This window comes from Anabrus simplex, chromosome 6 (genome assembly GCF_040414725.1).
Source record: "Anabrus simplex isolate iqAnaSimp1 chromosome 6, ASM4041472v1, whole genome shotgun sequence".
Taxonomy (NCBI): Eukaryota; Metazoa; Arthropoda; class Insecta; order Orthoptera; family Tettigoniidae; genus Anabrus; species Anabrus simplex.
The window spans coordinates 207,954,613-209,090,574 of NC_090270.1; the positions used below are offsets into that span (position 1 = coordinate 207,954,613).

A 1,135,962-nucleotide genomic window follows, 5' to 3' on the forward strand; every position below is an offset into this window, starting at 1 on the left:
GTCCTCGCCGGACAGCGCGCTTCCACTCGATTGAAAATGAGTAACCATGGATTATTATTATTAACGTCAAATTGCAGACAGAAGAATTTTACATCGAATGAACATCTTACTTCGACATCACAAAATACAGGCAGTACACTCACACGGATGACGATCTACATTGGACGTGATATCACTTCAGAACCCTTATCAATAACTTTTTACAACATTATACGGCTTTCGCAAGACTTCAAAATTTATCCAAGTGGAAAATAAAACCAATGACTCTTTTAGTCGTACTCTCACATTTACAAAACTTAGTAGGGCGACCACTGCGTCGTATATCCCCATTCAAATACACTTTAAGAAATCACGAGACGAGATATAAGAGGCAGTAAGATGGGAAGTCACCTACCTCATGTCTTCATGCCAGTATTCGTCTTAGGGCTCACCTGCGACCCTGGCATTTTATTTAGCCATTTTTACATTCATGGCTTCACAATTTATAATTATTTCTTCAGGTTTCCTGGAATAAAGCATAAAAAAAAAGAAAATACCCTTCACTTGTTTGCTTGAACGCACACGATGGACTATAATTATTCCCGCACACGAATTACTTAATCACATTAGAATATTTCAGTACTTTGACCGTCCTATCTGATACACTTATTTCTCTCAAGAAAACTATCTCCCCATGGAGTCAAGACTTAGCCGCAATGGCTAAAATCTGCAGTCGAACTCAGTCTACTTTCGTTGATTTGATTTCGCAGAGCAGCTCAACAATTTCGTCCGCTTTGTATCACAAATGCCGGAGAAGGAAGCTTCGTCATGGCGTCCCTTCATATTTATAGCAGTTACCCCCTCTCTTCAGGTCTCTCCCTTTGCCGCCAAGAAAAATTTTATAAATTTTCTGACTTACCTAAACTGTAATTTCAAGAGTTTTGAAAGTGACTACATGCTTGCTACATTTCTGATGGTAGTGTTCATGGACATTTAAAAATTTTACGGGTTCGATTTGTGAGATGATTGACCTCCTTTGATAGGCACTATATTTTTTTTGACTTGGCGTGGTCACGCCGTGTACACGCGCTTTGAAATAGTTCATAAAAATGACTTGAGATTCTTCCGCCGTCGACACGTGTGGTTGACGTCACGTACCCCAGAGCGTGGGACCGAAGGTAATCACCCCCTCGTCACGTGTCAAATCCATGCTATCAAGAATCCAACTTTTAATTATTTTGTTACACTATGCATAATGTTCTTAGGGCACAAAGGTCATGGGTTCAGTATGTATGTTTCTGGGTTACTTCATACTGTAGCAACGACGGATTACCAGGCTGTGTGCTACAGATCTACCCACTAAATAACTGCTCTGTCAGTTCTGGAATATGTGGTCATTATTGCAATGTGTCAGGAAATGCAGCGTCCTTGTGCGCTCCCATTGATAACAATCACAGCAGTAGATGAGTCGCTTCCTCGTGCTCATAGGTGGGAGGGACGTCCGGAGTTCTAATCCCATAATGTGCTGTCCTTGCTTTGTCTTATCAGATACTTCACATCCCGTAGCGCACTGTTGTAAACTAGGGCACTTCGGGTGGCTGCCCATCAGGCAGGGCGATCGAAGTCGCGTAATGGACGTGATTGACGACCCAGTAGGGAGGGAGAGGATGTTTATGTGTTTCAGAGGCTGCTTTTGTCTGATGTCCCCTATGGATAGTAACAGATCCAGCCTGATTAATGTTTAACCCACTATCATGTCTGCTTTTTTTTTTTTTTTTCTTAAGGTCACACCGACACAGATAGGTCTTATAGCAACGATGGGATAGGAAAGGCCTAGGAATGGGAAGGAAGCGGCCGTGGCCTTAATTAGGGTACAGCCCCAGCATTTGCCTGGTGTGAAAATGGGAAACCACGGAAAAGCATCTTCAGGGTTGCCGACAGTGGGGTTCGAACCCACTATCTCCCGGACAGGAGCTCACAGCTGTGCGCTCCTAACCGCACGGCCAACTAGCCCGGTCTATCATATCTGTGTCTGGGGTATGGCACGTGTCCCGTAGGTTCGCAAGCTTCCAAATAGCCCTAGGCAGGGTACAAATAATATAGAATGTTACACGGGAGACTTTTTTATTGTTGTTTTGTTTTGTTTTAATTGCCAATTTCGCCACTGAGAGTTGCAGCTCTCGTACTTCCGATCTCTGTCTGAAGGCTACCCTTCTGCGCCATTCGCACTCTTCCTTTCTCGCACTCGAAACTACTAATCCTTATCTCTTGAAGCCTGCCTGGAACCAGCAAAAGTAAAGCAGAGTTTGCCTCTGTATTGTTAACGACTGGGCGAGTTGGCCGTGCGGTTAGGGACGCGCAGATGTAAGCTCGCATCCAGGAGATCGTGGGTTCAAATCCCACTGTCGGCAGCCCTGAGGATGGTTTTCCATTTTCACACCGGGCAAATGCTGGGGCTGTACCTTAATTAAGGCCACGGCCGCTTCCTTCCCATTCCTAGGCCTTTTCTCTCCCATCGTCTCTATAAGAACTATCTGTGTCGGTGCGAAGTAAAGCAAATAGCAAAAGAAATGTATTGTTAACGCTTTTAAGGGGGTAGGCAGAGGAATGGTCGATGGGTTTCTAATAATGTTATTTCCTTTATGTCCCACAAACTACTTTTACGGTTTTCGGAGACGCCGAGGTGCCGGAATGTAGTCCCGCAGGCGTTGTACGTGCCAGTAAACCTATCGACACGAGGCTGACGTATTTGAGCACCTTCAGATACCACCGGACTGCGCCAGGATCGAACCTGCCTAGTTGGGGGCAGAAGGCCAGCGCCTTCACCGTCTGAGCCACTCAGGCCGGCAATGAATTTCTAAGAAAACTGTGTTCACTAGTAGTTCACGTGGTGAAATCAGTGTTTGCGCGAATGTGTTTGTAACAGTAACAGCCTGAAACATATTCCTTATTTCTTAATGACAGAGAACAGTGTTCTCCAGAAACAAAACTTCAAGTATTCTCTTAGAAAAAGTTTGAAATTCCACCGGTGGTCTCTAACGCGTTGGAGGAGAGATCCTCACTTACACTATGCATAAGTAATGGAAGCTTCCTAATTCACTGAATTTTTCATCGAGCGCGTTTAGAACATTTTATGCAAACCTGGGATCTGTGGGACTAACGGAGTCTGACTCCAATTTGAAAGGCGAGGCACTCTTTGGAAACAACTTAGCGAACAAAATGGAATACGATGCCGAGATATCAAATTTAATGGTGCTTATGGAAGAAAGTCAACAAAGAGGATGCGTCTGGATTTGTTACGAATTAATGATATTCGGGTAAGGAGAGATAACGAGGAAGAATAGGAGATTATAAAGTGTACTTGAGCGGTGTTAAGAAAGGGAACTGCAGAGTGTGGGGTAAGGCTGTTCATTAGGAATACTATTGCATGCAACGTAGTTTCTGTTAGGCACGCAAATGAGTGAACGGTGTGGGTAGATTTGGCGTTTGGAGGGATTAGGACGAGAATTGTCTCAGTGTATTCATCATGTGAGGGTGCAGATGAGGATGAAGTTCACACGTTTTATGAATTATTGAGTGACATCGTAGTCAGGATGAACAGCAAGAACAGAATAGTGCAAGAGTTGGAAATGGAACTGAAGGATACGAAAGGGTGATTAGTAAATGTGGGGAACATATGGAAGCTAATAGGCATGGGATGCGCTTGCTGGACTTCAGTGCTAGTATGGGATTAGAAGTTAGAAATGTATTTTTCAAGTTAAGGCCGCTGCCGCTTCTGAATATTTCACAGGACCGATGTTGTAAAGGTTTTGTAGATGTTACAACAGAGTATTCAAGCCTCAACTTTATTTTCGCAGTAAACATTCAGCAGCAGCAGCATCATCATCATCCACTTAATTGTTTTTTATGGCTTTGGTGTCCAACTCGTTGGCTGAACGGTTAGCGTACTGGCCTTCGTTTCAGAGGGTCCCGGATTCGATTCCCGACCTGGTCGGGGATTTTAACCTTAATTGGTTAATTCCAATGACACGGGGGCTGGGTGTATGTGTTGTCTTCATCATCATTTCATCCTCATCACAACGCGCAGGTCGCCTACGAACGTCAAATAGAAAGACCTGCACCTGGCGAGCCGAACCCGTCCTGGGATATCCCGACACTAAAAGCGATACGACATTTCATTTTTTTATGGCTTTGGTGATTGTTTATTTTATCCTTATGACCTGTTTATCTCGAAACAGTTTAATATCCATGGGGGAGAAATTATAATAATGTTGTACATTTTTTAAAGGATATTTGTGAACCCCCATCGCCAAACTTCACGAGCTGCCGCTGTTTCCTATACTTTTTTATTTAATATTAGCGACCTGCCCTGACTTCGCACGTGAGAAATGTTGACCTTATCCGATTTCCTTGTAGGTAACATTAGTTTTCTTCCGTAACTCAGTACGAAGTTTCTCCAAGGTCCTTCCGGTCGCCTGCCTTTTAGCTCGCTCCTTTCTCCCCTCTCGATATTAAAATCATTCCTGCGCTTTGACTGAAATCATGGTAACTCCTAAACTATTCATTCAAATTATATACTGTGTATGGTATTTTTAACTTCAGGTTATAGAGGTGAAAAAGTAAGTAATTTTGATGAGGATTACGTGATAAATCTCAGCATATGGTTTCTAATGTTAAGGTTGATTTTTTATTGCCAATTACAATATAAATACGCTGTCGAGGACTACCTTTCACAGGTAGGATATATATCATGGTACATTTTTTTGTTCGGCGATTCTTACATACATACTTCGGACTGTCGTTAATGATTCAGGCAGCGTAAGCCAAGAATTCCTTGACTTCCTTCACTTAAATCTGCTCCCATTAACGTGTCAATAAGTCTCCCGACACGAGTCAATTGCATTTAACCGCTCGACTCCGCAACCTTTAGCATAGTATCCGAATGACTAGCCAACTACACTACGCGGTGGTAATAGAAGTTCTCTTTAAAGGATTGAGTACGCGTGCGTAATTTGAATACTTGTAGGTGTTCATGCACTGTGGAATGCCATTTCTGTTAACATAGGTGGGCTACCAAAATTGAGTGCTCTTCGTCCCGAAAACGGGAAATTTCGGCAGTATTTGATTTCGGTGACTTTCCTGGGTGTGCTTTTTTTTTTTTTTTTTTTTTTTTTTTTTTTTTTTTTTTTACTGTGCACTTCGCTACACGTACAAGTCAAATGAAATGAAATGGCGTATGGCTTTTAGTCCAGGGAGTGTCCGAGGACAAGTTGTGCTCGCCAGGTGCAGGTCTTTTGATTTGACTCCCCTAGGCGACCCGCACGTCCTGATGAGAATGAAATGATGATGAAGACGACGACACATACACCTAGCCCCAGTGCCAACAGAATTAACCAATGATGGTTAAAATTCCCGGCCCTGTCGGGAATGGAACCCAGGACCCCTGTGACCAAAGGCCTGTTCGCTAAATAGTTAGTCATGGAGCCGGACTTGAAGAAGAAAATTGTGGTAACAACGAAACGAGGTTTACGGCATTTTGAAATTAAAGAACCAAAATACATTAAGATATGTAGGGCCTATAAATGTTATTTCTTTTTAATGGATGTATGTAACATTTTGTTTCCGGCTCGTGGGCTAAATGGTCAGCGTGGGGGCCTTTAGTTCAGGGAGCCCTGGGTTCGATTTTCGGCCAGGTCGGAGAATTTAGCATCGTTTGGTTGCTCCCTTTAGCTCGGGTCTGTGTGTTTTGATTGTTTTAATATACACCTTCATGTACGTACAACATATCGCACTCAACCACCACAGAAACATGGAAGAGTGGATACCTCCCTCAGCATAGGGTTGGCGTCAGGAAAGCCATCTGGCCGTAAAACTGGGCTTAATCCACATAAGTAACGACCGCAGATACACGGAAACAAGACCAGGAAAGGAGGAGAATAAGATGTAGTTACAGTATTACATGAAGTGCGAATACGCATATTGTTTATGTGTAAACTTTCATGCGGGAGATGGTAGCTTCGATTCCCACCGTCGGTAGCCTTGACAGTAGCTTTTCGTGGTTTCCCATCTTCACACCAGACAAGTGCTGAGGCTCTATCTTGATTAAGGCTACGGCCGCTATAATCCCAATCCTAGCCTCTTCCCCATCCTTCCGTTGCCAAAAACCTTTGATGTATTAGTGCGACGTTAAATCACTAGGAAAAGAATGTGCCATTTATTGACCTGGACAGTAATGTCCACAATTAATCCAGATTACTAATGTTTTACTGGGTGCTATAAATTTAGCAGGCCTAATGTAAACCAACTGGATCAATTGGATGGAGCTTCCTTTTGCAGAGGTTTAAAAAAATCAATATGTATCCTTACTTCAGTAATATCTCTTCAATTTTCTCACAGCATCTTTTTTGGAGTTCCGTGGTAATTGGACTTTCGAGAAAATTTTCAACGCACTAAAACTATCGGTCATGAATTTGGAAAAAGAAGTTTCCCACTGGGCAAAAAAAAAAAAAAAAAAAAAAAAAAAACTTGTGTACGTATGCACTTAACCTTCGGATCTGAGCCCCACTTTCGAACTTCCCAATTCGACATCTTCGGGGAATTTACAAATTGCTTAATTGTTCTTCGGTTCTTCGGGATGTAAGGCTGTCTTCCTCTAAGATCGTTGTTTCTAGGGTACCTGGAAGTACCTCGTTAATTTTTATCTATTTTTATACCTGCATTTAATCATCGTTGCACTTGGATTTCCATTTTACGTGTAGTAAATATTAAATCCGTAGCGTTATTTATGAGCTTTAGACTGATAGCAGAGAGGCAATTAACAGCTACGTTACTGGGTTCGTTAGGCGCTCCCCCTTTGTGTTCAAGATTGCGTTATTGAATACAGTCGCGGCCGGATGACATTTAATATTGTTTGTCCTCGGACACTCCCGGCACTAAAAGCCATACGCCATTCATTTCACTGTTTAATTGAACGAAAACTACATCAGCATTATCTCTATTATGTTAATCAAGTCCCACACAAGTCGAAATTTTGACATTCCTTTTTCTTAAGACTAGCCGATAGGTATTAAGCCCGCTGCATTATTTTCGTATAAGTGATTTTACACAATATTGTTCCTGAGCAAAGTAACTGTGAGGCGAGGCTTGATCTGAGTGTAGACGACAGGGAATTCAACCAGATAGATGCGTTTATTGATGACGGTGGTGGATAAGCTAAACACGTTGTACTTAATCCACGTTACATTCAACTCAGATGATAGAGGGAGTTCTGACAAGCTGTAGTTGGTGCCGTAACAGAGGAATCTCATCTTGTAGTGGACTGGTCTATCCTTCACCTCATCATTCTTTAACCAGTATGACACTGAAGAATATTAAGAGGCATGATTACTCAATTGTATGCAAGTGGCACAATGTCCCACATCATCACACTTCAGTTAGCGCAAGTAATGAACAATGAGTGTTATTGTCGCATCCTACTCGGTTGACACTCCATCCATCCTGGGTGTCAGAGGACCATCATTGTCCCTCCGCTCACAGGACTTCGGTCATCATGAGACTATTTACCGCATTCAGTCACTATTTTCTTTACGTATCCCGAGTTTCTCAGTAAGAGGTTAGATTTCAACCAGTAGGAAGTGTCATCTAGCTCATGGTAGTTTAACCGGTAGGTGGTGATAGTGGTTGTTTGTGGGTGGGTGGGGGGGGGGGTGTACTTGGAGAGGATGAAGGGATGCAATTGTTTGCTTATGATATTGCTAATAGTTGCTGTTTGATGACGAATTGAATGCTGTAGCACACATGTTGTATTACTAAACAGCGATGATTATTCTGGTAGTGGACTGTAGTTTGGTTAAGCACGTGATAAGACCATAGGGCCAAGTCATTCACCAATATTACACGTAATGAAACTTTTATTACAATTGTACATGATTAAGAAAATACATAGAAACTATTTACACGTTAAACAATAAACTGAAATGCCTGGATGGCTATTGATTAAGTTGGAGGCCATGTGGCCGTGAATGCATGTCTCGCCGACATGTTGTCTAGTTCTAGCCTGTCTCTTTTTCTTGCCGGAAACCAGATGCATTCTAGACACTCAATAGAGACGCGGACAAGAGCGCGCTCTGTATAAATTTTCTAAGAGGACGGAACATTCTCCCCTCTGTTGATTGCATTCAATCAAGACAAAATACAGTTTCAATGAAAATAACACTAACATAAAACAAAATGTCATCAGAATACAAATACATAATAATAAATGTTGCACTTAAATGAACGTCAATCACTAATTAACATAGATAAAATGAAACAGAACTGTACACTGGTGTGCAGGCTGATGCATTGTTTGTTTTGTTCACAGCTGCACAATGAGAGTTTTTGAATTGTTCATTTTGTTAAATGACTGTACAATATAACTACAAATACAACTTTATACACCAATCAACTAACTGACACTGTAAGGAATCATATTGTCATTTAAAAGAAAACACTACTCGATGGGAAGGGGACACAACTTCACTATTGGTCTCTTGAAAATTCCATGAGCAGTTTTTATGGTGACTGCTCGCACAAGTCCATCGAGACCTGGGTGAAGTTCCTCAACCACACCTAGTCTCCACTGAAGCGGGGGTAAATTGTCCTCCTTGATAACCACCACTGCTCCAAGTTGTATACAAGGTTGCTGGGAGGCCCACTTTGGCCTGTTTTGTAGTTGGGTTAAGTATTCCTTATGCCATCTGGTCCAAAAGTGTTGCACCATTTGCTGCAACCGTTTCTATGCTGAAAGTTTATTGCTGGGTACAAGTGTCAGATTGGATTCAGGAATGGAATTCAAACTGCTTCTAGTAAGAAAATGACCTGGAGTCAAGGGTTGAGGGTCAGTCGGATCTGAGGATAGGACTGTAAGTGGACGTGAATTTAAACAGGCTTCAATTTGTGTGAGCACAGTACTAAGCTCTTCAAATGTTAATGATGAGTTTCCAACAACTCGATGCAAATGATATTTAACTGACTTGATGCCAGCTTCCCATAATCCTCCAAAATGGGGTGAACGAGGTGGAATGTAATGCCAGTTGATACCCTTGTTTGCCAGATTGCTTACAACTTCCTCTTGATGCTGCGGTGATGCTATGAATTGGTGAAGATCTTTTAATTCTCTATCGGCTCCAATAAACGTAGATATCTGCGGGCTTTCCTCTTCTGGCTATGAAACGGCGAAGTGCGGCTAAGAAGGCATCTGTAGTAAGACTGCTGACTACTTCCAAATGTACAGCCTTTGTCGTGAAGCAAACAAATAGTGCGATGTATGCCTTGATACGGACATTGCTCCTCTTGTTAATTGGGCGAAGTAGAATAGGACCTCCATAATCAATGCCACAAACACTGAATGGACGTGCTGGTTGAACTCTATGCTCAGGATAGTCAGCCATGAGTTGATGACTAGTTACGCCTTTCAATTTGTAACATGTTACGCATTTGTGCACTTGCTGTCTGGCTACATTTCTGCCATTCAGAATCCAATAACGTTGACGAAGGGTTGCTAACAACAATTCTGGTCCTGCATGAGCTTGTTGTAAGTGTTCATGTTTGACAATTAGAGTCGTCAGGTGATGTTTTGATGGTAACAGTATTGGATGTTTGGATGAAAACGGAATCGATGCATTCTTCAACCTGCCTCCGACCCTTAGAATATTGTTGTGTAAGAAGGGACATAGGTTCCTTATCTGGCTCTTCTTAGAGACTACGCCTCCGTTTTTCAGGTCTCCAATCTCTTCTGAGAAGGCTGCATTTTGTAATTTTGCCCAGTCTGATGCTAATGGATCTGGCAGTGGGTCGTCCCAGTGAAGTTGATGTAACCATAAGTCCTGCAAAAATATCTTGTATAGTATCACTAATGGACTGATCAATCCTAATGGGTCAAATATAGATGCTACAACTGACGTAGTGGTGCGTTTAGTAATGTTACTGTTCCCTGGAATGTGTTTGATTCTGTTTGCCACTAAGAATTTGTCTGACATAGGATGCCATGATAATCCTAAAGCTTGTATGGTGTCATCATTATCAAACTGGAAGGGTAAATTAATTTCTCTGTCTTCAGGTGGAACAGCGGCAAGTATAGCTTGATGATTTGAGCACCATTTCCTGATGGGAAAACCACCTTTATTGAGTAAGGCTATGAGTTCACTTTGCAATTTTAATGCTTCAGCGATGTTGGACGCACCACACAGGGCATCGTCAACATAAAAATCCCTTTGTAAAACCGTTGATGCCAGTGGAAATGAAGTTGCTTCATCTTCTGCCAATTGTTTGAGGCACTGTGTTGCCAAATATGGAGCTGAAGCTGTACCATACGTGACAGTCAATAGTTCGTAAGTCTTGATAGCTGTTTGTGGCGATTCCCTCCAAATAATTCTTTGCAACTGCGTGTCATTTTCATGAACCCGAACTTGTCTGTACATTTTCGTGATGTCTCCCGTAAATGCAATGTTGTGTGTCCTGAATCTCAACACAATGGAATAAAGGTCTTGTTGTATAGTAGGCCCTACTAACAATGTATCATTAAGCGACACTCCAGTAGTAGTTTTGGCTGATGCGTCAAAAACTACTCTGACTGATGTAGTTGTGCTTTGTTTAAATACTGCGTGGTGTGGCAAGTAATAATGTTCAGAATCATTTGTTGCATGTAGGCCTACCTCCCTCATGTGAGATAACTGTTCATACTCGGACATGAAGTTTGCATACTGTTCATGCAATACTGGATTTTTCTTGAATTTTGCTTCCAGTTGTTGAAATCGCTGTGTTGCCATATCATGAGAATTGCCCAAGGGTGATCGAGTTTCCTTACGAGGTAACCTGACAACGAATCTTCCTTCAGGAGTGCGTGTGGTGTTTTCCTTGAAGTGCTGTAAACACTGTTGTTCATCCTGAGTTTTGGGTTTAGTGTGCAATTCTTCTATTTCCCAAAATTTACGAAGTTGCGTGTCGAGTTGATCTTCCTTTTTGACAAAGAGAGAAGTGACTGTGTTGCATGCAGGATGGCTGTTTGACTGAGGGCATTTACCAGAAATTATCCAACCCAGATGAGTGTCCTGCAATACCGGGTAATCACCTGCACGTTTTTTCCCATCTGTCTTTAAAATGTTAAAGAACATCTCTGCACCAATGATTAAATCTACCTTGCCTGGACTGTAGAATTTAGGATCTGGTAGTGTGATGTCATTAGGTAGGTTCCACGATTTGTAGTCTAACTCCATGGAAGGCATTTCTCCTGTGATGGCAGGAACCACTAAACAATTTATGTTAGTGTTAAAATCTGATGTTGTGGACTGGAGGTGAATATCCACACTGTGTTTCAGAGTTGATGAAGAATTGTTAATGCCTACAATAGAAGTGGTGTCTTCATTACATTTTAAATTTAGTCTGCTGACAGTGTCTGTAGTAATGAGATGAGTCTGACTGCCGCTGTCCAAGAGTCCTCGAACCTTGCGAAATTTACCACTGTGATCCTTGATTTTGACAATAACTGTGGATAACAACACATATGGTTTGTTTCGAGTACATGGATGTTCATTCTTGGTGGTTGTGTGAACGCTGGCAAATACCACCTTGTTGTTCGAAGTAGTTTCGTTAGTTGTACTAGACTTGGGATTTTCAAGATGGAGTAATGTGTTGTGGGCCTTGTTGCATTTGCGACAGTGACTGGATGTACACTCTGACGTTTTATGTGATGCTCTAAGACAATTTAAACAGAGTTTGTTGTCACGAGCATATTGAATGCGATTTGACACTGTTAACTTGAGAAATGCTTCACATGCAAAAAGTCCTGGTGTATGACCTTGTTTACAATAAGAGCACTGATTGTTAATGCATGCAACATGTGTATAGGACGACGGTTTTTTCTTGTGTGAGCTTTCTTTACTACCGCGCACCTTGCCTTGACTGACAGATGTTTGCATGCTTTCAAGGACTTGGCAGCGATGTTCAATGTAAGATGTTAATTGTTTGAGGGAGGAATTTTTGTTGGCGTTTGCTTCTAGTTCCCAGCCCCTCCTGGTTTCATAATCAAGATGATCAACAATATGTTGTGATAATATTACTTCTTCGAGAGGAGTATCTAATTTCAATGCTTTAAGTGCTTGTAAGTTGCTTGAGAATGTGCCGATGAACTGCCTGAGGTCTTCAGCGGTTTCATTCTCCACTGTTGCAATGTTTAAGATTTCTCTAACATGCTTTGCTGCTATCAGTCTCTTGTTTTGAAACCGATCACATAATAGGTTCCAAGCTACCGTATAGTTTGTTTCAGTAGTTGGAAGGTTCTGAATTAATGCTTTAGCTGAACCTTGAACTGCTCCTAGTAAATAGTGAAATTTCTGAATGGTTGCTAGACTGGAATTTTCATGCACCAATAGTTTGAAATTATCTTCAAACGACATCCAATCTTCATAGTTACCACTAAACATGGGTAGTTTAATCGCGGGTAATTTGATGTTGATATTTTCATGCGACGAATTGGAAGTGTTACTTCTGATACTACCGGCATTTTCGTGTTGGTCTGGCGACAATAATACCTGCATTTTTGCCTTCAAACTGTACACAATGTCATCTACTTCATCTCTATCTACCCCATGATCTCGTTTACTATCCTCCACCTCAAGCTGCGATTGAACTAAATCGTATTTGCTTTCTAAATCAATAAGAGCATCATATCTAACCCTAATGTCTGCTAGGTTTTGAGTAGTGTCGTACTTTTCGACGAAAGTTTTGATTTTTGTGATTCTACCTTTCAGATAACCCCGTTGCTTGATCAGCTTTGCGATTTCGTTCTCGTCCATCGTAAAGCACTGGCTCACACAAATGTAAATAATGCAAGGAAAAGGTAATTAAAGGGAATCTGACCTTGTAAACTGAAGAGTCCCACGTTGCATTGTATGTTTCCAATCCTGCGGATATTTCACACGCGTTTCACTTTTGCCGTGTAATATCGGGCCCGGAAATGGACCAAAATGTTTGATGACGAATTGAATGCTGTAGCACACATGTTGTATTACTAAACAGCGATGATTATTCTGGTAGTGGACTGTAGTTTGGTTAAGCACGTGATAAGACCATAGGGCCAAGTCATTCACCAATATTACACGTAATGAAACTTTTATTACAATTGTACATGATTAAGAAAATACATAGAAACTATTTACACGTTAAACAATAAACTGAAATGCCTGGATGGCTATTGATTAAGTTGAAGGCCATGTGGCCGTGAATGCATGTCTCGCCGACATGTTGTCTAGTTCTAGCCTGTCTCTTTTTCTTGCCGGAAACCAGATGCATTCTGGACACTCAATAGAGACGCGGACAAGAGCGCGCTCTGTATAAATTTTCTAAGAGGACGGAACAGTTGCGTAGATTGGACGTCTGAATGACGTGTCTACCTTCTGGTGAAACGTTAATAATGAATATTGGCAGCTCCGGGATATCGCTTTCACGGAACTCCTTCCCTTCGGCTCTACATACTTGCGAGTCCAGTTTTCATACCTAACTGAAATGAAAAGTAGGTCCGAATCCGTTTATATCCAGAAAATGATCTAAATGTAGCTCTTAGTGCCAATTAAGTCAAGAATGAATCAGATTACCGTATGCAACGAAAACAGGCTTAGATTTCCCAGTAAATCAATTTTTCATAACCACCCTTGTATTGTTTTAATACCTCGGTTTTTAACAAGCAAGGTTCTGACATACTTTAATGTAGTGTAAGTTACAGTAACTAGAACGTTTCTGTATTTGTGAATCTATAAATTATAAATAAAGTTTAGGGGGTCCGCTGTCTATAATTTCATTTATTTTGTCAATTTGTCAGGCATGTATCCGTTTTAGATCAACTCAAGACCGTATCAGTGGTTTTTAGCTTTCGTTTCTGTTTGTCTGTACGGCTGTTCCACCATAACGGCGAAATGGCTGGGGATCTCGATCACACTTCATATTTAGAGTATACTCATTCAGTAGCAAGTTTAGACATGCATATAATTTACAAAATTAGACTGGGGGTTTTATACGAAAACCAGAACAGGTTTTTTTCAATTTTCTCTTATACAGTTGATGTTCTGTAAAATCCGAAGACCGTGTATAAAACTTCTCTACATTTCGATTAACTTTTGTAATGTACTGAACCCTTTTGGTCCATATTGAGGGACACCTACCTTTCTTACCTATCGGCAAAGTTCATGAGATCTGTCTCTTGGGTCGTATCGGGTTCTTCGTCACTTGCTGAGGTAAAGGTAGGGTTCAGTAATTCTAATCTATCTGCTAAATGAAAGGTCTGTTTAAAAGATTCCTATTTATTCATAAAATTCTGAAGCATTGTGATTTGTCAACGGTATCATTGAAATTAAACGTGTCCACTGGACACCACAATCATTTATTACATAGAAGGTTAGAACACTGGTGAGCCTTTGACGTGTCTGCCTGATGGGCATTCTTACTAGAAACCATTGTCTCATTTTTTTTATTAAAGAAAGGAAAGTCTGGAAATCCTTAAATTCGGCTTCCATGTGAGACCACATGTACCATCATAGTGATTCGTTATGGTCCAGCCCTCGTAACACGAACTCTGGACTCTGGGTATAATTAAGGCAGTCCAATCGGTGTGTGCCACACAGTGGTTCTTCGGCATGGACCCTTAATTGAATCGATGTGACCTGCGTCTATGTCATGGACCGACATCTAAACTTCTAAGTTACTTTAAAGTCATTGTGGATGATGACCGCAAGGAAAATGATGCTACAGTGGCATATGGCCCTAATCTAAGTCACTGAGGTTGATGACCCCCTGACCATCCAAGTTTCTAAGCTGAAGGCTGAACACAATTAAGTTACATCGGTTGATGACCAAAGTTTCCACTTCACTATCCCCAGCACATTCACTGCTCAATCAATCAAGTTAAATAATACAACAATAGCAATGCTCACAAACTTTGTGGCAGTAAAATTCATTTCCTTCGGATATGTCCCCTTAATCGTTACGTTACCATTTACATTTTCCCCAGAAAACAAACTAAGATTTCCAGAATGCTTCTCCAAATTATTCGCTTGATTTAAAGTTATTTCAATATGCGGTTTCACTGAATTTAATAATTAAATAAGTTTAAATGATTTAATGAAATCTTAAAACACAACAAATTCTATCTCCGCGGACTCTGGTTTCTTCACAAATTCCTACGCAATTGTGTTCTCACAATTTTAAAATCCTATCGATGTTTATTTGTTGCTTCCTATTGTCTGGAAAAGAACTACATCATTCATGTCCAGATTATATATCTCGTTTCATGACCTCACACTTTAAATCTAATCTAACCCTAGCCATTATTAACAGTTGGATACCCTAATAATCTACGTACAAACCAAAAGCAACTCGCCATATAATTACGATGTCATATCTCGTCATAACATTTTATAAAGTTTGCGCACCCCTCATAGACAAACCATCATCACAACCATCGCTCTATATTTTGGACAACCCTGAATTTGGCTTGTCTTGTTCATTATACTCTAAGTCCGTCGTATTAAATGCACATTACGTCCCCAATTAAACAAATTTTACAGTATCTAATAACACTCAGGTTATTACCGGATGAAAATTTCAAGTAAATCCAACATTTAACGTTCTCCCCGGCCGAGAAATACAATCTCAATTCCACGCGTGTCCCGTTATCTTGCGGTGGACGCCTCTCATCTGAGGCCTCTCGCCCCCAAGCTTGCTTGTCAGTTACACGAGACATCTGTCGTTCTACCTAACTGGCCTTCTCTCTTTAAATCTTTAAACTCTGCCGACATAATTAAACAAGTACGATATTCTAACCAACAAAATGCACAGATTATGCTTCAAGATGCCCACAATAATTATACGCGTCGCAAATTAATATATATATATATATTGCTTTCCATTCCCAACATTATAAAATATTCCTCGGGCTTCCATGTCCCGGCTTCAATGACAGGTCTCTAACCTGATTCACAAATCTCATCTCAACTCACACGACAACTAACCTCTGTTTCCCAACTCGCAACTATCACCGACAAAGAACTGGAATAAAATCCTTACTAGAATTCATGACGTCTATTACGCACAATGCATTAATAATGAACAACTTCGCATAACATGATATCGTATTTTTAATAACTTGATTTTTACGAAAAATGACTGAAAATTTCTACTATATCTTTTTATTGTCAGTCAGACACGGTTTAAAATGGGCCTTGAAAAACGTTTCACTCCGTGACCATATTCATCACACTAGACTCTCACCCGACAGCGCGCTTCCACTCGATTGAAAATGAGTAACCATGGATTTCTTATATTCTTTACGTCAAAATTTCAGACCGAAAAATTTTACGTCGAATGAACATAATTTGACATCACAAAATATAGGCAGTAAACACACGGAAATGACGATCTACATTGGACGTGATATCACTTCGAAACCCTATTCAGTAACTTTTTACAACATCATACGGCACTCGCAAAACTTCAAAAATTTTATCCAAGTGGAAAATAAAACAAATGACTCCTTTTTAGTCGTATTCTAACATTTATAAAACCACATAGGGGTGACCAGTGCGTCGTATATCCCCATTCAAATACACATTTAGAGATCATGAAACAAGATATAATAGGTAGTAAGATGGAAAGTCACATACCTTATGTAGCCACGCCAGTATTCGTCATAGGGCTCACCTGCGACCCTGGCATTTTTATTTAGCCATTTTTACATTCGTGGCTTTACAGATCATTATATATTATTCAGGTTTCCTGGAATAAAGCATAAAAAAAAGAAAATACCCTTCACTTGTTCATTGCACACGGTAGATTGTATTTATTTCCGCACACGAATTACTTTCTCTATCACCTAAAATTTTATTCGGTACTTTGACCGTCCTATCTGGTACAATTATTTCCACTCAAGAAATCTATCTCCACATGGAGTCAAGACCCCAGCCACAATGGCTAAAATCTGCGGTGGAACTTAGTCTACTTTTGTTGTTTGATTTCACAGAGCAGCTCAACACTTTATCGTCCGCTTCGTAACCCAGAATGCAGGAGAAGGAGACTTCGTCATGGCGTCCCTTCATATTTATAACAGTTACCCCCTCTCTTCGGGCATCTCCCTTTACCGCCAAGAAAATTTCTATAAATTTTCTGACTTAACTAAACTGTAATTACAAGAGTTTTGAAGGTGACTACATATTCGCTACATTTCAAGCAGTAGTGTTCATGGACATTTAAAATGTAAACGTGTTCGATTTGTGGGATAAACGACCTCCTTTGATAGGCACTATATTTTTGACTTGGCTTGGGGCACGCCATATACACGCGCTTTGAAATAGTTCACAAAAATGACCTAAGATTCTTCCGCCATTGACAAGTGCGACTGACGTCACGAATCCCAGAGCGTGGGACCGAAGGTAATCACCCCCTCGTCACGTGTCAAATCCATGCTATCAAGAATCGAACTTCTTATTAAATTGACAATTTTTGCATAATATTCTTAGGGCACAAAGGTCATGGGTTCAGTACATAAGTTCGCTTACTCTTCAAATGACGGAGAAAATTACAATTTTTTTTGCGGGTTTCACGCTCTGCATTGAGTGACCGACAACGAACCTACCGGTTACCATGACATCGTCCCTGGTTGGGGGTTACAACCGTCTTCGAATAGCTTTAAGGGTGATTGTTGATATTTCGACAATACGCGGAGTGTAGCCTATTATTTCACACCGTAAGGGATTTGCTATAATTTTTACTCTATTTCTGTTCTACTACCGTTTTCTGCTTTAATTTCTTGCCTCTGCCTTGCCTCTTTAGGCAAGTCAGCTTCTTATCTAAGAATCCCTCCATCCGAATTTCTCCATTGTTACCGCTTTCTTAAATCTGTAACTCATATCACAATTTAATGAGGTACATTTCATTGTTGCAATACATCCACTTCAGTTTTAGTTTTAAATAGAGCTGCATTTCTTGATTATAATGGAAACCCCCAACTCGATTCTGACTGGTATTTGGAAAAGGGGCCTGTCTTTATAACGAAAACTCCACTTCTCCATTGTGAATAGCAGTAGGCAAGTGAGCCTGCCGTTATAGTAGAAACCGCGAACTTGCTTGTGAATTGCGGTTGGAAACGTGGCCTGCCATTTTCATCAAAAATCCCAACGCGACCTTGCATCACAAACAACGCATGGGGTCCTCCCAGTGGTGTTTCTCGTATATCGCTAAGATACCTGAAATTTAATATAATCTTACTCACTGCGTGTACAGCAGTTTACGTAGAAATCCGTATACAGTGTGGAATACCGTAGCGAAGCATGGGTACATTTACTAGTTAAGCAATAAATTTGTCTACTTCACATTTCATATGTGGGTACCTATTCATCGAGTTGATCCCTTCACTAAAATAAAGTCATACGTATGTTAGTGATTGTATTATGATATTTACTATGGAGAAAATTCCCATATTTGAAGCATTTGTGAGGGAGGGGTGGTACACTTACAGAAGAGTTTGAGAAGCACAACGTTTCTTATTAAAGATTTGCATAAACTGTAGGGACACGGCTTTTTAAAACCCTTACTGTTTATGCAAATCCCCAGTGCTGTGTCATTGCTCCCGTCACAATTGTCGCAGTCTCTCCCTCTCCACCGACCGAATGTAAAATATTAACATACTTTTCTAGAGAAGGGTTTCCGCACTTACACAGACTAGCTGCCAGAAATCCGTATATTCGGTTCTACGTACTTGTATGGACAGCTGTTTCCTAGAATGAATTACGTTCTATGTCAGACATTTACCTCAAAAACTGTCTGAGACTAACCAGTGCGCAGAACCTTGACTTCAAACATTGAAAACTCATCCAACGAAAACTGTGCCAGAAGTCATGAAGACTCCCCGAATAAATATTACAAATAAGTCGGTAATTATTTAAATTGTGTAATGTTTTGCGTTTTGTTTATTATTTGGGCTGTAACGGATCCATCAACGTGGTTTTAATATATATTCATCATTTTTATAATGGTGAATGTATTGTTGAAATTGCACTACGTTTGTTATTCACATGCATTTTGCATTGTGTTCAGCCCAAATACATGGTTGTATGACCTTACAATCCAGTATTCTCATTTACAAAGTCAACTTCTCTAGTTTTTTGTGCGTGTCATCTCGCCGCTTGTGTTGCAAACGTACGTCCTGGAAAAATGTTCACAACATGCTTTGGAAGGAGAAAGCTATTCGACTGCACTGCCTCCTGGCGGCTGGCGATATAGGCCTAAAGGTGGGGAAGGCCTTGCCCTGCGTTACCCCGTGCAATAATTGATATTGTATATGCGCTAACTCGCATGGTGTGGCACGGACGCCAAGCTTGGCCCACTGCTGCCCGCAGTTGTTCCTCAAGGGCAGCCTAGGGTTACAGGTCTGCTAGAGATCTTAATTGCGGGATAGCAGATTCCTACAAAAGGATACGTATGGATGTATTCTATGATTCCTACATACGTGCTCCCGCTGTGAACTAATGGTAAATTGTCGGCCTCCAGATCACAAAAGTGGTGTTGGTAGTGGTGATTATTATTTCAAGAGGAAGTAGAACTGGGTAACCATCCTCTACATAACACTAATCACAGAGAAAAATGGAAGATGTCAGGAACTTCGAATAATGAGATACCGGCCAAAGAATGACGAGGGCCACGAAGGGCGTGAAAATGAAAGACTCCCTAGGCCTCGAATGCTCTAATGCCGTCGGGGTCGGGTAGGATAGATGAAAGTGAGGAGCCTGTCACAAGTAAAAGCAATGTCATGACTTAGCCAAGGGCCCTGTGGTTGCTACCCCACGATCCCAAGTTGTGAGCCCCTGGAGCACCTTTTATTCACCTCTTACGACATGCAGGACTTATCGTGGGTGTTATTCTACCGACCCCACTTACAGGGGAGACCAAATCATAAAATTGCGGGTAATAGTAGACAGAGCAGTTAGATTTTTGAAAGGTGGCAGTCCATTCGGTACTGCTATATTTCATACGATATTGACATATAAAAGATCTCTGCTGACAATGTGGAGTTCACCCGAAACAATTTATTAAAACTCAGCCATACATCGCCAGGTACAGTTTCGATTCTCTTTCATCTGGTAGAGTGAACCGGGACGTTGAATGTGATATACAGGCAGCCAAAATGGTGTCAAATCTAAATACCTGTACGTGGAACATAAGGCCGTATTATTATTATTATTATTATTATTATTATTATTATTATTATTATTATTATTATTATTATTACTGTAAGGAATCTGATTTAATTCCATATGTAGTAAGAAGCTGATTTAGAGGTTATCATCTTAGCGGAAATTGATCGCATTTACCGAATAATATATAAAATATTGTATTATTCCTTTACTTTTATCGTATTCTGTATACATTTCTGTTGATTTTTTCTTTTTTTTTTTCTAAGATCTTACACATAACCTGGTACTTATTGGTGATATTTAAAGTTACCCAAATAGTCCAACTTCGTGTAGATGGATTTAGCGGGACGTAAAAGAAGCATCATCATTATTATTACTATAACCAAGGAAAACAGAAATATGATAAATGTATAGTGTAAAAAAAAATGGTATGCCACGAAAATTGAAAAATGTACAACATTGAACATAACATGAAATAGAAATCTAGTCCATCTGACTACTCCAGTATTCTGAAGTAGTATAATATGTATTGCATAGAGATATATTCGTGTTCTAAAATTAACTACACGAATGTTTTGTTATGATGTATTCTTCTTTGAAATGTAGAATTCTTCGTTTTGCCCCTGGAAATGGTTTTCCGTGGTTTCCCATTTTGACACCATGCAAAGGCTGGGGTTGTACCTAAATGAAGGCCACGCTCTCGCTTCCTTCTCAATCCTAGCCCTTTTCTATTCCGTCGTCGGCATAAGATCGATCTGTGTCGATGCGAGGTAAAGCAAATTGAAAAAAAAAATCATAACTTATTGTGTAGTATTTTTGTGTTCTATGTTTATCATTTCTTCGCGAAAGTATTAAAATGGATAGTATTACATCCTGTATTTTAAATATTTGTAACCCTCCTTTTGTCTACAGATATATACTTGACGTCTGTTTAGAATGTCATCTTCGGATCGGCCACGGTTAATAACGCACTCCTACTTACTGAAGGGAGAAGCCCCACCGGTGTGTAGTCTACTTTCGACTGTTATCTTAAAAGGCGGCTACTCACTAGGAGGCTGCAACATGCAACGCAACGGTTGCAGCAAGGAAGTTCAGGGTGTACTCCTTTAGAACAATGGTTGCAGCAACCGTTGCGTTGCATCCTGCAGCCTCCTAGTGAGTACCCGCCTTTACCGTGGTACGTGGAGGTGACCGATATGCGCCGTAGACTAAAACTTCCGAGTACCACCTCCATCATCTTACGAGATGACGAGCGGTCAGCAGACCTCGTCATCCGTTTTATGAGGGATAGAGGTGTGTTTTATCGTGTATAAAAGTGAACTTTATATCTGCTTTTAATTTTATGATATTGTTAACTACGTTTTATTCTGTTGACTCCGTTTTAGCTTGTTTTGGGTTTTGTTTATTAACTTTGAATTTGAATTATGATTACACGTTAAGGCAATGGCTTATTCTACCTTAGTCTATTTTCTCTTTTATTTTATAACAAAATAACGCATTGCGAATTAGATCAATAATCATTTTTCATCATCATCATTTGTTTTAAATATTATCAGTGGATACATTGACTCGTTGGCTGAATGGTCAGCGTACTGGCCTTCGGTTCAGAGGGTCTCGGGTTCGATTCCCGGCCGGGTCGGGGATTTTTACTTTCATTGGTTAATTCCAGTGGCCCGGGGGGTGGGTGTTTGTGCTGTCCCCAACATTCCTACAACTCACACACCACACATAACACTATCCTCCACCACAATAACACGCAGTTACCTACACATGGCAGATGCCGCCCACCCTCATCGGAGGGTCTGCCTTACATGGGCTGCACATGGCTAGAAATAGCCACACGAAATTATTATTAGTGGATACATTTTAAAACTGTAACTATCATTCCATTTCGTTCCGTCTCGTACCATTAGGGGCCGATGACCTAGGCTCCTCATCAACAACAACAATATTATTATTATTATTATTATTATTATTATTATTATTATTATTATTATTATTATTATTATTATTATTATTAAGTAGGAGGAGAGTACCGTTTCTCAAGCTATTTTACTCCAGACATTTCCTTGGGACAACTTGTTCAAAAGTCTAGACATCAATTTTGTAATAGACATGCTTTGCCATAGTAATCGTGTAGTCTCTCTACTGACAAATGAAATGGCGTATGGCTTTTAGTGCCGGGAGTATCCGAGGACATGTTCGGCTCGCCAGATGCAGGCCTTTCGATTTGATGTCCGTAGGCGACCTGCGCGTCGTGATAAGGATGAAATGTTGATGAAGACGACACATACACCCAGCCCCAGTGCCAGTGAAATTAACCAATGATAGTTAAAATTCCCGGCCCTGCCGGGAATCGAACCCAGGACCCCTGTGACCAAAGGACAGCACGCTAACCATTTAGCCATGGAGCCGGACGCAGACTACAGAACCTGACTAGGATTCCAGCTTAGCTTCCCGCAGATGATAGACAGGCTTGCCTTCACTAGTGCATCGACAATTTAAGTCGAAAATCGGTATTTGCCCCTGTTCCTTTTGTGCCGTATTACATACCACATGAGTTGTTTTTGTTCTAGATACATTATTTTGACCGTGCGTTTCATTCATACAAAATGCAACATCTCAAGGCTGGAGGACGTAGAATGTACTGTTAACAATCGACCTTCGAGTTCGCGTTCATTCATATGAAGGGAGTTCACTGACCAAATAATGCTCTTTCACAGAGCAACAAAACTGCTGACAAGGCTGTGGCCGGTAATTCTCTCAAAATGTCTATACTTGAGCAGCTCGGGAAGGCGTACCGCTAGCTGTGCCGTCCTTGGTTTCTTTGCTACTTTATGTAAGGTTCACTGTGATCAAGAGGTCGAATCTGGCGCAGATCTGTGTTATTTTATTTATGTTATCCTGTATATAGAGCCGCCGTGGCTTAGACGGCAGTATGCCAGCCTCTCACCGCTGAGTTCCGTGGTTCAAATCCTGGTCACTCCATGTGATATTTGTGCTGGACAAAGTGGAGGCGGGACAGATTTTTCTCCGGGTACACCAGTTTTCTCTGTCATCTTTCATTCCAGCAACACTCCAATATCATTCCATTTCATTTGTCCGTCATTAATAATTACGTCTGGGGATTGCCACATGCATGGGATCTTCATTCATTCCATCCATCCCTTGCCCCGTCGCATGACTGGAAACAGGCTGTGGTGTAACCGTCCAGGCTTCTCCAGCCCCACTAATTTAATATAATATCATTTTACGCGATATCATTTGATATCAAGTTTATCCGCCATCGGCGATTATTCGTAATAACATAGTTATTCAACGTCAATCATTTGTAATCAAGGATTTTTGGAATCATATTGTATATATGATAACATCGTTTTATTATTTAAATTATTATATTATGTAGGATAAGAATTCATTATGTTGTAAATACGGTCAATATGTTGAGACATAGTTGTTTTCATTTCATCTCATATTTGTGTATACGGAGGGTTATTCTTGAAGCTTGGGATTTTGCGTGAGTCATGGGTTTATTTTATGACCAAGGCTAGTAAACAGCGACCCGTGCGCGAGGCTTGCTAGCTGGTCAGCTATATCTTCGCCACGCCTTCTGGACTTGTCGAGATGAAGAGAAGGGGAGTTGATGCTTCGATCTATCGAATCAGATACTTCGTTGTATATGAGTTTTGAGATTGAACTGTTACCGAGAGTGGTGGTGAGCCCGGATATATACTGATTCTCAACACGAGAACGGGACCTTACAACCTAACGAGATACTCCATCACTACTCCTTCTACGGTGAACATCTACTTTGAACGACGTGATTTGATGTTTGAAACAGTGTGTGGTCGCTCCGCGACATAGTTACTTTGGTATAATACGTTGTCGCTTCGGTTATGTTATCGGATCTACGAGAAACGAAACAAGCTTATGGCTTGTGTGACATTCAGTAAATATTATGGACGAAGAACTATGTTTAGTTCAAGTCTACGGAATTTTGGTACAAGTCTGTACCGTATAAATAGTATAGCTCAGTTGGTTTGAGATTTGTACTAATATGGAAAAATTCATATCTCTGAATTTTCTCCTCATACGATCAACGCTGATCAGTTTTTACAAGTATAGGGCCAATGTCTATTTTAAAGACTAGGCATGTAGGGAGTGCTAGTCCAGATAGCCCGTACCATATCAGAGAAGGAAGGAAGGATGTCCATGGAGCAAAGTCTACATCGAGAAGAAGAGAACGAGTAACCACGGAAACCAGATGACTTCAACGGAAGCTGCAATTGGTGAGCTTCAATTAGATAAAGCAAGCAATAAGTAAATTCAGTAAATTAAATTATAAATTCCTCCACGCTTTAAGGAAACTTTTCCGATTCATCTCATTTTTTTTGTATAATAAATTCATTTGTATTTTATATTGCGTTAATTTTCTTTCTTAAGCGATACTTAATGGTTAATTATTTAAAATCCTACCCCTGTGATTTAAGTATAAGTCTCTATGCTAGTAAATATAAATTTTGGTTTACAGTTTTATTTAAAACTGTAACCATAGCGCCCAAACATTACATAGAGAAATGGGGAACCATGGAACGTTAATTGTTTCTATTTGCGTGGCAATTTGCGGGCAAGCCACAAATAGTTTAGTTAATATTCATGTGTCTCAAGTTAATAACTTTCATCTCCTCAAGAGTTATGATGAGAGGGAACAGTTACAGTGGATATTTATTTATCATGTATATAAATGATATTGTAATTTTATCTATAGAGGGCTTCGTTTCTATAAAAAAAACTTGTTTGTTATTTTGGAATTTGGGACCCATTTTCTTCCTCAAAATTATCCTCTCCTTGATTTCCAATTTCTCCATTTGCCCTTTCCTCCCCATGACTAGTGTCTCTGCTGCAGAGAGTGCTTCCGGCCTAATTACTGCGTTATAATGCCTTATTTTGGTGTTCCAAGAGAGGGCTTTCTTATAGTATGTGTTTTGGTTTTCTGGAAAGCTAAGTTCCATTTTGGCCCTTCTCGCTTGTATTGCTTTCCCTTCAAGGTTGTTCCATTCAGTCCATTCCCCTAAGTACTTGAAACTCTTCACCACCTCTATTTTTTGAGCTCCTACTTTAATTATCTTATGAGTGTCAAGTACATTCGTCATGATCTTCGCTTTTTCGAAAGACATCTTAAGTCCTGCCTTCCCCGCCTGCTCTTGTAATTCGGCGATTTGTTCTTTTGCTTCCTCCCACTTTTCTGCGAGCAGTGCCATGTCATCAGCAAATGACAAACACTTAATTGTGATTCCTTTGTTTTTTGTTCCAAGTCTTATCCCCCCTGTCGTTCTTGCATTCCATTCCCTCACAACTTTTTCAAGCGTCGGTCCACTTATTTGTTTATTTATTTATTTATTTATTTATTTATTTATTTATTTATTTATTTATTTATTTATTTATTTATTTATTTATTTAGTACATCGCGGGAAAGTGGCTTAAAATTATTCTTCAAACAACGATTTTTAAGTTCATTGATACACAGCATGTGCATTATGCTATGTATTATTTTTGTAGTATACAGTGGCGTAATCAAGACTGGAAATGTCGAATTTCTCCGTTAATATTAGCTATATCGATACATTGTACGTAATCATGTATGTATGTGTATGTTGGGTATTCAGCCCGAAGGCTGGTTTGATCCTGTGCAGCTCCTCCAACAGCTGTCATAAATAGCCTAGGCGTCTCTGAAGAGTAGTGAGGTAGTTTCCCGTTGCTTTCCTCACTGAGCCAGCCGTTGCTATTACATATTAGTCTGCCAAGCCCACTGAAATGCATGCACCAACCGACCCTATGAGCGATATTTTCACACCATTCATAACAGGGACTGGCTGCATAAGCAATGGTATTTCTAGCATTACTCATACCTCAGTCACTTTCATATTGTCAAAGCCAAGGATGAGACTGAGACAGGTCAATGAAAGTAACAAATTTGATATAGCCCATACCAGAAGGCACAGTGCACTGTAAACACTACATCTCGCCAGCAAAGGCATGTGCATAATCATACTTTGGTAAAATCTTTCATGTTTCAAGCATTAAATTTAATGGAGACATTTGCGATTATCCTGTATAAGGGATATATATATATATATATATATTGCTAGTGGCTTTACGTCTCACCGACACAGATAGGTCTTATGGCGATGATGAGATAGGAAAGGGCTAGGAGTTGGAAGAAAGCGGCCGTGGCGTTAATTTACAGCCCCAGCATTTGCCCTGTGTGAAAATGGGAAACCACGGAAAACCATCTTCGGGGCTGCCGACAGTGGGATTCGAACTCACTATCTCCCGAAGACAAGCTCACAGCTGCGCGCTCCTAACCGCACGGCCAACTTGCCAGGTGGGATACATTTTACTGTACGATCTATTGGGCATAATGATGAATTTTATTGCTGCATTCTAGGGAAAGTATCGCTGACTTGGAAATATTGTTCAGTGGTCATGATAACGAACTGCATGGCGATGTTGGTGATTGATGCTGTGATAGTTTTTATACTCTGCAAAACCGCGTGTTCATTAGCTTCCATTAATTAAGATAATGAAATCAGAAGGGAAATATGAACGAACGATCACTCTAGGAATGAGGGGAAAGGTATATCATAAGAGGGGAGGGTGATACCTGAGTGACTACGTCGCACCGGATTGAATGGCTCCAACGGTAGAAGCGCTAGGCTTCTGAGCCGAAGTTAGCAGGTTGGAAACCCAAACTTATTTCGCTGCTATTTGAAGGTGCTGAAACACGGCGTCAGTAGATGTACCGGAACGTAAAAGAGCTCCCGTGGGACAAAATTCCGGTATTTCGGCGTCTTCAAAAACCGGTAACTACTCCAATACTCTGAAGTAGTATAACATGTATTGCATGGGGATAGGTTGGTGCTGTTAAGGTATCTACACATAAGCCTACTGTACATGTTTTGTTGTGATGTATGCTTTTAAATGTATATTTCTTCGTTATGCCCCTTGAGATGGTTTTCCATGGTTTCCCACTTTCACACCAAGCAAATACTGAGGCTGTACCTTAATGAAGGCCACAGTCGCTATCTGCCTAATCTGAAGCCTTTCCCATACTTGCATCGCCGAAAACCTTCGATCTGTTAGACGTTAAACCATTAACGGAAAAGAACTGCTACTTTGACATTTGACATTTGTCGCGGTACGTACTGTAGTTTGTTGTGTGGGCGAGCAAGAAGGGTAGGTGAGCTGAGAGATGAGACAACTAAGTCTTAACATTTCCAGAACTTGACATCTCTCCACGTAGGGTTGGCATCAGAAAGAGCATCCGGCCTTAGAAATAAGCATAATGCACATTAGTGTCAACTCTAGTTCAGTGGTATTCAAGTGTTGTACGCATACCACTAGGGGTACGCGGGGTTGTCTCAAAGGACGCTAATTTATCGTAGTTTCTAACTGTTTTCAATGAACAGTTCAGAAAAGAGTTGAGCCTGCTCATTTTCAGTAAAATCTTGTTCAAATGTAGTGTTTTGTCTACCACTAGAGAGTCCCCTTTTTCGAACTATGTGTAGGCCTATGTCGGACTGTATCTCCCATTGACTTGGTATGTTAAAATGCTTCTTTATACCTCATTGCTGTTTTTTAAATGTTGTGTTTCGAAATCCACTTCAATTTTTTTCAGTGGCAGTGTGTATAGTTCTTTTATTTATTTATTTATTTATTTATTTATTTATTTATTTATTTATTTATTTATTTATTTATTTATTTATTTATTTATTTATTTATTCATTTATTCATTTTCCCTCCAGGGTTCCCACCTCTACCGCCTCAAGGGCAGTGTCCTGGAGTGTGAGACTTTGGGTTGGGGATAAAAGTGGGCAGGAGGACCAGTACCTCACCCAGGCTGCCTCACCTGCTATGCTGAACAGGGGCCTTGTGGGGGGATGGGAAGATTGGAAGGGATAGACAAGGAGAAAAGAAGTGGCCGTGGTCTTAAGTTAGGTACCATCCCGATATTTACCTGGAGGAGATGTGGGAAACCATGGAAAACCACTTCCAGGATGGTTGAGGTGGGAATTGAACCCCCCTATATTCAGTTGACCTCCCAAGGCTAATTGGACCCCGTTCCAGCCATCGTACCACTTTTCAAATTTAATGGCAGAGCCGGGAATCGAACCCGTGCCTCCGAGGATTGCAGCTACCCATGCTAACCACTACACCACAGAGGCGAATAGTGTATATCAGTGGTTCCCAACCTGGGGGCGATCGACCCCAAGTGGGCGATTTGGGTTATCGGGGGGCATGAGTATTCAAAGGAGGAAAAATTAAAATAGTACTGTACAGTAGAAGTTGCCGGATAGCATGAGTCACTAGCTATTCTCAGCCGGCGACTTCACTGCAGTCACCACCTATTGTTGCTCAGTGCGGCCGACTGGTGACAACCCCCTCACCCTCCTGCCATCACAATACACTTGCCATTGACCTACGTTCGTCTTCAGTTTTAACTAGCCTTTGTGTGCCTCACAATTAGTTATTGTGCGTGTCTTTTCTGTATTATTTGCGTTTGTTTTGAAGTGTAGAAGTTCATGCGAATAGATTCAAAAAATAAGAAGTGTCATCAATACTCAGCTGAATATTTAAAATTCGGTTTTATCGCGTCACCGCAAAATGTGCAGTTTCTACATTGTCTTTTGTGCCATGTAACTTTTACTACTAATGAGGCTGTGAAGCCTTCGCGAATGAAAGATAATTTATTAAGAGTACACAGTGATAAAGTGAATAAAGAATAAAGTGAATAAACACCTCAAAGCTAAAGCTGATAAGCGGCCTAATGTGAGTGAATTATTTAAAAAACGAGCAACCGATCTTGACAAAGGTCTTCTTGCTTCTTACGATGTGTCTTTATTGATTGCTAAATGTGGTAAACCTCACACAATTGGCGACACACTTGTTTTACCGGCTACCAAAAACATTGTTGAAATCATCCTAGGCGACGGGGTAGTAATAATAACATAAGTCAATCGGTTCCTTAGAGCAACAATACTGTTTCATGGCAAATTGACGAAATAGTCACGGACGTTGAATCCTAACTCACCAATATGTTGAAAAAAAAAAGTAAATTTGTATTGCAGATTGATGAATTAACTGTGATTGATAACAAAGCAATTTCATTAGCTTATGTGAGGTTTATCAATGAACAAAAGGAAATTACCGAAGAAATGTTGTTTGCTAGAACTTTGATCACTGATACGAAGGGATCGTCGATTTCTAAAGTGGTGCAAGATTATTTTGAGGAAAAGAGATTCCCCTAACAAACATGAACGCTTGCGCAACAGACGGTGCTCCTGCCATGTCAGATCATCATGCTGGGTTTCTAGCCCAGAAATGCCAGAGGTCATCACTATTCACTGTGTCATTCATCGTCAACACTTAGCTGCGAAAAAATTGAGTGGTGTCCTGCATGAAATCCTACAACTGGTTATTACTGGTGTCAACAATAGCAAAGCTAATTCCCTCAATGATCGTCTGTTCCGACAACTTTGCCATGAAAATGATGTGGAATTCGAACGCTTGCTTCCACATACGGCCGTGAGGTGGCTCTCCAAAGGAAACTGTTTGCGCCGTTTCTTCGAATTATTTGACATGGTTACTGAATTTCTCGACACGGCTGATCCTCTTTTAAGTGAGAATTTGAATTAACGCAAGTTAGAACTTGCGAACCTTACAGATATTTTTGAAAAAAATGAACGAAGTCAGTATAAGGCTTCAAGGAAACAAGACGAACCTTATCAAGGCCAAAGGAATCATTTCATCATTCATCGGAAAGTTTGATATTCACAAGGTAAATATTGGCCGTAAAAGGCTAGTTCAGTTTCCGACCCTTCAAAACTGTTCAGTGTCAGATAAGGAGACTCCTGAACTCCCAAAAGACAAAATCCTAATTTTTATTGATCACCTTGACCAGTTAAAAACTGACATGGGATTAAGATTTGAAGATTTGACCAACTTACAAATTCCTGATTGGATTCTAGATCCATTCTCGTTTGAAGCTGTGGATAAGCTTGATAATTTTTTGCAGACTGAGTTTCTAGATCTGAAGTATAAATGTGAGGCGAAAATCATTTTCAAGCAGAGCGGTTACGAGTTAGCCTGGGTGAAGCTTATGGACACTTATTCACAAATGTGGGGGAAAACTGAACCACTTCTCATCTCGTTCCCGTCAACATATTCAGTTGAAAAAGGATTTAGTTCTGTTGTCCAGCCCCGCACAAAACAAATAAGTTGGACATTTCCCTCAAAGGAGACTTGTGCCTGAACTTGACGAACATAAAGCCGGATATTCAAGCTTTAAGTGAAATCCACCAAGCACAAGGCAGCCATTGAAAAGGTAAAATAAAACAATAACCAAGTTTTCAAACTTTCATTTATTTTTTAAAATTTTAACTGTCAACTTTCTCAATTTTTCCAGATTCCAGTTTGAAAATGAAAACATGTACTCTTGTTTTTTAAATGTACGTCAATGATCTTAGTTAATTACTTCACTTCTTTGTTCTTAAAAATATCTGTAAAAAGTACATTTTAATTTTTCTATTTTATTTAAGAGTGACCGGATAAAACTGCTTTGGTTGTTTTTATATACGGTATTAAATTGTTTAAAATAATAAGACTGCTTTATTATTTACGCTTTACTTCAAATTAAAATTAGGTATACAATGAAAATGAAAAGGGGGCGATAGGTGTTAGTCAACTTCCAAAAAGGGGCGATGGGCCACAAAAGGTTGGGAACCACTGGTGTGCATAGTACAGTAGTAATTGTTGCATTATTATTTGTGCTCGTATTTAGGCCGTCAGTAGGCAATGAAAACGTAATTCCACTCACTAGGAAACAACGTTTCTCGATCTGTCTTGTGATGGCTTGCTGCGTTGCCTGAGAAGGGAATAGAAGAGTCCATTGTTCCAACAACGGGGCTATCATTAAGCAATAAAAATGCCGAGAACAGTTCTCCGGCCATTGCTGACCGCTCAGTTTTAGGGCTTCATCTGTAAACTTTACTTCGAAGGAGTTAGGTTTCCTTTGCCCAGCGACGATATTACATGATAATTATTATAAGGGAGCAGGGTGGTGTAGCGGCTTAGCTGCTTGCCTGCCATCCGGGCGCCCGTGGTTTGATTCCTGGTGTGTTGGGGGTGGGACCTTAAATCCCCAGCCACAACTCTTTCATGCGTACGGGGATCCTGAGCAAGCGGGATAAGCTGCGGAAGGTGGTGATGATTATAGTTAATATTATTTGGTATTCAAGTTCAGCAACAATGTGCCGGCCCCGCGGTGTAGGGGTAGCGCGCGTGCCTCTTACCCGCAAGCCCCGGGTTCGATTCCCCGACAGGTCAAGAAACTTTACCTTGACCTGAGGGCTGGTTTGAGATCCACTCAGCCTACGTGATTAGAATTGAGGAGCTATCTGACGGCGAGATAGCGGCCCCGGTGTAGAAAGCCAAGAATAACGGCCGAGTGGATTCGTCGTTCTGACCACACGGCACCTCGCAATCTGCAGGCCTTCGGGCTGAACAGCGGTCGCTTGGTAAACCATGGTCCTTCAGGGCTGTTGCGCCATGGGGTTTGGTTTTTTAATTCAGGAACAATCATTTGTTATTTCTGGTATAATCCCAGTATACTCGTACTTTGGGGGTATAAAGATAAAACAAGGATAACAATAAATTGGCGGCTGTAACCAAGGCCAATTATCTAGTGCGGCCTTGCTGTAACTTTGATAAATGTACCATTCGAGCATTTAATTTCTTTTGATACTGAGGAATCTACTGTACTATAGTAGTACGTATTCGAATCCATTTGTCATGAGTAGTACCCATTGGGTACTCGCCATTTTGGTCTCCCTGATCGCTACCGTAAACAAAACGAGATTCGACTGGTAGAGGGAAGAGCTGCTGTTACAGTGAGCTTCTCAAACAAGGAAGAATTGGATGCCGTTATGCATCAGTAGACTAAGCGCCATTTGACGAAAATTGAGATTTTAGCGCCATCTTGTAGAGGAAGGCTTAAACTATTTATAAAAAATTCCCCACTGCATTACAAGAGGCCGTTAGTTGTTAGTAAACAGAAAACCTAAGCGACAAAGCGGGAATCAGTAAAAATATATATTGCATCAGTAGACTATGCGACGTTCCAGTTTGCATCATTGGACCAAGCGCCACATTCCTCACATTGCGCGCGGATGACAGCGAGGCAGCCCGCGTTTTCGATAGTGCTGACACTTTTACGTGGTGATACATTGAGTGGTTTATCAAGGGACGAAGTTCAGCGATGTATCAAGTACTTCCAAAAGTAACGAGCAGGACAATGCTACTAATGCAGCTTGCTAAGAAGGTTGCGTCTGAGAATCATTCTCTAGAATTTGATGGTGAATCTCAGGAAGTAAATCTAAATAAGTCAAGACAGGGACGACCATGGGAAAGTAGAGTTCCCTTTCACGAGGCATTAATACCTTTTTGGCCAAAAGGAAAACGTATTATCTCTGAAGCCAAACTAAGAGGCTTTGGTTTGCTGATGCACCTAATATCTGCAGATGCCAAACAATGTTACCAGAATCTTCAAGCAGATTCTGATATCGTGGATGACGTAGATAGGTTTAATGGAGATCCTGATTTCGAGATTGAATGAACTGAGAGCAACAATCTTATTACCTGTCCAGTGATTTGTGTGTTTTTATGGGAGAAAATATCTTTAATCACATTTTCTGTCTCAAGCAAAACAAAACAAGGCTTAAAAATATCACTTCAATACTGTATTCTCAGAATATAATAGGCTTATCGTAAAGGAAAATCCATTCAAAAATTGTACAGACTACAATGGCTCATGTCTTACCAATGTATTTGACTCAGATAATTTGAAATTCCTCAAATCAGTAAGTCGTTATAGCAACGACTTTAGAGAATATCTTCCCTTCTGGAATTTCTCCATCTAAAACTTGAATAATGTACCGGAGTTGTGGCGCGGCTCGTGGCGGATCAAGCACTTAGCGGACCTTTTCAGACTAAGAAATTCAGTTTTTAATCATGGCTGCCACCACGTTATATTTTTTGAAGTTTTACTCAGTAGATACTCAACAGTTGGGGGTTATCGGTGTAGCATCGTGATACATTATTCGCACTTGAGGAAAACCTTAAATTGCATCAGTAGACTAAGCGCCATTTCTTCAAGAAAATCCATGTAGTGCGAGTATAACTATGTTGAAATTTGGTGAGAAGGTACAATCTATTATCCTACAACACCAGTAATACCATATTTAGCAAAATTATGTTCGCTCGAATTTACATATAGAACCAAATTTAAACGCGATTATCTCGCAACCAACTTTTGGCGCTTGGTCTAGTGATGCATAACGGCATCCAATTCTCCTTGCTTGTTGCTGCGGGCCGATGGACCGATATACGAACTTCCGCTTCGATGACATTTTACTGTTATTGAACTGTGGGTCTGAAAACGATCGCTGTTGCGCGTGGGTTGTTAGATAAATGAGGCCCGGTTTGTGTCCCGTTATATGCTCTTAACTTGCTGATCATTTATCAGCCTATCAGATTTATAGCAAAGTGATATTATCTTCCACAGTACTGTGTCTCATGCTGCAGATGTTAATTTGATCTTTGCTCTAGTGTTAGTAAAGGCAGTGTTATATTGTGGAAACTTCACCCACCGGACGAGTTGGCCGTGCCGTAGAGGCGCGCGGCTGTGAGCTTGCATCCGGGAGATCGTGGGTTCGAGCCCCACTGTCGGCAGCCCTGAAGATGGTTTTCCGTGGTTTCCCAATTTCACACCAGGCAAATGCTGGACTGTACCTTAATTAAGGCAACGGGAAAAAAAAAAACTTCACCCACAGCCTGAGTGCGTTCCACGGATAGAAGAGTGAGGACCCAGAACTTGTTTTAAAACATGAAGACAGATATTTAAAAAATATTATATTAGAGGTGGTGGGGGTGATTATTGTTGTAGGAGGAAGTAGACTTAGGCAACCATCCTCTGTTAACGCTTTATTTATTTATTTATTTATTTATTTATTTATTTATTTATGTTATTCTTCTTCTTTCGTTTTGGCCGACTATAGACCGTGTTCATTCGAATTCAACTTTATCTGTTCTTCTTCCAGCACCCCCTCGTCCTTTCACTGTGCAATCTCCTCCTTTCTTCTGTCCATGGCGCTTGGGTACGGGATCTGACTTTTTCTTGAAACCTCTTCGTGACCTTGATCCTCGACTTGTAAACATCCCTGTTGTTGATTTCCGTTCCTTGTATTCCCATTTCTTCCAGGTCTTTCTTCACCTCGTGATAGCAGCGCACCATTGTTATCCCGATCTCAAAAATGTTTGTATCATTCGTCAGTCTTCCCGGGTTGTTTCTGTAGATGTGTCCGAAGAATGGTTACGTGCCAGATGCGACCGTGCCGGATGCGACCCGGCCATTTTCGTGCCAATAGCGACCGAGCGGATATGCACCGTGCCGCATGCGACCCATCAATCACTTACAATTGATCTGCATTAAGGGCTGTCACCAATTGGCAGATTGCTTATCAGTAGCTAACTTGGTCTTTTCTAAAATAAAGGTCTGACACCGTTGTTAGCAGGTTCGAGTGCCGTTGGTCGAAAGAAAAATATGATAATGTTGCTGGCTTTACGTCCCAGTAATTACTTTTATGTTTAAGGAGACGTCGAGGTGCCGGAGTTTAGTCCCGCAGGACTTATTTTACGTGCCAGTTAATCCACCGACACAAAGATGACGTATTTGAGCGCCTTCAAATACCACCAGACTGAGCCAGGATCGAACCTGCCAAGTTGGAGTCGGAAGACCAGCATCTCAACCGTCTGAGCCGTCGAGCCACTTAGCCCGGATGAAAAAAATTTCACCATGAGAATGTAAGCCGGCAGGGTAGGAAAGTTGGTGTATACAATTTGTAATCACTAGATTGCGTACCAAAAGCCTGGATTCAAATCTAAACTTCTTCGCAGTGTTCAAATGAAGTGAGGCAATATGATGCTGTTGATGGTGATTCGGCTGTCGGATAGGGACGTAAAGCATTGAGCAGACCCCTTCGTAGTATTCGAGAGGAGTAGGCTACGTGCCGACACCGGGTTTCATCTTTCCCTACCTCATTATCATAATCTCACATCCAGACGCGCAGGCCTCCCATGTGCGTCAGGTAGAAAGTCCTGCACCAGGCAAGCCGAACACGTCCTCGGACACTCCCGGCACTAATAGGACACGATAAGTAAGTAGGCCTAAGTCGTAAATAATTTCAGAGGATTAGGATCTTCTTTTTTTGCTAGTGGTATAACGTCGCACCGACACAGACAGGTTTTAAGGCGACGATGTCCGACTCGTTGGCTGAATGGTCAGCGTACTGGCCTTCGGTTCAGAGGGTCCCGAGTTCGATTCCCGGCCGGGTCGGGGATTTTAACCTTCATTGGTTAATTCCAATGGCCCGGGGGCTGGGTGTTTGTGCAGTCCCCAACATCCCTGCAACTCACACACCACACATTACACTATCCTCCACCACAATAACACGCAGTTCCCTACATATGACAGATGCCGCCCACCCCCATCGGATGGTCTGCCTTACAAGGGCTGCACTCGGCTAGAAATAGCCACACGAATATATATATATTATAGGCGACGATGGGATAGGAAAGGGCTAAGAGTAGGAAGGAAGCGGCCTTGTCCTTGATTAAAGTACACATCGACTTTCACATTTGCCTGATGTGAAAATGGGAAACCACGGAAAACCATCTTCAGGGCTGCCTACAGTGGGATTCGAACCCACTTTCTCCCGGATGCCAGCTCACAGCTGCGCACTCCTAACCGCACGGCCAACTCGCCCAGTAGGAAATTTATTGAACATCTCCCTTAGTAAATTATTCCAATCCCTAACTCCTCGTCCTATAAACGAATATTTGCCGCAATATGTCGTCTTGAGTTCTAACTTTATCTTTATATTGTGATCTCTCCTACTTTTAAAAACACCACTCAAACTTATTCGTCTACTAATGTCAGTCTACGCCATCTCACCATTGACAGCTCGGAACATCCCGCTTAGTCGAGCAGCTCGTCTTCTTACTTCTAAGTCTTCCTAGCCCAAGATTTGCAATATTTTCGCAACGCTACTCGTGTGTTTTGTTACCAAACATTATCGATTGTTTTCTGAAAGGGATTCAAACTTAATTTCGGAGTCCCTGGTACAGCGTAATTAGATTCTGATACAAATTTAGATGTGACTAGCTAATGTACCCGTGCTTCGCTACGGAATTCTACATTGTATTCAGAATTCTAGGTTAAATACTCTACATGTTGTGAATAAGATTATATTAAACTACATAGCTGTTAAAGTTACTCAGAAAAGCGACGGGCAAGTCACCATTCGTATTTTCGCATGTGAAGACTTGGTTAGGAAATTAGAATGGCAGGTCCTCTTGCCTACTGTCAGTCACAATCAACTTGGTAAGTTTTCATTATGATGGTAGGGCCACTTGCCTACTGCCAGTCAGTGGAGTTGGGCAGTGTGATGATAATGGCAGACACTCACTCTCTACCTGTCTTTTTACATCACCAGAAAGCCAGGGGTAGAAGAAAATAGAAATAATTCAGTAGCCAGCCCCTTTTTATCAGGAGCCAGCACATTTTTCGCAAATATACATTATGAACACCACAGGTTAGACTAGGATCAAGCTACGTATTATTTTTGAAATGTGGCCTTAAGTCGTATAGTCTCAGTTCATACAAGAATGGAAATTTATATTTTAAGAGATACTAACCCAAATAATCACCAGTCACTTTCAAGGTCAGCGTCTTTTAAAATTACTCTACATGTGCCTGTTTGACTTCCCACCAGTAACAGTCAACTTGCTTAACAATGCAAACCAACCTTCAAAATCAGTGTAGGGTCTGTTTTTTTGAAGTATGATAAGATGCCATGAACAATGCATTCATATGATGTAACATATTAGCATTCATTTTCTTGACGCACCTCACTAAAAGTGCACATTCGGGATTTTTCATGAAACTTTCAGCCTCCTGCCGGCCCCGCGGTGTAGTGGTAGCGTGTCTGCCTTTTACTCGGAGGCCCCGGGTTCGATTCCCGACCAGGTTACGGTTTTGACCTGGATCTGAAGGCTGGTTCGAGGTCCACTATCTCTACATGATTATTGATTACAAGTGAGGAGCTATCTGACGGTGAGATAGCTACCCCGGTCAAGAAAGCAAAGGATAACGGCCGAGAGGATTCGTCGTGCTGACCGCACGACACCTCATAATCTGCAGGCCTCCGGGATGAGCAGCGGTCGCTTGGTAGGCCAAGGCCCTTTGGGACTGTTACGCCATTTCTTCAGCCTCCTGACACTTCGAGTGAGGATAGGATTTTATAGGATAGTATGTTTTAAACATTTCAAGTTTAAATGGTCCTGAAAATCCAGATACATCTTTAGAATGTTTGTCGGCAATACTACGAAAGTTACTGCATAATTTCCACTTCGTAATTCCTTCTTCATAGCACAGCCACGGTAGTCATTCAAGCTACGATTCTCTGCATTGTGTATCATTCTCATACTTCTCTGAATCAGTAACATTCAGCTTGCTTAACAATTTAACCAAACCTTCAAAATCAGTGTAGGGTATGTTATTTTTTGCAATATGATAAGATGCCATGAACAATGCATTCATATGCTGAGACATATTAACATTCATTTTCTTTACGCACTTCGCTGAAAGTGCTGAAATTTCCGTTTGCCTGAAAATTGAAATTTCGACGTATTTTTTATGTTTGACCTATCATTGTCTCGAACACCATAAATTTCACGCTGGTCATTGTCGTCCTGAACTCTACAGTCGGCACTTCCATCAAGTGTTTTCTCACATTCACTCCCTTCTGTATCACTTTGTGTTACATTTACGGGCCCTACTTACGAAGAAATCTGAAAGAGTACACTGTTTGTTACTCGCATCAGTCAATTTGTGCGGTTTCGTTCGTTTCAGTTTGCCGATTTTCTCCAGTATAGCACAGAAACGTGAAATACACCAGCGTTAAATGGCTTCCGAGTTCGCGGGCTTCGATATCTGATGCTACGTTGCCAATTTTCCATAAACGCACAGGAATAAAAACAACCGTATTTATAAAGTGCAAACTGTTCAATACCAAAATGCTGTAATCAAATTAAAAGTATAAATATTGTTCGGTGAAAATACAAGAATTGATAAACACGTCATTCCGTATGTTCTAAATGCAAAGAATGAATTCCACGGGAATTTACAGTATCAGCACTGCTTTGGCGGCAATAGTTGAGGAACGGCTAGTCACGGGAAGGATGGCGGTAATGTAGTGTTTGTGGAATTATTTAACGTAGTAGTTCTCTGCATTTCTCCACAACTCTGGTCTGATCTTTGTACTCGGCTACCGATAGCTGATCATCTGTAATAGAACTCGATGTGTTACGATATGTTCACATGAAAGGATACTTGTTTGACGGGTTACAACGATATCTCCCATGACCGCTAGGCAGCTCCCGCGCAGAACTGAAACGTCCAGTTCAAAGCTACGAAGAGCAATTACAGAATTCAAGACTCTGCCAAAAGCACTGAAAATGTTTATTGCACATATTAGAATATATGAGCTACAGAAAAAAAACGTGAAACACCACACGACTTGTTACTTTGTAAAGTAATGGGAAAGTACATGTAAGGAAATTCCGGATTTCAAAAAATAAATCTTCAAAACCGAATTTGAAAATTCAGGCGCCAGGTAAAAATTTTCAGGCGCCATGGCGACTGGGCGCCCGGTATTTTTCGACCCCTGAGAAAGACTGTCTTTGTGGTTTTGCCAACTGAAATCATCATAGGTCATTACAATGAAGTCAACAGAAATGTCGCAGTTACAAGCAATGCTATCATAATTATGAAATACTCGATAAAATAGAAAACCGCACATTTTCTCATTTTTAACAGTACTATGCTGCCGATCTAACAGTCCAAAGTTCCCGACCTGGAATAACCAGGCCGCAGACAGCCGTGAACAATCCTCTCCCATTATTCCTTTAAGTGTGCACAATGCTCATCCAATCAGTGCCACAGAGAAGGAATCAAATGCGTGGAGTACTATGATAAACCAGTATGTTACGTACCAGTAGTACCAGAAAATCGATGAACCAGAGGAAAGTCATGCTAAAGAAGAAAGTTATCTAACTCCACATTCCCCTGTGGAGGGGGGCGATAGAATTACACCCATGGTATTCCCTGCGTGTCGTAAGGGGCTCTCAACTTGGGAGCGTGGGTTAGTGACCACGGGGCACTGAGTTGAGTCCTAGCACTGCTTCCACTTATTTGTGCTAGGCTCCTCATTTTCATCTATCCTATCCGACTTTCCTTGGTCAAATCTTGTTCTATTCCAACCCCGACGGGATTAGAACTTTCTAGGCCTAGAGAGTCGTTCGTTTTCACGCCCTTCGTGGCTCTTGTCTTTCTTTCGCTGATATCTTCCTTTTTCGCAGTGCCGGATTCCTTCCATTTTTCTCCCTGATTAGTGTTAAATAAAGGATGGTCACCTGGTTGCACTTCCTCTTAAAACAATAACCACCACCACCACCACCACCACCACATTAACACGTAGCATTTCTCCTCTAATGGTTGGCGTCAAGAAAAGCATCCAGCCGTAAAAGAATGCCAAATCTGCTACACACCCTGACCCGCAGTAAGAACCGGATAGAGTGGGGAGTAATAGAAACGAGCCCAGTGGCATCACTGCTCGCTTCTCACCAAGGCAGTCCGGGTTTGATTCCCGGCCAATATTTGTGGGATTTACGAAATGAAATACCACGCCCATTTTCCTGGAGATGAAAAACTGGAAACCACGAGAAATAATTTTCGAGGATGGCCGACGGGGTATTCGAACCCAGCAGCCTACCGAAGTAGCTCTAACTAGTCGTCCGGCAACGCACCGACCTAACCTGCTTGGTACCTTCTCCCAGACATGGAGGCGCAGCTCCATATATGGAGATATTTTAGGAAAATACTATTTATTTGCTAATGGCTTTACGTCTCACCGACACAGATAGGTCTTATGGCGACGATGGGATAGGAAAGGCCTAGGAGTTGGAGGGAAGCGGCCGTGGCCTTAATTAAGGTACAGCCCCAGCATTTGCCTGGTGTGAAAATGGGAAACCACGGAAAACCATCGTCAGGGCTGCCGACAGTGGGATTCGAACCCACTGTCTCCCGGATGCAAGCTCACGGCCGCGCGCCTCTAACCGCATGGCCAACTCGCCCGGTGGGAAAAGACGTAAACGCATCACCATATTTCGTGTTACAAAACGAGTTTCCTCCAGAAGTGTTATGTAAAGTAGGGGCAGTAGCTGCTTATAAGACTTTTTGAAATTAAATTGCACTTCGTTTAGCTTACCTTATCTTGGGTGATGACACAACTTATCAAATGACAATTTGCTTGTCAACGCCGGTCGCATCCTGTCAACGCCGGTCGCATCCGGCACGGTTACAGATAATGCGGTCGCTAGTGGCACGGGTCGCATGCGGCACGGTCGCATCTGGCACGCCACCCCGAAGAATATGGCTCTCCTTTTCCGGATGGTATCTGATATCTTCTCTATCTTAAGATATAATTCTTCGTTTCCTTTCTTTCTGTATGATCTATCCTCTGTTCTTTGGGGTCCCAGTATCTTCCTCAAAATCTTTTTTCGTACAACTTCTTGACCAATCCTGTTTTTATCAGGTTCAAACATTCAGCTACATATAAAGCCTCCGGGTGGATCACTGTCTGGTAGTGTCTGAGTTTTGCATTGATCGCGTTATTCTTCTTGTTGTAAGTAGTTTATATGCCAAGTTCATTTTGTTGATTCTTGAGAACAGTGCCTCTCTTCCTGACATGTTATTGTCTATCCATTCTCCCAGATATTTGATTGAATTTCTCCACTTTCTGAACCCTTTCTCTCTCAACTGCTATCCTTCTGGATGCTGTTTTAATGTTGATCACATATTGTGTCTTCCCGAAGGAAATCGCTAGGCCTGCTTTCCTTGCTTTTTCCTGGAGTTGGACAATTTGGTTCCGTGCCGCCTCTATTTTCTCTGACAGAACCACAACGTCATCCGCAAAGGCTAAACAGTCAACTCCAATTCCTTTGTTCTTGCATCCCATTCGTATATCGCCTTTTCCTTGCATTAATTAATTAATTTATTTATTTACTTATTTATTTGCATTAACAATGTGCTAGCAAAGTGCTTTAAAATACCCTCTATGAATTGTCCTACCATTATCCTTAACTTTGAATGGTCTCCGACAACCATGATATCTGATCAGACCAAGCTATTCTGTCTTAGTGTCACCAATACTTGCTTACGGATACGAGACTTGGACTACTCACAGAAGATGCCTAAATCTCTGTGAAAATATCAGAAGAAATACTGAAGAATACAGTGAAGTGGCAGTGCCATCGAAGACGCACCAGTATCTTGGAGGAGGCCAATATCAAGAGCATTTAGCAATTTTGATGGGTCAGTGACGTCGCCGGCATGCTTGTTCTTACCACACGCTTTTCAAAGAAGGTGACGTCTTCCCAATTGAAGGATGGACAACACAATAGTCAGGGAAGACAGCAAAAACTATACAAGGATATTCCAAGTATTAATTAGTACAGTTGTAACCGGTTATAACGATTCCGAAGGGGCTGCCAGTTAACGGCCGTTATAAGCGATAGTCGCACAAACCGCTCTTTCTCTGTCATTAAAAATGTCGTATCTGTAAGTTTTAGGCTGCGCACTTCAATCAATCAATCAATCAATCAATCAATCAACCAATCAATCAATCAATCAATACTGATCTGCATTTAGGGCAGTCGCCCAGGTGGCAGATTCCCTATCTGTTGCTTTCCTAGCCTTTTCCGAAATGATTTCAAAGAAATTGGAAATTTATTGAACATCTCCCTTGGTAAGTTATTCCAATCCCTAACTCCCCTTCCTATAAATGAATATTTTCCCCAGTTTATCCTCTTGAATTCCAACTTTATCTTCATATTGTGATATTTCCTACTTTTATAGACGCCATTCAAACCTATTCGTCTACTAATGTCATTCCACGCCATCTCTCCGCTGACAGCTCGGAACATACCACTTAGTCGAGCAGCTCTTCTTCTTTCTCTCAATTCTTCCCAACCCAAACATTGCAACATTTTTGTAACGCTACTCTTTTGTCGGAAACCACCCAGAACAAATCGAGCTGCTTTTCTTTGGATTTTTTCCAGTTCTTGAATCAGGTAATCCTGGTGAGGGTCCCATACACTGGAACCATACTCTAGTTGGGGTCTTACCAGAGACTGATATGCACTCTCCTTTAGATCCTTACTACAACCCCTAAACACCCTCATAACCATGTGCAGAGATCGGTACCCTTTATTTACAATCCCATTTATGTGATTACCCCAGTGAAGATCTTTCCTTAACACCTAGATACTTACAATGATCCCCAAAAGGAACTTTCACCCCATCAACGCAGTAATTAAAACTGAGAGGACTTTTCCTATTTGTGAAACTCACAACCTGACTTTTAGCCCCGTTTATCAACATACCATTGCCTGCTGTCCATCTCACAACATTTTCGAGGTCACTTACACGGATAAAACAGAATATAGTTTAAACAGGCGAGAAATCTCGCATTTTCATAAAGTATGTGGTGGAGTAGCTCCCTGCTGAACTACTGGTGAACTAAGGAATACACACATCTGTACAATATTAGATAGTCTTACTTACCACTTAATGTAATCTTTGGTATTTTAACCCTTTACTGCATGAATTATTTTTCGTTTTCGTTTGGTGAAGAAAATTTCAAGCTTCAATGTTCAACTTACGTTCAGTGTTTTAGATTTACCAGCAATTCTTAACTGGGGCTAATAGCTTAACACTCGTATGAGATGTGAATTGCCATAACAGGGTATATATACGATTTTTCACGATTTCACGCTAAGCTTTTAACATTCAAAGACCGAACATTACTGCCTACTGGCCATGGGTACGTATTGCAGGGCGCAAGTATACTTGCACGACTGTAGGTCGGTAATGTCTTTGAGGTTGAGCCAGAGGTACTCCTGAAGCCTGTGGTAATGTGATGGGGAGGGCCCACGTAAAGTAAAAAAAAAATAGCTTAACACTCGTATGTGATGTGAATTGCCATAACAGGGTATATATACGATTTTTCACGATTTCACGCTAAGCTTTTAACATTCAAAGACCGAACATTACTGCCTACTGGCCATGGGTACGTATTGCAGGGCGCAAGTATACTTGCACGACCGTAGGTCGGTAATGTCTTTGAGGTTGAGCCAGAGGTACTCCTGAAGCCTGTGGTAATGTGATGGGGAGGGCCCACGTAAAGTAAACGGTGGTTGGTACGCGTGGATGCTGACGGGGTGGAAGGAGTACCTTTGGTTGTAGGGCTGTTTTGTCTTATGTTATGTAAAAAAAAAACAAGGCATCACTGGTATATGTCTTTAAATGACTGTACAGTTAAAGGTGTGCCGGAAAACTACCTCTACAGGTGTAAAGTTGTATGTTGCCTGAGGGCAACAGTATGCAGTAAAGGGTTAACATTTGTGGTATCCGCTTGAACGGAAGCAAAGGCAAAGCAATTTTTTTTGTTTTACTATAATTCTTTTCTTAACTGATAATTACAGCATGTTATAATGACATAAAACAGGCGTCCCAGTGGCGAAAATGTGAGGTGGACGGCAACGATGGCGCGTATTCTCCTACAGCAACAGTATTTGCAAATCGCACACTTCGTACAATTCTTTAAACCAGGGCCTCTCAGGGTGCATGCACTGTGCACGGTGCAAAAGACGACTTCGCTTGGTTGACCAGAGTACAGACCCCCCACTCCTCTCTCCCTACACCTGTCTCCCCGTTCGGCCTGTCTCCGCGTTCCTCACCTTCACTGCTGTTTCACCCCCACTGCGAAATGTTTACGTGTGGTGAGCGGAGACGCACAGTTGTATGGGACAAGATTACCAGTGTTATTAAAAAAATTAAAAAAGTGAATTAGAAATACACATACATGTTTGAGAGGAATGTAAACATAATTTTAAAAAAATGCAGAACCTGTAACCAAAATGAAAATGCTACAGTACTGGAACAAACCTCATTTGTGGATATAGAATGCTCTTCTTCAAGCTGTTTCAACTTCCTTAATTCTTTCTCTCTGACGTCTCCTATGATTTCACAATAATTTTCCGAATGTAGTCTGTTGTAGTGTCTTTCAATAGACGATTTTCTTACGCACGTAATTATCGTCCCACAGATTAAGCATTTAGCGTTATCGTCACGACAAACAAACAAAACAAAATACGAAAGTTTCCAGTTCGATTGAAATGGACTTTCGGAAGTCTTTGCTTTCTTCGAAACAGGTTGCTCCATTATTATGTTGTAGTCGTGCGCTTATCTATTTCACTGATAAACACGTCGTCTACCATCAAACGCTTCGTCGCTCTCAGCACACTACACCATCCGAGTCAAGCCGAGTTGAGGCGAAGCGTACCGATGCACAGTGCACAGAGCCTATGCACCTCGCTCTGCACGCGTGAGAGTTTGGGCGTTTGAGAGGCCCTGCTTTAAACTCATTTTTAAAAGAAATTATCGATATTGATAATAACAGAGTGTCACTGCTAATGTCTATTATCTTTCTTTTGAATGCTCATTTGTCACGATCAGTTACTTGTGAGCGCCGCAAAAGGGATCTGTACTACTGAAATAATATGTATGATTTGCAATACAGTATTTGTGCACAGGGGCTGTGAGGAATTTTCCTTCCAATCTTTACAATGTGCAAATAATCATTGAGAAAAAATGAGCAACGATGTAAATTGATCAGTAATGTCGCACACGATCTCGGCTTAGATGAGATGTTCTCTTTTTCCGTCCTAATCATAGAAAACGTTGAGTGTGATACACCTAATGCCTTTGCGAAGCTCACGTTTGTTTCGCTACCTTGTAATCGCCATATTATGTGTGATTTTTCTTCAGCCTTGAACACTTTCCCTTTCTTTTACTACTTCAAAGCGATCCTTGGCTTGACTATTTAACAGACAGATTTGTAATCTACTCTCTACCGAAAACACGAGTTTGAAAATAAGGTTTACATTTATTGTTGTCAGCAATTCCCAAATACGTAACAAACAAAGATTAACATTGGACATTATAGTCGATACATTTCTCAGAAAATGTGACAAAAATGTTCTGTTTTGTACGATATGTCGTAATAAGCGATTTTTAAATGCAATGTTTACAATAGGATTTAGACGTGACCCTTCCATTTCGTCGTTATATACAATACGTCGTTAAAAGCGATGTCGCGATAAACTGTTTCGGCTGCTCCATATTCATTGTGAGGCTGTAGCGTTGGCAGATGTGGTGACGTATTATTGTCCACAGGATCTCACAACATTTTGAACATCCGCGACGAATGCATGAGTCCAATAAGAGATTGTAAAACAGAATAAAAGGTAGGAGAAGAACTGGCCGCCAGGATCTAAAACAATGCGCTTTGGTAGGTTTGATGTACCGGTATTACGACAGAGGTTGTGGTTCTAGAATTGGGCTCTTCAACCATCTAAAAACCCATAATCGGGAGCACTCATGCCCTCGAAAGACTATATCTTTCCTTCTTCTGCAAAACCTGTTCGTTATATCATGAAAAATACAGATACATTTTCCAGATTTTTTTAGAATGACCTTGAAGGAGTAATGCAACTTAAAATCAGACTAGCAAAAGTATGTGTTGACAGAATTGCTCATCTTTATTGCCAGACCTCTCTGCTAATCGCTCTTACTCGAAGGAACGAGCCTTTATGAGAGCCATCAATTCTTTTTATCGCCATCGCTGGTTTTATGGTACATCGGTGATCGTTATACGGATGGTTGACTGTATAGCTCAAACCAGTTACAAAAAGCGTGAAGAAAAATGGTCCGCTCTGTACTAACTTAGTATATTCAAACGCTCGTGAAAAAGTCTGGTTTATTGTTCCGACATGACGCACAATATTATTTGCAATTGTTCAAAACTATTATTTTCAAGTTTCACTCTGACCCTATATCATCTTCTTCTTCATCCCCCGCCACACACACACCAGGACACACAGGTAGCACATGGGAGTCATATAGAAAAGCTGCACAAGGTCTCTGGAAGAATCAATCAATCAATCAATCAATCAATTAGTCAATCAATCAATCAGTCAGTCAGCCAATTTACAGCATAATTGGAGTTCTCGTCCTCGATGCAGGTTTGGGTCCCTAAAAGATCTACCATTAGCTGTCTTTGATATCCCATGTACCACTGATAAGGAATAATAGAGAACTGATAAGTGAGGTAGTTTCCCTACCTTATGAGAGATGTTTCTACACCGTTCTGATAGCTGTCACGGTAGATCGGTGTAGTGTCTGTCTCTTGGTCACAAGATCGCAGGTTCGATCCTGGCTGAAGTATTCGGTTATTGAAGGCGGTCAAAATTCATGGCACTCCATGTCATTGTTGTCGGCATTCAAGACCTCTGGTGGGGCACTGTGTGTCACGTGGCAATATTAAATTCACTCACGATCCGTTGAGTAGAACTCCGTTTTCGTTGCTAGATAGCAATACAGTTGGAATGTGGATATATGTGTTTTTATCAATCAATCAATCAATCAATCAATCAATCAATACTGATCTGCATTTAGGGCAGTCGCCCAGGTGGCAGATTCCCTATCTGTTGCTTTCCTAGCCTTTTCCGAAATGATTTCAAAGAAATTGGAAATTTATTGAACATCTCCCTTGGTAAGTTATTCCAATCCCTAACTCCCCTACCTATAAATGAATATTTGCCCCAGTTTGTCTTCTTGAATTCCAACTTTATCTTCATATTGTGATCTTTCCTACTTTTATAAACGCCATTCAAACTTATTCGCCTACTAATTTACAATTTGTTGTACGTCAAACTTCACACGATGGAATGGGGTAGGATAGGGCTAAGAGTGGGAAGGGAGCGGCCGTGGCCTTAATTAAGGTAGCCTACAGCCTCGGCATATGCCTGGTGTGAAAATGGGAAACCACGGAAAACTAGCTCCAGGGCTGCCGACAGTGGGATTCAAACCCACTATCTCCCGAATGAAAGCTCCTAGCTACGTGCCCCAAACCGCAAAGCCACTTGCTCGGTAATATGGATATTCGTTGGCAGGTTGCTTAGATTATTATTATTATTATTATTATTATTATTATTATTATTATTATTATTATTATTATTATTATTGCAGGAACGAAAGTAACTTTCGAATGTTGTGTCACTGTCAAGTAACATAAAACCAAACCAAACCCCATGGCACTACAGCCCTTGAAGGGCCTTGGCCTACCAAGCGACCGCTGCTCAGCCCGAAGGCCTGCAGATTATGAGGTGTCGTGTGGTCAGCACTACGAATCCTCGCGGCCGTTATTCTTGGCTTTCTAGACCGGGGCCGCTATCTCACCGTCAGATAGCTCCTCAATTCTAATCACGTAGGCTGAGTGGACCTCGAACCAGCCCTCAGGTCCGGGTAAAAATCCCTGACCTGGCCGGGAATCGAACCCGGGGCCTCCGGGTAAGAGGCAGGCACGCTACCCCTACACCACGGGGCTGGCTGTCAAGTAACATAGCTCGATGAAATTTGAACCATGCATAGGAAGAACTGCTGCAGTATGGTACGGTAGGCAACTGAGACAATAAATTATACTTTGTGACTCATGATGGTCCCCTGGACCTCACAAAAGTAGGAACATGGTTCTTAATTAAAAGGGTGTGTGATCACCACGGACAGCGATGCATGCTCTGCAACGTGTTCCCATGTTGGCCACAAGATTGGTAAGGCGTTATTGTGGTAGGGCGTCCCATTCCTCCACCAGCGCGGTTAACCACCGCTGGATGGTCGTTGATGCATGTGGACGTGCTGCAATACGTCTGTCCAACATGTCCCACACGTGCTCGATGGGATTTAAGTCGGGGGAACGGGCAGGCCATTCCATTAGCCGAATGTCCTCTCGTTCCAAGAGCTCCTCCGTGTGCGCTGTTCGATGCGGTCGTGCATTGTCATCCATAAAAATGAAGTCAGGGTCGAATGCACCCCTGAAAAGACGCACATAGGAAAGAGCACAGTGTCACAATAACATTGACAGGTGAGTGTACCCCGTTCTAACATTTGAAGGTCGGTACGCACATGCAACATCATGCCTCCCCACACCGTAACACTTGGACCAGCAAACTGATCATGTTCGACAATGTTCTTGGGTGCATTACGTGTTCCCACCTCTCGCCAAATGAGGGTACATCTAGAATCACTACTCATAGTGATCTGCTCTCATACGAGTGAGAAGAGCACGCGGTCCCACTCCTCGTCGGTCCAGACCTGGTGCCGCCGATGTGCGAGTGTCAGCGGAATAGAACACAATGGTCATCGGGCAAACAGACCACCCCATGCAGTAGCCGTGCCACTGTGGAGCGTGAGATTGGGGCTTTGCAGTCCTCTTAAATGTGGTTGCAATTGAAAACATGGATGGAAGAAGGGCGTAAGTCAGGCTGTGTCGTTATTCGGTAAATTGCATATATACATTCCTTGGTGGCTGTTCTAGATACTACATAAATAGCTTCTCGGTAGTGTCAATAGATGGCGTGTGATGTGCTATATTGAGTTGCGCCGTTCTTCCAAATATTGCTCGTTCCCGACTTAAAATACACTCCAATGCTGACTTACGGCGAGCCAGTACTCATCACTCATCAGAAGCGAATCGGCTGACTCAGGAGTAATGTCGGGAGGAGAAACATCTGATATTTCAGCAGATGACAGTGAATATATACCAAGTGAAACCTCAGGTGATTCGGATACCAAATCCTTACAATCCGAATGTTCTGCCGTTCTCAGCGCAGTGTCATTTGCAACATCACAAACAAAAGCATTTTAGTTTTCAATTCAAAAGTATGTCATATTATGTTAATCTCCTGAAGGAACTGTATCAGGAAGCCAGGCTTATAATATTACGTTTCATGACAAGTTTCAGTTATTGAAGGATATAAAGTCTGTAGATAATTTGGATAGTATCCAAGTCCCTCATGTAGGTATTGAAGCCGGGAAATTAAAATATGTTAAAGTTTTAGTAAACTTTCTATTCGCAGGTGCACGTGCATGGTTTGAAAATATTTTCCGGGGAGCTGAATCTGTGGGAGTAGGAAATTCTCGATATAGTGGCTCCCCTAATAACATGTTGAGACCTGTCAAATGTTCTAGCCTGTAAAACTTGTCTACATGCTTCCAACAATGTAAATAACATTAGTTTTCAATGAAAATGTTTCTTGAAATTGGAATAAGGGCGTAATTCCAAAATACAAAACAGACAACAAACCACAAAATTTATAAATATTTTTGATATACATATTATGAAATAATCAAGAATGTAGTTATGTATAATATCCCAGAATTCTGTATTTCTCAGAGAAGTGTTTGATGTTATAATTCTTTAAACTCATTTATCTCAAAAGTGTGTTTTTTGAGTTGCGCCCTTCTTCCATCCATGTCTTCAATTGCACCCGCAGTTTGACGTGGATCTCTTCTTGCCTGTTGCTCAATGTAGTGGTCATCTGCTTCTGTAGGTGATCGTGGTCGACCCTCTCCTCTCCTTCGGGCAGCTTCGGAATGATCTCCATGCACTTGAAACAATGCTGTGAGCAATACCAAACTCCTGGGCTACACAGTCACACTTCGTCCTTCTTCCAGTTTCCCGATGATTCTTCCCCGTGTGAAGTCATCCAGACGTTGTCTCCGGGCCATGGTGTAATGAATAACAGCACCACAGTGCACCATAACAGCTCGCTGATTGACTCGCACTGTCTTGTCCCGTTCCTTCAAGTGCCTCGTTTTGTGGAGTGACCTCATGCCAAGTTTCTGTGCACGTGTGGAAGACCTCTGGCAAAATGTTACCGCACGTTCATTCATTTCCACCGAATAGTTGGTGTATTATATTGCCTTATCTATCTCTTCCCTAAGTTTTGCAAAGCAATGTATATAACTATGTCCAGGGGCGAAGCGTCAGGGGAGACAGGGTAGACAGCGTGTACCCTTAATATTTTGTGAACGAAATCTTGTCTAGTTAACTTTTTATAATTATTTCCACATTCATGACATTATTGTATTCCCCGCTTTACTTATTTTCGTCAAACCAGCAATACTAGGGCTCCCGTCAGTTACACGAAGCACGTAGGCGAAAGTAGACGCTGTCCATTCTGTGTATGTTCCCTTTGAATTTCAAAGCTTTCAGATAGAGCAACACTAACGCTATCTGTAGGAGCTGACTGTGCAACTATGACTTTCCTATAGCGAGATTTCTCCGCCCAGTAGACAGACTTGCCAGCGTCTCTTGTTGCTCTCATTGGCTAGTATTTGGATCTCAGGTATAAATGTGCTCTTATTGGCTACCATCTCAGACATGCTTTTAATGCAATTAATTTGAATTTACTTTATTATAAGACACATCTCAAAATAAAATAATATTCAAATACGAAATATAGCACGCTTATACCTAATAAATGAATGGCAGCATGAAAACCTTTCAAGTACATTCATTTTCTTGCCCACCAATATGAGTCACGATATTATAACCCCAACAACTATTGGCTTACATTCTTATTAATGAACTCCAGAGTGTAGGTACATAATGAAACAACAAAATTGCTTAACTTGATGCCGTATATTCCGTTAACGTCAGTTTCTAGCGATCATGCAATGGGTGCCTTCAAACGAATTAAAACCTATTTAAGGAATTCGATGACCAACCATAGGCTGTCTAACTTGGAAACTCTAGCTATATATAGAGAAGGAGCTGTTGTGGCATCTTAGCAAGACCCCTGACTTCAAAACGAGATTAATAGATATATTTGCTGAAATGAAGAACAGACGGATTGAACTCATTTACAAGAATATTGTTTAACGTGACTTGTACGAAAGCCTATTTATTTCTTATTTCTCTTATTAAATCTACACAGAGATGAAATAAGCCTCCGTGGCTCAGACGGCAGCGCATCGGCCTCTCAACGCTGGATACCGTGGTTCAAATCCCGGTCGCTCCATGTGAGATTTGTGCTGGACAAAGCGGAGGCGGGACAGGTTTTTCTCCGGGTACTCCGGTTTTTCCTGTCATCTTTCATTCCAGCAACACTCTCCATTCTCATTTCATAGCATCTATCAGTCATTAATAAATCACTTTGGGAGTGGCGACCCCATCGTACTAATAGCCTATATCTGCTTCATTCATTCCATCCCTGACCCGGTCAATGACTGGAAAACAGGTTGTAGGTTTTCATTTTCATTTTCAGAAATGAAATATATTGCTATTTTTTATTCTAAAAGTATGTTGTTATTTGACAACTCCCGCTGCCTATTTAGTTTACATTTAAAATAAAACGAGTGCACGTAGGCTTATAGTTTGTTATAGGATTTGTCTTACTTTCAGTCATTAATATAATATTAAATATAGATCTGTATGCGTCGAAAACAAAATTCAATATATAATATGATTAAAATAGTTTAAAGTAAAAAGTCTCTGTCTACCCCCTTACTGAGTTCACGCTTCGCCACTGACTATGTCAAAATATCTAATGTTCGGGCTCGAGTAATTGCTGATACTGATTCTTGCTCAGCTAGACCGTACCAAAGACCTCTTGCTTACATACATAATTGTGTTCATGGCCTCCTGAACCGCGCTGCCCGTCTCGTACAGGGAACGTCCATTATTGTAGTAAATAATAATATTGGCGTGTGGCCTCTGGAGAGGCCTGGTCAGGTCTTTCGAGTTGACGCCAAGTAGGCGACCTGCGCGTCTGTGAGGATCGAAACCTACCTATGATGAATTTTAATGATGAAAACTACACACACAGAGACCCCAACCCATCGATATGAAGGTTAAAATCTCCGACCCGACCGGGAATCGAACGCGTGACCTATTGGACCAAAGGCCAGCAAGCTGACCGTTTAGTCATTGCGCCGGACCAGCATTGTTGAGGTTTATTGAAGTTTTCCTATTCCAAGTTTCTTGTAATGCTGTGTTCATACTGTACATGTGAATTTAGGTCATTTATCTTCCACCCACATTTTCCTAGAAGCTCGCCTGAAAAACTTGCATTTATAATTTTATTTTCTCGTCATCATTAGTGCCGTTGCTTTCACTCTGCCTCCATTGAGATACGTTTTATGATCATGTCGTAAATTTATATTACTACTAGGAAGATGAGTTTCATTGGAGGATGTCAGACAGTTATATTTTATTACACTAGTATAATCATCCCGGGGTTAAAATGTCTACGAGCCTTCATGTGCTTAATAAATTATTTTTGCGTTTATTTAGATATGTGTATTTCTTACTCTGGTCTATCCGTTCCGTATGTTGGCAACCATAATAACTGTCTCTTTCCCGTTCGACCATTTTGTGATTTTATTCGACGCCTTGGTTCTCATTTTTGACGTACTGTATAATACACGTCTATACTTTCGAAACCGTATTTGGGCCGGTAAGCCTTACAAAAAACATGACATTCGTGTGAGAGTGAGTTTGAACCCCACTGCCTCCAGCTCTGAAGGTGATTTTCGTGGTTTCCCATTTTCACACCAGTCAAATGCTTTATTAAAGCCGCGGCCGCTTTCTTCCCACTCCTATCCCTTTTCTATCCCTTCGTTGGCATAAGACCTATCTGACCGGGCGAGTTGGCCATGCGTTAGGGGCGCGCAGCTGTGTGCTTGCATCCGGGAGATAGTGGGATCGAACCCCACTGTCGGCAGCCCTGAAGATGGTTTTCAATGGTTTCCTATTTTCACACCAGGCAAAAGCTGGGGCTGTACCTTAATTAAGGCCCCGGCCGCCTCCTTCCCACTGCTATCCCCCGTTCCTATGCCATCGTCGCCATAAGACCTATATGTGTCGGTGCGACGTAATGCCAATTGTAGAAAACGAGTAGAAATATGTTACGTTGACCATTGTGTTATGAATAAAGGAATTTTTTTCTTGCTTAAAAAATAAAAAGTGGAGCAAGCTAAAGGAAATGTACGTCTGTTACCCTTAAAAGAGAATACACTGCTTAATCTGTTAAAAGTAGGTCTACGCGGTAATTGACCCGTGGCGTGTACCTTGGTCTTTCAAGACGATTGCTGCCTAACCAGATCGTGTGCTGATACTGGAGTGTCACGTGGTCAGCGTGACTGCATCAGTTGCCTTCCGCGACCAGATCTAATGCCGTGATCTACGAAGTGTGAAACGCGAAATCTAACACTGTCTGTGAATGACTCACAGAAACCTGTAACATTATGATGTTTATGTATCGTGTTGTCTCAAACGTGATTTACGGTATTCCATTAGAGGAGTATTGTTCTAGGATACTGCTGCTCTTCAAGCGTAAAAAGTGTGGAAGAATGTCATGCTTACACAGACCAGTGTTGCCAATTTAGTCATGTTTGTGTTAACTGCAGTCTTTTTGAGTTGTAGAACCAGTTTTAAAAAGAAAGACCCTTGAGGATTTATTTATTTATTTATTTATTTATTTATTTATTTATTTATTTATTTATTTATTTATTTAATTCATAAAAAAGGACAGGTGTTGTGTACACCTCGACGATGGATTAGCTTTTATTATTTGCAGTAGTCATGTCTTCTAGCGTGACAGATGCATACACTATTTTGTTTTCTTCCGGCTCGACGAGATTCGGACATTCGAGGCCTACGACATCAACCTCCTTTTTTTTATTATTCCTTTTAATGTTGGAAACCTATCTTAGCAGACAAAGTAGGGTTCACCATACTACGATAAAACTGAAAACTGCAAGTTTTGCATAGCTCTATCAAACTAAAAAAAGTCGAAAATACTTCCGGGGTAAATGCTTCTTTCTTTACTAGTTTTCTTTTCGATTCGAATCCTAGCCAAATTAACATAATCCCATAATTATTTCTATATTATGTTCCTTGGTTCAATACCCTTAAGCGTTTTTTGAATTTTTTCAAAAATGTCCAGTCCGAATTTAGTTATAAGGGCTTATGTGAAACGATGCGTTATTATTATTTAGCGTATGGCATACAAATACGTTATTACAAATGAACAAAAATAACCAATGAACCAATCTACAAACAAATATCTAGATCTTGTATGTACTCAATACATTTTGGGGTTGCCATCAAGAAGTCTTCATATGGCCCTCCATATGCTCTGATGCTGCATTCCTCCCTGATGTGTTTAATAGTTTGTCGCGGTGCACCACAGTCGCATAGCGGCGAGGAGAGCATTCGCCATTTAAAAAGTGAATCCCCACATCTTCCGTGTCCCGTCCTGAGTCGGTTGAGCATTGACCATACCTTGCGGGGTTGATCAAACCCTGGAACTGTCTTATCGATGCATGGCATTTTCAGGCATGTAGCTGGAGCATTTTGCATCCATTCTTCCCTCCAGGAATCGGTGATGTTGAATCCGATGTGATTGATCTCGGCTGCAAGAGGTGGATGTCTCGAACGAAGTCGTTTGATTTTGAGGTCTGAGATGTCAGAGTGTACCGGTAGTCCAGGGTTTGCTAGGATCTTGTTGTATTCTCTGATCAAAGCTACTTTCCTTCGCAGGTTAGGAGGTGGTATGTTACTTTGGACAGGCAGCCAGATTGTGGGAGTAGACCTGATTGTTCCTGTAATAATGCGCATAGTACTATTAAGTTGGACATCAACTTTGTTAGTATGGGCGCTGTTCAACCATACTGGTGCGCAGTACTCCGCCGCAGAATATACCAAGCTCAACGCAGACGTCCGCAGAGTTGTGGCGGATGATCCCCACGTGGTTCCACAAATCTTTTGTATGATGTTGTTTCTTGTTCTCAGTTTCGCAGCAGTTTTTGTGAGATGTGATTTAAACGACAGGGTCCTGTCTAGCGTGACTCCCAGATATGTTGGTTCCTTATTGTGGGTAAGTTGTGTACCATCAAAGTAGACTTCCAGAGTCCTATTGGATTGTCTGTTGTTGAGATGGAAGCAAGTCACCTCTGTTTTTGATGCATTAGGTCGAAGCCTCCATTTACGAAAATACTCTGCAAGCACAGACAAATCAGATGTTAGAGTTTCTTCCATGGGTTCGAAGTGAGTGTGCCTAGTTGCAATGACCCAATCATCAGCATATCCAAACTTTTTGCTGACAGTTTCTGGCATATCAGCAATGTAAAGGCTAAAGAGCAGTGGGGCTAGAACAGAACCTTGGGAGAGACCATTTTGGAGGAATTTCTGGCCACTGGTTTTGTTTCCCATAATAACCTGAAATCCTCTGTTTCCAATCCGCACCCCAATTCCGTGCCTCCAATTTTTTTAAAAATGTGCAGGTAGTCTATTATTCGCGTAAATACTGTATTTCCATACTTTAATTTTTCCCTGAAGGCCGCTCGCGTACCTCACTAAAATTCGCAGGCGTACCCCTAGGGGTACACGTACCACAGTTTGAAATCGACTGCTATAGAGGATTCACAATATGTAATATACAACGTTCAAGGTAAAGAGTCTATTTGTTTTTCCTTTTAATTAAAACTCCTAATGCCATCGTTGTATGACAAAATATTGTATACAATATAGTATTGTTAACACGTTACGAAAATTTCGCGACGCACTCTCCGTTAGTTAGTTAATTCATTCTGTAGAACCATCCAGTACATTCTACTCCACTGCCAGATTACAGCTCCCTCGGGGCGTCGAAGTTGAACGCAGCCCGCATAACTGGCACCATTTCACAAGATCTGTAGACCGTAAGCTGTCGTATCATATCTCCACTCCTGTGGATAGGGACACAGATAAGTCCACGGTGAGCCCTATTTTTCGTAAGAAATGACCAAAAGGGAGGAAGGGATGACTACCCAGGGACCATTAACGCGGGAGCGTGGACAAGTTAGTTCTTAATGCTTGGGTAATTCCACCTTTACAGTACTTTACAACTTTTATTCCCTTTTTTCTTCTATTTATAAAGGGACATGTTTCGTCTGCCTTATATGAGGCATTTTCAACCTTGATACAATTACAGTTAAGAACACAAAATATTCCTGATAACAACATAAAGCAATAACACCCATAAATCCAGCAGTCTATATGACTCAGTCAAATCATGCATAACCATTAAGAACTCCTAACAGTACAGTCTAACTATGAAATTCATGTGTTATGAGAGTGTGGGTTGGCGACCACGGGCCTCTCACTGAGTCTAGAATGGCTTCCAATTTGGCAGGCTTTCATCTTTCCTTCTTTGGACAATTCTTACTCTATTCCGACCCCTACTATGTTAGTTCTGCGAGATGTATTTCATTAGGCGGACTGAGTGACTCAAACAGTAGAAACGCTGGCATTCTGAGTCCAAGTTGGTGGGCTCTACCTGATGGTATTAGAAGGTGCTCATGAACGGGAGCCTCGTATCGGTAGGTTCACCAGCACGCAAATGAACTCCCGCGGAGCAAAATTTTTTTTTTGCTAGTTGCTTTACGTCGCACCGACACAGATATGTCTTATGGTGACGGTGGGGAAGGAAGCGGCCGTGGCCTTAATTAAGGTACAGCCCCAGCATTTGCCTGGTGTGAAAATGGGAAACCACGGAAAACCATCTTCAGGGTTGCCGACAGTGGGGTTCGAACCCACTATCTCCCGATTACTGGATACTGGCCCCACTTAAACGACTGCAGCTATCGAGCTCGGTGATTATGGTACTGTACTTCAGTCAGTGTGATGTAAAACCAAAGTAGTTATTATTCTTTTGTTCTTATTGGCCTACTAAAACACCACATTATTTCACTTGTCTTCTATGGGCTTTGATCTTTGCCCAGTGCTCCTCCATTCGTTGCCGGTGCTGCTCTTTTCTTTCCTCAGTTCACGTCTTTCCCGTCATCAGCTTTGGCCTTTCTTGAAATCTTGGGTGGTATTTTAGTTTCCTCCTGTGTGCGTTGTGTTCTTGTATATCTTCATAAGTGATCCCCATCTCCTATTGATCCCTTTCCACCTCCTTGAACCAAGTTGGCTGGGTCTTCCTATCTTTAAAATAGATAAACATCTGGTAGTTATTATTATTATTATTATTATTATTATTATTATTGCCAACGGCCGCAGCCGTGTTGGAACACCGGGTCCTGTGAGATCTCCGAAGTTAAGCAACATTGGGCGTGGTCAAGATTTGAATGGGTTGCCACGCGCTGTAGGTGGGGGGTAAGGGAATGGAGGAACGGGAAGGAACTGGCCATCCTACCGTACATAAACTCCGGTTCAGGCACACCTCTGCGGAGGTTCGGACCTGCCTCCGGGCAGAATACACCCTTACCTTAGGCCTACCTATTATTATTATTATTATTATTATTATTATTATTATTATTATTATTATTATTATTATTATTATTATTATTATTCTCCTGCCTATTGCCTTCATCCTGTTTCACTAGACAAAGAAAGGACGATGCTATCCAGCTGAACTTAAAAAACAATAATCACTAGTCATCATGTTATTCCATTTGAAGTTTTGTTTATGCTTGGTTCATTGTACCAGCTTGCTGTGAGTGTTTCTCTTCAGGTGCTGTTATGAGGTCATATATTATTTCTTGGGCTGACTTAGGTTCTTGTTGGGCCCTGGCAGCTGCTCGGCGTGGACGCCAGTTTGTGAGAGAAGTGCTGACCGATCAAGACTGGTGTAATACGAGGAACGTGTTCCCAATACTTGATCCTGATCGTGCCTCAGGTGTCTGAGAATGTCGCGAGCCAGCCCCTGATAAGGCACTGCCATCAAGAATGTAATCTGACCAGTAAGGTACTGCTGTCCAGCGAGCAAGGTCGGAAGCAGTTTTAGGCTGTACCAGTCTCAAATAACCATTCATCTTGATTCATACATCTCTTGATAGATTTTTGTTACTTAAAATTTGCGACAGTGCAGTCTGTCTGGATGATAATTGGTACTGTCGTGTGTATGGTTCTATTTATTTGTAAATATTTTTGTTTTTGTCACTGTTGCATTATGTAAGACAGTCGTTCCCATACCTATTCCTTCGATTGTTCCTGTTGTGTGACTCATCAGTCCATGGACTGGTTTGGCGCCACCCTATCCTGTGCTAACCTTTTTTATTTCTGCGTAACTACTGCGTTCTACATGCTGCTCTAATCTGCTTTTGTCATACCTTGGTCTACCCCTACCGTTCTTACCGCCTAAACCTCCCTCGAAAACCAACTGAACAAGTCCTGGGTGTCTTAAGAAGTGTCCCATCATTCTACCTCTTCTTCTGGTCAAATTTAGCCAAATCGATCTCTCTCACAAATTCGATTCAGCATCTCTTCATTCGTGATTCGATCTATCCAGCTCACCTTCAGCATTCTTCTGTAACACCACATTTCAAAAGCTTTTAGTTTCTTTCTTTCTTTCTTTCTTTCTTTCTTTCTTTCTTTTTTTCTTTCTGAGCTAGTTATCGTCCGTATTTCACTTCCATACAATGCCACACTCCTGACGAAAGTCTTCAAAAGTATCTTACTAATTCCTATATGGAGTTTATACAAGAATTGAAGTACACCTAGTGGTAAGTAAACTCGTTGGCTGAACGGTCAGCGTACTGGCCTTCGATTCAGAGGATCCCGGGTTCGATTCCCGGCCGGGTCGGGGACTTTAACCTTAATTGGTTAATTCCAATGGCACGGGGGCTGGGTGTATGTGTTTTCTTCATCATCATTTCATCCTCATCACGACGCGCAGGTTGCTTACCCGTCATGGGATATCCCGGCACTAAAAGCCATACGACATTTCATTTTCATTTCAACTATTAACATTAACTATTACATGTCCGCCTCCGTAGCGTAACGGTTAGTGTTATTAGCTGTCGTCCTTGGGGCCCAGGTTCGATTCCCGGTGTTGCCAGAAATTTCAGAATGCTAGGGGCTTTACGTCGCACCGACACAGATAGGTCTTAGGCTTAGGAGTTGGAAGGAAGCGGCCGTGGCCATAATTAAGGTACAGCCCCAGCATTTGCCTGGTGTGAAAATGGGAAACCACGGAAAACCATTTTCAGGGCTGCCGATAGTGGGATTCGAACCTACTATCTCCCGGATGCAAGCTCACAGCCGCGCGCCTCTACGCGCACGGCCAACTCGCCCGGTAATTTCAGAATGGCAGGAGGGCTGGTATGTGGTTGGAATGGTACAGGCAGCTCACCTCCATTGGGTATGTGCCTGAAAAGAGCTGCGCCACCTCGGGATGAGGACACGAGTTTGCTTTTAACTATTAGATGCCTATTAGCGTCCAACGTGCAATCCTCTGCAAAATATTGAATTACCTCTAAAATCCTCTCCTTCAATCTTAGCTGACTTAGTGTGATTCACATTTTCCTGTTGAGACCAGCCACGAAGTACTACATATCTTTATCCTCTTCCCAGTAAAACAGTTACAAAAATGTATACGTATAATTTCTAAATAGATTTACAGTGCATTTTATCTAATACGAAATACTGATTGGGATCGACAAAGAACATAATAGTTTAAGATACTAATTACTAATTTCATTTAAAGACAGACCCTGTGTTAATTAGAAGATTGTAGGTTCATGTCATCCATCAGACTTCCAAGTTCAGGTGTATATTGTGACAGCTTAAGTCTCAAGGAACTTTCCAAATGCGGATCCGTTAAATTGGAGTAACATTTAAGTTAGTTTTAAGTATAAAAATGTAGTTTCACACAAATATGTTGATTCAAAGCAAGAATGCAGAGTTTCACTGCGTTTTCTGCATCATTCTGAAAAAATAAAACGTTTTTATTTTATGTTGCACCGACTCAGAACGGTCTTTCGACAAGGATGAGATGGGGAGGGGCTAGGAGTGGAAAGGATGTGCCTTGGTCTTAATTAAAGTACATCCCCAGCATTTTCCTGGTGTGAAAATGGGAAACCACGGAAAACCATCATCAGGGCTGCCGAAAGTGGGTCTCGAACCCTCTATCTCCCGGATGCAAGCTCACAGCTGCGCGCCCCTAACTGCACGGCCAACTCACCCGGTGTTTTCCTGTTAGGAGCAGTCACGAACTTAACTACTACATGTCTTTATCCTCTTCTCAATAGCACAATTACATAAATGTCTATGTTGAGTCCTCTGCTGTGAGGTAGTTTTCTTTGTTGGTAACGGTGGTGGTGAGTACTGTTTTAAGGGGAAGTGCAACAAGGCAACAATTATAATACTTTTGACGTAAAAAGCACTTGCGGATGTACCCAGTACAATCTTTTATTAGAAAACATTAATGACTACACAGTCGACTCCAATTTACTGGTACAGTATATGTTACACCTTGTGAAATTTGTCCCTAAATTATTCTCAAGAATCTGGAACGTTGGTTAGAAATAATGACAAAGGAGGAAGTCATGAAATGAATCGGCATCGGATGCATTGCAAGTTTCCATAGCCTCAGGCATTAGCTCTGAACTGAATGTGTATTTTGCTGTGTCCCACGTCTAAACGTCTTAGCGAATTTCCGACTAGCAGTGACTTGCTCCTTTAAGTAATCTACGTTATGAGCGCAGATAAAGGCCAGATTTCACACCATAATTAGCTCATCCATCACATTCCCAAACTCCAGCCTGAGAATTAATTGAGCGATCCACTTAACGCGGAAGGCAGATCCCGTTTAGCAAGGGCCTGCTGCCTTCTAAATTCTACTACCAGTTAATTACAAATAACACACGCCCCCATAAGTACCACAACGAACAGGCTGACTTCATCATGGACTAACTTCACAGGGCTGTTGACTATCATGTCCCATGTTTCTTCTTGTTCTTTTTCTTCTACCCCCTGTGGGTAGAGGATGCAGATGAAGATTACACCCCTGGTGTCCCCTGCCTGTCGTAAGGGGCGACCAAGGGATGATGAACTTAGAACCATGAGAATACTTGTGATTATTATCACTACGTGAGGAACACCCTGGGTCGAGGATGCCTAGGAGCAGTATCACGGGCCTGGACATTGCCTGTGATTTTGTACCATCGTGTGCATCCCACCTAGGCGGGGGAGCGAGCGCTCGGCTGCACACACTAGTGTCTAGCGAGAGAAGGTGCCGTGCGCTGGACTCGAATGTGTTGGTTCCACCGTGTTCAGAATGGGTCTTTGTTACCTATGAGCAGTACCACTATGTGAGGAACACCATGAGTGTACGTTGCCTTTGATTTCTGTAGTACCACTATAAGAGGAACACTCTGGGTCTTCGTTGCCTTTGATTACTGTAGTGCCACTATATGAGGAACGTCCTGGGTCTACGTTGCCTTTGATTAGTGTAGTGCCATTATATGAGGAACGTCCTGGGTCTACGTTGCCTTTGATTAGTGTAGTGCCACTATATGAGGAACGTCCTGGGTCTACGTTGCCTTTGATTACTGTAGTGCCGTTATATGAGGAACGTCCTGTGTCTACGTTGCCTTTGATTAGTGTAGTGCCACTATATGAGGAACGTCCTGGGTCTACGTTGCCTTTGATTACTGTAGTGCCGTTATATGAGGAACGTCCTGTGTCTACGTTGCCTTTGATTACTGTAGTGCCATTATATGAGGAACGTCCTGGGTCTACGTTGCCTGTGATTACTGTAGTGCCACTATATGAGAACGTCCTGGGTCTACGTTTCCTTTGATTACTGTAGTGCCGTTATATGAGGAACGTCCTGAGTCTACGTTGCCTTTGATTACTGTAGTGCCATTATATGAGGAACGTCCTGGATCTACGTTGCCTGTGATTGCTGTAGTGCCACTATATGAGGAACATCCTGGGTCTACACCTACGTTACCTTTGATTACTGTAGTGCCACTATATGAGGAACATCCTGGGTTACGTTACCAGTGATTAGTACCATTATGAGGGGCCGGTGATCAGGATTTTAGACGCCTTAGGACAACAAGCATCATCTCAGAAAATTATTGTGAATTGGATCCACTGATTGTTTTGTATTCATAGTCATTTTTTCATTATCATTTGTTTTAGTTCTAGTTGAAGCTTTAATTATCGTTTCATTTCGGTGCACCTCGTACCGTTAGGGGTTGATGACGTAGCTGCTAGGCCCTTAAAACAACAATCATCATCATCATCTTCTTCTTCTTGAATCAGTCAACCATCATTGATCTGCATTTAGGGCAGTCGCCCAGGTGGCAGACTCCATATCTGTTGTTTACCTAGTCTTTTCTTAAATGATTCTTCTTCCTATAAATGAATATTTGCCCCAATTTTTCCTCTTAAAATACAATTTTTGGATATTATAATCCCTAGCTTTAAACGCTTCACTCAAGCTTATTCATCTGCTAATGTCGTTCCACGTCATCTCTCCACTGACAACTCGGAACATACCGCTCAGTTGCGAGCAGCTTCATCGTCACTAGTTAGAGCCCTGCACAGACGCGGATATGCGGGAAGTTAGTGTCCTGGTGGGTGCAAACTGTATGGCAGTGCGGATAATTTTGCTGGTAATTTCTAAATTAAATTAATTTTCACTCAGGTATACTCTTATTTTTTGCTTGTGGTTAGGCGACCCCTGACATTGGTATTGGAGAATGGTGATATATGAAGAGCCTTGAGACCATAAAGTCGTAAGTCTGACCGAACTGGCCCCTGCCCTCAATTAATGGAAGGAAGGAACAAAGGTAAATACGTCGTTATTTGTCGCAAGAGAAAATCCCTAATAAACCTGTGACTGTAAGGGTTCAGGCCTATTGCATTATGTTGACAGATCCATCCGTTGCAGTACCTTGGGTGTAATATACTGTAGTTAACTATTTACGACATCCGCGGGTGACCATTCGCGGATGCGGATAATATTTTGTATATCCGCGCAGGGCTCTAACTATAGTAGCTCTCTCTTCTGCATAGACAATTCCATTAACCCAGTCCCCGAACCCAGAATTGTTCACGATCAAAGCTGTTTTAGAGGATGCCATTACTGAAGTTCAAAGAAAATTGTACGGTATGAATGCTTGCAAATCAGTCTCATTCATTCTGCAAGAATACAGTATATCAAGCTAATCAGGCATAGAAGTGTTACGGTACCAGGTGAGCTAGGCTCTAGTGAACAATCTGAAGCTAAAAAAAATTGACAAGCTGTGATATATCATATCCACTTACACTATTTAGGCGAATGTCAGACTGACTGAATGCAATCTAGGCTGTCAAAGTCCCCTTCCTTGTCGAGCAATGACGTCTTTGTTTGGGTTCAACAAACTCCACCTCACGTAGTAAGGGTTAAGACCACAGAGTACTATCTACTGCCAGTGGCAGGTCAAGAGATTGGTGGAAGGAAAGACAATGCAATCCAACACAATGGAATAAGGAGGCTCTTAATTAAAGGCTGTAATTCGAATCTTCAACAAGCCGTTTATAATGAATGAACAGTCATGCATTAAATGCTACACGTAACAAATGGCCTAGGTAATGCTGACAACACGATCTCTCTTACCATAGAAACGAGCCAGAAACATCGGGCCCTCTAATGAAACTACACACGATTATTGAACTGTTCTTCCTTGCCTTGTATGCTGTTTTCGGTACCGCCGATTCACTGGATTTCTCTTCCGTCTTCTGTGAAATACACTGACTGACAGAGCAAATGCAACACCAAGAAGGAGTGGTTCGAAAGGGATGAAAGTTGGGGAAAAAACAGAGACGGCACGGACGAATAATTGATGTTTATTTCAAACCGATATGCAGGTTACACAATGCGCACGGCATCGACTCAGTAGGATGTAGGACCACCGCGAGCGGCGATGCACGCAGAAACACGTCGAGGTACAGAGTCAATAAGAGTGCGGATGGTGTCCTGAGGGATGGTTCTCCATTCTCTGTCAACCATTTGCCACAGTTGGTCGTCCGTACGAGGCTGGGGCAGAGTTTGCAAACGGCGTCCAATGAGATCCCACACGTGTTCGATTGGTGAGAGATCCGGAGAGTACGCTGGCCACGGAAGCACCTGTACACCTCGTAGAGCCTGTTGGGAGATGCGAGCAGTGTGTGGGCGGGCATTATCCTGCTGAAACAGAGCATTGGGCAGCCCCTGAAGGTACGGGAGTGCCACCGGCCGCAGCACATGCTGCACGTAGCGGTGGGCATTTAACGTGCCTTGAATACGCACTAGAGGTGACGTGGAATCATACGCAATAGCGCCCCAAACCATGATGCCGCGTTGTCTAGCGGTAGGGCGCTCCACAGTTACTGCCGGATTTGACCTTTCTCCACGCCGACGCCACACTCGTCTGCGGTGACTATCACTGACAGAACAGAAGCGTGACTCATCGGAGAACACGACGTTCCGCCATTCCCTCATCCAAGTCGCTCTAGCCCGGCACCATGCCAGGCGTGCACGTGTATGCTGTGGAGTCAATGGTAGTCTTCTGAGCGGACGCCGGGAGTGCAGGCCTTCTTCAACCAATCGACGGGAAATTGTTCTGGTCGATATTGGAACAGCCAGGGTGTCTTGCACATGCTGAAGAATGGCGGTTGACGTGGCGTGCGGGGCTGCCACCGTTTGGCGGCGGATGCGCCGATCCTCGCGTGCTGACGTCACTCGGGCTGCGCCTGGACCCCTCGCACGTGCCACATGTCCCTGCGCCAACCATCTTCGCCACAGGCGCTGCACCGTGGACACATCCCTATGGGTATCGGCTGCGATTTGACGAAGCGACCAACCTGCCCTTCTCAGCCCGATCACCATACCCCTCGTAAAGTCGTCTGTCTGCTGGAAATGCCTCCGTTGACGGCGGCCTGGCATTCTTAGCTATACACGTGTCCCGTGGCACACGACAACACGTTTTACAATGACTGTCGGCTGAGAAATCACGGTACGAAGTGGGCCATTCGCCAACGCCGTGTCCCATTTATCGTTCGCTACGTGCGCAGCACAGCGGCGCATTTCACATCATGAGCATACCTCAGTGACGTCAGTCTACCCTGCAATTGGCATAAAGTTCTGACCACTCCTTCTGGTGTTGCATTTGCTCTGTCAGTCAGTGTATATCCCTTCACTGGGAAATATAACAGCTTTGGATTTCACGGCCTGTATCATGACTAGTATAGAAGAAATTTTCCGGGCTTGCAGACCGTGGTCCATTTAGGTTTCACTACTGACCTTCGGAGAGCGGACGCTTGAAAATGCCGGGCTCAGTTCCGGTGAAACGCTGGGAACTAGAAACGTAGTTCTGGATTTGTTTAGCCCAATGTATGACTTTTAGTACTGGGAGTGTCCGAAGACAAGCTCGGCTCGCCTGGTGCAGGTAATTTTTTAGCTGACGCTTATGAGTGACCTGCGGGTTTGTGTATGCGATGAAGATAATGAGGTAGGAGAGGGCAAGACCCGGTGTCGGTAGATAGCCTACTCCTGTCGATTAACACAAAGGGATCTACTCAAGGCTTAACATCCGACGGACGAATTACCATCGTCATATGCCCTTACTCCACATAAATACTGCGGAGAAATCTCCTACTCCGCCGGCCAACATTCTGATAGTGAAATGTTTTCCACCAACTACACTTGAACCGGCTAACTGCGCTGTCAAACCGTAGAGACTCGATCATGGCCACCAGGTGGGCTATATTACTTGAAAAGTTCCTTATTTCAAATCTCTGGTATCCGTCGTAATCAGAAGCTCATATAATAACAGTTGCATATTCCACATACCCAGCAGGTAAAAAAAAACACACACACACACACACACACATGATATCGATTTTATGCCGTGTAATATGAGACTCTTCCCAATTGCGATGTAAAAAAGTAAAATTTAACGTTTACCGAAGACTTCGCTGTACTTGCTAGGAAGTAAGCCCTAAATAATAATAATAATAATAATATAATAATAATAATAATAATAATAATAATAAATGCATATCGAAGTTGCACCTATTTTTTATAGTGAAGCCATAAATTCTCTCTTTTCCTCGGTTCTTCCTCGCTGGAAATACGAGTCCGCTTGTTGCTATTTATTGATAGCTACAGTATTTTTGCATCTGTCTCTCGACACAGTCCAGAGCAAAATGTAGCTTCCACCGATATCTGTCTCACTTATGGTTGCGACAGCATTGAGCTGCTGAGGAAGGCCTGTGGGTGTTGTTGAATAACGCATTTCAGAATGCTGGTGCATCTCGATGTAAAGAAAGGTGCTGCTTATAGCGCCTGTCTTTCTGCTTATCATGGCCAAGAGAGGAAAGCAATGGTGAACTACCCCACACTTTCTTATGGCGCAGCCATGGTTTTATTTAAAGCCCTTCTTCTATAACGGCCTAACCTTTAGTATTTGAGGAACCAAACGAAGGTATGAGTGTCAAGTCAATATTGCTCGCATGGAGACCTCTTGATTTCCAGCGGGTGCTGTCTTCTACGTTTACTTGGCAGAGTTTCTGACAATGTCCAAACTTCCTTGCCATGGGGCTCTGTCGGGAGGAGAATGATTCTCTCCTTAACTGAGTGTTGATCTAATCCAGGATCTTTACACGGGCACGACATTCAGGAATGAGCTCCACTTTCAATAATAATAATAATAATAATAATAATAATAATAATAATAATAATAATAATAATAATAATAATAATAATAATGCTTGTGAGATTAAAACCAACCAAGACCTGGAGTTGTTAAAGAACAGCTGTCTCTGGCATGGAAGGATACGCATACCAGGAAGCTGCCAAATACGTAAAAAACACACGTAAATTTTACAAACAAGAAGTGTTCACAACGAAACTAGTGGAGACAAAGGACCTATTGGAAGAGAGACTCAGATCATCTGAGGAGGAAAAGAATAAGGCAGAGTGAGGGAATCCTTAAGTACTAAGAGAGGAGAAATGAACTTCAAAAATTAAAAGAAATTGTGTAATCTCAGCTCATGCGTTAGGAATGAAATTATCATTATTATTTTACAAGTTGCTTTACTTCGCACCGACACAGACAGGTCTTATGGCGACGATGGGATAGGAAAGGGCTAGGAATGGAAAGAAATCAGCCGTGGCCTTAATTAAGGTACCGCGCCAGCATTTGCCTGGTGTGAAAATTGGAAACCACGTTTATTATTAATTATTATTAAGCTTTTCTTCTTCGCAAAACGTTGATTATTCCTGCTGTATGTATAGTTTTACACAGTTTACACAGTGGAGATCTCCATGTCTCGTTTTCTAGGCTGTACATGCATGAACAAAAATGGAACAAACAAACAAACAAACAAACAAACAAAACAAAACAAAGTAAAAGACGCACGAACATTTACAACATGATCATGGCCATGAATCATAGAATTTTATCAAAGCCTCAATTACCTTTGTCTTGGCGTCGGAAACAGTAATTTGTAATGCTTAGGTCGTTGCATGCGAACTGGCTCCAGATGACAATGGCACGTTGTACTGTAACTAGTCGTGATTGTCGCTGCAGTCTGTTCCAACTGTCGCGGTATCCATTTTAAAAATCCTGCTAGCCTTGCTGGTTCAGCGCTTCATCGAAGGTGCGCCGTGCTACTGCTTTGGCTTGGTATTAAATACTTTCCCTCTTGTTGTGAGGTAGGGTGGTTACCTGTGCGCTGTGGAATGAATCTGGTATTCATTTTTTGATTAGGCTGAATGAACCGGAGGGCCATTTGACTCTCGAGTGGAAGTTTCCTTTCTAATTGTTTTCGACATACTCACGGAGAATCGAACCCACGTCCTTCTGGATCAACCGCTATTCTCATACTCTGGTGCGGTCGCGGTGCGAACACTGTCTTAAGTGTGGTCCTGGCCGTGTTTTACGGTCGGATGCCTTCCTAACGCCAACGCAGTGTGGAGGGATGTATTCACTATTACGAATGTGGTGTATTGTGTGTATCTGAAGAGGAGTGTATGGGACAAACACAAGCATCCAGGTGGTGGTGATGGTGGTGATTATTGTTTTAAGAGGAAGTACAACTGGGCAACCATCCTCTATATAACACTAATCAGAGGGAAAAATGGAAAAGATCCGACACTTCGAAAAATGAAGATATCGGTCAAAGTAAGACAAGGGCCACGAAGGGCGTGAAAATGAAAGACTCCCTAGCCCTCGCAAACCTAATAGCGTCGGGGTCGGAAAAGAACAAGAGTTGACCAAGAGAGGTCGGATAGGATAGATGAAAGTGAGGAGCCTGGCACAAGTAAGTAGAAGCAATGCCAAGACTCAGCTGAGGGCCCCGTGGTCGCCAACCCACGCTCCAAAGTACAGAGCCCCTGGGGCCAAGCATCCAGTTCCGGAGTCAGAGGTATTAACCAGACACCCTTAAAATCCATAATCAATAAGTAGCAAATCGGTTACGCTATTGATTTGAAGATTATAAAAAGTAATGCCCTCGACAGATTATCAGAGAAATATCAGATGTAGGCTACAAAAACGTATACATGGCCATGGCGCGAACTCTGTACGGTGTGACACCGTGGGTAGCCGGTTCGAGTCCTGTTGGCCGAAAAAAATTACCATCAGAATATTGGCTAGCAGGTGGTGGTATACAATTTCTAATCACTGGATTGCATGCCAAAAGTCTGGAATTAATTCCAAACCTCTCCGCAGTACCGGTATTCATATGGAGTGAGGGCACATGACGCTGTTGATGGTGATTCGTCCGTCCGATGGAGACGTAAAGCTTCGGGCAGGCCACTGGTGTTATTCGACAGGAGTAGGCTACGTGCCGACACCGGGTTTCACCCTCCCCCTACCTCATCATCCCACATCGAGACGTGCAGGTCGACCGCGGGAGTCAAGTAGAAAGACCTGCACTAGGTGAGCAGTACATGTCCTCGGACATTACTGACACTAAAAGCCATGCGATGAATAAATAAATAAATCAATAAATAAGCAAACACGCGACTTTTGACCTCAATGTTCCAGCCTCATAACATAAAATAACACCTAGAACAGAAAGTTTGCTAGATGTACAGTAAATAGAAAGTCACCATATAAGATTAGATGTGCTAATGTTTCAATCTCTGTTCTATCTATGAGGGTTGTTCACGTAGACAGAGCTGGCAACAGTGCAAATAATGTATTTTTTACAAGTTACTTTACGTCGCACAGGTGCAGGTACTGTAGGTCTTATAGCGACGATGGGATAGTAAAGGGTTAGCTGTGGGAAGGAAGCGGCCGTGGCCTTAATTAACGTTTACCTGGGGTGAAAATGGGAAACCACGGAAAACCATTAAGGTATAGTCCCAGCATTTACTTGGGGTGAAAATGGGGAACGACGCAAATCCATTTTCAAGTCTGCCGAGAGTGGTACTCGAACCCACTATCTCCCGAATGCATGCAAATAACTAACGGTGCAACCAAGAGGTAGCAGGTGTTTGTAATAATAGCTCAGAATGTGGTCAGTCTGAGACTCGCGTCCGGTAAGAAGAAGAAACGTTCTATCGGGGCTATGTCGGGGTACCACATGACAAGTTTTGTCGAAATAAAGTATCTACTAGTCGGTACGTAATTTTCCTCCACTGAGGCCGAAGTACTCGGCTGGGGCTCTAGAAGCGTGGAACTCTGCTCACGACACTCGGGTCACCTCCACTTTGAGACGCTCGGCATTGGTGATTTTGGCTTGTTTGGAATTCTGTCTAGCCGCTTTGCGTCTTCCATAATTTTGAAGTCATTTATTGTCCATATGTCGCAACATTTTGTGAAATAATTTTCGCACTTCTTCGCATCACAGTTTCCGCTTCACTGTTTAATTGCCTTTCGCAGAATAGTGGTAGAACTCACTGAAACGACACATCACACGATGTGCTACGACACCGAAGTCCTAAGACACACTATACTCCGCACGGTTTTACTTCTAAATTGACGTTTAGCAAAACAAATGAGAATCGCCTTACCTCTGTTGCCAGCGCGCTACTGCCGCGAGAACAGCTGTTGCATTACGACCGCGGTAAACAGCCCTCGTAAAATGTAATACCGTACTCAGAAAACCTAATGAATCGGGTTGAGAAGTTCACAAAAAGTACACCTACTAACAACATCCGTCACTAAAAAGAAATACATTATTAAGAATAAAAGAGAATGAGAAAATAAAACACTCACAGGAAGAAGTTTGTGGTATACAAAGCGAACACTCCACTGATCTCAAATTCACTTTTACTACACTGAGACGAAGTACACTAACCAGTACTCGGATGTAAATAAAACTACAGCTATTTTTATACACTGAACTATTAAAAATCTATTGTACGTACTAACTTATGCTATGCTAAACTATAAACTACGCTGTAATACTACAGAGATAAACACTAATAGGAAAAACACAAATTACTGAAGAAACATGCAAAAGATCGCGAACCGTACCGAATACCATACAGACTGAGCGAAATAGCTTAACCACCTGGTGAACGTAAATATTAGAATTGGCAACTACACTGTTTAAAAAAAATATATAGGGGAACATGTTCTGTAACGTCAGGTATGTGAACGTTAATTTGGTAGATGGGGTTCCAATAGTCGTACAGCATACCTTGAGACCCTAGCTACTTAGGGTATGTCAAATAGAAATTATACTCCATCTGTAGGCGTAGCCATGCATTAAACTGTCAGCTGACCCCTCAAAACAAAGTGAATAGCAGTGCGTCCGTGTGTCGTTGTGAGGTACACAGACTACTGCGGTCATTTGAGCACGTTGTACGTCAACCAGCACATACCATGAGACATCTTAACAAGGTTCAATGCGCAAGGGCCGTCATTTTGATCCAGGAAGGATGGACTTTTTGTCGTGTTGCTGTGGATCTCAATGTCTTTCCGTCAGTTATTCACCGCCATTTCACAAGGAGGGTTGGACCAGGTCGTGGACGCATGACAACCCCACAGGATGACAGATATCTGACCATCTGTGCGTTGCGGCGTCGTTCAGCAGCTGCCAGAGAACCGCAACAAGACCTCAGGAGGGTCACTGGAGTCACGGTGTCTGACCAGACAGTAAGAAACAGGTTAAGAGAAGTGTCCTTACGACCCAGACGTTCTGTTCGAGTGCCCCGTTTAACGCAGCAACATCGCGCAGCTCGCCTTGTGTTTACCCGTATCCACGTCAACTGGCAACTTGGCCAATGGAGACCTGTGTTGTTCACAGACGAGTCCATATCACAGCGTGATGGACGTCAACGTGTATGGTGACGCTGTGGTGAGCGATACATGCGAAATGTTGCCAAGGAAGGCGACCGATTCGGACAATGTTCTGTGATGCTGTGGGGTGGCATCAGAATTGATGGCCGTACAGATCTTGTCGTCGTCCGTGGTAATCTTACTGCTGCGGGGTACATCGATCAGATACTGCTACAGCATGTATTGGTTGCTGCATACGGTGCTGGCCCTGAATTCGTATTCATGCACGACAATGCCAGGGCCCATGTAGCGCGCATCACCAGAGCTGTCTTGCGAGAACTGGACATTCAAGAGATGGAATGGCCAGCAGTGAGTCCCGACCTTAATCCCATCGAGCATGTGTGGAATACTGTAGGCTTGACAGAAGTGTTCGTGGGCATCCTGTTCCTCCACAGACACTCCAAGACCTCGAACAGGCTCTCATTGAAGAATGTGACCTGATACCGCAACGTGACCTCCGTCGACTTCTACGGAGCATGCCACGCAGGCGGCAGGTTGTGATAAATGCTCGTGGAGGTCATACACCATACTCAAGCTCTCCAACTGTGATAAAAATCCACCCTGAGGACTGTTATCATTAAGTGAGATTTTGAACACTGTCGTCACACCTAAGGGATCAAAGGCCTCTCCTGGTGATATTAAATTTAACAGATTTACATCCCGGTTGATCTCATTGTGCAAGGTGGTAGAAACGAATTTTGTATAGGATATCGATTCATATGTAATACATTTACTGATTTGATTTCTTGGTTCTATCTTTATTAGAAATTAAGATACAGATTTACCTTTTTTTTTTTTTACCTTGTTAGCACGAGATAGGAAGTGACACCATAGAACCAATGTAGCCGACGTATGCAGCAGGATGTTTACTATAAATCTTCATTAATTACTGCCTTCTAGAGCAAATAGTTCCTGAGATGTCTTAACTGAACAAGTGCTACGAAATCTGGAGAAATGTCTTTTGCAATAACATAGTTGTTAAAATGTATAAATACTGCAGCCACCCCAAATCAATGAAACATACATAGAATTAGCGAGGAAACTCCAAATAACAATTTTCCATAAAACAAAAATTCGACATTTTTTTACCGGTACCATAGTTTGTACTCCCCTTAAAGCAACATTCTTGTTTAATGGTGACGTCCAAACCATACAACGTGGCATGATGCAATTATTCTACAAGGAAGGTGCTTTAACCAGGAAAACTCTCACGAACTGTACATGTATTCCAGGATAATGAATGCATGCTGCCAACGCAAGAATGGACAGTCCGCGCTGTTTCGCTGGAATCTCATGAATCACCCGCCTTAAAAGCGAGTCACGTTTTTGGTCTGTTGAAGAAACACCTTTACAGTTAGCCTACGCGTTTCACCAACTATCAAGCGGTTCCTGATGGTGGGGAAGTGTTCTTCAACCAGGCACCAGCGTCCGTCGTCGTGTAGGGTGCAGAGATACTTGTTCAGCGTTGGGACAGCTTTTTTTTTTTTTTTTTTTTTTTTTTTTTTTCGGGACAAAGCCCACTCAGCCAGTGAATTATGTAAGGAAGGGATTTACAGTATAGGAATGTATTTATATTATTTGTTGTTTAGGTACAGGAGAGATGGACTAATCTTCTCATTATAAGGCCCTTTTTTGACGTCTAGTTGTACACGTGAGTAGACCGTGGAACAGCATGATGTAGGCTTGATAAAGTAACATCGATGCTAGGTGAAGGTTTTAGATCCGCAATCCAATATCAGAAATAAATGCATATAACTCGTGGAAGGCAAATTGGTCACTTTTGTGGAGAATTGACGAAAGAATAGGTGGTAATTGGTATATCAATGACAATAATAACAATTTTTGTAACAGTGGCTAAACAGTAGGGCCGATTATCTGTATAATCTCGCACTCATTAGCATGCTGTCGTTTTGATATAATGTATGTTGTCTAGTTTCTAGACGAATTTTGTATGGTACGTCCCAAACGGTGTCTTATTCGTCCTAGCCTGCTCCCAAGTAAGTGGGATCGACACTTCTATGGATTAAACCCCATTTTACGGCTGGACGCCTTTGCTGACGACAATCCCACATGGAGAGATGCATTCACTGTTGCGTGTGTGTCTATGATGGTTTGTAGTGTGACGCGTTGCGTGTAAATGAAGATGTTTATTATGACGAACACAAAAATCTAGTCCACAAGCTGGATAAATTGAAATTGAACTGCACACGGTTTAAATCTCCTGCCCGGCCGGAAATCGAACCTGGGACCCTTTGAACCGAAGTCCACTACCCTGACAATTCAGACTGAACCATCAGAGTGTAGATGAGAAATCAATTAAGGCTAATAGATAATTGTTGGCGAAATCAGAATACTTTTTCCAGTACTTGGTAAAAATGTACACATTAGATCTGGCAACATTGGGATCTCTTACAGCATGGGACAAAGTATTCGTACACCTTAAACGTTAAACGATGTTGTCGTTTGTACATGACGCATTGTCCACATGCCGCTCGAAATTTCACTACTTTTCTATAGGTATTTCGCGAAATATGAACATGAATACGTACGAAAAATATCAATAGTACTTTAGAAATGTTTGCTTTAACATACGTGTCATCCAATAAGTTCGAAATATAGATGCATAGAAAGTATTCGTACAGGTGGTTTATCTTCACATCAAAGTCCTTAAGGACATCCCTTGCAACGCAGGTAAGCTGTAAAGGTCACGTCTTTTACCAAGTCAGTTGTGCTTCAATCGTTCTAAACAAGTGATACAGTCAGTAAGATGGGCCGCAAAATGAAAGAAACGACAGAAGAAGAGAGAATGATTATAATCCGGGCTCATAATTCCTGTAAATCGATCTCGGAAATATCGAAACTTGTGAAGAGACCAAGATCTACAATTCAGGGAATTATTGACAGGTATGGTGAGAAAAAAAATATTTCAAAATGCACGTAGATGTGAACGTCCATGTAAACTAGACGATCGAACTACAAGACTAATCCTCAGGAAAGTTAAAACTCCTAGAATCAGTGCTGCAAAACTGAGGTAGGAACTAGGAAATGATTTAAAACTTAATATCTGTGCTTCCAAAATTCAAAATTTGTTATATACGAATGAGTATCATTGTAGAAATGCCAGGCAAAAAACTTTAATTACCCCAGCAAATAGGAAGAGAAGACTACAATATGCTGCAGACTATAAACATTCTTCTCTAGAATTCTGGTATCGAGTTATATTTACGGATGAAAGAAAACTTCACTATTTTTCAAGAACATGGCAAAAAGGTGCGGAGGAAAAAGAACACAGAATTCGAAGGAAAAAAAGCTGCTTCCTTCAGCGAAGCATGGTGGAGGTTGTTTGTTGTTTGATGGTTTGGGGGTGCATGAGCTCAACTGGAGTAGGTTCCTTAGAATTCATAGATCGAAAGATGGACCCTAAATACTATATTGAAATTTAGAAGAAACATCTAGCGCCGAAAAAAAGGGACTTCTGGGTAATTATGTATTCATGCAGGAGAATGGTCCAAAGCATACGTCCCTTGATACACGACTGTGGATTTTGTACAACACACCCAAGTATATGGTAACCCCACCCCAATCCGCGAATCTGAATCCGATTGAAGATATGTGGGCTTATCTTAAAGAGAAACTGAGCACAAGAAATATTTCATCAAAGCCAGCTTTGAAAATGGCTCTTATGGAAGAATGCGGGTAAGATTGACCCCACCTTCAATACCAAAACTAGTTCATTCAATGCCTAGGTGGCTTGAGGCCGTTGTAAAATCAAAAGGATTGCCAACAAAATACTAAATTTGCACTAAAATGAATGGTGAATGAAAGTAAAACCGGACTGTACGAATACTTTTTATGACCTTGAAATCGTGGTATTTTCATTTATTATGTATTAATGCAGAGTTGTCATCAATTTTATGTTTTATGGTGTATATATCTTTACATAGTGTACAGAAAGCTAACCTGTTTATGTTATAAAACACACATGACAATAAGTGCACTAAATAATGTATTTTCTGTTTCAGTATGAAGTGTACGAATACTTTTTACTATGACTGTATATTCTTTGGTATTTTTCTCGTTCTCATTCTCATTGGTTTTCTTGTAGCATTTCTTGGAACAACAGCACGTATAGAATTAATAATACTTTTACCTGTCACATGTGACTGGTCTCTTCAGACTATAAGTAGTATTTTACTGTTTTCCCATTTATCATGCATATCCAGTTGTCTGAATTTTCTCCAAGTTGTCAAGTCATAGTGTACAACCAACTTCAGAATTTACAATAACATGGAGAAATCTATTTGTTAGTTGAGCATGCGGGCGTGACGGCTAGTGTATTCGTCGCTAGCTTCTTACCAAGACGGACTTTGTTTGAATAACGGTATATTGAAGTGAAACTTCTGCAAATGGGAAGTCGTCAGCCTTCTGTTCCGTAGGTTTTGGGTTCGACCCTCGATGAGGTAGGTGATATTTGAGGATTGGAGTCAGGAAGGGCATCCAACCGTAAAACAGGGAGAAGTTCACATTCGAGACTCGGTTTCACCTGCGAGCCGTTCATGGTTAGGAAAAGCGGCAAAAGAAGGAATAGAAGATTTTACTTTCATTTGAGTTCGCATCAACTGAGACAGGTTTTATGGCGACGATGGGGTAGGATTAACTTAGGATCGGGAAGGAAACGACCGTGGCCTAAAGGTATAGCACCGGCATTTGGCTAGTTTGAAATAGAAGATCATGGAGAACACCTTCAGGGTTACCGACAGTGGCCCGAATATCGCAGTCAGTCCGCTCTTCGCCAATACGTCGGATGAAGAGGTCTGATCTCTTCAGTAACTACTTTTTCCTTAAACGACTACTTTTTGATCGGTTCGACAGGCAGATATTTTTCACTTGTCAATGTATCTTCTAATGTTCCGTAATAATCTGTCTGGATAACTCATTCCTCTTTCCACCATAGAACATTATCGTACTTTAGTAAGAATATTAGGTTGATTGACTGTACGTGACAATGTTTGATCTGACTTTATGTAACGAGTGTTTCTTTTGTGTTGCAGGTAAGTCTGTTCTGCTGAGATTCTGTTAACTTCAAGATGATGTGGTGAGTTCTTACCATACTGTCATTCATTTATTTTTTTTTCACTTACTGGTCATAAAATTTGCTACAACTTAACCGAGAAATTAAAATCCAATGAGAAAGCAAATGATGAAAATGCTTCTAAACATACAAGAAGTGATAAAATGATTGAAAGGTCTTCTCTGTGCAGGCCATGAAGGCCCTTGGATTACCGTAAAGTATACTGTAGTCTTACACTGTCCGTAAGGTGGGATAGAGCCGGAAGTCTTTGCCTCTGGGAACTAACCTGATATTCGTTTTTAGGCGTAGACTGATTGGACCAGAAAAAAACATGGCGCAACAGCCCCGAAGGGCTGTGGCCTACCAAGCGACCGCTGCTCATCCCAAAGGCCTGCAGATTTGGGGTGTCATGTGGTCAGCACGTCGAATCCTCTCGGTCGTTATTCGTTTTCTAGACAGGGACCGCCATCTCACCGCCAGATAACTCCTGAATTTTTTTTCTACTTGCTTTACGTCGCACCGACACAGACAGGTGTTATGGCGACGATGGAATAGGGAACGGCTAGGAGTGCGAAGGAAGTGGCCGTGGCCTTAATTAAGGTACAGCCTCAGCATTCGCCTGGTGTGAAAATGGGAAACCACGGAAAACAATTTTCAGGGCTGCCGACAGTGGGGTTCGAACCTACTATCTCCCGAATACTGGATACTGGCTGCACTTAAGCGACTGCAGCTATCGAGCTCGGTCAATTATAATTACGTAGGTTGAATGAACCTCGAACTAGCCCTCAGATCCAGGTAAAAAAAACGCTGATAAACTTGTTTTAAGGGGCCTAACATCGAAGGTCATCGGCCCGGTAAAAATCAACGTGCCGGGAATCGAACCTGGGGCCTCCGGTTAAGAGTCAAGCACGCTACCCCAACACCTCGGAGCCGGCAGGCTGAGTGAACCTCAGGGCCGTATACCTCTCTAGAAGCGGAAATCTTGTTTCTACATTTTTCGGCCTGTTGACGGGAAATTGAATCTAGATCCTTCCAGATGAACCGACCACGCCCTTACCGCCTCGGTTAGGCAACCCTTGGGACATACTATGCATCACTAAATTACTGGCTCTCCGCGCTGAGTGGCTCAGACGCCGAATGGCTCAGACGGTTAAGGCGATGGCGTTCTAACTCCAACTTGCCAGGTTCGATCCTGGCTCAGTCCGGTAGTATTCGAAGGCGCTCAAATACGTCAGCCTCGTGTGGTAGATTTACCGGCACATAAAATAACTCTTGTGGGGCTGAATTCCGGCACCTCGGTGTCTGCGTAAACCGTCAAAATGTAGTTAATGGGACGTAAAGCCAATAGCATTATTATTATTATTATTATTATTATTATTATTATTATTATTATTATTATTATTATTATTATTAATTACTGGCTCGAAAGTAGTGATAGGATGGTATCTTGGTGTACGCTTTGCTGTATGCCTATACAGCCAGCCTAGGACTTGGTTCATGCGTGCGTGCAGCCCGAGGGCTATGGTTGTCGGACCCCTCGTTGTTCATTCCAGCTCCGTTCTGGCGAATTACAGCAGTTCTTCACCTAGAGAGCCACGCGTATCATGACATGTCGAGCCGAGTACTAGCTAGATCGTATGAATGGTATCAGCGCACACCGTACATGTTTGTTGGACCGCGCGGTAGTCGCGATGCCAGTACTCATCAAGTTCAGTGGTGATACGACAAGGACCGTCAACATTTAGCAACTCATCCTAGTTTTGTTGTATTAAAATGCTGTACGTGAAATGTGTTTACTAGTCAGAAAATGCAAATATTCAGTAAGAAATGTTTCATCCATTTTGATATACGCAGTTTCGCTATATTATTTGCTTCATTTTCACGCATGTTTGAAATTGAATGAGTATTACACAAAGGATTAGCATCCTAGTCATGGAACTACTGCACGTAGTTCCGACTTTAGGCTAGGGAAGGCCAGTGCGCTAGCTCCCCATTCTATACCTGCTCTTCGCGGCGCGTCGGATTGAATTAACTCGGATGTTATGGCAATCCGCCAGCTCGTCTGGTACGAGTCAACTCGTCGGAAGCGAGCCGACTCGACCTGCTCGAGAGCTAGAGCGACGTACTCCTCTGGCTAGCAGCTTGATTTTCCTTCACAGTGAGCCCCCACGGCCTATCTGCCTGCGTCTTCAGTCGGTCTCTTAAGTTTGCGTTGTACCGGTACTTGCATACAAAATGTATGCCCGTGAAGTATTGCCCGGTTTCACAGCATTATCTCTTCTGTTGCGATGTTACTCCTTTCAGGTGTGTGACGAGCTTACGTCCAGCCCTTGGAAGTACTAGTCGAAGCTGAGGCAACGCGATATGATAACGTAACATACCGTGCCACGCTGGAGTTCTCTCGTAGTCCACGGGCTGCCCTTGCACACTTCGAGATCAGATGTGTTTAGAGCCTCCGTGGCTCAGGCGGCAGTGCGCCGGCCTCCCACCGCTGGATACCGTGGTTAACATCCCGGTCCCTCCACGTGGTATTTGTGCTGGACAAAGCGGAGGCGGGACAGGTTTTTCTCCGGGTACTGCGGTTTTCCCTGTCATCTTTCATTCCAGCAACACACTCCACTATCATTTCATCTGTCAGTTATTAATCATTGTCCCAGAGGAGTGCGACAGGCCTCGGCAGCCGGCATATTTTATATCCTCGCTGCAAGTTGGGGGCTTCATTCATCGCATTCCTGACCCGGTCATTGACGGGAAAACAGGTTGCAGGTTTTCATATAGCATTGTGTCTGTTACGGGGTTGTGTGTTGAATGCGGACACCTCATTAAAAGTCTCGATTGCGGACGCAAAAGAAGAGTGGCATCTCGTTCCAGGGTTTTCCTTTGCACCCGTCTTACCAATCCAGTTCTGCTCTAGTTGTTATTCGGAATGTTAGCTCGACGACTGTGTTTGCTTGTTTGTGTTCATTAATCGATGTTGTGCTATTCTGGAATTCATTGAGACGGAGAAAGGTATGCGTGTGCTTTATTGCATGGTTATATTTGCGGACAATTTGGAATTAGCAAAACTGGTGTTACTACATGGATTTGTTTGAGGGAGAAATCGAAGAAGTGCAAAGAAAAAATATTTACTAAAGGTATGTAACAGAACTTAATATTATCAGATTTTAATAATTTTAATCTGTATACCTCCTTATTAAGTTTCAACTCTTGATTAATTTTTAAAATACATTATATTTGCTATTTGTGACCCAATTTCATTTTTTTAATTGACAAACTTAAAGTCTCTCTGCACGTGTCATGAAGCGCGTAGAAAGGTTTTTAACTTAATTTGGTTGCTTGTATTATCAGCCAAAGTAATTTTTATTATTAAACATTTGTTATTCTTTTTATTATTATTATTATTATTATTTAATTATTTGTTTATTTATTATAGGTAATATAGATGCTTTATTTCATGAAGCCTTATTTGTTGGAAATAGTGTCTGCAATCGAGGCACATCGAGAATATTAATGGGGGGACCGCAGTCCAAACTGTCCGAAATAAAGACGCAACAACGCGCCGCAAAGCCCATTTTTAATTCGCCCGCGAAGCGATCTGATTGGCTAACTTCAGCAGCTGATAAAATGACAACGGAGCAAGATATCGAATTACTTTTTTCAAATTATTTATCAGCATGACCAACCCTTTAACGTTTAAATACCCTGTTCACGTTGTTTCCGACCACACTGTACTTGAATTAGTCCAAACTACTGCCCCAGAAATATTCACTCTTCCCATTAAAACACCTGTATATGACAGTTTTGTCTTTGTGTTGTTACTATCTGGTGACTTAGAGACGACTGTTTATGCGTATAAGAATTGTGCTGTGTAATAACCCAATCCAAATTGTACACATTCACTGAGATTTGATGATTCAGCGATTCATGGCGTTTGATAAATTATGTGTGGTTAACGCGCTAGGAATGTACTCCCAACTAAATGCATGCGCGGCCATGACATGCGAGAAACATGAGTGAACCCCGAGGCTTCGCAAATGAATGAGTGTGAAGGACATTGTCGTCGTCAGTTCCGTGTACTTGGCGAAAATAGGCGTATTTTTTCGGGGTGTTATGTTTCAGTTAATTTGGACTAGAGATGGAACCAAATCCTTAGGAGATACAATGTTACCAATACAGTAAAACCCTGGTAAATAGTTCTTCAAGGGCTCACGTGTTAACCGCATAAGGAGAAGACAACCAACTGTACGTACGGTATAAGAGATACACAAAGTATTGTTGAGTTCCGGAACTACCAAGCAAGTGGCTGTGCGGTTTGGGTCACGTAGCTATCAGCTTGCATTCGGGAGATAGTGGGTTCGAATCCCACTGTCGGCAGCCCTGAAGATGGTTTTTCGTGGTTTCCTATTTTCACGCCAGGCAAATGTTGCGGATGTACCTTAATTAAGGCCACGGTCGCTTGCTTCCCACTCCTAACACGCCTCACCTATCCCATCGCCGCCATGAAACCTATCGGTCCGACGTAAAGCAAATTGAAAAAGAAATGTTCCAGGACTGATGATCTACCTCTTCGAAATTCTTGTGTTTGCTGAACTTTACTTTCCTCTGCTGGATTCTCCGAACGACGCAATTGTAGGGACTGAATCACGATTTCGTCGCCATAAGACCTATCTGTGTCGGTGCGACGTAAAGCCCCCTGGCAAAAAAAAAAAATCACGATTATTTATGACTGTTCTGAATTGCTTTGTTCGTAGTACAGTCAGAAACTGTCACCAACTATCAGACGCATGCGCACAGGCAAATTCGCGTTCGTAGTAGCGATCATCAGACTTGCTGACTACTACCATGCTGTTCGTACAAGGTTTTAAAACTGTTGGAAACCATCAGCAAACCATTGGGACAGTTTCTGATCCTGGACGAAAACTCTTTCAGTCAGCGAGTCAGAATTTGCGCACGCATACCCAGTGCCATCTATGTTCGTTTCATAATTGATCTGAGGATTACTTCACGGCCGCGATTAGTCGTTCAAGTAACCTACAAAATAAGTAAAATTTACTCAATATAAAAATATAACCCCACTTTGTATTTATGTGTAAGTAGACAAATTTCAACTAATATTGTTTTCTCATTCACGTCGTTATCGTGCCGTGTCCATCCGTTTTAAAACATAAAGTTACGAATAAAATCCTAATTCATTTCTGAAGCTCACAGAGTACAAATCATGTTGGTTCTAAACAGCTGACGTCTTCACCCACTTCCGATCGTAGTGGAAATTAGCTCGTCACGTTTCAAACTGGTTACCAACCGCGCATGCGCATACGGACGATAAATCGAACTATCACGGATTCGTTCTGCGACCAACCTTAATGTTGTCGATGGCATGCCCAATGAATCTGAGGCAAAGAAAATGTTTTTTGTTTAACACTAATTTTAATCACACAGACACTTCAGTACACCAAGGATATTATGAAACCATCAAGCAAACTTTTCCAGAAGTAAGGAATGTTAGTGTGAGAGAGAAGGGCTAACAAAACAGCGATCACAGTATATTTATGTACAAAGGACTGGTGGCCATGATCGTTAAGGGCCCCTACACACGTCCTGACATGACCACCCTAATCTAGGGCCTGACAGAATTTGACCCGACAGTTGGATCGTGTGTAGGCTTGTCGGGTGGTGGAAACTGTCAGGCCGTAGATTAGGGTGGTCGTGTCGGGAGAACCATCCAACCGCCCTAACCGGGTCGGAACTTCACTACCCAACCGACCCTTCAGACTCATTTGTCGATTAACATTTGACGAACATGGGCGCGGAAAAAGTGACTATGGTCGGGTTCCTCGAATGTTGGAGGGAGTGCCGGTGTTTACGGGACGTCGAAGATAAGAGTTGTCAGAGACAAGAGAAACGAATGCTAGAGTTTACTGTTGGAAATTTATTTTAAAAAGTAACACCTCATGCTACAGTGGGAGTTACAGAAAGAAAAACAGGAAAACATGCGAGCCAATTACAGAAAGAAGCATAAAACATAATTTAAGAAAACTTTGGCACCACAAGCGCTTGTTCTAAACTGGACTGGTGGTGGTAGCTCCCCCTTGTTTGGTTGGATAGGGGAGTCGTGTCGGGACGTGTGTAGGGGTCTTCAGGCGACAAGTCTATGGTCTGACACTGTGGTTATCCGGCTCGAGTCCCGTTCGTAAAAAGAAACAATCGCCATCAGAATGTTAGCCGGCAGGGTAGGAGATATGATGGTATACAATATTTCTAACCACTAGATTGCGTACCAAAAGCATGGATTCCATTCCAAACCTGTACGCAGTTTTCATACGGAATGAGGATATATGACGCTGTTGATGGTGATCCGTCCGTCCGATGGGGACATTAAGCCTTGAGCAGACTCCTTGATGTTATTCGACATGTGCAAGGGACAAGGGACAGTCGAAATCGGTTATAACGACTGTATTTATAGTAAAGGATTTATGGAGTGTGACTGCGAGGATAAAGTATTTATGGAGTGGGACTGCGAGGAATTTAATTGGTCGGGGCAAATTTGTTGCTTGCTGCATAAACCATCTTAAGATTAGATTCTTCAATATCTTCGTACTCAGATGATCTGACCCGCTTGTTTCTTAGAGAATTTTCTTCGAAAGGAGACTGTATTTTCTCTCTGTCCTTCCAAATTGTAGAAATTGTTTAGTGTGATACACCCACTTCCTTCGCGATGCAGATATTTATTTCCCCATTTTATAATAGCCGTATAATGTGTGACCTTTTTTCATTATTAAACACTCCTTTTCTTTTACTACATCTTCACAGCGATCTTGCCTTGCCAATTTGACAGACTGATTTTAAATCTACCGAGCCCGATAGCTGCAGTCGCTTAAGTGCGGCCAGTATCCAGTATTCGGGAGATAGTGGGTTCGAACCCCACTGTCGGCAGCCCTGAAGATGGTTTTCCGTGGTTTCCCATTTTCGCACCAGGCAAATGCTGCAGCTGTACTTTAATTAAGGCAACGGCCGCTTCCTTCGTACTCCTAGCCCGTTTCTGTCCCATCGTTGCCATAAGACCTATGTGTGTTGGTGCGACGTAAAACAACTTGCTTGCTGTTGCGAATATGGAAAACAAAATAATATATCGTTGTTGCCGGGACAAAATTTCCTATGTGATAATATTTTTGGAGATATACTCACCCGCAGCACATACATTATGAAGAGCGAGAATGCCTTGACAACGTTCACACAATATTGCACCTTAGATGACAGAACCTTACCGGCCAAAGTTCTAAGCTAAAGTATTTCACATTCGGGGGATAGTAGGTTCGAACCCCACTGCCGGCAGCCCTGAAGATGGTTTTCCGTGGTTTCCCATTTTCACACTAAGCAAATGCGGGCTGCACCTTAATTAAGGCCACGGCCGTTTCCTTCCCACTCCCAGCCCTTCCCTGTCCCATCGTCGCCATAAAGACCTATCTGTGTCTGTGCGACGTAAAGCAACTAGCCAAAAAAAAAATCACATAGGAGGTTTTGCCCCGGCAGCGGCAGCGACGATATGTCACTGGCGCATTCTCTCTCTTTCTCACTCTCACTCCACAACCTTATGGCTGAGAACAGTCTGTTCGGCGTATTAACTGGTATTACACTGACTGACAGAGCAAATGCAACACCAAGAAGGAGTGGTCAGAACTTTATGCCAATTGCAGGGTTGACTGACGTCACTGAGGTATGCTCATGATGTGAAATGCGCCGCTGTGCTGCGCACGTAGCGAACGATAAATGGGACACGGCGTTGGCGAATGGCCCACTTCGTACCGTGATTTCTCAGCCGACAGTCATTGTAGAACGTGTTGTCGTGTGCCACAGGACACGTGTATAGCTAAGAATGCCAGGCCGCCGTCAACGGAGGCATTTCCAGCAGACAGACGACTTTACGAGGGGTATGGTGATCGGGCTGAGAAGGGCAGGTTGGTCGCTTCGTCAAATCGCAGCCGATACCCATAGGGATGTGTCCACGGTGCAGCGCCTATGGCGAAGATGGTTGGCGCAGGGACATGTGGCACGTGCGAGGGGTCCAGGCGCAGCCCGAGTGACGTCAGCACGCGAGGATCGGCGTATCCGCCGCCAAGCGGTGGCAGCCCCGCACGCCACGTCAACCAGTAGCGTAGCCAGGATCGCCCAATGGGGGGGTTACAGTTACAAAATTAAGATATAACATAATGAAGCTGCTTGTGCGTGTCTGGTACGCGCATGTATGACTGTCATAAGGATACGCCCCAAGGGCTCTGAACTTTGGAGCGTGGGTTGGCGACCACGGGGCCCTTAGCTGAGTCCTGGCATTGCTTCCACTTACTTGTGCCAGGCTTCTCACTTTCATCTATCCTATCCGACCTCTCTTGGTCAACTCTTGTTCTTTTCCGACCCCAACGCTATTGGGTTTGCGAGGGCTAGGGAGTCTTTCATTTTCACGCCCTTCGTGGCCCTTGTGTTCCTTTGGCCGATACCTTCATTACCTTTGGCGCTTTGCTATACGAGGAATGGTAATTTGTGTGTCCAATTGAGAAGCTTTCTTGCTTGCTTGCATAAATATGTTTATGAAATCCTCTTCTGCGTTTCCTGTGATCTTGATAATTCTGTCCTCCACAACATTAGCATATGAAAATGCTTTTGTAATGTCCAACTCTTCACTTTGAAAAAATCTGCTAAGAAGAGCACTTACATTAAATACTTGATTTAGTATATGTAGAGCATTAGTGCAGGCTTCTTTATTATTCCATTGTACTATATTTTCAAGAACTGCAACGACGGCATCAAACAGTTCTAGAAATACTGCAATTGAGTCATGGCGCTCCACCCATCTTGTTAGACACAATGCTTTAAGCCTCGTTTTGTCACTTTCAGGAACAGTGGCATCTATCGATTCTTTAAATGCATTTAACCTTTTAGGAAAACTAAGAAATGAACAAATATTCCCCACAGCACCCAAACAGTTTCTGATTCCTTGGATTGAGCATGCATGGGTTATAGCAAGATTGAGAACATGTGAACTGCAGTGCACGTACAAAGCCAACGGGTAGGTCTTCCTTATTATCGCTTGGACGCCATTAAACTGCCTACTCATAGCGTTAGTTCCATCATATCCTTGTCCTCTTAAATAATTTAAGTTGACTCCTATCTTCTTAAGCACATCAATTATTTTGGCAGCCAAACCTCTTCCAGAGGCGTCAGTGATCGGTACAATCTGGAGGAAGTCCTCCCTGAGTGTCTGAGAGTCAGGGTTGACATACCGAACACAACGTGACATTTGTTCCTTTCCAGAAATGTCACTTGTCTCATCGGCCATTATAGTGAAACACTGTGATCTGTTCACTCTGCGCACGATGTTTTCAACAATAAAGTAATTGCATACGTGAGTGATCTCGTTTTGAGTTTGTGGGCTAATGTACATAGCATTGCGGCTGCTTGTAAGCAAATGAGTTTTTAAATCCTCATCCCCATTTCTTGCACGAAAATGAAGGAAAGTACTAAAATTTCCATCATTTTCAGTAGGCTCTTCATCATTCAATATAATGGGTCCATCGTCTCTATGTCCTCTAAGGGGTAAACCTTGGCGGCCACACAAAATGATAGTTTTGATAATAGGAATAATCTTCTTTCTGTTGTCTTCAATTTCCTTTTTCATGTTGTTCTTACAATTTACTTTTCGTCGCACCGACGTAGATAGGTAGATACGTAGATGGGACAGGGAAGCAACCATGGCCTTAATTAAGGTACAGCCTCAGTATTTGCCTGGTGTGAAAATGGGAAACCACGGAAAACCATTTTCAGAGCTGCCGACAGTGGGGTTCAAACCCACTATCTCCCGAATGCAAGATCACAGCTAACTGTACGGCCAACTCGCTTGGTTTTACGTACATGTAACCATGTAGTTACGAAAGCATGGTAAGATAGTTAACAACTAAGTGAACTAATTTGAATGATTATAAAATGAGTAATTCATCTAAGAAGAATCGAATATCGGTATTATTTTTATTTTATTTTCAAAATCCACTTGGTGGCTGCGTAAAGACAAAGAATACACTATAACAACTTCGTTAAATATAAGGATTTTTTTTGTAAATGATAAATCCATGATCTTTGTCTGGCGAATATAAGTGGTGTCTGAATGAGTGTCAGAAGAGAATCCCTGAGCGCTTTGAGGTCCTTGGTACTGATGTTGAAACTCGTCTTCTTAGGGATTGTCCCTCTTGCACAGATCATGAGACCCCTCACTTCTACGTCGTCAAGCTCGTATTTATTGTTGTTATATGGCTCTGTAGGCAGGTAGATATACTTTTCTCTGTCTACTTCATCTGGTTGGTCGTACAGTAACAGATTTGGCCTAATCCAGCTTTAAAATCTAGTTCAATTTGAAGTTTAAAAACATAATTTTCGAAACGTTTGCACTTGACAAATGGGAGCATAGTATGACCCTGCTTTGAGAACAATAATGTCCTTTTTCTATGTACAACAAATACCTTACAATGCGGAGTACATTGTTCTTTTAGTAACTTGACTTGCGGTGCGGAATATGAAGCGTCTATTAACGAGTGTCAGTTCAACTTCAGGATAATGTCAATCGGAGTGTTTCTATTGAGGCGAGAAGATAAACAAACCACCGTGACCGTTTCAAAAATCTTTTCTGTTTCAAAGCATCGATGTAGCTGACATGTACGGAAGGACTGAGCTTCTGTTCACGCAACACACGGTACATGAAACGTTGTGGTGTCGAGGCATCGAGACAGCTGATTGAGCCGGCGGTGTTTCGAAACACACACACACTACGACCAAAGAGCTGGCGCGGCAGTCATGCAGACACCTCCATACTGACTTTGCATATTCCAACAGTTAATAGACATTATCTATTTTCTATTATCTATTATCTATCTATTTTAAGCAATGTTTATTTAGTTTATTGTTAACTGTCAGTTTATATTTATTTTCTTTTTGTGAAAGTTCCATGGGGGGGGGTTTCTAACCCCCAGTAACCCCCCCCCCCCTGGCTACGCCCCTGACGTCAACCGCCATTCTTCAGCATGTGCAAGACACCCTGGCTGTTCCAATATCGACCAGAACAATTTCCCGTCGATTGGTTGAAGGAGGCCTGCACTCCCGGCGTCCGCTCAGAAGACTACCATTGACTCCACAGCATAGACGTGCACGCCTGGCATGGTGCCGGGCTAGAGCGACTTGGATGAGGGAATGGCGGAATGTCGTGTTCTCCGATGAGTCACGCTTCTGTTCTGTCAGTGATAGTCACCGCAGACGAGTGTGGCGTCGGCGTGGAGAAAGGTCAAATCCGGCAGTAACTGTGGAGCGCCCTACCGCTAGACAACGCGGCATCATGGTTTGGGGCGCTATTGCGTATGATTCCACGTCACCTCTAGTGCGTATTCAAGGCACGTTAAATGCCCACCGCTACGTGCAGCATGTGCTGCGGCCGGTGGCACTCCCGTACCTTCAGGGGCTGCCCAATGCTCTGTTTCAGCAGGATAATGCCCGCCCACACACTGCTCGCATCTCCCAACAGGCTCTACGAGGTGTACAGATGCTTCCGTGGCCAGCGTACTCTCCGGATCTCTCACCAATCGAACACGTGTGGGATCTCATTGGACGCCGTTTGCAAACTCTGCCCCAGCCTCGTACGGACGACCAACTGTGGCAAATGGTTGACAGAGAATGGAGAACCATCCCTCAGGACACCATCCGCACTCTTATTGACTCTGTACCTCGACGTGTTTCTGCGTGCATCGCCGCTCGCGGTGGTCCTACATCCTACTGAGTCGATGCCGTGCGCATTGTGTAACCTGCATATCGGTTTGAAATAAACATCAATTATTATTCCGTGCCGACTCTGTTTTTTCCCCAACTTTCATCCCTTTCGAACCACTCCTCCTTGGTGTTGCATTTGCTCTGTCAGTCAGTGTATTTTAAATCAACTTGGCTCTCCACTGTCGGCAGCCCTGAAGATGGTTTTCCGTGGTTTCCCATTTTCACACCAGGAAAATGCTGGGGCTGTACCTTAATTAAGGCCACGGCCGCTTCCTTCCCATTCCTAGGCCTACCCTGTCCCATCGTCGCCATAAGACCTATCTGTGTCGGTGCGACGTAAAACCAATAGCAAAAAAAAAAAAAAAATCAACTTGGGAACTTATTGATACTGTTCCAATGCACCTCTTAATAAAATGTTGCGTTTCTTTGACTTTTTTCCTCCTCGATAATGAACTAGCACGTGGTAGGCCTATCCCTTGCAGATTTAATGAGCCCACTCTTAGCGGCTTAGAAGGGTATTGCGTGTCCGACAAGCGCGGCTTGAATTTCCTTTGTACACTTGAGCTCTCTTCACGGTAATGGCCCAGGGATGTAGGCTTCTGTACGTGACTCTGAGTAGTAAATCTAACGAATGAACGCCAGGAATTTCAAATATTCCTTTATGTTAAACTGATTTTCACCTTGCGTGTTTCATGAAAGTACTGGGGTGAGCTTCGAAACGTCCGCAGTTTCACTGCAACGTCTCGACAACCTGCAACAATGGACCGTCCGAAAGTACGTAAACAGCGCGTGTTTATGATGAAGGAAGTAATAGCTTATTACTCCATACACCTTGTGGGCATTGTTAAACAACAGTACAGACGTGCTATTGTTGATTGATTACAAGCTATTACTACAGCAGGTTACGTCTTCTTTATCGATGACTCGATTCAGGAATCGTAAAATTATGGACTATTTTTGTAATGGTACAGATCTCTTTAACTTCTGCCATTCTCATGCAATACTGGAGAAGAGTGTCTGTCAGCTGTTTGCTTAATTAGATCCACATATCGTGCTGATGCTCTACCACGATCTCTTGAGGCCTCAACCGTGCTCTGTAGGATGATTTTTTTTTCTGGGATAACTTGTGTGACCGTGTAACCAAAGAATCTGGCAATTCGTTGTCAATCCATCCACTTCTCGTAGTAACTAACTAACTACCTAACTAACTAACTAACTAACTAACTAACTAACTAACTCCACATCCCTGCTAAGTTCAAGACGAAGAATAAAGTTCAACAAATTTGCCGTAACTCGTCTGTTTGTACAGTTTTATTAGTTTCTTATTCAATTTAAACTTTAAGTCCGCCTGGTGGCCATGATCGTTAAAGCGTTGAAGTCTAAACGGTCTGACTCCGTGGTTAGCCGGCTCGAGTCCCGTTGGTGGAAAAACAATTCACCGACACAACGTTGGCCGGCAGGGTAGGGGAGGTATTGGTATACCATTTTTAATCACTAGAGTGCGTGGCAAAAGCTTGGATTAAATTCCAAACCTATCCGCAGTGTTCGTTTGGAGTGAGGGCATATGATGCTGTTGATTGTGATTCGTCCGTCGAATGGAGACGTTAATCCTTGAGACCCCTAGTGCTATCGACAGTAGTAGGCTATGTGCCGGCACCGGGTTTCCGGTGGTATTTGAAGGTACCAACATACGTTAGCCTCGTGTCGGTAAATTTACTGGAACGTGCTCCTGCGGTACTAAATTCGGGTACCTCGGCGTCTCCGAAAACCGTAGAATTAGTGAGTGGGACGTAAAAACAAATAACATTATTATTGTATATTTAGACTTCTTCTTCTAATACCGCTTTTCCCACATAAATGTGGAGTCGCGGGTGCGAGCTGTGTCGCACACGGGGATTTGGCCCCGTTTTGCAGCCGGATGTGGAGGGATGTAATTTGTGTGTTTCTGCAGTGGTTGGTAGTGTGTTGTCTGAATTTGAAGAGGGGAGTGTCGGGACAAACGCAAACTCCGAGTCCCCGAGCCAGAAGAATTCATCAAACGCGATTAAAATCTCCGACCTGGCCGGAAATCGAACCCGGGACCCAGTGAACCGAAGGCCAACGCTTACCATTCAGCCAAAGAGTCGTACAAGATTGTATATTTAGTACTGCTAACTATTATAGTAAGTGATGGTTTGTAACGTATCCTCTTACCATACGAAATATGCAATATACAGATCACCACCATCAACACATCGCCACGGTTGAAATAAGTAAGACACACTACGCAATCCGACACAAACGTAATAATAGTAAGAACAGCTGAGAAAATTATTATAAAAAGAGAGAACATAGACATCATCCTATAGTCTGTTTTACCGGGCGAGTTGGCCGTGCGCGTAGAGGCGCGCGGCTGTGAGCTTGCATCCGGGAGATAGTAGGTTCGAATCCCACTATCGGAAGCCCTGAAGATGGTTTTCCGTGGTTTCCCATTTTCACACCAGGCAAATGCTGGGGCTGTACCTTAATTAAGGCCACGGCCGCTTCCTTCCAACTCCTAGGCCTTTCCTATCCCATCGTCGCCATAAGACCTATCTGTGTCGGTGCGACGTAAAGCCCCTAGCAAAAAAAAAAAGTCTGTTTTCGGTGGCTGGTACTAATGAGGGGTCGATTCGCACAGCTTTCTTTGTACTGCTGTGACAGCTTCTTGGGGTTAGTATGACGTATTGGGAAGAAAGCTGTTAAGGGGGCGTAATTATCTTTGTGGCTTAGCTGCTGCCTTTTCCCACCCGGCAGACAGAGGCTCGAATCCCGGCCGATCCTGGGTTGAGATTTTCATCTGTAAAATCACGTGGTGTCAGAAAGGGCATCCGGCCTTAAACCCCCGATCGAAGCCAAAATGAGCTTGCGTGGCTACAGCTGAAAGAAGTGAGGTCCGACTCCTTGGCTAAATGTCAGCATTGAGGCCTTCTATTCAGAGAGTTTCGGGTTCGATTCCCGACTGGGTTGGAGATTTTAATCGCGTCTGATTTCTTCTTCTGGATTTGGCTGTTTGTATTTATCCCAACACTCTCTTCTTCATATTCAGTCTTAACCTAACCTAACCCCATGGCACTACAGCCCTTGAAGGGCCTTGGCCTACCAAGCGACCGCTGCTCAGCCCGAAGGCCTGCAGATTACGAGGTGCCGTGTGGTCAGCACGACGAATCCACTCGGCCGTTATTCTTGGCTTTCTAGACCGGGGCCGCTATCTCACCGTCAGATAGCTCCTCAATTCTAATCACGTAGGCTGAGTGGACCTCGAACCAGCCCTCAGGTCCAGGTAAATATCCCTGACCTGGCCGGGAATCGAGCCCGGGGCCTCCGGGTAAGAGGCAGGCACGCTACCCCTACACCACGGGGCCGGCTTCATATTCAGTCAATGACAACAATAACACGTAATTGTGATTACAACCCTCCACATAGGTTTGGCGTCAGGAAGGGCATCCGACCGTAAAACAGAGCGAAATCCATATATGGGACACTGTTCGTGTGAGGAATGCGGTGAAAGAAGAAGGAAGAAAGAGGTTACGTATGTCTCTTTCTGTAATGAGTGGACTGTACGTCGAAGGTACCTCCAGTATCTGCTGGCACGGAGGAGGATTCACGGCTAAGACCGGATGCTGGTCCCTGCAGGGTTTCCCTAGACGGAGACGTAGCATATGGTCATCCCTCACTGTAACTTAACACCACACACGTGTTCGGCGGAAGACATCCAGCCAGGATTCCCGTATACGTTTGCAGGAAGGACTCGTGCCTAAGAACTTCATAATAAATACAAGTTGCTTTCAAAACAGTAGTTCTTAAATAAACATTATAGCAGGCAAGCTAAATAAAAAATGTCCAATCATTATCAGTGGCCTACGAACATTTCACATTTCATTCTACCTACTCGGATATGTGGTTCCCTCAGTTGTCGCTGGAAGGCAGTGTAATTCCTTGTTTATATTTTTCGTCATTGCGCCGCTTGACATACGAGGTTTTCAATCCCTTGGTCAGATATAATTTCAGAAAAAATAAGACTAACGAGGTTGTTGAGGTTTTAATTGTATTATTACTTCCCCGTGGATGGGGGCGATAGAATATATAAGCGGCGATAAAATGTTCCCGTTCGACGGCGGTACAGTCCTGAATCGGGATGCCAATCAGGCAAAATTGCCGTGCGCATTGAGGCACTCATCCTACAGACGCACCAGGTTGAAGATCCCCTTGTGGTAAAACACGGTGTCCTGCTGCGTGAAGAAAACCGTAACCGCTTGCTGCACATTGTCGTCCGACAGGAAGCCTCAACCCTTCAAGGCCTTTTTGAGGGGACCGAAGGCATTATAATTGCATGGGGAGAGATCAAGATGATAAAGCCTCATCCACCGTCCGCTTGTTGGAGTTCGTAATGGATGATGCTGGCCAAGGTACGTAGAATACTCTAACTACCGTGAGGCTGGCCCCCCAGATTGACTACTACTACTAAAATATTTCCATTCCTCCCCTGAATGGGGAGTCGGGCCTCTTAGACGGTGTCGCCGTCTCTCAGGTCGGAAATTTGTTACGGTGAAGCATATGCTCGGAGAAGTTGAGGAAGTTGGCGGCCGTGACCTATACTAAGAACTGTCCCGGCATTCGCTTTAGTGCACGAGAGTGGAAAACCGCGGAAAACCATCCTCAGGACAGCCGACGGTTGGGGCCAGCCTTGAGGTCAAGCCCTGTTCCGTCTCCCGAATGCAGAAGTTTAGAGCCACGGTAGAGCCGTGGCCACCCCTGCTCTGCTCGGTTGGCCGGTCAGAGTGCAGAGCTGTTGGACCACGGACCGGCCGTGGCCACTTATGGCCCGAGACCCACTCTGCGACGTAGGAACTAGGGAATGTTTTTATTCCCCTCCCCGAAGGGAAGGGGCGGGCCATCTAGAATGGCGTCCGTGTTTATATACCCACATCGGAGTCGCGCTATGTTGCATGTCCGCTGCAGCAGCGCCCTCTAACAGTAACGTTTTGATCACGCCTTATAGCTATCGTATCCCCTGCCTGTCGTAAGAGGCGACTGAAAAGGGTAACCCTCAGAGGCTCTGAAAGATGGATTGATGACCACGGGTCCCCTAGCTTTAACTCAGACATAGCTTCCACTTACCTAAGGCAGTATCCTTGCTTTTCTCTTTCCTATCCGACCTCTATCGAAGACAGACGTGCCCTGCGTACCTTCACTTCACTGTACCGAAGCCTTGCTTTCCAATCCCCGATTTTTATGAACGATTTCACAGCCTTTTCTGAACACCAAGAGGAAAACACGAGAACGCATACGACGATAGTGCTCGCTATTCATTAGAAGCATTAAACCTACAGCAATTTCTCCACTGTTGTGGCCAGCCGTGAATGAAACATCCTTCCGCAAGATGTCAGAGGGAGGACCAAAGAAGCTTTTAAACGAGTGTGTTCAGAAAATCTCTGAGTTGAGCCACTGTCGACCCTGAGCTCGTTGAACGACAGCAGTTCTTATTATTGAAGTAAGCAGTAGAGCACTATTACTCATCTGTAGTTTCCAGTTTAAGTAATCCTTATCCCAAACCTTATTTTAGTAATATCTTTCGTGCACAGATGACAGATATTAATGTGAAAAATTCAAGTACCGGTACTCAACATTAAACAGTAAATAATTGTACTGTTGTCTACGGGTTTTTTTCTTTTTTTTTCGGCCGTCTATGGACCACGTTTGACTATCTTTGCAGCACTTTTAGCCTTCTCTGTCTTCACTCCCTGCCAGTACCTTTTCATCCTTTCCCCTAGTTCCTTCTTCTTCTCTTCTGTATAGGATGTGCCTTTCCCCACTAGCCTGCTGGAAACCGCGGAACTTTTTGACGAATTGTCCAAATTGATTTCTCCCCATATAATTTCCTGGAACCCGCATCTACGTCAACTGCAGCCATTTCAGCTCTGCCTTCCTTTTTCTGAAGAATTCGAAGATACTCTTCGTTAGTCTACTATTGTCCTTCCTCAACAAGTGCCCATAGAACTATAACTTCCTCATCAGTTCAACCATTCTTCGTTACATTCGGGCCCAGAATTTTTCTAAGCATGTTCCTTTCTCTCTTCCTGATATCTTCAAGTCCACCTTTTCCAATCATGTCCAATGTTTCTGCTGCACACAGGCACTCAGGTTTAACAACGGTGTCTAGATGCTTCATTTTAGCCCCATAAGATAAAAACATTTTTGTCTGACTCGTTGGCTGAATGGTCAGCGTACTGGCCTTCGGTTCAGAGAGTTCCGGGTTCGATTCCCGGCCGCGTCGGGGATTTTAATCTCTTCTGATTAATTCTTCTGGCTCGGTAATTGGGTGTATGTGTCCGTACCAACACTCTCCTCTTCATATTCAGACAACATACCACACTGCCAACCACCAAAGAAACACGCAATAGTGATTACATCCCTCCAAATGGCGTCGGCGTCAGGAAGGGCATCCTGCCGTAACACAGAGCCAAATCCACACGTGCAACGGAGTTCACACCCGCGACTCCACAGGTGTGAGAAAAGCTGTAGGAGAAGCAGAAGAAGAATAATTTTTAAAATGTTTTTTTTAATATTAGAGGTGTTCCTTGGCAGTTGAAATGCAATTTCGATTTTTCTCGCCCGCTCCGTAATGCCATTCTTTTCCGACAGCTCTTAACGCTATTGCATTTAGGAAGCAAAATGTCCATGTAGTATACTAGATCTTTTAGCACAGTAGTAGTGGTTTGTTTCAGATGTTCACACGTTCACTCGTTAAGTAAGACAGGGACAAGTGGAATTAACTTTAATCATCTTTCTACATGTCCCATGATGAGCTTTCGTGGCCCTCCAAATCTCCTGGCCAGAGAGAAGGCGTAACCTTCTAGGTAGCCCGCTCCTTCCCTTTGGGAAGGGGAATGAAAACATTTTCCCTGGTCCCTTGGTGGCCCTTCCCATCACTTTCCTTTGTCGATACTCTCATTCGTTTTGAAGGTTCGGTCCGCTTCCATTTTTTTACCCCTTTCGTGTAAAAGAGGATAATTACCCAGTTGTGCTTCCTCTTGAAACAATGTATCAGTGTCTAAACGGCTCCCTTAAAGGATGATGATATGACTGTGTAAACCCACGGTACTGACTAAGCTCCTGAAAGGTCAAAGCGTGTATGATGTTTACTGGAAAGAAGTCTTAGGAATGTGCTTCCTAATTGGAGAATAAAACTCAGTGAATCACTCTGCAGAATCTTGATACTCGTTTTACTAATGGTTAGTGATAATAACTTTTAAATCACCTGTACAGAGCTCCCTGTAATTATCTTACAAGTTGTTCGCCTGGAGAACTCGACAGACATGTGAACAAGCGGAAACTTATGTATCAACCTTGCGAACACGTGACGACTGGCAAGGCCAATGGCCCCTTGAACGATGTCATGTCCACATTTTAAGCACAGTTTTCCTTTATTGTTTATATCATCCATTCTCTTGTGGAATATATCCTTATCTCTACTATCTCCGACATGGCTGATGTTTTGGTTTACAATAGGTGCGGCAGTCATATCTGGTACCAGATAGCTAGTGAATATGTCAAATAACAAGGAACACCTGAATATTAACAACGAGCTGGTCATCTCGGACAATGCATTGGCCTTAGAAGTCCCAAATCAGGTAATTTGGGAGAGACTCCTAGTAGTTAACTTGCATATGAAAGAGCATTATTGCTCCTGACAGGTACAAAAGAGCGTAATTGTTCCGAATAGGTACAATTTAGAGGAGTCTCTGCTCCAAGATACAAGAGGCTAGCCTCAGTCAGGCAATTAGTTGCTTTTCACAGTCTTAATTACACACGGCAACCACTAGGGTGATCCCAGTTCAAAGTGTTCATACACGGGTTGTCCCATTGGTGGGTTTATCTATTACTGGTACCAGATAGCATGTGAATGTGTCAAAAATAATTTCTCCGAGCGGGCAATAATAATAATAATAACGACCTAAACATCGATACGGTTACTCTAAGAACAATAAAGAATATACAGGGGCATAATTGCCCATATTTTTTTGCTAGTTGCTTTACGTCGCACCGACACAGATAGGTCTTATGGTGACGATGGGACAAGGAAGGGCTAGGAGTGGGAAGGAAGCGGCCGTGGCCTTAATTAAGGTACAGCCCCAGTATTTGCCTGGTGTGAAAATGGGAAACCACAGAAAACCATTTTCAGGACTGCCGAGAGTAGGGTTCGAACCTACTATCTCCCGAATACTGGATACTGGCCGCACTTAAGCGACTGCAGCTATCGAGCTCGGTAATTGCCCATACTACAAGGCCTTATGAATAGAAGAAAAGTTTACACACAACAGGCCATCAAGGAGGCGAAACACCAGCACTCGTTAACGAACATTCTGGAATAGACGAGAACCTAAGTGGACTTAAGGCAAAGGCTAATCCTATACTAAAAAGGGTGATTAAAGCGGGAGAATGTATAAGTCGAGACAAGATTTCCAAAATTTAGAGGTAGAAAACTTTGTCACCCAGCTCAAAAGATGAAGGGGAGATAACTGAGGGTCACCACTCGTGCTCCCTTACATTAAATATTTTCCCAGTAGGGAATAGGAATAGGGTCCGAAAACTTCACAGAAGGTCCTACATTTCAACCCCAAAAAGAAAAGATTACGTGTTAGATATTAAGAAAAACTGTTGAAACCTTTCCCTCAAACTACCCGCAGGCATGATCACATGTTTAGGTAAATTCTGCCATTACCTTGTAGCGCTGGATCCTCTTCAAGCCGGGCGCGCCCCTGCCCCCTAGCCCTCTCTGGCCTCCGTCAAGTTGTCTCGCAAGAACTGGAGTAATTCAGACAAGATGGCCCTAAAATGCTCTCCTTAAATAGTTCCATAGGAGAATGTTGCAGACTAAAAAAATACAATACGCTGATAGGCTGAATTTTCATACACAACCCCGGGTTTAATTGGCTAGATAGCATGGTCACAAGCATGTGATAGGTAGATTACAATAGAGGAGGAACCAGCTGAAGTGTTGACAACTTCGGTACTTTAAAAAATTCCTCAGAAGAACGGTTTACCAATTGTACCGGGAGGTACACCCCAACGTTCGCGCATTTAAAACTTGCGCCTAAAAGAACACCTCTACTGGAGAAACCGTGAACTTGAAACTAGACCTACTTAAATCCTTACTCACAAGATGTCACCACTAATATCTGATGGAATTTTGTTATTTTGAAGTTTCCTGTACTGTGTGAATTTCTACTTGTTTTGTTTGCCCTTCATCAGGAAGTTTGGACATTCTTCCATAGATGTCACTGCTAAAAAACTATGATCATACACCCTGTTGCGAAGTGAAAGAACTTTTGATTTAAAGGAATTTTGTATTCATAAGTTCTGTTACTAATTGATGTTCATTTATTTTTGGTTTGGCAAAATTTACCTTTTCTTTTCGCCAGTTTTGAATCCAACCAATCAAGAATTTCTGTAATTAATTTTCTACCAATCACTGTCTTCTTCTTCTTCTTCTTCGATTTTGAGTGTAACTTTTAAAGTACCCAATAAAATTGAGAGGGTGTGGTTAGTTTATTCGTGAAAGGTCTCGAACATTCCTCGAGGGTTTATAAACTGCGGGTTTTCACGTCTCTTGGCCAATTGATCGTCATCTTACTGAGTGTGTGCGTCAAGCAGCAGGCGAGAGGCCTCTTCGTCTGCTGCTAGAGCTTCTATAAGGTAATGGCCACATAGCATCTGTCTTGCTTTCTTTCTTTCTTTCTTGCTAGCTCCATAATTTAACTCGAGGGAAAGGTCCGAATCATCACCTATGTAACCTACTTTTCTGAAAATGTAACTTTCTGCCGGCTTATGTAATAACTTCATAAAATCTTTAACTGTAAATCGGGGATAGAGAGTGATGTACCCTCTAGAGCTCCCCTTCATATTGGTTTGAGGTGACTAAGTTTGGTAACTGGTTTTCTTCCGTTCCGTAATGTCTTAATTTATTCTTATACGAGTCACCTCCATAGTTTGGGAATAGCCCCTGTTCCATCGGCCTAGTTCCCCTTAGGTTTTAAGTATTCATATCCAGAAGTGCTAGCATTCGCCTCCTTTCATTTTGTGTTCGGGCCATTTATTTAACAGTTATTCCTTTTACACGAAGGCCCTATAGGTTGGGTACGAGATACCCCTGTTTCAGTTTGTAAGTTGGGCCAGGGAAGGCCAAAATGTGTAAGCTATTTTTGGTGTTGCCTTTAGTAGGTTTGAAAACTGAGAGCCTGTTACCTCTTTTTCAAAGTAAGATTACTGAATGCCTCTTGAAGGCTGGATATTGTATATTGGGAGCCAGTGCTCCATGAATTAGAGGATTTCTGCCCTTGTATAAATTTGTGCTCTTTTGTAAATTTGAGTTGGGAACTAAAAAATTGTAAAACTAGAGGCTGGTAACCCAAGAGAGTGAAAGTCCTGAAGCTTGGATTTTCGTAAGACTTGTTTCTAAATTGTTATGTCATTGTTATCTCACTAAGTGAAAAGTTGTTAAGTTTGTTGTTTTTCAAAAATGTAACCTTCAGTTTAAGTTTTAAAATTCTTTTCTTGACATTGTAGTTAGACCCACTCATCCTGGCACATTCTTTCACCTCTGCGGTCCACAAATACCCCGGAACACCAATAACAAAAACAAAATTTACGCAGCTATTAGTTTGTTTTTGTTCTACCAAATATAATTAGAAACTAGATTGCAAAGCCATCTCAGCGTCGTAGAAGAAAGTTTTTGAAAGTTTTCGTATTCACTGACATAGATGGCCATGGAGAAGGCGCGCAAGTTAATAATAATTCGGCCTCCAGAAATCTTCTGAAACGACAGAATACATGACCTGCAAAAAATAAGCACCAAAGCTTATGGAGACTAAATGTGGCAAAATAAAACGAGTATCACAATTGAAATATCGTGTTGTAACGCTTCAGGAAAATGGACTCAAAACGAAAGCTAATGAAATTAGATGCCAAAAGATGGAACCTGCGTATCGATAACCCAAAATATCTAGAATTTAAAAATGTATCTCCAAGCACACAGAACTAATAATTCACAGTTATTAAATCAGAATGTGTTTATGGATCAGAAACGCTATTTTTGAACAGGAAAGCAGACATTGAAACTGAGAAAAAAGGAACGCAAAATCATAACAAAAATTCTAGGCCCAAAACACACCGACGGGCAATAACGACTCGGAGGCTGACAGGAAATCAAACAATACACAAATATTCAGTGACAGTAGACAAGGCAGGTGAAGATTCTATGGACACATTAAAAGAACGCACCCAGACAGATTTACAAAATAAATAGTCGAATTGTATGAATATAGGAGTGAAGCCAAATCAGAAACAATGAAATGGATTGGCGAAATTAAAACTGATCTGAAAAAGGCAAATGTCCATAACCGGGCAATCTTCAGATCCAAAACTCACAAATGGAAGGTTGAGCTAGAGGAGAGACCAAAGAAGACCGGAACAAGTTGTTCCGAAGACAGAAAGGAAGGCCGCAGTAAAATAATAAGAGATATATGGGCACAAAGGAAGACAAATGCGCGCCTCTAAGTACTCTGCTTATTCTTAATAGACTTATTTGCAAATAAATGTAATAGGTTTATCTCTTTAATATCGCCCACAGGTGAGGCAAACCGCAGGAAATTTATGGCGTACCGCGAAGACATTGTCAGAAGTAAAACACGATGATTTTTTTCTCGTAATTTTTCAAAGCAAATGCCACTCAGCTTTCTCCAATTAGAGGCTACCCAATATACATAACATTCCAAATTTATAATCAAGTGGTGACAGAATAATGCGTTCTAGTAGTAGAAAGGTCAGGTGTTCCGCATAACACTCATACCTGTTATACAAATGTACAAATGGTTCCTCGGAATAGGAGTTGAACGTTTTACAGCCACAATGTCCCCATGATCACAATAATTTGTTATTCAATGTGAACAACTTACAGAACTGTGCCAATCTTACTGTTGTTGTGCCTCGAGCTCCAGCCATTAGACCGTTCTCTTCTGTAACTTTTAACTCTTACATTTCTGTACCCAGCATTTAATAATAATGTTATTTGCTTTACGTCTCACTAACTAATCTTTTACGGTTTTCGGAGACGCCGAGGTGCCGGAATTTAGTCCCGCAGGAGTTCTTTTACGTGCCAGTAAATCTACCGACACGAGGCTGACGTATTTGAGCACCTTCAAATAACACCGGACTGAGCCAGGATCGAACCTGCCAAGTTGGGGTCAGAAGGCCAGCGCCTCAACCGTCTGAGCCACTCAGCCAGGCTTACCCAGCGATTGGGTGCGCGGTTTGCGTCACGTAGCTATCAGCTTGAATTCGGAAGGTAGTGCGTTTATAAGTTTTATACTCGAATCATTTCCAACTGTACTGGCGGTGGCCGTGTTCAGTAACTCATTGTAGAGAGGAAGGATCAAGAGTCTGACCTCGGTGTAACGGCACTGAATGGTGCAGTAGCGCCGCCATCTTGAGGTACTAAAGTCGCCGAGCCACTGTGAGAATGGGGACCTACCTCTGATGAATTCTAATGATGAAGACGGCTCCCTAGCCATCGAAATTAACCAGTGAAGATTAATTTCCCTGACCCGGCCTGGTATCGAACGCGGAACTCTCTGGACTAAAGGCCAGCACGCTAACCACTTAGCCATGGAATCGGACTCAGTTGTGTTAACACGACATTTTAGAAATTTGATTCGTCTCAGAGTGTTCTACTGGAATATGGCTAAAAACAAGAATATTTGAAAAAATTGTGGTGCGAAGAAATGCGAAAAATGTCTTTAACTGCGCGAAATTTCACGGGGACATATATAAGCAAGTCGGTCTGGAGCGATGTATATATAAATATTTAAAAATGAAAAAGGACGTGAATTAATGAGGCACTTCCAGAAATCTCAGAAATATGAAACTTGGTACCGGAGAAACTGATGACCCCAGGATCCCTAGAAAAATCGAAAATTCTCAAAAATCCCTGACGGGTGCACGCTGGAGGCTTCAAATTTTGAGCTCAGCATAAGAACGCAGTCGTATAATTTATCCAAAGCGGCAACTTATAGGTTTCGTGGGCTTAAAACGTTTTCAGGAATTTCCTCATTTTATCCCCCTTCCCCCCAAATCAAGATGATGGCACAATCTGACAGACAAGCTAGAAAATTGAAATTTGGCGAAATTATAGCTTTTAGACTCTAACCGACAGAAACATTCCAAGATATTCAAATTTTGTACTTCTTACCCCCAAAGATATCGAAATATGGAGGCAATTTTAATGACTGTGTAGACATTCTTTTTGAGGTATTTTTTGGCTAAACAGTAAGTCGTATCACAAAACGGATGGCACTTTCTTGGTTCAATTTGGAAGTGATCTACAACTTTTGTCCTATGACGACTAAGACCGTTTTCAGAGAAGTTAGTATTCATATTCTATTCACATGTGACGGGGCACACAAGGCCGTATTGTCGTTGCGCCTGCGAAAACCGCTATGCGATAATATTTTTGGATGAATACTGACCCGCAGCACATATTTTATGAAGAGCGAGAATTCCTTGACAATATTCACACAATATTGAACCTTAGATGGCAGAACCTTACCGGGCAAGTTCTAAGCTAAAATATTTCACACAGTGGTTTTTCCAGGCCCAACGACGATATAACTTCCTCATACCTATTCACTACCTGCCGCATTCAAACGGATAGAGCGGCTTGTCATATTTTCAGAATAACCAAAATAAATATGGCGAGCGTCAAAAGACTTATCAGAGGCGTCCGAGTGTCCTGAGGCGAGTTCCGCACTGCTGCAGCCACAGCCGGAGACATTCCCTGCCTCAGTGGCGGAAAATTATTTGGATACTGATCACCCTAGTGATGAATGAAGCCCCCATCTAGCGGCGAGGATAGAAATTGTGCCGGCTGTAGAAGTCTGTCGCACTCCTCTGGGGAAATGATTAATGAATGGCAGATGAAATGAAGTGATATTGGAGAGTGTAGCTGGAATGAAATGTGACAGGGAAAACCGGAGTACCCGGAGAAAAACCTGTCCCGCCTCCGCTTTGTCCTGCACAAATTTCACATGGAGTGACCGGGATTTGAACCACGGAACCCAGCCGTGAGAGGCCGGCGCCTTGCCGCCTGAGCCACGGAGGCTCCGTGGCTAAATGGTTAGCGTGCTGGCCTTTGGTCACAGGGGTCCTGGGTTCGATTCCCGGCAGGGTGGGGAATTTAAACCATAATTGGTTAATTTCGCTGGTGCGGGGGCTGGGTGTATGTGTCGTCTTCATCATCATTTCATCCTCATCACGACGCGCAGATCGCCTACGGGAGTCAAATCAAAAGACCTGCAACTGGCGAGCCGAACTACACTCGCGGCACTAAAAGCCATACGCAATTTCTTTTTTTTTTTTTTTTTTTGGTGTGTGTGTTAACACCCTGGTGATGGTAAAGGTACGCCCATCGAAGCTCCCATGACTTTCACGACTTTGCATGGTACAAATATAGATTTAAACGGTACCCTCATTTGTTCACATGCCTCATTCTCATTAAACACCACTTTGCACGGAGGAGGAGGAGGAGTAGTAGTTAGTACTTACCAGTGTATCATAATAATACAGATTGCTGGCCGAAACTCATACACATCTCTTTGTGTCGGTGCGATGTGCGAATAAAAACCATGCATGTGGAAAGTTCGTCTAAAATATGAAGAGCAGAAGGAATAGCATACCGTACAGGCTATGATGATGGCGATGATGATGATGATGCTTGTTTAAAGGGTCCTAACATCTAGGACATCGGCCCTAATAGTACGGAGTTAAACGAAATGTAATAATTTTAAAATGTATCCGCTGACCTGAATTTGAAACGAAAATGATGATGAAAACATGATTACGAATTTCAAATAATCAGTGGATCTAAATTCACAATGCCGTATTTTCTTGTAAAAATTATATTAAAATGAGAATAAGGGTTTGAATAGAAGTGAAATTATATATATATATATATAATTCAAATTAAAAGTTAAAACACACATTAAAACACACAAGAACTAACTAAAACAGAGTAAATAGGTAGAAAGTAGTTAACAGTAAAGTAAAAATTACAGGCTATGACAAAGATTCTATTATTTTGTAAACTTGCTCTAAATGTGATAGAAGAGCTACCTATGTACATTTGTTCTTCTGTACTAACCTGATGGTACTTATTTCTATGGTAGACTCTGCGGACGCCAGCGCAATCCGCCTCCTCGGAAGCCATAACCTGTTTTCTAAATTTCTCAACGTCTGTCCAAGAATCGGACCCATATCCTTTTCAATCAACCAAACTCGCTCTTATCTCCTTGTTTATGCAGCTCCATATGGGACCACAATAAATATTACAAAAATTATCGGAAAAAGATAAAATGAAATGTAAAGTTCGAAAAAATCAGTAAAGTATCTATATATTAAAAAATTGATGAATACTAAAGTCGGTCAGTACGGCCATTCTATCCGGTCGATTTCCTTCATTTTTTCAAACTGAAAGGTATTCATGCACAGATTTGACATCAGGCACTATAAATCACTTAACTTTCGCCTTCCTCAAATTATTTGATTTTTTCAATTTTTTTGTCTCTTTGAAGCTATCATATCTTTGGCTCTAATTGAGGTACGGAGTTCGTTTTGACCTAAGAACACTCAGTGGATCAAGATCTTTCATTTCAGCTCTTAACTATTCAAATTCGTTGATTCTGAGGAAAATTATGAGTGCACATTCAATTTGACGTCCCATTTCTTCAACATTTTTTTCTCATTGAAGCAATTAAATCTTTCGTTCTAATTGAGGTACGCAGTTCGGTTTGGTCTAAAAACACTCAGTGGATCAAGCGTTTTCTTTTGAGGTAATAACAACTTAAATTGCTAGATTCTGAGAAAAGTTATGAGTTCATTTGTCTCCATGACGAAGATCTTTCAAGGACTTTTCAACAATTCAGCGCGTAGTGTTGTTCCAAGGAACGTTTAATTCAATTTCTTTGTGTAATGTATTTTCAAGTGTTTTGTAGACATAATATTACATTCTGTTACCGCAGCAGATCATGTGCTTTATTTCATTAAGTCGAAACTTTGCAGATACGTCCGTGAGGATAGTAACGAACAACAACATACATTGTACATTACGGGCGGAGCCAGCGGGAAACTGCTAGTTCAGTTATTATTTTGGTATTTTATGCACTCTTCTTATACCATTTAATATTGCTTGGAAATTAGGTGAGACAGGTTGTTAATGATCCTCTCTATCGCATTTCTTGTTTGCTATCTGTGCACACTTCACTTGTGTTTAAAGGGCGAAGCTGTGCCCCACTGACATTACTTGTTCGGTTCAGAGAAAGTCACCCGCTTGGTAAAACTTTAGATCAGCATTCCTCCATCTCCTCTCTCAATGCGGGTTTAAGCCAGAGCCAGTACGGTCATTGGACTACCAAGAACAGATCTCCAATTATTTGTCCTCCCATAGACCAATATTATAACATCGATAATTAGGGCTGACGAGGTCTCATCAAATAATATTTCTCTCTCTCTTTTCAAGGTTCGCGAATGCGATATACTATATGTGTATCAATACAAACATCCGGTTCTTAAAACTGAGGAACTAAGCAGGCGCTGTTAAAATCACCTGTTCAACAGAAAATCGAACTGTGGACTTTCCTCACTAAGTATATATTGTACGCGCACTTTTTAGTGATAGATGTTTGTACTCGGTTGCGGAGTAAGAAGGGAGCACTGCTGGTTCCGGTAATACTGCCAACTGAATGGAAATGAAATCTGAATTGTATCGATAATATGATCGATCGATTTGAATTTTCTAAACCTTTATTATCTTACGCCAACAGCTGTGTCACACACACAATATATAATACAATATAACATTTCCCGATGCGAAACGTGTTCCTAGCATGAATTCTATAGTTTGGCTTTGCTGTGTAAACAACAGTACGAGTACTTAAAGTGTACGCCGGACGTCGCACAGCGATGATAAGCGATTCTTAGTTTGTGTTTCAAAGGTTGCCAATACGAATCTCGAATATAACCGAAGTCGACCGATTCAGCACTAGGGTGTAAATCTGTCGCTAAAAAGTGCGCAGATAATACTCCTGCTACTCTGATGTCACTTAATAGCAATCATTATCGCTACTTTCCTGTATGTTAACTCATTTATGAACGAGATATATCCACAGGCTATTATTATTCACTCTTTTACAACCCATTAGGCTTAAGAACAAAACGATACCGGTATGTATAACATTCTTACAAAGAATTTTGCAAAGAATCTTGCGGACTAGCAGGGTTCTGTTGCAGAAGCTTGATGACTGAATGGTATAAGTGTTAAATGTATGTATGTATGTATGTATGTATGTATGTATGTATGTATGTATGTATGTATGTATGTATGTAAGATTATTTTTTTCTGGTTCTAGCCGTCGTACCTGCATTACATGACAAAAGCGAGATAAATTACTTCTGAGTATCTTGCTTTCTCCGAGTCAAGTTCAGCGTGCCTTCATTTTTGTACCTAGACGAGCTCATTAAAATGAGCATTTGTTTGTGTTCGTGTTCAGTGATCTGCTCTTACCGTGGTCATTACATCGTATGTATAGAGCTCTAGACCTTGACCATTGTGATGAAGGCAGTTGTGTACGTATGTAGAATACCTGGTCGCCCGTCCTTCCAGCTTTAATTTTGAATACACTGACTGATGATGAGGTTTCAGCCATGCATCAATTTGTCAATTATTCCATAATCACTCATACTAATCGCTCTGTAAGTTCGTTGTAGACAAGCCGAACATGTCCTCGGACACTCCCGGCACTAAAAGCCATACGCCATTTAATTTCATCATTCTTATGTCAGGTACACACTTCTTTCTTTAGGTGTAGCGAATCTCTCGATCATAGCCTGCGCATTTATATCTTTCACTTCTCACTTCTATCTAATTAAGAGAAACACATTTCTCTTTCGACAGTAGTAATTGTTGTGGTTGTATTATTTTCAATTTTATTATTTTCACATTCGGAAATACAAGTCAGTGATTTTTTTTTTTTTTTTTTTTTTTTTTTTTTTTTTTTTTTTTTTTTTTTTTTTTTTTTTTTTTTTTTTTGTCAAAGAACTACCTGCTACCCTTCTCGGCCACAGTTTGCTTGTGACCGAGGCTCTCTCATTACAGCAGGCCTCTTCCTCAAGAAGCATAGTCAGCGGCAACGTTTGGACACCATGTACTTCAAAGTCTACTCTACGGTCACATGGGGGTTGTGACCGGGAGCGTATATATTCAGTTTTACGCTCTATCCTGAAGCCAGATTTCGCAGTTTAGAAGTAATGTACCCTTCCTTATGAGCTTAAAACCTGTATCCTCTTCTGTATAATGTATTGAGAAGTAAACATTAAAATATTAATGTTCATTGGGATTGTGACCGTATGCGCCAGCCGGTACTGCCTAAATGCGATTTGAATAGTTTAGTAGTTTTGTGTCTCGCGTGTGCGCAATAGTTGGCATTTCGTTCCACCTCCGTGACTCGAACAGACCTCCTTCTCTGTACGCTATCTCGCACACAAGATCCAACATCTCCTTCCGCACCTCAAAATGCTATAAGCCGGGATCGAACCCGCCAACTCGGACTCAAGTTTAACAAGGCTGTTGTGAGAGAGAACATAGTACTGTAGGTATTTGAAAATGAGAGCTTGTTGTAGACTGTCTCCAAAGCTCGCCCATTCCTGTCATATTTGAAGAGTAAAAGTAATGGTTGTTTCGTTATCGTCTTGAAGTAGCCCTTGTTCATGTAAGTGGTTTCACCTTGGCTTTTCTGTTCTTCAGCTCACTATTGTCTGACTCCTACAGACCCTATTCCTCATCACGTATGTCCCCGTTATCGCCCTTCTTTCATTTCCTGTTTCTCCAGCACCGTAATTTCCTCGTGTCACTTTTCTTTGTTCCTTCTCCACCTAACTCTCAGCTCACGAAGTAAGTTTAGCTTACTGACTTCCAGCTTTTTGTTAGCCTCTCCTTCTGCTCTTTCATTCTCCCACTTTTTTTTTTCTTTCCTTTCTGTTACATAAAGCCACGAGCATTCTCTTAAAACATGTAGTTCCCAGGCTGTTCCACTAATAAATTGCCTTTGCTTTCAAATGTCGAGTAGTAGGGAGGTAGAATTTCATGCTCTTGGGATGGAAAATGAAAGGAACAAAGCTGCCCGAGACTGGAGAGTTAAATTTCTTTGATCTCTTCTTGGAGAGAGAGAGATTGCTTTTTATTGACAGAAATATCTATTAGTGATTCACAATAAAGTTCTTGGAAACTTTTAAAGCAACTGTATCACTTATAGAAATGTCTTTCCCGGATGTTCATTTAAAGAATGTTTTGCATGCCATGAGGATAACACCATCATCATCTGCGTGTGGCCACTGTGCATGTGATGATCAATAGTCTAGACTTGATTAATGTGTGTGTGATGGATATGTTAAATATTTTTTCATCACTTCAAGTCAATTTAATAGATTCGACATAAAACTTTCAGTACCGGGGGAGTTGGCCGTGCGGTCAGAGGCGCGCGGCTGTGAGCTTGCATCCGGGAGATAGTGGGTTCGAATCCCACTGTCGGTAGCCCTGAAGATGGTTTTCCGTGGTTTTCCATTTTCACACCAGGCTAATGCTGGGGCTGTACCTTAATTAAGGCCACGGCCGCTTCCTTCCAACTCCTAAGCCTTTCCTATCCCATCGTCGCCATAGACCTATCTGTGTCGGGGCGACGTAAAGCCACTAGCAGAAAACCTTTCAGTATTGGTATTTTATCCACGTAAACTAAGAACACCACAGCCTTTGCTATATTTGGTAACTACTGTACATTGAACCAAGAACTTATTCTTCTATCAGTAGAGCCCTGAACGGATATGCTAAATAATATCTGCATCCGCTCTTCCTTCATCCGCATCCGCGAAAGGTTATCCGCATCTGCAAAATGGTTATCCGCGGATAATTTAAATATTTAACTACAGTATATTCCACCCAAGCTATTGAAACGGATAGATCTGCTAACATAATACAATAATCCTGGCTCAGTCCGGTGGTATTTGAAGGTGCTCAAATACGACAGCCCCGTGTCGGTAGATATACTTGCACGTAAAAGAACTCCTCCGGGACTAAATTCCGGCACCTCGGCGTCTCCGAAGACCTTAAAAAGTAGTTAGTGGGACGTAAAAGAAATAACATTATTATTATTAACATAATACAATAGGCCTGACACCTGGCACCAGAACCCTTACAGTCGCAGGTTTATGAGGGATTTTCTCTTCCGACAACTACTGACGTATTGACCTTTGTTCCTTCCTTCCATTAATTGCGGGCAGGAGCCAGGTAGGCTTAGGTCAGATGTACGGCTTTATGGTTTCATGACTCTTTATATATCACTATTCTTCCATACCAATGTCAAGGCTCGCCTACCCACAAGCAAAATCAAGAGTATACCAGAGTGAAAATCAATAAATGTCATTAGTTAGAAATGATCAGCAAAATTATCCGCACTGCCCTAGAGTTTGTATCCGCCAAGACACTAACTTTGCTGATAAATCCGCGGATATCCGCATCCGTGCAGGGCTCTAACTATCAGCTGTCAATGTGGGCCGTCGATCATTTACTGGCAGGGAAGAATTCAACTGGCCATTGATGTGAGCAGCTTGGCCAATGCGGACGACTTGGTCCTAATGGTACATTGTGCTGAAAGGCGGCAGTCCAATATCCTGGAGCTCGAAAAGAAGTGCTCTGAGTACGGCAAGAAAATTAGCCCAAGAGAACTGATTGTCAGTTAGAAATACAAAAGAGTAACAGGAGGATCACTTCAGGTAGGTCTACTTGGGAAGTGTATTCTCCCAGGATGATAGTATACTGAAGTGAAATTGAATAAAGGTGTAGCAAAGCAGTTGCGATCAACGGTATTGCCGGGCGAATTGGCCGTTCGGTTAGGAGCGCGCAGCTGTGAGTTTACATCTGGGAGGTAGTGGGTTCGAGCCCCACTGTCGGTAGTCCTGAAAATGGTTTTCCCGGTTTCCTATTTTCACACCAGGCAAATGCTGGGGCTATACCTTCATTAAGGCCACAACCGCTTCCTTCCCACTCCTAGGCCTTCCCTATCTCACCGTCGCCATACGACCTATCTGTGTGGGTAAGCAAATTGTTAAAACAATAGTCAACGGTTTTCTGTAAGAGGACGTGAATTCTCGGACGAAATTATCTTTTCATCGTTCTGTTTTGCTGTACGGTACTGACTGATGGGTGGACTCGGGATATCTTGTGCATAAATTGAAAGTAGCGAAAAAAACGCCATTTACAATTAAAATGGGAGACCACGAAAAACCATCTTCAGGGATGCCGACAGTGGAGTTCGAACCCACCATCTCCCGAATGAAAGCTGTTAGGCAGGTGGTTCAAACCGCACAACTACTTGGTCGGTATTCTTCTTCTTCTTCTTCTTCTTCTTATAGAGTTATTTCGCGTAGGGGGCATGATCATTTCAGTGGCTTAGCTACTGACTTCCCACAGGAAGACTGAGGTTCGAATCCCGGTCGATTCTGAGTTGAAATTATCCTTCTAAAAGAAGCACGTGGCGTCAAGAAGGGCATCCGTCCTAATACCTCCAGTCAAAGCAAACAGATGATGTGCCCGGGTGGCTCCAGCGACCCCCGAAAAATAGCCGGAAAAAGCTGAAGAAAATGGAAAGTTTGAGTTTTTACGTGCCTGTAAAACTTCGGACATGAAACTGATGTATCTTCAACTACCACGGGACCGAGCCGCGATCGAACCTTGCCAACTTGAGCTCAGAAAGCCGGCGCTATGTGCGTCGACGCTACTCTACCCGGCGAATCATTAATGAACATGTAATCTTCTCGCAATCCTTGTCTCGTTTCTCTACGAGATCAGGTATGAAATGAGATGAATTTTCGTAGCCAGTTTTACAACCGGATGCCCTTCTGACATCAACCTCATCAGAGGAGTTAATGAGAAGAAATGAATGATGTAATAGGGTCGTAAGGTGGGAGAGAGTGAAATCCGGTGAAAATAGCTGATAAAGAATACCTTTAATTACAGATTATACGTGAAATGATATTTAATTAAAAAGGGGATTTTTTCCGGTATATTCTTTCTTAAACGTTTTCTTTTTCAGTCATTTTCTAATTTTATTTGTCCTGCATTAGTTTCGACAGACTGAAAACCTCATTGTTATAGAGAAAACTGCAGCATTATGTTCATGTAATAGAAATAGATCATACAGTAGTAGACATATCTTTGTGGTGACGCCTGTACAGAGCAGATGGTGGGCTGCATGGACAAAGAGAATTACATTTCCTCTTTGTGAGGAGCTAATTTCTGCCTGAACCACCACCACCTTGCATGATCCGTGACCACAACACTCTTTCAGACGTGGCTCGAGAGGTAGTTTATGTTGAACAGGCAGGCTACAGACTTCGCATTGCAGCAACACAGGTTTCATTTATACCATGTGCTGTATAATTCCCACAATAGTGAGCAAAGGTAGAAATGGAAAATGATGTAGAACGAAACAACTGTAGAACTCACGAACAGGTTATCGGAGTTCGTGTGGTAAATCTCTTTATGCCGACTATGGTGTTAAATCTAAGTGTTACTAGTGACTGTAATATGAGGGACTGAGAATAAAAGTGTTTTACAGTTCCCTTAATTTTGATGCAACTACACTGCATTTAACTGAAATTTCACCATCATCCTTACATTACATGTGAATGGTTAATCCCTGTGGAATCGACCATGGAATATGGCAGTGTTCTGAATGGACCGTACTGACATCTATATTCAGTTTAGCAGTGCTGTCAACTAAATCGTATATTAGAGATTTTTTTCTTGCGTTCTTGAATAATATTTTTACAGCAATTTTTACGATTTGTTTCAAATTGCCTGCAGGAAAGCACAACAGGTTTCAGACTTACGTCCATGTCACTTCTTCATTTTGATAACCGTTGCTAGCGTGATATAGTCTGGATTACAGTGACTATACTGTATTTATATAGCCATTGTAATCTGGATTGGCTTACAGCGTGACTCCCAAACCATGGTATAAATAAGTCTGCTTTTAGTTTCTGACGAGTAATGTAAAGACTAGCACCTGTTACTGGTACGAAAATCCAAGGTTGCATTCTATTTCCATTTTTTCAATAGAGTATAGTAAGGATTATCTTTTTCTTGTCTCTCGATTGCTCTCTGTCAGTGGCGGTGGGCTCTCAGGACCACATGAGCACGTGAACACCCAGTTGTAACGCACCTTCACACATTAATGGATACCGGCAATTCAAAATTGTTTCCTTTTTTCGACCAAATTTCATCAATCGATCGAAAGCATTCGACTTATATCGAAGCTCCGTTACACTGACAGCTGTCCGTTTCGACTGACAATGCCAGGGAGCACACTGGAGATTTTGCTACGAACCTTGCGACTATACGCATGCGCATGGAGATGACGTCATGGTTTATGCAGATATATAACCATAAGCGAGGAGCACGGTAAGGAATGTGCCTTTCCGTCTACAACCACCCTCTAACCAGAGATAGCATTACAGTTGACTACAAGGGTCCGCCACCTCCCCTGTTACTGTTGGCCACAGCTCCCAGAAGTTACTATTGTATTACATCGCCGGAAGATTTCGCTAGTAGCTAATTCTGAACATGTTTTCGTAATCACGGGATCAGAAAGCCAGAACCTCAGCCAAGGCCTGAGCGACTCAACCCGGCAATCGTAATTTTACTTGTCTTGTACACTCACAGATTAGTTCGGGAAAATGCATGCTCGGTTATAAGGATTCTACCATATTATGGGTAGAGAAGCAATCGTACAAGAAACTTTTAGTGAAATGATTTAAGTACGTGATTTTGTACTTACTTGCACTCTACTTCAGTATATTTCGGACGTGAACACAAATTTTTTTGTGAACCTCCTCAAAAATTGGTCACGAGCCGCCGCTGCTCTCTATGTGCGCTCCTGATTTTGAAAGAGTTCGAATTTCTACTGGATGGATTCTAGATCATTTCCTTATTCAGCAGTGTACGCCGAGTTAATAATTGTGGGATTTTCTGTGGGAGTGTGGCATTTGCGAAGTTGACGCGTTCATATTTCAGAGCTAGTTAATATGAACTTAAGTTAAATCAAATGTTCTGCTATTCCATGCCGTGAGTAAGACTTCCACAATTGTACACATTGTTGTTTTTAACAGATGATTACCAATTTGTACCCTTTTTTTTTCCCAGGTAATGACCTTTTTCCCTTAGTTGTTTAATATGAAAATGTCGCTTAAAATAAGTTTAAACTATAATAAATTATGTTGTTTTGACTTTAATTCATTACTGCACGTGTAGATATGCGCGCTGTTTTAATCTGTTACTGCTCGTAAACTTCTCTGGCTCGAACTACGCCGGGAATCGTGTAGATTACACTTAGGGATCAGGTTATCAAAACTGAACTTTTCAGCAATAAACAGTGAAACCTTTAAAGTGTTTTAAATTGTAGCAAAACTGTACTTCTGGAACTGAAAGACGTCGAAGTTCGGAAAAGGACAAGGCACTTTTCTACAAACAAATATCTTATTCACTTACTCAACTTCCCTGCCGGATCACATTAGCATTGCACTTAGCTCCAGACAAAGAATGAGATAACCTGTATACTTTTCGCTCTAGTGATCTCGTGAATATTCATGAAAGAACTACCATTGTTAATGTATGGGGGAACGTGAGGTCACATTAACGAGGAATAGCTGAACTGTATGCAATGTTGCGCAACCTTAGAAAAAATGGTTGTGGTCCTCGCATTGAAAACACTACCAATGATTGCATTGATCAAACTAGTCATCCGCGATATTGGATGTATGAACAAACAAGTAAGGGAAAATTTGTCATCGGAGGTATGGTAGACTTTATTTCAATGGTTCGATCACCGCTATCGGCAGACCTGAAGATGGTTTCCCATTTTCACAACAGGTAAATGCTGGGGCTGTACCTTATTAATGGGGGAGACCTAGCTCAACACGGGCAAAATAGACCAATATTCATTCGATTGTTATATATGCTACAAACGTTGTTGACAAAATCCTGCACGTACCACGGGATTGGCATGCTTAAGAGCAATCTGAAGCAACTTCAATAATGTCAAAATTCTAATTATAACATTTAAAAATAAAATGTTCAAAATTTCCCGCCTTTTTAACAATATATCACGGTTTTCTTCATAACTCTCTTATTGAAACACGGATAATTATGATTTCTTCAGAGTTTCCTTCCATAATGTTTTACTACAATCTGTACCTCATTCAGAACAATAGGATTTAATTTCGATTTTATTTAACATTTTTATTTAAAAAGCTATTAATATTTTCTGGTGCTCGGAATAAAAATGCGACAAAAAATCCAAATCACAGTCTATGTTAATGATTGAGGTTCATTTTGTAGCTGGAATTTTGATACACACTTTAAAAAGGGAAAAGTACGAAAATTCTTGTAAACTTGGAATTTATAAGGGAAACAGTGATATACTGTTTAAAAGGCGGGAAATTTTGAATATTTTATTTTAAAATAGTAAAATTATTAAAATTCTGACATTATTGAAGTTCCTTCTGGTTGCCAGGAAACATGCGAATACTAGGATAAGTGCAGCAATTGTCAACAACAATTGTGGCATATTTAACAATCGAATGAATATCAACCTATATTTTTCCTTTGTTAAGCTGGGTCTCCCCCCTTAAGGCCACGGCCGCATATTTCACACTCTTAGTCTTTTCTTGTCTCATCGTCGCCATAAGACCTACATGCGACTTAGTTGTATAAAAAAAATCCTTATTTCAAACTAGAGGACCAGTGCTGCTCCAGGTAAGTCGCCTTGATATGCCTGCCGTAGTCATATTGTTTTTCCTGCCCTTCTTAATGGTTTTGTGAACGTTTAATAAGAAGCGCGTTATGATACACCGCAGTTCGTAGTCAGAATTCCCCTTCTGACGTCATCATTCCGTCTGTCCAGTAAAAGTATATCCATATATACGCCTTTTTTAAATCCTGCAGTTCTTGTTGGTGAAGCTTTGTATTGTATCGTAGAAGCGAATGGTATTTGTAATTGCAGTTCTTCTATACAGAACGCTTGTCATGTGAGTCATAGATTAGTCTCGAAGGAGTGTTTTTTGCCAGACAGAGAACATTCTTAAGATACATGGCCTTCACTCGTTCTAGTCTGGCTAGGTTATCCTTCGATGATGTCTAAGAAGTATATCAGGATGGGGATCTTAGCAGCATGTAAGATATTAGGAAAGCTCTGCCATCTGTTGAATATATTTGGAATCTGGGAAAGGTTAAGGAATCAAAGAGTATATAGCAGTGCATAGTATTCTTCCGTGATCAGAGAGAGTGTATTCTCTCTGGCTTGACAGGTAGTAATCAAACATGGCTCCATGCAATGATATTACCTAGGACGAATATCACATATATCAGAATATTAATGAAAGTGTTATGTATGTTCAGTCCGTCAGCGATTCCGCTGGTGGGATCCTCAACAGCTCTGCCATCAGCTGTCATAGATGGCCTAGGCATCACTGAAAGTCGCTTAGTAAGCCTCCTCCCCGATTATTGGAGTGATCATTTAATTATTTGATTTTATGATTACTCGAATTTGGTTGATCTTAGAGGCCTATCAATGTCTCGCGTAATTCCGGGAATAATAAAACAAAAATGAAGCAGGTCGGTCCAGCAGGACGGACGGACGGACGGATTTGTCAAAGATGTTTTTAGTAAACTCTCTTAATATATAGATCAACTACACTCTATTCTAAAATGGAGAAGTATCGGCATATAAAATAATACTGCTGAAGCGAACATTTCGGATAGTTAGGACACGTACATCGTTCGAATGAAAACGTGTGCGTTGGACTATATTCCTGTTGTTACAGAAGCAAGAGGTTGTAGAAGAACATCAGAAGATAATAAAAAATGCAATATCTGAAAGAAACGTATAGCTGATATCTGGAGGAATAGAAATGTTGGACACCAGGTTTGTGAGAAACAATTTAAATGTTTTATCGAAACACAGTTGATAGATCGATATTACATCACTGTCCAAAACGTCCGGTTCAGTCAATTACTGGTCACTGTCTTGGCCTTCGGGCTTCGGAGTCCTGGGTTCGATTGTCGACCGGGCCATGCTATTTTAATTCTGAAAGGTTAATTTCCCTGTTTGGGCAATTGGCGTTTGTGCTGTCTTGAACAGTTCTGCGACTCACACTCGACACTATCTTCCACCACAATAACATGCAGTTTCATGTACACAAACAAACGCCGCACACCCTCGTTTGCATTACCTCATCTGCACCAGACTACTAATAGACACATGAAATTATTATTAATAGATGAAACAGAACAAAACCAATTAACAAACAAAACAGAAAATAACAAATAAATCAGTGTAAGATGAAAAATTGGTCGGGAAAGATTTCATCTATAAGTCATTCCATTTACAAGAGTATGGTTTGAGTGTATTCGAATACGGTTATTTGCGAGAAGTCCGTTGACATTCCTGAAATAAAATTTTCATAAAAATTACCTCTAAATGCAGACCTCAGCTCGTCGACTCAACGAATTCTGAACACCCTCCGATATTTATGGTGTCGCATAATAATTGTTCGACTATCTCCAGTGAGTTCAACATTATATCTGCGTCAGTAATATTCATTTCAGCCTAGACGGATTCACATTACAACATATCAGTGTCTCGAATTTAATTGTAAAAAATAAACTATATCTGTCGCTGACATCATGCATGATAGCCGGGTAGATCTGAAATTCATTTTGGGACCTATTTTGATTTAATTCAGTCTTCTTGGTAGCCTACATGATCAGTTTTTTATTATACCAATATAAATGGTCCGTTATTGGACATTATAAATTTTCCAGCTAACTCATTCCTGGTTTGTCATAGAAATTTGTCAAATTTGCAGGACTGCCTCTTACCTTTTAACTTGCATATTGAAATGTACCACTGGCTTATGTTGCATTTAATGTATTTTACACAGTATATATTTGAAGAGGTCATTCAATACAGGTTTTAATTACCTGGCATTTCATTTCTCAACGCAATCTCAAATTCAGATTCACATTATTTAATTTGACAAGGTTTATATAAAGTATACTACCCCATTTGAAATTGACATATACGCATGAAGAAAGAACAATACTTCATATGAATTTCACAAAACATATATGATTGTCTTATACCTTTCAACTTTTATATATTGAAGTGTGCTAATGTCTTCTTTGCATGAAATGTATTTTAAATAGCATATAATTGCAGGAGTTATTCAACAGAGGTTACAATTACCTAGCTTACTATTATTTCAAACGCATTTCACTTTGTTATTGTAATTTCAACTTCGAATTCACCTTACTCATTTTGACAAAGTCTAAGCCTAATAAGAAGTATACTGTATAAGCACATGCGGCTACATTTAAGCATATTTAGTCGACCAAAAACAACGCAATATGAAAGTCCTTTTAAAGAACTATTACTAGTAAAACTTGAACGTTAATGCTATATTCAAGGTCAGGTGTAAACAACAAATTTTATCATATGTTATAATTCTTTTAATGTGTTAAAGATAGATATCTTTTTAATATTCTTGATCCTCTAAACTTAGATATAAGAAGCAGAATTTCACTTCTAGACATACTACCTAATGTCTATCAAACATGACATGTTTATTTGTAAGATACAACTGTTAAAACATGTATTCTAATGTGTATGCAAATGACAGCTGAGGATGACTTGTGATAAGTCGAAACCGGTCCTGTTTTAAAAAACATTATTAAATTTAGTATTGATAAGGTGGATCTCTTTCTATCTATGACATACTATAGATATCAATACGGAACATCATGAAATTTATTAATCAGGATAATCATTCCTGGTTGCCAGCGTTTCGCCCTCAGTTACTCATTCGGAACAAATATTTCAGATTCCCTATGGGAATCAACATCTATATCATCTGATGGCCAAGCAGGCATCAATTTTTGATAATGAGACAAAGTCTCTCATAGTGCAATGGCACTGCCGGTGGCTACAATTAGCCTATGCAGTGGCCTCAATGGTGTGCACTAGCCAGCGTCTTGGTAGGTGTGCTAGGTACCATCTGATGAGCCCAGCCTAGCACATGAGGGCGAAACGCTGGCAACCGGGAATGAGTTAGCTGGAAAATTTATAATGTCCAATAACGGACCATTTATATTGGTATTATAAATGTACTCATTCGGAACAAATATTTCAGATTCTCTATGGGAATCAACATCTATATCATCAGTTTCTTATTCTCAAACTCAGTTCATTGTATATAATGAGTACACAATAATATTATTTGTTTAACGTCCCTTCAGTTGTTATCGGCTTTAGACAGCGACGTGCTTGGAATTTTGTTCTGTGAAGGGGTATTTTAAAGTGCACACAAATACTAAGGTAATATTTCGTATTTGCACTTTCTTACACGCTAATCGATCCCGTAACCTCAAGCGTCATGTATAATATCTAGGCTTGTATTAATTCCTACTAGTCCTCAGCCCGAAGGCTGGTTGGATCCTAAACAGATCCAGCACCAGTTGTCATATGTAGCCACGACATCACTGGAGAGAGTGTACTAGGAAAGTGAGAAGTAAGGCAGTTTTCTGTTGTTGTTTTTTTTCTTCACCGAGAGAACTGATGCTGGTATATATACACTAACCGACCCTATAAGCAACACTTTCACACCATTCATCACAGGAACTGGCTGCTTAAGGAACGATGTTAATATTCATACCTCAGTCACATTCATACCGTCGAAGCCAAGTATGAGATACAGATAGAAATGTGAAAGCAAACAATAACCTTTCAACTCTTTTCTGAATGTTCTCCATGTTAGAATATAGACTATAGAACATACAAGAACAGCGGAAGACGCAGTTTGGGTTCCGTAACTCTCTAAGTAGGCTACTCACGAGGTGTTCTTTGCGATACAGTTCTCGTCCAACGATGCAGAGATGCCAGTTGTGGTGTGTTTGCTATATACATTGATTACGAAAACGGCATTCGATGATTGTCGGCATCAGAAGATGATCTCATCCCTGCAAAAAGTGAGGGCTGATGGGAAAAATAGTCAAACAGCGTAAATTAGAATATTTCGGACATGTACTCCGCAATGAAGAGAAATATCACATCGTCACATTTCGTAGTTTTGGAAACCTCCGTCACTGGTTCGGGCTGAGATCCGTGGAGCTTTATGGTCAACAAAGTCAGTCGTAACGGTAGACAACATCCGAACCGGATAGAAGAAGAACAGATGGATCGGGGCCGTTTTGTTTCATAGTAGGGGTAATAATTAATATGTTGATATATTGATATGTAACATTTATACATTGCGCCTTAGGCCTACAAGGTATTGATGTTCAGTAGCCTGGTATGTTGCAGAAACAAGAAATGTTGATTAAGATTTTTTTTGGTAGCATGCAAGTCGCTTTTTAGCCATATGTGGACCGAGTAAATATTCTGGGATTTCCAATCGAGGAAATAATCACTGGCTCATCTACTGGAAAGGTTTTACGGTTTTCCTTAAGCAAGGACTATGTTCAACGGTAGGTACTACTGTATACTAAAATGAAAAATCGTTTTAAGAGTAGAGAATATTGTCGCGGAATCACACAGGAACGTCATCTCGCTTATCGGCAGTTCAGAGTTACAGGAATGTCATTTGGCTATAATGAAGCTGAATTATCCAATCTCTCTGGACTTACTTAGGCATGTAATTGAATCATTATCTATTAAATCGCTCATAAACATATCAAATTGTTTTGAGATATTGCTAATTGAAATGAAAATTAAGAAAATGACTGTATTGCCTTAAATGAACCTGCAAAATGGAATTGTGCTATATCCTAAGTTTAGATGCTATTCTGCTTCACTCTTGGGACCGATATAGTGTTTTTCGTCAGAGGCAAATTAGAGGTGTGTCCATATATGAGGGTTGTCACTCGTCCCGAATATCTTGGGACTTCGAATCGAAGCAAGATTTCCGGCATCCTGGATGAAAGTTTTTCTGGACGCAGAATGTCCCATTAATGCATTTTAATTTTTATACGAAATTACGAATGTTAGTAGATTTAACGAGTTCTTTCAGCAGAAAAATATATTTAATTGGCAACATTGCAGACGTTCTGCAAGTATTACTTTTTTAGTAGTTGGTACTGGTGTTTTGTTAGCGGCCCGCTACTGTCTTCCGATATTCGTTCAGTGTTGAACGTTCAGTTAATAACTTAGCGAGGGTGCGTGGTATTGTATTCGTATTAAGTTAAAGTTTTATTTCAAAGCTGATTAACCGGGCGAGTTGGTCGTGCGGTTAGGGGCGCGCAGCTGTGTGCTTGCATCTGGGAGATAGTGGGTTCGAATCCCACTGTCGGCAGCCCTAAATATGGTTTTTCCTGGTTTCCCATTTTCACATCAGGCAAATGCTGGGCTCTACCTTAATTAAGGCCACGACCGCTTCCTTCTCACTCCTAGCCCTTTCCTATCCCATCGCTGCCATAAGACCAGTCTTTGTCGGTGCGACGTAAAACCAGTAGCAAAAAAAAAGTTGATTAAGATTAAGTAGTGATAGGTACGGATAGTCAAGATTGTGAGATATTTCGTGTATGTGACTGTAGGTACTTAGTAGTAAGTTGTTACGAAATATAATTTTTGGTCATTTGAAAGTACAGTATTTATAATATTAAAAGTCCTAGGCTACATCGTTTTGCCTCAGATTTGTTGGCACTATTACGTCACCATAAAATGCATATGAAAACACACGCACACACTTATGTTTGGTAGGTTCGAATCCCACCCCTGGCAGCCCTGTAGATGTTTTTTCTTGGTTTCCCATTTTTACACTAGGCAAATGCTGGGGTTGTACCTTAATTAAGGCCGCTTCCTTCCCAGTCCTAGCCCTTTCCCATTCTTGCGTCACTGAAAACCTTCGATACTTTTTTTTTTGCTTTACGTCGCACCGACACAGATCGGTCGTATGGCGACAGTGGGATAGGAAAGGCCTATTAGTTGGAAGGAAGCGGCCGTGGCCTTAATTAAGGTAGAGTCCCACCATTTGCCTGGTGTGAAAATGGGAAACCACGGAAAACCATCTTCAGGGCTGCCGACAGTGGGATTCGAACCCACTATCTCGCGAATGCAAGCTCACACCCGCGCGCTCATAACTGCGCTGCCAACTCTTCCGGTACCTTCGATATGTTGGTGCGACTTTAAACCACTAGAAAAAGAAAAAAAATCCAACGTATGTATGAACAGTATAGGCCAAATAGGCTATAAAATGCTCTGCATTTCTATCAAGTCCGAATTTTAATGGTTAAATGGTGGCAAACCCAGTGTTGACAGGTCCACGAATAAAAAATCAGTACATTGTACGTAAAAATTTCGGAAATATTAATTCAAATGTCGGTAGTTTCTCGAGCACTGAAATGTTGTAACTAAATTAAAGAATGCAATAGTCCGACTCGTTGGCTGAATGGTCAGCGTACTGGCCTTCGGTTCAGGCGGTCCCGGGTTCGATTCCTGGCCGGGTCGGGGATTTTAATCGCTTTTGATCAATTCTTCTGGCTTGGAGACTGGGTGTATGTGTCCGTCCCAACACTCTCCTCCATCATTCAGACGACATACCACACTACCAACCACCACAGAAACACACAATAGTGCTTACATCCCTCCAGGAATGGCACCCGGCCATAAAAAAGGGTCAAATCCACATGTGCGGCGCAGTTTGCACCCTCGACCCCACAGGTGTAGGGAAAAAGCGGTAGGAAAAGAAGGAAAGAAAAATAGTTATTAGGAGAAAAATATACAATTTCAATCACCCGAACTCTGTGGCTATTCTGTGCTTCTTCTTCTCCTTCTTCATCTTCTTCTCTCCTCTATCTCCCTGTAGAAATTCTGTGTCAATTTTGAAATCGTAGCAGGATGCAGATTTTGTATTCTTATGCGAGTCGGTGATTTCCTTTCGAATGATGCAGTCAAGCGTGAGTTTGAGTTCAATAAGAGGGTAAATTCGAGCCTGAAATGAAGTGACGTTATCGATAAAACGTCAAGCAGTGAGACAAGGAAGGAGTTTTTCGGCACAAATATAATATTATGCACCATTAATCATTATTGTTATTAATTTTCAGTTTGGATTAGAAGAAATTTTGGGAGATATTTTTGTTTTTTCGGGTGTTCTGGCGTGTTTCAAAAAATCGGGTGATCTGAAATTTCGGGAGACCTGGCAGCACTGGGCAAACCTGCCATGTCCTGATTCCTGGCTCTGATAAACGGAGTCAGAATCCTAAAAATATGAAAGCTAGACATTTGTAGTTGTGCGTTCCGCAAAATAGTTGAAGTAAAGTTGAAGTATTTTTAAGGAACTGGATCTAGAAAAAAGTTTCCGAAGTTCGTTCACCTGTCTCAATCTGATCCTGGGCTATGACGATATGAAAGTGGTTGAAGAATGGTTCATGCTATTAATGTCAATCCCTATGCCGCCAGTCCGTTACGAATAGTGTGAAAGTTTCGCTGACGGGGTCGGTTGGTATATACCTTCCAATAGACTTGGAAGACTGATAAGTTAATTGCAACTTCTGGCTCAGTGAGGAAATCGACACTGAGTAATTCTCCGCGTGGTTTGGGTCACGTACCTATCAGCTTGCATTCGGGAGACAGTGGGTTCGAACCCCACTGTCGGCAGCACTTATGATTTTCCGTGGTTTCCCATTTTCACAGTACGCACATGCTGGGGCTTTACCATAATTAAGGTCACGGTCACTTCCTTCCCATTCCTAGCCCTTTCCCATCCCATCGTGGTCATAAGACCTATTTGTGTCGGTGCGACGTAAAGCATTTTTTATAAAAAAGGAAGAGGAAATCAACGGGAAAAACAGCTCACTCTTCATTTGTCTAGTACGCCTCTTTATGACCAGATCACGTCCTGTGAGACTGAGAGGGTATTTTCTCGATTTAGACATACTGTATTCTGACTGAAACTAGGTATAAATTTACACCCAAAAAAATGTTGAAAAACGCACAGTAGTCAACTGTAATGTAGATGGAGAGCAAGTTGTTTCAGGGCAGTTTCGTTCTGTCTTCACAAAATTGAGGTCAGTAACAAAATGGAACTTCCAAATTCAGTAAACCCCTATTTAACAATGTTCAGGAGATAATTTAAACTATTCTTAAGTACTAATACAAATTCTGGCTCCTTGGCTGAAAGGCCAGCAGCGAGACGTTCGGTGTAGAGGTTCCCGGGTCGATTCTCGATGGGGTCGGGGATTTTAAACACGTCTTGTCAATTCCTCTTACTAGGGGACCGAAGTTTCTTTGTTTATCCCAACACGTTCACCTTCATGTGCACACAATATATCACACTAGTATCCATCGCAGAATACATCCCTCCACATGGGGTTGGCGTTAGGAAGGACATCCGACCGTAAAACAGGGTGAGGCCCATATGTAGGTCAAATTTCACACCTGCGATTCCACCAGGGTATGGGAAAAGCGGAAGACGAAGAAAATAATAATAATAATAATAATAATAATAATAATAATAATACAAATTTATACCAATTCTGATAGTTCTTTACTTTTTAAATGCCTATTTAGGCTGCTGAAAAGAGAACTTCCATTCCCAAATGTCCTCAACTTACTCGTGCTGAACTTTTTAGTGGAAGCATAGGACACCCCCGGAATGCCAAGTGCGGTGTAGAAACTGTTAAGGAGTTGCTGCTAAAGAGGGTTGGCGTCTGGACTTAAGCAGTATTTATATCCTCATCAATAGGGCCCAGATTTTTTGCAATATCATTGTGTAAAATATGTAATTAGTATTAATGCACTAAATTTACAAAAATTATAGTATATTCTTTTTACTATAACTTACGGCTATGATATGAGACAGTGAAATTATTTTAAATACCTCCATATTTCATGACTAAGTCATCGTTGTTAGTTTCGATAATTTGCATAGACTACTGCTTTCTAATATAGACAGTATTAAATAATCAAAATACTTCAAATATTTCAAAATAGCGTTATGCACTGTAAATCGCGAAGCCCCCGTGGCTCAGGCGGGAGCGCTCCGGCCTCTCACAACTGGGTCCCGTGGTTCAAATTCCGGCCACTGCATGTGAGATTTGTGCTGGATAAAGCAGACGCGGGACAGGTTTTTCTCTGGGTACTCCTGTTTTTTCCTGTCATCTTTCAGTCCAGCAACACTCTTCAATATCATTTCATTTCATTGATCATTGCCCCGGAGGAATGCGACAGGCCTCGGCAGCTGGCACAATTCGCATCCTCGCCGCTAGAAGAGGGCTTCATTCATTCCATTCGTGACCCGGTCATATGACTGGAAACAGGCTGTGGATTTTCATTTTCATTTTCACTGTAAATCGCGTGGCATATTACACTGCGTATTGCTGTAGCTAATTTCCTGTTGCCCTCCTGCCCTCAAAATGAAACAAATAAATGTTACTAAATAAAGTTAACTAGGGGACTCATGCGAGGGGACTCGTGCGAGAAATCTCGTATGTTCATAAAGTATGTGGTGGGGTAGCCCGCTGGTGAACTAAGGAATACGCATATCAGTACAATATTAGACAGTCTTGCTTACCACTTAATTTACTCTTCGTTTTCCTTTATTATTTATGCTATCCACTTGAACGGAAGCAAATGCAAGTGCATTATTATTATTATTATTATTATTATTATTATTATTATTATTATTATTATTATTATTATTATTATTATTATTATTATTATTTGCTAGTTGCTTTACGTCGCACCGACTCAGATAGGTCTTATGGCGACGATGGGAGAGGATAGGGCTAGGAGTGGGAAGGAATCGGCCGTGGCCTTAATTAAGGTACAGCCCCAGCATTTGCCTGGTGTGAAAATGGGAAACCACGGAAAACCATTTTCAGGGCTGCCGATAGTGGGGTTCGAACCTACTATCTCCCGAATACTGGATACTGGCCGCAATTAAGCGACTGCAGCTATCGAGCTCGGTAAGTGCATTATTATACTGACGAATGTTCCGGAAGTAATTTTTGGTTTTACTATCATTTTTTTCCTTAACTGATAATTACAACATGTTATAATAACATAAAACAGGCGTCCCAGCAGCGAAAATGTGAGGTGGACGGCAACGATGGCGCATATTTTCCTACAGCAACAGTATTTGCAAATCGCACACTTCGTACAATTTTTCTAAACTCATTTTTCAAAATAAATTTATGAAATGAGAGTGCAATTCGTCACTGCTAATGTCTATTCTCTTTCTTTTGAATGCTCACTTGTCACGATCGGTTACTTGTGAGCGCTACAAAAGGGATCTATATTACTAAAATAATATATGTGATGATACAGTACGCTAACTTGTTAAAGTGATGTGATGTCTTGGCGCTGATCCGATAAAATGCTCTTGTAGGCTGACAAGGACCGTTCAGCATCGAGTAAGTTACCGGTGCACTAGCTGGGTAAAATATCTTCCGGGGGCCCTTCTTGCTCACAACGACTAATGATCTTGCTAAGAGATAGAGAGTTTAAGTAACTTAGATTTTGTTTCAAGATTGCATGGAGTTAGTTAGAAATTCTTACCAGAGAAAGGCATCTATCCATCCGAGATTCTGAGAAAGGTTTAGTGCTGTTGTATACAGTTGAGGCACTCGGGCCTACTGTATTTCACAGACAAAGGATTTAGAAATCCTAATTTTAAAGGAAGTTTAAAGCCAACTTTAGCAATTGAAATACATTCTATAGGCCTATTAGATATTTTGCCTATTTGCTTTGCGTCGCACCGACACAGATAGGTCTTATGGTGACGATGGGATACGAAAGGCCTAGGCGGTGTGAGCCCGATTGAGGAGCTATCTGAAAGTGGGAAAGCCAAGAAAAACGGCTGAGAGGAATCGTCGCGCTAACCATGCGTTACTTCGAAATCAGAAGGCGTTTGCTTTGTTTCAGCGGATAAGTGATAAGTATCGCCTGGATTTGTATGTAATTATATATTCCATTCCATTACTCGTAGACAAATAAAAATGTCGGCGAATTGTGGTTCTGATATGGTTATACCTGTGTTTCATTTTACATATGTTTACATTTATGTGAAGAATGAAACAATTTTGTACTTATCTAGGTAATTATGAAAAAAAAATTGTCAGCTCGTTTAATTTGCAGACTATAGAAAAATAATTGGCGAATTTCATCTAATAGGCAACCGGGCGAGTTGGCCGTGCGGTTAGGGGCGCAGAGCTGTGAGCTTGCATCCGGGAGAGAGTGGGTTCGAATCCCACTGTCGGCAGCCGTAAAGATGGTTTTCTGTGGTTTTCCATTTTCACACCAGGCAAATGCTGGGGCTGTACCGATTCCTTCCTAATCCTAGGCCTTTCCTATCCCGTCGTCGCTATAAGACCTATCTGTGTCGGTGCGACGTAAAGCAATTTAAGCAGAATTTTTTATTCATTTTTAGAACTGACAGTGTATCCAACGCCGTTGAGAGTACGTACTGTAAATGTGCTGAGAAAGATGTGTGTAAATTATTCAGTACTTCCTTGTTCCTTGTATGATGTTTCCCTTAATGACATTTAGAGTGACACGCCCAGTTTTTGTGTCCTTTTCCAGAAGGGCGTTGGAGATCTTACTAGAGAAAGTACGACGATAAGATCCGATACGCTTCTCATCCTTTAATGCACGTCTGACAGCTTTTTATTAGCCTGTCTGTCAATGACGATGTGCAGGTTGTGCTGTTCGTATGCTTAAGTGCGCCTGAGATATGTGATTTGTTCAACTACTCCACCTGCGTGTCCGATGATAGCTATGAGAAACTGGTTTATAACGCATTATCTATCCAATATACAATATGAAGAGAGTTATTTCAAACCATAATACAGTAATCTAAAATCCAGAATTTATTTACTTTATTTCTGGTGACTTGTATAAACAAGCAAATGAATATAGAATCGAATGAGACGAATTTTTATCGGAATTCCTTCGTTATTTGATACTTTTATTTATTATCGTTTCATACTTTTATTTATTATCGTTTCCTATGAAAGTGGTAACAGAGGATGATTGCCCATTTGCATTTCCCCACCACTCTGTTTCTCAGATTCGCCAATTAATTCTACTGAGCGCTCTTTTTCAGGGAGAAGAGATGCCGCTATCCACTATGTAGGTGGCCGGGCTGAGTGGCTCAGACGGTTGAGGCGCTGGCCTTCTGACCCCAACTTGGCAGGTTCGATTCTGGCTCAGTCCGGTGGTATATGAAGATGCTCAGATACGTCAGCCTCGTCTCGGTAGATTTACTGGCACGTAAAAGAACTCCTGCCGGACAAAATTCCGGCACCTCGGCGTCTCCGAAGACCGTAAACGTAGTTAGTGGGACGTAAAGCAAATAGCATTATTATGACTATGTAGGTGCTATTACAGCAACTTCCACATTTCTAACAAAGAACGCTATACCCTCGTCAGTTCCATTCACACCTTTCTCTCGCAGAAGTCTTTTTTTCTTGTTGCGAAAGTCATTATTAAAATCTGCTTCCTTATGATCCCGTGCCCGTTGTTTTTCGGTCTTGGCTTCGTGATTCTCGTCACCAGGTTTTATTTTCGGTACTGGTCTTGTGTTTTATAGGATTACAAGTAGATTTGACAATTTCTACTTCTTCCTGATTTTACTCACTGACATAAAGTAACTACTAATTTGATTCATTTTGAAACCTACTGAACTTACAGTAGAATAATTCAAAATTTACGTGAACACCTACATAATAGAACTTAGTGCAGGAGAATGGAAAACGATGGAAAACAATTTTCAGGGCAGCCGGTGGTGGGGATTAGCCCCTCCGCCTCCCGGATGCAGAGCTCCCAGGCCGTTGTTAAGCTGAATCCTGGGCACGGTCTCTCTAATTGTTCTTCGTTTCCTAAAGCTTCTTTGTTATCGTAGTTTAGCAATTAGAAGTTGTACATCCATCATTTAATTCCTTTTGCGGGGGTCTAAATTGTCTTTCTCTAAATGCGGTATTCATCATTTTATAATTTTTTGGTGTCGTAAAATGATTGTTTCGCCCGCTAACTGTTTACTCAAGTATAATATACCTGCTGGGTACACCCATTATAGAGCGCTGCGGCAAGAGTGCCTGCAGAACACCTAATTTGCATTTTAGATGACATTGCATAGTTGTGTTTGCAGAGCAGAATGACTTCCTTTGACCTGGTGAGTTTGACTGTTTTATTTTATGTGCGGAGCTTTCAGGGAAACAGAAAGGAGATAGGACTTCAATTTCAAAAAAGGTAATGGAGACAGATGTGCCGAATTTATGCTATCTGTTTGGCATCTCGCTAACTGGTAGGATTTCAGCGAAAAAAAGAAAAAAAAGTCCTTTAGACATTTGGCCGTGAACAATGTGCAATTAGGGGAGCGCAGCTGTGAGCTTGCATTCGGGATATAGTGGATTCGAGCCCCGCTGTCGGCAACCCTGAAGATGGTTTTCCGAGGTTTCCCATTTTCACACCAGGCAAATGCTGGGGCTGTACCTTGATTAAGACCACGCTCTCTTCCTTCGTACTCCTAGACCTTTGCCATTCCATCGTCGCCATGAAGCCTATATCTGTGTCGGTGCGACGTAAAGCAGATATGCAAAAAAAATACAGTGATTAAGATATTAGAGTATACGAGAAAAACAATTGGATATCGTAGTAAAATACAAGTGGAATAACAGAAAGAGTCCAAAAAAGAGCCCTTTCGCCATCGAAGATGAACGAGTCTTCACCTTGCTCCCAGTTCAGCGTTGTAATAGATTCACAGCCTTCAAAAAATCGCGCCCACTCCCACCACCTACATCTCATGTTTATGAGGATTCCGGCCAATGCACCTCTTGTTTTATTCCCCTCGTGAACTTCAACAAGGCTCCATCAGACAAAACCCAGCAAAATGAATGTAAATATGTCTGTTTACAGGATACGTTTCCTTTTTTAGTTGCTTTACATCGCACCGACACAGATAGGTCTTACGGCGACGACGGGATAGGAAAGGCCTAGGAGTTGGAAGGAAGCGGCCGTGGCCTTAATTACGGTAAGCCCCAGCATTTGCCTGGTGTGAAAATTGGAAACCACGGAAAACCATCTTCAGGGCTGCCGACAGTGGGATTCGAACCCACTATATCCCGGATGCAAGCTCACAGTCGCGTGCCCCTGATCGCACGGCCAACTCGCCCGGTTTTTCCTTTTGTGATGGATGTCTTAACATCCAACGTCCACAATCTTATTTTACATATTTGACAAGGAATAACCTGATCTTCGAAGGAGAGCTCCACTATTTGCTGCTGGTGGGGGGTGGGGGTGGTTTTTTAAGGGGAAATATCTATATCCAGGCAACTACCCTCCTCCTTTCCCCCCCCCCATTTGCTTTATGTCGCACCGACACAGATAGATCGTATGGCGACGATAGGATAGGAAAGGGCTAGGAATGGGAAGGAAGCGACCGTGGTCTTAATTAAGGTATAGCTCGCAGCATTTACCTGGTCTGAAAGTGGGAATCCACGGGAAACCATCTTCAGAGCTGCCAACAGTGGGGTTCGAACACACTATCTCCCGAATGCAAGCTGATAGCTGTGACCCTATTAACACATCAGAGGGGAGAAAGAATGACATCTGATTTTTCGAAAATTGGAATGTCCGCAAAAAAAAAAAAAAAAAAAAAAAAAAAAAAGGGAAGTTCTCACGAAGCACTGGAAATTAAATGGTCTCGCAAACCTATTTTTGTCAGGGACCGAAGAGAACTAGCGTTGACGGAGAGAAGGACACATGAAAGGAAGGAGCTTGGTGTAAGTACGCGGAAGCAATGCCTGAATCAGCTAGGGCCCCGTGGTCACCAACCAACGTTCCCTGTTTTGATACCCCATAAGACGTGCCTCGGCAAAGGATACCATAGGTGTATTCTGTGGCCTCGCCATTGCCGGTGTGAAATGAAAGAGCACGCAAAACCATTCAGAGCCTTCGACAACGGGGTTGGAACCCGAATACAAGCTTCCAGTTGAGGATCCGTAGCGCGCAACCGACTCGCTTGGTCCCTAACATGTAACGCCTTCCTTCGCATTCAGCGCCTGCGATTTGAATTCCGGCCAATGCACCTGGGATTTTTGAAATGAAGTCACGCTCCTATGGTTCAGATTCCACGTAAAAACAAGAAGTCGTCTGGCTGTGATCGCAATATCAATAGTCACGTAAACCTACAAGCCTGTATATCGTATTCAGCATGGTTAGTACAAATTGGCTCACGAAGACGTTTATACGTGGTCACGATAAATGATGTGCTTCACAAAGTACAAATTCTTCCTTTTCTTCCTGGCCTTTTCGCAGATTATCAAAGTCGGTACAAGCACCCAGTCTGTACCGAGAATCGAAACTTAACCCTCTGAACCGACTGATCTAAAGATAATTTCGTCGAAGGTTCCTTGATCGCAACTGCGAACTCGCGGCATTAGCTATGCTACACCGTGATTCGATTTCACTTAGTATATTACCATCCTGCCTTCCTGGTGATCGTGATCGTTAAGACGTCAAATCTGTCATCACGGTTAGCTGGTTGAGTCCCGTTGGTGAAAAAAAAAAAAAAAGAATACATTTAATTTATAATCACTGGATTGAGCGCCAAAAGCCTGGATTAAATTCCAAACGTCTTCTCCGCAATCTTCATAAGGAGTGAGGGCATATGACGTAGATGATGGCGATTCGTCCGTCGCATTGAGGCGTTAAGCCTTGAGCAGACCCCTTGACTTTCTTTTTTGTTTTAATTTTACAATTGGCTTTACGTCGCACCGACACAGAAAGGTCTTATGGCAACGATGGGACAGGAAAGGGTTAGGATTGGGAAGGAAGCGACCGTGGCCTTGATTAAGATACCTCCGGTATTTGCCTGCTGTGAAAATAGGAAACCACGGAAAAATCATTTTCAGGGCTGTCGACAGTGGGGGTCGAACCCACTATCTTCCGAATGCAAGCTCACAAATGCCCCTAACCACACGGGCGACTCGCTCGGCTGACATTATTTGACACAGGGTTACAGGGTTTCGCCCTCTTCCTACATTATTATTGTTATTATTATTATTATTATTATTATTATTATTATTATTATTATTATTATTATTATTATTATTATTATTAGCCCGTGCTGCTCCGCAGCATTCGTTATAAATAGATCAGATAACTCGTCTTTATGCCTGTCGTAGTCATTGTTTTGTCTGTCCTTTTCACTAGTATTATGAACATTTAATAAGAAGCACGTTATAGTCAGAATTCATGTATTCTGACGTCATCATGCCGTCTATTTGGTAAAAATCTATCCATATATTTGCTTATTTTATCCTGCAGGTCTTGATGTTAAGCTTGGTATTGTGTCGTAGAAGGTAGTGGTATTTTTAATGGCAGTTCTTCTATATAGAATGGTATTCTTGTGAGCTCATAGGGCATTCTCGAAGGAGCGTTTTAAGCCAGGCAGAGATTTCTTTTAAAAAAATGTTTGGCCTTCAGTTTTTCTAGTGTAGCTAGCTTATCCTTCGGTAAGTCTTTCCAGGTAATGTCTAAGGCGTATGTCAGGCATGATGGGTTCTGTTTGTACATAGACTGTTTTCTCTTACCAGCATGTAAGTTATTAGGAAAGCTCTGTCATTTGTTGAATATATTTGGAAGCTGGGAAAGGTTAGAGAATCAAAGAGTATCTAGCAAGGAAATGTATTCTTCCGTAATCAGAGGAAGTGTGTACTCTCTGGCTTGACAGGTAGTAATCAAACATGGCTGCATGCAATGATGTTACCAGTGTTGCCAACTTGTATTTTCAAGATCCGCTAAATACTACTAAAAATCCGCTAAAATTCCGCCAAGAAATCCTATCTCAAATAATGAACAATAAAAATGAGCAATAATAGTAATAATAAAAGTAAATGTCTGCACTCACCTGATCTGTGAGTTCCACTGCGAGCCGGCGAGCTAAAACTTGTAGGCGTTTTACTGCAGGGTGAAAACTAGGAATCCCCTACCTCAAGGGCCACACACACGACAGGCCACAACATTAAACGGTCTTCCTTCTTAGCATAAATATAAATGCTACTCTCTCACAGTTTCATTATCTGTCGCCATTCGTCAACTAAGAGATAAGTACCCATTCCCCACGCATTACAAATTTATGATACCATGATCTCATAACACCAGATCCAAATAACATGTTTTCCTCATGTGACTGCTAGCTCCTGACAGGAAATACGGAATAGCTCGGAGACAGACTGGAGTACAGTTTCTTTTTTAAAAAAACGTAAAATGGATCAAACACTAAATTCCGCTATAATAAATCTACAATTCCGCCAAAAAGTCCGCTGTCCGCTAAATGATATATTTCTCCGCCGACAGTCTTCTAATTCCGCCAAATTTAGCGGAAAATCCGCTAAATTGGCAACACTGGATGTTATTAAGGACGAAAAATCATGTATCAGAATACAATGAAAGTGTTAGTCGCTTAGCAACCTGCTGTGCAGAATGTATTGCGGGTTAGGGTAATCCTTCGCCTGCAATTATTGGAGTGATCGTTTAATTATTTGATTTTATTATTACCCAAAGTTGGCTGAACTTAGAGACCTATCAATGTCTCATGATTCACCGACAGATAATTCCGGAGAGAATAAAACAAAAACGAAGTAAATCGGTCCAGCAGAACGGACGGACGGATTTGTCAAAGCTTTTGTTATTAAACTCTTTAAATATATGGATCATCATAATCTTACATCCAGATGCGCAGTTCGCCGATTGGCGTCAAATAGAAAAATCTGCACCAGGCGAGCTGAAATGTTCTCGGACACTGTTGGCACCAGAAACCATACGATAAATAAAATAAATTACCATCCTAGAAAAAGTATCCACTTCTTGCAGTTTTGCATTCCAATAGAATACTAAAAGATATAACATTGTACAATATTACAGACATGAACTTGTGTTTGTCTACGTTATTCATTTTTTTTTACGACGCTACATGCGATATTATACATTTTTAATTAGTATTTTGAACAGTTTATTTCCATCCTTTTAAAAGCTGTAGATATCTGAAGCATAGTAAACTTTCTTTCAAACCACCTTCAGCTCAAGTTGAAATATAAACGGAAGAACAGCGTGATATCATCGAAGTTATATAATGTAATTAGAATTGCTGCGCAGCTGATTTGGAGTTGACTTCAAGGCTCTGTAATATTCCGAAAATACCACGGAAATGACTACTAATCCATTCCAGTTTCTTTTGCCGTGTGATATATTTTAGTCTGGTATTTCCGTTTAAATTAAATTGGTAAAACTGTTTCATGGAGCAAGATGTCAGCTGGTGCAGTGTAAAATCAATAGCAAGCGGCTCACACAGAGCAGGTGGGAGACGTTGAGTCACCATTTAATCCACGTGCTTGATGTTTCGATATTAGAAGTTGAGATATCGACTTGCACGTGAGCACGGAGTTCGTTGGAACCTCGGTAGATGGCAGCGCGTGCCCTGATTTCAACACGTCAGCTGGCGGAAGAACTGTATCGTGCGCCCGTCAGCTGTTTTCCTGTACAGTCGTTTCTTTGTAAAACATGCCTGTATACTTCCTTTATAAAAATGCTGTTAAGTTACTTCCACGGTGGTTTAATTTAGATATCCGATTCCAATCTTCAGTTACCAGTAATGTCTGCGTAATTTTCCTCTAGGAAGTTTCCTTCTTCTTTTCTTCTTCCGCCCTTCCCACATATTTGTGAGGTGACGGATGCGAACTTAGTTACACAAGTGCATTTGGCCCTGTTTTTTTATGGCCGGATGTCCTTCCTGATGCCACCCGTATGGTGTAGAAAGATGTACGTATTGTATGTTTCTGTGGGGAATTGGCAGTGTAATGTGATGTACTGTATGTAAACGAGGTGACGGGCTGAGTGGCTCAGACGGTTAAAGTCGCTGGCCTTCTGACCACAACTTGGCCGGTTTGATCCTGGCTCAGTCCGGTGGTATTTGAAGGTGCTCAGATACGTTAGTCTCGTGTCGTCAGATTTACTGGCACGAAAAGGAACTCCTGCGGGACTAAATTCCCGAACCTCGGCGTCTCCGAATATCGTAAAGGAAGTTAGTGGAACGTAAAGTAATTAACATTGAAGCCTTTACCTTCCACCCCTCCAAGAGCCTTCATGGCCTGTACTGAGATGAATTCGCTTTTGTTGTGCCAAGAGACAGATGCAAAAGTATAGTACGCGAAACTTTTAATAGTACTTCGGCTTCCTAGTGCTGAATCGGTAGACCTCGGTTATCTTCGAGATTCGTATTGGCAAACTCTGACACAAAAAATATGAAACCATTATGCATCGCTATTTTTGCTATTTACGCAGCAAAGTCAAAATATAGGTTAAGCTTGAACATGAGTGAGGAAAATCAAAGTAGGCCTACATCACAGGAACAACCTAGAATTCCTACACGGAAACGACGGTTTAGAAAATTCATATCGATCGATCACACTATCGATTCAATTCAGATTTCATTTCCATTCAGTTGGCAGTATTGCTGGAACCGGGTTAGCTCCCTCCTTACTTCTCACCACCGTAAATAGAAGTATTACTAAAAGTTTCGGGGACTATACTGACTCATCAAGAAATAGCAACAGGCGGATTTTGAACCTGTTTCATTCAATAATTAGTATAATTATTAATGTGCGCAGAACAAGTACATTAGAAATGTTGCCCATATAATAAATGCAATTAATATATGCATGTATAATTTTATTCGAGAGGAGTGCAAAAATTATCTTAAGGATAAGTTGATGCGAAGTGGTTATACCGCCATCTTGACCCACGACGACTTGGCTATGAACATGGATATTCTCATGATATTCGATTAGGACAGTTGTTAGTAGGCTGTGTACCTGATCTTGTTATCGTTTGTTATGTTTGTTATATTCTATTATGAACGTTTACATTTGTTAATTAGTCTGTTGACAGTAGAGTGCAATTTCCTCAATGTAGCTGTACTTTGTGCTTCGTGAATGAATGAATGAATGAATGCATAAATAAATAAATAAATAAATAAATAAATAAATAAATAAATAAATAAATAAATAAATAAATAAATAAATAAATAAATAAATGTTGGCCTGAATCTGCAGGAGGACCTTACAGCAAATTCAGGATTTCGGGAAACTTGTTTATCTCCAGCGAAGGAAAGGGTATTCGACAGCTTTTAAATGAACACACAAAGATTGTAAGTGGCGATTCACAGTGTCTTTGCACCAATGCTAGGCACGTGAATCAAGGATTGGCACCCCTGTCCTACACGTAGTGAGAGCCCGAGGTGTACTTTCGTTCGATATTGATGGGTGGAAGAGATTTTCTCTATTTTTCTTCGAGATGTATTTATCGGTTCACCTCACACGACGTAGCAAGACGACTGTAACTGAAATTACGATGTTTCTCCGAGGTATATGCCAGTAGCGATTGGCTGTAGAGAAGCGGAATAATCTGTGACGCCCCAACCTACTTTTATCGGCCTGAAGGAGTAACGGAAGAAAAAAGAAATATATGCGTTATTCCAGACATCTCGAATTTTCTAGGGAAATTTAAGAATTTATTATTTACTGTACACTGTTTAGAGTTAAAAACCACCTTGTACTTCAGTACAAGCAACCATTTTCGTCATATATTGTAGTAAGATTAAGACTTCGATTACTAAATCAATCGCTGACAGAGCTTCAGTGAAATCTTCTGCATTGCCTTTATCACAATTTTTTTGGGTTAGCATTTGATGTGGATTTGACTCTTGTTTCACGGCTGGATGCCCTTCCTGAGGCCAATCCTGTGTGGAAGGCTGTATTCACTATTGCATATTTAGGGGGTGTGTAGTGTGGTATGTTGAATGTAGTCCCCGAGCCATTACTCAATTAAAATCTCCGACTCAGCAGGGAACTAAACCCGGAGCCCTCCTAACCGAAGGCTGCTATACTGACCATTCAACCAAGCAAGTCGGACAGAGCGTTCAGTAAAATAAAAGGTTCATGTTGAAGTTGTTTGCCTCCGTAGTGTAACGGTTAGCGCCTTTAGCTTCAATCCTCGGAGATCTGGGTTCGGCTCCCGGTTCTGTCAGAAATGTTAAAAATATTGGCTAGAGGACTGATATGTGGTTAAAAATGAACGGGGGGAGGGTGCATGGAAAGAGCTGCACCAACTCAGGAGGAGGACACGAATCAACTATTTTACTGCAGTTTTTACTAGGTCGCGTATTTTGCGCTAAGTACTTGCCATGCATATGCATAAATCCTAGTCTTTCGAAATTAGTTTGAAAAACACATTTTTCTTGAATTTGAAAACTATTTTGAAAGTAAAAGTATGCTGTAAATTCTTTAACTGATTCGTACTGAGTATTTCATCAATATTTGACTGCAAAATTATTTCATTTCCATCCTCAATATCAGAGGAAATGCATGTACTGTACTCTCCTTGTTAACTGAATGTGGTTGGATATTTCTCCTTTTGTCACTCCCCGGCGTGAAATTAATGTCCACTGCATGTGAACACAATGCGAATGGGATGGTACAGACAATAAGTAGAACGAATAGAACCACAGCGCTGCAAATATATTTTCTTTGTAGTTCCATATGTAGTCCACAGATGGTGCCTGTCACCTCTTCGCAGTATTTTAGTAACCGAGCTCGATAGCTGCAGCCGCTTAAGTGCGGTCAGTATCCAGTATTCGTGAGATAGTAAGCTCGAAACCCACTGTCGGCAACCCTGAAGATGGTTTTTCATGATTTCCCATTTTCACACCAGGCAAATGCTGGGGCTGTACCTTAATTAAGGCCACGGTTTCTTCCTTCACCTTTGTAGATTATTTGGGCTGAATAGCATTCTTAATTAACATCTCGGAAGATTTTCTTTTTTATTTCAAGAGAACCTTCTCTGATGATAACAATCTCACTTCAACCAGGCTCTTTCTGTTAATTCCTTCCATAGAACCTTTTTGATATCATTTTCTTGTTTTGAAATTCAGCCTGAAAAGCATCTGATTTGATTTAGCGGTTTAGCATAGAGCTTCCTCCCCTTTCAGGGAAGGAATGAAAACTTGTGTTAAGTCAGGTCCTATCCTTTTGTCTGGGTTCGACACCTGGCTCTGCCACGAATTTAAGACTTGTTTGAGCGTCTTTAAGGGAGTGAAGTCTTACCTGAAGAGGGGTTTCTTTAATTCCCACTAGAAATGTGCACTTACTGAGAGTATTGGCTTCGCGGTTTGAGTCACGTAGCTTTTACTTTGCATTCGGTTGGTGGTGGCTTCGAATCCCACTGTCGGCAGCACTGAAGATGGTTTTCCGCTGTTTTCAAAAATCGATACAGGCAGATGTACCGTGATAAAGGCCACGGTCGCTTCCTTCGTAATCCTAACCCTGTCCTGTCCTACTGTCGCCATAAGAACTGTCTGTGCCGGCGCGACGTAAAACAACTAGCAAAAGAAAGTGTGCACTTGAGAAATTGTTCCTGTCTGGGAAGGCAATTCCCGCAGATGACATTTTTTTTTTTTTTACATAGTAGGATGTACTCCAGCACGTTGTACAGTTGGAAAAGGGAGCAGTGAAGGGAGTTTATTTGTGTCTTAATATTTACTTCTATAAAATGAGGCGTCACTATTGAGGTTCTCTTCTTCTTTTTTCTGCTTTTTCGCGGGGAATATGATAACTGGGTTGTTTAGATCAGATGGTAGAAGCTTTGGCTTTCTGAGCCCAGGTTGGTGGGTTCGATCCCAGTTAAGTGCAATGGTATTCCAATACGCTAATCTCGTGTCGGTAGATTAACAGCATTTTAAATAACTCCTGCAGAACAAACTTCCTACATCTCGGCGTCTTAGAGAAAACATAAGTATTATAAAACTCAAAAGTAAGCCAGCGTTTCTCCAGCGGTTCCGTAAACAACTGGCTTAAGCTAGATAATGTAAAGTGTGCGCTTATTTTGTTTCTGATTGTTCCAAATGAGCTATTTTCGTCAAAATTCAGGTTATACCATCCAAGGTAAACAAACCCCATGACACTACATCCGTCACAAACCTTGGCCTATCAGGCGATCGCTGGTCGGCGTGAAGACCTGAATATTACGAGTTGACGCGTGGGCATCTTAACAGACCCTCAGTCTTTATTCTTGACTTTCTAGCGGGACCAGTGTTTCACCCATATATATCCCCCTAGATGCTTTAACTTAGGCTGTGTAGACCTCGAATCACCCCTCAGATCCAGGTACAAATCCCTAACCTGGTTGGGTATCGAACCCGAGCCCTCTCGGTAAGAAGCAGACAGGCTCACTACTCCGACTCCACGGAGCCGGCCAAGATATATATAATCGCATCCTTACAAGACCGCGAGAAGTCGGCCGTGCGGTTACGACCGCGCAGCTGTGAGCCTGCATCCGGGAGGTAGTGAGTTCGAATCCCACTGTCGGCAGCCCTGAAGATGGTTTTCCGTGGTTTTCCATTTTCACACCAGGGAAATGCTGAGGATGTATCTTAATTAAGGCCATGGCCGCTTCTTTCCAACTCCTAGCCCTTTCCTGTCCCATCGTCGCCATAAGACCTATCTGTGTCGGTGCGACGTAAAGCCACTAGCAAAAAAGACCGAGATTTATATTTTGTATTGTCGGTGTAAATCGATACAGTTAAGAACCGCAGAGCTGGCGAGATGTTTCCCTACATCATATTGTTACCTGTCGGGGGATGGGGTAAGAAATAAAGACACCGACTGGTGGCGTTTAAATACACACAAGCACATCAGTTTGCAAGTCCCATTGAAGCTTGTTCTTCCATCCTCAGTTACATCAATGAATGTTAGCACAAGCATTAGGCATTTCTTTCTTTTCTCGGATGGCTGTGCCGGCCAGAACAAAAATCGTTGTGTCATCCGGCTGATGTTGGTTTATTAGCACAAGGAAGATTTAATTCATTCCATCAATATTTTCTCATTAGAGGGCACAGCTACCTTCCTGCGACAAAGATTCCACTGTTGTGAAGAGAACAAAAAAAAAAAAAGTTGTACTTGCCGCTGGATTACACTGAGTTAATAATCTCTTCTAGCTGTAAAAGTGCATTCACGGTAGGCATGGTTCAGGAAGAAGAGTTTTCGGTGTCAAATCTTGGTGACAGACACATATTAAGAAAAATGTACTATCCGTATGGAGATGAAATAGTTTTTTTCAGTATCAGAGTTTATGGAGTTTTCCTCTTGCAAACAAACTCCTGGTGTTGTGAGAGCTCGAAATGTCATTGATGGGCTGCGGGGACATACCTTCAAATTTGCAAAAGACAACCTTCCTTGTTGAAGTGGTAATTAAATTAGTGACATATATATATGACTTATTTAAAAAAAAGAACCTTACCTTCCTCACTCTCCAGATATTCTATTCTTTCATGAACATTTGCATTCCAAACCCACTCATGTTGCTAAAAAAAAAAAAAAAAAAAAAAAAAAAAAAAAAAAAAAAAAAAAAAATAGCGTAAGAAATACTGAACAAAAATGTATTTTTGTATAATGGTATTTGCATACAACGTACTCTCTTACTGAATTGTGTGTGCGTTTAGAGCAGCTGCGATTTCTTGCGTTAGCTTTATGAACGTGTATTGCCGATTCAGAAGAGAGTAATACAGATCTAGCTGTAGCTTCTAGAGAGGCATTGCATTATATTAAAGCATCTGTGAAGCTTCAAATGTACATGGAGCTTGCCCTTTTTTCAATAGGCCATCCATAAAATCTGTAGGATTTATGGTTAATAATAATAATAATAATAATAATAATAACGGACGTGGCGCCCCCATCGCCCAGTGGGAAACCACTGCAATCAGCCACCCGAGTACCGGCGGGAGAACCCAAGCATGGGATATAGAGGAAATGCCATCCCGAGTCGAACATCAGGCTCTCTCCAAGGCTTACAACCTTGGAAGTAACTTGGTCGATGTAAAACTACACCGACCCCAAACTACAAGTTTTCAACTGCAAAGCATGGAGGAAAATTCAACAGGAAATTGTACCCCAGGTGGTAACCAATCCACCGTCGCCTTGAGCGACGCAAGCAGGCCTTCGGATTCTGGGGAGCCTGCACCTACATGCAAGGAGGTATCGGAGACTCCTAGGAACAAAATCAGCCACAAACAACGAAATTTTTTTGCTACCTTCAATGCCAACTCCCTCTTGAAAGTTGGTAAACTCAAGCATCTTACGGATGTCCTCTCCCATCATGAAATCCTAATTACAGCAATTCAAGAGTCAAGGTTTACTGATGAACATGCGTTTGAATCACAAGGTTATAGAATCTTCAAAGGGAAAACTGGCAAACGTGTGATGAAAACTGTTCCACACCTCGGCACAGGATTTATTGTCGGCAGGAAAATTATTGATTCAGTCACCGATTTCAGCTCTCCTAACAGCAGGGTCTCGATGCTTAGCTTTCGGAGTATGAACATCGTACACACGCTTGTGAACGTACATGCACCAATTAACCAGGCAAACAAGAAAGATCCAGAAGGAACAGACAAATTCTGGGAGGACCTGGAAGATGTTATATCAAAAATTCCTGACAAACACACAATCATTTTGCTTGGAGACTTCAATGCCCAGATTGGCAAAGAAAGGAAATTCCAAAATATCGTTGGAAACTATCCAGCCCACAGACGAACCAACCGAAATGGGGAAAGGCTTATAGAGCTTTGTAAGGCATTCAATCTTGTTCTTAAGTCAACAGCCTTCAAACATCTACCAAGAAAACAAAAGACATGGATATCACCAAATCCTCACTTGGGAGAATTTCAAATAGATCATGTTGCCATTGCACGAAAAGCAACACAAGAGATCCAAAATGTTCAAGTCCTGAGAAGTGCTAACCTTGACTCAGACCACTATCTATCCAAGATCAAAATTAAGCTTCATCCAAGAAACACCAAAAGAGTTAAGATAAAGAAAACTAGCAAATTTGATACAGAAAAGCTGAAAACCAGCGAAAAATTCACTCACAAACTTCAGTCTTTGGACACAGAAAATTGGGAACAACTGAAAAATGCCATTGTTGAAACGGCTGAGGAGACAGTATTGCTAAAGAAACCAAAGAAGCATCCGTGGTGGACTCAAGAATGTGATGAAGCCATAACACAAAGACAAATCGCTTGGCAAAGATGGAATTCCCTGAAGAATCCAGAAAGATATGAAGACTTTCTGGAGGCTAGGAAACATGCAGCGAAAGTGATCCGCCAAGTAAAGCGCGCATTTGACAAAAACCAACTGACACAGATCGAGCAGGACTTCAATAATAATAATAATAATACTAGGGATTTCTATAGAACCTTCAAACACAACCTCACCAAGTACACCCCACCAAGTCTACACTTCCGAGATCAAAATGGAGAAGTTGCCTACAACAAGGATAACTGCCAAATCTTGGCTAAATATTTTGAATCTCTTCTTAACTGCGAAGAACCAGAATCAGAATTCACCTTTGAAGAATCCAGACATCCCAATCCAGACTCTTCTCCCCCCACAAAAGAGGAAATCAAACAGATAATTACATCATTAAGGAACAACAAAGCACCTGGAGAAGATGCGATAATTGCTGAACTCTGGAAGGCTGCAGGTGAAAAGGCGATCGATAAACTAACTGAGATCATTCGCGAGATCTGGGAAACAGAGAAGATCCCAAATGATTGGACAACAGCCCTGATTCATCCCCTACATAAGAAAGGTGACAAAACAGATGTAAACAACTATCGTGGCATCTCCCTTCTCGCAGTAACATACAAAATTCTCTCCAAAGCCCTTCAAACTCGGGCAGAAGAACAACTTGATTCACAGTTGGGTGAATACCAAGGAGGCTTTAGAAAAGGACGATCTTGTGCAGAGCAGATCATGAACCTTAAGTCTGTCCTGTCGTACCTAAAATCCAGGAATAAGAATGATGTAGTTACTTTTGTTGACTTCCAAAAAGCCTACGACTCCATAGACCGACACACACTCCCCCGCATTCTGAAGGAAATGGGCTTAGACAACAAAACGAGAGCTATCATTCAACAGACCTTAACCAGCACTACGTCCAGGGTGAAATTCAGGGGAGAAATTTCGAACGTCTTCGAAATCAAGACTGGTGTTAGGCAAGGGGATGGACTATCACCGCTCCTCTTCAACTGCGCTCTGGAGAAAATCATTCGGGAATGGCGCAAGGAGATGTGCAAGGAAGAGGTTGAGAATGACCTTAGAATAGGATATAAGAAAGATGTTCTTATCATAGACTGCCTAGCTTTTGCAGATGACCTAGCGATCTTTTCTGATTCCCTAGATACTGCTGAAAAACAAATTAACCAACTGAGAATCCAAGCAGCAAAAGCTGGCCTCCAAATCTCTTTCCAAAAAACAGAGTTTATAACCAACATCAAGCCAGCCCCCAGAGAGCTCATTGTGGAACAGGGAAAAATCAAGCAGGTGGAAAAGTTTAAGTACTTAGGCGAGTGGATAGTACCTAACAACTCTGAGAAAGAAGCAATCATGTGCAGAATCAACAAGATGGAGGTGGCATATCAGCTGTCTAGGAATGTCTACAACAAAAGATCAGTGTCCATCAACACCAAGCTTAGGCATTATTGTTCGGTTGTACGCCCGGAAGCACTGTACGCAGCAGAATGCCTTGCAATGAACAGAAAAGGTCTGATGGAGAAGCTAGAAGCTAAAGAAAGAAAAATCCTGAGAAAGATTCTTGGACCGATCAAAGAAAATGGTGAGTACAGGAGACGACACAACAGCGATCTGTACCAGCATATGGAGAGGATAACGGACACGATTCGGAAAAGGAGGATTAATTTTTATGGCCATATAGCACGCATGAGCACACAGAGACAAACCAATAGGATCTTTTCCTACTTTCTTAACAAGAAAACCAAGGGACCCTGGTTTATCGAAGTTGAAAAAGACCTTCAAGAAATAGGAATCACACTCGAAGACATCCAGAAACGTGCTCCTCTCCAGAAAAAGCTCCAGGGATACAAGAGGTTCCAAGAAAGGCCAAAGTTGAAAACAGGCAAGAAGTGGACTGATGAAAGGAAGGAGGCTCATAGAACGAGAATGCGTGAGTACTGGGGAAGAATTAAAGCTCAAGGATGCAAACGGTTGAAATAACGTGGTCCACAGCAGGCCGAAACGAAGAAAGAAGAAGAATAATAATAACATCAAGGTAAAGAACTGGGCAGCATCTCGTCATTTCCAATTTGCTATTCACTTGCGGAGAAGTGACAGAAAAAATAAAATAATACTAGTGTAAAGAAATAGTAGGTAAAAAAAATATATAGAGAGAGATGAACATAATGACAAATTTAGAGGAAAGGCTTGAAAAACAAATGAATTGGCGTATGGCTTTTTTTTTAGTGCCGGGAGTGTCCGAGGACAAGTTCGGCTCGCCAGACGCAGTAGCGATGAAAATCTACAGTCTGTTTCCAGTCATTCGACCGGGTCAGGAATGGAATGAATGAAGCCCCCATTAGCGGCGAGGATAGGAATTGTGCCGGCTGCCAAAGCCTGTCACACTCCTCTGGGGCAATGAAATGAATGACAGATGAAATGAAATGATATTGGAGAATGTTGCTGGAATGAAATATGACAGGAAAAAATCGGAGTATCGTCGCCATAAGACCTATCTGTGTCGGTGTGACGTAAAGCCCCTAGCAAAAAAAAAAAAAAAAACCGGAGTGCCCGGAGAAAAACCTGTCCCGCTTCCGCTTTGTCCAGCTCAAATCTCGCATGGAGTGACCGGGATTTGAACCACGGAATCCAGCGGTGAGAGGCTGGAGTATAGCGATATTCCCCTGTAATTGTTGACGTCTGCCTTATCTCCTTTATTGTGAAGAGGGTGTATTAACGCTGGTAGCTTCTCTTCTTTCCAGATATTGTGTAGGATTCTTATCAGTTCAACAATCGCTCTGTTGTCAGCATATTTCCAAAGTTCTGCAATAATCCCATCTTCTCCAAGTGCTTTGTTGTTCTTTAAGGTGTTGATGATTCTCGTGACTTCGTCCACAGTCGGAGGGTCCGAGTCTGGGTTTGGTTCCTTGAGATTGTAGTCGAATTTCTGAGACGGTGGCTCACAATTGAGGAGTTTTGCGAAGTAGTCTGCCAGAATCTGGCAATTCTCCACATCACTGTGAGTTACTTTTCCTTCTTGGTTTCTGAAGTTGAGGCTTGGTGGATCATGTCTACTCAAGGTGTTCTTGGATGTCTTATCGAAGTCCCGCCTATTATTTTTTTGAAAATCCTATTCGATCCGAATCAAGCTTTCATCTTCGTTCTTTATCTTCAGATTCCTGATGGTCTTGGATGTTCTTTTCCTTGTTTCCTGGAACTTCTGGTTCTCTGGTGTTTTCTGGGAACACCAGTTCAGCCACGCCTTTCGGCGTTCTTCGATTGCATCATCACATTCAGATGACCACCATGCATGTTTCCTCTTTTGCTCTAGAAGAACTGTGACTTTTGCAGAATCAATCATAGCCTCTTTTAACTGTTCCCATCCCTAGTACTGTCTTTTGTTTAATTATGTTGCAAAATCATTGTGCATTCTGAGATTTTCTCTGTCAAACTTTGTTGTTCGAGTTGTGTTCCTGTTTTTCTGGGATCTTGGGATGATCTTGACTTTTATCTTGGAGAGGAAGTGATCTGAATCTAAATTTGCACCCCTCAGGACTTTGGCATTTTGGATCCCCTTTTCCTCATGTTTTGAGATCACTACGTGATCAATCTGGAACTCTCCTAGGTTGGAAGATATCTGTTTTCTGTTTTCTTGGGAGGTGTCTGAATGCTATAGATTGAAGGTTCTACATAACTCTTTTATCAATCGCTCTCCATTTTGATTAGTCCTTTTGTGGGCTGGATAGTCTCCAATGATGGCTCTGAATCTCCTTTCTTTCCCCAGTTTGGACTGTTTTATTTTTATACATTTGTACAATTTAGGTACATTATCAACGAAAGTTTATCACCGAAAGTTCCATTGACTCACTGGTGGGTGAATTTAATCTGATTCCACAGTATGGAAAGGGAGCACTTAATTAGGACTTGAATGGATGATGCTGTCACTACATCTCGGTAAGCTGTTGTAGAAGACATCTTATCTGAGATCTGGATCTCAGTTAAAGCTATTATTGCCCCTTACTTGCGTAGGATGTATGTTGATGTAAGTTGTGTGCTGTTTCGTGACTTGATCTGGCGTTTGTCCCGAAGGCAGCTCCACGGAACTGATCATACCGTAACAATATCCTGACTCAAGTCTCGAACTGACGCCCTCGGAGATGACGCATTTGTTGTGTTATTTTTAGAAAGGTCTTGCCAATGTGCTGTATTCCTTTATTCTTGCTGGTAAAGGTCGTTGCTATGTAGAAAGGTGTTCAGTCAGACGGGTCAACAACTGGAATGCACTTCCAGGTCGGCAAACTTGCTGGGAGAAATGCAGTACTAAGACGTATCCACGAAGGGAGGAACTTTTTTTCGGAAACTACGTGTATTTGTAAACAAAACTGAAACACGTATCTTTGTATCTTTGAATGTTTCCACTGCAAGCTTGTTAGTAGTCCTTAACCATTAGCACGTGTTAGATATCCGGTGTTATAGCCATAATGTAGGCAGTTCTCTGTACCACTATTGGAACCTAGAAATGGAGAACAATGGAGCGAGTTGGATACGCGGTCCAAGCTGTTAGCTTACATTCGGGAGATGGTGGGTCCGAACCGCAGTGTTGGCGACCTTCAAGATGGTTCTCCGTGGTTTCCATATTCAAACAGCAGGAAATGCTAGCTTCTGAGTGGATGCAAAAGTAAAGCAGTCATCTCCATGTTCGAACCCCACTATCAGCAGTCCTGAAGATGGCTTTCCGTGGTTTCCCCATTTTTACACAAGGCGAATGCTGGGGCTGTTCCTTAATTAAGGCCATGGCCGCTTCCTTCACAGTCCTTAGACCTTAGGTGCGACGCAAAGCAAATTGTAAAAAGAAAAAAAGTTATCTCCGTACAGGCTATGGATACTCCTGGAGGGGTGGAATGTAAAGGCTTCCACTGTCCGTAACCTCGGCACTTGGTGAAATAGAGTGGTTAGCTCTACGCCCGACTGCCTTTGTCCCCATGAATCAACCAGGTACTACTTGAGTGAATCGCGTAGTCACTTTCGGAAGTGGAAATGTTTTTTCTTAAAATTTTCGTCTTCCTGATGGGAAATCGAACCCACTTCCTTCCGGGTGAACCGACCACGCCTTTACCTCCTCGACCAGGCAGCCCTTTCTGATTAGATGCATTTTACTTAATTGATCAACTCATCTGAGAATGAGTGGTGGAGTGTTGTCCTTCGTACCCCATGATCGCGAGTTCAAACGTGGCGCAGGTAATCCGATTGTTGTGCTGGCATATTAAAGATCTCTGTTGACACATTTGGTGTTTACCGTACAAAACTTAATTAAAAACTCAGTAATAGGTCACCCGTTAAAACTTGCATGTTCGCTGCCATCTTATAGAATAAAACAACGTCGAAATTGACACTCGGATATCTCACTCAAATGAACCAGATCAAAATGATTACATACGCTAGGTGAGGCCATGCGATTATTATTGTTTGATTATTGCATACGCTAGGTGAGGCCATGCGATTATTATTGTTTATTACATACGCTAGGTGAGGCCATGTGATTATTATTGTTTGATTATTACATACGCTAGGTGAGGCCACGCGATTATTATTATTGTTTGATAATTACATACGCTAGGTGAGGCCATGCGATTATTATCGTTTGATTATTACATACGCTAGGTGAGGCCATGCGATTATTATTGTTTGATTATTTTCTATATTAAAACAGCAAGGCCAGTTCTGTATTGTCAGTGAAGCTCCTTTTTCATTATCTGTAACCTCTATATCAAGTTGAACAGAATGGTTAGCTCTATTCGACCACCTCTGTCCAGAAATTAACCTAGTACCCCCTGTGGGTGGGGGACGCAGACGAAGAATATGCCCACGGTATCCCCTGCCTGTCGTAAGAGGCGCCTAAAAGGGGCCCAAGGGCTCTCGACTTGGGAGCGTGGGTTGGTGACCACGGGGCCCTTAGCTGGGTCCTGGCATTGTTTTCACTTACTTGTGCCAGGCTCCTCGCTTTCATCTATCCTGTCCGACCTCCCTTGGTCAACTCCTCTCCTTTTTTCCGACCTCGACGGTATTACAGCATTCGAGGCCTAGGGAGTCTTTCATTTTCACGCCCTTCGTGGCCCTTGCCTTTCTATGTCCGTTACTTCATTTTTCGAAGTGACGGATCACTACTTTTTTCCTTTTCCCTTTGTCTACCCCCTGTGAGTGGGGGATACGGACGAAGAATACACCCACGGTATCTCCTGCCTGTCGTAAGAGGCGACTAAAAGGGGCGACCAAGGGATGATTGAATTAGAACCATAAAACTATTGATTAGTACCATCACGCGGGGAACACCATGGGTTGCCTGTACTTGCGAATAGTACCACTATATTAGGTACGAAATAGGTTTGTGATTAGTAGCAGCAGAGAGTGTGTCACTGTGGGTTTCCACTACCCGTGAGTCGTACCCTTGTGAGCAACACCACGGGTCTGGGCGTTGCCTGTGATTAGTACCACCATATGAGCGGCACCGTGGGTCTGCGTTGCCTGCGCTTAGTATCCACTATGTGAGGAACACCACGGGATTACCCTCGCCCGTGATTAGTACACCTAGTTGAGGAACACCATCGGTTTGCGTTGCCTATGTGCGGCGCCATTATGTGAGGAACACCATAGGTCTGCGTTACCTGTACGACGTCCAATATATGTGAGCAGTACCATTATGTGTGGAACACCATGAGTCTTCGCTCCTTTTGATTAGTACCCCGACATGACACATATCATGGTTCTACTTTACTTTCTAGCGATACGTACCATTCTGAGGGGCCTTTGACCTGGATTTTGGACCCCTTGAGACATCAAGCATCCTCGATTCAGGATTGTGCTTTAGAAGTCGTCCATTGGTCAGTAATACCATTATTTATGATAGTTTTTTGAGTCGGATCCACTGATTGTTTTAAATTCATGTCCATCCATTCATTCTTCATGACATTTTTTATTTTGGTCAGTGGATGTTATTGAACTTTTACTTTGTCATTTCATTTCGTACCATTAGGGGCCGATGACCGCTATGTTACGCCCCTTTAAACAACAAGCATCATCATCATCATCATCATCATCATCATCATCAAATTAACCTAGTTGGCTACTCATTTCTATTACTGTCCAGTTTAACAAAACTTCGCTTCTATTTTTATCAAATTACTGAAATTGTTTAGTTTATTGTTTCATATTTTAATATCCTGTGTATGTACCTATTCTTTACCAGTATCTAAAGTTGATAATTATCAAAGTAATATTTGACACAGCGAGATGTATCGTAGGATAAGAATTTCATTATGATCCGTAATGACAAACATTTATAAGAATTGAAGGAAGGTCCACCTACTCAATACAAATTAATATTTGATGTAAGTTATGTGTATATTTGTTTATATTTAATGTATTTAATATAAATATAACTTACATCAAATATTAATTTGTATTGAATATATGGACCTTCCTTCAGTTCTTATTGTGACAGCAAGATGTTGCAAATATCATAAACCTGGCAAATAAATAAACTTATTTATAGTGTAGCTGGAATGTGTCTCAGAGCAAGTTGTCCATCCTGCAGTGGAATTTCTTCAGATTAATTCTGTTAAGTTATTGCATGTTTCTAATAGCTCTTTCTCTCTCTCTTTACAGGTGAGTATGGCGAAACAGTCAGCCGTGTAACTGTGCAGGTTAGTCAATAGTACCTTGTTCAGTGTTCAGTATCAACAGCAAGAGAGAGCACTTGAAGAATCGAATTGTATCTCTACAAATGCATCTAATATTTGCATCACTCCTGTTGCACAGCAAGAAATAATACACATTTCGAATTATCACGGCGTTTCTGCCGATTTTTCTGTCAGTTTCAGAGAATATACAATGTCACTACACTATGCCTGTCTGTTTTATTCCAAATTTATTTCATTGGCTGATACATTTTGAGCTATTAATTGTCATTGAGAATCTAGAATTCGGTAGTGCGGGTGCAAATATTCAGACTTGCGGTATGTACATATTTTGCTCAAATACGGTAAGAAGTAATTTATAATATAGCAACCTGTGTGACAAGTCTTACACCTCTCTGCATACCTCTCAGGCGTTAAAATTCGGAAACCGAAACATGTACATCCGGTAGATAAAAACTTATAACTAGGGATCCAATTTGCCCATTTTATTATTGTATAGAGATACGTAGGCTTTTAAAGATATAACTCCGTTTTAGGCTCTTTTTAGTAAGAACTTGTTGTTGCTTTTATTGTGTCTATGAATGCCTATTTAAAGGACTCGTGCCTACTTGGAACATATTTGCCTATTTAATGCCTTTTGACTGTCTTTTAAGACAGTTTTCTTACAATGCATTATATTCTAGCTGGTGTGTCCGACGGAATTGTTTTCTTGTTTCTCAACATAACAGTGAGGAGTATTTTCAGATGTCTGCAGAATTGGCGCTTGCGGAATTTACTTCAGAACAAACATGGCCAATTTGACCACGAAGCCTTCCACTGTTCCCACCACCTAATATGAAAAAATGAAATGGCGTATGGCTTTTAGCGCCGGGAGTGTCCGAGGACAAGTTCGGCTCGCCAGATGCAGGTCTTTTGATTTGACTCCCGTAGGCGACCTGCGCGTCATGATGAGGATGATATGATGATGAAGACGACACATACACCCAGCCCTCGTGCCATCGAAATTAACCAATTAAGGTTAAAATTCCCGACCCTGCCGGGAATCGAACCCGGGACCCCTGTGGCCAAAGGCCAGCACGCTAACCATTTAGCCATGGAGCTGGACACCTCCTAATATGATATGCGAGAACAATCAGTGTCGAACTATGCACCCATATCCCCTACCTCCTTCTCGCTGCAAATTGTTGCACGCATTTTCTTGAGATCGTGTTTACTAATTCCTAAAGAAAAATCTCAAGTTCTATCGGCTGAAGCAGTGGATCACTATTAATAGAAGGGTAGTCTTCTTGCAAGCTTGAATAAGGAGGTCCCTTTTACCATTTTATGACTGAGGACTACAATCGCATTTCATTGTAGCTTTTATTGGTCTATTAAGTTATGTATTGATTGTGGTAAGTAGTTTTGTTGCAACCCTATTTAATTTAGGCCATGGATGTTGAGGATGTTGTCTGTATAAGGGAAGCCAGGAGAGCCATATCCTGCCCATTGGTTCGATCAGATTTGGCGTTCCTGAAGGCAACTGCAGCCAGCTGCCGGGGAGCCATCAGAGAGTTAGAGGGAAGTGGCATGCCCCTTATGGAGTCCGTTAGGATTGTGGAAGAAGTTAAGGGAAGTCTTAAGCAAACACCTGAGAAAGTAGCCGCTATCACGGAACAGTTTGATAGGATCCTGCAACAAAATCCAGGTTGGAAAGAGAGAGTAAAAATACCAGTCCATGTGACCTGTATTGGGGAGTGCGAGGGTGGAGTGAGACTGACCCACCCCAAGGTAAAAAAGATTAAAGCATGTTCGCACGTGAGGAAACAGGGGAAGCAAGGATGGGTGCTGGCAATGTGAAAGAAAGGTGACTCTTATATAAGAGGCTGGGCAGAAGATAAGAATGTGAGGGGTCACATGATGGACTGGCTTCCGCCTGATGTGATCTGTCACGCAAAGAATGGGAGGAAAACACATTGTCAGCTAGTTGGCGGTGGGATCCGATATCTGACCACACGAGGCGGGGCTGGTAGTGGTGTCTACGGGTTGGACTGGCAGGTTTCCTTACCAGGGGAGATACCACGACCAGTCAGTTCTTTTAATTTAGTTTTAGGCAGTAGAATAAGCTAGTTAGGATGTTAGTGGATATTGTAGTTAACGTAGCATCTTGCATGTGGTGCTGGATATCCGCGCATGTGTGGGGGATGCTACAGAGTAGATTCAATAGATTGTAAATTTAGACATAGGGGAAGTAGTGGCTTGTTATCTTTCTTACCTAACCGATGGTATATATGTACTGTGGTGGAAATAAAGATATATGTATTACATTACATGTGACGTGTGTTGAGATATTCTTCTCACAATACAGAAACATTCTTCATGAAAATAGAACACGATTGTTACGTGAAAATATTGAAAATTCGTTACTTGTAAATTTCTTCCATTGTTATTTAGTGTACTAATAAATTATATTTTCATGCCTATTCGGTTGCCTGTTTTACTCAGTGGTGCCTATTTACGTGCTTATTTTGCCAATTTTGAAGCCGAAGCCTACTCTACAACCACTGATGTAACTTTAATAATAATAATAATAATAATAATAATAATAATAATAATAATAATAATAATAATGATGATGATAATTGCTATACGTCAAAGAATACATTTTTACGATTTTCGGAGACGTCGGGGTGCCGAAATTTAGTCCCGCAGAAGTTCTTTTACGTGCCAGTAAATCTACCTACCGAAACGAGGTTGACGTATTTGAGCACCTTCAAATAGGCTACCGCCAGACTGGGTCACCATCTGAGTTACTCAGCCCGGCGACTTAACTTCCGATCTTGCCGTACATTTTAACGGTGTGACCTGTCGTGACAGAGATATTCACTGATTTAGATTTTTATTGCTAAGTCCATCAACGGCAAGCTTAGCTGACATGGAAGTATTCTTTCAGTCATTACGGTAACGACTTTAAATAGAAGAATGAGTTAGACAGGGAATCATAAACAAGGTAGGAATTGCCATAATATACTCAACCCGCAAGAAAATAGCGTGACGACCTCCATTATCCTAAACTAATCAACAATAACATTACATTGACTGTTACTTGATGTCGGTTCTGTCTCTTCTGTTAGACTATCGATCACCTCAGCTGGATAACAGTACTGTTGCTATAGTGCAGCAACTAACCAGTCAAGGACGGTTACAACCAGCTAGTATTAAAAATAACAACAAAATACAGCTTGGGCCCATGTCATTGACTGTGCAGCGTGTGGCCAATCCTGAGCTAAAGCACAGTTTTGACGTGACAACTTTTTTTTTTTTTTTTGCTTTACGTCGCACCGACACAGATAGGTCTTATGACGACGATGGGATAGGAAAGGCCTAGGAGTGGGAAGGAAGCGGCCGTGGCCTTAATTAAGGTACAGCCCCAGCATTTGCCTGGTGTGAAAATGGGAAACCACGGAAAACCATCTTCAGAGCTGCCGATAGTGGGGTTCGAACCTACTATCTCCCGAATACTGGATAATGGCCGCACTTAAGCGACTGCAGCTATCGAGCTCGGTACGTGACAACTTATAAAATGAGGGTACTTACATTCGAAACTTAGTGTAATAAACCCATGATCAGACATTCGGGCTTACAGCTCCGTAACTAAAAATCAGATTCGAGAGTTTGAGGCACTTTTTGATTGGGATAATAGGGTGGGCCTCAGTGAAATACGCGTGGGGACTTCTAAAAGCAGTGACGATGATCTGCTTTGCAATAAGAAAAAAATTGAAAACCAAAAGCGGTTAAGATGTCTAAAAAGTAGAGGATTTGCATAACAAAATGGTCTAAATACCGAAACAATTACGCGGCAAGGGTGTTGGCCCATCATTTGAATAAGTTCTAAAAAATCAGCAGTTTGACCGTCTAAATGCCGATTCCGACTCCACGTGTGGGATACCGTTGAAATCTCTCTCTGAGCCCAAAGTTGTGGTATCATACCGGTTGTCCTGCGATCGTTAGGAGCAAGGTTATTTGGGGGTCGAAAATTTGAGAATTTCTTCTTTTACTTTTTATCGACTTACGAATTTAAATTACTATCCATGACATTTACAGGATTCGATAGAGAATGTTACACCCACATAACGGTACCATTGAAGTAGGCACAAGAAAATAACAAATTTCGAAAATACCAAATGTTTTGAAACCTTAAGCCTACCGTGTTTGATATCGTAAGAAATATCTTGCCCACTACGATGCCATTCGTCTCTTATCGTAGTTATCATTGGGTATTGTTGGGAGATCAAAAGAATGCACATGCCCGGTGAGGCACGGGGCGAAGGAGTTTTCACCAGCAAAGCCAGTGACGCAATGGTTACCATAGCAACTCCTCTACTACTCAGGCGACTTCATATTATCTTCTACTGGCAGCTCTTCGCTCGTGTCAGTTGTAATCCAGCAAACTGCAAAGTGTGAGTCAATGTTTTCGTGTAGCAGATAAGAGCCGTTCTGTCTGGGCAAAACAGGAAGTTCGTGCTTGCAGGCCACATTCCTCATTCTTGCATTCTTCTCATCTCTACACAGTACTTGCAAATAAAATAGTTGTGTCGTATTTTTCATTTCGCTAGCGCCGCGTGGCGTAGTGGTTAAAACCCAGCACGACTTGTTTTTATTGGCTTTACGTCGCACCGACACAGGTAGGTCTTATGGCGACGATGGGATAGGAAAGGGCTAGGAGTGGAAAGGAAGCGGCCGTGGCCTTCATTAAGTTACAGCCTCAGCATTTGTCTGGTGTGAAAATGGGAAACTACGAAAAATTATCTTCAGGGCTGCCGACAGTTAGGTTCGAACACACTATCCCCTTAATGCAAGCTCACAGATGCGCGCCCCTATCCGCACGGCCAACTCTCTCGGTACCCAACGGGACAGTCTCTCAACTCTCCCCACTCGTATTTTTTATTATTAAAGACTGTCAATAGGTATTGTATTTAAAGTTGTGTATCAATCTCAGTTTTAGGTGGGACCCAAATTTTTGGCTTCGAATTCTACTGTTGCAAGGGAATCACTACGATGGCCGTATCTTTATGTTTGCCTTATATGTTGATGGTTTCCAGTAAGTCAGTTACGTACGCAGTTCGAAACGTCACGTAACCACTTCCTACACAAATGAAGTGTCGTTCGCAGTGCAGTAGAACCTGTTTTGTCAGCTTGTTTAAATACCGAAATGTAAATTATTGATTCTTTCTCTTGGCTTGAACCCAGATTCATTTCAGATACAGCAGCATATTTAACTGCAAGAGAATTATCACATTGTTACCATGCACACTGCTTCGTTTATCGGTTCATGCTACCTACTGCAGCAGAGAAATACAGCAGATTTCGGTTCTGTTTCATTTCCAAGCTTCTTCGTCCTTATAGCCATCCGAATAAGTATATTATTTTGAATCCTGTAAAACTAATTTATATTGATATTATTCTCTGAAGTATGCAATACTTGCTTAACACCATATTTACAACGGACCGAGTTCGCTGCACTGTACGGACCGTGTAAGATGTAAGTTTGCATTCGGTAGATAGTGACTTTGAAGCCCATCACGGCAGCCCTGAAAATGGTTTTCCATGTTTCTCCATTCAGGCATGTGCTGGGGCTGTAACTTAATTAAAGCCACGGTCACTTTCTTTCAAGTCGCCGCCCTTTCCTATCCCATTATCAGTAAAAACCCAAATGCCTTATTACGATGTAAAATCCACAGGGAATATTCGTATAGGTCAGTCAATTTGCTTTACATCGCACCAACGCAGATAGGTCTTAGACGACGATGGGATGGGGAAGAACTAGGTGTGGGAAGGAAACGGCCGTGGCCTTAATTAAGGCTGTTAGTGGGGTTCGAACCAAAAATCTCCAAAATGCAAGTTCATACAGATCGTAATGAAAATAGCTTATTCAAAGAACACGGATACCAGTATACCACTGTCCAGACCCGAACCGGCATTAGACATACCGCATAGTTCCACACATTCACATCTTGTCTACAACTACTCGGCCACCTTTTGTTTCAGGATTTATTTATTTATTTATTTATTTATTTATTTATTTATTTATTTATTTATTTATTTATTTATTTATTTATTTATTTTAATTCATTTGTAAATTATAAAGTACAAAAATCGTATTTTCGTTACACAATAACCTTTCTTTCTTTCGTTCTTTCTTAATCTGTTTACCCTCCAGGGTTGGTTTTCCCCTCGGACTCAGCGAGGTATCCCACCTCTACCGCCTCAAGGGCAGTGTTCTGGAGCGTGAGACTTTGGGTCGGGGGATACCACTGAGATTGAGGACCATTACCTCGCCCAGACGGCCTCGCCTGATATGCCTGGTGTGGGGGATGAGAAATTTGGTAGGGATAGACAAGGAAGAGGGATGGAAGCGGCCGTGGCTTCAAGTTAGGTACCATCGTTGTATTTGCCTGGAGGAGAAGTGGGAAACCACGGAAAATCACTTCGAAAATGGCTGAACTAGGTATCGAACCCACCTCCCGAGGCTGAGTGGACCCCGTTCAAGCCCTCATACCACTTTTCAAACTTTGTAGCAGAGCCGGGAATCAAACTTGGATTTCCGGTGGTGGCAGCTAATCACGCTAACCACTAAACCACAGAGGCGGACGTTACACAATAATAAGATACTAATGTACCAGCATGAGAGATCCTTCAACATAGGACCCTTTAATGACAACGAACGGAGGTTCGGTCGATGGTACACATGGTTGTATTAGCTTTTATTTAGTTGAATATCTTGCTAACGGAATCCTGCATGCAATCTCTGTGCTCTCGATACAGTAACTTCAGAAGTGTAGTTTTGACGTCTATAAATAGTCCGAGACATTGTATTTTTCGCGTGTTACTGGGTAGTTTGATACAAGTAGTGTTTTCAAATCGACGTCAATGTGTTGGAGTTTAAAATAAATTGAAGAACAACTAACAGGTATACTTCTGCATGACAATCTGAGTGTTTAGGGTGAAGGAGGAAGAGACTCAACTAAATGTTATCGGCACACTCTTTCTGGATAGATTTGTATACGGGGATGAAGTGTAAGGAGGGAGCTCTCCCGGTTTCGGTAGTGCTGCCAACTGAATGGAAATGAAATCTGAATTGAATCGATAATATGATCGATCGATCGATCGATATGAAGTTTCTAAATAGTTATCTTAAGCCAACAACTATGTCACAAGCACATTACATAACATTTCTCGATGCGAATCTTGTTCCTAGCATGAATTCTATAGTTTGGCTTTGCTGTGTAAACAACAACAGTACTAGTACGTAAAGAGTACGTCAGATGTCGCACAGCGATGCATACGTTATTCATAGTTTGTGTTTCAAAGGTTGCCAGTACGAATATCGAAGATTACCGAGGTCTACCGATTCAGCACTAGGGTGTAACTCTATCCAGAAAAAGTATGCCGATAAAACATTTAGTACGGCATATATGTAGTTCATAAGGAAGACATATTTGTCCGTCGGCATGGAGTCATTATGCTGAGAACAAATCGTGACTGAATTCTTGTTCACTGACAAACAAAACAAATTTTCCTCAATTATTTCCTGGGTTGCTGGAGCCTTCCCGGCTCATTTTTTTTCTTTTTAGTCGGGGTCCGGATGCTCTTCCTGACGTCACATGATTCTTGAGATGAAAATCTCGACCCTGGGGGTCGACCTCGATTTGGGTGGGAAGCCAGCAGCTAAGCCACTGAGCTAAATCACACCCAGCCAGTCATGTTCACCGACGATAGTGCAATACCTGTTGATACTGTCGCGGACATCTTGCACATCACTGCCCATACCGTGTGGTTTATTGCCTCAAAGAAATCGCAAGCTTATACATAATTAGTAGTAAGTTTAGTTTAATATTAGCATATACCTTATAACACTCCTGGTCACCAGGAAAGAATCTATAGCAGTAAATTAGATTAGAACCATACACTACCATGAGTTGCACGCTCTACGAGCCTCATATAAAACTAGAATGTAAGGACCCAATCGGTCAGTAATTCCAAATTAACCACACCTGTCGCTCTTTAAGCGGCAGCAGTCGCAGCGCGAGGTTCAGGCTCAACTGATGGACAAGATAGAACAGGTTACAGAATTGAAGTACCTCGGGTCGCTGGTCCATCAAACGAAAGTGACATCCTCAGTGGATGTACACGTGAGAATTAAGCTGGCATCCGCCGTAGCATTTGCCTCACTTAAACAGTGCCTTTAGAAGAAAAAATAAATTGTCCAAATATGCTACGTTCGGACACTTATTCTCCCAATACTGCTGTTTGGATAAGAACGTAGATACTCCTCAAGGCCGACATCGACAAACTCATGCTATTCCAAATGTTATGCCTACGTCAGATAATGAGGATTTCTGTACGCGACCGTGTTCGAAACAAAGTCGTTCGTGAAAGGTGCGACCTATCGAAGAATACATTTGAAAGTGGCTGGTGGTTGTTGCAATGGTTTGTCGACTGCGGTACTTCACCAATTCCTCGAGTGACAACGACGAACTCTATTGAAGATGCATCGAACGTCCCCAACGAAAACCTGGCTCGAGAGTATCGAGGAAGATCTGAAGGGCCACCGCTTTAATATCAGTGTCGCCTAAGCCTTAGCCACAAATCGCAAGGAATGCGAGCATGTCGTACACATTCTTCGGAATCTAGCGACACCCACTGAAGAGCTATTCCCAACTGCAAATCACCAGCTAGGGATAGAAGAAAAAGTAGAAATGTGCATAACCCTGAGTCAGGATGAATTTTAAAAACTGACAGAATTTTTTTGTTGAGTCATCGATGCAGACTTACGATGATTATTGCTGCTTTTATGGGTCAAACATCGAGCTCATCGGCCTCGGATTCTATTAATGTAGCCCTTCATGCACCCTTTACTGTTCATTTCTAGATAACGATTGCATCCTGCATCTATCGTAATCTGTTCGTGATATTCATAACTTGGCCTCCCTCTCCGTTATTACTTCCTACACCATCGTCCAAAACCAGTTACAATGACCTAGCTGTCTCAAGGTGTGTCCTATCAATCAAAATCAAACCTTTCTCTTGCCAAATTATTTTTCTATAACCCTGATTCAGTATCTCCGATCTACCCATCTCCAACACTCTTTAGCAAACATATTTTAAAAGCTTACATCTTTCTTTCTGAACTAGTCATCGCAGTTTCACCTCCATTATATACAACGCACATACATAATTAGAAACATCTTTCTCACACACATCTGTGTTTGAGGTGAGCTAATTTATTTTCCTTAAAAAAAACAGCAAATGAAAGAAAATGCTTAGCATGCTGGCCTTTGACTCAAGGGGACCCGGACTCGATTCCCGGCCGGGTCGGGGATTTTAACTTACATTAGTTAATTCCTCTGGCTCGGGGGCTGAGTGTTCGAGCCGTCTTCAGCATTATAATTTATTTTATGTAGGGTCCCATCCTCACTAGATCTGGAGAAGTTGGTTAATGGAGTAAACCAAGGGTTCTTGAATACTCCCCACCGACAGGAGAAAATCAGTTCCTCCTTCACAGTCCTATTTCTACTGTTTTACATCATCATCATCATAGGTTGTTCTGCCATCTGGCAAGTCCAGCCATGGCTGTGACCTCCAAATCTCTCGATCATGCCCTTTTCTTCACTTCTGCATAATCTCCCTTTCTTTTTCTAATGCTGTCTAATAACTGGTATCGTCTCATTCCCCTTCCTCGTTTTCCTTTTATCATCCCTTCAATTGCTACTCGTAAAGTGTTGTGTCTTAGATTATGCCGTATCCAATTTTTTTTCCTATTTTGGATTACATATATACATTATATACAACGCACATACATAATTAGAAACATCTTTCTCACACACATCTGTGTTTGAGGTGAGCTAATTTATTTTCCTTAAAAAAAACAGCAAATGAAAGAAAATGCTTAGCATGCTGGCCTTTGACTCAAGGGGACCCGGACTCGATTCCCGGCCGGGTCGGGGATTTTAACTTACATTAGTTAATTCCTCTGGCTCGGGGGCTGAGTGTTCGAGCCGTCTTCAGCATTATAATTTATTTTATGTAGGGTCCCATCCTCACTAGATCTGGAGAAGTTGGTTAATGGAGTAAACCAAGGGTTCTTGAATACTCCCCACCGACAGGAGAAAATCAGTTCCTCCTTCACAGTCCTATTTCTACTGTTTTACATCATCATCATCATAGGTTGTTCTGCCATCTGGCAAGTCCAGCCATGGCTGTGACCTCCAAATCTCTCGATCATGCCCTTTTCTTCACTTCTGCATAATCTCCCTTTCTTTTTCTAATGCTGTCTAATAACTGGTATCGTCTCATTCCCCTTCCTCGTTTTCCTTTTATCATCCCTTCAATTGCTACTCGTAAAGTGTTGTGTCTTAGATTATGCCGTATCCAATTTTTTTTCCTATTTTGGATTACGGTCAGCACGCTCCTCACTTCTTCCACTCTCTTCAGAACTTCCTCATTTGATATTTTATCTTCCCACTTTACTCCTTCAATTCGTCGGCAAATCCACATCTCAAATGCCTCTATTCTTCTCTGTTCTTCCTTCCTTAATTCCATGTTTCAGCGGCATATAGAGCTAAACTCCGTACGTAACACCTTGCAAGTCTCTTCCTCAGATCTTTCTCTAGCGGGCCACAAAGCAGTTTTTTCTTCTTGTTGAAGCTTTCCTTTGCTAAGGCAATTCGGGCTTTTATGTCTGTTATAGAGTGAAGGTCTTCAGTCACAATACTTTAAGATACTTAAACTTATTCATCTGTTCAATAAATTTTTCCCCCTATCTTGATTGTCGCTTTTTCACCTTTACCTCCAAGTATCATGAATTTGGTTTTCTTTTTGTTTATGCTCATTCCATACTCTTCACACATTTTGTTTTTTTATTTCTCTCAGCATTTTACAAGTTCCATATTTTTCTCGAGATTTCGATGAAATTTCAGAGAGGGAATGGAGCCGCATCAACACATCCCCAGCTGCTCCCCTCCTCTCTTTGGATACTTCTTCTTCTGTAACGTTTTTTATACTTACTCCCAGTCATGAGGGTGGTTACTGAGCCTCGTTGCTCAGAAAACGTTCACAACTCGAGTGCTGATACCTCTTCTCCAAAGACATTCACGTAGTTAGAGTAGCGTGATTTCATGGACAATATTTCAATGGTACCTGTTATTCCTCGCTGTTAAGTCGTGTTTTCTGTCCTTATCATGCATTGTTAGAGTAGGACACTTACGATATATTTTTTATGTGATCCATGTGCCTTCTTTGAGATCTGCCCCAGCTTCTTTATACTTCGGCTATCCCTTGAATTTTGAATTTCTTTCTAGCCCATTTGCCTTATAATGTGCCCGAAGTACTTTGTAATGCTCCAGGCCCTTAGCTGAGTCCTGGTACTGCTTCCACTTACTTGTGCCAGATTCATCACTTTCTTCTCTCCTATATTACCTCCTTTGGTTAATTTTTGTTCTTTTCCGACCGCGGCGGTATTGGGTTTCCGAGTCCTAGGAAGTCTTTCATTTTCACGCCCTTCGTAGCCCTTGCCTTTCTCAAGCCGATACCTTCATTTTTTTTAATGTCGGGCCCCATCACCTTTTTCCTATCTGATTAGTATTAATAGAGGAAACACTAATCATCATCACCTCCACTCTGTTATACATAAGCGAAGGCTACTTTCAATTTGAGTTCATTTATTATTGACAGATTGTTTCTCGTATCATCCACGCGATTCTCAGCATAGAACTGCAACGGTACGTTGTGAAGGCATAAATATGCTTCAGGTCTAGTATCTTTCATGAGGGTCCTGCGTTCTGATGCATACAGGAATACGGATTATTAGGATCTTAACCGAATGTTTTTTGGTGTCTATGGTGATAAGTGTTTTCCTTTTCTCCAGATCTTGGTCAGTTGTGCCACCGCATATTAGCTGCCGCAGCTAATACTATATGATGCTAACTCAGGAGAAAGCAATGGTACTCTTTAAAAGTATTGTTTACTTCGGGACGCAAAGCGAATAAGGATGATGTATGAAACCCCTTTTTCTTGTCTTCGAGGATCAATGAGTTTCTTACTACGGAGGAGAAAGACTAGATGAAGCGGTTAGAGGTCAAAGTGGTGGGCGATACGTCTGAATGTCTCGCGAGAAGCCCACCCAACTGTGACTCACTAGTCAAACACAGCGTTGAAAACCAAGTGGACTTTTTTGGGTATTGCTTGACTACCTGGATGTACCTAATCTGTCGTATCCGTGGGCATTGCTCTTGGTTGAGTCACTTTCCATCTTCCTTCGATTAATCTCCGAACATGCTGTTCACGATATCAGATACTCCCACCTTCATGCCAAGGCACCCAACATCTAAGAATTAATTTAATGATATGCTATGCTGTAGTATTTTAAGAGATGGTAAAATGTCTGCATTTTGCCAAGAGACCGGGTAGGAGTTGGAGGGTTCTCTAATGTGCCAATGAAATCTCAATAAGAAGTCTGGGTCCTTTGACAAAATTAGGCTCTACAACTTCAGTTCCGTACACTCCTCATTAGGTCTGTCAATTAGACATACTGCAGCGGATAGAAAATGTTTTATCTTCTGAGAAACACAGTCTTCTTCAGTTCATATCATGAGACCACCAGTCATGAAGCGTTATTTTAAACGGTTTATAGTGTCGGACTAGACTTTTGACAGGCATCTCAAGTGACAGCATGTGTAAATCTTCATGACGTGTACTGCAAAAAAAAAAAAAGAACAGAACTGGAGTTCATGTGAGCATAGTGGAGTATGTGTTACATACGGCTACTGTCGCTCATAGGACCACCCACGCACAAATTAGCCCGCGCGATGTAATTAATAACGATAATTTGTACTTTAAGTGGTTCGATTCCCAGTCAGGAAGTTGAGAAATTTAGCAACACGAGTACTACCTATGAGGAGGAAAATATCCTTCACAGAATCATGATTATCAGGTTGGAAACCTTTACTACCTACCTACATAGCACTCCTCGTGGGCTGGCGTTGCCAAAAATGCCGCTATTTCTTTTACCAATCGTTGTTATCAGTGCGAATAAATAATAATAATAATAATAATAACAATAATGTCCGACTCGTTGGCTGAATGGTCAGCGTACTGGCCTTCGGTTCAGAGGGTCCCGGGTTCGATTCCCGGCCGGGTCGGGGATTTTAATCGCTTCTGATTAATTCTTCTGGCTCGAGGACTGGGTGTATATGTCCGTCCCAACACTCTCCTCATCATATTCAGACAACACACTACACTTCCAACCACCACAGACACACGCAATAGTGCTTACATCCCTCCATAGAGGGTTGGCGTCAGGAAGGGCATCCGGCCGTAAAAACAGGGCCAAATCCACATGTGCGACGCAGTTCGCACCCGCGACCCCACAGGTGTGGGAAAAAGCGGCAGGAAAAGAAGAAAAGAAGAATAATAATAACAATAATAATAATCCCGATCTGACCTACGTACGCACGGGCTGGAGGAAAGAGTGAATTCCTGGTGAACAATTTTACTCTTCATGAAGAAATACGGAGCCCAAATTTTCACTCTGTTCCGGAACTGAAACGACAGAAAATATTTAACGATTCATTAAAAATAGTCCAGCTAATTTTTAAGGAACTCTTCCCGCCAAAGTAATTTTCGTTCAAATCTGGACTTATTTCTGTTCAAATAAGCATTCATCTTACTACAACAAGACTGAAGAACGACGAACATTTTAAATATTGAGGTTTTATTATAAATTGTAACTGCTGAATGTCTTTTATCTCATTAGTTTCTTTATGTACTGTTTATATATATATATATATATATCTTTTTTTCTCTATACTCTCAAGCTGACGATAACTTCAAGTAAGGTCGAAACCTGTCCTTTTATATAATGTTTCAGACAGGCCATTTATTAAATGGTAACAACTTTGTATTGAACAGTTGTAAATTCGTTTTAAGAATATTTACATAAACAGTCGTCTTGGAAAAACAAAGGCTGTTATTGTGCTGTTTAGCCACAGGATTGTTTATTTGTTTGTACTATTAGCTTGATTCTTAGGGGATAAGAATTTTATGTACAAATTATAGCCAACGACTTATTAGGTTAGTCCGTCCTATGGTGAATCATGTGAACCAATTAAATCGGCCAAGGAGAGAGAGAAAGAAAGCAAGAAAGAAAGAAACAAACAAGTGTAAAGCCAGCCACTGACATAAACACTCAGCTTAAACCATTTTAAGAAATTCCTGCATCCGCTAAGGAGATATTCCTTTGATGTTTTCCATGCTGTAAGAATTATTTTAGAAAATGATTTGGGAACGGAACTCAGCTAAAAACTCGTTGATCGACTTTAATTTTAATCATGAGGATATTACATGCCCTCATTGTATGTAGCTTTTAAAGTGAATGTCATCATCATTGGCCAAATTGAGCAACTTCGCGAGATGACGTGAAGGCAATTCATATTAAGTCATTCATTCATATGCATCACATGCTAATCTTGAAAGTGAACAACCGTAATTCTTATTTTCGTACACCCGGATTCTAATATGGAAATGTGTCCATAATGCTACACTGCAGATCAATCGTTACGAGGTGAAACGCAATCAATGGCGTTGCAAATCAAATTGAGCGTTTTATTCCCTCTGGGATTCCTTTTGATATCCATATAATACATCAAAAGCATATTAAATCGCACGCTCATTCATTGAGGTGAATTAAAAATCGCTTCATAGCGGGATAATCCCGTATTCATTTAGTTCTTTACAGTTAATTAATATTCACTAAAGTCACAATATGTAGGTCAGGGCTAACAACTTTCGGAGATCCCTCACTTTCGTTTGTTCACTTATACCAGAATTGCCAACCTGTATGGTAATTAGGCCTATAAGAGCATACAGTAATTTTGATATTGGTACTATGTGCGATATTAGGTTGTATATTACTGGCGGTATTGGCATAACATACAACAATTTTGAGATTGGTATGTGTACGGCATTAGATTGTATGATACTGGAATTACATAGGATAATTTTTAGATTGGTACGATGTAAGATATTAGGTTGTATGACACTGCCATAAAGTACGATAATTTTGAAATTATAGGATGTACGTTATTAGGTTGTATAGTAATGGGATAACATACGGTAACTTTGAGTTTGGTACGTGTACAACAATGAATTGTATGATACTGGCTTAACATACGATAGTTTTTGAGATTTTTTTTTTTTTTTTTTTTTTTTTTTTTTTTTTTTTTTTTTTTTTTTGCTAGTTGCTTTACGTCGCACCGACACAGATAGGTCTTATGGCGACGATGGGATAGGAAAGGCCTAGGAGTTGGAAGGAAGCGGTCGTGGCCTTAATTAAGGTGCAGCCCCAGCATTTGCCTGGTGTGAAAATGGGAAACCACGGAAAACCATCTTCAGGGCTGCCGACAGTGGGGCTCGAACCCACGGTCTCCCGGATGCAAGCTCACAGCCACGCGCCTCTACGCGCACGGCCAACTCGCCCGGTAGTTTTTGAGATTGGTAGGTTATACTATGTTAGGGTAACCGACCCCGCAGTGTAGGGGTAACGTGTTTCCCTCTTACCCGGAGGTCCCTGGTTCGATTCCCTGTTAGTTGCTGGTTCGAGGTCCACTCTACCTACGTGATTACAGTTGAGGAGCTATCTGATGGAGAGATAGCGGCCCCGGTGTACAAAGTCAGGAACAATGGCCGAGAGGATTATCGTGCTGACTACTGCAGGCCTTCGGGTTGAGCAGCGATCGCTTGGTAGGTCATGGCCATTCGGGGCTGTTGTGCCATGGGGTTTCGTTTAGCTTTTACGATATTAGGTTGTACGATACAGATCAAACATAACTACCTGTTCGGAATCAAAATTAAGAACTAAAAATACGCTGTTAATTTCGGCACAATAACGTAGAAAAGAGAATGGATCTCAAATTGGTGTAACAGTCTTACGCTAGTCTAGAAAGTACCACCATCGAGTGGAGCTCAGAAATGAAACAAGAACTAGTAAATCATGCTAATATCACACTATCAGCACTTGGAAATAAAAAAACCATCTAAACAAATAAAAATCACATTAATCGCAGTGAACCAAAAAGCCATTGAATGATAAACACGCTAAAGAACTTCATAACATTTTATAGCACAAATTTTACTAAAAAATACTCTACTAGGGGTCACGGTAGAGTGTCCCTATACGTGGGGAGGTAGAATGCACCCCATATATTTTTTGCCTGTCGTAAGAGGCGACTATGAGAGGTAAACCCCAGGGGCTTTCAACTTGAGAGCGTGGTTTGTGACACGGGTTCCATAACTTAATTTGACGTTTCCACTTACTTGTGACAGGATCCTCGCTTTCATCTTCCTTATCCAACTTCCCTTGGTCAGATTTTGTTCTCTTCCAGCCCAGACGGTTCTCCCTATTTGTCGGGGGTGGCAGAATACAACCATAGCATCCCACACATGTCGTAAAAGGCGATAAAAACATAGGTATAACCTCCAGGGGCTTTCAACGTGGGTGTGTGGGTTAGTGACTCCGGGTTCCCCTAGCTGAGTCGGGCATTGCTTCCACTTAGAGTTGTGCCGGGCTCCTTGCTTTTAGTTTTCACACCCAGCGCCGTTCGTCAACCCTTTCCTTCTTCCAACCCGTACGAGGCCAAGGGAATCTTCTATTTCCACTCTATTTTTAGCCTTCTCCTTCCTATTGCCGATACAGTAATTCCTAAAGGGTCGGAATTTTTTCATATATTTGTTCTGAAAGGTGTTAAGAGAGGATATTTCCTCTTAAACTACCGAGCTCGATAGCTGCAGTCGCTTAAGTGCGGCCAGTATCCAGTAATCGGGAGATAGTGGGTTCGAGCCCCACTGTCGGCAGCCCTGAAGATGGTTTTCCGTGGTTTCCCACTTTCACACCAGGCAAATACCGGGGCTGTACCTTAATTAAGGCCACGGCCGCTTCCTACCAATTCCCAGGCCTTTCCTGTCCCATCGTCGCCATGAGACCTATCTGTGTCAGTGCGACGTAAAGGAAATAGCAAACACAATAATCACTACCACCACTGCCAGTATCCGACTCAGAATCTCAAGTTCATCGGTTCGATCTTGACCGAGGTTATCGATTTTTGAAGGCCGATCGAAACTTTTGATCCACTATGTCATTGTTGTTGGTTTGTTAAGGAACATTGGTGATGAGTTTCACACGGTTTCACCTTAAAAGACTTTATTTAACTAAGCCATAGGAACCGTCTAGTAGAATTCCACTTTCGATGTTAGATAGCAGCACTCTCGGAATGTCTGAATAGGAGGGCAGACCGCTTAGATGGACCACTTCCTACGGTCTGCAACTCGGTGGCTGTGGTCATAGATAATTTTTTAGTACGGTACCATTATTGTCACAAAAATAATCATCATTCTCCTCATTCTGATGTTTGCAACTCTTTGTACTATCCAGATATGTATTGCACCATAAAATTGGGCGAAATATTTTTAGTCATAACAAAATACAGTTAGAATGTAATTGAAAGTTGTACGGTCTGCAGCAGGGCCTCTCAGGGTGCAGACCCCCACTCCTCGATTTGGAGCAATAGAGCTGTTTCTCTCTTTCACCGCGCCTGTCTCGCTCGCTCCCCCTGTCTCCCTCTTCCTCACTTGCTGCGTAGCGCTCCAAATCCGAGTTGAGCCGAGCTTAGCCGAGTAGCCCAGAGACGAAGCGTTGGTACGAGCCGTGCCGAGCGGGAGCGATACACAGTGAACGGAGCTCTTGCGCCTCGATTTGCACGCGTGAGATTTTGGGCGTTTGAGAGGCCCTGGTCTGCAGTGCAGTATTGCGGTACTTGCTTTCCTATTCCCTCCTCCCCTTTTTATTGAAATTAACTCCTTGAAAATTGAAAATATAAAACTACGCCGGGTATACCATTTCTAACGAACCCAAGCTGTACTGAACAAATAATAATAGAGTTTGAGCGGATAATTGAATAATTGAAATGTTTCTTGAAAGAATGACAGAAAAATGGCGTTGTTTTATAGATGAGTTTTTTTTGTTGTGTTAAAACAATATTGTAAATCTTCTATTCAGGTGAAACCGTTCATGGTGTTTTGAATATTCCATTATCACAGTCACGCATCATTATTTTATTCACATGATCCTGTGTTGCATTGGGATTTCAAACCAGCGACTCCCTTAAAACTTGTAACTCACAACAGAAATTCATTTCTGTTTTAAGATATTTTTCGATTTTTACAGTAAGCAAAGGAAATGTTCATAACATTATTAATCTTATACTGGTGGTACTTACACATAACACTAGAGATAATACCAACGTTGTAGTTTGTGGCTCATGCTAGAAGACCTTTGTACAATCAAGGAATTTATTGCAACATAAAATTCGGGTAGTTGTATATGTACTTAGTCATTAAGTGTAATTAAAATACAAGTTTTATGATTTTCAGTCATAAGTGTACGTATTCACCTGGAATTCACTCAGCTATTCCAGATGAGTATCAGATTAATTCCTGAGAACAAGGACGGATGGATCTAGGGCTAAACATTCTACGGAGTTTATGTGAATAGAGGAAGTCTTTACGTTTCGCTCCTACAGTGGTCTTCATGGCACGTACTGATATAACTTTGTTTCCAAAAATCATTTCCTGTCCTGTATAATAACGTACCAAGGGGCCAGGCTGAGTGAAACGCTAGCTTTCTGAGCCCAAGTTGGCCGTTTCAGTCCTGGCTCAGTCCGGTAGTATTCGAAGGCCGTCGGATATGTCAACCTCGTGGGTTTAGCAGCAGGCAAAATAACTCTGCGGGACAAATTTCCGGCATCTCGGCGTCTTCGTAAACTGTAAAAGCAGTCGGTGAGACGTACTACGAATAACGTTATTATTGAAGTACCAAGGACTTTGACGGATCTGAAGTATTGAATTAACAGGCTTGAAATGCTTGTGAAAAGAATAGGGTAAAACAATTCTGGAATTGGTCATTCTTGTGGTACAGTTCATTTTCTGAAATCAGGACAGAATAAAAATATTAGGAATTATATGCGTTACTGCTGAGGTGATGGTGGTGATTATTGTTTTAAGAGGAAGTACAATTGGGCAACCATCCTCTATATAACACTAATCAGAGAGAAAAAGGGAAGGGGTCCTACACTTCGAAAAATGCAGATATTGGCCAAAGGAAGACAAGGGCCACGAAGGGCGTGAAAATGAAAGACTCCCTAGCCCTCGCAAACCTAATAGCGTCGGGGTCGGAAATGAACAAGAGTTGACCAAGAGAGGCCGGATAGGATAGATGAAAGTGAGAAGCCTGGCACAAGTAAGTGGAAGCAATGCCAGGACTCAGCTGAGGGCCCCGTGGTTGCCAACCCACGCTCCAAAGTTCAGAGCCCTTGATACCCCTTTTAGTCGCCTCTTACGACAGGCAGGGGATACCGTGCGTGTTATTCTACCGCCCCCACCAACAAGGGGACGTTACCGCTGATACCGTGGTCTAAACTTCCGAACCTCGAATTTTACGTGGAATCCGAACCACAGGACCGAGACTTTTCATTTCAAAATTTCCATATGCGTTGGTATCCCAGAAAACATTCAGGAATGAATTTAGACAGATGGTCAGAAGCTATTAGGAGTTTAAAGTGTAACCTGAGACCAGAAGACTGAGAGGGCCTCTCTCAGAAGATTGAAAGACTTATCGATGGGCTTACGAGATACTGGCAGGATGGCAAAGCTGACAGACGAACAAGATGTAGACATTGAAAATTATATTCATTGTTAACACATTGTCCATAGAGGCTAATCTTGAATGTAAAATATATATAAAAATATTAAATAGAATAGAACAGTGCACTTTGAAAAATCATACATTTCCTCAGTATACACCTAGTAAATTTGGAATCGAAAGTTTAGTGGCAGATTTAGATCCATGCTGAAAGGATACACTGTATCAATTTTGTAGATGACATTGTAGTAGTTGCAATGTGAGCAAAATTAGCTACTACCCGAGAGTCGTAAAAGAATGGAAATTGAGAGTTAATAAAAACAGGTCTAAGGTAATTATTGCAAGAAAGTGTATGAATGAGAAAATTCGAAGCTAAAAACGGGTATGACATTGATTCAAGAGAAAAATTAAACAGCAGCGAGAACGAATTCCGGAGTACTGGGCAAATTTCAAATCCCGAAGAAGGAGACAGTTTCAAAAGACGTGGTCAATTGTTGGCCGAAACGAGATTAATAATAATAATATGGTCTCTAAAGAACCAGAGAAACAAGGAAATGCCATTTGTTCCTTGTTACAATGACGGTAAAATCCTGAAATTCACCTCCCCGCGGTAGAGAGGGGGCAACAACTGCATATAAAAATAATATTTTATATGCAGGCGACTAACGAATGAAGGGACCGATTATCTCCCGGTATAAGGAGATCCCCTATACCAAGTGCCAATAGTCTCTTTGAGAGTGGATGAGCGGGTATGGGTAAGGGCACTCTATTGTCATGTTGACAAGAAATTGTTCCCAAAGGCGGAGGAACTAGTTTGGTCATCGGCATTAGGATGCAGAAGGCAACGGGAAACCACTGCATTAAAGATCCTTAGAGATATTCCAATAAATTCACATGGCATGACTGTAACGTCAAGATCAGAGCTAGCCGTGTGGATCGTCTACCTCCTTTTGGAGACGACGTCTTAAAAAGGTACCATATGGGGATATTGTAATAAGACGTCATTTACGTTACCTGCGCATTAATTTCGACGTTCCGTTTTGCTTCACCAGATGGCAGAGTGAACCGTATCTCTCTTGGGTGACATGTGGCCGAATTTTTAATTCATTTTATCGAGCAAATACTAAATGTGTCACCTGAGATTTTTTGCATTCCGGGATCGTACGGCATGGAGTGTCGAATGGACTTGACTCCAAGATCGTGGGTTTGAACCTACGATCTTGGGATCCGGAGGCCGACACTCTACCACTTACCCACATATAGTTTTCAAAATGACAAGAACGATTTGAACTGAAAAGAAAATCATAATATTTAGTGAAGTAAAAGAGGACAGAAGGTTGTTAAAAGAATAGAAAGCTGGAAAATTAAATTGATCGGGTATATCAGTGGACTCAACATTTTTATCGGCAACATTTTCTAAGATAAAACATTAGGGAAGAATAGGAGAGGTCGGATTAGGGAAAAGTATCTGGAGAGCATGAGGAGAATGGGATGTGAAAGTTACACAACGATAAAACGAGCAGCAGCCGGTGGAGAAGAGTGGTCGTATCGATAAGACGTCGCTTTTGGAAAATGAATGAATGAATGAATGAATGAATGAATGAATGAATGAATGAATGAATGAATGTATGAAAATGTCAAGATTTCTCTGAATTCTTGGCTGAGTCGTTCGAATCCTAGATGACTACTTTTCGGCTCTGATGCCTTTCTTGACAGGTTTCCAAAATCAAAATCAGTTGAAATCGGTTAGCAACGCCGGTAGTCAAAGCGTAATCCTCGTAAGTGCAACGATCAGGATTCTAAACTGGGAGTGAGTAGGGTTTTAATGTACTCTATGCGTTCCCAGTAGTGTCCGACCCACGCTGTTAAGTCATGTAATATACTGGCAGTGTTTTACATTTAAATATGGATATGATACAAACAGGAATTTCTCTTATATTTGGAAGTTGTACACGACTAGTGTGGGTGGTGGGCTGGTGGCCTTGAACTGGTCCGGGCCGCCCTTTAATTGCACTGTTCCGCTAATTAAGAATTCAAAATGGCGGTATGAGGAGTGGCTGGTCCGACCTTGGGCCATTTTCTGATTTATAATGCCATTTCAAGTTTCTCAAGGGTGAATACGTCCCGTGGGCGCTGCTGTACGTGGGTTTGCCTACGTACGTGGGGTGGCCTGGCCGTGGCTGGTAGGGAGACAGGAATGTGTGCAGAGGAGTGCAGTGTACAGGCGTTATGAATTCTAGCTCTTTAATTAGCGTCATTTCCAGGCATACGTTGAGTGGCAAGATCACAAAAGGAATGGTCATGTCTATCATCTTAGTAGCTTAAAGGCCAGGTATGACCAAATACTGAAAAGTTACAGTATCGTTACAATTAATTTTTACTCGTCAGCATCTTCAATGAGAGCATTCTTGTTGCAACTATTAGTAAATGTTTGCGTTTATTTCATTCGATGAAACTGAAAATCGCGTAAAATACCGAGTAACAAAATTCAATATTCAGACTGAACATGTTTTATTCAATAAACCCTAGTCGTAATTTGGCGTGATTGGGAATGGAACTGTAGCATTTCAATTTAATTGTAATCATTTGCAAAAACAATAGCTTCCTTCTGCAATATAAGCCCTGTAACGACGCAATCCTGGATCGGTTGTGGGAAGATTACCATTTAAGATTTAAAGTTTTGCAGTGAATTTGTTTGAAGTGTCGGGTAGTTTGATTCTCAGTCACATAAAAAGAATACCTAAATTATCAATTTCGACGTACTTAACAAAACATAAACTGTTGGAGTGATCCTGTTTTGAAGTGTGTGGTAGTTTCATTCTCAGTCACGTAAAAAAAAAAAAAATTACTTAAGTTATCAATTTCCGACCTATGGTTCCTTAACCCAGCACGTTTGCTGTGGTCTATCATCTCTAGAAGTCTTGAGTATTGAATTTTATTTCACACAGTATGAGGTTCATGTATATGGATACAAAATCGACCGGGCGAATTGGTCGTGCGGTTAGGGGCGCGCAGCTGTGAGCTTACATCCGGGAGAGAGTGGGTTCGAACCGCACTGTCGGCAGCCCTGAAGATGGTTTTCCGTGGTTTCCCATTGTCACACCAGGAAAATACTTGGGCTGTAGCTTAATTAAGGCTACGGCCGATTCCTTCCCACTCCTAGTCCTTTTCTATCCCATCGCCGTCATAAGACCTATCTTTGTCGATGCGACGTAAAGCACATTTTAGAAAAAGGAAGAAAATCCTGGTCTGAGCTTTGGTGACCTATCTGACCAGCTTTAGCACCCGTTGGTGATGGCTCATTGGACAACTTAAAAGCATGGGTTTCTGCAACTTTTGTTACGTAGCCTACTGTTTTTAGATATAACGAATATTTCTGGTTGCCTGGTTGCCATGTTTGTCAGGCAGACCATCGGATGAGGGTGTAATAATAATAATAATAATAATAATAACAATAATAATAATAATAATAATAATAATAATAATAATGTTAGTGGCTTTACGTCTCATTAACTACTTCTACGATTTTTCGGAGACGCCGAGGATCCGGAATGTAGTCCCGCAGGAGTTCTTTTACATGCCAGTAAATCCACCGACACGAGAATGACGTATTTGCGCACCTTCAAGTACCACCGAATTGAGCCAGGATCGAACCTGCCAAGTTGGGGTCAGAAGGCCGGCGCCTCAACCGCCTGAGACACTCAGCCCGGCAAGACGACGGTGTGTGGCATCTGCCATGTATAGAAAACTGTGTTATTTTAGTGGACGCTAGCCTTGCGTGTGGTGTATGAATTGCAGGAATGCTAGGCAGATCAAACGCCCAGTTCCCTGTCAAACGAATTAGCGTTTAAGATTTAAATCCCTCGACCTGGACGCGAATCGAACCTGGAGTCCCGAGAACTGAGGACCACTCAGCTATGGAGCTGGACGAAAGCACTTAAATCATAAAGGATTGGAAGTAATATTCACATATATTTTCTGTTTAGTTTTTCGATGCAACGAAGGAATATAGCAATTCCTATTTTATCCCCCTTGCTTTACTACGCCACTGTGTGCTAATCAAATAACATAATAGCCTCCTAAGCCTAATGCACAACCCGGATATCCCTTATTTTAAATAACGAGTTTCAAAAAATATTGTTTAGCCGTTTTCCTGTTAGCGATTTTCCCTGATACCATGTGTAAGAAACTGTGTGGTATTGTAGTGGACGGTAGTCTTACGTGTGTTGTATGAATTGCAAGAATGTGAGACAGATAAAACACCCAGTTTCCTGCCAAAGGAATTAGCGTTTAAGATTAAAAATCCCTGGACCTGGACTTTCGAGCTTTGTATACTGAAGCCGAGATAAAAACGAAATATGAGTTTAAACATTTGAATTGTGCCGACAACTTTATAATTTACTCATACAGATGTAACCTTCTCGTATAGGGCAAGTACTTGACCTAGGTATACTTATGTTGAATAAGACAAAGTTCAACTATGTGTTTATCATACTAATTTTAACTGTTCATATTACTAATGTTCAGGAGTCTTGAAAGAGAAATCTTGTAAGTGTACTCGACAGTAACCACACTGGACGAATGATTTATTATCTTATGTGAGCCAAGTGGCACATTTAGTCCCGAGGCTCTACTTGATTATTCCTAAAGGCTGAGTTAATTATGTTGGGTGGTCGCAGAGTACACCTCTAGAAGTCTTTAACATGCCGATAAATATGACAAGGAGTACCCAGACCTTTAGCCCTTCACCGGGCGAATGTGCTACGTTGTAAGTGCCATGTACCTGTAAGTTGGGGATGGTTTCGAGCTGGACCAGCCCTGAAAATGGTTTTCCGTGGTTTCTAATGTTCATACCGGGCAATTTAAATATTCTGTATGTTTTTATTTTGTTACTGGGTACTTTCCGCATGATATTTTCATTTGAAATCGACCTAATCATCATATATTTATCTGTTTCATCTCAGTTTCATTGAGGAGGCAGAAATTACTTATTTTCTAAATGCTGTAAAACCTACCATTATGTGCTACGTAAGCATGCATAATGAAGACACAAATAAATAAATAAATAAATAAATAAATTTTTGTCAATTACTCCTTATGACTCATAGTCCGACTCGTTGGCTGAATGGTCAGCGTACTGGCCTTCGGTTCAGAGGGTCCCGGGTTCGATTCCCGGCCGGGTCGGGGATTTTAATCGCTTCTGATTAATTCTTCTGGCTCGGGGACTGGGTGTACATGTCCGTCCCAACACTCTCCTCATCATATTCAGACAACACACTACACTACCAACCACCACAGAAACACGCAATAGTGCTTACATCCCTCCATAGAGGGTTGGCGTCAGGAAGGGCATCCGGCCGTAAAAACAGGGCCAAATCCACATGTGCGACGCAGTTCGCACCCGCGACCCCACAGGTGTGCGAAAAAGCGGCAGGAAAAGAAGAAAGAAGAAGACTCCTTATGACTCATAGTGACTCATAGATCTCCATTATATTGAAAGCCGCTCGTGTAGTGTTATTTCTTTCCCTTTTCATTGCATTGCCAACGGCCGTAGCCGTGTTGAAACACCGGATCCCGTGAGATCTCCGAAGTTGAGCAACATTGGGCGTGGTCAGGAGTTGGATGGGTTGCCAAGCGCTGTTGGTGGGGGGGGGGGGGGGTAAAGAAATGGAGGAGCGGAAAGGAACTGGCCACCCTACCGCACGTAAACTCCGGCTCAGGAACACCTCTGCGGAGGTTCGGACCTGCCTTCGGGCAGAATAACCCTTACCCCCTTACCTCATTGCATTGATGAAACTTTGAAATATTTCAAACTAAATTTCAACTGAATATTCAGCACAATGAGTGATAGCTTTGTCATTGGTGGGGTTAAAAGTCCATTCGTCGCTCCCGTACGATGTCAGCATGTAAAAGATCTCTCTTGTGGCAACTTTGGAGTTTAACCGGCGAAAGTAATAAAAATCGGCTGTAGATCACCCAGTATAGCCTCGCATTCTCTGCTATCTGGTAGAGTAAAACTAAATGTTGAAATTGTCATACACCCAGCCTAAATGGTATCAACACCTGTCGCCGAAAACCTGTACGTGTTTGTACGACAAGAAATCGTCAATATGCATCATACGACTTAACTAGGTAATACGGACAGTAATTACCTTTTAACAAACCAATACCGAACAGGTTAGCTCAGTACGTTGCGACACGGCCAGCTATGGCTGCTAGCTCTGTACTCCGGAGACAGGTGTGTTCTGATCTCCGTCGACCATCCTCGAAAATGGCTTTTCGTGGTTTCCCATTTCAACTCCAGGCAGCTGAGGGGATGGTGCTGAAGATGGTAGTGGTGATTATTGTTTTAAGAATAAGTACAACTTGGCAACCATCCTCACACTAATGAGAGGGGGAAAAGGGAAGGGATCTAACAGTTCGAAAAATGAAGGAACCGGCCAAAGAGAGACGAGGGCCACGAAGGGCGTGAAAATGAAAGACTTCTTAGACCTCGCGACCTAATACCGTCGGGGGCGGAAAATAACAAAGAGTTGATCAAGGGAGGCCGGATAGGATAGATGAAAGTGAGGAGGAGCCTGGCACAAGTGATTGAAGGACTCGGCTAAGGTCCCCGTGGTCGGGTGTTATTCTACCGCCCCCACACACAGGCGGCTGGTGTAATACTCAAGGCCACGGCTGCTTCTTTTCCATTTACACCTGAGCCAACAGACAACACCCTCACTCAACAGTAGGAAAAGCAGCTAGCCGAACATATTCTCGGACACTCCCGACAAGGGAGGAAAAAATCTGTGCGCTGAAAAATAAATTTTAAAAAATAATTTGAAGGATATGATTAGCCTCGTAGGATACAGTCTGCCTTAAATCGTAGGAATTACGGCAGACACATGGAGCAATTGCTCAGTTCGAAAAAGGCATTGAATTCTGAACGCGGAAGAATTATTAGTGTATGTTGTTTACCGGGCGAGTTGGCCGTGCGCGTAGAGGCGCGCGGCTGTGAGCTTGCATCCGGAAGATAGTAGGTTCGAATCCCACTATCGGCAGCCCTGAAGATGGTTTTCCGTGGTTTCCCATTTTCACACCAGGCAAATGCTGGGGCTGTACCTTAATTAAGGCCACGGCCGCTTCCTTCCAACTCCTAGGCCTTTCCTATCCCATCGTCGCCATAAGACCTATCTGTGTCGGTGCGACGTAAAGCCCCCTAGAAAAAAATGTATGTTGTTTTAATGAGTTGTGTTGTCGGGGAATGTGTCGCTGACGTATGCACAAACCCCCCGCACTCTCTTGTTATAACCTTGCTGACTGCGGTACTTACTGTGTCCAGGTCAAGTGCGATATCGATTGGGTCTATATACTGTAGTCCACTGTCCGGCTCCATGGCTAAATGGTTAGCGTGCTGGCCTTTGGTCACAGGGGTCCCGGGTTCGATTCCCGGCAGGGTCGGGAATTTTAACCATCATTGGTTAATTTCACTGGCACTGGGGCTGGGTGTATGTGTCGTCTTCATCATCATTTCATCCTCATCCCGACGCGCAGGTCGCCTACGGGTGTTAAATCGAAAGACCTGCATCTGGCGAGCCGAATATGTCCTCGGACACTCCCGGCACTAAAAGCCATACGCCATTTCATTTTTTACTGTAGTCCACTGCCCCAGTGCGACAGTATTGACTGACCTCTGCGACCATCTGCAATCCTCTGAATTGCATTAGACATCTCTTTAAATAACAGCTTCACCCTGGTTTGCTCTGCAAACGAGTATACTGCAAATGTGCCCACAATTTGAAAGAACTGTTAATGCTTTGTGAGTGTTTCAAATGTATCTGTTTTAATATTAGTCAATAACGTCCCTCTTGGTCGTATATCTTTTTGGAAATGAAGCCCTCCTGTTACCATGATCGTTAAGGCGTTACGTGTCTATGCTCTGACACAGTGGTTAGCAGGTTCGAGTCTCTTTGGTGGGGGGAAAAACATCATCAAAATGTTGCCCAGCAGGGAGGAGAGGTGGTGGTATACAACATATAATCAATAGATAACGTGCCGGATGTCTGAATTCAATTACAAATCTCTCCCGTAGTGTTCACATGAAGTGACGGCATATGAATATTACGCTGTTGATGGTGTAATTCGTCCGTCGGATGTCCTCGGTCACTCCCGACTCAAAAAGCCGTGAAAACGAAAATCCGCAGCCTATTTCCAGTCATTGGACCGAGTCAACGGCGAGGATAGGAATTGTGATGACGGTGATGATGATGGCGACGTTGATGCTTGCTTGTCGTTTAAATGGGCCTAACATCTAGATCATTGACCAGATAGGAATTGTGCCGGCTGCCGAAGCCTGTTGCGCTCCTCTGGGGCAATGAATAATAAATGACAAATGAAATGATAGTGGAGAGTGTTGTTGGAGTGAAAGATGAGAGGGAAAACCGGAGTACCTGGAAAAATATTGTCCCACCTCCGCTTTGTCCAGCACAAATCTCACATGGAGTGACCGGGATTTGAAACACGGAACCTAGCGATGAGAGGCCGGCGCGCTGTCACCTGAGCCACGGAGGCTCCTCTGAAAGCCGTACGCTAAATAAAATAAATTTGAAAATCAGTCAGTAAATCAATAGTAACTTTCTGGAAGACTTGGCTCAATTCAGAATAAGTTAAAAGCCTTCTCCCCGCATTGTCCCTTCAAACAACAATCACTACCGCCACTATAGTCGGAATCGCCCAAATTGGTGCTGCGCCGATGTATGAATGGTGCTGTTGAACTTGTGATTCCCAGTTCACGGACTCTACAGCGATTGAGGTGGTTTTTTTTTTTTTTTTTTTTTTTTTTTTTTTTTTTTTTTTTTTTTTTTTTAAGGGCGTTGAAAAATCTTGTCGTTGGTGTGTTAAAGTTGTGTACCAGCGCACTCAGTGTCACTCGACAAGATTTAATTAACTCAGGCATAACAACTGTCCAGTGAAATTCCGCATTCGTTCTGCAACTCGATGGTGAAGTTATAAAATATGATATTATTATTATTATTATTATTATTATTATTATTATTATCGCATTAAGAAATGCAGTACATTGCAATGAGTTCGTATCCCGGTGGCAATGGTGATGATTTTGATAAGTAATTACGCAAGTTTGGTGCAATGATGGGTCTTAGATCTGCTATATTTGGTTTTAGCATTTTTTTTTTTTCAGGAGTTCAACTATTCTTTCTTCATTCATAGCTACAATATATGATGTAGACACCTAAGTAAACTCGTGTCGTTGTCCCGAAGTGGTGCTGCTCATCTCAGGCAAACTCCCAATGGAGTTGAGCTTCGTGAACCATTTTAAACACAGACCAGCACTCCTGCCATTCTTAAATCTCTAAAAGTACCAGGATTCGAACCTGGGCCACCAAAAAGGCGTTGTCCCGAAGTGGTGCTGCTCATCTCAGGCAAACTCCCAATGGAGTTGAGCTTCGTGAACCATTTTAAACACAGACCAGCACTCCTGCCATTCTTAAATCTCTAAAAGTACCAGGATTCGAACCTGGGCCACCAAAAAGGGCAGTTAATAGAGCTAACCGTTGTGAACGGAGGCGGACTGGGGAGAATGTGAAGAAATTACTTACCAATCAAGCACAGTTTATACTGGAATTACCAGGTTTCCATAGGGAATTCAAATCGATTTGAATGCGCTTTCCTTATCGAATACCTCAGGGAAGCGGGGACTCAGTTCGTATTGAGTCTCAAAGTCCATCCTACTAGAAAGGGAGATCGAATCGTACTCAATAATAATATAGTATCATGGAAATGCGGAACGTATTCAAATCCATTTGAAAATGCTACGGATGTTCGATTGTAGTTTGTTTGTCGTGTGTTTCCTGTAATTTCATTCGAGTTCATTTGATTTCAGCTTTCTGCTCCTTATATATCTTACCATGTGTAGTATTAATAGGAATCCGTGGACGCCGGAGTTGAGTCTAACGTTACTGGAAATGATACGAAAAAAGGAAATGTAAAAGCTCTTCGACAGAAAATGATTTGCAGCAATTGTATATTCAGCAGATGAAGCTAGTTTGTACAAAGCGAGTGTAACTTTTTTTCTGAACAGAATTTTGGTTTGCTCACGAAAAACTTGTTTGATTTAAGATATGGTTCAAGGCCCAGCCATATAAACTTAAATGTTGAAGAACTCATCTTGAAATTGTCGAACCAATCATCTTTAATGTTGTTCTATACGCTCCCGCCAGTCTTTACTCCTTTCATTTATACAGTACCACCTTCTCTTCATACGCTTCCTTTTTGCTTTGCTTAGACTGAAGAAAAACCATATTCTGTGCTTGCAACTGCTGCAGAAAGAACACCGTCTCCCTCTGTCGCTCCAATCGTCCATTCTCCCATCTCTCAAATGAATGAATACGTGATACACATCTTCTTTATCTGTTTATCCTCCAGGGTCGGTTTCTTTCCCCTCGGACTCAGCGAGGGATCCCACCTCTACCGCCTCAAGAGCAGTGCCCTAGAGCTTCAGACTCTGAGTCGGGGATACAACTGGGGAGGATGACCAGTACCTCGCCGAGGCGGCCTCACCTGCTCTGCTGAACAGGAGCCTTGCGGGGGGATGGCTAGATTGGAAGGGATAGACAAGGAAGAGGGAAGGAAGCAGCCGTGGCCTTAAGTTAGGTACCATCCCGGCATTTGCTTGGAGGAGAAGTGGAAAACCAGGCAAAAATCACTTCCAGGATGGCTGGGGTGGAAATCGAACTCACATCTACTCAGTTGACCTCCCGAGGCTGAGTGGACCCCGTTCCAGCCCTCGTACCACTTTTCAAATTTCGTGGCAGAGCCGGGAATCGAAGCCGGCCTCCGGGTGTGGCAGCTCATCACACTAACCACTACACCACAGAACATGATACACAGTTAGGCACAGTAACACAGCCTTTGAAACTTCCATTGCTTTCGGTGACTGTACGGGCTATAGAATGTACATAAAACAATTTTTTTTTAAATCACGGAATTAAATTCCTTTGATAATAGAGCACGAAGACCTCTTCATTTACTCTATTTTGGTTAGGGTTGACCGTTGCTGTCAAGCGCTGTATTTCGGATTATTCTGGTATGGGCTCGCGCGATTTCGTCTACGAGTATCAAGACTATCGTATTCAAATCGATCTGATTACGGATTGAATCTTACATGGAAGCAACTAACGCACTGAGTACGGAAAGCGTATTTAAATCGATTTCATTCCCCATGGAAACGTGGTAAATATAAACAAAAAATTAAGACAAGAACGGAAATAAAATTTTATTAAACATGGAAGGTTCCTGTTTTGGCCATATTCTCAAGTCAACATTGAAATGGTCGCCGCTAAGCTATGACGGCTGTACACATGTCATTAACTGTAGCTTGATGGGTTAGAAGTCATGCTGTACAACTTTAGCATTTGCCTGGTGTGAAAATGGGCAACGACGGAAAACCCTCTTCAGGCCTGCCGACGGGATTCGAATCCACCATCTCCGGAATGCCATAAGACCTGTCTGAGTCGGTCCGAAAGAAAATTCTTAGGCCATCTGCTGTCTGTAGTTATGTATAGTATTTGGATCTCAGACTGTCACAGGTGCTCTAGAAGTTCTTTCTTTATTCGTATCAGTAGCATTATGTAGAAACTTTAGAATAAAGACTAACATAGATATTGGTAATACGTCAGCCTAAAATTTGGCGTCTGTTATGGTGTTCGAATTGACTAGTGCCAAACCAATAGATGAGCGGTAGTATGGGGACAAAGGGCAGTACGTCGGGTGCCGTGTCGTCTGAAGTTTACCACAGTCGTACCGGGTGTTTCTTTCTCTCTAAAAAAATCCAATTTCTTCCGGTTGTCTTTAGATCTTCAAATCCCATTTCTTAACGTATTTAAGGTCTTCCATGTAGTCGGGGATTTCTATGGTTCAGGCTGCAGTTTTCTTCAAGTTTCACACCTTCCATTTGGTCCAGGAATTTACAGCTCCATAGTTCAACTCTGGTTTTCTTTGGGTTTGTAACTAGAGATATTGACGAGTGCAAGACTCGTGGAATTGAGCCGAATTGATGGCAGGTTGCACCTATCGTGAATTAGCCGTGAATGTGGGGAAAGGTCAAAGGCCACCATCTCCTGAGTTTCCCTCTACTCTCTACATAGATATCGCATTCGCTGCTACTTCACGGCGGGTGTCAGATGGAGGTATGTCCGCAAAGGAGTTCAGCGTAGGTGTAGGGGTTAGACACCTCTAAATATTTCGTTGAGGGCAGCATCGGCCTTCTTGACGTGGGCAGATTTATACCGTAGAGAACTGGTATATTCCGAGTAGCAAATGGCCAATACGGTTGCTCTTGGTACTGTATATGGATGAGCATCCCAACCTGATCCTGTCATCTTTCGGAGCAATGCATCGCGAGAATATTGCCTCCCCGTGGTGCTAGCGCAATAGTAGTTGTAGCACTAGAAGTGCAAGTAAGATAATGCCTCAGCTTTCTCATTGATTAGTATTGCAAGTGGGGTGGGGGCGATATAGGAACTGTGGAACTGTATTTCACGAGTCGACCGTCCTTCAGTTTACTCTGTATACAGCCAACCAGATTCGCTAGTACTGACGCAATGTGTATTACGCGCGGCATTGAAATATCTATGGGGAGTATTATTACTTGTTGTTTAATTACATATTTTGTCAGTGATTAATTACCATTGAACTAATTTATATCGCTTATGAACCTCCTTAATTAACTATCTCCTTATCAAGCCATTGTACTCCTCTAGCCTTGAGCATAGTGGTTTCTTTTTATAACATGATAGTTGGATGGCTTATATTCCTGGAAGAGCTCATGAATAGTACATGATGAAAAGGGTAATATATTGACTCCGCCTGGACTCGAACTAGCAACCACTTTTCTCGAGCTAAGCTACATTCCTCGACCGTCATTGTGTGGGTTACCCGCCCGTGTTAGTTTCTTTCCTTTTTCCCGATCTCGAATGAAGAATACAAGTATTTCTTGGTTGCAGTTGAGAGTAATGTCTCTCAACATCGCAACCTACGCTGACAGGTACATTGCATGCGTCCCACGTCGGTAGCAGACCAACTGTTAAAGAAATGGTGTGTTTGAGTGTAACATCGCGCCCAAGACGGTTCCGAGGGTAATATCAGTTCGGTGCCATAATGGACTAAAACGAACAATACGTTCTTAAAATAAATTTAGTGGAAAAATAACATTTTGCCGGATCTCGAACCCCAGTTGAATGTTGTACAATTATGTAAGAGTATTATATCATGTTTGATAGCGTGACTCCATCTCCTGTGAATGGGGATGGTGGAATACACCCTCGGTACCCCTGCCTGTCATAAGAGGCAACTACAACGGTTAATTTCTAAGGGCAGCGAACCTGCTGCGCAGGCGTAGCAGGGGAAGAGGTGATACTCCCACGTGGCGCGTCCCAGGTGGCGGATAGTGGGGTCCTAACCGGCTTGCCGGCGGACTTGAGGGAAATAAAATTCCTCTCGCGGACCAAACACATACCCCCTGTGGGTGGGGGAGGCAGACAAATAATACACCCACGGTATCCCCTGCCTGTCGTGAGAAGCGACTAAAAGGGGCGACCAAGAGATGATTGGATTAGAACCATGAAACTACTTGTGATTAGTACCACTGCGCGGGAAACACCATGGGTCGTTATTACTTGTGCGTAGTGCCACTATGTTAGGTACCAAATGGGTTTGTGATTAGTAGCAATCAGGAGCACCGTGCGGTCAGGTTTTTACGGTACCTGTGATTAGTAGCACTATATGAGCGACACCAGGATTCTGGCTTGCCTATGATTAGTACCCACTATATAAGGAACACCACGGGATAGTACTAGTCCCTGTGGTTAGTACACGTATGTGATGAAAACCATAGGTTTGCGTTGCTTGTAAATGGCGCCGTTATGTGTGCAACACCATAGGTCTGTATTCCCTGTGCGAATTTCATTACCTGAGAGTAGTACCATAATGTATAGAATACCGCGAGTCTACGATACTGTTCATTAGTATCGCACCATGTCAAATACCATGGTTCTACTTTCCTAGCGATAAATACCATTATGAGAGTGCGATGACCTATATTTTGGACCCCTTTAGCTTGCAAGCATCAACGATTTAGTATTGAGCCGTAGAAGCAGCCCCTTGGGCAGTATTACTATTGTTTTCCGTCAGTTTCTGAGTGAGGCATTGCGGGTCGTCTCCACTGATTGTTTGTAACTTCATATCCATCCGTTCATTTTTTCGTCCTCGCGTTTTGAATTCTGGTCAGTGGAGGATTTTGTGTGTATTTTTATTTTGTCATTGCATTTCGTCTCATTTCGTACCATTAGGGGCCGATGACCTCGATGTTAGGCCCTTTAAAACAACAAGCATCATCATCATCATCATCATCATCATCATCAATTTCTAAGGGAGCGTAGGTTGGCGTCCACGGCCCCCCTAGCTGAGATATCGTTGCTTCTACTTTTGTTAGACTCCACGCTTTCGTCTTTCCTATCCGATCTCCCTTGGTCAAGTTCGGCTCCATGGCTAAATGGTTAGTGTGCTGGCCGTTGATCACAGGGGTCTCGGGTTCGATTCCCGGCAGGGTCGGGAATTTTAACCATCATTGGTTAATTTCACCGGCACAAGGGCGGGGTGTATGTGTCTTCATCATTATTTCATCCTCATTACGATGCGCAGGTCGCCCACGGGAGTGAAATCGAAAGACCTGCACCTGTTGAGCCGGACGTGTCTTCGGACACTCCCGGCACGAAAAGCCGTACGCCATTTCATTTCCCTGGATCAACTATTTTGATCCCGACGGTATTAGGCTTGCGAGGACTAGGAAGTACTGTATTTTCGTGCCTTTTGTGGCCCTTCCCTTTCCCTTCCCGAAAGCTCAGTATTTAGAAGGGTGGGGCTTCTTCCACTTTTCCCTCTGATTAGTGTCAAGTGAGGATGCTTGCCGAGTTGTACTTCCTCTGGACAGAAGGCAGGTAATTCCTATCGTTTTGCAGCCTGGTTTGGGCAACGTTCAAACCAATGCAACTGGGCTCCTATTCACAACAGACTAATGAAATTTTCACCTCATACATGTAGAATGTTCTTAACTGTTACTATTACACATTTAAAAAATCCTAATGCAATTAGTTTACCTGCGATGAATTTTTTGAAAATACGCAACGTTAATTTTGTTTCACGCATGCTTCTCTTTAGGCATAATTTTCTCAAATTACAGATCTACATCAACTGAACTTTTGTATATAAAATGTGTTATCTACTGAACAAAATAATAGCTTATTATTTAGCAAAATATTTTCCTAATTTATTTGGCATAAAATGTTGGCAATATTAATTTAAATGATCGAAATAGTTTCAATGTAATTTATATAAAATATTGTTTACCACCTTTAGGGTGGTTTTAAGAGTCCACATAGAAAAAGAGAATCATAATTCTATCTCAAGTAGTCGGTGAGGAAAGCTCACCTGAATATCTGAAAACTCAATTTTTTTTTGTATTGTCAAGAAAAGTCCATTGTAGGTGAACTAATTGCCTTAGGATTTTAAAAATATATAGCAACAGTTAAGAATATTCTACATTTACTGTATGTGGTGAACATTTCAATGTTCTATTGTAAATAAGAGCTAAGCTGTGTTAGTTTGAATTTTGCCCAAATTAGGCTGCAAAATGATAGCAATTACCTACCTTCTGTCCTTAAAATCGTAACCACCACCTCCACCACCACTACCACTCTTTTCCCTTAGGTAACGACTTCAGTGTCATTTCTAGAAATATAGACCGTTTTCTTCCTGGCCTTTTCTCGATTATCTGTGTTCAGCACTTTGTATAGATTTCGCATATTTTTACGGTCGGATGCCCTTCCTGACGCCAAAGGTGGTGGAGGGATGTATTCACTATTGCGTTTTTCTGTAGTGTAATGTATTGTCTATAAATGAATGTGCATTAATACAATCATGAACACACAGTCCCAAGATAGAAAAATTAACCAGATAAATTCCCGGACCCCGACCTGCCCGGGAATCGAACCCGAGGGCCTCTGTAGTGATGACCACTATGGTGAACATGCAGCCAAGGAGCCAGACAATTTCCAAGAATATGGACATACTTGCTTCTTTATTTATTTGGTTGTTTTAGAATGTCATTTCTGCTGTTGTGAAACTTCGTTTACTAACCATGCATTCTGGCACCCCTTTCTCGTGACCTAGTTGGAAGACCGTGAATTTGCCGCACTGTGTTGACCCCCTTACAGTGCACGCCGGAAGTGGTTCTTACTTGCTCGCTAATTACACACAACGTGGTCTGAATACGTCACCAGACCATATGCCTTCCGGAAACGAACTTAAAAGTACGAAGTACTTACAAATCTTATTCATGCAACGGAAAAGCTACGGAATTGGAATCTCGACTGTTGAGTAATAAATGTGTGTGTACGTGTGTGGGGCACGATCTATTGGAATATTATTACTTGACTGGTAACCTTGGTTCACTGGTTCTAACGTGAGTGGCCCCGCCTGGTTCAGAGTATTATTTTGTTTTGAAGGTTGTGGTAACTTGGTACCAGTAGATCTACTGTAGTTTTGTGATTGAAAACAATTCTGCAGCTTTGTTAACGTCTACAAAGTGGATGACACTCGACTAATACTGTCATATCAGAAATAACTTTTACTGGAAGATCATGTCTGTATATTACCTAAAATAGCTCAACGAACCAAAGAACCCGTTTTGCTTTCAAAATTTTTCATCATTATAATGGAACAGAGCATGGGAACCACGTCGATCAACCAATCACTATTCTCCATGATACCCCATAGCTTTCCTAGTACAACTTCCAACTAACCTTTATTACGTTACTAGCAGTAACCCGCGTGCTCCGCCCGCAGTGTATCACGTTGTTCGTATTCAAAGTTACAAACTTTCAAGGTAATGGAATAATTCGCGTGATCTGTTGTAGTAATGCAATATAATATTCTATCAACAAACACTTGAAAATATATCGCAAATGGAAATGGAATCACATTTGTTCTTCTGTAGTTTGCTAACTGTTTGAACTTATTTCCAATTATTGATGGCGATTCGTAATTTTATACATTTTTTTCTAACTGTGATGAAATAATTATCTAGTGTCGTAGGATGACAAGATATTGGAAATTACGTGAAGAAACGAAGTTGAATGCAAAACTATGGCACATACGACTAAAGCAAGTAATATGCACCTGAAAGCAATCAATCTCAATATTCATTTGTGGCAGTAAGTTGCTATGCTGTATCATAGAACAAAATCCCTCACCTGAAAGCAATCATTCGATACTTATGTAAGGAACTGAGGTTAAATTTCCAGAGATTAAATCGCTGGATTGTATCATAGATATTCCGTGCTAAGTTCCGTGCTATTGGTGTGTCGAGGGTCCTATCTATTCCTTAAGAACTTTGGTATCAAAAATGGCGTCAGCACACAAAAAACCTGTATAACACATATTATGACCAATTTTATTTTATCAAGTCTTTGACGATAAAACTACCTCTACAACCCGCCCGAGTGCCTCATGAGTAGGGCTCGGATTTTTATATAAGATAAAAATGGGAAAAATGTACATAAAAATGTAGTAAATATCGGTCATATATGCAATTATGTAATATTCATGAAATACGTAATAGTTTTAATGCACAAAATTTACGAAAATGTTCATATATTCCTTTTATTATGACTTAGGGTTATGATATGAGAGAAAAACATTGTTTTAAATACCTCCATATTGCATGACAAAGTCATTGTTGTTGCTTTAGATAATTTTATATAGTCTACTGTTTTCTAATGTTGACAGCATTGAATAATCAAATTAAAGGCATAATCAAAATACTTCTTATATATTTGAAAATAATGTTGTACACCGTAAATTGCGCGGTATATTACACATTGAATTATTGTAGCTAATTTCCTGTTGCCCTCATGCCCTGAAAATCAAACAAAAAATTTACTGAATAAAGTGAATATAGAATCTGTCTTCACAGTCCTATTGAGTAATACAAATAGTACGAGTTTTTTTAAATTTTATTATGACGCGTAGTACTAATCCATGTTTTCAATTGTGATGCTTTGACGCTTATCCGATAAAATTCTCTTGTAGGCTGAGAAGGACCGTTCAACGTCGCAGAAAGTTACTGGCACATATTTTAAAAGATAAAACTTTCTTTTTTTGCTAGTTATTTTACGTCGCACCGACACAGACAGGTCTTACGGCGACGAAGGGACAGGAGAGGGCTAGGAGTGGGAAGGAAGCGGCCGTGGCCTTAATGAAGGTACAACCCCAGCATTTGCCTGGTGTGAAAATGGGAAACCACGGAAAACCATTTTCAGGGCTGCCGACAGTGGGGTTCGAACCTACTATACTGGATACTGGCCGCACTTAAGCGACTGCAGCTATCGAGCTCGGTAAAGATAAAACTAGTTGGCTGAAATATCTTCCGGTGGCCCCCCTTGTTCACCACGAATGATCGTGCAGACAGATAGAGAGTTGGAATAACCTAGATTTCGTTTCAAGACTGCATGGAGTTTGTTAGAAACTCTGACCAATTAAAGGCACCTCCATCCCAGATTCTGAGAAAGGATTAGTGGTGTTGTATGCAGTTGATGCACTCGGACCTACTGTATTTCAAAGACGAAGGTTTAGAAATCCCAATTTTAAAGGAATTTTAAAGCTAACTTTAGCAGTTGAAATATACTCTGTGTGAAAAGAAATTTGCAAATTATTTTACCATAGTGTGAAAATTAAACGGGTTTTTTGATTATTACTTAGATATGTACAAATATATTACATTCTTCACATAATATGTAAAAAAATGGAATATTAATAAGAATATGTAACTTAAAATGAAACATAGGTATAACCGTCTCGGAACCACAACATGCCCATGTTTTTCATTTTCATTTGTCTACAAGTAAAGGAATTGCATATGTAATTACATAAGAAACCGGGCCCTACTCATGAGCCTTGGCGCAAATTTTTGTACCGGTACTGACCAGTGGAGGCGTATATATTTGTATAATGAACAAACAAAGTTACTTTTGATTTTATACAGAAGATAGGTATACTCGTATACTCGTACGTCTCAACAAATACAGTAGAGAGAATACACGACACTTACGGATTTCGCCTTGCTAAAATGGGAGACAATTCGACGGTGGCGCTCGTAGTGACTTGACCTGAACAAATAGCGCTAAATTCAAATATCAATGGAAATGTATATACGGAAATGGATAAATAAATTACGTCTAGAAAGAAAGTGGTATTGAGATATTAACTTCAAAGTTGCTAAAGCAATTCTGGATAAATGAATGAAGAATTATTTAAAAGGTTATTATTTAAAGACTGAAATTAGACATATAAACAAGGTGTGAAATGGACTGCTGTGAAATGGCTTGATCTTTCATTTATGCATTACTTTTTTTAGCTTTAGCATAACTGCCCGAAATCTTACGGTTGGATTTGTCTTTTTCCTCATTTAAAAACATTGTATCATCACATTAAGACATTTGTCAATAAAAATATCGGCACATTCCTTACACATATGATGCAATGAATTAACATTTAATAGCTGGACAATTTTCATCTTAACATGAAGCCTACTAACAGAAAGAAAGTCTATAAAATCCCGACTTTAATCTGAGAAGAGGGATAAAAGAAAGAAAAGTATGAAAATGTTGTCGATAGTGATGCTTTGAGGAATATTTACGTACAATTAGAGTAAAAATGTAACATACCCTTGGCTGTATAGTCGAGGATTTTTAAAGTCGCTGGCCTGGAAATGATCTGAACAGATCTTATAATTCTTATATAAGCGTAACGTCCCTTCTTTCTTGTACACTTTATCCAAGTCGCTTCTGTGACATTTCAACACCCACAGATCACACCTACAACAAAACATCGGTATTGAAGGTTAACTGCTGCACTATACAATAAAATATGCGTATTATATTTTAAGCCCGTTAAAACATGGGTCGAGCAGGTCAGAATATTATGAAGTACTATAAAAATCTCTGTCACTGGAAGAATATATTTGCAAACACAATATTACTTACATGTTCTTGTCACGAGGGAACCTGAAGAACGACCGCGCATTTCTCTACTTCGTAATTACTGCAGCCAAACACAACACATACATTTCCCCTCATGTTGAGAGGAGATATCAAGGAATGACACACGCTACTATTTAATTATGTCAACTCACTGAGAACGCATAAATAACACCAAAAACTTCACACAAAAATGCACATGCTCTTATGACAGAATCAGTACCGTTCAGGTCTATCCGCTAGAGTGAGCTCCAATAGCTGTCCCTCGATATCTCGCTCAGTGTCGTGTATTGTCTCTACTGTATTTTGTCTCAATCACGGCGGCTTTGGAAGGCATCTTTTCCGAATTAATGATGTGGACACTTTACGGTGCTTGTGATGGGAAGTGAAACCTAGGTATCGGCACTGAAGAGAGAACATTAGAACGTTCTTCTTTATCTTTCTAAGGTCATGTGATATATTTGTTAACAATTTAACGTGGCGTTAAAATTGACAATTTATTTTTGCGATGTTGGGGTAGTGTACATGTGATCTTAACTAAGTTAGGGAAAACCATCTTCAAGGCTGCCGAATACAAGCTTACTGTGTAGCCAAGTCGCTCGGTTAGCTATAAATAATCTACTATGGACCTGTGGACATTTGAAGGTGTCTACGAAAAGAAGACCATAGGAATGAGAAGAAGGTCCTTATGTAGCATAGTCCTTTTCGAGGCGAGGAAGCGGAATGGCATCTTCGTGGGCTTCTCTCTTAGACGGCTGCAGTTTCGATATCAGCCAACGCATGCGAGATTTGTGAAACGAAAAGAGACGTTCATGTGATTCGTATTCCACGCGAACAGTGGAAGTCCCATTACTGTGTTCAGGATATCGACAATCGCGTAGAAGTACAGGTTTACCGGGTGAGTTAGCCGTGCGGTTAGGGGCGCTCAGCTGTGAGCTCGGATCCGGGAGATAGCGGGTTCGAACCCCACTGTCGGCAGCCATGAAGATGGTTTTCCGTGGTTTGCCATTTTCGCACCAGGCAAGCGCTGGGGCTGTACCTTAATTAAGGCCACGGCCGCTTCCTTCCCATTCCCAAGCCTCTCCCATCGTCGCCATAAGACATATCTGCGTCGGTGCGACGTAAAGCAAATAGCACAAAACAAATACAGGTTTATTCTTATCGTAGAATCCTTTTCTTAGCAAGTGTGAGTTCTTAAACTGAGAAGTTGGCTAATTAAACTAGGTGTTCACGCTTTTTTGTTATTCAGGTATTGTGGCAGAAACGTAGAAAATTCCACTGGTAAAGGCGTGCTTGCTTCACTCACTGGATCGGGTTCATTCGCTCTACGAAATGAGTACCTGAATAATTTATGGTTGCGAAAAAGTACATTATATAATGTAAAGATCGTAAGAATAGTTTGTTTGCAGATATTTTATGCTCGTTTATGGGATGTTAATCATTCATTGTTTAAACATGCTAGTTACTAAATGTTACAAGTTATTTTTTATGAGATTTAGCCCGCCTGGTGGCCTTGGTCCTCAAAGATTGAAGTCTAAACGGTTTGACACCGTGGTTAGCCGGTTCGAGTCCCGTTGGTCGAAAAAGTTTTCACCATCGGAATGTTGACCGGCAGGATAGGGGATGTGGTGGTATACAATTTCTAAACACTAGATTGCGTGCCAAGAGCCTGGATTAAATTCATATGGAGTGAGGGCGTATGACGCTGCTGATGGCGATTCGTCCGGCGGATGGGGACGTTAAACCTTGAGCAGACCCCTTGGAACTATTCGACAGGATTAGGCCTGGTTTTTTTACCCTCTCCCTTCCTACTGTCATATATGACGTAATTGATTTCATCTCATTAACTCCTCTAATGAGGTTGACGTGAAGAAGGGCATCTGGTCATAAAAACCCGCCACGTGAGAGTCACCTCACCACATACCCGACCCCGTAGAGAAACGGGTCAAGTGTTGGACAAACAAACTATTTATGAGATTTACAAACCTCTGTAGAATGTAGAGCCGGAGGTCTCAATGGAGCGCCTAGTGATAATTATAATGTGATTTGTGAGCAAGGACTGGACAGGTGGTTATTTAAACTTCATAGAAGTTCGCTAGTGATAATTCTACGGTTACTTTCTCCTTAACCTTATTTACACATTGACCTGTTACAGCATGGAATGATTTGTTCGTTTCCTGACTTATTTACGACGGGAGTTCGATCAGCGTGTCAGGCTTCCGATTGCAAAATCTACATCAAGTAACATCATATAAACGTGTAAAGTGAAAAATTTCCCAACGCTAATTACAGTATTATTATGTTGATGTAGTACGAGCCAGCGCGTTATAGTGGCAAATGTGCGAATATGATGGTGTGTCCAGTGCTAATTCCATCACTTGTAACGGAATTTGAACTCTTGAGGAGAAGGCGTTGTGAAATATAAAATGCATCGAATACGATGTGTCTTTCTGTTGGCTTTTATTTTCAAGGAAAATACGTAGTCTAATATTTTAAGAATGAGTTATTATAAGAGGGTAAATTAGTAAGTTTTACCATTTTTCACGCAATTCCGAGCGTTCGAACACAAATACATCCCTCGTTAGTCTCTAAAACGTCCTTGTGTCGTTTTTGCTGTTCTCCATCCTTCAGTTATTGAAGATTCGTCACCTGCTTTGGAAGGCGTGTGCCAGGCACGTCATTGGCCCGTAGAACTTGATGTTTTGATAAATTTTGCCTCGCTGCTCGTGTCATTAAAACTCATACAAGTTACTGATGTTTGGTCTATGCTACACTAATGTTCATAAAAACCAGAACACCTTCTAAGACTAGAGATAGGAAGTTCATATTCACAGCACATGCGCATTAGTATGCTCCGAAGAAACGATTAGCATTTGAACCATGTCGGCCCTCAGGTTCAAAGTCCACATTGATATCTCAGCGCACAACCACCGACTGGTAAAATGTGCCTGCTATAAACCGAAGGTAATGGATCAGTGTGACTTAAGCAGACCTGCAGGATGCCTCCCAGACGTATGCGAGAACCGTGCCGTCAAATGAGTGAGTTTGAAAGAGAGCGCATTATAGGCATGACAGAAGGTGATGCATCCATCCGAGAAATTGTTACTCGTGTGGGACGAAGTGTGTCGGCAGTGCAACGCATTTTGGTTCGTCGCAGACAGGGGGAGAGGCATCACATTGACTATATTCGCACAAGACTTACAGCGCCAACTCAAGGCCTTATGGTATGGAGTGCTATTGGGTACAACCACAAATCACAGTTGGTGCGTTTCCAGGGCACTGTGACCAATTTAACCTACGTGAATGACATCCTGAGACTCGTAGCTGTACCCTTTCTGCACGATACCCTAGACGCCATATTTCAGCAGGACAACACACGACCATATGTTGCTGTACGAACCCGTGCCGCCTTGTTGTCACAGGATGTCTGACTGTTGCCCTGGACTGCCCGATCACCGAACCTGTCGCCAATCGAAAATGTGTGGGATATAGTGAAACGACAGGTGTGGGGCTGTGACCAAATGCCAACCACCAAACATGAACTGTGGAACCAGTTGAATGCAACATGGATGGCTATACCCCAGGACGCCATTCGCGCTTTATACTGGTCGATGCCACCACGCATGGAACAAGTTATCAGTGCCCATGGAGGACCCAGTACCTACTAAGCAACAGGATATTAAAGCTAGGTGACTGAAACGCTAATCGTTTCTGCAGAACATACTAATGAACATGTCCTGTGAATATGAACTTCCTATCTCTAGTCTTTCAAGGTGTCCTTTTTTTATGAACATGAGTGTACTACAGTTTTGCTTTTAAGTAACCTTCGAAGACAGTGATGGTGATGGTGGTACTTTCCCACTTATACGGCATTCATTCGGCAGTCACATTATTACAAGAATTTGCAAATTGTTAAGCATCTAGTGGAAGTGTCAATAGTTGTTAAACCAGCGACAGCACAGAACACTGATGCCCCAGCTTAACATAATAAAATGACTATGAGGTGAGTACAGTAATAAACGTTCCTCGTTATTTGTCTTTGTAATCTGTGCGCTGTGTACTTTAAACTCGTTTATAACTTCTCTCATGCATACTCGCGCATGCATTCATATACTGTAGGGCCTACCACGACATTTACTATCTACAGAGCCGTAAACAATAATACCATTATATGTCAATCCCATTTACTACAGATTAGCTAACACCAAAAAAGAAATCTGTTACTTCTCAGAGGGCCGACCTTCGTTCATTTTGGCCATGCATATTCAGAAATATTTTGATAATCCTTAAGTGAAAATGTCAAGTTAAAACTACTGTATTTCACTTACACGTTCGGAAGAATGGAGCAACTATGATCCAAGATGCATTTTATCACTTATTCACTACTTTCTTCGGAGTCGGTGATATTCCTGACTATCAAAGTTCATTCGAGGATGGAGCCGTGGACCTTCATTCAACTTCTCATCAGAGGTTGCCAAATGACAGAATATGTTATCAGCATTCAACAAAGTAGTGCTAGATGCATTTTAAATTTTGCAATAATGATAGTGGAACCTTGCAAAATGGTTTCAACAACAACAATGACAGTTATTAAGTTTAGGTTAGATAATGTTGTACATATTGAATATTTCTACCAAGATTTTCCGAGTTGTTTTCCTGGCACTAGTCAGCACCCACTAACCTCGATGTTCCCAGTGGTGGTTTACTTTCTTTGATGTAAGGAACTATGGGTCTATGGTACTATGTTTTCAAATTAAGAAGGAAAACCCATCTGTGAACAGCCCATGGAGTGGCACGCTAAGATCAGTGTTGCCAACTTAGCGGATTTTCCGCTAAATTTGGCGGAATTAGAAGACTGTCGGCGGAGAAATATATCATTTAGTGGACAGCGGATTTTTTGGCGGAATTCTAGATTTATTATAGCGGAATTTAGTGTTTTATCCATCTTACGTTTTTAAAAAAAAATTGTTCTCCTGTCTGTCTCCGAGCTATTCCGTATTTCTTGTCAGGAGCTAGCAGTGGCATGAGAAAAAGTTATTTGGATCTGATGTTATGAGATCATGGTATCGTAAATTTGTAATGCGTGGGAAAACGATACTTATCTCTTAGTTGACGAATGACGACAGATAATGAAACTGTGAGAAAGTAGCATTTATATTTATGTTATGAAGGAAGACCATTTGATGAACTGGCCTGTTTTGTGCGTGGCCCTTGAGGTAGGGGATTCACCTAGTTTGCACCCGGCAGTAAAACGCCTACAAGTTTTAGTTCGCCGGCTCGCAGGCAGGGGTTAATCCCAGTGAAAATCATAGATCAGGTGAGTGCAGACATTTTATTATTATTATTATTATTATTATTATTATTATTATTATTATTATTATTATTGCTCATTATTTGAGATCGGATTTCTTGGCGGAATTTCATCGGATTTTTAGTAGTATTTAGCGGATCTTGAAAATATAAGTTGGCAACACTGGCTAAGATTTCCAGTGTCCGTAACATTAGCACCAAGTGGGATAAAATCATTAGGCTGTTACTCTTTTTTTAGTAGAGGCTGACTGAACCGTAGGACCATGTAACTCTTTAAAAGTGGATATCTCGTTTTTAAATTTTTGGAGTTCCTCACGGTGAATCGAACGCGCATTCTTCCAGATGAACCGAGAACGCCTTTACGGCCTGGGCTTAACAACTTCTCGCAATATAATTCTATAAAGAATAGTTTATGAATTAGCTTCAAAGGAAATAATTGCATTTAGAGGAGTGGCGCCGTTCTCCGATTGAATCACAATATTATTCGATGCGCTGTCGCAGGAATTAAGTGGAACGTGGGTTGTAGTTGTCTGCCAACATCTGAAATAAGGTTTTCGGTTTCCTTATACCACGGTTCTATTGTTTCCATTGTGAACATCACAAGGGCACAATTCTCAATTATTTCTTTTTATCTGTACGTTTTGCTGCCTATGACAGATTCCGCAGCACGGCCAGCAAGCTTGAATGGTGGAATGTCAAAGTGTTGAGGAAAGTGGCATGGTTTGTTCCATGGTACTAAAAATTAAACCACCAGCACGCTTTCCCTGACTACTTGATGTTATGATTTGATTTTTTTAAAAGCATGTCCTGCAATTTTGCATTTTTGGTTTGTTGATACGGATGATCCAAAATTCTGTAATGATGATGATGATAATAATAATAATAATAATAATAATAATAATAATAATAATAATAATAATAATAATATCATCATCATCATCATCATCGTGTAGCCTCAGCTACCGTGTTGGATACGTTTTTATTTTCCAGAAATCGGGATTCCCTTGAACGATCTATGACTGAATATTTGATTAATTTTGACGGGTAAAAAGCAACTATGCCACGCCATCTTACGACGTGAAGTGCCGAATGGACTTTTCACTGTTCTTCATAAATCCGACTACCGCGATTTAGAAATCAGGTGCCCGACACTTTACCACTGATCCACGGAGATGGATCCATCAGATGATGGAACGCACGTAAGCCTGTACTGTATGCAAGGACTATCGTACATTACAGTAGTAATACTGGGTACGCCCTCCAGTCTTTAACACATTGCCAAAGTGTTTATGATGGGCTTACGGAGGATCTGAGATTTTGTGGATTTATTATGTAAGAAGATGGGTGTTACCCTCTGGTCTTATCTCTCTTTATGACTCTTAGGCTTCCCTTCAGACAGCAGGGCTTGGTGAAATTGCCTCGGCATTGAGATCATTTCCGTATTAAACCAGTAGCTTACTCCACCACAAACTAAATTTTGGAGTAAAGCCGATGATTAAAACCTCGATTTCCTGTCCTCGAATTAAAGTAGAAGATAAGCACTAAGTCTGATGCGACAGCAACAGCATGACATGATTCGCAATCTCTGAAATTCCTGTAAGAGATTCGAGTAGCATGTCGAAAAACGTTTATAGCAGCGCGAAGCATGAGACAATGGTGTTGATACAATCGCTTCGTTTATGAAAAAACAAAAACAAAACAACAACAACAACAACAACATAGGATCCCATCTCACATCATGTAGCACAAGTTTCCTGATAGTAAATTTACTTTGTATATGTCCATTGCCTTGATTTTATTATATTAACTACACGCCGTATTTAGGACCAGACTTACCTTCCCCCCATTTAGCCGGGAAGTTTTTATGCACTATCTCATGTATTATTATTATTATCATTATTATTATTATTATTATTATTATTATTATTATTATTATTATTATTATTATTATTATTGGCTTTACGTCGCACCGTCTTATGGCGACGATGGGACAAGAAAGGGCTAGGACTGGGAAGGAAGCGGCCGTGGCCTTAATTAAGGTACAGCCCCAGCATTTGCCTACTGTGAAAATGGGAAACCACGGAAAACCATCTTCAGGGCTGCCGACAGTGGGGTTCGAACCTACTATCTCCCGAATACTGGATACTGGCCGCACTTAAGCGACTGCAGCTATCGATCTCGGTAGTGTGTTGTTTTTGATTGGAAGAGAAATTCCTCTTCTCCCTCTCTGGAATGTTCCCTAGCAATCACGTATTTCTGGATATTGTTTCTGTATGTGATGATGTAATAGTGTCCTGTGTATTGCCAGATTTATTTTTTTTTTTTTTTTTTTTTTTTTTTTTTTTTTTTTTTAAGTCTTCTCTCTGATTCTGTCAATGTATCATTCTGGTTTATCCGTGGTCCGGGCGGAATTTCTCGCAGTAGGCTGCATCAGTATCTTGTTAGTCTGGTTACATCCATGCGCTTTATATGTTCGTAGAACTTCAGGCTCCGTTTTCTTAAGACATCAGTGAGGGGTTCGAGGTTTTGATACATGTCCATATTGCTCTTGATCCTCCACTCGCCATCATGGTTCTTCCTGGGTCCTGATATATTCCGTATGAATTGGCGTTCTCTAAGCTTTAGTGTGTTGTGTAGGTCTTCCTGGTCTAGTCTCTGCTGTTATATTTAACTTGGGACTTCTTTTTAACATGATAAATAGAATATTATAGCACATAATTACGTACATTTTGTCCCGTTACTGCAAACGTTTCTTGGAACCGCAAAGTGCACGCAGATATCTCCAACTGGGCTGAATGGCTCAGACGCTGGATGTGCCGGCCTTCTGAGTCCGAGTTGGCGGGTTCGATCCCGACTCACTCCGATGGTATTTGAAGGTGCTGAAATACAACAGCCTCGTGTCCGTAGATTTACTGGCGCATAAAGAACTCTTATGGGCCAAAATTCCGGCAACTTGGCGCCTCCGGAAAAGGTAAAAGTAGTTAGTGGGACGTAAAACCAACAAAAGGAGGCAAAGTCATTTCCTTACAGGCGGTGAAGGCTCGTGGAGGAGTGGAAGATGAAGGCTTTCACTATTCGTAGCCTCGGCGCTGAGTTTGTACATGATTAACTCTGTGCCTGACCGTCTTTGCCCCCAGGAATCAATTTGGTACTCATTTTTGGTGTAGGCTGGGTGAACCTCAGGGCCATGCGCACCTCTAAAGGTGGAAATGTCGTTTGTACATTTTTTTTTTTCGACTTCCATGTCGTTCCTGGTGAACCGAGCATATGTTTACCGCACTGGCTAGGCAGCCCCCTGTAAAACCAATAACATTATTATTAAATATCTACAGCACCGCATTTCTTGACATTTGCTTTTCACATTTACATGTATAAAATAAGCTTGCATAAAGAAAAAATGAAATGGTGTATGGGTTTTTGTGCTGGGGGTTTCCGAAGACATGTTCTGCTCGCCAGGTGGTGCAGGTCTCTTGATTTGACGTCCGTAGAGGATCTGCGCGTCGTGATGAGGATGAAATGATGATGAAGACGGCACATACACCCAGCCCCCGTGCCAGCGAAATTAACCAATGATAGTTAAAATTCCCGACCCTGCCGGGAATCGAACCCGTGACCCCTTTGACCAAAGGCCATGGAGCCGGGCATGCATAAAGTGTATATTGTTCAGACAGGTCAGTGTATCCCCCCCCTCCCCAATCGTTTCACTATCTTTGGTTGGTGATGCTGCGCAAATGAACGCCGAAGCGGCATCTTTCTCCTTTCCTGCCCCCACATTGTATTTTTATCAGTCAATCAATGAATCAATGAATCAATCACCACTGATCTGCACTAGGGCAGATTCCCTATCTGTTGCTTACCAAATGGTTAGCGTGCTGGCCTTTGGACACAGGGGTCCCGGGTTCGATTCCCGGCAGGGTCGGGAATTTTAACCATAATTGGTTAATTTCGCTGGCGCAGGGGCTGGGTGTATGTGTCGTCTTCATCATCATTTCATCCTCATCACGACGCGCAGGTCGCCTACGGGAGTCAATTCAAAATACCTGCACCTGGCGAGCCGAACTTGCCTTCGGACACTCCCGGCACTAAAAGCCACAAGCCATTTCATTTTTTTCTTTTCTGAAATAATTGTAAAGAATTTTGAAATGTGTTGAACATCTCCCTTGGTAAATTATCCTTAACTTCCGTTCCTGCAAAACGAATATTTGCCCCAATTTGTCCTCTTGAACTCCAACTTTATCTTCATATTCTGATTTTTCCTGCTTTTAAAATCACCATTCAAACTTATTCGTCTGCTAATGTCATTCCACGCCATCTCTCCACTGACAGCTCGGAACAAACCATTTAGTCGAGCAGTTCGACTCGTTTCTCCCAAGTCTTTCTAGCCCAAACGTTGCAACATTTTTGTAACGCTACTCTTTTGTCGCAAATCGCCCAGAACAAATAGGGCTACTTTTCTTTGGAATTCTTTCAGTTTTCGATTCAGGTAATCCTTTGAGGATCTCATACGATGCTCAGCCATACTCTAGCTGGGTTCTTACCAGAGACTTACATGTCCTCTTCTTTACATCCTTACTATAACCCCTAAATACTCTGATAACCATGAGTGCCCTTTATTTACAGTCCCTTTTATGCGATTACCCCAATGAAGATCATTCCGTATATTAACACCGAGGTTCTTACAGTGGTCACCATAACGCAGTAATTAAAACTGCGAGAACTTTTACTATTAGCGAAACTCACAACCTGAATTTTAACCCTGTTTGTCATCATACCATTGCCTGCTGTCCATCATACAACACTGTCGAGGTCTTTTTGCAGTTGCTAACAATCTTGTAACTTATTTATTACTCCACATCTTCGAAAGGCCAGCGCCGTACAAACCTCGCGCGTAGAGTAGGTGAACCGATGTCTTTTTGAATGAGTAAAATGTGATTTACTAAGTACACAGTGCAAACTTATTTGGCCTTACACTCTCCATCTCTAACTTAGGGGATTGCATATTGTTAAACGATTCGCGTGTGAGGTAATTGTTTCTTGGCGCCTAACTGACCTGACCTGAACCGACCTCGCCTGACTGAATAATGTAACAGGCCACTCCCTGTCAGTTGATGTAGTGCTCGGTATTGCGCTATCTCCCTAGTTGTGGTGTGCCTAAAATAATAATCATTTGTGCTGTGAGTAGCTCACAGGAATATAAAACATTTAAGCACATTGTTTAACTCAGTCTCTTAAGTCACCTGTGGTCACTGTTTCTTAGTAGCTCACGAGTCTGCTGTGAATGCCCTAACAAGAGATTGCTTCAAGTCAAGAATATCTATAGTCGGCAATTTTTTCTGCCGTTTCATTGATGGTGATGGGTAGGGATCGGATTATTATGTGCTAAAAATGTGTCTTAATCGCTGGGCCGATCTCTGTTCGCTTCACCTGTACCGGGCACATTGCGTCAAGTACATCGATGACCAGAGCTTGTCTTAATCGCTGGGCCGATCTCTGTTCGCTTTACCTGTACCGGGCACATTGCGACGAGTATATCGGTGACCAGAGCTTGTCTATCGGTGGGCAGAGATCTGTTCGCTTCACCTTTTTTAAAATAGAAAAAATGCTATTTGTTCGGGGCGTCGACCTGGAAAGAGCTTTTGCCCCTATTTGCACCATTGTATATGTGAGGAACCTGCGTGAATTTGTAAATGGCGGAAGTGTAAAGTGTTGAATGTGAGGAAAGGAACGTTAAGGACGACACAAATACCCAGTCCCCAGGCCAGGGATATTAATAATTTACAGTTAAAACTCCCTGACCCGGCCGAGAATCGAATCCGGGGCCGCCGGGTGACAGGCGGTCGCGTGCCCCCTCTACCGCGGGACCGGGCAATCCAAATTTCGCTTCACCTTTATCGAACACATTGCATCAAGTATGTCGATGGAACACACCCGGAAAAGCAGCATCAGTTCACATATTATTCAACTGATTACAGCGAAATACTAATGCACGTAATGCTCGTGATTACGAGCATAGTCGGAGTGTTGAAACTCGTCAGAAAGGTGACATTTATAAGAAAATAAAGAAGAATTGGTAAAATATAAATAAGGCCTATTGTAATGAGTGGAGTTAAGTCGGGGGTATACGGCGTATAACTGTGGATACAGTAAATGTATTCTACCGGCTCCACCAACAGAGGGTGGTCAGTCTGAGACACGGGTCCGCGAAGTAGAGGAATAAGTTTAAGCAACATTCGTGTTTAATGGTTACCTCCAACCGAATACAGCGTGGGTGATTCAATTCTTGTGCAAAGAATGTGGTTTGACCAGGAAAAGAGTGCTTGCGCACGTGATCATGCTGACATTGCAACAATGGACGGTCGGTTCTGTTTTCACTGCGATATCGTGGATCACCCACCTCACAATCTCGTCTTCGGTTTGCGGAAGAAAGGCCTGAAGAGTAAACGTTTCTCCACCGATCAAGACTTTGGTGCTGTAGTAGAGTCGTCCAGCCAGCATTGTAGAGGCTACAGAGAAAATTGACCTTTGGTACCGCGATACCCTGTCACCATTCGTACGACTTCACCTTGGTCGTGCCATTGTCGTCTTCTGGAGGAAAGCAGCCATTGAAGGTGGGAACGTTACCCCTCATAGCTAAGCAGGCGAACTTGTTTCTGGGCGAGCTAACTAACCTCATTTAAAATATGCTACTGTAAAAAGCCAACATTAAAGATTACTGCATTTAAATATAATTAATGAGTTTGTTGATATTCCCATATGGTGTTGTGAAGGAAATACATATAAGGGATATAGCTCTTTTATAGGCCTCAATCGTTATTAAAAGAAATCTATATTTATATTTTAGTGTGGCTTTCTTGAGCAAGTTTTCCGCCATGACAGAATTAGAAATTGGAACTAATATCCCTCTGATGACTTCGGGGAACACGACTAACCTGTCACGTAAGATCTTAACTGAAGCTATGTGGAGATTAGGTGACTCGAAAAGTCCAAGTAGTTGGTACGAGGCTCATCCAGAATGTTATTTCACAGGGTATAACTGAAGTATTATTTCCCGTAGACTCATGATAGATTATAATATTTCGATTAGTTTTGAGTTGTATAGGGGTTAGAATATGTTTATTTGGTAGTGTGTGTAATTCTATAGCAGCTCTTTGGCTTCGGTTAATATTGCACATTACGGACGTCTGCGTTAGTGCAACGTTAAACACACCAAAAACGTCCTTTGATTTATTACCCAAAGAAATTGTTATGGACTTATGGCCCCAGGTGTTTTCAAACATATGCTCTCGTGGCTCCTCTCAGCTGCCGAAATCTGAGCGTGTTCATAACGTGGCCCTAAAAGAAAGACCATAAAATCTAGTTCTTGTTCACGTTTAGTATTGGCATTTATACACATACAAGTAATGAAATACAACACGTTATTAATATCTAAAAATTTACAGTTTTTGTTAGGGTATGAATTCGATCAGTGGTGTGGTATTATAATAATACCATAACATTGCATTTGGGAGATATGTCGATGGCAATGCTTACTTACAACAATATGACGACGGAGTAAAATCAAAACATAAATTACTTGACGACAGCAACAACAACAACAACAACAAAAGTACAGCAAACAATTCCATGAAAACTAAATATTCCAAGAGAAGAATAAATGTGCGTTAAAATAAGAAACAAGAAAGACTTGGCAATTAAAAAAAGACATACGAGTAGTGTAATAAAATAATTCGCAAATAAATAATACGAAATTTGAGGAAAATAATTTTAAATATCCCCTTACGTATAGCGTAATACAGTATAATTACAACGTAGTCACTTTGAAATTCATCCAAAATTTATATATTCCATTGTAAGTAATGTAACCTACCTCAAAAAAGAGTTACAACGCAGTCGCATATAAATTCAAACGCAACTTGAATATTTCCAATGCCCTAACAGTACCACTTATTATACAATAGATTGAGCAGTACAGTAACTTACTACTAGCTTCATATTGTTTGTGAAAAGGTATTTTGGATCTGTCTATAGTGCACCTGATATATTATCTGCACATAAAGCTTACCGCAGAATATGTTTGTAATCTAAGCGGAGGTAATACCATAACGCTTGCCTTTGTGAGTGTCTGGTTTCTTGGCAAACTGATACTTACAAAAATGCTTGTTGCTAAGGAATCGAGAATAGTTTATTATCTAGATAACCTTATTTACGTTGTATGTTTGCTTTTATTGAATTTTATGTAGCGTATGCTAGCCTCTAGGTCGCCTTTGTTGACACTCAAATTCTAAGTACAGTAGTAAAGGTCTCGCGTCTCCCTTCCGAAACTTAGGCAACTTCCCAAGGCAGTCTGTAGAATCTTTAAGGACGAATGTTAGTTGTCCTTTGTAACTTGCTTAAACGGAAGCGACATTTTAAAATTAATATTCTGAAAATACCTATAATTACTATCTCCATATTCAGAATAGAAGAGAGTCAAACGGTACTGAACGAAACGAACGATCATTTTCACACCAGGCAAATGCTGGGGCTGTACGTTAATTAAGGACCAAGGACCAAGGGGAAAGTTTTCATTCCCCTTCCCAAGGGGAAGGGACGGGCCACCTAGAAGGTTACGCCTTCTCTCTGGCCAGGAGATTTCGCGGGGTTGGAGGATTCGATGGATTTGAAAGAGAAGGATGGAGATTTGCTAAGTTGAAGGAGTTGGGAGGGGGTCTCGACCTCTTGACCAAGTGTTTATTGATCTTTCAAATTTACATTACAATTTACATGTGACATACACAGTCTAGTTACAATTTATATATGTTTTTACATTGTGATTTTACATAAATGTTTCATTTTTCATAATTTCTTGAGTATTGGTGATTCCTTAATGTTTTGAATAGAGTTAGGATGCTGAACTTTGGTCCGACGGGTGTCGTGGGAGACGGTTCCGTGTTTTTGACGTTCATTAATTAATTCTTCTGGGTAGGGGACTGTGCTGTCCTATTCACTAGAATTCATGTTGGGTTGGCTCCCATTCCCACAGACCTGCAGATTGTATATAGGGTGTAAACATATCTTGTTTTTGATGTGCTGAAACATGCAAGCCTGCCTGACATAAGCAAGAATAAGTGAGAATGACAAAATGACAGGGGTCGGGACTGTACAGACAAAATCTGAACCAATAAACGAGAGAAAGGGAAACATTTATCAATAGAATATCATTGGGTACTGGAGCGTACCACCACTGTATCGCATGTTTGGTACTTATCTAGCATTTTCTTCGAACTACCGGTAGTGAGTACACTCCTTTAAAGAAAAGTGGGAGCTGGAAGAGATAGAGAGGTACCTGTACTGATGAATTTTTTTTTTTTTTTTTTTTGCTAGTTATTTTACGTCGCACCGACACAGATAGGTCTTAGGCCTATGGCAACGATGGGACAGGGAAGGGCTAGGACTGGGAAGGAAGCGGCCGTGGCCTTATTTAAGGTACAGCCCCAGCATTTGCCTGGTGTGAAAATGGGAAACCACGGAAAACCATTTTCAGGGCTGCCGACAGTGGGATTCGAACCTACTATCTCCCGAATACTGGATACTGGCCGCACTTAAGCGACTGCAGCTATCGAGCTCGGTGATGAAAGATGTATGCGGTAACTTACCATAATGACGATATTCGCTAACATCTGTCGTTAGTTTAGCATCTCGAGCACCGTGATAAAGAACATAGTTTCTTTCAGAGATCAGTCATCATCTTAACGTAAAAACCTTATCATTCCTTAGAATGTGATACAAATTCTAGTGTGTTCATTTTTCGATCTTATTAATCAGTTTGCGTACCTCCACATATACATTTTTGTAAACTATTACATTGCAAGACAACCTTGGAATCAGTGAAGCGCTAAAATTAATTCCAATTTCTTCGCTACCAAATTACCTACTTTTGTCTTTTAAGGACGCCTCATCCTGTAACATGTTCAGAAATCTTCCAATACCTTTTCCTTGCTGTCGATCGTGTCTCTCATTTTCTTTAATTTTTTCCGTTGGTAAGCAGAACTGGTCTGGAAGTATTCTAGATTTAATGTATGTGGTGGAGATATGATCTTATGTAGCAGGAGCTAGTTTTTTAAGCATCAGGTCTGACCTTGCCCTTTTACTTTGAAAGTTTAAATTTATTCAGTGTGTGTCACTCTTCCCACACTATTTACCCAGCCTCACTTTTCGCTAGCAGCCGCTACGTTTCCTGATTTACATCAAAGCTACTCTCTGAATTTGAAAAATCTTACGTCGTAGAAATTATAATGGAAGACAGCGATTGTGTTCTTCTTCGGCATAGAGCACTGTCGTTCTGTTGAGGTGCTCAAGTTGTGTTTGTTAGGTCCACGGTTCCATCCTTACTTTCTGTAAAGAAAGTCTTTGTTCTGAGTTTGCTCTCATTTACACTTCAGTAACTGAAGTCAGTGTAGTCAGCTCTGCCAGGAATCTTTCAGTTGGGCCGATGACCCTTTAAACAACAAGCGCCGGCATTTGTTGTTGTTGTGGTTAATGTCCTTAGGAACGTTATCCGAGAAAAACTACAGATATAGGCCTACGTACACAATCGTATTATAAACACGTTTTATACTGGCGTCTTGGAAAAGCAGATCTTGAAAATATCTGTATTATTATAATTCTGCTACTTGTATATTTGAAGTATATTGCACCTGTACAGTACAAAGTAGTATAGCAGCTCTTGTCCCTACACTTCCATTAGCAGTCTAAACGTTAAGTATCCATCATATTGAACCCATGACCTTTGTGCCCTAAGAACATTATGCATAATGTAACAATTAAACTAAAGGTTGGATTCTTGATAGCATGGATTTGACACGTGACGAGGAGGTGATTACCTTCGGTCCTACGCTCTGGGGTACGTGACGTCAGCCACACATGTCAACGGCGGAAGAATCTCAAGTCATTTTTATGAACTATTTCAAAGCGCGTGTACATGGCGTGAACCAAGCCAAGTCCAAAAAAATATAGTGCCTATCAAAGGGGGTCAATCATCTCGCAAATCGAACCCGTAAAAATTGTAAATGTCCATGAACACTACCGCCAGAAATGTAGCAAGCATGTAGTCACTTTCAAAACTCTTGAAATTACAGTTTAGGTAAGTCAGAAAATGTATAGAAAATTTCTTGGCGGCAAAGGGAGATATCCGAAGAGAGGGGGTAACTGCTATAAATATGAAGGGACGCCATGACGAAGTCTCCTCCGGCATTTGTGATACAAAGCGGACGAAAAATTGTTGAGATGCTCTGCGAAATCAAACAACGAAAGTAGACTGAGTTCAACTGCAGATTTCAGCCAGTGTGGCTCGGTCTTGAGTCCATGAGGAGATAGTTTTCTTGAGTGAAATAATTGTACCAGATAGGACGGTCAAAGTACTGAATAAATTCTAATGTGATTAATTATTTCGGCACACGAATTATTTATAGTCCATCGTGTGCGTCCAGCAAACAAGTGAAGTGTATTTTCTTTTTTTTTAATGCTTTGTTCCAGGAAACCTGAAGAAACATAATGGTTTGTAAAGCCATGAATGTAAAAATGGCTAATTAAAATGCCAGGGTCGCAGGTGAGCCCTATGACGAACACTGGCGTGACTACATGAGGTAGGTGACTTTCCATCTTACTACCTCTTATATCTTGTCTCTTGATCTCTAAAAGTGTATTTGAATGGGGATATACGACGCAGTGGTCACCCTACTAAGTTTTGTAAATGTGAGAGTACGACTAAAAGAGTCATTTGTTTCATTTTCCACTTGGATAAATTTTTGAAGTCTTGCGAGTGCCGTATAATGTTGTAAAAGTTATTGAATAGGGTTCCGAAGTGATATCACGTCCAATGTAGATCGTCATCCGTGTGAAGTGTACTTTCTATATTTTGTGATGCCAAATTAAGATGTTCATTCGACGTAAAAATTTTCTGTCTGCAATTTGACGTTAATAATAATAATCCATGGTCACTCATTTTCAATCGAGTGGAAGCGCGCTGTCGGGTGAGAACCTAGGGTGATGAATTTGGTCACGGAGAGAAACGTTTTTCTATGCCCATTTTAAACTGTGTCTGACTGACAATAAAAAGATCTAGTAGAATGTTTCAGTCATTTCTCGTAAAAATCAAGTTATTAAATACGATATCATTTATGCGAAGTTATTCATGATTAATGCATTGTGCGATATTAGACGTCGGGATTTCTAGTAAGGATTTTATTCCAGTTCTTTGTCGATGATAATTATGGAGCTGGTAAACAGAGGTTAGTTTGTTGATATGAGATTTGTGAATCAGGTTGGACCTGTCATTGAAGCCGGGACATGGAAGCCCGAGGAATGTTTTATATGAGTTGAGATGAGATGTGCGAATCAGGTTAGAGTCCTGTCATTGAAGCCGGGACACGATAGCCCGAGGTATTTTATAATGTTGGGAATGGAAAGAAATTCATAGAAATCCATAGCGGTATTAATTGGCAACGCGTATAATTAGTGTGGGCATCTTGAGGCTTAATCTGTGCATTTTGTTGGTTAGAATATCGTATTTGTTTAATTTTGTCGGCAGAGTTTAAAGAGAGCATTTTGAGAAGCCAGTCAACTGTGAATAAACCAGGTGTTTCATGTAACTGCCAAGCGAACGTGGGGGTGAGAGGCCTCAGCTGTGATAACGGGACAGGAGTGGAATTGAGATTGTACTGTATTCTCGGCCAGGGAGAACGTTAAAATGCTGGATTTAGTTGAAATTCATAGCCGGTAATGATCTGAGTATTGTGAAATACTGTAATTGGGGACGTAATGAACATTTGAAATCACGAACTTTGAGTATAAGGAACAGAGTAACCAAAGTCAGGGTTGTCCAAAATATAGAGCGATGGTTGTGATGATCGGTTTGTCTGTGAGGGGTGTGCAAAATTCATAAATGGTAATGACGAGATATGACATCGTAATTATATGGCGAGTTTTTTTTGGTTTGTACGTAGATTATTAGGATATCCAAGTGTTAATAATGGTTAGGACTAGATTAGATTTTAAAAGTGTGAGATCACGAGACAAGATATATAACTGGACATGAATTATGTAACAATTCTTTTCCAGCCAGACAAACATCACAATATTGAATTCACATCACAGCTGCATAGGAATTTGTGAAGAAACCAGAGTCCGCGGAGATAAAATTTGTTGTTCTTTAACATGTCGCTAAATCATTTAAATTTATTTAATTATTAAATTCAGTGAAACCGCATTTTGAAATAACTTTAATCAAGCGAATAACTTGGAGATGCATTCTGGAAATTTTAGTTTGTTTTCTGGGGAATATTAAAAAATAAAGTAACGATTAAAGGGGCATATCCGAAGAAAATGGATTTTACTGCCACAAAGTTTGTGAGCATTGCTATTGTTGTAATTATTGAACTTTGATTGATTGAGCAGTGAATGTGCTGGGATAGTAAAGTGGAAGCTTTGGTCATCAACCGATGTAACTTAATTGTGTTTAGCCTTCAGCCTAGAAACTTGGATGGTCAGGGGTTCATCAACCTCAGTGACTTAGATTAGGGCCATATGCCATTGTAGCATCATTTTCTTGCGGTCATCATCCACAATGACTTTAAAGTAACTTAGAAGACTAGATGTCGGTCCATGACATAGACGCAGGTCACATCGATTCAATTAAGGGTCCATGCCGTAGAACCACTGTGTGGCACACACCGATTGGACGGCCTTAATTATACCCAGAGTCCAGAGTTCGTGTTACGAGGGCTGGACCATAATGAATCACTATGATGGTACATGTGGTCTCGCATGGAAGCCGAATTTAAGGATTTCCAGACTTTCCTTTCTTAAATGATTAATAATTGAGTCAATGGTTTCTAGGATGAATGCCCGTCAGGCAGTTACGTTAAAGTCTCACACCAGTGTTCTGACCATTATGTTAAAATGATTGTGGTGTCCAGTGGACACAGTTGACTTCTATGATACCATTGACATATCAGATTGCTTCATAATTTTCCTGAATAAATAGGAATCTTTTAAATAGACCTTTCATTCCAGTAGATAGATTAGAATTACCGAACCCTACCTTTACCTCAGCAAGTGACGAAGAACCCGATACGACCCAAGAGACAGATCTCATGAACTTTGCTGATAGGTAAGGAAGGTAGATATCCCTCAATATGGACCTAAAGGGTTCAATATGTATGCATAGTGCTTTGAAAGGAGTTTTTTTTATCAGAAGCCAGAACTTGCTGTATTTATTTGTTAATGATTTAAGGGCATCTGTAACTCATAGCCAAAAATCTGCAGTTTTTAGAAGGAAAATATTAATAATTTTTTATCTTTTAATCTTAGGTAAATGAAATCTCGGGTACAGACCTTCGTAAAATGTAGCTACTTGAACCACAGCATGAAAAAAATTAGAAACATCGTTTGTTGTTGTGAGAGTGGCTTAATCTTTTCTTTATTATAAGGAATAAAGGAAAGGAAATCATGGGAAAGAAAATCGCTCTTAATTTCATTAAATCACGCCTCGGATGTCATGTATATATTCATGTTAAGTACTAAATTATGCTAGTTCCGCTGTAATACTGACTTAATGAACATTTATGGTGCTAATGATACTTGTAACACAGTTTCGTCGAGATTCCGTGAAAAAGGAATGCATTTTACTTTAAAATATTTTATCTTGGGTTTACCGTACAGGAAAGTATTATCCGCACACTTCATCTTGGTGCATTTGTGTACGGGGCTGAGGAGTAAGGAGGGAGCTGTCCCGGTATCGATAGTGCTGCCTGGTGCTGCCAACTGAATGAAAATGAAATCTGAATTGAATCGAGAATATGATCGATCGATATGAAATTTCGAAACCGTTATCATCTTAAGCCAACAACCATGTCACAAACACATTATATAACATTATAAAACATTTCTCGATGCGAATCTTGTTCCTAGCATGAATTCTATAGTTTGGCTTTGTTGTGTAAACAACAACAGTACTAGTACGTAAAGTGTACGCCAGATGTCGCACAACGATGCTTAAGCGATTCATAGTTTGTGTTTCAAAGGTTGCCAGTACGAATCTCGAAGATCGCCGAGGTCGACCGATTCAGCACTAGGATGTAAATACACCAAGATAAAATGTGCGGATAATACGCATACAGTTTTGTAGACAGCGTCGTCACTGGCTGAACGAAGCATAGGGACGGATTGTTTTCTCAGACGAATCTCTCTTGTATTTCCGGGTTATTTCCAAAGAGAAAAAAGTTTGACGCACAAAAGCAGAGAAGTTTTTGCCTGCATGTGAGGCTCCCGTTATGCGACAGGATGAAGAGGCGATTATGATATGGGACTGCATTACGTTTTAAACTGCTAGGGAGATGAGAATTATTGCCAATGGGTGCATCAACAACGTGCAGTATAGTAAAATACTAGAGGCAGTAATGCTGCCATGTGTCACTAACCTCGTTGGTGAAAATTGCACTTTTCAATAAGATAATGTATCGTTACATAAATTTTAAAAAATCCACTAACGCTGGTTTGAACAGCAATGTCAAAATTCTGCCCTGGCCTTCGCGTAGACCAGAATCGAATAGAAAATGTATGAAATACCATGGGTACAAGACTGATGAGGTTGAAAACGAAGAACCAGGTTGATTTGAAGTACATGTCAACCAGCTGCGGAAGGAGATTTCTAAGGAAAAGCGCCTGAAACTTCCCGCCAGATCGTGTGAATAAAAAGAAAGGCCAGAGGTTGGCCTGTTAACTACTGATATCTCCATTTTATTTCATTTTCCACTAGTCTCCCACCTGTAAAGGCACTGGAGATGATGGCCCTGATATAGCTCTCCAACCAAGCTCAAACTACGACTGTCAAATCCGCAAGACGGAACGTTTAGTCCAGAAGTGAACTCTATATTTCAGGCTAAAACAATAGCACGATACTCACCTTTCCGATAAAAATCCTCACCAAAAGAATAAACAAAACCTTTCATGACAAATCAGGATTTCGAAAAATTCCCTCTCCGAAACTATCCCAGACTCACTCACAGACTCCCGCTGAGTGGTTCAGACTTTAGAAGCGCTGACCTTCTGAGCACAAGTTAGCGGCTTCGATCCCGGATCAGTCCGGTGGTATTTGAAGGTGCTGAAATTCCGGCACCTCTGCGTCTCAGAAAACCTTTCAAGGTAGTCAGTAGGACATAAAACCAGTAACATTCTTATTTGTTGTTATCCACTCGCGGATAACGAAGAACACAAAACCACAACTGACAGAGGACATAGTTAGGCCTATCCCTGTTCCTTCCTGGAGCCGGGTGACGAGAACTTCTTGAAACGGTCCGTCGGTTCCAGAGACAAATCAGGATTTTTATGAAGAATCACTCTTATCTTCAATGAAAGCTCTATGGCACTTGGAGCCATTGAGCAATAAACTCCTATGTCCTAGAGTTCACCTTTCTATTCATACGCGGATACTTTTCATATCAACTAAAGGTAAACTTTCCGTCATACTTCTGTGGACAAGTTTTTCCATCAGCATCTGATAATGCACATGTGAAGTAGGTATAGTGGTGTACTTTCAACATTATCAACAACATTGTGCTTTCCCGATCTCGAAGTGGGGTGTGTTCCTCGTTGTTACACGGGATGGTGATTAAGGTGACCTAAAGCAATTGTGTGGTGCAAGAATTAGGCTACATTAATTTCAGTTTGATTAATTCTTCATAGAGATGAACTGTTCCTGTATCCTTAGTTAGGACAGTTCATACTCGTTTTGTCACTTAGTATATCTTGGAGCGTTTCATTCCACCCCTGGCTCAATTTTCAAGGGGGAGATAGAACTATGGAAAACGTAGTGAAACGGTTGCATAACTGATTTCCTTCACCTGTAATGTGCTTCGTCACTTGACCAAGTCATTATACATGCTCTTTCATAATAAACTGCCCAGTGCTTAGATTTTATCTTATCATGCAATGGCATTACATTAAAAGACAGCTCCGTATTCTTTGAAATAATCTGGTTATTGATGAAGACATATCAGCTGATTGAGGGCAGAGAGTAGCATGGATCGGCATCTGGCATTTTAACACTTGCTCCTTAGACTAGGGTGCTTTAAGTAGGGTATCTAAGATCTACCCAGTTCACTCTCTCTCTCTCTCTCTGTCCTGAACCAAACACAGTTTGGACGTTTAACCCGAAATTATTCCACTCATATTTAATGCAGGGACTTTTTTTTTTTTTTGTTTCCTTCGGAATATAATTTTAGCCGAAACATTTTCATCTATAAACTTGGATTTAGAACTCTTTATTTATTTTCCTCGTTCTATCTAAGAGCGCTAATATTGAACGTATATTTCGACATCCGAATTATAAGAGTGACTTTCAGATGAAATGACAAAATTTTTTACGCATCAGTGCGTTACGTTTTTACGCACTCTTGCTTAAAATCGGAAACATACATTCGCACGTTCTTCAACAGGAACTGATCATTTTCTCTTGCTACTAGCTTAAACCTGAATAATGTGTAATGGCGTTGAACACAACGATTTACTGAACAACAAACAAGGACCATAACAACCAGTTGTGTATTAGAAACGTCTCCATTGTAATGACATCTAAAAAAAAAGTCATGATAATTTATTAAAGTAAATATATATGTTGATTAAAACCACTTTATATTAACGAGTCGTAATAATATAGCCGAGCTTTCAGTCAAGTTCCATTGGCTTTCTTCAAGGCTGAAACTTTAAACGTATTTAGTTACATTAATTAGTGATAGTAATTCTTTGCTATGATAATTCTTGTAATTCTGCTGACTGATAGTGCGTATTAGGTTATGCACATCGCGTGCATGGAACACAATTCGATATGTATTACATAAATAGTGCGAAAAACATAACTCAAGCATTCGAAACCAGTGTTTCTGGCGTAGCTGAATCCGGAATATGAGATGGGTCCGCTCAAGTTCTTTGCACATGGACTAAAATATTTGTGGTAACAGTTCTGTGAATTATATGATCAATTTAAAGTTTTCAAAGTAAAAGAAGTGATGCGGTAGTAGATACTACAAACTTTGGGGCACTAGGTGGTGTTTTTGTTTCTTTTCTTTTTTCAACCATTCTTAAAGAAGCTCCTGCTGATACCTTAAAAAACCAGGCCTGCGTGTCTCTTCAGCTCGGTACGCGCACTACAGCTTTGCTTTTTTTTCTTTTCACTAAAACAACTTTTTCTATAATTCAAAATGCTCCAGTTTTAACGTGATCAGATTCAAACTTTGCACAAATGTACATCTATGGTCTATGTAAATTGTAAATCCATTTTAATTATTTATTTCAGGAGCATATTATTATATATAACAATATAAGTTTTTTTATTAATAACTAACATTATACTGGAAATTATTCCCTTCGCTCTCCTAACAACTAAGTTTTAAACCAGAAAGCTTAAGATCCGTAATTCCGAAAGTAATTGCTAAGGGTCCCTCTATAAAATTTAGCTCGTTTCTCGGTAACGGTACGGTAACCAGTTTGTTTATAAAGAACGTCAGATGGACGTATTTTGTGTATAGCAACACCTGAGTGACCCATTAAACAAAATACATCGTCATATAACAACAAGAAATGAGCTACAGTATTACTAAATTCTGTAAGAGGAGTTACATTTGGTAAGATAGGGTGCGTGCTTACTGCGACTTAAAGTTTTTTTTTTTTTTTTTAATGTCCTAATTTGGGGCTCCATAGTCGAGACGGTAAAGACGTGCTTGGTTCACGCGTGCGATTAAGTCTTGAGTTCTTAGTAACCAGATTTTTACTCATGGAGGATCACATGACTCTGCGATTCACTTAGCCTAGAACAGTATTGTGTATACCAGGTTAGTGCCTCGGGTCAGCGGCAGCCGCGTATAGAGCTAATCAGTATATAGGTCAGTGCACTTAGAGCGCAGGTCACGAATAGTAGATAAATCTACTTTCTACTTTCTCCGAGCTTAACGTAACGGAGATAACTTTGGAAAACTTTATTTTCAAAATGCTATCATAACTTTCAGGTATAGTAAATTCTCGATTATTCGTGTACAGGTTATTCGTAGAACATATAATAATGTATGTCCAACCCTTGCACCGTTTCTGTACCGGGCTTGGTATGAAGATGAATCTTCGTAGCGATTTATTACGACCAGATGCCCTCCCTGACGTCAGCCTCACCAGAAAAGTTAGTGAGATGAAATGAATGACGTGGTACATGATAGAAAGGGAGAGGGCGAAACCCGGTGCCGGCACATAACCAACTCCTGTTGAGTAGCACCAGCTGGGGGGGAGGGGGGGTTCTGCTCAAGACTTTACGTCGCCATCCGACGGACGAATCACCATCAACAGCGTCATGTGTCCTCACTCCATATACACACTGCGCTGAGGTTTGGAATTGAATGCAGGCTTTTGGCACGCAATCTTGTGATTAGAAACTGTATACCACCACCTTTCCTACCGTGCCAGCCAACATTCTGATGGTGGAAATGTTTTCGACCAACGGGACTCGAACCGGCTAACCACGGTGTCGGACCATATAGACTTCATGCCTTAACTAACTTGGCCACCAGATGGGCTTGTGCAACCTATAATAATAATAATAATAATAATAATAATAATAATAATAATAATAATAATAATTGGTTCGGACATGGACTACAAGAGAGGCAGAGGGAGACAAACGTAATAATGGCTATACTTAGTTTGTAATGATTTAATGATAAGAGGTGTGAAACTAAACGAACTCGCAGACCTAGTTGCGAACAGATGATTGTGAAGGCGCTTAGGTAATAATTCACAGAGGCTTGCAGACTGAACGCTGAAATGCATAACGGTCTATAATAATGTGTGTATAAAACGTACAAAATGAATATATGTAGTCCTACTGTAGTGTGCATTATTTTTCCTACTTGTAAAACTAGTCTAAGTTGAGTTTTTAAGAACAAGCTTCTGTGATGGCAATTAATTATGCCCACATGACAGGAGACGACTGTATACATTGTTATCAGTCTAGCATCTCTATGATAAGTGCATATTTATGTTATCAAAATTTCATATGGCTTTTGATAGCCTGTTGCAGCCCCTGCAAGGCAGACCCTCCGATGAGGGTGGGCTGCATCTGCCGTGTATGATAAACTGAGTGTTAGTGGGGTGGAAGATAGTTTCGTATGGTGTGTGAATGTAAAATTGTTGGAAACAGCACGAGAACCCAGTCCCCCAGCCAAGGGAATTAACCATTTACGATAAAATCCCTCGAACGAGCCGCTTATCGAACATCGAACTCCGGCCTCAGAGACCGAAGTCCAAGAGCTGACCACTCAGCTATGGAACCGGACATGCATGTTCTTAATCCGTCTTTATACGGTATTCTTACCCTATCTCATCATGGCAGGGAAACGTAAAAAAAAAAAAAAAAAAAAACAGAACAATGAGGCAATAATTGAAAGTTACAGAAAAATAGAATGGAAAAAATCGAGAAGGGAGAGTCGGCGCTTCTATGCTGGTGGCAAATTATGGAAGAAGAATATCAACAATTCGCAATTTTATGAAATCTGGAGGATTTTCTATGAACCAGTGAAAGTGAAGGAGCCTCAATACGGACGAGTCTACATGTCGCTCGTTTTCAGTGGTTCAACATCCTCCTCCCCCCCCACCCCCCCCCCCTACCAAAAGCGGAAGAAGTTATCACCTATACGATATGTACAGATAAAGTAATGTTAATGCATGCATTTTCGTTGAATTTATTATCCTTGTTGATTGGTTTTTTGACGTCTACAGTTTCGAAGCCGTACTAGGGCCGGTAAGCGTTAATAATAGATGAAAGTTTTAAAATCGAAATTATTTGTAGACAACACGAGCGACGTCGACAGTTTTCAGTATCTCTTTGTGAAGTGACAACAGGTTTCAATATCGGGCGAGTTGGCCGTGCGGTTAGGGGCGCGCAACTGTGAGCTTGCATCCGGGAGATAGTGGGTTCGAACCCCACTCTCGGCAGCCATGAATATGGTTTTCCATGGTTTCCGCATTTTCACACCAGGCAAATGCTGGGGCTGTACCTTAATTTAAAGTAACAATATTGGTTGCATGTGAATGCAATGGTTGGGGCGGGCGGATTATCTCTCCCCCGCTTGGTGTTATACGTGAATGGGTGGGAGGTGGGGGATATGTTTGTGGTTTTCGTTCATATGTGGTAGGAATATGTTTGGCATGTTCCAAAAATAACAATACTGGTTGCATGTGATTGGGATAATTGGGATGGACGGATGTTCTCTTCTCCGGTTGGTTGTCATCCATAACTGGGGGGGAGGGGGGATTATGTTCGTTGTCTTCATCCATTCATACGTGGTATTGTATAATGTGCATTGGGTATGTAATATCCCTTTCAATCCCTGACCACACAATTGTGTGGGTACGTATCTTTATTTTTATTTCTTACTGAATGAAATCCTAGACCACACAATTGTGTGGGTTCTATTCTGAGAGACTGAAAGTCATGAGAAATTTTTTACCATTTTTACTCATCTATTTGATCATAGTAACCTAATAAATTATGTGATCCATTTACTTTGGCTGAAAAAAATTGCTCAGGATTGAAAGGGATATACTGTATATTTAAAACATTATTGTAACAATTCGGGAATTGGAATAGCTTTGGTATTTTGTAGTACTTTCGAAACTAACTGCATGTAATAATTTAGACTTCAATACATGAATTTTCTTTCCCCAGTTGGTAGTCATCCATCACTGGGAGAGGAGAGTATTCATTCATCATTCTGTTTCATCATATCTACAATACCTATCACGAGGTGCGTTCGATGTTTTTCAGTTTTTCGTGCATGTTCTCCTCTTCATTAGCGCCCCAATAACCCGGAATGTTTTGTATACGTTATTAGCTCGCTAGAAATGGTTCAAAATATAATTTTCAATCAGTCTACCCACTTATCTACCGCCCCTAACATGTGTCGTGGCGACGCTAATCCCACGTGTGAACGCCGTGACATCACGTTTTCCTTTGAAAATTGCCGCCAAGACCTTGGCCTCGTTACGTTGGTAATTCTCGTGAGCTGGATGTGGATGTCAAGTGAGGAGTGGGCTTGTCTAAAACTTTATCGTGGTCGGGATCTAGAAACAGAGTGCACTTGCTTTAACCGGACAATCATTCAATTATGAGACTATTTTAAAATGCATTCAGCTAGGAAATAAAACAATTAGATTCTTTGTGAGATCGTCATTTCTTATTTTAGATTTCATTTTAGTGTGATAATGTACTTAGATATATTAGGAGTCATTTGTCCTATGTCTTAAATGCAAGCATTATGTTATTGTTCGTCCCCAATTGTCAAGGGTCAAGCTAAGATTAACCCACTTGTTTAAGTTCGTAACATCTCTTCCCTCGTTTTTCGCCCTTATATAGCCAATTTAGTCTGCCTGTGCGGTGTAGGAGGCCCGGGTTCTATTCCTGATTCTGCCACGAATATTAAAAAGTTGGTACGAGGGCTGGAACGGGGTTGACTCAGCCTCGGGTGGTCAGTTGAGTAGAGGGCGAGTTCGATTACAACCTCAGCCATCTTTGAAGTGGTTTTCCATTGTTTCCCCACGTATCCTCCAGGAAAATGCTTGGATAGTACCTAACTTAAGGCAACGGCCGCTTCCTTCCCTCTTCCTTGTCTATCCCTTCCGATCATCCCATCCCTCCACAAGGCCCCTGTTCAGCATAGCAGGTGAGGCCGCCTGGGCGAGGTACTGGTCCTCCTTTCCAGTTGTATCCCCCGACCCAAAGTCTCACGGTCCAGGACACTGACCTTGAGGTGGTAGAGGTGGGATCCCTCGCTGAGTCCGTGGGAAAAACCAACCCTGGATTTTAAACAGATTAAGAAAGAAAGAAAGAAAGAAAGAAAGAAAGAAAGAAAGAAAGAAAGAATATAGCCGATTTAAACTTGGTTCATTCCTCCTTTAGTAAAAGGAAAATATGCCTGCCTATTTAGAAGTTTCCTCAGACGTCACGCAAGTCAAAAGTAGTCGCCTGAATGTAATGATGAAATCCTTCTTCTGCGGTCTTGCGACTCCTTTGGTTATCCCAGTTGCAGCCTGCCCAGTGGCCATGATCGTTAAGGCGTTGAATTATGTATGGTCTGACACCGTGGTTAGCCGTTTCAAGTCCCGTCGGTCGAAAAAAATTCAGAATGTTGGCCGGCAGGGCAGGGATGGTGGTGGTAAGCAATTTCTAATCACTAAATCCAGACCTCTCCGCGTTGGTCATATGGAGTGACTGCTCGCGACACTCTTGATGCTGATTCGCCCGTCGGATGGGAACGTAGAGCTTTCAGCAGACCACTTGATTATATTCGACAGGAGTAGGCTACGTGCCGACACTGGTTTTCACCTTCTCCCCACCTCATCATAATCCAGACGCGCAGGTCGTCTATGAATGTCAAATAGAAAGACCTGCACCAGGCGAGCCGAACAATCCTCGGACGCTCTTGATAGAGAGAGATCCCAGTTGCACTTAACACGTAGGACGTATGTTAATAGTGGCTTCATAATGAAGGATAATAATGCGTGTAGATGTAGAGAGACAATAATGATGCTACGGTATATTTGTAACCTCTATCAACAACAATAACTATTATCACTCAAGATGATGATTGTGGTAATAATAATAATAATAATAATAATAATAATAATAATAATAATAATAACCACATTATAGTGAAAACTATTAAAGTGAAATTCTGCTGACCATGATATATCAAGCTTCTAGCAACAACTACTCGTAAGTTAGGAATTTTGTGAACGTAACGTATGAATTCGTAGTTAGAGTTAAAATTACTGCTATAGGCTAATAATAACAATGATAATAATAATAATAATAATAATAAGAATAATAATAATGATAATAATAATAATGTTATTTTGCTTTACGTCCCACTAACTACTTTTACGGCTTTCGGAGAGGCGGAGGTGCCGGAATTTAATCTCTCAGGAGATCTTTTATGTGTCAGTAAATCTACCGTCATGAGGCTGACGTATTTGAGCACCTTCAAATAGACTGAGCCAGGACCGAACCTGCCAGGTTGGTGTCAGAAGGCCTGCGTCTCAGCCGTCTGAGCCACTCAGCCTGGAAGTTAAAATTACTTTTGCTGACGTCTTACAGTTTCGGGTCTATTTCTTATTCGCTCTTTTAGGCAATATACTGATCATTACCACTCCCAAATTTGAATACATTTTGTATGCACCTTAATCTGATGACTTCATGCTCTCGTGTGGGCGCTAAAAATGCAGGATTTATTCTAAGGACCTTGAATTTTTACCTGTTTTTTCTTCGTAAGTTGTGTGTAGCCCATTAATTCTGTTAATGATGAGGATTAAATTTCTTGAGATGTCGTCTAGAAACATGGCTTAAGATATAACTGATAAACATTAATGGAGGAATGCCGAAGAACAATACCGCCATCAATCTTGGGATATCGTGACAGATTGTTCTTGCGAGATTTGCTCGTAGCCTATCGCAGTTGATTATTATAATTCCTCTGTCCCGTCACAAACAGCTTGATAATCTTAAAGTATATCTGATTGTCAGTCTTGCTGACCTGTTTTTTATTAATAGAAGGGAGGGAACATCAAAATAGTTATCTGTTTATCTACACCAGGGTTGGTGAAACTATGACATGCGTGACACTAGGTGACATGTGAACACGACTTTTGTAGCACGCCGCACAACATACTAACATATTTTAATGTTTTTCATGTAATAAATTGGTCGAAAATCTAATAACATAGCATATTTAACATTACGTTTTTATAAAGAAAGCATGTCGCAATTAAGGCCATACATTTTTAAAAATTTTATTCGGTTAAAGCAAAAATGTCTTATTTTTAAAATGTACCTATTTTTGGAATGATGTTTTCATTGATGTTTCAAAAATAAGATGATAAAACATTCGGTCAAATTGATTTATATGTAATGAAATCTAATATCTAACTGAACTCAAATGAAGGTTTGATTCATGATGATTTCAAGGAACATAACCAGTGGCACTCTAGACAGTAAAAAGGAATAAATAAGACCTTAATTGGCACGCTGGTCGGAAAAGGTTTGTCATCCCTGATCTACACTAATAAGTGGGAATCGAAGTGGAGCGATTTATTAAGGTAGGTGTTACCGTGGTTTGGTGGATCGGCAGAGGTGAAAGAAGGTGCCGGGGTGAATGGGTCTTAACTACAAGGCCGTGATATGAATTAAAATTACATAAAAGGTTATATTTTCGAAAATAGCAAAACTTACAATTTTCATATAGAATTTCAAAGTTTAACAAATAACAAGAAGTCAACAAATAACCGACCATCAGGTAAAAGACCAGGAAAAGCGAAAATTAACAATCTGGGCTTCAAGCCCCAATTTTTACAATTTCTGAGCTCTCACAACCACATATTTACCAAAAGGGCAGAAAACCCCTAATAACATGGAGCACTTGCTCCCACCTGGCAATGTCAAGCCTCCTAGAGGCACATTTCCAATACTTAAAAGAGCTGACCCGCTCTCAGTTTTCCAAGCCTATGAAAAGAAATACGAGGCTCAACCCGAAATTGCCATCAAGATACAACTTACTCAACATGAAACGGGGGTAACTTGTATCCAGCCTACTGGGCCTTAGTAGAGAAATAATAGGTTAAGTTAATGGCCCAAAATGCAAAATGAATGGAGGCGTGAATTTGCACTCCTACATGAAACTTCTTAAAACCCAAGAGGCACTAGGCCGATGAAACAGGGGCTATTCCCAAACTATGGAGGTGACTCGTATACTGAATAAATTTAACACATTAAGGAAGAGTAGAAAAAAACGTAGTCACCTCAAATCAAAATGAAGGGGAGCTCGAGAGGGTAAAGCACTCTCTATCCCCGATTTACAGTTACAGATATATGAAGTTTTTACATAAACTGGAAGAAATTTACATGTTTATAGATAGGTTACATGGTAAAGGTTTCGGACCTTCCCCGCGGGTTAAACTGCTGACTAGCAAGAAGTAAAGATGTTAAATGGCCATTACCTTACTGAAAAACTGCTGCCTGAAGAAAGAGGCGCTTCCCGCCTCCTGCTACACGTTCATACACTAAGTTAGATGTTGATGAAGTGGCCGAGAGACAAGAAAATCAGCAGTTTTATACCCTCGCGGAAGATTCGAGACCTTTCATGAATAATTGAGACACACCCACAGGCGTTTATTGTCTACAGTACACCGTCACACACAAAATCGAAGAAGAAAGACACGAATGGTCAAAAATTAATTACAGAAATAATTGATTGGCTAACTTCAAAATTGGCGGAAAGAAAAGATTAATATTGCCAACCCACAAATGAAAGAACGAAATTTAGTAATAAGGAAACTTATGAGTACAAAATATCTTCAAAAAAGTTCCTTCACTTCGCACCAGGGTGCATGATCATAGTTTTCTTGGTAGAGACAACTATAGGAGAATGTCCACACTTCTTGATCAAATGGAAACCAAAACAAGTTGAAATCCACACAGTATTGACAACTTCGTAATCACAAAATTTACGGTAGTGACATCTTCTGAGAAACTTATGAGTTGATCCAGTTTTTAAAGTTCAGAGTTTCTCCTGTAGAGGAGGACTTTAAGGCGGAAAATTCAAATGTGCGGCGTAGAGGTGTACCAGCCGGTACAGTATGTACTACGAGTTTGGACCTGTGCACTATGACTTGCTTTGAAAACTGGCAAACGAACTACCGTTCACCAACCACTGCCAAAGACCAACATTTAATATTTGTTGGCCTACACGACCGACAGTTTTGTGAGATTTTACATACACACACAAAAAAACTGGATAATTATATAATTAGGACAATTAGGGCAATCATATAATTAGGACAATGCGTCATAGGAGAAACTACAAGAAGGTGAGACGACTCATATAGGACCCAGCTACACTCAAACTGACACCCTGCGATAAACCAGCCAAAGATTTTACATCATCTGCTCCCAATTACATCAGCGTGGATAATTCGATGCTGCGACACTCCAATAATACAAAAAATCAACTCAGTACCTGATACCATCCGAACTTCCGCAATGGCGCTATGTTATTCCGCAGCAGAGGTTTTTTTTTTGTTAGTTCCTTTACGTCGCACCGACACAGGTAGGTCTTATGGCAACGATGGGATAGGAAAGGCCTAGGAGTTGGAAGGAAGCGGCTGTGGCCTTAATTAAGGTACAGCCCCAGCATTTGCCTGATGTAAAATTGGAAAACCACGGAAAATCATCTTCAGGGCTGCTGACAGTGGGATTTGAACCCACTATCTCCCGGATGCAAGCCCAGGGCCGTGTGCCGCTGACCGCATGGCCAACTCGCCAATTTTTCCAGACCAATGATTTATAGTTTTCGCAGGATTGAAAGTATAGGTATCCCTCGTTATAGACGATCTCACTTTAGGGATTTTCGCTATAACGCGATTTAAAACGGTTAATTAAAAAAAGTACAATATGTTGAAATTTTGAGGTCACCTTGTGCGTGGAAAAGATATTGGTCCACTAGATTGAATATATAAATTAATATGCTGTTCGTTAATCCACTTTGGTTATTCAGACACAAGCAAAAACAAAAATCAGAATTTTCTTAAGGAACAGTAGGACATCGTTTAAAATTATACGGTGACCTCATTGATCAAGTGTGCTTGAAGCTCTTGAAACTCTCAACTTAACGTTTCCATCTAATTTATAATAGGTTGTTTGTTTGTTTGTTTGTTTTGTGAGCTTAACATGAATATCTATTTTTGCACAGTATTTTCACGACATAATGCGTCTTCATCTACCCATGAATTGATTGAAATTTAAGTATGTTTCTATAAGTTTAAATAATTTATTCATTACAATTTATTTGGCAAGTTCTCTTTTTCATTTTATACTTCTGAAGAAGAAACGCTATCTCACTCGTGCTAAATTCAACTTACTTTGCGCGAATTCGTGTTACATTATATTGTTTCATAGGGCCAATTAATCGCCTGAAGCGAGGGACAACTGTATCCTGAAAGTGGAAATTAATCTTTAATGTCAAACCCCGAATAAGTGCGATGGGAAATTTTCGAGACATTAGGGAGGTAGTCTTCAATTAGAAATGGAAGTCAAAATTTAGCATTCTCTAAAGGTAAATATGAAAATACGTATGAATCAATGAGATATTTTCGGCACCCTATAAACTTAAAACTTGACACCAGAGAACCTGATAACCACTCAAGATCTTTAGAAAAATAGAAGATTTAAAACTCCCCGAGGTGCCCAGTTGGAGGGTTCGAATATGGGGCTCGGAAGCAAAACAGCAGAGCGTGTAGGCGTAAGTAATTTTACACCCTGCTGGAAATTTTTTTCACGAAAGGTGTAAGGTACATATGCTTAGAAACAAAACAAATATACTGTAACTTAACGTAATGATTTTCGATAAATCTATAGAAAAGAAATAATGTGTATGCGACTCATCACGGGATAAAGGACCTCATCTTCCCGCAGCAAAATTTTCAAGAGAGCTGAAAATAGTATTTGAGGGTCGAGATTTTATGATTTCGGATTACAGCAGTAAATGCTAAACAACTAAAACACAGTTTGTGTTAATAGTTTAGCCTCTAGACGTTAATGACTTTGAATAATGAAAAATTGTAATCTCATTTTTCTTAAAACACTCGTCCATCGAATTCAGATGGCAATAATCCTCTCTCGTTTGTTTTTAGCTAACATCAAGTACAAGCATATCTTACTAAATGTATTTTGGCCCTCTAATTTGAAGAACATAATGTACGTCTACTGAAACGTGGGTGTCCCTAATGATAGGTAAGAAAGTGGAGATGTATATATCGACTGGCGTGCAGCTGCATTTTTTTTAAACAAAGTTATTTCATATCCAGCTCTAAGAAATATAGACTAACACATCATTGAAAGGCAATGCCTAATTGAAGAGAGTTCTTTGCAGCGTCGTGTAAAATCCATAAAACATCTGATTGTAGTGTTTTTTCTTTAACGGAAGTGTCATGACGTTTGCTAATCGGCATTCGTCATTTCCACAACAAGTGACAAGATGTTTCTTGTTTTTTCTTCTATTTTAAAAATGAACAATAGTACTATATATCTTCTTGTGCCGTTTTTCTATCATTAGATTAATAGCGTTTCGAAATTCGTGACTCGTTCTTTGTGTCTAGTTAAATATCTTTCCTATAATGGTAAAAAGATGTTGGCGTTGAAACATATTGTGACAGAACCTCTGTTCTAGAAAATTGTTTCCTATAAGAAAGTTGCATAAGGCATTTGTAAGAGAAACCGACAGTAACAATTATCTTCGTTTAATTTTCAGCAAATGGTCATCAATGTTAAGTGTCGTCATAGAGGTGTTTCTTTTTCATCACCTTTTTATGATAAAACTTTTTTGTTCGCAATTTTTCCTTTACCTGTTAATTATTAAATATATGGCAAAAATTTCAAAGATATTAAGGTTTTGTTTTATTTCTGTCATCCCTGTTGGTAAATCTTCATTTTGCCGTAATGATGCATAAAGGTTAAGGAGAAGAACCTAGTATCGCTTTCCACTTAATTTGTGCTATGTTCTTCTATTCTGTCTCTCCTGCCCAGCCTGATTCGGCCAACTCTTGTTCTCAGAACTTGAAAAACCCTACGCATTACTCACAGTGGAACTCAGCGTCAACTTCACGGCCAGCTAGGGCGAATTCAAGTGTACTGCATGCGTTTCTAGAATCAGAGTATAGTGTATTTTATATGTTTGCAAATACCTACTCGTCACTTTTTGTGATCAGTTCGCATCGACTTGGTTTTTCGAGAAAAATGTCAATCTCTATAAGGGAAGGTCGTTCTGTGCGATACTTGCCTGGAGAGAAAGTGGCTCCCACACTGACAATGAAACCCTTCCATGTGTAATGCATGCCTCTTACCCGGAGGCCTCGGGTTCGATTCCCGGCCAGGCCAGGTATTTTTACTTGGATCTGAGGGCTGGTTCGAGGTCCACTTTGCCTACGTGATTTCAATTGAGGAGCTATCTGACGGTGAGATAGCGGCCCCGGTCTCGAGAGCCAAGAATAACGGCCGAGAGGATTCGTCGTGCTGACCACACGACACCTCGTAATCTGCAAGCCTTCGGGCTGAGCAGCGGTCGCTTGTTAGGCCAAGGCCCTTCCAGGGCTGTTGTGCTATGAGGTTTGGTTTTTTTTTGGGGGGGGGGGGTCAAAATTTGCTCATTTAAGCACCGCATAGACAGGAGTGAGCGGCGGGAAGCAGGTAAGGGCGGGGTGGCCAGTTCATGTGTCAAGCTCTCGCTCTCTTTCGCACACACATTACTTACATAAATATATACCAAGTTTTATGGTTTTGCAACTGGTATCAAATAATACAATCAATCTGCATAAGTACATTTACATTTCAGTAATCACTGACCAACCTTCTTTTCTGATTAGTCTTACTCCTATTCTTAGTTCCACCATGTCCCGTTCATATCGCATGCAAGGGTCTCATTGGTCGGTTGGGACTTAAAGAACTACATCTCCGTAGCTAGTCCATCCTTGAAGAGTTACTCATCCCGAGGTGCAGTTTTTTAGGAGTAGTTCAGTCAGGAACGAAACATCTCTAATTTGAGCACCCTCAAATACCACCGGAGTGAGCCGTTATGCCGTTAAGAGGCTACTAAGACAGGAACAACCAAAGAAGGTGTACTCGTTCTCTTGTCTTCTAACCCTAGAACATATCCATGGTTCTGTGCTTTTCCCTGTAGTGGAGAAATTTATATATATTTTTTCAATGCATTTTATTAATTGAGTGAAGTGGTGTCACTTTCCCACGTAGCCTCTGTTAAGTTCAGTGCAAATCCTCCATCACTTACAAAGTGCACGAATTACTCTAGTAAAAAAAAAAACGACGTGGTTGTTTGTACTAGGTACAGCCGCGTCTGCCGTGTATTGTAATGAGAAATAATAAACAAGTTGAAATTTTCTCATCCTTTTAACACTGCGGGTTCAAGATTGCGACGCTCCCGTAGCTGTCACATTCGTTCTGAAGATGTACTTCTGGTCTTACTCAATCCGTTATTGAGTCAATTTTCCTCCTGCATACGTTCTTTCACGTTTATGAAGTAGCCTATGCCACAATGTGTAAATTTTCAGTATGAAAACTTTCAATATATATTTACTATCGTTTTCATTTATCTTACAGTAGTTTTCTGATAGATTTCTTCGAGATAAATCAAATTACATCTTAAAGAGGCCTATAGACGAACTGATTTGGTCAGGCAGTCAGGCGGATTTGGTCAGATCAGGCGCTAAATCAGGTTGTGTGGTAGCTGTGTCGTCCGACGAAACTCTTGTCGGGTGAAGTCAGGTGGCCGCGCGATCCGATCGCCTGCACGTTATGAAATAAGATCGTCTGTATGTAGGCCTCTTTACCAGTCTCTGCGCAACGTACACAAAAGTGGCCATCTTGTGATGGCGTCATGAGCATTACGTCAGTTATCGTGGTCACATATTGTGCATTCATCCTTCTACTTTAAAAAACGATATCTCCATGTGGGTGGCGGTGGTAGAATAACGCTCACGGTATCTCCTACCTGTCGTAAGAGGTGACTGAAAGGGTTCCCAAGGGTTCTTAACTTAGGCGCTTGGGTTGGAGACCACGGGATCCTTACTTGAGTCCTGGCATTGTTTCCACGCTCCTTTATTTTCATCTATCCTACCCGACCTTCCGATCCCAACGCGGTTAGGTTCCGAGGGCTGGGGAATCTTTCATTTTCACGCCCTTCGTGGACCTTCTCTTTCTTTGGCCGATACCTTCGTTTTTCGAAGTGTCGGATCGCTTCCTTTTTCTCTCCCTGATTAATATTACATAGAGGATGGTTGCCTAGTATTACTTCCTCTTTAAACAGTCACCACTACCATTTAAAAATATATATAAACTTTTTGAGCTATTATCACTTTTTGCGTTACCCGAAAAGGGGGGCTGCCTGGTCGAGGCGGTAAAGGCAGTTCTCGGTTCACCCGGAAGGATGGGTTCGATTCTCTTTCAGGAAGTCGAAAAATGTAAGAAATGAGATTTCCACTTTCGGAGGTCCACATGGCCCTGGGGTTCACTCACCTTACAAAAACAAAAAACAAAAAAATGTGTACCAGGTTAATTCTTGGGTTGGGGGGGGGGGGAGAGGCAGAGGGCCAGGCGTAGTGCTAACCACTACTCCACCAAGTGCTGAGATTACGGTTAGTGGAAACCATTACCTTCCACACCTCCCAGAGCCTTCATGGTCTGTACGGAAATGGCTTTGTTTTCTTTGTTACGTGAAAAGCGACCCAAGTTTGAAAGATGTCTATCGTCACGTCGACGCAGCCACTCAAGTACCGCCTTCATCTTCATCCGAAATGAACGTCTTTATTCCCAGTGCCCATCTGGGTGACCCAAACATGTAATCACAGGGGGCGAGATCTGATAAATATGCTGAATGATTGTTGAAGTGGAAGTCATTTCTTTTCTGTTTCGCCTTTATTCAACTGTGAAGTTTTCCAATCTGTTGAAACTAATGCAGAAGTCATAAAATTTCAAAATATGAAAAAGAAAACATGCAATAAGAGGTTATACCTGAAAATGATACCTTTTAATTAAAAACAGAACAACATGTTCCATTCTTGAAAGAACATCGTTAGATTCTATCAAATCACCACTTATTATTATTATTATTATTATTATTATTATTATTATTATTCTAATGTTCAGGGGAAGAGAGGAAGCACAGTAGAAGAGCATCATTGAAGTAAGATTAAATATTTCCATAATCATTAAGATTATGTATACTGAATTTTAACATAAAATATTTTACACTTGTTCATGAAATTCAGATGAATACAATTCTTAATATTTAAAACTAGCAAATGTACCCGTGCTTCGCCACCGTATTCTGCATTGCATACGGATACCAACGTAAATTACTGTACAGGCAGCGAATACGATTGTTTTTTAATTGCATGTCTTTTAGCGTTATCCGAGAAACAACATGGCAGGCTCACTTGCCTACTGCCATTCACAGTCGAGTTGGAAAGTTTTCATTATAATGGCAGGCCCCATTACCTACTACGCGGTCACAATCGATTTGGGGAGTTTTCGTTACAATGGCAGCACCTTCTCTGCTGCCAGTCAAAATTGAATTGTGATGTAATCATTATAATGAAAGGCCCGTTTACCTAATGCCAGCCATCTTACTGCCAGTCACACCGAGTTGGTGAGTTTCCATTAAAATAGAAGGCCACTATGTCTAATGCCAGTCACATTTTAGATGGGTAAATTTGTTTGTAATGGGGTCACCCTTGCCTACAGCCAAACACAATCGGGTAGGGGAGTTTTGAACAAAATTGCACGCTCCCTTGCCTTCTGTCAGTCAAATCGAGAAGAGAATTGTTCATTACAATGGTAGGCCTCCTTACTAATGGCAATTAGACAGGAGTTGGGAAAGGACCCCATTCCTACTGCCAGTCAAAGTCGATGTGGGGATTACTGATTACAATATCAGAGACACTCTTTCTAGATCGCTACAAATCGACATCAGTGAATATATATAGATCGACATACGAAGGTATATGCATGTTTACAGTATTGCAGACCTTCATTTACTGATTAACTACAGATTTAAATAGTGAATCATTACATTCCGTGCTTGTCATAGTTGTATGATTCTCCTCCGGTTTGGTACACAGCGGACAGAAATAGTAGGTTTGTATAAGATGAAGTACATGACTACGCACAGTACATCTAATACCCTCGTCTTGTTTGTGAGATAACTGTCTGCACCGCCATTAAAATTTATTTTTCTAGCTCGTCTGGCAGATTGTGCTGCAATCTTGATTTGAGGGAAGGGGGTAAAAGTTAGGACATTCAGGACACTAAAGCTACAAAATATGGATGGGTATGCAAAATCACGGTTTCGGTTTCGTGTAAAACCCCCATTCAATTTAGGTATTCAGAAATAGTATTGGCGCTAAAACATACCCAAGGGCAGGTGGATTCTAAGTATCAAGTTTGGTAGAAATACATCCAGTAGTTTTCAAGTTTATAAGAACTCAGACAGACACCAAAGCTGAAAAATATACAGATAGTCATTTTCACACCTGAAACGGATAACTACGAAAATTTCGCCAAAATAGTCAATGTACAGACACACGGTCGTTAGTAGTAGTGGTGGTGGTGGTGGTGGTGGTGGTAGTAGTAGTAGTAGTAGTAGTAGTAGTAGTAGTAGTAGTAGTAGTAGTCTCCCTTAAACCGTGGGATGCTCTGCGAGAAGACTGTCCCAAAGACCTATAAAGAGTTAGCCTATTAACGCTCATATCTAGGAATTGCTCGGTCGTAGCTTCGATTTATAGCGTATTCTACTCCATCGGTTTTATTTTTTAATCCAATCCTTACATAAGATGTGCACAACAAATTTGAGTTCATTTGAGAAACTTTGGAGTTTTACGTGCAACCTTTATCGTAGCGTTAAAGTTTCTAAGTTTCCTTAAGTTATTTCTATGTATGTAATATATTCTAAGTGGCATTTCCTGTTTCTAATATATTTTTCTTTGTTGTTTCAGGTAAGTCGTACTTTTGGAAGCGGCAAATTTCAATCCTAGACCCCAACTAAGGTTTGAATATGCACTTGTTTTCGATTTCTTGTTAATATTTAACGAAATTATTCTCTCATACGTTATGAATTTCATTATGGTCTCACATTTCTTTGTATCTCCATATTTATAGTACATGGTTGTCAATTTTGATGTGAGCTGTGTGGTTCCAGTCCAGCTTTATGATGATAACATCTTCACTATCAAGCCTAATACACTGGCGAAAAAAATATCCAAACACCATGAAATAAGGAATGTAAAATTTTGGCAATATGTCTGTAGAGATAACATATTTAATGGATGAAAGGTACAAGACTACAGGTTAATATCCGAGCGAGAAAAGCCATCGCAAATGTGCCATGCTGGTGTAATCGCCTGACTGTTGAATGCAGGCATGCAAATGTGCATGCATTGTGTCGTACAGGTGCCCGATGTCATCTTGTGGGATGGAGTTCCATACCTGTTGCACTTGGTCGGTCAGTACTGGGGCGGTTAATGCCGGTTGTGCATGACGCTGGGGTTGTCGTCCAATGATGTCCAAGGCGATATGTGGACATTATGTAGAGCACGTTGGGTTACAGCAGCGGCATGGGGGCGTGCATTATCCGGTTAGGAAACACCCGCGGGAATGCTGTTCATGTATGGCAGCACAACAGGTCGAATCACCAGATGGACGTACACATCTGTAGTCAGGGTGCGTGGGATAACCACGATAGTGCTCCTGCTGTCATAGGAAATTGTTCCCCAGACTAGATCTCCCGGTGTAGGTCCAGTGTGTCGACGCCGCAGACAGGTGGAATGCAGGCGCTCACCTGGCCTCCTCCTAACCAACATAAGGCCTTCACTGGCACCAAGGCAGAACCAGCTTTCATCGGAAAATACAACTCCACTCCATGCTCCAATCCCTTGACACCACTGAAGTCGCAGACGGCGGTGGTTTGTAGTGAGTGGAATGCACGCCGCAGGGCGCCTGGTTCGGAGCTGTCCTTCAAGTTACCAATTTCGAACAGTTCGTTGCGTCACTGTGATGGTGGTGGTGCTGCTCCAGACGCAGTCCGCTGCGCCAGAGCCATACGCCGAATACGGCGTCCTCCCTCTCGTTCGTGCCACGGGGACGCTCGGAGCTCGGTATTCTTGCGAGCGTACCTTCCAGTGACCCCTGCTGCCAGCATGCATGCCCAGTGGAGACATTCCTGCCAAGTCGTTCTTCAGTAGTGCGGAAGGAAAATCCACCTTCATGTAACATTATTATTATACGGCCTCGTTCAACCGCAGTAAGCTGTTGATACTGGCCTCATCGTGGTCGTAAAGGCATTCTTGACCCACTCACAGTCACTCCGTCCAATCTCACAGGTAACTAACGCTCTCGCACAGTACAGGCCGTATTTAAAGCAAACCTGATGTGCAACGTCATGGGGCCGCTACTAGCGCCACACTAATGCGATTTGCGGGAAAATTGAATCAACGTCATCTTTCAGATGTATAAACACGCCTACCAACGTTCGTTAATCTAGCACAACACCTTTTTGGTGTTTGGATATTTATTCCGTCAGTTTGTGTTTTAGCTGATCTGTATTATGTTAAAAATAAGAGACAGTAAAACATCTGTTTTCAATAGAGAATATCTTTCAAAGGGTAGAGACAATATTGTATCCTGTCGTCGTATACTCTGAATTGCCCTTGATGAAGTTGATAAAGAAATCAAGATCAACGGACCCGCTATGTAGATTGCATGACACAGTGATACCAGCTGACTGTATAGAAGACATTTTGAACAGCTCAACGAATAAGCAAGGAGTTTGGCCTTAAAGTAAACATTCAGTAAACAAAATGCAGCTATAAGAGAATGAGAGTCTTGAATATCTCTAGGGTGTAGGTTAATAAGCTTACTTAGACAGCATAACATATAGGTTCTAGGAAAAGGAGATTGTCGTTTTGTTTCCCCATTAAATTTGAGGTTATCTAATTCTACCATTGAATAGGACAAAATAATTATATTCTTTGAATTATGTCAAAAAATAGTAAGACTTGCTGCGATAAAACAGATGAAAATATAAAAGTTTGACATTACAACTGAAAGAAACTAGGCATAAATTTGAAATCCTATTGAGCGGACATTTAAAAGTTGTACAAGACATTTATCCCTCACTAGTTCACGAACCGTACCTTCAACACTTTGAGTGTTATTACGACGTATTCCTTTGAATTATTATCCTGTAGGTATCTCAAGCCTAATTTGGTGATGTATCCTTTTTGTTTCTCTGACGAGATATAGCATGGCTTGAAATTAGATTCCCACTCCGAACATTTAATCCATATGGTGATTGGCGACTAAGTATCCATGTGACTGCTGCTTTTCCATCCGGATGTCTCTTCACTACCATCTCACTACAACACTCTTTGGCAAGTCTCTCCATCCATATGACTTCATGACAAGTCTCTCCGTTCAAGTCCTTCATCCAAATGACTGACACTATAAAATAGCTTATATAGCCATAAGCTGTCACACCTACGTAATCTCCAAAAATAACTAAGATATTACTCCCACCCGGCTACAAATGTTACATACTATGGTGAAATTGCCTGAGGCGGCTGTAGGTGTTTCCTAAAAATGACCTCATCGCTAAATGCACACAATGACAGAGCGATGACTCGGCAGTTACGCTAGCAATATTACACAGTGTATTGCAATGTCAAAAGTTATTTCACACGATATATCTATATCGGATATCGTGCAGCAACTCTCACTTTACATGTTTTCAATGTTAATCTACACACACATATACACACAACAAATTAACTACAATCAAGCAAGCGATAATCATTACAGAATTGAATAATAATAATAATAATAATAATAATAATAATAATAATAATAATAATAATACACATATCATTTTGTAACGGGATTTGAACCGTTACATTATCATTGCTGCTTTGCGGTGTCGGAGAATATACACTTTGTCAATGAACCGACTACAGGCCCTTGAAATGTAGATGTATTTCAGAATGTCAAAGATCCCAGGAGGAGACCAGCTACGAATGAGGAGGTACTCTGTCATGACGGGAAATCATCCGAAGTCGCAACTGTCGGTAAACTCAGGAAAGCAGTCTATTTCGGTCACATCTTCCAGAATGGCATAGGCAGCGTGATACAAGTGATCATATATGGCAGAAAAGAAAGCAAACTGACGTGGGCGAAGATTGTCCTGGGCTCCGAACCTCGGACAACCCCTGTACAGTAAGTCTTATGCGGGAAATAGGAAACAGGAATAATTATTTCGCGATGGTCACCAACCTCTGCGAGGAGAAGAAAGCAGCAGCAGTAGAAGAAGAAGAAGAATTCTTGTTTGTGATTACCAACAAAAGTATTTTACAAATAGGAATTATTTTCTTCACGAAATCGTCCTTATATGAGTATTCAGACCGCAATTTGTATGCTAGGAAAAATACATAATTAAACGACCATTACCGAGATTTTGAGGATTTATATACAGTAACCACTACATACCATACCATACCATACCATACCATACCATACCATTCTATGTGTTGTCTTCGGTCATTAAGTACTACCATTAATTATTATGTAGATAATAGGATATTTCCAGTATCTTTCTCAAGTGTCAATTCTGCTCGCCATCAGACGTCAGTTTATTCTCAGAAACTGAGAGATTTTCTATGATCCTCATACATTACACATATAAAAAATTTGGTTATCTACAGTCGGATTTAATTCTCATTTTACTCCGATATGGTTTAAATATCCAGCAAGCCCTAGTGCATATTTACGTTAAAAAATATTTAACTTACTAAATTATACATTCGAGGACTATTTTTAAAATTTTCATTATTAAAAGACACTGAGCAAGCAAAAATTTACATTGGTTCCTAATGGAGTTGATACATATGAGTGGACAAACATTTCTTAAAAATGAACACACAATTCTCCTTTGAGAACGAGTATCACATTATTACTTGCTGAAATTAGCACAAGGCTAAGAAGGAATTTCTCAAAGAAACACCGCTCTTCTCTTAGAGCTGCTATAAAATCTCAGGGATTACCGGCTGTTGGCCGCTCTCGGAGACAAGTGGATAGGCTGTGGCCAGCATTAAAGCCTGACCTACCATAGAAGGCAGCAAACGACCTCTTAAGATCCAAGTCTCAGAATGAATTAGAGGAAGGTCTTCTCGCTCGTAAATTTGGCCTGTAAAAAAATAGTTTAAGCATGTCTGGAAATCTTCAGCAGTGATCAAAGTTGTCAGCCTAGCTATTCCTCTGCGGATCGTTCCAGAGCTTTGAAGGCCATGCATAACTGCTGTATAGTTAAAAGCTTACGTTTACTGACCGCCGCCGATTATGTTGAAGGCCATTACTTAGTAGCAGTTTAAATAACTGACCATCGTACTTGGAGAACGTTCTTTTTCTTCCTTTTCTTTTGTATCTACTGACACCCAATACCAGAATTTGAGTCTTCATTTAAGAAACGTGAACAATATTTAACTTACTACGTGATGAAAATATTCCCTCTCTGTATAGTTTAATGACATATGCCAGGACAACACAATGTAAAATATAAGCTTTGTTCGTAGTACAGTGAGAAACTGTTACCAACTATCAGACGCATACACACATTCAAATTCGCATTCGTAGTAGCGATCATCAGAGTTGCTGACTACTAATGTGTTATTCGTACAAGGTTTTCGAACTGTTGGAAACCATCAGCAAACCGTTGGAAGTGTTTCTGATCCTGGACGAAAACTCTTTCAGGCCCGGTTTCACAGTATACGCTTAAGCCTTGGATCGGGCTTAAGCGGGAGCTTAAACTCTGGACGAGTTTCACAGTGGGGAGTGCAAGTGGTAAGCCGAGCTTATCTGTGACTGGCTTAAGCTGTATGAAACTGAGGTTTAAGCTGAGGATTCAGTTCAGGTGGTAGAGCGCTGGCCTTCTTATAGCCCAACTTGGCAGGTTCGATCCTGTCTCAGTCCTGTGGTGAAGGTGCTCAAATTCATAGTTAGTGGGACGTAAAACCAATAACATTAACATTAAATAACTTATATTTCTGAATATATTTCGAGGCTCGTGAAATAATACAGTTTCCGTGTTCCGATATACAGTAAAAGAGACAAAAATGTCGGTCGGTCACTTGCTTTCTTGGCTTACGCTGCGTGAACCATCAACGATAGACTCCAAGTGTAAGCTTACGAATTGTAGAGCATAGAAACCTCTACAAAAAAGTCCGCGATGGTATATACCTATTTCCAACCGTTTTATGCTATACTCAGCGGTAAAAAAATATAACTCCCTAACATTAAATAAATATTCGATATTATCCTCGAATTCCTCATCGAAATAAATTGTTTGACCTCCTCCTGTGTTTTATAAGGATTACAATAACCTTGTCAGGACATTATTTGCATGAATGGTTCAGAAGTTATGGCCATTTTAGACTGTAGTGGTAATACGTGTCAGCAGGACGGGCGAGTGACCTTTTTTAAACTTTATTTTTGGTACTATTATTGGAATCACGTTTTCCGTTCATTTTTCTAAATTATCTTGGCTGATAAACGATGTATAACCTACAAGTCAATCAATCATAGGCTACGGATGTAAACAAAGATGAGAATTGAATCATTGCGCATGCGCAAGCATTACCAACTTCGGAGATGTTCAGCTTAGTAAAGCTGCACATGGTCCCCCTACTGTGAAACTCGTAGTGTTTAAGCCAAAGCGTAAGCCTTGCTTAAGCGGCGTGCTTGGCTTACTAAAGCTTCGGCTTAAACTCAGACTGTGAAACCGGGCCTCAGTCAAAGAGTCAGAATATGCGCGCGCATACCCACTGCCATCTATGTTCGTTTTATAACTGACCTGAGAATTACTTCACGGCCGTGATTAGTTGCTCGAGTAACCTGTAAATTAAGTAAAATTAACCGAATATATAACTTCAGTTCTGTATTTATGTCTTAAGTATATATATTTCAGACTTTGAGTTTTCAAAACTTGAAGTTACGAATAAAAAATTAATTTCTGAAGCTCACAGAGTACACAGCACGTTGGTTCAAAACAGCATATTCCATTTCGTCCAAAATATTGCTGCATTCTTTGCATATAAAATCAAGCTTAGTGAAGAACTTTGTTCAGGCCAAGGGCAAGAACAGAGAAAGTTTTACGTGCCTCAAAGGCCACAAAGTGAAAGAGAAAATACTCATGCCCTCAAATTCGAAAACTTCTACAAGGTAACAACTTTGACAGGAAGTTAATGTTAAGGAACAAGCGGCCTGGAATGTCTGTCGTGATGTAGTGAACGAATGTTTGGGTATTAATAAAGCAGAGAATTAGTGTCAGTTAGTTCAAAAATAAAGCAGAGAATTAGCGTCGGTTAGTTCAAAAACTCCTGGTAAGTTACCGGCAACTAGGATGAAGAACGTCCTCAAAATTCCCTTTTCTCCATTCCTACTTCCATTCTTTCCCCAATAATTTAGTAGCTGAGAGTGACGAACAGGAGGAAGGATTTTATCAGGACTTCCAGAAGTTGTAACAGAGATGCAAAGGAAAATGGAATCCTCACATGATGAGAGGAATGAGATAATGCATGTGATAGCTGGTTTTTTTTTTTTTTTTTAAAATATTGGTTTTACGTCTCAATAGCTTGGACAAGATTTACGGCAACGATGGTATAGGGCTGGGAAGGAAATATTTATGGCCTGAATTAAATATCGAAAATGGGAATCAACGGGAAACCATTTTCAGGGCTGCCGATAGTGGGATTTGAACCTACCATATCCCGAATGCAAACTAACAGCTATAGCTCTCTACCGCGCAGCTCACTCGGTCATTAGTGGGTTTTGTTTTTGTTTTTTGCGTGTGGCCTCCGAAGAGACCTGGTGCGTGTCTTTCGAGTTGACGCCCTATAGGCGACCAGCGCGTCTGTGAAGATGTGGCCCTACCAGTGATGAATTCTAATGTTCGAAGATGGCATACACACCTAGCCCCCGACCCGGCCGGGAATCGAACCCGGGATCCTCTGGACTAAAGACCAGCACGCTAACCATTTAGCCTTGGAGCTGGACAAAGTCGTGTCCTCATCCCGAGGTGGTGCAGCTCTTTTCAGGCACATCCCAGTAGAGGTGAGCTGCATGTGCCATTTCAACCACACACCAGCCCTTCAGCCAAGCTTAAATTTCTGGCATTATTGGGAATCGAACCCGGGCCCCCCAGGACACTAAACGTTACGCTACGAAGGTCATTAGATAATTACTATGCGACATTACATGGAGACAGGACTAAGGAATACACACGGACGTACACTAGACGAAACCGCTCAAAAGACAACGGTCAAATGGTTTCATTGGCAAGAAATGGCGTTGTTCCCAGATCGATCGCTTAGGAAAGTTTTTCTATAGAATTTACCCATCACTAATGAAACCATATCTAAAAATTAATCTGAACTCTTACACAAGCTGACAACCACTATGTAGGAGCATGGCGTCACATGTTGACAAGTAGTCGTTGTTACTGTAACAACATGACCCCATACTGCATGATAATCAGGTGTTTTCTCGACCATGACGCCAATATCATTCTCCATCTTTCGAAATTTGCACTTACATAACCCTGCTCTTGGCAGAGTAATCGTGTGGGCCGGGATAAGCGTCATGGATGTATTTGCATTTTATCTGTTGAAATCTGAGCATTCAGTTTCCTGTAAAATGCAATTAAAAGACTTCAAAAGGGGAGGAATGCTATGTTGTATCGTGAGCTGTTAGGGGAGAAGGAGCATGAAACAATGAAGCCGGCGAATCTCAGATATTGTATTGCGAACATCAGTCACGCCCTCCCGACAGAGACTGATCTGTCCTCTTGCTATCGTGAGCTGACGAGATAAATGGTGTGAAGTTGATGACCCTTGACGGGACTGATGCAGTCGCTTACAAACACTGTGGACCTGATGCTGCTGCGAGTAGTGGCAGTGTACTTGGTCCGAGTAACAATTTCTTTGAATGAGAGTAATGCTCTTCACGATTGGCTTATAACCTCAGCCATTGGCATTAGGAATGTTATATCTTTGTTTTGAAGATTAATGGATTTTCGAGGTTTAACACGTGGATCAGCAGATTTCACTCGACTTGCTTATGACGTTGAATATTCTTCCACGTGATCCGTACTTCTTACTTCTGAAAAAATAGAACGAGAGCGAGGGATAGAACAGGAAGGCTATGGTAAAATGTATATCACTCTTCTTGTGCTGCATAGCCGACTGAATATCTGACAGCCCGGTACGTTAAAAAATCATTTCTTTCAACGTCGCTTATACTGCATATTCCAGAGCATGGTAAACAAACTCTTAACAGTTTGTTAATATGAAGTGGTTTGCCGCTATTTTGGTTGTGGATATGGACATGATCATGGTTTTCGATTCGGACAGTTGTTATGTATATGTACCGGATCTTGCAACTCATTTGTTACGCTTGTATGTTATTATCAAAGTTTACGTTTGATGATTCGCATGCTGACAATGTACAGTAGGTAAAATACGTATGCATATCTATACGCTTCTCTTTTATCTGACTTGTAATGAAAATGAAGCTGATTCTTTCACTATTACATTAACGTTATGTACCAATCACTTGTGAGAATTTATTGTCTTTATAACCAAACAAACTAAAAATTACATTTTATCAAAAAAACTAATCATGCATTGTCAACTTCTTGTACAGTGAGTAACACTGTAGTTTTTACATCAGTACAGTACTTTGTATGCATTATCGTTATGTCCACTAAAGCATGGAGACTACAACTCTCGCTGTCATTTCTTGATCAGTCGGAGACAATTTCTCTTTGAAATTTCTAACGAGGTCTCTCCTTCATGTACATTTATTTTTTCGCTGACGCCTCTGCAACAATGCCCGAATATTTCCAATTGAGTTAATGTCTGGTAATTGTGGAGGTGTTGACAACTGCTCGCGAACATTCTACAGCAACTATTCCTTCGCTGTAAGGGCTGTATGCTTTGGGCCATTGTCCTGTTTGAAAATAAACGAGTCTGGATACCTAATTTCGTACCATTGCTATACAAATTATCGTGGAGTACGTTTAAATGACCTCCGGCATCCAAGTTACCCACAATAACAACCAGTTCTCCTATACTAGCGTAGCTCATAACCTCTACCATATGTCCTCACCATCTTTGACAGTTGGCACTACGTTCTTTGAGTCAGGTTCTTCGTTTGGCGTACACTACACAAACCCTCGCCCGTCTCAAAGATGTTGAACTTGGTCTCATCAGAAAACACATTCTTCTTCCAGAATTCCAACGGTTTCTTGGAATAGGAACAGGCAAATTCTAGTCTCATCACCTGCTGCGCTCGGTAATGAACGGCTTCTTTCTCCCTGCACGGCGTTAGTAGCCAGCCCTATGAATGTAGTTTCCTACATTTTGTTGTGTTCCTTCCTTGCCCGTTGATGTCGCGATGTCTTTATCCAGTGCTTGAACACTCTCTTGTGAGTTCTTGCACACTTGGTACACTATATACCATGGTTCCCTATCTGATAAGAGTTCTAGGTCGTCCAGATCTCGGCTCATTCACAACAGATCCCGTCCTATTGAACTTAATACAGTGATTACTAGAACATACTGGACAGTGGCCTGAGAAAGTCAGCTTGACAACAGTTTTCCAATAGCTGGCCCCGTCTTGACACAAAGTGACAATTCTGTCTTTAACTTCGGTGGTCAGCTCGCCCTGTCGGTGGTTTAGTGAACTAAGTACACGTTTGCGGAACTAGCAGAAAAGTGTTAGTGGGGACCGTTGCCTACGTTATAATACAAGAGCTGAAAATAGACCCCGTAAAACGCTATCGAAGTGGTCGCACTGAAGTTCAATGCCGGGCCGCTAGGATCGCTTTCTTGCCCCCTGTCTACCAGGTTCGCGCCTTAAAAGAGTTTATTAACTGAGTTGGTTGTGAATGTATTATGTATTCGTCTAAGCATTCGCAGTTCCAGTCATGGCTTATTCACGAGAAATTAAAGGTAGTGGAATTTCGTTTCACAAGTTTCCAGTGAATGTTCAATGTTCGACACATTATGCAGAGGAAGTATTACGCATGAGATACGACTTCAAGCTGATGAAATTAGGCCTCTGTTCCTAAGTTTTGATCCGAGTTACGTCATAAGAAACGGGCGATCCCAAAATTTGTCACTGGACGTTTTTGTAAACAATGTTACCGTGACCGGCGATCATTTGAGAGGCTTCTTTAAATACAGAAATCTTAAATTAGGAAACCAACCAGAAAAATAACTTGCCCAACAAATTTGGAGTAAATTAATGTAGCAAGAGCTAAAAATATTGTATTTTCCCCTGAAACAATCTCTGCTTTGAAAAGTGTGGAGGTGGTTTGTCCCGAGAGCATTAAATATTTAAAATAAACCATTTGTTTTATGGAGCATTTTATGAAATTGTTCGATGCGCATGACGTCTGCAACACCTGCTATGGGACATATTCCAGGAATAAGAACAAACGAGCATCTTCTAGTACTGAAGATGAACGCCTCAGCTAATTAATGATTTCCTGTCTTATATTAAGAACATTCAAATGAATTCAGAGAAAGTCAAAAAAAGATTCATGAGGGAAGTGTATCAGGCATAGATCCTGACTACCCAATCACCTGTGGCCTGCGTAAAATACCTCATAAGTATACATTTGCATTATGCATTGACGAGGAACCTAACAAGCGATGACATCGAGCGCTTCTTCAGCTACCTAAGATGCCAAGCGGAATACAATGGCATTATGGTTCGTGTGGCAAAAGAACAAACAGAGTGTAAAGGCTGTTTATAACATATCTCTTCTCCAGCTACTCAAAGTCCAGCATTGTGCCTTATTCGTTTTCAAGATAGAGGAGCCCTCACTTCTGCAGTGAACGACGGAATTTGTCACCTCCGCTACGCAGTACTTGCCCCGAAGAGAGTTACTAAAAGGTGTACACTTTTTTGGAAAGACGTGTTCAACAGTAAAATTAAGTATAGAAAGTGTAAAGACAACAAACCACCTCTTTTTCTATTCTGAAAATTTCTGAGACCTCTATGTGACAACATTGCTTCGAGCCACTCAAGTAGAAGAGAGGAAGTTTTGAAACTTGATAAGAAGCCCTTCAAAAGGAAAGTTTTGAAACTTCAATGACATATCCAAGCCAGTGCAACACCGATCTATAGATAAAGTACTGTCAGTACTTGCAAAAACATTCAGTTCTTTTTATTTAGGATATAATTTACTTATTGACATAATTATACGGTCATGCGAATAAGAGGATGGTTGCCTAGTTGTACTTCCTCTTAAAACAATAATCACCACCACCACCATCATGCGAATACAAGGGGGTAAGGACGCGATCCTAGCGGCTGAATGGTGAACTAGGATGCCACCCGTTTCCATGAGTGCATTTCAAGGCCTTGTATTATAGCGTAGGCAACGGTGGGGACTAAGTATGTAATTATGTACTATACTTGAATGTAGTGTGACTGTATGAAAACTTATTTTGCTGGCACTAGATTACCATCGCTGTTTACTAAAGAAAATTGCTACATGTGTATCATAATTATATCTTATCACGCCAAATACTGACGTACACATAACGAGAAAAGATTCGTTAACAACATTACGGTAAAATAATTGTACTTTGTGAGAGTCGATAGATGCAGAGTGGGTCTCGGCCCTCAAGTGGCCACGTCTGGTCCGTGGTCCAACAGCTCTGCACTCTGACCGGCCAACCGAGCACGGTTCTACCGTGGCTCTACGTTTCTGCATTCGGGAGACGAGACAGGGCTGGACCTCATGGCTGGCTCCAACCGTCGGCTGTCCTGAGAATGGTTTTCCGTGGTTTTTCATTCTCTTGCACTAAGGCGAATGCCGCGGGACAGTTCCTAGTATAGGCCACGGCCGCCAACCCCTCACCTTTTCCGAGCATTACCTTCACCGTAACAAATCTCCCGGCCTGAGAGACGACGTCACGTTTAAGAGGCCCGCCTCACCCTACAGGGGAGGAATGAAAACTTTTTAGTAGTAGTACTTTGAGAACTACATTATGTGTATGAATGCTTATTTTGTCCACTGTAAGTGAAAAGGGGTATAGTGTTGTATCTTGTGTATCTTATGATACGGGGTGAAAAGTCAGGTTGTGAATTTAACCAAGAGGAAAAGTCCTCTCATTTGTAATTCCTGTGTGTTTGTGATGAAATTGCCTCATGGGGACTACTGTAAATACATAGGTGTTAATATAAGGAAATATCTTTATTGGGATAATCACATAAACGGGATTGTAAGTAACTTGCAACTTTGTATGTTTATGAGGATATTTAGGGGTTGTAGTAAGGATGTAAAAGAGAGGGCATATAAGTCACTGGTAAGACCACAACTAGAGTATGTCTTTAGTTCCAGTGTATGGGATCTTCACCAGGATTACTTGATTCGAGAACTGGAAAAATCCAAAGAAAAGCAGCGCGATTTGTTATGAGTGATTTCCGATAAAAGAATAATGTCACGAAAATGTTGCAAACTTTATGTTGGAAAGTCTTCTACGTATGGGGACAAGCTGCTGGACTAAGCAGGATGTTGCGAGTTATCAGTGGAGAGAGAGCGTGGACTGAAATCAGTAGACGATTAATGTTGATTGGTGTTCTTGAAGAAAAAGTTGGAATTCAAGAGGGCAAATTGGAAAATATTCGTTTATAGGAAGAGAAGTTAGGGATTGGAATAATTTACCAAGGGAGATATTCGATAATATAATTCGTCCCAACTGTGTGGAGCCAGGATATGGGCAAGCAAACTATGTCGTGGGGTTTACGAGTCTCACAATAAAGTGTTAGCGATTTGTATGCGTGCGCGGGAGGTTTGTAAGTCGCAGATGGGCGGCGATTCAAATTTTTAATACCACGCATGCTATCTTTATCGCTCACGGTCATGGGTGGTCGAAATGTGGGACGACGACATAAAGATCATTAGGGCGTGCGCTGATCTACCATCGTAATTACGAGCTAGAGAATTATTTGTATTGTACTGTCGAGTGCCTGTTCTATATGAGTTATTCAGTTGAATTGAAACCTAGTCTGGTATCTAGAAACTTACACTGTATGTGGTGAACAGATAAATCATCCCTGCTGTTCAGGCACATGTCCCTACGCTGAACAAGTTTCTCTTTACTTTGTTCAGAGAGGATGATTACCTATTTAAGTATACTTACTTTTAGAATAAAAGTTACCACCCCCACACCCTACACCATGGATGGTAAACCTTTACCGACTAGCGTGTCAATAAAGGCCTTATTTATTACATTTTACTGTCTCGGTTATTTTCCTTTAAAATCATAATGAAAACTCCTCATTTTACTTAATTTAGGTAGGCTATTAGATTGCGTTACATATTAATGCATTCCACTGAGCGTCTCATGATTTTATTTTGCAAATAGCACTGAAAATTACATTTTTAAAAAACACGTGAATTTTAAGAATATGGTATGTTTTGCTTAAAAAAGATATGGCCATATAATTACGTAATTGTGACATACTTCTTCATTAAAGGGTAATGTTAAAATATACCATGTTCGTAGATTTTAGACATTTTAGACCTGTTTATTACATGTTAAAATAATTGAAATTTGTTAGTATGTTGTGCGGTGTGTCATAGAAGTCGTATTCGTATGACACCTAGTGGCACGCGTGTCGTATGTTCGCCATCCCTATCCCTGCCCTGTACCGTCTACAATGAAGGAAGCTGGTTGCTGGTAGAACCAACTCTTCCACAGCTTCAAGAATTGCTTGATCAAAGGTGAAACGGTTACTATTCACGGATTTCTTCAAACACCAAGCCATGCAACGCTGCTAAGGCCCCATTCACAATGCAAACGTAACCGTAAACTTAACGACGTAACGTAACCGTAAAATTAACGTAAAATTTGTGGTATTCATAATGGAGGAACGTAACATTAACGTAAAGAGTACACAGCAGCCAATCAAAACACTGCCATGTTATTTGGCACGGAAGTCGGGTTTTGGACTATCTCGCAGTTTTATATTTCAATACCTGAATGGAATCAGACAACGTGGTAGAAAAATTCATATTACTTCAAACATCTATTGCTTTGCTCCTGGGAAAAGGCGATCTAAACAACGGTGCAGAAAATGGATTCATCCCTTGAATCAAAGAAGGTTACCTCAGTGCGATTTCGGTAATCTAATGTAAGAAATGACCCTCATCAGTTCGTTTTGGACATGTGGATGAAACCTGAACTGTTTGCCTTTCTTACGATTTACTTCCCCTTTTCTAATAAAAAGAAATGTAAGGTCTCCTTTACCGACATCTATGCCCCTATCTATCACACCCCGATGAGATGTTTGGATCTATTTGTTTGGATGATATCGTTTTCGTAAACTAGTACTCCGTATAAAGTTAAGAAATATACAGGGACACTGTTTTATTTATGACAGGGATTGTCTCTCGTCCGTTCGCCAGCGCTGCGAGCTTGTCTCCCGCCATTTACCGTCAGATTTCATTGCTACAGGATATTTATTTCCACCTATAATTTTTCGGTACAGCGTGTTTGTAATTCTTTCTCCTAAGATTGTTTTGAAAGAGAATTACAAGTGTTTTGTCGAAAGAAATCATTATATCATGCACAAAATACAATGTTTACCTCTGCTCTGATTGGCTGGTTCTTAAAGTTAACGTAAAATTAACCGCAAGAGCTTGGAGTTTGCAATCCCTTAATTTTACGAACTCGCAGTTAAGTTTACGTCGGCTCATTGTGAATGGTTTCATTAGATAAGATGGTCGCTAACTTCTGAGTTAACGTTAATTTTAAGTTTACGGTACGTTACGTTTGCATTGTGAATGAGGCTTAGCTATTGGCTCCCCTGTGTGTTCTTTGCAGTGTTGCCAGCTTTGTGTTTCCATTGAACGATCGTTATAAATAATGGTCAATGTTGATCATTTGGTTAAGATGCAGGGTACATTTCGAAGAGTAAGACAAGGATATCATGTGACACCACCACCACCACCACCACTGCCTGTAGGCAATTTGAGTGTTTTCGTTCTTTCTTTCAGATTGATTTTATTTTCCGAACGAAATATCGACGTGCACCTTAGCCCTATAATACATTGCATGCTAGATTTATCACACTTTTTCTTTTAGAAGTTTCTTTTCTCCTACCATCCACTGAGACACTTTCGTAACATACAATTAAGCATCCTTTGTCAGAAATAATTTGCACTTAACTCTTAGATAATTCATGCCATTTTTCTGATGTCAGCCGACATTTACTAGAAGTTTCATCTGTCATTCATTAATCATTGCCTCAGAGGAGTGCGACAAGCTTCGGCAGCCGGCACAGTTCCTATCCTCGCCGCTAGATGGGGGCTTCATTCATTCCATTCCTGACCCGGTCAAATGACTGGAAACAGGCTGTGGATTTTCATACAATCATTCATTTCTGTGCTAGAGAAAAATACTTCAAAATATTTCACACACAAGATCTTGGCTGCAAGGCGGGTGATCCGTAACACCCCATTGCTGTTCGTTCTTTCTTTCAGATTGGTCTTTTTAACGAAATATCGCCATGCACATTAATACCCCGCGTGAGAGATTTATCATACAAGTGTTATTTGAAGTTAAGGGAGTCCATATCATGCCTTTTTTTTCTTGCCATCCTCTGAGACACTTGAGCATCCTCCGGTGGTAATAATTTAAACTTAAATCTTAGATAATTCCTGCCAATTTCTTAGTGTCAGCTGGCATTTATTAGAGGTATATCTGTGCTAGAAAAAAAAAGCTCCAAGATATTTCATACACAAGCATACATATATATTTATTCATAAGATTTAACGCTAATATTATGTTGCTAATATTGTGTTCCTAATATTATTATGATTTTTGGTTATTGTAACTCCGAACTTCTTTTGTAAACATAAAAATTTGCTCATTTTTCAATAGTGCGGTGAATGTACATGCTTCTTACTCGTACACAAATTATTATTATTATTATTATTATTATTATTATTATTATTATTATTATTATTATTATTATTATTATTATTATTACAAATATGTATAATAAAAAATAAGAAGTTTGAACCATTGAAAGTATATACATTCAACATATGAGAGTAAGAAGAAATTATTAGTATTTCTAATTTAAATCAAATGAATCATTGTAATTAATTCTGGCATTATAAGGTTAAAGCGATGGAATTAATATATGCCTGATGAGAGAGGCTTTTCTAGTTCCTCCAGTATTCTGAACTTTTCTTCTTCTCCGTAGCTTTTTAAACGCCTGTCTCAGTAATATCTGAATGTTCTCGGTTTTCTGTGGACAGATGACTTGAACAACATGTGCATTCTTTTACAAGTGCAGTAAGATGTTATTCCATCTGTAGAAAAAAGGGAGGGGGGTGGGGGGAAACATGCACAGAAGAGATACGACTTACAGTCTCACTCATCCCTCACCCTTCACATTGTTGAAGTCTTACGTGGATATGAAGATCGTGTTTCACCCCTTCCTCACCCGCACCACCAAAAGAAAGCGGAAGTAGCCCTAGCGTGGCTCTGGACACAGTTTGTGGTGTTATGGTTGATTGAATTCAAATGTTGGGACCTGTCCTACGACATGGTGGTGGGCCGACCTGAGTTACTCAGGCGGTTGACGCTAGCCTCATGAGTTCAAGTCGGTCAAGTTGGCTCAGCTCACTGTTATAGGAAAGTGCTTAGACACGCAGCCTCGTTCCGGTAGCTTTATCAGCACGTAAAATTATTTCTGCGGGACATAATTCCGGTACCTCGGCGTCTCGGAAAACCGTAAAAGTAGTTCGTGGCACACTAAAGCAATGACATAGTGGTGGGGAAGTATGACGAGCTTAATTTCTATCAGAGTAGAAAATCAATGTACTTCCGTTCTTTCGAAAAATGGAGGTACCGCAAGAAAGGAAGTAGAAGTACCAAGATGAGTGTGAAAAAGAATAATTCTTTAAGCCTCACAAAACGTATCGAGTTCAGAAAAGAAGAAACATGACCAAGGAGGTTGAAGATTCTGGTATAATAATAATAATAATAATAATAATAATAAGAAGAAGAAGAAGAAGAAGAAGAAGAAGAAGAAGAATGATGATGATAATTGCGTGTGGCCTCCGAAGAGACCTGGTGCAGGTCTTTCGAGTTGACGCCATACAAGCGACCTGCGCGTCTATGAGGATGGAGCGCTACCTATGATGAATTCTAATGATGATGACGGAACACACACCCAGCCCCCGGAATTAACCAATTAAGGTTAAAATCCCCTAGCCAGCCGGGAATCGAACCCGGGACCCCCTGCACCAAAGGCTAGCACGCTAACCATTTAGTCATGGAGCCGGTCAAAGGTAAACTCGTGTCTTCATCCCGAGGTGGTGCAGCTCTTTTCAGGCACACCTCCAGTTGAGGTGAGCTGCATGTACCTTTCCACACACATACCAGCCCACCTGCCATTCCTAAATTTCTGGCAGTACCGGCAATCGAACCCTAACCCCCGAGGACGGCAGCTAATAACACTAACCATGACACTACGAAGGTGGATGGAGATCCTGGTGGAATATTTGTCAATATAAGCATGATGAACTGCATTTAAATAATAATAATGATAATAACAACGAATAGGAAGAGGTGGCACCCCTCTCTTGGGTATGGCTTTTGTAGTTCACAAAAGCATAGTTGATTCGATAAATGAAGTCACTCCCGTAAGTAATAGAGTAATGACGATGCGCGTATAATGTGTGAACAAAAAATACAATCTAATTAATGTAGCGTATATGCCGCCACGAATATTGAAAATAAGAAGGACTTGCAGTTTAGACCAATTCTCGAAAAAATCTTGTCAACAGTCCCCAGAGAAGACACAAATATATTACTAGGTGATTTCAATGCAGAGATTGGTAGGGAAAAGAATACCAGAAGACCGTAGGCAAATATCCAGCTCATAAATTCATCAACAAGAATGGCATGAGACTTATTGAACTGTGTCAACGTGAAGATAATGTCTATCTCTCTGAAGAAGCATTCTCGAAAACAGAAGACCTGGAGATCACCTGTACAATCTCTTGGAGAATATCAGATCGACCATGTGGACATCACAGGGGAGCTAATATTGATTCTGAGCACTATTTAGTGCGTATCAAAGTGAAATTTATCCCGGAAAGAATCCACTACAAGAAATGTAATCTTCAGAAGTTCGACACGAAAAAGATAAAGGAAACTAACATAAAAGGAGAAAAGGAAAAGGCGGACACCAACAGTTCCATGACAAGATCATTACAAGAGCTAAAGAGACGATTCCATTGAAGAAGAATACGAAACACCCATGGTGGGACTCTGCATGTGAAGAAGCACTGGAAAAGCGAAAGAGAGCTTTTCAGAAATATAACTGTAAGAAGTCACTCGAGACTCAACAACATTATCTTCAGACAAGGAAGGAAGTGTCAAAAGTAATCAGACAAACGAAGAGGAGATACATGAAGGACCAATTGGAATCTATAGAAGACGATTTCCGAGATCACAATATGCGAGACTTTACAGGACTTCCGCAGGAAGAATCCGAGATACACCCCACAGAAATTACGCTTCCAAAAACAAGACGGAAAACTCGCGCTGTCTAACCAGGATAATTGTAAGGAGTTGGCTCGATATTTCTCTGAATTACTCAATTGCCAGGAGCCAACATTACGATGGCCCAAATAAACTCCTCTACACGTAAACCCTGAATTTCCACCACCTACCAAAGAAGAAATCCAGAGATACATCTTCAGACTCAAAAATAACAAGACATCTGGAGAAGATGGCATAGTTGCAGAACTTAGGCCCAAATACACTTGAAGAGCTCACATTAATAATCATGGACATCTGGAAAAAAGAAAAGCTACCTAAAGAAGGGAAATGTACACTTATCCATTCGTTACACAAGAAAGGTGACAGAACGGATGTAAATAACTACAGGGGGATTTCTCTCGTTCAAGTCACCTACAAGATTCTCTCCACGTGTCTTCAAAGATTACAAGAACAGCTTGAATATAAAATTGGAGAATATCAAGCCGGTTTCCGACCTGGGAGTTCCTGTGTTGAACAAATTTTTTAACTTGAAGACCGTATTGAAATATAGAACAACCCGAAGCTCTCCGATTATTTGTACTTTCGTCGACTTCAAGAAAGCGTACGATTCGGTCGATCGACAGACTCTCTTTAATATCTTAGAAGAACAAGGACTTGATCAAGGACTCATCAAGGGAACACGGACACGAAGTCAAAAGTGAAATTATTGGGTGAAGTATCGGAGTCCTTTGCGGTTAAGACCGCCGTGCGACAGGCTGATGGATTGTCACCACTACTTTTCAACCTTGTTGTAGATAAAGTCATTCGAGAATGGGAGAAGGTATTGAAAGAAATTGAAAGCTCAGACGCATTGGAAACCAATTCAACTTGGACGAAAGAACGATAACATAAAGGTCAGTTGTTTAGCATTCGCAGAAGACCAAGCGATACTAACAGACGGTATTTCAGCGAAGATTGAAGTCTTCAAAGAATGCCCTGAGAAAACTGGACTACAAATCTCATTCGAGAAGACCAAGTTTATTTGCACTAAATTCGATATTCAGGAATTACAAACAAAGTATGGGCAGATCAAACGAGTTCAATACTTTAAATATCTCGGTTTAATTAATTTAATTTCGTGTGGCTATTTCTAGCCGAGTGCAGCCCTTGTAAGACAGACCCACCGATGGGGGTGGGCGTCATCTGGCATGTGTAAGTAACTGCGTGCTATTGTGGTGGAGGATAGTGTTGTGTGTCGTGTGTGAGTTGCAGGGATGTTGGAGACAGCACAAACACCCAGCCCCCGGGCCACTGGAATTAACCAATGAAGGTTATAATCTCCGACACGGCCGGGAATCGAACCCGGGATCCTCTGAACCGAAGGCCAGTACGCTGACCATTCAGCCAGCGAGTCGGACAATATCTCGGTGAGATCCTAGAAGCAACAGGGTTGGAAAAGGAAGCACAGAAAGTCCGATTACAAAAACTCAAAAGAGCATATTGGAGAACCCGTGATATCTACAAGAAGAAATGCATGTCTATACATACAAAAATCAAACATGATAATACGGTGATTAAACCTGAAGTGCTGTATGTAAGTGAAATCTTGGTACTTAATAATAAAGGTGATCTGGAAAATATCTTGAAGGATGAAAGGAAGATCTTGAAGAAAATTCTGGGCCCAAAGAAAAAAGAAGGGTATAGACTCAAATCACGCAAAGCTATGGAAAGACATCAGGAAACGAAGACTGAAATTCTATGGACACGTTCACAGACTATCGTCTTCAAGGCCAACCCACAACATCTTGACATATACTGAAAAACTGAAGAACGTACCATGGATACAAGATGTTAAAAATTATCTGGAAAAGGCCCAAATAGAACCATCAGAAATACTGGACAACAACATTTACCGTCAGAAGATAAATAGTAAAGCCAGAGAATGAAGTCCCTAAAAGATCGGGAACTATGTGGTCAGAGGAAAGAAAACAGGCACACAGTGAAAGAATGAAAGCAATATGGTCTGTTAGAAAGGTGAATCGTAAATGTAATGCGTGATCCAACAGGATCCATACGCAAATAATAATAATAATAATAATAATAATAATAATAATAATAATAATAATAATAATAATGGTACAACGTTAATTGCCGGGTTTCAGGCGTTTCAAGTGATGCCATTTAGGCAAACAACAAATTTCCGAGGTACATTCAATCCATTTTGGACCTTGGCCTGCCAAAACTACTCCTGCCCAACTGGATGGCATACAGATATTTATGTGCCACGTGCCCCGCGTTTCAACGTAATTGGCCGCATTTCTTGGCTTTCGTGACCGGGTACACTGCGTCTTGTATTACTGCTTTGGTCTTACGAGCTGGGTGAATTCGTTTCAATTCTCAATTCAGAATTAAAATCCTTCTACTGGCCAGAAATCGAACACATGTCCTCTTGGTAAGATGCAGGTTCGTCATTTAGTCAACCTTCGCCAATTTGTGCCGATTATGATTGCTGGCGGGACCTAGTGTTTACAGTGCACTAGGTCTTCTGGTATGGACTAGAACAATTTTGTTACTTTCATTGATCTGTCTCAGCTTTATTCTTGGCTTTGACAATATGAAAGTGACTGAGGTATGAGCGATGCTAGTAATACCATTCTTTCTGCAGCCAGTCCCAGCTATGGATGGTATGAACATATTGCTCATAGGGTCAGTTGGTGCATGCATGTCAGTGGGCTTGGCAGACTGATATGTAATAGCAACTTCGGGCTCGGTGAGGAAAGCAACAGGAAATTACCTCATTCCTCATTTCCCTAGTACGCCTCTTCAGTGATGCCTAGGCCATCTATGACAACTGATGGTGGAGCTGTTGAGGATCCAACCAGCCTTCGGGCTGAGGACTAAACATACAACATGTTATTCATCTGGTAGCAGACCGGAACTTTGTTGGACGATTCCTAAGACTGAATTAATGAGAGATCTTACTGCAGTCATCTAGTCTACATCTAGTCCATTGGCAGCTACATTTTAAATTCAACAGTTGTCAAAATATAAGGGGGGCATGTAAAGATAAATCCATTTTTTCTCTTATTTGGTCGTTGCTATTTCTACATCGAGTAAGCTTAAATTTGAAGTTATCTTTCTCAGCACAGTTGACCTCTTGGACTGTGAAGATTTGTGTGCGTAAATACTCTTTGCACCCAGCACACGTTGAGCTATAAATCATGCTATGGCACCATAATACGTCTGTCGTGACTATTTGTTACAGCCACGCGGGTGTATTGTCTTAATAAATATGATGTATTTCGTTAATTTGACTGATATGCCTAAGTATGTCATGGAGCTTGCAAAAAGTGGACGGCAGTGGACTAGGTTCTTATTAAATTCATTATTGACGTTTTCCTACATCACCGTACCAAAACAATATCACTGAGAAAGCCTGTAAAACGGCAATTTCTTCCCAGGCCGTTGCGGGATGATCGTTGTGAAACGCGACGATTTTCAGACAGTTTTCACAACGCTATACGGCACAAAGCGAAGCAGTTGCCATATGATAAGAAAATAATATTGGGGTGTAACCTGTGTAAGAAAAAAAGAAGTATTCACAAAGGAGGGATAGTGAAGGATTGTAGTTTTCCCACTTATTGTTAATGTGTGAAGTCGAAACAAGCGAAAGAAATTAATACCAATGAAAAATTGGAAAAATGAATAATAGGTCAATAAGAGGAAATCAGTCCTAGGTTTGCTGATTATATTGTTTCATTTTAGTCTGTAGAAAATCTAGACAAGTTACTAAAAGTTATGGGGACAGTTTTGGAGAATAAATACAATAAATGTAAATGTAAAACAAAAATAATGGAATACAGGCGAATGGAGTCAACGGATGTGGGAAAAATACCAGATTAGAAGATGAGTATTGAAATAACACTATTATTATTATTATTATTATTATTATTATTATTATTATTATTATTATTATTATTATTATTATTCGGTTCGTTACAACCCCTGAGGATCATGGGTGACTTGTTCGGTACGTCTTCTTTCTTTCCAATACCTCTTCATTCTCTCACTCCTCCTCTTTCTTTCGGCTTCTGTGATCTGAATCTGGATCCTGGTGTCTGTCCATCTGTGACCTTCCACGAGATTTTTGTATTTGGACCTATCTTGTAACTGTATTATTATTATTATTATTATTATTATTATTATTATTATTATTATTATTATTATTATTATTATTATTTGTTTATTAGAATAGCCGGAGCAAGGAGGACATTACACACATATAGAACGATTTTGCAAAATTAGAGAAAGAAAATGTTTATAAACTGATCTTGCTGTAGAAGCGAATACATAAATGTGGCAAACAGATTAGGGTAGATATAGTATCAGAGTTACGTAGAAATGAAGAGGTTATTGTATGTTGTCACGGAAGACTGCATCAAACCACTGTGTGAACCGACAACCCGAACATCAACAACAGCATCTGTACTCACGAGGGCTACCATTTATTTTTACCTTTTCCGCTGGAGTCGCTGTGAGCAGCTGTGAAACTCAATACCCTTCCCTTCCTTCGTAGGCTTCCATTAAACTGATGTTCGTAACGGTGGTCTTCATCTGGTTGAGACGGCAGGATCTCACAACATGTCAGACATGTGTGGTGAATAAACTCGTTGTTTTACCTCTTAAATGAAACCTCACAATCACCACTGCAATTGACTTAGATGGGAAAAGAAGTCAGTAATGCAACACGGGTTCTATTTATATTAAAATGTGTGTATACAATCTCAATACAAACCGAAGGTTCTACTTTATTACTGGCATATTCCAAACCTCAAAACATGTGGTAGTCAATGAAGGCAATATTACCAAAACAATATTTCTTCATCCATATAATTGCTACATTAGTCATCGCCGTCTGCTATGCTTACGCATCAGTGTAAGTTTTAAAATTAAAATTTGTAGAACTGAAATAATATTTCAGTCCAAATAATCTGCAGACTCTGAAAAAGAAATGAACAGAATGCTGCAAGTGTTATAACACACACTTAAAAAATGGAAATTAAAAGCCAACAAAAGGAAAACCAAAGCAATGTTAGTAGGAAAGAATATTACATAAAACAAGTCTAATATAAAAATTGATGACAACAGAATTGATTGGATGAAACAACTCTCGTTATCTTGGCAGCATAATCACAGATGTTTGGTGGAAGTGAAGAAAAGGCTAGCACTTGCAAAACAAGCATTTATGACGAAGAAATATTAATATAATTACAAGAACGAGCTGGATGGAAAGAAAAACCAATCTGGAAGATTTAAGGGAAGTCAACGAAGAGAGGAGGTTACTAAAGGTAATAGAAAGGAAAAAACGACATTTATTGGATATACAACCAAACACAATACTTTCATCAGTAACATTCTTGAAGGGAAATTTGTTGGGGAAAAAACCAAAGAGAAGTAGCCTACTCGGAATATATAAAGAAGAGAATAGGATGTGACAATTACATGGAAATGACGAGGACAGCAAATGACAGAGGAAAGTAGTTACATAGACAAGGCGTTTGCCTTTAGGATATGAATGAAATGAAATGATCTATGTTTATTTATTTAGTTAGTTTATCTATCCCATTCAATCTGATTAAAATTGGGGGTACGATGCGCATTGGTATCACCCAAATATCACTATGAAATTTGTCACAAATGGAACATAATAATTGCTTTTACACATATCAAGTGAAAAATCTGCGGCAAATTAAGAAATACCGTCGTTATTTGAAAAATATGAAAACATACTTAAGGCTTGTAGACAGGACTGGTTTATGTCGTACTCCGCTGCTGGTGCCGTCTTTTGTTACTTTCTTCAGGTCCAGGGCTAGCACCGTGGAATGGGAGTGCTATGTCTGTAGATTCTCATTATCTTTGTCCATATGACTAGAGTGGCCAGTTTAAACAGCAAAATGGAGGTCAACAGAAAAATAGCATGATCCCTGGACCAATAAATATTTTTATTTCTGTTCGAACGAAAGTAGCTCGATCCCTGGACCAATAAATCACCAGTCCACTGAATTTTTCTTATGTACATTGGCCATACCATTTTGTCGCCTATTAAATATTGTATATCGCGATACAATTCATGAAATGATGTCATTGACATGTGAAGCAATGAAACGAAAGCAAAGAACTTCAGTGAACACAGATATCACACACGAAATTGTTGAAAGTGTAAGACAAAAGACATACGTGTGTCACTGTGAGCGCAACACCAAATGTACTTGTAGAGTGGTAAAGTACGTATACATAATATTCTCCAAAAATAAGATATTTCTTAATTTGCCAAAGATTTTTCACTTGATATGTGTAAAAGCAATTATTATGTTCCATTTGTGACAAATTTGATAGTGATATTTCGGTGATACCAATGCGCACTATACCCAAAATTGGATTTATTAAAGGGGCACAGATTAAATCGTTTCTACTACAGATTGTTCGTTAATATCGTGCTAATGATCGTGGTGGTTATTGTTTTAAGAGAAAGTACAGCTAGGCAACCATCCCTCTTAACTGTGATCAGAAGAAAAAGGGAAGAGATCCATCCCGTCTAAAAATGAAGGTACCGGCGAAAGAAAGGAGATAAGTCACGAAAGTGTGTGAAAATGGACGACTCTCAAGGACTCGTAAACCAAATACCGTCTGGGTCGGAAGAAATCTGAAGTTAACCTAGGGAAGTAGGAAGGATGAAAGTGCGGAGCCTGGCACAAGTAAATTAAAACCCATGGTTCTTCCCCATATCTATAGTCTCTTGTTCCGACAGCAACTGCTACCATATATATATATTTACTCCTACCGCAACCCAAAATGTGTCAAGTTAAAAATCAGAGTACATCGTCAGTAGGCCAATAACTACCGAAAATTCGCAATGATAGCAACATTGTTGTCTTGAACACATTTTAAAAATAATATCCTCTCCGGTCTAGAAAGCCAAGAATAACGGCCGAGGGGATTCGTCGTGCCGACCGCACGACACCTCGCAATCTGAAGGCCTTCGGATTGAGTAGCGGTCGCTTGGTAGGTCAAGGCACTTCGGCGCTCTTACGCCATGGAGGGGAGGGGTATTATTTATCTTGCACCGCTTCATTAAAATGTTGATATCGTTCCCTGCGAGCAAAAGGAGTAAATACCAGTCATTTCATTTTTATTGAGCGTATGGCTTTTAGTGCCGCGAGTGTCAGAGAACATGGTCAGCTCGCCTGGTCATCGCCCAATAAGGTAAGGGTGTATTCTGCCCGAAAGCAGGTCCGAACCTCCGCTAAGGTGTACCTGAGCCGGAGTTTACGTACGATAGGGTGGCCAGTTCCTTTCCGCTCCTCCATTCCCTTACCCCACCAGCAGCGCGTGGCAACCCATCCAAATCTTAACCACGCCCAGTGTTGCTTAACTTCGGAGATCTCACGGGATGCGGTGTTTCAACACGGCTACGGCCGTTGGCATCGCCCAATAGTACATGTTATGTAATAGTGGGCGATGGCCTGCTGCAGGTCTTTCTATTTGACACCCATGGGGGATCTGCGCTTCTTGATGGCTTCAGTGCGCGTGACATTGTGGTTTAGAAAGGACAGTCTACAGTTCTGTCGGCTAGGTTTCACTACAATGGCTGGTTTTACCACTGATTTATAAACTTTGTTCGTCAGCTAATCCTTTTGTCGCACGCCAGTCCTGACGGCCCTCCTTCATTGTTACCAACTTGTCTCATTTCTATGGTTTACTATATCCCAGCATTCCGTTCTCCGTTATGTAGGGGTCGTGGGGCATGAATTCCCTTATCCAGTTCAGCTTATAACATTACAGGTCTGTCTTACTAGTCTTCCCCTCTCCATTCACATAATAAGTGTTGATGTCTACAAATATTAATCCACAACTGAGGCAGCAACAAACCACAAGATCAAGATTGTAGGAAAAGATGTTATTTTTATGTGGATACCATCTCACAGAGGAATACCAGATTACGAATCAGCTTATCAAGCAGCAAAAGAAGCAACTAGTCTTCCAATCACCGACCCTCAAATTGCCACTGCACTTCCTGATATCATCGCTTACATCAAAATCAAACTATACAAGCAATTGAAAATGTACCTGGCTTAAAACTTCCACTAGCAACCTCCAAAAAATTAAAATGATATCTAGGAAAATATATCTTCTCCAAACCTCACCAGACATGTGTGTGTATGTATGTATGTATGTATGTATGTATGTATGTATGTATGTATGTATGTATGTATGTATGTATGTATGTATGTATGTATGTATGTATGTATGTTGGGTATTCAGCCCGAAGGCTGGTCTGATCCTCCACAGTTCCACCAAAGGCTATCATAGACAGTAGGCGTCACTAAAGAGGCATACTAGGGAAATGGGGAGTGAGGTAGTTTCCCGTTGCTTTCCTCACCGAGCCAGAAGTTGCTATTGCATATCAGTCTGCCAAGCCCACTGAAATGCATGCACCAACCGACCCTATGGGTGATATTTTCACACCAATCATAACAGGGACTGGCTGCATAAGGAATGGTATTACTAGCATCGCTCATACCTCGGTCACTTTCATATTGTCAAAGCCAAGGATGAGACTGAGACAGGTCAATGAAAGTAACAAATTGCTCTAGCCCATACCAGAAGACATAGCGCACTGTAAACACTAGGTCTCGCCAGCAAGGGCTTTCACCAGACATGAACAAGTCTTAATCTCCCGACTAAGGATAGGGCACACCAAGATCACCCATAACTATCTCCTAGAAAAGAAACAACCTCCCACCTGCTGTAAATGTAGCTATTCTCTCACTGTTAAAGTTGGGGACAAAACATGACGACCTCAGTTCTTGGAAGCGACCTGGAAGCCAGCTGTAAATCCCACCCTGCACCCTGCTGAGTTAATGAGCTTCATGTGATCCTTGCTTAGTATGGAGAGGTTGCCAAATCACTCTCTTCAGTCTTGACTCTTTCTTCATGCCGAGTACAGTGCAGTGACCTAGTGAGCATTATTAATAGTAAGATATGAAATAACTGACATTTGTAATATTTATAACTTATCAGTTTAGCGCGAGAGCAGTAATATGTCGGTATTCTTCCGGCCGTGGGTAAATCACGAATCACAATGTAACAAAGCGGAATTAAACCAGCTGCCTGGTTCTGCCTTCTTCTTTATATGCATATCATCTCAGAATGTCAACTGTATCACCAATGACGCCCAACACCACAACATACCGAAGGAAATGGAAGTGACACTGGCTTCTCCAGCACTAAGTCATCAAGTCATCAACTTCGTCAGGGACACTGGCTTGCACTCCAAAATCTGATAAATTTACTTACATTAGGCTATACTTATATATATGTTTTCCTTATAATTACAAAATTATCATTCTGTAATCTTATGTAAGAGTTGTGATAAGACCTATAAATAGAGGCATGATTTTTTCGCATTAACGATAAACGTGACAAAAAATATTTTGAAGCGATTTTGCGATATATTTACGAATCATATGTTTCTGGTTAAAAAAATATGGATATTATGTTCGCGAATTAAAGCGATAAGGCCATTTTAAAGCGAAATTCAATTATTTCTGGATAAGCGCGATATTACAGCGAAATCTGTAGTGAATAACGAACTTGACATTTTGTTCCAAGATTATTTATGAAAAGAAGTAATTCCTCTTTATTCGTGGCGAAGTTAGGGCTCAATGCCCTCTCTTACACTTAACCACAATATTTAAAATAATTAACATACATACAGTATAATATTTAAATACAACAAATCTTTTAAAAATAATATAGTACTAATAGAAAATGTGGAGATTGTAATAAAAAACCTATTATAGAATGTACAACACGACAATCTAAATGTACATGATAACAAATATAAAACTAATACTAGTGATAATAAGAGACGGAAACACAGTAAAAACCTATAACTAGCGAATATATTTCTAATTTTTATGAAAATATGCTCATTCAAGCACTCATTCACACTACACACATCGAAAAGTCAGCTAGAAGTATTCAGAAAGTGATTTCGGCAATCCATCTTAAATCTCCTACGAGAACGCAAATCCGTAATGGTAGCAGGGAGGGTATTCCACAGCCTCGCGGCAGTGACTACAAAGGAGCGGTTGTAGGTCCTGGAGTGACTGAGAGATATTATTAAACAGGAGCCAGATCGTGTATCGTGGTTATGATCAGTCCGGAAATGGCTTCAAAAGTATGTACCAGGTATGTACAGTCTATAAATTAAACCTCCACAATCAACGATCAGTGATAGTAATGAAACCTGTGCTGATTAATTTAATTTTAGAATTTTATTAAAGCTAAATTAAAGCGATACGGCAATATCTATTTCGCGAAATAACGCGAAAATTAGTATCCTTCTCGCGAAATCGTTCAAAAATTAATGCGAAAAAATCATGCCTCTACCTATAAACAATCCTATTTTTTAAAATGTATTAGTTGGTTTACGAGATCACGTGGTATAAGTTACTGCTTAATGCTGGGTACAATTCGAGTTATGATGCGTCAGGGGTTCAGGAGTGACTTTGTCTCTGGTTTCAGCTTGTCTGGTGTAAATACTCGTTATCTTGGGAACATGGTGCATATGCAGGATCACTCTGCATGTGGAGAAAGTGTTGTTGGAACCAAGGTGGTGTCTCTTGTAATGCAGTTGTACAGGGCATACAATAGTAGGCTGGGAAAGTGCAATGTTCTCCTTTCTCTCGTAGCGCTCGCTGCATTTGCTGTCCACAAGAATAGCACGTTGGGCGATAAAACGAGAAGAAGCCATTTCAACGTTATATTGTATCACTTCATTTGAAGTAAACAGGAAGTTCCGAAAACAATGTATAATATTGAATATTTAGCTTTCATGATCGCATTATACGTATAGGCTTTCAGCTGTTAAGTTTTGTTGAATACATATTCCTAGTTAAGCTAAAGAAATGTTAAATACAGAGTATCTAAAAAAAAATAATAACAATGTACGGTACATTCGTTTTTGTTGTTGCGGTTTTGATAGAGTTGATTACACGATGCGAAGACAGTATCCACGATTTTTTAAAGTTTTGTCTGTCTGTCATTCTCATTAAAGGCAGCCCTGCCCAGGGAGTGACACCTTGCCTATGCGTGTCCCAGATCACACTGACCCGGTGTGTAACATCTGGTAAAAGGTCCCAGCTCAGGGTAACGAGAAAAGGCCTCAAAGGCAGCCTAGGCGGAGAATATAATTCGGTACGGTGGAGCTGGTGGAGGAGGCAATCCATTCCTCTGGGGTGTAGTACAGATGGAACCCACTGCCTTGTGGGATGAGGAGGGATCCTCAAATGCTAAGGGAGTAAACCCCGAAAGAAAATTCTCAATTACGTCAGGCCTAGCAAGCCAGTAAAAGAGCTTATTTGCAGTTGCTTTCAAAACACATAAGAGCCTCGGAACGCATTTATCATTTAAATTAAGACACCAGCATGAGCAGACTCATGTCAGGGATGATGGTTTATGGACTGATGATAGACAGGGTCTTGCAAAAATGCAATAATCCCGAAGGAGACTAACACGGAATGGGATCATCAACTTTCTCAGTCTCACAGGAAAATACGAAGAACTAGTGGACCTGGTGGAAAGGAAGAAATTAATGATACTGGGGCTGAGTGAAATGCAAACCGCATGGAGAGTGAAAGGAATGAAGAAATTAAGAAAAACCGTATACACTGTATTGGCGTGGAAATGACAAAGAGATGAGGAAAGGTGTTGGGTTCGTCATGAGTAAAGATCTCGGAGGAGTCGCTGACATTCAGTATGTTATTGAGAGAATAATAAAGGTGACTGCATTTAGGGAAAGAAAATCTAACTTTGGTACAGGTAGAACAGGATATGAGAACGTGATGGGACCTCATGGATATGGTGGAAGAAATATAGAAGGTGAACATATCCTTGACTTCTATATGAGGAATGGGTTGGTGGTGAAAAATAGTTGAGTCAAGAAGAGACAGATCCATCACGATACTGTTGGGATGGACTACAAAAGACTGTAATTTATTATGTCATCTCAGATGAAGAAAGGAGGAGAATGGTAACATATGTCAGAGTAATACCCAGCGAGAGCCTTGACATTGACCACCGTCTATTAGTGGCGGACCTGAGAAACTCCAATGTGCCAAAAGTACAGAACAGGAAAATGTCAAAATCAAAGTATGGGAACTCCAGATAAAGGATAAGAGAACATAGTATTAGAACCGAATGGAAACCATGTTACCAAAAGATGAAAGGAAAAATGGAGAGGCAGAATGGACCAGACTAAGGGACACATTGGTTAAGGAAGCAACTGAAGTTTGTGGAAAGACAAGTATGAAAACAAGGGAGAAGGAAACACCTTGGTGGAATGAAAGAGTGAGAGCAGCAGTCAGGGAAAGAAATATTTTGCGCAAAGAAAGGGATCGGGAGAAAATTAACCGGATCTTACTAGAGACGAGGCAAAGATCAGGAACCTCGAACAAATATACCGAAACAAGAAACTGGGCGTTAAAAGAACAGTTACAGAAGAAAAGACCAAGGCATGAAAGATGTTCATTCAGAAACTGGAGGAGGACAGCAGAGGCAATAAGAAACTACTGTATAGTGTTATCAGAGGTAAAAAGAAACCAGCGAAACCATAAAGGCACTTCGAGATGAAAATGGAAATCTGGTTAGAGCAGAAAATGACTTGAGAGAAGTCGTGAAGAACCATTTTGACCACCTACTGAGTAGACCAGTTCAAGAACCAAATACAGAACAGGAAATCGAAACCTACATTGAGGAACCTCCCATCACCTGAACAGAAACTGAGACAACCTGGAAAGAAAAATCTTCAGGTGTAGATGAAGTGAATGCGGACATGATAAAGGCAGCAGGCATCCAGGACATGCAATGCCTGCACAGAGTACTAAGTGCCGAATGGACAGATAACAAAATACCTGCAGATTGGAACAAGGGCGTTATAATTCCCCTGTTTAAGAAAGACAGCAGACGGAAACCCACAAACTATAGAGGAATAACTCCGCTGGACTAAAAATTCTAGAGAAGATCATAGAAAGGAGATTGAGAACCATCATTCAACCACAGTTAGAGGAGGACCAATATGGATTCAGAAGTAACAGATCAACAATGAATCTAATTTTTAGCACCCGCATGCTGATGGAAAAGTATTGGGAGAAAGACAAGAACTTGGTCATAGTATTCCTGGATATAGAAAAGGCCTGTGATAGTTTTATAAGAGATTAAATCTGGGAGTGCCTGAGGAAAAGAAATGTGTCTGAAGGACTGGTAAGGAAAATTCAGATGTTGTACAAAGACTGTACTAGCTGTGTACAGATTGGGGGAAGGAAGTGCACTGTCCCCACTGTTCATCACTGTTATGGATAATATAATGAAGAACATCAAGGAAAAGTTCGGTGAACTGAATCCAGTGTCCTTTGCTGATGATATCATGATTTGGGGTGAAACAGAAGAGGAAGAACAGACCAGACTCAACGTATCGAAATGCCATTTCCAGGAATATAACCTCAACATCAGTGAAACCATGACAGTGGTGAGGCAGTCAACAGAGAAGGGCGTCCAGCAAGTGTAAAACTAGGAGACTACCAGCTAGAGTGTGTGGATAGTTTTCCTTACATTGGAAGTGTAACCTCCAGTGCTAATGCGGTCAGAAAGGAACTTACAGAGTGCAAAGTGGATTCTACCAACAAGTAAAAACACTTTAATGGGTTGACGTGATTCCAAAACCGGCCAGACTGATGATGTTTAACAGTTATTTCATACCAATATTGACCTATAGTATTGAAGCGTGCACCCTCACAAAAAGAGATACCTATGGTATTGAAGCGTGCACCCTCACAAAAAGAGATTCATCAAGACTGCAAGTATCAGCGATGTAATTTCTTAGATCCACCATCCAGAAGACCAAGATGGACAAGTTAAGAAAGGAGGAGGTGAGGAAAGAAGCCGGAATAAAGACATCCCTATTAGACCGAATCGGCACATCAAGACTACGGTGGTACGGGCATGTGATGAGGATGGACTCTACAAGAACAGCCAGAATAAATTTGGAAGACAGGTGGAGAGGAAAAGACCTGCAGGAAGACCTAAAACCCGCGGACATGATCAAGGTTGACCTATTTACCAGAGGATGGAGAGTAGATGATGCTCTCCATGACAAGTTGTATATGGACAGGAAGAAGTGGAAGAAGCTCATTAACAGTACCCGGGGAACTGAAACTGTACTATGATAACGATGGCAATGATTTGTCTTTCTTGTCGTTCGGTTAGAATAAACACGAAAACTTTTAACCATTTTTCATAGAATTTGCCAACAATAGAGAGATCCAGAATGTTCCTGCTCTTGGTTTTATCTCATTCCATTAAATAAGAGCTGATAAACAACTTTATTAACCTCAAGAATATCGCCTCTTAGCCAGAGAAAAACGAGCAGTGAGTTCAGCGACTTCCCTTGCGGGGCATTAATGCCACACTGAGGTTCACTGTTGGTTTCTTGCAGTTGACGTGTAGAAAACTTGTTAAAGAAATATGCCCTCTTTCTTCGAAATGTATGTCAGTGTTTTTTTTGTTGTGGTGCAGTTCTATTACTTCTCGTATTCCCTAGATAGCGGGTACGATCTCGGCTGAATATCAGACAAATGTATGTTTTTATTAGAACGATATCAATCCGCCACCATTCCAGAAGTTAGGTATATCTTATGCGTATTTCTTAAAATAGAATTCTATGAATCAAGATCTGAACTTGTGCTGTAAGGACATGGATGAAGTCTTCTTTTAACATGGTGTAATTTTGGTGTTCTTGTTACTGCTTTTACATTGTTTTATTCTTAATATAATACTTGTTCGACAGTTTGTCATATTACGTAAGCCTCTTCCTCATTCCACTTGAAAATTGCGCTGGGTGGGAGGCTGTAGTTGCTCTGATGTTGGCGCCTACTTGAGCATATTAACATCTACAGGTGTGGCACAGTGTACCTGTCGTACGAGCTCAGTGGTGCGTGCATGAATAGGCTTCTCACGTTTGTGTAAGGTTACCTCTCGATATATTCTCAAGATATGGCTGTGCTATTGATGCCAAGAAAGGTGGATTTGCGTTATTTTCACCTTCCTTCACGTTCATGTGGAGAGAAATTCCTCAAACATTTTCCCCCCAGTAAATCCACTGACCAAGTTTTTTTTGGCATGGCAACCATTGAGACTGTGTCCAGTCTGTGTAGTGTTCATCCTTGCTGTATCGAGAATTCTATTACAGGTCTTGGTCTTGCTAGGAACTTGTACATGGTATGTGGCCTTGAGAACGGGCTTTAGCAACTATCAGGGGGACTATTACGATTTTGTCTGACTGAGAAGTAATTATCTGTTTTCTTTTTGTTCGACATTAGCATACTATACGGTAATACGCGTTGAACCTGGGTTCGATTTTGGATTTTCCAGAAATCTCCCTTGATACGTGATTGGAATGGCTTTTACTCAGTTCAGATGGAAAGCTTCTTGGTTACGTAAACCGAGATCAATGTCTGTTCGATGTCTTGCAGCAAGGTCATATTGCCATGGAAGGTGACAGCTGCTCGATCAGGCTCGAACCATGAGAAGGCTACGTTGCATTTTAATTTAGTTTTAGGTCCCTTTTGACGAACTGTTAGTATAATGTTGAATATTTAATTTTTAAAATCTACCGAAGTTCCATGCATGAGATTTTCTTTGTGGAAGGTACTCGAAGTTCTGTAACTGGTACCAGAAGATCTCGCCTACTGTCTATATCCATCAAGGTATGATCTTTATCATATTTCGTGCATGGATTATGACTTGTATCGCATCTTGTGCATGGATTTTGAGCATTTGTAATTTTAACAAAGGTCTACAGGTGTCCTATACGACTAAAAATGTTTTCTGTTAAGTACTTTTACGGTTTATGGAGGCCCCGAAGTGCTAGCTAGAATTTTGTCCTGGAGGAGTTCTTTCACATACTAGTAAATTTACCGGTATGAGTTTGGCGTATTTGAATACCTCTGAATATCGCTGGACTGAGCTACGGTCGAACTCGCCAACTTGTGCTCTATCGTCCAAGCCACTCAGTCTGGCTGAAGTGCTCTTCTGAGAGCAAAGACCTATCGTGTAGTGCTGGTCCAACCAAGTCAGCTTACGATGGATGTCAGTGTATATCGAACGTAACGTACCGTCAATTTACGTTTGAGGTGAATAGCAGCTAGACTTGTTTACCTTGTTACATCTTCTAGAGCACTAATTAGGAGAACGTAGAGCAATGGAAGCGCCAGTGACTGATGATCCCATTGTTCTGAGCGGTAAAGCAACACCTCGGAGTGAATCTAACAGGATTTGATGAAACTTGAGACTGGAAAATGGCTGACCCTGCTTGGCTTACAAAGTGTGGTAAATATATAGTTGTAACTGACTATCTGTTCTTCGGCCTTCTGTTTTACCTTTTCTGTCCCTCGCCCTTCCTCGTAGCATCCTATGATTCAGTTAGGGTTTAGAGCAGCGAGCTGTGATGTTACAGAACACGAACCTGTCCAACTCCGATTCAGTGCGTCGCATTTTAAAAGTCAGATAAGGCTGAATTATTTTTGTTAGTATCTATTTTTTTAAACAAAACTTCCAAAAAATGCCAATCAACAATGAATGATATTGCATTGCTATTCTGTTAGAATGTGTTGTGGTGGCAAGGTAAACAGGTTCGAATTAAGTCGATACTTGAATAAAAACGCATACAATAAATTAATATTCGCGCACCTCTGCGCACATCCTTCTAGAAGGACGTCAGCCTTATCTGGGACCTAGTTTAGGATTGTTGTTTCCGTTTTTTTTTTTTTTTTTTTTTTGGTCAAAAATTGATGACTGGTAAAATCGTGCATGATCAACATGGAGCCCTGAGTCTTATGTATTCACTCGTCGACTTTTCAGTAAAAATTAGCAAATCGTTGACATGTATATTCTCAACTGTTTGTAGTATACTGGTAAACTTTTGGTATGTAGCAGTGGGAATTACGAACAAGCGGCTGTAACATCGACCACGTACCCTTTCGGTGCAGCCACAAAGTAAAATATTGTGCTGGAAAGCACTTTGAGGTTCAGCGATAGCGAATAGTTAAAAAAATGTTTTCTTACAAATACTCCAAATCCAAATCCGTAATTGATGTGGTCGGTGTGATGAAGACGATTTTCTGCAAAAACGAATTTATGAATAAGAAGAAGAAGAATGGTGTGTAGCCTCCGATGAGGCCTGTTATAGATCTTTCGTTTTGTTTCCGTATAGGCGACCTGCGCGTCTATGAGGATGAGGCCCTATCTTTGATGAATTCTAATGATGAATTCAGGCCTCGAGCCATCGGAATTAACCAGTGAAGGTTGAAATCCCCGACCCGCCCGGGAATCGTACCCGGGACCCTCTGGACCAAAGGTCAGCACGCTATCCATTTAGCCATGGAGTCGGACAAATAAAAAAAAATACGAGTTTAAGTAGGCTAAATAAAAAATAACGTGTACTGCTTTTAATCGCGTTCCCTTTCTTGTAAGCCCTGCCTTTTTCATACCTATCATTCGATGCCGATGGCCATCCATTCGGTTCGCTTTTTTGTCGATCGAGTTCTTCGTGGCGAGTTTTTCTTAGGTGCGGTAGGCCGCTTTTAATGTGAGATTTGACACCTGGCTGACGCGTGCCTCAAATCAAAACGTTCACAACACAGGTGTGTGCAATCCCTGGCAGTGAGGGCGAGATGAATTCCGGAAAAAATGTACAACGTGGAGACAAGTTGGCGCAATATCACTGAAAACGTATGCACAACACAGAGAGCGACAGCGAGAGAGAGCTTTTATCCCTTATGCTTTCAGGAAGTGGTGATGGTGATGAATATGCAAGTGCAACTGGAGTCCCGACACTTGGAAGAATGAATATATCGGCGAAAGAAAGCAAAAAACCACGAAGATCGTGATAATGAAGGACTCGCTAGGCCTCGCAAACCGTAGTGGTCGGACGTGAACACGTGTTGACCAAGGAAGAACAGACAGGCAAGTTGAAGGGGAGGTGTCTGACACAAATAAGTGGAAGCAATGTGAGACTCGGCAAGATGCGCCGTGGTTGCTTTCCCACTCCTAGGTTGTTAGCCTCTTTAATCACCTCCTAAACAGGCGGGGGATACAGTGGACGTATTCTACTGGCCCCATCCACAGAGGGTTTTTCATGAAGTGTGGGAACATTTGGTGAAGCAGTGACACAAATAATACGTGCTTCGCTGTCTTGAAGACCAAATTGACGCTGCATTGGCTCGTGCTAGAAATAGTCCGGAGAAAGGGGGGCTTTCTTTTTGTTCTTGGTTAAAGAGCTCTTAGATTGTTATACCTACTACAGAAGCGGAAGGAAGAAGTGTGTAAATATAGTAGCTATGTTATCCGAGTGAACTACTGAACAAATGTTACGTGACACAGGTCAATATTCTACGACATTGTTTCCCTGAAGTGTGCGCCGTGGCTCCCAGGAGCGCCACCAAACTTCGGCAAGGACGACGCGCCGAGGATATTGTCGTGTGCCTGCTCAGTGGTTAGAGGGCCCCACAAGACTTATCTGTATCGGTGCGAAGTAAAACCATTATAAAAAAAGTGCCGACCTCAACTAATTAATCGGGAAATATGGTCGGGAGGGAGACGCTTTTCCACACTTGGTGATCGGATTCCGTTCGCAACCTGCTGTGTTCGTGAATGTGGTCTGGGGCCGATGACCTTAGATGCTAGGCCCCTTTAAACAACAATCATCATCATCATCATCATCATCATCATGAATGTGGTCTTCTGTAATAGCTATGATAAAGTCGTAGCATAGAGTCAAACTGAACATCGGATAAGCAATATCTGAAATAGCACTTTTTTTTTTTTTTTGCTAGTTGTTTTACGTCGCACCGACACAGATAGGTCTTACGGCGACGATGGGACAGGAAAGGGCTAGGAGTGGGAAGTAAGCGGCCGTGGCCTTAATTAAGGTTCAGCTCCAGCATTTGCCTGGTGTGAAAATGGGAAACCACGGAAAACATTTTCAGGTCTGCCGACAGTGGGGTTCGAACCTACTATCTCCCGAATACTGGATACTGGCCGCACTTAAATAGCACTATTATACCATGAACTAAGTACGGATAAAGATGTGTCCTTCTCATTAGGACAGTGAAACTGAATACAAACATAAAATGGGTCTGCCTATTTATTTATTCCCGGCTTAGCTGAATAGTCGGCGCCGATGCCTTCGGTTCAGAGGTCATCGGGTTTGATTCCCGGCTGGACCGAGTATTTTAACCATTCCTGGTTAACTCCTCCGAGCCGGCACTGGGTGTTTTTCTTTGTCGCAATATTTACCTCTTTGTTTACAAACACACTACCAACCACCACAGAAATGCTCAATATTGAATACATCTGTTCACGTGGGAAGGAAGAGCGTCCGGGTATAAAATAGGGCTAAGGCCACTTGAGATACAAAACTTGCACGCACGACCCCACCAGAATGTGAGAAAAGCGGTTGAATAATATGATTTATTATAATGTATACGTTTATAAGAGCTTTATTTTAGGACATAAGTTTGAAGTTAAAAAAACAGAGACAGTATTAATTGTACAGTGTTTGAAATAAATAGGCCTACAGTGCATCAACATATTTCAGCAAACTGTATTTTCATGTTTTAATAATCGTTTACTTCTGCTACCCGGTCTAGAAAGCCAAGAATAACGGCCGAGAGGATTCGTCGTGCTGACCACACGACACTTCGTAATCTGCAGGCCTTCGGGCTGAGCAGCGGTCGCTTGGTAGGCCAAGGCCCTTCAAGGGCTGTAGTGCCATGGGGTTTGGTTTGGTTTTTCTTATGCTAACTATTGAAAATTAAATTAGTGACGTGTACTATGAAATGAAATGGCGTATGGCTTTAAGTGCCAGAAGTGTCCGAGGACAAGTTCGGCTCTCCAGATGCAGGTCTTTTGATTTGACGTCCATAGGCGACCTGCGCGTCGTGATGAAGATGAAATGATGATGAAGAAGACACATACACCCAGCCCCCGTGTCAGCGAAATTAACCAATTAAGGTTAAAATTCCCGACCCTGCCGGGAATCGAACCCGTGACCCCTGTGACCAAAGGCCAGCACGCTAACCATTTAGCCATGGAGCCGGACACGTGTACTATGAAGACCCGATATAACATGAGTTACACTAATACACCCCGTCACGAAAGAATTTTTTGACAGCAGTTGTGTTTTTACTGAGTATGTGAAATTAATGCGTGTTCCTGAAGAAGTGTCAGAATGAAGGTCAATGTGCAGTTTTTTATAGCAAGTTTGGAACAAACCGGTTTACAAGAAACATTATTCCTATTAGAAAATTTAATTACACTGAAGATATTGTTAATGGTCATTAGGGCTCGGAAGTTTTAAGACCTAAAGAAGTACAAAATATGCAAGCAAATATGCCCTAAAAACTAACTATATATTGTATGACCTTAAAAGAGGTAAGATATGACTTCAGCATTTTAGGGATAGGTAGGAAGTATTAGAGTATTACTAACATCAAACATGTCATAAAGTGGTAAGCGATAATAGAGCAGACACATTTAAGCATATAAACTGACAGAGATACAGTGGATAAGTTAAAACGTGATCCATTCATTCAGTATCATACCCCTGAGGCGCAGTGTACATTCTGTTTTTAAAATAACCAAAAATGAAGTATTAGTATGATTTTTGGCATCTATCAGCTTACGTTCGTACAGCATCTCTTTCTCGCAATCATGTCTTCTAAACCTGCTACCTATCTCTTTCTAGAAAATAAAGCAAATGCGTCTACATCAGTATTTTGAAATCCTGTGATATTGCTACCCACCAATTTCTATCCTATACATTCCATGTGTCTTGTCCTCAACTGTACATGACAAGAAGCCATCATCAGCTATCAAAACAGATTCTTCAATGCTTTAATAATATCGTTATTAACCAGTTATTAACACATAGTATAGTTGGGTCGCAATAAGCCCAAGCAATTTAAGTGACCTTAAATTGCGTATTAGAGATTAGGATTTTTGTGAGCACAAAAATAAATTAAGCATTATCACTGGGATTGAACTAAACCGAAAGAACAGGAAACATTTCTTTCTACACCTGCTGATGTTTGAGCAGTCAAAATTTGTTCAGTGAATACAATCATGAGAATGGTGCAGTATCAAAATATCCGAGAAGTGTAGGTAGCTGCATAGGTGACAGGGACTTTTAAAACAAACCATTTTTAATATTATTAGCTGGGTGTCCGTATTTCGCTACGGTGAGGGCCAATTTTTATTCATTTTATCTACCTGCTGTCATTTCTTGATGGATACAGTACTTTTGCATCCATCTCTTGGTACAGGCCAGAGTAAAGTGTGGCTTCCACCGAAGTCCCAGTCAACATCCATGGGTGTGACAATATGGAAGCTGCTGGGGTATGGGTAGTGCTGAGTAATGACATTCAGGCATCTGAGTGTTATGAAAGGTGCTGCTCACAGGGTCATTCGTGCTGTAATAGTACTTTCTGACCCAGTGAGGAAAGCAATGGCAAACTACCTCACTCCTCATCTTGCCTAGTACACCTCATTTTGGTGCTGCCATTGGTTTTTGGGGTTTCCTTATAACCGCATAACCTTTGGTGGTGCTATTTGAGGATCCAACCAGCCTCTGGGCTGTTGACCTGACAGACATTCATTTTATTTGAAATTCTGTTTCACCTACTTGGACGACCAATGGCTGGACAATCCAAAAATGCCACTTGAGCTGTGGAATTGTCATGGAAAACGACACCGAACTAACAATGCCGTTGAAGGATTGAATTCTAAGTTCTACCGTCTAATAATAAGACCTCATCCCCGCTTCAAGGAATTGGTATCTTGTTTGAAAAATGAAGCTGAAACATCTAATTTTCAAATAGGAAGGAAGGATATATATTTCGAAGTGAAGAACGAAGTGTGCATTTTAGACGAAAGAGGCAAAACGTCTACATCTTAATATAAGAAAACTGGAGATATCGACATTTTTTTAGAACAATATCTTACATCATCAAATTGCACTGAAACCTGTAGCAACATTCTGACGAAAACATTGTAAATATTTTCATATTAAAATTTGTAAATAATCAAGGTTGTACGTAGCGTTGTACTAGGCCTAACTTTGCGCGGGTGTATGGAGTCTGTTGGTCTACTGACCTAAGAGGCTCTACGGCAGACCCTCCCGAAAATAGTGGTACCACTTTTAGAAGATGATGATGATGATGATGATGATGATGCTTGTTGTTTTAAGAGGCCTAATATCGAAGGTCATCGGCCCCCACTTTAAGAAGAAGCACCCTTAGTCCCTGAACCTTACCTTTTTTAATTACTTGTGTTTATTATAACAATATTGTATACGCCATGTTGGGTGTCTTAAAACAGTATCACCGTTGGATATTTTGAGACTACACGATGATGATAAACGTTTTTGGTTATTCCTATTTGGCTCATCCATCATTCATAAGCTAACATTTGTGACACCCCAGATTCACAGAAAAGTTAAAGTTTCTAAAAACTAGTCTATGTTTCATTTGAATAGCCCGTATAATTTCATTTTTCCCCAAATGAAAGTTCGTTATTCAGCTGACACTAATAATCCAGAGTTTTATGTGAAGTCTCATGCTACTTGCGAATGAGTTTCGTGTGTCGGCCCACACGGAAATTATGCTTTGTGTATTGTGTTATTGAGGAATCGTTTAACGTCAGTGTTACTTTTCTTATTATAATCACGTCCTCATTGTGAGAGAAGGGAATCGTTGTTGCAGTTTGTCAGACACTGGATAAGGAGGATATCCTAGATTAGCCTCTCAGGTGCCTCGTGTACTGCACGACTTTATTTTGTATCCGTGCTATGCTGATCAGGTATAATTTAGTTAATTAAAAGTCGTAATTATTGACTCATGGTGCGGAGCTATTGTCCGGTAACCGTGACGTACTCCTGTCAAGTAAGCCCATTACCTTTCGCGTAGAAAGAGCCTAGTCATTCCTGCCAGCACTAGAGCAGAAAGGCAAGTGAGTTGACAACCACCGGAAATGCTCGAATATATTTAAATAACTATCATTCTACTTTCTTTCTTTCTTTCTTTCTTTCTTTCTTTCTTTCTTTCTTTCTTTAAGGTGCCAACAATCATGACATGAACTTCCAAGATTTTTACCTGCGCTTCACGACCTGAATTGAACCCGCGGTTTCAGGATTATAACTCGGGTACTCTATAGCTGGTCCACCGAGGCAGCGATAATAATAATAATAATAATAATAATAATAATAATAATAATAATAATAATAATAATAATAATAATAATAATAATAATAATCGTATGGCTTCAGATACCAGTTTGCAGACATGTTTATTTTACGTCCTTGAGGCTGCCTGCGCGTCAATTTCGACGTTTCGTTTTACTCGAAGGCAGAGAAACGAATCTATGCCTGTGTTTTAATTAATTTTGTCAGGTAAACGGCAAATGTGTCGCCGGAAATCTTTTATATGCCCTCTTTGTGCGGCATAGGGTTCCGAATAGATCTTTTTCCGCTCTTTAGAAATCCGAAAACTCCGCCGGATTTGAATATTCGGTCTTGTGATCGAAGGCCGAAATTTATACACGGAGGGAGCTTGCTATAATCAAGTCATGCCATGCGCATTTTATCCACCGAATATTGTGAAGTAATAAAAAAAGTTATCTTTCAAAGTTAGCTTGCGTCTACAGAAACAAACACTGTGGGTACTTTTGTCTGAGAGAAATTGATCGGATATGCTTTCAAAACATCAGTTTATTGCTCCATGGAGTTTCGATACCAGTTCTTAAGAAGACCTATAATATGTTGGAACCACTGAATAAGGCTGTGTTACATTCTCCAGTACATTGTGTCCTGGAAGGCTGCTAATTAGTTTGGCTTTCTAGATCATTCGTACCGAGTGGAAGTACTGTAACTTCAGTTCATTGGCTTTCAGTTATCGCGCACTGTATAGCACGGAACTATCGTTTCACCATTACCACTGTGAACGCTTGATGAAATTTCTCCTTGACGTGGCTGCGGTTTAAAAAAATCCTAATCCGTATTGTTGTTGATTTATGTCGGGAATAAGAATATAATGTTTATCGGTATTCGTGCATAGACAGGCTCATATCATTTCACTTAGAAAAGCCTCCAGGTTCTTCAATCTCCCGCAATTGTCACTCTAATTTGAAATAAAATGTTATCATGACAAAAGAATCTTCTTTTAATTCTTCATCCAAGGGACTCACATCACCGACTTCTTCTGTCAACTGAAATTACTGTTCACTGCACGGCCTCTGAATACAAGAGGATATAAGCGTATTGTTATAAATATCATATGGTTAGTGTAGGTGCTGGAGAGATGTAACTAACTACAATTCATCACGCCTGCTCCATTATATCATAAGACTAGAATGCAATATAATCACCATAAAATTAAAGTTACATCAAGACATAAGTGACTTTCACACTCTGTGCCCATCTGTACGGTTCTTTGACGAAGATATTAAATGTCATGGTCATTTCAGAGAAACGGAAAGTGATACAGAACGATAGAACTTGTTCACTCAAGTGAAATTCTTTCATTTCCCAATATATTATGGAGGACTTCAGAATACGAATAGAATATGACTGTAATAGAAGTAAACCAGTGCGTGGTTTCTTCGCATGAATATGATGAATGAAAATATGTATACAAAATTATACCTAAATCGCGAGTGAATTTCTCAGAATGCAGCCAAATTAAGAACGATGAAGCCTATATCACTATGTTTTAATACTACCCTCGTGTGGGTATATAGAGTTGGTGGAGCACGCAGGGGGTTAATGCATTTGATTCAATAAAGATATGGAAGTGGTACACCTACTAAAAGACCGTAAAAAAGTAACAACAAGCAGAAAAATACTATCTAATAGATGGGAAAATTGAAAATGTTTAGTTATTAAACAAGGAATGGAATAAAGCAGGAAAAACAGCAAAACTATGCAGTATTATCAGAGGAATAGATGGAGAAAGAAAGCAAAAAACAGAGAAGATGCATGTAGCTAATATTAAGGATACGCCTGAGCAGATAGGCTATCTTGAGCTTTATAAGTTGTACTTAGTAGCATTTTGTGAGTCAGATATAGTTGGTATTCGTAATTATAAATTATTGATTATGAAAATAGTAAACGAATACTCTTTCTGTAGTGTCTGTGATTTAATTAATTAATTAATTCATTCATTCATTCATTCATTCATCTCTCCCTCATGCTACTCCTATTGAAAATCCCACACGAAATCACCGAGATTTGAATTCAAGACAGCTGAGAGTCTGAACCATTCATTTGCACCAACACAAACTGCATTGCACAAAATAAGCTTAATTTTATATTTTCCCAAAGATTTAAGGGATTTTTATATATTATCAAAATAATACATTAATGCTATTGGTTCTCTTTATCCCACTACCTATCTTCACGACTTTCGGAGTCTCCGAGGTACCAGAAATGTTGTCCCACAGAAGTTCTGTCATGTGGTAGTGAATCAACCGACACGACGCTCGCGTATTTGAGGACCTTAAATACCGCCGGACTGAGTCAGGATCGAACCTGGCTGCTCGAGCTCAGAAAGCCAGCGCTCTACCGTATGAACAATCCAGATTTACCAAATAATAAATGTTATTAACTTAAATGTTATTTCTAATTTTTAAGGGGCTACTGAGATTATTCTGTAAAAATGCATCGACGAAAGACTATAATAGCCTAGGGTGACTGTGGTGGTACTGATTATTGTTCTAAGGAAAAGTGCTACTAGGGAACTATCGATCCTCTCTGAATACTAATCCGAGGAAAAAATTGAACAGTGAGGCTATCAGCAAAAAAGGAAAAAAAGGGAAGGGCCTTGAAGGACGTGAAAAATGGAAGACTCCCTAGGACTCGCAAATCTAATACCGCCGGGGTGAGAATTATCCGGAGAAGGTCAGGTAGTGAAGATGAAAACGAAGAGACTGGCAAAAGTAAATAAAAGCAATGCTAGACGCACACGTCCCTTGGTCGCCAACCCACGTTTCCAAGTTGAGAGTCCCTGTGGTTAACCTTATTCGCACCTTTCACAGCCTGGAGTTACCGTGGAGTGTTCTGGGGCTCCACTCACAGGGGGAGAGAAGGCAACAGGACTTAAGTTTGACGCAGCTGGGGAACATCGTACATTGCTTGTGTCATTCCCGGTTACACAATACTGAGTAATGTACGTCAAAGAAACAAAGATACAAACTGCCAAGCTACATTTTCTGTTATTTTCTTCTTTCTCGTAATTTTTTCAAGTCTTTCGCATTTAGTTTACAATGCGTAAAAATGTGTGTCCGTTATTTTAGTAGACAAAAACATGCACGCTACTAAACTGTCAATTTATGGAGTCTGTACTAAACAAGTGATTTAAAAAATCTTTAAATTCTGGAGAAGGCGAGTTCGATTCCCACAGTCTGCATGTCTGGAGACATATTTTCGTGGTTTCTCATTTTCACACCAGATAAATTCCGGGTCACGTCAGTCAGCCCCGTAATGTAAAGATAAACTTTTCTGCTTCTTTTTGAGAGGCCCAGAGTTCGATTCTCGACCAATTCGATGGTTTTAATCCTAGACCGAGTGCTGGAACGGGGTTCACACAATCACGCGAGCTAATTGAGGAGCTGGCTGACATGGGAAGGAGTTGACCCAGTCAGAAAAGGCAAGTGATAGGCTGAGGCACGGGATTATTTTAAATGCCTTGGGCCGATTGCAGAAACGATGACTAGTTTTAAGCCTTAGACATCGTCTACCTATTCAACGTCTAAATCATTCACGATCTTCCATTGCATAAACAATGTTCAGTCGATGTTTAACTAGATATCCCTTAAACTTTCTATTTTGGTTTAAAAGTGGAGACAGAAGTATCTTTGATGTAACTCTTTGCTTGTCGCAACCAATGAAATTCGTCGGTGCGCGCGCCGAACGCCAGTCAGCTGTTTGTCTTCCTACACATTACTCAAATATGGCTGAGCATGACTTGCCCACAGATAAGAGTATCGCTTTCGGTGGAAATTAAATCTCATAATATTATCGACAATAAAGTGACAAGCCACCGTATGGGGAAGTGTAGCTTTGCTTATAGCGTTGTTACAGTGAGTGTAATCTACTCATAAATTACGGTAGCTTCAACGAAGGGAAGATGAAGCAATAGTAATGTGTAACCGAAAATGTGTTGTACGGGCCGTATAGATGTAGCTTGCATTCTGGAGATCGTAGGTTCGAAACGCATCATCGGCAGCCGTGAAGATTGTTTTCCGTAGTTTCCCTATTTTTACACCAGGCAAATACTAGGGCTGTTATTATGGCCACGGCTTTTCTTCCCCAGTCCTCTTTAAACGATAATCACCACCACTTGTCTTTTCCTATCTGATAATTGCCGAAAACTTATACGATTATATATATAAGTCCCATACAATCTACTTTTTAGTTTTCACTACTATGTGTGTTTACTTGGCCGTAAATATAAGTGAATCCCTCCCGGTTGATGTATGTGACAGCCCTCAGACGATCGGGACACATAATTCTGATATGGCTGTAGTCAAAGTGACCTATAATTCCATGGAAATTACCCCATGTATATAATAAAATATATCGGTTGCCAAGAATTGTATTCAAGTCGACAGTTACCGGACTGTCACTTTGTCAGTCTCAAGAAACAAGTCTCTCGTAAAGTGAAACCTTATTTTATGATTATCTCCCCGTGCATGTCAAACGAATTGCTGCGATTTAGCAGCGGGCGACCCACAGAGAGGCCGTCGGACTAACCTTTCTTCCCGGAATGGTCTCAACATGATAATACAAATTACATATTTCATGGTACATAACCTCCGATTGTGCTTCACTCCACTCATTTGAGGTTAAACAGTGCTCTCGGCAGTGTTTAAACATGACCGGTTGAACATCGGTTTTAGACAGTTTCTAAGTGATAAATAACGTCTCTGCAATGCGGCAGCCATACTTAGGCATTGTTTAGCCGTAGACATCGTCTAAATACCGTTTTTGCAATCGGCCCCTTGTGTTTGCCTTTTTTAAAGGCCACTGTTGTTACATTCCAAGTCCTGTCCTTTTCCTATCCCAGCGCACCGGCAACCCACCTGTGTAGTGCCACGCTAGGAAAGCTAATCATAATATGAGAGGACGGAAACACTACACGCAGTTTCCCAAGGTGCTGCGGTCGAGAATCGATCTGCGCATTTCTGGTCGATCTCATATCTTAGCAGGCTCACATGCCTGTCATTCTGGGGATCAGACGCTACACTGGCGCTTCGCTGTTCGCCCCGTTGCAGATTTCGGTTGGTTCATATAAATGTTATGTGGAAGTGACGCTAAATTATCTGCGGTATTTACATTTTCCATGCCACGTTCCTTCCAGTATACGTACATAATTTCGCATATTTAGTTGATATAGCATGTGCCCGACCCATTGGTTGAATGGTCAGTGCAGAGACCTTCGGTTCAGAGTGTCTCGGGTTCGATTCCCGGCCGGGTCGGGGATTTTAATCACGTGTGATTAATTCTTCTGACTCGGGGACTGGTTGTCTGTGTTTGTCCCAACAGTCTTCTCTTCATATTTAGACAACACACTGCATCACCAACCACCACAGAAGCACGTAATAGTGCTTACATCCCCCCACATAGGGTTGCCGTCAGGAAGGGCGTCCGGTCGTAAAACAGGGCCAAATCCACGTATGCTACACAGTTCGCTTCCGCCACTCTAGAAAGGTGTTGGAAAAGCGGTAGAAGAAGAGTGCGATTTAGCATGTGTTATTATGAGCTTCAATAAATTAAACTAAAACTGTCTTCAATTTATCCCATTCTTTCTGAGGTGACTTATTTTGCTTTTGGCCGGGGCTTATAGGCTAGATACCATTCCTGACTCTACGTGATTTTTAAATGAAAATCTCAATTCATGTTTGAAGAGATTCGAACCTCAGCCTTCTGGGTGGGAAGCAAGCAGCTAAGCCACTAAGGTGATTACGCCCCTGTTAACAATCATTTAATTATATTTAATTACTAAACGTCAGAAGCATAAACGACTCTTCTCTTCCCTGGTCAGTAGAAGGAAATATAACATTAAGATTTTGTTATTATGCGCTGTCATCTGTTAATGAGTTTCGCAAACATGTTCTTCCAATCTGCTTGTGCTCCGTAACGTCTACGTTTATCAAGCGCTGTTTGTACTGCGCGAGTTTCTTCTGACTTCTCAGAGAATGCGCTAGTCAACTCATCAAAGATGGTGTGTTGGCAGCATGTCCTCGCTACCAAACACACGTTCGCGTAAAAAGAAATCGGTATTAGGAGCACTACGTTTGTTTTCGGTAAACTATTGGTATGATATATGTGTATAAACCTGTATTACATGGCTTGCATATCTAACGCAGCCTGTAAAATATTTCAGCTGCATCCTTCGTAATCTGCACGATAAAACACAGCTTATTTCAATTTATAGGGTATTGGCGTGTTTTTTTTCTATACTTAATATGAGGATCTTGCTAATGAAGTAATACTGACATTGAGTAGCGAATTATGTTAACAGATAAGCGTTTATTTGAGTCATCACGATGTATACGCAGTTTGCGGATGGAGTGGTATATCTCTGAGAACAATGTTCCTTGGATTCCCCCTTCCTCTGCCGGTTTTGCATGGTCTCATAACCGGTGCCGTGCTTGAGGTAGCGTGTGGGTAGTGGAGAGGTCTGTTACACGTAGGCAGATAACGTTTAGAATAGCAAACAAGTTCAGTGTAAAATGTTAAAAGTATTCCGTGGGTAATCGAAGTGCACATGTAATTCTAAATGCTATTTTCTGTTAACATTAATAATGTTATAGTGAAAGGAAATGAAACAGGTGGATTGGTGGCCTAAAAACAGTGGATACTTGAAGATGATGACCAAGTGGTGATTTGTTTATTTAAAGTGTGACGTAATCTACCTCACCTGTACTGTACGGTAATTGTTTTTTCCCGTCTTCAGCACATCCGTTTGGTACATGAAAAAAAGTAGAAATGTGTTGGGAACTGACACCCTTAACGTGTGCCTCGGCCATCATTGTTGACATTGTATGCTGGAAATATTTTTTTCCGTGTGTATTCGAAGGAAATTTACTACGTTAATTTATGGAGCAGTCTGCGTTTATTAGAAGTCGCAAATACTGTAAATTGTCACTTCGCCCCCGTTATATGTACAGCCGGTTATGTTGTTGTTGCTTTCTTCTCCTAGGCGAAAGTTGTTGAACTGCTACGCCCCTCAAACCTACTCGTAGGCACCGACTTGCTTATCCCCACTCCTCCGCTCTAAGTCTTCTCCTTAAGTTGTATGACGTCGAAGGATGCTGGACTCCAAGAAAGGGTCAAATCTTTGTGGCCACCTTTTAAGGTGACAACCAACCTTCCGTAGTAGTGGGTCACTAAAAGAAGAGGGGAGGAAGTACACGCGAATAAAAAAGGAGGCATGCAAGTAGGCAGCTCCTTGGTTACAAAGTCGCCCCACCTACAGGTATTCTATGAAAAAGGGAAGGACTACTCTTTTTTTTTTTTTTCTTCCGCGTGTATGGGTAGTAAAGGTGTGTTCGAGTATATCGCCTACACGATGTGCATGTTTAAAGAAAACCAGAACAGCTAATCAGAAACAAGGTGCGCAGGCATATCGACTTAGAATTGAAGAGTTCTGAAATTCAAGAATCAGTGTAGCACTTGAGTCTGAAGTGACAAGAACAGTACTTCATCCCAAAACAGTCTCACCACAGAAATAGTTGTATTGGTCCCTCTCAATGTTTTATACGACGTACTGTGTGGTGTGATTCAGTAAGCGTGTGTGATTTTATGTAACTGCCTTTTTTTTTAACTTGCTGGAAGAGTGAGTGATTCATTCATTGGTTTGTATCGCGCAAGAGGACGGACTGCTAGTTCAGTTGAACTCAGCCAGTGTTCTTGCCTGGATGTGTAGTGTGACAGTGGCTTCAGAACGAGTGTGAACTGTGAAACTGTAGTACTAAAACAACGAACGAGAAGTGCACATGGACTGCGTACTTACTCTTTGATTCTTACATCTTAGTGAATACTAAATACAAATGCCAGGCATATAGGAACAAATATTTTGCGTACATCTTCAACAGTCATGTCTACTCAAGCCTACTACAAAGATCGACTCGGCTTCGACCCTGCAGAAGCCCTCAACGACGGAATACCTTACGACAAAACACAACAAGGTTATGAAGAAAATCTGTGCAAGTTCAAAGGTTTGTGGGATTTCTTTATCGAATCTATAGGTACGGTGAAACAAATTTTCTAAGCCTGCTGTGTGGAGTGGCATGGTTTGTTAATTTGTAGAGCACGCCTACAGCAGATATTGCTTAGAATTACAACACCCATCATCCGTAATAGTTTAAAAAAATGTTCTTTAAAGAGGGCTTTACCGGAATTCTCAATAATCCTAAGATTTGTTCTGAATGTGATGATTTCATAAACACAATTGTAATTAATTAATCGGTCGTGTTGTCTCTTAAGAAGTTATTCTTCAGTAAATATTAGATAACGTAGGACTAATATTAAAAATATATATTGGTTATGAGTGCCTCAATATTTCAGTGATATCATTTTTTAAATTAGGTATGTATATTTTTGAAGGTACCTTATCACTGTCACTGGAAATGACTAGTCTTATTTCTTACAGGTATTATTTTTGGCGAATTGATTCTGTTTTATTTTTTATAAAGTCTTGTAGATCTTGTACACAACGTATGATGGGTGTTATCTAATGTGTTCTCTTACCAGCACGTGTATTGATATTTTGTGTGTGTGTTTTGCGTTGGGTTCACATTTTTTTTTACTAACCCACCAGAAAGGCGTGGACTGCGTACTTACTCTTCGATTCTTACATTTCAGTGAATACTAAATACAAATGCCAGGCATATAGGAACAAATATTTTGCGTACATCTTCAACAGTCATGACTCAAGCCTATTACAAAGATATTTTATTTTTTAGTTGAGTATCATTCTTTTCAAGACAACCTTGACAGCATATCTTTGATACATGATAGCTTTAAAATCTTGTCTGACAGGCAAAGTTCGAATCCTTATTTAGGAGAAAAAACGTGCCCCTGTGGTATTGATTTCACTTAAAACTATTGGTCTAGTGGCTATATAGTGTTCGTTGGCGAATTGAACATCATAAGGTATGCCATTAATTAAAATTGGTTGAAGTACATTGCAGAATGTTACGACGTGAGTTACGGTTGTGTGAACACTTACTGGAAGGAGAGTAACAGATTAGTAAACTACAGATGGAGTTAATTATTGTTCTTCGTTTTCGATATCGAGGAAGATTGAGGAACTCGTTATGATGTTAATTCGTTCTTATGAATACAGAAAGTAATGACAGCATGTTAGGCAAGAATTTCTTACTATCTTCAGAAGTTATGTACTCTGTCACAAGTGTTTTAAATAAAAATAACCACAGACGTTTGAGTGGGGTTAGATGGTTTGATATTTTACGACGAAGAATGAGTTGTATTTAACTTACTCATGTTTAACAAGTGTTTTAAGTTGTGGCACTGTCTGTATTGTGGCATTTCTTAGACTAAAGAAAACATAAAGCATAATACACTTCTTCCTCTTGTATCCAACATCCAGTCAATTAATTACACTGTATGGCGCTCATAATTGGATAGTGCTGCATATTCTTAAGTAATGTTTTAGTTACGAATCAAATGGTAATGGCTATGTTTCATTTTTTATTAGCGTGCAAATCAGACCAACATGTTGAAGGATAACAGTTTTTATTTACCAAGCTACTTTTCACATCGTTAAAAGCATTCCATTCTTAAATATGAAATTCAAAGAAGCAGTAAAGCGCTTATTTGCTGTGCGTACTGACGATAGGTCGTGAAAAAAAGTATATATAGAGAACCGCGTTTTGATCTTACGTATTTTCCAGTTAAGGATTTGCGAGCTAGTGATAGGCTACATCCAATTGTTATTAAGTTTCAGGACCTATCCGTAGACATCATCATCATCATCATCATGAAAAGTGTTCATTCCCCTCCCTGAGGGGGAGGGACGGGCCACCTATAAGGCAACGCCTTTGTAGAGACTCCTCCGGATTTCATAATGCACCTTTTTCGCCCATAGCGTCCGATTATTTTCAGTGACATGTTCTGTTTCGGATATCACAAAAGCAGATTATCAAATAGGTAGCCCTTCTCCCACCGTAAATGGAGACATACTGTGCAGGTGACCATGGCGGTCTCAGCCTATAAGATGAATCAGGGACATTTAATAATTAATTCACGAACAGCATTTTATTTTTGGATTCGGATAACATACTGGACAATATGAAAGTCTACTTTATCAAGTGTAATTCTAAGTTTCGTAAAATTGACGACTGTTTCCAATTTCCTGTGGTTCTTAGTGGTCATCCGAAATGCCGGGCATGTCTGTCTATCTGTCTGGTCATCAGCTCAGAGGCTGGTTGGATCCTCAGATAGTACCATCAAAGGTTATGCAGTTATAGGGAAACCACAAACACCCATGGCAGAGCCCAAATGAGGCGTACTAGGCAACACGAGGAGTGAGGTAGTTTGCCATTGCTTTCCTCACTGGACCAGAATGTGCCCCCGCAGCACGATTGATCCTATGAACAATATCTTTCGTAACACTCAGAGATTAGTTGTGCTCCAAATGTCATTACTCAGCACCACACATACCCCAGCAGCTTCCATATTGTCACAGCCGTGGATGAGACTGGGACTTCGGTGGAAGCTACACTTTGTTATGGCCTGTGCCAAAAGATGGATACAGAAGTACCTACTGCATCCATCAAAAAGTGGCAACAGGCGATTGCCGAACATATAGGCCTACTCTGTTAAGATGTCCTGCAGCAGACATTTGTTTTGGAACGAGTAGCAGACTAAAAGATACTCCATTGGAAGAATCAAGATTTGATTTTCGGCTGATAGCGTTCGTCCTCGGTGTGATTGTTGTCCTGGGTATGTTTTCCTTTGAGGTAGTCTCTTTCCTAGGCTTCATTCAAAAAACAACTTACCTAGTCGATCTTACCTGCCCTTCTTTGAACACCACAGTACTAGTCATTTTAAAACTCGTTAATTAAGAAGTGGACACTTTCTTAAGTTTTTTGTTGTTGTAATTAATGCTTGATTTTGGTTTTCGAGAAAAGAAAAGATCTACTCTGGCAGAGCGAAAGTCAGTGAAGGAAATTATGATCATCATACGCCTAGTATTCCGATTAACCGAGACTAATCTGCAAGCATAATAATTTTTCTTAGAATTCATAACAGTTTTCTCATCAGCACAGGATGTTGTTCTCTGAGCACATGAATACAGGATCAATGAGGATGAATTATTACTTCCTTTTTAATTTACTGTGTATGACAGGGTGGTGATAGTGCTGTGTTGGTGGTGCTGAGGAAACAATACAACATTCGTTTGAGACTTACATATTCGCCGCAAGTCTAGGAATATAGGCCATATTGTAACGGAAATCATACTCAGGGCGAACGCTAGTAACCGACAATCAGATCTTGATTCTTTAAATGGGGTACCTTTTAATCTGTCACTCGTTCCAAGAGAGAATATTTGATATCAGTTCTTGTTTAATAAATACTCAATAGCTCGTACGATGACATCTTAAAATTATGTGACCGAGTTTCACATATACTTTGTGGTATGTATGTATGTCACAGATAGCCTAGGTGTCACTGTGAAGAGGCATACTAGGAAAATGAATGAGGTAGTATCCCATTGCTTTACTTCAAGGTAAAGAAAGCATTTTATACCCTGCAGTCTATTATGTGACTGATTATAATTTGACTCATTGGCTAATAATTTAGGCCTTCTTATGCCTTGGCTGGCGAGACCTAGTCTTTTGTCTTCTGGTATGGGTTATGACAAATTCATTACTTTCATTGACCTCTCTGCTTGGCTTTGACAGCATGAAAGTGACCGAGATATGAGTGATAGTAGTAACGCCATGGCTCATGCAGTCAGTCCCTCTTATGAATGGTGTGAAAATGTCGCTCATTGGGTCGGTAGGTGCATGCATTTCAGTGCGTTTGACTGACTGATTCGTGATAACTTCTGTCTCGGAGAGGAAAGCAACGGAAAATTCTACAACTGCTTTGATCTACTAGTTAACTACTGCTCCAAAGTGTAGCATTGGGTAACGTCACTTTGTGTGCTAGCTGCCGGGTGGTTCTAGGTTGACTTGAGCTATGGACATGAATAATGCTGTTCTAGGAGTAAAAACTAGTCAAGCTGTAGTTCCTGTTTCACCCCTATATCCCTTCTGGTGCATCAGTACATTTGGACCACGGATGTATCTCAGTTTTCTTTTCAACTTCTTCCTCTTCTTCTTATGGTACAGTCTCCTCACCGAAGGTTTGGGGATGATCATGGAGTAATTTTTCCTATTTTGTATTCCCCGTATGAGGGTTGCCATAGCATGAATGTCGAACCATTTTCGGAGGTTCCGCACCTAGGATAATCATCTCTGCTCTCGTCACGTGTTTCCCTTCTGTCTTGCCTGTCAGAAATTTGGACCCCTGTATTTGTCACCTCGCAAGATGTGACCGAAATAGGCTTCTTTCCTACATTTTACGAGGGATTAAGACTTCGCATGATTTCCCGGCACGACGGAGCACCTCGTTCTGCGATACATCAATATTTCTGAGGCCCTCAGTCGGCCGTTAGTAGTCATTTCAACTTGAAAATTAAATTCTTTCCAGTTTAGCATTTGGTGTAATTTTGTGATTTTCTTCAGAGCGTGAATTGAAATTCTAGTTATTATGGATATGATTCTGGATCGTAACTATACACACACACACACACATACATTCTGAATTAATTTTATGATTAATTTCCTATTATTTCCTACTACGACTACGATCAAAACGCAGTCATCCATATACTTCACGTAGGCGTGAGATTGATGTATCTGCAAGACTGTCCTTATATGAACCGGGAGAAGGACGTTGCGGTAAGGTCACCTGGCTTGATGTTGCAGTTCTGGGATATCCGTCCGATACAAGCTGCATCGCGTGCCGTTTCTGACACAATTCCCACTATTGCCTTTACGCTTCATGATAATGTTACATCTGGTCTGCGCTTGCATGGTCCAGATTAGATAAGCTCTTCCAGCCATATAGATTCATTGACTGTGGTGTTATTCTACGGTATACAGTAGTGTATTGTGGAACTCGTTTGCAGTACTTGTTCTCGGACGAATAATTAATCCTTGATTTTTAGTTTTATCCAGGTACTGTAGTTTTCATAATTCAGTGGAACAGTTCAGATCTAGAGGTTGCAGTTTTTCAAGTTGGAATCCCGGCGCTGCTGTAGGCATCCACAGTGCTCTTTTACTCCTGCTCATTCACAGTGCTCTTTTACTGCTGCTCATAAGAAACAAGACGAGTCCCATGGTGCTACAGCCTTGATGGGTCTTGACATACCAAGAGACCGTTGCTCAGCCCTAAGGTCTGCAGATTACGAGGTGATGCGTGGTCAGCGCGATGAATCCTCCCGGGCTTTATTCTTGGCTTTTTAGACCGGGGCCGCTGTTTCACCGTCAGATAGTTCCTTAATTGTTATGACGTAGGCTGAGTGGATTTCAAACCAGCCCATAGATTCAGACATAAATCCCTGCCCTGCTCGGGAATCGAAACCGGGACTGGCACTCCTACCCATGTCTAGCAGTTATTGAAATTACATTTCATTTTTGAAGTTTTGTGGTACTTTTTTCTTATCAGAAGGCGAATAGCAAGACACCACGTACTCTTTAGGAATCAAGGATCAGTTTATTATTATTATTATTATTATTATTATTATTATTATTATTATTATTATTATTACTATATTAACGAAATCGGTCAGATGTCCAGGTAATGCCATAGGGAAAAGTGCAAAGGCCAGAAACACCCATGAGCTGGCGATTAATAATTGTGCTTTTAAAAAGTTTATTTATGGAATAATATATGCTATTTACAGGCGTAGCATTCTCCCTTCGTTCTAATTTAGTGTAACTTTCACATCACTGTCATTGTCTTGATCGTGTTATTGTAGTTTTCGTTGTGCTTAGAAATCCGCTACAGATTGGGCGTCCTTGGCGCACTTCCAGTAATGCACTGTAAAATCTTTTCAGCCCATACTTCAACACATAGCCAGTGGAAAGTCAGATTCATAATAACGGTTAGGTTGTTCCTCCTTCGCTTGTGGCTGTACTTTCTAGTCTAGTCAGGTACAACGCTCGGTGTGAAAAGTGAGAACAGTGAGTCTGTCTCGCTGGGGTTGTTCGAAAGGCCTAATTCTCTTTTCGATGCCTGGGAAAGAACTTGTGCAAACATTAGGTAGGGGAATTAAAGAAAACAAAATGATATAACAAAGATGACGCAGATTGTTGAAAAAATTGTTCATAGAAATGTTGCTGTGCACTAAGAGGATGGCACGAGAAATGTATTTTACTTGCCTTGTCTTTGTTATATTATTACTTCAGGTAATACACTTCCGCATTTTGTTGTATAGATTGCCCTCACAATAATAATAATGATAATAATAATGATAATAATAATAATAATAATAATAATAATAATAATAATAATATCGGCTTAGGACAGACACACAAACAAAATTTTAAACAGGCTTATCAATGAAAAATCACAATAATTGGCTAAAAGAAATCAGCTAAGACCTAAACGAAATTGGCATAATGAAGAAACCATTCAAGATAGAATACAATTCAGAAATTTAATTCACAAACTCAAATTTTATGTAAAGCCCACCCGATTAAATACAGGATGGACAGAACAACGTAAAAAGGAACACAGCGAGAGGATGAAGGAATATTGGGAAGAGAAGTAGAAGAAAAGTGCTAATAAATTCAAACGTGCTCCTTGGTTGGGCATAACGAATAAAAAATAATATTAAGACATAAAAAGTTGAATGCCGGGCGAGTTGGCCATGCGGTTAGGGGCGCGCAGCTGTGAGCTTGCATCCGGAAGATAGTGGGTTGAACCCCACTCTCGGCAGCCCTGAAGATTGTTTTACGTGGTTTCCCATTTTCACACCAGGCAAACTGGGGCTGAACTTTAATTAAGGCCACGACAGCTTCCTTCCCACTTCCAGGCCTTTCCTGTCCTATCGGCGCCATAAGACCTATCTGTGATGGAGCAACGTAAAGCAAATTGAAAAAAAAGTTGAATATCAAACTTAACTGTCTAGCTTTTGCAGATGACTTAGCAATATTTTCTTGTGGCCGAGTTTATTTAATTTTGTCAGATGACAGCGAGTGCCCCACCGGGGAGAGGAGGTGGTGGGGATTATTATTTTAAGAGGAAGTACAACTTACATAAAACTACATAAAACTAATCAGAGACAAAAAATGGAAGTGGTCCGACACTTCGAATAATGAAGGTATCGGCCAAAGAAAGACGAGGCCCACGAAGGCCGTGAAAATGAAAGACTCCCCCAGCCCTCCATACGTACTACAGTCGGGACTGGAAAAGAACAAGAATTGACAAAGGGAGATCAGATAGGATAGATGAAAGTGAGGAGCCTTGTATAAATAAGTGGAAGCATGGCCAGGACTCGGTGGTCGCCAACCCACTCTCCCAAGTTACGAGCCCCTGAGGCCCCTCTTTTGTCGCCTCTTACGACAGGCAATTGATACCGTGGGTGTTATTCTACCATCCCCACCCACAGAAGGACACCGAAGAGATCTTAAACATGCCAACAACAATGACATGCAGTGTCCAGATTTTTGACCGCTGTTCAAAAATCGACAGCTGTACCTCAGCAGGGATCGGACCCGCGAACATCTTGAGTCCGACACACTACTACTGATCCGCTCTCATAACACACAACATTTGAAAATAGTTCCTCAAAAGCAACACTTAAGTAGTCCATTAACGATCTTGATCTTGCGAAGAAGACTACCATTCATAATAATAATAATGTTATTTGTTTTACGTCCCACTAACTACTTTTTCGGTCTTCGGAGACGCAGACTACCATTCAACCAGATAGCGTGCATATATTGAAGTTTCATGTGATCAGTGTAATTATTCATTAATCTCAGCCATAGACGCCCAAGAGAGATCCGGTTTACTCTAGGTCCGCTAGATGGCAGACAGAGTAAACCGGAACGTCGAAATTGACGAGCAGACAGCCAGATGGCGTCAAATCGAAATGTCTGCAAACGGTAGCTGAGGCCATACGATTATTATTATTATTATTATTATTATTATTATTATTATTATTATTATTATTATTATTATTATTATTATTATTATTATTATTATTATTATTATTATTATTATTGTACAGATTGTTAGAAATCGGACGCTTTATGGTGTGTTTTTCCGTCTGCGAGAAACATGGCACCATCAGTGTTAATACTTTTTGACATCTAATTTTTTTAATCAAATTAAGTTTCATGTTTAACGTGACCGACATAGAGATCATAGCCACAGGACCTCTGGCTTTACGTAGAGTTCGGACCGCAGTGACGTAACATCTCGATTGGATTCCCATATACTTGGGCACTCCCGTGATGAAAAGCGAATTATGAAGGCATTCAACCGTTATGCCCTCTCACTTCAAGTCATAGGGTACTTACCCTAATCTTAGGCCCTAATAACTGCAGGTACATTATTGCATCCCGCTCATCAGCATAGGCGTAGGATAAAATCAGACATTACTATAGGCAACTAATTTAGCACTAAAGATAGGTCTAGCGTAATAGGTTAACGCACCCTTCAAGAGGGGATGGTATTTGGGTTCGAGTCTCGACTGTGTGTCATTTCTTTGACTAAAACGGCGATCACATTTACAGCTCTTTCGTCTTTGATAAAATAAAATAAAATAAAATCTGTTTTATGTACGAGGAAGTCCCGTTCAAGGATGTCTCAAACCCTATTTTTAATGAACAATTATTTTATCGTATTATTATTATTATTATTATTATTATTATTATTATTATTATTATTATTATTATTATCTAGGTGGATGGTATCAAATAGGTGATAAAGATGTATGGACTGAGTTGGCTGTCTGTTACGGATCGCGCAGCTGAAAGGGCCCATTCGGGAGATGGTGGGTTCAGACCCACCTTAACATTAGTAGCCCTGAATAAGGTTTTCCGCCAAAAACTTATCTAGTGCGACGTTAAAAGGGGTAGCAAAAGAAGAAAAATGTAGTCTCGGGTTATCTGTGAAGATGTGCTTTAGACACTTCTGCTACAGACGTACCTAGCAATAAAAAATTAAGAAATTTACTTTAGTATACAAAGTGTATGGAAGTTTACAATTAATGTAAAGAAAAATTGAATCTGGAGATTTTTAGTGGAATCACTGCCTCCAGAACAGTTACCTTCTCCAGGAAGAACTGTCGCCCTTTCGTGAAAATTACTTGTTTTTATGGTGGTACTGTTTTGACAGCGTGCAGATCAGAATGTTGAAAGGCACTCCGATAACATTTAGAAAGCATTAGTAATAGCTGTAAGTGGAATTGTTACTTGTAGATTGTTTCGGACGGAAATAGCTGCAGAATGTCACTGCTGTATGTTTGGCATGCTGTCACCCTGCTGTTATTTTGTTTACACTCTTCTCCATACACCCAGGGCTCTGTGTTAGTGTCTAACCTCTAAATGTTTGTGGAGCTGTTTTAACAGTTATCTTCCCTTCTTGTTAAGAAATTTCGGGAATATTTCACTCTGAAATATTTTCCCCATTGTTAAGTGATTAATAGAACTGTTTTAAAGTGAGCAAACCATGATACTGTAAGTGAACACCGATTGTTCACACTACTAACTTCCTAGAGTTTGCAGCAGAGGTTCGTAGCATATATAATTATGACACCTAGGAGCAAACTAAATACGTTGCTGCTCTGTTGACTGAACTATGTAGGCGGCTGATATGTAGTTGATAGCCATGGGATTGGATATTGGAAAGGGCGCTGGAAACTAACAGAATGAATATTGAATTTTGACGTTCATGTTATTTGTAGGAACAAAAGTAAAACCGTCATTATAAAAGGTGTTCGTACACAGTAATCAGCTTTATTTAACTGTCCTTACATGCTTAACCTTTTTGAAAAATTGACCTCTACACGATAGAATTTGGTCAGCCTTACCGAATGATATTCAGTTGTCTCGACAAAGAGCGTTGCATTTGTCCTCAAGTACAGTAAATTACATTTGACGAATTGCCATTCAGCTTAATAAAAGTCGAAATTTTAAGATTTTTATTCTTTAATTTACCGTACGGCTTTTAGTGCCACCTGGCACACGCAATGGCCACCTGAGCGTGTGTGAGATGATGATGATGATGATGATGATGATGATGATGATGATGATGTAAAAGAGAGAAGCCAGGTGACGGTACATGGCTTAGTCCTGTCAAATAACACCGAGGGGTTTGCTGAAGGTTTAGCGTCACCATCCGACGGACGAATCACTTTCAACAGCGTCATATGCCCTGGAACTGAATCCAGGTTTTCGGAACGCAGTGAAATGGTTAGAAATTGTATACCGCCAACATTCTTATGGTGATTTTTTTTTCACCAACTGTCCATTGACTGAAGAACAGTGGAGAATACAAAAATCCAGAGAATTCGAGGAACTCGATGGGCACCCAGATGTTATATCTGAAATAAAAAGCAACATATTAAGGTGGTTGGGGTACGTTGAGAAAATATCAGTTGATTGGTCCATCAAGAAAATCCCACAACTGAAAGATTGGATGTATTAGTGGAAAACGATTGGTTGGGATGCTCCCTAAAACAAATCACCAATGGCAAATCGGGAGGGATTGTTGATGTGAATGTCTTGTCTGGAATTGAACCACAAAGATGGGATTGCACCCTTACTTGTAAGCAGAACTTACCGTTTGCCATTAACTTCGATGGCTATCCTGTGCATACCCTTTTCAGTTATCGTATCTGTACTAGACTACCTGTCACAAGTTGCTAGTGACATGAGAAGCTTGCCGTAACACGTTGTTCTTGCCACCTGTAAATTAGGGGGATAAGTTGTCGGAATACACAGCGTTCACTATCTGGACGTATACTAGCTCCATCTGTAGATCAGCTGTAGTGTGTCTGCCTCCAGGTCCCAAGATCCGCGGATTCAAACCCGAGATAGATAGACGGATATTTGAAGGGCGGGAGGTTCATTCCGTACTCTTTATGTCGTACGATGAAATGAAGTGAAATGGCGTATGGCTTTTAGTGCCGGGAGTGTCCGAGGACATGTTCGCCTCGCCAGGTGCAGGTCTTTCGATTTGACTCCCGTAGGCGACCTGCGCGTCGTGATGAGGATGAAATTATGATGAAGACAACACATACACCCAGCCCCCGTGCCAGTGAAATTAACCAATGATGGTTAAAATTCGCGACCCTGTCGGGAATCGAACCCGGGGCCCCGGTGACCAAAGGCCAGCGCGCTAACCATTTAGCCATGGAGCCGGACTGTCGTGCGATGTCGCCCTGTAAAAGAGATCTATCTGGTGATGCATTTTGTGTTTACCCGGCAGTATTAATTGAAACTTAACCATAGTTCGCTGAACAGAGATACGTGTCTCTACCATGTGGTAGAGTCAAGCGAAACTTTGAAATTGATACACAGACAGCCTTGCTGGTGAGGTGGTGATAGTTGTTTTAAGAGGAAGTACAATTGGACGACCATACTCTCTTAAAAATAAGAGGGAAAATTGAAGAAGACTGACCTTGCGAAAAACGAAGGTATCAACAAAGGAAAGGGAAGGTCGCGAAAAAGAAACGACTTCCTAGTCCTCGCAAACCTAATACCGTCTGGCTCGGAAGAGAACAAAAGTTGACCAAGAATATCAGGCAGGAAGGATGAAAGTGAGGAGCCGGGGGTGCAAGTAGAAGCTGTGCCAAGCCGCGGGTCGCTTCTTACGATAGGCAGGAGATCCCGTGGTTAAATTCTACGGCCCCCACCCACAGGGGAGGGCAGCCTAAATGGTGTCAAAATTGCCTACACACAGTAGCTGAGGCCATATTATTATTATTATTATTATTATTATTATTATTATTATTATTATTATTTTTAATTCCTGCTAATTGCTTTACGTCGCACCGACACAGATAGGTCTTATGGCGACGATGGGATAGAAACGGCCTAGGAATAGGAAGGAAGCGGCCGTGGCCTTAATTAAGGTACAGCCCCAGCATTTGCTTGGTGTGAAACTGGGCAACCACGGAAAACCATCTTCAAGGCTGCCGACAGTAGGATTCGAAACCACTGTCTCCCGGATGCGAGCTCACGGCTGCGCGCTGCTAACCGCACGGCCAACTCGCCTGGTATATTATTATTATTATTATTATTATTATTATTATTATTATTATTATTATTAGGTCGGTCATTTTGTACTAGCTTAGTGGTAACCTTGATGAACCGAAGAGTAGTAGTGAACTTTCACATTAATTGATGGGACAAGTAGTTGTGCAATGCGGATAAATTTATAGTGCCAGTTATTTCCTTATTTCTATTGTCAAGCTCGAAAAATAAGAGAAGAATGGGATTGTCAAATTCTCTGTGACAAACATCATCCTGTGAATAACGCTGGTCTCTATCCGGTGTTGAAACGCTAATTGCAGTGCTCCTGGCTCAGGTTTAGCTCGCAGCTATTTTCTCTGAGAGCGGTGTTTATTTATTGTCGGTGGAGGACACTTGCTCAGTTTTGTAACGCCTTGTTGTGGGGTAATGTTTACCTAAATGGCCGCTACTCTTTGACCCATCCATCTGCTTATTTCGCACGATGACTTGGGAGTATTTTGGACATACAGAGACCCATAACTGAGGTTACAAGGCCATCACAAATTGATGAGAATGTATTTTATGCCTCCCGTAGATCTGGGAGGAACACTAAAAAAGTACTTGGGAAGGCAGAAGGTGATACTATTTATTTATTTATTTATTTATTTATTTATTTATTTATTTATTTATTTATTTATTTAGGCTATGCATCTGAGAGCATGATTAGCGTATTGGCATTGTTATTGGTTTTCACTTGGGCGGCTGAGGTTTGAATCACGGGCGGGAATTTTCACCTGAAGAATCATATGGTTTCAGGGTTTCAGGAAGAGGATTTGGCCATCCCCCCCCCTCCCCCTTAGGCCGAAACGATAATAAAAATAGCCAAGGTTGTTCCAGCTATCCAGACATAACTGGGATGAACTGACGATGTATATATTTTTCCAGCATTAGAGAACTTGGGCTATTATACATTTATGCTGAATTTAATTGTTGGAACGCCCCTTCCAATGCTCGGGAAGGTTACGGGATGGACCAGCTCACATAGTTGGCATTCCCCCATCCCTTATGCTACATCTGTGGCACATACTGTCCATTAAGCAGTGTTGCGTAGTCACCGTGACATCAGCCGTATTGGTTGGCTTTCGTACAGATTCCGTTGCCTCTCATATGAGGTAGCTTCTGAATTGTGTTCACGAGGCCAAGTGAACGCTGTTCCAGCCCTCAGCCTAAGATTAAAATCCTTAGATAAGCCGTGAATCAAACGCGGGCCCCCTAGGAAGAGGGTGGCACGCTACACGTGCATCACAAGGCTGATTTGTTGGTATGGAAGGGAATTTTGAGAGACTTTTGTGTTTGGGTATGATATAATGTTAACGAATACCTTCTCAGGGAAGAATCCAAAACGCGAGTCTCTCTCTCTCTTGACAGTTCTGCGTAGTTGAGTGGGCGTCGAACACACGTTATAAAAATATTCTTAGAACGACATAAAATTAGTTCTCGTGAACGCTGACAAGCATTGTTTGTAGTCACTTCGTTCAGTCTGCTGTTATAGTTGGGGACAAATCATGACGACCTCGCCTCACACCACTACTTTCCGCTCGGTGTCGGCGACTTATAGGATTTACTACCTCTACTGCAGCCATAGTTGCCAAATCGGCTACTGCGCTCGACACAAAGAAAGGGTAAATACTACAGAGAATGAGGAAGAAAGTGGTTTGGCAGCCTCTCCGCAATAAACAAGGATCACTTAGAACTCGTTAACTCAGCAGGGTGCAGGGTGTGATTGACTAATGGCTTCCAGCTCGCTTCTAGGAACTCAGGCCGTCATGTTTTGTCTCCGACTATAGCGTGAAAGGGCGTGTTTAGTTATTGGAATGTGACACAAGTATAATGATGGCTGATGTCGCAGTTGGAAAGTCAGCTATAAAACTTGGTCAACGGTGCGTTCCCGGTACGTGATGTGGTTTGATGTGATAGTGCGACTATCGATGTAGCGAATTATTACTACATCCTTATTGCCGGCATGTCAGTTCATCAGTTGAGCATCAAATACCAGTTTTTGAATGCAGTATTTAGCTTTTACCAAGCTTTTACCACCTCACTGTGTATTTCAAATAGACGTTTCGACATATTAGATCGTGTCGAGTACTTGCCAAAGAGGTGCTATGTACCAAACAAAAATGGTCACCGGAGGAAATTGAAACCACAACCTTCGGATTTCGCTGAACTTCTGAGCTACATTGTCTAGTGCAGGGGTGTCAAAAAACAGTGTATAATATAGGACTATGTATTTTATGGAGTTTGATATAATATAAAAACTGCTCTGTTAGAATGTCCGACTCGTTGGGTAATAATAATAATAATTTCGTGTGGCTATTTCTAGCCGAGTGCAGCCCTTGTAAGGCAGGCCCTCCGATGAGGGTGGGTTGCATCTGCCATGTGTAGGTAACTGCGTGTTGTTGTGGTGGGGGATAGTGTCATGTGTGGTGTATGACTTGCAGGGATGTTGGGGACAGCACAGACATCCGGCCTCCGAGCCATTGGAATTAACCAATTAAGGTTAAAATCCCCGACCCGGCCGGAAATTCAACCGGGGACCCGCTGGACCAAAGGCCAGCACGCTAACCTTTTAGCCATGGAGCCGGACACTTGGTGGTTGAACGGCCAATATACTGGTCTTCGTTTCAGAGGGTCCGAGTTAATTTCTTTGGCTCTGAGACTGGATGTTTATCTTAATACACATCGTCATTTACATACAACATATCACACTACCAACGACCACAGAAACTTGCAGTAGTGAATACATCCCTCCACGTAAGGTTGGCGTCAGGAAGGTCATCCGACCGTAAAACTGGGGCATATCCAAAAGTGCCGGCCACTATAAATTGGTAAAAAGGCCAAGAAGAAAGAGGAGAATCTACTCCTATTAGAATGTTATAAAACTGAATGTGGTATAATGTGGCATTATAAGAACAAATTGTAAGAACAGACCTTCACCCCATGTGAGTATACGATTTTAAGTTTACATTGGCGTGTAAGGTAAAATAATTCTATTTTATAGGAAGTTGGGCGTGGCTTCTCGCCTAAAAGATTTTCAAAATTTGGTGAAATTTGTTGACCAGATACAGCTCTCATAATATGTTTTAAATGGTAATCTGTAAGCTGTCTTCTTAATTTTTTTTTTTGCTAGGGGCTTTACGTCGCGCCGACACAGATAGGTCTTATGGCGACGATGGGATAGGAAAGGCCTAGGAGGTGGAAGGAAGCGGTCGTGGCCTTAATTAAGGTACAGCCCCAGCATTTGCCTGGTGTGAAAATAGGAAACCACGGAAAACCATTTTCAGGGCTGCCGATAGTGGGATTCGAACCTACTATCTCCCGGATGCAAGCTCACAGCCGCGCGCCTCTACGCTCACGGCCAACTCGCCCGGTCTCTTCTTAATTTGAGCGTGCTCATCTTTACGAGATAAAAACGGTTCGCAAATATGCTTCTGAACTTAAGGTATCTTGCTGCCTGTTGCAGTCTTGTCTTTCTAGAAGCAAAGATATTACCTCTGATGGTGGAATGGAAGCCAGCATAGCTGATTTCATTCAGTTATTTGAACCGGGGGTTGTTCCGTATTGAACCAGATATTACTAATTCCTGTCAAAGAGCGATTTACATATTTGTTTTGTAATACTCATTAAGCAAAAACTTCATGAATTAAGGCAGACATAATAGAAACGTCATAGTTCGCTGCAGATCATTTGGAATGATATCGCGGGCCATATGTTTGACACTCCTGTTCTAACCATTTCTTGGCTGGAACCTGAGCTACAGCCAGAAACCGTAGAGTGCGTTCGTAGTCCGCTGTTGCCCATTCGAATGGAATATTTTACTTTCACGACCTCATTGAAGAGTACTTTTTACCGAGCAAATGTCCGGCTCCATGCCTAAATGGTTAGCGTGCTGGCCTTTGATCACAGGGGTCGCGGGTTCGATTCCTCGCAGGGTCGGGAATTTTAACCATAATTGGTTAATTTCGCTGACACGGAGGCTTGGTGTATGTGTCGTCTGCATCATAATTTCATCCTCATCACGACGCACAGGTCTCCTACGGGAGTCAAATCAAAAGACCTGCATCTGGCGAGCCGAACTTGTCGTCGGACACTTCCGGCACTAAAAGCCATACGTCATTTCATGTCATTTCATTTACCGAGTAAATGGCTGCGCGGTTTGGGTCATGTAGCTATCAGTTTGCATTCGGTAAATAGTGGGTTCGAACCCCCACTGTCGGCAGCTCTGAAGATGGTTTACTGGTTATTCGAACCTCGGTGGTCTGTATGGAAAGTCAAAAGCTATAGTAAGTCACTGAGCTAATCATGTCCCCTTCCCCAGTAGGCTGTGTTAACTCAGACAATAGTATCAGAGGTTGAGCGATTACACTGTCGAGCCATCTGAACCTATCAGCTCGGGAGGAAAACTTGTAAACAAAACTTATCTTTGTTATGAATTCTCCTCCCTCTCACCCATTTCCCGACGACTTCTCATGAACGAGGACACGTCGTATCAGGAAACATATTATTTTACCAACAGAGTATAAGTCTCGGAGATAATACACAGTCAAGTTGACGTCTGTGGTAGGATGCTTACAAAAACAGCCTCATGCAGAAATATGATCTGTATCCGGCTTCTCTTTTGCGTATTCTTCAAATGTGCTGGCTTAGTCATTGATATGATCGACAAAGCGTCAAGCTGACATTGCACACATCGACGATATAGTAGAAAGGTCTCCAGGTTGTTTGAGGGGTGACTCATGCCTGGTACAAATTATTACCCCGAACTAGTCAAGGAGGATGTGACATTTCGTTTAAATGTTATAACACATTGCAAGATATAAAATTAAGAAGATATCCTTGGTGAAGCAGTTTAATCACGAAACGTAATAATAGTTAAAGGATATTCAACATTTCGGACGGTAGAGAAAGCTGGGTTGAGCCCCGGTTAAGTCTGGTAGAATTACTCACTAACCAACGTCTGTTCAATCGAAGGCAACAATAATAATGAGGCTCCAGTGAGTCAGTGTCCTCTGCTATCAATCCATTCATCTCGAGACGCTGTTTAATATTAGTCACGTGAACTTGGCCTTCTGAATAGAAGCGGTGAATGACGTGAGCGCTGCACGAAATTGGATATGCTTCCTTTCAACACAACAGTGTTAACAAACCTCTTCATGGCCCGAACTCGTATAAGTACTCGGCTACTAATCATCTTCACAGGCGAGTGGACTTTGATGTAAATGTTTCTAAGCTGCGTGTTCCTTTATTACAGCCTTCCTCCAAGGAACTCGCAACTTGTGAGACGAGTGTGATGGCGACGGGGCCCCAGCTGGATGTAGCATTGCTTCGAGGCCGGGGTCCCTCTAACAGCATTTGAACTTAGAGTATGTCTCTCGTTCGTATATTGGTCCTCACATAGATTTCGAGCGTCACACGGAAATGCATAGTAAGTTCGGTTTTATAACATAGTTACTATAAATTATATCTAAATTGATTATATAGTGTTAAAAGGGAGAAAGATGGTAATTTTCTTCGAAATTAGTTCCAGTAATCGGTGATAAGGCGAGTGGTGGGGGCGTCTACCATTTTGTGTTGAAATCGAGATTGTCGCTACACATTAAGATTAGTATAGATCGCGACCGAGGTCCTAGATTATTTTAAGTTGTATTACTACATCTGTATGATAGAACTCTTACCAGACTAGCTATCATTAGTCGAACTTCGCGATCAGGTCAGTTGAAAAGTTTAGAATTGTGCTAAATTTGCAAAATGTCTAAATATCGTCGGTCTAAATAGGAATTGTCGTAAGCGCGTTAAATCTGAACAGCCGAGTAAGCCTAAGAAGTTTGCAGCAGAACGTGCCACAGAGTACCAGCAGTTCAAGTAAGTAGAGAAGTCCGCGCAGCGGGACATACAGCCTATGTAGTCACTTCTGCAGGTATACCATCTACTCAGTAATTGATAGATCAGCCCATCCGTTCTTTTCTTGTTTAACTCACCTTCCTTCCCGAAACTAGTTTAGAGAATCCTTCATATTCCCGACTCTTATAATCCTTTTCTTCCATTGCCGGGTTGAGTAGTTCAGGTAGTAGAGCGCTGAATTTCGAGCTCAAGTTGACGGATTCGATCACGCCCCAGCCCGGCGGTGAAGGTGTTCAAATACGTCGGCCTCGTGTCGGTAGATTGACAGAACATAGTTGGCCGTGCGGTTAGGGTCGCATAGCTGGGAGCTTGCATTTGGTAGATGGTGGATTTGAATCCCACCGTTGGCAGCCCCGGAGAATTTTTTCAATGGTCTCCCATTTTCACACCAGGCAAATTCTGGGGCTGTACATTAATTAAAGCCACGGCCACTAACTTCCCAATCCTAGCCTTTTACCATCTTACGTCGCCGAAAACCTTCGATGTGTTGGTGCGACGGTAAACCACTAGCAAAAGAGAAAATAGTTGCCGTTATTTAACATTTTTTCGTCTAGTAAAAATGAAATGTTGTATGGCTTTTAGTGCTGGGTTGTGTCCGAGGACTTCGGCTCGCCAGGTACAGGTCTTTTGATTTGACACCCGTAGGCGACCTGCGCGTCGTGATGGGGGATGAAATGATGATGAAGACGACACATGCAGCCAGTCCCCTTGCCAGGGGAATTAACGAATTATGGTTGAAATTCCCGACCGTGCCGGGAATCGAACCCGGGACCCCTGTGAACAAAGGCCAGCACGCTAACCATTTAGCCGTACTTTTCGTCTAGTTCAAAAACGGAAAAAGTAAGTAGAGATAAATAAGCTTACAGTTTTAACTTAGCCGAACGGTCCAAGTGATTCGGACGGTTGAGGCGCTGGCTTTCTGACCCTAACTTGGCAGGTTCGATGCTGGCTCAGTCCGGTAGTATTCGAAAGTGCTGAGATACGGCAGGCTTGTGTCGATATATTTAATGGCACGTGAAAAACTCCTGCGGGACAAAATTTCCGCACTTCGGCGTCTCAAAAAACCGTCAAAAGTAGTTTAGTGGGGCGTAAAAACAATAACATTGACAGGTTTATTTTAGTGTAAACCTTGTGGCGATAAATTACGGAATCTACTGATTTACGTGGAGTTTGAGCCACCGGGACGTAGTTTCTCATTTTTTTTAAATTTAACGTTGTATCGTCGGGGTAATAGAGAAATGTGGTGTGGATCTGGTAGGTTGCCGTTAGTCTCAGAAGCTCATGTTTGAGATGCGTAATATCCAATAATAGTACTACAGCAGTGCTAATACATATATCAGTACACAGATCACGTGTGTAGACCCTCGTGTAAATATTGGTATACAGCCGCATGCTGCGAGTTCGTGTCGGTCGCTTGTTAGCGAAGTGAGGACGACCTGCTTACTGCCTTCCAGACCTTGAGTGTCCTTGACGTCCGGGCGACTTCTCTCTTTCTCTGGGCACTGCTAGTGACTGAGGAGTAGTGCTATTAGTTCCATCATGGTTCCATCTCCATTTAAAAACGTATTCCACAATTTTGTACGGTAGACATTGTCAAATTACAACCTCATAAGGCTGTATAATCAGTGATCCTTCACGCGTGACCTTCCAGGATCATGGAAGATGAAAGTTACCATGGTCATAAAGCGGAGTTTAATTGAGTAAATAAAGCAGGGGATAGCCCAGGGTATTGTGCGATTGCCTTGTCGGCTAGGAAATTACGCAACTCGAGACACTAAAGAACCCTCAACACCAATGAACCCTCCGTGGCCAAGTCGATTATTCTCCGATGTATCCCATCCTCCTCCATTCTCGTCACATGAGCCCTCTACCGAAGCTGGTATATACGTGCAGTTTCATTCATGGAGTTCATTCATAACTTAGCTTGTATGTCCGCATTCCGAGTAGTCTCCTTCCATATTTTCTCCTGTTTGTACCGGCAATTCTTCTTACTACCTTCATTTCTGTTACTACCAACTTATAAATAAGATATCCTGAGGCCATTCAGCCTTCATTCCCGTACAGCAAATGCTATCTGAAAACCGACCGATGCAGACATAATTTCATTCTGAGAATTTGCTTCTTTCTAACAGAATACTTTTAATCCCACCTCAGTTCTCACTGCATTAGCTTTGTTACACCTCGATTCGATTTCACTATTTATACTATCATGCTAGGAGAATACACACCGTAAGTACTTAAAACGATCCACCTGATCCATTTCCTACTTGGCAACGGGGATTTGTCGCAGTGAAGCAGATTGAAACTGGAACCGCATCACTTTTCTGCAGCGCACCCTTAAGGAACATTGCAATTAAGGACGTTAGTTTGCTATTTACAGTGAACAGACTCAGTATGTATCTATGGACCAGATGTGTTAAAAGTGCCCGAGAGACGGTTATGGCGCTAGCCTTCTGACCTCAACTTGGCAGGTTCAATCCTGGCTGAGTCCGGTGGTATTTGAAGGTGCTCAAATACGTCAGCCTCGTGCGGGTAGATTTACTGGCAGGTAAAAGAACTCCTGTGGGAAAACTTCCGGCACCTCGGCGTTTACGAAAACCGTTAATGGGACGTAAAATAAACTTATTCTTGAAAGTACCAAATTTCGGTTGGACCTCGAACGGTTGAGTCTCAGATTTGCTAATTGGGTTTAGTCAACCTTGAAGCAGGCCACAGTTCGTAATTTCGCAGTATTAGTTCAGTGCCCGCAGTGCGGTAACTGTCATGGACTTCTTATGATCCACTTAACCCACTTTTTCTTGCTCTGAAGTGTGCTCGCGCGCCACGAATTGCAGTTTTTCTTCCCTCTCCTGCTCCTTCGCGTGCTGCTAATGGTGTTCTCTGATGATGTAACGACATGAAAGGATGAAAGACATCTCCACATGCTGTGTGCAGTAACAATTGTTACGTACCCTCGAACTCTGGAACTGCAATCACCTTTCTCTAGCGAGCAATTTTAGTCTTTCTACGCTGTTTCACTTCTAGTGGACCAGACTTGTATTCCGCAATCTCATAATGAGTTTCTCTTCAAAATTTCTTTCTAATAGGAAAGGAGAAAGTTTAATGAATGAATTTATGTATGTATGTATGTATGTATGTATGTATTTATTTATTTATTTATTTAAGCATATGGCTTTTCGATACAAAGCTACAGTAACAATACACGTGATCACTGAGTGGTGCTAAAGCTGAACTCTAGATCTCCTGGCTACTGTACATACAGAGATGATGATACAGACTTGGAGCGTTAGTGCATGTGCTTTAGTTGGTTTATTTCCCGTGTGCAAGCGTGAATCCTACGTGATTGGCATGAATAGCGAATTAAGAGTACTGTGAATATTACCAAAATGAGTTCTGAAATGATGCCATACTGCCGACCTACCCCGCCTTCGCACGGGAGCAATTTTGAATTGATGGTGATAGGCCTGATAAGATGTTCTTGTAGACGACAGTAGTTGTTTTTCTGCTATGTATGAACACAGCTCAGTATGACTTTTTTCCTAAGTCCGTCCGGCCGACTGCCTGTTGGCTCGCTCTGTTCTTTCCATATCTGCGCTTTCTTTGAAAGGACAGTATATATACTGTAAATTATATTTTTATCTTAGAAGATTATTTATGTGATTAAACAATGACGAGAATTACGTGATCAATATCAAAACATGGTTTGCTATTATTTTTTATTCCATATAAAAGTGAAAACACGCTCTGAAGGCTACGTAAGTTATATACTCTCGTGTACTTTTTTCTCCTGTGCTTTTAATGCCCAACAATCTCCTCTTGCGTGCTTGAGACCTATTGTTGACGGTTTAGACAGCGTAAGTCAAGGAAGCTCTCGGATGGTTGTTTTTCCTTTGACTTCTTTCACTACAATCACCACAGCTCCCTTTCGTCGTAAATTAATATTTCATACACCTGGACCTTGCACGATAAATGCTCTATACAGTGGTGAAAATCGCATCAGATTCCTTTCGGTGGTTCTCGAGATAAACCCGCACAATCACTTTCAGACACCTACCGGGGACTGTTGCTACTCAAATAAAAAGTACCGGTAATGAAAGAGTATATTTTGATCCTACAATGGGGAACCCAATATGGTAGAACTGAAGTGTAATCAGGAATTGTGTGGTTCGTTTATGGACTCGTAGAGTTCAAAACTGTCGTCGTCTAAAGTGGTGGTCGAATGAAACGGGTAGCAAGTGGAAGGGGCATATGCCAGTTACATTAGTATTACCCAATCAAGAAGAACGAGTACGTTAGGAGGCGAGCTTCGTCACGCGTGGCGTAATGATAATATTTTTACGTCCCGTTAACTATTTTTACGATTTTTGGAGACGTCAAGGTGCCGGAATTTCGTACTGCGGGATGCCTTTTACGTGCCAGTAAATGCGTGGAGTTGAAACAGACATGGTAGCTCCCCCAGTTTGTACTTACGTACAGCCAGCACATTGTATCCCCCGCGCTAATGAAAGTAGGTCATTGATCATTAAGTCACATTTTGTCCAGTGTCTCTTGTCACGAAACAGTGACCACACTCCCTTTCGAGGGACATTTCTGACGTTTCTATGGCCGCGGCTCATACTGTCCGCACGGCAAGAAGAGTGGATCGTATTTTCACCGGGAGGAACGTACAATCGAGTTTATTACGTAATCGCTAATTATTTTCACTGTCCTCACAGATCGTCTACTTTTTTACTTTAAAGTAAGCGAATAATAATAGGCCTTTGTCCTTTGCGAAAATCAAATGATCTTAAATATGTGCCCCGGTCATGGCCGTCCATCAACGGCTGCTAATTTCAAATGGCAACCAGCCATAAGACATAGCCTGCACTGTTGCTAGGTAACGTTGTCTGACCACGTATCCATACCTTACATCACTGCCTACACGGTTGCTATGGTTACACTTCCGTCACACAAATTTTCGGATGGCATTATAATGCCTTTGCTGGCAGGACCTAGTGTTTACAGTGCACTATGTCTTCCGGTATAGGCTAGAGCAATTTTGTTACTTTCATAGATCTGTCTCTGTCTTATCCTTGGCTTTGACAATATAAAAACCGGGCGAGTTGGCCGTGCGCGTAGAGGCGCGCGGCTGTGAGCTTGCATCCGGGAGATAGTAGGTTCGAATCCCACTATCGGCAGCCCTGAAGATGGTTTTCCGTGGTTTCCCATTTTCACACCAGGCAAATGCTGGGGCTGTACCTTAATTAAGGCCACGGCCGCTTCCTTCCAACTCCTAGGCCTTTCCTATCCCATCGTCGCCATAAGACCTATCTGTGTCGGTGCGACGTAAAGCCCCTAGCAAAAAAAAGACAATATAAAAGTGACTGAGGTATGAGCAATGCTAGTAATGCCAATCCTTATGCAGCCAGTCCCTGCTATGAATGGTGTGAAAATGTTGCTCATAGGGTCGGTTGGTGTATGCATTTCAGTGGGCTTGGCAGACTGATATGTAATAGCAACTCTGGCTCGGTGAGGAGCAACGGGAAACTACCTCACTCCTCATTTCCCTAGTACGCCTCTTCAGTGATGCCTAGGCCATCTATGACAGCTGATGGCAGAGCGCTTGAGGATCCCACCAGCGGAATCGCTGACGGACTGAGCAGCATACCCATCTATAGGTCCTAAGACATATTTATATCAAAAAATACATTAGTAGCTCTAACCTATCTTTCATGTTTGATGCAGGCGTGTCGCAGGTAAACCTGTTCAATGCATTGTGAGATCGTCGGAGCCGCAGCCTATATTTCGCAAACTGGCAACCAAAGTTTTACTCTCACTTCTTTTGGAATGCCGATTCTGGTTTTGATTTCTACATCCGGATCCCGATCTTATGTTAAATAAACATTCTAATATTACCGTACAATAAAAACAAAAAATAATTCTCCATTTTAGGCACGTTTTCAGTATTATAGTAAATAGACCTATGCACAAACTATCGTCTTGGAATAATGTTTTAATATTAATGCAGTCTTTAGAACAGACATTTCCGGTTTCCCCCCCCCCCCCCTGTATTGTTCAAGCCATACGCGGGCCACTTCATTATTTTTGTCACATCACCTATGAATATTTCAAATGCCACTGAAGCTGGAATACAATGTACTTATTCGAGTTCGAGATTATGTTTAGGCTATATACCACTACTAAGTGGACTGTTGAAATTAACATGTACCGGTGCCATGTTTTGAATGCTCGTGAAGTGGTTTTCGTGAATAGTTTGAGTTAAAAGGACTAACTGCTTTGTGGCTTACTATCTGTTTGAGCAAATAGTTAGTTGCATGTACGTGTCTGTGTTCGTGTTATTTTGTGAAGGTGGTAGCGCAGTTTGTAGTATAATGGAGATAGCGATTGTTAGCCAGTGGTGCACTAATGGGAGGTGTAATTGTGTGTATTGATAGCTTTAATTGATTTTCGAAATTACTCGTCCTTTGCTTAGGGATTAGTTCATCATGTACTGCACGGTAGATTCCCTCATTTTATTAAACATCTTGTTGTTAATTCGTCACATTACATTATTTTTGTGCCACTCTATGGCATTTAATTACTGTTTTTGCAGTATGTTTACATACTTTTAAAGACTGAACCTGGTGGTTGTGACGTGAACATAAACTTCACCAAGGTCTCATTATTGAGTGCTTTTAAAATGATTTCGGGTTTACAGTACACGATACTATCACTTGTCGAGATTTTCTGGGTGAAATTCATGATTATTCGCCCGTCTTTAGTTGCTCTTGGACTCCGTAATTTATGAATAAATTTAATGTGCATTTTAAGGAACGTACCCTCATAAGCCATCAGTAGGTACAAATTACGACGTTTCTAGTCATACGATGCCAGATCCCGCTCATGAAGCGAGGCAGTTTACAAAATACATACTACAGACAAAGTAAGTAAATATATACCGCTGTAGACAAATACAAGCCCGTGGTGTAGGGGTGGTGTTCCTGCCTCCCATCCGAAGGCCCAGGTTTCGATTTCTGGCCAACCCAGTGATTTTACAGACATGATGTAGACTTTTGAGCTTATGCCGTGTCAAGAAAATAAGTTAAAATTCTTAAATCTCGACTGCCTTCGAGCAAAGCTTCTAAAACAATGAGCTTTGAATTTAGACGTTACGCAATAGAAGTGGAAATGGTACGTTCATTCGTCACCAGATGGCTCCTCGGATGCGGTACAGCGCTAGCGATCGAAGCGGAAGTTTGACGGAACCATCAGAATCAGTCTAAGAGGGTCACATAACATAACAGGCGTTCGCACATATGAAGGTATGACATTGATACAAGTCTGGAATGAAACATTTGGCGATGAGGAACGTACGAATTTGGGAAACACCGAAACGAAATAACAATAGTGAATGGACAGGGAAGGGAACTACCTACGTAAATCCTTAATGGCTGGCAACCAGGTATTACTTAATTGGTAGCCAGTTTCTCTGTTGAAATTGTTAGGATTTCTACGTATTTCGACAGCTTCCCGTATAATCCTAGACCTGTAGTGTCTTGTGTGAGTAAGAGCTCGAGCACCTTGGAACATGACATGGCCAATGTATACCTTACAGCAAGTAGGGCCAAACATGCCAGTCCATTAGTATTCGTATCAAGGTACATGAACGTAATATTCGTCTCAACCAGCCAGACAAATCAGCAATAGCCGAGCACGCTCTATCGTCGAGTCATGTCATGTTCCAAGATGCTCGAGCTCTTACTCACACAAGACGCTACATGTCCAGGATTATACGGGAAGCTGTGGAAATACGTAGAAATCCTAACAGTTCAACAGAGACACTGACTACCAATTTAGTAATACGTGATTGCCAGCCATTAAGGATTTACGTAGGTAGTTCCCTTCCCTGTCCCTTCACTATTATTATTTCGTTTCGGTGTTTTCCATATTCGTACGTTCTTCATCGCCAGATTTTTCATTCCACACTTGTGTCAGTGTCATACCTTCATATGTGCGTACGCCTGTTATGTTATGTGACCCTCTGATTCTGATAGTTCCGTCAGCTTCCGCTTCGAACGCTAGCGCTGTACCGCGTCCGAGGAGCCATCTGGTACCATTTCCACTTGTATTATAACGTCTAAATTCAAAGCTCATTGTTTTAGAAGCCTTTCTCGAGGACAGTTGAGATTTTCTTCTGATGACGCAGAGCATAGTTCTCTGTGAAACGTGAAGAATTTCACCTTATTTTCTTGACACGGCACAAGTCCAGAAGCCTGTATCATGTCTATAAGTACGGGCCGTAAAAGCATCAATGGCAACCAGTGATTTTAATCTGGATTGTGGGTTGTAGCGGAGTTAACTCAGCCTCGCGAGATCAACCAAGGAACTGTCTGACAAGAGAGGCAGCGGACTTGGTGTAGTCTAAGGACCTAATTGGATGGTGCACCATCAGTTTTATTTTATAATTTAGTTTATTATTTATTTCAGTGACATATACTTAATCTAAACGAGTATAACGATGCAATTAAAATGATAAATAATATCCAAACAAAGTTGTTATTAGGTTACGTCAGTTTGCATTCAAATTGTTTGAAATTATTTCTGCTGGTAACGATGTGCTCTGTTATTGAAACAAAGTCGCTTATTTTTGTGCCGCCCAATTTGACGTTTAAATGACATCCCTTAAACTCTGATTTAGAAGAGGGAAGGAAACAGGTCTGATCCTCAAAAGACGAATGATATCGATCAAAGAAAAGGAACGTCTCTGTAAGCGTTGACAATCTAACTTGTCGGGATCGGAAGAAAACAAAAGTTGACCAAGATTGGTCGGATAAGAAAACTGAAGGCAAACGGGCACAAGTAAAGCGAAGAAATACTGGTCTCGGCTAAGAGTACCGTGTCACCACACAGCATTCTGTAGTTTTGAATGACTATTGATATCGTGGTCATAGCCATGGGATCTTCTGTTTGAATGTGCAATCCGAACGGCAAAGTATGTCTGTAGATGAGCAGTTGAATTAGCTGCCGTTGTGGTAAAATGACTCTGTAGTCGGCCTGGCGAATATAATAGTTCGGTGTGGTACATGACTGCGATGACGTCAGCACTCGCACTGTGTGAGGAACAGGTGAGCGCAGGGTGGTTAAGGTAACAAGCTCTCCGTGCGTTTGTTCGCGGCCTGATTGCCGGTGCCTGTTCTATCTCCGAAGTCGTGCAGGCAGTGGGCCCTCCATGGGTCACCGTGTCCAGAGTGTACCACGAATACCTAGATTCGGGCAAAACCACCATCGCCAGCGTCAACTGCAGTGGAGTACAACGTGTTGTTGACAGGGATCACCATCCACTGACTTGGATGGTAAACGCGGATAGACGGGTCACAAGGCAACGAATTGCTCGCGAATTCGGTACTGGGTAACAACGAAGTGTGAGCAGCCATACCATCCAGGACCACTTGCTTACAATGAGGTACAGCAGCCACTGTCCTTCTTGTGTACCACCGTTCACGTCATGTCACAAGAGGCACGAAGAATGGCATTGGCACAGGAACAACACCAGCGTACTTTTAAAGCATAGATAAAGATCGCTTAAACCAGGGCCTCTCAAACGCCCCAAGTCTCACGCGTGCAAATCGAGGCGCAAGAGCTCCGTGCACTGTGCATCGGTTCCACTCGGCATGGCCCGGACCAACGCTTCGTCTCTGGGCTATTCGGCTAAGCTCGGCTCAACTCGGCTCGGATTTGGAGCGCTGCGGAGCAAGTGAGGAAGAGGGAGACAGGGAGAGCGAGCGAGACAGGCGCGGTGAAAGAGAGAGACAGCGCTATTGCTCCAAATCGAGGAGTGGGGGTCTGCACTCTGGGCAACCAAGCGAAGTCGTCTTTTGCACCGTGCACAGTGCATGCACCCTGAGAGGCCCTGGCTTAGACACATGAGTCGTGGTGCCAGTTTGTATACGCCGATGGCAGGTTACGAGTACGTTACCAAGCACTCGAAGCTATCTATTCGTCTAGTCTGCAGGGTGGACCTACAGTTCAGTTCGGAGGCGGTTGTATGGGGACTGTTCGCGTGGGATGAAATGGTACCCCTGGTATTTCTGACAACGTCTCTCACCGACGAACGTTACAAGAACCTGCTGTCAGATCATGCCCATCCACCCAATTGTTCACCTCTAGCACACTGCAGGAGCATCTACGTACAGTAAAACAATGAACCGTCCATTCGCTGCCGAATTGTGGTTGATTGGTTCGATGAACACTCCATGGACACGAGGTTGTTTTACTGGTCCATGAAATCACCCGACCTCAATCCTATTGAGCACTTCTAGGATGCTGTCGAGAGAGATGCGTGCGCCGTTGAACCTGCTTCGAACAACTCAGTGCATTACGGGAGTTGGTGCAGTGATCGTGGAAAAGTAAGACTTCCACGCGTCCGGTATCAATCAGGCCGCATTGCTATCGTCATTAGCGTGAAAGGGAGTGCTACATGCAACTAAATTTAGCTCGGTATCTCTAATTCAATTGTTCATCAGTGTATTATGTTGTGTGTTTACCCATTAGGAGTAATAGCTAATCGGTAGACTTGGTTTTCTTAATGTATTTTCTGCTCCTCTAAAAGTCATCATCAATACTGAAATACGCCAGCCTCGTAAAAGAACTCTTGCGGCTAAAACGACGGCACCACGGCGTCTCCGAGAACCGTAATATTAGCTAGACAGAAAATTATTATTATTATTATTATTATTATTATTATTATTATTATTATTATTATTATGACAGTTGGAATATCATTTTTACTGCATTTTGGATAGATTAATGTCAGCGCGTAAGAGCTTACGTATGTGTTACTTAGTAAAGTTCATCACATGCAACAAAAGGTAAGAACAATGTTATTGCCTGCAGACAGATAACGCGCCTTGATTCTGCATATTCCGCCATCGTGTGCACGATGAGAGGAAAGCTGTCAGAAACATGCGGCGAGCTCTTTGCATAGACTTAATTTTCTTTGACTGCTTCACTTAATGTGATTATAGAGGGAAAACAATAGCCATTGTATGCGTGTGGTTACGTTAGTGGGTTGGTAGGTGTGTATGTAGGTAGATGGGTAGTGAAGGGTGACCTAGTTTGGTAGTAAACTGTGGAAGTGTGTGTTCGCGCACTGATTAACCATGCACTAGAATAATTTATTTAAAATGTTCCTTTTTAAATATACATAGGGGAGTCTTTATTTTAACTCTTCAGGTTGTTTTGATTTATGTATTGTCTCCTGGCAATGTTTTCTTTTTTAAATATTAAGTACAACTACTTTGCGACAAGTGTCCATTGTATGTTTATTCTGCATCGCTCTCTCTTTTCGACTCGTGTTCTCATTGCTGTTCGCTGTTGCTGTTAATTCCGCAGTCTGTGGATGCACACTGAAACGTACTGTTTTACCTACAAGGCCATCCGCGTTAGCGTTCTTCAGTGGATGGCTTTAAATTTTCAGCTCTTCCGTGTGCATCTCCTCAGATAACACGGTATCCCTTTGAGGAGAGTGGCACAATTGGCGCAAGCGTGGTAATTTAATATTCACTGCATAGAAAGCAAGAAGAATGAACTTGGACAGGAAACTAGAGAATAGCCTCATTGTCAGGTGATGTAACGCTGTTTTTATCAGCGATGACAAAGCTTTATTTTTAACTCATATGGGGAAGTTCAGCGGAGAAACACAGCACTCCAGGTAGCTTTAACACTAATAGGGACCGTGCGCGCACGAGATTTTTAGTAGCTAGCGCCCCTAACGGAAGCAGCTGCAGTCGTTTGATGGGGCACTCACGAGACCATTGACAGTGCAGTTCATTACAACCAGGGCAGTAAGCTTTGACTTGTGATTGTAAAATAAATAGGTAAAGCCGGACAGTAATGGTTCGACTGTAGCAGCGACCGCTATAATTTATGTAGGGTTTCAGACAGTGCAACACTCAGATTATTTCCGGGAATCCACGCTAAAGAAAGGTGCAGATTTAAATAGCAGTAACCATGTCTTTGACGTGAAGGAAAGGTTAGGGCAAGAAATATACTGCAAATGTCTAAGGGAAACGAGTATTAATCACTCACCATACAACGTTGAAATTAAGGTATTTACTATATTTTCTTCCTATTTCGGGAAATTGTTAATTAATTATTTATTCACAATAACTTTAGTCATAAATTATTGAATCATTGCGCGGGGCCATTACATACACTGAGTCCTGTAAGAGTTGTAATCATGAATTTAGAGTCGGATGCCTTTCCTGAAACACAATTCTTTCAACTGAAAATTGCACTTCAGTGACACTGGGGTTCAAACCACGGTCACTAAAGTCAGAGGCTAGCGGCTAAGCTAACATAGTAAAAGCAAGCCAATTTTTCTCAGTTATTCTACTTTATTATAAAGGAGGTAGCGAGCGGCTTGCTTCAAGTCCGGCGACTGTGGTTCAAATCCCGACAGATTTTCACTTTATAAATAATGAGTGAGGAAGGACAACCGACCCGCAATTCAAGGCGACAACTTCTTCTTGAGTGTACTTCCACTGCGCAGGCGGGATAAGCTGTGAATTATGATGAGATGGTTCAAAGATTATAACAAACGTACTTAATTCCTAAAGGTGATGCGATAAATAATTCCTCATTATAAGTATTTTTATTTATTTTCACATTGATAATAACAGGAACATTGTTGACGGTGATTGTGGATGCAAAGCAGGTCAGTCGAAACGCTGTAAGGACATTGCTGCTTTGTGTTCCTTTATTAACTCCGAGAGGGACTCCTCCAAAACAACAATGGAAAAAATAAACCTAAGTGTGCTCGTAAGGATCTATATTCGAAAGGAGAGAAGATAGCAGAACTATTGAAACCATACGTCCACGTTGCTGAACAAACAGAATCAACCACTTTCAATAAAACGTGTTTGTACCAACGAGTAAAAACATATTGAGTGTGCCCTCACTGATATGCTTAAAGCCGAATGTGAGAGTGAAAATTACGTGGTGGCAAGTTCCATTCTACAAAAAGTTATAGATGATGCTGTAGAACGAAGCAAAATTGAGGATTTGATCAAGTGTCTGAACGAAGTACAAAATCGGAATACCCATGCAGTCCATAGGTGCTATTTTGTTACAAAAATGCCCGCTGTTAAATTATCAATCAAACCCGTGAATTACCTCAATTTCTTGCCTCAAGATGTGCAACTATTTTATATCGCAAATGTTACAGTTACAACAGAACAAATGTACAAAATTGCATTTGACACAAGGTTTCAATATCGCTGTGTTGCATGGTTCAAACAAAGAAAATTACGTTCATCTGCCAGCCAGCAAGCTCATCAGATTAAGACACTGAGAAGTGGTGATTATGATCAGCTTGCAAGGTCATTTCTAATTTCCACACCCCTTAACACACCTGCGATGAGGTACGGTAGGAACACTGAACAACTTGCGGTGGCTGAGTACTGCAAACTCAATGACTGTTTTGTAAAACAAGTGGGAGTGTGCATCAAAGTAGAGCAGCCATGGCTGTCTTCGAGTTCATACGGGATAGTATTTCATCCCAATGGCTTTTCTCTCCTGGAAATTAAGTGTCCTTTTCGTGTAAAGGAAAGCCTATTATTCAAGAGAAACGGAGCAGTGTACCATATTCGTATGTGACACAACAAGGTGAAATTAATATTAGAGATAGTTACGTCTACTACACCCAAGTGCAAATATCCATGTATGTTTTGAACATCAACTTACGTGAACTGTTTGTATATTCTCCTAAAGGAAGTATCACTGTGAAAATTTCAAGGCATGAGCAATTCCTGAGTACTGCCATTCCCTTATTGGAAAGGTTTTATTTTCAGTATTATCTGCCATTAATTCGGAATATGTCGTTACGGGTACCGGTAGTGTCACATTGAGGGGCACGTGTATACACTTTTATCTTTTTATTTTGCTCACTGACGTACTTCAAAGTTTTCAATGCAGAGAACTAACAGTAACAAAGATACATTTTATTTGGTCCCAAACGCTATCAGGGGTTGAGAAGACATTGCTTTCTCTTTTTTGGCTAACGTTGGGAGGCTTATCATGCTGTAAAACCCACCTTATGTCTCATAATAAAACAGGGTGAACACAACGAGGCTAGTTCATTTTAATTTGAAGGAGAAGTCCCCTACAATAAATGTTAATGTCAATTCCTTGCTGGGAGATGAGTGAAAGTTTCGTTTACTTTTACTCGTTCGACTCTCCATTCTTTCAGTTTACACCGTCATGAACTAACTCGAGCGCTGGCTTGCAGCTTACCCCAGCAAACGTTTTCTGAGGTAGTCGCAAGAGCGCACCACTCGCCATTCGCACGGTCCCTATAGCATACTTAGCTCGTTAAGGCGTCAAGTCTTCGAGTCCGTTCGAGTAATAACGTCGGTGGAAAAAGAATCAGCATCAGAATTTTGGCCTGCAGTGTAGAAAATGAAATGAAATGGCGTATGGCTATTACTGCCGGGAGTGTCCGAGGACATGTTCGGCTCGCCATATGCAGGCCTTTTGATTTGACACACGTAGGCGACCTGCGCGTCGTGACGAGGATGAAAGGATGACGAAGGCAACACATACACCCAGCCCGCGTGCCAGCGGAATTAACCAATGATGGTTAAAATTCCCGACCCTGCCGGGAATCGAACCCGGGATCCCTGTGACCAAAGGCCAGCACGCTAACCATTTAGCCATGGAGCCGGACAAATTGTAGGAAAAGTGGTGGTATACAATTCCTAATCATTAGATTGCATACCAAAATCCTGGATTCAGTTTCAAACCTCTCCGCATTGTTCATATACATGGCACTATTGTTGGTGATTCGTCCGTCGGATGGAGACGTAAAGCCTGGAGCGTACCCTTGGTGTTATTCGACATGATTAGACAGTGTGCCGTCACCACATTTCATCTTCTCCGTGCCTCGTTATGAGGCGTCAGATGGAAAGGCCTGCACCAGGTGAGCCGGACATTCCCAGCACTAAGTTCATACGCTAAACAAAACAGAAACGATTCTTCATTCAAGATAACGAAAAGTCTTACCAGCTGTTTGCCGGCCCCGTGGTGTAGGGGTAGCGTGCCTGCCTCTTACCCGGAGGCCCCGGGTTCGATTCCCGGCCAGGACAGGGAATTTTACCTGGACCTGAGGGCTGGTTCGAGGTCCACTCAACCTACGTGCTTAGAATTGAGGAGCTATCCGACGGTGAGATAGAGGCCCCGGTCTAGAAAGCCAAGAATAACAGCCGAGAGGATTTGTCGTGCTGACCACACGACACCTCGTAATCTGCAGGCCTTCAGGCTGAGCAGCGGTCGCTTGGTAGGCCAAGGCCCTTCAATGGCTGTAGTGCCATGGGATTTACCAGCTGTTACGATGTATTGTCGAGCATTTTCTCTTCTAATTTAGATTCTTCTGACCAGACCATGAATTAAACTACACAAGAACCTCGTTTATCCGGATTAAGTGGGACCGAAACTGATCCGGATTATCAAAAATCCACATAATCCGGAAAAAAAAACTAAATAACAAATACAGTACATGTTTTGTAATCTTTTAACATATGTTATACAGTAATACCTTTTTTCAATAATACTGTACCTATATAAGAACACTTTTCGTACATTTACGACTCTGTTTTATGCACTAAAATAATGCGTGAGGTTTTTTTTTCTTTCTGTTTTACATATGTAGGTATAGCGTTTGCGCGCAGCACGATCACGAAGACGTTTTACTAACAACAGTTCTGCCGTTGTGGTTTCAGTCAAGGATTCTAAACAGGCCATCAGTTTGTCCAGCTGCATTGTTGCCTCTCCATGAGTCATTGGTTCTTCTGATGGAGCGCCGATTTCATTTTCTAATTCACCATCAGTGAATTAATAGGGCGTTGCATTCAGAAAAGTGGGGGTTCAAATTCCACCTCGGCCGTCCTGAGAATGGTTTTCCACGGTTTCCCATTTTCAATTCAAGGCGAACGCCGGGACGGTACCTTTGATAGTCCGTGGCGGAATTACTTCCAGTTCCTGTCCTTAACTATCCTTGGCGGAAAAGATATTCAAGAAGAGTCGACCCTGTAATACAAGTAAAAATATTTTTTAAATATTTTATTTTCGATCCGGATAAGCCGGAGATCCGGATTAACGAGGGCCGGATGAACGAGGTTCTTGTGTACATGGTCCAAGCTTCTTTTTAAACATGGACATTCCAATTCCCTCCAGCGACCTACCAAGACCCTCACTCCTTCCATGCCGAGATGCATCGCCACTGTTACCCGTGCCAAAGGTGCACATACCAGCTATTAGGTGGGCGGTCATATGTCCTGGCTGATCAATGTATGTACCCTATCGCCGTCTACTATACATAGCAGACGGCGATGGTCTAGTCATACAGGCGCAAGTTTTAGAATGTGATTTCAAAATCGCTCAACGGATTAGGTATTTACAGGAAGATCAAAACAGTTTTTCCTCATATCCTATTGATTTCGTATAAACTCTTTGTAAATCGTGCATTTATTTTAAACCACTTTTCTCGTGTGCACTTTACGTGTTATTTTAAGAGCAAATTAAACTAAGAGTGATTGGCTCTCTCGCGCAGCTTTGTACTGAATCTGCCGATTAGCATGACAACGCTGCGGTCCACGTGCAACTGTTCACATGTCGCCAAGATATTCATGTGATGCCAATGTTCATCAGTAACAACAACATTCATGTAACCTCGTACCTGTGCTTTGGGTAGCGGACGAGAGAGGTATATGAACCCAACATACTGCGGAATATAATCTATGTATAATATAATCTGTGCATCAGTAAGTAGGCCTGGGGGTGATGTTTATCAGGGAGTTCTTCAATGAACCTGCCGCTTTTCCCGCTTCAATGCATGGGATGCTCTAAATGTATATCCATTTCAAATGTTTTGTTTGATATCCGACCCTTACCATCGCTAACGGTTAACACAGGCAGTGCAGAATACGTTTTCTGGTTCTAGGTATGTGTGATAACTGAGTGACATAGTGAAGTTTTAGTTATACCTAATATCAAAATAATTAATATATTATTCTCTTTACTGGTACTTAAAATCAGTATTCGATAGACAGCATTGACCATTCGTCAGCGGACACAACTCTTCCAGGCAACACTGTGCATGCATGTTTGAAAGTAGCGTTAATCTTGAGTGTAAAGAAACTGTTATGCATTATGAACACAACCATAAAGTAAACTGAATGAACATTGAAAAGATAACTTATATGTAAATAATTTTGGCTGAAGAATGGGTTCTAACAATAGAGAGAGGGAGAGAGAGAGAGTTAAATTCATAGCTTTTGGCCTAAGCTAGCAACTAGGATAATAGCTCAAAGAACAAGAGTTTGTCGTAATAACGAATATACTGGAGGAAATTCTTAGTTGAAATGTCGTAATAACGAATATACTGGAGGAAATTCTTAGTTGTTATGCTTATTACTTGTCGACGAGAAGCTATTTCAGAAGCTATTTTGAAATTCGTAGCGGACTCTTAAAGCGATTCTGTAATACAGTTAAATGTTTGAGTGGCTCTATCTTTATTGAATAATGCTAGCGATTCTGTAATAACGCTCAATTATGTGTTTGATCGGCGATAATTTTATTGAACAACTCTCAAAAGAATTACTCTTGCACACTCTGCTGTTGCGAACCATCTCCATAATTGACAGCTATTGTGTTCGCTCAATATATGCAGTATTTACTATTAACGCAGGTCCTTCTTTGGTACATTACGCAAATCATTTCCTGAACTACATAAGTATTGTCATACGGGAGCTACACTTAGGATAATAACAGCTTAGTTTGGTAGGGTACTGAACAATGCTGGGATGAACGTAGTTGTCTAGAAATAAAGCCAAGCAAGCAGACTGTTTAACTTGAGTTAATATCTTGTGATTTATTTTGTCACGGGGCGTACATGTTTACGTGGAATGCAAACAGCAAGGCCGTAACTGTCATTTTCAGTAATCTCGCATGCATACTAAGGTTTTTTATTTATTTATTTATTTATTATTATTATTATTATTATTTTGCTATTTGCTTTACGTCGCTCCAACACAGATATATCTTATGGCGACGATGGGTCAGGAAAGGCCTATGAATGGGAAGGAAGCGGCCGTGGCCTTAATTAAGGTACAGCCCCAGCGTTTGCCTGGTGTGAAAATGGGAAACCACGGAAAACCATCTTCAGGGCTCCCGACAGTGGGGTTCGAACCCGCTATTTCCCGGATGCGAGCTCACAGCTGCGCGCTCCTAATCGCACGGCCAACTCGCCCGGTTGCTAAGGTCTTGAAACCATGATAGGAATGTTTTGGATTGCGAATATTTGGTGTTTTTGCTCGCATAAAACGAAGGACGGTCGTTTCCTGAGATCTCGCAGAAACAGTATAAAAATGATCTTGACTTGATGTTAAGAGAGCTTCCGGTTGCTGCTTCTTGCTGTTTCGTTTACTTTTCAACCGTCTCATACGCACGTTATGAGTCTTGGTGTAGGTTATTTGCTGTTTCGTTTGCATCACGAAGAGACAATGGTTGTACTTAACGGGATGTTAATTCCAAAACATTCCTCATGCACTCTTACTAGAATTTTATGACGGGAGACGCAATTCCTTTCTGATCGAAGATTATATTATGCACGCTAACTCCAAGTAGATATACGGCCCTGTGAGAGAAAATGAAAACTGTACATTAAGATTGAACCAAGGTTTAAATTCGATCATGACAGGGGAAGATATCGTAAGATTTGCGAAATCTTGGCCTTCCTGCTTGGTTGGAGCACATAGAGCATGAGGAGGAAGGAAGAATAGCAGTAAATGTGCTACATGAAAGGATTATTGGAATAAGGAAGAGAGGAAGATCAAGGCAAAAAGTGACTGGACGTGAAACAAGACCTTAACAGGTGCTGAGAGACAGTAAAGAAATGGTAAATATGGAATTAAATTAAAAGGGAGACCAAAACTCACGCACGGCCGTAGGGCATTTACACAAGTAGATAATGCAGCTTCAAGTATAAAATCGTGTGGTTAAGCAATATGAGCTTACTCATTCTGTCAATATTTCATTCGTAAATCTCTCTGCAACATAGGGATAATGTGTCAAACCCACTATTGGATGTCTCATTCAGGCAGTTCAGTCGTTGAGTGTTCCTAAGGATTGAAGGTGGGTATTGTACTAAACGTTTGGCCCAGAAATGGCCCAAAAACCGAAAGTGAGATTTTGGTGTTAGTAGGTACTGCAAACATTGCAATACACGGTGATGTTTTTTCACTTGCGGTCATTTTTAAGGGTCTTACGGACATGCTTAAATCAGACCTTGTAGGTTTTTAGTGTTCTAATGCGATTAAGCATACGTTATAAACTAAGTAAACTGCATTATTGTCAAAACCGCTAGAGACATTCTATGTGCAGAAAAAGCAAAAGGTGCTGAGAAACGAAATGTGGCACGTAACTTCAGTCTTCAGGGATCTTAATTCTGAATCAGAAATTCATATTTATGCAGACCTTTTTTCAGTATGTGGAACAGCTTTAATCTGATTGCCTTCAAATTTTCAAATTTGCGACACATATGACTTGCATAACTAAGTTTCAAAGTAATAAATCAAAAGTTATTGCACCTGGAACATACTGTTTTTAATCAATACCATAATTCCGGAACTTACTCTATTTAGACAAATGTTTTCTCGTTTTCTTAATTAGAGCCATATTCATCACATCCTATTTTTTAATAAATCGAATATTATTATAGAATATATAAATTAATTTATTATTTCAGCTCCCCGTGTCTTATATATTTCGTGTTACAGAATCAAATGTTTGAAAGAAAAAGTAGCATGCAATAAAATGGAAGCGTTCGTATAGCCACAAAAGTCATGAATCGAATGTTGGTTATTAAGAAATAATATTTTAGGAAAAGCGCGATTTATGAGCCTTTTGAGATCTCTCCAGTTAGAAGTTGTTGGTGCCCTTGTAACACTTTTATTAAGAATATGCACGCTTTATAGAGTATAGTACAAAGGATTGTACATTCGTGCCAGTGGTTGAATACGGTGATCGCCGTTTTACATTCATGAGACGTATTAGCGGCATATCCTGCCTTTCTGATTGCACTGTTTTCCATTTATATACATCGAGGCAGTGCAGTTTCAAGTAGGTTTCCTTGACCGAATTACTGGAAGCAGAATGCACTGAGAGATAAGAATCCTTGATTTTCTAAATTTTACTCTTCTTATCTCTGATGCAGTGTCATTAACTAATAAATAATGAGATGATTGCAGCTTCTTTTAACGCTAATGTAAAATCGTGATTTCTGTTATTTCTGAAAGGCGTAAGGTTATGGCTTTAGAGTATTTTGATTTGACTCTTCCAGTTCGAATTTACTGTCTACTATATGGCGTTGCTCTATATGAAATCAAAACTCGTGAGTGAAGCTTTCTTTATCGAAGCAGTTCTGTTATATTTAAAAAAGAATCATAATCTGTTCCTTACAATGAATCCATGCCCACCAGTGTTCATGGTGATTTGGGTAAAACAGGATTTGTCGGTTGTAGTCACTGGATTGGCTAAATTGTATTCCTTTTCCGTTCCGAAGCAATTTTTGACATCTTCCATGCACCCGTGTAATCTGGGACAAACATCAGTTGTAAAGCTACTGGACAATCTGACGAAATGTTCAACATAAAATAAAACCAATTTGGAATTAGTTCAGTATGCTTTGATGTACTAATTCTGCCGTAATCCTTGGAACTTGTTTCAGAAGTGAAGAGTGGTTACGTGACGTCATTTTTAGGTGTAAATGAATTGCCAGCTTACGAAATTTAATTTTAGCTTAGATCATTCATGCTTCAGAAAAGAGGAATGATTGTACATTTTATTTGCATTTCTCATGAATCCTTTGATAGTAGTTGAATACGTGCTCTGAAACTTACTGACTCCCTGTGGGTGGGGGACGCAGATGAAGAATACACCCACGGTATTCCCCGCTTGTCGTAAGAGGAGACTAAAAGGGGCGACCAAAGGACGATTGTATCAGAACCATGAAACTACTTGTGATTAGTACCATCATGTGGGGAACACCATGGGTCGCCGTTACTTGCGAGTAGTGCCACTCTGTTAGGTACTCAGTAGTTTTGTGATTCGTAGCAGTAGAGCGGGGTTCACTGCTGGTTTCCAGTACCTGTGATTAGTACCACTAAATGCGGAACACCACGGTCTTACGTTGCCCGTGATTAGTACCATTAAGTGAGAACACACCACGGGTCTGGGCGTTGCCAGTGGTCAGTAACACAATATGAGTGATAACGTGGGTCTTCGTTGCCTATGATTAGTACCTACTATATGCGGAACACGCCGGGAATACCGGCGCCCGTCATTAGTACACATAGGTGAGAAACACTATGGGTTTGCGTTGCCTATGAGATTCGCCATTATGTGAGAAACACCAGAGGTCTGCGTTACCTGTACGACGTACAATACTTGTGATTAGTACCATAATGTTTGGAACACCGTGAGTTTACGCTACGTTTGATTAGTACCGCAACCTGAGAAATACCATGGTTCTCCTTTACTATAAGTGCCATTATGAGGGACCGTTGACATGGATATTGAACTCCAGTTCAGGGTTGTGCTTTGGAAACAGTCACTTGGTCCATAATATTGTTTCAGGTCAGGTGAGGCATTGCGGGTCGGATCAACCGATTGTTTTAAATTCATACTCATTCCTTCATTCTTCATCATCACGTTTTGAATTCTCGTCAGTGGATGAATTTTGTACTTTCAAATTGTCATTGCATTTCAACCATTAGGGGCCGATGACCTAGATGTTAGGTCCCTCTAAACAACAGGCATCCATGAAACTGATTCTACCTACTGTGAGTCGTGTTCTAATCAACCCATCCTCTTCTCTCCATGCAACACATTGCTGCCTCGGGACTGGTGCCATCAGATGGTTGAAGCTCAAGAGTCCTCATCTCAGTGTCGGATACTTCATAGTAACTTTATTATTCGCTGCCTAATAATATCGTTACCGAGCGAGTGGCTGCGCGGTTTGGGTCATGTAGCTGTCAGCTTGTATTCGAGCAATAGTGGGTTCGAACCCCACTATCGGCAGTCCTAAATATGGTTTTCGGTGGTTTCCTATTTTCATTTCATCTTTATTGATCCCTCAACTGAGTTTGCCGACGAGAAGGACATCCGACGGTAACACATGCCATATAATTACATCATATAATGTGTGTTTAATCTAATTTCTTCTTAATTTGTGTATTGTAGGAACTGATGATTGTTCTAAGTGAACCGGCCCCGTATTGGGAAACGGGACTAGGGGATAGATATAATTTATTATTATTGTTTATTATTATTATTATTATTATTATTATTATTATTATTATTATTATCCACTTTTCGCGCATTTTATTTCAAGCACTTCTTATCCCTGGAGTATTGGTAAGCCCCTGTTTTCGCGATGTTAATGCCGTAGATAGCTGCCTGTTGGGATGGTGTTTGGCATCTTGTAGCTGAGTTTCCTTTTGAGTACCGCCAGCGCAAGCTAGTATCGATATCGCTGACTGATCACTGGTTGGAAAGTGTTATACGGGTTGTAAAGGTAAGATTGTTAGTTGTTACCTTTTTAACACTTTCTCACGTTCTCGCAGTTTGTAGTCTCTAAGTATGGACTAGTTGTACGTAGTTAAGAAGAGAGATTAATTGAATCGACTAGGTTTCTCCCTGATTGGAATTTTTATTGCAGTGTCTCGTTGGGCCCAGTAAGAAAAACAAAAACTCCCATACTTGTGTAACTGACTTCTTCACCATGCGAAGTTATGATCTCAAATATCTGTTGATCAGGTCGGGTTTCTGCACTTTCGGAACGGATGAGAAATGTAATCCTTTCCCTTGGCAAACTCACTCTCGAGTTATGTCGAGTTTACAGTTGGTTGATGAGAGAAATCGAGAACGAGTTGTGTTACGCGTGAATTGATCACCGTTATCACGGCGAGTGTTTACGTGTTACCGAGCTCGATAGCTGCAGTCGCTTAAGTGCGACCAGTATCCAGTATTCGGGAGATAGTAGGTTCGAACCCCACTGTCAGCAGCCCTGAAGATGGTTTTCCGTGGTTTCCCGTTTTCATACCAGGCAAATGCTGGGGCTGTACCTTAATTAAGGCCACGGCCGCTTCCTTCCCACTCCTAGCCCTTTCCTGTCCCATCGTCGCCATAAGACCTATTTGTGTCGGTGCGACGAAAAGCAACTAGCCAAAAATAAAAAAAATAAAACTTGTTGAGAACTGTTATGTAAGTTGTGACAAATATCAATGTGTTGCGTATCTCTGATTGGACTAGAATCGAAAAAGCTGTGGAAGGTCTAAAATTATCATCCCACCATTTGTCTGGAGAGTGATTGTGATGGTGATTATTGTTTTAAGAGGAAGTACAACCCAACCATCCTCTTTGTCTGGAGAGAGAGAGAGGGGGGGGGGATTGGGGGGGGGAGCTGAATGAAATGCTTGGCCGGTCTCTGTGGTTAGCTGTTGTTGTCCTAATATTTCCAAGATAATGCATTCAATCCTGGCTGAGGTTGGTATAATAATAATAATAATAATAATAATAATAATAATAATAATAATAATAATAATAATAATAAATACCCAGTCCCCGAGCCATTGGAATTAACCTTCTGCGAGTAGAATCCCATAGCCCGGCCGAGAGTTGAAGTCAAGTCCCCTCGGACAGAAGGACAGCGCGCTATCACTCAGTGGTGGACGCCGAGGTTGGTGACTTTTGAGGGCGGTTTAACGGTACAACGGATTGTTGACTTCTGTCCTGCCGGACAAGATGCAACTTGTAGAATGTTAAACAACATTTTTAAAAATTCTATCAGATACAGCGAGTGAGAAGTCGATCATAATTTACATATTACTTTAGTGTTCAATACGCCAGGTCTTTCTTAAAACTTATTTTCGATTGCTTTTTAAGAAGTAGAACTTTGTCAGGAATGGTTCCTAAATTCAGCATAGAGTGTAAAATACCTGTCTCGTGTAAATCCATTATTTTGAGTTTGAACATTAATATTTTTATATGCTATTATCGTATAGTTGGGTTTTGTTTCGTTGCTCATATAAGTTGAAACCGTAGGCTTTCTATGTATTCTCAGGGCGTCTATCTCAACTTAAGAGCCCGAAATTAAACCAGAATATGCGGTTTCGATCGTAACTAAGTTCTGTAGCATTTAGGTGTATTAGAAGTGTGATAGTATTTCTACAAAGCGAATATGAAGCGATAAGTGCATATTATTATTATTATTATTATTATTATTATTATTATTATTATTATTATTTTCATAGTTCTTCTTACAATATTCTGCCGAACTTGATTCCATTACCGCTTTCTCGACTGTTTTGTTGTCAAAACTTTCACTGTCTTTCTGAGCTATTTGTGATGACAGTTAAAACATGCCGTTCGGTACATGTACCAAGCGAGTTGGCCATGCGGTTAGGAGCGCGGCTGTGAACTTGCATCCGAGAAATAGTGGGTTCGAATTCCACTGTCGGCAGCCCTGAAGATGGTTTTCCGTGGTTTCCCATTTCACACCAGGCTGTTCCTTAATTAAGGCCACGACCGCTTCCTTCCCACTCCTACGCCTTTCCTATCCCATTGTCGCCATAAGACATATCTGTCGGTTCGACGTAAAGCAAATTGTAAAAAAAAGAAATTGGAATATGTTGTACGACATGATATAATCTGACTGATTATTATATTTGTGGAGTATTATCTTATCTTTACGCCTTGGCAATGCCGATCATGGAGATCAACAGACATTAATATTTTTCAAGATGAGCACGATTAATCTTTCTTGTTAAATCTTTGATGAATGGCGCGAAATTTTCGTTATACCTTATCTTAATATATATTTATCATTAATACAGTCTCTTACGTAGCGGCTCTATATTTCTGTGTTCCATCATGACTAGCAATTTCTTTTGATCCACTCTTTCCAGTCATTCGACCGAGTCACGTATGAAATGAATATAGCCCCATCTAGCGGCGAGGATGGGAATTGTGCCGGCTGTCGAAGCCTGTCGCACTCTGGGACGATGATTAATGACTGGCGGATGAAATGATATTGAAGAGTGTTGCTGGAATGAATGATAACGGGGAAAACCGGAGTACACCGAGAAAAACCTGCCTCGCCTCTGCTTTATCCAGAACAAATCTCACATGAAGTGACCGGGATCATTTTCTTTTGAAAATTAATGAGCTTTTGAAGTAGATATTGAAGGACATGAGAAATTGATGACTTGTAAGAGTTAATTTTTGAGGGAAGTGTAGGCGTAAGAACAATAAGGATAGACCAAGTCATTAATATGGCAAACAGATTAGAACAGATGTAGGCTGTAGTAGTTAGCAAGGAATGAAAGGGTTCACATAAGATAGGGTTACATACTGTAGAGCCCTGAACCAAACCAGTCTATGGACTGATGACCCAGACTGCAACCTTGAAAGATAGACATTGATCTTACCCCTGATTTCAGTTTCTTCTTAACGTGAAATCCAACATCAGTACTGTATTTGATATTTACTACGAATGATGGAGATTAAGTTAAGTATTGAGCAGGGTCGTGAAAGAACACCTCAGAACGAATCGATAAATCCATACCGACTAGAACATAATCTAGTGTCTACACCTAGTGATTACTTCATTTCAATGTAATTGAAACAAACAAAAAAAAACCGGAATATTTTGACATTTTTAGATTTTAACCTCACAAACAAATACAGTATACGATTTCATGATTAAGTATAGTTTATTATTAAACTCGTTTCTGAAACAAGTTTTTCACGTTTACTAAGGCAGTTATAGTTAAAATTACATGTATCTCTTCAAACCTTCGCATTTTGTGTACCGAGTGATAAGAGAGCACTTTGGTTTCCGCTGATTTGTAGATGATAGTTTCATTATTTATGTTGATAGCATTACTATAAAAATATGTTGCCTAGGGTGAGGTGCTTTTTTGTGATTCACTGCTTCAGTGCTTTAATGGCAATTTTTGGCATTTTATATGCAGGGTTTAACAACAAGGTACGGCTAAACTTTCAGGATACGTTTCTCACACGTAGAGAAGAAAATATATTAAAGGGGCTTGAGTCCGGAAACTATTTCCATCTTAGAACTACAACTCTACTGGGCGAGTTGGCCGTGCAGTTAGGGGCGCACGGCTGTGAGTTTGCATCCGGGAGATAGTGGGTTCGAATCCCACTATTGGCAGTCCTGAAGTTATTTTCCGTGGTTTCCCATTTTCACACCAGGCAAGTGCTGGGGCTGTACCTTAATTAAGGCCACGGCCCCTTCCTTCCAACTCCTAGGCCTTTCCTATCCTATCGTCGCCGTAAGACCTATCTGTGTCGATGCGACGTAAAGCCAGTAGCAAAAAAATATATATATATATACTACTCTACATAGTACATTAAGCATGGGCAACATACAGGAACAGAACGTACCGTCATACCACATGAAACTCTGACATAAAATGTTCGAAATGCCTTCCGTTAGCATTATTACATGTATCAACCCGCCGTCGCATTGAATCTCACATCCGGAATCAAAACTATGTCTAAATTATAATTTTAGTAGATAATTTTGTTAAATAGCAGGTATCAGGAGTTAAAATTTTTTTAAAAAATTTCGACGATTAGTTCTGTTCCTGTACAACTTAGTATCTTCGTAATGAAACCTGCTTTCTGCATCATTCACTTCAAGGAGTCTTGTCAGCTCACTTTCAAGGGATTGACGTCTATAACGCTGTGCACGCGTCCACATGATGTGTTGGCAGCATAATTGGTTTTGCTTTCAGCCACTGTAGTGATGTAACCGGCAAAGACTGCATGGTGATTCACTTACAGATAATAATTGACTTGCAGAAGTATGTGTCCAGTAACAGCTTCTCGGAAGAATTGCACCATGCTTTCTCCCTCTTTTGGTTATGAAGAAGCGGCATGTGAAGTGCTATTTAGGTATGACATACATACCTTGTCGTTTCCGCTCTCAATTTCATTCTCTCTGTCTCTCTGTCTGTCTGTCTGTCTGTCTGTCTGTCTCTCTCTCTCTCTCTCTCTCTCTCTCTCTCTCTCTCTCTCATCGAACTTTTTCCACAAAATGGAAATCGACTGATAGAGTGAAAGAACGACCAACTATCAGTCTTGAATTTGAAGAAATATAAGTCTCAACATTTTCCGGACACTGCACTCAGCTGTAATCATACTATAGATTTGGTTTGAATAATTGTAGGACTGTCCTGATTCATTCCAAGTTCCAACTATTAAATCGTCGTTGCGTCTCGAAAGGCCGTTATTTGTAAATGTTGAGGGGAGAAATAATGACCCGCAGCACATTTATCACTTTGAACGAAAATTCGTTGATATAATGTATGCAATACTGAACCTTAGACGACGGAACCTTTCTGGTCAGAGTTCTAAGCTGCATTCAGCCTTGCCAGGAACTACTGCTTGTTTACATCTGGTACTGCCATTCGGTTCTGCCCCCATGTACAGCAGTGTATTGAATCTCAGATCACGTAGCTATCATCTTGAATTCGAGAGATAGTGGGTTCGAACCCGACTCGGCAGCCCTGAAGATGGTTTTCCTGTCCCATCGTCGGTATAAGACCTATCTGTGTCGGTGCAGCGTAAAGCAGGTTGTAAAACAAAATCGGAATCTCCGACTGCTCAGTCAGTCAGTCAGTCAGTCAGTCAGTTCTTGGTGATACAGTGGTTCCTTTCCCTTTAACTTAGCTAGCTCCAGTACGATTAACACGTATTGCATTCTGAATCCATCGTATTGTTTTTTAATATATAGCACTCACTAATTCTTCTTTAAAATTTATCTTGCCCTGTCGGTAATGCAAAACTTGTGTGTTGACAGTACTCGATCTACTGACATGCCCGCTTCTCTCACCGCTGTCATTTTACCTACTGTGATAAACAAACAATAGCGCCGCTGCGCTGGAGTGTAAATTCTATTTTCAATATGTGCAATACCCGCTCTGGCAAAGGTCACTGAGTCTCATTCTCATTGGATAGTTGTAACGATATTTTTGATTCTATGGCATGTTTCACTGTCTTAAGACGTGAAATCCCTTTTGATTCTATAAAGAAATGATCATGTGTCGGTTGATTTTGTTTTGTTTTTAAGACTGTCTGGATGGGCTTCGTTTCATTTCTTAAGGTTCGTTACAGTATAATTGTGGTTCCACAAATTCATTGCAGTAGGCCTACTATTTAGTCAATGGACTCTCAACCACGCGGCCGCGGTTTAAATCCCGGCCTATGCGTGTGGGATTTTTGAAAAGTTAGGCTAAGTAATGAACCTTTGGCTGAAATCCACGTAGAACTGTAACACCCATGTCTGTGATGACGATGTCACCTGTTACTTAAAACTACAAACTTGCTCGTTTTTTAGAGTTAGACTTCTCCGCTTATCGAATGATTTTTTTTAGCTTGCGACTGTGTTTGGTCTTTTGCAGAATAGATTCACTTTCATTCAGCTGTTTGTTCATTATTTTCTTTCACTACCTTTATAAGAATTTGACAAATTATTTTATTATGCTTGAAAAAAACAAATAATAACAGTAATAATATTATATTTTCATTGTCATATTTTGTTGAAGAGATATGTATTCTGAATGAGCATTTTGGTTTACGAAATGGAATGCAGGAGAAACCATTCTCTAAATGAGGACTGGCGTTAGTTTTGTATTGTGACTTTTTGCAGTATGCAAACTAATTAAATACAAGTTATTGTACATGGACTTGCTTATTTTGAAAAAACTACGTCAATTTTTATTCGTGTAGCGAAAGCTAAATCCCTCGCAATTTTTGTTGGACATACACATTTTAGGTCAATACCAATCGAATATTGACCTGGCAGATAAACTATTCAGTTTTAGATTAGTTCGGATTTTGTAGCACTTCAACGAAATTAAGCCAGTTCTGAGTCTTTATTTCGTGCATTGTAACGCGACAGCTGCTAAACTTTCTTTCTTGGACATCATTAATCAAGACTGAGTGGTGATATAATGTTCAGCCCGACGGTCATACTACCCTCGTAATAGGCAATTTAACTCAATAATATCCAATTATTCTGACGGTGTCTTTGGCTCTCATCATCTTCCCAAAGTTGTTGACGAAGCGGAAGGAGTACGAACCATTATGTCTGGGTTATGGTTGATCTTTCAGGACTCACTAATTATCTATTGAAAATAATGTCTGTTTATTAAAGCATAGTTATCTCCATGCAGTTAGTGAAGGCCTCTGGAGGAGTGGAAGGTAAGGACTTTTACTATGTGTAACAGTGATTAGTGCTATGCCCGGTCATCTGTGTCCATTAAATCTCTGGTGTAAGCTGAAAGAACTATTAGGGGTCATGTGCCTCTCCAGAAGTGAAAGTCCCGTTTTGTTTCTAAATGTTTCTACTTCCTAAAAGAAAACCGAACCCACGTCCTTCCGGGTGAACTAAGCACGTCTTTGTCTCATCGGCTTAGCAGTTTTTGTACTTTCATGAAAGGCTCTCGAATAGGTTACAGTTTCAAATAAATCTATTTCTGATTTCTTACGTGAAAATCTTGTTTTAGATTCCACTTTCGTCTGATCTCAGTTCCTAGCAGTGTAAGTTTCTTAAAATTCTTGATGTTTAATTGGTTAATGTATTTTAATGCATGCTTTAATGATTGGTTACAGACAGTATCCGGGGCGTACTGATACTCTTTGTGTTTTAAGGTATATGCGTTTTCTAGTTCCAAGACAGCTTTAACTAAGAAAACAGAATTGTCTAGGGGCTTAGTGAATGGTGGATACTGTACATGGCAATTGCGACAAAATTGTAAGTATATAACACCATTTTTGTTGTTTCATGTTAATTAAATAAGCTAGTGCAAATAAAGGATTGTACAGTATCAATGATGACATATATAATATTATCATAAATGGAAAGGTTCTGGTTTAACCAGTCGGCGTATTTCTAGGGTAAGGTAATTGTCCGGACGTTTAGTTACTAAACGTCTTCAATTTATTAAAATATGAAAAATTGCGTTTAATTTAAGCGCTATGCGTTGAGTACCTTCAGTATCGTATGTATTTTCGACGATTCAGAAAATTTTATATGATCGAGATCTTGATCACGCCAATTAAAATCATGTAAACTTTATACAACCGGGCGAGTTGACCGTGCGGTTAGGGGCGCGCAGCTGTTAGCTTGCATCTGGAGGATAGTGGGTTCGATCCCCACTGTCGGCAGCCTGATGATGGTTTTCCGTGGTTTCCCATTTTCACACCAGAAAAATGCTGGGGCTGTACCTTAATTAAGGCCACGGCCGTTTCCTTCCCACTTGTAGGCGTTTCCTCTCCTATCGTCACCATAAGACCTATCTGTGTCGCTGCGACGTAAAGCAGGTTGTAAAAAAAAATGCAAATTTTGTGTGTCAACTTCACAGATTTGTCGCAGTGTAGAACATTTGATCTTCAGTTGTAAAAACTGATCTTCATCTGATATTAATTACGAACAAGACGGTAAACAATACAGCTGTATTGATATTAAAGCTGTTGAAGTACCATCTGTCCAAGAAAGCGAAAGGGAGGTCCTATCTGCTACCTATAAGAAAGGGTCGTAGTTTTAAGGAAGGAGCTAAGTGTGGAAGTGAAAAACTTCTCAGTGTTTAATAGCATCACACTTTAAGGAGAACCAAGGTAACTCGATCGGAAAGGATATCGTCGATTATTTAACTGTGTGTCCGGTTTCTTCAGTTCAGAGGGCCCCGGGTTCGATTCCCGGCTGGGTCGGAGATTTTAATTAGATTAATTCCATGGCTTGGGGACTGGGTGTTTGTGCTGTCACATGCAGTTTCCCCACACATGGCAGATTCCGCCTATCCTCATCACAGGGACTCTCTTATAAGGGCTGCATCAGGCTAGATATAGCCACACGGGGCGGGAAGATGTGATTCTTCAGACTTTGTGTGTTCAGTCTTAAATCTGCCTACTCTAAGGCACAACCAATTCTCCGTGTTGAGGGATACCGTGTGGGCGCCAGTTAAATCTTTGACCTTTTAAGGTTGAGCTTTCTGACATGCTTGGGATTCCTACGGTTATTCTTTTTTGTGCATGTGAATGTGCTTCTTATGACGTCATATCCCCTTTCACTTCAGATGTACGGTTCCCCCACTTTCAGAAATAAAGTGTCCTTTAGTCTTTCAAGGAAAAACATGACACTGTAAATAACGTAATATCTTGTTTTTGTTCGAATTCATCGTAGGAACTTTGCCATACCGGTGAGTTCCGAGATCTACGGACGCCTACGCTGTAGAGAGCATGAGTAGCTTCTGCTAAGCTATACACAGTATTGCAACTTGCGGTTTGTGGTGTAATCTGTGATGAACTGCTTGACGTCGTCACAAAGCTTCCACGGTTCAATCAATCAATCAATACTGATCTGCATTTAGGGCAGTCGCCCAGGTGGCAGATTCCCTATCTGTTGCTTTCCTAGCCTTATCCGAAATGATTTCAAAGAAATTGGTAATTTATTGAACATCTCCCTTGGTAAGTTATTCCAATCCCTAACTCCCCTTCCTATAAATGAATATTTGCCCCAGTTTGTCCTCTTGAATTCCAACTTTATCTTCATATTGTGATCTTTCCTACTTTTATAGACGCCATTCAAACCTATTCGTCTACTAATGTCATTCCACGCCATCTCTCCGCTGACAGCTCGGAACATACCACTTAGTCTAGCAGCTCTTCTTCTTTCTCTCAATTCTTCCCAACCCAAACATTGCAACATTTTTGTAACGCTACTCTTTTGTCGGAAATCACCCAGAACAAATCGAGCTGCTTTTCTTTGGATTTTTTCCAGTTCTTGAATCAGGTAATCCTGGTGAGGGTCCCATACACTGGAACCATACTCTAGTTGGGGTCTTACCAGAGACTTATATGCACTCTCCTTTACATCCTTACTACAACCCCTAAACACCCTCATAACCATGTGCAGAGATCGGTACCCTTTATTTACAATCCCATTTATGTGATTACCCCAGTGAAGATCTTTCCTTATATTAACACCTAGATACTTACAATGATCCCCAAAAGGAACTTTCACTCCATCAACGCAGTAATTAAAACTGAGAGGACTTTTCCTATTTGTGAAACTCACAACCTGACTTTTAGCCCCGTTTATCAACATACCATTGCCTGCTGTCCATCTCACAATATTTTCGAGGTCACGTTGCAGTTGCTGACAATCTTGTAACTTATTTATCACTCTATAGAGAATAACATCATCCGCAAAAAGCCTTACCTCCGATTCCACTCCTTTACTCATATCATTTATATATATAAGAAAACATAAAGGTCCGATAACACTGCCCTGAGGAACTCCCCTCTCAACTATTACAGGGTCAGACAAAGCTTCACCTACTCTAACTCTCTGAGATCTATTTTCTAGAAATATAGCAACCCATTCAGTCACTCTTTTGTCTAGTCCAATTGCACTCATTTTTGCCAGTAGTCTCCCATGATCCACCCTATCAAATGCTTTAGACATGTCAATCGCGATACAGTCCATTTGACCTCCAGAATCCAAGATATCTGCTATATCTTGCTGGAATCCTACAAGTTGAGCTTCAGTGGAATAACCTTTCCTAAAACCGAATTGCCTTCTATCGAACCAGTTATTAATTTCACAAACATGTCTAATATAATCAGAAAGAATGCCTTCCAAAAGCTTACATACAATGCATGTCAAACTTACTGGCCTGTAATTTTCAGCTTTATGTCTATCACCCTTTCCTTTATACACAGGAGCTACTATAGCAACTCTCCATTCATCTGGTATAGCTCCTTCGGTCAAACAATACAGAAGCTTGTGGGGTTATGAACGAAAAGTCACATTCGCATTGTTCGGATTCCAAGTAAAACTGGAGGTCTTACGACTATGATCACTATATTATTAGTTTCGAAAGACTAGAAATGAATAGATTTAATCTCACTTAAAACTAAGAGCTTGCTTATTTCTAGCATGGAGAGTGGAAGGTCAAGACTTCCACGAAACTAGTCGGCTGCGTTGTACGTGTCGCGTAGCTTGCATTCGGGAAGTTTTAGGTTTGAATATTTATTTCCATGGTTTCCCATTTTCATATCATGCAAACTCTGGGATGAATATGTGCAGTTCTAATTATGGCATTAATTAAGGCCACGGCCTCTTTCTTCCCTGTTCTAGCCCTTTCCTATTCTATCGTAGCCGGAAACCCTGCAGAATTGGACATCCGTGTTCTAAATTTTTCAACTTTCTGACGAGCACAAGATTTGTCTTTCGAGGTGAACTGAGAACGCCTTTACCGCCTAGGCTAAAATATCTGCAGATCATCATACTTCATTTAAGTTGGATAGTAGAATAGATAAGTGCAGTTCTATGTAGGCCTAAATGCTCAAATAGTTCTGGTATCTCGTTGAAATTGAAGGACAAATTGCTTTTGAAGAAGTCTTGTTGGTAAATGTACTATCGCTCGTTGAAAATTATGTCGAATTTTAAAATTTAGTGTTAACGAATGATTGATTCACACATTCTTTGCGATGAGTAGTAACATTTTTGTTGTTGTTGTTGTTGACATCATTATATTCTATTGTTGAAACCTCGGTTACAGCCGTGCAGGAGCGCGAATAGGTGCTAAAAAAAAGAAGCTTCAACAAAATTCCACCCGCATTAACTCATTAACGCATAGGCCCTACGCAATATAAGTAGCGCCTATTTCACAGTGCAGCCAGTTCCAATTCCTAAAGCAACATCCGGAGTGGTCAGTACTTGGATGGGTCACCATCCAGGACTGCCACACTGTAACACTAAATAACTGTGCCATCCATACCACCGCAGAATACCGAATTCTCTGGCAAAAAACACACACACACATTACAGCATGTACAAATTACACTGTATTGTTACACAACATTACACTTGACAGCCACACACCCAACAAGACCGAGTAAGGAGCGCCAAGGGGCGCACCGGTATCGGTTAAGAGATAGGTGCACATTCGGATCCCCAGGGCGCCTGACATGAAGTTTAATAACTTACGCTCTCCATTATGTCGACTTATTAATTAAAATTCACATTTGCCTCGTACGGGTAATTAAATTATTTTAAATTTGCTAATGTAATGAAAACAACAGTTTCCTTAAAATAAACGCCATCATACTATGTACTGCGTGTAAAGAAAGAAGCACTAAACCGTAACATCTTTAAGAAGTGCTTGTAAGATAAATACTTCTATATTTTGCACAAATATACCCGCGAACTTTCTCTCACATATTTGGAATTCGTTGTGTTATGTTTATCTGAAGGCGCTCAGATATTGAAATCCTCGACTATAAGGTGAAATATTGTTTGTTTTTAAAAGCATCTATAAACATACAAGAACCTCGTTTATCCGACCCTCATTAATCCGGATTTCCGGTTTATCCGGATCGAAAAAAATACAAATTTCTTTTTACTTCTACAGTATTTCTTCTACGGGGTCGATTCTTCTTGATTGTCTTTTCTGCCAAGGAGAGTTAAGGACAGGAATTGGAAGTAAGTCGGCCGCGGTCTGTCAAAGTTACCTTCCCCGCATTCGCCTGGAATTGGGAATGTGAAACCGTGGACTCTTCTGAGTTCCTTGACACATTTGCACGCATTCCCGGATGCTCGGACGTAGATGTGAACGACGTAAATGACTGGTTGAAAATGACTGAAAATCAGGCTACGGCATAATGACAGATGAATAAATTATTGCCTCTTGTTCCTCGGTAGGTAATGACGAGAGTGACGGTGAATTCGAAAATGAAACCGGCACTCTATCAGAGTGACTCGTGGAGATACAACAATGCAGCTGGACAAACTGATGGCCTATTTAGAATCCCAGGCAGAAAGCAAACCGGCATGACTTATGTTAGTAAAACGTCTTCGTGATCGTGCTGCGCGCAAACGCTATACAAATGTAAAAGAGAAAAAGCTCACACATTATTTATTGCATAAAACAGAGCCGCAAATGTAAGAAAAGTGTTCTTATATGTACTGTATTTCTTTTTTTCGTTTTCCGGATTATCCGGATTTCCGATAATCCGGATCTATTCCAGTCCCACTTAATCCGGATAAACGAGGTTTTTGTGTATACTGTAATGCAAGGACCAATAAGAAAAAATCAAATATAAAATAACTACGTATAGGCGAAATCAAACACTATTGTTAGGCTTACAAATGCATGTTCATTATTCTTGATGGTAACACTACCGAATGGGGTCCATCATAATCCACTTTAGGAATAATTCTTATTTTTAAGTGTGAAATGAACTGTCTTCATAATATAGAGCTATTATTTATCTCTAGAACAGGGCATCGCTTAAGTTACAGCGAATTTGCAATCCTAACATGGAAACAACCACACAGACATTGGTAAAACTAGGGAGGATCATATTATTGCATTTATTGTGTTCTTTTAATGATTTTCAGTAGTGCATTTACATATGGTAATTAAATTACCCGCTTAAGGCGTGGAAACGCTTTGATTAACGTGTTGATGAGCAACTCAAATGCACAAATTATTAATCAGAATCTCATTGAAAGCAGTGAGAGTGTGAGAAGCTGGCGATCAAATGTAGCTTTTGTTTTATACACTGCCATTGTTTCTTGTATTCTACTTCTTGTCTAACATTATGAATAAACATGGCTGTAGCATTGAAGCAATACAGGTCATTAGAACGCATACAGTCAACTTGGAGCTGTATAATGAATAGTTATTTGAAGAGAATAAGCACGTATTATCTATGACGAGGCAGGAAGCTTGTTCTAGTGGAAGCTTTATGGCACAGTAACAGCTGTGAATGATTTTAGTTTATAATTGCGTGTGAGAGTTGTGTTATTCGACTATGTACACTCAACCGTACAAAAATTACAATTCCAAGGAATATTTAATTTTATACATTCTCGAAGCGCGTGGATATTCGTTAACTGTGGATAGAGATGATACTGGAATCCTAGCACCTTTACAATGTGTTCATCTTATATCAGATGATTTTGAAAGAAAGTCATCTTCTGCGACGGCCAATCTTCGTGCGATTGAGTGTACCTCCTGTTCACTATATTGAACAGAGTAAGAAGTGTTCATAATTTATGACCTAGGACCTAGTTGGTAGCAACGGCTAAATTATACAAGCATATTATCATGAAATCTGTAATGTTCGGTTGCTATCGTACTTTTCTCGTGTGTTCATGAGTTGTAATGCAGTCGCGTAAACATTCACAGAGACAGGAAATAGAAGGCTAGGTATAACAGTCTGCAGTAAATATGTATGTATGTATGTATGTTAATTATATTTTAACTTACTTTAATCATGCTGTCATTGAATCTAATAATTAACCATAGTGTGAATTATTCACTTTCCTCTTCTCTAGGGACCTTCATTGTCTATGCGAAAATACTTTGCTGTAAGCAGTGCTCTGGTATAGACGTCCTTTTTAGAAATATCACCAAATGATTTATGTTTAAAAGTATTGGGTGCCATAGAGTTCAACGCAAGCGAGCGTTTCAACACCAAACATCTGAATGAGACACTATAAATAACTAGGTAGCATTATAATTGTTTCAATTCATTGCTTCAATGGTAGTGTGCATTTGTGAGGAAGAGCAAATAAGCACGTTTTTGAAGTTATGTGCTATTTTTCAGATAAGCCCGTGTTCCCTGTCACCAACGCTGTGTGAAAGGATGCATTTACTATTTCGTGTTTCTGTGGTGATTCTTAGTGTGAGTATTGTTTTTAAATGAAGATGTGTATTCAAACGAACACCCTGTCCTCGAGCCAGGAGAATTAACCAGATTTGGTTGAAATCTCCGATCCGACCGCGAGTCAAATCCAGGGCCTCTCTATATCTAAGGCCACTACTGACCATTCAGCCAAAGAGCCAGACCTCTTGCATAGTTGGTTTGAACTCGTTAAATAAAGAAATACTGTATATACACAGAAAAATCACTGCTAATGACGTTTAGATTCTATACTATTATATGTTCTATGTTATTTCTAAATTATTTTCTGCATTTCTTCATACGTGCGCCGATAGCTGATCTAACGAAAGACAAAAGCAATGTCTACAGTTTCGATTTACTTTGGGACTGCATATAGACGGTCGGAAGTGGTATTTCGCCACATACAATGTTGATAAAGAGTTGGCATCTGCTGTTCGTAAGGAAATGCGTGTACGTTCCGGAAGTAGCGCTTAAGCGAGAACGCTGTGGTGATCACTACTCTTCATTCTCTTTTCTGATTATCTGTGTAAAATGGCAGTACGTTTTCCTGGGGCCTTCCAAAGCTCGTAAATTTCTTTCGATGATTAGTAAAGGTTCGTAATCAGTATCGCCGTGTAGGCCTAAGTTATTTTAACTTGGTAACTACGAGCGAAACCGTACGATTACCGGCTACTGCAGTATTTAGTCATTTTAACTCTTTCTAAATTGTTAGTTACATTTTGGTAATTGCAAATGTTTCTACATTATAGTTTAGTTGCATTTAATCAGTTAACTTTTCTTATATTTATTTTTGTTACATTTTGCTTTGCCAGTTATCTCTTATTCAGTGTTCATGGTATATATAAAGATGATTGTGTTAATATTTAAATTTCTCGGTAAACCCGTTCTTAGGGCTGCGTCTAGTATGGGCAATGCTATTCTACAGTTATTGAAAACGTCGCTATAAGTTACTCGTTATATATTGTTAAACATCTAAGAACTATACAAAGATGTAACAAAGAAAGAAGAGGAGCGTTAAGATTCCGCAATATTTTCATTTTACGCTTTTCTACTTTCTACTTTTCTAGTTATGAAAGAAACGAAACTACCGAGCTCGATGGCTGCAGTCGCTTAACTGCGGCCAGTATCCAGTGTTCGGGAGATAGTAGGTTCGAACCCCTTTGTCGGCAGCCCTGAAGATGTTTTTCTGCGGTTTCCCATTTTCACACCAGGCAAAAGCTGGGGCTGTACCTTAATTAAGGCCACGGCCGCTGCCATCCCCGTCCCATCACTTTCCCATCCTTGCGTAGCCGAAAAAAAACCCACACCTTCCTTATGGATGTGTTGGGAGTGATCATCTAGAAGTTAGATCCTTCCAATACTTACCAACAATTGCATTTTAAGCAGTTTAGTTTAGTGTGGGTAAAATTTCATTTTTATATTTTCATTCACCGGGTTGAGCGGCTCAGAAGGTTGAGGCGCTGGTCGTCTGACCCCAACTTGGTGGGTTCGATTCTGGTACAGTCCGGTGGTATTTGAAGGTGCTCAGATATATAGCCTCGTGTCGGTAGATTTACTGGCACGTAAAAGAACTCCTGCGGGACTAAATTCCGGCATCTCGGCGTCTCCGAAACTGTAAAAGTAGTTAATGGGACGTAAAGCCAATAACAGTATTATTATTATTATTATTATTATTATTATTATTATTATTATTATTATTATTATTGTTGTTGTTGTTACGGAGTTTTTTGTGGAATGCAGAGGTGAAAGAAGGTGCGGGCTGGAATGGGTCTAACTACAAGTCCGAAAGATGAATTAAAATTTCAATAAAGGTTATATTTTCAATAGACAACAATGTTTAACAGATTTTCACTAGGTGAAATAGCAATTAAAAACACAGGTACACTGATAACTTTACAAACGAAAGCCCAAGTTTCGGGGTCTTTACAAGTTCTGGCTTCGAGCCTCAGTTACACAACCCTTGAGCTACTAGCCCAACATTACCAAGGTACACTCAATTATTCAAAGGGCAGAAAACCCCTTCATCCAAGGAGCACTTGCTCCCAACTTTTAACCTCAAGCCTCCCAGAGGCACTTTTTAAACCCAAGAAAGAGCTGACCCGCTCTCAATTTTTCAAGCCTATTAAAGGCAATACCAGACTTTACAAAAACTTGCCATCGAGGCGCAACTTACAAGAATTAAACAGGGGTATCTCGTACCCAGCCTACAAGGCCTTAAAAGAAAAATAATAGGTTAATTAAATGGCCCAAAATACCAAGATGAATGGAGGCGTTGCTTGCACTCCTACATGAAACTTAATAAAATCTAAGGGGCACTAGGCCGATGATACAGGGGCTATTCCCAAACTAGGGAGGTGACTCGTATAAGAAAATTTTCATACATTAAGAGTAGAAAATCGGTTATGAAAACGTAGTCACCTCAACTCAAAATGAAGGGGAGCTCGAGAGGGTAAAGCACTCTCTATCCCCGATTTACAGTTAAATAATAAGAAACTTTTACATAAGCCAGCACTAAGTTACATTTTTCGAAAGGCAGGTTACATTGAAAAAGTTTCGGACCTTCCCCGAGGGCTAAACTGCTGAGCTAGCAAGAAATAAAGATGTTAAAAGGCCATTACCTTGTAGAAGAGCTGCTGGCAGATGAGAGGCGCTTCCCGCCTCCTGCTATATTTCCATACACTAAGCTAGATGTTGTACGAGTGGCGGAGAGCCAGGAAAATCAGCAGTTTTTATACTCTCGGGGAAGATTCGAGACCTTTCATGAATGATTAAGACACACCCACAGTCGTTTATTGGGTAGCTTACAGTTACACATCTACATTGGGGAAGAAAGACGCCATTGGCTGAAAATTACTGACAGAAATTTACGATTGGCTAATTTCAAAACTACCGGGCGAGTTGGCCGTGCGCGTAGAGGCGCGCGGCTGTGAACTTGCATCCGGGAGATAGTAGGTTCGAATCCCACTATCGGCAGCCCTGAAAATGGTTTTCCGTGGTTTCCCATTTTCACACCAGGCAAATGCTGGGGCTGTACCTTAATTAAGGCCACGGCCGCTTCTTTCCAACTCCTAGGCCTTTCCTATCCCATCGTCGCCATAAGACCTATCTGTGTCGGTGCGACGTAAAGCCCCTAGCAAAAAAAATAAATAAATAAATTCAAAACTGGCGGAAAGAAAGATTAATATTGGCAACCCACAAATGAAAGAACAACATTTAGTAAAGAACAAACTTATAAATACAAAATATCTTCAAGAAAAGTTCCTTCACTTCGCACCAGGGTGCATGATCATAGTTTTTGGTAGAGGCATCTGTGAGGGAATGTCCACACTTCTTGATAATTAGTAAACAAAAACAATTCGAAATTAACACAGTGACATCTTCTGATAAACGGTTGAATTAATTCAGTTTTAAAGTTCAGAGTTTCAGCTGTAGAGTAGTACTTTAAGGCGGAAAATTCAAACGTGCGGCGTATAGGTGTACCAACCGGTACAATTATTATTATTATTATTATTATTATTATTATTATTATTATTATTATTATTATTATTATTATTATTATTATTGCATTTCCATTCATCTGAAATGCAACTATAGATACCAGTTTAAGCTGAAATATATTAATTTTACGATATTTTGAATTGATTGTACGTTTTTCTAATAACTAAAAACCATACCTTGCGGCATTTGAATAACATTACATATTTTTTCTCATAACTTGTCTGAAGGTATTTAATAAAATTACGTTTTTCTCAATAATTTAAAAAAGCTCTCGTATGCTATTTTAATAAGATTAGGTATTTGTTCTCAATAATTCAAAATCCTTTCTGGCGATTATATCCTCCAGAAAGTTCAGTTGTGCTGGTCTACTCTCGTCATTCAAAGATATTAAATTTTATCTTTAAGTTGTGGTTGTTCCATAATATGTACATCGTGTCTGAGATCCCTCGTAGCTCTTCGATCGCAATTTCTTTTCGGGATTTAACGACAAATATGAGACATGGAACGATGATCTGGGTTAATGCTCGTGTTTGAAGAATATTCCGTGTTGAAGTTGAACCACTTGTTATTTCAGAAGCTTGTTTTGAGTTTCTCCGTTTTCAACAGAAGCAGCTCTATACGAAGCAGAAACTATGTTATCCTTCATTCCAATCTTTTCAGAGTTACGAAACTGGGGAAAATCCGACTGCTGGCGCGAAGGAGCACGGCACGTCTGTGTTCCAGGAATGTTCACGACATCCTCCGCCCCTCCCTAACTACTACTAGGCATGCTCTTCATTCTTCCTCCGTCCTTTACCTTAGGGGACTGTTCGACCTCGTAATTGAACTTGCTTTTATTATTAGATCTTGCTACCTTCCTCCCTTTCGTTTTGGGGTTTTAAGACGACGTGGGGGACAACACTTACTTTTTTTAATAACGAGCCGCTGTTACTTTCAGGGGCCATCATAAGTGAGATTCTCCGTTCTCACCTTTCATTTCAAACTCCATGTCAGCTTTCTCAATAGTATTAATATGCTATTTTACACGTAGGTCTTCAAGGATTCTAGTCCTACCGACCAACGACTGGAAACTGCCTCCCTTCTGCGATTCCTGCAAAAAATAGGACCTTAAATTACGCAGGATTGCTCTAGACGCACTATTTCGGGTTTCGTATTAGCACTCCTAGTTCCCGCCTTGGTACTACGATAAATATCCAGCTTATGTCTTCAATATTTAACCAATATTTTTCAGGATATGTTTTAAATTATAACTCACTCATCATCGGTTGGCTGACTGGGTGTATGCGGGATTGAATCCCAATGGAGTCAGTTTGCATTGAAGAATGTTTAAATATCAGAGACCTGAGCTTGTAGATTTACTGGCACGTTAAGGAACCCTCTATCAGAGCAATATCCCGATATTGTGGTGGCTGTAAAATTTAACACTGATCGAAGGGGCGTATTATTATTATTATTATTATTATTATTATTATTATTATTATTATTATTATTATTATTATTATTATTATGCTATGGCCTCAGCTACTGTATGCAGGCATTCGCGTAATTTGACGCTATTTAGGCTGCTTGTCAATTTCGGCGTTTCGTCTTTCTCCACCAAATGGCACAGAACTCTGTTGGACGACATTTGACAGATTTTTTTTAAAAAAGGATAAACACCAAATGTTTCAGTAGAGATCTTTTACATACCAGCGCCCTACGACATGGAGTGCCGAATTGATTTTTTTTTCTGTCCTTCAAAAATTTGACTTTCTTATTCGATCTTGGCATCCGAGTGCTGATGCTGTACATGTGATCAACATAAGAGAGCTGAAAGGACTTTCCATTTTTCGGCTTATCCCGGATAAATGAGGTCGCTACAACTAACCTGGCTCATTTTTTTTTTTTTTTTTTTTTTTTTTTGTGCCAGGGGTTGCGCTTCCTGACGCCACGTTATGTTTGAGGTAACAATTCCAATCGAGGATCTGACGTGATTCGAGTGGAAAGCAGGCAGCTTAACTACTGCGCCAGTTACACCAGGAGGAGCTGGAGGGACTTCAAACACTTGTCATTATTATTTATAATCACGATTGATAAATTAAAGTAACGTGCTTAGAAAAGTAAATAATTCGGATTATTTTATTTAAATTATATTTTACATACAATTATATAACTATTGAAGAGACTGGAAATTATTATTATTATTATTATTATTATTATTATTATTATTATTATTATTATTATTATTATTATTGCTGTTGTTAGTTTTACACGCACCGACATAATGTGGATACGTTTTTAATAATTTAATAGGTTTTTACGTTTCAATAATTAGTTTTACGGTTTTCCGAGACGCCGAATTGCCAGAATTTTGTCCCGCAGGAGTTCTTTTACATGTCAGTAAATCTGCCGACACGAGGGTGACGTATTTGAGCACCACATAGACAAGTATTATGACGACGTGGGATAGGACAGGGCGAGGACTAGTAAGGATGCGACCGTAGTCTTAATATAATATAAGGTATAGGTCGTAGCGTTTGCCTGGTGTGAAAGCTGGAAACCATGGAAACCATCTTCAAGACTGCCGACAGTGTGGTTCGAACTCACCCGAAGGCAAGCTAACAGTTACACGTCTGGAATCCCGAAGCCAATTCACTCGGTATTGTTATTATGTAGGGGCACGCCATTCGATATGTCGTAAAGAAGTGGACGTATCTGCCATACTATTGTGAATATAATATGACAGAATTAGCTTGATTTGGGGAAAATATGCTTCAATTGCAACATATGTATTGGCGCTATAGCTGTTGGTCTTATCCCGCAAAGTCCCGAACTGTGCACAGAATCCAAGGCTGATGACAACCACAGACAGTTGTTATGCTCGTAAACGGTTGTGATATGATTATAATTTTTATTTATTTATTTAATGCTGCTATAACGTATCTGACTGTTTTGGCTAAGCCGAAGTGAAAGTCCTGAGCCCGGAGCGAAAGCGCCAGTCCCCTTATCTACTTGTTTGTCCCGTTGAATGCTATCAATCTCGTCATATCAGTCCCTGTCGTTGGAGCATGACATCACCCGTCATGGCTATGAATACCCTGCATTGTAGAGTCCATGGCGTGGGGTTATCGAGTCTTAGGTGAAATATTTGTTGAGATGTTTCGCATGCGTTATTGGCATGCGATACATTCTGCGGTCTACTCCTGGAGTTCCTCTGTCAGACAAAAATATCTCAAATACTAGAAGGCGTAGGAAGCTGCGAGTTTGTTTATAGGTGGCCCCTAACCTGTATAATTTCGTGTGGCTATTGCTAGCTCGGTGCAACCTTTCTAAAGTAGACCCGTCGACGAGGGTGGGCGTGGAAATTCTGTGTTAGTGTGGTGTAGAGTAATGTATGGGGTAAATGAGTTGCAGCGTATTGCGGGTAGCATCAATAGCTGATGGAATTAACTGTTATCGATTAAAATCCCTCTACCTGGCCAGGATTCGAACCCGAGGACGACCGAAGGCCAAGAAGCTCCACTAAGCCATGAAGCCGGATTCCTAACCTGTAAAGGTGCAGAAATACTTGGTGACCGAAAATATCTACTTGGAACCCAAAAGGAAAAGAAAAGAAAAGGGGAGAGGATGTGGAAAAGAAAGACTAAAATATTAAAAGTGTGTTATAACCTGCGGTCGGTATGTTCTTATGGACAGCTATAATACTGCGCTCACCTGGATGAAGTTCAAGGAAAATTTTTATTTAAAATGTGTAAATGTTGTTTATAACGAAATAATTGAAGCGCAGATTCTTCTTTACATTCTAGTTTCCTGTAAACATTCGTTAAATTGAAGTCGCCTTCTTGATATCAAAAATAATGAAAATGACTCCTTTTTTTAATCATCATTCAACAAATAATGTCAGTGGAACAAATCATAATTGAAATCATGTAAAATTCTAATCCCTAAAAAAATAATATGGGGGACCTGTGTTTAATCCATTGTTGCTAGGGAAGTCAATGCTTACTTATTAAAAGCACAGAACATTGCCAAAACAAACAAACAGTATCTCAATGCAAGTAGCAATAATGGAGATTCAGCTACCTGAAACATTAGCCATAGAACCTACGAAGTAATTCAGCACCATGCAGATTATTAAATACGTTATTCGCACATCCCACTATTCTACCTACCTGATACTATCGTAAAAGCCTAATGATCCTTAAGAAATAAAATATTGATTCGAAATATACCAGTAATGACTTTTGCGATGTGATGCGACAATAAGAACTTGGCAATGGTTCATCTCCTCTTAAATGCTGTTTGCATACCTCGCCAAGTGCACACTCCTGGTGGCTATAGGGTCTGACACCGTGGTTAGCCGGTTCGAGTCGCATCGGTCAAAAAAAAAAAAAAAAAAAAAGTTCACCATCAGAATGTTAGCCGGCAGAGTAGGAGAGGTGGTGGTATACAATGTATAATCACTAGATGGCGTGCCAAAAGCCTGGATTCAATTCCAGACCTCTCCGCAATGTTCATATGGAGTGAGGGCATATGACGCTGTTGATCGTCCGTCGGAAGGGAGCATAAAGTGTCGAGCAGACCCCTTTGGGTTATTCGACAGGAGTAGGCTCCGCGCCGATACTGGGTTTCACCCTCTCCCTACTTCATTGTCACCATCACACACACACACACAGAGGTCGCCCATCAGTGTCAAATAGAAAGACCTGCACCAGGCGAGCTGAACATGTCCTCTTATACTCCCGCACTAAAAGCCAGAACGATACGTAAAGTATTATTCGCACACTTTTTAGTGATACATGGACACCGTAGTGCTGAATCGGTCGATTTCGGCAATCTTCGAAATTCGTATTGGCAGCTTTTGAAACACAAACTATGAATCGCTTATGCATCGCTGTGAGACATCTGGCATACACTTTACGTACTAGTACTGTTGTTTACACAGAAAAGCCAAACTATAGAATTCATGCTAGGAACAAGATTCGCATCGAGAAATGTTATATAATGTGTGTGTGACACAATTGTTGGCTTAAGATAATAAAGGTTTAGAAAATTAGTTCATATCGATCATATTAAATATTCAATTCAGATTTCATTTCCATTCAGTTGGCAGTTACCGGAACCGGGAGAGCTCCCTCCTTACTCCTCAACCCCGTACACAAATCTGTCACTGAAAAGTATGCGAGTAATAAGTACCTCGCTAGATACAGTAGAAGAGAGGAGAAATGATGTTTCTCCCTTAGGGTCAAACATTAGATGACGTCGGTCATGTATTAAGGAAGGCCATTGAGATCCCCTAAAATCCCGTTTCTGGAGTGCTTTACATAAACTTATTCCAGTTAATCATAACTGTTTGGTTGAAATCAGAGTGCAGTTGGCTTGCCGTAATCTCTTAATTTAAATAACATTTTTGTGTTGAATCCTGTAGATGTTGCTGAACTCTTGGTGAGTTTGAGAGTCGAAGTAGCCGTTATTTGCCTTGCTTGCTGGAAGATGAAGTGCTTCTAAGAGCAGAACGCTTGTTTATGACTTTATTTATCGTGAAGTCTCTGAGTGAAGAGGGCTTGTTCTAATCTGTAATAAGTACAAGCTCTTAGCTCAGCTTTTATCGTCCTGATGGGTGCTCTTTAAAGGGCTACTTGAGACGCACGGGAAGAAAGTGATGAAAAAAGGAACCTTCGTCCTAAGTACATTTACTCATAAACAGTCCGATTGAAAGTTACTGTTACGTCCGTTATTCGGTTTGCATTCTTCAGTGTGAGGTCCGCTCTTACATACGTACCAGTTTTAAGTTCTGCTTGTGTAATTTTACATGCAAGGTAACGGAAATTATTCATAGTAAGTGATGAATGTAAGTACGATTTGAATTCCAGGACTTTTAACACTGCAGTCACCTTTTATCTGAAACAGCTAATGCTTTGACTCATAGTTCACTTATCTTATAAAAAATATAAGTGTAGAAGCAAATTGAGGTTACTGATTCGGCCGTAACCCTTGTTAATTATACAACATAGTCAAGGCCGAAGTAGTAAAGGTATCGGGGCCGAAACCTTAATAAATTCTCAACCATTCTCACTTGGGTCGGAATCGTATGCAGCTGAGAAAAGCACCGCAGTGTTAATCACGCTGCACCTTTTATGTTAAAGGACAGGTCTGTTCCATACGTTGGCTATACAGCTGACACCACATAGTGAATTAGCAACAAATCCGTTCTCATGACTTGAGTGAATAGTGGGTTCTCCTATAATTCCCGCCATAATTTCTTGAGAAACGTTGCAAATAAAATGCGCATGACAAGCCCTACTTCAGGAACGCCCAAGTTGAATATGTTCCTTGTTTTATTGATAATACGATATCGCTCTGTATGAAGAATTGAGCAGAACAGATAGAGATTTTTCGACCGCACCTTATTTACTTTGTGTAATGGTATATTTGTATTTACTGTTTATCGTATTTTGGATTATGTACGAAGATGATACGATATGTTTGAAATGTACTCGGTACACATTTAAAGCAGGCGACATATTAATCGCAAAGAGCGGTATGTTGTTTGATGAATGTTGCCGTGTGCAATAGGGTTATTTTAACAAGTTCGGAACGGTTTTACACTGGAGAGTAAAATTAGACTCAGCGTACTTCAGACATTGAGTTGCAGACCATTTAAGGTGGTGCCATTTAGGCGTCGTGCGTAATTCCGACTTTCTGATTCCACTGGAATCTAACACTGACAGCGGAACTCGGCTAAGATTTTTTTCTTTACTGGCGGACGTTGCCCGCGGCATCAGAAATCTTTAATGGGAATAGTAAAGCCCTATCTTGCAATGCTAAAAATATCCCGTTTTCACAGGAACTGTTGCTTATTGAAATCTGATTATTTTCGAGGGTTTTTTCTATTGGCTTTACGTCGCACCGACACAGATATGTCTTATGGCGACGATGGGACAGGAAAGGAAGCGGCCGTAGCCTTAATTAAGGTACAGCCCCAGCATTTGCCTGGTGTGAAAATGGGAAACCACAGAAAACCATCTTCAAGGCTGACGACAGTGGGGTTCGAACCTACTATCTCCCGAGTTCAGGATACTGGCCGCACTTAAGCGACTGCAGCTATCGAGCTCGGTACGAGGATTTTTATTCGTGTCACCTGAATACATAGGTCCTGAGTCATTTTCTAGCATTCGTTATAAAATAATGTGTACTTTTTATGAAGCTCCATTTTTCAGGAACGAAAATGCTCACATACATTTACAATATACTTTTTAAATGGTAATGATCTAATGAAACAAGCAGAATTAATCAGGATGTACCATTTTTTCGTTCCTAAGGAAACGTACATGCAATATTTCATAAAGGAACACTCTTATTTCAGGAAGGGTCTCGTTTGGCTTGTCTTATAAAGAAGTTCCATACGTTGTCTATGCAGCTGAGTGAACATGGCAACAGCTTTGAGTAAGACATTAACTCATATTTGTAAAGAAGGATTACATTGCACCTATATTTTATTCCAACACGGCAAACCGTCATCCGATATTTTCCCATGTCAGACAACTTTAAAAATTTCCTAAAAGCTATGTCTTTCAACAAAAGTGCCTCAACTTCTCAGACACCAGAGGTTGTGTATCTAAGAACTTCGTACTACACAGGATAGTATTTTCACGCACTAGATCATCTGTAGATCTATTTACTTACATACTGCAGAAAACTGTTTAAATGTCTGATCTGAAAAATGGAGCTTCATAAAAAGTACACATTATTTTATAACGAATGCTAGAAAATGACTCAGGACCTATGTATTCAGGCGACACGAATAAAAATCCTCGTACCGAGCTCGATAGCTCAAATGATGGGTCAAATGATGACGAATAAGAGACATTTATAGTTGCTATAAATGCCTATTTTGATCGCTAACACCTATCCCATTGTCGCCTTAAGAGCCATCTATGTCGGACGACGTAAAGCACATTGTAAAAATAAAAAAAATAAAGATATATTTTGTTCGTTGACAGTGACATGCCATTTATGATTGTCAGTAAAGACAGCAGGCTGCTAAATAGAAACTGACAATGAAATTGCTGGAGATATGGGCAAAGCCTTCTGGACCAAATTCAGGAAGATTCTGCAAAGGAATCCTGGTTGAGAAAATGTAAAACAAATTAATTAAGTCTTCTGTGGAACTTCTTTAGCCGCGACATAAGAACTGTCACCAGAGGAAATGGCCTTGTTCAAGTATTGCCCGATCGGTGACGGTTGAGAACACATTTTCTCAATTTAGAAATACTCTGACTGAAATGAGGCATAAATTTACAAACCTTGAAAAATGCACAGTAGTCAGCTGTAATGGAGCTGGAGAGTGAGTTGTTTAAGTAGGCCTATATATAGTTTCATTCTTTTTTCTTGGAATTGAGATCAGTAACACAGTGGTTCATCCAAATACAGTCAAACCCGTATTTAACGTTGTTCAAGAGATAATTTAAATTTTAAATTATTCAGTAGTTAAATACAAGTTCATAAAAATTTAGTTAGTGTGTATTTTTACTGCCTATTTTGACATTGCAACACTTATGTAGGCTTCCTGATGCAGGATTTTTGATGACTAAATGTCCTCGGAGTATAAATCTATGTCGTTGTCCCTGTTAAGAATGCTTGTAATAAAATATTATTTGCACTGAGTGGTTGCAGTTCGACGAGATGTACATTTACCATCCTGCCTTTCGGAAGAGGAATCCACGAGTTTGATATCGAGACCGAGATTGGTAAACTGGTTGTGGGTCTAGTTGTGGAATGCGGAAGGGTTGAAAGGAGCCAGCCGATCATTTATGATGAGGTTAAGATAATGTTGTCTTGTATTTTTCTCGTAAGCTGGCTTTTGTTTCATGCGAGGAAGGATATCTGTGGTTAGCTATAGTATGTAGATCAGTAAAGAAAAAACATCTTCCTGTAAGTGGTTAAAGTAGTCTCCTGCATCCGACCACAAGTGGCATAAAAGGAAGAAAAGAAACTGTTACGTTATCTTGTCTTAAAATCTTGTTAGGGAACAAGTTCTTTGTACTGTACCTGTATCTTGGTTAGTGTGTTAAATATTCTCCGAATTGTCACAGGTCATCCGCTGTATCACGACGTATTGCAGATACCATACATTTAGTGGTCACAAGAATTCAAAATTGTACAACCTATGCAGGAAAAATACCAGAACTGTTCCAAATATATAACTTGATTACACGAAGAGTTCTAAGTTAGGTCCGTAGTGACTTTCAAGGTGACATGAGGAATCATCATACGGTTTTGTGCCCCGTGAGTTAGCAGTAGAAGCAGTTTTTGTTAGTTTAACACAAAATATTGTATTCATCCTCTGTACTACTTTCACGCTAATATCTAGCCGTATAAATTAAAAATATATACAAAATATACCTCTAAATGTTTTGCTACGTTAAATAAATACATTTATATACTGCACATACATACATACATACATACATACATACATACATACATACATACATACATACATACATACGTACATACGTACAACTCTTGTATGAACGTATCGGCGACAAATTTTGTATACCTTGTCTTATGCTATGATTGTTCGTAATACACTTCTCGACGTACTCAAAAATGTACCTGTGGCGAACAACGCAATACCTTACTCACATATATTAAAAATAGTCAACATGGGGGTATGAACATATATATATATTTCCCTAAATATGGAATATTATTTTTTTGAATAGGTTTTGCCACCAAACACTGCCCTGTATCTACAGAAATGAATCAAACCAGTGAAATCATCATTTAATATTGCTTGCGTTTTCATTTCATTTTCTCGAGTTCTTAATTTAGTGTGACACTGGAACAATACGCTACAAAATGCTGTTTTAAATTTTTAAAAGTGAAGCTAATTTTAATAACATGTACTAAAAGTTATTTACTGGTACTCTCCGCACCTACGCTCCGCCTCATATAAGGTGATTTGTGCGTATTTACAATTGCGGAATAACACTTTCCCGTTTGTTTCAAGATCTTCATAACCAAACTCCACTATGTACATATTTGAGAATTGTAGATCTAGCTTCTTTCGGTATGTTGAAGGTAGCAAGTTCACGGGACAGGAATATAATACTGCTGCTCTTCCTTCTTACCTGTGGTAGTTTTCTCTCTCTTTAATCTTTACTATCCAGCTTTCTTTCCGACTACAGCGTTGTTGGATTTACGATAGCGAAGGGACTTTTTTTCCACCTCGCATGGCCTCTACTTTTCTATCATATAGGTCTACCTTTATTTTATAGTAATAAAAACTAACCTTTTCCTCCTTCAAGAAACGTTATAAGTCGCTGGTAATCTCATTGTTGTCCCCATTAAAATAACGATCACTACCACCGAAGTGGAAGTAGCTGTGGGAGAACTAAGCACTTCCAAGACTTTATATTACAAAATTGCATGTCAGCATTATCTTAAGCATATTTCTACTGCTTTTACTCTGCAGCTGAGTTGATTCCGTAACTCTTCCTTCAACGCTTTGCGTGATTCAGTCCTCCCGAAAGTTGATGCATACTTCATGTATCTTAATTTCTAGTTTGATCTCCTCCTCATGCCATGTTGTCTAATTAATGTCACTTAGGTTTTTATGCGGTGAACTCTTTGCCATAATTGGAAGATACAGGGAAAGCAAAAGTTTGTTTTCGGTTGATTACTAATTCGATGCATGTTCGCGGTATTGTCACTATGTAGACAGCTGTACATTTCGCTTCTTCTTTGAAAAAGGTAATTTAATTACCATTCACTTTGGTGTTATCAAACGGAACTGGTTTACATTTCCAACAAAAATGGGCTTAGTGTTTAGTTGTGGTTTTGAGATGTGGTTCAAAACTGTTTGAGTATTTGAGCAAAAGTACCTTTAGCGAACCTCAAGTTTGAATGTTGGAAAACGGCGCTGCGTGCATTAGGCACAAATACCGCTGCATTCTTCTTCCGTTACACTGAGCTGACTTCATCGTGACTACCCTGACGACTATTATTAAGTTGACTACAGTGTCTGCTCAGTCGAACGAGGTACCGGAGTTCAGTATCATTATTCTATTGCATAACATGACTAGATCGCTGAATCCGGAATTTCATTTTTAAGGAGGTCTCTCATTATGGAGCAGCGTTGTCAACCTCTGAAGTGGTCAGGATCGTACAATAACCCCAAAATATAGTATTTTTTTAAAAGAGAGGATTGTACATCTTAAAATAAAACCCAAAAACAAACCCCATGGCACTACAGCCCTTGAAGGGCCTTGGTCTACCAAGCGACCGCTGCTCAGCCTGAAGGCCTGCAGATTACGAGGTGCCGTATGGTCAGCACGACGAATCCTCCCAGCCGTTATTCTTGGCTTTCTAGACCGGACAACTTAAAATAACTATTAAAATATTCGCTATTGAAGTACTGTAATTAGCCTATTTCTGTTTTTGGCTTCAGTGAGATTAATTTTGCTGAATATTCTTTCACAATCAGCATTCGAGTGAGGGGGTGACAAAACAGAGTGAAAATTCTGGAAGTGCGGGAAACTCACATTCACCAAACGCGTTTTTCACCTCCTGTAACTTAGCCCAGAATGTACTCAGAGAATACCTTAATATCATCGTTGATGTTGACAAAGGGTAATTTCTTCCAGTCATCGTCAATCTGCTGAAGGTGAATACTATGATCTATACAGGCGCAAGACCGTGAAGTAACTCAGAAAGGAGTAAATTGGTAAATTCCCTTTGGGAATCTCATTATTCGAAAAGCCCCTCCCTCTCTTTCCAACTTGTCGTCTATGACAGAACATAACTAGCATGTATAAAAGAAGGAACAAAAATCGTACGATCCGCGGGTTGGATCGTACGATAGTACACAGAATCGAATTTTTGTACATGTACGATCCAGATCGTACGGGTGGCAACGCTGTTATGGAGGATACGGAAAGTCACGTTTCTTGTGAAAGTTTGCATTCGTTGGTTGGGTGAATTTGTTTGCCAGACTTAACAGTAAACTTTGTTCCGCTCTTTGTATTATTATTATTATTATTATTATTATTATTATTATTATTATTATTATTATTATTATTCCAATTATGCATCATTGCTGCTTAACGAGACGGCCGAGGTTCAAATCCCCTTTGGTTTCCATGTTAATCCGTAAGTATCATGGTTTAGATAATAAGCTTAGGTGTGAGTTAGAATTTCAAGTTTTGCTCTCATTTATTTTCTGTGGTTTACAACGGGGTGAAAGCACCCCATTTATAGCAAACCTACACCAGTTACTTTTAATATATATTAAGGAATTGCTCTTACTTCATAATACCATGTTGTAGTTATTATTATATAATTCTAAAAACTGTTGTAAGTAAATTGAATTCTGATGAGGTTTATCAACATTTAAATACAAGAGACGCATGTTAGGTTCACTGGAAAGTTAGCTAATCTCATTTCAGGGCGAATTTCCGGCTCTCTCAAGATTTATAATAGCTGTTGAAAGGACATGAAACTATTATTATTATTTCAGAATGTTAGATTGTACTCTACGGGGATAGCTGCTCGTAAAGCGGCCGTTCCTACGCAAGAAAAAATTGAATCCTGTTACCTCTCTCATTCTAGTATTTCGGTATCGACTGACTATTCCATAGATTTATTTATGTATGTATTGATTGATTGATTGATTGATTGATTGATTGATTGATGGATTGATTGAACTGTATGTGTCGAGTTCGTTAATTTACAGTAAATATAATGCACATATGAGCAGATTTGGTGGTTTTCCTATTTGAAACAAACTTCTGGGCCCATAGCTTGTGAATTATACTGCACAGGGCTGTTGATCGTGGTGCCCCAAGCTTCTGAATTACGACGACGACAACAACAACAATAACAAAAACAACAACAAAGGTCGACATCAATATTGGCAGAGATCTAGGGAGGGACAGTATTGTTGTTAAGGTTATGTATCTTCCGGCCTTCTACTTTTACCGTCTTGTGAGCCTGAAGTTTGATTCCTTTAGAAGATTTATACGATGTTCAAATTCGTTAACATGTCAGCATTTTCCTTGCAGTTCAAGTGTACGTGCGTCCTTTGATTGAATGTGCTACGATTACTCTGCGAAGAACCATGGCTTCACAAAGGTCAGAATACTAGAGAGCCTAGTTTTTTCCCCGTTTTTTTTTTCAGTCGTTAATCCTGTTACCAGAACGAGAATGCCAGTGCTTTTAAACACAAATCATCCCTTGACGTGTAGCACTGTAGAGAGAGAACTATGCCTCTCGGAGGCATGTGGGAAACTCGTTTAACATGTCTCAACCGTGCTGTCACGGGTCCAGTTGTAGCATGCTGAGTATTATATTTCGCAGATTGTCTTGAGATGGAGAGGTCATAGTGGTTAATGCTTCGTTGCCATTCTTCTCCCTCTTGGTGTGAATGTCGTTGTATGATCCTAGAACATATGAAATAGTTCTATATTGTCCAAGGATTGTCTAATTTAAGCAATTTGCGTCCATGTGATCAGTTGCTAAGTGTGGATTAGTGGTAGAGTGTCAGGCTCCGGATCCCAGGATAGCGGGTTCAAACCCGGCAGAGGTAGTAGCAGTTTTGAAGGGCGGAGAAAACATCTGTTCGACACCCTATGTCGTACGATGTCGGCATGTAAAAGTTCTCTGGTGACACATTTCGTGTTCACCGACAAAATTAATTAAAAACTCATCTATAGATTCTCCCCAAGACAGATTCGGTTTACTCTGCCGTGTGTTAGGTGTAGAATAAAACGGAACGTGGAAATTGACGAGCAAGCAACAAGTGCTACCATAACAATTTTTATGACTTGTTCGAAAGTGATATGACATTAGTAATGAAATGAAATGGTTTATGGTTTTTAGTGCCGGGAGTGTTCGAGAACATGTTCGGCTCGCCAAATGCAGGTCTTTTGATTTGAGACCCGTAGGCGACCTGCGCGTCATGATGAGGATGAAATGATGATGAAGACGACACACACACACACCCAGCCCCCTTGCCAGCGAAATTAACCAACGATGGTTAAGATTCCCGGCGCTGTCGGGAATCGAACCCGGGGCCCCTGTGACCAAAGGCCAGCAAGCTAACCATTTAGCCATGGAGCCGGGCGATATTAGTAATGGAGTGTCGAATGGACTTTTTTCCGCCCTTCAAAAATCCGACTACCTCTGCCGGGTTTGAACCCGCTATCTTGGGATCCGGAGGCCGACACTCTACCGCTGATCCACAGAGGCAGCTATAATAATAATAATAATAATAATAATAATAATAATAATAATAATAATAATAATAATGTCATGTGTATGGGAATGAGAGCTTGGGAGTTTCAGAATCTCTTATTCATAAGGTGGAAATAGTAGTCTAACAGGCATGAAAGTGACAAAAATGGTTGCTGGTAAAACAGATGGGAACATACGCAGGAGGGCTCTTGAATTGAGAAGATAATAAGATAATAATGGACTCGACCATGGATGGCTTTCTACGGCAGTTGCAAGAGATAACCATCTACTGCTTACATGGCGAAGTATTTCAATCTATTCATCATCATCAATTAAAGCGAATGATCGTAACGTTATCCTTCATTTGGCAGAACAAAACAAATAACTACAAATCTTTAACACTAACCCTTCAGTATCTACATAATCTGAACAATTAACGTTTCATGGCATTATGAAGCACATGATTAGAGCATCTGGCTCGTATGATTTTTCCGTTCTTATTACTTAACAGTTTCATGACTCTGTAATGCTTGCCGTAATTTACATTGGCACAATCAGCACATATTGATGATATATTACTGACACACAAATTGTGTGACTTCAGTGAGTTATTTAATAACCTATGGACATTTGTTGCAGTTTATTCTGCCTGTTCTATGAAATCCAACAATTTGTTTTTGATTCCACTGAAGGGCTCGAAGTATCGTACCACAATTCGAAAAACAATTCCTGTTCAAGCGGTTGGAGGCACCTGTCGTTAAAAGATTTGAGGTCACGTAACGCTTCCAATCACGCTAAAATGCCGCCAGCTGAGCAACAGAAAGAAGAAAAGAAAAGAAAGGAAGAAAGGAAGTGAAGTAAGCGTCCATTGGTTTGCGGACAAGAAGATTTAAACTCGCTGGTTGCCTATTTCTGAACGAGATAATCGATAGCAAAGATGTCGATATAGAATCAGTTGCCTGTACTGTCGAACCAGGACGAATAGGTCAAACGTTTAAACGAATTCTGACAGTTCGCGCAAAATTTGAAATAATGCGATGGAATGATTGTACTTGACGTAAACATACGGGAGAAATAGTGTACGCCCAGAGAACCGGAAACTAAGAGATTCGGGAGACTGTTAAATATAGGGTTAAATACGGAAGAGCTGACAATCCTATAAGCATTGCTAGCGGATATGTCGTTCCCGAAATAAGTGTTTTAATAATACAGTAATTATCCTGAGAGTTTCGGAACTGATTTATGTAGGACTCGAGGTATTCGTAATAGAGGTAGTGATGCATTATGACGGTACAGCAGAGTGTACGACAAGCGTGTGTGTTGAGACTCTGTGATGGAGCATGTGTTCCATGCAGCGTCATGGATCTCGTCGCGTTGAAACGAAAGAAGTACTCTCTTGTGCACCCCACCCGGCGTCTAATATCGCCTCCTACCGTGATATGCTCAGTACTGGGAAGGTCATTCATAACGTTTCGCACACTGGGTTGCTGGTGATGAGCTCACAGTTTGGTTCTAAGTCTGATTTAGCTACAATTATTAGCTCACAACTCCCCCCGTGGGTCAGTGGCTGTGTGTCAGGCAGCAGATCCGAAGATCACGGGTATTCAGATGTTTGAAGGGCAGAAACAAGTCCATTCGGCACTCCATGTTGTACGATATCGCCGTGTAAAAGATCTTTGGTGAACATTTCGATTTGGTGTTCACCTGCCAAAATTAATTAAAACTCATCTACAGATTGCCCAACAGAGATCCATTTCTCTGCCACCTAAGAGGAACGTTGAAATTAACATGCAGGTAGCCTAAATGGTGTCAAATTGAAGACTGTCCAGGGTAGCTGAGGCCATACGATTATTATTATTATTATTATTATTATTATTATTATTATTATTAATAATAATAACTCATAAAAATATCGTCCAGATCTGACAAGAAAATGGTTATATTCAGGATTCGATTACGGCTGAGCCTTGTGGTATTTGGTATTTGAAGGTGCTGAGATCGATCACTCTTCTATCCGTCCCCCGGTGGCAGCGCCCGATTTCTTACTACGGAACCAACGGAGAACTGAAACCGTATTTCTGATGTAACTTCAGTATCGACCTGTACTGTGTTTGATACTTGTCCCAGCCTGTCCCGTGCACTCTTGTCACCTGTTGCGGTTTCTCTGACTCAGCCGCACATCTTGGCGCCGACTGCAATTCCTCAGCTATAAATGTAGCTCGACTTCTCAGAGAGATTCCCGTGCTGCTTCGTATATCCCAAGTTTCTGTTTATCTACTTGCTATTTTTATTCGCGACAGTTCTTCTTCTTCTTCCACTCCTACATTCTTATGGGATTGCGGGTGCGAAATGTCTCGCACATGTGAACTTGGGCCTACTTTTTCGGCCAGATTACCTTCCTGACGCTGCTTGTATGTAGAAGAATGTATTAACTCTTACATTATTTGTCTATTTTTGAAGATATTTTTACTGTTAATTTTAATTTTTCCTCTTCTTTCTTACTCTTGAGATCGTATAAGCCGTACAGGTCCAGGAGAAAAGGCACCGCGACCGGTGTGCGCCATTTGAAGACCACTGCATTATATTTATAATGGCGATGTTTCACATGATTCTGTGATGGATATTTTTAAAACTAGTATGCAGTCACTCTTCACATGGGGTGCGACTTCGTGACGTGGGTTTGTACTGTCGTATCATTCAAAGAAAGGAATAAGAATGTAACCAACTATGCTAAAATGTAGTAATTGCTTATAAGAAGCGAAGCACATAAAACATTTGATTTTATCTGTGAAAGGTATATACCATCATGTAGTCCAGCTCCATGGCTAAATGGTTAGCGTGCTGGCCTTTGGCCACAGGAGTCCCGGGTTCGATTCCTGGCGGGGTCGGGAATTTTAACCATAATTGGTTAGTTTCTCTGACACGGGGCTGGGTGTATGTGTCGTCTTCATCATCATTTCATCCTCATCACGACGCGCAGGTCGCCTACGGGTGTCAATTCAAAAGACCTGCACCTGGCGAGCCAAACTTGTCCTTGGACACTCCCGGCACTAAAAGCCATACGCCATTTCATTTACCATCATGTAACCGAACTTAAATAAATAAATTCTTCGGGAATTAACCTGGTAATAATTCAGTACATGTGGGATTTAAAATACACTACTGGGACTTGACTTTTAATGTAAAAAATTATCTCTTGTCTTGACTGGTTATCAACCTGCCGTCCCAGTAGCGACGATGTCTCTAAACTTTCACGGTCCTTTCTTTAACTATGCTAAAAGGTAGTAATTTCTTATATAACAAACGAAACACACAAAACATTAGATTTTATCTGTAAGAGGTACATGCCATCATCTAATTGAACTGAAATAAATAAATAAATAAATAAATAAATAAATAAATAAATAAATAAATAAATAAATAAATACAACTGCAGGTAAGGTGAAATTTTGGATGAGTGCAATTAAAGAGGGCTAAGTTATGATCTATATGTTTTAAAAATAGACAAAGTTTTGCTATTTCATGTAATATATGAGTGCACGTATATGCCACGTAATTTATGAGTGCACGTACAAGTAGCGTGATTGGTGTGAAAACTCGCAAAAGAACTGCATAGATTTGTCGCTGTGTACTTCAAGTTTGACTGAGTATAGTCTCCCTGTTGGCATTAATTCATATTACAAAAGAATGTTAGGTGGATCGTATTCCCACAGACGGACCGTGTACTCCTTTTATAAAACTCTTGACCTAAAAATGGGTCTTTGTAATCAATGACCCTGACACGTTACCCGTGGGAAGTAGAGAGAAATTAAAGAAGTATTAAGTCTTGTGTAATGTTACGTCAATTCCTTACATTGAATATCAAAAGGAGAGAGAGTCGATTGTGTTAACTGCAATTCGTTTATTTATTCATGTATTTAAAGGCTTTTGGTGTGGGAACTGGGGGACTATAGAATGCAGTTAAAGCATATTGTGTACTCTTATCTGTTTAGTACTCCCAGAGCAATTTAACTCTGCTACCTGGTAGTAATATACTGTAGTTCTTCTTCGTTCTCATGCTGCGAGTCACCCGATATATATCCAGTCATTTGAACTGCATCAGAGTTCTGAGAGATGAAAATTAATTTCACGACAAGCAGTTATTCATAATGCGTTGAACGTGCCACCTACCACTATACTCTCGATCCCCCCAAAAAAGACACAGGAATACTGGAATATTGCCCTGTAAAGAGATTATTTAACGTTCTTCTGATAACTAACGTATTTAGGGTAGGTGCTCTTGAAGTCGGCCAACTGCGCGGAAGAAGTGCTACTAGCCAACAATGCTACATGGGGAAGGGGACTATAATAGTAACTACGACGCAGGTCTGGATTTATGCCTGGCTGGTACCTTTTGATCGTAATCCAAGGAATCATAAAACGACATAAAGAGTATAGTTTTATTTTCACCAAACATGCAGTACATGGTATGCAAAAAATAATAAGGGCCGCCTTGCCGAGTGGTAAAAGTCATGCTCGTTTCACGCGGAGGATTCCCTGTCCGGAAGTCGAAAAATTTAGAAACGAAATTTCCACTTCAGCAGATTCTCATGACCCTTGAGATTTACACAGGCTTCACTTGGTATCGAGGTTACGAAAAGTGGAAGCCTCACTCCTCCTAGGGTCTTCAATATACATTGCTGTAATTTATCTCCTTGATCTATTCATATCGACAAGTTGAGGTCTTCGAAATCTATTCCATTGACACGAATACAGACCTGGGCATGAGAGGAGGAAATCGACATCATATGTTTGTAAACACAATGTGTGACTCAAATATTATGAAGTGTAAACAGAAGTGCTGCAGTCGTATATTCAGAGGGTATTATCAGTGAGTTACTGTCAGAAGAAGATCTGCGTCATGTTCGTTTCAAGTCTGAATTCTTTGATAACAACCAAGGAATATTGTTGAGAGTGGAAGTAGAAAAATCACTTATTATTTAATCAAATGCAAAATATGAAAAAGGGGGAAGTTCCATTCTAAATACAGTAGAAGTATATTATAGATATACATGGATTTTGCGAGAAATTGAGTACATTACACCCTCTACGTTCTTGAGTGTTAAATCAAGTCTGCCTGTCTGTTACGTCATCAGCCTAGAGGCTGGTTGGATCGTCCAATAGCACCACCAAAGGCTATGCAGTTATAGGGAAACCACAAAAGCCAATGGCAGTACCAAAATGAGGCGTACTAGGCAAGATGAGGAGTGAGGTAGTTAGTCATTGCTTTCCTCATTGCTTTCCTCACTGGGCCAGACAGTGCTACTGTAGCACAATTAACCCTATGAGCAACACCTTTCATGACACTCAGACGCACTGGTTGTGCTCTGAATGCCATTGCTCAGCACCACCCATACCCCAGCAGCTTCCATATTGTCACAGCCATGGATGAGACTGAGACTTCAGTGGAAGCTACACTTTGCTCTGGCCTGTGCCAAGAGATGGATGCAAAAGTACTGTATCCATCAAGAAACGACAGCAGGCAGACATTCAAGTCTATAACATAATAATCACATTTATCTTCTCTATAGGGATTAAACTACAGGTTGCGAACATCGTCATTGAAATTCTATATTCTATATTGAATTTATTGACTACCCTCAGTTTTGCTGTTACCAGGAAATTTCTTCAGAATTGTAGTTTTGTTCTTATAAATTTTCCGTATTTGATCACTGTTTCACTGGACGTTTTCAACAAGATTGGTGTGGATAATCGGTTGCATTACTTCTTACCTCTTCAGACTTTTCTAGCGTGCCTTGTTGTGTCTCTGTCTCTCCTGGCCTTCACCACTCTTAATTTTATCTGGCTCAACCCTCTTCAGCTTGTCTAAATGGTGTGGTCCCAGCACTAAACACACTTAACATTAAGATTACGCGGAGATGGGTTATGGTGGGAAAGTGGTGATAATGCTTGCTCTCAGTTTTGTCTTCTTGAAGAACTCTACTGCTCCTCGTATACAGAGTTATTAACCTCGCTTGGGGTTTTCAAATTGTATGTGAACGCAATCCCTATTTCAGGGGGGGGGGGGGTACCTATCTTATTACGGTATAACGTTTACATGTAGTTATAATGGTATGATATCCAGTCGCTCTCCGAAAGTACTGTATTAGGTAGCACTCTTGCACAATTATTATTGTACTTGATGTCTGGCTCCGTGGATAAATGGTTAGCGTGCTGGCCGTTGGTCTCAGGGGTCCCGAATTCGATTCCAGGCAGGGTCGGGAATTTTAATAATTGGTTAATGATGATGATGATGATGGTGGTGGTGGTGATGATGGTGAAGTTAAATGTGAGAAGAACTTCATCTACCTGGGAACCAAGATCAGTCAACCACGAGACTGTACTCCAGAAATTAAGCGTCGAATTTTATTTGGCTGAAGTGCAGTAAAGGAGACTGTTACGTTGTTCTTCTTCCACACCCTGATGGAGTCGCGGGTACGAACTGTGTAGCACATATGGATTTTGCCTTGTTTATGGCCGGATGTCCTTCCTTACGCCAACCCTATGTGGAGGAATGTATTCACCATTGCGTGTTTCTGTGGCGGTTGGTTGGTTGGTTGGTTGGTTGGTTGGTTGGTTGGTTGGTTGGTTGGTTCGTTGGTCGGTCGGTCGGTCGGTCGGTCGGTCGGTCGGTCGGTCGGTCGGTCGGTCGGTTGGTTGCATATGAAGAGGAGAATATTGGGGCAAAGACAGACACCCAATCCCCGAGCCAGAGCAATAAACAACACGCGATTAAAATCTCCGTCCTGGTTGGGAATGAAACCTAGGATCCTCTGACTCGAAGGCTTCTACGCTGACCATTCAGCCCAGGTGTCGAACTGAAGATTGTTACGGATACTGCGAACTGCAACAATTACAAACAAGGAAATTCTGCGACATGTCATGTGAGATAAAGCGCTTGAAGGAAAGATAACGAGACCACATATCGTTTTCTTTGGAAAAGCCAATGATACTTGAAGGTCTGTGGAACAGGAAGACCTATTCACAAAAGGTCACGTTGGTTAGACATAAAGTAAACACAGGCCTAAGCATGGAGCATCTAAATAAGGGATTTAGGGACTGTCCGAAATGGCGAGCTTTGACCCATCGAACCGCCGAAGGTCGGACGCTACTGAACGGATGACACCTTATTGATATTTCTGCGCGTATTTCAAGCTCTTGGAACAGTCAAAACATCGAAACTCTAAACTTTTCAGTGATTATATTGACGGATGAGTAGAAACAATCATTTATTGCATGCACATTTTATATCTATTTAAATTGAGTTTCCTTTTTGTTTTTCGATGCAACCTTTTTCACTGAATGATTCCGTGTGTTATCTAGACTACAATTGCCATAATTAATAAGTAGACGCTGAAGTTATTTCAGAATATCACGTGTTTTAGAACTCACGAATATTGTATTTAATCCCGTCTTTAATCAATTTTCACCTGGGAAATCAGGATATTGGCAGCTCTTATTAACCTGCGTGGCGTACCACACTTAGTCGTTGCAACCTTGTATTACTGATAGCACAGATTTTGTGTTATTCTCTCTATTTATAGCCATGCTTGTTTATTCTATCTATTGGCTAGTGAAGCGTCAAGTTAGAAGTGTACATAGAGTAAGGATGGGTGTCGGAATGACTAATCACATTCCTTTCGCGCTATGGAGTTCAATCTTGTCCAGCTTGCTATTCTGAAGTGTAAACCCAGCCACTGAACAGCCAGAACCAGAATCTAATCTATTGCTGCAGTTTCGCCGATTTGTCCCCGGGTGGTGTATTCAGTTCACTTTTTTTGATGTTCTTTACTTTTCCAGGATTAAACAAATTCCAGTCCAAATATATTATGACTGTCTTTCCTTTTGATTTTTCAGTGTGTTAGGTTAATAACTAAATCCATCTTTTATATTACTCCATATCCACCGCATGTATTATTTTAATATACTATATACACTTTGTGTATAAAGCTAAAAAGTGAGAAAACCGGGCGAATTGGCCGTGCGGTTAGGGACGTGCAGCTGTGAGCTTGCATCCGGGATATACTGGATTCGAGCCCCACTGTCGGCAGCCCTGGAGGTGGTTTTCCGTGGTTTCCCATTTTCACACCAGGCAAATGGTGGGGCTGTACCTTAATTAAGGCCACGGCCGCTTCCTTCCCACTCCTAGGCCTTTCCTATCCCATCGTTGCCATAAGACTTATCTGTGTCGTTGCGACGTAAAACAATTGTAAAAAGAAAACAAACTTGAGAAAAAGTCTACGTTTTATGTGGTGGTGCAGTTGAGTTTACACGTCGTCCACTTTGTTAATTTTTAATTATAAAATGTTACGTAAACATTATGAGTTAAGATTTGATAAAGCGCTGCAGGTTAGGCGTGTATACTTCGGCGTGGTGCAGCTGAGCTTGGACTGATACAATATTACTTTCATCCGTACCGAGGTAGTTTTTTGTGATAAGTACCCCTGGCAATCTGCTTAGATCGTACTGTCAGTCATACTTGACATTGTTTTGTCAATTCAGCTTCAGAAAAGTGTTCATGATTACAGGTGCTTTCTTCTTATACTTGCATCGGTTTATTGCAAGATCACCTATATAAATATCATGGTAAGACAGGTTATGAGGGCCGGACTGAGTGGATCAGAGGCGCTGGTCTTCTGACCCCAACTTTGGCATGTTCGATCCTGGCTCTGTCCGGTGCTCAAACACGTCAGGCTCGTGTCGGTAGATTTACTGGCACGTAAAAGAACTCCTACGGTACATAATTCCGGCACCTCGGCACCTCTGAAAATCGCCAAAAGTAGTTAGTGGGACTTAAAAATAATAGCACTATTTATTAGTTAACAGATTATGAGGAAAAACCCATTCTCGTCAAGTACATGGTGCTGTTTGCTATAGGCACCGTGCAGATAGATCGAAATGCTACTCCTAGCGCTACATAGTGACCCGTTCGGAAACAAGAAGTGAGGCGTAGTGCGAGAGTCTCGGTACAACATGTGTGACATTCGAACAAGTTGCGGGTTTAAAGCGATTCAATTCGGGGATCTAAGTGAATCATCATACAGTAAAGGAAGAAACCTTGTTGTCAGTGGCCACGTGAAAGGCGTTGAAGAGTTAATTTCGAATGGTTTCGGATAGGAAAAGTCACCCGACAAACGTCTGTCATTTTGCCGCCTTATATCTTGAAACTTGAGGTAGGCAAGGTGTAGTTAGGTAACAATATTTATAAAGTTTATTTAGTAAGGGTTACTTAATGCATGTTTGCTAAGTTGTACGCATTTTATTTTATGTTCAGGTTGACCAGAATCGTTATGTCTCTACCAGCGAATGTTCCTGTCCTGCCGGCGCCAGAGGAACTTGCAAACACGTAGCTGCGGTAGTGTATTATATAAATAATGAAAGTGTTGTCTCCCAAACAGACTTTCCGCAACAATGGGGAAAGCCGAGCCCGAAATTAAAGTCAACAGAAAAATATAGAAAAGGCAAACGCGTAGAAGAACTGTTCGATAAAAAGACTTTGGAGACATCTCTTCCCCCCTTCGAATTAACAGAGAATATTTTAAAACACATCCCTTGCAGTCTTCGTACAATGCTTCGAGTAGAAGTAAGCACTGAAATCGAACAATCATGCAGGGCCGTAGTCACCTCATTGATAGATAAAGTAGTGAGTGATGTGGAGAGAGAAGAATGTGAGGAAATTGTGACACAGCTATTACATTTACAAGTCTATAACGATGTGCGCTTGCCAGACAAATACACCTTTCGCACTGTGAGTAACGAAATGTTTTTTACCAGCAAAGTGCAGATTGATACAAATCATATAATTAAAATCTCCCTGGACACTCTATCTCAATCAGGAAGCCCTCGATGGTTTCAAGAAAGAAAGATAAGAATATCTGCTAGCACGAAAGCACATCGGATCAAAACTAGGCAACATAACTTTGATACTTTAGCTCTCGCATTTGTAACTGAATCTCTAATTGGGGGAGCTGCTTTGAACAATCTTTCTTACGGAAGTGAAATGGAAAATGAAGCAATAGAATGGTATGGAAGTTCATTTGGTGTTCATGTTATTCGATGTGGGTTAATAATCCAATCCTGTAAACCAATAGTAGATGAGTCAGGAAATGTGCGAGTACGTTATTTTTACTTTGACGAGCAAAATAACACAGTTAAAGACAAGTCACATATATTACACACAAATACAAATACTGATGTATGTAACTTGCTTGGGAAAATGTAATTTATATGTATATAGCAAAGCACCAACAGTTGACAATACCTATTTATCAGGACAATAAGTATGTCGAGGAATGTCCCACTAAAATGACAAAAATTCTATTTCAATAATTACTTGCCAAAAATTAGCGGTATTCCTAATAATAATAATAATTATTATTATTATTATTATTAAATTATTATTATTTATTTGTCATTTCTTGCTTGTTGAAGGTTGAACAGATCAAAATGTAAACAAGGAATATATAAAACAAACTGATGGTAGAACAGTTCTCAAACTATTCTTTAATTTTTATTATGGAAGGATGCAAATTCGTTAACACGCAACACATATGCACGATGCCATCCACGTGTGGAAAAAGTTCTGTTGGCAGTTTCTGTAATATATTGCATATTTTGATTCTTTGAATACACCTTACTACGTGAATTCTAACACTCGCAATATTGGAAGTACTCTCAAGTTCCTCAGCTGTTAATCTCCCGTCATGTCAGAACGGTGGTGTCACGATTACGACACTGCAGCCAGATAAGTTAGTTCTGATGCTAGGAAATCCTTTATCAGCTATTACCTCATCGCCAGGTTGAAGGAAAGTTAATAAACCACTGTCGGTTTTTATGAATGAGTCACTGGCTCTTCTACCGCAACATTTAGATTTAAAGGCGATCATACCTCTAGGCGTGATTGCAATTAAAACTTTTGCAGTGTAGTAACCCTTGTATTGAGAATAGAAATACACACTCTGATCTACTTGGGGAGGCTGTTCAACCCTAAATTCCATGTAGTCAATAATGACTCGACAATTACCGTAATTTCTCTTAAATGCTGGAGACATTGTTTCTTGAACACTTTCCTTACTAGGCCAGAATATGAGATGTTTCGTACGCAGTGCCACTGCCAGTTGCATAAGCACGGTCGTAAAAATACGCGAAATTGTCCTGTGAACACCGAATAGCACTCTCAAAGCAGAATAGGACAGTCCGGTTTTCATTTTCACTAGGAAAATCAATAATCAGGTTTCTTTACATAATTTCGAAACGTTACAGTTTGGTAATAACGCAGACAGCAAGGCAAAGACGTTGAAGTTCACACCTGTTAAATCACGCATTTGTGTATCGTTCCTTATGGAGCTGTAGCCTTGGAAACCTGGAACCTTGATCATACCACTAGGTATGATCGTCTTCCATTCCACACATTTTATCATGTTTCGTAAGGTCCCCTCCCAGACCGAAGTGTATTTACGTCGTTTTCATTTATTGAACAAGGAAACTTGAAGTCTGAACAATGAAAATCACATGCATCTGTTCCCATGGATGCATCTTTGGTTATGTTACTTGGGCAACCTGTACTCGAAAATTTTCCGTCTGATTCTTCATTTTTTTAAATCGCTTGAGTTGTCTGTGAAAGCGCTGTAAGCTGGGTCCCGGCGACACATTCCTCTTCTTATATTCATCCGGAAATATTGTCGGAACATTGGCTGGACTTAGTGGGTGTCCAGATATTCTTTCCGATTAAATGTGCACTACCTTTTCTTGAGTAAGTCGTAGGTTGCCAAAGTGATCCATCAGTGCTAAAAATTAAAACTAAAATTAAATTAAATCGAATCAATTGAACTTATTTTGCAAACATGTGCAGTACGTATGTGTAGGCCTACTTATAAAATACTTCGTTCGGTTAACTGGTTGTATCCATCGTCTCCTTCGGTCCACTTCTATCGCTCGTTTTGGAAAACAGTAACATTGTACTCCACTTCCCGTATTTGCATAAGTATTGGAATATCCGACAACACAACAAATGTGTTTACTATTGATCTCCTTTTCTCTGCCATTATCATCCTAATCCTGTGGAATGATCAGAAGTACTTATTTATTTTCCTTGGCTTCATCCCTTAATTATGTGATTTCGGCACTAAAAGTGAATTAAGTTCATTTGTACGACCGAGTGTTTCTGGTGTGTGTGTGTGTGTGTGGGGGGGAAATGAGCTACACCGATCATTTACCGAAATATAACTTAGCAGACGATAGTAACAAAAATTATTCTGAATGAACTAATTTCCTAAGAAATGAAATTTCAGAAACTGGCAAAATTTGTGATACAGGTAATTGAATACTATTGGAGAAACTGGCAAAACGTCATTTTGAGGTAGAGAAGTGTATGTGAAGTGTCTTTTACTTTTTTGCCTGTTGTGAACTGCACTCTGTGGCTCAGATCTTTATATCAATATCTTATATAGAAGTAGCATGTACGAAATTGACGTTAAAAAATACGGACAGGTGGCGAGGAAAGTCTGCAGAGAAAAAAGTTGTGCTATTGTGTCCTATCAGGTTTAAGCTGGAGTGAAGCTGGGTTCAACTTTTGTCTGCTTATAATAACCAATTTGGAAATAAGCCTGTTCAGCTATTATTACAGTTAAACTTTATTTCAAGTAGTAGTTCTTATCCCGGATCCAAATATAAGGATGGTCGGTTTGAATGTTGCTACTACAGTCTAGCGCTTACGAATCGCCCAGTCACTATGATCATGCAGTTCGAAAACTTGCTCCAGCCATAACGGGCTGATGGAATGCAGCCTTTTAAATAATGAAGATGAGTTATTTACAAAGAGGATATTTGTCATTAACATCACATATACGGCTTCCACGTTTTTCCAGTCTTAGACTTTCTTTCTGACTTGCTGCTCACGTACAAGTCACGGATTTTTATTCTGTTAATTATATAAATTGCAAAATAAAATTATCATATTATAGAATTTAAGTACGGAATCTTACATTTCTAACTGCATTCACGCACACAATCGAAATTCAAAATTTTAAATATTTGATCACGTGTTTTAAAAGAGAAAGTCATTTTTCAATCTTTCCGTACTTTCCCAATCTCATAATGTAATTTGATAACGGACATTGACAATACTCAGGGAATGTGGTAGATTTTTACAGGTTACAAAGGACTCAGACTGCTGTGATCGTTCATTGTACCTATTTTTTTATGAAAAAACCGACATTTCCAGTCCCATTATCAAATTTCTTGATTCAAAGAAAGACATTACCTGTTTTAAACGGACGTCATCGGTTCCGTAGAAAAATGTCCGTTGTGAATGTGCCACCCAGCCTCCTAAATCATGTTAACAGCGATCGTAAAATAAGAATTAGCTTTACTTTGCATTCAAAATTTACGAATATAATGTAATATAGTTTTGATGAAAGTTGAATTTTCGTATTGAACTGATATTTACGCTGTTCTATTGAAACGTTTGAGGGACGTTAAACACATTCTCTGTTAATAAATGAATGGAGTGCTCCGAGCAGCGAGAGGAGAAATGCTCCAGCTTGGGGACTTTATTTTTAGTTTCTCCGAGTGTACGGGCATTCACATGTGTCGGGGCGTTATTTTTGTTGAGTGATTGAACACTAACTTATAACCTTTCTCTCCTTCCGGCCTCCGATACATTCTACTCTCCTAACAGTAATGCTCCTTGCTGTATTTCACTAGTTTAAAGAAGGCAGTGAGAATTGTAATGATGTACACAGTTTAAAAAAAAATAGGGGAACGTGTTTTTGAACGTACGCCATGCTCCACAAAACAATACCTGACATCCAAGTATATTACCAACTAAACATTTATTCTTTACCGTTGAAGTATACATAAGAACATCGATGGATTCGCGTTCATTTTCAGAACACAAACCGAAATGGTCAAATAGAGGCGAAAACAAAGTGATACCAGTCCCCCAGGTGGATTTTGGAGAGCTTCAGTCTGGTGTATGTCCTCCAGTCTGGCTACTTTGGGAGACCAATTACGTAGGTTTTAGGGCCCGAATTATTATTATTATTATTATTATTATTATTATTATTATTATTATTATTATTATTATTATACGTTAATTCATATAGACTTGCAGATTGAGCACCGGTCCCACAGTCTAGCGGTAGCAAGCCTTCCTCTTACCCGGAGGCTCTGGGTTCGATTCTTATATATAAGGCTGGTTTGAGGTCCAGTCCATCTTATATGAGAGCAGTTGGGGAGGTGTCGGATGGTGACATAGGTGTCTGGTCTAGAAAGCCAACAATAACGGCCGAGAGGATTCGTTGGCTGACCACGTACACCTCGTAACCTGCAAGCTTTTGTGCTGAACAGTGGTCGTTTCGTAGGCCAAGGCTGTACTTTTGTTTTTAATAAATAATAATAATGCTACTTGCTTTACGTCCCACTAACTACTTTTACGGTTTTCGGAGACGCCGAGGTGCCGGAATTTTGTCCCGCAGGAGATTTTTTGCGTGCCAGTAAATCTACCGACACGAGGCTGACATATTTGAGCACCTTAAAATATCACTGGACTGAGCCAGGATCGAACCTGCCAAGTTGGGGTCAGAAGGCCAGCGCCTCAACCGTCTGAGCCACTCAGCCCAGCACTTTTGCTTTTAGACTGAGCGTTGAAATAACAGTTGGCTCTACGAAACCTTTGCCCTCTTTCTAGTGAAGAATGGGGGAAAATTACATAGCGTAAGAACTGAATAGATGTTTCATATAACAGTATTTTGACTGTTCTGACACTGATGGATGGGAAAATGTGGCAGCTCTGTTAGTCTCTTTATCTTTACTATGTGCACATGCCCGACTTGAATCTCGGATAGAAGATATCTCTGGTAATGATGAACGGTTTGATGTATCTGTACTGGGCCCTACTAAGCAGCGAACACATGGTACTGTAATAAAACTGTTACCAGAACTCGAGTTTATTGCCTTAACATGTGCTCTTTGTCTCTGACTTCTGACCGCTAACTTACCCTTCTCACAGCCATCTTGAAGCATAACGTCCTAACCCTATCTTATATACGGAATTAGCTCTCTTACAGTCCATAAGCGCTGCTAGAGTAGCTGATGAATTAAAGTCAGTTCTGCTTAAACGTCCTAAAAAAATAAAAAACTTGTGGGATATTTTAGAATAACCACATGTGTTTTCTAAATTTCTCCTTTATTTCGAAATGTTATGATGATTTTCAACCTGGTTTCCTTTCCTGTATAATTATCTTCTAATTTATTTAGCGTATGGCTTTTCGTGTCGGAAGTGTCCGAGGACTTGTCGTATGCCCTCACTCCGTATGAACACCGCACAGAGGTTTGGAATTGAATCCAGACTTTTGGCACACAACCTAGTGATTATAAATTTTCTTCCACCACCTCTCTTAACCTGCCGAACAATATTCTGACGCTGAAAATGTTTTCTACCAACGGGACTCGAACCAGTTAACCGCGGTGTCAGATCATGGAGACTTGACACCTGAGCGATCACGGCTACCAAGTGGGCTATGTGTTCTAATCAAATACCAGTTTTCGTGCTCACCAGTTTAATAGATCTAGCTTGATATTCGACACACGAAAGTGAAACTGAACATACAATTGAACATTATACACCTCACTTGAGATAGAAATGAAGGCATTTACTGGCAATTTCAAACTGCTGGCTTGCATTCGGGATATGGTGGGTTCGAACCCTACCATCAGCAGCCCGGAAGATGGGTTTTCTTTGGTTTCCCATTTTCACACAACACAAATGCAAAAGCGGGATCTTAATTAAGGCCACGGTCGCTTCCTTCCCAGCCCTAGCCATTTTGTATTCCATCGTCGCCTAAAAGCTGTCCGAGTTGATCCGACGTTAAACCTTATAATAATGATAATTATAACAATAAATCCTATCCCTAAATGCTAATAAAGGACTCCTTGAATAACTGGAGAAAAAAAAGAGCGCAAAATCATCAGAAATATCATGGGATACAATTACAAGAATGACATCCATTATTTAAAAAATAAAAAAAAGTGTATAGTAAAATAGAGAAAATTACAGAAACAGTCCGTAAGAGACGGGCACGATAATACAGTCATGTCACACGAATGGACGGAAACAGACTGACTAAACAGATCTTTCACTTTTTTGACTCCAAACCCAAAACCACAATGCCCTGGTTTCTGTACACCAAAGAAGACCTCCAAATGCTGCATATAAAACCCGAATACGCCGTCAATAGGGATCTCTTCCGCAAAAGGATGCTGACGAATGGGCTAAACCGAGACGAGCAACCGAAAAGAAGACCAGTACCACATGGACAGAGTAATGCTAGTCTACTCACAGAGAATGAGGGGATTCTGGGCTCAAAAGAAAGTGAAGCAAACTGCCAAATGTAACATGACTTAACGTGGTCCTAGTTGGCCCCAACGAATTATATAATAATAATAATAATAATAATAATAATAATAATAATAATAATAATAATAATAATAATAATAATATTTTTTCAGAATCCTAAATAGTTGGTAATTAATCCTAACATGAAAATATTTATTACTTCGTCGACAGGCTTCGGCAGCCGGCACAGTTCCTACCATCGCCGCTAGATGGGGGCTTCATTCCATTCCTGACCCGGTCGAATGACTGTTAACAGACTGTGGATTTTCATTTTCACTTAATTTTCAGGATGGGATTGCATGTTAAAATTCACAGACGCATTGTGTTCCTGTCTGGTCCGTTGTCTCAGTTTATTATGGTGTGAGTGGCTTGCTTCACGTTATTAATGCGCGTATATCTCTTGAGTGTTCGCTCGACGCAGAACAGGCAACAAGCTCCCCTTTAACCTGAGACCCGGGTCGATATGCACGGTCTGTTCTGCTGTGTTTCTGTGCGTTCTGCGGGTCAGAGTCACAGTCTCGTGCTCAAGGTTTAGTTCAAGGTCTACGTACATTTGGAGAGCTGCTCGCCACGCTTCTCGCCAAGTTTGCATTTTATTTTCTGCTAAGCGAGTTAAGCTTTCTCTCTCCTCGTATGCATCGGTCTGACTTCGCATACCATCGTACTTTTGTTTGCGATTGGTGGTGGGGCGTTCCGGGTAGCAAGGGCGAACTCAGCATCAGGTCATTGTTTATGTCTAATACGAAACCGATCTGTGACACCAGAACTCGTGCCAGCAGGCACTTTTTTTGGAGTTCGTCCGTCTTTCCCATATAAAATTGTTTCAAACGAACATTGATTTCAAGCGTTCATAGAGTGCGGGCAGTAAGGGCTAACTTCACAGCCCGCACTCCGTCATGCTGCCCCTACCATTCCCCCTCCACTCCATACTTCATTTGATATGCCGAAGTGTTCACATCTGATTAATGGTTGTCACAGCTTCTTGTATGTTTCTTCGTAATCTATCCGTTTAATCGTAGATCGAAACCAGCACCACTACTACTACTACTACTACTACTACTACTACTACTACTATCCAGTGAGTTTCCCGTGCCGTGCAGGTGGGGGCGCGCAGCTGTAAACTTGTGTTCGGGGTATAGTGGGTCCGAACCGCACTGTCGGCAGCCCTGAAAATGGTTTTTCGTTTTTTCCCATTTTCACACCAGGCAAATGCTGGACCTTAATTAAGACCACGGCCACTTCCTTCCCATTCCTAGCCCTTTCCTGCCCATCGTCGCCATAAGACCTATCTGTGTCGGTGGATCGTAAAGCTGATTGCAAATTTTTAAATAGATTTCTTGCATTCTCGCTGTGTTTACGAAAATTATATATTTTTTAATTACTGGAGACTTTTAACTGGATCTGAGGGCGTAAAGAAGATTGTAAAAATAAAATAAAAACCTATTAATGGAAATTACCGGACTGTTGTTCGCCGACCACAGAAATCTTTTTCTTCGAAGCAAGCCTCGCAGTTCGCACCCACGACCCCACCAGAGTGTGGGAAAAGTGAAGCAAGAAGCAGAAGAATAAGGAGATGAAGATATTAATAGTAGTATTGATTTTACGTCCCACGAACAACAGTACGTACACGGTTTTCGGAGACGCCAAGGTGCTGGAATTTTGTCCCGCAGGAATTCTTTAACTCGTCGGTAACTCGACTAACACGAGCCTGACGTGTTCGAGCACCTTCAAATTTTTAATATCTGAAGCCATCTCTTTTCACTTTCGACTCAGTTAATTAACAGCATTATACTTGATAAAGAAACAACCTAATTGGAATACATTTATTACTCAAAGTTTCGGCAGACTGATGCACTTTCAAATGTAACTGGACTGAGCTAGGATCGAATCTGCCAAGTTGGGCTCAGAAGGCCAGTGCTCTACCGTCTGCGCTACTCACCCGGCAGGAAATGCTTTCCTCGTGAACTAATTTTTATCAGGGGTGAATGAACATTGTGCTTCGCCCTTCTAGGAACTAACGCGGAGAAATTTCTCGCCATCTGGTCATGACCCACAAAGCGAGGTCGCTTTCTCATGAGGTCAAAGGGTGAATGGACCACGCCGTGGGTCACACTCTTGTCAATTAACACTGTGCAGAGAGGTCTGGCGTGGAGTAGGTTGGTTCGTCAGTAGGAGTTACGCTGAGCCAGCTTCATGAATATCTTCTTACATCACAACTAGTTCCATTAATAGCCCTGGGGAAGCTGCTTCACCCAGTCGTCATTCATTTAACTCATCTGTCGTATTGTGACCTCAGCTGTGCTTTTCTGCAGAATATTTTGAACATTTGATTTCTAATCTCTCAGTAACAGGACTATTTTATTCTTAACATTCTTGTTCAACATTTATAATTCCTAGCGTAAGCACTTCTTTTTCGTGCATAACATTTATATCCTGTTTTTTTAAGTTTTAAATTATTTCCGTCACTTTTTGTCCATATCACTGAATTGGACAAAAGTCCAGAAATGTTAATAATCAGGTATGGAGTATTAGTTTGAAGTTCGTGATCAGTTACTGGCGAAAGTGTCATCAAATGTGTCGTATTTAATCGATCATAAGGAACAACTGTCATACGTAGAATGATATAATATGGAACAGTGGCGTCCGTGCTGCAGTATATTTCACACCGAGAATTAAATCACTTTTAGCTCATGTTGTATCCGATTTCGACAGCAAAACTGTTCGTGTTGACTTACAGTACAACAAGAAATGTTGCGAACTTCTCTGTCCGGAATGTGGTTTCCCATTCCTATTGTGGATCGGAAACGTTGCTGGGCCTGAAAAAAGAGAATCTTGAAGTCAGTGCTTTGCTGATAGTACGAAGTACCTTTTATCAGTGTATTTTAGAAAGGTAGCATGTTATATTTCGATTTGGTTATGCAGTTTAGTGTGTTATTTTCAGTCGGACTCCATGGCTAAATGGTTAGCGTGCTAGCCTTTGGTCACAGGGGTACCGGGTTCGATTCCCGACAGGGTCGGGAATTTTAACCATAATTGGCATGGGGCTGGGTGTATGTGTCGTCTCTATCATCATTTCATCCTCATCACGACGCGCAGGTCGCCTACGGGAGTCAAATCAAAAGACCTGCATCTGGCGAACCGATCTTGTCTTCGGACACTCCCGGCAGTAAAAGCCATTTCATTTCATTTGTGTTATTTTCAGAGTTGACATCTCATTAATCCCTGCCCACAATTTTCTATGGCTTCCAAATGTCGTTCCATTTGGTTAAAGAAATTTAATTTCAAATTTTAGAACATTATTTTTCCTACTTTGTCAGCAGAATTATCCCTCTAGTGGGGTATGGAAATCTATTTCTCCACCTCCAGTTATTCTCTTCTTCTTATTATTATTGTTGTCAAGTTGAACGACGGTGCTACCGTAGCTAGTCCGTCGTTGGCGCCTGCATTCCTACGAAGGTTACCTGCGTAGCAAGCAGGCTGTTGGCAGCCGGACCAGCTAACTCAAAATCATTGCCAGGAAATCTCCACACGTGACTGCGCGATAACGAATGTGTCTGCCGGCGCTATACCGAGTAGACGATGATCAGAGATTTTGATTATGCTGAAGCGAGGGATTATGTCCCAACTCTTTTTTTTGGGGGGGGGGTGCCTAAAGCAGCGAGGATGTCGAACACTTCATATTTACATCTCACCTTTTAACCATTAGTTCTGGCATTAGATTTATTTCTCCCAGTGAAAATATATATACATTTTTCTTCTTCGTCTTCACCTCCAGATGCCGTCTCTTCACAAAAGGATAGCGACCATCATGGAATGTGCCTCTCGTATGCGGGTTGCAGTATCGTGAATGTTGAATCACTGTCAGAGATTTCGCTCCCACGCTCTTCTCTCTTACTTTCTGTGATAAGCTCTATTTGACAATGTTGTCATGGTACGTTTCGCAGTGCTTTCATCTCTGAAACCGTCCGGCCTCTGGTCCAGGGGCTCCTGGGCTCAATTCCCGGTCGGGTCGGGGATTTTAACCTTCATTGGTTAATTCCAGTGGCTCTGAGGCTAGGCGTGTATGCCGTTTTCATCATTAGAATTTATCATAGATAGGGCCCTATCCTCAAAGACGCGCAGGTCGCCTACACGGCGTCAACTCGAAATACCTCCACCAGGCCTCTTCGGAGGCTACACGCCATTATTATTATTATTATTATTGTTATTATTATTATTATTATTATTATTATTATTATTATTATTATTATTATTATTATTATTATTATTATTATTATTATTATTATTATATTCGTTTTCTTCATACTAGAACGCCCGAGTATGCCCCTCTAAGGAGTTACTTAGACCAGATAAAAAGGAAAATTAATCTGTTCTGTCGTTTCGTCTTAAGTATAAGTCTTTATACATACATTGTGGTTTTCAATTTAGGTTACTTTGTTTATGTGTATGTGATTTTTTGCCACATTCTGAGGGTTCAAACATAATAAAGCAGGTGATAATTCCACAGATGGTGGGGTGTCGTACTACTACGAACTGCGTGTAATGGATACGTTGCTATATTCTTGCTGCCAGTCTGGTATTTACATGCTAATGTCTGTTATTACAAGCCTAACTTTTTCTTTCTTCATTACCATAAGCGTTCATCGCTCTCCTCGGAGATCTCCGTTTAGTATTCTGTCGTCGTCTATTCAGCAGCAGCCATATTCTGTGTGTTCTACACCCTGCCTTTCAAGTTTGTCTCCGTGTCATTGCTGGCTTAACTTTTTGTAAGAGCGCGCTTTATAGATCACCTTATGATTAAGTCTCTTGGATGGACAGGTGGAAGCATCGCGTGCGATTACAGATCTAACGCAATCATTTGTAATTTACACAGTGCCGTGCTGAATTGCAACAAATGACAAAAGTGTTACAAAATGCTTGTCGTTCCGTCGAGCTTGGTGTTCGTTGCTAATGGTTTGATCACTTCTAATTAGCGACGAATCTACGAGAGTACCTCTAAAATTGATGTTGATTGATAAATTGCAAGAGTAAGGCTTAAAAGTGAACACAAGCTGCTATTTTCCTATGCCTAATGGTTACCGAAATAATATTCTTGAATACCGGTATAGGAACAACAGTAACCTCTCTGATGAAGAATATTATGGTTTTTATAAAGTCATGGATTGGTTGAGTTCTCATATAAACCTCCCTGGATTATGTTACTATTACCCACAGAAAATCTAGGACAGTGTTAAAGTGAAATGTGGTAAGGAGGATGAGATTAATAAGGAATCAGGCTAAGTTCCTAATTGTTCGCCTTATATTGTCATTGCAGCACGAGTGATCCTACGAGAAACATTTTTCACATCATTCACAGACACTAGATATTCTATGAAAACCGTTACTCAGCACCACTCGTAACACAGCAGATTCTTTACTATCATATTCTTTAAAGAGAGTTTTAGACATCAGTGGAAGCCAAAGAACAGATCCAAAAATACTTCATCCAGCAAGAGATGCGGCATTTAGAAAAGCAATTTCATGACGTAAATCACTCTATGTATGTCAAGTCATCAGCTCAAAAGCTGGGTGGATTCTCAACTCGTCCACCATCAGCTATCGTAGATAGTCCAGGTGTCAATTAAGAGGCGTACTGGAAAAAAAAAAAAAAAAAAAAAAAAAAAAAAAAAGAAAGAAAGGAGTAACGTAGTTTCTCGTTACTTTTTACACTGAGTCAGTCCGCCAAGGCGACTGAAGTGCATACACCAACCACCCTACAGATTGTGATAGGGACTAGCTGAATGAGGATTGGCCTTATTAGTCTCACTCATACCTCTGTCGTTTTCATATTGTCGAAGTCACTGATGAGACAAAAATGAAATTGCGTATGGCTTTTAGTACCGGGAGTGTCCGAGGACAAGTTCGGCTCGCCAGATGCAGGTCTTTTGATTTGACGCCCGTAGGTGACCTGTGCGTCGTGATGAGGATGAAAAAATGGCACATACACCCAGCCCCCGTGCCAGTGGAATTAACCAGTTATGGTTAACATTCCCGACCCTGTCGGGAATTGAACCCGGAACACCTGTGACCAAAGGCCACCACGCTAACCATTTAGCCAGGGAGCCGGAATGTAGAGATCTATGAAAGCAAAAAAATCGACCGGGGCTGTGTCATGGTCATGACTGAAAGTTTTGCCGTTTACGTACCGTATAATAGATATGTAGGCAGTATGGATTTGAAATTATATTGTCGGAACAGAGGGCCTTGGGTTCTATTACCAGTCGGCCCATGGATTTTAACTGCTTAAAGTTAATATCCTTGGTTCGGCGACAGGGTGTTTGTGTTCATCTTAGTACACTTCTCTTCACCTACATACAATAGGCCTACACCATACTTCTAACCTACACAGAAACACGCAATACCGAATACATCCCTCCTCAGAGGATTGGCGTCAGGAAGGGCATTCAGCCGTAAATGTATGTCGCTTTTAAAAATTCAAAACAAATTTGCACGTTTTCATTATCAGGAGTCCCAGATCATTTTCCATTACTGAGGCAGTAGATGTGCTTGGCTGGTACTCTAGTAGCACCGAACTCGTCTGACGACGCTCAGTCGCCTTAACTTTTAAGAAGTCGCTGCCGATAAGCTCTTTGACCCTTGACATTGTTGATTTGGACTTTTAGAATTCTGACAAGCCTCTCTATCCTCTAGCATACGTTTTCGATAATTTTGAAGCAATTTCGTGTCCATATGTCGTGAGATTTTGCGAAAGAGTTGAAATTTGTCACGTTTCTTCCGACCACAATTTTCGGACAGTGTTAACTGCTACAGACACGGTGTCTACTCGTGCTTGTAGAACTCGCTGAGACGAATCAAACGACACTAAGAAATTGTCGGGGGTTTTCCCTATCCGACCACAGGCGTGTCCTTCATATTCCCAGTCCTTCTCCACATATCACAGATGCCAAAGAACTTCGTAGTGTGATGTAAACCGCCAGGAGAACAACTCCAGCAGCGGCCGCTAGCTATGAAATTGACGCGAATTACAGCAAAATGCTGTTAAGACATTTTTCAAGGAACCAAACAGAAACTCATCTAATACGGGGATAGCTTCTTGACGTTGCAATCTGTTACAGTATATTACAAATTTATGAAACGTAAAGCAGAATTTTGAAGGACGATAGAGTATATTAAATAAAGCACATATATGTAGTATATTAGAATTCTAAACATTGGTTTACTGCACTTTATTTCTTATGATACCTAAAGTAAGTGCAATTTACCCGAAATTGCGTTTAAAGCTAGGTTAAATTCTTAAAAGGGAATGTGACATTACCCGTTCAGCTGTGGTTGTGTATTTACACAAATACTCCTGTAAAGTTACCTTCAACAGAGAGATTACCTTCAACAGAGAGATGGTATACCAGAGATACGCATATACCTTCAACCGACTCACAACAACAAAAAAGGACCATTTTCGCATCTGCCTCTTTATGTCTCCTTTACTTCCCTGAGGCCACACACTCCCCCAGTTTTGAGATTTTCATTACTTTAGTGTTAAAGTCATTTATTTTTCCTTCTTCCTTATTTTCGATTATTTCATCCTCCTTATCCATCGGAGTGTCTGTGAGCTTCCCTAAATACGAAGGTCCTTAAAACGACTGTTTTCAACCTATTTATAATAATAATAATAATAATAATAATAATAATAATAATAATAATAATAATAATAATAATCGTCATCATCTACGTTGATTAGTAGAATTTATGTTGTTATTCTCCACTTCGTTATACCTATTTTATTTGGGATCGTTATTGATGGCCGCTTCATGCAAAGTTTCACTTAATGGGAGGTACGAACATATTTTTTAGTGAACTTAATGAGTGTTGTCATCATCATGATAACCAGCTCAAGTTATTCCCAGTTACTTATTCACCTTCTGTAATAAACCTGATCAAGCTGATCTGTAATGCAAATTTGAAAGATTCAGACACATTTTTAATCAATTGATGGGATTGTAGTCATCAGTCATGGCTCATATCCCTTGGCCAATGCAACTGGTTTCTCTGTAGATTTTTCTTGAAGGTTTTTAATGTTGACTATAAAGATGATAGCACCTTCCTGTTTATTTAATTGGATTATTGCAGTCAGAGCTTTAGAGAAAATAACTGCACTATCCTCTTATTGACATATCGACTAAAAAATAAAGTATCCAGTGTAGTCCTATGTAACTTGATTATTCATCCTGTTATATTCAACATGGATATGATTACCATTGTACAGTAAATTTTGCGTAGGTTGGAATTGATAGATTCTGCATATTATTTTAAAATAATGACTGTTGTTCATGAACAGTTTCAGTATTTGATTGAGTGGCATTACATATGTGTTGATCCCTGGTTATCCGTATAAGCCACCTATCTCCGGAGAGATAGGTGATACCGGGCGAGTTGGCCGTGCGGTTAGGAGCACGCGGCTGTGCGCTTGCATCCGGGAGATAGTGGGTTCGAATCCCACTGTCGGCAGCCCTGAAGATGGTTTTCTGTGGTTTCCCATTTTCGCACCAGGCAAATGCTGCTGGGGCTGTACCTTAACTAAGGCCACGGCCGCTTCCTTCCCACTCCTTGGTCTTTCTTATCCCACCGTCGCCATAAGACCTTGGTGTGTAAAGCACAGATGCCGGTGCGTCCATTGGTGCTCCTTTGTCAGTCTTTTAATAAATGTATTTCAGTAAATAAATTGTGGAAACAAATGTTTAAGTTATTCATTTTATGGTATGTTAATTTACATAGATACATACGTACATAAATACTTACATATATACATACATACATACATACATACATACATTATCATTATAGACTGTTATGCCTTTCAGCGTTCAGTCTGCAAGCCTCTGAGAATTTACTAAACGTTAATTTATGTGCTAAAAATTAAAATTATGTCTTCTATATGTGTGTGTGTTGCCAGGGGTTCGGTAATTCTGTAGTGATGCGGTTGACACAGTTATGTAGTGTTACAGTATTGGATGGTGACACATTCACATACTGACCGTGCCGAATGTTGCTTAAGTTATGTGCAACTGCTTCACTGTGAAAATATGGCGTTACTTATTGTAACTTAGAAGCGGGTGTAATATTTCGTAAACATTCTAATTAAGCAGCTTTTCACGAAGGCGTCTTGTATTTTAGGTTTTTCCCGAAATGCCTAGATGCCACTGTTTAGTTTATTTATTAGTGCTCCAGTCTAAATGTAAACAACTAGGCAAGTTTGATGTGTGTGTGTGTGTGTTTTTTTCTGATCATAAATGAATCTGCCAGATATACCTTAATTTTATTAGTTAAGCGCCTTTTCTAACTTTTCTGTTTTTTAAAATGGTGTAGATTATTATTACTACAATACCAAGAATATCTTAATATACATCACAAGTCCTTCAAGGGCTCATTACTTGCGAGAGTAGTGTAGCAATCACGTTGCTCTGCTGGCTGGCACTGCTTTCATTTACATGTATCAGAGTACTGCTTTATTCTTTCTAATCTCCCTTCGTCAACTCTTGATCTCTTCCGACCCCAGCAGTTTCCAGCCTTCACACTTCCTCTTTTGCTGATACCCTGTTTATTGGTGCGTGAATGTAAATGTAAACAACTAGGCAAGTTTGATGTCTGTTTGTCTAATCTTGTAGTTATAAGTGGTTACTATTTAAGATTGAATCTGCAACACTGCATGGGCCTTTATTCCCGAAAATCTTACATGCGTCATTCAGATATGAGTGATAATGATATTAATGGTTTCTCCTTTTAAACATTAATGACTGAATCTCTGCACCACTAGGCCCTTTGGGTGCAGCTTTGAGCTCAACATATTTCAACCAATGTTAATGGTTTCCGCAGCAGAGTACTGAATTCAGTTGTCCTCCCGAAGCACGTCGTTCCAGAACAGTTTTAAATTCGTGTCAGAGGGAGATTGGTTGGTCTTGTGACCCTAGCTGAGACGAATGGTCTCTTAGGTAATGAGTTAATGATTTTTAATGCACTTAACACATTTTCTGGAATTAAATATGGTAAATAGTGTCTATCGTGGTTTTAATTAAAGGGAAGTGCTACCATGCAGCCATCCTCTCATAACTATAACAGAGGAGAAGAAGGGAGAAGCCAGTCTCATCAGATGAAATGAAATGTCGTATGGCTTTTAGTGCCGGGATATCCCAGGACGGGTTCGGCTCGCCAGGTGCAGGTCTTTCTATTTGACACCCGTAGATGACCTGCGCGTCGTGATGAGGATGAAATGATGATGAAGACAGCACACACACCCAGCCCCCGTGCCATTGGAATTAACCATTTAAGGTTAAAATCCCCAACCCGGCCGGGAATCGAACCCGGGACCCTCTGAACCGAAGGCCAGTACGCTGACCGTTCAGCCAACGAGTCGGACGTCTCATCAGATAATGAAGGTATTGATAAAAAGACCATGAAGGGCTTTAAAATGAAGGATTCCTTATGCCTTAAAACTCGTCGATATCAGAAGAGAACAAGGGCGGATGGATAGGACAAATGGAAGTGGAGGCCTTCCACGAGTAATCGGAAACAATGTCTTACTCGGCTAGGGGTACCGTGTTCGCCAACCCACGTTCGCAACCCACAGAAGTATTTGGTTAATATTTTGAACATTATTTGATGTCACTATTTAAATTTGCGGTTGAGGAAGTTTTGTTAATTTAGTACTTGAACACGGAAGGGTAAAGCAGCCTCACTTAGTCCCAGCGAGAAAGCAGTAAGCCAGCTGCACAAGCTTACGCGTAGCGGGGACAGCAAGAAGGGTGCGGGTGTTGCTGATAATTTACAGTATTTGGTAGTATGCCATGAATAATCTTGCAATTTTTACGACACTTCGCAATTTTAAGGAAACCATTATTGTATTTCTTAAACGTCTTCTTTGAGCTAGATGGCATAGTTAGGTCTGCTGCACAGTTGTCACTGCAGCAGACGTATAGGGTTGTCTTCTGTACGATCAATAAGAAGAGGTAGGATGGGTAACAGGCGATTATAAGCTGTAATCGCTATTCGTTGTGTAGCGGAGAACCCTAAACAATACGATTTTTGTAGTCGACTGTTATTATTTATCGAATGGCTTATTTTTTTAGTGCTGGGAGTGTCCAAGGAAAACGTTCAACTCGCCTGTTGGAGGTCTTTCAATTTGACGAACACCCATGGGTGACTTGCGCGCACGTGTAATACTTTATTGTTATTAGTTTTACGTCCCACTAACTACTTTTTACGATTTTCGGAGATGCCGAGGTGCCGGAATTTTGTCCTGCATGAGTTATTTTACGTGGCTGAATATACAGACACGGAGCTGACGTATTCGAGTATGTTCACATACTACTGGACTGAGCCAGGATCGAACCTGCGTAGTGGAGTTCAGAAAGGTAGCGCCTTAGCCATCTGAACCACCCAGCCCGTCCTATTATTATTATTATTATTATTATTATTATTATTATTATTATTATTATCTACTGCAAGATTGTAGTTTTACGTCACTTTATATTATCATGGCCACGAGTTGTATATAGAATCCGAATGATAAGGATGTGACTTCTAATTTGAAAAACAACTCCACATATGGCGGTCGGAATAAAAAACAGTGGCCGTACTGGAGAGAAGACATTGACATCAGTTTTCGTTACTGACGGGCAGAGTGATTCAGATGGTTGAGCTACACCGAAGGTGACGGATTCAATCCTGGCTCAGTCAAGTGTTATTTGAAGATGTTCAAATTCACATCCTTATAACAGTAAAACTCCTACGGGGCAACATTTCTGGCTTCTCGTCTTCGAAAACCGTACAAGTAGCTAATGGGACGTATTTTACTTTTTGCCAGTGATATAACGTTGCAACTCCTATAGGTGTTGTGTGAAATGAGTTAATTGATACGCTTGAAAAGTTTAGTGTCCTATATAGGCCTAATGGGCGGTTCAACCGTCGTGGTACATCACGGTACAGTAAGAATATATTTTGAAACAACTGTTATTCTGAGATAAATGTGTTACAGTGTGTTAATTATGTTGAATGATATTCGTATTCCTGTCGACTTTTTTATTATACATATACTTATGATGAACATGATCCTTAAAAGCAAAATTTTATTCCACTACTGCAATTCGCTTTGAAATACTTGCATTATTGTTGTCTTATTCATATTTTTGTTGCAGATGAACGAGACGCTATCCAAAAGAAGACATTTACAAAGTGGGTCAACAAACACCTGAAGAAGGTAAATTTAAATCATATTATTTTTTCTTTTGTTCTGATAAATTTCTCTGGAAGAATTTTGTAGGCAAACCACAAGAAAAGGGCAAAGAACGGCAGTGTACTGGTCCATTCTGATCATATAGCACTGGAATTGTAAGTTATGCGTAGTTGACATTAGTTCCAAAAATTAATGTGCAATACCGTAGTGACTTTGACATTCTCAAGGGTATAGGTTTGTCATGCTGTTGCTAATAAAGGATGTAAAAATTTCGTTTATTGACTTTCGAGGTATGGTTTGTGTTCAATGCACGAACCTTGCCTAACCAATTCTGCTTCTTTATGAACCCGATCTCGCTCTGAGAACATGTAGCAATATTCAACGACTTTCTCTGGCTGTCTAATTAGCTGATCGGCAGGAACTGTAAACCATACAGCGATAAATGGTAATTACAGGTTCTTGAAGGATTCCTCTGTTCTTCGTAATAACACCTGAAATAAGTAGGTTTCGATTCTTCATTTCTTTCTTATACGAAAACGAATTGGATCAGAGTTTCGAAATCATTTCTGATTCCTATCAGTCTTGTATTATCCCCACACTGAAACCTTGTCATAATAATGTATTTGTTACTGCTCTATTACAGTTTACTAGTTAGAAGTTCATCTTAATGTGTATAGTATAACAGATAGACTGAGAAGCAAAACAGTTTCTTATTAACAGGCCAAGTGTTTCGCTGCTTCTGTTATGATGTTATGATCTATTAGCAGCGGTTCTCAACCTGCGAGAAACCTTAGTGCGGCAAATTCTGTTTCTGTAAGATGATGTCGCAGTCTCAACAAATTTACTCGTATAATTATACAGTACGTTTCCAATTCCTTTAATGTTTATACATTTAACTAACCTAAATATTAATAATTATGTATTGCGTGATCTTAGAATGAACACAATCAAAACGATATGACATGTTCATGTTGTACTTTCTTCAAGCCAACAGCATTTATTAATTTATGCTAATTTTCATTGGCATATTATCCAGTTCTGATCAACAAAACGGTATAAAATATATAATACTGACCGTTGTATCATTACATTGATAACAGTTGAGAAAAACTGCCGTAGAGTCGTAAATTCCTTTCCGTGCGCTGTTTTGTTTGATATAGGTGAACAGTATGCTTAGATTGATTACTCTGTGTAACACAAATACTACCTCCAACACTACTATTAAGTCGGTTACATCAGAGTTTTCATGCGTATATTTTCCTCTCCCGAGACTTTCAGGTTAGAGATATCTGGAATCTTGAATATCAGTGACTTGCGTTCAAGTTTTGTACTTGCTTCTTAGATGAATAACAGAATACGTGAAAATAACTTGAATTTCGGTTTCACTGTATAAATATATTCTATGAAATCAGTGAGTCTTAAGTTATGGTATGTTTCGAATATTAGCGCATAGCAGTAGCCACTGAAACAGGTTTGAATTGACCTCATTAAGCTTCTAGTAAGTTAATTAGTACATAAAGATGGGATGTGACGTCACTTAAAGGTGGAGTTTTTCAATTACGTCTGGTATTATACGTAATTGAATGGAAACAGCTTTATTTGGTTTACAGTGAAAGGCTGGGTCTAATATGGTTATTTAAGTGCTTGTTAACAGAGTTTCTGTGAAGAACTTTGTACAACCATTTGCTCTCTTTGGTCATTATTCCAGGAAAAAGTGATGGCATCTATCTAATAATTACATAGTACTCCAGATTTCATAAAATCGGAGGATGATATATCATACAACAATTTTTCCTCTTAATATAACAGTCGTTATTACTCTTCAGTCTGGGATTTCTTTCAAACGTACTTCTTTCCTTAACTTAGAAGAGTATTTCAAAAAATGTTCACACGTGTGTACTCTTTTTAAATCGATTTCTATAAATTGCACCCATGGATTTTAAAGTGACTGTTTTTATATCGGCTCTTTTTTTTTTCAGTATCTATTTAAACGAAAAATAGAATAAATTAAGCAATGTGTTGGGAAAGGTAAGTTTCAACACCAAAAATACAAAGGACATTTCAATTTTACGACGTACGTAACATAGAAATAAGCCCTGTAGAATATTGATGAATCAGGTATGTACCAGATTCTTAATGTAATGAATTGTATTTATTTATATTATCTAAAAAGTCTGTAATAATTTTTATACAGATCACTAATCGGTGGAAAAATTGTTGATCAAATAGTTGAGTTTTATTTTTTTATTTCTATAAACAGTATCCAAAATGAAAGACTCTGAAGCTAATCTTTGCTTCTGAATGTTTAGTATCTCAACTGTTACACAGTTCTAATTTTCGTTTATTTGATTTGTAGACTTCGTTTTCCCCCTCCCCCCAATAACTGATGATTTTCCGCGTACCCCTGAACGACCCAGCGTGTACCCCGGGTACGCATACAAATGACTGAGAACGCTGCTTAAAGATTTCGCGCTTGAATGAACTTCGGATCCCCCCTTTATTCACTATCCTCTCTTTCATATCTTTCGTGCCAGGGCTTTCAGGCTGGAAGTTTGAAGTTTCAGAAACACGGACTGCATTAATTGTGGAGGGTTTGAAATGAATAATATGTCAACATATTTCAACATAATGACAATAATGTTATTTGCTTTACGTCCCACTGACTACTTTTACGGTTTTCGGAGACGCCGAGCTGCCGGAATTTAGTCTCACGAGAGTTCTTTTACGTGCCACTCAACACCTTCAAATACCACCGGGTCAAAAGGCCAGCGCCTCAACCGTCTGAGCCGCTCAGTCCGGCAACAGAATTATTTATTTTCTTGTTTTAAGAATAATATTCTTCTACTAAGTGTGGAAAATTAAATCAATGACTTGTACTGTGAGGATTCAATGTACCTTGACTTACGCTCTGACAGTTCGGGAGATAATGGGTTCGAACCCCACTGTCGGCTGTCCTGAAGATGGTTTTCCGTGGTTTCCCATTTTCATACCAGGCAAATGCTGGGGTTGTATCTTAAGGCCACGGCCGTTTCCTTCCCACTTCTAGCCCTTTCCTATCGCACCGTCGTCATAATACCAATCTGTGCCAATCTAAAAACGTAAGTTCTAACACGAAAGATGTAACCCTTGCGATTTTCTTTGGTCAATTTGAATTAGTCTATTCTTTTTCCAATATTCTGGTGGTGTTTGTTGTCCAAACGTTAGGGTATCTCCCACGCTTTTTTTTTTCCACCGCATCATGCCAGCCCCGTGGTGTAGGAGCCTCGGGTTCGATTCCTGGCCTAGTCAGGGATTTCTACCTGGACCTGAGGGCTGCTTCGGGGTCCACTGAGCCTACCTGATTACAGTAATTATTGAGGAACTATCAGACGGTGAGATGGCGGCCCCGGTCCAGAAAGACCAATAATAACGGCCGTGAGGGTCCGTGACGCTGACCACGCGTCACCTCATAATCTGTAGGTCTTCGGGCTGGGCAGCAGTCTTCCGGTAGTCGAAAGGCCCATCGGGGTCAATTGGATTTTTTCAACTTTAAATTTGAGAATTTAATTATTTGTTTTTATTGGACCACATGTCATCCATGTTAATAATAATAGAGTGAACCCTCCTTTATGCGGATCTTAAGAGACTGGACAAGATCTGGATTATCGAAATCTGTGAATAATCAGGAACATTAATTAAAGGTGTAAATAGCACAGTTTTGACCGGGCGAGTTGGCCGTGTGGTTAGGGGCGCGCGGCTGTGAGATTGCATCCGGGTGATAGTGGGTTCGAATCCCACTGTTGGCAGCCCTGAAGATAGTTTTCCGTGGTTTCCCATTTTCACACCCGGCAAATGTTGGGGCTGTACCTTAATTAAGGCCACGACAGCTACCTTCTAACTCCTAGGCCTTTCCTGTCCCACCGACGCCTTAAGACCTATCTGTGTCGGTGCGACGTAAAGCCACTAGCAAAAAATATCACAGTTTACGTACATTTTATTTCATAATTGACATACAGTAGATTTTAATAGAGCTAAAATATGCATCTCAATATTTTTAGCCTGTTTGTTATATGACCTTGTATTTTAACGTTATTGCGTAATATTGTGGCGAAGGAGAACACATTGTCTACAGGGACCATTAGCCGAGTAAACAAACTGCTTTTGTTGTAAAGCGCAATTCCCAATGCTCTTAGTGCTTCATACACTATTGTGAAGTTCATGAAACTCCTCAAGGTAGGAAGTTCGCATCCCAGCCTAATTGGTTTCCATTTAAAAGTACCGTCCCTTCAGTAATTTCAAAATTATAAAAGCTAGAGTTCGCCTCTGTGGTGTGGTGGTTAGTGTGATTAGCTGCCACCCGCGGAGGCCCGGGTTCGATTCCCAGCTCTGCCACGAAATTTCAAAAGTGGTACGAGGGCTGGAACGAGGTACACTTAGCTTCGGAAGGTCAACTGAGTAGAGATGGGTTCGATTCCTACCTTAGCCATCCTGGAAATGGTTTTCTGTGGTTTCCCACTTCTCCAGGCAAATGCCGGAATGGTACCTATCTTAAGGCCACGGCCGCTTCCTTCCCTCTTCCTTGTATATCCCTTCCAGTCTTCCCGTCCCCCGCCAAGACCTCTGTTCAGCATAGCAGGTGAGGCCGCCTGTGCTAGGTACTAGTCATCCTCTCCAGTTGTATCCGACCCAAAGTCTCACGCTCCAGTACACTACCCTTGAGGCGGTAGAGGTGGGATCCCTCGCTGAGTCCGAGGGAAAAGCCAACCCTGGAGGGTCAATAGATTAAGAAAGAAAGAAAGAAAGAAAGAAAGAAAGAAAGAAAGAAAAAGCTAGAAACAATAATGTTGTTGTTTGGGTCATCTGTCCATAGACTGATTTTATGCAACTCTCCATGCCGAGTATTTGAATGGGAAAAACTGTGTCCGTAGATTTATTGTCACGTTAAATGACTCCTTTTCAAGGCTGTGTACTTTGGTGACCTTGCGCTGATAGCGGTTGAGTAGACTACTATTACATTGTATAGTGGTACCATTTCATGAAACATTGTTGCCGACTGAAGTGATGCGGTAAGTTAGTAATCCTTTTGTTACAAGATCTCGGTTTTTACGAGTGTTTAAGTAAACATTGTTTCTGCGTTTTCGTTAGTTTTATCGTGGATACGTGTAACGATGTTGTTTTTAAAAAATACTAAAATCCGACTTAGCGTATTCTGGATTATTGAGATTCTCTAGTAAAATTATACGAATTTACACAACTTTACGTTTCAAAAGGAAACTAATTTGTAACATTAATAGAAAATGCCAGGCCTTTTTCCCCCAACAGAACACATGACCTAGCCAAGCATATCTCAAACGGTAGACTAGACCATCCAACGCGAAATCGGAAGATTGTGGTTGTATCCCACTGCGTCCTGTAGGCCATTTTTGTTCCTACTTATCTCTTCGGCATGTATGATATGTACTCAGCACGACCGGGTAATTTGGAAGTGTATTTCAAGTTTTGTTAATAAGTTACTTTTTTTCCTGTTGCGAAAAGTAATGTGTGCTGTTGTAAAAGCAGCAGCATTGATGATCCTACGCATATGGCTTTATAACGTAAGCCCGTGTGTTATAATAGTTGTTTTTATAGAATTCGTGTTTGTAACGAGAGACTACGAAAAGAGTTGCACTGCCAAGGTAGTAATGTGTCCGACTCATGGTCACGAGTTCGATCCCAGCTGAGATAGTCGATTTTTGAAGGGCAGTGAAAAATCTTGGCACTCCACGTCATTGTTGCTGGCATGTTAAGATATCTGGAGACGCTCTCAGACAAAATCAACTTAATTCAATCATGGAAACTCTCCGATAGAATTCCACTTTCGTTGCTATATAGACAGCAGCACAATCGGAATATCGACATTGGCGGTCAGACTGCCTACTTGGCACCACTTGAGATCTGCAACTCTGTAGCTGATGGTATATTATTATTATTATTATTATTATTATTATTATTATTATTATTATTATTATTATTATTATTATTATTATTATTATTATTATTATAAAATGTTGGTGAAAAGGTCACGCAATTGATTCTGCAGAGTTTTGAAGACCTACCACATCAGCTTCTCACACAGTACGCAAGTAGGTTCGCAGCACTGATTGGTTACATATCTGTCCCAAGTCCCTTAGTGAACCAAGAACAACAACTTTCCACTGTATAGTAGTATCACGGGTAACGTTCCACAAGGACAGACATCATTGCAGCCAGACCATGGCCATAAGAGGATAGACGTGCTGACTGGTCCAGTATTCTTGTATCATTCCAATGCAGTTGACGGGTCGGATAGTCTCTTTGTCGGCAATCTCAGCGCTATATATGATGTTGCCCAGTCTAGCTTAGACTATGCTTTCACTAGCGACAGTAATATTAATCTAGTTTATGTAATTTCACTGAAGTACACTCCACTGCTTAACATTCCGTCTTAGGGCCGGTATTATAATGAGTGTTTAAACTGAAGATTGATTTAAACTGTAACTTGAGTTTAAACCGATGTTGAGTCTTATAATGGCCGGCCTAAGTTAAACTGAGGTGAAGAAGGAAATATATGATCTTGGTAGCAGTGACTTGCGAGAAAAGATGACTGTCGATAATGCTTTGCAGTGACTTGCAAGAAAAGATGACTATCGATAATGTTTTGTTTACTTCTTGTAGGTAAAATGGCGGATAAAAGCCATAAACGTTGTCCTAATTTTACTTGTAAGGAAATAGAATTGCTTGTGTAATTAGTACAGAAATATTTATATAGTCCGTGAAACAGTGGCCTTATGAATTCCTCCGAAATCTCCCATTTTAATAAACATACTACGGGAGGCATAAATCCGCAATGCTATTAGTAGCTGACTGAGGGGTTCTACAGCATGATTTCTGAAATAGAAGGAAGTTACTTTATTTTCTAAAATTTACACTTTTGACATTCAAACAGTTCAAAAAGTCATTTGTACATTCTTACGTTTTCCTTGGATGTTTTATTCTAGCACCAACTTGCTGAAATAGGGCTATGACAGTCTGTTTTGTAAGCCTAAACCTATTTAAAAACTATTTTTCATTCCATATATGGAAGTGACATCTCCTTGCTCGTAAAACTCGTAGTGCCCGTGGTCGTTCAATAATTTGAACCACTTCTTCGTCATCGCTTAGTATTTCTTCAAATACCTCAAAAATATCTTCGAGATCTATTCGTTCTGCCATGTTGTAAGGTTATGTATTCTTAAACTTCAGTTTAAACGGTAGATGAGTGGCAGTAAAATTAATCTCCAGTTAAACTTAAGATTAACTTTTATAATACACGACTAACAGATAAACCGAAGTTTAAACAGAACCAACAGTTTAAACCTGTATTATAATACCGGCCCTTCGTCTCTCAGTTGCGATACCGGACATGCAGTTCGCTAGGTTTCTCCGTTAACATACTCCACAGTAAAACTGGTTATCGAAGATAACTAACAAACCCGTTGTACAAAAGCCCGTCGGGACCTTTGGCCTGCCAAGACGACTGCTGCCCAGCTAGTTGGTATGCAGATACTGGACTGTCCTATGCCGTATTTCTTGGCTTTTTGATCAGATCTGCTGACTCGGGTATCACTCCGCACCTGAGTAGGTCTGACGAGGCTGAGTGAATCTCATTCTGGTCTTCAGTCCAGAATTGAAGTCCCAGACTGTTCGGGACCGAACTCGGGTTCTCCCTTTATTTCGGCGCTGGCTTGAAGAGAATTCACAACCATTTCACAACAAATTCACGAGAAGACCGTAGACTGCGATAGCATTACTTAGTGCTATTACGTCTCGTGAACTACTCTTACAGTTTTCAAAAACGCTGAGGTGTGGGGATTTTGTCCCTCAGAAGTTGTTTCGCGTGCTGGTAAATCTACCGATACGAAGCTAACGTTTATGAACTTCAAATACCAAGGGACGGACGCTGGTTGGAACTTGCCAGCTTGTGCTGAAAAGGCCAGCGCTCTACCGTCTGTGTTACTCAGCCCTGTGATTATTATTATTATTATTATTATTATTATTATTATTATTATTATTATTATGAAATGAAATGTCGTATGGCTTTTAGTACCGGGATATCCCAGAACGGGTTCGGCTCGCCAGGTGCAGGTCTTTCTATTTGACGCCTGTAGGCGACCTGCGCGTCGTGATGAGGATGAAATGATGATGTAGACAACACATACACCCAGCCCCCGGGCCATTGGAATTAACCAATTAAGGTTAAAATCCCCGGCCCGGCCGGGAATCGAACCCGGGACCCTCTGAACCGAAGGCCAGTACGCTGACCGTTCGGCCAACGAGTCGGACATTATTATTATTATTATTATTATTATTATTATTATTATTATTATTATTATTATTATTATTATTATTATTATTATTGTCTTTACTTATTAATCCGTCTACCCCCCAGGGTTGGCTTTCCCTCAGACTCAGCGAGGGATCCCACCTCTACCACCTCAAGGGCAGTGTCCTGGAGCGTGATACTTTGGGTTGGAGAGATGCAACTGGGAAGGAAGTCCAGTACCTCGCCCAGGCGGCGCCACCTGCTATGCTGAACAGGGGCCTTGTGGGGGATGGAAAGATTGGAAGGGATAGACAAGGAAGAGGGAAGGAAGTGGCCGTTAGGTACCGTCCCGGCATTTGCCTGGAGGAGAGGTGGGAAACTCGGAAAACCACTTCGAGAATGGCTGAGGTGGGAATCGAATCCTCCTGTATTCCGTTGACCTTTCGAGGCTGAGTGGACCCCGTTCCAGCCCTCGTACCACTTTTCAAATTTTGTGGCAGAGCCGGGAATCGAACTCGGGCCTCCGGGGATTGCAGTTAATCACACTAACCGCTACACCACAGAGGGGGCATTATTATTATTATTATTATTATTATTATTATTATTATTATTATTATTATTACAAATCATTTTGGGATGGTCGTTTGGTGGTGGTGGTAGGGGGGTGTATTTGTACTAGCTGAAATCTAATCAGATACTCTTTTTCGTACAGCACAGTTGATTCCTTTTCCATGCTTTACCTGACCAACCATTTCTCTGATAGTGTATATTGAGTCCATTGGCTTGTTACCTTCTGGTATATTCCAGAAGCAATGTTTAGAAATTTGGTACGTCGCTCTTTGTAGAGCACTTCTAAGAATTCATGTTGTAATCAGCCATGTTATGATCAACATTTCTATTGTGACTGCATGATATTTGCAGGAAAAACAAATTCAGTATAGTAATGTCTAAAAATATGACCTTGCGTGTAGCTTATGTATGTGTTCTGTGTCGTTCGGCTCTGGTTTTTGACATCCATCCATTAGTCAGTCAAATCTCCTGCCAGCCCTACCCTAGCATCATCAACGTCCATCAAGCTCGTGAAAAGACTCAAATGAGATCCCTGGAGGGCGCGATCGCTACTACCGGTCGACTCGCTTCAAATGTCTGAGAACGAGTTCCGATAGTAACTTGTAATACATAAAGGAGTATTCTTTATAGATTAGTTTTAAATACGATGTGTTGTCGGGCAGGGTGTTTGTGGTGGTGATGGTGTGAGTGAAGGTAGTTAAAAAAAAGGAGAAATGCTATTAGGCAACTATCCTGGCCCCTTTTAACACTAATCAGAAGACTGCAAGTCTCAACACTTTCAAGATGTGATAGTGGTGGTAAAAACGAAATGGCGTATGGCTTTTAGTGCTGGTAGTGTCCGAGGACAAGTTCGGCTCGCCAGGTGCAGGTCTTTTTGATTTGACACCCGTAGGCGACCTGCGCGTCGTGATGAGGATGAAATGATGATGAATACGGCACATACACCCAGCCTCCGTGCCAGCGAAATTAACCAATTATGGTTAAAATTCCTGACCCCGCCGGTTTCGAACCCGGGACCCCTGTGACCAAAGGCCAGCACGCTAACCATTTAGCCATGGAGCCACGGACGTAGTGGTGGTGATTGTGGCTTTAAGAGGAAGTGCGACGAGGGTAATCGTCCTCCAACACTTTCAAGAATGAAGGTATCAAAAAGAAAAGAGGGACTCGAAGGGCGTGAAATTAGAAGATTTCGTTGGCCTCAAAAACTTAGGGGTCGGAAAACGAAAATTAACCTAGGGAGGTCGGATAGAATCGATGAAAGTTTATAGGTCCTGGAGGTCACCCATTTTATATAGTCGCCTCTTACGACAGGCGGAGAGAACTATGGATATATTTTACAGGGGATAAAGGATGGAATGCAATTATTAACCTGTACGTTCTCTTCGTTTGGAAGGTAGGAAGTAAGCGTAATTGGTTTCTTCTTCAGTAGTGATACCAGCATAAATGACAACTCCCATGTGAACAGTTCCTCTTTGCTTACCTTTATATGGACTACATTGTTCGAGAGTTGAACCAAGAATCTTATATTGATTGGTTTTAAGTTGCTGGTACTGTAGGTAGCGTGTGGAAAACTGTAGGAGGTGACTTGACTAATGGACGTGGAAGTTCTCTGGGAGTGTGATGAATGGTACCTTCACGCGTATGCAATCTGTGTACGCGATCAGGCTGGCTGGGCGCGGGAGGGGGCATTTTAATGGCTTATTTGATATAGTGAAATTCAGCGCTTATGGTCACACTTGGCAAACAAAGCGCCTTTTCTACAAATAGCACTGCAGATGTCTCGGGAACACACAGAACACTTGGAACCAGTACCTTCCAACAAAAACTGTTATACATAGCCGGTTCTCTCCTTTTTCATAGCATTATTCTGGCTTGTTACTTTCATGTACGATACTGGACAGCGCTGCTATGTCGGCTCCTTGGCTGAATAGTCAGCGTATTGGCTTTCGGGTTCAGAGGGCCCCGGGTTCGATTCCCGGTCGGGTCGGAGATTTTAACCTTAAATGGTTAAGTCCTTTGGATCGGGGAATGTTTGTGCTCTCCCCAACATCCCTACCACCGATACACCACAAACAACACTGTCCTTCACCACAATTACACGCAGGTTCCTGTACTCGGCAGATGCCGCCCACCTTCGTCGGAGGGTCTACTTAATATAAACCAATATGTTGAAGTGGGAAGCACTAATATTTGTTTAGCTCAAAGCAGGATCATCAAGAGGAAGAATGAAGTGATCGACAAAGGGAAAGGAAAGGACCATGAAAGGTATGAAAATGAGACTCCCTCTGCCTCGCAAATCTTTTGCCATGGAGTTGACCAAGGGACATCACATTTTAAGGGAGAAATTGAGGATACTGCTACAAGTGAGTGGAAACATGCCAGACTCAGCGATCGGCCCCACACCTGGGGTGGGGGCTCGTCATATCGTATTAGTCAAAATGAACTAGACCGTTCCTTTTTTTTTTTTTTTGCTAGCGGCTTTACGTCGCACCGACACAGATAGGTCTTATGGCGACGATGGGATAGGAAAGGCCTAGGAGTTGGAAGGAAGCGGCCGTGGCCTTAATTAAGGTACAGCCCCAGCATTTGCCTGGTGTGAAAATGGGAAACCACGGAAAACCATTTTCAGGGCTGCCGATAGTGGGATTCGAACCTACTATCTCCCGGATGCAAGCTCACAGCCGCGCGCCTCTACGCCCACGGCCAACTCGCCCGGTACCCTTCCTTTTTCCTGTTACTGTCTGCTCTCTCAAAATGGCTCGAATCATATCACTGAACAACTACCGCACTCCTCATTTCTATTCAGTGCCTCTTCATTGACACCTGGGCCACCTATGACTGCTAATGGCAGAACTATTGAGGTCCAAACCAGCCTCCGGGCTGAGCACTCAACGTAAGTTACATAGTTACACATCACTGAACCATGATCTCTCTTGTTAAGTTGGGCATTGGCTTCCTTGTAAGTGGCGGTCCTATCTGTCCGGTTCCTGTCAAACATCCTGTTTCCCGTCCCCTGTAATTTTTCCTGTTTTGCCACAGATGTGGACGCTATTGGACAGTACTTGAAAATCATATCAACTATGTGTACTCTGAAGATGCTGCCATAAAGTAGGTGTCCCTCGCTTTAGTCTGAAAGTGATAATGCATTTAGATTGGTAATAGAGGGATTAAGAAAAAATAGATGTTTACTGTTTATTTTTTTATTCGTGACTATGCATACGTGTCGATGATGGAATAAGGGAATACCACTGATTCTGAGACAGCAGTTGGCATTGTCTTGTACTGCTGAAGTGCCTCTTGAAGTGCAACACACTTAGTTGTAATTTCAGGAACGGAAACGATTTTTTTTTCTTTTTTGTGCTAGTGGCTTTACGTCGCACCGACGTATCGTAAGACATTCGTCTCGTCGATTGTTCTTCGCAAGCAAAACACAGGCCATGACAATCCTTGGATGGGTAGAAGGTACAGGCCGTAACCTCGGCATTTGATTTATCGTATTTTTACGAGTTAGTCACTGGCGACGATGGATAGGAAAGGCCTAGGAGTTGGAAGGAAACGACCGTGGCCTTAATTAAGGTACAGCTCCAGCATTTGCCTGGTGTGAAAATGGGAAACCACGGAAAACCATCTTCAGGGCTGCCGACAGTGGGTTTCGAATCCACTATCTCCCGGGTGCAAGCTCACAGCCGCGCGCTTCTAACAGCACGACCAACTCCCCCGGTACGATAAGCTTTCGGTCACTGTTAAACCACCTTTAAGAAAGCAACATACTGCATGATACTCCCTGAGAAAAGGTGATCTCATCATGAAGGAAGCTTGTATGAATGCAGAGAATAAAATATCAGTAAAAAGTAGGGCTGTTGTGTTCATGCTAGGTTTTGGTAATAGTGTCTTTTTTTTTTTTGCTTAACGTCACACCGACACAGGCAGGTCTTATGGCGACGATGGGATAGGGAAGGCCTAAGAGTGGGAAGGAAGCGGCCGTAGCCTTAATTAATGTACAGCCCCAGCATTTGCCTGGTGTGAACATGGGAAACCACGTAAAACCATCTCCAGGGCTGCCGACAGTGGGATTCGAACCCACTATCTCCCGGATGCAAGCTCACAGCTGTGAGGCTCTAAGCGCACGGCCAACTCGCCCGATAGTGCGTAAATCTGTGCTATAATGTGATAGCACAAACATACTAATAAACGTGGTTCAATGAGGAAGTTGTTTGCCTGCGTTTAGAGTAGGATTAAAGAAATATGATCTTTGAAAGTAACAGTACGAAACTAAACTAACAGCATTGTTGTCTAAAACACGACATCATTTGTTAGAAATTCAGATATTAATTCCTGAAAGACAATATACCAGTGTAGAGAGACAGCATTGCAATAGAAAAATATAAAGCAAATGCTGGACATCAGGAACACTATTCATTAATCGGAGCTCGGCAAAAATAAGTGTTGTCGGTAAAGATGTGAAGAACAAGGGGCTGCCTGGCCAAGACGGTAAAGGCGTGCTCTGTTCACCCGGAAGGACGCGGCCGGGCGCAGAGCAAATCATTCTATCCCATCAAATGGCGAGGTTACGGATAGTGTAAGCTTGTACCTTCTACCCATCCAAGGGTTTTCATGGCCTGTACTTTGCTTTGCTTTGCGAAGAACAATCGACGAGACGAATGTCTTACGATACGAAATGCGGCCTCCGTTATTTTTACGAGTTAGTCTTTGTTTGAAGTGTACGTTAGATTTACTTGATTGTAGGATTTGGGAAAACGTCGTCCATTTTGGGTCTGACAGAACTGACATTTTTTCGAATATGCTTTTCCTCGTAGGATAATATTGTATGGAACATATTAATATTTTCATTAACATAGCATGTGTTTTGAAAAACATTGTTTTACTGTAGTGAGTTCGTCACTATCTTGTAACTAGTTTATGGTTTGAATTTCTCTTGTGTTGAAGTTTCAGTCCAGTCTGCATAACCGTCATCAAATTACAAGCCAACAGACAGAAAGTTTACTTTTGTGGATATTCGTTTTTAAACAATCTGGAATGCGAAGTAAGTCAAAAGCGCTGGGGAAATTCGTGAAAAGAAAACTGACAAACTTCAAATTGTATACTGATTAGGTGGGAAAAGAACGCTTTCAAATTAACCATAAATGGAACTCGATACTCATTTATCATATCTGAACTTTTTTCCTCCAAATGTGGTCTGAGAAGTGAGCTAATACACACTCCTTTCAAATTGAAGATGTTCATGCCGTGTGGTGGCGACTGGATGGTGAAAGGAGTGTTTGCTCTACCCTGAGTGCTCAGACTGCTGGCTAAAACAGCAATGCAAGCACTCCAGCGGCCGTGGGCAGTGAAACGAGATAGTCTCGTTTGTTGTATGCAAACTCGCTTTCCACCGCAGTGTATATTTTAGGACATCAAAAAGGGGACTGGCTGTCGTAAATGCAAGAGGAAGGAAGGACATAAATGGCATCTGTAGACTGTTTTTTTGTTTTTTGCTTTGCGTCGCACCGACACGGATAGATCTTAAGGCGACGATGGGATAGGGAAGGCCTAGGAGTTGGAAGGAATCGGCCGTGGCCTTAATTAAGATACAGCCCCAGCATTTGCCTGGTGTGAAAATTGGAAACCACAGAAAGCCATCTTCAGGGCTGCCGACAGTGGGATTCGAACCCACTATCTCCCGGATGCAAGCTCACAGCCGTGTGCCCCCAACCGCTCGGTCAATTCGCCCGGTCACAAACTGTTGCTGAGAATCGGTACTCAAATTCCGTCTTCGACACTTGCTATCCCGAGCGTGGTTTCCTTTGGAGTTCTACATTTGGTGTTAGAAAGTGGTCCTAGGCTGTGATAACATGAAATATGTGAGCCTGTGTGGCGGTATTAGGATGAAACTGAAAATGTGCCTTAATCATTTTATGTAATGTACACGGATTGCAATAGCAAAGTCATCTCTGTACAGGCCATGAAAGCATAGAAGGTAAAGGCTTCCACAATTCGCAACCTCGGCACTTGGTGGGGTAGGGTGGTCAGCTGTACGCCTGGCCGCCTTTGCCCCCAGGAATTAATCTGGCTGGGTGAACCTTAGAGCCATGTGCACCTGCTGCTAGTTTCTAAAATGTTGGGCTTTCTGACGGGGAATCAAATCCATTTCCTTCCGTGTGGACTGAGCATGCCTTCACCGCCTCGGCCAGACAGCCCGTATACATGGCTTGGGTTACAAACTATGATATTAGTTCAGTATTGGCGTATCGTGCAGAGCTGTGGGAACAGAAGTTCCGGATGTCGTATACCCTGGTTGGGTCTCTGAACAAGAGATTGTATGTAAACATTCCTAACGGGTGAAAGGAAATTATATCCATTCTCGCCTTATCAGCGAACAAAGTAACATGTTCACACGGATATACCTTCTTCCTGCAAGATTTATTCAGGCTTTCTCCATTGTTATTCCTGTAATAGCTCTCTGTCTGCACCATATATAGTGGTTGGCAGACACTCCGATCTTCATCTGACTCGTGGTGAAATTGCTTCAGCGTGTACGATAGGATAGTCTCCGTGTTCGTGTCCCCAAGTAGCTTGCTTGGATCCACGGCTTCGATCCCGGTTCAATCCGGTAGTGTTCCAAGGTAGGCTACTCATACACGCCAGCCTTGTGTCGGTAGCTTTACCAGTACGTAAATAACTTCTGCAAGTCAAAATTCCAGCATCTGGCACCTCCAAAAACCGTAAGACCGGACGAGTTGACCGTGCGGTTAGGGGCGCGCGGCTGTGAGCTTGCATCCGAGATATAGTGGGTTCGAATCCCACTGTCGGCAGTCTTGAAGTTGGTTTTCCGTGATTTCCCATTTTCACACCAGAAAAATGCGGGGGCTTTACCTTAATTAAGGGCACGGCCGCTTCCAACTCCTATGCCTTTCCTATCCCATCGTCGCCATAAGACCTATCTGTGTTGGTGCGACGTAAAGCCACTAACAAAAAAACCGTAAAAGAAGTTCGAAATTATTATTATTATCATTATTATTATTATTATTATTATTATTATTATTATTATTATTATTATTATTATTATTATTATTATTAATATATAATTCGCTGCGATCATCAAGGACCACGTTAAGTCTTATTGCATTTGACACTGAACTTGGCCTTCTTTAGAGCCCAAATTTCCCTCATTCTTTGTGAGTGGGCCTGCTTACGCTCCTCTGTCCAAGGGGCACCTTGTCTTCTCTTCGGTTGCCGTCTCGGTTTAGCCCGTTCGTCAATATTTTCTTGCGGAAGCGATCTCTGTTAATGGCGTCTTCAGCTGAGATATGTAGCATTTGCAGGTCTTCTTTGGTATTTATAAACCAGGGAATTGTGGTTTTGGCATGGGCACCAGCAGCGGGGCGTGGCAAGGGGGTGGGCGGTTGATGTTCAATTGTCTAATATCATACCATATTATTTCATAAACTGAACTTACTGACAGTCATCTAGCATCTGTTATAGCCGGAAATTTCTGTAAACAATTTAATGTTGCTGACGTTATATTGGTTTTTATATTCAAGAAGATCGTTAATGTGTTTCCCTCCCCCCACTGGAAAATATCTTGCGGGCGCCCATGGTTTTCTGGGTTTGAATAAGAAAGTGAAAGATTATTATTATTATTATTATTATTATTATTATTATTATTATTATTATTATTATTATTATTATTATTAGGCTACCTTCAGGGTTCCATTTCCAGCTCTTCGAAGAAATGAAGTCGATAGGTAACTAGCCATCTCCGTGCAGAAGGCCCTTGGAGGAGTAACTTCGGCAGTATTTGGTTAGCTCTATACCCGAGCACCTTTGCCTCAAGGAATTATACTGATGGTCATTTTTTGTTTAGGCTGAGTGAACATCAGGCTCATGTGCCTTTGTTGAAGTGGAAACCTCCTTTCTATTTTTTTTTTTTACGTCCTGGCGGGGAATCGAACCCACGACCTTCCAGGTGAATAGAATACGCTTGGCTGGGCAGCCTCTCTGGCGGGTAACTGGAGGATGTAAAACGGGAAATAACAGTCTATTCAAATGTCAACTACCTGTTTTAAAATGTATTCGAACATTTCCCATTTTCTCCATTGCTGCGAGTTTCATGTGAATGTGTTTCGCTAAATTTGCGACTTAGGTTAAATGCGCTACTAGTATACTCAATGTTCACACACACACACAGAGAGAGAGAGAGAGAGAGAGAGAGAGAGAGAGAGAGAGAGAGAGAGAGAAATATGCAGTTCCGCTGACGAATTGCATAATGTACTTCCTGTAAAGCAATGCTAATTAGAACACTTAATATGGTCGGTGTATTGCGGTGAAAATAATCAAGTACTCTGATGATTACGGAGGCGCACTATGTTGCATGTCATGTGCTCACGTAGAACTATGAGATTATCAGACCTTCTAAAAAGATACTGAAGTAAAACATTCCCAACGTTTCGACGATTGAGGGTGTAGAATAAGGCTATGGAACTGTGCGAGAAGACTTGCCACTTATATCATGTTGTGACGTGTACTAAAAGATAGATGGGACTAACCAAATTCTGTTTGATGTAATTAGTCATGTAAACATATTTTAATGGCCATTGGCTGCAGTAAAATATTTATTATAAAGCTATGGAAGAACAAAAGGTGAAGGCCTCCCTAGGTTTAGGAAGTCTTCACCTGTAGAGTCAGGAAATAATGGGTTGTCAAAAGGGGTGGTTTAAAAGGTGGGATGGGGACTAGGTGCTAGTAAAAAGAACTAAGGAGAGTCTCATTTGAGGGCCTCAGATGGTAAAAGTATGGAATTCTTCATCTTCTTCTTCTTGGTGTACCTTGTGTGGTAAATACTTTTGGCCAAACCGCACTTCCTAATTCCTTGTAGTTCAGGAGTTCGTTTTTTGTGAAAGATACATGTTGGCAATATATTTTATGGCTAGAATTGGGATAAAAACTAAAGATAAACGGGTCTTATCTGGTATAATACCATTATTTGAAATAGGCCTGCTTCATGGAATCGGATAAGTAATGTTATTTTATAATTGTGTAGAAAGAAATACTGCAACCAGACTCGTTCCGTGTTCTACTCTCATCGGTGCTAAGTCCCGCCGTTCTTGTGCTGTCTAATTAGCGTCTAGTTGTGTAATGACTTCCGAGGAGAGATTTTTCTGTCTTTCTGGCGGAGGAATCTGTATATGGCGTTGGCATGCAAAGAGTTCAAGGCGATCCTAGGCTTGGCAGAATGTGGGATTGAACTGTTAATCGAGGTTTCTTCTATGTATGTCAGAAAATGTACACCTGTCCCCTTAGGGCGTTGTCCTTTCCCCTCTAGTTGCTTCTAGCAATATGATCGTCTAGTTACATACCTCTCCTCAAGAGATGAATGGAGGGTAAACATTCACCCCTCCCTCTGTAAAGTCGAGTCTCTTATCATATTACATTGGTCTAGCCCGACCTCTCCTTATTTTCTCGTATCGTAGGAAATTTCATTAAAGGATGCTATCTCAGACCCACTCTTCATTCCTAACTTCGTTCATTGTTTTGTATTTGTTTCTCGGTATTTACTTGAAGCCGGTCATAGAGAGAAGGAACAAGGGCTGAGGAGCTCAGATGGCAGAACGGGCCTTTAAAGCCCGAGTTCTTCGACTCAATTCCGGATCAGTCCAGTGGTATTTTTTGGGGGCTCAAGTACACCAGCCTCGTGAACGGCAGGTTTACCAGCATGTAAAGGGACTCTGGCGATACACAATTTCCTGTACTTCGGCGTCTCCGAAAACCATAACATTTTCTTACTGAATTGGAAAATCAATAACATTATTATTTATCGTTCCTTTAGTTGCTATAAATTTCAAGAGAAATTTTACAGGAGTTGTTTAACGTGTTGGAAGCCAAAGACACGGTGTGCTATTCAAATCACCCTCAAATGACACCTCTGCCGGTACTAGGACTTGTAACACAACTTCACCACTGACGTGAGATGGGTCCAGATTTTTCATATTATGTCTTCAGTTAGAAAATATATAGACCGTGATCATTCTATATTAATTGAAGCATCGACGTGTAGAAGATTCTGTGCTGTCGTCCAAGTGTTTACAGAAATATGGAGCGAGTTGAAAGTCGCATTCTCGTCCAGACTAGAAGTGATTCCTTGGTTTCCCTCTTGAGCATATGGAAATAAGGGGGTGGTAGCCTATATAACATTTACACCATTTGGCCACGGTTCAATTCGCGACTCTGTCATGTTTTTGAGACATAAATGAGGGCTGGTCTCACTCATGCATCCTCTGGTAACAATCACTAGAGGAAAGGTTTAATTAATGTTATTTGCTTTACGTCCCACTAACTACTTTCACGGTTTTCGGAGGAGAGGGTTATAAGGGTAGCTTGAGGAGTCCCAAGTGTGAAAAGGAATAATAATGGCATCACTGATTATGAAATTACAGCACCGTTACGGAACAAGTAGGGTGAATGGTACGAGTCGTGTAGCTATGAGCTTGCATTCGGGAGATAGTGAGTTCGAACCCCACCGTTGGTAGTTCTGAAGATAATAATAATAATAATAATAATAATAATAATAATAATAATAATAATAATAATTTCGTGTGACTATTTCTAGCCGAGTGCAGCCCTTGTAAGGTAGATCCTCCGATGAGGGTGGGCGACATCTGCCATGTGTAGGTAACTGCGTGTTATTGTGGTGGAGGATAGTGTTGTGTGTGGTGTGTGAGTTGCAGGGAAGTTGGGTACAGCACAAACACCCACCCCCGGGCCACTGGAATTAACCAATGAAGGTTAAAATCCCCGACCCGCCCGGGAATCGAACCCGGGACCCTCGGATCCGAAGGTCAGTACGCTGACCATTCAGCCAACGAGTCGGACAGTTCTAAAGATAGCTCTCCATGGTTTCTTATTTTCACTGTAGAAAAATGCTGTAAGAAAACAAAGCCCATGGTGCAACAGTCCTGAAGGGCCATGGCCTACCAAGCAACCGCTGTTCAGCCCGCGAAGGCCTGCAGGTTACGGGGTCGCTATCTCACCGTTAGAGTTGATTACTTAATTGTAATAATGTAGGCTGAGCCAACCTCGAACGAGCCCTCAAATAAGTCCCGATGTGGCCGGGAACCGAACCCGGGGCCTCTGGTAGGTACACTACTCCTACACCGCGGGGCCTGCCCCGTCCTAGCCCTCTTCCATCCCAACCTATCTATGTTCATGCAAAGTTACCACTACAAGAGGGAGTGATTGCCAGGTGGCATAATCACTGTTTTCTTACCAAGGCAGCCGCGGGTTCGAATACCGGCCAGTGCATGAGGAATTTCTGGTATTAAAAAAGTCTTCTTGTAGTTCGGATTCACTACAGTCACGTAAAACTATAAGCTTGCTTGTTTTTTCTTTAAACCAATAGAGAAAAAGAAAATAACACCGTTACTTGCTATCTTCATGTGGCATAGTTTACAGCGAATAAGTGTGCTTATATGCCACTGAGCGATGCAGTGTTCGAAAACAGTCTTTAAATAAATTGTTACTTATTTCGTAGCTCTTTTCCAAATAAATCACGGTTTCTTTTCTTTTATACACTGTAAAAGGATCGGTTGACTCCCACCGAATTTGGGTGTGTTCTCCATTTCTTGCTGATACCGCAGCTACTTCAGCTGTTCATTTTAGAGCTTGTCACGCTCCCGTTTATCATGCTGGAAACGAGCGGTTCTTGCAGCTGGGGCTGCAGTGTCATGTGACAAAGAAGGAAAGTGAGTGCACTCCCACCTGGTTAGTATGACACATATGCTAATGACTCATCGGTATTATTTCTTCTTTCTACAGGACGCAGAGCCTGGTATCTGCTAGATTATTCATTGCAAGTTATGCAACCTTATCAAAAATCCTATCGTTCTACGTCACAGTAGACCTTATAACATTAAAAAAGATGCTATTCGTTCGGGGCGTCGACCCATGTGGATCTTTTGCCCCTACTGGCACCATATTGTATGAACCTGCGTGTAATTGGAATGGCGGTAGTGTGAAATGTTGTGTGTGAGGAGAGGAAGATTATGGACGTTACAAATACCCAGGCCAGGGATATTGAAAATGAAAATGAAAACCCCCTGACCCGGCCGGGAATCGAACCCCGGGCCGCCGGGTCACAGGCTGACGCGTTGCCCCCTACACCGCGTGGCCGGGCAGACCTTGTAACGTAGTTGAAACTCCAACCACTGAGCTTTAAAGTAGCGAAATGTAGCCAGGGGCCACAAGCATATCTCTTTCCGAACGACTAACCGACTGTGCCACTCAGATCAGCTGCACGAATTTGTGGAAGTTCCTTATCAACCAAAATTTACCTTGGTGATGCTGCAAAGTAAGCAAATTCGTGTCCTCGTCCCGAGGTGGTGCAGCTCTTTTCAGGCCACCCTCCTGCCATCTCTGGTAGTACCGGGAATCGAACCCAGAGCTCCGAGGACGGCAGAAGATTTTTCCGAGGTAGCTTATTCACAGTTGCTGTTTTACGTCCCTGGTACAACGTATTAGGGCCTATGCTCTCTCTGTCTCTAGATTCAGCGTGTCGTCATTGAGCTCTTGAGAGACTAAAATTGTTGCTCTACTGCTTTTTTTGGAGTTGATAAATTAGATGGTTGGTTTGTACTGTAAGGCAAGCGTTGTGGCAACAGAATCCGCACTTTCTCTAATATTTTCTCTGGTCACATGCCATTCGCATCGATTTACGATATGCTGCTTGGTAGTATTCTCTTTCAATTTTACGTAATTTCATTGTTTCTCTTTTAACGTAATATTTTGTTGTTGAGTTTCACATTTTACAGAGAGAGAGAAACTGCCCTATATCTCTGTGTAAGAATAATTTTTTAATCAGAGGTTCAGAGCTGAGTCGTTTTTTCTTGCTCATAGAGTGGTGAAAGGTTTCTTTTCTAATGTATTTACCAGAGAAGTATTTGTCATCCTGCCGCTGCGCTGGCCGCGAGCTCTTGATGATAAATCTCGTGTTGTCACTGGACTCCACTCACGCTCACTTCATCGGAACAGCTGTTAACCTCCTTGACAGCGACTAGTTGTTTTGACACTTTACGATACTCTGGAAAGTTTTTGAATGTTATGAGTCCTACTTTCCTTTATTGCTTGTCCATTGGGAGTCGATTCCCATTCCTTGTCTTGTAGTCATCGGATTAATGTTTATCTTGATAAACTGTGCAATACTTCGGAAATGACAGAAGTACAGGTTACCGAACAGATTGGGCCGTGATAGCCAGCCGAGTGGCATTGTCGCTTGGTATTTTCCAAGAAGGTTGCGGTTCACATCCCGGTCAATGCATGTGGGATTTTTATTTGGAAAGTAAATTCCTTGCAGGCAAAACTAGTGACCGTGTGGCTGTGATTACGATATCAGCAATAACATAAAACTACAAGATTACCTAATTCATTTATGGACTATAGTATATGTACTGTTTCAGTTACCGGCCCACTTGGCCGTGCTGTTAGGAGCGCGCAGCTGTGAACTCGCATCCGGGAAATAGTGGTTTCGAATTCCACTGTCGGTAGTCCTGAAGATGGTTTTCCGTGCTTTCTTATTGTCACACCAATTAAGGCCACGGCCGCTTCCTTCCCATTCCTAGACCTTTCCCGCCCCATCGTCGCCATAAGACCTATCTGTGTTGGTGCGACGTAAAGCAAAACAGCAAAAGAAACTTTTTCACTTTTCTTGTATGAGAACATCAAGCTTACATTGGTGGGAATTTTCCCAATATTGTTTGCCAGTCATTCGTAATAAATTGGTTGTGCTTTCCAGTTAAGAAAAGCAGAACACAAACAAAACTAAGCCGAAATGAAATGAAAGGCGGTGAAAGCATTATGGGTTCATTCAGGAGAACATGAGTTCGATTCCCTGTCTGGAAGTCGCAAAATTTAGAAACGAGACTTATGTTTCTTGAGAAGCTCTTCACTCAGCCTACATCAGACATGAGTATATACCAGGATACTTTTTGAGGGCAAATGCGGCCGGGCATATAGCTGATCACTCTCTCCCACTTGTTACTGCTTACCTTCAGCTCCTCCAATGGCCTTCATAAACTTTACGGAGATCCTTTGCTTTTTGTCAAATCATTTATTCAAATTACACTGTCCTTAGCAATAGTGTGTTCACATTCGACGTTTGTGACTTTCTCGCATGCGGCTGTACTTACCCTCGGTTATTAGAGGTCATAAGATCAATCTGGCCCTACAAGATTATTTGAGCAGGTCTATAAATCCAGGCCACTAAGGAGGAGGGTAAAGGAATTTACCATCCTTTTGTATGAACCTAGTATGCTTTCCTTTAAAACATGTTCTCAGTACCGGTCTTGGGATTGATGGACTAATACTGTTATTACAGATTATTATTATTATTATTATTATTATTATTATTATTATCGAGCGAGTTGGCCGTGCTTTTAGAGGCGCGTAGCTGTGAGCTTGCATCCGGTATATTGTGGGTTCGAGCCACTCTGTCGGCAGTCCTGAAGATGGTTTTCTATGGTTTCCCATTTTCACACCAGTCAAGAAGGTATTAGTAATTCCTGTGCCTTAATTAAGGCCACGGCCGCTTTCTTCCACTCCTAGGCTTTTCCCGTTCTCTCGTCGCCATAAGACCTATCTGTGTCGGTGTGATTTAAAACAAATTGTTAAAATTATTATTATTATTATTATTATTATTATTATTATTATTATTATTATTATTATTATTATTATTATTATTATTATTATCGACTCAATGACACAGTTAGTTTGACGTTTACCTTTTGGTTTTAAGGTTACTGGGTGATGAATTCGGCGTAGTCTGTTAGTATTTAAAGGTGATTAAATGTGAGACACTCGTGTCAAGTACCTATAATACTTGCACGGTAAGAAAATGGTTTTAATTTCTCAGACTAAATTCGGACTCAGTGGTGTCTCTCAGGACCGGTAGTAGTTTGTTAAACATTATTATAGCTGTATTAGTAATTCCTTTTCAAACATTTATACTATAGATCAGAATGTAACTGTAGTTCTTCCACAAATTCATATAAATAAGCTAAGAGAAAGAGGATGTTTTAACTCTCTGCATCGGTGACAGTTCTCAGTGAAATCTTAACCATACACGTGACCTTTGTTCCTGCATGTGGAGATAATTACTTGACCTGTTGTTTGTTAAAGGGGACTATTGAACCATCAGTACATTTGAAGTGCTATGTAGTTACGGATATCTTTTCGAGCGTGTGCATCTTTTCGTGGTAATCTATTAAGGATTCACACCCGCTCCTTATTTCCTGATCATTAGAGGGCGCTCCCTCTGATGCAATCATAGTGAGTGAAAATTAATCTCTGTAAAAGGTGAGGGTTGTGTCTTATCCCTATAGAAGCTACCGTATCGGGCGTGGCAGTTTAAGGCATATCTGCTAATTAGAATGTCTCTTAGGGTGTTAACCGGAAGAAGTGAGGGTGATGTTATGATTAGAATGTCTTTATTGTACAGTACCTCATTGTTCCGTCGTCACGATGTTCATGGAGTATATTGGATTAACTGCAAAAGAAAAGCGTGCACACTGTTCACTGGCTCTTTAAAATATAGTTAGGTTTTTGGTCTTGTTTGACCATATATTCAGCTCTATTTTGTATTTATCAATCATGCATTTTCTGATGTGTTACTAGCATGCCACAATGTTTGTTAGGAATGTTCGAAGTGAATTTGTAACTTTAATAAATAGTTGTACCTACCGATTCCACAAGTTAATGTCTAACTGAGCTCATACGTCGTTTACATTCATGAACTAATGATTGCTGGAAATCATAGCAAGAATATTGTGTCAGATCAATAATACACCAGAAAGAAGCATGATACAGTTTGACTGATATGAACATTTTACTATCACGAACCAGGCGCAATCTGAACAACGGGGGCTTGACTTACCTTTTCCGAAAACTTTATGTAATGGGACAAGATTCGAACCGTGACTGTCGTAGTAAGAAGCTACTGACGGTATCACCTGTCTGTGTCATACTCATGGCATTTAAAAAGGCTCGTGGCTAATCAAAGGTCAGCTTTTTCTTAAAAAGGGTACGCCTGCTAACGTTTTGGTAATCCCGTATAGAAATCTGTTGTACTTGCTATGTTATTGGGCACTCAGGAAACATGCCTCTCCTTACGATGTTCATTTTTCTTTTTCGATATGGAATATATATGTTTTTCTTACTTCTCGGTCTATTAAATCAATGTTAAATTTTATATTTTAAATTTGTATTTATATTTGCATTTTGTTTAAAGGGACCGTGATACTACCTCACTTCGACTATTTTTTAATTAACTAATCTGTTGAAATGTTGATTCTCAGCACATTGACACCCTTTTTACATACAGAGTAATATGATTATATTAGTGACTGGAAACAATTCAAACGAGAAGAAGTTTTGTCTTCTTTAAGGACATTAGATAAAAGAATATCACGTAGGAAGGTCGGTATGAGGAAACAGACGTTTGACGAGACCATCAACTTAACGATACCTACTAATTATTCCGGCTATAGCCTACGGAGTAACTTAGATCGCAAGGTTTTCTTGACCCGTTGGCTGCTCCCATTAAGGTTATGTGGAAAGATCGAAGTTAATAGCGGATATATGCACCTTCGGAGGGAGGCTTCATGATAAAGGATGTGAGCTTAACTGCAGGACAATTGAATAACAGTATTCAACTCAAATGACTGAATAGAACATTTCACATGCAAATAGTTTTCCACTATCAGCAGCCTTGGGTCCATTAAGCGTGACTTAAGTAGGATATCCGCATCGTATACTACCGTGAAATGATGAGTCTTGCACCGTTTTAGCAACCATTAAATTGCGTTTACTAGGAGATCAAACTGATTAAAGCCTTACGTGACGTATGATTTTCTTAGCCGTATAATTCGCTTAATGAGTGCAATAAAATGGCCATTACGAAGGTAATTTACCTTGCGGTAGGCTTAAGGAATGTGTTGCGTTTCACAATAATAATAATAATAATAATAATAATAATAATAATAATAATAATAATAATAATAATAATGACGATACAGGGAGAGGGCGAATCCCGGTGTCGGCACATAGCCTACTCCTGTCGAATAACACTAAAGGGTGTACTCAAAGTTTAACGTCACCGTCCGACGGAAGAATCACCATCAACAGCGTCATATGGCCTCACTACAAATGAACAAGACGGAGAGGTTTGAAATTGAATGCAGGCTTCAGGCCTTAAGCACACAATCCTGTGATTTGAAATTGCTCTCCCCCCTCCCCCCACCTCCACGCACCCTGACGGCCAACATTCTGATGGTGAAACTTTTTTTCATCATAGGGACTGAAAGTAGTTAATGAGGGTGTCAGACCATAGAGAGTTTTGACGCCTTAACAATCACCACCATCAGGCGGGCTTTGAAGTGACATCGGGTAAATGCTAATAATGATCTTTTAGTGCAATCTAACACTAATGTAGTGAATATTTAGGAGCTTACTGTACTTACAATTATTTCCTAACAGGTGGTAATACACGTCATACACGGTGATATAGGCCTACATATTTTTTTCATCCGTCTATATTATATTAACTTTTTTCCAAAACTTTGACATAATATTCGTGGGCTTAAAAAGGTTTCTGGAAGTCGCATTTTTACATTTTCTTTTCAACCATCAAAGCCCGCGAACGTGTTGATCAATAGATCAATAGAGGAAGCTCTATCGAAGTGATCTTGTTGGTAGTCAGTAGGCGAGAGGCCTCCAGATTAATTGGTGGGTAGCTGTTGTCCACATAAAGCAAATGTCAGGATTAAAATAAGCTAACTCCAGTACAACCCTGATTATCCAAGCTCCGATTTTTCGGGGTGCTGTATTATTTGAAGTAAATCTAAGTCTAAAACACTACATTACTTTTGTCATAGATCCGTTCCACGCACGTTTATTACTGCGGCAAAGAAAAGAGGTACCGCTATGAAAAGGAAAAGCTTAACATACATTTTTATCATGTAGTTTAAAGTGTTACAACGCTATTCGCTCTTGTAACCTTCTTTAATTTTAATTTTATTGTAACTCAATATACGTAGGCCTACTGTAAGAGAAAGAATAGACACGGTATTAAAATATAACAACACAGGGTTCTATTACAGCATTAGACCTATATCTGTTGTTCGTATTACCTACGTGTTATAGTTATGAATTTTCGCAATAGCGATATGTGAAATACGTATGAAGGCTTATAATTTTGCATTTTCACATTTCACGACCTATGATTTACCTTTAATGTGTTTTAAAAATACGATACAATGTGTTTACTGAAAATACAAAATGTGAATAAAATGTGAAATAAATGATTTTTTAAAAAATCTTCTTCTTCTTCTTCTTCTTGAAACTTCAACCGAGGAGTTGCTAAATCTATGTACAGCCTGCAAATGCTGTTGTCTGTTAAGCCCAAATACACAGTTTACCCAAGCAGTTGTGGGATGTATTTCACTAAATGCAATTTAATTGTAAGTTTTTAGGGGGATACGAATGACAGAATGAAATGTATATTTCATGATTTCCTTCGACAGTGTCACATGAGTCTTGAACATGACTTCCGTTAATTTTGTATATTATTTCTTATTCTGATTTGCATCAATATAAGGGCCATGGCCTACCAAGCGACCGCTGTTCAGCATGAAGGCCTGCAAATTACGAGATAGTGTGTCATCGGCTCGACAAATCCTCTCGGCCGTTATTCTTGGCTTTCTAGACCGGGCCGCAATCTTACCGTCAGATAGCTCCTCAAATGTAAACACGTAGGCTGAATAGATCTCGAACCAGCCCTCACATCCAGATAATAGTTCGTGACCTGGCCGGGAATCGAACCCGAAGCCTCCGAGTGAGAGGCAGGCACGCTGCCCCTACACCGCGGGGCCGGTTCATGCTTTAACCTGTATCAATTTAAAATGAATGGTCAGTTTTATTACACTATGCATTTTTTATATTTACTATTAGCTCTATGTAATGGTGGTTTTAATTTCACATTAATAGCCTATTCCCAAAAGACATTACATATTTATCTGAATTAACTCAATTTTGTGTTTGTCTTCAAAACTCTATAAAACGCAAAATTGCAAACATATAGGCGCTACAGAATGCTAAACATGAAAAACAAATTGCTAAATTACTAGCAGATGTACCCGTGCTTCGCTACGGAATTCTACATTGTAGGCTATACAGAATACAGAATTCTATGTTAAGTAGTGTTCACGTTGTGAATAAGATTGTATTAAATCGCATTGCTGTTAAAGTTACCCCAGAAACGCGACGGGAAAGTCACCATACGTCTTTTGTCATGGGAAGACTGGGTTGGGGAATTTTCATTGTAATGGCAGGCCTTCTTGCCTACCGTCAGTCACAATCAAATTGGGGAGTTCTCATTATAACGGCAGACATTCACACTCCACCTATCTTTTCACATCCTCAGGAAGACTGTCTTAGTGGTATTCCCAACTGAAATCAACATAGGTCATTACTCATTACTATGACGTCGGTAGTAATGTCGCGATTAAAAGCAATGCTATCATATGAAATACACGATCAAATGAAAAACCACGCATTTTCTCAGTTTTAGCCAACAGTACTAAGTTCCAGAGCTGGAATGACGAGGCCGCAGACAGCCGTGAACACTCCTCTGCCATTATTCCTTAAAGTGTGCACACTGCTCATTCCAATCAGCGCCTCAGAGTAGGGATCGGATAGCAGGAATACTATCATGAAATAGTGTGTTACGTACCAATAGTTATCATAAAATGTATGAACCAGAGGATTGGCATTTATGTTGGCAGTGGTATTGGACAGGGCTAGAACTGGGAAGGAAGCAACCATGTCTGTAATTACGATATTAAAGTTATCTAACTCTCCAGCTATTTCCCGCCAATATTCGGTACGCAGCAATAATCCCGTATATAGGAGATGTACGGCAGCAGAAGAGACAAAGAAGATGACAACAAACAATGGTCAATGTAATGTTATTGTTGATCAATTTTATGAGCTTTTTCGATAATGTAGACCTTCACATTTAGTTTTCTTTCAACTCTGAAGTACCATTATTATCATAGTCGGTACAATTAAACTGAATAAAACATACATGATTGGAAATTGTATTCTCAATAACTTTTGTTATGTAGTACTTTATATAAAAATTAAATTTTATGTGCCTTCCTCTAAACTACCATTTCAATTATTTGTTGCCTAGATTGTAATTTTGTTTACCGCTCGACGTCGTGGACTTGGCAACAAAAATACAAATCCATGAATATAACAGCTATCATTACCGGTACGGTAAAAATGTAGAAGTCATAAACGATCGGAAATTTAATTCTATACAATTTTAGTTATGTAGTATTTATCGGTAGGACCACTAATAACATCAAATTTGAGAATTAAATTTTAGGCCTTCCGCTAAACTACCATTTCACTCAGCGTGAATGAAATTATGTATAGCCTAGATTGTAGTTGCTTATTCCCCGATTTTACATACCGATTTTCATTAAATTCCCTTCAGCCATTTTCTCGTGATGTGCATACATACATACTTAAAAATAATTACACGCATACAGAAATGACGGAAAATTAAAAAGGGCATTTCCTTGTTGCTGTGGACACGTCCGATACATAAATACTATTCTTTTCAAATTCTGAGCGATGTACAGACAAAACTTATTTTTATACATTGATTTACTGCAAAAAAGAACGTGAATGTCCCTTTTTTCTTTGTTTTTAAACAATACAAATTCGCTACGGTGAGAAGATGGCATTTTTATATCCCTGAGGCTGTCTTTATTATCCAAGTTTTCACTTATCTGGTTTGACCACGGTCCACATTACCTTGGATGATCGGGGTTCTTTCTACTGTCCATGAGATAAGGTACATTGAAACCGTACACTCAGGGGTAATACGCGTGTCTTGACAGCTAGCAATAATAAAGCATATTACATAAATCCATAGGAAAGAAACAACGATATCTTACGCTGACTTACAAAATGTATCATCATATGCTTGTGAAAACTCTATATAACAAATCTCTCCTAGACAAAAGCTGTTATAGTTGGATAATCGAAAGTAATAAACATGTCAAAGACTTGATATCCCTTTACTTTATTCTATCTGGTATCAGAGGTTACATAATGTAGTTGCCATTAGAAATGATAATCTAAATTGGAATGAACATATCTCTCGTATCTGTAACCCTATGCCTCACTTCATCGTCTAAAATGCCGTCGAAACATTTTACCATTAAATATGACAATGAGGCTTTTAAAAACAGTAGTTCTTCCAATATTCTTTTACTATGATGCTGTAATTATTGGTGCAACAAATGAACAATTTAGAAATTTATACCGGACCATGAATTCTTGTATGAGATTTATATTTTCCTTACGTTATTACGACACTCGTCAGACCATATTTCAAGCAACTGTCTCTCCTGAAATTTGAAGAACTCGGAAATCTTCATGTAACGGTGTTAGCGTTCATATTCCTAATTGAGAGCATGCCCCCAGTACCTGTCCTCAGAATTTACTTACCTTTCCTCTTTTCACCAACACAGTACATGCTCTCTTACTATCCTTACCATACCCTTTAGCTGGTCAGCTGCTCATTAATTGTGACGGGAACTGCAGTAGATTATGGAACTCTGTTCTAAGTAACATCCGCAGCATGAACTCGTATAGTAATTCAACTCTTCTTACAGAAAGTACCTCATACTCGTAGATGCATTCACCAAGGGTGTAAATCGTAATGAGTGGATAATGGTGTGAGTGTAAATTAGATAATTTTCATTGATTTTTTTTCCTTTACGTCGCGCTGACACAGATAGGTCTTATGGCGATAATGGGATAGGGAAGGCCTAGGAGTGGGAATGAAGCAGCCGTGGCCTTAATTAAGGTACAGCCCCAGTATTTGCCTGGTGTGAAAATGGGTAACCACGGGAAACCATCTTCAGGCTTGCCGACAGTGGGATTCGAACCCACTATCTCCCGGATGCAAGCTCACCATTGATCTCAGAATATTAGTAATTTGACTAATGATAATTATGTACATATTAGTTTAAAGCGGTTCTTATCTTACGTATTTTATTGCTGTCCAAATGAGCTTTTAATAACTCATATTTTTCGTAATTTTTACTGTACATTAACGTGGTTAAGAGAGCCCCTTTGGCTCAGGGGGTAGCGCGCCGGCCTCTCGCAGCTGGGTTCCGTGGTTCAAATCCCGGTCACTCCATGTGGGATTTGTGCTGGACAAAGCGGGGGAGGGACAGGTTTTTCTCTGGATACTCCGGTTTTCCCTGACATTATTCCAGCAACATTCTCCATTACCATTTCATTTCATCTGCCAGTCATTAATCATTCCCCCAGAGGAGTGCGACAGGCTTCGGCAAACGGCAAAATTCCTATCCTCCCCGTTAGATGGGGCTTCATTCGTTCCATTCCTGACCCGGTCGAATGACTGGAAATAGGCTGTAGATTTTCAAGTTAGAACTGGAGGATTCACTTTTATTAAGGTATAATTTTCTGCGAATGGCGTTAACTACTCGTATATGATAGCATGTTCTTGGGCTTGTCATGGTTCGTTTTCGCCTTTACTGCATTCAATCTTAACTGTTAAATGGGCCTCCTGGTGTGGGTTGCTCGACCTTGATACATCCCCATTACGTTGTAGTAGTGTTCTACATGAGTAAACATTGATAAATTTAAAGACCTCTTCCTGGTTATGTGAGTAATTTCAGAAAGTGGTCTCTGTCATTATGTCATCCTCTATTTGACAGACAATGTAATTTATGTTCTGTTTCACAAGACCTGTGGATCTCTATGGAATTGTAATGGCGCCCGGTTATGTCATTCGTGGTAGAGGACAACCTCCGCATTGGTATTGCAAGGTTTGAGCAAGTTCTTGCGTTGTGGAACCCACCATATTCGTATTTGTACTAGAAAGTCTCTCATTGGCTATTTCTTGTTACTCGGGCATCCTCTGTGTCACGAGAATTCTGTTCTTGTTAGCATCTTGCTTCAACTTCATTATATTACTTGACTCTTCGGAAGCAGTGGTGGAAGGAATGTAAAATATTACTTTGGATTAAATATTTCAAAGTTGCTGATATTATGAAGGTGATTATAACCACTAAATTTAGTTGGACGAAATGTACGGTTACTGCTCAAAATAATTTAGGCTAACGATATGATTTGGTTGAATTCAGTCGTGTGACTAATTTTACATTAATTGAGGAATTAGAATGTTGGATACAACTGTGCATACTAATGGGCTTGGGGCTGGCGTCATAAGTTATGGAACCCACGGGGTTCATCACACTGTGATGTAGATTTGATTTGATTTGATTTGATTTGATTTGATTTGATTTGAGCAGTTTCCTAACCGCGGTTACCTTACTGATTACTGATTAGATAGCCGTAATGCATCACTGAACTATCACATCCGCGTAACGTACTTACACCAAGACAGACATTTTCATTCTCATTAAATACTACTATTACTACTACTACAGCCTCTGCTTCGGTATGGAAGCAATTTGATTTATCACCATTTAGGCTGCTAGCATGTTTCGTTTTACTCCAGCGAATGACAGACAGACGGGTCGGGCTCAGTGGAGGTTAGGTGCATGTACAATTTTAGTACGTACCAGCCCTCCTGCCATTCTTAAATTTCTGGCAGTACCGGGTATCGAACTCGGGGGTCTGAGGACTTCAACTAATAGTGCTGACTGTTACGCTACGGAGGTGGAAATTTTATCGCGTTAGCACTTAATGTATCACTAGAAATATTTTCCATGCTACTATCGTACGACATGGAGTGATGAACGGACTTCTTTCCGCGGTTCGAAAATCAGACTGCCTCTGTCATGTTGAAACCCGCGATCTTGGGATTCGGAGGCCGACAATCTACCGCTGATCCACAGAGGTTTTTTTAGTAGGTACCTGTAAGTGAATATTATATGTATTATATCAAAACAGAGAGAGGAAAACGCAGGAATTTCTGTAAAAAGAATTCCATTGATGCTAGAATAAAAAGTGGTTTTTCAGGTAGGCTACAATTAAAAGGTACCTTATCCCTTTTTTCGTGAGTACACATCCGGCCAACAGAACGTAAAATTTCGGAAGAATAAAGATTCTGAAATATATTTTACAGTTACCTTCAACATAATTTAATATTTATTTTAAGTACACTTTATGTCTTAATGATCAGCATTCTTGCATTCGGTTTAGAGGGACCCGTTTTGGATTTCCGGACGATTGGGGCATTTTAACCAGTCCTGGCTAACTCCTCCGACTTGGGGACTGGGTGTTTGCGCTTGTTCCTAAACACACCTCTTCGTATACCTACAACACAACATAGCACACTACCAACCACCACAGAAACAAGTAATAGGGAATATATCCCTCCATACAGGGTTGGTGTCAGAAGGGCGTCTGACCGTAAAACAGCTATTACGACTCGTGTGATCTATTTGCACCCGTGTGTCTATCAGGGTACGGGAAAAGCGGTGGAAGAAGAATATATATTATATTGTATAATTTAATATTGGGTTCAATAAATTCATATTATTTGATAACAACCTAGTGTTACGTCTTTTCTTCAGGATTTTTCTTCACATGCAGTGTATTTCAACTCGTATTACATTCGTAAGTAGGAATGTTCAATGGCAAGCAATGTCTGTAAGTTGGATGCAGGAGGTGTGTTGGGCGTCTTGATTGATGGATTCATTTATTCGTTCGAAATATAAGAGCGAAGTTAACATGTTAGCACGATCTGATCCGGACAAGTGTGGGGAGATTATTTCATGTGTATATTGTTGCTCTGAGGAATTTGTTTTCCGGTAGGGAGCATACTACATAATAATCACACCATACATAACTTATTTTCTGCTAATTTAAAGTAGATAGATAGTGTATTTTTATTGAGGCAATGTACCAATACAGTAACATATCGTCAAGTTTACGGTTACACTCTCTTTTATCGTTAGTTGGAGAAAGAAAAGTCCCCTCTTATTTTAAATCCCCCTCTTATGATCTTAATGTCGTAAGATCTTCCGCGTTATCCCCTCCGTTGCTTTGCTTACTGGCTCCCTTCTCTTCGACGTTTGTCTACTTGCTCCTCCTATCTGTACTCTACTTCACATTCATCCCTACCTTTGTCCTTATCCCTACCAATAGGCCATTATTAAAGCAACTTCGCATATAAATATACCACCTGCTGCTTTAATTGAAGTATGTCTTAAGTGTCCTGTGTTCATGATGGAACAAAACATAAGAGAACTAGTTCCCTGTTTTAAACGTTAATTGAATGATATAAGTAGATTTACATCACCTAAAATAACGACATATCATAATCACGGCGAGAATGCAGTGGCCGCTAGAGCACGGTGATCCTGCCAAGTTGGGGTCAGAAGGCCAGCGCCTCAACCGTCGGAGCCACTCAGCCCGGCAATATTTAATATTCTTTGAGCAGCTTGTATGTATACAAGATTGCTTACGTCGTATATACTTGTCACTGATTGTAAATGAGTGGTGTTATGATTAAAGGAAAGAGTCGCCTGAATGTTAATTCTATGTACACCGCCCTTAAAAACTGTAAAAATGTTTTAATATTTTGTCTTAGTGCTGCCCGGACACTGTACTTGCGTTGCTCACTGTTGTTCAGTCGTGAAAAGAAATGAGAGTAAGTAGGCCTATAGATAATATTTATCTTAAATAATCGGAGAAACGATTTCCTGTCGCCAGTGAGTAGTTAGGAATGAACACAAAATTTCTTAAATATCCTTCGTTTAAGTACTGATCATTTACCCGAGAGTTATATGGTCATTTTCTTACGAAATATCTGAATTAAGAAACCTCAGTGGTATCCAGCAATCCGAGTTTGTAACAGTGACTCAGCTAAAGAGAGAAGAGACATCAGATAGGTTACAAATATCTTTGTAATCTATTTGGGAGACATATCGGACTTATGAAGCCCTTCTCTTTTGTGAATGGGCTACGTTAAATCCCCCTGATCCCACCAGAGACACATTTCTTACCGAGTCTTGACATAAATAAGTACCTGAGACATAGATTTATGAATGTCTCCTATGACTAGTGTACTGTCTTTTGTCCATTGTCCCTGTTAATTTGGTTAGCGACTGTTGTTGAAAGATTTATCATCTTCCATTGTTGGTATTTCTTCACAGAACCGCATGGTGGCTTTAGCGTTGACGCCCATTTCATTTAGACATTGCACGCCGCCACTTACATGTTTACCTTCACAAAAGATCCGGATTGGCTTTCTATTGGTCTGAGCGGTATCGCTCATCTTATACAGGCCTGTGACTCTAAAGTACAGTGTAGTTACCATCGGTGAACATTTGTAACTGTCCGATGAGCTATGTGGTGGTCTTCTCAACTTGTTTCAATACAGTAACTAATCGTGAGTTGCGAGAAATTATTAGTATCTATATAAAGCTTGTTTCAAAAGAGTAACCTATTGTGAGTTGCGAGATTATTAATATATAAAGTAGACTCGTAGTGAATCGAATGTTCTGTTAGATCTACAATAAGAGTACAGCCTGGTGGCAGGGAAAATCTACCACTTGTTTTCCAGTAGATCGGCTAACTACAAGAACATCACCTATATATATATTTCACAACTAATGTCTCATCCTATGCATAAATTCGAAATGTCGCTCACTCACTCACTCACTCACTCACTCACTCAGGATAGAGGTTCCTTCTTGATCGGAAGTGCACTTCTTTTCAAGAATCCTGCCCTCATACCACTACTATAGAATGACAGGTACTGTCGGTGAAAACGTTTTCATCTGTTACCATTTTTACTATTTTCGCCGTCTCTTTCGCCTCATTGGCATGTTTTCTGACAGTTTCTTACAATGCACACTATAGGACACTATAGCCTTTTTATCAGGATCATCATCCACAGAAGCGTTGATTTTTGAGGAGTCTGTGATGGTTCCTTCGTCGGTCCCTTTACTAGTTGGTGTTTTATGCCTGTCATATATAAAGGCGTCTTCCCATACAAGGTTCTGTAGTCGTGAACGAAGTTTTAGAGCTGGGAAATATCTTTGAAAAATTCAGCCACTTATGTTAACTTTCTGAATCTCACAAATTTTACTTTGTAGGAAATCTATGTATTTCCTCTCAAAGTCGCCTGGAAGCCCGTTTAAATTCGCAACTGAAAACTATATAACATTATTCCTTCCATATACAGTTGCAATATACCACTAATTGTGTACCGTCGTCGCCAAAAGACCTATCTGTGTCGGTGCGACGTAAAGCAAATAGCCACAAAATAAAAAAATTTATTTGTTTTTCTTCCTACAACGATCGGCTGACAAAGTTATATAATAGTTATATAAATGGATGAATACCGCTTAACCGTTGAAATTTCCATCTTGGAATTCATCCAGAACATCATGGTGCTTTGAATGTTTCTTTCGCTTTTTATGGACGAACTGCTTTAATATTCAATTATAATTATGGCATATTTGCAGAAAGCTTGTATGAAAAAATTACAGTAATCTACTTAACTGTCGGAAATTCCAACTAAAATTTTATCCAGAACTTCATGGCTGAGAGTTCTTATAGATAATAAAAAGAAGCATTTGTTTAATACAGAGGCTGCTTTTAAGTGCAGTTATGTTGCATATTTGCAATGTGCTTACTTGAGAAGGAATATTTTATAGTAAGAACATCATCAAGCTAGTTTTTATCTTGTGGTACATCAAAAAAGGAGACCACTGGTGACAATATTTCTATCACACAGGCCAGAGAAACTAGATCACATCGTTTAAATATTGCACTAAAGTAACATACTGTTGACTTTCACTAACGACATCGGCATTCTTAAAACCAATACTAGGTTCGAATCCCACTATCGGCAGCCCTGAAAATGGTTTTCCGTGGTTTCCCATTTTCACACCAGGCAAATGCTGGGGCTGTACCTTAATTAAGGCCACGGCCGCTTCCTTCCAACTCCTAAGCCTTTCCTATCCCATCGTCGCCATAAGACCTATCTGTGTCGGTGCGACGTAAAGCCCCTAGCAAAAAAAAAAAACAAAAAAAAAAACCACTACTAGCACAGGCTTCCAAATTGCACATTAAAACGAGCTATTACGAGTCCTGAATACCGAATAACAGCCGCCACAAAGCTTCCTGCATGACAAACTGAACTCTTAAGTCAACCAATTTACCGAGTAATCCATGCTCACAAATCACTTAGTATCGTTAGCGTTACACCAGGCTTAACTACAGTATCTCTCCGTGTAATTCTTCACCTCTGGACTTGTGTCACATGCTAGCGACAAACAATCTAAACAAAATAGGACGAAGCTAGTTGCAAGTACCGAGCGATAAAGCAATAAAATGTTACAGTATATTAGTCATGAGTGTTTCACGAAAAAGAACTAAATTTACTTACATGAAGCAGGAACCGCCGTCACATTTTAGACTTTATTTGAGTAAAAGCAACTATTATCTTCCATTTGGGACAAATATTATAGTGACATTTCGTGGATCAGATTCGTTCACATAACCCGTGGTATCACTCCAGTATTACGTCACTGTTGTGTTATCTGTTGCTAAAGCCATGATAAATCCTTATATTGAGGTGACACATTTACATAATACAGAGTGATAAGAAAACAAAATATTTCACCTCAGTACGTCACCCACGCGAGTCTTTTCTCAGGGTTGATAGCTAGTAGTAGAGTTTGCCCATGTTAGGGTATGCATTGTGCTGCCGTATCGGGATATATGAGGGGACACCTGTATGGCAATGTGGCGACTGGACCAGCAGCCGAAGGAATTTTCTTTTCCGGTGACTCATAGCTCTGGCATTGCCGATTATAACTAATATGACCTGGCAGGTTAAATGACAGCGGACAAGTTTCAACCTTCGTTAATAAATTTCTTTTGGAACACTGTCCTTTTGCCATTTATAAAGAAGTTTGACAGTTTCAAGGATGAAGCGTACTAGATGGTGCTGGTCTAAGCTGTTGGCTTATTTATCCGTACTGTTTTGCTGCAGTTATTTAAGAATGGATTAATTTATTGTTAACCTTTCTTGGTGGATATGATTTATTACCCTTGACTGAAATGGGGCAAATAAAAGTCGTCTCTCTCAAATTTGGTAAAACTCTAGTCCATAGAAAAAGGACTCAGGTCAGTTGTTTTAAGGCCATTGGTTTCCTAACCGTTGCTCTCTTGTTGCTGATTAAGAGAATGTTTATCGAGCGAGTGGCTACGAGATATGGGTCACCTAGTTGTCAGTTTACATTCGGGAGATAGTGGGTTCAAGCCCCACTGTCAGCAGCCCTGAAGATGATTTTTCGTAGCTTCCCATCTTCACACTAGACAAATACTGGGGACTGTACCGGTACGTTAATTAAGTCCACGGTCGCTTCCTTCCCAGTCCTAGCCCATCGTCGCCATAAGACCTATATGTGTCGGTGTGAGGTAAAGTAAAAAATAAACTTGTTGTAATTGTCTTTATCAACTACTTGGTTCAAGCAACTTTCTGTGATCGTATGAGTGTTCTGTAGACCATGAACTTAGACAAATGAAATTTCCTGATGCAGTCCATGACGAATGTCAACAAGCAAGTACTGGTAAGTAGTGTGAGGAGGGAATACTGAATCTGACAAAAATATACATAACGTATACTGAATGTGCTGAAAGGGCATACAAATTTAAAAGTAACTAATAACATTGGAAATTTTTTATCTTTTCTTTAAAAAGATTTGCAACTTCAGAAATGTTCAAAAGTGTTCATTTATTTCTGGATGCAAACCTTCAGCTTTAAAGTAGAAAAAGAAGAGGTTGATATATCAAATATTTCTTAACATATTAAAAAAGATAGAGTTAACTTTCAGGTAAAATGGTTTGGTAATTTCTACGGAAATATGCAGGATCTTCTGACATTTTTGAGAGTTATTAAAGGATTAACACATTTTGTCTACTGTGTGTCTAATAAAGCGCTCCGAACACAATCTTCTGCATCATGAATCAGAGATGTAAGACTTGAATGTGACTTTATAGACACATTTAAAATACACATTGAAAATTCGAATCTTTTTCTTATTTATTTATTTGTACTGTGTGTGGAGTCACATGACACCTTTCAGAATTTTCAGTGCCCTGAGGAAATTGAAGAAAATACCGTTACCTTTAGGTGTCATTTGGAAAATGCTGGTAAATGTTCCTGTCTGTTGAGTGCCTGTATTAGTCACATGTGGGCCGCGAGAACAAAGCAGAGAGATCAGGGAACTCCATGATTGGTTTACTTGGGCCAAGTCACGTTTGTATTCATACTTGATCTAGAAAGTGGGATGAGAAACTCGCCGCGGATGAGGATACTATTAGCCTTAGATAATCTCCTTCTTCCGTATTTCCGCCTCATTCCACATGACCCAAAGCAAACAGATGGTTCAGTTCATATGTATTTCCGATGTAGTTATCAATCTTACTGTTTTTGCTACCATCCTGGCCGAGTGATCAGGGTGGAAAGTAAAATTGTGAGATATATTTGAAAAATCTTGTGCAGTCCTTTCTGTTAATACAGTTAATTTATTATTATTATTATTATTATTATTATTATTATTATTATTATTATTAATTGGAATGTAGCCTCATTTAAACTTATATCTGAACTTATTTTAAATGACATTTTAATCAGCATAACAACCTACGTGTTCTTGAAGGCGCTTGGTTTGTCGACTCGAAAACTCATTTTTGGAATACTGGTAGTGGCGAATTTCGGTGAAATAATCCATTTCCTTCTAAGACACATAACAACACTGATGTCGGATGGCTGTTAAACATAGCTCAAAAAAGAGAAAAGAAAGCGAAGCAACTGTAAGAACAATACGCCGTAAGATCCTCCAATGAACTCCGAAAATATTTAAAGTAGAACCACCAAAGTGATCGTTGTATAAAGGGGTAAAATAACAGTTATGGATGTTACGATCAGCATTTTCCGACAAGGTTTCATGTTTCTTCCTTCAGTCAGTTATATATCCGAGCCAGTTTAATGAGTGAGCCGTATTTTTCTTGGAGCAACTTATTGCTTTGCTATATTTCTGTTCCAACGTGACACGGAACGACACTCGTATGTGAAGCCTTAGCGCAACTCGAATGAATTGTTGAGGTTTCCTTATTTGTTATGTATAATCTAGCTCACTTAGAAGTACAGGTTCCTTGTTCATAATTTAATATAATCGGTAAATTAAAGTAATACATTAAAATCAGATAGTACCATAGTGGACATGATTTGGTTTATGCTCATACTGTGTAGTACAAAAATAATCTCTGCGACCGTACAATAAATACATAAATAATAAATAAATAAATAAATAAGTATTGGCTGGCAGGAAGATACATTTCCAATTGAATATAATTCCGAAATGAAATGAAAATAGTCACGATTGAAGTTAATAACTCTGGTACTCAAAACCTTTTTACCTTGCATTTTGCGACATGCCATCACTAAGGAAAGGATTTTTAACCACTAATAAGTTAGACTGCAAACGTATTTGAACAAGTCCCAAGTATAATCTAGCCGCTCTACTCGGCCACGAACCTACTACGCTGGCGAAGCAGGGGGAGAGGTGATACTCTCACGTGGCGCGTCCCAGGTGGCGGATAGGGGGGTCCTAACCGGCTTGCCGGCGGACTTGAGGGAAATAAAATACCTCTCGCGGACCAAACACACAACCCCTTTTGCGGGGGCGGGGGCGCAGGTGAAGAATACACCCACGGTATACCCTGCCTATAGTAAGAGGCGACTAAAAGGGGCAACCAAGGGATGATCAAATTAGAATCATGATACTACTTGTAATTAGTACCACCACACAGAGAACATCATGGGTCGCTTTTACTTGCGCGTAGTACCACTATGTTAGGTACACAATAGGTTTGTGATTAGTAGCGGCAGTGTGTACTCAGGATGCATTTTACAGTATCTGTGATTCGTACCGCTATATGAGCGACACCATGGTTCTGCCTTGCCTATGATTAGTACCCACTATGTGAGGAACACCACGGGATAGTGCGAGTCCCTGTGGTTAGTCCACTTACGTGAAGAACATCATAGGTTTGCATTGCCTGTAAATAGCGACACAATGTGCGATCCACCATAGGTCTGTGTTACATGTGCGCATTACATTACCTGCGAGTAGTACCATAATGTGGAATACCGTGAGTCTACGCTACTTTGATCAGTACCGCAACATGACAAATACCATGGTTCTACTTTCCTAGCGATAAGTACCATTATGAGGGGCCGATGACCTGCATTTTGGACCCGATTGGACTACTAGCATCATCGATTCAGTAGTGTGCTTTAGAAGCAGTCCCTCGTTTCTGGGAATGTGGGGCATTGCGGGTCGGATCCACTGATTATTTTAACTTCACATCCATCCATTCATTCTTCGTCGTCATGTTTTGAATTCTGGTCAGTGGAAGATTATGGATTTTTAATTGTCCTTACATTTCGTCTCATTTCGTGCCATTAGGGGCCGATGACCTAGATGTTAGGCCCCTTTAAACAAGCATCATCATCAGTTTATGTCGGTCAGTTGCATACATTTTAGGGGTTCTGATAGTTTAGGTCGGTAATATTTATGCAAATCTCAATGCAGGACCATTGTGCGGGTAGAAACTTGCTCCTTGGTTAAATACTTTTGCATTCTAACATTCTTTAAAATTTTATTATTTGGCATTCGGCAAGTAGCCATGCAGCCAGCAAAACCATTATGCACAAATGCATAAAGGACATACCATATATAAAAGAACACTAGTCTATATCTAAACAATACAAGCAACAGATGAAATATCTCTACACAAAAGAAATACAACGCATTTTATTCACTTCACGACACACGCAAAAGAACCTTCAGAGATAAATGTCTCATTCAGATCTTCAGATAGTCATATGTGAAAATTGGGCAAGTGCTAGGTAAATGTTGGTATCAGATCTTCTTAGTAAACATATTACACTGATAGGAAAAGGGGCACGAATAAGGGCCAGTGTGTCATATAAAACACATTGTGCCTGTCGATATTTATTGCAGCCGAGAATGATGTGGTTAAGATCGGCAATTTCCTCTTGGTCCTTGTCGCACAAAGGAGAATCCACTACTCTAATTCGATGAAGGTGGTTTGGGTAGCAGCTGTGAGCCGTGACCGAGATGGATGCGTATGATGGACGTAAGGTGGCGCCTGTTAAGACATAATTTGTCAAACCAGGATCTTGTAGGAATGTGAGGCTGATGAGCAGCGTAGTGTCGTCCTTTAATCTCCGTTGTGTTCCAGTTATTCGACCAGTCATTCCGAGATTTGCTGCGCAGTAATGGTATGAGGTCCGTACTGTATATGGAATCGCCATAGCTTTATAGGTTCAATCTATGGAGCTCGATAACTGCAGTCACTTAATTGCGGCCAGTATCCAGTATTCGGGCGATAGTGGGTTCGAACCCCACTGTCGGCAGCCCTGAAGATGGTTTTCCGTGGTTTCCCATTTTCACACCAGGCAAATGCTGGGCTGTATCTAATTAAGGCCACGACCGCTTCCTTCCCACTCCTAGCTCCTTCCTATCCCATTGTCGCCATAAGACCTGTCTGTGTCGGTGCAACGCAAAGCAACTTGCAAAAAAAAAAAAAAAAAAAAAAAAAAGTTCCTTTTAAGAAGCTCTGCTTTGATAGTTGACCAACTATTTCGTTATGCTCTATGCTAGCGTGTCCTTTCAGCCAAAGGAAATTTATGTCCATGTCAAAAAGGCAGTGATTACATTTTACGGTCCACTGAGGGTGTTGTAGTAGCTGTAGAACGCTTCCTTGTGTATGCTTTTTTTATTCTAACGTATTCATACCTAAAAATTCTTTCCTAGCCATCGAAAATTCCTACAAAATAATACATTTTATTATCTTTCGAGGAATAGTGCGTATTTGGTGTCCTTTCAGAAATCTAAATTTAATTTTAAAATGAGGAAATTGTTTAGATTGAAACGGATTAAATCATTCTCATTCCCATCAGGTACCGTACATTGACCCGGCATCTATTTCTGTCATTAACATTTGTCATATGCATATACTGTAATTCTAGGCTTACATTAGTTTATAGCAATCATCTATATTGTAAAGATAATATCCAACTCCTTGGGTGAATGGTCAGCGTCAAGGCCTTCGGTTCAGAGAGACCCGGGTTAGATTCCCAGCCGGGTCGTAGATTTTATCTGCGTCTGGTTAATTCCCATGATTCGGGGACTGGGTGTTCGCATTTCTCCCAATGTATTCATTTTCATATAGACTTCACACATGGCACTACAAAATACTCTGTGGGGGATACGGAAATAGGAACATTTGCCACATTTTATTTTTACACTTTTTAAAATGAAAATTGTAGGGTATAATATCGAGTTCGGGGCCCGCTGTCTTTTTCAAACAATAAAAGTAACGTTGTAATATTAAAACGAGAGAAAATGACTGCACACCCTTCCTCTTTCTAATCACTTCACTTCTCACCCTTCACGCCCTGTTCGTGTATTTTACGTCAGTAAATTCCAGCTGCGAGTTTTCTTCTTCCCTTTTAACGTACGGTACATCTGCACCCAGGTTGGGGTAGGGCTGGGACTTTGTATACATCGGTCCTTTATAAACACTGATGTCGATGGATATTATCCATGGACTTCGCAGAAGTGTTTGAATCCCATAGCGGACCAGCCTTGAAGTGTATCATTTTAATTGCTGCCAAGTGGTTTGATGATGCCGCAGTCAAAGTTTACAGTACTTTATGTCCGCTTCCTTCCCAGTTCTGTGTCGAAATTACAGTGGTGTTTTTTTTTTCTTTTTTTTTTTTTTTCTGATGTGGACGTCGCAGAAGCTCAGTTTGTTAAATAGTATTCTACAGTAAATATATGAAACTAACAACCACTGTGCCTGTAACCCCAAACTGCATCAGTAACTCCTTGCGTCTGATTTTAAACGGTATATGTATCAGTATATTAAGCTTTTTTTTTTTTTTTTTTTTACATATTTTTCCATCATGTGCTGGTGATTATTATTTTAAAACGAAGTACACTAATGAGTTTGAAGGTGAAAGGTATCGGTAAAAGACGTTACAAAGCCAATACCTCAGGATTAGAAAATAAGAGTTCACCGAGGGGGTTGTATTGGAAGGATGAAAGTTCGGAGCTTGTCACGGGTTAGTGGAAGTATACGAAACTCAGTTAGTGATCACCAAAATTGATATTCTCGCGATGAAAGCACATAGGAAGCCTCTAGTCATGTCAGTACGGGCAATGTATACCGTAGTTGCATTTTTTGCCCACATTCGCGGTTGTGATTTTTTTTCCCAGTAAGGTGGGGAGCGTGATTTACGCAGTGATTCAACTTGTAGCATTCTAGCCTAAGAAGACCGAAGTTAAAATACCGATTACTGCGGGTCATGGTGTGGGTTAGATGGCGCCAGGAAGGATATATGCGGATTTAAGCCGCTAGTCAGAGCCCAAAATGAGTCAGGCTGGCTCCTACGACCCGAAAAATAACCGAAAGCTGAAGCTCCGCTGCATTTAGCTTTCATTACAACTAAAACGGCAATGCAAGAATACATCAGTAGCGAGTGTATAGTTTTATAAATGAGTACACGAGTTGAAAATTGGAAACGTAGACACTTCAGAAATGTGACTGCGATCTGATAGCCCGATAATACCAATTTTCCATTAATGACGGCAGTGGAAGCGAATACAAGTTCACAGAAGGAATTAAAGAACTTTGTGGAAAGAGGACTTAATTCGCTCTTACATCTATGAATGATGCGCTGTCTTAGATTGCAGGCCTCCATTCTCAAGTCCTTTGATTTTGTTTTGGCCTGCTGATAATAATAATAATAATAATAATAATAATAATAATAATAATAATAATATTTCAAGCGGCTATTATTAGCCTGGTGAAGCCCTAGTAAAGCACTCTTCAGTGAGGGTGGACGGTGTCTGCCGCTTAAAGTAAACTACTTGTTACTGCGATGGAGGGTAGTGTGTATGTGGTGAACGAGTTTGCAGAAATGTTTGGGACATAACAAAGATCCAGTCCCTGAGCCAGATGATTTAACCGTTCAAGATTAAAATTCTACAACCTGGTCGAGAATCGAACCCGGAACCCGACGACCGAAATGTTTGACCAGAGATCTTTTAATGGCGGCATCGTATGACATGGAGTGCCAATTTAACTTTTTTTTTCGCCTTTCAAAAATGCGGCTACATCTGCTAGATTTGAATCCGCGTTCTTCGAATCTAGGGCACTCGTTCCTTCCCTTCTGAGTAGAAGAAAAGCCGATCCAAGTGTGGATTTTCAGTTCGTCGTACAGGGCTAATTGATGAGGGTGAACGTGGACAGGTGTGAAGTATTCTCGAATTGTCAAGAGAGCTGTGATTGTGAAATGACATCTGCTATTTACGGGAGTGTCACTAGAACTTCTGAGCACCACACCTCGTGACGTCATTGCTAGTTCACCGCCTACTGCTGTGTTGGGAGAAAGTAGTTGGGTCGCAGCTCATCGCTGCTGGATCAACACGTACTGTGCGCAGTAGTGAGCTATTGCAACAATAAACCTTTATGGTAAGCTATTCTGCGTGTACGATGTAAGAGAGTGCTCATTGAAGACGCGAAAGACCGCACAATGTAAACACATTTCGCAGTTTGGACCACTTGACGGCAAGTGGCCAATGGCAGGCAGCTCTTCGGTCCGTCAAAGCCTTTGATTGGTCTTTGGCAGGAATTAAAATAACACTTTTCAAACCTATTTGACTGAGTAAACTAATTGGTTAGGGGCTTGCCTCAAGGTTGTTGGATTTCCTGACCTATTTACTTTAAATGTGCTTTATAAGTTAAAAAGGCAAAGGTCAGTAGATTTTCAATTTCTGGCACTTCAGCAGCATCTGTTAAACGTACCTACACACTGTCCAGTTTTAATAAAATAAAATGCAGAAAAGCCGCGAGCTGGGGAGAGAGAGAAAAAGAAAATTGAACGTATGCGGTACTGGGCAACAACAACAAAACCGGAAGAGCACGAAAAACTGTTGAAATGACGTGGTCCTTAGTTGCCCAAAACATATGCCGGCGCATGATAGCCTAGTGGCAAAACTAGCTTCTAAAACGGCGACCTCGGTTCGAATCCCAACCAATCTACTAATGTAGGATTCTTGAAGTAAAAAGTCATGTCCCTCTGGTTCGGATTCTACGTGACACAGGAGGTCCATTCACTCTATTAAATGCCACTTACCTCAGCTAGGGTCAACCTGCTCTCATGGTAATAGATCTACATCAAACCGCCTTCACCATTGAGGTCGGATTTGCCGAATGTTTGATCAAGGTAGTTGTTGGTGGGGGGAACTAGTTCTCTTTTCTTTCTAGGGGCACCCACTATCTTATGAAATCAAGCTTAAGAGCTACATGGCCTGAACCACGTAGCGAACCTGCTCGATTGATATATTACTATATTCTGTCTAAGGTTTTATCGTTGGACTAACCTCTTTGGGCTTCCGTCGACGGTGGTATTGAGATGGTAGCGCTTAAGGCCTTAATAAAATACTCCAACCATTTTCCGGAGATGAAAGTGGGAGACAACCGATAACAACTTCAGGGCTGCCGACAGTGCGGTTTGAACCCACTATCTTATGAAATCAAGCTTAAGAGCTACGTGACCCGTATCACGTAGCGAACCTGCTCTTATTCTGCGCTACTAGTTACTAGAGACGGGCTTAAAGTATATATGTGTACCGAGCTCGATAGCTGCAGTCGCCTAAGTGCGGCCAGTATCCAGTATTCGGGAGATAGTAGGTTCGAACCCCACTGTCGGCAGCCCTGAAGATGGTTTTCCGTGGTTTCCCATTTTCACACCAGGCAAATGCTGGGGCTGTATCTTAATTAAGGCCACGGCCGCTTCCTTCCAACTCCCAGCCCTTTCCTGTCCCACCGTCGTCATGAGACCTATCTGTCTCGGTGCGGCGTAAAGCAACTAGCAATATATATATATGTGTGTGTGTGTGTGTGTGTGTGTGTGTGTGTGTTGGGTATTCAGCCTGAAGGCTGGTTTGATCCCCTACAGCTCCACCAACAGCTGTCATAGATAGCCTATGTGTCACTGAAGAGGCATACTAGGAAAATGAGGAGTGAGGTAGTTCCCCGTTGCTTTCCTCACCGAGTCAGAAGTTACTATTACATATCAGTCCGCCAAGCCCACTGAAATGCATGCACCAGCCGACCCTATGAGCGATATTTTCACATCATTGATAACAGGGACTGGCTGCATAAGGAACGGTATTACTAGAATCGCTCATACCTCGGTCACTTTCATATCGTCAAAGCCAAGGATGAGACTGAGACAGGTCAATGAAAGTAACACATTTATTCTAGCCCATACCAGAAGACATAGTGCACCGTAAACACTACATCATGCCAGCAAAGGCGTGCTTAAAGTGTAAAAAGTGATAAATGCTCATCTATGAATGCTCTCATAAAAGTATACTCTGCTAATTACGAGGTGACGCGTCGTCAGCGCGTCGAATTGTCTCGGTCGTTATTCTTGTCTTTCTAGACTGGAACTGTTGTATTAGCGTCAGGCAGCTCCTCAGTTGTTCTCACGTACATTGAGTGGACCTCGAAGAACCTCTCAGATTCAGGTACGAAATCCCTGACCTGGTCGGGAATCGAGGCAAGCTCGCTTTCCCTAGACTGCAGGACCGGCTATCTACTGTCATAATCAGGGGTTTTCTGCTGCCAAAACCGTCTGGAATGCGTTCCGGTACAATTTTAACTGATCGTTAAAAAGATATGTGTGTTTTCAACCCTTAAGGAAGGGGCATTGAGAATAAGGAACGAACTCTATATGATGGTATGTGATGAGCGCAATCTGAAAACTACTGTAGGCTATTGTGAAAATTAGAGCATTTAAATTATTTCAAACCTTTGCATTCATATCGAATATTCTATTTTCATTTCATATGTACAGAATATTCAATTGTCAAAAGTAAAAAGAATGAGAGCTTCAAAAGCCTGGTATATTTTGATTTCTTGTGTTGCTGAAATGACATTAGTAGAGTTCCAGTAAACTCATATTTAAACAAAAAAGACCCTGGTGATGATAATTTCAAAATAATTCATATATTTACGCTATTTATTGCCTTTTAAGTCGCGACGCATTGCCCTTGAAGTCACTGAAATCTCTCATTGACTTAAGAGTGCTTGAATGCTGGACACTGATTTTACACATTCCTTCTTCATCTACTGTAATCTTATCGTGGTAGGACTGTTCACCGCCTGTTAGGTCGATGCCAGCTTTGTTTGACGGGACCAGTAACTAGCACTACTTACAAGGCTTGACAATTGTTGAGCAATTTGTAACCACAGGGTTATCAGGAGAAGTTAATTTAATTCGATAGCAGTCCTGTTGATGTGAAAGCCCTTGCCATATGCCCCACTTGTATATTTATGTTATCTTCCTGTGCGACTTTCTACCTGATAAATACATTCATGACAACAGCCTTCACTATCGTCAGGTAAATTGTTGCATTTTCTACAACTTTTGTTATTTAGCACACTGTTTATGGTTAGAACTAATATTTCTGGATATATTTGGAAGTTTGTGAACATGCACCTCGTAAAGTGAAAAACGCGTCAAACATAAAAGATCAGATATTGCATTTTTCACTACATTCATTATGTATAGTTCTAGGCTAAAGCTAAAATTAACGGGGAAATGTTACATTTATTATTTTGTCACCGCTATTTTTGTTACGCCACTCCATACTAGTATAGTCTCTTGCACTACCCGGCTGTCCCCGACTTAAAAACTATTTTCGTTCTGTTTTCCAGTTTCCCCGTGATGCCATAAGAAACAAACTTACAAATAAATAGATAGACAAAAGTTATAAACTACCTCCTTTGGACTTTTGTCTACCCAATCTGAAATGATAAAACCGAAGTAGAGAGACAAAATGTAAAATTTTATTTTGTAGATATGAAGACACATGGCAAGAGAGTGGTTCGAATGACGTGTCACCAATCCTTGACTTGGTTTTCCATATTTCGGCTCCAATCACATGCGCGAGTGGTCCTGATCTCAAGACACAGCTGCTGCTTTCGCGATCCTAGTCCAGCTTACCTGCAAGACACGCCACAAGGACGGTATCATAGAAACATATACTGCCACTAACTTGCAGGTTTCGTGAATATTGATCGTGTGATCATTGACCAGGATACCTTCGTAGAATTTGAACCGCCGGGATGTGACTTCCTATTTCAAAAGTGCTCACGTGCATTAACAATAATTTCGTGTGGCTATTTCCAGCCGAGTGCAGCCTTTGTAAGGCAGACCCTCCGATGAGAGTGGGCGGCATCTGCCATGTGTAGGTAACTGCGTGTTATTGTGGTGGAGGTTAGTGTTGTGTGTGGTGTGTGAGTTTCAGGGATGTTGGGGACAGCACAAACACCCAGCCCCCGGGCCATTGGAATTAACCAATGAAGGTTAAAATCCCCGACCCGGCCGGAAATCGAACCCGGGACCCTCTGAACCGAAGACCAGTACGCTGACCATTCAGCCAACGAGTCGGACCTCACGTGCATTGATTGGCTGGGATTCAAACCACGGCTTTCTTGGTGAAAAGCTAATGATTGCTCCTGAACACATTCAGGGCTCGGAATTCTTCCGTCATCATCTTTATTGTTTCACAATAAAGAAAGCAAGCAAGCTTGTAGGTTTACGTGATTATCCGATATCGTGATCTAGCTATGGGAATTCTAGTGTTACGTGGAATCTGAACCATAGGGACGAGGATTTTTCATTTCAAACATCCCACATGCATGGCCCGGGATTCGAGCCGCGACCGAATTGGTGAGAAGCCACTGACTATACCACTCCGCTGTCACGCGCCCGCATTTCACATTAGAATTAAACTGACGTGAGCAGTCGTCGTCGTCGTCTAACGTCGCTCATCAAAAGTCGTTTAGATTTATACTAATATTGGAGCCTTGGACTATCCGTAATATCCAGAATGTCCTCTGCTCTGTCGGGAAGTAGTGGGCGATCCATTGTATTTTTATCGCTGTTTGAGTTGGTGAGAACATCGCTACGAACGACTCTTGTGTTCTTGAGACAAATCTCAGAGTAAACGTAACTGCTGGGCGCGACTCTCGTGACTGTGTCAATGCCCTTTCATCCTCGCAGAAGATCCGGCTTCGCGTTTCGGGGTAGCTCGTTGCTAATTTACAAAGGTTCATTGTTAAGATTTTGTTGCTAGACCTTCGTGTTATATGAGCTCCAGCGACACTTAACTTATTACCAAAGGAGGAAAAATGTGCAGTACTAACTAACCCCGTGGCACTACAACCCATGAAGGGCCTTGGCCTACTAAGTGACCGCTGCTTACCCCGAAGGCCTGCAGATTATGAGGTGTCGTATGGTCAGCACGACGAATCCTCTCGGCCGTTATTCTTGGCTTTCTAGACCGGGGCCGCTATTTCATAGTCAGATAGCTCCACAAATCTAATCTCGTACGCTGAGTGGACCTCAAATCAGCCCTCAGATCCAGGTAAAAATCACTTGCAGTACTGCTTTCATAAAAATGATTTTACATCCCACTTAAAGTTTTTCTGTTTTCGAGAAGCCGTGGAGCCGGAATTTTCTATCGGAGGAGTTTTTAACTTGTTGGTAAATCTACCAACACGAGCTGGCATATTTGAGCTTCAGATATCGTCAGACTGAACCGTGATCGAACCCGCGACTTGGATTAGGAAGGCCAGTTCTCTACTGTCTGAACCACCCAGCACGGATAGAAAGAAAAAAAGAAAAGAGAGCGTGTATTTACTCGTATTGAGGGTAGGAATTGGGAAAATTTCAGTGTTGGAGGTTACAATATCTTCCTTCCGTCAAGCCTAGAAAAAGGAATGAGAGATTGTTTGCCGTACCTGACAACATTTCTGTCAGTTTCTGCTGGTAAGTTACGCCATTAACTTACCTTGACGACATTCCATTACATGACAGATTCTGAGATTTGTTGACAATAAGGGGTAGAACAGAGCAGTACAATGGCAATATGTGATGAAATTTCTATGACAAAAAATTGCAATCTTCTTTTTCTTATGGTTTCAGTTATGTTTTCTATGTTCCTGTATATTTCATCATTAGATCTTCATTTCCATACTTCTGTTATTTTCACAGGGCCTAAGATTTTTCTCATGATTCTCCTTTCTAGTACCTCAAGTTTATCTAATCTGTAGTTAAGTACCAGGCATTCACTTCTGCATATAGGCATTCCGGTTTCACCACTGTAGTGTAGTGCCTTATTTTAAGATTTTTAGATAAACACTTTATTATTATTATTATTATTATTATTATTATTATTATTATTATTATTATTATTATTATTATTATTATTATTATTATTATTATTTCACTTACGTGGACCAGTCTCATTATTTAATACTTGCAGGTCCACCTCGTTGGATTGCCTATTGTATTGGAACTTGTATAGTGGCGAGGGGTTGTAGTGATTTGCATACTATGAAGTAATGGTGGTGCAGTAGTTTTCTCTGAAGGCTTCCTGAGGTGTTAATCAAGAAGAGCTCCTCTCCCCTTGTAAAACGATGGCAGTTCGTTTTATACCTTCACGCTTTTGTGTATTGAGCTTCATGGCGCCTCCGGGATTTCTCCGCCAGCCAGTTTTCTGCGACGAAGAAGTACTGTCATGACTGCTAATGACCAAGAGTGGCTATTCCTTATTAATTTTCTCGGCGTTGTTAAATTATCAAAGTAAATATAGTTTCAATAATAATTGCTGTCTTTACTGCCAAGGTTTACGTTCGTCATTTATTATTTGGTTTGTCCTTTTTCTGTAATGATGGTCCCTAGTGTTGTTACTTCAGGATTGAATTAACCGTAAATTACTAACCCTGCTGTCCGGCTCCATGGCTAAATGGTTAGCATGCTGAACTTTGGTCACATGGGTCCCGGGTTCGATTCCCGGCAGGGTCGGGAATTTTAACCAAAAATTGGTTAATTCCCCTGGCACGGGGACTGGGTGTATGCGTCGTCTTTATCATAATTATTATCCCGACGCGCAGGTCGCCTACGGGAGTCAAATCAAAAGACCTGCACCTGGCGAGCTGGACACATCCCGGCACTAAAAGCCATACGCCATTTCATTTACTAACTCTGCAATTATCCATCTATGTAAAGCTCCTGAGGTGTTGTGTACTGTCCCAGTTTTAACGAAGATTTGCGAATAAGAGTACATTTCTTATTGAATTTGTGCCGTATTTATTATGGTTCAGCTTTGGTGAAACAAATCTATGACTTTTTCATTATTCCTTTCCCCCATGTAGTTGATGAATTCTCAGTCTAAATAATTTATATGACCACTGCTAAGTTCGAATCCCGGTGGATAGAGGTTTAGTATTTTCGCTTAAAAAAATTATATCAGGAGGGACATCCAGTCAAAAATCCAAAATGAGAGGCAGGTGCCCCAGTGACCTCGGAAATACCTGGGATAACCTGAAATACGTTCATTTGGCTTGCTATACTGGATTTATTTTTATTTTGTGTCAGAGTACTCGTATATTTATTAAACAAAAATCTTATAAAAGCCAAAATCCTCCATAATTGTCGCTATATAAATATTACGATTGTTACAAAAACTACCCTGTCGCTATTAAGGTAATTTTGTCGTCTAACGATAACGACAATCCTCTAGCTTTAGCGACGTCGCTGGAGTCAGCAGCACAGCCCAGAGAATTCGTTGTGGTGGAAGTGATTAAGATATATCCCGAATAACCCATATGCCTCATATTTATGACTTCTTTGCTATATGTAATGAAATTGCGCGGCGCCCTGCCAAACTTAAGATTTTGAAACTACTAAGAGGATTCGATAACAAGTAGTTTGTAACTTCCTCTAAAAGTGGTGGATTTAGTCATTGTTTTGCATCGTAGGTAACTTCCTAGTTATCTATTTCTGTGGGCCTTTATTCCTTATAACAGTGTAGCAGCTGTGTAATCCAGCGCCAGCTGTTCACAGATGTGCTGTATGAGTGGGCACCACCTGAGGAGCTGTCTGATGCGAAAGGTAGGGAACGTAGTTGCAGAAGCCAAACCATGTGGCTGAGAATGTCGTTATACGAACCACTCTCCTCTATCTGCAGGCCATCGAACTGGACAGCGGTCGTTTTGGCTCGCTGAGGCCCAAAATGGGCTCTGCGTGCGCCACGGGATGTAAGCATGTTTGTTACTTTGATTCTTGAATCGTCAGCCTGAAGGCTGGTTGGACTCCCAACAGCCTCACCATAAGCATAGAGGAGGCGTGCTAGGAAATCAGGATTGAGGTAGTTTCCTCTTGCTCTGTTCACCTTGCCAGAATGTGCTATTACATACCAGTTTGCCAAGCCGACTGAAACGCTTACACCAACGGGCGCTGTGAGCGATGCCTTCGCACCACCAGTAACAAGAACTGGCTGCACAGGAACAGTGTTACTAGCATCACTCGTATCTCAGTCGCTTTCACGTATTTAAAGCCAGGGATGAATCTGAGAATGTTGTAGGAAAGAAAACTTTCTAGGCCATACGTGGATGGATTTGGTCTTAAAATTATATTATTATTTTACACTCTACGAAACTAACACCCTTAGTCTATTTATACAATTCCATGTCACACGAATCAGTCTAAGTAAACAAATCTCCTAAATGTACATTTATGTCGTGTGTGAGTTTGTTTTCCTCCTTGTTTGTAGACAGCATGTGTCGTTCCCAAGAATGGAGGGTAGCTAACTATCCATGGTCTTATATGTCTTCGTACACCATACATTTTTCCATCAAGAGACCATTACCATTTCCCATTTCAAGGATATCTCACTGTGTTCTAATGCGGATTAATCTGCCTACTTGGAAGTTAACTGAAGATTTGCTTCGTGGAAGTAACTCCCTATTCTGCAAATCTCTACCCACATATAGACTCCTTTTCAAATCCAGTACTCCTTACTTACGGGATGTGAAGAGAAAACGTCATTATTATTGTCAAGGTCCGACTGAACAGACGTACCTTCCCCCTGCTACTACATGCAACCAATACCACGGCCAACTTTCATTTTATCACACCTCTTTACTTAGTAGGAGGAATTACAGGAACACGGTAGTCCAGTTTATTGAAAAAGTGTGTGGGATTAAGTCCAGATGTTGGTCGTTTCTTTCGGAGAGCGTGTGTTGATTCGCCACTCTTCGACACATTACAGGCCTATGAAGAAGGCAACTCCAAACATTATTTTTAAAATGCCTCGATTCTAAACTAGACGAATTATGTAATAACAACAAACTATTAATTTGATATTTTGTCGACGTATAAGAGGCTCATTAATGGAGAGGAAAACACACTCCAAATCCAGTTCGTGTGTTTTCCACTATTAAAGAAAAATAATTTAAATTATTTTTTCTTTCTTATAAGCTCAGTGGATTGTAAAAGATTTGCCTTCGTAGACACTTGAAGTGAGAGGAGAGTAAATTTCTTAATTTCTCCTCTCTTCGATAAGAATTTATCAAAATATCTGGAAGTTAAACCTTAGCCTCGAAAGTTAGGTCCACGCACTGTGAAGGTACATCTTCCCGGAGTTAGTTCGCGAAATGTTTTGTGGGGGGGAGGGGGAGGTGGATGTTTACTAGTCGAAGCGGTAAAGGCACGCTCGGTTCACCGGGAAGGACATTGGTTCTGGAAGTTTAAAAAGTAAGATACGAGACTTCGACTACCATGACCCTCAGGTTTTCTCAGCCTGCACGAGTAATGACTACTAGTTTCATTCAAACAAACCCGATGGCGCAACAGTCCCGAAGGGTCTTGGCCTACCAAGCGACCGATGCTCAGCCCGAAGACCTGCAGATAAAGAGATGTCGTGTGGTCAGCACGACGAATCCTCACGGCCGTTAATCTTGGCTCTCTAGACTGGGGCCAAAATCTCACTGTCAGATAGCCCTCCATTGTAATCAGTATTCACGTAGGCTGAGTGGACCATGAACCAGCCCACAGATCCACGTAAACATTCCTGGCCTGGCCGGAAATCGCTACCCCTACACCGCGGGTCGGCGGTACATACACTAAAATTGGAACGGCCGGGCTGAGTGGTTCAGACGGTTGAGGCGCTGGCCTTCTGACCCCAACTTGGCAGGTTCGATCCTGGTTCAGTCCGGTGGTATTTGAAGGTGCTCAAATACGACAGCCTCGTGTTGGTAGATTTGCTGGCACGTACAAGAACTCCTGCGGGACTAAATTCCGGCACCTCGGCGTCTCCGAAAACCGTAAAAGAGTAGTTAGTGGGACGTGAAACAAATAAAATTATTATTATTATTAAAATTGGAACGATACAGAGTTAGATTAGCATGGCCCCTGCACAAGGGTGACACGCAAAATCGTGAAGCATTCTACGAGGTTCATTCCTGGGGATAAAGACGGCTGGACATGGCCTAACCTCTCTATCCCACATAGCGCTAGGGTTACGGATAATGAGAGTTTTTATCCTCCGCTCCTCCAGCGGATTTCATGACCTATTTGGAGATGGCTTTGCTTTATGATGGTGTGAAGTAGTCCTGAAGGAAAGGACACCTATCACAAACGATCTCCCGTGCCACTGAATCATTCAAAATCTGACGACGAACGTATTTAAAAGGAAATCTGTGCTTTCTACACGTCATTAAAATACTGTACAGTACACTTTTGGATATGCCATTTTTTTTTTCCATACTCTGAGAATAAGGTCTTTCTGTACGGATGAAAGGTTGGGTTGTTACCATATTTCATCTCGTGGGAGATACCTTGTTACGGCAGACTGTGTGAAGTGACGTAGACCTCACGGGGGCGATCCTACTCAGTGCTAAGTGGTTCTTCAACTCCACCACTCTTGACCATATATGAATGGTACGGACGGAATGGTACCTTGGACATTTAAATCGTGACTCCGTAAGAGTTTAAAAGGCTACTCCTCTCATCCCGATACGAGAATTGTTTTGAAACAAACAGTACTCTTCCTTTTTCTCAGCACACTGTGCTCGTTGACGAGGCTGAACGTGGACCTTTCTTGTACTGTGATTTTACCCTTCATCCATCTTACGGCATATGTCATAATTACTTCATATGTGATTTATAGAGATGGGAATTATAGGGACGAATAGGTTAGAATGCAAATGTATCTGAACAAGGCGCAAGTCTATGTTACCCGCATGACGGTTCTGCGGTGAGATTTGCATAAATATTATCGATCTGAACTATCGGAACCCCTAAACTTTATGCAACTCCCCAACATATCTGTAGAGCGGCTAGATTTCCCTTGCGCCTTGTTCAAATACGTTTGCATTCTAACCTATTCGTGCCTAAAATTCCCATCTCTAAACGGCTATCGGTGGATTTGCTGGCACGAAAGATAATTCCTGCGGGACAAAATTCTGGTACCTCGGCGTCTCCGCAAATCGTATAACTAGGCCTAGTTAGTAATACGTAAAACCTATACTACAACACTGTTATTAAGAACTTCAGAACTTCTCGAGCAAACGGAGTGAAATGGCGTTGATATATCCATCTCTCGGATAAGTTGTAGTGTACAATACCAACTCCTGTTTTCTTATCAGCTAATGACTTGTTATCATGTTAACTGACGTCCTGCTTTCATGAATTGCAACCACTTATTAGTACATCTTTATAATATTATATTGCAGTGTATGCTATAAGGTGCGCTCAATATATTTAACGTATTATAGATATTCCTACACTACTCTAAAGATAAACAGAAGCAGGTTTGGTATAGGAGTACATGCAAGGATGACCGTTGAGTCGGGTTGGTGGCTTTGCTGTGCAGTAGTTCCAGAGTTTGGTCGCTCAGAAGTAAGATTCCAACTCTCATGGTTAAATCTGTAAGAACAAGGTTCCACTACAACCTTTCATCTAAAATTCGCATGTAGAAAATTTAGTCCTGAATAGACAACCCAAAGGAAATGGACTGTTCATTTTTACTGGAAATCTCACCATTATTGTAATAATAATGGCTATAACAATGCGTACGTAATTTTGCGTTTGTTTTCTACGCGACTTGATTGTCGTCGAAAGGCCAGGATGGAGCGTAGAGCTGTTTTCTAACTACGTTACATATTTATATGTGGTAGCTCGACGAAGTTTGATCGGAAGTTTCTTCGAATACTGTTCTCTGAATACACACAGCAGGATGGGGGAAGTCTGTCATTTCTTTGCTCCTATAATTCATCTTTCCTGTCAGGAATTAATTCCGCAATCTTTACAATCGTGTGCTTTGAGACTGGTTTTCTCTTGTGCTGAGTAGTCTACTGTGAACCAGTGTGGTCGAATAGTCCTTACACACGACTCATCGACGCTCAGCTAAATGCTAGAATGCGTTTAATGTCTGGTATCATCCAGTCCACTCCCACATACTGGCTCCCAGTCCTGTCAGGTATAATGCCACCTGATTTAAGAAGAACAAATGGCCTTATTGGAGAGTATAAGATGATCTGTACGAACTTGCAACTACGGTACCTGTGTTAGAAGACCTTCCCGCACTCGAACTGCAGAGGCTCAAGGCACGTCATCCATCGTTACGTGATGGAGCCTAAAGGGTTACTACCAACTTTGACCCTTTGGAGGAATGGAGAGATCGCTCGACAGCTACCACAGACATTTCCCTGCACATCTTTTCTGGTGAGCAGATTCTCAGCGGACATTATCTATCGCGTAAGATGTGGACCACACTGAATCGAGTGAGGACAAAACATGGAAGATGCAAGGACTCCCTTTACAAGTGGAATTATACTTCATCGCCAAAATGTGACTGTGCAGCCCCCCCCCCCCCCCCCACAAACAGTACTCCGTATTGTGTGTGAGTGCAAGTTGCAGTGATATCCAATCTGCAACCAACATGTGAAGTTCAACAGTGGATCTGGTATCTGGACATTCAACTTGGGTACGATGCCCCAAGATTTATGTTTCTTGTTTATTTATGCATGCATACACTTTTAGATATATGTGTAACTTATCGCCATACGCTAAATAAAAAATCCGCTACCTTATGCGCATCAGGCGAAGTATCTAACCAACTGTGCTGTTCAATCGTCCCTTTGGTTTTGATAATCATGATTTATCATCTTTTTCACCTGACACCCTGTAAAACAATTATCATACCTTCGTTATGTACACGAAGGTGGTGTCATCACTTAATTCCACGTGTTTTCCTTCTGTTCTCTGCTCTCATCTTCATACATTTTTATCCTGTTGTTAGTCATGTCTCTCAAGGCTGTTCTCCACATTAATATTCCTCCCACTACAAGGTGGCCACGCATAGCCCGCCCGATTTAACATACACACGATGTCTTAATTCCGATTGTTTATTTACAGTGTGTCGGGCTTATCCGAGCTTTGTGCGACCTACTGGCAGGTACGATGCGTAATAAAGATTAATAGAAAGCTGACTGCCGATATCTTTTGGTCGTGGGCTGGGTGCTCACATCTCATCCTACGGCATTGTGCCCTCGTTTACATTACCCACGCCGTGGTGAGACTGTGTGGTTGGCTTTTGCGGGGGCAGGAACACTGTAGGTATTCTCTGGTGCTCGAGTGACAATGGCAGTATCCTCTTTAAAATGCATCTTTATAGCCGTGTACTAATATACTTTTCACGAGCAAAAGATGATTAGTTTGATACCGGTCAAGGGTGTGACCCTATCCATATGGCCAACTCGCTCGGTATTTAACAGTGAGGTTTACAGTACTCGACCTGATACACGGAAGAAGTGGAAGTAAGAATACGAGAGGAAATCGCTAAGATTCCTGTTGAAATGTTACCTCAAGTTATAGACATCACTAGGAGGCTGCAACATGCAACGCAACGGTTGCTGCAACCATATTTTTCTAATGAGTACGCCTTAAGCTTCGTTGCTGCAACCGTTCGCATTGAGGCGCGCTGTGATCCATCTGGTTGTGGGTATTCCGGCGAACACAAAGCGGCGCACAGTGTGTTCGTTGACGTGTTGCAGGCACATTTCGTAGGACGCGCGGAGGTCATAGGAATCCTGTCTAAATTTAATATTATTATATCGCAATTGTACATTATTATGGAACCCTTCAGTGAAGTGCCAAATGATTTCAATATAAATGACATCTTATACAACAACAAAAAATGTTTAATTAAATTAACCTTACCTCTATGTGATCTTTTAACTCGCTGATGATTACTTGACACACTTGTGGTACAAATTTACTTATGACTACCGGGCGAGTTGGCCATGCGGTTAGGGGCGCGCAGCTGTGTACTTGCATCCGGGGGATAGTGGGTTCGAACCCCACTGTCGGCAGCCCTAAAGATGATTTTCAGTGGTTTCCCATTTTCACAACATGCAAATGCTGGGGCTGTACCTCAATTAGGGCCACGGCCGCTTCCTTCCCAGTCCTAGCACTTTCCTATCCCATCGTCGCCATAAGACCTATCTGTGTCGGTGCAACATAAAGCGGATATTCTGAAGAGATACTGCAAGCTGGTGAAGCTGTCACCGGTGGCTAAAAATCTGAAAGTAAGAGCAGATATAGCTTTTCTAAATTTCGTGTCCTTTGTTTTTATTTTCGGTTCAACCAAATTTAATCAATACTCGAAATCGGTCGGTGATATTCGAGTGAAATTCTTAAAATATCCTCTTATTTCTTGCGATTTCAAATCCAGAAGCAAATTGGAATGAGCTTTACCTTTGTAAAAGTCACCTTGCCACCATCGACGGGGATGTTCATAGTCTTCAATTAGGCTACGTATTGCAGCAGAATATACACAGCACTTATGACGAGTATACTGGACGGCATTGTTGCATGTGTCACAACGAACGCTGAGGAGCTACTGGTGTTCGCATTGAGGTTTGACGAACGTACACATTATGCAAGGTTGCAGTAACCGTTGCGTTGCATGTTGCAGCCTCCTAGTGAGTACCCGCCTTAAGGGATTGAGAAAGTTCTCATCTACCTGATGTTATCTTCAATAAATAAATGATCGATATAAAAATCACGAATGGCATACACTGTCCCAATAACTGGCGTACATAAATGTTCATAAAGTGTATATTCTCTTTCATTAATTACCGTTAGAAAAATTTCCATTCTTTTGAGTCACCAGTATATCCAGTTAGTGCCTGTACAAAGAATAACAAGAAACAATAGGAAAAACAGGTAAATGAAAACGTTGCTGTTGTGTGTCTTGTGATCAACAGTCACGTCAAATTACTACTTTCCGAAACATCCACCAAAGAAATGTGCCGATGGTTTAAAAGGAAAGGCTAATGTTAGCTAAAATGGGGACGCAATAGCCTAGTGACGTGTACTGGCGTTTCTACCAGGCGGTCAGTGCATGTGGGATTTATGAAATGAAAAGTCGCGATCGTGTGGCTCGGATCTCTTGCAAACTGGAGCTTCCATGTCTATGAACACGATATCAACTGTTACGTAAAACTGTAAGCATCCTTTCCTTCAATACTAAGCTGAAGATACAGATGGTGAAATTAGAAGGTTGGGTCACGGCCGGGGCGATGGAGATTTCGACAGGAATAATTCGAGGATTATTACCGGGCTCTTCTCTGTTTCCAGTACTTCGTTACCCAACAGGGCGGAGACGTGCACGATGGATTTCTGCGTGGCTCGTATTAGCATACTGATCACACGTTTCTCTCCAACTGATACTGTCCTCGGGTGTAGCGGTGCATGTCTACTCGATGGCCATCAACCAATTTACATACGCTACCTACAAGTTCGAATTGCTCCTTGTGTTCACTCTCTGAGAAATTCTTTTAGCAGTAGCACCTGAGGGTGTTTCAGATACCACGATACATAGGGTGAAGATTGAGTTAGTTTGCCCGTTAATAATTTCGTGGATTATTTATACATACAAACTGAGCAGCAAATTAAGACAAGTGGTAGTTAAGATATCTATTTGAAGATCTAAATTGGCTACTCATGGTAGAACTCTGTACCTGATTTCCATTTGCTCATGTATAGACAGTAAAAGTTTGAAGTTGCGCTTTTGTTTTCAGTTAAATTCATTTAAGTGCATTTTCTCACAATGCCAGTTGCAGTGGATATATAAGGACGTCGGTACGGTGACTTCGGCTGGTAAGAAAGAGTGTGAATGACTCTTTTCTTGCTGTAGGTGGATCGCACACCTGTGCTGGATATACACCAGGACGAAGACCTTTTTCTTGCTATGACCCATAAGCAGTATAGGGAGCATAATGTTTGTGCCCAGTAGCAATTCAAAGTAAATGTTGTGTATGTGCTATTTACATGTCTGTTTTTAAAGCTGGATCTTCATAGAAACAGGTAGAGTAGCTCTCCGCTAGAGCAAGATCGAGAGAATACGGAGGATGAGGAAGGACAGGATGTTATGCCACCTGTAGTGATCTGTGTTGTCGTGGTGAAGAATAGAGTTTTGTCCTTGCCGCAACGAGTCCGCACTGCTTCACGAAGACGCCGAAGTGACAGTTCGAACTTCAGGAGTGAATTCGGAATGTACCAGTCCCTGAATATTGGAGGATACTTCGAGAATAACTTTCCCTTTTGATCTTTCAACGTGGAAATTCCCGCCTAATCACGACTAAAATGATTTCGTGCAGACATACATGACACGCTGCAGATTGCCTCACTTTTTCATTAGTTCTTCACAAAGCTGCCTCTGTGGATCAGTGGTAGAGTGTCGGCCTCCGTATCCCAAGATAGCGGGTTTAAACCCGTCGGAATTTTGAAGGGCGGAGAAAAGTCCATTCGACACTCCATGTCGTACGATGTCGGCATGTAAAAGATCTCTGGTGACACATTTGGTGTTTACCCGACAAAATTCATTAAATCTCAGCCATAGACGCCCAAGAGAGTTTCGGTTTACTCGGTCTGCCATCTAGCGGACCTGGAGTAAAGCGGAACGTCGAAATTGACGAGCAGACAGCCAGATGGCGTCAAATTGAAATGTCTACACACGGTAGCTGAGGCCATACGATTATTATTATTATTATTATTATTATTATTATTATTATTATTATTATTATTATTATTATTATTATTAGTTCTTCACGAGAAATTCTCGAACTTGTACCGTATCAAGCTATCAGCTGTACAACCTAGCTTTCGGCTTACCGAGCAAGTGGTCGTGCAATTAGGGGCGTTCAACTGTGAGCTCGCATTCGGGAGATAGTTTGTTCGAACCCCTGTCGGCAGCCCTGAAGATGGTTTTCCGCGGTTTCCCATTTTCACACCAGGCTGTACTTTAATTAAGGTCACGGCTGCTTCCTTCCCACACCGTGCCCTTTCCTATCCCATCGTCGCCATAAGACCATCTGTGTCGGTGCGACGTGAAGAACATTGTAAAAAGGAAGCTTTCGGCAACGGCTATAGGCAATACTCACTCACACACGCAAGGCACAGAAGTTGCCTACACTGTAAGGCGCAACTTGTCAAAGTTCGGTCATTTGTTTACTCTGTTGCTAATAAATACCCTAGGTTTTACAGTCGGTCAGTGAATAGAGTGATCAAATTAAATTATAAAAGCATTCGTTGGATAAAAAATAAAACAAAGGAAAGGGGTATATCGGTCGCCCTAGTAAAGAATGCTGCAGAGAATTTAGACCGTACGCAAACAGTCCATACGGTACATAAAACAGAACCCAACACGGAAAAATAACGTATTATTAGTAGTTTAACAGACAGTGGATGTTTCACTTCTAGAAAAAGAAAAGGCACTTTATAGCGTACCTACTGCTGTTATATCTTTCACTTTCAGTCTCTTATCATTTTGTATTATTTAATCTCCTGCACAACATTATATACAGTCAGAAACAAAAGTCTACATACACTTAAAAATGTCATGTAAATGTAATCAAAACTTATCTGCACTTACAGAATAAATAATAGACTTGTAGATACTTCATGGCATTAATAACAAACTGTAGAACTAAAGGCGATATATCGTTCATTTCTGAAACGAAACAAAATGTTCAGGTACAAAAGTGAACACACACTCACATATTAAGTTCAGTGCATTTCGTTTCCGCCTTTTGCAGCTACCTCAGCTTCCAAATGCAGAGGCATCGATCCCACTGGGTTTTTGGTAACTTCTGGTGAAATTTTGTTTCATTCTGTTCTTATGGCAAGTTTCAGATCGTCCTTCATCGTGATAGAATATTTCCTAATCCACCTATGGAGTTCTTCGCAAAGGAGTTCAATAGGTTTAATGTCGGAGGTCGGGAGGTGAATGAAATCCAGTTATTTCCATGTATCCATTTGATTTTCAATGAACACTAAATTGTCTACCCCAACACCAGACAAGCAAATCCAAACAAGAACGTTCCCACCTCACTGTTTCACTGATGGAACAAGATTTTTCTTTTAGATGCTTTCATTAGGCATTCTCCATACTTTCTGCTTTCTGTCACACTGAAATAAAGGGAAGAAGTATTCACTGTTTGGAAGGGAGTGAAAATAATGAACATACCCAAAGCGTTATGGAATAAGCGGGCGTATGTAGACTTTTGTTTCCGACTGTATATACTTAAATTAATATAATATTTATTATATCTTTCTTTCCCCTCTTCTCTTCTCAGCTGTGAGTGCTGAATACTTAGCATTGTGAGGTGTCCGCTCCATCGCGGCCTTTCAAAACCCATTACACGCGCCAGAGGAACGTCTCAAGACAGGTGCCTGGTTTCGACATTATCATAATTTTGTAAGTAGGTGGTTGTTTGTTTAAGGCTCCATTTATGAGACGAAATGGAGGCGTGCCCACGGGCGATGTATAGGCGTGTCACATCAACACTGCGTCCTGTTTGTTTCTTATTACTACTAAATGACTTTTGTACCTTTCAGTTCAGTTCGTTAAACGTAATCACCTTCATTTTCATTTTCCTGTCTAGTGTCTGTTAAAGGTACTCAAAATCATGTTTGAATTTATTAAACTGAAATTATCTCCCAGTGATGTTTTTGCTGCTGATTTTAGTTCCAGAATCTATGTTTTTCGTCACATAAGCCATCATTGTTTTATCTTTACCGTGGGACATTATGTGGAACCGGGTTCATTTATGTGACTAGAAAGGACGAAGGTGTGTCCGGTTTCTTTGCTGAATGGTCACGGTAGCGACACTTGTTTCGGAGTGTTCGGGGCTGTATTCCGGCTGGGAATTATTGAAGCTTCTGCTAACTTCATCTGACTCGGGGACTGTCAGTTTCTGTTAGTGCAGACAGCTTCATTTATACGCAATACACAACATTACTAACCAGTTCAATACATCCCTCTAGAGGTAGAACGTCTGGCCGTATAACTGGGTAAAGTCTACTACATATGCGACAGAGTGGAACCAGGGGGTATAGGAAAAACAGCGCAGGAAAAAAAAAAAAAAAAAAAAAAAAAGAGGGAGGTGTTCTATATCGTTCCATAGGATACTATTCCAAGTTGTTCCTGGAGGGAGGGAGTCAGTGAGTTGGTGAGTGAGGAGGGAGAAAGCCCTAATAGCAAAATAATCACTTCGTAAAATGATGGCTCAAAGGCTGTCACCTTCTGTTCATTACACACACGAGGCTAACGAACACTTTGTCCTACTAGTGTCCAGTTTCAGCCGTCTTTCTGCCAAGGGTCTTCAGGACGTCTAAGATGGCCATTGTGTAAGCATTTTTAAACGGCCGGACATACGGCTAAAAACCACTTTGTCCCACCTAGTATCGAGATTGCGGTTAGTTTTATATTTAGGACACTATTTGATGAATTTAAATGGGATTTCGTTGCTCAATGTTTCCCAATTTGTATATATCTCAATATTTTCCTGAGCTGGGCGTGGAAAAGCTTGAGAACACTCGTGATATCTGGGATTAGAACATCGGATTTCAAAAGATGCAGTTTCCTTCTCTTACTATGGAGCGTGACCTAAAGCCCGTATTGCAAAGCTTGGTTCCTATCAGTAATTATCTTGAAGGTTAAAATTCCGTTATTTTTAAACTGGTTTTGAAGATTCAGTTCGAACCCTACTGTCGGCAGCCCTGAAGATGGTTTTTCGTGGTTTCCCATTTTCACACCAGGCAAATGCTGGGGCTGTACCTTAATTAAGGCCACGGCCGCTTCCTTCCCAGTCCTAGCCCTTTCCTGTCCCATCGTCGCCATAAGACCTAACTGTGTCGGTGCGGCGTAAAGCCTGTAGCAAAAAAGAAGATTCAGTTCGTACACTTTTCATTCTTTCAAGCAAGCTCTGTCTACCTGGCTCTGTCACAGCGACATGGAATAAACGGTTACGAACACTGATTTTTGACAGTCCTGACTCTCGACCATTTTAGCCTTTTTTTCAGTAGCCTGCTCCCGATGCAGGAAACAGGTGCATGCAGGCTGGCCTCTGTTGGCTCCACAAGGTCCCGCGTGGGTTCGTGGTCCGTGGGATTTGGGACACTGGGGTGGGGCACACACTTCAGGAATGAACTGCACATTTATGGCAATACTGTGTCCAGTTCCACATTGTCAACCGTCTGTTCGCTGCTCTACACTTCTTGTTCTCTCTCTAGTGACATGGCCATTGATGGATTTCATTACATTTACGTGCTAATAGGAAGGGCTGTCTAACCAAGGTGTTAGAGGCGTGTTCACTTCACCCAGAATGACGTGGGTTCCATTCCGCGTCAGGACGTTTAAAAACAATTAGAAACTAGTTTTCCACTTCTGGAAATGCTGGAATGACGCAACCTCCACTATAAATAAATACGAGGTTCATTCTTGGCGACACTTGGTGCCGAGGTGTCGGCATTTCACTCTTCATGGGCCTCTGTGGATCCGTGGTAGAGTGTCGGCCTCCGGATCCCAAGATAGCGGGTTCAAACCCGGCAGAGGTAGTCGGATTTTTGAAGGGCGGAAAAAAGTCCAATCGACACTCCATGTCGTACGATGTCGGCATGTAAAAGATCTCTGGTGATACATTTGGTATTCACCCGACAAAATTAATTAAAATCTCAGCCATAGACGCCCAAGAGAGATCCGGTTTACTCTAGGTCCGCTAGATGGCAGACAGAGTAAACCGGAACGTCGAAATCGACGAGCAGACAGCCAGATGGCGTCAAATCGAAATGTCTGCAAACGGTAGCTGAGGCCATACGATTATTATTATTATTATTATTATTATTATTATTATTATTATTATTATTATTATTATTATTATTATTATGGCCTATACATGGCCTTTAAAAAATTGAAGACGGGGAATGTCTTTCTATGCTATATGCCATTACCGGTGAACTTGGGAATTGATGATCTTGAGGTGCCTGAACGCCGTCAATAATTCTCTTGTGACTTCACTGAAACTTTTTTCCGTAGTTTTGTCTTATTAGCTTACACCTCTCGTTTTTACTTCCTTCCTTAGTTCCATCTTGAGATTGGTCAATTTATAGACTAATATTTCCAGCATATCATCTTATTATGTTAAATGTGTTAAGTTTTATAACTGAAGGGAAATATTTCCCAATAAAATCTTCCTGAATAGAGGGGTTCAACTTGCTTCTTCAGTTAGTGAACTACCCAGGGTTAACCTGTTAGTATTTCTTGATGGATGCAGTATTTTATGATCTCTCTCTTGGCACAGGCTAGAGGGAACTGTAGCTTCCGCCGAAATGTCAGTCTCATTTATGGCTGTGTGAGTATGGATGATGGTGAGTAGTAATCACATTTGGAGCATAACTAATGCGTCTGGATGTTACGAAAGGTGCTAATCTGAGGGCCAATCGTGCAACAGTAGCACTTCTGCTCCAGTGAGGAGCCATCATGCATTGTACGCCTTGTTATGGAGCCGGCTTCTGTTTTTGCCGTTTCCTTATAACCGCATAACCTTTGGTTGTGCTTTATGATAATCCCACCTGTCTCCAGGCTGGAGACTTAGTAGGAAACAGTTTCGGGAGCAAGTTGTATGTGCTGGGTCCTAACTATTTTCAATTTTGAAGCCGTTGGGGTCTTGGAGTAACAGGAGATCTTCCATTTCTTGAATTGGTTTCTTACTAGTATTAGTCATATTACAACTTCAATATTCCTCTCATGAAGATAACGTGGACGTCAAATATTGCTTGGCCTCGAGAAGTTGAATCTGGCTTTGTTGTCGGATTACGTAAGATCAAATATTGTTCTCGCTTATTGTTTTCCGTAACGATCTTAAGTTTATCTATCATATACGATATGTTTGACATATTTCACATATCACATACGACATGTTTGAGTGTTGTGTTTATATCTTTAACCATCCATTTACCTGAACCTTAATTAAGGCCACGGCCGTTTCCTTTTTACTCCTAGCCCCCTCCCATCCCATTGCCGCCATGTCGGTGCGATGTAAAGCAAATTGAAAAATCAGTCAGTCAATCAATCAGTCAGTCAATCAATAAGTGCGACGAATCGCGAAGGCTTTACTATGATGTCTCATGGTGATTGGTGAAGTATCAAAATAATTTTACTTTTTGTAATTAACTTTAAATCAATTTTTAATTCAATTTTTAAAAAAGTATTGACTTCCAGATGATTTTTAACTATTTTGATATTTTTCGTTTATATGTTTAGCTGTCCAAAATTGCATCAGATGTCAGAGATAGATATTTATATTATTTCTATTATTTTTCTTACGTGTTGCTACTGTTGCTTTAATTCATGTTAGAGGTTTTCAGGTCGATCACAATTCACGAAAAGCGGAAAGCATCGAACGAGTTGGCTGCGAGTTTCGTGTCGCTTGGCTATAAGTTTCTGTATTCGGTAGATGGTCGGTTCGATCCCAGTTGTCAGCTGCCCTTAAAATGTTTGTCCGTTGTTTCCTGTTTTCACACCAAGCAAATACTAGGTCTGTACCGTAAGGCGGCGGCCGCTTCTTTCCGAATCCTACATTTTTCCCGTCCCTACAAACTTGTCTGATTTAATGCGACGTTTAATCACTGAAGTGGAAGGGACCATAGGGACTTGAATTTAGTTCACTTGTGTCAGAGTTCCGCTAACTGACTAAATTTCAGTATAACCTCGTTAAGTCGGATCAGTTGCTACCGGAGGCTACCAGAGTTAACCAAAATACGGGTTAAGCGGCGAATTTGCGGGGAAATCAGTACAAAAACAAAAAAAAAACAAAAAAAAACATAAATACAGAATATATCCTTCATATTGAACAAAACACACACACCACTAAACGGTATGTACACCCACTGTTTCAGTGTAGGCGCATGTGGTTTGGAAGTCCGTAGCATACGAATTACGGAGCCTGACACGGGCCTCGTCATTTAAAAAGCAGTATAAGAAATATTTACTTTCTGTTAAGTGAGGGCTGTTGTTAGTATCAAAATTAATACTACGATTATTATTATTATTATTATTATTATTATTATTATTATTAGTAGTAGTAGTAGTAGTAGTAGTAATACCGAACGGAGTGGCCACGCCTATTAACGTGCTATGGCTATGAAGCCAAAACTCTGCATTGGGGAGACGCGTGGGTTCGAACTCCGCCGTCGGATGTCTTGAGAACAGTTTTCTGTGGTTTTCCATTTTCACTTCCAGGCAAATGCCGGAACGGTTCTTATTCATAGGCCACAGCTGATTACTCCCTCCTCCTATATTTCATTAATTTCATCTTCATTAGATCCTCAACTGAGGTTGGTGACACGAAGGGCATCTGGTCGTAAAAAACATATAAATACATCTCACTTCATCCCCGACCCCGTATCAAAAAAAAAAACAGGACTGAGGGGTAGCTATTATTATTATTATTATTATTATTATTATTATTATTATTACGGGGTTACCCGTGGATCAGCAGAGGTGAAAGAAGGTGCCGGGATGAATGGGTCTAACTACGAAGTCAAAGTTAATTTAAACTTTTAACAAAGGTTATATTTTCTTGAAGCAACAAAATTTAAACAACTTAGTGAAATAACACTGATCCAGCAAATTAGACACAAGACTTCAAAATATCTAAGATTTCAGAATTTTAACACACTTGGGTTATAAGCCCCTAGTTTTACAATTTTGAGCTCCTAGCTCAACTTAAAAGCTTACAATTTTACCCAAAGGGCAGAAATCCCCTAATATCTGGAGCACTTGCTCCCAAAATAGCAATATCAGGCCTCCCAGAGGCTCTTTTACAACCCTTGAAAAAGAGTTCAAGCTCTCTCAGTTCTCAAGCCTATTCCAGGCAACACATTATGAATATCCAATAATCACTGGCCTTACAAGGCACTGTTTACAAAAGCCATCTTATTACACAGGGGTATCTAGTACCCAACCTACGGGGCCTTAGTGAAAAAAGAACAGGTTCAATAAACGGCCCGAGTACAACTGGAGTGAGTCGGAGATTGAGTTCCACGAATAAAAATAAAGACCTATAGGGCACTTGGCCGACGAAACTACTGAGGTTGCTCGGATGGAGATAACATTAATGCATAGTAGAAACAAATGCGGTACCTCAAACCAAGATGAAGGGGAGCTCGAGAGGGTAAATCACTCTCTGTCCCCGATTACAGTTAAAGGTTGATGAAAATTTACATTAGCTGGCAGAACTTACATTTTAGAGAAGCAAGTTACATAGTAAAGGTTTCGAACTTTTCCCTCAGGTTAACCTGCTGTGGTAGCAACGAAATAAAGATGTTAATTGGCCATTACCTTGCTGAAGACCTGCTGCCTGAAGAAAGAGGCACCTCCCGCCTCCTGCTTGACACACACACTAAGTTAGATGTAGATCAAATGGCCAAGAGACGTGAAAATCCGCAGTTTATAAACCCTCGGGGAAGGTTCGAGACCTTTCATGAATAATCAAGCCACACCCTCTCAATTTTATTGGATCATACACAATTTACACTCAAAGTCGAAGAAGAAATCCAGGATTGGTCGGAAATTAATTACAAAAATTAGCGATTGGCTGGATTCAAAACTGGCTGAAATAAAAGATAAATATTGCTAACCCAAAGATAAATGAACAAAATTTAGTAAAGAAAAAACTTATGAATACAAAATTTCTTCAAAAAAATGTTCCGTCACTTTGCACCAGGGTGCATGATGATAGTTTCTTTAGCAGTGATATCTATGAGAGAATGTTCACACTTCTTGATCAATGAAGAGCAAAAACAAGTAGAAATTCGCACAGTTCACAACAACAAATTTTAGTGGTGCCATCTTCAGAGAAAATTTATAAGTTGGTCCAGTTCCAAGTTCAGTGTTTCTTAGTATTATTATTATTGCGGTAATGCAGTCCTAATTGTTTTATAGGGTAGATTTTTCTTAAGTTATGTCCTAATATTTTTAACATTTAATCGTATCCTTGAAAAGTGTTGTATTCTAGATTTAAATTTTATTTATAGTACTGTAGGCTCTGTATAAACAATAATTTGTTATCATTTTTATAACTGTGCCAGCTTTTTAATGTACTGTCCTTGATACGAGCATTTTTTTCTTGCTTTACTTTGCACTGACGAAATGCGAACATTAGCACATGGCTCTTTGAAACAAGAACATTAAAAAAAGCCTGTAAATTGTATTAGTTTCATATATTTGCTAACCTTGGTTTAATGCAGGGCCTCTCAGTGTGCATGCACCTGGTGCAAAAGACGACTTCGCTTGGTTAACCCGAATGCAGATCCCCACTCCGCGATTTGGAGCAATAGCGCTGTCTCTCTTTCCCCACGCCTGTCTCCCTCTTCCTCAATTGCTCCGTAGCGCTCCAAATCCGAGCAGAGTTGAGCCGAGCTTAGCCGAGTAGCCCAGAGACGAAGTGTTGGTCCGAGCCGAACCGAGTGGGAACGATGCACTGTGCACAGGAACTTTGTGCCTCAGTTTGCACGCGTGAGATTTTAGGCTTTTGAGAGGTCCTGGTTTAATGTAAGAAAAGTTTTCATAGCCTGAACTACGCCAAGCAAAACAAGACAAATAAATACATAATTAGTCAAAATAAATAAGCACATGTGCAGTAAACTCTACATTTTGGAAAAGTAACTCGTAAGCTTCTGTGTCATGTAGAGCCTACTATAGATTCAGTAAATATGTGCTTGCAGTACATTGCGATCCTATTATTATTATTATTATTATTATTATTATTATTATTATTATTATTATTATTATTATTATTAATTTGTTCCCCTGAATCGATTCGCATATTCCGGAGATCCGAGTTAAAGGGGATCTACTTAAAGAGGTTCTACTGTACGCACTCTGTTTCTCTCTGTGTGCTTCCCCCCACCCCCACCCCTTCGTTTGATTTTGTCGGAAGTCTCTATTTGCTGAAGCACAAACTTCTTTGCGAACGGATTTTCTCCTGTTCTGGGAAATGATAAGGCTAACATGTGCCTTCTCGTGGCCATATACAGTACAGCTGGTCTTTCGTTTCTCCACATCTGCTAATAAATGACACGTCCAAACCATGCTCTTCATGAAATATTTACGAAACGACGACCACTAAGACCTGACTATAATATTAAACACATCACATAAGTGACCATACTTGGTCTTAAGCATCTGTTCCTGCAAACTCTTCTTTCTGTTTTCGTTGGGAGATGGTGTTGAACTGTCACGCCTTTCGGAAGAGAGCTGGCTGTATTTCAGGTTGAATGAATACAGCAGAATGATCGTAAATCTTAACCACAATTCTTTCCACCAACCCGTGATCCATCGTTTAACTCCCTTCGTGATATATGAATTCTTCTCATGTGGATCAGTAGTAGACTGTTGACCTCAATATTCCAAAATTGCTGGTTAAAACCCTACACAAGTATTTTTTTTCTTTTAGGGTGGAATAAGTTATTTTGCCCTCCGTGTCGGCATTGAAAGATCTCTGATGGCTCAATTATTATTACTCAACAGAATAAATTAAAATCACTCGTAGATCACCCAACAGTGGTCTCGTTTATCTGCCATCTGGTAGTGTAAAATGGGACGTCGAAATTGTACTCACAAGCAGCGTAAATAGAGTTCAGTCAAAACGTTTTCAATGCGGTAATTGAGGTATTATTATTAATATTGAGACAGACAGACGGGTGAAGGAGGGACGCGTTTCCCTTACTTTAGACAATAATAATAATAAAATTAATAATAATCCACAGCCTGTTTCCAGTTATTCACCCGGGTCAGGAATGGAATGAACGAATGAAGCCCTATCTAGCGATGACGATAGGAATTGTGCCGGCTGCCGAAGCCTCTCGCACTCCTCGGGGGCAATGATTAATGACTGACAGATGGAATGAACTGATAGTTGAGAGTGTTGCTGGAATGAAAGATGGCATGGAAAACAGGAATATCCGGAAAAAAACCTGTCCCGCCTTCACTTTTTCCAGCACAAATCTCACACGGTGTGACCGTCCTTTGAACCACGAAACCCAGTGATGGGAGGCCGGGGCGCTGCCGTCTTAGTCACGGAGGCTCTACTTTTTATATTTATTAGACAGTTCTTACACCCTCAAGTCTAGCCTTTTTAAAATGTAGTCCTTTTAATAACGGATATGTTTCAGGATCGCGTCGTTTAGAATTTGGTATGCATATTTGGACGTATATCGTAACATCTTATTTTCTCCGTGTATGGTTGTAAGTTGCTGTGAATATGGCTCCTCTATTTATGAGTCATGGTAGGAAGAAGACAAGCTCTGTTGAAGACTGCGAGGAGGCAATACGCAAGCTGTTAAATTATGCTGTAAAATGTATCAGTATTGAGATATCCACAATGTTGTCCTTTTTTCTGTTAGTTTTGTGCCTCATTTAGCGGAAGTTAGCATGACTCCTTTAATATCGTGTTAGCCTTGATACAGATTTTTTAAGACTTGGCTCTTAACTTGTAATTGCAGAGCTGTAACATACTTTTTATGTATAGTGACTGTGATCAACATCCGACGAGGTAAACACCGAGTCCTTGGAGCTTCTCACACGCCCTTGTATGTTTAAAGAGAGGTTTGTGTGTACGTTCAATGTATCCTACTTCCTTCTTGTGCGGCTCCATGGCTAAATGGTTAGCGTGCTGGCCTTTGGTCACAGGGGTCCCGTTCCCGGCGGGGTCAGGAATTTTCACCACCATTGGTTAATTTCTCTGGCACGGGGGCTTCATCCTCATCATGACGCGCAGATCGCCTACGAGCTGAACATGTCTTCGGACACTCGGCACTAAAAGCCATACGCCAATTCATTTCACTTCCTTCTTCCCCTGAAGAGATGTGATTTACTGGATCTTTATCGCCCTGGCAAAAGTTGTTGTAGTTCTTCGTGTAAGAGAGTTGTTGGAACATGGCGTGTACTTAAGTATGTTTGTGTTGACAGTCTGATAACTCTGGTGTGTATACTGGAGTGTGTGTTAGTAATTGAGGTTAGGGTTGGGAAAGAAGGAGTGTAGGCTTGTATGCTATGTACCATCTCGACCTTTTCTACAAGTTGGAGGGAGAAAAATCACGGAAAACCATTTTCATGTACATCAAAACCGTCAAGTCTGTGTTGTACCCAAAGGTTGTGGTTTCGAGAAAAATACATTTTAAACTTAAGTTTCATATCATATGTACAATCCCCATAGCAGAACTTAACATTTTACAGATGTGTAAATAACAGTTTGACTGTCCTCCTCCGTAGCAAAAGACAGATATACTATTCTTCTTTGCTAATATTTTAACGTGACATTAACAAGTAAGAGGTTTCGGTGCCGTTAGGACGGAAAATTTATAGTATTGGGAAGGCAGCGACCGTGGTGCAGCCCGGGCACTTACTGCGTGTGAAAATTGAAAACCACGGTAAACCGTCTTCAGGGGACTGTCTCCCGAATTCAAGCTGAGGTCTACACGACCCGAACAGCGCAGGCTACTCGATCGATCTAGGTGTTTGTCTTCATACACAACTCTTCTTTCATATAAAACATACTGCACTATCAACCAACAGTAGAATTTCGCAAGAGTGAATGATATATATGATCGGCATGAGGAAAGATCAGATTGTAAAAGTATGCCATGGTTACATATGTGGCACAATTTGCGATCTCGACCCCACCATCGTGTGGGGAAAAACGCTATATATAAAGAAGAAGAAGAATGTCACGGAGGTGATAGCTTTCATTCAGGAGATAATAGGTTCGAATCCCACTACCGCTAGCTAGCCCTGAAGATTGTTTTCCGTAGTTTTCCATTTTCGCATCAAGCACGGTCGATTACTTTCCACTCCTAGCCCTTCCTCTCCCATCGTTGCCAAAAGACCTATCTGTGTCGGTGCGACGTAAAGCTAATTAAAAAATGTATTGTTACGAATAAAACCATTTTATTGGACTAATTTAATCTGGGGTGACCCACTTAGTACACGCTCACACGCAGTTGTACTTGAAAATGAAACAGCACTTTACTAAGTAGTGGCTCTTTTCAAAAGTCTTTTGTTCTCGCCGCAGGTCTTCCTTCGTCTTGCTGGTATTTACCTGGAACGGGTGATCCCTCCGTAATCTTGATTAACAGGTCTCACCTTCCATTTAGCTTCGCACGTACCAGTCAGTCCACCCAGCTGTTCCCTTTAGCTGGGTTCGAATACACGTTTGTTGACTGTCACAACACACGACTGCTGTTCATTGGCTCGACTCCAGACAAGGCCGATAACTTGCATAATCAACTCACGTGATTGCTCCACACACTGAATTACTCAACACACATCACTCGTAAGAAAACTACACGACACAGCTCAACACCAACCATTAAACATCGAGAACAACACTCCAACTCCAACACTACTCTAACCCTCCACCATGATGACACTCTCAACACTCACTCCTTTCTCGTTCGCGCGAGCGTATATTTATATACATGCTGAAGTTGTTATAACTTCGGGCTTCTAGAATAGGAAAGTTCTAGTTTCTCCTTCAAGAAAAGCCATGGAAGCGGGTGATGAAAAACACAATACAGTGAGAGGCCGTGACATGCTCTCGGGCCAGCCGGGAGGTCACCAGCGTGACTCAACTCATTCCTTCCAAGAAATACTGAAGGGGGCTTTCTGAGGGTTGGCAGTCGCATTAGCACGTTACAATATATTTTCCTGTCGACCGCTATAATATTGGTTGAAATTAACGTTCGTTGAGAAAATAACTTGAAAAGGGTAATTTATTTATCGTATTATTTATAGAATGCTTTATAATTTGATGTACAGGGTCACATGTTACAAGTCAAATGTGCAACAAGGAACCCTAATAACGTGATTGGTATTTTGCAGTTTTACTTAACATCACTTCGTTCCAGTTAGTCCTGTACAAGTTATGTGATCTTCAGATAATACTGTACAGTAATTGCAGATGTGGGCTTGCTCTTCTCATATGTCAGCTTCAAAAGTACTTAAACGAGTTCATGTACATGGCCGTTGAATGTGTAACATACATGCTGAGGGCGGACCAGAGAGATACGCTCATTATCCTCTGTAATGGTGCAAGGGTAGATGGGAATCTGCTTGACTCAAGAAGCACTCTTAAGCGGGCTATCATTGCTAAAATATGTAGATGGTGTCTTAGAGCGACCGGTTAACAGGCTGTCATCTTAATTTTTTGTTATAACGCACAACTTCATCTGCTCTCGTCTTGGTTGAAGACTAGCAGCGAGGTGACTTTTGAATTAAATAAGTGTGCTACACAGGGAGGAGCATTGGAATGCAGATTTTCACGTCTTATTAAACAGTTACTGGTAACAATGTGCTTCTCTGCGTGTGAATCGCAATGAGTTCAACAATAAATTATTATTATTACCGATAATGGTCCGTGGTACCTAATAATATTCATAAATAGATAGGTCCGTCGCTTTCTTCAAATTGAAGGGCCAAATATATCAGTTTAGTAAAATTTGTGTACAAATAATTATTTATTTCATATAGATTTATATTTTTTGTTTCTACGCACATGTTCCTTGGGAAAAAAGTTTCCATCTGGGTGGAAAATGTTCACACTTGCTTTCCTTCTGAGACGTAATTCTGAACCCTTCAGCACGGTCCCTTCGGAGAGCATTGGGAATTTAGATTTTTAAGGGATCTGTGGGGTATACCGAGTTTTAAGTTTCTGGTATACCTAGAAATGCCTCAATAATTAATCTCAATTTTCATTTTCTTCTTCTTTTTCTTCTTTATCTTTTTACCCTCCAGCGTCGGTTTTTCCCTCGCACTCAGCGAAGGATCCCACCTCTACCGTCTTAAGTGCAGTGTACTGGAGCGTGAGACTCTGGGTCGGGGGATACAACTGGGGAGGATGACCAGTACCTCGCCCAGGTGGCCTCAACTGCTATGCTGAACAGAGGCCTTGCGGGAGGATGGGAAGATTGGAAGAGATGGACAAGGAAGAGGGAAGGAAGCGGCCGTGGCCTTAACTTAGATACCATCCCGGCATTTTCCTGGCGAGGAAGTGAAAAACCTCGGAAAACCACTTCCAGGATGGCTGGAGTGGGAATTGAACCCACTTCTATTCAGTTGACCACCCAAGGCTGAGTGGACCCCGTTCTAGCCCTCGTACCACTTTTCAGATTTCGTGGCAGAGCCGGGAATCGAACTCGGGCCTCCGAGGGTGACAGCTAATCACACTAACCACTAGCCCACAGAGGCGGACAATTTTCATTTTTACTACTACTAAAACGTTTTCATTCCATCCCTGAAGGGGACGGCGGGCCTCCTAGACGGTAACGCCGTCTCTCAGGCCGTGGAGATGTTTGGTGAAGGTGACGAGGTTGGCGGCCGTGGCCTATACTATGAACTGTCTCGGCATTCGCCTTAGTACAGGAGAATTGAAAACCACGGAAAACTGTTCGCAGGACAGCCTACAGTGGGGCCAGCCCCTTACCGTCTCCCGAATGTAGAGGCGTAGAGCCGCGGCCACCCCTCCTCTGCTCGGTTGGTCGGTCGGAGTGCAGAGCTGTTGGACCACGGATCTGCCGTGGCCACTTGTAGGCCGAAGCCTAACTCAGCAACAGTAGACCTCATTTTTACAGACTACCTTCCGCTACAGTTCGCCTTCCATCTATCAGTCGTCTACAGATAGATTGTCTCCGATTACAGTATGAAGATGCATGGAGAAGTGAAAGGTTCCAACTATTTCTAAGCACGGCACAACGGAGGATAGAGTATCTGATCTATGCCCGGCCGCCTTTGCTTCCAGAAATTTATCTGGTACTCATTTGTACTGTAGGATTAGTAAGTAAACTTCAAGAGCCATGTCAGTCTCCAGATGTGGAAGACTCGTTTCTCTTTTTCTACTTTAAAATCGAACTTTTTTTTGTCTTAGTGAACCCAACTCCTCCTTATCGTCTTGGCATCTTCACGACGCTTGTTGTTAATTTCAAACTTCACCTTCTTTCCGAACAATTCTCTTAGCGATTTTGAAAATGATGTAACTAATTTCCATAGAACATGTTAAAAAATAGTAAGTAAATCTCTGAGAGGTGATGGTTGGTTGGTGATTATTGTTTTAAGAGGAAGTACAACTAGGCAACTATCCTCTATATAACACTAATCAGAGAGAAAAAATGGAAGGGGTCCGACACTTCGAAGAATGAAAGTATCGGCCAAAGAAAGACAAGGGCCACGACGGACATGAAAATGAAAGACTCCCTAGCCCTCGCAAACCTAATAGCGTCGGGGTCAGAAAAGAACAAGAGTTGACCAAGTGAGGTCGGATAGGATAGATGAAAGTGAGGAGCCTGGCACAAGTAAGTGGAAGCAATGCCAGGACTCAGCTGAGGGCCCCGTGGTCGCCAACCCACGCTCCAAAGTTCAGAGCCCCTGGGGCTAAATCTCTGAGATCGCATCCCATTTCATAGCCACGAGATCCCCAGATTTACGATGATTCCGAACCAATTCATTACAAAACCCTTACATGCATTGGGCGCGATTCGAATGGCGCCACCTTTGTGAGAAGCCAGTGACAATGTCACTCGGCTACCTTTGTTAATCGGACAAGAACTCTGGGCCGTCCACCCCGTGAGAACATTAAGGACGGTAACCACTATGGAAGACTTTGCTGTAAAAGCCTCTTCGAGGCTGCGAGGTATTTTCACTAATGTACGCTGGAATGTTATAGTTGAGGTTTAATTTGGTATCCTCGTGATACACTATCGTATTGACTGAACGAATATTACCCGAAACGTTGCTTAGAATCCCTGCTAAAGAGATAGGCCCTACAGTAAAATTGGGCGTGTTATAGGCTATGAAGTTTACCTCCCTTTCTGGCCCTCGAGAGTATGGTCCATATCTCTAACATGATAGCTGAAAAAAGCACCTTCGGGAGTGCATTGTCCAACCTGTCGTTACCATGACTACGAAGTTGAATGCGCATGCTCTTTCTCAATATTGGAGCCGAGAGGACAGATATAGTCGTATGACGTCACGTCTACATGCTAGTTCGGGGTCTTTGTTCGGGGTTAACATGGGAAGATTTGGATCATTGTTCATTCTCTAGCTGTGTTCCTCTTCTCAGATCACGTTCCGTTCCACAGAACAAGTGATAAATTCTGCAGACTATTTGTCATGTACGTTTCCCTTCGGTGTCGTTACTTGGAACAAAGCGTGTAACCTCAGTTTCATCTTACTTGGAAGTAAATATAGATACACTCTTTTGCTGTAGCATCATTAAGTCTTGCTATCAGAAGCAGACCAGAAACGTATCATTCCATGTGATTTAAGAGCTTTCTTTCTTTCTTTCTTTCTTTCTTTCTTTCTTTCTTTCTTTCTTTCTTTCTTTCTTTCTTTCTTTGCGGCTGCCTTCCCGAGGCGTCAAGGGCATGCTCGATTCATTCTGAAGGACGTGCGTTCCATTTTCCGCCAGGAGCTCCCAAAATTTAGAAAAAGAAACTTCCTTTTTTTGACGGTTCACTTGAAATACAGCAGAAATGAGAATCAAGTTAATTGCTGAGGGTAAATGCGGCCTGGCTTTAGCTAACCACTCTGCCTCACTTGGTGCTGAATTCGCGAATACTGGAAGCCTTTACCTTGTACTCCTCCAACGGCCTTCACGGCCTGTGCGAGATGACTTTATTTATTTATTTATATTAAAGGTATTGAGGGACATATAGGTTAGAAGATTAAGTGACCGAGCTCGATAGCTGCAGTCGCTGAAGTATTCGGGAGATAGTAGGTTCGAACCCCACTGTCGGCAGCCCTGAAAATGGTTTTCCGTGGTTTCCCATTTTCACATCAGGCAAATGCTGGGGCTGTGCCTTAATTAAGGCCACGGCCGCTTCCTTCCAACTCCTAGCCCTTTCCTGTCCCATCGTCGCCTTAAGACGTATCTGTGTCGGTGCGACGTAAAGCAACTAGGAAAAAAAGATTAAGTGAAAAGAAACCTCGGTTTTTGCCAAGTTATAGTGCCAGTGTTCTCAAAATGTCAAATTGTATTTACATACGAGGCCATGAATATTAATGAGAGCAAATATCTTCAAATTTGAAGGAAGTTACGGATGTTACGAAATCTGTAGCGAAGAAGTCATTGCAGTCTTCTCATACGTTAACTAAAATAATAATAATAATAATAATAATAATAATAATAATAATAATAATAATATCCACTTCCATACCAGTTGTCCTTGGAGGCCCGGGTTCGATTTCCGATACTGGCAGAGAGATTGGCAAGTGGTTAAAATGTAGCCTACATGCAACTCACCTCTATCGGGGGTGTCTGAAAAGAACTGCACCACCTCGAGGAGTAAGGGACACGAATTTACTTTAATAATAATAATAATAATAATAATAATAATAATAATTTATTGTTATTTTCTTTGAATGGTAAATTTGAATGAGTCGTTTTCTTTGTGAGTTGTTGTAAATTCAAAGTACTGTAATTACTTTTAAGTATAGAGCAGGTTCCATGTAACCTGAGAATTCTAATTAAGTATTGCCCAAGAGCCACTAATTTAGGTATGAAAGTTTCTCGTTTACCCTGAATCCATTAGTGTCCCTAAACTGTCAAATTGTATTTACATATGAGGCCATGAATATTAATGAGAGCAAATTTCTTTAAAACTGAAGGAAGTTAACGGAAGTTAGGAAATCTGTAGCAAGGAAGTCATTGTAGTTGTCTCGTACGTTAATTGGAGAGAAAAGGCTTCCGTTGACAACTTTTTCTTTTAAGTTTTCTGGGCTCGAAAGCCGAAGTAGGATAGCGAATTCCTTCTACGACGACTTGCTCAGAATTTACTTTGCTGAGTATGTTTTCACCACTCCTTTTTATTCACGTCGCGTCGGCCAGAAACCGAATCTGAAATCATTTGTAAAGTCACGAGGAACCTTAACAGCTACACCATCTGCTGTCATATATGCCCTAGTCAAAATGCCACTGTAAAACATAGCTTTAAAATGGGGCAGACTATCTTTCCAGTATAATAAATAAATTATATGTAGGCCTATGTGAATAGCTCGTTCCAGCAACTTCCGCCCACGTTTCTCGAACTAATAATGCCACCATGAATAGCATATTTGGTGTTTTGTTGGTCTTCTGCTAAGTGTGTGTTCCCCGCCCAGCTCCATCCTCCGTAGGTACGGTATTGTCATTGTGTGAGCGCGTGTTAGGCTGATGAATGTTTTGATGTGGAATGTGTCGTGGGTTGTAAGCCATAGAAAGTGAACTTTAACTACCTAACTGAGCCCATATCTGTACAGTATATGTCTCATTAAAAAAAAAAAAAAAAACTACTATGGCATAACAGCCCTGAATGGCCCTGCAGATTGAGGTGTCGTGTGATCAGCACGACGTATCCTCTCGGCCGTTATTCTTGGATTCCTAGACCGGTATATATCTGATACTGTGTTTTAAAAGGAGGTTCTTTGGTACGTTTAACTGCAGTGCCTGTCGTACACCATCGACTTTTTCTTTCAGTTGAATACTTCACAAGAAAAGTTGTTAACTCTTGTCAAAGATGATTCAACATTGCTGAAGGTTCGACAAGATTTGAAAAAAATTGGCAAGGTTCGATGAGTTAGTCAATCACTACTGATACCTGTTGTTTTCCTAGCCTTTTCTTAAATTATTAGAAAAAAATTAGAAATTGATTGAACATCTCCCTTGGTAAGTTATTCCAATCCCTAACTCTTCTTCCTATAAACGAATATTTGCTCCAATTTGTCCTCTTGAATTCCAACTTTATCTTCATACTGTGTTCTTTCCTACTCTTAAAGACAGCACTCAGAGTTATTCGTCTACTGATGTCATTCCACGCCACATCTCCTCTGACAGCTCGGAACATACCACTTAGTCGAGCAGCTGGTCTCCTTTCTCCCAAGTCCTCCCAGCCCAAACTTTGCAACATTTTTGTAACGCTATTCTTTTGTCGGAAATCACCCAGACCATATCGAGCTGCTTTTCTTTGGATTTTTTCCAGTTTTTGAATCAAGTAATTCTGGTGAGTGTCCCGTACACTGGAACCATACTGTAGTTTGGGTCTTACCAGAGAACTTATATGCCCTCTCCTTTACATCCTTACTACAAACCCTAAATACCATCATAGAATGTTGTTTTGACTTGGAGGAAAGACAAAGAGCAGTTGTGGGTATTGGACTGGCAGTGGAGTTATTCTTAAAAAGAGAAACGTGCAGTAAACCCCAATTACATGGGGAAAATGTTAATGCGGTTATCTTCAACTTAAGTTTTGCAATGTATTTGCTGTCATAACATCGTTCGCAGAGGTTATGTTACATTGCATTTACTCACATTAGTTCAATAAAAATGAAAGCGATGCAACGGAAATTCATATGTGATTATATGAAAACATACTACAAATCTCATAATAATAATAATAATTTTTAAAATGCGAAGTTCGTCATAAATCGATCATTGCTGACTATGTTTACTTGCAGGTTACCGCACGGTAATATACATAACAGCTGTCCACTTCCTGGAGATATTTCTCTTGCAATCTCTTCGTACTCTGCCGTTTTATTCATTTTATTGTCGCACTGTATGGAGTCTAGTGAATATAGGCAGAGATGAGTCATACTTAGCAATTAATACACACAATATCCCTTGTCATGAAGTAATTTTTGTTGTTTCGATTCCCATCCCGGCAATCCCAGCATGCCTAACGGATTAGCGCGCACCGCTGATATTCGAATTCCATTGGTCAATTCTGTCAAAGACTTGGCAATTCTTTAATCGATTAGAACATGATCTAATTCACTTTCAAGTCTTTCGAAGACTTGTCTAGACTTGCCAAGTATTGCAAGCGATTTGACAAGTAAACTGGTAAAGTATTTTAAAATCTTATGAAATCTTGTGGTCTTGAAATTTGACAAAAATTTGATCTGTACAACATTTCAGAGAATATTGAATAAACAACCAAATAAATAAATAAATAAATAAATATGGAGCTTGGCCGTAATTTTGAACAGTGTTCTTGAAAGGAAACGTTGTTCATTACTCTTTTTTTGTTTTTTTTTTGTTTTTACAATTTGTTTTACGTCGTACCGACACAGATAGGTCTTATGGCGACAGTGGGATATGAAAGACCTAGGAGTGGGAAGGAAGCGGCCGTGGTCTTAATTAAGGTACAGCATTTGCCTGGTGTGAAAATGGAAAACCACGGAAAAACATCTTCAGGGCTGTCGACAGTGGGACTCGAACCGACTATCTCCTGGACGCAAGCTCACAGCTGCGCGCCCCTAACCGCACAGCCAACTCGCCCGGTTTATTACTCATTGACGTAAGGAAATTGATTCCGGTCGGGCACGCTACTTTTAAGTTTACGATACTCACGTTACACTCCGGGGTGGTAAAGCCATGCTTGATTCACCTGGAACGGCGTTGGATCGAATCTCCGTCAGGGAGTTTTAAATTCAAGAGACACATAACCCCAGGGGAGTGTTCAAGGTCCTCCAGTATTTAGGAAGATCTTCTAATTTTTAAAAAGATAGTAGGAAATACGAAATTAGACTGAAATCTTTCGAATTCGTTTCTCACTTCATAGGTAACATTTATCAGGTGGTAATATCAACCAATGTGCATGAATGCAATATGTGGGTTTAATTTTCCTTCAGCTCTTAATCGGTTTTACGAGAAGTTGTAATACGATACGGATAATATATTGCTTTGAAAACGGGTCATTAATGTGCCAGAGGTACGAGTTTCTCGTACTGTATAAAGGCAGTCGTAAATACCAGTTGCCCGAAGTCAGACATCAGTACAAGGCTGAGATGTCATTGTAAAAGGTTTCTCGAAGATCTTGGTTTTCAAACTCTGAACAGAGTATGTCCGATGATGAACAACATCTGTAAAGACTGGGAAGACTAGGCATGTCAGGTTCAACTGCAGTGCCGCAGTGGCCAGGCATATTTCATTAGTCGAGTACTTGCGGAATTTGTTCTAATGGTGGTCATGATTTGTTGATAAAACTCGAACAAATCTTGAAACATTATTTGTGTGTATCAAATAATTGACATAGTACTCAAAATAATGATTTGTTCGAGCCCCGCTGTCGGCAGCCCTGAATATGGTTTTCCGTGGTTTCCCGTTTTCACACCAGGCAAGTGCCGGGGCTGTACCTTAATTAAGGCCACGGCTGCTTCCTTCCACTTCTTAGGCCTTTCCTATCCCATCGTCGCCAAAAGACCTATCTGTGTCGGTGCGTCGTAAAACAACTAGCAAAAAAAAAAAAAAAAAAATGATTGGCATCATTCTGTAGAAACCGAGCTCGATAGCTGCAGTCGCTTAAGTGCGGCCAGTATCCAGTATTCGGGAGATAGTAGGTTCGAACCCCACTGTCGGCAGCCCTGAAAATGGTTTTCCGTGGTTTCCCATTTTCACACCAGGCAAATGCCGGGGCTGTACCTTAATTAAGGCCACGGCCGCTTCCTTCCCATTCCTAGCCCTTTCCTGTCCCATCGTCGCCGTAAGACCTATCTGTGTCGGTGCGACGTAAAACAACTAGCAAAAAAAAAGCATTCTGTAGAAAGGGATTTCAATTATTTCATTTCATTTTTGTATGATAAAGACCGGAAAACATATTGTGTTACGTATGAGGAAATCAGTTTTTAGTAAAATAAACTGCATTCAGTGCCCGCAAGCCAACGGCCGTAGCCGTGTTGAAACGCCGGATCCCGTGAGAACTCCGAAGTAAGCAACATTGGGCGTGGTGGAAATTTGGATGGGTTTCTACGCGCTGTTGGTGGGGGGTAAGGGAATGGAGGAGCGGAAAGGAACCGGCCACCCTACCGTACGTAAACTCCGGCTTAGGCACACCTCTGCGGATGTTCGGCCCTGCCTTCGGGCAGAATACACACTTACCTTACTGCCCGCAAAGTTGTTTTTATTTTCATATTTATAGGGAGGAGATTCGTAGATTTCGTCAGATTTTCAAACGGATTCGTGATATAAAAAAATGATTTAAGAACCCCTGTACTAAGCTAACTTTCCGCAGTCCGATTTGGAGGTAGGACTAATTATATTCAGCCAGAAATTAATTTTCGTTAAGTGCTAATATTTTCTGCGGTTGAGGTATGAGTGAAGGATTAAAACATTTTCTTCTTTAGGACATATTTGCCAGCGTTTAGTAAGCGTCACCAGCATCCTACTGGCTGTAATTAGTGCGGATGTTCGCCCGTTGCACGTGCAGCCAGCCCGATTCCTATCGGTATGCTCGTTCTTTGGACGCGGTCTACTCGCCGTCCAGATTCTCATCTTGTCAGTTCACGTGTTTCTCATTCGGCAGGGCTTTGCTTTCCAAAATACTGTAGAAGCTTCACCATACTAAGTAGGAAGTACGCGATAATATTTTCCTGGAGGTTCTGATGTTCCCAGCCATCTTGCGCCACGTCGAGTATTTTGCCTGATTTTGGTTTGAATAGACTGACGAAACAGATTCTTTTTAGATTACTTATCGTTATCGTCTGTGACTTTAAGTTATTTGGTTAATATTTCTTTTAAAAAAATAACCTCCGTAGGGGAGAGGCTCGGATAAATTCGCAGTAATTAAAATATAATTCTCTTGTGGCTTAACTCCAGGTTGAAGAGAAGGTTTAATTGGATTATTACGTCTTCTAAACATCATGTAATTTGATGCTAATGGTTGTAAATTGTGCAGTCGATCCCTCTGGTGAGAGCATCAAGAAATTTCGGTACCTATTCTTTATTATTTTTTTTTTCCGTGTTTGGAAGATAGGCTTCTTAGAAGTGAGTACCTCTACAATGTCTTACTACTTTCATGTTCTATAATATTATTTGCAGTGTTATTCACAGTGAATTCCGTCTACTACGTAACTAGCCGTACCATGCTATGGATTTAGGCGAAATAGTACGATTACGGTTATGTGATCTAATTTAAAAAGTAAATAATAATAATAATAATAATAATAATAATAATAATAATAATAATAATAATAATAATAATAATAAGTAGTAACAGGTATTCCAGTGAATACGTCATTCTTTCTTCTTTCTTAATCCGTTTGCCCTCCAGGGTCGGTTTTTCCATCGGACTGGGCGAGGGATCCCACCTCTACCGCCTCAGGGGCAGTGTCCTGGAGCGTGACACCCTGGGTCGGGGATACAACTGGGGAGGATGACCAGTACCTCGCCCAAGCGGCCTCACCTGCTATGCTGAACAGGGGCCTTGCGGGAGGATGGGAAGATTGGAAGGGATAGACAGGGAAGAGGGAAGAAAGCGACCGTGGTCTTAAGCTAGGTACCATCCCGGCATTTGCATGGAGGGGAAGTGGGAAACCACGGAAAACCACTTCGAGGGTGGCTGAGGTGGAAATCGAACCCTTCTCTACCCATTTGACCTCCCGGGGCTGAGTGGACCCCGTTGCCCTCGTACCACTTTTCAAATTTTGTGGCAGAGCCTGGAATCGAACCCGGACCTCCGGGGGTGGCAGCTGATCACACTAACCACTACACCACAGAGGCAGACCCAGTGTATACATATTATTTTGATTACCATCCTCTAACGCACCATATTTCCCGTTTTTCCTTAAGAATGTGGATTTAGCTGAGTCTCCCTAATACTTGTTGTTCATCTAATTCAGCGAAATGACTGAACATATGCACTGATCAGTTTCATATTTACTTTAGTGGTTATAAATTTAAAATGTGAGTAGGTTTCAAGGATATAAAATATCCCGACCAGTGGGAGAGAAAAAGTGATACTGTTCCATAGACAAATAATGAATAATAAAATACCTCGACAAAATCTACGAAGAGCCCTAAAGATAGTCCGAATATACTTCAAATAAGAGATTTTTGTTTATTTTATTAAAGTGTAGCCTGTAGAGCTATACGCCGCCATTAAAAGTAAAACAACATAACAAATAGGATTATATGTAACGAATAAGGCACAGCACCTGTATTTTAACGTAGAATCGGAACTGTTGTGTGCGTGAACGTCACTGGCTTCTCACCAAGATGGGCGTGGTTCTAATCCCGACCAATTCATGTGAGATTTTCTAAATGAACTCGTGGCTGTGATCCCGATATGAACGGTTACGTAAAACTACAAGCTTGCTTTGGAACTACTGTATTGTGATGTAACTTTGTATTTTGGAATTCAAATTGCACTGAACAAGATTCGAACGTTGATGATAGGGGCATAGTTTGAGGGTGACCGGCTCGCACCGACCTTACTTTTGGGTTAATATAAGTATAGGGGAAGTTAGCTAACTGTTCATTTGTGCTGTCTATCCGCACATCGCTAGCTTGTCTCCCATGAAGCCAATATTCAGTGCATATTAAATTTATAATTATTCATAACGAGAATTGGTTTACTCCATTGACTCACGATTTTTATTCACAGACAACGTACTGGTGACTGATGATTATATCTGAATCGCAAAAAGATACGGGAATTACACGAACGCCACTTGGTGACGAGATGGCTTTATGATTGAATGATCCATCGAAGGTTACAAGACAGGCTATTTGTTCACGTTTGTGATCCGATTGTGGACGAGACATGCAGCGCCGGATGACTAGTGAAACAAGAGTGTTATTATTATTATTATTATTATTATTATTATTATTATTATTATTATTATTATTATTATTATTATTATTAATTGTTTTGCCATGTGTTTAACGTCGCACCAACTCGGGTAAGTTTTCGACGACGATAGGATAAGAGCAGGAGCCGGCGTGGCCGTAATTAAGGTACAGCTGGTTTGGAAATGGAAAAGCACGGAAAATCATCTTCAGGCTGTGGATGGTGGGATTCGACCCACCAGCTCCAGAACGTAAGCTTACTTCTACACGGTATATACCGAATCATGCTGCCAATCTGCTCGGTGAAACATGTAATATATAATATATTGGTATATCGGTGCTGTTAATTTGGATTGTTTAGGAAGTTTTAGTCTTAACCAGCCTGTTATCTAATTCGATAATTAAGTCTGAAATATGCAGCTGTTAATTAAATGATTGGCTTCTGCATACTACGTAGCAATGTGTGACTTTCATCGTGGGTGAAATTGACTTGTCACGTAAGTGTTGTCATATAAAAGATCCAACTGGTAAGTCCGGTAGATGAATCATTAATATTACAAGGGATTCGTGGTTCCCTTTATATGGGCTGACCTCATAGCATTAATAATTGTAACATCACAGTGGGCGAGTTCTTCGCTCGGTACTGTAGCTCGAGAAAACAGGTTCTTTTATAGTACAGATACATATATAATATTTTCGTGGCAAGTAGTTACTGTGTATTTATACTTGTTTATTCTTCAGATTCATATTTGTTTTAAAGAGAGAAGAAAATAGTAAGCTAGAAATTTTATGACTATTGATACAAGTAGTATGTTCTATTCTAGTATATGGGGATTAAAGATGGATGAAAAATAACGTAGCAATTACTTTGTCAGAGTTACATGCCTATCACTGATGCAAATGTAACGAGGACAAAAATAACTGGTTACCGAGTAACGACAACAGAATAACGTACTATTCAGTGAAAACAGTGACTGCGAAATGGGAACTGTCATTGTAGTAGCAGCTTACAGATACAGAATGTGACCTCCGGAGTTCAGATTGTACACATGTCTTCCAAGTGACAGCGCGTTCGTAGGAGATTGCTTTAAGTCATACGATAGCTGCAGTCGCGTAAGTTTGGCCAGTATCCAGTAATCGGGAGATAGTGGGTTCGAATCCCACTGTCGGCAGCTCTGAAGTTGGTTTTCCGTGGTTTCCCATTTTCACACCAGGCGAATGCTGGGGCTGTACCTTAATTAAGGCCACGGCCGCTTCCTTCCCATTCCTAGGCCTTTCCTATCCCATCGTCGCCATAAGACATTACTGTGTCGGTGCGACATAAAGCAAAATAGCAAAAAAAAAAAAAAAAAAAAGCTTTAAGTCACATACACTGTATAGTGTATTTGTTTAAGTTGCTGCTGTCATCTGGTAACTAAAGTATAAACTGTTATGACATATTCAACTGCTTAGGGGTAGTCGTTGACTCAGACATCGCGCAGGGCTACTTACATTATAATAATATTATTTCTTGTACCATAAATTAATGAGCATGCTAACTTTCCATATTGATATTATAGATAACATATTATACATAACTTCATTTTACTCAATCGATCCTCTTGTACCGGTTTGTGTCGTGGTTTGGCAGACTGATCATCATGTTTACTTGTCTTTTATCCTTGATCGGGGCATTGTCAAACTCACTCTTCTAGATTTCAGAAAAGACGATATGTGGTCTCCTCATTTCATCCCGTGTTTGCCTCTTTTTAACTTTATAGCAAATATGAATGCGTGTTTTGCTGCACCGACTTTCAACTGTGTAGTGATGCGTGTGCGCATGTGCGAGTGAATCAAAGGGACTTCGCAACACAGCTGTAAAGAGACAAACTTGAAGCCTTGATCAGACTGTGACCAATAAAAGATGAGTAACGCTGGACGTTATTTTTAACTGTTACTTTTCACAGTCACTGCCGGCCCCGTGGTGTAGGAGTAGTGTGCCTGCCTCTCACCCGAAGGCCCTGGGTTCGATTCCCGGCTAGGTCAGGGATTTTTACCTGGACCTGACGGCTGGTTTGAGGTCCACTCAGCCTACGTGATTAGAATTGAGGAACTATCTGACGGTGAGATAGCGGCCCCGGTCTAGAAAGCCAGAATAACGGCCGAGAGGATTCGTCTTGCTGACCACACGACACCTCGTGATCTGCAGGCCTTCGGGCTGAGCAGCGGTCTTTTGGTAGGCCAAGGCCCTTCAAGGGCTGTAGTGCCATGGGGTTTGGGTTTTCACAGTCACTTTATTTTAGCAGTGACAGGTTTAGCAGTTACACAAAAATAACTGTCACATTTCTAATGGGGATGGAACGACGAAGGATTTCGAAAATCTTACTTGTATTTACTGGGATTTAAACCGCGATCGCCTTCGGGAGAAGCTAGTGACGATGCTAAGAGCTGGTATTTAAATAAGCTTTCATCTGCAAAAACTGCTGGCAATGGTGGTAGAATGGTTATTGTTGTCGCTTCATTTATCCAAGATCGCGGGCTCGAGGTCTGTGAATGACCTCTTTGACGGGGAAAGAAGAATTGCTCTTGATGCCATTATTATTATTATTATTATTATTATTATTATTATTATTATTATTATTATTATTATTATTATTATTATTATTATTATTATTATTATTATTATTAGGCTATAAACTGAGCTATCCGTGTAAACTCTTTGCCTTCCCGACTGTTTCTGCATCCTGGTGCCGCACATGTGAGCTTGGGATGATTCCCTTTGCGATGGCAATCCTATACGGAGGGACGTATTCACTAGTGCGTTGTGTGTATGAATAGGAGATAAAGTCGACGTGACTATAATTCTTGTTCTGACTGTGAATCGAACCTGGAGCCCTCTGCACCGATGGCCGCGAAGCTGACCATTAAGCCGAGGAGCCCCTTGAACTTGTAGCCATTAAGTAATAACCAACTTTTGTATTGTTATTGCGGGCGGTTGGTATTACGCCTCGTATTTCATTGTAACTAAATTATTATGACCTAAATCGTAAGGTGATAACGACACTATCACTTTACTGTATGGGCATGCGTTCAATTTCTTTACAGGAAGTTGAGAAATTAAGAAATGAGACACCTTTTCTGAGACGTTGAGTTCACACAAAGCTCGACTTATTTAGTGACGTCACATTATCAACACCTTATTGAGGTGTAGTAGTAATTAAATTTAGGCCTATGAAATGAACGTAGTTAGGTAATAATAATAATAAAAATAATAGTAATGTTGGCATTACGTGTCACTAACTGCTTCTTGGATACGTCGAGGTGCCAGATTTTTGTCCTGTAGCACCTTCGAAAGCCACCGGACTGAGGCGAAATCGAACCCACCAATTAATTAGGCTCAGAAGTTCAACACTTCTACCAACTGGCACTCAGCCCCGCGTAGTAAGTTAACGCCCTCTTTCACCGAGGATTTGATTTTTGAATTGTGATCTGTTCTGTGATTCACCCGTAGGACCGACGAAGAGTTATTGCAAATAATAATGGCTTTCAAAAGCACTGTTCGTCTTCATACACCTGTGCTGTTATTTCGTACTTTTCATGTCTTTCTAAACTTTAGTCATGATCTTGCCAGGGTTTGCGAGTTTACTTGTCGGCACACCTACATTTAGAACTGAGCTATTTAATTAGTACTTGATTATATAATGGACTTCTCTGTCCTCGTCATGTCGCCGCGGCTCTAATGGAAGAGCTATGCCATACGATCTCGCTGCTGCTACTAAGTGCTTTCTATGTTCCGAGCGTGCTAACTAGTCGAAAGAGAACGGCCTAGTTTCAACAGTCTCTTCTGGAAAACACTTAATTTAATGGAAATGGAAGGCTTAATAGTACAATTTGAGTGTCCTGAAAACATTTATGTTTTGTGTTCGGAATTCTGCGAGCATTCTGAATTTTCACGAGGATTAACGGAACAGTACAAGAAGATTTAATGCCCCTTGACTTCTATCATTACAGTTCAGTTTTTCTCACAATATCTGAAGGATTTTTCTTTTTCAGATAATCAGTAGAAATATATTTACCCCTTTGGAGACTCCATGTTAAATCGAACATATTACCGAGCGAGTGGCTGAGCGGTTTGAGTCACGTAGCTGTTATCTTGCATTCGGGAGATAGTGAGTTCGAACCCCACTGTCAACAGCCTTGAAGATGGTATTCCGTGGTTTTCCATTTCCACACCAGGCTGTACCTTAATTGAGGCTACAGTCGCTTCCTTCCCCCTAGCCATTTCCTATACCGTCGTAAAGCAAATTGTGAAATATATATATACCTAGTGTAAACTAATTTTAGACCGGCTCTGTGGTGTAGTTGCTCGTTTGATTAGCTGCCACCACCCGGAGGCCCGTGTTCGATTTCCGGCTCTTCCACTAAATTTGCAAAAGTGGTACGAGGGCTGGAACGGGGTCCACTCAGCTTCCGGAGGTTATTTGAGTATAGGGGGTTCGATTTCTACCTCAGTAATCTTCGAAGTGATTTTCCGTGGTTTCCCATTCCTTCGCCAGGCAAATACCGGGATGTTATATAGCTTAAGGCCACGGCCATTTCCTTCCCTGTTCCTTGCGTATCCCTTCCAATCTTCCAATTTCCCACAAGGTCCCTGTTCAGCATAGCAGGTGAGACCGCCTGAGCGGGTTACTGGTCCTTCTCCCCAGTTGTATTACTGATCAAATGACTCACGCTCCAGGACACTGCCCTTGAGGTGGTAGAGGTAGGATCCCTCGCTGAGTCCGAGGGAAAAATCAACCCTGGGCGGTAAACGGACTAAAAAAGAAAGAAAGAAAAAAGAAACAAAGAAAGAAAGGAAAAAGAAGGAAAACTAATTTTATTGAGTTTTTATAAAATTATTATCGGATGAAAAATAATCTGTGTCTAACCGATTGCGACTGCAACTGCTTGCAAATTGCAAACTGTTTATTCCTTATTGTTTTTATGTTTATCTGCAAATTTCCAGTATTTTAGAATGAAACTTGTTGATTGATGAAGGCTTGTTTGTTCTGTCTACACACATGCCTATTTTAAGATGACTGCAAACTTTGAATTGTTGAGATTGTATTTTATGGTTATTTTCATATTTGATATTTCTTGCATTCTTCCGTATCCGCACATCCGAAGATCCTAGATCGAAGATAGGTTAATCTCACACTAATAGTGTTCAAATGGTCTTTTTTCTGCGTACAATGAATAAGCACAAGAAAGTTGGACCACATTCAAACCAAACATTATAATATGCAGTGTTTCAAATTCTTGTTTTGTTTAGCGATACATTCGCGAAAATTTCGAAGCTATATCAGTTCATTGTGCATTTCATACTGAATTGAAAATGTAATTTGTATTTAAAACAAATAGTTTGAGTTTTAACATTGGAAGGGCCTAGGCATGCCTTTTTAAGCATTTAAGTAAGAAAAAGAACAGTGACTAATGTAAGAATTTTGATGAAAGTAATGAATTGCATTGTGGATATTTTATGCGAGTTCTTTGCTACAGGATATTTAAACAATCCCATTGCGCACTGCATGAATACATTCAAATGGGGGCACATCATGTCCCTTTCTGCTGTTTCAATGGAAGGTTGTTTGGTTGTAAGTTTGTTTGTCGTTATATATATTTCTCTGTGAGCATTCTGTGAGGCTAGTTAAAGTATCAAACTGTACGAATTACATATTTACATTTCAGTATTTTGAGACGTGTTAACTGATATCAAAGTGTTTGACCTTAGACATGTTTTCACAAAAAGGATGCTTGTGAGAACTGATGAGTGGAAACCAAATACAAAATATCAGATAGTGGATACTTAATAATTTTAGTTTGCAACATTTGAATAACTTACAAAACAACTTGCTAAACAGTTTTCCTGCACATTGTTGTCTATCGGAACATGTCATCCACGTGCCCATTACACGTCTCCAGGTTATGTAAGTTCGCGTCGAGCAGGATGTGACGTGTTCGGGCGTTTCTTAGCGCCGAGGAAGTGTGAGCCATGTTAACATTTTAATGCAAAAGACAATGTTTGCTTTAAACTGTCCTTCATATAGCATCAACCTCCCATCTGATTAGAAGTATACTTTTTATAAATCAGTTCATAAATGAGTTTTGTAGTCTGCAATATGATCCTGAAATCTACACAGTAACGGGACTCGCCCTATTTTTGTGACCAAGAATAATTTATTTCATATTCCTTGCGACATTTTATAGATGTTAGAATTATTAATTTTTCATAAAGACAATATGATTTGCATCTTTCTTCCTATATATCTGGAACAGTTTCTTAGAAACACCTTTGTTAATAATGTCCCGTTAGTAATTGTGGTACGGGGTGAGTTGGCCGTGCGGTTAGAGGCGCGCGGCTGTGATGGTGGTGGTGGTGGTGATTATTGTTTTAAGAGGATGTACAACTAGGCAACCATCCTCCGTGGCTGTGAGCTTGCATCCGGGAGATAGTGGGTTCGAATCCCACTGTCGGCAGCCCTGAAGATGGTTTTCCGTGGTTTCCCATTTTCACACCAGGCAAATGCTGGGACTGTACCTTAAGTAAGGCAACGGACGCTTCCTTCCAACTCCTAGGCCTTTCCTATCCCATCATCGCCATAAGACCTATCTGTGTCGGTGCGACGTAAAGCCCCCTACCGAAAAACAAAGTAATTTCAGTGGTTGGGAGGTCTGTGTTTCACGTGAGCAATTTGAGAAGATATGTGTAGTCCTTTAGAACCTTTTGAACGTTATACATGTTTGTGTCAGTCATAAGACTATGGTCGCTTCCCAATGCTTGCCCCAAAATAATACAAATATACGCAGTAGAACAGTCACCATAATAACACTTTATTATTAGAGCGACAGCGGGTTGTTGACTTCAGTGTCTCAGATCACGTCTGGAACTGTTATTCTAAAGTAAATGCAGATCGGTGGAGAGTACTACACAGACATTCAGGGCACTCTACGGGAGACAGATTATTCATATTAGCGTGGGAGGATAACAGTACGGGGCGCTGGTTTTCTAAGCCTTAGTGGGTAGGTTTGAGAGGATGGTTGCACAGTTGTACTTTTTTTTAAATGCTATTTGTTCGGGGTGTCGACCTATAGAGATATTTTTCCCCTGCAGTTGTACTTACTTTTAAACCAGTTATCACCACCACAACCACAATGACCACCACCAGTAAGCTCGATCATGGCTCAGTCGAGTGGTATTTGAAGGTGCTTAAATGCATCAGCCTCGAAACGGTAGATTTACTGGCACGTAAAGATCCCCTGGAGGATAACACTCTGGCACCTAGGCATCTCCGAAAACCATAAAATAATAATAAACCGATACATTTTAGAATTTATTACAAAAACGAGTTAATTCATTATTAATATATGGTAAAGCCTGTTGCTCCAAGAAAAAATACTTTACAATCCGCCGACTGTATTGAAGCATTTATTCATTTGCTAGCGAACAAGAAATGAGTAGAAAACTGTGATGAGCAATTCCAGTTGAAATGCGGAGTTTACTTGCCGTGTTTCAACTTGGCCAGTTTCTCTGACCTTCGCTGTTTAAATGAATTACACATTAGGCGGAGGCGCACAATTACCACTGACTTAAGAAAAAAAGACGGGAGGTTTTGTGCTCCGTAAATAAATAAGTTTTCTAAAACTGCGAGACAACGAGGCCGGATGTTGCACAACTGCTCAGGGACACTGATGATGTATATTTATGGTCCTCACAATCGCCGTTGGGGATTGCGCGTGGATACGATCTCAGATCCATGTGATAGGAACAAGGTTGCTCAGGTGTATTAAAAACTACTGACTAGTTGAGATGAAAAGTCGTTCATGTAGAACTAGTAAAGTAGTAATTCTTCTGTACAGACTTGTTAACTCCTGCTTAAGACCTTCAGTCTTATGGTTACTAAGTACTAATTGTTGTCTCAGCACACTGGATTGTAAATCATATCTAGTTTGAAAAATGAAGACTACTTTTTGTGCTTTGTGTACGCAACAAAAATAGAGGTACATTATTTATACCATTTAACAGCCTTATGTAGAAAACAAACACACAAACGATTGTTAAGTTAGTTAAGCCTAGAAAGCCTCCCTGGCTCAGGCGGCAGCGCGCCGGCCTCACCGCTGGATACTGTGGTTCAAATCCCGGTCACTCCATGTGAGATTTGTGCTGGACAAGGCGGAGGCGGGACAGGTTTTTCTCCGGGTACTCCGGTTTTTCCTGTCATCTTTCATTCCAGCAACACTCTCCATTAACATTTCATCTGTCAATCATTTATCATTGCCCCAGAGGAGTGCGACAGGCTTCGGCAGCCGGCAAGTTTCCTGTCCTCGTCGCTTGATGGGGACTTCATTCATTCCATTCCTGACCCGGTCGAATGACTGGAAACAGGCTGTAGATTTTCAGTTAGGCCTAGAAATATTTACAATACATTTAAGAAAATGTCCACTCGCTAAGTACGCACTCCTGGAAACAGCATACACTGTTGATTCCTATCATTTAGGGATTGTAGAGTTTGACTGACCATTGGCTACTGTTTTCATGTATGCATCTCTTTTCTTTCTTTCTTTCTTTCTTTCTTTCTTTCTTTCTTTCTTTCTTTCTTTCTTTCTTCGGGCAAGAATTGTAATTTCTTCTGATGTTTACTAAGCAAATTGAATTTATGTACAACTTAACTGGAATCCGACTTTTTAATTCAAGTATGAAGACTTTTTGAGTAGTTTTCGTTTTATTGCGTTTCGATTACATTTACAGAGGAAAGTCTGGCAGTTTTTCGAAGGCTGTTGTAATTTATTCATGTAGCCTTCCGCCCTCAGTTTCATCTGGTGTCTTAGTTCATTTGTATGCGGCTAACACTATAGGAAACTGAAGCAGAGAACTCAGAATTCTGGTTTGACGTTGATTTGGAAGAGATTCTGCGCAGTGGCTAGACATGCACAGTTTGGCGTTTCTAGTAATTTAGAATCCTGGTCATGAACGCTGGGAGCTTGTAAACAGTTCCTCCTAAAATACGTATGTGATTGGTTTGATTTCTCTGAGTGAAGTTAGAACTAAGATATCATGCTTGGTATACCAAGTGGAACGGTTAGCCACAGGGCCGCACGCGCGCTTGGAATACGTTCGGGAAGGTTAGATTGTATCATACTCCTTCGTCTGAAGATACCTCAACATCTCAACTAGCAGATGAATGGTAGAAAAGACTTATCGAATAACAATAATAATAATAATAATAATAATAATAATAATAATAATAATAATAATAATAATAATAATAATAATGGTAAGACGAAGAAGAAAAGGAGATATAAATTATAATTCGTGTTCGCCTACTGCTTGAGATCATTTTAGGTCTTCCCCTCAACTACCATTTTATTCGGCATGAATAAAATTATGTATAGCCTGAAGTGCCTTATTCCCCGGCTTTACATACCTGTTTTCATTCAATTCTCGTGAGCCATTTTCTCGTGATTCGCGGACATGCACACATACAGGCAGAAAGATATGACGGAAAATTAAAAATTGCCTTTCGTTCTTACTATGGACTCGTTCGATAGAAAGTACTGTTCCTTTTTTAATTCTGAGCAATGAACAGACAAAACTCGTATACCGTGTACTATACAGGGTGAAGCGAAATTCGCGCACTCGGGCGTCGCAGCGCGACTCCTCACATGCCAGCAATAAGAAAATGTCTCTCACAAAAATTCGTCCTGGGAGTATATCCGGCAGAAAAAGAACGTTGAAGAGTGGCAGTCTGGCAACACTGTAACCACATGTAGGGTAACTATCTCTGTCAGCACGTATTAGTTGTTCTGTACAGTCGGTGCAGTGGATGGAGTTTTGGGTTAGCATGCAGGAGGTCGAGGGTTCGATCCTGGGTTAAGGCGAATTTTTTATTTGCTAATTTCCATCGGACATTACATACTGTAATACAGTAAGACACCGTTTCCTCGGTCACATGTATCCTACATTTACAAAATTTAGTAACGCTGAACACGTTGTAACGCATCTAGTAGATGAAGTGGTGTGAATATATTCATGTCCACGACGTGGAAAGGGCGTCTTTTAAAGCTGACCAATGAACATGAATGTTCGTCCATTTCTAGGATCGTAGTATGTATGTGCAAATGGTTTCTGGAGGACCCGTTGCAATCGCTGTTGACGATTAAGATGCCAGATACCTTGCCACCTGTACTACATTTACGGAATAAAAAACATACGCTCAACCCAGGATCGATCCCTCGACCTCCTACATGCTAACCCAAAACTCTATCTACTGCACCAATTGTACAGCACGGCTAATATGTGCTGACAGAGATATGGTTACAGTGTTGCCAGATTGCTACTCTTCAACGTCCTTTTTTCTCCCCGGATATACTCGCAGGACGAACTTTTGTGAGAGACATTTTTTTATTGCTGGCATGTGAGGAGTCGCGCTGCGACCCCCGAGTGCGCGAATTTCGTTTCATCCTGTATATAACCTGAGGTCATATACCAGGTGAATTATGCAAACCGCAGTTTGATGTGCGCCCTGAAAACATCTGTCATTCCGGTACGCTCAGTAAACACAGTAAAAGCGGGATATCTTTCTACTTAAAGGGCTATAAAAAAATATGAAGCTGTTATGCCTTCGTAATAAATAATAGAAACCACAAGTGGGACCGTGTTAGAACTATCACATGAGCTGTAGTGTACATACAGTACATTGTGCCGCGTTGCAATACAACGAAGATGGTATGAGCAAGCCGAATGTTACGGTGCGCCAGTCCCGAGCACGTATGTCTCTTTTTAATTTAGTTTTTACCGTCTCTTAAAGTACGTGAAATATCCTCTTATGCACGTTTTCAGTGAGTGAAAGTGTATGTGGCTGTAGGAAGGGCTAATAAAGTTATCAGGGTCGGACAAAGACGTGATAGATAATGGGGAGTGGTGACCCAATGCACTAACAATGGTTCGTTACCTTAGCAAGTGCTCGAAGCGATGACTTCCACTTGATTTATGCACATCTGGTATGTTACTGAATTAATATTCTAGTGCACTGTAACATAGCTGGTGTTATTGATGTGCACATGTTTCTTCGATTAGTTGTCGAAAGCGCTCAGGATTTTGTGGTTCATGTGTGTAAACTGATGCTTTCAAAATCCGGTGACCTGGCGGGCCAAGAGATAGGTCCTCCAGTTCCTACCCATTTTCCTGGCTGATGTTCACCTGTTATCCGTGTATTCTTATGTGCGTTATTGCGAACTGTGTACTGAATAGCCTCCTCATTCTCACCAGACGTTACGTTCTTCTCTCAGGCATGTTTTCGTCTTAAGTACCCTTGTTCGTAACCGTCTTTGAATACTGGGAAATTCTCCGAATACCTTTTCCTGAGACAGATGTAGTGCCTGCCTCTTGCATGGAGGATGGTTACCTAGTCGTAATCCTCTTAAAAGAACACCATCACCATCACTCTCCGTAGATAAAGAGCACATCTCATGTTTGTTTGTGGAGTACATAACGAATGTTTGAAGCGACTTCATTCCGATCGTATATCAGTGCAGTGTGCGCAACCCACAAAAACAATAATAGCGACGTTCTACTGTTTGCGTGTAGCACCCGGCGTGTGTTAAAGCATTGAAACCTAATATCGACGTAAAAAATAAATAAGTGTACGATTTAGGATTGTAACTGTTAACCGTTAATTCGTAGGCTGGCGTTCGACCCCATGCGCTACACTATTGCTGTGAGTGAGACTTGTATTAAGAATGCCTAGAGTACGTTACTCCTCCAGTCCGCTGTTCAGATGTTCTCCATTTCCCTGTATCGTAGTAGTTTTAAGCGTTAATTTCGCGTTTTTTATACCTGGTCACTTGGCACGACATCGTAACATTACATGGTAGAGTGGCGACATACGATAAATGATTGAAAGTATGTCGTATTTTTCGAATGGTCTTTAGTCACATGACGGGAACGATAATAGTGTTCCGAATAGTTTGCAGGATGTGCTTACAGTTCATTAGAACCATGCGGGATGCTAGCAGAGAAATATCGATTTCACGACTATGTTGGGCTGCAGAATCAAATATTGGTAGTGGAGCACGATTCACGTGGTATAGTCACAGTTACTATAGTGATTATAGCCACGGGATCTCCAGTTTTATCCGTAATCCAAATCAATAAGGTCATGACTCATGACTTTGTCATTTAAAAAATCCCACATGTGCTGTCAATGTACATATACGATTAACAAACATTCATCTTCCTCGTGTAATGTTTAATATTCTTTTTCTTCTTTTCCTACTGCTTTTCCCACACCTGTGGGGTCGCGGGTGCGAACTGCGTCGCACATGTGGATTTGGCCCTGTTTTACTTCCGGATGCCCTTCCTGAAGCTAACCCTGTATGGAGGGATGTAATCACTATTGCGTGTTTCTGTGGTGGTTGGTAGTGTAGTGTGTTGTGTGAATATGAAGAGGAGAGTGTTGGGAATGACACAAACATCCAGTCTCCCAGCCAGAAGAATTAATTTGAAGCGATTAAAATCCCCGACCCGGCCGGGAATCGAACCCGGGACCCTCTGAAGCGAAGGCCAGTACGCTGACCATTCAAGTCAACGAGTCGCTCGTCTAAGGTTTAATGTTTTCAGTAATTTCCTGGAGCACAAGTTGATGGAGACAATTTGCTTTTAAACCACGGAATTACAGGACTATACACACGCGTTGAATGTTTTAGATCATATAAGCAAGGTGAGCTTGAGTGGTCGTACACAATCAGCACAACCATTATTATTATTATTATTATTATTATTATTATTATTATTATTATTATTATTATTATTATTATTATTATTATTATTATTATTATTAAAGTGGCACTGGTATTGTATGGACATTTAATTCCGCACGGGCAGTTCTTCGTCGCTGAGAACATTGCGGTGTTACAGTCTCTTCACCATTCTGTTATCTCACTCTCTGCATCGTCTGGTAACAAGCTTTTGTGATTTTTTTATAAGAATGCTGAAAATTCTGAACTCATTTGCATGTATCTTTCTTTAATTCAAAATTAAACTTTTGAGTGCTTTGACCTGAATGCTTGTTGAAACTCTCTTAATTATTCGTGTTGGAGAAACAAGTTTTAGCATTATTTTTAATTGGCTCGCTTTGAGTTTTATGTAGCGGCGTAGTCTTGCATTGGAATGTAGAGAAACCACGTAAGCCAATTTGATGTGGCATTTATAGTGTGACATTTTTACGGGATCTAGAAACATGTTAGTTAAATTTGTGAGGCGAGATGAGAAGAACCTTGAGAAGTGTATCGTGGAAAGGAAGTTGGAAGGCAGAAGATCTTGCGGAAGGACTGCGAGCGGGTGTCGTGGGCATATAAGTACGGTTGTTGGTTTACATCTTCAGCGCACCCTGCAGAAAGTTCACGACCGTTTAAGATAGCGATAGTACATCAGAGATCGTACAAGCGCCAATGGAGTCACGACACTCAGGAATGAGCTATGTTGCATCGACTCAGGTGTTATGACTTCGATGGGTTTGAACATGGAAAGAAGCGAGAGTGGCCTTAATGAAGATACAGCATTTATCGTGTGACAATTGAAAGCCACGGAAAACCATCTACGGGGTTGCCGACAGTGGATTCGTACCCGCCATCTTTTGCATGTAACCTAACAGATGCACGGCTCGAATCGCGTAGCCGCCTAGCTCAGCCTGTAGAAAGTTTCTGTGTTTGATTAGAAGGTGGAAAGTTGCAGCAAATAAACTCATGTTCTTATCAGGGCAATATACTATAATATCAGAGGGACGATTGCAAAGGGATATTGTAACTAGTATATTTCAGGGAAAACTCACATTTGACGAAGAGGAAAGTCTACTGATATCTGATACCATGTCTCTAACAATTTGGCCTCGCTTCATTGTACTGAGACATATCTCTGGTGAGGAAAATTAATATTCTATTGTTTGCCAAAAGGGAATGCTACGTAGTCTAGACGGTAAAGAAGTGTTCACGTGAAAGGGCATAAAAAGAAGACTTCAATTTCTGGAGATGCACTGGACTCCGGAGTTCACTCAGTCTACTCCGGAAATAAGTAACATGTTAATTTCTGGGGGCAAAGGCAATCGGCTGTAGAGCTGACCATTGTATCCCAGTTGTTGCCAAGGTTGCGCTCTTCTCCAGCAGGCCTTCCTTGCTTGTATGGAGATTTTGTGATTTTTATTTCGAATAGCTTTGTTGGTTTCTTGCCTATGTGACTACAGTTCTGGTTATGGACCGGATTTTCGACGATTTTACAGTATAATAATTATTATAAAGTGATAAAGCTACTGTCCAATAATGCTGATGGTTCGATATAACTATGTTTTTAAAACAACAGTCTATATCAGCACACAACATTTAATATTCAAGGCTGGGTTTCAGAATTTAAATTCCATTACCAGTAATTGAAATTACATTTAAAATATTCAAGGCATTTAAAAATTTCAGATAGGCTAGGTGTGTCGTAAATAGTTTTCCTAAGGTCGATTGCACTAGTTGCGGAGGGACTGACAGACATGCTAGCTCAACTGTGCTTCAGATAGATTTTACAGTATTCGTACGACACAAAACCAAGAAGAATTCTAGGACCTTGAGTCGACGCTTATCAGATATTTCCTTCACACTGTTCGTCGATTGTCGTAGTATTTTATTTCTTTCTAGAGCTGCGCTGATATAGAATGTGAGCATTGAAGCTCACCTTGCTCAGTCGAGCGTGGAAGCAAAGTGTGGTCGGGGAAGTTTTCGTCCTATGGCTCGTGAGCGCATTCAGACTTGCTCGACGTATTTGGAAGTTTACCAATTAATTCTCGCCGAGAGGCTAGTTCTGTAACTCACACGTCCATGTGATCACGTTTAGCAAACTTAGTAACATCGGTTTCTATAAATTAAACTCGTTTACGTCTTGAGGCAGCGGGGTCCACTCAATTTACGAAGCTGCCCCTTGGTGCAAGATCACTGGAGTGGGAGACGGAAATTAACGAGCTTGAACAAACCAGTGATCTTCTCTATTAATAGAAAATATCTGCCAGTGGTCATTTCTTGATGGATGCATTCATTTTGCATTTGTTCCATAGGCTACAGCAACTATATTTTTCACCGCTATGGTAATTAGTGGGATATAAAACCTATATAAAAATCCACAGCCTGTTTCCAGTCATTCGTCCGGGTCAGGAATGGAATGAATGAAGACCCCATCTAGCGGCGAGGATAGGAATTGTGCCGGCTGACGAAGCCTGTCGCACTCCTCTGGGGCAATGATTAGTGAATGACAGATGAAATGAAATGATATTGGAGAGTGTTGCTGGAATGAAATATGACAGGGAAAACTTGTCCCGCCTCCGCTTTGTCCAGAAGAAATCTCACATGGAGTGACCGGGATTTGAACCACGGAACCCAGCGGTGAGAGGCCGGCGCGCTGCCGCCTGAGCCACGGAGGCTCTATAAAACTTATAACGGATTATTTATTTATTTATTTATTTATTTATTTATTTATTTATTTATTTATTTATTTATTTATTCGGTAACGGCCAACTAGGGACCTCGATAACTTTCATTATACATTCTGGCGTTTACTCAGTTTTCGATTCATCCGGTAGGTTTTCATTAGCTTGCTGTGTCCTGTACGTAGTTCATCCGACCACTTTGTACGAGTTGTCCACTTCACATCCCGGAAAGTCCCATAGTCACAATGCTCTTTCTGAAAAAGTCTCGTTTGTGCGCGTCATCTGGTTGTAGACACATTTCTTCGAGATCTTTCTTGACGTTAACGTTCCAGGGAATTGTTGATACTGTATAGGCTTTTGGGCGTATGCTGTGTCAAGAAATTACGGTGAAATTCTTTACGTTTCGCAGAGAACTGTGCTCTGCGTCATCAGAAGAAAATCGCGGGTGTCGACGACAAAGGCTTCTTAAACAATGACTTTTTAAATTTAGACGTTGTAATAGAAGTGGAAATGGTACATTCATTCGCCACCAGATTGCTCCCCGGACGTGGCACAACGCTAGCGTTCGAAGCGGAAGAATGAACTTACCATTTCCACTTCTGTTATAACGTTTAAATTAAAAAGTCATTGTTTAAGAAGCCTTTCTCGTGGACAGTCGAGATTTTCTTCTGATGACGCAGAGCACAGTTCTCCGCGAAACGTAAAGAATTTCACCTTATTTCCTTGACACGGCATAAGCCCAAAAGCCTATACAGTATCATGTCTATAAGTACGGGCCGTGAAAGCATCAGTGACAACAGTAATTGATGTTTTTGGTTTTGAGCCAAAGTTATTAAAAATACGTTGTGTCCATCGAGAGTCGTCCGTCTGCCGTAAGTGACCGTAGAAGCGAGCCCTGTGTTTGCGTATTATGTCCGTGATCCTCTCTATCTTAAAGTAGATTTCTTGTTTGGATTTTCATATGTACATACCGTTTTTGTAATTTGGGCCAAGGATGTTGTGGAGAATCGTTCTCTCTTTTGTTCCAACTTAGCTGGTTCACATTTCTGAGAGAGGATAAAGCATTCTGACGCATAGAGAGATATCGGTTTGACGACAGTGTTATAATGGTGAATTTCGGTCTTTATAGAAAAGCACCTTTTGGTATGTATCTTCCGGGTGGTTTGGAAAGCTACTTCCATTTTCCTTGCTCTGGCCGCTATTATTATTATTATTATTATTATTATTATTATTATTATTATTATTATTATTATTATTATTGACTGAACCTCTCTCGAACCTCCTGGTGATGCACCGAAGTACTATTATTGCCGTTGATGCCGAAATTACTTTTATAATTAATAGTATTTTTGTGATCATGTTTAAATCACGGTACTTAGTCCTAATCCACTGGGAAATGTGAAGGTTATCTGATGTAATTTCCGTTCCCATTTTAAGGTTAACGAAGGAATTTGAGTCTCTGTTCCGAGCGAATGTTATTTGAATTAGTCATGTGATTACGGCTTTACAGTTCTTATGCTGACACAATTTTGGTATAGTAAGTGTGTCCTAGTTTGGTACCTCTTACTTAACTAAGAGGACGTCAGCATATTGATAGTGTAAATAATGGGTTGGCGCTAAGTTCAGAATGTATATTGAAGAACCTGTTCTTAAAAAAACCGATTATTGCAAATTCATTGTTGATTTTTATGGTTTAGTTTCAGTGCAAAGAAAATCCTAGTAAGTTCCCATTGTTTTCCTCAATGAAAAGGGTATTGCATTATGGCGTCTGAACTTCAAGATGAGTCTATTTCCATTTGGTATATTGGTCAAAACTTTCTGCGAGAAATCCGTCTTATTTCGAGGGAATGCAGATTGTTCTTGATGGAGAGGAAAGCCCCGAACACGTCTACTTTACACGCACTTGTAATATTAGCTGTTAATGGTAAACGTCCACCGGAGAACGATGTAAGGTTTACTGTGTGGTTACTACGAAAAGTGTCTTCCTGTGAATAGGAAGATCGTCTATAGCGTATAGAACGCACAACATGATTTATGGATATTTTTAACTTGCCCCATGAACAGCGAATGAAGAACAAGTCACTGAACTGGTCGCAAATTTCACTCCATGTAATTCAAAAGCAAAACTCCTTTGGTGTGGTAAACCATTCAGGACGATCAGGTATGTAAGCACTACGAAAGGACTGGTATTAAATCTCTACGCTGTACGAATATGGATTCCTCGTTAAGAACACTGAGATAATTCAACTTTTCAGATGTGTACAAACGAAATGTGTTGCATGCATTCCTCATTCGTCATATTTTGATTTCATACCATTAACGTCCAATTTATTTCGCAGATTTAATTACGAACATTTTCGGCAAGTGGTAGAATCATCTTATAAATGAACAAATACAGGCGAAATGTTACCGTAAAATATTTTTATTAACATTTAGAACCGTTTCCTTGTACTGATTTTATTATGCATACCTGTATCTATTTGTTAAGTTCCTGATAATAAAAAAACTTAATTCAGGTTATGCATGAGTTATCCTCAAGTTTATGAGAAGTTTTTTCTTATTTCATGTTTGTCACGAGGGTGTATTACGAGTTATATGATAGGACAGGCAAATTTTCGACTTCCTATTTTTGGCGGGTCTTGACGTTTCATGACCGCTAGTCACCGAAAAAGCGGGTTTTGCGACATAACATTGATTTAAAACGACGTTCCATTTCGAGGTTTTTGGGCGGCAGATCGCGTCTAAAACGACATTGCATTATTTTCCCCAGTTGAATCGTATTGAAAAATTACAAAGTACTGGATGGGTTGCTATGTTCATTTCTATTATCCTTGTCTTCTTTACTACCGTCTCCTGTTACTGGACCGCATTTTTGTATAACCTGTCTATTTCATTAAGCCGTCACTGGATTACGTCAAATCGGAACGAAAGGGATTTAACTTTCCTTTTCGAAAATTTCGTACGGTACGTATTGATGAAGTTGCCAATGGCATAGTCATGTTGAAACACCAGATACCGAGCTCGATAGCTGCAGTCGCCTAAGTGCGGCCAGTATTCAGTATTCGGGAGATAGTAGTTTCGAACCCCACTATCGGCAGCCCTGAAGATGGTTTTCCGTGGTTTCCCATTTTCACACCCGGCAAATGCTGGGGCTGTACCTTAAGGGCACAGCCGCTTCCTTCCCACTCCCAGCATTTCCCTGTCCCATCGTCGCCATAAGACCTGTGTCGGTGCGACGTAAAAAAAAAAAAAAAAAAAAAAAAAGAGAGAGAGAGAGAGAGAGAGAGAGAGAGAGAGACCAGATCCCGAGATCTCTGACGTTAAGCAACATTGGACGTGGTCACATCTTGAATGGGTAGCTCACGTGCTGTTAATCAGAGGAGCAGCGAAAAGGAACTGGTCTCTATTTCACCCAGTTGGGGGCAATGTCAGTAGTTGCCAAGGTCCATATTTTAATAAGGCACTTGGTTATTATTATTATCATCATCATGGTGATGATTATTGTTATCCAGGATGCGGTAAATAGACTTCTTACGAGGGGCGTAGACCATAATTTTTATATGTTGTACTGTAGTGTTTTGTATTTTTGTTCTTCTGAACCTTCCTTGCAGAGCGCTTCCCATCTTGTTCATGCTACCTAATTGCAAGGTATGGTATGGACGTGACGTTGGACTTGTCTCTTATGAGATCACCGCCCACTTTAAAACTCTTCGCGGTAACGTCAACACTTCTGAACGGCCGTGGTGAAACAGGTGGCTATGTTGTAACTGTAATGAATAGGTCTATCCTGACTTTTTTAGTATTTCCAGGAAGCTAATGTGTTTATATTTGTAGGGCACTTTTTCTATCACAGCCGAACATGCGAGAGAGGAACATAATACTCGTAGTTTTACGAGGCCTTAGTGCTTCTAAAGTTAGATGACTGGACCAGGAGTTGTATGTCAAATGGAATATTACTTTCCATTTAGCAAATACTGTTTCTCGCGTATCGGTCGAAATTTGTAAGACAATCAATCAATCAATGATGAAAATTCTCGACAATTTCACTGCGGTTGTATGATGTGACAGTGCCGATAACCCGGTGAATTATTCGCCCACCAGTTACCTTGCCGTATATAGGTCACAGGTGCCAATCTTACGTAGGTTGATGTTTGTACATCATGCCTCATGTGACACTAATTTCTCTGCACCAGATGTTCCGATAGAAAATACATAATATGGTCCAAGGATTTATCCACCTACCGACTCGCCTACAGAGTGACAGCCTACTTCGGACTGTTTTTCTTCAAATGGACTATGCTAAATTTGGATGACGCTGTGAAAGTTCAAATGGGATTCTCACTATATTTCTTTGCTTTCTTATCGAAGAAATAGCTTTTTTTTCTTAATTCTTACTTTAAAGCCTTTTACAACAGAATTTGTTTTAATGTAGGCAATAATGGAGTGTGGCCTTCGGAGAGACCTGGTGCAGGTTTATCGAGTTGATGCTTTGTAGGCGTGCGTCTTGTAAGGATGGGGCCCTACCTGGCCAGGATACGAACCCGGGACCCCATGGACCAAGGGCCAGCGTGCTTGCCATTTAGCCATAGAGGTGATGTTTTTGAAAACTCTTCTCATAGAAAGGAAAACAATGTAATACCCGTGGGCATGTGTGTGCCTCGGTTTTTGTTAACTGAAAAGATTGCTGTGAGGAATTATTTACTGTATTTATTTATTACGTGAATTAGTAGGCCTAATGGTAAAATGGGTTTGATTTGTACTGATCGTCAGAGGAATAACATTGCAGTCGAGGAATTACTCTTTTGATTTGGACGAGTAAAGGTTGAACAGCGGTAGTTGTTAGAGCTTTTGTCTGTCTCCCTACATCCTATGCTGCTCTTCTTCAGAGGAAGCGAATGTTCATGGATAGTGGGTGTCGAAAATGTACCATTTATCTTGCGATGAAAGTCATACGATGTAAAGTTTTAGTTTCTCGATCCAGGCACGTTTTACTTTCTACCCGAGTATAATTTTGCCACACTCAAGTCTGGTGGATGTTTCAGTTGTCTTACTTCATTACCGGTGATTTTCCCCCAAATCTAATACCAGTATAGATTCTTGTTTGACTAAGTGATAATTCATGTATAGGAGCAATTAGCATATGCCCAATCGCTTCCTTTACTACAGCTGATGATAATACTTGTTGAAGGGGGATTTTCTTCCTAATTTTCGACATTTGGAGATGGTTAAGAAGAAAATGAAAAATTATATGGAATCTATGGCCTTCAAAGAACTGGAAACGGGCTCAACTCAGATCTATCTAGGATTATCGATGTCCGATCTTAGTGCTAGTTCTTGGAGGTTGTCTTGAGGGAGAAGGAGTGCAATTAAAATATTGATTAACATCAGGGAAGAGCTGTGGAATTCGTCAAAATGAAGGATTTCGTGGGCCTGACCAACATAATACTATAATGATCTGAAAAATAATTTCGAAGGGAGATAGTGAAAGAGAGAAACGAGGACAGACTTAACTGATGTCCTGTTATTATAAGAAAGCTTTTATTTTTACGTGAATGTTGATCTCTTGATCGTAGCTATCGAACCCAGTTTTACGTAGATTCACAGCCGGCTTCACCTTGATAATAAATGTTTCCCGTTTTTGTAGGCATCTTTTATGATTGTACCCATTTCTTTTAGTCTTGCTTGTACCAATGCCATCGTACCCGGAAACTTGGATATTTTTACCTGATCACTTTTTATCTCAGGAAAGTACATTTAAGAACGCAGGGCCGTATCTTTTTTTTAGATAATACTACAGCAGCGACTTTCCTTCAGTGATATTTAGTTAAGAACACAGAAATGCTTGGAATTCTCTTGTGAACGTAGATATTTAGATCGACGTGTTTAATTTTAACTTTCTTCATCAGCAGGTGGAAAGAATCCAATCAGTTATCCATTAGAAAGTCATTATCGGATCTTTCAACAGACACGTTCGACATGATGAAATCCATGATCAGCCATTCATTAACTGGGCCAGTTACCATTTGTTTGAGTAATTACAGTGTTTACGTTTATATGAACGCGACCAGGTTGATTTGACTCGGTATTACGAAATTTATAGCTTGGACATAATTTCCGTTAGCACCAGTTGCTTCCTGCTAAGATACATTTCACATTTTTTTTCTATTATCTTGTACAATAGATATATTTCTGACCAGATCGCAGTGTATCTGTTTAGTAGTCTCCTTATTAGTACCCGCATTTGTAAGCACTAATTGGTTAGAATGCGAACTTAGCGAGAAACAAGAATTTTCTAGCCCGCAGGACGGTTCTGCATTGAGATTTGCATAAATATTAGGGATGCGGCCTATTAGTTCCCCTAAAATGTATGCAACCCCCGGTGTAACAGTCTCGTGCTGCTTGCTAAATACGTGTGTGCATTCTTGAAAATCCAGGCTTTTCTCTTTATGCTGCACTCTAGCGCTCCTCACCCAGTCAATGATTTGGAGTGGTTTTTTTTTTAAATTTTGAAGTGCGCTGTTAATTTATACATATTTCATATTAATTAGAAGTGAGAATTTAAACTGGAGTAGGCTTATACATTCAGGGGAGATATTTAATTAATAAAAAATTACCCTTTAGAGGTTAGCAATCGTTTTGGGAAGTCTGTTTTAATAAATACAGGTTGTATCTGGTGTGATGCAGTATTCACAGCGCACTGTGTCTATTGGCCTGGGGTAAAACAAGATTATTACATTTATTTGTCTCATTCTCATCTTTCCTTTGACAGACAAGAACTAATCGCCAGATTCTACAACTAAAAGGTTTCGTAGATTTGATGTGCCAGAATTGCGACAGAGCTTGTAGTTCTAGAATTTGTCTCTCTAGCCATCTAAGTACCAATAATCGGCATAGTTGATATACTCTGAAGCGGCGGTTTTTAATTACGCATCGCAACAAAATATTGGTAAATTCACCAGTGAGGGAATGATGATGATGATGATGATGATGATGATGATGATGATGATGAAGAAGAAGAAGAAGAACGATGCTGTCAGTAACACAGTTCCTTCTTCAGCAAGTCCTTGTATTGAGTGGTGTACAAGTATCGCTGATAGGATCGGTTCATGTATATATTTGCTCTGAAATATACGTACATTAACGGACATTACGCAATTGCTCCTGGCTTAGAAAACCAGCGGGAAAATACTTCACTCCTCTTTTCCCGAACACGCATGTTCAGTAACGTCTGACCTATGTATGACAAACATCGGATGTACCGTAGTACTAGCCATATTATTCAAAACCTAAGCTGGTATTTCCTCACACAGTGTAGACTATTTGAAATTCTTAATTAGATAATATAATTAATAATGCACCTCTGTAGTGCTAGCGGTGTTATATCCTTCCCTTTGATGATCTAGTTCGTGTCTGGCATATCCTCAAATTAAATGACTTCAGAGCCAGAACGCCTAGATGAAGTGTTGCGATGCCTAATTAAAAACCGCCGCTTGGTTTGCCAAATCTGGAGTAATTAGTTGTGCAAAGTGGCTGCTTTTGGCTTTATTCCATGGCTAATATCCTACATCGTAGGCCAAGGCACTATTCTTATGCATTCCACTTAGAATCTGCCCAACTGAGACGATTTCAGGAGCAACTGCAGTGGCGGATGTCGGAAAATATAGATTGTACCGACTTTTTGAGGTGAGAGTGGATAGTGCTGTAAATGTAGGCTATGTAATGCACACATTAGTAGACCTATTTTATAAGTTACTTGAAATGAGTGTTGTGTGTGTTAATGAATACCTCTAAACGACCTTAGTCCCGTTACATCAGGGTTATGAAGTGATTCATACTATTTATGTAGCCTATTTTGTATAGTTCGATTGACTCTATTACCCACAAGTGAGAAGTTAATTATCGTGATGTAGTGTATATAATTATATCGTTACTGCAGTCGTGATTTTGATATATTAATTGTGCTTCTGACTGCTCGGCGTATTAATTTTCAAGCTTCTAAACAAGACGTTCTGTTATACAATGTTAGAGGCCAAATGTCGGAAGTAATTTGTTACGTGAAAAGGACTTGGACATGTAATTTGGATTCGGGTGGGTTGTCTCTTTCAGAGACTCTCGGCAATGGCCTTCATCGGCCCACATCGCTATAATAGTTGTGAATTATAGTATACGTTAGTACATGTGCATAATTCTTTGTTCTCCTTTTGTATGCGGGGCTGTTGTATTGCTTTGGGCAATATTCAAGACCTTAATCTCGTATTAATGCAAGGATGAAGCCTGCTAATGTTTGTTTCACGATCTCTCTGAGAACCGTTCGTCTCCGGTCTAGCGGAAGGGTCTGTGGTCTGTGTTTAAACGTATTCCGACCTCTGCGTAAGCTTTCGTAGTATGTGTCAGCTAGGTTAGAGGATTAAAATCATTGAAACAGCCGTAGCAAAGCAAGCTTCGGGATTGGGAGGGGTGGAGGGCGTAATGGCCGAGTGGCTTAATCATTGGCTCCTCGCCAAGGCATGCTCATATCGTGATCATAGCTACGGAACCTCTTAGTTTTAAGGGGTATTCTACACTCAGGGACATAATTTATTCCAAACATATACTGTACTTGCATAGACTGGGATTCAACCTACGAACGCTGTGGTAAGAAATCAGTGAGTTACCATGCCTCGATTGATAGTAGTGTGTTCCACTCATGATTCCGGCTGAGGTGATCTGATTTTGGAGGACGGGAAAAATTCATAGGAACTCCTTGTCATTATTGTTGGTATGTTAAAGACCTCTAGTGGTACACCCTGTATCTTCTGAACAAAATTAAGTATTGAGCTTTAAAAAACGACCAGAAGTATTGCACTTCGGTGATAGAGATGGTAGTACAATCGAAACACCGAGATTGGTACGCACGACACTTCAGAAGGCGTGCAAACCCGGAAGATGGTTCATATTATTGCAGTATAATAGCCCCCGCCCCCTCTATGGATCATTGGTTGAGTGTCGATCTCCGGATCCCAAGATCGTTGGTTCAATCCTGACCGAGGTGATCAGATTCCTGAAGGACGGAGAATTGTCCCTTCAGCATACTTATATCGTACGTTGTTGGCGTGTAAAAGGTCTCTGGCGACAAATTCGATGTTTACCCGGCAACATTAATTAGAACTTACAAATAAGACGCCCAGCACAGTTGCAGTTGCTCTGCTGTCTGGTAGAAAAAACTAACATTGTCGCAGAAAGAGCCTTAATGTCACAGGATAGCTGTGGTCTGATTATTATTATTATTATTATTATTATTATTATTATTATTATTATTATTATTATTATTATTATTATTAAGAGCGATATATAATTTCTTCAGATTTGAATGAATTTATAATGCATTTTATAAAGTAATCGATTATTCGAAATATTAGAGGTCATAGGAAACCTATTACCGAGTGAGTTGACTTCGCAGTTTGAGTCACGTAGCGGTGAGCTTGCATTCGAGAGATATGGGATTCGAACCCCACTGTCGGCAGTCCTAGAGATGGTTTTCCGTGGTTTTACATTTTCACACACGCTGCGGCCGTACATTAGTCACGGTCACGGTCGGGTCCTTCACAGTCCTTGCCCCGTCCTATGCCATCGTCGTTCTAAGACCTGTATGTGTCGGTGCAACGTAAAACAAATGGCAGGAAAGAAAGCACTTTAATTTGTATCGGGTTCCCAGAATGAACATGTAGGTTTAGCGACACTTTGCATAATTTTATTCTTAATTGTTGAGTACTAAAACTATTTTGTCCTTGAGGCAACTTACCAACATGTCTTGAATTAAGTCAATACAAATATAGTGATGAATATTCGAATGAGCAATCTCTGATTTGGTTACAAGTTTGTGGTTCATACAGGGAGGGGAAGGGATTGCCCTGGTTTGATCGGCAACTTAAACCTCGTAAGCACTGTGTCTTTATTTCAGAAGCTGTTATCTCGACGTATATCAATCCATAAATGCTAAGCCGGCTAGTTATTGCAGAATGTAAAGCTCAAAATTGCGAGATCGAATCCTGGCACACTAGATTGGTATTTGAGACTACTTAGTTTTAGAAGCCCTGAAGTTGGTTTTCCGTGGTTTCCCATTTCCTTACACGGCAGGTTATACCTCGATTAAAGCCATAACCGCGTCCTTCCCAGTCATAGCCTTTTTCTATCTCATCGTCGCCGAAAGCCTGTCTATAGTGCGGCGTTAATACCACTAGTAAAAGTCTTCTTAATATAATAATAATAATAATAATAATAATAATAATAATAATAATAATAATAATAATAATCGGCAGCAGCAACCCCAAGTCCTGAGTGTCTTTATTAAAATTTAAATACGTACATGGTGTATCATCAAATTCGGGCCCTGGCTGATCACTGGTGTCTTATTGGTATCGGCACTATACCGCAGGTATAATAGAAGGTGCTGATTTTTTTTTTGTAGCGTGGGAAGTTGGATATGCTTTTCTGTTAATTATTACTGCCAGACCAGGGCCTGTCTACTGTTGTATGTTCGGCCTGATGTATGCACATCACTCCGCTGACTCTAGATTGACCGTAACTGGTGGGACAGAGCATGTCTTTGTCTGTGTTCGTCTCTGCTTAAACTATTTACTCTTTGACGTATGCACTGTCACAAGTGATGACGTCAGTGGCGGTGAAGTGAATGCAATCCTCTCCCGCCCATCTGATTCTACATCCCTGCTTCATGCCGTTCTTTTCATCTGTTGGTTTTGCGTCCCACTTACTAGTTTTATTACGGTTTGATGAAAAGCCGAGGGCTTCTCTTATGTGCCGGTATATCTACTGTCTCGAGGCTGCGTATTTAAGCACCTTCAAAATACCACCGGATTAGGCCGGGGTCGAACGCTCCAGCTTGCGCCGTCGCTCTACCATCCGAGCCACGTAGCCATGCTGTTTTATCTGTGTGATTGATGATAATGTATTTAAGAACGTGGACTGGAGAAAAGATATATTCGTTGATATTGTGTATTGGAAATTTTGAATTTCATACCCACTATTACAGAATGATCCATATAAAAGTATTTTTAAAAACAATATCATAGGCCTATATTTGTTCATACTGCATAGCTTCTTGTCGTTTTTGCTTTAAACAACTTTGGAACTATGGGAAACTATGTCGCCATAGTCTGTACGTTACATTTCACTGACATTATGGTCTTCTAGATTGCCCGACTTTACGCCACCAGATATTTTCTTATTGTTTACGGCATTCCTCGAAGATCGAGTTTATCGTATTCGGTCAACACCACTTGACGATTTGAAGAAGAATATCGTCATCGACCGAGAGACACTGCAGCGAACTGCCTGAAACATGCACGCGTGGATACGGATGTGTCTACAGGCAGGATGAGGTCATTTTCAGCATCTACTGTGAGGGTAAAGAATTCTCTCACACATACTGTTTACGAGCTAACCACTCGATTTTGCTTCGCGCCGAGGTTAGAAACATTGGATGGTTTTAACTTGAAATACCTCTCTATCACGTAACGGAGGTGACTGGGCTTTTCTTTATTACTTTGTGGTGGCCAAGATATTCTAGAAATTCTTAGAATGGATCGACGCAACGAATCCGTAGGGAAGTTGAATGTGTTGCTGTTCCGTTGAGTTGTAGACCGAGCGTCTGCTAGCTGGAAGCAGTACTGCTAGTGTTCATGTCATTTGCTGAGCGACTACCTTTTATGGTTTAATTAACAAGCTGGCCTTGCACTCCCCATTCGAGACCCCGTAAGCTACCCAATGTCCAGGTAAAACTGAGTCTTCCAGTGCTCGGCTTAATGAAGTAATACACGATCGAATTTCATTGATATTTGAATTCAGATTGCGTAATATCTGTATCATCAGCGCCGTAAATACAAAACATCTTTATCCTAGTATAGATGAGTTAGGAAAAAGAGAGTACAGTAATACTACGAGAGCTTTTAATGTTTTAAACCTTTTTCTTCTTGGCCTTTTCCTCGGCACTTCATATGGATTAAGTCCTTTATATGGCCGGTAACCCTTGCTTTCACCAGTTTTAAATAGAGAGATGTATTTACGGTTGTGTATCTCTGTGGTGTGGGTTGGTGTGTATAATGAAGACGAAGTCGAACACTAAACTCCAGCCGTCGAGCCAGAGGACTTGACCAGAAACGGTAAAAATCCCTACTCTGGCCGGTAATCTAACCAAAGGCTACTATGCCGACCATTCATCCAAGGAGTCGGACTTATATAAATTCTAACTCTGCTGTAGACTAAATACTTCTCGCTTAAGTGCGGCCAGTATCCAGTATTCGGGAGATAGTAGGTTCGAACCCCACTGTCGGCAGCCCTGAAAATGGTTTTCCGTGGTTTCCCATTTTCACACCAGGCAAATGCTGGGGCTGTACCTTAATTAAGGCCACGGCCGCTTCCTTCCCACTCCTAGCCCTTTCCTGTCCCATCGTCGCCGTAAGACCTATCTGTGTCGGTGCGACGTAAAACAACTAGAAAAAAAAATACTTCTCCACCTATTTGATTTCACTGATGACCTTCCTTTTTCCATATATGGATGAGTCCTCAGTCTGAAGGCTGATTGGATACCGACAGTGCAGCCATAAGCTGTCATAGATGTCGCTTATAATACATAGTACCAGAGGAAACGAAGATGATGTAGTTTCCCATTGCTTTCCTCATCGAGCAAGACGGTGCTATTACATATGAGTCTCCCAAGCTTATCGACCTTATTTTTACGCACCTTCATCCCATACACTGCTGGGCTAGGTGTATAAAGACTGGTAATGCTATCATGACTTCGACTTCGACTTCGGTTAGTTCCATATTGTCGAAGATGGGACTAAGATGACAAAGTACTTGTTCTAGTCCAGACCAGAAGGTAGAATGTAAACACACTCCTTCACCAGCTATGGATCTGGGCTTCCTATTCCTATATTCAAACTACTATTTGTATTCATCTAGTAACTATTTTATTGGACAAACCGACATTGAGTGCACCGTTTCAAAATCGATGGGTATAGTAGTGACAAGTCGTAAGCAGATCTCTACCATCTCTCTGTCAGCCTTCACGTCTCCAAAGCTGGCAATACCTATAGAGCAGCTTTGACATACAAGGATGTTAAAGGTTATTACACCTGATTGATTATGCGCATGTTAAAACATGCCAGTCTGTATCATTGGCCATGTTCGGACTGATTTTATTATTTCTACTTTATTGATCGAAGCAGTGAATGTAATAATCTGGTCAAGGTGAAATTAGTCATTCTTGAATTTCTTTTTTGAATTCCGGGCAAAACTGCTACTGTAGTAGGGCAAAAAATGAGGAATTTGTCGCTGTATCTCAGGTTTAACTAACTGCAAGCTTAGATTTTCACTCCATTACATAAATGCGACTGAAATTCATTGTACTTTGGACTTACCTTTGCTGTATTACGCTGATGTTATAGTTAATACCGAGCAAGTGGCCATGCGGTTCGGGCCACGTTGTTGTTAGCTTGCATTCGGAGTTCGAACCCCTCTGTCGGCAGCCCTGAACATGGTTTTCCGTGGTTTCTCATTTTCACACCTGGCAAATGTTGGTACTGAACAATAATGAAGGCCACAGTTACTTCCTTTCCAGTCCTTCCTTTTCTTTCCCGTCCCATCGTTGACGTAAGGCCTGTCTTTGTGCGACGTACAACAAATAGTAAAAGACGATAAGCTGGGAACTTTTATAGTCGTGCTAGTCATGACTTTCGGTGCAGTTAGGCACTAATTGTTCCAAGAGGGCAGACCTCTGGTATGAATATCTGTCCTGAGCCCAAATTATCAACCATATTCTACCACGAGAACTCGTTTTCTTGATCCCGAAGCTCCTGAGTGGTCGTGATTTATTGTTTTAAGGGGACGTTCAACTAGGCAATACTAATCAGAGGAAAAATTTGGAAGTGGGGTTCAGCACTTCGATAAATGAAGATATCAGCCCAAGAAAGACGAGGTCCACGAAGGGCATGAAAATGAAAGACTCTTTAGGAGTCGATACCTAATGCCATCGGGGTCGGAAAAAAACAAGTGTTGGCCAAGGGAGGCCGGATGGGATAGATGAAAGTGAGGAGCCTGGCGCAGGACTCAGCTGATGAAAGCCACGTGGTCGCCAACCGACGCTCCCAAATTATGAGCCCCTGAGGCCCCTTTTATTCGCCTGTTACCCCCTGTGGGTGGGGGACGTAGACGAAGTATACACCCATGGTATCCCCTGCCTGTCGTAAGAGGCGACTAAAATGGGGGACCAAGCGATGATCAAATTAGAACCATGAGACTACTTGTGATTAGTACCATCACGCAGGGAACACCATGGGTCGCTTTTACTTGCGCGTAGTACTGTACTACTATGTTCGGTACAAAACAGGTTTGTGATTAGTAGCGACAGAGTATGGCTCAGGATACAGTACCTGCGATTCGTACACATATATGAGCGAGCAACACCATGAGATGAGCGACAACATGGTTCTGCCTTGCCTATGTTTAGTACCCACTATGTGAGGGACACCACGGAATAGTGCGTGTCCCTGTTGTTAGTCCACTTATGTGAGGAACGCCGTAGGTTTGCGTTGCCTGTAAATAGCGCCGCAGTGTTCGAAACACCATAGGCCTGTGTATGCGCATTATACTGTATTACCTGTGAGTAGTACCATACTGTGTGGAATAGCGCGAGTCTACGCTACTTTTGATTAGTACAGCAACATGACAAATAGCATGGTTCTATTTTCCTAGCGATAAGTACTATTATGAGGGGCCGATGACCTGGAGGTTGGACCCGTTTCAGTATTGTGCTTTAGAAGCAGTCCCTTGGTCAGTAATACTATTGTTTAACGCTAGTTTCTGGGAATGTGGGGCATCGCGGGCCGGATCCACTGATTGTTTTAACTTCATGTCCATTCATTTTTCTTCCTCACGTTTTCGAATTCTGGTCAGTGGAGGATTATGGATTTTTAAATTGCCATAACATTTCGTCTCATTTTGTACCATTAGGGGCCGATGACCTAGATTTTAGGCCCCTTTAAACAACAAGCATCGCCATCATCATCATAGTCGCCTGTTACGACAGGCAGGGAATATCGTTGGTATTATTCTACACCTCCCATCCACAGTGGGTCCCGAAGCTTCTGAAATAAGAACCGACACTTGGAGACGCAACAAAAAACAAAAAAACAAAAAAAGGTTACGACGTGAACTGTATGTTTGTTCTTTCTATTGCACTTAACAGTGTCCTAATTCGTATTACTTACGGTTCACTTAAGTACGTCTATCCTTCATGTCGTGTGAGGTATTGAATATCATTGCTTTGTCAGCCAAGCCCACTCCTACGCACACGCGTTTTCGATCCCGCCGCTCTAGCACGTTCCACTTCCGTCTACTCACAGTCATCATCTCATCGCTCGCGATCAGTATTCAGTTCCGTAGTCCATGTTTTATTTTCTAACTTTGTGAACGCTGTTTTCACGTATCCTAAAACAGTTTGTGACAGTTTATGACTGCTGTAAATAATCTGGAGTAACTGGAACACCTTAGGATTAAAAAAAAAAAAATAATATTCCTCATTCATTGATCACTTGCTCAAGATTGGATATTGTTTTGTTTATGTGTTGACCCCATATCGGGTCGGCCAGGTAGTAAATATTATGATGTAGGACGCACCATTTCAGTACGTTTTGATGTTCACACGGAATAGATCTATTTCTCTGTTATTATATTGCATACTTCTTGCTTGTTTTTCGAGTGTGTTTACCTATTCGTATGAAATATGTTATGTAAATTTTGATATGTTGTTCTTACATTATTAGTGGAATTTTGTTATGGTTACTGGAAACGATTTGTATTTTTATAATAGAGTCGTATGCTACTCTGCAGCGATTTGTGTGCCCATTTACGATTGGGTTAATAATTAAAATTAAGTGAAATTACTTTTTATACTTCTAATAATCTGTCTGGTGCAATGTATTCACTGTTTTTTCACTTGTGCTTTTTTCATGTCTGGCTCCCGGCAGCACTGGAATTATATAAAGGTCAGTAAGGTAATACTCTCCAACTAATTGGTGTTGTGTTTCTGTGTATGCTATAACACAGTGGTGGTTGCTGGACGGTTAATTAACAGGGATGTGTCCCCGTAGCGCATGCGCGAGGGGACACTTGGCAGGACTGGAACTGCATGAAGTAATTAGGAGGTTGCAGGTAGAGGGAACGTTAACATTAAAGAAAGGTAAAGGTGGTAAAATTTAACTCAGTCATTAGTAATTAAGTTCTTTGGCACATGCGTATAGTTGTGGATGTTATTGCTTTAAATCTTGTCGAAATGGTATTTTTTGATTTGTGGAAAGAATGCCGTATCAGCAGGCAACAGTTTCTGTCATTTGACCGGTTATGTTATTCTCTTACCGGTATTTGTTTTTCTTTGTACTTTCATGGATATTGGATGGTTCGTAAAATTTCTTTTTAGTAACTCTGAGGCTGAAAACTGTGCTCAAAACTGCGGGGACGTGGAGCTTGAGTTGTATTGTCACTGGATTCTCAGCAGGTGGTTGCACTCTTCAAATCGCGACCAGTGCAAGCTGCTGTTGTTCAGATTCCTCAGTCAGTCAGTCAGTCAGTCAGTCAGTCAGTCAGTCAGTCAGTCGATTAATCAATCAATCTCCTACTTATCTGCATTTAGGGCTGTCGCCCAGGTGGCAGAATCCCTATAACTGTTCGCCTAGTATTTCCTTAAGTGATTTCAAAGAAGTTGATATTTACCTAACATCGCCCTTGGTAAATTACTCCTCTTCAGGGGCCAGTGACATAGATGTTAGGCCACTGTAAACGGCAGTCATCATCATCATCATCACCATCATCGTTATCATCATCACCTAATTACTCTTCCTGAACACGAATACCTTGCTCCAGTTTTTCCCTTTAAATTTCATCTTCCGTGTAAAACTGCAGGACCTTACGACTTAAGTTTATTAGGCAGGTGAAACTCATATCTTACTGTGTTTTAATTTTTTAATTTTAATATTTTTATTTCCACGCAATAGAAAGTTAAATCGTATGCAAATGAAGTTATATTTTCGTAATTTATATAATTGCATTGAAAATTTGTATAATGTAAATGTACAGTCCGGATGAAAGGGGGTCTTTTGACAGTGAAGTTTGGCTGTGAAAAAAGTTATCAGTACCTTAGGACTATACAATTTATGAAGCGGTTATATGTAGCCGGAAGCGAACGTTGTTTCATATATTTGGCAGTGTTCAGTGAAGCCGCTGAACAAATTCTCCGGCTGCAGGGTTAGTCACCTTAAAACACCCTTGTTGTTTCTATAGTAACACAGTGATTGTAAGGTAATTTGATAGGAATTTCAAATTCTTTTAAAGAACATTTTGACCACTGGTGGTAGGGTTTCATTTAGTGATATGTAGTTTTGAAGGTACTAGGACAGACGGAAGAATTTGTGTTAACTAGCGTTCAAGGGAGCAAAGCCAGGAGGATATTGTCTTGTTTTACATGACATGATTTTTTAAAACACTTCAAGCAGTTCAAAGAGCCAAAAGCAAGAAAACATAAAACCCAAGCCCCATGGTGCAACAGTCCCGAAGGGCCATGGCCTATCAGGCGACCGCTGTTCAACCTGAAGGCCTGCAGATGACGAGGTGCCGTGTGGTCAGCACGACGAATCCTCTCGGTCGTTATTTTTGGCTTCCTAGACCGGAGCCGCCATCTCACTGTCAGATAACTCCTCAGTTGTGATCACGTAGGCTGATTGTACCTCGAACCAGCCCTCACATCCATGTAAAAGTTCCTGACCTGGCCAGGAATCGAATCCGGCTCCTCCAGGTAAGAGATAGGCACGCTATCCCTGCACCACGGACCCGGCTAAGAAAACAAAAGGGACAATTTAATTACTTTTGTTGCTACTACAGCACGTAGGTCACTGTATGATCCTTACGTTTAATTCTTACTTCTTTGGATATTACCTGATGGAAATATGCATTGATTCTTTAAAATTAACTATAGAAATTATGCAGGTTTATTTCAGACTTTAAACACAACATTTCTGTGGTTGTCCTATTAAGACAAGGAATACAAGTGTTCCCGTACGCACGTCTGAAATTTGTATTCGAGTTCCAATGTAGATTCCGGCATTGTTCACATCAGAGTTCCTTGTGAACAGTTCGTGAAGATGGTCTGCACTGCGTGTTGTTTGTCTGCAGAACAGACATGTGTACTTCTATACGTGCGTAATGTTGACTGTTCGCTGGTATCTGAACATCATCTTCCCGTGGAGCTGAATCGATTGAGGGGTCGTCCTACTCGTTGTCACATGGCCAATCCGGATGCCAGACGTAATCCTCGTTGATTTTTTACCTGTGGTGACATGTGAAAAGTTTCACGTACACTGACCCGGCTCATGATATCTTTCTGAGGGGCATGTGAATGCTGCCTATAACGCTCTTAGAATGCAGGTCGCACTGGGCATTTTTTGGACGCGTGCTTTAAATCTTATTTTAAACTTTGTATTGTTCCTTGTCCTGACTGAAATCACCACCTAAAATTTATCTGTATTATTTGGAATCTCGAAATTATGTTTATGGTATATTTGTAGTATGATAATTTCTAATTAATTCATTCGAACTGACACTAATTGATTCAAAATGTGCTTCAGATTAAAACCAACAGCTTGATGAAATATTAATAAAAATATTTCCAAATTACTTCTTTCATTGGAATGGTTTTGCATCAGGTTTCTGAGCAGGAAGATGAACGTATTACCGGTAATTTATATTCCATATATGTTATAATAACTTTGTTTTGCCAAATTCTCAAGTTCTGACTACGTTGTACTACGTATATATTTGTAAAATACTGTCTGGGGTTTTCCAGCACTGCCACTGTGTTAGCTGTGTAATCTGATGCGGACCAGCAGCTGTCTGTATCGATCTCTTTAAGAATTAATGATTGGTAGAATTTACAACTGTAAGTGGTCCTCCTTTCGTAAAAATGCAGTGAGAGCATGATTAACTATTTAGAACTAGGTAGGCGTTCTGATGGTTTCTTGTTTTTCCTCTTCTCACTCTTGACTTAGTAAGAGTCCTTCAAATGAGAACTTAAGTATGTGTAATCAGCAGTTTGAGCTATCATAACCCTTGATTGATAGTAAAAAAAAAAAAAATCTTTATAATTTGTTAATGTTACAGTGCATGTATGACTTTAAACAAGGATCTCATGTGCTTTTCTAAGTAATAACTTACTAGTATCCTTTTTTATATGGTTTAAAATAACAAGCAAGTTTGTGACCAGTGAGAAACCCAACGCCTGATCATTTTTGTTGAATCGTTCTGAGTGTGAAATCTTTAAAAAATTATCGAATCATACGTTTATTTTCCTTTCCTTGTCTTCCGTAATAGGTCGAAAACAACACACTACACACTATTGTGCCAGGGAAACAGTAAAGCGAAGTAATGAATGTATATACAGTATGTAGCGAAATATAGGCTCTTCTGTGGATCTGTAGTGGAGTATCGGCCTCCAGGTTTCGAGATCGCGGGTTCAAATCAGGTTGGGGTAATATGATTTTTGATAGATGAAAAAGAAAAGGTCTATTTTGTACTCCATGTCGTACTATATTGGCATGTAAAAAAACTTCGGTGACATTAATACTCAGCCATACGTCAGCCAGCAGACTTCCGGTTTCTCTGCAAGCTGGTAGACTAAGATAGAATGTTAAAAGTGCCACGCAGGCAGTCTAAATCTTGTCAAATAAAAATGTCTGCACACAATAGTTTTGGCCATATGTCGTCATGGTTAGCCTCGAAGTGGTTATTTTTTGTAGCATGCGATATTTACTTACGTCTAACTGTAAGTGTCGTATCATAAACAGTTGTATCATAGATTTAAGTGATCCACGGAATAAGTTGAAAATTCTGATGTAATTAGCAAAACATACAGGAGGTGTAAGGTTTCCTCACTGGTCCTGTTGGTATTTAAATTATTTATATTGGTGAATCTTTTGTGCTTAGAGGAAGATAGTTTGTTCCTATTTAATTTATGATTTAAATGAATGGCTAATGTGAATGAATTGGTACTTGTGTCAGATTGCAAACATATCATAAATATTTCTAATATCAATTATTTACTTATCCTATTTACCACTTCTTCCTTTAAGCATTGGCATGTTTTTTTCAGTATTAGAAGCATTCTTGATGCACAGATAATGACATTAAGTCATATTTTCATAATTTTATAAATGTGTAACTTGTACCGAATCTTTTTGTATCTGATGGCAGGTGCATATGCGAAACATGCTATTTATTTCATTCGCGTATTACTAATAATGGCGAATCAATTGCATTTGATATTTTGATCGAGCAGAATTGGAAACGATGTAATGAGTGCACTTTCCGCTGTTTTTTAATAGCTTCTACAGTTTGTGTGTTTTTTATTGTTAAATGAAGCTGTCCGGCACGAATTTATGCTTTGTATGAATGGCAGTGTGGCTTCTTCAGTTCTTGTAAATATTGCTGTACTTCGATATCCTTGCTTCGACATGTTTGTAATATAGTGGTATAGACATTACACCCAGGGGTCATGTTTATCGAGTGTAATGTTTGGGTTAATGTGTAACAAACATCAGTCTTCTAATGTCTCTAAAGTGAATGAATAGATGATAAATTGCTAATGGGCATTTAGTTAGGATGGCTCAAAGCCCAGGTCGAAGAGACTGTCCAAATCCCACGAGAACAGGCGCAGTGTGCCAACTGTCAAGGCAAACACGCTGCCTCATACCCAGGCTGCCCATTCTGCAGAAAAGCAGTCGAAGCTCACTACATCGTTAGCAAATACTTTCAACGTTCCCTACAACTTCCAACTCTATTAAAACTCAGTGTCAACCCCCATGCCACTCCTAATTCAGTACACCACAAATCACAATCTCTTCCCATGATAGAGCCTGTAAAATGCCTTCTTATCTCCATCCTAACAAGCACAATCTAAGTTCATGTACCCCAAAACCCAAGACCCATTCCAACCCAGAAATACAGTATGTCCTTCCAAGAAATGCCGCTCGCCATAATTCATCTCCTTGTAGACCTCAAAGCGAGCCCGACAGATGGCAGGCGCCTTCTGTAATCACAAGTAGCCTCATATTCGTTTAAACCTGCCGATCATTGGCAAATCAAGTCACCAACACCACATTTCAATTCCTCCACATTCTTCAACACTCCTACCCTTCCTGAAATGCTGGAAATTAGGGCACATGTCGCAACGATGTTATATACTGCGTCTACAATACAGCAAATAAAGGACGTCGAAAATAGGATGTACCAACCAGTAAATATGTGACATAGGACCTTAAGGGTCGGCGGTGCCAGCATTCATCAACCCATTGGGTGCTCTCCTCCGGGGGCACACAGGGGGCGCGAAGATTTCAGATTCAGATCAGAGAAAGGTTAGAAAGCGTATTATTCGTAAATAATGTTAAGTATATGGTAGGTTTCGTCAAATGTAAAATTAGTTTCAATTAATTTTAGTTGTCTCACTTTTAAAGAAGTTTGGCGGATGTGATGATACGCGAACGTGGCAAGTAAATTATTGTGCCTTAGAGTAGTCAGTTTGAGGTGCCTGAAGAGACTGATTACCGTGGATCGGGTAAAGAATACCGTAATGTATTCGAAACGTCGAGAGCCTGCTCATGTTGTACATAGAACAGAGACAAGGTCCAACCGTGATGAGGAACGTTTATTTATTTAACTTTTGACATTTACAAGACATGTAGTGATATAACAGTAAATAAATACATAAAGAAAACAAAATATTAGGACAGCACAATTATGCGAATAATGTTCCAAGTTGTACATCAAGTTCCTTGATCCATACAATGGCCTCAGGAAGAGCCATGATGACATCCTTCTAATCACCAGTCCAAGTTCACCGCTCACATTCATGATCAATGGTCTAACGGGGTACACCACAGTCACATTCAGAACTAGTTGCTTTCTTCCACTTGGAACAACGAGTCTCTAAATTATAAATAACCGTGATTTTTTCGGTGATTTTTTTTCAGTAGCTTTGACTGTTTGATGCACGAGATGTCACGATAAATGTCGTTCAGTGATCATCTACAAATTTTCTACCTGTCGGCAGTCTGTGCTTATACAACTCCCTGTCTTAATAGGTTTAAATAAAGAACTTATGTGTTTAATTTGATTGCGAATTCAAAATATCCGTTTAGTCATTTTAGTATCTTTCAATTAAGCCCGCCTTCGTTGCGTAATGGTTAGTGCTATTAGCTGCCCTCCTCGGATGTCCGGCTTCGATTCCCGGTACCGGCAGGAGTGCTGGTACGTTATATACCGCTCACTTCAATGGGGGTTGTTCTGAAAAGAGTTGCAGCGCCTCGTGGAATAGGACGACACGAGTTTCTTTTCTCTCCATTCAGACTATATTATGAAAACTCTATCCATTATCAAAACAACACCTCCCACAAAATAATAATTTTTTATTTATAAGGCAATTGTTCAAATTTCCTGTGTACGTGAATTCCAATTCTGCTTTTTGAAACGTAAACTCGAGGTGATAACTTTCCCAGGCTCTAAGATATTTTCGAATTGTTTTACTGTATATCGACCGTGATCGGAGAATATCCGTGGTGATACATGCAAATGTTAAATAAATAGCATCGTTTCTGGACATGATCCAAACCTGTGTGTGGGACAGGTGTCCTTATTTGTGATGCAGTGCCCTCCGCACACCGGTGTCATGTGGTAGCAGAGATGAAATCTGCCCGTTCGCCCACCCGTTTTCAGTAGCAGCGGTGGGTAGTGTTTAGTATTCCTTGGTGGCTTTACTGAATGTACTATCGTGGTGGGCTTTAGACCTCATCAACTAACAATTTAAAATAATATGTTGTGATTTGATTCAATGACCTTTTACGTTCTATTTTTTATGTTATTTTGTCTAGGTTTTCCTACCTTTGGCTTTTAATTTAGAATGGAGTGTGCAGTTAAGTCAATGCTCTGTGTGTTCTTCAGGGCGTATTCTTTTGCCCGAAGTTGTGATGAGAGTTTTACCATACGTTGAATGTAAAAAAAATCTACAGTAGAGAAGCATCTCTGGAATTGAAAACACAGCCGCATTAAATATGCATTATTTTAAGCAGTCAGCATTGACCAGAAGAATGTTTGACATTGATGATCAAGTGTCAGATTTTATTGAATATAGAAATAAATCCAAACTGTAATTTTAATGGACCCGTTGAAGGAAAATAAAAGCTCATGATTATCTGAGAATTTTGAGACTTTCATTAATCTAAACATATAGCTTGTTCTAAGAAGAATCAAAAGACATACTCCCTCTTAGTGGTTCTGTTTCTTTTCAAACGAATGGACGCCATATTTCGTGACCTAGAGATATGTTTCAAATGAGGGCGGTGGCTTATCAAGGCAGTGAAGGTGTATTTGGTTATTTGGAACAATGTTAGTTCGATTCCTCGCCAGGAAGTCTGAAATTTTAGAAATGAGACTTCCGTTCTGGGGTTCATTCAGCCTACTTTAGATAGCCGCAGTTTAATTCTTGAGGTCAAATGAGAGTGGGCGTAGGGCTAACTACTTTATCTCACCCGGTGCTGAGGTTATGAATATTGGAAACCTACCTTCCACTTCTCCTTAAGCATTGTATGGAGATGGCCTTACTTTCCTATATGTTTGAAATGGGAAGTTAGCATTTATCGTTTTATTTTATAAGGAATTTGGTCAGTTGTCTTTTAAGTTCTTCGGCGGTGATATTATAAATATTTTTCACCCTCTTAATTTTGTAATTTGATTAACATGTGCGGTACAAGATTATATAAATGTTCTGCTGTTTACATGGGATACGCACTAGCCTTTTAAGTTATTCCCTCATGCTAATGATACTAGCTCTAGAGACTATTGCAGGAGAGGGCCGATAGGCCTAACCTACCCTCTTACAAAGGCGTAAAATTAATAAGTAAGACAAGTTTTGTCAGAATCCGGTTATTGCACACTCTATCCAACGTTTCCTTTGGTTTAAATTACTTAGGCAATTCCACGACATACGTGTAGTGTTCTATGAATCGAATTGAACATTCCACGGTACGAGACGCTTGTATAGTTTGTTTGTATAATTATTATGGGTATGGGTTCCATATGGCAGCTACTGAAGACAAGTGTGTGGGCTGGGTTTGTGATGAGCTGTATTACGAACTGTGTAGTTGGGGCTAATCTTTTTCAGACATACACATGTCTCCACGTGTGCACCGTCACCGCCAGTGGGCCATGCTGCTCGCCAACCGTAAGTGGACGACACTATTTGCTCTGTGTTTGCTTGTGCTGCTTGATCTGCATGAGCTCACTTGGAATGTGTGCACTTAGTTCGTATATTTGCTCGAGACACTTTTGAAGTGACTTAGGATTTCTTTTCCGAACCACTGCTTGGAAAATAATGTATTGCACCATATTCTGTACGTTGTTTTTCCGATTTTGTTTTTCCTGTTTATAGCCGTTATTACATTTATAATTGTTACTTGAATTTGTGATTTTTGAATGGTTTGTTTTTGATTTATAGACATGTGTCTTACCTTCTAGTTATGCAGTGTATTTTGTGTGTTTTTTCACTCCCTCTTTCGGACTGTCAAGAGTCGTTACAGGAAGTAATGTACAATAAGACTCTTGCATGCGTATGCATGTACTAAGGACATTTAGGAACTGTTCCGCAGTAAGCGTATATTTACGACAAAGTATACTTTAAATCCAAAGCAATAGGCATATCGATGTTTGCATTTTTAATACTATTCTCATAATATAGTGATCTGGAGTAATATGTTCATTCATCACCGAAGATTAACAGGACCATCATCATCATCATCATCATCATCAACATCGTAGCTGCCTCTGTGGATCAGTGGTAGAGTGCCGATCTCCGGATCCCAAAATAGCGTGTTCATACTCGGCAGGGGTAGTTGGATTTTTGAAGGGCGGTGAAAAAAAAGTCCATTCGATACTCCATGCCGTACGATGTCGGCATGTAAAAGATCTCTGGTGACACATTTGGTGTTTACCCGACAAAATTAATTAAAACTCAGCCATAGTCGCCCAAAAGAGAATCGGTTTACTCTCCCAGTGGTAGGCCTAGAAAACGGAACGTTAAAATGTACGAGGAGACAGCCAGTTTGCGTCAAATTAAAATGTCTGCACACGGTAGCTGAGGCCATGTGATTGTTATTTTTATTATTATCTGAATTATCAAAACCTTCCCAATTCAGGGCCATCTCAGTATATTGAGTAGCTGAGACCCTGAAGATAACCAGCCAATTCTCCCCCCCCCCCCCCTTCGTCCTCCACGAAATATCTCACCAAGACCCACCATGAAGTCTCACTTCCTCCAAGCTTAACACCTCAAACCTTCAACTGCCTTTTCACAACAAATAAGCCCATATAACATACCAAATGAAGCACTGGTTCTCAGGAACGAGGTATGGTGTGACGGAAATGCCGTTTACTTAAGCTGCTACTTCAAAATAACATCTGCACACTGCATTATTCCTATAAACCACAGTTCATGTAAATGTTGAGTCACTGCGTAAGATGCAACCGGTATAGTCCCCATTGCAAATCCAAAAGCAACATTGGGCGTGGTCAGTACCGCCCGTCCAGGTCTACCACATACCGAATTGCATTGTTCGCTGTGCCAGTCGGGTCAACGAGCAATGCGAGTGACGCTTCTTGTCAATCATTCTTAAAAACATTATATACACACCACCAAACAACCCTAAAACTATTAAAACTCCCCTTAAACTATTAAAACTTTATTAAAGAACACAATCACATACAGACCAACAGAGTCGCACTGGTATAGGTAGTTCAAAAACCACCTCTCTCTCCGGAGATACGTGGCTCATACGAATGTTGAGGAGAGGACTAAGATATTCACTGTCGAAGCACGGAATGTAGCACTTTAAACACCATAACATCCCTGTAAAAATCGCCAATTATTTTCCTTTTCATTATCCGGAGCAGTTAAGTGTGTCTTCTATGCACGAATTATGTTTGTGTTGCCATTTATGCATGCGAGGTTGTAGCCTTCCTGTTATATACATTTTGCGTGTTTGTTATACTTAAGAGTGCTTTTTGTTCGTGTTCGCGCCTGCTGAACAATAATGATCTCGCAGTGTTCTCTCTCAAAGAACCTCTTATGGCGTGCACTGTGTAATCGACGGGTGTTGTAGAACGTTGTGCTTATAGATGGCGGAGAGAAAAACAATAAAAAATGAATGTTATTTAGGTTATCAGATCACAGGCATCTAAGCTGAATTGTCTGCAGAAAGAAAATAATGATTTCAATAAAATAAAGAACATTAATATAATGAGAGACAAGGCTAGGCAACATTTGCACATCGGGGAGAAGGATCTTATATAAGCCTATCTCTTAGCTTGAGGAATGACTCCCGTGTCGTAAGGTGGGGTTCTAAACCTGTTCTGCTTACTAGGCATGTTCCAAGAAACAGCGGGTATCTCACCGGTTTGTTTCCCTTGTCTGGTTTTTGGCCCCTTGCTTCGTTTAATCTTGAGTGCCAGCCAATGAGAGAACTTAATATCTGTCTATTTTATCTATGACGATCCTGTGGTTGCGGCGGGCTGTGCATTTTTTTGAATTCATATCAATACTGCGGTTCGTTGGAGTCCTGCCGCTTGCCGGAATGACCAACGTCAAGTCTTTCGGTTCAGAGGGCCCCTCGTTCGATTCCCGGCCGGGTCGGGATTTTAATCTCGTCTGGTTAATTCCTCTGATTCGGGGGGGCTGGGTGTTTATGTTTTGTTTCAACACTCCCCTCTTCATATTCACACAACACAACACAGCACCAACGACCACATTAAAACGCAGTAGTAAATACATCTCTCCTCACAGAGTTGGGGTCAGGAAGGGTATCCAGCCGTACAACAGGGTAAAATCCACATACGCGACATAGTTCGCACCGGCGACTCCACCAAGGTGTAGGGAAAGTGGTATAATAATAATAATAATAATAATAATAATAATAATAATAATAATAATAATAATAATTCGTCCTACTACGTACTCACACGGTTTTCCGAAATGCCGATATGCCGAAATGTTGTCCCGCAGGAGTTATTTTTGTATGGTGGTAAAACTACCGTCTGAGCAGCTTCCTCAGTAGTTCTTTCGTTTTTTTTTTTTCCAATATTGAGAGTGCGTCTTAGCAATTTTTTTTTCTGAGAATGGCAAGCAATACAATAGAACGAACTGAAATGGAAAAAATGAATTTTTTTTAATTGGTTGGTGATCCCTTCATGGACATTGCTTCTTACCTGCTGAGTTCAACTCTAGGAATCCTGTAAAATTCATGCTTCTTGTGCCATTAGTGACCTTTTCCATCGTATTGTATGATTCTTTCTATGACTTTTGATGATAAGGGGAGCGAATGTTGTTCCGATACTAATTCTGACTTATGTTCATAGCAGCTTCTACGCTTTTCAGAGACCTAACAGTCTTTTTAGGGTGTTTATTGACGCAAGTGAGAAGTTTGTCGGTCCAGCTGCCACTTGGCTATGTAAATGAATATATATGTAGCACATGGTGTTTGCATGTACAGCACTTTTCAGCTAGAGAGTTGAGAAAGCTTCAGTTTCTTACACCGTCTCTGGGTAATTACGATAAAGTTACTCCTTAATAGATCTGACCGTTTCTGAAAGTTTCAACTGACGATTTCGTAGCCGCTAATTTTACTTGGTGACACGAGTCTCTGCGTCTAATTGGCCTTCTGTTATTCCCTTTAACTTTGTGATGTTAAGTGACTTTAGAATTTTGGCATTCCTAATTTGCACCATTAATCTTACAATTTTGAGAATAAATATCCGTTCAGGTTTTAAAGTCCAGCCTCGACAGATCAGAGGTCGAGGGTGGGGTTTATGGACCCAAGTTAATGGTGACGATTCCAGTCGAGGTGGCCAGTTCTTAAGAAGGCATGGGCCAAAAATCTTCGGCCTTTGCAATGGCGCACTCTACGTCCTTTCAGCCAAATTAACTCAGCCTTAGAACCCGTCTTGCAGAGTTCCGCTACGCTGCTAGACAGTAGCACAATCAGAACTTCTGAATTTGGCACGCGGGATGATTTGGTGGCACCTCTTCATCTAGAGGCGTGCAATACGATAGCTAATTCCATTCAGTTGTCAATATTATTATTACTACTATTACCATAATTCAAGTGGGACCAGTGGTGAGTGGTTACTCTGTTAAGTTCCTATATAGGCCTACGAAAGATTATTGGTTTAACGCAGCCTAGGTCTGTTGACTTTTGAAAACAGGAAAATGCATAACATACGGTACCGTTCATTTCGGAATATGAAAGATACGTGGTGAAAACTTCTCATTGGGCTGAATACTCTCAGAAGTTGAGTATTATGTGCACATTTGAGAACGGTGGCGTGCCCTGTGAGTGAGAACTGAACACCAGAATCGACACGAGAGTCGCCTGATGTGGTTTACGTGGTTTTGTTTTCTTGTATTAGCGTAGATCATGAGTTGAGTTCCTTTCCAATTCGAGAATACTTCAATATAGCGGCTACTTCATTTTTTTTTCTTTAGAATCCTGAAGAACAACATTGTCCAGAACGAAGAAAAGTTAATTAGTACAGGATTGGCAACTCCTTTCAGAATATAGGTCTGTGATACCTCTCATTAGTGGAAGTTTACAGAAGGCTGGGTCGATTTTGGAGGGAAGATATTAACGAGTGATGACGTTAGAGCAGTGCACCTGATGGTTGTGGTTAGTGTTAACGTGAGCATGTTTCGAGAATCGATTCATAACTATTTCTTGAAGGCAGGTTGGCTACATAACTGTAGCTGTAGGTTTGCATTCAGTTGATTGCGGATTCTAATCCCACCGTTGAAAGCTCTGAATGTGGTTTTTCATAGTTACACATTTTCGTTCGTGAAACGTGCTGGGGCAATACCCACGGTCGCTACCTATCCTGAAAAGTAAACTGGTTTGAGTGAACGTTTAACATCAAGTAAGCTTACTGAGTAGGCCTTTCGGTAGAATCCGAAGAGCACCATAAACATGGAACGTCCTAGGAAAATATGGAAACTGTACAGTGTGAGCCTCAGTCGAGTTGCCAGTTGTTCTATGTGGCGTGTCTGGGCGAGTGGATAATGCAATAGTCGCCTGACCGATGTATCTCAGCTAGTCTGCGATAAGCTTCAGTAGAGTGTGTCTGCTTCTCATACAGCAGTAACTGATCGGTTAGTACGTTTCATAGCTTCTCAATTAAGAGTTGAACAGCGTAATTTCGTAATTTTTAAACTCAATTATCTCCGAAATTTTGAAGATTCATGAGGCTAAATTGCAGTGAGTGAACCAGAATACCATCACACGATACAACGCTTGTCTACAGGCTGAGCGAGAGTATTTTCAACTCTTACTGTAATGGAGTATGATTTATTGTTTTTCAATCTGATTATACGCAAACGGTGTGACGTAGACGGCGCTCTCGTTTACCGACATGCGGCACGCGGGAAGGACGGCAACAGTTGTGAGACTCGTCCTAATTGATTATATATTGGTTGTTCCCACTAACTACTTTTAAGGTTTTCGGAGATGCCGAAGTACCGGAATTTTGACCCGCGGGAGTTCTTCCACGTGCCGGTAAATCCACCAACGCGAGGCTGATGTGTTTGGGAACCTTCAAATACCACCGGACTGAGCCGGAATCGAACCCACCAGCTTAGCTCAGAAGGCCAGCGCTCTATCGTCTGAGCTTCTCAGCCTGGTTCCTGAACTTCATACCTGTTTCACAAGCCATCATGAAAACTGACGGGATTTTACAGCAGATTCTCTGAGCCTGTAATATTTAACATTTTACCCACGAGCTAGTGGAAGGAATCAATTACACAATCCTCAAAACAAATGTGCTTATCCCATTCTGCTTACTGTACCAGAATCTCAGTTCATTAGTTCCCAACGGGCTGAACAGTATTGCCCGTTGAGTTTAGTTTGCTTTTTGTACATCATCCTTTCCCTTCGTATAGAATCCTTCTGACTTTATAAAATATCCCTCCCCGTACAGTGACGCAGCTGCTGTCGTGATCTCAATTTCTCCCTTGAGATGTTGAACTGGAAATTGTTCTCCCCTGTTTACTGTAATGTTCCCACCGGGAATTACAAAAGCTAACTTCTTGGACAATGGCAGTAATTTCCCATTCGTTTGAGCAATTTCTTCGGGGAAACGCTACCCCGTCTAACTAAATTTATTTGTATTTTTCACGTATTTTGAATAATATGATGTTACAATCTTTTACTTCCAAGCCTTGTAGGATAAAAATCAACAGAATTGTCCTGTGTGTGCGATAAAATGTTATGTATGCGATTCAAGTTCTACTAGAGAACATTTCTGATACTTAGGGGTGAACATATCAGAACAGAACTGGGAGAATTGAGTAGCTGATGAAGAACAAGACCTTCTCTTGAGTAAAATATGAAATGTTGCTCATTCACTCTTCAGATTACTTTGAAGATAAGACTTTTCCGGATATGTCACTTTACGTCGTTAAGAAGATACTATTCTTACAACCTGCCGTGGTTACTCACAGTTCGATTGCCAGTTCAGACATGAATTTGAATCTAGTTTGAGGTTGTGACTTGTGATGCACGCGGCTCCGGGTACTATCCTTTGGCCATACTAGAAATGTTTTTTCATAGTTTTCCCAGTTCAAATCCAGATGAATGCTAGAATACAGTATATGTATGGTAGTTTCTCTTCTAAATAAATAATTGTCTATATTTTCTTTGGAAATAATCTACAGTCCTACCATTGTGGTAATGTAGAAACATACAGTATGTACACATCCTGAATATAGTACATGGGCGGAATCTTTGGAGAAACAGCGTTTAACTTTGTAAATCCTATCCCGTAGTAAGCAGTTTAAAAAAATCTTGTCTTATTCTAGAATATACACTTGTCTAATACACATTTTACAAATAAACTTCTGTACTTCTGTAATTTTAGCAAATCGACAAGCAAACTTTAGGGCAATTTGTAGAAAATGTTGTCATTTAAATTCATTAAAGGAAAGAAGTGCACACCTTTTACTGGCGAAGTTTTGTTGAACTTCCATGTATTAACTAGACAAGAAATATGTTGTGACAGTGTAGGCCTACTACTTCCTTTCGGTCGCATTTGTACTCTGGGACTTCCAGTGTTTTCAAGTGATAATTTTTGTCAGATAATTTGGCTTGTTTTCCAGCCAGATTTGTGGGATATATTTACAACGGAGAAACTGCGCATAAATGGAGATAAGAAATAGTTATTATTATTATTATTATTATTATTATTATTATTATTATTATTATTATTATTATTATTATTATTATTATTACACATTAAAAAACTTTACATCACCCCGGTCCAAGGAGTTCCTCACTCTTTATTAAAAGAGTCTTGGAAGCCAAGAATAACGACCGAGAGGATTCGTTGTGCTGACCACACGACACCTCATAATATGCAGGCCTTCGGGCTGAGCAGCGGTCGCTTGGTGGGCCATAGCCCTTCGGGGCTGTTGCGCCATGGGGTTTGGTTTGGGTTTTATTAAAAGAACGAAAGCGGCACGTGCAGAGGTAACCATAACAGCGTTATTTATTGCCCAACACATGAGAGCCCCTACAACAATACAGCTGTGCGTTCTCAGTTTGTGTTACTGAATACTGCGCACAACTTTAATACCGCGTAACACATCCCCGTGCATTGATGCATGCCTGAATTCGTCTTGGCTTACTGCCCACTAGTTTATCGAAGTAATGTCGGTCCAGATTGTCCCACTCCTCAGTGGTGATTCGGCGTAGATCTCGCCGAGTTGTTTGTGGGTCATGGCGTCCATAAGCAGCCTCGTCTAATTTATCCCATGTTTGTTTGATAGGGTTCATGTTCGGGTAATAAGGCAGCCACTGTAGGAGCGATGTTGTGATCACGATGGAAGTCACTAACAAGAACCGCAGGATGGATGCGCGCATTATAGTCCATTAAGACAAATCTCCAAAATGCTGGCGATACGGTGTCACTAAGGGTTGGAGGATCTCGTCCTTGTATCGTACAGCTGTGACATTGCCGTTCTTGACTAGCAGTGGCGTACGGTGTCCCCCCATAATGCCACCCTAAAACATCAGTAACCACCACCTTGCTGCACGTACAATATTAGGCAGTGTGTGTGAAATGTGAAGCCTGAAAAGATTGCCTCCAAACACGTTGCCGATGATCGTCAGGAAAAAGGCTTATGCAACACTCATCGGTAAAAAAAGACTTTATGCCATTTGGCATATTGTAGGGCCTCATCTGTACTTCTTCCCATTAACTCTCGGTTCGTGAGCTGGATTTTGCCATGGGCGTCAAGAGTGAAGTTGTGCCTCGTGTTATCTGTTTCTCACAGTTTGAATTGAAATACTTTGACTTGTTACTGCCCGAAGAACATTATTCAGCATGTTGGCATTTCGTTCGGCGTTCCCCGAGATGAAATTACAACTTTAACAGAAATACTGCCTTCCATTTGAGGGTGGTGTTCTGCCTGTGGGTTGGGGTACGTGCAGCTCTGAGTATATGTTTACGAACATCCTAAGGGTCGTCTTTCCGATCTACATAGGTCAGGCCAAGATAGCAACATATACAGTGGTGGTGATGCGTGTATTAATAGCGATATTTAAGGAAATGTAAAGAAATAAATGGGTGACACCGAAGACTTTTAAAAACATACATCCTTCAGGCGTTTCTTCTGTAACCGACCTACAAAGCATCCAAATTTCAATAGAAATGAAAGAAATTTTACATTCCAACTTTATCATGTCTTCTAGTTGTATTTGTAGGGATGGTGCAGCGTCGGGTTACTTCATCGTGTTTCCATTTGTTTACGTATTCTGTCTGCGGCGGCATCGAATGTTTTCAAAGAGAACAGGCGATCGTTGTGAATGGCCTTTCATTCTGTTCGGCGGCCGCCTTCTTGGTGTCTGTAGTATGCTGTTTTGTTTGTGTGTCTAGCTCCCAGTGTATACGTTAATAGAACGTGTGTCGATAAATTATGTCATAGGCATGAGATCTGTATGGAGGCGATGTCGTTCACCACGCTTGCAAACGAAAAAGTGCCATGTCAGATACGCCCTTGTGTGTTATTTAATTTAGAGCTTAAGACATAGCAAGTCCCCACCATATTTGGGAAGTGGCAAGTTCCCATCTTTGGTCGCCGACTTGTTCCAAGATGTTTCATAGTGTCTTCGCATCTGGTTCGGGTCGTGACCTGTCACGGCTGTAAAAACTACAGTAGTACGGATTTTACATTGCTTTCATGTAGGTTAAGTCCGATTTCTTCCTAAACCTAGCCTTAAGGAGTACCTTATACCCATCTATAGGAACACAACAGTGCCACATACAATATAATCAGACAACTCAAGCTCAATACTGTAAGTTCAAGAAGCTGTTAAGTACGGTAATCCAACGCTGTGAAATTGATCAACAACATCCGTGTCCCGTATCGTGGTTGTTGAACCACTCTTGGAAGCTTCGCGCCCACATCCTGTTTCCTTTCTGTATTGCCTTTTGTGATCAGTTGTATCAGCCTGTGTTTGTCATTTCGCAAGCTATGACCGAAATTGGCTACTTTGCTGCCTTCTGCAGGGATCAAGGCTTCTGATATCATTTTCACACCTTTACCTAAATTAACGCCACGATCGCTACCTTCCTAGTCCTAGCCATTTCCCATCCTAGCATCGTCGAAAATCTTCGATCAGACGGGACACTCCCGATTTTTGGTCCTTCCTCCCTCTCACCTGATCGCAGAGACTTATCTCCCCATTTTGATAACAGATTTGTTTCTTTTGGAAATGCCAGGTTTTTCCTCGTTCTTTAAGTAGCTGGAGAGATTGGATTTTCAGAGGACACTGGCAAGACATATGCAATCGGCGGTAGTTTCCACATAGCAGTGCAGACTGTGAGGCACTTTTAGCAGGTTTACAAGGGCAAAAGCATAGTTGAGATAAATTTATCCCGTAAAAGGATCCTTAGAAACAGTAACCCCTTAAAAGCTATTCGGCGAGGCAAGTGCTCTGAACAAATAATTTAGTTCTGAACTTGTCAAGAGGTCTAAGGACCGAGCTCGATAGCTGCAGTCGTTTAAGTGCGGCCAGTATCCAGTATTCGGGAGATAGTAGGTTCGAACCCCACTGTCGGCAGCCCTGAAAATGGTTTCCCATGCTTTACCATTTTCACACCAGGCAAATGCTGGGGCTGTACCTTAATTAAGGCCACGGCCGCTTCCTTCCCACTCCTAGCCCTTTCCTGTCCCGTCGTCGCCATAAGACCTATCTGTGTCGGTGCGACGTAAAGCAACTAGCCAAAAAAAAAAAAAAAAAAAGTCTAAGGCAATTACGATGAAGATTTGTGTGTTCATATATATGCAGTATAAATAAATAAATAAATAAATAAATAAATAAATAAATAAATAAATAAATAAATAAATAAATAAATAAGACTAATTAATTATATAATAGAGCAGTATAACGTGTTAAATATTCTTCAGTTAATGCAATTTGCGGCATCAATGATGGGTCATTACATATCGCGATAAGCCGTAGTCCCCTGATTTTTAACTTTTGAAAGTTGGCACGTCTCCTTCGATATATTATCGGCACACTTTATCTTGGTGCATTTACACCCTAGTGCTGAATCGGTCGACCTCGGCAATCTTCGAGATTCGTACTGGCAACCTTTGTAACACAAACTATGAATCGCTTAAGCATCGTTGTGCGACATCTGGCGTACACTTTACGTACTGGTACTGTTGTTGTTTACACAGCAAAGCCAAACTATAGAATTCATGCTAGGAACAAGATTCGCATCGAGAAATGTTACATAATGTTATATAATGTGTATGCGACACAGTTATTGGCTTAAGATAATAACGGTGTAGAAACTTCATATCGATCGATCATATTCTAGATTCAATTCAGATTTCATTTTCGTTCAGTTGGCAGTACTACTGGAACCGAGACAGCTCCCTCCTTACTCCTCACCCCCGTACACAAATGCACCAAGATAAAGTATGTCGATAATATTTAGTGCGCGTTAATCCATTAACAGAAAAACAAAACAAACAAGAAAACAGAAAACTTCAGATGACTTTCTAATACGATGGAGCCGCCTCATTTTCTTGTGCGATCTTGAACATTTTGCAATGCATCTACGTTTCAAAAGCTTGCAGTCTATAAATTGACAATGCGCATCCCTCGACATCGTAACAGTACCGATAACATATAAAACTTCACGGCACGCCATCGTGTTTCAGTCGTAGGTTACGGTAGACAAAAGATTTCAGAAACATATTTTTCAGTGATTCTAGTTTTGATTACTACGATATCTGGTGTTAGTTCAATATAACGGACTTGAGATATCTTCTGTACCGTCTTAATTTTTTATTATTATTATTATTATTATTATTATTATTATTATTATTTAAACGATTTTAAGAAGATAATGTGAAACTCTCGGCAGAAGATCAATCTCTCTATATATTTTCGCTCTATATCAAAACTAAATTTATCCTTGTATCGCATAAAACCAACAGTTTGTGACAAACATCTAGGGATGTAACATTAGAATATACACGACCGAGCTCTATAGCTGCAGTCGCTTAAGTGCGGCCAGTGTCCAGTAATCGGGAGATTGTGGGTTCGAGCCCCACTGTCGTCAGCCCTGAAGATGGTTTTCCGTGGTTTCCCATTTTCACACAAGGCAACTGCCGGGGCTGTACCTTAATTAAGGCCACGGCCACTTCCTTCCACTTCGTAGGCCTTTCCCCTTCCCATCGTAGCTATAAGACCTATCTGTGGCGGTGCGACGTAAAGCAAAAAAAAAAAAAAAAAAAAAGAGAGAGAAAAGAATACACGAAAATGTAATCTGAGGATGAAATTAGTCACATGAGAAACTTGACAATTTCTGAGTTGTTCTTCAGTTAGTTTGCGATCGAAATTTCATTAATTTTGATATGAATAGATTTATTAGTTGTATGCTTGTGACTTATAAATGATAGTACTGTACCTCTGCTAGTTAACGCTTGTGAAGTTCTTAATTTAGCTAGTGGAATTCAGTTTTGTTTCATTGGTAATTATAGTTTTAAGTACGATTGGTAGAAGTTCCCATCTCTGTATTGAGAATTGAAATAGTTGTTCATGAACGAGATGGCATTCTATAGATGATTAGGAAGTATCTTAGACGCAAGCGTTTGGTACATTCTGCACACCCATTCCTTAATACCGTTGATTTATGTTGATATTATTACGGCGTGTGCTCTTAGAAAATAGTCAACGTGTATAGTATGTACTGTACGTACAAAGAAATCTACGCGCACTGTTTGATTCATGCAGGGAGAGTAGTCTAGAGTATTTTTTACGGTTATGACTTCTAAATACTGTATGATTAGTGTTTTTAAATACTTGCTGATTGTTAGTTTAAACACTTCTGGTAAAAGTACTACTTCTTGCTCGCTTGATGATCGTTTTTGAAATATGTTCAGAAAAATGTAGGCCTACATATTCTTTTTTTTAAACTGTAGAGAATGTTTGATGAGTAATACTGCCTGACGATATAAGTGTCGGTCACAGCTTCAGTTAGAAACGTATAACGGTATAATTAAATCGAAGCTGTGATAAATGGGAACCGTAGTGTTCAGTATGGCGACAAGCATTCTAATATTTAATTTATTGAGGGAGTGTACTGTAGTTTATATGCAGCGGACATGTTCATTTTCTGAGTAGCGCTTCTTGCTTTAGTGATTTTATTTCTGTCATCCGTAGAGATTATTAATGCGAGGGAGGATATTTGGAATTGTTCCGTGCCTGTGGTGACTTGGCGTGCATGTAGATCCTCTTTCTGCTCGCCAAGGGAGTCTCTCACGCTCCCGCTGCGTGTCACTGCGTGCATGGTATTCTAAGCCGAACATGCTTCATGCCTGCTGGAGCAGGCCTTGCTTCTGGATTACGAGGGAGCACATTATTAGGTCATCTTGTTTTCCAGTAGGCCTACTTACGTTAATTTGAACATGTTAATAGCTTTTGTAATGGCATATTTGTGAGCCTACTAGCCATGTGTTGTTTATTGCTCAAAATGTGGTATACGTCTTTTGATCTTGTTTTAGGCTATTTCTCTCATTTTTCTGAGCATTCCTCATAAAATTTCAGGATCTTTCAAAATTTTGCAGAAAATCCTATTACAAATCATACAGTTGCATTTATACCTGAAATCGTAATCTCCTTACAATGAATTTTCCAGAAAAATATTATCTCATTATTAAAATTACATACTGTAAGTTATGTATTCCGGACCCTTATGGTTACCCTCACAGAAGGATGGATGATTTATTTTTCAATAAATCTTATTACTACTGAACTAGCGGTATCTGTTTGACCAGCACCATGATACATAAAATTCGCAGTGAGTTTTAAGAAATGTTTGTTAAAAAAAAATACATACTATTAATTATTATTAATGTAATGGCCGCGTTACATAAATATATAAATAAGGAGTAGATCCATAATAATAATAATAATAATAATAATAATAATAATAATAATAATAATAATAATAATAATAATATAATAATAATAATAATAATAATAATATTTGCTTTACGTCCTACTAACTACTTTTACGGTCTTCGGAGACGCCGAGGTGCCGGAATTCAGTCCCGCAGGAGTTCTTTTACATGCCAGTAAATCTACCGACACGAGGCTGTCGTATTTGAGCACCTTCAAATACCACCGGACTGAGCCAGGAGCGAAGCTGCCAAGTTGGGGTTAGAAGGCCTGCGCCTTAACCGTCTGAGCCACTCACCCCGGCCAGATCCATAGTGGTCTTCCATTAAGAGAGATAACATGTCCATTATTATTGTATTACTAGTAAGTGTCAGTACATGTATTTTGTTCCTTAAGCACATGCCAGTCAACTTGCAACTTAAAAAAAATAAAAAGGTTTTCGCTGTATGAAAAATTGTTTACGCTTCCGTAATGCTGTTTTGCTCGTGACCTTCAATTTTCAACTCCCTAGATTAGCCTCATCTGGGAGTTTTTGAAATTTTGATTTTTTCTAGCTATCTGCGGGGGTATCAAGTCCACTGAAGTGCGCCTGAAAGCGCCTCATTACCTCAGATATGTTTTCATGTTTATACCCAGCTTTACATTCTTTATTCTTTATTTATTTTCCTTCAGATCTACAGTATTTGCTACCGAGCTTGATAGTTGCAGTCGCTTAAGTGCGGCCAGTATCCAGTAATCGGGAGATAGTGGGTTCGAATCCCACTGTCGGCAGCCCTGAAGATGGTTTTCCGTGGTTTCCCATTTTCACACCAGGCAAATGCTGGGGCTGTACCTTAATTAAGGCCACGGCCGCTTCCTTCCCATTCCTAGGCCTTCCCTATCCCATCGTCGCCATAAGACCTATCTGTGTCGGTGCGACGTAAAGCAAATAGAAAAAAAACCCAGTATTTGCTACCTTAGTGATCTATTAATGGAGAAAAATAAGAGTATTCAACCTAGGCAAGCTCTTTCAACTTATTCTTGTACTAACTTAACAAATAAGCCGACAAAGAATCAAACCAAAATATTTTTTTTTAAATAAACGGCAGATTGCTACCCAGGTTTATACATAGACGTACCTTGATTTCCATTTATTCGTAAAGATGTTGGGTAGTGAACTATATAGGAATGTATGTGCATCGCTAAGTAACAGTATGTGTTTCACAACTAGGTGCGCAGTTGGGCTGGAGAACTTAGGGTGTTAACTGTGTTAACAATACAAAAATAGCGTATAGCTTTTGTTTAGTGCCGGAAGTGTCCCAGGACATGTTCGGCTCGCCTGGTGCAGGTCTTTTGATTTGACATCCGTTGGTGACCTGCGCGTCATGATGAGGATGGAATGATATGAACACAACACAACACACACACCCAGCTCCCGTGCCAACGAAATTAACCAATGATGGTTTCAAATTCCCGATCTTGCCGGGAATCGAACCCTGGACCCTTGTGACCGAATGTCAGCATGCTAACCATTTGGCCATGGAGCCGGACGTTAACAATACAGTAGAGCCAGCTGGTGGGCATTCTTAAGAAGAAAAGAGTGAATTAGATGGTACGCAGTGTTAAGGGACTGTAATGAGCTAGGAGGGCGGAAGATGTATTCTGGATGAGGTTATGAGAAAGGGTGTAGCTTAACTATAATTTCCTTCTATTAGGCTATGATGTGCTCAGGTAATCAAAACTTATTATCAATAACTAATAATCAAATTACAAAATCTTGTTTATTCCAGTTGAATAATGTTATAAGTTATTTTATTATAATATAATTTTATAATAATATTAAGTTGAATATTGGAGTGAATTGCATAACATAAATGTAATTATAATAATGATAAAATTAGTATATAAAAGTGTAAGGAATGGGTAAGAAGTGGAAACAGAAGAGAAGAGAAAAAAAAGCATGTAAAGTAATGAGAAAGAGGAAGAGAACTTGTATGTTGGTTGAGTAGAGAATGCTTCTTGGTGGGTGTTCTGGAAGGAATGACCGGGGGATGAAGACGACAAAGACAGACATGATATATGATAGTGGATAATATTATCAGGATATCACGAAGCTAGGAGGAAATTAATAGGGTAGTTGGCGTCAGGATAAGGTGGAGAGGTGTAACGTGAAGATCAGCCGTAGGACAGATAATATCTGAATTGCTAAAGAAAGTCTTATGTTGTGTGTATTCTAACCATGTATATTCCGATGGGCACAGTAACTCTATCGATAAATGAGTTCAAAATCCGTATCGAAATATTTGTACATCCAGTTTTGAAGACTGTATTGTTGACTACTCTAAAGGCTGAACTGTCCACTCTCACTCGGCGGCCGGAGATCTTTTCCTATATCCTGCAGCCTTTTCTTTCTTCCAGCATGTTAGTGGAACATGTAAGTGTGCATAACTTTTTGATCATAGCAGATGGTACCTAGTGAATCCCTGAGTTTCACGTTTATGGTGCTTTGTGCTTTGGATGCCGCAGTCTGTTTTGATATAGCACAGGAAAGAAGCACTCCTAAGTACTTACTATATGAGAATTTCGTCTTTGTTATTGAAAATCCCTGCATTTTATAAAGTAATACCCTGAAATCACCAGCATGATAGCATGAAGGTTTATAGTATTGTGTTCTAATTTAATTTGCACTGTATAAACAGCACGAATGTGACCTGATGTTCCATTCCCTTTAGACGTTAGTGATCAGAACTCTCAACTTTACGATCTCCCATATACCACTTCACCGCCTTTACCCACTCTTAACATCTTAGAGCTTGAATTTTGTAACCAAATTGCATTCGGTAGATCCTAAACTGATAGGAGATGTATCACATCATTGACTTCATCCTTTCCAGTAGATCTGCTGTTGTCCTACCATAAAAACAAGGGAAACACTTGTTATTCAAAACATCATGCTTATCAAATGCATTCAGTTAATTACTGTTCGAACACACAGAAGTCCCTGTATATTTGCACATGTCTCAATCCTATTAATTCCCTCATAACCTTAACTTGTCTCGATATTTTATTTGCGATATTCAGTGTTTTGATAATTGTACTTACGAATGTCGTTCACGTTACAGGCCAGCCGACATGTGGGTGATTTGTTCGAGGACTTACGTGATGGCCACAACCTCATCTCGCTGCTGGAAGTGCTCTCAGGAGAACATCTGGTGAGTACTTTGTACATTTTCCTTCTATTTTGTAATAATGAAAATGTTTAAAGTTCTTGCGATTTAAAAGGAACAAGCAATCAAGGGATACTCGTGACATTTTTACTTACCAAATATTCTATGAAAATTAATATTTCCAAGACTGAAATTCAGGGCCGTACTGAGGTGATCTTGCGCCCCTGGCAGAACTGCCAAGTTGCGCAAACCCCGCACAACAGCATATCACATTTTATTAATTTTTCATCACCTCTATGACCCCCGCACCATTTTTTTCTACATGGGTTTAGCAAATTTAATACGTTCATAAGTAGGCTTAATAAAAATTATGTATTCTTAAAAGTAATACTTTAATGAATTACATTGGTGGAAAATATAAGACTGTTCTGCATGATAGAAATAATGCGTAATTTTCGAGTTCATATTTCACTGTTACCACCGTTGTGTAACTGTTAGCGCTATAATTTCCATCGTGTGATGTCCAGATTCGATTCCTACGCCTAACACAGATGTGATGGGATAAGGGGTGTTCTTTTTTTTTAGCCCAAAGATGAGTCAGATCCCTAGCAGTTCCACGTTTAGCTGTCTCAGAAAGCCCTGGTGCCGCTGAAGAAGTATACTGGGGAATATGCGTCTGCAAAGCCCATTGACATGCATGCACCATCTGACACTACACGAAACACCTTTACGCCTTTTATCATTGGGACAGACCGGAATAAGATCAACGCCATTCCGTATTCAGTCAATTGAATACTTTCAAAGACTATGATGACATTGAAACATATTTTATATTGCGTGTAATAAAAATACAGGGTAAAAGTTTAAGAGTGTTTCTTTTTTTTTTACGCAGAGAATAAGAATGTTATATCAAGTAAGCCTAGTTTCTGAGTTATCTGACTTGGAAATTTGATCGAAGTGTATTCAGCTATAGTTATTTTTTGGAATTATTGTCAATCTTTAAATCCATTATTGAAGTTTTACACATACTGTATTTCGGAGGTGACGAGGTGCATTTTAGCACCTTTGAATACCACCTAACTGAGTCAGGATCAAACTTGCCAACTTGAGCTCAGAAGGCCTGTCTTCTACAGTCTGAACTGCTCAGCGCGGCGAATATTACCTTGCATCCTTTCGTCGTCGGTATGAAAAAGGTGCTCCACCTGAGGAAATGCAAGGACGCGAATTTCCGTACTTAATTATTATTTTTTTACATTTTATTTTAGTGACCCTTAAATGGTATATTATTACCAGTTAATTAATGTTGTTTGTTTTACGCCCCACTAACTACTTTTACGGTTTACGGATGCTCCGAGGTGTCGGAATTTAGTCCCGCAGGAGTTCTCTTGCCAGTAAATCTACCTTCAAATACCACCGGCCTGATCCAAAATCTATCCTGCGTAGTTGGGGTCAGACGACCAGCACCCGAGTTATTTATATTTGGACGTGAATTAAGAATTTAGTTCCTAGTCTTATACGACATATTTACTTACGTTGGGAAGCGAATGAAGAATAAATTTATTAAACGGCACATAAAGCTTCACTGTTCTATTACGTCACTGTGGTAAATTATTTCGTTTATCTTATTCAGGTCTCGAAGGATTTCTTTCTCAAAGACTAAAGTTGATGATTATTGTGTTAAGAGGATTTCCAACTGCGGAACCGTCCTCTATTAACAATAATTAGAAGGGAAAATGGAAGAGGATCGATCCTTCGAAGAATGAAGGTATCGTGAAAATAGATGGGTCGGAAGAGAACAAGAATTAATCAAGATGAAATATAAAAGCGAGTGGTCTGCCACAAGTTTCACTTAGCCCGTGGTCGCCAACTCTCACTCCTAATCAGAGAGCCCCAAGGGTCCCCCCTTTTATTGGTCTCTTACGACGGGCAGGGGATACCATGGATGTTTTCTGCCGCCTTGATGCGCAGGGGGATATTTAAGATCACGATCGTGTGTGCGTTTATTTAAGAACGTCATGGTTATAAGAATCAAAATATATAGAGAGCTAGGTACGATCGTTATGGTATATCTTTGTACCTAATAGCGGTGTTCCAACACAGGGAAAGCTCGTAGATTTTAATAAGCCAGTATGCCTCCACGATTCTGTCTTCTTCCGAGACAAGTCCTGTTCATGAACGAAATGGCACGCATCCCAAAATATTAGCGCCGTAGTGTAATATCAGTAGGCAACACTCTTAACATGTCAATGCTGCGGGCGATTGCTCGTGGGAGCCGTACGTGTTTTCTCCCATTCTCCCTTCACAGTTCTTGTGGTTCCGTGAAGCGCTGACGGACGAGGTGCACATGCTAACGGCATCACTTTCATTATTCTGATGCCCCGTTCTTTACCATGAGTAAATAATTATAAATGCTCCTCTACTGGCTGTTTTAAGAATTTCCTAATGAATGGTGCTCACATTTTGTTTAGATAACTGTCAATCTCTACATTCAAGTAGAATGGCCAACTTTCATTCAGAATACTTTCAGACTGAATGGTTATAATGCTGGGTGATTAATAAGGAACATTCAATTATTATTATTATTATTATTATTATTATTATTATTATTATTATTATTATTATTATTATTACGGAGATATCCGTGGACCAGAAAGAGGTGAAAGAAGGTGCTGGGGTGAATGGGTCTATCTACAATACCAAAATTAATTTAAAATTTAAACTGAAGGTTGTATTTCTTCTAAAACAACAAACTTAACAATTTTTCACTTGGTGAAAATAACAATGATATCTCAAGTACAACGCCAGACAAGGGTGGAACACCCCAGAATAGGGAATTTAACAATTTTAGGCTTCAAGCCCTCGATTTACAAGTTCTGAGCTACAAGCTCAAGTTTACAAAATTTACAATTCAAAATGAGGAATACTTTAGTCAAGGGCAGAAATCCCCCAATTCAAGAGCACTTGCTCCAAAAATTACAATCTCTAGCCTTCCAGAGGCACCCCTCACTATTACCAAAACTTATGAAAGAGCTTACATGCTCTCAATTTCTTACAGCCTACTGAAGGCAACATTACATCGAAGCCTTACACTCTCTGGCCTCCTAAGGCTCGATTTACAAATCGAAATAGTTTTACACAGGGGCATCTAGTACCCAACCTACTGGGCCTTTGCGGATAAAGAACAGGTTAAATAAATGGCCCGAACACAAAATGGATGGAGGCGTACACTTGCGCTCCTAGATAATGAAATACAGTATTAAAACCCTAACAGGGCTCTGGGCCCGACGAAGCAGGAGCTAGTCCCAAGCTACTGAGGTGACTTGCATGGAAATACATTTAATACATTACAGTAATAAAACAGTTAAGGAATCGTAGTCACCTCAACCCAAGATGAAGGGGAGCTCGAGAGGGTAACTCGCTCTCTGTCCCCGATTTACAGTTAAAGACTTTATGAAATTTTACCTTGGCCGAAAGAAAATTTACATTTTAGACAAGTTTTGTTACATAGTTAAGAATTCGCACCTCCCCCTCGGATAAGTCTGCGGAGGTAGCTACAGAAAAGACAGTTTAGGTGGCCATTATCTGGCCGGTGTACTGCCTGCCGAAGAATGAGGCGTCCCGCCTCCTGCCTTAACACACACTCTCAGTAAGACGACGATCAAGAGACAAGGAAACTTGAAAAGCCGCAACTTATATACTCTCAGGGAAGGTTCGAGAGGATTCTGGGCTAATCCGGACACACCCTGTCATTTTTATTGGCTGAACCTAAAAGTTACACTCAAAACTGAACAAGAAGCCTGTGACAGGTTGAAAATTAATTACAGAAAATTTTCATTGGCCAGATTCAAAACTGGCGGAATGAGACAGAAGTGTTGCAAACCTAGAATAACATAAAACACAAATGGAAGTTGAGCAAACCTATAAACACAAAATTTCTTTCAATAACATTATCCTTTACCTTGCACCAGAGTGCATGATCATAGTTTTTTGGTAGTGACATCTGTGGAAAAAATGTCCAAACCTCTTGATGTACAGGAAAAACAAAGCCAATAGAAATCCAATCAGTTTAGGAAACTTCACAATAACACAATTACTTAATGTTTCATTAGTGCCATTTTCTGATTAAAGTCTCAACTTTATGTAGTAATAATTTCACATTTTGGTCGATAGAGGAGTTCATTAAGGCGCTTATTTTGAAAGTGCGGAGTTGAGATGTATCGGCCGGTACAATTATTATTATTATTATTATTATTATTATTATTATTATTATTATTATTATTATTATTATTATTATTATTACTGCTTTTCGGAGGCCGAGGTGCTGGAATGTTGTTCTTTTACCTGCAAGTAAATTATCGAAGAGACGCAGATTTATTTGAACATCGGGCTAAGCCGGAATCAAACCCTCTAACCTGGGGTCAGCAGGGCAGCGCACTACCGACTGAGCCATTCAGCTCGGTTATTTGTGTAAAGAAAGAATAAACTTTCTATTACCCAGTAGATATACTCGGACGTTAAAAGTCCCTTTCTCAGGAAAATTTCCATGCAATCCAACGTCATTTAAGACCGAAGTTTATTGGAGGAATTATTATTATTATTATTATTATTATTATTATTATTATTATTATTATTATTATTATTATTATTATTATTATTATTATTATTATTATTAAAGGAACTTTATTTATTTCCCAGAGGTTGATAGTATTGTCCATGGTCGTTTAATACTCATTTGGTGATGGCTTGGTTCAAGGTTGCTACCTTTTATCCAAGAAAAATCAGTATTTGGAATCACATCTCGTGTATGTTAAGGCATAGGATTGACCTTTGAACATTTAATATTATTAGTAGCATAAATTAAATTCTATATTACTATTGTGCTTTCCCTACAAAGTGCCTACAAGTACATAAATGAAATATATTAGTTTCTCTAATTTAACTGTGATTTTATTGCGTTAGATCCGCCTCTTTACATTCTGGTCCTGCATTACATTTTACTGTGGGGAGCTGCATCCAGCATTTGCTTGTCGTCCTGTGTAAATTGTATAAATTCAGAACAGCTTAAATCAAAATTTGAAAGGAAATATTAAATTCTGTTGTGACCAGTTCTACACCATGTTAGGTTTTTGCTTTACGTCGCACCGACACAGATATGTCTTATGGGGACGACAGGATAGGAAGGGCCTAGGAATTGGAAGGTAGCGGCCATGGCCTTAATTAAGGTACAGTCCGGGCATTTACCCTGTGTGAAAATGGGAAACCACGGAAAACCTTCAGGGCTGCCGACAGTGGGGCTCGAACCCACTATCTCCCGATTACTGGATACTGGCCGCACTTAAGCGACTGCAGCTATCGAGCTCGGTCTACGTTAGTTTTGCTGACGGAACTCATTATTTAATATAACATTAATTCGTGGATTACAAATCGAATTCGGGACATTGCTCGTCCCGAATGATTTTCAGGGGGGAAGTCCCGGAAAATTCTTGAAGGATGGCAAACCTGTTGTCAGTTTCATTTGCTATTATGGTTTCTCGAAATCTGCGAATTATGAACAGTGTTTGGTTAAAAAAATTCCCAAGATTTTTAGTGATATATGTTCTTCGTTGATTGGAGGTGGGGGAGATGGGGCCGCAACATATGTTGAACATCTAGTAAGTTGTGTTTATTGACAAGCATATACTGCTCTTTCATGTATAATACATGGTACATGTAAGCTGTGCTCCAGTCCTGACGACTCGCCGCACGGTCAGCCTGGCGCCAGAACAGCTTCGTGCTACTGCCAGCGCTCACTGGGGTTCCCACAAGGCAAATATTTACATACTGTGACATTATTATTAGGTTGACTGATAAATCGTGTCTTACAAATGTTGTATTCAGTTAACTTAGAGTTGGTAGGTGACAGAGCGTCTGTTTTTATATGTTGTTGTTGACAATATCTTGAGTAATACTTCGAGATAGATGTTATCAAGAAAATAACCGGGATAGAGCGATTACATAATCGCAGTTAGGTTGTTGCTTAGATTATTTTCACGTTCGCGAAATCAATTTATACTGTTGAGAACGTTAGCTGACCACGCTATTTTCCAGTAACTGCAGGCATCTGGTTTGGCAGCAGTCGTCTTGATAGGCCAAGACCTTTAATGAGCTGATGCGCTACTGGTTTGTTTGTTTGTTTGTTTGTTTTAGTTTCATTTGAAGAAACGGTTTAATTGCATAGTTAGAACCTGAAGAAGAGTAGGCCTCCAGTATATACGGTAGGAAATGAAGGGATAATATTTAGTTGTTGCGCGGTTTCGGTCACGTAGCTGTCAGCTTGGATGTCGGCACCCCTGAAGGTGGCTTGCCATGGTTTCTCATTTTAACACCAGACAAATGCTGGGGGCTGTACCTTCATTAAGGCCACGGCTGCTTTCTTCCCACTCCTAATCCTTTACTATCCCATCGTCGCCATAAGACTTACCTGTGGATGCGACATAAAGCAGATTGAAGGAGGGAAAGTGGGGGGGGGGGGAGAAGAAGAAACTTTTGGGCATTTTGATCATCATTTAAAAATCGAACAGGTCTGTGACAAGGTCCTTGGCCGCACGTTTTGACGTAAAATACGTACCGCGTGATATTGTTGAAATAAAGTATCTAGTCAGAACGGGTTTGCAGTTTTATAGTTGACATTTGTTTCTTAATTCTACACATATTTAGACATCTTCAATACGATGTCCGTGAGATCCATGCTCGGCTGGGGCTCGGCCGCCTGCCTAACTTTGAGGCGTTCGGCCTTTTTGACGCTCGATATCGGTGATTTGGGATTTTTGGGAATTCTACCGAGCTGCTCTGTTCTCTCACGTGAGTTTTCGACAATTTTAAAGCCACGTATTGTGCATATGGCGTGATATTTTACGAAAGAACGAATATTTTTTTCTTTGTGCCACTTTCGCTCACGTTTTCTCTTTGATTTTGCCCTTATGCGTGTAGAACCCTCTGAGACGGATCAAACGACGCCTCACACGTCGAGGTACCTCGTCGGATTCCAAGGCTAAACAAACTATATGCCACGCGGCATTGCGATTTTAATACCCTAAGATGACAGCACTATAACATATAACCGACGCCGGACTCTTGTTGCTAGATAAATTGGTCCTTCCTCTTTAAAATCTGATATTGTATACTGTCCAATAACTTCTTTACATATAAATCTTGCAATGAACAGAAAGTTACATAGAATTATATTTCAGCCTCTTTTTTCTATAACATTCCTTCGTAAAACCAATATCAAACGGAGATATTTGGACATTTTTGTTCTATGCTTCCTGCAAACCTCTAGTTAACGTAGGGGTATCAAAAATATATGTGTAAGGAAAAGTTACCCTTGAGTTAGTACATCTAGATATAAAGTACATTGCACATTGGTTTTTCAGATATTCTGAATCGTGTAAATAACTGCAATTTATGGAATTAATTCACAAAAGAAAGAAAAATAAGTTTAGATTTTTTCGTGTATAGATATAATAATATTTCATCTTAGTCTGCGGTATCTTCAGCATCTACAGAGTGATCCATTTTGTTCAGAACCGTCGGTACTAAATGTGAGCCTCGCTCTGAATAAGGTATTCCAAAATCCATTAATGCAATGCGGTCCTGCCTGTTGCTGAACTCCATGAATAGCGAGTAGGCTGTCTGACGCAAGTTTATCTCCACCACTTGTCACTTGACGCCACAGGGAACTCTTGTCAGTTCTATTCTCTGTCTCTCAGGGTTAGCGAGGTCATTTGCTAATGCATATTGCTGTCTAAACAATGCCGCATATTTACCAAACGTACTGCTCCCTTCCAAATGATGCGAAATGTGTTACAATGTTGGATATGAACAGTCGATCGAGGGTTTCTGCCCGCGTCCATTATACAGGGTCAGGGCCTTTCTGGTACAGTAGGCCTATACTCTGCCCCCGGTGAATAAGCTGATAAATCATCAAATGTTATGCTAACTTATCTTGATAAATACATAGTCAGATATACCATACACATTCACTGTAGGCGACGAGGAAAAGGGTCAGTACTTACCTGTGTATGCACGAACATTTTTGTTGGAGTTAATCAGATTAGGGTTCGGATGCAGCTTTTGCGATAAACATAACATATAATTGTATTAGTAATACTATTTGGTTTTCGTCGTACCGGTACACATAGGTCTTATAGTGACATCGTTTTTGTCTGTTTTCGTTTTGCGATAGTTTTATACTCTGGGAAGTAGGAATGTAACTGCTTGTGGAGCCACCGCATTTCACTAGGAAAGGCAGCTGAATAATTAATCAGTGAATATAACTCTTTAAGATTTTAATTTCATATTTGAAAAGAATCTGTTCTTTCGATCATTTACCGTATCGACACCTGATTATTTTCATGTAACTTGGAGACCGTGTTCTTCTGTATGAATCTAACGCGAAAACTTTCTACTTAGAGTATACGTGATCACAAGTTATATTTATATTGGATCCATCTGAACAGCTGTTGACTACCTTCAACTACTGTACTTGTATAAGAACAGTTCGTTTGTAGTACCGATTGGTTATTATCCCTGACGATACGCATCTTTAAAATGGTCAAAGGAATATTATGTACTCGCTCAATGCCGTATTTATTCTTGGAGGTCTCTAGCTTGAACGCGTCAACTGGCCATTTACTCGTACGTTTATAATACAGCTTGTCTACCTGATACGGTTGTGAAGTCTGTGAATAAATAGGTATTTCCTTGTAGGATGTTAAATCTTACAATTAATGTCTCTGCCTATAATGTGTGGCAGTTCATAAATTAGACATTCTGACATCAATCAATACGTCCATTATCGCACGCCCTTGTGAACTGGACGCGATAAACATTTTCACTGAATATTTATGGTTCTAATTACATTTCATTGTGAGGCCAATCACGCAGGAGTGACTTACGAAGTAGCAGATTGGTGTAATGCTAGGCGGCTGGTTAAATGTAGACGTGCCGAGCTCTTAACGTCTTGTGGGATCATGAGCAGGTGCCCATCAGCACATGTCAGAACTCTCAGCGGGCCATTTTGTTATTAATGTGAAAGCCTGCGGTCGCCGAAACTCGCCTTCCAACTCGGGTGGTTGCTACTGCTCTATTTTCCTTAGATGCCCTTCCTGACGCGATCCCTGTGTAGAGCAATGTATTTGCGTGTTTCTGTGGTGGTTGCTAGAGTGGTGTGTTGTGTGTATTGAGATAAATACCTGGTTTCTGGGCCAAATTAATTGACCAGACGCGGCTATGATCCCGAAGCCAAGTGGTAATCAATTCCGGGACCCTCTGAACCGAATGTGTCGGCACTGACCATTCAGTCAAAGAATATTATAGGAAGGGATATTTAAATTGACATGATTAAGGGGAGTTATGACTGAAATTTGGAACTACTTGTACAATTTACCACTTATCACAACCAAACTTGAAACACAAGCATATATATAGGATAGAGCACCATACAAAATTTGAAGTTGATTTGGTAATTTGTTACAAAGTTCTTTCTTTCTTAATCTGTTTACCCTCCAGGGTTGGTTTTTCCCTCGGATTCAGCGAGGAATCCCACCTCTGCCGCCTCAAGGGCAGTGTCCTGGAGCGTGAGACGTTTGAGTCGGGGTATACAACTGGGGTGGAGGGCCAGTACCTTGTCCAGGCAGCCTCCCACCTACTATGCTGAACAGGAGCCTTGTGGAGGGAATGGGAAGATCGGAAGGAATAGACAAGGAAGAAGGAAGGAAGCTACCTTGGCCTTAAGTTAGGTACCATCCCGGCATTTGCCTAGAGAAGGGAAAACCACGGGATAACCATTTCGAGGATAACTGAGGAGAGAATCGAATCCCCCTCTGCTCAGTTTACATCCCGAGGCTGAGTGGACCCCGTTCCGGCCCTCGTACCACTTTTCAAATTTCGTGGCAGAGCCGGGAATCGAACCCGGGCCTCTGGGGGTGGCAGCTAATCACACTAACTACTACACCACAAAGGCGGACTTGTTACAAAGTTACTAATAAATAATGTCTATTTTTCGTATGTTGCATGGAAAATGCTCCTTTTGGCACAGTTTTCATTATTTATGGGTTATAATTTGACAAGCTTGTTAAAAGTACTCATATTTAAGACTAAATCGCGTTTTTGTAGTCAGGTATAAACTAGTGGAGATGTATTTTAAAATTTGTCATTATTCACACAATAGGCGAAACTCTAGTTTGGTGCTATTTTAGGAACAAAAATATGAAGGTACGTAGGTCGAGTCATAAGTCATGGCAACTATTTTTTTTTTCTCGCGGGCAGGAGACAACACGGAAAATCTAAGATATGCATTTGGAAACGTATGGTATGTACTTGCGTATGATGCCACTAGATGGTGTATGTAAACAACAGTGTGGGTCTAAGCATGCCCCCAAGTTCAGTGTGTGAGTGAGAGCGTCACAAAATGGAGTCAACAAACAGGAGCAACGATCGTCTATTAAAATAGCAATTCTCCGCGGCAATTCCCTTTTGTTCTACCAATTGCGCCGTGCAGTGCGAACCAAACGTCCAGATATTTTGGACAACGCCACAGTCCTGCACGATAACGCGACAGCTCACACAACAGCCATCGTTCAGCGTCGCTTACAACGGTGGGGATGGGAGGTTCTTCCACACCCGCGTTATTCGCCTGATCTGAGTCCGTGTGACTATTATCTAATCCCCAAAGCCAAGAAGCCATTACGTGGGCAACGGTTTGCTAATAAAGACGACATCGTAACAGCATTTCGGAGAGAGGTGTCAGCGATACGCATGCAGCGAACGGTATTCAGCGCCTGCCCCACTGCTGGCAACGCACAGTGGAAACCTTGGGTGATTATTTCGAAGGTCTGTAACCAGTGGAGACCTGTCCGATGTACGTAGTCTCGTGTATTTGCTGTCTATGCCTTAATAAAACAATGTTTACCAATGGCCTGTGTTCTGTCACTTTCCTACGAGAATCTCCTGAAGTCAGAATTTGTCTTCAGGCACTATGCCCTATATTTCCACATGCATATCTTAGAATTTTCGTGTTGTCTCCTGTTCGCAAGAAAAAAAAAATAGTATCCATAACTTATGGCTCGACCCTCGTAATATTCAGCTGATAATAAAATGCAGAACCACTTTTAATTCCTGTACATATTGAAACATTAACAGAAAATTTCAGGTGAATCTGATAAGAACTCTGTCGCAAGGGGCGTTTTGTACATTGCGATGGGCTGATAATTTTTTCACGCTAGAAACGTGAAATTGAATGTTTTAAGAAACATACTCGTATGAAAACTGTTCTGGACTGTAGGTTACTCCCTCAGACTTCTGTCTCCTCTTATGCACAGCGGGATTATTGAAATGATAGTTCGAAAGAACTTGGAAGCCAATAATATTGTCAACAACATGAGAGAAAGAGGCGTACGCTTGCTCTATAGACGTCTTGCCGGCATTTAGAGCTTTAAAAGTGGCCTTAGGGCAAAGGTGCGGAATTTGAAGGATGAGGGATGTATAAGGTTAGAATTGAAAATTCTTTTTGGTCAAAAATCGCAGCATTTCAGTCATGACACCCCTGAAATTGAAATGGTGTATGGCTTTTAGTGCCGTGAGTGTCCGAGAACATGTTCGGCTCGGCAGGTGGAGGATTTTTGGGCCCGTAGGCGACCTGCGCGTCGTGATGAGGATGGAATGATGATGAAGACAACACATTCGCCCAGCCCCTGTACCAGTGAAATTAACCCATGATGGTTAAAATATCCGATCCTGCCGGGAATCGAACCCGGGACCCCTGTGACCAAAGGCCAGAATGCTAACCATTTAGCCATGGAGCCGAAATTGACTCCCCTTAAGGTAGCGGATTTAAACTTGGTATGCAGCTGTCGACACAAAATGCATCTGTACTTTGAGGCTGTTGGTGGATACAAATGGTTAGCGATGAGGGCCATGATGTCAGAGTGGCATTGCTACTGACATTTCAGCAAGGTGGTTAATGTAATATGGAATTTTTGAAATGAAAAGTTAAGTTCTGCGGGTTCGGATTCCACATGGCTATGATTAGTAATCAACAGGTAGGTAAAAATGCTAGCGTGCCTTTGCTGGGTACCGTAGTACTCAGGGAGTTTGATATTTCATTGGAACTCCCTAGTTCCATGAGGTATTCTCTAACGTCTTCATTTACAGCGGACTGGATCTGAAAAGGGTGAAAAGAAGTTAATTCGGCACTCCATGTCGTATACTGTCGGCATGTTAAAGATCTCCAGTGACCCAGTTGGTGTTTACCCAACAAAATTAATTAATCAGCTAATTAAGAACTCTGCCATAGATCGCCCAACAGAGTCTCTGTTTCTCTGCCATCTCGTAGAGTAAAACGAAACATCGAAATTGACACACATGCTGTCTAAATGGCGCCAAATAAAATGTATATTTCTCCCTACACTTCTGAACTCCCTGACGTCCGATTCCTTGACTGAATGGTCAGCATTGAGGCCTCCGGTTCAGAGTGTTCCGGATTCGATTCCCGGCCGGGTCGGGGATTTTAACCGCGTCTGATGAATTCTTCTGGCTCGGGGACTGGGTGTCTCTTGGTCCCAACACTCTCCTCTTCATATTTACACACCACACCACACCACACCACACCACACCACACCACACCACACTACCAACCACCACAGAAACACACAATAGTGATTACATCCCTCTACATAAGGTTGGCGACGCTACAGGTGTAGGAAAAGCAGAAGAGGATGAAGATGATTTCTGAACTTCCTGACAGCGAGTCGCTCTCCTTGTCCTTGCGGTTGGTCCAAGCAAGCCATTATCGTTTCGGCTATTCAGCCACATCTTCATTGCAGTACGACAGTTGGAGTGTTTACTTGCCCAATGCTCAATGCTTTCTTTGAAAGAGTTTACGAAGATCTAAAATATTTTACCATCCATCTGCAGTTTTGTAAGCTAAAAGTTTCCTGTTTTGCATCCGGGAGATAGTGGTTTCGAACCCCACTGTCGGCAGGTCTGATTATAGTTTTCCGTTGTTTCCCATTTTCACACCAGGCAAAAGCTGGTGCTGTACCTTAATTAAGGCCACGGCCGTTTCCTTCCCACTCCTAACCCTTTCCTATCCCATCGTCGCCATAAGACCTCTCTATGTCTGTGCGACGTAAAGAGCAAGTACTAACAAAAAAGTTTCTTCTTGAAGATGCAACTCAAGTTGTAAATTGGTGCAATTTAAATTTGTAGGAAGAGATTAAGCAGAAGTCCGGCAGGGAGGAATTCGGAAACGAGATCGTGCTAAGGAGATTCATATAGCGAAAGTGTTGTTCCAGTTTCACCCGCCATGACTCAGTGTTGACGTCATACGGCTTACCTGTACTGCGTCATGCTCTTACGGATCTTTAAACGGGGCATGCCGTGCAGTTCGTTGAGATTATCATCGTAAATCTTTGGCAACATTGTTAGTGAGACATTTAGTGGTTTGCGTCGTTATAAAGGAGTGGGTTTGGTTTACATTAGGACCTAATATCCTTTGAAAGATGATGTAAGATTAATATGCGTCCATTTTATTTTTTCAACGAGAATTACCGTGTCAAAAATATTCTAAGGTTCTATGTCATGGCTCCAAAACATGAAAGACTGGTCCGGCGTGAACTACACCGAACTACTCTTCAGATTAGCCGAAGAATAGGGTACCTGTTCCAGGGTGATCGCCAATGTCAAACGGACCGGATATGGCACTAGTAATAATAGTAATAATCTAAGACATAAGCGTGGAGTGCCTGTATAAAAATGAGACTTGGACACTAGGCGTGACTGAGAAAAAAGAATCGAAACATTAGAATTATAGCATTATTGAAGAATGTTGTTGATATCCTGGACAGACAAGTTAGTAGCGAGAGTGAGAAGAATAGGAGAGACTACATGCTTGACAATGTTCATAAGGCAAAGAGGGAACGTCATGATTGGACATACAATCTGACATGGAAGTCTTCTGACCACTATCTTGGTGGTTCTGTAGAGTGAAGGAATTGTAAGGACAGACCTAGGCTGGACTACATTAGTGGAGGAGATGAGTTGGCAATCTTACATGCAGCTGAAGGGATTGGCGCAAGATATTGGAGAATTGTTGCCAACCAACCCTCAGGGTTGGCAGACAACCCTAGCAGATGGTGATTTTATGTTCATTCGTGGATTTTTTTGATAATTGGCTTTACGTCGCACCGACACAGACGGGTCTTATGGCGATTTGTTGTTAGTATGTTTGTTGTTTATGCTGTTTATGCTTTGAGTGTGAGAATATATTGAGATAAATAATTTCGTTTTACGTTTTGCCCCTTCTTGGTAACATGTACATTTTATACAATATGAAATACCGGTAATTGAATTCGTTGGTGATTTATTTGCCGGTGAACTTTAGCCTACTGTTCTCGTTTGGTCTTAGTAGGATTGCAACTTTAGGACGTGTTTGGATTTTATCACAGAAAAAATATAAATTATCGACCATCATTCCGGAGTGAGGTCAGCTTCGGTCCCCACATTGCTCGAATGGCATTTGGCAGATTCTTGTAGACGATCGCTCTTTATTTTCTACCCGATCTGCGGGAAGGGCACATATTGTTTCAGATCAAGTAGTTGGTCAAAGCAACCCATAAAGGAGTCTTGAACTTTCTGCATTGAAGGAGGTGTTAAAATGAGCGAGCTCCGAATCAATCCTGCATATAGGGCTGTCATCCAGGTGGTGGATTCCCTATCAGTTGTTTACCTAATCTTTTCTTAAATGATTTCGAAGAATTGGAAATTTATGGAACATTTCCCTTGATAAATTATTTCAGTCCGCAATTCCTCTTCCTATAAGTTAATATTTACCCGAACAATTTAGATGTGTTTTTCCTTCGGGGTCGCACTAGCGTGGTTCATAACATGCGAAACTGAAAACCCTACAGTAGATTATGTAGACTGTTAATATTAATAATAATAATAATAATAATAATAATAATAATAATAATAATAATAATAATAATAATAATGCTATTGGCTTTACGTCCCACTAACTACTTTTACGCTTTTCGGAGACACTGATGTGCCGGAATTTAATCCTACAAAGTTCTTTCACGTGCCTGTCGATCTACCGACAGGAGGATGTCGTTTTTGAGCACCTTAAAATACCACCGGATTGAGCCAGATCGAACCTGCCAAGTTGAGGTCGGAAGGCCAGCGCCTCAACAGTCTCAGTCATTCAGCCCGACTATATAGACTGTTAAAAGAGTGCAATCGTTTCGAATATTTCTATGCGTACACCTAATGTATACATAACAGTACTTTAATATTACAACATATTGCCATGTTGTCGTCAGTAATTCACTGGCTTTCAGTATGTTGAGTCATAGAAACTGGTTCGTTAACATTGTAAGAGTACCATCCCAAGGATGAAAGATTTCCAGGAGAAATTTTCTTGCTTAATTTTTTGTTCCCTTAACAATTCAGTAATGGACTATTTAGTTAATTATAACACTAACAATGCTATTGGTTCTCGTTCCCACTAACTAATTTTACACCGGGCGAGTTGGCCGTGCGCGTAGAGGCGCGCGGCTGTGAGCTTGCATCCGGTAGATAGTAGGTTCGAATCCCACTATCGGCAGCCCTGAAGATGGTTTTCCTTGGTTTCCCATTTTCACACCAGGCAAATCCTGGGGCTGTACCTTAATTAAGGCCACGGCCGCTTCCTTCCAACTCCTAGGCCTTTCCTATCCCATCGTCGCCATAAGACCTATCTGTATCGGTGCGACGTAAAGTCCCTAGCAAAAAAAGAAGCAAACTAATTTTACAGTCATCGGAGACGATAAGGTGCCGGTATATTGTCCCGTAGGAGTGACTTGAGCTGCCGGTAATTCTACCGACACTAGGCTGGCGTATTTGATTACCTTAACATGCAACTAGACCCAGTTGGGATCGAACTAGGGAACTAGAACTCATAAAAGCAGCGCTCTGCCGTCTGAACCACTTTGTCCAGTTGGGACCCGATTCGCATGTCACAAACTTGCTGAGGATGGAGTTGAGTTGGATCGTAACTATTTTTGCTATTTGCTTTACGTCGCACCGACACAGATGTCTTACGGCGACGATGGGATAGGAAAGGCCTAGTAATTGGAAGGAAGCGGCCGTGGCCTTAATTAAGGTACAGCCCCGGCATTTGCCTGGTGTGAAAATGGGAAACCACGGAAAACCATCTTCAGGGCTGCCGACAGTGGGGCTCGAACCCACTATCTCCCGATTACTGGATACTGGCCGCACTTAAACGACTGCAGCTATCGAGCTCGGTGATGGTAACTATTGGGATTGTGCCAATTAAATGTGGATGGCGCATTAAAAGAGTTAGGAGTGTAAGTTCGTATTGTTTGTTCCCATAGTGCTATAAATTAATTAATTGTCGTAGAGCATATTTCCTGTTTGTAACATTACTGTTACTCAAGAAAATGGTCATTTCCACATTTCTTCAGGACACTTGAGATTATTATACACATATTTCCGGTAATGCTATTCTATTTTTCTGTCGAACATATGTTTTTGTGCGATTAATTCTCGTCGACTGATATCTTTCTTCTTCATCTTATTGATGAATTTGACCGTCATACCTTGTTGAGATAAATACTTATTAAAGACATAATTAGTTTGTATCTTTGCGTGTCTTCTGTTACTACGTGCTTGAAATGCATCTAATGAGTTGATGCGAGCTATAATTATAACCTATTTTGATTAATAAGGTTCCTATCATGTGTCACAAGTTTCAAAGTGTATGTTGAAACCTTTAATGACTTAGCCTGCAGTGTATATTGATCGGTATGGCAGCACGATTATTGGGAAAGTCATAGATTAGAACATAATTTGATATTTGTCTTCCACCGAGCAGGTGGCCGTGCTGTTAGGGTCGCGCAGCTGTGAGCCTGCATTCGGGAGATAGTGGGTTCGAACCCCATTGTCGGCAGCCCTGAAGATGGTTCTCCACGTTTTCCCCATTTTCACACCAGGCTGTAACTTAAATTAAGGCCATGGCCGCTTCCGTCCCACTCCTAGGCCTTTCCTACCCCATTGTCGCCATACTTGGTACTTGGTACATCCTCGTGTCAAGTCTCTCGTTCGTTTTTCTTCTTTTAAAAGTTCGAAAATATAGTTTATGTAGTTTGACCGTCGTATGGTTTATCTGGTGGCTCTAAAAGTTGTTTTCTTATAAAACCAGCTGTTTGGGCTTAAGAAAATTATTATTTGTAGATATACTGGATAACCTTGTTACTCGTAGCCGACCATGTCCCTGGAGAATGGTTAGTATGGATGTTTCCTGCTTTGCTGTTCAGAATACTTACATTGCTTTTTTTTTACTGACTCAATATTTCTTCAATATTAATAATAATAATAATAATAATAATAATAATAATAATAATAATAATAATAATACCGCTGGGCTAACTGGCTCAGGTGATTGATAGATAGTAGCGCTGGCCTTCTGAGCCCAACTTCGTGGATTTGATTCCGGTTTTGTCCGGTGGTATTTGAAGTTGCTTAGATACGACATCCTCACGTCGGTAGATTTACTGGCACGTAAAATGACTTCCGTGGGATAAAATTCCGACACCTCGGCGTCTCCGAAAACCATAAAAGTAGTTAGTGGGACGTAAAAACAATAACATTATTATTGATATTAATAAAAACCAAACCCCATGGCCACGGCACAACAGCCCTGGTGGGCATCGGCCTACTAAGTGACAGCTGCTCAGCCCAAATGCCTGTAGATGCCGCTTGGTCAGCGCGACAAATCTTCTCTGCCGTTCTTCTTGGCTTTCTAGACCCGGGGCGATATCTCACTGTCACTTTCCTCGATTGTAATCACGTGGGCTGAGTGGATCTCGAACCAGCCATCAGTTCCTGGTAAAACTCCCTGACCCGGCCGATAATCGAACCCGGGGTCTCTGGATAAGACGTAGGCACGGTACCCGTACACGCGGGGCCGGCTTTCTCGCTCCATGTTTCAAAACATTATTCTTCCTTTCCCTTTGTCGCTTTATAGTATTTTCCTCTAAGGCAACTTCTGAAATGGCATTCGATATGTTTTCGAAAAGACTCCCCCTACAACGTTTTGTTTTTTCCTCATGTTCTATTTTATATATGTTACTAGCTGATGTACCCGTGCTTCGCTACGGAATTCTAAATTTTATACAGAATTCTAGGTTAGGTAGTGTAAACGTTGTGAGCAAGATTGTATTAAGTTGCATAGCTCTTAAAGTTGCCCTAGAAGCACGACGGGCAAGTCACCAACGTCTTTTCTCATATGAAGACTGGGTTAGGGAATTTTCATTGTAATGGTAGGCCAGCTTGCCTACCGTCAGTCACAATCAGGTTGGGGAGTTTTCATTATAATGGCAGACACTCACTCTCCGCCTGCCTTTATAGATTCTCAGAAAAACTCTCTTAGTGGTTTTCCCAACTGAAATGAACATGGGTCATTACAATGACGTCAGTAGGAATGGCGCGATTAAAAACAATGCCTTCATATGAAGTACTCGATCAAATGAAAAACCACACATTTTCTCACTTTTAACGAACAGTACTATGCTGCCGAACTAACAGTCCAAAGCTACAGTGCTGGAATGACAAAGACGCAGACATCCGTGATCAATCTTCGTCCTTTTTTCGGCGGAGGGGAGGGGGGTTTCAAATAGTGGATAGTCACAGGGCAAAAACTATGTCCGTTTACTTATCTGTTTCCTGGGAGTACCCGATGAGTCGGAAAATCTCAATTCACTACACTGGCGGGGGAAAGAATTGTCTGACGTGGAGGCAATTTTTCCTCCAAGCCAGAGAAGAAACCACATCTTCGCTGCTAATTTGGAATAAAATTAATGTAGATTTAATGAAAGTGAAGAGGAAGAAGCTTTTCCTAAGAAACGGCTGTTTTCAGGGTTAAGAGACAAAGAACATTGCAACAAACAACGGTCAGTGTAATGTTATTGTTGATCTATGTTACGCGCTTTCGATATTGTAGGCCTTCACATTATTAATCGTCTTCCGGTTCTCAAATACCACTCTTATCATAGTCGTTACGGTCAAACTGAATAAAACATAAATGATCGGAAATTATATTCTCTATAACTTTTGTTATGTAGTACTTTTCCATAGGACCAAGAACATAGGTATTTAAAAATTGAAATTTATGTGCCTTCCCCTAAACTACCATTTCACCTAGAGTGAATTACATTGTTTATAGCTTAAACTGTAGTTTCTTATTCCCCGGCTGTATATACCGATTTTCATTAAATACTGTTTACCCATTTTGTCGGGGCTCGGCGTTGATATGGACTTAGCAACAAAAATCCAAATTCATGAATATCTGTGTTATCATAGCCGGTACGGTAAAAATGCATAAGACGTAAATGATCAGAAATTTAATTCTATATAACTTTAGTTGTGTAATATTTATCGATATGACCACTAATAATATAAATATTTGAGAATTGAGTTTTAGGCCTTCCCCTAAACTACCATTTCACTCAGCGTGAGTAAAATAATTTATAGCCTAGATTGTAGCCGTTCACCCCCCGACTCTACATACCGATTTTTATTAAATTCTCTTCAGCCGTTTTCTCGTGATGCGTGTACATACATACATACATACATACAGACAGACAGACAGACAGACAGACAGACAGACAGACAGAAATTACGGAAAAGTAAAACCTGCATTTTCTTGTTACTGTGGACATGATCGATACAGAAATACCATTCTTTTCAAATTCTGAGCAATGTACAGACAAAACTCTTATATTATATATAGATTAAGATTTTCTTACCCTCGTACCGAGTGAATTGGCTGCGCGGTTTGGGTCTTGTACCTCTGAGCTTGAATTCGGGAGATAATGGGTTAGGATCCCACTGTCGGCAGCCCTGGATATGGTTTTCCGTGATTTTCCCATTTCCACACCAGGCAAATGCTGGGATGGTATCTTAATTGAGTTCACGCTCGCCCCCATCTTATTTCTAGCCCTGTCTTATCAGTCGCCATAAGACCTCTGTGTGTCGGTGCGACGCGACGTTAACCAGATAGCAACATTGTAAAGAAATGAAGAAAACCTACTCTTGTAGCTACCAATTTCAGACTATGATAATTACCATACAGGGATGATTCGATAAACGAGGTGAGAAGCACTCTCACTGCGTAAAATAACACATATTCCAAATACTCGTCTAACGCATAACGTGGACTCGGTACACGTTTTTCCGCCCATATCCCAAGTTCTTGCCTTGACATTTGGTAACGGCATATCAAGCCGTTTTCCCCTGGTAGTGTGGTGTAGAATACATCCACGTAGTTTGTCGTAAGCGGCGAGTAGAAAGGGTAACCGCCAGGGTTCTCAGCTTGAGAGCTATAACTGAAACTGGCATTGCTTCCATTTCTGCCAGCTTCGTCTTTTCTCTCCGACCTTCATTATAGTCAATTCTTGTTCTGTTCCGACCCCTGCATTGTTAATGTGCTTGACCTAGGGCGTTTGTCATTGTCATGCCCTTCGAAGCAGTTTTATTTTGCGGATACCCTCATATTTCGGAAGTTTGATTTTGTTCGATTTCCTATAAATTATATTTTCATGTGTCAGCATTTTCCCCGCCTAGTGGCAGGATATACTACAAAAACGTTCATCTTATTTAAATTATTTTTAGGGTCGTTGTAGGCACTGTAGCTCGCTTCGGCTTTCCGCTGATGGTTTGATAACGGATGTCCTTCCTGCCGCCACGTTATTTTCAGGTGAAAATTCCATCCGAGAATCCAGCGGAATTCGAATCTCAGAAAACCGGCATTTAAGCCACTTCCTATTCACGCCCCTGTAAAATTTCGTAATGGTCTGAAACTGGGGGGGGGGAGTAAATCTCTTGATAGCCCTTAGATATTTGACCGACATGTGGTTAACTGAAGACTTCCTCGGCTATATTGTTCGATTTTTATGACTGGGTCCCCTGCCTCTGAGGAAGTCGAGAATCAAACTGGGTAATGGGCAGGCTCCCTACCCTTCCACCATGAGGCTTGCTGTTGATAGGCCTATGTTAATAATTTATTAACCGGGCGAGTTGGCCGTGCGCTTAGAAGCGCGCGGCTGTGAGCTTGCATCCGGGAGATAGTGGGTTCGAATCCCACTGTCGGCAGTCTTGAAGATGGTTTTCCGTGGTTTCCTATTTTCACACCAGGCAAATGCTGGGGATGTACCTTAATTAATGCCACGACCGCTTCCTTCCAACTCCTAGGCCTTTCCTATCCCATCGTCGCCATAAGACCTATCTGTGACAGTGTGACTTAGTCACTAGCAATATTATATATATTATAAACTTAATCGTCGTCATTCTGTCTCACTTATTGGCGCAGTTGTAAATTATAGCACTCCTGCATAAGTGTAGCCTGTACATTTGTTGTAAAATATGGAGTTTACAAAACGTTTCCAAATGTATCGCCGTCCGTTTCTATGCGCTTGGCCGATATCTTTTGAATCGCTGAGCGAGCTGGCTACGTGGTTTGGGTCAGGTAGCTGTCAGCTTGCATTCGTGAGATAGAGGGTTTCGACCCCACTGCCCACCAGTCCTGAAGATGGGTTACCGTGGTATCCCATTTTCAAGCCAGGCCGGGGCCACGGTCGCTTCCTTCCCAGTCCTAACACTTTACTACACCGTCGTCGCCATAAGACATGTCTTTGCCTGTGTGGGCGCGAGGTAAAACAAATAACAAAAAAAGGAAAGCTTTTGAACCAGTAATATCTGAACGACGCAATTAAACAATCTATGAGGCATGTTTAGTTTTAGTTTCTGTATACTTCCCAGTTAGAGAAAGGATTATTTCTTAAATGCCCATCGTTTATTTCTTAGTTGTTCGAAATTGGGGGGGGGGGGGGGATCTTTTCTAACTGTTTTCTAATTTGTGTGATTCTTTTTTGTAAACTCTTAGAATCGACGTTGGTTTATGCCTCGCCTTTTGCTCATAATTTCATCAGAAATGAATACCTTAGGTGATTCGGTTTGAACAGTTGTAACTCATTGTTAGTGAACTGTGATTGTTTTAGGAGCTGACGTATAAAAGAGTAATTACTCATTTTAGAGGAGGCGCCAATGTTTAATTAGGAGCCTTTGGCTCGCATGTCGAACGGCCATAGCTCATGGTCCGTCAACGAGGTGTAGGGCGCGGCTTTGTGACTCCTCCAGCAATAGCGAGCTGAAACAGATCCTGCCAAAGATAAGCAGGAAGCTTTAGGAAACCTCTGTGATCTATAAATCACCCGAGAAATTACTGCTTTCTCTCTCTCATAGTAAGATTAAAGGCACAAATATGCCTTTTCGAGAGTGATCTTTGTGATCTTTGTGATCTTTGATGTTCCTCCACTCTCTTCGGATCAGGGCACTTCGTCCAAGGTAACTGAATAAAAAAAAATTCACCAAACTAAATTCATACTTTCATGACTATTTGAACGAGTACAAGTTAATCACAACACTTCCGTAATGAGCGTCAAGATTAACTTTGAAAGAACATTTTTTAAATGTTGAATCTTGACTTCGCCAGTTAGTTCGATTTAGGTCGACACATGCTAACGCATGTTGAGTAAGAAATGTCAATGGATAATTAGCTGTTAAGTTCGCAAGCATTCGAGTCTTCAAATTGTATTGTCAGTAAAGGGATGGTTGCCTAATTGTTTAATTGAGATGTTCGTTAAGAATTTTTCTTCAGTCGTTGTTATATATTTTTTCTTAGTGTTATCCCTCTCTAGCGACATATGTTAATGTTATGTAATGTTACGCGCATCTGTTATCTGTAGTTTCTGTGGGAAACCTAGTTGTTTCACGCAATATTACGTACACTTATAGTATCGAATGTTACATCATACTTTACAATAGCATCAAATCGGCGAGTCGAATATTTAACGGAGTAGGATGGTGTATACCGTCATTGACATATCCTGAATATGGTCTCTTGCCAAGATTTCCCGAACGTATTCCAACTTTTTGTGGGCTAGTACAGTTTTTCAAGTCCCGGCGACCATTTCCCCATTCCCATCGTCAAAACAATTAATACGCACATAAATTAGCCAAACGCTAATAGCCCAATAGCTTCCACTCTGATGGCTCACGGGGCTAATCGTTTGCTACATTTAAAACTCGTGCAATGAATTTTCGTAGACAAATTATACGCATATATTAGTTCTTCCTTTAAAACTAAAAAGTAAAGACGTTTACAAAATCAACCAACCTTGTTATATTAGTTGAAAGAGTTGAACATCTGAACTCGCAACAAGCTGTGACTGTTGATATCGTAATCATAGCTGTGGGACCTCCAGTTTTATGTAGAATCCGAACCACAGGCACATGAATGTTCATATAAAATATATCCGTATTTGTGGGTTTCATCTATAGAACTACCGTAACTTAAGATTTTTTCGCAAGATAATTTTTATTCACTTTTCGCTCGATAGGTTAGCGAAGTTTCTCCTCGTTGATCAGTTATGGATTCACGTTATAATGATAGAAGTTAAAGGGCAGAAGGCACCCTTTAGAGATGATTACGAGGTTTGATTCTCGCTGACATTTCATTCCTGGACCGCTTCACCTTGCTCTTTCGGACCTGCACAATAGAATAACACACCGACAATATAATGAGAGGTATAAGGTAATATTTTTTCTCTCAAAGAGATTATCATCTATTCTTTCATCTATTGTAGTGAGGTGTATCGATGCAAAAGTAGCTTCATTGTTTTAATGTTACTCCTTATTTGCTAACAGTGCAAGGAAAATTAGGGTACCTACCGTACCCTTTTCCGTTTTCTGGACTTTTTCAATAATAATAATAATAATAATAATAATAATAATAATAATAATAATAATAATAATAATAATCATGCATGTTTTACATCCTCTCGACTTGTTTATTGTTGATCCCACTAACTACTTTTACAGTTTCCAGAGACATCGAAGTGCCGAAAATTTGTCGAACAAAAGTTATTTTACATGCTGGTAAATCTACCTATAGATAAATGTACCTATAGATATCAACTGGATGGAGTTGGGATCGAACCCGATAACTTAGGCTCATAAAACTAGTGCTGTACCGTTTGAGTTACTCGGCTCGACAGTGGGTTTGAAGAGATCCTGATATGTCTGAATTTTTGCACCAGAAGAGGTCATTTTGTATAATTTAAGCACTGTGTGTTGGCTACCATGCAACCGTATGGCAAGGAGCTAGTCCATTAAAGGCGCTGAAAACGTTTTTGCAACATTGATATTTTTCTTCGTTTTGGTGAAAGTTGAAAGTAGAATATCTTTCGATATCATTTCAATTATTTAAAAATTCATCCAAGCGTTAATCGTATTGGAACTGGGATCGACCTCGCTAACTTAGGTTCATAAAACAAGCGCTTTGCCGTTTGAGCTATTCAGCCCGGTTTGAAGAGATCCTCTTGTGTCAGAATGTTTGCGCCAGTAAATTAAGCACTGTAAGTTGGCTATCACTTGACAGATCAAGGAACGCCATTTCCTACGATCGAAGACATCTTTGCGCTGTAGATCCGAAAAAATGGAAATCACTGGGTTCCACGTGGAGGTGTAGGAATGGTGGTCGAGTACCTCCCAGTGGAAGCGCCGTAAGAATTCTCGCGTGCTGTTGGCTACATGTGATTGGTGTTGTGCAGCAACTCGATTCGGATCGTTGAAGAAGCATGTGAATGATAAGCGATTCATGACGCAACCGCCGTTCAGCATGACGTGAGAAAGCCTGGTGCAGATTTTTCTTCCATGCCGGCATCGATGCCTTGGTAAATCTTTGGAACAAGTGCTTGGACAAGAATGGTGACTTATACTGAATAGTGATGCGTACCAGTGCCCTTCCAATGTGTATCCTTATACATAAAGTTTCTCCGTGCGAGCTCAGGTTGCCTTATTTTTTGAACGCCTTTGTAATATTGTCACGAACTTGAACCCCATAACCGACTGTGGCAAATTCTGCACATTCGACTTCAGTATGGATAAGTGTGGGGGACTGCGTAGCCAAGATTATAAAGGCGTTCACCTGGAAGTGTGTGGGCTTGATTCACCGTCAAGAACTCGAAACATTTAGAAACGAGATTTCCTCTCCTGGGTGGGCACATGGCCTAAGGTTTGCTCAGTCTACATCATGAATGAGTTCCAGGTTCATTTCTGGTGGCAGAGGCGGCCGGGCGTAGAGCTATCTTCTCTATTCCCTATAGTGTAGAGGTTACGGATAGGGGGAGACTTTACCTTCCATTCCTCCAAGGGCCTTCAAGGTCTGTACGCAGAGGCTTTGCGTTTGAATATATCCCCTGAACAAATATTTCCGCGCTGGCTTGTACAGTCCTTAGCCAAACCTACCCCACATGTGTGTCTGATCTACTTTGTTTTAGTCCGGTTTTAAATTTAAATGCACTTAGGTACTGCTTCTAAAAGATAAACCAATTTAGTAAATCGAATATCTGCGCTTTTTAAAACAAATAGGTGCACTCTAATATCGTTGCTGGGTTGAGTGGCTCAGACGGTTGAGGCGCTGGCCTTTTGACCCCAACTTGGCAGGTTCGATCTTAGCTCAGTCCGGTGGTATTTGAAGGTGCTTAAATACGTCAGTCTCTTGTCGGTAGATTTACTGGCATGTAAAAATTAGTGGGACGTAAATCCAATAACATTATTATTATTATTATTATTATTATTATTATTATTATTATTATTATTATATCGTTTTTCAGAAGCGTAGTCGTACGTTATCCTTTTGTTTTGTTGATGCAGGTCCGTCGACAAAGTGCTGGGAATAGGGGTGTGAAGTTGAATAAATTTATTTTTTGATAATATATCACACAAGGACAAATCGTGACCACTCAACTCGTCGGTCCTTACATACGTTCAATTTATTGACGCTTACTAACGGGTCGTGGTGTAAATAAAGATAATAACAGCCCAAATACCCCAGTATTAACACGCTGGGTTTAGAATATGACCTGAAAAGCTTTCACTTTGACGTATGGGCGTGAACAGCTGGCTGGTGAGAAGTGTTATCTTACGCAAGTATTTTAAACCAATATTATTCTGTCTAATTAAAACCTATATCCTGTAATTATTTCTTTAGTTGATGAGAAACTGTGTAGGAATTCAAGACTGGTTTTGAGAGTCTGAAACGGGACTGCCTCAGCCCGGAACCTTGTGATAAGGTAGTTGGTGATTTTATCCTTTCTGATGACCACACGGTATCAAGTAGTAATAATAATAATAATAATAATAATAATAATAATAATAATAATAATGCTATTGGTTGTACATCCCTCTGAATACTTCCACGGTTTTCGGAGACTCCTAGGTGTGGGAATTTTGTCCCGCAGAAGTTACTTTATGTGCAGGTAAATCTATTGACACGAGGGTGGCGTATTTGAACATCTTCAAGTACCACTGGTAATGAACCTGTCAATTTGAGCTCTGAAGGCCAGCGCTCTACTGGGCTGAGCTACTCAGTGTTACATACATGGGAAACAACGTTCTGATCGTTACATATTTTAACATTCATTTTATGTTGTATATTTATTTGTTTTATCCTTGAATGGTGTTTAATTTTATGTTTGCAGTTGAATTATTCAAGTTTCAAACTATGAGGTGTGCATTTTCGTAAGGGAAGCCTACTTACTATGAACTGAAAGCAACATAGTAAAGGTGTCATTTTACAGAATTGGTATCGCAATCCTAGCTCCGGGCCTTCCTTCCAATTTTATATAAGCTGAAATTAAATCCCATGGCCCAACAACCCCGAAAGGCCATGGCCTACCAAGCGACCGCTGCTCAGCCCGAAGGCCCACAAATTACGAGGTGTTGTGTGGTCGGCACGGCGAATCCTCTCGGCACTTGTTTTCTAGACAAGGGTCGCCATCTCACTGTCAGATAGCTCCTCAGTTGTAATCATGTAGTCTGAGTGGACCTCGAGCCAGCCCTCAGATCCAGGACAAAACCCTGACCTGGCCGGGAATAGACCCCGGGGCCTCCGGATAAGAGGGAGGAGTTGATAAACAAATAACCTGTAAGGACTTTTCTTTAATAATAATAATAATAATAATAATAATAATAATAATAATAATAATAATAATAATAATTGCTCAGTCGTCGAATCAACTACCAGGGGTACAGGGCTTTCTATGTCCCTTGATATTTCATTTACTTACTGAGAGAAACCCGAGTGCAATATGAATGGCATAAGAGGGCTTGATGAATGCGAAGTTTAAATAAAATGTGAATTCGATTTTGATGTTCTCTTTCAACAAAACATTTGTTTTAAAGACCGGAGAAAGTGGAGTAAGAGATTGCCATAACCAGGTAAGACGAGAATATTTTTCTTCAGCTCTCATAGCGTGTGTTTGTTTTCGACTAGTTGATTATAATCGTGGTTTTGTCACTATAAAGGAACTGTTATACAGCAGAGAAAGGGAACCGCTCGAAGGCCTTAGGCTGTGCTGTCAGCCCGATGAATGAAGGTTAAGAGTGAATGGTACGAAGATCCTTTCTGGAATGTTCTGATGAATGGATTGAACAACGCCTAAGGCTTGCCGTGAACTGATTCTCTGATTTTTCGCTCTTAGTCTCCCTTCGGGAACAGAACTTTGCTTATGTCAAGTTTCAACCCAGACACTTCGTCACGAAGTAAAGGGACACGCCTGAAGAACTAGAATTGTTTAGTTGTTGAATGCATTCGTAACTAGCTGATGTACCCGTGCTTCGCTACGGAATTCTACTGTAGGTTATGTTTTGTGCACATTGTGGGTAAGATTGTATTAAATTGCGTAGCTCTTAACTTCTTAGGTTTAAATGAAGCAGCCAACCAGGCAAAGTCGTTAGCCTATCATTACTTGGGCTTAAAAATCAAAATTGGGAAAATAGGCAAGGATATAGCATTTATCAAACAATTGTTTAATGTAACGCCTTGTGTAACATAAATGCCTACATGCTTGCCTGTTTCCCATTTTGGCTGATGATGACGCAAACACAGCGTCGAAACTAAATACATGTTATAAATAAAATATAACTTTTTGTATTGAAAAGGTGGACCGTTTTAAGTTTTTCCTATCATCCTTCTCAGTTCAATACGGACAAAAAATGAAATTCTTAGGTTTAAATGAAGCAGCCAACCAGGCAAAGTCGTTAGCCTATCATTACTTGGGCTTAAAAATCAAAATTGGGAAAATAGGCAAGGATATAGCATTTATCAAACAATTGTTTAATGTAACGCCTTGTGTAACATAAATGCCTACATGCTTGCCTGTTTCCCATTTTGGCTGATGATGACGCAAACACAGCGTCGAAACTAAATACATGTTATAAATAAAATATAACTTTTTGTATTGAAAAGGTGGACCGTTTTAAGTTTTTCCTATCATCCTTCTCAGTTCAATACGGACAAAAAATGAAATTCTTAGGTTTAAATGAAGCAGCCAACCAGGCAAAGTCGTTAGCCTATCATTACTTGGGCTTAAAAATCAAAATTGGGAAAATAGGCAAGGATATAGCATTTATCAAACAATTGTTTAATGTAACGCCTTGTGTAACATAAATGCCTACATGCTTGCCTGTTTCCCATTTTGGCTGATGATGACGCAAACACAGCGTCGAAACTAAATACATGTTATAAATAAAATATAACTTTTTGTATTGAAAAGGTGGACCGTTTTAAGTTTTTCCTATCATCCTTCTCAGTTCAATACGGACAAAAAATGAAATTCTTAGGTTTAAATGAAGCAGCCAACCAGGCAAAGTCGTTAGCCTATCATTACTTGGGCTTAAAAATCAAAATTGGGAAAATAGGCAAGGATATAGCATTTATCAAACAATTGTTTAATGTAACGCCTTGTGTAACATAAATGCCTACATGCTTGCCTGTTTCCCATTTTGGCTGATGATGACGCAAACACAGCGTCGAAACTAAATACATGTTATAAATAAAATATAACTTTTTGTATTGAAAAGGTGGACCGTTTTAAGTTTTTCCTATCATCCTTCTGTAGGACCAATAACAAAGGTTTAAAAAAATAAAATTTCAGGCGTCTTCCTCTAAACTACCATATAATCCAGGGTGAATAAAAGTATTTATATTCTAGACTGTAGTTCCATATTCCCCGACTTTACATACCGATTTTCGTTAAATTACATTTACTTATTTTCTCGTGGCTTGGACTTAACAGATATTCATGAATTTGAATTTTCGTTGCTATCATAGCCGGTACGGTAAAAATGTATAAGACATAAATGATTGGAAATTTAATTCTCTATAACTTTTGTTATGCAGTATTTATCGATAGGACCACTAATACCATAAATATTTAAGAATTAAATTTTAGGCCTTCCCCTAAACTACAGTTTCACCTCAGCGTGAATACAATTATTTATAGCCTATATTGTAGTGACTCATTCCCCGACTATACATACCAATTTTCATCAAATTCTCATCAGCCATTTTCTCGTGATGCGCGTACATACATACATACATACATACATACATACATACATACATACATACATACATACATTGACGGAAAATTAAAAAAATGCATTTCCTTGTTACTGTGGACACAACCGATACAGAAATGCCATTCTTTTTAAATTCTGAGCAATGTACAGACAAAACTCATATATATGTATTCATAATTAAAGAGTAAATTGATATAGGGGCGAGGGGATTCTTGGTGTGATTTTTTGTGTGATAGCGCATGAATTCTTAAACTATTTCCAACGGGCGTGTCGCCTGGAATGTGATCTTATGATTTAGGACACCTACTTTTCTAAAATATTAGGCATGTTTTTCCTCGGCGGGCCTGTCTGTGCGCAAACAGTTGGAGTTAACTCGACTCCAACATTATTGGTTCATTTCTCGAAAACGTGGTACCAATAAGGCACATTGTAAGTAAACCGACGTCTGTTGCCATTTCTTGAAGGTTGCATTACTTTGCATCTTTATCTTGGCCCAAAATGTAGCTTTCAACAAACTCTGTCGCATGTGTGGCTGTTCCTTATAGAAGCTGCTGAGGTATGGATGGTACTGTCATTCGGAGCATAGCCAGTGCTTCTGAGAAAAACAATGGCAAACTACCTCACTCCTAGTATGCCTCAGTTTGGCGCCGCCATCAGTTTTTGTGGTTTCGTTGTAACTGCTTAACTTTTGGCGGTGCTATTTGAGGATCCAACCAGCTCGCGTTATAAACCCAATTGTCAACAGCACTGAAGATCGTTTGCCTTGATGTCCTCAGGTGTACCTTAATTAAGGTCACGGCCTCCCTCAGTCCTATGCCTATTTAATCGCCATGAGACTTGTCTGAGTCTGTGCGACGAAACACCGATAGATACAAACCAAATGTATCATCAGAGATCTTTTACATCCTGACACCGTACGACGTGGATTGCCGAAATGACTTGTTTTCGCCCTTCTAATATCCCACTACCTCTGCTTGGTTTGAACCTGCGATCTTTGGATACGGAGGCTGACATTCTACCACTGATTTGCTAGCTAGTACAAAATAGAATTGAATAGCTCATTTGTGTCAGTGTTTTTCCACTCTTCCTCGTGGACACAGGAAAGAGGATGCGACGGACTTTTCTTAGGCTAGTGATGGTTGGCGCATTTTCATTGGGCGTTGCTGAAGACACCTTCACTTCACAAATTGTATTAAGTGCAGAGACGAGGCCGAAAAATAACTCCCCCTTCGTAGTTTATGTAGGTGCTGTTGATAAAGGTTGGTTGCTAGAAGTCTTAAGTGGCAGTCTCTTCTTGTGTGATGGTTTGGGGTCTCAGGCATGATATGACCTGTAATTAATATGCCATGGATGGAGGTGCGGCCCCAAGGACGACTTGTGTTCTGCAAGACGCGCCTTCTTCGCTACCGAAGAATCCTTGTGGGTGGTCTCAGCTATTACAAGTATATTATCCACAGAGTGCAACATGATGAGTAACAAACAAACCATGACCGTATCAGAATGATTAACTAGACCACCACATACATTTTCTCTCCACTGTACCGTGTTCTTGAAGAAGTGCTGGCCTTCTGAGCCAAAGTTCGAGGGTTCAGTCCGATGGTATTTGAAGGTGCTGAGCGTACAGGGAGGACATTAAAAGCAATATAAGGACGTTCTAGAGTCTAATATAGAGAAGTACCGAACTGTCATCGGTAACGGAGAGGATGTAGCGTCTGCTCGGCTAATGGGGCGACGAATTATTGTTCACCGGGGATCACAACAATTTGAACAACGACAACGAAAGCACAAATTCGATGAAAGAGATCGCAGAAAAGAACGAGAAAGTGGAGAAGAAATGATGATGATGATGATGAAATAGGCCACTCTCGTATAGATTTACCAACACATAAAACAACTCCTACGGGGCAAAATTCACCGTAAACCAGAAAAGTAGTTAGTGGGATATATTTATTATGATTATTATTATTATTATTATTATTATTATTATTATTATTATTATTATTATTATTATTATTATTATTATTATTATTGCCAGCGCCTCTGTACGCGTGAAATTCAGTTTTTAGAAATTATAAGTTTTGTATTAGCAAATTATAATCTTGGAACATTCGAGAACTTCTTGGTAAATCTTATGCGGAACTGTACACAACCATGTACGCTACACCTCCTTCCTTTTGCCCCTCCAAGGTGTACTCCTTTCCAGTTATTTTATATTAACATTTTGGCATTTGGTCCGTAAAACCATGCTGCCAGCTCTGTACATTTAGAAAACAGGAAGATCAATGAGCAACAACTTTAAAACATGGGACCTTTCATGGTATTGTGACTAATTGGTGATAGAAAGCCACGGCACATGAACTTGGGTTGGATGAGAACAGTTTAACTACAGACTATAGAACAAACGTATCACAGTATTAAATTGGCTTCACTAAAAAATGTGGCTATTGCTTGATATATACGGATGTCATAGCTGCTGAACAACGACGAAGCGGAAGTGGGAAGTGGAACTTTTAGTTGTATAAGCGTTTGTTATAAATTGCTTACTTGTCGTTTGTATCCATTACATTCTAAAATTGTATGGTTGAGGTCTGCCTCTTGATTGGGATCTGAGGAACAATTTGGGGAGTCTAGGTATAACTTTGAATCTGAACAGATGACTGGGATAAGATGCATGTCCAAGTCTCATTCTGATAATTGATGTGATATGGCGGCGAGTTAGAGATAGTAGATAGAACCATGGTTTCTGTGGGATGTGTCTTTGGATAGCGGCGTAATGCTTGCCTTTGATGACTTGAGTTGTTGTCCAGTAATTTGACCATTATTTGTAAGGCTGTTCCTTGATGTGGCTTTGGAATACTCTTTTCCAATCCGTTTCCAGTCCTCCTGATATTAAGAGGTACGGCACCTCCGTTTGTCTGCCACTTACTTTGTGTCGTCCCACCTACCCGCTATTTTTACCGTATAGCTTCTTGGTACACAACGTCGCTGTCTTGTTCCCAGGAATGCAGACGTACAGATTGCTGGAGGAAGCCTCGTAAGCTGTCTGTGGGTGAAGCAGCTCGTTGTTAGATCGACGACGCCTGCAGTGCTTGACGACGTTTGACATAGTGCATTTGGTTTGATTTGACCCTGAGACTTGTTGATAGTCATAGCGAAACAGACACACTGGAACTGGGGTAGAGACGGATACGCGGGATGAACACGATCTCTCCTTGGCCGCTCCCAGTCAGTATGGTCGGCGCTATCACATTTCTTTGTAGCGACTCCACTGGGAACGCCTCTCGTTGCACAGGTGGAAGCTCTCAAGTCCAGACAGTTTAAAAACTCATCGGGTAATTGGTCTTTTGACCCGTGTCAACACTATCTGGAGGGGCGGCGGTTGTGCCTGCGGCGGGGGGGGGGGGGGGGGAGTAGTTCTTTACTTTGATGGAGATGGACGAAGGGGAGGGTCATTCATGCCCGGTGAAGGTGGCAGCTCAACTGCACTTTTGACCATGGTCAGTATACCCTCTCCAATTTCAACGGTAGGTCGGAGAACTCTCGTGAAAGGGGATCGGCCCCCATGTCGAGCTCTCATATTAATTTGTGATAAGCGAAAGCTTTTTTTTTTTTACGTGAGACCAGAGGATGGATCGCTTCAGGCTGGCGTTTACCTCGTCGATTCGCGTGTCTCTGGAAATCACGTGGATAGTCGGACGGAAGTAACCAGAAAACGGCAAAGTGATAATTTTTTTGCTTTTACGTCCCACTGACTACTTGTACGGTTTTCGGAGACGCCAAGGTGCGATAATTTTGACCCGCAGGTGTTCTTTTACGTGCCAGTAAATCTACCGACAGGGAGCTGACGTATTTGAGCATCTTCAAATACCACCGGACCGCGTCAGGATCGAACCTCCCAGCTTAGGCTCAGAATGCCAGCGCCTTAACTGCCTGAGCCAAATGACTTCACCCAATAATCTGACTTTGTTTCTTACGTCTTGTAGTGAGCGTGCGGCTTACTGCTTCTACTGCATTTTTTGTTTGCCATAGTGCACTCGTTCCACATTATGAGAACGAAATTTCGCAGCACATTTTATATGTCGCTGTTTTTTTTACTGCATATTAGGGCACTCGGTGTGGCCAGGATCAACAGATGTTTTGAACATAGAATGAGTCGTCTTGCTCCCGGGCAGCAGGGTTGCCGTTGTTCCCGTGGACGCCACCAGAGAACTATGTCGCCATGACATCTAACCCTAGACACAATCAGATTTACCACTCGGCGTGCCAGTAAAGAGCATTTCACCAGACTCCGGCGACGGCGTTAACAACCAGAGTGTATATGATTTTCTGCTCCGTGGTTCGTTGCGGTTAATTTTCTTGGACGAAATTACTCATTTCTGAAGCAGTGTAGCTTATTGCAGCAGCATACTTTTTTTTAAAGCACCGTATCGTTTGGGGTCTGCGGTGTTGGGAGACCGTATCGACTTTAAAGGATTCCCGTCAATTTAAATGATGAACACCTGTGATGTATAGGGTAGCAGTTTTCTATGTCGTCTCTTTTATATGAACAAATAAAAGTATTAATGTATAAACGAAAACAGGAAATTAAAGAATGAGGTACCGCCTGCACCACGCAACCTGAGGTTATCGCTCACAAATCTCGCTATCTCCTCTAAGCCTATCTACAGACTACGGCTTTTGGCGTGCTACAAGGAAAGGGCGGATGCTCGCTCAGCGCGACCCTCGTCCCGTTCTGCACCCGAAACTAGTACAAAACACAAAACACATTACGTATTGTTGAACGCACGAAGTTTAAAAGACGTTCTTACTGTTTTACCGGTATATTTGACATGAAATTAATGTTCAGTTGATTAATAATTTGTGTGAAAGTCATATTTTATAGCACCATGATATAATGTAGCCTATCCTGTGAGCATTGAATCTGTACGACACATGTACTGAGTTTAATCGAAGAATACGTATATGAGCATTTGTATAGGAAATTTAATTCTGATTCGTGTATGTATGCTTCTTTTGTTTGAAGGACTGCCACTTTACTCGTTATTATGGTTTTCATTGGACAAATCATGCCCCAAAATACACGAATGCGTTTTACCTGGAAAACTGGTAGAGTTTGGAAGAAAGTGCATATAACCTTTATTCTAGGAAATTAATTCTGGGTACACTGGGTAGGGTCCGTTTTATAATAGGACTAATAGTGAGGGCAGCTTATTCACTTTCCTCCGACTTGCTTCACACATTCTTTCGCTGCACGACTCTCTCAACCGATCGAAACTGAATATTCAGCCTATCCTGTGCGCATTGAACATGTACATACGTGTACTGTGTTTCATTGATATCGGGTAAGCGATTAAAGACTTTCGGCGGAACATACAGAAACAAAAACCAGTCTTTATATGATTATTATTATTATTATTATTATTATTATTATTATTATTATTATTATTATTATTATTATTATTATTATTCCTGACTTCAATATTTGCTCTGCTACGAAAGGCGGTCATATTCTATAGAAAGATGTATTAGCTTGGAGCAGAAATTGTAAATCGTTGGAAACATAGCTTCCCGGTAAGACCAGCGGTGAAATTTGAACTCTCCAATTAACCCAATTGATGTTTAATGGTTCCCGATAGGCAGACCTCCAACCTACTGAGTTTCGTTGATATTTAAACCTACGGAATAAGCATCAGTGATGTTGGTATTGTCATATTCTCGCCATTATAACTGCTACGTGTTTTACTCCTGGCTGAAACTTACGATCATTAAAACGTTTTCTGATCGGTGTTCTTGCTTCGGGGTGGTTTAACCGTATTTAATAATTCTTTTTCCTAGCTTTATCCTAATACTGCAGTCGGCACTATGTGTGGATTAAGTCCTGTTTTATGGCCGGTTGCTCTTCCTGACGCTAACCCTGTTTGGGGGGATATATTCATTATTGCATATATCTCTGGTGCTTGGTAGTGTAACGTGTCGTGCGCAAATGAAGGTGTGAACTAAGACGAACAAAAAATCCAGCCCCCGAGCTAGAGAAATTACGTTTTCACACCGGGCTAATTTTGGGGCTGTATCTTAATTAAGGCCACGACCGCTTCCTTCCCACTCCTTTGCCGTTTGCTATCCCTTCGTTGGCATAAGACCTTTCTGTGTCGGTGCGATCTAAAGCCAATTGAAAGAAGGAAAAGATGAATAAATTAAACGGACGTGGTTAATATACACGACTCGGCTGGGAATCGAACGCGGGCGCTCCTATCTGAACCGAAGGCCATTATGCTGACCATTCAGCCAAGGAGCAGGAAAAACCCTTTGTAAGAATTAATACCAGAAACGGGTTTTCCTTCTATGTATAAAACCAGACGAGATTGGGTGATGAAGTACTACCTGCTGTATTTCAGGTGAAGGAACTGTAGAACCTTAATCTTTTCACTCCCAAGTTTTATTCGCTCTTATGCAGTCCCATTGCACGTTTCTTGAATTTTAGACAGTGGACGAAATAAGCTGTTGAATTGTTTATATTAACGGAGTTACTTGGGAGTGCGTTTGCTCTTCCCTCGATTCACTACAAATCATGCGCTCCTTCCTGATGTGCGTAATATCTTTCTTCTAGATTCGTGCTCCACCTGTTGCCGTTTCTTGATAGATACAGTAATTTTACAGCTCTCTCTCGGCACAGGTCAGAGCAAAATGTAGCTTTGCCGGGCTGAGTGGCCAGACGGTTGAAGCGTTGGACTTCCGACCTCAACTTGGCAGGTTCGATTCTGGCTCAGTCCGATGGTATTTGAAGGTGCTCAGATACGTCAGCCTCGTGTCAGTAGATTTACTGGCACGTAAAAAAAACTTCTGCGGGACAAAATTACGGCACCTCGGCATCTCCAAAACCGAAAAAGTAGTTAGTGGAACGTAAAGCCAATAACATTATCCACCGAAGTCCTGTCTGTCTGATGGTTGTGATAATATGGAGGCTGCTGAGGTATGGGTGGTGCTGAGAAATGACATTTGGAGCACAACCAATGTCCGAGTGTTATGAGTAGCACCTTTCATAGGGCGGGTTGTGCTACAATAGCACTCGCTGGTCCAGTGAGGAAAGCAATGGCAAACCACCTCACTCCTCACCCTGTCTAGTACACCTCATTTTGGTGTCACTATCGGTTTTTTTGCGGTTTCCCCATAATCGCATAACCTTTGGTTGTGCTATATTAGGATCCGACCAGCCTTCGGGCTGATGACCTGACAAACAAACAAACAAACAAACAAACAAACAAACAAACAAACAAAACAAATGGATTCGTGATACTGGTGGGAATGCAAGCTATTGTTTTAATTTGATACTGATATTGACATTCTTACGCTGTTAATTTATGGTATTTTGGCGTAATTCTGCCTCCCAAATTCGAATAAGTCCTCTTTGCACATGAATCGTGTGAATGCGAGTGGAATGGGGAGTGGCATTCGACCCGTTGGCTCCCAGCGATACTTGGAAACTACAGTGCAAATGACTCGTCTTTTTGGTCTACAAATATCGTTCGTGAGTCGAACAATTTATGGTGGTGTGATGTGAAGGGCATGTTTGAGGCACTCCTTGTTTGGAGTTTAGTGAAGGCGGAAAATGATACACTGTGAGCTGTGAGATAATGCCTCGCCATGATGAGATAAATAGTTCGTGTCAGATTCTGTTTGGATCTTACCTTTTAAGGAGTCTTTGCCTTCATAGCCAGAAGATACACGACAAAATGTTTCACAAACACACTACGTACAAAATACACATAATTATGACCAGTGTTGTGAACGTTGGCATTGTTTAACGTCACTACTTGTTGTCAAAAGGAGGCAAGGTAAAGAAGATAACACCATAATTAACTCGGTCCTTGGAAAGTTGGTGGGCATAGTAATAAAATGCTCCAACCTCTTCATTGAAGGAATTCACTGACAAGCACTAAAAAGAACAGTTCTTTTTGAACCCAGTGTCATTATAAATGTATATAGTGTAACATACCGGCGTATACCTTAATTCAGTAGTTGGCTGGTTGCATCCTCAAATAGCACCACCGAAGTTCATGATGTTATAAGAAAGCCGCACAAGGCGATGGCCGTGATGTAATGAGGCGTACTAGGAAAGTGAATAATGAGGTAGCTCGCCGTTGTTTTCTTTACTGAGCCAGAGAGCGCTATTACAGCACAGTTGGGCCAGTGATTAGCACCTTTCATAGCGTCCACAGGCAGTAGTCGTGCTGTGAATGTCATTATTCAGTACTACATATACCGCAGCTTCCATACGTTTACAGACATAATACGGCTGAGACTTCAGTGAGAACTACGTTTTGCTATGACCTATGCGAGAAAACAAGTGCGAAAATACTCCACCAATAAGAAATAGCCACAGGTGACCACTACTCAGTAGATATTGAGGCAAACTATTCTTAGTGTTTTGAAGCCGGTGAAATTAACTGCATAGCATTGATGTAATATTCATTTGCAAGCGTTTCTTTAGAGGAAATGTTATTTTAGTATGCAAGGTGTAAATAGTAGAGTTGGTATATCTTCTGAGTATTTGTACCTGAATGTAGATACACAACTTCCAAGGAATTTGTGCTTCCTGTAGTTATTACGGAAAGGAACGACAAACACTGGAATTATATTACTGAAGTTTTGTAGTTTGACGGCCCTGCGATGTAGGGGTAGCGCGCCTGTCTCTTACCTGGAGGTCCCGGCTTCGATTTCCGGCCAGGTCAGGCATTTTTTCCTGGATCTGAGGGCTGGTTGGAAGTCCACTTGGCTTACGTGGTTACAATTGAGTAGCTCTCTGACGGTGAGATGGCGGCCGTGGTCTATAGAGCCAAAAATAACGGCCGTGAGGATTCGTTGTGCTGGGACCACACGATACCTCGTAATCTGCAGGCCTTCGTGCTGAGTAGCGGTCGCTTGGTAGGCCAAGGCCCTTCGAGGCTGTTGCGCCATGTGGCTTGGTTTGGGGTGAGTTTTGTGGTTTAGTTTAGGTATAAACTGTTTCTGCAGGTTCAAGGCTATCGGTGGAATATTTTCGACAGTACTGATCACTTCAGTTCATACGTAGCATCATGCGTGTCCTGGTGACTTCCTAGAGAGTATTTTCTCGTCCTTTCCGGTGGAATCTCCGCCGATATTCACCAGCTGTTCGCGTGATCTTATCGCCTCACGTTTGTATTCCTTCTTTTTAAACCATCTGTTTGAAATCATGTCAGCGTTTTCCGAGCTTGTAGGCCCTGGTCCAGGAGCGAGTGAATGTCCCGACGTTTCACCGAAGACTGCGTTCGGCATTCCCGAGAGCTTCGCTGCTATCGAAGTCAGTCGTAACCCTTGACAATGCCGAACGCATTCTTCAGTGAAACGTCGGGACATTCACTCGCTCCTGGACCACGGCCTACAAGCCCGGAAAACGCTGACATGATTTGTAACGCCGGCCGTGAAAGCCTCAATTGCTATCTGTTTGAAAATTTGAGAACCTCCTGTAATAGTGTAGTGACATTATGTATAGAGCTACGCGTTCTGAGCTTTGTTTTCACATCAAATAAACTAAATTGTATTTAAGATTGCCATGGTCTTGTTAATGGTTCGTTGGATTTTTTCATCGTTAATTAGGATCCAATCCTATTCTGAAGGTCAGTGAAGACATTTTAACTATTTCGACGTAATTGTGTCTCCCAGACATGATGTTTTCCGCTTAAAACAATCTTCGTCTACAAGCATCGACTTGAGTTTTCTTTCTTCACTCCTAGATTTAACAAGAGGGAAAAGAAATGGAAGTAAAGTTTTGTTTCCGGGTCAGCAGATTGCCAGTTATGATGCTGAGTTCCTACAGCAAATTGAGGCGTTTCTTATTACATTAAATGTAGGGTTTTTCTTCCTTGGAACAACAGATGCAGTATTTTTATTTCTTGGCTGATGGCTGACCAGTTGTATTATCTCGTAAAACAACAACTTCCACCACCAAATTCAATCGTAGGGGAACTGAATCTTATTAACAGTGTTTGCCCTCCGGATGAGAGATGCGTGTGAAATACTGGAAACCAGAAATAATAATAATAATAATAATAATAATAATAATAATAATAATAATAATAATTAGGCACCGAAATGAGAAGTACATGGGGATAAAGTATGGGAAGATTAAAAGGGCAGAGAAGTTCAGATACCTGGGAGAATAGATCCAACCCAATGGGCTAGACAAAGAGGCTATCAAAGGAAGAATCAGAAAATTAGAATTGGCCTACAAACTAACCCAGAGTATGTACAACAAACGGGCAATATCCTACATGGCCAAAATCCGACACTATCATTCAGTAATCAAACCAGAAGGATTGTATGCCTCAGAGTGTCTTATTTTGAATAAAAAAGGGGAGCTACAAGAACTGGAAAAGAAAGAAAGGAAGATCCTAAGGAAGATTCTGGGATCCCAGAAAACTACTGATGGAACCTGGAAAAAAAGGAAAAACAAGGATCTTTATAAACATACGGAAAAGATCTCAGACACAATGAGGAAGCGAAGGTTGAACTTCTACGGACATCTAGTAAGAACGGATGAAAGCAGACTGACCAAAAATATCTTTAAGTACATTGTAGGATTGAAGGCCACCACTAAGTGGGTAGAAGAGGTCAAAAGAGATGCAGAAGAAGTAGGAATTACACTAGAGGTGATCAATAAAAGGAAAGAGTTTAGAAACATAATCAACAAAATCAAATTTTTTGAGGACAAACCACGTAAAAAGAAGCCCAACCGGATAATCTCTGAGGAGGAGAGAAAAATACGAAGCGAGAGAATGAAAAGGTTCTGGGAAGAGAAGAGAAGAAAGGCCAACAAGCCTTAAGTTCTATGCGGTCTACAGTTGGCCAAATTCGGAATAATAATAATAATAATAATAATAATAATAATAATAATAATAATATTCCTTCGTGTTGATTCAGTGAACCGTATCTGTGTGTGAAACTAGCCGGGGACTCTTTGAGTGTAATTAGTTTACTGGACTTTACTTTGTACAGTGTTTTCATTCCCGCTTGCTTGATTGTCTGGGAAGCGTAATTGATAATACCTCACCTTTTGTGCTGAAGGTAGTGAGATTGAATACCGGCGCAGTCACTTCACAGTTAGGAATGTCAGTGATCCTTGTCTGGAGATTTATTGGTACGTTCTAGCGTCTGTATTCAGGGCAGAATTCTGTCATTTTGGCATCTCGCAAGGCCGATATAAGTTAAGCTGAATTCATATTATTATTGTTACGGACTTTTCCGTGGTAGGTAGAGGTGAAAGAAGGTGCGGGTGTGAATGGGTTTCAAGCTACGAAATTATAGTGCAATGTAAAATTAATTTAAAAGTTAACAAGGTTATATTTTCTTTTCGAAAACAAAGAAATAACAAGCATGGCAGGTACAAAGTAGCAATTCAAAAGGGGTTAGTTACAATATTTACAGAATTTGGGCTTCGCGCCCTGACTTCACAATGCTTGGGCAATCAGCTCAGTTTTACCTCAAACACAAGTTTTAACAGAGGGGAAGAAAACCCCATTCATACCTAGGAGCCCTTGCTCCAAATTACACTGAAAAACTTCCATGAGGCATACAACCCAGAATGTTCAAAAGAGCCACTCGCTCTCAAAATTTAAGCCTCTCCCAGGCCACACCAAACTCCACCTTTAAGTTGTCCTCAACGGACATAAACACAGGGGTAAAATACCCAATCTACTGAGGTCTATTAAAAGAAAAGCAGGTTAATTAAATGACCTCTAAAATAACAATTTGAGAGGAGGCGAACTTGCACTCCTAATACACTTTGATTAAGACCTACTTGGCACTAGGCCGTTAATACAAGGGCTAATCCCATGCTAAAGAGGTGACTTAAGAAAAGAACAATTTGTTTTACATTAACGAAAAATAGGTTGAGAAAATAAGTTCACCTCAAGACAATGTGAGTGGGAGCTCGAGAGGGTTAGCACTCTCTATCCCAATATGTCGTTTTACAAGAGAATAGATGAAAAGAGAAGTTACATTTTAGGAAAAGGTTACATGGTTGAACGCTTAGAACCCGCCCCGAAAGTTAAACTGCTGAGCTAGCAAAGAAAGAAGTTATTAATCGGCCATTACCTTGTGTTGAACGGCTGGAGAAGAAAGAGGCGCTTCCCGCCCCCTGCTATGTACTTAACACACTGAAAGATGGAACAGAAGTGGCCGAGAGACCCAAAAATCAGCAGTTTAAATACTCTCGCGGAAGTTTCTAGGCGTTAGGGGAAAGAAAACACCCTCCCACAAACTCTTTATTGGATAGGACCCCGCAACAGATTCAAGTTGGGGGAAGATACATCTGATTGGATAGAAATTAATTGAAGAAATTCGGGATTGGATACATTCATAACAAGGGGAAGAAAGGGGTAAATATTGCCAACTTAAACAATGATAGAAAGAAATTTAACAAAGAACAAACTCTTGAAATTAAATTTTCTCCAAAAAAAATAGTTCTTTGACTCCGCACTAGGTTGCACTATTGTAGATCTTCAGTAGTGTCCTCTAGAAGAGAAAGTTCACACTTCTTACTTCAAGCGAAACAAAAACACATCAAAAATGACACAGTTCAAAAACTCAAAATTTTCCACGTGGTGACATCTTCTGAGACGGTAGAAAATTAATACTGTCAATAAAGTTCAGACTTCCTCCAGCAGAGGAGTTTCAACAGGCGCACATTTTAAATGAGCGGAGTGGAGGTGTACCGCCCGGTACAATTATTATTATTATTATTATTATTATTATTATTATTATTATTATTATTATTATTATTATTATTATTATAGTCTCCCTCTGTGGATCAGTGGTACATAGTTGGTTCTTAGATTCCAAGACCGCGGTCAAACCTGGCAGCAATAATCGGGTTTTTGAAAGTTGGAAAAACCACCATTCAACACACCATGTCCTACTGTATACTGTCGGTATGTAAAAAGATCTGGTTACACATTTGGCGTTGACTCGACAAAATTAATTAAAACCTCAGCTATAAATCGCCCAACGGAGGTCCAATTTCTTTGTCATCTGGTAGAAAAATATGGAACGTCGAAATTAATCCGCAGTTAGCCGAAATAGCGTCACGGTACCAGAGACCATACGATTATTATTATTATTATTATTATTATTATTAGTAGTAGTAGTAGTAGTAGTAGTAGTAGTTGTTTCCACGCACCTCTCAGCCAGAGGGCAAACACTATTAATAGGATTCCGTTCCTCGACTATTGCATTTGGTGGTGGTGGTGATTGTTGTTTTAAGAGAAAATACGACTGCTCAGCCATCCTCTATCGACACTAAATGAAAAAAAAATAATTTGGTCGAACCTTTCGAAGAATGAGGAAAAAGAAAGGAAGGCCATGGACGGTTTGAAAATGAAAGACTCCTCAGGCGTCGCAAAAACCTTCACGTTAAGAGGAACAAAAGTGACCTAGGAAGGTCAGCCAGGAAGGATGAACATAAGGCGCTTGTTACACGTTTTTGGAGATGTTAAAGTGCCGGAATTCTTCCCGTAGGAGTTCTTTTACATTCTGACAAATCTACCGATATTAAGCTGGAATATTTGAGCACGTTGAAATACTACCGTACTGAGTCGGAATCGAACCCGCCAACTTGGGCTTGGAGGGCCAGCGCTCTTCCGTTTCAGCTACCCACCCCGACGTCTTAATGAGAAGCTATCGATGATGTCGCTTGGCTATACCGCCCACGATTGATAGAAGGGAGAGAGGAATGGTGACTTGACTCAATTTAAATTGAAATGACGAATTAAGTCGATGTTGAAACGCTGCACGTATTTAAAATAAGAATGTGCGAATATTGGATAAACGAATTTATCTAGTAAAAGTAAATTGTTCTGGAAATTGTCCGTTCTCGTAGGAAAATTGAACCAGTTTCTTGTATTATATTGATTGATTTCTGCCTTATTATTCGTTGCTAAGTGGGCGGCTTTAATTCAAGTTCAGTCAGTCTTGTAACCCCGAGGCGTTTCAGATTGCTAATCGTAGGTACTGCTTATTTATGCGCACTCTTTAATTGCGTGTCTGCTCTACAAGATTCATGTGGCGAAGTTATGTTAAGGCTCTCTGGCAAGGATTAACTTGGCCTGAGGATACTGCAGTAAGCGATAATGGCATATGTACCGAACTTCACACCAACAGTGGAGTTGCGGCGGTGGGATGTGTAGATCATTTGTTAGCTGTTTCACAGCTGATTTACGTGAACAGCTATTCAGTGTTTTTTGTATGAAAGCGAATTTTAATGTAAATGGGCGTGATTAAGCCCAGTTTCATGGCTTGATACCCTTTCTGACGCCAACCCTGCATTCACTATTACATGTTTATGTGGGGGGTTGGTAGTGTGATGTCTTGAATGTAGGATGTTTATTACGACTACCACGAACTAGCCACCTAACTAGATGAATTAACCAGACACGAGTAAAATCCCCGGCCTCACCGAGAATCGAACCCGGGACCTTCTGAACCGACTGTTCAGTGAAGAAGCCGGACATATAAAAGCTAACACTACAAATTATATGAATGTTAAGAGCGATTAGAAGTGATCATTGTTTCCGAAATAAGTCGTGTCCGTGTGTTCTCAGCTACCTCCTATCAATTTCGACATTCTGAGTGTTGTGTTGTCTAAGCACGGCACCTATGTGGATGACATTGAGTGGGCCATCCGATATCTTTAACATACCAACATGACACGGAATATAGGAGTTAAGGCTTTCACGGCCGGTGTTATGAACCATGCCTGTATTTTCTGGGCTTGTAGGCCGTGGTCTAAATCATCAAGGCCGGTAAATACAGACATAGTACATGACATAGAACATCAAGAGTTTTGACCATCCTTCTAAAATCGACCTCTTCAGTTTAGATCGAACCCGCGAACTTCGGACTATCTACCACTGATCTGCAGAGGCATCTCGTGGAGATTGGTCGATGCCGAACAAGACATTGCAACCTAAGTACCCGGTTTCCACGTGCTGACACTGCATTACTTTCCTTTGAAATTTGTGATTCGAATTTTTTCACTCGGCATCATGAGGTTATGAGAAAATATTTGTCGTGAGTGGTGGTGGTGGTAGTGGTGTTGATTATTGTTTTAAGAGGAAGTAAAACTAACACTGATCAGAGGAAAAAATGGAAGGTATCCGACACTTAAATGAAGGTATCAGCCACAAGGGCTCGAAGGGCGTGAAAATGAAATACTCCCTAGGCCTCGCAACATAATACCGTCGGGGTCGGAAAAGAACAAGAGTTGACCAAGGGAGGTCGGATAGAATAGACGAAAATGAAGAGTCTGGCACAGGTAAGTGGAAGGAATGAAATGGCTATCGTCTTTTAGTGCCGGGATATGTCCGAGGACTTCGGCTCCCCAGGTGCAGGTCTTTTGATGTGACGCCCGTGCGTCTTGATGAGGATGAAATGATGATGAAGACGACACCACATGCACCCATTCCCCGTGCCAGTAAAATTAAAATTAACCAATCATGGTTAAAATTCCCGACCCTGCCGGGAATCGAACCGGGACCCCTGTGACCAAAGGCCAGCACGCTAACCATTTAGCCATGGAGCTGGACAGTGGAAGGAATACAAGGATTCACCTAAGCGCCCTATGGTCCAACCCACGCTCCCAAGTTGAGAGCCCCGGGGCCCCTTTTAGTCGCCTCTTACGACAGGCAGGGGATACCGTAAGTGTTACCCTACCGCGCCACCCCCTCCCCACCCACCCACAGGGCGATGAGCGACAGAGTCTGATGAAGAAAGCCAAGCTATATTCCTGAGGGAGGCGTCCCAGTTTTCACGAGCGTGTCATATGGCTGGCCAGCAATCGTCGTTGAAGGCTCAAAGCTTTAATGAATTGAATGAGCCATAGGTTTTGTGTAATTCAATATGCCCAATTAGAGCCTCGTTTCGTGATTGGACTTGTATCTTCAGAAAACTGGGAATAAATGAATTCGTAAGTGAATTCAGAAGGTATATTTGAGAAGTTGTTTCAGGAAAATGGTCGTCATAGCGGCCTTCGGTCCAGAGGGTTGCAGGTTCGATTTCCGGCAGGGCCGATGATTTTAGCCGCGTCTAATTAATTCGTTTGTCTCGGGGGTTGGATGTTTTCTTAATATGCGCCTCTTAATTTACACCCAATGCACTACACTTTGAGCAGTTTCATTAATACGTACCTGATTACATCCCTCCGCGTAAGGTTGACGACCGGCCATAAAACTCGACCAAAGTTCACCTATGTGATACATAGGGTGTGAGAAAATTATTAGGAAAAAAAGGCATGTTTTCGCGGAGAATTCGCTAGGGCTTCTCGAAAGAAAATAGCCGAACTGGTGACTTTCAAAGTGATTCCACTTCAAGAAGCATCGTGGAAAAATAATTCTGAGTGTTTGAGGTCGACCGTAACAGACACTGCATGGAACACCCCCTTTTCTTATTGTCGTCTGTCATGTTAACTTGTTCCCACCTTACCTGTGTTGTCTCAAAGAGTTACTTTATTCTTTACTGTTCCAGTAAATTTACTGATTACCGGGCGAGTTAGCCATGGTTTAGGGGCGCGCAGCTGTGAGCTTGCATTCGGGAGATAGTGGGTTCGAACCCTACTGTCGGCAGGCCTGAAGATGGTTTTCCGTGGTCACACGAGGCAAATGCTAGTGCCGTACTTTAATTAAGGCCACGGCCGCTTCCTTCCCACTCCTAGGTCTTTCCTATCCCATCGCAGGCATAAGACCAGGCTGTTTGGGACGACGTAAAACAAATTGTAATTAATAAATAAATTACTGATTCGAATTTCTGGAATTGAAACAATCTGAAATGCCAACCAGCTGGGCCAGAATTCGATCTCTCAACCTGGAACTCAGGAGATCACCATCCTGTCAAGTATTATCCGCACACTTTATCTTGGTGCATTTGTGTACGGGGGTGAGGAGTAAGGAGGGAGCTGTCCCGGTATCGATAGTGCTGCCTGGTGCTGCCAACTGAATGAAAATGAAATCTCAATTGAATCGAGAATATGGTCGATCGATATGAAATTCCTAAACCGTTATCATCTTAAGCCAACAACTATGTCACATACACATTATAAAACATTTCTCGATGCGAATCTTGTTCCTAGCATGAATTCCATACTTTGGCTTTGTTGTGTAAACAACAGTACTAGTACGTAAAGTGTATGCCAGATGTCGCACAACGATGCTTAAGCGATTCATAGTTTGTGTTTCAAAGGTTGGCAGTACGAATCTCGAAGATCGCCGAGGTCGACCGATTCAGCACTAGAGTGTAAATGCACCAAGATAAAGTGTGCGGATAATACACTACTCGATGGACTATGCTGAGCGCGTTATCTTCGTAAATTTGTCGTGCATTTTCTTATGGTGGAGAGATAAGATTAAATGGTCTGAAGGTTTGGGTTTAAATCGTGTTCATATTATTAGTAGTCTGTAAATCAAAGGCCGTTTTCAAAACACAAACCACTATGTACTGTAATTTATTTAATGGATATTCGTATAATAATAATAATAATAATAATAATAATAATAATAATAATAATAATAATAATAATAATAATATAATAATAATAATCGCAAGGCCTTTCTTATCTTACTGTATACATGCATTTTAATTTGACATCGTTTAGGCTGCCTGTGCGCTAATTTCGACGTTCCGTTTTATTCTTCCAGATGTCAGAAGGAGCTGGATCTCTGTTGAGCGAACTATGGCTGAGTTTTAATTAATTTTCTCGGGTTGACGCCAAATATGTTACCTGAGATCTTTGACATCACTTCATCGTACGACATGGAGTGTCGGATGGACCTTTCTCTTTCCTACAAGAGTCCGATTGTCTATGCCGGGTTGGAACCCACGATATTGTGACTCGGAAGCCGACACTTTACTTACTGATCCACAGAGGGAATAATAATTACAATAATAATAACCGGAGTACCCGGAGAAAAACCTGTCCCGCCTCCGATTTGTCCAGCACAAATCTCGCATGGAGTGACCCTGATTTGAACCACGGTATCCAGCGGTTGGATTCTGATGCGCTGCCGCCTGAGCCACGGAGGTTTTAATAATAATAATAATAATAATAATAATAATAATAATAATAATAATAATAATAATAATAATAATAATAATAATAGGACGGGTTGAAGGCTTACCGGTCTTCACACTCCAATTTGCTGCCATCTTGCAACGAAATTGAACTTCAGTATATTGGACGGTTCCGAAGGTTGAGTTAATTTTATCGGACAGACGCAAAGTGCCCAGCCAAATGTCTGTAACATATCAACAATAATTAAAACATGAGTGCTGAACTTTTTACCCACTTTTCAAAGTACAGTTTGGAAATGATAGAACCTGCGAACATGGGAACAGTCATTGGGATAGAAGAGTCCATTGTTTGGTGACGTTTATATACCGGAATATATGTTTTCTCTTGATGTCTAACTAATTATTTGTGTGTTCATGTGTGATCTTTGTTCCAGACTTCGTTTATTGATAGATTGTAAACTGATGTGATCTTTTTTTTAATGTTTCAGCCACGTGAGCGGGGTCGGATGAGGTTTCACATGCTACAGAACGTGCAGATTGCATTGGACTTCCTGCGTTACAGAAAGGTTCGTCTCCTACCATAAATTGTCTACTTTTGGATTTACATTGTTATAGTTTTTCAACATATACACAACACTTATGATTTATCTTTGCTTCTTAGGAAATAGATCACGAATCATATCCCGTCAAAGAAAGAAAGAAAGAAAGAAAGAAAGAAAGAAAGAAAGAAAGAAAGAAAATCAATATTGAGTGGCTAGAGCACACACTTTGCACCCTCCAGTTTGTTTTCTCTTGTGTACACTCATTCTCTTTGCCTGTATGTATTTTTTCCCCACCACGAACGCGTCTATTGTGAGCCGTTATTTCAACAAGTTGTTCAAAGATGGCAGTACAAAGTTGCGGTAGTAGCGCTCTTGGTGCCATCAACGAGTATCTAGAGTAGCGGAGAAGTTATATAGTTCGAACAGTGAACGAGTGGTGCGCTTCTGTCTCAATTGTGAGCATATAGTTCGAACAGTGAACGAGTGGTGCGCTTCTGTCTCAATTGTGAGCATATAGTTCGAGTCTGATTAGCGCTAGTAGCGCTTGCAGCGAGCGCAGCGAGTGTCTGGAGGAGCAGTTAATACTAGTCACTAGTCACTATATAGTTCTTACTGAGAACGAATGGAGCGCTTCTGTCTCAGTTACGAGCATACAGTTCGCGTTAAACGTTTAATATTTTTTCTTTCAGTACCTGTCGTTGATTAACTATAAAATCTAAATGAGCTATATTTTCTGTTTACAAAACTGCCTCCCCCCCTGCCAGTTTAGCTCCAGAGGACTCGGTATACTCATTAACATAAATCTTATATAAATGTAAAATCTATTGCAAATTGTACTAGGATACACTTCTTCTTTATCTGTTTACCCTTCACGGTCGGTTTTTCCCTCGGACTCAGCGAGGGATCCCACCTCTACCGCCTCAAGGGCAGTGTCCTGGAGCTTCAGACTCTGGGTCAGGGGATACAACTGGGGACGATTACCACTACCTAGCCCAGGCGGCCTCACCTGCTATACTAAACAGGGGTATTGCGGGGGGATGGGAAGATTGGAAGGGATAGACAAGGAAGAGGGAAGGAAGTGGCCGTGGCCTTAAGTTAGGTACCATCCCGGCATTTGCCTGGAGGAGAAGTGGGAAACTACGGCAAACCACTTCCAGGATGACTGAGGTTGGAATCGAACCCACCTCTTTTCAGTTGACCTCCCGAGGCTGAGCGGACCCCGTTCCAGCCCTTGTACCACTTTTCAAATTTCGTGGCAGAGCCGGGAATCGAACCTGGGCCTCGGGGGGGGGGGGGGGAAGTCAGCTAATCACACTAACCACTACACCACAGAGGCGGACACTCGGATACACTGACAGGCAAAATTAATAATCAGTGTAAATAATAAAACAAATGTTGTTTCACAATTTAACATGCTTTTTCCTTTGTAAATTGAAGTGATCCATTAATTTTGCCGGTCAGTTTGTTTGAATTGAGATGATGATGTAAAATTTGGAGAGATTTCTTCAGCACCGTCCCTACAATTGCGTACAGTCCAAAGTTTGAAATCTATGTGCTTCCGCGACTTAAAAGCACATTTACATGTTTATGAGTCATTCTTGTGTAGAGGAAGAATCTTCGATTCATATTTATTTTAATATTTTTAGTGCATGCGTATAGTTCTACCCTCTTAATGGACATGGACAAGGAATGAACTCTTATTTCATTACTCAGTATACTGTATTTCGTAGTTTATAGTTTTACGTGTTGTGAAATCGGTGTAGTATTTTGGATCTTTGTGCTCACGTGGAATTTCAGGCTAATTAATAATTGAGAATGGTAAATTTTCGCAATCGCTATAAATGCGGAATATGGTCAAATTTGACTTCTAAGAGACGACTAAGTGTGCGTTAATCCACTATAAAATGCCAAATTGTGAACAAAATTTGAAATTCAATTTTTATTAGACTTCATCCTGTAGAAGAAGAAATAGTCATGATTAGTTTGTGCACCTTCTATATTCTACTTTCAGTTAACTTTAAATCAGAAGGTTGGCGCAGGTTGCAAATGATATACTTTATGACGAAGTAGGTTGCACCAGTTTACATGTTTGCTAATGTTCACAATTTCACTTCAGTTTTATATTTTAAAAGCAAGTTATTGTCTTAATTGTTAACTGGAAAGTCCAGCAGTTGATACGTCGATATTTTAACATCCAGTTCCCCATTTTAAAATACCGGTACACGTCCACCTTAAAGTGTCACAAAATGTTAAATGGTAGCATTACTTATTGGTATGTTAGAAAATGCCAAATTTCCTTTTTTTAAAATGCTAAATTGTTAGTAGATATTCTAAATTCTCTGAAGCCTACAATCTCGCTCCTCAAGTTGTCAACCTGCATGACTGGGGCCATTCAGCAGAGAGCTTGTCTTTTCGCCTGAGGACTGCGGGATTGAATCCGATATTAGTTCTTTACATCAATAAAGATAAATAAATATGGAATCATTAGGACGTTGTTTTGACCAGAGGTCTTTCCTGACGATATGTGATTTTTTCCAATTGAAAATTCAACTTCTGACATTTAACGGGATGTAAATCTTGGTCGGCGGGGTGGTGTTCTAATAGGTTTAAAAACAATCTATTTGCTTTACTTCGCACCGACACAGATAGGTCTTTTGGCGACGACGGGACAGGAAAGGCCTAGGAATGTGAAGGAAGCGGCCGTGGCCTGAATTAAAGTACAGCCCCAGCATTTGCCTGCTGTGAAAATGGGAAACCACGGAAAACCATATTTAGGGATGCCGACAGTGGATTTCGGAAACCACTATCTCCCGAATGCAAGCTCAGAGTTACGCGCCCCTAACCGCACAGCCAACTCGCCCGGTAGCTAATAGTTTAGCCGTTCCTCAGTCACGCCGCCCATCATCCAGTCTAAACCATTGGGGCGTCGGTATCCAGTTATATTCTACTGTCTTTCTCGTTTCTTTTAAGGGTCGTTTTGTCTCATAGCGTCTTTTAGTCTAATCTCACGATCTATATTTTGCTTTCTGTGTTGTGATCAACAAACAGAATTGCGTTTTTAGGACTATAAAATCTCTGTCCTTAACGTATTATACAGTGTTATAAGAACGACACTTTACTATCAAGATAATAAGTGTTCCATTTGTTCAGGATTATTTCGGCTGATAATATCATCATCATTATTGAAGACACTGAGATGACAGAAATTTGTCGTACTGGAGTTAATCGATCTACTAGAGTATATCATATTATGCTAGCAGTCTGTTCCTGGTGACAGATGTCACAGTCGAATTCCTGGTACTTAGCTTCAATGATAGTTCTCAAGTAGCTAAAAACAACACTGTTAATATATATATTATTGACAATATACGCAGTGGAAATAAAACAAGCTTCATTTTTTTAGACTGCTGAGGGGGAAGGAAAGATTTTCAGTAATTGAAGATTAGCAGTTATACCTGAGGGAGATTGTTGATTCAGTATTATGGCTGGTCTACTTTCTTTCTTTTTCTTCCTTTCTTTCTTTCTTTCTTTCTTTCTTTCTTTCTTTCTTTCGTAATTGCTATCTTTGAAACGTTAAAATACATACCTGTAGGCATGGGATCTCTCCACAAACATATCATTTCTGACTACTATACTTAAGCAAAAAACGGACGGGCTTTATCGAAGACACGGTGGCAGAGTTTACGGCGTAGAACACGTCTTTCTGACAAATGAAATAGATGGAATTAGATGGAACGGGGTTGGGTGGGTACCGGAACCCATTAGATCTAGAAAGCAGAGGCATCTTCACACTCGCGAGTTGAGTACAGCAGTAGCTACATGTGACAAACCTAGTTACATTTTCGAAGACAAGTTCGGCACGCAGCACCTTTATCGCCCTGACTGATGGGGGGTCTGAAATCCTTCCTGTGCCATAGTCTGTCGCGCACATCACATCTGTAACAAACTCATTGTTTATAAACACTACAACCATACTGCTTTAGTGGCAAGTTTCCAAAGCCTGTCTAACGGCCGCCCGACGCGGCTCCTCACTTCGGGCCTGCTCGTTCTCCACGAGCTGCTGGTGGTCAAAGATGGTGTGCGATAGGCCCTCGGCTTCATCTTCAGGTGACTCCTAGTCCACAGGCTTATAGCTTGGTTACCCATTTTTACGTCCTCTTCAAAACAGTAAACACCACCAATCCAGATAGAGTTCCGCGAGATAAATGTAGTGATACCTTTAGTAACACTCTAATGACCTCTTGTAATGCTCTAATGTAGGGTTACCAGAGTTGTTTTTGGTATATATATATGGAGAGATATGAGAAGTAAAGAAGATTGTACAAAAATAGGGAAGCAAAATTTGAACATCATATTTAGTTATGCACATTTTTGTGTACAGTAACATAATTGGACATTATTACCTATGGAAATATGAACTTTATTAGATTATATTACTCATATCCTTGATGTTTTGGCAGCTGCAAGAAATTTAGTGTTGGTTTGGCTTTCCAAGAAAAATTCTATGCTGACATATTAAAGTTGAGAAATACTTGAAATTGAGGCCACAGCCGCATTCTTCCCATTCTTCGGCATTTCCTGTCCCATTGTTGCCATAAGACCTATCTGTGTCGGTGCGACGTAAAGCAAATAGAAAAGAAATAACCTGAAGTTCAACTTTTATCAAGTCTACAGAACACTTGTTTGGTTCATCTAACCACTTAAATTTCGTTGTTCCGGCGTTCAGTCTGCAAGCCTCTGTGGATTTACTAAATGTCGCCACAATCCTCTCTTTGCTGTGGCCTCATTTAGTTCTATACCTCTCATCTTTAAATCGTTAGAAACTCAGTCTAACAATCGTCGTGTTGGTCTCCCTCTACTTCTCTTACCCTCCATAACAGATTCCATTATTCTCCTAGGCAACCTATTCTCCATTCGCCTCACTGACCCCACCACCAAAGCCGGTTTATGCGTACAGCTCCATCCATCGAGTTCATTCCTAATTTAGCCTTTATCCCCTCATGCTAATTTTACTATTCTATGAAGCCATTTAATCCCTGCCTTCACACTATACTTCACCATTTCAGGAGTAATTTCATCTATTCCTGCTGCTTTATGACAGTGGAGTTTATTTACCATCCCTTCCATGTCCTCAAGTGTAATTTCACCAACATCAACCCTACTGCCATTGTTTCCACCCGTTTGTACCAGCAATCATTCTCGCTACTTTCATGTCTGTTACTTCTAACTTATGAATAAGATATCCTGAGTCCACCCAGCTTTCGCTCCCGTAAAGCAAAGTTGGTCTCAAAATAGACTGATGTAAAGATAATTTGGTCCAGGAGCTGACTTCCTTCTTTCAGAATACAGTTGATCGCAAGATATTAGACTGCAGGCTTTCGGCACAATCTGCCATGAAGACCAAGTCGTCAGCATAGGCCAGACTGCTTACTACATTTCCACCTAACTGAATCTTTACAATGCCAAAAAGAGAGAGAGATATCCCACCTATTCAATACAATAATAAATTGTTGCACAAATTAATGTTGCAATATGTTTAATGTGGTTCGGGATCGGTTTCGACATATATCCATGTCATCAGCCGATACAAAATTGGAAAGAAGTCAACACACAAAGAACATTAAAGGGTAATTGTAACACTTATGACACTTTCTTCAAGAATTAATAATTGAACTTCATGTAGCACTTTTCAGTGAAGATAATTTTTGTAGATATCTTAGGTTCTTGAGCACTCTTGCTGTAGATCTTGAGGTTAAAAAAGAATGCAGCTTAAATTCCTTGCACAATTCAATTGTGTAGTCAACTACTGTGAGACAGTTACGCAAAACGTGTAGAGAGGACTACGTATAGTACGAAGCACCTGCGATGCCTCGTAGACGCGTTAGACAACCTATCCACTAATTGACAACATTTGCCAGAGGCCGCATTGTGGGACTGCGTGAGGTTGCTTGGTCGTATCGTACAATTGCCAGGCATGTGTGCCATTCAGATGTCACAATGGCTTGATGTTGGACTCATTGGGTACACGAGGGCACCCAATCACGTCGGGAAGGTTCGGGTCGACCAAGAAACATCGCCCCGTGGGAGAACCGTCGTATGGTGCGCCAAGCATAACTTCAGCACCCGCCATCCGCGAACATGTACTGGGTACAACAACATCCTGCGAGTTCCCGCACAGTGTCTGGACGACTCGCATCCGCCGGATTGGGGTCCTACTGCTCCATGCGTCGGTTGCCATTGACACCAGAACATCAACGCCTGAGTTTGGAGTGGTGCTTTGCTCGGGAGGAATGGACAGAGGACGACTGGCGTCGCATCATGTTCAGTGATGAGTCCCGCTTCTCCATAACCTCCAACGACCATCGTGTGCGGGTTTGGCGGCGTCGAGGACAGAGGGCAGATCCTGTCCATATTGTGGAAAGACACACAGGCGTAATCCCTGGCATTATGGTGTGGGTAGCTATAGGATATGCGTTCAGGCTACCTCTAATAGTGCTTCGGCAGACTTTGACGGCGCAGCGATACCTCACAGAAATTCTGCGTCCGTACGTCCTACCCCTTACGGCACAGCACCCTGGGACAGTGTTCGAACGAGATAATGCACGTCCACACACAGCACGTTTGTCCATGGACTGCGTAGAGCATGTTGAGTTCCTCCCGTGGCCACGAAGATCATTGAACACGTGTGGGATGGCATTGGAGGGGACAAAGTAGAACAATAAAAGTTTGATTTACACCTATTCAATATTGAATTCAATATTGAAAACTGAATTTCAATACGGAAAAATGAGGATAGTATCATGCAATTGGAGGGGACTCCGTCCCAGTACTAACCTGTGGGATCTGGTGGGGCAGCTGCAACAACTGTGGACGAATTTGCCTCAGGAAAGGATCTAAAGGCTGTTTGGCACCATACCAAACCGCATAAGGGCATGCATTGTGGCCCAGGGGGGATGCGACACCCTACTGACCTGGCGCCAAAATTCCACCTGTAACTGCCAATGGCCTTGTCCTTTTCATCCCATATTGTAATCAGTTCAATAAAACCACATGGTCTTTCAGCATATATAGTTTCGTTCACTTTCAACCACTCCTGGGTGTTTAACAATTTTTTGCAGGCAATGTATTAGTAAGAGAACGCCATTGTGTGCCTTCAATGCAGTGCAAGTGTGAACACCTGCCCGAGGGGTCCCACTCTTAGTCGCCTCGTAGGACAGGCAGGGGATACCGTGTATGTATTCCACTGCCTTCACCCACAAGGGGAAAAATGAGGAAGAAGCTAGGTACATCAGCTCCACGGGAAATCATTTTAATGGTTATTGACGATGGGATTCAGAATCATAATCCTCTGAATACAAGGTCACTGCAATACGAACCGTACCGCGTAGTATCCGTACAGCCGGGCTGAGTGGCTCATACGCTTGAGGTGCTGGCCTTCTGACCCTAACTTGACAGGTTCGATCCTGGGTCAGTCCTGTTGTATTTGTAGCTGCTCAGGTTCGTCAGCCTTATGTCGGTGATCCGTACATCTGCGACAGTACCTCGGACTTAGGTAGAATAGATGTAGCTATATGTCCAGCCACCATGCACACAGGAATTATCATGGTACTTTTTGGCAGTCTGGGTGAGTACCACGGCCAATGCTTGGCCTGACCAGGCAGTCCCTATTCGTAAATTAGCCTACTGCTGATGTAAATAACAGGCTTTTTAATCTCGTTCCCAAAGGGTTCTGAACTGAACTCCAAATGATAATGAATGTATTACATTATTTTGTTGTCTTGTTCATTACTCAATCCACATAAATATTTTTTCTGTAATTTTAACTCCTCATTGACCTGCAAATTGCTATTCTATTCGATGTTTTTCCCTCTTTTTATTTCATATGAGAGTTTAGAGCTACTGCTTTAAATAATGTTTTTCTCCTTTTACTTTCATTATTGTAATATTTATGTGTTTTCTGATGCTTGAAATTCATTTTTGTAATATCTGTTTTCAGATTAAACTGGTGAACATTCGAGCCGAAGACATAGTTGATGGAAATCCTAAACTCATTCTGGGTCTCATCTGGACCATCATCTTGCATTTCCAAGTAAGTGCTAATCAGTATGCATTATTTGTTAGTTAAACACTTCACTGTATGAGGTTGTTAGCAGCTGTGAGAAGAGGATGTTGCTGATATGGCTGGATTATGTTATTTTGGGGCAAAGGAGAGGTGAGGAATATGCAATGCAATATTTCCCATGTTAGGCACTTGAACAGTTGTTATGAAAAAGATAGTTCATCTGTAGAGAGGAAAGAATTACTGGTAATAATATGATGAATGTGTGGAAACCTGTTCAAATTCTCTGTAAACTTTCTGTGAATCCAGCATAAAGTTATGCGACATTAAGGAAGTGTGATATACTAATAATAATACTGTAGATTCACATAAACACTGTGTATGTCACATTTCTAGACATTAATTTAAATTCAAGTTTAAATAGGGGTATCAAACTGATTTTATAATTAACCAAATTGGCATAAAGTATTTTTGTGTGTTGACTTTTATTAATATTTAACACTTTGTTCTTCTTCTCTAATTAAAGACAGTTCTGAAATCATGTTTCTTGTAGCATCTTTTCACAGTAAAAGTTACTTTCAGTAAGGAATTAATACAGCCTTTTGTTACATATAACATTTTATTCAACACTTCAAGAAAAATAACATTGCAAATGGACAGTTAGATTTCATATTTCTTTACTCTCCAATATACCAATGTAAAAAAAAATCTTTGTGTAAAATTGTACAGATTTTTCTTACCTTCTTAGTCTTTCCTGTAACAAAATCCTCGAGGAAATGCTGTGTCAAATTGAAATTTCTTGCAAAAACTGGGGATCTCTTTTTAGTGACATTGATTTTTATAAAATTTGTTGCTTAGGTTTTTATAAATTGCTGTAAATTACGGTTCTCATTAACACGAGGAAAGGCCTGATATATAAAACAACACTTCTTTAAATTTATTTTTCTTTGTTACTATTTTCATCCTTTCTGCCCTTGAAATTTGTACACCTTCGTATTTGCATGGCTTCCATGACAAGTATTATATTTTAATTACTTTTTTCGATAATTGGAATGATCACGATGTGTACATTTTTGGGGACTGTATGATATGAAATGCTACCTGTGGTATACTATGCTTTCTATCACAGGGTTTTTGTTTTTATGTAGACTAGATCACTATAAAAATGCCACTATTTCATTAGGAGCTTGTTATAAATACTCCATTACATATCCTTGTCAGAGTACAAGGCTTGACATGGTTAATGATAGTGAGACTTAAATAGATGAGAAAGTTTAATTCTTCTACTCTGGATATATTAATTCTTCAGCTTACCGGGTGAGTTGGCCATGCGGTTAGAGGCATGCGTTTGTGTGCTTGCATCTGGGAGATAGTGGGTTTGAATCCCACGGTCGGCAGTCCGGAAGATGGTTTTCCGTGGTTTCTCATTTTCACACCAGGAAAATGCTGGGACTGTACCTTAATTAATGCCACGTCTGCTTCCTTCCACTCCTAGGCCTTTCCTATCCCATTGTCGCCATTAAGACCTATCTGTGTTGGTGCGACGTAAAGCCACTAGCAAAAAAAGAAAAAATCTTCAGCTTACTTTTTGTTGTGTATTGCAAGTGCTGCATTTTTGTGAGAATAAAGTGTAGCAAGCTGATATTTTATAATATTTTTTGTTTCTTTATTATATTGTTGGAATAAATAATAACAGAATATCAGTAAGCAACTAAGGTTAACATTTAAATTACTGTGTAGAGTTCTTCTCTTTATAATTTATGCAAATTATTGTTTGTGTGTTACTGCAGTGGTTGATAGGTTTAAATGTTTCATTTCAATCAGTTGTGCAAAGTAACAGAAATAAGCTCTACATAAAATTAGCTTTTCCAGATCTTAATAGTTTAAAAACACAGGTAATCCGATCTAATTGGGGCTGTGTTTTGTTCAGATTCTGAAATGTTTGGATTAATTAAAAAAATAGAATCCTTGTAATAGTTTACAGTATGTATGTATGTATGTATGTATGTATGTATGTATGTATGTATGTATGTATGTACAGCACAGTATGCAGTTACAGCTATAGTATTAATGGTCACAAGGCTGCAGAGCAGGTTTAGTTCCTTACACCAAAAGTTTAAAGTTATGACATTCTTATGCAACAAATGTGTTTTGTAAATACAATACAAATTTGGTTATAGTATTTGCCATTTCTGTCCGGCGTCTTGGTTAAATGGTCAGCGTATTGGCCTTTGGTTCAGAGGGCCTGGGGCTGAAATTTTAACTGCGTATGGTTAATTACAATACCTAAGGAACTTAACACATTTCTCTTTGCACAACACATCACACTACAAGCCACTACAGAACACACAATCATGAATACATCCCTCCACATAAGGTTGGTGTCACACTTGTATTATTACTACTTGTTGTATGTTGCACTGGCACATATCTTATGGCAATGATGATATAGGGGAGGGTTAGGATTAGGAAGGAAGAAACCGTGGCCTTATTGGAGATACAGCCTGGTGTGAAAATGGGAAACTACGATAAACCATCTTCAGGGCTACCGACAGTGGGGTTCAAACCCAGTATCTTCCGAACGCGAGCTCACACCTACGTGACCCAAACTGCATGGCCAACAATGTACTGTATTTGGTTTCTATTCTGAAAAATGTTAGCTTAAATTATGATGATTAAATCCTTTCTTAACTTTGCAAAGAAACCAAATTCTGTTCTTATTCTCCAAAATTTTGGATTCCTGGGTTGTGGATTAATCAGGATTCTTGAGTGTTGTCATTAAATATTTGGTTAAATTCTGATTTTAATTATATTCCATTACTTCAAAAATCAAGAATCTTGTATGACAAATACTGTGAAATTGATCAGTTGGGCGTGTTATTGGAAATCTCTTGCTTTCAAACTGTCTGTTTTTTATTGGTAGTCTGAATTGAGATTTGCTGCTAAATATTTATTCAGTCTCACTGGGCACTTTTCATTCTTGCTTCACTGCTCTTTTAAGTCTTGCACAGTAACTATGCAAAGAACAGACATGATCAGTTCAACCATTCTTTGTTTGTGGTTTTTTATATCGTTTGCTGTTATGCCAATTACAAACACTTCTTCACTGCACACAAAATAGATTTCAATATAGTTAAGTACTACTTATTCATGGGCAGTTCTTTGTGTGGTTGCATTATGTTTCTTCTCTTTGTTTGACATACATTCATCATTGTAATGAAATTTTCTAAAAAGGATTTCAATATTTTAAACTATTTTCCAAACAGTAATAATAAAATTGGTTTAAAATATATTGCTCAAATTTAATGTAGAAATTATATCTTTTATTTAAAAGTGGTACAGTTGGTCAGAGACAGATGTAGGAAGACATTTTTGATATTAACCCAGAAATAAGATTTTGTGGAAGAAATAGTAGAAAATGGGCCAGAGGTTCTTTCCGATAGACTGAAGGTTATTTTCATGAAGTTTCTAATGTACACGTTCAAACTATAGCTGTTAATTTGGTTTTAATAATAGGTATTGTGACTCTTACACACAATATTTTTCTTTGCAAGAAATAGCTGATTAATTTCTGTTGATTTAATGATGCTTCAAAGAAAAATTATGCATGCATTTAGCTTCTACTCTACTTAATTGCTTTAAAGATTCTCAAAGTAGTGCAAAATAAATTGAAAATTGTTACCTTAGCTTTGCTAAATAACATGCAAATAAGCTTAGTAAAACTTGAAGAGAGACAGAGAATAACTTAAAATTTAAAGCTGTTTGCTAAAAGCAAGTGTGTTTGAATTATTTACATATTATATATGTGTTAGGTTATTTTGATTTCTGCTCCATTTTCCAGTTATATTTTTGTTATCTAGCAGCTTATTTTTAAACTACACATTAATGCTTAAATGTAGTATTCTAGTAGTATTTTGACTCCTCACATAAATGAAATTAGTAAATGCAGCTGTGACCTGTGCTAGGGTCTCTTCCATTCTTGTGAATGGAATAACATTTAAAAACTGCCCTGCCGTCAGTATGATTCAACTTTAAATGAATATTGAGACAAATAATCCTCTAGCAATTTCTTTCTTTGAATTTGTAAAATGAGTATGTTTGTATGCTCATGTTGATCTTTACTTATATTCTACTTCAGATGATAACCTCTAGCTTGGAATTATGACTGCTTATTTAAACAGGATGTGATAGGAAAGTTTTCTATGGTTACTGGCCATTCCACAAATTGTTTTTCTTTACATTTGTCTCTGTGATGTCAAAATATGTTTCATTTTAATTAAAAGATACTTTGCTGTTTTTACGCCCAATTGAGTAGTTGTACAGATTTTAAAATTGGGTTCAATATATTGTTTTTGTGCTTTACTTAATTGCGGCCCAAGTTATCTCTTCTGCATCAGGGACGCAAGGTAAGGCATGTAAATCATTATATGTTTTTTGTGAAAATATTGTAAAAAGAAAATGCTTTTCTGTATTTAAAGCTTTTATTTCCATGCAAAGAACTATCCAGTATTACTTCGACTTACAGCAGTTGCTTTGTAGGCTGTTGAACTTTTTTAATTTCTTCTAAAAAAACTTATAATTGCTTCTTATGTTTATTTATTTGTTTAGTGATGTATTTGGGAACATGTTCTGTTTATGCATTGCTCGGTCGGTCAGTCAACATTCATGCAGGAATTTTTAGTCTTTTTTATTTTGCCTCATGTAAATACCTCTATACGTGGTTGACCTGAGTCATATTACAAGTATAAAATTCTGTGTATTGCTTTTACTGTCCATAGATTTAATTGCTGATGATGGCCGACCGTCACTTGTGGCCTTTTATAAACCATTTGCCTTATTTTGTTTAATAGAAAACTAGTAATAGCTGAAGTGTTGTGCGATTTTTTCAAAATTCAGAATATAATTCTTGTCCACGCGTAGATAAAGTAGGGCAATTATTGCGTAAATAATTTCAAAGATAGTCAGTAATGCCCTGTGACGTAACATGTTGAAGTGATATCTCCGCTGAGATATTGGTTCATCCGAATGAACGTTGGTTCCTTTTATATCCTTGTGACATTATGGTTGTTACGGTGGAATCATTTCTGAAATATAAAAATTAGATAGTGCCGTAAAGAATGTCCAACAATCACGATACTTCGTAAGTTTTTGTTGATTTACTACGGGAATTGTAAGCTTTTGTTAATACTACAAGAGTTCTGAGGGATGTATGCGTGTGTGCATTTTTACTTAAAAATAAATATAAAGAACCGAATGTCTAAATGTATGGATATTGTTAATTGAAAATCAGTGGTGTTTAGGCCGATATTGAACTTCACTAAAAACACGTGGTGAGCGTACCGATAAAAAACTGAAACAAAGAAATGAAACGAACCCTTTCATCATGATTAGAATTAAAATTTATTTGCTGTTTGAAACCTTTGTAGTTAGGATAGAGTTAAGAAACTACTTTGATTTTCCTTTGTTGAAACACTTGTATGTTGTAAAACTTTCTTGAAAACTATGGACGCCTTAAGAGTTGCTGTGATATGATTAGTTAACTATTTATACGTCACTGGTAGAATAATTTACCCCTTTTATTCTAACATTTATGAATTCTATTATCCCTCAAATGAATTGTACCAAAAACAAGCATATGCCAGGATGTCGTTCAGTAACGTCCATTTTGACAGCGATAAGACCCATTCTCCGTTTTTGGAAGATGAATGAGTATCTTAAAGTAGAGAAAAATCCACAAGGGATTGCTGTCCTAGAACAAGGGGTACTTAACGGTAACAGCATCAAATTGATAGTGATTTGCTCAGTGGCATTCACATTTTCACACCATTTATTACGATAAATGGAGCTTACATAATATTTAATTTTTAAATTCCCCCTTTTGTACAGCTATCCCCGACAAGGAATACTGTATACCTTTCTTCTTTTTCTTACATATTCTGTACTATATTCTGTGGTTGAATTTTTGTAACGGCTAACAGAATTGGTAAATTTAATTCAGTAAAAGGTCGATATTTTAGTTTTGTCAGTAATAAATAAATCGCTGATATTTGAGCTTGCCGGCAATTTATCTTATTAATGACTATTTAAGGGGAACTGCTCTTCAACCGAGGCCATGGTATCCTATTTTCAGTGCGTCATTATGAGACATTATGAATACTGTATTTTGTTGTAGCATTATGGAGAATGTATGTATACCCTTAGTTCCGGTTCTTGATACGGGGCCGGGGATGAACTCAGATGAACTTACGTGGCATGTTTTTACGGCCGCATGCCCCTCCTGATGCAAACCTCAGTTGAGGAGCCAGGGACGATTAAATGAATGAGGGTGAATGAGGTAGAAAAAAATGGCTGTGGCTAATGAATAGGACTTGTCCCGGCATTTGCCTGGAAGTGAAAATGGGAAAACCCCAGAAAACATTCTCTGGACAGTCGACGGTGGGGTTCGAACCCACGCGTCGTCTGAATGCAGAGCTTGGCTTTTAGCGCTTTAACACGTGCTGCCACTCCGCTCAGTTAGCAGTATGGAGAATAGTAAAACATTTTTGTCCTGTAAAGGGTTGATATCAACATTTTGTGGCTTGCCTTCGAATTAGTTTCATCACACTAAACTTACGGTGTGGTGCTTCAAGAATTCCGCTGTAGTGATACGTTATTTTCAAAACTCGCGAAGGCGCCTTGCTCTCAGATTGCTGGAGGAGGAATCAACTTACGACTGTTGCTAGTGCAATTTGTGGTTCATTTGAACCCTTGTGAGCAATTATTTAGCCGCAAAATTTCTTTAGCTTTCAAATGTAAATATAGATTTCTTGCTTAGTTCGTTTAGCCACTAAAATAAGCTATTTCATCATTAATAAAGGAGTTTGGCCATTTTAAATTTCATGCTGGCGATTTTTGGTCTGAAAAAATTGGCTAGTGTAATAAATGCCACAAAAGAAGTGCAGTAGTACGAGTCCATTTGGAACCTTCTTTGACATGTTATTTTAAAATGTACCCCCTGTAATTCTTTCCAACAATGGTAGTGCTGAAAATCATTGTTTTGCCCAGTAAGCGTTAAACTATACAGAGCAACATGCAATTATATGCTTTTGAACATCGCTAGTTCTACAATCTTCAAGGGATGCCTCTACAGAAATTGTTTAAAAAATAGCAACGCCGTCGTAAGTTCGTAGAGATCTCGCTTTGAGAGCTGCCGAGATTGAAACTCGTCTTGTTTCGCTCAATTAGGCCATGTGTCTAAACTGCCGGCGTCTAATAACATCCAGATTAGGAAATAGTAGTGTCTTTCATATCAGTTAAATCCCTTGACTAAACTGTGAAGCTCTTTCATTTATATCCAACGTCTAGAGTAGTAATTTATAAGACTGCCACAGAAACCTGATTCTTGAACATCAGGCGTATGTATATGCGCCATTAAGTCTGACAGTCATGCAGACGGCTGGACGAGAGGTTGAACTGAAGTTGAGCGATTTATGAGTTCTTTTGATCGGCTATCTCCAATCTTAAGTAGTCTATGCTTCTTCAAGAACCCGTGGAATTTGTATTAGTTTTATTTAATCTCGAGAATCATTCTTTCTCTGAGTTGTTGACAGATTCCTTTTTGGAAGTGATGTACATTTGTATACAAATACCGTAGTTCATACATATTTATTTTTAGATAATTGAACAGCACTGCTTACTTTTAGATTTAGTTACAGAATTGTGGTAATATCGAAGTATCCCTGCACATATTTTTAACGAAATAGCGAGCTCATAAGCTGTATTTAAAGAAGTGTCGTTTCTTCCAAAAAAACAGGATCTTAGCTTTCAAGAGTTCATAATGTCGAGGCTAGAAAACAGTTCCCAGGGAGATCGGGTTGGAGAGAGAAATGGCATGATGATGATTATGGTTGTTGTTGTTTTAATGGGCGTATCATAGAGGTCATCAACCCCAGATAACAGAAGGAGCTTGGCAGAAAAGGAGAAAGAGCAGGTACTTATATGTCAGTCCTGTACACACAAACCAAAAGTTGCGAAACCGAATTTGAGTTTTTTGTGTGTTTGAAGTAGGTATTAATTGCACCGTACAAATTGTGACGTAAGCTAGTTTTCAAGTGCTTAGACGTGTTGAGAATTCTTCAATAATTATGAAGTAAAACAGAATATAATAGCATCCTTTGAATTTACGCATTTTTGAAACAAAAATTTTCTAAAGTAGGCTTAAGAAACAGCAGTTTAGAGTGACTCTGCGGCCTTTCTGTATAGATTGAAAAATTTATATTGAACAGAATTTTTATTGACATGAAACTGTGTGTACAATATACCGTTCATTCATTCATTCATGAATTTAACCACTTAAATTTATTTCTTTTTATACATCTACAACCTGTAATACTTCCCTGTGATACCTTACGTGTTCTGTTTATGCACCCTAGAGAATAGCATGAGTAGCAGTCACGTAGTGATAGAAAAGTTGAGAAAGTCCCACTTCTCTGATGATTTCACTTGCACTGTACGACGGGCGATATAACATAACGGAATGATGTCATACCTAAACCTTGTAACCTACATTTCAGCAAGGTTTTAGGTAGGCGTTCCTCATAGAATGTAAACACCGGGTGATGACATCATCATTAGTTATTTTCTAGAATTGAGTAGCTTCATCTCAAGTTACGTCACGCATTTCGTGAAGGTGTCGTGATGCTACGTCATACGTATGTTCATGCGGAGGCCAGTACTGTCAACGGATGTGCCTGAACAACTCCTTGCGAAATAGGCTAATTCATTTTTGATATTATATTTTACTTTATAAGCGTATTTTCGGAGTTTGAGAAGCCTCTCCCTTAGCACACCCTATTATTTCAAACGTGTATTTTGATAGGAAGTCTCATTTATTTAATACTCTGTTCAAGATGTATTAAGTTGAAAATGGTATTCATCCGCTTTCGTTATCCTACGTGGAATCTTTTTCTTACGATAGAAGAGACTGTCACAATGAACTGCCCCAGTACTCCACTCTAATTCTTCCAATCCTGTCACAGTATTTTTTAGAAGAGGCTCAGACAGTAGAGCGCCAGGTGGCTGATTAATTGCCACGAAAGTGTGTTTCCATTAGTTTCAGACGCAGATTGCTACAATCGCATTCGTGAGTTGCCACAAACATATAAGACCGAATTTCCCCTCCCACTTCCTGCATATTTGGGACTATGCATGGTTGATATGGTTAAAATATTTCCCTTAAATGTTAAAAATAAATTGTATATCTTATAAGTAGTCAGGCGGATCTTGAATGCAGTCCTTTCAGCATAATTACAATATCTTACTTTATTTTTTATTATCCGGTTTCTGTAGGACACTTTCTTGATCAATTGAAAGTTCATTTACTACAATAGTCATGTAAGGTCTTGCCTAATAATCTTTGTTTTTTCGCTAAATGAATTTCTTCCTTAATGTAATTGTTGTGTGACACTAGTATTCTTACGAAAGTCGCTGTTGCATATCAGTCTGCCAAGCCTACTGAAATACTCGCTCCAATTGACCTTATGAGCAACATTTTCTCAGTCACTTTTCCATTGTCAAAGCCAAGGATCAGACTGAGACAGGTCAATGAGAGTAACAAATTTGTTCTACCCCATACCAGGAAAGACAGTGCAATGTGAACACTGTCTCGCCAGCAAAAGCCAGTAAAACCAATAACCTTATTTTCCGATGTGTCTGAAAAGATGACCAAACGTGATTATTTAGAGGAAGTAAAAGTCGTAACAAGGTTTCCGTAGGTGAACCTGCGGATGAATCATTACCAAAATTTTTTTATTATGGGGATTTAATGGTGTTCAAATGCGATAATACCCTGTCGTTACCTTCTAACTCGTTAAAGAACTCCTGCAGGGCAAAATTAATTTGTCAATTTATTTAACATAATTAATTAGTATCTTGACTATTTGTTTAACTAATTTCTAAATTTTTTACTGAACAGTTCCCATACGAGTAGAAACTTCTTTGCTTTTAGAGCTAGGAAGACATCTTTGTACCTTTTACCTGTGGTTCATGGTTGGAGGTTTAAGGGGAAAAAGTAGGGAATAATTTTAACCCCTTCATTTTTAATACTTGCGTGAGTAGTGTTCAGTTGGGAAAGGTCTGAATAAATGTGATTCTGCTTCACGATATGTCTTGCCAGTCGTCGCAGTTATTCCATTCTCACCTAGAACTTCAGTGACAGCTATTCAACATTAAGACATTTGAACAAACAAAGCAAACCCCATTGCGCTGCAGTGCTGAAGAACCTACCAAGCGACAACTGATCAGCCCGAAGGCCTGCAGATTACGAGGTAACACGTAGTCAGCACGACGAATTCTCGGCCGTTATTTTTGGGTTTCTAGATCGGGGTCGCTATTTCACCGTCAGATAGCTCCTCCAGTGTTCTCGCATAGGTTGAGTGGACCTCAAACCAGCTCTCATATCCAGGTAAAAATCCCTGACCTGGCCGGAAATTGAGCCCGAGGCCTCCAGTAGGTTTGCTATCCCTAGACCGTTGGGCCGGCTATTAAGAATTTCTCTCTTTAGTGGACAGTCCTAGTGGAAATGGTTAATTCACCCATAGGAGGGCCGGAATTTGGATTGGAGTCTGAAGTCATTGCATTTAAATCGCTCTAGATAAGCTAAATATAAACTTATTCTTAGATTTTCTAGAAGTCTTTCACTCTTAAATAGATAACTGTTCTTGCTTCCTCAGTCCGAAGATTAGTGGAAACGATGATTCTTCTTCTTCACTCCTTTCTTTTTTCTGTTAGTCTTTTCATTCCGACATAGGATTTTGCATTCACGTTATCAGTGATTTGGTTGATGAACTGCAATCTTGGACTACCTCTTCCTCTTTTTCCTTCCATCTTCCCCTTCAAAATATTCGCCATAAAGGCGATGTGTTTCTACTAGTGTCCAATTACCCAATCTGTTTGTTTTAATGGCTTCTTCCAAATACTTCCCATCTCCCTGTCTGTGGTAAGCACATCCTCCATCGTTTTTTGTCATCCAGGGTATTCTCTCAATTCTTCTCCAACCCCACAGCTCGAATGCTTCTAAGCTTTTTTTCATTCTTGCCAACGGTCCATGTTGCCGAGCCATTAAAAGCAATAGACTGAGCGAGTTGACAAAGTTGTGATCTTACATTCGAGGGATGGTATGTGCGAACTTCACTTCCCTGAAGATGGTTTTCCATATTTTCCCATTATCACACCAGGCATTACCTTAATTAAGGCCGCAGATGTTCCCTTTCAAGTCATAGCCCTGTCCTGTCCCATCGGCGCCAAAAAGAGCTGTCTGAGTCGGTGCTTCGTAAAACCGATAGCATTAAGAGCAACACTCTGCATATAACTTTATAAGTTTATTCTCACTTTGGATAAATAATGCATGCACCTCCTTGGGAGACCGTACCTCAGTCGGGCATGAGAGTGTAGCTTCAAAGTTTCCCAGATTTTGTGGCGAGAGCCTAGTTTATGTCGCAGTATCAAAGTAGAAATTCCTAATTGTTAGCAAGAAATGGTTCCGATGAATCTGGAGGCGATAAGATCTCGCCATTACGCCATCTTCCTGTTTTCTTCTCCTATGAGGGAAACTCATCCGGCCATGACTCATTCCCGTTTATTTATCCTTTTGTTCTGAGAGCACAATAGTAATTGGTTTCCACAGGTTGTCTGTAATGAAGTGCTGCCAACTTAAAGTGGGACCAGCTCGAGGCGGGCCGCAGTTACGCCCTTCTCACGAGCTGTCTGCTGTTATTGAGTGATCGCACTATGGAACTCGCTCCAGGCGCCTGAGGGGCGTAGTGCCTCTCAAGCAGGTGCCTTCACCTTCACTAAACTCCACCTTACATTGTGTCGTTTTTCTAGATCATAAACGGTATTTAGAAGCGGAATAAATTGAAGCCAAATATTTGGGGTAATAATGTCAACATTATTTTCGTTTGCTTATTATGAACAAAAATACAAATTGTTGTTCCGTAATCGTCTGGATCCAAGAAGCGCATGTATGCGTGACTGTTAGTTGGAGCATTTTGGCATTTCCTGTTACCTAACGTTTCTGAAGATTAGTGAACACGTTGATAAACAGACGTATCGCTCAAACCGAGTTTCAGCGATGTTCCTTGTAGACTACGCTTTGGGCAGTGTAACACCTGTTGGAGAAGTCATTCATGATTTGCGTTTGTGGTGACGGTTCTTGGGCACAATCTTGTCCCATTTCGTTTGGGAGAAGACTGAACCTGTCGGACGGAAGTGTTCCAACGACAGCCAACGTTGTTCTTTTATTTGCTGCCTCCTTATTAAATCGCTCCTCGTTCTTTTCTTGAAATCCACTGCAACGACTGAACATCTCGCTTATTGTTAAAGGTCAGTGTACTAGATAAATGTGGTGATGTCATGTATTGAGAAAAATAAGATTCCCCAACTTGCCTATGAATACAAAACGTTTGAAGAGATGGTGTCACGGCTGATACGGAACAGGTGTAGGGACGTTTGAGATAAGTGTAGGTAATTTGCGGAAATCTTCCCTAGGATTCTAACATCAGTGTTATAGAATAAGTGATTTCTGATCATTTTATTTTGAAAAACGAGATTGTCATTAACGTCACTTCAACTAGCACCGGTTTAATGAGATACCGGAGTGCCAGGATTTGGTCCTAAAAGGTGGTCTTTAACGTGGCAGAAAATCTACTAGTATAAATTACGTCTCGCGCAGTTAAGCACTCTTTAAATTCCAACCGACTGCACAAAAATTCGAATCTGCAAACTTGAGAATTGGAGGCATACGCCCACGCTACCATTCCAGTCGAAAATGGAAGAAAAGATGTCTCTGAAATTAGTGCATGATTTGAACGTTCTCGTGGCACTCCACTGGAGTAGGCATTTCGAAGACTTAGCGTGGCCTGCCAAAATGACTGTTGCCCAGCTAAATGTTGGAATACCACGTGGTCAACGTTACGTCATCCTCAGCTGTATTGCTTGGTTTTGGCGACCAGGACCGCTACTTCTCGTATCACACCCGCTTCTTAGTTGGTTTCGAAATATTTTGAAATGCAGATTCGCTCTTTGCAGTCGTAATAACATTTACCGAACCTCTACTACAATTTCCTTCTTCCAGACTTGTGCTTTTCATCACGTTATACGCGAATCCGTGGTGATATATCAGGCCATAGTTTATCAAGGTCAGTTACGAATACTTGATAATGAATTTGGTTCCAGCCATTGTGATCTGATCACCTCGTTTGTACACGTACACGCAATCGCACAAAAATGTCCAGAAAATAAATATTTAATTTCATACATTTTCGAAACGCGAGGATATTCGTAAACTGTGGATAGCGGGTGGCCGAAGAAATAATACTTGGAATTCAGCCACCTGCACAATACGTTGATCCTATTTCTAACAAGAGGATTTTGAAAGAAAGTCATATTTTGCGACGGACGAATTTTATGCGGTTTAGTGACATGTTCAGGGGCGTAACGAATGTCATTCGGGCCCCTCAAATAAAGCGCAAAACCTGCGAATAACTGTATATAAACTAGACCCTGTGAGGGCATCTGGCCGTAAAAGTGAGGTTAGACCCCTCCAAGATCGTGCTGCGAAGGGCATCTAGCCGAAAGAATGAGGTTAGGCCCCTCCAAGATGGCGACTGTGAGGTTAGGCTTGCTTTCTTACGCAAAATCCGCGAATCCCCACAGTTCCACCACTATACTAGGGGTCAATGACCTCGGGTCAGGATCACCGTAGGTACACTACTAAGGACAATGACATCAAAAACTTTTCAATAAAGTTCGAAAAATAAGCCTTCGCGCACAAGGAGAGCTCGTTCCAAACTGAATTGACTGAGTGTTACTACACGTACTCCTTTATTAGCATTATGTCAAGAAAGTACAGTATCATGGTACCAATTTTCATGGCTGTAATCTATATATTTAAAAAAATGAAAACTAAAGTCAGTCAGTCAGTCCGGCCATTCTATCCGGCCGATTTCCTTCATTCTTTTTTAACTGAAAGGTATTCATGCACAGATTTGTCATCAGGTACTATAAATCACTTAACATCCACCTTCCTCAATCATATCTTTGGTTCTAATTGAGGTACGGAATTCGTTTTGGCCTAAGAACACTCAGTGGATCAAGCTCTTTCATTTCAGCTCTTTATTCAAATTGGTTGATTCTGAGGAAAGTTATGAGTGCACATTCAATTTGACGTCTCATTTCTTCGACTTTCTTTCTCATTGAAGCAATCATATCTTTCGATCTATCTGAGGTACACAGTTCGTTGTGGTCTAAAAGCACTCAGTGGATCAAGCGCTTTCTTTTGAGGTAATAACTACTTAAATAGGTAGATTCTGAGAAAAGTTATGAGTACATTTGTCTCCATGACGATCTTTGAAGGACTTTTTAACAGTTCGACGCGTAGTGTTGTTCCAAGGAACAGTTAATTCAATTACTTAGTGTTATGTATTTTCAACTGTTTTTTGGACATATTATTACATTCTATTACCACAGTAGATCATGTGCTTTATTTCATTAACTCGAAACTTTGCAAATACATCCGCGAGGATAGTAACGAACAACACCATACATTGCACCATACTTAGTTCATTGCGGGCGGAGCCATCGGGAAACTGCTAGTAATTTTTAAATAATTTGGTGCAGGTCTTTTGTGAGGAGCCTGTCGCGGTGTTGCGAGAGACGGCAAAGGCAAGCATTGTTTACAGCTGTGCTGTAATAACAGCTGCTAGGTGCAAACAAATGGCAATTCCTCTACGTGCAAATTATTTAGGCTGATTCTACAAAACCACCCGGATCATTTCCGTGCAGAGTGACATTAGGCTAGATATTATTTGTTTGCGAAGGGTCTGCGGTAGAGCCCTGCGCTGATATAAAAAGTATTATCCGCATCCGCTCCGCATCCGGACTTCCTTCATCCGCATCCGCGAATGATTATCCACGGATATTGTTAATTACAATATACTACACCCAAGGTATTAAAACGAATAGAACTGTTAACATAATACAATAGGCCTGATACCTGGCACCAGACCCTCCACACACACACACACACACACACACACACACACACACACACACACACACACACACACACACACACACACACAGAGGTGTATGAGGGATTTTCTCTTGCGACATCTACAGACCTATTGACCTTTGTTCCTTCCTTCGATTATTTACGGGCAGGAGCCAGTTAGGTTACGGTCAGATTTACGGCTTTATGGTCTCAAGGTTCTTTATACATCACCATTCTTCCGTACCACTGTCAAGGGTCGCCTAACCACAAGCAAAAATGTGTAAACCTGAGTGAAAATTAATAAACTTCATTATTTAGAAATTGAGGAGCTTACAATCAAAAGGTGTTTTCTCCACCCCCTACAAAAAATGAGTTCCGCACATCAATGTCTTCGTCTTGTCAATAGCTATCATGGTTTAACAATTTTTTCGTTCAAAAGATGTTTTATCCCATTAAATCTGGAGGTTGAAAATCACAGTTTCAATCAAAAGGGTTTTACTCCATACCCTGTTTTCGAACAAATGGTATTTTCTCCCTTCAGTCAATCATCTGCTGCCTAGGCTGACGTCTGATTGGCCGATCATTTTGTTTGCATTGTTTGGAGGTTATGAGACTAGAATCATATTGTTTGTAGTAATATTAGTAAAGCTGTGTTGTCTGCAATCACAAGTAAAGGAGTGGAGTATGTAACTAAATAAGAATTCTGCCCTACTGATCAGTTTTGAACCAACACAATACTTGTTGCCAGCTGGATCACTTGAGGAAAGTCACTTTCCATACCACTGATACACTCATTTTCCATACCACTAATACGCTCAAAGAAAAAAAGAAAAGGGTGGTTTCTCCTTACTACTTGTCTGATCCAAATGACAGTGATCAAGGAAAATTCCATTGCATCCACCTTCAGGGGCAGTTTTCCTCCCTAAGACAGAGTGCCCTGACTCAAAGACCAATTCAGTATACAAAGAAAAATACATTGTTCACATAGTATGATAATCCAGACAGCGAGACACCAGTGTTTTTCCTGGTATAGAACGATTGTGGCTCATCATTGTGAGTGTGCAAGTGAAGATGAGGACACCTGTGACTGTCTTGAGGCTGACTTTGGGGTAAAGCTGTAGTTCATTTACAAAGGTACCCGTACTATTCATGATATGGCTGTATAAACATTACTTTTGTTTTGATATCAGTCATATAATGTCACAATTTTCATTTCTACGTATAAGTTTAAGATGTATTCATATAGGCTAATAAATGTTTGTAATTCAGTTTTCAAGCATTTTGGTATCATTAAATTAAAAGGAGTTTTCTCCACTTCACTTTCAGTCAAAAGGTAATTCCTCCACTCCTGTCAATCATAAGGTGTTTTTTCCAAAGTTATGAGTTAAATTACAAGAAATTCTCCTGTTCTAGATTTGTTGCAATGTAAATATACACTGACTGACAGAGCAAATGCAACACCAAGAAGGAGTGGTTCGAAAGGGATGAAAGTTGGGGAAAAAACAGAGACGGCACGGACGAATAATTGATGTTTATTTCAAACCGATATGCAGGTTACGCAATGCGCACGACATCGACTCAGTAGGATGTAGGACCACCGCGAGCGGCGATGCACGCAGAAACACGTCGAGGTACAGAGTCAATAAGAGTGCGGATGGTGTCCTGAGGGATGGTTCTCCATTCTCTGTCAATCATTTGCCACAGTTGGTCGTCCGTACGAGGCTGGGGCAGAGTTTGCAAACGGCGTCCAATGAGATCCCACACGTGTTCGATTGGTGAGAGATCCGGAGAGTACGCTGGCCACGGAAGCATCTGTACACCTCGTAGAGCCTGTTTGGAGATGCGAGCAGTGTGTGGGCGGGCATTATCCTGCTGAAACAGAGCATTGGGCATCCCCTGAAGGTGCGGGAGTGCCACCGGCCGCAGCACATGCTGCACGTAGCGGTGGGCATTTAACGTGCCTTGAATACGCATTAGAGGTGACGTGGAATCATACGCAATGGCGCCCCAAACCATGATGCCGCGTTGTCTAGCGGTAGGGCGCTCCACAGTTACGGCCGGATTTGACCTTTCTCCACGCCGACGCCACACTCGTCTGCGGTGACTATCACTGACAGAACAGAAGCGTGACTCATCGGAGAACACGACGTTCCGCCATTCCCTCATCCAAGTCGCTCTAGCCCGGCACCATGCCAGGCGTGCACGTCTATGCTGTGGAGTCAATGGTAGTCTTCTGAGCGGACGCCGGGAGTGCAGGCCTCCTTCAGCCAATCGACGGGAAATTGTTCTGGTCGATATTGGAACAGCCAGGGTGTCTTGCACATGCTGAAGAATGGCGGTTGACGTGGCGTGCGGGGCTGCCACCGCTTGGCGGCGGATGCGCCGATCCTCGCGTGCTGACGTCACTCGGGCTGCGCCTGGACTCCTCGCACGTGCCACATGTCCCTGCGCCAACCATCTTCGCCACAGGCGCTGCACCGTGGACACATCCCTATGGGTATCGGCTGCGATTTGACGAAGCGACCAACCTGCCCTTCTCAGCCCGATCACCATACCCCTCGTAAAGTCGTCTGTCTGCTGGAAATGCCTCCATTGACGGCGGCCTGGCATTCTTAGCTATACACGTGTCCTGTGGCACACGACAACACGTTCTACAATGACTGTCGGCTGAGAAATCACGGTACGAAGTGGGCCATTCGCCAACGCCGTGTCCCATTTATCGTTCGCTACGTGCGCAGCACAGCGGCGCATTTCACATCATGTGCATACCTCAGTGACGTCAGTCTACCCTGCAATTGGCATAAAGTTCTGACCACTCCTTCTTGGTATTGCATTTGCTCTGTCAGTCAGTGTATGTTAACATAATTCAAATGTTAAAATAATTGCGCATGTTTAGTAGTTCTTCCAAGAAATACAAGTATTTCTCATTTTCTAAAAAAAGTGATTTGGTGGAGAAAACGCCTTTTGATGGTTAGCTCCTCAATTATCAGGAAAATTATCCGCGCTGCCATTCGGTTTGTATCCGCCTTAAAGGCCCGGGCCCGCCTGCATTTCAGGCTCTAACGTTACGCCCCTGGACATGTTGGTCCATTTAGACTAAGTATATCATCCCTAGTGGATGTAAATTTAAGCCATGTGGTATGGTATAATGTTCCAAGTGACACTTTCTCTTATTTAAAATGGAGACACATGATACCTGGAGAAGGATAACGGAATGATATCACATGGCGTGACGTCATGTTGGACACGAGGCTGCTTAGCACTAATAGGGTTTACATGTGCAGTATATAGTTATCTAACTGTGCAGTGAGTCATCGGGCTATTTATAGTTGTGACGGCGTGTCACTCCGAGGATTCGAACTATGTCCTCGTACCTTCAAGGGCCACTGAAAACAATGGCAGTTACCAAGCGTGGTGAAGGCCGGAAAACACGATACACATTGTGGTCATATGATGTGCCACTTTACGTCACTTGAAATATTTTAGTTTCTATTTGACCGATACGGTATTGAGCCCTTGTTTTGAATCTCGCTGGTGAGAATTCACATTAACTGCTGGGTCATATAACCCTGCGAGGCTTGCTGCAGCTTCAGCTTTGATGTCATGGTGAATACATACGGAGCTGTTGACCGAGATGTTCCAAGGCCTCCAAACCGTCATAATCAGATATTGGAGGCACGTCTTTAGCTGGGAAAGAAATACCGTACATGTATGTAAGATAACTCTTGAAAGAACCCGTTAGGGATATTCTCGTCGGTGTGCAGGGCTGTCTAGCCAAGGCGGTAAAGGTGTGCTTTGGTCACCCATCAGAAGGTCGAAAGATTTAGAAACGAAGTTTCTACTTCTGGAGAGGCAAACGGGCCTGATATTAACTCGGTGTACACCAAAAACGAGTGTTATATAGGGTTGATTTCTTGGGAGGCAAAGGTGGATGGACCAGAGCTAACCACTTTATCCCACTTCGTGCCGAGGTTGTGGGCTGTTTTAAACCCTTACTTTACCGGGCGAGTTGGCCGTGCGCGTAGAGGCGCGCGGCTGTGAGCTTGCATCCGGGAGATAGTAGGTTCGAATCCCACTATCGGCAGCCCTGAAAATGGTTTTCCGTGGTTTCCCATTTTCACACCAGGCAAATGCTGGGGCTGTACCTTAATTAAGGCCACGGCCGCTTCCTTCCAACTCCTAGGCCTTTCCTATCCCATCGTCGCCATAAGACCTATCTGTGTCGGCGCGATGTAAAGCCCCTAGCAAAAAAAAAAACAAAAAAAAAACCCTTACTTTTAACTTGGCAGGTTCGATCCTGGCTCAGTCCGGTGGTATTTGAAGGTGCTCAGATACGACAGCCCCGTGTCGGTAGATTTACTGGCACTTAAAAGAGCTCCTGCGGGACTAAATTCCGGCACCTCGGCGTCTCCGAAGACCTTAAAAAGTAGTTAGTGGGACGTAAAGCAAATAACATTATTAAAAACACTTACTTTTCATTGCTGCAAGGACTTTCATGATCTGTGCAGAGAATGCTTTGCGTTGGATGTAGATATGTGGTGTACTGTATTTTCGGAGGCCTAACCGAAGGCGTGTTCGGTTCCTCAGAAGGACGTGCGTTCAATTAACTGTTAGGAAATCAAAAACTTCAGGAACGATGTTTCCATTTCTGGAGAGTTGTATACAGGAACGATGTTTCCATTTCTGGAGAGTTGTATACCCCTGACATTGCAGTGAGCTGCATTACGTAGTTTGCATGAAACTAACAGTCATTTAAAAGCAGTGACAACTAGTGTCTTTCCCGCTTGTAATGTGGATAGCTGGTGCCTGATTGTGCATGCCTGATAAGTCTAAGTCGACTATTATCCTACCTTAAAGTCACTATTTGGTATAGGATAGGCTATCTCCCTCTTTTCCCCCTTACTTTATCGAATAATTACGTATGCAGGTGATAATTATTTTGCCGGGCTGTCTTAGACAGTTGAGGCGCTGGCCTTCTGACCCCAACTTGGCAGGTTCGATCCTGGCTCAGTCCGGTGGTATTTGAAGGTGCTCAGATACGTCGGCCTCGTTTCGGTAGATTTACTGGTACGTAAAAGAACTCCCGCGGGACTAAATTCTGGCACCCCGGCGTCTCCGAGAACCGTACAAGTAGTTAGCGGGACGTAAAGCTATTATTATTATTATTATTATTATTATTATTATTATTATTATTATTATTATTGCCAGCTCTATCTTAATAGCAGACCTATTAATATTGCTTACAAAAACTGAGAATACTTTTGTTTGGAAGAATCAGTGTCAATATTTGTATACCTCGTCCCGTTGTGAGATCTGTCGTAATCAAATAATTCTTGTGTTACTCTTGCCTCCCCGCGGTCTGGAGGTGGCCTGTCTACCTCTTACCTACAAGCGCTGGTTTCGATTCCCGACCAGGTCAGGAATTTTTACCTGAATCTGAGTGCTCGTTAGAGGTCTACTCGACCTGCATGATTACAGTTGGGGAGCTCTGACGGTGAAATGGCGCCCGCGGTGCAGAAAGCCAAGTATAAAGACAGAAACGGTTCGTCGCGCTGACCACGCGGCACCTCATAGTCCGCAGGCCTTCGGACTGAGCAGCGGTAGGTCAAGGTTCAACAGGGGAGTGGTGGTATGGGTTTTTTTGTTTAGTTGTTTGTATATTACTCTCTAATATATATTTGTCCCCTACACACTCTGCCAATGAACTAGTTTAGTTCTGTTTTGTTAGGAAAGTGTCAAGAGTTGGGCAATTGATAGCGATTGTTATAGCAGCTAGAAGTACGCACGCTTATTGGTGAAGTGTAGATTAAATTCCGTGTACTCATGTTCTTTATGAGATAGATTGGATTGTGAAGTGTGTTGTAACTACAATTATTGTATGTAAGAGAAACTTATGTATCCTAAAACATACCTGTTGGACATCTTAAAAATATTAAAATAATGCTTCAGTGAACGGCAATTAAGTGACATCTTTGCGTTACAGATAGTACGTCCAGCGTTGAAGCACTGAAGTCCCTCATTCGTATTATATCTGGCGACCTTTCTTGTATAACTCTGGTGGACAACAATCAAACTTGTCATACGTATACAGTGTATACAAATCTACATCATAATCCCCAGATGTGATTTCTGGGAGAACTCAACCATCCCTATGACATTGGAGTATGTTTCATTGTGTTACGTATTTGGGTCGAGGTACTAAACTAAATACTAAAAGAAAGAAAAAGTTATGTCATATGTGCGTCCACTTTTATTTCCGCTCATAAATGTTCTGTAGAGGTAGGACAAGGACGGCCACCTAGGTGACACATGAATGATGACATTGGTTGCACAGCAGTATTCCATCGTGTACCAGAGCCGTTTAGCAACTTCGTTTCTCCTTTTGTATGGTTTGATGATTTATTAGGGAAGTTTGGTCCGAGCAACATGCTACGCGACAGCGATCCAGAACGACTATAATACTTAGATGTTCTGCATTGTTTAAATGTGACTCTGATAGACACTACGTACACTCGCCCTGCTACACTCAAATAGTAGAATTGGGACGATGGGCTAATCCCGCATGGGACATTCCACATCGAATCTCTCTCTCTTTCTCTCTCTCTCTCTCTCTCTCTCTCTCAGACACACACTCTGGAAAAAATGAACTTGGTTTCTTTAATCATTTTAAAATGTATATACGTGTCAGAATAAAGAATGTAAACAAATTATTTCCCTAACTGTAATAACGCTCACAGAAATAAAAAAATAAAATAAAAAAATAAAATAAAATAATCGTATTGTTACAAATAAAACAGTCTGTTTTATTGATCTAATTCAATCTAAGATTGCCCAGTCAAAAAACCACACAAACACAAAATTATATTAGTGGACATTTTCAAAAGTATCACAGCAGGTCTTTGGCTGACTGGTATTTACCTGGAACGGGCGATCCTTTCGGAACCTTAATTGACAGTCTCACCCTTTCACATGGCTTGGCACGCACCAGTCACTTCACACACAATTTCCAAACCAGGCAGGTTCGAGCACAAGAGCGCTTGCTATCATGACGCACGACGCATGTTCACTTGGCTGCTTTCCAGACAAGACCGATAAAATTTGCACAATCAAGTCACGTGACTTTTCCACACGTTGAACTACCCACCACATATCACTTGGCAAGACAACTACACAACACAGCTCACCACCAACCACTAAAGAACAACTGTTCCAGCACTTCTCAAACACTCCAGGACGACGTTACTCTCGCGACGCTACTTTCCAGTTCGCAGCAAGCCTGCTTTTGTATATCTGCTGATGAAGTTCTTGAATACTGTATATGGTCGGTAGATGTAGAGTGGGTCTCGGCCCTCAAGTGGCCACGGCTGGTGCGAGGTCCAACAGCTCTGCACTCTGACCGGTCAACCGAGCATAGGAGGGGTGGCTTTACGCCTCTGCATTCGGGAGACGGGACAGGGCTGGACCTCACGGTTGGCTCCAACCGTAGGCTGTCCTGAGAATGGTTTTCCGTGGTTTTCCATTCTTCTGCACTAAGGCGAATGCCGGGACAGTTCCTAGTATAGGCTACGGCCGCCAACCCCCTCAACTCCGTGCATCTCCTTCATTCATCGTAACAAATCTCCCGTTCTGAGAGACGGCGTTACCGTCTTACAGGCCCGCCTGCCCCTTCAGGGGAGGAATGAAAACATTTTAGTAGTAGTAGTAGTAGTAGTAGTAATTCTTGTCTATTCAGTGTGCGTCCAGAATAGGAACATTGTGGTTTCGCCTTCCAGAAAATCCACGGTGGCATACATTCTACAGCACCTTAAGCTCCCACTCCCATTTGTATATTTCCATTTGTGGGGTACATCGCGTATTCATGCGAAAAAATGTAGTTGCCATGACTTATACCCCGACACTCATAACCAAAAAAGAATATTCCTACGAAAAATTAAAGCATGTGTTTTATGCTGATGGTTAGATCTTATTTTCATTGCTTGGTGAATGAATTGGCGATAATTATAACTGCCTAAATAAACTTTACGCTCATATTAAATTATTTTGAAAACTTGAAGAGAAATATAATCATCGGCTTTTGTGAGAGAAATACACTTATCAGCTGCCGAAATAAATGTTTTCCCTGTATTAAGATTCAAAGTATGGTCTCAGTCTAAGCCAGTAGTGTGTTCCTCACCCGGTATCCACGCCGATGCAGGGCAGGATTAAAAAAGAGGGACGGAAAGTTCATGGAAACGACCAGAAATCCGTATACTGCGGAGAGGCGAGTACATTTTTCTTTATCTGCGGTTGTAAACGACACGTATCTTCTCCCCAAATCAGCCAGTGTCACCATTCTCTGCACCGGAAGTAAATGACACTTAGTTATTTTTTTCTTTTTTTACGAAATTGAGGTTTTGACGTATATTTACTTTATTTTCTGCGCTTTTTTCCGGCGTGCCAAAAACTCTATCTCCTACGCCCAGTAATAAGCCAGCTAGCCAGTTTGAGGTAAAAGCCACTTAAGTCCAGTAAACTTCGAAGACAAATGAAACGAATAAATTTTGAAAAGTGGGCGTTAAGAAGTCGAAAAATATTTGTATTGTGTAAAAATGGGAAGATGAAAATTACTGAATAATATTTTTTTAGCTTTCTGTAAAATTTCATATTTGTAAAATTGTGCCCCTTACCTCCGGGACAAGGCATTGTATTCTTGATCGGACAAACAGCATCTCTGTTCGGAAATTAGGATCGCCAGGTTTAGTATCGAACTTGACGGTCGTATTCTATCGTGTGCTATTTTTTTTCCGGAAGGTTAGTACTTTTAAAATGTACTAAGCGGTAATTATTTTCAAGTCTTAAGCAGAAGCTGATGTAGGCCTATTGTTTACTACTTCTAGGAACAAGATGATGGTAGAGGCGTTTGTACGTAACAAGCTTGCAAGGTCGCGTAAAATGGAGATAACACGAGACGGCCAAGATATGGTAATCCCGTGCTTGACTTAGTCATCATGTAGGCCTACGTTTTGAAATGATACAGATTGAAACTGCCTATCTCATTATTTCTTAATTGCACATCCTCATTGCCATTGCGGGTTACTTAGAGAACAACTCTCATTGTCTTTTAGTTACTCTTGTTGCGTAGTATAAGAGTGTTTCTGTTACAGTCTACAGGATATTGTCCAATCTGTTTTTCCTAAAACATGTCTCGTGTTCTTTTCTGAATTTTTTTAACAGCTTCAGTTTGTTGCGTATTTACCTAGAGATAAAAGCTTATAATATTACGTGGATGTTCATATCATGATCATAGCTACGCGATCTCCAGTTTGACATGGAATCTGAACCACAAGGATGTAACTTTTCATTTCAAAAATCCCACGTACATTGACCGGGATTCGAATCGTGACTGACTTCATGAGAAGTTAGTGATTATACCGCTCGGCTCTTACGGTCTCAAGTAGGGAATCAAAATCGATGTCAGGAGCATAATCTCCCGACCATGAACAAGGTTTCGGCTGTGAAGGGACTCATTCACGTAATCACTGTCATATACTGTAGGTACATTAGTCTAAGACAAAGAGTTGATTTTAGGTTGATCATAATATTGGATTGTAACGATCGTTTCGACAAAGATGCCTCCTTTACACCTTCACACATCTTTCGTAACATTGATGAACCTTTTGGTACATAACCACTATTCCTCTGCCTCAGGGAGATACAAACTTCTTAAATGTAGATTAAATATTTTATAATTATATTCATTTTTATATGACTGGTTTAATTTCTTAGCATAGTAAGGTAATCTGAAGCATTCTGCATATAATTCCTTGACTGTTATGTTCTTAATCAAACTGAAGCTCGCAATATCCTAGCAGAAGAAAGACCCTGGGTTTCGAGTACCGGCCAATGCATGCAAAATGTTTAAAATTAAAAAAAAAAAAACTTCCCCGTGGTTTGGATTCCACGTAAAACTGGTGGTCTCATGGCTATGATCACGATATCGACGATCACGGAAACTACAACCGTCCTCTGAAAGGATGTTGGCTCAGAAAGTCAGCACTCTACCGTCTGAGGAATTTCTTAGCTCGTCTGCAATTACAAAATACGTTAAGAACTATTTTTTGATCCATAAAGAACAATATAAAGTAGTGCACATTGCGCGTACACATAGGTGATAAGGCCCTTCAGACATTATTTCAGTTCTTATCCTTTTTAATGTTTTATTAGTGTGCTTTACTTTTGTCTCTTGGGATATCGTGTTAACAGCTGCTTGGTTTGATCGCGACTCAGGCTGGTGGCCTCGAGCCAGTAGATTTATTGACACGCAAAATAACTCTTGTGGGACAAAATTTCGGCACCTCGGCTTCAGGGAAAACCATAATAGTTAATGGGAAGTATTATTATTATTATTATTATTATTATTATTATTATTATTATTATTATTATTATTATTATTTACGATTGGCGAGGACATGATCCTCCGTGCTTAAGCCGGGAATCGAACCTTGGAGAAGTAGGTGGGAAACATAATATGCTCACTTGTATTCTCCAGCGCTAGATTGCACGTTATGTTGATATTTACATCAGAATTCAGGCAAGACTTTTTTTGTCGGCATCTAACGTCCTTTATTACTGTGGTTAAACGCTGGCGGGGACTCGCTTGACCTGAGATTTATCAGATCTTCAGTAGATGCCGCTACAAACAAGTGAAGAAGGTCAGTAGAAAGCAATGTTTCAATTTTACTATTGTTTTAGCGTGGGTAATAATGCGAGTGTCTTTGTACGTTTTACTGCGAGTAACTTGCCTTGCGGTACCCAACAGAATTGTCATAATCTTTATTCTTTTTGCTACCCTTGAGAAAAGATTTCACCGAGTATTCGTCGGTTGTAAAGATGTGCATATGTTTGGCATCAATCTAGCAAGATTGTGTCTGATTTCAGTATATTCTTTGATTTGTTTGAATATCATTGCTTGGGGGATGAGACATAGTCTGATTCCAGACATCTTGTAGGTCTACTTAATGATAGTGATCGGGCATGTTCCTTATGAAATGGAAGTGGCGTGTTCTGATCTCCTTGACACATTCTAACACTCGTGAAGCTGAAACACGCAAGAGTTGTACACACCAGTGTATGAAGATAATACGGTAATAGGTTGTCCCTATTAAGGTAAAATGCCAACGAAATGACTTGTATGAGTACTTGGAATTAATTGTGGCTAGGATTGGGAAGGAAACGGCTGTAGCTTAGCATTAGTTACCATCCCGACATTCTATAATATATAGTTGAAGTGAGAAACTTCTATCATTGCTGAGGGTAGGATTTGAGACAGCGTCTCTATTCAATCGTTACACGAGTTTAACTTATTCCATGACGTGGAATGCGAAGTTTTTTTGTTTTTACGTGTTTTCCCCATTTTCACACCTGGCAAACCTGTACCTTAATTAAGGTCTTAGTCGCTTCCTTCTCAGTCTTTGCCCTGTCCTAACCCATCGTCGCTATAAGACCTATCGGCGTGACGTAAACCAGATAGAAAAATATCGTCTGTTTTTAAACATACGGAGGCATATAACTTTATTTATATTTATCTTCCTTGCGCGGTGTCTGGCGTTCAAATACCTGCACGAATTATGTGTTGGCGAGACCATGAGCCCGGTGGGGATCCAGGCCAGCCGCACCTCATCTCTCGGAGCGTACCTGCCCGGTGACGTCATTGGCCTTGCGCGTGACGTAATGCAGCCCCGGGTTCGATTCCGGTCCGGTTCTTTTCTTTGCAGACTACCGTAGAGTAATTCTCAAAGAGCCAGTCTGGAGCAAAGCTAGACTCTAATTCCCAAATCTCAGGCGGAATCAAATTTGATCTTGGTTACAGAAGTACAATGACTGACTGCGTCACTAAGATTGACGAAACTTTCGTTTTATAATAATAATAATAATAATAATAATAATAATAATAATAATAATAATAATAATTTTAACGTTCTCTCATTGCTGTAGATTTTAAGAGAGGCCAGGGTGTCGGAATTTTGACCCACAGGGGCTCTTTTCAGTGCTATAAGCCAGCAACACAGAATTGTCGCTCTTAATACCCGCAAATGTCATCAGCCTCAACGAGAAACGAACCCACTTTCTTTGAAATAGGAGGAGATGGAAACTTTTCGAGCAACGGTATTAGAGTTTTTGTGGTCCTAGCTGATCTGTCCTGTTTTGTGAAATTGAACCGTTACTGCATATACTTCGTATGTTGACGAGATAAATCTTCCGAATTAATTAGTTCTTAAACTGTAATTATGTTCAGGGGTGAGCACTGACAGTGTACTCTCCCTCTCTGGTAGGGCGTGGCAGAACGTTGCCTCTCTCCACGGTCCATACGTTGTTTACGCAGCATAGGAACAATAGGTTCAATGTTGGCTTTCTCTCCTGCGGGCACCGAGACGCTACGCTTGTGATGCGCGAAGGTCTCGCCTGATGTCCCTTTCAAGACAATCCCTTGTTGGAGAATTACTTTGAGAATCATATGCAACACATTTCGTGTTGCATTCCTCTCGAGTGACATCAAAATATCCGTTCAAGTTAAGTAAATTGTTCGCCAGTGCAAGGATGTTAATAGACATAATGTAGTCTACCTTTACGCCGTATGTGCGTAGATGTGTGTTATGGCACAGTTTGGAAACTGGAATTAATTGGTTCGATACTGGTCACACTGATTTATGGCGGATGACCATCACTCAAGGAAAATGCTGCTTTAAAATATTTATTTCATTTCAAGGTGTACCTTTTAAAACCTTTCCTGAATGAATCTAGTTCCATAATAGATATATTTCTCATTTCATTTTATCGAAATTCGCAGATAATACCAAAAAAATTACCGTGGTAGTGGTTGCAGTTCTAAAGAGGAAAACAACAGGATTGTCGTATTGCACGTATGGGCTGAAGAAAGAGACTGATCAGGAAGTGTAGTGAATCTGAACTTCGTAGAACTTGCAGCCTTACTACGAGATGGTAGAGATCAAAAGTTGACCAAGGGAGGTCGATTTGGAAAGATAGAAGCGAAGAACAATATTAGTAGGTTTTTAAAAACATTTCTTGTTTAAGATGGCAGTAACTCATCAAAGGTTTTTCATTCTGAAAATAGAGATATGTCTTATTGAACTAAGCCCGAAATGATTTAACTTGTCTGTAGCTCTAACTTGATGCCTCTCTATGTTTAAACGAACTGTTTTCTGTCAAGCATATCCGACGTAGGTCCAATAAGTGATTTGCTCTTTTGAAAATCACTTCTCAGGTCTCAATTCTATTAAGTTCAGAAACCATTAGAAAGCACTGTGATGACTGGCATTATCGGAGGCACACTTAATCATTCATCAGCACAACAGCTTGAGCTGAAAGTAAGAGCAGTTGTCGCAGCTTAATGCTAGCAGATTCTCAGCAAGAAAGCTAACGCTCGCAGAACCAGTCATTGTACGTGAGATTAAATCGTATTTGCGTGATCATGTTGAGTCTTGTACTTTGAGCCTTAACATCCACATGAAATACCAACGCTGACTTAAGTCTGGAAGTAAACTTGCCCAGATTGGACCTCGAACGTCGTAGGTTCGAGTTCCGGGAAAGTCAATGTTCAGCTAATTTGGAATATACCGTTTCCTGATTTATCTCTCTTCCCATGTAATTTCTATCTAATGAGCTAATCAGTTACGCTTTCACTATTACTAATCTCTGTTGCCTCTGTATTCTTCCTGGGGACGTTCTCTTATAGCTTCCGCCTACTGACTTTAGCAGTGCCTCCAACGTCGTTTTTTATGGCTGACCTTCCCAGCGTTAATTATATCCTACCAAAGGAATATATACTTTTGAATTGTATTTATAATTTCCTTCACTCTCAGTTCGTCTGCATAGTCACGTCCTCTGTGAAAATAAGAAATCTACAATTTGTTTTACGTCGCACTGACACAGACAAGTCTTATGGCGACGATGGGATAGGAAAGGCCTAGGAGTGGGAAGAAAGCGGCCGTGGCCTTAATTAAGGCACAACCCCAGCATTTGCCTGGTGTGAAAATGGGACACCACGGAAAACCATCTTCAGTGCTGCGGACAGTGGGGTTCGAATCCCCTATCTCCCGGATGCAAGCTCACAGCTGTGCGGCCCTAACCGCACGGCCAGCTCGTCCGGTAAATAAGAAATCAGGAGTGATTTCGGGGCTATACACTCTGCCTGTGGATAATATCGGAGCTTGCATTATGTGACCTGAGAAAACTCTTAATTCATCATTCTTATTTTTCTGCGTGGAGTTCTAGATTTTTCTCCCATGATCGCTGACTGTAGCACTGATATAGCCGAAGAAACATCTTAATTGACAAGTTTGTCGCCAGAGGGTCGTCAGAATTAAAAATGCTTGTGATCTATTGCGGCAGATGCACATGATTTTATTATTATTATTATTATTATTATTATTATTATTATTATTATTAGTAGTAGTAGTAGTAGTAGTAGTAGTAGTAGTAGTAGTAGTAGCAATAAAGTATCGAAGGTTTCTATTTCTTATGCTTTTCTAGTCGTATTCCTTCTCACAAATCGCAACAAGCTGTACACAAAGGATCATAGTTGTGTAGATTTAATTCCGAAATACTCAAATGCAGCAAAACAAACGACACTGAAATTATTGCTCATCTGCTGTCCACGTTTCCATAGCAACGAAATATTTATTGTATATAATAGTTTGAAATATTGTAAATTCAATGTTATGCTGATTTCTGCAGAAGGTGTCGTCTATCGTGGAACGTTATTTACGGTCTTATGGAGTGGGGCGTCAGAATGGGCTGAGTTTGTTTCACGTTAAAGAACAGTACAAGGTGCTATTTCTTAAGGAGGCACCAAATAAAAGAACCCGGAAGTACGTTGGGTCGATTCCTGTCAGGAAGTCGAAAATTTTAAGAAACGGGATTTCCACTTCCGGAGGTGCACATGGCCCTGAGGTTCACCCAGCCTACACCAAAATTGAGTACCAGGTTAATTCCTGGGGGCAAAGGTGGCTGGGCTTAGAGCTAACCACTCTACCCCACCAAGTGCCGAGTTTACGGATGGTGGAAGCCTTTACCTTCCACCCCGCAAGGGGCCTTAATGGCCTGTCCGGTGATGACTTTGCTTTTCTTGTTACCGAATAACAGAGCAATGTTAGCTGTCGTTGACAAGTTCCATCATACGGAATCAGTCTTATCTCTACGAAAGGAGACAACAGGGGACCCAGGAAACCACTACACAGTGGGCGGGATACGAATTAGTGCGCCACGACTGGTTACGGAATATTGGCCCCTTATTTCGTCCAGGATACTGCACAGAATCCAAAAACAATGGACTAGATAGTTTACAGATACCTCCTTATTACCCCGTTAATGCGGGATTCGCGCCGTTTTTGTCGCGTTGGGAACACCCTGCTAACGACAGTGGATGCGGCAAGATTGAACTAACAGCTCACACCGCGAGGGAGTCATCTTTCCGCAACGACACTTTAGAAATCGCCTAATTTCTCGTGGAACGCCATTCCCGTGCTATTTATTGCTCACAATCCTAGATGCCTGCATAATTATGGAACATGTTGAATGGACTAGGTTTCAATACAGATGATCCATCTACAAATTTTCCCGAATTACGGAAGAAGATAACGTCATTTTTGTGTCCTTACAGCAGGCTTCGTTCATCATTTTCGATAATCTTCATAAATGTTATGAATAATATGTGACACGTGATGGTATACATTTTGAACTCATACTATACCAGGGCAATTAAGCAAGATTGCATTGTTGTTGGTTTGCCGCAAACGGTACCGCTACATTGATATAATTTTATTTCTCTGAAGGCAATCTTTGCTGTAAATACGCGACACATACTGTTGATTCTAGAATCTTATAAAATTCACCATCTCTGATACACTGACATCTTAAAGATTCCCTTGAAGGGAAGATGAAAGTTCTCGAAAAATATATTATTACTTTGGAAATTTTCATTTTTGGGAACTAATTGTTGTTTATCAGCAGCAGCGTGTTATCGTGTGTATGGAAGTATAAGAAAATGTATGATCGCTCATATAAGATAGCGCCGGGCTGAGTGGCTCAGACGGTTAAGGCACTGGCCTTCTAACCCTAACTTGACAGGTTCGATCCTGGCTCAGTCCGGTCGTATTTGAAGGTGCTCAAATACGACAGCCCCGTGTCGGTAGATTTACTGGCACGTAAAAGAACTCCTGCGGGACTAAATTCCGGCACCTCGGCGTCTCCGAAGACCTTAAAGAGTAGTTAGTGGGACGTAAAACAAATAATATTATTATTTATTATTCATATAAGATAGCTGCCTATACGGTCTCATGAGCCCGAATGAATGTCGCTCTAGCTCTTACAGTAGTATGGAAATGGTCCGTGGTCCGTAATCAAAGTTAGGGCGTACAATTTTGAGACAGGAGCGATAAATTACCCTACAGGGCTGGTTTGGAACATGTAGTACTTGATTGGCATTTTTAACCGTCCATATCGGTTGCCTGCTGTGATAAACCAAGATCGCTAATTTGTATTTTATTAACGACCTGATTATGACTTTATAATATTATACAATGGAACGTGTATTTAGTGGTTTATGAATCCTCTCCATTATAGCACGGTTCTCCTTGCCTTCTCCACCTGAATCATGCAGATTTGTGGAAAAGTTAACCTGAGGTAAATCAACGGAGTAGGGGTTTTCAAACTGTTGCTGTCATGGCTCACCAGAGCTGCCAAAACCTGCACATAACTCCCCTATCGAAAGTGAAATGTGTTCATAAATACACGTGTCTCGGAAGAAAGCCCACTATAAAATCGGTTTACTCTTGGTTAAGTAATGGAAACATTATGAGTGATTAATACAGGTAATATAAACATTTTAATGTTGTTAGGTGGTATGATGATATTCTTCTGAAAGAAAAGTTTTTGGGAGTATCCTTAGTGCACCTGACTCCAATATCTGCACAGAAGTATGCCGCAGCGTGGCTACGCAATGCAGTTAATGTTAAGAGGAAGTACTTAATTGGGCGACCATTCTGTCTGTACATTTTAAATGAGGAAAAATTGAAGACTCCCCACCCTTCGAAGAATGAAAGTACCAGCAAAAGAAAGGGAAGAGAAAGACTCCCTAACTAATATCGTCGGGGTCGAAAATGAACAAGAGTTGACGGACACTAAGGGAGGTCGTGTGCGTTAATACGAAAGTGAGGGTGCTAGCACAAGGAAGAAATAACAAGCAGCAACGCTATGCGATCACCAACCCTCGTCCGTATCCCTTGCCTGTCGTAAGGGGCGACTGGAAGGAGTAAGACCCAGCAAAATCCCTGGATGACCGGGCGAGTTGGCCGTGCGCGTAGAGGCGCGCGGCTGTGAGCTTGCATCCGGGAGATAGTAGGTTCGAATCCCACTATCGGCAGCCCTGAAAATGGTTTTCCGTGGTTTCCCATTTTCACACCAGGCAAATGCTGGGGCTGTACCTTAATTAAGGCCACGGCCGCTTCCTTCCAACTCCTAGGTCTTTCCTATCCCATCGTTGCCATAAGACCTATCTGTGTCGGCGCGACGTAAAGCCCCTAGCAAAGAAAAAAAAAAGTCCCTGGATGTATTCTGCTGCCCCCACCCACAGCGGGACTATGCGATTTAATCGAAAATAATGCCATAACTCTCCTCCTGAGCATCCAATACTTGCCAAATCTATACGAAAAAGGAAAATGCTTATTGCCAAATGAATCTTGAATATTTTCTGTTGTAGATAACGTTATTTATATATACTGTATTTGTTATGAATGCATTTTATGTATGTCAACGTTGTAAATCGCCTTTGTTACTCTGAAAATCGTTGCTTAAAAGAATTTCGGTCGACGTTCCCACGCCTGTTCAGAGTTTTTTGTTTTAAGTGTTGTACCATTTTGTGTTTTCATTATTTTTGTGAAACGTCATACTACAATAGTCATGTTTATATTCGGGATAGTATTCTAATACTATTCTTGCCAAGATCTAAATTACGAAAGCTGTGTAATTAAATGCTTTGCATTTCTTTGCTCTGAGAGAGAGAGAGAGAGAGAGAGAGAGAGAGAGAGAGAGAGAGTTTGCATCGGTGATCAATGGCTAATGACAGACGTGAGGTCATACATCAGGAGACATATCCTGAGTAGCGTATGTGGCCATATCCGGCGTGATCTAATCTCCTTCCTTTTGCGGTAGACTGTCTCACCGCTAGACAGACCCGCTGTGATTTCTGAGAAAACTTGACGACACTTGAACTAAATTTGGAGTAGATTACTCTGAAAATGCAGTACGAATAGTAGAATATAATTGAAATCTTGACATCAGTCCGGAAACTCCGCCTGCCTAGTTGTGTATGCTAGTTTGTATAGTGAGTAATGAGAAGAGTCGATGTACGGATATTTCACCTAATCTAATAGCGAAATAAATAAAAACATATGCACTCTCTCTTTTTATGTTAACTTGCCGGGCTGATTGGTTCCGACGGTAGAACGCTGGCTTTCTGATGCAAGAAGGCGGATTCGATCCCGCCTCAGACCGGTGGTATTTGAAGGTGCTCAGATACACCAGCCTCGTGTCGGTAGACTTACTGGCATATAAAGCAACTCCTGCAGAACAAAATTGCAATAGCTCAGCTAGTCTGAAAGCCGTAAAATTGATAGTGGGATGTAAAACCTATAACAGTATCAATGTTATTATTAATTCTCAATATTAATATTAATTATCAATATCAATATTAGACTAATTATCAATAACGATTCAGAATACTAAAATAGATTTTGAAATATTGGAACATTGTTATACTCGGTCCAAAATCAAAATCGAATTAAGAAACCAAAATTAAATTTGGTTTCGTCTAAAAATACGTATGTCGGATTAATCGATGTAGGCTACCCTTCTAGAAGAAAGATACGAAGGTGAGCTCTTTAAAAACAAAACTAAAAGTACTGTTTCCTGTACGTATGAATCAGTGAAGCTTGAGTCCGGCTCCATGGCTAAATGGTTAGCGTGCTAGCCTTTGGTCACAGGGGTCTCGGGTTCGATTCCCGGCAGGGTCGGGAATTTTAACCATAATTGGTTAATTTCGCCGTCACAGGGTCTGGGTGTATATGTCGTCTTCATCCTCATTTCATCCTCATCACGACGCGCAGATCGCCTACGGACGTCAAATCGAAAGACTGCATCTGGCGAGTCGAACTTGTCCTCGGACACTCCCGGCACTAAAAACCATACGCCATTATCATTATTAGTGAAGCTTGAAGACGATAAGAGACGGTTATGTTTTATAAAGAAAATGTTCGTAAAATTTTATATTACGGTGGGTGGTGATTTGAAGAATAGTCTTCATAACCTGTTGCCTGTTGAGAACAGACTACGTAGGTTAAACTGTTTTAAATGTAAAAGAAAAACGCGTCGACGTGTTTCAGCTTTTACATGCCAGTTGCTCCTTTGCAGATCCCTAAATTCCAAATCGGTGCCACTGTTCAGTGTCGTCATTTGTTTTTCATCTGAGGGTATTACCAATCAACGCATGTACGCTTTCCGGAATTAATAGTCAACCTACGTTTCAGATTTTCCTTTAAGTTGTAGGTTCTTTGAGATTAAGTTCTGGATTTTAGCTCATGAGAACCTTCAAATTTTGAAATTAATTAATATATCTCAGATACCCATATGAGCTGAAACTTATGCAGATATACCGAGCTAGTGGCTGCGCGGTTTGAGTCACGTAGTTTTCAGCTTACATTCGGGAGATAGTGGGTTCGAAGCCCACTGTCGGCAGCCCTGAAGATGGTTTTCCGTGGTTCCCCATTTTCACACCAGCCAAATCCTAGGGCTGTTCCTTAATTTTTTAAAGAATTGTCTTTACGTCGCACCGACACATATAGGTCTTACGGCGACGATGGGATAAGAAAGGCCTAGGAATGTGAAGAAAGCGGCCGTGGCCTTAATTGAGGTACAGCCTCGGCATTTGCATGGTGTGAAAATGGGAAACCACGGAAAACCATCTTTAGGGCTGCCGACAGTGGGGCTTGAACCCACTATCTCCCGGATGCAAGCTCACAGCTGCGCGCCCCTAACCGCACGACCAACTCGCCCGGTGTGTGTCACGGTCGGTTTCTTCCCATTCCTAGCCCTTTCGTTTCCCATCTTCGCCATAAGGTGTATCAATGTCGCTGTGACGTAAAGCAGGTTGTAAAAGAATTATAAATACTTGGAGAGCCATAATCATATTTTGGTCTGGGTGATTTCCGACAAAGGAGTAGCGTTACAAAAATGTTGCGAAGTTTGGCCTGGGAAGAATTGGGAGAAAGAAGACGAGCTGCTCGACCAAAGGGTTTATTCCGAGCTGTCAGCGGAGATATGGCGTGGAATGACGTTAGTAGACGAATAAGTTTGAGTGGCGTCTTTAAAAGTAGGAAAGATCACAATATGAAGATAAAGTTGGAATTCAAGAGGATAAATTGGGGCAAATATTCATTTATAGGAAGGGGAGTTAAGGATTGGAATAACTTACCAAGGGAGATGTTCAATAAATTTTCAATTTCTTTGAAATCATTTAAGAAAAGGTTTTGAAAACAACAGATAGGGAATCTGCCACTTGGGCGACTGACCTAAATGCAGATCAGTATTGATTGATTGGTCTGTCTGTTACAGGACATATGCCGAGCGAAAGCTCTGCTCCCTGAATTTAACCTGATTCTCATTTCTATTGTAGGCTGAATGAACCCCAGGCCCGCTTGCCTCTACAGAAGTGCAAGCTTCTTCCCAAATTTATGGATTTCGTGACGGCCAAGCGAACCCATGTCCTTCCGGTTGAATCGAGCGCTTCACTTCACGCCATGCACGCGAACAATCACAAATACATTAATAATAAAAATAACCCTAAACATCTGTTTATACTCGGAATGTTTCTGCAAGAGACTATGTTTGCAATAAGAAAATTTCTCTCACTAGACTAAATGAATGAAATATACAGGAAAAGGGGTTACGGTTAATCGCGGAATAAGTTAATTTTGATGCAACGCGTCATACCTGAAGATCTCGAGGCACAAAAATTGAACCCATATTGGTACATGTTCCTATCTTGCGCTGAAAGGTTTCGTTAGCTCTAATGACACGCTCTGTCCATTACCTGGGAATGAACTCACTTTTGTCAAATCCAACCAATTGATCAAGAAGTTTACAACTTACTGTACTTTCGAGACCAAAATATGATTATAGCCCTCCAAGTATTTATTTCTTTGACAACTTGCTTTACGTCGCAGTGACATTGATCCAATCAATCAACAGTCAATCAATTTTCGACTTCTTGCTAACCCCTTTTGCTGTAAGTAGACCAACAATTTTCACAGCTGTCACATTCACCGCTATTGTTTAGATGAGACACATGTCATACTTACTTCATGACACTGGCAGTAGATCCAACATCGTAAAACCGAAACATATTGGCGAAGCTATTCAAATAACCATACGTAGATAGCGAATGGTTACGTTGGCAACACTTTCTTCCTCCAAACCAAGCATGGCAGCCGGCGTTGGTTGTCCTGATTTTCATATTTAAGAAAATGTTGTAAAGGGCCGGATGAATTGGTCCCCAGCGTACAAACGAGACGTACCTCATTTCCCGACTTCCTACTGTTTATAAGGACTCTACTAAGGTACTCCTCCCCCCCCCCCCCCCCTTACTCTCCCTATCCGTGGTATTATTTCCTGTAGAGAATTTGGGTGTCCGGTATTGGAAGTTTTACCGAAAGCCGTAGTGAAGTTAAAGTATTCGAACTCTTCAGGGTGTTTTCAGTCGTGAAATTCCGGGTGTTTCGCCCCAGTATGGGAGCGGGCTCGTCAGTTGGATTGCCACACCTTTCCAAGACGGGTAATTACAGCGCCCATGAGACACTACTGCAAGTCTCCTTTGTATGTCATTGCAATGAGGGTGCACTAGGGGAATATATACCTCCACTTATACCTCTATTTTTTTTTTTTTTTTGCTAGGGGCTTTACGTCGCACCGACACAGATAGGTCTTATGGCGACGATAGGATAGGAAAGGCCTAGGAGTTGGAAGGAAGCGGCCGTGGCCTTAATTAAGGTACAGCCCCAGCATTTGCCTGGTGTGAAAATGGGAAACCACGGAAAACCATTTTCAGGGCTGCCGATTTTGGGATTCGAACCTACTATCTCCCGGATGCAAGCTCACAGCCGCGCGCCTCTACACGCACGGCCAACTCGCCCGGTCTATTTTATTTTAAAGGTTGTTATAATTTATTGCAATTGATATCATTACTGCATGATAGATGGCATTACTGGAGACCAACAGTGTGTTTGCCAATTACGGTTGGTATTAGATTCTGCACCCAACATTTACAAAGCCAGTATAGGTCAGTGTTTGCGTTAGTTTTGAGGGTATTTGGTGGCCTAGGGACGGTGGTTGCAGTGACGGCACTTCTACCATGTAGTAATGTATTCCGTTCACGACCATTTTAAATTCGCAATGGAGGTAGCGGAGAGCAACGGATGATCAGACTTAGTCGGCATGTAGTGTGCTTCTGACATCATCTTTCTTTCATAAGAAAATGATTGCTATTCACTTGTTCGGTCGATGACCTGTCTATGGGCATTATTTCCATTATCAGTCCAGGGTCGTAATTTAAAGCCGCTATTTATTGCTCTCAATTGTGCATGTATATGGGTCAACGCCATGAATAGTAAAGTGTCTACCAACTGTCACAATATGATATGATTGATTTCGCGGCCATTACGTCACTTAAACTCACGAAGAACTGTGCGATCCCATCATCTTAAGCACAATCAACATTAACTACTACTATACACACATGCACGTACGTACATACTGGGCCTCGTTTAAGATTTATGGCGCCCTGAGCCGACTTACATCTCCCTCTCTCACTAATTAATGAACTGTAATGTGCCAATTCCAGTTTTGCTTCGGGAAGGATTTCTCCTTTAGCCATCCAATGGAGAGTCGTCTTATTATCCTCTACCTGCCGCTAACCTCTGTACAAAGGAAGTATAATGGCTAAATTAAACTTTGAGACGCACACAAGCGCATGAAGGTAATCTGCTGTTGGAGGTAAAAACCCCTTGATGCAGCCGGGAATTGAATTCGCGACACTTATGTTCGACGGCGAGTGCGCTAACCGGCTACCAGGGCGGACCTCCCACATGAGGCAACCACTAACGTGGGACTAGTTGAATAAATAAATAAATAAATAAATAAATGAATAAATAAATGAATAAATACATTTTTGTTAGGAATTTGGGAAGGAAGCGACCGTTGCCTGTAAAGAATGTACCGTTGCGGTATTTTCCTGGACTTCAAATGGAAAACCACGGAAAACCATTTCAAGATCGGTCGACGACGGGATTCGAATCCACAGCATCTCCGGAACCCGGCTTAGTAGCCAAGACCCTATCGCTGAGCTAATGCGGTCGGTTGCTGATAATAATAATAATAATAATAATAATAATAATAATAATAATAATAATAATAATAATAATAATAATAATAATGATAATAATAATACGTATAAACCGGCTTCGGTGTTGATTTTATGTGAGGCGATTGGAGGAGGATAGGTTACATACCGGTAGGTGAATAATGGACACTTTCATAGAGGGTAACAGAATCAGAGGGAGACCAAGACGCCTATGGTTAGACTCAATTTTACATTATTTAAAGATACGAGGGGTGGAACTAAATGAGGCCACACAAAGCTAGTTGTAAATAGAGGATTCTGGCGGTGCTTAGTTAATTCACAGAGGTTTGCAGACTGAATGCTGAAAGCCATAAACCCGTGCGGTTAGGATCGCGCAGCTGTGAGCTTGCATCCAGGAGATGGTGGATTCGAACCCCACTGTCGGCATCCTTGAAAATGGTTTTCCGTGGTTTCCCATTTTCACACCAGGCAAATGCTGGGTCTGTACCTTAATTAAGGCCACGGCCGCTTCCTTCCCCCACTCCTAGGTCTTTCATATCCCATCTTTGCCATAAGACTTATCTGTGTCGGTGCGATATATTTATGTCTGAACAGTAGTAACTAATGTTGATTATGGTTAAGATGATGAGACCGTGAAGTTCTTTGTGAATTAAGTTGACAGGCTACAGAATGTGATGCAGATACACGATTGTTATTTCTTATTATTGGTTATTTCACAGAAACTTGCACACTGAACTCAGAAAGGCACAGCAGTTTCTAATGAAGATGTATGTGTGATTAGGCCTTATTATTATTATTATTATTATTATTATTATTATTATTATTATTATTATTACAAACATTTCTTCAGCTTATCACGGTTATTTCTGGGGTCGCTGGAGTCACCGTGGCTCATTTTGGTTTTGACCGTGGGTTTAAGACGTCACGTGATTCTTAAGATTAAAATCTCGATCCAGAATCGACCGGGATTCGAACCTTAGTGTTCAGGGTGGGAAGCCAGCAGCTAAGCCACTGAGCTCATAACGCTCCCTATTATTATTATTATTATTATTATTATTATTAGGTACATCGCCGGCATTAGCCTGGTGTGAAAAGGGGAAACAACGGAAAACTATCTTCAGGGCTGCCGACAGTGGGATTCAAACCCAGTATCTCCCGGATGCAAGCTCACAGTCGCGCGCCCCTAACCGCACACCCAACTCGCCCGGTTTAGTCACCTTGACAAAGAATACTGCAATGTATTCCAAACGTCGGTAAACTGTAACGGAAAGTACATAAAACAACAACACGGTTCAACCCGGAAGAAGAACTAAGTAACTCAGCAGACCGTGTAAGCTTTACATCTAACTATGCTATTCACGATTAAAATATATACGGCCAGGAAACGAACCCGGGGCTCCGAGACCTGAAGACCGTTGACGCTAACCAGTCAGCCGCGGAGCCGGATGACAACAGAAAAACAAGAAGAAATATACACTACGACTAATATTAATGATAATCTCCCTTCGTACTACAGCCTTGGTGGGCCTTGACCTACAAGTGACCGCTGCTCTGCCCGAAGGCCTGCAGATTACGAAGTGAAGCGTGATCAGCACAACGAATCATCTCGGCCGTTCTTCTTGGTCTTTAGTAGATCTGGCCGCTGTATCACCGTCAGATAGCTCCTCAGTTGTTGCGACGTAGGCTGAGTGAACCTCGAACCAGTCCTAGACCGTGGGACTGGCAGCAGCAATAATAATAATAATAATAATAATAATAATAATAATAATAATAATAATAATAATAATACCGGGGGAGTTGGCCGTGCGCGTAGAGGCGCGCGGCTGTGAGCTTGCATCCGGGAGATAGTAGGTTCGAATCCCACTATCGGCAGCCCTGAAGATGGTTTTCCGTGGTTTCCCATTTTCACACCAGGCAAATGCTGGGGCTGTACCTTAATTAAGGCCACGGCCGCTTCCTTCCAACTCGTAGGCCTTTCCTATCCCATCGTCGCCATAAGACCTATCTGTGTCGGTGCGACGTAAAGCCCCTAGCAAAAAAAAAAACAACCTTACAAATGTGTCTTACGCCCTTTCCTCACATTTAACAGGAGGATGGCCTTTATTAAAAAAAATTAATTTCAGATAATTTCAAAATTGTTACTAATCTTTATCAACTAAATCTATTTTAATTATTTTTTCATCAACCTCAAATTTTCCAAAAATCGTTGGTTACCGAAAATGCAAAAAATGTGCACTTTTTCAAAAAATATTACCCCAAGAAAATTTCCTCCTTTTTAACTAATCATTATAACACTAATAACTACTCTGCACGAACGTCCGCGTATAGGTAAAACATATTCCTCATGTTTCAAGTTTTTTTCAAAGTTATCGTGGGAGCTAATTTTATTAATTCTTTTTTTCAGCGGTTTGTTTTGTTATTGCATTCAAGCGTTTCTTGTTGTCGTTGATGATTATGATGATGTTGATTGGTGATTTCCGTTTTAACATTTAACTAGGTATTTGTGTACAGGTTACGTGAGTGTGTAGTTCACAACACCCCAACTAAAATAGTACAATTTAAAGAAAAAGTTGATGCAACACCAGGTATACCATTTTCAAGGTTTATTAACTACCTTAAAAATATTACTATAAGAAATTTGACTCCACTGTTTTAAAACGAAAAACCTTACCTATTTTGAACCTAATGTCTCAAATATGAATGTGGTATCGCACTGGAAATAATTGTGTAAGTTCAATTCATGATTATTTTCAGTTAATTATTTACAAACATAACTACGCAAAAACGAACTATAAAACCCCAGAGACAGTATTTCGCATTGATGAAGCCAGCAAACAGCGTAGTGAAAACAATCGCCATACAGTCTATGAGGCTCTTGGAAGAGTGAAAGGTTATAGAATTCCATTTTCCGTAACCTCGACACTTCGTAGCGTAGAGTGGTTCACAATATGACAGGTCGCCTTTGCTCCCAGGAATTAACCTGACGGGATATCGAACCTACGGCCTTACGGGTGAACCGAGCACGCCTTTACCGTCTGGGCTAGGCAGCCCCTAAACGGTGAAGTACCCTTCAACAATATATTTCGTTTCGTCACCAGTTTTCTTGTCTGATGAACTGGAACATACTGCATTTTATGAATCTCATATTCATTGGGGACATAATGTACACAATCCTGTCGCAAAATTGTCATTGAGGAGTAGTTGATGCGTCTGATTAAGTGGTTAGTTTTTCTGGCTTCAAATGATTCTCCTATCGGATGAATCGTTATTGGGCATTAATATTACTTGCACATTAATGACTGTTACATTCAGTGTAGCACCAGGGGCTATTGTTTGGTCCTTCTGGCCACGGAATACTTTACGGGCACTTGTCCACTTTGTCAACGCCTCCTTTCGTAAGGTTGTAGAAGGGTATGATTGTTGTCTTTTCAGGTCCTCTGGTGAAGGATCAATTTTAGTGCTGTTAGGATACACTGTTGAAATCATAAGAACATCACTCTTTCTTTGGCACGTAGGATAGTACAGTTATTTAATCGAAATATGGGAAAACTTGATTGATGTATTCAAACTCTTTGGAATTTTCAATCGTGAAATTGCCAATGTTTTACCCCAGTATGGCAGTGGCCTCATCAGTTGGATTGCCACACCTTTCCAAGACGCTGGCGGCTAGTGTGCCGTTGAGACACCACTGCAAACCTCCTTTTGTAGGACAGTGCAGTAACGGGGCACTAGAGGAGGTATGCAAAGAGCATGCATACTTTAATATTCTATGTATATGAAATTTAATTATGATTTCCTTCGTGGAAATTGATTTTTGATAGAAAACTGCGTTGTTTATTTCTTTTCTCCTGATGTCAGTGAATTCTTTAGGGAGATGAGGTTCGTTTTTCTTCGTTGTACTTACCAATGAATATAATCGAATTCTGTTCCCTTCTGTACTCGTAAACTAAATGTCTACAGTGGCATTCCTCCCCGTTCCGTAATAAGAATCTGAATGCTTCGACGTGATATCTCTGGGTGAATTTGACACTTGGAAGGGACCTTCGGGTTGCTCACCTGCATAGATTTCCATTGCGGCGGTCACCAGCATTATCAGACTGCTCACTTTCAGAAATGGATGTGTGTATCCAGCGATTACATTTCACTACCATCGTATTTCAACAGCTCATCACTATCGTCTTCCGAAACTTCTCCTAGTTAAGTTTCCTAATCCTCCTTACCGCACTTATAACCGCACACACTCCCAACACCACGCAGAAGCGACAGCTGGATTACGAAGCAGTGTGCCAGTCGTACAGTAGGTGTATTTGATTTATTTCGTTACGAAGTAGGGACGGATTTGGAAATCCACTTCATATCATAGGGACTCTTTTGGTCTAATGTTGAGCCAGAAAATAATGAAGACAAACCGTCTGGTGTGTTTGGATAAGTTGATGGAAATTATATCACCATCTTCATAGAAGTGTGCTAATGACCCCGTGTTTCTTTTACCGCCCGAAGTATTTTACGTTATGTAATAGAGCGGTGAATTCAGCTAGCTGTGTTATTTCATAGTAACAGTTCATATGATATAGTTTTCAGTCGGTATTTAAGGTTAATACTGGTACGGTAGCTGTATTTAGTTTCTTTTGATGGTTTCAGTGCGTAAAAGAAAATAGAATTACGAGAAGAACTTGAAAAAGCTAAGTAGCAAAGTCGAAAGTAAAAATTTGGGAAAGTGAGGCCAGAAAAACCTTCGAACGTTGAGTTTCTTTGATATACACTATAGCTTCCGTATTGGTAAAGAAGGCTTTGTCTTCATATATTTAGTAGTTTAGTATGTATTGAGTAGTTTCCCTGTAACATTCTTAATTCTTACATTTTTATTTATTTATTTATTTATTTATTTATTTATTTATTTATTTATTTATTTATTATCTCCTCTAGAATAGGGACCTCGACAGTGAATGTAGGAACACTTTTCAGTAGTCTGTAGCACGGTTACGAAGTAATAACTGAATCGACACGAAGTGTAACCTGAGGAATAACTGGATATGCGGGGGTGTTGAAGATACCCTGCCTGTAAATGCTTGGTAACTATAGGCACGACTGGAAAGACTGCATTTGACGTTATTTTAAGCTAAGCCCTCCTTAGAAGGCACTGAGCTTGTTAAGTGTTGTCAAATTCTGTCAGAAATAAACAGGTTAATGTTCCACTCGGGGTGTTCCCAGTACCCTGCATACTCAGTTTAAGGTTAAGGGGTAATAATAATGGCCCCCGACGTGTTTGGTGTCCCTCCTTCGTATTCTTTTGTTGATTTTAACTGCCTGGAGAGACTTATTATTTCGGATCCAGTAGGGGTACGTTAGTCGCCTTGATAAAGAATACCGCATTGTATTCGAATCATCGGAAACCCGAAAATATAAGATACCTACATGAAACGATTAAACGGTCCAATGCGGTAAAAGAACTTAATAGTAGTTCACCAGACCGTGGAGTTTAATCTCGAACATTTTTTATTATTAAATTGTGTGGTATAATTTCTGGAAAGTTAATATAGAATCATTAATTTCTTCATTGGCTCAGTGTTTATAAATACCGACGTCGGCATGCCAGTAACGCAGTAATTATTGCGGTTTTTAACTTTCGAAAATAAGTTTAATCTTAACAACCTTAACTATGAAGAATATTAGTAACAATAGAGAATAATAATAAGCAATTATCATCATGCTGTATGATGTACAACTGTATAAGGAGTCATCCTTCGTGATCTGTTGAAGGTAACCAACAAGAATTTCCAGATTGAAAAAATAAAGTATTAGTGCGAACACTTTCTTCAACATGAAATTTTACATTGTTACTAACATTACGATAATTTCCGTTTCTATATAAATTATTCGATTTAGCTTCATAGCAAGTCTCGTGAAAATAGATAACGTACTGAATTAATCATGTAGGGAATAATAATAATAATAATAATAATAAGAATAATAATAATAATAATAATAATAATAATAATAATCTTGTCACCGTCGTCGTTCGTTTGAGAGACTCGGGTTCTTCTTGTTGATCGGGAATCCAAGTTTTCTGTCTCGATGATGATGATGATGATGATGATGATGATGATGATGATGCTTGTTGTTTGAAGGGGCCTAACATCTAACGTCATCGGCCCCTGTTTTCTGTCTTATCACTGTTTGAAATTCCATTGTGGATGAGTGTACCTGTTGGTCATTATGAATGGAAACCGCCTGCACCTGCCAGATGGGAGGTCAATATATTTTCAACTGCTAGTACTCAGAGGTGTGTGCATTTCTATGTGCGCTCTGCTCTGTCTGTGCCGACCTTGGCAAACTCTTCTTTCCCCGTTCCCCTCACTGCTTCTTCCCATTGCCTTGCTGTGCTGAGCGCGCCTCGTTTCTCAGTTGTCCGTGGACTCGTGCGGCAGCTACAGTGACTCGTCTGTCAATTGACAACGTGAACGCAGCAATTGAGGGTTTCTTTTGACGAAATGGAGTGAAGTCCGTTAATATTCTGTGTTTTCTGTTATATAACTACTATGACCGACAGCTTTCGAGTTGTATTTTGTTGAACAACAATGAAATAAGCAGCTGAGTGATCGTGTGCTTGTGTTTTGTTTACGTGCATGGCAGGTTGTGTTGGACGGCTGCAGGTGTAATTTTGATTTCGCTGGATGTCAAACTGGTTGGACTGGGTAATGGGGTAGAATATTGTTTATGACTAATCTTACGTAAAGAATAACTCGTTAATTCTGTCGTATTTGTTCTTCAGATTAATTAAATTGTTTTATCCCTTGCTGAACGGTGGATGTACGGTTTAAAACTCACGGGGAATGTGTACACGATGAATTGGAAGCAACTGCATTTTGTTTTCGGTGCATGTTGTTGAATATAACCGTAATTGGATATGCGTAGTGAGTGAAAGAGCTATGTGGACGTCGTGATGTCAGTACTGTGAAATCGTGCCACAATGAACATGTATCGGTTCGTGAAAGGATCAGGGGACGGTGGAGGTTCGGGCCCCGGGAGCCGTCGTCTGTTTGTTCAGGGCACACGTGAGGTAGGAGATCGAGACGACGTGAATGGTGGTGGTATCAATGACTTGACGGCGGTGTACACACACCGTCACCTGAGTACGGAGGTGCTCGGCTCAACAATGGAAGCCAGCCGATCAACGCGACGACCTGCCACAGGGACGCGCTCCGTCACGACGCGTATCGTGCGCAAGACGACGACACTGACCAGAGGAGAGGAGCGGAGTGTCACGGAATCTCTGCTGAGGAGGGCTGACGATCAGACTTTGGTTCATGTTTCTGAACGAGAGGTGCAACCCTTTCACTACAAGAGACCCAAGGTATAGCGTATTCATAATATTGATCCGACTTGAGAATTATTATTATTATTATTATTATTTGTGTCTTTATTAGGTGGCGAAGTTAGGGCTCTTGGCCCTCTCTTTATGACATTAAGGTTCTATTTGGGGCCCTCAAGGAAAGATATTGTTTAAGACGTCGTCTGGAGTACGTTTGACAACCGGTGTTCGTAGCCTAGAACACTGTCACGCTCGACAAAAGGCTTAGGGAACTGAGACTGGGTGTATAGCTCTCTTGCTTTGGCGTTCACTCCCTGTGTTCAAGGATGTGGGATAGAGTCTGGATGCAGTAGGTTGACAACTAAGGAGTGTTTGAGTGCGTGACGCACACGTCAGTAAATTTACTGGCACATTGTAGATTTCTGTAAAAAGATATTTTTCTGCAAAGCAATGTCTCTTCTGTTCAGTATATCGCTCACGGGTTGCAATAGTGGCACAACTAAAATAAATACGAAATCGGAGTTATTGAAGACTCTAGCATTGTCCGTAAATTTGTTTCATTAGTATAAGTCGCAACTCCCGAGATAGTCCAACCTAATCTTAAAAAAACAAAACATTGCAGCAATAGCGACACATCTCAAAACAGCTAGGTCATGGCTTCGGCGAGGGGTATGAAAGGCCAATTTTTAAGTAATACTTTTAGTAACTGAACTTCATTCGAACCATTTAGTACAGCTCTCTGTTTATTCCATAAATTATTAGTATGATTTTTGCATTTCACAAATAAGGGAAACTTTGTACTCATTTATCTCAGAAATTAATTGTTTTGAGTTGTGCCACTATTGCAACTTATGAGGGATATATACGATGACTCTGGAAACCGTATAATAGTCAGTGGGATGTAAAACCAATAATATTATGAATAGAGTCATTAGCTCTGTAACAATCGAGCAATCAGCCGAATGGGAGTTCGGTTAGAATGTTAATACCTTGTAGTGTAGTTACGGCGACCTGAAAATCCGTAAAATGGTAAGATTAATGACTGACACAATTTCCTCACTGCTGTTTAGTTTCCTGGGATTCTTGGTGAATAGTTCACAAATTGATAGTTTGTGGTGTGAACTGGAAGTTTATAACAAATAAATACGGTAAATAAAACATGTTTAAACATCCATTCTATTGCTGTAATTTTAAGAGACACCAGAGTATGGGAATTTTGACCTGTAAAGGGGTTCTTTAAGGCGTCAGTGAACCTGCTGGCACAGATATCTTGCATTAAAGTACTTGCCGGTGTTCGATCAAACATTGGATATGAAGGTGAGGGCTCCAACCAATTACCTACACAAAGACGAGATGTCTAGCCGCGTTCGAATACCGTAGCTTCATACACATTGCACAGGATACTGTATTAGGAATAAAGCTCATTTGCAAACCATAACACTGATTACAATCGATGTTTTTATTTAGGTGAGGGCAGGCAGGGTGTAGAAAACGGTTACGATCCTTAACTATCCTTCCCTTCTTCCGGCCCCCAGTGTTGATAATAATCGGTTTTTAAGAATTGCTTAATGCACCTGAATACACTGTCTGAATCTTGTAACTCATATGTGTATAGTAGATGAGTCGCGCTTATTTTATCTTCACTTAAATGACTAAAAGTTCCACTTAAATGTAAGATCATTGTAATATTGTGTTATTAATTCTAGGATTTTATGGCAATGAAATGTGTGGTTAGATGCCTACCATAAACTCCAAATATCCAATTATATATTAATATAATGATAGCTGTGTTTCAATATTTTTATTTTGGAAAAATAAATAAATAACTTTACTTACAAATTATAAACAATTAATATACTATTCAGAGAAATTATGATCGGACCAGTTCATTGGGTTTAGAATGCTAATTCTGCTAGTAGTTGCTCATATATTTCAAAAACCTTAAGTTATTTCAAATGAGAATTCTGGAAGTCTAGCCTGTTGACCCGACCAGATGGCATGTGTGTCCTGTTTCTTCTACAGTTTTTATTAAAGCAGTTCACAGTAAGTCCTTGGAAATTATTGACAATCATTGAAAGTTTATTATATTTCTTTATACCACTCAACGGTACTTCTTGAGGCCATTAAGTTCTCTGCTCGTGGTGGATGATGCCATCAACGATGTCAAGGTGTATTTGCCTGACTGCGTTTGTTAAGTAACATACAACTTCTGCATCTGAAAGGTCAAGGGACTGCTGTCCTCCGTTACGTCAGCTGGTTCTCGCTGTTTCTTAATAAACTAGGAGACCTCACTCAACTTCAAGGTGGTCTCACCAGTGCAGACAACACGTCGACTCAGATTCTCAGACTGTACGTTCACTAGGTAGTCTTCATGGTGATGCTGCCTCCAATGTCTTGAAGCCCCTTACATGGATACAGAAAGTAACAGTCGTATCCTCGTACAATCGGCTGACGTTTAAGGGAATGAGAGGGACGCGTGTCAGTGGATTTACTGTCCGGCTCCTTGGCTGAATGGTCACCACAGTGGCTTTCGGTTCGATTCCCGGCCGGGTCGGAGATTTTCATCTTAAATTATTAATTCTTTGGCTTGGGAACTGGGTGTTTGTTCTGTATAGAACATCTCTGTAATTCATAAACTGCACTCACTATCCTCCACCGCAGTAACACGCAGTTTCCCATACACGACAGATGCCGTCCTTACAAAAAAATTATTAGTGAATTAATTTACTGGCACCTTAATACAAACACCCCGTAGTTTAGGGGTAGCGTGCTTGCCACTTACATCGGAGGCCCCGGGTTCGATTCCAGACCAATCCAAGAATTCGAATTTTGGATTGAAGGCTGGGACGAGGTTCACTCTGCCTCGAGAGACCGACTGAGAAGCTGGCTCATATGAGAACCAGCGGACCCGGTCGTGAAAGCCGGCCAGTACGGTTGAGGATGTCTTGAAGTTGACTGCATGACACTCCAATATATGCAGGTCGTCTGGCTGGGCAGTAATAGTCATGGCTGGCGAAGACCCTTAATGGGCTGTTGCACCACTGTTTATGTCCGTTCCACAAAGGACAGGAAACTACATCGTCCAAATATCTGAGGTTCATAACATTGGGCCGTCAGTGGTTAAGCTGCTTGTTTTCCTATTTCTTCCACCTTAATTACAGAAAAATGTAAATATTACCTATTTTTACATGTCCTCTGACAGCTGCCCTAATTATGAATTGAAAATAAATATGCCATCTCCCACTCATTCCAAAGATATGTAGTTTAGTACAGTAGTAAAAAGAGAGGACTCAAGCCTCAAATAGCATAATGGAACGTGGGCATCAAGACATAATTCATGTCCCACTGTCGGTAGTCCTGAAGATGGTTTTCCGTGGTTTCCCATTTTAAATAATAATGTTATTGGCTTTACGTCCCACCAACTACTTTTACGGTTTACGGAGACGCCGAGGTGCCGGAATTTAGTCCTTCAGGAGCTCTTCTACTTGCCAGTCAATCTACCGACACGAGGCTGACGTTTTTGAGCACATTCAGATACCACTGGACTGAGCAAAATCGAACCTGCGAAGTTGGGCTCAGAGAGCCAGCGCCTCAACCGTCTGAGCCATCTTTTACACCAGGCAAATGGGGACTGTACCTTAATTAAGGCTACAGCCGCTTCCTTCCCACTCCTAGTCCTTTCCTATTCCATCTTCGCCATGGGACCTGTCTGTGTCGGTGCGACGTTTTTAGCCAGTTGTAAAAAGAATCAAAAAACAAAACTTGCTTCATGTGCCCTTTTTACACTGGCGTTAATGTAACCGTTTTAAAATTAGTGATGTTTCACATTACAGTGTAAAATACACGAAGAAAGAAATCAATGTAATGGACGTTTTCTTGTTTTTTAATATTTCCCAAAAGTGCAATTACGAGTTACACAACACGCGTCAGCCTACACGTTTTGACCGCCCGACCTGCGGTTACAGACATATTGCCGATGTCCTTGCTAGATAGCGTGGAAAACTTCCTCTACCTAGCTTTGCAGTCTCCTAGCTAGTGTAGGAATTATATTTTCACTCCTACATTCCTAAGTACGCTCTCTTATTGGAAACGTAAACATGACGAGATTATCGGCTGTTTTGACTTTTAAATGCTGCTACCTGGATGCACCTGCATACAAACACGTGGTTTGCCTATCGAATGGATCATCGTCGGTTGGGTTGTATGTGTAGCATCACGAGTACTGTAAACTAATAACTTCGGTACCGTACTGATTATTTTAACACTTGACTCAAATGTCGATCGCTCGTAGTTAACGCGATTCAAGTCAGTCTAAGGGAATTGTGTAGTTCCATTTTACTCTTGTGTTAAGGCTACCAAATGAGAAACGCCCGAACAAAAAACCTTTAAGTCCACAAAAGCATTTGTTAGCGAATACAACAAACATTCATAAATTTGTGGTTGCTTGAGTTATGGGAAAAAACAACAAAAAAACCTTTTTCAAATTCAGTAACAGGAAAACTCTATTCCCAGAGTTAAACGAGAAATATCCATTTTACATCACTAAAGTTTTGATCCGACTGCCAGGGCATATCAGATTTTAATCAGACCGCAGTGGATGGGATATATTCAGTCGAGTAGTTATTTCATAAGCATTTACTGTACACCATTTGGTTTATTTCAAACAAATGCAGTTTTATTATATTAAAAGATGAAATGTCTCCAGTCATAATCTTCATTTAGGCTACTTGTTTGTAATTTTCTTTTTATTATCGTAATGAAACTTCTTGTAGCCTTCGCCCCCCCCCCCCCCCAAGCCACGCACACATCATTCATCAAGTCCTTTCCAAATTTGCTTTCACCATCTCGCTCTATATATTTTGAGCTATTAGACTATTTAAAAACTTTAAAAGATTGAGGTTTTCCATTTTCACACCAGGCAAATGGTTGTTTCTTTCCCACTCCTGCTTCTGCAAGAATGGAATACTATTGGTGAAGTCACAAGAAAATGAATAGGTTCAATGCCCAACATATTAAGAAGTGTTATTTGCAACAAGGGAATGCACACACGTTACTAAACCGTACACATTTGGTGACAAACGTGCAGTTTAAGTTGTTGTGGGAACATTTATGTCTATCCATAAAAAGTCTAGAAGACTATCTTTACTTTATTTTTTAGCAAAGCAGTTCTTTTAATTTTGTGTACTCTGTAACTAAAAATACAGTTATAAACGAAATATATTTATTTTAAATATCTAAGCAATTACTATTGCCGATATGTGCATATGTCAAATGTCTTTACTGCTGTGTGAACACTTATGTCCGTCAGTGTATTTGGCACACTGGGACAGTGGAGATAAATCGTTTATAGCGATAGAGGATAGTGAACTTGACATTGGTAACTTCGACCACCAATCACTTTTTTCTACTGCTAGGATAATAGTGATAATATTGTCATTCTTTGGCTCTGTGTATTTCCACTCGCATTTCCATGCATTTGTAGCAAAATATATTCGAACTATAGGATTAAGAGAGTGAAATCTTCAGGGTATTCTATGAGCATAGACATATAAAAACTTCAATCGACATGTTTTGCATCAAGTTAAGTCAGTTGTTCGTGGAACGCATCATTTATAAAAATAACAGAAGTTGGCTTCTTGCATGGCGTTTCTTGAACTCCAGTTTTAAGTGACGAATACCCAAGTCAATTTATCAGTCGAGGTTGTACTGTACAAACACTACATAATATATAACTACATTTCAGTCAATCACTACTGATCTGCATTTAGAGCAGTCGCCCAGGTGGCAGATTCTCTATCTGTTGTTTTCCTAACCTTTTCTTAAATGTTTTTAAAGAAATTGGAAATTTATTGAACATCTCCCTTGGTAAGTAATTCTAACCCGTATTTCCCCCTTCCTGTAAACGAATATTTGCCTCAATTTGTCCTCTTGAATTCCAACTTTATCTTCACATTGTGATCTTTCCTACTTTTAAAGACACCACTATTTGCATGATGAATATACCAGCTGAAATTGGTTGTTCCCCGTGCTCTGCTAGCATATACAGTATAGTACAAACGTGCTAGTTCGCTTACGGTGAAAATGACATCCTGCTCAAGTTCTTGCGTTCGGGGCCATGCGGCTGAGAGTGCCGGAGGAGAGGAACGAGCTGTGGACTGTGACATCTACCGGCTGGTGTTACACATGTTCAGAGAGGCGTGACGTGTGACATGTTTCCCAACTGGACCTTGACGTTCCTCTCCAGACACATTTTTGTTTCATAACTTGCGTGGGGACAATATTGCGTGAGGTGCTCCGTCCACTCCTACTTTTCACTTCTTACCTATCTCCTACACGCCGAGTTCGGGTTTGTAAGGTCACACTCAAGCTAGGGGGGGAATTATTTTAAAAACAACAACAACAACAACAAAAGTATGTGGTTCATCCACCATTGTCTTTAACTTGTTGATGTAATTGTTGACATTGAACTTCTAATGCTTTCTGTTGTCACAGCAGAAAAGATTTTCCGTTGTCTCCGATATCAACTCCTGGAAAATACAGATCTAGTAGAGCTTTGATTGGCAGTAGTGTTTTAATACGTACGCAGACTTCAGTGGCACAATTTTCTTTTTGTTCGATGCAGGCTCATTTCGATGGTATTTCAGGGTGTTTCATGTGACAGGTTAATGAACTTCTGGAGGATACATTTAAATTTAGCAATTTAAGGGTCGTAAAACAGATACAATTACTTTATTGTTGATACTAAATAGCACTCGCTGTCACATTCCACAGGGCTACTAGCAGAGTCCAGCATTTCGTCCACTTACTCGTGCCACGCTCTCTACTTCCTCTCTCCGATTTGACCCCCCTTGGTCAACACTTGTTCCGTTCCGACTCGGACGATATTAGGCGCGAGGCCTATTGTACGCGCAATTTTTAGTGATATATTTTTGTACTGGTTTGAGGCGTAATGAGGGAGCACTGCCGGTTCCGGTAATACTGCCAACTGAATGGAAATTAAATATGAATTGAATCGATAATATGATCGATCGATATGAATTTTCTAAACCTTTAGTATCTTACGCCAACAACTGTGTCACACACACACACACTATGTAACATTTCTCGATGCGAAACTTGTTCCTAGCATAAATTCTATATTTTGGCTTTGCTGTGTAAACAACAGTACGAGTACGTAAAGTGTACGCCAGATGTCGCACAGCGATCATAAGCGATTCTTAGTTTGTGTTTCAGAGGTTGCCAATACGAATCTCGAAGATAACCGAAGCCGACCGATTCAGCACTAGAGTGTAAATCTATCGCTAAAAAGTGCGCAGTTAATACAGAGTCTTTCATTTTCACGCCGTTCATTGCGCTTCGCTCCCTTTTACCCATACCTTCATTCTTCATAATGTCGGATATCCATTTTCCCTCTGATTAGTGTTAATACAGGATGATGCCGAGTTGTACGCCCTCAAATATTGATCACCACCAGTTACTCGTCACATCTTGGAAACCACCAAACCTATAAGAGTGATATTTGACATAGTCTTAACCTCTTAGGTTAGCTATAAGTAATAGCTAAGAAACAGGAACATTTCAGACTGAGGTAAAGATGAGGAACAAACACGAAAAAGTCCGCATGATATGTGGCGGGTTCCTGCGATAGATAATTTTTATCTCTCTTGTTAGCGTTGAAAGGTCTGGGACTACTATAATATTTATTTCTCTCGGGTAACAACGGGGAATGTGAAGTAAAATGAGAAATAACAAACTGTGCGAAGAACGGGTATTTTCGCTAGTTCTTAATAAGTACACTTGGCAGACCTAAATCAGATAGAACGAGCACTTAGGTTACTGTGAATGTTGTTATAAAGTGTGTTTTTTTTTTTTTAGAAATCGGCTGGTTTGTGAGGGGTGGGGGGGAGGCGCACATAGGTCGGTACCGTACTTCCATAACAGAACATGTCAACTTTCACTCCACCATAAGACTGAGGTGTTGCAGTGTTCGTAGATTAGAATCCCAACCTCGACTAACTTTTCCCCCCCACGCTTATTCCGAGAGAAATGCTGGTATAGTGCCTTATTCCAAGTCCTGGAGTTTTTTTTCACAGTCGTAGAACGAAATGCAGTATCATACTGCAGCGAAACGGGTATAGAAAGACATTTATTTATTCAATGACGTTTTACCTTTTTAGCGTCTGGAGTGACCGAGGACATGTTCGGCTCGCCTGGTGCAGGTCTTTCTATTCCACGCCCATGGATGACCTGTGCGTCTGGGTATCGGATGATTATGATAGTGATTTAGGGAGAGAGTGAAACCTGGTGCCGGTACATAGCTTACTCCTGTCGAATAATACCAAGGGGTCTGTTCAAGGCTTAACGTCTCCATCCGACGGGCGAATCACCATTATCAGCGTTATACGGTGGTGTTGGTGGTGGTGGTGGTGATTATTGTTTTAAGAGGAAGTACAACTGGCCAACTATCCTCAGCGTCATATGTCCCCATTCCATATGAACATTGCGGAGAGGTTTGGAATTGAATCCAGGCTTTTGGCACACAATCTAGTGATAAATTGTATAGCACCGCGTCTTCTACCCTGCCGGTCAACATTCTGATAAGTGGAAATGTGTTTTACTGACGGGACTCGAATCGGCTAACCACGGTATCATACTATATAGACTGCTTTAAATAGTATTATGACTTAATCTTGAGATGTGCATCTGATCTAGGGAGGGCTTTCTCAGGTCGGACAGTACGTCTACGAATGCAGTAGCACAAGGAAGAGAACATTGTAATGATCATCTCTGTTATCTCTTTTCATGCACTTCCAAATGATGTAAGCTACATAATTAGCTAATTATAAGTAAACAGGCGAAGTAACCCCGTTATGTTCTGTTACGTTAATGGCGTTGGAGCATGAGGTTGGGATTTATATTTGCAAGCATAATTATCGTGAAAGACTGAATCGCTTCTAATGAGCAACGGGTGTTGCTTTTGAATAATGGCTCTAGCTTGTAAGTAATGGCTCGTGGATATAGAGGTCAGGTGATCACCTTTGAATTCGCGACCGGGTTCACTGCTACTCAAATCAACTACTCCTCAGTTGTACCAAATAGCTTAATATGCTAATAGTGGAAACTCTCCTCATTTAACACGCAGAGCAGCGGCGACAACACGAAGTTCTGCCATCTAGCGGCTCGAAGAGAACACTAACACAACGCGCTATTAAAACACTACACATTTCGACTTCGAACCCAACGAAATACAGATTTTAAGACCTTTGCGTCGTTCTTGTAACACAATATAGGGGAGGAAAACGGTGGATGTTGATCTGAAAGAACCAGTGATACGAATAAAACGAATTTATTATCAAATTAAAACATTCCATCGTCATGCTATGACTAGGGTGTACAGTCTCTAAGAGCAAATCACTCAAGCAATATCATTTTTCAACTTGATATTTTTACCGGCAAGATTTTTCTGTGTTGAATCATTGGTTCTATTCACATGAGCCTTCATAAGGACTTTGAAAAACTTGTTAGTCAGTAATTTTATACAGCTATTACATATGCCTTCACTAGATACGTTCAATGACAAGAAACCTGTCAGTTAATTTTCTTCTAATTCCATGTGTGCTTTCTAACAAAAACTATCTTCAAATATTCCTGATATTTTAGCACCTAAATGGGCGAGTTGGCCGTGCGGTTATGGGCGCGCAGCTGTGACCTTGCGTCCAGGATACGGTAGGTTCGAGCCCCACTGTCGGCAGCCCTGAAGATGGCTTTTCACACCAGGCAAATGCTGGGGCTGTACCGTAATTAAGGCCATGACCGCTTCTTTTCCACTCCTAGGCCTTTCCAATTTCATCGTTGCCATTAGACCTATCTGTGTCGGTGCGACGTAAAGCAAAAAGCACCTAACTTCCCCCCACAAATATTTGGAAACATAATTTTAGAATTATCATACTTCATTTCTATGTGCAAACGTCTCATGCTATAAATCTGTCTTTCTGCTCTTCACAGCCGACTGAGTACACCTAAAAATCGATTAAATGCATAGGTTTAATAAGAACAATGTTTTAAAGAATATATGTGCACATAAATAGAAAAAATTCAGACACATAAACATTAACAGTTAGGCCTATACTCACAGCACTTTGTCGTTAGGATATATGCAAAATGAATTGCGATCACTGTCTTTTGTAATTAAAAAAAAACACCCATACATAGAACAAATAACTCCTCTTTGCCATTTCCAAAATAGTCATACATAACAAGCATAAAACAATCTGAAGTACAAATGAGACACTTCTAACATGTACACAGCTGACAGCAGTAGCAAGTGTAGTTATCTCGTCGAACCGCTAGATGGCACGCAGAAGCGAAGTCGCCAGTTTCTCGCAGGAGTTTCCACTATTATCATATTAAGCTGTTTGGTTGTACTCGTGAGACGAAGAGGAACAACCCTTTGGCTAGTATTAAAATCTTCTAACGAGTTAAACTCGAGACATATCCGGGATAGAGAGATAGAATTGAAACAGACTACAGTGAACGTTAGTGGCTTACGACATTGGTTGACATTGAAGGAAACGTCTCGGTTTGAGTATCCACTCGGAGCTATATGCCTTTGTTCTTTGAGAATGTACTTTAAGTAGTCTTATGCCTGTTCTGTTAATTTTGACACGTGCATATGACCTGGAATTCTCATTTAGAACGATGTTTTGATATTACTACAGCTATCGATTTCGAAACTACGGTGGTTTTTACCGTATTGTGCAAAAGATCTGTGCAAAATTATTATTTTCTCTTTAAAATACTCGTTAGCGAAATAAGCAATATGTAATAATTTTCGAGTCTGTTCACGAATTCAAGCTTGGTTTTTTTTGATGTTTGTTTGCCTTACATGCTGTATAGAAAGTCTGCTGGTGAACATAATCGTTCAATGAAAGTACCTGAATCCCCTGCGTAGCAACCACTGAACCATATCCCCGCTTCTCCGGACAGTTCCATCCGCTCACGGTGCACCACCCTATGCACAGGGTGATTATTAAACATTAGTATTATACTCGTTATTCATTACCTTTTGATTCGATTTTCTAATGTCTTAATCTGTGAACGAGAATAAGACTTTGCATCGAGACTTTGGTCATGATCTATAGACTCAGAAAACAGATGGGTTCAGAATTCTATTGTCAGCCATACTGTACTTGAAATAGATCTCCAATTAATTCTTCGAATGGCGGCTGTCCATTGCGAAGTGTTACGTCTGCTTTGGTAACAATCATTGTTACTAAAATTGTTATTGTTATTAAAAATTAGAACACACTTCAGTGCGGACAGATACAGTTTACAATGCATATAGCTTGAGGATGTGAGAGGTAAATGGTTTTGCTATTCGATTATACGGTATTGGATCCAGCAGTGCTGTTCATTACCCCCTTCAGCCAACTGTACGACGTAGGCCAAGAGAAAAATACTATTTTCGAATCAAGAGTCCGTTATTATAAGGAAAAGTACGAGATGGAATAAATAGAGATCGGAGCATGCGGTACTATAGCATCAAGATTCTCAAACATTTGCCGTGATTTTAGGATCTCCAGTATCGTGATGACCCGGTCTAGAAAGCCAAGAACAACTGCCGAGAGGATTCGTCGTGCCGACCAACGATATCTCGTAATCTGCGGGTCTTCGGGCTGAGCAGTGGTCGCTTGGTAGACCAAGGCCCTTCGGTGTTTTTGGACAATGGGATTTGGTGTTTTTTAGTTCCATGATGAACATTTCCATGGCTACTCTCAAAGGATCAATCACCATCTTACGGAACGATCTTTAAATTCCTTAGAATGTTGTATACGTTCTAGAGCACTTTGGATTGCTCTTTTCTCCATATTTTTGTGAATCAATACACCCCCCCCCCCAAATACACATTTTTGGTAAGTTTTATTTCGAAAGACAACATTGAATTAAATGAATAAAAGGGGCTGTATTTGGAATCCAAATCTGGGCTCCAGGTGTTTTCAAACTAAAATATTGTTCTCCTGGTTCGGATTCTACGTAAGACTGTAGTTGTTGTGACTTATGGTATTTGTCTGACGTAAAAAGACTACGTTCTGTATAGTTTTACCTTATTTTCTCCTTTGGTATTTAAACTACTGTTAGGAAAGCACTTCTCGTGAACACGAGAACCCGTTTGAAATTGAAATTTATTTCCGAATGTACATTTCCCTTTCATTTTGTTATCGGACAAGAAGTCTGGGAGTATATTTCCACACCCTTAATTTTTTAGTATTATATTTGACCAGCAAATTTAACATTTTGGAAGTACAGGGTAGTAAGGAACAGATCAAATAATATAACTTCAAATTTACGTCATTTAGTCTTTTGAGAAGCGCGAGGGGTTGAAGGACCGAAAGGACATCAAGAAAACTTTCTCATTTACACAAAATTGTAAAATCGGTTTTCCAGCCCGGTGTCGTTTTTTTTTTTTTTTTTGCTTTACGTCGCACTGACACAGATAGGTCTTATGGCGACGAAGGGACAGGGAAGGGCTAGGAGTGGGAAGGAAGCGGCCGTGGCCTTAATGAAGGTACAGCCCCAGCATTTGCCTGGTGTGAAAATGGGAAACCACGGAAAACCATTTTCAGGGCTGCCGACAGTGGGGTTCGAACCTACTATCTCCCGAATACTGGATACTGGCCGCACTTAAGCGACTGCAGCTATCGAGCTCGGTTTTTCTCATTTCTAGGGCAGGTTTCAGTTTATTGTTTCTATCATACTGAGGCTTCACTGCTGTGTACGTTAGGGAATGTTGAGGCTCCTGTTGAGTTGCTGGAGATGCCCGTAAAGCATAACAAAATGGATGTATTGCGGTTGACTCGCGAACCTCAAGCTTTGTGCGTGTGGGAGATCTCGCAGCAAAGCTGGACCCCTTATAAGGTGGTCTTCAGAGTATTATATCATAGCTGGTTGTGTCAGCATGGTCCACACCCTGCAACGCTGTGGGTAGACTACAGCACAAAACTCCTTGACCACTACTACTACAAACCCAACATAGTTCATTCCTTGTAACGTCATTGCCTAGGTATCTGGAGACAATGGGTTCAACTCTCGGCATACAGCTAGCTGGCAGCACACCTGAAATCCAAAAGTGAGCGTTCCCTAATATTTTACATTTGGACCTGATGCCTACGTTTTGCATAGTACCTTAGTGAACACGACCATAATAAGGCATGTGGACGTGAAGGGGCAGGTGTTACAGAAGGTATAACACTTGAGCCATTCTGTTCTCTTTCAGTTCCATCCCCGTTGGTTCACGAGTTTTTCGGTTCTGATCTCTCTCTTTTTTGTTTAATGAAACATGGTGTTTTATTTTTACTAAGTCCAATGCCTCCCATTCGTTAAGGATCCGTTGTATGTATTAAGACAAGTACGAACACCTAGTCACTGAGCCAAGGAAATTGACCGGGCGCAACTGAAATCTGGTCCTGGTCTGGAATCGAAGCTGGGATCCTGTACACTGAAGGGCGGTACGCTGACCATTCAGTCAAGGAGTCTTACCAGTCTTTACGTTACGTCTGGTAGATTAATTCGTGGTCTAAATACATACATTATATTTGGTTGCACCGAGCGATTGGCAGCACTAGTTTGGTTACGTAGTTGTCAGCTTCTGTTCGGGAGATACTGGGTTCGAACCCCACTATCGGCAGCCGTGAGGATGGTTAGCACTTTCACACCAGGCAAATGCTGGGGCTGTACCACGGCCACTTTCTTCCCACTCCTAGCCATTTCCTATTCCATCGCCGCAATTGTGGCTGCGACATAAACAAATCGTAAAAAATACAATATTTGGTTGTGCAGTAATTTTCAAATTTTCGCGCGTGATCTTGTATTATTGGGCGATTAATTAGACTTGTATAAAATTATGTCCTTATGTCTGAAGAACTGTTCACTAATGCAGTGACATTTCCGCCACCAATGGAATCCTGTGCCTGACGGAGACGATGTAGAATTTTTAGAATGGGAAATGAGTAAGGATGCGAATCTAATTCCCTCTGCCGTCTGTGTGTCTCCCTCTCTCTTTCTCTGAGTTACCGGTCGTCCCGCTAGACTAGAAATATATTACAGTCCCAAAAGTAACATCCGGCATGGTTAGTACTTGGATGGGTGACAATCCAATCCTGACCACATGCCGTATTACATAAAGAATCACTGTTTCAGCTAATCACGTGCAAAAGAAATCGAGCCAACCTACAACACTACATTAACATCAAGCACACTAAACACTCTAAAACTAAATCACAATTAAACTGAAATTTAAAATCTCCAAACTAAGTCAAATTCCTCAACCAAACAAAACACATACACGCCGACAGAAGAGTGTAAAGGCGCAACGCTGTCTCTTCGGAAACAGGTGTCACGTACGGAGGATAGGAACTAGAAATATACTATGCAATTAAAATTGCGATTTTTTTTTTTTTTGCAAGACTTGTGAGAAGAATATGTTCTCGAATTTCAGTATGTGACTTAGTTTCTTTTCCCCTGGACTTCGATTAACTAGGCTCTTGATCCTTGTTTGCCACTAATCTTACAGTACCTAAACTCTCGATCGTGGGGCTAAGTAAATGCATGCAGCTTTCCATCTTTAGTTTTGTGTTGTCAGTTCAGGAATACAAGCAGGGTACTTTTGAGAATTTATATCGTCCTCAAAGTCATAATTACACCGTGTCGCTTTTCATTTTTTCTTCGTGTTGTAGCAGCCTTTGCAATGGCAGTAATGTTTGTAATTTCAGGGCGGCATGCTTTTCGCTTGGAGACAGAAGACAGCTATTTATTAGTATAATAATGTTATTAGTTTTACGTCCAAATAACCATATTTACGTATTTCGGAGGCGCCGAGGTACCCATGGTGACTGAAATCGGCTGTGACCTACGAATAGGAACTGCCCCGACATCTGCATTGAAGTGAATATGGGAAACCACAGAAAGCCATTCTCAGCCCAGGCGACGATGGGTTTCCAACCCATCGTCTCCCGAATGCAGAGCTTATTTTGCTTTCTTCACGTCAGTAAATTCACCGTCTGAAGGTATTCGAGCGCATTAATGCCACCAGACGGAACTGGTATTGAAGCCACCATTTGGGACTCAGTCAACACTTTATCATCTGAGTCAGAATTGAGGTTACTAGTGGGTTTTCAGAAATTGATCATACTGAATACGTATTTGATGAAAACTTTTCTTTTTTGCCTGTAAATCATGACTCCACCGAGTTTAAATTCTTACATATGAAGCAGGAAAAAAATATGTTGAATAAACATGTGTGTTGCTGCGATCTTATCTCGGCATAGAGAGAAACGGCAGACCGACTGCCAAAGTGCGGGCGGGTGTGTGCCTTTACTTGCAGCATGTTTTGATATCGTACGAGTGCAATGAACGGGACCTTTTAACTTGTTACTGGCGGCTGTAAGAAACTCTGTGTTTACCACGCTTCATGGTATCTTTCTTGGTTAAAATATGGTTGCGTTTTTCATTATTACTGAAAAGTTCACTATCGGTATTTTTCATTGTATTATTGTGTGTAGTCACACCGCGTCCTCGTGATCTATGTTCGTCGGTTTGCCGTTCTTTTACGGTTTGCTGTATCTTCATAAATAAATCATGACGCTAAAGCGTATAAATCAATTTTTGGAGATGCATCACGGTTGATTTGTTTACATTAAGACATTTGACATGGGAACATGGGAATCTCAAATATTTATAAGCAATTTTTAGTTTTTGAATTCTACGTTCACGTAAAGCGTTCCTAGATAATACGACACTGGAACTGTTGTATGCAATTTTTGACGATATTTAATTTCCGTTGACTGTGGAATTAACACTTGTTGCAGAAAAATGTTTTTCTAATGTCAAGTTGAGTTGGTGAAGGAAGCGATGTTGACTTTTTGGGTAGAGAGGTGCTCTATCGCGGCTAAATGCCAGAGGTTTGAAACGGTAATCCGATCCTGTTGAGAATATAAATACAATTTAGGCTCGCTGCTGGATTCTTCAGATGCCAAATGCAACATACATCGAATTTTGAATGCATTTTTCGTATTCTGTGGATAGCGACCACTGCTCACTCCGAGGGCCTGCAATTACGACGTGTCGTGTGGTCGGCATGACGAATCAATCTTCTTGGGCTTAGATTTCTAGACCGGGACGGCTATCTCACCGTCAGATAGTTCCTCAGTTGTAACCAGGTATGTTGAATGGATCTCGAACCTGCTCTTAGATCCAGGTAAAAAAAAAATCTCTGACCTGGTCGGGAATCTGCCGGCCCCGTGGTGTAGGGGTAGCGTGCCTGCCTCTTTCCCGGAGGCCCCGGATTCGATTCCCGGCCAGGTCAGGGATTTTTCTCTCGACTTGAGGGCTGGTTCGAGGTCCACTCAGCCTACGCGATTAGAATTGAGGAGCTATCTGACGGTGAGATGGTGGCCCCGGTCTCGAAACCCCAGAATAACGGCCGAGAGGATGCGTCGTGCTGACCACAATTTGAATTATTAAACAAAGGCCGAGGAGTGATCCAAAGTTTAATCAAGCGGAAATATTGGAGGGGGCAGGCAGATCTACTAGGGCGTTATTAGCAATTTTAAAAAGAGGATGTGATACTCGTATAGGTTTGGCCATTAAAATTTTTGTCGCAAAGGACCTTGAAAGATGTTTGTAATTTTTACAATTACAATTAAAGTAAGAAATAAGTAGTTTACCAGTATTAAGGTAATAAGATGGTTAGGTTTATTATAGAGTTTAATTAAATGGGGAGTGGCTTCTGTATTTAGAGTTATATATTAGATCAGTAGATGTAAGGTCCATATTTTTGGTAAGTATGTTGGTAAAATATGGATCTCTTATTGATGAAATTATTAAAATTAAGGTAATTAATAATAAGGTAATGACAAAGGTTTTTATAGATGTATAAAATAGTTCATTAGAAGCTAAACTAGTAATGTAGTAATTTGTCGTAATTTGCCCCTCGTAATTTGCAGGCCTTCGGGCTGAGCAGCGGTCGCTGGGCAGGCCAAAGTCCTTTCAAGGGCGTTAAGTGCCGCGGGGTTTGGTTTTATGATCGGGAATTTAACCCGGGGCCTTCGGGTAAGAAGCAGGCACACTACCCCTACACCCTGGGACTATAATAATAATAATAATAATAATAATATAATAATAATTTCCCTTTGTGGATCATGGGTAAAGTGCCGGCTTCCGCATCCCAAGATTGCGGGTTCAAACCTGGCAGAGGCCGGATTTTTGAAGGGCGGAAAATAGTCCATTCGGCACTCCCGTGTCGTACGATGTCTGCATGTAAAAGATTTCTACTCTCCATAGATCGCCCAACAGACATCCGTTTTTTCTGCTGTCGGGTAGAGTATAACGAAACATCAAAATAGATAATGCACACGGTAGCTGAGGCATTATTATTATTATTATTATTATTATTATTATTATTATTATTATTATTATTATTATTATTATTATTATTATTATTAGAGTGAACGATGGATATCTGCACCTTCTTGTTCTACGAAAATGATCCTGGCTGTATTCTCGGCCAGTGGTGTGGATGTTATTCATATGTCTTCGCTCATCTCGTCATTAAAGGCCATGTCGAAATGAATGTTTGTGTGCCCTGGTATGCGTGATGATTGCCACAGAAATAAGAGTCTGGTCATGGTAGAAAGTCAGATCGCCAGATGGTTGGTTGCCGAAATTGGAATCCGCCGACGTTCGGGATGATTTAAGGTGAAGCTGGAAGGTGAACCGGTTTGTTCTGAGAATTGACAACAACTGTGTTTTAAGTTGCTTTGCCGATTGCCTCAGTGAGGTCAGCCATACTTTTTTTCTTTTTCTTGAGGTTATAGTTGGTTTCCATAAATTACAGTGGGGATGAGGTAATGTTAATAATTGTTAATAACTCGATTATCTAAATTACTGTGAGAAGAGTTCCGAGGAAGGAAGTAGGCTTGTCTTGTGAGGGAATTTCATGGTCGGGTAAACGTTCTGCTAGTATTGTAGGGGAATCTTGCTCAAGAAGTGCTTAGTTCGGGAAGGGGAGGTGATGGCTGACCTCGAGGTTTAGCTCTTCAAAACAGCAATCATCAACGTATCTTGGTTAGGGATCAGGTTTACTTGAAAACTCATCTGAGATACGTTGATTTACATTCCCTTGTTTTATAATACACCTTTTAGAATGGATATTGATTTCCCCGAGAGCCATATTTTTAAAATGTGATCCTTCTATAAAAAGTGACTCAGACGAGGTTTACTACTTTGATTCCTTTTCTCATAATTATATTAGCTTTCTCGATTTCGTGAGCGCTCTCCAGATGACGTACAATTTTAAGTATTCTGTTATCGTCGGGTGGGGATCTACTTCATCTTATTTTTTAATATAGTTGTCCCGAAGGAATTTTTTCACGTAACGTTTCACTCAGGTACTATATTAGCATAACATCATAAAACGTTTTCTGGGGTAATTGAAGATTTAAGTTGTATAAAGTACTGTTTGTCCTAGTTCAAATGCCATGCCAATCCTTACTGCTTTATTTAATTTTTAAAGTACGACTTTTCTCCAACGCATTTAAGAGTCGGTCAGCATAGATAAATGACGTCCTCTCTTTAAAGGTGAGAGCTTGAACCTCTTCCGCCACTTTTAATCGTATGGCTGCTGAATTCGGATGCTGCAGACTCGTATTACGGCAATGGCAGCTTGTGGCCGTTATGACTTTCTTGTAGTGATGGGCAACGCTTTCGCTCGAGACTCTCGAGACTGACGTCGCAGATCTCGAGACTCGCGAGAATTCCGAGACCGATCCTCCTGTAGCGCAAGCTGTGCGACGTCGCAGTAACTACGAGTGTAAGCTTGATAGTTATCATCAGCAGTTCTCACATGGAAACGTGTGTGACGATAAATTTTGTCAAAATCCTATGAAAGCACTGCATGTTGAACTATGAACTCCTTACCATTAACGAAAGTGAATACAGAATGCCAGCATCTTAAACTGTTCACGAGTTACGTCAGGTGGACTTCTTAGCTGAATAACCCGTATAATTTGTTAATAATTGTCATTAGGATGTAATCCTACCTGGATGCCTCACAATCGTTGTTCGGCAGGGTAGTTTCTTGTGATTCAGACTGGGTCGGAGGTGTTCTGTGACGATTCCTCTTCATTGATATTATGCGTTTGTAAGTGCCGGATCATCCCAGAAGTATTTCTGCCGATGTATTTTACTTCTTTTGAATAAGCAACACAGTGGGCTGTGCTATGTGACATCTCTTCAAAATAACCGACATCCACGACTTACGTTGCGTTTCGGAAATCGTCAAGTTCTCGCGTACAATTCGACATAGTTCACATTGCACCGTCATATATCGAAGTACCTACCTAATTATGACGCGAATACTCTATAGCAATTTAGATTGCACATTCCACTCATGCGTAATGGTGGTTGCATATGCAGCAAGGCGCATCTTGCCTCGTCTCGAGTTCGAATAATGCACGCCTCTAGTATCCAGTTACGTGTACCTACAGTAGCCGTCAGGTTCTGGACTTAAACCACTCATTCGTTTACCTACCAGCGCATACAATGCCCGAATGCGTATCCTTTATAATTACGTTATACTGAGTCTAAATAGACCTCGGTATAAATGAACGCCCTAGTCGCTTGTTGACACGTATTTACGAAAATGAGAAGGCCCGTGGTTGGCTATTCGCATATTCGGAACAAACAACATTCAGCTCCGACTACAGTACCTGCAGGCCTACGACACGCTGTTCGCCGCACATTGTGGGGACAACGCTCTCAGATTTCTCGAAATTTCTCGCGAGAAATAATGCCTGCACTAGCCTCGAGAAATCCCGAGAAATCTCGAGACCTCGTTTCAGACTGCCCATCACTACTTTCTTGCCCGAAATCTTCCACTCGCACCCTGGGTAATTATTGGATAAGACTATATTTAAGATCTTGATTCGTGTATGCCAGTGCCAAGCCAAAATTATTTACGGTTATAATTTTGTACTACCGACTGCACAACAGATGGGCTTGATACACGTTGTTTCGAGCCCCCCGATTACGTATTTACAACCAGTGTAATTACAAATATTCATGGTTATCGGTGTTTACAGTTTTAGGAGCATGCTTTCTTCGGTTCAGAAGATCCCGGATCAATTCCCGCCCAGGTCGGATGTTCGTGTTTGTCTCACTGCACATCTCTTCACATACATACGATGCATCACATTGCCAACCACCTCAGAAACACGCAATAGCAAACCATGTAGGTAGGCACCAGGAAGAGCATCCCCCCGTAAGACTGGGCCAAGTCTACGTAAGCACCGGGCGAGTTGGCCGTGCGTGTAGAGGCGCGCGGCTGTGAGCTTGTATCCGGGAGATAGTAGGTTCGAATCCCACTATCGGCAGCCCTGAAAATGGTTTTCCGTGGTTTCCCATTTTCACACCAGGCAAATGGTGGGGCTGTACCTTAATTAAGGCCACGGCCGCTTCCTTCCAACTCCTAGGCCTTTCCTATCCCATCGTCGACATAAGACCTATCTGTGTCGGTGCGACGTAAAACCCCTAGCAAAAAAAAAAGTCTACGTAAGCAACCCTACAGGATGTAGCGAAAAAGCGACAGAAGAAAAAAAATCAATGATCACTGATTGCGGATTCTCTTCCGAGAAATACGTTTCAGGTGCTCGAGTTATACGGAGTAATAGCTTACTAGTGTCATTGTTATTCTTTTTCTGGGTGGGAAATCTGGAATTGTGTAACGTTGTACGCCAGTGTAAAGGCGCGGCTGCTCCTACTCCAGGTATTGTCGCTGGCCACAACCGTGACCAGTCAGTGAACTCGCAGCCTGGCTGCTAGCCCGACTTGATCTTCATTCAGCAGGCGCGCTCGACATGGCACCTCATCTGCTTATAAGTCTTAACCTACCTTCTTAGCAGAGCGCGTTAAAGACACGCTTTACATGCGAATCCTAAGTAAAATGGATCGATTTGGACACCGGTAACTTTTGACAGCTGTACTGTGATTTTCTTTCTTTTTTTTTTCTTTTTTTTTTCTCCTCCTGCCGGATCACTCCACGGTCATTGAAGGTTAATGTTCTTGTCCCATATCTGGGACTAAATCGTCACGTGCTTCCAAAAGCATGACAGTAAAACGGGCTGTGAGTTTTCCCACACAAACATTCAGTTTTCATATCAAACCATATCCTCATAGAACTTTACCTAGCGTAATAATAATAATAACAATAATAATAATACTAATAATAATAATTTCTTGTGGCTGTTACGAACCTGGTACAGCCCTTACGAGGCAGCCCTCGGACGAAGGTTGTCGGCCTCTGCTGTTTATAGGCAATTACGGCTGCTTGTAATGTTGTGTGTCCTAGTTGAAAGCATGTTGCGGATAGCATACAGTCCTAGTGTCCGAGACAAGGAAATAGGCCATTCAAATTCAACAATTCCATGGACTGGCGGGAATTTAACTAAGGACCGTGAAGGACGAAGGCCGAGACGTCCACCAGTCGGCTACCGTTTACTACCACAGCTTTGAATTTCGTAATGTACTGTAATTTGATAACGTTCCTTTCGGTGTGATGGCAATCGGATGTACAGATCTGACCGTTATTTTATGCAAAAGGGGGACGCATTTTTTTTTGTTTAATAGTAGCTGAGTAGTGGTCATGAGCTCAAAGTACTGTACGCGCACCTTTCAGCGATCATGGACACCCTAGTGCTGAATACGTCGACCTCGGGTATCTTCCAGATTCGTATTGGCAACCTTTGAAACACAAACTATGGACTGCTTATGCATCGCTGTGTGACATCTGGCGTACACTTTACGTACTCGTACTGTTGTAGTTTACACAGCAAAGCCAAACTATAGAATTCATGCTGGAAACAAGATTCGCATCGAGAAATGTTATATAATATTATATAAAGTGTGTGTGACACAGTTGTTGGCTTAAGATGATAAAGGTTTAGAAAATTCATATCGATCGATCATATTATCGATTCAATTCAGATTTCATTTTCATTCGGTTGGCAGTATTACCGGAACCGTGAGAGCTCCTTCCTTACTCCACCACCCGTACAAAGAAATATCGCTAAAAGGTGCGCGGACTATAAATGTTGTGTGTGATAACCTGTGTTAAGGTGACGTCTGCACTAGTACGGTATGTGAAGAGTCCCTCGACCTATATAATACGTCGATTATATATCGGCATTTTTCTGGATTATAAATGTGAAAAAATACGTGTTACAGATAACTACAATTTAACCCTACTTGCTTCACAATTTGTAGCAACTAATTACAGTTTTCATTACCTTACTATAAACTGTGTGGGCGGCAGGTGGTATTTATGGGCAATTTCTCCCTGCGAATGCTTGCAGATGTTGCATAAGTTTACCGTAACAATCATAGCCCAGTTTTAATTTATGTTTCCTTTGAACACATCTACATTTACCTAGTCGTGGTGGTGAAGCCGCGCTCATTTCATCTGGAAGGATGTTGGTCCGATTCTCTGTCAGGAAGTTGAAGAATCTTCAGGGAGTGGTGGTGGTGGTGATTATTGTTTTAAGAGTAAAGGCGACCGAACATTGCAGACCTAACTACTCTGTCCCACTTGGCGCCCAGGTTAAGAATAGTGGAGGCCTTTACCTTTCTCTCTTCCAAGGGCCTTCATAGCTTGTACAGAGATAACTGTGCTTTACTTTTAACAAATTTGCCATATCATAGGGTTTGCTATTTGCTATTTACCGGCTTATCAGGCCTGCAAGTCTTTATGCACTCGAAATGCTGAGCATGCGACTTTAGTTTATTTTGTTTTCAATAATTGTTGATTCAGACTGAATGCAATATTTAGGTCGGCGTTTTAAATTTACTGTGCATTCTTTTGATTTAATCGTGAAATAATATAAGACAGTTACATTTCAAAGTTTGACATGCAGTACCGTACTTTGCTTGTCCACCTAATGCAGAACGTACTATAAAAATAATGGCCTGCTTGAAACTGTAGTCACAAGACTATTGATATCGTGATCATAGCTACGGGAAATCTGAACCTCAGGGAGGTGGCATTTCATTTCGAAAATCCCACACGCATTCCACCTGTAACCGTCTTGGTGATAGCCAGTGACAATGCCACTTGACTGTCAACCCCTACTTTGTTATTAGTCCTCTTAACATTAATCGTATAGTAAGATGAAGAGTTTCGACCACTCGAATAAAGTAGGAATGCACTATATAAAAAAGAGGAGTCGAAAGAGGTGAGAAAATTATAGAATCCATAGAAGTTACGAACTGGAAGAAAAAGAGTTGACCAAGGGAGGTCGGATAGAAGTACGTTTAGGAAGTAGAAATGAAGTGAGGCCCGGCGTGGGTCCCGTAATCGTCACTCAACTTGTTAACAGTTGTGAACTTCGGAGAGAGTTAATGGGCAGTGCTGGACGATGAGATGTGTTTAAATGACGTTCAGTCAACTTCAGCATCGTATTTTCATTGTTATTTATTAGTCAAGATTTTTATTTTATGTTATTGTGTTAAATTGAAAAACGATTGTGATAATACATATAAGTAGAGGCATGATTTTCTTCGCATTAACGATAAACGCGACAATTTTTTTGAACAGATTTTTATATATCTTGACTAATCGTATGCATCTGGCTAGGAAGACGGTGATTTTATTTTTGCAAATTACAGCGAATTGTAGCGATAAGGCCAGTTTAAAGCGGAGTTCACTTATTTTGCGATTAAGTGCGAAACTGCGGCGAAATTCATGAAAAAAGCGAGATTGAAATTGTATTCCAATATTAGGTGAGTGAAGGGAAACAGAAGATAGAATAAGAATTTCTCAATTCGATAGAAGTACCTGCTCGTTTTAATATTCTAGGAAATCCCTTAATAGTGTGGCCATATAGGGTTAAATGGTATTATGTTGTCTTCATTACGGCTATATTATGGTCCTGATTACGATTCCATACGGAATAATAAATTACTATCAATATTATTTCTACAGTATTTATATATCTTTCGCATCAATAATTCACAAATCGCACGAGTTACAATTACGATGGGTTAAGGCTTATTTCGCGAAATAACGCCATTCCAGCTGATGAGTCCAAATGGCACGTCTGGACGAAACTCTGCATTATGCACACGGCCTAACCACCCAAAAGCTGGTTCTATTCCTGTGATTATAACGCGAATAATTGTTTCCCTATTGCGAAGTCGTACAAAGTCATGCTTCTGCATAAGTTGACTGGGTGGTGTGAATTTGTCATAAATTGCAACACCAGATGGTACCTTTTATTTTAGTCTGGCTCTGACCATCCTCTCGATAGCAACAACTCGAACTGTTTTTGATAGCAAACTTCGTACTTACACGGCCTCTCGATGTGTGTTTCTTGTTCGGGAACAAGTGCTTCATGATGACAACGTTGTTGCTATGAGAGTACACAGGAACATCCGGCATATGGCTGCTCGGGAATGAATAGCTCCTTCATTGAACGTGGTTACAGGCAGCCAGCTTCTATTAAACATAGGCTGCTTCCTGACTTCTTGTGACTAATTTCTTTCATCGTTTGGAGACACGAATTCAAGTTTCTACCAAGGAATCTTAGCATCCATATATTACCTGCCACTTCATGTCTACGAGGAAGATGGATTTCTGTAGAAATCAAGAGAGAAAATTTTATCGTAGTTCCACATATTTCTTTGAGATGACTTCGTTGTGCTATAAGTAACGAAGGAATATGCACGGCCAGGAATAATTACTGCTTATGATTCTATTCTAAAGTAATCGTCCAGTATTTTATTCTTTGTGGATAGTGAGTGAGTTGGTTATGCGGTATGGGTCATGTACAGTAGTTAGTAAACTTGCATTCGAGAGATATTGGGTTCACATCCCACCGATGGTAGCCATGAAGATAATTTGTCGTTTCATATTTTCACATCACGTAAATGGCAGGGTTGATGACCTAGATGTTAAACTCCTTAATTCAAGAATCATCAAGTCACTAGGAAAAAGAAAAATAATGACAATCAGTGGTGAATTTTTGTTGTTGTTTGTTTGGGGGAAAATTATATTGTGATACATTTCTTCAGAAAATCATGCTATTCGATTAATAAAAATGAAAAAAAAAGCATGGCTAATCGCTGACTGATTGAATTTAAATGTGCACTCATTGAAAGACCTATATATACACAGTTGTTAGGAAACAGCGGGGCATTCCAAACTATTAATATTGTTATTTGGATCCTTTTTCCAGGAATACATGAAAGAGCCCACTTAAGTGCATTTAATAGAGGAGAAGATAAGAAACTGAAACACTGCATAGTTTTCTACATATTGTTACAATTTAATGATTTCTTCCGAAGAAGAAACATTTATGAAAGACTAATGAATTACTTTGAATATCTCATATTTAGGAGTTATTGGAGGATGGGGCCCTTCGGGCTTTAACATTTCAGTTGTACCAGTTAAATCAGTCCTCATTGATTTACATTTAGGACTCTCGCCCAGGTAGCAGATTCCGTATTAGTTGTGTACATAGTCTTCTCTTAAATTATTTCAAAAACTTGGAAATTTACCGAACATTTTACTTGATAAATTATTCCATTTACTAATTCCTCATCCTCATAAATGAACATTTACCTGAATCATTCCTCTTGAATTCCACCTTTATCTTCACCTTTATCTTTAAAAGCTCCACTTACATTCGCTTAGAGACACTATTCCACGCTATTTTCTCACTGACAGCTCGCAACATCCCTGTTAGTCGAGCAGCTCGTCTTCTTATTCCAAGGTCTTCCCACCCCAAATTTTGCAACATTTTCGTAACACTACTCTGTTGTCATAAATTACACAGGACAAATCGTACTGCTTTCCTTGTTCTTTTCTAGTTCTCGTACCAAGTATTCCTGGTGTGGGCCCCATGCACTGGAACCATACTCGTAATTCCCATTTGGCTGGGCAGTAGTCGGCTTGACAGTCCAACGCCCTGAATGTGTATTTCCAGGATACTAACTTTTCTCCTTCCAGCCCATTTTATTTTGTCTGGAAATAGAGACTACTAATAGGATTGCCCAACCGAGGCACTAACGCGAGTTCTCGGTACACTCGGGAAGACTTGTATTCCATTCCCTGTCGCAATCAGGAAATTTACAGATTAGAAGACAGAAAATTACGCGTTTTTCAGCCTGCAGTGGAAGTTAGCGCCGATTTATTTATTTATTTATTTATTTATTTATTTATTTATTTATTTATTTATTTATTTATTTATTTATTTATTTATTTATTTATTTATTTATTTATTTATTTATTTATTTATTTATTTTATGGACTTTAGTGCCGGAAGCGTCGGGGTATGTTCGGTTCGTCTGGTGCAGGTCCTTCTTTTCTACGCCCATGGGTGACCTTCGCTCCTGAATGTTAGATGATCATGATGAATTAGAGTGTGAAACCCGTTGTCGGCACATAGCGTGATAACATAGAATAACATCAAGGGGTCTGTCCGGCTCCATGGCTAAATGGTTAGCGTGCTGGCCTTTGGTCACAGGGGTCTCGGGTTCGATTCCCGGCAGGGTCGGGTATTTTAACCATAATTGGTTAATTTCGCTGGCACAGGGGCTGGGTGTATGTGTCGTCTTCATCATAATAATTTTTTCATCCTCATCTCAACGCGCAGGTCGCCTGCGGGTGTCAAATAAAAAGACCTGCATCTGGCGAACCGAACTTGACCTCGGACACTCCCGGCACTAAAAGCCATACGCCGTTTAATTTCATTTTTTCAAGGGGTATATCAAGGCTTAACGTCTCTATCTGACAGACGAATCACCATGGCTCCATATGAATACTGCGGAAATGTTTGGAATTTAATCCAGGTTTTTGACAAGAAATCTAAAGATTGTAATTTGTATACTACCACTTCTCCTGCCTTGCCGGCCATCATTCTTATGGTGATTTTTTCTACAAATTTGACTCGAACCGGCTAACCACGGTGGCAGGCCGTTAACGATAACGGCCACCAGGCAGACTAGTGTCACTTTGATTCGTGGGCACAACAAGGCAGGCGAACATACGAGATAACCACTCTCTCACAATGCTGAGGTAGGAATAGTAGAAGCTGTTACCTCCTCCTCCAGGGGCCTTCATAGTATGTAACGGAGATGGCTTATAGTTGGCGAACAAGAATATTTTTGTTCTGAAATCGTGGTCTTTGTAAGACGCACCGAGCGATCGACATATGGCAGCATTAATACCGAGCAAGATACGTGCAGTCTTGAAAACACGTCAACGATATTTCTGAACTCTGAGGCAACACCGGTACACACAGCTCGGATACGTAAGAGAATAGACAGTCAAGTGAACATATTTTTTCAGAAGTAACGATGCTAGTATACCTAAGCTGTTGTGTGCGGCTGAACACTTGATGTGAGATCAAGCGTTTACTACTGTTTGTATAATCAAGTTTTTCTTTCTTTCTTTTTCTTTCTTTCTTTCTTTCTTTCTTCTTTCCTTCCTTCCTTCTTTCCTTCCTTTCTTTCTTTCTTTCTTTCTTTCTTTCTTTCTACAGAACGACTTAAAGACCTCTTGTCTGATGATTGGCAGTCTTGATAACTAGCCGCAAACAGATGCGGCTTTTAGATATATGTCCATGATACAGCTAAGAAAATGACGTAGGGTATGACGTCAGCATATGTTTACACTTTTTAAACGGAATATTACCCAAGATAGGAACAGGATGTGTAAAGTGGGGAGGAATTTCAAGCGAACTATATAAGGAAGTCAGTTATACGTTTGAGGTGTGATTAGCATTAAACTTTGGCGTAGGAAGTCGAGCTATTTCACCATTGACATTTAACTGATTATTTACGATTATTGACGAGATTCAGGCGTTCAGAAACAAGATAAATCACTGCCTGATATATTCCAAGAAAGTGTGTAATTTATGTATTCAGCGAGCTATTTCCTGCCTTGCTGTAGATTTTTTTTTCGATATTATGTTAATTATATTGTCTTCATTACAGAACTTTTCTATGTGAGAAATCGCAAACATCTTTGTTCCAAATTGTAGACTTTCCCTTCGGTACATTAGCAATATTCGTTTCATAATTATATTTGACGTCATTGTTTTAGGTTTAGAGACCAGATTGCTGGGATATTTGTCCTGAATAGGCGCTCTTTAATGAGAATATGCACTCGGTTATCACTATCAGTCCACTGCGTTAGGATTCGATCCTGCAATCTTGAAGGAGAAAACGCTAGCGCCTCAACCAATTGTAGTCTTTTTCAGATTTCGAGTTCCTTTAGCACACCCTTGTTCGTCTTAAATCAGTTCAAAGATACACTCCTTTATCTTTGATAATTCTGTTTTTAGAGACGATATTGCCAGATCTGTGGCGTATCTGCTTCCTACCCGCAGGCCCCGGGTTCGATTACCGGCTAGTCCAAGGACTTCAATTCTGGACTGAAGGCTGGAGCGAGGTTCACTCAGCCTTGTGAGACCAACTGAGAAACTGTCTGATGAGAGGCAACGGGCCCGGTCGCCAAATCCAAAACAATGGGCTGATCATATGACACTGTAATAAATGTGACTTTTTAATTTAATTTCGTGCGGCTATTTCTAGCCGAGTGCAGCCCTTGTAAGGCAGACCCTCCGATGAGGGTGGGCGGCATCTGCCATGTGTAGGTAACTGCGTGTTGTTGTGGTGGAGGATAGTGTTAAGTGTGGTGTGTGAATTGCAGGAGTGTTGGGGACAGCACAAACACCCAGCCCCCGGGCCATTGGAATTAACCAATTAAGGTTAAAATCCCCGACCCGGCCGGGAATCGAACCCGGGACCCTCTGAACCGAAGGCCAGTACGCTGACCATTCAGCCAACGAGTCGGACATAAATGTGACTGGGCAGCTATCTTCGCAGGCCAAGAGGTTTATTGGCTCTATGCGGCCCAGGAGAAGACGAGCTGATATTACGATTTAGGAATGTATCAAGTATTTTCCTTTATGGAAAAATCTCATTGGAATACCTTTGAGCTTCAGCATTATTAATATACGACTTCCTTAAGTGCGTTGCCATCCTGGTCATAGGACATGCAGGGGAAAGGTTGTCAACTTCAGAAAGGAGAATAAGGTTAATTCTTATTCCAGTGTAGGTTAGACTTTAGGATATTCTAAATTCTAACCAGGTCGTTTTTTGTAGCCCTATCTTCATATAGGATAGAATACTGCCATCCCCTTTAATTCGGGAGATATTGGGTTCGAACCCCACTTTCGGCAGCCCTGAATATGGTTTTCCGTGGTTTCCCTGTTTTCACACCAGACAAATGCCAAGGTCGATTCCTTTCCTCTCCTCCAATTGCCGCCTTAAGACTTGTCTGTGTCGGTACGACGTACCCTGGTGCCTGATCACCTCAAACCGAGGATAGGGTAATCGTGTATTGTATTCCAAATTGTTTTTTGATTCATACATTTTTTTCCTTATTACATTTAGTCTGGTGTCTGGCTATGTAGTGTAGTAGTTAGCGTAATTAACTACCACCCCTGGAGGTCCGGGCTCGATTCCCTGCTCTGCCACGAAATTTGAAAAGTGGTACGAGGGCTGGAACGGGGCCCACTCTGCATCTTGAGGTCAACTGAGTAGAGGAGGGTTCGATTCCCACCTCAGCAATCCTCGAAGTGGTTTTCCGTGGTTTCCCACTTCTCCAGGCATATGCCGGGATGGTACGTAACTTAAGGCCACGACCTTTCCAATCTTCCCATCCCCCCGACAAGGCCCCTGTTTAGCATAGCAGGTCAGGCCGCCTGGTCGAGGTACTGGTCCTCCTCCCAAGTTATATCCCCGACCCAAAGTCTCACTCTCCAGAACACTGCCGTGAGGCGGTAGAGATGGGACCCCTCGTTGAGTCAGAGGGAATAACCAACCTTCGAAGGTAAACGGATTGAGAAAGAAGAAAGGCAGGCATTTAGTCTAGTACTACATTACCGTTAAGGTAAACGTTATAATTAAGCCTAATGAATGTTTACAGCCATTCTCCAAATTGTAAGTGTTTTTAATTAAATATTAAACAATGTTATATAATCTACGATAACACGTATCCTACCCTTCGTTAGGTGAATTAATGCTGTATTTTCTTTGGCCACGTATTTTTTATATACAGAATATTTTGCTGACCTACCCGGTGCGATCCACCCTTAGTTTTAATCTTTTATAATTGTATGAATTTTTTTCTCTTTCTATTTGAGGAGTGTCTCTTCAAAAGGCGCTATTTCCACTTTTAAAAAAATCAGTATTTCGTCCACATGCATTACAGTAGTTGAATACTATAGATTGCCATGAGCGATCCATATCAGAAAGATGCAACTCCTTAAAAGTTGTACCAAACCTGATCATGGGCACGTTCCATGTGCCTCTTACTTTACGTCTCTTGCGATTTTCCTACAACTTTCTACGTGGAAACAGTACCTTTTGAACAGACACTCCTTATTTTGCTTTGGAATCGTTACCCGGGTATGTGACTCTAAGTGAGTCTGTCTTCCTACATACTCTTAACAGATTTTATCTTCGTACACAGGAAGAAGTATTCTGGATCTTGAGGATAAATACTGGAGGCCGTGCTCGTGTCCATGAAATAGGATAACCTTCCTTGGAAGGCACCGTAAGAGTTGTCTTAAAATTATAGCATTTGTTGTTGATAACGAAGCATTATCTAGGGAGTGTATTAAAAAAAAAACACCTCGGCGATATAACGATATGGTATTCGTTATTCAAGAGATTAATCGAAAGCGTCGCTAAATTACTTAATATTGAATAGTTTATGCTGCTTGTTATATAAGAATGCAGTGACGAAATGTACATAATCAACTGAATAAGAGATGCCAATGCGTCCCAAATCGATGAATATTAACTTGAAACGGGAGAATGCTGTTGAATGAAATGGAAGTTGGTCAACTATTTCGTCAAAAGAAGCCGTGCCTAGGTAGCTCAGACTGTAGAGCGCTGGCTTTCTGAGCTCAACTGGGCGGGTTCGATTCTGGTTCAGTTCGGTATATGTGGAAGGTGCTCAGCCTCGTGTCGGTACATTTACTGGCGTGTAAAAGAACTCCTGCGGGGAAAAACTCCGGCACGTGGGCGTCTCCGAAAAATGTAAAAGCAGTTGAAATCGACTTAAATGCAGAACAAAAGTGGCCAATCGGATACCAGTGGGAGTGGTGGTGGTGGTGGTGGTGATTGTTGTTTTAAGAGGAAGTACAACTAGGCCACCATCCTCTATCTATATAATGCTAATCTGAGAGAGAAAATGGATGGGATCCGACACTTCGAAAAATGAAGGTTTCGGCGAAAGAAAGACAAGGGCCACGAAGAAAGAACAACAGTTGACCAAGGGAAGTCGGTTAGGATAGATGAAAGTGAGGAGCCTGGCACAAGTGGAAACAATGCCAGGACTCAGCTAAGGGCCCCGTGGTCGCCAACGCACGCTCCATAGTTCAGAACCCCTTGGGCTACACCGTGGGATCCGAACCCACAACCTCTTGATTTCGCGTCGGTTGCTCTATCAATTGAGCTATGTTGGCCTAGGTCATCTTTGTTCTGTTGAAAAGGATCTAAGCTACAGGTCTGGCACTACTGCCATCACACTGTAGAGTGCGTGCAAGTCGCCCGTTGTGGGCCAAGTCAACGAACATAGAATTTTCACGACCGCATTGTAATCGAAATCCACTTTCAACCTATTAGATCGTGTTACGTACATGTTGTAGAGATGTTGTGGGTTCGAATCCCCCTGGTGTCCGGTTGACCATTTTTGTTTTGTACTTACCATCTCTTCAACACGTACTACATGTATGTAACCCGCCGTAATAGGTTGAAAGTCGATTTCGATTACAATGCGGTCGTGTGTATTCAGTATTCATTAAAAGCAGTTATTGGGCCGTAAAATTATTATTAACACCATCAAAACAGGAAATATTGAAATGTCAGCGGTTTAATTGGATGTCTGATTCCTCGACTGAATGGTTAGCGTACTGGTCTTCGGTTCAGAGGGTTCCGGGTTCGATTCCTAACTGCGTGCGGTTAATTCTTCAATTTCGGGGACTGGGGACCTGTTACCTCTCATTGTATTGCGTTGCGTATTGGAATAATTCCTGATAAAAAGGAGAGATATTAAAATGTTGAAATTGGACCAAATTGCAGATTTTTAAAAAAAAGTCTGTTCTAAACTTGGTGGTGTGATGGTGACTCGTGTTGGTGGGAATGCCATCTTGTGAGATCCTGCCGGAAGTCAACATCTGTGGAGGCACGTGGCCGACTGGCTGCTCAACTTACCAGTGTTGTTATGGATGTGTTTTGTTACATGTCGCTTCTTCTTGTTGAAGTAGGAATAAAGTAATGTGTTCTGCGTAACTGTTGTTCAATTTCCTGGAAACATATGTGTCGGACTCAAGACACTTGTCTCCGTTATCCTGGCGATCTTCCCAACGAACTCAGTTCAGTGAACTGTCTATTCTTCCTTTTAGGCGTTTTCTGTTTTACAATACTGAATATGATTTGGTATCGTTTAGGAACTTTATTCTGGTGACAGTTACTTCCTTTCTGGTGCATAATTTATTTCTTCGTACAATTTCCATCGTTTTCCTGTTCCTTGTAAGTTTTGGCCTACTTATTACGTGGTGTAGTCTACTTTTTCTAAAGCGGTATCTATACTTACTTAAATAAATACCTTTCTTAACCACGGGAGTGGAGAAATATAAATACTCTTCTCTTCGAATAACAGAGAAAGTATTTGCATATAGTAATCTTTACAGAAAAAATAAAAGGAAAATAGCAGTCTCCCGCCAGGTCATGAAGGAGTGGGAGGTAAACGATTTTACTATTTGTAGCCTCAGCACTAAGTAGGCTTGAGTTGTTAGTTGTATACCCCGCTTCCAGAAATTAACTGGCACTAATTTCAGGCGTAGGCTCACTGAATCTCAAGTAATATGACTCTCCAGACAGTGAAAGTTAATTTTATAAATATTTCGACTTCAAAATGCAAAACATATTTTAAACAACAGCAAAATACTATAACTCTCTTAACTCTCACCTCATAAATTATTTCCTGTAAGTACTGCATCATGTTACACCAATGATGATGATGATGATGATGATGATGATGATGATGATGATGATGATAATTACATATGGCTATTTCTAGCCGAGTGCAGCCGTTGTAAGGCAGACCATTCGATGAGGATGGGCGGCATCTGCCATGTGTAGGTAACTGGTGGAGGATAGTGTTACGTGTGCAGGGATGTCGGGGACAGCACAAACATCCAGCTCCCGAGCCATTGGAATTAACCAATGAAGGTTGAAATCCCCGACCCGGCCGGGAATCGAAACCGGGACACTCTGAACCGAAGGCCAGTATGTTGACCATTCACCCAACGTGTCGGACATGTTACAAAAACTTACTGATTATATGAAATATTTTCTAGATGTTAACTGCCATAAAGTCTAGGATATCTCGTACGTCCCACATCACGCAAACAACGTAAGTACTAGTACTCGAATTTATTTTAGTTATTACATTCGCTTTACCGGACCATCATATTTGAGGATAACACCTTTAAAAAAGTTTCCTTCCTTGAAAAAAAAAGAGAAAAAAGACAACCCATTTTCAAATTGTCGTTAGTCTTTGTATTTAAAACATCATCTTTACTCCTGTGGTTAACAAATTAAATGTGGAATGGAAATGAATGAATTAATTAATTAATGGGGAAAGGGGGTTTACTTCATCGACACAGTGTGCAAATGTACACGTTTATATGTGTGTTATATAATATTATCAACGTAGGCGCAATAGTTCCTCCCTTCTTATTGCATACGACATAACGTTTCTTCTCAGCTAGACTGCCAAGGATTACAATATTACAAAGCTCCCCATTATGAGTGCTGTTATTCTGCAGCCACTCCCCCGGTGAAGTACCGCCCAATATAGCTTCTGCTAATCGCCGGCACGCTGGTTTACATCTGTATCTGACAGGACCAGTCGCGTGCTCCTTGGCTTGGTTAACGTCTCAAACAGTTAACTTCCGGAGTTAACAAATATACACGAGACTAGGAACAGATAGGTCATTGAACGTGGTCTGTTTCAGCTTTCCGAACATACATGATCTTCAGCGACGTAGAAGATATTTTTGAAGTCGGGGCATGATCAATGGCTATTTTTTTTCAAGCTTCCCATACTAAAAAGTCAAAAGTTTATTACCAGCACTTTTTCCCGATATGAATTCGAAAAGAAATAAGAGAATATCCCGAAAACTGATAAATCATCTTATTTTTAAACTCAAGATTGGAAGCTCTTCGAAACCAGGGGAAACATGTTTCTTAAGAAACGATGTACTTTTACTAGTAAGAGGTTTTCATCGACAATGAATGAATGAATGAATGAATGAATGAATGAATGAATGAATGAATGAAGAAAGGGGGCTTACTTTATCGACACAGTGTGCAAATGTACAGGTTTGTGTTATATACTACTATAAACGTAGGCCCAATAGTTCCTCCCTTCTTATGCATACGACATAACGTTTCTTCTCAGCTTGACTTATCAGTTTTGCAAATACTCATGATGAAGTGCTGCATTCAAAATCACAACCAGATTTTGAGATATTTATGCGCGGTACTACATGTTCCGTAATTTTTAAAGAAATAATAAGGCACAGTCTGAGACATGCTTGTCAAACACTGTCAGTAATATGCTTCTTGCACTTTGACTTTCTTACCTTCATTGCAGCTGCTTCGTAGAGGTAAGGTAAGGATGTGTTCTGCCCGAAGGCAGGTCCGAACCTCCGCAGAGGTGTACCTGAGCCGGAGTTTACGTACGGTAGGGTGGCCAGTTCCTTTCCGCTCCTCCATTCCCTTACCCCCCACCAACAGCGCGTGGCAACCCATCCACTTCTCGACCACGCCCAATGTTGCTTAACTTCGGAGATCTCACGGGATCCGGTGTTTCAACACGGCTACGGCCGTTGGCTTTCGTAGAGGTACATGGGTCCAAATAAAGTAGTCCGTTGGAAATCAACAGTTTACTGTCAGAGATATCTTTCTTTAGGCAATGTACTTAAGTCTTAAATGTGTTTCCTGGCCTCCTATTGTTCTTCTTTTCGTATTGGATTTTAAAATGATATCGTATTCAAAATACTGAAGCACTTCTACATGCACTACGACATTTTAATCAACTACAACGACAGTGAAGCTGTTCTTTCCGAGAATGCACTTGAATTCATTATGCGAACAGTGCATCAGTAGTTAACGGAGACGCGGTGGTCGTAATGAATTACAAAATCAGTGTCTCAAGTTGTCTTGTCAGTTTTGCAGATGACTCATGAAGAAGTGCAGCATTCTAAATCACAACCAGGTCACGACTGTATCTCCATTGGTACTGATTAACAACTCATCCGCAGTGTAATGACATGATTGCCGTGGTACGTGCTCACTACGTCAAACAAATGAACAGGCAGTGATAGGGTACTCCAAAGTGACTACTAAGGTCAACAAAGAGACTTTGATCGGGAATAGAATGAATGAAGCCCCCATCTCGTGGCGAGGATATAAATTGTGCCGGCTGCCGAAGCCTGTCACACTCCTCTGGGGCATTGATCGATGACTGACAAATGAAATATTGGAGTGTGTTGCTGGAGTGAAAGATGACAAGGAAAACCAGAGTACCCGGAGAAAAGTCTGTCCCGCCTCCGATTGATAAAAGTAATCTAAGGTAATTCTTAAACTTATAAAGCAATCAGTATAGCAGAAAAGAATTAGAAATTAGAATATGTAACTTCTCTTCTCGGCCCTTTTCCCAAAATTATTGGAGTTGGCCCAGTTTTACAGTCGGGTTCCATTCCTGACGCAAACCTTAATTGAAGGTATGTGTACACTATTGCGTGTTTCTGTGGTGGTTGGTAGTGTGGTGTGTTGGTGAAGAGAGGTGTATTGAGACGAACTCAAACACCGTTCCCAAGCTAGAGGAATTAACCATACGCATTGGAATTGTACCCGGGACTTTCTGAACCGAAGGTCTGTGTTCTGATAATTCCGCTAAGCAGCCGTACAGAATCTGTGGTTATTAAACAAAGTAAAATGAGACTCCCGCCTCTCATGTTTGAGACCAGGCTAAGTGGCTTAGTCGTTATAGGGCTGTTCCTGAACACAAGTTGCCAGGTGTAGTCCCATCTCATTCAGTGGTATTTGAAGGTGCTCAAATATGCCACCTCAATTTGGAAGGTATACTGGCACGCAAAATAACTCCTGCGGGACAAAATTTTGGCACCTCGGTGTCCCCCAAAACCGTAAAGGTAGTTAGTGAGATATATCTATTTATTATTATTATTATTATTATTATTATTATTATTATCGTCATCTTTATTATTATTATTATTATTATTATTATTATTATTATTTTTTTGCTAGTGGCTTTACGTCGCACCGACACAGATAGGTCTTATGGCGACGATGGGATAGGAAAGGCCTAGGAGTTGGAAGGAAGCGGCCGTGGCCTTAATTAAGGTACAGCCCCAGCATTTGCCTGGTGTGAAAATGGGAAACCACGGAAAACCATTTTCAGGGCTGCCGATAGTGGGATTCGAACCTACTATCTCCCGGATGCAAGCTCACAGCCGCGCGCCTCTACGCGCACGGCCAACTCGCCCGGTATTATTATTATTATTATTATTATTATTATTATTATTATTATTATTATTATTATAAGTATTTAACCTCCCTTCCTCCTTTGTTGTTTACCTCCACCAGAAGTCCTCAGCCAATGGGCTCTATTAAATAGTTGATAGGAACGAGTACAGGCAAGATGTCTGCTGATACGAACTTTCCACCTCTCTTTTAAGTTCAGTCTGCATGCACCGTGTTGAAAGGTAGAACAATTAAGAGCCCATATATTTCAGACCAAGCGTTAATGAGCTACCCTAGCCTGGCAGGTACCTATTAACCCACTTACAACTCGCATGATTGAATTGGAAATTGCCAATTGAAGTGTCAATATCGAATTGGATCAGTTGGTAGTAGAGTTTGTAATTGAGTGAAAACTTGTTCGTGCTGCGTTAATCGGTTCGGTGCGCACATGTTTCGTGACGGGTAATTAAGATAAACGCTAGAGTTTTCTGTGGTGGTAACTTGTTCCTTTTGCATCTAGAAGTATTACAATTATGACAGTAATTAACAAGCGTTTTAGGGATTTGTTGCATTCCCATCCCATTCAGTTTTTTCTAAATCACAACGAATTTTTTAATACTTATTTCCATTATACTAAATAGCTAGGTTTCTTATTATATACCGCGTCTCTGAACAACTTTTGCTAGTATATAAAGTATCGAAATGAGCACAAATAGAAATATATGGCCATTTATTGCGTGATGAATTATGCCACAAAGATGAACAAGAGATTTCTTCCCATTAAAGGAGACATTGCTGTGATGCATGGCAGCATTTTGCCAGGATTCCTAGCTAAGAGTTTCGAGCGTTTGCCGAAGCAGAAGCGATGATATTTTTCGTAAAATATTCTTACCTTCTTCAGTTTCTGCACCATGAATTTTGAGACTAGCTATTTAGAGTGGTTGGTTTCGTCCCGTTTACTTGCCGGCCTAAGGTTCCTGGCGTTTAGGAGTGCTTGAATGTGAAGAACTCGTATCAATAGGTTTACAGGCTAGGTAAAGAATCCCGTTTCGGGGACTAACTTCCTACACTCAGATGTCCCCTGAAATAAATGTATAGCGATGGAAGGAACGTTAAGTACATATTATTAGAAGTAAATCTGCATCAGAATGGGGATAGTGTCGTTGGTCCTTCGTAATACTTCAGTTTTTAAGTTTCTTCCACTCGCTGGTGGCTAGGTCTCGGCACCAATTTTTCTTAGTATAGGAGCATGTTCGAAATGCTCGTGAGGTTAAATGCGACAGCAAGTTCGTATCATTCGCTTCCAAAGTGTGGTTTGGAGGTTTGCTGGGTATGTTTGTGTATGAAGTAATTTTTTCACTCCAGTTTCTGTAAGTTCTGAATTGAGAAATATTCTTGACAAGTACCGAGCGAGTGGTTACGTGTTGTGGGTCTCTTATCTGTGACTGCGACGTAAAGCAGATTTTCTTAATCTCGACAAGTTTGTGCTAGCTATATTGGTGAGATCTCAACATTGAAATATGGAACAGAGCAGTGAAAAGTTTGTGGCAGAAGCGTAGGGAACTTTTTAAACATTATCAGTGTTATTAATAACAATTTCTTACACTTCGTAACTGAATTTGTGGATGCATCCTAGTATACTTTGTGACGTTTTACTGGAATCGCACGGTTCAAATATTTACTGATGTGATGCTCTTTTGTTTTGCCTATATATTTTCGTAGACGAGTCAATGACGTCTTCAGCCATACAATTTGAGAACGGCATTTTTAAGGAGGTAAAATGTCGTTAAAATAGGGCGAAATTCTTTATCTTCTTCATGGTTGATTATATCTCGTTTCAGTGATTTTTGTGGCCGTTATATTCCAAACATTTCTAGGCCCTGAGTATTCATAATACATAGTACAAACTTACGAGAAATACAGTTTTTTGCTTGTGATGAAAATAGAAAATGTTGGCCGACATTTGTCAGTGTGTACTCTTGTCACTTTTAACTTTTCTAAACAATACTTATTGTTAATCAATTGTCTGGGTTTGGTGAATGCATTTCTAAACTGAGAGAAATCTTTCCTACCTCATGATGCTGTATTTCAATATGTATCATGGAGGGCACTGTTTACAAAATCCCTTGCCTCTGAAGTATTTTATGGTCTCAATTTTAATTCAGCTGATTATATCTTCATATTTTCGTGGGAGAAACAGACTTTCATTAGAGAACATTTGTCACCTCGGTCGCAAGGGTGTGAGTTTGTCACCATAGTATGATGTTCAGTTTAATGTTGGCTTAATGCTTCTCATATTTGACCCAAAACGTATCAATTTCTAGAACCACCGAAATTCCCCTTTTAATATTCGATTAATCTATTTTAGTTCTCAAAGTTTTGTTCGCTGCCGCTTTCTAGACCACATATGATTTCACAGGTTGCGTACTGTTTGATATCTGTTCATTGTCTTGGAAACAAGGCTCATATTGTGAGGCACCTGAAGGTGATGCGAAATATCCGGTGGAAGACCATTACACAACGCTGGGAAGTTACCACGCCTCTAGGTTGTTTCTTTATATACATGGCCATAGGAACTTACTATTACATAGTGATTTCTGAATTATCTGTTGCACTGCAAATTTGAAAGAGAAACGATTATCAGCTCTGCATTTACTTTTTGAAAGACAGACACTTACACGATTTATTGTATGTCACGGGAGACAGTTGTCAATATTTTATAGCGCATATACGTGAATATGTGTAGTATTTGTGCATAGCCTACTTCATTTATAGTTTTTGTTTTTCCCTGAATGTTCTTGAAATACAAGGCTTTCTATTCGAAACCTCGTATGCTACCAAGAAAACATCGATAAATTTCCATATTTTGAAAAAAAGAGTATAAAAACGAATCCTTTCAAACACTAATATCATTTGTTTATTGCAACAAAAACAATGGTCCAGAATTAACAGGACAATCGTAGTGAATTAAATACTACATATTGTTATAGTCTTACTTATTAGCAATTAAACGTTTCCAGTAACTTATAATTCATATAAAAAACTGTGTTTTTACAATGTTTGTGGATACTCGGGACCTAGAAAAGGTCCTTCTAGTTTTTCCGATCCCTAGTATTGTATTTAGAATATACCGGCCACTAAACGTAGCTGTTTACAAGATTAGAATTACCATCTTTTGACGATATGTAAACATTTGATATAAACGTATATAACAACCTGCATACAACTCTCCTGCTTAATCATACCAGAGGGGATGGTTACCTAGTTGTATTTCCCCGTATAGCAGTGATCACCCCCACTACTGTAACAATTTTCAAAAGCTGATTCTGCATCTCTTTTGTCTTATCGATTCACCCACTCACATCAAAAACTTGTGTTTTTTTACATTCCCCTTTACCGTATATCATCGTTGAGGAAACAAAACCTCGTATGTCACAATGCTCTTCCCATCCATTATTTTCATTAAGACTTGTGACGCCTCCCAGCCACATATGAATACGCATTCCATCAGAACAATTTTCGGTGCTTTCGTTTTCCCGTGCATGTGTGTAAAGAAAAATTAACCTTACTGTACCGTACTGTAGGAATGTATCTTTCCGTGGCGTATTTACGTACATCTACAGTATGCTGTATTTAAGGTTAATTTTCCTTTACAATTTCGTACAGGAAAATGAAACCAACAAGCATTGTTCTTATAGACTGCATATCCACGCGTAGCTGTGAGGCCTGACAAGTCTCAAAGAAAATAACGGATAGGAAAATCATTGTGATAAACGATGTATTATTTCTTCACCGACTTTGTTATGAATACTCGAGCTCTTAAATTCGTGCGTACGGGAATTTGCATTAACCTCATTTAACTTATTTACTGCAATTTAATTGGGAAATGAAGGAGTTAAATGTGGCCGACAGTGAAATTTTCATAGCGTCTCCATCTCTTACTCGTCGAACCCGACTGTCGGCAGCCCTGAAAATGGTTTTCCGTGGTTTCCCATTTTCACACCAGGCAAATGCTGGGGCTGTACCTTAATTAAGGCCACGGCCGCTTCCTTCACACTCCTAGCCCTTCCCTGTCCCATCGTCGCCATAAGACCTATCTGTGTCGGTGCGACGTAAAGCAACTAGCAAAAAAATCTCTTACTCGAATGCATCGGCTTCTATTCCCAACTCGACCGAGGTTTAAGGGTTGGAACGAGACTTACCTTTGTGAGGTCAACCAGGAGCTGTGCCATATGCCAGCAGTTCAAAGTTTAGGAAACCATGCAGTACAGCTGGAGGGGTCGTTGCGTTGACTACGCGAACTCCATTGTCTATACGCAATCTGACTGGGCAACTAATGTGGCGGTAGACCCAGGGCTCATAATGAGCATTTTGATCCAAATCATTGGTCTACATTAAAGAAACCTATTTATACGAATTTTACAAGTACTTAAAATAGCTATTCTCTTTTGTTGAATTCACTGTCGATATTTTAATATTTATTTCTTGCTGAAAAAAAAGCTGCTGCGGGACCTCGTGTCCCCCAAGCCCGCTAGCTGCCATAACACGATATTTAACTACTTTCTGAACTCTTGAGAATTGTTAAGGTAGGTCATTATTTGGAAAAACATCTTATTCAACGATGTTACGATGCTTCTGGAGTTAATTTTAAATACTGAATGTGTTACAGGGCGTCTCCACCCCTGAGCAGGGAGGGTCTCGCAGGAAGTATCACTTTTCACCTCTATAAATAACCGCAGCTTCCTTGCTGAAGTTCTTTTTTGATGTGAGAGGATTTTAATCACAACGCCTGGTAAAATGCAGCCCAGCTTGCACGCCCGCTAGCTGGGACTGTCTTTTATAAAGGCTAAACAAGATTACCCCTGCCAGACGCCGCTTGACTTACCCATGAGGTGCTACCTTGAGCAGAGAGACATTGACATAGGTCATTGCCGTGTCAGCTATTTATTTTGATCAGTGCTATTCTTAGACTGTTTCGATTTCTGCGTCATCTTCCCTTTTCTTGTGTTAGGAACTGACTTTATTTTAAACTAGCAGAAGTACCCGTTCTTCGTACGGGTTATCAGAAACTGGCTTTACTCACTCATACTATCGGTGTGACCGAGTTCATTAGATATTTATATCACTGGTGTATTTTCTTAAGTACGTAGAAATTATTTGTCATGTTTGGAATTATAGTGTATCTTCTTCTTTTCTTCATGGGGGCCTCTAAATAATAGTTCCTAATTAGCGTCGACCTCTAAGATCTTTTGCTACCATGTTTTTCCTTCATTCCCATCTAGATATACCTGCTCCCTTCACAAATCTGCAGGTTTAGTGTTAGTATACTTTCGCCAGATAGTACCACAAATATAAATATTATTGAATGTATTTGTTTGATTCGACATTTCATAACTATTACAAATATGATAAAGGAAATACGCGATGCATAAAAGAAACTACTATAATTATCGAGAATTATAATTTTGAAGGCTTGTCACTCATGTCGCACATCATATAATGAATCTGACTATAAATGTTGAGTTTTTTTTTTTTTCATGGTTACAATGATCGTAAATATGGACCGAAATATCGGCACTAAAAACATCAGTGATCCTACTACTCCATGATTTCATAGAAAATAGTTTAAACTATAGGTAACAGACTACGCAAAATGCTGAAACCTAAGCCAGTACGTAAAAACGGAGGCCCGTCGGCAACCGCTGGTCGCTGTACTACGGAGATATCCGGAGCTATTATTTTTATACTTCACTCCCTTTCCATCCCCGCCCAAAGGAGTGCTATGAGCGTCTTGCACAACAGTTTATTTTTCCCAGATAGTAAGTCATATGTGTATCAATTTTGGTTGACAGCTATGCCCAAACGTACATGCATAATCTCGCTGCTGTAGAATCCTGGAGCTGACGTTGCCATGGTTACGGCCGTTCGTTTCTTTGTCCGATTCCTAGAGCAGGGGTATTGTGGTTCCAATATCTCCATAACGGTTGGTTTTAAGGCCTTCAAACATGGTTTTCGGGCCCGAAGGGTTTACCGAGTTTTGTTCTTTGCGTCAAGGGGCTTAAAATGAGCTTTGTCCCGTCCTTGTACGACAAATTCGATTTCACCTATATTAGCCTATTATTTTAATATTTTTATATCTCCCCCCGTCGCCTCCCCCTTAAATTGTTTTGAAAATAAAATACAGCCCATGTTACTCACTCGCAATGTAGCTTTGTGTAGGTGAAGAAATTTTTAAAATCGATTCAGTAGTTTTTGAGTCTATTCGTTACAAACAAATTTTTCCTCTTTATAATATTATAGTATAGATATAGACGATTACGTCCATCAGATGGAATATGCACAGTTGTCTTAAAGCCCGTTACACGTGCATCAGTGCGCTTACTCCTGGAAGCAAAGGTCCGTTGCTTCGAAATTAAGCCCCTTAAAAAACGTTGATCGTTTTCACTTATGTAAAGAGACTCAACAGTCCCCTCTTAAATTTTACAGTAAGTATCAGCAGCGTGTGAATGCTTTCGCTTAGTCTTTGGGTGTTCTGATGTGGCGTATAAAGGTCATTGCACACGCACCTCTAATTCATTTCGCTTTACACTTATTAATGCTATAAGATGGAACAATAAACGGATGATTAAAGCACAAGTTGACCGTAGTGACGCAGTAGGGCCGGGCTGAGTGGCTCATACGGTTAAGGCGCTGGCCTTCTGACCCCAACTTGGCAGGTTCGATCCTGGTTCAGTCCGGTGGTATTTGAAGGTGCTCAAATACGTCAGCCTCGTGTCGGTAGATTTACTGGCACGTTAAAGAACTCCTGCGGGACTAAATTCCGGCACCTCGGCGTCTCCGAAAACCGTAAGAGTAGTTAGTGGGACGTAAAACAAATAACATTATTATTATTATTATTATTATTATTATTATTATTATTATTATTATTATTGACGCAGTAGGTTAGTAGTTCGCTGTCTGTTCCCAAGACAGTGGATTAAATACCGATTGAAGTGTGTTTACTTAAAATTCGACGTCTTCATGTTGCTGACTTCTGCTACATTAACCCAGATAATCCTGAAATATTTTTTGCATTAAGAATTCACAATGTATCATGCAGTAGAAAAGAGAGACTAACACTTCCACTATTGAAGCAGTTAGCCCTTTACATTTAAACATCAAATGCTACCAGCTGTAAGGAAATATGTCCCAAGGTAATAACATATTATACATTTCTCTTTTAATGTTGCCCGTTCTTACGGAAGGAAAGTTGGATAATCTCGTCTAAGGAACTTCTTCGGGAGAAAATTCGGACACTTCTGCGTTTGTTTAGACCGTTAAAAAATTCGACATTAAGCAATAATAATAATAATAATAATAATAATAATAATAATAATAATAATAATAATAATAATAATAATAATAATAATTCGTTTGGCATAAAACATATTTTAGGACCAATATTAAAATTGTAGTTGTACATACGTTACTTTCAGGGTACATTTAAGACTGGAAATCCAGTTACTTAAACTATTGTTTGTTATATGTGCGTTGTTCTCAAACAATGAGTATTTAAAGATTTTTCACTGTAATTCTTCTCATCTTGATGATTACCTTAAATATAGGCCTAGTCTAGATCTCTTTGGATGGTGTTATGTGCTGATGCGTTTTTGCTATTTGTTTTACGTAGCACCTACATACAACAGGTCTTATGACGACGATGGGGTAGGGAAGGGTTAGGATTGGGAAGGAAACGGCTGTGGCCTTACTTAAAGAACAGCCTCAGCATTTCCCTGGTCTGAAAGTACGGAAACCATGGAAAACCACCTTTAGGGGTGCCGATAGTGTGGTTCGAACCCACCATCTCGTGTGACCAACTTGTTTGGTATGTGTGTTCATAGGCTTACCGACATTGTATCCAACATTGACTACACACTGAACGTAATCAGAGGAAACATTAGAGTGAAATAAAAATCTAGCATTAAAAACCGCCCGAATAATAATTCATATCCATTTGAGGAGGACAATGTACACACCCACTTACATAATTTATGCTATTTGTGTGACTTAAATGTCAGAGATAGTAACGATCAGCATGATTTCTTATCATAAGAATGAAAATCCAGTTTTGATTATACGACGAGGACATACTTATTGCCTTGAAACTACGACTTTAAAATTTTAAAAATCTAATCATTTCAGGATTGGTTTTTGCGTTCCATTTTATTAAAAAGTTTTTTTTCGAGAACTGAGAGAATGTATGTTAAGTATGATTATTTTTCGTCGTTATAATAGCACATAATATAATATAGCTAGTCCATCCAGAAAAATAATGTCATGAGGTGCATATTCCACCACTTTTTCAGCCTGTAACATTGTTCGCTGTGTTTCTTTTCACCCGATATTATGCTTGATGATAACACTGCTCTTTGAATCCAATGATGAATAGGGATTTGGTTGCGGTTTGCTGCTTCTAATGTGTGTGTGTGTGTCCGTGTAGGGGAGCCGTATTTGTATGCGCAGACTGGTGTGTGCGAGACTCGGTAGCTGCCACTTTCTGTATATGGTCAACCGAATGGTCTACGGACGTGAGTCATGCATGGGGCGTCAGCAACGAACGTCACATTCATTGTTCGTAAACTAGACCTTTGTTCACGCACCACTTTAAAATCTGCATTCGAGTAATATTCACCCCGCCCGTCACTGTACGTTGATAACACGTGGCATTGTTGATTTTGATTTTTAGATAAATGGGTTGAACTGCGACTTGAATTGATGAGCAAATGGATGCGATTGTAGAAACTAGTATTTTCCTTCGACTTGTAATCATGTATGTACTGTAGACTCTAAATTTATGTCCACACGTGTCACCTCGTATTCTGCACGTAGCCTAGGAGTCTGTTTGCATGTAAACTATGTGCGCTATGTTATTCTATGAATGGATATTTGAAGAACTTATTCCATTGTAAAAAAACCAAATACCAAATTTGGCTATTTTCTTGTCGGGCTGAGCTCAGACGATAAAACCTGGTTTTCCGAACCTGTTGGTTTTCCGTTGTACTTGAAGGTGCTCACATATACCAGCCTCGTGACCGTAGATTTACAGGCAAGTGCAGTGCAAAATTTCGACACATCGGCGTCTCTGAAACAAGTTAAAAGGAAATACTGTAGTTAGTGCGACGTAAAACTATTAACATTGAATTATTATTTTTCTTATTAACTAATCTGTAAACACAAAGTTTAAACAGTTAGAAGATCAGTTATGTAAGTACACTTACATTCTAATTGTTTACATGTCGGTTATTGGTTTTCGTGTCTAATATAGACAGTGTATACAAAAAGAGGTTTCAACCGAAAATAAAGTAAGTTAGTTCAATTCACTGCGAATAATCAAAGGAACGTACTTCCGAGAAATAGTACGAGATTGAGGACGTTATGGCGATTTCGTATCCCACTGTTTACGTCTGTCTTTATAGATTACATAGTCAACGTCGACTTCACGCGTAGGCACTGATTGAAATACCGTATGCACGATCCGTCTGGTACCATGATTTTGACTTCTAGGAACTCTTTTAATGTTCCTAAGGGTGATCATGGATCACCGATCTGATTGTAACGTCATTAAAGTCACTGTTGCCAGGTTTCTCATTTTTATCTTTATTGCCCTACCTCCTTTTGTCAACTTTTGCTCTCTGTCGACCCCAGCGAGGTAAGGTAGCCAACGGTGGAGGGAATAATTTGTTTTCGTGCCTACGTCTCGGGGTTTTTAAAACCCAGAATCTTCATTTTGCGAGGAATCTAATCTTGTGCCTTTAAAGCATGAGACTGAAGATGCGATTATACCATAAATACGTTTGATGTTCCATGACAATATTATTCAGAAAATAGTTCCACGACCTGTTGACAAGGTTGTCCACTTTGAGGCACCAATGATATTCTTTCGCTTTAAACCTGGCTGAGAATGCTTTGCAATTATCATTGGTACGAGGTCTGTCAGCTAAATCTTGTCTGATGTTTAAGTACCCATTTGTTGTCAATTCGTTCTCCATGGTGATATAATCGGCCATCATTCTCCCTTTCAACTGGGTTTTGGGACTGGCACAGAAAGGAGCAGTTCAAACTTCTTGACAGGGATTAATTCTTTCTATAATTCATTTCTAGGTTTCTGGGAAAGACAGAGATGTATTTTATAGTTTTGAAATTTTCTTTGTCTTTTGCTTGGAGGGAGCAGAATCTTATTACCATTATGCCTTTCTCTCCGTATAGTTTTTCATATTTTCTTGTACAATTGTGTTAGTTATTAAGGCAAGCTGTTAATATAGTTTACTGGTATGTTTTACTGTTATTTATTAAGATTAATGAGGCACTAAATGACTTTTCTCTTGCGACTAACGTCTTATATCTGATTCCAGATCTCGGACATCGTTGTGGGGCAGGAGCCTAACATCTCGGCTCGCGATGCTCTCTTACGCTGGGCCCGTCGATCCACTGCGAAGTATCCTGGTGTCCGTGTGTCCGACTTCACCTCCTCATGGCGTGATGGCATGGCCTTCAATGCTCTTATCCACAGGAACAGGTATGCTTTTCAATTATCAGCTGGTGTAACATCCCCAAGAGATGACCATATTTTCCCTGCTCTTGGAGATGAAATTATTCTGAGATACTGTATGTACTTTTTGTGTCAAGTGCGAGTAAAGTGAGTGTGATATTCACTACGTTAGGTGCTAGTTTTGTGCATTTCTGTGGAATCGAATCCCGTTGCTGTTGAACAGTAATTGGAGACGTATCACATTTAGTGGCACGTTAAAATTCCGTTTTTCTTTGCAAATGTCTACACTGTGTATCTTGAGACAAATAATAATCGCAAGTGTTATATGACGTCACCACGGAAGTTTGAGACAGTTCGCACCAAAGTGTACTGAGTATACAGTAGTCGAGGAAGTCAGTGGGGATTTTCAGTAGGTAACAGAATGTACTTTCTATCCTAAATTGATAAAAATATTCCCATTCTGATTACTCGTTGTGTGATTCAGAGGCTTGAATGTGGATCTTTCGCTTCCATTACCCTGTTTGAAAATGTCTGTGTATAGCTTCTGTGCTGGATAACGTGGAGGCGTGACAGGTTCTTTCTCGGACACCCCGTGTTTAGGTTGCTATTTCCGTTCCAGCAATATTTCGCACACAAACATGATTCTGTATTTTGGACTTCATCCTCCGACTCGCTTCTTGATTGAAACTTGTTTACCTGAGTGAGGTGGCTCTGGGGTACGGATCGTAAAAGCTGTAAGCTTTTATTCGGGAGATGATGGGTTTGAAACCCACCGTCGGCATTCTTGAAGGTTAATTTCAATGTTTTTCAATTTTCACGCTAGGCAGATACCGAGTTTTGTGCCTTAATAAAGACTACAGTCACTGCCTTTCTAATTCTATCCCTTTCCCATCTCAGCATCGCCAGGGACCTTTCCTATCTGTGTTATTGTTACAACACTTAGAAAAAACTAAGAAAAACAAAAAAAGAAGGAAGGAAAAGAAAGAAAGAAAAGTGGAAGAATATATTTCCCAAGGAAGTAGTTCATAAATACTGATGTAAACTTAAAACTTTGTCACACAAAGGTACAGAAGAAAATAGTCCCAGATTTTGGAGTGTCCTTTCCTCACATTTGCACCTTTCAAGGACACTGATCGAAGACATATCAAATCTTGATCGGGATAACTTCTTATAAAATATATACCGTTATAGCTCCATGGTGTAGGGGGAGTATCATGCCTGCCTCTTTCCAGCCAGTTCAGGGATTTTCATTCTGGTCATAGGGTTGGAACCATGTTCACTCATCCTTCTAGTAAAAACTGGGGGGTGGTGCTGCTTGATATGAGAGGCAGCGACCTGGTTACGAAAGCCAAGCAAAACAGCTAAAGATGTCGTGCTGACCTCGTGAAACTTCAAAATCTACAGGCCATCTTGCTGGAAAACAGTCACCTTAGCAAGCCAAGGCCCAAAATGGGGTGTAAGTGCCACAGCTTATTTTATCATATCAAAGGGAAACAATAAATAATATTATGTACAGAAAATATGCGTTATGAGTTGTTCTGCTGAGTCATAAGTTCATAGATGGGTGTTGATACAGCATTGCCGTGCACCTTACCCTGTGCATTATTATTATTATTATTATTATTATTATTATTATTATTATTATTATTATTATTATTATTATTATTATTATGAGGAATGAGTTAGCTGGAGAATTTACTAATGTCCAATAACGGACCAACTACATTGGTATTACTGGTACTGGCCTACGACTAACATCTTCTGTGTCTCAAAATCATCTCCAAAGCCTGGAAATGACACTTCGTGGCACATTCAAGGATACGGCGACTTTGATCTGTGCCTGGCCTGCTTCCAGGCGGCTGAGTATTCTACCCTGCAAAACGGGGTCCAAATGGCGTCGTCGTGCCATTATGTTGTCACGTTCACCACGAGGCTACACTCCGTGCACTATAACAGGGAAAACATGAATGAGGGAATATGGGGAGCAGGCACTGGCTGTGTTTACCTTGTGGTTACGCTGCTAGTCAAAGCAGGGAACACTCCTTTCCTATATAGAGCGAACACGTAAGGTTGGTAGGTGCATATGTCGTGCGATTTGCGGTCTATTTCCTGTTGCTGTGCTTACTCATAACTTATGCTAAAAAAAAATCAATGGAACTAGTTTCGACCTAAAGCATGAGGTCATCCTCAGTCATTACATTAAATCAAAATTGGCAAATTTTATTTAAAACTCAGAAAAAAATCTAAAATACGTAATGGAACAAAACACTTTATAAGTTATTAAATCTTCGATATCAGCAGTAAAGATTTAAACAGTGACACCAGTGTTCGTCAGTATATAATGATGTTTTTTGTGAACATAATATTTTATCAGGTTGGGTGGTGTTTTGTGAATTTGTAGACAGAATACAACCATTCATAGTCTTGATTGCAGTAACATACATTAAGTGTTTACAGACTGTGATGTTTTACAATCTTATAAGGATGGCTGTGGGGGACTTCTATAAGCACCTAAACTGTTGAGTACAGTGGCCCAGTAGATGGTTGTATGCAGTTGTCTATGTGGATCAATTGTTATTAACCAGAATAAAAAGTGATTTTCTACTTCAAGATTGCAGGATTAAATTTAGAGCACAGCTGGCTGGTTAACAATTATCAGTGTTTACATATGAGTGACCCTCTATAATAGATTTCCTGGCAAGATAAAAATTGCAGTGCAAAATTCTGGTACTCCAGAAGCTCTGCAGACCAATAGTAGTTTTAGAGATTTTAAATATATACAGTATTTACATTTTATTGCCTTTATTGGACCACTTTAGTCAATTATATTTAAAAAATTAATTTTGCTGTCAGTCCAGTGCTCCTTCATTCTCACAGATCATAACTTTCTTTCTTCACTGATGAAGATGAAATAGCTACTCTAAGAACATTCAAAAAGCTCAGGTTACAAAATAATAATCACTATCACTGAGTGGCAGAAGTCTTCAATATTAATAATTTAATTCTCTCTTGCACAAGTTCTTTAATATGACAGTAAATTTGTCATGAGGCCGATATATCCAAACACCTTCAAATATCACTATTGGGGATATGAAGAAAAGGGTGTGATGGTAATTATTTGGGCACATTGCCATATGAACATAATGGATGTACAGAAAGAAGATCGTGTCTGACAATAATGGAATTTGTAACTGGTAGGTTCTTTTGGCTGTCAAAACTAATGTATGAAACTACCTGAAAAAGAAAAGTAGACTAGTAACGAGTGAAGAAGTACTGTTGGAGCACTTCATTAACGTAAGCCCCAAATTTCAAGTATTTAGGATTTAAACAATTTAAACAAATCTTTAGATATAAATATTTTCGAGTATGATTTGATAGAATCTGATAATATTTCAAGAACAAAACATGACATTTTATTTGAAATAAGTAGTTTGCTTTTCAGGTATCTGTTATCATAAGTTTTCTTTTTCATATAGTTTGTACATTTTATTTATTTGTAAATTAGTTTCAACAGACTGAAAAACCTAAGTCATACAATATAAATTTAATAATGATCCATATTGACAAGTATCTGATGTTTAATGGGACAAGAATGGCTCCACCTATTCAGCACACACTTATTAATGACAATATAGCAATATTTTCATTAAAAAATAATCAGCTATATTCTCATATTTTTTTAAAATCAATGGGACTAGTTTCGACTTAAAGCATGAGGCCATCCTCAGCCAAAACATTAAACCAAAATTGGCAAAAAGTTAGGAAGTGAGAAGGAGGGCACTTTTTTTATTCCATGTATTTTATGTGGCTTTTTCCTTGGTCACTTTTTCTAGTAGAGTTTTTTGTTTAATGTATACTGTTAAGTGGCCTTAGTGTTGCTGTGTGCTGGCAGTTATTATACAGTATATATTTAAAAATAAGCACATAAAAATAAGTCCTGCAGGACAGAATTATTATTATTATTATTATTATTATTATTATTATTATTATTATTATTATTATTATTATTATTATTATTTTCCAGACTTTTGTCATTCAGTGATAGTCGTCATTATTTTGTATTTTGAGCTTTTTGAATGTGCTTAGAATAGCCATTTCATATTGTAATATATAAATGCATTGAAAATAAGTTGTATTTGAATTTAAACATTCATAATATATGGAAAGAGTGGTTGATAAAGCAGAATATTGGCTTAAATACTAGTGAGAATTTGCAACACTCCAGACTGTTCTTGTGGCTTGTTTTACAGACCTGACCTTATTGACTGGCGCTCTCTTCGAACACGTATGGTGCGAGAACGATTGGAAACTGCATTCAATGTTGCTGAGAGGGAGTACGGTGTGACTCGGCTTCTTGATCCTGAAGGTAAGAAGAAAGGCTTATTTTATAATATGTTTAGGATATGTTGATGTAGCAGGCTTCTTGGACCAGCTTAGATCATCTGATATAACAAACAGTGATTTAATGGAGAAACAAAAGTAATTCTTAATTATCCAATCTGAACTGAACCTGGAAGATTAATTAATTACATAAAAACTCATTAAAATCTTTACATGGTCCCTACTCCTTACAACTTAAAAAATCATGAAAGCTTCTATGTGGTCACTGCTTACTTCCTAAGAGTAAACACTGCACAGTAGCTTTTAGAGTTTTTACTTTTAACACTAGATCAGCGGAAGGGGTCAAAATGACACCCACCTTCAGTATTTCTTTAATAATGTGTGCACTCTTATATTGTTTCTTTTCACATATCGTAACATTTCATAGTTTTTTGTCTTATTTACGTTGATGGATCACACCCAACAAAATATTTACATTTTCATAGATTTTTGATTATGGCATACCTTGGACAGCGGAAGGGGTCATTTTGACACCTGTACAATTCCTTATTACAATTCAGGAGTTTACATTGCCAGCCAACAGTATATACTCGGCCTGGATTATTAGTACTGTTAAGCTTTTTCTGCCAGATGAGTGTTCCAGTTAGCGGTATTATTTTATTAATCTCATCATTTAAAAAATTTTCTTCTTACAGATATTTGTTATGATTGTCTTTCTACTAAAGAGGTGTCTCATAAGCTAGAAAATTCCTTTGTCGAATCTCAGAGTGAACTATGCGATTCAGATGGCTTTTTTTTTTTTTTTTGCGAGAGACATCCGAGAGTAGTGAGGATGATAGTAATGGGACAGAGTAAGAACTATCAGCAAGAGAAGTTTAAAGTGCTAATATGCCTCCTAACTCGCCTCATATGTCTCAATCTCAGTTAGTTGTTTCATCAATGAAGATATTCGGTCGAGACGAAACCGATAGGGAGTTCTTGTATTCAAACTCAATAAACATCTTGCGACAGTCTGGTAACACACAATGCTTCTTGACAGTGTACCAAGGGAAGAAGAACAAGAACATCTTTCTTCTTAGCACACGGTGCGCTCAAGTAACAATGAACACAGAACAGACGAAAAAGCCAGAAACTGTTAATACAACGTCACAAATCTAGGGGTAGATGTAGTCGACCAAATGTCTCGTAAATACATCACCAAGAGAGGTGGCCAAGGCATATCTTTTACAATATCCTAGACCTAACAGCCATCAATGCTTTGGTCATTTATAAGCAAGTAACGGCTAGGAAGATAAAGCGGAAGAAGTTCATCCTCCATCTGACAAGTGAACTAACAATACAGAATGACGACGATGACGACGGACCATGTACATCAAAAAGCAGAAGTAGTGCCAAGTTGGTCTGTGTAAAGGCATCAAGTCTATCGAGGCATGCAGCAAGTGCCTCAAAGCAATGTGCGGAAAGTGTGCATGAAAAGTGGAAGTAGTGTGTGAAAAATATGTTGGTTGTTTTTCAGTTTCAGTGAAAACTCCTTAGAGAAACAGAAACAGGATGCAGTTGTTTGTGATTATGCTTGTATCCGTCAGAAATAAAGGTCTGTACACTAAAGTCAGGTCTTTGTGTGTAAAATAAATTTGTGGAAACACAGTAGAAGAAAATACATCTCTTATTGAGTTATAATTTGAAAATTTTCAAGCATTTCTTATGATGGGTCAAAATGACCCCTTACCACTGTTCTAGGAATGTAAGATTCTCAGCTGTTCTAGTATTAAATGAAACGAATAGTACATATATGATTTTTATTACATTAGTTATTCAGACATTGTTAGTAAATAACAACAACGGCAACAACACGACCACCACCATAGTTTTCATAATAATCCTCATCATCATCAGAGAAAAGGCCATATAAAAGACTAGTGAAGAAACCGGGTATGCTATAGAGCAGTTACGTGAGATAACATCAAAGAAGGCCTCCAAATATCGCATGGGGCCAGTGACCTAGATGTAAATAATAATGTTACTTGCTTTACGTCCCACAAATGACTTTTATGGTTTTCGGAAACGCCGAGGTGCCGGAATTTAGTCCCGCAGGAGTTCTTTATGTGCCAGTAAATCTACCGACACGCAGCTGACGTATTTGAGCACCTTCAAATACCACCGGACTGAGCCAGGATCGGACCTGCCAAGCTGGGGTCAGAAGGCCAGTGCCTCAACCATCTGAGCCACTCAGCCCGGCAGACCTAGATGTTAGGCCCCTTTAAACAACAATCATCATCATCATCATCATCATCAAATATCGTATGAAAAAATTGATTGTATGCAAAATGTACATCAGAATACCAGGAGAGTCCCACTACAGACGAAATATGGGATAATATCATGTGTGTCTTCCTTCAGATATCTCGGAGAAGTCGTACTACTACCTGGACTGAATAGTAAAGCCAATTTAGAAAGAGCCACCAAATTCCAGAAAGCGTATAGTTAACATGGAATTTTTACAGTAAAAGAGTGATATTGCGTAATGCAAAATTTCGTCATTACAGGACAGTTATTTTGCTGGAAGCATTATATGCATCCGAAACTACATCTCTAGGAGGCCACTCTAAAATTCATGAAATGGAGAGCTAGAATGAAAAATCCTTAGGAAAATATATGGTCCTACTCATGTAAATGGCATATGGATTAGAAGTACAGACCTGTATACAGCAACGGATAAGTTTACTGATGCCATACATAGGAGACGCTTGAACTTCTATGGTCACATCTGTACAATGGACAGTAATAGATTGGATGAAAAACCATTAACTATAATTAATTTGAAAATGGTCAAGATCAACTGGTTGGAAGAAACTAAGCAAGTTTACAGGAAATAAACACCAAAGATGCTACCACATAAAAAAAAAAAAAAAAAAAATAAATAAAAAAAAAAAAAAAAAATCAAGCCTTTTGAATTCTGGTTGCAAATCACAGATTTGTAGAAAAAAGACTAGAGAGACCACTGGAAAGCAGTGGACAGAAGAACAGAAAAAAAACCACCATAGCGAATTCATGAAGTGATTTCGGGAGGAAAAAAGAAGGGGAAGCCATCAGACCAAGCTAACAAGTTCAAACGTGCTCTTAAAATTGGGCATAAAGAAGGAAGGAAGGAAGGAAGAAACAAAGAAAGAAAGTAAAATAAGTTATGTTGGAGAGTTTATGGACCTGCTGTGTGGTCTACCAAATCAAGAACTTTCAGAATGTCTATGTAGCAGATATTCAGCTTTGATTTAGCTGCAATATCATGTGATGTAAAACTATACAGAGTTGCCAGGTTTGTTTGTTAGACAAGAGCTACTTGGTAAGAAATCATGCTGATTGGTTGAGATGTAGGGTGAGGTGAATGCGAGGAGACAGATGCATAATTTCTGCAAAGATAAAGGGTAGTGTTGCTCTTAATTTATTTCTTGAAATAAAACTTTAATTGTTAAATTTTCATAATGAAGTAATTATGGTAATTAATATTATATTTCATATGTAAGCAGAAACAAAAAAAAAATTAAGTGAGCATGAAGACAACTTCAAAAATTGTACTACAGATGAACTGATAGTTTCACCATTGCTGGATGAGGTTCTTTCTTACCTTCCTGTATTTCCAAAGACATCAAAACATCAAACTTATCCTACATTATTCATCACTGCTGGGGATGTTCTTGAAATTAGACAGTTATTTGTTCAAGTGAGTCTTTTCAACAGTTGCAAAGAAGTAGGGTACCTTCCCCCAAGAGGCTGAAGCTTGGCGACGAGAATTTTAAAGAATATGTATTTTGTACGTAATGGAAAATTGTTTGAAATGCTGGTAGTCATTAAAATAAAAACTGCGGGGAAAATTATTTTGAAAGTACCAAGGTATCATGTTTGTCACTTAGTGATAGCTGCTTAAAGGCTCTATGCAAAAAAAAAAAAAAACAACAACAACAGAATGAATGAATCTTTTTATTTGCAAACTTCAGGAGGCTGTCATTCCGGTTTGATGCAGAAAAAAGTGTCTGTGATTTCTCTGAAGACAGATGTTCCGTGAATTATTATAATTTTACTGAATACTTGTTGAAAAAGTAATTAATATTTACAATGTAGTCAATATTTCTCAGGTAACTGTAATTCAGCCCAGTTACTTTTCTTTTTTTTTACCTTTCCCATCACTGATTATGTTATGAAACCTTTTATGATCTTCTGTTGTATAATACTTGATTTTTAAATTGCCTGAACTTGTTCAGTCTTCCAGACAGTTAGCAGCCTACATGGTCAGGGCCAAGGTCAACCACTCTCACTTGTATACATCATCTTAAGCTCTATACATGCAGTCTGGTATTTGTTGAAATAATAATCTTAGCAAGTTTTGTTGTTTCTTTACCACCTAGTATTTTCCAGTAGAGAGTTAAGTCCTAGTTCTCTCTAGGACAAGAACAAGCAGACAGATTTGTGTCCCTGAAATAATATTTGAAACATCCTTGAAGTACTGTACCATTGCAAATTAGAGTTATTTCAAAAGGTAGGAGGGATTGGCTTATTGCTTGGTTGGGGGAAAAAAAAAGTCTTATGCTTATCCCAAACAATCAATTATTGTACTTGTCAATTCCTTTCAATAAATGATGGTTAAAGTACTTTTATATATCACATACTTTTTTTTTTTTTTTTTTTGCAGGAAGAGTAACATATTTTCCTGTTTAGAAAATTCATTTTTTGAACTTTTACTTACAACTTTACTGTAATTATAGTTTATAAGGCAGACAATGTATGTAAATGAAGTTGTGCATCAAGACAAACGTAGACCCCCAACCTCCGAGTTAGAGGAATTAACCAGATGCAGCTAGAATCTCTAGGCTGACCAGAAATCAAACGTCAGGACCCTCTGAATTGTGAAAGCCACCATGCTGACTGAGCAGCCAAGGAGCTATACTGTTGTATCATAAGATACTGTGTTGTATTATAGTGACATACACTAACTACTCCCTTGTTGTACTATGTAGAATAAGTAAGACACAAACAACATATTACAATATCATTAAAAAAGAACATGTTTCTTTACTATTTATAAATTATTTGTTTTGTCACTGCTTCACCCATTCTTCAAGTATTCAACCAAGTTTCTGCTTTAAAAATCCAATTGCCAATTTCCTATTTGGACTTCTATGAATGTTCTTGGTTTAAGCTATGCAAACATTACACTTTCTTTAATGTAGCAGTCCATATTTGTGGGAAGTAAACAAACAAACATACCAATTAACCATATGTTCCTTGCCATAATATTGACCTCCATAATGGATATAAGATTTGTACAGGCTAGTGATCTTTTCTCCACTGTTGCAAGACAAATGGTTAAGTAGTTCATCAAAGCATAACTTACCGCATATGGTAATCGAAGCCATTTGTTTGCCATGGTTAGATAGGCAAGAGATGCAAATTAATGGTTTATGCTTGCTTCCTTTGCAGGGAACATTGCACTTCTTACTGTTCTGTGAAATCTCAATGATGCTGGTCATTCATTCATTCATTCATTCATTCATTCACTCATTCATTCATTCATTTATTTAGCTTCTTCTAGGTGGCAGAGTTTGAGCACCTGGCCCTGTCTTACACTCAACCATATTTTCAATGCTTTTCTGCATATATATTAACTTACGATTTAGCAGAGTTGCATTCTCACATGTATAAAATAATATACTGTACATTAACCAATATGAAATCTCTCTCTCTGGTTTCAATTACACTGATACACAGGAAAAAGTTGTATTATACTGCTTACAGAGAAATGAAATTCGACTGACCTGAGTGTGAAGAAAAACTAGGTTTCACCCATAAAAAAAAAGAAACAAAAAAATTTAACATTTTACCTTACACAATAATAAAAAAAAAGACCTAGTGAACAGACCAAAACTGCTTCTGAATGTTAAAAGAAATACTTTAATTTGGAAAGTGTGCAAAAAAAAAAAAAAATATATATATATATTTTTTTTTTTTGAAGAATAAAAACAGCATATATCTAACATATTTTTTGCTGAATGCACCATATGCCATTATGCATCTCTGACTATTTGGAAAAAAGATGACTTCATCAAAATTCAGGCCTTACTTGTAAGATACAATATTTGGTATCTATTCTGATGTATGATTTCATAGTCTGGACTTTCACAGAGCATAGGATTAGAACAATTGGAATGAGGTTCCTGAGTAGTATTACTGTGGGTATCAGATGAGGCAGGATATGAAAGGAAGAGGTAAAAAATAGAATGGATGTTAGTATATTACAAGACAAGAAGGATGAAATAGTGCATAAAAGAATCAAGCCTGTGATGAAAATTCATGAGGAAAGGGTACCAAAGCAACCATTTAAGGAAACTGTAAGAGGGAAGATAAACAGAGGCTGGTCGAGATTAAATGGACAGACTGTGGGAATGTGGATTAAAGGTAGGGGAGCAAGCTCATTTGTAGTATTGAGGAGAATTTGGGCACGAGTGAAAAGTAACGACCTTACCCAAGTGCAGCTGAGTGGTGGTGATGATGATGATGATGATGATGATGATGATGATAATTGTCTGGCTTCAGTTACCGTGTTCAGATACAGTATTTCAATTTGACACCATCTGGCTGTCTGCTTGTCAATTTCAACATTCTGTTTTACTCTAGGCCTATTACATGCATGGCACACCGAGTAAACCGAAACTCTCTTGGGCGTCTATGGCTGAGATTTAATGAATTTTGTCAGGTAAACACCAAATGTGTCACCAGAAATCTTTTACATGCTGATATTGTACAACATGGAGTGTCTAATGGACTTTTTTCACCCTTCCAAAATCTGACTACCTCTGCCAAGTTTGAACCCACTATGTTTGCAGCCGGAGGCTGATAATGTACCACTGATCCACTGAATGAATGAATGAATGAATGTGGTAGATTATATCATGTTCATTAGCAGAGGTAATAAAGAGCGTGAGAGTGATTGTGTTACAAAGTGAAGAGTATTTTCTTCGAAGGCGTTTGTAAGAGTATAGCATACTGACTGTAATAATTGGAGAATATTAAAAATAAAAGGATAAAATTGCAAATGAGCAGAAAGTCTGTTTGGATGGCGGTTTTATGAATTACAGTTGATGAGGATAGATTACTCAGAAGACTAATGTACTCAGCCATGGACAGCAAGAGAAAAAGACAGAAATCATGATTTGACATTATACATAATTATTTGAATTTAAACGTTTAAGGCAGCTCTGAAACCATTAACATTTATGTTATTATTATTATTATTATTATTATTATTATTATTGTTATTATTATTGTTATTATTATTGTTGTTATTATTATTATTATTATTATTATTGTTATTATATTTTATCATGGTATCTATTAAAAAGAGGGGCTGCCTGGCCGGGGCAGTAAAGGCGTGCTCGGCTCGCCCGGAAGGACATGAGTTTGAATCTCCGGCAGGAAGTCGTAAAATTTAAGAAACGAGATTTCCACTTCCGGAGGTGCATATGGCCATGAGGTTCACTCAGCCTACACCACAAATGAGTACCAGGTTAATTTCTGGGGGCAAAGGGGGCCGGGCGTAGAGCTAACCCCTCTACCCCATCACATGCCGGGGTTAACAATGGTGGAAGCCTTTACCTTTCACTCTTCCAAGGGCCTTCATGACCTGTACGGAGGTGACAAAACACAAAACACCTATTAACAAGCATATTTTAAGCACATGGCTAGTCTTTGTAAACACGATGACATGGTTTTTATTGGTCATAATATGCATATATTACTATATTTTATCATTACAGTAGGTCATATTTGATCAAGTAAATGGTTTAAAATCTTATTTTTGGTCACGCTATAATAATTCAGCTGTTTTTCAAATATTATTGACATGTACTGTGCTGATGATATTTTGTTGTTAAAGGAAGTTGCAAGGTTTGACAAGCTGTAAGATGTCAAAATAGTAAAGGGCAAAAAAAAAATGTTAAGGATATTGCCACTTTGTAGCTAGTCAGTCAGGATGATTTATGCATACAGTGTATTGAGTACAAGAGATTGTTACTTTCAAAATATTTGTAGTACAAAGAATGGGGAAAATTATTGCAGGACTTCATATTGGGCAATCTACTGTCCATTGTCAAGTGTAGCTGTCCAAAGTTGCTAATGCTAAAATTTGAACCACGGACTTCAAAGTTCAACACATGCACTCTGATGACTGTTTTTTGTAATTGTTATCTGGACAGTTCCTTTTACTAAATTCATACAGGAATAAATTAGATTTTTCTTCCTTTTTAACTAGGAGCATAGAGATTAGGCTTATTTTTAACTTCAGAATTTTTATGTCTTGGTTTACTACTCACTCATAAGCCCAGTGGGTTGGTGGATAATGCATGAGTAGGTCATAGAAATAAAATAACTTTTCTTAGGCAAATTTGTGTCTGTTACTTTCTGTCTGATTGGTAAGTTGAGGTTATGATTGATATTTATTATTTTAACTTTAAATTTTCTCTGGTCTCTGTATCCTTCGAGAAGATTGTATATTGAGTGATGATAAATGCAGTCAAATAGAAAGACTTATATGAAGTAAAAATATATTATTTTGCGATGTTTATTGATATAAGGTAGTGTGCCAAATATAGATATATGAAGTCAAGAATTTGTAATATTTTGTAATGCTTTATGTAACTTCAACATTGTTTACATTTATGTTTCAGATGTTGATACCCCTGAACCGGACGAGAAGTCAATCATAACGTATATCTCCTCTCTGTATGATGTGTTCCCTGAACCACCACCAATCCACCCATTGTATGATCCTGTAAGTAGTCATATCATTGTTCTGTTGAAATACTTGCAAATGAATGGTTAAAATCTTGCCAATAATTTTATGTTGACATTTTGGGTTTAATTTGTAAAATATAGCCTTTGATACATAGCAGTACATAACTTCGTGTCTGTTTTCCTTTAATTTTCTGTTTGGTTATTTTCTGTTTACTCAGTTAGCCATTACTAATCTTTTTAATGCATATTTAAGAGATATTATATAAAACAGTTACTGGATTTTGGTCCTTGTTTGATGAATATAACAGGAATCGCAGCAGCGCACAGCTGAGTACCGTGAACTGGCCACTACCCTGCACATGTGGATCCGAGAAAAACTGTCCATTATGAGGGACCGTACGTTCCCCAACACACTTATCGAGATGAAGAAACTGGCTGCCGAATCGAATCGCTTCCGATCCGACGAGATTCCTCCCCGTCAGCGTGACAAGCAACGTCTTTCTCTTATTTATAGGGAGCTTGAGGTGAGTGAAATCCACATATATGTACATCCTATGAGGCACTTTTATTTCACTTGCCCTAGTGTTCACCATTTCATTGTATGGTAATGCCTTTATGGTCCTGGTTTGAGTAGACTTGCATAGCCATATTCCAAATTATATACAGCTTCACTCTTTATTCCTTTTGGTATTCATACCATTGATTTGGCTTTGTGCACTATGTATAAAATAAAATCTTTCTTTTTGTGCTGTATGTTATACAGTATGTGTTTTACTCTTCACAATGGAAATGGCAAGTAAGACTCATTCATTAGCCAAATAAAGTACATATTGAAGATTTTCTTAAACTTCTCTGATAGAATATTGCTAGATTCTTTTAAATGGTAAATGGGATTTATCTCTGAAATGACAGCAGGTTTAACTTATATGATGGGATTTGTGGCTGTAGATGACATTGGTAACTTGAGGTTATGATTGATGTTTATTATTTTACCTTTAAATTTTCTCTAGTCTCTGTATCCTTCTTGGTTAATCAAAGTAAAATATCAAAACCGTGAAAATCCTCTCGTCATATTTGTAGTTTAGGAGTTTGGTGATTATTTTGGTTAATATTGTAGTTCAGGAGTTTGGTGATTATTTTGGTTAATATTAACTAACTCGCATTGAAAAAAATAGGTTCAATTTTCATTAAATCTATACTGTACATATTTATCTACCATTCTGTGCAGGAAACTCATTTGGATTGAGGAAGTCAGAGATGTTATACTTAACTGTAAAACTGATGAATGTTGCATCAAAGTTATTCCCACTTCCTGAGGTGATAACACCACTGTCTTCGTTGCAAATCTATAAAAAGTTTCTACAATGTATGGATCAATTTTTATAGTTTTTGTTTGTAGATAACAAGCTTTATTTCTGTGGGTAATTTGGTTGTCTTGGTTGACTATGCCATGTGCTCTTGCTTTGTGAACCAGGCATTATTCTTATTTCTAACTTGTATATATTTTCCAAATCAGTATAGGAATGTGCATATATATATCTTGAAAATCAGTACACTTATTTTTTCATTGGTTTTTTTAAGTTGAAATTTGGGTTTTTAAATTTGCTGGGTTAATATTCTGAGTAAAATATTAAAAACATTAAAATATATATTAAAAGATATTTTTCATGTCTTAAAAATTAGCGTGTGCTTGCAACATAGTAAAAAATGCCTGTTAATTCTGGGAAAATGTTGATCACTTCTATGGTCAGCATACTGGCCTTTGGTTCAGAGGGTCCTGAGTTCGATTCCCAGCTGGGTTGGGGATTTTAATCGCTTCTGATTAATTCTTCTGGCTTGGGGACTGGGTGTACGTGTCTGTCCCAACACACTCCTCTTCATATTCAGACAACATACCACACTACCAACCACCACAGAAACACGCAACAGTGATTACATCTCTCGATATATGGTTGGCGTCAGGAAGGGCACCCGGCCGTAAAACTGGGCCAAATCTACATGTACACCACAGTTCGCACCCGCAACCCCACAGGTGTGAAAAAAAGTGGTAGGAAAAGAAAGAAAGAAAGAAAGAAAGAAAGAAAGAAAGAAAGAAAGAAAGTTGATCACTTCTAGTATCAAGGAATTTCATTACTTATTTACATCTAGACTATATATTTTCCCATAAGCTGTTACCGAGTTACAGTTATCAGATACAGTTTTATGTTAATGTCCATTGTGATTAAGTGTTCCTCACTTTCATTTCCTGAATTGTGGAAGAGCTTTGTCTCTCACTGTTTCCAAGATAGTGTGAATTGGAACAGGGCTTTTATGCATTTACAAAATAAGTGTGGGTTAGAATTTTTAGTTTAATTGGAAGTTTGATATTTCAGTTCACACCTAGATATGTATTGAATTATTTTTTTAGTTGCTTTATTTTTATTGTTCAGGTAGATGAGTAGTAAATCTGGTGGATGAAAATCCTTTTTTCTGCAGTTGAATTGAGTGAATTGTAAAATATTTCCTCCATATTTAAATTGCAATAGCTATTTATACTTATGTTCTGTTCTACAGAAATATTTCGAAGCTGTTGGAGAGGTTGATCTCGAACCCGAATTACGAATCGAAGAGCTTGACAAGAATTGGAATAGTCTAATGCTGGCTCATCAAGATCGTGATAGAGCTATCATTGATGAGATCAAACGGTAAGTTAGATATGCTTATATTTATTATAAATAGTGCAATTTCTGTTTGAATGGAAGGTAGCACTATCCATTTTCCATTAAGTATTATCATTACAACATTTCCATTGATGTCTTAACCATTTGTAATGAGACTGTGAATTTGTTTATGTATTTATAAAATGTGTTGCTTTGATGTAGACTGGAGAAACTGCAGCGACTAGCAGAAAAAGTACATCGTGAGATGAAGCAAGTGGACAACCGTCTTGATGAATTGGAACAACGAGTTGAGGATGAAGCTCGCCGCTTGGATCGGTTGCACCCACTAGATGCTAAGCATAATGTTGACCTTCTAGAACAAGACATTCGAATTACTGAAGAGAACATAAACAGCTTGTTCAATGACGTGCAAAGCCTGCGCGAGGGTCGATACCCACAGGCTCCAGAACTACACAAGAGGTGAGAAATTTCATTCCTACTTTGTCATCAGTTCACCTTTGATGTCATGTAATCATTGTTTGAAAGTATCTCTGAGATTTTTGGTATGTTAAGTCTTTTCTACACTAGAATTTTTTGCTGTCTTGAAAGATACCTACAAATTTTACAAAACCCAATGTATAACTTAATGTAATTACCATTGTAATAAATAGAATCCATCCTTGGCGACTATTAAACATTCTTTAAGTTAAATCCAATAACTAATAAAAGTATTTTAATTTAAATATATATATATTTTTAATGTTTGGCTTCTTTGATTCACCACTAAGCTGAACCTTTGTGGTTTCTCTTATATGAGGTCAGGTATCTAGAGGGGATTTTCTCTCTCTACAGATATTTCCTAGTGAAGTTAAACCAACATAAATAATTTCAAATCACTACCTTGCTCAAGAATATTCACTTCTTCAGTTAAGAAGCCTTGTCCAGTAGCAGAGCCTAGCGGACTGAATGCATTTAAATTTCTGATGTTCTTTAATATAATATTTTGCAGAAAGGTGAAATCAAAGATATAAGGAGATGGTTCTACATTTTGGTACTGTGCTTCACTTCTGTTCTATAGAAGTTTTTACTAAATCATGACTGACAAACATATTTTTTTCTCAAGGATTGCCTTCCAATATATATTTTTAATAAGGGGTCAGGAGAGGATCATTATGTGGAACCAGATGGAAGATTGTATTGAAGACTTGTCAGTCATTCCAGATGTATGCTGTGCTGGTATGACAACAGATTTATGAAATATACTGGGGAAAAAGTTGATTATCTTTCTTATCAAATGCAGACTTTTCTGTGGCACCAGAATCATGAAAATGAAAATTCACACTAGCTACACATCTTGAATTGTAATCGGATATCTTTTTAACTGCATTTGTGTTTAATGAAAAATTGTAATGTAACTTCAGTTTGAGGCATCTATATGTTTTACATAGGCTCAAAAATCAATGGGCTGAGGAAAAACTTCTGCAACTTCAGAGAGGAATTGTCCTTCGAATTTCTTTTGCCAGTCGCACAGTATTTGCACAATAGAGCCCCTGTTCTTATCTGTTGTCGGAACTGTCAAACTTTCATTAATGAAGAAAATCAGAACATGTGGACAAATTCTTGAGACACTGTGGAGAAAAACTGTCACTTCTTGGAATCCAGTTATCCTAGTATCTTGTAGACGTACCTTTGCAGAAGCTGCTTCCTTAACCGTGACTGCATTTACACAGGTGGCTGTCACACTCCTAATATTGCTGAATCTGGCCAAGTGGGATGTGCATTTGTGGTCTACAAGAACAACAGCAGAGTATCTTAGAAGTGAAGCTTCTGCAATGTGTAGAATTATTAAGTTCTTTTTCTGGGTTGAACCGTATTGTAGTTTTCTTTACATTCTGTACAGTTTGCCGACATTTCAAATACATTGTAGTATTCTCTGTCAAGGTGACTGAAATACCCCTACTCAAAGCAGTGTGATTGCTGCTTGGAAGACTGATTACCTCGGATCGAGTAGGGGTATTTCAGTCGCCTTGACAAAGAATACTGCAATGTATTCAAAATGATGGCAAACTGTACGGAATCTACAGAAAAAAATACGGTTCAAGCCAGAAAAAGAAATAAACAACAGCGAAATGTTTTCAACCCACTGCAAATGATCATCCAGCTAAACTATGGGTCATCAAATCTTCTGTGCATTGGTGTGAACACAACAAGAGAAGTGCTCGGATACTAGGTGACTCGCAGGCTGCATTGTACTCAATTGACGACGACAATAATGTCTGCCTACTAGCTGCTACTAATAATATCTACAGTACTGCAGTGCCACCACATCTGTCTTTCCTATATCTAAGGACACACTCGTTGTAGAAATGAAAAGGCAGACAATCTTCGCGAAAGCAGCCTCTTCCAATATCTGTGTGAATTTGTCTCTCTGAAAATAGAAATAACTTACCTTCTCAGCCATTTATGGTACAGAATTTTTAAATATTATATTTACTCTAGTATTTTGCTTCTAGAATCCTATACTTCAAACAATTTTTATTGATTTTATGATTTGTGTATTTCTTTCTTTCTGTTTCATCTTAGGATGTATTAGTGAACTTAAGTGGTTCTCAGAGTTAAGGTAGTTTAAATCTATAGTGAATGACTGATTTTGTGCATTACAGGGTGCAGAAACTTCACCAACGATGGGTACAACTTCGATCTTTGATGCACTCCAAATTGATCACACCTTTATCGTCGATCTCATTCCCAGTAGAGGAACGCACTGTCACACGTCAGACTAGGACAGTCTTGGAGACTCGCCTAGTAGACACCAACGTGCACTTCCGTCAACTACAGGAATGTACAGAATGGTGCAAGAATAAATTGGTTAGTACTTCTGTGCAAAACGTAGACAAAATAAATACATACATGCTTTTATATAATTTTGCCCTGTTGTAACAGTTTATGAAGGTAAAAGAAAGCAGTGATGGTGGATAGTGGTGGTAGTGGGGAAAAGGACACTACATTTTTCTGTTTGGTTGGCTCTAAAGAAAATAAGACATTTCTTGGTTGTAAGCTTTCTTGATAATTAATTTTGCTTTTGTTCAACTTCTGTTTACTGTTGATGAACTCTTCATTTCATCTTACAGATATTTTTTATAGTACTAGTACATCATAAATGTTTATTTGCTGTATCGAAATCCAGTGCTAATCTCTATATTATAATTTTTCAGAAACAGCTCCAGAATGCAGAATATGGCTCTGATCTGGCAAGTGTTGAGAATGAGCTCAACATTCATCAGCGAGAGCATAAGGTTATTGATCAGTATCAAGTGAGAATTGAGCACTGTGTTGGATCTAAGGTAATTGGTAACTTAATTCCCTAGGGTGACTTAACCGAGCAGTTCAAGACCTATGCTGTTGCTTTTCTTTAATTATGGAATTTGATTGAAAGAAATGGGTGAATATTGTGGTCTGATCATTTTAGATATAAATAGACAGTTATATATGTACAATATCTTATCTAATGCACCATGTGCATTCTGAAGTTGATTAAAGTAAATGCCTTTTACCAAATCAACAATCTTCTTTCTTGGATATGTATGGGTTCAGTGATGGAAACAGAGTCTTAACTTGCATGTCAATCCAGTAAAGGGGTCAGGATTATAAAATATTGATCTAGCCCAACTGAAGGAATGATGAAATATTTTAAATAGAATTATGAAAGTTTAAATGCTTAAAACATAGGTTGATACGTGATTCATTACAGATAATGGAGGAAATCGTAAATCTACATCTACATTCTTTAGTACATCCAATTTCCAGAGAGGTTAATTGCATTTTGAGAGGTCAAGGAAAAGTTAAAGTATTGCAAAATTTAATAGAATATAATAGAATAGATTTATTTATCATCAACAGGTTATTTTCCCAATTAAAGATGATTCAATAAAACATAATATACAACGAATACACCTTAAGTAAATTTCACTAATTTCCTAATATAATAACCAAGTTCAAACTAAATCTAGAGACCTTTTTATATGCATATTTACAAAACCTTAAGTTCTTGAGTTAATGTTCGGTGTGGTATCTGATTTGATTCATTTGGAGTAGTACGTAAATCTGATCTCTTAAATACTAAAAATTGTAGAAAAAATTCTGGTGGATGCTAAACTACATTGATCACTTACATTGATTTTGGTTGGAATACAAGATGGTCTGTTATATTCCAGAGCTATAAAACTTGTTGCTCTGAAATGTCTGTAGGCTGTTATAAAAATATTCATAGAAGTCTGAAGGCATCACAATTCTATACATTTGTGTATTTTAGTAGTCTAATTTTTAAAAGGCATGCTTGAATATGATTTAAAATTTTCTCAGCTTATCCCAGGTATTTCTGAGGTTGCTGCAGTCATCTAGGCTCATTTTGGTTTTGGCTAGTGGTTTTAAGGCTGGATGCACTTCCTGATGCCACGTGATTTTTGAGATGAAGATCTCAACCTAGGATCGACCGGAATTCGAACCTCAGTCCTATGGGTGGGAAGCCAGCAGTAAAGCCACTGAGCTAATCATGTTGGGCTATTGTAGTGGCTTCGTAATCATAGGAACATTTAAAATAATATTTAGAAAAATAATTTTTCATTTTTGAAATAATCCGAACAGTACACATGAAGAGTTGAAGGAAACATTGGAAATGAGAATATATTGAGTAGCTTGCAGTGACCTGGGAATTATAGTAAATAGCAAGGAGAACTGAGCATGTATATTTGCTTCTGTTTCCAGTCCTTTCTAGTAGGATGTATTGTTTAACAAGTCTTCCCCCTCATGAATCATCAAATTGCATAGGGGCTCAAAAGAAAGGAATGAGCACTTGGTATTGTATGTCTCTCGCATTTATTTTTAATTCTTAACAATATATGATTCACCAATAATTTAGATACAAACATATGTATAGGTTCATTTGTTTGGAGAAAAGTGTTCTTATGAGGAACTTATGCAACACCATGTGCTCATTCGTTTCTGGGCATCTGTACATATCTGGAGAAAGTCAGTTAACTCATACATGCCTAAAAAATATATTAGTTTTTTTTGTTTTTGATGACACTTTTGATGGCAACTTGTTTGCTCTGCTTTTTTTTTTTTTTTTTTTTTTTGATAATTTTTCAAAATAGTACTGTGGGTGGCATGCACCAGCAAAGAGTAAGCTCTTCTTCTACAGTAAAGTACTCTGAACGTCAAGATTCGGTGACTTCCATACCAGAGTTTCCAAAGTATCTGAAAATCATTTGGATATTTTTAAACATAAACATTTAAAAATGTAAACATTAAAAGAGAACATAATTGGGTGATGCCTAACAGTGCCAGTAACATTATGTGAAATAATTATTACTATGTACCATGAATTTGCTAATGAGAAAAGTACTGTGTAATATAAGAAAAGTAACACTGTGCAAAGACATTTTAAGACAACTATTTGTAATGAAGTAGCTTGTAGGCTGGCAGATTCAAAAGTCATAATGAGAAAGCTCCAGTATATTTTTAAGTTCAATGTGATCTGAACTACATTCTGAATCTATAAGATCCAAGTGCTTGCACAGAACGAAAATATAGATACTTAAGTGGTACTCAAGATATTCATACAGATTGATCTTGTTGATATATTCACCATGAAACGATTACTATTTCTCCTCACTGAAATCTAAAAGAAAATTATACAATGATATCTGCTAAAACTCCCAATCATATAGTCATACATGGCAGAGTTTGCCCAATTCTAATATTTAAAGAAAGTTTATGCCAAGTTGTGTACCAGAGAATCCTGCAATTCTTTGGTCACATTATGAGAAGAGAGGATGACAACCTGGAAAAATTAATTGTCCAAGAAAATATTTCTGGCACAAGGACACGAGGACGGGTCGCAAAAAGATGGTTTGATCAAGTAAGAGAGATCATGGATTTACCTTGGAAAATTACTATCTGGAAAACGCAAGTACGTACAGAATGGTATCAGTTTATAAAAGAAACAACAAAGTCCTTGGGTCACGATACTCAGTCATGATTGGAACAACTGGAGAGAGAGAGATGCCAAATATTAATTCAAATTTGCAAATTTAATTATAGAAATAGGAAATTAGTAATAATTCACTAATTTGTTTTGAACATAAAGGCCTAAGTGACAACAAAGTAAATTACAGGACATTACATGGATATAACATGAATCATTAAAAAAATTCATCTACCTATATAGTTTCAAAACTGAGGCAAGTACGAAATTTACACTGAAACCTTTTATTTTGGGTTAATTTAGGTTGGCAGTTTTAGCAGTACTACAGCATTTTAGCTTGGCAGGGAAGAGGTTAAACCTTACTAGGTTGATTACTAACCTACTGAGCGAGTTGGCAGTGTAGTTTAGAGTGTGTACTTTTAAGTTTGCATTTGGGAAATAATAGGTTTGGATTCCACCATTGACAGCCATGAAGGTGGCTTTCTGCAAATTCTTATTTTCTCACCAGACAGATGTCAGGGCAGTATGGCATGGCAACTTCTTTTCAACTCCTTGCATTACTGAAAACCTTTAAATGTTACTGCATTGTTACACAATTGACAAATGAAAAAAATTAATTCATTTTTCATTTCAGAACAATTTCCATGGTGAAGAACTGCAGCTGTACAGTCAGCATTTGAATCAGCTTCAGAAACTGTATGCCGAACTTCTCGTCATCTCGAACAAACGACTTTCCGACCTCGAAACCTTACAGGACTTCCTCCAGTCTGCCACAAACGAGCTCATTTGGCTCAACGAGAAGGAAGAAGTTGAGTTGGCAAGAGATTGGAGTGACAAGAATCTTAATGTTGGTGCAGTGGAGCAGTACTATGAGGTAAGTTGTCTGAGACTCCTCTAATTGACCTCTTAAAGGTGGTAGAGCTTTTATCAGCTGTAGCCACTCGTTCCAGCCTGGTGGTGAGCTATGTGTTTACTATTTCAGAGAATTGTAGGAATCTGTGATCTGTTACACAACTGTTTAAAGTGATGGGGCAGTTTTGTTTGTTCATTTGATGAAAGTATGAAGCTTAATCATATAAAGTAATTTTGAAGGTATTGATCAGGCAGTGAAATTGCTGTTGTTCGGTTTTCAATAATATTGGGTAGCATTCATTAAAATAATGTAAATTTTTTACAAACGAGAAATAGATATGTAGATTTATATGCAGACGAGTATTTTTGGATAAATGAGATAGCTTTGCTAATGAATCACTACTGGCAAAGTATTTTATGCTATGTGGGTGATGAGATATTGTAGATCTTTATGTAAAATCACATTAATCTGGTGATCTAATGCAACCCATGTTGATCTGTAGTTTGCTAGATTTAGTAGTCTGTATCACAACATTCCTTATTAACCTAGTAGCCAATTGTTCCTTGACTGGTTGTTCTTCCTTTTGTGATCATAGTTGTCATTTGAGTCTCCAGTATCTAAAGAAAGCAAAAGCAGCAGCTTTTTAGTTTTCTCTCAATCATTGATAGTGTTGGTATCTAAAAATATACTTACGTTGTTACATGTGTGTAGATTTATATTTGATGACATTGTACAAGAACGACATTTGACATAGAAAAGAGGCAAAGCAAGTACAAGTATGAGCTTGCTCAATATCTATTTCATTCAGCTTAGGGAAGCCGTTCATAGCAATGAGTAAATTGCAATATAGCAATGAAAGATGTATTTTTGTTTTTTAATAACACCTCTTCCATTCCAGATGACAAAACTCTCAAAGGATACGTCAACTGCTTATCAAGCACAAAGAATAGTACTCAATGATGCATGTGATCTGGTTGTCATGAAAGATGAGGTAGCTGTGGCTGCTAGATGTATCCATATGGACATTATGCCAGGCACAGACCATACTATCTGCGTCTGACGAGAAGTCGCGTCAGCTTGCATGAGTAACAGATACTACGCTCTTAGCTACAAACATCAGTTGTAACAGACAATGCGCTCTCTCTGAGTCAATACATATTTGCTATCAAACTGTTTATTATGTACATACAGTAAATGTGTAACGAAGGTACTGCACTACCACTTTGAAACTTCACTTCAACACCTCAGTTCACAAGAGTCACCACGGACGGAACGGATGTTTACATTATCAGGCCTTGAGACTTGAGATTAGGCACATGCCCGGCAGCTATGCTGCTAATAATCACTACTGGCAAAGTATTTTATGCCATGTGGGTGGTGATATAGTGGTGATCTTTCTGTAGACTTGCATTATTCTAGGGATATTACTATCGGGTGAGTTTGCCGTGCAGTTAGGGGTGCGCAGCTGTGAGCTTGCATCCGGGAGATAGTGGGTTCAAGCCCCACTGTCGGCAGCCCTGAAGATGGTTTACCGTGGTTTCCCTTTTTCACACCAGGCAAATGCTGGGGCTGTACCTTAATTAAGGCCAAGCCCGCTTCCTTCCCATTCCTAGGCTTTTCCTATCCTATCGTCGCCATAAGACCCATCTGTTTTGGTGCGATGTAAAAAAAAAATTGGGGGGGGGGGGGTCTAATGGAACACCTGTTGATCTGTAGTTTGCTAAGTTTAGTAGTGTATAAAAACATTCCTTATTTTCCTGATTTTTAATTATGGTAATGATGATCTCTCAAAGCAATCTTATGGATCTGGTGCTCAGGTTGGTGAAATTTAATTTTTCTTTGCTTTGATACCTGACATGACTAGCCTAAGCAGTAAACTCATTACTAGTGACCCCTCGCATTTCTTACCCTGCATCCACGTGACTTCTCATCAGGCTACCATAGTATTTTGATGCATGCTATGGAAATTAATGATCTGGCTTACAATGTTATTTGGTCTCATTGCTACAAGGATGCTGAAGGCAAGCCAAATACCTCCCTGCTTTCTTCAAGCCAGGACCGTTCTTGAACCAAAATCAAGCTGAGCTGATAATGTTTCCAATTGGAAGGCAATTATGATCTATTCAGTTCTGCGGAGAATAATAGGGAATTTTTTGGTGATATCTGAAGCCAACTGTTTTCCATTTCAACTCGGTGTATTTAAAACTGTTAGGTTCTTCGGTCTGCCAAAACTAATTTTGAATAAATACATTTACAAACTGCCTGAAAAAGAAAACTTATATGGTAACAAAATTATACCTGTAAAAGAAACAACTTAATTAAAATAGAACTTAATTGGTAAGCATTGTTTTGGTCTTAAATCTGATAGAAATGGGTAGTAGCAACCGTTCATATGATGTCATGCAAAACTTTCTCATAGTTAGAATTATATTTAAACACTGCTGACTTAGCAGGTTCTTTTTCAAACGGTTTTAAAATCTTTCAACAGCTGTACTGGTGAAATATATTATAAAAATAAAAATTCAAATGTTAACTTTGCAGTTTGCTCCTGAATTTGCAGTTATTTCATGACAGCATTAACATTTTGTAACTACATATTAAATTCATGAGTTTTCATAAGAAATTTATTTTCACTTTAAAATACCAAAAGTTGTTGTGTAAATGTCATTTAAACATAAAACAACTGATTTTATCACAATTCAGAAAATTTACAGCTGTGGAATATTCCAATCCCTATGCAATATTGTTTTCATCTTGAGAAAAGAAATTTGGAATAATGTCTTGTACAGAGGTGCCAACCTTTGAAGTGGGTTATCAGTAATCCCATTTTTAACCTTTTGATCAGTGAGTTTTGGTGACACTCCCAGGCCACCAGGAGTGAGTTTTTTCTTGAAAATTTTGAATTCTTAATTTTACGTTCTTCGATTCTAACTTTTCTCTATCAATAAATTTACATAATTTACACTTGGGTACACAACTGATACCTTGAATTTAATTAAAATCAGTGGCGTAGAAAATATTTTCCTCAAAATAATGAAAAGAATAATAAAATTGACGCAAATATAATTAGGCCTACTGTCTATATGTGATCAAATTTGTAACCTCAGATGCCATGAATTGAACTAAAGGAGACGTTTTAGTTGTTGCACAGCCATATTTCTGAGATATTTTAGAGTTGTGGGACATTGATCTAAATAAATTTCCAGTGACGTCTGAAACTGATAACTGAATATTATGTTCAAAAAGAAATGATGTACTGAGCTCGATAGGTGCAGTCGCTTAAGTGCAGCCAGTATCTAGTATTCAGGAGATGGTGGGTTCGAACCTCACTGCCGGCAACCCTGAAAATAGTTTTCTGTGGTTTCCTATTTTCACACCAAGCAAGTGCTGAGGCTGTAGTTTAATTAAGGCCACAGGCGCTTCCTTTCCACTCCTAGCCCTTTCCTGTCCCATCGTCGCCATAAGACCTATCTGTGTTGGTGCGACATGAAACAACTTGCAAAAGAAGTTATGTGAACAGCAATTCGGCATTTGTCACCGCAGTTTCATTACTTTTTACGAAGAATGATGAGACAGACTGATTTCGTAATTTTGATTTACCGTATGTGTGATGTTACATGGATTCTATGTGTCTTCTGCAATCATCTCGTCCACTGTGAGCCACAGAGAAATTACACGAACACACACTGCAAAACATGTGGTTTTCATTAACGCGTGAAGCAAGTAGGCATGGCCATTCGTTTGTGTAACCGTCTCGATATTTCTGTAACACTGCTGTCTTCTTAGAAGAAGATGCAAGATGACAATTGCTCCGCTTCATTTTACAAAACCAATCAGTTCTTTTAGAATTGACGACTAGGATATTTAGAATTCATCATCATCATCATCATCATCATCATCATCATCATCATCATCACCACCACCAATGTCCCACTCCAGTTGCCCGGGTGTGGTTATAATTAGAATTGAAATGCGCTAAATATACCACTCGTGTCCACACACACAACAAAGAGAGAGCCGAACGCACGCACTGGAGAACAACAGAGCAAGGAGTAGAGCCTACTTCACGGTCGACTTGATGCGTCATTTTAACTAAGAGGGCAGCGTATATCTATGTAGCTGGCCGTGATTTCACAATGCTTGTGAGAAACAAAACGAAGTGACGGCCAAATAACTGCCAAATATGTTTAGTTGCCAACTTACAAACATTGAAACGAGGAGGGTTGACCAGTAATGCTCTAAGGGATTGAGCATACTTCTTTCCTTTTTTCATAGAAATTAATGTTTATCATGATAATGTTGCTTTTCGTAATAATTTCCCCTTTGACCGCAATGCTGTAATCACGAAGTGAAATTCGTAATCATTATGGACAATCTGTAATAGTTGGCACCTCTGCATGTAATTTATATTCTGTATTTCCTATGTAATATAATGATATTGTTCTTTCGATAAAAAGTCTGATTTTTAATTATGGTAATTATGATCTCCCAAAGCAATCTTATGGATCTGGTGCTCAGGTTGGTAAAATTTAATTTTTGTTTGCTTTGATACATGATATGACTAGCCTAAGCAGTAAACTCATTACTATTATCGAGAATAATTCAGGAACCTTCCATACAGTAAGTTACACCACAAAGTTGTTGTTGTGACCTAGTTTTTGGTTGTCAGCAACTAATGTGAAATTCTCTGAGAAAAATGTGTCTATGCTTAATGGATCTAGGGAAAGTGTGTAACAGATTATAAAGAGAAAATTATTTAATAATAATAATAATAATAATGTTATTTGTTTTACGTCCCACTAACTTCTCTTTTACGGTTTTCGGAGACGCCCGGAAAAATTATTTAACAACACTGAAAAGGTAGTGTGTGTTACTACTAACAGTAACATATGCCATTGAGGTTTGCCATTGTTTGCTTTGATACATGATATGACTAGCCTAAGCAGTAAACTCATTACTATTATCGAGAATAATTCAGGAACCTTCCATACAGTAAGTTACAGCACAAAGAAGTTGTTGTGACCTAGCGTTTAGTTGTCAGCAACTAATGTGAAGCATATGCAGTAGAAGTTGATTATATAAATACCAGTATAAATATTCGTAATTTCAAATAATTATAGGAGTTGTACAAGAATCTAATCTTCCTCCCTAATTTTTCATAATATACATGAATAATTTAATGAAAGACAAATTGGCACAAACACTGTAAGCCAGTGTCAGTTGGATTGTGTTTCCAACATAGAGACAAGAAAACAAATTGGTATTACATTGAATCCAGGTGAAGACACACACAAGCTGACTAGATTGGTTTGGAGATACAGGCAAGATGGTGGTAATGGTTGGTTTAATGGCAAAAAAACGGATTTTTAGCTTCAGGCATGTGAAACAGTTTGATGATCTCAGAGGGAAAGAGAACAGAAACATATACCGGTAGAGCTTCAAGTATGTATAGACAAGAAAAGTGTTCCACCGATCAATACTTATTTATTGTGAATGGATTATTACACTAGTACCGGTTTCGGCCTTTCATGGCCATCATCAGCTAGTAGATAACATTTATAGTCATTAGACAAAATTATAAAGATGTTACGTTAGATCATCCGGATGTCTAATGAAGAATGGAAGTAAAATATATTGCAGTATTGTTATGTTAAAATATTTGTGATTAAAGGTGGTGGTGATGGTTACAATAAACTAAAACCTATTGAGTGTACATGGATATGAGTACATTAAACACATTAAAACATATAGACCACAGTATAAAACACTTACAAAATTATAACACATTAAAACATAGTATATATTTAAAAAAAGTCTATTATAATTTGAGTTCATGTTGTGTAGCATTCATTCTTCAATCTTCTTGTAGTTCTTGTGCTGATTTAGTTTTATTACATTTTAAAAATATATACTATGTTTTAATGTGTTATAATTTTTTAAGTGTTTTATACTGTGGCCTATGTTTTAATGTGTTTAATGTACTCATATCCATGTAAACTCAATAGGTTTTAGTTTATTGTAACTATCACCACCACCTTTAATCAAAGATATTTTAACATAACAATACTGCAATATATTTTACTTCCATTCTTCATTAGACATCCGGATGATCTAACATAACATCTTTATAATTTTGTCTAATGACTATAAATGTTATGTACTAGCTGATGATGACCATGAAAGGCCAAAACCGGTACTAGTGTAATAATCCATTCACAATAAATAAGTATTGATCGGTGGAACACTTTTCTTGTCTATACATTGAATCCAATCAATACGGAAATTGAAACTTATAAATAATAATAAAAAGAGCTTCAAGTAGTCATTCATGGCAAGCGGAGAACTGGTGTTTTTTAAAATGAAAAAGTTAGTATTTGAAGAATGTAGGCTTACATATAAAGTTTTATTCTGTTTGAGATATAACTAGATTATGCATATTTCTTGAAGTTCTCGGTTCATTTTCATTCTGATCATTTGTTTTTCTGTGATTTAGTCCTTGATGAGTGATCTGGAGAAACGTGAAATCCAGTTCAGTGCTGTCCAAGATCGCGGAGAGGCACTTGTGTTGCAACACCATCCTGCAGCAAAGTGCATTGAGGCTTACATGGCTGCCATGCAGACACAGTGGGCTTGGTTGCTGCAGCTGACTCTGTGCTTGGAGACACATCTCAAACATGCCGCAGTCTACCAGCAGTTCTACCGCGAAGTGCATGAGGCTGAGGTCTGGATCACAAAGTAAGTGTGACATATCCCTAAAATTGGAGTTTCATATGATGTGCTAGTTGATTTATTTTGACATGGTTGTATGCAGCCATTCAGTACAAATAATTATTTTACTATGCAACTATCAGGATATTAAATGTGACCATTTTTCTATTTAGATCATTTACATATTCTAAAACAAAGCTAATGCCTTATCCAAATTTGAATGTTAATAGACTATTCATTACCTCATACTGGTCAGACACTTTTGGCTGGATAGAGTTGTGGTAGGTTGATCTGCTGCTCTGTGCTCCTTTTGTGGCTGACAGTGTGTAGGCTACTCATACAAATAGTTATTATATGTTCAAAATATGATTACACTCAGCCATGCCAGGAACTTGATTACATCTGGTCCTCTGTCACTGTAGCTTGCTAAATGTAGAACTGTTCAGTTAGTTGGTCAGTCTGTCAGTCCTTGACTGTACAGTGGTGCCCTTTGCTTTAACGTCATTAACCCTTGAACGATCGACACACCTTCCATTCTACATTAGTCTTTGCATTTGTAACACACTCAAATTATTCTTTAAAATCAGATCTTGTCCTCTTGGTAATGCAGACTCCTGTGATTGCTGTACTTGGTCCATTGATATACCCATTGTTCATTCGGCTGTCATCTACCAGCTCAGATGAATATGTAATGCCTTGCCAAATGTTGGTTAACTTTGAAGATCTCGAGGGATATAGTATTTCAACATGGCTCTGCAATTGACATTTACCTTCCAAATGTTATGCTGCAGTATAAATTTACTTTGAAAATGAATTTAATTTAGGTGATACTGTATATTTTGACTTATGCTCATGATATTCTTCATGTTTGTTGTACATGAATTGACTTTGAAAGGATTCCTGAATTGCTGAATTGTAAAAAATTTCAATCAGAATAAGGTAAAGGCACATGCACACTCTTTTTCTTGTTATGAAATTTGGTGAAACTCATTACTTAAAATTTAATATTAATGGATTTTCGAAATGATTTCAAAACTGTAATTGGTTATTTATGATGATTCCTGACTTTGAAATTTATCTTTTCATGGAAGGATGCTGTTGTTATAGGCTAGACATTTTAAGTGATGAATGTGCTTTGGATTAATAGTTAAATGGGAGAAATAAAAACACCTTGTTCTCAAAGATGTTGACAAGAGTCATAAGTATTCAGATGTTAGTGTGTTGTGCAAGGTGTAATGAATATTTTTTGTGGGTGGCAGATGAAATTTTATACATATTTATGTTGTAAAACAATTTCCAAGATTATACATGCTGTGAACTTCATTTTCAGACGTGATGAGATGCTCAACACAATATACAGTCAGTCAGATTTTACTTTGGATGAAGGTGAACGTCTACTCAAAGGCATGCAAGAACTACGGGAAGAGTTGAATCACTATGGTGATGTCGTACAGGGACTGAGTGAACGCTGTAAGGATATAGTACCTTTGAAACAGCGCCGCCAGCCTGTTACTCGTCCAATGCCAATTCAGGCAATTTGTAACTATAAGCTCAATGTAAGTATAAATTCAGGAACTTACGTTGTATCTTAAGGCTGACATTCAGTTGTTTTAGTCAATGCAGACTGAATTTTAAATGGTTATGTTATATGGGTATTGTGATTTAGTCATTTAGAATGTTTTAATACACATCAAATAAAGGAAATAAATGAAGAAACATGCTTAGAAAGTAGAGGAGGACAATCGTTTTATATTTTTACAGATATTCCAAGAATGAGAAGGTGCATTCATTTATACTGGGGGTTATATACAGTATTTGCACATATAATATCAGCTCTTAACATTTTGGATGAAATTGTAAAATTGACATGTTGATCAATATTTAAAAAATCTAGCTTGTAAAATTGACATTTTTGATTGGTATCAAAATCGAGTTGTGAGTTTCAAGTATTTCCTGCAGATAAATTTGCTATTTTATGTAATTTTACTTGTTTTCCCATTTCCAGACCAGGCAGATGCTTCTGCTGTACCCTATTGAGGCTACATCTGCTTCTTCCTCAGTCCTAGTCCATTCCTATCCCACTTTCACGAGAAACAAGTGCAACATTAAACTGGTAACAGGGTAAGAAGAAAGTTTTCAGTACAGTTACAATTCCAGTTTCTCGGGTACTATTGGTGACCGTTTTCCACTCTGTCTTTTCGAGATGTTATGTTGTTAATGGCATCCTCTAGTGTTCTTCCCCATTCTGCAAAGTCTATCTTTATGATGTCCATCCAGTGAGTTTTGTGTCTTCCCACCATTTTTTTTCCTGTCATGTGCCTCTCCAAGTTAACATAAGCTGTTCTTCTTGCCTCCATCCTTACTACATGCCCAAACCACCTCTGTCTGGAAATGCTGACCCAATCTAACAATGATCACAATTCCAGCTTCCTTTCTGACCATGCCATTCCTTAACTTGTCCAGTTTTGATTTTTGAAGTGTGGACCTCAGGACCTCAAGACTGTTACCTTGATGAGTCGTCCTTAGTGAGGGTGCATGTTTTGATACCATAGGTTAAGATCGGTATGAAGTATTGGTTGACCATCACCAGCTTTGATTTTGTAGGTACTTTGGTTTCCCAGAGGAATGTTCTTACTTACGGTATCCCTTACCTGTCGTAAGAGGCGACTGAAAGGGGTTCCAGGGGTTCTTAACTTGGGAGTGTGTGTGTTGGTGACCACAGGGCCCTTAGTTCAGTCCTGGTATTGCTTCCAGTTATATGCCACGCTCCTCGATTTCATCTATCCTATCCGACCTCCCTTGGTTAACTCTTGTTCTTTCCTGACCCTGACGGTGTTAGGTTTACGAATCCTAGGGAGTCTTTCATTTTGACGCCCCTCGTAGCCCTTGACTTTCTTTGGCCGATACCTTCATTTTTTGAAGTGTCTGAGCCCTTCCATTTTTTCTCTCTGATTAGTGTTAACAGAGGATGGTTGCCCAATAGTACTTTCTCTTAAAACAACAATCGGCACTACCACCTCCACCACCACAATCACCGCCACCTCTACCACCATCACTACCACCACCAACACCAAATGAAAGACTACCGAGCTCTATAGCTGCAGTCGCTTAAGTGCGGCCAGTATCCAGTATTCGGGAGATAGTAGGTTCGAACCCCACTGTCGGCAGCCCCGAAGATGGTTTTCCGTAGTTTCCCATTTTCACACCAGGCAAATGCTGGGGCTGTACCTTAATTAAGGCCACGGCCGCTTCCTTCCCACTCCTAGCCCTTCCCTGTCCCATCGTCGCCATAAGACCTATCTGTGTCGGTGCGACGTAAAGCTACTAGCAAATGAAAGACTCGCCAGGTCTGGCAAACCTAATGCCGTCAAGGTTAGATGAGAATAGTAGTTGACGGAGGGAGGTTGATTTGGAAAGGTGAAAGTGAGAGACTTAGCACAAGTAAGTGGAAGAAATACCTGACTCTCACTCACTCCCTAATTTGAGTCTCCTTTTTTCTGTCTCTTCTTATGACAGACAGGGGGATACCTTGTGTGTATTCTGCTATCCCCACTCACTGGATGCCTTTCTGATTTGTTACCATCTTATCCTACACTTCATCAGAAATAAGAGTATTCAAGGAGGGCTTCCTCAAGGAAAAAAACCTTTTAGGGCTAAGAACAGATGTATCTGGAAGAAGTGTGAATGATCAGGGAAGAGCCTATCTATGATGGGTATGCTGTAGGTAGTGGAGTTTGTTGTCCCTTTTGCCTATTTCTCCTGGTTCCTTCTTTGATCTGTCATGTCACTTTCTCTTTTTGTTACTATCCTCCTTGATGAGTTCCATTTTTTTCTACAAAGAGATGGTGAACAAATTTGATGTTTCGTTGTTTTCTTATTACTTTGTTCAATTCTAATTGTGGGTATGTTTTGCAGATTGTGATAGAGAAGGGTGAGCATTGCACATTGCATGACAATTCTGGTCGTGTGAAGTGGCGTGTAACAAACTCTTCAGGCGATGAAAGCACAGTTCCTGGTGTTTGCTTCCTCATCCCACCTCCAGACCGAGAAGCTCTTGATGCTGTAGAAAGACTGAAGCGACAATTTGACCGTTCCATTGCCCTTTGGCAGAAGAAGCAGTTACGTATGAGACAAAATATGATCTTTGCTACAATCAAGGTGGTGAAGAGCTGGGATCTGACTCAGGTGAGACCAGATTCTCTTAATTTAGCGTGATCTCTTAATCTCTTAATTTTCATAGTCATTACAAAATTTCAAAATTTCAGCTAAATGTTTGCCTGGTGTTGGGAATATTGTATACTTTGATCTGAAGTTCACTAAATAGGAGTTGCTTTTGAATCACTTTGATGAAGTCACACTGAATATGCCATTTTTCAAATCAACTCCAGGTTTCAATACCTGGGTAACAACAATGACTATGTATGTCCTCTCCTTAGTCCAGTTTCCTGATATGGGGTCGGGCATGAGGTGAGATGAATATGAAATCATGGTATGTTTTTATGGCTGGATGCCCGTCCTGACGCCAACCTCAGTTGAGGAGCTAATGAAAATGAATTGAATGATGGTGATTGAAGTTAGATGGAAGGAATCAGCTGTGGCTTATGAATAGGAACTCCCAGCATTTGCCAGGAAATTAAATTGGAAAACCACAGAAAACTATTCTCAGGACAGTCGATGGTGGGGTTCGAACCCACTCGCCTCCCGAATTCAGAGCTCGGCTCTATAGCCGTAGTGCATAAACATGCATGGCCACTCTGCTTGGTACGACAATGGTGAATGAAATTTATTTTGGCTTTAAAAAAAATGTATTGAAAGGACAATGCCATCTATTTTCTTTATCATTTCTCTCTTCTTGTATGCACTTTTTATGCATAATAAGGCTGGCGAATTGTCCATTTCAGGAAATTTCTTAATACCTAAGCCTGAATAGTTGCATTAAACACATTATTAAAGACATGTGCATTAGGCTGAGGACCCGAGGTATCTTAAATTCTTCATATGAATTAAGAACTATTCATATATGCGGTGTTTTTCAGGTACAGTGGAACCTCGATTCTCCATTTCTCGAGGGACCACGGAAGAAAACGTACAGCGCGGGGAAAATGGACAATCCGGGAATGAATGAACCATCAACAGTTTGGCTAAACATTTCAAAAATAAAATGTGTACACTTATAATTTTACAAGCACCCTTAAACCAAACCAAACCAAACTACAGCCCCATGGGCCTTCCGCCTACCAAGCGACCGCTGCTCGGTCCGAAGGCCTGCAGATTATGAGGTGACACATGGTCAGTGTGACGAATCCTCTCGGCTGTTATTCCTGGCTCTCTAGACCGGGGTCTCCATCGTAATCGTAGAATGAGTGAACCTGGAACCAGCCGTCACATCCCAGGCAAAAATGCCTGACCTGGCTGGGAATCGGACCTGGGCCCTCTGGGTGAGAGGCAGGCAGGCAGGCAGGCAAGTTGGACCATGGGGCCGTCTTTGAACATCAATCACCAGTACGCGACTTAAGAATCTCGAAACTTTACATTCAGTTTTACTGGGAAAACTTCGTCAGTTTTCTCTTAAAACTTCTTTCAGTTCAGCAACTTTGATCAGCCAAACTCTTTGAAAAATCTAATACCCGTAATGCCAAGCCAAACAAGAATTGACCACAAATGGTATTTAATTCTTTAATCTAATAAAACAAAGCGCCCAACATGATGGCGAAATCCCCTTTTTTTTTTTTTTTTTTTTTTTTTTTTTTTAAATCTTCCATTGTAATTTGGTCACTGGTATACTGTTTGTAGTCAGTTTTTGGAAATCTTGTACCGCTTAAATTAGGCCTACATCATCTTTTAAAGGTTAACATATAATTTACAAAGTTCCTCAGTTAAAGGTAATCGTAGAATGAGTGAACCTGGAACCAGCCCTTACATCCAGGAGGAGCTATTTATAGAAATTGCAATTATTGTACAGTATTGAGTAGGTGGAATAAACTTTGTAAATTATATGTAATCTTAATTCAATACAAACCAATAATGAAATTTATAACCTTTTAAAGGTTATGTTGAACTCGGGAATATGGTTTCGAATGCAAGTATCGATCCTGAAGTTCTCGAATGCATTATATTCAATTCTGCCCGTCACTAATCACAATCAAATTGGAAAGAGAAAAATATCATGAACACTTCTAAAATTACTCTTATTTGCGATCTTTTGCTCAGCTGGAGAGTGCACTCGTTGTACAAATCGGTACGACTGCGAAATGATACAAAGTCATATAGATGTTGATTCCCATAGGGAATCTGTAGTATTTGTCCCGAATTAGTAAATGAGTAAGTTTCTGAATGTAAAGTGCGCAAATAAAATGACTGCAGTTTTGATAACATTTTAACACAAAAACGTGAAATTCCCAGACTTACATTAGGTCCAAAGCAGTGATAGGCAATCCCAAAACCTCCCAAGGCTTTATGTATGTAAGGTGCAACATCTGTTGTGGTCTCGATAACATAATTGTATATGATAATATTAAAATACTAAATTTGTGTTTCTTAAGAGGGAGTAATTTCGATTCCTGCCTGAAAGCCCAGTGACTATACAGAGCCGCGAGGGAAGTGCCGAAAGCCTGTTCAGCGATACACTCAGGGAAAAAAATGTAGCCATGAACATAATGTAGACGTTTTGCAAGTACGAACATTTGACTAAACTCATTTACTTTTCAAGTAGAGTTGTCAAAACGCGCTGTCTCTCCTTCCAATTGTTGTGGACACACTCTGCTTTATAATTTCCGAGGATTCTCTAAACGATACCACCTGAATGCAATGCTGAGGTGGTCCCTTATGCAAGTTCACTCCCGATTACTTTTCCAGTATGGTACAGTACTTCCTCAAATTACCGCAATACAAGATGTTAACACCAAGATCCGTAAGCATGCCGTAGCTGTCTTTTCTTGAGATACAGTTTCTTGAAAAACGCGTGATAAAGGATTTAGCGTTGATTGGACTGAAATTTTTGGACGGTTGATGCATCTTCGAGAAATAGATAATGCAGGATTTTTACAACATGATTTAATTAGGATGCTCGCGGAACCACATAATTTGAATGAATAATACGGGAAAACATAGTTTCCGGGAACGTATAATCAAGGTTCTACTGTATACTGTATTATGTAGAAAGGGAAATACATCTTTTGGAGGGAGAGGATTAGGTTTCAAATTCTCCCTTAGCTCAGACATACTGAATTTCACCAGTACATTCCAGGTGTGTGTTTGCTGTGTGTACTTGTTTCTTATAGATTGTTGATTTGTTGCTTCTTCTGTTGTTGTATTTTTTGATCAATTTGGCATTTTGAACAAAAATGTGGTAAGTGATTGAAAGCTGCATTTTACACAATACAGACCTGATCTGGTGATTACTTGCCATTCTAAGATTACTTGCCTAACCAGCTTACAGTAATTTTCTCCATAAATTAACACTTCCTAGAATTTTTATAGTTTTCAGAACAAATTATTGCAGTTATAATTTTCTCCCACTGTCCATTGTATTATTGTAATAAAATTTACTGAATTTTTTTGTAGGTAGTTTTTATTCTTGATCATCCTGAAGATATTTTTACATAGATTTCTCTCCCATACCTTGTAGATATTTATTTATATGGCCTCTAACATTCACCTTCTTGGTTGATATGACCATTCGGTGCCATTCATTTGCCATTACTGGATAATGATTAAAATTGTTATTGTAGTTTATAAATTTACATCTAGATTTTATATATATATATATATATTCTTTCTATTTTAGTTTTTGGCTATGGGTCAGGAGCAGCGTAATGCAATACGGAAAGCACTGAACGAAGATGCTGACAAACTCCTTCAAGAAGGTGACCCTGCCGATCCCCAGCTGAGGCGCTTGCGCCGTGAGATGGAAGAAGTTAATCGCCTCTTTGACGACTTTGAACGTCGTGCTAGGGCTGAAGGTAGAATGAAATATATGCCTAATGACATAATGTAACATTTGTACTAATTTTTGTTCTTATTCATAATGCACTCCTCCTTATGATTTCAGAGGACAACAAAAATGCTAGTCGTAATTTTGGAGACCAGATCAGTAGTCTTCAGAGTGCTTTGGATGAAGCAGAACGTACTCTTAACTCCCGCACAGCTGCTTCCTTGCCACGTGATCTTGATTCCCTTGAACATTTGGTCATTGAACACAAGGAATTTGAGACTCGATTGCAGGTATGTTATTATCTTTAATAGTTTTCCTTTATTTTTTCTTGCTAAAAGTATTGGTGTCATGTCAGTTGCTTTGTAAAACTCTTGACTCTATTCTGTAGTACTGTAATGACTTTGAAGATACAGATCTAAATAGATTTTCTGATTGGACACAGGAAATAATCTCAGGTTTGGTAATTGTTAGGTAAATTTATTAATACCAGTACTGTAATCCTTCCCCAACAGCTAGAAATGGGATGTGTTTAATCAGTTACGAAGGTGGTGGTTTGCAATTTCACATTATGGCTCTTTTTTCACATTATTATATACATTTGGTGTAAATACATTGTTGAAAATTATGCTAGTATATGGTTCAAGAAAATATCATTGGTACCTTTTAATAAATGCATTTATCATTTCATCTCATAGAGAATAGGAATAAGGTTACAATTATTTATGTGGAGATGTTCCCTTATTCAGGGATTGAGAAAGTTTCTTTCAGTACCGTACATAGATCAGTTCCTTATAGATTGTTGATTTGCTGCTTCTTCTGTTGTATCCTTTTTATAAATTTGGCATTTTGAACAGAAATGTGGTAAGTGATTGAAAGCTGCATTTTACACAGTACACAGACGTAATCTGGTGATTACTTGCCATTCTAAGATTATTTGCCTAACCATATTTGTTCATCTCATACGGTCATTATTTTATCTGCAGGCTCTAGGCCCTGAGGTGGAAGATGTGCAGGCTACATTCCGCAGTATTGCTCGTAAGACCCCAGCATTGCAGACCAAGTTAGACAAATGCATAGCCAAATGGAACCAGTTATGGAGCACATCACACCTCTACATTGAAAGGTACTCTTCCTTTTTAGCATGGTTTGATCCAAGTATTTGTTGTCCTTGATTTCATGTTAATAACTTCTTTGATTGTTCTGACACAGGCTCAAATGTGTGGAGATCGTTCTCTCAGGTTTGGAAGAAGCCACAAATGTTGTTACTGAATTTGAGATGAAACTGGCATCATACGACAAGCTGCCATCTGATGTTGAAGCTTTAAGAGCAGTAAGTAACTTAAGTAGTTATGGAGTGCTTAACGTGGTAGTCATTTTTTTTTTCAAATCTTGATTGTTCTGGTTATCATAATGTGTTTAAGGGATTAGTCGTCATCATAATAATCATTTTACAGTTCCAGCTTTCCAGGTAGTCTTCACCAGTTTTAATATCCACGTTGTAGATAACCTTCATCCTACTTACTTGCATGTAAGTTACTACTACAGTCCACTGCCGGACGGAGTATCATGCTATGTGCGCTCGTCCAGAAGGAATTTCTATTCCTAGCAGCCTAATTTTGAATTAAAAGCTTCTAACAAAAATGGGCTGTTTCATATATTTTTCAACCTGGTGAACATCATTTTGAATGCCTAAATCATTCACTGATCCTGGGACCAACTGTCTCACAAAGAATTCTGTTGGCTACTTGTTAGAATAATAATTAAACTTCTGTTTTAATGGTCCACCTTTTCAATACTATATTATGCAGTGTTTATATTACATTTTTAATCTTTGAAGTAGTTTCAGCCTTGGCTGGCCATCATCAGCCATCATATAAAACTGTATAAATACATCTAATGACTTGAACAATGTACAAACACAAATGACGCTAAAAGGTATTAAAAGGATCTGGGATGAACTATGTGCACAACACGTAAAATATGAAATTAAAATAAAGCTTGAAAGTCCTTGGATGCATTGCACCATGTTAAAATGTCCATGTTATAGCGTCCATGAAGTTTACCTTTCGTTGTGGCATGTGGTGCATGGCCTACACTGTGAGGCACAGTAGGCCACTGTGGACACCGCATTGAATTGCAAATTTCTACCAGCTGCATTCTATAAACTGCCAGATACACACAAACATATCCCATGTCGTTCATCTTAAGTGATGGGTCGGCAAACGAGGCTTCTTTACTAGTTGCGGTCTCTGAACTTCTCTCCTCCTTCGATGCTTTCCATATATTTGTGTGCCGTTTTTGACATCTCCATCAGCATCAGCATTTTTTAAAGATATTTTAACAAGGCCACTATTATTATTAAAAACGTTCAGAGGACCAAAGTTTTACTTTACCAATACTGAGATGAAGTGGAAAAATGTTGAATTTCCTTATTTTAACAAAACAAACAAGAAATTTCTGTCCTCACCCCAAGCTCTTTTCAAGTACACCCCCATTGAAGGTGAGCTGCATGTACCATTTTAGCTATATATCAGCCCTCCTGCCATTCTTAAATTTCTGGTAGTACCAGGAATTGAACCCGGTCCCCTGAGGACGGCAGTTAATAACACTAACCGTTACACTACGGAGGTGGACATTTTGACAATAATAATAGGAGATTTGTAGAATAATGGTATTTTAAGTCGTCATCATCATGCTTGGTTACTATAATCAATAAAGGTAAACATAAAATCATCATCATCATCATCATAGGTGGTTGTTCTGCCATCCGGCAGGTCCAGTCATGGCTCTGACCTCCATATCTCTCGATCATGTGCCCTTTTCTTCACTTCTGCATTATCTTCCTTTCTTTTGCTAATGTTGTCTCGTAACTAATATCGTCTCCTTCCCCTTCCTCGTTTTCCTTTTATCATCCTTTCCATTGCTACTCGTAGTAAAGTATTATGCCTTAGATTATGCCCTATCCAATTTTTTTCCCTTTTCTGGATTACGGTCAGCATGCTTCTCACTTCTCCCACTCTCTTCAGAACTTCCTCATTTGATATTTTATCTTCCCAGCTTACTCCTTCAGTTCTTCTCCAGATCCACATCTCAAATGCTTTTATTCTTCTCTGTTCTTCCTTCCCTAATTTCCAGGTTTGAGCGCCATATAGAGCTATACTCCATACGTAACACCTTGCAAGTCTCTTCCTCAGATCTTTCTCTAGCGGGTCACAAAACAGTTTACTCTTCTTGTTGAAGCTTTCCTTGGCTAAGGCAGTTCGAGTTTTTATGTCTGTTATAGAGTGAAGGTCTTCAGTCACAATACTTCCAAGATACTTAAACTTATTCTCCTCATCAATAATTTCTTCCTCTATCTTGATTGCTGCTTTTTCACCGTTACCTCCAAGTATCATGAATTTGGCTTTCTTTTTGTTTATCTCATTCCATTCAACCCTCTACCCTTCCTGCCTTGAAATGTGGCGCCGGCTCGAGACATCCCAGGGTCGCTGACTGGGTACTACCCTCAGAGATATCTTCAGATATTATAAACTAACCTTAAAATTAATCAAGCGGGAAGGATAAAAGAGAAGAAATAAAATAATTAAATAAAAATCCGAATGAGAACATTTACGAATGCAAAATTTATTGAAAAGGCTAAACTTTGGCAAAGCAAATATACTTCTATACAAACAATAAACTCTTCGGACCAAATATCGTTCACAACCTCTATCACCCTCGACTATAAAATATCAACCTCATGACTCATAGATTTCAAATCCTTCTAAACACATTACTTCATCTTTATTACAATTCCCTTTCATCTTATTCATCAACTCTACTTCAGTACTTCAAAAATTTTAATCCAATTCCATTCCACTCATATTTTGGTACCACCATATTTCAAAATTTTCAATAATAAAATATTATAATAATCTATCATCATGACCTTTGTTAATTTGTCAAAGTACCTTTTTAAAATGTTAATACAACCAAAACTTCTTCCGCTCATTCTTTGAATAACAAATTCGTATTTGCTCTCCATACCTTTAAATTATTTCCTCACCATATTATAAACCTTGTAGTTACCATTTACTAAATACCAAATTATTTATTTAAATACACTCTTCAAAATGAAATGTATGAGGCTGTGTAAATTCATTAAGCAACATCCGCCGTGTAATTCACAACTCATCCTTTAATTAATTAAATCCATTAAATTCATTATAATTTACAAATTCGCAGTTATCAATGTCGGTATAATTGTTACCTTGAAAATCATAAATTTATCCAATCACGTTTGTTAGATTTGGTAATTCAATCCAAAATTTTATATATCATAAATTATTCATCACAAATTTTATATAAAAATAGTCCCTAATTTGAGTCCGAAACTATTTAACTTATTCTTTCTCAGTACCATCCTCCCGTCATATAATGCTGATAATATGGAACGCACGCACGAAATCGAAAAGTAACCCTGACATAAATAAATTAAATTAATTTACCGATTCATTAAAATGATAAATATCTCACATATGCTTAATTAGCTGTTTTATCATACACAAAACATATGCCTACCCTGTAGCAAGAAACCCTATACTATAATGTTAAATACATCTTAACCTACACTGATTCTACAGACAATGGGATAAACCTCATTGCCGCAAGTATAAACAACCATCGTGAACTGAATTCAACATCACAAGAAATATTGCAACTGCAAAATCAAAATTTGCATTGCCCACATATTGAAGAACATATAACATAAACAAACACAACATAATTTCAATCATATAGTCACAGGGAAAATCATTATACACTGGCTCGGCCGGGCATCGAACTCCGACCCTCAACATGGCATCATTACAGTGACCTATCATTATGCTTGCCGCAATAAACTGTCACGAAATATATCTGTTATTAATCAATTTTATTGTGCTGTCCTAAGTTCTACAAAACGGAATTATCTAACAAATGACTGTAATATATTTTACTTATAAGACCCTACTACAGCTACCATAGCTTCTCTAATACACAACACGCCGTCCCGGTCTGCTGCCTTATCTCACGCCCGACTCGTTTCATTGACACGGCATTCTAATTTGTCCGCACCCACTTAATATTCTCTCTCTCTCCGCTCTAAATGAAGCCATATGTTTCCTCCACAATATCTGCGTATTCTTACTCTCGGTGCGAACAGTAACTAATTATATATGACACTCTCAATACATCTCATTTTGTTCCATCTTTCACGTATATTTGTACTACCTTTTTCATTCAACATTCTCGGGAACACATATATCACTATGCCGGTATTTTACATCTGTGGCGTTGTACAATATCATTGGTTCGACCCTGCGGTTGGCAATCTGTGTCTTAGAGGTCCCTGCTTCAATACTAGCTAGCTATATTCCGGATAAATTAATAGAATGACACTTTATTTCCTACAGCACAAAATTTTAATTCACTGGTTAGCACTACCTGTTACTTACTGATGACATCTATTTCAAAAATCCCACTGTAATGTGCCGGAAAGATCAAGGTTCGAAACTTTGGCCATGGAAATTTTCTTGATGAACTTTCATGCGACATGCCAGGTTAATCTATCTATTCCCTCTAACTAATCCTTACCGATACCTCCTACATCATTAAATATTCACACACGCACACGCTAATATCTGCTAGAAGATCACGCACTGAGAAGAAAACAAAAAAAAACCATGTTTCACACCCGTAACGGAAGATCATTATTTACACACATTATTTTCACACTCGCGAAGACCATATTTTAACACACGCTAATATCACAATATGTACACCCCCCTAGGCATCAGCATAAAATAAACCTAAAAAAAAACCTAACTATCCTTGCTACAGTACTTAAAAAGGAAAATAAACGAATAATCATGCATTAATTTATTTACAGTTAACAGCTAATCATGCACATGCTAGATAATGAATCAGGGTACTTATCGACTCGGCGACGCTCCATACTCAGCTCCACGGCCTCATGGTTTCAGGTCGGCCCCATGATGTACTTAAGCCATCATGCTAACGGCCTGAGAACCTGAACCCATACCATTCTCCACAACCATGGTCTTCACTCTTGTTGCTTTCATGAAATCACACGCTCATCACTTCTTACTACACTAAAATACATTAAAAAAAACACAGATATAGTTAAATTATTCTAGCACATACACTTATTCACAATTGTAATATACATTTTGTCTCTGCTTTCCGCGAGTTTACACGTGGCACTGCGATGCGTCCTTGTTTGATCTCGCTCCGATCCTAATTTTCCAGTTAATGTTGTAAAAATTCACCTTCTTGAATTTACAAAAATTTCGGTCATTATTGAGTTAAATGCAAAGTCTATCGGACCCGTAGTATCTTCGACAGCTAGTTATTTGATAGGAAAATGCTCTAGATTAGGGTTCTCGTGAACCACATACACGTACGTCCGACACGTTCAAATTTCCGTAGCAGAGTGCCTCTTCTCAGCGGCACGCGTCTCCTTCATGCACGCTGGATCTTGGATAGTGAGCTCGGGGAACCCCATCAACAATGATGTAACATCCCGTCACATATGCCTGCGATTATTTATTCCAATAAATTGTTGCAAATACGCCGTCTTTAATTATTGTTCTCAAATGGTTTAATCTTGTTTTCACCTTATCCCCTGGTGGATTTAATTATTTTAGAAGTCATTTATGCGGCACCCATCTTTAATTTACCCCCATCATTCCAAAACCTGCTCTGCTGCGATTCGCTGCCTGAAAATGTTGCCAACTTAAATCTGGTGACTTTGGTCATCACACCTCATGGAATATTCCAATGCTTTCCATTTCATCATAAGATGACCTTGACACGTGGAACTATCTTTAAACCTGGGCAAGCGAAATGGCGCCACACATCCGGCCTATAATGTAACTGCGGCTATTCCCTCATATGCCATTTTTTAAATTTCTAATATTTTTAAAAACAATGATATGAGCCAATTGGGCTCACCATACTCTTCACACTTTTTGTTTAATTCTCTCAGCATTTTGTGGAGGTCCTTCACATTTTCAACTATTACTGCCATATCAGCAAATCTTATGTGTTTAATTCTCATACCTCCAATGTTGACTCCTCTTTTACCATCCAAACATTCACAAATAATTTCCTCCAAGTAAAAATTAAACGAAGTTGGTTATAAGCAGCAACCCTGTCTAACACCTTTCCCCAGTATGATTTCTTCTTGTTAATTCTCCTCTTATTCTCACCAGTGTGTGTCGTTGCTATTGATGGTATCCATTGTGATTGTGATTTTTTTTGCTTAAGCAGTTGTATACATGAATGTTTCCTTTATTTGCTAGGTTCATGAAGATCTGCTAAACCTACAAAATTCAGTGGCTCAACAACAAATAGTGATTGACCAGCTCAATGAAGATGTTCAAAATGCCCGACGACTAGTTGAGAAATCTCGGTTGAATCAAAGGGGTCCCCACCCCGACGTGGACCGATTGGAGGGGGATGTCAACCGAATCACTAATCGATGGAACAACGTATGCACACAACTCGTCGAGAGGCAAGTAAACATTGAAGTTCTGGATTTATTGTGATTATTTTTAGTGAAGGGACAGAAGTTATACAGATTTCACCCAGAGAACCAATCGTGGTGTAAACATGAGCACGTGCTCGGAGATAGGTCTGCACGTGGTTGGGTTAACATTTATTGGTTAGTTCTGCCGCGGGACACCTACGCGGGGACACGAAAATAGTTTGTTAGCCACATCATGGCGAATGTGATCATACATGCAAATGTCCGAAATATAATTCCTCAGATGATTTAAATCAGAAAAATATACAAAAAACTATTTATATTATTCATTGTTATTTAATATAAACAAGCATTTCAAATTGGAGAGCGCCAGGGACGCATGCTCTCGTGCTTGACCCGCCATTTTGTTAAGCTGTGAGCATGGAAGCAAGTAGGTACAGTAAGTGAGCGACTGTAACATAACTTGTTCTTGTGCAATATGAATCACCGAGTTGAGTTCATTAAGCATCACAAAGGGAAGCCTTTGAAAAGTGGCGAGAAGACAATTGTATTGAATGTGTTTCAGAAATTTTGTGAGAAATATCCCACTTTAGCTTCAAAGGATATTGTGAACTTGACATCAGAGTTCACTGGTGTTTCAGAGTGGAGCATTAATTCTGCGCGCAGCGAACGACTGCACCAAGGATTGGTAAAAACACCTGAGAAATCTAAGAAGCGCCAGAAACCTGTGTTAGAGATGCAGTGCGATGAATTTGTTAGAAGTGCTGTGCAGCGTAAAGTACATCAGTTCTTCGGGAGAAACGAGCAGCCAACAGTGGAGAAAATAATGGATTTTGTGAATGATGATCCCGAACTACCCAATTTTAAAAGAACAACATTTTATAAGCTTCTTCGGGAAATAGGTTTTGAATTTGTTAAAAGAAATAGGAAAAACCTTGTTTTTGATTGCGAAGACATACTGCTTTGGCGGAGGGATTATTTGAGGAAAATTCGTGCATTTAGGCAAGCTGGGCGAAAATTGTATTATTTGGATGAAACGTGGGTAAACGAAGGACATACCACTTTCAGAGTGTGGGTAGATACAAACATAAAGAGTAAGAAACAGGCATTCAAAGCAGGATTAAGTACAGGTCTAAAAAATCCGACAGGAAAGGGAAGACGACTGATTTTATTGCACATAGGAAGTGAAGATGGGTTTTTAGAGGGTGGAGAATTTATGATGGAATTGAAGAAAACGAATTATTTTCATTAGGAGATGACGGGTGAAGTTTTTACTACATGGTTTAAGAAAATTTTACCTCTGCTTGAACCGAACAGTATGATTGTTATGGACAATGCGTCACATCACAGTGTTAAGTTAGATCGTATTCCCACCAGATCGTGGTGTAAGGATGACATTATCGCGTGGATGGAGGCAAAAGGTCTTACCTACGGGAAAGATATGGTGAAAGATGAACTACTCCGAGTGATAAAAACTCAGTGTGACGAAAACGTATGACAGGTTTGTTATTGACACACTGGCAGAGGAAGCAGGTCATATGGTGTTGAGACTTCCTCATTATCACTATGTTTTGAATCCGATTGAGTTGGTGTGGAGCCAGGTGAAGGTACACGTTGCACGCAATAATAAAAGTTTCAAACTGGCAGAAGTCAGGACATTAATTAATGAAGCTCTGGTTAACGTAACTGCTGAAATGTGGCAAGCCTTTATTCACCACGTGGTGGGGGAAGAGGAGACATTTTGGAAATTGGACGGTCTGTGCAATATAACTGTGGACCGTCTGGTCATTAATCTGAATGACGCGAGCAGCAGTGATGAAGAGGCGAGAGAGGAATCTGACTCTTGGAAGGAGTTCGTCCTTTATCAGATTCTGATTAGATAAAGTACTGCACTTTTTTTATTGTTTTAATATTGCCTTGTCTATGCTGTATGTACCTCTCTAGAATTTTATTTTATTGAAATATTAAATGTGTGAAGTTTTACTTATATGCATTGTTGTGATTGATTGATTGATTTGATTGATTGATTGATTGATTGATTGATTGATTGATTGATTACGTATTTACATTTCGGCCATAAATTCAAATCTACCTTTCTTTTCCGATATGTTAAATATCCAGATATCATTTGCCATTCGATGTTTGTTTATTTCTCGCGTACAGTGAGTATAATTTGTCTCCTAATCCGCATCACAATTGCGTGTCAATCAGTGGTATCCGGCAAGTTTATGTAGAACTAATTCTGATGTAATCGCCGCAACCAGGCGAAATGACAGTTCAAAGACAGCCCACGTGGTTCTTGCCATGTGCTTGGAAGAAGCCCAGTGATCCTCCAATCACCGCGGATGGATACATACGGATACACAATGTTCTTTTTTTACATCAGGTTCGGTTCTCTTGGTGATGGCAGAATGCTAACTGATACAACTTCAAGGTCTCTTGCTATTAGTTTATATGTTGCAAAAGTACAATATTTTATGTGAGTGAAACGATGGGTTGCCATTCTGTTACATGATGAAAAGTAATGACGATAATTATAAATGCAGCTTATAGTTAAAGTAAATGAAAATAAATAGATACCCATTAGGAACACATGATATCATGTAAATGTTTCATTTTATTTTGCTTTATCTCGTTTTGTGTATCTTTGTATTGTTAGCCAATCAGGATTGAATACTAAGTGATAATGCATTTAAATAATTCATTCTTTTGTTGGAATAAGAAATAATTGTCTTTCTCTTTTGTAGGTTGCGCAGCTGTGAGACTTCTTACGGACTGTTGCAGAATTACACGAACTCGTACGAAACAGAAGTGTCGTGGGTTGACGAAAGCTATGGCAAACTGAACAACCTGGCTCCAATCGAAGACAGAGCCAAGGAGCAGCTTGAACCCACGCGGGTTAGTTTGAATGCCCTTTCACATGTGTTGGTGAATATTTCTTATGTTACTTAAATTATACCATAGGAAAGCAACCAGTGAATATCATACTTCTCTGTAAAGGTGATAGATGATTAAAGTCAATGTTTCATTGGCCAAATGCCCCTTTTACTATTTTCAGTGAAATATGTATCTACAACAAACCTGGCATAGGAAAATTAAATGTAGTAGTTATAAATTAAAAACCCAACAGATTTCAGTATTTTGCAGCAATTATGTATTTTTGATTGCTATTGTTAGATTGTCCTGAGCTTAAATTGCAGCATCATTTTCATGTCTACAGCTGTTGGACTTTCCTTCCAGTCTAGGCTTCACTTTCCAACTGTGACAAAGATCTTCAAAGTTCTCAGGCTTGTGTACTCTGATCACAACTTATTCAATAAATTTTGATATTATTTAACATTCAACCAGACATGGCTTAAATCAATGGCTTGACTAAGAATCAAACCCAATTCCCCCTGAACTGATGGTCACCTTGCTGATGATTCATCGTAGGAGCAAGACTTCTTGCTCTTTCATCTATTAATAGATAAAATCTTGCATCATTGGTTGACTTCCTTTGATATCATTTTCATTCATAGGCACCATGGATTTAGATTTTGTGTGTGGGTAGTTTCATTTCCTGAATATTGTTTGTTTGTACTGATGTTTTAGTTGCTTTTCTATTAGAGGGAGAAACCAAATATTTATGATTTAAGTTAAGTAGTCAATTAGTTTTTCTTTTGTTTATATTTAAATATAATATCGTACTCTGCTTGTATTTCTCATAATCTCAGAGAAAGTTAGTGCTTCCTTTCTGTACTTTGTCTTAAAAGTAGATGCATACAGTATATTGTAATATAAACTTGTAGTTATAATTGTAACACACCAGTGATTTTTTTATTGGCAGTTTGAATTAAGGACTTCCATTACTGCTTCTTTTAAAAATAGTTCTGAAGAATGGCATAAATTGAGATTGGTGAAAGTGCTTTAACTTTTGAGGCTAGTAATACAGTTCTGCTGTAAATGATTCTACATTATTATTTTTTATATTTCTCAGGCATTGTATAACAACGTTCTTGAAAAGACTCCAGCCATTGAGCAAGTGAACGTGGTGGGTGGACGCTTCATTCGTGAAGCAAAGGTAAGGGAGATTAAGGTGAAATGTATAAAAACATTGTTTATGCAATATTTAATCTGGCTTCCTTTTTCCTACCTGTACCAGATCATAGTAGTAAATGTATTTTGTTTGCTGGAAAGGAATTGGCAAGAAATTTATAGATGAGAAGAATATAAGAAGTTAATTTGGACATTTATTACTTGATTCCAACCTTGTAGGAAGTGGAAGTACCAGTATTTTGTGTGTTGTATTGCTCCATCAGTGGAATGGAGAATTATTTGTCTTGTTCTTTTGCTAGGGATCAGTTCTGAATGAATGGTGATGAATGACTGAGGAAATATGTATATATAAACTGTAAATAGATACTATCAACCTTTCCAAATTACTCAAGCATCTGCTCACTGAAATAGAAACATTGAATATATGTAAATTTTGTCATGATGTAGTAACTAGTAATAATAAAATAATTAATCTAATAACAGTATCAGTTAATAATATTTAACTTAAACATATCATATTTATTATCATTATTTCTCATTTAAATTAATTTTCATTTAGCAAATATCGGAAAAATACTACTTTAATCTTGCAATTTATAATCTAAATTCGAATTCTTGATTTTAGTTTTGTCTAGAATCTTAGATCACAAAATATATTACAACATAATTCATTCTTTTGTTGTTAAGCATGGAGAACCATGATATAGTCCAAATTCCACCTATCATTTGATCTAACTTTTGAGCTTGTTTGTTAAGAATACAAGGATAGTTCAAAAAAGTGAATATTTAAAATTTACTCTCCCTCTCTCTCTCTCTCTCTCTCTCTCTTTCTTTTTCTCATCTTTTGCTTGATATTTGCTACATCGAGTGAATCATTCAGTTCATGTTTGGATTTGGTGGTGGAATGAATAGAATATGCTTTGGGGCATTGGTGATAGCATCCTCTTCCTTCCCTCTTGTAATTTATACTTTGATATTTGTGCACCTCCACAATTTAGTATTGTTCTGTACAGATTGTATCTGACTAGAATAACTTCTGATAAGGGTTTGGTTGCTCTGTAACAACTACTGATCTCATTGCACCTTCAAAAGACTTCTGTGCTCGACTTGTGAAGGAAGCCATAGAGATAGAGCTGCGCCCAAATAACTTCAACAGGGAAGACGGCTTCATGTTATCAAATACGCGGAGACTTGTACTCCAGAAATACAGGCATAACACCACCATGGCACAGCACGGCGCACTTCGGAAACTGTCGACAGAGGGCTGTGAATCAGTAACTTCCTTCTTAATCACCACAGCATAGCGCGACAATCCTAGAGTCCGGTTAGTAGAGGGTCGTGGATAATATGGTCACGACTTTGAAGAATTTCTATACTCCCAGTCAGAAGCAGACCTTCCCATGTCCTGATGAAGGCCAGTGTAATTTGGCAGAAAGCTCGGCTTTGTTTAGTCCCGTAAAATATAAGTGGCTTTAATCCAATTATATTTGTTTATTTTAATACATTGAGTCACGAAAACCTATGTTCATTAATTAGAGACAGTTTTTCAATATACAAGAGGAAAGTGTGAAATGATAAGTCAGTATAAGTATTGAAAAGAGCATACAAGTGTCAGTCAAGTCATATAGTGAGAGATAATAACGTGAAAAGAAACATAGAATAAACATGACAGGTTATTGTGGGAAAAGGGATCAGTGGAAAGAAGATACAAAGACAGATGGAATTTATTTTTTATATTTTACAATATGTTTTACGTCACACCGACACAGAGAGGTCTTATGACGACAATAGGATAGGAACGGCTTAGGAGTGGGAAGGAAGCTACCGTGGCCTTAATTAAGGTACAGCCCCAGCATTTGCCTGCTGTGAAAACGGGAAACCATGGAAAACTATCTTCAGGGCTGCCGACAGTGGAGCTCGAACCTACTATCTCCTAGATGCAAGCTCACAGCTGCATGCCCTAACCGCATGGCCAACTCACCCGGTAAGACAAACTGGGAAAAAAAACAAAACAAGAACAATCTCCAGATCTTCATACACTGGTCATTTAAAAGATGGGTTCTGTCATCATTTGCAGTTCTTTTACATCTATTTCTTCTCAGCCCTCATGAGCTTGTTCATGCTTCCAAGTTTCATCAAGAGGGCAGGCATCAACACTCTTTGAGAGACCATCAAGACAGATCTTTATTCTTGATATGAGAAATATAAAATGATAAAGAAAGCCAGATAATCACAGGAAAGGAGAGGAGACATACAATAAAGATAAATACAAAATATAAAAATCTAGGAGCACACAAGGAGAAAAGGATTCAAACATGTCAGAGATGATGTGAGAGAAAAGTGAAATTCGGTTTTATTCTAAGCAATTTTTTGAAAATATCTTTTATGTTGCGGATAAGTAAACATCATAAAGGTCAGTTCTGCTTACTTATGGAGAAATGTCTCCAGTCTTTCATGGTTTGTCGTCATCCAACTTCAAACAGTAATGTTAGAATAAGAGATGGAATGAGGTTGTTTCTTCTTATTAGCTTTGAAATATTGCTCTTAACGTTTTTTAAGTTTGCAATGAGCAATTGTTTTGACAGATTAGTGAAAGTTTGTGTGCTGTCTGTAACTTCACTAGTTTGATATGGAACAGCCATGGTTAGTGTGTAAAAGGACTGTAATGCTTTTTTCGGTGATCTGTTAGAAAAGTTGTATGTTGAAGGTTGTCTGGATTGTAGTACTCATTTTTCCTTCTGGGACACAGCAAAAATAAAAAATTAAAATCGATGAGTTAATTGTTTTATATATATATTGTAATTTTCAACTTTGCTAATAGGAGAGAAAATTCTGGAACTTTCAGTTTGTTTTTTAAGCCAATTAAACTTCATCCTGATGTAGGCAAATTATTATCAAGATATCAGAAGTTAATCTATCAGAACTATCTGTAAAAAAAAAATAATAAAAAAAAAAAAAATTTGTGAATGGTCTTAGCTGTGGTGTTCTGGTAGTAAGGAATGGTGCCTTGTTTTAAGAAGTAAATGATGTTGGCTTATTTTATACTGGTGACTGGGAAAGTAGAGTATTGAAAAATGATACATTTGGTTAGGTGTGACTAATCTCACTAACCCCTAATCTAACCCTAACCCCCTTCAACCCCAACAGATCTATGACCTCCGCCTCCAACGGTACTCCGATTGGCTGGTGGAGGAGGTCCACCCGAGTCTGGATGCCAGCATGGCGAAAAGGGCACGCCTATCTAGTCAGAGCCCAACCGGAGAACATCTGGCAGGGGCTGATGCGGTTGCTCGTCAGCTTGATATCCTCAACCACCGATACCAGGCGTTACTCAGCATCCTGTACGATCGCCTTCGCCAAATTGCCTCGCTTTGCCCACAAGACCCAGCACTTCAGGTTAGTAACACAGGCATCTTTTGATTTATAGATATTGGATGTCATCGTAAATTGTTATTTCCTAAAAATACTTTTTTCAGTTCATTCAAACATTTTTAAGTAAGATTATAAAACTTACCATAGTTCTTTTCTGAAATGGTAGCCTAGGAAAGAATACAGGTTAATTATAAAATATATTTAATTTCCATGAACGAGTTTGGAAATAAATTTTCAAAATTAAGTTCTGCTTATATTTTAACCTAAAAGTGGTAATTTTGTAGTTGTTGAAAATGTTCTTTTAGGAGGGATTTTTCTCTTTAGATGATGTCATACACTACTATATGTAGTGCCTTTTATAGTGGGCAATTCAGAGCAAAATTTGAACAGTTAAATCCTTAATATCTACTTCTCCCAGTGTGGCATGTAGTAGCCTGTACTTGGGAGGATCTGCTGTATATATATTCAAAGTTTAAAAAATTAAACATTCCCAGAGTTTTTAAACATTTATTGCCAAGTAGAATTACTGGTAGAACTCAAAGCTATATTAATAGGAAAGACCAGTATCAGACACGTTACAAGCTATGATTCATTGCACCTTGAATTACTGTCCATAGCCAATGTAAAGGAGTGCCTATAATGTCAGTATAGTAACACTTAAGTCTAATAGCAAAATTTATTCAGCTGTGAAACTTTTGTGTTTATGGATGATACACAAGTAAGGATTTTTGCAGCATGTAATCAAGCAGAGCATTAACAAACAGGATAATTTTCTTCACCCTTGTAACTTCATTAGATTAGTGTCATTAATTTTTCATTGCCACAGGATTTCTTACATTATTAAAATCCACATTTACTAATGAACTTACTACAGGATTTGGTGTGAAGAACTTTAATTGACATTAGGTTCAAGTTCTAAGATTGGTTACATTTTAAACCTGTACTATATGTTTTATAGTTCTAAAAAATTATTTGCATTTTTACTTTTCATGAAAAGCCTATTTGAAAGGCATGTGATGGTCCAACAGCACAGTGTTATTAGGGAATCAAGGAAGAATTTTAATGGCAACGAAGTTGTGTTTGGTCAAAATCCTGCCGCAAGTTGTATACCTGTGTTCAGTTCATGGTATGTGTGAGTGACCGTTTTCACCATTACTGTTCAGGAATGAATAATGTCAGCTTGGAATTTTGGGTGTAAGAAACTTGTAAAGAGGCTCAAGTTGACACTTTCTTTTTAAAAACGAATCATCAAAACTTCTGATCTGTAGCCTATACAGTATGTGTTGAGGGTTGAGGTTGTGGTGTACAGGGTCTGTTCAAAGAGAAACCAAACCATTATCAGAGTTATGTTATTCACTCACATTGCAGTGTAGGTAACCACATTTATCTCCTCTCACTCCTCTATGGCCAGTACATGGCTTCCAGCATTTCTTCCATTGTTGAAGTGCATTCTTGAACTAAATTTTTAGTGTAGCACCTTCTTGAACATTTTCTTTGATCTCTTCTGTCATCTGGAAATGATGTCCTTTCAGGGTGACTTTGAACTTAGGAAACAGAAAGGTTTTTCAGTATCAGATCCAGAAAATAGTGGGTAGGCTGGGGTTTATATCAGTTAGGCTGTGTTCTTGTTCCCCAAAATCTTGTTCTTTTCCAAAAAAAGTTGCTTTTGGGTAAGAAGCAGTGAATGAGTGGGAGCGTTGTCTTGATGCAGCAGCCTACCGAGCTCGATAGCTGCAGTCGCTTAAGTGCGGCCAGTATCCAGTATTCGGGAGATAGTGGGTTCGAACCCCACTGTCGGCAACCCTGAAGATGGTTTCCCGTGGTTTCCCATTTTCACACCAGACAAATACTGGGCTGTATTTTAATTAAGGCTATGGCCGCTTTCTTTCCAGTTTTAGCCCTTTCCCATCCTTATAACCCTGAAAACCTTGAATGTGTTAGTGTGTCATTAAACCACTAGCAAGAAGGTAGGATCATTTTAACTTTTGAGTGAGTTTGTTGTAATTCTTTTAGTCAAAGCAGCCACTTGCTGATCCATTGGAATGACTGACTGGTTTCCACGTCATATTGTACTTACTCATTTAAATTCAAGTTTGATTGTATTTCTGATCCAAATGTATGTGTATATTTTTATAAATGTTGAACAAGTCGCCTTTTTGTATTATATCTAAAATACCAGGGTCTTGGCCCATGGAAATAAAAGAATGATTGAAATCTTTCCTTTTTTGAGAAAATCCACAGAAACTGTTAATGTAGTAAGACAAGATTCTCAACAACCAGGCATTCAAAAAGCCTTCTTTTATAGTTTAATTAATAGAGCAATCAATGCCCACCCCTCAGTCTACTAAAAACTACAAAAGAATACCATGTATAATATAGCTTCAAATAATGGTTACAGTAGAAAATATGTCAATAAGAAAATAGTGAATTGAAAGCAAACCAATCACTGCTCTCACCAAAGAATTGTTATTGTTGTTATTATTATTATTATTATTATTATTATTATTATTATTATTATTATTATTATTATTATTACCTTCACCTACTTTTACGACAAGATCTTTCAAGTTTCAAACTTTTTCAAAAACTTAATTTCATCATAGCCTTCAGAACCAACACCACTAACTGTTAATGTATTTTACAACCCTCACATTTTAAACAAAACAAACAAATTCTTAAACTCTGGAGTTTATAAATTAAACTGTACACACTGCAAGGCAAGCTATGTTGGGCAAATAGATGTTTAAAAACAAGATACATAGAACATGTAAATGCCAGAAAACAGCAGATTTTCAAGAATGAACCAACACATGGTAGATTTCAATCATTATTTTACTTCCACCTTGATATTTTAAAAAGAATACAAAAATGCAAATTGCTCAATATTTACAAAAATATACACATATATTTGGATCAAAAATACAATCCAAACCTGAATTTAAATGAAATCTGTGATGATATCCACATACTTTACGAAGGAATATTTAATACTACCAATAAACGAAAAACGAACACCCTTCCTTAAATGTTTTAACACACTCCCAACAACCTCCCCTTTCTAAGGGGAAGGAGATTGCAGGCTAAGGGCTTTATTCAGGATCAGAATTCAGGACAGGTGTCTGTGAGAAATCGGTATGAGTCACTCCAGGTAGAACAACAGAGGAAAGATGAGGAACAGGGAACTGTTGCTGAGATGTGTGGAAGTAGGAGCAAGAAAAAAGGTAGGAAAGGGAAATGTAGAGTAGAGGATAGGAAAAGACAGGTGGAACAGGGTCATGGGAGGGAGAAAAGGGAGAAGGAAGTAGCTTCTGCAGCTATCAGGAAAGATAGGGCTGACCAGGAGGGGAGAGGATCAAATGAGGTAGGTAGGGTTCAGGCTCTGGTCATGGGGGATTCCATCGTTAGACATATGGGGAAAGTGTGTGGAGGAAAGAGAACCAAGGTAGAGTGTTATCCAGGAATTAGGTTGAGGCAGATGTTGAGGAAAGTAGAAGAGGAGGGGAAGGAGAATGTGGTAGTGTTTCACATTGGTACCAACAACGTAAGGCAGGGTGTTATAAGTACCAATATAGTTGTGGATGTGTGGGATCTGGTAAATGCAGCACGGATGAAGACTTACTCTGGTTAGCCGGGTGACAAAACTGCAGTATGCGGATGACACCACATCTCCTGCTCTAACACATGCAGAACTACAACAGTCAGTCAGCTGCTTTTAAACTGTCGCTTTGGTCTTGCCATTAATGCGAAAAAAATGAAGGTACTTGCACAACCGCCCCAGGATTAACTCTTCCTGAGTTCAGTATTTCCATCTTAGACACAACACTGGAACAAGTTGATCACTTTTCATATCTTGGAAGCATCTTGTCTAAACGGTGTACCTGTGAATAAGATATTGATAAAGAATTGGGGCTGCTCATGCAGCATTTGGATGGTTAATGCACAGAGTCTTCATGAATAATGGCCTAAAACTGCATACCAAACTCATGGTGTACAAAGCTGTTGTCATTTCCACACTGCTGTATGGCTGTGAAACTTTGACACACTATCGCCATGATATCAAAAAACTTAACCGTTTCCACCAGCAGACAATGAGATTTATTTTGAATATTAAGTGGGAGGACTATGTGATCCACATGGCAGTTCTCGACAAAACGCAGCTAAATAGTATTGAGGCAACAATCATCGCTCATCAACTGAGATGGTTAAGCCATGTTCACCGCACGGGTGATACCTGGCTTCCCCGCCAAATTCTTTATCGTGAACTTTGCTTCGGCAGTAGACCTCGTGGAGCCCCTCTTAAGCGTTTTAAGGACCAGCTGAAACACATCATGAAGACAACTGGTATAGATATGCAGGCATGGGAAGAATGTGCTGTGGAGTGGTCACTGTGGCGGAACACTACATCCACCGCTGTCAACTTGTTTGAAAGAGAATGTCGCAGACATCAAGAAGCCAAGCGACAAGCAAGAAAACTCCATGAATTACAACCCCTCTCTCCTCCATCAGTTTGGTGTGATTTGTGTGGGCGTGTGATTTATGCCAGGATTGGTCTGTTTAGTCATCGTAAACACATCTGTAAACTGAGTTGAACTGGTCAATGTACGCAGGAAGAAATTATGTATACTCGGATCGAGTTACAGCCGATGACTGTGTAGGAGGGATACTGACTGGAGGGTGATTGGGGATTTAAATGAGACTATGGAGTGGGTACGTGGGAAACTGGGAGTGAAATTTCTGTATCCTAATGGGTGGGTAGGAGATAGGGATCTGCACTTAGATGGCCTTCACTTAAACCGCAGTGGTACGTATAAGTTACGAAATTTGTTTGCAAGGGTAATGGGGAGGTACATTCAGGAGAAACGGTGTGATCAAGGAAGCGGTGATAAGGGTATAGATCTGGAAGTCAAGTACGGATGACATAAAAATGTTACTGCTGAACTGTAGAAGTATAGTAAAGAAAGGAATAGAATGAAGTAATTTAATAGATATATACTTACCAGATATTGTAATAGGAGTTGAATCATGACTGAGAAATGATATAATGGATGCAGAAATGTCCTTACGGAACTGGAGTGTGTATCGTAGAGATAGGATAGGATTGGTAGGAGGGGGAGTATTCATTCTGGTGAAAGAAGAATTTGTAAGCTACGAAAAAGTTATAAATGACAGACATGAAATTGTAGGTGTAAGGCTCATTTCTAAAGATAATAGGCAACTTGATGTCTTTGGAGTGTACAGACCAGGAAAGGGTAGTGCTGACACGGATTCAGAATTATTTGATAAGATAATCAGCTATGTGGGAAACGACATGGAAAAGAATGTGATTGTAGCGGGAGATATGAATTTACCAAATGTCAATTGGGATGGAAGTACGAACGACAGGAGGCATGACCAACAAATGGCAAATAAGCTAATATGGGAAGGACAGCTGATTCAGAAACTGATGGAAGCAACTAGAGGGAAAAATATCCTTAACTTGGTGCTGGCAAAACTAGATGAACTCTATAGAGAAACCGAAGAGAAGCTGATTGGATAGTCAGCTATGTGGGAAACAACATGGAAAGAAATGTGATTGTAGCGGGAGATCTGAATTTGCCAGATGTCAATTGGGAAGGAAATGCGAATGACAGGAAGCATGACCAACAAATGGCAAATAAGTTAATATGGGAAGGACAGCTGATTCAGAAAGTGATGGAACCAACCAGAGGGAAAAATATTTTGGATGTGGTGCTGATAAAACCAGATGAGCTCTATAGGGAAACTGAAGTAATAGATGGTATTAGTGATCATGAAGCTCTTTTTGTGGTAGTTAAAAATAAATGTGATAGAAAGGTCGGTCTTAAAAGTAGGACTGTTAGGCAGTACCATATGGCTGATAAAGCAGGTATGAGGCAGTTTCTAAAAAGTAACTATGATCGGTGGAAAACAGTAAATAAAAATGTAATCAGACTCTGGGATGGGTTTAAAGAAATTGTTGAGGAATGCGAAAACAGGTTTGTACATTTAAGGGTGGTAAGGAATGGTAAAGACCCACCTTATTATAATAGAGAAATAAAGAGACTAAGAAGGAGGTGCAGACTGGAAAGAAATAGAGTTAGAAATGGCTGTGGAAGTAAGGAGAAATTGAAGGAACTTACTAGAAAATTGAATCTAGCAAAGAAGGCAGCTAAGAATAACATGATGGCAAGCATAATTGGCAGTCATACAAATTTTAGTGAAAAATGGAAGGGTATGTATAGGTATTTTAAGGCGGAAACAGGTTCCAAGAAAGACATTCCAGGAATAATTAATGAACAAGGGGAGTGTGTATGTGAGGATCTTCAAAAGGCAGAAGTATTCAGTCAGCAGTATGTAAAGATTGTTGGTTACAAGGATAATGTCGAGATAGAGGAAGAGACTAAGGCCAAAGAAGTACTAAAATTTACGTATGATAACAATGACATTTACAATAAGATACAAAAGTTGAAAACTAGAAAAGCGGCTGGAATTGATCAGATTTCTGGGGATATACTAAAGACAATGGGTTGGGATATAGTACCATATCTGAAGTACTTATTTGATTATTGTTTGGCCGAAGGAGCTATACCAGATGAATGGAGAGTTGCTATAGTAGCCCCTGTGTATAAAGGAAAGGGTGATAGACATAAAGCTGAAAATTACAGGCCAGTAAGTTTGACATGCATTGTATGTAAGCTTTGGGAAGGCATTCTTTCTGATTATATTAGACATGTTTGTGAAATTAATAACTGGTTCGATAGAAGGCAATTCGGTTTTAGGAAAGGTTATTCCACTGAAGCTCAACTTGTAGGATTCCAGCAAGATATAGCAGATATCTTGGATTCTGGAGGTCAAATGGACTGTATCGCGATTGACATGTCTAAAGCATTTGATAGGGTGGATCATGGGAGACTACTGACAAAAATGAGTGCAATTGGACTAGACAAAAGAGTGACTGAATGGGTTGCTATATTTCTAGAAAATAGATCTCAGAGAGTTAGAGTAGGTGAAGCTTTGTCTGACCCTGTAATAGTTGAGAGGGGAGTTCCTCAGGGCAGTGTTATCGGACCTTTATGTTTTCTTATATATATAAATGATATGAGTAAAGGAGTGGAATCGGAGGTAAGGCTTTTTTGGATGATGTTATTCTCTATAGAGCGATAAATAAGTTACAAGATTGTGAGCAACTGCAACGTGACCTCGAAAATATTGTGAGATGGACAGCAGGCAATGGTATGTTGATAAACGGGGCTAAAAATCAGGTTGTGAGTTTCACAAATAGGAAAAGTCCTCTCAGTTTTAATTACTGCGTTGATGGGGTGAAAGTTCCTTTTGGGGATCATTGTAAGTATCTAGGTGTTAATATAAGGAAAGATCTTCACTGGGGTAATCACATAAATGGGATTGTAAATAAAGGGTACCGATCTCTGCACATGGTTATGAGGGTGTTTAGGGGTTGTAGTAAGGATGTAAAGGAGAGTGCATATAAGTCTCTGGTAAGACCCCAACTAGAGTATGGTTCCAGTGTATGGGACCCTCACCAGGATTACCTGATTCAAGAACTGGAAAAAATCCAAAGAAAAGCAGCTCGATTTGTTCTGGGTGATTTCCGACAAAAGAGTAGCGTTACAAAAATGTTGCAATGTTTGGGTTGGGAAGAATTGAGAGAAAGAAGAAGAGCAGCTCGACTAAGTGGTATGTTCCGAGCTGTCAGCGGAGAGATGGCGTGGAATGACATTAGTAGACGAATAGGTTTGAATGGCGTCTATAAAAGTAGGAAAGATCACAATATGAAGATAAAGTTGGAATTCAAGAGGACAAACTGGGGCAAATATTCATTTATAGGAAGGGGAGTTAGGGATTGGAATAACTTACCAAGGGAGATGTTCAATAAATTTCCAATTTCTTTGAAATCATTTCGGAAAAGGCTGGGAAAGCAGCGGATAGGGAATCTGCCACCTGGGCGACTGCCCTAAATGCAGATCAGTATTGATTGATTGATTGATTGATTGATTGATTGATTGATTGATTGGTTGAAGTAATAGATGGTATTAGTGATCATGAAGCTGTTTTTGTTGTAGTTAAAATTAAATTTGATAGAAGGGAAGGCCTTAAAAGTAGGGCTTTTAGGCTGTACCATATGGCTGATAAAGCAGGCATGAGGCAGTTTAAAAAAAAGTAACTATGTTCAGTGGAAAATGGTAAATAAAAATGTAAACAGAATCTGGGATGGGTTTATAGCAATTATTGAGGAATATGAAAACAGGTTTATACCTTTAAAGGTGGTAATGAATGTTAGACCCACCTTATTATAATAGAGAAATAAAGAGACTAAGGAGGAGGTGCAGATTGGAAAGAAATAGTTAGAAATGGCTGTGGAAGTAAGGAGAAATTGAAGGAACTTACTAGAAAATTGAATCTAGCAAAGAAGGCTGCTAAGGATAACATGGGGGCCGATGACCTTCGATGTTAGGCCCCTTAAAACAACAAGCATCATCAAGGATAACATGATGGCAAGCATAATTGACAGTCATACAAATTTTAGTGAAAAATGGAAGGGTATGTATAGGTACTTCAAGGCAGAAATAGGCTCCACGAAGGGCATTCCAGGAATAATTAATGAACAAGGGGGGATTGTGAATGTGAGGATCTTCAAAAGGCAGAAGTATTCAGTCAGCAGTATGTAAAGATTGTTGGTTACAAGATAATGTCCAGATAGAGGAGGTGACTAATTTTAGAGAGGTATTAAAATTTACATGTGATAACAATGCCATTTACTATAAAATACAAAAGTTGAAAACTAGAAAAGCAGCTGGAATTGATAAGATTTTTGGGTATATACTAAAGACAATGGGTTGGGATATAGTACCATATCTGAAGTGCTTATTTGATTATTGTTTGGTTGAAGGAGCTATACCAAATGAATAGTGAGGTGCTATAGTAGCCCCTATGTATAAGGGAAAGGGTGATTGACATAAAGCTGAAAATTAGAGGCCAGTAAGTTTTACATGCATTGCATGTAAGCTTTGGGAAGGCATTTTTTCTGATTATATTAGACATGTTTGCAAAATTAATAAATGGTTCGATAGAAGGCAGTTCGGTTTAGGAAAAGTTATTCCACTGAAGCTCATCTTGTAGGATTCCAGCAAGATATAGCAGATATCTTGGATTCAGGTCAAATGGACTGTATCGGGATTGACCTTTCTAAAGCATTTGATAGGGTGGACCATGGGAGACTACTTGCAAAAACGAGTGCCATTGGACTAGACAAAAGAGCGACTGAATGGTTTGCTATATTTCTAAAAAATAGACCTCAGAGGATTAGAGTAGGCAAAGTTTTATCTGACCCTGTAATAATTAAGAGGGTAATTCCTGAAGGCATTATTATTAAACCTTTGTTTCCTTATATATATAAATGATATATAAACCGGCTTCGGTGGTGGGATCATGTGAGGCGAATGGAGGAGGATAGATTACCTATGAGAATAATGGACTCTGTTATGGAGGGTAAGAGAAAATGTTATGGAGGGTAAGAGAAGTAGAGGTAGACAAAGACGACGATGGTTAGACTCAGTTTCTAACAATTTAAAGATAAGAGGTATAGAACTAAATGAGGCCACAGCACTAGTTACAAATAGAGGATTGTGGCGACGTTCAGTAAATTCACAGAGGCTTGCAGACTGAACGCTGAAAGGTATAACAGTCTATAATGATGTATGTATGTATGTATGTATGTATGTATGTATGTATAAATGATATGAGTAAACAAGTGAAATCAGAGGTAAGGCTTTCTGCAGATGATGTTATTCTGTATAGAGTAATAAATAAGTTACAAGATTGTGAGCAACTGCAACATGATCTCGATAATGTTGTGAGATGGACAGCAGGCAATGGTATGATGATAAATGGGGTTAAAAGTCAGGTTGTGAGTTTCAGCAGTAGGAAAAGTCCTCTCAGTTTTAATTACTGCATTGATGGGGTGAAAGTTCCTTTTGGGGATCATTTGTAAGTATCTAGATGTTAATCTAAGGAAGGATCTTCGTTGGGGTAATCACATAAATGGGATTGTAAATAAAGGGTACAGATCTCTGCACATGGTTATGTGGGTGTTTAAGGGGTTGTAGTAAGGATATAAAGGAGAGGGCATATAAGTCTGATAAGACCCCAACTAGAGTATGGTTCCAGTATATGGGTCCCTCACCAGGATTACTTGATTCAAGAACTGGAAAAAATCCAAAGAAAAGCAGCTCGATTTGTTCTGGGTGATTTCCGATGAAAGAAGCTGCCTCTGTGGATCACCGGTAGAGTGTCGGCCTCCGGATCCCAAGATAGTGGGTTCAAACCCGGCAGAGGTAGTCGGATTTTTGAAGGGCGGAAAAAAGTCCTTTCGACACTCCATGTCGTACGATGTCGGCATGTAAAAGATCTCTGGTGACACATTTGGTGTTTACCCGACAAAATTCATTAAATCTCAGCCATAGACGCCCAAGAGAGTTTCGGTTTACTCGGTCTGCCATCTAGTGGGGGCCTAGAGTAAAACGGAACGTCGAAATTGACGGGCAGACAGCCAGATGGCGTCAAATTGAAATGTCTGCACACGATAGCTGAGGCTTCCGATGAAAGAGTAGTGTTACAAAAATTTTGCAAGGTTTGGGCTGGGAAGAATTGGGAGAAGTAAGAAGAGCTTCTCCAAGGGAGATATTCAATAAATTTCCAATTTCTTTGAAATCATATAAGAAGAGGCTACGAGAACAACAGATGGGTAATCTGCCACCTGGGAGATCAGGATTGATTGATTGATTGATTGATTGATTGATTGATTGATTGATTGATTGACTCCACCTCTTCCTTCCCCGTCATTACCTCCCCTGATTTGCAGTAGCTCCTTTACTTCATACAATAGCTGTGCCACTCCACACATACACACATTATCAGCAAGGAGATTAAGTAAAATAGGTTCCCAATTATTTGTTGTTTCATTTCAGTACCTTTTTAGTCTACTTTCCTTCTACTTAATCTACATATTTTTTTTTCTAGACAATTAAACGTGAGGTGAGATTTAATAGGACTAAATGAAAGTCTGCAAGATCAAACTTTACAACATTCATTCTGTTCAGTTTTGACAATGTCCATCGCAACTGATGTTTTATGTATTATTTAATTTAATTCTATGTAATATTTGACATTTGAACACATCTATTCTTCATCCACAACATCTAATACATTCTAGTCATTTCTGCAGCATTGTTTCAGCTTATACAAAAGAAGTATTAATTTATGGACTGTTAACAAAAATAATACTTGCTATTGTCAACCTTTTAAAGTGATTAAGGTGTTGTGATACATTTTCATATTTTTAAACTTTTTGCAACTGAAGGAGGCTCAGTGAGTCTTAACATATACATTTTTATTATTGTAATCATGACGAAATCTTTGATTTTTAGAATTGAAAACTTGAAATATAAAAGTCTATATATTTCAAAAGAAAGAAAAAGCTGTAAAACAATATATACAATTGCTGTTTTATGGATTGTCAGCATATTAATCCTTGCACTCTTTCAGTATGTATATTGTCACAAGACCTTGAAGGCTGTCTTGAGTTGTACTTTTGTCTTCAGTGGATGTCCTACCTTATTAGATATCCTGTCATTGTTCATAACACCTTGTCTGCCTCCTGCATTTTTCCCCGTAAAGCTTTGTGCAGTGTTCTCAAAGTTTGTTTCTGTGAACTTCCTTTCAGCTTGAACAAAACTTCTTGCAAACAACATTACTCTTCTGCTGTAGGCACAAAACACAACCTTTCTTAGATTCTTCTATGATGAAAATGGACCTATAGTAGATATACACTGAAACAACATATACTTCTAAAGAAAGTCACTGCACTGCACTAAAGCCAGGATATTCTGCTCTTGTTCACTGACTCTCAGTATTTGAGTAATTCAGCTTATTTTTGAACAGACTTCATTTTAGTATTCTTTCTGAAACAATGTTCATGCCAGCAGGAACAGTGTCAAATATGTACAGTAGGTGGAAAATAAGTTATACCATAAGCAGGTAAGAGTGTGTAGACCAGAGAATAGATGAAAGGTAGAAGAGTAACAATATTTTTCAGTTAGTCATTTACCTGTCTTTTAAGTATTCAACAAAAAAGGAAGGTGCTTCATAGACAGGATATTTTTAGGTAAGTACAACATTAGTCTCTATGCCTTGTAATATAAAACTTATCCAAGTCTCTTCTCCATTTTATTTGCCCCTGTTCTTTCAAACAGCAAACAGATATATTTGTTGATAATTTTTATTTTCACACTCCTACCTTGAATGATCTAATTTGTTGCAAGCATATCTTCAGTTTTTGATGGATATGCATCACATTTGTGATAGACCATCATGTCTATAGAAATAGATTTCCATGTTTCTTTGGCTGCTGAGCCCATATTTACTCCAGTGGTGGCAATTAGAGAAGGAATCTCAATGGCATGCAGATGGCATATGTTGAAATGATGGATAATATATCCTCTGATGAGGATGTTTAGTTAGAATATGTATTCTTTCTGCATGGGGATAACCATGTTCATATAGACACAAGGCTCCCTGGTAAATCACTGGGCCAATTTCTTCTTGTGATGGTTGTTAGAAGTAAAGTGTAACAGCCTTGATAGCTTTTCATTTTGTAGATTGTTTAGCCGAATTATACTGGGCTATTTGCCGATGGAATCAGTATTCAGTTGATTACATTTTGGTTTTATAACAGAAAATACCTTATCGGTGTTGAGCTGAAATATTCTTTTGTGAATGGAAAGAGAACTGTATGGAAAAGGATGTTGTAATAACTTGGTGATATTGTTAACATCTTGCCAAGGTTTCATGATCAACGTACATAACATCCCAAAACCAAACTAAAACCCATGGTTCAACAGCTGTAAAGGGCCTTGGCCTATAAAGCAGCCAATGTTCAGCCCAAAGGCCTGCAGATTATGAGGTAATGTGTGGTCAGTGCGACAAATCCTCTCGGACGTTAATCTTGGCTTTGTAGACTCTCCATCATATAGCTCCTCATTTGTAATCACATAGGTTGAGTGGATCTCAAACCAGTTAAAAATTGCTGACCTAGCCAGAAATGAGCTTGAGACTTCTGGGTGAGAGGCAGGCATGCTATCCCTAGACTGCAGGGCCAAGGATGAAACATCCCTGTGATACAGATTATCATCACAATAGTAGGACTTCAGTAAAACATGAAGCTTGCTTAACTGTTGTAAAGAATTGAAAAGTGGCTGAACTCTAGGACCATGTTTCTTTCTATAATGCGTCTCTACCTTAAAAGGCAATGTGCATTATATAAGGATACAGATGCCATATCTACTGCACATGAAATGTTAGGCAAGGCCAGGCCCATGACATGACAAAACTCTTGTCCAGGCATGTTTTTGGTGAAAAACGTGGACATTTCTGGTAAACAGTACTTGTTTGTCACATAAAATTGTACCTCATGCTCTACAGATTGATTGACTGTAAAATTATTTAGGTATGATATGGCAGAGTTAGGATAGTCTCTACATAACTTTTCTGCATTTGTCCAGGGAAAGACAGTATTTTCTATCACATTAGACAAACTAAAAAAATTCCTTATCTGTTTTGATATTTGGTGGTCGCCTGATACATTATTTATCTACAAAAATATAGAATTGTGCTGAAATAACGTAATTGTAAAAAATACACCTGTAGCCCCTAGCCTTTTATTCACAAAAGCTGAATGACTAACACCAGTCATACATTACTTACGACAGGGAACTTCCAGCTATCTTATCTGTCCATAAAACATTGTAAATATTTGCTTGAAGGTTGTAATTTTGTGATTTACACTGACCATCGACCATTGTTTTGTGAATTCAAGCAAAAAGAATGAAAAGGCATCACCTCAATAGCAACAACAGCTACAATATATATCATCCTAGTGGGAAATTAAGTATTGTGACTGATATGCAAGCATTACTTCGGTTAGCACTCTCGACCTAGATCAAGTATCTGATGCCGAAGTCAGTGATGCTGAATTCTGATCATTCGAGAACTGTTCTACATCTCCGAAATTCATGTACTATGAACTTCCAAATGGAAAAAACTTGTGGTGTGATGTCTTGAACTCAATCAGACCTTTCATCCCTCAACAATTTTAAAAACTGTTTTTCACTCAGATCCGCAACTTGCAGCATCCAGGAGTCAAATTTTCTGTGAAGCCAATGTCATGTTTCATTTGACCAGACCTCATTTGAAATGTTTGTGAATGGGCTAGAGCTTGCTTGGCTTGCCAAAAGAGCAAGATGTCAAGACATCCATCACCACCTATTGGAAACTTCCAGTAACCTGATTATCGCTTTTCTGCTGTCTGCATTATTTGGTTGACCCAATGCCTACTTCAGATGGATACATATATATTTTAATTGGACTAGACTGATTCACAAACTGGATGAAAGCAATTCCATTAACTAACATTACTGCAAAATCAGTTGCCAAAGCTTCTTAGGACAACTGCATATCACGCTTCAAAGTATCCTCTTAAGTCACTACTGACCAAGGAAAACAATTTCAAGCATTTTTCTTTATAAACACCTGGGAATGCTGTGTTTGAAAGAACAATACCTTATCACCCTCGAAGTAATGATAAAGTTGAAAGACTTCACCGTATACTGAAAATGGCTTTGAAGGCATACAACTTATTATAATGGTCAGAAACCCTGCCAACAATCTTGCTTGGTCTGTGTGGATACATCTCTCAAATGGTGCATAAAACCATCACGCTGCCAGGTGAATACTTAGGTGTGCCAGCTTTGAAGAATGATTGCTCAGATACTCCCAACTCCAAGACACTATGAGAAAACTACACACTGTACAAGTGAAAACCAAGAAAAATGTATTTGAGCACAAAGACTTCAACTTTTGTTAACATGTGTTTGTACGAGTGGATAGAGTAAAGAATATCCTGGAATTTCTTATGTGGGTCCATTCCCTGTGGTTGATCGAATTGATACATTTTTTACTGTGTTCATGAAGTTAAAAGATTGTAACATTTCGGAGGACAGATTAAAATCAGCATATGGACGAGGACCAGGTTGACAGGGACTACCTTGAAAATATTCTGCCTCAAGAAGCAAACCATTCAACACCAATATCGACAGCCAGGATGTCACTTCCCATTAAAATAGAAATACTAGTACCAAAAAGAGCTGTGAAAACCCAATTGGTAAAACAGTCCATTTTCCAAAACGTCTTCTTTAGCATGTTGTTCTTGTGTAATTTGTAGATGTTGCTTTCTTTTTAAATTACATGTATTATTATTTTAGTTCTCAATTAAATTTAGTCCATGACCTTGTTGCTGGAGGAGAAGTGATGTAGAGGCTCCATTGTCACACAGATACAGATTAAAAAAGGAACAAAATAAAGTCACACCAGGCAAATGCTGGGGCTGTACCTTAGTTAAGGCCACAGCCGCTTCCTTCCCATTCCTAGGCCTTTCCGATCCTATCGTCGCCATAAGATCTGTCTGTGTCGGTGTGACTTAAAGCAAAATAAAGACTTATCAAATAGGAAAAGAGATGACAATGTATTTTTTTCTTGCCGTATAAACACGTCAAAAAGTGGATTTATTTATCAATTAATTAATTTCTTTATTTATCATATAGCTTGCATTTCCTTTTTGATAGTCCGAGTACATGTTCGGCTTACCTGGTGCAGATCTTTCTATTTGACACCCATGGGCAACCTGCACATCTGGATGTGGGATGATGATGATGATGATGTAGGGATAGGGTGAAACCTGGTGTCGGCATGTAGCCTACTCCTGTCAAATAACAATAAAGGGTCTGCTCAATGCTATACTTCCCCATTCTATGGTAAAATCACTATCACCAGCATCATATGCCCTCACTCCATGTGAACACTGTGGCGAGGTTTGGAATTGAATCCAGGCTTTTGGCACACAATCCAGTGATTAGAAATTTATACCACCTCCTTTCCTACCCTGCTGAACAACATTCTGATGGTGCAATTGTTTTCAACCAACAGGACTCAGACTGGCTAACCACAAGGTTGGACCATATAGACTTGACGCATTAATGATCGTGGCCACCAGGCGGGCTACACATCAAATAAATAGTTGTAAACAATGTTCCTTTTTAGGTTAAGTGTATAATTAAAATGAGTTGGTTCTAAAATGATTGTGGTCTACAATTAATAAAATATAGAATAACATGCTCTTTCATCAATGTCTTTCCGTTCTCTCTTGGAGGGAAGCAGTCGTAACAGTGATTATGGCTGTGCCATTCCATTCACAAATATTGAAATCTGGAAGGTTACGTATAGGCTACTCTTTACATTTTATTTTAATTTATTGTTTGTCATCATGACCAGGCAAATGAAATCCACGTTATTACTTTGCGACCATTTACTCAACATCAGTAATTATTTTTATCCATGGTTAGAAAAGGGTAGAATGATATTGTTGTTACACAACATAAAGTTGTAAATATTCGATTTTCATGACCGCATTGTACACGAAATAAACTTTCAGCTTATTAAGTCACGTTCAGTACATGTAGGGATGTTATGTACAGAACAAAAGGTGACCTACCACGTACCAGTGGAATCGTAACCAATAACCTTCCGGTTATGCTGTACTTACTGAGTTGAAATTGATGAAACTGATCACAGAATAAATTTATTGAATCTCTTGCATACATGTGTACATCTTCATTATAGACAGCATTTCAACTTTTAGTGTAGTCTGCAAGCCTCTGTGTATTTACTAAATACCACTACAAGTCTCTATATATAACTAGCTCTGTGGCCTTGGTTTGTTCTCCCATATCTTTAAATCATTAGAAATCTCTTGTATAGGCCTACATGTGAAAAAAAAAAAGTTTCTTACTCTGTATCAATGCTGAAAGCTATGTTCAACAAATTACTGTATTGAATTGTTTTGAAGCTTTTAAATATATGGTCTCTTTTACCATGTTAAATGATATCATGAAAGGTAGTGAAAAGAACGAACAAAGGTACAAAAATGGACACACTGTTTATTGATGAAATTCTGTTTTGAGGAATGGATGTGACAGTCAATGAATGGCTTGAGGTAGTAAATGAGAAGTTGGGAATTATCACAATGTGGAGAAAAGCAAGATAAAGGTGATGACAAGAGAAGAGGGAGAAGAGAGATTAACATTAGAACTTGGAAATGAAGATATTGAATTGTGAAGAGCTTGAAGTAAGTTAAAAATTGAAGTAAAGGAGGATTCAAGATAAAAAATGGGAATCAACTGGATGAGATAACAGGTGTCTTTTGTAACAGAGTTTGCAGCTCGTGTGGAACAAAGATAGCTAAGGAACTACTCTGGCAAGAAACAGTGAATAGCATTCAAAGCGAAATTTCAGAAAAAGGAAGATATGTATTAAATAGAAGTTGATAAAATGTACTTAAAAAGAGCACTTCTCCTCGCTTGTTAATGTGGTAATCAAGGATGAGGTCACAGAATGGGATAAGGTCATCCTTAAATAGCTTTCACTGTAAATACTAATTGGCCATTTAGTCATGCATATTAGAATATTTTTGAAGTTGACTGTAAAGCAGTGTTGAGTAATTCAGTCCTAGGACACTTCATTATTTGACAGCTATGCAGAATTTACTCATTCGGGACAAATATTTCAGGTTCCCTATGGGAATCAACATCTATATCAGCTATGAAGAATGTAGGATTTCCTCAGGAGTTTTTCTTACTTCAGACAGATGGTACACTGTTTCTGAATTTGAAGTCTCCAGGCATCTTTTAAAAAGATGCCAAACGTGATTTTGTATAGATCATTGTAGTTCGCATACAGTATATAGTAAGTATACTATACTTATAACTATGATTTCCCTAGGCTGTGAATAAAGCAGAAGTCTTACACAGTTCTTGAGCCTGATCTTGTTGAATTGCTGTCTGTCCAAGATGGAATATTCTCTCTCTCTGTACTGTATTGAATATTTTGAAGCTTTTAAATATATGGTCTCTTTTACGATGTTGGATGATATCATGAAAGGTAGTGAAAAGAACTAACAAAGGTACAAAAATGGACACACTGTTTATTGATGAAATTGTGTTTTGAGGAATGGATGTGACAGTCTAAGAATGGCTTGATGCAGTAAATGTGAAGTTCGGAATTATCACAATGTGGATAAAAATGGGAATCAATTGGAGATAACAGGTGTCTTTTGTAATAGAGTTTGCAGCTGCTGTGGAACAAAGATATACCAAAAGATAGCTAAGGAAGTACTGTGGCAAGAAACAGTGAAAAGCATTGCACGTGAAATTTCAGAAAAAGGAAGATGTGTATTATCACAATGTGGATATAAATGGGAATCAACAAAACACACACACTCTCACACTCACACTCACTCTCTCTCGCTCTCTCTCTCTCTCTCTGAAACCGGTACCTTGTACAGTGACCTATGGCTGAGATTTAATAAATTTTCTTGCGTAAACACCAAACTTGTGTTTGACATTGTACAGTATGGAGCACCAAAGGTTCTTCTTTCCGAATTTCTAAAATCCAACTACCTTTGCTGGGTCTGAACCCCATAATGTTGGGATCTGGAGCCCAACAGTCGACTATTCATCCACTGAAGGAGCTCTGTTGACCCATTTTTTTTTTTTTGGAGTTCTTTAGTAAATCTTTATGTGGAACTATTTCATAGAAAATTCAAAGTGTGGTGTTAGAATGAAAGTGAAAGACTGTATAAAATCTTCTCCAAGTATGACAACAATGTAATTGGTCCACTAACCTCTTGATTACAGTCTTGAGGCTCTCGACTTCATGAGCAACCCTAGTCTAATAAACTGACATTCATGAGAGATGGATCTGTGATGATACGTGATACTCATTTCTGTTCTGTAAGTTGGCCAAAGGGCCTCTAGGGCATGATAATAATTTTACGTGGCTGTTAGTAGCCTGGTGCAGCTCTTGTTAGGCAGACACTGCAAAGAGAGTGGGTGAAGGCTGTTAGTGTTGTGTGTGGTGTGCAAGTTGCAGAAATGTTGAGGATATCGTAAGCTCCCAATTTTGGAGTTGAGGGAATTAACCATTCACAATTAAAATTCCTGACCTGGCCTGGAATCAAGCCTGAGACTCTGATGTCCAAAGTCTAGTCTAAGACACTGACCAGTCAGCCATGTAGCCTGACTAAGGTGAGATGAGTATAATTTGTTTCAAAAGATGAAAAGAAATGGTTCCAAGAAGGAGGAAACTTTTAGAAGAGTATTGATATAACATAACATTGAATCTACTATTCATTTTGATTCAAATTGTGCTATTTTGAGCATCTTTTGAGGTGTTGAGGGTAGGGAAAATGATCTGACAGGAATCAGAAGTTATGAATACCCATGAGAATTAAATAAAAGTAGTGTTTGCTGTGCCTAAACATCTCATCCTGATGATTGTTGTCACTGTGTTTGACAGTACTTGAAATAAAATATTGCATTTGTTATTGATACAGTATTATTTACTTTCTGGCCAAGTCTGTGTAAAGAAACACTTAGTGAGTGTGAAGTCCTGGTACCATTTGTACTTGTTCATGAGGGACTGAGGTTCAAATAAAACAGGCTCTGTGTCTGTGCTTGGCATGTTGAGTCATCATGTGACAGAGAAGACTTTTGCTGCTCATAATGATACCTTTATGCAAGAGTAGTGGCCTGAAATGCTGTACACACTGGGTTTATTTTTGCTGCCTCAATGTGGTGTGTTAATACATGTGTTGGAGACACAGCTGAATGAATGTCATTAACCTACTTACTTTAATCTAACCTAGCAAATGAGTGAAATGAGGGTAGTGATTTACTTACTGCTGTTTGTTTTAAGAACAAGAAGGCACTTGAATCTAAAGAGTTTGAAGGACATAACATATCTTTGTGTATGTGTGTGAACGTGAGTGAAGTTCCATTATAACAATCTCTAAAGAATCCATGTTTCAGAATTGCATTGGCTAGTAAAAATTCAAAATATTGGATCATAGTGAAATGAATGTAACAGATAGTTTCAGCTAAGAATTTCCCAACATAGTTTAGCATTTTGTTGGTCACACAGAATGTGAGTATATGAAATGTGAGTTAATTAATGCAATAGTAACAATAAAAAATATTAAACAATATAATGAAATTTCGGTTGCTTCAGCACTGTCATCTGTAATCTGAATACCTCTATAAAACCAGCATCCTTTTTTAAGGGCTCTTTCTAAAATCATTTAATGAGATTTATGTGAACTTCCAATATGCAGTTTGATGAGTAAAACATAATTCCCAGCATGTTTTTCTATATGATGTATGACAGGATGTAAAATGATGCCAAAATTGAAAACAAGATTTCCATTGCTGGAAAGGCGCATGGCTCTGAGGTTTTTTCAGCCTACACCAGGAATGAGTACCAGGTTAATTCCTAGGGACGAAGGTGGCCAGGCATAGGGCTAACCACTCTGCCCCTGTTAGTGCTGAGGTTACAGGTAGTGGAAGCTCCTTCAAGAGCCTTCACAGCCTGGATCGAGATGACCTCATTTATATACGCTATCAAGCAGCCAGTCCTTCAAATAAATACATAAATAAAATAAAATAAGTTTTTCTCTGTACATTGCTCAGAATTTTAAAAAATGGTATTTCTATATCGGTCATGTCCACCGTAACAAGGAAATGCACTTTTTAATTTTCCGTCATCTCTGTCTGTGTGTATGTACCTACACGCATCATGAGAGAATGGCTGAAGAGAATTTCATAAAAATCAGTATCTAGAGTCTGTGATTGAGGCACTGCAATCTAGGCTATAAATAATTTTATTCACACTAAGTAAAAGGGTAGTTTAAAGGAAGGCCTAAAATTTTATTCTTGAATATCTGTGTTATTAGTGTTCGTATCGATAAATACTACAGAACTAAAGTTGTATAGAATTAAAATATCTGAACATTTATGTCTTATACATTTTTACCGTATCGGCTATGATAACGGAGATATTCATGAATTTTTATTTTTGTTGCCAAGTCCATATTAGCGCTGAAGCATAAGAAAATAGATTAAAAGAATTTAATGAAAATCGGTAGGTAAAGTCAGGAATTAAGGCATTACAGTCTAGGCTGTAAATAATTTTAGTCACACTGGATGTAATGGTAGTTTAGGGGAAGGCGCCTAAAATTTTTTAAAATACCTATGTTATTGGTCCTATCAAAAAGTACTACATAACAAAAGTTATAGAGAATACAAATTACGATCATTTAAACAGTTTTACCAAACCGATTATGATACTAGAATGAATGTAGACTTTTATTGCTTAGTCCATATCATCGCCCAGCATTGCTAACATGGAAATATTGATCAATTGTGTTAACTGGCAATGTTTTTTGTCATGATTGTCTTAAGGTGTGAAACCGTGTGGTCTTAAGGTGTAAAACCGCGTGGTCGTTGGTCCATATTGACAAGGAAAATTATGTAGGTGATTATAAAAAATAAAAACAAATTGTAAAGGGATGATTGCTTGAAGAACGAGATGAGGGAGTTATGAAAAAAGGAAGAACTCCCTTTACATTAGATGCCCTAATATCGGAGAATCTGAAGAAAACTAAATGTAAAACCAGCTCCTTGGATAAGATCTTGAAATTTCTGTTCTATACCTTCATCATTAAAACAGATTGTTCCAGATGAAACCTACTGTAATGATACTTTGCTAAGTTTTTTCTTTGTGTGAATGATTTCAAAAAACAAGGTATTTTCATTCAAGTAATTGTTCTTGAAACTGATACCTGTTGGAGAACATACCTGGTTCCTAGATCATAAAATAAAGTAACCCAGGTTTCATGTTTTTGGCTTTGGCTGTATAATGGTCCTTAAGAGTTTGTTATTTATTGCCTGTTATTCATAATAAAATTTGCACCAAGTGTGGTGTTTATAATATCAAACTTCTTTTGATTCTACAAGAACAGCTTGTTAATTTTACCGGCTTTGCAATGCATGTTTGACACTGCTGAAGCCAGTTCTAGGTTGCTCCCGCAATTCCTCCCTCATAAACATAACTGCTTATTTGGATCTAATGTTTGGGGGGGGAGTGGAAGTGCTGTCAAGTATTTTTATCATTGCATTCCTTGGTGTTTGAGATTTAGCAGGCAGATCAGCGAGACAGGAATGCTAATGCATGCTGAAGAAGTAGCAGAAAGAAATTAATATTATAGATCTAAATAAGGAGGTGCATAGTTGATGCGTAAGTGGTTTGTGCATTCAGTAATGCTACTCTTACAGGAGAACTGGCACGGATAATGCATCTGATGTGTTTGAAAAATTAGTTAGTGTACTGGTTTGTTAAATTAATTTTAAAAAGTGAACCATATATTCTCTCTCTTTAGGATGTAATTAAAAATCCTTGTATGTCCAAATTCCTGTCTGATGACAACATAGTTCAAAAGGAGATGTTAATCTTATGCAATACTAGTAAATGGTTTGACAGCCTTGTGGGCTGGTGCACTATGGTGGGCACGTTAGCCAGACCAATGGGAGTCAGATCATGTGGGAGGTGCAGGAAAGTTAACCCAATCACTGCAGGTTACACTTACTTACTGTGTAGGCTGCAAGACTAGTTAACCTTGAGTCGCTTTATGATCCCAAGAAGAGGCCTACGTTGACCATTTATGTCTAGGACAAGGCAAACTTGAGTTTGTTCTGGATGCGTTGTGGAACTCCTGGAAAGTAGTAGCACTCATACACATCTCTTTCTTCTTGTTGTTCCTTTGCTTGCCCCTCCCCTGGTCAGTTAATTGATTGCAGTTGGCACGTGTGATCTTTCAACTTGTCACCACCCATCAATCAATCAATCAATCAATCAATCAATCAATCAATCAATCAATCAATCAATCAATCAATCAATCAATCAATCAAAAACACTTTTATGTTGATTTAAAACAATATTTCATCTTAGTCTTTGTTTTGGTGTAAATCTCATTTGTGTTCTTTATTGTCTGCTAAGATTATTAACAATCAGCATGGTTATATTATCATCATCATCATCATCATCATTATTCACAAAATTATACCAGTGGTACTAGGGCTGGTTGAAAGCATTCAGTTCACCATTTCTATTAAGAGTTAGAAAGTGTTTAAAGCACTGGCTCATTTATCTGTGAATTTCAAGTTTGTTTGCAAATGCTAGGCTGGTTCCATTCTCAAGGTCATGACCATTTCCTTCCCTTTCTAACACTAATTAATGCATGCACAGGGTGTTTGAATTCCCTAAACTGACAATTAAATATCATATTGGGTCTCTTTGGTAATATAATTCCCTCTCCCTGTTTTCAGTCGTTGTTGATTTGTAATCTAACTGCAGAATTCAACGAAGAATGGAGTTGAAAATACTTGGTACCTTAGGACTCTAACATGGAAGCTTCTAATTTACCTACTTCAAATTATTAAATAAATATACCAATTTTAAAAATTATATTCCAGTGATGTTGGAGATCATTGCAATTTTTGGTGGATATAGTATGCAAAAAGCTAATATTGCACTGTTGCTTTTGCATTATGATTACTGTGTGGGTTAATATTTAGTGTGCAGGTCAGGTATATTCTTCATGGTTGACTTTCTCAATTAAATTTGCTATAGATCTTCCCAGTAGAAGCAAGTATAATTTCTATTTCTGAAAGACATAAATGCAAAGACATACCTTCAAACAATAAGTTGTACAAATTACTCTCCTGAATGTCTACTTCAAATTATAATGAATTCTTACCATGATTGTTTTCTTAACAGTAATGAAATTCGAAAATTTGTAAAACATGAAAGAAGATTGAGGAGAGCAATTTCCTGGTAAATGAACTTAGATTGTGTATTTAAAGGTACCGTTTTTTTTTTTTTTGAGAAATAATGAACATTCTGAAAAGCCTCCGTGGCTCAGACGGCCGCCCGTCGGCCTCTCACCGCTGGATACCGTGGTTCATATCCCGGTCACTCCATGTGAGATTTGTGCTGGACAAAGTGGAGGCAGGACAGTTTTTTCCGTGGGTAATCCGGTTTTCCCAGTCATCTTTCATTCCAGCAACACACTCCATTCTCATTTCATAACATATATCAGTCACTAATAAATCACCTTGGGAGTGGCAATCCCATTGTACTAATAGCCTATATATGGTTCATTCATTACATCCCTGACCCGGTCAAAGACTGGAAAACAGGTTGTAGGTTTTAATGAACATTCTCTGATATAAACTTTTTTCTTTAATTTGGAATATCACTCATTTGATATAAAATGTACTCTGAAGGTGGAAGCTGTGAAGATATTGCCATTGATGTAAATTATGCAAAATTCAGAAGACTTACCTTCTTTGTTTCATAATCCATACTGCCACCTTTTCATCTCTTAGTAAATAAAAATCCTTATTCAGGAGATGGTGGGCTCAAATCCACCACTGGCAGCACTGAAGATGCTTTTCCATGGTTTCCCATTTTCACACCAGGCAAATGCTGGGGCTGTAACTTAGTTAATGCTACAGCCACTATTTTCCTAATTCTAGCTCTCCCATCCTTGCATCACCAAGAACCTGTGATGGGTTAGTGCGACATTAAAACTAGTAGGAAAATATTTTTTTTTTTTTTGGTCACCTTTTGATGTTTATATAGGGTTGGTATGGCACTGGATCTTGATCAAGGGTTTATAAGGCCAAATACCATACCTGATACCACTCTAGGATTGCAGTGAAATTCCCACCTGAGGTCATCAGAATTTGAACCTGGGAGATTGGGTTTCAAGTCGACTAGCTTGACCACAGTGCCAGTGTGCCTCTCCAGCTGTAATACAGAATTCGGTGATGTCCTTTTGCCTTGGATTCCCTAATTGTTTGATGAAGATGTACTTAATTTTATGTATAGCATCTGTAAATTGCTACTAGAACAACGCACACATCAAGTATACAATCCTCTTGACACAACTGAAGGTCAAGTTAATTCTCCACATTCACATTGCCTGAACCATTCTTCAGATATTCTTCACCCAGTCTTCTTTGTCTACATTTCTCATGCATAGGTACTAGCTTATCACTAAGGATATATTTTTATGGGTAATGACTTCGAGAATTTTAAAAATCCTTTGTTCTGAAACTGAATTTTTTTATCAATTTGATTGCTATGTAGAGTGTAACAAAAATACAACTGAGCGAGTTGGAGGTGCGGTTTGTGTCGCATAGCTGTGAGCTTGCATTCATGAGACAGTGGATTCAAACCCCACTGTCAGCAGGTTTGAAGATGGTTTTCCATTGTTTCCCATTGACACACAAGGCAAATACTGGTCTGTGCCTTAATTAAGGCCATGGCCACTACTTTTCCACTCCTAGCCCTTTTCCATACTTGAATCACCAAAAAACTACTAGAAAAAGGAATACAAGAAAAAAATTAAGAATGAATTCCTCAGTCTGAAGGGAAAAAGAAAGTTTTATTAGTTTCTGAATTACCTCACTTTCAAATGTGATCATAGTGTTTACCCGTATGGTTATTTGCTGAAATTATGATAAACACCATTGACTTCCTTCAGTCAAATGCTCAAAGTATCCAACCACTGCTTTGACTACGGACATCAGCTTTTCACCTCTTCGAGTACAGAACACACTGCAGTATTCCTGACTTAGTACATTGCAGCATCAGTTATTTTCAGGATCCGTATTTAATTCATAATATTAGGCTATTACAGGAGAATGATGACCGGGGGGGGGCTGCTCGGGACAAGTTTCTTATACAAATGAAATAAATCTTTTATTTTCCAAAGAGCCAGGCTGAGTAGCTCTGGCAGTAGAGCGTTGGCCTGCTGAGCTCATGTTGGCAGGTTCAATTCCTGCTTGTGTGGTGGTAATTGACGGTGCTCAGATAAGTCAGTCTTATGTCGGTAGATTTACTGGTACATTAAAGAACTCCTGCAAGACAAAAATTCTGGCACCTCAGCATCTCCAAAATCCGTAAAAGTAGTTAGTGGGACGTAAAGCCAATAACATTATTCAAGTTGTTTCGTATTGTAATGCTAAATTTTTACACAGTTCATCATGCTGTATAAATAATGGGTACTGGTGAATGGTCCCCATAGAATTAGTCTTCCATATTGGTAGTATAGATATTAAAATATATTGTTAAAAATGGGATTCATACGGATTTATTTGGGGTATATTTGGAGTATATTTCCATGTATCGAGAACAAGTATTTGACACTAGTCTTATCTTGAACAGTATCTTTTGGATGCAGTTATGTCACATCTTAATTAACTATATCCATGCAGCCATCAGTTATCTTGTCTCTCAGTATCATTCTGCTCAAAGTTCATCTCTTCTGCTTTGCAATGAGCTCTACAGGAGAACAAGTTATTGCATATGTCATTCAATGTCTTTCACTTATTGTCATTGGTAGGAAATTAGAAGCCTCGTCCTTTCACTTGTTAGCTATACTTCCATGATTTAAAACATTATATTCTTCACCCTCCTCTCAGTTTCACCTTCAACCTCCTCATAACACTTTGACCTGACCTTGCAAAGTGACAGGGCAACCGTGTTTGTAATTGAATGCTAAATCTATGTTCTGATTTGTTATTCTTGAGGATGGAATGTCAAATACTTTAACACCCACAGATATTCTTCCCACGGGTGTAATATACACACTCTTGGCAGCGAGTCATATGTTCTTGACAGTAGAAACCACAAGCTTATCTGTTCATAATGAGTACATGTTTTTTAACTTGTTTTTCTAAGAACTGTAATCTCATTGACCTAATAAGTTGTAGGTACTAAAATCTAAAATAGATGTAGAATCATAGAAGTTCCTCATAAATTATGTTTGTGTGCCAGATTGTTATATTTAGTTTATGAAAAGTTGGACAATACTCTTTTTTGCGACATTATTGATAGATAACTAATCATTGTGTTGAGATATGTGTAAGTGATGATTGAAAAAGACCTTACAGGAAATGGTTTTCAGCCTTCTGTATTACACATTTTTCTCGTGTTGGGTGGTGTAGATTAATATATTACAGTTATTGATGTCTTGGAATTGGTTTCTTTACCATTGGCTGATGGAGTTGAATACTGATCCCTTTCCACAATGTAAAAAAATTGAGTGGGTTTTAAAATAGTCATCTTCTTAGCAATGTCCCATCAGTCGAGGGTCTACATTTTGGATCTTTGCTCACAATTTCATATGGTCCTGAGGATCATTTGGAATCATACAGACAATCTTCATGTCCGCATTTAATGTGTCTTGCCAGCATTGCTTCGGTCATCCATGCAGGCGTTCACCGTCGACTCTAGAGTGAAGTGCCACAAGTGTTTTATAATATGATGAATACATACTGGAGATATCTTTCATAAAGCAGTTGGTACTTTGTTGGGAAACTAGAAAAATCAGGAAAACACTTGGAATAAAATTTGTGATGTGAAGAAAGGGAATTATCCAGTTATGTTTCTTTTCTTTCTGTCTGTCTGTCTGTCTGTCTGTCTGTCTGTCTTTCTTTCTTTCTTTCTTTCTTTCTTTCTTTCTTTCTTTCTTTCTTTATACTTCTCAGTTTATGGGTTGCCACAGAACAATGTATTTCTTCAACATATGCAGTTTTAACCAAGACATTATTACAAGCTATAATGGTTATTCTTTAGAATTTGAAGGCTAATAAGACCAAATCTTTATATGGATTATTTCCAAGATGAAAATTCAAACAAACCTGTTGAAGCAATGTTGGAATGGTACACCTGCAATGTACAGTTCAGGAAACACAAACTTTAACCAATTCAGTGAAGTATGTGTAGATATGTTTACTATAATAGTAGCAAAGGGTTGGTGATGTAATTATTTTTCAAAATGATTGACAATCATGGCACTGCATTGTATGAAATTTTAATTTGATCCATTCAAACTTGGGAGGTTGCTACTGGTTGATTTTTGATTATGTGCACTTTTTGTGCTCCTTTTAGTTCAGTATTAAACAACAGCAATAGTAATGTAAGAGGGAAGTGGTGGTGATGATTGTTTTAAGGGGAAGAATAACTGGACCAAACCCCTGTCTAGCTTAGACTATAAAGGTGTGCCCGTTTTGCCTTAAATGAAGGAAGGAATGAAGGAAGTTCAAGAATTTGGAAACAAGATTTCCACTTCTGGACAGGCACATAGCCCTGAGGTTCACTCAGCCTACACCAAAACTGAGCACTAGCTTAATTCTGCAGGGTAAAGGCCGCTGAGCATAGGGATAACCATTCTATCCCACATAGTGCCAAGATTACGGATAATGAAAATCTTTACCTTCTACTCAAGGGGCCTTCATGGCCTGTATGGAGATGACTTTTGCTTTTGATAATAATAATATTATTATTAATAATAATGTTAATAATATTAATAATAATAATAATGTTAATAATAATAATAATAATAATAATAATAATAATAATAATAATAATAATAATGTTGCATGGCTCTGTTGATCACCAAGCTGAGTGAACCTCATTCCAGCTCTCAGTCTACGATTAAAATACTTGTATGAGACAGGAATTTGACCCTGGATCCTCTGGGGAAAAAAGGCAGACATACTACACTGGTAAAATTTGGCAAATTTCTCCCTAGTGCACACAACCTATGCTGCTATAGGGTTAAAAATGTTATCACCATTGGATTATTTCAAGCATATATGCTACCGAGCAAAGGTAGTTATATGTGTGGCACCATTGGTTTAGATATTTTTATTGTGCCACAGTTCATAATAATAATTATCGGTGCCAGTTGTCTTCATCATATTATCAGTCACAATTTACTTACATTTCTTTCTGGGGAATAATCCACTTTTGTTGTTGTTGTTGCATGGCAGCCATCCGGATCATATTATCAATCACATTGCCTTTTTACATCGTATTTCCTCCAGACTCTCAATATATCATATTCCTGTGAATTTTGTTGTGCATCGGAGTACAGCTTATAAAGAACATCATTTCAGACTCAGAAAAGGCATCACACACTATCAAACTTTGCAGTCAACTAATTTGTTGTCAACAAAATATGTAATTATCCTAAATCCTTACTTACTGTTTGCAAGCATTTTCTCTTGACAACATTTAGGTTGTCTACATCTCAGTTTCAGGCATTCTGTTTTACTGTTCTAAATGACGACAAAACTGGAACTCTGCTGTGTGATCTTTTGCCGAGTTTTCACGGCTTTTGTCATGTAAACACCAAATATATCGGTAGAAATATTTTACATGCTGGCATTGTGCGACATGGCATTCTGAATGTACTTTTTATTGTCTTTCAACAATTTTTCTACCTCTACTAGTTTTGAAATGAAAATGAAAATCCACAGCCTGTTTCCAGTCATTCGATCGGGTCAGAAATGGAATGAATCAAGCCCCATCTAGCGGCGAGGATGGGAATTGTGCCGGCTGCTGAAGCCTGTCGCACTCCTCTGGGGCAATGATTAATGAATGACAGATGAAATATTGGAGAGTGTTGCTGGAATGAATTATGACATGGAAAACCAGAATACCCGGAGAAAAACCTGTTCCGCCTCTGCTTTGTCTAGCACAAATCTCATATGGAGTTACTGGGATTTGAACCATAGAACCCAGCGGTGAGTGGCTGGCACGCTGCTACTTGAGCCACGGAGTCTCACTAGTTTTGAAACATATGTCAAAAAGGAATGGTTAAGAAGCAGTACTAAGAACAATTCAAGAACGAGGTGAAATTGTAGAAATACATAGTTGCTTTGTAGGACCAATATACTGCTATAACTGAACAATGGAGATATTCTACATCATTCATGTCTAGGCACTGGATGTGCTGCCCATCTTGTTAAAATAATTCAGTTTGTTACTCCTGAAGAACATTCATAATTTTAGAGGGAACATTCATGATTTTAGAGGGTCTTATATGTGTGTAGTAATTTTTCTGAGTATACAGAACCTGAAGGAATATTACTAAAAACTATTGGGTTGTAAGAAAACTAATGCACTAGGGTCTTGGTTAGTATCAAGGAATAATATTTTAACAGATAAAAATCCAAACCCCATGGCTCTACAGCCCTTGAAGGGCCTTAGCCTACCAAGCGACCGCTGCTCAGCCCGAAGGCCTGCAGATTACGAGGTGTCGTGTGGTCAGCACGACGAATCCTCTCGGCCGTTATTCTTGGCTTTCTAGACCGTGGCTGCTATCTCACCGTCAGATAGCTCCTCAATTCTAATCACGTAGGCTGAGTGGACCTCGAACCAGCCCTCAGGTCCAGGTAAAAATCCCTGACCTGGCCGGGAATCGAACCCGGGGCCTCCGGGTAATAGGCAGGTACGCTACCCCTACACCACGGGGCTGGCTTTTAACAGATAAAGCAAAATATATAAACAGCTTAAACTAGAACTGTTTGTAGTTTAGATACAGATACATAAATCAGGATTACTGAAAGAGAACTTTTTGGATGCAATCTAAATTAAATTAAGAATAGATATTGGAAATAAAAAAAAACTCTAATTTGTTTCAGAAACTTAACATTGTTTACAAACAAATACAAAAATGGAAATGAAATGTGAAGATTTATGTAATGTGCCTTGAGGCATTCTCTGAATGTTCATAAAGAACAAGGCTAGTCTTTCAGTAACAGAAGTATCACATCCTGTGATATTTGTAATGAAACACAAGAGGTAGTATGGGAATGTGATACAGGAGAGTTCTATAGTGACTGGCTTCTCACCAAGCCAATTTTGGTTCGAATCCTGGTCAGTGCTTGTGGAATTGTTGAAATAAGGCATGTCCTTGTGCTTTCATTCCCTGTGAAACTGGAGGTCCTGCAACTGCGATCATAGTATCAACAACCTCGTCAAACTACAACCTTCCGTACAAGAGGTCATACTGATATTTAGTCCTTCAATCCTTGAATAAATCACCATCACTCTCATTGGATTAGAAGACCATAATATTCCACAATAATTTTTTTCAACATTGCTTGATATTGAATGAGAAGTACACAAACAAGAAAAACAAAAAAAAAACAAATGATGGATGAATAATTTTCTGTAATTTTTTGGTATTAAACAAAGAGAATGTTGGAGGGGCTTATAAGAGCTAAGATTATAGCTCAAATATTATTGGCACATGTAAGTATTGCTTTCGTAGATCACCCTCGGTATCCCCCACTCATCCCAAGGAAAATCAGAGACATTGCAATGAGTCGGTACAGGGACCACCGATGATTGCGAATACGTGAAGCAGTAGACCTGTATTTTTGTCTTATCAATTCTAAATTGTTCACTGTATACTTCTGGGGGATAGATTATCTTTAGTTTATAAGAAGGTGCATTAAGATATTCAGTCCTTCAATCCTTGAATAAATCACTATCACTGTCATTGGATTAGAAGACCATAATATTCCACAATAATTTTTTTCAACATACCTGTGTAATATGATAACGTGGTACGTTTGAACTCTAGCCCTGCTGTTTATTTTAAAAATTGTGACTGTAAAGATAACAATAGTGATGAAGCAGAGTTTTAAGAATGAGTAGTAACCACATCAGTGTGTGTCCAGAGTACTAGGAAGGAGGGGGGGAAGGTCATGTTGAACCAGCTCTACCCACACAGTGAGTGTAGCCCATCCCATCACCAGCTCAGTAAGGCTCTCAGTCTCTTCAGTGTGATAGTGCCCAGTGTTGCATTTGACATCGTGCTTGTGACTTACTGTGAGTGATCATACTGCTATTAAGTTTTTACTCTTTGATTTTTCAACTCTTATAGTATTAATCCATGTGCTCAGTAAGAAAGTCTGCTATTATTTATCTGTCAGGAACTTGTTCTTTTTGACAGTGATATTGGTGAAATAGGTGGACTTAATAGAGAATATTTATATACAATTACAGAATAGTGGCAGGTGATAAGATCCTTACTTTGGTGGACCATATGAGAAATGCGCAAATTTTCATGACATAATGTACTGTAAACAATTATTTGCATATATACAAATTTTAGGCTCTTTCTCACTGAAGGAAGAGAATTTAATTGCAGTAGTGAATAGTTTTGTAAGAAAACACTACCTATAAATTTGGACATGTGACAGCTTCACGATTTACTTTCTTTCTTCATTAGGTATTTACATACCACTTCCAAGACCAAATTAAACTGTAATTTAAATACTGTAGGAAATAAAAGCCAGTTTAGTCTGCATACCTATTAGAAGTAAAGAAACAAACCAAACAAAAACCACCCTTTTTTAATGACTAATTGTCTTCCCCTCCTTTTGAAATCACATTTATGAATGTATTTCTAAATTGTGGAAGAATATGTTAATTTCTTTTTCTTTTTACTAATTAATTGTTCTATATTTACGTCATATGGTTATACATTGTAAAGCGGAGGATCGTTTTTTGCCTCTGTGTGGTCTTCAGGATGTTTAGTTTTGAGATCATTACACAAAATAATATTCCATACCAGAAAGGGAATTAATTACATTTGACTTTCAATTATTTATATGATGACAAGGATGGAGTTGCATTAGAACAGTCACAGTTAGTCCTGGGTAATCAAGAGCTAACTGCATTATTAAACCTAAAAGTTGTAATAGCTAGAATATCTATTTTATTATTAGTTACATTATGGATAACATTTGATTGCTGATGCATGTTAATTTATCAAACTTTGAAAGTTGTGGGATATTGAATTTGGGGAAGGAAAGAAACTTCAGAAGCGATTTGAACACCTGGAAAGTAGTTCAATAAGCCTTAGAAAACAAATGAGGAAATTAAAAATCTCATTCGAGGCCATCACAGGAGACTTTTTACTGTTTCCTTTCTGCCACTCCAGGTGAATGCAGGGATGGTACATATCATATAGGTCATGGTTACTTCTGTCTCATTCCTATCTTCATTTTAATACAGATTCAGACACCAGGATGCACAGGTTATTAGGTGGCATTTTCAGTAAGTACATGGTGCTGTTCCCCAAAATATTGCAAGCACTTTATTTGAACTGCAAATTTCATCCTATGTTCTGCTTCAGGGCAAAAATGAGATTTTGATTCCAAATGGAAGGTCTGCTTCCCATGCAGTATTGATCAAAAGCTGTTATATATATGAGAATTTTGTTTGTAATACAAAATTTTAAAACCTGCTATGCAACAGAAGATTTTTCATCCATTCTTAAAGCTTTTATGTGAACTAGTTTAGAACATGCGTACACCTAGGAGTTGTTACAAAGTATTAACAGAGTTTAAACTTATGCCAGAATTTGTGAATCTTTTCTGAAGAGCCTACCAGAGATGAATGGTAGCTGAAGAATGCGAGCACATCTCCAGAGCTCTTACTCAATTAACAACAGAAAGTGTAATGTTAATTGTTAATCAGTGTAGTAGGTTTAGGACACTGAAGTCCACCGAGCGAGTTGGCCATGTGGTTAGGGGCGTGCAGTTGTGAGCTTGCATTTGGGAGACAGTGGGTTTGAACTCCACTGTTGACAGCCCTGAAAATGGCTTTCCATGGCTTCTGATTTTCACACCAGGCAAATGCTAGAGCTGTACCTTAATTAAGTTCAAGGCCGCTTCCTTTCCACTCTTGGCCCTTTCATACCATCGTCACCATAAGACCTATCTGTTCGGTGCGATGTAAAGCCAATTAAAAACTGAAGTCCTGTGTTTTGTTTCCTGCTGGTTCAGGGATTTTAGGGCATCTGAGGTCAGGGGAGTCTTTCACTATGGTTATCTTAATTATCCTCCTGATCAGTATGGGCAGATGATCACATAGTTTTTGTCTTGTAAGAAAAATTGCAATAACAGTGTTCATTTTCACCACTCATCATGACTATTGAACAATATTTTCATGTCAGCAATGTTCAGCATTGATGGCCTCCTCACTTAAAATCTAAATTTGTCAATATGTCTGTTAACACAGCCCCTGCAGTAAAATCATATGACCGGGCGAATTGGCCGTGCGGTTAGGGCCGTGTAACTGTGAGCTTGCATCCGGGAGATAGTGGGTTCGAACCCCGCTGTCGGCAGCCCTGAAGATGGTTTTCCATGGTTTCCCATTTTCACACCAGGCAAATGTTGGGGCTGTACCTTAATTAAGGCCATGGCCGCTTCCTTCTCACTCCTATACCTTTTCTATCCCATCATCGCCATAAGACCTATCTGTGTCAGTGTGATGTAAAGCCAATTGTATATAAAAAAGAAAAGTATGACCGAGCGAGTGGCTGCGCGATTTGGGTCATGTAGTTGTCAGCTTGTATTCAGGAGATGGTGAAACTGACTTTAAGCCACTGTGAAGGATAGATTTCTTTGATGAGAGGACAACATATTTAAAAAAAGAAACTGAAAACTTACCTATTTAGAAATCTTATTTTGTATTATATATGTGTCTAGGAAATAAAGAACAGTGACTTATCATATAAAACCACATGGATAATATAGTTCACATAGAAAAACATGGTCCAATATTTTGGCCTGCAGCTTTCATCAGTGGAGTATAAAATGATAATGGCCGTTGGCTTAACTATCAATATACTAGCTAAATGTATATGCAGCCACTGCAATACCTGCAAACACCACAACATAAATCTTCTTGACCTCATTCACACCAGGTGCTATCAAACCATGCTTGATGAATGTTCCACAGTTAAGGTCCTCTAACTTTGACCCCTTACTTCCTACCCTCTCGCCTTTAGAAATTCCGAAGTGGGACGTCGCCCGGTGCTCGGGTCCAGGGAAGCATCCGGCCTTAAAATTAGATAACCGCTCCTTTTTTCCATTCTCTTGTGTGTCTGTCCTCCCCACTCCTCTCACCTCACGTTGTCTTCTCTCCAACATTGTCCATTATCATTCTATCTTCCACTGACGAATGAAAATTTTGGACCCATGTTTCTCTTTCACATGTACTGTATCCACACAGTCTTACATGACAAGTTGCTGCTTTCCGTCTGTTTCCTAGACATATATTTTGCTCTTGCTAGCTTTCTTACCCGAGCATTTATTTTGTAGTTAGTTGATGGAGGAGTTGGCCATATGGTTAAGTTCACATTGTTGTGAGCTTGCATTCGGGAGATAAGTTAGTGGATTCAAATCCCGTTTTTGGCAGCCCTGAATATAGTTTTCTGTGGTTTTCCATTTTCACACCAAGTAAATGCTGGAGTTGTACTTTAATCAAGGCCACGGCAACTCCCTTCCCAATCCTAACCTTTTCTCATCCTTGCGTCGTTAGAAAGCTTCAGTGTGTTAGTGTGACATTATACCACCAGCAAAGAAAATTGTAGTTAGATGTGTTCTTTATACCAGTATCTGTAGAATGAAAGGAAGGTGGAGTGAAATGCTCTTCATGGCTTCGTGAGGAGTGAGGAACGTTGAGGTTGAAGTGTACATGCAACCTTATCAATGTCGAGGATCAAATTGATGTTTTTTCCTTGCAAGTCTCTTTTACAATTGAGTACCTCTGTGGAAATTTTTGATAATACTCTGATATTTTTCGGGAGAAAATGAATACTCTTTATGGGTACATCATCATTCGTTAGGTAGATAAATACACAAAGGAAATGCAAAAACGATTGAATAAAACACTAACATTTTACTACATTCCTCTTCTGAAAAAAGAAGTGGGCTATTAGCAGAAAAGCAGATGTAATTTGAGGTTCTATTGAAGTCCATGTGAAGATAAGACTGGATAAACATTGTATGTAACATCCAGCAATCTGCATATGGGTCGTGAGCAGTTGTCAGAGAAAACTCGATCCTTAAAGAATAAGTTCACTGGACAGTATAAGTTCTTCTTCGTGGCGTTTTCCCCCAATTTGCAGGGGTCAGAACTTACATGAATTTGGTCTAGTTTTATGACCGGATGCCCTTTCTTACGCCAACCCTATGTCGAGGAACGTAAGCAGTATTGTGTGTTTCTATGGTTGTGTTGAAGAGAATTTTATTGAGTTGAATACAAACACCCAGTCCCCAGGTTGGAGCAATTAAACATTCACAGAATCGCCAGCCTGACTGAGAATCAAACCTTGGTTCGTCTGAACTGAAGACCAGTATGCTGACCATTCAGCCAACCACTGTGTTTTCCTGTGGATACTGTTGTGGATATTTTCATATTGTTTGATCTTCAGAATAATGTAAATACGGTTAGTTCATTTGATCTTCATGAGTCTTAAGTTATAGACGGTTAATTTCATTCTTAAAGGAGCATCTCATAATTGAAACTGTGCAACCATTAGCTTGGAACCATCTTCAACTGCCCAAGTAATATAGAGTAAGGGAGGAGCATGCAAAATTACTATTCTTCACATACTTAGGTGTGGCTTGCTTCTAGTTGACCTCAAGGTATAATATCCAGATTTGGATTAAAGGGAGGGTGTAACTCTTTGTTGAAGCTTCCTGTTGCTATTAATGTGCTTAGCTTTAATGGCAGTTCAGTGGTTTATTAAGGTTCAAGGAGGAGAAAGGAAGGCTTTAGTTTGAAGGTACAATCATTTATCAATTGTAGCTGACCCCAATGTGTGCTTTGCATCTCACTGTAACATGAATGGACACTATTGTTTTAGTAGAAAGTATTTATAGGAGACGTTTACACTGTTATCGTTTCAACTTGTCTTGCATCATTACTTCATCTTAGCCTCTCTCTGTAGCTAAGAAAATTGACACAGTTTTACTTATAAAAGGTGATGATTTCATTGCTATTTCCAGACACTGCATTGATATGAAGATATTTATGTTCATTACCAACCAACCAACCAACCAACCAACCAACCAACCAACCAACCAACCAACCAACCAACCAACCAACCAACCAACCAACCAACCAACCAACCAACCAACCAACCAACCAACCAACCAACCAACCAACCAACCAACCAACCAACCAACCAACCAACCAACCAACCAACCAACCAACCAACCAACCAACCAACCAACCAACCAACCAACCAACCAACCAACCAACCAACCAACCAACCAACCAACCAACCAACCAACCAACCAACCAACCAACCAACCAACCAACCAACCAACCAACCAACCAACCAACCAACCAACCAACCAACCAACCAACCAACCAACCAACCAACCAACCAACCAACCAACCAACCATTTCCAGGGTTGATGACCAGCTGTGTCCCAAGCCAGAAAAATGAAGACACTACCCAGTAGCAATTAAAGAAGGTAGTTTTTTTTTTTTTTTTTTTTTAACTGATCAGTGTCTTATTATGTTAGTGTTCTTCAATGAATTCAATTATATATGTATGTCAGGTTTTGTCTTAATGACCTAGTAACCTCAGTAGGATAATTTTATTATGCATTCTGATGTCATCTCCCTGGGGCAAAGTCTCTTGATATATATTTTAACTTGTTTTGTAGGCCACTTAACTATGATAAGTTTCAAGTCATCTTGTAATAACCATATTCTACCTTTGAATTTTAATAATTGGTTACAAATACTGATTACATGTGGATAACATTATAAAAACTGCAGTACATTTAATTGTAGACACTGCACATGAAAAATGAGAAACAAGCTTAACTTTTGAATGATTCATCCTTGTTGCCAACCAATACTGAGTTCAATGAAAACATGCTTGTAGGCATCTGTTCTTTTAGGTTTGAGATGGTAATATCACCAATACTAGACTGTTCATTGTTATAATCACTTGAACAAATTTTGACATGTGAAAATTTCAAGAATCAGTTGTTGCTTTATACAAGAAAACTTCAACTATTAAAAGAAAATAAATAAGATGTGATTGATAGACATGATATAGGCTTTTGGGCTTATGACGTGTCAAGAAAATAAGCTGAAATTCTTTGTTTCACAGAGAACCGCATCCAGTGAGCCATCTGGTGTCGAATGAACATACCACTTCCACTTCTATTAAAACGTCTAAATTAAAACCTCATTGTTTGAGAAGCCTTTCTCGTGAACAGTCAAGATTTTCTTCTGAAGAACAGAGCAAGTTCTCTGCAAAACGTAAATAATTTCACCTTATTTTCTTGACATGGCTTATGTAATATAAGTAAGGGCTGTGAAAGCATCCATGGGAACAAGATGTAATTGAGTCTGGCTCCCTGGCTGAATAGTCAGTTTACCAACATTCATTTCAGGGGGCCCCGGTTTCATTTCCTGGCCATGCAGGAGATTTTAAATATGGTTAATTCCTTTGGATCAAGAACTGGGTGTTTGAGTTGAAATAGTCTCTTCACCTACATATATGAATCTATGTCCTTTCTTCCTATCAAGGTTTCAAATGCTCTTCCAATAAGAATTGTCACACCCCTACTACTTCCCCTTCTCTGCTATATATTTCTAGCCACAGCTGCTTTATATTCACATTCTCAGGAGAATGTTAGGTTAACAACAAGCGTTATTTTAAGAAGCGAAACTAGCGTAGTATAATGAAGAACAAGTTGAATGGACAAATGTAAATGGTATCAGTAAAGATGGAGAAATGCTAGGAGAAATGAGTCCTTTCATACTACAGTGTTAATTTTAATTATTGTAGTATTTTACAAGTGTCACATAGTTACCTGAGTGGATCGTTTGGTTAGTTTAAGATCTTTAAGAAGAGAAAAATACATTAAATAATAGCTGCAAATCAGTTGTTTGGTTTTATGTTTAATATTTTGATAATAGTTTTAACATCTTATTAAATTTGCATTTTAATCTAGTCATTGGATTTTGGAATATATTATTTTTGCTGAAGAAGGGAACGATTGATTCTCGAAACATGTACGATGGGACAAATATTGTGAAATAAACATAGTGTTTATTCAATGTAAATTCCTTGATTCTCTCTAATTACGGTATTACTTTTGCAGGTATATAGTGTACTTACAGGCCAAATTATTATCCGAAGTCCATTTCTGTAAGGTAGAAGTTCCTCTTTAAAATTAGGCATGTAGTTCATATATTACCCTTTTTAATTTAGTATCCCAATTTGGGTTGATGATGAAATAATAGTAATAAATTATAGTAAATGAGCTGCCTTATCAGTGCAAAGAGGAAATAATTTTACACTTTCTTCTTAACACTAGAATGATGGGTCATATTTGACCCTTTTATGAATTCAACACTCTGCTGTTGCCATAATTTGTTAGATTTCATTCAGACTGTATGACATTTCATCACTTAGGATTTATTTGCTGTCGTTAAAATTTGGATGTCCCAGCCCTAACAGGTTGGCTAACAGGTTGGCCCCTATAATTCAAATACCCTATAAGGACGGAAGGGTCATTGTTGACCCATATTAGATTTTACAAGAACTTGCATCATATTTCCATAACTTTGCTTCTAATTTGTTTCCTCTGCGTAATGCAGACTGTTAACTTCTTTCCCCACTCCATCTGCTGCCTTTACCTACTTACCCCCTCACCACTCCATCAGCGTTAGTTAAGGTTAGAACAAACTCGCCAACCTGCCATTCGTGGTAAGGAGCTTGTGAAACTTTTATTATAAACAGTTTGTTGTAGTTCGTTTATTGAGCTGTTTGTTGTGGTTGTTTTACGAATGATTCCTCAAATATGGAGCACAGAAGGTGTTTGAGACCGGACAATATAATAGTTTCTCTCCAGGAACTACGTGAAGATGACTCTGGAGATGAGTCAGGTCCAGCAACACATGGAAAACAAAATATTGTTTATGGGTTCATCACAAGTACATAGAGACTCTTCATGGATGGATTTATCCTCAAAAACACACAGACATATATGGAAACAGAGGCTGAAAGGCAGCTACAATGTAAGAACTGGTCTGTGACCATGGATGAATTTGATGCATTTCTAGTAATATGGTATGCTCGTGGAGGCAACTTGTGCGAGAACCCTTTATTTGAAATCACTCTGGTCCAAAAGGTGGGGATTTGAATTGTGTAAGAATGCTATGTCCCGAGATCGTTTTATAGAAATTTTGAGGTCCTTAGGATTTGATATAAGATCCTCAAGGTCAGAGAAACTTAAAGCCAATAAGTTTGCCCTGATATCAGAATTGTGGGAAAGGTTAATTTCAAATTGTCAGATTTGCTATAAACCCGGAGCTTGTATTACAATTGATGAGTAAATGTTCTGCAGCAATACTCGCTGTCACTTTTTGCAATTCATCGCATCTAAGCCTGACAAATATGGGCAGAAATTCTGGATGGCCATGGATAAAGAATCAAAGTACATCTTGAATGTATATCCTTATCTAGGAAGGGATGAACAGCGCCCTGAAAATGTGCGTTTGGGTGATTACGTTGTTGAGAAGTTAATGGCCCCTATCATAAACAAGGGTAGGAATATCACTTGCGACAGATTTTTTTTGCATCACTGCAGCTAGTTGAAAAGGTGAAATCCCAGGAAACCAGTCTTTTTGGCACAATAAATCGGGTAAGATGGGAGGTTCTGCCGGAGGTGAAAACTTAACGAGTAAAGTTCTAAAAAGGAAGAAAACTTTCAAATATTTATCAAGGCTAGGTCTGTACATGTGCTCATTTCACTTCATCCAGACAGAAACAAGAAAGCAGACACCATAACATATTACAACGGAATTAAGTATGGAGTCGATGTTGTGGACCAAATGGCCAGAAAGTGTACAGTCAAGCCAGCTGCACGTAGATGGCCATTGTACTCATTTAGTAATGTTCCCAAATTAGCAGGAATAAATGCTTGGGTGTTGTACAAATAGGTTACAAATATCAAGATCTTATGAAGAAACTTTCTCCTACAACTTGCTGAGGAATTGACTGCAGCAAACACCCAGAGCAGAAATAAAAGGACTGATACTGCAGACGAATGTTAGTGGTGATAGTGATATAAAACCTTGATCTGGCTGAAAACACAGGAAATGCCTGGTGTGCAACAAATGCAAGAAAGACATGAAATGTGGTCATGTGTGTAAGGTATGCAAAAAGGTTGTCTGCAAGAGATGTATTAGAAAAGAGAAAATCAAAATAGTCACCTGTTTAGAATGTCCGTAAGCTTTGAGGTTGATGATGCACTCATTCACAGACATACTGTTTATGAAAATAGAAAACTAATGACACAAGAGACTTTTATTTTGTATGTATATAATATCTGATTGTGACTTTTAGTTGATTTTACATCCATTTGTAACTGAATTTTTGATATGACTGAGAGGTTAGAACATAATATTTAATATAATATACAATCAGGAAGATCATTGATATTTATTTTCACTGTAGAAAATATATCCCTACATCTGTATTCACAAATAATATTTATTTATTTATTTATTTCATGCCTTCATTTGTGGCGAAGTTAGGGCTCACGGCCCTCTCTTACACTTAACCACATATCTAATAAACTTTATAAAACAGAATAATGAAATAATTTAACAAAATATAAATCCTAACCTCATTCATTCTTCCATTCATACTGCCATTCATACAAGCTGGTTATACATTTAATAGGTAATCTCGGCAAGACCGCTTGAAAGAAGCTAAGGAAGTGCAATTCCTAACACTAACTGGAAGGGAATTCCATAGCCTTGCACCAGACACTTGAAAGGAGCGGTTAAATGAAGATGAGCGATGCACAGGAATTGAGAGTGTCGTAGTCGATCGTGTGTTGTGTTCATGAGAGGAGGAGAGTAAATTAAACTTTGAGGATAAATACTGGGGTTTAGATTCATTCAGCAGACGAAATACGAGAGTAGCAACGTGAAGATGTCGTAGTTTATCAATTTTTAACCAGGAGAGAAGTTCATAATAGGGGGAGATATGAGTTGAAAATTTAATTGAAAATATAAACCTAATGCATGAGTTCATTGCCCTCTGTAATTTTAGTGTCTGTTCTATGGTGGCATCTATCATTACAATATCACAATAATTAAGTATGGGAAATATGAGTGTCTGGATAAGTTTAATTTTCAAGCTTAGTGGAAGAAGTGATTGGCGAGTTTTGAGAGGGTGAAGTGACGAGTGAATTTTCCTGCAGATGCTTGTTATGTGCTCACTCCAATCTAGTGTGTCACTTATGATAATTCCAAGATTTTTTACCGACTTCTGAAATGGTATAGCTACACCACAAAGCAAAAGTGAAGGCAATAATTTCTTATTAAGGATATTTAACTGCCTTTGTTGCCCTATTATAATAGCTTGTGTCTTTTTAGGATTAATTAATAAACAATTCTTATTAGAATAGGAGCTAATCAGATTTAAAATGGAATTCATCTGATGAATTCCAAACTCAATATCAATAGCTTTACAGTGATAATATATTTGTAGATCATCTGCATATAAATGATACTTACAGTTACTGAACTGAGAAGATATATCATTGATATATAGAGTAAACAGAAGAGGTCCAAGCACGGATCCCTGTGGGACGCCTGTTTGCTTCGTCTTCCAGTCTGAGGTAGTGCCGTTTATGACAACACGTTGTCGCCGATTGGAAAGGTACGAAGCAAAGAGCTGAATAGCAGAGGGACTCATTAAATCTTTGTAGTTTCGCTAATAATATGTCAATATTTACTGTGTCAAACGCACTACTGAAGTCAAGTAGAATAAGTATAGTCACTTTCCGCTCATCTATAGCTCGTCTAATGTCGTCTGTAATTCTTAGCAGTGCCGTCCCTGTGCTGTGTCCTTTCTTGAAACCAGATTGGAAGGGGTCATGCAGAGAATATTTTTCCAGATATTGTTCAAGTTGGCTATAGATCAATTTTTCTAGAGCTTTAGACAGTGCTGAAAGAATGCATACAGGACGAAAGTCGGATGCTACATTAGCTGGCGACCTTTTTGGAACTGGGACAACTTGTGTATCTTTCCATTTTGTCGGAAAATAACTACGGGAGAGGCATGCATTAAATAGGTCAGTAATAACCGGCAATATTATATCCATAATGTTAGTAATAAAGAAAATAGGGATTTCATCAGCCCCTGTTGCATGAGATTTAATTGAAATCAGTACTCTTCTCACTTCAGACTCTGAAACAGTTCGAAATTCGAAATATGGACGATCAGATGATTGTTGTCGTATTATAGACTTGATGGTGGCCTGCACTATATCGTGTTCAGGAGTAAAAAAATCTGTTGAAAAGTGTCTATTAATATCGTCAACCGGTATATCTGGTTTAGCATGGTTCACAGGAGGCCTTCCAATACCTAATGAACGAAGTTGTCGCCAAGTACTACCAGCGTTTATATTATTGGATAGACGCCGGAAGTAATCGAATTTCTTATTGCGGATAATTTGTTTAATTCGATTTCGCAGTACACGGTATTGTTCAAATGTGTCAGCTGATAAATTTCGTTTGTAACGTCTATATAACAAATCACGCTGAGCCATCAAAGATTTAATGTCAGTTGTCAGCCACGGACAGGGCGGCCGTGTTACTTTCACACAGCGCTTAGGAGCATGCTTATTATAAAGTCCATGAATATGAGAATTAATATTTTCCAGTTTTTCATCTATGTCATTCATTAGAATTATGTCACCCCAAGGACATTTGCATGCATCTTCTTTTAGGTGATTGAAATCTATATTTTTAAAGTCTCTAAAAGTCACGTATTTCGACCTATATTTAGGAACTCTTAGCGAATACGCTAAGTATATAAGGTCATGAGTTGATATTTCAGGAACAGGTATTTGACCGTGTTTAAGAACCTTGTGTGGATTATTGGTTATCATGAGATCAATCAGTGAATCGGAAGAGACGGTGGAAGTATGAACGTGGTTAGTTGGTTCCGAGGGCAATATTGTCATGTCACAGGAGAGAAAAATATTTCGAAAACGTATTGTTTCACTAGTCCGAGTTAACAAATTTGTATTAAAGTCGCCTAGTATAATCACATGTTCATAAGATGGTAAAAGCCTCATTAAATCGTCCTCTAACTCACCAATGCCCCCTGCATTTGAAGGCCTATATACAACCCCAATGAGTACTGTAACAGTGTCTATAATAATTTCAACAAACATAAATTCAGGAACAGGATTTGTAGTAGTGGTAGAAGTTTTTACCACTGTACTCCTGAGATTAAGCTTGCAAAACAATGCCACACCACCTCCACGCCTGCTCATCCTATCAAATCGATGAATACGATACCCTTGTATTTCAACCATACTGGAAGGAATTGAACTACATAGCCAACTCTCACTTACAGCAATTATATGAAATAAACTGTTTTCAAATATAGCTTTCAGTTCATCATGGTGAGCTACAACAGATTGGCTGTTAACATGAGCACACAACAAAGCGCGTGGAAATGCTTTCACTTCCGTTTCTAATATACTACGAACAGATAGATCTGAAGAGAGAATCTGGGAAGAGAGAGGGGTAAGAGGAGTAAAACTAGAAGTCGGTGCCAAAGAGAAAGGAGGGGTGGTGTCTGTGTCCAAGTCTATGCTTGCAATAGAAGTGAATGACATTGTTATACTTAAATCCTCAGGCAGAAATTGAGAATAAACAGATAGCGGCTTACCTCGACATAGCATAAAATATAACTTCCAGCTGATTCACACAAACACACACACTTACTAACCATAACTAACCTAAAACACAGAATTGGCCTAGTATACATTAGCAATAACAAGAACACAATCATAATTATTTTCTAGTGCTAATTTCGCCTGACCGTCTAATCAAAGAATTAAATTCAGCAGGAGTGTTTAAGTGCATCTTCTTTCCATCGGCTGTGAGGACGATAATCGTGCCATTTTGCGTATAGGTGTTACGCATTCCAAATATATCACGTGCCTTGCGGAACATCTCCTTCCTTGTAGCTGTCAGTGATTCAGTAATAAGAACTTTAGTGCCTTTTAGCAGCCGCTTAGCGCGCCACACTCTATCTCGTTGCTGATATTTAAGAAATTTTATGATAATTGGCCTGTTTCCTGAAGTCACCACATCAGCAGTCGATCTCTGTTGTCGCCCTAATCTGTGACATCGATCAATGCACTCAATATTCAGGTCAATCTGCAGTTTATCTCTGATGGTATCCAAGGCCTTGCTGTACACATCTTCATCAGCAGTCTCCTTAACACCATGCAACAGGAGACAATTGCGTCTGCTGTATTGGGCCGCTTCATCTGACAATGCTTCTTGTATCTCAAGACGGTGTTCAATTTCACTTATACTTCTCTTCAAATCGGATATTTCCGCTGAAATCGATTCTCGAAAGTCACGGAAGTCACTTTCAAGCACACGTAACAACTCTTTGGGATTAGTGGCATTGTTAGTAGTAGCAGTTAGAGCTTCCTCCAGGCGCCCTTGGAATTGAGACATACGTCTTTCAAATTCACTAATCTTCTCATTCACAGCTTTGAGGGTCATGTTTGATGCACTAAAAATGAAATATATATATATTTATAAATCTAGTGGATCCCACTCACGGTAAATATGTGTGATATATTTTGATATTCGGTAGGCGAATTACGGAGCACTTTCACACACGTTTAACTACAGGCGCCATCTTTAGATTTATATAGATAAATAGAATAAAACTTTTATATATCACTCGAGAGCCATTTCAAACCCCCCATCTTTCTAAGTGGTGCGACTCATTCAGTCTTTCTACTGTTAATGGTGGAGAAGATGGTGGCTCAGACGCATCTAATTATGTGCTGAGCAATCAAACACGGTTAAAGACGTGGCCACTCTTGGGGTGAAACATAAAGTCTCCTCCTCCCTTAAGATTTTCAGTGGACAGAAGTAGACCATTTAATTTATAATTGTATACCTGAAAAAGAAAACACACAACAGATTATAAAGAAATAAATTAAACTAGAATAGCATATTTTGTTCTTGGAAGAACATCATCAGATTCTATCAAGTTGAAATTTCAGTGAGGGTTCCACCTTTTCAATACAAAGTGTATATTGTACAGGATAGTGTTTACAACATGTTTTATTCAAGGGACCAGTTTCGACACATTTCTGAAGCGTCATCATCAGCTTAAATTACAAAACTAGCAAAATACATATTAGGTTATGATAACAATGTATAATCATAGTGACACATACAATTTTTTTGACAATAGTTTACATTTAAAAAATTGAGGGTTTTATAAAAATATTTGGCATGTTTTTGTAACGCGTATGCACATGTAAAAGTCTTGTGTGAATGTCGTACATTCAATTGTGGCGATGTATTTTTACAACATGTTAATCGTGTAATAGTCGTCGTTGGATGCGGCACTTTCAAGTGCTAGATTTAGAATGTGATAAAAACTTGGTGTGCACATTAAAATCTTGTTGGACACATAAAACTACTTCTCTGTGTGGTGTCAATTAAGAACAAAATAGCGGTGCTGTGTTGTACTCAGCGTCTTCCAATACTTTTGTTACAGGTACCTAATTAGGTGGTAGGTTGTTTAACTGTAGGCTAAGGTTTCTCAGTCCAACATGGAATTGTGAAGCCTGAAGAACAAAAGAAAAAACCTAGCTTAGATTCAAGGGCTTATTGGGTCAAGGCAAAAGAATGACCTGTGTGCCTTGGCCCATAAAGCCCTTGCACTAACATTTATAGATTTCAAGAAAGCTTACGACTCCATCCACAGACCATCATTATTAAAAATTTTAAGACATTTCGGACTTCACCCAAAGCTAATCAAATTGATTGAACTTACTCTAATACAATTTCTAAAATTAAGTTCAGAGGAGAATTTTCTGAACCATTCTTGGTAACAACTGGTTTAAGACAGTGACGGATTGTCACCTCTCCTTTTTAACTGTGCACTAGAGTACGTTATGAGGGAATGTTACAAGAACAACTCGAAAAATATAAAAATTGGAACCCAGAAGGATAACATACATTTGAACTGTCTAGGATTTGCTGATGATCTAGCTCTTCTGGCCAATGATATTCAACAAAACAACGAATAAAATCTTTACAGAAAATAGCTCATAATATTGGTTTGAAAATTTCATTTGGAAAAACAGAAATTATGCTAACTCAACTTCAACTTGCAAACAAATTTAAGCTGGGAGACCAAGAAATAAAAATTGTAGAAAAATTTAAATATTTCGGTGAAATAACCACATATAACCTGAATGAGAAACCAGCATGGCAAAATAGAATAGATAAACTGGTTACAGCACAGCATGTTACCAAGAATACATATAATAAAAAGTGTCATTCAATAGCAACCAAATTGAAACACTACAAAACAGTCACCCAGCCACAAGTTACATATGTAGATAGAGTGCTCAAGTTAGAAAGGAGAATAGTGAGGACCTGTTTAAATAAAAATTATCAAGTAAACAGAGTCTGGAGACTAGTTTCCAATGAGACAGTTTATAAAGAAATAGAATCTGTGACCTGAAAAAGAAATGAATATCATTCTTAGGCCATCTAATACGGTCACCAGAAAATAGAATCAGTAGAAAACTAATTGAAAAATTATGGAAGAGGAAGAGTAAGAATGTTATTCGATGGATCATAGAACTTAAAGAAGACATGAGAGAGTTGCATATGACAGTAGAAGATTTAAAATACAAAACCAATACACTCAAAATATTGAAAGATAAACACACTAGACTACAGACAAAAATCAACAAGCAGAGAATAGGAAGAGTGATTCCAGAAGCAGAAAGAAAATTATGTTCAGAAAGGATGAAACAGTATTGGGCTGACAAAAAGAAGAAAAACTTCCATAATCCTGACTAAGTAGTCCTGTATTGGCTAAAAAATTAAAATAAATAAATATCTATATGTGTATTTTATAGAATCTGATGTTCTTTCAAGAATGAAGCATGTCATTTAGTTTAATTGTTTCTTTTTCAGGTATAATCTGTTACATTTTTTTTTTTTTTTTTTTCAGGCATTGTCTACATTTTATTTATTGATAAATTAGTTTAGTCCAACTGAAGAACATAACAGTTATAAATTGAGTCAAAACTGAAAGAAATGGGTTCCACTATAATGACAACAAGAAAGTAGACTGTATCAAGACTTCAGTTCAAGTTGGAAATCTACAATATAAATAACATATTTTTGGTTACTAGTACAACATTCATAAGCTAAAATGTATTTGCATTCAGCAGCTATTTTCAAGTGAAATAATCATATGTCAATATGTTATTTAAAAAAAAAAAAAAGCTGTTCCAATTCTACAGTTCAGCTCATCACTTTACAGATCATCGGGAACTAAAGTGGTAAATAGAAAAAGGGAAGTGATGAATCATCTTGACCAATATGATATTATTTATGGCAGAGTTAGGGAAGCAGATTTCTCTTTGTAGGAATTTTTCAGAACAAAATAGCTGACCATCTAGCAATGGAAGGAAGTGTTCTTGATTGTTGAAGGGACTACTTATTTCTGAAACAGAGACAAAATAGAAGACCCTCAATACAATGTTATTCTTATCCATTGTCAGTGAAAAGGTATACACTTCAGAAAGTAAGGAAAATGTCCCTAGGAAGACAGCTGGTTGCAAATTTTATAATCATTGCCTTATTGGTCATATTCAAAATATTCAGAGTCATTCTCTGGACTACATGTAAACTGTGAACTATGACCAAAAATAACTCACACCTGACTAAATTTGAAGAATCTTTGTCATTTTATTGGGATAGCAGAAAGTTACAGAAATAAACCAATGCTTTACCACTGATATAACAACAATAGTGTAACAAAATTTTTGTTTTCTTACATGTTTCTACATAAATAAGTTGAATGAAGGAAAGATTGATTTTATTCTATCTATTCTTTATTTGACATGAGACAATGTATGACTGTAATTAGGTATTTTAAATGTTAACCATTGTATTATTAATTTTTTTCAGTTGCTGGTCTCACAAATGGAGCCTCGTCAATTGAAAACATTCCGAACAGAATTCAATATTTTTGAGTCGACCGATACTGAAACACACGTTTTCTCATCGTCCAGTCAGTATTCATCACAGTCTCAGTAAGTAACATTGTTTGCATGTAAAATATTTTTGTAAACAGAAGATATTCTCTTCTGGAAATATTCTCTTCAAAATACTTCTTTATTTATTGTACACTTTCTTGCTGAATGTAATCAGTGAGTCACGCAAGTGTTGTATAAATAGTAATTTTTGGTTTAAGTTTACCTTTGTAGTAGTGCAGAGTAACTCAAATTTTATTGTATTGATAAGTTTCTTTCAGAGTTAATTTCTGTCATTAGGTATATTCATCATAGTACTTCGTCTCGTGATGCTGTTGATTCAACCAAGACATTCAACGATAGTCGCCCTGCAACGTCTATAGCTACCGTAACTGTCACAACAACTCCAAATAATCATAATGACTTGCCTAGTATAAAATATCCTAAGACTGAACCTGAAGTGTTTGTTCATAGAACTTCGTTGGGAGGGACCAATACCTATCCTATTTCTGTAGCAACGAATGGTGAGACTGTCTTGGGAGGATCAAAGCATGACTCTCCTTCTAAATGGATGGGTAGCAGTATGCAGTTCTCTGAGATAAGGTCTCTGAAGAGAATCCATAAGGTAGAGGAAGGGATTGGAACTGAGAACATTATTGAAACACCTGGAATCATCCATCCTTCAACGGGAGAAATTCTGACTGTGGGTGATGCTATTAGTCTCCGCATTCTTGATGTGCGGACTGGACAGATAGCTACATCACCTGATAGTCGCTCTCCAACCGTAAGCATTGAAGAGGCAGCAGCACGGGGCTTAGTAGATCCGGCATTGGCTGAGCGTCTCTTAGGCCCATGTGGTATTGTGGAAGACGATGGGTGTTCAGGGAGGCAGCTATCACTGCTGGAAGCTATTCAGAGGGAGCTCTTTGATGCCGAAAGGGGCTTCATTACATCGACAAGTATGGACGAGCGGGTAAAGGTAACGTATACAGACTCGAAACGGACAGGGACTAGCATTGCCGAAGCATTAATGAGAGGGTATATAGATCCAGAGACAGGGCAATATGTAGATCCTAAGACAGGGGAGCGAATGACATTACTAGAAGCATATGCAAGGAATATTCTGGAGAAAGAAGTGGTTGAGTTGAGAAGACCAAGTGGAATTGCTTTGTCAGATGCACTAACTCAGGGTTTGGTAGATGATCGAAGTGGTCAGATAATAGATCGTAATTCTGGTGAAAAGTTTCCTCTTTCTGAGGCTGTTCAAAAAGGACTTATTGATCCAAATATCAGAGAGGTAGTTGATGCTTCTGCTGACACTAAATTAACTGTAAAGGAAGCCGTTGATACTGGTATTTTAAATCCAAAACAAGGAAAATATATTCATGGACTTTCGCAGGAAGTTCTTCCATTGCGGGAAGCTCGGAGACGTCAACTCATCGTAAAACCCATGACATTGAAAGACTGTTGTGATCTGGAATTAATAAATGCTGAAGGTAAGATCTTAAGCCCGATACATAAGGATAGACTCACTATCCTTGAGAGTATATCAAGAGGGGTTCTTGATGCAGATACAGCAAAGTCAGTCACTGATACCTCTAATGGTCAGCTGTTAACACTCTCAGAAGCTCTTGCTTCTGGAATAATTTTGCCAGAAGGTAAATTTAAGGATGCATCTACAAGTGAGATATGTACTATTCCAGAAGCAGTTGATAGAGGTCTTATTACTTCAGTTTCTATTAAATCCATCTTTGATATTGATGGTTTCAAAGACCCAAACAGCAATGACTATGTTAGTCTTAATATTGCTCTTGCAAAAGGTATAGTCAACACTAAAGGTACTGCTAAGTATGTTATAGATCTTAAGTCTGGGAAAACTATTTCAATGGATGAAGCAGTAAAGCAAAACCTGGCTCGGCCAGAGGTACTAGAGATGCTGAACCGTAAGATAGGCATTACTGATAAAGGTAAGGAGCTTACTGTCTTGGAAGCTGTTGTAAAGGGCCTACTGGACCCCAAAACAGGGCAAATTATAGATGCTAAGACAAAGAAACCTGTACCATTGGATGAGGCTATTAAGCGTAATTTGATTACACCTGAAGGGGCTTCCCTTCTTGCAAGTTTATTGTCAATCACTGTCACAACACAGACTGTGACAAAGACAATTAAACGATATGTCACTGTGACTACAAGTGGTGTGACAACTTCAGAAGTAAGAATGACTTTTGGTGAAGCAGTGAAACGTGGCCTTATTGATGAACATTCTCAAACGTTCCATGATCCTGAGACGGGCAGAGTTATTCCTGTACATGAGGCAGTTCATTTAGGATTAGTGGGTTCGCCCTCAACTCAAAGCCCTATTCAGTCTCCTGCAAGGAAACGACCTAGTGACCTACCTGTATTAACCAAGCATACGCCAGCAGAAATTTTGTCTCCCACTAGACAAAAGTCATCTGAAAAGTCTTCTCCTGTTAGAGGTCCTTCACCTACAAAACAGAGGTCTGTGGAACAAGTTTCCCCAGTTAAAGATCGTTTTGGCAGTCCTTTGTCACCAACAAAGGGTTCTGGTAGTACATCACCTGTAAAAGAAAGAGTTCCTGATGCTGTTAAAGGTAGAACTCCTGGTAGCAGTTCTCCCATAAAGGATCGTAGTATTTCTCCAGTGAAGGAAAGGATGTTTGAGAGAAGTATTAGTGGATCTCCAGTTAAAGGCAAATCACCCACTTCTCCAGATAAACATAAGACTTTTGATGTGTCTATTAGTAGCAAATCTCCATCAAAAGATACAAAGTCACCTGAGCGTAATACATCGCCTATAAAATCTAGATCTCATTACACTCCTGAGCCCATGGACACTACAGACACATCTGTTAGACAATCTCTGAAGTCGCCAACAAAGAGTATTTCCCCAACTAAAGTACTTTTTCAGGAACCTCAGATCTCCCCATCTAAACAAAGTATCACTGAAGATTTTCTTTCTGGGGAACGTCAGGCAGCTGCGATGGAAAAGCAAATATTTGAACTCCCTCCTGATGGCTGGCTTTTGTCTGAAGCTATTGAACAAAGACTGTTTGATCCTGTAACAGGTTTGTTTATAATTCCAGGAACAGATCGATTGGTGTCTTTTGAGGAGTGTGTTAAACTAGAAATCATAGATCCAGCTTCTGCTCTTGTTATTGATCCAAACAATAACAGAAAGATCTCTCTTATGAGAAGTGTTGAGAAAAGAGTTTTGGATTCAACTGGGCACTATTTACAACCAGGTAAGAAGATGACAATGAAAGAAGCCATTGACAAAGGTGTGGTTATCCTAGAGGGAAGGACAGAGAAAGATTCCTCATCACCTAGACTTATTCAGATTACTAAAGTTTCTGGAAGGCCAGATTTGGTAGAAGTGTCAGATGTTAATAGTGGTACTGGACCCCCAACATTCACAGAAATAAAGAGCTCTGAAGCTGATCTCACTAGTTTGGAGCCTTTACAAGTTGCTCAAGGTATAATTTATGATCCAGCCACAGCACTGGTAATATTTACTGAATCAGGAAAAGCAGATAATCTTTTAGCAGCAGTAAAGGAAGGGAAGATTGAACCTAGAATGGTCAAGGTGAAAGATCCTTACACCGGCAAGGATCTGAATATAAATGAAGCGATGAGAAAGGGCATTATTGATAAAGAGACTGGTGATTTTAAAGACAAGTCGGGGAGGAGAATATCTTTGACTGAGGCAGCCAAATTTGGAGTTATTGCTGTTTTAGGAGCACCATTGGTTGCTGCAGCAAAGGCTGTTAAAACTATTAAGAAGGCTTTAGTTGTTGATCCATCTAGCGGAGAGGAGATTCCTGTACAAGTTGCATTTGAACGAGGACTCATTGATGAAGATACACTAAGAAGTTATGAAGCAGTCACAGAGAGTTTTGATGGAACATCACCTGAGCATGTTGTCACTACCAGGACAGAAGTTGTGTCTACATCTGTAGTTATACAAGATCCAACTACTGGCAAGGAGATAACTGCTGAGCAGGCAGTAGAGAAGGGACTTATTTCATCAGAAGACTTGAAGCATTTGACTGCACAGGTGACACAAGAAGGTTTGGATGGAAAGGGAAAACCTGTCAGAATTCTTGGTACAACTGCAATCTCTCTTGATGATGATGATCCAAGCAGGCCTTCAGCTGGTGAAAGAACACGTGGAAGAGTGACAACTGAACCAAAATATAAAGTGGCCATTGGACGTGCACGCTCATTCTCACAAAGTCCAGAACGTGAAGCTAAACCTGTTGTGTTGCAGAAAATGCGTAAGAAGATAGTGAAACCAAAAGATGCTGTAGAAACAGGCTTGATTGATCAGCAAACAGCAGAAATATTAGAAAGGCCTGAAACATTTACTGGAACATCTGGCGAGAGCTTAAGCCTTGCTGAAGCTGTAGCTTTGAAGAAACTAGATGGCAACAAGGGAGCCATAATAGATCCCCAGCGTGGTGATGTGTTGACCATTAAAGAAGCAATGGATCGTGGCATTTTGGATTCTTCTGGTCAATCTGCTAGACTTCTCATACCTGTTGCAAGAAGCTTGTCCATTCCTGAACTTATGGAACAAGGACTTATTGATCCAAAGAGTGGAAAAATTGTGCACCCTGAAACTGGAGTTCATCTTTCTCTCTCTGAAGCTGTTGTTTGTGAGATTGTAGATCCTTTATCTGTGCTTGTGGAGCCAGGAACTAAGAATAAAGTAACTCTGGAACAAGCCATTGAGAAAGGAATAGTTGATGAAGATCAATCCAGAGTCAATACTTTTGATGGTCCAGTTGACTTGCTTACTGCAGCCCAAGATTTAAAAATGTTCCAGCCTTCTACTTCCGTGGGTGTTACTGTTCTGAAAGGTCTTCCACCAGCTGGTATGACATTCCCTGTTGCATTGAGACGTGGTCTCATTGATCCCATAAAGAAGGAAATAGTACATCCAATAACTAAGGAACGGACACCAATTGAGGAAGCTATCAAAAAAGACTTTATTATGGCTTTGCCTTATCCTGTTTCACCGTATAGTGTGGAAGTAACTCAAGCGTTAGAGAGAAATCTCATTGACAGTGAGAAAGCAACGTTTAAGAATCCAAAGACAGGGGAAGAAATCCCTGTGTCAGAAGCCGTTGAGAGTGGTCTTCTAGTCATTAAGCCAGTTCCTCAGTTGACTTCATTTGAACCAAGTGGTACAGTAACTGCAGTGACTGAAACTGTTACTTCTTATCATACGATCACCACTAAAACAATTGAACTCCAGCATGGTTATATTCTAATTGGACCGAATGAGGTAAAACATTCACAGTCAGGTGAAGTTATTCCAATAGAAGAAGCTCGAAGGAGAGGTATTGTCAAAGATGAATCTGAGACGAAGGAAGAGTTTACAACTCGTGAGATTAAAATGTCCTTCTCTGATGCTATTGCACAGGGTTTGGTTGATTTGGATGCTGGAACATACACAAATCCTGACACTGGGAAGACTATGCCCATAGCAGAAGCTATCAAAGATGGACTATTGGATGCCTCTACAGAAGCTGAAGATCCCAGAAAATCACCCACAAAGAAGAAGAAGAAAATGAATATATTGGAAGCTTTTGAGACAATTTATGATGACAAAACAAAGAAATTTAAGGACCCTCTATCACCCAGCAAGGCATACACTTTCAAGGAGGCTCTTGATGCTGGATTGATTGATCCTGAATCAATAGTGTATGATGTAAGTAATGGAAAGCCAGTCTCCACCAGGGAGGCAGTGGAAAAAGGCTTAATTGATCCAAAGACTGGGCGTGTGAAAGATCGTAAAACAGGTATGACTGTCAATGTGAAAGAAGCAGCTAAAATGGGTCTTTTGGCTATAGTAGGTGCTCCAGTACTTGCTGGTATGGCTGTAGCTGATGCAGTGAAGGGGCTGAGGAGCAGAGGAGATAAGAAGAGTCCAGAGAAAGAAATGGGGCGTACTAGTCCAACAAAAGACAAAACGTCTGTACGAACAAGTCCTGCACGAACTCCTGCACCTGTTGAAGACAGTAAAATCATTCCTACAAAATCTGTTGAGAGACAGAGGACTCCATCAAAGAGTCCAGAAAAAGAGAAAGTTCCTGCAACTATAACAATTAAGACAAAGGCTAGAACACCATCTCCAACAAAAGATACTCACTCATCTGTTGTATCTCCAACTGATGTAATGCCATTGAAGCAAGCCATTGCTATGGGGCACATTGATCCTAAGACCTGTAAGATAACTGTAGCAACACCTGAAGGAGTGAGAGAAATGCCTATTGAAGAAGCTTTAGATAATGATTTTGTGACTCTTGCAGCGGTTGTAGATATTACGAACAAAACAAATGTTGAGTTAGTGGATGAGAAAACAAAGTATAAAATCACAGTAACAAAATATCTTAATGCTGAAGAGTTGGCTTTAGAAGGTGTTTATGATCTCAATTCAGATACATTTGTTGATCCTCAGACTGGAGAAGCTCTTAGATTTGAGGACTTAGTTTTGAGATATACCGTATTTGATCCAGATGTGGTGTATGTGAAGGATTTAGACAGTAGACCAGAAAGGTATGTAACACTAAGAGAAGCATTGGAAATTCCTATTATTGATAGACATACAGGTCATATAGTTGATCCCAGAACTGGTAAAAAGGTACCTTTCTTCGAAGCAGTGAAATTAGGCTGGATAGTGGAGAAGCCTGTTAAATTGAAGGTGGCAAAACCTATTGTGCCTAAGAAACCACAACCAGCTTTAACTTTGCAAGAAGCTGTGGAAGATGGTTTGTACGATCCAAAGTCTGGTGATGTGAAAGATCCGAAAACAGGACAAACATTCTCTATTGTGGAGGCTCTTAAGACTGGTATTTTAGACCCAAGTTCTGTTAGCATTCGTAATCCAGAAAATGATGACATTCTTCCTCTGTCTGAAGCTGTAGAAATTGGCATTGTAGATCTCCATAGAGGAGTCATAGTTAATGTAGAAACTCGTACTGAAGTAGAGTTCAAAGTTGCATTCCTTAAAGGTTTCATGGTTGCAGGTCCTCGTAAACCTATTTCTCTTGAAGCTGTGATAAAGAAAGGACTTTATAAGCCTGACACTGGAAAAATAACTGATCCTTTAACAAAGCAGAACATTGATATTGAAGAAGCAGTCAAGAGAGGCCTTGTTGATGCATTTGTTACAGAATGTAAGGATAGTAGAGCAGATACATTTGTATCTTTGGATGATGCTCTAATCACCAAGTTAGTCAATCCTAGCACTGGTAAGATGAGGGATACTTTCACTGGTAGCCTGCTTACTTTGGACAGTGCTCTTGATAAAGGTTTGATAATAACCAACAAATTCAGTATCCCTCTCATAGATGCTATTGTACAGGAATATTATTCTCCTCGCACAGGAAAATTTTCTGATCCAGCCTCTGGTGATGATATTACTTTACAAGAAGGAATGGATTGTGGATTTATTGATGTTACTTCAGTGCGTGTGAAAGATTTGCAGAAAGACAAAATAGTCATTGTTAAAGATGCTGCAATAACAGGGCTCTTAGATACTCAAAGAGGATTACTAACTTATCCAACACCAATGACACTTGATGTTGCTTTTGAAAAAGGGTACTTGCTAACCACTAGAAAACCGTGGTCTCTTCAGGAAGCTCTTGCTCAGGGATGTTATGATCCTCAAACGGGACTGATGATTATCAACGGTGATGGAGAAAGAATCACCCTGGAGGAAGCAATGCGTCGTGGAGAAATTAACAGGGATGCTCTTACAGTTAAAGATCCAAGATCTGGAGATATTATTACTCTTGGAGAAGCAATCAAGATAGGTGTGATTGACCCTAAATCTGGTACTGCTACAGATCCCACTAATGGTGCTGAAATGCATTTCTTTGATGCTCTGGAACGAGGACTTATTATTCCAGCCAAAAGAAAGTTCTCTCTACCTGAAGCAGTTTTCAAAGGCTTTTATGATCCTAAATCAGGCAAGTTTACCAGCCCTGAAACCAGAGAGAAACTTCCCACTGATAGAGCCATCAGGAGAGGTATCATTGACTCTGCATCAACTCTAGTAAAGGCTAGTGGTGGTAAAGTGATGACATTTGGAAATGCAGTTGAAGAAGGCATTGTTGATTCGAGAACTGGTACTATAACAGGCATGGGAAAATTTGGACGCAAATTGGATTTCCAAGAAGCTTTTGAACAAGGCTTATTGATAGAAGTGCGTAGACCCATGACCTTAAGTGAAGCTTTGATGAAAGGTGTTTTTGATGAAGAAACAGGTTTGTTTTTGGATCCTGCTTCTGGAGAATATGTAACTCTAGCATATGCTGTTGACAACAATCTTATTGATTCAGATTCTGTTCATGTTAAGGACACAAGGAGTGGTTTCTGGAAGAAGCTGTCACTCTCTGAAGCTATTAAGCATGGTTTCATTGATGGTGAGACTGCCAAGGTTAAAGATTTTGCTCATGGTAATAAAGAAGTCAGTATTACTGAGGCTTTTGACAGTGGTTTAATTATAGATAGCAAGGCAGCAGTATCTGTTCAGAGAGCTATTCATCAAGGTTTGTATGATGATGCTACTGGTAAATTCACAGACCCCAATACTGGAAGGAAAGTTACTTTACATGAAGCTATTAGGCGTTTTATAATCAATCCACAACTTCCCTGTTACTGGGAGAAAAAATCAGAGCGTCTGCTGTCTTTGGTGGAGACTTGTCGTGCTGGTATCATTGACAGACGAGTTGGCACCTTTAAGGAACCTGGAGCCAACTGTACTATATCATTGTCAGAAGCCATGGATTTGGGCCTCATTGTGGACATTGAGAGTGCTGGATTTGGCCTGTATGAGGCTATTGCTATGGGACTATATGACCCTGAAACAGGCAGATTTGTCCATCCCTCAACCGGAAGGAAACTGACACTTGGTGATGCTTGCAAGGAAGAACTGGTTAACCCACTTACCTCAATTGTCAAACATTCTAAGACTGGGAAATACATGAAATTGCCTGATGCATTTGAGGCAAAACTCATAGATGATGAAAAAGGTATATATAAAATTCCAGATTCTAAAAAAGTCCTTACATTAAAGGAAGCAAAAGAGAAAGGTTTGATTGTAACCGCTCGTAAACCATTGTCAGTTGAGGAAGCTGTTCGAAGTGGTCTCTATCGACCAGAAGTGGGGAGATTTGTTGATCCAGATGTGGGAGATCAGCTTGACATAGCATTAGCTTTGGAGCATGGCCTCATAAATGCTGATACAACAGCACTGAAAGATCCTTCCACTGGCCAGCTAAAGAGTGTAAATTCGGGCATTGAGGATGGTTCTATTGACGTTCCACGTGGTCGTATAACAGATCCAAAAACTAAGAGGGCATATACGATAGATGCTGCCTTGGAAAGAGGGTTAATAGTAACTGTCGATCGACCTATCACATTCCAACAGGCTGTAAGGCGAGGCTCCATTGATTTCCAGCGAGGAACCTTTAAAGATCCTCGAACCATGCGTGAGTGCACCCTTGAAGAGGCAATCAGATATGAATTGATTGACCCTGAATCGGCTGTAGTGAAAGATCCTCAGACAGGACGATTTAGAACTTTGAAGAAAGCAATTATGGATGGTGTTATTGACTTGAATAAGCGTGCAGCATTTGATCCTCAGACAGGTAAAGTGAAACCTCTCTGTATTATTTTTGAACAAGGAACTGTAGTGTTCTTACGAGAGCCTCTCACATTTGATGCTGCAATTGAGCAAGGACATCTTGACGTTTCCACTGGAAAATTCACTGATCCTCAGTCTAAAGAAATACTCACCCTGAAAGAGACAGTTTCATTAGGTCTTATCGATCCAGATTCTGCACTGATAAAGGATAGCCAAAAGAAGAAACTTGTGAAGCTCCCTGAAGCATTTAGGAAAGGTCTTATGGACGCAGAAAAAGGTAATGTTTTGGATTCGGCATCTTCCCGTTTATATACCCTCTCCGCTGCTATCGAGTCTGGTCTCTTGACAACTCCCCGCAGAGGCCTTTCTCTTATTGAGAGCTTACAATTTGGCCTTTATAATCCAACAACAGGTGGGTTCATGGATCCGTTCTTCTCTACGGGTGTTATCGATAGGCGTAGGTTAACTTTAGCAGAAGCCATCGATTCTGGCCTCATCGATCCATCTACAACAGTGATCAAGGATGCTGCCACTGGAAACATCTCTCCTCTCCCAGATGCCATATCTGTCACCAAGGTGGTGAATGCTGTGTCTGGTCGTATGCTTGAGACCTCTTCAGGAAAGACCGTCGACTTGTTGAAAGCCCTTGAGAGGGGTTACATTCTTGCTGCCGAGGCTAGGGTAAGTGAGCATGTTCTTTTCCTTTTTATTGGAATGCTGCGCATGTTTGTAAAAGGAAATCAACCACTTATTGTTGTTCCTAACATCAGAATCATTGTGCTCGAACAGAAGAATGTCTATAAATATTCATGAAAAGTACTTGGCTACATATATACCATTGTACTATCATAACACAAAACTCTGTAGTAGGGATGTGCAACCTTAAAAAGAAATCTCGGATTGTTTCTAAAAGTTATTCACAAGGCACAACCAGCGTGGAGACTTGTTTATATACAATAAGAAACGTATTGAAAATGTGTGTGCAAGTGCCTTTAGGTTAGGGAATCAAGTTGTTGCATCTCCTGGTACCTATCACATCACCGTTTTTCCTATAAGTATATTTTACAATGTTGTATTCTGAACATCGAGCATTTATACTTTGAGGACACAAAATCTTTACATTATCAGTTTTAAAAAGTCCAATAGTGGTAAGAAAAGAAATATTCAGTAATACTACAGCAGTCTTAGGATGGAAATAAAATTCTCATATAATTCTCCCCCTTTCTTCTTAGCTGGTACCTGGAGAAAACATTGGGAGGGGGGGGGGGGACGGGGGTAGGTAGGTTTTTGTGCACTAAAGCAGATTATTTACATTTTAATACAGTAAATTAATCCTTGGGATAAATATAATACAATTGTTGCTGTACTTTCCCTCAAGTAAAATCCATAAAATGAATGGTTTATTTTTATAAAACCAAGTTTATTTCTCTTCTGATATTTACAACTAAGGTTTGAATTGTAACTTCATTCTTGTTGCGCTATTAAACCAACTGCTGCCTTTATTACACATTTTCTTCATAAATTCAGAACGCGAAATGGAGTTGAAAGCATTCATTGACAGTCTTTTTCACAAAAAGGAATCTTGGACGGTAATCAATTGTTTGTTCTAAATTTTTTGTCTGATTATACTCCAGGTATTTATTACAGTGGAATGCTTGCACACTGCAAACCTTCATGCAACATTTGTGCTATTGGGAAGTCCAGTACATGTTGCTATGTGCAGTTGTGATTTATCTATAAAACATTTTCTATATTTTATTGTTCACTATTTTTAGCACCTACTTAAGGAGAAAACAACACTCACCCCAGTTTCTGTTAGTGATACAGAAGTTTTTCTGGCCAATAAAAAAAATTGCTTTTGCCAGGATGTGCATCTTTTTCTTGTATGATTTTGTGCTCTCTTCGTTCTTTAATTTTGCTGCTACTGGTGGTGTAGGGGTTACCATAACTTCCTGATCTTGGCCTTGGTTCAATTCCTTGCTCTACCGTATATTTAAAAAAAAAAAGAGTGGAATGGGGTACACTTAGCTTCAGGAATATCACTAAAAAGAATGGGGATTAAGATTCCTACTATTGACCATCCTAGGAGTTGTTTTCTATAGTTTACACATTTGAACTCCAGGGTAAGAGTGGAGTGGTACCATGGCTGCTTCCTTCCTAATCCTAGGCCGTATTAAATTACATTTAATTAAAGTGAATGCATAGACTGCGTAGGCACACAAGTTATCAGACTTCACTTGTGCTAAGGCTGTAAACCCTTAAACGGGCAGTTAAAATGAATTATAATTTTCTGTAGTTATAAAAATTAGAGGGGGGTCTAATCTGGAGAACAGGTGATCTTGACTAAATACTGAATAATGGATAAATCTCAGGAGAATTTTATGGGCCGTTATCAATGCCTGTGTAATTAATGTCACTGGTAATGAACTGAAAGATAACTGATTTTGTAGAAGTTTTCGTGCAGGGAATACAGTGCTGCGGCTTATTGCTTGAAGTCTCATCAAACAATCAATGCTGAAGTTAGTTGCGCCCGACTGAAGAACTTCACAGTTATAAATTAACTAAGTTGAAACTGGAAAGAAATGGTGAGTAGCAACATCTTACACTCGGAAACCAACATTCAAATTGTCCTTGAATTTGAGCGGCTGACCAAGTTATCACAGAAGCATGAATTTTAAATACTTCATCAGTAGAAGATATATCCTGCATCATGATTCTCAACTTCCTATTAATAACAAAATTACAAGACAGTCACTGGTTAGCTAAAAAAAAAAAAAAAAAAAAAAAAATCTTGTTGTCGTCCTGAGGTAGTACAGCTATTTTGTGGAGGTGAGCGGCATGTACCTTTTGAACCACATGACAGCTTCCAGTAAATCTTATCAACACGAGGCTGATGTATTGTAGCACCTTCAAATACCACTTGACTGAGCCATCGAACATGCCAAGTTGGGCTCAGAAGGTCAGCGCTCTACACTCCGATCTATTCAGCCTGGCACTTCCATTACACAAATGATGTATCATAGACATAAAAACTTACCACCGTTATGAATGTTGATAGTACAAATGCTATCCGCAAGTTTGTTTTTTCAGTGACTCATCCTTTATTATTATGCATGTGGTATTAAACAGAAATCAGTGATGAATGTTAATACTTGTTCAATAAGATAGATACAATATTAGCTCATCTAGAAGTCGGAAAGAATTGCAAGTCAGTATTGTTTTTTAATATTCTCTCATCATTTGGAATTTTCAGTGTATTTGTTTACATTTTTAAATTAGAATCTTCTTTTGTGAGGAAATGTTATCACACTAGTAGTAGTAGTAGTAGTAGTAGTAGTAGTAACATAGTAGTGGCTAGTTGTAGTTCCTTTTAAATATGTTTCCAAAATTATTTGCATAACTTTACAAGTTGGTAACCGGTAACAGTGATAGGTTGAAGAGAATGGAATGGAAAGGAACAAATAACTGATAAATGATAACAGGATAAACACAATGACAAGTCAGGATCTGAAGAAAGGATAATGAAGAGAGGACATTGTCTCAATAATTTTGAAATTTTTTCAGAATCATCATATGCAAGTATGGTATATCCACAAGATTCATGAGGTTGCACATCCCTGCTTTATAGTGAAGTTAATTCTAGTTTCATGTTATTCCTTACTTCCTCTCTACCCTGTAAGAAATCCCCCCCCCCCCCAAAAAAAAAACCCATTAATTTGTAGGTATTCATTTCCATTTTATCCAAGTAAATGGACTTGTATATTATTATTATTATTATTATTATTATTATTATTATTATTATTATTATTATTATTATTATTGATAACACTTATTAATTGTATTCACTCCATTATGAGTTAAAGTTAACTTGGACAATGCAAATATTTACTATTTTTTTCACAATATCTATTTTCCTTCATGTTTTGGGTAATTTTCTTGAATATTTTACGTCATTTTTTTGTGGGGGGGCTTAAGGTCATTTTACATATGCCCAGTATGCTACAATAAATGCTTTCTCAGACTGCTTTGCAGATTACCTTTCTTATCGTTACTGCTGTTCACTAGGTCTGTAGTTTTTCTAATAAGCTGTGGATATTTTGAGTTAACATTTTCTTCCCTGAATGTTTTTTTAAAATCATTAAGAGTAATGCACATTAAGACCAACTTCTTTCACTTGAACTTTGTCAGTGAGTAGCATTAACCTATAATATTTTTTTTTAATGAAGTCTATTGTAGAATGAGAACCATCAACATCTGGTAGTAGTATGTAAAAGCATATTAACACCGAAATGTCTGGCTCCTTGGCTGAATGATCAGCGTAGTCACGGTCAGGTGAGAGGGCCCCGGGTTCGATTCCCGACTGGGTTGGAGGTTTTAACCTTAAATGGTTATTTCCTCTGTCTTAGGGACTGGGCATTTGTACTGTACCCAACATTCCTGCAACTCACACACCACACTATCCTCCACTACAAAAACATGCAGTTCCCATACACGGCAAATGTTGCTTTTGTTGGAGGATCTGCCTTACAAGGGCTGCACCAGTCTAGGAATACCCATATCATTATTATTATTGTTATTATCAGGAATCTGTAGAATACTGCCACTATATAATTATCATTAGCGTGTTGACACTGGTACATAGACTTGCTGTTTTGCCACCATATAGAATAAATTAAGTACCTAGATATTTTGGAAAAGGTAACTTGTTCATAGATGAACAAATCATGAATATTTTCAACTTACCCATTGTGTGTCTGAAAAGCAGTCATCCCCAGGTTCTATAATGAAATCCTTGACTTGAGATAATAGTGTAGTTGTCACTGAAACATTGAAAATGACAGAGCAATTATCTTCACACATTTTGTTATTACTTTTATTTTCTTTAGCATTCTTTGAACTTGACTAGCTCAAAAAGTCTTTAGGTTAGAGGAGATTCGTGATCATTGCTGTTAATATGGATTAATTATCAGGAGCATTTTTTAATGTATAAATGAATTTCTTATCGTTGCTGCTGTTCACTAGGTCTGTAGTTTTTCTAATGCGCATCTATCAAGAGGTGTTGGATGCTTGAATAAAACTGATGGCAGTGTTATGAGGCATATAGAGTAAGATGAGATGTGAGGTGGTTTGCCATTGATTTCCTCATTTGGGTAGAAGGTGTAATTATTTTGATCTGAATGTCATTACTCAGCACCACCCATACCTCAATAGCTTTAATACTGATGCAGTCATAAGTGTGACTAAGACTTTGGTGGAAGGTGCATTTTGCTCTGGCCTGATGTAAGAGACTGATAGAAAAAAAACAAAACAAAAGAAACCTTTATCCCCCCAAGAGAAAGCAACAAGCAAACCTTTGGTGATAATACAGTATAACTGTGTGAACATGGCGGTATTAGTGGAATATGCTCATAACTATGTTTTACAGATGGATACGTGAGTTAGATGATATTTCTCTACTTTTGTTTGTGAGCTCTTTAGTGAGAGAATCGTGCATCACAGATTTGACTGTCGAAAGAAGGATCTCGGCAATGATAGTGTGATCGTTGGGGATACATAATTGCTGAATCATTCTAATGGAATCGGTTTTCCATAAGTGGACACTTAAATTACTTTGATTCAATCCAAAATCTGTCACCACCCTGATGATCTAAATAATCTCTTTAGTTAATAAAATGGAGAAATTGTTCCATATATTTTCAAATTCAGCAGAACAATACTACCATCGTTAGTTGTTTAAAGCAATGCTATCTGAGAAGCTATTTTTATTTTTTGTTTAATAGTTTTATTTTTTATGGAATAGTAAAACTCTATAAACCCACTGGGAATGTTACGAGTTAGAATTTTGCCTGTTGGCTACCAAATATGCCACCAAGAGTTCTTTCATATATGATATCAAGGACTTTCAATTTTCATATTCTTTATATTTGATAATCTGATTTCAGATCTTGTTTAAAATGAACTGTCAAATCGTCAGTTATATACTTGAACATATTTGAAATATATTAGGGTTTTTGCTAAGCATTAAAGTAGGAGATGCTTTTTTTTCCCAAATCTTCTATATGGTGACAGAATTCTGCTATGAACAGTGCAGCTATTAATACAGAACAAAATTGCCAAGCTTTTATATTAAAAAGCTTTCAAAGTAGTAATCATATTCTTGCAAGATCGTATTTTTAGTTAGTTTCTTCCCCAGTTAACAGTTTAAACACCACCACCACCACCACCACCACCACCACCACCACCACCACCTACTACCAGTGATAAAATAGAGTTTTGTGTTTTTGTGAAAGGATGGCAATATACTTCTGACGTCAACATTTCGAGACATTGTTGTACGATATTTGCATTCCTTTTGTGATCTATCTTTGAACAATCTGATTCAATTTTACTCACCTCCATTTTGCTACATTGTGGAGGATTGTTCTTATTTTAAAACATAGGAATAACTCATTAATGATGTACTGTAGAAGTTCTAAAGATTCATGAAAGGTATTTGCTGGTTATTGAAAGTACACACACAAAAGTACAGATCTTTGGTAAAAATATAATTTTGAGGGTAAATAATACCATTGAAATTTACAAATTCATGTAGATAATCCCACTGAAAGTTGCAAATTCACAAGTCCAAGTTACAAAAAACAATTTTAGAGAAAAAATATGTTATTGAGATAAAATTGATCCAAATTATTTAATAGAAATAGTTCTTAGAGTAATATAGTGTATGGATTATATTTGATCAGTTAGTAGGAAAATGGGGAAATTTTCACAATAAACAATTGCATTTCTAAATCCTAAGAAATATCTCATAAAAGGAAAAACATTAGTAGTAGTGGTTTTCTTGATTCAAATCAAGTTCCAACTTTCCAGATTTCTTCAGGGTAGTAAACGGAAAGTCTTGGCTGGCCAAGATCTCCCCCGTCCCTCAGCTGCGCGATGTGTGGACGGATGTTCTGTGCAAGAATTGGCTTGTACAGTCACCGGAAGTTGAAACTCAGAGTGCTGTGAATTGAAGTGAGCTAATAGCAAGGAAATCTGTAAACTTGGAAATGAGTAACTGCCGCTGCTGCCAACAAAACGGAAAGTTTAATGCTGATGAAGGAAGTAATGAAAATGATTGTGTCAAAATCCACCTCTCAGTTCGATGGTTAATTTCATGTGGTGTAAGACAACCACATGCAAAAAAAAATAGCTGCTCTTTTCCACTGCAGCATCCTAAAATCAAAGTTGGAACTCTTGCTGTCGTCACATAAGCAACGTAGCGTGGTTGGACATCCATGTGAGAGCCGCGTGGTGAGGGGGTATACTACAATCAGCTGAGCTGGTGACGCAGAGTCTTTCACTGCATAAAGACTACTGAAAGATGAAAGTAAAGCAAAAATGACAAATGATTGGTAGTGATGGAATTTCGAAACTCCTTTTTGACACTGTGCACAATAAATAAGCATTTTGTCACGTTGTGCCTTGTATATTTTATTTTTTGTTTCCAGCCAGTATTTAACGGGCACAAGAAACTTGGCAAGTCACTCTGTTATGTATTTCCCAGCAAACCAGGAATATTTTGCCTTGTTCTGGAATGTAGGTGAGAACTCAGAAAATGAATGAAAGACTGTAATTCAAGAACAATGTATCTATGGTAAGACATTATAAGCTCTGACAACCTGCAGTATAAGAGCTGGGGTTGGGCTCTTCCAGTGATAAGGGAAGGAGTTTGAAGTAACTTGATGGTTTTTCTTGGTGGAATGTCCTGAAGACAAGCTTTGTCAATATATATGATGGAGGAGTCAAGAATTGAGTGCACAACTGTCACCTGAATATGCCAAAAAGACATCTCTAAACCACTGTCTCACCTCTCCCTTTCTCATTTCCCGAGATTTTGTAGCAATGGCAATATTACCAGCTTTAAACTTTTTCAGAACTATTCAAGCTTCCTGCAGGCTGCCTCAACACAATAAATAGTGTTGGCTACAGGTAACAGTCTGTGCTGATCGTAGGCATTGTAGTATGTGAGAGAGTTTGTGCACCAATTGATCGTGCTATAGTGTGCACATGTCTTTCACTAACTAAATATAGGGTCCATTTAGATCGAATTTCTCACTCGAATCCACTCTAGCCTGGATTGTAAATTGAGGAGGGGCTATAATTAATAAATCAATAAACATTAATAAATAATTAATGAATCACACTTTGGCTATCTTCACAAATTCCTCCGCTGTTACGTAAATTTCTCCATCATATACTAGGATCATGAAACGAATTTGGTAATCTTCTTGCTTTTAATTCTGTATTTTTTCTTGAGTCAGTCAGTCAGTCAGTCAATTAGTCAGTCAGTCAATCACTTGGTCAACCGAATCAATCAGTGTCAAACAACCAATCCATCTATGCATGAAATGTGCAGAAATTATCCCTTATTATCTGAAGTCCTTAAGTCTCAATTCATCATCACCAGCACTCTCTCTGTTAGCTTTTCCAGCCTCCTGAAAGTGAGAATAAAGCTTCTCACAAATACTTTTTTCCCTTCCAGTTCGACTTCACCAGTGTTTTTCCACTGGCTTCTTCCACATATATAGTAGACATTCTGATGTGATCAAGCAAAAGTGCCTTTGACCATTTGTAGATGACCACTGCTTCTTGCCATCTTCATTAATCAGAAATTCACAGCTTTGTCCTTAGAAGCATTGCTGATAGTGGCACCTTTAGGTTTCCTTTCTGTAGTAGGAATATAGTTGGAACGTAATGACTTACATGGAAGTAGACTTGGTGCATCACTAGATTGCGGGGATTCACATCGTAGTCTCGAACTCTGTCCTTCACCATCGCTTGTGGTTGGAGAATTAGATTCCTGATTAAAATAACTGCAGCTTTCATTACAATTTCTGTTCTCATTTATAGCAAGTGATGTCTCTATAAAATGATGAGCGCCTGTTTGATTACTGTAAATTAAATCAATTACTGATTCATTTCTTCTTCTTTTGAATTTGTTTCTTCTGCAGATGAAAATCTTTTATTATGGAAATAACTTCATGCAAAATGAGCAGGATTTAAGACCTCTCCCTGTAAGGATACACATTGCGACTGTTCTCTTTCATTTTAAACTACCCTCAAAATAGCTATGTTACTTCCTGTTAAATTGATGTAAAAGAACAGACTCTCCGGCTTATCTATGCCTTTGCAAGTGATAAAGATCATTGCTATCCGTATTGAAGATACTGAATGTAGGATGCTAAAAGGTTAGTTTTTTCCACCTATTCAATACATATAAATTTTATAAATTAGGAATTTATTGTTAATTCCACTTGAGACATGTTTCGCCCTTCATTGAGGGCATCATCAGTCTCCCTTAATTGTTTTAATGTAAATATTTTATAACTTTTTATTTCCCTATGATTGCGTCAACTGTTTCTCCAGAGCACCACTGCCGAACTCTACTATGTTAATTTTAGGCATTGGTGCTGACTTTTCATCTATAAACCTATATGTTCAACCATCACTTTTGTACAACTATTTCCCATACTTAATTTTTGTAATTGTATTAATAATATGTATTAATTTGTACCATCAACTACTAACCAGTTACCTGATTTTTTACCTTGAGGTGATATTTTGACTGATGATGCCCTCAATGAAGGGCGAAACATGTCTCAAGTGGAATTAACAATAAATTCCTAATTTATAAAATTTATATGTATTGAATAGGTGGAAAAAACTAACCTTTTAGCATCCTACATTATCTATGCCTGTTCCTTTGTGTGCTCTCCAGCATCAGCAAATTGGTTGCAGAATCAAAAACTAACACAGCATTTTTCAAGTGATCATTGCCCATCTTTTTCTAAAATAGCAAGTTCAGTTCTGAGTGAGGTCTGAGGCATTTAGAAACCTTTAAATGCAACAGTTCTGTCTGTGTTGGCTTCTCGCCATTAAAGAACTCCTGTGTAACAAAATTCTAACATTCAGGTGTCTCGTAAAATATATTACACTTGAAGGAATGTTGAACATTATTGTTCTTGTTATTGCAAGAGACCTGCATTATTAGTTCAGCTGGCTTGTAGTAGAGTCTCTTTCATTGCAAATTTCCATAAAGTTCAGTAACAATCAGCAGTGATTAAATGAATGCTAACTGCAGGGTATTGTTTTTAAACACCAGGTTTATTTAATAAGAAATTGTATTGATAACATCCACCTATTCAATATTTTACATAGACATCTAACGGTACATGTTGTCTCTTACTTCAGGTGTGAAAGTTACATGGCATTCTGGAAACAGACTGAATAAAACATAAAAATGTTACATGATAATACAGCGATCTTGCTTCATATCTTTAAATTTGTTCTGTTAAAAAACCGTTTACACAGTGGATCTCTGACCAAAATATTATTAAAATGTTGAATAGTGAAAGGTTAAAAACACCATGTAGACCATATACATAAGGCAGATAACTGTGCACAGTGCATCTGTTTTTACTTCATTAACAGGTTCATATGCAACAGTTCATATTATAATTTAAAATGAGTTATTGGAAAATATTTCCATCATGAAGACAACATAATAGTTCTACAACATTTTTGCAACATTCAACTCAAGAATGATCTTGGTGCTGTTTTAATAGTACTTTGACAGCTGAAGGAGGTCCAATATGAGACTGAAACATGTACTGGTAGATGTTTATGTAGAAGTACTGAATAGGCAGATTTTATCAGTATAATTTCTTACTAAATAAATTTGATTATACTTCAAATTGTTAGTAAATCCACAATGGAATATGAAATGTATCTGTGCTATTATTTACATTTGTTGACAATTTCGCGATAGAGACATAAGTTTCATATGCAACAGTTTAATTGGTGTGTTACGGGTTTTGGTGATGATGTAGTGATAAGTAATGGGTATAAGTGGAAATGAAAATTGAGGTTGATATTTTATCCTTGCTACTGCCAGAGATTGGTCTTATCATGCTTTCTGTTCAAGCTCTTAGGTGATAATCATCATAATCATCATCATCGTTGACCATCTCCAGTCAGTTTCCCAGATGTGGTATACGAGCCCCTTCCATTTTGTTTGGTCCATGAACCATTCTTCGTTCACAATCTGCTCCCAATCCTGACCTCTCTTCTCTACATCCTTCTTCACTAAGTCTGTCCATTTTTCTCTAGGTCTGCCCATTGGTCTCTTTCCCCTTATTTCTCTTTCATACTCCTTTCTTGCAGACCTGTCGGTACTCATTCTTTTCACATGATGAAACCACTTCAGTTTTGCCTTTTGGATCATCTGGAGTAAGAAGTCTTCTCTGACTTTTTTATTCCTGATTTTATCCCTCCTGGTTTTCTGGATCATTGTGCGTAGGAACTTCATTTCTGCTGCTTGAAGTTTTGAGTTGTCCTTTCTTGTTAATGTAGCTGTTTCCAGGCTGTATGTGAGGATAGGGGTGTAGTATGATTTATACAGTGCCATCTTGGTTTTGAGTGGTATTTGTTTATCCCATAGAAGGCGTCTTACTTGGAGGTAAAAATGCATTGCTTTGCTGATTTGACTGTTTACTTCATATTTAGCTCAGTTATCCTTGGACATTATACTGCCCAAGTACTTAAATTCTGTGACACTGTCCAGCTTAGTGCCATTTAGCATGATTTCTGGCTGATTGTCACCCTTCTGTAGTTAATTCTCTTCCTGCTGATAAGAAATGTGAATGTAACAAAGAAGCAGCTGCAATAAAATGAACCTCAAGATCTTGAATTGGAGAGAGTACAGGTTGTTTCTTCAGAGCATTTACTGAAATTGATTTTATTCAGGAAATGATTCCCAACATTTCAGTGATGACTGATTAGTTTCAGGCAATTCCTGGGAACATTGTATTACCTAAAAGGAGAAAATCCTAAATAACTTAATACTGGTGTATATTGAACGGTGTGTGCTAATGTGTGTACTTTCAATTCCTGCATGAGTGTATACTTATAATACCATGAGAGTCCTAGTGATAATTACTGTGCTATGTTAAAACATGAGCTTTAGTTCAGGAACATGTTCCTGAAATGTTTTACTCTATAATGCTCAGATGTTTCAACTTTTTGAACTGCACGTAGTTTTTTTTATGTTGATGTGTGTTGTTGCTTTTGGATTGTGAGTGCTTACTAAATGTTTGTTGCAAAGTTACGAGGAAGCTTTATAGCATGCAGTGATAGAGGCTTCAGACTGCAGCATTACTATGCAGTAACACGCTATTACACACGAGTGATAAAGTAGCTTTGTTTCGTTTTCTTTGTGTCTTCAATGGGTACTGTGCTTTTGATGTACGGCTTCTGTACCAGAATGTGGATGGTTTTGTTGATTCCTTCTTTTCTGTGAGCCGTGTGAAAGAGAAGGATATACACATATTCTATTAAATTCACTCCTTTAAATGTAACTAATCTTGTTACTGTGTTATTATGCTGCCTAGCCAAAATTGATGTGTCTTTAATGTAATATTGATTTTCCTCTCTTTTTTCAGTTTCCTCATTTCAGGTTTATCATTGTATGGTTTAAAGAAAGAATTGAAAAAAAAAAAAAAATTGTGGGTGGGATGGTGCTTATGTGAACATTGGAAGATGGTGCTCTTGGCTATTAATACTTAAAACGGCTACCTTGTCAAGATGTACTTATAAGTCAAATCATGACCAATGAAGATTTACTTATAAGTACAATATAATAATGATTGTGGAGCTTTAAAACAAATGCTGCTTCTGCTAACCTGCAAGGAACCATGAACACTAACCTGCGTGGAAAATGTGATTAACTCGATGGCTGTCCTCAGAACTTCTCGGCAATGCTAACCCCTCTCCTTAAAACAACTAACATGCAGGTTGGATCTGCCATAACATTATCTTTACAATATAATACAAACTTCTAAAATTACTCTCTCACTAACTGATTTAAGTGCTTCTGCTTAGTTTTACATTTTGTGGTATATTATTGTTTTGAGTTTTTCTTGTGTACAATTAATATTATTTACCTAATTCATCTCTTTTTTTTTTCAGCTATGTTTTGACTGTATTTTTCTCAATATTCACTTGTCCTTGCCATAAAATGAAATGTTCTCTAATTTTTATATTTTTGAAAGTAATTTTCATCAAACAGCATTATAAACCAGTGAGGTCCAAAATTGTGAATCGGGAATGAAAATCATGAGTGTAAAAATTTATCGAGATGGAATTTTTGTTAGCACATACACAAGCTATTAGATTGTTACTGTTCTGCCAGTTGTCACAAAGTCCAAGATCTATACAGTTTTAAATTGCTTGATGTTACTTTTAATACTGCACATTGATGTAGGTTCTGAGTAACATACCAAAGCCTCACACCTCTGTCTCATAAATAAATTGAAAATGTGGACTTAGTAAAACAGGAGGTCTATGTTTTAGGGATAGCAATTTCACTAGCAAGTTCTCTCTGCTTATAAAATACCCTTACACCAGTAGGCTCTAATAAATAAAATAAAAAATAAAGAATGGAATGATTTCTGGTAGAACAATAATGATGTGTATATATTATTATTTTTAAAATGTTAGATTGGCAATACTAAATTAGCATGACTTATTATTACACTTTTAAAAATATATTAAACATCATCTGTGTCTTCATATGATATGATTTTTGAAAAATAAGTTTTAGCTGCTGTTTATTTGTTATCTGTTACTTGTTTCATTATTTCTTTGTTCCATATTTAATGCTGATAATATAACCAGTAAAACCAAAACCTTGCAAGTAATATTACTCAATCGTAACACCTTTAACACATTTTGTTTGTATGATTGAGTGTGTGAGTGTATGTTGTTTAAAAAAAAAAGCATTGACTTGTGTAGTCATTAGATGTTTCTATTATTTCTTCTTTGCCATCATTTCAGAATATGGTAGCTCTCTTTCTCTGTGCACGATTGTTGCAAACACATTTATATTTCCTTGGGTTGATGTATTGTTTGTTATGGTGCAGGGCACGAGCTGTTTTCACATTGTATGATGTAGTGGGGCTGTGGTGCTGTAATGCACTGATTATTTTTGCTGTGGAATAGCATTAAAAGATCAAATACTCTTGCATCTGGCCCATTGAGCAGCTAAAATTTTTATAGATATTGGAATTTACCTTTCTACTTTTTTTTTTTTGGCTTCGTATGTAACTGTATGGGACTGTATGATAGGTAAAAAGAAATATGATATGCTTTTATGAATTTTGTTTTTTGAAGAGTTAGCCTGGAATTTTGAATCTTAGAAACTGATTTTCTAGATTAAACTGTTCTGGTGTTGCCAGTGTAATAATCCCATCATCAGCATTATTCTTACATTGATATCTAGTGGGAGGGGAATAAACTTTAATGAATTATTGTTATTGTGACATCTGTAAAGTTACAAATAAAAAAATACACAATTGGGAAGCATTCTTTCGTAGCAACATGAATCATCAATTTTATTATTTTATATAGAGCTCATGTCATTAATCTGTTACCTGCATTTGAAAACAGAATTGCTCTTGAAAAATTAACTACTGGATTATGATCCAACTACCCCTTATAGTAAGGGGTAAAATCTGGGAAGTGTGACTGTAATTGACCCCCTTATCGGTGCACATGGTGCAATTCCAAAGTCATCTGAGAAGTTTTGCTACTTCTTATGTATGGATTTCATAGATGACATTGTCTTGGTGTGCTAAAGGATTCAAGTCGAATTTTGTTTCAGCATCTTCAATGCTCACTCGCAGGCGATGTGTCGCTGACCTATGGAGGGTTAATATTCATTTTTAAATATTTAATCATTTATTATAATTGTGATGATAAAAATATAGGCAAGTATATAACTGCAGTCAAATTGCTAGTTTGGAACTAGTTTACTCATAGCATCTATCTTGCTTTGTTACCTATAAAAAAAACCCTGTAAAAGTACATCAACTACATTTGGAGCCTCATGGAATGGAAATAAACTTTCAGGGATGCCATGTTTTCATAGTCTGCCTGTCACTGGGCCAGAAAGTGCTATTGCAGTATGACATCCACCCCCCTCCATGCTGATGAATAACATCCAGATGTACTAGTTGTGTTCTGAATGTCATTACTCAGCAGCTTCCATAGTGTCTCAGTCATAAATGGCCTGAAACTTTGGTGAAAGCTGCATTTTGCTCTCGCCTTTGCCAGGAAACAGATGCAAAAATACTGCATCCAGCAAGAAATAGAACAGGCCCCGTTTTATTAGTACCAAGCAGTATATGAAAGTAACCCCTATGGCCAGGCATATACTCACTCAGTCCAAGAATCATGATCCACTGATGAGCTTAGAGAGTCACAATATTACCCAAAATGGAGCATTATTTACTGCCAACATCATATTAACAGATTCAGTCTGGTACATTTGTTGATGTTATCAGTGGGATCGTGGAAATATATCAACAGTGCATGATATAATTGAGCTTTAATTAAGATTTTTATTGGTGTTACTTGCAGGCATTATTAAGTTGGATATAAGATACATTATATATTTTGATATAGAGATAAATTTATGACAGTAAACTTAAAAATTAAAATATGATGCTGTCCTTTTGTTTGCTTTTAAAGGCTGCTAAAGTATTGGGCTTGGAATGCGCTTAGGTTAAACAACTCATGATGCTAAATTTTAGATTAGACTGCTCTTGTCATGCATTTTGTCATTTAGTTAAATTGGATGGTTATTTATAATATCCAGATTCATAAACAGTAATATGTTAGTAAGGCCAGTAAAATGAATTATCAAGAAGAGAAATGCTTAGGGGAATTGTTTTATAATGCATAGTGAAATTCCTTCTTTTTGTATGCTTGTTAACATTATGGCCTGATGTAAACTTATATGTTTGTCCTTTGAGTCTTGTATGCTCTTATCGCTGCATCTGTGAGAGATTTTCTTTGCTGGTGATGGGCATACACAGAGAGACAAGCTAAAGGCATGTTGCAGATGCTTACGCCAGTGAGCGCCTTTTTTGCGCCTTCATGCTTGGTGCAATAGGGAATAAAGTTTCATTATGTGTGTTCTTCCTAATTGTGTAGCTGTCCTAATTGTGCATTCTGTACTGTACCATGATTAGCAAGCTGTGGAGGAGAAATACAAGCATTGTGATGAGACCCTGTCCAAGTTACTGGGGTGGATTGGCGACGTGGAAGACAAGGTAGCCAATCAAGATATAGTCCAAGAGAACTCAGATGAGCTCCGAAACCAAATCAACAACTTTAAGGTAAGCCTTTACTTGGTCTTTGAACTGTTTTTTTTTTTGTTGTTCTTTTTTTGCTAGGGGCTTTACGTCGCACCGACACAGATAGGTCTTATGGCGACGATGGGATAGGAAAGGCCTAGGAGTTGGAAGGAAGCGGCCATGGCCTTAATTAAGGTACAGCCCCAGCATTTGCCTGGTGTGAAAATGGGAAACCACGGAAAACCATCTTCAGGGCTGCCGATAGTGGGATTCGAACCTACTATCTCCCGGATGCAAGCTCACAGCCGCGCGCCTCTACGCGCACGGCCAACTCGCCCGGTCTTTGAACTGTAGAACAAAATTATCCCTAATTAATTTGATTGTCATTTGATCATTGCTTTTATTAGATTTCTTTCTAATGTAGAAATCGAGGAAACTTTGTCTTTCAGTAATATATTTAAAATTAATGACTAGAGCAACGAGATATTGATTTGCAAACAATGTTGCTACTAATGGTCTGTGCCACATCCATTGTATTGTCATCTATTTTGGATACGTTTGTAGTCAGTGGTTCTGGCACAAGAAGAGGGAGAAATTAAACAAGAACTCAAGATCTATTTCGAAAAGCTGCTGAATGGAGATAAAGAAAACATAACAACGGATAGAGGAGAGCCAAGTCGAGGAATCACAACTGAACCACCAATTACATGGCTTGAGGTTGAAAATGCGCTCAAGAACATGAAGAAAGGAAAGGCAGTGGGCGTAGATGAACTAAGTGCAGATATGCTGAAAGCAGCGGGAGTTCCAGGAATCCAATGGCTCTATAGACTGCTCAACAAGATATGGGAGGAAAATACTATTCCTGAGGACTGGAAGATGGGCATCATTGTACCTCTGTTCAAGAAAGGAAGCCGACAAAAATGTACTAATTACCGTGGTATCACACTACTGTATCATGTCCTGAAAATATTGGAAAAAATAATAGAGACCAGAATCAGAGATATTGTTGAACCAATTTTGGAAGAAGAGCAGTATGGTTTCAGACCAGGAAGGTCAACTACAGACCTTATATTTGCAATTAGGATGCTAATGGAAAAATACTGGGAGAAGAACAAGCCTTTATTCCTAATATTTTTGGACATTGAGAAAGCATACGATAGTGTACCAAGGGAAAGAATTTGGCAATGCATGAAAGAACTTCAAGTGCGAGATAGCCTCATAGACAAAGTGAAAATGTTGTATAGTGGGAACAGAAGCTGTATTCAAGTAGGATGTGGTTTGTCGGACTGGTTTGAAACAAAGAGAGGAATGCAGCAGGGCAGCTCATTGTCACCACTTCTATTTATTATTGTAATGGATGTAGTAATGAAATCTATTAAAAGGAAAGAACATGGAGATATCAAAGCCTTCACATTTGCAGATGATGTTGCGATCTGGAGTGACTCAGAAGATGAATTGGGAGAGAGAATACAAAGCTGGAATGAGGAGTTTAAGAAATATGGTTTAAACATCAGCAAGACCAAGACGGTGGTGATGAAAGTGTATGGGGAAGGAGCAGAACCAATAGTCATGTTAAATGAAGCTCAACTGGACAGCGTTCCAGTTTTCAAATACTTGGGTAGCGTTATATCAAATGACAACCTAGCAAAACATGAGGTGAACAATCGAATCAATAAGGCAACACAATTCTACCACCAGGTAAGTCACCTGCTGTGGGATGAGCAAATACCCATGAAAACAAAAATGACATTGTACAAGTCCTATTATACACCAATTCTTACATACAGTCTCGAAACCACAACACTGACCAATAGAGATAATTCCAAACTTCAGGCAGCTGAAATGAAATTCCTACGCACTATGATCCAGAAAACCAGGAAAGACAAGATTAGGAATGAGAAAATTAGAGAAGAAGTAGGAATAGACAATTCTCTCCTAAATAAGATTCAGGTATCAAGACTGAAGTGGTTTGGTCACATGAAGAGGATGCCAGTAAACAGAACTGCAAGGAAGGAATTTGACAGAAAGGTAGAAGGAAGACGACCCGTGGGAAGGCCACGAAGGATATGGATAGATTTAGTTAAGAGTGATGTAATGCTGAGAGGTCATGATTGGGACAAGTTGGTGGAGGAAGAATGGTACAAGGACAGGATGAGATGGAGGAGGCTCATATACCACACCCGGGAAACTGGAGATGGTTTAGGATGATGATGATGATTGTAGTCAGTGGTATAGATATGTGGTATAATACCAATATAAATGGTCCGTTATTGGACATAATAAATTTTCCAGCTAACTCATTCCTAGTTGCCAGCATGTCGCCCCAGTGTGCCAAGTTGGGCTCATCAGTTGGTACATGGCTCACCCATCAAGACACATGGCTAGTGCATACCGTGGAGGCCATTGCATAGGTTGTTTGGAGCCACCTGCAGTGCCAATGCAATATGAGAGACTTTGTCTCATTTTCAGAAATTGATGCCTGCCTGGCCATCAGATGATAAAGTTGATTCCCATAGGGAACCTGAAATATTTGTACCAGGTAGCCAATACAACCACAGGAACATTGTGAAACGGGACCAGTATGGTGGTAGTGGCGTTATGGTGTGGGGCGGCATCATGTTGAATGGCCGTATGGACCTGCACATCTTCATGGGTGGTCCGAGGAACACTGTTAACGCTCGGAGATACAGGGATGAGGTACTGAGACCACGTTTGACTCTTCAGTGTTGCGGTTGATCCATACTTCCTCTTAATGGATGATAATGCCCGTCCGCACCGCGCTGCTCTTGTGGATGACTTTCTGGCTGGGGAAGACATTCATCGCATGGACTGGCTAGCGAGGTCTGCGGATCTGAATCCTATTGAACATGCCTGGGATGCATTGGGGAGGCGAATTGCATCCTGTCAGCCTCCACCAAGGACCCTCCAAGACCTTCGCATTGCCCTTTCGGAGGAATGGGATCGACTGCCACAAGAGCTCTTGGACCATCTGATAGAGAGCATGCCATGTGGCTGCGAAGCACGTGTGGCCGTCAGGCCCTATTAACAGCATATTTTGTTGGGGAAGACATTGCCAAGTTTTGTTAGTTGTTGTGAAAGATGTACCTTAGCTATCAGAACCTTTCTGACACTGTTTTTTGGACAAGTTGTGTGACATATGGTGTGTGATTCAGGTTCTGTTTGTTCAGCGATCTGTCTGACATTCCTATCAGGTGGTATGGCCTCATTTAGTGATTATACTTAACTTTTGGACACTAGTGTATTCAATTATATTCAGAAGTACAGTATTACATGATGAAGTGTATGTAGCTTCAATCATACTAAAAATATCAACATAGGGCTGAGTATTATTGTAGAGTCTCATTGCTCTGTTAATTGGGGAGTTCTTTTGGATTTCAGTCTTAGCCTTTGATAGAAAGAAGATATTTCTAGGACGACTTAGTTTATTTGCCACATAGAAAGTCAATTGACTTCCAACATATTTGAGTCATCAATTATATAATTAATTGTTTCATACAGGAAAGTCAAATTTTTGAAACTTTTGTCTGTGGCACAAGCTATTCACGCCACATTCCTGCAGTATACCTGAATAATTTATGAAGTTAGGGTAATTTCCATTGATTTTATGTCATAAATTTTAAAAGTTTGTTTTGAGCACTCTCGACAAGATTGATATTCCTTGTGGTCATAGGGTTCCAAGTAGTAGGGTTTATAACATTTAGACTAGTTTTTCTTTTTTTACATTTTTCCATAGTCTATTAAATTATATTCAGAAGTACAGTGTGCTAGTCCAGTCTACTACAGTGTGCCAGTCCAGTATATCTCCTTGTCTTAGGTAATTACTCAAAGTAAAAAGACTTGGCATGATTTCTAGTGGCATTGTTCTTTCCCATATTCTGCATATGTTACGTTTGATGTGGTACTTAATGATAACCAATCACACATATTTACGAGATTTGAAGATTTTTCTATCCATAATATTCATTAACCATGTTTAATTGTGAGACTAATTGGAAATACTTTCATGGTATTTTATTATTTTTCTGAGATTAGCTCATTTATTTCCAACAAAAGAAACAATCTGAGATATGCATTATTGCTTTTTATGAGGTTTCACATATAACTGATAATATCTCTAGTAATATTTAGATCTAATGTGTATGTGTCGGACATTACCACAGAAATATAGCTTGATGATGATGCTTGTTGTTTATAAGGGCCTAACATCTTGGTCAACGGCCCCACAAAAATATAGACTAGAATCTGTTAGTTTATTTTTCAAATAAATGTGTACAATACATTTTAATTTTTGCAGCAAATCAAAGACGATCTGGAATCCCATTCCCGACCTGTTGCTTCGTGCTTGGATCAGGTACGCCAAGTGGTAGCAACAGGCGGAGATGTTCTCTCAAGTGAAGAAGTAACAACACTGGAGAAGAATGGACGTGCTCTCAAGACCCGCTATGAGCGTGCATCTGAAAGGACAGATAGACTGTTGAGACGACTCGCAGCTGCTAGGGATGAGCTTAGCAAATTCCGGTAAGTTAATATATTTCTTTCGGTATTCTTGATTTTCTTTTGTATGTTATTTGAAGTTTTCAGATGTTCATTCTTTTGGCAGAAGTTACATGAATAGGCTAGAGAATTGATAACTTTTAATATCAATGCTATGTTAGTGTATCTTGAGGTTATACTGTGATTGCTCTGAAAAATAAAATAAAAAATGATACTTTCCAGGAATGAATTGGGTTCATTCTCAACTTGGATGGATAAGGCTCGTCGCACACTTGAAGATAAGGAACGATCCTTATCCAATTTGAACAAGCTTCACAGTAATGCTGACAGCACTAAAGAATTTGTGAGTGATGTTATTGCTCACCAAGCAGATCTTAGATTTATCACCATGGCTGCCCAGAAATTTGTAGACGAGTCCAAGGTGAGTAATAAAAAAAAAAAGTTCACATATTACCTAAGTGGAAATACAGTTTTAAGCTTTGTGTATTTTTTCAAAATATTTCATTTCATTATTAAATGAATATTTTATTTGCAATTGTTCATGTGTGGGAGTAATTCAACTAATTTCAAATTGTTCTTTGTTCCATAGGATTACTTGTCGAATCTGAATGATTTCCGCACTACCCTTCCGCAGCGTCTGCCTCACATTGAACCTTCTCAAGAATCGGTTATTCGTAATGAAGTCTCTACAGTTTCTGCTCAATACCGTGATTTGCTGTCTCGTGCAAATGGCCTCTCAGACCGTCTGTCTGGCGTTGGTGGTCGACAGCGAGACTATCGTGACTCTCTGGATAAGGCAAAGACATGGCTGAAAGAAGTTGAACCGAAGGCTAACAAAGTTTTGATTGAGCATGTGGCCACTGATCCTAGAACTGTGGAAGAGCAACTGAACAGAACCAGAACACTTAACAATGAATTTGTTGCACAAGGTCGTCTTGTGGATGCCACCAAGCAGGTACGTTCTTATTCTTGAAAAATTACCTTCTCCAAATAATGAACCTCTTGACATTTACTTGCCTTTACTTCTGAAGTACTGGAGTGCACAAGTGTGTATGCTACTTGTAATGAAAGAGTAATGACAAAAATTTGAATGTGATGTATAGGCAGTGTACAGTAGAGTCCCAGAAACTTAACTCTTTGTAACTTGACATTCCATAACACTCAACAACTACAGAAGTCTCTCCCTCTCTTTTTTTTTTTTTTTTCCTCTTTCATTTCTTTACATAGCATATTATTGGATGCTGTGGTGAACGGTTGCCTGATGGAAGTACTACATCTTATTATAGTGATAAAGTAGTTCATACCAGTTAAAATTTGGTTAATTTTGTGTGTGTGATCCATACAGTTCAGTGAATGTTGCCGTTCAGCGTTTGTTGAAGTAATCAAGATTAATGATATTTAAATGTTACGTTTAATAGTTCCGTTGGTGTTCAGTAGATTACATGGTAGGTTAGGTTTACCTTGTTTTGACTTTCATTTGGGGAAATAGGAAATAATATTCCCTTTTTTGTTTAAATATGGAGTTGCACCTTCAGCAGCTTTTACATTAGTGAGGCAATAGATATGGTATTTCATATAGCACTTCAGGATCTGTTCCACCTATCATGAAGGTAATAATTTCTTTAAATAATAATGTTGCCCTTGTAAATTTTGGTTAAAAAGAATGAAGTTCAAGAGAATATATGGTATTTCACTAGAAAAATAGTTAATGGTCTTTGCCCTGTTGGTGATTATTGCTTTTCTTTGTATTCAAATGTTGCAGTGTTCACATATGGTCAGGAAAACAAAAATTAAAATTAATTTACCAGTTCCTGTATTCCGATATTTTTAGTTCTATGTGGTTCAAGTCTCCAGCATACTTTGTACCTTGCATTTTTGATCTTTCGGCATTTAAGTGTAGTTTTAATTTCTCATAGCTTGTAAATTTTCTAATAGTATTTAGTTTTAACTACAGTATATTTCTGTTGTTTCAGTTCACCTATTGTAATTAGGATATGTCAAAGTGCAATTTAGAAAAGTTCATTCATTTCATTCATTATCTTGCGTTACTGTTGTGATCCTTTTGATACTTCAGCATTTAACCTGGATCTGCCCAAGATTTTATATTTTGAGAATCAACTTGTAACTTTTAGCGTTGGATAATGTGCATATGAAGATCCCAGATATGAAGATCCCAGAAAAGCTTTAATTTTATTTATTTGACATATAACTTCTGAGAAAAGGCCCGTGCCATATATGGTACGCTGGGCGGTAGTACTGCCTTTCGTTCCATATACAGGAGTTTGGATGTTATTCTGCATTTGGCTTACTGCTGTGCTTTCATCCAATACTTTCTTTTGTAAATCATCAATATAAAAGTTGTTCTTCAATATTTGCACAAATTACAAAAATAATGTTATTCCAGAACTATTTAAAATACCTAGATGTTTGATTTTTGGTGCTAGGGATGATTTTGTAGGGGTTGTAAACGACCTGAGTTGTTAATTGTATGAGGAAATGAATATATATTTTAAATAATAATGCTAAATATGGGTTCTGGACCTAGCAAGCAATTTTCTCTTTGCTCCTGGAATTGTAGGTCAGTGATGCATTCCATCGTACCAAAGTTCCTGCACTCCATTATGTTTAAACAATGAGATCTGCTGAACAAGGGAGCAGCTTCGTAGCATGTGAGAAAAGTCTGGACAGTTGCTAGTCAAAAATCAAGGTGAGAAATGCCTTCTTGAGACGTGTTTCGGCTGCCATGCATTGTGTGTTCCTACATCGACGAACCAGGCAAATATTGCCCACCACCACTTTTTTCCCTCGTATTCAGACTCTCACATCTGTTAAGTTACAACCCATACGATCAGTACCTCCCATACCCATATTGTACTGAGAATCATGTATGGTTGGGACACTCAGACTTTCCACCTCTAGCCTCTCCTTTTTCTTTCATGTAACAAGTTACCTGTTTTTCAGGGTGTACTCCATAACATGTAGATGCTACAGTTACTACTGAATTATCCATACAACAGCAAACATGAACACCTTCCTCCAAGCTCTTTAGGTAATCATATGTACCCCCGTTTTTCTTTCTTCGTGGTAGCAGAAGATTTCAGATTACAATCCTTAGGAATGAGATTTTCTTGAAGTGTGCCTGTAGCGCTATATCCCCGTGCATCAAGATGTGTTAGCAATCCCATTCCAGTGAAGAGATTGTCGAAGTCTAATTTGAAGGGCAAATATTTCAGATCCGGTCGAAGATTATCCAGCATTGTTACAAGGGGCTGCACACTTCCCTAATTCTGCTTCATACTGGGCATTCGCGTTAGGATTGTTTCCTTGGTATACTTCATAATCTACAAGATATCCATGATGAGTGTTTAGACACCATACCTTGAAACCAAAACAAATAGGTTTTCCTCTTATAAATTGTTTGCAGGGATGCCTCCTGAAGTATGGCACCATACACTCATATGACAAGTGCTCCTCAGCTCGAAAGTTTTCCAGAAAACAAGCACGTAGAAGGTCAGTCAGAGGTTTCAACTTCCATATTTTTTCATTGAAAAGGCAGGATGAATAACTACATAAAAGATAAATTTTAACAAGAAAACCACAATGCAGTGTCAATTTTATATGAAAATTTTACTCCGTGTAATTAAAAATGGTTAAATTAAAACATATGACTTATAGCCTACACTGTTATGCGTTACTAGGTTGATGAAGAAGGAAATTAATGGAAAGAACATCTGAACTATAACAATAATAGGCTGAGTTGTGCCAGGCAGAAAGACAGCACTTCTGCCCTGCATGCCAGATAAGTACCACCAAACTTCTACTTCAAATGAAAGGACAACAGTTATCACCAATCACATATCTTAGCTAATCACCATACATATAAGCACCTTAGAGAAAAATATAGCACAACAGCGTCCATATAAGCAACTATAGAAGTAAAACAGGAATTACTTACTTCAAACATGCAGCCATTACTGGCACTCATGAAAACTTGCGTAGCTGTACCGTACCAATGAGCACGATATACTAGAAACAACCACGTAAAATGTTAGGCGGGACTTCTCTGAACACGATAATACCGTAGTAAACAATACAGTGCGCACGGTTTCAATAATAAGAGTCCAAGAAGACGGTGTAGTTTGCCGTGCCATGTATGGCACGCTGGACGGATCCAGGTTAATGTCGGTTTTCATTTCTGTTTCTGAATAATAAAAATAATTATCATCTATGTGTTTACATATTTAGTGTAATTACATGTGTGTAATTTCAGTTACTGTTTTTTGTAGTGTAGTTATTTTATCAGTTATTATCGTTCTTGGGTTATTGTTGTGTAATTCTTCTGTAGTATACAGTATTTCTTTCCTCTGATAATATCTGTTGATACTTTCATATTTCATATGCTGTATCCATAAAGAGATAAAAGATTGCTTACGGAAGCAGTGTAGGAACTGTGGGTGCGAGTGGGCATTATGGAATATGAGGAAAGAGTTCTAGGGAGATAATTAAGCTTTTAATTGAGGACAAGAATGAAGGTAGGTCTCATAGGGTAGGTTAAGATAGGTAGGAAAGAGCGGGGGAGGGACTGGGAAAAGTTCTAGAAGGTAGGCAGCTAATGTATTAGGTGTAAAGAAAATGAAGACTAAGAGCTCTTGTCAGACAATGAGTTCAGGAGAGGTATTGATGAGGAATCTTTGTGAGTCGGTGCAGGTAGAACAGCAGAGGGAAGATAGGGAACAGGGAAAATAGTGTTACAGAGGAGTGGTGAGGCAAGAGAAAAAGGAACGATAGGAAAGAGGAACATAAAAGTAGAATAAACTCAAATGATGCAGAAAATAGATTAGGAAATTAAATATTAAACAACATAGATGAATTTTGTTACTTGGTCAGCAGAATAACTGTCAGTTGTACGAGTAAAGAGGGCATACCATGCAGGCTAGCACAAACGAGGAAGGTCTTCATAAGAAAATAAATTTGCTCCCTTCAGATTTAGATATGCATATTGGAAATCCCTTTTTTTTTTTGAAGACTTGTGTGGAATGTGGCATTGTAAGTGAAACGTGGACAATAACCAGTGAAAAAAGAAAGAGAATAGAAACTTTTGAAATGTGGTAGTCTTCCTGGTGAATGCTAAAGGTGAGTTGGGTAGATTGGATCATAAATGAAGTGATACTAAATCAAATTTGGGAGAGGTGAATGGTTTTGCAAAATTTGACTGGAGGAATAGGTAAGATTGATAGGACACATCTTTAAGTATCAGGACTTGTTCAGTTAGTTAGGGCACAAAGCATAAATTGTTAGAACGAAAGGGGTAGACTAAGACAAGAATATAACTGATTACAGATGTAGAATGCAATAGTTTCTTTAGAATTAAAAGGTTAGTTCAGAATAGGGTGACATGGAGAGCTACATTAAACCACATTCTGGACTGATGATCCAAAAAATATGAGAGCGCAACACAAACTGCAATTAGATGGTTGTAGTGAATCTTAGTTCATCCTTGCAAACTGAACACTGTGGAGGCCTAACAGTCTATAACAATAATGCATACTCTTTATTTGTATAATCTGCTTGGCAATGAACACAGTCAAATATGTACATTATTTTGTTATACCTAGTCTCTCGATGCTTTGCTGCGGTCTTTGGAAGGCCAGCAGACTCCTGCTGAGATAGCTGCTTTGGAAACACCAGTTCAGGAAGTAGAGAACAAGTACAATCAGCTATCAGAGGCTCTGGCAGAGAAATGCAAATTGCTGGATACTGCCCTTGTGCAGAGCCAGGGAGTTCAAGATGCTCTTGATGGACTTATCCAGTGGCTCAACTCTGCTGAAAATCAGCTCAAGTAAGTATTGCTGTCATAATTTATTGGAGGGAGAAATGATCAAACCACTTTCTGTTGGGTGAGTGTTAGTTTATTTGGTAGATAAGCACTGTATGTGGTAAAGAAATGCTCTCTGCATTTCTAGGATATTAAATTGCTGTGCTGAACATGGAAGTCAGCTGACTTGTTTCAGCTTATTTATTGTTGAACTCCTGTTAACAGTTGATTTATTGATGAGGATCTCCCAAATTTTAACTTTCATTTTCCATGAAAAGAACAGTATGTATATGGGACCTCCCACTTTTTGTGACCGAAGGTTTTCATTACGATTGTGTTTTCCGAGAGATATATTAAAGGATTCTTTCTTATTTTTGGTTGCATGTAAACTAAAATAGATAATTTATTTTGACTTACCCTTTTGTAAATCAGTATTGAATTTTTTCAGGTCATCTCTTCGTCCAGCCAGCTTGAACAAAGAACGCATAGAGGAACAATTACGAGAACATAGATTGCTACAGTCAGATGTTGAGAGTCATCGTCCTAGTGTGGAAAGTGTGACGCAGTCAGCCCAGGAGTTAGTGGCTACTGCTAGTAATCCAAGACTTGCAAAGAAAATTGATGCAAAATTGAATGATGTAGTTTCAAGGTTAGTTGATTGCGTACTCCATTTAATTTATTCGGTATAATTTTCTTGTGCTTCTTGTATACCTTTGTCAATTTTCTTTGGAACACTTTTAGTAAACTTTTTCAATTTCTTCATTTCAGTCCTGTATCTAGTACAAAAGTCAGGTGTAATAAACTATAATTTATTGTTGTTGAATGTCTTTTTGGATTGTGCTTATTAGGCTACCATTGTTCAAAAATAATATTTATCATCTTGCTTCTTTTAATTACATACATACATTTTAAATTGTATATTAGCATGAGTCTGCAAGCTTCTGTTAATAAGTTCCTTCTGGGGTCCCCTTGTTGCAATGTACATTATGACTTCATGTAATTCTATATCTCTTTTCTTAAAATATAAACTAACAGCGATCGCATGTCTCTTACTGTATGTAAGAGTCCAATTGTAACTTAGACCTCTTATTTAAGGCTGCTTTTTCAAATATTTATATAAAGTTTTTACAATATTGAATAGTTCATGATTCATTCTATACATATAATATCATGCCCCTTTATTCTTACCTACTTATTCATTACTTATTTATTTACTTACTCACTTAATTCCTATTACTCCTCGGTGGAGCATAGGGTACAATACTTATTCATACCAGTAACATTTTTTCTATTTTAATGTCTGTGATCTGTAGCTTAACATTTACTGATCTTACTGAATTTTCATTCTTTACTTTTGAAATCCACCAGAGCTGTTAAGGAGTTTACTGTCATACAAATTTTTTCCTCATATAATACACCAGATTGCAACTGAGTTCAGTGCCCCTTACTCACTTTTCTGTGGTTATTCCAGGAGAATACACGGTAAAAGTACTTGGAAATTGTCATGTTGCTATAGTGTGATATCTTCTTACATCTTGGCCATACAGGTATTAATTTGATATTCATAAGGGTGTTTTTTTTTTAAACCATGATTTGAATTATGTTTTTTCCCTTACAATGGAGAACTTAGGCTAATTTGTATAAATGGTGTATGATTAAGGTTTGAGAAGCTGCAGGACAAGACAATGCGCCGCAGCGAGTTCCTAGAAGAAGTGCATTCGTCGCTGAGCGTCTTCCTTGTAAAAGTGGTGCAGTTCGAACAATGGTACTGTGAAGTTGTGGAAATGGTTGAGTCGAGGGAAGTGTCAAAACTGGACATTCTTGAATATACTGTGAAGATGGATGATCTGGCCATGAAACGTGATGCAAAACGCGATGAGTTTAGCGATATCGTTATGAATGGCAAAAACTTGGTTGCCAAGAAGGATGTCACAGATACAGTTCCTGTTAGAGACAAGATCAAGGTAAAAATATTACTCATTCATTCATTCATTCATAATGGTCAATATTCTAGACCCACATTTTTTTAAATGTGTAAGCTCTCGTGATTCACTCAATCTTGCTTAAGAATAGGAAAGGAACAACAGGTGTCAAATCAAGCTTATATATAGAGAGGTAGGGAAATTTTGCTTTATGTCACACAGACGCAGATAGGTTTTACGACGATGATGGGATAGGAAAGGGCTAGGAGTGGGAAGGAACTGACCTTGGGCTTGATTAAGGTACAGTCCCAGCATTTGCTCGGTGTGAAAATGGAAAACCACAGAAAACCATTTTCAGGATGCCAACAGCAGGGTTCAAACCCACTATTTCCTGAATGCAAGCTGAGAGCTACGTGACCCAAACTGCACATCCACTTGCTTGGTAGAGAGGTAAGAACACATAATAGGATGACAGAAATAGGAGACGAGGACAAACATGAAAACACAAGAAGACAAGGACAATCTTCACATTTTTATATACTACCGTCTTGAAATACATGGCTCTCTCCTCATTAATCCTATTTCTTCATCCAAATCTCCTCAACCCCGACGAGCTCATTTCTGCTTCCCAGCTTCATCAAGAGGATGGGCATCAACACTTACTAACCCATTCAGTGCCAAACCCATATATACAGGGTCTTTATTTTTGCTTGGCAGGGACTTACTCAGTCGACCTAGGCCGCCAGTGACGGTTCAGTTGCCGACTACTGTGCGTGCGTATGTACAGCAGAATACGGTGTGCTGCCAAACATAATCGGCATCTCCTAATGAAGTTTTCGGTACTCTACCAAGTTCTTCAGCACTGATGGATGCAATTGCAGCTCTTATATTGTCTTTAAGTTCAGCTAGTGTGTGAGGGTTGTTCCCATAAACTACATTTTATAACATTCCCCATAAATAAAAATCACATGCCGTTAATTCTGGGCTACGAGGGGGCCACAGATTTTTACTTGTAATCCACGTACCAAACACGTTTCAGTAAGGAGATAGTGACCTTTATCTATTTTTATTGTACTGAACCTGTACGTTTGAATCTCTTGGCCAGTTGTTTTGTTGTCCAATTGAAAGGAATGGGTCTCCCTGGAAATTTCGCTCAAAACTTCTGTCTTGTCCTTACGCACCATTTTCTGCACTTAATGCAAGTATTGTGCAGATATACACGTTCACCTAATGAATATTTCACATACATTTCAGCACTATATATAATCACAATAAAACACTATACAATACGACATACAGTACGCAGTAGCTTCATTGTACACCCTACTATCTCGGAACTCAGCTGTTAGCTACTGCAGGAAGAGCCGGAAACTGTGCACGCCAGTAGCTGGTGGCGGCCTGTCATCGGCGGCCAAGGTCGAGCGAGAAACTCCCTGCCAAGAATAAATAAAGATCCTGTATATGTTATTGAACGCCGTGCCTCGCCCGCCAAACCCGTATATATATGTTTTGGTGCAGTGTGTACTTCACTGATCTAATATATGAACTACAAGAAAGTGCAAGACAAAGTAGTAATTGATGAATTTCATGCGAAATTGTCACCTCCTCCTCAGATAAATTCTTTTTCCCCAAATGTAAATGATTTTGATAATATGAGCTATTGGATCAACAATTTTACATTATATTTCACTAATGATATCACTGAGCGGAGTAGTCGTGCGGGTTAACATGCTACGGCTGTGGAACCAAGCTCTGCATTCGGCAGGTGAATGGGTTCGAACCACACAGTCAGCGGTCCCGAGAGTGGATTTTTTTTCCCCCCTGGGGTTTCCCTTTTGTACTCCCAAGCAAATGCCGGGAGAGTTCCTATTCCTCAGCCACAGCGGATTGGTTCCACTTCCTTACCCGGTTTCATTTACGATCATTCACTTCATTATATTCTCAACTGAGGTTGGCATTAGGAAGTGCATCCAGCCATAAAAATATGCTTTAAAATACAATCTCACTTTATCCCCGACCCCGAATTGGGCGGTGGGGCTAAGGGGACGATATGCATTCCATTAATAGTATCAGTAAAAATGTATCTGTGAAAGTGCTCCTTTCTTATATTTAAAAAAAAAAAAAAAAAAAAAAAAACAGCCCGGCCCAGAGGGTTTGCCCGGTCATCAAAACTCAGCAGTGGAAAGGTTAAGAGGTCATCTTGACAGATCTACAATCTTCATATGGAGACTGTCCTTGTCGTTACGTGTTTCCATGCTTGTCCTGTTCTCTTTTTTGTTAAGAATGAAGCCATGTTTTCCATTGTTGACTTAGTTAAATGTAACAAAGGCTTTTCAGTCTGTCAAATACACAGCAAATGCATTGTAAATTACCTGTAAAATACACACTAACATACAAAGAATGACATGTTTCGTTCTACAAGAACATCCTCAGATTCTATCAAATCACTTAAAAACAAGCTTATATATGTACAGTATTGTTTACGTAGCGTAAACTTGTCAATGATGGAGAGTTTAGTGATAACATGAAACAGTAATGGCAAAAATAAAAATATATACAATTATTAATATAATGAAAACTTGCGTACTTATCTAGACTGCCGATGTTAAGTCCGTTGTCACCAAACACTATTTCAGGACTGTGGTCATGGAAAGTTTTTGGTGAGGCACGTTGCGTGTGGGGAGGGGAGGGCAAGAATGGGAGGGGCCTTAATAGTATAGTTGGGGACAAAACATGACGGCCTCAGTTCCTAGAATCGAGTTGGAAGCCAGTAGTTAATCACACCCTGCACCCTGCTGAGTTACCGAGCTTTAAGTGATCCTTGTTTGTTTTGGAGAGGCTGCCAAATCACTTTCTTCCTCATTCTCTGTAGTATTTACCCTTCCTTCGTGTAGAGTGCAGTAGCCGATTTGGCAACTCTGGCTGCAGTAGAGGTAGTAAATCCTATTAGTCGCTAATAGACACCGAGCTGCCGCTGGAAAGTAGTGGTGTGAGGCGAGGTCGTCAAGATTTGTCCCCAACTTTATCAGTAAAAATGTATGGGAGGGGCCTTCATCAAAAACTTTTTTGCTTTACGTTGCACCGACACAGATAGCTCTTATGGCAACTCAAAAACTTTCCATGACCACAGTCCTGAAATAGTGTTTGGTGACAACGGACTTAACATCGGCAGTCTAGATAAGTACGTAATTTTTCATTATATTAATACTTGTATATATTTTTATTTTTTGCCATTACTGTTTCATGTTATCACTAAACTCTCTATCATTGACAAGTTTACGCTATGTAAACAATACTGTACATATATAAGCTTGTTTTTAAGTGATTTGACAGAATCTGAGGATGTTCTTGTAGAACGAAACATGTCATTCTTTGTATGTTAGTGTGTATTTTACAGGTGTGTTTATAGTGTTATAATTTACATTGTATTTGTTGTGTGTTTGACTGACTGAAAAGTCTTTGTTACATTCTCCTATTTCTGTTGCTCACTCTTCCCGCACTGATCTGCCATTGTGTTCATCCTCTTATTTTACACTTTTGTTTTATATGATTCAATGTTAATTTATAAAGCTGGAGGAAAACAATGACTGTTGATTCAAATCTCTCTCAATCATTCAATAGTTTGCTGTGAATGTATTGAGCAGAATTAAAATAATTCTGTCAATTCTTTCTTTTTGCATTCTGTTTTTTTTACATCTGCAGTTTTTCTTCAACTGCACGTGCCCTTTGAATGGTGCTAAACAAGCAGTCTGACAGCGGGACTACCCTCATCTTCTCCAAGCTATTATATGGCAGAATTTAGTGCACATATTGATTCTTTCCAAAGTCGATAGCAATTTAAGAAATTTGAACAGTCAGATATGAAAGTAATGATATAAATGAAGGAAACCGGATAATTTGGCCTGAGAGCAAGGTTTACCTGTTGTTTGCAGTGCATAGGATAAGGATACTATGAAAACAGGAGCAATCATTGATTTCCTTTCTTTGCCCCACGGAAGGTTCTTCATGAATTTCTTCATTGTTCTGTATTCCAAGTAGAGGTTGCCAAAATACTATTCATGATCTTTCCTTCGCGGTCAAATAGAAGTTTGGAAGAACCGCTGGATAATTTCTCTTGTGATCTGCTTATAAGCGTATACGATGGATATGATCCACATGTGCTGCTCATGACGATAACTTGTTACTGTAATTCAGGGCCTCTCAAACCCCCAGAATCTCACGTGCGCGAGCCACAAAGGTTCCGTGCACCATGCGTCGGTCCGACTTCGCCTGGTTCAGACCAGCATTTTGTCTCGGCTAAGCTCGGTTCAACTCTGCGTGGATGGCGGAACGCTGCAAAGCAAGTGAGGAAGGGAGAAACAGGCGTAGAGAAAGAGAGAGGCAGGGGTGGGGGTCTGCTCTCTGATCAATCTAGCGAAGTTATCTTTTGCACCTTGCGCTGCGCATTGTACTGGTGCATGCACCCTGAGAGGCCCTGTTGTAATTGAAACAGTCTGCCATACCTAACGAAGCATTGAAACGCACGGCACAATAAATGGACAGTAACATGGAAGTAGAGGTGGCATCTCTAAATTTATGTGGAATTGCCGAAAGGATATTCCGCTAAATTCTTTGTAGACTGTCCTCATAAGAATTATTATTCTCTCAGTATTCTACATCATCGTCTCTGTTTCAACTGAATCGATTACAAAACTTCCCATTTTAATGTTTGATTAGTAAGAGTTTTGAGTATTTCCAATATTCTTTTAAAATAATCTCTCCTTCTACTTCTGTAAACACTACTTTAGCATTTGTCCATCTAAATGGTTAGTGTGCTGGCCTTTGGTCACAGGGGTCCCGGGTGCGATCCCTGGTAGGGTTGGGAATTTGAACCATCATTGGTTAATTTTGCTGGTGCAGGAGCTGGGTGTGTGTCATTTTCATCATCATTTCATCTTCGTCACGACGCACAGGTCGTGTACGGGCGTCAAATCAAAAGACCTGTACCGGGCGAGTTGGTTGTGCGGTTAGGAGCGCACAGCTGTGAGCTCGCATCCGGGAGATAGTGGGTTTGAACCCCACTGTCGGCAGCCCTGAAGATGGTTTTCCATGGTTTCCCGTTTTCATACCAGGCAAATGCTAGGGCTGTACCTTAATTAAAGCCATGGCCGCTTCTTTCCCATTCCTAGGCCTTTCCTCTCCCATCATCACCATAAGACCTATCTGTGTTGGTGCGACGTAAAACAAATAGCAAAAGACCTGCACCTGGTGAGCTGAACATGACCTCGGACACTCCTGGCACTAAAACCCATATGCCATTTCATTTCATTTTTTTGAGGAGTAAGAATTTTTTTCAGAACCCCTGTGGTCACTTACTTTGTATGAGCTGATGCCATTTCATTGGATAAATAAGAACATTTTCAAATACTGGAATGATATATTTTAGGATGGCCTGAACTTGAAAAACATTTAGAACAAGAATTTCTTGTTAATAGAAATCAAGAAAATACTAATAGATTACTGAAGAAGAAAAAAAAAGTACATCAAAAGCTAATTTTATAGTTACTTTTTCTCTCTTTTACACATTGTGAAAAGTGTACACTTAAATAAGTAAACAGATTATATTCATCAGAGACATGAAGCTAGGAAAGAGAATGTAAATCCACACAAAAAACACAATCGTGGGCTACATTTGTCTGTACTAATGACTGTATAGTTAGTTACTCCCCATAAATTCCAGATCTTATTGTAAATTAATTACCTGTTGGCTTCATTGATAAAAGTAATTTTGATATCATTTGTTAATATTTTTTTGCCAATATTTAATACAATTCATATTGCATATTTTACAGATTCAGTTTTTCTAATTTTACAGATTATTTCTATGTCTTAAAACTTACTATGGTTTTGCAGTTTTTTTTTCATGTGTAAACTTTTGTTTTATGTTAATTTGCAGGCATTGGAAAGCCAATGGAAAGATCTGAATTCTCTGCTGGACGAGAAGCAGAAGCTGGGAAAAGCACGTGCAGAACAATTGGGAGCATATGAAAAGTTACGAGATCATGTAATGGATTGGCTCAGTAAAATGGAAGTTCGTGTTGTCCGTCTGGAGCCAGTGGCTGTTGAAATAGAAACACTCCGTCAACAGGTGGAAGAGTTGAAGGTGAGTCTGAGATGTTTTTTTAGATGTGTCAAGAATTAGACCACACAAATACAAGAGTAATTTTAAAATGTTGGAATAATCTAATATTGACCATGGGTATCTATTTGAAAATATTTCTCTGTCCTAGAGGTAAAGAACACTATCACAAGTACGCAATTTTACAGGACAGGTAAAATGATTTTTAGTGTTTATTTTACTTGCTAGTTTTTTCAAAAAATGGAAAGCTTCATGTACTTCTTTTAGTTAACACAAATGTTTTTCAACTCTTTGACATCCACTTCTCAAATTCACAACCAATTGATAAATCCTTTCCCTTGCACTGAACAGAAAGCCATGAAAATATGTACGTATTTGGTTATTTGCAGCCTCTGACAAAAGAATACAGAGACTTCGGTAATACCATCGACAAAGTAAATGATTTGGGCAACGCTTATGATGGTTTGCTCCGTGGAGAGAGACCAGAATCACCTACGCGCCGCAGAAGTTCTGCCTACAGTCCTACCAAGAGGTCGTCGGTCACTGCTAGTCCTTGTAAGCAATAAGTATTGATTTACTTTAAGTCTTAATCCATTTTAAAGTGAGGTACTTATAATATAGCCAATTGTTACAAGAGATAAAATAAACCTGTTTAAAATATGAGCATTTTCTTGCAGTGCGCCGTACATCGCAGGATGCTCGTTCTCCATCACCCACAAAATCAGGTGGTTTTTCAATGCAAAGTCCAGTGTCACCTGGTGGTTCCAGTGGATTTAGCAGTCGTCGTTCATCTCAAGATGGCTTCCACTTGGAAGGTTAGGAATAACATTCCTCACTTCATGGTATATTAATAAATTATGGGAGAATGGCATAGCTTAAGGAGAAAGATTTCTAAATGTTGTATATTCTGTAAACAAATATAACCCTTCAGTTATGCTATTTGATATCGATATATATGTTAACCCTTATAGGAATTGACTATGCATCATCAAGTGTCCGCCCTTGAGTAAAATACTGATCGATGACAATATTTGCCAGTGGCTTCACTAGGGAAAAAAAAAAAAAAAAAAAAACTTTAATATTTTGAAAGAAAATTACATCAAAGACTTAGTTGTTACATATGTTATGGATTGATGAAAGATAGGTCTTTTTCACCATGCCACCTGGCAAAGAGGTGGTCTTTTTTGGCACACTTATCTTAAACGTGTCCACTTCTTAAAGGGTTAAGCTAGTATATGTTATGTAAACATTTAATTGAAGTTCCACATTGTTATCATATAACTAATTTAACAAAGATGAGATTTTAAGGGAATGCTATCCTACAAATCCATATTCATAATTTATTTGGCTACATGGATCAGAACTAATCATAGCTGAAAGTGCACTTCTGAGAATAGAATTTGCCTCTGTTTCTAATTTTTGCATTAGTCATTGGAGATGATTTTGAAGTTGACTTTCAAATTTTTGTTTAGAAATGTCCCCAGTCCAGCAACAGTTGACTGAGATCAACAATAGGTATGGTCTGCTTGGGGTGAGGCTCACCGATCGCCAGAGTGAGCTTGAAAGCATTCGTGATGAGGTCAAGAAGTTCCTGGAGAATCTTCGTGTACTGGGCACTTTCCTTGATAAAGTCCAACGCAACCTTCCTAAGGAGTCTGTACCTCTGACCAAAGAGGATGCCCACAAGACTGCTAAACAAATAAAGGTAAAATTATAGTCTTTTATTCTCTTTCAGAATATTGCAGCTATTAGTACAGAAATTATGTTTCTTTTTCAGAATATTGTTGTTGTTAGTACTGAAATTAGGTTTTTCTCTAACACGATGAAATGAACTGAAATATTTTCTGTAATTTTGCATATTAAAACTAGGTGGTGCTGGAGGAGATGTATGAGAAGCAGTCATTGCTTGATAGTACCAAAACCCAAATTAATGATCTGTTGAAGAGAAAACCAGGTGCATTGGGGGCAGACACACTGCATGATGAGCTTACAGATGTTGTTACACGTTGGAAGAGCGTACACGATCGGTGTAAGGACAGGTATGTAATTTTTTGTGTGTGTTTGTTTTTGTTGAGAAATTGATAATTACTTCTGTGGTCAAGTTAATTATTTATACACATGCATGTTCAGTAGTAAAGAAAATCAGTGGATAACAATATTAATGATATTATAAATAAATAAACAAATTTGTATTAAAAAGATCCATCTGAAATGTGATTTAGTTGAGGGTAAGGTAATTATTGAACTAGGAATATAATTTACATTTTGCCGCAGGAATCCATAACATTCTACGAAAATTGTACATAAAACGATTACTAATTTAATGAAGAGGATACTATAAAGATAATACAATCCATAAATTATTAAATAAGCTCCTATTTATTTATGTTGGAACTCCATAACTAAATTGAAACCAGTGAGTAATAATTTCAACTGAGCTGTGAAAGGCATTAGAGCAAAGTAGCAATTTACCTTGGTAAACACTGTGACACACTGTGTGGGAATGTTATCCTTGCTTCAGCTCTATGGCTTATCAGTCTGAAAGGAAGTAGAGAGTGGTGAAACAAAGCATTTTGAATTCATAAGTTATTAATGGAAATGGAGCTATAGAGAATTAATAATGTATCAGAGTTACTCCAATAGGAAGCACGCTAGTGGAAGAAAATGAATGCTGAAAATTTTCTAAACTTGTGCAGAGAAGAATAACAGAGAAGATAGCTACATACCTGTTGCCTGTTGTTCATGTTTGAGGGAAAATTCTTCTTTTGGTTCTTCCTTGTCTTCTACTCTCGACCTTAAAAATGTAACTAAAATGAATTTCAAGCATAAAAGTGTGCATTTTCAATTCTGTTTCTGGTATCTAATGTGTACAATTTTTTATTTATGTTATAAGTCTGTAAGTTCAATGTAAATTTGCTCTTAATTTATGGATCAAGAATACATTATGTAAAACAATTGTGCTCATTCCTATATTAAACCATTTATTAATGTGTTCTTCTTGTAGTAAATAAACATGCTTCACTTTTACCAGGATCAAGTTCATGGAGGATATGAAAGATTTCCATGATACACACGACAACCTGTCTAATTGGCTTAGTGCCAAGGACCGTATGATGACCGTACTCGGCCCCATATCGTCTGATTCACGTATGGTACAGAGTCAAGTCCAACAAGTTCAGGTAAGCAAGATTTGGTTTTAATATTAGGTGATTGAAAGTGTAAGTTTTCAAATCTGTTTCTGATATCTAATGTGTACAATTTATTTTTATTTTATAAATTTGTAACTTCAATGTAAATTTGCTTTTAATTTATGGATCAAGAATACATTATGTAAAACCAATTGTGCTCATTCCTATATTGAACCATTTATTAATGTTGGATGTGCAGAAAAGGTTTGTGGTAGAACGTCAGGAAATGTGAAAGACGGAGAGACACACTGGTGGAATGATAGGGCAAAGATTAAAGTGAAGAAAATGGCATGGAAAACATCTGAGACTGAAGAAAGTAAACGAAAATATGTGGAGGCAAAGAATTTGGCCAAGAAAGTAGTGGAGGAAGAAAAGAGGAAATGCTAGACCTTATTCACACAGAAATTGAGAGATGATATGAAGTGCAGCAAGAAATTATTGTATGGTATCTTAAGAAACAAACAGAGTTCAAGTTAACACCAGATTTGTGAAGGATGAAGGTGGCATAATATTAACAAAACCCGAAGGAATTAGAAATAGAGGGAGAGAGTATTTTTGGAATTTGCTGAACAGGAGAACTAATGACAGTCATTCAATGGACCACCAGGAAAGGCAATTAGTTGAAGAAATGGATAAATAAATTACAATGAATGAAATTGAAATGGCAGTAAGAAAGATGAAGAATGGAAAAACTGCTGGAATAGATGAAATTTCAGTGGAGATGATAAAGGCAGCTGGAGCTGTAGGCCTGCAGTGGACATATCGAGTTCTCAGGATTGTCTGGAAGAATAAGGAGGTCCCTGAGGATTTGCAGAAAGGAATAATCATCCCATTTTTCAAGAAAGGCGATGAAGTATTGAACCACAGGGGAATTATTCTGATATCCCATGTTGCTAATATAATGGAGAAGATACTGGAAAGTAGGATAAGATTGAGGGTTGAAAATCAGATACAGGACAATCAGTTTGGTTTCAGAAGTGGAAGGTCAACAATAGAGCCCATTTTCATTATGAAGCAACTAATGGAAAAGCAATGGGAGTATGGGAATGATATGGTGATGACATTCATTGACATTGAAAAGGCATATGACAGTGTCCCCAGGACTAAAGTTTGGGACAGTCTGGTGCAAAAAGGAATTGGACAGGAATTAATAAAAACGATCATGGCAGTGTACAAGGAATGTTGTAGTTGCGTGCAAACACAAGTTGGCAGGACAAGTTTGTTCAAAATCATGAGTGGGCTGACAAGGGGGCATTCTCTACTAGTCACCACCGATTTCACTCGAATTTATAACTTGCAGGGCTTGGCTAGAAATAAAAGTACCCGAAGTGGAAACTGCAGATGGCCAAGCGTATAGAAAATAAAAATAAAAACGTTGACGCGGCTCTCGCACAGTATAAGCCACTTACGTTAGTGCGCACCGCGAGCAGTTGTTGGCGTAGCGGTAAGAGCTTGGACTAGTAATTCGATGGTCGTGGGTTCGGCTCCCTATGTGGCGAATATTTTTCTCAATTTTTATATTATTAATTCATTTTAATTTATTTTATTTATTTATATGCAAAATACATATAAGGCGTCTTTTTTTTTTTTTTTTATAATGAGCGCACAGTTGTAGAAAATTTGGAGATGCGAACTTTCCCAGCATGTTCAAATAGATATTCTTCTTTTTTTCTCCTTACTGGCTATCCCCCCTCCTTGGGGAATGTGCCATAAATGTGAATAGTCGTTTCGCTCTAAGATTCGTTTTCACCTGACAAGTGAAGGTTGCTCCTGGTGGCTGTACACAAACAATAGATTCTTGGCACAGGTAGAAAAAAGTCTGACAATGAAATCCCATTTTAAAAATCTTTTCTATGCCTTTTGTGTATAAATAAACAAATAAAATAAATTATTCACCTCTTTGCGTAATTGGAAAATGAATAATATAAAATTTGACAGAAGAAGCAGTCTCCACACGGGGAGTCGAACCCACGACCATCGAATTACCAGTCCGAGCTCTTACCACTACGCCAACAACTGCTTGCAGTGCGCGGTAACGCAAGTGGCTTATACGGTGCGAGAGCCGCGTCAACATTTTTATTTCTTATTTTTATTTTATATACGCTTGGCGGATGAAACAGAGGAGGGAGTGCAAAATAATCTGAATGCATGGTGTAAGAAGTTTGATGACTATGGAATGAAATTGAACCCATCAAAAACAGTAGCATTAAAAATCAGCAGACATTATACAGAATGCAACATAAAAATACAGGACCACCAAGTTGAAGTAGTACACCAATTCAGTTATTTAGGAAGCGTAATCACTAGTAATAACAGAGCTGAAAGAGAAATAACAAACAGAGTAACCAAAGGCTCTAACTTTTACAGCATCGTTAGACACCTACTATGGGATCAGAAAGTCCCACAGAGAACAAAAATGACCCTGTACAAGTCATATTTCATTCCTATCCTTACATATTCTCTGGAAACCTGCGCACTAACATCAAAGGATTATAGTAGGATTCAAGCCTGTGAAATGAAATTTCTTAGAACTGCCCTCCAAAAGACCCGACTTGATCATGTGAAAAATGATGAGATCCGATCTAACCTAGGTCTAAATGAATCGATGGAGGAAAGACTTAGGTCATCTAGACTTAAATGGTTTGGGCATGTTAAACGAATGAATAGCACAAGGTTACCATGTGCTTATTTGGAAAAGAGAATAACAGGTAGAAGACCAGCTGGAAGACCAAGAAGAAGATGATGGATGGACCAACTGAGGGAAGACGTGGAGAGAAGAGGATGGAATTGGGAATCTGTCTTGGACAACGAAATGTTTTTGAATAGGCAACTTTGGAAGACGCTCGTTTTCAAACACCCTACCCGGCTCGCTGGAAGGGCAAACCGATGATGATGATGATACGCTTGGCCATCTGGTGTTCTCACTTCGGGTACTTTCATTTCTAGCCAAGCCCTGCATGTTCTATAAATTTGAGCAAAATCGGTGGTGACGAGTAGGGAATGCCCCCTTGTGAGACAGGGAAGTGTTCTATCGCCAATCCTGCTTACAATAGTAATGGATAATATCATGAGAACATTACAGCAGCATATGGAGGAAGAGTAATGAACATGATGTTAATTGTAGATGATATTGTGATTTGGGAAGAATAGGACATGAATGTTCAAGAACAGTTGGATGTGGTGAACATGAAGATCAAAAAATATGGACTGAATATAAGTGTAGAAAAGAGTAAAACTCTTGTTATGACTACAGTTGAGGGGATAAAGAAGGGGAAGGTCAGATTAGACTTGCAGACAACCCCTGGAAGTAGTGGAGACGTTCAAATACCTGGGGAGTGAATTAATGGAGAATGCTCGACTGGATGCTGAGATTAGTAAGAGGATGCAAGCTGGAAGCTGTTTCTATCATAGTGTAAGATACATGTTATGACACAAAGATGTGCCAATGGAAGCAAAGGAAACTATGTACAATATGTATTACATACCCATAATAACTTACGGAGAAGAAACTTTGACAATGACAAAGAAGGATGAGGGTCGAATTCAGGCAGCCGAAATGTTCTTGAGGAGTATGATACAGAAGAGTAGAAGTGACAAAATAAGGAATGAAAAATTCTGGGAAGAAATTGGAGTGGAAAAAAAGAATGATAGAATAAAGAAGAGCCGATTAAGATGGTCTGGGCACATAAAGAGAATGAGTGATGATAGGATACCAAATTAAAATAATAAGTTAGTAATATCCACCTTTTCAATACAAATAGTGTTTATTTAATAAACATTTAGTGGGACTAGTTTCGACCTATTTAAAGGTCATCTTCAGCCATATTGCGTGTAAAACAATGTATTTGAAACACAGTGGTCTTAAAGATGGTCTTAAAACATAGAAGTTTAACACTTTGAAAATTGTTTTTAGAATTGCCTTAAAAACACTTTTGTTCACTTAGCTGTACGAATATATGAGAAGTCTTTTATATTCTTCATAGTATTCAAGAGCATAGATACAAGTTGAAATTCACAATCTTGATGAGGTATGGAATTCTCATATATGTATAATGTTTTAGTAGAGAAGAAGAAGTCTTTTGATATTCTCTGTACCTGTGATTAGTACCACTATATGAGCGACACCATGGTTCTAGCTTGCCTATGATTAGTACCTACTATATGAGGAACACCATGGGATAGCGCGAGTCCCTGTGGATAGTAAACTTACATGATGAACACCATAGGTTTGCATTGCCTGTAAATGGCGCTGCTATGTGCGAAACACCATAGGTCTGTATTACATGTGCAAATTTCATTACCTGTGAGTAGTACCATAATGTATGGAATACCGCAAGTCTACGCTACTTTTGATTAGTACCGCAATATGACGAATACCATCGTTCTACTTTCCTAGCGATAAGTGCCATTATGAGGGGCTGATGACTTTGATTTTGGGCCTCTTTAGGCTAAAAGCATCATAAATTCAGTATTATGCTATAGACACAGTCCCTTGGTCAGTGATGCTATTATTTCATGTCCAATTCTGTGAATGCGAGACATTGCGGTTCGGATCCACTGATAGTTTTAAATTCATAACCATCCATTTATTCTTCGCCCTCATGTTTTGATTTCTGGTCACGGGAGGATTTTGGACTTTTAATTTGTCATTCCATTTTGCCTCATTTTGTACCATAAGGGGCCGATGACCTAGATGTTAGGCCCCTTTAAACAACAAGCATCATCATCATCATCATCATTATGATCACTTACAACATCTATCTTTTCCAATTTCGCTATAGTGCTAGTCTGGTTTTATCAGTAGCATGCCTAAAATATTTTCCTTCCTGGTCGGTTCAGTCGCTTTCTGATTCAGCAGTTCTTGCTAGATTAACTTATTTACCAGCATTCTGTCATTCATATTACCTTCCCCAGTTAACATTTGGTAAATTGAGATCGCCCACTAGAATAAGGTTCCTTTCTGTGTCGTTCCCTCGTTGATGATAATCTTGTCAAATAAATCTGCATCAGCGTTGGCACTATCCTTGCCAGGGGTGTACACCCCAAAAATATCAAGATGCCCATTATCTTTAGGGATGAGCTTTACATCTAGAATTTCATGTTTCTCATCCTTAACATTTTTGTAGCTTAAAAATTCTTCTTTAACCAGTATGGTACTCTCCCTCCTACTGTTCCAATCCTGTCTCGATGATAAACAGTTCAGTTCCATGATAAAATTTCTGCATCCATGATATCACTTCTCAGCCCTGATTCAACTCCTATTCAAATATCTGGCAAATATATATCAAATTAATTCTATTCTTTTTTCCTACAGTACTTCTACAGTTTATCAGCTTCATCATCCTTTCTTGCCTTCCAGCTCACTATATTGCTCTTCACTGCTCCTTCGGCCAGCTCATTTCCCTGAACATACCTGCCTCTAATTCTTCTAAACAAACCTCCTAACTTATACGTACCATTGCAGTTCAGGTGAAGGCCTTCTGAGCTTAGATCCCTATCTCCTACGTGTTTTTAGTAATGAGGTTAAGGGAAAGGGTTTGAAAGTTTCTGGTAAGAAACGAGCATTGATTCACCGGACTGGAAAAGATCCAGTGGAAAGCAGCACGGTTTGTTCTGGGCGATTTCCAAGAAATGAGTTGTGTGACAAAAACGTTGCGAACTTTGGGCTGGGAAAACTTAGGAGAGGAGTATAAGGACAAAAAGCTTGACTAAGCAGTATGTTCCAAGCTGTCAGCGGAGAGATTGCGCCTAATGATATTAGTAGAAGAATAAGCTGGTGTGGACTTGTTATGAGTAGGAAAGATCAGAATATGAAGATATAGTTGGAATTTAAGAGGACAGATTGGGGCAAATACTTCTTTATAAGAAGAGTTATTAGGTACAGTATTGGAATAATTTACCCAGGGAGATGTTTGATAAATTTCCAAGTTCTTTGAAATTATTTAAGAAAAGACTAGATAAACAACTGATAGGGAATCTGCCACCTAAGCAACAGCCCTAAGCACAGATCAGTGGTTATTGATGGTAATTAAGGAGAGTACTGTAGTAGAGCAATAAAAAAAAAAGTGCCCTTTGTTCTAGATACTTTTGCTATGCATATTCCTTCAGTGTCCATTAGGACCTGAAACAATGTTTATTTTGATCATGAAATGCTATGAGAAGTTACATTGCCTTTCTCAGGTGCTGCGTGAAGAATTTCGCACGCAGCAGCCTCAGCTACAACATCTGCAGGAAGTTGGTGATAATGTACTGGCTCGTATCGATAATGATTCACCTGATGGACAGCGAATAGCCACCAAACTTCAAACTGTTCTCCAGCGCTGGTCTGATCTTTTGGAGCGACTTGAAGAAAGAGCTGACAGTCTTGGTGCTGCTGCAGACTCCAGTAGAGAGTTTGATGCTGGTCTGAATAGACTGCGCGATGCTCTCCAGGGTATCTCGGATAACCTGGATGACCTGCCTCTGGATAAGGATCCTGAAGAGCAGCTCAGGAAGATTGAGGTGAGATTAATTTCAACCAGCATATGGTATTAGTTTATATATCTTGTTAAAAAGATTTCTCATGTATGGCAAATGTGCTAATTAATATATATATATGTTGTCATTGACGCTTTCACGACCTGTATTTATAGACATGATACAGGCTTTTGAGCTTATGCCGTGTTCACCGTATTATCTTGACACGGCATAAGTCCAAAAGCCTATATCATGTCTATATATGTATTTGTTTGCAGTTCTTCGTGGTAAGATGTATCTAAAAACATTACAAGGATGAAGTATTTTTTGAAACATGAAGACCTACCATTTTGTGTACCATATTGTTTCATTCTAGACTTTTACTTTCAAAAATGTGCTGTAGTTTTATGAATTTTAAATATTTTTGATAAAAAAGTTATTATTTTGGGAAATGAACGGTCTCTCTGAGGCCTAAGTGGCTAGATAGCAGCCTTCCTCTGCTACATCCTGGGTTTGAAAAACTTTCACCCTGTCCTAGTGTTGCATTTTCCAAATATGGATGATCTCTGAATAAGAATGATATTCTTTGCTCTCTATATAATCGGAGACTCAAGTGTTTTAGTGCGCTCAGTATATAGGATTATTTCCTAATTTCTGAGCTGGAAAAGTGTATGCTATTGTGTTTTTTCTATTCCTGTTTGGTGTTAAGTTGTATAGATTGCACCAAATTACTGTAAGATACTGACATTTATTTCAGAGGAAGGGCTAATACTGTACAAATGACATTTTTAAAGGTAACTTTCGTGCATTGCATTTTTACATCTGTAAATGATGCAAATGAAATAATTTAAAATACAGACTCCAGAAATATTGTTTCAACCGAGTTGACATAATTGACATCCAAAGGTGAAGTTACTTCAGGACATTAGCTCCTTCTAGATTGATGAATATTTGCATCTTAATAAAACCCCAACCCCTTGGCACTACAGCCCTTGAAGGGCCTTGGCCTACCAAGCGACCGCTGCTCAGTCCGAAGGCTTGCAGATTACGAGGTGCCGTGTGGTCAGCATGGTGAATCCTCTCGGCCGTTATTCTTGGCTTTCTAGACCGGGGCCGCGATCTCACCGTCAGATAGCTCCTCACGTAGGCTGAGTGGACCTCGAACCAGCCCTCAGGTCCAGGTAAAAATCCCTGACCTGGCCGGGAATCGAACCTGGGGCCTCTGTGTAATAGACAGGCACGCTACCCCTACACCACGAAGCCGGCTATATTTGCATCTTAATGGAAGGATAAAATTATATTGTTCTATGGAGCCGTTGCCTTTACAGCAGCTGCAGTGAAAGTGGAATAAAGGAGTCTAATAAATATTTTATCTGAGCACTGGGATAAATGTACATGCTGGAGAGGAAGGTCTGATTTCTTAAATTGAATGTCTTATGTCATATAATCTCACTAATTACTTTGAAGCTGTAAGAAGAAGGAACATATTCAATACTGCTTGAACTTGGTGAAATGTTTTAAAAGTAATTTCCGTATAACAGTGTATTGTTCTTGTTCCCAGAACTTAGAACGCCAGCTGGAAGGTCAGCGTCCTCTCTTGGCAGATGCTGAATCTGCTGGAGCACAACTGTGCGAAGTGCTCAGTGATCCTGCATCTCGTTCAGAGATCCAGGGTAAGCTTGCTGCTGTTGGACGACAGTACAATACCCTTCAGAAGAAGCTCGACCACCGCAAGGCAGAGATTGAGGGCTCACTAAGGTATTTATAAGATTTGAATTCAAATTGTTGAGTTGTATTTATTGTTTTTTAAATTTATGAATAATAGCTCATTCTATAATTTTTTTTTATAAAATTAGGGATGGTCGTCAGTTTGAAGCATCGTGTGCCCTTACGCTTGGCTGGCTGTCAGATGAGCTGGGAGGAATGTCTGAGCGTCTGTTGGTTTCAGCTGATAAGGACATCCTGCAGCAACAACTGGACCACCATGAAGTGAGTTGAAAATGTTCTGAGAAATTTACAGAACTATATCCGTTATTTCTGTATTCTGCAATCTTATAATACTCATGTTTTCTTTCCCGTCTTTCTAGCCTGTTTACAAGGACGTGATGGGTAAAGAACATGAAGTGATCATGCTACTTAACAAGGGCCGTGACATGTTGACTCGTTCAGCACAACGTAGTGATACCCGTAACCTACAACGAGATTTGGATAAAATTCAAAGTCAATGGGATCGCCTACGCAAAGATACAATGGATCGTCACACTAGACTGCAGACGTGCATGGTAAGTTGAGTATTCTATTTACCTTGGGAATACATTGATAATTTAAAGTAGTTATTATTTTATGAAGTAAAAGATTTATCATCTTACTATTGCAATTAGAACTTCATGAATTTATATTCAGATGAATGGATTGTAGGCTTTGATATTCCGGTAAAGGACACAATTTTTAGCAGTAACTGGGACTTACACATGTGTTTGGTAACGTAGTGTATGAGCAAGACCATCTCCAATATTGCTCATGGTCTTGTGACCAGCAAACGGGTCGATTGGCATTTATTCAATGTATAGACACTTTCTGTATTGTTTCTATTCACAACATCGTCTGCCAACCAGAAACAAGATAATCGCTTTTGATGTTATTCTCTGTTCTGTCATGACTTCAAAACACTTAATTTCTTCGAAAATACGCTGGTCTACACCAAGGTCCTACAATGTAGGCAACTAGCCTAGATAAAAATATCTTGTTGAACTGGTGTTTTCCAAAACCTGCATCATTTAGTGCATAGGTAACCATATTATTTAACATACTATCTAGCCAGGGTGAATGGAATAAAACATTATGTGCATTTCCTTAAAAATCGTTATGTTTAATAACACCTGTCTAGCTGTAGCCCTATTGTTTCAACAGCCAGCCATCACTTTGTATGTGGCCACTGAAAAGTTCAAGCAGCAACAATGCAGTAATGAGACTGATTGACAAGCAATGCCTTGTGTTCTATACACACATCACTAATACACTTGTAGTAACCATGTGGGAGACTCACACTTGTTCTATAACATACTGGTCTCCGTGCTTATTTTTACATATGTAGGTGAATAGTGGTTACTGGTTAGTGGTGTTTAAGAAAGACAAGAATTACAACACACAGTTCAAATGAAGTGATCACATTTTCAGAAAATAATGGCAGTTATGCTGCAGCATGTGTGTTTTGTGGGGAGCCATAACATGTTCACCGTTACTGTAAGCAACAAAAACAGTTACAGTGTGCCAGAAAGACATTCTTATCATTTCAGGGACCAAGATCAGTCCAGTATACATAAGTTAAAAAGAATGGTTAAGATATATGACAAATAATGACTGTTCAATTTTGCATAAAATGCTAGAGATAAAGGTGCTAGAGATTGCAGGAAAAAGCGATATTAGGAATTTAAAGTTTAAAGCAAGCAGAGCATATCTCTGTAGATTCATGAAGAGGAACAACCTTTCTCTTCGAAGGACACCCTTATAATTACAACATAATTGGTCCGTTATTTCAAATGATAAATTTTCCAGCTAACCCATTCTTGGTTGCCAGTGTTTCGCCCCAGTATGCCTATTTGGGCTCATCAGGCGGTAACTAGCACACCTGCTAAGACGCATGTCTAGTGCATGTAGTGTAGTCCACTGCACAGGCTACTTAAAGTCTCAGGCAGTGCCATTTCACTATGAGAGACTTGGCCACTTTTATAAAAATTGATGCCTGCTAGGCCATCAGATGATCCAGATTTCAATCTGCATACCAGTGATTGCTGAAGATTCATACCACAAAAGTAATGAAATTTCATCAGCATTTTAGATTCAAAATTAAATTGGCATAATTTTCCCATTTTTTGAGGTTTAAATTTGCTTTTAAAAAAAGGCAGAAAAGTTATGTAGGTAAATATTATATTCTCAAGACTACTTATTACATTTACAGAGAGTAATATTATTATGAGGAAAAGCATGATACCATTATTTTAATTATTTTACAATAGTGAAAGATCCCTTAATACCAGAGTCAAATTCAGATGTATCAGGCGAGTTGGCCATCCGTTTCCTGTCCCATTGTCGTCACAAGACCTACGTATGTCGGGGCGACGTAAAACCCGATGTGTGTAAAAAAAAAAAAAAAAAAAAAAAAATCAGCTGTGATGCGTACAGTTTGATTTCTTAAGAATACAATTTGAAGTCTCCATTCTTCTGATCTCAACACTCATTTAGTATGTTTAAGAGATATGTTGAAGGGAATATACAGTATATATATTAAAGACTTCTCATAAAATGTAAATGTTCAAAACATTTAATCTGTTACTATTTCTAGATATGTAAGTGGTATTAATAATACAGAATTACTTTTACTTTTAGGAACATTGCCGTAAATACTACAGAGCACAAGATGTTTTCCTACCATGGCTGACACAGGCTGAACACAAATTGGAGACTTTGACACCAGCAAGTTTTAAAAGAAAAGATATTGAGCGTCAGCTGAAGGAACTAGGATCATTCCGTAATGAAGTCTGGAAACGATCTGGCGAATATGAAAATAACCGCACTTTAGGTGATACATTTGTGGGTGCATGTGACATCGACAAGGATGTTGTCAAGAATGAACTGTTTGTAATGAAGCAACGTTGGGACAAACTTAACAATGGTAATTTACAATTTCTTAATGAAATTCCTAATTCTGTAAGGGAAATATGAGTGAAGATGAATATTAATATATTTAAATACACTTTTCATAGTACCGGTATCTTCTATTATGAATTTTCATGACTTGTGTATTTTCATTTCATTACTTGGGATACGCTGAATATATATAATTTACCCTTACTAGATCTGCTGGAGCGCACTCAAGCTCTCGAAGACACTTCTCGTCGACTCTCAGACTTCACTGAGAATCTACGAGACCTGCAACATGCCCTACAACGGTGCGAGGATAAATTGGCTTCCCATGATGCATTAGGAGGAGCAGCTAAAGATCCAAAACTACTGGAGAGAATAAAAGTAAGTGATGTTGGTGGTGTGAAGTAAAATTAAAAACTAAGGAGATCTTCCTATGTAATTGAGCAATTATGTCCAAACCATACTTAGAACTAGGAAGCTGCACCATTGGAGATCCAAGATTTGAATCCTAGTACTCATTAAAATTATCCTTTCAGTCACCTTCATATTTGTCCTAAACACTAAGCACTAGTCACTTGCCAATTTACTAACCCAAGGATAAATACTGAAGCAGTCCTGGCTAGCCAAATGACAGAAGTTAATGGTTATATCTACAATGTTTTCATGTTCTGAGAAGTGTGTTAAGTGTGTTATGTGGCATAGGTCTAGTTGCTTTAATCTTGGTTTTGGAAGATTATTTGTGTTATTGTATTGTTTTAATGAATTAATTTTGAATTCCATTTTAATTTTTAAATATTTTTTTTAGAATCTAAGAGAGGAAGCTAGTGCTCTTAAGAAGCCTCTAACATCTGTTCGTCAGCTGGCTAATGACATAGTGAATGAGGCTGGAGAGCAAGGCGTAGATGCAACACATCTTCAAGATGAAGTAGATGCTATTGGGGATCGTCTTGACGACTTGCAGGCCAAGCTTGACGATCGCTGTAGTGAACTTCAGTCTGCTGCCACTGCAGTAACCCAGTTCAATGTGAGTAAACATCTTTAACTGCTCTTTGTAATACTATTGTCATAAAAATTTTGTTTACATATTGTTTTCGTAGATTTTCTGATTCCACTTTTTATTCAGAGTACAATATTTTAAGAAAGTAGAAACATTTCAGTGAATCCCTCATGAACAAGCTTGTGTGTGGGCTTGTATACCACACATTCATTGGATCATGGCAACATTAGTATCATAAAAGAGTAATTTATATAATGAGTAGCTAAAAGGGGTTTATTATGAATGGGAAATACAAATGTGGCGTCTGTTCAGTCATACGTTGTTCATATTATTTTTCCTTCACCATTCAAATATTTTCTAGTAAAACCTACAAATTTTATTTAATTATGAAAGAATAATTGAAACAGCCTAGTTTTTATTATTATTATTATTATTATTATTATTATTATTATTATTATTATTATTATTATTATTATTATTATTATTATTAACAACGTTTGAATGTGCTTCTCTTTGTAGGACCAAGTTAAGGTGCTAAGTCATGATCTCTCTGATCTGGAGCAAGAACTAGATAATATGAAACCTCCTGGTCGTGATCTCAAGACTGTTCGAAGCCAGTTAGATGACACTGCGAAACTCATGAGGAAGGTTTGTATGCACATAGATATTTCTGTAAACAAAAATTATGCTTGAGTAACAGACTTGATGAATTCCCATATTTCTCATGTGACAGATTACTAAAGCCACAGATGACGTTGCTAACACTGTATCTGCTGGCGAGCGTCTTGTGGACAGTGGCTTTGCCCCAGACACAGCTGCAACAAGAGAACAAGTGGAACTGTTGAGGCGGCAGCTTGGACGTCTGGATGAGCGAGCCAAGTTGAGAGAGGAAGAGTTGGACTCTGCGCTCGATCGTCTTGAGAACTTCTACCAGATCCACACAGCTGTTATTGAAGACATTGCTATGGTCAGTATTTTCTAATTTCAGTTTGTGAGTTCTGTTGTAATACTAGTTCATACCTCCCCTCAGTCATCCAACCCTTGTTATGTAGGATTTCTTTTAATCAGATTCTAGTAAAAGTCGCATATGAATTTTGGAGGTCATTTTTCAAAGAGGAAAGTGCATCTTATAGAAAATATAATACAGTAACCTCCCTCCTCCCCCTCTTAAATTTTACTCCTGCTGATGTCTATTTTTACCTATTGTCATTATGGCTGTGTATTGAATTCATACAATGCAATTTTGTTTGTTGTATGACCTTTTGCTCCTGTATATTACTTTATAGATGCACTGGTCTGAAATATCCACTCTTTAGCTATTTTAATGGTAGGTAAATTCATACCCTGAAATCAATTACACAAATTTATTTTCCATCTTAAATGGCAGAGTTAAATTATTGTGTAAAAAAAAGTATTCTTAGAAAAGGATAATTTTGGTTCAGAAATATTTAATTTACAATGTAGATGTATAATTCTTTATTATTAAGTTACTGACTGAAACAATTTTTCTGCTTTTGTTCAGGTCAGTGACCAAGTACGCAAGTTGAAGCCTGTAGGATCGGAAGTTGAAGGTATTCGAGCACAGCAGGATGATTTCCGTGCCTTCCAACAGTCTCATGTAGAACCTCTTTCACATCATGTAGAGGAATGTAACCGAATGGGTCAAGGACTAATCCAGTCAGCTGCAAGTGGTGTGAACACCACGAGCCTCGAGAAGGATCTTGAGAAAATGAATGACAAGTGGAATGATCTCAAGGACAGAGTAAGACACATTTATAATACAGGTAATGCATGTGGTATTCAGGGATGAACCTTTTCTTCAACTTAATTATTGCGTTTTTATTTCAGCTGAATGAACGTGACCGTAAGCTGGATGTTGGATTGCTACAATCTGGTAAATTCCAGGAGGCTCTTGATGGTCTTGCTAAATGGCTTGCTGACACAGAGGAAATGGTAGCCAATCAGAAACCACCATCAGCTGACTACAAGGTTGTTAAGGCACAGCTTCAAGAACAGAAGGTAAGTTGTGATAATTGTTACATGATTACTGATCAAATGGCTCAGAATTGTAATTATATGTCTTGGTCTTATTGTCAGATAGAATGAAATTGTGTGTAGAAATATATAAAAGGAACACACGTTACGCTAAACATGACAAGTCAGTGTGGGGAAGAGCAAACAGCAGAAAGAAGCATAAAGGGTAAATTTGAAAACTCACGAGGACAAGGAAAAATTCCACGTCTTATCTGCATATAAATGAGTGATATCATTAGTTTCTCTTCTTCTACATTCATATATTATACCGAATGAGCTGGGAAACAGCAACAAGCCTTAAGATTAAATAATAGACGTAATTCTGACCTTACTTACTGCAGTTTGCAATACACAATCTGAACAATTTTATTCATCAGGATGCTTGTGGACAAACTGAAGTATGTCAGAAATTTTTGTGTACACTCCTCACTTGTAGTTAAATTGAAAATGTTTGAATGTTTCTAAGTCTGGATATTGCCTTAGAATAGACATACATACATACATACATACATACATACATACATACATTATCATTATAAACTGTTATGCCTTTCAGCGTTCAGTCTGCAAGCCTCTGTGAATTTACTAAATGTCGCCACAATCCTCTATTTGCAACTAATGCTATCGCCTCATTTATTTCTATATCTCTTATCTTTAAATCGTTAGAAACTGAGTCTAACCACTGTTGTCTTGGTCTCCCTCTACTTCTCTTACATTCCATAACAGAGTCCGTTATTCTCCTAGGTAATCTGTCCTCCTCCATTCACCTCACATGACCCCACCACCAAAGTATTTAGGTTGTGTGTTCTCCCAGGATGGTAATATAGTAAGTGAGATTGAATCAAGGTGTAGTAAAGCCAATGCAGCGAGCTCGCAGTTGCGATAAGGAGTTTTCTGTAAGAAGGAAGTCAGCTCCCAGACGAAACTATCTTTACATCAGTCTGTTTTTAGACCAACTTTGCTTTACGGGAGTGAAAGCTGGGTGGACTCAGGATATCTTATTTATAAGGTAGAAGCAACACACATGAAAGTAGCGAGAATGATTGCTGGTACAAACAGGTGGGAACAATGGCAGGATAGTACTCAGAATGAGGAGATAAAGGCTAAGTTAAGAATGAACTAGATGGATGAAGCTGTACGCATAAACCGGCTTCAGTGGTGGGATCATGTGAGGCGAGTGGAGGAGGATAGGTTACCTAGGAGAATAATGTACTCTGTTGTGGAGGGTAAGAGAAGTAGAGGGAGACCAAGACAACAGTGGTTAGACTCAGTTTCTAACGATTTAAAGATAAGAGATATAGAAATAAATGAGGCGATAGCATTAGTTGCAAATAGAGGATTGTGGCGACATTTAGTAAATTCACGTGAGGCTTGCAGACTGAACACTGAAAGGCATAATGGTTTATAATGATGTATGTATGTATGTATGTATGTATGTATGTATGTATGTATGTATGTATGTATGTATGTATGTATGTATTCATGTAAAATTGTTACAAGCTGGGCTGATCAGCTCAGACAGTTAAGGCGCTGGCCTCCTGACCCCAACTTGTCAGGTTTGATCCTGACTCAGTCCAATGGTATTTAAAGGTACTCAAATACGTAAGCCTTGTGTCGGTAAATTTACTGTCACGTAAAAGAATTCCTACAGGACTGAATTCCGGCACCTTGGTGTCTCCAGAAACCATCAAAAGTAGTTAGTGGGCCATAAAGATAATACCAGTATTATTAAATAAAATTGTTACAGGAACTTCATTAACAAATGCTTCATCATTACAAACAAATATGTTCATTTTATGTGGCAATAGTTTCTTACTAATATGATCACTTTTTTTTTCTTCTTTCTTGCAATTTGCTTTATGTCACACCAACACAGATAGGTCATAGGGCAACAATGGGACAGGAAAGGCCTGGGAGTGGGAAGGAAGGGACTGTAGCCTTGATTAAGATACAGCCCCAGCATTTGCCTGGCAATAAAATGGGAAAGCATAACAAACCAGCTTCAGGACTGCCAAAAGTGGAGTTTGAACCTATAAATGTAGTGTTTGTTGTGGGTATTCACAGAACTGGTATCTGCATAGAAGCTGACTTATATTTCTATGTTAATTAAAAATTAAATCTGAGGACCATACTGTTCCATGCCCTCATTCTTGATTTAGGTTTCACTTTATCTCCTCTCTATTTGGTGTAAATATGCATGGTTTATTATAAAGTGGTACTGAAATATTCTGACTTCCTTTTGTAGTTCTTGAAGAAAATGTTGCTGGACCGTCAGAACTCCATGTCATCGCTCTTTGCGATGGGTAATGAGGTAGCGGCAGGTGCTGATCCAGCTGAGAAGAAAGCTATTGAACGTCAGCTGCAAGAGCTTATGGAGCGATTCGATAATTTAACTGAAGGAGCCTCTCAGAGAATGGATGCCTTGGAACAAGCAATGGTTGTGGCCAAGGAATTCCAGGTAAAATTAATTTGATTTGATATTAAATTTTCTGGAAGAGTTCAGCAAAGTGAAGACTTTTACTCCAGTAAAACTGGCTGATATCTTTCAATCCTTGTTTTGGATATATTTATATGTATATATCTTTGTCTCTAGGATAAACTCATGCCCCTACTTGAATGGTTGGACAGAACAGAGAAGAAGGTGAAGGACATGGAGCTGGTGCCAACTGATGAGGAGAAGATCCAGCAGAGAGTGACGGAGCATAACGTAAGTGTTATACAGTACTTTTGTGTGGAAGTTTATATTAAACACTGAAAAGCTGCATATTTCAAATAGTAGTACAGAGAACATTCATACTGGTAATAACTGCAAATATGTTGCTTATTCAAGTAGAAATCTGATGTTGATTGTTTTTGAAGTGAAACTTCATTTAGGAAATTAAAATAATTTTCCAACAAGTATCCTTGCTTATTAGAGATAATGTTTCAATTGTGGCTGCAGATAATTTGCTGTTGTTTCATACATTAGTGTAAATTGTTCTCCCCCATCCCTGTGTTGGATATGGAGATAACATTAGGGTTTCATTTTGTTTCAGCAATGAAACAATTAATATTTTTGTTTCATTTCAGTTAGTGTGAGTATGACTGCTCAGTTAATTGTTTTATGCATCCTCTCCTAGTCTTTCATGTTTTTACTTCATAAGGCAATGCTTGAAATTCTGGATGTTTCACGATACACTCATTTAACACTCGTACATTCTCCATTTCCTTCCATCGAAAGGGTACAATGAAAAGTCGTGCATGCTGTCATGATACTCACGCAGAACATAACATATCTGTATAGAAAGTGTTCAAAATTCTGTACATAAATGGATATTACATTTTGATTTTGCAGTTTGCTAATTTTGAGGCATGACACTGTCGATAACTTATTACAGTAGATAACACAAGTACATTCCTTATTACAAACTGTGGTGAAATGGGTGCTAATTATATTCTTAATTTAAGGACTTCTGGAATAGGTTGAACTGTACATGAGTCAGTTAAAGTGAGTACTGAGTATCTTGATGAACAGAAAAAATATTTAGAATATAAATTGCATAACTGTTGAAAATATTTGATATTATCATAAGTTATTGAATTATTTAATGAAATATAGATGATTAGATTCCTTTTATGATAATTAGACAGACTAAATTTGCCGGTTCATCTAAATCAAGGGATCATAGGTTCGTCATTTTGTATGAATCATGTAAAACTGCACTGAAGGACAAAAATTATATTATTGACAACTAGTGATGAGATATCATTTTGTGTGTCTTGACGATGTTCGAAGCATCTCTTGTTCTGTTGGAGAATTGTATATTTATTCAGACATATGTTTGTTTCTTCCTTTCCAACACTGTATATTTTTGATGTTCTCTTAAGATTTACGTTGCCATAAAAATCTTATGTTCTACATGCTTTATATGAACATGGAACATAAATTTCTTGATGAACTTGTTGAATTTCTTCAGGCCTTGCATGATGATATCCTGCACAAGAAGCCTGACTTCTCAGAACTGACAGAGATAGCAAGTGCTCTGATGGCACTTGTGGGTGAGGATGAGGCATCCTCTCTTGCTGATAAGTTGCAGGATACCACAGACCGTTATACAGCTCTTGTTGATGGTTCAGACAATGTTGGTCAACTTTTGGAAGCTTCTCGTGCTGGACTCAGGCATTTGGTGCTTAGCTACCAGGACCTGCAAGCCTGGATGGATAATATGGAACATCGTCTGGGCAAGTACCGTGTCTTGGCGGTTCACACAGACAAGCTGTTGGAACAAATGGATGATCTAGCGGTAAGGGAACTCTCTCCATTACAATTATTTCATATGTTACCAACTTTTTCCCTTTAAATTACTTTGATGGCAATTATCTTATATATTCAATTTTCAGTACTTTTCTTCTATAGAAATTGCTTGCAAAGATTTCTTACAGGTTCCTTTTCATTACAATATTTTGATGTTTTATATATATTTTTTAAATCATGGTGATATTTCTAATTTTGCAATTTGTTTCTTAAATGAATAATATGTTTAGATACAGTAGGTTGAAGGTGGTTAGACTGCAAGAATGGTGGATTTTTGTGGTAGTGATTGCTAGAGGCACCTGTTTGTGTTGAAAATTTTTTGCCTAATTTCATCATTTCTTCAACAGTTATTTCAGTATATTTTTAGCTACTTTTATATTATTTCGTCGAAAATTTCGCTAAATTTTATATCGAATTTTCAGCAATAAAAGGTAAACCAATAACTTAATTGATAGCATATTTGTAGTATAACAACGTATTTTTGCATTGAAAATTAGTTTAATTATTTGTATTCAACTTTTATCTCAAAAACGAAAGATATTGCAGACGTGAAAGTTGGTATTTGGATCTCCTTTAAAAACAAAGAAAAACACATTTTTGGGGGAAAATCATCTTGAGAGGTGGGAGTTATACTTCTGCTTAAAACACATACAGTATTACACTTTGTATCAAATCATGGATGTTTGAAAAATCAGCTGTCACTCGAACAAGTAGTGCCTAGCGTTGAATTACGACGTAATACAGCGTTTTCACATGAGCTGGTCATAAATCACATACAAACTTTCACATCTTGATGCCAATTCCATTAGACCACATCATGAACGTAATATTTAAGATCAAATTTAAGTGAGATCAGAACAAATTTGGAATGCTTTTTCACATCATTTCACACGTAAAATACGTGTACAGTATTTGCAATTGTATGTATTCTGCATTCATTCCCAATATTTGTATATAAAATTTTAAACTGTCTTCAGACTTTAGCATCGAATAAGATTTCAGACTACCACTATTGTCATTTACTACACACATGACAGCCTTGTTTAAGTGAAAATTCACCAGCATGTTCACTAGTGCAACATATTTTTAATCAATTTGATATTTTGTCAATGATAAGATATTGTAAAGTTTTTGAATGTATTCACTCGTGCAACATGTTTTACAATTTTCCAACCAGACATCTGGTAGAAATTTGAGGTATTGATATGACTGATGATGCCCCACAAAAGGGGCGAAACATGTCTCAACTATTTTAATGATGTTTAACTAACACGTTAACATCGTGTACTGTATTGAATAGGTTGAAATATAAATAAATTTCTTACATTTATCTCCTCAAGAAGACACCATGCTGGATCTCCTAAAAAAATTGATCCATATTAAAAATGCTTGTAGGAAGGGATGGCAAAGATTTAGGGACCCAACTGACCGGTGGGGGGAATACCTGGAGCTAGCCCGGGAAGTGCGAAATCGATTGTTGGAAAGAAAGATCAAAAAGGGGAGGAGTTTTGCTGCCAGATCGCGATTTTTGGCATAATATACGGTATATAAAATGTTAAGCATTCAATTATAAATTTCAGTATAATACCGTAGCGAAGCACGGGTATCTTGCTAGTTGTAACATAAGACCATATTAATGGAATACAGTTTTCTAACCTGTCCAATAAGTGACATGTTTTCACATATCTTGTAATTACAAAGTACATTTAAAACATTTTACACTACCATATCTATTTTAGTTAGTCTATAAACTAATATTGAAAAATTGTTATTGTTTTGCAACAGTCTACATCCAGAGGTTTACTTCAACATGAGTATAACTTATTCTAATATTTTATTTTCACAGGACTTAACTGAAGAAGTGGCCAACCACCAGAGCCAAGTGGATGGTACAGTAGATAGTGGTCTTGAGCTTATGAAGCATATCACAAGTGACGAAGCATTACAGCTGAAGGATAAATTGGACTCTTTACAACGCCGTTTCAATGACCTGACCTCTCGTGGAGCTGACCTTCTGAAACATGCTCAGGATGCACTACCATTGGTACAGCAGTTCCACAACTGCCATAATCGTCTTGTTGACTGGATGATGGGCGCTGAGGCACAGCTACAGTGTGCTGAACCTCGAGAGGAAGATATCCACCGACTTGAGGTTGACATACAAGGTTAGTGTAGAATTTTGAACTTTATGACCATGAATTTGGATCAGTTTAACCAACACTTATTGACTTAGAAGGAAAGAAAGAAAGAAAGGATGAATTTGGTGGAAAGTCGTAGGAAAATTGAAGATAAAGTTTGTTGTAGCTGGATACAAGATTGTACTACGTTATATCTGTTACGCTACATCAACAATAAATGTTACTGTTATCAGGAAATTGTCTCAGATTGATGCTGTTTGGATTTTCTGTCTGTTTACACTGAAGGATGGTCATTTTGCCAGGCTGAGTGGCTCACCTTCCAAGTCCGAATTGGCAGGTTCGATCCCAGCTTAGTCTGCTGGTATTTGAAGGTGTTCAAATATGGCAACCTGAAGTTGGTAGCTTTACTGCCACATAAAAGAACTTATTTGGGATAAAATTCTGGCACCTTAGTGTCTCCAAAAACTGTAGAAGTAGTTAAAGGTACATAAAACCAATAATATTATTAGTTATTATACTTTCCACCTGTGACACAGAATATCCTTCAGTGTCTGGTTTGTCGGTGCCTCTTCAAAACAAAGATTGAGTTCATCTGTCTTGCCTGAGTACTTGTCCTTAAGTTGAAGAGTTGGAGGGGGGTCATATCTGTTTAGCTTCTCCCTGAAGATCCGGTAATAGTTTCTCATATTGTTCTTAGCACAGTCATCATTTATCCTCCTGAGTAGTTGGTCTCCTTGTTCCTTCTTAGCTTTCTTGATCCCTCTGGACATAATCCTAGTTTCCACAAAGTGTTGCCAGGCACTCTCGTCCTTTTTGGTTTGCCAGATGTGCCATGCCTTCTTTCTCAGATCAAGTAGTCTATCACACACTTTATTCCACCATTTGTGCTTCTTCATCCTGGTAACAGGCGCAAGCTGTTCTGCCTTGATTATAAGACTCTTCTCTATCTGCTTCCAGTCCTGACCTCCTAGGTTGCTGGTTGACTTGCCCCATTCCTCCTTGTTCTCCTTTATTTTTTCTGGATCATACCTCCTTCGTGCAAGGCTTTTCCTTTGAACGTTACTCTTGGGGATGATCTTCAGTTTCATTTTAGATAAGTAGTGGTCCGAGTAGAGGTTGGCCTCTCAGAGAACCCTAACATTTTGGATTTCCTTATGAAATTTCCGCTTTATTGCAACATGATCTAACTGGAATTCTCCCAACTTTCTTGTCGATTACGAAACCTGTTCCAAGATGGGGAACATTTTCATAATTCTTGTCCCAGTCTTCCTCTTAAGTACCCTGAGTTCTCCAGATTCAAAGCTGTCCTCATCCAAGAACCTGCTCTCTTGCACAGCCATTACGATGATTCTATGTTCATTTAATGTGTCTATTAGAGTCTTAAGTTTCCCCATTTTCAAAAGCGAATTTGCAGTAGTTTGTTTTCCTGTATTTTATTTTGCTTGAGGTTCCAAGATGCTCCAATTCATCTTTGCATGACTTTGCAGACACCCCAGAATCCGAAAGTCTGCTTGTGCACTTATGTGCAGTGGATTGACCACCTGGGGTAATTAGTTTCACATCACACTTTTCCATGATTGATAATTCTTTCAGTTCTGGGGGTGACTTCTAGAGTCACCTATTCTTACAATTGTTATAGCTGTTACGTAAAATTTCTGTTAGTATACCGAGTTTTATGTGGCTACCTTTGTTAGAAGGCAGCTTTGTAAATAAAAAATATAACTAGGAAGTACATAACCGTACAGTAAAACTTCAGTAAAATAAGTAACTACAAGAATACAAAAGAACTACAATTTCACTCGAACTTAGTAACTCTGAAACAAACTGTGGACACACCGAAGTCAAAGTGAGGAAAGCTATCCCTGCACAATCTGCAAGATGCATTCTGCCATGATGTGGAAGAATTTTGAATTCAAATTGTACTGTAAAATACTATTTTAAGAAAATAAAGACAATTTTGAATTAAAAGCTGAATTTCTTTAATGGGACTGTCATTGTTCTTGGAATTACAAATCATCCATATAAACCATTTAAATAACTTGGAAAACCATATCTCGTGTTTCAGGGAACAAGTGATTCTTTGAATTTGTCTGGATTTTGAATTAGCCAATTTCAATTATTGAGCTTGTACTTTTTTTTACTTCCTCAGAATTCCGTCCAGTTCTGGAGGCTATAAATCTTGTTGGGCCTAAACTGTGCCAGATATCACCAGGTGAAGGAGCATCCACAATTGAGGGTCTTGTTACTCGAGATAATCGTCGGTTTGATGCCATTGCTGAACAAATCCAACGAAAGGGTGAACGTATTCAGCTCTCCAAACAGGTAGGACATTTGACTGTTCACTATACTTATTCTAATATTTGTTAACTTTATAACAATGTCACTTCAATGTTTCATCTTTATTCTACTTCATATTATATTTCCTTTTTCAGCGCTCGCTGGAAGTGATCGGAGACATTGATGAGCTGCTAGATTGGTTCCGTGAAGTAGATGGCCAAATCCGTGAAGCTGAACCTCCAAGTTCAGACCCAGATGTCATCCGTGTTCAGTTGAAGGAACACAAGGCTCTAAATGACGACATCTCCAGTCAGAAGGGTCGTGTCAGAGATGTCCTTTCTACGGCTAAGAAGGTAGTTCTCAAAATTCATAAAATTGTAGTGAACCGGATGGGATTTATTTCAGTGTAGTATATGAGTAAATAGATATCAGTGGTCAGATTGTTTTAAATACAAGGAAGTACATGTATTTAAACTGGATTGAATCAGGTATTACATATTTCAATGCCCATGCTACCTTAGAGTTGATATTACTAAGTGTTTCACCTTTTTTTTTTTCCCCTTTTCTTCCCCTGAGAATAATATGCTATAATAATGATAATAATGATAATAATAATAATAATAATAATAATAATAATAATAATAATAATAATAATAATAAATGAATAAAAGGTGATAAGATGGATGATAATAATTACAGAGGAATATCTATAGTTTCGCTGCCATACAGGATTTTCCCTCAAGCATTATTAAACAGAGTAAAACAAAATTTGGGAGAGTATCAAACAGGCTTCGAGAAAGGTAGATGATGTGCAGAACAAATTTTTGGCCTTAATAGTATCCTAAAATACAAGATGCTGGGACAGATTAAATATGTGGCAGTTTTTGTGGAATTCAGAAAAGCATATGTCTCCATTGACAGAAAAACTTTGATGGGGGTTCTAGAAGAATTTGGAGTAGACAACGAGACAAGAAATTTAATCAGGCAGACAATTATCAACACTTACTCCAAAATAAAGTTCAGTGTGGAGATCTTTGGGTCCTTTAAAATTAAAACTGGTGTATGACAAGGAGATAGTCTCACCAATCCTATTCAAATGCGTTCTGTAAGAAGTTGTTAGGGAACTCCTTACTCAGACTTTCAAAGATATATTAAAGAGCTCCAGATGTTAGCAAAGAAGACTGGTTTTCAAATTTCTGAGAAGACTTGTGTTCATGACCAACATTAAAGGGGCCCCTTAGCTGGTGAAGTTAGGCGATGAAAAAATAGAGAGTTAAGAGCTACAAGTATTTGGGAGAAAAGTTGCAAGAGAAGGGGTCGGAAAGGAATGCTGTTAAAGAGCTGGGGAGAAAAATGGAAATGGAATTTCAACTGCCGAGGAACATCTACAACAAAAAGTTTCTATGTTATCAGGCTAAACTAAAGTATCTAGACACTATTGTTAAAGCTGAGTGAGTGTAAAAGAAAAATACTCAGAAAAATTCTAGGCCCAAATATGAAAAATGAGACTTAAATCGAACAAGGAATTGTATCGGCAAACAGGAGGAGTGGTTGAATTTATGAGGAAGTGAAGGGTGCAGTTCTATGGACACTTGTTGAGGATGGACAATAGCAGATTGACAAAGAGAATTTTTGAATTCTTCAAGAAGGGGAAGACAGAGCTGAAATGGTTTTGAGAAGTGAGTTTGAACTTGCCTGAGAGATGGTGGCTATGGAAGATGATATAATGGGCATACATGAATTTAGACAATTCGTTAGAAAGTTCTGGGAGGCTGGGGAGACACTAGTAAAGAAAGGGAGATCCTGTACAGAAGAAGGAAGTAGGAGAAAGAATGAAAAAGATACTGGCAGAGAGTGAAGGCAAAGAAAGTGGTCCATAGATGGTAACCACCTTCAGTTGAACCTGAGACTCATTTCATGTTTGAAAGCAGTTTTAAATTCTTGACGATAATATTTTTGTGGTTAAAGCAGCACTTGAATCTAGCTAACTGTTAAGGTATGCTTGTTGAGTTTGTTTATATGAAGTTTAGTTAGTTGGTTTCCAGGTTGTCATGTAAGGCATTTTTAAGGTCCTTTTTATTATAACCTTTGTAAGATCATGTTCTTAACAATTGACTTCACATGTGCCTGTCATAACTGAAATAAACTGTTATCTAGGTACTGCGTGAGTCTGCTCAGCATGAAGACACTTCAACAATCCGTGAGAAGATGGAAGACCTTCGCGACATCATGGACACTGTAACTGGACTGAGTTCAGACAGACTGGGCATACTGGAGCAGGCTCTGCCTTTGGCTGAACATTTCCATGAGACTCATGCTGGTTTGGGTAGCTGGCTTGAGGACATGGAACAGCAGGTGTCAATGCTTGCTATGCCTGCCCTTCGGCCAGACCTTATTGCCCAGCAGCAGGATCGCAATGAGGTGAGCATTCATTCATTCATTGATCTTACCTCACTGTTTTAATTGGGCTAAATGAATGTGATTTTCAATGGTAGGGGGAAGGATAGTTCCCAGCAAAATCATACTAGATTTTTGAAATGCAAATAAATGACCATGTGGTTCAGATTCAACATAAAACTAGCAGTTCCTGTGGCTAGTAATTACGATGTCGGTGATCACAAGCTTGCTTTTGGCAAACTAACACTAATAAGGTGAAACCCCAGAAACCTTACTATACTTTCACATCCTAGTGTGTGTTTTGTAGTGACTTTAACAGCACAAGTGCCCTAAAAATAGCCAAATTCTTGTTCAGTTTTAATAATTTTAAGGCTTGGAAAGTTGGCCCTAACATATAGGCTAAGACATCTTGATGATAGGTTGTCATAAGCATGAGGTGCAACTTATAATCATATTACTTGAAGAAACATTTGATACCAGAACATTTTAAGTGACCAAGAACCTCATAGTAGTACTCTTAAACAAAAATAGTTGTCACTTGATTATATTCATGTCTTTGAAAAGTATATTTTAAAGGTATAGTCATGATGATGATCTCTTATACTGATGTAGCTGGATTAGGACAAATGTGGTTCCTCCATTTTAATCTTTTTAAACATCTCATCCATCATAATGTTCCACTCTTGGTTCGGAACAAGAGTCCATCCAGAGCTTATTTAGGCATTCATTCATTCATTCTTTCATCCATTCATTTAATGTGTCCAAACTATCTTAGTGTACTACTTCTCCAGTTTATTACTTAATTACCTTTAACTGTTCAACCTTGTCTTTTCTTTGCACCAGTGTCCGTGCTATACCATCCGGCACAGCTATAAACAGTAAAGGTTTATTATTTTGGGGTAACTCTGGTAATCCCATTGGGATAAACTTTTGTGGTGGTAGCAGGGACATGATTAGTTGCTGATTTTCCACTCTGATGGCTGAGGTTTGAATTCCAGTGAATTCTATGGTAGAATTCTCATATGAAAAGTCACTTGATATGAATTGGTCAAAACCTGCAATAACAGAGCGAGTTGGCTACACGATATGGGTTGTGTAGTGGTAATCTTGCATTTGTGAGCTCGTGGGTTGGAACCCCAGCATTGGCAGCCCACAAGATGGTGTTTCATAGTTTCCAATTTTGACACCAGGCAAATGTCGAGCCTACATTAATTAAGGCCGTGGCTGCATCCTTTGCTATCTTAGCCCTTTCCTTTCCTTTCCTACCTTCATAAAAAATCTCTTTGTTAGTGCGACTGGTGGCAAAAAGAAAACAAAACCAAAACAAATGTGGGTGATTTCTGGGACCTCAAATATAACTGGGATAAACTAAAGGTTAAAAAAAGAAAAAAAAAATGTTCCTTCTTCTGATTTTTTGGTGTTGGTTCTTGTTGTGGATAGTTTACATTTGAATCTTCGTTATAAGTAAATGTTTTTTAAAAGTAAGAATTATTGTAATGTATGGTTGTTTCTTCCTTTAACAGATGTTCATCCAGTCCATAACTGAACACAAGCCTCTTGTTGAGAAACTAAACAAGACTGGTGAAGCACTTATAAAGTTATGTAATGATGAGGAGGGTGCTAAAGTACAAGAGATCTTGGATGTGGATAACACACGTTACAATGCTTTGCGAAGTGAGCTGCGGCAGAGGCAGCAAGCCTTAGAGAAAGCTTTACAGGTAAGATCTCCTTCATGGAGTGTAATATTCCCTGGTCAGTATTTTTAATCATACAGTTGCAACCCTGGTAGGGGGGACCATCTCAGGATTTCACTTGTGTGTCTAGACGGAAGAGTAGTTATGGTATGTATTAATTTTAAATCTGACAACATTACAGATCTGTCTTTCCTTTAATCTATTTAAGAGTCCTATTGCATTATATTCATTCGTAAGAAAAGCTGTTAGGTAAAAGTTTTGCTTAAGTTCTGTCAGTCGCTTTCTCTTTTGCTGTGCTAACCCACTGGAACCTTATTAAATTATTAAACCATTTCCTTAATGTAGGAGTCCAGCCAGTTCTCTGACAAGCTAGAGGGTATGCTGCGTGCTTTGGGCTCCACTGCAGATCAAGTGAACTCAGCCGAACCTGTGTCTGCACATCCACCTCGAATCAGAGATCAGCTCGACGAGAATGCTGCTCTTGTTGAGGATCTAGATAAGAGAGAAGAAGCCTATGCTGCCGTGAAACGAGCAGCCAATGATGTTATAACCAAGGCAGGAAACAGAGCTGAACCAGCTGTCAATGGTAAGTACCTTTTAGTACTTGTCATGATATTATAGAGTTGAGAAATACTGCGTTATTAGAATTAACGTAATAAATTGAAGTTTTTGCTACCAAATCCAGCAGGAAACTCCTGTATTCACAGGAAAGCAAGGTACCAATAACTCATACAAACTATGCTTCTAAAATAATGCACAGGAATAAGATGACAAATAACCTTCAAAGTAAGTAGTCTTTTAAGATGAATTTGATATTTAGAAGGATCGCTGGGCTCAGTATACGAAAAACAAGAGATTCCATTATACTCTTTCCTTTCAGCTGTTTCCTGAAGGTTTGAAATTCTTCCCTGTTCAGAAATTACATTACACCTACCACTTATTAAAATCAAAACAATCCACCACAACACACACTTCAGTTCCAACAAAATTTTAAAACACACAGTGATTTACCAGCGGCAAGATTTCAAAAGGCAAATGACACATGGAATGAAAACAATATCATGGGACCTATTGCTTGAAATCGATAAGAGTTCAAACACAGTTGATCAATTTATCAAAGTAGAGTGCACGCCAACATCATTATCTCTGCAAATTTGATGTTATATGCCTAATTCCTTATCAGAGTCGAACAGTCTCTTGTTATAATAATATCTCATTTCTTGGTTACTTGCCTGGCATCTATGGAGCTTACTTATAACTATCTACACATCTGCCAAGTTTACCAGTGACCTCCACAGTGTGATCTGTCGACAATATCAAAACCGACCTGAAGCTAGCTGCAGATTGGTATCAAAACTACTGGCGAGTGGTTGTGCAGTTTGGGTCAGGAGATAGTGGGTTCAAACACCACTTTTGGCAGCTCTGAAGATGGTTTCCCTTTTTCACACCAGGCAAATGCTGATCAAATCAGTTTGCTTCAAGACAATGACAGACTGGACACAGCCAATCAAACCGAAGATCTCATCACATCATTTGGTTGGGAACAATGGTAGCACACACAATGCCTGCCCCTGCAGTCCTTCTTTAGCATTAAGTGATTTCCATCTTTACCTTCACCTAATGAAGTTCCTTGATGGTTCGCATTTTGATGACTGTGATGATCTCAAATGGTTCGCATTTTGATGACTGTGATGATCTCAAATAGAGAGTACAGGCATGGCTTTCATCCGAGGTAATTTTGTTCTTTGATGGGCATAGAGAAATTGGTGCCCTGTTTTGACAAATGCACTAATAATGGTGGTAACTTTGTGGAGAAGTAGTTAAAGGGGAATAGTACCCAAAGAAAATGAAATGTTTTCAAAATTATGTTGCATTTCTTTACTTAATAAAGGCACCTTCATATATTGAGAACTTTCAGTCTCTTGTGTTGTATCTCTTCTTTATTACATTCTATCAATGTTCATTATCTTCCCACTCTTTTAAAATGAATTCTTTGTCTTGTAAGAATGTTATTTAGTTGAGTTCTACCACATTTGAGAATTTCAGTCAGTTTCCTTGCAGAAATTTCTTTTTCACTTTCAATAATTACTTTCCTTGTCTCCTCTAATGTTAAAACCACCCTGCTAAATAGCAGATTCACTGTCTGTACAAGATTGAACGTTGAAATCAAACTGAAAGTACTTTTTTCTGCCTGGCAATAGCATTGGCTACATTGCATAAAACAGTACTAAGTTTAAGTCTGTAATTCTGCCTCATTCTTTGTTAATATATTTTAAAACTTTATTGGTAGGTTACAGGATAGAGAGGTTGAGGAAAATTCTTTAAATTGTACCTCACAAATCTGAAAGTTCTTCTGCATAAATTTGTCAGTTAGCTATGAAAAAACATATTACCAGGAATGAGTAGAGTAGTGTTCAGTACAAAATTGTCTGGGCGTGAAATTCACATCAGTATCCGAAATACAATATGTTTAGCTGCTGACTATGGTGGAAAATGGCTACTAAAATGAGGGTATATTTACACAGAGACAAATGACTGATTCTTATGGTGACCACTGAATAGAGGTGACCTTTTCAGCAGATTTAACTGTACTTCAAAATGTAAAGCTAAGAAGCAGCAGTTAATTGAAGTTAATGAGTAGAGCAGGGATGGCAAACCTTTACTGACTAGCGTGTCAGTTAAGGTCTTGTTTATTACTTTATAGTGCCTAGTGTGGCATTGGTTAATTTTCTTTAAAATCATGAAACTCCTCATTTGACTTCATTTACTTATTAGATAACATTACATATAAATCAATTTGACCAAAACTTTCATAATTTTATTTTGCAAACATCACTGAAAACCACATTTTTAAAAACAGGTAAATTTTCAGAATAAGGTGTATTTTTGCTTTAACCAAATAAAATTTGTAAAAAAATATGGCCACAGAATTGACCCATACTTCTTTATTAAAACATAATGTTAAAATATGCTATGTTACTAGATTTTTGACATATTTATTACAAGTTAAAAACATAAAGATATGTTAATATCCTGTTTGACGTGCCACAGAATTCATGTTTGTTTGTCACCTAGTAGCACGCATGTCATAGGTTCATCATTCCTGGAGTAGTGTAATTTAAAGTTACGATTGATGCAACCTGCAACAAAATTCTCCTTCAAATTTTAGAAACTACTGTATTTTTAGATGTATTATATTTCTCCTTTCTTTCCTTCCGTCACTTCTCAACACATTTTAGTTGATTAATAAACTGGTAAATTATCCTGTAGATATCAAACGGAAGTTGGAACGCCTCAATAGTCTCTGGAATGAAGTCCAGAAGTCTACTACAGATCGAGGCAAATCTTTGGAGGATGCGTTATCAGTGGCAGAGCGTTTCTGGGATGAGTTGCATAGTGTTATGGGCACACTCAGAGATCTGCAAGATTCTCTCAATTCACAAGAGCCACCAGCTGTTGAACCATCAGCCATCCAACAGCAACAAGTAGCCTTGCAAGAGATTCGTCATGAAATTGATCAGGTCAGTTATGTGATTTAGTTATAAAAATATTTAATGAATTCACTGTCTGATGAACTTGCTTACTAATAATGCTCATTTAACTACAGACCAAACCTGAAGTGGACCAGTGCCGTCAGACTGGTCAGGAGTTAATGAACTTGTGTGGTGAGCCTGACAAGCCAGAAGTGAAGAAACACATTGAGGATCTAGATTCAGCCTGGGACAACATTACTGCGTTGTATGCCAAGCGTGAGGAGAATCTCATTGATGCCATGGAGAAAGCCATGGAATTCCACGAGACTCTGCAGGTTTGATTTTTTTTAAATTCACATACAGACTTAGTCTAGTACATAATATAAAATTGCAGGAGACTCGTATTTTTTCATTGATTATTGTTAAAAATTCCTGGTAGTCGTACAGTAAAATCCAAGAACCATGTGCAGTAATGGACTCATTTTTCCTTATCTCGCTTCTGCAACTTGTAAATGGCCACAGTTTCTTGACTTTGGTCACTCTTTGACATGTGGAATACGAATACCCTGCCTCCTGAGACAAACGACGTAATGATTTCCTTAGACACCGAAGCAAACATTTCTAAATATCATCTCCCACATCTGCCAAACCAGATGTGTGATGCTCGCGTGACTCGTTCAACAGAGATCCAGTTGTTTCCAACTTTCTCACCATAGCCACTATTGTGTCTCTCTCCTGAACACCCTTTGCTTGGTTACAATGGACTTTGCAATCTAATTATTTTTCACTAAAAAATATATGTTGAGCTATTGTGTACTGCATCTCAAATGAGTGTACGGTAAAACAACAAGCAAGCCAGCAACAAGCAAAATTTACATAGGTAGTTCCTTTCCCTATTCTTTCACTGTTATCTCATTTTGGTGTTTACCAAATTCGTACGTTCCTCATCACCAGATCTTTCATTCCATGCTTATGTCAGTGTCATACTTTCTTAATGTGTGTACGTACACCTGTTATGTGACCCCCCTCCCCGTCTGCCTGATTCTGATGGTGCTATCAGCCTCCGCTTCAAATGCTAGCGCTGTACCGCATGCGGTGAACCATCTGGTGACGAATGAACATACCACTTACACTTCTATAATTAACGTTTAAATTCAAACTTTCATGCTTGTTCTATCATTAACACCTGAATTCAAACTTTCACTCTTGGAGAAGTCTTACTCGTGAACAGTCAAGATTTTCTTCTGAAGACGCAGGCCAAACTTCTCCAAGAAACGCAAAGAATTTCACCTTATTTTCTTGACACGGCATAAGCCCTAAAAGCCTATATCATGTCTATAATATACAGTATTGTTTATTTCAAAACAAATCCTTGCATGTAGGCATCATTTTGTCTTTTTTTCTTCAGAATCTGCTGGAGTTCCTGGATAGTGCTGAAGATCGATTTGCCAGTATGGGTGCTCTTGGCTCTGACATTGATGCTGTCAAGAAGCAAATTGGACAGCTTAAAGATTTCAAGGCTGAGGTTGATCCTCACATGGTGAAAGTGGAGGCTCTGAACAGGTATGTACACAGACTTCAGTAACACTGAGATAATCAAGTGACCTTGAAAAGAGAATAAATAATTCTTATTCTGAAATTACAGTTGATGCTGATTATAATATTTGAATGACTATAACTTGTAGATTTTTAGATTTTCATCTGTATTATTTGAGAAATGAAGTATTGAGACTAGAAGTTTGTCATAAATTGCCAGACAATTCACATTTGTAATATTAAATAATAATGCATTTGGGTACTTACATGAGCTCCCCCTCATGAAGAGGAAATGAGAGTTCGAAAGCTTTTGAATTACTTGAAATACATCAAAGGTGTAATTTTTTTTACAACAGGTGCAATTTTTTAATTTTTTAAGGTGATTGATATCTGACTGTCAATTTCCTCACATCTCTGAGATGAGCATTATACTCAATTTTTGGTATTAATTTAGTCTTTTTTACCACCTAAAATGTGAAAAATTCTTCAACTGACATAGAACCAATTACGACGATCTTAATAGTTTGAGTTAGTTACAACTGGATGGTCGGGTCATGTAGCTGCAAGTTTGCATTTGGGAGATAATGGGTTTGAACCATGCTGTCGGCAGCATGAATATGATTTTCCATAGTTCCTTATTTTAACACCAGGGGAATAAGTCTGTACTTTAATTAACACCAAGGCTGCTTCCATCCCAGTTCAAGCCTTTTCCCGTTTTTGCATTGACAGAAACCTTCCATGTGTTAGGGCAAAGTTAAACCATTAAAAATAAAAATAGCTAAAAGTACCTTCATAATTACTATTCACTGTGATACAAGTTACAACCTGTATTATTAACATTGTTCTTCATATGTTGCACATCTCACAAGTCAGTTGTATGTACCTGCAAGTGAATTAAACAATCCTTCTTAAGCTTCTATAACAAAGCCACCAAGTGAGTTGCGATGCAATGGGAGGTGGTGAGTTTGAATGTGTCAGTGGCTCTGAGGATAGTTTTCCTTGATTTCCCCACTTTCACTCCAGGAAAACCCTGGGACAGAACCTTAAACAAGACCCCCAGTCACTGCTATACATTTCCATTTGTAGCCCCTTTCATAGTCTATCTTTGCTAAGTACCTACATGAGTTGGTGCAAGGTTAAACACATAGCCACTTTGGATAAAAAAGAATTACATACCTTTCATATTAACACTACATTACAACCTGTTTTCCAGTCATTGACCAGGTCAGGGATGGAATGAATGAAGCAGATATAGGCTATTAGTACGATGGGGTCGCCACTCCCAAAGTGATTTATTAATGACTGATAGATGCTATGAAATGAGAATGGAGAGTGTTGCTGGAATGAAAGATGTCAGGGAAAACCGGAGTACCTGGAGAACAACCTGTCCCGCCTCCGCTTTCTCCAGCACAAGTCTCATATGGAACGACTGGGATTTGAACCACGGTATCCAGCGATGAGAGGCAGACGCGCTGCCATCTGAGCCACGGAGGCACTCATATTAACACTACTTTGGTATATTGTTCTCTCACTGAACAAATTTGAGGGGGAGCTGTAGTCTAGTCTTATATTAGTGATAGAATTGTTATGTTATCTGTAGATTTTTAACTCGTGTTGATTACAATGTTTCCTTTTTTTCTTTCTCTGTCTCTCTTCGTCGTCATTTTCATTGACTCCAGGGCTCTCAGAAGGCAAGTTGTGCACTTTAAAATAAGGAAAGCTGTTGTTGCGTGTGCTTTTTTCAGAGTGTGGCATGAATTTGTAGTTACATGCATGTCTCTGCTAAGTTGAAGAAAAGTACCCAATGCTCCTCTGGAGTAATGCTGTGCATTGAACTACTCTCTAAGATACCAGATAAAAGTGGAAAAAGTTATCCTTGGGCTAAACCTACCACTTACTGGAATGGATTGTATTTTAATTTGTTGCATGCCATTTTCTCCTCATATTTATAAATTTTGAGTTTTACAATAAGATCCTTATTATCATAAAATTAAGTTTCTTATATTTAGAAGACGATACCACATATACTAAGGAAGAGAGTATTTCAAAATCACACTAACTGCTGTAAGAACTCTGGAGAAACATTAAGAGGATATGTGCCATTCCACACTTCTTGCTGACGATTGCATTGGTTTCTGTTGTGTGTCTGCAACTCTTCTTGTGTATATGAGTAATTTAGTTCCCGTGTGCCCAGTATCAACTCTTTCTTTGCTCTAACTTTTGATGAAAGTCAAATCATTGCTGGAGTTTATTAATGTAGGTAATAATGGTTCATTTTTCATTTTTCGGTTGTCTGAAATAGGTTAATTTAGAATGCAAATGTTTTCTGCAATTTATGTTCAAGAATGTTATAATGGAAAGACAGATCAATGTTTGACCTGATCTTTACATTAAGACATACGATGGAGAAAAGATGGGAGTTTGGAAAAGACTTGGTGATGACATTTATTGACATTGAGAAAGCTTATGACAGTGTGCCCAGTTGTCAAGGGACATATTAAGGAAAAAACAAGTTAACAGAGCAGAGTGGAAGTGCAAATGATAAAAGCTATGTACAAAAATTGTGTTAGTAGTGTGAAGACTAGTATAGACAAAATGGTTTAAAGTTGAAACGTCTCCCAACAGGGAAGTGTACTATCCCCCATACTATTCATCATAGTCATGGATGAAATTCATAACAACAAAAAACAGATATTGGGAAGGCAGGCAACAAAAGCCATGTTGTTTGCAGATGATTTAGTGATATGGGGTGAGGATGAAATGTAAGTGCAGAAACAAGTAGATGTATGAAATAAAGAGATAGAGAAATTTGGGATGAAAGTAAGCAGAGAGAAAAGTAAAACAACAGTGATGACAAGGGGAAGGAAGGAAGGAAGGAAGGAAGGAAGGAAGGAAGAGGAAAGATAAAACTGAATGGTAAAATTCTGGAAGTCGTTAAGTTTCAGGTACTTGGGAAATGTGATCACAGAAGAAGGAAAGACAACCGAGGAAATTGGGAAAAGAATACAACAAGCAAACAGCTTCTACCAGAGTGTAAGGGGTATTTTGTGGAACCAAGATGTCCTGAAGAAATGTAAGAAAGTATTATATTAAACTAACCTATGCAGCTGGATCATGGACTTCAACATAATGAGAGGAGAGTAGAACACAGGCAGCAGAGATGAAATTCCTAAGAGGTATCAAGGGCAAGACTAGAAAGGATAGATTTAGAAATGAAGAGATAAGGAAAAGGACAGGAATCTTGAAACCTCAAGACAGGATAGAAGTAACAAAGTTAAAGTGGTATGGGCATATGATGAGAATGGGAGAAGAGATAGTGCCAAAAGAAGCTTTTTCAGAGAAGTAAGAGGAAAGAGACCATGAGGAAGACCCTGGAAGAGGTGGACAGATTCAGTGTGGGAGTGCATAGAGAACAGGGGAGGAAGACCAGAAGTTGTACTTAAAAAGGAGAAGAGTGGTGGAGAGACGGAGAGTGATGGAGGTCCTTGATTCACAACCAGACGCAGGAAGCTGAAAACGGGAAATGAAGATGTTATAATGCTCTTCAGAAATGCTCACTCCTGGGTGTGGAGTTATTGTAGAGTGTTTTATTTTACAGGAACTGCTGTGTACTCTGCAGAAATTTATCAGTGGAGAAAAAAATGAGGTCAGCATTTATGTGATTAAGGATGGTAAAATTCAGGACAGTGCAAGGTTTCAAAGAATACATAATAAGAATTTGTGAAACAAACGAATGGGGAGGGGTGAGCCGTACAGTTGCGGTCTTAAAATTTACTAATTCTATTTTGGAAAGAATGATGTGAAGATGTCAATAAAGCATCCACTCTGATGGAACAATGTAGACGAGGTTGCACGTAAATATAGAAATGTAACATAAAAAATAACTTCAATTAAAGAGTCTTCTAGATGCGAAAAGGAACAAGTGATGAAGGAAAAAACTATAAGATATCTGAAGACATAAATTGACGACAGTAGGACAGACTGTAGGGGAAAAATTTGTTGCTGTACCTTGGAAGTGGATGGTAATGGGATATGAGCTACATTGTGTATAAGTTAAACTCATGAAGTCTCTAAAGCAGTGCTGGACAGGAGTAATTAATATTTTGAAAACCTTCTCTCTCTTCATAGAAACACTTTTGGTAATATCCTTTTTTAAGATGTTTGAATTCATTAAGGAGAATGGAGACAACAGCATAGACTAGAGCTTTCCTGACTGGGATAAAATGGCTTCATGGAATAAAGGGCTGTGTCTCATTTTTGTCGTCATTGACACCTTCTCCTGTATTAAGACTTCATAAAATAAGATTTTTCTTAGGAAATATTGTTCTTTTCTTTTGGTAGTGTTTGCATTCTTCCAAGTTTATAGATATGGGAAAGTTTTAAGGAAATTCATCCCCCTTTGTATTTTTTATATTTCTTGTCAGTTATAAATTTTGACCATGGAGAAAAAGTATAAAGCTATGAAAAACCTCCATTGAGTTGACATAACTTCATTCCTAACAAGTGGGCCGATGACCTTCGATGTTAGGCCCCTTAAAACAACAAGCATCACCATCATCATTCCTAACAAGTACTGATAGAGAATATATAGTGGTGAGCCAGTTTAATGCTAAGGTGTAGGATTGTTCCATCTGACAAGGCTTGTTACTCTCCTCCAGGTTAATGATGATAGAACATTGCTGGAACGAAGAATGCAGACCGATATTCCAGAGAAAACCTGTTCTGTTTCTACTTTGTGTAGTTTAAGATTCACATGTTGTGATGGAGATGTACACATCAGATGCATTGTGGAAAGTCCTTGGGGCTGAGCGAGTGGCAACGCGGTTTAGTTCATGTAGTTGTTGGTTTGCAATCAGGTGATAGTGGGTTCAAACCCTGCTGCTGGCACCCCTGAAGATGGTTTTTCATAGTTTCCCATTTTCACACCAGGTAGATGCTGGGGCTGTACCTTAATTAAGGCCATGGTCACTTCCTTCAAAGTCCTAACCCTTTTCTACCCCATAATCTTCACAAGACCTGTGTTCGTAGGTGTGACAGGCTGAGAGAGAGTGTAGAATTCTCAATAGTGTGGGAAGATGTTCTAATATTTCATTTAGTTTTCTATTCCATGGGCTTTTGTTAGGTTCTTTACAATCATCATAAAGCGTTGTATACAGGCATTGAAGGGAACTAGAGCAATCCAGACAGATAAAAAAAGTAGGCAGATTGCTCTGTTTTGTGAGAAAATGACCATGTTCATTATGTTTCATGAAAAATATTACTGTATTATTATTCAACATTAAAAATTAATTTTCTAACAGTTAACTAAACAACAAATAATATCACTTTATGAAAGAAATAATGTTAAATGTAAACAGATAAAAAAAGAAGAAATGAGAAACCATTGAGAGTTGCTTCTTACAATCTTTCATTATTGTGACAGCAGATTTGCTTCTTTAAAGAATAAACAGTATAAGAGCAATTATCGAATGTCTGTTGTTTGTGATCTATTTAGTGAAGAAGTATGTTTCGTAGTGGACATTAATCTAGTTGTGTTTCTGATGTAGTGGTTTTATAATGAGTTTAAAAAGTTAAGTTGGGGAATGCCTATTCCAGTTAATGAATTTCCCTTTTCATGCCCCTGACTATACATTTTGAAGTTGACGTCTTTGTTGACATATGACAGCTGAGTGGTGATTATATGAATTCAAATACTAATTTAATACATATTTATGTTTTTATTTCGCTGCAGTAGAGTAGTCACAGCTATAGCCTGCTTGGCTAGTGTTTTAGGCCTAGTCTTCTGATATTTTGCACTGCACTGCTTTAAACCTGCTTTTATCACAAGAACAGGTTACACTAAGCAAGAAAGCTTTAAGGCACTGTGATTTATCTTGCCACTGACATTTTTTTCAGTGATGAGAATAAAGGCAATGCATGTTGATTGCTTTTATTGCATAATTTATTTAGTATATAGGATCTTTTTTTATCATTGCTATTCCTTACTGTCTATGTCAGATTACTTGAACCACATGCACTGTAATGCTTAAATTTAGTTAGATTTGTAAAGGCACAGGTGTCTCAGAGAAATGCCTGGTTCGCTATCAACTACTGAAAAATATTCTCTTCAGAGAGCCATCTAAAATGCCTATGGATGGGATCTACTGTAGTTCACGTGATGATGATGATGATGATGACGATAATTCTGGCTTCCTGGTTTTTGCGTAGGTACAATACCGTTTTTAACCATGTGTCAAAAATCCAAGATCTTTTCACGCTAGACATGAAGGAGTATGCTCTAATAAGAAATTTCACATGTTAAAATATGTTACAAGATGAATTCATTTTCTGGAACTTCAGACTTCTGCCTGTATAATTCACCCCTCTAATAAAGCAAGTATTTATTAAAGGCTCCAGTCAACATTTTCTCATATCTTTTTCACAGCAGTTCACAATATTTGTATAATGATACCTCTCTCAGTGCTATCTATCAAACGTTTATTTTTCTTGCTCAGAGGTGTTTATTCATTACCAGTATCCATTGTCAAAGTTTGGGAAGAATGAGGCACACTTCCATCCAAAAGTTTTGTGTGGGCAGAGCACACCTGAGAGTTATATACACAGCAGCATGGTTCAAGTTACTTGACACAGGCTGTACCTATTAATTACATTACTGTAACTGAGAAAGAGGTGAAGCATATCAGTGTTACTACTAATATTGAAGTCTTTGGTTCTTTTGAATTGATTGAGAATGAATGAATGAATGAATGAATGAATGAATGAATGAACATTTTGATTGGATTAGTGACACTTCATATATTCAAGCTAAGCTACTATTTTTTTCTGATACATTGGACATCTGTTTTATCCCGTATTAAAATCACATTCTTGGATATTTCTATGCTCACTTTAAAGTGAAATAATTTTTAATAATGACAGTATTTAAAAATGCAATAGAAAATCACAATTGGCAGGAGAAAATTTTTAAATCGTTCTGTTTCTTCAAATTTATTATTTTACTTTTCTTTTAGAAAAAGTTTTTGGTTTGAAGTTGACTAGTGAGGTTAATATAGGAAACGAGGCAATGAAGTTCTTTGGACATGATCCTTATAGTCCTTTAAAGGGACTGCTTAGCGGAAGTAGTAAAAGTGTGCTCTGTTCACCAGGAAGGATATGGGTTTGATTTTCCATCAGGAAATCGAAAACTTTAGAAACAAGATTTCGACTTCTACAGAGGCACATGACCCTGATGTTCACTCAGTCAACATCAAGAATAAGTACCGTACCATGCTGATTTCTATGACAAGAGGCAGCTGAGCATAGAACAAATCCCTCTTTCTCATTTTGTGCCAACATTATGGATAGTGGAAGCCTTTACCTCTAAGGGCTTTTATGGCCAGTACCAAGATGACCTTGCTTTGCTTCAGCCTTAAATTTTTTTTACAGAGATGTAAATTTTCTGTGTGTTTTGAACATTTTATAAATACAGTAGAACCTTGAATATACATACCCGGAAACTTCGTTTTCCCATATTATTCGTTCAAATTATGTGGTCACGCGAGCATCCTAATTAAATCATGTTGTAAAAATCCTGCATTATCCATTCCTCAAAGAAACTATTTACCAGATCAACCGTCCAGAAATTTCAGTTCCATCAACTCTAAATCCTCGATGTTGCATTTTTCAAGAAACTGTATCTCACGAAAGGACGTCTACAGCATACTTAAGGATCATGGTGTTAATGTCCCGTCATCGCGGTAATTTGAGGAAGTACTTTACTGGAAAAGCGATCGGCGGTGAACTTGCATAAGGGACCATCTTAGCATCACATTTGGGTGGTATTGTTTAGAGAATCCTCGGAAATCATAAAGCAGAGTGTATCCACAACAACTGGAAGGAGACAGAGCATATTTCAACAGCTCCACTTGAAGACTGAATGAGTTTCTTCAAATGTTCATACTTGCAAAACGTCTACATTATGTCCAGGGTTACATGTTTATTTTTTTACTTTTTTCGAGTGTATCGCCGAACAGGTTTTCGGCACTTCTCTCAGGGCACTGTGTAGTTGCTGGGCCTTCAGGCAGGAATCGAAACTGCTCCTTCTTAAGTAACACAAATTTATTATTTTAATATTATCATAAATGATTTTGTTACAGAGACTAGAACAGATGTTGCACCTAACATACACAAAGCCATGGGAGGTTTTGGGGATTGCCTTTTATTGTTTTGGGCCTAATATAAGACTGAGAATTTCACGTTTTTGAGTTAAAATGTTATAAAAACGGGAGGGGTTTTTTTTCTTTTTTTTTTTTCGCACGTTACATTTAGAAACTTTGTATCATTTCGCAGTCGTACCGACTTGTACACCGAGCACGCTTTCCAGCTGAGCTCAAGGTAGCGAATAACGGCAATTTCAGAAGCGTTAATGATATTTTTTTCTGTTTCCAATTTGATTGTGATTAGTGACAGGCAGAATTGAGTATAATGCATTCGAGAACTTGAGGTTCGATACTTACATTCTAAACCATATTCTCGAGTTCAACATAACCTTTAAAAGTCAATGTAGGTCTGATTTATGCGGTTCAAGATTTCCATAAACTGACTACGAATAGTATACCGGTGACCAATTTACAACGGAAGATTTAAAAAAAGGAATTTTGCCATCATGTTGGGCACTTTTATATCTAATAAGCTTTATTTTATTAGATTAGAGAATTAAAAAACTACTTGTGGTCGATTGTTGTTTGGCTTCGCGTTACGGGTATTCGATTTTTCGAAGAGTTTGACTGATCGAAGTTGCTGAACTGAAAGAAGTTTTCAGAGGAAACTGACGAAGTTTTCTCGGTAAACTGAAGGTAAAGTTTTGAGTTTTTAAAGTCGCATACCAGTAATTAATGTTTGAAGCTGGCCGCGCGGTCAAACTTGCCTGCCTTTCACCCGGAGGGCCCTTGTTCGATTCCCGGCCAGGTCAGGCATTTTTACCTGGATATGAGGGCTGATTCCAGGTTCACTCATTCTACGATTACCTTTAATTGAGGAGCTATTTAATGGTGAGATGGCGACTCCAGTCTAGAGAGCCAGGAATAACGGCTGAGAGGATTCGTCTCACTGACCATGCGTCACCTTGTAATTTGCAGGCCTTCGGACCGAGCAGCGGTTGCTTGGTAGGCAGAAGGCCCATTGGGGCTGTAGTTTGGTTTGGTTTGGTTTGGTTTAGGGGTGTTCGTAAGATTATAAGTATACATATTTTATTTTTGTGATGTTCAGCCAAATTGTTGATGGTTCCTTCTTTCCCGGATTTTTTCCCCGTGTTGTACGTTTTTTTCCATGGTCCCTCCAAAAAACGGAGAATTAGGGTTCCACTGTATACATGAATTAGGAATTTTAATTTTAAACCTATGTATTTTTTGTTTAACTAAAACACCATAATCACAGAAACTTGAGTAGAAAATATTGAGATAATTTGTTTACTTGTCTCATGAAGTAAGGTTTGCCATTTTCCTTCTAGAATACATTTTGAATAAAGTGACATATTCTGCTTTGTTTTATGCTTACCATTCTGTATGGCAATTGGGGAATATTTGGAAAATGCAGTCAGTAATGTTACTTGCTCAAATAAACTTTACCTAAAATTGTACCTAAATTTAGTATGATGTTCCTGTCACTGGAATGATTGTCCATAACTCGGCAACTAATGAAATTTAGTTTAAAATTGCTACTAAATCTGGCTTGTCCTTCGTTACATTATTTAGGAGTATGACGTACGTTGCTGTCAGATTCTTCTGTACATCACATTTCAAAGCAAGGCTACTGTTCTCATTCTACTGTCCATGTGTCTCACCTGTATACACCACATCTTTGGAAAATTATTTATATTAGGGAAGCAATTTGCTCTTTTTGAGAGGCTTTCCTGTTATGTTGTCTTGAGCACATTCTGCACAAAACCTGAAACTGAAATCTAGCAATGAGATTTAGGAAATAATTTCAAAATCTGTAATTCCTTATCCACCTTCTGAATTTATGAGGGGGGGATCAAATATAAATGGGATTTTATTTTTTATTTAAATTCATTTATTGAAAAACACAAGGCAGTTACAATTTATTTTTCCATATAGTTTCTTGCTTTGGAAATGCATTTGTCCCAGCATATGAGCAGCTTTCTGATGCCCTCTTCCTAAAAAAGAAAAGGGTCGTGTCACCAGCCAGTTGCACATGAAGTCTTCCACACTCTCGTCCTCTTCAAATCGTTGCCCTCCTAGAGCTTCTTTAAGCGGTCCGAACAAATGGAAATCACAGGACGATAAGTCCAGGCTGTAAGGAGGATGATCAAGTGTAGTCCAGTGCATTTTCTGTAGCTTGGAGACAGTTAGAGCTGCAGTATGGGGCCGCATTGTCGTGGAGGAGGACAACCTGTTGAATTGGTTGATCCCATCTTTTGCGGCGATATGCAACCCTCGCCCTGTTAAACAGCTTACAGTAGTAAGGAGCATTGATTGTAAGTCACTCATGCAAAAAATCATTCAGCAAAATGCCTCGCCGATTGAAAAAATGGTTACAAGAACCTTGTCAGCTGACAGTCAAGTCTTGGCTTTCACTGGTGCCTTTCCTCTGCTACTCCTTACTGGCTTTTTTGGATTCAGGAGTGTAGTGGTGGGCCCATGTTGTGTCGCAGGTGACGATCCGACTCGAAAATGTATCACCTTCTTCCGCAATCCTTGCTGTAAGCCTGTTGACAGACCCCCAAATGTATCATTTTCAGATTTTCGTTCAAAAGGCGAGGGACCCATCTGGAACACACTTTACAGAACTGTAGGTCATTTGTGATGATTGCTTGACAGCTCCCATAACTGATTCTGACTTGTTCTGCAATTTCTGATACTGTCGCCCGTCGATCGTCGTCGATAATGTCTTTAATCGCACAAATATTTTCGTCTGTAAAGCTGGTCCGAGGACGGCGATCGTGTTGCTGATATTCCACATGTTCTCGCCTTTCCTTGAACTTTTTATGCCAGGCAAACACATGTGTCCTTAACAATGTTTGATCACCGAATTGTGCATTCAATCTCTGGCAAATTTTCGCTGCTGGAACTCCTTCACAAGCAATTTTGTAATTATGCGTTAAGCAGTGAAGGGGTGCACCTGTTGCTCTGACATCATGAGCGTTACTGACGAAACGGTGGGAAATATCTAACAGCACACTCTCCCCACTCCTAACGGTCCTGCTTAAGCATATCGGAAGCGCGGGGCCAGCCCTACCAACTGTTGTTGTTCAGGAACAAAAATCCTGTTTATATTTGATCGACCTTCGAAGTGAAATTTTTAGAGCATTATTCCTTATAATATTTTTGTTTATGGCCTATAAGTTATTATAATCTTTATATTTTAAGACATATGAAAATGCAGCATTGAGTTTGTTCCTTTGAATTTATATTGTTTATCATAGGGGTTACTAATGATATATTTTTATTAAGTCTTAGAAATTGATTGATTACCAATGTTGAACAGGCAAGCACAAGAGCTGACTGAACGAACATCAGCTGATCAGGCAGCTGCCATTAAGGAGCCTCTTGCAGCAGTGAATCGCCGGTGGGATGACCTCCTCCGTGGCATGGTAGAACGCCAACGCCAACTTGAGAATGCTCTGCTAAGATTGGGTCAATTCCAGCATGCCCTAGCTGAATTGCTGGTCTGGATCAAAAAGACTGATTACACCTTGGATGAGCTGAGACCTGTGGCTGGAGATCCACAAGTTCTAGAAGTGGAGCTTGCCAAACTTAAGGTGAATATTGGGGAAAATTTGTTGGAGAAAAAACTTATTGCAGCACGAAAGTACAGGGTTATCGTAAATTAGTTATCTGAAAGTATCATTAAAGAATTCTGTGTATATAATTATTTTACATAATTTATTCCCAAAACACAAACTGACAGGACCTCTAGATTTATTTACAAATCTTCAATGTGGATTCCTTTTCTCACTTGGCAGATATCCCACCTGTATGAAATTTTTCCCCAGATATGCACGAGTATGTTCACAGCTACCTGACTGTCATTGATCTGTTCATGAAGCTCCTGAAAGAGTTGTAAAGAGTGGAGGGATGTACATTTTGTCTTTGATGTGATCCCAGAGAGGGAAATCAAAGTTGTGTTAGATCAGGAGATTGCGATGGCCAAGCTATGTTCCCACCATGTCCCAATCCGAAGAGGAATGGTGCAGGATAGATAAATGGTGACCTTGCTGTGGTAATACAGGCATACTCTATCTTGTTGGAACATAAAAAATCCCATATTCTCTCGCAGCTGTGCTATTGAGTAGTTTTGCAACATCTAGATATGCCGTAATAGTTATAAAAAGGAGAAGTGACAGTCCTCTCATGAAAAAAGAATGGTGCATAAACTTTCAGTTTTGGTGAGTCCCATGTATGTTTCAGACACTCCTTTGGTTTCTGTGTGCCCCATATCCTCACATTGTAGCATTTCACTTTACGAATAAGGGGGAAGGTTGCCTCATCACTAAACACAATCTTGTTAAGAAAATCATCTTCATTTTCCATCCTGTTCATCATGTGTACACAACTCATACCAGCTCTTACAGTCTAGTGTTGGCAGTAAAATTCTCGAGAGTCTAGTGTTAGCAGTAAAATTCTCGAGACCTTAGGCTGTGGAATGGCCACCTCTAAACTTGCTCTAGCTGTAGCCTTCTTTGGTTTTCATGCATACGTCCTTCTTAAAGATTTCACAAGGAGGTCTGCAAACGATGGGCACCGCTGCCTTCTCTCCCGGTGTGCCACACAACCTGTTTCCTTGAATCAATCATACCATGCTTTGATAGCCTTTACCTGTGATAGAGCCTTCTGATGTTCTGTTCTGAACTGTCCTTGTATGGTGACTTGAGATTGCATTCTGTGGTACCACAGACAACACGTACATGCACTCTGCACTGCTGTACACCTTTGTGGCGATTGCATCACATATGCCAGACGCATGAGTAGGTTGGACAAACATCTAAAGAAATTTTGTAATTAATTTTGAAGTCATTTAATGATACTCACAGGCAACCAATTTTGAATAACCTTGTATAATGTCAGAATGGTAAAGATTTAAATCAGAATTATTTATGTAAATGCCAGTCTAAAAATTCACAAACATAAGTTGATATTTATCAATGTTGAAGCAGACACAGTTGGAGTGTGTGTTTTGCATTTAAATTATTGTTTATAAAGTCATGTGAAAAAGTTAACCTTATTATTTTTCCCTTCCACTCCCATTTTGCGTGACCACTCGCATATAATTAAAAAAAAAGTGCTAAGCATGTGCTTGAAAAAGAATGAAAAAAAATTTCATATCTTAAAACCTCTTAATGATATTTAAAGTAACAGTTGTACAGCTGCCACATCAGATTTGTTTTTTTTGTGTTTTTAAGAAAGATCTCAGTAATAACATTTGCTTTTGGTCTTTTAGGTTCTTGTAAATGATATTCAAGCTCACCAGACTAGTGTTGATACACTAAATGATGCTGGCAGACAGATTATTGAGTCAGGTAAAGGCACAGACGAGGCCTCAACAACACAGGAAAAGCTCTCGCAGTTGAACCGGCAATGGCGAGACCTGCTCCAGAAGGCCGCAGATCGACAGTTGGAGCTGGAAGATGCTCTTCGTGAGGCTCAGCACTTCAATGCTGAGATTCAAGACCTTCTGTCTTGGTTAGGGGATGTGGATGGAGTTATCGCTGCTTCAAAACCCGTTGGTGGTTTGCCTGAGACAGCAACAGAGCAGCTTGAGAGATTTATGGTAAGCATTCTTTAGCATCAGTACAGATCTGTTCTACATCAGAAGTATCCTGTAAGTGCTTCATTTTCTAATATATAATTACTAGCACAATTATCAATTTTTTGCATTGAGTTTTCTGTCAATAGAAACATTTTTCTTTTGCATAATAATTAGGAAAATAAATTTTTGAAATTTTACTTTGTTCTTTGGCTTTCAAGAGAAATACCCTGAAGTGCCCATGATTTCCTTCTCTTTTTGGAGTTTTCTTTTACTTCACATTTGTTCTTACTATCTGATCCAAGTATTTGGTTGTACTCTTAAAGGAATCACCAGTCAATGCTGTAGAATTCTAACCTCTTAGCTACTCTGACTGTACTGTATATTAAATAAGAAGGTGAAAAGAAAATAGTACTTTTTAACAATTTGCTTTACGTTGCACCAACACAGATAGATCTTATAGTGATGATGGGGTGCGAAAGGACTAGGAGTGAGAAGGAAGCAGCCGTGGCCTTAATTAAGGTACAGCCCTGGGATTTGCCTGGTGTGAAAATGGGAAACCACGGGAAACAATCTTCAGGGCTGCTGACAAATGGTGGGGTTTGTATCCACTGTCTCCCCAATGTAAGCTCATAGCTGTGCAACCCTAACCACATAGCCAACTCGCTCGGTAGTCCTTGGTAGCTACCTCATAGTACGGAAACTTTACCCCATCTTTAAATAATGGTTTATCACTTGTTTTTTGAGGTAAAACATGTACAGCGCTTCACTTTCAACTGATAGAACAAGGCAACTAACTATTCCAAAATGATCTGATTGCTGCAAAACAGAGAAAGTTCCAGCAAAAGATGCGTATGATACCAAAATGCATAAAAAATGATCTATTATAGCACCTTGTAACGTATTGCGCCACAAAGTGTCATAAAATTTAACACATTCAGTGCCAGTTACTCAGACAGCTATCTAAATGCCCAGACTAACCATTTAAATGACGCTGCACTTCCAAAGGAGACTTACAAATTCAAGCATTGCTCCCAAACAATTACAATTACAGTTTTGTACATACCTTCCACTTGAAGGAATGATACCGATTATTATAGTTCCTAGGATCGAACCCATCACCCTCGGCTCAAAAGCCAGTGCTCTGCTGTCTGTGCCACTCAGGTTGGCACACAAGAGTTTCAAACTCTTATGGATGTTTTTCATCGTAGTTATGTTATTCCACGACACACTAATGACTTTTACGGTTTTTGGAAAGGCTAAAGTGCGGGAATTACTTCCTGTAGGAGTTCTTTTATGTGCAGGTAAACCTATCAACACAAAGTGAGCTCCTTCAAGTACCCTCAGACTGAACTAGAATTATGAAGGATGCCTAGCACTCTTTACTTGACCATGGCACATTTTCATTTGCAGAGGACATGGCACTAACACCAGATAAATTCAAACTATATAGTGTAGAGATAAGACAAGGCATTGTTATACTCCATCCACAAAGTGTGTGAAGTAGGTCCACACCTGTCAATCACATTGAGAAAGTGAGAGAGCTAACGAAATGGGTGGAGCCAAGTGGCTGAACAACTAATCACCAAATGTAGGAAGCTAAACGAAGACAAGGTTTCTCCTCCCTCCCATGCTACTCTTTCCCAGGTCTCGTGCTTCGTTGGACGAGGTAACCACGCCCTTGTATGCATGAACGTGTTTTCGCACTGGCACTTTGCAGACTTAGGGGTTGAATTGTTCAAAATATGTCATAACGGTTACTTGTTATCTAAGAGGGACTTCACTGTGATTGGTATGAGGTTTCCTAAGATATTGTGAGTGAGTGAGTGGTATTTCACATTAATATAAATAGGTAATATTGACATTTGGTTCTCTTTTCAGGAAGTGCACAATGAATTGGAACAGAACAGGCCCAAAGTGGAGACCGTATTACAACAAGGTCAGGAGTATCTTAAGAAGTCTGGAGCTTCTGCAAGCAATTTACAGCACAACCTGAAAACATTGAAACATCGCTGGGACAGTGTCACAGCCAGAGCAAATGACAAGAAGATCAAGCTTGAAATTGCTCTAAAGGAAGCAACTGAGTTCCACGATGCCCTTCAGGCATTTGTGGATTGGTTAACTAATGCTGAAAAGACTCTGAACAATCTAAAACCTGTGTCACGTGTGATGGAAACGATACTTGGTCAGATTGAAGAGCACAAGGCATTCCAAAAGGATGTAGGAGTTCATCGGGAAACTATGTTGAACCTAGATAAGAAGGGTACTCACCTTAAATATTTCAGTCAGAAGCAGGATGTGATACTTATCAAGAACTTGCTGATTAGTGTACAGCATCGTTGGGAACGAGTTGTCTCTAAATCAGCTGAACGTACTAGAGCACTGGATCATGGCTACAAAGAGGCACGCGAGTTCCATGATTCCTGGTGAGTGTAAGGCACAAACTACTTAAGAAATGGTATTGCATATCTGGATTAGTTTTAGAAAACCGGAGTGTTGAAGTTTACCTTATTTGCTAAAGGTGACAAGGATTTAATTCCTATTGAAATAGAGCTGTGGCTGATTGGGGAGTTAGTTATAAAATAAACTTGTTTAAAGTAATTCTGTATTGCAAATAGATGTAAAATTGATGAGTGTGTTCAATTTTTTTCGTAGGTCTGCCTTGATGTCCTGGCTTGGTGAAACTGAGAAGAGCCTTGATGAACTGAATGTAGAAGCCCTAGGCATTGGTAATGATCCTGAACGTATCAAAGCACGTCTTGCTAAACATCGCGAGTTCCAAAGAGCGTTAAGTGGAAAGCAAACAACGTATGATTCTACCATGAAGGCAGGAAAATCCTTGAAAGAAAGAGCTCCTAAAACAGATGAACCAGCTCTGAAGCAGATGATGACTGATCTCAAAAATAAATGGACTTCAGTATGTGCCAAATCTGTTGATAGGTATGTACATCTTTCTGACTACTGTAGAATCCCTTTTCTAACACTTTCCTGGGGTGTTTGATATTTGTTCTGTAAACAGGGGTTTTCCTTAAAAGGGAATTCATTAGCAACAGAGTAAATAACAATGTAGTTGTATCCTAAGCTAACAGAATGGTCATTCTTAGGGATAGGAAAACTGATCTAACAGAGAGATCGCTTGAGTGGAGTGATGTCAGGAGCACTGTTTGTGAGCGCTTTGGGTGGTTTTCCATGGTTTCCCATCTTCACATCAGGCAAACGCTGGGTCTGTACATTAATTAAGGCCATGGCTACTTCCTTCCCATTCCTAGCCCTATGCTATCCCATTGTCGCCATAAGATCCATCTGGGTCAGTATCTTCCAAACTGTCGGTGGAGAGATGACGCTTGCGGATGAATGAGCTTGAATTGAGTTTTTTTAAATAGGAAATAATATTATAATATAAAGTTTGAATTCAAGAGGACAAATTGGGGTTAAATATTCATTTACAAGGAAAGGAATTAAGGATGGAATAATTTACCTAGGGAGATTTTGATAAATTTCCAGCATCTGAAAAATAATTTTAGAAAAACTTGGTAAACTTATATAATTATGGACTCTGCCACCTGACCAACAGCCTTAAATGCAGATCAGTGATGATTGATGGAAATAAGAGAATTTCAAAATTACCTATCACAAGGAACACTTAGTATATTGCTCTCCATTTCATTAGTAGCTTACGCACAAAACATAAGAAGGAAAAATATCTGGTGTTATGAGTTGGATTCAGTGAACTTTTGATTATAAATCTATTTTGCACACTTACAGGCAGCGGAAGTTAGAGGAGGCTCTGCTCTTCTCTGGTCAGTTCAAGGATGCTGTTCAGGCATTACTAGAGTGGTTGCAGAAGATGGAGAAGGTATTGGCAGAAGAAGGACCTGTGCATGGTGACTTGGATACAGTCATGGCACTTGTGGAACAGCATAAGGTAATAGTGAAACGTAAAACATAATATATAACATATCTTATATTTGGTTATCCAAGTGTCACCTGGAGTGGTTGAGTAATACCCAGATAATTTAACAGGAACCAGGTATCCTAAAAGCTAGGTTTTTTTAAAATGTTCAAACTCATCAAAAAGTAACAAAGTTTGTTCTAAAATAAATTGCTCCATATGTAATGACTGTGACATATAAATGACATGTGAATACTAATGTAAAATAGTTAGTAATTTTATCCTGCATATATAGCAGTTTGAACGGGAGTGATTTCCTTATGGGGAATATTTATGTACACACCCTCCTCCCCCCATGGATACCAATTTGATAAGAATATGTGAGAAAAATTGTTGGAGGAACTCTCTCCTAGATATGGACATCCATGCTTTATGTTGTAACATCCATGCTTTGCATTGTAACTTCCATGCTTTCCTCACCTACCGAAGTTCCGTGCTTTGCTGTAAAGTTAAAGTAACCAGTCTATTCCATAACATCTCTGGAAACAAAGATGGCTATCATGAATATATCCTCACACTTCATATGTGATGTTTGGGACAAACAGATATTGAAGGACCTTGAAATTAGAGATGTGAACTGGTGTCGCATATACGAGCAGCATCTGTGGATGAATAGAACAAACTGGAGGAGGCTCGTACACAACCTCACCCGGCTTGCTGGAGCGAAGAAATAATGATGATGATGATGATGATGACTTCATATGTGCAATTATTACCAATATTATCCACAAAATCACTAAGAATGCAACATTTTGTGACCTAATAATATTCAAAATGGAGTCCTGAACAAATGGAGTCATTTTTAATGCAATACTATTATTATTTGCAGTTCCCTACTTCTTTACCACTGCCTCATAGGCATTTTTATAGGTGACCAAATTGAAAAAATCTCTGGAATACCTTGTTATGCAAGTTCAAGGTACTTGTGATTAATACACTAAGTCATTTATCTGCTGTACAATATTTACAGGAATTTGGAATTTATTTTATAGTCTAACAAGGATAATACAGCTCCTTTTAGAAAAATGGATTGACTGACATTTTTCCTGATTGAGCGTTAAACCATTTACAGCAGAACAATAAACTTAAAAGTTGAGTTAAGTCCTCTTGTAATCCAAGGCAATCATTAGTTGCATCAGTTCTTGTAAATAGTTTTAAATCATGTGTAAACATTGGAATTTAGAATGTGCAAAGAGCCCTTATAGTAGAAACAGCAATGGAATATTGTGAGCACCTTGTAGGACTGCACTTGTGACATTACAAGGGCTAGAAACATGATTGTGTTTCTTATCTCTTGTGTGTATGGTCTTGGAGATATGATTGAAATCAGGATAGAAGAGGTTCATGAATACCATTCACAGAAAGTTTTTTTAGTACAAGTTTATGGTCAACTGTATCAAAAACTTTGGAAAATTCAGTTCATAGTCAACCTGCCCATGATTTTCCACATCATTGATAACAAATTGGTAATATAACATGAAGTTAGTACAGGTTAGTACATGTTGCTCTTCTGTTAACTTTTGCTTGAAAAGGTGTGTAACTTTATTAGTTTGGTATTGAATGTTCAAATAGTTTTAGTATTTGAGAGATATTTGTGACAGTTGAAAAAACAAGTATACTTGTTTCTTCTAGTCAATAAATAAAAGTTTATTTGCAATTCAAAATTGCATGACATCATATTAAAACAACAGTACATGTTGTGGCATCATTAGGCCATCTTCAGCTGTTTAGAAATAACTATCATGAGTAAAATAAACGTTCATATGACATATTTTTAAATTAAATAGGTGTGTGCCAAAACATCATTAGATGAAAGTTTCTTGATGTGGTATGATCAAGTCAGAATGAGTCTGATATTGAACAGTTTTGTGTAATAAATGATAATGATATTATAATTAAATTAATTTTTTCTGTTCCTTAAAAATTTCTTTCATGTAACATCATCATCATCATCATCATTTTCCATTATCCAGCTGTAGCCAGGTTGGGGCAAATATGGTTCCTCTCCACTTTGTTCAGTCTTTCCACCACTCCTCCAACACTGTGTCCCATTGTAGGTTTCCTTCTCTAATACTGCGTTGGATTGTGTCCTTGCATCTCAAGCGTGGTCGTCTGCAGCCTCTCCTTCCTTGCATTTGCATTTCCATCACATTTTTTTGGCATTCTTTCATCACTCACTCGCTTTATGTGCCCAAACAGTCTTAGTCAGCTCTTCTGAATTCTATTCTTTTTTTTCCACTCCAACTTCTTCTTGGATTTTCTCATTCCTTAGTTTGTCTCTTCTACTCTTCTGCATCATACTTCTCAAGAACTTCATTTTGGCTGCCTGCATTCGACTCTCCTTCTTCTTTGTCATTGTCCAAGTTTCTGCTCCGTAAGTTGTTATGGGTATGTAATACATCTTGTACATAGTTTCCTTTGCTTCCGTTGGCACATCTTTGTCCCATGACATGTTTCTTACACTGTAATAGAAACAGCTTCCAGCTTGAATCCTCTTACTAATTTCAGCATCCAATCAAGCATTCTCCATTAATTCACTCTCCAGGTATTTGAACGTCTCCATTACTTCCAGGGGCTTGTCTGCAAGTCTAATCTGACCTTTCCCTTCTTTCTCCCCTCTAGACATAACAAGAGTTTTACTCTTTTCTGCACTTATTTTCAAACTACATTCTTTGATCTTTCCATTCACTACATCCAACTGTTCTTGAACATTCATGTCCTCTTTTCCCCAGATCACAATATCATCTGTAGATAATAACATGTTCATTTCTCTTCCTCCATGTGCTGATTTTGCCGTTCTCATGATGTCATCCATTACTATTGTAAACAGAATTGGCGATAAAACACTTCCCTGTCTCAGCCCACTAGTGATTTTGAACCAATTTGTCCTGCCAACTTGTGTTTGTACGCAACTACAATATTCCTTGTACATTGCCATGATCATTTTTATTAATCCCTGTTCAATTCCTTTTTGCACCAGACTGTCCCGAACTTTAGTCTTGGGGACACTGTCATATGCCTTTTCAATGTCAATGAAAGTCATCACCATATCTTTCCCATACTCCCATTGCTTTTTCATTAGTTGTTTCATAATGAAAATGGGCTAAGTTGACTTTCCACTTCTGAAACCAAACTGATTTACCTGTATCTGATTTTCAACCCTCAACCTCATCCTACTTTCCACTATCCTCTCCATTATCTTAGAAACATGGGATATCGGAGTAATTCCCCTGTAGTTCTTCAATACTTTCTTATTGCCTTTCTTGAAAATTGGGATGATTATTTCTTTTTTCCAATCCTCAGGGACCTCCTTATTCTCCCAGACAATCCTGAGAACTCAATATGTCCACTGCAGACCTACAGCTCCAGCTGCCTTTATCATCTCCACTGAAATTTCATCTATTCCAGCAGTTTTTCCATTCTTCAGTTTTTTTACTGCCATTTAAATTTCATTCATTGTAATTTAGTTATTCATTTCTTCAACTAATTGCCTTTCCTGGTGGTCCGTTGAATGACTGTCATTAGTTCTCATGTTCAGCAACTTCTGAAAATGCTCTCTCCATCTATTTCTTATTTCTTCTGGCTTTGTTAATATTCTTCCACCTTCATCCTTCACAAATCAGGTGTGTACTTGATCTCTCTTTTTGTTTCTTAAGATACCATACAATAATTTCTTGCTGCCCTGCATATCATCTCTCAATTTCTGTGTGAATAGGACCCAGCTTTTCCTCTTTTCTTCCTCCACAACTATCTTGGCCAAATTCTTTGCCTCCACATATATTTTTTTTTACTTTATTCAGTCTTTGATGTTTTCCATACTTTCCATGCCATTTTCATTTCCTTCACTTTAATCTTTACCCTATCATTCCTCCAATGTGTCTTTTTGTCTTCCACATTTCCTGATGTTCTACCACACCTTTTCTGCACATCCAACCAATGCTTCCTTAAATCTTTTCTGTTCATCTTCAACATTCCCCATCTCTGTCCTGGGTACCAAGGGTATTATTTCCCTTTTAAATTCTTCTTGTTTGCTTTTCTCCTACATTTCCCATACTTCATTTTTCTCTTCTTAATGGGTTTTTTTCAATCTTTCCCACTTTCAGTTTTCTATCACAACTCTATGATCTCCGCCAAGGGCTTCTTCTTGCATGGCTGTAACATCTAAAAGGTTCTTTCGGTGTTCATTCTCTACAATTATATAATCAATCATGGCCTTTGTTCGTCTGTCTCCCCAACCATACCATGTAATCTGACTGTTCTTCCTAAACCAGGTGTTTCCAAAAATCATTTGGTTTCTCATGCAAAAATCTACCAACAACTCGCCTTCTGCATTTACATTTCCATATCCAAATGGTCCTATAACATCTTCCTTTGCATATCTTTCCATTCCAACTTTTGCATTTAGATTTCCCATCAATAGCACTTCCTTATCTTCTGTCTGTCTCTCCACTTCCTCTAAAAAGTCCTCCAGATGTTCATCTGTGATACCCGTTTGTGGGACATACACCTGAAATAGATCTTTCATGCCATTTACAAACTGGAGTCTCATCACCATCATCCTATCGCTGACGCATTTTGTAGATTCCACATATTCTTGGATTTCTTTTCTAAGTATGATGGCTACTCCATTTTTTGCTTCATGTCCTCTGCTGGAATACAGCCTGTATCCTTTTTTCAGAGGAATCTCCCCCTCCCCCCGGTACCACTCTTCTTGGTCTCACACAGTCAAAGTATGGCTATATCTTTTTCCTTCATGAAGTCAACCAGTTATTCTGTCTTTCCCGTCAATGTCAGGACATTAACTGTCTCAATCTTGATGTAGTTTTGTGCTGGCTGCCCACTTCTCACAGTTCCCCCAGCACCCAAAGAACTGCGCATCGCTTTTACCAGGGGACGCCCTAACCTTTTCCGAGGTACCATATCTGCTTTATCCATATAGGCTATTATTACGATAGGCTCGCCACTCCCAAAGGCATTTTTACCTACTGCCAGGTTCAAAATTAGGCCACCCCTAACGTGGAGACAAGACGACTTTCTTAGCCACTCCTCTGGAGTAGAGACGCTACGGAGTTTGCCCCGTCTGCCATCTCCACTGTACCGAAGTTCATCTTCTCCGCCGTAGATGCTGTTGAGGACCTCACCCATAACGGCAAGGGCCCTCCATATTTATGACCCCTGGAGAGAGGGTGTCCCAGTATTTTAAAGCCCCCAGGAATTGGGCTACCTGTTGGTCACGTAAAAATATTGACAGCTAATTCATTAAAATTGATGTTCCACTTCATATAAAAACTTATATAGAGTGTTCGAGTTAACAAAAGTAGATTACATTAGCTTTAATGCTAGACAGTTGAGTGGAAGTGAACTGCTGTCAACTTATGTTGCAAGATATGAAATGTAGAAGGAAACAAAAAATACTAAGATGAATATTAAAATGAGGGAAGAAAGATGTAGGAAAAGAAGAACCATATAGACTCATTTTAGGATTTTTGACTCTTATTCAAAGCAAATGTTGCAATTTGTATGTATTCGAAAACTGATATCAGTATTTGGAGTTTATTTTTCAATTGCCCCAATCCCTTAAAAATAATATCAAAGTTTAATATTTGTAATTACTTTTTCTTACTACTGCTATTGTATGTTCAAATTCTTTGTAGACTTTCGAGGAGGACCTCCAAGGGCGAGCTGCACAGATGGAATCCGTCCAGAAAACAGGAAAAGAGCTGGAAGCCAAAGCTACTCCTGCAGATGCTGCAACCATACGTTCACAACTGCAGGAACTTACTGGACTGTGGGACAAGATCTCTATGCTTAGCTCAAGGAAAACGGAAAGACTTGAAGAGGCCTTGAAAGAGGTGAGATATAAACATATGAAGGTAGAAGTAATAGCCGTATCTGAAAGGATTAATTTCACTTTAATTTGGTTGACATCCTTTTTCTTAATTTTCTCTCTGGATAATAGTTCCATGTTTGTTACATCTCCTGTATAATTCCATAGCTAGGGAAGTTGTTTCTTTCAGCATCATTTACCGTCATGCACCAGGCATTATTTAACAGAATGCTTTTAACCCCTCATTGGTAGTTATGTCTATTGTCACGTGCTTGGTCATGCACGAGGTTTTTGCCACTAGTTATGTCTATTGTCACGTGCTTGGTCATGCACGAGGTTTTTGCCACACATGAATTTTACAAGATTTGTCGGTTACAATTACCGTACTTACCCGAATAATCACCTCACACTAATTTTAGGAAGGCTCATTAAAAAAAAAAAAAAAAAAAAAAATGACCTAAAATTCTTTCCATCGAAAGAGTAATGTAGGCATAAACAAACATTTAATATCATTCTGCGAGGTCCACATGGTCTTTACGCAAATATGAAGAAGTAAATTTATGGATATAGCTCCTTTGTCTGAGATGTTACAAATACGTTATCACTGCTTTAAAATATATCTGCCATGAAAATTAGCAAGTAGGTCTACTTAAGTGACAGATATTTCATTAATCTGAAATTCCAATAGGCTCGATTTACTGTAGATTGGAAGATTCGTTGTCTCTTGCATCACTAGAATCCTCTCCTAAATTATTTACAAATTTGTCACACTCCACGTCTAAAACACTTCTCACACGTGGTCTCTTTTTACTCGGATAGGAACACGGCCGATGGTGGATAGTTCTTTTCATGCAATGTAAACACTTGAAACAGACACACTGGCGCATTCGGATGTTAGTTTTGCGATACAGTAAAACCTTGTTAATTTGAAGTCTTTGGAACGCAGAAATCGGACTTCGAATTACGTGATTTCAAATTAACCGCCAACTTGTAATTAAGAAATGCCAACCCTCGCCGTGTCACAAAATATTTGAATACCCATTATTGCAAGCAGTTAACATTGATTCACAGTTTAAAACTTTAAAATACCATGAAAAAACTATTGCCAAAATGTATCCAACAAGGTGCATTTACAGTATTTAGATAATTCAATGCCAAACATAACCTCATGCAACGAAAGAAAAATAATTGTTGAAAGGCGATGAGAAATCTCTGCTGGCTCCCCTGTGCAAGTGCTTTATTCATTGGATTACTGTACTGTATGCATTTTAGATGCCTTCCACAGAAAGTATCCGATGCCCTTAAAACATAGGGATTTTGTCGAACTTTGCTATGACAAGAGGAGAAAGTAGGAAGTCTCTCGCTTCTTCTTCATTGTATTTGATGGACTTTTTAAGCCTGTAGGATATCTCTCTCTCTCTCTCTCTCTCTCACTTCCGTTTTTTATTGCACTACAGTACAGTGACTCTCCTTGTATGATTTCCTGCCATGGCACTTCTCGAGTTCTCTTGTAATGCCAACTCTTGCCGCATAACAAAGCATTCTAAGACCCATTAATGCATGCAGTCACCTTGATTCGCTGTTTAAACGTTTCAAATGCCATGGAATAAATACTATTTCTGAAATGTATCCAACAAAGTGCATTTACATTATTCAAATAATGCACTTGGATAAATCAGTAGCAAACATGACCTTACGCAACGGGAGAAGTAAAAAACACGATTCAAGGATGAGGACAAATTATACTGTGGTTTACTGTACTGTTAGCAGTTTTAGATGCCTTGTACTTGAACGGAAAGTGTCAGACACCCTTAAAACATTGTGGCTTATCGAACCTTCTTACGACGAGGGGAGGAAGCCTGCATTGCAACACAGTACAGTACCATAAGTCAGTTTGGGTTCGGCATTAAAAAAAAGCAGTTTCATCGACATTGACAATATTGTTTGGTACGTACGAATAGATTATAATTATGAGCCGTGATTTTTCACCAATTGACGGCATTGCCAGTTTTCATGGATTCCGTTTCTCCGCACACTCCCTGCTACGTGATATTGTGACGTTCCTTAAAATACCGAATACAAAAGAATTGCGATTTCACTCGAACTTCAACTATGAAACACACTATAGACGCACCAAATTTAGTGAAAGTGTGGAAATCTACCCCTGCACGTTCCGGAAGACATGTTCCATCATGATGTGGAGAAATTTTGAATTTAAATTACTCTGTAAAATACTATTTTTTTAAAATGTAAAGGCAGTTTAGAATTAAGTCTGAATTGTTTTCCATTGAAATATGACATATGGTGACAGTTTTCTTTCATCTGCAGTTACACAAAGCATAACTGTACACTCAGCATCAAAAACTAGATGAGCCAGGAGTGTGTTGCCAACCTTGACTCAATTAAAACCCTCACCCCATTTTCGTAGCTCAAATAATAAAAAAAAAAAAATGTGGGGATTATTCGCATAAATATGGTATTGGTTTTTTTTAAATCGTGTATTTACCAGGGTGGTGTTCCACTAGGGCTAATTTAAGAATTTCCCTTAATCTGCTTATTTTGTAAAATCAAGTACAGTAAAACCTGCCTTTTGTGGAACCGTTATGAACCAGAGAAGTCTCCATATTGGAAAATTTTTCCAGTCCCGTGAATTATGTTTATTATTATTCATGTGATGTTTGTGGGTTACTGTAGTCACGTCCTCGTTCGTGAACCATGGGCAACGGCTGAGTGGCCTAGTAAGTGGTCCTGAGAGTCGGGATACCCGTTGCTATGGAATGGGAGTGGGCATCTCGGACATATTCTGAGTCGTGGCCCTCCTTGTGGTCAGGCGGCTAGGACTATACAATTCACCGGTGGTCCCTAACCCGTTAGAAGAGAGATCCTCACTTGGACTATGTGCAAGTAGGGCAGCATCCTGCTTCATGAATTTACCGAGCTCAAAACACTTTAAGCAAGCCTCGGACCTATGGGAGTAATGGAGTCCCACTCCCATTTGACAGGCGAGGGACTCCTTGGAAACAACTTGGCGAATGAAATGGAACTCGATGGGGAGCTATCAATATTAATGGGGCTTATGGAAGAAAGAAGGTAGAACTGGCTGAGTCAGCAAAGAGGATGCATCTGGATGTGCTAGGAGTAAGTGATATTCGGGTAAGGGTAGATAAGGAGGAAGAGATAGGAGATTATAAAGTGTACTTGACGGGTGTTAGAAAGGGAAGGGCAGAGTCTGGGGTAGGGCTCTTTATCAGGAATACCATTGCAAGAAACATAGTTTCGGTTAGGCACGTAAATGAGCGAATGATGTGGGTAGATTTGTCAGTGGGAGGAATTAGGACAAGAATTGTGTCCGTGTATTCACCATGTGAGGGTGCAGATGAGGATGAAGTTGACAAGTTTTATGAAGCATTGAGTGACATCATGGTCAGGGTGAACAGCAAGGATAGAATAGTGCTAATGGGCGATTTCAATGCGAGAGTTGGGAATAGAACTGAAGGATACGAAAGGGTGATTGGTAAATGTGGGGAAGGTATGGAAGCTAATGGGAATGGGAAGCGTTTGCTCGACTTCTGTGCTAGTATGGGTTTAGCTGTTACGAATACATTCTTCAAGCATAAGGCTATTCACCGCTACACATGGGAGGCTAGGGGTACGAGATCCATAATAGACTATATCTTAACAGACTTTGAATTCAGGAAATCTTTTAGAAATGTACGAGTTTTTCGGGGATTTTTCGATGATACAGACCACAATCTGATCTGTAGTGAACTAAGTATCTCTAGGCCTAGGATAGAGAAAGTGAAATCTGTCTGCAAACGAGTAAGGGTAGAAAATCTCCAGGACGAGGAAATTAGACAGAAGTACATGGATATGATTAGTGAGAAGTTTTGAACAGTAGACAGTAAGCAGGTTCAGGATATAGAAAGTGAATGGGTGGCATACAGGGGTGCTGTAGTAGAAACAGCAAGGGAATGCATAGGAACAACTGTGTGTAAAGATGGGAAAAGGCGAACATCTTGGTGGAATGATGAAGTGAGAGCAGCCTGTAAACGTAAGAGGAAGGCTTATCAGAAATGGCTCCAAACAAGGGCCGAGGCAGACGACGTAGATGAAAGAAACAGAGCGAAACAAATAGTTGTTGAATCCAAAAAGAAGTCATGGGAAGGTTTTGGTAATAACCTGGAAAGGCTAGGTCAAGGAGCAGGGAAACCTTTCTGGACAGTAATAAAGAATCTTAGGAAGGGAGGGAAAAAGGGAATGAACAGTGTTTTGAGTAATTCAGGTGAACTCATAACAGATCCCAGGGAATCACTGGAGAGGTGGAGGGAATATTTTAAACATCTTCTCAATGTAAAAGGAAATCATCATGGTGGTGTTGCAAACAGCCAAGCTCATGGGGAGGAGGAAAATGATGTTGGTGAAATTATGCTTGAGGAAGTGGAAAGGATAGTAAATAAACTCCATTGTCCCTAGGACGAAAGTTTGGGACAGTCTGGTGCAAAAAGGAATTGGACAGGGATTAATAAAAATGATCATGGCATTGTATAAGGAATGTTGTAGTTGCGTGCAAACACAAGTTGGCAGGACAAGTTGGTTCAAAATAACTAGTGGGCTGAGACAGGGAAGTGTTCTATCACCAATCCTGTTTACAATAGTAATGGATGACATCATGAGAACAGCAAAAGCAGCATATAGAGGAAGAGAAATGAACATGATGTTATTTGCAGATGATATTGTGATTTGGGGAGAAGACGACAGGAAGGTTCAAGAACAGTTGAATGTGGTGAATGGGAAGATTGAAGAATGTGGATTGAAAATAAGTGTAGAAAAGAGTAAAACTCTTGTTATGACGAGAGGGGAGAAAGAAGGGAAAGGTCAGATTAGACTTGCAGACAAGCCCCTGGAAGTAGTGGAAACGTTTAAATACCTGGGGAGTGAATTAATGGAGAATGCTCGACTGGATGCTGAGATTAGTAAAAGGATTCAAGCTGGAAGTTGTTTCTATCATAGTGTAAGAAATATGTTATGGGACAAAGATGTGCCAATGGAAGCAAAGGATACTATGTACAAGATGTATTACGTACCCATAACAACTTACGGAGCAGAAACTTGGACAATGACAAAGAAGGATGAGAGTCGAATACAGGCAGCCGAAATGAAATTCTTGAGGAGTATGATACAGAAGAGTAGACGAGACAAAATAAGGAACGAGAAAATCCGGGAAGAAATTGGAGTGGAAAAAATGAATGATAGAATAGAGAAGAGCCGACTAAGATGGTTTGGGCACATAAAGCGAATGAGCGACGAAAGAATGCCAAAAAAGGTGATGGAAATGCAAATCCAAGGAAGGAGAGGCCGTGGACGACCACGATTGAGATGGAAGGATACCATCCAACGCAGCATTATAGAAAGAAACCTGGACTGGGACACAGTGTTGGAGGAGGAGTGGTGGAAAGACCGAAGAAAGTGGAGAGGAACCATATTTGCCCCTACCCGGCTACAGCTGGATAAAGGGAAATGATGATGATGATGATGATGATGTCATAAGGCAGCAGGAATAGATGAAATTAGACCTGAAATGGTGAAGTATAGTGGGAAGGCAGGGATGAAATGGCTTTATAGGGTAGTAAAATTAGCATGGAGTGTTGGTAAGGTACCTTCAGATTGGACAAAAGCAGTAATTGCACCTATCTATAAGCAAGGGAACAGGAAAGATTGCAATAACTATCGAGGTATCTCATTGATTAGTATACCAGGCAAAGTATTCACTGGCATCTTGGAAGGGAGGGTGCGATCAGTCGTTGAGAGGAAGTTGGATGAAAACCAGTGTGGTTTCAGACCACAGAGAGGCTGTCAGGATCAGATTTTCAGTATGCGCCAGGTAATTGAAAAATGCTACGAGAGGAATAGGCAGTTGTGTTTATGTTTCTAGATCTAGAGAAAGCATATGACAGGGTACCGAGGGAAAAGATGTTCGCTATACTGGGGGACTATGGAATTAAAGGTAGATTATAAAAATCAATCAAAGGCATTTATGTTGACAATTGGGCTTCAGTGAGAATTGATGGTAGAATGAGTTCTTGGTTCAGGGTACTTACAGGAGTTAGACAAGGCTGTAATCTTTCACCTTTGCTGTTTGTAGTTTACATGGATCATCTGCTGAAAGGTATAAAATGGCAGGGAGGGATTCAGTTAGGTGGAAATGTAGTAAGCAGTTTGGCCTATGCTGACGACTTGGTCTTAATGGCAGCCTGTGCCGAAAGCCTGCAGTCTAACATCTTGGAACTTGAAAATAAGTGCAATGAGTATGGTATGAAAATTAGCCTCTTGAAGACTAAATTGATGTCAGTAAGTAAGAAATTCAACAGAATTGAATGTCAGATTGGTGATACAAAGCTAGAACAGGTCGATAATTTCAAGTATTTAGGTTGTGTGTTTTCCCAGGATGGTAATATAGTAAGAGAGGTTGAATCAAGGTTTAGTAAAGCTAATGCAGTGAGCTCGCAGTTGCGATCAGCAGTATTCTGTAAGAAGGAAGTCAGCTCTCAGACGAAACTATCTTTACATCGGTCTGTTTTCAGACCAACTTTGCTTTACGGGAGCGAAAGCTGGGTGGACTCAGGATATCTTATTCATAAGTTAGAAGTAACAGACATGAAAGTAGCAAGAATGCTTGCTGGTACAAACAGGTGGGAACAATTGCAGGAGGGAACTCGGAATGAGGAGATAAAGGCTAATTTAGGAATGAACTCGATGGATGAAGCTGTACGCATAAACCGGCTTCGGTGGTGGGGTCATGTGAGGCGAATGGAGGAGGATAGGTTACCTAGGAGAATAATGGACTCTGTTATGGAGGGTAAGAGAAGTAGAGGGAGAGCAAGACGACGATGGTTAGACTCTGTTTCTAACGATTTAAAGATAAGAGGTATAGAACTAAATAAGGCCACAACACTAGTTGCAAATCGAGGATTGTGGCGACGTTTAGTAAATTCTCAGAGGCTTGCAGACTGAACGCTGAAAGTCATAACAGTCTATAATGATAATGTATGTATGTATGTTATTCATGTGAGTTTACCTGTGTTCAGCGGAACCTGTCTGATGCAGAAATGGAAGGAAATTTTGCAACTATAATGTGAAAAAATATGTAAATTTCCTCCCTCACCCTTTTGTACATATTTATTCCAAATGGATCTAGGATGGCCGAGATAAAGATCGCTACATCAAACTCGCGAACCGTGTAATTATGGCGAGAAGATTACATGGCCATTGATCTAGAAGTTGAGACAGAGGCAATGTTAGAAACCATCGAAGAGTTTGTCACCCATCACCTCCAGGAAAGGGAACAGAAATTGAAGGCGATGAAGACAGCGAAGAAGATGGTTTATATAATGTGTAGCCCTACCTACATGCCCTGTTATTAAGAGTGAAGGACATTGTCTATTTTGTTAACGAAGAATGACGCAGAATTATTCAACATTATTTGCCGTGCCTGTATTTTTATTGAGAACCATGCTACCAGGGATAGTTGTGTCCAGCGTACAATTCTGGATCACTGGAAGAAGCAAATGCCAGTACTGTACAGTATTACTATTGGTGTTATTTCTATAAAACATGCAATGCATATTAAATAAACGTATATAATGTACTACTGTGTTCTGTGAGGAGGTTCTAAGCAAGAACAGATTTGTGTTAGAGCTGATGAACTAGTGTATGTAAGTATGTGATTAGAGTCATTACTGTATATACTACCGCACAAAGTCATATAAATAATTACTACTGGATTTTCTAACGGTGGTATACACTTGTGAATTTTATGTTATTTTTTACCCACCTTTATGAACCGGAATCCTGTATACAATGGAAAAAAAAATAATTCTGGTTCCTTGGGTTTCCACTAAGGACAGGTTATACTATACATAAAATATTAATATAAATTATACATTCAACATAAAATGTTGAAGCAAGAAGATAATCACACAACTGATTGCATGATGACGGAAATGCTCACGTGCCTGCTGCAACTAAAACAAGTAGCGTTCTAAAATTAAACCATTTACTTTTGATGCAAATTCTTTTTAACAGGTAGACGACAGCATTAGAAATGTCTGTGTGTGTGAGAGAGAGAGAGAGAGAGAGAGAGAGAGAGAGGGGGGGGGGGGGGGCACAGTTATGATCTTCACCATTTCCATGAAAATGTGTTTCCTAATTCATTGTGAGCAAAATTCTCGTGCAGCAACCGATGATGGTTTGAGAAACAGTCTGAAGAATTTGATTTTTTGTACTCTTCGTTTAAAGCAAATTTTTTTACAGTTCTATGGCAGTGCAGAAACATTTAATTGTTTTTTAGAGCTTTGTTTATATTTCAGGAAAATCATTATTCTAAGCCTTTACAAAAAAATTTTCCTTTTCATTCAGGCTGAACAACTTCACAAAGCAGTCCACATGCTTCTTGAATGGCTGTCGGATGCTGAAATGAAGCTACGGTTTGCAGGACCATTACCAGAAGATGAGCAAGATACTCGAGATCAGTTGGCCGAGCATGAGAAGTAAGTTATTTATAAGGATCAATGTTTTTTGCAATTAGTTGATTGTTGTTAATATTATTGTTGAGGAGAAACCATCCCCCCGCCATTATGCTCCACTGAATAGGTAAACTTTCTTGATTGTTATTCAGATTCATGCGTGAAATGTCTGAAAAGGAACGTGAAAAAGATGCAACCATTGCTCTTGCACAGAAGATTCTAGCCAAAGCTCATCCTGACGGAGCAACTGTTATCAAGCACTGGATTACTATCATTCAATCCCGGTGGGAAGAAGTGTTCACATGGGCTTCCCAGGTACAGTACCATAACAAATTTGTGATTTTCTTCAGATCACAACTTGAATAAAAATAATAGACTAATTATTTTGCATAACTTATGATTCTAGCGCGAGACTAGACTTTCTGAACATCTCCGTTCGTTACGAGATTTGGAAGGTCTGCTAGAAGAGCTTCTAGCTTGGTTAGCTGGACTAGAGGGCACTTTGATGGCTCTAGAGACAGAACCATTGCCTGATGACTTGCCGACATTGCAAGGCCTCATTTCAGATCATCGCGAGTTTATGGAGAATACATCCAAACGTCAGGGTGAAGTGGACAGTGTATGCAAGTCAAGACAGGTGAAACAACCAATGACTCAGCAACAGCGAGATCGGAAGTTGTCTAGGCCCAAGACTCCTGTCACGTGAGTATCTGCCTTTTTTTCACAGGCACACTCGTATTATTGAACTGGTTTATGGAGAAAAAAATGTACTTCACTGGTACATGCTCGGTTGAGATTTTTGAATCACCTCATTTTAGTAGCATCACAGGTTTGTGTTTAAATGTTTGTGAACTCATTTTACAACACTGTCTATCACTACTGGTCTTGCATGGTATATTTCAGTCCTTGCCATCTTTTGTCATTGTTGCCTGTATTAATGACAAAGAGCTTTTGTTTGTAATTAATTTGTACACAGGTAATAAGCAGTCATCCTGTATTTTCGTAACTAGATAGAGGGGAAAAAAATATGAACATAGGCTACTGGCAGTACAAACAGGCAAATATACAGGCTGTACTTGATTGTATGGTATAGTGTACTACTATTGGCAACCCACACAAATGTAGAATAGTTCTTTTTAGGGTAGATATATTGGTTGACAATTATAAATCAAGCTGGAGTAAGAAAAAAAGAAAAAGGAGCAATTTGCTGGAAAAGGTGGTGGTGGTGGTAGTGATTTTTGAGTGGCAAAACACTTGAAAAAGTCTGAAGAGCTTGGGATTTTGTTGGTATTACATTCTCACTTGGTGAGATTTAATTATGTTTCCCTACTGGAAACTTACTTTAGGATAAGGATCACATATTTTTGTAAATGCATGATATCCCAAAATAACTTTCAACGCCTGCAGTACTCATGTTTTGTAAGTATGAAAGTATTAATCAATGAATGGTAACAGTAAATTGTTAGTAATGGGAAGGAAACTTGAGTAGACTCCTGCATAACAGCTCACAGTGAGCCAGCCAGACAGTTATGCTCACTGGTCCACATGGATATTTTTGCTAAAGTTTGCTGCAGCGTAGTGATGGGACATTCGATTCATTTTACTGAATCGATTCATTTGATTCCGTTCACGTTACTGAATCGATACATTGATCCGATTCACGGCTCATTGGTCACCGCTCCTACTGCATCTGTGTAGTATGTGCTGGTAAGACAGCAGCAACAGCATTCAGTGCTCACAGCTGCAATCTGGTCTTCAAAACTCCTTTCTTAGAAAAAATGCTAGTTACTGTAATACATCGAAGGTTTCTGCTTGGTGGGAAAGGTTAGGATTTTGAAGGTAGCAGCCATGACCTGAATTAAGGTACAGTCCCAGCATTTCCTGGTGTGAAAATGGGGAAACTACGGAAAAACCATCTTAACGGCTGCCAACGGTGGGATTCGAACCCACCATCCCCCGAATGCAAGCGCATAGCCACGCGATATTAACCGCACGACAACTCGCTCAATCATTTTAAAAAAAAGTATTTTTCTATCAGCTGAGGACTTTTTTTAATAGTCATATTTTGTATAGGCTACCCGAGATGTACAGTAGCCCGCTGGTTTTCTGATTCAACATACTGTTACTGCGTCTGTCCACATATGATTGAAGTCTTGTGCAACGATGTGACATATGAACTGAGAGAATACTGAGCCGTTCTTCCCAATATAAAACAGGTACTTTCGAGTTGTCATGAGCATGACTCATAGTCATAGGGCAAGCTAGAGTCGAGTTTAATTGTCAAATGTCAACTAAGTTATAATACTAAGATTCATTAAACTAATAAATAGTATAACCTAATAGCCTACCTACTTACTAGCTACTTCAGAATTATGTTGTGACTGCCTTTTTAACACTGCAAATAAATCCATCTATTGTTTAAACCTCCCTGTAAGAAGAGGACAGTGAATGCAAATGGGTATTATTTTTCAAATGAGCTGAGCTTGAGAGTCCATTATAGCATACAATTCTTTCAGTGTAGCATGGCTCACTGTATGTCTCGCTGCAGTGAGCCGATAAGGAGCCGGAGCAGTGTGTATCTTGTGTCTCACTGAGCCGCGCTCGTTCACGATTCTTTCGATGTGCCATGATTCACTGTCTCGCTGCAGCGGAAGCTCGGCTCCCCGCCAATGTCCAGTGAGTGCGCCACTCAGCACTGTCCGCTGGGAGTAAGGTGAATCGTGTGCCGTGAGCTCGCCGTTCCTGTGAATCGATTCACTCGGGCACTTGAATGAATAGATACACTGCTTTGAATCATACATTCAGTAGAACACTACTGCAGCGGGCCAAGAACAACTTGGCGGCTTCCATCTAACCAAGCTCATTTTGGCTCAGGCTGTGTTGTCACTAGGTGTGCAAGGCGATCTGAGCCATGCGAACATTGGCGGCCACTTAAGGTTAATGGCCACAGACAACCTAGCAGGAAAATCCAGGAAACCAAATTGCTGACAATGTATTGTTTGATTAATATCCTGTATTTACTCGCTTATAATACCCCCCCCCCCAAATTTTGAACTTCAGAAATAGGGGAGGTGAAAAGTTAGGTTGGCATGGTTTAAAAGCAGAAAACTGAACATTTAGCATATTCAGATCAACACAAATAGTTTTTTAAATCTATAATTTCTTCATTCCAAAAGTGAAATTAGCACCTTTAAACAGTTTTGTATCGGCCCATCCTTCATTACCACAGCGCTGACTGGTCACATGACTAAACACCATGCCACAGCCGCACAGCGCTGTTCAGACTTCAAGGCTGCGCAGCATTGGAATGTCCGAAGTCCTGCGGTAAAGCAGTAAAATTCAATTACTTTGTTGCTATTATCTGATTGAAGCCACTGGCACAGTGATATCCTTCTCTGCAAACTTAGTCCATTCCAGCGCATCAAGTGTTCTGTCTACAGTAACATCTACTTACTTTAAAATCTTTCTCTACCATACCAAGAATTTATGCAATTTTATGTGCTTTAAACGGCATCATTTCGTGATTTGCATCATTGCATTGTCTATAGATTCCCTGACCTACTCCAGAAATTTTTTGTTCACATTTCTTATTTTCCTTTCATCATATCATGGGAGGAATTTTTTTTCTCCCAATACATTGTCTCTCTGGTTACGCAATAACAAACCGTACTCGGATGCACTTCGTATTTATGACTCGCCCCTGTCAGTCCACTTTCTGCAGCATATTTTAACACATTCAACTTGAAGGATGCTGTAAAACTTGTTCTCTTCCTCATTTTCACTCCTGCTTGTGTACTCGACACTTTTACTCACTACACGCTCCCGCGTGGGACGTGGAGTTTGGAAGCCGGAAGGGCATTGAGAAATGTAGGATAGGGGGAGAGAACAAAGTTAACTTAAACGTTGTACTTGCTGCCTGGTCCCTTGAAAGATTTTTTGTGATTTTTTTACTCTTTTTCTTTTCAGGTTCCCCCTCTCCCCCCTCATAATTGTTGAAAATTAAAGGGGTGGGGTGGGCGGTGTGTGTGTCTTTTTAATTGGTGAGGGGATGTTATAGCAAGTACATACAGTAAATTGGACAATTAATACATGTTTTAATAATGCTGTCTGACAACAGCTGTTCCCTCTATTTAAAATACATAAAGACAACATGGTGCCAAAACAAACATTTGTGCTCTTGAGATGATATGGAAAATTACCATTGGATTGCTTGGGCACTTCAATGTTAGATGTTTGTAAAATGTACTCGGGAAGCAAATCATGTTTATGTACAGAGTATATTTTGCTTTCCCAGAATATTGTGATCTGCCTTGTTAAACGTATGTATTTATTTCCTGTCTTTGCTGAATGATTGTAACATAAGGTCTGCAGGCTGCATGCTTGTCACTGTGCTATACATGTACAGGGTGGGTCAGTTTTCACCACAAAGGCTGCTATATATACACACACATCTCAACCTCTGTATGTCTCAAAGCTAGCCCACAACAGGTGTATGAGCTGATACAGACAGAAGGGGCAAACTTGATGGTATGAGCTGAGCTGAGCTGAGTTGAGAGTGGGTAGGTGAGGGGGAGGGAATGCCCAAGCCACTAGCCTGGTATGTTAGCTCAGGGTAGGAATCTGACTTTAAGTATCTTAGGAAAAGAAATTATTTAAGAAAACCAAGGAATTCATTCCTTCTTGTATTAGATTAATTCTTTGCTGTTTCACATAATATTCCAAGGATGGAACTTGCTGAGACAGATAGAAGTAGGAATCAAATCCGGATAATCTCAAACTAAATGTTAGGTACCTTTTTGTTCCCTTGTTTCTCTTATTGTCGTATGGCTTTTAGTGCCGGGATATCCCAGGAGGGGTTCGGCTCGCCAGGTGCAGGTCTTTCTATTTGACTCTATTTGATGAGGATGAAATGATGATGAAGACAACACATACTCAGCCCCTGTGCCATTGCAATTAACCAATTAAGGTTAAAATCCCCGACCCGGCCGGAAATCGAACCTGGACCCTCTGAACCGAAGGCCAGTACGGTGACCATTCAGCCAACGAGTCGGACTCTTATTGTCAGTTTACATCATGGTAGCTTTCATTGTTTTAACACCTGATGTGTAGGTGTGGTTAGATAGATAGATAGATAGATAGATAGGTAGTTAGGTAGGTAGGTAGGTAGGTAGGTAGGTAGGTAGATGTGTACATGCGGATAGAAGAAAATTCCAAAGAGAAACCAATACTGCTCATCACTTGTGTACAGTTTTATGTTTTCCTGGTAAATGTTTATTTCCATTACTTTTTTGTGTGCTGTAGTCTTCATGTTCTTGTGTTATGTGTATGTAAATCACTGCATGCTAACTGTGGCACTTTTGGTTTTTGTTCTTCCTCTTTTCCCATTTCCCTTCCTATGTATAGTAAGGATCAGCGTGACAACAACCGTGACTCATCACCTGAGCATGATGCTGCTTCACGCAAGTCGAGGTTTGTATTTATTGTCGTGTTGTCACGTCCATGCATGGCTTTGTATTGGGCAGGTTAATACTTTTGCAAGAATGTATTCTAATGTTGCTATTCAAGAGACTGGTTGGTAAAAGGACTGGTATTATTTGATATTTAAAAAAATAGATATTGGTAGTTTTGGTATGAAGATTTTTTTCATTTTGCACTTTGTAATTTGCATTCTGTGTCAGTAGTTCGAAAATTACATTGCTTCAATGCTACAAATATTTGGATAGTTGCTCGTGTCATCCAGTGCCACATATTTTAGATAAAATTTTTGGTGAGGGCATTAGAGTTTTCTGTGGGTGGGAAAGGGTATGCTTCAAATAGTTCTTTCTCAGTAATAATAAATAAATGAGGTATGCCTCCAGAGAGGCCTGGTGCAAGTCTTTTGAGTCAATTCCGTATAGGCGACCTGCGCGTCTTTGAGGATGGGTTCCTACCGAAGATGAATTTTAATTAATTATACAGAATGTTGCCACTAGTCTGTGATATTTCAAATATTAACCTGTATAATGGATTATGATTACTTAAGAAGAGTTGACAGCTTGGTTCAACTTCTATTCCCTGCTCTGTCATGAAGTCAAGACCAGTCTGAGGGTCTAGAATAGCGTTGCTGAAAATATTAAATGTGTTAGTGAAAAACTGTGCAGTGCATGATTTGAGGGAGGAGGTACTGGGTAACACTTCCGTGTCTTTGTTGTGTTATATATAATGATTATGTAGCATGTCAAAACAGTTTTTCTGTGTAGCTGTAATATCTTTTTAACTAAGCTGCATGTTTCAGTATGTTAAAACTGTTGCTTCAAAGTGTTTTGAATAATCCATGGTAAAATGTAATCTTGATATTTAAGAGGTCATAACATTGTGTTATTTATCATATAGATAGCTAATTTTAGTCGTAACAAAGTAACTTTATTACAGATAGTTAAAGAAATAAATTTGGTTTGCCAGGCATGGGCCATTTTTGAGCATTATGCATGAAAAATTAGCATTTGGAAACTTAACGTGAGTTATTACAAGATATACGTATTTTTCCAAATCCAAGACGACCCTGAATGCAAGACAACCCCCACTTTTTCCTTTAAAAAAAATGTAATTAGACTTAAAAAGTGTTTTGTGTAATCATATGAATGCCTTCCTTGTATAGTACGCATTTTTTAGTCTCTGTCTTTATGTCAACGCCGAACATTGTCTTTAGTTATGACATATTTTCTTGCAACGGCACAATTATTCTTTATATCCGTGAGTTGAATAACTATTAACTTAAAATTGGCATCGTACCACATGTCTCTGCAATATGACAATCCATCATGAAAATATTCCTGCTGTTTATAAATTTGTTAATTCAGTAAGCGTCGGGTACAGTAGACACGTTATAACTCGGGCACTGAGTAGCTGTGGCCTTTCTAAGAATTCGAAGGCTCGCTTGTTTTGATACCATTCTGCAGATTTGAGAAACTTTTTGTAGAGTTTAATAGAATGTCATTCTCTTGTCACTATTTCCCGCGAACCAGTGATGTTGCACAGAGGCACTGTACAACCGGTTGCCGTGGCTAACAATGTTTTATAAAGATACGGACATTGATGGTCAACGAGTTTTGTGCGCGCGGGCAGGGGGTGAAGGGAAGCAGTGTGGTTACCAGTGTTGTTCATTACTATTAGGTCGCGAATGCAAAACAACCCTTGATTTTTCACATGAGATACTGAGAAAAAAATGTCGTCTTGGATTTGAAGAAATACAGAATTTTTTAAATTTGCATTTTGGATGAGATAGATTTGCAGAATTCTATTATGGTTATTGTAGTTTTCTGTTTGACATAAATAACTTGCATATTAGTACATTATGAATAATACAGTATTGGGATAAAGTAGTAATACTCCTCAAGAGCACTTACACCTGGTTGTTTGAATTTGCATTTGTCAATTTATGGCCCGCCTCTACCAGAATTATTTTGTAGTCTGAGCATCACTACTCATTTTTCTAATGATATCACTAACTGATTTTTTGGTTTATTTCTTCATAACAAGGCATTATTCATGTAATAAGCCAATTGGTTTTATTTCATGAACATTGCATGGTGAAAGGAATGTGTTTTTTGTTGATACCCTGAACAGATGTAGTTTGTTATACTTTGTGAGCATTTGTGTTTTCTTTGTTTTTCTGGTTTGAAAATAATTACATTCTATTTTACTCCCCTATGGGTTTAGCAGAAGTCATTGAATCTAAGATGTAGGGAAGCTTAGGTAGGAGCAGTACAAATAAGCTTACTGAAAAAACTTACGCGCTCTGAATATTCATTTTTTTTGGTGTGTGTGTGTAATGTCATAGTGTAACTCCTTAATTAAGAAGTTAAATCATGTCCCATGAAAAGTTAATATTCATATTACTGTATTGCAGGTGGGAAGTTTTGCAGTCTTTATCATTAGGTCTCTTACGTACGTAATTAACCCTCCAGCAGGCGCGCCTAAAAATGATACGTGACCAGGCGCGTGGTGTACTTTATGCCCCACACTTCAACAACACATAATAGTAAATATGTCATTTTCATCAAATTTTATTTATCCACATCACTAATATTTACAAATGCTAGCATATTATACACTGTGGCAAGTGAAAATGCAATAATAAATGTTATTTGCACGCTTGAAAACTTTCCAGATATTTGATCCGATTACACAAGCATCTTCTAATACATATTCGTGTGAGTCACAGTGTCATCTACCATATCTTCATCAACTATTTTATGGAAGGAAGATATTTAATCTTTGATTCCTCTTGCATTACGTTTAGGACCAGGAAATACTCTTGACAGTTTTGGTTTTAGTTTTGCATACCTTTGAAAAATCAATTTTCCTCCACCTGGTGGTTTTGTCTTTTCCAATAAAGTATTTATAACGTTCATTTTCACTTCCTTCTGAGTCAGATCCATCCTCTGAAGTGAGACCTTCCTCATATTCAGTTTTCGTGATCAATTCATATTCCTCACCTGATTCTGCACTGTCCAAGTTGTCTTCCTCTGACTGTTCGTGAAGTAATTTGGCTATTTCCTCACACGTCAATATCCTAAATAAACGGAAAATATATTGTAATTAGATAAATAATCATAAATTGAGTGTTTTAAATGGTGACGTGCTTGAAAATATTCGTAAATAATGTAGTCGAAATACTTACTCAATCGGGTGCACGGGGTACTCTGTAGCCCGCCTGTGACATGTTCTGAAGCTACAATACAGCCGTTCTTATGCACTCACATTCAACAACTAAGGTCACACTGAAGGAATAGCAGACGAGCAACCAATCTTAGAAAAGCTACAGTGTTGCCAAGTTGAAAACTTAGCAGTGGTGTACTTTATACTGCAGCACGCCTGCTGGAGAGTTAATTAACTTTAAAACACAAGATCAAAAAATTAAATTTAACATTCAGAATTTGATTTTTGAGATTCACAGATACTTTCATGTCATCTTTTGTTAAAAGATGCTCCTTTCTTCCTCATACATATTAGAGATGTTCGTGAAAGTTTTTGATCTGTTATGATATCAGCATTTGTTAGAGCAAAGGATTAAATTACTGAAGCTTTTCAAAATGCAAAGTGTTGCCATATGATTACAAGTCATCTCTTCCAGTTTTAATGTAGGTAACTGCGAGTAATCTCCTACACTGTATATTAAAACTAGTAAATGGAACACATACAGTGCCTTACACAGTCACGAGATGGCCAGCCAGAGCACATACTTCAGTTGACTGGGACATAAGATACCTCCAATTGAAATTTAGTTTTGTAATGATACAGATTTTCAAAACATATCTTGTCTTAGGAGATATCAGAAATATTGTAGAGATAATTCTTTATTGATGATCATATTTTTAAAATTCCTGAATTAAATTTATCGATTGGGGTGAGGTAGCCATAAGGCATTTCATTTTGGTTGTTGTGGTTCAAAACCAGACTACTGCGCATGGGATTTTCAAATTGAAAGTAAAGTTCCTGTGATTCAGATACCATGTAAAACTGGAGTTCCCATGACTATGATTACGAAATCAACAGTTGCGTAAAACTACAAGCTTCTTTTCTAAATTGAATGTCTTCAGCTCTTTGCGGGAGGCAGATACTTGTGGGAAAAACTAGATTTTGCATTCAGTATTGATCATTGTTCAAAGAATAGCGTACATCATTCTTGGATTTCTGTGCATTGATAGAATTGTCATGGAATATATCCTAATATCCTTTTATACATTTACTGTTCGTCATACCTCAATTCTTCTAATCATGCAAGGATGTTTCATGTAGAAAATGCTTTAATATCTATTATTCTGTGATATAACATTGCCATATAAGTGGAATCATGCTTTGTCAAGTAAAATTATTAAAATAGATAAATTGACCCCACCAGTGACATTTTGCAAAATCCACTTACAGCAATCTACCTCATAGTTACAATTCTTGGATAACAATGACTTTTCATGTTAATTTTGATAGTTCACCATTTATCAATTTCTTTTCCCTTTACAAACTTTTGAAGGGAGTTTTCAGGAACTTGTTCTAATTGTTTTCCCCAATTTTTGTCCTCAGTAAGATATACCATTTTACCCTTCACTTCTAATGGAAAATTGATATGATTTTCCCCAATTTGTTTATGAATTTTTGGACTGGGTTTCTGTGCAGCAGATATATCTGAAAGTCTTGTTAAAAATTCCCTTCTAACTTCTGTGCAAGAATTGGTAATCTCACACGAATAGTGTATAAGAGTCTGTTATAATATGTACATATGTTGTGACATTATTACAGTTGTAGCAAAGCACTAACAAGAATTTGCTACTATTAAACACTTAACAAAATTTCAGCAGAGCACAAAGAAACTTGTAACACATAATCACTTCGAGAGTCAATGTAAACGTGGTTCTAGCTATTCTGAGACTAGTCATGAAGAACCCTGATAGAACAAGAGAAAGCTAATGTTTCAAGAATGCAAAGCCCTCATGTGCTTCAAAGACTGGAGTTGCCCCTCTACCTGGCTGCCTTTGGCTCACCATGCCACATGCGTGACATAACCTTAAAAGGCATTTTACTTGTTCTTAGTAACCTGCAGTTACTTGAGGGAACATATACCTCATATATATTTGAATAAAATAGCACATTAATCAGAGCACTTATATTCACATACATGCTGTCGGCTTCAGTTACACTATTAGTACACTTCAAAACACTTTACTGCTTCTCTAAGTTTACTTTTAGTTCAGTACTGCTTCTCTCTAAGTTTACTTTTAGTTCAATCTTTTTTAAATATGTTTTAAATACTGAGTTTCCCAACAAGCTGAGTTCTGTGAATGCCATTGTAGTTCCATCCCTGCATGACCCCGTATTCTCTTGTTTACCTAGTCGTGCCAGTCCAGGTCGTGAGAAAGTTCCCGACACTCTGCCACACATTGGCCCGAGGTTTGCAGCGAAAGGAAGGTTAGCTCTTATCTCATACTGTTCATTCATTTCTATGTTCCTTGTTCTCTTAATCTTGTCTTTCGTGTTTGTCACAAAATAGAATGCTTTTATAGCAATGCACAATTTATTGTTGTTAAAAAAGTATAGATGTGTATTTGTGTATAATGTATGTTTATTACCGTGATTATTTATTGTTCAGATTTGTCAAACAGAATACCTTCCAAATACTGCTCGATTATCAAAGTATTAAATTAATGTAAAAAGCAGAGAATTAGTATTAACCAAGCACTGAGCAACTTGTTTGCCTGAGAGAAACATCATACGGAATACAATGTCACTATGCATTATATGTTAATACTTTGAGTGGTATATAGATTACGTGGAAATAGATTGTGCACATCCCAAGGGATAGCATCAAAGTATTCAACTTAAGATTTTCCATGATATTTAGATACTATATCTTTTTAGAATTTCAGTGCATCATTCAATTTCTGTGAATTGAATGTTAAATAGATCATTTGGTGCTTTTCAGTTTCTTTTAATTCCATATTGGAAGAAAGACACAATATAGGTTCTGAATTCCATTCTGTGGTATCCCAAATTATTTTCTCTTTGAATACAATTCAAATATAATTTTGTTTGCTATTCTTTATGTAGCTGGTTTTCAAAATAACTCCATTTTCAATGGATATTGATATCTAGCAGCAGGGAGAATCTTTCTTGTTTATGCTGGAATTGGATTTTATGTTATTAATTACTTGGTTTCTTAACCCTTTCGTGACTAAATTATTTCTGTTAATATTGTCAGTGAAATTTGCTGTCAAACATCAATAAATTGAACCATATAATGGACCAGGACATTGTCTATATTTTTTCCATGACTCATTTCTGAAAAACAATTAGTGGGAAGTATATGTCCCAGTGGTCTCCTCTGTGCTATAATGCTGTGATTACATTGGCATTTCAAATTGATAATTATGGTATGGAGATGCTCAGAAATAAATAATAATAACGCAGTAATATATTTACATGTATTCTTAAACATAAAACCAACACATTTCCAAAAAAAGAGCAACAACTTTACACACTGATCGTAATCAATTTTCACCCACCACTGTAATGTTTATAGTGCTGCATACTGATAGTCCGAATGTTTTGGTTTAGTAGGTAGTTTACTGCTCATGAAATTGAGCAAAACAAGGGACTGCACAAAGTGGTACTCGACAAGCCAAACAGATAATCTTTGAGCGTTTCTCCTCATTTTCGTACTATATTGCCTGCATCTACACCAGCCTCTGCCCTGTGCTGGCGTATGAATACCTGGTTGTGGCAAACGAATGTCATCAGGTATTCCAATAACACCTCGTCTTGGTACCTTGAATGCCACTATACTTCTCCGCTTTCTTGAATGTAGCCGTCAATTAGCTTTAGAGCTAATCCTTTTCTAAATGTCAGCTGATCAATGACCCCAAGTTTGTTCAGTCTCCCCTCCAAAATCAGCTGTGGACTCATCAATGGCTTCCTCAAGTAACATCAAGTAGAATTCAAACAGATTGGCCATCTATGCCACTACATCTTCATCCTATTCCTCCTCAGCATCGTCATCACCATCAGGAAGAGAATACAAAGTATCCAGTAACTGTCGATCTGACAACCCTTACCGAGCCATCTGAAAAAAGATTACATATTCGGCATACAAAAGTTTTGATAAAGGAAAATATATTGGCATAATAGTTTGATACTTGAGGTGACTAAGTATATATGCTTGAGAGAAAAATGTGATGTTTTATAGAAATTAAAACTTATATATGGTTGTAATAAAAATCGGGTAATGCGTGCTCATGGCATATGAGCAAACTAATGGTAATATATTTCCCACTAACTAAATGGGCTATAATTCTATAGATATTCATTATTTATGACTTAATATGATGGTAGCACATTTGAAGATAAACTAACAATACATAAAAATTGAATAAAACATACCTGCACTTGGATATCAGAAGTAAGAAAGAAAAATCTTCAATTTTGCGCACTTTCAGCTCTGTTTACATCAATTCACAGCCTCCTTGGTCAGATATCCATGTTTGACACACACACGAATCAAAGAACTTCATTGCTATAATTTTTTTCTCATTTCTTGGACTCTTCGCTACATGGCAGCACATACTCTTAGTGGGAATTATACATCCCAGTGGGTTTAATCTTGCAAAAGCATTAGTGGGAAGTAGGTATCCCACAGAGCATGAAAGAGTTAAAAACAAAGTTGTGTTCTGTCCTCCAAGCATGTTGGCTCGTAAGTATCTTGCACTGCTCTAAAAGCATTCTAAGAAGTGATGGCTGTTACTAACTCAAAAGCTGATCTTTTCTCCCTGCCTTGTTAGTGTATCACAAATTATTTTTAGAATTAAGTAGCAGTTGTATCATTCTGTAGAGAGAAAGGAAAAGATTGAGGTTTCCTATAAAACAATGTCCATTTGCAGTTGATGTTACTTTCTGAGAGGATATGCACCCTCTTGGCATAACATTAATCACTAGTATAGAAAATCAGGATAGCCATTCCTAATTCAAGTTGTGCAGATGTTGGTCTTGAAAACTAATTTGTAAGACAAGGTGTTACTGGAAGGGATTATGAATGATTTTTTTTTTTACCGCAAATCTTGTGTATAAAGTAAATAAACCTTTCCATTTATTTCTCTTGGTATATTATTGAGGGTACAGATTCCTGCAGAAGTAAAATTTATTTCTGCAAGTTTCTGTATTTTGACATTTAATATTTTCATTTGAATATTTTGTGCAATCTATATGTGAATCATGAAAGTATCATTATCTTTGAAGTAAAATGCAGAAGCATCAATATAGCCTCTTTGATGGTAATACAATAGGCAGCAAAATGGATAAGATTATTATACTGATCATACAAATACTCAAATTGTATTATACTGTATATGGAATGAGTTCCTGGTATATATATATATACTGGACATGTATATTCATTGTAGACTACTAAAGCTTTCAATTTGCTAGGCAATTTTCAGTTTTAGTAAAATATCAGCTTTTGAGTTAGGCCTTTTATTTTTATGAAATTTGTGTTTTACTTGCTTGTACTGTAGGTGTTTGATTACCATACCTCTGTGACTGTATTTTGAATTCTTGTTACTGTAGTCATAGGTAGTCATACATAGGGAGCTAGGAACATTGTGTATATCCTGTTGTGTGTTTCTTTTCATGTTCCTATCTTTCTATACATGACTGTTGATCACTTGTTTGTTCCTCTTGATGACTGCAGTCAAGTTAATGATTAGTGAAAACTGTTTTGTTTGTATTAATTTTTGTAACATAGGTTTATGATCTCAGTTTCCTTCACTTTCCAGATACTTATCTGTATATTTTGTAAGATATTTCATCCCTGTTAATTAACATTACTTTCTTGTTTTCCCTTCCTTCACTTTTCAAAAGTATTTCTTTTGTTTTGAATTTTGACAGTTTAGCTTTTAATACTTTGAATTATGAACAGATTGTTATGAATTTTGTTTATTAAAAGTGATACTTGAACCTTTGGTAATCATATTATTAGCATTGTGTTAACCTTGGCCTTCGAAATTAGACTTCATTACACATTTTTTAAAATGGTTCTTGTTATAAAATGCTAAGCTAAATCTATATTTATTCAAATGAAATGTCTTGGAGATTATTAGAACCATAGACAGATAGTATAGGATGGGAGGCCTTTCTTAAGGAGAAAATATTTGCATTTGCCTTTTATGGGAAAATACATGTCTTTGAAGTAGAATAGGCAAAAGGAAATTATACTGTATGTTGCTGTGCTTCTTGGTACAATCCTATAATGATGAATGTTTTTCAGGCCCAGTAATTGCTACTGCAAATTACTTTTTACTTTTACTTGTGCCTTCCTCTGAAATGCATTTTATCTGAGCTTGAGTCCCAAATATTTGTCCTAAAATTCCTTACATTGTTCCCTTGAACATTTTTTTGAATGACTGATAAGCTCATTTAACCAAATGCTTAATATTTTAAGCAGCAAGGGTGCTGAACCTCAGTTCCGCAATCCTCGCGTAAAGCTTCTGTGGGATCGTTGGCGCAATGTTTGGATGCTGGCATGGGAGAGACAGCGTAGATTACAGGAGAAGTACAACTACTTACTTGAACTTGAGAAGGTGAAGAACTTCAGTTGGGATGACTGGAGGAAACGTGTAAGTATTTTGCTTCAGAATCTAATTCCATCTAGCTACTCTCCTTGCGGGTGTACAGGCTGCAGCCAGGTTGGTGAGTGTATTTCTCCATGTATGGCTTTAATTGTGCAATGAGGTGTCAGATTATCATAATTATATGTGGCAGGATATAAGGGATATCACTAACTATAAATGATAATGCACAGTTGATTTTCATGGAGAGATGCCCCACATTTACTCATAAAATGAAAATCTTAACAAACAACACAATGTGGGTGGACAGTTGAATAACATAATCTTCAATAACAAAGGGATTCATATCTTTAATCTCAGAGATTATTAGCCTGAACTTAATCACCTCAACAAGAGGTAAGAATTGACATGACCTATCTAACAATGTAACTTGACCTCAATAATGATGGCTACTGTAATTCCACAACATGTTTGTTTACATTCTGACTGTTACAAACTATGTAAATATCATGGTTTCAACACCTACCACCCAAAAGTTACATTATTCCGAACACAAAGCAATGAGGCTTCGGAAACTGGTAGGTCTCTTAACATTCACAAATAAATTCTACAATTTTTTTTCCTTCACTTGTTTTTTTTTTAAATGTATTTCATTTGTGGCAATTCTTATTCTCCTTCTGTATCATCCCTTCTTACAATGAGGTAAAACTACTTAAGTAGCAATTAAATGACATGAAATAATATTACTCGTAACTGGAGAGTACAATACAATGAAGTAAAACATATTTCAGTCCTGTAGAACCTTCAAGAAAGCAATAAGCAAGCATAGTGGAAAGATGCTTACTTTGCTACTGGCTTCCCCTAAAGGATACAAACTATGACACAATCTCATCTAATGCTGAGTAAACAGGAAATAAAAAACTGATTCAAAAAACCACACAAGCTAAGACACAGGTCTACGTGAAATTAGAAAGGAAATCTACAAGATAATAGTAATCACAACATGCAATAGGCTTGTGTGCAGATGTCCTCACTTATCTCCTTCTTTTTCCTCAGATGATAATTTTCGTTTGGTCATCAAATATAATCTGAATTCATATGGATGAAATGCTGAATAGGTGCACTAGTCTTAGATAACTTTATATAGCAAATCAAATCATACCAGATAACTCCACTTATATACTCTCCTGCATATGCAGTGTCATTAACTAATGGCAGATGACCTCTATGTTCCCAATTCCATATGATTTTCTCCCATGAAGACATAACTATCACTACAACAATACCTTCACAACTAAGCTGGGGTGGTATAAATATCACTAGGGTTCATTGACACGCCAGTGTTGTTCCCTCATAACCCAGCACTTATGGAATAATAACATTAATACAATTATGGCTATGGTCGTGAAGATTATGCATCATTGCTATACCATCACATTTACCTCCACTGCCGGGCTGAGTAGCTTAGATGGTTGAGGCACTGGCCTTCTGACTCCAGCTCGGCAGGTTCGATCCTGGCTCAGTCCGATGGTATTTAAAGGTGCTCAAATACGTCGGCCTCGTGTTGGTAGATTTACTGGCATGTAATAGAACTCTTGTGGTACTAAACTCTGGCCCTTGGTGTCTCAGAAAACCGTAAAAGTAGTTAGTGGGGCATAAAAGCCAATAACATTATTATTGTTATTGTTATTACAGGTTGAAGACTGCTTCCCATATTAACCATTCAGCCACATATTTATGAAGATCCTCCCCGTTAAGATAGGCAGTTCATTTCTCTCTTGATTTTGCATACTGAAGACTTGCTATTTGTATGTTGGGTATTCAGCCCGAAGGCTGGTTGGATCCTCAACAGGTTCACCATTAGCTGTCATAGATGGCCTAGGTGTCACTGAAGAGGCGTACTAGGGAAATGAGGAGTGAGGTAGTTTCCCGTTGCTTTCCTGACTGAGCCAGAAGTTGCTATTGCACATCAGTCTGTCAAGCCCACTGAAATGCGGGCACCAACCGACCCTATGAGCGACATTTTCACACCATTCATAGCAGGGACTGGCTGCATAAGGAATGGCTTTAATAGCGTCACTCATACCTCAGCCACTTTCATGTTGTCAAAGCCAAGTATAAGACTGAGACAGGTCAATGAAAGTAACAATTTTATTCTAGCCCATACCAGAAGACATAGTGCACAGTAAACACTACATCTTGCCTGCTATTTATACAATGCATAATACATTCCCCATAATACATCATAGACATAACGTTCACTGTATTAGCATAGCATCCGCACATTTACTTACTCGAAGATTGGTGCCCCAAATTCAACATTTGTACACAATCTCTATCTAATCTAGACTGACCATAGCCTCATTGTTATAGTCATATCATGATGAACTTAGTGGTCTCATATAATCTCTATCTGAATATTTAGAAACTTTGAATTACCATCATATCCTAATCTTTCAGATGTACCCCCTAATCACAGGCACCACCTTATTATCTGACTAATTTCTAAAGATCTATTTCATCATCAATCAACCCAACATGTTCAAACATCTCAAGGATTCGAACTACAAGATGCTGCAAATTATAATCACCCATTGAGTGTGCTAAGATGATCCTAATTAATTTCCTTCAAGCTACATTTAACTATTAAAATCATCCTACAACTTGAAATGCAACTAAATAAAGAGGCATACAGAGGAATAATAATAATAATAATAATAATAATAATAATAATAATAATAATAATAATAATACAGACGGAAGGGCAGTAAATCTTTCCACTCATCTTGCGACAGCTGTACTGCCTTGCCGTCATGCTGGCAGCTTATGTCTGACCATGAAGAGATCCATGGTTTGGCAGAGAATGGAAGCAGTCGAATGATCAATATGATTGCCTGCAAAGACAACAATGTAGGACATTAACTGAACCAACCGCCTGCTTTGAAATCTCCAAGAATCAACCCGACAATTAAAAGTTCATAATTAATTTATAAGCAGAGTGCGAAGTATTATGGCGTCTGAAGGTCAAGTAATATTTTGCACATGCTTTTGATTTTTGAGAAAATCATCTGCTTTTTTGAAGTATCTCTTTCTTCAGAAAATGGGAGCACACAGTTCTTTAAGCACCTTATTCAAATTTCTGAGGGCAAGAAAGATGTGAATCTTCAAGTTGATGAAATTGATGTAAAAGGAACTGTAAACTATAAAAATAGATGATTATTTGGGGTTGCGGGGAATAAAACAGCATTTTTAGTTCCATCTGCCTTTGGGCATTTTGAAGAGGTGATAAGACTCGGGTTAAACAACTTACATGATGATCCCTAGCAATGTGTTGAGTTTCACTGTGCTGGCAGGAACCAAACTGATTACGTAAAATACGCAACTGTCATCACAATTCTCAGCATTTTCCAATAATAATTTTGATGTTTGTTAAGAAGCATCAATTTGGTTTACAAGAGAGTTACATTATTGATATCCAGTAAAGCATAACTACCAGTATCACAAAGATGTATGGGAGATGAAATCAGACTCCCTTCTCTAACTAAAGAATTCTACAGATTATAAAGTTAGGAGATTTATCTAGTAGAGACTTCATTCAATAGGGAGCTACAGTTCACATGTACTTAAACCTAAAATCACTGTTTATTTTAATTCGCACAAAATGGGGTGGTCGTGTTTAGAGAAACACGTCTGTCTGTCCTTATCAACATTTTTTCAATAAAGCTCATGTCATTGTTCTGTAAATGTTTCATACACACCACCTGTTGACAAACCATAATTCAGTTTTTCGCATATACATTTATTACATAGGTACAAGCTAAAAGTGTATAATGGACAGAAAAAAGAAAAACAATTTATTGGGTTTAAAAGAAATTCACCAAAAATGGTTTCTTAAAAATACTTATTGATGATTTTAAGGCAGAAAACGCTATGTCACTTACCAAGGAGTTAGGTAGGGAGGAATGTCTCTCAGAACTAGGCAGTGTTGTGCCGTTTACTCCCGATCAGTAAGCCTATGATTTCAATCTTTTTTAGGTTGTATACTTGCTTCTAAAATAGAATTGTGGGTTTATTTCCTTCTTCTCATGATCAACATTGTGGATATAATACAGAAAAGCATTGGGAGTATGAAAAAAGATACAGATTTAGAAGAGGCTTGTTGTAGTGCCCTAGGACAAAGTCTTGTTCAGAAGGGATTTATGAGTGGTGATTGTGGTGGTGATTATTGTTTTAAGAGGAAGTACAACTGGGCAACCATCCTCTATTAACATGAATTAGAGGGGGGAAAATGTAAGGGATCTGACAGTTGAAAATGAAGGTATCGACCAAAGAAAGACCGTGAAGCGGGATAAAATGAAAGACTCCGTAGGCATTGAATGCGCTAATACTGTCTGGGTCCGAAAAGAACAAGAATTACTGGGCGAGTTGGCCATGCGGTTAGGGGCATCTAGCTGTGAGGTTTCATCCGGGAGATTGTGGGTTTGAACCCCACTGTCAGCAGCCCTGAAGATGGTTTTCTGTGTTTTCCCATTTTTACACCATGCAAATGCTGGGGCTGTACCTTAATTAAGGCCACGACCGCTTCCCTCCCATTTCTAGGCCTTTCCTATCCCATCATCGCCATAAGACCTATCTGTGTCTGTGCGATGCAAAAAAACCAACAAGAATTGACCAAGCAAGGTCAGATAGTATAGATGAAAGTGAGGAGCCTGGCACAAGTAAGTGGAAGCAATGCCAGGACTTGGCTAATGGTCCCCGGTCGCCAACCTATGCTCCAAGTTAGTTAAGATCCCCACCTCTTATGACAGACAGGGGATACCATGAGTGTTATTCTGCCACCCCCACCCACAGGAGGAAAAGGATTTATGAAAGAGACAGTAAAAATAGTAGATGCACTGTATTTTAAATGCTGTGGAAGTGTACACCGAAGTTAGCACTTATTGAAGTAGTTTCCTTAACATTTAATTCTTCTCCTGTGGACTTCCTTGAGCATATCCTGGTGAGAGTTTCATCTATTATTTTTTTATGTGAATATGTGTTAGTATACTGACACCTGGAGGAACATACATAATCGTTGTCGTTGATTACTCGGCATCATTTTGATATTTTTTCTACAGTCTCCTGTTCCTTTTCCCAACTTGTTTGCAGTCTGATGGTTCAATATTTCTTTATAGTCTGCAAGCTTAAATAATAATGATGGAAATGTGTAAATTTAGTTACCAAGAACAGTTTTCATATTAGGAGCTATACACTGAAAATCCTTTTGTAATGCTGGTCTTTTTGTAGATGCCAGAAACTAGTTGAAAACTTTATTTCATGCCTTGTTCTTCTGCAGCACTATGACACTAATGATTGTTTTCTTTTGTTTTCAGTTCCTGAAGTTCATGAACCACAAGAAGTCCCGTTTGACAGATCTTTTCCGTAAAATGGACAAGAACAATGATGGTCTCATTCCTAGGGTGGACTTCATTGAAGGCATATTGAAAACAAGTTAGTATATTACCCACTTAATATTTATTTTGTCACTATGATTTATTTCATGCTTTTGCATTGTAGGTGTTGTTTGGTGCTTGTTAACTTTGACGATTGTCTTTCTACCAAGAATTTGATTCGAGTCCACTGGAGATGAATGCTGTGGCTGACCTCTTTGACCGCAACAGTGAAGGTCTCATTGACTGGAAGGAGTTCATTGCTGCCTTGAGGCCAGATTGGGAGGAGAGGAAACCTGAGACTGACGCCGAGAAGATTCACGATGAAGTGAAGAGACTAGTGATGCTCTGTACTTGTCGACAGAAATTCCGTGTCTTCCAGGTTGGAGAGGGCAAATATAGGGTAAGTTGTTAAAAATTACTGTTATTTCTTCAGGAATTTTTCAATTTCTATTGTTAGAAGACATTAGTACTAGTTTTATAAATTGAAGAATTCTGTGTAATTCAATAATGAATTTCTTCATTGAAGGCCATATTTCAGCTTAATTATCTTTTCTTCTCAGTTTGGTGACAGCCAGAAACTGCGTCTGGTACGCATCCTCCGCTCAACTGTAATGGTCCGAGTTGGAGGTGGCTGGGTAGCCTTAGACGAGTTCCTTGTGAAGAATGATCCCTGCCGGGGTAAGTTTTTCTGTCTGAAGTTTACTGTCTGGAGTGAAAGTCTTTGGCTATTATTAACACTGTATGTGAAAATAAAAGCAGTTTCTTCCTTTGAACATTAAGATGAGAAAGATATAATAAGAGCAGTTCAGTTTCCATGTCAGTTAGCCACTTGAATAACACAGTTGGTTAGACACTTGTTTCATGTGCTCAGTGTTCAGGGTTGAATCATAGTACAATCCGTCTGTGTTCACAAGTTGTCAATGTAGGAGATGTGTGTCATTTGTTTGGTTAGCATACTGAAGTACCCCTTTTCAGAGAATCCTCTGTGCAATTTTGACCTTGTCCCCAAAGAACGATTGCATAGGACATGAGATGATATTGCCAATGCTGGGAAACATGAGATTGCAAAATTCACACATGGTGAGGTGACTCGTATAATTGGCAACGTGTTCTGGGCTCTCTAGGGGACTACTTTGAAGGTTTACTTACTCCGCTTTCTGAGAATAAACATTATGTAGCACAAGTATTTCACGGCTGACAGTTTATATTTTATATTCTACACCTGGTACAACTACTCAGCATTATTTGTACATTCTAGGAGCACGTTATGGTCCCCACTCTCATCTGTGTACTTTCATTTGTCTGGTAGATCCCGCATTCATGTGAAAAACATAGTTGCCAAAACCTATGCCCCGACCCATGTATAAGTATTTCAAACGGTTATCTGTGGAAAATGTTCCATCAGGTAACCTAATGCATTATTAAATATTACAATTTGAGTTCTATGGAAACTGTGTTTCGAATTTTTTTTCACATACAGTGATTTCTAAATTCTATTTTTTAGTGTGCTCTTCTGTAGCAACATTTTTTTCTTTTTTCTGAAGTTCAGTCAAAACTGAAATGACAGAATTATTAAACCTTTTGTGAGAAAGGCTTTATTGATCTTTTAGAATTTACAAAGAAAAGTATATTTTTGTGGCCACATTTTCTGTATTCATACAAAATTCTAATCCTTTTGAAATATTCTTTTGAGAAACTGAACTTCTGAAATTTGTATTCATCATTCTCAGATTGTCCTTATAAATCATATTATATTTTAGCAACACTGAATTTGGTCGAGAATAATTTTTATGATTGTAAAAAATTTGTCAACACTAGGCTAGTTTTGATTTTAAATTTTGGAGTATTCGTGACTAGTTCTCTGCCAAATCAATGAGAATTTTGCAACTAGTTCTAAAAGCTTATGATATGAAATGTATGTATGTATATTTATATGCAATATGGAAAATTGATTCTTGAATGATGCAATCTGGGAAGATTTTATGGAACTGTGAAAGCATTAATGTTGATTAGTAAATAGAAAATATAAGCAGATATTCAGTGTTGCTGTCATTCTCTTAATTCCAAATTATATTTGTAATGTTGTTTAAAGAGATATCAGGCTTGAATTAAAAAAAAAAAAAGAAGGGAAATCGGGACTTGTTTTTGCACCAAAGTTCTGGAAGTAAAACTGTATAGATTGGTTGGCAATTCAGATTTGTTACTAGAATTTCATGAGACTTGCTTTGGCAAACCAATTTTTCAAAGGAAGGTTCATAAGTAGAAAGTAAAAATTACAGCAAGTGTTTTAATTTTCTATCTACTAGTCCAGCTTTCTTTTTTCTGCAAACCTGATATTCATTACTTTCCCAAGCAATATTGATGAACATTCTTCACTTGTGTATCATGTTTGATGAAAGGCTCCTTTCTTATGTAGACTGAGATTCATGGTAGTAGACAAATCTCCTATTTTAGGTGAACTTGAGCTCAGAATCTTGAAAGTGGTGAAATAAGCTATTAATATTATTTGCCTTAATTTTCCCCACTTAGTTTCAGTTGCATATGATACTTTTAAAGAGTAAATTATTAATTTGAAAATATATCAAAGTTTACTGTCAGAATATATATATGCCCTGTCGGTATATAAAGAAAATATATAAGAAAAATTAAGTGACCGGGCGAGTTGGCCATGCGGTTAGAGACGCGCGGCTGTGAGCTTGCATCCGGAGATAGTGTGTTCGAATCCCACTGTCGGCAGCTCTGAAGATGGTTTTCCGTGGTTTCGCATTTTCACACCAGACAAATGCTGGGGGCTGTACCTTAATTAAGGCCACGGCCGTTTCCTTCCAACTCGTAGGCCTTTCCTATCCCATCATCGCCATAAGACCTATCTGTGTCAGTGCGACGTAAAACCACTAGCAAAAATAAAATAAAATTAAGAGGCAAGTAAACAGTTGACTCGCTGTGCTAGAATAATTTTGTACATTATTAAGAAATAAAACGAGGATTGCCTATTTTGTAATTTTGTCTTTCTCTGTTATTATGTACATTTTTCACAATATTCAGGATTTGAAAAGTACTATATGGCTAATGATCTAATTCTCTATGTTTTTCTTAGAACCATTGTATTTTTCAATATAGGATTGTGAAGGATTTGTTATTCAGTAATCAAGGTATGGTTTTTCTACAAAGTTCTTAATGATAAATAGTTCTTGTGCGAAGATTTGGACAGGATTAATCCTTTTAAGATGAGTTTAGGTTTGTGCAGTAGCGATTGTCAACAGTTCAGGACAGTAATTTTTGTCTTCTACTTCCATAGTTCATGCCTCCTCTTCCTCCAATTTCCATTTCCAGTTCTTTCCTGGTACCGTTTATGAATGAAGTTCCTCCATTGGTTCCTATCTCTCCACCAGTCTTTTCTTGATTCCAGTATATGTTCTGTCTTTCCTCATCTCTTCTCTTCTGTATCATCCACCTCTTTCGAGGCCTTCCTTGTGATCTCTTTCCTGTTAGTTTCTCTGTAAACTCTCTTTGGAGTTGAGTCTTATCCCATTCATATCATATTGCTTGTTTTTATCCTGTCCTGTAATTTTGAAATTCCATTCTTCATCCTATTCTCCTCATTTCTTATTCTATCTATTCTCGTCTTCCCTACAGTACCTCTAAGGAATTTTATCTCGGCTGTTTGAACTCGCTCTCGTCTCGTTGAATCTCAGTGTAGGAAATAATTACCATCCTTATTGATGGGAATAATTACTCTACATTTGGTATAGTCCTCTTCCTTAAAAAGTAAAAAAAAAAACAACAATATTAGGTGTACAAGGCTATTTTGTTGGCACATAACTAGCTTAGTTGTTTCACCACTAAGATTTTGTGCTTGTGAGCCCAAAATAACTACAGTACAAGTTCATTTTACCAGATTCATTAAATTTAAATACTATAGTTGATAATGTTCATCATATTTGCAGTTGTACTTTATATCTGTATAAAATAAATCAGAAATGTTGAAACTTGTATGTAAAACAAGACTGGAAACATTTCTGTTTTGTTTACCACTGATATTTCATTTTCCATGTTCGTTATTTCAAATGCTAAGGGTCATAATGTGACTAATCTTGGTGCAGGGTTAATTTTCATTTTTAAAATTTTTGTGTTCTGTTACTTTTTTACTTTATTTATTATTTGGATACAATGATTTAATCATTTATTATTGTATTTTTAATTTTTATGTTTACTTCTTTCAAAAATATTTATTGTTGGTATTAATTTTTTCTTTACTAAGTTTTAGTTCAAAACTTCTAATAAACTTACAATGTTGCAAATGCAAGGCATTATGATGTTGATTAGTTTTCATGTGGGACTATATATTCATTTTGTCTACCTCCTAGTGAAATAGTTTGCACTACTTGCTGCTGGTCTTTGGAGGCCCGGGTTCGATTCTCGGCCCTGTCAAAATTAAGATTGACAGGAGAACTGGTGTATGGTTATAAATGTGCATGCAGCTCAATTCACTCCCTTGTTGACTTTTGATCAAAAATAATTTTTTTTATAAGATTCATTTTTTCCCCCTCTAAAATTTTGTAAATGTTTCTCTTTTTGATCCCTAAGACAATATTATTTTCCTCTCCATTGCAATGACCATTATTGAGAATATTACTTCACTCTTTCAGGTAATATGCCATGTAAAATGATAAGAAGTTTTTCTTTTCTGTACATCGGCTTTCTTCATCTTCTTCTTGTTCTTCTGATTGGTCTACTGAACATAAAGTAAAGATCTAGTGAAAATGTTCAAGGGAATGTATCAGTAGTTTTTCTGTTGTTTTAGGAACAACTGCTGATTATTTAATTGCCATTAATATAATGTTTAGCTATCTCGTGGTTAGTCTTAACAGCTTTCCACTGTTTTTTCTTTGTGTTAATTCGATTTTGCCCTGATAATGGAAATTATTTGCTACTCTATAAGTAAAATTAAAAGGTTACTTAAAATGTTTCATAGCCTACTTGTTGATTCTTCAAGTTTCCATCTTATTGCCTTCTTGTATAACCTACATCAGTCATGTGATATGTTGAGGATTGTGTGTTCATAATGCCTTGGATACTGTAATATTGAAAGTTCATATTGTAGACTTGAAAAATCAGGGTATTTAGTCTACCTCAGTTGAGAGTTCCAGTAGCTTGATTGATAATTAACTACGGTGCTGGGCTGTGTGAAGGTGTCAGGGAACAGCAGGTCAGGTTGTTGAGTGTGCTGCTTGAAGCACATGATGTTAACTAACAAAATTACTTAATTTGTTGCACTCCTCCTGAGGTAATCAACATGTCCGTAACTTCTACTCCTCTTGAGCTTGTTGCTTTTGGTGTGGACACTTGGTGGATCAGAGGACAGGACTTTTTTAAGCCTTTCGTGTGTGCCAACTTTCTTTGGTGAACTCCAATTATAATACTCAATACTGCGATCATTTTACACTATGAGGTGACCATCTTTCATGTTTTGTGATTGTTCTTTGTGGAAAAGTTTTGTCTGTGCTACTAGACATGATTGCTGTTTCAAGTAGATCCAAGATTTCTTTTATAGTCACATTATTTGTCCATTTGAAAGGATTAATTTTAATAAATAATTGTACAGGATTTATTAACAACAGAAGGAATATAAAACTGTATGTAATATTCTTCGTGAACTTGCTACATATTTCCGTACATAGAAATGCAATGTTAACGACATTTTTAGTGGGTAGTTTAGAAACCAATTAGGTTTGTTTGCCTTCAGATCTAAACCAAGGCATATTTTCAGTCTGAATATTACTTCCACAGTATGCAGCAAAACTGAATAGTACTGAAATTAAATAACATGTTCTGAACATCAAGATATGTCAGCACAACATGCAGGGCGATGTGGGCAACACATATCAAACTCTGTCAGTATAGGATGTGTTGAAAATGTACACACTCACTTTTCTTTTGCATTCATCATAACGGTCCTGTAGATTGTTGAACTTGTTGATGAATACAGGTTGCTGCAAGGACACAAAAAATGACTTATCTTCTATTGTAATTCAGGACATGCTGAAAGAATCAGCTTTCTGTTTATATTTCCTACTTAGGAACTAGCCCAAATTACGAGAGGAGGGTACAGTCATTTTTTTTTCCGTCATTGCAGCAACCTGTGTCTGTCAATATGCCTGACAATCCACAAGTCTGTTACAAACAATGTGTGAGATGTGAGGATGCATATGTTATACTGATGTATCTTGTTGTTCAGAGGTGGTCTGTAATTGCAGTACTGTTTGTTTTGCTACAGACTGTATACACTCCAAATTTGGGGAAGCTAATTATATTTTCAGTGAGCTAGGGTGAAATTGCTGGACTGGGAACTAATTTATATGCTTATTACATCACTAGAGCACAGAATCTTTATTAATGCAGATAATATGAAGAAAGATTCTTCAAAGTATTTTTTAACCAGTACCATTTTTGTTACAGCTGAAATGTAATTTAATACTAAACATTTCTTTTATTATTATTATTATTATTATTATTATTATTATTATTATTATTATTATTATTATTATTAAATGATTTTTTTCTTTGTAATGGAATAGTTATTTTTAAACACACTATAGGAATTTACTTCATTACTGCCCATACATAAGAGTACGGTTTTAGCATTTTTTATTTTTCCTCAAGGGTTTCATCTTTCCTGAGCTGTATCAATAACATTAGTTTTCCAATACCCAATTATTGAAGACTTGTAATATATTTTATTAGAAGTTTAATTCTATTTTGTCACATGTTGAGAACAAAAACATACAAACACATGCAAGGAAAATGTTTTCAAATGAGTACTTCTTAATATTGTCATTATACAGTTCTCTTTGAAAGTATCCCCCCCCCCCCCCTACATAAACCATGCCAAGGCTAGAAGTATACAAAAATAGTGTATAATAATTTAAGAAGTATTCAGAATATATTTGTTGGTAAATGTTCAGTCAAGAGACAGAATCTCCAAGATTTGATTGTTAACGTTTCATATTGTTAAGTCATAAGACACACGTGTGTGGAAATGGCATGAGAAGCACTTGGGCATTAATAGGAGTATGGGAAGGACACACCAAAACTAAATGTATGGTTAGGTGTCCATAAACAGGTTGTTAATGGTCCAGCTATTTTGTGGAGATCGCAGTGACAGGACACTCCTTATTTGATATGTTGTAAAACTTAGTCCTACGGATACCTCCCAGCACGACATTGCCCCACTCCATTTCCACAGAGATGTTACTACATTTCCGAATGAGACTTCTCATGGGTGTTGGATAGCAAGAGGGGTTCCAACTACCAGGCCCTCTCGATCTCTGGTTTAGACCCCTTTAGATTTTTTTGCATAGGGGTTTAGTAAGGACACTGTTACAGGAGAAAAGTTTGAGATCTGGCTGATTTTAGCCTATGTATCATTGATGTTGCTGACCTTATAACATCTCAAATGCTCTTAAAACACTTGGCAAGAGCTTGATTATCATTCAAATATATAGAGAGCTAAAAGAATGGTGCCCGTATTGAAGTTTTCATAAAAACATTTTGAGCTACTGTGTACAATGATGGATAAATACATTTAATACACTGTATAGGTACTAAAATATAAGCATTTATTTTTGTATGTTTCTAGCCCTGAAAAATTGAAAAATAGCATTTACGTGACACTTGCAACATACAAGCTTCTACCCAAAATTTCATGAAATGGTTGTTGCATTTTCTTCATTATCAGTGATTGGAAAGTAACATGCAGAAATGAAAAGTTTGATCTGAAATTTCTAACCCATATTTCTTGCATCTGAAGAAACTAGAAGAAATATTCTGCACAAAAGTATGCAAAGATAGGTCACCTTTAAATTCTTGCTGTTCAGTTAATGGATTCATCACACTTAAAATGGCTATTATCATGGCCTTGTTCTGGAGTGTTCACGTTTTCCATACCTAAGTGGCACTGTTTTATGCTGTACGTATCCGTGCATTGCATATTAACCCGTTATAAAAAGTCCTGATCTTTTAAGTCTTAGGTTTAGAGGTTGTTTTCAACAGAATATTATCCTTTGTAAAATCTCATCCTGAGTTAGGGAATGAATCATTAATATTAATCTTTTCTTTCCTTTTTTCCTTACCCTGCACTCTAAAATCTTCCACACTAACAATAAAACAAACATTAAAAACCTTCCATTTTATCTATCCTTTCAACTTCAACTACCCATTTTGTTTTTAACCCATGTTGATGTGTTGGAATGGTCAAGTGGAATTGCTTCCAATTCCTGACCCCAATAAGCCCGAGGAGCATGAGCCATGGTGCCCGCTCAGTTTTACTGGGCTCATGTGTAAGAATGGCACCATTCCTTGTCTAGTTGCATGAGTGTTGGATTGAATGCTTCCCTTTCTGACCTAGCATGATTTTGGTGTGGAGGACTGGTATTTTCACTGTGCTCATCAAATCCGGATTGATTGTTGTGTGTGTTCCTGCTCATGCGTTTGACCTCGATTTAATTTCTTCCACCATCATTCTATTATTACTTCTACTTGTAGTGAATTCTTGGTTTGCATTTAACAAATATAAAATAATACAGTTTCCTAAAAGTAATTACACATTATTTCTGAATATCCTGTTGGATTTTCAGGAAATAAAAGATATGTCTTGTTCAGAAAGGATACTGGTATGATCCACTCGAAGTTTAATTTACCATACTTCCTTACTTAATAATGTTATCAACGTTTGTTTTGAGATTAATGAATGTGAATTTGCTTGTCTTATTTTTAACATGTTTGTGAATTTTTAACAAATATTAACAATAAACCCATGAAGGATAATAAATAACATGAGGGTTAATGAATGTTGCCTTGGTGCAGTTGTTTAACATTACACTCTATCTTACTACATACACTTGTCTAACACGACCATAAATTACTGTTACATCCCTTTCAGTTCCACATCTTCTCCCTTTTTTTAGTTGGCTTGTGGTAATATTTTGTGTTCGCATTTGTGGTTAGTAGAGTGGTTTTATTACAAGTTACAGTGTTCCTTTTGGTATGGCATATGGTTTGTTCTGCTAGTTTCAGTAGATAGTACTGTATGCTTGAGTGATAATATTGCATGGTTTTGAGTGTGTTGTTCTTCTCATTCTTCTGTTCTTTCTTCAATGGATACCTGGGTGACGTACAATTTATTTTTGCAGAGGTGAAATTTTTAAAGACTGTACATTATTGGAAGAATATTCTCACGTTTAAATATACCACTCAAACTTATTTGCCAGCTAATATCATTTCATACCATCTTCTCCACTGACAGCTCAGAACATACCGCCTAGTCAAGCAGCTACTGCAGTCTCCTTTCTCCCAAGTCTTCCCGAACCAAACTTTGCAACATTTTCTTTCGTCAGAAATTACCCAGAACAAATTGAGCTGCTTTTCTTTGGATTTTTCCTAGTTTTCGAATCAAGTAATCCTCGTGAGTGTCCAATACACGGTAACCATTCTCTAATTGTGATCTTATCTGACACTTATGCCTTCTCCTTTACATCATTATAACTCCTACATACCCTCATGACCATGTGAAGAGATCTGTAACCTTCATTTACAATCCCATTTGTGTGATAACCCCATGAAGATCTTTCCTTATATTAAGCCTTATCCCTGGATTCCAGTTCTTTATTCATATCACTTTATATCGTCGCTCGTTGTATTCCACAAAGCTCTTCCTATCAATTGTTCTCCTTAAGACTGGTCACACCTCCCAGCCACGTATGGACATGCAGTCCATCGGAACAAATTTTGTTGTGTTCATTTTCCTTTGCCCATGTGTAAAGGAAAATGAACCTTACAGTACCGTACTGTAGGAATGTACGTTTGCATTACGCACTCCTAGTGTACAATGCATGTAAGGTTCATTTTCGTTTAATCGCTGACATAGGAAAATGATCACAACGGACATTGTTCTGATGGACTGCGTATCCATATGTGGCTGGGAGGCGTGGAATGCATGTAAGGTTCATTTTTGTTTAATCGCTGACATAGGAAAATGATCACAACGGACATTGTTCTGATGGACTGCGTATCCATATGTGGCTGGGAGGCGTGGCCAGTCTTAAGGAGAATAATGGATAGGAAGAGTATTGTGGGATACAACGTTTTACCAGTGAAGCGACGATATGTATAAGAAAACATAAAGGTCCGATAATACTGTAATAATTATATATCCTATGATCCAATAATGCTTCATCTTCTCTAATTCTCTAAATTCTATTTTCCTGAAATATAGCCACAGATTCAGTCACACTTTTTCTGGTCCATTTGCATTTATTTTTTGTCAGTAGCTCCCATGATCTACTTATCTATTGCTTTAGATAGGTCAATCATGATACAGTCCATTTAACCTGAATCTAAAATTTCTGCTTTATCTTGCTGGAATCCTACAAGTTGAGCTTTAGTGGAATAACTTTTCTTAAACCCGAACTGCCTTCTATCACACAAATTAGTAATTTTGCAAAAGTGTCTAATATAAATATAATCAGAAAGAATGCTTTCCCATTGCTTACACGTAATACATGTCAAAGTTGACTAGCCTGTAATTGTTGTTCCCTAGTCCATGCTGTTTTCCTGAATGTACCACCCTGTAACCATTCTAAACAACCCTTCTAACTTACATGTACCATACTGGATGCTCTGGCTCAGTGCTTTCAAATAAAATATCACTGATTTTATTTTAAGATATGGAAGGATAATAAACTGTATAGATTCTTGAATAATTTCACCTCTGTGTTACTCTGTGTTCATTAGTATAGTCCTAGACTAATTCAAGTAAAGCTAAAGTAGAGGTGTAAGGTGAATCTTGAGCTCATTTTACCTCTGCATGTTGGTAGTTTTTGTATGGTTTGTGATAAGTCTTGACCCTTACGTCTGAGGTTCGGAAAAATAAGATAAATGTTGCAGGTTACCTACCTCTTTTGCCTTTTAAGTCTATATAATTGAACAATCCTATTGTTGACTATATGGTTAATGTTGAAATACCGCAATGTTTATCCAGCAATAGTTGTGAGATCTAATAATACAAACATTATGTAGCCCATTTGTTGTTGAAATGTAAGTTTACGGTCTGAAAGTCTCTTACTTGACCTATAGTAATGCAAGAATTAATTGCTTGGGTTTTAAACTTACTTCAAATTCTGTCTCATTGCTGGGGTTTTAAGAGGATCTAACAAGGAACTCTAGCCAACTAGACCTCTCCAATTTCATGCTGTTACATTTAATAGCTATATGAAGCATTGGAAATTTAGCCTTTTAGTGTTGGCATGCAACAGTCAATGTTCCCACTGTGTACCAGCAGCTGGCCATGAGTAGTGTGACTAGGAGGTGGCTGGGAAATGCAGAACAATACTGGTGGCTTTGGACCTTCATTAAAGATTCTAGGAAATGTAGGAATATTGTGCACAATTGGTTATAAATTAAATAATCTTTCCATTCATTATCTTCTCACATTTACATTTTACATGTCTTAATATTTGACACCATGTTAGTTTTGTTTTTAATTTTCTAAATATACATACTAAAAACATAAATGAGCTTACACATTGAATGCATGTTGGGAAAATCACTAGTTTACATTTGGAGCATGAAATGAGCGCAACCTTTTATCAATACCAGAGGGTCGAGTTGGCAAGTGTGACTTGGAAAGGCTAGTTTGGTGTGTTTAGTTTCTACTTTCACACATTTATGTCAGAATACACTATTTCCTTCTTTAGCATTAATGTCCTAGAGCAGCAGTTCTCAAACCTTTACCATGCAAACACCATTTAAGAACTCTTTGTTAAAGTCCTTGTTTACCCACCACACGTACAGTATATTAAACCTTAAGGATATAACTCCCATACTATTTACAATCATATCTAGGTAAAAATATCTTTCAGTGGCAGTTCCTTCTCTGCTTAGATATCAGCCTTTCACTGCTTGATCATGGATCCATATTTTAGTCACTGCATGACAGATTTGGTCTGCACAAAGTTGTAGCAGAGTGGGTTTCATCTGAGAGCAACACTTTTATTAAAATTATATTCCCATTTATCATGGCATTGGAGGTGCACTTACCTGCTGACCTCAAAGTTGTTTGCTTTCCTGCTTGCCATTGTCTTGGAGTGCTAAGATTATTGCCCACTCTTCAGAAATCCATTATCTTGACTGGAATTGAACCTCATAATTTGGTTTCATGGAGTAGACACTTGGTTTCCGATCCACTGAGGAAACATTGCATTCATGATAAAAATCATTAATTTCTAAATTACATTTTAATGGAAAAACTGAAACAAAATACCCCATCATGCAGGATAGTAAAATGATGGTAGCAGTTGGGCACATTGTTATTGTGACATGGGTTATTCACTGGCAAACTTATGTGATATGAAAACTGATCCATTATATTTAACTAAATCCCACCGAGTAGAGGAGGCTTTGGCTGGCCTTGCAGCTCTATATTCAAGAGGCAGTGGGGCTGGTCCCCCACTGTCGGCTACCCAACACTGCACTTTTATATGACCTATAGGTTTCCGATTTGTTTGATATCTAAGAGGGATGCAGCTATATTTCTAAGAACTGTTGCCCTACATTTTTTACTAATCCACTTCTTTTTCTCAATGTTATACTCTGCCAGATATCCTAAAATCTGTTCTTACAATTTTACTCTTTTTTATTTCAAAACATGTATTTTTATTCATGGAACATAGCTATTTTATAATTTAATTTTTTAATGCAGGAATTGGCAGGAATACATAATGACGGTCATAATCAAAACAGTATTTCTTGCAGAGAAATTAAGAGTTGATGATAGTTTTGGAACCAAGTAACATTTGTATAATTATACAGTGAATGTGAAATATACAACTACTTTATTCCTCCCTGTTTAGTCTGATTCTTCAAAAAGATCTATAGATTTTGGAAATATAGCTTGGGTCACTGGGGTTGGTTTACCATGGTTTCCCATTCTTCTGTACTGAGGCAGATGCCGGGACAGATACTCTTATAGGCCACAGGTGCTAACCTCTCACCTTCTCTGCACCTCTAATGACCTTTACAAATCTTCTTGGCCTTGTAGAGAGCATTGCCCTCTAGGAGGCCTGCGGTACCTTTTCAGTATACAGAATGAATGAGTGCTAAGAGAAAATTAGAAAATTGTACTCCAGTTTGAGAATTGCTGACCTAGTGCATAAGTTTATTTTTTATCTTTATAATGAAATTGAGGTTATTAATTGCATTGTTACGGTATTGCATTTTAGAAACTTGTAACTGAATTACTTTTACAAATAGTCTTCACATAACTTTTCCTTTCTTTCACTTGGGAATTTTGGCTTTGAAATTTATCTTTTCCTTTGGTTTGAATGAAGCACAACAAATGGGCATTGAAACAGGTTGAAGAGGAATGGTGTTTGTAATATGGGCTTGATTGAAGGTTTGCAGCAGGGTCTGCTTCTCCTAGCTGTAGCCTCCCAAAAGTGTTAATATTTTACTCCAGCTTTTTATTTTTTTTAATTTTTTAATTTTAGTGGTGTGTCTATGCAGCATGGTGTTTTCTTCACTGTTTTGGTGTTCATTTTATTTTTGTTTTTTCCAGAAAAAAAATATATTTTGGGAACAAGAACATTAGCAACCCAAGGAGAAACCATCTCGTCTAAAATAATTTAATGTAACTTTTGTGATGCATTTATCACATATTTTCATACTAAAATATGTTATTTTATTTGTTGAAGCCCGTAGAAGAGTTTCATAATTTTCCTGTCTCTGGAAATTGATGTATAGACCAGGGATATCTTTGAGGTTGACTACAGTTCTTGTTCCTGAGATGGCTCTTGCACTTGGTGTTTTGCTTTAGATTCCACTGTGAGCAAACACTGTCCTCCAGCTTTTGGATTTGTTTGATATCTAAGAATGATGCAACCATATTTCCAAGAACTATTGTCTTATTGTATTACTTCTGGGTTATTAATGTACGTCTTATTCTCATTCTTTCATGTTAAACTCTGCCAGATATGCTAAAATCTATTTTTATAATTTTACACTTTTTAGCTTCATAAAATTTACTTTTATTCATGGGACTATATTATGAAGCTATTTGATAATTAATTAATTTTTTTGATGCAGGAATTGGCAGGAATACATAATTACAGTAATATTTGAAACACTATTTCTTGCAGAGAAATTAAAGAGTTGATGGATTTGGAACTAAATAACATGTGTATAATTATACAGTGAATGTTAAACATACAATTGCTTTATTCTTTTTCTTCTTATTTTTTAGTAAAATCCTTTAAAAAGATCTATAGATCTTGGAAATATTGAGTTTGGGTCATTATTAGATGCACCCTAGTTATTAAATATGGCATCCTGTATTTCCTATTGTTTTATTTCAAATTGTTTGGTTGGTTTTTATTTGCTTATTGTTTGTTTTTTCTCTCTCTCTCTTTATGGCCTTGCCTTCCAAAATATCATTCTCACTCCACATGATACTCCTACCTGTAACCCCTCTTTAATGAATTTAACAACCTCACCATCCGACAAAATCAAACACACAAATGTCATGCTGCTCGAAAAATCGGTTCGGAATCTGAAGCCAAAGGCCGTACGAACATCGAACTCCGCGAACAGTTCATCTTGGCAGATGGGGTTTCGCAGAGCATGACGGCATTCAAACCGAAGCCTAGTCCAGGCAACACGCCACAGCGATCGCAATCCATTGCTGGCCCCATCACAAAGGTTTGTTCTGGGACTTAACGCATGTCTCACTTCCTAATGCTTTTCCCTCTCCTGTTCGCTCTGGAAATAAGTGAACTTTGCAGGTACACTTCAAAACCAGTAACTCTGTTGACAACATGGATTCTTTTTTGAAAATAATTCTTTTTTAATTTCCTCTGTGAAGTGAATTGATTTGCAAAGCAAAAATTGCAAATTTCTGTGAACTATGAGTTAATCTCTTAATATTTTTAGTTTATCTTAATTTTAAATGTATTGAAACCTTCTGATGAAAAAGTCTACTGTAATACGTTCATTACCAACAAGAATGTTAGTGCAGCTGAATATGCAAGGTAATTTATAATGAGGTATTTCTTTTAATATTATGTTTCGTTATTTGAATTTAGACTTGCTACATATTTTGTCTGGATTTTTCTCTAATTATTTGAAGAACATTTGTCAGTTTATTATAAAAATGCAGATATTGTGTTGTGTACCTGCAGAGATCTCATTACACTTTTTTCCAGCCTCCTCTTCCTATGTCATTCTGTTATGGTGCAGCCAGATTAAGTTCTTATGTTTATATAATAGAAATGCTGTCTCTCTCTTAACTCTCTCAGCTTATCAAAGATGAAGTTGAGATTCAGCATTTCTGTTTTACTCTCTTACTTCACAGCTTTTAAAGCACAAGTCATTTCATACTTCTGAAGCACTGCTTTTACTTATGGTGTGGTCTTTTAACAATATTCTTGCTGTATTTTAGCAGTCATATATGGCAGTATTTAATTAAACTTTCCTTGCTTTCAAAATGCACTCCTTAAAGGGATTATATGTATAAAATAATGTATAAAACAACTACTTTATAAACATGGATAATTCCAATGAAGCACCGACTAGTTTTGCTTAGGAGTACTACTGTAGTCATTTCTTCACACGTAGGTATGTCTCCAGTTTTGTAACTTTTGGATCTCGCTGCTTTGAAATGAAATGAAATGACTTTTGGCTTGGTGTTTGCATTGCTCTTTAAATGCCATTTACACCAGTGTACACGTTTGACATAATTTTCTGTCATAAGGTCATTGAAATGAAAAGATATTGAACATACATTTCTATGTGATCAGACTATCATTCTGTTACCAATTAAAAAAAAAAAAAAAAAAAAAAAAATTAAAGTTGTTAGTGAACATTATTTATCAGTGGTAGGTACTGAATCTTCAGAAGTTATGAAGCTATTGAAAATGCTATGAAAACTTCAGTGAGTAAATAATTGTTTTATTGGTTTGAAAATGATTTTAGAATAAAAAAAATAATCCTAAGTGGAAATGAACTCTTCCTCCTTGGAGAGAAATAACGGTGTATATTAATTTTCAGTTGTATTATTATTTTTCATACCAAACCATTTAGATTTTTTTTTGTGTATTTATTTAATATGGCCTTAAATATTCTAGCATCCGTAGTGGTATATAGTGCATAATATATTAGGGCATTTAACTAGATAAGCCTATTTCATGTTAGAACCAGGAAGCTGCACTGTTTGAAGTTCCAAGCAGTCTCAGAACAAACTTATTCAGTACATGAGCTTGATGCTGAAAGTTCTTTCCAGCACTGAATATCAATCAATCAATCAATCAATCAATCAATCAATCAATCAATCAATCAATCAATCACAAAGGAAAGGATTTCCTTTGAGAGCAAAGATAATTTCCTTCTTTTTTAATTGTATTCACTTATACCTGTTCTTTAGCGTTGTCTTTCACTAATTTTCTAAAGACATTTTCTCCTTCTCCAATATATTTGGGAAGAATGACCATCAAAAATGTGTTAACACTGTATCAAACGTCACTGGTGTTCATGACATTTATGCCCTGACTAGGACAAGGCGATCCTCTGTAAGTTTGTAAGGTGAGTGGTGCATGCTGTTTCTTGGCTACGATCATTCCTGTCTCATGTTTTGTTGGGATGTCTGTGGTCGTCCTATTATCAGGTAAAGTACTGCAAGCTTTCGTTGTCTTTACATTTCAGTTTGTATAAAGTATCAAGTAACAGGTTCAGTACTAAAGTTAAATTTTGTCCAGTAAGACTGATGTAATTTTCTGTTTCTTAACAGTACTTCTGATTTTTTAATAATATTTCTGCATACCATCTAAAATAATTGGTTATTTTTTTTTGACATCACCAATTCAATTCTCTATAGCTCACAATAAGCTTTTGTTACATTAGTATGATAAGTTTCTTGTACTATGTTAGTCTACATTCACAAGAAATTAAAATGCATTTTCATTAACCCTGTGAGGCAGTAGTCATTGACAGAGTATCTGTTGAAATCTAGACTGTGATCTTCCCTACATTTGGATAGTTAACTACGTGACATCTCATTTTGTTGATATTAGTCCATGCAGTGAATGTGCAGATGACTAGATATAGGTTTTTATTTTCTTGAAGAATTTCTAATTTCTAGTAGTTGCATAGTACTGAACTTGTGACTTGATGTACTCATTTACTTGGCATATGGTGTGACGAATGACAGAATGCATAATGAATGAGCTCGTAAGTTACTCTGCATCATCATTCTGTTACATGTACTCGTTTTCTTGCAGATGGTACTTGCATGGGCAGTGAAAAATTCTTTATACCTCAGGAGATGCGTAATCATGTTTTCACTCTTTGGATGTTTGTCCTGATAACTTTGAATCATTATTTATTGATACAGTTGGCTTCATAACCACTATAGTCATGATCATATTTAAATAGTTTAATAAATATTTGTTTCGTTAAAAATTTATTTTAAATCTAGCTAGTCATATGTGCAATGTTCCTTTATATTAATAATAAATTGTCTGGATAACAACGGAAGAAAATATATTTTAATAACATTTCTTCTTAATATTATTAGTAATTTAGACAGTGTTAATTTAGTGAGAGATTGTTCAGAAAAGTAGCTCATCACAGGGGGGGGTTAAATTCTAGTCTCATTAAATCACTGACTGATGTTATTTATCAATTTATTTTAATTGGCTGCTATGCAGCTCACATTATATTAACAGTTCAATGTATTGCTGCATTTAATACCCTTTTTTAAGTATTTCTTTGTCAGATATAATAACATTTCAGTATTTTTGATAATATATTATTTGATCTTTTATGTTTTGTGCAACAAGATTAAAATGAATACACATGGGAATGGGCAGTGGAGAAAGAAAATATATTGAAATCTACCAGTTTTCACTTTTAGTATAAGCATGTTGATTTTACTAGAATATTTAATTAATTTGCATCAACTGATTTCTCACTCTTATTACTTTGAATTTTGCTTAGTGTAAAGACCAGTCATCCCCCCACGCCCCCTCCTCCTCTTTACTGTACATTTTTTTATATAGACTTGCAGCGTATTGTGATTTTGATCTGTCTTTTTCCACTGCTTAGTGCAAAGTAAGACTTCTGGTACTGACTGAGTGGCTATGAACCATGACTGTATGATGATTAATATATAGCCTATGGTTTGCAAGGTTGTGCTGTTCAATGTACACCTCTGCTCCTGCACAAATTAATTTATTTATTTATTTATTTATTTATTTATTTATTTATTTATTTATTTATTTATTTATTTATTTATTTATTGTATACCTGCATCATGCTCTATATTTTTATGAACATCTTGATTTTTTAATTATTATTATTATTATTATTATTATTATTATTATTATTATTATTATTATTAGCACCAATCACAAAATTGTAGAATATTTTGGATTTTGTGGAGGGGGTTAAGAGATCTTCCAGTCTTGGGTGCAGTTTTATCAACTCCTTCAGATAAGTACCCACTCACTGGTAGGAATGTAGGGCATTGCACCTGGCGTTTGCAGTGGTACCTTCTTGCAGCTGAAGAGCATTTGGCAGAGCTGTTGCCGTTCTTTGAGAGTCTTCGTCAACAGAAGGATCTTCCTTGTGCGTACCCGCTTGCCATGGGCACAAGCCATGGGACATACTATTGGGTAAATAATTCACTAGCACATTGGCTAGCTCATTTGCACCCACCTATGCCCTTTTGGCATGGCTCCACTTGTACCAAGCACAGTAATATAATTTTGCAGATAGATGCTGGCATGTTCCACCTGAAACTGTAAATTATTATTTGCTGCCTTCAGATTCCTTGTTTATATTTTTAGCTTGAATAATTTTTTAGATATGCAAATTATTAGGCATTTTGCATACTTAAATGATGTGAATTTTATGAAGTTATTTTACTTTCTCCATAATTACAGTAGGCATAGCAGGTATAATCACTTCATTGTTAATAATTTATTTAAAAGGTGATTTATCATTTGCTTCAAAATGAACCTCATTTTACCAACATTTCAAACTTATCTATTAATTTGATCATTTAATTACTAATTATGTTTGAATCAGATCATTTATTTTTTGAGATAATATCATTCCATTATTTCTAAATATAATTCATATTTTGTTACTATCCCAGTTGTATTCAGAAATCACATTTTCTTTTCAATGTTGATGTATTTTTATGAATATCAATCATATTTCTCTTTCAGTTTGAAAGATATTTTTAAAGAACTTTTAGTAGTGTGTTGGAATATCATTATATTATCAGATCCAGGACACAGTTCTTGCTTGTTGAACATGTCTTCTTCTGCAGTATAAATGATAATGGAATTTAGATTGATGCTCACCGGGCGAGTTGGCCATGCGGTTAGGGGTGCGCAGCTGTGAGCTTTCAAACAGGAGATAGTGGATTCAAACCCTACTGTCGGCAGCCCTGAATATGGTTTTCCATGGTTTCCTATTTTCCCACCAAGTTGCACGATAATTAAGGCCATAGCTACTTCCTTCCCATTCTAGGCCTTTCATATCCCATTGTCGCCTTAAGACCTATTTGTGTTGGTGCGATATGAAGCAAAATAGTAAAATAAAATAAAAAAATAGATCGATGCTTTTATAGCCCATATTAAAAGACATGATAATATTTTGGGATTTTGCTATGTCATAGAAATAAGCTGTAGGAGTTCTTCAAATTTCGCAAAGACTTTGCTTTACGTCTTCGGAAGAGAATTATGCCTGCCAACGGCTATGGCTTCTCTAACAAAGATGGTTGGAACTTGAAAATCACTTCACCATTAGTATATTGTAAATGCTCCTCTTGTTCATCACCAGATAGCTCACTGTGCAGTATAGCCTTCTGAGTAAAACGTGTCTTAATGCTAAACCTGTGTGAGTTGCAGAATAGACAGCAAGGTCATCAGACTAATCAGATGATGGGGAGGGGAGGAGCAAGGAGGAATATTATGGTAAGAATAAAATCAAGTGCAATAGAAGAAAGATGAAGACAGGAATGTAATAGAGATGAAGACAAAAAACAAAAGAAAAAACGAAGCAAGTGTGGGTGGATGGAAATGACCTTGGTCTAATGGTCAAATCCTGTTTAAAATTTAGTCTTGATCAGATTTCGGGTGATCCCAATACTTCTAGTCTCAGGACATCTTTTTCTATTCGACTGCACAATAGAATCATCATGGTATAGGTTAAGCATCATGTAATGAATTGCTGTTTGCTGGGCAACATCTCTTTCAGAACTCTGAAGTTGAAGTAGAGTCATTAAGAGCAAGAATCTCTAGTTGGGAGATCTGATAGCGGAGTGATATCGTTACTGGCTTCTCATCAAGGCGACTGGGGTCAATGAATGTGTGATCTTTGATATGAAAAGTCATGTTTCTGTGCTTTGGACGTCACGAAAACGTGGTCATCCCATGGGTGCGATGTTATGTGATAATCTAAAGAGGACTCCTAATTTTTCAAATTCACCAGTGCTGCAAGTTTGTTTTTAGTTATGTTTAAAAAAAAAAAAAAAAAGTGTGTGTGTTAGCAGTGACTACTAGCAATGTTACTAAACCAAGGAGGGATAAGCAATGGTTGAATATCACCTATATCCTTCATGAAACAGAAAACATACATTTGAGCTGCTTCTAGTATGTATATTATGGTTTTTAGTATGTTAGGTAGTACAAGAACAGAATAAGGCCAAGCAGTTGATGCATACTGCTGAGCAAGTTGGCTACCTTGTATAGGCTTAGGTTATGTAAATGTTTCACTGATGTGTCCCATTTTTATACCACGCAAATCCTGGAACTGTCCATTAATTATGATCATGTCCACTGTTTTCCTACTGCTTTCCCATCCCAGAAGATCTCATGAGAGAGAGAGCAACATCAAAGCCAGCCCCAGAAAAATTATTGCATACTCAGCAGTGACTTCAATAGTACGTTATCACACAGGGACCAGTGGTATGTGTTCATGTAACAGTTGACCAAAAGAGTCCTTAATCCCTAAAATAATTTCTTTCTTAAATACATATTGCCTAAGCTGAAAATGATACCTTGAAGTACTGCATAAATGTATGGAGAAGTATTTGTTACTACTAACAAACATACTGCTCAACTAAGGTCTCGAGTTTTAATCCTTTTCTATAAAATTCCATGTCCTGTAGGATTTTGCGTGAAGAGAATACCGAAGATTGCTTTGCGGCTTTAAAACCATTTCACTTACGCTGTAATTATATCTAAAACTAGCTGATGTACCCATGCTTCACTATGGAATTCTACAATGTATGCAGAATTCTAGGTTAGGTAGTGTACACTTTGTGAGTAAGATTGCATTAAATTGCATAGCTGTTAACGTTGCCCTAGAAATGCGACGGGGAAGTCACCAAATGTCCTTTTTTCTTATGTGAAGACTAAGTTAAGGAATTTTCATTGTAATTGTAGGCCCTCTTTGCCTACCATCAGTCACAATCGAGTTTCGGAATTTTCGTTATAATGACAGACTATCACTCTCCACCTGCCTTTTTACATCCTCAGAAATACTGCCTTAGTAGTTTTCCCAACTGAAATCAACATAGGTCATTACAGTGATGCCATTGGGAATGTCGTGATTAAAAGTAATGCTGTCATATGAAATACTTGATCAAATGAAGAAAAAACCCACATTTTCTCACTTTTAACAAATAGTAGTACACTGCCGATCTAACAGACCAAAGTTCCAGAGCTGGAATGACCAGGTCGCAGACAGCCGTGACCCGTGAACACTCTTTTATTTTTTGGGGGGGAGAGGGGGGGGCGAAGAGTGGAGAATCCTGAAACAAAAACGATGCCCTTTTACTCGTCTGTTTCCTAGGAATACCCGATGAGTTGGAAAATCTCAATTCACAACACTGGCGGGGGAGAAGCTGTCTGACTTGGAGGCAAGTTTTTCGTCCAAGTCAGAGGAGAAAAACCCTCTTGGCTGCTAATTTGGAATAAAATAATGTAGAACCTTACTTTTAATGAAAGTGAAGAGGAAGAAACTTTTCTTAAGAAACAGCTCATTTCCGGGTTGAATTTTGAGTTATTTAGTGAATTGTGGTGCTATAATTTGGAATAGGCCAAAATTGTAATTCTAGATCGAGTCATAAGTGAGCCTCTGCTATTATTCCATTAATTGTGCACACAGATCACTCCAATCAGCACGTCAGAGTAGGGATCGAATAGCTGGAATACTATGATGAACCAGTGTGTTACGTACCAGAAGAATGGTATGTTAGAGAAGAAAGTTACATAACCCCCCAGCTATTTCCCACCAATATTCCGGTAGGCTGTAATACTCGGTACGTTGCAGTAATCCCATCTCTCAGAGATTAGTGGTAGCATAAGAGACAAAGAATATCACAACAAACAATGGTCAACATTATGTTATTATTGATCAATTTTATGAGCTTTCAATATTATAGGCCTTCACATTTAGTTTTCTTCCGACTTTGAAATACCACTCTTATCATAGTTGGTATGATAAAACTGAATAAAACGTAAATGATCGGAAATTGTATTCTCTATCAATTCTGTTAGGTAGTACTTTTCGATAGGACCAAAAATTAAATTTTAGGCGCCTTCTCTTAAACTACCATTTCATCCAGGGTGAATAAAATTGTTTATAGCTTAGACTGTAGTTTCTTATTCCCTGACTCTATATACCAATTTTGATTAAATTCTGTTTACCCATTTTCTCGGGGCTCGGCAGTGATATGGACTTAGCAACAAAAATACATATTCATGAATATCTCTGTTATCACAGCCTGTACGGTAAAAAAGTATAAAACATATAAGATCAGAAATTTAATTCTATATAACTTATAGTTATGCGGTATTTATCGATAGGACCAGTAATAACATAAATATTTGAGAATTAAATTTTAGGCCTTCCCCTAAACTACCATTTTTCTCATCATGAATAAAATAATTTATAGCCTAGATTGTAGTGGCTCATTCCCCAGCTGTACATACCGATTTTTATTAAATTCTCTTCAGTCGTTTTCTCGTGATGCGTGTACATACATACATACATACATACATACATACATACATACATACATACAGTCAGAAATTATGGAAAAGTAAAAAGTGCATTTCCTTTTTACTGTGGACACAGCTGATACAAAAATACCATTCTTTTTAAATTCTGAGCAATGTACAGACAAAACTCTTCTACATATAGATGAGAATGCCTGACATACTAAAGTATCATAACTTAAAATTCTCTTTGTTCAGGTAGCTAATATCATGACAGCTAAGTGAAGTTAAACTTTTGTAAATAGGTTATGTGATTTCTGAATATACTAAGAGTTGGTTTTTAAAAATATATAAGGTTTTTTAGATTTTTCCAGTTTATTACTGATTAATTTGTTGTCTTGATTTTTCATACTGCACTGCTTTAGTAGTTGCTAATTTTTGTTGCTTTGTAGACTGAATTACTGGCTAAACTTGGTTGATTTCTCTAGTAAATAAACTTATATTCCTATATAAATCTGCTGCTCCATTGGATGAATCCAGAGCCTCCTCGCGCATCGCTATAAGAGACTAGAAGCTAGGTATTATATGCATAATAAGTGTTGCAGTTTTACAAAACCGTTGAGCATTAATGGAATAGGACAGAAAATTATTTAATTCATATAAAGCTATTCGTGTGGTTAATGTACTTCACTTTCCTCATGTTTCTGACAATGATTTTTAATGATTCCTTTCATGCTCTGCTCTTCCATCAAAATACCAGGGAACTTGCCATTGTCAAGTAAGATCATTGAGCATATTCTTAAGATCTTTGAAATATGTAGTTTGTATTTTTATGGTTCTTTTGTTGTTAAAAATAAAACAAGGAATTCTATGCGAATAAGAATAACTAGTGTGTGTTGTTTGCTATTATGATCATTGTTGTTCGGTGACTACTTGGTGCAAGTGGAGAATAATTGTTGTGTGATGTGAATGTAGCTAGTATTACAGACTATACTGTCTATTGTGGTGTGTTCTACTGCTTTGTAGTTACATTGAGCTTGTGTGGTGATTCTTGTCATTATTCGTCTGCATTTTTAACGTCCCAGTTTGTATCCATTCATGTTGTGAATGTGATTTTTTGGATGAAAATCCTTCGGGAGTTGAGAAGAGGAGAAATCAAGTATTGTATAGTATAGTTACCGCTATCTCCGGTTTGTGGCAATTAAACTTGTGAAATATTTTTTTGCGCTTTCTCTTTCAAGAAATTTATTTTTGAAGTGTTTATTATTTATTATGATAAGAAATTATTTGGTTTTAACATTCAATATTCATCTAACCTGGCTGGTGGTCATGATTGTTCAGGCGTCAAGTCTCTTTGGGTGATGCTGTGTTTAGTCAATTCAAGTCCTGTTCGTGGGGGAAAAATCACCATCAGAATGTTGGCTGGTAGGGAAGGAGAGGTGGCGATATACAATTTCTAATCACTAGATTGCGTGTCAGAAGTCTGGATACAATTCCAAATCTCTCTGCAGTGTTCATATGAAGCAAGAAGACTCTGTCGATGGTGATTTGTCTGTCAAAAACATATCAGATGTAAGGCTTTTCAGGCGTTTGCGCTATTAACCAGCGTTTCGTCTTAGGTCTGACACTAGACTCATCAGAGTGGGTTGTGTCAGACCCTACTCACTGACGCTGGGGTGTATGCAGGTGAACTTACCAGAAGCCCTATGCTCTATTGGTGAAAAATATCTAATTCCCTCCATGGGAATTTAGAATTTTCCATTCGGTGATTTGTCTATCGGGTGGGAATGTTAGCCATGAGCAGACCTCTTAATGTTGACCGGAGCTGACTATGTGTCTACACTGGGTTTCATCCTCTGCATCCCACTATCGGCAGCCCTGAAGATGGTTTTCCGTGGTTTCCCATTTTCACACCAGGCAAATGCTGGGGCTGTACCTTAATTAAGGCCACGGCCGATTCCTTCCAACTCCTAGGCCTTTCCTATCCCATCGACGCCATAAGACCTATCTGTGTCGGTGCGACGTAAAGCCCCTAGCAAAAAAAAAAATCATCCTCTGCGTACCTCGCTACTATAGTCATAGTTATCATCATCATCCCACACCCAGACACGTCACCCAACGGCATCATATAGAAAGACCTACATCAGGCAAGCCGAACGTATCCTCTGACACTCCTGGTGCTACAAGTCGTGCACCAAATATAACAGAGGTAGTTGGAATTTTGATGGGCATTTGACACTCCATATCATATGATATCAGCTTGTTAAAGGTCTCTGGTGACACAGTTTGCCTGACAAAATTCATTTAGAAAATGTCGTAGCCACCAAAGAGAATTTCGGTTTAACCCATTGAACTGCAATTTTTCTTGAAAATAAATATACATTGATTGCGATTTAATCTGGCTTAAAAGAGAACACTTTTGCTACAGCAAGTTAACACACTGAAACACAGTTCACATTCTAACAATAGTTCAACACAGTGTGGTAGATCTTAAAATACTCATATACATGCAGTGCCACCTTACACTTATCACATTGATAGTGGGATTCACCCCTGTTCTTTCCCTTGGGATTTTTTCCTCTGCAGTCATAGCAGACCTCGCAAGAAAAGCCACAGTGAGAAGATGAAGAGATTTTGGGAGAAGGAAAAGGCAACGACATCAGCTAATAAGTTTAATTGCGCTCATTAGTCAGGCATCACGAAATAATAATAATAATAATAATAATAATAATAATAATAATAATAATAATAATAAATACAAGACTGACAAACCGGATCAATACCTTCTTTCAGCAGAAGGAAAACTATGTGGCTTGGAGAACTGAACTCTGTGGTAGCAAGATTACACCACATATTATTTGGTACATTGTCTATTTTTGTACACGTTCAGTTTTCTAGGTTATGCACACGCCCACCTGCATCCCAGTCTTCATTTTCTTCGATAATGTCATCTAATTCTTTGGAATTACTAATGCTATCATCACTTGAATGTAATTCAGTATCACTTTCATCGGGAAAACCATCACTGACATCGCTTTCCTCCAAAAAAAAAAAGTAATATTCAAGCTTCATTTGACTCGGCCATCTCGTAGACATGTTGGGATTGCAAAGAAATATCGATATGTATCCTTGGAAACCTCAACAAAGCAATAAAGAGGGTGGACAGAAATTTCCATCATTGCATTTATGGCAACCCGCGGACAATGACGGATATTTCCGTCATTGCAAGGCAATGGGTTAATCTGCCATCTAGTAGGCCTAGACTGTAACAGACAGTCAAAATTGACAAGCAGGCAGCTAGATGGCATCAGATTTAAATGGCTGCACATGGTAGCTGAGGCTATACAATTATTATTATATAATAAAGTTATCATGTTCGTTGTTTGTGCTGATGATGTAAGGTTCTCTTCTTTCACCCAGAAAAAAATCTGTCCTGCCTCTGCTTTGTCCAGCACAAATCTCACATGGAATGACCAGGATTTGAACATGGAAAACAGCAGTGAGAGAATATTCCAACTCTGTCCTCATACCTTTCCTACCGTTGAAAGCTCCCCTAAAGGTGATTCATCTACCAGTATCACTCCACACCATCTCTCCACCGACAGCTGGAAACATCCTGCTTAAAATTAAATTATAACTGTTAGGAAGATCCACCAATTCAATACAGCTTTACAAACACTCTTAGTGATAAATTATATTTACAAAAAATACAGTGCATGTTTTGGCTCCTAGAAGCCATCTTCAGCTGTTTCAAATAGTCTAAATTAAAATTGCCATAAATAAGGCATTGTCTACGTAATGGTGTGCATGATCTAATAATAGTTCAGAGCAAGGTCTAACACATTAAAAACACTGTGTACACAGTATGCATCAAGTAAATTCAGCTTGAATCTTAAAGGAAGTTCAGAGTCCAAATTAAAATCTAAAATTAAAAAATGCGGTTTCTTCAGATTACAACAGTGTCATTTTTATAATCCTTCTTGAAGTTAAAACATATGCCTCTCCTGCAATATTTGTTTAAAAAAACTTCTGTTGCTGGCACACATTAATGGAAGAGGGAAATATTCCTCAAGGTTGAATCCTGTGACCGTATTGAATTGTACGGAACTTTTTCATTTGTAATACTCTTGTACCAACACGTATCCTTATTTTGTTCCTTTAGAGGCAACTCCCTTTTTAAGTAACGTGGTTAGGTTTGATGATGATGATGATGATGCTTGTTATTTAAAGGGGCCCAACATCTAGGTCATCGGCCCCTAATGGTGTGAAATGAGACAAAATATGACAAATTAAAAGTCCAGAATCCTCCACTGACCAGAATTCAAAACGTGAGGATGAAGAATGAATGGATGGATATGAATTTAAAACAATCAGTGGATTTGACCCGCAGAGCTTCACATTCACAACTACGGATGGTATTACTGACCAAGGGACTGCTTCTAAAGCAAAACACTGAATCGATGATGCTTGTAGTCTAAAGGGGTCCAAAATCCAAGTCATCAGCCCCTCATAATGGTACTTATCTCTAGGAAAGTAGAACCATGGCATTTGTCATGTTGCGGTACTATTCAAAAGTAGCGTAGACTCCTGACATTCCACACATTATGGTACTACTCTCGGGTAATATAATGCGCGCATGTAACACACACCTATGGGTTTCTCACATTGCGTTGCCGTGAACCATGGTGTCGCTCATATAGTGGTACTAATCACAAGTACTGTAAAAGCCGACAGCACACACTGTTGTTATTTATCACAAACCTATTTTGTACCTAACGTAGTGGAACTATGCTCAAGTACCGGGCAAGCTGGCCGAGCGGTTAGGGGTGCGCGGCTGTGAGTTTGCATCCGGGGGATAGTGGGTTTGAATCCCACTGTCGGCAGCCCTGAAGATGGTTTTCCGTAGTTTCCCATTTTCACACCAGGCAAATGCTGGAGCTGTACCTTAATTAAGGACATGGCCGCTTCCTGCCAACTCCTACGTCTTTCCTATCCCATCGTCGCCATAAGACCTCTCTGTGTCGGTGCGACGTAAAGCCACTAGCAAAAAGAAAAGAACTACGTGCAAGTAAAAGTGACCCATGGTGTTCCCCGCGTGGTGGTACTAATTACAAGTAGTCTTATAGTTCTAATTCAATTATCCCTTGGTCGCCCGTTTTAGTTTCCTTTGATATGTTGATTCCTTTAGGAAACCTGAAATATTTGTCCCGAATGAGTAAATTTATAATATCAATATAAATGGTCCATTATTGGACATTATAAATTTTCCAGCTAACTCTTTCTTGGTTGCCAGCGTACCTTATACTCCAGTGCTACTATAGCATTTCTCCATTCATTTTGTGTAGCTCCTTCTTGCGAACAGAGATTAAAAAAAAAAAATCAGATGCGGCACTGTATCCTCAGAAAACTTATCAATCCAACTGTTTTTCTACCTTTCAGCAGAATTTCATATTTCTAATTCTTAATTCTTTTGTCTTTCATCTGTATGAATATTCCCCCTCCTACTGTTCTAATCCTGTCTCTATATTAAACACCCTAGTTCCATGAGAAAATTTCTGCATCCATAATATCACTTCTCAGCCATGATTCAATTCCTATTGCAAATAAATAAATATGTATTAATTATTTAATTCTATTTCTTTCTTTACAATACTTTAAATTTTTTTCACTTGACAACTTTGTCATCCTTACTTGCCTTCCAGCACCCTGTACTCTTACCACCACTCTCTAGTCCTTGGAACTTGAACACCTGAGAATTTCACTTGAAATAATCTTTTAACAGCATGAGTGGATTCTGTACGGGCATACGAATTTTAAATAAATACTCGATGTGGAATAGCATAATTAGGCATATGATTTATTATTTTCCACTTATTCTTGCTTCACTTTACACACAGGTGTTGCTTTCACCGAAACACAAAACAAACTGTTGTGGGACAAAGCCAGAATCGATAGTCCGCAGGCATAGCTGTCGGGTTAGTTACTCCAGTAGCCGCTCTGGTTCCAAGATAATTGGATGACCCAGTACAAGTTAAACCTCATGTATGCTCCATAATAAGACATACAGAAAGAATATATTGAATTCAAGGCAATTGGAAGCATAAACTTGTCTCTGCATGACATTATTTTAAGATACATTTCATTATGATGAATGAATTCCTGCTCTGAAGAATGTGACTTCCTTTAGATATTTAATGGAGATGTTGAGTTACTAAAATATTTGATCTGTTGCATTTGTCCATAATGCATGCCTTAGGATGAATTAGTTCCTTAGCATATTTGTTTGAGACATGTGATACTAGATTTCTCCTTCTCTACACTTATTTGTGGTGCAGAATTATTTGGTAAGCATTTTAATTGTTTTTAAGTAGTAAGCTAGATTTTTAAGCCTTTTTAACTTCTTCATTCATTTTCATTCCAGACTCTTCGTGTAGCTTTGTGTCATTTCTTCTTGTTTTTGTCTTTAGCTATATTCTAAGGAATAAGGCAAGAAAGGCATTGTGGTTGGTAATAGCGAGTCGTAGAGAGTAGTGTGGTCTACTATGTTTCTCATTGTCAGTTTGATACACCCTTCGTCATTTTCTATGATCACCGATATATTTACTTAGCGTTTTGTTTTGTTTTACTTTGGTGAAAATTCATAGTAGCTGTACTTGTCATCAGATTTCATCCACTATTTAAATAATGTTTGGGGTAATATTATAGACGTGGAAAGCTGCCATCTTATGTTGCTTTTCATTAGAGCATAGCTATTCCTGGAGGAAATGAAGTGTTCTCACATAGTTTTCATCTTGCTAGTAATAGTCTAGTATTTTACCAACAATGATGCTCAGTTTGTCTTGCAGATTTTTTATTCAGATTTTAGTTGCTGTTGCTTCTAATTGTTTGTGTATACAGGGTGTATAAAAAATACATGGCAAAATTGCAGTGTAGTGCAGATGACAAAGAGGTTATACAAACATGAGTCTGGAAATTTGTAATTTTGAGATATCGGACACATAAGTATTGCAAGCTAGAATGTTATTCGCTGGAATTTAATAGTGCAACACTAACGTACAGTATGTATAGTTATTCGTGGCTAAAAACAACAGTGAACATAATGTGGTAACATTCACCAATGGATTACAGAAGTCTTAACACTTAAGTTGGCATGGACACATTATTGGGAATGAGAGGAGTGGCTATGTCTTAGCGGCTCTGCACAGTTCTGAGAATGGTTTTCTGTGGTTTTCCATTCTCACTTCCAGCCAAATGCCGGGACTTTCTATTTATAAGCTACAGCCAATCCTTTCTTTCGTACTTCACTGCACCGCAAATCACCATACTCGTGATCAACGTGGCCTACTATACCTCTTCAAGGTACTGAATTTAAAAAATTGGCACTGTTGTAACAGCCGCAGATTTTTGAGAGTTTCATAGATTTACGTATCAAATTATATTCACTGTTTCAATTCCTCATAATAACGCCTATTATGCTCTTTTAATTTTGTTTCTTTTATTGCTTCATCATTTATTTTTCTCGTTTCAACTCTTACTTCTGCACATTTTTACCGAATCCTAATGAAATCTTTCTTTTCCATTATTAAATTTGTTATTCTATCTAACTGACCATGATGTATTCACAGTGACAGCTAACCTCCAACTGAGCCATTGAGACATTAAACATAATCGTAAGTTAAATACTCTCGGCAATATATGCGTTTTACCCAAACACTAAGTGTTTTAACATTTTTCTTCTCATGTTCCTGTTGTCGAGGAACGTAAGTCTGCATTAAAAATAAAAACATTACTGCACTTCCCAACTACCTGACAGGGCAGAACTACAGACAGTATTTGTCACCATGTTACCCGCTCTCTTGGAAAACATGCCTCTAGCACTCCGTCAGGGTATTTACTTCATGCAAGCACATTTTACTCTTAGTATATATGAGCACTTCAATGCACATCATTCTGATCACTGGATAGGTAGAAGTGGACCAATTGCTTGGCCTCCATTCTTACTGGATCTAAACCCATTGGACTTCTTTGTGTGGAGGGTACTTGAAGTTGTTAGTGTACGGGACTACTATGGAGGATGAAGCAACACTTTGTGGAAGAATAATTGTACAGGCTTGTCAAACAACACACCAGGCATTTTGAATGTGTTCATAACCAAATGAGATGACAAGCAGAAGCCTGCAGTAGGGCAGCAGGTGAATATTTCAAATACTTCTTGTAAGATAATCACCAGAGTTTCGCATTTCGGGAAATTCATACTACATTCGAGCTTCCAATACTTCAGTGTCTGAAATCTCGGTAATTACCAGATCCATTTTTTATAACTTTTTTGTTTCCTCTTCATATGAGGAACCTAACCATACAGTTTTGCTCTGTATTTTTGAAACATCCTGTAAATTATCATTTCTTATAAAAATTTTAATAATTTTATGTTGTAATGGTCTGCCAAGTTGATGATAGGTTAAATTTTAGTCCTTTATGCCCTTAGTTGTGTTAAGATAGTTGAGCAGTCTATATTCTGGCATGAAGTGAGAAATTAATTCCAGATCAGGTAAGTATAAGAGATAAATGTTAACTTTCTTTTAAATAAAGTAAGCCTTAATATTTATTGGCAACTTTAATCTCCCTTAATCAATCGGTGCCAATCAGTTGTGGAATTCAACCCTGTGGATGAGCACCAATCGTTATCCCAAGTCGTTCTGGTGAGTCGATTTTTTACACGTATTCACTTGGCAATGTTGGCAGTTTGACGAAAGCACCAACACAAGCTAATAAAATGATATTCTTAACATAAAATACTTAATAACAAAATCTAACCACAAATAAGAAAGAGACTATAAGCATATGGTTGACAGTATCTTGTCAGTAAATATTAGCCTTAAATATTTTACAAAATGATTTCCATATTTACTTGTGCTCTTTTCAAGTTAAGTATATTCAAGAAAACCTTTTAAACTAAGAATTACCACTTATCAACAACCATATGCTACGTTGTGGCTCTTCCTTAAAAATTAAGTCATATTTCTTGTTAAAAAACATGAGTGTTTTAAGTGTTCATTGTTTGTTTTTAGCACAGTTATTGCACTTACTCTATGTAAATTATCTTTTTCTGGGCCATTTTTTGTACATTTGTGGTAATAAGCAAAGAATTATTTTTCTTTGTCAGGATATTTTACCCTCTGTCACAGAAAATGGTCTAGAAAATTATAATAGTATACCTTACTTGGGAATAATCTAGTTGTGTTAATTTATGCAGTAATATGTCAATTTTACTAACTCATTAGTGTTCTTAAAATTTTTACTCAAGCATGCACTTGCAACTGGTATGAATTTGCACATGTGTTTCCAGAGAACCTCGAAAGTTCAGTTCTTATTCTCACTTTTGGCTAAGAGATAAGGAGGTGGAAGTATAGTTTCATGCCCCAGAGGTGTGAAATCTTAGAATTTTTCTTATATTGGTTTTAGGGTTACTAGATGCTACTGGTTACTTCTGAAAAGATCTTATCAATAATTTAAAAAAAAGGATTTTTTACATTTCTTAAAATTGGTTTTAAGTTGCACCAACACAGATAGGTTTTATGGCAGTGATGGGATAGGAAAGGGATAGGAATGGGAACTCCAGCATTTGCCTCCTGTGGAAATGGGAAACCATGGAAAATCATATTTTTAAAGTATTACTTTGAGTTTAATTATTAATAGAAAATTAAGTTATAAACATAATGTTATTTCAGTAATTAAAGAAAGGTTCTGGGGAAAATATGTGCAAATTTGTACTGTTTTATCATAGATTACTTAAATCAGTTATGCGGGAGTAAAATAGTTAAAATTTGTTGCATTATAATATTATAGCTGTAGAAAGGTTTCACATATTTAAACAGTATCAGAATACAAATTAAAGAGTGCTCAGTAGAGTAATTAAGAATTCCAGAAATTTCATAGCTCAGTACAAGTTGTGTAACCATATTACAAATCTCAGAACTGCACGTTACTTAGTTTAAGTTGGAAAGTTTACACATGAATCATGTGATGACAGATATTGTTGTGTTATTATTAGGTCCGAGAAAGAAGTGCTCGAAGTGTTCCTATGGGACGCAACACAGGCCGCTCATCCTTCTCTGGTACTCGTACACCTGATTCTCTAAGTGGAGATGAAACTACTCTCAATCGTCCTTTGAGGAAGGGTTCAGCACCACCACGTTCCAGTCTTACACCTGGTATGTTGTTTCTGTATTTTGCTACTCAATGAATTTTGTGTCTTCATCAAACTGGAAAGGATATCAGAGTAGAAAATTTTTTATAGACTTCATTATTAGCATGTATTCATCAGATTTACACAAGAAGTTGGACAGAAATTATGGTTGTAATAAACATGCTCAGCTGCAAATGAAAATAGTTAAATCGGAAGCAAAAATAATGTAAAAATCAAATATGATAAAAGAATCGGTTTCCTTAGTTCCTGAGTATTGTATCCCTGCCCCCTTACCACTCCTCTTTCTGTGTTAACATCATTGCCTTTTTGCATCCCACTAACTACTTTTATGGTTAAATGTATATTAAAACTATTAGATGTGACCACCAGTATGTGAGGAACTATTAAAGTTTGGTCGTCAAAATTCCAGGTATTTAAAAACAAAAAAGTAATTCTCCTATTCAGGCATTTCAAAAATTTCTCCATGTTGTTATAAGACTCCCGGTTGTAATCGTGCAAGCAAAGAGGAAGGTTGTTAAGTAAGCGAGTGCTGACATGGGGATCTCAGTAGAATTGTACCGGGCGACGATAGTTCGTTGGCACGGTAGAGGCAGGCCCACGAGGCGCAAAATGGATTGCAGAACTGGACAGCAGGTGAGTCTGACTTCAATTTTGGTGGCTGCATCAGTGATGGCAGTGCTGTTGGTCATTATTGGGGCAAATATTTGTTTATAGGAAGGGGAGTTGGGGATTGGAATAACTTACCAAAGGAGATGTTCAATAAATTTCCAATTTCTTTGCAATCATTTAAGAAAAGTCTAGGAAAATGATAGATAGGGAATCTGCCACCTGGGCGACTGCCCTAAATTCAGATCAGTAGTGAATGATTGATTGATAGAGGGGTCGAGATGGACCCTGGACTTGACCCTGCTAATGTGGTTGGATGGGAAGAGATGGAGAAGATAAGGGAAATCATTAAGGGTCAAGCAGAACAAACGTGAGAGTTACTATGAGAGCAAGCCAGTGAACTACGAGAAATAATGAAAGAGGAGATAGTCAAGGTGACAGAACTGGTAGTCCAAAATAATAAAGAAATATGAAGTTTGAGGGATAAGGTGAGAAGAATGGAGGAAGAGATAAAAGAACTGAGGTGGCAGGAGAAAAAGCGCCAGCAGGAAACCCGGAAGAAAAATATTTTTATATGTGGGTTAACCGAGGACACTAAAGAAGATTTGATGTCTGAAGTGCTGGAGCTAATAAAGGAGAGTTTGAAGATCAGCTGCAGGGAAGCTGATATAGACGAGATTCAGAGAACGGGGAAGGTAAAAGGCAAGAGACCAGTTAAAGTGGGGTTCGTATCAACCGTATTGGTGAATAAGGTTTTGTATAATACAAGCCGATTGAAAGGTGAAAAATTATGGATCAAACAGGAGCTGGAGAAAGAAGCCTTTACGAACCAGAAAATGCTGCAGTTCCATCTGGGAAAAGCTAGGTGTGCAGTATTAACTGCCTCCATAGGGGACAACAAATTAGTAGTAGGTGATGGCAAGTGGACTAGAACATGGGGGGGTGGAACAGTTAAAGAATATGTACAACACAGAGAGTACAATGGCCGATGAGAAAGGTGAATGCACGGGGCAGCTGAGATCAGCAGAATGCGGAGCAGCGAACGGCGACCAGGAACTGAACCAAAAAAGACAGAGAGAAGAAGAAGCTGACGCAGAGACAGCTCTGGTGACCTACAGCGGCAGCTCAGTGCTGACTCTGTGAGAGATGCAACACCGAAATGTAGACGTGTGAGTCTGAAGGACTTCTGGCACAGAAAAGGTAATTTAAACGAGGGTGGCCTCGATAGGGAATGTGTTGATACACTAGATGAGAACTTTGACGAACTGAGTGTTACTCAGATCACTAGGTCCAAGACGGGCAGCCAGAGTAAGGGGCAGGGGAGGAAGAAATAACTAGAGATAAAAGTAGGGTGCATCAACATTGAAGGCCTTAGAAATAAGTTACAGAATGAATCTTTTAAAGAGTTGTTACGAAGCTTGCATATCCTTGCGTGTGTGGAAACCTGGATTCCACCAGTTCATGGTTTACTATAAGGCAAAAGAAAGACGAACCGGCAGGGGTAGATACCCGGGTGGGATAATGGTTATGGTTAGGGAGGATTTGCAAGCTAATAGACCATATTGAATCAGAAATGGAGGAGATGATTTGGGTTAAAATAAAGATGTACGATGAGAGCGAGCGAGATTCACGTATCGGTTTTGTCTACAACCCTCCTGAAGCCTCTTCATTTGCGAAAAAGGATTTCTTTGATGAGTTAGCATTAGAAATTAATAGAATTCAAAACATTTTTGAGGATGTAGGTATTCTAATAAAGGGGATTTCAATGCGAGGGTCGCGGATCAGAAGCCGTTGTAGGACAAAGAGGCAGAAGAAATTTATGTACAAAAGGGAGTGAGTCAGGATAAGGGCTGTAATAAAAATGGAGAAAAGTTGTTAGAGCTGTGTGGTACGGTAGAACTATATATTTTGAATGGATGGTGACATGGCGCCGAATTAGGGAACCTGACATACATAACGGAGACAGGGGGTAGTATCATAGATTTGACACTATGCTCTAGAAATGCATTGCCTGTGATTAAAAGCATGATGGTTAAGGAATGGGGAGAGTCACATCACCTACCCATTATTGTCAGAATAAATGATAGAGAGGGTAGGGCATTAACAAGCAATACGATAAACTTCAAAGAACGTTAGTTACTAAATACAGGTGGAAAGAGGAGCTAAAGAAAGAGTTTATGAACTATTGTGAGGGAAAAATAGGCCAGATAGTGAAAGTTGGAATAAGACTCAATGATCGAGAATAACCTGATGATTGCAGCAGTAAAAATAACAGAAAACACTGTAAAGATGGCAGGGAAGAAGATGAGGTTAAAGGAGGGGAAGAACATTTTAGGAAAGGGTTCATACAATGATGAATGCAGGCATAAAAAGTATGAAGGACTGAAAGCATTCAGGGCGTATAGAAATCACGGGGGAGAAAATCATAGGATTTAATTTTGTTACTTGAGAAAAGAATATAGTGAAATACTTCATACAACTAAGTCCGAATGGCAGGAGCAGAGAGTTGTTAGATTTGAATAGTAATGCAAAACAGAATGAAAGTAGAAAAGTATGGTGGTACAATTAAGAGGATCTGTGGAATGCAGAAACTTCCTCGGCAGGCTGAAATAGGTCAGGCTATCTGGGTGGAGCACTATAAGAAATTATTAGGGGTTGAAGATTGGTGGAGACCGAAAATAGAAGAAAACGGAATATCGGTAGGGCTGGGGTGTACTGTGCCTTATTAGATAAGGAAATATCGATAGAAGAAGTAAGAGAGGTTTTAGGGAAAGCCAAGAAAGGCAAATCATGAGCCGTTTCGGGTATCACTAACAAATTTTGGAAGCAGGTAGCACAGAATAAGGATATCCTAGAAAGTATGCTGAAATTGTGCAACAGAATATTTGAAGCGGGGGAGTTTCCCAAATCTTGGAAAGAGGGAGTGATCTGCCCAATCTATAAGAAGAAAGGAGATAAAGCTAACCCAAAGAACTATAGGGGCATAACTTGTTGGATACATTAAGTAAAATATACACAGGTGTGTTAGCAAAAAGGATTATGAAGTGGGCGGAGGGGGGGATTGATTCTAGAGAGACTTCAGTCAGGCTTTAGAGAGAGGATGAGAACAGCTGATAATATTTTTGTAGTGAAAACAATAATGGATAAGTATGTAAAAAAGAAAGGTGGAAAATTGTACATTACTGCTATTGACTTGGAGAAAGCATTGGATTCTGTAAGCAGAGGGGCAGTCATAGCCAAGATGAGAAGGATAGGGGTGGGTGTCTCGGAAGATAAGAGTGGTTGAGAACGTATACTCAGAAGTGAAGTGCTCAATTAAAATTAAGGAGGGAGTAGTATTTAGGGAAATATTCTTTAAAGTAGGGTCGAAACAGGGTTGTAAGTTGTCACCTCTACTGTTCTTGTTGTTTATAAATTATATCTTTCAATTGAAAGGTTTTGAGGCAGGGGCTTACCCAAGTCTTGAGAACCAGGATCTTCCGGGTCTCATTTTTGCTGATGACATCCTTCTGCTCACTTTGACACCCAATAGTATGCAGGGTAGTATAAATGTAGTGGTAAATTACTATAAAGAGTGGAATTAAAAAGTTAATGCACAGAAAACCAAGGTAATGGTGTGTAAAAAAGGATATAAATTGTCAAAGAATGAAAAATTGTGGATGGGCGAGACGAGATTAGAAGTTGTCAAGAAAGTAGAATATTTGGGCTTGATATTAAGCGGAAATGGAAAATGGGCAGAGCAAAGAAAAGAGCTAAAATAAAGGGTATGAGTGCACATCAGCCATTAACATACTGGAGAAAAAGGTGCCCAACACAGATTACGGAGTGTATAAAAATGTATACAAATAATGTATAAAAATATGCATTAATTAAATCTAGTGTTGTACAGAGCGGAAATCTGGGGAGTTGAAGGGAGGGTTGATTCACTTGATACAATTATGAGTAGATTTGGTAAAATAATTATGGGACTACCCAGTTGTACAGCTAACTGTGGAGTGAGAATGATGTGCAACAATGTAAGTCTGCAAGCGGATATTATTCAAAAGATAATGAAGTATTGGTTGAGACTGAAGCTGCGAGAAGGTGGCGAAGTATTACAGATAGCATATCAACACCATATGAAACATCAGAACCAAGGATACTGGGTGGATGGGGTACGGAACATTTTGGAAACAATAGGAATGGGATATTACTGGAAAAGAGACTGTATAGAGAAGATGAGAATATGTTAAAAAAAAAAAAAAAATAGTCCTAAGAGTTCAGGATATTGAAAAGCAATGTATTGCTGCACAATGTAGAAGTAAGAGGTCATTAGAAGAATTTTGTAATGCAAGTGGGAGATGAGGATAAATGTAGAGATTATAACAAAAAAGGGAATGAGGGATATAATATGGTGGTTAACCTTTTAAGTGCTGAGTTACCAGTTCACTTTTCAGTGGGGGTGGTTAGCTTAAAATGTTTGTAAATGTTTTTTGTTTATAAATATAAATGCAAATGGAAAATCCTACACTTATGTTCAATATTACTTTGAGAGAAAACAAAATTACACTTGTGTGCCCATGCGTGCATTATCTTTATACAAAGTAAAGAGCCCATAATAATATTATTTCCTAAAATCTGTAGGCAACTAATACATGTAACTTCTTAGAAGTATATAAGTTGATATTTTAAAATACTTTCCAAACCTGGAATGTGGTGATAGTTAAATGTTTTCTACTGGTTGTTTGTGATGCTGATTTGTTCAACTATCTGCACCAACTCCACTGGCACAAAAGTTTCTAAAAAATCAATGATTTTCGGTTGTCATCAAACACTACTTGGCGCTCAGAGCCTGTCACAGTTACCCGAAACTCTGGTGAAGAAAAGTAATCCATCCACTACGAAATTAGTGATAAAATAGCTTTTGTACTCACCGTGTTTTTGTTCTTTCGTTTAGGAGGAGGCTCTGTTTCTCTCTCACATACAATATTTTTGGCACTCCCTCTATCACTCTCACTTTCAAAATAACTTAACAATACCTTAAAATGATTATCTCCATCATCACTTTCCGCTGTGGTTAATAACTGAAAGATTCTGTGATCCGAAATAACATTGCTGCAAGAGCAAATAAATTGTTGTTCCGCCATGTTTGTTTACATCACAGGTGAACTCCAGACGTCTACAAAAAGCTCTGTAAGTTACTTCCCGAAGCTATAATCTCTGATCAGTTAGTTCTGCATAATGCCCAACAGATGGCAGGACATGTCAGAGATCAAATTCGCACTCGAAAGTGAACCGGGGAAACTAAAAAAAAATTGAAATTCTCACGAACCGTCTATAGATGGGCATAGCACTGGTGGACCGGCCGTGTCAGCCCGTCTATAGGCGGTCGTAGCACTCATCGGGTTAATGGGGATACATAGAAATAATGCATACAGACAAAACAGAGATGAAAATAAATGTTTGCTCTGTTCTGAAGAAATGGGATGGGCACACCTTATAATAAATTGCTCAGAGATAAAGCAGGTCGTATTGTATACAGGAATTTTAGTTTAACTAGCTGAAGAAGAGACTGTGCATATTCTCGAAACATGTACTAGACATAATGTTAAAGTGAAAGGTAAATATTTTAAAAATTAACGCATAGTATTGACTTAGCGGATCATCCACCTCTCTGTTTATTGAGATAAAGCAAATACAAGAGAAATTTATAGTCGAGGAGGATGTAAGAAAAATTGATAACGAAAAGCAGCTGTACACAATTGTATAGTCATTGAACAGAGAATGGATGCACTCGGACAGAATCGCAAAATTATTTAACATTATTAGGGGAATGTGGAGCAGGAAACTAAGGGAAGGAAATGATGTGATACATGTCAGCCAGGAACTGAATTTGAGCCTAGAGTAATCTTAGACAATATAACTCCGTTGAAGTCTAGAGCTATTAGGTACGTAGATTTAAGGTGTAGTATGGAACTACTTTGTCGTAGTAGTTCTATTAGTCTGCCGTATTGCCAATAGTCTGAAAAGTTAATACTAATTTTCATTTTTCCTTTTTTTTCTCAGTCTGAAAAGACAATATTGAGCTTCTTTGAAGTTTGGTTTGCGTTTTATATTAATATTCATTGATGTTTTGGTTTTTCTTTTTAAAGTTCCATCTATCAACACAATTCCAACATTCATTTCTGGTTATTCTTTCTCTGTTCAATTTCTAATCATCTGTGTTTATATTATTATTCATTGTAAGTTCCATTTATTAATACAATTTCAATAGTCATTTCAGGTTACTCCTTCTATTTTTGTATACTGCATGTATCACAAATTATGAAAAGATTACAATAAACAATACCCTCTCCGTAATCTATGGTTTTCGAGATTAGGGGAGATGGGTATCTTCGACTTTGACTTTGACCTTTTACTTTGACTTATAAGACCCTGGATTGAAATATTGAAAACTAAAAACAATTACATTGTCATCTTTCAGAAAGACGTGAAACAAATCATGTATATGTCAATTCTGTTGAAATTCTACTTGGTAAAATAGTAATTAATTCCCATTTTGTTTACATAGGAGTCAAATTTCATAGATCAATCCTTTGGTTAATTTAGTAATGCTTTCTCAGTGTAATGCTAAATAGATGCTTCCTGTATCCTTCATCCAAGAATTTCAACATTACTGTTAGCTTTGTACCTATACAGTAGGTACACTTGTCAGATCTCTGTTCTTCTACTGTGTTTTATCTTAATTTCAGGTGGTAGCCTACCTGGTAGTAAGGCTGGCAGTCGCCCTAATAGCCGGCCCAGCAGCAGACCTCCTAGTAGACAGGGAAGCAAGCCTCCAAGCAGGCATGGCTCCACTCTTTCTCTCGACAGTACAGGTAAAGTAAAATGATTGGAAATTTGGTTAGAGCAGAGGATAGTGTCACTTTTTAAATGTTTAATGTCATTTTTGTTAATTTGGAAGTGCTGCAGTAAGGATGGGTAGCTTATGGGAATAGGCGTTTTCATTTACCGTTGTCTAGGTAATTTCCCTCCTTTCTTTTTTCATGGTATCTGCCAGTATGTGCCGGGTAGTAACTCCTTTCAAGTTTCTGATAACCTGTCTAGCTCTACAAAATATACCATTTAAACAGGGCTGTGGAAAATATTTAGCATTTAAGGTAACCTACAATACATCTAGTTTCATCTTATTATGTATTTTGTATGTTGTGAGAAGTTGGCGAGTTATAATCTTAGTCTCTTTAGTCTCTTGATTCTCTTGCTTTTTAATTAAATACTTTCTGTGAATGTTTAAGTCAGAACAGATTTGGAAGTATTTTTGAGTTGTAATGAACTCTTTGTTATATTTTTATAGCTTCATGAAAGTTATAATTTCTTTATTGTGTATTAGATGATGGTACACCAACAAGTCGCATTCCAATCCATCGACGAATTACTCCAAGCACAACACCAGCTCGTGGCGGTACAACGGGCAGTGCCGCTCGAAAGCTGACAGTACCAGTGAATGGTACTCCTGGCAGTCGCCCACGAACTCCTACAGGGTTGGTCAGTCCAGCCAGCGGCACTACGTCTAGGTAGGATGTGATCTAAGTTTCAGTAAATGCATTTTAAATTGTTTGACTGCATAACTCATTCATTTGCATGAATTTAGCATACAAGAATCTTAGTTCTATTGCTCATTGTGAATGATTTCTTCGAGTAGGGATATAATTTAATTGTTTCTCCCAGAGTATTAATTGACTGGTCATTAGAGAAGAAGGAAATGCATATTGGCAAGAGATATAGGATGTGTGTTGTTGAGAAGTAATTAAAAAATGCGTTCCTGTTCTTGACCAATCCTAGCCTAGATTCTGACATTAAACATTTGGACCTTATTGAATCTGAGCTTTATAAAATCACAGCAATGGTGCAAAAACTGATATTACTGCTCACAAGCATACTTTGCACCAAATACCAGTAACAAATTAATTTGCATGTTAGATATTTTAATGCTTTCAGTGCTCTAATTCAGTTAAATGGTGAAAGTGTTGGTAAAAATAATCATTTTAAAATTTACTAATGCACAAATATTTAAATATAATTCTTAGAAATGTAAAGAAAATGTAACATTATTGTCCTTTTAATTTAATTTAATTTAATTTAATTTAATTTAATTTAATTTAATTTAATTTAATTTATTTTATTAAGTTTAACCATTGATGTGTCATCACTCACAGATTATAACCAAACAGTGAATCATAATTTTTGTTAATATGAAAAGAATACTATTTGAAATAGGAGTGATAAATTTGGGTAACACTTCCTTGATTTTTATCATAAAAATGATTAGAGGAAAAACAAATAAAATGGGGCTTATTTCAAGGAAGGTATTAGGCTTTTGTGTTAAAAATAAATCTCCAGTTTTAATAAATGTTAATAATTGGTTAGCCTTTTATGATCATCTTACACAGGGCCTCTCAAATGCCCAAAATCTCACACATGCAAACTGAGGCACAGAGGTCCTGTGCACAGTGCATTGGTCCCACTCGGCTTAGCTCGGACCAGCGTGTCATCTCGGGGCGACTCTGCTAAGCTCGGCTCAGATTTGGAGCGCTACAGAGCAACTGAGGAAGAGGGAGACAGGTGTGGGGAAAGAGAGAGACAGCGCTATTGCTCAAATCGAGGAGTGGGGGTCTGCACTCAGGTCAACCAAGCAAAGTAGTCTTTTGCACCGTGCACTGCGCAGTGCACTGGTGCATGCACTCTGACATACCCTGATCTTAAAACTTCTTGATTCCTGTAGAAAGCCATCAGTTAGGAGTTCATTTTCAATATCTCTTCCTTTGTTTGGCTTTCTTTTCTTTTCTTTTTCTTTACTTCTACAGTTGGTTTATATAATATAATATCATATCATATCATGTGTATATTTGTTAGTCAGACCCTGATATTCCACATCTAGTCTATAGTTCATAACCTGGAATATATTGACCCCAAAGATCATTATGTTGTCATATCTGTAGTTATGTTTTGGTACTGAGCAGATAAAATAGCTTGATAATGTGGTGCTTCTCAGTATCAGTATCAAGCCCATATTTTGTACTTATCCCCCAGAAATTAGGCAAATTAAGTGTTAAAAAAAAAAAAAAAAAAAAAAAAAAAAAAAAAAAAAAAAACTCCACCTCTGTATTTACTCGATGGATCTTGTGATACACTATCTGGAAGGTGCTGTCTTCTATATTTACCGTATTTCACAGCATAATCGTCGCCACCGCGTAATCGTCGCATCCTTTATTTTCAATACAAAAATCGGACTTTAAACCTTTAATTACATAATCGTCGCGCGTCCAAATTTTGTTCACTAATCTGGTTAAAAGGTAAATGGAACTGCAACGTAAATTGCACATGAATGCGCAATTTAAATACGTGTATGGTTTATGGGCAATTTGGCAACACAGTCACGTTTGCGACATGTTGCACAACGTATAAATAAATAATACCGGTATATGTACGACGCATGGCTTACCGGTAGACTATCGGCAGTTTGACAACGTGGTCGCGAGACAGTGTACTATTTATTCACCACCTACATATTATGCTTACCGGTAGGCTATCGGCAGTTTGACAACGTGGTCGCGAGACAGTGTACTATTTATTCACCACCTACATATTATGAGTTCCCATTTGAAATACGTAAGGCTGTAAGTTATCGCTTATCGGCAACGTCGCCAGGAAATACCGGCTAGGTAGGTTGAATGGACCTCGAACCAGCCCTCAGATACAGGTAAAATTCCCTGACCCGGCCGTGAATTGAACCCGAGGCCTCCGTGTAAGAGGCAAGCACGCTACCCCTACACCATGGGGCCGGCTCCTGTGTTATTGCGCACGAAGTGAAATCCAAGACGATAACGCAGATTTCCACGGAATTATTCAGCCGAATTATTTACGATGTCTCAGTTGTCATCGCTAGACTCTTATCTTACTACTACGTCATAAGTGTCCGGGCATGGGATGAAAACTTTTATCCAAGCAGTCAAGATAATTATTATCCAATGCTATTAAAGTTTTATTTTATAAACTCGTCAGTAATGTAATGTAAAATCATCAATAACTGGGAAGAAATATTAACCTAATTACCGTATGTTTAAAAGAAATTGAAAAAAATAAATGTTTGTTACTGACGTCTCAAAATACAGTCAACTACACAGTAGATCTACACCGCGCTAGCTAGAGCTCCGGTTTGCGAGCTTTGCGCAAGCGCAGTAGTGTGTCGCAACCAACGAGCTAAACTGATAAATTGTTGCATGCTTTCTTGCTGCCTAACAGTATTGGCTGCTCTGGAATGGACAGATCACAGATGCATTTATTTGTTTCAGATTTACGTGATTACTGTAGACATGTGTGCATGAGAATTTAAGTTTTTAATTTGTGTTTTGGGTGTTTGCAGAAATAATTTGTTTTAATAGTGAACAATTACGGAAAGTCATTTATATCGCAAAACATTAACGTGTGAAGCATTTATAAGCGATTATGGGTAAATATAGAAACTATTCTGCGGGCTTCAAGCTAAGCGTAATTGCCTTCGCTGAACAGCACGGGAACAGAGCTGCAGAAAGAAAATTTTCTGTGAGTGAAAAGTTGGTGCGTGACTGGCGGAAAGTAAAAAACAAGTTAAAAAGCACAAACCCTTCTAGACGCGCGTTTAGAGGTCCTAAAACAGGGAAGTTTCCTATAATTGACGAAGAAGTGTTTAGGTAAGTCAGTGAAGTACGTAACAATGGCTGCAGTGTATCATATGAAATGTTACAAATTAAGGGACAGGAGGTAGCGCGCAAACACAACATACCGGTAACTCAGTTTAAGGCGACTCGTGGGTGGATTAAGGGGTTCATGCGACGACACAATCTGTCAGTGCGAAGGAGAACAACACTAAGCCAAAAGTTGCCTGCTGATTACACGGACAAGCTTGTAAATTTTCACCGATTTGTCATAAGTTTGCGCAAGGAAACTTCGTACTTGCTTTCTCAAATCGGTAATGCCGATCAGACTCCAATCTTTTTTTGATATGCCTCGCAACAGCACTATTGCGCTAAAAGGATCACGGAGTGTATTAATGAAAACCAGCGGTAGTGAGAAGTTGCGATGCATGGCAATGCTAGCCATTACAGCTGACGGGAGAAAGTTGCCGCCTTACATCATACACGACAGATAGTCATTCCTGGTGGCCTAACATCTGCTTTGCAGCCACTAGACGTATGTGTTAATAAACCCTTTAAAGACCACTTACGTCGATTTTACAACGAGTGGATGATGAGCGGCGATCAGCAATTGACGCCCGCCGGAAATATCAGGCGTCCACCCTTGGACTTGTTATGCTCGTGGGTGAAGAAGAGTTGGGATCTTATACCACCTGAATTAGTCTCCAAGAGCTTCAAAAGGACTGGGATTTCGAATGCACTAGACGGTTCCGAAGATGACGCAGTGTGGCAGGGAGACGAAGAATCTGATACTGGTATTAACAGAGGCGAGGACGGCGCATCAGATAGCAAAACCTGCGATAGCGACACCGAAGATTTGGAATAAATTGCGTACCGGTAAGTCCGCATTTCACAACAAAGCGATAATTTTTTGCAAGTGTAATATTTTAACTTTAATACTCAAATTAATGACAAATTAACTTAATACGTTCATTTTTATTTTCAGGTTGGAAAAACGTTCGCCGAATTGTTGCGAAAAATTATGAATTTTGTTTTAGACTATTTTAATTATTTTGATGTATAAACGCGAGTATTGCGTGCATCTTAAATTTGTATCAAATACAATTTAGTTATAAATACATTTTTTGAGTAATACAAATACTGGTATTAAATATTCATCGTATAATGGTCGCACCCTACAATTTTTTTCGAAAATTTTGGTGTAAAAAGTGCGACGATTATGCCGTAAAATACGGTATATCCCATGTATTGCACCAAACTTTTTGAATAGTGTACAAGTATTGCAATGTACTTTACCACTATGCCCTTTGATACTCTGTAAGTGTTAAATATAGATTATGAACTAGCAGTTTTCATCTCATTTCTTCAGTCTTTCACCTTTAACAAGCAGTCTCTGTGAGAGACAGTATTTTTACGTTCAGCTATTTGTTGGCCAGCATGACTGACCACTAAAGTAAACTTGTGTCCTCATCCTGAGGTGGTGCAGCTCTCTTCAGGCACACCTCCCAATGGAGGTGAGCTGCATGTACCATTTTAACCACATACCAGCCCTACTGCCATTTCTGGTAGTACTAGGAATAGAACCCGGGGCTCTGAGGACGGCAGCTAATAGTGCTAATCCTTGTGCTGTGGAGGCAGACGCTCTGATCACTGAAAGCTGATGTTACAAAATGGGATGAACCACCAAATCTGTAAGAGGCATGGAGTTCCTTGGTTGGAATAAGCAAGATATTCTCAATTATCGATTTCTTCATTCACTAAATCCCTCTGAAATGGTATTTGGTGCAAAATCGTTGTATACCTTCATAATGTCACTTCAAGGACTGAGAGAAGTCGGCGTCTTTGTTTTGATATGTACAATTTTTTAACCAATAGTTATGAGTACAATCAGCATTTTTCTCGCAGGGCCGGCACTGTCCGAACATCGGCTCATCCAGTTCCCTGTGCATAAACTAGAGAAAAAAAATGTAGAAACTTAAGGTTATATCTGATCATAAAACAACTACTCTGTTAAAGTTTAATAAAACTCGCATAAACTGAGGAAGAGGAAACGACGATTCTGCCAGCACAACTTTGAGTTTGAATTGGAGTTAATGAATAACATGCAGGCTATAGAGAATAGAAGAAACAGGATTCATAAATAATCAGTCCATCTCTAATGATCTGCATTTAGTGCTGTCACCTAGAGAAAGAAAGATCAGAGCTGGTTGCTTACAGTATTTTCAGTCAACCTTTACATAAGACACTCGTACTCTGTTCATTCACTATTCCTGCAGGTGTAAATTCATTTGTGAGAGCTGCTACCAGCTTAATTTTAAATAGTGTACTTTTGTACTGTAAGTCAGTGCATTAATATTAAAATAATAATAATAATAATAATAATAATAATAATAATAATAATAATAATAATAATAATAATAATTCCGTGTAGCTATTTCTAACCAAGTGCAGCTTTTGTAAGGCAGACCCTTCGATGAGGGTGGGCGGCATCTGCCATGTGTAGGTAATTGCGTGTTATTGACGTGGAGGATAGTATTATGTATGGTGTGTGAGTTGCAGGGATGTTGGGGATAGCACAAACACCCAGCCCCCCGGGCCATTGGAAGTAACCAATGAAGGTTAAATTTCCCTACCCGGCCGGGAATCGAACCCGGGACTTTCTGAACCGGAGGTCAGTACGCTGACCATTTAGCCAACGAGTCGGACAATATTAAAATAATAACAGTAAAAAAGCCTTAAGAATTTCTCTCTACGTCCAGTCATATATTGCCACCCCAAAAATTCTGCCACCCTGTGCAGCTGTACTTGTTGCGTGTGTCTGAATACGGCCCTGCATTGATGATCCACTTTCTCACTTCTTGATTTGTGAAAAACAATAAAAACTACCCTCAAGTGCCATTAAGTGGCAGAATTTGTTACTACAGGTACCATGACCAAGCCAATAAAAACTGTAGGCAAGAATTTTAAATATCATCTTACGCTTGGGCCCGTATCTTGGGTAATTTTGAAAGAATAAAATCTATGGGAATGGTTGCTGGACTGTTAGGAATAGAAAATTTGAATGTCAGAAAGTTGGGACTTTTTAACAGGATGATTTTATTGAACGGTTCCTCCTAATAAAAAGAAAGTACAGTTAGTCCCTTCTGTAGATAGACGATGGTGCTAGAAGTATTACTAAAAATCTTTGGTACATAGGAAATCAGAGTTAAGTCAGAGCTTAGGGCATATAGTAGATACTTTCTAGACATGGCAGTATCCTTGTTAAATGAATGTAATGACCCCTCTCTTTGGTCCAAGGGGTCCTGGGTTTGATTCCTGACTGGGTTGGTGATTTTAACAGCAAATGGTTATTTCATCTGGCTGAGGGACTAGTTGTTTGTGCTGTCTTCAACATTAGGGCCCTATCCTCACAGATGGAAATGGGATTCGCATTGCCTTCGAAGGACAATCAAGGAACTGTTCTGATCTAGAAAATTGACATTGATGTCAATGGTTCCCATTGTGGTGGCCACGTGACAGCTAATTCTTCCAAAACTCTACTGTTCTACTACTTTTTGAATGCTATTCACACTCTCAATCCAGTGTCTTACGCTATCCCAGTCTCTTGGACCACACTGAGACACTTTCTCAAGCCTCATAATCATTCAGTCTTGGATAAGAACATCTAAACATTCTCCATGGGCCATTCAGTTATCTGTAGCTCATTAAGACAAATTACCTATAAAAGTCTAAAAATCTCATGTTCACCTTGTGCTTTTGGACTGCATCCATGGACATTGCTTGTCCCTAGGTTTGCTTACCATTGTATCAAGAGAGAGTAAACAATGTTCAGTCTTGTGTTCCGACAGCTAATTTTGCTATTCCATTGACATTCCATTCTGGACAGCTAGAGATGACACTTGCATGGGGAAAAAGGTGGGGGGTTATGCAAGTAGGGAGAAGTGGTTTGAGCAAACTATGAATGTTTAGAAATGATGGGAGTTTTACTTGCAGACTAGTAAGAAATAATTTGGCAAAGAGATAGTCTTGTAATAAAGTGCCTGTAATATCCTAGGATATTAGAGAAGAGAAAAAGGATACTTGGCTGAATGAGGTAGCTGGATTAGATGTGTTATGAATTGTTGATTTACAGTAATGAGATGGAAATATATCAAAAGAAAATGGATATGATATGGTTTAAAGTTATTCATACAGCACAGTTTCTAAACAAAAGAAATTTCTATGGTTTAGGTTGATGTCTTCTTAACCCATGTCTAACAAAGGGATAGTTCAAATTGTGAGATTCCAACATGTGTCAAGAAAAGGAAGATATTCTAGTTTGTTCAGCCCGTTGCATTCCTCCAAAGCAATGAAAAATAAATCATTTAGGAAATTAGAGCTCTTATCCTACATCTTCTACATTTTCTTTCTTTCCTGGCCATGTAACATAGTTGATTAAACACTTGAGAGAGATCCATGCCTGTAAATTTGCTGGTACACTGAAGAAACACTTTTCAATTGAAAGATGGTGTATCTTAAAAAAATCCATAGCAATTGAAAGGATGTTGAGCACACGACTAGCTCCGTATGTGGATAAATCGTAGAGTGTCAGCCTCCAGATTATGGGTCAGATTGGTCAGATTTTTGAAAGGTGGCATTCCATATCATACGTCAGCATGTAAAAGATTTCTGGTGATCTACTTGGGGTTTATCCGACAGAATTAATGAAAACTCATCAGTAGGTCATGTAACAGAGTTCCAATTTCTCTGCCATCAGGTAAAATAAAATGGAACATCAAAATTGACATGCAGGTGCATACAAACTAAGATGATATGGTTACTCTATTTTATTTTTCTCATTCACTTTTACATGAACAATGAAAAAATTAGCACATGCAGTTTATCATTCTTCAACATTTTGAAATATGTTCTTGTCTGTTCATTGCTTCTTTCCTTGTTCATGTCTCTAAAACGATTGTTTTTCTCTGCATATTGTTTTATAAATGTAGTTTATTTACTATGGTAGTGACATAAATTAATATCTTCAGTGAAAGTCATGTTCTTCAAGATACATTGGTGATGATCTCTTACCAAGCAGTGATGGGTTTTGAATTGCAGATGGCCTTCATATTAAGGCCTTAAATCCAAACTTCCCTCATAAAAATAGGACCCAAAAATTCACTATTATGTATTGCATTGGTATTTAATCTGTGATTGAGATACACTTGGAATTAATTTTTTGGTACTGGTACTTTAATTTTGTATTTCTGCATCACTTACCTTTTAGGTTAGGTTCAATTCATCGAGCATCGAGTATACCAACGTTACCTGGTGTTGGCACTAGGTAATTACACATCATTAAAACACTAATTGGTTTACTTGGTGTTGGTGCAAATTACTAACTGCTTTGGTTGTGGGATAACTAATTAAAAGGGAAATATATTTGCAATGACTGACAACTGGTTGGTTTTGCTGTTACTTTAATTCTGGATAGCTAATTTTCTAAATTAAATATTATATTTAGAATAACTGCTTAAAAGTATACCCAAACTGAATACACAATCAATCTTATGTCTGAAATGCTTAGATGAGTAAAACCCTTAAGAACCTGAACATATTTATCTGTTGAATTTTATATCCCTTATGGATATTGTTTTTCATATGTTCCGTACAAAATTCTGATTTTTACTGCTATCTCACATAATTTTATCTTTGTGTCAGTTATTTGCAAAACAATAACAAATGAGACTTACACGTCTACCCCATTCCTGTCACCTTGGTTTAATGAATTCTTTCTTAAGATGTGTACCACCTCCATGAACAAACCAAACCAATTGAAAATGCTAATCATCCTTGGAATTCAAATATACCGGTATGTGATCCAATCCAACTTCTAGTTAGATCCCACTCATTCAGGAAAGTGATAACGAATAAAATTGTAGACATGTTGAGACGTCATTGTTGGTCAATTTTCTTTTATTGTACATGTAATGAAATGTTGTACAAAGAAATACGATTGTTATGTAGATGGCTTGACTATTTTGTTGGGAAGGTGGTTGCAAATTCGATTTTGTAGTATTGCATACAAATTACATATAATAGGTGGGAGCACAATAAGCCCAGTGGCTTAGCTGCTGGCATCCCACCTGGAAGGTGGAGGTTTGAATTCCAGTCGATCCTGGGTTGAGATTTTCATCTCAAGTCATGCGGTGTCAGGAAGGGCATCTGACCTTGAACCCCTGGCCAAAACCAAAAATGAGTCTGGATGGTTCCAGTGACTCCACGGCTGAACAAAGTACTAATATACAAATAAGATACGGTACCTTAGTTATGTAGAGACTTTTCTTTCACGTTAATCATTTCCTTGTCTTTCTCAGATTGCATACCACCATGACGGGAGAAGTGAGTTTAGAGAATTTAAACATAGTCAAGTACACCCCAGATACAACTTTGATTAACCTAGATTCACACACCCATGAACATTCTATGTAAATACATTTCTAACACAATCGCTTCCTAAATTTGGATATAAAGTCTCTATTGCAGTAGTTTTTATTCAGAGATTATTATGAAGTTGGATTGCCATAATGAGAGAATCAAAACTGAGGTCACAATATACAAGGACTATTTTTTAAGTAAGGACCGTTTCGCACTAAAATAAGTACTGAATATTTTTGGACAATTTATGTTTCATCTGATTCTACACAAATTTGGATACTTTTCTGCATAGTCTCCATTTTTGTTCAAACATTTGCCCTATCACTCATAAACCCTCATCAGAAAAGTCTGCCGCCTGCGATGAGAGCCATATCTGAACAATTGTTTTCACTTCTTCGTTGGTGTGGAAATGACTGCTGGCAAGGAACCTTTTCAGTTGATGAAAGAGATGGAAGTTGCTGGGTGCAAGGTCAGGGATTCAGGAGGATGTGATCAAATTTCTGCCTGCCAAATGATTCAGTGTGAGCTTATGTTCGAAATGCAGTGTGAGGTTTTGTGTTTTCATGAATCAGCAATACTTCAGCAGACAGAAAGCCACAGAATTTACTCTGGGTTGCACGGTGAAGTTTCGCCGAAGTCAAACGACATGCAGCTGCATTGATTGTTGTCCCTGTTGGCATGAAGTCCTCTAGCGGACACCACGTCTGTCCCAAAACATGGTTGTCGTAATCTTGTGAGTTGAGAGTCTGCTTGAATTTTACTTTCATCGGAGATTATGAGTGCTGCCAATCATTGATTGCTGGGATTCAGTGGTCATGTGGAATATCAATGTCTCATCATCCCCTGTTACGATGTGGCCCAGTAACACATCACTTTCCACATAGTACAGGCTCAAAAATTTCAACATACTGACACACCTCTTCAGTTTGTATTCCTTGGTCAGCATCTTCGGAAACCACTGATGGCGCAGCTTTCTATAGTACAATATTTTGACATAATTTAGTACAGAATTGAGCTTGAAATATGCAGAAAGTGAAGTTATTGATAGAAAAGTTTGAATCGTCTGCACAAAGTGTGGTGCCAACCTCTCACACGATATGGGCAACCAGCGCATGGGTTGTCGTGAACATTCTCCTTGAGAAATCTTGCCCACTTATGGACTTTTCCATCACACATTGCGTTGGGGCCATATATTTCACAGATCTGGTGATGAATCTTTGCTGACTGGGCGAGTTGGCCGTGCGCGTAGAGGCGCGCGGCTGTGAGCTTGCATCCGGGATATAGTAGGTTCGAATCCCACTATCGGCAGCCCTGAAGATGGTTTTCCGTTGTTTCCCATTTTCACACCAGGCAAATGCTGGGGCTGTACCTTAATTAAGGCCACGGCCGCTTCCTTCCAACTCCTAGCCCTTTCCCATCCCATCGTCGCCATAAGACCTATCTGTGTCGGTGCGACGTAAAGCCCCTAGCAAAAAAAAAAGAATCTTTGCTGGTGCCACATATTTTGTTGTCAAGAACTGGATAACTAACCGTATCACATACATGGCAAGCTACTTGATCATCTTAGCCAGTTCCATTTGCACAGTACAAAGCAACAACAAAAGTACCAACACGGCAAAAAGCATGTGTCATTGCGCAAGGGGTGCCTGGGAGTTGGTGTGCATGCTTGAAAGAACAAACACCTATGATTTTAAAATGTAAGGACAGCCAGTCCTTAATTTCAAAAAATAACCTTCATATAAAGTTTTGCAGTTGATATCAAATGGCAGGAAGTAATTGGCCTCATATGGAACATAAGAATGCCTGTCAAGATGAAAGGACTGGTACACAAGACGATCATTAAACCAGTCTTAACCTATAGCAATGATACATGGACCATGGCAGAGCTACATTCGAGCAATCCAGGTGACTGAAATGAAGTTGCTCAGGTGAATATATGGCATTTCAAGGAGCAGCATATTGTACGAGTTTGTGCGAGACAACCGTGGTTACACTAAATCGCTGATAAGTTGCAGGAAAAGAGACCGCGCTGGTTTGGGCATGTGTGAAGAAAACCCTCAGATTAAATTGGGAACACTGTACTAAGCCTATCAGTGCTTGGGTGGAGATCCAGCTGTAGGCCCAAAATAAAGTGGATGGATGTAGTTGCTAGGGACATGCAGCATTGCAGACTGTCTGAGAATGTTATCAACATGGTGAATTGGAGGTAGAGAATAAGGTAAACTGATGCCCACCACTATGGAGGGTGAGGGGTGGGGCAGTGGGGGAGATAATTGAAATCTGGGGCAGCTTAAAATTTTGTGCAATCAGATATGATCCTTGGAAGAATCCACCGTATCACTTAGCAAAATAAACTTTTTCTGTTAGTTCTATAGAATTCAAATTCTCTGCAACTTACTCTGCTATATTCTTATATGTTGGTCCTGGGTCACCATCTGGTCCTTAAAACTCTGTTCAGGCATTCAGTGATCGACATGAAAAAAACATTTGACTGAGTTGGCTGTGTGGTTAGGGGTGTGCAGCTGTGAGCTTGCATTGAGGAGATAGTGGTGTCTGAACACCACTGTCAGCAGCCCTGAAGGTGGTTTTCCCTGGTTTCCCTTTCTCACACCAGGTCAATGCTGGGTACCTTAATTAAGGTCATAGCCACTTCCTTCCCACTCTTAGCCTTTTCCTCTCCCATCATCACCACTAGACCTGTCTGTATAGGTGCGACGTAAAGTCAATTGTGTTAAGAAAAAAAAAAAGAACTTTGTTAGGAAGGAACAAAACGTGGGTGGAATTTTATGTAATTAAAACAAATAATGTGGAATTAAAATAATAAACCTAGGTACATACATTGTTACATCATGAAAGCCTATTTTGTTCACAAAACCAGTATGGCAAATATGTTTGGTATTAGGTATAATAACTAAAGACAGAAGACCTAAATGACACTGTTAAATAGAGTAGATTTATTGCATAATACACAAGTGATCAGTGCTTCTTTATAATAATGTGAAAAGCATTGGGAGATTTTGGCTGAATAACTGTGTGGTCTTTGTTGGAAGCATGTAAACTTTGTTTAATTTTGTTAGTGTTTTAGTGCTGATGTTGCTTTATTATCTTGTAATTCCTGGATTACATGATTTTTAAGCATCAAACATTATTCGATGAGGATGTCGTGACTTAGGCCTATTTCAAGCATGAAAATGTGAACTTGTAATTTATGTAAATTGTAGTTGTAAATAAAACAGTTGCCCGAATGAAACAGAGATGTTTGTCGGTTTCTGTAACGGTGTATTGTTGGGAATACATAAACATGTAGGAAGTAAAGGTTAATTTATTGATGATATATCTGCCTAACATAGTCAATCACTTTCTTGGTTCAATTGATGATGGATACTCTTGAGTGTGTGTCCATGGTTGGCATTGGATCCATTCTTCAATGGCTTGCCAGACTTAACATTTCTTGCGAACCTTCATCTCTTAATATTTTTCATTTCATTTCATATCCACTGTGCCTGACATGATTGCGGCACATCCTTGCTTGTCTATGATGAAATTTCCAACACCAGCTGAACACTGTTGAACATGTTACACACTCATTCCTGTGCACATCCTTTGTACAAAATGTCAACTCCACTAACATCATCTGCTACCATTAACTGAATAAGAGACGATGGGCAAATCTGGATGCATTAATGGCAAAACTGAATCTAGTTATTTTGCTTCTTCTCGTGCAAACGGCACAGAAACTCTTTCAGATGATACCAGATTTCTTCCTGACATACATGCACAACATTCTCTTTCTTCAAGTAAGGACAATGTTACTAAAATCTCTGTTTCATTTGGGTAGTAACACTTATATTTTGAAGTAGTAGATAGTAAAAATTTTGGTATGTTTTCCTTTTAACAGTCAATCGAAGATTCCAGTATTTGCTCCGTTGTATAAAAAACGTGTTGCACTGCGTCCTGTAACTTCTCCACAAGTTATTTCTCCAATAATGACTTCTCCTATTTACACACATTCTGGGTAAAAACATTATCTTCCTTTCTCTTTAATGCTTTCCTTGCTGGTTTCTACTTTTCTCCAGCAAATATCTGCAAATATTATTGTTTAATTTTGATCATTTTGCTCACATCGGTATAAAAAGGCTTCTTCTGAAGCTTTACCTACAAGCAGCCTTCTTTATTTGCAGTGACAGCTTAACTCACTTCAAAAGTTACTCACCTACATACAGTAACATTTGACATGTTTCACGAGTTATACTGGGCTTTAGCATGTGTATAAATTCATGCATGGTTTGTCTTAGTATTTTGCATGTAAAAAGGACCTTGAACCTTAATGTGGTGTCTCACTGAGTGGTTGCTAAAAGGGTTGAAATAATAATTTTAAAAAAAGGTTCAGAGATGAATTTTTCATAATTGTTTAAATTCTAAAGTGCATTGAACTGCAAATAAAAATATTTCAGGCAAGTGCTTATCTTCCTTGTAGTCAAGCGCTGAGTTCAGGTAAAAGCAACAGTGAGGATTATTTGAATATATCCAATTGTTTGTCAATGCAAGTTAGCTATCATCCTGCCCTACAATTGCATGCTTGCCAGTGATTTACTGTTTACACACATTTCTTCATGCCAGACAGTCTATGGTGAGTGCTATATTTTGAAAATAAGTATATGGCACATTTATTTCATAACCAGTAACAACAGAAAACAGAACACATGATAGCAACATGTACTTAAAGTTACAACAGTTCTCCCTCCACTAATTTATGTTTTCTGAGACTTTTTTTTTTTGAAGACACAATTATGCAGAACTGTAGAGAGACTATTTATACATTAATTAAGCTGTATTCTTAGAGCTACAGTACATGGTATTTTTCTGTTACATTGAGAAAGATGTGATGGCCCTGGTTGAGGGTCTTCCTCTGGGGCTAGCATGTCTGGTACTGGGGCTGGTACTTCATCTTGCACCCGTGGTGTCCCCTTTGTCCCTGGGATTCTAGACACATCAAATGTTACTAATGGGCGACTGGAATTGTCAGATCTCTCAGAATGACTATGGCATCTTACAGAGCATGGCTTTGAAAAGAGATATACCTGAAATATGTACACATGATATGAGCAACATTTTTGATGCTGTGGATTTGAAATTGCTGATTGAGGGGACTCCAAAATGATGACAACACCAAAACATACTGAAAAAGTTCCTCGAAATTATCCAATGTGGTTGCATCTATTAAAAGTCACCATCAAGGGCACACACTAGATTTGGTCGTCTTCCTTTGGTCTTATACGGGGGCTTATTCAGTGACAACCAACCCGACTCTATTTTTTAAATCTCCTTTTGCTTCAGCCTATATGGGCTACATGCCATTGAAGGAATTTGCTCACAGTTAATCTTAAATGGAGGTCATAGTTCAAGAACAACTTGGGACACAAGACCAAAGTACAATCACTAACATGAAAGGAATCCCAACGTGCGTCTGATAAAGTAACAAACGAATAAATCCTTAAATTTGCATATGTGAGGATAGGATTACTCGTAAGCTATGATAAAATATTCAAGCTCAAATGTTCCCTATGACTGAAATAAGTAGTTCACCTTAGGACGGAATAAAATTTTAATTAAAGAATACTGGGTTAGATTAATTACAATGATAAAAATGTACATAAAAATCCAAGCGATTTATGAATCATATATACAGGTTCTCTCATATAAACTCAGATCGAAGGCATGGTACATGTACTCTGTGCTATGGCAGCTGCAGTATCTTTGAAGCATAAAATATTTTGAATAGGGTTATAATTTAGCAGATATCAGAACTGACATTTGAGTCCAAATACCTCAATTCCAAGTAATGCTGAAGATAACTTTCCTAAGTTCAAAATGCCTAAAAATATCCAAAATAAGGAGTAGAATTAAAATGGAAGAGTATTGAATTAATTAGCAAAAAAGTAATTATTTAGGAATTAATAAGTTAATTGAGTAGCAAGTCATGATACAGCAACTAAGTCAACCACCATCTTTTAAACCACCAGCATCTACCCAAAAAATAAATTTGTGATCCAAATTATTATTTTATTAAAAACAGTGGATTACGCCCTGCAGAAAGCAAACAGCTGACGGAAGTAAAGGAACATGCCAGAAGCGGAAATTGCCTCCAAAATTACTTGGTTCTCAGTACCTCAAAGGCACTAATAATTTTTGTTTGAAGCTATGTTTCTATCCCATAATGATAATTAAAAACAAATGAGGTAACTGCATATAAAATAAACAGAATACAGCCCCATTGGTTAAAAAAGATATGCTAAAATTACATTATTTTAAATAATACAATTATATCGGTAATAGTTACATAACCAGTATCCCATAAGAAAATGTCTGTAGATTACAATTATCAGTAGTTTACTGAAGGACAGATCCAGAATAGAAGCAAAACCAGCGGTGATAAGTCATGCATGATTCATTTAATAAAGGGGTGTAATTATATCTTTCACTCAGCTGAAAATTGCCCTATCAAGAAAAATAACATAGACTTCTTAAATATGAATGAAATCAGCAGGAGGAAATTAAAGTACGGATAACACACAAAAATGGAGAGAAACAAATAATTACCTATTGAACGCTGAAAGGCATAACAGTCTATAATGATAATGTATGTAATGTATGTATAATTACTCATACGGTCTGTTCACATAATATCGATAGAAATAATTTAAAATCAAGCTAATAATAGATAAGCTGACTATAGGATCATTTCAGCCTTTCAGTTCAGGTTCACATAATTAGTTGGGCAGATTAGTGTCACCTCCTGCCATACTTGAAACTTTCAAATAATTGCTTGAAGAACAATGAAGTTTCAACCAAAATACCCAAAATTTATCACAAGGAATATTAAACAGATGCACATGTTACCATGATATTGGACATACCTGTTTGGAGAACATGAATATAGTACAGCAGAATAAGAGGTTGATTAGGTTACCGTGCAGATGAATAATAAGTAGGAAACCGTAGAAATTAAATTCCATCCATATCATTTGAAGATCTGTTCCTGCTGGTAATCATTATTTCAAGAGAGAATGTACTAAGTTAAGTTATTGACAATTAATACAAAGGGAAACGGGAGGTCTCATTTCAGCAGACTGATTGATATTTTAAAATGTAAAAATATAAACCTTTTAAACAACATAAATTTCTGGTAAATTGCTTAAGAGCAGCCAAACAGGTGACGTCCATGATACTAGAGTCACAGCATAGAATGTATGTATGTATGTATGTATGTATGTATGTATGCAGACTATTAACAGCCAGTCATGACTTGCTGCAGAGAAAATTCCTGGTACACTGTATAATGGGAACGGAAAACACAAGTGCATCGGGGATATGATAGCTGAATGACATCACTGGTTTGTTACTAAAGCAGCCATGGTTTGAATCCCAAGCAATTTATTTGCGATATTTGAAATGAAAATTCATAACCTTGTGGTTTACATTCCATATAAAACTGGAAGCCCTATGACTATAATGAGCATATAAACGGTTACATAAAGCTGTATACTAAAGTATTTAAATCTAGATCTGTAGACAGGAATAGCCTCATAATCATTGTATCACATGCTTCTGTACTTTCTGTTTTCCTAACTACAGATGAATATATAGTATTGTATTATTATAAACTATCCGAGAAAATAGAGTTCCATTTAAATATTCGTTAATATAGTGGAAACACAATTAGTTGCATGCTCTGCTGTTTTATATAAAATGCATGTTAAAATGAAGCTACATTGATATTGGTAACATTCAAGGTTCTAATATTGTATATTGAACTTCATAATCAGTTTAATGGTATGATTTCTGTATAATATAAAACTTACTCTTGTACATATTATTGGTTTACATCTGTAGTCTGTTTTCAGCTGAACATTTTTGTGAATCATTGTAATTTTTTTCTCAGTCTAGTTACAAAATAGCTTCAGCGTCTTAAAAGTAATTTGTAAAATAATATAAATGAATTCCTTCTACTAGCTTGCTAGTCTCAGTTTGTCATTCTTTGAATTCTGTGATCTCATAAATTACATCCATAGGCTTGTATCTTTGATTAAATCATATATGAATTGTCCTTTAGTGACTTTGTTTGGTATGTTTTCCATTGCAAACAGTCGCTCGAAGATTCCAGTATTTGTGGGTTCACCTGAACCCCATACTGTTTCTCCGCCTCCAGTAACTTCTCCACAAGCCACTTCTCCACTAGTGACTTCTCCTTCTTACACTTCGTCAGGGTAAAACTTGATCTATCTTTCTGTGTGTGTGTGTTCGTCTTAGTGTCAGCATTCTTCTTATGCATGTCCTGTCATATTTTTTCTCTCTCATGAAAAATTGGGAATTTTTTTTCCTCTTGGTTCCTTTATAAATGTTCAGGTATTGTAAGTATACCAAAGATCTGCTCCTGGTTATTTCTTTTCAGTTTTTTGTGTGACCAGTCTATTATTACTTTTATTTCATTTTAAAAGTTTAGTTCATCAAATAAATATCTGCTTGAAATTGTTAGTTTTATATTTAGAACAGAGGAAAAAGGTATGGGGAATCAGTTTGTCATGCATGTACACAGTATTGTACTGTAAATAATTTCAAGTGCTTTATTGTGATCCTTCTCGCTCAAATATGAATAAAATATATTTGGCACTATTTGTTTATAAATACACATTGCCTTATTTAGGGGAACAGAAAACAGAACACTTCACTCGGATAGGAGCTGCATCATCTCACATTATCCACATACCAGCATCCAGAAAGCTATTCTGTTCTTTTGATTCCACATTAAACTATAGTTTCTATTACATTCAGAATTTTATCCTTTACTCCACAGATAGTTATACAAAATCAGGACCTTATTTCTGTGATTTCTTTGTGCACAGAATTTGTTAACACCCCTACTGGTGAGTAAGATATTTGAATTGGTCTCTCAAGCACTTTCTTTCTTAACCCTTTCGCACTCAGAGATCGGCGCGAGAGGTTATGGCGAAAACGCTCACGGCGCCGATACATCGGCTCTGCCTTATTTACGGATTTTTGTCATTTGCGTAGCTGTTAAATCGTAACAGTTGATCGTGACGGTACCTTAAAGCGTTGAATTTGCGTTAAACTCAACAGGTATATCCACCAGCCCTACAAAATATTTTTAATTTCGACAAATGAAATCTGTTGACCGTGAATGTTTATGTTGTGGTTATTTGAAGTTGTTATTGCGTGGATCTGTTTTGATTGGCTTATGAATACAACAAGTTGATCTTGCTATGAGTTTTGTTTATAGTTTATTTCGTTTCTTTGGTATATCGTGTGTTCGATGCACTTCGTAAACTACAATATTACTCCTTTTCATAACTCCGTTGTTGCACGTGCTTGCGTCATCTTTTTATCGTAATGGCTAGGCCATATTCAAGGCTGAATGAGGCCGATATCCTTGAATTTTCAGATGATTTAGACAGTAGTAGTGACCTTCTTTTACCGAAAGTGATTCCCGTTATGTGGGAAGTGACACGGTTGTAACTGCTCACCGTGCATCGGACCGCGAGGACCTGACATCGATGACCGTTACGTGTACACTGAATAACTTTGTGCAATGCTTCGTGAGTGAATTGCAGCTCACACATCATATTGATATCAAATTATTCAGAATTAAATGTTCTTTAATTCAAGTCTAAGAGTAAAGAAGGAAGACGCAATAGTGTCTAATTTTTCTGTCATTGAAAACAATAATTTATTTTTTAAAAATTTATTTTCGAAATTTAATAATTTTTTTGGGCTTAACCAATAACAATACGTCCAAAGTATATTCATTTCTGAAATGCTCATAGTTTCCTGTATTAGTGTGATTAATTTTATTTTAATGTGTGTTAAACTCTTTTCGTGTTGAATTTTTGTAATTTGCTTCGGAAAATCACAAAAATTAGTCTGAGTGTCTTCGAGCAAACACCTGCATATAGGCTGAGTGCCAAAGGGTTAAAAGAATAAACCAGGCTTGAGATTTATGCTGTCATTTGAAACTAATGTGAGCACATGCAGCATCTATTTGGGGGAGATGTTACTAATGTATAACATACATATTTTTCACTATGAATTCTTGAAGGTTTCATGTTAGGTAACTTATTAATACTAAAATACATCAACTTCTATGTAAGATATAACATTTTCTGTGTGTGTGTGTTAACGTTTTTCTACTCGTCTTCATACTAACATCTTGTTCTGTCTTTCTCTCTGTTTTGCTAATGCAGTCGCTCATCAGTTCGGACTTCCTCGTCATCTAACATCCCTGTTCTAGTCAGGGGTTCACATAGGTAAAAGAAAAAATCCTTTCGGATTGAATATCTTGTACTATGTACACATAGTGTTTTAGAGTTCTTTATATATCCATTGAATTATCAACACACTTATCACGTTCACAATCAAGAAGTGGTAAGTAGCTACAAATAAAGATGAGAACTATGATTAGTTTCTCACAGAAAATAGGCAGTTGTGAACAGCACCAAATTTTTTTAAAAAAGCTCTTATTTTTGTGTATTTTTGTGAATTCAAAAACAAATTAAGAAAAATATGAAGTCTTGTTCTGGGACAGGGGTGAGTGCAACACAACAAAATTTCCCTGCTTTTTTTTTTTTTTTTTCTCTCCCTATTGTTAGGTACACATCCATATATTTAGGGATGCGGAATTTTGCTGCTTATTTATGACTACACTGTGATACTACAATGTTTTATGTAGCTTCAAAACTGTGCTATTTCTAAAACATTTTATATTGTTAAAAATGTTTATGTTCTTGTTAAATTTTAATTTATCAGTGAAGTAGTAAATATTATGTAATATACAAATTATAGTTTCATATAGTTATGAATATATTTAATGTATTGTTGATATTTGGAGGCAGTAGTGCCAATACTTCATTAGGAGTATGAACCTATATAATACTATGCTCATGTTCATAAAAACCAGAACACCTTGAAAGACTAGAGATAGGAAGTTCATATTCACAGGACATGTACATTAGTATGTTCTGAAGAAATGATCAGCATTTGAACCGTATCGGCCCTCGGGTTCAAGGTTAACATCTATATCTATCTCGGCGCACCACCACTGACTGGTAAAATGTGCCTGTGTCTCTCATTGTCGGTATAAACCGAAGGTAATGGATCAGTGTGACTTGAGCACACGTGCAGGATGCCTCGCAGATTTATGCAAGAACCGTACCATCACATGAGTGAGTTTGACAGAGGGAGCATTATTGGCATGAGGAAAATGCTGCTCTTGTGGGACGAAGTGTGTCGGCAGTTCAACGGATGTGTACAGAATGGTTCACAGAAGGTCGTAGAACACAACGAGACGGGTCTGGTCGCACCACCCAGACCATCACCTGAGAAGATCGACATCTCATCCGAATGGCATTGCAGAACAGATCTGCGTCGTCCTCGGCTCTGGCGCAACAGTGGAACAGTGTAACACATCGTACACTATCAGGAGTGACAGTCCATCGCTGTATTTTACAGTCTAGGTTACTGGTGCATCGTCTACTTTGACTAGTGTGCATAAACATGCTAGACTGCAGTGGTGTATGGAATGATGTCACTGGGAACAGGAATGACAGCATATAGTGTTTTCAGACTAATCCAGGTTCTGTTTGTTTGAAAACGATGGCCACATTTTGGTTCGCCGCAGATGGTGGTGGTGGTGGTGGGGGAAGGCATCACATTGACTGCATTCGCACAAGACATACAGTGCCAACTCAAGGCCTTATGGTGTGGGGTGCTGTTGCATACAACCACAAATCACAGGTGGTGCATGTCCAAGGCACTGTGACCAGTTTGACCTTCATGAATATCATCCTGCGACCCGTAGCCATACCCTTTCTGCACGACACCCTATTTCAGTAGGACAATGCGTGACCACATGTTGCTGCACGAACACATGCCTTCTTGTTGTCATAGGATGTCGGACTGTTTCCCTGGCCCGCCCGGTCACCGGACTTGTCGCCAATAAAAAAATGTGGGATATGGTGAAACGACGGGTGTGGTGCTGTGACGTAATGCCAACCACCAAGGATGAACTGTGGAACCAGGTGAATGCAGCATGGATGGCTATACCCCAGACGCCATTTGTGTCTTATATGTGCCAATGCCATGGCGCATGGAACAAGTTATCAGTGGCCTTGGAAGACCCAGTGCCTACTAGGCAACAGGACACATGCTGAACCTAGGTGACTGAAATGCTAATCGTTTCTGCACAACACACTAATGAACATATCCTGTGAATGTGAACTTCCTATCTGTAGTCTGTCAAGGTGTTCTGTTTTCATAAACAAGAGTGTATATTTCAGTGAGACCTTAAAAATTTTAGAGCAAATGATAAGTCTAAATTTCAGTCGGCATAGTTTGGACTTCATGTAATAACACTTTTGCATTTCTTTATTTAATATTATAGTAGGTTTAGTGAGAAATTTTATGGTAATTTCAGCATCATTTCATAGTGTACTTATAACCATTCCACAATTCCAGTTTATACAAAAATAACTGTTAGGTTCTTCAGGCTGCTGAAACTACTTTTGAGTAGTAAATTTATAAACTACCTGAAAAAGGAAACCCATGTTAACAATATTTTACTTGAGAAACAAACAACTTTACACATTGGAGATCATGTCTTAAGGTGGCATATGGACAGGCAGACCGCCATATTTTGAAGGTTTTTAAAAAATTGTAGAAAATAGTACGTAGGTTGCAATTGCAACACGTATATATCATACAAAAATTAAAAGTGTCTATTCTACAGATTAAAAGGTTGCATTAAGATCTGTTGAATACTTTTCACATTACACATTTTCCAACGGTATGCCTTTTGCAACAACAATAAAAAAGTCTGACAACAAAGTCTTAAATATAAACAGCTTGAGTGCGGAATAGTTTGAAGCGTTCGGGGACACAAAGTGCTACAGAACACATTGGATACCACCAGTACATCTCTTTCCTTGTTACTTTCTCATTTTCCACTTTTCCTTTATCTGCATGGGCTTTGCAAATGCATCCAAATCGCCAAAAGTACCCGGCGAATGTGAATCAGGCCCTGCCTTCGAATTGTCATCGCTTGCGTCACTTCATTCTGAATGAAAATCCAGTTATATGAAGATCATGTAACATTAGCTAAATAAACTACAAAGTTAAAAATTACACTGGGTGGAATATTATAGAATAGATTATTAATACCTTCATCACTAACGCGAAGTTCGAAATCAGGGTCTAAATCTGAATCTTCTTCTGAACCACTGTCATCAAAAATCTCTTCTAAAGTCTCTACAATTCCACCTTCATTCAATGATCCAATCATTATAGCAGAAACAAAATGCAGTCTAAACACTTTGCACAATGTAAACAAAACTCTGAAAGCCTTGAGCAACTGGAAGCAAGGCTGGAAGCATGGAGTGTAGAAGCGAACTCTTGCAAAAATAAGTTGCTATAAGTTTGAGAAAACGACAGAGGATACAAATGCACGGTATAGCTGTTATAAAAGTACTCTAAAGTGGTATCTATACTTTCCGAGCGATTCTTGTCCTGGCTGTGTTCACAATATAACAAATACGCGGGCCCGAGTTAGCCTTGGGCGCGGTCAGTCTGAGCTGTTACCCCACCCCGATACACTCTCAGGCTTGATCTCCAATGTGTTAATTAAAATAGAACTTAACAGTTATAAATTAACTGAGTTGAAACAGAAAAGAAATGGCTTCAGGTATTACAAAAATTTTTAAAAAAATATTCAGTTGTTGCAAATTCTTTTTACTAAACAATGTTGGGTACATTGTTCAAAGTCTCCTTCAGGGAATCCCATTGCATAACTTGCTTTCAAGTTAAACCTAAGATTAAAGAAAGGCAAATAAAAATGTAGAGTGAGTGAATCAATCTAAACAGAAAGCTACAGAAAGTTGGTATCCACTGCATCAAGGTGGAACAAGCAGTCTGGAGCAGAGCAAATATTTACAACTAGATGAATTCTGTCAATAAAGAAAAAGAGCACTTCTTCCAGTTATGTTTGAAGTACTGTGGAAATTCTTCTTGCAGGCTGTGGGGTTTGAATTATCTTGTTACATGTGTGGGGGCACTTGCCCCAATATATCGAGAATGTTCAAACAAATTTAAATGAAGTAAGAGATCACTTTATTAAGATTTGTTTTTCAGTCAAGTCAGCAAAACAGCCTACGTTGTTGCATCATTCCATAACAGTATCTCTATGTACACAATGTTCTTTGTATCTGCCATACTACCATCTTGACCTTACTCATTTTGTTAACAACTAAGTGTATGCCTATGTGAGCCTGAGCCTTCACTTGATTGAACACCACCTATATTTGCTTAGTCAGATTCCAATTATTCTAAACCACTGGCTTTGGATTTTATGCATAGTTATGACAAATGCCAGTTTTGCGCTCTAATTCACTGTGACAAACATAGCCATGTTTTGTTGGCATTCCCTGCACAGTGATACTTGTAGATGCAAGCTAACTCCATTTGAATATGCTGTAGGTCCAAAGGAACTGAGTGGATTTGAATCTGTGAACCATCAGACGTTCATGGTATTCTCCCTCCTGCCTCCACCCAACCATAGTATTGTAAATGAAAAGAAGTTTTTACTTGGTATATACAACCCCCAGTACTTGAGTTTTATAAGAAAATGTTTTACGGTGTTGAAACTAAAGATTTTCATTTAAGGCATCAACTATGGAAATCTGTTCAGTGGTTATTGCACAATTAATATTTATACATCTCATGTATTACTAAAACCCCATTAGACCTACCTAGACAACTGCAGCACAGTCCTATGGCCTGTAATGTGGTCTTGATGATAACATCCTCAACTGTATTGCTTGGCTTTTGGGATTGAGTCTACTGTCTCCTGCATCAGACAGCCTCTCAGTTTGTCTCACAAGGCTAAGTGAACCCTGTTTCAGCCCCAGTTCAGAACTTGAAATCCTTGAACTGACCAGAAATCAAACCTGGAACCTCCAGGTTGAAGGTAGGGATGTTATCGCAGGGCCATGTATTACTATATCTTACTATTCTTACTAAGGAAAAACAATTTCTGTAATAGAGGAAAAATTCAGGCAATAGTGTCAATGAAAGAGTTTGCATGAACAAATGGGGATTACATCTCTGTATGTACTATGATAGGATTCAGGTAAGTTACAGAGCAACCCTTGGTGATATTCATCAGCCATTTGTCGTATGCTTTATCCTTACTTTTCTCAATCAGGCAGTGTGTTGTTATATGTTTTAGATATTTTTAAATGCATCCAATTGAGTTATGAACATACAGGCTACATTTACTCAAAATTAAATCCATACAGTTCCTAACTGTAATGCACCTGAAATCTAAAATAAAGGAACAGAAAGATTCTACTCTGAAATTTTGTTAGATGTCTTTTCTTTAATCTTTATTGTGCTTCCTGGGAGTATTTATTGTATTATGTCTTCTCATTTGAGAAATGATATGTCTTGCCATGTATAAACGTGCTTTTTAAATTTTTGTCTAGGGCACGTACGCCATCGGGCTCTAGTACGCCTGTTCCAAGTGGAGCGAAAGTCACACGAAAATCATCAGGAGCATCCGACACATCTACAGGTATATCCCGCAAAGGTTCGAAGACGACTACACCTACCGAACAGAGAGCACCATTCCGACTTTGAGCAAAAGAACTGTAGTAATTCATTGTACTCCATTCAGATCTTCAGAGGACCAACATACATCGTTGTTATTGGACACTAGTTGAGTGGAAATGTATGTTGGTTAATCATCGGTCTTTAAGACACTTTTGAAAATTCATCATAGCTCATCATAATCTTGTTAATCAGTCAGGTTCCTCCTAATTGCAAGGTGCATTCCTAGAATAAGTTTTTCTCTTCGTAAAATCCAGAGACATGCTTGAACTAAAGGCACGTTTTTCATTTTGTATTTATATCATATTTGTACACAAATCATTAATGTAGCATATCATACTTCCTTGCATCCTAAGACACTTATTTGTTAATCTCTGTTTGTACCTTGGAATATCCTAAGGCAAATTGTTAGCTTTCTTGCATTTTGTTTGGGTGGATTTTTTAAATGTTATATATACACAATACATATCTTTTCTTCTTCGTAAAGAAAGGAAATTAATGAGCACTGGGAGGAACCATTCTAGTTCATCAGCTTATTTAATGAGATTAAAGGAAGTTCTTTTGCTTAAATAAAAAGCAAAATTGAAATATTCCAATATTTTGTTGTTTTTTGTTGTTACTTTTTCTTTGGTTAAGTTTGTTTCTCAAAGCTCATGGTTCTAAATAAGTAACCAGGTGAGCAGATAATTTTATTTTCATATGGCATCCTTATTAACATGAGCAATTAACAGTCGTAGTTTTTGCAGTATGTTATTTTCAAATGGTAATGGATTAAAATACATTAATAAATGCCATCTAGGAATAACCGAAAATGAAACCAGTGACTAAAATGTAGGAAACACGACACTCTAACATGACTATATAATATGTAATGTATACACCATACATATATTTGAGAGAAGGAAGGGAAGTTATTTATGATTTATATCGTATAACAAAAGTACAGGGTTGGATGATTATCAAGGTTTGGTTAATTTTTAATTGGATTTGCAATTAAAATACGGTTCAGGGGTTATCATTCCATCTTAATGTTTCAATGTGCCATTTGCGACTTCCAGTAAAAATTTATCAAACCTTAATAATCAGAAAGTCTCTGCTTCAATCTTAGAAGTATCAGTAATTTAATATGCTTTAAAATATTATCACTGGTTTAAAAGAAGCGGGTTATGTGAAAATGATTTTAAATTATTCACTTCGGTAGCACACTTTTTGTGTGTGTGAATTTTTTTGCCACCCTTATTTGAGAGTACCTTTGTTAGCTACACTTTTGTATCTGTTATCGAAGCAATTCTTTATATCTTCTTGTACACAGTTTCATTTGTAGAGGACTTTTTTTGTATGCGAGTTGAAAGAAAACTAATAATTGATAAGAAAACTTGTGATCAAGCGTCGATTTATATACAGAATAAGACAGTCGGTTGTTGTAAATAATTTTTGATTTATTATCTACATGAAAGCGAATGTTGTTCAGGATAAATTTTTCTGTAAAAAGCCTTTTTTCTTCAGAATGGGAAAAGAAAGTATTAACTATACAAATGTAGAAAAACTGCACAAACCTAAAGAGGAAATATTTTTTAAGTCTCGAGTATAATATATTGCATTAGTATCTAAGCCCCTTGCCGCAATCCATGTGCAATTTTTCTGTTCTTTTTTCCTCTAAACAACTGAAAGGTTGACTGATAAGACTGGATGTAGTGTAAATCAGTATACCTAATATACTTCATTTTATGATTATTCAGAATATTTTGTCCATCAATTTATTGTATAAAATTTTCATCAACATACTCCTTCATACTTTCTTTGTTTTTTGTCTTTGTAAGTGTTTATCATCATGAGAAGTGTTTCATTTTGTGCAAATTGTTCCATTTTTTTTGTATGCGTTTTGAATGAAGGTATACCTACAGTTGTGTATGCTTTGTATGAAAAGGATGAAAGAAAAAAAAAGACCTGTAATATTGTAATAGATTTAGTTATATATGTTAACAGATTTGCTTATTAAAATCTCACCTTTAAAAAATATGTCTCTCTCTTTCTCTGTCCCTTGATTGTTACTATCCCTATTTTGTCTCCTGAATCTGTTCAATTGGGCATACATTTGTTATGGTTCATAGGTAGTGTTGAATGTTTCAGTGTTTGCTATGAATAAATTATAGTTTACCAAGCTGTCACATTACTTCATATCACTCTGCGAAGTCCGCTTGCCCCTTACATAAATACGAACATAAATAAAAATTGACGGATATAGCCACTTTGTCTGAACGTATCTAAATTATCATGCTATGAAATATAAAATATATTTGCCGGGAAAATTAACAAGTAGCCTACTTAAGTGACAGGTATTTCATTAATCCAACCTTGCAAGAGGCTCGATTCCCTGTAGATACTTTCATTCCTTATTTTCTCTCTCCTTGTCTTTTGGAGAAATCACTGAAGGAACTTCAATTCAGTGGCCTGTAGGCGACTGTGCGGATCTAGTCAACGTTGCTGCTTCCAGTCCATATGTTAAAATTGGTGCAAGATATGTTTTGTACAGCATGAGCTTGCAAGCTTGGGGAAATGAGTTACCCCAAAGTAATTGACGTACAGAGTGGTAGAATTTTGATGCAGCTTGTATTCTATTGCCTATTTCTTGATTTATGGTATTGTCAAAAGAAACGAAGCTCCCTAAGTATTTGAAGTTATTGATAACGTCCATTTTTGCACTCGCAGGTGGACTGCTTCAGGATTTCGACTCATCACTAAACAGACGGTTTTAATTCGGCTGATGATCATTCCCATTCTTTCAAATGATTCTTGCCAAAGATCTAGTTTAGCTTGAACTTCAGCTCCTGTCTCTCCCCATAGCATAACAGCATCAGCAAATACAAGTGCATTTATTGTCAGATTCTTCATTTTCACTAATTTTATAACCTCATTCATTACAGTAATGAAGAGAAGTGGTTAGAGACAACTTCTTTGTTGGACTCCGTCTTGGTTTCAAAACAGTTTGACCTGCCTCCTTGAATTTGCACACAGCTCTTTGTCTCTCAGTATAGTTGTTTTACTGGAGCTATAATCTCATCTGGCACTTCTTTACATCTCAGACATTTCCATATGTGCTTACGTGGTACGTGATCATATGCCTTCTCAATATCCAAGAATACAACTATAACCTTTCTGTTCTTATCCCAGTATTTTTCAAAGAGCATTCTTTCAAATTTAAGAACATCATATTAAATCCGTATTGAACAGAGAATATAATGGGAACAAAATAGTGGGGTCTACCTATTCAATACAACACAATATTATAAGATGAATTGTAACATTTTATTAATAATGAGACTGGTTTCGATGTGTGTATCCATCATCTTCAGCCATAAACTTGAAAACTGACAATAACAACATAAGGTTACAAAAATAATGCGTAATAAATATGCACACTAATCTTATGGATAATTAGTATAAATTAACATGATTAAAAACATGAGCCGGGAACAATAACTTATAACTAGGGCTCGTATGTTTAGGAAAAGTCATATTTTTTCTTTGTCTCTATTTTCTTGTCTGATTGGATTTCGGTGCAAATCAGGTAATTATTGTCACAATTAAGTGATTTTCATTTGTCATATAAATGCATATTTTGGCTAGTTTTTGCCATAAGGTCATATTTTGAGCTATTTTAGTAGAAACGTCATATTTCGGCAGTTTGATGACGGCTGTAGGGGTGCAAAATCATCTTCAACATACCGAATGCGAACTAGTGGTCACAAAACTGCTTCTCAGTATCACGCTGTTGATACAAGTGGGATACCCTTTGTATACAATGAAAGTCATAGACCTCACCCTAACCAACCCGCTGTACTCTGCAACCCGGTCTCCCAGGTAGAGACAGAAATAATCCGGAAAATCCCGTCCCAGCAATGAGCTAGTTACTTCTGGTAATCGCTCACTTGTCTTTGTTCAGATATTGGAACCTCAACCTCCTTTCACTTACACCAGCGTCAGTTTACAGTAAATCGTATCCCACCACACATTCCGGTATGCCTAAGGAAAAGTCTTCCACTGGTGTTAAGTTACGAAGCTTTGTTAAGGAATTTGGAGAAGACTATTTCTGTACAGACGATTTAGTTCTATTTTGTAAGTTGTGTGAAGTGAAAGCCATGGCTGAAAAACGTTTTAATGCGCAACAACATTGTAACACGGCAAAACACAGCAGCAATGTCAAACAACAACATGTCGCTAGGAAGAGGCAGCAATTGATATTCGATAAGACTTACATCTTCAGCGATGGACAGACGTTCGGATTTTTCAAAGGAACTTTGTGAGATGATGGTGTCTGTAAACATTCCTCTAAACAAGGTGAACAATCCCCATTTCAAGAATATCCTGGAGAAATACACTAAAAAATCTGTTCCTACAGAATCAACACTGCGAAAAAACTATTTATCGCGTTGCTATGAAGATGCTCTAAATTTAATATGACACAGTGTAGTAGACAATAAGATTTGGATATCTATTGATGAGACGACGGACACAGCAGGTAGATATACAGGGAATGTAATTATTGGAACACTTCGTGTTGATCGTCCTGGAGATATTTTTCTACTAACCTCAGACGTTTTAGAGAGAGCAAATCATTCAACGATTGCAATTCTTTTTGATAATGCACTAACAATTTTTTGGAAGGATGAAATTAAGCGGGAAAATGTTCTTCTCTTTGTTACTGATGCTGCTCTGTAAATGGTGAAAGCTGCTGAAGGCCTCAAGCTGTTTTATCCAAGAATGATTCACGTCACTTGCCTTGCGCATGCTCTGCATAGGGTGGCAGAAGAAATTCATGAACATTTTCCTGAACTCGATAAATTAATATCTAACGTCAAAACATTTTTTTAAAGCACCGCTGCGGGTTGCGACTTTCAGAGAATTAGCTCCTTCGACACCACTCCCTCCACAGCCAGTTCTTACTAGATGGGGGACGTGGCTCGATGCTGCCGCGTATTATTGCGAAAACTACTCCACTGTCAAAAACATTGTTAACAGCTTCAACAAAGATGATGCCTCTTCTATCAAGATTGTGCAGGAATTGTTTTCCAACAGTTTGTCAGAAAGTATGGCATATATTAAGTTGAACTTTGGAATTACATCGAGTGCAATTACTCATTTAGAATATGCTGGCTTAGAAATTCATGCAAGCATTGACATTGTCAGAAGTGTTGAACTTTCAGTACAACAGTCACACAGAATAGTTGGTGACAGTGTAAAACGGAAACTTCAAAATGTGCTTAATTGAAATGATGGTTTTCACCGTGTGTGTGATGTTCTTAGAGGAGAAGTACCAGTACACTTCAAGATGAGTGCATACTCGACAGCAGGGATTTAACATTACTGTATTTAAATATGCAAGAATAACATTTTGTGACGTAGAAAGGAGCTTCTCTTCTTACAAGAATGTGTTAAGTGATAATCGGAGGTCTTTCACGCCTGATGCTTTGAAGATGAATCTTGTCAAAACTTATACTTCAATTCCACCCGTTGAGAAGAATGAAAAAGGTATGAGAGTTTGCATTGTAGGCTCTGCCGCCCTACCCTAATGTATTGAATGACATCTACTTAATTAGTTTCTTGGTACTCAATTAACTTTAACGCATTTGAATAATGTTAATGAAATCTAGGCTTAAACGTTCCAGGGTGCAAACATGTTTTGACTTTTAAAATGTTGTGTGATCCGATAATCTTAATGAACTTATTAGTCTGTAGGTATGTATTCACAAAAGTTTAAATAAGTGAATCAAGGACAATAGACTGTGAATAATTGCTGCACATGTATATTCAGAAAACTAATATTAAAGTAAGAATAAAGAATTTAGTTAACAAGTATGTATCAGAGGAATTGCCGTTTCAACTAATAATTTATTTTAAAATGGCCATATTTTGATTAATCATTTTTGGGTCATATTTTGTCATTTTTGTCATATTTTATCACTTTTGAGGTCATATTTCATCCTTCTTGAGGTCATATTTGCTTGCTTATTTGGGCTATTTTTAAGGTCTTAAATATCCAAGCCCTACTTACTACACTAGCTTAAAAGTTCTCTTTTCCTGAATATATAGCACCATTTCCTTTTTGAATGAGTAAGGTCTTATACAAAGTGAAAGTCCGGTTGAAAGTCCACAGAGTCTTAAAATGTAGGATAAAAATGTTGGAGCTTCAGTCATAAAACATTTTCGTGGCACTGATTGAAATGCTGGTCATTAAAATTGTATGTGGTGTTCTTTCTTAAAATAATTTAACATATTTTAAGATGACATAAGTTTTAAATCTGGAAAGAATGTGAAAATTCATCAAGCTCCGTTTCTCTTGGTAAAATGCAGGTCTTCTCTAACTAAAAATAGCCCTTAACAAAGCTATGACTGAAGTTGGTCTACTGTGGATTTATAATATTATATATATATATAAGTGTGAAAATGAGGTGGACACCGTATTTGCCCCAGGGTGCTAGAAGGTGTTTTCAGTTCAAAGTGGGACCTAAAGCAGATAGAGAAAAGGGGAAATTAGGAAAAACTTTTGAAAAAGAATGAGGTCCTGTCCTAAAAATGTTGAGTAAATATGAGACTCGCCTCTCGCGGCTTGTGTGACGTGTGTAGTCGGGAGTTAGAGAAGACACTGAGAGTCATGTGACACCAAGACCAGTACGTACTTGTGTTGGAAGGGCAAGGGGAAGAAGTTGATCAGGGGAGCTGATGGGAGGGAGTAGGAGGATGGGTAGAGACAAGGAAAGAAAGAGATGAGAGGAGCTTGAGTTCGATTAGTGTACATATTTATTACGCATTGTTTTTGTAACCTTAAGTTGTTATTGTCCGTTTTCAAGTTTATGGCTGAAGATGATGCATACATGCAATGAAACCGGTCTCATTATTAATAAAATGTTATAATTCATCTTATAATATTGTGTTGTATTGAATAGGTGAACCCCACTATTTTGTTCCCATTATATAAGAGCATTCTTGTAAAAAAAAAAAAAATAAAAAAAAAAAAAATAAATAAAAAAAAGAGGTCTAGTGATGATCTGTTCACTCTAAATCCATGTTGTTCTTCCTCAAGTTTAGGTTCAACAAATTTTCTGACTTTTCTCTCCAGGATGGTCTCATATATTTTTAACCCATGAGATAGAAGGGTTACCCCCCCTATAGTTGTTGCACTTCTTTCGGTCACCTTTCTTAAATAGTGGAATAATCACTCCTTTCCTCCAGTCACTGGGGATTTTCATTTTCTTCCCAAATTTAATTTAGTACTCTGTATAACCATTGTATTCCAGGTTCTCCAAGTGCTTTGATCATGTCCACACGGAACTCATCCAATCCTGCAGACTTGTTGTTTTTCACTTTACATATTGCTGTCTCCACTTCCAGCCATGTCATTGAATGAAAATGAAAATCAAAATCCACAGCCTGTTTCCAGTCATGTTTCGACCGGGTCAGGAATGGAATGATTGAAGCCCCCATCTAGCGACGGGGATAGGAATTGTGCCAGCTGCCGAAACCTGTCACACTCCTCTGGGGCAATGATTAATGAATGAAGATGAAATGAAATGATATTGGAGAGTGTTGCTGGAGTGAAATATGACAGGGAAACCTGGAAGAGAAAAACCTGTCTGCCTCCACTTTGTCCAGCACAAATCTCACATGGAGTGACCGGGAAGTTCAAACTTTCTACAGTATAATTTATATGGTTTAGAGGGTCATATTGTGTGTCATCAGTTGTATTACAGTTCAGTGAGTGAATGAATGAAATATCTACTGAACTCCTGTAATATTTCATTTTCATTTCTAGTTATCTCTCCATTTTGAAGATCTACTGTGTTGATAGTACTATTATCATTTCTTTTGTTTGGGGATGCATTCATATTAACATGTAGGTGCTCGCTAAGAGAGGATTTTTGGATATTCCGTCGCTAAGGGGGTGAACAGGGGGGTGAAATTTTAAAATGACTGTATCTACATCTCAAAACTTTTAAAGTTTACAGATGTAAAAATTGATATTTAGAATCTTCTTCAAAAATAAGGTAACATGTATTTTTTTTTTTTTGTTTTCAGAAAATCCCAATAGGAGGGGTGAAAAAGGGTGAAAAAAGGGTTGAATGCCTTTAATCAGGATACCAGTACTTATATCTCAGTAACTGAAGATATTACAGACCTGAATATTGGTACTTTTGATCTCTTTTAAAAATAAAGAAACACGCATTTTTTTTGTTTTTGTAAAATCCCAATAGGTGGGGTGAAAAGGGGTGAAAGCCGGGCTGAGTGGCTCAGATGGTTAAGGCGCTGGCCTCTGACCCCAACTTGGCAGGTTCGATCCTGGCTCAGTCCGGTAGTATTTGAAGGTGCTATAATACGTCAGCCTCATGTCGGTAGATTTACTGGCACTTAAAAGAACTCCTGCGGGACTAAATTCCGGCACCTCGGCGTCTCCGAAAACCGTAAAAGAGTAGTTAGTGGGATGTAAACAAATAACATTATTATTATTAAAAGGGGTGAAAAAAGGGTTGAATGCCTTTAATGAGGATACTTATATCTCAGAAACTGAAGATATTACATTCCCGAAAATTGGTGTTTGGGATCTCCTTTAAAAATAAAGAAACACGTACTTTTTGTTTTTGGAAAATCCAATTAATGGGGGTTGTGAAAATGGGATGAGTTTTTAAAATGAGTGTATCTATATCTCAAAACTTTTAAAGTTTATAGATGTAAAAATTGGTATTTAGAATCCCCTTTAAAAATAAAGAAACACGTATTTTTTGTTTTCGGAAAATCCCAATAGGAAGGGTGAAAAAGTGGTTGAATATTTCTAATGAGGCTACTTATATTTCAGAACCTGAAGATATTACAGTCCTGAAAATTGGTGTTTGTGATCTCCTTAAAAAAAAAAAAAAAACCTTTTTTTTTGTTTTTGGAAAATCCAATTAATTGGGGGGGTGAAAAGGGGTGAATTTTTAAAATGAGTGTATCTATATCTAAAAACTTTTAAAGTTATAGATATAAAAATTGGTATTTAGAATCTCCTTTAAAAATAAAGGAACACGTATTTTTTGTTTCGGTAAAATCCCAATAGGAAGGGTGGAAAAGGGTGAAAAATGGGTTGAATGCCTTTAATGAGGCTACTTATATTTCAGAACCTGAAGATATTACAGACCTGAAAATTGGTATTTGGGATCTACTTTAAAAATAAAGAAACATGGTTTTTTTTTTTTTTTTTTGGAAAATCCAAATAATGGGGGTGGAAGGGGGGGGGTGAATTTTTAAAATGTGTGTCTACATCTCAAAACTCTAAAAGTTTACAAATGTAAAAATTGGTATTTAGAATCTCCTTTAAAACTAAAGGAACACGTATTTTTTTGTTTTCTGTAAATCCCAATAGGAGGGGTGTAAAAGGGTGAATAATGGGTTGAATGCCTTTAATGAGGATACATATATCTCAGAAACTGAAGATATTACAGAACTGAAAATTTGTATATGGGATCTCCTTTAACAATTAAAAAAAACCCGTATCTTTTGTTTTTGGGGAATCCAATTAATGGGGGTTAAACAGAAGTGACAAGTTAGGGTGAATTTTTGAAAGACTATATCTACAGAATATCTGATAAACGTAAAAGGTTACAGACGTAAAAATTGGGTATTTGGAATCTCCTGTAAATGTAAAGAAACATAGGTGATTTGTTTTTGGAAACTCCACTTAAGGGGAACTAAAAAGGGGTGAAATTTTAAAATGAGAATTTCAACAGTATATCTCAAACAACATAACATCTTACAGAAGTGAAAAATTGTATTTTTTATCTCTATTAAAAATAAACGTGTATTTTTAGTTTTCGGAAATACGACTTGGGTGAAAGGGGGGGGGGTAAAAGTGACTGAAAAGGGTGGTGAATTCTTTTAATTAGGCTACTGATATCTCAAAAATGAAGATGTTACAGACGTGAAATTTGATATTTGAAATCTGCTTTAAAGTAAAGAAACACGTATTCTCGGAAAATCCAATGAAGGGGGTGGGGGTGAAAGAATTGAAAAATTAATTGACTTAATTGTAAGAGAATACATACATCTAATAAAAACTAAAGTTGTTACAGACGTGATAATTGGTATTTGGATCTCCTTTTAAAAACAAAGAAAAACGCGTTTTGGAGGGGAAACCATCTTGTGGGGCGGGAGTGAAAAGGAATTGAATTCCTTTCATGAGGACACATAAATCAAAAACTGAAGAAGTTAGAGTCATGATAATTGGTATTTAGAAGATCCTTTACTATTAAAGAAACACGTATTTTTTGCCGGAAAAGTGGGGGCGAGGGATGAGTGTGAAAGGAAGTGAAGAAAAGTGAATTATTTTTATGGGGATACTTATATCTCAAAACTGAAGGTAATAGACGCGAACATTGGTGTTTGGATTCTCCTTTAAACATAAAGAATCACGGCTACTTTTAATTTTTTTTTGGGGGGGGGGGGATTAAATAAACTTAACGGCTGTGGGGTGTAAAAGGAGGTGAGACCAATTGATTTTACTGTTCATAATGTACTTATAAGGAGCCTCCGTTGGTCAGGCGGCAGCGCGCTAGCATCTCACAGCTGGGTTCCGTGGTTCAAATCCCGGTCACTCCATGTGACATTCGTGCTGGACAAAACGGAGGCGGGACAGGTTTTTCTCCGGATACTCCGGTTTTCCCTGTCGTCATTCATTCCAGCAACACTGTCCAATATTTCATTTCATTTGTCATTCATCGATCATTGCCCCAGAGGAGTGCTTCGGCAGCCGGCAAAATTTCTATTGTCACCGCTAGATGGGGCTTTATTCATTCCATTCCTAACCCTGTCGAATGACTGGAAACAGGCTGTAGATTTTCGATTTACTTATTCTGATCACAAACCGATCATTTTTAATCTTTCCTGGGTTCGTTTTCAACAGCCATCTTTTCCTTCGGAGAACGTTCTTTGATTACAGTAGACTCTCCTGGCATATAAATAAAAATGTAAACACATTTGAAATAAACGATAGGAATGAGATTGACCATCAAATTGTTCACCTCTATAATAAGGTCAATAATGCACAGAAGTATGTCATTCGTATCGCCAGAAATCCCGCACACTTGCCTACGCGCGACAATGGTGCTGGTCATATTGTCGACAATGGCAGCGGATGTAATTTACCGCGAAGTAGCGATCTTGCATCTTGCTGTGGGGTCCAGAATATATAATAATAATAATAATAATAATAATAATAATAATAATAATAATAATAATAATAATAATAATAATAATAATAATAATAATAATAATAATTGTGCGGACTGCGCTGGAAACGGGTTCTGGCCTGGTAATGACTACGAATACAGTCCGGCCGCGGGTTCAGTACCACCAAGGCACCCAAGACGACACCACGCCGGATCTCCTTCAGGATTTGATCCATACTAAAAATGCTTACAGGAAAAGATGGCAAAGATTTAGGGACCCAACTGACCGCGTGGAATACCTGGACCTAGCCCGGGAAGTACGAAATCGATTGCTGGAAAGAAAGATTGAAAAATTTGAGGAACTTTGCCTTAATCTATCAGGAAACGAGTCAGATCGCGAATTTTGGCGGATTCTCTCAGAAAACGAGTCAGATCGCGAATTTTGGAGAATTATGTATAAAACGTTAAGCATTCAATTATAAATTTCAGTATAATACCATAGTGAAGGACGGGTATGTTGCTCGTAGACTGATATAACTTGAAAACAATATTCTTTAACCCATGGGTAAATAATGCAAATATCGAGCTCGAATGGTTATTATTATTATTATTATTATTATTATTATTATTATTATTATTATTCATGACAGTGACTTCACTGCTCTTCGAAATAGTCCCCTTCCATAACTATGCACTGCGGAGATCAGCAATACATGTCCTGGAAACTATGCAAGAAGGCTTCCTTTGGGATGGTGTTCAAAAGCCTCGTCGCGTTTTGTTGGATGTCAGGAATATTGTCAGATCTCTTTCCTTTCAAAGCAAGTTTGATGCGTGACTTTGTTTCTCTGACCTTTTTCCGACGAGTGGATCCCGGACAATGCCATTCCGTGTTGTGCCGTTTCGTTTCAGGGTTGTACCTGAGACACCAGTTTTCATTTTCAGTGACAATACAGTTCAAGAAATTTGGTGTCGCATCCGCCGTTTCGACAAAATCCTGTGAAGTCTCTAAACGTGCCTGCTTCTGAATGTCAGTCACATGATGTGGCACAAGACAAGAACACGTTTTCTGCTTCCCTAACTTCTAGGTAATGATTTGTCGCACAGATTTACGGTCAGTCTGCAGTTCATCCGCTATCTTGCACACAGTTAATTGCCGATTGTTCGTGATTAATGTCCTCACCTTCTGAGTGTTTTCAACACTGACGGCGGTCACTGGTCTTCTGCTACGGGGGTTGTCACAAACACTTTCCCAGCCTCCTCAAAAACGGACGAACCACTCGTACACACACTTTAAGGACAGTGCTTGATCTTCATAAACACGTACCAGCATCGCATGCGTTCCTTTCGGTGTCTTGCCAAGCTTAAAACAAAACTGTACATTGATCTTTTGGTCGTTCATGTTCCTGTTCGCAGTTCAGAACAAACGCACTAAACACGCACTGTGTCAAACAGGTCTTACACGTCACACACACGATGCTCAGCTGTACAACGTTGGGAGCTGATGGTCAAAACTTGCTGCTACGCAGGTGCAGCGTTGTGTGTTGCCTGTGTTGCCGGAACCACCATTCTGACTTCATTTACCGAACTTTATTGTCACAGGTTTTATGTAAATCCTTCCTTACAGTTGTAACTATGTATTAGGCACTCTAGAATTTATGAGAAAAGGTGTTGGGTAACATCCTTCTAGAAGCCTGGCCAGGTAACCTTTGAAAAGAGACAGTCTTGATGGTGGAGTGGAGTTATTGTTTAACAGGAGTTGTTCTTGTGAATTCGTGTTATGTTTATGCCGACATGCTAGTAGCAGTCAGCAATCAACTATTCAAGATGGCATTCGTAATCTTGTGATGTTTTTGTAGTAGTGTTTTGTTTGCGACGGCAGTTGGTTAGTTTATATGGATGTTTAATGTGTGACTTGTAAATAATTGTAAATAAAATCTGTGTACGCAGTTGACAGCATTTTGTGTGCATCTTTATGGATACATCGAAATGAGTTTTCTTGGAAAAGGGAATATTGTAATTGATGGACAATTCCACTCCTCTTCATAAATGTTGTTTTTTGTGCACACAGCATATCAGCTTCAAATAGAGAGGTCGTCCATCAATCCCATTTTTTTACATTTCTTCACATCCCCTAATGAGCTAGTTTAATGGGTTCCTTTCCATGTCGTAGAACCTTGTGTCATATCACTTGCTGTGTTATTTAGGGATCACTTAGTATAAATAACAGTTCAGAATGTTGCAGTTATTCAAAAGAATGAAGTTCTACTTACCCCTGATCGAGGATACTCGACAGTCTCACAAACAAAGTCATAAATAACAGGGATATGATAGCTGAGTGGCTTTGTCTCAACTACTCACTAAGGCAGCTGTGGTGCAAATTCCAGACAATGCGTATCCTTTTAAACATCCACTTTTAAAATGGGAAGTCATATGTCTGATTTGAACTCCACATGAAACTAGAAATCCTGTGGCTATTGTTATGATGATGTGATAAACTACAAAACATTCCTTCCTTCATAATCAATAATGTTCTTCTTCTACACCAGTCAATCTGATGATTATCATAGTCTTCTTTAAATCTTATAAAAACATTCCTGCTCAAGTTCTGTATTACCATGCAATGAGTTGGCATCATCTCAGTGCTGTCTGAGGTACAGTAGTAGAGAATTCTTAACTACCCACTACAAACTTGGCATTGAACTTGTTGGTCATCTTAAATCTCAACAATTGGCTGAAATTTAGTGAAAAATTAAGGTAAGATCCGATCAGTCCTTGGAATTATGGCATTTTCGAGTCATTACATCAGTCCTCTGGGGAGAGGGTGAGATCAAAATGATTGCAGGGTGACTAAAGAAGGACCTGTTGAAAATGGCTGTGCTTTTCATGGACAGCTCTCTTACAAAATTAATGGTGGTGACAAAGATCTTACCATCACTTGGCTACTTATACAGTGAAAATAAACACACTAAAAATGCAATAATTGATTGCTGTTGGAAGGAATTGAGACTTGCCAAGTTTAGGGCTCAATGTTGTTCAGAGCTGTGAGATACCTGGAGAATGGGTGGAGCAAAGGAGCTTAGTGACTTTCAGTGTGGATTTTTATTCTGATGAGGATATGGACAGTTAGAACGTATACATTCATATATAACAAAAACCATTATGTCACAAATACATTTTAGAAAATCTGAAGAAAGGTAACCATCTTTCTTAATGCTCACTGATCAATTCATGCTGAGGACATGGGCTTGCATACTAGTGAAGACATTAACTATGCTGAAAATAAGCTCATTAATAGGGTGTTGATTGGAACAGTCCTTGACCTGAGGAAATTTCAATTATCTCTGGACTATTGCAGCAGGGTTGGGATAACTTTTCAATGATGGCATGAGCAGTAAAGGTTTTTATAAAGGCAATGTTAAAGTTCACCATAACACTTTGTAATGTCATGCTTTAATCAAGTAATGAACTATTCTCTTTCGAACCTGAGATTCCACCTGACCTTAATGCAGTTGGCACAATGAAGAAAGTAATCCTTGCAAATGTCACAACAATCCAATTCAGAACATATTTGGCTGACATCATTAACCCCTCTATTTTTAAAATATTTTTATTGGAGTGACTCAAACTCTGTATCAGAAGCATCCCGACTAATAAAGCTATATATAGGTGATTCTGAATTTATAATTTTAGTCTTCTTTCTCTGTGATGTATTGCAGCTCACCAGACCACTCAGTTTATGAATGTAGTCTCCCCTAATCTATCTTGCAACTTCAAATGAAAAACTTGCAGCCACTATAAACATTTTGCAGAAATCAAGACCAGAGATGGAACAACATTTTTCGAGGAAGCTGAAATTTAGGGCTCGATATTGTTTAGAGCTAGGAGATACCTGGAGAATGAGTGGAGCAAAGGAGCTTAGTGACTTTCGGTGTGAGTTTTTATTGGTTGCCACATCAGTATACATTCAGTCGGGGCCATTTACCCCGTCTCATTCTTCCGAAATCGAATGTCGGGAATGTGATTTTGAAGTGGATTGGGAAGACATAACCACAACAAATTGTGCTAGTGAAGGCCATATATCTTGACCGACAGGGACCGTTGAACTTTGTGCATCACCATCACCTGCTAAGCGCTACATTCGATGGAGTAAAGAGCACCACCACCACCACTGGTCCATGGACGACTGGAGACGTATGATTTGGAATGATGAATCACGCTATACCATGTGGCAGTCAAATGGGAGGTTTTGGATATGACAAATGTCAGGTTAATGATGTATGACAGTCTGATACATGACAGTCTGTACAATGCCTAGAGTAAAATTTGTCAGAGGTTGGGTGTCAGTATGAGAATGAGTGCTCGGAAGGGAATTGGTCTTTTTATAATACTGCAGAGCATCTTAAAGGTGGAGGATATAAAGGCAGTTTGACCAGCTGGGTGTCATCTTCAATAGAAGACCAGTTTGGGTGTGTTCGCAAGTACTGTAATTTGTGGACAAGAAGATTCTAGGAATGGACAGACCAGCTCCAAGTTCATAACTCAATTCTGTTAAAAAATTCTGGGATGAACTAGAATGGTTACTTTGCTCTGAACCCCAACAACCTATATCACTAACTTTGCTTGCTTTGCTACAGCGTTGCATGAAGTCTAATCTGCCATTCCCCTAGAGACATTCTGACACCTGGTAAACAGTTTACACTACAGAGTTCAAGCTGGAATAAAAGCCAAAGGTGGTCCAAACCCACTCTGTATTAATGTCCACTACTGGCCAGTGTATCGGAGGAACACTGAGAGGACTGTTTTGTTTAGGTGTATGGATACTTTTTATCAATTCTTGATTTTTAATCATTTAACAGATGACTTGAGATTGACATAATGGGATGTTGAGTCATATTCATATTATTACAAGCCAGCACGTTTCAGTCATGCAACCAAGATAATCTTCAGAACAATAACAATGAAACCTATCACTGGCAATTATCACTCCATAGTAAAACAGGACCAAGATAGAAAGACCCTGTCAGAAGTGAAGTTCATTCGGTTGGTAGATGCAGAGTGGGTCTCGGCCCATGAGTGACCGCGGTTGGTCCATGTTCCAACACCTCTGCACTCTGACTGGCCAACCTAGCAGAGGAGGGGTGGTCAAGACTCTGCTGTGGCTCTACGCTTCTGCATTCGGGAGACGGTACAGGGCTGGACCTCACGGCTGGCCCCAACCGTTGGCTGTCCTGAGAATGGTTTTCCATTGTTTTCCATTCTCCTGCACTAAGGCTAATGCCAGAACAGTTCCTAGTATAGGCCACGGTCGCCAACCCCCTCACCTTCTCCGAACATCTCCTTCTCCCGGGGAGGAATGAAAACATTTTTAGTAGTAGTAGTAGTAGTAGTAGTAGTAGTAGTAGTAGTAGTTCAATCCAGGGCCGTAAAGAGTTACGGAGAAAGGTATTAAAGACTGAACTATGGAGAGTAGCCACGATTTACTCAATATAAGTTATAGCCATCCCTTTTGTTAAAATTATTGAGATGTTTGGCAATTTCTATCACCTCACAAATGATCCTAGATGTAAATTGTTTCTCCTTAGAAGTGACAGATGTTACATCGAAAATGATTTGATGTTCAATTCATATGGCATATTCTACCTGGCTGGCAAGTGGCTGTGATCTTCCTTAAATCGCATTGTTGCCTGCCAACATGTTTGGCCAATATAAACTGATCCACAGATACAAGAAAATCTTGTATATTCCAGTATAGTTTAGACTAATAGGATCTTTGACAGATTGCTGATATTAGGCTTAAAGATGCTCTTTTTATATTATGACTTCTGAGAACATTGCTAATTCTATCCACTACAGACTGCACATATGGCAAGAAGGAGGAGAATCACATGACAATCTGTCTTTCACCTTAGGATGTAGCACCTCGTTAATGTGTTTCACTGAATACCCATTGCTTAGGAATGTTCTGATTAGGAACTCAAGTTTACCGTTCTACATATCCTCCTCACAAACCTCCTTTGCACTGCTGACAAGAGTCAGTTAGTATGGGTTGTTTTACACTAAACTGAATGACATAAACTTCCATCAAATTTCCTAGAAACTAAAACATCCAGGAACGGCAACATTTATCCCCTCGGTCCAGATGTGTAATTTACAGTTTCTGTATTTTATATGTTACTGATACTAATGCTGTACATAATGATTCTTGTTTCAATCAGTTTTAAAATATGTTGAGTGTAACGAGGATATGAATTGGTGGACACTGCTGATTATAATACCAATATACAGTATTTGGTTCGTTATTGGACAGCATAAATTTTTCATTAAACTCATTCCTGGTTGCCAGCGTTTTGTCCCAGTGTGCTAAGTTGGGCTCATCAGTTGGTAAGTAGCACACCTACCAAGATGTATGGCTAGTGCATACAGTGGAGGTGACTGCGTAAGCTATTCGGAGCCATTGGCAGAGCCAATGCACTATGAGAGACTTTGTCTCATTTTCAAAAATAGATGCCTGCCTGACCATCAGATGATATAGATGTTGATTCCCATAGGGAACCTGAAATATTTATCCTGAATGAATAAATTTATAATACCAATATACAATAGTTGGTCCATTATTGGACATCATAAATTTTTCAGTTAACTCATTCCTGGTTGCCAGCGTTTCGCCCCAGCGTGCTAAGTTAGGTTCGTCAGTTGGTAAATAGCACACCTACCAAGACGCATGGTTAGTGCATACTGCGGAGGCCACTGCATAGGCTACTTGGAGCCACCGACAGAGCCAATGCACTGTGAGAGACTTTGTCTCATTTTCAAAAATTGATTCCTGCTCTGTGCATTAACCACTGCCACGGACTACACGATTCGTGCTGCCATCTTTGGGATTTGAAATGAACTTTTAGGGAAGGCATGGGAAACGGGTCAGCAGTCTGTAATCAACTGCCTGTTCGATATGAAGAAGCCATCGAATGCATATCGAGCAGGCAGTGCCATGATCACACAGTAAACTGTGATCGTATTCGCCATAACACAGCTTCGTCCCTTCAAGCTCTAGCTATGCAATATGCCAAAATTTGTAGTTCAAAATAGGGTTGTGATTGGCTGGCGTGGCGTGTGATTCAAATGGAAACGGAAAATAAATCGGCACTTACAACTTCATAAATACGTTCTTAGCGTATAGAAAACTTGTATTCATCATACAATATCGTGTAAATTTCAAGAGTTTTGGGATTACCAGGGTGTTTACATGCTTGTGTGATCCTGGGCAAATCTGTTGTTCAACTGCAGCATATTGCAGTAATGGAAACACTGTTTAGGTATTACCCAGTTATACTTGAAAGTTACATTTTCAGTGATTCAGTTGACACATTACTTAAGAGTTCTGATCTTATCTATTGTTTGCATTGTCTTCACTGGAATTTTGTATTTAGCTATATTACCCTCTGCTATGTGGATTGTATCTTCTAATTCACCGTACACTTTTCTTTAAGTATAAGGGGTGAAACAACAGCTCTCATGGTCTGAATGTTTTATTAAAAATTTTAAAAGTGATTATACTACCAGCAGGATTCAAGCTGGAGGAACATTCTATAGAGTTGTCCGAGATCTAATATGGAGCCGAAAAGTACCATTGAAATCCAAGCGAGCAACTTATCTGACTTATTACATGCCAATTTTGACATATGGGAGTGAGACCTGGACCATGAGGAAAAAGGATGAAGCAAGGATGCAGGCAGCTGAAATGAGATTCGTCCGAGCGATGGTTGGCAAAACAAGATGAGATAAAATTCGTAATGAGAACATCAGGGACATGGCTCATGTTGGCAGAATGCAGGATAACATAACTCTGTGTAGACTCAAATGGTATAGTCACATGTGATCCTGGATCCTGATCGCATACCCAGAAAAATGTATGATCTGCAGTTAAAATATTCAAGACCAAGAGGGCGGCCAAGAATGCGATATACAGACATGGTGAGAAATGACATTCAGCAATGAGGAGGGGACTGAGACAGCAATGAAGAAGGAGAAAAGTACAAAGACAGAAGTTGGTGGAGGAGCTTCATTCGCCGACGCATCGTATAGATGCAACGACGCGGGATATGTACGTATGTATGACTATCCTAATACCAGTGATGAAATCAGTAATGTGCCCTTTACAAGACCCAGAATTAACTGTAGTGATAGGCCTAGTGCTAGGTCTTCATTCAAATCAGAGATGGGAGAATTTATAAGTAAACCAATTGAGCATTCTGCATAGTGAGTTAGAACAAAGCTATTTCATTTGCAGGGATATAGAACTACAAAACATTAGTGATTGCATAAGTATATCTTGTTTTGAATAAATGGAAGCAACTTCATTCATTGCTAATCATTAATGGTGATAATATTATAAGTGAAGTTTGTATAAAATCCCAGGTTCTTCAAAAAGACAAGACAGCACATTTTGAAAATGCATTATATTGAAGGTGTGTAGTTAGGAATTGTATACCACCACCTCTACCACCCTGTTGGTCAACAACACTCTGAGGGTGACATTTTTTATTTTCTATTTCCCACCAATGGGATTCAAATCGGCTAACTATAGTGTTAGACCAGAGCTGCTAGCGCTGGGTATTTCGCCCCGTGGGTGCCGTGCACTGTAAGCAGACAGGCGATGAGCGTATGCTATTCAACCACAGTGATGTTGTGGATACGTCACAGGCTGTGAAGGTTGGGCGAAGTTCTCCCAGTCACTCTCGATCACTGCGGTGGTACCAGAGTTTAAAATGAAGGCAGAAAATAATGAAAGAAAGGGGGCAGAAATCCACGTCATTTTCAGTTTATGTTGTAAGAAATAAGTTATTTATGTTCATTGCAATGGTTCATGTTTGTGGGTTACTGTAGTCACATCCTAGTTCGTGAACTATGGGCAACGGCTGAGTGGCCTAGTAAGTGGTCCTGAGAGTCGGGATACCAGTTGCTATGGAATGGGAGTGGGCATCTCGGATATATTCTGAGTCATGACCCTCCTTGTGCTCAGGTGGCTAGGACAATACAATTCACCAGCGGTCCATAACCCGTTAGAGGAGAGATCCTCACTTGGACTATGTGCAAGTAGGGTAGCATCCTGCTTCATGAATTTACCGAGCTCAGAACATTTTAAGCAAGCCTCGGACCTATGGGAGTAATGGAGTCCCACTCCCATTTGACAGGCGAGGGACTCCTTGGAAACAACTTGGCGAATGAAATGGAATTCGATGGCTCTTTATCAGGAATACCATTGCATGCAACATAGTTTCTGTTAGGCACGTAAATGAGTGAATGATGTGGGTAAATTTGTCAATTGTAGGAATTAGGAAAATAATTGTGTCCGTGTATTCACCATGTGAGGGTGCAGATGAGGATGAAGTTGACAAGTTTTATGAAACATTGAATGACATCGTGGTCAGGGTCAACAGCAAGGATAGAATACTGGTAATGGGCGATTTCAATGCGATAGTTGGGAATGGAACTGAAGGATACGAAAGGGTGATTGGTAAATGTGGGGAAGATATGGAAGCTAATGGGAATGGGAAGCGTTTGCTGGACTTCTGTGCTAGTATGGGTTTAGCTGTTACAAATACATTCTTCAAGCATAAGGCTATTCACCGCTACACATGGGAGGCTAGGGGTACCAGATCCATAATAGACTATATCTTAACAGACTTTAAATTCAGGAAATCTGTTAGGAATGTACAAGTTTTTTGCGTATTTTTTGATGATACAGACCACTATCTGATCTGTAGTGAACTAAGTATCTCTAGGCCTAGGGTAGAGAAAGTGAAATCTGTCTGTAAAAGAATAAGGGTAGAAAATCTCCAGGACGAGGAAATTAGACAGAAGTACATGGATATGATTAGTGAGAAGTTTCGAACAGTAGACAGTAAGTAGGTTCAGGATATAGAAAGTGAATGGGTAGCATACAGGGATGCTGTAGTAGAAACAGCAAGGGAATGCCTAGGAACAACTGTGTGTAAAGATGGGAAAAGGTGAACATCTTGCTGGAATGATGAAGTGAGAGCAGCCTGTAAACTTAAAAAGAAGGCTCATCAGAAATGGCTCCAAATAAGGGCTGAGGCAGACAGGGATTTGTACGTAGATGAAAGAAAAAGAGCAAAACAAATAGTTGTTGAATCCAAAAAGAAGTCATGGGAAGATTATGGTAATAACCTGGAAGGCTAGGTCAAGCAGCAGGGAAACCTTTCTGGACAGTAATAAAAAACCTTAGGAAGGGAGGGAAAAAGGAAATGAACAGTGTTTTGAGTAATTCAGGTGAACTCATAATAGATCCCAGGGAATCACTGGAGAGGTGGAGGAAATATTTTGAACATCTTCTTGATGTAAAAGGAAATCATCCTGGTGGTGTTGCAAACAGCCAAGCTCATGGGGAGGAGGAAAATGATGTTGGTGAAATTATGCTTGAGGAAGTGGAAAGTATGGTAAATAATCTCCATTGTCATAAGGCAGCAGAAATAGATGAAATTAGACCTGAAATGGTGAAGTATAGTGGGAAGGCAGGGATGAAATGGCTTCATAGAGTAGTAAAATTAGCGTGGAGTGTTGGTAAGGTACCTTCAGACTGGACATTGCACCTATTTATAAGCAAGGGAACAGGAAGGATTGCAACAACTATCGAGGTGTATCATTGATTAGTATACCAGGCAAAGTATTCATTAACATCTTGGAAGGGAGGGTGCGATCAGTCGTTGAGAGGAAGTTGGATGAAAACCAGTGTGGTTTCAGACCACAGAGAGGCTGTCAGGATCAGATTTTCAGTATGCGCCAGGTAATTGAAAAATGCTACGAGAGGAATAGGCAGTTGTGTTTATGTTTCATAGATCTAGAGAAAGCATATGACAGGGTACCGAGGGAAAACATGTTCACTATACTGGGGGACAATGGAATTAAAGGTAGATTATTAAAACCAATCAAAGGCATTTATGTTGACAATTGGGCTTCAGTGAGAATTGATGGTAGAATGAGTTCTTGGTTCAGGGTACTTCCAGGGGTTAGACAAGGCTGTAATCTTTCACCTTTGGTGTTTGTAGTTTACATGGATCATCTGCTGAAAGGTATAAAATGGCAGGGAGGGATTCAGTTAGGTGGAAATGTAGTAAGCAGTTTGGCCTATGCTGACAACTTGGTCTTAATGGCAGGCTGTGCCAAAAGCCTGTAGTCTAATATCTTGGAACTTGAAAATAGGTGCAATGAGTACGGTATGAAAATTAGCCTCTCGAAGACTAAATTGATGTCAGTAGGTAAGAAATTCAACAGAATTGAATGTCGGATTGGTGATACAAAGCTAGAACAGGTCGATAATTTCAAGTATTTAGGTTGTGTGTTCTCCCAGGATGGTAATATAGTAAGTGAGATTGAATCAAGGTGTAGTAAAGCTAATGCAGTGAGCTTGCAGTTGCGATCAGCAGTATTCTGTAAGAAGGAAGTCAGCTCACAGATGAAACTATCTTTACATAGGTCTGTTTTCAGACCGACTTTGCTTTACAGGAGCGAAAGCTGGGTTGACTCAGGATATCTTATTCATAAGTTAGAAATAACAGACATGAACGTAGCGAGAATGATTGCTGGTACAAACAGGTGGGAACAATGGCAGGAAGGTACTCGGAATGAGGAGATAAAGGCTAATTTAGGAATGAACTCGATGGATGAAGCTGTACGCATAAACTGGCTTCGGTGGTGGGGTCATGTGATGCGAACGGAGGAGGATAGGTTAACTAGGAGAATAATGGACTCTGCTATGGAGGGTAAGAGAAGTGGAGGGAGATCAAGACGACGATGGTTAGACTCGGTTTCTAATGATTTAATGATAAGAGGTATAGAGCTAAATGAGGCCACAACACTAGTTGCAAATCGAGGATTGTGGCGACGTTTAGTAAATTGTCAGAGGCTTGCAGACTGAACGCTGAAAGGCATAACAGTCTATAATGATAATGTATGCTTGTATGTATGTATGTTCATTGCAATTTATGTATTTTGACTGGAAAAAATGAAGAGTAAGGCGTACAACTTCAAATATTTTGTAATATACATAATAAATTTCAATTTTCACTATTACATTTTAAGAGATGTTTTCGAAGCATTTCTAATATATACCTAATACGGAGTTAAGGTGGAAAAGCTGTGGCTTATGGTTGCATAGGTTTAAATTATCTGTTAAACTCGCCAACAATCCAATCAGGCTTACCGGGAATAACGTCAGTTAGGTTATTTATTTGAAGGCATACGGTAGATCTGTTTGGTAGCTATATTTACATTGTTGTTGTGCTTTAATATTGGATAGTAAATATCTATGTCCTCACTCGTGATGAAACTCCCTCGCCATTTAGAGGGTAGCTATTATCATCGGATGCTTGATAAGTTTTAGATGCTATTTTCAGAAATTCACTGAACTGGGAAAGTCACACAACACTAAAACACTGTACAAAATCAAGCAGTAAACTTGTTGAATTATGTAGATGTATTACTTTTTGCTGAATGATTAACAGGAATTTAACCTTAAAAAATTGGAAATGTTGTCATTCCCATCCAAGGAATTGTAAATCGTAGCTTGTTCGCTTAAACCCTGTACCCTTGTAATTTGTAATATACAAATTTGAACATGTTAGTTTTCTTTGAATGTATAAATCAAACTGGAATATTGTAAAAATGTCGGTTTTCTTGCAAGTTTTTGCATTTTTATAAATACTGGACTTCATACAGCATTTTGCTCAGTAGTGGAGGAGAGCTTTGTAATCACAATCGAACATCACTGCTCCCTTCCTTGCAATGTGTGTTTGCTGTCTCACTTCATTGTGACGTATGCTTTCTACATAAGCTGCCCACATTTACATCAGACCAGCCCGGCTGCACTGGGCTAGCCTCAACAGGTGCCCCAGCATAACACCTCTGTGTTAGATCTTAATGATCATGGCCACCAACTGGGCGTCCTGGTTGGAGATACAATCAGATTCATGCCGTTGAATCCACATTCACATTCTGCAGAACTACATGGAATAAGCTACGTGCAATTTATTAAGGGCATCAGTCCTCAGGAACTCTGTTGCAATTTGCAAGATAATCTTGATAAGCAATCATAATCTTTCTAGGGTTTACTTTAAATCTGTGATAAAGCCGTTCAACTTGAATTTCTTCAAATCTTGGAGGGTTATGCCCTGAGGCCATTGATGTCTGTCCCGCACTTTCAGTTTATTCACAAGCACTTCATAACACAGCAGGAGTAGATAGACTCTGTACACTTGTACACTGATTGCTTGAAACTCATGTCAGGAGCTGCCATTCCAGGTTATTTGCAATGCTTGAAAGCAGCTGCTGGTGATTGATGGAAACAATCTTTGGATTATTACTGACCGGCAAAATATATTTTTTTCTCTGCTGCCTCAAATGTGAAAGCTCATTTTAACTAATTTTAACGCAGCATATTGAATAGTGAATTTAGAATACTGCTTACATGAATGTGCAGAATACTAGAATTGCATGTATGGATTCTCAGAACACTGGAACTGTGCATGATGCAGTGAAGAATTTTAAGATGCATGCAGATGCTCAAAAGACTATAACTACTCATACGAAAGCACAGAACATTAGAACTGCACATGAGACTGTGCATAAGAACAAAAACTGCACAAATGGATCTGCAGAACACTAGAACTACACATGTGGCTTTGCAGTATACTAGAACTGTGTATTCCAGTACGCAAAATCCTAGAGCTGCGGATATGATTGCGTAGAACACTAGAACTGGGCAAGTGGCTATGCAGTGCTGAATTTAGACTAATAGGCTTATTGAGGTGCACAACACTTGAACTGAGTCTGCGACTGTTCAGAACAGTAGAACTGTGCATGCGGAAGCTCAGTACACTAGAACTGCTTATGTGGTGGTGCAGAAGATTCGAAATATGCATATGGATGCGCAGAATACTGTAACTGCACATACATGGAAGCAGAGGTAATTTTAGACTACTGCACTTATTGATGTGCAAATAACTGGAACTGTGGTTGTGGCTATGCAGAACACTAGAAGCGCGTTATACAAGAGCGCAGAACTCTTGAACTACGCATATGGATGCGCAGAACTGTACAACTTCACATATGGATGAAAACACCAGACTGAGCAGAAATAAATTTCGACTACTAAAGGTATGGATACCAGAACTGCTCATGTGACTGAGCAGAAATAAATTTTGACTACTAAAGGTATGGATACAAAGATAATTGAACTGCGCTTATGGATGGCGCACAACACTAGAACTGAGCCTGGCTGCACAGAACAGTAGAAATGAGATGAGAATGCTCAATACACTACAATTCCAAATGTGGTTTGGAAAACTTGAACTGCGCATGCGGCTGCACGGAACTTTAATTAGACCATAGCGCATGTAGATGTTCAGAACACTAGTACTGCGCTTATGGATGTGCAGATAACTATTCTCCGGACCACCTTTTGAGCAGACTAAAGCGGAAGTGAGTGTATAGACCAGAGGATGGCGCGGGGGACAGGGGCAGCGCTTACGGTCTTGTAACACGGTTGTTGAGGGGGCAAGGGGGGTGCGCTACTCAGAGAGAGTTTTGGCAATGGTGCAGTCAATGCGGAGCTGCCATACTTACTCACTCAGTAGATGTCCTGAACACGTGGGTGCAGTTCCAAACATAGTCTGTTTAAAACAGCAGTGACAGAATTTTATCAATGTGCTTCGCTTTTACAAAAACAGTGTATGTGCGTATTGTTTGCTAATTCATAATTCTTGTAGTCTCTTGTACTTTTGTAGGTTTCTTCTTACTCGTTATTGGATATTATTGTGCAATGGATCCGAAAAAAAATTCACCAGACTGTTATCAGTTGAAGAAGAAACGCAAGATTTTTACGTCCGACGACAGAAATATGATTCTGTCTATTTATAAGCATTTCCGAGCGAATAGTATTGACGGCGAGATTAGTTTACCTCGTGTACTGACCCCGGCTCCGATTCCGACTTAGGTGTGCAGCCACTCGATAGTGACACAGATTAATTACTGCCGCACAAGGTAAGCTGACGCTGAAACCTCCTGCATAATGATGATAATGATAATAATAATAATAATAATAATAATAATAATAATAATAATAATAATAATAATAATAATAATAATATGTAGTACATAATCCTCACTTCTCTCGCTTATTCATAAGTCACCCGTGAGTAGCAGCTCATTTCAATCAGGAATCAAGCCATATATTTAGATAATAATAGTGAATAATAAATAATAAAAGATTATATATATTCACAAATAATAATAATATTAATAATTTAATGAATGTAATGCTTACTGTTTATGTCAAAAGAATTCGTTCGGAATGCTTTAAGCGTGAAATTGTAGTTAGTACCTTAAAATTGTGAAAGCCTCCGTGGCTCAGGTGGCAGTGCGTCGGCCCCTCAACGCTGAGTTCCGTGGTTCAAATCCCGGTCACTCCATGTGAGATTTGTGGTGGACAAAGCGGATGCGGGACAGGTTTTTCTCCGGGTACTCCGGTTTTTCCTATCATCTTTCATTCCAGCATCACTCTCCAGTATCATTTAATTTCATCTGTCAGTCATTAATCATTGCCTCAGAGGAGTGAGACAGGCTTCGGCAGCCGGTTCAATTCCTATCCTCGCCGCAAGATGGGGCTTCATTTATTCCATCCCTGACCCGGTCGTTGACTGGAAAACAGTTTGTAGGTTTTCACATTTAAAATGTAATTCAGTAAATTAATTGTTTAAAGATGTTGTCGTAGGACAGGTATCCTAATTATGATAAAACCTTCAATACTCGTATTTTGAAGTTTTATGATGAACCGAAAGTATTATGTTATTATATTTATGCTTCGTGTCCATGGACGTATAACGTGTGGACGTACGGACACACAGACTTCCAATATGGCGTCAGGGAACAGCACCATTAGGTCTCTGATGTGAAACATGTATATTTTTTCTTTGTAGATTGTTTTTGTGACGAGTGATTGTTTTTTTCTTCATCTGACAGGATAAGTTCGTAGCGATAATAAAGTTGTTTTTTTTAGAAATACGTAAAAGTGTTCTCGTGTGATATTTTCATTGCGTAAAATAGAAAATCGCATATAGAGAACGACAAATTGGCGACCGTGACAGGACTTTCGAAGTTTAATGATGAAGATTGATCAAATGACCGTCGTGATTTTACGAAAGGCGTTGATATCCCGAGGGTTACCGACGGCTGGGAGCAAGTCGGAACTACAAGAGAGACTACGCCAGGATCTGATAGAAAATGAAGAAGACCCAGGTAGCTTCGATTTTGAAGTCGTTTCGGAGAAGGAAGCCAACGACCGGGTAAGCATTATGCTTACGCAACTAACTACTTTGATTGGGACACAATCTGAAAAACGGAACCGGAGGGTCTTGATACATGGTATGTACATAACCAGCAGCGAATACAACAGGCACATAGCCAAGCCGAACAGCGTTCCAGGAGAGAAGCCGAGAACAACGATACACCGGAAGAAACGGAGCTCAGACCGGGAACACTAGTTCTTCGTCGAAACCATCCCCTCAGCAACAAGCCTCAAAAGTTCCACGCTGGGATGGCCCCAAAATGGCTCGGACCTTTTGAGGTGGAGAAAAAGTTGGGAAATGGTGTGTATCTTCTGAAAACTATGCCGCCGACGAAGGTGCATACGTCAGAATTAAAGGTATTGCCTCAAACCCTAACAGAAGGCGGAGGGACCGGCGAGTGGGAACTCTCTAAAGGACCCCAGAAGGACACGAACTCCAGAGAGGATCAACATGTGTCGGTACCAACCTTGGAGGATGAGAGAACTGAAGACATGGAGATCGGAATCTCTAGGTATAATTTAAGACCTAGAAACAGAAAGGTTCGGAATCAGTATTGAAGGTTTTAAGGGGGGATAATTGTCGTAGGACAGGTATCCTAATTATGATAAAACCTTCAATACTCGTATTTTGAAGTTTTATGATGAGCCGAAAGTATTATGTTATTATATTTATGCTTCGTGTCCATGGACGTATAACGTGCGGACGTACGGACACACAGACTTCCAATATGGCGTCAGGGAACAGCACCATTAGGTCTCTGATGTGAAACATGTATATTTTTTCTTTGTAGATTGTTTTTGTGACGAGTGATTGTTTTTTTCTTATTTTCAGCTGTTTTACTATCTGATTGATCCTTCTCTCCAGATGCCTTTTCGGCCCTTGCTTCTTTTTCAGCCTTTTTCTTGCCAACTTTTTCTGATGAAGTCTCTCAGCCTCTTTTCTAAGAAATCTATCTTCACGATAACGTACATATCGCCGTAAGTGTGCCCTTGAGTGATAAGGGTGGTTAGAACTCTCTCTTGTTCTTCATACCATGACAAGTAGGTACGACACAAATCATAGTAATACACCCCCATCTTCCGGGCATATTCAGCACCTAAGGTTTCAGTTTTGGCTTTAGATTTTGGTTTGATTTCCTTCTCTTCTTCTCCCCCGGCTTTCTTTTCAGCTTTTTCATCTCCTCCGCTTTCTCCTTCCTCACCATCAACAGAACCTACTGAATCAAGAATCATAAAGTTGACAAGGTTGAGCTCCTTTTCATCATCCTTTCCACCACTGTCTTCATTGTCACTCTTGGATTTGTCAGCCAAGAGAGCCTTGAACTTGATGTGATCCAAGGAACACAGATGATGTTCATAAGACATTAGTGTATTGAATCTTTGTTTACACGCCTGGCAATATGGATTCAAGAATTTCACCATATTCTCATGATCCTCAGAAGTCATGTGTGTTGATTTGGGCTGCTTGTAATTGAGCTTACAAATGGCACAGAACTTCGTTCTATCAGACAGTGTATGCCGGAACTCTTCAGTCTCCTCTAGCATGCGTTGCTTTTGACGCTGATTCATACGCATTCGCTGCAAGGTCTGCTTATGTAATAATGTTTGTTTCCTCATGGCATTTATGTGTTTATGTGAATAGAGGTGCATTTTATACTCCTGTACTGTGTCACATTGTATTAAGCAATGAGGACAGGACAGATCATACGCAGGTTTCTTTCGTTGACCTTCTTCAGTTGTAGAATGGACATCAAAATCTTGATCTTTTGCATTGTTAGCCTCTGAAATGGTTTTCTCTTCACCTTTCTTCTTCTTGACTTCGTTTTCCAAGGTGTTCATATCACTTACTACTTTACCTACCGGTACATCTAATTCTACGCTGTTGCTTTTGTCATAAATTTTTGAAATATCCTCTTTTAGATCTCTTACCAAGGAATCGATTCGGCCTTTTATCTCTTGAGCCTGGGCCTCGATTTTCCCTTTGAGTTTTTCAGATTGTGTCCCAATCAAAGTAGTTAGTTGCGTAAGCATAATGCTTACCCGGTCGTTGGCTTCCTTCTCCGAAACGACTTCAAAATCGAAGCTACCTGGGTCTTCTTCATTTTCTATCAGATCCTGGCGTAGTCTCTCTTGTAGTTCCGACTTGCTCCCAGCCGTCGGTAACCCTCGGGATATCAGCGCCTTTCGTAAAATCACGACGGTCATTTGATCAATCTTCATCATTAAACTTCGAAAGTCCTGTCACGGTCGCCAATTTGTCGTTCTCTATATGCGATTTTCTATTTTACGCAATAAAAATATCACACGAGAACACTTTTACGTATTTCTAAAAAAAACCAACTTTATTATCGCTACGAACTTATCCTGTCAGATGAAGAAAAAAACAATCACTCGTCACAAAAACAATCTACAAAGAAAAAATATACATGTTTCACATCAGAGACCTAATGGTGCTGTTCCCTGACGCCATATTGGAAGTCTGTGTGTCCGTACGTCCGCACGTTATACGTCCATGGACACGAAGCATAAATATAATAACATAATACTTTCGGCTCATCATAAAACTTCAAAATACGAGTATTGAAGGTTTTATCATAATTAGGATACCTGTCCTACGACAATGTAAGCCGTTAAAAAACTGTATGGGATTCTAACACGCATACGTTAATACATTAATTATTTTAAATTCATTCGAGGTTCAATCCGTGATCTGTGCTGTATTATAGTGGTGGAGTACAACTTTGAATCGCGCGCCGGCTCATTTGGCAACCACGGTGACTGTGACGAGCAATGACGTCACTTCCGCTTTAGTCTGCTCAAAAGGTGGTCCGGAGAATAGAACCAATAGAACTCACACTGCTAGTGCGCAGAACACTAGAAATGCATATACGAGGAAACAAGCGCGTATGGATACGGTTCGCAGAAATTTTGAACTTCGTATATAGATGAAAAGAACACTCGAACTTATCATTTAGTTGGGCAGAAGTAAATTTCGACTACAAAACATATGGACGCACACAACAATGCAACTTCGCATGTGGTTGCTCAGTACACTACCGTCGGATATTTTATTATGGACACTCGAGTTTAGGCTTTAATTACAAACGAACCAATAGGCCTATTGCAATGCGAGTTATACCAATATTTTCCTTGTTTAATTTTACATTAGCGTATATAAGATACACTGTTTTCGACGTTCATTAAATATTTTTTATTTGTGGTTGTAATAAATATTGCTCGCGTTTTTGGCTTCTTCTCTAGGAAGCGCTCATTTAGGAATATGCAGAAGGAAAACTACTTATCTGATGGTAATGAAATTTTTATATGTTATAACCACATGTATTTGTAGTGTAATACTCAAGTTACAATTTTTTTAACCACCCTGAAAAAAAGTTCTTAACATTTTCCTAAAGCAACTCTTTCTCAGCCCAGGATAAACGTAGAGCAGCAAACTTGGGCTTGTTTTGAAGCACTCAGTCATGGTTATCAAAAACTACAACAACTGTAACCGTACAGTGTGGTACAGAATTTATGAGGAGTGATAAATGAAAGGAGGTTTTGTGCACACCGGACCGTGAGATTAACAGCAGGCCGGGTGGTGAAATCGGGCGCAGTGTTGCCGTGTACACTCGCCCCGGGCAGTTGTGAAACCAAATGACCGTGACCTTGGTTGGTCCGAAAGCTATTTTCAGTTGTCCTATGTTCTGCATGTTGGCCACGTCACTTCAAGATGCCTCCGAGACCGCCGTTATCAGAGGGTGAACTTGCAATGATTTTGAGTGCTATTTGTTTCTTTCAATGTGAGGGGGAAAAAGTAAGGGACAAGAGGTTCCCTGTGCACCGGAAGGTGGCAGATTGTCTTGGATTATCACTGTCGTCAGTGAAGAGAGTAGGAGCCGCTTCAAAGGAGAATGATGGAAATACGCCATCCAGGTCAAGAAAGAAGCAGTATGTGAGACCGGGGCGTCCGAAAATCCATCTCGATGATTTTACTTTGGGCAAAATACGAAGAAATATGCACTATTTTTATATGAATAAGATATTTCCCAGAATTAAAAGCCTCCGCATGAAACTGTTAGAAAATATGGCGGATTTTCCTGATATGTCAATTTCTACGCGTTTGAAAGTAGTTCAAAGCTTGCGATTCCGATTCAAAAAACTGAACAGGAAACCAGTGCAAATGGAATCTGTGACAGCTGCTGCATCCCGACATACTTACCTTAGACGAATTAGAGACTTAAGAGCACAGGGCTACAAGGGCTACAAGATCTTCTTTACACACGAGACCTGGTGCGGACAGAACCAAACTATGAAATATGGGTGGCAAGAAAACGTGGTTGAAGCTTTAGAAAACAACTTTGACAACTATAATCTGCACAGAGGGTACATTCAGCAAATTTATGGATGGCGTGGAGGGTTGAAAACACCGTCTGGAGCTGGGAAACGCATCATAATTTTACACATCATTGGAAGTGAAGGATTTCTTGACGGTGCAGAACTTAGTTTTATTGGCAAGAAAGGGAGTGGTGATTACCACAATGAGATGAACTCGACTCATTATGAAGAATAGTTCACGAAAATCCTGAGTTTATTGCCTCAAAGGTCGTTATATATCAAGCTCCATACGATATTCGATCCTTCACCTAAAAACCCGAACATGTCATGGCTGAAACCTGAAATTATATCTTGGATAACAACAAAGAATATTTCACTACCACCTGGAGATAACGATTATAACAAATTAACTAAATCAGAGCTGATTGTCCTTACCAGGCCTTATTTTCAAACACCGGTAAAGAAGCTGGAACAACTGACTAAACGACTTCGACCAGATGTACAGCTTGTTTGGTTACCAGTGGCCCATTGCGAGCTTAATCCAATCGAGCTCATTTGGGCTTACGTAAAAGAGAAAATAGAAAAAACAAATATGGCTAACACATTAGAAAATGGTAGAGGTATGGAAGCAATTAACGCTTTATGCCGAGAAGCCTTACGTACCGTGACCCTTGAACTCTGGAAACAATGTATTAAACACGCTAAGAAAATTGAAGACCACTACTGGAAAAAAGATGGACTCTCTGAAAATGTCCCTTATTTCGAGCCAGTCATAATCAACATGAATGACAGCAGGACCGATTCATCGGAACACAGTGATTTTTCAGACGAAGAAAATTGATAGAATTAAATATTGTAAATATATGTAAATAATAATGCAAATAACTCTTGTAAAAGAGAAAGAGTTGCTTTAAAAAAATGATAATAACTTTTTTTCAGGGTAGTTGAAAAAATTGTAACTTGAGAATTACACTACAAATACATGTGGTTATAACATATAAAAATTTCATTACCATCAGACAAGTAGTTTTCCTTGTATATATTCATAAGTGAGGGCTTCGTAGATAAGAAGCCAAAAACCTGGGCAATATTTATTACAACCACAAACAAATAATATTTAATGAACGTCGAAAACAACGTGTCTTATATACACTAATGTAGAATTAAACAAGGAAAATATTGGTATAACTCGCATTGCAATAGGCCTATTGGTTCGTTTGTAATTAAGGTCTAAACTCGAGTGTAGTAGAACTGCGCATGCGGCTGTGCAGAAAGACATTTAGACTATTGCGCGCTTAATGAAACATTAGAACTGCACACATCGCACAACGCTAGGACTGCGGATGTGGGTGCACAGTCTAGAATTGTGCATGCGGATGTGCAGAAAACTGGAATTACGCATATGGGTTCGCAGAAAACAGAATTGCACATAAGAATGCGCAGAACACTAGAACTGCACATGTGGCTTCACAGTACATTAAAACTGCGCATTTGGTATCCCAGAACTCCTTGTATGGGAGCGTAGAGCACTGTACAGAAAACCAGTGGCGTGCGGTGAACACATTTGTTACCCTAGCTGTAAAAAAGAAAAAAGAAGCAATCGCAGCCCCACCACTCTCGCTAAAGCCAACATTACTAACTTATTTTAGAAACTCACTCGATAACTAAGTGGAAATATAACAAGCAAACTGATAAATAAATAATTTAGTTATTAAAGAACTTATTTATTATAACTCACTTAATAGGAATATTTTCAGCCACATACTCGCACATATTTCCAAATTGATATTCAGAGTAGTGAAGGCACCATCATAATTTAGCTACCGCATATTTAAAAAATGTATTTAGACTGACGCTTCGTAAAAGTACGGTCATGCTTTTCACAGAAACTAACTTCTTTTAACTTAAAAAGCCTAACCTAAACTGAATGAGCAAAATTTAGTAGGTATTTTACCGTCGCATAAGTTTTACAATTTCATTCGCTTACTGAGCGTAGGTACAGCAACAAAAAACGAGGGGAAATATTCTTCATGGCGTATACCACTGTTATAATCACCAAGAATGCCACAGAACTCGTGAAAAATTCACCTATAATACAAGAGGAACACTCTAAAAAATTCACAATATACCAACATTACAGGCAACCCCACTCGTACAGAGCAACCGAATACAAAATTATTCCACTTCGCGCTTGGCTCTGTGTTCATGCTGGGCAACCTAAATATTTTTCCGCGTGCATCGAAAAACATATTCTGCACGTGCCATCAATAAACATGTCCCAAAAACTTCGTACATGCCGATATCAAAAAATTAAAATAAATATTTTATTACAATTTATTTCATAAAATGGCTGTTTCTATTAACAAGACTATCTCCAAGTGGCTATACTGTTTTTTTCTTTTGTGGCGCTGAATATTTCGAGTGTTAACTGTAACAACTAACATGCACGCAAGCTAGCTGCTCTGCCGCCGTAAGGTGCTGTTAACCTCGAGCGAGTTATCACAGCCAACAGTTATCACCCCGCCACCCCAAGAGGAGGCGGCTTGAAGCTTATGCGTTAACCAAGCGCCTTGAATTTCGCTGGGGTAGCTCTCTTTCACGCCGGTAAAGAAATCCAGCTCGCTGGAGAGACCTGGACTACTGTGAGACGAACGGGTTTTCGAGAAAGGAGTACCAATATAACTTGATAACCTTTCTAAGGAATAATAAGAAAATGCAAATACAAAATTCTTTACCCCAGCAGCGCTGGGGTAGATGGAGTTCAGTGCACTACATGCGGCAGCACGCAACTAAACTTAGACTACAGTGCATATGGATGCGTTGAAAAGTAAAGCTGCGCATGTGGCAGAGAACTAAATATAGACTTCTGCGCCTTGATAAGCGCAGTTCAATAATGCAGCGAAGCCTCATAGGTGGTACTACTCTTATACGCTGTACTAGTGTACAAGTTAATATTCCAAAAGTACAGACAATGTTGTATGTACAGGGTGTCTGAAAATAAATTACGGAAAATTTATGGGCATAATAAACCCAAAAATGTAAGAGAGGGTCCGTCATCCATTTTTTCCTAAATATTTTTGGTTAATTACTAGGGGTAACCGTTTCATATCTCTTATGTCCTGCGACGTAGTGCACTGAGTTCGCAACCGAACTTTAGCGGGGGAAGAATGTTGATATTAGCATTCGAAATTCCCAATGAAAATGCATTTGGTACGCAGAAATGATCAGAATCTCTAGGAGTACAGTATGTGACTGAGGACCGCACGGTATCGGCTGTTTACATGTATTATGAAGTTCGCAAACAATGCAGTAGAGTACATTGTGTGACTCAACACATGTAGGGGAGGGGAGTGGACAAGCGGGGCACCGGGACAGATAAATTTAATGCATCATTTCCTGTAAGTTTTTGCGCCTGTGCACTACCCGGGCAAAGCACGCTACAAAAGTGAAATTAAAATATTAATGTTCACAGTACGTACTATACACAAACAATTATGGAAATCAGTTACCACTAAACATACAACCTCAATGGCCTAAGGACCCTAAAGGCCCGGCCTGTTACGTCAAATAATATAAATAACATAAAAATAATGTTTGGCATTAATAGTGGTGTACATTTCTGATTAAAACCTATCAAAACACAATAATAACGTACGGAACTGTGTTGGACTTAGTTTTTTTTCATTTATATCCTAGGATACTCTGTTCTAAACTTAGTCTTTAATATCTGGCAATACCACAAGACGTGCTTGCAATGTTTACTTTTATTACATAACTTATGTTACGTGAGTATGCCATTTCAGTCATTATTTTGGAGTGTGGTGAATTTTGATATCCACGAAATGTAGGCTATTGTACTCACCGATATATTTCATAAAACAAATGCATTGTTCCCACCCGAAACCGAGAGAAGTTTTACTACTAGTATTTAAGTTTAGTACGCTGGTCGGTTCAGGATAATCAGAATAAATACGCTATATTATTCGGACATGATGATTAGACCGCACGGTATCGGCTGTTTACATGTACTATGAAGTTGGCAAGCAATGCAGTAGAGTACATACGTCGTCAATTTTAGCAAGGCTGCATATGAGCGAGTGTCACGTCAGTATGCTACGGCAACACACAACCTTGGGCAAGAGAGCTTGGCCAGCCATACACTGCATAGGCTGAAAGAGGAGTTGTTTACGATTGGACTTGCATGTCATTGTCGACTTTCTGACGTATTTCACTAGGAGGAAATAAAAAATACGCTAGAGATCGATTTTTGTTTCAGAACACTACGTCCTCTTACAATTTCCGTTACTTATTTTCAGAGACCCTGTGTAGATGTATAACCATTTTCTACAAAGAAGAGAACAGAGAAAGTTATTTCAGTAAATGTGTATTGCACTCAGCTTGTTTCGCTAAGTACACCAATGTTTGATAAAAGCAGAGTGGTGTTCTGTACAGGTCCTTATGTTGATGCAAACAACACGATTTCTGTAACTCGCGGCACTTCGTAAATATTTCTACAATTACAAAGGACCAATGCTTTCTTTTCATCTCCGTTTACGTTTACAAAATTTGGAAGTAGGTTCAATTCAATGCTTGTCTGTCTGCTGTCTGTTTTTTTTTTTTTGGTCATATCACAGAGAGGCAAATTCTAGTCAGCTGTGGCCCTGATGTTGGTCTTTGAATAAAAATTTAGAATTTTTTGCTTCACGTCGAACCTGTACAGATAGCTCTTATGGCGATGATGGAATAAGAAATGGCTAGGGGTGGGAAAAAAATCAGCAGTGGCTTTAATTAAGGTACAGCCCCAGCATTTGCTTGGTGTGAAAATAGGAAACCACGGAAAACCATCTTTAGGACTGTTGACAGTGGGGTTCAAACCCACTATCTCCCGAATGCAAGTTCACGGCTGCACGACTCTAACCGCACGGCCAACTCGCTCGGTTTGAATAAAAACTTGTTTGGGAATGTTAGACCGAAATTTGGTGCAGGGCTAATCGATAAATCAATGGATAAAGACGACGAAATGGCATTTCATTTTGCGTAACGTCGATGTGTTAAACGCTCATCTATACGGTAAAGTAAATTCGTGTCCTCATCTCGAGGTGGTGCAGCTCCTTTCACGCTTAAACGAACGACACGTTTTTTATGCTAGATGTCTACGGTATGCGTAAATCTTTGGATTAAGAAAGTTCGATGCTGTAGAAAATCTTTCCTGTCAACACTTTTACAATCTCAAAACTTATATTGTTGATGACGATGACAAGAAGAACTGTTCGCTATTCTGCTTTCCTTTCAGAGTACAAAGTTTGTTACACTTCTGCACGAAGTTTGATATTACAAGGAAGTGTTCCATAGAAAGCACCACCATCGATATATTGACGCACGTCATTTCTGAAGCTATTGGTTTCGAACAATTTGTACGTAACTTCACCAGTTTAATTAAGCAGGTGGTATATAACATTTACAGTATGATAAAGCAGTTAACTAAACCCGTTGTGATTTACTAAATCAGAAGCACATTACAAACCTCAGTACGTTTCGATATATTCAAAATTACCTTACCAGTGAGTTTCATGTCTTAACTAACTGTTGTGAACCTGTCTCTGACCGGTTAGTTTTGTAAATGGAGAAGTATTGCCATCTACCGGATAGAAGTGGCAGCAGAAGGGACAGAGCCACCGCTGTCTTGATCATGGATAAAGCACACTTCATTTAACAACAGTTGAGTAGATTGCATGCCAAAAGCCTGGATTCAGTTCCAGACTTCTCCGCAGTGCCCATATGGAGTGAAGGCATATTACGCTGTTGATGGTGATATGCCCGTCGGATGGGGACTTTGAGCCTTGAGCAGATTCCTTGGTGCTATTCGACAGGAGTAGGCTATCATATATCACGGCATTCATTTCATCTCATCAACTCCTCTGATAAGGGTGACGTCAGGAAGTGTATCCGGTCGTAAAAACCCGCAACGATAGATTCATCTCACCTCATATCCGACACCGCACAGTGCGTAATTTCAGGAATCTAGCCGGCCAAAAATCGTATCTCGGAAACTAATGGGCCGATTTACATACAACTTAGTATGTAACTGCTATTATTGGAGATAATTAAGTGTGTGGTCAATCAAGTACAAATAACAAATTACTACGCCAGGAATAGAATTAGTAACCTTTCTTTCTTTCTTAATCTGTTTAGCCTCCAGGTTTGGTTTTTCCCTCGAAATCAGCGAGGCATCCCACCTCTACCGCATCAAGAACAGTGTCCTGGAGCTTCAGACTCTGGGTCGGGGGATACAACTGGGGAGGACGCCCAGTACCTCTCCCAGGCGTCCTCACCTGCTTTGCTGAACAGGGGCCTTGCGGGGGGATGGGAAGATTGGAAGGGATAGACAAGGAAGAGGGAAGGAAGTATTAGTAATCTTTGTAGTTTCAATAATTTTTCTTTATAGCTTTAAGAAATTAAATAGATGTTAATAGTAGGACATGCTGTTTAGAATGTTTAAAAAGAGATACAGGAATACATGTATTTGCCAAACAATTTATTCATTAGATGCAGTTACATCAGAATCGCTATCGTCACTGTCATTATCTCCTTCGGTAGATCCAGATACAGGAGGCTCAGACAGTAAGTTGAGCACTTCTCGTGAAAGCGGAATCAACTTCCTCCTCCTTGATTTCCCTAAGCTGGTAATATAAGGGTCCGATGATACAAGCAGCGTATGGAAAAGCTCAGTATATATGTCTTTCTGGAAGGTTTCCTATTATCTTTATTCATGGTCTTCTGGGCTTCCTCGTAGAGTTGTCCAATAGGTATTATACAGTGTCTAATGACCTCCTCTTCATGAACCAGGAATTTGTGCAAAGTTACAGGCATGTAGTACAATTTGTATTTTTGTAAGTACAATTGTATATTTTCCTTTGCGTACATGCCAAATGTCACTTTATCAATGGCATACCCACACAAAAGAGTTTCTACGATGGCACGTAGATGGTTTATTAAATTTATATCTACTCCAGTAATATCTTCAAAAGTGGAAGCCTCTCTGAAGAATCTTCTAGCCGTTTCCATCATTGGTATTGCCAGCACTTTGCTTCGGATATCAACCAATAGACGCGTTTCCTCCCTGAATTTCTGTAGTGAAGTCATCTGCAGTATGTATTTATTGCGTGTGCATTTTAGGCTTTAAATCAGTGCGTAAATGTATTGTGTTGAGTGAGAGTTGTGCGATCAGCCTACGTGTGTGATTTATTTCTTTGACATAAATACTGTGATCTTTTTAGTCATTTGCATTATGTATTTATTGCGTCTGTTTTCTAGCTTTTATTGTCTGGATAAATTTATTAAATGCAATTAAATACACCCCCCCCCGCCCCTCGAGCCCATAAAATTATTTGTCTATTTTCTCTCGCAATTTGCCTTAAATTTCAGTGCTGAGGTTTCTTATGTGCCGTAGTTTACCTCTGATTCTGTACAAACCAAAAATGGCCCCTGTAAACCCCACGTCCCCTTTAGTTCATAAAAGTAATTTGTAGCTTAGTTTCTTCAGCCTTTTGTCTTGAACTTACATACTGAATTTCACAAATTTATGTACCGTCGTTTTCCCGTGATGACGTTGAGCGGAGCCGTTCGATATGGCAACGCTGTTGTCATAAGAACAATACTGTTTTCTTAACATGGAATGAGCTATAGTACTGGCAGGCTCATCCTGACATTGTTGTGGTGCACGTCCTTCTGCAAGGCTCATTCTCTGCTCGAACCAACTTTTATTGTACTTCAGCAATTTGTCCCTTTTTCTACTATATTTTGTCCATCGTGATCGAATTTTAGCACACAAACTACTGACAGTTTTCCTTATTGACTTGTATATATCCTCAGAACAATCCTCAAAGCCTAAATGTTCAGTTACAACCTTCTCAATATCATCGTTCCGCTTATATTCCCTGCTGTTCCTCAACAGCTCGAAAACCGACCTCCGGGTTAAAGAGTACATGGCTTCTGAAAAAAATTAATTACTCTCATGGTCGCATCTGGTCGTAGCAAAAAGTCACAGTTTTCTATTCATTAAAGTATAGATAACTCATCCAAAAGACTTTCATTGCGGAAATCAAAGGCAATCCATTTTGAAAGTCAGCTCAAATTTGTATAATTAGATTGCGGACAACAATATAGTAATGTTCAGAAAATGCTACATACTATATAAAATACATACCTTCATTTAATATAATCACATTGCAAGCTAAAGAAATATTTAGTTCTGACGTCTTTACTGAGCCTCACGTAATAATAACTGCGCGCTCGCCTCGCCAGAATATAATGCCCTAACGGAGGAGAGCCACTTTAGGCCTTCGGTGAGATTAGGTAATTAGACAGCGCGACTTTTCAATAATTACTGTACCCGAGAGTCTTATAAACACGTAACACACAGAAAATGCGAATCAAAGACAAGGGTTGAAAATATTATTTTTGGCCGGCTGGATGCTAGAAATTACCCACTGTGTGCCGTAGAGAAACGGGACAAGGGTTGGACAGACAACATCTAACAACAGTTAAGTCAGTCAATGTAAGGGACTTGGAATATTGTGCGTCATTATATATATATAGCGGCCGTGGCCTTAGTTGAGGTACAGCCCCAGCATTTGCCTGGTGTGAAAATGGGAAACCACTGAAAAACATCTTCAGGGCTGCCGACAGTGGGGTTTGAACCCACTATCTTCCGATTACTGGATACTGGCCGCACTTAAGCGACTGCAGCTATCGAGCTCGGTCATAGTTCGTTTTTTCCAGCTCGGTTTTATTAGGGCATTCAAGGCTTCCCCATTCCTATTTAGGGCCGGGCGAGTTGGCCGTGCGGTTAGGTGCGCGCAGTTGTGAGCTTGCATCCGGGAGATAATGGGTTCGAACCACACTGTCGGCAGCCCTGAAGATGGGTTTCTATGGTTTCCCAGTTTCACACCAGGCTGTACCTTAATGAATGACACGGCCATTTCCTTCCCACTCGTAGCCCTTTCCTATCCTATCGTCACCATAAGACCTATCTCTGTCGGTGTGACGTAAAGCACATTATTTAAAAATGTATACGTAAACGGAGACAAAATCAAAGCATGGGGCCTTTGTAATTCTAGAAATACTTACGAAGTGAACTACGTCGCGATTTATAGGAATCGTGTTGTTTACATCAACTGGTGCAGAACATCGCTCTGCTTATAGGCCTATCAAACGTTGTTTGGTATAGTTAGCTATAAAGTTGAGTATAACGCACAATTATTGCAAGGACTTAAGAAAATTATCTTCCTTTTAGTAAATGGTGATACATGTACTCTGTACTTGTATATATAAAATCGTCTGTCTGTACTTTGAATATTAACCTGATACTTTAACACCTGTCTATCATCACAGGTCAGAGCAAAGTGTAACTTCCACCGATGCCCCGGTCTCATTCATGGCTGTGATAATATGGAATCTGCTGAGGTATGGGTGGTGCTGGGTAATGACATTTGGAGCATGGCCAGTGCGTCTGAGTGTAATAAAAGTTGCTACTCATAGGGTTGGTCGTGCTGGAATAGCACTTTCTGGTCCAGTGAGGAAAGCAATGGCAAACTTCCGCACTCCTCATTTTGCCTAATACGCCTCATTTTGGTGCCGCCACCAGTTATTGGGGTTTCACTATAATTACTTAACCTTTGGTAGCGCCACTTGAGAATCCAACCAGCCTTAGGGCTGACGACGTGACAGACAGACATACTTGCTGATAGGACAAATAATGACACATATCGGGTTCAGTTTAATTTTTGCGTGGAATGGTGGGTTTTCATGAAACTTTGTTTTTAAGTTTAGGATGAGGTTGAGTGAGATCTTAGCTATAAAATGTTCAATAATCAGCAGTTGGTTTTAAACAAAAACTACTCATGACAAAAAGTATTATTTAGAATATCATTTACAAACATTTTTTTCCTATACGTTTTAATGTTGAAAAATTTCGAAAATCACTTCCGGCCTAAATGCAGTTCCTGAAATCAGCTTACAATCGCTTGTTTCTTTACTTGTTTTCTGTTTTATTCAAATCCTAGCCAAATTAACTTATTTACATAATTTTTCTTTAATGTGTTCCTTGGTTCAATACCCTCAGCCATTTTCTGATTTTTTGAAAAATGTCCACACCGAATGGAGTTATAATGGCTTAAGTGAAACTCTGCATTGACTCACATTAGCGCTCGTAGTGGTAGGAAAAAGGCAACTTGCTAATCTAATCGACCGGATAACGATAATTAAGAAAAGGATTGTGATTTTTAAGCATAAATAAAGAATATATTCTCATACTTTATTCTATTTTATTTACCTAAAATTCGTAGCTCATATCCCTAGGATGTTTTTAACATTGAGTTGCTTGCCTGAAGGACTAGAACTGTGAATTTTTCCAGAGACTGTAAAATAAATAAAGGAACTATCAGCGACAGACGTGTGAAAGGTTAACTACAAAAGCCGATAACTAACTACGGAGAGTTGCTACGGAGATCATCAAGGCAACGTTTTAGAGGCTATGCACATCTGTCTGTTCATTTTGAATATTACCCTGATACTTGGTTGTCTTCATATTACAAGGAAGAGAGAAAATCCAAAGCAGTAGTAATGCATAAAAGACGACATTGCACAGGGCCACAGAGAGCTATAAAGCGAGTATATCTCGATAAGCTACTGACGGGGAGAGTCAGAATCGCAGAAAAGCATGACGGGTCGACAAAACTGTAATCATGCACATGCTAAGTGTTTGTCCAGTTTTAAATAAAAATCAACGCTGTATTTTGTAACCTTTTTTGATGATAATAATCATGAATAAAATATATAAATAAAATTCCTCAAAAACTTAATAAAATTAATAAGCATAATTAACCGAAATGTCCGTAGTATGGGCGCCAGAGTTCACCAGAATGGATCCCTCGAATTTAGATAAGAGCATGATAAACTTTATATCCCAGGGCGTGTACATAATGCTGCGTACTGGTACATCTGCTGCAGGCCTTACCTAACCTCCTGAAAACGACTAATTAGGTAGGAACTGCACCTAGGTTCATCAATAACACTGATTCTAAAATAGCTAACTATATTCTTAACAAATTCCGTGCATGAGCACCTCATCAACATACAACATTATACATATAATACACACATAAAATATTGCTGGAAGACTCCATATTTACAACAACAACAATAATAATAAAAATCGTGGTAAAACGAAAGTGAGAACTAAGCTACCATTTGTAGATAGTCCGATGAACAATGTACATGTATGAAGATAAATACCCTTCACTGTCTCTATATCAATTCGACTTACCGATTCTCATAATCGGCAGTTATCACATCACACAGATACTGTACCTTGTACTACTGTGTTCACACATTTTAACACTTGTTGTAAAGATATATACACACGTCTGTCGATCCTCAACATAAATTTATGGAAAGTCTGAGATAGCTTTCACCAACATATAATGCTAGGCCGCCACAAGTGCTACAATACTTAATGCGCAAGCACTCTCCACAATCAGTCACCTTCCACGAACATAACAAGACTACGCTCCTCGAACGTTTGAAGTCCAGTCCGTTGCAGCCCTATCACTCCAGTACCGTGCATCAGCACTACTTCCTTCCCGTACAGTGCGTCAGTTGTAGTTATCTTCCTTCTCGTTCCTTTACAATCACCTCTACAATCACCCTTACAATGTTTTTTTTTGCCGCCGTATGATCAACCTTTATAGACATCAACATCCCCCTCCTCTCAGATGATACGTCTGGATTGGTGTTTGCCAGCCAATCATGGGTGGTCCTCTTCTCAAGCCCAAGTCCTGAACTACTTCTTCCTCCCAAGACAATAACAAACTCTGGGGTATATTCCATGAGTCACCAAATTTTCCTAATACAACAACAAGCTCATCTCATCAGGCTGGGATGTATACATGACTCATGAATTTCCCGACACAAGTACATCACAACAAACACTGGGGTAGCCATATGACTCATTCAAATTACCAGAGTTATTAAAGCAATGTTTTCCCACTCGTGCAAAACAAATTACTCATACCTACATATGTGGATATCTTCCAGCTTACCAATATAAACGGCAAAATATACAAATGAAGTACTAATAATAATAATAATAATAATAATAATAATAATAATAATAATAATAAATCGAATACTGACAATAATATCTCTAACTTCTACATATAATTCGGGGGTGTGATATATGTACTATCACAACTTTAAGTGTCACTGATGTTGTTATGATGTTCAACGGTGTACATTAAACTTCGAATGAACAGAACTTTCTTCACTCAACGTCTTTCTTCAAGATGTTTTTGAGGAACCTGGAAGTACTTCGGTACTGCAAACAACTGACGTCATCCTAGTGCCAGCATTCCTTAAAAAAAAACCCGTGGATACCTCTGTAGTCGAGTCGCCGGCTGTCCGGTTCTAATGTTTCTCAGACAATGTTGCCGATTTTGAACCGTGCAATATAAACAAATGCGAACTCGTGAAATATTTCAGACATTCATAGATCCGGTTCTGTGTTAATGCGATGGAAATGCGATATGAAAATACATGAAAATTTCCTCTAACATACTGAAATACAAGAATAGTGTAAACATAATACTAAAACGTTTCAATAGAAATTAATCACACTCCGGGAATAGCATAAATATAATAATAAAACATTCCAGTCAAAATTAACCACGCTCCGAGGATAGTGTAAATAATAACAAAACTTTTCCGGCAAAATTAAGCACAATCAGACAACTGAATAGCTGTTATAACAAAATAATAGTATAAACATACGAGGTAATAACATTAAATGTTATCACCGTAATTAAAATTAAGCCAGAATAGAGAATAGTGAGAACAGTATCACCGTTCTAATAAAAACGTCGCCTGTGCAATAAAACATCAACACACTTAACGGAATAATAAAATATTGCAATAAAATGGAACAAATGATTTACTCACATTAATTAATCCAAAGGGAATACACCACACTCTTCGTAAATATCGGTGTCTTCGTCCTTATCACTAGTATCACTGGAGTCACTGCTGTCATCTTTACCGATGGAAATAATTTCTCTCAGTACTTACCTAAACTGGCTCTCCCTCCATCGAACAAGCCGGATTCCTCCAAAGAGGAAAGCAGTTTTTCACGCGTGTGGATAGCTTCAATCAATCAATCAATCAATCAATCAATCAATCAATCAATCAATCAATCAATCAATCAATCAATCAATCAATCAATCAATCAATCAATCAATCAATCAATCAATCAATCAATCAATCAATCAATCAATCAATCAATCAATCAATCAATCAATCAATCAATCAATCAATCAATCAATCAATCAATCAATCAATCAATCAATCAATCAATCAATCAATCAATCAATCAATCAATCAATCAATCAATCAATCAATCAATCAATCAATCAATCAATCAATCAATCAATCAATCAATCAATCAATCAGTCCTGATCTATATTTAGGGCAGTCGCCCAGGTGGTAGATTCACTATCTGTTGTTTTCCTAGCCTTTTCTTAAATGATTGCGAAGAAATTGGAAGTTTATTGAACATCTCCCTTGGTACGTTATTCCAATCCCTAACTCCCCTTCCTGAAAAATGAATATATGCCCCAATTTGTCCTCTTGAATTCCAAATTTATCTTCATATTGTGATTTTTCCTACTTTTAAAGACACCACTCAACCTTGTTCGTCTACTGATGTCATTTCACGCCATTTCACCACTGACAGCTCGGAACATACCACTTAGTCGAGCAGCTTGTCTCCTTTCTCTCAAGTCTTCCCAGCCCCAATTTTGCAACATTTTTGTAACGTTACTCTTTTGTCGGAAATCCCCCAGGACAAAGCGAGCTGGTTTTCTTTGGACATTTTCCAGTTCTTGAATAAAGTAATCCTGGTGAGGGTCCCATACACTGGAACCATACTGTAGTTGGGGTCTTACCACAGACTTATATGCCCTCTCCTTTACATCCTTACTACAACCCCTAAAAGCCCTTATAACCATATGCAGAGATCTGTACCCTTTATTTACAATCCCATTTATGTGATTACCCCAATGAAGAACTTTCCTTACATTAACACCTAGGTACTTACAATGATCGCCAAAAGGAACTTCCACACCATCAACGCAGTAATTAAAACTGAGAGGACTTTTCCTATTTGTGAAACTCACAACCCGACTTTTAACCCCGTTTATCATCATACCATTGCCTACTGTCCTTCTCACAACATTATCGAGGTCATTTTGCAGTTGCTCACAATCTTGTAACTTATTTATTACTCTGTACAGAATAACATCATCTGCAAAAAGCATTATCGCTGACCACTTCTTTGCACATATCATTGATACAGTATATATTATAATAAAACATAAAGGTTTAATAATGCTGTCTTGAGGAATCCCCCTCTTAATTATTATAGTGTCAGATAAAGCTTCGTCTACTCTAATTCTCCGAGTTCTATTTTCTAGAAATATAGCTACCCATTCAGTCACTCGTTTGTCTAGTCCAATTGCACTCATTTTTGCCAGTAGTCTCCCATCATCTACACTATCGAATGCCTTAGATAGGTCAATCGCGGTATAGTCCATTTGACCTGAATCCAGGACTGATATATCTTGCAAGAATCCTACAAGTCGAGCTTCAGTAGAATAACCTTTCTCTCTTCCCAAACCGCCAACGGCCGTAGCCGTGTTGAAACACCGGATCCCGTGAGATCTCCGAAGTTAAGCAACATTGGACGTGGTCCATATTTGGATGGGTTGCCACGTTCTGTTGGTGGGGGTAAGAGAATGGAGGAGCGGAAAGGAACCGGCCACCCTACCGTACGTAAAATCCGGCTCAGGCACACCTCTGCGGAGGTTCGGACCTGCCTACGGGCAGAATACACCCTTACTTTACCTTCCCAAACTCTTCTCAGCACCTCCTCATTTCTCACTTTCTCTACCCATTTCATCCCTTCTATCCTGTTCCAAGTCCGGCTCCATGGCTAAATGGTTAGCGTGTTGGCCTTTGGCCACAGGAGTCCCGGGTTTGATTCCCGGCAGGGTCGGGAATTTTAACCTTAATTGGTTAATTTCGCTGGCACGGGGGCTGGGTGTATGTGTCGTCTTCATAATCATTTCATCCTACGGAAGTCAAATAAAAAGATCTGCATCTGGCGAGCCGAATTTGTCCTCGGACACTCCCGGCACTAAAAGCCATACCGGTACGCCATTTCATTTTTTTCATCCTGTTCCAAATCCACATCTCAAATGCTTCCAGCTTTTTTCTTCCCCTTTCCCCAGTTTCCATGTCTCAGCTCTGTATAATACCACGCTTCATTATCAAGCATTTCGCCATTTTCTTCCTCATTGCCCTGACCAGCGCCTCCTAGAGAACAAGGCCTGGCAATACGATTCGTGACGTCACGCGACTGGGCTCAGCCGTGACCACCACGGCTCAGTGCGAGTGGATAGTAGATGAAGCTAATTCCTTACGAAAATTGAAAAATACGCTGGTTAAAGTGCATTCTACGAATATTCTTTCTCGTAGACGCGCATATCGGAAGCGAAATGAGTAATATACCGTAATAATTAGAAAGAACAATTAAAAATGCAAAGAAGAATTTTTTAAGAGTCTTAATACTGAACAACTTTAATAATATGTTTATATGACACTTTCTTACGTATATTTAAGAGTCAAAAATGATCAGTTCCTTTTACAAAACTCGCCATAAGACCTCTCTCTGTCGGTGCGACGCAAAAAAAGAAAAAGCAAGCTTTTACAGAACTGAACTTGCTGATGAAAGGTAAAAAACATGTAAGTACAGAAAAAGCTATTAAATAAAAATAATAACATATAATCTACCTTACTTACAGTATATTAGTAGCAGTCCAGGAACATGCAAGCTGTAATGCTCAGTGTTGTCGGTCATGAAAACAGGTAAACATTTTTTTACAATAGAAGCCTCACATAAATTAAGGGCGTGAAGAGCCCACACAATTTGGCTGTTATGCAAAGAGAATGATTATAGTACATGCCAACAATAGTTTGTTCATCAAGTCATCAAAATTATATTCGCATTCCCTAGTGTAAATAAATGTACTTATATGATTTTGGACCCTGATTAAAATAACCAGAACAGGAAAAAAAATTGAAATTCTTAAATTTGAAAAGTAGCATGCCAATTCTTATTACATTTGAACTGACCTTCAGCCAGACATTTTCTGAAATTGTTTTCAATTTAACTTCACCAGGTTGCTTAAAATTGAAATGGACATGAGGTGAACATTATATAAGAAAATATAAAAGGAAATCTCTATGAACAGTAATTGTTAACATCCTAAGAAACCATATTAAGAACTTGCATCCCTGCCATTACATTAATAAAAAAGTAGCAGAACACACACTGAACTACTCATTTCACGCTTTATGAACCAGCTGCACTATATAGATATGACACACATGAGATCAATTAAGTTAATCCCCAATTTTTCACAGATGCATGTTAGATTCATTACATAACAAAAGCTGGAAGGAGTACTCTCTCCAAGAGGAAATTCATAACCAGAGTGTGAATAGGCTATAATGCTGGAAGAGGAAATTCATAATTGAATTCACAATTACTCAAACAGGAATGTTTACTACTGAAGGAACTTACAGTGATTAGCCCTGAATTCAGAGTTTACACATTCCCTTTGAATGGAATTCATAGAGGTTCATCAACTCAGTGATTAATAATAGTAATGTACTAAAAAAATTAGAAAGCCTCAGCTTACCACAGACAAAAGGATGGTTAATGATTTTGTAGGATATGTGCCACCAAGGTAATGAACCGTATTTGTTAAATGACAAAATACCTGTTTAACATAAAAGGTGCCCTCTCAAATGTAATATCACTCCCTGAAAACGTAACACCTGGCAATAAATATGATAAAATAAAAGTGCTCTTGTGTTATTACTGTATTCTCTTCTAAAGAAACTACTATGGAAAATAGAGCTACTAAATTTGTTCCTTTTCAGAGCAGTTCCAGTCTTGTTTTACAGATATTGAACTTAATTTTTCTTCAAATTCCTGGAAGTTCTTGAAAGAAACAGTACTGACATGAGCTTCAGAGGTCTCTAAACTTTGAGCAAGAGTCTTGGCCAAACTTTCATTGTCTACTCGACAACGCGTATCGTCTGGAGCTTCTCGGTGGGCAAATGTGGTATCAGACAAGTACTCTGGGCAGTTTGGAAACTGAGAAGGAACAGCTTCTGAAACGTTTAGACCAAGTTAGAATGCATTCGCCTAGATATAAATGCGCTCGTCTATTAATTCATGGCACCACTTACTTCACAGGACCATGTCATGTCTTAGATATATCTGGTTGATTTTAATATAAAATGAATAGCACACAAGGAGACAGAGAAAAATCATTGAACTTACAATAATTATACAGAACCTAACATAGTTGCAATAAACACAATAACATTGCTGTCTAGCCTGAACTAAAAATATTAACCCACACTAAGTGGTATTTTCCCTCATGCGATATAATAAACAGAACTGGCTCACTTGCAGTTACGGGGTCCAGCACAGAAGGAATACTTGAAAGCCAATACCTTACATACCTTCATAATTTAGGCCCTATAAGTTTTCCCAGAATATCACTATACCCACAACAGTAGTCCTTTGAAGTAATGTGAATACTCAGCACATTCCAAACTAAATGTAATAACTGGTCAATTCAATACAGCAAATGCTTAAATCAGTAAGGTATAAATCACCCTAAAAAATCTACTATTTCATTCATCAATAGCAAAGATATAAGAGACCTATCCACAAACCTTTCACAAGCCTTGGATGAGATAAAGGTGCAGTCAATAATTTCCCATTTCGCTCATCATACATGCTGGTCGTCTTTTCAACCTCAGTTTTGAAATGGAGCTCGCACACCTACAACATAGGGCTCCATTTTAAGGACCATTCCACAACTTAAGTGACTGAATGATTGGAATCATATATAATACACTAATAACTAAGACTTACCTCTGCAGTTTTGGAAGGAACGAAATCATCCCGGCGAATAGTTCGTAAACACTTAGCTCTCTCCGAGTCGTCAGTTGGAAACGAGAAAACACTCACTTTAGGGCCAGTGCGATAATTGCCCTTATAGTTTTGGAACACTGCATTTTTGAGGCATCGTTATTCATAATTTGAAAAACAGTGATCGCAATTCACAACACACCATTAAAAATAAACTCAGTTCTAACCTCACGTGGTGGCCATGCCGGCACTTTAAACACAATTTATCAATATTAACAATTTATAAGTACTATCACCTTTAACTGAACTTACACTAATAGGAATATTAAGCGAGTGTTAACACACAAGACTCGATTAACATTAATATAATCGATGAAAAACACACATAATAGGGAAACGCGTCCTCATACACCAAGCAGCAACAAGCTAACTGAGTTACTGGCATGGGCCAACTTCAACATACGTCATCAGCTACTCTCATTCGTATTGCCAGGCCTTGTTCTCTAGGAGGCGCTGCCCTGACCAAGGCCCCACACCGCTGGCTGCGCAGAAGCGTGTGACTGGGGTAGACATGTCCATGCGCGTATCGCCATGTTGCGGGTGCTCCTCAGCTTGACGCGGAGATCGTATGGAATTCATGCTTTAACTTACATTTCGCACACATGAAAACATTCGCCTTATAAAATTAATGGCAGCTTATACCGACTACCGTATACACACGCAATAAATATACATAATATCAAGACTGTGGTAATATTAAAATATACTTCTGTATAAAGCTGAACAATCTACACAAATCCTTTGGATAACTTATAGGTGGCGCACCTAAAAAGAGAAACCTTTGGCAGACTGAATAAGAAGACTGAAAAATCACTACTACAAAAATACACTAGCGGTACGTCGAAAATGATCATGTCGCTCACTTTAATATAAGGGTCATGTTTGTAACTGATGTGTTTGAACATTGTACGTATGGCAAGAAGGCCAGACTCAAAGGGCGAGAATAATGTGGCAATCTGTCTCTTGAGAAACCTAGGATCAGCAACTATTTAGCTTTATTGAAAATATGAAGACATGTTCAAAAAGCGGTCTACAACTTAAGTATGATTACATATCGTGAGATATTACCTGTCTCTCAGCTGACTGGAGAACACACAAATTAAATATTTACAAACTCCTTTACCGATAACAATGATCTTCAATATCAACAAAAAAGGAAACCTGTAAAATAAAATCTTTCTATGAAAGGTACATAGCTTATGATTCCTCTCAGATAAGTCATTACAGCAAATTTTACTCAATTATCTGAACAGATTGTTTAAAATGTACATGACTGCAGGAATCTTTCTAAAACAATCAGATACATGTTTTATCATTTTTTTGAATGTGAAATGCCGGCTCCGCGGTGTACGGGTAACGTGTCTACTTCTTACCCGGAGGCTCCGGGTTCAATCCCCGGCCAGGTCAGAGATTTGTACCTGGATCTGTGTGCTTGTTCGAGGTCCACTCAGCATACGTGATTACAATTGCGAAGCTATCTGACGGTGACATAACAGCCGAGAGGACTCGTCGTGCTGACCACATGACACCTCGTAATCTGCAGGCCTTGAAGCTGAGCAGCGGTCGTTTGGTATGGCATGGCCTTTCTGGCCTGTTGTGCTATAGGGTTTGGTTTGGATATGAGATAACGTAATTGGATGAATAGAAGTTAAATTATCATGTTTGTGTGATTTGGATTTAGGGAAGTTAAATGCTGCCTGACATTCGTTACACAGGTGCTAGTCTTCTATTGTGTATTTCTTAAAATAAAATTAATGTGTAGGGTTAGTTTGAATTTCTCTCCGTGGTTTAGGTTTTATTTTTTACAAAATATTATACGTCGCACCGGCACAGATAGGTCTTATGGCAACGATGGAATAGGAAAGGCCTAGGAATGGGAAGGAAGAGCCCGTGACCTTAATTAAAATCACAGCCCCAGCATTTGCCTGGTGTGAAAATGGGAAACCACGGAAAACCATCTTCAGGGCTGCCGACAGTGAGGTTCGAACCCACTATATCCCGGATGAAAGTTCACAGCTGCACGGTCCTAACCGCACGGCCAACTCGCCTGGTTAGGCTTAAGTAAGAAATTTATCATTTAAGATGTAAAACCCTCCTCATAATATTATCTTCTTAAATATTACTGCTTTTACAAACTCATTCTGAATTAACATTATCTAAGCACATAAAAATTGAAAGTGCGTTCTAAATTTGCTCTAATATGAGCACCATGATTTACACCAGAAAGAAAATAAAATGAAATTGAAAGTAAAGCACTTGCAAACAAAAAAAGATTAATATCATAGTGAAAAGTTAATTTGATTAGCGTTTTCTAATGCATTCTAGGATTGACAAGATTGTAATGAGCTTTGTTTAGACTTTATATTGTCCGATTTTTCTGGTATAGCGTATAAACAATTGCATTCTTTTATTGTAAAGCAAGTGGGAAAAATACGATACTAATAAATCATTTTTCAGATAATTGATAATTTGAAGCAATACCTTACCCTAATATTAGAAGGTTTTATCAAGTTGTATCAATCATATGTTACGGATTCTAGGCCCAGTTTTCTCAAATTTGTAATACCGCTACACAGTTTGTATGAAAAATATGTTGCCTTTTTCAGAACAGCATTCTAGGTCTAAACAATTATCCCCCATGAATTGGAAAAATGCAAACAAAGAAAAGAAGCCTAAATATTCTAAATTTCATGCCTATACTTTCTCTGAATCAACCACCCTATAACCTGTTGTGGCTACTCCAACCACTACTCTTATACCTTCATATCTTCCACATAATATAAATAACATTTGTTTGAGCGCCAGTTGCTTTTTTAAGAAAAACAACAAAATTCGGTAGAGCATACCTCTTATATCAATTATCTCAAGGCGTGAGGTGATAAACTCACATATTTGGCAATATACAGGGATATGGATCAGGAAAATATTAAATTACTGTTACATTTCCACAATTGAGGATTGTACATGGAACTGGAATCACTTATTATAATTAAAATAAAGCTGAGTTTATGACTATAATTTACGTCACAATGAACAATCATTGACGTCTTTTAATTTAACAAAAGAAATATCTCGTGAGATTTGCGGTACTAATAAAAGGAAAATTTAATCTAAACAAAAAAAGCTATTGGCATGAACTTGAAGTGAGATGTGATATCGATGTCTGATGCTTTAATTACCTGTTGTCTGCATACACCGCTGTTGAACTTGAAATTCTTGGGAAAACCTGTGAGCTGAAGTCGGGAGCCGTCTGCTGTTATCTTATATAACAAGGAGTTGGCCTACATACCATGTACGCGTGTAGGGAGCTCCAATGTAATTACGTCCACTCAATATATTATAAGAAATTGTAAAATATTCTTGAAGCACCTTGTGAAGTCCATCCTCACAAGAAGATGATGTTTCTTTATCAGCATAGTACCCGTCTCTGCTCGGATACAACCACCACTTGTAGACCTCCTCGATTATTACTGGACCTCTTGAAAACACAACTCTTAGCTCTTACCATCACACTAAGACCACTTCTTCCATTTGATACCTCTGACTGTAACATATGATCTGCACGATATCAACTGCTTATGAACTGAGTAAGAACAGAATACCTCTCCCCATCGAAGCATCACCTTATATCACCTCGCGATGACGACTCATCTTCCCACTCACTGTTCATCCCTTCCACTTCCACATACAGTAGCTGGCGAATACTGACACTTGGTCGCAATCACGTGTCCACGCACTGATGTCATCAGTCATGTGTCGTCTAAGCGTACCCAAGCGGTCCGAGAATGGCTATACCGAATGCGTCACCGGGAAATCTCCTTGTACACAACATTCCCAGTTAAACATAGCCTCGATTGCAAAATACTATGCCAGCTCATCTAGCCAAAGTTACAAGCCACAGCATGACAATATGAAACCAACAAATCTCACTTACTACAATACAGAATAATTACAAACATATTCACTTAACCTATGATGAAATACAATAATATACGTGATACCTAATTATTACAGTCTAAATGATGAGAAACAGAATATAAAAAATCTAATGAATCGGGTTAATAATAATAATAATAATAATAATAATAATAATAATAATAATAATAATAAATACAGAATGGAGTCTGTAACCCTGTTGTACGGTTACAGAACGCCTCCCTCATGAAATAATCGATTAAATGAATCGATTGATTCATGAAATATATACATAATCACCTGAAATCGAGTACACCATACATACATGTATAAAACTGCCCTTTACAAATTTGGTACATAGTATCATCCATCTGGATGTTCGTTGTTACACATATAAAACATTTATCAATTATCATTTTCACTTTGATTATACAGTATTATTTACATACAGATTACATTTCTTTCTCACTTCTGTCGTTTCAAACGTTCATTGAGTGTTCAAAAGTAATTCTCGAAGACATTTCATTATATACACTTTCTCCAAGCACTGGAGTTTATTGCACTGCCGTGCCTCACTTATTATCACAACACACGCTAATTTCACTGAAGTCCTGTTCGCAATGCCAGCTTCATAAAACATGGTGAATTAACATAATAATGAAAATTAATCAACAAACTCCCATGATATATTTCTTAAGATTTCTTATATTGTATGTGCCTACGATATTTCCTTCCTTGTCTTCTAATGAATAAGCACATTTCCCAATCCGTTTCACTACGGTGAAGTATCCCTGATATAACAAGAAAAACTTAGAAAATTGACCAGCTTCTGCTGATGACGGGAGTGGCACTCTGAGTAAAACCTTGTCACCAAGCTCAAATTCATCCAATATAGTCCTACAAAAGTTGAGTTATCAATAACATTAAATTTGTGTTCGTAAAGATGTGTTCTACCAGGCCGATCGCTAAAAACATCACTATGTGATATCAATAATTCCCACAATTCGTCCTTCTGACTTTCCGCTAAATTACATTTCTCCACTGTCTCATACAATTCATCTCTAGAATCTCTCTGTATGGACACATGGCAGACATCAATATTTTTCCTAATATTAGGAATTTCACAAGATCCTTCCGTACTAGAACACACTTTATTCGCACTAATTTCTGACAAAACATCATATGGTAAACTGACTTCCCTGCTACTCTTTCCCCAAATAAGATTGACATTACACAGATCAAAATTTAATTTAGCCTTGTGACACGTTAACCAGTCGGTACCTAAAATAACGGCATAAACTAAATTAGGCACTACTAAGCATGGTTGGAAAATACATTCTCCACTTATGCTAATGGGGACAGCTATTTGTTTATTCACTCTTTGAGACTTGTTTCCAACAGCTGTTACGATGAACGTATTCCTCACTGGAATTTCCGCTACCTCATACTTCTCTCTCAAAACTTCCTCATACAGCTTGGAATTTACACATGACTTCTCACTACCAGAGTCCAACAAAATCTTAACTTTTCTGCCCCATATCAGCAGTTCAATCGTCGGTGTAACAGTAACACTACTTAAATTATCCTCATTACATAATATAAGATCACTTAACAAATCTTGCCTTATATCTAAATTTAAATTACACTTATAAAATTTATTGTTTACGATTAAGTCGTCACTTAAAATATTTGAATTATTGCTACTTAGGTCACAATCATGTTCACTTACAACTATAGGCTGGTCGACATTAACATACTTATCTACCTTATACGTGAACTTACCATTTACGGACTGTCTCAGTGACCTGTTTATACAGTCCGTTGCGCGTTTAAAGTACTTGGTTCGGTTACGACTTGTTGGTTACACACCTCAGTCGGCCTCCCCTGTTGCCTATTTCCTCTAGCGTCATTATTATTATTATTATGGCCTGTATTCTCCCGCCTCCCAGCTTCTGGTTGATTACCATAATCACGCCTCCCAGTCCTGAAATTTTCCGAACTATTTTGATCGTTTCTCTCCCTGTGGAAATTATTATTAGGTCTCTCCTGATATTCTCTTCTGTAGTTACGATTATTCATAGGCCTGTCCTGATTATTAGATTGGTTACCCCTTCCTTCTACATTCCTATTTAGTGTCCTACTATTATTCAAGCTACTACCTAAAGCATCAAAACTTTCCAACAAAATCTCCATTTCCTTAATAGTCTCCACTCTTTGCATACAAACAGCTTCTCTTATTCTATCGGGATAGTGCTTAGCCATAAGTCTAACTATATCAGCCTCAGGTCCAATACATTCTAAATTTCTCCACACCAAAACATGAGCCAAAAAGTATTCAGTCATTCTAACACCCTCGTTAGAATTATACCTGCCAAACATTACTCTCTCTCTCTCTCTACTCTGAACACCTTCACTCCAAAATTTAGCCATGAATTTCTCCTTAAATTCAGTTAGACTAGACATCGAGCTTTTATATACTTGAAACCAAGACTTAGTCTCTCCTACGAAAGCATTAGATAAGATCTCCAATACAGTTTCCCAGCTAATAATATTGTCTCTTAATTGAACAGCAAATTTCTTCTCTACTACTCTCATAAATTCCATCGGGTTAAATTCTTTCCCAGAAAACTTAGGTAAGTCATGATCTCTAGTGATTAAACCATTATTTACAATTATTTCGCGTACATTTCTACTATCACGCACTTCTTTCTGGAGTACTCTCTGGCAACTCAGAAATTTTTCTTCCAATGTTTCCTCAGCCTTTTCTTCAATTTTTCTTAACTTCTCCTGTAATTTTTCTTCCGATTCTCTCACCTTCTGTGATAATGATTTTTGTTCACTCTCTAGATCACCTACTTCTCCAAGTTTTCTTTCCACCTGTTCTACCCTACTAATACATTTCCTAGTTTCTTGCCCCACTGTATTGGTTATCTTTTCAAACCTTTCTTCTACTAACTCATTGATTTCTCCTTTATTAGACTCGATCTTGGCGCCTAATTCATCAATCTGTTTGATGCATGTCTCACTAATTTGCTCTATTTCCGTATGGAGATTGCTCCGACCCAATTCCATCTCAGCTCTGATGTCACTACACTCCCTATTTACCTTACTTTCTAAATTATTAATTTGCTTACTTATTTCTAACACCTTATGATCTATCTTATTACTAACATCATCAATCTTCTTATTAATACTATTTATGGCATTACTCTGAGCTTCAATTTTTTCACTAATGACCGCTTCAATTTTCTCACTCATAATATTATTCTGAGATTCAATTTTCTCACTAATGACCGTTTCAATTTTCTCACTCATAATATTATTCTGAGATTCAATTTTCTCACTAATGACCGTTTCAATTTTCTCTCTCATAATAATATTCTGAGATTCAATTTTCTCACTCATAATATTATTCTGAGATTCAATTTTCTCACTAATGATATTATTCTGCTCAGTCATTTTGGACATCAGCAAATTAAATAAACCCAGGTCAATCACCCCTTTACTTTGATCTTGCGTGACAGCGTTTTCCTCAGTTTGTACTATTTTCTGACTTTCAGTAGGTCCCACCTTAGTCACCAACTTCCTATTTATGTTACCACCTTGGATTTCCTTGGACACAATAACCTCAGCCTCATCACCTGACTGCATATTGCTATCCTTGTCCATCTTCGGTTTCCTACTAATTTTTCGCGATCTCAAAGCTATTTCCCCTTGCACTTCCTCTGACATTACCCCTTAAATACAAACTTCAACAAAATGACCTTCCTAACATTACTCGGTGAATTTAACATGTGCGTATTTATTAAAAGAACTGATCCATGTATATTGCCATTCAGAAATACTTTTTCTGAACCTTTCGAGTCCCACGTTGCTGGCGACACTTTTGTGGCTACTCCAACCACTACTCTTATACCTTCATATCTTCCACATAATATAAATAACATTTGTTTGAGCGCCAGTTGCTTTTTTAAGAAAAACAACAAAATTCGGTAGAGCATACCTCTTATATCAATTATCTCAAGGCGTGAGGTGATAAACTCACATATTTGGCAATATACAGGGATATGGATCAGGAAAATATTAAATTACTGTTACATTTCCACAATTGAGGATTGTACATGGAACTGGAATCACTTATTATAATTAAAATAAAGCTGAGTTTATGACTATAATTTACGTCACAATGAACAATCATTGACGTCTTTTAATTTAACAAAAGAAATATCTCGTGAGATTTGCGGTACTAATAAAAGGAAAATTTAATCTAAACAAAAAAAGCTATTGGCATGAACTTGAAGTGAGATGTGATATCGATGTCTGATGCTTTAATTACCTGTTGTCTGCATACACCGCTGTTGAACTTGAAATTCTTGGGAAAACCTGTGAGCTGAAGTCGGGAGCCGTCTGCTGTTATCTTATATAACAAGGAGTTGGCCTACATACCATGTACGCGTGTAGGGAGCTCCAATGTAATTACGTCCACTCAATATATTATAAGAAATTGTAAAATATTCTTGAAGCACCTTGTGAAGTCCATCCTCACAAGAAGATGATGTTTCTTTATCAGCATAGTACCCGTCTCTGCTCGGATACAACCACCACTTGTAGACCTCCTCGATTATTACTGGACCTCTTGAAAACACAACTCTTAGCTCTTACCATCACACTAAGACCACTTCTTCCATTTGATACCTCTGACTGTAACATATGATCTGCACGATATCAACTGCTTATGAACTGAGTAAGAACAGAATACCTCTCCCCATCGAAGCATCACCTTATATCACCTCGCGATGACGACTCATCTTCCCACTCACTGTTCATCCCTTCCACTTCCACATACAGTAGCTGGCGAATACTGACACTTGGTCGCAATCACGTGTCCACGCACTGATGTCATCAGTCATGTGTCGTCTAAGCGTACCCAAGCGGTCCGAGAATGGCTATACCGAATGCGTCACCGGGAAATCTCCTTGTACACAACATTCCCAGTTAAACATAGCCTCGATTGCAAAATACTATGCCAGCTCATCTAGCCAAAGTTACAAGCCACAGCATGACAATATGAAACCAACAAATCTCACTTACTACAATACAGAATAATTACAAACATATTCACTTAACCTATGATGAAATACAATAATATACGTGATACCTAATTATTACAGTCTAAATGATGAGAAACAGAATATAAAAAATCTAATGAATCGGGTTAATAATAATAATAATAATAATAATAATAATAATAATAATAATAATAATAATAATAATAAATACAGAATGGAGTCTGTAACCCTGTTGTACGGTTACACTGTTTAGATCTCGATTATGATAAAGGAAAGTTAGTTTTTGACAGTTCAATTTCTACTCACATGTGAAAAGAAATACCAGATCCCTTCTGATATCAGTCTGTTCAAATGAAGACTGCACACGAATTTACCTTCGTGAATATATTTCCATTCCACAGGTAAGGCCTAACTTTAGGCCTAATATTGCCGATCAATTTAACTAACGTAATGTATCAGCTCCCACATTCCTTGAAAATATTTTACAATATATTATCACTCCGTCACGTATAATACCAAACCAGATTCACTAACAGGCATGATTCAAATCGAAAACGTGCAAGGGTCTGTAAACATTACCACGTGCTAGCCATGCATTAGAAGCTGAAGCGCCCGCAACATGGCGATGCGCGAAAGTGTTCAATATTCCGCTTAACATCAACGCGCTCTGTGAGTCTAGATAAGTAATATTAAAGTCTTTGGCCCTGACCATGCACCCACATTGAAGCCTCCTTCCGAGCAAGTTGGCGTGAGGTTAGGATCGCGCAGCTGTGAGCTTGCGTACGGGAAATAATGGGTTCGAATCCCATTGTCGACAGCCCTGAAAACGGTTTTCTGAGGTCTCCCGTTTTTACGCCAGGCAAATGCTGGGGCTGTAGCTTAATTATGGCCACGGCCGCTTCCTTCCCACTCCTAGCGCTTTCCTCTTTATAAAATCCTCATATTTATTGGCATTGGTATAATTTCTGCCGAGATAAATTCATCCGGCCATTCACTTTTTAATCTTGAAAACATTTCTTATCAGGCAAAGTAGGGATCCCATACTACGAAAAAACGTATAATTAAGCAATTTCCTCAATTGTGCCGAAAGTTGAAAAACTAAATGGCTCAGAAAGGTTTAAAATTGTGTCATCAAACTAAAAAAAAAAACAAAAAAAAATAAATTTCGAAAATCACTTGCGGTCTAAATGCAGTTGCGGAAAAAACAGCCTAAAATCGCTTGTTTTTTTACTCGTTTTCTTTTTTATTCAAATCCTATCCAAATTCACTTATTTATATAATTATTTCAGTAATGTGTTCCTTGGTTCAATACCCTCAGGTATTTTTTGATTTTTTTAAAAAATATCCACACCGAATGTAGTTATAAGGGCTTAAATGAAAGTCTGCATTGACTGACATTAGCGCTCGTAGTGGTGGTTAAGTGAAACAATGCATTGACTCACCTTAGCGCTCGTAGTGGTGGTTAAGTGAAACAATGCATTGACTCACATTAGCGCTCGTAGTGGTAGAAGAAGGGAAACTACTAATCTAATCGACCAGATGACGATGATTAAGGAAAGGATTGTAATTTTTAGTAACAAATAAATAAATAAATAAATAAATAAATAAATAAATAAATAAATAAATAAATAAATAAATAAATAAATAAATAAATAAATAAATAAATAAATAAATACATAAATAAATAAATAAATTCTCATACTGTATTATATTTTATATGCCTAAAATTCATAGCTCATATCCCTAGGATGTTTTCAACATTGATTGCTTGACTTTTTCATATATCTTATTATATAGATAATTAAACTCTTACCGAACTCGATAACTGCAGTCGCTTAAGTGCGGCCAGTATCCAGTATTCGGGAGATAGTGGGTTCGAACCCCACTGTCGGCAGCCCTGATAATAGTTTTCCGTGGTTTCCCATTTTCACACCAGGCAAATGCTGGGGCTGTACCTTAATTAAGGCCACAGCCGCTTCCTTCCCACTCCTAGCCCTTCCCTGTCCCATCGTCGCCATAAGACCTATCTGTGTCGGTGCGACGTAAAGCAACTAGCAAAAATATAAATAAAAATAAAACTCTTTCCGTCAAAGAGACCTAAAATAACAAAATAGCAATGGCGAATAAATAACAGAATTAATACATATTTCTGCAGTGTGGTGGTCGCAATCAGGATTAATACCCATATATAAGTTAGAAATGTCTATAATACACCAGCTAAAATAGTATATGTCATTAAAATCCGGGCTCCGGTAATTAGTAGCCGGTAGTTACCAACACACTCATTAATGCTTTGTCGCATCCCTATGCAGCTCATATTAGCTGTCTGTGCGACTAAAAACGGGTTTGGTCGGTGGTAAATTGTGTGCTGGTGACGTTAATGAATACTCCCAGAGGGAATAGTCACTGAGATACGAACCTGACCTGCATTTCACCGTCTTCACGGTGATAATTTGAGCCAGCTAATGAAATGGGACCTGTTACTTGAATAAAGAGCAGCACAGGACTTGTAACAAACTGACAGAATTGTGAAGAGTTGCATTAGATGCCAAGAGCTGAATGAATGAGATTTCAAATAAATCTTACTCCTACGTGAATAAATTCATCATTATTCTTAGAGAGTCAGAGAATGTTCAAGGAAACTGGACTCCAGGTTTGTAGCAGGAGGTTCCAGGTTCAGTTCTTGGCCAAGTCGGGGATTTTAACCGCATCTGGTCAATTCCTCTGGCTTGATGATTGAGTGTTTCTAATCGTCTTATTGTTGTTGTTGTTTTGGCCATCAGTCGATAGACTGGTCTATTGCAGCTCTCATGTCCCCCTATCCTGTGCTAAACTTTATTTCTACGTGACTACTATATCTGCTCTAATTTTCCTGTCATATTCATATCTTCGCCTTCCCCTACCGTTCATACCGCCTTCATTTCCGTCGTAAACCAACCGAACAATATGTGGGCGTCTTAATATGTGTCCTATAATTCTGTCCCTTCTTCTAGTCAAATTTAGCCACATAGATCTCCTCTCACCAATTCGATTCATTCTCTCTTCAATCGTGATTCGATCAATCCATCTTACCTTTAACATTCTTCTGTAACAGCACATTTCAAAAACGTCTATCCTCTTTCTTTCTGGGCTAGTTATCGTCCATGTTTCACTTCCATACAATGCCACGTTCCAGGCGAAAGTCTTCAAACACTTCTTTCTAATTCCTATATCTATGTTCGAAATGAGCAAATTTATTTTCTTAAGAAAGACATTCCTTGCTTGTGCTAGACTGCATTTTATGTCCTCTTTACTTCTGCCATCGCTGATTATTTTACTACCCAAGTAACAATATTCATCTACTTCCTTTAGTATACTTCTAGAAAATGGAACTCAGAGAATTAGAGTAAGCGAATCTTTATCTGATACTATAATTATTAAGAGGGGAATTCCTCAAGCAGTATTATTGGACCTTTATGTTTTCTTATATATATACATCACTGATATGAGTAAAGAAGTGGAATAAGAGATGAGGCTTTTTGCATATGATGTTATTATGTACAGAGTAATAAATAAGTTACAAGATTGTGAGCAACTGCAAAATGACCTCGATAATGTTGTGAGATGGACAGAAGGCAATGGTATGATGATAAACAGGGTTAAAAGTCGGATTGTGAGTTTCACAAATAGGAAAAGTCCTCTCAGTTTTAATTACTGCGTTGATGGTGTGGAAGTTCCTTTTGGCGATCATTGTTTAATATAAGGAAAGCTCTTCATTGGGGTAATCACATAAATATGATTGTAAATAAAGGGTACAGATCTCTGCACATGGTTATGAGGGTATTTAGGGGTTGTAGTAAGAATGTAAAGGAGAGGGCTTATAAGTCTCTGGTATTACCCCAACTAGAGTATGGTTCCAGTGTATAGGACTCTCACCAGGATTACTTGGTTCAAGAACTGGAAAAAATCCAAAGGAAAGCAGCTCGATTTGGTCTGGGTGATTTCAGACAAAAGAGTAGATTTTCAAAAAGGTTGCAAAGTTTGGGCTGCGAAGACTTGGGAGAAAGGAGACGAGCTGCTCGATTAAGTGGTATGTTCTGAGCTGTCAGTGTAGAGATGGCATGGAATTACATCAGTAGATGAATAAGTTTGAGTGATGTCTTTAAAAGTAGGGAAGATCACAATAAGAAGATAAAGTTGGAATTCAAGTGGAGAAATTGGGGCAAATCTTAGTTTATAGGAAATGGAGTTAGGGATTGGAATAACCAAGGGAGATGTTCAATAAATTTCCAATTTCTTTGCAATCATTTAACAAAATACTAGGAAAATAACATTTGGGGAATCTGCCACAGGGCGACTGCCCTAAATGCAGATCAGTAGTGATTTAGTTAGTACTTTCCTGGAACGCATGACTTCATTCGATTGCACTCCATCACTTTTGTTTAGGATATTTATTTTCATCTTGTATTCCTTCCCCAAGACTGTGTCCACACTATTCAGCAATTTCTCCAGATCTTCTGCAGATTCAGATTGAATAACAGTGCCATCGGCAAATGTCAGAGTTTTGATTTCCTTTCCTTGGATTGCGTTTCCGTTTCCAAATTATTATTTGGTTTACTTTATCGCCTGTTCTATATAAACATTGAAAAGGAGTGGGGGCAAACTGCAGCCTTGCCTCGCTGTTTTCTGGATTGCTGCTTATTTTTTTTTTTTTTTAGAGATTGTAGGTAATTCTTCTTTCTCGGTATCCGATCCCGATCAGGTTCAGAATCTCTGCCTTTTCTAAATCTATGAATGCCATGTACGTGGAAGATGCCCTTCTTAATTCGATCGTTTTATTACACATATTTAGAGGCATGATTTTTCGCATTAATTTTTGTTCGATTTCGCGAAAAGAAAACAATTGTTCGCGTTATTTCGCGAAGGAGGGATGACCCCATCGCTTTAATTTCGCTTTAATCATTTCGTAAAATTATTCATAACCTGTTTAATTTGTGAGATTTGTGAATCATTTAAGTGAAAGAGAAATAAAATTGCTAATCATTCATTATGCCTTATGTAACTTAATCTTGATTAGAACTATAATATAGGCCTAATCAAGATTAATAACAAATTGCCCTTTTCACTATGTATGGCCATTAAGGGTTTTAACAATTTGAATTCGAAGAGATACTTCTGTCGAAATGAGAAATCGTTAGTCTGTCTTCTGTTTCTTTTCACACGCGTGATATTGGAATACAATTTCAAGATCGTTATTTTCAATTAATTTCGCTGCATTTTCGCACTTTTTGCAAAATAAGTGCATTTTGCTTTAAACTGGCCTTATCGCTTTAATTCGCTGTAATTCGCGAAAACAAAATCACTGATTTCGTAACCAGAATCATATGATTCTTTAAGATATCACAAAAGCGCTTCAAAATATTTTTTATCGCGTTTATCGTTACAGCGAAAATATCATGCCTCTACACATATTCATTTATAAACAACACATCACACTACCATACACCACAGAAAAATCGCAGCAGTGAATACATCCCTCCACATAAGATTGTCGTCAGAAAGGCTATGCGGCTGTAAAACAGCACAAGTCCACAAGTGTGGCACAGTTCGCAGAAGACGACCTGGGTAATGATAGCTGTTCTCCAATTTCAAGTATTAGTCTGAAACAGTGACTTTGTTCATTGACGAGGCCTTCACTGGATACTCGCATTCCTGATATGGATTCAGTATCGTCTCAAAGATATCTCTCGCAGTCGGGAGACGATGGATTCGAACCTCACCTTTGGCAGCCATGAAGGTGGTTTCCTGTTATCTTCCATTTTTACATTACCGGGCGAGTTAGCCGTGCGGTTAGGGGCGCGCAGCTGTGAGCTCGCATCCGGGAGATAGTGGGTTCGTATCCCACCGTCGGCAGTCCTGAAGATGGTTTTCCGTGGTTTCCCATTTTCACTCCAGGCAAATGCTGGGGCTGTACCTTAATTAAGGCCACGACCGCTTCCTTCCTATTCCTAGGCGTTTCCTGTCCCATCGTCGCCGTAAGACCTATCTTTGTCGGTGCGACGTAAAGCAAATAGCAACCATTTTACCTTCATCGCCGGGCTGAGTGGCCCAGGCTGTCTGACGCCAACTTGGCAGGTTCCATCCTAGCTCAGTCCGGTGGTATTTGAAGGTGCCCAAATACGTCAGCCTCGTGTCGGTAGATTTACTGACACGTAAAAGGCCTCCGGCACCTCGGTCTCTCCAAAAACCGTAAAAGTAGTTAGTGCGATGTAAAGCCAAATACGTGATTTGTTATTACCTTCATAAAGGTCCCGACCGCTTCGTTCCCATTCCCAGCCATTTTCTGCTTTCTTAATCCCCGTCACCGTAAACCTACTTCAGTCAGTGCCACGTTAAACTGGTACAAAGGAAAAGAGATCTGTTTTTGGAAAGGCGATTCGTGATAAATTCTACTGAAAAGTTTCTAGCCGCTATTTTAGAGCGCCTCTTTGAACCTTCACCTGGGGACCATGGTCATTTTTTAGCGTAATATAAAACATGAACATTTTACTGGAGTCACTATACGCAAGGAAGACCCATAACTTTCTATTTGTGTGTTAGCAGGGTGGAACAAACCTTTTACAACGAAGCCATGCAGCGAGGAAAGCAAACATAACACGACATACGGAAAGCCGAGAAAAATAAGACAGACAGGGAGAGAGAATATAAATAACAGCGGACTATGTTCACTGCTAGCACTGCCGGCGGTTCACACACCCACCCATCCACCAGTACATTGATCGCTACCGGAATGGTGGGAGATTGCATTTTAAACGGATAGACCAATCTACTGCCATGTTCAGTTTGCACGAAAATTGATATAAATTCTCTTTTTACTGTTCGTCCTAATTCTAGGCTGACCCCTGTTGAAATGAAACAATGCGGTAGGGTCAACATAAATTCATTAGAATTCACCATTTCCGCGAATATTGCGACTACTGGGAAATGGACAGCGACTATTGGCCTGAGTTGAGTGGGCTAATGCTCCTACTTCCTTACTTCAAATACCTTTATAGTAAGCAAAAAAATAAATTAAAAAAAATTAAAAAATACAAAGCTGTTTTGAGGGATAGTGGAAAATTACTGAATAATAATAATAATAATAATAATAATAATAATAATAATAATAATAATAATAATAATAATAATAATAATAAACAACCCAAAACCAAACCCCATGGCACTACAGCCCTTGAAGGGTCTTGGCCTACCAAGCGACCACTGATCATCCCGAAGGCCTGCAGATTACGAGGTGTCGTGTGGTCAGCACCGTCAATAGCTCCTTAATTCTAATCTCGTAGGGTGAGTGGCCCTCGAACCAGCCCTCAGATCCAGGTAAAAATCCCTGACCTGGCCGGGAATCAAACCCGGGGCATCCGGGTAAGAGGCAGGCACGCTACCACTACACCACGGGGCCGGCTATAATAATAATAATAATAATAATAATAATAATAATAATAATAATAATAATAATAATAATAATAATAATATTGGCGTAGGGATGTGGCGACCCCATCGTCCAGTGGGTAACCACAGCATTCAGTCACCCGAGTATTGGCGGGAAAACCATACCTATTTCGAGTAGGAAGATATGCCTGTTCTCAGCCAGAAAACATCGTAACGCCCTCCATGACCTTGGTAGTATTTTGGTTAGTGTGAAATATCACTGAGCATAATCTACAGTTTTTCAACTGCCCAAGACAGGGAGGAAAGTTCAGCAGAAGCTATTACCCCAGATGGTAACCCATCCACCTTCACCTTGAGCTAAACATGCAGGCCTTTGGATTCTGGGCAGCCTGCACGGAAATGCATGGAGGTATCAGGGACTTCAGGAAAGATACCACACGAACGCCGGAATTTCTTTGCTACCTTTAAGAGGAATTCCCTGCAGAAGATTGGCAGATTGAAACAACTGACCGATACTTTATCCCACCATCAAATATTGATTGCGGGATTCAAAAAACAAGATTCACTGATGAACAAGTATTCGTGTTAGAGTGTTACAGAATCTTTAATGGAAAAACTGGTAAACGTGTAAAAACGATTTCCCACATTGGCATAGGCTTCATAGTCGGTAGGAAAATTCTGGATTCAGTCATTAACTTCACTTCACCTTGCAGCCGAGTTTCAACACTCTCCCTCCGGAGCACAAACAAGTTTACACTCTTGTGATTGTTCATGCGCCAATCAATCAAGCGAACAAGAGAGATCCAGAAGCAACAGATAGATTCTGGGAAGATCTAGAAAACATTTTCTGTAAAATCCCAAAGGAACACACGATTCTATTCTTTGGAATTTCAGTGCACAGGTGGGTAAAGACGTAAAGTTCCAAAACATTATCGGAAACTATCCGGCGCACCAGAGAACAAACCGCAACGGCGAGAGGCTCGTGGAGCTATGTAAGTCCTTTAATTTGGTTATTAAATCGACAGATTTCAAACACCTGTCCAAGAAGCAGAAGACTTGGATATCTGCGAATCCAGTCTTGGGGAGTTTCAAATCGATCACGTCGCAGTCTCCTCTAAAGCTCAAAGAGATGCAGAATGTGAACGTTATAAGGAATGGTAGTCTGGATTCGGATTACAATCTATCCAAAATCAAAGTTAAGCTGACTCTGAGAAACAACAGAAAGGTCCACTTTAAAAAAAATATCAATCTAATTGATACTGAAATACTACGCTCATGTTATGAATTTACTAAAAAACTAGAATCCCTGAATCCCCAGACCTGGGAAGAGGTACAACAGGTCTTTGATACAACAGCAAAGAAAACAGTTCCACTGATGAAGTCAAAGAAACATGCTTTGTGGAATGATTAATGTGATTCAGTAGTAAAACAAAGGCAACTCGTCTGGCAAGAATGGAACTCGGAAAAGAACCAAGATAACTGGGTAAACTTCGTGAACGAGAGACAACGTGCAGCACGCAACCTAAAACGTGCCTAGCAAAAAAATCAACTAACACAAATTGAATATTACTTCAGAGGAATAACACACGGGATTTTTACAGAACCTGCAAACGAAATCTAAACAAGTAAAATCCAAGAAGCTTACAGTTCAAAAGCTCGGATGGGAAACGAGCTTACGATGACAAAGAAAATTGCCAGATTCTAGCGAAGTAGTTTGAATCTCTTCTCAATTGTGAAATTCCAATATCCACTTCATATTTGAAGATAACATATATGTCCACCCAGATTCATCCCCTCCAAAGAAAGAAGAAATCAAGCGCATTATCCAGTCCCTCAAGAATCACAAGGCACCAGGCTTGATAACTGCTGAATTGTGGAAGTACGCTGGTGACAAAATGATTGATAAATGGAGTGGCATCATTAACGAGATTTGGGGAACCGAGAAACTACCACATGACTGGACTTCTGCTGTGATTCACCCCCAGCATCAGAAAGGCGACAAAACGGATGTTGACAATTACCATGGCATATCCCTCCTATTGGTATCTTACAAATTTCTTTCAAAAGCTCTGCAGATTAACGCAGAACAACAATTTGATCCACAACGGGGATAGTACGAAGGAGGGTTCAGGAAAGAGCGATCTTGTGCCGAGCAAATTATGAATCTGAAATCTATCCCCTCATATCTGAAACCAAGGAGCATGAGATTTGTGGTGACCTTCGTCGACTTCAAGAAGGTCTATAACTCGATTGATATAATCACTCCTATGTAAGTCCTAAAGGAATTTAGCTTGGATAACAAAACCAGGGCAATCATCGAACAGACCCTAGTAGACGGAACCTCCAGAGTTAAGTTAGAGGAAACATTTCAGGCGTTTTCGAGATAAAGACAGGAGGTAGGCAAGGTGATGGGCTATCACCATTTCAATTGCGTCCTTGAAAAAGTCATCCGTAAGTGGCGCAAAACAATTAACAACGGTGGGCTCCAAAATGGCGTGATGGTGATTGGTGGTGATTATTGTTTTAAGAGGAAGTACAACTAGGCAACCATCCTCTATATAACACTAATCAGAGAGAAAAAATGGAAGGGGTCCGACACTTCGAAAAATGAAGGTATCGGCCAAAGAAAGACAAGGGCCACGAAGGGCGTGAAAATGAAAGACTCCCTAGCCCTCGCAAACCTAATAGCGTCGGGGTCGGAAAAGAACAAGAGTTGACCAAGGGAGGTCGGATAGGATAGATGAAAGTGAGGAGCCTGGCACAAGTAAGTGGAAGCAATGCCAGGACTCAGCTGAGGGCCCCGTGGTCGCCAACCCACGCTCCAAAGTTCAGAGCCCTTGGGCCCCTTTTAGTCGCCTCTTACGACAGGCAGGGAATACCGTGGGTGTTATTCTACCGCCCCCACCCACAGGGGGTCATAATGGCGTGAGATTGGGTTACAAGAACATGAATCTTTCAATTGATTGCCTAGCTTTTGCAGATAATCTAGCAATTTCCTCTGATTCTTTAGACTTGGCTGCAAAGCAAATTAACCACCTCAAGGCAGGCTTCCAGATTTCTTTGCAGAAAACTCAATTCATAACTAACATCAAGCCAGCACCAAGAAAGATAAAAGTAAACCAAGGGGCAATCAAACGGACAGATAAGTTTAAATATCTTGGTGAGTGGAGAGAACTAGACATCTCCCAAAAAGACGCTTTCGCGCATGAATACAATGGAAATGGCTTATCAACTGACCAAAAGCGTTTACAACAAAAAGTCCATATCTTTGAACGCAAAACTCAGACAATATTGCTCTGTCTTAAGACTAGAGGCTTTGTATGCAGCGGAATGCCTTAATATGAACCAGAAAGGCCTGATAGAAAAATTGGAAATGAAAGAAAGGAAGATCTTATGGCCCAATTAAAGACAAATATGATTTTTTTTTCTATTTGCTTTACGTCGCACCGACTCAGATAGGTCTTATGGCGACGATGGGATGGGAAATGCCTAGGAAGTGGAAGGATGCGGCCGTGGCCTTAATTAAGGTACAGCCCCGGCATTTGCCTGGTGTGAAAATGGGAAACCACGGAAAACCATCTTCAGGGCTGACGACAGTGGGGCTCGAACCCACGATCTCCCGATTACTGGACACTGGCCGCAATTAAGCGACTGCAGCTATCGAGCTCGGTAAAGATGGATTTAGACGTTGACATAACTGTGAGTTGTATACTCATATGCAGAAGATCTCTGATGAGATGCGGAAAAGGAGAATAGCATTTTATGGCCACTTGCTAAGAATGAAACCAGCACTATTATCAAACCAGATCTTTACCTATTTTAAAGACAAGAAGTTGAAGCCTATTTGATTCACGGGGGTGAAAAGGGACCTATAGGAGACGGGGATCACTTATGATGTCCGACTCATTGGCTGAATGGTCAGCGTTGAGGCCTTCGGTTCAGAGGATCCTGGGTTCGATTCCTGGCCTCTGATTAATTATTCTGGTCCAGGGTCTGGGTGTTTGTCCTAACAGTTTTCTCTTCATATTCAGACAACACAGTACACTACCAACCACCACAGAAACACATATTAGTGATTACATCCCTCCACGTAGGGTTGGCGTCAGGAAGGGCATCCGGCCGCAAAACGGGGCCAAATCCACAAGTGCGACACAAGTGTGGGGAAAAGCGGTAGAAAATGAAGAAGAAGAAGAAGAAGACGATATACAAGAAGATATACAAGAACGCAACTCACTCAGGAGGAAACTAAAGGACCACCAGGGTTTTCAAGAAAGGCCAAAGCAGAAGACGGGAAAGACGTGGATGGAGGAGAGAAGAGCAATACCGGCAACGAATGAAGAAGCACTGGACAAAGATCAGTACCCAGAGAAGACAGCTGAAATAATTTGATCCTAAGCAAGCTGATACGAAAAAATAATAACTAAAAAAAAAAATAGACGTCCTGAATGAAATTGCAGAAAATGAAGGATTGAAAATAAAATGCTCTGAAAGGTTAGAAAACATGAACAGAGCTGCTAAGGTTTCAACGTAGAAAATGAAGACCAAACATGATGTTATTAAAAGAGCCCAGAAGTTCTAGAATGAACAAGAAAGATGGAGTTAGCATTGAGGCTGTCTCTCTTATCAGGGCAAATTCAAATGTTACAGTACATTAGTGAAACTGGGATCTTTTCACGCAGCAGAGACAGTTCCGAGGAATGTGCTATCTGAAAAAAGAAGAAATAAAGAAAGTTCCTATGGACCAAGGGCCCAAAAATATAATAGCCAACGAATTACATTTCACATGAGACCAAACCAAGACTTAAATGACGAATGTGAAAAGATTTTTACCTCAACGAAGAAGAGAAGAATGGCTTTGTATGGACTCTTCAAAAAACACGACCAGAAAGGACACCAAACAACAGAAAGATACATGTTCCACGGGTGAAAAAAGTCCAGCAAGATCTAGAAACATATGAGTGCTCAGAAGGAAATATGCGGCATGGTGGAGAAGAAATAGGGTATTTTTGGAAGAAGAACGAACGAGAGCGAGCCTGAAAATTAAGGAATACTGGTGAAAGAGGAAAAAAGAAGAAAAATAATATGAGAGAGTGAAGGAAATTGCGAAATTTCAGCCCACAATTTGCTGAAACGACTATAATAATAATAATAATAATACTAATAATAATAATAATAATAATAATAATAATAATAATAATAATAGGTAGCAGGTAGGGACCCTCTTCGGAGGCAACCCTACCCAGGGAGTGGCGCCCCTGCCTATGTGAGTCCCAGAGCACACTGACCCGGTGTGTATCATCTGGTATGGGTCCCAGCTCAGGGTTACGAGTGAAGACCTCAACGGCATCTAAGGAGGAGAAGGTGGACTTCGGTACGGTGGAGATGGCGGAAGGGGCAAACCCGTAGCGTCTGCACTCCAGAGGAGCGGCTATGAAAGGAGTCTGTCTCCATGTTAGGGGCGGCCTAATTTTGAACCTGGCAGTAGATATAAAATGCCTTTGGGTGTGGCGAGCCCATCGTAACAATAGCCTATATGGACAAAGCAGATATGGTGCCTCGGTAAAGGTTAGTACGCCCCTGCTAAAAGTGACTCGCAGCTCTTCAGGTGCTGGGGGAACTGTGAGAAATGGGAAACCGGCACCAAACTACATCAAGATTGCGACAGTAAATGTTCTGACACTGACGGGAAAGGCAGAAGAACTGGTTGACTTCATGTCAGAAAAAGATATAGCCATACTTGGACTGTGTAAGATCAAGGGGTACGGGGGGAGATTCCTCTGAGAGAAGGATACAGGCTGTATTACAGCGGAGGACCTGAAGCAAAAAATGGAGTGGCCATCATACTTAGAAAATAAATTCAAGAATATGGGGAATATACAAAATGCGTCAGCGATAGGATGATGGTGATGAGACTCCAGTTTGAAAATGGCATGAAAGATCCATTTCAGTTGTATGCCCCACATTTGGGTTGCATAGATAAACATCTAGAGGACTTCTTAGAGGAAGTGGAGAGACAGATAGAAGATAAGGAAGTGCAATTGATGGGAGATCTAAATGCACAAGTTGGAATGGAAAGACAAGGAAAGGAAGATGTTGTAGGGCCCCTTGGATATGGACATGTAAATCCAGAAGGCGAGTTGTGGTGGATGTTTGCATGAGGAAGTAAATGATTGTTGGAAACACCTGGTTTAGGAAGAAGAACAGTCAGAAGATTATAATGTATGGTTGAGGAGACAGACGAACAAAGACCATTATTGATTATATAATCATAGAGAAAGAACACCGGAAGAACTTTTTAGATGTTACAGCCATGCCTGAAGAAGCCTTTGGTGGAGGTCATAGAGTTGTGATAGGAAAATTGAAAGTGGGAAAGATTGAAAAAAAAAAAAAACCATTAAGAAGAAAGAAAATAATTAAAGTATGGAAGTTGAAGGAGAAAAGCATACAAGAAGAATTTCAAAGGGAAATAATACCCTTGGTACCCAGCACGGAGGTGGGGAATGTTGAAGATGAGTGGAAAAGATTTAAGGAAGCATTGGTTGTATGTGCAGAAAAGGTATGTTGTAGAGCATCAGGAAATGTGAAAGACAAAGGGACACACTTGGTGGTATGATGGGGTAAATATTAAAGTGAAGGAAAAGAAAATGGCATGGAAAGCATGGAAAACATCTAAGATTGAAGAAAGTAGAATAAAATATGTGGAGGCAAGGAATTTGGCCAAGAAAGTAGTGGAGGAAGGAAAGGGGAAAAGCTGGACCTTATTCACACAGAAATTGAGAGATGATATGCAAGGCAGCAAGAAATTATTGGATGGTATCTTAAGAAACAAAAAGAGAGATCAAGTTAACACAAGATTTGTGAAGGATGAAGGCGGCGGTTTAACGAAACCAGAAGAAATAAGAAATAGAAGGAGAGAGTACTTTCAGAAGTTGCTGAAGAACTGATGACAGTCATTCAATGGACGACCAGGAAAAGCAATTAGTGGATGAAGAAATGGATAAAGAAATGACAATGAATGAAATTGAAATGGCAGTAAGAAAGATGAAGAATGGAAAAACTGCTGGAATAGATGAAATTTCAGTGGAGATCATAAGGGCAGCTGGAGCTGTAGGCCTGCAGTGGACATATGGGATTCTCAGGAATGTCTGGGAGAATAAGGAGGTCGCTGAGGATAGGAAAAAAGGAATAATCATTCCAATTTTCCATAAAGACGATCAGAAAGTTTTGAAGAACTACAGGGAAATTACTAGGGGCTGCCTGGCCGAGGTGGTAAAGGTGTGCTCGGTTCGCCTGAAAGGACGCGGGGTTCGAATCTCCGTCAGGAAATCGTAAAATTTAAGAAACGAGATTTCCACTTCCAGAGGTGCATATGGCCCTGAGGTTCACTCAGCCTACACCAAAAATGAGTACCTCGTTAATTCCTGGGGGCAAAGACGGCCGGGCGTGGAGCTAATCCCTCTATCCCATCACCTGCCGAGGTTAACAATGGTGGAAGCCTTTACCTTCCACTCCTTCAAGGGCCTTCATGGCCTGTACGGAGGTGACTTTGCTTTGTTTTACAGGGGAATTACTCTAATATCCCATGTTGCTAAGATAATGGAAAGGATACTGGAAAGTAGAATAAGGTTGCTGGTTGAGAATCAGATACAGGAAAATCAGTTTGGGAATGAGATGGTAATGACATTCATTGACATTGAAAAGGCATATGACAGTGTCCCCAGGACTAAAGTTTGGGACAGTCTGGTGCAAAAGGGAATTGGACAGGGATTAATAAAAATGATCATGGTCATGTACAAGTAATTTAGTTACGTGCAAACACGAGTTGGCAGGACAAGCTGGTTCAAAATAACTAGTGGGCTGAGACAGGGAAGTGTTCTATCATCAACCCTGTTTACAATAGTAATGGAGGACATCATGGGAACAGCAAAAGCGGCATATGGAGGAACAGAAATGAACATGTTTTATTTGCAGATGATATTGTGATTTGGGGAGAAGACGAGAGGAAGGTTCAAGAACAGTTGGATGTGGTGAAAGAGAAGATCGAAGAATGTAGACTGAGAATAAGTGTAGAAAGGAGTAAAACTCTTATTGTGACTAGAGGGGAGAAAGAAGGGAAAGATGAGATTAGACTTGCAGACAAGCCCCTGGAAGTAGTGGAAATGTTCAAATACCTGGGGAGTGAATTAATGGAGAATGTTCGACTGGATGCTGAGATTAGTAAGAGGATTCAAGCTGGAAGTTGTTTCTATCATAGTGTAAGAAACATGTTATGGGACAAAGATGTGCCAATTTAATCAAAGGAAACTATGTACAAGGTGTATTACGTACCCATAACAATTTACGGAGCAGAAACTTGGACAATGACAAAGAAGGATGAGAGTCGAATACAGGCAGCCAAAATGTTCTTGAGGAATATGATACAGAAGATTAGAAGAGACAAAATAAGGAACGAGAAAATCTGGGAAGAAATTGGAGTGGAAACAAATGAATGATAGAATAGGCAAGAGCCGACTAAGATGGTCTTGGCACATAAAGCGAATGAGTGACGAAAGAATGCCAAAAAAGGTGATGGAAATGCAAATGAAAGGGAGGAGAGGCCGTGGACGACTATGATTGAGATGGAAAGATACAATCCAACGCAATATTATAGAAAGAAACCTGGACTGGGGCATAGTGTTGGAGGAGGAATGATGGAAAGACCGAAAAAAGTGGACAGGAACCATATTTTCCCCCACCCGCGTACAGCTGGATAAAGGGAAGTGAATAATAATAATAATAATAATAATAATAATAATAATAATAATAATAATAATAATAATAATAATAATAATAATAATACTTGTTAAGGAAATATCGTGGAACACAGAGGTGTAAGAAGCGGCTGGGGTGAATGGGTGGACACGGAATTAACAAGAGTAGAACTTAACACAACGAAATTGGAAATTTTATATCTTTCCCTTTTTTGAGTTTAAAATTAGCTAGATAGAAGACTTGGAACAAATAACAGTTAAACAGAATAACAATGAGCTCGTCAGCTTCGATAACAACAGCGGACTATAAGTCTGAAAATCAGGTACGAAAACTAGAGAGAATTATCAACATGATAATGTATGAAAGGACGTACATTATAGCTCTGAACAGGTACACTATTTTATAAGAGCATGTTTGCTCCACTAACTTACATAACTCAGGAGTCTGAGCTCCAAAGTCAATATAGTCCAGCCTCTCAGCGCACGAGGTTATACCTGACAATCTTCAAATGAGGTATTTACAGTCACGTAGCCCTGGTTTGGGCTTATCTGTTCAACAATTTCTCATTTTCTGTTCCAGAACATAAACAGGGGCAATGAGTGTCCATACTAAGTGGACTTAATGTAAAAAGAAAAGGTTGAACATGATTGTCCATGACAAAAGGCTAGGAGGTGAAACACTTGCACTTCTTCTAGAAGTTTTAAAAAGCCTATGTGGGATTATGGCCCAATGATACAGAGGCTAAGCCTATTCTACACCGGGGTGACTAAATATCTATCTATCTAGGTATTCTGCCTTATGGCAGGTCTTGTGATGGGATGAACCTCTTCCACTGTTGCCTGTCCTGCGCCAAGTTTTTCATGTCCGAATATTTATTTCCTTGGATATTGTCCAACATTTGATATCTTTTCCTTCCTCTTCCTCGTTTGCCTTTCACCATTTCTTCTATTCCTTCTTTCAGTAAACAGTCCCTCCTCAAACAATGTCCGATCCAGTTCATTTTTCTCCTTCTAATGGTTTGTAACATACTTCGTTCTTCTCCAACTCTTCGTAATACCTCCTCATTCCTTACCCGGTCTTCCCATTTCACTCGTTCTATTCTCCTCCATACCCACATCTCTAGTGCCTCCAATCTTCTCTCATCTTTCTTTCTCAATGTCCAAGTCTCTGCGCCATACAGAGCTATGCTCCAAATGTAACACTTAGCAAGTCTTTTCCTCAAATCTTTGTTTAGTGGTCCACAAAATAATTTTGATTTTTTCCTAAAGCCTTCTTTTGCTATGGCAATTCTTTTCTTAATTTCTGTTGTGCAATACATATCATCTCTGATCATACTTCCCAAATACTTGAAGTTACTGACTTGCTCTATTTCTTCTCCTCCTATACTAATATGACAACTTCTACCTTTTCCTCCAATTATCATACTTTTGGTCTTCTTCTTATTGATTCTCATTCCATATTCTTCTAGTTTCATGTTGAGTTTATCTAACATTTGTATCATTTCACGTTCACTTTCTCCCATCACAACCATATCATCTGCAAATCTTATACATTCTACTCTCCTACCTCCAACACAAACTCCACTATTTCCATTAAAACTTTCATTGATTATTTCTTCAAGATAGATGTTGAACAGTGTCGGTGATAAAGAGCAGCCCTGTCTTACACCTCTTCCTAATTCAATTTCTTCACTCAACTCATCTCCTATTCTCACTCTTGCTCTCTGGTTTATATACAAATTCTTTATTAGCCTTCTATCCCTCCAATCAACTCCATGTTTCTTCAGGATTGTCATCAATTTGTCCCATCTGACACAGTCAAAAGCCTTCTCAAGATCAATAAATACAGCATAAACCTTCCTGTTTTTCTCTATGTATCTCTCTCCCATCACCCTCAGAAGTCCAATGGCGTCTCTTGTTCCAACTCCTCTCCTGAAACCAAACTGTTCTTCACCTATAAAGTTATTCAGCTTTCCATATATCCTTCTGTTCAGCGTCCGCAGTAAGACTTTGGCTGCATGTGAAATCAGACTCAATGTTCTATATTCTTCACATTTTTTGCTGTTCTTTTTCTTTTCCATAGGAATTAAGATGATTTCACTGAAGTCCTTTGGCCATTTTCCTGTCTTGTATATTTGATTACATAATCCAATCAACTCCTTTCTCCCTTCATTATTTAACGCTTTTAACAGTTCAACAGGAATCTCATCTATTCCCATTGCTTTTCTATTTTTCATCTCGTTCAGTGATGCTTCGATCTCTCTTCTCAGTATGGTTTCCCCTTTATCATCCTCTTTAACCATATCTTCCTCCTCTAATTCAAGTTCTTCTTCATTTGGTCGATTGTCCCGATCATATAGCCATTCTATGTATTCTTCCCATCTTTTCATTATTTCTTGGGGTTCATATATCATTGTGCCATCTGTAGTCTCTATTTCCTTATTGCTGTTGTTCCTTCTCTTTTCTCTGAATACTATATTTGTTGCTTCTTTGTACATCAAGTCATATTTCCCTTCTTTCTCCAGTTGCTCTATCTCATCACACTTTTCTGTCAACCATTTCTTCTTTGCCTTTTCTGTTTCTCTTCTTAATTCATTATTTAACTTCCTGTAGTTACGCTTTTCTTCTTCTGTATTTACTGTTTTCCATTTCTTGCGTTCCTCCATTTTACTTATCATTTCTGATGTTATCCATTCCTTCTTTGCCCCTTTTCTCTCCTTGACTCCAAGCGTTTTCTTAGCTGCTTCTTTTATCCCATTTTAAAAAGTTTCCCATCTCCTTTCTACATTTTCTGTTTCATTTCCTAATGTATTATTGTTACAATACCCATCCTCTAGTTCTCTACACTTGTCTTTATCTTTCAGATTCTCAATATTAATTTCTTCTCTCTTCTTTCTTTCCATACTATTTTCAATTTAATCATTACCTCTGCTACAACTAATATATGGTCAGAATAAATGTCTGCTCCTGGGTAACATTTAGCATTCTTTAGGCAGTTTCTGTACCGTTGTTGTATCATTATATAATCAATTTGATATTTCTTGTCATCTAATCGAGATATCCAAGTATACCTTCTCCTTTTGTAGTTGTCAAACAAAGTGTTTCCAACCACCATGCAATTTTCATTACATAATTCAATCAACCTTTCTCCCCTCTCATTTCTGTCTCCCAATCCAAATTTACCAATGGTCTTACCATCTGATCCTTCACCAACAACCGCATTCCAATCACCCATTACAACAATACATGCATTCTTTTCCTCTTTCTCAATGAGTTGATCTATCTTCTCATAACACTCTTCTACCTCTTCATCAGAATGATTACAGGTCGGCATATAAACTTGAATGATCACTAAGTCTTTTATTTTCCCGTTCAGTCTTATCATCATAATCCTTCCATTGATATATTCAACCTTCATAACTTTGTTCTTCAGTCGTTTTCCAATCAGTATTCCCACTCCATGCAATCCATTTTTATCTTCACCCGAATAGTACATTCGGAAGTCACCGCTTTCTAGTTCTCCACATCCACCCCATCTCACTTCACACATTCCAAGTACATCCAAATTATTTCTCTTCATCAATTAATTCTCATTCCATATTCTTCTAGTTTCATGTTGAGTTTGTCTAACATTTGTATCATTTCACGTTCGCTTTCTCCCATCACAACCATATCATCTGCAAATCTTATACATTCTACTCTCCTACCTCCAATACAAACTCCACTATTTCCATTAAAACTTTCATTGATTATTTCTTCAAGTGTGGTAAGAATTTTAGAGGATAAGAAACTTTAGTCACCCCATAGCAAGTTGAATGGGAATCAATAGAGGGTACATTACGTATTTCCCAGTAGGGAATAAAACAGAATCGGTAGACTGACCGAAAATTCTACATTTAAACCACCAACTTAGAAATAAACATGAAATAAAAGAGGTTGCAACCTTGCCCTCAAACTATCTGCAGGAACAATCACATGTTTATGAAAATTTTGCCATTACCTTGCATTGCTGGGCCTTCCGTAGCGCCGCCTGCGGCCTCCGCCTCCATTAAGACACGCCATACTTAAGTAACTGGAACAAGATGAAGACAAGACGGCCCTATGGCTCCCAGCTTTTATCGTATTTTTGAGGAGAAGGTTCCAGAACTCTTTAATGATAGGCTGGATTCCTGAACACACGCCCTATTATAATTGACTAGAGAAAATATTTACAAAATTCTCATAGGTTGATTGATATGGGAAAAGGAACCAGCAAAAGTGTAGACAACTTTGATACATATAAAGGACCAGGTTGACAAACCTCAAAATTACAAGTTTCTTTATGGAATAATATCACTCAAGATGGAGCAAGTAAACCTATGGTAGACATCTAACAGTTGCAAACCATACTATTTAGTACTACATCAGTTCAAGTTAGATTATATGGATGGCGGGCTGAGTGGCTCAGACGGTTAAGGCGCTGGCCTTCTGACCCCAACTTGGTAGGTTCGACCCTGGCTCAGCCCGGTGGTATTTGAAGGTGCTCAAATACGTCAGCCTCGTGTCGGTAGATTTACTGGCACGTAAAAGAACTCCTGCGGGACTAAATTCCGGCACCTCGGCGTCTCAGAAAACCGTAAAAGAGTAGTTAGTGGGACGTAAAGCAAATAACATTATTATTAGATTACATAGATGGCCTTATAGAAGGCGCACAGTTTATCTAGCTGGAGAAGGTGTACCCCCGGTACAACAACAACAACAACAACAAATAATAATAATAATAATAATAATAATAATAATAATAATAATAATAATAATAATAATAATAATAATAATAATAGGGTTGGGGCAAAAGTCATAGTAACTATTTTTTTCTTGAAGATACCAGTCCGGTTGGAAAATGTGACATATACAGACGAAAGGACAAGGTGTTGACTACATATGTGGACAATGAACAGTACTGAAATATCGTAACACACTAATTTATTACGGTGGTATACAGGGCAATATGGCCTTCCCGGTGCAAAAGAATGACAAGACAGTACACATAAAGTTGACATCACAAACCTGGGTCTAAAGACCCTCAAAGTAATCCCCTGCTACTGACACCACACGCTACCAACGATGTGTGAGGCGCTGAATACCATCTGCCTCCCGAACGTTGCTCATCACTGGTTGACACACGTCCTTGCTGAGACTTTCCTACCCACCGTGCTACTGTACGGTATGGTAGGGCATTATTATCAAGGCTTTCACTAATTCACTGTGACATTCCGTCGCATTTCTCCCTCGGAGAACGGCTACTTTGATGTAAGCGCGCTGCTCAACAGGGGTTACTTCCATCTCGCACGACACTCACCAACTGACTGATTTGTTCACAGACCTCGCTGCGCTACTACCAGCTATCACAGAGCCATCTGTTGTTCTGCATACACACTATGCCTGCAGAACTTCCACACGACACATATGCGTTTGTGATCCGTTCACATATCTACAAGAAAAAGAAAACCAGTTGTCATGACTTTTGCCCCATTCCTCGTAATAATAATAATAATAATAATAATAATAATAATAATAATAATAATAATAATAATAATAATGAACTTCATGCTGTTTGGCGTGAGTCAGAGGAAAAGTCGTTCCTAGGAACTTTAGCACCTGCCACATTGTGAGAAAGTTCCTAGGAACGACTTTTCCTCTGACTCACGCCAAACAGCATGAAGTTCCAGGTCGCAGTTCCAGTAATACTGAAGAACAGATTCCCAAAACGGGGACATAAGAAGTCTGAAGTTGTTTGTATTTACTGTATAAATGTATATGTTGTAATTATTTCTGTTGTAAATATTTGTACATATATGTACCTGTAGTTTCATAATCAAGAGGGTGACTCCTTGCTTAGGCCGAGTCAGCCCATTATGTTACCGGCACAAGCCGAGCCTTCCTGAATTGATACAAATAATAATAATAATAATAAAAATAAAAATAATAATAATAATAATAATAATAATAATAATAATAATAATAATAATAATAATAATAATAATAATAATAATAATAATAATAATAATAATAATAATAATAATAATAATAATAATAATAATAATAATAATAATAATAATAATTCAGTTTTCATTCAGAGGAGATTTTTTCGTACTTTTGCCTGCATATCAGTCTAGAATATCACTAATAAACCGTACGTTTCACCGTTGACAAATCACGACTAATCTCAGATCATTTACCGCAAAACGCCGTGCTACACGTATAGGTCTAACACCTTGGGACTTGATGCCACTATGACTGGAATCTAAGGTCTAATCTAAGTGAACTTGAGTGACGGAAACTTTGTTTTTCAGACAGCAGTTTGAAGATGAAAACTATGTTCCTGAAGTTTGTGTGAGAACGATATTTGAAGGCATCTGCCGCGAGCGTTGACACAGGAAGATTTTCCATCAACATTCGCTGGGTGGCGCTGATAATATAAAGAACGACGGTGTGGCTGTTTATCGCGTCTTTATCACCAGATTCTCCATGTGAAGTACAGAGGCTGCGTCCCATACGATATATTTACGTAGATATAGGGGAGCTTCACACTAGCTCTAAATTGTATTCACCGAGCTCGGTAGCTGTAGTCGCTTAAGTGCGGCCAGTATCCAGTAATCGGGAGATAGTGGGTTCGAGCCCCACTGTCGGCAGCCCTGAAGATGGTTTTCCATGGTTTCCAATTTTCACACCAGGCAAATGCCGGGGCTGTACCTTAATTAAGGCCACGGCTGCTTCCTTCCAATTCCTAGGCCTTTCCTATCCCATCGTCGCCATAAGACATATCTGTGTCGGTGCGACGTAAAGCAAAACAGCAGGTAAATTGTATTCGCAAGTCACAATAAAGAAGGCAAATTTGTTGTTCTGAAAATGTTAAAAGAGTGTTAAAATATATAAAAATAATTTAACAGTAAGAATGACGGAACAAGTTCGAAAAGAAAGCGTCTGGTCTTTCATTTTGAAATGTGATACATCTACGTATTTATTTATTTATTTACCAACAGACCTGAGAACAGAGTCACAAAGGTGCAGAAAAGTTTATATTGCCTTACGGGTAATTTGAGAGTTAGTGAATTTAGTAATACTCATGCGCACTTACATCAGAGAAACATATAAAGGACTAAAAGAAGAAACATAATCATAAAACAAAGGTTTAAAAAATAATGTTATACAATCAATGACACAAAAAGATTGGAGGTTAACATGTAAACTTAATTCGAAATCTGATTTAACATGGAAATTGTGCTCAATTAACGTCTGTAACTTGTCTGACAAATGGAGGGCATACAATTTTATCGGCATAATTAAAATTGTAGGTGATCCACTGGCAGTACATTCGTCTCTTTCGCGATTGAGGAGCTGGATGGAATAGTGACTTAACGTACGTTAGGCAGTTCTTACGATTATTTCAGCAAGTATCATTGCAATACCTTGACCATAGAATGCGTGATCTGCATAATAACACTGCCCCGGCTAAGGACAATGTTTTAATATTGAAAAAAAAATTCTTAACAAAGTAGGGGGTTCCCATACTACGAAAAACTTACATATAAGCAATCTCCTCAATTATACCTAACGTTGAAGAAAAGAAGGGCCGGGAAAAGTTTCAAATTGTGAGTCTTGGATAGCTCTATCAAACTTAAAAAAAAAAAAAAAAAATCGAAAATAACTTTCGGCTAAAAGGCACTTCCGGACATCGCTTGATTCTTTACTCGTTTTATCTTAGATTCAAATCCTAATCAAATTAACTTATTTATATAATTATTTCTGTAATGTGTTCCTTGGTTCAATACCCTCAGGAGATTCTTGATTTTTGAAAAATGTCCACATCTAATGTAGTTATAAGGGCTTAAGTAAAACTTTGCATTAGCGCTCGTAGTGATGCTTAAGTGAAACAATGCGTTGACTCACATTAGCGCTCGTAGTGGTGCTGAAGTGAAACAATGCATTGACTCACATTAGCGCTCGTAGTGGTGCTTAAGTGAAACAATGCATTGACTCACATTAGCGCTCGTAGTGGTGCTTAAGTGAAACAATGCATTGACTCACATTAGCGCTCGTAGTGCTGCTTAAGTGAAACAATGCATTGACTCACATTAGCGCTCGTAGTGGTGCTTAAGTGAAACAATGCATTGACTCACATTAGAGCACGTAGTGATGCTTAAGTAAAACAATGCATGGACTCATATTAGCGCTCGTAGTGGTGCTTAAGTGAAACAATGCATTGACTCACATTAGAGCTCGTAGTGATGCTTAACTGAAACAATGCATTGACTCACATTAGCGCTCGTAGTGGTGCTTAAGTGAAACAATGCATTGACTCACATTAGCGCTCGTAGTGGTGCTTAAGTGAAACAATGCATTGACTCACATTAGCGCTCGTAGTGGTGCTTAAGTGAAACAATGCATTGACTCACATTAGAGCTCGTAGTGGTGCTTAAGTGAAACAATGCATTGACTCACATTAGCGCTCGTAGTAGTGCTTAAGTGAAACAATGCATTGACTCACATTAGCGCTTGAAGTGGTAGAAAAAGGCAAACTGCTAATCTAACCGCACCGCCGTCTCGATCCTCATATACTGCCTGCTCTATGCGAGCCTTATTGCGACTACGCTGCGACAAATTTTCTCCGCTAGATGGCAGACATAGACGCACAATGTTCTAAACTTATTCTAATGACGACAGCCTACAAAACACTATGGAGCATGGTCATATGTTCCCTGAAGCTCGTAAATTACATACATCAGTAATATTAAATATCGGCCATATTATTGTATGAAGTCGCAGTTGGCCTCTTCATGCACAATTTAAAGATTTTTCTGGAGGAAGGCTTGGAGTGGCACCGTACTTTTTATGTTCTTGCCAACGCAATATCAAATAATAGAGGTCTTACGAACTTCGTTAGAATAATATCACTAACAGTTAGCTGATGTTCTTTGACTTCAAACTGTAACAAAACACATTCTGAAAGGTGGTTTTTGCTATTTGTTTTACGTCGCACCGACACAGATAGGTCTTATGGCGACGATGGGATAGGAAAGGCCTAGGAATGGGAAGGAAGCCGCTGTGGCCTTAATTAAGGTACAGCCTCAGCATTTGCCTGGTGTGAAAATGGGAAACCATAGAAAACCATCTTCAGGGCTGCCGACAGTGGGGTTCGAACCCACTATTTCCCGAAAGCAAGCTCACAGTTGCGCGCTTCTAACCGCACGGCCAACTCGCCCGGTATTCTGAAAGGGAAGACGTCGCAAGTCCTCGTATTACGCTCGTACGTTTGAGGGACTTCGACAATAGGGCACAGCAGCTTAAACGAACTCCTGCAGATGTTTCACCAGAGCAACAAAACAAGGTTTTGGGTATCGAACTCCTCCTCCGTCCTGATGCATAATCAGTTCCATTTAGCGGTGTCGAAGCTCTAGGCAGTGAGATGTTGCTGAAACAAATGTCACACTCCATCCTCTCTTCAACAACACGAACCTAGTACCCGCAAATTAAAATTTGATTTCCTGTTCCTAGTTTGATTGGAATATTATCGTCTGGATATCTGAGGTTGTCCAAAATGTCTAAACATGAAGAGTTTGTTTTGTGATTGTCCGTCACACTTCTTATCACAAGAATCCACTATCCTCCACGGCTTTATTCACCTTCTGGAAAAAACCCGTCATTCGACCGGGTCAGGAATGGAATGAATGAAGTCCCCGTCTAGCAGCGAGGATAGGAACTGTGCCGGCTGCCGAAGCCTGTCGCACTCCTCCGGGGCAATGATTAATGAATGGCAGATGAAATGAAATTATATTCGAGAGTGTTGCTGGAATGATATATGACAGGGAAAACCGGAGTATCCGAAGAAAAACCTGTCGCGCCTCCGCTTTGTCCAGCACAAATCTCACATGGAGTGACCGGGATTTGAACCACAGAACCCAGCGGTGAGAGGCCGGCGCGCTGCCGCCTGAGCCGCGGAGGCTCCATCACCTTCTGAAATAAGTTGTAAAGGCACAGACGCGAGGGTAATCTGAGGATATCCAATTTCTTCCTTTATTAGGCCCTTGCCGCGATAAAGCTGACAGCCACTTTTCTCTTAATTCCCTTCTAGACGGTATTTCATGGAGTCGTACCTTTTCTGGCTGCGAACCACCTTGCCGAGATTGGCAAAATGGTACACAAGTGTTGAATATTTCGGGAAAATAATCTGAAGTTTCTGTTCTACGAAAAATATGCCTTGCATGAACGGGAAGAAACAAGTACCAACCCCTTAATATCACTTTTGAAATATCTATAAGCATAACATGATTAATTCATTTCACAGTTCTATACAAAATACCTCATGTACGAACGGAAGTGACCAGACACGTTTACTCATTGTACGAAATAACTCAGGTTTTCACACACATTCATGCTCCAATAACACAGTGCTACACCTCACACTGACAGCCAAGATTGTGCACCTACTGCTGCACTCTTACGGCGACTTGGAGAAATATTGGTAGTCGCGCCTTCCTGTGTTAAACTAGTGGCATAGAGCAGGCAGTATAAGAGGATCGAGACGGCGGTGTCTAATCGACCGGATAACGATGATTAAGGAAAGGATTGCAATTTTTAGGAAAAAAATGAATATATTTTCGTACTTTAGAATCTTTTATTTACCTAAACTTCGTAGCTCATATCCCTAGGATGTTTTCAACATTAAATTGCTTGCAAAATGGGCTAGAACTGTGGATTTTGTGCAGTTGATTAGTTATTCTATCCAGCTTCTCAATTGTTAAAGATATTTATCCGTTTCAAGACAACTTAAGACCAAATGAGTGGTTTTAGTGGCCAGAATGTACATTATTACATTTACTGAGAGTTGGATGGCATCAGGATATGAAGTCCATGTAGAAGGTTTTAAAACTCATAACGGAGAGCTTGTAAAACGGAGTTATCATGGTGGTATACTAACTTTAATACGGGACGAAATATAAGATAAAATAGAACTCATAGAAATAGAAGAGGTGATTTGGGTGAAAATAAAGACAAATCGAAATGGAGAAATACACTTTTGTGTGGTTTTTGTCTTTAGCACTCTAGAAGGCTCACTATTCGCAAATAAAAATGTCTTCCCAGAGTTGGCAATAGAAATAAACAGATTGAGAAATATATGTGGGTAAACAGGTACTGCGGAGGTTGCAGACCGAAAACCAGTATACTGTAAAGAGGTAGAGGAGATAGTGGTAAAAAGAACTAGTGAAGATGAAGGGTGTAATAGGTAAGCAAAAATACTAGAAATATGTGGTATTGTATATTTTGAATGGGTAGTGGCCAGGAGATGAAAGGAGTAATTTTACGTATAATTATAACAGATACGGAAGTAATATTTATAGATCTATTGCTATGCTCAAAGGAGGCATTAGCATTCATATAAAAGATCTCTGTGACATATTTGGTGTTTACCCGCCAAAATTCTTTAAAAGTCAGCAATAGACGCCCAAGAGAGATTCGGTTTACTTTGCCATCTAGGAGGCATAGAGTAAAACTAAACGTCCAAACTGACGAGCAAGCAGCCAGTTGGCGTCAAATCAAAATGCTTGCATACGGTAGTGTTAACTTTGAAAACATTTCTTAACAGACAAAGTACGGGTCCCCATACTAAAAGAACGCTAAATCAAGCAATTTTCTCAATTGTGCCGAACGTTGAAGGGCTAAAGGGCCCGGAAGTTTTCACATTGTAAGTCTTGGATAGCTACATCAAACTAAAAATATATTGAAAATCACTTCCGGCTAAAAGGCAGTTCCGGAAATCACTTGTTTCGTTACTCTTTTTTAAATTCAAATCTTAGCCAAACTAAAATATTTACATAATTCTTTCTGTAATGTCATAGGTAATACATTTAGTATTAATCCGTATTGAAGAGGAATATAGTAATAGGTAATAGAGCAATGAAGGAAGATCCCACCGCCAAACTCCAACGTCAACTCAAACAAATACTAAAAGAAATCATTTTGCATATTAACAGAATATGAATACTGGCCTACTCACGACCAGAGCACTTCCAAAAATCCGTAAGGCCGGCATCCCCATTAGACCAATAGTTAATTACAGATGCATTCCTTTATATAAAACATCAGAGTTCATTCAGAAATTCTTAAAAGGAAATTACTCTTTTCTAGCCAACATATATATTAGAAACACTAAAGAACTAGTTGAGAAAATCAACCTTTTTAAAATCAAACCTAACTACTCCATCCATTCATTAGATATCGTTAATATGTATCCCATCATTCCCATATCTCAAATTTGTTCCATTATACAAAATAATTTGACAAAATACAGTAAATTAAGTAAACTTGAAAAACTTGAATTTCCTTCTATTTGAACATTTGTTTTAAATAACATTTATTTTAGTTTTAACAACACTATGTACCAGCAAAATAGTCTAGTGATGGGGTCACCGGCCTCGGGAATCTTGGCTGAAATCTACCTTGATTGTTTAGAACATACAAGAATTTTTAATAATAATATTTTCGACAACATTCAATTATGGGCCAGATACATAGATGATACTATAGTAATAATGGATGAGAACTTCCTCGACGCTACAACCACCCTTTCAAACTTAAAAACACACTTGATCCATATATCAAATTCACTCTAGACTTACCTATCTCAAGACACCACAGTTCCCTTAGCTACAAAATTTATAGAAAACCTACACAAACCATTAACACCATTCATCAAAACACTTTACATCCACAAGTCCACAAACGTGCTGCATACTACAGCATAATTAATCGTGCATTCAATATCCCAATGTAAAAAATGAAGTTTTATATATGAATTAAACAGCATCAAAAACATAGCCAAGGCCAACGGATATAATAAACATTTCAGACATCGACTTTTCACTACTTTCACTAAGGAAGGAAAACTAACGAAACCTTATTTTCCACTTTCACTTTTAATAATCCACAGATACACCAGATTTCCAACATTTTTAAAGTATCTTTTGAAACAGACAGTAATAATGCATAAATTCTACACAACACAAACTCAATTAATAATAGTAATAAATTCTATAGATCAGGAGTTTATATGCTTAAATATACAAGCTGTCCGTCCACCTACTGTATATCGAACAAACAGGTAGAAACTTTGACACGAGGTACATAGAACATGTAAATTCATGTAAATATGATAGATTTTCAGCTCTGGGAAAACGTATGAAGGACTCAAACAAAAAATTCACGAATATTGATCAAGATCTAAAAATCTTAAAAATCTTAAAAAGTAGTGCCCAAATACAGGTGGAGATAAGACCTTAGCCAATAGTTGAGGGATTATTTTAAAAGGGGAAGATTCGAAATTAAGAAGATTGGAATAGGACTAGCGATTGAGAAAAAAAATAAATGGGACAAAAGAGCTTAGAGAAAGTACTATATTGATAGCTGGAGAGAGAATTCATGTGCAGGGGAAAGGCTGCCTAGAAATAGTGGATGGTACAATGGCAGAAATAAAACGACGAATGTAACGAAAGCATTAAATAGGTACATGTAGGAAGGTAAGTTGTCATGAAGTTGAAACAAGAATTGCATTCTGTAGTAAAAAAAAATGTTTATGGACAACTATTGGTAAACACAAAGCTGATTACCGAAATAGAGATTCTAAAATTAAGGATAGTAAGAAAGCGTGGGATAGCACAAACTAAATCTGTAGAGAACGGAAAAGAACACCACAGGTGAATGTAAGACATAGTAAATGGATCGAACACTCCAGACAGTTTGAATGGAGAGAATAGTTGCAAACCCAATATGGAAAGGACTGGAGTTTAGAGGGGCTTCGAGTACACCCTGCCTACTTTAGATTAGGAAATATCAGTTAATGTAGGAAAATAATTAATAAACGAAGGATGAAAAGGGAAGCAAAAGAAATTTCAGGTACTAACAAAGAATTTAAGAAGGAATCATGGCAGAAGGGTGTCATCTGCCCTATATATAAGAAACGGGGTGAGAGATCAAATCCAAGTAACTACAGTGAAATAACTTACAAAGTAAGATATATGCAGGGATATTGACAAAATTACCAATGGACTGGGCAGAGGGGTGCTCGATCCTTTCCAGACTTTAATTGGGATTCAGAAAGGGAATGACGATAAGATTTGAAGTCCTTTTTTACTAGTTGTTTTACGTTGCACCGACACAGATAGGTCTTATGACGACGATGGGATATGAAAGGGCTAGGAATGGGAAGGAAGCGTCCGTGGCCTTAATTAAGGTACAGCCCCAGCATTTGCCTGGTATGAAAATGGGAAACCACGGAAAACCATCTTCAGGGCTGCCGACAGTGGGATTCGAACCCACAATCTCCCGGATGCAAGCTCACAGCTGTGTACCCCTAACCGCACAGCCAGATTTGAAGCCTTTGAAGAAGTGCACTGTATTTATGATGGATCCAGTAAACGCGCAGACATTGTCGCGATTGACAGGAAGAGAAACATCGGCGTTATTATTGATCCAACAATAAGATTTGAGAGTAACAGTTCACAAGTCAAAGAACTTCATTCTGAAAAGAAGATAAACTACGAACCCTGTTTTTAGTACTTTGAAGAAATGAAAAATATCACATACCCACTAGTTGCTGGGAGGTGATTGGGTAGCTCTTCGGTGCGCGAGGATCTGTCATAAAATTTTAAGTTAATTTCTTCCTACTTTTCGGCATTCCTGATTCGTTTTTAAAAGATATCTGTTTAGATGTTTTACGTAATTCATTGTCAAGGGTAAATCACCATTTATATGGGACTAGCTGATGTATCCGTGCTTCGCTACGGAATTCTCAGAAATACTGTCTTTGTGATTTTCCTGACTGAAGTCAACATAGGTCATTACAATGACGTCAGAAGGAATGTCGCTGTTAAAAGCAATGCTATCATATGAAATACTCGATCAGATGAAAAGCCGCTCATTTTCTCACTTTTGACGAACAGTCCAAAGTATCAGAGCTGGAATGACCAGGCTGCGGACAGCCGTGCACCCTCTTCTGCCATTATTCTGGTAAGTCTGCACACTGCCGTTGCCTGCAAGATACACAAGGCCGGGAAATAGGAAGTAATTTGCCGCAGAAAAAGCGGCCCGACCGTGTTCACGGCTTGGCCGCTAGATGTCAGGTTTCCGTTCTGTTCTTGGCAGACTTTTAACATTGTGATGTGCGGACTAATAGTGATGTGTTGATTTTGTGCAATATATTGTCAGTATATTTTCTGTCGGTGTGTGTATGTGAGGTTGAGAAGACGGTGAACTGTTGTGTACCTCTTTGTAGTTCCGATACTGCTAAAAAGCAAGAAAATGTGACGTTTCATAGTTTCCCTTCGGAGCGCGGTTTAAGAGAGAAGTGGAGACAAGCTATTTCCAGACAAGGCGATAAAGTAGGATCTCTTTGGGTACCTAACAATTCTTCTCGAGTGTGTAGCTTGCATTTTAAGTGTAAGCACATCAATCAAGCGAATTCTTCCCAACAAAGTTCCGTCTGTTTTTAGTGTGTACCTTGTTCATAAACAGAAAAGTAACAAGCGCAGGAAGGATCCAGCTCCCAGAAATGACGTACCATCAAAATTTAGTAGAATTTCTGATATATCTTGAGAGTGAGAGTGGCTGAGGAGCAGACATACTGTGAAACCTGCCTACAAGGACTATCATCAGCCACCAGTGATAGTCCTCTAGCACACTTAATAAGAATGCAAGATCGGGGTGCCCTACGGTATCCATCAAGAAAGTTCGTGTATTTTCTAAGAAACATTTTACACATGTTCTGCTTTATGTTACTTGGGAAAACAAATCTCGTAAAGAAACTTATTGTCTATGTTGTGCCAAAGTTCCTGCAACGCTTTAACTGTACTAGTTGTTGTGATCAGGAAAGACTAGGTAAGATAGTACTGACAAAGTTTCTAAATCCAATTCTGGACAATCAGGCGAAGGAAATTTCCGATCAGGATGACGCGTTCAAGAATTTCAGAAGGAAACCCCTGAACCGCAAAGTGCTGAAATTGTGATAACTTCCTGCATCTCAGGTAAGCTAATCTTATTTATCGGTACGTCATACATTATAGATAATATTCTATGAGATTAAATGAATAGTTCCTTGTGATCATTTGAACATTAATGCTGCTGATATGTATTTGTCTTAATTGATCACGAAGTTTTCGTGAATTACTTATTTCGTCTTAACATAGTGTGAGACAAAGACCTACGTTCTAGAAAATAAGTCATACAAATGCTCTTAGTCTATTTTTTATCTTATATCTGTTTGGTGTCCTCTGAAATTACTAGTTTTAATTAAATTTTATAGTTTTTCGCAAAGCAACGTGTTACAATGAGCGGGCGAGACAGAATAGTAAAGAGAACTCTAGCGGCGCTTATCGGAAGTATCTCGAGGACAAGTTTAGAGTGCTGTATTTCCAGGCCTTGTGTATCTCGTAGGCAACGACACTGCTCATTCCGTCCGGCTCCATGGCTAACTAAATGGTTAGCGTGCTGGCCTTTGGTCACAGGGATCCCGGGTTCGATTCCCGGTAGGGGCCGGAAATTTAACCATCCTTGGTTAATTTCGCTAGCACGGGGGCTGGGTGTATGTATTATCTTCATCATCATTTCATCCTCATCACGACGCGTAGGTTGCCTACGGGCGCCAAATCAAAAGACCTGCCGAACATGTCCTCGGACACTCCCGACACTACAAACCATACGCCATTTCAATTTCATTAGTGATCATTCCAATCAGTGCCTCAGAGTAGGGATTGAATAGCTGGAAGGCTATTATGAAACAGTGTATTGCCGTACCAGTAGCATCAGAAAATTTACGAACATGCTAAAGAAGAGAGCTACTTCCCGCCAGGCAGGCTGTTATACTCGGTACACAGCAGTAATCCCATCTATCGGAGAGCAATTGCCAAATGACCTCAATAATGTTGTGAGATGGACAGTACGCAATGGTATGACGATAAACGGGGTTAAAAGTCAGGTTTCAGCTTCACAAATAGGAAAAGTCCTCTCAGTTTTAATTACTGTGTTAATGGGGTGAAAGTTCCCTTTGGGGATCATTGTAAGTACCTAGGAGTTAATATAAGAAAAGACCTTCATTGGGGTAATCACATAAATATGATTGTTAATAAAGGGTACAGATCTCTGCACATGGTTATGAGGGTATTTAGGGGTTGTAGTAAGGATGTAAAGGAGAGGGCATATAAGTCTGTGGTAAGACCCCAACTAGAGGATGGTTCCAGTGTATGGGACCCTCACCAAGATTACTTGATTCAAGAACTGGAAAGAATCCAAAGAAAACCAGCTCGATTTGTTCTGGGTGATTTCCGAAAAAAGAGCAGCGTTACAAAAATGTTACAAAATATGGGCTGGGAAGACCTGGGAGTAAGGAGACGAGCTGCTCGACTAAGTGGTATGTTCCGATCTGTCAGTGGAGAGATGGCGTGGAATGACATCAGTAGACGAATATGTTTGAGTGATGTCTTTAAAAGTAGGAAAGATCACAATATGAAGATAAAGCTGGAATTCAAGAGGACAAATTGGCACAAATATTCGTTTATAGGTAGGGGAGTTAGGGATTGGAATAACTCCAATTTCTTTGCAATCATTTAAGAAAAGGCTAGGAAACCAGCAGATAGGAAATCTGCCCTAAATGCAGATCAGTAGTGATTGATTGATTGATTGATTGATTGATTGATGATTGGCAGCAGAAGACACGAAGCACATTACAACAAACAATGGTCAATGTAATGTTATTGTTGATCACTTTCATGAGCTCTCGATATTGTAGACCTTCATATTTAGTTTTCTTGTGACTCTATGATATTAAGGCTTCTAATGTAAAGTGAGTCCTTTCTTTCAAGACTCCCTCTTGTCTTATTCTTCAAGCGATCCTTCCTTAACGATATTTTCTCACTTTTATAATCATCTTCATAATTTCCCTTGTCCATGAGTCCTGGCATTGCTTCCACTTACTTGTGCCAGGCTTCTCACGTTCATCTATCCTATCCGACTTCCCTTGGTCAGCCCTTGCCCTTTTCTGACCCCGTCAGTATTACGTATGGAGACCTAGGGAGACCTTAATTTTTACGCCCTTTGTGGCCCTTGTCTTTCTTAGGTCGATACCTTCGTTCTTCGAAGTGTCGGACCCCTTCCATTTTCCCTCTGATTAGTTTATTTATTTATTTAATCGTATGGTGATTTTATACAATATATATATACAAGCCAAAATCAAACTTTAAAGTCCATTTTTCTCAGCCATTCAGATAAACCAGGTGTGAGAGCGAACAAATCATCAGGAGTGCCAGGGTACAAGTGAAGAGGACAGCGAGAACCATCAAACTAGAGGCGAGAAACACCCAGTCCGCATTATGCAACTTAACATAGAAGGCAAGTTCTGCCAAATGCGAATATCTGCAAAAACAACTGCATGACCTTAACATTGATGTTGTTAACATTCAAGAAACCCATACCAAAGATGAACAGGATCTCCAGCGTAGAGGACGAATACCTGGTTATACACTGGTCGAAGCTATCCACCATCCACAATATGGAATAGCCACTTATGTGAAGTTAAGTTTAAATGGAGTGCCAGTAATTAGTTGCACTGAAGATGGCTACATTTATACTATAGCAATTCAGATAAATGGCTTGGTCCTATGATTAGTGTTATAAGAGGATAATCGGAAACTGTATTGTCTATAACTTTTGTTATGGAGTACTTTTCGATATGACCTATAACATACTGTAGGTAATTCAAAATTAAATTTTAGGCGCCTTCCCCGAAACTACCATTTCAACCAGGTGAATAAAATTATTTACAGCGTAGAATGTAGTTTATTATTGCCCGACTTAACTTACCGATTTTCATTAAATTCTGTCAATCCATTTTTTTTGATGGTTCGGCGTTGATATGGACCTAACATCAAAAATCCAAATTCATGAAAATCTCTGTTATTACGATAAAAACGTATAAGACATAAAAGACCGGTAATTTAATACTATATACCTGTAGCTACGTAGTATTTATCGATAGAACCACTAATCACATAAATATTTGGGAAGTAAATTTTAGGCCTTCCCCTAAACTACCATTTCACTCAGCCTCAATAAAATTATTTATGGCCTAGATTGTATCGAGTTATTCCCTGACTTTACATACCAATTTTTATAAAATTCTTTTCAGCCGTTTTCTTGCGATGCGCGGACAGACAGACAGACAGACAGACAGACAGACAGACAGACAGACAGACAGACAGACAGACATAATTTACGGAACTTTAAAAACTGCATTTCCTTGTTACTGCGGACACGACCGATGCAGAAATACCATTCTCTTTCAATTCTGAGCAAGAAACAGACAAAACTCTTATTTTATATATACGGATATGCAAAGAAAAATAAAATGTTTCTTGTCGGGGATAGCTGTACAAGAGGAGAATTTCAATTTTTTTTTAAAAAGTGAGCTCATTTTATCCTAAGTTAAATAGTCTGAAATTTGGAACGGCATTAAGCACATTACTATGAATTTAATGCTGATATAGTACGGTACCCCATGTATTAGGGCAGCTATCTCTTGTGGATTTTCTCTCTGTGTACAAATAATGGTAGGAAAAACGATAATGGATAAATACATGAAGAAGTAAAGAGGCAAACTGTTTAACAAGGTAATCGCTTTAGAGAAACTTCTGATTCTGTGAGTGAGCGGGCTGTCGTATATGAGTTATGTCAGATCAGAATATCAAGGAAGATAATAAGAACAATTTTAGAACACATATTCGGAATTTAAATGTTCTATTGAAAAAGAAGGTGGGATAGTGATGGGAGAGATATCTTCAAAACTCGGTCTAAAACAGCACAACAAACTGTTACCAATATTATTTTTATTGTTTATGGCTGATGATAATGTCGTATGGCTTTGAGTGCCGGGATATCCCAGGACGGGTTCTGCTCACCAGGTGCAGGTCTTTCTATTTGACGCTCGTAGGCGACCTGCGCGTCGTAATGAGGATGAAATGATGATGAAGACAATACATACGCCCAGCCCCCTTGCCATTGGAATCAACCAATTAAGGTTAAAATCCCCGACCCGGCCGGGAATCGAACCCTAGACCCTCTGAACCCAAGGCCAGTACGCTGACCGTTCAGCCAACGAGTCGGGCATTGTTTATGGCTATGGTTTGTTAACACGTCCTAGTTCATGAACCATGGGCAATAGCTGAATGGCCTAGCAAGTGTTCCTGGAGTCGGGATACAAGTTGCTATGGAATATAAGTGGGCATCCCGGACATATTCTGAGTGATGGCCCTCCTTGTACTCAGACTGTTAGGAATATACAATCCACCGATGGTCCCTAAACCGTTAGAGGAGAGATCTTCACTGGGACTATATATAAGTAGGGTAGCATCCTGATCCATAGCCACACGAAATTAAATTATAAATAGCAATTGCAACAGAAAAAAGCAACTAATTAACAATGTACTTTATGTACGTTCGTCAATTCGTCATCTCATGTGCAGCCATGCTCCTATAATTGACCGAACGAGTGGCTCCCCGGTTTGGGTCACGTAGCTATCAACTTGTATTCGGGAGATAGCGGATAGTGGGTTTCAACTCCACTGTCGGCAGCCCCGAAAATGATTTTCCGTGGTTTCCCATTTTCATACCAGGCAAATGCTGTAACTTAATCAATGCCACGGTCGCCTCCTTCCGACTCGAGCTCTGTCCTGTCCCATCGTCGCCATAAGACCTAAGTGTGTCGGTTCGACGTGAAAAAAAAAAGCTTCTATAATTAGTATTGTCAGTCAGGAGGCCTCGTACAGAATACCGCTTGACAGAAACGCTTGGTGGACTGCCGATATAGCCGGGCGCAGACTATTTCATTAACCTAGGGTCTTCATACTCGGTCATGCAAGACTCTAATTCATTTCCTAATTGTCTCTTACACGCTGTTATGGACGAGATTAATATCTTGCCCACGTTCCTCTAAATCATGTCTAATCTGGTATACAATACTAATAATTATAAAATCAATTAAACTGTCCCGAGAAGTGGAGATTTATTGTTTGAATTCTGTTTCTGGTATCGCAGTTTACTCTGCAGATAAGCTTGCAACATTTCACTTCCGTTGCAGTGCCACATGTAGGCTGCCTACAGATGTAGTAGTGCGCCGAGTAACGGATAAGTGCAAGTAAATTAGTAAGATAGGTTTTGTGAATAATGTTAGAACATGAATAAAATATTTATATTCTGCTTGCATGCTACGTGGAGAGAATGATACAAAAAATAATACACATAATATCACAATATGATTGGAGAGAAGCTATGGTTTTCATTACAGACTTGTGAAAAATGAAGATGTGGAAACGTTTTACAGTTGTTCAGTGCAAACTAAAATATGAAAATTTGAAAATCACACACAAAAGCTTAAAATAAAACGTTACTTAACTATTTTCATCGAGTCTATAACTTCGATTACATTTAATTAATTAATTAATTAATTTGAAAGTAAATATGTTTAACACCCAGTTAAGTACATTATTAACATTTATTATCAATGAAATTAACATTTAACATAATAACAACGTTTAAAATCAGAAAATAACAAAATAAAACAAAATGAATATTAACATTATATATGATACCTCTTACAATTTAAAAGAAATTAAAAATGCACCATGAAGTCACACGGTAATACAAAGCAAAAAACCCCCACCAAAAATGAAGCAACTTAAAATGCAAATGATTACACTGGGAAATATGATTTAGGGCCGAAGAAGAAAATTTGTGTTCTCGAAATATGTATGTGTGTGAATATAGACAGTAAATAAACACTGTACTTGCTAAGTATTGACAAGGTGGATCCAAAGGATAAAGCACTCCTGTTTGAATTTTCATCGAAGTAGAGCACAATTTCGGATTTCTCAATTAATATACATTCAAAATAAAATCAAACTTAAAATCTAGTATATACAGATTGGTTTAAATTGTGAACTTCTCGCTGAATTGAACAGCTGAAGCTGATTAAATTACAAACATACTGTCTAAAACAGCCATGGCAAACTGGGCCAAGTGGCACTGGCACAGGCGTGGCCCAGACTGATTCATTTGATAGGTGGTTCTTCCGTACCCGCACAATGCAGTGTAAGGCGGAGTGCACATTTAAGGCGGAGAAGAAGTTCAGATGTTGTGATGGACGCGATTAGATAAATATAAAACCAAATATTTAAAGAACCGTGGAGAAAAAAACAACTGCAACAAAATGAGTAAAATCACAATGCATGTAAAGAAAAAGTTATTTTAGTAATTCCTCATTGTTACAAGGTCTATTTATTAATCTGTACTTTCCTACGCTTTCTTTAGCAGGAAATATGGTTTATTTGTGATTAATAAAGGCCGTTTATGTATCATAAATTTCTAAGGGATACATTTTGGAATATAAAATACTTTCTTGTGATTGTAGATATGAAAACGACGAAGAGGGCCTCTCTCTGTAAAAATATGAAAAATATCAATTATTTATATCCATTCGTAATTATTTTGAGGGAGAAATCATTTATGCAATACTGATTTCTATTGAGACAGTTTTCCGTGATTCTGTACCGAACGACTGACCGACCGAACAAACACACTGGACCGATTGCAGAAACGATGACTAGTTTTAAGCCTTAGACATCGTCTACCTAAACAACGTCTAAATCGAGCACGATCTTCCATTGCATAAACAATGTTCAGTCGATTTAACTAGACATTGCTTATAGTTTCAATTTTGGTTTGAAATTGGTGACAGAAGTATCTTACATGCAAATCTTTGCTTGTCGCAACTAATGAAATTCGTCGGTGTGCGCGCCGAACGCCAGTCAGCTGTTTGTCTTCCTACACATTACTCAAATATGGCTGAGCATGACTTGCCCACAGATAAGAGAAGAGCACTTTCGTTGGAAATTAAATATAATATTATGGACACTAAAGCGACCCGCCACCGTACGGGGAAGTGTAGCTTTCATAATAGCGTTGTTACAGCGAGTGCAATCTACTCATAAATACGGTAGCTTGTACGAAGGGAAGATGGAGCAATAGTAATGTGTAACCGAGTGTGTTGTACGGCCCATATAGATGCAGTTTGCATTCTGGAGATCGTAGGTTCGAAACGCATCATCGGGAGGCATGAAGATTATTTTCCATACTTTCCCTATTTTTACACCAGGCAAATACTAGTTCTGTTATTATGGCCCAGGCTCTTCTTCCCCAGTACTCTTTAAACAATAGTCACCTCCACTTGCCTTTTCCTATCTGATAGTTGCCCAAATACGATTATATATATAAAACCCCATACAACCTACTTTTTAGTTTTCACTATTATGTGTGTTTACTTGGCAGTATAAATAAGTGACTCCCTCCAGGTTGATGTATGTGACAGCCCTCTGACGATCGGGACACGTAATTCTGAAACGTAGGCCTATATACTCGAAGTGACCTCTAATTCTATGGAAATTACCCCATGTGCATAATAAAATATATCGGTTGCCATGAATTGTATTCAAGTTGACAGTTACCAGACTGTCACTTTGTCAGTGTCAAGAAACAAGTCTCTCTCGAAAAGCAAAATCTTATTTTAAGATCTATCTCCCCGTGCATGTCAAACGAATTGCTGCGATTTAACAGCGGGTGACCCACAGAGAGGCCGTCGGACTAACCTTTCTTCCCGGAATCGTCTTAAACATGATAATACAAATTACATATTTCATGGTCATAACCTCTGATTGTGATTCACCCCTCTCATTTGAGGTAAAACAGTGCTGTTGGCAGTGTTTAAACATAACCGATTGACAATAGGTTTTAGACACAGTCTAAGTGATAAATAGCATCTCTGCAATGCGGCAGCCATACTTAGACATTGTTTAACCGTAGACATCGTCTAAATACCGTTTCAGCCATCGGCCCACTGCTTTTAATTTTACGTACCATGCAAGTGTGTATCCCAATTTCAAGTAAGTAATAAGTAATAAGTAATAAGTAATAAGTAATAAGTAATAAGTAATAAGAGTGAGTGAGTGAGTGAGTGAGTGAGTGAGTGAGTGAGTGAGTGAGTGAGTGAGTGAGTGAGTGAGTGAGTGAGTGAGTGAGTGAGTGAGTGAGTGAGTGAGTGAGTGAGTGAGTGAGTGAGTGAGTGAGTGAGTGAGTGAGTGAGTGAGTGAGTGAGTGAGTGAGTGAGTGAGTGAGTGAGTGAGTGAGTGAGTGAGTGAGTGAGTGAGTGAGTGAGTGAGTGAGTGAGTGAGTGAGTGAGTGAGTGAGTGAGTGAGTGAGTGAGTGAGTGAGTGAGTGAGTGAGTGAGTGAGTGAGTGAGTGAGTGAGTGAGTGAGTGAGTGAGTGAGTGAGTGAGTGAGTGAGTGAGTGAGTGAGTGAGTGAGTGAGTGAGTGAGTGAGTGAGTGAGTGAGTGAGTGAGTGAGTGAGTGAGTGAGTGAGTGAGTGAGTGAGTGAGTGAGTGAGTGAGTGAGTGAGTGAGTGAGTGAGTGAGTGAGTGAGTGAGTGAGTGAGTGAGTGAGTGAGTGAGTGAGTGAGTGAGTGAGTGAGTGAGTGAGTGAGTGAGTGAGTGAGTGAGTGAGTGAGTGAGTGAGTGAGTGAGTGAGTGAGTGAGTGAGTGAGTGAGTGAGTGAGTGAGTGAGTGAGTGAGTGAGTGAGTGAGTGAGTGAGTGAGTGAGTGAGTGAGTGAGTGAGTGAGTGAGTGAGTGAGTGAGTGAGTGAGTGAGTGAGTGAGTGAGTGAGTGAGTGAGTGAGTGAGTGAGTGAGTGAGTGAGTGAGTGAGTGAGTGAGTGAGTGAGTGAGTGAGTGAGTGAGTGAGTGAGTGAGTGAGTGAGTGAGTGAGTGAGTGAGTGAGTGAGTGAGTGAGTGAGTGAGTGAGTGAGTGAGTGAGTGAGTGAGTGAGTGAGTGAGTGAGTGAGTGAGTGAGTGAGTGAGTGAGTGAGTGAGTGAGTGAGTGAGTGAGTGAGTGAGTGAGTGAGTGAGTGAGTGAGTGAGTGAGTGAGTGAGTGAGTGAGTGAGTGAGTGAGTGAGTGAGTGAGTGAGTGAGTGAGTGAGTGAGTGAGTGAGTGAGTGAGTGAGTGAGTGAGTGAGTGAGTGAGTGAGTGAGTGAGTGAGTGAGTGAGTGAGTGAGTGAGTGAGTGAGTGAGTGAGTGAGTGAGTGAGTGAGTGAGTGAGTGAGTGAGTGAGTGAGTGAGTGAGTGAGTGAGTGAGTGAGTGAGTGAGTGAGTGAGTGAGTGAGTGAGTGAGTGAGTGAGTGAGTGAGTGAGTGAGTGAGTGAGTGAGTGAGTGAGTGAGTGAGTGAGTGAGTGAGTGAGTGAGTGAGTGAGTGAGTGAGTGAGTGAGTGAGTGAGTGAGTGAGTGAGTGAGTGAGTGAGTGAGTGAGTGAGTGAGTGAGTGAGTGAGTGAGTGAGTGAGTGAGTGAGTGAGTGAGTGAGTGAGTGAGTGAGTGAGTGAGTGAGTGAGTGAGTGAGTGAGTGAGTGAGTGAGTGAGTGAGTGAGTGAGTGAGTGAGTGAGTGAGTGAGTGAGTGAGTGAGTGAGTGAGTGAGTGAGTGAGTGAGTGAGTGAGTGAGTGAGTGAGTGAGTGAGTGAGTGAGTGAGTGAGTGAGTGAGTGAGTGAGTGAGTGAGTGAGTGAGTGAGTGAGTGAGTGAGTGAGTGAGTGAGTGAGTGAGTGAGTGAGTGAGTGAGTGAGTGAGTGAGTGAGTGAGTGAGTGAGTGAGTGAGTGAGTGAGTGAGTGAGTGAGTGAGTGAGTGAGTGAGTGAGTGAGTGAGTGAGTGAGTGAGTGAGTGAGTGAGTGAGTGAGTGAGTGAGTGAGTGAGTGAGTGAGTGAGTGAGTGAGTGAGTGAGTGAGTGAGTGAGTGAGTGAGTGAGTGAGTGAGTGAGTGAGTGAGTGAGTGAGTGAGTGAGTGAGTGAGTGAGTGAGTGAGTGAGTGAGTGAGTGAGTGAGTGAGTGAGTGAGTGAGTGAGTGAGTGAGTGAGTGAGTGAGTGAGTGAGTGAGTGAGTGAGTGAGTGAGTGAGTGAGTGAGTGAGTGAGTGAGTGAGTGAGTGGTGAGTGAGTGGGTGGTGAGTGTGTGTGTGAGTGGTGTGGTGTGAGTGAGTGAGTGAGTGGTGGTGAGTGGTGGTGAGTGAGTGTGTGAGTGTGTGGGTGGTGAGTGAGTGAGTGAGTGAGTGGTGTGTGGTGAGTGGTGGTGTGTGGTGGTGGTGGTGGGTGGTGGTGGTGGTGGTGGGTGGGTGGGTGAGTGAGTGAGTGAGTGAGTGAGTGAGTGAGTGAGTGAGTGAGTGAGTGAGTGAGTGAGTGAGTGAGTGAGTCTCCTGTCAACAACAGGCACTATAACTAATATAGACATAATTTTAACTGTGATGTGTGATAATACTGCAATTTATAGTGCATCCCTAACAAGCTAATATCTCACGATCCGTCACTGCGATCCTGATATAATTTCCTTATTTGAATAACTGATGTTTCGTAGAAACATTTGAGTTGTTTATTTCCTAGGTGGTGTGAATCTAAAATTGTCGATTTTGTTCTAAAACTAAAAATCAAGTCTTTAAGGGCTCCTTTATATACTGACAAAGTGGTGCATGCTGTAGAATGAAAATACCGGTGTGGGAACAGAACCATGCTGAGGTGTTGAATGACATGACTCAATGTTCCAGGACCTACTGTTGGATGTTTTTATTATGCACGTCCAGCGCACATGGTCCCGCTCCGTCGAAGTGCATAATCCAGGGTTGTGTATTTGCTTTTTGGAATTTACTGTGAGATCAAATGCAAACATTTAAATATAAAACTTTAAGTATGGAAATATGGAAGTATGGAAATACACGGCTTGTTTATCGCTTGCAAATTCTAGTTTTAATTTGGGGTTTCGTCTGTTGTGTTTGTATTTGACGCGACCGTCCTCTCCGATCTCTGACGCTTGGCGACCAGAATTGTAATTACGAAACTACTCTCCGTCTCATCTCCCAACTGCAGCCATTGCAAGCTCGTCGTTTTTATTTTTTCCTCTTGCCCTTCTTTCATCGACAAGGGACTCATAGAAGAGATGTTGTCCTTTTTTTGAGAATATTGCATTTTTACTCCACATGCTGTAGACTATGTCTGTTTGGTTTCAGCTGCTGCTAGAGAAAGCCAATGTGGGATATGTAAGCACACCATTGCGTAGGTACGCTGTATGTTTTCTTCCTTTTCTAGTGCAGCGGCTATCAATTCGTCTGCACGGGTCTGTCATAAAAACGTCGTATGTGCAGCGGGAGAATGGGGGACTGAATCTATATTGTAATATTAATGGATATAATTAAAGAAAGTATTACTTACTTTTCTTACTAAAAGCCTTTATTTTATCACCTAATCAATTCACAATTTTTCATTGAAGAGTAATTAGTTTCGGCCGATATGACGGCCATTCTCAGGTATTCAGAACAAGGCATTCGAAATATTTTAATAAAAATAATTCAATGGGGTTAAATCCCCTGAAGCTAGGACCATAGATGGTCGCAAAAACACACAATATGTCATTCAAAATGTTAATTACAGTCTGTATCTAATACTTGACACTTGATCAGATAAAAGAAAGTTGAGTGGAGTTGGTTCCCAATAAGTTAGAGACTATAAATGATCATAAAATACACACACATAACTTATGTAAACAGTTGTTTAAAACGTTTCTTGTAGTCTGTATCTAACTTAGAACTTAATCAGATAAAAGGTGACATTAATACCATTGTCTATTGGTACTCTAAGAAGAGTGAGTTGTGAGAACATTGCATATTATGAACTACACTGATTTGTATACATTTCTCATGAACGTAAAAATGTTTTGTGCCGGGCTGAGTGGCTCAGACGGTTGAGGCGCTGGCCTTCTGACCCCAACTTGGCAGGTTCGATTCTGGCTCAGTCCGGTGGTATTTGAGGGTGCTCAAATACGTCAGCCTCGTGTCGGTAGATATACTGGCACGTAAAAGAACTCCTGAGGGACAAAATTTCGGCACCTCGGCGTCTCCGAACACCGTAAAAGTTGTTAGTGGGACGTAAAGCAAATAACATTATTATTATTATTATTATTATTATTATTATTATTATTATTATTATTATTATTATTATTATTATTATTATTATTATTATTATTATTATGTCAGACTCGTTGGCTGAACGGTCAGCGTACTGGCCTTCGGTTTAGAGGGTCCCGGGTTCTATTCCCGGCCGGGTCGGGGATTTTAACCTTAATTGGTTAATTCCAATGGCACGGGTGCTGGGTGTATGTGTTGTCTTCATCATCATTTCACAACGCGCAGGTCGTCTACGGGAGTCAAATAGAACGACCTGCACCTGGCAAGCCGAACCCGTCTTGGGATATCCCGGCACTAAAAGCCATACGACATTTCATTATTATTAGTATTATTATTATTATTATTATTATTATTATTATTATTATTATTATTATTATTATTATTATTATTATTATTATTATTATAAAAATGTTTTGTTAAAATATCACAACGTTAAACTTTAATAGGTTACTATTCTGATTGTTGAAACACATGAAAATATGCTGTCTGTTATATGTGTGCTAAAAAAAACTCGTATCCTCATACAGAGGTAGTGCAGCTCTTTCCAGGCACACCCCCAATTGAGATGAGCTGCATGTACCATTTCAAACATATACCAGCCCTCCTGCCATTATTAAATTCCTGGCAGTAGCGGGAATCGAACCCGGGCCCCCGAGGACGGCAGCTAATAACGCCAACCGTTGCGCTACGGAGGCAGACATATGTGTGTTTTAAAAGGTGGATCGATCTTCTGTAAGTTATAAATGTTGTTGTTTTGGCTGATATTTAAGAAAATCATGTCATATCCGTCCTTAGTGGGGGATATCCCTTGATGTTCCAGTGGTGCACCTTATGTAGCTATGTATTTATGTAGCTGTTAGTGTTGTTTTATTTCAGTTTTTCATTTTTGGGCAGGAACCATAATAATCGAAAACACTTTGAACGTGTTTGGAGTGCAATGTGGTAGTAAACATTACTTATTCAAGGAAACCTAATTTAAAAAAAATGCTATTTGCTCGGGGCGTCGACCTATAGAGATCTTTTGCCCCTACTTGTACCATGCGATATGAACCTGCGTGTGATTGGAATGGAGGAAGTGTAGAGTGTTGAACGTGAGGAAAGGAACGTTAAGGACGACACAAACACCCAGTCCCCAGGCCAGGGATATTAATCACTTACAGTTAAAAACCCATGACCCTGCCGGGAATCGAACCCGGTGCCACCGGGTGACAGGCGGACGCGTTGCCCCCTACATCGCGGGGCCGGACAAGGAAACATAATAATTTATTTTTATTATTAAAATACTTTAGAATGAAATAGCCATTGTTGTTTCAAAACAATCATTGATCTTTTCTGTGACCATATTAATAGCGTACTGGATGAATGAACATCCACGACGGAACTCCACCGCAGATTTGATCAGTTGTTCGCCCTGCCTATGTTGAATTATAATGCCAAAGGGGGATGGGAAGATTGGAAGGGATAGGCAAGGAAGAGGGAAGGTACCATCCCGGCATTTGCCTGGAGGAGAAGTGGGAAACCACGGAAAACCACTTCGAGGATGGCTGAGGCGGGAATCGAACCCACCTCTACTCAGTTGAGCTCCCGAGGCTGAGTGGACCCCGTTCCAGCCCTCGTATCAATTTTTACATTTTGTGGCAGAGTCGGGAATCGAACCCGGGCCGCCGGGGGTGGCAGCTAATCACACTAACAACTACACCACAGATGCGGACAAACACATGATTTAGTAATAGGGAAAATAATGCATGTATCTAAACACATTTTGGATTACAATAAATGGTTACTCCCTTCCCAGTTTCGAAACTGGGGGATGGGAGTATTCTATTCTATTCTATTCTATTCTATTCTATTCTATTCTATTCTATTCTATTCTATTCTATTCTATTCTATTTTCACAAGAAGAAAATAAACAAACACTGACAATAACCAATAAACTAAATAAACATTCAGGGACATAATTGTAACAGATCTGTAATTCACTTATATCAGTGCCCTTGTGACAAGTCATTCATGCACGTCCATTGTGTTCTACTATCATTTTGTAACTTCAATTCCACCCTCATTGGTCGAGCCTGGCTACGCTACTGATTGCAATATACTGTTCCTTTATTTATGTCTGATTTAAATTTAGCCGGTATCTATTTCTACCTGGTTAGCGTGATTAGCTGCCACCCCCGGAGGCCCGGGTTCGATTCCCGGCTCTGCCACGAAATTTGAAAAGTGGTATGAGGGCTGGAACTCAGCCTCGGGCGGTCAACTGAGTAGAGGTGGGTTCGATTCCCACCTCAGCCATCCTGGAAGTGATTTTCCGTGGTTTCCCACTTCTCCTCCAGGCGAATGCCGGGATGGTACCTAACATAAGGCCACGGCCGCTTCCTTTCCTCTTCCTTGCCTATCCCTTCCACTCTTCCCATCCCTCCACAAGGCCCCTGTTCAGCATAGCAGGTGAGGCCGTCTGGGCGAGGTACTGGTCATTCTCCCCAGTTGTATCCCCGACCAAGAGTCTGAAGCTCCAGGACACTGCCCTTGAGGCGGTAGAGGTGGGATCCCTCGCTGTGTCCGAGGGAAAAACCGAACCTGGAGGCTAAACAGATGATGATGATGATGATGATAATGATCTATTTCTACCGCTTATTGTGGCCATCTCCACACACTGTTTGCTACTTTATCATCTCTGACAGTCTCTATTGCAATGCAGTCAAATACTGCACTGTTTGGTCTGCGTAATCCATTAAAATGTCTACTTCGAATGGGTTTGTCAGATGTTAGTATTAATATTTGCTTTCATGGAGAGAAAATCACCTCTGCCAGTGCTGTCAGGTTTCAGATGAAATAAGCTATATTTGTTTCTATAACCCGCATGCTGATGTCCCTGAAATGGTATAATGTAATTTGATTATAAAAACTGCCAACGGAAACTCAGCGTGCTTTGAATGAACCTACAAACATTTCCTTTCTATGGATTCATCCCGTCACACGAATTATGTACGACTTCATTTTCATACGAAGTTGGTGAAAGTTAGACAAGGAATGTGTTAACACAGGGGGATAAAATAGGGTTGGTTGAACCTTTGAAGTTAATTGTTGTCGGGAGAATATTATGCCCTTCGTAGGTTATGGAACTCCGATACGGAACACTTTTTACGAACACGCTTTCGAATGGATTTTAAAGTACAGTGCCGCTCAGAAATGTAAGATAACCGCTAAAAATGACAAATTTTACTTATTCTTTCCTAGTCCGTTTACTCTACAGCGTTGCTTTCTCCCTCGGACTCAGCGAGGGATCGCACCTCTACCGCCTCATGGGTAGTATCCTGGAACGCGAGACTTTGGGTCGGGAGTACAACTGGGAAGGTGGACAATACCTCACCCAGGCGGTCTCACCTACTATGCTGAATAGTGGGCTTATAGGGGGATGGGAAGATTGCAAGGGATAGGTAAGGGCTGGGGAAGGAAGCGGCCGTGGCCTTAAGTGAGGTACTCTGTGTATGTATGTATGTATGTATGTATGTACGTTTGTTGGGTTTTCAGCCCGAAGGCTGGTTGGATCCTCAACAGGTCCACCATTAGCTGTCATAGATGGCCTAGGTGTCACTGAAGAAGCGTACTAGGATTTTTTTTTTTTGCTAGTTGTTTTACGTCGCACCGACACAGATAGGTCTTACGGTGACGATAGGAAGGGAAAGGGCTAGGAGTGGGAAGGAAGCGGCCGTGGCCTTAATTAAGGTACAGCCCCAGCATTTGCCTGGTGTGAAAATGGGAAACCACGGAAAACCATTTTCAGGGCTGCCGACAGTGGGGTTCGAACCTACTATCTCCCGAATACTGGATACTGGCCGCACTTAAGCGACTGCAGCTATCGAGCTCGGTACTAGGAAAATGAGGAGTGTGGTAGTTTCCCCTTGCTTTCCTCACTGAGCCAGAAGTTGCTACTGCATATCAGTATGCCAAGCCCACTCAAATACGTGCACCAACCGACCCTATGAGCGACATTCATAGCAGGGACTGGCTGCATAAGGAATGGCATTACTAGCATCATTCATATCTCAGCCATTGTCAACGTCAAGGATAAGACTGAGAAAGGTCAATGAAAGTAACAAATTTATTCTAGCTCATACCAGAAGACATAGTGCATTGTAATCACTACATATTGCCAGCAGAGGCACAAGTGAGGTACTATACCGGCATTTTCGTGGTGAAAAGTGGGAAACGATAAAGTCCACTTCGACGATGGCTGAGGTTGATTCAGTTGACCTCCCGAGGCTGAGTGGACCTCGTTCCAGCCCTCGTACCACTTTTCAAATTTCATGGCAGAGCTGGGAATCGAACCCTGGCCTCTGGAGGGGGGGGGGGGCGAGAGTGGCAGCTTATCACACTAACCACTACAACAGAGAGGTGGATTTTATTTATATAATACTTGACACTTCCCAGCAGCATGTGTCTCTAAGTAAATAAATAAATAAATAAATAAATAAATAAATAAATAAATAAATAAATAAATAAATAAATAAATAAATAAATAGCTGGCTATCATGTTAAGAAATTACGACATTGTGAGAGCTTGTATACTTCTGTAACTGTGCAGCAGTTTTGTGATTCGCAAGTGATGGATTTACGTTCCTTTAAAACCTTGTAATATGGACTGGTGTGAAAGGAAAGACTCAGGAAGTTTAACCTAGAGTTTTTCTCCCAACAAATGGATGGAAGGTCGTGATGTTTGATAAGCAGAATTGGTATTGCCAAAAGGCAATTAAAGAAAAAAAAATCATACAGAGTGGCACTATAAAAATAAACATTTTACTACGTTTGATAAGATCGAATGGGAGGATCGTGTAAAAACTAAAGAGTATGTGAGCATTTTTTATCTGCTCTCAAAATATGTAAGGCAAGACCAGTTAGCGATAGTAATGTTGCCTGGTGTGAAAATGGAAAACAATGGTGCACAATCTTCAGGGCTGCCGAAAGTGGGGATCGAACCCACTATCTCCCGAAATCAGGCTGACGGCTACGTGACCCGAACCTCGTGACCAACTCGCTAGGGTGATAGCCATTTGACATCTGGACTTCGGCTGCATTCAGGCAGATAGATCTGTCCAGACATTTCACACCTCATAGTACATACACAAATAGGAGATATATCGTAGCAAAGTAAGGAGTATCCTTGTAAGAAAAACGTGTCTTTTATTTATTTTACCATGCAGAGATATACTAATGCTAATTTTAACTTATTCTTTGTAAAATTATTGGTTTATATTTTGTTAAAAGCAAGTGACCCTTTCAATTATATCTTCATAATTTGAAAGAGGTGCTTAGGAAATAAGACAACAATAGCTCGCGCGATGGATATTTTTCAGGCAGATATCAGGACACTCAGTAGTAGGGCAATGACACATTACTCTTCAACATAGTCACTATTCAGGTCCAAGCACTTGGTTCTACGGTATAACATGGCATCGATGTCGACATGGAAGAAATCTGCACCCAAGCCCTGAAGCCACATCATGACGGTATGATGGTATTCATTTCCATCACATGGAGAGCCTGGTCGTGCTTTGTTGATGCTGACTAGCATTCTGAGCTGTATAGGGCCAATGGGCGAACCGTGGTCTTGTATACTTTCCTTTCAGGTGGTTAAGTACTTCCTTATCACTCAAGGCAATAATTTATGCTCGATTTCCCGAAAAGGGAACAATTTTTCGCGTTATTTTGCGAAATAAGACTTGACCCATCGCTTGAATTTCTCTGTAATCATTTTCTAAAATTATTCATAAAAAGTCTCGTTCATGCGATTTGTGAATTATTTATGTAGAAAATATATATTTGAAAAGAAACAATATTCCTTATAATTCCTTATTATTCCTTATGTAATCTTGGTTAGAACCATAATCAAGATCACGTAACAAATTACCCTTTCAGCCTATATAGCCATATCATTGAGAGAGTTCCTAGAATATTAAAACTTAAAGGTATTTCTGTCAAACTGAGAAATCCTTATTGCCTTCCGTTTCTCTTCACACAGATAATATTGAAATACAATTTCAAGCTCGTTACTTTCCATAAATTTCGCCGCAGTTTCACACTTACCGCAAAATAAGTAAATTCCGCTTTAAACTGGCCTTATCGCTTTAATTCGTTGTAATTCGCAAAACAAAATCACTATTTTCTTAACCAGAATCGTATAATTCGTTAAGATATCTCAGAACCACTTTAAATTATTTTTTGTCGCTTTTATCGTTAATGCGAAAAAATCATGCCTATACTTATCACAAAGCACTTGTGTGACTTGCCACCATTTCAGCCATACTCGTACTCTGGCGTCTAGAAACGTCTCTCCATCTGAAGTAATAAGCGAGTCCAATGGGGGAAATACCACTGAATCCCATCAGGTAGCGTCTGAACTCCAGGTTTGAGGCGGTCACGAACAGCGTCAATGTTAAGAGTGTTTAATACCCAACGACAGATGAAGTGACACATCGGTAGAACCACTTTTTCTGCAGTGGCGTAGACATGACTTTTCTTTGGGGGAGGGGAATAATAATAATAATAATAATAATAATAATAATAATAATAATAATAATAATAATAATAATAATAATAATAACATACATACATACATTATCATTATAGACCAGGGCCTCTCAAACGCCCAAAATCTCACGCGTACAGATAGAGGCGCAAGAGCTCCGTGCACTGTGCATCGCTGCCGCTCGGCATGGCTCGGATCAACGCTTCGTCTCTGGGCTACTCGGCTAAGCTCGGCTAAGCTCGGCTCAACTCGCCTATACTCGGCTCAAGTCAGCCCGGATTTGGAGCGCTACGGCGCAGATGGGGCAGAGGGAGACAGGCGGAGCGAGCGAGACAGGCGTGAGGAAAGAGAGAGTAAGCACTAATGCTCCAAATCGAGGAGTGGGGGGTCTGCACTCTGGTCAACCAAACCAAGTCGTCTTTTGCACCGTGCACAGTGCATGCACCACGCGCATGCACCCTGAGAGGCCCTGTTATAGACTGTTATGCCTTTCAGCGTTCAGTCTGCAAGCCTCTGTGAATTTACTAAACGTCGCCACAATCCTCGATTTTCAACTAGTGTTGTGGCCTCATTTAGTTCTATACCTCTTATCAAATAATAATAATAATAATAATAATAATAATAATAATAATAATAATAATAATAATAATAATAATAATAATAATAATAATAATAATAATAATAATTTTACCAGAGGTACACCCACTCCGTACATTTAAAACTAGCGCCTTTTAGAAGGCCATCTAGATCAGGAAATCTGAAACTCGTTTTGGAAATAGTTTGCACTTTTTTCAACAGATGTCGCTACTATCAACTTATGTTGCGCCCTCTGGGGTGAAGATGAACTATTAATTCTTAAAGTAATTTTGTTTATCAAGGTTTCCTGAACTGAATTGTTTATTGATTGTTTTTGGTACTCTAAAGTTATCAACACTTATATCTTTTTTCGCGAAATTAATTTGTTAGCGAATTAGAAGATTTATACATGTGTTTAAGTAACCAATCGCGGTTTTGGATATTTTTTGATTGTCCATTGAAAATTGTGGGTGTGTCAGGGTTTCGAGCCAGAGAAATCTGGAACCTTCCTCTCCGCTATAAAAGCTGGCACATTTCGGGACGTATTGTCTTTGTGATTGCTCCAGTCTAGTGTGTATACGTAACGGAGGCAGGGGGAAAGGGCTCCATCGTCCATCTTTGGGAGGTCCACCAGCTCAAGGTAATGGCAGATTCTGCTTAACTATGTGATAGTCTTTGGAAAGCTAACTCGAGGGGAAGGTTTAACATTTCTTTCGCAATGTAACTTTTATTTCTTAATGTAAATTTTCACTCAAGTCTAAAGCACTTATTCGAAACAGGGAATAAAGTGTGATACCCTTCTTTATGCCCCTTCAACTTGGTGTCGAGGTGACTACGATTTTGTACCCCTTAAAATCTATATAGTAATTTTTGTAACTTAAATGTTTTTCTCCATCTAGTATCTATGTATTTCATGTAAATTTCAAAGAGTGCAAGTGTTTGTCGGATGGTAACTTTAACCTTATGTTTTTACTGAAGTCCGTGTAGTATGGATAGGCCTACTTGTTGCCCATGTTAAACTCTTTCATTCATTTCATGTTAAGGATATCAGACTGTTGAGCAGTTAAGCGAGTGAGTAATGTTTAGTTTTGTTAAATGTAGGTTGTGCCTTTGGTGCGCTTGGAAAGTGTAAATTTGTAGAGCAAAGCTGCTCTTCCTATTGGTGTAAAAGAAATTGGGAGATCCGTCTCTTTGACTGTTGGTTGAAAGGAGCAATAGTGCTCATGTTAAATTTGTAATTAGGGAGCTTGAAGCTCAGGTTGTTTATTGATTATTCTGATTTTTCCTAGCTCACCCTAGCTCACGAGTTAGTTTTGTACCTGATGTGTTATTTACTTAGCAAAGTGTAAAGTTGAAAATAGAAAAAAAAAAGAAGAGAAAGAAATTTCAAAATTTTAAATTAATTATCTGACTTTTTGTATCCACCCATGCATGCCCACACCTTCTTTCACATCTGTAAACCACGGTGTCCCCGGAATAAATAATAATAATAATAATAATAATAATAATAATAATAATAATAATAATAATAATAATAATAATAATAATAATAATAATAATACATATTTTAAAATTTCAGGGGTCAATTTAAGTAGAATTTACCGGGGGAGGGGATGAAAAATGAAAATCCAAGGCCTGTTTCTAATTTCAACCTGGTCAGGAATGGAATGAGGATAGGAACTGTGCCGACTGTGAAATTATATTGGAGGAGAGTGTTGTTCAAATGAAACATGACAGGGAAGATCGGAGTACCCGGAGAAAAACCTGTCTCTCCTCCGCTTTCTCCAGCTCAAATCTCACTTGGAGTGACCGGGACTTGAACCACGGAACCCAGCGGTGAGTGGTCGACGCGCTGCCGCCTGAGCCTCGGAGGCTCCAAAGGGGGGATATGAATAGTAGTAACAATATATATAATAAAACACGTTTTAAACGATTTTTTTGCAAACGGATTTTTTATTTCATTACGTTTTTAGTATCTACTTATAATGGTACAAGCGCCTCATTGGGGGGTGGGGGTGTGAGCGAAGGTACCGTCAGTTCAACTCCCCTCCCTCCCGGATAGAGAGTACAGTGACTCTATATGTACAGTGTGGCCAAGGCCAGTCCAGCCGCCATGTTTTTGCCAAGTACTCAATCAGCTGATAGATGAAGTAGAGTGATATTATTATTATTTCAGTAAAGAATAGACTAGGTCGATGTTTTAAGATGTTATTTATTTTGCTTATGCTGTATGTATATAGGCCTATCAGTACTTGTTATATTCAGAGTCTGACTACTTGACGTAAGACTTCAAAATTTAGAGTAATATGTGGTATAGACCTACAAGTTTTAATTATTATTGAAGAGGTTAGAAATTCTGTGTTGGTAGCTAGGCCTATCATAACATTTATATTATAATACATGTGGCATAAAATAGTATAATCATTGTCTTGAATAATGTATGTGATGACTGTAAAGTTAGCCTACATTTTTTTTCTATTTCCTTTACGTCGCACCGACACAGGTAGATCGTATGGCGACGATGGGACAGGAAAGGCCTAAGAATACGAAGGAAGCGGCCGTGGCCTTATTTAAGGTACAGCCCCAGCATTTTGCCTGGTTTGAAAATGGGAAACCACGGAAACCATCATCAGGGCTGCCGACAGTGAGGTTCGAACCCACTATCTCCCGGATGCACGCTCACATCTGCGCGCCCCTAACCGTACGGCCAACTCGCCCGGTCATTTAAATGTAAAAAAGTAACATTACCATACATCAGGTTACATGGTTTTACATATCAGAATGTACAACGCAGTATCATAAAACTATACGTAAAAATGTACTTTTTATATATGACTTATCTGTATGTATATAATCTGAACACACGCAGAAGATAGAAAATAATATGACTAGTTAACCGATGGGTAGACAAAATTGTATTACCTACCTCCATATTTATGTTAACGTAATATAAGTTAGCATAATATACTGTACCATTTTACTCGTCGTACTAATAGTAATAATAGAGAAAACCTGCTACTCTTTAGTGGCGAAAACAAGCAACTGCCATGGTCCCCGGGTTATGTATAGTGCTCCTTTAATGATCGCTACGGTTTGATCCACGTAACGAGGAATTAAATGTTAGTATCACTATACAACAGGCCTATCGTTTGAGAAAATACTACGTGTTGCTCGGTGAAAACAAGCAGTTTTCCTGGTCCCGGTGTACTTCTATTCAGGACTCAATTATCGACCACCCGCTGTTCGATTTCAGTGATGTGCGACTAATTCTGTGCCCCGGTTCGGTTAGTACTGGTAGATATCCGCTGTATTTTAAACATTCTGTTTACTACTATAGGTTTTGCTAATGCATTGCTATCACTTATCAATACCTCCTTCTTTTTTTACCGCTCTTTCCACAACTATGGGGTTGTGGGTGGGAACTGTGTCATGTAGCTTTGGTCCCGTTTAACAGCCGGATGCTATTCCTGACACAAATCGTATATGGAGTGATGTAATCACTATTGCGTGTTTCTGTGGTAATTTGTAGTGTGGTATGTTGTCTGAGTATGAAGAGGAGAGTGTTGGGACAAACGCAAACACCCAGTCCCCAAGCTCGAGCTATTAATATACCCCACCCGGCCGGCAATCGAACCCGGGACACACTGAACCGAAGGGCAGTGTGCTGACCATTCAACCACGGAGTCAGACTATTATTGTTATCATTATAATGCATGGGAAAACTCAACTTGATGCTAGGCGGCACTTATAACCAACCACGTCCTTCAACAGATGAATAGCCATAAAAGTTTGAATGATCGGGAGTGACCTTTCCTGTAAGTTTTGTTAAGTACAGGTTTCAGATAAAACAGATATTTTCGGGGATACTTGAACATTTGTGAAAAATAATATAATCGTGAAAATCTCTGTTATTTTCCTTACACGGTAAAATCGCACAAAACGTAAAATGTTGGAAATTATATGCTAAACAACTTTCATTATGTACAGGTTTTCGATACGGCGAATATTAACGGAGAAATCTGACATTTACTATCCTGGACTCTATAAAATTACTAACCCATTTTGTTATTATTGTTACCATTATAATGCATGAAACAACTCTACTCGTTGTTGGGAGCGTCTTATAACGTGCTGAAAATAAGCAATGGCCTAATTTCATTTTTAAAACCTATCCTGATCTGTTTCTGCAACCATAAGCATAACAGCCTGGCGTAATTTTATTCAAAACTCAGACCTCAGAAATACGTAAATTCACACGCATTTCTTAACTAATAATACTAAATAATCTTCCGTGTTTAATAAGAACATATTTTCGGTGTATTAAGGTTAAAACAGGTAGCCTGCACTTCGCTGAAATTGCATAAAGAGTGATCTTACCCTGTGCTGAAAACACGTTTAAATCAGCTGACGGGACATTTGGCAAAAACATGGCGGAGCCAATCAGAATGAAGCACTCGTTGGCCACACTGTACATATAGAGTCACTGTAATAGAGAGAAGTTCTGCCCGCACGCATGCGATGTCTCACTGCGGGCACTGACTGACATTCCTGCTCTAATGAAAACTTGACCAAACTGATGACGGGGCACCCTGTGTTAGAGATGGACTTGTGTGAGAGTTCGTTGGCTGTGACACCAAATGCTGTCCAGTGGTCTGCTCTTGTTTGTATTTGAGCTTTCTCTCTCAGTTCCGTATCGGCTATTTACGAGAAGCCATGACCGCCAGAGAGCTTTGTCAGCCGATAAGAAGGAGACCAGGCCAAAGAGAATCAATAAACTATTTGCTTCGAGAGCTAATATCCTGTGGCAGGAAACTTTGGCCTAACACTTGATGCTGTGAGTTTGTAGGCTATCCTGGTTGCAAACTTTTGTATAATAAATTCCTCTGGAAGGGAGATGTCGTACATTTGTAATATCCTTGTTCAAGTCAGCACTTCGTCTCGGCAGTAACTTATCAAGCAGAACAGGGATACTTGGAAAACACCTTCTCTTGTGTAATACTGTAAGATATCAATTAGTATGGGAAGAAGTTCCAGACTAAGTGACTGAAAAAAATACGAAATGAGAGACAATTGTAATATGATTGGTTAGGTGTCATGCCTTTCAATGGCATCTTCTTAACTATAAGAGTGTGAAGAAAAGTTCACTACAGAACGAGTTGGCAACGCGGATTGGATCGCGTAGCTGTGATCTTGCATTCGAGAAATTATGGTTTCAAACTCCACTGTCAACAGCCCTGAAAATAGCTGCCCGTGGTTTCCCATTTTCACACGAGGCAGATGCTGGGGCTGTAACTATATTAAGGCCACGGTCTTCCCAGTCGCCATATGACCTGTCTGTGTCGGTGCGAAGTAAAACTAATATTTAAAAAATCCAGCAGGTCGTTAACAGTCTACAAAAAGGAACATTATTAGATATAACATTTGAAAATAGTTATTATTAAACACAGAATTAAGACATTTGATCGAATTAAGTGGACATCTTCATATTTCTTAAAATACACAAAATCGAAATAAAATCATCCTGTACATATAATTAACTGCCATTTAGAAATGCGTTTACGAATTGAAACTTGTATTTAAAAAAACCCGTGAAAACTATTGTAACTTAAAAAAAAAGTAAATTTCATATAAAGTGTATTACAAGAAGCAGCAATGATCCCTTTATCTGTAATTTACACCACAATTTAAATAAATAAATAAATAAATAAATAAATAAATAAATAAATAAATAAATAAATAAATAAATAAATAAATAAATAAATAAATAAATAAATAAATAAATAAATAAATAAATAAATAAATAAATAAATAAATAAATAAATAAATAAATAAATATCCCTTACATCAGCTAGCCACAAAAGAGCCGGGAATTGGTCAGAGGAGCGCAGGAAGGAATTCAGCGAGAATATGAAGGCATATTGGGCCATCAGGAAGGCTCAAGAGGTCGCTAAGAACACTATCCAGTACGTCTAAAGGGACAGACGACGACAAAGACACAGCTAGAACACAAGCACAGTGGTCCGCGGATGGCCTAATGCAAAGAAAAAATCAATCAATCAATCAATCAATCAATCAATCAATCAATCAATCAATCAATCAATCAATCAATCAATCAATCAATCAATCAATCAATCAATCAATCAATCAATCAATCAATCAATCAATCAATCAATCAATCAATCAATCAATCAATCAATCAATCAATCAATCAATCAATCAATCAATCAATCAATCAATCAATCAATCAATCAATCAATCAATTATAGTCTTGACTCACGCAGCTCATAAGGGCTGTAGCCTCCCAAAACGACTACTACCCAGTCAGTTGATCCGCTGGTATTAGACGCCGAAGTACCGGAATTTAGTCCCGCAGGAGTTCTTTTACGTACCAGTAAATCTACCGACACAACGCTGACGTATTTGATCATCTTCAAATACCACCGGACTGAGTCAGGATCGAACCTGTCAAGTTGGGGTCAGAAGCCACTCAGCTCGGCATCTACCGGTATTGAAGTGTCATGTGGTCAGCGTGCCGCCATCCTTAGCCTGTCGTTTGGGGTTTTTGATCGAATACGCTGCCTTCTACGCCTACACCACGGGGCTGACAATCGATTACCTTCAGAAATTAGAAGTAAAGAAATAATAAATGCCGGTATACAGTAGAGTGAGTATATATTATTAGAATACTTACCATTGCAGTTTTTATGGCGATTTCGTTGTACCCTTGCCAGAAAAACTGTCAGTTTGCTAACGTCAGAGTTACGTATTAATACACTATAATGGTCTGTCAACATATTGGCCATTACCATTTTTCATAGAATCACACTTGATCACCAACTTTGGCTTATCCACATTCAACTGTAAATCGATAGTTATTGTTTAACCAAGTTACATGATATCTGAGAAGGACATATGCCTTTGCTGGCGAGATGTAATGTTTACAGTGCACTATGTCTTCTGGTATGGGCTATATCAAATTTGTTACTTTCATTGACCTGTCTCAGTCTCATCCTTGGCTTTGACAATATGAAAGTGACTGAGGTATGAGTGATGCTAGTAATGCCATTCCTTATGCAGCCAGTCCCTGCTATAAATGGTGTGAAAATATCGCTCATAGGGTCGGTTGGTGCATGCATTTCAGTGGGCTTGGCAGACTGATAAAAGAGAGACTTATATCCTCCCACATAACTCAGGAGGATCCTTTAGTTTCACAATTGTGGAAATCGTGAAGCTTCAGGTGAACCTAGCGTTTCCACCATTACTTGTGTCTAGTTCTTAGGTCCTCTTTCCTATCCGATCTCCTTGCGTCAAATTTTGCACTTTTCATATCCTGACGGTATGTGGTTTGTGATATTTCGGGAGGCTGATTTTATCGCATTTGAACGGCACTTTCCCTCAAACAATACCCACATTCTTCACGATTAGACTGCCTCACCAACACCGTCACCATCTTCCGCATCTTCATCTTTTCCTTCAAGCAACACATTAAAGTTATAGATAGAGCAGAATGTATATCATATATCATTGTTAACTTTCTCCTAGTTTCTTACACAATTAAGTTCTTCATTTTATTCGCATTCCTTTCCAATAATAATAATAATAATAATAATAATAATAATAATAATAATAATAATAATAATAATAATAATAATAATAATGGAGTCCGCTGTCTGTAATTTCCTTTATTTTGCCAAGTTATCAGATATGTATCCGTTTTAGGCCAACTCAAGACCGTAACCGTTGTTTTTAGCTTTCGTGTCTGTTTGTCCGTCTGTTCCACAATTACGGTGAAAGTAAGATAAGTTTAAAAATTACTGAATAGACTGGGGGTTTATAGGAAGATCAGAACAGGCTTTTTCAATTTTCTCTTATATTACACTAGCTTGCAAAAAAACCTTTTTTGTGCGGTAAAACCGAAAATATGTGGGTTTTGTGTATTTCTTAACGCAGAATTCGAGAAAAAAATTAGTTTTGGCGTATCACGTCTGGTTTAGTGGCAATTTTACAAAACGTTATTTTGTTCTTACGTAAAATTGTTGATACTTAGTATTGATTAAATTTGATATATATTAATGTAAATTTCAGCTTGTAAAACGTAGTCATATTTTGCATGCATTAAATACACATAAATGCTGCTTTGTAAGCGAGTAGATGGTTTGTATTATATTTTTAATATATGTTGAAATTCGTGAAACTGAAGCATAAAGCGCCTATTTAGTTTTAGCTGTACAGTTGCTTTTAAATTAATATAACCGTACCTTGAATAAAAATGACATGGTTAAACATACGTAATTTTGTTACTTACATTATGTGCAGGTTAGATTCACACCTCCGTCTTTTCCCGTTTTCCGTGGGATTTCCGGATTTTTGAAGTTCTTGAATGATCTCTAGAAGGGTAGTCTCGTTCAATCGACCAACAGTAATAGGCTATCATATTCACATTCCAACGTCCCTGATAGCGTCGTTCTGCATCTTTGAGACCCTGATAAAACCTTTCACCTTATTCTTCACTGACAGCTACTAAATTTGGAGGGAAATAATCCAGATGCGAAGCTAAGAAATGAAGCTTAAGGCTCATATTACAACCAAGTTCCTTAAACTTTACCAACATTTTCCTTACAATGTACTGAGGGTCCTTAATGTTGCCAAGGAATTTAGTCACTACATCTTTGAATGCGTTCCATGCCTCTTTCTCAATTTTGGTCATCGTATCTGTGAAATTTTTATCCTTCACCAGTTTACGAACCTGTAGTCCATCAATATGCTTTCTTTGATTTTTGCATCTGATAATGAGGGAAATTTAGAGGATAAATATTGGAAGCATAGGCTACTTTTATCTAATGCCTTGACATACTGTTTCATCAATCCTAATTTGATGTGCAAGGGTGGAAGTAGAATTTTTTCACGGTCAATAAGACTTACATTCAAGACATTTTTGGATCCTGGTTGTAGTTGTATCCTTTCTGGCCAATTCACTGTATCCCAATGTTTATCCTGTGCCCTGCTATCCCATTCGCATAGGAAACAGGGAAATTTTGTATAGCCTTTTTGTTGTCCCAGCAACAATCCAATGATCTCAAATCACCGCAAATATGCCACCCATGCTCTTGATATTTAATTTTTTCAAGCACCAACTTTAAGGTCTCGTATGTTTCAGACATTTTTGTGGAGTGTGCAAGTGGTACGGATGCCAGAACATTTGAATTATAAAGCAAAACAGCCTTTAAACTTATTTTGGAAGAGTCAATAAAAAAATGCCAGTTACTAGGATCATACGCTTTCTCTCCCAATTGACGTAGAAGATTTGAAACGTCCGTACAAAATACAAGTTCATCTTCTTGAGTATAATACTTTCGGAATTCTTTGTCGCGATTTCGGTACCAAGAAAACACCGTGTGCCAACATATTTTCCTTGCGCAATCTTGAACCAAGTAATTCACATTTTTCTTTGGTTAGCTCTAAGTCCCTTATCAGATAATTCAATTCGGATTGCGTGAATTTGTCTGAAGGTGTGTCATATTGATGTGGCTCGAAATCTATTTCTTCATCGTCAGATTGCAATGCAAACAATAACAAATCGAATCACATAACTGTATTATAAAAGAAGTTGCGCGAGAACATCTCTCAACATTACATCTTACGAATTCATGCAGATAATAAAACACCGAATTGCGTCAAAACTAGACGTTATAGGAAAACAATAGCATCATTTTCGGAATCAGGGCAGCGATTTCCGTAAGAATTACATATTTTCTATTTTACCGCAAAATCATGTTGGCTAGTGTTATTGATTTTACACTGACTGACAGAGCAAATGCAACACCAAGAAGGAGTGGTCAGAACTTTATGCCAATTGCAGGGTAGACTGACGTCACTGAGGTATGCTCATGATGTGAAATGCGCCGCTGTGCTGCGCACGTAGCGAACGATAAATGGGACACGGCGTTGGCGAATGGCCCACTTCGTACCGTGATTTCTCAGCCGACAGTCATTGTTGAACGTGTTGTCGTGTGCCACAGGACACGTGTATAGCTAAGAATGCCAGGCCGCCGTCAACGGAGGCATTTCCAGCAGACAGACGACTTTACGAGGGGTATGGTGATCGGGCTGAGAAGGGCAGGTTGGTCGCTTCGTCAAATCGCAGCCGATACCCATAGGGATGTGTCCACGGTGCAGCGCCTGTGGCGAAGATGGTTGGCGCAGGGACATGTGGCACGTGCGAGGGGTCCAGGCGCAGCCCGAGTGACGTCAGCACGCGAGGATCGGCGCATCCGCTGCCAAGCGGTGGCAGCCCCGCACGCCACGTCAACCGCCATTCTTCAGCATGTGTAAGACACCCTGGCTGTTCCAATATCGACCAGAACAATTTCCCGTCGATTGGTTGAAGGAGGCCTGCACTCCCGGTGTCCGCTCAGAAGACTACCATTGACTCCACAGCATAGACGTGCACGCCTGGCATGGTGCCGGGCTAGAGCGACTTGGATGAGGGAATGGCGGAACGTCGTGTTCTCCGATGAGTCACGCTTCTGTTCTGTCAGTGATAGTCACCGCAGACGAGTGTGGCGTCGGCGTGGAGAAAGGTCAAATCCGGCAGTAACTGTGGAGCGCCCTACCGCTAGACAACGCGGCATCATGGTTTGGGGCGCTATTGCGTATGATTCCACGTCACCTCTAGTGCGTATTCAAGGCACGTTAAATGCCCACCGCTACGTGCAGCATGTGCTGCGGCCGGTGGCACTCCCGTACCTTCAGGGGCTGCCCAATGCTCTGTTTCAGCAGGATAATGCCCGCCCACACACTGCTCGCATCTCCCAACAGGTTCTACGAGGTGTACAGATGCTTCCGTGGCCAGCGTACTCTCCGGATCTCTCACCAATCGAACACGTGTGGGATCTCATTGGACGCCGTTTGCAAACTCTGCCCCAGCCTCGTACGGACGACCAACTGTGGCAAATGGTTGACAGAGAATGGAGAACCATCCCTCAGGACACCATCCGCACTCTTATTGACTCTGTACCTCGACGTGTTTCTGCGTGCATCGCCGCTCGCGGTGGTCCTACATCCTACTGAGTCGATGCCGTGCGCATTGTGTAACCTGCATATCAGTTTGAAATAAAAAAACCTCAATTATTCATCCGTGCCGTCTCTGTTTTTTCCCTAACTTTCATCCCTTTCGAACCACTCCTTCTTAGTGTTGCATTTGCTCTGTCAGTCAGTGTATGTAAAATCCTTAGACTTTATGTGAGACGTCCGTTCATTTTAAACAACTTTTGTTATGTACGTACTTTCGCTTACCCTTTAAACGACCGACAAAAGTACTATTTTCTTATGGCTTCATGCTCTTCATTGAGTGACGGTTACCAGCGCAGACCGACAACAAACCTACCAGTTACCATGGCAACGTATCCGGCTACTTGCCAGCAGCGAAGTAACGTAATGCTTTTTTCGTCATTATTCTTGTAAACTCGCGGTTGTTCGTCGGGTAGTTGAGTAGAAGGCGAGAGAGACATCAAGCTGCCATTCTGCGGGATATTTGCGGAATACCGTTGGAGGTTACAATCGTCTTCCAATAGCACTAAGTGTGATTGTTAATATTTCAACAGTACACGGATTGTAGCCCATAGTTTCACACCGTAAGGTATTTTATGGCATTTACTATAATGTTTACTGTACTGTATTTCTCTTCTATTTACGTGTTCTGCTTTAATATCTTGTCTCTGCTTTACCTCTTTAGGCTTAAGTAATAATATAAGCCATCTTCTTATCTAAGAATCTCTGCGTCCAAATTTCTTCTCGTCTGTTACCGCTTTCTTAAATCCGTAACTCATATAATCACAATTTAGTGATACATCCACTTGGTCTTCACATATTTGTCCTATCTTCAATTGATGTCAACATTCTTAACTTATTACATTATTTTCTTCCTTAATTTCTCCGTATGTATTCGAGTGCTAATCCCGAAACTAAGATGTTCAACTGTGTAACTACTTTGCCTCGAAATATATCGAAATATGGAGACAATTTTAATGAGGGCGCAGACCTTCTTTTCGGGATAATTGCGGCTAAACGGTAAATCGTATTACAAAACAGATAGCACAATCGCCACTCAATTTGGAGAGATCTGAAACTTTGGTCCTATGAATTTTTGTCGTATTTCGATTCCTTATACTTTACATAGAGCTGTATTTCTCGATTATATTCAGATCTCGCTAACTCGACTGTGATTGGCATTAGGAAATCGAATCTGTCTTTGTAATGAAAACTCCCCATCTCGATTGTGAATGGCAGTATGCAAGTGAGTCTGCCGTTATAGTAGAAACTCAAGAACTCGAATGTGAATGTCAGTAGGAAACGTGGCCTGTTATTGTCAGCAGAACTCCCCAACGCGGACTTTACATCGGAAACAACGTATGGGGACCTCCTCTAGGTGTTCCTCGGATAACAATAAGAGACATGCAATTTAATATAATCCTACGTGTACAGTTATTTACGTAGAAATCTGTATACAGTATAGAATACCGTAGCGAAGCATGGGCACATTTCCTAGTCATTTAATAAAACCTGACTGTTAACAGTTTTTATTATATAATAAAGTATAATATTATTACCATGCCCTGCCAAAAATAAAACAAATGTTAAATGTTAAAATTTTATTTAATTTTCAAGGACCCCCACGGAGCTTAAGTTAAGGAATCCGTGTTCTAGATCTTGAAATAATTGTACCAGTAAGAGAATGGAACAGAATAGTGACTCTGTACCAACGCAGTTAATTACTTCGATGTTATTCGTTAATATCAATGATTTACATAAGTAGGTTATTAATGAAAGGAATTAATTAATTTATGTCAGTTGATGTTTCTTTAAACTAACAGTAATAAAGTAGTGGTGTTGATTATTGTAATCTGACCTAAACATCCACTATAACACTAATCAGAGGGGAAAAATGGAAGGAATTCGGAACTTCGAAAATGAAGGTATCGGCAAAGAAACGAAGATCAGGGACACGAAGGGCGTGAAAATGAAAAACTCCTTAGGCCTCGCAATCCCAGTACCGTCGGGATAACTCAAAATCCTACATATGATGTTAAACGTAACATGTTATTTACGATTGCATGTGATATTAGAAGTTAGGTACATTTCTTGTAGCTGTTGCGATTTTATGAGACAAATATGTGTGGTCGTTTGGGTCGGTGGAAGCCATAATATGATCTGCATATGATGAAAGCAGCGTTCTGAATAATTGGAAATAGTTACGGTCAGTTTTTGAAGTTTGAAGTATCAAAACTGTTTCTAAGGAAACGTACTAACCTATTGTTGCCACAAAACATATTATTGTGTGCAATGAAGACAGCTTTTAACACATGCGATGTAGAATATTATATTAATTGTGCGCGATGCAGCATTGACATGAATGAAATAGTGACGCTAGATATTCTGAAGTATACATATGTTCAGGATGGACTGCCAGAGGAAAGTATTTCACTGCCTAAATCACCAGTTCCCTGATGAGAAACAATATAATATACGAGATAAAGTCAGTTTTTGGTTCTTACGATCTTACTCCTTCGAGTTATATATTCTTAAGTTCTCGTAGGAAATCGTAGGATTAGGAGAGGCTTTCATTCAGCTTAGAAGTCAGAACCAATTCGATGTTTTACGGTTAACAATAATACATGACAGAGACATATTAGCTTTGAATAGGTCGTTTACTGTGCAGTCCGCATTCATTTTATATAAGAAGGCAAGTATTATGTGTTCTGGTAGGGAACGACGAAGCAAGCATTCGTAGGGACGGTGCGCGTCCGAAAGGATTCCGGAGGCGACGAAACGCACCAACTGTCTGGATGGTCGCCACGGGTATTGGCGGGGAGGTGCCATCACCACTATGAATGCTTTCTGAGTTGTTCAATGTACTTGTTATTTAAGGTAAGGTGAGCGTCCGAAAGGATTCCGGAGGCAACAAATCGCACCGACTTTTTGGATGATGGCCACGGGTATTGGCGTGGAGGTGCCATCACCACTATAGATGCTTGCTGAGTTGTTCACCGTACTTGTTATTCGAGGTAAAGTGTGCGGCCGAAAGGATTCCGGAGGCAACAAAGCGTACCGACTTTTTGGATGGTTGCCACTGGTGACGGAGGGGACGGGCTGTCACCGCTATATAAGCTTCCTGCGTTTGGTCAAGGAAGCTACATCCCCAGATCGTACTTGATGATGTCCTCGGAGTGACAGCCCAGAAGTTTAATCCCTCGGTGATATCAGCACATAAGTACTGGATATGGTGCGCATCCGGTAGTATTTCGGGGGCTACAAAACGCACCCATTCTTTGCATGGTCGTCACCAATACAAGATTTTGCTGCGTTAGTCAGTGAGGCTAGAACTGGACGATTTTCCTTGGTTGATTTTAAGTAAAAGACTTGTCAGTGGAGTGATATTGCCCCCATGTTCCTTTTTCTTTGGTTGCGAGTCCCGGAGATGACTGAAGTCTTAATTTCCAAATGCGCGTCTGCGAGAATTGTGGGGGCGATAATATGCATCGACTCTCGGTATAATCTGCATGGGTGAGGGTGGATAGGAAGTCTCACCACCTTCACACTGCAGACAAATGCCAGAGTACCTTATTATTTTCTAAAATATAGTTTCCAGGTAGAAATTTAAAATTGGCGACTTAAGGTATGGTTTCTTCAATGAAAGTCCTGCATTATCTTCTTGTATAAAATATATAAAAATAAAATTGTAGGGGTTACGCTGTCTGTAATTTAATTTATTTTGTCAATTTTTCAGATATTTATCCGTTTTAGGTCAACTCAAGACCGTATCCGCGTTTTTTTAAGTTTTCGTGCCTGTTTGTCTACCTGTCTATTTGTCCGTCTGTTCTACCATCACGGCGAAACGGCTGGATATATCTCGACCAGATTTCATATTTACGGTATACTTATCCAGTAGAAGGTTTAGATATGCATATGATTTAAAAATCACAGAATAGACTGGGGTTTATAGGAAGACCAGAACAGGATGTTCCACTTTTCTCTTATACTATTGATTTCCTGTAAAAACCGTAGACTATATGTGAAAAGCCCCTTCGTTTTAAACCACTCTTGTCCTGTACATAATTTCGCTTACTCTTCAAATAATGGAGAAAATTACTATTTTCTGCGGGTTCCATGCACTGAATTGAGTGACGGACACCCGCGCAGACCGACGACAAACGTACCGGTTACCATGGCAACGTTTCTGGCTGCTTGCCAGTAGGGAAGTAACGCAGTGCCATTTCCGTCATTATTCCTGTAAGCTCGTGGTTGTTCGTTGGGTAGTTGAGTAGAAGGCGAGAGAGACGTCAAGCTGCTATTCTGAGATATATTTGCGAAATAGCGTTCGAGGTAACAATCGTTTTCGAATAGCACTAAGTGTGGTTGTTAATATTTCAACAGTACGTGGAGTGTAACCCTTTATTTCACACCGTAAGATATTTTATGGCGTTTGCTATAATGTTTACTGTATTTCTCTTCGGTTTCAGTTTTCTGCTTTTATTTCTTGCCTCTGCCTTATCTCTGTAGGCATAATTAATAACACCATAAGTGATCTTATCTAAGAATCCCTGCACCTAAATTTCTCCTCCTCTGTTACCGCTTTATTAAATCCGTAACTCATATCATCACATTTTAATAAGGGATATTTAATTTTTCCAATACATCCACTTGGTATTTACGTGTTTGTCCTATCCGGCTGTCCTATCTTCAATTAATGCCGGTATTCTTAATTGTATTACTTTCTTCTTTCACTTTTCCGTATGTATGCGAGTGCTAATTCCAAAATCTGGACTCCCTTTCCTTTGGGGAAAAATTCCAAGGTGTTCATTTGTGTAACTTTTGGCCCCGAAAAATATTGAAATATGAAGACAATTTTAATGACGGTGCAAACCTTCATTTCGGAGTAAACGGTAAATCGCATCATAAAGCAGAGAGTACAATCACCACTCAATTCGGAGAGATCTACAACTTTGGTTTCATGAACTTTTGTCGTATCTAGATCCCTTATACGTTACATCGAACTGCATTTCTCGATTATAATCAAATCTCCTCAACTCAACTGTGACTGGCATTAGGAATTGGGGCCTGACTTTATAATTAAGACTCCCCATATCGATTGTGAATGGCAGTAGGCAAGTGTGTATGCCGGTATAGTAGAAAATCACGAACTCAAATGTGAATGGCAGTAGGAAACGTGGTCTCCCATCATCATCAAAACTCCTCAACGGGCACTTTTCATCGAAAACAACGTATATAAAACTTCCCGTGGTGTTTCCTGGATAGCGCTTAGAGACATACAATTTAATATAATCTTACGTGTACAGTAATTTACGTACAAATCTGTATACAGTGTAGAATGGCGAAACGAAGTACTGGCACATTTCCTACCATAATATAAGAGTTTTGTCTTTACATTGCTCAGAGTTTAAAAAGTATTATATTTCTGTAACGGTCGTCTCCACAGCAAGAAGGAAATGCACTTTATAATTTTCCGCCATGTCTGTCTGTCTATCTGACTGTACGCACTTTACGAGAAAATAGCTGGAGAGAATTAAATGAAAATCGGTATGTAAAGTTGAGAAATGAGCTGCTACAATTTAGGTTATAAACAATTTTATTCACGCTGAGTGAAATGGTAGTTTAGGGGAAGGCCTATATCTTAAATCTCAAATATTTATATTATTGATGTTCCTAACAATAAATACTACACAACCAATGTTGTATAGAATTAAATTTCCGTTAATTTATGTCTTTTACATTTTTACCGTACCGGCTATGACAACAGAGATATTCATGAATTTCGTTTTTTGTTGCTAAGTCCATATCAACGCCGAACCACGAGAAATTGGGTGAAAGAATTTAATGGAAATCGGTACGCGAGGATCTGAGAATAAGGTATTACAGTCTAGGCCAGAGATTCCCAAACTGGGCGAATTCGCCCAGTAGTGGGCGATTTTAGCACGCCAGTGGGCGACACTGACAGCATGTGAATTCGACGGGCGATTCGAAAAAAAAATGGTAGGCCAATAATTCAGTTTTTATATATACAATATGAGCGAGAAGTTTTTGCCTACCGAGCTCGATAGCTGCAGTCGCTTAAGTGCGGCCAGTATCCAGTATTCGGGAGATAGTAGGTTCGAACCCCACTGTCGGCAGCCCTGAAAATGGTTTTCCGTGGTTTCCCATTTTCACACCAGGCAAATGCTGGGGCTGGACCTTAATCAAGGCCACGGCCGCTTCCTTCCCACTCCTAGCCCTTCCTTGTCCCATCGTCGCCATAAGACCTATCTGTGTCGGTGCGACGTAAAGCAACTAGCAAAAAAAAAAAAGTTTTTGCCTATAAAAAAAAGGAATAAAATAAAATTGCAAACAAATAATTTAATTATGTCAAATTATGTTTCCTTTCTATTCTATTTACAACTACAGTAATTTATTAAATTATTGTGTTTACGTTTTGTGCACACTGCATACAATAGATTCTGAAAAACTAAATGCATGTGTATTGTCTGCACCTGCGCGTGGCGATTGCAGTGCTCTGCTCCGGGCGAGAATTCGTAAGTTTACTTTACTGTTCTGTTGGTCTCCTGCTGGCATTCGCAGAGTTATGTTGTTTGTTACTAGTGTCTTTTAGATCTAAAACTAAAACGTGGCGTGTACTGTACACAAATAATTATGACATTTTAGGTTAGAGTTTTAGCGTTGTGATTATAATGTCTATTTAAGCTTCGTGTGTTGATTTGGCTGAGCAACACAGTAAATTTGTTTACACTATTTTTTTTTAGGTTAAGTTTGCAATTGTATACAGTGATGAATATTAATGTTCCGTACGTTTTAACTGTATTCATTTTAATTATATATTAATAGTGATAGTAAATAGACGTACTAATATTTCGTACAATTTCTAACCGTACTTTTTTATTCGTAAGACAAGAAAAGAACGTGGTAAGTTTTAGACGGGTTAGTTTTTAACGTATAAGGGTCACTAGGTAGGGTAAGGTAAGGTAAAAAAATCCTTCAAGTCTTTCAGTTCTACTGTATTTATAAAATATCAATACCCGATAGTTTTGTCCCCTAATACTCAGGTACCTAACTATGCTTTGAACCGTTGACCTTCTGAAGATTGAAGGTATATAAACAATAAACAAATGAAGGGTACCGAACGTGGTAGCTAATATTGGTGTTTCATTTCATTTCACTTTTTAGGCTTCAGGCCATCAGTGCAAGATATAACATGTAACCTAGGCTTTTAATAAATTGTATCTTAACGTACTCCAAAAATTCAGAGAAATGCTAAAGGTAATTTTTTATTTCTGATTTCAGAAAGCAATCTAATATGTCTGAGCCAAGAATAAAATGCGCTACACGACAGTATAAAGTGGATTACTTAAAGTACGGAATTGTTCCATTTAAAACCGAGCTCGATAGCTGCAGTCGCTTAAGTGCGGCCGGTATCCAGTATTCGGGATATAGTAGGTTCGAACCTCACTGTCGGCAGCCCTGAAGATGGTTTTCCGTGGTTTACCATTTTCACACCAGCATTTAGCTGGGACTGTACCTTAATTAAGGCCACGGCCGCTTCCCTCCAACTCCTAGCCCTTCCCTGTTCCATCGTCGCCATAAGACCTATCTGTGTCGGTGCGACGTAAACAACTAGCAAAGTTCCATTTAAAGCTGATAAAACTAACCCAATATGCCTAATGTGTCTAAAAACCTCAGCTCAGTACCATTTTTTTATCGATATGTTGAGCTTTCATCGTCTTTCTTTTCATCGCGCGTGTTGTAGAATATTAGCCAGTTGTTTATTCCTTCCATTCTCTTTTAGTGATAGAGTTGACATGATGTGAAAATAAACTCTTATTTTATTAACTATTCCTTAATACAATTTCCAGGTTCCACTCTCGCAAATTTACATCGCTCAGAGTTTCTTTTGTTCTTCTAGCTTCCTCAGACGAATAATGTTGTGATATAATTACGTCCTTCCGTTCGACTGAATTTATCGAAATACTTCTCTCCTTCTTCTTCATCCAAGAACAAAGTTGCCTCTAGGAGGTGTTATTATGGATGTATGATAACCAAAGTCGATTCTTTCCACGTTCAGTCTGTTAGAACACCGATTCCCTGTAGCCATCACCGTCGATGTTCAAGTTAAATTGTTAGGAGTAGAGGACGAGTATTACTGAACCAGGTAACTTTTTTACTAACAATTTAATGTCGCCTTTATTAATGTAGGTGTAGGGTTAACCTGCCTGCCTCTTTACCAGAAGATCCCGGGATCTATTTTCGCTCGGGTCACGAATTTTTGCGCGGGTATGAGGGTTGGCTTGAGATCCACTCAGCCTACGGGATTACAATCGAGGAGCTATCTGACGGTGAGATAGCGGCTTCGGTCTAGACAGTCAAGAATAACGGCCGATAGGATACGTCAACACGTAGTAATCTGCAGGTCTTCGGGTTTGAGCAGTGGTCGCTTGGGAGGTCATGGCCGTTCTGGGCTCTTGCGCCGTGGGGTTTGCTTTTCTTTTTTACTAATGTAGGTTTCGAGACTGGGAACGCGCAGGAGTTGTGACCTTGATTAAGATGCAGTTCCAGCATTTGTCTACTGTGAAAATGGGAAACAGCTGAAAACTGCCTTTCGAAATGCCGACTGTGGAGTTTGAACCCATTATATTCCTAGTGCAAATTCAGAGACCGACGAGTGTAGTGCGTAGCCAAATTATCAAGTCAAATATAACTCTTCATCATATCTTTTGTGGATATCACTGAAGGTATTTAAAATCACAGGAATAGAACCAGCTTTTGGGTGGTTAGGCCGTGTGCATTATGCAGAGTTTCGTCCAGACGTGCCATTTGGACTCATCAGCTGGAATGGCACGCCCCTCCAGGACTCTGGTACTGAAGGTATTTGTTTCATTGGTGTAGTAGCTCCCTCCTTGGATCAGTGGTAGAGGATCGACTTCCAAACTTCAGGATGGCAGGTTCAAATTTGGAAATAGAATTCGGAATTTTTAAGGGTGGAGAATAGTTCAATTGACACTCCGTGTCGTACGATGTCGCCATTTAAAAAATCTCTAGTGACACACATACAGTTTGATGTTTGCCCGACAAACTTCATTGAAGCTCAAGAAAAGGTCGACCAATAGTGTCCTGTTTTCTCTGCCATCTGGTAGAATAAATCAGAACTGCCGGGCTGTGTGGCTCAGATGGTTGAGGCGCTGGTCTTCTGACCCCAACTTGGCAGGTTCGATCCTAGCTGAGTCCGGTGGTATTTGAAGGTGCTCAAATACGTCAACCTCCTCGTGTCGGTAGATTTACTGGCACGTAAAAGAACTCCTGTGTAACAAAATTCCGGTATCTCGGCGTCTCCGGAACACATAAAAGTAATTGGTGGGACGTAAAGCGAATGACTTCATCGTCATCATCATCATCATCATCAATAAATCATAACTGCGAAAGTTACACGTAAACAGTGTGAATGGGATCAAATAAAAATGTCTGCACACTGTATATGATACCATATAATAATAATAATAATAATAATAATAATAATAATAATAATAATAATAATAATAATAATAATAATAATAATAATAATAATAATAATAATAACGGTTGTTGTTGGTTGTTGTTGAAAATATGTGTTTTTAAGGAATATTTTTTTACTAAGTAATCGTAGTGTTGTTGTTGACCAACCAGTTTATTTCAGCAAGAAATCAGAGGGATCGAACCCTACCGTCAACCGTCCTTGAAATTGTTCTCCGTGTTTCGTCACGATGAATTCCTACCGAATGGCCACTTTACTCCTAATAGCTTGCGTACTCCGACTTCACTGTAACCCTACACAAAGTAGCTCAGGGTCGTCTGGACTTGACAGTGATCAACTGTTTCCATTATCTGGAGTTTAATAGTCGCAGGTTGCAATACATAAGGCCCTACCTACTCGATTCAATCGATTTCAGTTTAACAGTGTGAGTAGGACCACTGCCATGTTTTCGGGGCAAAATTACGGCACTTCTGCGTCCTTTAATGCTAATAATCGTTGAAGCAAATGACATTATCACAGTATTATTTAGTATAATAATGGTTGAGTGGTTAAAATGCTGACCTTATATATGTATATAAGGTTGCATTTCGATTCCGGCCAAGATCGGTGTACTTTTGAAGATTGACATCATAGCACGCCAGGTGTTCGGCTAAATTCTCTCAGTATTCAAATTCTTCTATATCGAGGTTCGATTTCGCTGATAAGATAACTAATTCCTGTGACGCAAGCTTTGCTGATCCATTCTAGGGCAGCAAATGTTGCCAATAAAGAATGGATCAAGTCATCTTTACATGCTCTTGTCTTGCTTGGCTGGCTTGTCAATTTCAAATTATTTTCATTTTCAACATTGAAGACAAAGGTTTTTGCAAAAAGTGTGGTCAATTTGTGTAAATGTACATATATTTATATTTTTTGCCTTTCCCAAATAGTCCTTTAAAAGACATAGAGTTCTTCCATATTTACATTTTTTTCAGTTTCTGATTTGAGTTTTGTAATCTACCACGTGATGTTATTGTTGACGAAGTCTCATATAGAGACGAAACATGTTCCTAAAGTTTTTAATATGTTTTTATGTTTTTAATTAAATAGTTCACTTGTAAAGTGACGTGTACTGATTTGGTGGACCAAAACCTAACATTGTTTCTTAGTTTTAATTGTATCAATACGATGAAGTACATAAATTGTACTATGGCCTTGTCTTCCATTCGGACACATTGCACTGAATAGTGTATCAGGAAGCATCATAATTACACCAAGGAAACGAAATTTTTCCCCATTAACACAGAAGATCTGCACTCATTTCGCGATTAGTCGGAATCCTGTTAAGAGCCTTCAGTGTTTTCCTCGGTAGACTAAAACCAGGCACATGAGCCGCTGAGGTCATATACGCATATTATTATTATTTACCAGTTTAATGTCGCTCCAAGTTCTGAAATTCTTCGACGACAGTGGGAAAGGAGACGGCAAGGAAAGGAAAAGAAGCGACCATAGTCTTAATTAATGTTTAACCCTGCCATTTCCATGGTATGAAAAGAAGAAATCCACGGAAAGGTTCATGAGCCGTTGAGGTCCCCATCTTCAGGACTGTCCACAGTGGATCTGGAACTCACCATTTCCGGAATGAAAATTTACACGTACATGACTTGTACCACGTTGCTCAGAATTATTATTATTATTATTATTATTATTATTATTATTATTATTATTATTATTATTATTATTATTATTATTATTATTTGTTTGTTTCTTAATCCGTTTACTGTCCAGGATGAGCTTTTCCCTATGACTTAGGGAGGGATCCCACCTCTACCGCCTCAAGGACAGTGTCCTGGAGCACGAGACTTTAGGTCGGGGGATTCAACTGGGAAGTAGGACGAGTATCTCGCCCGGGCGGGCTCACCTGCTAAGCTAAACAGGGGCCTTGAGGGGGGATTGGAAGTTTCGAAGGGATAGACAAGGAAGAGGGAAGCAAGCGGCCGTGGTCACTCAGCCACGCGAGGAGAACTGAGTAGAGTGGATTCGATTCCCACCTCAGCAATCCTCGAAGTGGTTTTCCGTGGTTTCCCACTTCTCCTCCATGCAAATGCCGGGTTGGTACTGAGAGTTTCCTACTGTCTTACTAACTTTTGAAACATATAAAACTGATTTTATATTGAAAAATCTGAATATCTGCATTTAACATGGAAATTATGAAAATTAATATTCATTAAATAAAATACACACTCGTCGGACCTTGTACTCACACTCACTTGTTACCTGCTTACTTACACATACGTTATTTGAAGGGCGCCAGCTGCCACTCAGTGCAGCAATAATAGAATGAGACTGGTAATAAGTTTACTTTTGACAACATACCATGTAAGTTCTGGGAAAAGGAGATTGGCGTTCGGTTTCCCCATTAATTTTGAAGTTAAGATATTTTACTGTTAATGAAATAAAACTATGAATTCGTTTGATAGAACAATATATATTCTTTAAATAATATATAAAAAATAGTGAGTCTTGTTGCGATAAAACCGATGAGAATATGAAATTATGACATTGCAACTGAAAGAAACTAGGCATGAATTTGAATTCTTCTTGACCGGACATTTAACAATTTACACGAAATATTTCCCTCACTGATTCACTTGACTGTACCTTCAACACTTTGAGTGTAATTACGACGTATTCCTTTGATCTGGTGTTTACTGTAGATGTGTCACGCCTAACTTGGTGATACATCCTTGTGACTGCTTCTTCTCCATATCATCTGACTTCTTTGTAAGTCAATATGGTATTACCTCTTGGCAGGTCCAGGGTTGCCCTCTCTGACTCCATGGTAAGCCTTGCGTCCGTGTCTTCAACTAAGTGACCAACTAACTTTTGGCCTCACTCTCTCAATGACCAATAATTAATGGCTCACTGAGTCTTCTCCATCTCTCATTCACACTCGTTGACTGACCGACTAAGGCCTCTTGATCTAGTAGACTTCTTCACTGTACTGCTTCCGTTTAAGTAATGACTGACGCTACAATGTGCATCCACCTTTTATAGACGTTGGTTGACACAGCTACGTAATCTCCAGAAATAACAATGACATACTCCCACCTACGCGACAGATATTACAGACAGTGGTGAAATAGCCCGGGGCGGCCGACTCTCTGAGCGCATTGCTAAATAAATACGATGACGTAGCCATGGCGTGGCAATGACTTGGCAGAATCGCCACCAATCTTGCACAATGTACCAACGTCACATCCAATCTCTGATATATACAACAATTCTCACTGTACAGGTATTGAGTGTTATTCTACAAATACGTATATATGCATACATCTAAGTACAATCTTGCAAGCAACAGGCATTGCAAAATCGAATTAAATAAGACTGATAATTACAATAATAGTAACAATATCACAGATAACATAATATTAATACTGACATAATAATAATAATAATAATAATAATAATAATAATAATAATAATAATAATAATAATAAAATACAGATAAAATCATACAATAATAAAAATACAGATATCATCTTGTAACGGGATTTGAACCGTTACAGTACCTAACATTTTTTTGCTAGTGGCTTTACGCCGCACCGACACAGATAGGTCGTATGGTGACGATGGGATAGGAAAGGCCTAGGAGTGGGAAGGAAACGTCCGTGGCCTTAGAACGGATTTGCCTGGTGTGAAAATGGGAAACCACGGAAAACCATCTTCAGGGCTGCCGACAGTGGGGCTCGAACCCACTATCTTCCGGGTGCAAGCTCACAACTGCGCGCCCCTAATCGCACGGCCAACTCGCCCGGTCCCGACGTCATTAAACATAACGTACTAATAATGTAAACTTCACCTGCTAAAAAGTGTTCTTCTAATGAAGTACAGAGTTCGGCTGCTATCTTGTACGTTGAAATATACAGGATTCTTCGTTGAATTTCAATAATCCGAGATAGATGGGAGAATAAATGTCGCCAATTTCACTTTATGTGCGATAAGGATATACTTTGGATACTACACTCAACATTTATTCTGAGTCATATAACTCGTGGCAAGCAATTACTTCGGGATAAAATACACCAATGACTATCCAATAATTCCGAGAGAGGGAATTTGTGTGATATATTGAGGGATTGATATTTTGAAGGTATATGAGCATTGATAATATGATGAGGATAGCACCATTAGTGTAAGAAAATATACAGTGAAGACAAATGCATCCTTTTCTCTCGAAAGAGAGGAAGAAGGACAAAGTAATAATGTTAAGGTTATACAAGAGAGAGGGGAAACATGGCGACATTTTCAATAGCTTACATGAGATATCTGACAGGATCTGCATCTCGTGACTAGATGCTTGTTACAAGGATGGCGATCCAGTTATATGAGGACAAGATTCCTTCAGTCGAACGTGCTGAACGTAAATATTGTTGTGTGGTCGTTTTGAAGGTAAGAGCATGTTATTATTATTATTATTATTATTATTATTATTATTATTATTATTATTATTATTATTATTATTATTATTATTATTATTGTACCGGCCTCTCCCTAGTTGCACGCAAACCCTTTAACGCCTGTAAATGGTGGTCTCACGGAGTCAAGCTGAACTCTATTTTCACCACTTAATTTTCTGGTTCATCACAATATACTGCTGTGGTTTTACTTAGCTGAGGATTGTTTCTATATTAGGTGCCCATACTATGCGATTATCTTATGTTTCTATGTTTCCTCTACTCTCTTGTCAACCACTCAGCTTACCGCCTTGTTATGTCATTATCAACCAATGAGCGTACTGCCTGTCTGCGTCATTTTCTGCCAGTCATCACCCAGGCCGTCCCTTTATGTACAGCGAGTTTGAACTTAATGTGACTGTCATGACCCGACCTTGGAGAGTGCAGCATTAAGTTTGTTTTTGTATTAAAGTTTGCCTCTAGCCTTCTTTTCTTTCAAATCTGTTGCATCTTCCCTTTTTCTGCTTAAGTGAAAGAGATCGCATCTTTTCCGCCCGCACTTTCACTTAGCCATTTGATGGAAGCTGGGGGCTAGAATCTTTGCCATTCACTTTTATAGCTAAAAGATGACTTTTTCATCTCCTTGATTTTCTTTCTGGCTCTGTTCCTTCAGCTACGTCTGTATAGGTCGACTACCATACGTAGCTCGTTTCCTTTCTGATACTGCATTCAGTTTCTGGTAAGGACGCTATGTCACATCTAGCCTACTCGATAACTGAGCCTTGCTTTAGTCTCGCTAATATTATTGATTCCTAATGATAATAGAAAGACAAAGAAAATACAGGGAAAGTCCTGCAAGGGTTGTAGTCCCCCCTGCACGTCACGTTTGGTAAATGTGAGCACGGTTTTTGTCACACACTTTCCGTACTCTCGTATAAAACCCATCAAATTCGATGAATGGAAAATAAGCTTGAAAAACAGATAGAAAACAGTAGAATTTACCCCATTATAGGAAGTATAGAAAATGGTCTAGATCAGCCTGTAGACAAGCGTTGTAGAATGTGATGATATTTAGGGTCATTGTTTGCAATTCAGTCTCATGAATCTTCAACATTTCGGTGCGCGTTACATTTATTATTTATTTCAAAGAGTCTATACAGAGTTTAGGTCCATGTTTGACCCTGTGGAATATCTATACCTAAACAAGTTCTTCCTGTTCAACTGACTAGATAAATAACAGATAAGCAGACAGAAAACAAAGCTATATAACAATTAGGAACAAATGGTCTACGGTCAGCTCACTACCGGAGATCCGTTTGCCACAGCAATACGGCAGTTGGATGAAAAAGAAAAAATATATAAGAAAAAGCTAAATTAAAATAAAATAAAAATATCCGCAGTTCGACACAAGAAGGCTGAAGACATTCACCTCTCTCCTGGCTGGACTCGCAAACCTAGCACATTCCATTTCTACTACTGACTTATCTCTTGACGTACTCCGGTTTGCTGATCCAGCCTTAATGTTACAACATCTGCCGTGTTGGCGTGCCACATTCTCCTTACGTTGCTTTCATTACATTTATTAGTTCTTCTATGATGCGGCGGTTACTTCTATACACTCTATGTGTCCAACGACACGACAAATAGAAGTCGTTTGGGTTAAATCGGGATAGCCATAATAATACACGTAGTATAGTCATTAAGTTCGTGGACTGGCCGTATAGTGTCGCTGAGGTCCACTACAGTGGTGAGTTTGCACTACAGGATTTTGCCATGACAGTTCTTCGCTGGCCCCAGCAAGAGGCAGTTGCGTGCTTACTGTATAAGCAAAACTACGTTCTCTGTTGTGCACGGTAGTCGAATGTCAGCGGCGGTACTTGAGAATGTCGTAATTTGAGCAGCGGGAAAATTTTAATTTCTGCCAAAAATTAGGCAAATCCGCTAACTAACGGTTTGAGATGATGAAGTCCGGATCACTACGACGGGAAATATACGCGAAAAGACAGGTCAAAAGGCTATTTGATCCTTGAACTGTTAGCGTCAGTCTACGAACATATTGACTACAGTACGTACACAGATGTACACTATGTTGCCTACACTGAGCGCCAGTTCAAGAAGTTGTAGACTGTACTGTAGTGCATGAATGTACGCTGTGTTGCCTGAACTGTAGGCGCCAGTCCCCGAAATTATTGCGTGTAGTGGCATAATGGCATATGGCCTCCTGAGAGGCCTGGTGCAAGTCTTTCGAGTTTACACCTAAGATGAATTCTAATGATGAAGCCGGCAGAAATAACCAGCTCCCGAGCCAGAGAAATTAACTAATGAAAGTCAAAATTCCCGACCCATCCTGGAATCGAATCGGACCCCTGGGCTAGCATTCTAGCCATTTAGTCGTGAGCTATGAACTTACACTAATTATTATTCTGTCCCTGAAAAGTTCACGCACTGCATTCACTGAATTACGAGCGGTATGTGCTGTAGCCCCGTTTTGCTGAAAATATCCGTCGACCTTTTTTGTTCACTCAGTTGAGTTATATGTAATCTCGTACAGTATTAATTCTATGTACAAAAATCAAATCCTCAACCTGTTTCCAGTCATTCGACCCGGTCAGGAATGAAATGAATGAAGCCCCCATCTAGCGGCGAGGATAGGAATTGACTGCCAAAGCCTGTCGCACTCCTCTGGGACAATGTTTCATGACTGAGAGATGAAATGCAATTGTATGCGAGTGTTGCTGGAATGAAAGATGACAGGGAAGACCTGCGTACCCGGAGAAAATCCTGTCCCGCTTTAGCTTTGTCCAGCACAAATCTCACGTGGATTGACCGGGATTTGAACCATGGAGCCCAGCGGTGAGAGACCGGCACGGTGCCACCTGAGCCCCCTGGCTCCGTTAGAACCCCATCAATTTTTTAATATTCTGATGTCTCTTAATATGCAGAATGCTTGTTCGCCTATTTATTCAGTTACTTCTTTATTAGGTAATTAATTAATTAAGTTATTTCTTAACAAATTCGTCATTTAGGTACTAGAAACACTTTGCTAAAGTTCATAGCAATGTTTCTAAAGCATTTTCAGGTTCTCATTATTCCCTAGTATGTAATCAATATAGACTGTTCAGATAAACAATCATATCTGATGTACGAAACAATGTAAAAAATCTAAATAATGTCGATATTTTAATCCTTACAGTGAGTAGTTGTAAACTGAAAGCGTTAACTGACTGTTATAATTATAGTCTTACAGAACCTTGAATATTTGGCCTTGTCTGACGTAGTGCATGGACATTTATGAAAAAAAAAGTTAGCATAAGATGATTATGTTAAATAGCCGTAATTCTTTTAGATATTCATTTTATGAAATTCATTTGTTTGAAAATGGAAGACATCAAGATAAGTGTTGGAAAGATCAATGTAGTCAGTGCTTGGATGAAGGATTTAATAGCTGTAGAAATCCTTGTTCAAGTTAAACTCTCGTAGTTTAATGTAATTATTAATCTTATAGTGTCGGTTCCTAGGGTAAATAGTTGTTATTGGGGTCAGTGGATTGCACTGGGTTGCCCTTATTTTTGAGAAAGATTGTACTGTATAATGAAAATTCACGGTATAGTTAAGAAGTAAGGTGGCAAGACGTTTAACAACCAGTTAAGACCAGAATAATCCCAAAAAAGGGGACAGAAATGAGCGACACCACAGACCATTCTTCGTGAGTGGTAATCAGTTAATCCCATCTTTATAGGTGAGTGAGTTACGTCAGATTAATTCTTCTGGTTAGGGTACTGGATGTTTGTGTTTATCGCAACACTATATCAACCACCAGAGAAACACACGATAGTGATTACATCCCTCCACGTAGAGTTGGTGTCAGGAGGGGCATCCGGCCATAAAACAGTGCCAAATCCACATGTGAAACATAGTTCATACCCGACAGATGTGGGAAAAAGCGGAAGAGGAATAGGTGAGTTGTATGAGAGGACTTGGAAGTTATAGTGCTACTAGGATCACGTCGAAGTGTTCTTCATTTTCCACCAGAATCACGAAGTGATTGAAAGTACGGAGCGTGATAATTCATTTTCCTTGGACTTGACTTCTGAGGCCAGTGGATACCCTATACTGAAATGAAATACTACCCTGCATTTATCTGGAGCGCATGTGGGACAAACTGAAAATACTGTAAACTAACTAGTGATGCTGAAACTCACCATAGGCAGGGTAACATTGTGCTTGCCCACGCTCGGCTGTATAAGGAGATATTCGAATACTTACGAATAATGAAAGTAATATGAACTAAAACAGGGGTCAGTACAGCCCGTACAGGTCTTGGTCTGTTAAAGCGACTGCTGTCCACTGAGATGACCAGCGCTGAATTCTTCAATGGTTTCTTGCATGGGATCTCTGCCTCTCATATTTGACAGTTCTCTACTTGATTTCATTTGCTTTTCGACCCGCAAACCAGAACTGAAATTTTCGAAAGAACAGGAAATCAAACAGAGGACTAGCAATTTAGAAAATCTAAGCAATGAGAGGCAGGTCGCCGGACGTTCTCAATGATTTAGAAATGTTACAAAAGCCATGAGTTAAGAGCAGAGAAAGTTTGACGATTGGACAATCAGTAATGTTTGGCGTGTTAATTTCTTGTAGACTTTGACATGTTAAACAAGGGTTTAAAGTTTTAAGGAATGTAATTAACTTTTCCATTTACATTCTTTCCTAACGGTCCTCGAATGAAAGGACTTCCGCTCATTAAGGCTTAATGCAATATTTTTTAAAAGCTGTCTATGATAAAGCTTAATTTTGTCTGAATGATTAATCGTTACTTGACTGCAAGGAGCTTAATACCGTAAGACAGGAGGGAATACGGAAGAATGAGAGAAAAATAAGATAAATGAAATGCAGTAAAATGAATGATGTAACGTAGGAGTGAAGGTGGAGAACTGTAACGGGCTGGCGATGAGAGTTTGGACTGTCCCATCAAGAAGTATCAAGGTGAAACTAAACTTTAGGACTTAGTAACTGGAGCCAGCATCTAGAATTCTGTGTCCTGTCTCATATTCGAACACAGGCAGCTATTCTCTCTGAACCCCCCCCCCCCAACACATACATACACGTATATTTATTCTTGACTTTATGTCGCACCGACACAGATAGGTTTTTGGGGATGATCGGATAGGCACGGGCTAGGAGTGGGAAGGAAGCGGCCATGGCCTTGGTTAAGGTACAGTCTCAGGATTTGCCTGATGTGAACGAACCACGAAAATCATCTTCAAGGCTGCCGATAGTGGGGTTCGAACCCACTATCTCCCGAATGCAAGTTCACAGTTGCGCGACCTTAATTGCACAGCCGATTCGCTCGGCATTATTATTATTATTATTATTATTATTATTATTATTATTATTATTATTTCATAAAGAACGGATCAAGAAACTGACGTGGAACCGTGTGTAGGCATTTGTGGAGGCTATGTAGAAAATAGTTGTTTATCTGTTTCAACATACAATAAATCTAATGAAAAGTTTTAACAATAAATCTCAGTCATGTTTGATCTACCCTCGCAATAGAATAAGGTAGTCTCTTACCACCATTTATGTACTACAACTCTCTAAGGCTGTTAATTGTAAAACATGTATGCGAAAACGACTCCTCAGTCAAGAATAACGACAGGAAGACAAAGTTGCTCCATAAAGAACTTAAACGACTACTTTTATAGCTGCGGTTAATTTAACTTCAGATATCTCGTACGCACTAATATAAATCACTGTGAATGTAAAAGCACAATTCACAATAACTTTCTGGAGAACACTGCTTAAAGTTTTGTGTACGACTGATACTTTTATTTGTTATAACATACTAATTAAAGTGTTGTTCCTACGAAGGTGTAATAATAATAATAATAATAATAATAATAATAATAATAATAATAATAATAATAATAATAATAATAATAATAATAATAATAGTAATGTTATCCCGTGTGGGGATTTACCGGTTACCTCCATCGGGTGCGTCCCATTGGAATTGGGGAAGCTCGCTGGCTCTGCCGCCAGCAGAGTCAGAGGGTAGTAGGGAAATAAAATACCACCGTGAAAAAAACTGGTCCCTTGCCAGGGTTACGGCGAAGACTGGTAAATGACCAGAAGCCAGAAAACATCTTGAGGCAACCTCTAGGGCTAACAACCCTAGTTGTAAAAGGATGGGTACCCGTCCAAAGCAAAGTCAAGTCAAAAAGCATGATGGCACAACATTTCAAGAAACATACCCCAGGGGGTAAATCTTCGGATAAACCCCTCGTCGTGAACGCCACGGCGCACGAGCCTCGTTCGGATTCTGGGGGAGACTCGATATCATGCAAGAGACGAGTCGGAGCGTCTCGGTGTACCCCGAAGAGTCCAAAACTCAGGCCAAAATCTAAAACCTTTCTAGCAACTTTCAACATAAATTCACTTTCAAAAACTGGCAAGCTGAAAACCCTCACCAAAGCTCTTCACGAAAATCAGATATCCATAGTGGCCCTACAGGAAACAAGGTACCCAGATGAAGAGATTTTTGAATCCGAAGGCTAATGATTTTTCAAGAACAAAGCACAAAGAGGAATCCTCAATGGAGCTGTGATGCTTGGAACCGCGTTTGCTGTTAGAACCAAGATCCTTAAATCGGTTGCAAATTTAGAACCTGTGAATGACAGATTGTCTATACTCACAATTAAATGCGCGAACAAAACCTACGCCCTAGTTAACGCATATGCTCCTACAAACGATAAGAACAAGTCTGATCCAGACGAAGTTGATAATTTCTGGGACCTACTGGATGAAAAATTAAACAAAATCCCCAAACACCATGTCAAGCTTCTTTTGGGTGACTTCAATGCCCAACTAGGTCCTGAACAGAAATACAAGAAAGTTATAGGAAATTACCCTGCTCACAAAAGAACCAATCCCAACGGCAAAAGACTGGTGTCCATTTGCGAAAATCACAACCTGCAGGTCATGTCGACCCACTTTCGCCATCTGCGCAGAAAGCAAATGACTTGGCGTTCTCCCGTCCAAGCTCTCGGAGAGTTCCAAATTGATCATGTTGCAATCTCTTGGAGAAACAGCCCCGAGATTATGAATGTCAAGTTAAAGAAAGGCATCAATGTGGCCTCAGATCATTATATATCTCTTATCAAATTCAAACCAATTCCCGCAAACACAAGGAAGACAACCAAACAGATCACACGCTTCGACAATGATAAACTTCGGCAAAGGGTCGAGGAGTTCCAGGAGAAGGCTAGACCAAATGACTGTGACTTTAACAACGCCAAAAGTCTCCTTGTTGAGGCCGCCAAAGACGTTGCAGAAATCAAGAGAAGCAAAAATCATGCCTGGTGGAATGGTACCTGCGAATCAGTCCTCCAAGAAAGACTCAATGCGTGGAAACAATACTACTCTACGAAATCAGGAAATGATTGGGAAACCTACAAAACCCAACGTGTCCAAGCAGCTAGGGTGTTCAGAACCGAGAAACGTAAGTACGAAAAATCTCTCATTGAAAAGGTAGAACAAAACTTTAGGAAGAATGAAAGCAGAGAGTACTACAGAGCCTTCAAACGCAAACTCACCGGCTATAAACCACCATCGCTATGCTTTGAGCGAAAGGACGGTACACTGGCGACGTCAAATGAAGAAAATTGCAGCATTCTGGCAGACTACTTCAAGAATTTACTTAATTGTTCTAAACCGCAAACCCCCATTGAGACCAAGGAACCCGTACTCAGGTACCCAGATTCCAGACCACACGACAGAGATGAAATCAAGCGCCACATTGCCCGTCTCAAAAATAACAAAGCGCCGGGGGAAGACTCAGTAGTAGCAGAACTATGGAAATATGCCCCAGAGGAATCACTTGATATCTTGCAAAAGCAAATAGAAGAAATTTGGAACAAGGAGACCCTACCCGAAGATTGGAAAATAGCTTTGATCCATCCATTGCACAAAAAAGGCAGCATGAAGATTATCAACAACTACAGAGGAATATCTTTGCTACCCGTGACTTACAAAATTCTATCACTTGCCATCCTGGAGCGTTTGGAAGCACAAGTCGAACATCACATAGGTGAATACCAAGGAGGGTTCAGAAAAGGTCGCTCAACAGCTGAACAGATCCAAAATCTCAAAACGATCATCAGATATTGTACACTAAGGTCCAAGCAGTATGTGTCTGTCTTTGAGGACTTTAAGAAAGCGTACGACTCCATTGACCGGGAAGTCCTGCTAAACATCTTAAATGAATTTTGAGTTGATTTGAAACTGTTGTCATTAATTAGAGCCACCCTGACCGATACAAAATCCAAGGTGAAGTTCCAAAGATGTCTCTCGCATTCCTTTGACATCAAAACAGGAGTCCGACAAGGTGATGGGCTATCCCCGATACTCTTCAACTGTGTTCTTGAAAAGATCATCAGAACCTGGCGGGTGAGATTACAGGAAACCAACTACAGTCCATTGAGAATAGGAACCAAATCCAAGGGGATCGCAACAGACTGCTTAGCATTTGCCGATGATATTGCTGTTCTCTCAAACGACATAGAAACCGCTAGAGCTCAAGTTGAAATTTTAAAGGAAATTGCCGAACAAACTGGTTTGCAGATATGTTTGAGAAAACAGAAGTAATGACTAACATCAAAGAGGCTCCACCAAAACTCCATACAAAATACGGGGACATCACCCGAGTAGACAAATTCAAATACCTGGGTGAGATCATCATGAAAAATGGACTGGAGAAAGACGCACTTCAGGAGCGAGTACGCAAACTGGAAATAGCCTACCAAACATCCCGCACAATCTACAACAAAAAATGCCTTTCCCAAAACACCAAGATACGTCACTATGAAACAGTTCTGAAGCCAGTAGTTCTATATGCAGCCGAAACCCTGTCTCTAAATGCCAACAAAGGACTCCTTGAAGAACTGGAGAAAAGAGAACGCAAAATTATGAGATGAATCTTAGGATCAAAGTACAGAAATGGAATCCATCAAAAGAGATCCAACAAGGAAGTCTACAGCAAAATAGAGAAAATTGCCGACACAATCAGAAAAAGACGGGCACGATTTTACGGTCATCTGAAAAGAATGGACGGAAGAAAGTTAACTAAATAAATATTTCACTTTTTTTGATTCAAACCCCAAAACCACAATTCCCTGGTTTAGAAATACCAAAGAAGACCTGCAAATGCTACATATCTCAGCTGAAGACGCCCTTAACAGAGATCTCTTCCGCAAGAAAATATTGACGAACGGGCTAAACCGAGACGAGCAACCGAAGAGAAGACACGGTGCCCCATGGACAGAGGAGCGTAAGCAAAATAATAATAATAATAATAATAATAATAATAATAATAATAATAATAATAATAATAATAATAATAATAATAATAATAATGATAATAAAAGAATGGAAAAATTGCAGAACTACTGGTTCTCACGAAATTCTGGAATAAGCCCTTCAGTATATATTTTTTTCAGTCCTTGCCTTTTCGCAATTATGGGAAGCTGTCACTCACTTGGGTATAACGATATAAAATACCTTTGACAGACATTAAAGCTGGTTGTATCATCATACAGGGAATATAAAATACTGTTTTAATTTGCTGTGAGGACATTGTTTTGAGTTATTATACATTGTATGTTCTTTTGGCATCCTCTAAGGCATGACCTTATGAGGTGAAAGTGGATGATGTCTCATTGCTGTTAATTTGGTGATACCCTTTGTAGGTGCAGGTTTTAAGTCCTTCTATCTCTGTTCGCTGAAGAGCCAATAGTCAGATCTTTCCTTCTTTATTCTGCAATATGTGTTTAGATAAATGGGATCCTTCTTATGTAGTTGCCTTAGGCATTTTAAGCAAAATTCTACCGTCTGATTTATCTGCTTTCGTCGTTCAGCACCGTATGTCTTCATTGGCCATATCACACGAGATTTTGCATGTATCAGCCAGCAATCGAGAGTATCTTTATATCGATAGGTATATTGTTTCCGTGTCTGCCATTCAGAAGTGAATTATTTTTTGGTGCTCTTGCTGCAGGATGCGTCGATTTTATTTCCAAATTCCTCTTCCACGCGCTGGTCCAAGCTCTGATTGTCGTATGTTGCAAATATAAGCACATTGATTCGTAAACTCCACTGGACAGACATCCACCTCAGGAAACTCTGGTTGTAAATTGTTACTGACATATATTCTATCCAGTCACGATGATCCAGTACCGAAATAGAAAGTATAGCCGACTGAAAGTCAATTATTTAATATCCCATGTGCCTTTAAGTTAAAGGCAGATAGCAATGAACATCCATGGAACTGGCCACTTTCGTATTTTTCTGCTATTCTGCCGTCACCGAGAGAACCGAACCTGATGTAAACAAAGAACATTGTGTATCCGTATGTATCCATCCGCGGTCTGAACGCTGATTGGAGGATCACTGGGCTTCTTTCAAGCACATGGCAAGAACCACGTGGGCTGTCTTTGAACTGTCGTTACTTCGCCTGGTTGCGGCGATTACATCAGACTTAGTTCTACATAGACTTACCGGATACCACTGATTGACACGCAATTGTGATGCGGATTACGAGACAAATTATACTCACTGTACGCGAGAAATAAACAAAAATCGAATGGCAAATGACATTGGATATTTAACTTATCAGAAAAGAAAAGTAGACTTGAATTTATGGCCGAAACGTAAATACGTAATCAATCAATCAATCAATCAATCAATCAATCAATCAATCAATCAATCAATCAATCAATCAATCAATCAATCAATCAATCAATCAATCAATCAATCAATCAATCAATCAATCAATCAATCAATCAATCAATCAATCAATCAATCAATCAATCAATCAATCAATCAATCAATCAATCAATCAATCAATCAATCAATCAATCAATCAATCAATCAATCAATCAATCAATCAATCAATCAATCAATCAATCAATCAATCAATCAATCAATCAATCAATCAATCAATCAATCAATCAATCAATCAATCAATCAATCAATCAATCAATCAATCAATCAATCAATCAATCAATCAATCAATCAATCAATCAATCAATCAATCAATCAATCAATCAATCAATCAATCAATCAATCAATCAATCAATCAATCAATCAATCAATCAATCAATCAATCAATCAATCAATCAATCAATCAATCAATCAATCAATCAATCAATCAATCAATCAATCAATCAATCAATCAATCAATCAATCAATCAATCAATCACAACAGTGCATATAAGTAAAACTTCACACATTTAATATTTCAATAAAATAAAATTCTAGAGAGGAACATACAGCATAGACAAGGCAATATTAAAACAATAAAAAAGTGCAGTACTTTACCTAATCAGAATCTGATAAAGGACGAACTCCTTCCAAGCCGGATTGCTCTCTCGCCTCTTCATCACTGCTGCTCGCGTCATTCAGATTAATGACCAGACGGTCCACAGTTATATCGCACAGACCGTCCAATTTCCAAAATGTCTCCTCTTCCCCCACCACGTGGTGAATAAAGGCTTGCCACATTTCAGCAGTTACGTTATCCAGAGCTTCATTAATTATGTCCTGACTTCTGCCAGTTTGAAGGTTTTATTATTGCGTGCAACATGTCCTTTCACCTGGCTCCACACCAACTCAATCGGATTCAAAACACAGTGATAAGGAGGAAGTCTCAACACCGTATGACCTGCTTCCTCTGCCAGTGTGTCAATAACAAACCTGTCATACGTTTTCGTCACACTGTGAGTTTTTATCACTCGGTGTAGTTCATCTTTCACCATATCTTTCCCGTAGGTAAGACCTTTTGCCTCCATGCACGCGATAATGTCATCCTTACGCCACGATCTGGTGGGAATACGATCTAACTTAACACTGTGATATGACGCATTGTCCATAACAATCACACTGTTTGGTTCAAGCAGAGGTATAATTTTCTTAAACCATGCAGTAAAAACTTCACCCGTCATCTCCTAATGAAAATAATTCGTTTTCTTCGATTCCATCGTAAATTCTCCACCCTCTAAAAACCCATCGTCACTTCCTATGTGCAATAAAATCAGTCGTCTTCCCTTTCCTGTCGGATTTTTTAGACCTGTACTTAATCCTGCTTTGAATGCCTGTTTCTTACTCTTTATGTTTGTATCTACCCACACTCTGAACGTGGTATGTCCTTCGTTTACCCACGTTTCATCCAAATAATACAATTTTCGCCCAGCTTGCCTAAATGCACGAATTTTCCTCAAATAATCCCTCCGCCAAAGCAGTATGTCTTCGCGATCAAAAACAAGGTTTTTCCTGTTTCTTTTAACAAATTCGAAACCTATTTCCCGAAGAAGCTTAAAAAATGTTGTTCTTTTAAAATTGGGTATTTGAGGATCATCATTCACAAAATCCATTATTTTTTCCACTGTTGGCTGCTCGTTTCTCTCGAAGAACTGATGTACTTTACGCCGCACAGCACTTCTAACAAATTCATCGCAGTGAATCTCTAACACAGGTTTCTGGCGCTTCTTCGATTTCTCAGGTGTTTTTATCAATCCTTGGTGCAGTCGTTCGCTGCACGCAGAATTAATGCTCCACTCTGAAACACCAGTGAACTCGGATGTCAACTTCACAAAATCCTTTAGAGCTAAAGTGGGATATTTCTCACAACATTTCTGAAACACATTCAATACAATTGTCTTCTCGCCACTTTTCAAAGGCTTCCCTTTGCGATGCTTAACGAACTCAACATGGTGATCCATATTACACAAGAACAAGTAATGTTACAGTCACTCACTCACTCACTCACTCACTCACTCACTCATTCACTCACTCACTCACTGTATCTGCTTGCTTCCATGTTCACAGCTTAACAAAATTGCGGGTTAAGCACGAGGGCATGCGTCCCTGGCGCTCTCCAATTTGAAATGCTTGTTTATATTAAATAACAATGAATATAAATCGTTTTTTGTATATTTTTATGATTTGAATTATTTGAGGAATTATATTTCGGACATTTTGCATGTATGATCGCATTCGCCGTCATGTGGCTAACGAACTATTTTCATGTCTCCGCGTAGGTGTCCCGCGGCAGCACTAACCAATAAACGTTAACCCAACCACGTGCTCATGTTTACATCACGATTGGTTCTCTGGGTGAATTCTGTTTTTTATTTTTTTTATTTTATAGAACTGCGTTGAATTTACCTCCGGGATCATGTTACCTCTGTGTTTATGCATGGAAGATAGTATTTCTGTGAAAAAGAATTGCCACAAGAGCTTATATGCTCTTCCTTTATGAGTCAGTTAATGTCCATGTTTGACTTTCATACATTCCAGACGAAAGTTTACAACAATTTGTATATCATTTTTTGATGTAGGCAAATTTCTTTTCTTACAGTAAGAATGGATTTTCTTTCTTCTGCTAGTCAGTACTGTATGTCCTCCTTACTTCTGACATCGTTGGTTATCCTAGTATCCAAGTAATTATATTAATCGGCCCTGAAGATGGTTTTCCATGGTTTCCCATTTTCACATCAGGCAAATGCTGGGGCTGTACCTTAATTAAGGCCACGGCCGATTCCTTCCCATTCCTAGGCCTTTCCTGTCCCATCGTCGCCATAAGACCTCTGTGTGTCGCTGCGACGTAAAGCAACTAGCAGAAAAAGAAGATATTAATCTACTTCCTTTAAATGTTGGTTTCGTTATCTAATATTTCCTTCACCATCTGACTTCGTTCGACTGCATTCCATTATCTTTGTTTTCGATTTAATTTTATGTTGTACTCCTTCTACAAGACGTGTCTCTACCATTCAGCAATATAAGAGATAGTGACCATAAAACATTAATAACTGAAAAAAGTACCTCTTCTATCAATAACTGAGCAGTTAAGACACTGTGACGGGTGAGATATGTTTCGAAATTTTGCAATAATGTTGGAGTATTTCTGATTCCTTGTACTTCCATCGGTATGCCATTCACCGGAAAGGATCAATTCAAGCACTTTAACGGTCTCCAGGATTTCCGGAGTCTAGCCGGGGAGAACGCGTGCATCACAAAACTCAAAACTCTGGAAGGCCTTCAAGCAACCATCGAAGACTGAATTCAGACGAACAAGTCTACAAAAGTGTTTGTCATAGTAGTTCATAGGTTCGAAGAGGCTTTCATATTTGTGGAATAAATAGAAAATATTTAAATGATTAATAACTAAAACTGAGTTTTCTATTAATAAATGAGTAGTTAACTTTGCGTGAACGTTATACACACATCGGGTATTATAACTTCCTATTATTTCATTTTTAACTTGTGACATTTGAGCTGTCCGCCTCTGTGGTGTAGTGGTTAATGAGATTAGCTGCCACGCCAAGAGGCCCGGGTTCGAATCCCGGTCTGCCACGAAATTTAGAAAGTGGTAAGAGGGGTGGAACGGTGTCCACTCAGCCTCGAGATATCAACCGAGAGGAAGGGGGTTCGTTTCTCACCTCAGTTATCTTCGAAGTGGTTTTTGCTTGCTATTTGCTTTACTTCGCACCGGCACAGATAGGTCTTATGGCGACTATGGTATAGCAAAAGCCTAGGAATTGGAAGGAAGCGGCCGTGGCCTTATTTAATGTACATCCCCGGCATTTGCATGGTGTGAAAATGGGAAACCATGGAAAACCCTCTTCAAGGCTGGCGACAGTGGGGCTCGAACCCACTATCTCCCGATTACTGGATACTGGCCGCACTTAAGCGACTGCAGCTATTGAGCTCGGTATGAAGTGGTTTTCGGTGGTTTTCGTTGGTGTTCTGTGGTTTCCCACTTCTCCTCCAGGCAAATGCCGGGATGGTACCTAACTTAAGGCCTTGGTCGCTTTCTTGCCTCTTCCATGTGTATACCTTCCGATCTTCCCATCCCACCACAAGGCCCCTGTTCAGCAAAGCAGGTGAGGCCACCTGGGTGAGGTAGTGGTCCTCCTCCCCAGTAGTATCCACGACCCAAAGTCTCTCGGAAAAACAAACCCTAGACCGTAAACTGATTAAAAAGAAAGAAACACATTTGATCTAGGGATAGCACCACTTAGCTAAAAGAATACCGAATATTTGAATATTTATTTTTTATTGTCGTAATAGCATATTCAACTCTCGGTTTAAAACAGACCGTTATGTCTGGGGTGGGAGGAATTTAACGTCCTAAATATTCTTCTTGACCATGTCACTACACAACTTCTCGCTCGCTTCTACAGTACTCTGTACTGTGTGGAGTTCATTTGGATCTCTCGAGTAATGTGTGGCTTCAGTGCTGTGATAATGTAGGCTTCTTTACGGTGACTCCATTGCCAGTTAAACTGGATAACTTTCTCACGGAGGCAACGCAGTCCCAATGTGAAATACTGGCAAATGGTACACTACAAGGAACTACATATTGTATAGAATTGAATGCAGTTTCTAAATATAGCCCATCATTTGATAAGCTATTTCCTAGGAGGGAAATTTTGGGAAAACGGTTGACCAGATTTCAATGAACAAAGTCTTACAGGCTGAAAGTGTTCAGAAAAATAATAGTAATTTTCTAATTTTCTTCAAGGAGTTCCTGGTCTTTTGCTAGGTACCATGTGGCAGGTAGTATCATTGCTACCGGCGCTATAGCAGTAGCATGTTAGTGAACTATCGAGACGGTAGCATGAAGTATGGCTTGAAGTTTTAAATTAATATTATTGACTTTATGTCCCACTTATTACTTTTACCGTTTTTGGAGAAGCTAAGGTGCCGGAATTTAGTCCCTCACGAGTTCTTGTACGTGCCAGTAAATCTACTGACACGAGGATGACGTATTTGAGGACCTTCAAATACCACCGGACTGAGCCGGTATCGAATATGCCAAGCTGGGTTCAGAAGGCCAGCGCCTCAACCGTCTGAACCGTTCAGCTCGGCGCTTGAAGCTTTGCTGGAACGAATTTCACGAGTTCCCTTCGGTGTATAAGACTTAATACGCAAATCATTATACTGCCATGTTTGCCATTCTATAGAAAATCATATGAGTGAAACTGATCCCAGAACGCAACAGTCGGAGATCTTTACCAAGGTGTCTTCTTAGAGTGTTGATGATCGTAGTTTTACGGAACAATATAACGAAGCAATTCCCCCTAATCCTGAATACAAGAATTCCGGCCCGCGAAGAATCAGAGTATCGGTTAAATAATTATAAGAACCATAAAAGGCGTGAAAATCTTCCTAGATCCCACATGTTGTCGAGGTAAAAAAAGAACAAGTGAGAATCCAGGGAGGTCAGACAAGACGAGATGAGTCCGATTCAAATACTGGAAGCAATAATAGACTCAATTGAAAAGCCTCCGTGGCTCAGCCTGCAGCACGCTGGCCTCTCACCGCTGGTTTCCGTGGTTCAAATCTCGGTCAACCCATGTGAGCTTTGTGCTTAAGAACTGGAGACGGCACGGGTTTTTATCCGGATACTGAGGTTTTCCCTGTCACCTTTCATTCCAGGAACATCATTTCATCTGTCAGTCATTAATCATTTGCCAAAAATGAGTGCGACAGGCTTCGGTAGCCGGCACAATTCCCGCTAGATGGGAATTTCATTCATTCCATTCCTGTCACGGTCGAACGACTGGAAACAGGATGTGGATTTCCAATAACAGACTCAATTGGGACTTAATTGTTGTCATCCTCATATCGCAAATTGTCAGACTCTGGGGAACGTTTTTTAAAATGTTATTGTGTGGCTATTGCTAGCCTTATAAGGCAGATCATCCAACGAGGGTGGGTGGCATCTGCTATGTAAGGGAACTACATGTTTTTGTAGTGGAGGATAGTGTCGTGTGTAATGTGTGAGTTGCAGAAGTGAAATAAATGAAATGGCATATGGCTTTTAGTGCCGGGAGTGTCCGAGGACAAGTTTGGCTCGCCAGATGCAGGTCGTTTTATTTGACTCCCGTAGGCGACCTGCGCGTCGTGATGAGGATGAAATGATGATGAAGACGGCACATACACCCAGCCCCCGTGCCAGCGAAATTAACCAATTAAGGTTAATATTTCCGACCCTGCCGGGAATCGAACCCGGGACCCCTCTGACCAAAGGCCAGCACGCTAACCATTTAGCTGTGGAGCCGGACAGTAGCAGAAGTGATTGAGACAGTACAAATACCCTGTCCCCTAGCTTGGGGAAATAATCATATAAGATTAAATCTCCGACCCGACCGGGAATCGAATCCGGGCACGCTGACCATTCAGCTAATGAGCTGGACAACATTGTATTGAAAGCTCTCGTGAGAACCGTCATAAGACTACCGGGACGCTTCAGACCAGGCGTTGATGTACTGCATGATATTAAACCATCTCCTTCTATTAACGCAACGACCAATATTATTACTCCGTTTAGGACCTGATCTCGATCACTCCTTTTACAACTTAGTTCTGTCTCCATGCGATTATCACATCTTAAATCCACTCTTTAAAGTATTCAAATGGGTGTCACTTATCCAACGATCAACATGTCCACGATGCTTTATTGTGATTATTGGAAGACTTGTTGAATTATCTGGGTAGTTCACATGGTTAAACGCTAATTTCTTATTCTCAAGGTGGTAGGATCGTGTCCTGGCATGTTCAGTAGGCATTTAAGAGTGTTAAAAGCGATGTAAAATGAAGTAACTTTGAAGACTTTTACGTGACTGTTGGTAATCTGATCATAGCTACGGGTCTTTGTTTTCCTTGGACATCTATTCCGAAAGGCTGGTGCGTGATTATCAATGTTAAAATCACATCTACATAAACTGGGCTCAAACTAAGGCCGTCCTTGTGAGGAACCTCTCATTATGTCGTCTTTTTTTTTGCTAGTGGCATTACGTCGCACCGACACAGATAGGTCTTATGGCGACGGTGGGATAGGAAAGGCCTATGCGTTGGAAGGAAGCGACCGTGGCCTTAATTGAGGTACAGTCCCAACATTTGCCTGGTATGAAAATGGGAAACCACGGAAAACCATCTTCAGGGCTGCCGACTGTGGCATTCGAACCCACTATCTCTCGGATGCAAGCTCACAGCCGCGCGCCCTTAACCGCACGGCCAACTCGTTCGGTATATGTCGTCTTTAAACGACACCTCAAACTGCAAGAGACCCGAGAGAATAGATTAGATTTTACAGGCATATTTTTTGCGTCTCTGAAAATGTATAGTTGAATATACTTTTATAATTTTTTTCACAATGTTGTGCCCAACTGATGTGCACGATTGAACTTATTTATCAGATGCATTTGTTTTCTTCCGTTCTTCTGTCCATTATTATTATTATTATTATTATTATTATTATTATTATTATTATTATTATTATTATTATTATTATTATTATTTAATTTCTGCAGCTATGGACCGCGTCATTTTAACTATTTCCTTCCTAGTGCTTCCAAATTACAGTTCAAGGACCATATAAAAACATATACAGCCAAGGCTGTGAAATTACTAGGCATTCTTTACCGCTTCACATTGAAATCTCTGATCCCAATGTTATTTGCCTCTTCTTTCTAACGATTATTAAATCTCTCTTGATCTACTGATCTCCGATTTTGGAAACAGCCTCTCCATCCAATTAATCTGTTAGACTGAGTAGTGTCCTTCTTTGCTGTAAGTGTATGGAACAGAAACCTCAATCTTAGAAATTTGTCTACGCAGCAGGTATTAAGAGCAAGAAATGAGTTACTGCTGCACATTAGGTGACAGGCAGGTGATCTGAGTTTCTTCCACAGCTTATTAAATGGGTATTAACACACGGAATATCATGTCTCACTTTTCTCTCTTTCCTTCCTGCTCGACGAGAACAACTTCTTCAGATTCGCCACACTCAACACAAAATACTCCAGCGCTTTCTAATATCTCTTTAATAATATTAATGAGACAAAATTGGCTTTACGTCGCACCGACACAGATAGCTCTTATGGCAACTATCTGATAGGAAAGGGCTAGGAGTGGGAAGGAAGCGGCCGTGGCCTTAGTTAAAGCACAGCCCTAAAATTTGTCTGGTGTGAAAATGGGAAACCACAGAAAACCATCTTCAGGACTGCTGGCAGTGGAGTTTGAACCCACTATCTCCCTAATGCAATCTTACAGCTGCGCGCCCCTAACCGCACGGCCAAATCTCTGGGTGATAAGAGACAAGAACTTGATGTAGCATCAAGTAACGGTATATTCCAGAGGTGTGTAAATAATCCCTTAAAAATACGTTGATGTGTGGTTGTTATACCACCACCTTGACCTTCGGTGACTTAGCTACGAGCATGGTTTTAGATTTGAAGAATGTTTATTAATAGCCTGTGTTCCTTATCTTGTTACTCATCTGTTACGTTTGTTTTATTTTAGTGCGAAAGTTTACAATTGTTAATTAGTCCGTTGACAGTACAAGTGAAATGCGCTCAGTGTAGCCGTATCTTGTGCTTTGTGACTAAATAAATTACTTTTTCTCGGTATTCTCGCATTCGTTCTCAGGGTTATTCCTCTCTTCCCTCAGTCCACGCCTTTGTTGCTTTTAGCTTCGGCTTTCCTTGTAAACCCCAGTGTGCGTGAAGTTTGACTTCGAGAAGACAAATCAGGACAAATATTCGTTTATAGGTAGAGGAATTACGGTGTGGAATAATTTACGAAGGGAGACGTTCGACGAAGTGATACATTGTTTGAAATCATTTAAGGAAAGACTAGGTAAACAACTTCTAGGGTATCTGCCACTTGGGAAACACCCCTAAGTGGCAGGTCAATGGCGATTGATGATTGATTGATTGACATTGATTGACTAAAGTTTCTTCTTAAGAGGATCATGCTCCTGGATGTCTTTATGTGCGATCTACATATTTTTAAGATTTCTTTCCACTTCAGTGAAGGTGGTGGTGGTGATGGTGGTGGTGGTGGTCATTACCGTCTACAATTTCTTTTACGTCATACCGACACAGATAGGTCTTATGGAGACGATGGGATAGGAAAGAGCTGGGTGTGTGGAGGAAGCGGCCGTGGCCTTAATAAAGGTAATAATGATAATTTCTTGTGGCTATTTCTAGCCGTCCGCCTGTTGCCATTTCTTGATGGATGCAGTATTTTTGTATCCGTCTCTTGGCACAGGCTAGAGCAAAGTGTAGCTTCCACCGAAGTCCTAGTCTCATCCATGGCTGTGACAATATGGAAGCTGCTGGGGTATGGGTGGTGCTGAGTAATGACGTTTGGGGCACAACTAGTGTCCAAGTGTTAGGAAAGGTGTTGCTCATAGGATCAGTCGTGCTGCAGTGGCACCTTCTGGTCCAGTGAGGAAAGCAATGGCAAACTACCTCACTCCTCATCTTGCCTAGTACGCCTCTTTTGGGCTCTGTCATTGGTTTTTACAGTTTCCCTATAGCTGCATAGCCTTTGGTGGTGCTATTTGAGGATCCAACCAGCCTCTGGACTGATGACCTAACAGACAGACAGATTTCTAGCCGAGTGCAGCCCTTTTAAGGCAGACCCTCCGATGAGGGTGAGCGGCATCTACCACTTGTAGGTAACTGCGTGTTATTGTGGTGGAGGATAGTGTTATGTGTGGTGTGTGAGTTGCAGGAATGTTTGAGACAGCACAAACACCCAGCCCCCGGTCCTCTGGAATTAACCAATGAAGGTTAAAATATCCGACCCGGCCGGGAATCGAACCCGGGATCCTCTGAACCGAAGGCCATTACGCTGACCATTCAGTCAACGAGTCGGAATCTTAATAAATGTACAGCCCGATAATTTGCCTGGTGTGAACGTAGGATACCACCGAAAACCATTTTCAAGGTTCCCGACAGTGGGGTTCGAACCCATTATCTGCTAAGTGAAAGCTCCTAACCGCACGTCCAACTTATTCAGCGATCACAGTTTTAAGAGGAAATACAACTAGGCAACTATCCTCTATTAATTTCTTCAGAAGGGGAAGCCGTACCTTCCAGTGTCGACCCAGCCAAATGCAACTTAGAAACTTTTCGGTCCGTCGAACACACATCCAAACACTTCACAGTTAATGTTGGAGTGGAGAAAAAGAAGCACATTATTAATATAAGTTCTAGAATTTAAGTTCCTAAATATTAAACAGAGATAAACAGAAATATTATTTCTAAATATTTGAGTGTGACTTGATAGAATCCAATGATGTTCTTTTAAGATCGAAACATGTCATTCTTTGTTTAAGGCGACACTACAGAGGTAAAAGTCGATATTTTGGTCACTTTGGTGAATTTTTTAATGACTGAAATTGAAAGAATAGTTTTATTCTTGTGAAGAATTCAAACAATTTATGACTGTAATGATGCTTTGTTTGCCAATTCTAATTTTATATTTAAATCCCATTTTCTCGCATAACATTCCGCCCAATGTAACAAAATTTGTACGGTATATGTATCACATCTATATTAAGAAACCTGAGAATGGAATTTTTGAATGCAGAATTTTTGCAAGTATAGGGATTTTAAGGTCTAAAATTTTAGAACGTAAAAATTACACAAACTTTAGTACGATGTATCTCCTTATATAAAAATTTTGTACAGAAAAAATCGATACGTAGTGGTTTTAAAAGGATCATGATCTACCTAATTACGAATTTACATTAACATGTTAGTTAAATTTCATGAAAACATGGAAATAAAATTTCAAAAAATATTTTGGAAAACTATTAATTTTATATGAAATAAATGTTTGTGTTATCTCTATTTTTATGTAGGTGACACTCCCACGAAGGTTAGTAAAAATTAGTAATCTCCGGAGTGTCGCCTTAAAAGTGTGTATTTTTATCCCTTCTTTAATAATGTGCTTTTTACGGGTATGTTTTACTATAATCTTTATATTTAACCTACCTATTCGACGAACTGAAGAGGTTTTAAGTTGCATTCTCTATTAACAAAGAGGAAAAAATGTAAGGGATTCTACACTTCGAAAAATGAAGGTATGGGCCAAAGAAAGAGAAGGGCCACAAAGGGAGTGAACATGAAAGACTCCATAGGCCTCGAATGATCTTGTACAGTCGGGATCGGAAATTATCGAGAGTTGACCAAGGGTGGTTCGATAGGTTAGATGAAACTGAGGAGCCTGGCACACCATTTTATTGTACCAGGTCTTCTTAGTTTTTTGTCCTGAAAATTACATCACCTAATGGTACGAGTGGTTACTCTCAATGGGCTAATTCGCGTCACGTTTCCGCGTTCCATCATTTACCATTTGCAATGTTAGTGTATAGATCGTCATTGTGCTGTCTTTAGTATACACCTTTGTCTTTGTCTGGGTCCAAGATTCTTTTCAAAATCTTTATTTGACCTCCATTTTCTCGATAAAGTGATTTTTGTTCATTGGCGAGCATTTCGCTGCACATACGGCTTTAGGTCGAGTGACAGTGTGGGAAAGTACGAGCTTGGGAACCAAACATTTATACTCATCTTTTCATGGAGATGTCTTTAGTTATATTGTACACCGTTTCCAGTTTGTTCGAGCGTGATGCAAGGGCTTCATTGTGGGAAAGTTTTGGAATCAATCCATTCACCTAGATAAACATTTCTTCTAGCTCACAGGTACTGGCTTGATTTTTGTCATAAACTCTCCTTTACCAAACGATATCTACAGGCTCCCTCACCTTCACAGGGTGTGCGATAAACTGGTCGATTTGTTTTCCGGTTTTATCTAGGGAATCAGAATTAATTGCGAGATCACATGGAAAAGCTGCTATTCAGTTCTTCTTCTTATCATAATTATTTACAAGGAGCTCTAGTTTGCATCCAATATGTGTAAGGTAAGGGTGTATTCTGCCCGAAGGCAGGTCCGAACCTCCTCAGAGGTGTGCCTGAGCCGGAGTTTACGTGGGGTAGGGTGGCCAGTTCCTTTCCGCTCCTCCATTCACTTACCCCCACCAACAGCGCGCGGCAACCCATCCAAATCTTGACCACGCTCAATGTTGCTTAACTTCGGTGGTCTCACGGGATCCGGTGTTTCAACATGGCTACGGCCGTTGCCTATGTAATAATAAATAATGTTATTTTGATTTACGTCCCACTAACTACTTTTACGGTTTTCGGAGACGCCGGGGTGCCGGAATGTGGTCCCGCAGGAGTTCTTTAAGTACTAGTGAATCTACCGACACGAGGCTGACGTATTTGAGCGCCTTAAAATACCACCGGACTGAGCCAGGATCGAACATGCCAAGTTGGGGTCAGAAGGCCAGCGCCTCAACCGTCTGAGTCACTCAGCCCGGCGTACATGTTGTAAGTACTCGTCATTTAATACGGAGAGGATAATGCCTACCGCTGATACTGAAAATGTCCAATTCTCTGTTCTTTTGACATATCAGTTAGTCATTTCCGTGTTGGAAGTCGACAGCGAGAGAAGGATTTATAGTTGTCTTCTATTTGAATAGGTACATAAATAAGGATGGGATTGGTAATTTATGGAATTAGTAGTACAATTATTTGACCACAAGGAAATATAATTTCTACATGCTACACACCTCTCATTCTAGAAGTATTTTTATTATCAGAAATCTGACGCTCAGTAAGTAGAAGATAGAAATGAATTAGTAGTAGTAGTAGTAGTAGTAGTAGTGGTAGTTATTCACTCATTATGCTGTTTACATATTTACAGGACTCTGTTTCTTATATACATAACTCTTCTAATAACATTATTACTTGAGAAAAGTTAATCTTGTAACTAAACCACATATATTAGAGAAGTAGTAGTATTATTAACATATTAATTCTTAAAATAAATTGAACTTGTAACTATCTATTGCACACATTAAATAAATTATTATTATCATTATTATTATTATTATTATTATTATTATTATTATTATTATTATTATTATTATTATTATTGTACGTAACAAAATCACACCAACCTCAACAGAGTCGAGTAGATATCAGTAAAATACCACGTAAGTTGATGTATTATTTAATGTAAGAACTGTATTATTTACTTAAGTTGTCAAGGAAACAGCATTTGTTAATCTAATCTCTTGTGTATTAACATTAGTAGAGCCGTGGAGTTTCATTTGCATACCGTTGTCCCAGTGTTGGAACGCCTGGCATGTTATGCATCCCTCCGTACTTGTGGTCACCGCGGTGGAGCATGATGCACGGGCTAACCCACAGAAGGTGTTATTTGTGGAATAATACTGTACGTGTTTAACACGTCTGTTACATGGTATGGTAAACTGGTATGATCACCATGACTCGTGATATGAAGAGACTGTGGTTAAACATGTTAGATATTGTTGTGGGGAGATGCATAAGTCAGACATTAAATGCATTAATATTGGAAATTTTCTTTTGCAAAGCTTGTCTTTGCTAGTTGTTTAACACTGGTTTTTCGACGACGGTGGGATTACAGTGGGGTAGGACTGGAGATGTAGTGGCTGTGGCCTTAATTAAAAACAGTCCCGGCATTTGCCTCATGAGCGAGTTGGCCGTGTGGCTTGGGTCGCGCAGCTGTGAGCTTGCATTCGGGAGATAGCGGGTCCGAACCCGACAGCCCTGAAGATGGTTCCCTGTAGTTTCCCACTTTCACATCGGGCAAATGCTAGGACTGCACCTTAATTAAGGCCACGGCCGCTTCCTTCCCACTCCTAGCCCTTTCCTATCCCATCGGCGTCATAAGGCGTCGGTACGACGTAAAGCACATTGTAAAACATGAAATAGGGCACGATTTTCTATCTTCGGGATTTCCGAAGACCCATACCACGTAGCTAACTTTGGAAATTTATGTGCTAGAAATTTAAAATTCCTTACTGATTGACCGAGTGAATTGACAGGTTGATTGTTAGGAAGATCGGTGTTCAGTTTGTGTCTTTGACAGGGACCAAAGGTAACGATGATACCTATGAGAAATTAGAAAGAAGTGTGCATGAGTTAAAGAGGGATATTCCGACAATTTGGCTTCGATGTTTATCAGCTGACGGGACGACAAGCACATAGTACTATATTTACATTATTATTATTATTATTATTATTATTATTATTATTATTATTATTATTATTATTATTATTATGAGCCTCCGTGGCTCAGACGGCAGCGCGTCGGCCTCTCACCGCTGGATACCGTGGTTCAAATCCCGGGCATTCCATGTGAGATTTTTGCTGGACAAAGCGGAGGCGGGACAGGTTTTTCTCCGGGTACTCCGGTTTTCCCTGTCATCTTTAATTCCAGCAACACTCTCCATTCTCATTTCGTAACATCTATCATTCATTAATATATCACTTTGGGAGTGGCGACCCTATCGTAATAACAGCCTATATATGATTCATTCATTACATCCCTGACCCGGTCACTGACTGGAAACCAGGTTGTAGGTTTTCATTTTTTCATTATTATTATTATTATTATTATTATTATTATTATTATTATTATTATTATTATTATTATTTCTGGATTGAATGATGGCTTAGGGAGCACAATACTGGATTCCCGAGTTCAAATTGGTGAGTTGTATTCCGACCAAGCCCACTGGTATTTGAAGGTGTTCAGATACGTCAGCCTCATAACGGTATATTTACTAGCAAGTAGGAAAAAATCCTGTGAGGCAAAATTCCGCCCCCTTGACCTCTTCAAAAATTACTACTACTACTATTATTATTATTATTATTATTATTATTATTATTATTATTATTATTATTATTATTATTATTATTATTATTATTATTATGTTCAGGATATAGAAGGCGAATGGGTGGCATACAGAGATGCTGTAGTAGAAACAACAAAGGGAATGCCTAGGAACAAATGCGTGTAAGGATGGGTAAAAGCGAACATCTTAGTGGAATGATGAAGTATGAGCAACTTGTAAACGTAAAAAGAAGGCGTATCAGATACGGCTCCAAACAAGGACTCATGAAGGCAGGGAAATGTACGTAGATGAAAGAAACAGAGCAAAACAAATAATTGTTGAATACAAGACGAAGTTGTGGGAAGAATTCGTTAATAACCTGGAAAGGCTAAAAACAAGCATCTGGGGAACTTTTTTTGGACAGTAATACAAAATCTTGGAAAGGGAGTAAAAAGAAAAGGAAATGAATAGTGTTTTGGGTAAATCAGGTGAATTCGTTATAGATCCCAGGGAATCACTGGACAGGTGTAAGGAATATTTTGAAAATATTCTCAATGTAAAAGGACATTTTTCTGTTGACGTCGTAAACAGCCGAGCTCTTGGGGAGGAGGACAGTTATGATGGTGGAAGTACACTCTAGGAAAGAAGGAATATATGAATATATGAAATTACACCTGAAATGGTGAAATATAGTGGGAAGGGAGGGTGAGATGGCTTCATAAATTTGGCATGGGATGTTAGTAAGGTACCTTCCCCGAAGGCAGTAATTGTACCTATCTATAAGTAAGGGAACAGGAACGATTGCAACAATTATTTATCGAAGTATTTAATTGATAATTATACCAGGCAAAGCGTTTACTGGCATTTTTGAAGGGAGGGTGCGACCAGTGGTTGAGAGGAAGTTGTATGAAAACCAATGTGATTTCAGACCACAAAGGAAATGTCAGCATCAGATCTTCAGTATGCGCCAGGTAATTGAATAATACTACGAGAAGAATAGACAGGTATATTCGTAGATCTAGAGAGGGCATATGGCAGAGTACCGAGGGAAAATATGTTCGCCTTACTGGGGAGGAAGGGGGATGGGATTAAGGACAGTTTATTAAAAACCATTATGTTGGCAATTGGGGTGCCGTGATTATTGATGGTAGAATTAGTTCTTGGTTCAAGGTACTTACAGGGGTTATACAAGGTTGTAATCTCTCACCTTTGTTGTTTATAATTTACATGGATTATCGTCTGAAAGGTATAAAGTATCAGGGAGGGATTAAGTTAGGTAGAAATATTGTAAGCACTTCGGCCTATGCCAACAACTTGGTCTAAGGGCAGATTGTGCTGAAAGCCTTGAAATCTAATATCTTGGAACTTGAAAATAAGTGCAATGAAAATGATATGAAAGTTGGTCTTTCCAACACTAAAGTGATTCCAACAAGTAACTGAAGGTCAGGTTGGTAATACAAAGCTGAAACAAGTAGTTAATTTCAAGTATTTGTGGTGGGTATTCTGCCATGATGGCAGTATTGTAAGTCGAGATTGAATCAATGTGCAGTATTCTGTAAGGAGGAAGTCAACTCTCGGACCAAACTATTTTTACACGGTCTCTTTTCAGACCAACTTTGCTTTACGGGAGTGAAAGCTGCGTGGACTCAGAGTATCTTATTTATAAGCCAGAAGTAACAGACATGAAAGTAGTGAGAATGATCGCTTGTGCAAGGAGGTGGAGATAATGGCAGGAGGGTACTTGGAAGGAGGAGATGAAATCTAAGTTAGGAATGAACTAAATTGATGAAGCAGTAGGCATAAACAGGCTTTGGTGGTGGGGTCATGCGATACGAATGGACGATGATATGTTACCTAGCAGAATAATGAACGCGGCTATGGAGGGTAAGAGAAGTAGAGGTTAACTATGATGATAATGGCTAGATTTAGTTCATAATAAAGATAAGAAGTACAGAGCTATACGAGGTGAGAGAGCTAGTTACAAATAGAGGATTTTGGCGGCGTTTTGTATAATCACAGAGGCTTGTAGACTGAATTCTGAAAGACTTAGCAGTCTATAATAAAGATGTATGTATGTATGTATGTATGTATGTATGTATTGTGTAAGAAGGAAGACAAATTTCGATGTTAGATGATGATGATGATGATGATGACGATGATAGTTGTTTTAAGGGGCAAATAATCTAGTCTATTGGATCTTTCTGATGCGAGCGAAATTTGGCAGTCAGAGTGAACAATTTTAAAATAATCTTAAAAATAACTCTTAAAATATATTTAAGTCAATACGGAACCGAAGATGAAATTTATCCTATACATAATAATAATAATAATAATAATAATAATAATAATAATAATAATAATAATAATAATAATAATAATAATAATAATAATAATAATAATAATAATAATAATAATGTTTTAACGTCCTTCAAAAATGCTATGAACTTTAAGAGACGACAGTAAATCCGAAATTTGTTCTTCAGGAACTTTTTTACTTGCTAGAAGGCAATCACACATTTAAACTTCCTCAAGTGACACTGGGTCTCAGTTGGGATCGAATCTGCTATCTTGGGAACAAGAGGACAATGACTGATCGACTACGCCCCAGAGATTCGCTCAAGAATTTGTGTCATAAGCTAATGTTCTATCTTAACGAGAAAATTAAAACTTACCACTTGTCCTAAGGTTAATGGAGAACAAATATAACAAGGAGGGTAACAATTGTGAAAGAAATAGGTAGAAATGAGAAATACTAGGTCAGGGATGATATAGTCCAGTGTTACGTGATGCCAAATCATGGGACCGTTTAATTAGTGTTATCGCCCGTAGCTGCCACTTATATCGCACCAACTCAAATATCAATATTCTAGCAGGGACCTCTCTAAAACCTAAACTATCTCTTTAAAGCAGAAATTTAGTAGGGAGCAAATTTAAAATGGCACTGGAATTCAGATTGTTCCTGCTACAATATTATGCACCTAATTCAACTGTAAAGGGAAATTTATACACTTGGATAATTAAGCTGGCTTTAAAAGATACAGTGGTTAAAATCTGACGTAAAACGTTCCTCACTGATACCAACATTATAAATGAACGAATTTCTAAGACTTAGGCTTTCAACGCAAGGTACATTTATGAGCTATTAAAAGAGGAGACGTAACTTCAGGTACGGTACATGGAGAAAAGGCTCCATCGATATAGTGTTTAAAGCTTCCTTTCATTTTTTTCCAAAAATATAATAATCATTAAAAAAGGTTAGGTTACATTATGAAAAAGTTCTATTTACAGTAGAACTATTACCGTCCATGGGATTAATAAACAACATTCTCTACACATAATCTAATAATTTCAAGTTGACTGGTGGGGTAGTTCTTGAAATAATGTACCTTATTGTTATGAAAATGAAAATAAAGTTCCATTAGTTGAGGGGAGTAGTTACCGAAAAAGTCTTTAGTTTTAACAACAGTTTTGATACTTCAATGTCTTTCCATGAGAATTAAATAATTAAGATCAAGAACCTAATTATGAATTTGTAGCGTACAGTGAATTGTGATCATCCTGGAATTCACATAAAATTAACATTTCAGATATTTCATAACGAATGCTGTAACACAATAACTACAACGGAATCATTGGATATTTTTCACCCAAACTTAAGTCAATGCCACCTCAAGCCTACATCATTTTGACAGTGGCATAGTGAGAGAGTTCGGAAACCAATGCAAAGACACAACTCAACAACTTAAGCAATATAGCCGGAAGGGTAGGACTGAGGATCGCCTACAACAAGACAAAGACATTGAATACCACTGAGGATTGGACAACACCGGAAGGCACCGTGCAAAAGGTGGAAAAATTCATGTACCTAGGAGAATTTATAACAGGAAGTAATGGGAGCAATGAGGGAATAACAGAGAGGATAAAGAAGATGCGATCAGCCTTCTGTA

The 1,135,962-nt window shown here is 39.6% G+C and overlaps 1 protein-coding gene and 1 non-coding gene across 2 annotated transcripts; both read left to right on the plus strand.

The window, feature by feature from the left end:
• Positions 1-277,707: 277,707 nt before the first annotated feature.
• Positions 277,708-973,045, plus strand: shot (dystonin-like protein short stop). The gene is made up of 90 exons (XM_067150176.2): positions 277,708-278,017; positions 379,187-379,248; positions 497,580-497,597; positions 505,811-505,870; positions 522,263-522,352; positions 570,394-570,471; positions 578,444-578,536; positions 671,380-671,543; positions 675,767-675,882; positions 684,572-684,675; positions 684,947-685,162; positions 687,192-687,322; positions 687,500-687,757; positions 689,941-690,145; positions 690,493-690,621; positions 693,898-694,137; positions 700,610-700,851; positions 702,155-702,380; positions 704,740-705,009; positions 708,611-708,785; positions 708,875-709,047; positions 709,741-709,880; positions 709,967-710,087; positions 716,101-716,312; positions 719,033-719,183; positions 720,262-720,345; positions 723,468-723,716; positions 772,410-772,534; positions 772,775-782,831; positions 798,221-798,367; positions 802,641-802,864; positions 803,063-803,261; positions 803,430-803,795; positions 808,456-808,679; positions 809,104-809,304; positions 810,316-810,619; positions 816,513-816,719; positions 817,085-817,250; positions 817,373-817,510; positions 818,168-818,400; positions 818,565-818,734; positions 819,727-819,874; positions 826,064-826,384; positions 827,901-828,097; positions 828,196-828,328; positions 828,427-828,621; positions 830,726-831,011; positions 831,195-831,364; positions 831,789-832,007; positions 832,500-832,628; positions 832,714-832,947; positions 833,503-833,742; positions 833,829-833,999; positions 836,260-836,472; positions 836,608-836,721; positions 837,971-838,297; positions 840,155-840,473; positions 842,596-842,768; positions 842,879-843,076; positions 844,881-845,144; positions 846,644-846,838; positions 847,160-847,400; positions 850,085-850,335; positions 850,422-850,622; positions 851,696-851,850; positions 853,503-853,514; positions 863,308-863,581; positions 865,261-865,590; positions 867,448-867,992; positions 868,222-868,506; positions 869,332-869,491; positions 875,173-875,370; positions 883,761-883,891; positions 884,020-884,182; positions 884,274-884,569; positions 889,271-889,336; positions 894,737-894,811; positions 898,836-899,007; positions 904,332-904,449; positions 904,562-904,791; positions 904,952-905,069; positions 912,650-912,730; positions 922,998-923,110; positions 937,503-937,662; positions 944,996-945,121; positions 945,634-945,817; positions 954,204-954,260; positions 963,502-963,621; positions 965,614-965,676; positions 970,903-973,045. Exons 1-90 carry the CDS (start codon positions 277,897-277,899, stop codon positions 971,054-971,056), a joined length of 26,214 nt encoding a protein of 8,737 aa, XP_067006277.2. The 5' UTR covers positions 277,708-277,896; the 3' UTR covers positions 971,057-973,045.
• LOC136876606 (U6 spliceosomal RNA) lies at positions 434,492-434,594 on the plus strand. Its single transcript, XR_010860636.2, has one exon. It is a non-coding gene; the product is annotated as a U6 spliceosomal RNA (small nuclear RNA).
• Positions 973,046-1,135,962: the final 162,917 nt, after the last annotated feature.

Coding starts and splice junctions, on each gene's coding strand:
- shot (XM_067150176.2), top strand. CDS start 277,897: ATGTCTACTCAAGCCTACTACAAAGATCGACTCGGCTTCGACCCTGCA. Junction 687,758..689,940: donor GCTCCAGAACTACACAAGAG/GTGAGAAATTTC, acceptor TGTGCATTACAG/GGTGCAGAAACTTCACCAAC. Junction 818,735..819,726: donor CACGATCGGTGTAAGGACAG/GTATGTAATTTT, acceptor CACTTTTACCAG/GATCAAGTTCATGGAGGATA.